The 1,073,676-nt window shown below is 36.2% G+C and overlaps 63 protein-coding genes and 10 long non-coding RNA genes across 119 annotated transcripts; 37 read left to right on the top strand and 36 right to left on the bottom strand.

Moving 5' to 3' along the window:
• Nucleotides 1–324: 324 nt before the first annotated feature.
• Nucleotides 325–1,577, top strand: LOC149676761 (uncharacterized). Of its 2 annotated transcripts, none has more exons than XM_089838431.1 (3): nucleotides 325–342; nucleotides 799–954; nucleotides 1,029–1,577. In XM_089838431.1, exons 1-3 carry the CDS (start codon nucleotides 340–342, stop codon nucleotides 1,404–1,406), a joined length of 537 nt encoding a protein of 178 aa, XP_089694557.1. In that variant the 5' UTR covers nucleotides 325–339; the 3' UTR covers nucleotides 1,407–1,577. The 2 variants fall into 2 exon arrangements, with proteins under 2 accessions (XP_089694557.1, XP_089694556.1); XM_089838430.1 differs by lacking the exon at nucleotides 325–342 and adding an exon at nucleotides 546–724.
• Nucleotides 1,578–1,831: 254 nt separating this feature from the next.
• On the top strand, nucleotides 1,832–9,148 carry LOC149676760 (uncharacterized). The gene is made up of 5 exons (XM_089838297.1): nucleotides 1,832–2,215; nucleotides 2,521–2,714; nucleotides 2,806–7,632; nucleotides 8,344–8,487; nucleotides 8,559–9,148. The coding sequence occupies exons 2-5, from the start codon at nucleotides 2,703–2,705 to the stop codon at nucleotides 8,805–8,807; spliced, it is 5,232 nt and encodes a 1,743-aa protein (XP_089694423.1). The 5' UTR covers nucleotides 1,832–2,215; nucleotides 2,521–2,702; the 3' UTR covers nucleotides 8,808–9,148.
• An 85-nt stretch (nucleotides 9,149–9,233) lies between these two features.
• Nucleotides 9,234–10,932, bottom strand: LOC149676759 (uncharacterized). Its single transcript, XM_089838415.1, has 3 exons — nucleotides 10,837–10,932; nucleotides 9,977–10,192; nucleotides 9,234–9,907 (listed from the first exon to the last, which is right to left on the bottom strand). Exons 1-3 carry the CDS (start codon nucleotides 10,846–10,848, stop codon nucleotides 9,497–9,499), a joined length of 639 nt encoding a protein of 212 aa, XP_089694541.1. The 5' UTR covers nucleotides 10,849–10,932; the 3' UTR covers nucleotides 9,234–9,496.
• Nucleotides 10,933–25,246: 14,314 nt separating this feature from the next.
• On the top strand, nucleotides 25,247–26,837 carry LOC149676758 (cuticle protein 10.9-like). Its single transcript, XM_089838474.1, has 4 exons — nucleotides 25,247–25,853; nucleotides 25,929–25,994; nucleotides 26,139–26,366; nucleotides 26,439–26,837. The coding sequence occupies exons 1-4, from the start codon at nucleotides 25,842–25,844 to the stop codon at nucleotides 26,487–26,489; spliced, it is 357 nt and encodes a 118-aa protein (XP_089694600.1). The 5' UTR covers nucleotides 25,247–25,841; the 3' UTR covers nucleotides 26,490–26,837.
• Nucleotides 26,838–55,264: 28,427 nt separating this feature from the next.
• LOC149676757 (uncharacterized) lies at nucleotides 55,265–62,734 on the bottom strand. The gene is made up of 2 exons (XM_089838338.1): nucleotides 62,042–62,734; nucleotides 55,265–59,260 (listed from the first exon to the last, which is right to left on the bottom strand). The coding sequence occupies exons 1-2, from the start codon at nucleotides 62,388–62,390 to the stop codon at nucleotides 57,912–57,914; spliced, it is 1,698 nt and encodes a 565-aa protein (XP_089694464.1). The 5' UTR covers nucleotides 62,391–62,734; the 3' UTR covers nucleotides 55,265–57,911.
• Nucleotides 62,735–84,702: 21,968 nt separating this feature from the next.
• On the top strand, nucleotides 84,703–85,132 carry LOC149676756 (uncharacterized). The gene is made up of 2 exons (XR_016366645.1): nucleotides 84,703–84,766; nucleotides 84,849–85,132. It is a non-coding gene; the product is annotated as an uncharacterized LOC149676756 (long non-coding RNA).
• An 8,215-nt stretch (nucleotides 85,133–93,347) lies between these two features.
• On the top strand, nucleotides 93,348–94,496 carry LOC149676755 (adult-specific rigid cuticular protein 15.7-like). The gene is made up of 3 exons (XM_089838554.1): nucleotides 93,348–93,359; nucleotides 93,497–93,577; nucleotides 93,653–94,496. The coding sequence occupies exons 1-3, from the start codon at nucleotides 93,348–93,350 to the stop codon at nucleotides 93,968–93,970; spliced, it is 411 nt and encodes a 136-aa protein (XP_089694680.1). The 3' UTR covers nucleotides 93,971–94,496.
• A 4,924-nt stretch (nucleotides 94,497–99,420) lies between these two features.
• LOC149676754 (uncharacterized) lies at nucleotides 99,421–100,830 on the top strand. Its single transcript, XM_089838407.1, has 4 exons — nucleotides 99,421–99,525; nucleotides 99,611–99,703; nucleotides 99,884–100,553; nucleotides 100,634–100,830. The coding sequence occupies exons 1-3, from the start codon at nucleotides 99,514–99,516 to the stop codon at nucleotides 100,529–100,531; spliced, it is 753 nt and encodes a 250-aa protein (XP_089694533.1). The 5' UTR covers nucleotides 99,421–99,513; the 3' UTR covers nucleotides 100,532–100,553; nucleotides 100,634–100,830.
• A 43-nt stretch (nucleotides 100,831–100,873) lies between these two features.
• Nucleotides 100,874–109,833, bottom strand: LOC149676752 (uncharacterized). Its single transcript, XM_089838553.1, has 5 exons — nucleotides 109,796–109,833; nucleotides 109,695–109,716; nucleotides 108,767–109,447; nucleotides 102,652–102,750; nucleotides 100,874–102,594 (listed from the first exon to the last, which is right to left on the bottom strand). The coding sequence occupies exons 1-5, from the start codon at nucleotides 109,831–109,833 to the stop codon at nucleotides 101,431–101,433; spliced, it is 2,004 nt and encodes a 667-aa protein (XP_089694679.1). The 3' UTR covers nucleotides 100,874–101,430.
• Nucleotides 104,603–105,417, bottom strand: LOC149676753 (uncharacterized). Its single transcript, XM_089838408.1, has one exon. The coding sequence runs from the start codon at nucleotides 105,383–105,385 to the stop codon at nucleotides 104,657–104,659; it is 729 nt and encodes a 242-aa protein (XP_089694534.1). The 5' UTR covers nucleotides 105,386–105,417; the 3' UTR covers nucleotides 104,603–104,656.
• Nucleotides 109,834–111,455: 1,622 nt separating the features above from the next.
• LOC149676751 (cuticle protein 19.8-like) lies at nucleotides 111,456–113,239 on the top strand. The gene is made up of 4 exons (XM_089838493.1): nucleotides 111,456–111,524; nucleotides 111,941–112,030; nucleotides 112,133–112,325; nucleotides 112,391–113,239. Exons 1-4 carry the CDS (start codon nucleotides 111,513–111,515, stop codon nucleotides 112,684–112,686), a joined length of 591 nt encoding a protein of 196 aa, XP_089694619.1. The 5' UTR covers nucleotides 111,456–111,512; the 3' UTR covers nucleotides 112,687–113,239.
• A 2,553-nt stretch (nucleotides 113,240–115,792) lies between these two features.
• LOC149676750 (uncharacterized) lies at nucleotides 115,793–219,867 on the bottom strand. 5 transcript variants are annotated; one of them, XM_089838318.1, is made up of 11 exons: nucleotides 219,732–219,867; nucleotides 218,986–219,177; nucleotides 140,264–140,425; nucleotides 124,689–125,471; nucleotides 124,411–124,589; nucleotides 123,689–123,824; nucleotides 123,449–123,529; nucleotides 122,662–122,985; nucleotides 120,582–120,926; nucleotides 119,316–119,557; nucleotides 115,793–117,776 (listed from the first exon to the last, which is right to left on the bottom strand). In XM_089838318.1, the coding sequence occupies exons 3-11, from the start codon at nucleotides 140,273–140,275 to the stop codon at nucleotides 117,701–117,703; spliced, it is 2,178 nt and encodes a 725-aa protein (XP_089694444.1). In that variant the 5' UTR covers nucleotides 140,276–140,425; nucleotides 218,986–219,177; nucleotides 219,732–219,867; the 3' UTR covers nucleotides 115,793–117,700. The 5 variants fall into 5 exon arrangements, with proteins under 5 accessions (XP_089694444.1, XP_089694441.1, XP_089694442.1 ...); XM_089838315.1 differs by lacking the exons at nucleotides 218,986–219,177; nucleotides 219,732–219,867 and adding an exon at nucleotides 192,028–192,524; XM_089838316.1 differs by lacking the exons at nucleotides 218,986–219,177; nucleotides 219,732–219,867 and adding an exon at nucleotides 192,028–192,524 and having other exon boundaries at nucleotides 122,662–122,982.
• Nucleotides 219,868–220,814: 947 nt separating this feature from the next.
• LOC149676749 (uncharacterized) lies at nucleotides 220,815–223,713 on the bottom strand. Of its 5 annotated transcripts, none has more exons than XM_089838332.1 (13): nucleotides 223,515–223,713; nucleotides 223,321–223,459; nucleotides 223,010–223,248; nucleotides 222,841–222,942; nucleotides 222,620–222,784; nucleotides 222,337–222,555; nucleotides 222,004–222,062; nucleotides 221,818–221,934; nucleotides 221,585–221,762; nucleotides 221,414–221,513; nucleotides 221,249–221,355; nucleotides 221,060–221,191; nucleotides 220,815–221,002 (listed from the first exon to the last, which is right to left on the bottom strand). In XM_089838332.1, exons 1-13 carry the CDS (start codon nucleotides 223,554–223,556, stop codon nucleotides 220,874–220,876), a joined length of 1,728 nt encoding a protein of 575 aa, XP_089694458.1. In that variant the 5' UTR covers nucleotides 223,557–223,713; the 3' UTR covers nucleotides 220,815–220,873. The 5 variants fall into 5 exon arrangements, with proteins under 5 accessions (XP_089694458.1, XP_089694459.1, XP_089694456.1 ...); XM_089838333.1 differs by having other exon boundaries at nucleotides 223,321–223,426; XM_089838330.1 differs by having other exon boundaries at nucleotides 223,010–223,459.
• A 130-nt stretch (nucleotides 223,714–223,843) lies between these two features.
• On the top strand, nucleotides 223,844–226,125 carry LOC149676748 (NAD(P)H pyrophosphatase NUDT13, mitochondrial-like). Of its 3 annotated transcripts, none has more exons than XM_089838379.1 (6): nucleotides 223,844–224,165; nucleotides 224,270–224,568; nucleotides 224,638–224,993; nucleotides 225,068–225,185; nucleotides 225,263–225,414; nucleotides 225,720–226,125. In XM_089838379.1, the coding sequence occupies exons 2-6, from the start codon at nucleotides 224,373–224,375 to the stop codon at nucleotides 225,918–225,920; spliced, it is 1,023 nt and encodes a 340-aa protein (XP_089694505.1). In that variant the 5' UTR covers nucleotides 223,844–224,165; nucleotides 224,270–224,372; the 3' UTR covers nucleotides 225,921–226,125. The 3 variants fall into 3 exon arrangements, with proteins under 3 accessions (XP_089694505.1, XP_089694504.1, XP_089694503.1); XM_089838378.1 differs by having other exon boundaries at nucleotides 223,844–224,169; XM_089838377.1 differs by having other exon boundaries at nucleotides 223,844–224,568.
• A 751-nt stretch (nucleotides 226,126–226,876) lies between these two features.
• On the bottom strand, nucleotides 226,877–231,457 carry LOC149676747 (glycerol kinase 5). Its single transcript, XM_089838352.1, has 14 exons — nucleotides 231,126–231,457; nucleotides 230,429–230,630; nucleotides 230,148–230,241; nucleotides 229,969–230,044; nucleotides 229,625–229,718; nucleotides 229,129–229,218; nucleotides 229,007–229,048; nucleotides 228,728–228,939; nucleotides 228,582–228,642; nucleotides 228,370–228,496; nucleotides 228,129–228,284; nucleotides 227,857–228,064; nucleotides 227,145–227,278; nucleotides 226,877–227,087 (listed from the first exon to the last, which is right to left on the bottom strand). Exons 2-14 carry the CDS (start codon nucleotides 230,549–230,551, stop codon nucleotides 226,936–226,938), a joined length of 1,569 nt encoding a protein of 522 aa, XP_089694478.1. The 5' UTR covers nucleotides 230,552–230,630; nucleotides 231,126–231,457; the 3' UTR covers nucleotides 226,877–226,935.
• Nucleotides 231,458–232,022: 565 nt separating this feature from the next.
• On the top strand, nucleotides 232,023–235,769 carry Bmcp (uncoupling protein Bmcp mitochondrial). Its single transcript, XM_089838399.1, has 8 exons — nucleotides 232,023–232,181; nucleotides 232,489–232,636; nucleotides 233,009–233,103; nucleotides 234,074–234,383; nucleotides 234,442–234,502; nucleotides 234,578–234,703; nucleotides 234,781–234,861; nucleotides 235,330–235,769. The coding sequence occupies exons 1-8, from the start codon at nucleotides 232,121–232,123 to the stop codon at nucleotides 235,366–235,368; spliced, it is 921 nt and encodes a 306-aa protein (XP_089694525.1). The 5' UTR covers nucleotides 232,023–232,120; the 3' UTR covers nucleotides 235,369–235,769.
• A 117-nt stretch (nucleotides 235,770–235,886) lies between these two features.
• On the bottom strand, nucleotides 235,887–237,038 carry EMC5 (ER membrane protein complex subunit 5). Its single transcript, XM_089838479.1, has 4 exons — nucleotides 236,877–237,038; nucleotides 236,620–236,672; nucleotides 236,460–236,563; nucleotides 235,887–236,058 (listed from the first exon to the last, which is right to left on the bottom strand). Exons 1-4 carry the CDS (start codon nucleotides 236,950–236,952, stop codon nucleotides 235,974–235,976), a joined length of 318 nt encoding a protein of 105 aa, XP_089694605.1. The 5' UTR covers nucleotides 236,953–237,038; the 3' UTR covers nucleotides 235,887–235,973.
• A 1,245-nt stretch (nucleotides 237,039–238,283) lies between these two features.
• Nucleotides 238,284–241,275, top strand: Fkbp59 (FK506-binding protein 59kD). 2 transcript variants are annotated; one of them, XM_089838369.1, is made up of 8 exons: nucleotides 238,284–238,439; nucleotides 238,645–238,872; nucleotides 238,939–239,202; nucleotides 239,264–239,511; nucleotides 239,577–239,660; nucleotides 240,343–240,516; nucleotides 240,599–240,850; nucleotides 240,910–241,275. In XM_089838369.1, the coding sequence occupies exons 2-8, from the start codon at nucleotides 238,674–238,676 to the stop codon at nucleotides 241,033–241,035; spliced, it is 1,347 nt and encodes a 448-aa protein (XP_089694495.1). In that variant the 5' UTR covers nucleotides 238,284–238,439; nucleotides 238,645–238,673; the 3' UTR covers nucleotides 241,036–241,275. The 2 variants fall into 2 exon arrangements, with proteins under 2 accessions (XP_089694495.1, XP_089694496.1); XM_089838370.1 differs by having other exon boundaries at nucleotides 238,330–238,443.
• Nucleotides 240,897–241,690, bottom strand: LOC149676743 (uncharacterized). Its single transcript, XR_016366643.1, has 2 exons — nucleotides 241,560–241,690; nucleotides 240,897–241,482 (listed from the first exon to the last, which is right to left on the bottom strand). It is a non-coding gene; the product is annotated as an uncharacterized LOC149676743 (long non-coding RNA).
• On the top strand, nucleotides 241,685–249,327 carry LOC149676742 (SCY1-like protein 2). Its single transcript, XM_089838310.1, has 8 exons — nucleotides 241,685–242,216; nucleotides 242,275–242,727; nucleotides 243,112–243,438; nucleotides 244,115–244,417; nucleotides 245,591–245,827; nucleotides 246,399–246,836; nucleotides 247,981–248,109; nucleotides 248,196–249,327. The coding sequence occupies exons 1-8, from the start codon at nucleotides 242,055–242,057 to the stop codon at nucleotides 248,802–248,804; spliced, it is 2,658 nt and encodes an 885-aa protein (XP_089694436.1). The 5' UTR covers nucleotides 241,685–242,054; the 3' UTR covers nucleotides 248,805–249,327.
• A 16-nt stretch (nucleotides 249,328–249,343) lies between these two features.
• mtDNA-helicase (mitochondrial DNA helicase) lies at nucleotides 249,344–254,597 on the bottom strand. 2 transcript variants are annotated; one of them, XM_089838324.1, is made up of 13 exons: nucleotides 254,496–254,597; nucleotides 253,976–254,345; nucleotides 253,543–253,909; nucleotides 253,322–253,469; nucleotides 253,068–253,225; nucleotides 252,849–253,005; nucleotides 252,138–252,259; nucleotides 251,887–252,058; nucleotides 251,685–251,819; nucleotides 251,059–251,132; nucleotides 250,863–250,977; nucleotides 250,604–250,795; nucleotides 249,344–249,818 (listed from the first exon to the last, which is right to left on the bottom strand). In XM_089838324.1, exons 2-13 carry the CDS (start codon nucleotides 254,130–254,132, stop codon nucleotides 249,537–249,539), a joined length of 2,079 nt encoding a protein of 692 aa, XP_089694450.1. In that variant the 5' UTR covers nucleotides 254,133–254,345; nucleotides 254,496–254,597; the 3' UTR covers nucleotides 249,344–249,536. The 2 variants fall into 2 exon arrangements, with proteins under 2 accessions (XP_089694450.1, XP_089694449.1); XM_089838323.1 differs by having other exon boundaries at nucleotides 253,976–254,562.
• Nucleotides 254,598–254,768: 171 nt separating this feature from the next.
• Glys (glycogen [starch] synthase) lies at nucleotides 254,769–263,363 on the top strand. Its single transcript, XM_089838325.1, has 11 exons — nucleotides 254,769–254,958; nucleotides 255,221–255,402; nucleotides 256,304–256,495; nucleotides 256,574–256,768; nucleotides 256,840–257,102; nucleotides 257,695–257,982; nucleotides 258,068–258,146; nucleotides 259,417–259,657; nucleotides 260,166–260,425; nucleotides 260,489–260,554; nucleotides 261,640–263,363. Exons 1-11 carry the CDS (start codon nucleotides 254,823–254,825, stop codon nucleotides 261,811–261,813), a joined length of 2,076 nt encoding a protein of 691 aa, XP_089694451.1. The 5' UTR covers nucleotides 254,769–254,822; the 3' UTR covers nucleotides 261,814–263,363.
• Nucleotides 261,897–265,280, bottom strand: LOC149676739 (hsp70-binding protein 1). Its single transcript, XM_089838393.1, has 4 exons — nucleotides 265,143–265,280; nucleotides 264,875–265,073; nucleotides 264,285–264,662; nucleotides 261,897–264,218 (listed from the first exon to the last, which is right to left on the bottom strand). The coding sequence occupies exons 1-4, from the start codon at nucleotides 265,278–265,280 to the stop codon at nucleotides 263,935–263,937; spliced, it is 999 nt and encodes a 332-aa protein (XP_089694519.1). The 3' UTR covers nucleotides 261,897–263,934.
• A 171-nt stretch (nucleotides 265,281–265,451) lies between these two features.
• Nucleotides 265,452–274,158, top strand: LOC149676738 (sorting and assembly machinery component 50 homolog B-like). 2 transcript variants are annotated; one of them, XM_089838364.1, is made up of 10 exons: nucleotides 265,452–265,590; nucleotides 271,438–271,503; nucleotides 271,738–271,839; nucleotides 271,905–272,321; nucleotides 272,829–273,119; nucleotides 273,178–273,319; nucleotides 273,380–273,526; nucleotides 273,612–273,753; nucleotides 273,902–273,984; nucleotides 274,057–274,158. In XM_089838364.1, the coding sequence occupies exons 1-9, from the start codon at nucleotides 265,570–265,572 to the stop codon at nucleotides 273,945–273,947; spliced, it is 1,374 nt and encodes a 457-aa protein (XP_089694490.1). In that variant the 5' UTR covers nucleotides 265,452–265,569; the 3' UTR covers nucleotides 273,948–273,984; nucleotides 274,057–274,158. The 2 variants fall into 2 exon arrangements, with proteins under 2 accessions (XP_089694490.1, XP_089694491.1); XM_089838365.1 differs by lacking the exon at nucleotides 265,452–265,590 and adding an exon at nucleotides 271,056–271,350.
• Nucleotides 274,159–274,192: 34 nt separating this feature from the next.
• On the bottom strand, nucleotides 274,193–275,898 carry veli (L27 and PDZ_signaling domain-containing protein veli). The gene is made up of 5 exons (XM_089838417.1): nucleotides 275,780–275,898; nucleotides 275,510–275,551; nucleotides 275,149–275,297; nucleotides 274,879–275,088; nucleotides 274,193–274,815 (listed from the first exon to the last, which is right to left on the bottom strand). Exons 1-5 carry the CDS (start codon nucleotides 275,835–275,837, stop codon nucleotides 274,657–274,659), a joined length of 618 nt encoding a protein of 205 aa, XP_089694543.1. The 5' UTR covers nucleotides 275,838–275,898; the 3' UTR covers nucleotides 274,193–274,656.
• A 284-nt stretch (nucleotides 275,899–276,182) lies between these two features.
• On the top strand, nucleotides 276,183–278,843 carry SkpA (S-phase kinase associated protein 1 SKP1-related A). Its single transcript, XM_089838453.1, has 5 exons — nucleotides 276,183–276,343; nucleotides 276,629–276,726; nucleotides 276,797–277,011; nucleotides 277,080–277,220; nucleotides 277,862–278,843. The coding sequence occupies exons 2-5, from the start codon at nucleotides 276,630–276,632 to the stop codon at nucleotides 277,895–277,897; spliced, it is 489 nt and encodes a 162-aa protein (XP_089694579.1). The 5' UTR covers nucleotides 276,183–276,343; nucleotide 276,629; the 3' UTR covers nucleotides 277,898–278,843.
• Nucleotides 278,644–279,990, bottom strand: LOC149676735 (thymocyte nuclear protein 1-like). Its single transcript, XM_089838412.1, has 6 exons — nucleotides 279,849–279,990; nucleotides 279,590–279,783; nucleotides 279,382–279,450; nucleotides 279,156–279,310; nucleotides 278,906–279,090; nucleotides 278,644–278,822 (listed from the first exon to the last, which is right to left on the bottom strand). Exons 1-6 carry the CDS (start codon nucleotides 279,874–279,876, stop codon nucleotides 278,776–278,778), a joined length of 678 nt encoding a protein of 225 aa, XP_089694538.1. The 5' UTR covers nucleotides 279,877–279,990; the 3' UTR covers nucleotides 278,644–278,775.
• Nucleotides 279,991–280,067: 77 nt separating this feature from the next.
• On the top strand, nucleotides 280,068–283,966 carry LOC149676734 (WD repeat domain phosphoinositide-interacting protein 4-like). Its single transcript, XM_089838391.1, has 8 exons — nucleotides 280,068–280,207; nucleotides 280,305–280,379; nucleotides 280,454–280,558; nucleotides 280,633–280,901; nucleotides 282,707–282,915; nucleotides 282,988–283,089; nucleotides 283,169–283,287; nucleotides 283,813–283,966. Exons 1-8 carry the CDS (start codon nucleotides 280,156–280,158, stop codon nucleotides 283,920–283,922), a joined length of 1,041 nt encoding a protein of 346 aa, XP_089694517.1. The 5' UTR covers nucleotides 280,068–280,155; the 3' UTR covers nucleotides 283,923–283,966.
• Nucleotides 283,967–283,998: 32 nt separating this feature from the next.
• LOC149676733 (uncharacterized) lies at nucleotides 283,999–284,840 on the bottom strand. The gene is made up of 4 exons (XM_089838461.1): nucleotides 284,682–284,840; nucleotides 284,461–284,619; nucleotides 284,241–284,388; nucleotides 283,999–284,168 (listed from the first exon to the last, which is right to left on the bottom strand). The coding sequence occupies exons 1-4, from the start codon at nucleotides 284,760–284,762 to the stop codon at nucleotides 284,125–284,127; spliced, it is 432 nt and encodes a 143-aa protein (XP_089694587.1). The 5' UTR covers nucleotides 284,763–284,840; the 3' UTR covers nucleotides 283,999–284,124.
• Nucleotides 284,838–285,903, top strand: Psf3 (DNA replication complex GINS protein Psf3). 2 transcript variants are annotated; one of them, XM_089838423.1, is made up of 4 exons: nucleotides 284,838–284,999; nucleotides 285,100–285,221; nucleotides 285,292–285,777; nucleotides 285,853–285,903. In XM_089838423.1, exons 2-4 carry the CDS (start codon nucleotides 285,101–285,103, stop codon nucleotides 285,855–285,857), a joined length of 612 nt encoding a protein of 203 aa, XP_089694549.1. In that variant the 5' UTR covers nucleotides 284,838–284,999; nucleotide 285,100; the 3' UTR covers nucleotides 285,858–285,903. The 2 variants fall into 2 exon arrangements, with proteins under 2 accessions (XP_089694549.1, XP_089694548.1); XM_089838422.1 differs by having other exon boundaries at nucleotides 284,839–284,999; nucleotides 285,060–285,221.
• ND-30 (NADH:ubiquinone oxidoreductase core subunit S3) lies at nucleotides 285,884–287,810 on the bottom strand. The gene is made up of 4 exons (XM_089838406.1): nucleotides 287,677–287,810; nucleotides 287,068–287,136; nucleotides 286,638–287,011; nucleotides 285,884–286,336 (listed from the first exon to the last, which is right to left on the bottom strand). The coding sequence occupies exons 1-4, from the start codon at nucleotides 287,756–287,758 to the stop codon at nucleotides 286,037–286,039; spliced, it is 825 nt and encodes a 274-aa protein (XP_089694532.1). The 5' UTR covers nucleotides 287,759–287,810; the 3' UTR covers nucleotides 285,884–286,036.
• Nucleotides 287,811–288,071: 261 nt separating this feature from the next.
• slmo (PRELI domain containing slowmo) lies at nucleotides 288,072–290,436 on the top strand. Its single transcript, XM_089838416.1, has 5 exons — nucleotides 288,072–288,232; nucleotides 288,407–288,572; nucleotides 288,644–288,730; nucleotides 289,533–289,603; nucleotides 289,693–290,436. Exons 1-5 carry the CDS (start codon nucleotides 288,201–288,203, stop codon nucleotides 289,970–289,972), a joined length of 636 nt encoding a protein of 211 aa, XP_089694542.1. The 5' UTR covers nucleotides 288,072–288,200; the 3' UTR covers nucleotides 289,973–290,436.
• A 3,629-nt stretch (nucleotides 290,437–294,065) lies between these two features.
• LOC149676729 (S-adenosyl-L-methionine-dependent tRNA 4-demethylwyosine synthase TYW1-like) lies at nucleotides 294,066–296,490 on the top strand. The gene is made up of 2 exons (XM_089837790.1): nucleotides 294,066–294,223; nucleotides 294,286–296,490. Exons 1-2 carry the CDS (start codon nucleotides 294,203–294,205, stop codon nucleotides 296,329–296,331), a joined length of 2,067 nt encoding a protein of 688 aa, XP_089693916.1. The 5' UTR covers nucleotides 294,066–294,202; the 3' UTR covers nucleotides 296,332–296,490.
• A 72-nt stretch (nucleotides 296,491–296,562) lies between these two features.
• Nucleotides 296,563–298,281, bottom strand: c12.1 (spliceosome-associated protein CWC15). The gene is made up of 5 exons (XM_089837791.1): nucleotides 298,127–298,281; nucleotides 297,832–297,980; nucleotides 297,569–297,770; nucleotides 297,405–297,506; nucleotides 296,563–296,947 (listed from the first exon to the last, which is right to left on the bottom strand). The coding sequence occupies exons 2-5, from the start codon at nucleotides 297,960–297,962 to the stop codon at nucleotides 296,717–296,719; spliced, it is 666 nt and encodes a 221-aa protein (XP_089693917.1). The 5' UTR covers nucleotides 297,963–297,980; nucleotides 298,127–298,281; the 3' UTR covers nucleotides 296,563–296,716.
• A 34,853-nt stretch (nucleotides 298,282–333,134) lies between these two features.
• Nucleotides 333,135–469,459, top strand: dnt (tyrosine-protein kinase Dnt). 2 transcript variants are annotated; one of them, XM_089838336.1, is made up of 15 exons: nucleotides 333,135–333,172; nucleotides 374,461–375,332; nucleotides 464,683–464,822; nucleotides 464,908–465,007; nucleotides 465,077–465,214; nucleotides 465,303–465,332; nucleotides 465,402–465,543; nucleotides 465,609–465,703; nucleotides 465,775–465,927; nucleotides 466,011–466,100; nucleotides 466,170–466,372; nucleotides 466,442–466,551; nucleotides 467,042–467,201; nucleotides 467,855–467,991; nucleotides 468,162–469,459. In XM_089838336.1, exons 2-15 carry the CDS (start codon nucleotides 375,206–375,208, stop codon nucleotides 468,271–468,273), a joined length of 1,737 nt encoding a protein of 578 aa, XP_089694462.1. In that variant the 5' UTR covers nucleotides 333,135–333,172; nucleotides 374,461–375,205; the 3' UTR covers nucleotides 468,274–469,459. The 2 variants fall into 2 exon arrangements, with proteins under 2 accessions (XP_089694462.1, XP_089694463.1); XM_089838337.1 differs by having other exon boundaries at nucleotides 333,141–333,172; nucleotides 464,683–464,810.
• On the bottom strand, nucleotides 370,647–373,709 carry LOC149676727 (uncharacterized). Of its 2 annotated transcripts, XM_089838434.1 has the most exons (3): nucleotides 372,972–373,709; nucleotides 371,359–371,429; nucleotides 370,647–371,247 (listed from the first exon to the last, which is right to left on the bottom strand). In XM_089838434.1, exons 2-3 carry the CDS (start codon nucleotides 371,407–371,409, stop codon nucleotides 370,756–370,758), a joined length of 543 nt encoding a protein of 180 aa, XP_089694560.1. In that variant the 5' UTR covers nucleotides 371,410–371,429; nucleotides 372,972–373,709; the 3' UTR covers nucleotides 370,647–370,755. The 2 variants fall into 2 exon arrangements, with proteins under 2 accessions (XP_089694560.1, XP_089694559.1); XM_089838433.1 differs by lacking the exon at nucleotides 372,972–373,709 and having other exon boundaries at nucleotides 371,359–371,546.
• Nucleotides 469,460–469,688: 229 nt separating the features above from the next.
• On the top strand, nucleotides 469,689–472,374 carry LOC149676725 (uncharacterized). Its single transcript, XM_089838552.1, has 9 exons — nucleotides 469,689–470,003; nucleotides 470,141–470,323; nucleotides 470,746–471,000; nucleotides 471,073–471,140; nucleotides 471,214–471,333; nucleotides 471,399–471,579; nucleotides 471,640–471,855; nucleotides 471,914–472,054; nucleotides 472,120–472,374. Exons 1-9 carry the CDS (start codon nucleotides 469,689–469,691, stop codon nucleotides 472,234–472,236), a joined length of 1,596 nt encoding a protein of 531 aa, XP_089694678.1. The 3' UTR covers nucleotides 472,237–472,374.
• A 227-nt stretch (nucleotides 472,375–472,601) lies between these two features.
• Nucleotides 472,602–577,828, top strand: LOC149676717 (uncharacterized). Of its 2 annotated transcripts, none has more exons than XM_089838350.1 (6): nucleotides 472,602–473,158; nucleotides 526,718–527,121; nucleotides 536,266–536,423; nucleotides 561,642–561,698; nucleotides 574,642–575,081; nucleotides 575,445–577,828. In XM_089838350.1, the coding sequence occupies exons 5-6, from the start codon at nucleotides 574,689–574,691 to the stop codon at nucleotides 576,630–576,632; spliced, it is 1,581 nt and encodes a 526-aa protein (XP_089694476.1). In that variant the 5' UTR covers nucleotides 472,602–473,158; nucleotides 526,718–527,121; nucleotides 536,266–536,423; nucleotides 561,642–561,698; nucleotides 574,642–574,688; the 3' UTR covers nucleotides 576,633–577,828. The 2 variants fall into 2 exon arrangements, with proteins under 2 accessions (XP_089694476.1, XP_089694477.1); XM_089838351.1 differs by lacking the exon at nucleotides 472,602–473,158 and adding an exon at nucleotides 511,521–511,704.
• On the top strand, nucleotides 473,557–474,534 carry mRpL13 (mitochondrial ribosomal protein L13). Its single transcript, XM_089838429.1, has 2 exons — nucleotides 473,557–474,095; nucleotides 474,169–474,534. The coding sequence occupies exons 1-2, from the start codon at nucleotides 473,804–473,806 to the stop codon at nucleotides 474,453–474,455; spliced, it is 579 nt and encodes a 192-aa protein (XP_089694555.1). The 5' UTR covers nucleotides 473,557–473,803; the 3' UTR covers nucleotides 474,456–474,534.
• On the top strand, nucleotides 474,561–477,962 carry PolG1 (DNA polymerase gamma, catalytic subunit tam). Its single transcript, XM_089838305.1, has one exon. It carries the CDS (start codon nucleotides 474,561–474,563, stop codon nucleotides 477,858–477,860), a length of 3,300 nt encoding a protein of 1,099 aa, XP_089694431.1. The 3' UTR covers nucleotides 477,861–477,962.
• On the bottom strand, nucleotides 477,861–481,507 carry LOC149676722 (uncharacterized). Of its 3 annotated transcripts, XM_089838313.1 has the most exons (16): nucleotides 481,328–481,507; nucleotides 481,179–481,268; nucleotides 481,034–481,094; nucleotides 480,862–480,978; nucleotides 480,598–480,793; nucleotides 480,440–480,523; nucleotides 480,275–480,366; nucleotides 480,125–480,197; nucleotides 479,948–480,053; nucleotides 479,402–479,872; nucleotides 479,249–479,334; nucleotides 479,089–479,189; nucleotides 478,800–479,029; nucleotides 478,380–478,734; nucleotides 478,072–478,303; nucleotides 477,861–478,004 (listed from the first exon to the last, which is right to left on the bottom strand). In XM_089838313.1, exons 1-16 carry the CDS (start codon nucleotides 481,362–481,364, stop codon nucleotides 477,969–477,971), a joined length of 2,367 nt encoding a protein of 788 aa, XP_089694439.1. In that variant the 5' UTR covers nucleotides 481,365–481,507; the 3' UTR covers nucleotides 477,861–477,968. The 3 variants fall into 3 exon arrangements, with proteins under 3 accessions (XP_089694439.1, XP_089694438.1, XP_089694437.1); XM_089838312.1 differs by having other exon boundaries at nucleotides 480,128–480,197; nucleotides 481,034–481,268; XM_089838311.1 differs by having other exon boundaries at nucleotides 481,034–481,268; nucleotides 481,328–481,506.
• LOC149676721 (uncharacterized) lies at nucleotides 481,698–485,420 on the bottom strand. 4 transcript variants are annotated; one of them, XM_089838307.1, is made up of 8 exons: nucleotides 485,277–485,420; nucleotides 485,104–485,204; nucleotides 484,877–484,971; nucleotides 484,712–484,818; nucleotides 484,549–484,650; nucleotides 484,375–484,479; nucleotides 484,238–484,318; nucleotides 481,698–484,184 (listed from the first exon to the last, which is right to left on the bottom strand). In XM_089838307.1, exons 3-8 carry the CDS (start codon nucleotides 484,938–484,940, stop codon nucleotides 481,698–481,700), a joined length of 2,946 nt encoding a protein of 981 aa, XP_089694433.1. In that variant the 5' UTR covers nucleotides 484,941–484,971; nucleotides 485,104–485,204; nucleotides 485,277–485,420. The 4 variants fall into 4 exon arrangements, with proteins under 4 accessions (XP_089694433.1, XP_089694432.1, XP_089694435.1 ...); XM_089838306.1 differs by having other exon boundaries at nucleotides 484,877–484,955; XM_089838309.1 differs by lacking the exon at nucleotides 485,277–485,420 and having other exon boundaries at nucleotides 481,698–483,982; nucleotides 484,049–484,184; nucleotides 484,877–484,955; nucleotides 485,104–485,222.
• On the top strand, nucleotides 485,769–505,652 carry LOC149676720 (uncharacterized). 3 transcript variants are annotated; one of them, XM_089838298.1, is made up of 9 exons: nucleotides 485,769–486,809; nucleotides 486,876–487,555; nucleotides 500,168–500,239; nucleotides 500,612–500,680; nucleotides 500,760–500,861; nucleotides 501,051–501,204; nucleotides 501,286–501,398; nucleotides 501,759–504,655; nucleotides 504,869–505,652. In XM_089838298.1, the coding sequence occupies exons 2-9, from the start codon at nucleotides 487,466–487,468 to the stop codon at nucleotides 505,533–505,535; spliced, it is 4,164 nt and encodes a 1,387-aa protein (XP_089694424.1). In that variant the 5' UTR covers nucleotides 485,769–486,809; nucleotides 486,876–487,465; the 3' UTR covers nucleotides 505,536–505,652. The 3 variants fall into 3 exon arrangements, with proteins under 3 accessions (XP_089694424.1, XP_089694425.1, XP_089694426.1); XM_089838299.1 differs by having other exon boundaries at nucleotides 485,769–487,310; nucleotides 487,416–487,555; XM_089838300.1 differs by having other exon boundaries at nucleotides 485,769–487,555; nucleotides 501,759–504,592; nucleotides 505,241–505,652.
• LOC149676719 (protein NipSnap homolog 3A-like) lies at nucleotides 505,955–508,023 on the bottom strand. Its single transcript, XM_089838405.1, has 5 exons — nucleotides 507,716–508,023; nucleotides 507,044–507,374; nucleotides 506,823–506,981; nucleotides 506,205–506,444; nucleotides 505,955–506,146 (listed from the first exon to the last, which is right to left on the bottom strand). Exons 1-5 carry the CDS (start codon nucleotides 507,755–507,757, stop codon nucleotides 506,073–506,075), a joined length of 846 nt encoding a protein of 281 aa, XP_089694531.1. The 5' UTR covers nucleotides 507,758–508,023; the 3' UTR covers nucleotides 505,955–506,072.
• On the top strand, nucleotides 509,156–511,285 carry LOC149676718 (solute carrier family 22 member 6-A-like). Its single transcript, XM_089838550.1, has 7 exons — nucleotides 509,156–509,551; nucleotides 509,614–509,717; nucleotides 509,794–509,948; nucleotides 510,013–510,326; nucleotides 510,391–510,485; nucleotides 510,557–511,093; nucleotides 511,157–511,285. The coding sequence occupies exons 1-7, from the start codon at nucleotides 509,156–509,158 to the stop codon at nucleotides 511,236–511,238; spliced, it is 1,683 nt and encodes a 560-aa protein (XP_089694676.1). The 3' UTR covers nucleotides 511,239–511,285.
• Nucleotides 577,829–578,165: 337 nt separating the features above from the next.
• On the top strand, nucleotides 578,166–783,373 carry LOC149676715 (uncharacterized). Of its 3 annotated transcripts, XR_016366518.1 has the most exons (9): nucleotides 578,166–578,300; nucleotides 578,514–578,551; nucleotides 590,503–590,563; nucleotides 618,478–618,548; nucleotides 657,716–657,817; nucleotides 673,659–673,711; nucleotides 698,115–698,166; nucleotides 766,047–766,205; nucleotides 781,034–783,373. It is a non-coding gene; the product is annotated as an uncharacterized LOC149676715 (long non-coding RNA). The 3 variants fall into 3 exon arrangements; XR_016366519.1 differs by lacking the exons at nucleotides 578,166–578,300; nucleotides 578,514–578,551; nucleotides 590,503–590,563; ... (3 more) ...; nucleotides 766,047–766,205; nucleotides 781,034–783,373 and adding exons at nucleotides 695,130–695,303; nucleotides 695,870–696,011; nucleotides 724,336–727,586; XR_016366517.1 differs by lacking the exons at nucleotides 578,166–578,300; nucleotides 578,514–578,551; nucleotides 590,503–590,563; ... (3 more) ...; nucleotides 766,047–766,205; nucleotides 781,034–783,373 and adding exons at nucleotides 695,130–695,303; nucleotides 724,336–727,586.
• LOC149676716 (uncharacterized) lies at nucleotides 687,508–728,594 on the bottom strand. Of its 3 annotated transcripts, XM_089837781.1 has the most exons (4): nucleotides 728,201–728,586; nucleotides 707,819–708,016; nucleotides 689,482–691,019; nucleotides 687,508–688,872 (listed from the first exon to the last, which is right to left on the bottom strand). In XM_089837781.1, exons 2-4 carry the CDS (start codon nucleotides 707,841–707,843, stop codon nucleotides 688,834–688,836), a joined length of 1,602 nt encoding a protein of 533 aa, XP_089693907.1. In that variant the 5' UTR covers nucleotides 707,844–708,016; nucleotides 728,201–728,586; the 3' UTR covers nucleotides 687,508–688,833. The 3 variants fall into 3 exon arrangements, with proteins under 3 accessions (XP_089693907.1, XP_089693909.1, XP_089693908.1); XM_089837783.1 differs by lacking the exon at nucleotides 707,819–708,016 and having other exon boundaries at nucleotides 728,201–728,594; XM_089837782.1 differs by lacking the exons at nucleotides 707,819–708,016; nucleotides 728,201–728,586 and adding an exon at nucleotides 692,233–692,825.
• Nucleotides 783,374–784,051: 678 nt separating the features above from the next.
• Nucleotides 784,052–786,444, top strand: scramb1 (phospholipid scramblase 1). 2 transcript variants are annotated; one of them, XM_089837785.1, is made up of 5 exons: nucleotides 784,052–784,196; nucleotides 784,239–784,313; nucleotides 784,386–784,729; nucleotides 785,256–785,420; nucleotides 785,485–786,444. In XM_089837785.1, the coding sequence occupies exons 1-5, from the start codon at nucleotides 784,052–784,054 to the stop codon at nucleotides 785,704–785,706; spliced, it is 951 nt and encodes a 316-aa protein (XP_089693911.1). In that variant the 3' UTR covers nucleotides 785,707–786,444. The 2 variants fall into 2 exon arrangements, with proteins under 2 accessions (XP_089693911.1, XP_089693910.1); XM_089837784.1 differs by having other exon boundaries at nucleotides 784,052–784,313.
• Nucleotides 786,445–786,651: 207 nt separating this feature from the next.
• On the top strand, nucleotides 786,652–793,617 carry LOC149676713 (E3 ubiquitin-protein ligase AMFR-like). Its single transcript, XM_089837780.1, has 11 exons — nucleotides 786,652–786,780; nucleotides 787,469–788,069; nucleotides 788,148–788,240; nucleotides 788,334–788,498; nucleotides 789,564–789,716; nucleotides 789,798–790,105; nucleotides 790,581–790,691; nucleotides 790,759–791,015; nucleotides 791,105–791,427; nucleotides 791,723–792,054; nucleotides 793,198–793,617. The coding sequence occupies exons 2-11, from the start codon at nucleotides 787,761–787,763 to the stop codon at nucleotides 793,235–793,237; spliced, it is 2,091 nt and encodes a 696-aa protein (XP_089693906.1). The 5' UTR covers nucleotides 786,652–786,780; nucleotides 787,469–787,760; the 3' UTR covers nucleotides 793,238–793,617.
• Nucleotides 793,618–794,016: 399 nt separating this feature from the next.
• On the top strand, nucleotides 794,017–797,623 carry LOC149676712 (uncharacterized). 2 transcript variants are annotated; one of them, XR_016366521.1, is made up of 2 exons: nucleotides 794,017–794,583; nucleotides 794,754–797,623. It is a non-coding gene; the product is annotated as an uncharacterized LOC149676712 (long non-coding RNA). The 2 variants fall into 2 exon arrangements; XR_016366520.1 differs by having other exon boundaries at nucleotides 794,731–797,623.
• Nucleotides 797,624–799,215: 1,592 nt separating this feature from the next.
• Dad1 (dolichyl-diphosphooligosaccharide--protein glycosyltransferase subunit) lies at nucleotides 799,216–801,570 on the bottom strand. Of its 2 annotated transcripts, XM_089837787.1 has the most exons (3): nucleotides 801,214–801,570; nucleotides 800,971–801,147; nucleotides 799,216–799,768 (listed from the first exon to the last, which is right to left on the bottom strand). In XM_089837787.1, exons 1-2 carry the CDS (start codon nucleotides 801,422–801,424, stop codon nucleotides 801,017–801,019), a joined length of 342 nt encoding a protein of 113 aa, XP_089693913.1. In that variant the 5' UTR covers nucleotides 801,425–801,570; the 3' UTR covers nucleotides 799,216–799,768; nucleotides 800,971–801,016. The 2 variants fall into 2 exon arrangements, with proteins under 2 accessions (XP_089693913.1, XP_089693912.1); XM_089837786.1 differs by lacking the exon at nucleotides 799,216–799,768 and having other exon boundaries at nucleotides 800,946–801,147.
• A 501-nt stretch (nucleotides 801,571–802,071) lies between these two features.
• On the top strand, nucleotides 802,072–813,817 carry LOC149676710 (uncharacterized). Of its 4 annotated transcripts, none has more exons than XM_089837777.1 (14): nucleotides 802,072–802,491; nucleotides 802,560–802,661; nucleotides 802,749–804,190; nucleotides 807,335–807,509; nucleotides 807,593–807,674; nucleotides 807,761–807,852; nucleotides 807,922–807,979; nucleotides 808,048–808,119; nucleotides 809,026–809,265; nucleotides 809,363–809,971; nucleotides 810,877–811,245; nucleotides 811,564–811,759; nucleotides 811,843–812,678; nucleotides 813,454–813,817. In XM_089837777.1, exons 1-14 carry the CDS (start codon nucleotides 802,465–802,467, stop codon nucleotides 813,597–813,599), a joined length of 4,446 nt encoding a protein of 1,481 aa, XP_089693903.1. In that variant the 5' UTR covers nucleotides 802,072–802,464; the 3' UTR covers nucleotides 813,600–813,817. The 4 variants fall into 4 exon arrangements, with proteins under 4 accessions (XP_089693903.1, XP_089693904.1, XP_089693905.1 ...); XM_089837778.1 differs by having other exon boundaries at nucleotides 807,590–807,674; nucleotides 808,051–808,119; XM_089837779.1 differs by having other exon boundaries at nucleotides 802,073–802,491; nucleotides 807,590–807,674; nucleotides 810,904–811,245.
• Nucleotides 813,818–813,831: 14 nt separating this feature from the next.
• LOC149676709 (retinaldehyde-binding protein 1-like) lies at nucleotides 813,832–821,914 on the bottom strand. Its single transcript, XM_089837789.1, has 8 exons — nucleotides 821,747–821,914; nucleotides 815,832–816,108; nucleotides 815,612–815,771; nucleotides 815,489–815,550; nucleotides 815,219–815,418; nucleotides 814,981–815,091; nucleotides 814,271–814,370; nucleotides 813,832–814,200 (listed from the first exon to the last, which is right to left on the bottom strand). Exons 2-8 carry the CDS (start codon nucleotides 816,076–816,078, stop codon nucleotides 814,043–814,045), a joined length of 1,038 nt encoding a protein of 345 aa, XP_089693915.1. The 5' UTR covers nucleotides 816,079–816,108; nucleotides 821,747–821,914; the 3' UTR covers nucleotides 813,832–814,042.
• Nucleotides 821,915–822,784: 870 nt separating this feature from the next.
• Nucleotides 822,785–824,588, bottom strand: LOC149676708 (organic cation transporter-like protein). The gene is made up of 4 exons (XM_089838549.1): nucleotides 824,378–824,588; nucleotides 823,825–824,006; nucleotides 823,636–823,766; nucleotides 822,785–823,577 (listed from the first exon to the last, which is right to left on the bottom strand). Exons 1-4 carry the CDS (start codon nucleotides 824,586–824,588, stop codon nucleotides 823,508–823,510), a joined length of 594 nt encoding a protein of 197 aa, XP_089694675.1. The 3' UTR covers nucleotides 822,785–823,507.
• A 211-nt stretch (nucleotides 824,589–824,799) lies between these two features.
• Nucleotides 824,800–826,157, bottom strand: LOC149676707 (organic cation transporter protein-like). The gene is made up of 5 exons (XM_089838548.1): nucleotides 825,885–826,157; nucleotides 825,720–825,823; nucleotides 825,495–825,649; nucleotides 825,087–825,258; nucleotides 824,800–825,014 (listed from the first exon to the last, which is right to left on the bottom strand). Exons 1-5 carry the CDS (start codon nucleotides 826,155–826,157, stop codon nucleotides 824,852–824,854), a joined length of 867 nt encoding a protein of 288 aa, XP_089694674.1. The 3' UTR covers nucleotides 824,800–824,851.
• Nucleotides 826,158–827,885: 1,728 nt separating this feature from the next.
• On the bottom strand, nucleotides 827,886–829,946 carry LOC149676706 (uncharacterized). Its single transcript, XM_089837775.1, has 5 exons — nucleotides 829,749–829,946; nucleotides 829,132–829,358; nucleotides 828,907–829,069; nucleotides 828,275–828,783; nucleotides 827,886–828,204 (listed from the first exon to the last, which is right to left on the bottom strand). Exons 1-5 carry the CDS (start codon nucleotides 829,804–829,806, stop codon nucleotides 827,923–827,925), a joined length of 1,239 nt encoding a protein of 412 aa, XP_089693901.1. The 5' UTR covers nucleotides 829,807–829,946; the 3' UTR covers nucleotides 827,886–827,922.
• A 550-nt stretch (nucleotides 829,947–830,496) lies between these two features.
• LOC149676705 (tetraspanin-9-like) lies at nucleotides 830,497–845,319 on the bottom strand. 3 transcript variants are annotated; one of them, XM_089837772.1, is made up of 8 exons: nucleotides 844,948–845,319; nucleotides 833,665–833,734; nucleotides 831,829–832,020; nucleotides 831,674–831,748; nucleotides 831,520–831,615; nucleotides 831,311–831,454; nucleotides 831,148–831,231; nucleotides 830,497–831,076 (listed from the first exon to the last, which is right to left on the bottom strand). In XM_089837772.1, exons 2-8 carry the CDS (start codon nucleotides 833,722–833,724, stop codon nucleotides 831,032–831,034), a joined length of 696 nt encoding a protein of 231 aa, XP_089693898.1. In that variant the 5' UTR covers nucleotides 833,725–833,734; nucleotides 844,948–845,319; the 3' UTR covers nucleotides 830,497–831,031. The 3 variants fall into 3 exon arrangements, with proteins under 3 accessions (XP_089693898.1, XP_089693897.1, XP_089693899.1); XM_089837771.1 differs by lacking the exon at nucleotides 844,948–845,319 and adding an exon at nucleotides 834,131–834,448; XM_089837773.1 differs by lacking the exons at nucleotides 833,665–833,734; nucleotides 844,948–845,319 and adding an exon at nucleotides 832,100–833,054.
• Nucleotides 845,320–846,045: 726 nt separating this feature from the next.
• LOC149676704 (tetraspanin-9-like) lies at nucleotides 846,046–848,478 on the bottom strand. The gene is made up of 7 exons (XM_089837770.1): nucleotides 848,398–848,478; nucleotides 847,808–847,999; nucleotides 847,650–847,724; nucleotides 847,105–847,212; nucleotides 846,898–847,032; nucleotides 846,404–846,487; nucleotides 846,046–846,314 (listed from the first exon to the last, which is right to left on the bottom strand). Exons 1-7 carry the CDS (start codon nucleotides 848,470–848,472, stop codon nucleotides 846,270–846,272), a joined length of 714 nt encoding a protein of 237 aa, XP_089693896.1. The 5' UTR covers nucleotides 848,473–848,478; the 3' UTR covers nucleotides 846,046–846,269.
• A 3,836-nt stretch (nucleotides 848,479–852,314) lies between these two features.
• Nucleotides 852,315–870,709, bottom strand: LOC149676703 (CD151 antigen-like). 2 transcript variants are annotated; one of them, XM_089837769.1, is made up of 9 exons: nucleotides 870,360–870,709; nucleotides 861,696–861,790; nucleotides 858,355–858,464; nucleotides 854,466–854,657; nucleotides 854,318–854,392; nucleotides 854,155–854,250; nucleotides 853,873–854,070; nucleotides 853,727–853,810; nucleotides 852,315–853,660 (listed from the first exon to the last, which is right to left on the bottom strand). In XM_089837769.1, the coding sequence occupies exons 3-9, from the start codon at nucleotides 858,418–858,420 to the stop codon at nucleotides 853,613–853,615; spliced, it is 759 nt and encodes a 252-aa protein (XP_089693895.1). In that variant the 5' UTR covers nucleotides 858,421–858,464; nucleotides 861,696–861,790; nucleotides 870,360–870,709; the 3' UTR covers nucleotides 852,315–853,612. The 2 variants fall into 2 exon arrangements, with proteins under 2 accessions (XP_089693895.1, XP_089693894.1); XM_089837768.1 differs by lacking the exon at nucleotides 870,360–870,709 and adding an exon at nucleotides 862,505–862,798.
• Nucleotides 870,710–879,558: 8,849 nt separating this feature from the next.
• LOC149676702 (uncharacterized) lies at nucleotides 879,559–883,791 on the top strand. Of its 2 annotated transcripts, none has more exons than XM_089837766.1 (2): nucleotides 879,559–879,761; nucleotides 879,872–883,791. In XM_089837766.1, the coding sequence occupies exon 2, from the start codon at nucleotides 880,087–880,089 to the stop codon at nucleotides 883,684–883,686; it is 3,600 nt and encodes a 1,199-aa protein (XP_089693892.1). In that variant the 5' UTR covers nucleotides 879,559–879,761; nucleotides 879,872–880,086; the 3' UTR covers nucleotides 883,687–883,791. The 2 variants fall into 2 exon arrangements, with proteins under 2 accessions (XP_089693892.1, XP_089693893.1); XM_089837767.1 differs by having other exon boundaries at nucleotides 879,559–879,805.
• Nucleotides 883,792–886,885: 3,094 nt separating this feature from the next.
• On the top strand, nucleotides 886,886–888,264 carry LOC149676701 (uncharacterized). Its single transcript, XR_016366650.1, has 2 exons — nucleotides 886,886–887,386; nucleotides 887,991–888,264. It is a non-coding gene; the product is annotated as an uncharacterized LOC149676701 (long non-coding RNA).
• Nucleotides 888,265–889,612: 1,348 nt separating this feature from the next.
• Nucleotides 889,613–891,252, top strand: LOC149676700 (uncharacterized). Its single transcript, XR_016366649.1, has 2 exons — nucleotides 889,613–890,083; nucleotides 890,928–891,252. It is a non-coding gene; the product is annotated as an uncharacterized LOC149676700 (long non-coding RNA).
• A 4,717-nt stretch (nucleotides 891,253–895,969) lies between these two features.
• LOC149676699 (uncharacterized) lies at nucleotides 895,970–897,612 on the bottom strand. Its single transcript, XR_016366648.1, has 2 exons — nucleotides 897,139–897,612; nucleotides 895,970–896,294 (listed from the first exon to the last, which is right to left on the bottom strand). It is a non-coding gene; the product is annotated as an uncharacterized LOC149676699 (long non-coding RNA).
• A 1,209-nt stretch (nucleotides 897,613–898,821) lies between these two features.
• On the bottom strand, nucleotides 898,822–901,823 carry LOC149676698 (uncharacterized). The gene is made up of 2 exons (XR_016366647.1): nucleotides 899,700–901,823; nucleotides 898,822–899,095 (listed from the first exon to the last, which is right to left on the bottom strand). It is a non-coding gene; the product is annotated as an uncharacterized LOC149676698 (long non-coding RNA).
• Nucleotides 901,824–902,657: 834 nt separating this feature from the next.
• LOC149676697 (uncharacterized) lies at nucleotides 902,658–904,173 on the top strand. Its single transcript, XR_016366516.1, has 6 exons — nucleotides 902,658–902,855; nucleotides 902,922–903,037; nucleotides 903,109–903,213; nucleotides 903,285–903,383; nucleotides 903,455–903,533; nucleotides 903,617–904,173. It is a non-coding gene; the product is annotated as an uncharacterized LOC149676697 (long non-coding RNA).
• A 401-nt stretch (nucleotides 904,174–904,574) lies between these two features.
• LOC149676696 (uncharacterized) lies at nucleotides 904,575–905,908 on the top strand. Its single transcript, XM_089838547.1, has 2 exons — nucleotides 904,575–904,579; nucleotides 904,684–905,908. Exons 1-2 carry the CDS (start codon nucleotides 904,575–904,577, stop codon nucleotides 905,906–905,908), a joined length of 1,230 nt encoding a protein of 409 aa, XP_089694673.1.
• Nucleotides 905,909–905,950: 42 nt separating this feature from the next.
• On the bottom strand, nucleotides 905,951–908,459 carry LOC149676695 (uncharacterized). Of its 3 annotated transcripts, XM_089837765.1 has the most exons (3): nucleotides 908,427–908,459; nucleotides 908,251–908,355; nucleotides 905,951–907,839 (listed from the first exon to the last, which is right to left on the bottom strand). In XM_089837765.1, exon 3 carries the CDS (start codon nucleotides 907,810–907,812, stop codon nucleotides 905,962–905,964), a length of 1,851 nt encoding a protein of 616 aa, XP_089693891.1. In that variant the 5' UTR covers nucleotides 907,813–907,839; nucleotides 908,251–908,355; nucleotides 908,427–908,459; the 3' UTR covers nucleotides 905,951–905,961. The 3 variants fall into 3 exon arrangements, with proteins under 3 accessions (XP_089693891.1, XP_089693890.1, XP_089693889.1); XM_089837764.1 differs by lacking the exons at nucleotides 908,251–908,355; nucleotides 908,427–908,459 and adding an exon at nucleotides 908,081–908,178; XM_089837763.1 differs by lacking the exons at nucleotides 908,251–908,355; nucleotides 908,427–908,459 and adding an exon at nucleotides 907,911–908,011.
• A 27,587-nt stretch (nucleotides 908,460–936,046) lies between these two features.
• On the top strand, nucleotides 936,047–956,914 carry LOC149676694 (uncharacterized). Of its 2 annotated transcripts, XM_089837757.1 has the most exons (3): nucleotides 936,047–936,502; nucleotides 942,851–943,377; nucleotides 952,990–956,914. In XM_089837757.1, exons 2-3 carry the CDS (start codon nucleotides 942,975–942,977, stop codon nucleotides 954,576–954,578), a joined length of 1,992 nt encoding a protein of 663 aa, XP_089693883.1. In that variant the 5' UTR covers nucleotides 936,047–936,502; nucleotides 942,851–942,974; the 3' UTR covers nucleotides 954,579–956,914. The 2 variants fall into 2 exon arrangements, with proteins under 2 accessions (XP_089693883.1, XP_089693884.1); XM_089837758.1 differs by lacking the exons at nucleotides 936,047–936,502; nucleotides 942,851–943,377 and adding an exon at nucleotides 952,137–952,898.
• LOC149676693 (uncharacterized) lies at nucleotides 954,868–959,366 on the bottom strand. The gene is made up of 2 exons (XR_016366515.1): nucleotides 958,863–959,366; nucleotides 954,868–958,662 (listed from the first exon to the last, which is right to left on the bottom strand). It is a non-coding gene; the product is annotated as an uncharacterized LOC149676693 (long non-coding RNA).
• A 17,789-nt stretch (nucleotides 959,367–977,155) lies between these two features.
• On the bottom strand, nucleotides 977,156–1,044,810 carry LOC149676692 (uncharacterized). 3 transcript variants are annotated; one of them, XM_089837752.1, is made up of 7 exons: nucleotides 1,043,565–1,044,810; nucleotides 1,042,088–1,043,081; nucleotides 988,381–988,674; nucleotides 986,860–987,165; nucleotides 984,633–984,698; nucleotides 978,825–979,066; nucleotides 977,156–978,335 (listed from the first exon to the last, which is right to left on the bottom strand). In XM_089837752.1, exons 1-7 carry the CDS (start codon nucleotides 1,043,898–1,043,900, stop codon nucleotides 977,673–977,675), a joined length of 2,901 nt encoding a protein of 966 aa, XP_089693878.1. In that variant the 5' UTR covers nucleotides 1,043,901–1,044,810; the 3' UTR covers nucleotides 977,156–977,672. The 3 variants fall into 3 exon arrangements, with proteins under 3 accessions (XP_089693878.1, XP_089693879.1, XP_089693880.1); XM_089837753.1 differs by having other exon boundaries at nucleotides 1,042,088–1,043,078; XM_089837754.1 differs by lacking the exon at nucleotides 984,633–984,698.
• A 4,732-nt stretch (nucleotides 1,044,811–1,049,542) lies between these two features.
• Nucleotides 1,049,543–1,056,364, bottom strand: LOC149676691 (protein ECT2-like). The gene is made up of 15 exons (XM_089837756.1): nucleotides 1,056,308–1,056,364; nucleotides 1,056,054–1,056,133; nucleotides 1,055,902–1,055,987; nucleotides 1,055,666–1,055,830; nucleotides 1,055,301–1,055,600; nucleotides 1,054,191–1,054,475; nucleotides 1,053,137–1,053,613; nucleotides 1,052,866–1,053,054; nucleotides 1,052,686–1,052,796; nucleotides 1,052,371–1,052,628; nucleotides 1,052,175–1,052,303; nucleotides 1,051,633–1,051,744; nucleotides 1,051,394–1,051,542; nucleotides 1,051,189–1,051,322; nucleotides 1,049,543–1,050,244 (listed from the first exon to the last, which is right to left on the bottom strand). Exons 2-15 carry the CDS (start codon nucleotides 1,056,112–1,056,114, stop codon nucleotides 1,049,908–1,049,910), a joined length of 2,793 nt encoding a protein of 930 aa, XP_089693882.1. The 5' UTR covers nucleotides 1,056,115–1,056,133; nucleotides 1,056,308–1,056,364; the 3' UTR covers nucleotides 1,049,543–1,049,907.
• A 119-nt stretch (nucleotides 1,056,365–1,056,483) lies between these two features.
• On the top strand, nucleotides 1,056,484–1,058,462 carry Lipt2 (Lipoyl(octanoyl) transferase 2). 3 transcript variants are annotated; one of them, XM_089837759.1, is made up of 2 exons: nucleotides 1,056,484–1,057,215; nucleotides 1,057,285–1,057,522. In XM_089837759.1, exons 1-2 carry the CDS (start codon nucleotides 1,056,756–1,056,758, stop codon nucleotides 1,057,500–1,057,502), a joined length of 678 nt encoding a protein of 225 aa, XP_089693885.1. In that variant the 5' UTR covers nucleotides 1,056,484–1,056,755; the 3' UTR covers nucleotides 1,057,503–1,057,522. The 3 variants fall into 3 exon arrangements, with proteins under 3 accessions (XP_089693885.1, XP_089693887.1, XP_089693886.1); XM_089837761.1 differs by lacking the exon at nucleotides 1,057,285–1,057,522 and adding an exon at nucleotides 1,057,645–1,058,462 and having other exon boundaries at nucleotides 1,056,732–1,057,215; XM_089837760.1 differs by having other exon boundaries at nucleotides 1,056,732–1,057,215; nucleotides 1,057,288–1,057,522.
• Nucleotides 1,058,070–1,065,087, bottom strand: IntS4 (integrator complex subunit 4). Its single transcript, XM_089837755.1, has 10 exons — nucleotides 1,064,930–1,065,087; nucleotides 1,064,217–1,064,822; nucleotides 1,063,498–1,063,637; nucleotides 1,063,239–1,063,431; nucleotides 1,062,640–1,063,163; nucleotides 1,061,671–1,061,786; nucleotides 1,061,307–1,061,586; nucleotides 1,060,510–1,060,684; nucleotides 1,059,027–1,059,542; nucleotides 1,058,070–1,058,409 (listed from the first exon to the last, which is right to left on the bottom strand). Exons 1-10 carry the CDS (start codon nucleotides 1,064,981–1,064,983, stop codon nucleotides 1,058,119–1,058,121), a joined length of 2,895 nt encoding a protein of 964 aa, XP_089693881.1. The 5' UTR covers nucleotides 1,064,984–1,065,087; the 3' UTR covers nucleotides 1,058,070–1,058,118.
• Between the last annotated feature and the right edge of the window lie 8,589 nt (nucleotides 1,065,088–1,073,676).

Raw genomic sequence — 1,073,676 nt, 5'->3', positions numbered from 1 at the left:
ACCACCCACAACAACATGTATTTGACGTTAGGAAGAACTAACTTTCTTAAAAGAAGGGAAAGGAAAAAGGTCTTTGGGTTTTGAGGTCGAGACGATATAAAAAGCCAGGATAAATCTGGTAGCTGATTCTTTGGTCCTCTTAGGTAGAGAGCCCAGCTCGTCTTCATACGTTTAAAAGATTATTATTTTTTTAAACCCCATTCAAGATATGTTCTCTACAAATACCAGTGGTTCCTAATACACGTGTTATCACTAAAGATATTCTTGATATCATAATTGGATTACTGCATTATTAATCTAACAGGGCATCAGAAACTAATTAATTAATTAATTAAGAACATGGTAAGTTTAATTTTGAGTATCTTAATTATTTTAAAAAACCCATAGTTTCCATTTTGAAAGCTCACTTTAAAATTTGTTGTTAATCTTATCACAAAGCTCTTATGTTTCAAGATGTGTTTCTATCCTTTTTTTCTTTTTCAAAATATTAAATTGAAATATTTGGAAGTGTTTTATCGTTCTTTCATACTTCATACGATTGGGTAAAATTTAAGAACTTACAAAGTTCAAATATAAAATATGAAAGGGTGTAGTTAGATTAATTTAAAACTGACGCAGTTAATTCTACCCTCTATTTTAAAATATATTTAAATATATATCAGTCCCGAAATTATCGAGCCACCCATTCATCATGAGGGTTAATAGCAGAATCATCTATGGTTTCGTATGTCAAAAGCCTAAAAAACTTCAATTAAATTTTCTAAAATGGAAAACCATTCCCGTTTTTCTTTTTCAAAGTACTTATCAACCGTCATTGGTCTATTACTGGTGCTAATCGGGGTCAATTCGGCTCCAGCTATTACAAGTAGCGATGACACCGCAGCAGCAACTACAAGTGGTAACAATTCAAAAGTCGAAACGGCGGCCTCAAAATACGTAGATCCTTACGCAAAAGTGAGTAATAAAAATGTCTTTCGCACCAGGAGCATTTGTCCTAAATTTTATAAAACGTTCTCGCTTAAATTCAGGAACCACCTTACGCCTACGATTTTGGATACTCGATCCACGCGGATGACGGTTCTTCTTCGTACCAACGCGAGGTGGGTGACCACGCCGGACGCAAAACAGGGTCGTACAGTTACCAAGGACCAGATGGTATCTACCGTACCGTTACTTACGTAGCAGACGAGAAAGGATTTAGAGCCACAATTCATACGAACGAACCGGGTACCAAGGACCAAGAAGGGGGTCCCGTTAAAGTTAGCACTAGTCGAAAGAATAGGACCTTCACTAGGGTCAAGGCTGCCGCTACTCACGTACGAAGACGACAACATACCAAGTTTGAGGTGGCCCAAAAGGGATTACCCAAACAGAAGTTAGTCGATTTGAATCAGTTCAGAAATTAATTAAGTTTAAAATCAAACTTGAAAATTATGGCTTATCATCTCCCGTGTAATTATCATAATATTTTTAGCATTAAAATCTTAAAAGAAATTTAAGTTCTGTAAACTTCATTTATAGAAGTGTATTTTGTTTGTAAAATTTGTGTAATGAAGTGTTGTTGTTTTAAACTTGAATCGATTAGATTATTTCGTAAGTTGTTTATGTAAATTACTTAGTTCGTAGTTCAACACCCACCAAATGCCCAAGAAGTAGGCCTACTGTTCCCAAATACAACTAAAGTACTTGCCAAATAGGCTAGCATCAACTAGTTAAGTCAAAATTCCACCCAAAAAATTAATGGCGAAATGTAGACGTAGTAGTACTATCAAAATTATCCTCAAAAGTAGTTTTGAATCGAAAGCTCTCTCTATCTACCATCAAATTCCTCAAATAAACTTGTCAAGGTCAAACACATATATTTCTACGAAAGGTCATCAAAATGTTTCTTAAAAAATATGAGAATTGCAACTTGCAGCCCCACTCGCAATATTGCTACATGAAAATAAAAATTTCACTTACCCATGAGACTTCATTCGAATTTTCTCCAAATGTTCAAAAATGAGGCAGTTGAAACTTGAAAAGTTGAGAGCTGATCTCAAGCTTTATCAAGAATGGTTTGGCATGATCCATTCTGTAGAGAAATGATCCGATGTTCATACATTTTAACCGGATGTTTAAAATTGTTACGTCATGTATCTTCATCTAGGAATTCTGCAATAAAACAACAAACAAAAAAGGGTTCCAGGTCAGATCGTTGTCAATAAGAGAGTCAGTAAGTCAGTCAGCCAGTTAAAAATTTTCCGATAAAACCCAGGGAATCTAAAAAACACCGTAAAAGATGATGGAATGTTTATAAAAACATCCCGAAATTTAACGGGAGATGGAAGAGAAGAGATGCTATTTACCAATAAACAAAAACAGGTCGTCTTAGAAGATTGACGAATCTTTTTTCATTAACATTTTAAGACTCGTAAATTTTGTGTTCCCTTATCAGTAACTACATTCAAACGATAGGGAGTGAAATTGGTTAAAGCTAGATCGAAAGAGGGGTCAGATTTTTATAAGCAAATGTTTCAGGCACGGGTTACAAGATTTACGAAACATTCCGTTAACCAACAATTCCTTTGCCAAAAATGATTCCAACTAAAAAGTTGAAAAAAGATCACCATCAGAGAAAGTGGAACGAGTTACCTAGTATAAAAGCCAAGTGCCGCGTGGCAGATTTAACCATAAGCCCTTGAGTTGGCAGGTATAGCAAGATGTTACTGAAGGTATGTCACAAACGAGGAAGGCCAAAGTCTGCGAAGACTTTAACAATCAATGAATGATTTTTGTGGACGTGATTGTTTTACCCCTATATAGGTGGCGTGTCTGACATGCTGTTTATTGGTCACCATAGTGTCGGCCGGTGGCAAAAGCATCGACGAATTAAGAAAAAAAGACTCAAGATTAGCTGAGATACTTGATAAATTAGACCAAGCTTTTTTGGAACGCAAAGGAGTAGCGCGGAGAACTTCAAGTGCCGATCAAGAACAAGTACAACAAGAGGAGGAAACGACATTGAAAGCTCCGGTGCGATTTGGTTCCCGTTTGGAAACGACATTCGCCGCGAGACAAGACTCATCTACGTCAGCACCGGCGCCCGCGAGCCCACGCCCAATTACATATGGAAGTCGGATTAATTTACAGGCGAGGCAAGATCCTCCACGACCCTATACGAAAGGATACTATGAAAGTCCGTTTTATCGTTCGGACCCAGCACGGGGTCTCCGCTATCCTGGACAATTACAAGGTGCCTCACTAACTGCTCGATCTTCAAGTGGACAATTACAAGGTGCGTCGCGAACTGCTCGACCTTCAGGTGGACAATTACAAGGTGCGTCGCTAACTTCTCGATATTCAAGTGGACAATTACAAGGTGCGTCGCTAACTGCTCGATCTTCAAGTGGGCAATCGGGCTTACGATCACTCTCTAGCTCTTTCGGATCTCAATCCGCCGGTGCTCAAGGTAATCAAGCTTTAAATTCGCAATTAACTGGACAATATGCCGGATCCGGTATCTCCAGAGCGTCAGGTAGTCTTGCTGGAACATCCCTTCGACAACAGGGTGTCGCTCCTCTAGGGGGATCTGGTGTCAGTTTAGGAGGTGAAGTTTTCTCATTGGGTCAAGCGGGAGTCAGCTCTATAGGACCACAACAACGCGGACGATCGGCTATTGGTCAGTCTTCACTAACCCAACAAGGAGCGAGTGCATTAGTTGGACAAATTGGTGGTGAATCAGCTTTAGGTCAAATAGAAAGAGCATCATTGACTCAAGAGGGTGATGGTCAACTTGGGCGAGAACGTGGTGGATCAGCTATTGGACAGTTGCAAAGGTCATCACTGCTTCCCTTGGAACAATTAGTTGGTGAAGATGAAATTGGTCAATTAAGAATCGTCTCGCTCGAGCCGTTAGATCAAAGACGTTCAGGAGGTGCATTTGCAGCTGGCCAGTTACAAAGAGCTTCATTGACAGCCCAAGGTATCAGTCCTCTTCGTGAAGTTGGTGGTAGATCCGGCATTCAAAGATCATCACAAGTTCAACAAAGCATCCGTCCACTTCAACAACTGACCGGTGGATCTGGTCAATTGGAAAGATCTTCATTAATCCAACAAGGAATTAGTCCTGGCGGACAACTTGGAGGTGCATCCGGTATTGGTCAATTACAAAGAGCCTCTTTAGTTCCTGGTGGAAAACTTAGTGGCGGTGCGTTTGCAGCTGGTCAGTTACAAAGAGCTTCATTGACAGCCCAAGGTATCAGCCCTCTTGGGCAAGTTGATGGTGGTTCTGGCATTCAAAGATCTTCAACAGTTCAACAAAGCATCCGTCCACTTCAACAACTGACCGGTGGATCAGGTCAACTGGAAAGATCTTCATTAACCCAACAAGGAATCAGTCCTGGTGGACAACTTCGAGGTGCATCCGGTATTGGTCAATTGCAAAGAGCCTCTATAGTTCCTGGTGGACAACTTAATGGCGGTGCGTCTGCAGCTGGTCAATTACAAAGAGCGTCAATAGCTCGACAGGGAATCGCACCTTTTGGAGTCAGAACCGTTTATGGGGGACAATCAGGTCTAATTCGACAGGCAGTTAGCCCTATTGGTGGAGAGGCTGGAATTGGTCAAGCACAAAGAGCTGCATTTCGCCAACAAGGAATCAGACCTATTGGAGGGTTCGGTGTAGGATCTGGAATTGGTCAAGTACAGAGAGCTTCATTTGCCCAACAAGGAATTAGTCCTCTTGGCGCCCTTGGGGGAGGGGCTGGTATTGGTCAAGCTCAAAGAGCTTCACTGGCTCAACAAGGAATTAGACCTGATGTCACTCTTGGAGGAGGAGCTGGAATTGGACAAGTACAAAGAGCTTCACTGGCTCAACAAGAAATTAGCCCAGTAGGAGCGTTTGGAGGAGGATCTGGCATTGGTCAAGCACAAAGAACTTCATTTGCCCAACAAGGAATTAACCCTCTAAACGCACTGGGTGCGGGATCAGGAATTGGCCAATCACAAAGAGCTTCACTAGCTCAACAAGGAATTAGACCTCTTGGTGCATTATCGGTCGGATCAGGAATTGGGCAAGGACAAAGAGTGTCGTTAACCCAACAAGGCGTTAGCCCTATTGGTGCATTAGCTGGTGGATCAGGAATTAGTCAAGGGCGGAGAGCTTCATTTGCCCAACAAGGAGTTAGCCCTATTGGTGCATTAGCTGGAGGATCAGGAATTAGTCAAGGGCGGAGAGCTTCATTTGCCCAACAAGGAGTTAGCCCTATTGGTGCATTAGCTGGAGTATCAGGAATTAGTCAAGGTCAGAGAGCTTCATTTGCCCAACAAGGAGTTAACCAGCTTGCTGCAATATCTGGTGGATCAGGAATTAATCAAGGACAAAGATATTCTTCGACTCAACAAGGAATAAGCCCTATCGGTGTATTATCTGGCGGATCAGGAATTGGTCAAGGACAAAGAGTTTCCTTGGCTCAACAAGGAATTAGCCCTCTTGGTGCATTATCTGGCGGATCAGGAATTGGTCAAGGACAAAGAGTTTCCTTGGCTCAACAAGGAATTAGCCCTCTTGGTGCATTATCTGGCGGATCAGGAATTGGTCAAGGACAAAGAGTTTCCTTGGCTCAACAAGGAATTAGCCCTCTTGGTGCATTATCTGGCGGATCAGGAATTGGTCAAGGACAAAGATATTCCTTGACTCAACAAGGAATTAGACCTCTTGGTGGATTATCTGCCGGATCAGAAATTGATCAAGGACAAAGGGCTTCCTTGACTCTACAAGGAATTAGTCCTTATGGTGCATTATCGGGCGGATCAGGAATTGGTCAAGGACAGAGAAGTTCATTTGCCCCACAAGGAATAAGCCCAATCGGAGCATTAGCTGGCGGATCAGGCATTGGTCAATCCCAAAGAACTTCCTTTGGCCAACAAGGAATAAACACACTAAACGCACCGGGTGCAGGAACAGTGACTGGCCAATCACAAAGAGCTTCACTAGCCCAACTGGGCATTGTACCATTCGGAACCAGAACAGTTTATGGAGGACAATTAAGAGGATCTTCGGCTCTTGGCCAACAAGGAATAAGTCCTCTTGGAGCTGGTTTACTGGGCGGAGGTTCATCTATTGGTCAATTAGGAGGTGGTCAACAAGGAATCAATGCTTTACTTTTACAACTAGGAGGAGGTTCTTCCATTGGTCAAGGTGAAAGATTAACCCTCTTGCAACCAGGTCTTAGCCCTATTGTACCATTCGGTATCAGACCATCCAACATGCTATTGGGTGGTATTTCACCTAGTCTAGCTGGTCAGCTCAGTATAAGTCCATATGGAACCTTCGGCGCTGTACCGTTATCGGCTTATGGACAACCAATCGCAATTCCAAGTGCATCCGGGCAAGGTTCACCCCGAACTGGTCGAATCCTACCACCATCCCCCGCTCAAAGATTACGTTCCCAAGCCGGTAGACTTGCACCTCTCTCTGGGTCCTCAACATCACCTCAAGGACTTCAAACACAACCAGGATCGATTTCCCCAGGAATTCTAGCTACTTCAGGACAAAGTGGTTATCCAGAACGCCGTCAACAACGCGGGCCAACAGTTTTGGGCGGCCCAGGAATTCAAGCTACTTCAGGACAAAGTGGTTCCCCAAACCGTCGCCAACAAAGCGGAACCTCCACTAGCCAACGCGGACCAACAGTTTTGGGCGGCCCAGGCATTCAAGTTACTTCAGGACAAAGTGGTTCCCCAGACCGTCGCCAACAAAGCGGACCGACAGTTTTAGGCGGCCCAGGCATTCAAGCCACTTCAGGACAAAGTGGTTCCCCAGACCGTCGCCAACAAAGCGGACCAAGAGTTTTAGGCGGCCCAGGTATTCAAGGTACTTCAGGACAAAGTGGTTCTCCAGACCGTCGCCAACAAAGCGGACCAATAGTTGTGGGCAGCCCTGGATTTCTTGATACTTCAGGACAAAGTGGTTCCCCAGAACGTCGACAACAAAGCGGGACACCAGCTAGTCAACGAGGACCAACAGTTTTGGGCGGCCCAGGTATTTTAGCCACTTCAGGACAAAGTGGTTCCCCAGAACGTCGACAACAAAGCGGACCCATAGGTGTAGGCGGCCCAGGATTTCTAGCTACTTCTGGACAAAGTGGTTCCCCAGAACGTCGACAACAAAGCGGAACACCAGCTAGTCAACGAGGACCAACAGTTTTGGGCGGCCCAGGTATTCTAGCTACTTCAGGACAAAGCAGTTCCCCAGAACGTCGACAACAAAGCGGACCCATAGGTGTAGGCGGCCCAGGATTTCTAGCTACTTCTGGACAAAGTGGTTCCCCAGACCGTCGCCAACAAAGCGGACCAATAGTTTTGGGCGGCCCAGGACCATCACCGGGAATTCTAGCTACTTCAGGACGAAGAGGTTCCTCTGATCGTCGCCAAGTAAACAGGACACCCGCTAGTCAACGCAGACAAATAATCGTGGGCAGTCCAGGAGCATCACCCTACTTAACCGGACCCCAAGTACTTGGAGCCGGTGGAAGAATACCAATAGGCCTTGGTCTCGCACCCTCGACATACCCAGTACCATTATCACTAGCGAGACCAGGTTCAATTGTCAGGGGGACAGGATCCCTCATAAACGGACCAGAACCACTGGTAATTACGTTTCTAAAATTTTGCCAGTGAAATAGGGTAGTTACGCTACAAAGCAACCCATTTCGTATCACTTTAATTTTTAGAAATAATTAATGTTAATGAAGTTTAAGCGTGCACTTTCGTCAAAATAATCTTTCCCAGTGGGTTTTGAAACTTCATAAAATCGCATCGAAAAGTAATATTTTCGTTTGAAATATAGCGGGTATTCGTTAGCTTAGGGGCGGTAAGTTAGTGAAACCCCCATAAGAAAAATTAGGTAATGCCATATATTTTTACTTGTTCATATTTTATAACGCCAGAAGCCATAGACTTCAAGTTTTTGATAGTGGCACATTAAAATGAAGAAAGTTTCTAAGAGAGCTCGAGAACCGAGGGAAAGTTTTCTTTTAAAGTCAACGCCCTTGTTTCCATAACCACGCAACTTCTTAACTCCATCTTTGATTACATCTACGCAATTTAAGTTTAATCGCAATTAGAAATTTAATTAAATTAGGTTCAGATATCCATTAATACAACCTCCCTTTCAAATTAAAATGCAAGTAAATTAAAATTAGTCAAATTAAGATTGAAATTAACATTGAAGTATATCCCGACATCTTTTTTAAAGACTTAGAACTTTTCGCGATTTTTTTTAATTAAAAAGATGCGGTAACTTCAAAAGGACGTGGGGCTAACCTCATTTAAATCTAATTAAAGTATGTTTATCTTTAGTACCCAACGCAACCCTACGCCTATGGTTACGAATTTGTCACCTACGATGGCGGAGAAGTCGCCGTTCAGGAGGAAGGTAACGAAGTCAACTTCAAGACTGGTTCATACTCAATTCAAACACCAGAGGGATTTTACAGAATTGTGGTATAATACAAAGAAAACCCTTTTATAGAAATTATCTTAAACACTTAAGCCTATTTTTCGTCTACATCTAGGACTACGTAGCGGATGACGGTGGTTTCAGGGCTAACATCCGAACTAACGAACCTGGTACGGATAACCAAAGTCCAGCAGCTACCTCCGTTCAGTCCGAATCAGATCTTGCCCCATCTACAGGGGCCCTTGGTGCCCCTGCCCAGGAATTAGCGGGAAATGTACGACTAATTGCAAGAAGACAAACGGCAACCAATAGCGACCGCCTTATTCGCAAAGCGGACCGCAATTCACCAGCCGAGAAAAAATAAAACATTTCATTTCAAATTAAATGTAACCACCACCCGAAGTGCTTAATTGTTTAGCGTTTGATAATACTTTTCGCACATGCGTAGACATTATTCTTGTTCATTTACAAAAGAAAAGTATTTCTTAATTGAATCTACAAACAGATTTCAATAAATTTCAATGCGGTTTAATAAACTTTCTTACCTAAGTACTAATTAACTAACTAACCTTACTAATTTTTTTCGCATAAATGGTTTCCAGGGATTTCCTTCAAATATTAACTACTTGTTTTTTTGTTTTGTTTTAAACTTCGGGATAAAAATAAATCATCAACAAATAAAAACATATTTATTCAATAAAAATATGTTTATGTTTCCTGTGTTAACATAGATGTTAAGTCATAAATTAATAAGTAAATATAAACTTATTAAAAAAAGCAAATAATTCGATTCATTTTTCAAAACAACGGTGTTTATTTTATTTATTCAAAAGATGAGAGAAGGAAAAACAGAGCTTAAGTATTTAAGACAAAACAAATTCAAAGACATCGGCAGTGAAGCTAAAAGTGAATGAATGGTTTCAATCCGAAAGGAACGAATTGAAAATTTTATAAAATGGCACGTAAGTTTTACATAAATGAATTCACAGAGATTTAAATTTAAAAGTTCGGATAGAGGTATTTAAAAATAACATAACAAATATAGCTGGAACATTAAACTACGGGAGCAATAGCGGCCGCTGGTTCAACCAATGGGGTAGCAACTGGGGCTCTAACTGGCCTTCTTTGGTAACCAGGTTGGTAATACCTTCCTGGGTTTGGGACGTATGGTGAAGGTACGTATCCTTGGGGTCCAGGCTGAATGAAAGTTGCTGGAGGGGCTTCGGAAAGGACGGTGACATCAGCGGGGCTGTTATTGCTGCTTCCAGGTTCGTTGGTGCGAATGGTAGCCCTGAATCCGAACTCATCAGCAACGTAATCAACGGTACGAGTTAAACCCTCTGGTGATTGGATAGTGTAGGATCCACGCTTGGCTCCGGTTTCATCTCCTTCTTCGCTTTGAGAGAAAGATCCACCATCGTCGGTGAAGACTTGGTAGGCATTGTTGTATGGACGTGGTGGTCCCTGGGTTTAAACGTATTTTCCTTATATTATCCAGTACCGAACTGAACTGAATTCTGTTAAAAAACTTACAACTGGATCAGGGTCTCGGTAAGATACACGTGCTGGTGGAACGTAGGCACCTGGTCGGTTGTAAGCAGGTTGATTGTATCTACTTGTGTACGGTCTGGCGATGGGAGCACGAGGGGCGTATGGGTCAATAGGTGCCCTGGCGTAAGGGTCAAGTGGGGCCGATGGGTCAATGGGTTGCGACAAGGCAACGGAGGCCACAGCCACGAGTAAAGCGATCTATTTTGAGATTTACGGATGTTACTTTTTATATCGTTGGGAGTTTAAATTTGAGAGAGACGTTCCAACGAGAAAGCTATACGACTTAAGTACTTGCAAGTACTTGAAAATTGCGGGCTAACAGAGTAAAATTTAACCCACGCTTCGCCGTTCTTGGCCAAGTAGTGCCGGACCGTTGATGAGGCAGGATAATAGAGTTCAGTTTGAACCAACACTCGACTAACCTTCCTCGTCAAGGATCAAACAACACAAGAGGGAGGAATTTTCCAACTTTTTGGTTTGGCTAAACTCAAGCAAAACTAAATTCTTCTTAAATAAACCTTCATATTTGCATTCATTTTAAATGCAATAATGTACAATACGAAACTCTTAGACAATTTTAACTTCAAAATTATTCAAGCAAAATAATCTTTCAAAGAATTCTAATTAAACGATAAAAAAATTATTAAAACTAACTGTATTCGGGCTAGAAAATCATTAGAGATAAATTTAAAATTCAAATTGAATAAAAAAAACTACCTTCCATAAATTAAATTTATATCGAGAAAGTTCCAATAACAAAATTTAGTTTAATAATAACTAAATATTTAACTCGGTAATAACGTCTCTCAAAGCCAAAAAAGTCAATCTAAATACTATCTTACCACAGAAATCATAACTGCAAGTCTTATTTAAAAAAATCCAACAAATCCAAGCACGGAGACCGAATTCCTTAAAACTATAGCGTTATTATATCCTTTGGGATGAAACCGAGGAGTGAAAGTGAAGATTCCAAATGATGAACCATCCCTTTATATACCCTGATCATCTTCCTTTCAACCCTTCGTCCCCCACCTTTCCGTATAGACATCTTCTTGACCTTTCTAACCCCCCAAACCCAGGGGGAGAACATAACCTAACCCTCTCAAGCCTTTTTGGTGTTTTTTTTTACCCCTATCAAAAAAACGTTAACAGAGAAACCGCCGAGAAAATATTAGCTAAATTCATCATGAAAATAATGGACAAATCAGAAATGGGAAATGGTCACGTGGTGTGGAAAAGGTATATCATAGGATGAAACTATAGATCAGCACTTCTTGAAAAGGATGAGACGTAATCAATCTCTTTGCTCTAGAGTCTCGAGACCAAACCCTCACCCCCCCCCCATAATTTTACGTGTAGGAACAGAGAGGTCGGACAGTTGATAGGTAATTTGGGAGAATCGGGTATTACGAAAGTTTGACGGGAAATTCCCCACGCGTTTAATTGCAAATTATTCTTGGGAACTACATATTTTCGGTAAGTTTCTTATTCCTTTTTCATTGCAAAATTTACGAACTAATTTTGGGATAATGTCGCGCCCCACGTTAGGCCTAGTTGTTCGAAGGAGTCAGACTAGAAAATCCAATGTAGCATTTCGCGCTAGTGTCATTAATAATCCTAGATGTGACTTTAATTTCACTTGATATTGTTTTATGACTTTTGTAGAAAGTTGAAAATCATGCCTAGACTTCTAAGTTATAGAAAAAAAATGGCCGGTTTTCGTTCGGTTCTTTTAAAAAAAATCGTCTTGCCCCACAAAACTATACCTTACAATTTTTTAATTTTGATATATTTTGTTCAAGAAAATGTGGCAGATTTATTGGTATAACGGTTTTTGTAATTGTATAAAAACGCGCGTGGGATTATGGGAAGACGATGACGATAGTGTCGTTGGTTACATTTATATTTAAAATAGGAGAAAATTCTTCGTTTTTTGTAATACGCCTACTATATTTTGGGCTAAACGTACGATACCATACGTGAAACGAATTTTAATCACTTTAGGCGATACATTAAGGGGTTGGGTGAAACTTAAAATTATCGAAAGGCAGATGCGTGTAAATTATTTTTGGGGAAAAAACGTTTCCTGGTTGGTTCTAACCCAGACTATCTTTGAATATTTTAAAATAATATTGCCATAGATTAATTAATCTGAGGTTTAATTGCCAATCATTTCAAAATGCGCTTTATATTTTTCAAGGATGAATTTAAGAGGTTTTTATCATTTTAATCAAACGTTATTAAAGCATTCAGATAAGTATATATTTTCCTCGTGCTAAAAGAAAAGAAAAAACACAATCCACGCACGTGCTTGCAACTTAAAAACATTTCGCGCCTATTTATATAATTTTCCCGCCTATTTCCACGCGCCAAAATACAATCCACGTGCCTATTTATAAATAAATAATTCCCGCCAAATTATTTTACTTTCCTCGCGCCAAAACAAAATCCACGTGCTTTCAATCATCTTCGCGCCTATCTAGCCTTTCCCGCCAAGAACGTTTTATTATATTTAAAATGTATCAATTGCTGTACTGTATAATTTCAATTTACCCATTGACTTGATTAGCGTGTATCAAAAACCACAAAACCCTTTATTTTTGGGAGAAACCCGTTTAAGCGATAAGAAATTTAAGCGTATCACGATAAACGGAATGACGGGGCGTCATATAAGAGAGAAAGTTTAAAGAGGATTATGAGCGATTAAAAATCTGATATTAGTTGGCCTTCTTCTTTGTAGTGGTCACGATCTGTTGAACCCACGAACGGGCAATTTCATTTCACGCAAACACCCACGAGTTAAAAAGGTCACGTGGGAATCAGCGCAACAATGAATAACACAACCACAACTCTTGCTTAATCCGATATAAACAATCATCTCGAGAAAAATATAACGCGTTGATTAACTTAACTAGGGTTTTATAAAATGTATTTTGATTACGGTAAATCAAATAGTTATAACGATCCTCGTGAAAATAAAACGTGATGAAAACTAAATGCAACTTAAACGAAACTTTTGCGTTTGACTGTGGGACCCCAGGCGTGACTTTTCCACACATTTTCAGTAATAAAGTTATTAAATAACATTAATATTAACCTTATTTAAAGTTAAGAACTTGTTTTAAGACGGAGTGACTGTCAAATGTTAGCACGAACTAAGAAAATACCTATTTTGCACCACAATACTTCATATTTAATCTAAATTAGAAGCAACAAATGCAATTAGAGGTCCATGTTACGTCATCAGCACAAAGAAAATAGTATAGTCTTAAATTCCTTTACCAAATGTCTATGATTAAAATACAACAAACTATTCGACCAATTTGCAAAAATTAATTTCATAAACTTTAGTACTTAGAAGTATTAAATTGTACTTTTTAATTAGGAGATAAAATGCGTTTCAAGTTACAACGACTTTATTTAGTTAATTAGTGATACGGTGGTATAGGCCAAGTGCTTTGTACCGAAAATACCTATAATTAGTTAAAGAATCTTCACCCCCAAACTACACGGCTTAGAAACAAAGCTAATTAAAGAAATGCCTAAAATATTATTCTCGGTATTTTGTCTCTTATAACTAATTAACATTAAAAAAAAAGACGAAAAAATCTTGTTTGATTTTATGGGTAAAACCCGACTCGAAATATAGATTTTCTTTAAAAAAATTCATATAAAATAAAACTCTAGTTTTAAATAAATTATATCGTTTTTTAATGGCGGCGTTAGCCCTTGGCCCTAATTATTATATTACCGATAAGTGAGAAATATATTTCAAACACATCGGAATTTTTTAAATAATGTAATTTAATATCGATTAAAAAGTAACGAGTTTAATACCAATAATAAAAAAATTAATTGATATGTACCTATCCTATATCATCCTTAAGGATCGTAAAAAAGCCTCTATTGTCTTACGGAAAATAATTTCATAAAAAACGATTATATTAATTAATTTAGAATTATCTTTTAAAAGATTAAGGTGAGAATTAGACGTCTAAATTACAGGGGATAAGTTGAGTCTCGATTTTAGGAAAGTTTTAATGAATATCTGAAATTAGAACTGTCTGGTGTTTGAGAGCATCTTGTTATCTTAAGACGGTACACCGGAAGTTCCGTTTAAACCCTAAATCAAGCAGACGATACTAAGTTTCCCCGCCCTCCTTTGAAAATAGTCTAGTGGACGACTACTATCACGTGTTTTGCGTTTAGGTATGCTAAGGAGGATTGATACCATCAGGGATAGATTTAATTTTAGAAGTAGGAATGGAGAACGGTTAGTATTTACTTCAGTCCGACTCATAGACCACCCAGTATAGAGCCCCTCCCTCCAACACGTAACGAAAAGTTTAAATTATCTTACTGGCTGACTTAAACTACGTTTTGATGACGTTGCTGACGGGGACGGCGGAAATACGTAATTCCTTTTTACCTCTGTCGCTATGACCCCCCTCTTCTTTCATACCCCTCCGTCCCGTGGAAGGGGGTCCGGGACTTTGACGCGCGCCCAGATTACTCTGTTCTCCATTCCTACTTCTAAAATTAAATTTATCCCTGATGCCATTTACACCAGGATGTCCACCCTTTAAAGTTTAACCAAAGGCGAAAAAACTGAAAATTCTGTAAAACTTCTTCAAATTAGTTTCAGACCGTTAATAATCAAAATTAAATGACTGATTTTGTGATTAATGCTTGGACATGTCTCTAAAAAAAAGTTTGAATCTGTGGTTAAGTTAACGTACTGAGAGATTTATAATGGGACTTTGTAAGTAATCTATCTTAAAAAATAACTATTTAAGAGAAAAGGGTTTCTATCACAGACTATAATATAACGTTAGCAAAGTGGGTTTTCCCTAGATTTAAAAAATACAAGACTTGACCTTGAGTTCCCTTCGAAAGTTAGTTGGGTGAAATTACAATCAAATATTGGACCCTAACCTTACGGTTAACGTTTGACGTAAAGTCATCTATTTTATACAAATTGCATTCTTTTTCTTCTTTTCAAAAGGGTTATATTAGACAAGAAATGGTCTAGTCTACAAACCCAATTATTTTAAGTTCACTGTAGAGTTAAGGTCCCTTTTCATAGACGTTTTACCGCAACCTGAACTTAAACTTTTGGCTTCTATAATAGCAGGTGCTTTTAAAGGACTTCAAGGATTAATAATAGCAATGAAAATACGCCTTAAGGTGCGTAAGAAACTAAAATATTATCATGCCATAGTGAAAGTCGTTTTAAAACTAAGGGTAGGTAATAAACTTTTTAACAAATAAATTACGTTTAAATTCTAGTAATTAAGATTAAGTACGGGGGACTCTAAATTCTAGGTAAATGTATTATTGCAAAAAGTAATTAATAAAATGTCAGCAATGTTAGTTTAAACGGAAACAAAATTAAAATAATTAAAACAATAATAATATTCATGTTTTATATAACGAAAATCAAACTGATTTTAATTTCACTTAGTGGTTTCTTAGGCGCTATTAAATAAAAAGAAAATCGATTGAAATAGGGGGTGATTTATGAAACTTAATTTATACAAAAAGCGTGCAGCCAATAAGCACGTGGTATGGAATATTGAACAGCTATTGAACTAGTGGATATTTATTTAATCGTGACAAAGGCTTAAGTCGAAGATGATGCTAACTTTTCTAGTTACGCCTAAACTTAATTTATATTTAGGACTAATTTGTTGTAAAAAGAAACACATTTAGTTAAAAATACGTGTGTTATTGTGTGTGAAAACTGTTGTTTTAAAACGTTAAAAAGTTTTCACTTCTGAATAAACCCCTATTGTTTAAATTGCAATGGTTTATACTTTATAGTAACTAATGGTTTGTATTATATAAACTTCCTTATTGGTTTTAATAAATATTATTATAGTTTTTAACACAATTTTAGGACAAAAGTTTAATGTTTTACTATACCAAGAAGTGATATCTAGTTTACTAGGGAGAAGTTATAAGATGTCTAAGTATTCGCGCGCCATAGTCCCTGTCCCCCTTTCAAAATACAAGGGGGGGGGACGTAAAAGGAGGCCGGGCTATTTCGCCTCTCCTCAGTCGGAAAATATGACTGTAATTTTCGTCATTCGCGTCGCCGCGCTGACGTGAGTTTTCAAGAACCAATGAGATGCTGGTTGTAATTTAGAGGCGGAGATTAACTTCGAACCTACGTTTGGACTGGAGATAAAGCTGGAAATGTGCACACGAATGTATGCCTTCTCCCTAGTTAACTAGATATCACTTCTTGGTTTTACTATACCTAAGCTACACGCCTAGATCGCTTATCTCGAGTGGTAAATTCACCCACTTAAATATCCATTTTGTTCTATAGCTAATGAACGAACAAGCAAAAAGGTTAATGGTACAAGAGTGGAGTAACATAACGCCAAGGTTTATAATTTTCCATTCTGCATTGTAATCCAGTTTCTTTTACTTAATTTTATATATTCTTTAAATAAATATCGCATTAAAAAAGGGTCAACCAAAGCTTGGGAAATAAAATTTAATTTAAACTATGATTCAGTTATAATTATAGATAAATTAAATTATTCAATAACGAAACGGAAGCTTGTGTGAACCTTTTTTTCTGCGTTAGAAAAAAAGTATTTAAATATTTGAGGTTTAACTCATTAACCTTAATGATATTGTAAATTCTTGGTATATCGAAAAAGAAAAAAATATATATAATCATATGGCGAATTCCACTGGGTCCTCCCGGAGCGCTCCCATGGAGCAATAAAAATAAGAAGACCCAAATTACGGAAAAACAGTCTTTAACGATCCGGCAACTACTCCTCCCATGTTTATTGCTCCATGGGAGCGCTCCGGGAGGACCCAGTGGAATTCGCCATAACATTTCATATTCGAATGTTTACCGTCAATGAATTTCTTTATTGCCGATAATATATGCCTTAAAGGTTTTGAATAAAAAAAATATCTGTCATCAAAAGAAAGAGGGAGAGAGAGACAGAAAAAAAAGGAAAACCACCTTGAGCAAGTTTTGTTTCCCCATAAAAAATAAAGAAACTAAAATACTTTTACATTTTAAATTATATGGATTTTTGATAAATTTTTCTAGTCTGGTTAAATTTTTATATAATGAACTAATTATCCTTAAGGTCTTTAATAAAGGTTTTAAAGGGATACTTCGGGTTATAAATTATTTTTTTAATAAAAAGAGCGTATAAAATAATGGGTATATCAAAATTGGAACCATGTTTCTATCTACAATATTAAAGAAGGTACAATGCAATTAAGTTTCCGTAATGGACACTACGCGTTAGGCTAGGAGTATTCCTATTGGACGAATCCGTCAGGTGGTACTAGTTAGGCGTCCAATAGGGGTACTTCCCACCCAGTCAGTGCTTTTTTAAAACCATGGATATATATCTTTCCCAAATTCAAATTAACTATAATTAAATCTAACTTAACTTCCAAAAAAAAAAGAAAAAGAGAAATGCAAAATCACAATTCATAAGAATACCGTAAAAAATTGTGGAGTTACATAAATTAAGGAATTTAGGCCCCTAGACAAACATTCATCCGAAAAATAACGTTAAAGCATAATTAATTTTAATTAACGGTGTAAAATATTTCAGAATCAAAATAAAGAGCAAAACGATTAGTATAAAAATTAGCGAACCGCTATGGTTATATTATATTATGATATGCACCTAATACAGTGGTTGGTATTCCTACCCTAAAGGCGAGACATATTACGACATTAGAAAGTGATCTCATTGAACCCCAGGGTACACTCTCCTAGCCATTATACGTGGAACTCCATTGAATAAAGAGTACTAAGGGGAAGTACGCGTGTCTAAAACCCCCTAAAGCCTTCCACCTTATTACCAGGAACCCCGCGAACATTCTTAATGGTCCCAGAGGCCGAAGAAGGGGGTGTGTCATTTGACTATCAAAACTAAACTAGGTCCAACCGTAACCCAAGGGTTCAATACTGTTTATGGATAATTAAGCCCCTAAAACGGAACAGGGTATAAAAACCGAATGATGTCCCACTACAAACCACAGATCAAGTACATCGTCTTAAGTCGGCAGTACCATCGCGAAAGGATAATATCTTAAATATGATTGCTAAGGTATTGATGAAATACTTAGCTTAATTTCGCTGTCAACTACCATAAAGTTTAATTTAATTTACAGTTGATCCTCTTGGGTGCGTTGGCCGCGGTTAACGCCGTTGGACCAGATGGATACGGTGTCGGTATCAAGTATGCCCAACCAGCGTACGGAGCTAAACTCGCCTACGCCCCAGCTGTTCAAGTACAATCATACGCCCCAGCCGCTTACAAGGTCGCCGCCCCACTTCAAGCCGCTGTTAAGGTTGCCGAACCAGCTGTAAGTGTCCACTTATTTCCATTACCGGTTGGAAATATTTACCATGAAATACGTTTTCCCTCAGTACCCACCACAACCTTACGAATACGGATACGAAATCAGTGACGAACATGGTCACGGTTCCTTCAACCAACACGAAACTGGGGATGAACACGGAAACAAGAAGGGTTCCTACACCATCAAGGGTAACGACGGTTTGTACAGAACCGTCGAATACGTAGCTGACGAAAACGGATTCAGAGCCCACATCAGCACCAACGAGCCAGGAACCGCTCCAATTAGCCCAGCTGATGTTCTTATTGATTCCAAGCCCGTTACCGGCGAAGCTGCCCCACAAGTTGTTAAGGTAAGTCAGGCGAAAAAATTCACCCAAAAAACTATAATGGACTTTTCAATAAAACACCTATTTAGGCTGTTGCTTCTGCCCCGGCTATTTTGAAGACCCCAGTCTATGGACACCAACAAATCTACGCTCAACAACAATACGCTGCTCCAGCCGTCCTCAAGGCTCCAGTCTACGCTTCCCAACAAATCTACGCTCAAGCTCCCGCTGTCCTCAAGGCTCCCGTCTACGCTCAACAACAATACGCCGCTCCCGCTGTCCTCAAGGCTCCAGTCTACGCCGCCCAACAAGTCTACGCTCAAGCTCCAGCTGTCCTTAAGGCTCCAGTCTACGCCTCCCAACGCGTCTACGCCCAAGCTCCCGCTGTCCTCAAGGCTCCCGTCTACGCTCAACAACAATACGCCGCTCCCGCTGTCCTCAAGGCTCCAGTCTACGCCGCCCAACAAGTCTACGCTCAAGGTCCAGCTGTCCTCAAGGCTCCAGTAGCTCAATTTTCTCAACACTACGCCGCTGCCCCCGCTTTACTCAAAACTCCAGCTCTCGCTCAAGCTCCCATTTACGCTAACGCTGGACCACTTTACGCCAAAGCTCAACTATCTCACGGACACTACTAAATCATAATTTAAACCGCGTCCAAACTTCGTCCTTTTCTTTCTACATAAATTTGTAACTTTGTCCTTTCACCTCTTTACGATTGATTCGTAACTATATATTTATATCTTGAAACTATAGGTATTATGAATTAAAATATATTTCAATATTTCAAAGAATTTTGACCTTTCTTTTTTACGTGTTGGGGTTCAAATTTCACGAATTTGGGCGTTGCGGGCCAGATAAACGTGAAAAATTCATTTATTTTTAAATCGTGCTTCAATTTCATTTATTTAAAGTTTCGAACTACACTATCAAATCCACACATTAACACCGTTTTATGGAAAGTGTGGCAAATCACGACGCGTTAATTTTCTTTTCTTTTCTTTTTTAAATGAAAACTAATCACGAGGTTTCAAAAATTAAAAATATGGACACCTCTTTAACCATTTAATAAACACTCCGAAATTTTAGGATTTAATAAAAATTCATGATTTTTATACTCATATTTACTAATTTAAAAAAAATAAATAAAAGTATGTTTACTTCAAAACATCAGCCAACAGCGTCAAAGATCAAACTTAAAAACTCTAAAATAACGCTTCTATTTTACCTGTTCCTATTTTAAATCAGGACCCATTTAAATAATTTCGTAATTAATAACACAATCATGCCATGCATTTTTCGCATATATATGTAATTCGAAACAGCCCCAATAATACACGCAAAATTATTAATTAAGCTAGCTCATATACGTATTATATTGTTCATCGCGAGCACATATTCTTAATTAAATTAAAACCAGTCTGATATGAAACTATTACGCCTGAATATGGTAGACAAGGGTAATAAATTTCGCATTAGCTTTGATTTTTATGGCTTTTTGATTCAACTCTATGCATACGTAAAAAAATTGGCTCGACTTCTCTTCTCTAACAGGTAATTTTTACTTCCTGCTTTAAGTTGAAATTAACTATGCACTATTTCCTTATATAGATCATAATTGACGAGAAAAAAAATATATTTCGATTTCAAGTGAAACACCAGAAAATTGTGACATAATACGTCAAATCAATCAATAGTGAAAAATAATTATATACCACCAAAATGAACTCACAGAGTCAAAAGGAAAATTTTAAAATACGTTACAAAATTAACTACTACTACTAAAGTTAAATAATTTATGAGCTTTGAACTTCTAAGGCTAATTAAATACGGAGTTGACTTATTCGATATAAAAACTAGTTTGCAATGTAACCAACCATCTTTAAGGGGTCGAGATGGCGTTTATACTTCATTCCTTTGACAATAATCTAATAACCAAGTATGGGTCCTCGATAAACGTTTCAAATGTAAGAAGGACCGTATATTGGAATGGATTAAATCGCGATAATTGTTTTTTGATTTTAAGAGCGGAGATTAATCAAAGATGGAGGTGAAATGAAAATTAAAAAAATAAAAATTGGGAATACGGTATTCTAGGTGGTTTACTATATGTCAACTTACACTTAGAAAGGAAAAGAAAGACAATTTAGAGTTGGCCCAATTTTGATAAAATATCACCTGGAAATTTTAGGAGTCGAGTTCACATTTAGTCAAGTTAATTTTTCAATATAAACTTAAATACTGAAATTTAATTTTGAAGTGTTACTTATAACTCTGGTTCTATACGAGATACAGCCCCAATTATTTTAAGTCCAACGATACTAAATACTTGGGGTTACAACAATTAGGGCCCGAATAATTAAGCAAAATGTTCATTAACCTCCTCTCCATAGGATTAAATTGGTCTTATTTACACGACAACTTTAACTCTGGTTCTATAAGAGATACTGGGAAGTCCTTTGAGTATGTTATAGCCATATTTCTCCCCTTTCAAACGATACTAAATACTTGGGGGTTACAACAATCAGTGTCCGAGTAATTAACCAAAATAATCACAAACATCCTCTCTACAGGATTAACATGGACATATTTACACGACACCATTTAACTCTGGTTCTATAAGAGATACATGGAAGCCCTTTGAGTATGTTATAGCCCTATTTCTCCCCTTTCCAAAGATAATAAATACTTAAAGATACAACCACCATAACCGGAGTAATTAAGCAAAACCTCAAAAGATACCGTTAATTCTCTATACACCTGTTCAATCCCAATTGAAACAGGGCTGCTATTTATTTATTTTCTTTACAAACAAGGAGGGGGGATTCTAAATAAATTACTACAAGCTCGTGTCAACATCTTATTGGTTCATCCCTATAAACCTTACCTCTTTAAAAATAAAAAAATTAAAAATCATCAAAATCCGGTCTACCTTGCGAGGGATGTTAGTTAAAAGAATTATAAATTCGTTTTTTTTAAAACAATTCGGAAAATTCAATTTAAGTGGGTCAATTACTGATAAAATAAAACCACATTTTAAATCAAAAATTCCAAATTCAAAAAGATGAATAGCAAAAGGTCAGAATCGCTTAATAGAAATAGCATTATAATTATTAATTAATAAAAAAAGTTGATTAAAATTTAATTAATGGTTTTCGGCCAATTAAGAAATCCCTTATCAAAACTCTGAAATGGATATATATTTTTCATTTCTTTACAGAAAACAATTAGCGTTAGATTTAATTGGCCCTTTGGACACTATTATTAAATAAAATTAATCGGTTTTTTCGGAAGCGAATTTCTTGGAATAGACCAACAAAAGTACAGTAGATTAATATGTTTCGTCAAATTTCAAATTAACCAAAATAATAGGATATCTTCGACCTCAAGACAGAAAATATTTTAACAAAGCAAAGGCGTAACAAAAACACCTCCCAATAAATATGTTTTCCCTTTTCTTTTTTCATTAGTTAACCTAGAAATTAATTTTCCATAGACTTTCACTACAGAAGAAGAAGAGATATTAAACAAGTGTTTGCCTATTGAGGTTTCGAGACTGGATTAAGAATACGCGTGGAAGCGGAATACCTGAAGGACAGACATGTGTATAAGCAGACGAAATTTATGATTCTTAGGGGTGGTGGTGGTTTAATAAAAACCTCTCATATTTCCCAAGAACACCTATGGTGACCCCCTTTAATTCCCAAACCCGTCCAAAGAAATTGAAGAGGTTTATGAGTACAAATATTTGTAAGAATTAACAGACAAGTACTGTACATTTTGAATAAGTCTATCTTCGGAAGATTGGTGCAAGAGATGGGTCGACTCTATAAGAATGGTTTAAAAATGGGTCTTGCCTCTATCTAATACAAATTAGAAATATTATTAAAAAGTAATTAAATACTTTGACATTTTCAAACTTGTCGACTTCAAAACTTTTTAACGATACGCCATTAAACGCGTCATAAAAAGACGTCCTCAAGGTTGTTACAAAGGCGAAGAAATATCTTTGCAATGGAAAAAGTCGACTCGTAAGTGACCCCAAAATTTTCGGTCACGACCTTCAACTTTTTTCAAAGATTTAAATTTGGTTCATTAAGTTTTATCATAAGTTCATAAGATATGTTCCATAAGTATAACACTTTCTATACTTCGTAATGCTACAGACATTCGAGAACGACAAGAAAGAATTGATTGGCTACACTCTGTTAATTTTGCACCTACCTATTTAGTCTGAATACTAAGCCTCTGATATGCATGTCTCACCAGGCGTCGTCGATTTACCTCGAATCTATGGCCTACCTCACTCACTTCATGACAAGCTCCAGTTTCTAAGTTACCAGTGACAAACTTATGGATAGAACACATCTTATGAACTTATGATAAAACTTATTCATATGAAAATGTTACTTCAATTCGTATTAAGCGCATCTGATGACACTGAAAAATATGACCTAAGCAATCCCCAGGATGGTATTCTAAAGGTATGAATAAAGCCTTGTTAGTCATGACCTTTGACCCTCTATGGTATATGGAAGAAATAGAACCGGGTTATATGGCAGGTTAGGTTTTGTGATATATAGTATATCTATGCAGTGACTAGTCGTTATAATATATTTAATAGCGCTTCAAGGCGTAGTATGCGAGTTAGATCATGTAAGTTGCAAAATTGATGGGTATATTTTTTTTATGTCGAAACCAGTACAAAATATGTCATTTAATGACCCTGTCCCGTAAGTGAGATTTCTTTTTTAATTTTAATTTAGATACATGTATCACTTTGTTACAGTGTGTTAGTTTTTTCAGTTCGTGGAGGAGTGGTACCAAGAAGTGATATATTAGGGAGAAGGTATAAATTCGCCACATTTCTAGCTTTATCTCCAGTCCAAACGTAGGTCCGGAGTTAATCCCCGCCGCCTCTAAATTAAAACCAGCATCTCATTGGTTCTTGAAAACTCACGTCAACGCGACGACGCGAATGACGAAAATTACAGTCATATTTTCCGACTGAGGAGAGGCGAAATAGCCCGGCCTCCTTTTAAGTCCCCCCCCTTGTATTTTGAAAGGGGGACTGGGATTATGGCGCGCGAATACTTAGGCATCTTATACCTTCTCTTCTCCCTAATAAACTAGATATCACTTCTTGCTGGTACTTCATTATTCTGCAAGTTTATGGAGGCGGACTTAAAAACTGTTTATTTGAAAAAGTTTTCGCAATATGATACTAAATTACGATTGTATTCTTCAATGCTATTTTCATACAGACCAATGAAGGTTTACGATGATAGACCAAGGTCAAAGAGGAAGAACAAAGGGTATAACAGGGTCAACCAAGGTGATGACATAGGTTAAGAGCTACCAAACAAAAGCCTCTAAAGCTACATTATATTATGCCAAGTATTTTTCCTACTTATAAAAGTATTTGTCCTAAAAGTAAAGACATCACAAGTTTGGACCAAATCCAAAAAGAATAATCTAGTTCTCTTAATTTTTAGTTGGTTTATGCGAAACAATCTTTAACGTGGTGTACCGTGTCACCAGACAAACCAGTTATGGGTAAAAAAAAACGAAACAAAATTCATGATCCAATAAGTTAACTGTCGCGAAATATTTAATGGTAAACAGTAAACTAACAAGGGGGAGGTAGGTGGGTGGAAGAAGAAATGGAAAATCCCAGATAAAATCGAAAGTTGTATCAATACAAGTTTCCTCCCCAATCCGCGAAAGAAATGATCCCATAAATTTCGAAATCAAGAAATTTAACGCGCGCTGTAATCTCATAGAGTCATCTTTCACTCTATTCCCCCATATTGGCATCCCAACAAAACTAATTCTTATTAAAAATGTTAACTTATACACCTTGCAATACATGAAGTCCAAAACTATGAAGTAAAACTAGAGTCACGATGTCATGGACTCATGGAGCCCAGCCAAAAATTTAAATGTCAAATGTGATCTCGATAAAAGAGCTAAATTTTGATAAATTTGATGCTAAACTATAAGAAAACTAAATACTAAGTCAAAAATATAGGATATTATAGGACCTTTCATGAAATTATAGGATATTCTAGGACCTTTCATGAAATTATAGGATATTCTAGGACCTTTCATGACATTATAGGATATATTATAGGACCTTTCATGAAATTATAGGATATATTATAGGACCTTTCATGAAATTATAGGATATATTATAGGACCTTTCATGAAATTATAGGATACATTATAGGATAATATAGGACAGATTCAAAGATATAGGATTTTATAGGCTTCCTAGAAACGTCGTTTCCAAAACAGATTGTGTTACCTACCACTTGATCAGAAACCCCTTTACAACTAGACAATATTTACTTCAACTTCTTAACTTTTTCTGATACATAAAACATTAAATATTTTGGAGGTCTTATCCCAATTTAATTCCCCCAAATTTTCCGGGGCCATCAATATAACATCCAGGTTATCTAGCATCCACAAAAAATAACCCTTTTGGTAAATTAATAGAGTATTCAATATAACCATAGACACGTGTAACTCTAGTATTCGTTAAAACCGTAATAAGAAATGATGTTTAGATGAGAAAAAAACTGCCCCATAAAGATTAACGGTATACTTTCTCTAAAATCAACAAAAAAGGGAGGAAGATATTTTGCTAGAAGGAAGGAAGCACGATAGATTATTGCAAATGCAAAGGGTCAAGTTGTTTTTTTCTTTTAACAAACAACAAGTACACGAGAAGGAATTAGTTCCAAAGGCGGGTTATCTTTCCATCCGCCCAATAAGAGTAGTCCAGGACAAGTTACTCCTAAAACCTAAGCAGATGGTCGGAATGGAAGTGAGATTTTTAAATTATTTTGTTGACTTGATTTCGCAAAACTATCAACAAAAAATGGTTTGATTTTAAACGGAATGTTGTTCCGTTCATTATCTAAGATGGGTTGGTTAAGATGAATCTAGAGCTAGGGCCTAATGCCTTCAAAGGGGGGATATGGATGGGGCTTTGTGTCTTCCATCATTTCGCGACTATATAAGACCAAGTGGAATCCATCGAAAGTCATCATTCGCTTCTTCCAACTCCTCTCGAGTTAACTACCAATTCAACCGCTGGACTTGTCCCATTCTAGTATTTTTCAATTCCTCGGAATTAAATCTTAATTACCTCTCTTCAATATGTTGGCTCAAGTAATTATCAACTACTTGTTATTAAGTATAGTTACGGTTGAAATTCAATTCGGAAATTTTCCCCTATCGTTCTAGGTACTCGTATGTCTCTCCTTGGCCTTGATTGCCCAAGCCCAGCTGTACCCTCAAGATGTCATCTACGTAAGTACTTTAAGATCCCTAATGACAATTACTTGTCAACTATTAGTACTAGCCTGGTTAACTCTAAACACGACGCAACGAGTATTATCAAAGGCATGAATGACAATGTCTAACCCATGACTTGACTTCTATACTTGTGTACAGCCACCCCAACCTTACAGTGTTGGTTACAGCGCCCCCTTGGAAGATGGTGGTTCCATTAGCAAGCAAGAAGAAGGTGATGCCGCCAACAGGAAGGTCGGTAGCTACAGTTTGAGCACCCCAGAAGGAGCTGTCAGGACTGTCCGATACGTCGCTGATGAAAATGGTTTCCAAGCCACCATTGAAACCAACGAACCCGGAACCCTCACCTCTGCCCCAGCTGGTGTTCAGGTACTAATCGCGGCAGCCACGCATGCGCGTGTAAATTAAAACATAGACTCACTCATTTGTTTTTTTTTTCAGATCATCTCCACCGCCCAAGGTCCAGCTGCCGGTGCTCCATACTACGGTTAAGTTAAACGTACCATTGAGATAGAACCATCCTTCTCATTGCGGGAACTAGGACCAGTAAATTCGGACTTTCTTTTGAACATTTCTATGCAAAAAAATACAAAAAAAAACATTATATGAGATTATTAAATTAATTTAAATATAATATAATACAGCTTCTTTTCTTAAATTAATTTAAATCTTTTAAAGAATTATGTCTGTGATGTTTTCTATAGTGATATTCCTTAATTTTGTGATAATTACGTGTAAATATTCGGCTTCCCCCTTTATACTTCAGCCTAATATCTTTCTACTATCTGTGCTTAGCAAAACTTAAACTTATCGTGCAGCGTAATATGTATTTCTTCCAATGTTTCGACATTTTTGTGTAATATTTGTTTGGTATTTTTTCGTAGAAAATAAATGGTGGAAAATTAAAAGGGATTTAATTGTCTACTTTATTTTAACTAAACTACCAAATTTTAAAAATTTAGATATAAAGTCTTGCAAAAAGCAGAACTCTTTAGGTTTTACAGTCTCACTTGACTAACACTACATTTTTTCCAACGAGACTTAGCATAGTATAACCATACACTTCAGGTTCAACAAGTAAAGAAAAGTAGCATGGTTTCAACTTTGATTCCCCCCCCCCCTCCAAATGAGTTTTTGAAAAAGGTCTCTAGCGTCTTCTAGGGGAAATTTGGTATACTTTTATTCGTAACTACACTACACTAAATTATTATTGAAGTATTTAAGTATGATTATATATAAATCGAATAACGACTTAAATTAATTAGTATTAATCCGAAGATCAAAAACTAAACTAAAATATACAAAAACTGCGGAAAAGTTCCCATAGGTAGCGCCACAATGTTAAGAAATTTAAAAATTTCTGTTAATTTCAAAAATTAGTCGTATCTTTAAAATTAGGTTTCCACCATGAATTTAAAACCAAGATGTACTTAGCAAAAAAACTAGAGATTATCTACCCTAAACTCTGCAAATTAAAATAAGCATTCCACAAAACTTCAATTCACAATAAGTGCATTTCAATGAACTTAAGTTAAACTTTAAATATATTACCATTTAAAATTAATTATAATTTTCACGCAAACATATTAAATCATCTCGTTAATCATAACTTAGATTTCGAATTTCCCAACAATAAAAAAAATGTTATATATTAGGAACGAAATCTTGAAATTTTCTCCCCATAGTATAGCAAAGATCTAGCTCTCTAAGACCTGTTTGAAAATCTTGGGTGCATACCCAGTCCCATTGTAGTTAGGTTAGGGCGATGGCTTGGATTAAAAGCTTTCTTGGATCATAAAGCTCTTAAATCCGATATGAAAACCACTATAAGTTACTATACTTTCCCCATTAAATCGCACAAATACTTTTGATATAAAAAAGGGGTAAAATTTAGGAAGACTTGGTCAGTGAATAGAAACCTGTACCTATTAAAGAGACCAGTTGGGACTTTTTTTAAATATATATTAAAATCAAGAGGACTTATAAAAATTGTCAGGATATAATGGTCACAGGTGTGTCACGCTGCTTGTCATTGCCCAGGTGTGCGATTTAACCGGTAATACACCATTTACTTTGATGAAAGATCGTGCGAAATGCCTAACTCTTTAAATTTCATAATTTGACTTAATCATTATTTTCATGCTCAAGACAAATTATATAACTTTCGTAATTTCAAATTTTGAAAACATTACTAGAATGACGGGCTAATTAGTTGAATTTTTAGTAATTAATTACTAACCTATATGCTTTTTTGGAATTTGGACCTCGGTCTTTATAATATTTTCATTTGATTTAAGTTTTCGCAAAAAAGCTTTCTAAGAACATTTTTGGTATCCGCATACGATTATTGACATTTATTACTTGTAAGCAGTTAATTTCCGTTGTTAATTATGTATAAAATAAATACTTACATCGTAATAAAGGCTAATTAGCCCGTAACAAATAACAACACGACCTTTCTTGAAAATCAAAAACCTAAGTCTAATTATCAGCAGACGACAATAAAACTTAGCGGTACCGAACCGGACAGAACATAAGCATAGTGATAATTTTGAATAACAATCAGGCACAAATGAAATGTAATTCGTAATTTAAATAAATGTAATTAAAGAAACTGGTTCTTGTCTGTAGGCGATTAATAAATTATATATTTCATACACAATAGTTCCTTCCACACCCTGAGCAAACGAAAATGTTGTAAGTTGACTCCCAACAATTCCCAAGCCTTAAAAAACTCCTCACATGCCCTGTAATGACCCTTGCCAAAAAAACCAAGAAGAAAACCTTGACCGTTCAACTCTAAAAGATGGTTACGAACACAATGAGAGGCCCATGGACACAGCCCTACCTGTTACGTAATCGTCCTTAGAGAAGTGGCCCCAATGGAGCCAAAAAAGGTCCCTGCAAGGGTTAGCTACCTTAGGTACATCCTCCCATATAAGATGCCTTAACCCTAATAAAGGTTATATTTCTTAGATTTATAAAATTTCTCTCAGTCCTATTTAGAACCACTCCTGTGTCATCATAAAATGTATTTCGATAAAAAAAACCTACCTAACTCTATCATAATAGAAATTTCAACTATAAAGTATCCCCGGGTTACGCACTGCCTTGGAATGCAGTCCCTTAAAAATATTTAAATGCCTTTTGTGCCACTTTTAAGCGAGTTGCGTTCGCACAGGGACACGATGGGCCTGGGACAACATTACATATTTTTGGGGTCAGATTGGGCTCAATTTGAAAGGGAACTAGACCCAGTAGCGCCCCAGTTGACACAGCGACGGTGAAGTTGCGAGATCTTCCTGAAATGTTTAAGAAAAGGGGCCCTCTTCATGCCCGTTCATCTCATTTTATTGTTAAGCCTAACTAAAATCTCTCTCTCTCTCTCTCCTTCAAAGGGACTTGGCGCGTTAGGTTACGTAAAAAAATTATATATGGAAGGGGCGTTTATGATTTTAGTAAAGTGCAATGAAACTTCGCTCGGTTCTGCCTCCGTAGTTAACCAAAGTTATCCTTTGGGGCCACTCACTATTTGATTCAGGGCACCAGGGGTACCATCATTAAACCCCTAAAGGGTCCACACCCTTTAAGGTGACTCTCCCACGGTTGGTTTCAATATTTAATCTTGCTAAATATCTCTAGGTAGCAAAAATACTTGGTATATCATTTGAAATAAATCGTTGGGTCTAAAATTCACGGGATAATTTATATTATTCATGCCCATAATGTAATATTCAGGTTCCCATGCATGAAAAAGTATACGACTTTTGATACGAATCATAAATAAATTAGTAATAATGAAAGGTAAAAAAAATAATCTTATTAGCGTCAAAAAGGCGGGAAAAAATACCGCGAAGTTCCCACGTGCATAAATAACGTTTATCGAAATCACGCAAACTTGGCGCGAAATTTGAAGTAAATTATGATTGGAATACAAGCGTATTTTGCTGAATAGGACCCTTTTTAATGTTATAATAATAAAACTATATTTAAAGTTTAAAAATAATTAAGAAAAACAAAGTTGTATGTCTCGGGGTTACCAATGATATTTTTATTTGGGCTGAAAAATAAGTTCTCGTAAATTAACCATTTTGACAAGGACACTAAGCTATTTACCCGCATTACGCTTTTGGTTCTGGTGAGGCAGAGCGTCACTCTGACTTGAAACTAATTCATTTGAAGGAATTCAAAAATCTATTTTCAAATGGTAGGTAGGTAAGCCTCGGCGGTTGAAATGTTTATATTGCCAGGATTCCCATCCTGTTTTTTAAAAAACACCCGTATTCTTTCGTGTCGTTTCTTGAGAAATAAACCTGCTAATTTATTGGTGTTTCTCGAGTCGAAATTGGGATAGATTTTGAGGGTATGTCGCCATGGAGGTTTTTTTTTTTACGGTTGCCAAGCAGGTGCCAAAAGCACTTTGTCAAAGTTGAAACCAGTCACTATGTCGGTACCGGAATAAAAATCACACTTCCAACGGCAATAAACTAAATTTCTAAGTTCGTATCTTTTAACTATTTTTAGCGTCAATTTTCTCCGGATGTTTATCCCCCAGACAAGGCCAGCGACTATTCGAAAGACATATTTCAACGCTTAACTCAAGATTTTGCTATTTACATCTGTAAACAGAAGCCAGTAAGTCGAAGTACAATTGACTACACTCGGTTTTGCGGTCCCCATCTTCCTATTTAGTCCGTATTAAGCCTTTGACAGCGCCTCACCAGAGTCACCAGGCGTCGCTTTACCTCGAATCTATGACATAAGTCACTTCGTGACAAGCTCCAGTTTGTAACCAGTGACAAACTTATAGCCAACATATCTTATGAACTTATATTAAAGTCATATCTTAATTTAATACGTTATTCACATACCCAATTAATTCTTAATCTTAAGAAAACAAGGTGGTGAACACACCAGACTCTATTTACACCCCCCCCCCCGACTTTTGAAATGTGTCTATTGTGTGTTGTTAAAATATATTTAAGTTTCTGTGATTAAAGAAACTTTTAGCTCTTAGTGAGTGCTCTTCAGAAAAAGTATTTAATCCTGGAATATTAGGCAAAATCACGTTCACAAAACGTGCTTTTGCATTTGATACCAAATCTACTTGAAAAGAAAGAAAAAAATCAAAGTTTTTTAGCTTCTGGGGGTGCCGAAGTACTTAATTTTGTTTATGATTGTTGAACTTTGATCACAGGATCTTAAACTTTAACATTTACAAAGAGTTTAATTTTTTTTTCTACTTTACTTTAATTTTTGTTAAAATATATCAGTTCAAGATCTCGTATAGTTTGTAAGGTTATTTTTGACCCTAAAATGAACCTCAAATATCCCTTTTGCAGGTCACGAAAATCGTAAAAAGAAAAACCTTCTATATAATAAATAATTCTATCACAATGATTTTCTAATATTTTATATCAGTCATAAAAATTAGGCCTAACTCTCCAATAGCCGAGTTCTTTCTTCTCAATATTATAGACCAACGAAACTTGCGATCCCAAAGGGAGGGAGGACCAAGATTTAACTAAAATAGAAACTCGTAAAAATTGGCTTTCAAGAAACAGTTACGGAAGTAAATTTTAGAGGGTCTACGGGATTGGGATTTCGTCGCCAAATCTTTTTAAAACCGACGATCATGGGAGCTCGTAAAAAATTGAGTAATAAAAATAGGAGTTAAGCTTTTTAAATCTTTTCAAAAAATGCCGCCAATCAGTTATGGGCCAGTTTAGTTCAAGTATTTACAAGCAGACGGCGCGACCTATATAGAAAGGTTTAGTATACAATCGTAGAAAGATGTAATAATACTTCTCATCGAGAGAAGTGTACCACCACAAAGCGGGGTAATTGTACAACGATTCTTAATTCCAAATATCAGATTAACAATTGGAGTGCACAAGGTTACTAAACAGAATCACATACGCAATAAATAGTTCCCCCTCATCATTACTCTATTAGCGCTGCTTAACTATTTGCCAAGGCGCATGCATGCGCTTGTGTGTTTTTGTCCCACGTCAAGACAATCAAGGTTTGTGCCTACTTTTTTTGCTGATGATTTAGTAAACACCAAACAGTAGCACGTTGTATGCGATGCGGCGATGCCCATCTGAAGTTTGATGAGCGGGAGAGCAAACAAAAAGTTGTCCCTTGCCTCGGTAGAATCATGTTACATAACTAAAGTATTAAGAGCGTACAGAGTGTCACACTTCTTCAGTATTATCCCCTTCTGATCTAACGTATTTGGGTCCACATATAATTCTGTTAAATTCATTTCCAATAGTAACAGAGACAAATCAAGAAACTATAAGACCAAGTAACCACGGGCAACTTAAGCATCTCAAAAGGAATGCCAATATATAACCCTGACACTTTCTCTGGTGGTACCGAAGCGAAATTTTCTTTTCTAATTCAAGATAGGTTATAATTAAGGTGTACTATCAACGGCAAAAATATCGTATCTTTGTAGCTTTGAAGGCGAATGTGGATAGTACGTATTTGATCTGAGGTTTGAACAACCGAGTTTATCTAGTGTTTCTTTCCCTGGATCGTTTTCGTAAAGGTATCTTAGCAACCCTTATCCTTATGGGTCCAGGGATCGGAACGCACCGTATCGCGCGTTGATGGACACAAAGCAAGCAAGGTGAGGAATGCCATTGGAGGAGAAATTGTTTCGTATTTTTACGAATCAAGTTGGTATCACCGTAAAAAAGGTTTGATTGGCGTGAAGAAAATTAAAAGATAAAGATGGCCTATTAATTTATTTCCCATGCCCTGGAGCCCCAAATACTATTTAACTAGGCTACATCCGATCTAAATATGATTTTGTAATAATAAATATCAATATCTGACACTTCAGGCAAATAATATTTAGAAAGTAATAGATAATTCCATTAATTTCATAAGGTAAGCATATACCGGTACGGGGGAGCTGGAGATCACCTTCTTGGGTTATTTCACTCTCGCCAAGAATCACCGTTAGAGGGCAACGCGAGTCGGCTAGCCTCCCTCCTCGGGCTTCGTCTGGCGTTGGCTTTTGGCACGAGGGGAAATAACCCAAGATGGCAACCTCTATAGCCTGTGTCTTTGTTGGTTTTCTCTCTAATGAACTTTTGGAATAGTCTATGGAGGCGATTTACAACAACGCGGAGGAAGTGAGAGTTTTTAATAAAAAATTAGATTTGGGACATATTGGCCCTCTCCCTAAAAGTTAGGTATCGGGGTCATGCTAAAAAGCGGGAGAAAACATTAAGGAATGTATATGGGCGATATAAAAATCATGATTTAGGCAAAATGATCATCAAAACATCTTTTTTAGTACATCACGACATGGCAGTTAGTCGACCCAGTGAAAAGCGCCGGGGTCGAAACGGGTCACCCGAATCTCACGAACCAACGAAAAAGTCCCCGGTTGGGGGTCCCAATGGGTCCCCCTATAAGTTGATTCTTTCTTGAAGAAAGAAAGAAGGACCCGGGCCCAACCCAGTAGCAAGTGTAACCATACCATCCTACATCGGCCAAAGACTCATCCCAGAATCTCGGACTTTAAAGTATAAGAGATGGTTAAACCATACATTTATAACTAAACCCATACGGTAAAGTTAGGGCATCTTTTGTAAGTCTTAACCATGTTTTATACTATAGGCCTAAACCTTTTGTAATCTGACCTGGGGTAGGCCAATTCATTGAATATTGAAAAATACGTCCAGCAATGTTTAGCTTGTGGTAGGTAGCCTAGAGGGTAAGACGGTTAAGAGTATAAGCAGGTGACCGTGAACTTTGTCGAATCTTAACCTGTGCCCACTGGCCCGACCGAATTCTTTTGTATTTCTTCAATTTTTTGGGGAAACTTTATCCAGCCAAGTTTAGCACAATGGGCAATGGGTAAATCACCATTTACCCTCGGAGTTTCGCGTTTTACAATTGAAAGGATGTGTTTTCTTCGGGGGGGATGGGGGTTACTACCCCTTACGTGTATATATATTTGCCCCATAGATAGACCGCAACCTGTTGGTTGAGGGGGGATCTTACTTAGGTACGGGTAGGTGAATTTTTAGACGTTCTTCTTTGGATCAATCTTGGGTTCAACATGAAGCCAAGGATATGTTGTACATACCATACAGGTTTGAAATCGGGACAGCGTTAAAAATTGGCTTGAATCTGATTGAGGTATTTTGAGATTTTAAAATCTCCCAGTTCTGAATAGACTTTTCCATTTAATACTTAATGAAGAAGGTCTATTGAACATGTTATTTTTTGTTACTTCATACATATTATTTTTCGTCACTTCAAATTGAAAAAACTCATTGTTTCTTATGCTGTTTGGAATAAGAAAGAACTTCTAGGATGGAAATTTTCAAATAAGAATAAATTAACTTGATTTAAGGTGAATTTAATATAATTTTGTAATAAAATTCTTTTAACTATTCCCGAATAGTCACTACAATGGTTGAAAATTTCTGTTCATAGCTTTTAAATTTATGACACGACGCGGCTAAGAAGGGCTTCTTCTTGGGTTGAATTAAAGTGGAAATTTCAGAAAGTGGAAGATCTTATGGACAAGCTAAAGAATCAAACCGGTCGGTCGGTATCGGGGACGGGTGTCTTTAAGGAATGGTATGGGCCCCCAATTCTGTCCTACCATTGGCCCGGTCTGAGTCGACGGTTCCAGTCAATAGGGGCCATTGTTAGAAAGTAGAGAATAAAGATTGCGAAGAAATTCTCTGGAAGACCCAGGCTATCGTCCCTTTAAATAATATCACAAGGTAATAATATTTTCAAGGGAAGAGCTTCCTCTTCCCATTTTACCTTGCATCTGAACTCGTCCCACGAGGGCGGAGCTGAAACCAGCCTGTGCTAAGCTTAGTAAGCCATTCAACTCTAACCGTCCACTATGATCATCTTGTGGTATAGAGTAATGTCAGTTCTACGTATGCAAACGTTATAGAGTAATGTCAGTTCTACGTATGCAAACGTCATACCCTTCTATCTCTTAGCTCAGTGTCATCCCCCCTACCAGGCGCGTACAGTATCCCCTCTTACAAAAGCGCGCCTAGAAGGAGGGATACACAGTCTACTCCCCTCTCTACCGACACTACTCTATTGGTTTAAACTAAACCACAGCCGAGACTTGCTTTAAACCAAGATACTAGGGATGAAGATGACGCAGTTCGTTCGCAATGTACCCAGAGTCGTAACATAGCCAGTTTTAACCTTACAGTCCAATTATTGCCTTATGATAATATAAGAATAGGATCGACGCCATACCATTGCAAACTATAAGACGGGACATGTACTAGGGTCAACTATGAGAGGTCGTACCGTGATTTTTTTACTGGTTTACCTACCCTCTATCAAATAAGAAAATTTTTTGAAATCTAGTGTAGTCTGTAGATTCCATTATGTTCATCGCCATACCAAGCAAAGTTGCTGGTGGGGTTTTTATATTCTAGGGGAGGTATGGGGGGATTCTATAGTCACTAGACGCCATATTGATGACACTTAAAGATCTCCAAAGCGTAGCCAAAAATTTGCAATATAAATAGATAAGGCCATCGATGGGATGGGGGTGGATAATAATAAAAATAATTCCGGAGAAAAAATATTTTTAACGAAAACGAGGTCAAAGTTCACCAAGTTTAAAATTCCCCTTACATACCCCTCAAGTTCACTGTACTTTAGTGTATGTAAATATTATTTAAAAAATTACATAACAGGATTATAACGTTAAATTATTAATTACAATGATCTGAAATAGTCCATAGATAATAATTGGCAATGTTATATTCATTATTTAATACGCTTTTTCTTTTAAAATAGGAAAATAAATTCTAGGCCTAACTCATTTTCTTCTACAAAACATTTTCTGAAACTTAACCTTAACCTATTTGAAATCATCAGCAGAGTCTGAAAACATCCATAACAATTTTTTCTCAATAAAATCTCGCGGAATCTTCCTATTTGACTTTCCCGCGCATTTCAAGGTAAAAACACTTTTCCGAAAATTTAAATCCTTTTATTAAAAGTAAGTACTGTAAATTTTAACCTTAGCCTAGATTAACGCTTCAAATTTGTTTAAACCAATCCAAGGCTAAAATTTCTTAAGCTTATAGATAAAATTCAATTCATTTTCTCCATATTTTTTGGGGGATTATGAACTGTAAGAGGGAGCAGGTGCCCAACCTTATATTAAAAGGGCCCAGTTTCCTTTCGTTCCTTTAAGATCAACTGCTTTCGAATGATTCCTTAGTCCAAGTTGCGTAATATAAAAAGAAAACCAGGATGGTTGGTTTTTGTCAATTCCCAAAAATGTTCCCTAAGCCAGGGAGCCTTCCTTGACTGCGCCCCGTTCAAATATACAATGGGGGCCCCTATTGGTCGGAATGTCCCCATTTTTTCGTAGCCCTATCTTTATATATATAACTGGGCTTTAATATATTCTGCCTGTATATACTGATTTTTATAAAAGCTATTCAGGATATGGCTTTTTATATATTGAATTTAGTCAAGGAGTGGAAAGAAAGTAGAAAAAAACCTTTCTAAATTTATTCGTAACAGGGCCCAAACTTGTACTTGTTAACAGGGGTTGCGTTGCAAAGGAAACAAACTATTTTAATATGAAAAGATTTCATTGCGTAATCTTCAAAACCCCAACTCGTTAAAAATTTGAATTGTTTAATTTTTAAAAGTTAAGTCTAATTCGTTAAAATTAGTCACATCTCGCGCGTTCTTAAAGGTCATAGGTGAAATGATTTCGCTCGTGCAATGGCTAAACTTTGTTTTCAATCTCATAGATCACGTGATTTCGCTCGTGCAAATGGCTAAACCATTGAGTTCTAACATATGTTCTGAACTCAATGGGCTAAACTTTGTTTTCAATCTCATAGATCACGTGATTTGGCTCGTGCAAATGGCTAAACTTTGTTTTCAATCTCATAGATCACGTGATTTAGCGCGTGCAATAGACAATTCCAATAATTATTTGCAGAGAAACTAACACACAGGTAGACGAAGCCCAAATTCAATAAAAGGCCGACTTGTGCTGCCTCTAGCGGTCCTTATTGGCACCAGGGAAATAACCCAAGAAAGTAACCTACCCGCCCCTGTGGTGCAGTTTGCGTTTTCTTCTGGTTTTAACCATTCACCAAGGCCTACTGAACCGAAATTTCAAATAATTGTTATTACGCTCCAATAGTAACAGATATCGGTCTCACCGCACTTGTACATATTGAACCAAACCACTAACGTATTAATCTCAAAAGAAAAATAATATTTACAATAAATATATAGCGGCAGTTTTTTTGCCACAGGTACACTTGAAAAATATATATATATATTAATAAACGACCGAATGAAACTTAATATCGAATACAATAGACCCACCACGTTACGTATCGTTGTATATTTATATTTAATTCTAATATGATTAAAGTGGTGTAAGGCTAACGGTTAAAAATTACCCTACCATGAAATAAAACGAGGGGTTCAAACAAGTAATATTAATCCATCTGGACATTTGTTACACCGGACTATGTAGTATTTTTTGTGGTATATATGGTCACCATGGGGGACCGAGCCTATTGCACCATAAGGACACTTGCAATTCATTTTTCAAGTATATGCATATATAGGTCTACTTTTAAGTATCTTTTGTGGATACCTACCTGGCTATATTCTATTTTTAATATAATTTGAAGTTCCATTTTAAAATTTTACATGTTAGTAGGTACAAAATGCCGGTTCTAACGCTATTGTGGGTCCTTGCTTCATAGCTTTAGGGAAATAACCGCCCTTGTGTGTTGCGATTTATTAGGGTTAAAAATTAGGCTTAGTAACTAACAATGAATTTGTAATTAACTTCATAAGATATTTTGTGCTATTATGATCTAAAAATTTATGATTTCGAATTTGAATTTTTGGGGTATGCAACAGTATTATAGTTGCACCACCTGTCCACGTACAAAGAATCTTACAAGAACGTCTGCTAACATTGCTTAGACATAGGTTACAACTCCTATACCATCCCCCGCGCTCGTGTATTTTTTCCGGAGAACCTTTAATAACGCGGAACCCCTGTTTGTCGGTCCCACGACAACTTAACTCCATATTGATTAATCGTACGGATATCCTTACGAAACTGTCAGTTATTTCAGTTCCAAGATAACTTGGTAAAAGCGCGTAGGAGAAACAGGCGCGTGCGAAGGAGACCATCTGGCACGTGCTGCAATGTACCCCCGCTTCGCCTCGCGCGCTTTGCTTTAAGATGACCCCAAAGGTATCGCGCGTGGCGGCACGTTGGAGTTCACAGAGTTGTTTGGCATCATTCAATTTTGTTATTTTATATTTTCACGAAAAAATAACATCGAAGCTTAGATCGCGGATACGTACAGTGTTTGATTTAGTTCAGCTGCCCATTTCTTTCTCCCTAGTCTATCCGGTCCTGGCGAGTATATTTTAATTGTTAAAAGGCTTAAGTAGCCGTGAATTTGATGGTAATACGTGGTAGGCAGATGTTGGGAAATACCATCTCTTGATAAACACATCAAACTTTGTGATTTTTAACAGAGAAATAGTTCATTATTACCGATGAGTTAGGGTTAAAAACTGTCAACAAATACACTGACAAGGCTTCAAATTTTGAAAGGGCATTGATTGGGTTGTTTTAGAGGCATGACCTATCTTTCAAAATCTTTGCTGGTGTCAGAGAGAATTTAGAAGGGGAGTGGAAGGGGTGGTTTGGAATGTAGCGCAACGTCGTCTGCTAAACGTTATCTAGGCAGGTCGATTTCCGGTATGATGCGTTTGTAATAGATAGATTTTAGAACACGTGACCGGAAACTCGCCTACCCCAAAATGCTCAACGCGACATCTTGTTTGGGCGTCATCACGTTTAATAGAGTCAAAGGGGGGGCCTTCCACTCCCCTTCTAAATTATCTCTGCTGGTGTTCTCAAACATCAGAAAAAACTATCAGGTTGCTTTTAGTTTTAACATAAATAAAATAAAACTATTTTAGTTCCCAACTTAACCTAGCATAAGTTAGTACAAAGATGCTGACGAATATGTCTCAGAAACTTTGTGCGAATATTAGTCTATTTATGGTGCTATTTATAACTTGACACCCCCATGGTCTTCGGAGTACAGGGCAAACCCATTCATAGAAACCCTTTAAGTTAAGAATGCAAAGGATAAAACCAACCAGCGCAGGTAGCCGTGTCGAATCAAACGAAATAGAAAGAAGAAGGAGGAGAAGAAAAAAAATCGGGGGAGTAGATGACCGACCACAAGGCCACACACTTTACCTTAAAGGTTCAGGTCATCACCCTCGAACCCAGTGCATCCAGTGGACAAGGCTCTAAAATCGCAAACCATCCTTGACAAACAAGATTCCAACCTTTTCAACTTCGCAGGACTGAATTCACCTTCCCCCCGGGTAAACTGACAAAAAAATCCAAGACTGTCGTTCACCATCATGTACTAAGCCCTGGTTTGGTTTCAATTACTTGTAAATACCCTACTGGAAGATATTTACAGGGTGTTTCTGATAAGACTGCATGCATAAATTAAGGGGGATATTCTTTGGGAAATCAATTTTGAGTCGAAAATGTATGTAACTTCTATCTATGATATTTTGATTGCCCCAAGGGACACCGTTTTCGAGTTAAGATTGCATCCAGAGTATTTTACGGATGACCCCCTTAAATTTAATTAATTAAGAAACTGATTAATACAATGGTTTCTAATTTAATTAAGGGGTCATCCCTAAAACACTCCAATCAAATCATAACTCTAAAACCGTGTCCCTTATGGCAATCAAAATGGAGATAGAAGTATAGAACATTTTCGACTCAAGATTGATTGATTTCTCAAAGAATATCCCCCTAAATTTATGCCAGACTTATCAGAAACACCAAGTATAAAATACAGCCATAACAATTAAAGTTCTAACTAAATCATATTTCATTTATCTCTTGTTGCATTAAAGAAGACGTGGAAGGCGTTCAGAAATGTTTAGTGCGCGACGGACTTGAGTTAATAAGCCGCAGCACGAGCTTCTTGAAAAGTGTTAGAAATACTACAACACCTGGATGTTAAGTTTAAGCCTTTGCAATGAGATGTCGAATCTAGAAAGATTGGTGTAGCGCCACCAGCATGAATGGGGCGTGTGTTTTCCGAACGTTGTTGAAGAGTTGATGGCGCACGAGCCTCGACTCAAGAAGACGAGAGTGAGTGAGGCCCACGCAAAAACGGGAATAGCCTAATCACGAAAAATTAGGGAGTTATATAGCTTCTTTACCCCATCCGAGCGCCAAGTCCCATTACTTCTAATTTCTAATGACACGCGGAGAATACTTAGAACAGAACGCATCTGCGGTAGTCAGGCGGGAAGGTTGATAGGAAAGGTGGACCCTGTTTAAGTACATTTAACTACTACTAATTCGACTGCGCGGTAGGTAAAGAGATAAACTTTAGAGATAATACAATACGTATATGATTTAAGGGTAACTTATTGTGTAAAAGGAATTACCTTACATTCTAAAACCAAACCCAAACGATTAGAGGTTATAAAACAAATCGTGAATCAAGAATTATTATCTAAAGATGAAAATCTTTCTCTATTTCTTTCTTTTCCTAGATCTTTTTCTTTAATCGAGATTTGAAAGTTCACGATACGATTATATTTTTCGAGATGTTTTGAGTTTTCTTACGAGCTACTAAATCGTGCTCTATGTGCTCTACTATTTGATTTGTTAACAGAAGTATAGTAGTTTTTGAAACTGACATTTCGTTTTTCAGACAAGAGGATCAACAAGTAATGTTTCGTATTTTTGTTTGTTGGTCAAGAACTGGTGGTTTCGTGAAGAACCTCTTAGTACTGGCGACCACCCACGTTAATTTTCCTATTAATTACCTAATTAGTCGAGTGTTAATGCGAAATCCGTGAGATCATCGATAAACAATACTCGATAACAAAAACAAAATTGATTACTATTCGCATCTGCTGATACAAACCTCTAACTATACAAATTGACCCCTCTTAGCCTAAAAACCCACTGGGGGGTCAAAAGGTCAACTAAACACGCGCTTAACAATATTTCAATCGAAGGTCAGACAAATCCTGGCCGCAAAAAACACCATCCAGATTGAAAAGACATATAATAAAGTATATTAGTTGGCCAGGTGGAACAATTCATCCCATATTGTTGCAAAGAGAGAGATTTTAATTATTTTAAAAAGTAGGATGATGCAGCCGTGTCTGCATCCATGTGCCCATGCCAAGGGGGAAAAAAGATGATTTAAATCAACTACGAACCTAACCTAAGCCTTGGTCAAAATCGGACGGTATGGTTCTTCCCTACCCCCACCCTCCACTAAATACAAAGCTTACCCAAGAACACCGGGCCTTCTTCAACCGGGGTCTGTACATTACCGGGCACGAGCAGTCATTGATTTGACACGTTATTTTAATGGGAAAAAGCAGACGAAATAACATAACAAGCGTTCAAACGTCAGGAGAGGGTGCTCGAAGAGGGTGCCCTTGTTTTTGTGATGAACAATACTAGAGATTCCCCACTCGCTTATAAATGCTTCTTTATGGTTATAGAGGGACGGTAATGAATATAATTTGGAATAATGAAATTAAATGTAACCTTGGACTAATAAAAACAGCGTGACCTATTATTATTGCTTTCTTTAATTTTTCAGTGTGTTGATATGTCTGCGATTTCGAATGATTGATTTTGTATTAATTTCTTTAGTTGTAACATAAGTTCATAAGATATGTACAGTGATAAGTTTGTCACTGGTTACAAACTGGAGCTTGTCATGAAGTAAGTGAGGTAGGTCATAGATTCGAGGTGAAGCGACGCCTGGTGACTGGGGCGCTGTCAAAGGCTTAGTACAGACTAAATAGGTATAGATGGAAGTCCCGCAAAATTAACCGAGTGTAGCCAATCAATTCTCGCTTGTCGTTCTCGAACTAGCTCGAGCTGTAAGTCTCTTTAGGTAGTGTCAAACTTATGGAACATATCTTATAAACTTATGGTTGTACGGTCTTAATTCATAGCCGCTTTCCGTTCTTTTGACTACAACTCAGACTCTTAAAAAAGATTAAGTTCAAAATATCCCTGGCAAACCCAAAATTCGACCGCCAATATTTTTGGGTAATGGAGTCAAGATCATTTCATCAACTATTTCCGTTGAATTACAGAAAATTCCCTAGGAATATGAAGAAAAAAAAGAACCCCGACATCTCCGGTACTGAGTACAGTACAGAGTACGGTTTCCGGTTGCCTTCCAAACATCCTAAAAAAAGGGCAGTGGATTCCAACAGGGATTCAAAAGTACTGAAGAAGTATGTATGTAGAATTCCATCGGAGATCTTTCAAGATATTTCCCCCTTCCCTTCAATTGTAATGGCGTGTATTGTGTCCAAGGTACCAAGTAGTTGGTAGGTATAAATGGTGGGGGGGATTTTCAGTACATTGGGTGTGCCCAGTCGGCCATCGGGTCACAGACCTTCCCCTCTTAGGGGCTGAAGTTGTAACAGGTCGAGGTTACCTTACCCCCAAAAATATTTCAAACTAACTCTAGACTACAACGAAGAATGGTTGCACGAACTCGGGTATATTTGGAGCTAGTATGGGGTTTGAATTGAACTCAAAAAGAAAAACTCAATTCCCCAGCCCCAAGAAACTTATCTACCTACAGGTGCTGGCTTGGTTTGGTGCCACTCACCACAAAGGTAAAGTATATAGAAAAAAATTTAATTTCTCACCTGCCCTATGGGAAGATGTCTTAGGAGCTGTTCCGAAATATTTTTGGCGATGTCTGGGTGGCATCGAAATTAATTGTATCTGGAAATAATTAAAATAAAAAAAAATTAGTGTATTTTTTAACAGCTCTAAAATTTAAAATAGGTATATAAGTTAATTCAATCAAAGTAGGGCCTCTTAATTATTTAAAAAATATAGGCTTAATAACGTGATCTCTTATCTAATTTAGTCATGGGGCCCCTTCTTTGTTAATTTTAAGAGGAAGGTTTATCTAGGGCATATTCGTGGGTTATGGTTTCCAGTATTTAGGCCTAACCGAAAGGGAACATAATACGTGAGGCCTACTTTGGTCAAAACCAGAGTAATGATACGAGTGTTAAGAGCAAAATTGTTGTAAATTAAAAGCAACTCAAAGACTCACAGAGCAATACTTAGTTTTCAGACAATTAGGATTGATATCATCAGGGATAGATTTAATTTTAGAAGTAGGAATGGAGAACGGTTAGAATTTACTTCAGACCAACTCATAGTTGCCCAGTATAGAGCCCCCTCCCTCCAACACGTAACGAAAAGTTTAAATTATCTTATTGGCTCACTTAAACTACGTTTGAATGACGTTGGTGACGGGGACGGCGAAAAATACGTAATTCCTTTTCACCACTGTCGCTATGACCCGCCTCTTCTTTCATACCCCTCCGTCCCGTGGAAGGGGGTCCGGGACTTTGACGCGCGCCCAGATTATCTGTTCTCTATTTCTACTTCTAAAATTAAATCTATCCCTGATATCATTTACACCAGGAGGCCAGGCTACTTACGATATTTTCGCTCTAAGGTATCTTATTCTTAATTATTCATTTTGTGGTCTACCTTGACTGACTATTCCAATTTAATTAACTAAAGTTAGACAAGGTATCTAATCAGCAGTGAACAATGAATGCTGCATGCATATTCGATTATTTTCTTTTATTCACTTTGTTTTTATTTTGGTAAATTATTTCCCTGATCGCTGTTTCCAAATCAGGTTTTATTTTCTGCGTGTAGATCACACGGATGGAAGTTTACCCAATGTTTTGGATGCCCTGTTCCGAGATTGATAACTTGCCCCCCCTCCCTCCCCACCTTGCCGCAGTTGTTTACAGTTTTTATAGCCGAAGAAATTAAACCGTAAATTTTCCGTACAAATCATTGCAGAGAAAATCGTGCTCTACCGCCGTTTTCACCCATAGCGTGTATATCTATCTTATGTACACGCTATGGATAAGTTGGATAACCGGGGTCATAGGGTACGGGGAACTTGCTTTAGAGTAGCGCCCTATGGTAACACGGGGGTATAATCTGCAGTAGCTGAGATGGAGGATCAAATTGACTCTAAATTTAAATCAAGGAATGGAAATGATATTTGATTTAGGGAAAGTTTGTTGGTTGTACATGTATAAGTAATGAGGATTTAAGAAAGGATTTGATGAAAATATTGGGAAGGATTTGATTAAAATATTGCTAAGGATTTGAGGAAAATATTGGGATGGATTTGATGAAAATATTGGGATGGATTTGATTAAAATATTGGGAAGGATTTGATAAAAATATTGGCAAGGATTTTATGAAAATATTGGGAAGGATTTGATAAAAATATTGGCAAGGATTTTATGAAAATGTTGGCAAGGATTTGATAAAAATATTGGGAAGGATTTGATGAAAATATTGGGAAGGATTTGATTAAAATATTGGGAAGGATTTGATTAAAATATTGGGAAGCATTTGATAAAAATATTGGGAAGGATTTCATGAAAATATTGGGAAATATTTGATGAAAATATTGGGGAGGATTTGACGAAAATATTGGGAAGGATTTGATGAAAATATTGGGAAGGATTTGATGAAAATATTGGCAAGGATTTGATGAAAATATCGGCAAGGACTTGATAGAAACATTCTCAAGAAATTAATTAAATCGATTAAGATATTGGGAAGAAAACAAAAACAAAGGCAACCTGCACCGCAACAACATGCCGCCTGCTTCAATGCGGAAATACTTTGTTGTATAAAACGTTCATGAACGATACGTTTGTCGAACCAGGATGCGATCTAATTATATCGATACACATGCACGGCGATAGTACATGGTGGGCTTTCATCTCAAAAGGCGTGTAATTACGTTATCGAGGAGATAGTCGAGCTATACCGTTAAATAGGCCTATTATAGACCATATAGATATTAGAGCCTCAAAACCGAATAAGTTTTCAAATCGCGTAACTCGAGTAGAGAGCGTGCCCATTGCGATTATATGGTTATACCAAGAAGTGATATCTAGTTTATTAGGGAGAAGATGCCTAAGTATTCGCGCGCCATAGTCCCAGTCCCCCTTTCAAAATACAAGGGGGGACGTAAAAAGAGGCCGGGCTATTTCGCCTCTCCTCAGTCGGAAAATACGTAATTTTCGTCATTCGCGTCGCGCTGACGTGTGTTTTCAAAAAGAACCAATGAGATGCTGGTTGTAATTTAGAGGCGGCCGGGATTAACTCCGGATCTACGTTTGGATTGGAGATAAAGCTAGAAATGTGGATGAATGAATTTATGCCTTCTCCCTAATAAACTAGATATCACTTCTTTGTTATACTATAACCAACCATGTACCACCGCGTCTTTATCCACGTACTGTACATATTTCTTCACCACCACCGAAACTGAGATTTCCGATTGAGATAAGAAAGCGAAACAACGATTTGAACTTTGAGTTCGCCGCTTCTCCTTCTCCTTCTTCTTTTGTAACAACGATCGTTAGAGGTCAAGTTTAATACCTTAAAATATACCAGATCATAGCGGAAGAGAAGATTTAACAAAATATATACTCTTTTATAGTAAAAAAAGAAAAAATATATACCGATTTGACCTTTATTTTTAGGCTTAAAGACAGAAAGAAAGAAGAAAAAATTGAACGAATTTGTTTCCCCCGGATGTTAGGTACAAACTAAATCGAACAATTTTCTCGCCAATCGATGTCTTGCATTTTTTCTTTTCTTTTAATGAGAGTAAATCACGATATAGTTGAATTTATATACTACTAAGGGTCAAGGGGGTCTGAAATGATTTTAGAATAAAGTGATTTCAAGGTGTTTCAGGCATGCAGAGTGGATATAAACATTGATTCGTTAGCTGCCCTAAACATTTCAAAAGTGTCGGGGGGGGGGATAGAGGCTGTATGGTGGTTGACCGCCTTGTTTTCTTAAAGACGGAACATCCGGTTACCACGGGGTTCGTACAACTTTTGGGAAAGTGATTTCCTTGAGTTTTCCTGGTTTTTTCCCGTATATTTCCCTGAGTTTTTCAGGTTTTTCCCATATGCTTCCACGAGTTTTCCAGATTTTTTCCCATGTATTTCCCTGGATTTTCCTGGTTTTTATCCATATATGTCCCCGAGTTTTCCAGGTTTTTTCCCCATATTTGCCCGAATTTTCCAGGTTTTTCCCCATATATTTCCCCGAGTTATCCAGATTTTTTCCACATATATTTCCAGGAGTTTCCAGATTTTGTTCCATATATTTCCCTGACTTTTTCAGGCTTTTCCCATATATTTCCCTGAGTTTTCCAGATTTTTTCTCCTATATATTTCCCCGAGTTGTCCAAAGCAGACGATAATTTACGCTTCAGTAACAAGCGCTAGACATAACATAAACTAGGCAATGATCAGGTAATTCAATTGAAAAACACTTTTATTCGAAGAATAGATTACTCGTAATAAGATATTTACGAAATCCGATAAAGTATTTTTTTTTTACCTAAACCATTTGGTTTCGCAAACTCCACGTTTTCCAATAGATATAATAATACAATTGGAATATAAGGCAAACTTTCCCGAAATCGTATTACGACGAGATTCCTTTACATAATACGCCCTTGGTCAGAAAACTAAATTTGATATCGCAGTCCATAGTCATACATACATAAGCAAAATAAAATATACCTACAGCACAAAAGACATAATATCCGCAGCCCAAAAAATTCCCCATAATGCATTGGTTGGTAAGTTAAAAATTCCAAAGCTCAGCCATCCTAATTCATACAGTAAAAAAAGGTCAAATGTAGGTGACATTAACCACGTTACTTGTCACTAAATACAAGTGTAGTTTGACCCTAGTTTAACTTAGGAAATGGGGGTAGACTGGGAACGTAGTCTGGTATGACAACTTGTCGGAAGAAAACTTAAAAAGTCTATTGAAAAGCTTTTCTTTGCTTTCTTAAGGATCAACCGAATTTATATATATTTTTTTCTGGATAAAAAGGTATATATAAGTTGGGTCAGCGCCCTCTGAAGGTTAGGACCCCTCCTCCCGCGCTTTTAAGCCCGCCAAAAACGCATCTGATTTACTTGGGACGTTTTGAACGCCAATCGTTCAAGTCACTTAATTGATTTGAATATCAGGGATGATGATTTCAAAATTCCCTGATTTTTCCAGGTTTTCCCTAGGCGTTTGAAAGTTATTTTCCCTGAGAACATTTACAAATACACTTTTATTTGAAGAAACATCAGAATATTGTAAGTTCGAAAATTGACTACACTCTGTTTCGCAGGACTTCCATCTTCCTATTTAGTCTGTACTAAGCCTTTGACAGCGCCTCACCAGGCGTCGCTCGCTTTACCTCGAATCTATGACCTACCTCACTCACTTCATGACAAGCTCCAGTTTGTAACCAGAGATTAACAAACTTATTATGGAACATATCTTATAAACTTATGGTTCAAGCAATAATTTACCACATTTTTGCTATCAAATAAAGTGTGCCCTGCATCCGTCTTTTTAAGCTCATCTTCGGGACAATAAGGGGTCACAAGCATAACATAATCATTCAAAGGTCATAAAGGAATTAAAAGGTAACTAGATACAAGTTGAAGCGAGTCAAGCAGCGAGCACTTGACATTTTTTTTCCCTATGGAATTAAATTTAAAAAAAAAATGTTTAAAGCAAAACTAGTTTTCAACAAAAGAAAATTGATTTTTTCTTGTTCTTTCTTTCTTTTAAAATATATTTAAATCTTATACTTCCCTATAAGATTAAAGATTAAGATTAAAAAACGTCAACTAACTCTTTAAGGAATCTCAAAGCCGAAATTCTTTCGCAATCAACATACGGAGCAGGTTGAAATACAACGGAGTTTGTCGATTAAAATCGGGAGCTACCATTCATCTTGCCTTTGACAATATAGTTTGTAATTTTAAACAAGCGCGTGCGAGTTCTACCATAAAGGCTATAACCCATGGTGACACACCATACGACAGAAATGGTCTAACGAAATAACATACAAGGAAGCCAGGCCAGTGCCCTGAGTCGCTGATAGCAATCCGACACCTTATGTTATCCAGATTAACTAAAACGTTCTATGGAGATTAAACGAGGATGTAACTTAACATTTTATAATAGTTTGAGAACTTTGAGTCTGAGACGGTTCAAGTAAAGCATGCCTACAATTTCGGTTGTAATTTAAGATGCTTTCCTATATATCTATAGCTCATATGGTGGTGCATTATCATAAAATTCTCAAAGGAGGTCCGAAATTTTCTAAATCTTTCAGTAAGCTTAAGCTTACACATCCTGTTCCTTTAAAAAATCACTAAGATCTTTATATATCGATTGTGGTTACAACGTTCAATTAAAAAATTAGGTCTATTTTAGGCTTAGGAATCAGTGTCCAAGGCTTAACCCTAACCTTAAAAATAGGCTTAAGAATTTAATGTAAACTTTAGATGGCACCTGACTGGTTTGAGGGAAGATGAAAGGAATAAAATAGGCCTAAATTAGGCCCGAATTCGTTTTGTTGTTAGGGCTAAAATCTCCCACTCTAACCTTAAAAAGTATAGGCTTAAATACTTAGTGTTAAAATTATTTGGCACCTGAATGTTTTGAGGGAAGATGGAGGAATAAAATAGGTCTAAATTAGGCCCGAAATTGTATATTGTTATTCCAAAAATCTCCTAACATTAAGTTCAAGCAACACTTTGCATTTACTCTCTGACTGAAGTAACAACAAATCTAAATTCATACAAAAGGTTAAAAGTTACAACAAAGTAAAAAAAAAGGTCACGACCTTTCGCTGTCAGAGTTTAAACACATGGTTACACCTGCCACCCAAAATTTCCCAGTTTCAAACGACCCCATTTAGATTATTTCTTTTATCTTTAGACCTAAGACACAAGAAGATATGACGGTTCTGGGCGCATCCAGACATCTTTAAAAACCAAGGCCTAACACTAACAACACTTCCACACCCAACCTTAGGTCCCTGAAGATACAAAGTAGTTTAGGAATGGTGCATCTTGGGTATGTGTAGTATAATAAAATGTTTTTCTAAGCGGGCGGGAGTGTTAATTTATGAGGGAGTCAAAACGTTTGAGAGCCCAACATCTGTATACAGGGTGTTTCTGATAAGTTTGCATCCATAAATTAAGGTTGGGATGTTCTTTGAGTCGAAAATATAACTTCTATCTATCTCCATTTTGTTTGCATTAGGGGACACTTTTCGAGTTTATATTGCATCCAGAGTATTTTATGAATGACCCCTTAAATATAATTAATTAAGAAACTGATTAACACAATTATTTCTAATTAAATTTAAGGGGACATCCGTAAAATACTCTGGATGCAATATTAACTCGAAAACAGTGTCCCTTAGGGCAATCAAAATGATACATTTTCGACTCAAAATTTATTTCCCAAAGAACATCCCCCTTAATTTATGCATGCAGACTTATCAGAAACACCCTGTATCGGATTAAAACCAGAAAATGGAGATGCATCGGAGGAGTCTTAGGAAGAAGAATCTAGCTAGCTACTGCTGTTGATTTTTTTCTTTTTAAACGTTCAGCTGCCTTACAGTAAAAATAATGTAGAAAAGATATTTCAGAACGTCGTTTCATCTTCTTTTTAGGGGGATTCTATATTCTTTTTAGTCTGTGCACTGCTAAGCCTTAAAACGAACTTAGGAAAAAGAAAGATAGTGATTCGAATGGTATGCAGTTGGAATTCTAGAGACCCCATACATGCGCAGACTCATTGAAAGTGTTTTTTTCTCCTCCTGGGCTGCTACGCTAGCTAGCTTCAGGCTGGCTTCAGGCGCGAAGTCGTCAATTTAAACTGTAAACTAAACTATATACACGTGTTTTAGAAATATATATATCTTTTTAAACGTAAACTTTTCTATTGGTAATACATGTCAAATCCGGAGACAAATTGAGGTCTCTAGTACTTTTTTACCCAAAGAAATAAACCATTAATTTTATCTCGTGGTTTCTTCTTTTGTAAATCGAAATTTCACGTGAACTTATAGGCCTAGAAGTAAAGTTTGAAAGTCAAAAATCAAGCAATTGATTTTTATCGCTTCCAAGTTGATTCATTAATATTAATGAACCTTAATTAATATTTGTTCAAATTACTGGAACAATAACATCAAATTAAAATTCCTCAACTCTTCGTGGTTTTTCCCTAACCCTTGTCAACACAAGCATTTGGAGGCTAGGAGGATTCATACCATTTACACAGGGAGGCTAGGCTTCAGGTGTTACACAAAGAGGCTAAAACCAGGCCTCCTTGTGTAAATGGTATGAATCCTCCTAGTCTGTAAACTATGTAGTATAATAAACCTTAAAAAAAACGAATTGAATGATTATTAGGCCTAAACCTTTCAAATCAAAATTTCGCACCACAACCAAAAATCTCACCCCTATATTTCTTCAGACTTAAGCTTTTATCTAAAACTGGCGTAGCAGGTCCCTGCATGGTTTAATCCAGGGGTCCCCCCACCAAGCAAAATGAAAAAGAGTGTAGTACATAGTGGCCCTGTTTCCTGTGTCCATTGCAACCAAAAGCGGATATCGGAATCGGGTGCGTTGTAAGAAACGAAGGAGATATTACAAAACCAAGCAAGAGGTGGCTAGTGGAAAACTATTTCATAGGAGGAAATCACCACCAAGAGAGGAGGATACACTCCTTGGAAAAGAACTTAAAATCCAGATCACAACGTTCGCGAGAAAACATTTTTTAGTTGGTGAGTATATAGGGGGGTTACCACCACCACTATGTCCTCCTCATTTCCTTTTAGATATTTCCGAAGGAATTCCTCTTCTTTTTTGGGTATAAACGGGGGGATACTACCCCTCGTAAGGATAACCCCTAACTGATGTGATGAACTCTATGGGTTACTGCCTTCAATCTCTTCTTATTCCCTTAGTATAAAAAACTTAAACGGATGGGCGAACTTTTGATCAAATGAAAAAATAAAAAACCTCAGGAATTTATGCTTGTATATGAACGAAAAAATTTGGTATGAACTCAAACCTGAATGCATGCTGCAACGTCAATGTAAAGCTTCCATCCATTTCGTTAAGTTTTAATTTCGTAAGAATTCTTAGGAGTTAAGCCTAATTTGAAAATTAATAAATTGAAAGATCACGTGTGGGTGATTTTTCTCGCGCTTCAACATTTCAGCCGTTAAGCCTAAATTTCTGCAGCACGTGGGTGATTTTTCTCGCGCACAATACTTCAGGCGTTAAGCCTAATTCGAAAATTAAGAAATTGAAAGATCACGTGGGTGATTTTTCTCGCGCCCAAATTTAAATATGTCTAGACGTATCCGTGGTAAATTTCTTCAAATCTAGATTACGATACTTGGAGCAATTGCTACATACGGAATTTCCAGTTTCTGCTGGTAGGCCTGGTATTTTTTACAACTGCTAATTACTTATTTCATCGCAACTTCCGTACGAGATTTATTTTTATTTATGGTATTGAATGAATGTTATTTACTTTTTTCCACGAGCGACTTCTTTCAATCGCGTGTCATCCCAATCCATCCGTATCATCTTTTTTTAGCCCGCGCAACCTCCCTTGGCATTTCAACGATCTGATAGGCTGTCTAGTTATAATGTTTCGCGTCGGTATTTGACGCGTTGCGGTGTATCAAGTATTTAGTTACGGCTCTTCAACGAAATGTCACGAATGACAGAGAGAGACAGATCCGAGTTAGGCCCGACCGTACCTCCTTGTTAGTCTTGTCGTACCATTTTACCACTCTTGATGGATTCCTAACATATTTCTTACGTTTTGGAAGCCGAAAAAACTACTAGCCTAGCTATTAACTGGAAAGACGCGACTGAACAATCCATCCCTTTAATATTTCTATGAAAAACACTAATATGTCTGTCTGTTTGTAACGCTGGTTTGTTTCAGCTATTCGCGAAAAGATGGCGCTAGCCTATATATCGTTTTCTAAGTATTTCCACGAGTGGCTTAACAATTTTACGAGTATTTTTCGATGAAAAGCACTATTATGTCTGTCTGTTTATAACGCTGGCTTGTTCCAGCTACTTGTTAAAAGATGGCGCTTGCCTATATATCGTTGTCTAAGTATTTCCACGAACGGCTAAACAATTTTAAGCGTCTATTTTCCTATGAAAAACACTATTATATCTGTCTGTTTATAACGCTGTCATGTTCAACTACCCGCTTAAAGATGGCGCTTGCATCAAAGTATTTTAACGCGCCAATTATTTTATAAAATTCAAGGAGGATTAAATAAGGAGTAGAAATAATGATACACGTCACAAAATATGAGGATGATTGAGAATAGTGTGGCAATGGAGTCCCGAGGTTAAAATATAGACGTATTAAAGGAAAATGACGGGCTATAGTTTATTATTTGAAATGACGTAATCCACCAGTGAATAAAGATTTTAATATCGAATTTCTCGGGCCGAAATCAAAAATGGTTGACCGAATAGGATTTAAGTGATTGGCATAGGTTGATCTCTACGCATCAAATGGAGAGATTTTTTTCTATGGAGCTTGACGAGTGGTATAATAGAAGCGTCGACTTCCAACAGTGAAGGATTTTCCATTGAAATCATTTCTAGCTACGAAAGTGAACCGAATATTTCGACAATCCACTTCCCCAAAATGTTTGAAATGTTTTTTCTCGCATTACTAGACCGTTAAAAAAATACGAATATATAAGACTGGGGGGTTTGAAGCTTAAGAAATCTCTCTCTCCATTTAAAAGAAGATGATTGTATTGAAATTCTGATTCTTTCGGAGCATTTAAGATTTCTGTATAGTAAGAGTGCATGCACGTGGTTCCCTGGGTCCATCATGTAGGGGCTTCTTGTGGTTTTCCGGTATGGTTCAAAGGTAGGCCTTAACCTTAACTATACCACCCGTTGATTTTTTCTAAGCAAGTACCATATACGAAACGATTGATTAGAAATATAACAGGGCTGCCATATTTTGAGATTCAAATTTCGTGAATTTCCACAAAGTTTTTCCCTGACTATTTCATGAGATTTTCCCCGATTATTTCATGAGATTTTCCCCGATTATTTCATGAGATTTTCTCTGACTATTTCATGAGATTTTCTCTGACTATTTCATGAGATTTTCCTGACTATTTCATGAGATTTTCCATGACTATTACATGAGATTTTCCTGACTATTTCATGAGATTTTCCATGACTATTACATGAGATTTTCCCTGATTATTTCATGAGATTTTCCCTGATTATTTCATGAGATTTTCCCTGATTATTTCATGAGATTTTCCCTACTTCATGAGATTTTCCCTGATTATTTCCTGAGATTTTTTGACTATTTCATGAGATTTTCCCTGTGATTTTTCATGACTATTTCATGAGATTTTCCCAGGAATTTTCCTGTGATCTTTGTGGGCCGTTTTTAAAAATCCCTGAGATTTTCCCTGACTCGTAGGAATTTATAGTTAAAAATATAAATTGCAACTTCTAAAAAGTCATACAATTTAGAAAAACACTTGCTACATCGTATTACAAACGATAAATCCGGCTAGACAGTATACTGTAAAATTTCAAAAAGTACCAAACACCGTTAAACGTAATTAAGCGTCATTTGTCTGGCAATAAAATAGCTAGTTTAACTTTAAATCACTCGGAAAGAATGTAACGCGAAAAAGAGTTACAGTTTCTTGCTTATATTATACCAGAACGTAACATTTTTTTGAACAAATGTGTTTTCATACCTTTGCAAGTTTTTTTACGCTACGACATAACGCTAACTAAAAATAGTTTAATTCGTCCCTTAAAACAAGGGCAAAAGCTCGTGAAAGCCATTTATTGGCCTGCCATATAAAGTACGTACATTCCGATGTCTTTCTTGAGTTGATAATTTAGTTTTTAATCAACGTAAAAATCAACTTTAGATTAGAGTAAGGTTTAAACGAAGGGGGTATCGTTTAACCGTGTCATTGAGAATCGGTATAGCTTGAAAATGTAAATGTTTTGTTTAGTTTGGAAACCGAGGGTATATCTCGAAACAGCTGTCGCGAAAATGTCTTTACGAGATCATACGTCTACTTATCAATATTATCTTTGGACTAACAGGGTTTGCGTCACTTTGAACACGCTGTAAACTAACACGGACCATACTGATGGTAAAATTTTTTGGATATTATACAACTTCAGTTCAGCACGTGATTTGAAAAAAAAATGTTTTAGGCAGATTGCACCGCGCGGAACGCCACTATCTTTCGTCGCCTTGAATGTTGTCTCTTGAGAAAAACATTTTTTTACAACTGGAATTTTCGAATTTTACGTTGTCTTACTCGACAATTTCTTAACTTTCCCAAGTCGTTTTGTCATAAAATTTAGCTGATTTACTACAGGCGAGACAATTTTCAGGAGGAAATTGTTTGTAAGTCTGAGTGTGACAGAAATATTCTAAAAATAAATACAAAATTCAGGGTTGTTAAGTCTAAAAATCACCTAACCCTAACCTTTTTTAAAAGTAGGCTTAAAGAACTTAGTGTAAAGATTAGATAGCACCTGACTGGTGGTTACTGGTTTGAGGGAAGGTCGAAGGAATTAAATAGACCTAAATTAGGCCCGAAATCGTTCCTTTTTTTAGGCCTAGAATCTCCTAACTCTAACCTTTAAAAGTAGGCTTAACAATTTAGTGTTAAGATTAGTTGGCACCTGACTGGTGGTTTTGAGGGAAGATGTAAGGAATAAAATAGGCCTAAATGATCTTTTTCTATGGTTTCTTACAGGATAATTTATTCAAGACCATTTTCTCAAGACCCCTGTGCCCTGCCCACGAGAAAATTAACGTCAAGTGCATCGAATCTTCTCCCGCGATAGAGGAGTGATGGGAAATTTACGGCTTCTTTAAATTTGAGCCCAAAAGACCCCCTCCCCTTCCTCAATATCGGTTCCCATAAACGGAAATTATCTTCAAGGTCAATATCTCTTGTGTTATACTATCACTTTAAAACTGCGCATGTCTGGGGGTAAACGCTAAAAATTTGTTGAGAAAATTAGGGCGTCTATTTAAAAATAGACGAAATTTACGACAGGTCAACTCCTACGCCAATTAGGCTAATGGCAGCTCACTGAAAATTTTAATACGCTGTAATACCTTAAAAACCACGTCTCTGCTATTTCTCTATGAAAAAATCCTTTGAAAAAATATTAAAAACACTAAAAAATGTTTTTGAAATATAACTTGTTTTTATTTAAATCGATGTTTTTTGCAGTTGTTTTTTATATAATAATATATTTGGTATTTTTTACAATATAGAGAAACATTTTCATGTCATTCATGAAAACACAAAGAATGATTTCTTTTTAAATTTGTTTATTAGAATTAATATTATTTATTCAAATGTAACAAATTTAATTATTATTATTATTAATATGTTACAACAGTGCGTATTTATTAATTAATCAATTCTTATTTCTTCCCCATTAAAAAAAAAAATAATTGTGAACGAAAACTAAAAAATAATTATTTACAATTTTATTCGAAATAAATTTTTAAATAAAAAAAATTATAAATTTGGCATAAAGTGTAGGAATATATATATGTAAAAAAAAATAAACCAAAATGACCGCGTGAAAAAAACTGCTTCAGCGCACGCGCGTTTCGTGAATTCAAATTCGTGTGTGTTTGTGATAATAAATTTAATTATAATATTAAAATGAGCAATTATATATAATATAAAAAAAATAATTGTGACTAGCAACGCTTATAATTAGCAACTTAAAATAAAAATTGCAAAAAATTATAATCTTAGTAATAATTATAACTACACCATAATGGCACTGTATATATAAAATTATGGCTTAATAATTCAATTTAAAAAAAAAAAAAATAAGAGAAATTTTGGCCAAATATGTTTTGTATAAATGTATATAAAAAAATAATTAATCAGTCTGATCAAGTATAGTTAATTGAATTATCTTTTGAGCCTATTTAAATATTAATTTAATTAAATGTATAAATTTATAAAAAAAATTAATCAGTCTGAAATTTAGTTAATTGTTCAAATTTTCATCCGAGCTCATTTTAATATTATTTTAATTATTAATTATGGAGCAATTAATAATTTTACCGGGGGGGGGGGAAGGGGTTGAAATAATAATATAAAAAAATTATAATTATATTAAAAAAAAACTAGAAACTACTTGTGGCACAGAATGTTTTAGAATTCACGGTGTTCCCAATATTCCATTTTGGTTGGGAATTTTCAAAAAGAAAAAATATTTTACAGATACTTATGGTGGGGGGTTTCGTACGTACCCTGATAACCCCTGGGGGGCTAAAGGGGATCGCCCCTTCCCGCTAGAGGTTATCAGGTTCAATGGACAAAAATTTAAGGGGAACCTTTTCCGTTGGTGGTAACTTGGGTGGTTGTGATTGGTGGTAGTTGTGGGGGTTAAGAGCAACATTTGACCGTCAATGACTTAGCGAAAATGTGGAAATAGGAAATCCTGCTTGCCAGAGACAGAGAGCGAGAGAGGAAACCTCAATAAATCGGAAATAATTACACCTGTCTTCCGTTTTAACTTTTTAAGTCGCGGATAGACAGGTGATAGTATTTCCGTTAAAATTTAATCCCGAAAAAAATAAAAATTATATTAAAAATAATGAATAGAAACTTTAACAATTGTCAAATTCAAATTAATTTTTTGAGGTCAGTTCAATTTAGTTCAATTTGGGCTTCAATGACCGGCGTTGCGTGTTAATTAAATATAGCTAAGCCTTAATTATATTAAAAGAAAAAATAATTTCCAAAATATCAACTAAGAAATTTTAAAAACATTAAAAAAAAAATTGAAAATTTAAATCAGTTTTTAAAATTTTTAAATTTCCTTGATATTTGAAACAAGGTCATAATTTTTTTTATCTTTCTGTAAAAAAAGATGAGAAATATTTTCCCCTAGGGATGACAGTGTCTTTACAAGACGTTTTTGGTCGTGTGACCGGGGTTGGGTCCAACAGGGGGATATGGAGGGGGGTATACAATCAAAATTGTAAATTAGAGAAGGTAAAAAAAAAACAGGCGGTCTTCTTGTAAACCCAAAACGTTAACTATTAGTTACCCCGCCGGGCGGCAGGTGAATCGGGCCCAAAATAAAAAAATAAAAAAACCTCATCGACAGGTCGTGCCAAGTAGAAATCAAGGCAGGATCATCGTAACATCTCATTAAAGATCAATTCAAACCTTACTTTGATTTAAAGTTGTTATATAATCGTTATATACATATATATATATATTTTTGGCAATGAAGAATATATCTTTTAAGGACTACTTCTCTTCTTAAGACATACTAGACTATCGGTCGTACTGACGACTCCCGAAGAGTCGAGTCGAGTCGAGGTTTTTAGGGCAGGTGTGGGACATAGGAATAATAATAAAATATATTCTTAACCACCACCACTACTACCACCATCACCACGGATACCACCTGACCAAGGTTTTTCTTTATTTTTTTTATTTGGCTCAGCCCTGTTGGCGCCATGGTATTGCAGGCAACCTTCTAAGTACTACTACCACTACTACTTAGATCCCTGGGGCGGTCACATCCTAACTTAGAATCGAAATAGAAGATAAAAAAAATACAACATTTTGACCTTCTCGACCACAAAAGAAAATATATCTTGCCACTGAAAAATTATTGAAATTAAAAAAAACTTTTTTAACATGATACCCAAGGAGTATTTGCTATAGGACTTGAAGCGACTGACGGGGGGTGGGTTGGGGGAGTTAATTTTTGGCACTTTCTTCATTACGAGTCTTATGATTATAAAAAGAAAAAATAGTTCCCAACAAACATAAAGGTCAAAGTTCATCATCGTTGAGCAGCGACGCATCCTCCATCCTCGTGTTTCAGTAACAAGGACATTCTCGAAAATGTCTTACTGCATGCCTTGCAACTGTATTTCTTAACGTCAGAATGGGTTTGTAAATGAGCTCTGAGATTTGACCTATCAGCGAAGGCCCGGCTGCAATGTTGACACGCGAATGGCTTCTCCCCGGTATGGGTTCTGATATGTCCTTGCAGTAACCAAGGTCTCGAGAATGCCTTCCCGCATAGTTTGCACTTGCAGGGTAGAGTGTGCGTTCTGATATGCATTTTCAGAGCTCCCAACGAGACGTAAACCTTTTCGCAATACTTGCAACTGAAGGATTTCTTCGTTTGAGTTTGCGCGCAATGAAATTGCCGGTGTTTGGACAAACCAGAGTACGTCGAATAGTTTTTGTTGCAATCGCCGCATTGATAACGCGGGCTTTCGTTAGTATTTGAGTTACCATTAACTGGTGACGCGAAAGTGGTCGGTTTTCTTCTGGGTGACTTTGAATCTGGTAAAGACGAAGTGACCATGGCGTTCTCGCGTCCGGAATCGCTGTCCGAACTTGGACACGGTGAGGTTTGAGTCTTTTCCTCCGAAGAGGACCACGGAGGAGTGGTACTACAAAAAGCGGGTGGGCCAACGTCATTGTAGGAGACGGTTAACCGTCCTCCGAGGTAATGTCCTGGATTTGAGGATGAGTAATAACCTCCAACCCCGGGCGAAGGAACTCTTGGTGAAATTGATTGATGGTGTACGGTAGGATGATGGGCTTCGGGTCGGACAATGGTTGGGTTGTTTGAGTTGGAACCCAGGGATCTCGGTGGTGATAATTGCATTAGTTGATGGTTAGAGGAAGACGCTGGGAAATACTTGGACGCGGGGACATAGTGTTGCGGTTCCGAATTGGGTGAGATTGCCGCTTGATAAACGGGATGCCCAAGCACATTACGATGAGCGGGATGTCCAGGGAAAGGTGTATAAATTCCAGGGAAGTTGAAGGGTAAATACGGCGGAAATGGCTGCGGACGGTGCCACGTGGGCGGCGCTTCTAGTTCCGCTTTGAGCAAAAGGTTACGCTGTCCATTCGGAGTGCCATAATTGAGTTTCGAGCTGAGCATAGCAACCCCCGGTGGTGGAGTAATGGATTTTTCAGAGCAAGATGGCGGGGTTGGCGGAGGTGATGGACCAGTTACCACGGATACGCGATGGTGCGTAGGCGAAGGTGATTGCTGGTGGTGATGAATTGGTGAGCGTTTCATTAAGTCTTCGGGTGACGATGCGGCCGATATTGACGGAGAAAGTGGTGAACTTGATCTTTTTACGCTCAAATCGTAAGCTTTATCATCTGAAAATAATCATAAATTTGGGTTAGCTTCATTTTTAATCGCTTTAAATAATGTTGAAATCAAGGTAAGGGTTTTCATTAATCATTCAAAGTGGTGCCAGGTGTTAAATTTCGTCTGATATTGACAACGTATTTGCTTTCAAAAGTTAATCTTGTCAAATCAGTGCACATTTCTTTTCTAAATCTGATCCTACGACCTCTGTATTTAAACACAAAACTATATCATAATCAAAGTACTCGACAATTTATACAAATAAGCGTTATAAGGCTGTTTTCTTTTTTTCTAGCACCCGACGACGACTATTCTATAGAAAAGATAAGAATTCCTAAATAATCCTCAATAGCTCTGGGCTCTAAAAAATTTACTACTAATAAACAGGCACGAGACAGAGTGGAGTTTTCAGCTGTACCACCTGTTGCCACACGCGAATTTTTTTATCATACCTTGATAAGGACTTTCTTAATGCCTCCAAGGGGATTATAATATCGGTAGGATACTTGTCACATTAATGATTCATTCATCAATATTAATGGAATAAATTACTTTTTGTTTTTACGAAAGTGTCCAATCTCTCCGGAACGAATTCTGAGGTCGCACGCGCCGGTATTTTTTTTTTAATATACATTGACACTGTTCACGCGCTGCGAATATACCTTTCGACAACGTCATTTGACTCTAATATTAAAGTAGGGGCTGATCCTCGTAACTTTAATTTTTAACGGTCAATTAATATTGTCATTCATAAATATTTTTCTTCGATAGAACTTACTAAGGTCTAAAATTCGTCCTTTAAAATATTTTTTTTTTTTTCATTTCTTAAGCTAGGCAGGTGACAAGCCTTGGAGGATAATTTTCAAACCCCAGACGTTTCAAGATATAATTATTATTATTATTATGTTTTTCTTTAAAAGTTTAATCTATTAAAAATATTTAAATTGAAAGAAATCGTCATTCTGATATCAATTAGTGTAAAACTTAATTGTTTTTAAGGTTCCTCCGGTATCAAATACGGGTAATTAATAATTTGGCTTGAGGGGTTTTATTATAATTGTGTCACTGTTTTGTAATGTTTTGTATAACATTATGGAAACATTTTATCGTGACCAAATTATACAATGAGTTTGCCAGAACTCGTATTGAACAATGTTTTTCTGAATATCGCAAAATTTCAATGCTTTCCCTGATTCCCTTTGAAAGCTCAGTAACCCTGTAAAATTCCAGTATTTTCCCTGATTTCCTCTGGAGTCCCAGTATTTCCCCTAATTCCCTTGTAAAATCCCTGAATTTTCCCAAATTCCCGTGTAAAATCCCAATATTCTCCCTAATTCCCTTGTAAAACCCGCAATATTTCCCTAATCCCCTTATAAAACCCCCAATATTTCCCCAATTCCCCAGCAAAACCCTAATAATCTCCCTAATCCCCTTGTAAAATCCCCCATTCTTCCCCTGACTGCACATTCCACGAACCCAACCAAAAGTTATTTCTCCCAGAGTCCCAATAAACAATAGATACCGCCTAAAATACCTGATTTTTTTTTTCTTGAAATGACTAAAAGATGAACCGGGTGCTTAATTCTTTCGGAACTCGGTAGTAGCCTCAGGGAGAGACTCTTTTTCGTTAGGGAAAGAAAACCTTTAGATATATATTTTTTAAGGTAAGCAAGAAGCGCACCTGTCGCGCTGCATGCTCCCGGCATGCCGTGGATGGCGCGTGCAACTTTCACGAGAAAAAGAAAAGGCCTGTACCTTTAGTTTTTACCGGGCCGAAACAAAAAAAGTTCGAAGAATAGCTATAGACCTAGAGAGAGCGCCCTAAGGCCAATTCTTCAAGCACGTTCGAAGGATGTACTCGGTGGTGCTAGTGTCAGCCCTTGGCTATCTTATAGGTACGGGAACGGGAATCACAGAAGCCGCGTGTTCAAAATTTGGCGCCATACGGAGTATAGGACAGACTCGGGTTGACTCCATGTAAGCGAGTTTTTGGGTTAAAAAGGGTGGCCAACTTTTTCTTCTTTGGTCTAGGACGGCCTTGATTATTACGGTACTTTTTAATTCATTTTAGACTTAAGTACTTGTTGCGTTAGTGTACGGGCCGTCGAGAAAGTTTGTGGGCCAAGGGAACACTGACGAAATCGGGGGTCCCATCAAAACGGCCCAACAAGTTAAGGGCCCCTTGGGGAAAGTGACCGAATTGCCTATAATCCTCTCAACTTCCCTACAGGCAAGTGTTGCCAGTCATTTGTGAGTGCAATAATTGCAATTAACAAACAGACTGAAAAGCTTAATGTAGTTTAGTTCAATTCAGTTCCTCCAAACCTACAGGAGATGCTCTAATAGCAAATTACTGGCAATACCCTGTTTAGCGCGGTTAAAGGTTAAGAAACTGGGTGAAGAAATTTCTCTAGCTATTAATGTGAGAACAAACTATATTTTGATTGAAGTTGCGTGACTTTGAATGATTAATTTGGGTTTACGATATAAATTTTTAAAAGGATGGTAAAATGTAAACAAATTTCAATGCTAGACACAATTTTATTTCCAATATTCATTATAATTTTACCTTCCCTTTGAATGAATGTCATAGCAATCGGGTCAGGTTGGTAAAAACCCGCGTAAACAGTGTGTCTAACATCGATATTGCATCATTTAGCAAAATACGCGTGTCCAATTGGAAAGGTAATCATTCTCTGACGTCATCGTACGATGGTAACGCTATTTACTTTACAAAAAAAAAACCCAGAAAATAATAAAAATAAATGAAAAATGTTTTATAAACTCACCATAATTATTGACAACTGGTAAATCAACCAATGCCAGCATTTTCTTGGTTTTGAAGACGACCGGCACATCGTCGTGACGTTCATGACGCGACAGTCGATTGTCCTGGTAAGGCAATGACGCGTTTCTACTACCGCCGTACGCTTGTTGACGCGAATTAACAATTACCGAAGTAGGACTACCGCTACTTGACTTAACAGAACTATTACTATCATTATTATTGTTAATTTCAGTCTTAATTGGACTACTCATTTCCTCGTCATCGCTTTGGTTGTAAAACGCGACCATTTCATCCGCATTAACCACACCAGTAACTTTGGAGTGTTTTTTAATCAAAAATGACCGAGGCATCTTTATATGGCACGATTTAGTTTACAAAAACTAAACTTAATTGTTAAATAAAATAAAACACACGTGGTGGTAGTAATTTTTGACGTATTCCAACATTTGATTAAAAGACGACAAAAAATACTTTAAAATACAGTAGTTTAGGTCAGGGGGTAGAAGTTTTTCCGAGAGTTTTTGGTCTACTATCATCAAAGTCAACCTAACCAAAAACCTAGGAACTCCACACTCTTCGAATTCCCAACCTCAAATGATCTCCGATCTACAGGGTCGCTCTCTTTTTGGTCCGGGGACCACCACCATCTCAGAGGGGATAGGGCGAAAAAGTTTCGAGAGGAACCAGCAGAAGAGAGGAGAGAAGTCCCAGAGCAAGCGGGGACGGTGGTGTAGAGAAAAAAAAGCAGGTGCCAACCAAAACCAAAAAGACCACCAAAAAAAAATTATATATTTCCAATTTTTACATTCCCCCCCTACTTAACAGTCAGTGCTGCCAATTTTTACCAAAACCAAAAAGTTCCAAAAACTAAATTTCCCTTCCTCCAGCGCCTCTACTATAGTTTGAATCAAACTTTCTTATAACCAATCATAGCCAAGTATCGGAGAGATTGGAAATATTTCTCTTAACTCTGATTGGGTCTTTCTGGGACTAGGAGATTGCGTTGGAAAAAGCGCGCGCTATCGCGGCGCACGAGAGTACGGAGCGCGCGCGCGCAAAAAACAAAAATTTTGATACAGAAATTTTTATATATTGGGGGTTGGGAATGTTTGATAACTCGTGAACTCGCGCGTGGCGCGAGAGATAAAGGCGCCAAAAAATAAGCGCGCGCGGGAGTTGGGTTGGGTGGGGTTTAATATTATGGTGGCGGATACAGGTGTTGAAATATACTTATGTCCCATGGTTTGGACCGTCCGTCGGACCGGACATAAATAGAAGTAAACAACATACGGATGGCTATTTCATTATATTCTAATTTCAACCCCCCCATATTAATGTCATTTAATTAATAATAGAGACGTAAACAAAGACGAACTTTGTTGTATAATATTAATAGGCGAGTTTCAGCTGCGTATGGTTTTTCCTTCAAACATTTTTAACAGCAAACTCATGAAACCGGTCACCTTACCCACTTAAAAAAAATCACCTTACACTTCATATCGCCTGTATACAGGGTGTTTCTGAAGGTTCTTTAAGGAATTATGGTGGGGGGGGGTGGAAGAAACAGACCTTTCAGAACCTCTTGCATTTATAGAAGAACAATAGAAAATAGTACAATTAAAATTGTGGATTCAATCTTAGAAGAGGTTGCAGACGGTAAATCTCAACAACTTCCATCTGTTTTACCCCATTTTATATAAAATTTTAAACAATAAAAAAAACACCCTATCTTATATATATATACAGGGTGTTTCTGATAAGTCTACATCCATAAATTAAGGGGGATGTTAATTCTTTGGGGAATCAATTTTGAGTCGAAAATGTATAACTTCTATCTCCATTTTGTTTGCCCTAAGGGACACTGTTTTCGAGTTATGATTTCATTTGAGTGTTTTAGGGATGGCCCCTTAATTAAATTAGAAATCATTGTCTTGAAATCAATTTAAGGGGGTCATCCGTAAAATTAATACTCTGGATGCAATCTTAACTCGAATACAGTGTCCCTTAGGACAAACAAAATGGAGATAGAAATTACATTTTCGACTTAAAATTGATTTCCCAAAGAACAACATCAACCCCTTAATTTATGGATGCATACTTATCAGAAACACCCTGTATATATTTCAGAACGGTTTGAAATCAGTACATCTATACAAAAGCTACTCGAGTATTATATTATAAGAGTTCAGATTGACTGTATTTTCTCAAGCGCATTCCATTGACTGTTATTCTTTATCTCAACTTGTACTGGTATACTTGAAGGAAAGTTTTGCCACGCGCTCCGTGTTTAATAGAGAAGTTAAGAAAGACACAGAATCCGGAATTAATATTATAATGTATAAGCCTACGCTTTTGAAAAGAAAAAGTTTCTTAACCTCTCTAAAATTAAGATAATATATTCCTTGATAAGCGCGTGCCCCGTTGCACGAGCCAAATTCATTCTCTTTATACGGTATTTCGATTAAAACAAGTGAAGAGTAATGCTTCACCTTTGATAACGCGCGATGTTTGATTAAAATAAAGGTAGGGAGTGATTTTTCAATTAAAAAAATTGTAATGGCCCATCTTAGAAAAACAACTGCTTTTTATAAAGGTGCCAAAAAAAAGTAATAATAAAAACTATAGAAAACCAGGTGTAAAATAGTTAAGCCTAAATGCATAAGGCATGCAGTCTTATTACGTAAAGAATAAAGATAAACCCGAATTCAGATTTGTTCCAAATCGAGATAAGATATATGTGGATTGGATTTACTTACCAGCCCCTGTAGAAGTGTTCCATCCGCTGAACATCGGTGTTCAGGGAGAAGCCAGCATTCAGGAACTATTTTTAAAAAAAAATATATTTATATATTTATTAATTTTAAATAAGATAAAATTAAAAGGGATATTAAAAATTTGTTTTCATTAAAGAATTTAATTTCAAAAGAGGTGATCTTTTATACGTTAGGGGGTAAGGTTTTTTTCTATAAAATTATTTGAAATTAATCACGATTTTTAAGATGATTTCAAATAGTTTTGGGTGTGTGATGTAGAGTTTTTGAAGGTATAATTTAATAGAGTATAACAGCACCTGCCATGAAATGTTCTTACTTAATTTTTATTTTTTTTAAATTGTAGAACAAATTTAAACTTCACGATTTAACTCTTTGCTAAATTAGTGTTAAGAAAGTTCATAAAGAAAAGGAGAAAATACACGTCGATTGGTTTGGTATACACGTGCCCCCTTGAAATCTATCGCAAAGTCACGAATTGCAAATTGTTTTATAGAAATTTACAGCCAATTGTAAGTTGAATTAATAATTCTAAGAACTGTATACGGGAATATAATAAAGTTATTTCATCCCCTAGATTATGCTGGCATCTGTTCAGTTCAGTTCTAACTAGAAATATTTAACATATTAATACCATATTTCTAATTATATTTTCTATTGTGTTAAATTTCACGCCTCTATGGCAACGAGGGGTTTTTATTTATTATTTTTCTTCTGGCTTTTTCAAATACCGTTAGAGAACGGTTCTAACAGATTGGGTTCGTTTATTTTAAATACATACACTTCTACATTACAACACACATACACACTTTATATGCCTCATAAATTGAGATAATATCATCGCGTATAGAAAGAAACCGGATCTGTAAAGCGATTCTCAACATGCGACGGCAACATCATAAACCCAACACCTATAGCATCGGTCAAATATTAAAATAATTAGAATTTTTAATTGAAATGTTGATCTTCTGATATTGAACTTCAATATGTAACTTTAATATTTCTTCGCACAAAAAATATAATTAATATTTACAATTATGTATTGAACTTCAATATCAATATATAAATGTATGTATGTGTACAGGGTGTTTCTGATAAGTCTGCATCTATAAATTAAGGGGTTGATGTTCTTTGGGAAATCAATTTTGAGTCGAAAATGTATGACTTCTATCAAAAACGGATTTATGGGATAAGAACGTCGGATCATAGCTTTAGCCTCTAGTACCATCCTCGCATACTTTATTGAGAAACTTCGTCTGCTTATATTTTGACTCCACCCACAAATTCGATCTCTAGAAGTAGCTATGTACAGAATTTGTGGGTGGAGTCAAAATATAAGCAGACGAAGTTTCTCAATAAAGTATGCGAGGATGGGGAGTGAATTCGCTAACTCCGACGTTCTTATCCCATAAATCCGTTTTTGCTTCTATCTATCTCCATTTTGTTTACCCTAAGAGACACTGTATTCGCGTTAAGATTGCATCCAGAGTATTAATTTTACGGATGACCCCTTAAATTTAATTAATTAAGAAAGTGATTAAGACAATGATTTCTAACTTAATAAGGGGTCATCCCTAAAATACTCTGGATGCAATCTTAACTCGAAAACAGTATCCCTTAGGGCAATCAAAATGTCATAGATAGAAGTTACATTTTCGACTCAAAATTGACTTCCCAAAGAACATCCCCCTTAATTTATGGGATGCAAACTTATCAGAAACACCCTGTATACTTAAAAACACGTGCATTTAATTTATTAGTCAGGTCCGAAGACCTATAATAACCTCAAGATGTTTATGGTTCCTTTTAGCATCTATAAAGAATGTTTCAAAAATTAAAGTTCATACACAATTGAAACCTTTTTTAATAGGACAGACGCCACGAAGTCGACAGTCATTAAACCTCGTTAGCATCGCACGGAACTTATTGTAACAAATAAAAAAAAAAGGTTTTCAGATAAGATTGTTCAAGTTTCTCTTATATATTAGTAACATCTGCATTAGGTATATATATTAAGGTCCTAATAAGGCGCCAAATCAGTATTGTACCCCCCTCCCAAAGCAATAGCTAGGCCCGCGCAATCTAACTAACTCCATATGCCGAAACCAACTGAACACCGGTGCATGGTTAGGTTAAAATCATTGTAGAAGCGGGGAGGGGACAAGGACAGGTGATATTAATCGAGTAAAATGCTTTCCATAAGGTACAGCACAGTACGCATTTAGTCGATCCTTTTTCGAAGCAATGATGGGTGCAGTTCAATACAAGACGAGGCAACCGGGTCCTTTCTTTTGTAGTATCCGGTCAATGAGAAGGAATATCAGAAGGAGAGAGAGAACGCGCGTGCGCCAATGTTTCACGTGTTTTTTGGCGCCTTTTGGGCACGTGCGGATGTTGGAAAAGGAAAAGGAGAGGAAGCATGCAAGCAGTTCCGTCGTTTTTGGCGGGAAACAAGCTCGCGGGAAATATTCTTTTTCTTTCCAACACATTTTGTTAAAAAGAGACCCCTCCTTTTCATTGACTGGTTATGGGGTTAACATCGGTCGTGTTTTTGACCCATCCTCTAGAGAGATTTGTGTAAATTTCATTGATGATGGTTTTGCGGATATATCTATCCCCCTTCCGAAAAAAGGATCGCTTTGGCGGTAATTCTCCTCATAGAGCTCGCGGAAATGGGCTCCGGAAATGTGGTCCCCATGGAGTACTTGTAAAAGCACTTTTTAGGATATGGTTCCCTTTTTTAATGACATGCTGCGAGGTTTTTATTCATTGGGTTTATGGGTGTGAAAACTTGAAATTATATTAATAAATGGTAAATTTATTTGGAGAACGATGATATTATTATTTTAATAATTTAGTAGATCCTCTTCAAAAACGGGGATACTCATCAGTATAGTCTGCTTAATTGACATAGGGCTCCACGATTTTGGTGTCTGGTCAAGCGTGATCTCGCTAAAACGGCGTTTAAAACCTTACCCATCTGGATACTTTACCCACTTTAACTAAATCCCCTGATTTTGTTGAAATTCTTAAAATTCCCTGACTTTTCCTTGACCTTATGGGCCAATTTAGAAATTCCCTGACTTTTCCTTGACCTTATGGGCCAATTTAGAAATTCCCTGACTTTTCCTTGATCTTATGGGCCAATTTAGAAATTCCCTGACTTTTCCCTGACCTTTTTGGCCCAGTTAGAAATTCCATAACTTTTCCCTGACCTTTTTGGTCCATTTAGAAATTCCCTGACTTTTCCCTGACCTTTTTGGCCCATTTAGAAATTCCCTGACTTTTCCCTGACCTTTTTGAAATTCCCTGATGACTTTTCCAGGTTTTTTTCTTATCTATGGCAACCCTGTTCTAGAAATCCAACCCAGTTTATTAAGAGCATCGTGCTAATAAAGTTTGGGCACACGCAAGGCCCAAAGCTGGTTGGTTGATATAGGAAACCTTCCAATGAACTATGGTATAGTACTATTATTATTATTAAAAAAATAAAAGAAAAATAAAATAAATTTGACAAAAGACTAAACCTAACTATTCAAAGGCCTATATGGCATAGCATACACGATGAACATCCGCTCGTGCGCTAGACGCGTGACTGACGCGTGCGATGTTAAGGTTATATTATATGATCTACCCTAAATTTTTTTATACCCCCTCTTTTTTGAAATCTGTTTAAAAATCAGGGATCAAATGCAATACGTAGGTTCCCCCGCCAAATTTGGGCTGGCTCTAAACGCACAGTATATACACACACAACCTGTAGGCAGCTGCACCCCCAATACCAACCAAAAAGCTTTATAGTGCTCTGCAACGTTCATATTTTTCTAGAAGGGACTAGCCTACGTGTTCTTTCCTCTTCCAACGGTCTTTCTCCCATTAGAAAAATACATGCGCACATTGAAAACACCTTGATCCAAACCATCCCCTCTCCGGATGCACGAGCCACAATGTATAAGATTTGGTCTGGTTTTTATATGGAAGTGGGGTTGGTCTGATCAAGGGCCAGAGAGGGGGACCCATATGTCCCCGAACCATAAAAATGGGCCCCCTTGGTATATATAAAACCATTAAATACGCGGGGGTTGATTTTTTTTTTTGAAAAGGTGCTCTAGGTACATATAAGGTATACATGCACAAACAAGGGATTTTTATAACGACGGATATTAAAATAATCTCCTATAAATTTAATTTGCAAATTTGGATATCATCGAGGGGCCCCATGAAGATTGGTTGCAGGGGGATATAATTATATTTTCGTTATTGTAACTTTTTGAAAAGGTGCTCTAGGTACATATAAGGTATACATGCACAAACAAGGGATTTTTATAACGACGGATATTAAAATAATCTCCTATAAATTTAATTTGCAAATTTGGATATCATCGAGGGGCCCCATGAAGATTGGTTGCAGGGGGATATAATTATATTTTCGTTATTGTAACTTTCACTTTGGAGTTACATAATCGTTTAACTCTGGTTCTATAAGAGATACATGGAAGTCCTTTGAGTATGTTGTAGCCCTATTTCTTAACTCTCCAACGATGCTAAATACTTGGGGTTACAGCAATCAGGGCCTGAGTAATTAAGCAGAATGTTCATAAACAAACATTCTCTCCATAGGATTAACATGGGCTTATTTACTCGACACCTAACTCTGGTTCTATTAGAGATACAGGGAAATCCTTTGAGTATGTTATAACCCTAGTTCACCCCTTTTCATGGATAATAAATACTTGGGGTTACAACAATCAGGGCCTGAGTAATTAAGCAAAATGTTCATAAACGTCCTCTCCATAGGATTAACATATTGGATTATTTACACGACACCTTATAACTCTGGTTCTATAATTAGAGATACAGGGAAGTCCTTCGAGTATGTTATAGTCCAATTTCTTAACTTTCCTACGACCCTAAATACTTGGGGCTACAGCAATCAAGGCCTGAGTAATTAAACAAAAATGTTTGTTTCCATACCAAAAACAGAAGTCACGTTAAAGGGTTCAAAATCTATCTAGAAAAATTCCCAACAAGGTCTGTTTTTAATTATCCCAATTTTAAACCAAATCCAGATCAGAATCAATAAACACGACCCAAAAATTTCCCTGTTCATAAAGCCTAATATCCCGCCCTTGTTAAAACTCTTAACGCCAGATTTTTTTTGTTCATTTTTTAATTTATTTCCAAAAACGCGAATTATCACCGTTTAATTCATTCTCGGTATACGAGCGCATAATCCCAAGTTGCAGAAATCACGATCCGCGGGTGCTCATCTTTACTTGGAATAAGTGAGGCAGGGCAGCACTGGGGGTAAGTTACCATGGACAGAAGCGTGCCGTATTAAAAAGAAGCGGTTCTCTTAGACGTGGAGCGGGGGATTCTTCTCACCTGCTCCGGAAACAGCCGGAGAATCCGAAAAGCGCGCGCTTTCGAGGAGAGAACAATATGCCCATCTCGGCTCCTAAACTTCTCGGTATTCCGAATGATGTACTACTACCAAGAAGTGATATCTAGTATATTAGGGAGAAGGTATAAGATGCCTTAGTATTCGCGCGCCATAGTCCCAGCCAGTCCCCCTTTCAAAATACAAAGGGGGGGGGACGTAAAAGGAGGCCGGGCTATTTCGCCTCTCCTCAGTCGGAAAATACGTAATTTTCGTCATTCGCGTCGCCGCGCTGACGTGAGTGTTCAAGAACCAATGAGATGCTGGTTGTAATTTAGAGGCGGCGGGGATTAACTCCGGACCTATACGTTTGGACTGGAGATAAAGCTAGAAATGTGGATGAATGAATTTATACCTTCTCCCTAATAAACTAGATATCGCTTCTTGCTAGTACTATAAGTTTCCACGGCGCTCGCGTGGGTTTATGTTAGGATGGTCCGTGTTATTATAAAGAAACACGTGCCAAGCCATCATTTTTATTGGACCCATGATAATGGAAAAGATGCCCTTGGCAGATTTTATATAACTAACATCATGCATGTGCGGGGCCCAACCAAAAACAATCTGCCTTTATATAGCGCCTATCATGTCGTAAAAACAACAGTTTTAAATGTAGTACAAGGTGAAATTAAACTTGAATTTTAATTAATTTTTAAGGTCTGTTTGTTTCTGCCTAAATGAAAGTTTATATTACAAATTTATTTTTAAAAAGATTATGTTGACATCGATGTATACACTGTTCCCACGGATATAAAAATTTGGCCGTTATATATGACGAAATCACACACGTTATATCAATTGATTACGTTATTCTTATATTCCTGGGCTTATACAGGGTGTTTCTGATAAGTTTGCAATAAATTAAATAGGTGAAACTGAATGGAAAGTGTCATCAAAACATGGAATTTGCAACAATTAGTTACATTGATTGGTCCCTGATACTTTTCACTCAGTTTTACCCTCAGAGCAAACACATACACCCTTTAATTCACGGGAGGCTTATCAGAAACACCCTGTATGGTAGTAGAGGTATCACTAATCCGCCATTAGAGATTTGAGTCTCGTGGGACCAGTTTAAATTTCCATATTGTATAAAGCCCTCGTGGGAATAAAATAGTCTGGCACGCGTCGGATGACCCTGTCACTGGTAAAGTTCGCTCAAGGATCGCCCATATCGTACTTTTCCCGCCTTTTTATTCCATGATCATTTCCCGCGCTCTTTTGTGTTGCGCTCGTTGCATATAAGCGCGCGCGCGCCAACGGAACTTTGTCTTTGCTTTGATACAAGGCATGCAGGTGCTCGCGACCGAAGCCTGGCCAAAAAAAAAAGCGGGAGATGGCTCGTGCACTGATTTTTGGCGCCTTCCGACACGCGCGCGGGTTTTTGCCTAAGTTCTACGGAAGTCCGTGACATAAGGGTGCTTTCATTGATAACTTTGGCTTAATCCCGCTGTCTAGTGACGTACGTTTTTATAGGACTATACCGGTAATGAATGTATATAGGAGAGGAGGGGGTTCCTCCAAATTTATAAGGGTGACATATGGTTGCGGCTCGTGGGCCGCGCGTGCCAGGACTATGAGCCTTGTGGACAAAAGCGGGAAACGAGTTTCAAGTTATTGTATCAAAGGTTCCGAGCTTATGGAAAATATCGTCAGATCATTTTATTTTTTTTTAAATTTCATTTCAAAGGTTTCTTGTTAGCTTCTGTCTGTGGTCCAAGCATGATGTGATAAGCATGAGGCTTATGTTAAAATTCTAATAGAAATATATCAATAACCCCTTTCCATAAGTAGAGTGTTGAGTCTGGCGTGTTGACCATCTTGACCTGCTTGTTGTCTTAAGCATGGACAAAGTATTGCTTTGTCCATGTCTTAAGCATGTGGACAGCAAAGAGCTATGGCTTCAAACCATACGGACCAAGATTGTTGGACTGGTAACATTGAAGCCCTATCTAATGTCTTTGGTGGGCCCTCAAACCGAATCTAACCCCAATACGCAGTCGACATGTGTATCCATCCGTTGGTCTCCTTCTAACGGATGTCAACGAATTAAGAATCATTCAATGGAAAGCCGAAGGAAGGTCTAACTAGTGGCCCGTGGATTTTATTTGTCTATAAAACTATATAACCAACCGTGGGTTAGGTAGACAGGTGGTAATATTAAAATGTTTGGACTACAGCTAGCTCGGGGTCTCCAAATAAAAAGCCACTAACTATACTGGGACTATTGTAAAAGTCGTCTGTAAAATGGGCACGCTTTTTAAGGGTGATAGGGGGGAAGGAGCTTGCTTGCATGCGCGTGCTGGATATCATTGTTCTTGCTCGAGTTGCCAGCTGCTTCGGCACGAGCCACGGAAAACTAGCGCGCGCAAAAACTTCACGCTCTAGATCAGTATACAGGGACTTAACCCGCCAAAAAAGAACGAAAAAAAACCCCGGGAAACCACTCTTTATCCGATGGGTAAACTCGCGGGGCACTCTCTCAGACTCAGGGACTATGGTTTTTAGAACTTGATTTACCTAACCTGGCCTTAAGGAGACCTTATTGGTTGATTTTGGAACTTTTTCTATTTGATTCATTGATGGTACCATCGACCTTTTACGGTTGGGTTTATGGCGCATCTTTATAGAATCAATCGGATATCGGAGGATGTTTGCGATTTCACTTTTAATGGCTTCATTTCATTGTATTGGAAAGTTTTTCTTTGGTTTTTGTGGCAGGATGTTTGTTTTTCATCTTTGCATGCAGGGTTTTGAATGATGACTTAAAAATGGAAATCTATCTGGTCATTCACTACACTGAGAACGTTTCTTTTGAAATCTTGGTTTATCATTGATTTCATTTCGGTTAATAATGAAAAATTATTGTTCCAAAAAGATCCAAGGGGATACGCTTGATAACATCTGGACCCAAAGACGTTGTAGATAGGGCTTCAACGTTAAGTTACCCCAAAGTCCTTGTGTTTTAGGCCATTTATAACGTCTTTGTGTAAACATACCCAATCAAAATTTCGTCTCAAGAAGACAACATCAAACCAAGAAGTGATATCTAGTTTATTAGAGAGAAGGTATAAGATGTCTAAGTATTCGCGCGCCATAGCCCTAGTCCCCCTTTCAAAATACAAGAGGGGGGACGTAAAAGGAGGCCGGGCTATTTCGCCTCTCCTCATTTGGAAAATATGGCTGTAATTTACGTTATTCGCGTCGCGCTGACGTGAGTTTTCAAGAACCAATGAGATGCTGGTTGTAATTTAGAGACTGGGATTAACTCCGGACCTACGTTTGGACTGGAGATAAAGCTAGAAATGTGGATGAATAAATTTATACCTTCTCCCTAGTAAACTAGATATCACTTCTTGATAGATCTAATATTCCGGTTTCAAGATGAATATTTTATCATTTCAAAAACCGAAATTTTAACCAACCGAACTATAACATTTTTTTTTTCAAAACTTCTTTCACTCATCGAAAAATAAAGTTAACCCGAGTCTTAACCCCTAAAACTTTTAGGGGGTACAAATTCCAAAAAATTAGTATATATCCGTGCCAAACCGTGGTTATGGACCCTATATAAAGCAACCTATCTCTATACCCATATATGGTAAGGTAAATTTCTTTTCCTTTTTTCTTAACCATGCACCATCAAGTTACAAGTGCATGAGGGGTAAAAAAAACCTATTTGAACAAACTACCCAAAAAAAGAACTATACACATAGTTAAATTCAGACTAGGAGTATTGATACCATTTATACTACAGGAAACCAGGCTACTTGGCGGACAGAGTGCAGTACCAAGTAACCATGGCCTCTTAGTGTAAATGGTATCAATACTCCTATGAATAGGCGGTACAGGATAATTTTTTTTTCTTGTAAGGGGTAAAAATCGTTCTCTACGCTTAAATTTTAAAAGACTAAAAACTTTGGTCTAAAAGGGGGGGTCAGGGGGGAGCTGTTCAAGTCTGGTTACTTGGTAGGTTGCTGGTAACCAAAGGATTTCAAGTTTTTTTTATTTGAAAAAAGATTTCCAAGGCATTTTTATGGGTTCTTCGGTCCCAGACTTGGTTGGTGGATATAGAAGAGAGTTCTATTCTTAACATGACCCCTCAACTGGCACGCATAAACATCATAATATAAAGAACAATCCGATACTTAAGAATATACCGCGGGGGTAGTGTAAGAAACATGTTGGGTAAGACCTTAATGGAAGGATTACTCCATTTCAATACATTTATCAATTGGAATTTTTGACTAGATTGGTCTTATTTTGAACTGGGAAATAAAAGTAATTGTATCACGGTCACGTGAAAATAGACATTCGGTAGAGTAATGGTATCTTGAGAAATTAGACATTCGATAGAGTAATGGTATCATGAGGAATTAGGCATTCGATGGAGTAATGGTATCATGAGAAATTAGACATTCGATAGAGTAATGGTATCATGAGGAATTAGGCATTCGATGGAGTAATGGTATCATGAGAAATTAGACATTCGATGAAGTAATTGCATCACGAGGAAGTAAACATTCAATAGAGTAATTACTCCAAGTATCTATATGTTCACAGCAAAATTCATAACTTGAGATAATCGCAAATAAGTTTCTTGCTTAAAAAGAAATAGGACCTCCTCTATGGCTCAAAACACTGACGCAAATATAACCATAATCGGACAGAGGAAAATAGACCAATATAGACCAATTTCACCTAATAACAACAGACTACAAGAAACTAAAGAACATAAGCCACGTTTTAATTAGTCGATACAGAACTAAAAAAATAATAAAAAGAAAAAAACGTATTTTCACGGGTGGTAATATAAAAGTCAAACTCGGGATCCACCCGTTCACCTGACTCTAGTTTCTAAATTTTGGCACCAGGGTGTGTTATATACGTTTTTATGCCCCCGTGTGGTTGCGGCACCACTTTTTGGTTTTTGCCCTCTGCCGGAGAGTGGGATGCCCGGATAATGTACGAGCCATTTGCATGGAAATAACCCTTTCTTTTTTATTTCAAAGTGGTCTCTTACGTATATATATTTTTTTACCATCAATTCTGTTTCGGTCGTGCCTTTTAACTTGAATTTGTACCCTCAAAAAAAAAAAATATATTAAAGACCCCCGGTGCTACTTGCGTGTCCAAAAAGAGGGCCAAGTATAAAAAAGCTAACCATCGCAGAAAAAAAATATGATCATAATTTCTTTTTTAAGCTCCAATTAGAAATGTTTAACTTTTGGAAGCTCGTTTAAAGGAAACCCCAATACACTTTTGTGAATTTTTAAAATTTATAAAATGTTGAAATTTCTTTTTATACGCCACCATCCAACTTGTTTTAAAATACAGGGGTATCAAATTAAAAATCGAGATCAACGAAACCTTAATACCTTTCTTAAGGGGGGACAAATAGCTAGCGGGCAAAAGCCATCTACTACAGTAAAAAAAAATAATTTTAAAAACTGTATTTAAATATATTCAACATTAAAAATTAATAAGTCCATTTTGTATAATAAATAAAATTTAAAGAAAATACACTTGTTTCCAACCAACCCCCAAAAATTCGGTATATGTTAAGCCTAACGTCGTCTATTGAATGCAAAATTAAGTATTTATCCGAAACATAGTTTTCAAGAGGCCAGGCTATTTGTACTGCAATTTTATTATAAGTAGCCTATCCTGCTGGTGTAAATGGTATTAATCCTCATAGTCTGTAAATTATGTACAGGGTGTTTCTGATAAGTCTGCATCCATAATTTAAGGGGATATTCTTTTCGAAATCAATTTTGAGTCGAAAATGTAGTAACTTCTATCTCCATTAATTTTGTTTGCCATAAGGGACACTGTTTTCGAGTTATGATTTTCAACAGTGTTTTAGGGATGACCACTTAATTAATTTAGAAATCATTTTATTAATCAGTTTCTTAATTAAATTTAAGGGGGTCATCCGTAAAATTAATACTCTGGATGCAATCTTAACTCGAAAACAGTGTCCCTTGTGGCAAACAAAATGTCATAGATAGAAGTTGCATTTTCGACACAAAATTAATTTCCCAAAGAACATCCCCCCTTAATTCATGCGTGCAGACTTACTAGAAACACCCTGTACATAAGGCCTCTTTAAAAAATACAAATAATAAAAGAAATGGGCGGTTCATCGTTCCAACACCTAAAGTATGAATTTTTACACCTATAAAGAATATAGATTCAATCTACCGATTAAGGAACTAAAGAACACGCGGTATATCACCTTCGAGTCCTACCTGACCTTAAATGATTAAAATCTTAATTTTTTTTTCTCGTTTGCTTTCCTAGAAATTGGAATTACACGAAGTTTGTTTAAGGGCAAATTTTTAAAGGCGAGATCAGACTAAAGTTAAAGCTAAGTGTTATTGTAATTTAGCGTAAATTGTTCCCTTCCTTATGGTATTATCTCAACATTGAAAATTCTTATTACCATTCTGGGCGCTCCTTACCGGTATTTTTTCCCCCATAAACCACCTCTATTTCTAAATATCTTCATTTACGTGAAATATTTGACCCATAGCCGGTGTTGGTCGGTCCCCTTGACCGCACCCACGCGGTTTATTATCATTGTGTACAATCAAAATTAAGTCTAAAATACATTCTTTTTCTTCTGTAGCCGCAAATGACTTAAAATTCTTGACTATAAAATTATCTCAGGGCGGATCTATAATTGCATTTTTTATACATATATATTTATTTCAGTTCAGTTCTATTCAGTTTGCGTATAAAATAAGGAAATAACCCAAGAAGGTGACCTCCCCAGTCTCTGTGGTGTTTGCTTCTCTTCGGGCATTAATGGAATGATCTATTGCAACGTGCAACACTGTATAAGTTCAACGTTGGAAGTTTCGTCAACCCTAAAATTTTCTCCACTTAAAGATCAAATTTAGTTCTTAACTTTCTTTGACTTGTATCAAATCCCGCATCTCATAACTTATTAAACATAACGGATATACTGAACACGTATCGCGAGCTACCCCTAATATTTTTACAACGGTTCTATAACTAAAACCACACCACAAGCGATAACCCCGCCTTAGGCCTAAGCGCGCGAAAGGTCAAGGTTATATAAACGAGTAAAAACATTCTGATCATAATCCTTTTAAATTAAATTTTGACGCCTCGCGTGTATTTAATCGTAGAGAGCAGAAGGCCCGCAAGATGATGAATCGAATTAAAAAAATCAAACCCCCTTTCCTTGGGTTACCCTCTCTAAACTTCGTAGAAAAGCGTGAAAAGTGACCCCGAATGACCTATGTCCGTTTTTAATTTCGTATAAAGAAATTTGGAGGTCATATATTTTTTTTATATGGGCGAGAACGGGTATATAGTGTTATTGCTTACATACCCCCTTCAACAATCTGGGCTAGATCATGATTTTCGTGGAGGTACATTTTTTATGCGTTTGACTTTGAAGAAATTTCATATAGTTAAGAGGCCAATATTGTTTCTCGCGTGCCATGCCCTCAAGGCGCGGTTAAACCTAACGAAATAGGGCTACGTAACCAGTTTATTAAATCAAATTAAATAAATTTTCCTTACTTAATTAAAATTAATAAAATTTCATGACTTTTCAACTGAACTTCATGCCACATTTTTAAATTATCGGACGTTTCCCTGACTTGGTAAAATTTCTTCAAATTATTTAAAATTTCCCTGATTTGGTTAAATTTATTCAAATTATCTGACATTTCCCTGGTGCTTGTGCTTGTACTTGTGCTTGTATTGGTGCTTGTACTGGTGCTTTTACTTGTACTGGTACTTGCACTAAAAGTTACTGGACATCGACACTAAATCCCTTCAAAATATTTTCATGATAATGTCTTTTCGGAAAATGGAATAGTTCTTTAAAAAGCGTAAATGTGTAATTTAGATGGAAGTCTCCTAGATACGTAGTCCATATAAGCACCCTTGACTTTAAAATAAAACCAACCCACATTTTTTAGTTAACCGAGTTTCTGGGAGGCCTTTTTTTTTGTAATCACGCCAGCCAAAGGTAATTATCAGTACATGTTGTGAAAGGGCTAAGACAGTATTATCCATAGACTGATAGGGTAAGATCATGTGTGTTTTTTCTTTATTTCCAAGCAGACGATAGCTTCGGGGTATAGGGTTGTAAGGGTATATGAGAGGTACTATAAGGGTATAAACTACACACTAGTTACCTACATTTTTCACTCTAGGCTTGTAACAATATGAATTAGAGGCCACCCTAAAAATCGTGGGATTAGTTTTGAACAAAGTTTAACTGTAACATCTGTACAAGGTTAAGGTCAACATTTTCTTTTTTTTAACCAATTTTCTATGGAAAAAGCTGCCAGTATTAAATTTTAAATTTTAGGTGTTATAGTAATTACTAAATAATAAAACGAGGTTTTAATATTAACCAACCGTATCCTTTAACTTAAAAACGGTGCAAAATAAATCACTAAATTTAATTAAGTTTAGTAATGAATAAAATTAACCACCCAGGGGTTAAATTTAAAACCGAAATTAAATTAAATAATATCAGGGATAGATTTAATTTTAGAAGTAGGAATGGAGAACAGAGTAACGTGGGCGCGCGTCAAAGTCCCGGACCCCTTCCAAGGGACGGAGAGGTATGAAAGATGAGGGGGGTCATGGCGACAAAGGTAAAAAGGAATTACGTATTTTTCGCCGTCCCCGTCAGCAACGTCTTCAAAACGTAGTTTGAGTGAGCCAATAAGATCATTTAAACTCTTCGTTACGTGTTGGAGGGAGGGGCTCTATACTGGGTGGTCTATGAGTCGGAGGACTGAAGTAAATACTAACCGTTCTCCATTCCTACTTCTAAAATTAAATCTATCCCTAATAATATATACCCTTTTCAAAGGTTTACGTTGGTAAAATGGAGTCTGTTATTTGACCACCTCGGACATTTATTACGTATGTGCAATTCAACAAAGACTGCGCCCCCCCTTCCATTGATAAGTCTATTTAAACCCAAAATTAATTAGATTAAATTACATTAATTGTAGTAGCAACAATAGATGATTTCGATGAGGCCTTTAGGTGTCAGGAGTATGTGATATATCAACATTGAAATATAACATTTTAGAGATCTCCTTATAATTTATGTTAAACACTTCAGACAACTTTACTCGACTTAAAACCGATTTACCTAGATAGCGTTGCTTTTTATTGGCAGGCCGCAATTGTTTCAAATACGGTACAAAATTAGGGGTATCGTTCCTTTCAACCGAATTCCCAATGGACCGAAATCCCATTCGACCGAATATCCCGCAATGATTTTAGATTTCCAACCCAATGGCTATATTCCCGATGGACCGAAATCCCAATCGTCCGAATATGCATATATACATATGAATATAACTTGAAACACTGTAGCCGTCAGCGACTCGGTGGATACGATGTTGGACTGCGAAGCGATAGGTAGTTGGTTCGAATCTCCGAAAGGTATGTTAATAACATTAAAAGTAAATGGTTCGTGATACTAATTAAAACGCTCACTTTCATTCCTTTCAAGGCAAGAGAAATATAGAATTAATAATCAAATTGTGCTTAAAATGAAGTACAGTCTTAATGGTAGTTCCATCAATGTCTTTAAATTTTAAATTAAAATTTTAATATTTTGGTTTCGGGTGGGTTAGGTTAGGTTAGGTTCGGTTCGGTTAGGTTAGGTTAAGTTCGGTTAGGTTAGGTTCGGTTAGGTTAGGTTAGGTTCGGTTCGGTTAGGTTAGGTTAGGTTAGGTTAGCATAGGTTACGTTAGGTTAGCATAGGTTACGTTAGGTTAGCATAGGTTACGTTAGGTTAGCTTAGGTTAGGTTAGGCTACCTTAGCTTAGGTTAGGTTAGGTTAGGTTAGGTTAGGTTAGCTTAGGTTAGGTTTGGTTAGGTTAGGTTTGGTTTGGTTTGGTTCCAATAATTCGTTGACACCTTTTCCAAAATGTGCTCCTTTTAATTAGCTACCACCTTTTCCAAAATATTCTCCCTTTAAATAGCTACCACCTTTTCCAAAATATTGTCCCTTTAAATAGCTTCCACCTTTTCCAAAACACTCTCCTATTAATTAGCTGCCACCTTTTCCAAAAGATTTTCCTATTAATTAACTGCCACCTTTTTCAAAATATTCTCCTATTAATTAGCTGCAACCTTTTCCAAAACATTCTCCTACTTATTAGCTGCCACCTTTTCCAAAACATTCTCCTATTAATTAGCTGCAACCATTTCCAAAACATTCTCCTACTAATTAGCTGCCACATTTTCCAAAATATTCTCCTTTTAATTAGCTACCACCTTTTCTAAAATATTCTCCTATTAATTAGCTGCCACCTTTTCCAAAAGATTTTCCTATTAATTAGCTGACACCTTTTCCAAAATATTCTCCTATTAATTAGCTGCCACCTTTTCTAAAATATTCTCCAATTAATTATCTGACATCTTTTCGAAAATATTTCTATTATTGCTAATAAATTGTTCGTGGTAAGAGGCGGGCTTTTAATACTCATATAAATAATCTTTTTACCTCCAAACAAGGTTGGGTTGGGTTAGGTTAGGTTAGGTTAGGTTACGTTTGGTTTGGTTAGGTTAGGTGAGGCTCGCCGTAATTAAAACGTAGTTAAAATAAGTGCAGTAATACATTTTCAAATCACATTTATTTTAACAATAATAAGTTGTGAAATTAAAAATATATTTAATGCAAAACCACACAGTATGTCTTCTTCCAGTTCAATAGAATTTCGGTCCAATGGGACAATAATAAAATCGCACCTTTGGCTACGTTCGGTCGAATGGGACCCCCAAAAAAAACCCCCTTCTGTCGAATGGGAATTCGGTTCAATGGGACCAAAGCAAATTAGGTGACCCCAAAACTCTCCAAAAACCACTATATTAACTTTCATAAGGTAAATTAAAAAAAAATTATTTCAGAGTTGCTTTCTCTCCTTGGGGTCAAGGGGTATACAATATATTTTTATATTTAATTCTTTCCTTAGAGCGGGAGAGAGACGCGTTGCATGGCCGGAAGCTATAAGCTCTAGGCGGGATAAAACGTGCGAAAAACCGAAAACGTTAACCGGCTACCTGTTGTAACCTTTTTGACCAAAATTGTCCGTGAGATCTCGCTTTTTATTTGGCGCCCCTTTTTGCCTCCGCTGTTCCTTAAGTCTCGTGCGGAACCGAACGTGAAATTTAACGCCCCCTTCTTCTATCTTATCCTCCTCGTCTTAGCTTACGTATCATAAAAGATGATTTGACCTTATTAGAATTATTATATTCATTAGATTTAAGTCCTGAATTTTGGTGAAAGTTTGTTGGATTTGAGCTTTTAATCTGCCACCCAGAGATGTTTCATTTCAAAAATTCCCTGACTTTTTCAGGTCTTCCCTGATCGTCTAAAGTCAAACCAAGAAGTGATATCTAGTTTATTAGGGAGAAGTGATAAGATTCCTAAGTATTCGCGCGCCATAGTCCTAGTCCTCCTTTCAAAATACAAGGGGGGGGGGGAGACGTAAAAGGAGGCCGCCGAGTTATTTCGCCTCTCCTCAGTCGGAAAATACAAGTAATTTTCGTCATTCGCGTCGCGCTGACGTGAGTTTTCAAGAACCAATGAGATACTGGTTGTAATTTAGAGGCGGCGGGGATTAACTCCGGACCTACTATACGTTTGGACTGGAGATAAAGCTAGAAATGTGTATGAATGAATTTATACCTTCTCCCTAATAAACTAGATATCACTTCTTGGTCAAACTTTATCATTTACACCCTTATTTTTTTACCTATTTTAAAATCCCTATAACTTTCCCATGCGGTACCGTGACAACCCTGCTTAATTTGAAACTTTAAATAAATAAATAAATAAATAAATAAATAAATAAATAAATAAATAAATAAATAAATAAATAAATTATAAAACCTATCAAATATCGAACGTTGAACTTAATTAAACAAAACTAACGGTTAAAATATCTCCCACATAAAACAGGTAAACATTTCTAATCCCCCACATATATAGTATATAAAGTTACATTGAAACGGAAGGCAGCCTGCATATATCCGAAACAATGTCACCTGTTTCCACATTCGCACGCATTTTAATACTACTAAATTTATTTAATAAAAGGGGAAGTTAGAAATAGAACAAGTACCCATAACCAAAACTTAGCTAGAGTAACTCTTATACCCCCATAAAAAAAAACCCAAACGACATGTGCATTTCCAAAAAAAAACCTAACACAACCCTAACCCCAGCTAAGGTAGATGATAACCAAGTTAGGCCTACAGTATTTTGGACCATTTTTGTGAACCCAGGAAGGAAGCCAGGATGGAGTATGAAAGGGGGGGGGAGCTAATTTAATCGTCATTTCCCTTTCCTGCAGGGTCCCCGGACATATGGTATTCGGGTATTGGAGGCAAACTGGTCTCACCTCTAGAACGACAACACCCGATTTCCGCGACTAAAGGTAGGTATCTATAGATAAAGCTATAGCTATCCAACCCCAAAATCAACAGATGAAAGCTATAGTTTTGTTCAATGAGTTTCTCTGTTAGATGATGGATAAATTAAAAATAAGGACCATGTGTCTCCGTGCTGGACAATTACTTTTACTTACTTACTTACAATGGCATGGTTTAGCTGTATATAGGGTGTTGGAGTATTATATATATATATAGTATTAACACATGGTGTTTAGGCCGGTTTTAATGGCATTATTACTAGGTAATAATATTGAGGGGATTTTTTTTCAGTTGAAATTGGATTAAATCCATTTTAAATAAGTTTATTTTTTTTCTTTCGAGGATTAATTCGTAAGCAGGCGACACTAAAATGCCCTTCGACCCATCCGTAAGAATACCATTGCCGTATGATCACGTGGTTTAATTAGCTGTTTTTTTTAATTCAGTTGCAGGACAAAATATTTAATCTTATATATTAAAAAGTCGATCTTGAAAATTTAAAATTCTGGGTACCCTGATAACAAACTGGGAGATAGAGATTGAGAAAAAAAAAGGACAATTTGACAAATTTGAAGATAAGTAAGTCTTACCTAAGAAAACACATGGATACCCGCAGAGAATTTTACAACTACTTTTATTATCTACCTGTGTCATTAAATAACAACCAACGTAGATTATATAAATTGAGTTTTTCCTGACCTTGGGAACGCGTAATCCGGGCTTATCTATATAGACAATAATTCCTATTTTAATTGCAGGCTTCTTAGCGTTAATTAAGTGAGGATCTTGTATTATAAATTATACTCAATCCGAAATACCGTCAAAATCTCCTGAAGTTTTAATATTTTAGAATTTCACACGTAGATATTAATATTATTACGAAATGGTTACGTTACTTGTTTGATACTGTTCAACCTGGCGAAGTACATTTTACGTTTAAAAAACCATTAAAAAAAGTGGGAGCCAGACTATTCTCTATAATCAGTGAGATAGGCGACATCATGAGGGTACACCTTGTCTCCTTGTAGCTCATTCGCGTGCCCTTATGTAAATTAAGGGAAAATTTTAAACGCATCCAACAAAAGTAAATAAAACAAAAGTGTTTTGTTTATTTTATAATCCCCCAAAAAAGGTAACGTAAGATATATCACTAAACATAATAAAAACCAGGGCTTCAATCAGTGGAATTGACCCAGGAACTTTCAGATGCTAGTGGTGCGAAGCAGTATCGTGCTCAAACACAAGGTTTCTTCATAAAACTTTTGGAAAACCGATTTCCCTGAGTGTTCCAAGTTTTTTTCCTATATATTTCCCTGAGTTTTCCAGGTTTTTCCCCCAAATTTTTTCCAGAGTTTTCCAGGTTTTTCCCCCAAATGTTCTCAGTAAGTTTTCCAGAATTTTCCCATATATTTCTAAGAGTTTTCCAGGTTTTTCCCATATATTTCCCTGAGTTTTCCAGGTTTTTCCCATATATTTCCCTGAGTTTTCCAGGTTTTTCCCATATATTTCCCTGAGTTTTCCAGGTTTTTCCCATAAAAGAAGTAATAACAACTGGAGTGGTTTTTTATATAGTTGAAGCAACTCCTTCAGACTCACAAATTTAAATTTTTTCCCTGAATTGTACTAAAAATTTTAAATATCCCTGCGTTTTTTTGTCAACTATTTATTTCCCCGAGTTTTCCAGCCTTGTATGATTCCTCAGATGGTTAGAATACTTCGGTGTTAATCAACTTCTGTTTGGTTATAAAAAAAGAGAAATAGACGGTGCGTGCGTGTCGCGTGGCGTTGACGACATTCCAGAAGTACTTGCAGCGCGCGGTGTATCCATCTTATATCGTTATAAGACGTTTTTTTACCCCCGTGGCACCCTTATGCAGCTGTCCCTCTGAGCCCTCATCTTTTTTAGACTTAAAAGAAATCTTTAATTATTTCAATAGCTATTTAAACTTTTTTCCCTATATAGAAAACAAGTTGGGAAAACCAAAATATTACCTCTCCGAGTCAAGAGGTCTACTACTACAAAGTTATTTACCTAGATATGGAATTATTTCTCTTTTTTGAAGTAAAAATTTTCGAAATATTGAAGCAGTATTCCAAGCATAGCGAATATACAGTAAAGCAGACGACATTTTACATCCAATAAGGATAAATCTTGGACCCATGGAAATCAGTTAATGGCAAAAAGAACAGGAAATGAAGTCTACGCTTCAGCTGTTTACCCTATATTCTGATAGCTACATTCACAACTGGTTAGCAGTGTAAACACTATCGTCTCGTCTCACCTAAACAATATTCTTAGTTTGCCAACATGAGTGTTAACGTTAAATAATTAACTTATGATAATACCAAAGCTAAATTGTAGCTAGACGCACTGATAGTCAATGCGCACCATAAAGAGAATAAAAACTCTGTAGCTTAGCCCTACTAATCTAATTGCCAACATGATCTTTTCTTCTATTATAAAATCTTAACCTGATTATTTAAGAGTGTATTTAACTTTCGGCTCACTCTGAACCGTTCATGTCTCTTCATTTCAGACACGAAAATCAAAACCCAAAGTTTACATCACCTCAGGCCTCAATTATTTACTCTATATTTCACTAAGATATACCCGCCGGAGTCTAGTTCTTAGCTTTCTTCATAAAATTACTAAACCAAGGATTATTCTATATACAGATGTAGTATAGCTTTAGTAATTTATAAACAGCCATTTCAAATAATAATATTAGTAAAACTCTTTGGAATATTAAAATGAAACAGAGCTTTAAAGACACCAAAGCACTAAATGCATCATAATTACGAAAAATATTTCATCATATTCACTTTATATTAAGGATAAAGGGAATATTATGGTTCTGTAGGATTTCTTTACACATCAAAACAAAACGAACTTTTAACGCAGCGCACTGCGGCACTAGTGTAATAACGGACGGACACACACAGACAATAACATAGACTGCTTTTTAACCATTTCCGTATTAATTTTGAATTGAGAAACAAGATTATCTTAAATATTAAAATAAATATAATTAATATTTAATATTTTCTTCGTTAGTTATTCGCTTTATTGAACGTTACATCGTTTTAAAAAAGAACAATTAAACATTCTTGAGAGACCTGACTAATATTGGCGTTTGAAATGAAGCATACGCCCGTTGCGTCGCCTTACTCAAATAGGTAGTATATAAGGGTTTCGAATCGCAGCTATGGATAAGAACATCGCAATTGCGTGAACCTTGGCGGAAGACCCCGTCAATGGAAGGCTAGACGTTTCTCGTAACCCTAGCCGATCGCCGCGTATGTCTTAACCTTAAGGATGATGGTGGTGTTAGAAGCCAGGTGTGCAGACTGGTGTCCATGTGGGATGGACAAAGAATAGAAGATGGTGGTGTTTAGAAGCCAGTAAGTACAGACTGGTGTCCATGTGGGATGGACAAAGAATAGAAGATGGTGGTGTTTAGAAGCCAGTAAGTACAGACTGGTGTCCATGTGGAATGGACAAAGACGAGAAGGAGGTGGTGTTTAGAAGCCAGTAAGTACAGACTGGTGTCCGTCCATGTGGAATGGGCGAAAAACTAGAAGATGGTGGTGTTTAGAAGCCAATAAGTTCAGACTAGTGTCCATGTGGGGTGGACAAATGAACAGAGTTGTTAAACAGGCAATGGAGTAATAGCCTGTAAGTCGAATACAATTTCCGGGACTGTAAATGCGGTCTGGAAATTGAATATACGTTTGCTCCGATTTGCAAACTGCGAACGCGGTCACGTGGGTGTAACAACGGACAGACAGACACACAGACAGACACACAGACACACAGACACGTCGAAATTAGAACCTCTCCGTGACATACGTCACTCGGAGAGGTAAAAAGAGCAAAGTATTTTTTCTTCATCTTCTAAATCTATATATTTAAATGGCCTTAGGGACGCGTGTCTGACATGTGCATCGAAAGAAAGAGTCGCCGTCGCTGCCGACAATTTTGGTTAAATTTAATTTTTTTTTCTCTTCTCTCTCTGAGTCAGTTAAATGTTTTCTTTAATCAATGGTTAAGGCTAAAAAATCTGCGCATGGTGGTATAGTGGTGCCTAAAGCGGACCTAAAGTTTTTTAATTTTTATAATATAATAAATTACAGGGAAATCAGATGTATCTGATATCCATTATAAGAGTTCGACTAATGAAAATTGGCATATTTGACATGCAATTTTATTAGTTATGACAGGGTTGACACACACAAAACTTTCAAATTCAAATTCCCTGACTTTTCCCGGTTTTCCCTGTTCTTTTCAACGATTTTCGCTGATCTATTCAGTTTTTCTACGATTTTCCCTGACCCTTTTCAGTTTTACTACGATTTTCCCTGACCCTTTTCAGTTTTACTACGATTTTCCCTGACCCTTTTCAGTTTTACTACGATTTTCCCTGACCCTTTTCAGTTTTACTACGATTTTCCCTGACCCTTTTCAGTTTTACTACGATTTTTCTGACCCTTCTCAGTTTTACTACGATTTTCCCTGACCTTTTTTAGTTTTTCTACGATTTTCCTTGAGTTTTTCAGTTTTTCTATTTTTCCTGACCTTTCCCAACGATTTTCCCTGACTTTTCCCAACCATTTTTCCCTGACCTCTTCCAACTATTTTCCCTGACGTTATCGCGATTTCCCTGACTGATCAAACGTGCACCTCTCTAAAATGGCATTTAAAACATCACCCCAGCCGGATGATTAAACCGCGGATATTTTAGCAACAACTAAAACCAAATTCTCTTACTTTTTATTGCTCTAAACCAATTTCCCTGATATTTAAAGATCTTCCCAAAATAGTAAGATTTTCAACGCAATGAAAAAAGCGTCACTCGCAGGTGAAGAAAAATCCTTAGGGAGACAAAACACGCGCCACGAAAAAGCAAAATAAAATCTCGAAAAAAAAAAACATTCTATGGCCACAGCCATCCACGTTGCAACACCTGCATTAAAGATATTCACAAGTTAATAACCAGAAATTAACCGGTAGTAGGGGTCCACGCCTATCCTAGAAGATATAGTTGGATTTTGTATATAATCATTTAAATTATTTCGGCGAATTTTGGTACAAGAGGCGCCAGTAAAACAGGCTAAGCCTAAACAGAGGGAAAAACAACATGGTGGAATTTTCAAATAATAGTCTTCCAAAAAAGCCTAAACAATTGACATAAGACTGACAGGTAATTTTTTTCGAAAGCTTACAGTAGTTGGTCATTAAACAGTTTAGTTTTTAGACGTAAAACGGTTTGGGTCCCAACGTTTTAAAGAATATAATAATTTCTTACATGAATATGAACTTTAAAATTGGCCAATTTTAATTTTAAAACTTCTGTAAGACTTTAGTATTCCATATTCATGCTATTAAGAAATTAATTTTAATTTGAAAAATAATCCCAACTATAAATAAGGGACCCTCTATTGTTTCACCTGCCTTTAAACTAAAGCAAGTCGCTCTTAAAAAATAATACAAATGTTTTTTTAGGAGAGAAATCACGTATCTTTAAACCACATAACCATAAAAATACTTGTGTTTTGTTCTTAATAAGGACACGTTTCTATATTCTATAGTGGGTACGTGGACAGGTGAAAAACTGGTGGCATCTTCACTCGGAAAGGTTATAAGTCTGTCAATAATCCAACCATCCAAAATTAAAGGTTTCCAAGGAGTAAGGTTAGATTAGGTTGTATTTTAGCTATTTAAGGTGCTGAATTCTAAAGCCGGGATGGATGCTTTTAAACAAGCGGAAGCTGTTAGCAGCACGTGCCTGTTTACCGCCTGTTTCCCTAATTCGTCCGTTTATTCGACGTATCCCAAGCAAGGTATAAAATTAAGTCCCCTCGTCTTTATAAATAAATGAATGAATGAGGTTGCTTTGAGCGCCCATGCGAAGCGCCCGACTATAATTAAGTTTCTAGGTGGTGGTGCAAGCCGGTGGTGGTGGTTATTCGGATCGGAGGATGAAGGTTTTTAATCTCCTACGGGATGCTAACGAAAAAACACTAAACGTTTAGAGGCCTACGGTAGCAACCTGTCGTCTTTCTGCCCAAAACCTAAACACCCCCGTCAAACGTACATATATACATAGATAGACCAAGGTCCCTAAAAAATTTCCCATGGAGCTACGCAATCATGACATGCCATGGGAAATTATTTCAATTTCAAACATTGGGTTGCCGTTTAATCAAGAAGTGATATCTAGTTTATTAGGGAGAAGGTATAAGATGCCTAAGTATTCGCGCCATACTCCCTGTCCCCCTTTCAAAATACAAGGCGGGGATGTAAAAGGAGGCCGGGCTATTTCGACTCTTCTCAGTCGGTAAATACGTAATTTTCGTCATTCGCGTCGCGCTGACGTGAATTTTCAAGAACCAATGAGATGCTGGTTGTAATTTAGAGGCGGCGGGGATTAACTCCGGACTGGAGATAAAGCTATAAATGTGGCGAATTTAAACCTTCTCCCTAGTAAACTAGATATCGCTTCTTGGCTATAAGTAATCATGATATGGCATGGGAAATTATTTCAATTTCTAACTTTGGGTTTAGTAAAAATTTGAATGGTCTTTTATGGTGTTTAATTATAGCTAGGGAGATATTTTCTAGCCGTTCATCATGATATTGGGAGCAATTACTCTACTGAACGTCTATTTTCAAATGATATTACTGCTGGTTTTAATGTTACTAACTAAAGTTGGAAAAAGTACTCTCTATTCAAGCATGTATTTTTTTTCTTTTTGCATTAGTTATAAAATCTCTTGCAAAATAAAGTGATTAAAAGTTCATAAAGGTTTTCAAATGAGATATATCTCCATTCTCCCCTTTTCCATATGTTGCATCGCGATAATTGCAGGACCACCGTCCTATTAGGGGAAGTGGCTCTAGTGCTAAACGACGGTTAACAATAACCTAATGGATCTCTAAATGAGGGACAGGATTATAGACTGTATCTGTAACGGATGCTTGACCACCGTCTCATCCATCAGCTGCCCTTTACTACATCATTTTCCATCATTTAATCCCTCAACAATGAATGGGACGATGATGGTTTAAATATTTCTTTTTGCCCTAACTAGAATCGAATGTTTGGAAAAATACGAATGAGGTATTAATAAAAAAAAATAGCCAGGCCACGAGGAAAGTTAGTATTCAAAAAACCCTCTCTGGGATGTTAGGAAAAATCTAGTCGCGCCATCTGGATGAAAACCACTAAAGTATATTATGAGGAAAAAAAATAATTGTAAATCTGCTTTGGAAATTAAAGTATAAAACTTAATCAAAAATTTTATGGCTCAATTGCATTTTTTCTGGGTAATATATATATTTTAGTTTATCAATGAAATTATTAGTTCTAAGGTATTACTCTAGATGGCGCTGTTAAAGTGAGCAACAAAAAATTTGAAATCAAGTCAATACCTCACTGACTCCTATTTAGTTTTAGTTTCAGTTTGAGAGAAGGAAATTATGAATGTAATAAAACTTTCTAATAATAAACTGAGGACCAATATGCAGCGGAATTTGAGAAAAATTTCAAATTATATCAAAAATAAACAGCAACAAAACAAGAGCTATACTTCCAATAAAAACGTTTGGTTTCCCCAAATACTTATTTTAATTAACATTAAATATTAAATAATTAAAAATAATGTTAATTTAAGACTAAATCACGCCGCACTGAAACCCGAAAAAAAAAATAGCAAAAGACTAAAAAAAATTCCACAAAAAAGTGGAAGGTCGCGAGAAACGACTTTGAAGTTTGAACAATTGTGATCTCGCACAAACAAAAACCGTCTTATTCTTTCAAACGGTACAATTTCAAAGATCCGTTATTTTCAGGCGTTGTAACCGACTAAGCATTGTGTCAGCGTGTAACTGGTACCTAACGACGGGCGTGAATCCAAAAAATCCCTTATCAAAAGGACCAATAAATAATAACAGGTTTTAACTTCTAATCTGCCTTTCGTCATAACATAAGTTCATAAGATACGTTCACCATAAGTTTGTTACAAATTGGAGCTTGTCATGAAGTGAGTGAGGGAGGTCATAGATTCGCCGTAAGGCTAGCGACGCCTGGTGAGACGCTGCATATAAAAGGCTTAGTATTCAGACTAAATAGGAAGATGGAAGTCCTGCAAAACTAACAGAATAGGACTTCAATTCTCACTTGTCTTTCTCGAACTAGCTCGAGCTGTAAGTCTCTAGCATTACGAAGTATAGAAAGTCTCATACTTATACATATGACTTATAAACTTATGATCAAAAGTACTTCTTAACATTGTAAGTTGGTCTGACTGTAATGCGAGGGTGTGAATTTTGTACTGATTCAACTCACGAAGTATAAGAACTGACTAAGCAACTTTTCACATCATTAGGCCTGGTATAAAAAGTGTATTTTAATGGAGGATATATTAAAGTTACGAAGAATATAACATACGCCATTGTAATTTCTACGAGGTGAAATTATAAAACCGGGTTTTTTTACCGGTAATAGGTATTGTTTTTGTCTTTGGAATGTAACGACGTAAGTTTCGCAGGTTTTTTTAGGTCTAGGTATGAAATTAAATAGCTACGTTTCGTGTTGTGTTATGTTAGATTATCTTATGTAAGATTTATAGTCCAATTATGCGATGAAATACAAGTTCTTTGAATTTCGACCCAAAACCTGAATTAAATAGTTTTCGTACAAGAAAAATTGGAATATTTCTTTTGTGCGTTTAAACGATTTGATCCATTTCAAAATTTCCTGACACTTACAGGCTTTCCCTGACTGACTAAAGTCAATTCCCCTGACCAATTTTCGCACTTTTATTTATAGAAAAAGTCAGAATGTCGCGTTTAAAGATAACCTTTCTGACAATTTCAAAATTCCCAAATATTAACCATTCATTTAAAAAAAAAATCCCTGACTTTTCCAAGACACCATTTCAAAAGAGTGAGGGTCCCCTTGGATACCATTTCAATAGAGTGAGGCTCCCCTTGGATACCATTTCAAAAGAGTGAGGTTCCCCTCGATCTATTATCTTTTCCAAATTTAAAATTAAATCATATCTCCTTAACCCATATTAATCGCAAGAATGAACACCATCTATTTTAATCCGTAAAAATTTCTTCAAGAAAAAAAAAGCGTTATGGAAGAAATAAATCAATGAAGCGCGAATAGCGTTCACCCTAAAATCAAATTAATTAATTTAATTATAATTATAAATTCGTCATCATCAAGAAAATTAATGTTTCTAAAAGTTGCCATAACGAAATCGTGCAACTAATGTCAATTAAAACGAATGCCAAATAAATATAGCGTTAATAAATAAAATAAATTTATAGAAATAGAAAATGCGCGCTGGCATTAAAAATTGGGTTAAGGTCGTACAGCACAACGGGGAAATCCGCCATACCATACTACGCCAGAAAAGAAAGTTTTAATTTTTGTTTGGGACGAATTCAAATTAATTTCCCTGGTTAAGACGGGAGCCGCCCCGGGCCGGATTTGTATGGGCTTGAAATACAAATTAACCCCATGCACTTTTTTAAAGCTATCTTTGAGGGATGCTGGAAACATGGAATCATTTATCAAAACGTACGTATACAATCTTAATCCTCAAAGTCTAAAGAAAACATTTAAATTTTGTTTGCAATTTCTTTCTAAAGATATTATTAAAATGGATTAGAAATTTTCAAAAGTTTTAAAATATTGCCATGACAACATTATGAATGATGAATTAGCGCGATTTGATTTGTCAAGATTTACAAATTTCTAAGTAGAAAATTAATATTTAAAATACACAGGTGGTAAGTGTTAGGACCGACTATGCATCAATCCAATACCACACCTTTTTTGTAACACCCCATATACACCACTTGTAAAGCATAATGAACAGAGGGTTGACGTCACTCACAATGCATTTGTTTTGAATTATAATATAAAAGAAACGCGCAATCCTTCAAATAATTAAAATTAAAATTAAAATAATTAAGTATTCATAAAAATTAAACAGACCATCTTTCAACTTTTTTTTTTAAAAAAAATCCAATGCCGGAAACTTAAAAGTTAAAACTCCCCAAAATTCTTATATATTAATTAAAGCAAGTTAATTCTCTCTTTTTCGAATTAAAGTTATTACACGCATTGTGGTTCTTTTTTTTACAAACCAACCTCAGTTAGTTTTAAGCATTAACCGAAATGAATCATTCTAGAAAAACATTTTGACCCTCAAATAAGCTATAACTTAAAAAAGGTGTTAAAATTAATTTATAAAAGCTACAAAAGTAATGAAAAGTAAAAACTGCCCAACAGAGCGTTTCGGTGATCTTGGCCTTTAACAAAACTATACACTTTAAATACTCCCACTACTATAGTACAGAGCATTAGAAGATAGATTACATTACAGACCAGCCTCTACAGTCTTTTGGACACGCTGTATTTATACATAGGCGGTCAAGCTTGAAAGGAGCTCTTTTAACCTTGTTGTAAAAATAATTGTATCATTCATTGCAGAACCCTGTACTGCACCATAATTGGTTGTTGAATTAAAACTACCTCGCATTTTTTTGTGCCTTATATATAAGGCTTGGTAAGTATGGTCTGACACTTCATTGTGGTACTCGCTTACGGTATAGCCTAACAGACATGGTTTTCAAAGTAAGATTTAACTTGGTCTTTAAGTACTTAAGTTGTATATAGAGTTTCATTCGTGTTTAAGTACTTAAGTTGTATATAGAGTTTCATTGGTCTTTAAGTACTTATGGTATACATGGTTTCATTAAATATATTTTCAGTTACTTGTAATCAGCGCCTTGGTGGCTTACGCTAGTGCTGGAGTACTTGGAGGTAAAAGCGTCCAATCGAGACAACAGGATGTAAGTACTTTCAAATACGTTACGTTCATTTACTTTTGAGGACCTTATACCATTTTTGTGATATGCCTAACACAGGGACACGGAAACTACGCTTTTAACTATCAAGTAGTTGACGGCCTAGGGGCCACTAATGGTCGTTCGGAAGTCGGAAGTCCGGGTAGGGTTGTGGGAAGCTACAACATTGCCGATATCGATGGCAGAGTGCGTAGAGTTGACTACGTAGCTGACGAACACGGATTCCGAGCTAAAGTTCATACAAACGAACCTGGAACCGCTGCTAGTTTACCAGCGGCCGCGGTCATAGATTCACCATACGCTGGTAATGTAGCTGGAGACGCGCCCGTTTTGGCTGCTGCAACTGGATATGGTTACGGATATAGTAGATACTACTAAACTGAACTGAACTGAACCGATCCGATCCGAAAGTATATAGCATCAACGTAATTTATTAGTTTCATTGTATGTGCAAAATCTTGGGTATTTTAATAGGTTAAAGGGCACGGGGAAATTGGTTATGGTGGTTAATACTAAACTATCTTGGGTTAGAACTGAACCGATCCGATCCGAGAGTATAACATTAACATAATTTATTAGCTTAGCTTCATTGTATGTGCAAAATCTTGGGTATTACTATTTTAAATAGGTTAAAGGTCACGGGGAAATTGGTTATGGTGGTTAATACTAAACTATCTTGGGTTAGAACTGAACCGATCCGAGAGTATAATATTAACGTAATTTAATTTATTAGCTTAGCTTCATTGTATGTGCAAAATCTTGAGTATTACTATTTTAAATAGGTTAAAGGTCACGGGGGCAATAGGTTATGGCATGGATATGGTCACGCTACCTTATAAGAGTTCATCATTAATTTTAAATATTTAATCATCATACGGTTCGGGTCTGAACTGATTCGTTTAAAGGTTACAGGGTCATGGGGTACGCAGCTTGCTTTTCATTCTTTGAAAAAAAAAAAACTTAAAAATTCAAGTATCAACCTTTCTAATAAATATTAAATAGTTGCGCTATATATTCCTCTATAGCTGGTAACATTGCATTGTTCTGTTAAGTCTGTATTGTATAAATGTATGGTTTTTAATGTATCATTGTTTTGGTAAGCAAAGCTATATAGTTTTGTACAGAATTTTGTATTTTAAAAGTCGTGAATACTGAATTATTATAATTTAAAATAATAAAAAAAAAGTATATGGTTTTTTTATATCATTGTTTCTTTATAATATTTTTGTTTAAAGAACAAAAAAGACGGGGATAAATTGGGCTAAGGGAATTAATACCGTCGCGTATGAAATAATTTCGTGTCGAATTTTGAGACACTAATTGGCATTTTTTTTTTATTACCAAGAAGTGATATCTAGTTGACTAGGGAGAAGGTTTAAATTCGCCACATTCCTAGCTTTATCTCCAATCCAAACGTAGGTCCGGAGTTAATCCCCGCCTCTAAATTACAACTAGCCTCTCATTGGTTCTTGAAAACTCACGTCAGCGCGATGCAAATGACGAAAATTACGTATTTTCCGACTGAGGAGAGGCGAAAGAAATAGCCCGGCCTCCTTTTACGTCCCCCCTTGTATTTTGAAAGGGGGACTGGGACTATGGCGTGCGAATACTTAGGCATCTTATACCTTCTCCCTAGTAAACTAGATATCACTTCTTGGTATAACTATTATTTCTTTAAACCGTTTCTTCGCAGTCTCAAGTTAATTTCGCAATTGAATTTCTACGCTTAGTTTAGTTTAAGAAATGGTCAATGCTTAGTAGCACTTAAAGTTAATTTTCTTTAGCGATAATTAGCGTCAAAGTCTTTGAGATTGGGCGGCGGTTTGCGTCACTACAGAATCAGAAGCGCGGAATGTAAGAATCGATTTGAGCTGAACCATTAATGACTTGATGACCAAATTTAACGACGTTCGATTGTCGTAACTTATAGAGTTACGAAATATATAAAATAATTCTCGTATAATTTAAGATAATTTCGTTAATTTTAAGGTCATAAAATAAATAATTTATATCTCGTTTTCAAAATGATTGAAGCGTTATTCGCATAATATTTTTATTTATTAATTCCAAAAATTATATATTTTAGAATTAAAACAATAAAAATGCTCCGTTTCAAGAAAACAAGGTGGTAAATTTTGAAATAGTTCTAAAAAAATTCAGGAATAAAAAAATTAAATAAGATTAAAAACGAAAGTTAAAATATTCCTAAACACTTCCGTTATATTAAAATTAAAGGAAAAACGTTTAAAAATTCCACGCTGGGATTTAAAAAAATTTTAAACCGATAAATCTCTCTCTACCCGCCTGTCCAAGTTCTTAAAGGCTCAGTAACTGTAATACCTCACGCTACCTCTTATTAAAGGGTGGGTGAAAAGGAAAATGAGGCGATTTATATTTATTTGTTCTTCTAACAGGGATAGATTTAATTTTAGAAGTAGGAATGGAGAACAGAATAATGTGGGCGCGCGTCAAAGTCCCGAACCCCCTTCCGCGGGACGGAGGGGTATGAAAGAAGAGGCGGGGGTCATAGCGACAGAGGTAAAAAGGAATTATGTATTTTTCGCCGTCCCCGTCAGTAACGTCATCAAAACGTAGTTTAAGTCAGCCAATAAGATAATTTAAACTTTTCATTACGTGTTGGAGGGCGGGGCTCTATAATGGGTGGTCTATGAGTCGGACTGAAGTAAATACTAACAGTTCTCTATTGCTACTTCTACTAAGACCAATCTGCACGGGGAAAGATCCAAGAATTAAATTGCCTCCGAATGATTTTGAAATTCAAATTAGTCTGAGATTCCTCGCATAATTTTCAACCCTCCCTTTAAAGTTGGGTAGTAAAATCATAAACTAGTTTTTCACCTTTATCCCTATTGATATGCAAGTCAGTTGGCTGGTTGTTCTACTTAGAAATTAAAGAACAAAATAATATAATAAAAAAAACAGCATTCTCAAAACGCCTGTATCCTTATTTGGATGAAAGCAACACTAGGCGAAAGTATTTAAGTATTATATAATTTTTTTCAAGACGAGATACGACCACAACCCAAAGCTTCCTGCGATTATAACTGGTTTACTTTTAAATTAAACGGAACCTTGCCTTTCACACCAGTGTACTTTCACGTATTTAATATGCACCGTATAAACTGAGCCAATATCCCGTTAGATAATTTGAATGATTGAAAAATATCTAGAGTAGGGGCACCTCCCTGCCTTTGACTAAATTATGCCCTATAGGTGGTTAACATGGAGTGCCACTACTCGATAGTCGCCTATGAGGTAGTTGGTTCCTTAAAAGAGTGCAACAAGGGCGCCTAGCAGCAACCACACCCATTCTGCTTATATTTACTTGCTTTTTTGAAGGTGAACAACATGATATTAAAATGATCGGACTTTCTAAACAGTCTTTTGATATTGGGACAACATTCCCGGGAAGGGCACCTGTATTCCTACGCGCGGCGACAGAGGAGTGGTTCAATCAAGTCAAGGAAAATAGGCTTTATTTAATAGAGGGGTAGCGTAGTTGCTCAATTCAATTACACCGAAATTTTTTTTTTAAATTTTTTTAAATATTTATAAATTTTTGGTATAGTAAATCTGACGCAAATATTCGGGATTATTTCACTAAAAGAACGTTTAGTTGAACCGGTATTAGGTAATATTTCCTGCTTTGCGATTTTACGTAATCTAATTTCAATAATTATTAATTAACATTCGAATTTGTTCGTTGGAATTTTCCTAGTAATAAATTTTTGGGGTTTGTTTTTTAATTTTTTTTTTTTGGAATTTTAGGGAAATGAGAAAATCGTGATATACTAATTACGTTGATTAGAATTTTTTTTGGGTGTATTAAATTAACTATTGTATTTTTTCCTTGCTTATAATTTAAAATTAATTGCCCATAACGTCAAGGATTCTCAGGAAAAATATATGGCGCTAATTTGATTAACGAAGTATGATGGTAATGTACATGTATGTTCATGGACAACTAGAATTCACACTTCCAATTCTTAAAAACCCTTATTCAATATGTAGACAGGAAATACTGAATTTTCCAGGTTTTTTTCCATATATTTCCCCGAGTTTTCCAGCTTTTTTCCCATATATTTCCCCGAGTTTTCCAGGTTTTTTCCCATAAATGGAGTAATAACAATGGGAGTGGTTTTATATAGATGAATCAACACCTTCAGACAGAGCAAACTTACTCAAACCTCACAAAGTTCTCTGAATTTTTACTAAATATTCTAAGTTTCCCTGAATTTTACTAAATATTCTAAATTTGCATGAATTTTACTAAATATTCTAAATTTGCATGAATTTTACTAAATATTCTAAATTTGCATGAATTTTACAAAATATTCCGAATTTCCCTGAATTTTACTAAATATTCTAAATTTCCAGGTTTTTATGAACCCTGTAAACCAATATTAATCAATCCTAAAAATAAACTATATAAGGCGGAAATAAACCTGGAAGAAATAAATTAAATCTAACCCTTGAACTATAAACTATGACATCATTAAATCCGTCACCTTTAACCTCCATAATATAACAATTGAATATTCGATATAAAAATATGTAAATTATTTAAATTTAAGTCTATGGGATCGTAATTAAATTTAACTAACATCCGGTACCAGACAACTAAAGTTGATATGATATTATTTATAATGACCCAATAAATAAAACCAGAAAGTAAAAACACGTGGTGGAGAAAGTAGGTCTTACGGAAACCGTCGTTCTACTAATTGTACGATAATTAGTGTAAGAAAAGAAAAGAAATTATAATTATTCAAATCCAGTAGCTAGCTACAAGGGTGTTGTTTTCGGGGATCGAAAAAACACGATTGTAAAACAATGGTACATTTTTACTAAAGTCTAGTATTAATTTTAATTCTAATCCTTGGATTTGTAAAACGGCATATTCACCATTTAACCTTGGACGCCGACAAAACTAAATAAATTACTAGAATTCGTTTTCGGTTTCAACCAACTGTAACAATTCTTTCAACTTCATCACGTTTAAACATTAAGACTCTGGAAAATCCAACCTTATACATTAGTTAAACGGCGTAACTAACTACGCTTAACCAATGCGGGGTCCTTTTAGTTAAAAAAACAGAAGCTCAGAACCTAAAAGTAAATCGTTTAACTTGCTAGCTAAAGTTTGAAGGCATGCCGAAATTTAAATACACGAAATAAGTTTACACTACATTCAATTAATATAGCTCTAGGACCCATAAACAGAGACCCAACCTTGGCTACCTTGATAAACAAAATAGAGAAGAAAGAAAAAAATATTTAAACCACGCCCAATTATTAAATAAAATACAGGCTGGTTTTTAAAGGTCGCCCAAAACGGACACACCAATAAGAATTTCCCACATGTTCCCGGTTAGGTTAACCCTGAGATTCTCTGACAGTAAAATACACAGCTAAGCCTAACGTATAGCTCGTGACTTTCAAAGGTAAGGTTAGATACCAGGGGGAGGGGGGACGTGAATAGTTAGTGATCGTGGTTATACTCAAAAAACCACTACAGAAGCACACACCCTATTGGGATGGTCAAAATTGTATTCGCAACTAGTTTTCTTACACGTCTTTTACGTTTTTAATGGTAAATAAATAACACCCTCCGGCGTTTAAACGTCTTACCCCCTTGCAGAAACAATGATCCTATTACAAACACCCTTGAAAAAAAGAATTCAGGATTATAATTTGCCGGAATATATAGTATGATACAGGCTAGTACTTGAAGAACACCCTTAAAATTTTTTTTTTATGGATAAAAATTAACACCCCCTTAAGGATTCATTGCGATCTCGAGACGGTATATAAAGGGGTATTGGTCACCCCATGAAGTATCAGTCTCACTTTCGACGAGTATCTTTGAATACACGGTCTAACCCTTAACATATCTCAATATGGTTGCCAAGGTATTTTGGATTTACTCTACAGCGATAATATTGGATTAACTAATCATCGTACGGATTGTAATGTTATCTTTTTGGTCAATTGCAGTTTGTCGTTCTCGCCGCCCTTGTGGCTATTGCCCATGCTGGAATTGTTGCCCCCGCCATCGGAGGCACTAGTGTCAGCTCCAGGCAACAAGACGTAAGTACTTTCGATTTTATAACTAAAACAATGAATTTGGATAGCTTTGGTGTTGATTTCAAGTCCCATGATTGAGTTCTAAGTACTTTAGTTACTTGATTGATCTTCAAGTACTTGAGGTTGCTCATGTCCTTAAACAATTTCTTCCTTTAATCATGGTTTAATTCGCTTCCGGAACAGGCTTACGGCAATTACGCTTTCCAATACCAAGTCACCGATGGTGCTTCAACCCACGGACGTGCCGAAGCCGGTAACAAACACGGAGTCGTTGGATCTTACAACTTGGGCATCATCGATGGTCGTCAACGTAAGGTCGATTACGTCGCTGATGGAGCCGGATTCCGTGCCAAGGTTGCCACCAACGAACAAGGAACCGCCTTGTCCGCCCCAGCTTCCTCCCTCACCGTCTCTCCCTACGCCGGAACCGGAGCCGCTGATACCGTCGCTGCTGCCCCCGCTGTCGTAGCCGCCCCAGCTGTTGTTGCCGCCCCCGCTGTCGTAGCTGCCCCAGCTGTCGTCGCCGCTGCTCCTTACGGACACGCTGGTATCGCTGCCCCATACGGAGTTGCCGGAGTTGCTGCCCCATACGGAGTCGCTGGTGTTGCTGCCCCATACGGAGTCGCTGGTGTTGCTGCCCCATACGGAGTCGCTGGTGTTGCTGCCCCATACGGAGTCGCTGGTGTCGCTGCCCCATACGGAGTTGCTGGTTTGGGAGCCTATGGAGTCGCTGGTTTGGGAGGATACGGAGTCGCTGGAGTTGCCCCATATGGAGTCGCTGGTTTGGGAGCTTATGGCGCTTATGGACACGGAAAGGCCTACCATGGTTAAGCATTTCAACGTTATCCATAAGGTAAATGAATTTCCCATAGAATCCCAAATTCTAAATATCAAAAGTTAACCCTAATTAATATTACAATTATATCTTTACAGTATTTCAAAACAAATCATCCGCGATTCTATGTTACACCGTCAAAGTGAGATCGACCCCAAAAAAGAATTATGACAAGTTCCGCGTATTTAATTTAATATTAACATTAAAATAAAAATAAAAATTATCAAATCAAATATTGCCTTGAACTATCTACTTACTATGGGGGAATTTTAAATTTAATTATTTGGAATGAAAAGTGAAAAGAAAAAAATTAACTTCAATTTTATTTTCTCGTCACGAACATTCTAATTTTATACCTTCGGGTTTTGGCTCTCTGACATTTCAGCTTCCGGTTGTTAAAATTATTTATTCCTTTCGTAGTGTGGGATTATTAAGTATTTGCTTAGGTTATGATAAGGATTATTTTATCGTGGCAGTTCGTGAAACGTACCTCACACACACACGAACGCGCTCTACTAAAAAAAAAAGCCCAACGTTTTGGTGTCAAAATATTTTTTTTTTCAACGACTTAAATTTTTGCAATTTGTAAAAAGGAATTATTTTTTTATATTGAAAATTTCGTTGCCTTTGTTGTAATAAAATATATACTGTGCTCAAATATTATGCAATTTTGTTTTTCTATCGTATAGGTGAAATTAGTCTAATCATTCTTGAATTTGTTGAAGTTATATATAAATTAAGGAAAAGTTTCATGGGTTTTCGTAATTGCAAATTTATTTGGTATAATAAACATTTCTAAAATATATATGTGGGATATAAGTCATCAACCACGTCTAAATTCACGGACAAAAATTATAGAACATTGACATTTTAAAGTATACGAGATAACATTAAACTACCACCAAGGATTATAGAAAGCTTGGGCGGCTAAGGCCTTAGCTTGAGCAGCTTGGGCCTTTGCAGCGGCGATTTGGGCAGCTTGTTGAGCGGCTGACTTGGCGGCGGCTACTTGGGCAGCTTGTTGAGCTTGGGCCTTGGCAGCGGCGACTCGTGCGGCTGATTTTGCAGCAGCTATTTGGGCAGCCTGTTGGGCTTGAGCCTTAGAAGCGGCGATTTGCGCAGCTTGTTGGGCTTGAGCCTTAGAAGCGGCGATTTGCGCCGCTTGTTGGGCTTGTTGCGCAGCCGACTTAGCAGCGGCTACCGAAGCAGCTTGTTGAGCTTTGGCAGCGGCAATCTGGGCTGACTTTTGAACCTGGGCCTTTACAGCGGCAATTTGGGCAGCTTGTTGAGCCTGGGCCTTTGCAGCGGCAATTTTGGCGGCTAATTCGGCGGATGACTTGGCAGCGGCTACTTGGGCGGCTTGTTGGGCTTGAGCTTTGGCAGCGGCAACCTGGGCGGCTTGCTTAGCTTCCGCAATTTGAGCCCGGATCAAAGCTTCGGCTTGAGCTTGAGCAGCGGCGTTGGCGGCAATATGGGCATCGGCAGCTGGATCAGTTACTTGTCCAGGGGCTCCTGGTCCGGGAACGTGAAGAACGGAAGTAGAGTAGATAGAAGGTGAGGCTGGTGCGTATCCAGCAGATGCGGAATCAGAAGCCCATGGATCGGCGGTGTTAGATGATGAACTGGAAGAGTCATCGGAAGCCCATGGATCGGCAGCGTTAGATGACGCGCCGGAAGCGGCCCCAGAAGCTGAGGATTGTGATTGAGACGAAGATCCAGAAGAATAAGCGGTAGCAACGGAATAAGGATTGTTGGTATCAACGGGAGCAACTGGTAGAGCGAATGGAGAGTTGTAGAGAGCGTCACCAGGGTTGCTAGCAGCGGTTCCTTGTTCGTTTGTCGTAACAGTAGCTCTAAAACCACCAGCATCAGCGATATAAGTCACAGTCCTGGTGCGTCCATCAGGATCAGCGACATTGTAAGATCCAGTAACGCTAGCGTCATTCCCAGTCTCTTGGCGACCATTAGACCCTCCTTGCGCATCGTTTATGTTGTAGTTAAAGTTGTAATTGCCGGAAGAAGCCTTAATTACGTATTTAACCAACCAACCCAAGTTAATTTAGAACCCATAAAACCTTAACCCACCACCACTATTACTAAAAGACAGTAATCTTACATCCTGACTTCTGGAACTAGTACTGGTACCACCGGCCCACCATGGAGCTGGAGCGTAACCAGCATGGCCAAAAGCCAAGCAAGAAATCAGTAATACAACCTGTAAAATTATCCGTTAAGACCCGGCTCACAAGTATCCGAGTTATCTTTTTGAAGAAGTTGAGCTTACTTTAAAACAAGCCATGTTGAGATACACCAAAAGGATCAGTAAAGTCACTAAGATCAGGAGAGAAGACTTAAGAAGAAACTGATGACTTTACCACCAATTCCGAACCCTTTTATACCCCAAAAATCGCCATGGTTTAACAGTAATTAACTGAAGTATTAATATTAAAAATTGTTCGATGAATCTTTCTTCATAAGCTGATTTATATCTCCTCCCCCATTAAATAGCCGATAAAATATTTTTAATTATTGTCGGCAAGACATCACAGCTTCTTCGTCATTGGATCAAATAATATATCAATTAACCTTAACGTTTAGTAACTAGTATTAAGGTTGAAATATTTAGACAATTTATACTAATTATGAACGTTCTAATTGGGGTTTATAAATATTTTTTTATTTATATATTTCTCAGTATAAGCAATCTAAATTTTTCTATCGAAATAATTTAATGAAGCCTCTTGATTTTAATAATTGGATGGCTTAACATTTTTGTAAAGGACGTAGAGGGAATTTTAAACAACTTAAAATCATGATTAAATGAGCTCCAGATATCGAAGGACGAACTGCTTTTTAAGTCAGAATTGAGACTAAAGGCGACGTTGCAGCGTAGGTATTATTAATGTAAATGCCCATAGATCCAGATCTAATTTAATATTAAAAACAATGACCCAGGCTAACATTATCTTAAAACTAAAACTTTCCCATATGTATCTTCATTAAATTATCTAGATACTTGGTGTTATTACTCTACGGAAGTAGTTAATCATGGCGTCCACCATAAGGGCTCAAAATAAAAAATATATATGGTCCAATCGTCTCTTAATCATTGAAAATTCAATTAAAGCATCTTAACTAATCCTTAATTGCTTTGGGGCACTCTAATAAATAAATAAATAAATAACACTATAAAGGTAAAACCACTAATTAAGAAAAACTAATTTGCAATTAAAACAGTTCAACGCTGAAAATAACAATTAAGGTATGATTTCTCTAATTATTCTCTATCTAAAACACAAAACTTCTTCGAAAATCACGTGATCCCTTCAGGCAATACAAGTATCAATCAATGCGAAAGTCGAAAATATCGGAATAGTTTTCAAAAAGTGAAAATTAAAATCGAAGGTTAGGATCATTATAAATTTCCTTATTTTACCCCAAAGGCGGGGAAAATTTTTGATATTAAAATAATAAGATGATATTTCAACCCTGAAAATTTAAAGTGCCGGCCTGAGGCAATTGAACTAAAACTATATTATCGAGACCGGTTCGCCTAAATAAGAACCTTCGGAATAAAGAAACATTTTGAAATCGAAGAATTTTGACAAATATTAAAGTGTATTACGCGATGTAGGGTTTATAACGCCAGGCCCAATTATTAATCGCATATTTAAGTCATTAATAGACTTTAATTTATGCATTTCTATTGAAAGCAATCAATATATTACAAGCTAACCCTAATTGGACTCTAGGTACTAACTAAAAGGCCTAGATTTTAATTTTTGCTGACTCAAGTCTCAAGATAAGGTCTCTCATTCTTCTAGACGGAGACCTAAATTCCCAAGTAACACCGGCGAATATAAACGTCCAATTATTCATCCAATAAATGTCAAAATGCGTAATTGGAAAAAATATCCCCTCCTATAGCCTAGATTATTAAAAATTAAAAATAATAAACAAGAGTTTACTAAAAAGCTAATTTCTCAACCTGTTTTCAGGTAAGGTTTCAACCCCCAAAATAAAAAATTAAAACTTTTATAATGAATGTTTTTTATTTTGATCTATGGATAGTTTGACTGTAGTTAACATCGCGAAAAAGATCTAGATGACTTAGGAACTTTTTACAAAATGTGCTTGGCGCTGAGGATACCAGCTCCGTAAAGACCAGAGTTGAGGAGTGGGGCACCGTAGACTCCGGAATTGTAGATGTTAGCTCCAACGAGTCCAGAGTTGTAGATGTTGGCTCCAACGAGACCAGAGTTCAAAAGAGGAGATCCGACGAGTCCGGAGTTGTAGATGTTAGCTCCAACGAGTCCAGAGTTCAAAAGAGGAGCACCGACGAGTCCGGAGTTGTAGATGTTAGCTCCGACGAGTCCAGAGTTCAAAAGAGGAGCTCCGAGGGTGCTGTAAGCCAATGGAGCGGATTGAACGACGGTCTTGGTGACAGCTGGGGCAGCAGCCAAGGCGACTGGAGCGGCGACAACTGGGGCGGCGGCGACTGGTCCGGCGTAGGGAGAGATGGTCAAAGAAGCTCCGGTGGAAGACAAGGCGGTTCCTGGTTCGTTGGTTTGGACCTTGGCGCGGAATCCAGCGGCATCGGCAACGTAATCAACACGACGAGCGCGTCCATCGATATCAGCCAAGTTGTAAGATCCGACAACACCGGCGGCGGTTCTGACTTCGGAACGTCCGTTGGTGGCTCCGAGACCATCGACAACTTGGTGGTTGAAAGCGGCGTTACCCAAAGTGTCTTGGCTTTGTTGGCTAACACTGACGCCTCCCAAAGGAGCGACAACACCGGCGTAAGCGGTGGCCACGAGGGCGAGAACGATAGCGTATTGGAAAGCCATTGCGATACTAACTCAAGTCAAACTAAGTTGTTAACTAGCTAGACTAGATGAAGAAATGTGATTTTTTACATCCATACCCTATCCTTATATAGTAAGTACACCAGTGGAAAAAAAGTGCCCTACCACACCCAAATCAACCGCCCTGAACACCCTTCATTGAAGCAAATTCATTCAATAACTACGATGGGTTTCCCCGTTCAATTATAGACATTTTCGATAACAGACACCAGCAGCATCTCCCTATTACCTTAGACAAGGGTGGGGTTTTTAAATAGGGTTAAACCGTTAAAGATACGCGCTGAAATGGTCCATTAATTTTACCGGCATTCCACAAGCATATTTTTAAAGGTCGTATAAAGAATTAAGAAATACACCTTAGACTAAGGAAGGAAGATATCTAAGAGAGTGGTTCACCTTGCCTAAAGTATATCACAAATTTTGATGACCGAGGACGCCTGTATTGACGTATAAATTGGTTTAGGTGGGGTGGGGTTAGAGTAACAATAGAACATTTTTTTTTGGGTGAGATTTAAATTTTTTCATTTGAGACTTGAGGCGATATGTTAAAAATCAGAGCAAAACACGTTATCGACAACTTGGTAAAAATTCTAGGAACGTTCAGCTAATTTCTGATAAATTAAAACCTCATTATACAAGCGTAAATTTCGAAAAGGATTAATGGATTAAATTAACATAAGTTGAAGATTAACTCCCCCATTTAAAAAATATAACGGAACATTTTATGTGTATGTCAAATTCCGAGAACCCAAAAAAAAATATCAATTTAGAGATATTGTCGCGTAATGTGTTTTAATGGAAGACCTTGGCATTTCCAAATTTAAACACTAAACACTAGGGTTCGTGTAATTAAATAATTAAGCTCCCATTCATAATTTTAATCTAACGGGCTAAAGGGCTTAAAATGGGCTGCCTTAAATTCTTGACAACTAAAATAAATTTCCCGGCCGAGACTTAAAACTATCTAAATCAAGTTTTATCTACAGAAAATGTCGTTATTTGGACAAAATGACATTAAGAACATTAATCAGTTACGGTTAAAATTTCCCTTCATCTATGGATTAATTAATTTCAAAACCCGTATAAGCCTATCAGTGACAGATTAAAGGTAAAGTTTCACGTCAAGCTATAAAACTCGGTGCGTCAATCTTAAGCCTCGTTAAGACAGACGCTCTGAATTTCGGAAATATAGGATACTAGCTGTTACCCGCGGCGTCGCTCGCGTGTAATAAGAACTACCATCAAAATGATACAAAGAATGTGTAGATTTTACTGATGACTAATATTTTTGTAGCATCCTAGGAGCGAAGGCACTCGGCGTTGCCCGTCAGCCCGTCGGGACATTTTTTATTACTTTTCACGCGGACATTATCCCATAAAGAAGGGTTTTTTTAGTTTTTGGCCGCCATTTAAAAAGATGGCAACAAATCGAACCCAAAAGAGCATTTAGTCTGTCTATAGGTTAAAGGAAACCCGTGTACTAAATATCTGTGAAATCGGTTGAAACGCGCGGACTTTGTTGCATAGAGAAGAGTTTTTACATTTCTGGGCGCCATTTTTTAAGATGGCGGCGGATTGCAAAAATCTTTCTTAGTACGCGCCTACTTCTTATGAGTAACGTTCCTGCAAATTTTCAGCCTTCTAGGGCAAGCGGTTTGGGCTGGGCGTTGATTATCTGTCAGTCTGTCAGTCAGTCAGTCAGTCAGTCAGTCAGTCAGGACTTTGATTTATATAGATATAGATTATAGGACCTTTCATGATATTTTAGGATAATATAGGACCTTTCATAAAATTATAGGATAATATAGGACAGGTTCAAAAATATAGGATATTATAGGACAGGTTCAAAAATAGGATATTATAGGACCTTTCATAAAATTATAGGATAATATAGGATATTATATGACAGGTTCAAAAATATAGGTTTTTATAGGAATTATAGGACCCTGGGCTCCCTGCGGTGACTCAGCACATCCATCTTCATAGCCTCATAAAGACAGACGCACTGAATTTTCCACCACAATTGACCAAGGTAAATTTAGGTTTATCTAACTCACAATTAATAGGTCTGTTAGAACTAAAATTACCCAATTAAAGCCTAAGAACCCAGGAAAGGAACTCAAAGCGACCATCTTCATAGCCTCATAAAGACAGCCGATTCAAAGATTTTATAGGAATTATAGGACCAATGGGCTCCCTGCACTCAACGCGTCCATCTTCATAGCCTCATAAAGACAGTCGCACTGAATATACCCACCCCCGCCTCAGTTGGCCAAGGTAAATTTAGGCTTATTGAACTCACAATTAATAGGCCTGTTAGAACTAAAATTACCCAACACCCACCTAAGAACCCGGGACACGACCTCTGACAAATCGACCATCTTCACAGCCTCATAAAGACAGCCGATTCGAAGTTTTACCTATATAGACTGAATTTTCCACCACAGCCCACAGTTGACCAACGTAAATTTAGGCTTATCTAACTCACAATTAATAGGCCTGTTAGAACTAAAATTACCCAACACCTAAGAACCTGGGAAAGGAACTCAAATCGACCATCTTCATAGCCTCATAAAGACAGCCGATTCGAACTAACAAACCTACACTACCCCTTGAAAACCTTACTCCTTTTAACTGTCCGTTAGTTACACATTAAATGAAATATTAATTAATTTCAACGAGAGTAAAAATTAACAGAACCCAACCCAATAGAAAAAAAATTCATAAACTTGAAATATTTTTTTTTGCGTCGAGGTCGACTAGTTTTGCTTTAGTGATTTGCTTGAGGGGTGAACTTTTGGGGCAGTAATGCTTTTACACGCATTTCTTACAAGCTTTAGGACACGTAACGGAAAATACAAGTGGGATATTTTTTTGGTTTAACTTGTCCGGGCTTATCATCCAGTAGGAAGAAGTTTTAAAGGATTTATCTTTCAAAGTGAAAGGAATTAAATTAATTTCGAGGTCGTTTTAATATTTGAAGTATAAGTTAAGTTAGAGAAAGGAGAAAGAAAAAAAATTAGGGTTTTTTCTTCTACCGAGGGTCCTACTCCCTAATATAATCTTGGGTGTGACTTTTTTTTTCTTGGGCGTCATTGGGGTATATAAAGAGATGCCACACCATGTTTAAAATCAATCCAGCTCCTGTTAACTTTTTCAATCAGTCAAGAATTGAAATTTAGTAGCAGTACAATGGCTTTCCAAGTAAGAAAGATTTCTTCAATTTCTTTAAAGCTTTGGGACTGAGGTCTTAATTCCACCTCAAGTACCAATTCAATTACCCAAAAAATTAAACCATTAATAATTTCTTAATGTCTTATTTAACAGTACGCTATCGTTCTCGCCCTCGTGGCCACCGCTTACGCCGGTGTTGTCGCTCCTTTGGGAGGCGTCAGTGTTAGCCAACAAAGCCAAGACACTTTGGGTAACGCCGCTTTCAACCACCAAGTTGTCGATGGTCTCGGAGCCACCAACGGACGTTCCGAAGTCAGAACCGCCGCCGGTGTTGTCGGATCTTACAACTTGGCTGATATCGATGGACGCGTTCGTCGTGTTGACTACGTTGCCGATGCCGCTGGATTCCGCGCTAAGGTTCAAACCAACGAACCAGGAACCGCTTTGTCTTCCACCGGAGCTTCTTTGACCATCTCTCCCTACGCCGGACCAGTCGCTGCCGCCCCAGTTGTTGCCGCTCCAGTCACCTTGGCTGCTGCCCCAGCTGTCACCAAGACCGTCGTTCAATCCGCCCCATTGGCTTACAGCACTCTCGGAGCTCCTCTTTTGAACGCTGGACTCGTCCGATCCGGAATCGTTGGAGCTAACATCTACAACTCCGGACTCGTCGGAGCTCCTCTTTTGAACTCTGGACTCGTCGGAGCTAACATCTACAACTCCGGACTCGTCGGAGCTAACATCTACAACTCCGGACTCTACGGAGCTAACATTTACAACGCTGGTCTCTACGGTTCCCCACTCCTCAACTCTGGTCTTTACGGAGCTGGTGTTCTCAGCGCCAAGCACTTGATCTAAATCGCAATTCCAAACCTAACCAAAATTCGCAGTCAGGACCCCAAAATTATAAACGCCTTGTCTCGTGTGTTCTAAGCTATTTTGTGTTTTCAAAAAAATGTTCAAACGCTCAAGTCAAAATAAAGAAATAACTTATTAAGTTTGTTTAAAAAAGAGTAAGTCGAACTTTGTTGTCTAAATATTATTTTAGGCTTAATTTGAACTTTCGATAGCGATTTCCAAAAGAACTAAATGCCACCAATGACACAATACTTTTTCAAACAATCGAAGTCCCTTCAAAATTTCTTAAAACAATAAAAATTAGAAAAGAAAAGAATAAAAAAGAGGTAAGCTTATGGGACAATTTTAAAAACGAAACAATACCCTCCTCTAGTCGGTGGTTCACAATCGTGAATCGTCATCCTAATTTTAATTCTAGAGAAAGGGGCAGAATTCTTACAAAAGATAAAGCTTACACATCGAAAGAGAGAAAACTAAATTGGATTTTAAACGTTTCCTGATCCCAAAAAGAATTTGCAAAAAAAAAAATATAATAATTTCAACAGCATTGTGGTCTCTCACTCTCTATAAGCTGATGAAAAATGCTTGATAATATTTTGCGCGGATAATTTTAAAACTTCCTAAAAATCTGGGTTAATCATAATTAACTAAACCATTAATTTATGGTATATATATATATATATATATATATTTCTTTTCTGTCGAATTTATAGATAAATATTTGATTTGTTTTCCACACCTATCTACGGGATTTATTTTGGCATTTATAAAGATTAAAATCGGTGTTAGGTACTGCCACCATTTATCAGAAAATTGGAATATAACTTTAAATTTAAGTTTCCCCCAATAATCTTTTATCCTACAACACCATGTCCTAAGTACTTAGTCTCCACCCAACCACCTTATAATAAACCTGATCATATTAAACAAAATAATAATCAGAATAATTTAAAATCATCCTAAAACTAAAATAAATTAAATTAAAATACAGAATAGTCTAGAGAATTATAAGAACATACCATATAATACAATATTAATTTCCCTTAAATTTAAATAATTAATATCCACACGCCCATGTCCATGTTTTTCATCCTAGGAGTATTGATACTATTTACACTGCAGGAGGCGAGGCTACTTGGTACTGCACATTGTCCCCCAAATACCCTAGCCTCCTACAGTGTAAATGGTATCAATCCTCTTAGTCTAAAAAATTACAACAAAATTATCCAACCAAATCAATCAATCATTTGCCATCCTTAACCCATAAATTAAAAAATAAAACCGCACCACAACAGGATATACAAACCAGATCAAAACCATTCAATTAACAACTAAAACACAAAAACCCTTTCCCATTATATCCAAATAAATACCTGCATTTACCTTGCACCATTTCAAAACTAAAAGAAATAGCCCTTTCATCTCGATAAAATAAAAAGTCCTCAGTAAAGAAAATTCAAAAGTTAAAAGTTAAAACTGGCAAAATTTGAAGGCCACGAAATCACCACGGTATATTGAAAGTGAAAAACACCACCACCTACTATAAAGAAGTCGGGGGCATTGTATTACAAACTGAATGTAATATAATTCTCGCTTTTTTAACTTCATGTTATTAAAAGTCCAACACGCCTAGCCTACTAGTCTAAATACCTGGTACTCGAGCGAGACCCACGAATTAAGATGCTAATATTTCGTCGTGAACAAAATAAAATCTCGAAAATAAAAAAAAAATAATAAAATAAAATAAAATAATCCAAAAAGGGGAAAGGGGGTGTTATGGCATTCGCATTTTGAAATATTTTGGTATGTACAACTAACACCAACACAAGTACACACAACACGCTGGTATTATTATTAAACGGATAATAGTAAACTTGGACTCGAGAAGGGAGGGGGGTTGAATTAAAATTTAGGATAAAGGGGGGAAGAGATGGTTGGGCCCTAGATGCAAGGCAACCCCTAGCTCCCCGAGGTCACACCCAGGGTGTAGCGATATTTTACGGGGGATATATAAGCCGGACACATTTTGGTCAGAGAATCAGTATCGAACCAACCGTTCCAACGAGCTTTACTATCCAAAATGGTCTTCCAGGTGAGATTTCTTAGTATAATATATCTTCAACTAAACCCACCAACTTGGATTAAGAGACAGAGCCATAGAAAGAAAGAAAGTGTTTGAATGGTTTAAACACGTCTATGACCCGGATTATTTTCGCGGTACCGCTATTGTTTTCCCGTGCTTGGTGGCGCGTTGCATTATTATTGTTGTTATCAAGATCGTAATGTACTTAAAAAGACTCGATTTCGGGCCCAAACCAGGAAATTATATTACCGAGGGAGAGAGAGAGAGAGAGAGAGAGAGAAAAAACCTAGAGAAAAATGTAGATTACGAATTATATCTGACCTCCCCCCCGCCCAATACCGAGAGGAATTAATGGGCATCCTTTGTTATGATATATGGGTTACATAAATTCCCAACACGGTATCATTTTAAGTTTCCTTTTACAGTACACCGTCGTTCTCGCCCTTGTGGCTATCGCCTCAGCCGGAGTTATCGCCCCACACGGTGGCACCAGTGTCAGTTCCCGCAAGCAAGACGTAAGTACTTAACTACCAAGTAAAACGTAACCCAAACCAAACCCAAGACGTAACCCAAACCAAAGCCAAGACATACCCTAATCTCGGGGTAACCTATAACAGGATCATGGCAACTACGCTTTCAACTACCAAATTGTCGATCACGTCGGAGCCACCAATGGCCGAGCTGAAGCCGGTAACAAACACGGAGTCGTAGGAAGCTACAACATCGGGGACATCGATGGACGTCACCGTCGCGTTGACTATGTCGCTGACGGACACGGATTCAGAGCTAAGGTCAAGACTAACGAACCAGGTACGTTATATAAGCTTCAATTCTTGATACAATTACTAAGTTTCACGCATGCAACTCAATTACAGGAACCGCCTTATCCGCTCCCGCCGCTGTGGCCATCAACTCCCCATACACCGGAACCGTCGCTGTTGGACACGCCCCAGCTGTCATTGCTAAACCCGTCGCCCACGTTGCCCCATTGGCCGTCGCCCCTGCCGCCATTGCCCCAGTTGGTATCGCTGCCCCATACGGATACGCCGGTCATGGCGCTGGTGCCTATGGCGGATACGGTCTTGGAGCTTATGGAGGTTACGGAGTTGCCCCAGCTTTAGGAGCTTATGGTGGATATGGACACGGACACGGTCATGGACATTACTACTAAATACTTAAGTTAAAATTAAGTATACGATAGTATTTTTAAAAAAATCTGTTCCCGTACATATAAATATATATATTTTTAAAGTATTTTTAAAATCAAACCAAAAAAATTAATTCAGAAGATTGTTATGTTGTAGGCTACGCTTCTCCCAAAGATATTTAAGGTAAATTAATTTTAAATATTCAGCTCGGGCTGTTATCTATTTTCCTTTTAATTTTTCCCAATCGACAATATTGTATTTGTTTGTAATTGTTATTTATTAGTTATAACTTCTCTCGTGTGATGTAATGTAAATACGTGACGCTGGTAATAGCCTAATTTAAATTATTTAACTTAAAAACTTAGGTTAAAATGGTTTCACTATACATTTTACTATGACACTACTTTTTTCCCAATCCAAAGATTATCTCTAACTATAGCTCAATTTTCTACGCCCCCCCCCCTAATCAAAAAACAATTAATTATAAATGGTTTTATTAATATATGTTGTTCAAGCAATAAAAAAATATCTCTATATTTTTAAATCAATTGTCTTTGTTTTAATAAAAAAAACCTAACTTACTAACGCTATAAATCAACCGTTTCTCCAATTATTTCAAAAATCAAAATTGGCCAAAAATTCAAATTCCTTAATCTGTTAAAAATAGTCATAAATTTATCTTGGGGGAAAATAGGAACCATTTTTCGTGGTTCCCACCCCGCTCTCCGCAACTTTTATTAAATCAATAAAATGATAAAATGGAAACTAAAGAAAAACTTTCCTTTTTTAAAGAAAAGCTGAGAAAAATTATTCGAAAAGATAAATCACCTTCCAAATGGTACAGAACAAAAATTGGGCGAAAGATACAACCTTATTTTATCGTTTTACCAAAAAAACCCCCCAAAAAAGAATTTGTTTAGTATTAACAAAGTGTGTGTGGGGGGGGGACTGTTCAGAATTTTCCCCCCAAAATGGAGGGGGGAAAAGTCGTCAAAATTACGAAGAGAAAAATAAAATACGAGCTTTCAAATTTTATCAAAAAATATATATACACCCAGAAGTTCATACTTCGAAGTGACACAGTTCCTTGGTATCTGATAGCGAATTCCATTGGACTTGGGGCGCTCTAAGTGCTCTATTCTGCCGCTCCGGGCGCTCTGAGTGTTCTAATCGACCGCTCCGTGCGCTCTGAGCGTTCCATTGTAGACCTAGATCCACTCTTGCTCGTATTTGCATATTCAATACGCCTGGCGCTTGACCCGAGGGCAGAGATCAGCTACAAGCTGATCTGTTCAAAAAGACAGATCACAGTACGGTCCGGATAGCGAAGTAAATCAGCATAGACATTTTGAGGGGAATAAAACTCCAGTTAAAAACCTCTCCGGAAATGACGTGTATTTTTCTTCAAGGTCAAACTGAGTACAATCTTAAGGCTCTTGATGACGTAATAGAGCGATTTCAGAGCAGTCCAATGGAATTCGATAAAAAAATAGACCCTCCTTTTCAAAAAGGTGAAAGGTCGCAGTACTTCCGTCCTCATTATATAGTGAGTTTAAGACTAGAGATCCGTTGCAAAGACATTAGATAATGCTTCAAGGTTACCAGTCCATCAAAGTAGTTATTTTGATTGAACTTTGAAGTCACATTTTATTATACAGATAGTTTTCACACTTGGAGGATTCATACCATTTACACCAGGAGGCCGGGCTACCTGGGGAACAAAAACCCGTCTGCTTTTGTCCTCCAGGTTGCCTGTCCTCCTGGTGTAAATGGTATGAATCCTCCATGTGTGAAAACTATCTATTATGTCTTTGGCATTCCATTCTTAAGAAAACAAGGCGTTCAAACAACCTAACCACGTTCATTATGATACTAAAACAGTATATTTTTAATAACTTCTATTTACGTCCTTCCGGCATTCTATTAAGTATTTCGCGGCCCTTCTACGCGCTATTCTTTCTTCTTTATTTTTTTTTTATACTCAGTTGTTACGTATGTATAAATTTCTAACTTTGAAGAAATCAATATGAAAATGGATTTGCGCTTGGCTTGAAAATTGTATTACAGTACAGGAGTGACGACGCTCAGTGTGTTCAAAGGAAAAAGATACACACATTTTTGGAAAACTCCCCCCATAAATTACGCGTTGAAACACACAGTCAAGGCGGAAAAGGGGGGCTTAAAAATATTCCCGCTTGGATTGGAAGAGGATGAGAGAGAGAGAAAGATAAAAGGGATGTGGATGAAGGGTTACCATGGAAACCAGATTTTCTACTTCCCACCCACTGACTTATATATTTTTCCAATCTTATTTGAGTGTTCCGGAGGGGGGGAAGAAACGTGTATCAAGTATTTTAGTAATGGTTGAACAGTATTTTAAATATTGGAATAGAGGAGTTTTAAATATTGCAAAATTTTGAGTCGAAAATGCAACGTCTATTACATTGTGATTGGAGTGTTTTACGGACGACCCCTTATTTAAATGAGCAGTCTTTAAATTTCCTACTTAATACAGGGTTCGTACAAATTTTTTGGAATGAAATTCCCTGACCTTTCCAGGTTTTCCCTGACTAAATCCCACAAATTTCTCACAAATTGCAAATTTTGGGCTCTGATCAAATCTCAGACAACACATTTTCTGATTTTCCCCGACTTTTCCAGGATTTCCAGGTCGTGTACGAACCCTGTAATAATAAGGGGTCATCCCTAAAACACACTAATTGTAACACTTAATCGATGTCCCTTAGGGCAATCAAAATGTCATGAACATTACATTTTTGACAGAAAAATTTATTTCCCATAAAACCATCCCAGTGTGCTTAGGTCCTAACCACCCTTTTAGTAACACCCTGTATATATATAAATTCAAGGGAGAAACTACAGTCTACAAACCAAAGCATTATTTCCTAACCTAAAATTCAATCCCTTTACCACAGTGTTTTTATGACCTTTCTTGTTGAACTTTAGCCTATAAAATTGGACAAGTCCAACTTCAAAAAAACAGTGTAAACAAATAAATATTTAAATCAATACCAAATCCTTTTCCCCCAGTAAAAAGATATTAAAAATTCATGCAAAATTTTGGGATTTGTAAAAAATAAATAAAAATAAAGTAAAAATGATAAAAAATTCAAATTCAAATACTCAACTTTTATTGTTGTTGTATATTTTCTTGCGTTGATTTTTTTTGGTTTTTTTTTAATCTTTTTTTAGTTTTTGTTTAAATTAAGGGATTCTACAATTTATACGACTAAAAAGCGCAGTTGCTTTAAGAGATAAATTTCTTCAGAAGGGGGAGGGGGGTGAGAAATTGGGTTTAATTATTTAATTTAATTAAACCCAGAGAGAAATTAAATACTGAGATGTTTTTTTATTTATTAAACCCTCGAATTTAAATCAGATTAAATAAATCCAATTTTAATTTGAGATAAGATTAATTATAATTCTGACCAGATATTTATTTGAGGGGAAATTTTTTTCTTACCAATTCTAGAAGATGATATGCATTTTCCGAAGCATTTTAAAATGTTTTTTTTTTAATAAAATTTCCCTCAAATCAAATCCCAAGTTTTAATGATAGATTTCAAATAAAGGTCAGTTTCAACATAATTTCTTTGTTTTTCAAAATCTCTTTAAACTTTTGAAAAGCGGGGCGGGGTTTGGTTGGTTACTTTTTTTTTTTTTTTTTTTTTTAATAGCGGGTTCATAAAATTTTGTATTTCAAATTTACATGTTCCTAATATTTTTCCAAGGAATATATATATTTATATAGTTTATATTACAAAAGGATCATCAATTTTGTTTGTTTGTTTGTTTGTTTGTTTGAAAAGCCAGCGAACAGCTGATAGTATTTCAAGGGAAAGATTGTTTTATTCATAAAGGAAAAATATTTTGGTTTATATTTTTGTTTGTTAGTTTTTTAAACTGTATTTGTCTTTCTTATTTTTCATTCATTTATTTATTTTCTTTTTCAATATATATTTTTAATAATATATACGAATACTTATTAATATATATATATATATTTTTATATAGCTACAACAGGCCAAAAAAAAACTGAAGGGAAATGCGTTCAATTATTTGTTTTTTGAAGCAAATATTGACAAAAACAACAAAAATGAAAAAACCAAAATATTTTCATTTTAAACAGTCTTAAAAATCGAGAGTTTTGAGTTTATTGTTTTAACAAAAAAAACCCTTAAACATAATTTGGCCAAATAAACTTAAAAATTAAATATTTCAAAAAAAAAAAAAAAAATTCAGTTTCTTTAATAACTAAAACTTTTTTTAAAGATTCGCGCATGGTATTATAATAGTCTTGACCAATCGCCGCCGGTAATTGTCACAAAACGCAGCGCGCAGAGTCGTTCGCGCACATCTTAAACCCGACCGCACAATAGTTTCCAAAACATTTTAAATCTCGCGTTATATTGAATTAAATACGTCTTTTAAATGAGCATTTAGAATAGCTCAAAAGATAATTAAATTTAAGTACAGATTAATAATTTTAATATCAGAAAAAAGTTAAACGGTTGTCATTAATAATACTGGCATTTCTTTAATTAATCAATTATTTAATTAATATATATATATATAATTATAATTTATATACTTGTTTTTATTTTTGTATTTCAACACCCGGCCGATTTTGTTGTTTTTTTGTTTTTCAATTTCAAAATTCACGTTCATTTGGTATATATTTTCTTTTTAATAAAATAATGCCATCGCGGGTGTGAAATTTCAAATTTCGCTCGTTTTTTCAAATTAGATAATTTTTTTAAACGAGTCATTTAAAATGTTTTTTTTTTTTTTTTTTGAGATATTCGCGCAACAAGAGTTAATGAAGGAAAGGGGGGGGGGTTTGTTTAATAACTCGGTATCAGCAGCGGAGGCGTCATTTTGTCCATTTTGTATCTCATTTGAAGAAGGAATATACAAAGGAAAAGCTTTTTACAGGAAGAGTCGAACAAAAACAACGGAGGAAAAAAATAAAATAATCCTCGGACAAAGATTGAATTGAATTGAATTCGTAATTCATCATTTAACAGAGGCGAAATTGGCATTGTTGGCCGAACTGTCCTGCCGAGCTGTTACCCAATTGGTAAATACGTCTCTACGAAATCAACAAACAACGTATTCCCATTAAAATTAATTAAATTTTTAAATTTTCAATGGTTGAAATGAAAGGGATTGTGCAATTTGAAATTTGCAACAAAAAGCCTGAACTTCGCCCGAAAAATAATTGTTTGCATTGCAGGAATTGATATATAACCAATGAATGACAACAACTAACCAAAACCACAAACTATTCATGATACCAAACTGAGTTCATCTTTTTTCAAACAACAACCAAGGTTACCAAGCAAGGAGTGAATGAATGAAGTGTAACTAAGAACCGGAAACTACGATGCCAAGGATTTTAACTACAACAACCAGGAGAGGAAGAGGAATTACAGGAACCTTATGCAACTACGCAATTATTCGCCATAAAGCAAGCACTGCGCACCTTATAAGTTATTATCACCAAAGAAACGTGAAAAAAATGTGTGCAATGATGGATAAATATAACTACAACAACCAGGAGTGGAAGAGGAATTAGAGGAACCTTAAGAGGACCGATTTCGAATGCAAGTACGCAATTATTCGCCAAAAAGCAAGTATTTCAAAAAGAAAACGTGAAAATGTGTGCAAGGATGGATAATTATAACTACAACAACCAGGAGAGGAAGAGGAATTACAGGAACCTTAAAAGGACTGATTTCGAATGCAAGTACGCGATTATTCGCCATAAAGCAAGCGCACCTTATAAGTTACTTTCACCAAGGAAACGTGTGCATGGATGGATAATTATAACTACAACAACCAGGAGTGGAAGAGGAATTACGGGAACCTTAACAGGACTGATTTCGAATGCAAGTACGCAATTATTCGCCAAAAAGCAAGCGCACCTTATAAGTTACTTTCACCAAGGAAACGTGAAAATGTGTGCAAGTGATTAAAATAAAATATGTAACTACCAAAAATACACCCGACCAAAGCACAAATTAGTGCACATACAGCAATATTCAGTTAAAAAAATGCACTAATGTACTAACACCAATGCGTCTAAAGTACTACTATACAAGAGTGGTAATATCATGGATATGTATAAATACTAACTTTTTATTTATGTTAGTATTTATACATATCCATAGTAGTACTTGTACTCTACAATAGATCGCAAAACAATGCGTGCCCATTACAAGTGTAGTAGTATCATGGATGTGCATGAATACTAGCTTACTATGCTAGTAATCCATGGTAGTACTTGTACTATCCAAAGCGTGCCCATTATAGAAGTGTAGGATTATCATGAATGTGCGCGAATACCAACTTATTATGTTAGTATTTATACGCATCCATGGTAGTACTTGTACTATCTAACACACCGAAAAACAATGTGTCCATTATGCAAGTGTAGAAGTACCATGAATATATATCTATTGTAGTACTTGTACTATTAAACGTACTGAATAACAAAGCGTGCCCAAAAAAAGCAGAGCACCAAAAATACAAGAATAAAAACTATTCACCAAGATGCCTTAAATACTAGTATAGGAAAAAAAAAAACCTAAGTGCGCGAAGCATGACTAAGTACTAAAATGTTACAGACCTGCAATGAGAAACGACGCAATCGTTGCTGCAATACTCTTGGTCCCAGTCAGGAGAATTGACGGCGGGATTGGTGCAACCATTGCGCAAACACCTCTGTTGTACCGAGTTTTCCGTCGTTTGGGTATTGACTGGGGCCACGGGGCCTGGAGGAGGGCGAGGAGGATAGTTCTCTCGATTGGCACCACCACCGCCCCCTCCCACTGACGAATTTCCGTCACCACCACTGCTGTTCGTTCGCTGCTAAACATCGAGAAAAACAAACAGAACAAAAGGGCGAATTATAGTCAAAAACTCCAAACTCGCATTTTTATGATAAAACAAAACTAGAGGAAGAACAATAAATCTACAGAAAAACTTTATATTATTCTTGCAAACGTGATATTTTAAATGAAATTTTACATGAAATTAAACTAAACAAGTAACACTTAAGTTTTAGGAAAAAAATTATTATAACTATGCTGATAGGCATGCACAAATTAAACTAAACATTTCAATTTGAAAATTCCAAGAGTATAATTTAAAACTCTGTCCCCTGTCAAACTCCCGCCAAGTGTTTGTCCCCTGTCAAACTCCCGCCAAGTGTTTGTCCCCTGTCAAACTCCCGCCACGCGTTTGTCCCCTGTCAAACTCCCGCCACGCGTTTGTCCCCTGTTAAACTCCCGCCACGCGTTTGTCCCCTGTTAAACTCCCGCCACGCGTTTGTCCCCTGTCAAACTCCCGCCACGCGTTTGTCCCCTGTCAAACTCCCGCCACGCGTTCGTCCCCTGTCAAACTCCCGCCACGCGTTCGTCCCCTGTCAAACTCCCGCCACGCGTTCGTCCCCTGTCAAACTCCCGCCACGCGTTCGTCCCCTGTCAAACTCCCGCCACGCGTTCGTCTCCTGTCAAACTCCCGCCACGCGTTCGTCCCCTGTCAAACTCCCGCCACGCGTTCGTCCCCTGTCAAACTCCCGCCACGCGTTCGTCCCCTGTCAAACTCCCGCCACGCGTTCGTCCCCTGTCAAACTCCCGCCACGCGTTTGTCCCCTGTCAAACTCCCGCCACGCGTTCGTCCCCTGTCAAACTCCCGCCACGCGTTTGTCCCCTGTCAAACTCCCGCCACGCGTTTGTCCCCTGTCAAACTCCCCCTGACCTTTTAGAGACCCATTTTCGATTCCCTTGAAATAACAAAACAACATGCACATGCTCCCAAGCAATGTTTTCCCCATTGCAGCCATGCTTGCATGCCCACCATGCAATCTCAACACCAAAATACAGATACGTACCCCACCTAGGTAATTGGGCGTGTAAGAAGAGCTGTTTGTTGTATTATTGGCCATTGTAGAAGACTGTTGCTGATTACTATTGTTTCCATTTCCTTGATGTTGTTGGTCATGATTGGCCCCCGTCGTTTGTTGTTGTTGTTGTTGTTGAGATTGTTGAGTTTGTGGGACTTGAGCTGATGCTCCTTTGCCTTTCACTTGTTGTTGTTCTCCTCCTCTATTTCCACCTTGATTCATGGAATTTCCCCCAGAATGCATCAAATTAATCATATGACCCTGTTGTTGCTGCTGCTGTTGTTGATTTTGAGACTGCACTCCTCCCATATTTGCAGAATTCATGGACGGATGCTAAAGTGACAAAGAAAAAGAACCAAGATTTAAACACTTTCTCTGGACAAAAAATCTTTGGTTTCATGGTTGTCACTGAATTTTCAGAACCAAATTCCCTGACTTTTCCAGGTTTCCCCTGACCCTTTTCTGAGATTTCCCCCTGACCTTTTTCTGAGATTTCCCCCTGACCTTTTTCTGAGATTTCCCCCTGACCTTTTTCTGAGATTTTCCCCTGACCTTTTTCTGAGATTTTCCCCTGACCTTTTTCTGAGATTTTCCCCTGACCTTTTTCTGAGATTTTCCCCTGACCTTTTTCTGAGATTTTCCCCTGACCTTTTTCTGAGATTTTCCCCTGACCTTTTTCTGAGATTTTCCCCTGACCTTTTTCTGAGATTTTCCCCTGACCTTTTTCTGAGATTTTCTCTGATAGGGGGATGTCCTTTGAGTATGTCATAGTCCTATTTGTCCCCTTTCTAACGATACTTAAAACTTAGGTTACACCAATTAGGGCCCGAGGAATAAGCTCCAGGGGAATTTGAAAAGTAGGGCCATAAATTTGATGCTAAACTATACGAAAACTTCGACTATGTCAAAAATATAGGACCTTTCATGAAATTATAGGATAATATAGGACTGGTTCAAAAATATAGGAATTTATAGGACTGTTAGGCTCCCTGCCAGACCCTTTTCTGAGATTTTCCCCTGACCCTTTTTCTGAGATTTTCCCCTGACCCTTTTTCTGAGATTTTCCCCTGACCCTTTTTCTGAGATTTTCCCCTGACCCTTTTACTGAATTTTCCCCTGACCCTTTTACTGAATTTTCCCCTGACCCTTTTACTAAATCCCAGATGGTGACCTTTTACTGAATCCCAGATGGTGACCTTTTTCTGAATCTTTCCCAGACCTTTTTCTGAATCTTTCCCAGACCTTTTTCTGAATTTTCCCCTGACCCCTTTTCTCAGATTTTCCCCTGACCCCTTTTCTCAGATTTTCCCCTGACCCCTTTTCTCAGATTTTCCCCTGACCCTTTTTCTCAGATTTTCCACTGACCCTTTTTCTCAGATTTTCCCCTGACCCTTTTTCTCAGATTTTCCCCTGACCCTTTTTCTCAGATTTTCCCCTGACCCTTTTTCTGAATTTTTCCCTGACCTTTTTCTGAATTTTTCCCTGACCTTTTTCTGAATTTTCCCCTGACCCTTTTACTGAATTTTCCCCTGACCCTTTTACTGAATCCCAGATGGTGACCTTTTTCTGAATCTTTCCCAGACCCTTTTTCTCAGATTTTCCCCTGACCCTTTTCTGAGCTCTTCCCTGACCTTTTTCTGAGATTTTCCCAGACCCTTTTCTGAGATTTTCCCAGACCCTTTTCTGAGATTTTCCCAGACCCTTTTCTGAGATTTTCCCAGACCCTTTTCTGAGATTTTCCCCAGACCCTTTTCTGAAATTTTCCCCAGACCCTTTTCTGAAATTTTCCCCAGACCCTTTTCTGAGATTTTCCCAAACCCTTTTCTGAGATTTTCCCAAACCCTTTTCTGAGATTTTCCCAAACCCTTTTCTGAGATTTTCCCAAACCCTTTTCTGAATTTTCCCCTGACCTTTTTCTGAATTTTCCCCTGACCTTTTTCTGAATTTTCCCCTGACCTTTTTCTGACTTTTCCCCGACCTTTCTGGCCCATTTTTAAATTCCCTGGGCAACACTGTAAATCTTACAGGCAAGACATTTCATGGCTTGGTTAGTAAAATTAAAACTTACCATGTTCCACACCTGACCACCAGCCATCTGTCCTTGTTGTTGGACTGGAGGTGAGCTTGGAGAATTGCTTCCATTATTCATGTAAGTGTTTGGAGGCATATTAGAGCCAGGACTGCCACCACCAGCTTCCATTAGGGAAGTTAGTAAGGGAGATTTCTTTTGCAAAGGCGATAATCCTCCACTCCCACTATTTATTTGATGGTGCTGTTGCTGCTGTTGTTGTTGCTGAGCTTGTTGATGGCCACGTGGAGGAGAATTATTCATAGAAACATTTGACACTTGATGGTTACCGTAAATGCTGTCAGACTGTTCAGATGCTGCCTGCTTTGCAAATTAAATGACACGGAAAAACATTGTAAGTTACATTTTATAGTGGTCAAACCAATTAATCCACCAATAATTATTCTTGGTGCAAGTGCCAAGGCTTAATACGCGATTTTAACTGACAAATATGGGTAAAAACGACGCGTCGTCCGCTTCAGAGTCAAAAATATTGAAATACTTCAACTCTAAAGCAGATTTGTCAGTTAAAAATACATTTTATAGGGGCCAAACCCAATCCACCTTATTCTTGGTGCAAGTGCCAAGGCTTAATGCGCGATTTCAACTGACAAATATGGGTAAAAACGACGCGTCGTCTGCTTCAAAGTCAAAAATATTGAAATATCTCAATTCTAAAGCAGATTTGTCAGTTATAAACGTGTATAAGGCGGATTTGAAAAACATTTCATTATCACTTTAATTTAAAAAAAAAACCAGGAAATTTTGTTAAATAAAATTCACTGACCTTTGACACTAAACTAGCTCTATAAGCAGCCAATGCTTTTAAATACTCCTTTTTAGCTGCCTCAGTTTTTCTCTTGTAAATCTGTCAAATAAACATTTTATGTTATCATTACTATAGACTAATGGCAACCCATGTTATTTCCCCATAGAACTTAATACAGTCGAAGCCAGAGGGCTGCCATTACCCTATCAATGACACTTTAAAAATATTTTTTAATCAAAGATTAGAAATTATAATTACATCTTTATGGTCAACATCGAGAGTGTCCCACATGGAAGCGACTATCTTGGACACTTCGCCAAAAGACGCATTTGGATTTTGACCTTTGATGGCCGCTTGAGTATCCCGAAAGAACAGAGCGTAGGCTGAAACGGGCCTGGGCAAACAAAACGGGGGAAAAATTTCATTAAGCCTTGGTCGTAATAGAAATTTACCTTTTAATACTATAAAAATCGAGATTTTTATCAACCTGTTAACGTTTAAGGCATTCTCAGACTCTGGGTTTTCAGACATAACCATTATTTAAAATTAAAATCAACTAATTAAAACGAATTTAGTTAAAAATAGACGAAGTCAATGGCGTTTGACGGTCACATAACTTTAGAACAAAGCCGCGGCTGCCGCCAAAGCGATCATCTTCTCGCGACCGTGGGCCGTCCGCCCGTACTTCGCCGTGAGCCGTTGGAGGAATTTGAAAAAACAAAAAAATGGCGATCGATAGAGGACGCGACTGAACTGCGTAGAATATTGCGCGGAAAAACTCCCGCCTAATTTCAAATTGGTCTAAGCATTGACTAAAATTTTATTTTCGATAAATTTAAAGTTTAAAACGCCGACTTTTGGGTTTTAAAAGTGTGGGAAAAAGGTTCGATATATTAAATAACATACCAAATCATAGGAAATTAACTGATAATTGATTCCTGACTAATTTGGTAATATAATACAAAATAAAAATAACTTACTTTTGTGGCTCATTTGGGTCCTTTTTCTTTTTCTTCTTTTGAACTTTGGGTTTCTTGGCGACACCTTTCCCCGCCGTTGTATTATTTTGGGCTCCATTACCAGCTTGTTGTTGCATGTTGGTATGCGGACTCGGATCCATGGGTTCCGGACTGGGACGTTTCATACCACCCATCATTTGCTAAAATACACAAATAAACAAACAAATTCCATTCCATATGAAATTTAACACCAAGGGGTTATTTTGTAGGGGTATACGAGGTTTAGGTAAGCTACCAACCTGAGCAAATGGTCCACAATCGTCGCTATCTTCACTTCCGGTTTCCAACCCTGGTGAAGAAGTATGGTTGGAATTTGGTGGCGAACCACTTCCGGCGGAACCGGGTCCTATAGGATGATGAAGATGACCTTGAGGACCCATTTGATGACCTTGTTGAACGTGCATCATTTGAGGTGGCCTCATAATTCGCATTTGATTGGCGTAAACCATTTGCTGCTGCTGTTGTTGCTGCTGCTGCTGTTGCATTTGGATGTGATTGTTCATGGCGGTCATATTGGGGTACCTTGTAGGATCGTACATAACGTGTTGATGATTGTGTATTTGAGACATTTGCATATGTTGCGTCATTCTCTGTTGTTGTGGCATGGGTGGAGGAGGCGGTTGCATATACATGACGTCACCTCCTCTTGGACCGTAAGACGCGACTTGTTGTTGTTCCATTTGTTGTTGGGGATGGTGCATTTGTATCGGGGCGGCCGCCATTGGTCTATTACCGTAGTTGATGTCCATATGAGGATTGGACGAAGAATTGGGCGGTAATTGCGCCTCACCGGGAACTGAATTTGTTTGGCTGACCATATTGGAAGGCGCCGAACCTTCTTGAGGGGCGTTTGGGTGATGTTGCGGAGGTGACTGTCGATGTTGCTGTTGTTGCGCCTGATGTTGCATCTGATGTTGTTGTTGTTGAATTTGAACAACCGATTGAGGCGGAGATTGTAAGGCCCCTAATGACGGTGGAGCCAAATCAAAATCTTCGTCACCGAAACTTGGCGTGTGAAAAGTCTACAAGAAGAAAGAAAGACCAAACCAAATTTAAACAACATGCATACGTCATTTAACGCAATTAATTAAGGCAAGTTTTAAATTATATTGTCGTTTTAAGGAGGAAATCCTCTTACAGTTTTCCCTTGATGTACGTTGCGTCTTTGCACCAACCCCAACCCCCATTTTGAAACAAATTTCAGTCGGTCGGGCGGGGTGTTAGAAGTTTCGAGAGCGTAAGGGTTTGGTAGGTTGGTTTGGTTTAGAACTTTAGATGTGGTGGTGGTACCCCAATTCCCTTCTAGCACTCAAATTTAATTCTCAATTTCCCTAAAAGCATTTTCTCTCCTCTAGCAAGAATAAATCTATTAATCCAAAATTGCATCGCGACGTCACAGAGGGAGATAGAGCAAGCGAGAGAGATCAGTATAGAAGCAACCTTCAGGCAGCTTCAAAAGCGCGCGCCAGGCCCTTAAGCCCCGTTTTCAATCAAGCTTTTTTGATCAAAAACGCAAGCTTTTGCTTGAAAAATCACAACAAAACGCAAAAGCAAAATATTTAGCCGTTTTCAATCGCGCTTTAGCTGAAGCTTTAAGCTTTCATAGGCCCGCTTTTGCTTGAATGTTAGTTCAAGCAGATATCTATCCTCCGTAGATATTTGCGTTAACTTTTTGCTTTGAAGCGCGATGGAGGATGACGTCACAGTTTAGTGTCCAATAGAAAGTCTCCATTTTTCATGCCTCTGAGTGTGTGTTGACCCTTCGACTCGGAGATTTTTAGTGTTATATTTTACATTGAATAACTTGTAACAATTATACTATTATTGAAAATGGCAGAAAAAAATAAATAATAAAAGAAATGCACCAGATAAAAAGAAAGGCAGCTAAAAAAGGTGGCGCTGTTAAAAGTTGGTGAGACATAAAGCAAACTTACGGAACCGAGGCTTAGCATACTCCGTCTTTTCGAGGTGACCGCCATATTTGTTTATAGTTTTAGGGCCGAAAATGCTTTGGTACCCGCCCACTATCACGTGATATCGGTAAACGCACGCTTTAAAAGCTTTGCGCGACCAGTTTGAAAACGGTTAGTAGTTTTGCAGTTTGCTTTTTTCTCACGCGGTAGCGCGCTGATTGAAAATACGCTTTTTTGCCACCTCAATCGTAAGCAAAAAGCGTAAACTTTTTGCTTGATTGAAAACGAGCCTTTAGAGAAACTAAATATAACACCAATCTCAATCGTATTACCTTTAAATTTTAAAACCCTCCAAACCTTTATTTAATACAACGAAATTTAAATATTTTTACAAGATATTAAGAAAAAGTTCATATTTGATCATTTCCTGGAATATATATACAGGGTGTTTTTGATAAGTCTGCATGCATAAATTAAGGGGGATGATGTTGTTCTTTGGGAAATCAATTTTGAGTCGAAAATGTAGGTAACTTCTATCTCCATTTTGATTGCTACTGTTTTCGAGTTAAGATTTTAAGAGTGTTTTAGGGATGACCCCCTTAATTAAATTAGAAATCATTGTCTAAATCAGTTTCTTAATTAATTAAATTTAAGGGGTCATCCGTAAAATTAATACTCTGGATGCAATCTTAACTAGAAAACAGATATAAACAGATTTTAAGGATTGATAAGATAACTAATAACAAATTGTGCCAATTTTTTTAACAAAAAATCGGACAATCTCATTGGTTATTCAAAGTAATACGAAAAAATATAAAATTTCCGCATTTTGTACGTAGAAAAATGTAGGCCTAATATAAAACAATGTAAATAATAAAAATTATTAATTCAAAATAAAACGTAACCATTTTCAAATTCGTGCCTACATTGAAAACGTCTGGATTAAACATTAAAATAACCCTTTCCTCTCCGATCATCCGATAGTTCCCCCGTTCAATCAAATATAGTCAATACATTGAAAGGTACGACCCAATCACCTGACGACCAGTTAATACCCATTCCCTAGAATACTCCCTTATTGTTTAAGATAAAGTGAACGAAATAATTCACCTTCGTAAAACAAACATTTTCCGTTGGGGCCCCCATTGTTTTCAATTAAAATATCTATAAAGGTTTTACATCGTTGTCCATTCTGGCACGTACGGTTTCCTTTAAAATATACCCTACACACTCTAACCTCTTACCGAAAGGTATTCTGGGAGAGAACGGACGGTTGGAAGAATGGGTTAGTGGAAAAATCCCTAATGGTATTATCGGAAACTTTTGCATTTTAAATGAGCAAGATATAGTCGATTGCGTCCTTGCATTGCAACAATACAAAGTAGAACTAAAAATACAGTGTGGTCTAGTGTTCTAAAAGCCCATAAAGTGATAAACATCGCACTAAAACCACGGTTGATATTATTGTCCCCTATAGAGGGTTATTTGTTATTTGGGTGATTTTGAGTCGGAAATGTAACTTTTTTTTGATTGCCCTAAGGGACACTGTTTTCGAGTTAAGATTGTAAACAGTATTTTACGGATGACCCCTCAAATTTAATTAAGAAACTGATTAAGACAATGATTTCTAATTAAATTAAGGGGTCATCCCTAAAACACAAGTCAAATCATAACTCGAAAACAGTGTCCCTTAGGCCAAACAAAATGTTATAGATAGAAGTTACATTTTCGACTCAAAATTGATTTCCCAAAGAACATCAACCCTTTAATTTATGCATGCAGACTTATCAGAAACACCCTGTATATTATACATAATAACGGTCCGTATGAGCAAGGAAGTTATCGTTAAGACTCTAGTATATCAAGGTCACCAGCCAATCTTTCCCTAAAACCATCTACAGATAGCTTTCAATCTAAGCGAATAATACGTCACATCCTTCTGACAGTCATATTGGATACCATTTTCCCTGCATTCAACCCACCAATATGGCCGTACCGCCCAACAACCAAAATCTCTCTCTCTCAATTGCAATGTAAAAATGTTCAAACATTAATTCACTTACTATTCTATTTCAAATAACGAGCTTCCGTCAAATTTCCTAACAAGATTCTTAATGCATTCTTCGAATGAAAACGGGGAATATTCACGTTTACAAAAGGTAAAAATCGTTCAAACATCAAACTAAAATGAATTTTAGGAACGCCCCCCTTTCTTCGTTCCTTCCCCCTCTCCCTCTTTATACATAAAGTGGAATTTTCATCCAAGTCTGAAAATTAATAACAAGCGCATAAACTTTTGCATGATGCTTTTAGTGGCCGCTTTTCGTCGGTCCTTTTGCAACAATTTTAAAAATTCCACTCAAAAATTTGAATTTTAAAATAAACCTTTATACTACATACGAGTATATACAGGGTGTGCTTCCCAAAAAGAGTGGCGGTATCAAAGTGCAATGGGATATAAATTTCATAGTCGAAAAGTAATTTCTGTGATATTTTGCCACAATTAAGGGCCATCGTTGCAGTGCTTTACGGATGACCCCTTACATTTAAATAAGAAACTGAAAGACAATATAAATTTAATTAAGGGGTCATCTACAAAGAGCACTCTAAATCATAACCTGTTTAGGGTCATAGAAGTTACATTTTCGACTCAAATTTGAGGGGTCATCTATAAAAACACTCTTTAGGGAGTTCCGTAGATCAAAATCGGTCATAGAAGTTATTGCATTTGATTTCCCACTGTACCTTACTTTTTGAAACACCCTGTAGACACGTAATTCTATAAAACATTTCATTTCGAAGTGAGTGCACTAACTTTATTTTTGCAGTTTCTCTCTGTCTCTAAGAATGCGCGGAGGAGGTTTCCTTATTAAACTGACTGGAAGGAAAAATACGTACAATTTTCTCTGTTTATTTACGGGGCCAAATTTTCTAGGGGAATTAATAATTTTAAACTTTCGCAAATTTTATTTTATTTTCTTTTGGTTTGGTATGTACCTATGTTATTTCTCTTTTTTATTCTTCTTTCTTTCTTTCTTTCGAAGAAAAGCATAATGTAATTTAAGAAAAAGGACATGGGAATATTGAATTATAAAAATTTCTAAAGACGGGCTGGTGGGGGTTCATTCGTAAAGTTTTGAAAAAGAAAAGTATTTATTTATTCGTTTGTTAAAGTATTTATTCATTCCTTTGTCTAATTATTTATCCATTTCTTTATTTATTTATTTATTTATTTGTTCATTAATAAATTTATTTGTTCATTAATTCTTTAATTTATCAATTTATTTGTTCATTAATAAATTTATTTGTTCATTAATAAATTTATTTGTTCATTAATAAATTTATTTGTTCATTAATAAATTTATTTGTTCATTAATTCTTTAATTTATCAATTTATCTGTTCATTCATTTATTTACTTATGCATTTATTGATCAATTTATTTAATCATTCATTTATTTACTTATCCATTTATTGATCAATTTATTTAATCATTCATTTATTTATTTATCCGTTTATTTATTAATTTATTTAATCATTCATTTATCCGTTTATTTTTTAATTTATTTAATCATTCATTTATCCGTTTATTTTTTAATTTATTTAATCATTCATTTATCCGTTTATTTTTTAATTTATTTAATCATTCATTTATTTATTGACTTATTTAATCATTTATTTATTTATTTATTCATCCATTTATTTATTTATTCATCCATTTATTTATTTAATCATTTATTTATTTATCCATCCATTTATTTATTAATTTATTCATCCATTTATTTATTTAATCATTTATTTATTTATCCATCCATTTATTTATTTATCCATCCATTTATTTATTTATCCATCCATCCATTTATTTATTTATCCATCCATTTATTTATTTATCCATCCATTTATTTATTTATCCATCCATTTATTTATTTATCCATTATCAGACCTTATGTAACTACAATATAACCATCCGTATCACTATCCCTTTATTTTTAACAGATAAAAACGGAACTGTACTAGAAAGCCAAGGAGGGGGGGGGATTTAAAAGGGAGGGGGAAGCGACTATAAAATTATTAATTAAATTCTGTAAAATGAAACTCTTGTAGCGGAGAGTGCATAAAAGAGATTGCGTTGCTACTCTGTGAAAGCCAGAACCCGACTCACTCTCCAACCCCCCCCCCAACCCCTCATACACACAAACCAACCCTTGGTTCTTATCGATTCAAAAATTTAATACATTTTAGTAATTAAATAAGGTCAAAGTTCATTATAACCATTTTCAAGTATAGTGGTCAACAGATGGTGTATTTTTAAAATTGATGAGATTTTTAATACTATACCACACGCAAGCAACGCTGGACCCCTAGCTACTACCTCTTTCGGCTTTCTATTTTAAAATTTAGAAGTTCATAACCTGAAGATGCGTTGTACGATTCGAGGGGGTCGACGCCCTGGATCTCTGTGTACACCCGAGTTCAAAAGAGTTCAGCTTTGACAGTGCATTGAGTCCAAAGCCTTCGGAACTCCAAGTTCAGCTTTGACAGTACATTGAGTTCAAGACATATTGTACACCTGAGTTCTCAAGTGTCTACCCCCTCGGTACGATTATTTCTATAACGCTCAATGACATATTGTCCAGCCCAGTAAGGTAAGGGTCACGCTAAACAATTTACGAAAATTGGAAATGTTTTATGGATGACCCCCTTAATTAAAATAGAAAATATATTAAATATATAAAATTACCTAAAATTTAAGGGGTCATCCGTAAAATACACCCTGCATATTTAAGATTACAAAATGTGTACTGTCACAAATCAAACTTGTTTATAACATCGCAAATACAAATTATTTTTATCATTCTAGAAACTATATTCACGTGGATACACGCGCCACGGGATAAAATTGAGCAACCTACGCTGCTATGACTCTATAGGCCCGCCTTTTGAATTTGTGTAACTGTGTTTGTATATATATATATATAATATGTATGTACATTGGGTTATTTATAAAATTTCCCCAGTGGAAAAAAGGGTTCTTGAACTTGTATTAGAGGCCGGTAGAGGTCGCGTAGAGTAAAGGAAGAAAAGCGCGCGCGAAGCCTGGTACTATCGGTTGCTTAGCAACGGCAACACTTTTACCCCTCCCTCTACCCTCGTCCCCTTTTCTCCGAAAAAGAAGCTTCATAAATCAACGAAATGAGTCGCCTTTCCCGCGCGCGAGCTGAGCTTCTACCCCGGGCTCGCGCTGCTGCTGCACCAGAGCTACACCCATTCTGCCCCGGAGTATCGCTAAAGCAAATAAATTGCCCCGCTTACGTATAGAAAAAGGATGTTTACATGTATGAAAATGGCGCAAAAATTGGACGAACCTCCTAAAGAGTAAAGAACACAACTTCGAACCTCCCCCTCGAGTAAAGCAAAAAAGATAAAAAAAAAAAAAATTACAGAAATAAAATAAAAATCAAGGCATTTCCGCCCCAATACATGCAAATATTTCTTCTAACCCTTTCGTCACCAAGCAAAACAAAATTCTAAAGTGACTACACTAACCCTGTTTATGTCACAAAGTTTATCTTTTCAGGAATAAATACAGCCTTAAGGAATCAATGCGGCCCCCACAACATCTCCCGTTTTAAATTCTACCCGGGTTTCGTGGGCCGGGCTAGAGTACTTTCCTTCACGCCTCATAATTCTGACGACATTCTTACTGCGATTTCATTGGTTGGTAAGCAACACGAGGTCAGGCGCAACGAGATAAATTATTCGCGATGGGAGAAAATTCGTTATACTTAATGATTACTCTAGCTCCTCCCATAAAACCCGCCAAGATACATTGAGAGAAAATGGATGCAGCACAAATATTCCTAGTACCTCTATGCATTCCCAATCTCAGTGATAATGACAACCTTGATTTTAAAATAAAAAAAATCTGAATTTCGAAAGGTTTTAGAGGTATTTCATAATAGGACTTAAATCTAAAATCATAGCTAATATATTTTGTGAACAAAATATTGTTGTTTTCTAACGAAAGAAATAAACAAACCAATATTTCACCATAAACAAACTTATCACGCGTGACAAGATACTAAACTACCAAAACTAGATAATGATATAAACGCACCTACTTGCCTATAAACAAAAAAATTTAAAACAAAATAATGTAATATATATATATGTTTATGGGAGTTTCCAAAACAAAAAAAAAATCATAAAGGCCATAAACAGAAAAAACAAAATAATAATTAAATTCGTGTAAGTACAATAATTAAATTTACAAAGCCATTGAACCCTAACTGTCCTAATTATCCCCCCGTCAGACTCGACTCTGAATATATATACACGTACATATACTGTATATGATATACATATATATGATATGTATATTATATACATGTCAAAATACCAAATTCATCAAACTGAAAGCGTAACCTAAAAGTACCACGGTATAAATTTAAAAAAAGGTATACCAGATACCTGACACCCCCAATCTAAATTTAGATAATAATAATAATATACCTAAATAAAGGACCAACAATGGTATAAATCTCCAAAAGAGCTACAAATATTATTGTTACTTTATGTAACCGTCAACTTCTTCAAATAAGTGGGCCTTGGTTCATGATTTATTTAAAATATACCTTCAATTCAGGAGCTGCTACAGATATTTCAATTTTATTCAACGATTGTCTATTACTTCAAAAAAAAAAAAAAATGAATTCGTCCATCACTGAAATGACGGAAGAAACTACGATCAACCCATATCTTAACTTAAAGTATGTCAACGTAACCTGAAACCGCCAAGGACGGCGGCTAGAAGACCCTTAAATATCTCTTTTCTTTTCCCAGGTCAAAGTAAAGTTTGAAGGAGTTAGAGGGATGGAGCCGTAACCTGCATGCCTATAAAGTTACAGTACAATGTACCACCCCCATCTAGGGAACGGAAGGGCAACGAAGTCCTAATAGCATCCTCAGCGTTTAGGTAGGGTCGTAAAGTACAGAAACGTCGACGATACCCCCAGGTCTAAAATAAAAGAACCTATAGAGTAATTTCTTTCCCATTTACGGCAACGTCATAACCCTCTATCTCTTACCTTAGTGATATCCCCCCTCCCCTTCCCTTGGCAAATAGTATTCTCTAGTACAAAGTTGCCCCTAACGTAGGGGATACACAGTTCACTTCCCCTCTCAACCGAAATTACTCTATATAGTTCTCATACTACAAATACAATGGTGCTACGTGGCAGCACTAAACAATTGCCTCTTCCGAAGGATAGATGGCGTGCGCGAGGTATAATGGGAGAATTTCATTGCCTCGGATCGCCCTTCTTCATTTACCGCTCCATCTTACACCTTTCTCCCTGACTACGAAAAGACGCTTGTATTTCAACGCAGAGAAAACAATGTAAAAGGAATTGAAAGTTACTCTTGGTCACGGCGCATTAAGATTTTTAGAGAATTACATTCAATCGAGTGTTAGCGAAAACAGGAACTAAAAAACATTAATATTTAAAACATAATAATAATAACATATAGAGATAGAAAGATTATTCGAACCACGGCACCTTATCAAGCTTAAGTTTCTACTCCTTTTTCTTCATATTCTCTCTGCTAACATTGTATTTAACGCATTTACAAGGCAAAACTTAACTTAAAAATTCGAAATTTATCCTAGATTTAAAACAAATTACTTCGGTAATGACAGTAAATTCAATCAACAACGCTACTAACTAACACACGATCTAAATATACACGACGCCATTACGGTATAGCGACTTATTATAATTTCCAATACCCAAGTTCATTGTAACCGAACAACGTATAACTGAACCCAACCGGTGATGGTGTTACATACACGTGTGTTATAAAATTACATACTAAAAAGTATATAATTTTACGTAGCAGTAGATACAATTTTCACGAGTAGTTGACAGCACAATAAAACAAACAGAACAAGAAAAAAAAATAAATAACAAGAGCCTTGCACGTGCTTTTATAAGCCAATAAAAAAACCATAACAGGAGTATAATATAAATACAGAGGCGTTATATAAACTTGAATTCCAATTTTTTTCTTTTCTTTTTAATATCAAACGATATATATAAATAAAAAAAATTTAAAAAATCAAAAAGCATGCTTTTAACAAAAGGAGTTCAAAAAGAAAATAGTGAAAAACTAGTTCCTAAAAATAAGCGATGCAAACTATATAACCCCCAACTGTGGCTGTGGTACACTGGTATTATAGTAACACCACAAAACCAAAATAAAAAAAAAATTTAACTTTTATTCAACAAATACTTCCTCATTCTCGGCCGCGAATTCTACCTAAACTTGTGGCAAGGCGTCGGGGTTTAAAAAAAAACTATTTCAGTGTTATGTTTGATTTTTGGGAAGAAATTTAAGGGGTTAGATTTAATATTTACTTAATTTAATAATGGTACCGGCCTAAGTATATACCGTCTAACCTGTCTCCTAATAATATTTTAAAAGATTTACTGTTTGTTTGTGAATAAATGTTTGTTTAAAAAACAAACATTTTTTTCTTTAGTTTTAAGGAAGGAGAAATATAATAAAAATGAATGATATTGTTGATTTAATAGAGGATTTTGTGTAACTATTAGATTTAGGATACGATGCTTGATAAGTGTGTATATAGGTGTAGATAGAGAATTTCAAGGGCTTTAAAACGCGACAAGTTTGGTCAAAATCGGACCAAAAATAAGGAAGATATTACATAATTTTTGATAAACGATATTGTCGGTGTAATAGAGGATTTTGTGGAACTATTAAATTTATTATACTTCGTTAATAGTATGTGTATCAAGGGCTTTAAAACGCGACAAATTTGGTCAAAATCGAACCAAAAATAAGGAAGATATTACATATTTTTGATAACAGATATTGTCGGTTTAATAGAGGATTTTGTGTAAATATCATATTTAAAATACTATGTTAAAAATATTTGTCAAGATAGAGAATTTCAAGGGCTTCAAAACGCGACCAATTTGGTCAAAATAGGACCACAATTAAGGAAGATATTTCATATTTCCTACACACCGGACTTTCTTTAACACTTAAAAAGACGTACGTTCTACGAAAAACGAAAAGGCTTCAAGGCGACAAATTTTATATTGATCACAAACATCTTAGCAAATCATGTACTAAAAGCACATACACACACAAACACGCTGAATGCAAATGAAACTTTTTAAGGACTGTTTGTTTAATATTAGCACGAAATTTCAATATATATATATAAATATATATTGTTTTTGGTTAAAACAAGAGTGTTGAAACGAAAGGCCCGGCCTTTTTCGTCTTAAGGTTAGTCCACACTATGGCTTTTTTTCGCGTCGCAAGCTACGTAACGCTCGCGCGCGCGGTACGTCTCTTCGCACGGATCGTTTACACTATAGAAATTCGCTAAGGTATACGCCATCGTTTTGACAAACTTCGCAGCATATCCGAGAGCTTCATTGGCTGAATATTATATCCGGGTTAACTTTAGACCTTAATAAATAATCAACGAGGGGTTAGTCATTCTCCAAAATTTTGTACACCCGATTTCTGATTTCTGAATTTTTATGTGAATTCCGTTGATTACTGAATGAATTTCTTGATTTCCGTGATTACGATTATTTTAGGTGATTTCCATAATCTTTACAATGATTTCCCGTTATTGCCGCAGATTACTCGTGATTACTATTTGAATTCCACTGATTACTCGTGATTACTATTTGAATTCCACTGATTACTCGTGATTACTATTTGAATTCCACTGATTACTCGTGATTACTATTTGAATTCCACTGATTACTCGTGATTGCTATTTGAATTCCACTGATTACTCGTGATTACTTTTTGAATTCCACTGATTACTCGTGATTACTATTTGAATTCCACTGATTACTCGTGATTACTATTTGAATTCCACTGATTACTCGTGATTACTATTTGAATTCCACTGATTACTCGTGATTACTATTTGAATTCCACTGATTACTCCATTTCAACTGATTACGATTTTTATTTTGGATTTTCGAATTCCTCGATTGATTATGCGTGATTATTTGACGAAATATGTGATTACCGAGATGATTACAAAAGATTACTAGGAAATCATGTGATTATTTCTGATTCTCTCAATATTCCATGTGATTTCCAGTGATTATCGGAGATTTCTGATTACTCACAAAATTGATTATGATTACTTATGATTTTCTTAGAATTCTAGAAATCAAGTAATCGATTTCGGCGGTTTTGTACACCTGATTACTCAAGTGACTAGCCCCTCGATAATCAAACTGAGAAGGGGGTTAGTCAACAATATTGAACATATAGGGAATCATCATAAAGCTCTTTATATAACTGAAGTTTTGGAATTAAATGATGGTAATTACCAACTCTTTCTCTCTGCAAAAACTTCGCGAACCCATATCCTTCTTCTCGTGCAATTTCTATTAATTTCTATTTTTATTAATAAAAACGAAAATAGTTGTTGATTTCCACTCGTTTACGAGAAACACTAGGCCTATTAACTGGAGACCTCTGATTGGCTGCGAGGCTGCAATCCTTGCGAAAATCTTTGACACGCCAAAGATTTTCGCGAGGTTTGCAAGACCTTGCGAGCATGGCTTTGGCGCGAATTTCAGTAGTGTAAACGATCCGAGCGAAGTGACGTACCGCGCGCGCGAGCGTTACGTAGCTTGCGACGCGAAAAAAAGCCATAGTGTGGACGGACCTTTAGTGCTACGTGGAAGCCATACGCAAGGAGAGAGAGCCACACCCCGTTTATTTAAACACAGAACATGGAAATGATCTTAGACGATATTGCAGTGGTAGTTCTCTCCCCCTTCCAACACACTCTTTTCTTTCTTTCTTTTTATTGACATTTCTCCGCGAGCAAATGCTATGCAAAGGCATCTAGCTAGGCCTTTGCGAAATCGATTTTTAAATTTCTCCAAAGCAAGCCTAGTAGTACCTACATCCTCCACACACACAACTCTCTTTTCGACAGCTATAAAAGGGAGCGGAGATCTAAGCCCAACTAAAAATATATATAAATTCATCCCCCCCCCCTCTCTCTCCAAATATGCAAAAATGGTTGCCAGGAGAGAAAAATGATTTTCAAAGATTTCTCTCTCTCAACCAATCCTACGAAAAGGGTTCCTAAGCCTTAGCCTAACTCAGTGTATCAACGAAATAGACCCTTTTAAAATGTCGAATAGATAAACATCCGGACAATTAAGATATGGATGGTTTAAAACCAGGGATAGATTTAATTTTAGAAGTAGGAATGGAGAACGGAGTAATCTGGGCGCGCGTCAAAGTCCCGGACCCTCTTCCACGGGACGGGGGGTATGAAAGAAGAGGCGGGGGGTCATAGCGACAGAGGTAAAAAGGATTACGTATTTTTCTCCGCCCCCGTCAGCAACGTCATCAAAACGTAGTTTAAGTGAGCCAATAAGATAATTTAAACTTTTCGTTACGTGTTGGAGGGAGGGGCTCTATACTGGGTGGTCTATGAGTCGGAGGACTGAAGTAAATACTAACCGTAAATACTCCATTCCTACTTCTAAAACTAAATCTATCCCTGTTAAAACGCAAACATTGCGTCCATTCACAAAAAAAAATTACTTTAAAAACAGAGCGTATTTTCAATTACCCACGTGGTATTAAATTAACCCTCCCACAACCAAAATCAAAAACAACATGAAGCAAAATGCATTAGTCTTATCCATTACAGTACAGCCCATCACTTAAAATTCTGTAAAAACCACGTGTTACAGGAAAAGCCACGAGGCACCCTTCCGTCTTGAACGACCTTGCCCTTCATTCCCGCCAAAAATATATATATATAAAAAACACCCTCTCTTTAAAAAAAAAGAACTTCAGTAATAAAGATTTCCTCATTCTGTGTCAAACTAGAGAGAGAGAAAGAAAAAAGAGATGATCTCTTTTTTCCCGCCTTTTTTTCCTCAAAGAAGCGCCCTAGACTTTCACCACCAGCAGCAGCAAGCACAGCATCCGAGGCTTTGGCGCGACACACAGACCGTTCAAGAACAAGAAGAAAGGCAGGCCCTTGACTATGAAGAGGCATTGGGGGTCTACGGCCTACTTCGTTTGGTAAAAACGGTAAAACCCGCACGAGCTTTGAAATATCGCCATTGTTCAAGTTACCCTCGTTAATACGCGCTACGCCTTAAACGCCTGCATTCAAACTTTCGCTACAAAGTAGCCTTGTCTTCATTCAATCATTTAGAAATGAACAACGTGCACGCGCTATTCATCGAAAGATAACTTGAAATACGGTAATACAGTCAAAGGTTACAACCGTGTTAAATGAATAGCCATATTCCCGCGATTGAGTGTATTCATTATTATCGGTTGAACACGGGTGCTTTTTTTCCTCCCATTACATTTCCTCCTTCGGGGTCCAAGGAGGAAAAAAAGTGAGAAAAAATCGGTTTCGCCGCCCGTAGTCATTTGTAGCGGAAAAGGAAAAACGTTTTAGACAGTATGGATTGACAGCGTTACAAAAGGCGGGGAAAACGGTAACGATAGTTGTAAACGGACCCTAGTTTGATAGGTTGAGTGTATAGTAATTTGGACGCGTTTAGTGGTGGAAGTATGTCAAGGGAAAGGCCGTACGTACAGGCGGGAGCGCCCCATGGTGGTGGTATGTCGTGTCAAAAGCTAGGGCGTGCATGGACGCCACGCCGGAAATATCAAGTTAAGGTTTGCAACAAAGTTAAAAGCTATATCGTTCCTTGTGGGCTTTTACATTTCTACAAGCTTGGTGCAAACTCCGGGTGTTACCAATGGGATCGGGTCCGTCCGTCTACGGACTTCCAAGTGTCAAATGTCCCCTTTAGCCCACGTGTCTTTGTTTAAATGAATCAAACGGTTTAAAAGGCCTATTACGAGAGCTCAACAACGCTATGGACATATCCTATGAGAGGGGAAATAATTTCTATGGACAGCTGAAGATCTAGTGAAATAATCTTAAGTTTAATATTAAAAAAAAATACCTTCAATTAAATTTGGTCACGAGGTTTTATAAGGGGGCCTAACCATGTTTTTGAAGGTATTTTCTAACCACTTTTTTTTATCAATTTTCGCCAAAATGGGGGCCATAATATTTTCACCGCTTGCCATATGGCGTTAGCTCGAGCTAGCAGGTGCTGGAGCCTTAAGGTACGAACGACACTCGCTCCAATACCAAAACAAGTACCAGCGTTACCCCACCAGAGAGAAAACCGAGTAAAATTTTCATTTTAACGGATCCTTAACGTATCCCCAATTTTAAACACCAAAACACAATATTTCGAAAATATATATAAGTTCATAAGATATGCTCCATAAGTTTGTCACTGGTTACAAACTGGAGATTGTCATGACGTAGGTCATAGCAAGGATGATGCGGGAGAAAGCTTAATCTGAGGGAAATCAGCACGCTAACTGTGGAACGACTCGGGTCCGGTGGGACGCTAGAAATGGGTGAGGAATAGTCGGAAAAATGGCGGCTGGTCTATGTCAGACGAATCAGGAAGACCGCCATTTTTCCGAGTATTCCTCCCTCATGTTCTAGCATCACATCAGACCTGAGCCGTTCCACAGTTAGCCGGTAAATTTCCCTAAGATTACGTATCCTTCCCCCCATCTTCCTTGGTCATAGATTCGAGGTAAAGCGACGCCTGGTGAGGCGCTGTATATCAAAGGCTTAGTAATGCATACTAAATAGGAAGATGGAAAAAAGTCCTGTAAAACTAACCGAGTGTAGTCAATCAATTCTCGCTTGTCGTTCTACTAGAACTTGCTCGAGCTGTAAGTCTCTAGCATTACGAACTAGTATAGGATGCGTCATACTTATGGAACATACCCCTACGATAAGATAAACAAATTTTACCTGATCTGCCATGTTGTTATTATCACTATACGACGTGTGTTCGCGATGATGCAATTGTCCGTGATTATTTGTTTGTCGCCCAACAGGAGATGAACGACTTGGCGGGGGTGATGGCTCGGCTGGTTCCGATATGTTTAGAGACAAATCGAAGTTATCCACCGGCTAAAATTAAACAAAAAAAAAAAAGAAATGACATAATTAAAACTTCAAAAATCCATTAAATCGGTAACCTAATTATAAAAGGAAGGAAAAATAAAAGAGCAGAATTCTTAAAGAGTGTCAGGCAAATTTTGAAGGAAAATCTTTTACGAAGTTAGTTTTGTAACAAAATCACAATAGAAGCCCATTGGCCTGCCCCCCTCTCCCTCTTCTTCTAGAGTCGAAAGGGCGCGGAGATTATCTATATGGCGGGAAAATTGTTAGAAACAATGGAGGTGGTTGGTATAAGATTCGGATAACGAGATGTCGGATATTACCCGAGGCAAATTCCTAAATTATTAATTAATGCTAGCCGAAGTATATAATACTTCTATTCGCGAGAAGTGTACCAGCACAAAGCGGGCTGGTAATTGTAACATGATTCTTAATCCCCAACATCAGATTAACAATTACTATAGCAAGGTTACTAAATCGAATCACATACACGATAAATAGTTCTCACATCATCATTACTCTATTAGCGCTGCTTAACTATTTGCCAAGGCGCATGCGCTTGTGCATGGATTTTTGTCCCACGTCAAGACAATCAAGGTTTGAGGGTTGATTGCTGAGGATTTAAGTTCTAGAATTCACCCTAACACGGTGCCATGCCCATCTACAGTTTTCAACCGAATCACATACGCGATAAATAGTTCCCCCTCATCATTACTCTATTAGCGCTGCTTAACTATTTGATTTCCATGGCGCATGTGCTTGTTTTAATTTTTGTCCCACGTCAAGACAACCAAGGTTTGTTGGCTAATTGATTGCTGAGGATTTAGTAAATACCAAACAGTTATAGAATTTACCCTAGCACGGTGCGATGCCCATCTGAAATAAGTTTGATCAGCGGGAGAGCAAACAAAAAGGGCATGAGCCTGCATGGGAAGAATCACGTTACATAACTAAAGTATTAAGAGGATACAGAGTGTCACTCTTCTTCTATTATCTCCTTCTGATGCTAGTTAATTTCATCTGAAGTATTATGAGCTGGAAAGCAAACAAAAGGAGCTCCCTTGCCTGGGAAGAATCACGTTACATAACTAAAGTATTAAGAGGATACAGAGTGTCACTCTTCTTCTATTATCCCCTTCTGATGCTAGTTAATTTAATTTCAATGAAGCTATTAGAAAAAAAACACCGAGAATTGTCATATAGGGCAATTGTCCGACTACACGGAGGGGGGAGAAAGGTTTCTGGACGTGTTTGAGTGGCCGTTACGCGGTCGGTAATCGCGTCGCCAAATCGAGCCAAGTGTGAAAATAAATTATACACTTAAGCAAAACGTGCTCAATCACGTGATTAACAAAGGGACTCGTGGCGCGCGCGCTCCAGACCTTAAATAGGATTGAGAGAGAGAGAGGTGGGGGATAGGGGTTTGGAGACGAAATTCACTTAAAGCGCCTAATTTGCTCTAGAACAATGTAATTCTAAATTGAAAACAGTTGTAACTTAAGACATATATATAGAAGCTCGCTTAGTACTTGCTTAGTAGACCAACCAATCCTTAATACGTGTGTGGCGGTCCCCGTCTAAAATTAATTCGAGTTAAGTAAGGTTTGCTAATTACGAGATTATAATTAGTCTTTAATAAGAATTAATTACACTCTATCCAAGTGTACTTTCAAAGTGTAAATAATAACCGAGGAACTCTCCTAAGTAACCGAAACGATAATAATAAACTATTTAAACTCTGCGTTTCAAACGTTAAAATTTAATTAGGTTAACTGAGAAAAGGTTAACATAAAAAAAACAAGTTACCAAGGCTTAGCTGATAATATATTTTGTTGGTAAATTTCGTATATCAAAACTTGCACTCCAAAAAAAGTAAAATAATAAAAAAAAAAATAGCCACATAGTTTGCCCAGAGAGGGCCAAACATGATATATCAAACCCCCCCTCAGTCTCCCCCCCTATGTATTTTCAGGTAAAATAGCCAAACCAACAATTCCAGCCCTATTTACCTGGCCATGGAATAGTTCATTTTCTAAAAAAAAAAAAAAGAAAAACGGGGGAATTTTTTACTGATTTTTTGCCACGATAAAAAAACCTAAGAAAAGTCATAAAATTCTAGCTAAATTCCACAAAAAAAACAAGCATAATATAATACGGCTTTTAAGAAATAAAAAATAAGAAAGAAAATTAACTAATGTTAATTTAAAAATAAATTATAAAAATTGGTCAGCTTTCGCTTTGTTTGGTTTTTAGATCCTTAATATTAATTTAGCAAATGAAATTTTATATTATAAATAATATTATTAATATAATACTAAATTGATAACAATCGGCTTTGAAATTCAAGGTCAACTGGTTTTTTTTCTTTCTTTTTTATTCTCTCTCTGTCAAACTCGTATATAAAAATTATAATCACGTTAAACTATGCGTAATTATGTAGGGGTAATGTATATTTATTCTTTCACGTGACAATGGGGGGTTGGATACTATCACGTAAAACACCATTAACTATCGGGGGTTATTAAATTAAAAAAAAAATTATTTATCTAACAACTGTCCTTCCCCTTTCTGTGTTTTTTTCCACGCGCAGAAAGAACTTTAGTCGAAATAAAAAATTAAAAAAAAAATAAGATTTATGATTTTAAACCAGTTTTATATATACCTATATAAAAAAAATAAAATTAAATTTATACCTGTACAGTTGTAGAGAGTACATTTGTCAGAAAAATTACGGAATTAAAAAAAAAATGCCCATTATAATTAACTAATAATTATTTAATTTAAGCGTAAATTAACGTATCTCTACACGTAGGCGGGTATAAAATGATAATTAATTCCGTACCAGCTAGCTTTTCCAAAGTAATTATGTTTAATATCGAATTTGTCCTCATTAGCGTTTGGAAGGTCATTACCTGACTTTTAAAAGGGGTTAACTTCGCGGTAAATTGTCGTAACTCCAAATTCTTAACATTTTCCCGAGCTTAAGAGTAAAACTAAGCCTACAATATGTATATTCAATCTTAAACAGACTTATAATTCACGTTAAAACTATTTAAAAGGCGTCCAAAAATCACGAATACGACAATTATCCATTCAAAATGTACCCACGGCTTAATCTTCTTTTAATTAGAGGTTAGTTGGTAATGTAAAAAAACAATAAATAGAGAAACTAAGACCCTCGGTTATTATAAATTAATTATTAACTCCAAACATAATGCGGGTGGAACTTTAAATATGGTTTTTTAAAATTATATATATTTAAAAAAAATACTCGCCCGTTTTAAAATACTAATTTGCATAAATAAAAAATAATTTAAAAAAATATAATATAATAAAGTAAAGGTTAAACACCGGTCAATAATATAATGTAATATAATATAATATAATATAATATAATATAATATAATATATTATATAGTTTTCTTGGAGTTTTTAATTAAGTTTGATATTATATTATATTATATTGCTTTCTTATAGTTTTTAATTAAGTTTGTTGGCAATCTACGCTAATATTAAATTGTTTTTATCAAAATTATAGTTTATCCAAAATAGATTGTTCCGCTTGGCTATGACTCACACAAAGAAAAGAAAAAACCCTGAAGGTTGTTTTCCAGCCATATTATTTAGTCTCCTTATTAATTTTAATAATGGCAATATTCACTTAATGTTATAATGTCACGAAACCGAGGGGTTAATCACTCAACGTAATCATTGTACACGTGTACGTGTTTAAACTCGTACATTTTGCAATACTAACGTGAACTTTAACCCCTAATGTAGATGGGAATATGAGAGGAGAGTGATTACCCCCTCGCAAATAATAAATAAAATAAATAAAAGAGCTAAATTACTTCCATTCATTTTTACTTAATTTAGTTTCCAAAAATTGCGCTATATATAGGTTTCAGACAAGAAGGATTGATACCATTTACACAAGGAGACCACGCTATGATACCCCAGTTTCATATTAGTTTACTTGTACTTTGAATAACTTAATCACATTCGTAATTGAAATATAGAAGATAACTATTATTATTACGAATAGTTTCACAATCCCTTTAATTATACCCATAATGATGATGATAAACAACATATTCTAATCACAAATTACCTTGAAAAAGTACAGTGTGGACTAGTAACTACCGGATATTAATAATTAAATACTTAGGTAGGTATGGATTATAATTTACCGGTACCTTATGAGTTTATAAGGAAAAATTATTCCCTCTAGAAATCAAATATAAAGAAAAAGAATTCAACCTCACCTAAATATTTTCGCTAACGAAGCGAAAATATGTCACAATTTGTTTAAAACAGTGATACGCCAGGCAAAAATCGAGGCCAACTAGCTGTTTGTGGCCCAGCGGGCGTTTGAAATAATAAAAAAAAAATCTTCGATAAAACTCGAGAAGAAATATACACCATTACCCTTATCGCAAAATAATATAAAAAAAATGTCTACTATTAGATATAAAGACGTATAAAATATAAATTATGTAAGGTTAAGAACACCTAACGGAACGGTAGCTAGCACGCACCAAGCACGTGCCGAAACCGCGCGCCAGGTAAGTCAGACCAAGGGCTACAAAAGGCCAGGTAATAGAAATAAAATTACACCACCACCACCACCACGCGAGCCGAGGCTTAACGCACGCGCCAAGTTTCAACTTTTGAAATTAGGCTTAAGGTAAAAACAAACTCACCCAAGGCTTAATACATTTCATCTGCATCGCATATCACAGATACTTAACATTAATTAATAACTAAACTAATTTTAAATTAAATTAAACGAGAGATAATATAAACAGCGACTTATCGCTAAAGTCACTGCGCGGCCATCTTAAAAAATTGCGTTTTGTTTTTAAAACGGAACGGAACGGGCCAGAACATAAGCCCCTTGTCGAAAAATGGGGGGAAATATTTTTTATTGGAAGAACAACAGCGCCACGGGCGGCAAAATAAAAAACGAATTTTTCTCTACTGACTACTCTCACCGTGAGCGCCTTGCCTATATCAATTCACATCACGATGAGGAAAATTTTTCACTAAAATCGAAAAAAAAAGATAACTTACTGGGGATTATAATTCCGTAAAACTGACATTGTGGGTTTTTGTCGATTGAGTGGTTTAATATGACTACCCTACAGAACTGGTCTAGAAACATATTTTTCATTTAATAAATAAAGAAATAAAGAAATAAAGAAATGAAAACTTAATTTTTTTCCCTCTCGTTTATATCGAATAAGATATAGATATATTAAAAAATATATTTTCTTTCCCTTTCAAACTAGCATTTAAGCTGTCCGTAATTAACCCTAATTATAGTATATCCTAAGGCTCTTTAAATATAAATCAAGATTTAATATCATTTTAAAAAAAATAAAATAATAATAAAAAAAAAGATATCTATATAATTAAATTCGTATCTTCACTCCATTAAAAAATTAAATATATAAAAATATTAAAGTACATTAACTTTAAATATATATAAAGGTCATATTAAAATAAAGTTCAACTTGGTGATTTTTTTTATATAAATATATCAAAGTTTAGTTTGAAGTTATTACAATAAAAGAAAATATAGCTATAGCTACATAACTAAAAACCTAAAAAAAATATTACCTGTCAAAATTGACCAAGAAAATATATAAAAAACTGGTCTTCAATTGTAGAAAAATAGAAAAAATACCAAGCACCATAAAAGAGAGATTATCTTTAGATGTCATTCACCCTCTACTCACGATTGTATACATACATATATACATACATATAAATAAATATATATATGTATGTATGTATGTTTCTTTTATTATATATTTTCTATATCTAAAAAAAAAAGTTTGAAATTCTTCTTAGAAAATAACGAAATATATAAAATACATAACGTAAGAATAATTTCATGTATTTTAGGACCCGGAGGCCATGGTTACTAGAAGACATGGTTGCGAAATTTATGTTATTTATTGTTTCTAATAGTTTTTAATCGAGTGACGTCATTATATCGAGATGCGTAATTGGCCAATCAGGAGTTAGTAAAATTTTAAAAGGGCGGGACGTAAAGTGATTTCGGCTTAACAAAAAGCAAGTATTGGCTTCCATTAGTTTACGACAAAGACCATATAGAGAGCTTTCAGATGGGATAGTAGTACATCACACGCTCCCAAGTCTTACCGCTGTTCTGTTAGCCATATTGGGTGGTCTCAGCTTCATTCCTGCTTTATTAAACCCACCAATATGGCCGCGTAAATTATGTCACGAGACTCAGCTTCTCCTCCAACTGAAAGTTCTCTATTGAAGACTAGGCTCAGTAGGGTGTTTGTCTGGTTGTTTTGAAGCAGACGAAGCTTCCAACGAGGAACTCTACGTTTCAAAATTAAAAATTTAAATTTTATTTTAACAATATTAGTTTTCCCATTAAATAAACCACCTCATTTGACTGACAAAATTGTTTTAGGCTAACAAAACCAATCACTTAACAATCTCATATATTAAACGTTTTAACTTTGCTACGTTGGCCGCGAAGGATTATTATTTGTTACTTCGTGTCTTTTATTTTTATTTCAGTTTAAATGCCGACGAACTAGAAACATTTAAAGATACAACAAAATAAAAAAAAATAAACACAAAAAAGAAATGGACTTTTTCTTAGGTTTTTTAGCAGAAAATAATAAGTGTTTGGGGGGCAAGTATTATTATAGACCCCCTCCCCCTATCCCTAAGAAATAATAATAAAAAAAAAACAGAACATTTTCCAAGTTTTATGGGCCATCAAGCAAGAACAACGTTAAAAATAATAAGAATAATATGATTCGTTTGGTCAACGCTGGAGGGCACTTTTTACGTTTTTTCGCCGCTAGAGCGTGCAACAAGATTAACTCTAAAAATAACTATAGATTTCTCCGTCAAGGGAGAATGAAGTATAATAATAATAATGTTACTTCACTGTCCCTTGAAAATTATATTTTCATTAAGATATCAAAATAATCACTCTTTTTCCCCTCTCCCATCAACCCTTGCAATAAAAATCCACCTTTTTCTTTTTGCAATAAATTATATTTTGTTTAAAACTTTTTATAAAAAAAATAATAATAATTCATATTTTTGGGGGATGAGAATTGGTGGTCTTATCTCAAACCAAAAATGCATAAATTTCTGACGAAATAACAATTTCTTTTTTTTTTATTTTGTTCATTGCGTTACTACGGTTTCCTTTATTTCCCGCCAAAACTATGTAAGGCGGGAAAACAGTTAGGCTTAGTGAAAAATTTAAAATCGAGTTAAAAACCAACGGCAAAGCGTTAAAGATTGCAAGGGGGGAGGAACAGAAAATGGGTGAAATTTTATTATTTTTTGTGAAAAATTCGCGTAATGGGGAACATAAGGTAGGAAGCAAGGTGTAAGGTGAAAAAATAAAGGAAGCAAACTAAATAAACCTTAAGCCTTGGCGTGGGTCTAACTAAGCCTTGGGTAGGTGACGAGCAGCACGAGATTGCTTTGAGCCAGCCCGGATGGGAGACCTTACTTTTGCACTCGTAGTTGTTGTAGTTGTAATAGCAGTAGTAGTAGTTGTAATAGTAGTAGTAGTAGTAGTAGTAGTTGTAATAGTAATAGTAGTTGTAATAGTAGAAGTAGTAGTAGTATTATGTGTTATAATAATAGTAGTAGTAGTAGTAGTTGTTATAATAGTAGTAGTAGTAGTAGTAGCTGTTATAATAGTAGTAGTAGTAGTAGTAGTAGTAGTAGTTGTTATAATAGTAGTAGTTGTTGTTGTAATAGTAGTTGTAATAGTAGTAGTAGTAGTAGTAGTAGTAGTATTAGAGGTTTCTGATAATTTTCTAACCATGCAATGACGTAATACGTTGTCGAAAAACAGGTTATCTACCTTAGTAACTCATGGAAAATATTAATACCCTCGTATTCTGTGTAGAATCTGACAGACAAACTTTATATCTAACATAACGTCACCGAAGTAGCTTTTCTAAGGTAACTGAAAAATACAAATTTAAAGTCCCTTCCGAGAAGCTTGGGTTGGTAGGGGCAGGGAGTTAGGGGGAAAACCTTTTAGAATTGAAAGAGAGAGCAAAATTTTCATCAAATGGTAGGGGGGGGAATGGGGTTTAAAGGGATGTTGCAAAGTGCATTAAATTTAATTTAAATCGATTGGGGATTAAATTGGATCCAGGGGAACATGTAGTTAAGGGATAAAGGGGTCACAGATGGTGCATGGTTTATTTATTCTGTAACATAACAACTTAAATTTCTTACTTTTAGATGATTTACTTTTGTTACTATAAATTTTAAAAGACAGATTTAATGATAAAATCAGGAATGCATAAAGTTAATTGTGTACTCCCTATCTCAAGTGTTAATTTCTATGCGAGTTTTTTGGGCCGGGCTTTAGAACTTACTATCAGTCACGACTATTATAATTCTGATGGCGTCTTGCTAACTGCATTCACTGGTTGCTAGAAACGCGAGGTCCTATAGGGGGTGGGCAAAGGGGTGAAAATCTCCCCTACTTAGCGTCAGACCCTCAATTAGCCAATCAGGAGCCTTCCCCCATTAGCCTTTCACTCTGTGATGTTTGCCGCCATTTTGGTGTAAAGGGGAGGAGCCATCTTAAGTCACACCCCTCTGGCAGCTAGCTCCCTATAGGTGCAGCAAGATTAGATTATTCACGAGGTGAAATTCGTCTAGCTGCTCTTCCCACAAGATCCGCCTAGATACGTTAAGTGAAAATGGATGTCTACACAATGATTCCTAGTGGCTGTATTTATTCCTGATAAAATTAATCACAGAGTGTTCCAGTATCCCTTTAAGATTAAAGCAGAGTACATGGCTATAAAAATACTGGTGGTGGTGTTGAGGGGGGAGGAAGTAGGGGAGGGGAGGGGGTGTTGCGAAAGTAGAATACTATGTACACTAAAGCAGCAAAATATTGATTGTGGAAATTGCATCAACCCAAGTCTGTTGCTCCTTTTTGACATATAAATATAATATAGACACAAGGATTTTCTCTTCCCATGCTCCGGAGCCTCCCAAAAACTTCGTACGAGCGAGTATGTATAGCAAAAAGTACATAGAATCCGTTTGTACAAGGTTTGAACAACAAAGTACCACTACGAGCGAGCGAGGCAAAACTGACACAAAATGAATAGTCTGTCAGTTGCTAAGTAACGGAATAGGAGGGCGTTCGGGATGACGTAAGAGCCACCCAGCTGATACGTCACGGCGGTAATAGGAATATATGGATGGAGGAGGTTGCCGATCTTTCTTTCTCCGAAGATGGGATAAAAATGGGACCAAGATAGAATAAAACGCGGCGAAAAAAGGCGGGAAAGTTTTGGTTTTCTTTTACAAATTTTCAATTGGATAGGTCACTAAATTCGACTTGACCCCTTACTGAAAGGTTGACCCCTATTGCCGGGAAAGATACCTTAATAAATATTTGTTTACAAAACTATGTTCTACAAACATATTTCCATTCAATTAATTAAGATAATTGTTAATTGACAATGTTTAATAATTAATTATTTTAATTATAAGAGCGGAAAGTTTTAAATTTCATGCATTAATGCCGCTGCTAATTAATTTTAAATACGGAATATTTTCAGGTAACCTAATTAAAATTATTTTTTTTAATTCAAGATTAATTATAAATACCTAAGCTAGGTAGGGGAAATACTTTTAATATTTTATTTTTAAAATAATAATATTTAACACTATCAAAGTCACCACGTGTTTTTAAATAAATCACCAAAGTGACAACGTGGATGTTTTCGCGGTTTAAATATTCTGTTGGACAATAACATTAGCAGCTTTTACTTTGATGTTAATAACAATCAAACTTTGCACTATTATTAAGACATGTTAATAATATTAGAATATTACTATAATCGTTGCAAACTCAGATTGAAACGTGTTCGAAATATTATAAATTTACAATAAGCTCTTTCTTTATAACTCGATGTTTTGATATTTATTTCTGTTTATACATTAAAGCTAGAGAGAGAGAGAGGGAAAATAAAAATTTGCTTATAAAATATTCAAATCGCGTTCCATATATTTTTTTGTTTGTTTTGTTTTTTTTTGCTTTGTTTTTCCTATAACGTTTTATAAGTGAATTGCAAAACAACCAAAAGCAAATGAAATAAAAGTATTTTCCGTACAGGGTGTTTCTGATAAGTCTATCATAAATTAAAGGTAGTTTTCTATGGGTCAAAACAAGAAGTGATATCTAGTTTACTAGGGAGAAGTTATAAATTCATTCATCCACATTTCCAGCTTTATCTCCAGTCCAAACGTAGGTCCGGAGTTAATCCCCGCCTCTAAATTACAACCAGCATCTCATTGGTTATTGAAAACTCACGTCAGCGCGACGCGAATGACGAAAATTACGTACTTTCCACTCTGAGGAGAGGCGAAATAGCCCGGCGGCCTCCTTTTACGTCCCCCCTTGTATTTTGAAAGAGGGACTGGGACTATGGCGCGCGAATACTTAGGCATCTTATACTTTCTCCCTAGTCGCTTCTTGCAGAGAGAATTTAGAAGGGGAGTGGAAGGCCCCCCCTTTGACTCTATTAAACGTGATGACGCCCAAACAAGATGTCGCGTTGAGCTTTTTGGGGTAGGCTAGTTTCCGGTCACGTGTTCTAAAATCTATCTATTACAAACGCATCATACCGGAAATCGACCTGCCTAGATAACGTTTAGCAGACGACGTTGTGCTACATTCCAAACCACCCCTTCCACTCCCCTTCTAAATTCTCTCTGCTTCTTGTTGGCCCCTAAAACAAGGAAATTGTCTCACATGGGGAGTAAGACATATCAGAGTTCCTATCTTGTTTGGACAATTTCAATAGCCTCCGATCTAATAAAGTTAATGATACCGCAGAAATTTACTTTTAAAGGTAGAAGTGTCTAAACTGGTAATGTAAATTAGTTCAAAAAACACTCCCTTACGGCAGACATATCATAAACACCCTGTATACATGATACAAAATACGCTCAAATGAATATAAAACATCCCCCCTGCTATAAAATTAAGGTCTTGAATATTCAAATATTGTTTATTTTCTTTTGCCCCAACATTCCGTCCTTATATTTAGGTATTTATAAAAAAACAGGGAAGCATTCTTCCTAAGCCTAATTTTGTTTTATATACAACTAATAAATTAACCATGGAGTAAAATAATATAAGGAGAAAGAACACGAAACCCTAACTTACCTCCTTACGAAATTAAATATATTAAATAAATAAATTATGTTTTACTCAATTAAACTAAGGAAATTTAATAGTTGTTTAAAAGTTCTCGAGAAAATAATAAATAAATAAACAACGCGAGGTAGAGGTTTTAATTCAACGTTGAACGCAATTATAAATAACGAGATAGACAACTTACGTACTTGTACAAAACAAAAACACGATAAATATAAATTAACTTGAGTTTAAACGAAACGTTAGCAAATCAAAGTCAAAATAAATAATTTTAAATTATTTACTTTTTTATTTAGATCGTTTAAATTTATGGAAAATTATGAAAAATCGTTTTTAAGAAATACCATTAAGTAAAATTATTTCAACAAATGCTTTAAAAGGCTAAGCGCAATTAAGTTCTTAAATCGTTCTTTAAAGTTGTTTGAGAAAAAATTAAACAAACTAATTTTTCTGGTCGTCATACTTCAACAGCTACCCTCTTTACATCCTTGGCAAAAAGAATAAAAAGAAAAATTATTTCTAAAGGTCAAAATACTCCCAAAACAACGAAATGTACTGTGGTTATTCGTATAGTCATCCCAACCCAAGTTGGGGTTCGCGGACCCCCATACTCTTCTGCCCCCCCCCCTGATTGTTCTTTTATTACATGATATACAAGATTGAATAAACTGATTACGAAACGTAATGTAATGTGAGAAGTAAACCTAGGTAATTTCACTTAAAAAATAGTGTAAAGTTACGATAATTTTGCTGTAAAACCCTGATGATAATATTTCAAGGTCGGATTAATTTTTCATGAAAAGTAAGATTTCTATTATATATTATAAAACTTGATCAAAAGATGAAATGAAATGTATTTTCTTTTAACAAAAAAAGGCTAACTTATTTTTCAGGCTACTCCATCCCAATTTAAACTTCCAATGAATATAAACCCGTATCTTCGTTAAATCGAACGTATATTAATTTGAACCTTACACCTGACACGAGAAACCATAGATTCAAGCAGGATCTTGAGACTATGCGGTTTATGGGATGAATAGGGGAATATCAATATCAAGTTTACTGTACATTGTAAAGAAGCCTAACTCTTGATTGAAACTTGCCTTAAAACTGATGCAAAGTTAAGTTGACTTTTCCGAAAAAAGAAATACATAAATTTTTTTAGACGTTTTTCTTTTAAGCTATTCTTCTCTGGCACTTATTAAACAACACTTTAGTGAAAGAATCAGAAAGAATTTAATATTTTCCACGAGAAGAATCGAGATAGAATCATCGATAAAACACCATAGCCAGTCACGATTTCTTTTTTGGTTAAATTTTTTTCTAACACCAAATTTGAAAAGAGAAATGAAGAGAGAGAAGACAGAAGAGAAAAAAATGCAAAATGTTTCTATACAGATTAAACTCTCAGATTAGGAGTGGGTGTTTTTAAAAATCACTCTTTTCACACTTTCCAGGAGGCATTATATTTATCCTCAGCAGCTTTTAAACCACCGGATTTGCTTTCTTCCAGTGTACAGACACGTAAATATAAACAGATTTTTCGAGTATAAACCAATGTACAATTTTTGGCAGATTTACGATTTTGCTTGGTAGTCTTGAGATGTAAAGCAAAACAGAATTATTTCAAACCCTTTTTAATCCTTGCGGCACCTCCACTTTTGAAGTGTTATAACTCTGGTTCTATTGCAGATACAGGGAAATCCTTTGAGTATGTTATAGCCCTATTTCTAAACTTTCCAACGATACTAAATAATTAGGGTTACAACAATCAGGGCCCGAGTAATTAATCAAAATGTTCATAAACGTCCCCTCAATAAGGGATTTTTTACATTACACCTTATAACTCTGGTTCTATAAGAGATACAGGGGAATCCTTTGAATATATTATAGCCCTATTTCTTCCCTTTCCAACAATACTAAATAACTGGGGTTACAACAATCAGGGCCCGAGTAATTAATCAAAATAGAAACAAAACCAAAAAAAATAATAAACTTTAATATTAAATCTAATTAAAAACTGAACCCTTCAGTTACCAAAAATAGTTTCCCAAATTAAAATAATACATAAATAATGTTAATTAACATTGGATCAAATCCTATTAAACGTAATTGTCCAAATTAAAATCATCTTTCTCAAAATTTGACATAAAAACAACGAGGTAATTGTAATCCGTGGCCTAATATAATATACGACCCTGAAACATCATCGTAAAGCTGTTATTATCCATTCTTCCGCCGCTATTAGCGTCTGTCTAGGAACCAAACGAGTTATGAAGAGAAAGAAAAGACCCCCCAAATTATTTAAAAATAAAATTATCCACCATAAATAATTTAATGTTTTTGTTTATCCATGATGTGTGTAAAACATGTCATTATATAAATTACTTAAATATATTCCCATGGTCTCAAATAATACGAAATTTGCTCAATTACATCATAAACTAGTCGTCGGGATAATTATAAACAAAACATCTCAACAAAAGTATGTTGAATTGCTTTGTATTGTTAGACAAACAAAAAACATTCAAATTAAAGGCCGACTTCCAGCGAAAAGGGTAGGGTTCTAGCGAACTGAAAACCGAGTGCTCATCGAGACAAACAACGTACATAGCGACCGTGCCGATTTTCGAATCCCCGCTGGGGAAAAGTTGGAAGGGTTCCAGCTAACTGAAATCCGTTCTAGCAAACTGAAGATGAACAATAGAGAATCTCCTTCAGAGGAAAGCAAAAATTCGGGAAGAAATAAATTCTATTGTTCATCTACAGTTCGCTAGAACCGCCTTGCGCGTGTTTCAGTTAGCTGGAACCCTTCCAACTTTTGCCGCAGCAGGGGGATTCAAAAATCGGCACGGTCTCATGCTCGGTTTTCAGTTCGCTGGAAGTCGGCCTTTAAAATCCATAACTTGGAGTATAAAATGATTAACTTCGAAATTACACGCTTCTTCTAAAATTATTTCATAATTAGCGTTAAGCACGTTTTATTCCGATTATAAATAGACCTTTCACGAATTACGACAATATAATTACGGGGGTGTGTATTTTTCATCCTAAAAATATACCACGTATAAAGCTATTAACCCTAATGAGGTAATAGGTACTAATCTACCTTTATTCGCAGTATGATCTGAAGCTCGTGTTTTCGTTTGGATAAATTGAACGAGGTGTACGAATAAAGCTCCGTATTTCTTAATTTGCGTTCTTTTCTGTTGTGTTTATTTTATTAATTATTTTCTCGGTTAATTTGGTTTTTACGGAATTAAGGTTGGATTAATTTATTATTAAAACCCTAACGTATAATTTACTATTAGCCTTAATTAAATAACAGCGAAAATAATTAGTTTATAATCGAAATAATAAACATTAAAAGGTTCTTCCCTTAATCAGACTTGAGAATAATTTTTATGTTGTATCAGAAGTCCATTAAATTAGCCTAGGAAGTAACCAAAAGCGGGGTTTGGGACTCCCCTCTCTTGTGTAGCAATACTGAAGAAGGGCGACACCTTCGCCACCTCGCGGTAATTTTTCTCAGATCTCCGGTTTAAGTGCGACTCGTACGCCAAAGTTTGCCCTATCGAGAGAGAAAAAACTATTGGCCGAAAACGCCCCCTTCCACTGTAAAACCGAGCTCTTTTTAGCATAGGAGAAGGGATGGGGGTGTGAATTTTGGAACAGTGAAGGTCATTCAGTTTTTTTATGACTCTTCATAAACCTATTTGAAAAAAACTATTTAAAGGGAGGGTGAAGTAGACAATCAAGTGATATTTTATCGATTTTTCTACTAATTGTAAGACCAGTCTCCATTGTCAAACATTCAGGAAATACTTCCGAATGATTTTAAAATTCAAATAAGGTTCAGATTTAAAGAATAATTTTAAATAAGGACGTCCGACCAATCGCGTAACCCCCTGCCTTTTTATAATTAGTAGAAGAATCGATAAAAAACCACTTGATTTTCTACTTCACCCTCCCTTTAACAACCGTGGCCGTTCCTTTTTTAATTTTTTATAAAGCAAACAATATACCCTTTAAAGATCCAGCGTTCATGGGCTGAAGAAGTCACGCCCCGCTCACGTCAAGAAAGACTTCCTAGAGAGGAGCTCGAGATTTCTAACTGTGTTAGGAAAGGGGAAAAAATTTAACCCCCTATCCATGGAGCTAGAAGGTGTTTTTATCCCAGCAGAGACGTACGCTATACCAGCCATTGTAATTGTTCACTTCCTAGGCTAATTTAATGGACTTCTGGTTGTATGAATTTTGTTAAATAAAATTATATAATTAATCGATTAATTTGCAGACGATGTTAACTTCGAAATTCTCGTGAATTTGAATAATTTGATTGGTTAGAGTTAAATAAACATGCAGAATAACTAAATAAATAAATAAAAAAATAAAACTTTCGAATCATTTCAAATTTGAATAAATTTAAATTTATATGAATGTATCCAAAATTCCTAAACCGTGAAAAATAAAATTATTTGCCTTTATTAAACATAAATCACTCAGAAAATTAAACTTAATTATTGGATTAACATAAAAAGTTACTAAATTTATTTAAGTTCTAGGATGCGTTATGAAAAAAAATTTAAAATCAGAATAATTTGCAATGTTCATAATTAAGCGACTTTAGGAACCAACCGGCGGCAAAATATTTAGGGAAAAAAATCTATTAATTTTTAAAGAAGAAATTAAGTTTCGCAGTTAATTATACTACGGTTGGGCGCATTTTTGGGCATAAATAAATAAATTAAATGTGAAACATAACTTTAAAAAAAAATAATAAAAAAAGAGGCGATCGGAAATTTTTTCATACGTACGTGTTTCAATTAAAATAAAAAATTGGAACGAGAAATTTCAAATATTTTTCTCCTTTTTATTATATTTTTGTAAATTACTATTTAATATCCGATTTTAATCGGTAGATAGCCTTGAATCGTTCGGAATTTTTTCCTTTTAAAAAATAAATATATAAATTTTTCCCTATACTGGAAACAAAATTGGTTCAATACTTTTATTGGGATCCTATTTGATTCAATGTTATTTATTATATAAAAATAAATAACATGTAATAATAAAATTACTCTGTCAAACTAGGGCAATAAAGGCTTATTTCTTTTATCGTCATTATTATGCCACGACTACGTACCTATTTGTATGTTTTCAATTTTATGTATTTTATTTAAAAAAATAAAAAAACTTTCAAAATCAGGAACATTTCCCGTCTATTTGTATATTTTATTTAAATCACGACCATCAAATTATATATACAAATATTATGTAATAGCGTTCAGGGTTGATACAAATTTTTTTTCTTAAAAATTTCAAAATTCCCTTTAGGACATCACCACGTTTTCCAAGGACACAATTTAAAGTGTAAAGTGATTTTCCCTGACCAATTTTAACTGAATTTTATTAGTAGAAAATCTTACCTAATCAGAATTTAAATCAAAGTTTAAATTATGGAAAATTACCCAAAACTTAAACTACATCTAAAATTCCTTGGCAGTTATGAAAATTTTAAAATTCTCTCAGAGACATTTTAAAATTTAACAAACTTTTCCAGATACTGTAACAACCCTGAGTGCACCCCTAAAAATTATGTTTACGAGTAACTGCACTCCTAAAAATTATGTTTACGAGTAACTAAAAACACATTCTAATTTAACGCTTGAAATAATATTTTGAACTAAATTTAAATATATTTAAATAACCAATAGACTGTTTCATTAATGACTCGCTGAGAAATTAAGAGGCAACACCAGACTTAGTCTAGCCGGCTCATGTTGCCCTCTAGCGGCGCTTCTTGACGCGAGGAAAATAACTCAAGAAGGTTAATCTCCCCCGTCCCTGTGCTGCAATTAGCATCTCTTCTGGAATTATTGTAATCTATATCAGAAGTCCATTAAATTAGCCTAGGAAGTGAACAATTACAATGGCTGGTATAGCGTACGTCTCTGCTGGGATAAAAACACCTTCTAGCTCCATGGATAGGGGGTTAAATTTTTTCCCCTTTCCTAACACAGTTAGAAATCTCGAGCTCCTCTCTAGGAAGTCTTTCTTGACGTGAGCGGGGCGTGACTTCTTCAGCCCATGAACGCTGGATCTTTAAAGGGTATATTGTTTGCTTTATAAAAAATTAAAAAAGGAACGGCCACGGTTGTTAAAGGGAGGGTGAAGTAGAAAATCAAGTGGTTTTTTTATCGATTCTTCTACTAATTATAAAAAGGCAGGGGGTTACGCGATTGGTCGGACGTCCTTATTTAAAATTATTCTTTAAATCTGAACCTTATTTGAATTTTAAAATCATTCGGAAGTATTTCCTGAATGTTTGACAATGGAGACTGGTCTTACAATTAGTAGAAAAATCGATAAAATATCACTTGATTGTCTACTTCACCCTCCCTTTAAATAGTTTTTTTCAAATAGGTTTATGAAGAGTCATAAAAAAACTGAATGACCTTCACTGTTCCAAAATTCACACCCCCATCCCTTCTCCTATGCTAAAAAGAGCTCGGTTTTACAGTGGAAGGGGGCGTTTTCGGCCAATAGTTTTTTCTCTCTCGATAGGGCAAACTTTGGCGTACGAGTCGCACTTAAACCGGAGATCTGAGAAAAATTACCGCGAGGTGGCGAAGGTGTCGCCCTTCTTCAGTATTGCTACACAAGAGAGGGGAGTCCCAAACCCCGCTTTTGGTTACTTCCTAGGCTAATTTAATGGACTTCTGTCTATATCTATATAAATCAAAGTCCTGACTGACTGACTGACAGACTGACTGATAATCAACGCCCAGCCCAAACCGCTTGCCCTAGAAGGCTGAAAATTTGCAGGAACGTTACTCATAAGTAGTAGGCGCGTACTAAGAAATATTTTTCCAATCCACCGCCATCTTAAAAAATGGCGACCAGAAATGTAAAAAATCTTCTCTATGCAACAAAGTCCGCGCGTTTCAACCGATTTCGCAAATACTTAGTACACTGGTTTCCTTTAACCTATAGACGGGCTGAAAGGTCTTTTGGGTTCGATTTGTTGCCATCTTTTTAAATGGCGGCCAAAAACTTAAAACCCTTCTTTCTGGAGTAATGTCCGCGTGAAAAGTAATAAAAAATGTCCCGACTGGCTGACGGGCAACGCCGAGTGCCTTCGCTCCTACGGTGCTTCAAAAATATTAGTCATCAGCAAAATCTACCCATTCTTTATACCATTTTGATGGAAGTTCTTATTACACACGAGCGACGCCGCGGGTAACAGCTAGTCCTCTATAATATCTCTTTTAAATTTTAGTTCATTTGCGAAATAATTGTGATGTCCAGTAAACCTTGAAACGCTAGCTGCCACATCGTACGTCTTTCAATTAAATTATCCCATTCCTTTATTGACCACTAGACTAGTATGTGCCGGATTCCGGTGTATCTTTATTGTGGATTATTTTATTTTAAACGCATTCCTTTCCTTCCCGAGTTCCCGGGGTCCATTTCCCGCCAATTCCGGCCTCGGTTATTAAGAAGTACACTCACTCCGACATGTCGTGCATATCTACTCGTTGAATTATCGATTTTACATTTGCTAAATCCCGTAGCGCTGAAATCCCAATCGCAATTTGTCCGACTCCTTTCACACTAACCCTAACTAAAACCCACGAAGCGTCTTTCACGCAGAGCAAACTTACACCGGAAGGAATGGGAGTCAGTGGACAGAGGGGGGTTTGGGCGGGTAATCGCGTGACTTGGGACAATTTCTTGAACGACGTGGGCGGGGTCAATGGGGCAGAAACGTTACAACAACTAGGGCGCTTTCCCGTTCTTTCTCACCAGCACCACAATGTAGTCGTTCAAGACCTTGGTTTTTCCCTTTAAAATCGTAATAAACAACCATTTTCTTCATGCGCAAACCAAGACGCTAAAACACTATATTCACTTTGGCATAGGTATAATGCTCACGATTACGAACACCTTTATTGAAGAAAATTGTTATATAGTTTTAAATAAACAGTGTGTTTTTTCTTTTTTATGGCTAAAATGATGAAACGATTTTCGAATCGACTTCCGTCGTGGCGTGACGATTTGAAATGGTGTGTTTAAGTAAGCTTAACGATACCGTTCGACACTTTTTTGCGCACATTTATCTTATTGTCGCGTGTAGGTATTCACCATTCCATTCCATCATGGTCAGTGGAATCTTGATTTTAACTGCGTGTAGCTATAAACAATGTTGCCAGTCATTTGTGACGTGTATATTTGAACCGTTTATCAACAACAACAGACAGCTGAAAAGCTTAATTGTAGTTCATTCAGTTTCAAACCTACATGCGATGATCTCATAAAAATAGACCATTTCGTTGTAACTAAGAGGGAAAGACACGTGGGTACAACTCTTGCCTTCCATCTCACTTTTTGGCGCCTGCGCTGTAGTCTTTTTGTATCATGAGAGTGCGCAGAGACCGATGGCAATGCATCAATCCCATTGTATGTCCCGATGCTGATAGTTGCCTACCCCATTTGCAACACTGAAGCGCGGTTAAACTCAAGAAATATGGGCAGAAGGAAATTTCTCTAGCCTCTTTTAAGTGAAGACACTTTCTCTAAGCGTGGCTCGAAATCAGTCAGTTTTGTTAATCGAATTTCTCGTTAAAGACAACTTAATTTCAAGACCAAGAGGGGTTTGTATCGCAACAATCATGGTAATCAACTCGAGAAAGGATTTTTCGACGCTCTTTCGATATCGAAAGCAATATAGCCTAACGAACAACAATAGTCCAGAGCTCGAAAACTATAGCAGCAACAGAGAGAGTTTGATCGAAATCCATTCATTGAGCTTAGGGGATAGAAACGAGAGAAAGCGAATAAAGCAAAGGCTTAACGATTGATTATAAAAGCCACTAATGTAACGCCGATGAGCCTCTAATCCATTTGATCACGGGGCCAATTCGTAATATTTCGAGTGAAGAGAGATCGACTTCGGGGTGTAGGGAGTAATAGATAATGTTAAAAATGTAGGAAGTTGCAATTAAAGTGCTGCCAAAACACTTTGATTACGTTATAGCCCTATTTGTCCCCTTTCCAACGATACTCTAATGCTTGGGGTTACAACAATTGGGGCCCGAGTAATTAAGCAAAATGTTCATAAACGTCCTCTCCATGGGATTAACATGGGACTTATTTACACGACACCTTCTATAAGAGATACAGGGAAGTCCTCTGAGTATGTTATAGCCCTATTTCTCCCCTATCCAACGATACTGAAAACTTCGAATTACAACAATCAGGGCCGGAGTAATTAGTCAAAATGTTCAACCACGTCCTCTCCATAAGATTAACATTTACTTATTTACACGGCACCTTTTAAACTCCAGTTCTATAAGAGATGCATGGATGTCCTTTGAGTATGTCATAGCCCTATTTCTCACCTTTCCAACGATACTAAAAACTTCGAATTACAACAATCAGGGCCGGAGTAATTAAGCAAAATGTTACCTGTTTCCTAAAATTTACTTCCCAATTTACATCAACTTTTCGGTAATTTCCCATCACCACCGGAAGTGTACAATTGGGAAGGGGGGGGGTCACTTCTTGCCATTCCAGCACGATCACTGACTCGTCTGGTTTTAAATTCGATAGATATTTGGAGAGTAGTACGTACGTATGTAACGTACGCTAGAGGATGAGATTAATTATTTAGCCCGTTGCAAAATTGATAATAGCTAAAGCTTAGTGCCAGGGAGGGGGGAGTACGATGGGGAAAGGAAGCCCTAGTAGTAACACAACGAGAGTTAAAAGGGGAGAAAGGGGGTTGGCCTTTTGAATGACGTAGCGATCGAGAATCCACCCAATTCCAATTAGTCAAAGTCCGAATCGTTACCAATCGAACAAACGTCCGTCCGACTTAATAATGTAGCAGCTAGGTCGCTCGCTGTTAAGACGAGACATCAATGAACGTCCCAATACCCAAATATCCAACATTTGCAATATCTTTGCAAAGACAGGCTAGGGGAGGGGGGATAGGGAGAGAGGTGAGCATTATGATGGCCTTAACTTGTTAACAAGAGGTTTAATCTACTGGTTTTAGGCGCGGATACCAGGATTAAGATATGCATAACAAACGGAATGTTTAAATATATGCAAAATTGTAATAATTAATTCGACACCAAACCAGGGATAGATTTAATTTTAGAAGTAGGAATGGAGAACAGAGTAATGTGGGCGCGCGTCAAAGTCCCGGACCCCCTTCCAAGGGATGAGGGGTATGAAAGAAGAGGCGGGTCATAGAGACGTCGAGAGGTAAAAAGGAATTATGTATTTTTCACCGTCCCCGTCAGCAACGTCATCAATAGGTAGTTTTTAGAGAGCCAATAAGATAATTTAACCTTTTCGTTACGTGTTGTAGGGAGGGGCTCTATACTGGGTGGTCTATGAGTCGGACTGAAGTAAATACTAACCGTTCTCCATTCCTACTTCTAAAATTAAATCTATCCCTGACCAAACTAAGTTCACTATAGCTGCTTATAATGTTTTGCAAAAAAATAAAAAACCTGAATTACCCATAATGCACTACTTCATTACTACTACTAAGGAAATGAGAAAAAGTCACAACCCGAGAAAGAAAAAACCTCGTAATAATCTCTTAATTAATAAAACGTGCATTAATTGACTTAAGTACTCGGTCCTGTTAATAATCTAACCATTTTCGTTAAGTACATTGAATTGTACAATATGATCTGCACAACCCCGACAAACCTATTCACCCACACTGAATCCTTTTTTTTCCTGATGAGACTCTTACGGAAGGAAGCCAAGTAGGAAGGTTATGTCCGGACCGGAAGTAAGTTCTTCGGCGAAGAAAAAAAAACCAAAACTGTAACAAAATCACTTGGCACGAAAGCTAAATGTATTGTGGATCCTTTCATCACTTGTAATTTAATACCAAGTAACATCGGAACATACCTCACCGATTGACAAAGGAACTAAAAAAAAATTATGTACCTAGATTTCATTTTCTTTTAATGACGATAAAAATGGGCGGTAATTAAGGCAAAAAGCGGTCGGAAATTAACAATTAACGAGGCGTGTTCAACTTCGTTTTAGTCATTTTTTTTTGGTCGTCGTAAATTGTTTCCCGTTCTAACTTTCTTCTGCAACAATCAAACTTAATTGATTAACAAAATTTAATTACCATTTATTACAGTTGGAAAATTATAACTATGATTAGCGTATAGGGTATAAAGTAAACAAAATTTATAAATTGGAGCGTGAATTCGAATAAAACTTGAAGCTTTTGCGGGAATTGTTTGTTGTTTCCCCATATAAATCATATAAACTTCAAGTCAGAAAATGCGCGAAATCTTGGAAAATGTTTGTGTATGTGTTTGGGAAAAGTTCCTATGTAATATTCCATTTTTATTACACGTTATATTCCTAAAATATGGACCATTTTCGTGTAAAACGCGGGCCGTTGGTTTACGACAGGCTTCTATTTACGAGTGACGCGAGATAACATGCGCGTGAATTACGTCATTCAAAATGGTCTATATCAATTTAAAAGCAACTTAGGCGCGTGCGCAAAAAACCACCATTCCCGCTCTAAAGCGCAGACATATTTTTGAAAACCATTACAAATGCATTAAAACGATTAAAATCGTTCTAGGCCCGAAATAACGTTAAGGCAAAAAGAAAAAAGTTAAAAAAGAAAAAATATATTTTTGAGAAATGAAGTTTCGAGGAGGAGGGGGTTATGACAGAGGGCCAACCATTATTCTAAGGCGTGGCCAAATTCTATCAAAAACCCTACCATTATCGTCCGCCTAAATAACATTAGAGGGAATTATTTCAAATCTACACGCCTAGCCACTTTGATTATATATTTAAAACTACATTTTCACACCGTCGTAAAAAAAAAAAAATAGAAAATCATCAATTTCATTATTTAGGTATGTCTTCAAATGGCCATAACTTTATATCTACAGCGGATAGAGCAAAATCTCTTACACTATGATAAACTAGACAATCCGTAGAGTAATCGCACCAAGTAACATCCCCGTCGGAATCGAAATAAACCACAGGAAAAAGGTTAATGATTTTACCAACTCAAAAAGAAAAATAAAATCTCAAATTGACTTCTTTTTTTTTTGAACATTTTTAGGTATGTCTTAAAATGGCCATAACTTTATTTCCATCGCGGATAGAGCAAAATCTCTTACACTATGATAAACTAGACAATCCGTAGAGTAATCGCACCAAGTAACATCCCCGTCGGAACCGAATTAATTTACTGGAAAAGGGTTAATGATTTTACCAACTCAAAAACCCAAAAAAGAAAATCTCAAATTGACTTAAACATTTTTAGGTACATCTTTAACAGGGCATAACTTTAATTCGAATGCAGATGGGGCAAAATCTCTTACACTATAATAAACTAGACAATCCATAGAGTAATCTCTCCAAGTATCATCAATGTCCTTCGAATCCATACCAGAAAAATATTATAAACAAAAAAAAATTTTTTTTTTAAAGATTATAGTTTATGGTTATGTTTTGCTAAATAATTTTTCGCGATTCTGTCGTTGTCGTGCGTGGCTTATATTTGGGCCAAACTTATAATAAATACCGAGATGTCATCCATCCCTAGCTGGCAATGGAATAGCCAGCCAGCTCTAAATGTTATTTATCTCGTAATATAATATTCTGTCATGGCCATCTATGTATGTATTTTAAACTAAGTATATTGAACAATAGAAGAAGAGAAAAATGAAAATACCATATATTATAGCGGATATTCCAACTATATCCATTTGTTTAACAATAGAAAAAGAAAGAAACCAATATAAATTATTTTAAAAGCATTATGTCAACTTAGAAGAAGAAAAAAAGGTCGAAAAGTTCGGAAAACATAATTATAATAATTTCAATATAAAAACTTAAAAAAAAAATAAAATAAAAAAATCAAGTAGACTCGATTTTAAATTTAAAATCACTCTATAGAATAAAAACAAGTTGTTGTTTAAATATTTCGACCTACATAACTTAAAAGTGAATAAATTAAACATTAATCATAATCACCGAATAATAAAAGGTCCTTAATTATAAAGAAATTAATCATTCCAATTTAACATACAATAAAGAAAAGTTTTTAAAACTCACTCTTCTTCCGTCTTTGTTTAATTTTAATTTTAAATTAGAATATTTTATGTTATGTTAATTATTTTTGGAGAATAATAAATAAATAAATCAAGAGAATTTTTCAAAGGTATAAAAACAAGCGTGATGAAATATAACTGAGGTATATTAAATTAAATATGTAAGAAATTAACTTTGTGCGTGTATAAAAAAGAAGAAAGAACACAAAGAACACTTAAAAGAAATTAAGAAGAAAAAAAGCTAGCCACTCCTATACTTAATTATTCTTTGTCTTTTATTAAAAAAAGAAGACCTTGATGGTATGAGGCCATTGAAATCAATTAAAAGAAAAATAACATTGTACTTATTCAACTTAAAATGTATTGTATGGTTATTAATTGTAAAAATATGAATTAAAAATTACGGCTTTTACCTCAAAAAACCTGTTATACTAATAACTTGACTGCCAAATTTCGTATCGTTAAAAATATAATTTAAAGGGATACCAAAAACCTTAGCATTAACTTCAACTTCCTAAGCCTAAAAATTCTATAAAGGGGTACTGAAAACCCTTTTTACCAAAGTGAAACCAAGAAGTGATATCTAGTTTATTAGGGAGAAGGTATAAGATGCCTAAGTATTCGCGCGCCATAGTCCCAGTCCCCCTTTCAAAATACAAGGGGGGACGTAAAAAGAGGCCGGGCTATTTCGCCTCTCCCCAGTCGAAAAATATGACTGTAATTTTCGTCATTCGCGTCGCGCTGACGTGAGTTTTCAAGAACCAATGAGATGCTGGTTGTAATTTAGAGGCGGCGGGGATTAACTCCGGACCTACTATACGTTTCGACTGCAGATAAAGCTAGAAATGTGGTAGAATGAATTTATACCTTCTCCCTAATAAACTAGATATCACTTCTTGGTGAAACTTCAAACTTAACGCTCATGCATGATTTTCTCTTTCTAGATCACATGACTCCTGACTTCATTTAAGTGCACCTTTAGATAGAGAGTAACAACAGGTGTGGTCAGTACATTTTGGGGGGTGTTTAAAGAGGATTATGGTGAATTTGAACCTCGCTTACCAGATGCTATCGTCAGTCGAATTTTACCCTCACACACAAAAAAAAATCATGTTTTTATAGAGACATCCGCTTCAAAAACCAACCAAATATCTCAAATATTTTTTCTTAATAAAATTTAGAGAGGTCGAACATTTTATTCTGTTTAATTTTTAAGGATGAAAACGCATCAATCAAATTTGTCAAGTATCCAATAATCATTTAAATTAATGTATAAGAGGACCTTGATAAATATATTCAACTTTAAATGCGTAGTATATTATATTTATTATTAAGTTTAAATTAATTAAATAAACTGGTTTCTAAGAGGAAAAATGAAAAAAACAATATATTTGTTTTTTAATGACGGTGTAATTCTATATGGGTTCCATTCCAAAGTCATTTTGATTAATTGCACAGCCTCTAGCAAATGACATTATTTTAAATACGGTGTACTAGATTATTGGAAATTTAATTAATATACGAATTTAAATAAGTAATTCGAGTACAATACTGGAGCCTCCTCAATCCTCAATTCTTCCAAGTTTTATTTAACCTTTACAGGTGGTCAAATATTTTATAATTTATTTAAATATTGTTAGGATAAATGATTAATAGTAAGTTTGAATTCATTATACAAAGGTAATTTAAAACCTGTTACGTAAATTTTAGAAACTGGAGTTTGACCTAAAAAATATTTTAGTAGTAAAAAAAAAAGAAATAACTAAAAAATAAGCGACACGAAGGCCTATTTTTCGACTTCTCGTAAAAAGCAAAACGTGTTTGAAACATAGCAGCAGCAATTTTGTATCTTTCCTTCAACCCACACAGAGCTCTAAGCTAGAAACCTAAGAAGATGAATTCCAACACGTAAACCTTATTAAATCAGAGGTTTTTATATATATATATTTTAACATCTTGACAGATTGACTGTCAATTATAGTTATTTCTGGAAAGAAACATTTGTTTAAATCTTACATAACTTATATACTTAAACGTGTCTTCTGAAGTGGACTTATGTGTATCTACGTCAAATTTAATAAACCTTGGCTGGCACTTTGCCTAATTTTAAATAAAATTGTTAAAGCTCGCTTTAGTTGCTAAGGGACGGTACTATTCTCATTCAAGTTAACTAAGCCTAATTTAAAAGTAAAGGCATTGAAGTTGTTAACCCTTGGTTCAAAGTTCAAACTTTAAACGTTAGGCCTCATTCTTATTCAACGAAGCCTAACTGTAAACTAAAAACATGATGTTAAGCCTAATTGTAAACTTAAAACATGAAGTTAAGCCTAATTGTAAGCTTTAAAGATCAAATTCAGCCTAATTATAAGCTTTAAAGATCAAGTTAAACCTAATTGTAAACTTTAAAGATCAATTTAAACCTAATTGTATGCTTTAAAGATCAAGTTAAACCTAATTGTAAACTTTAAAAATCAATTTAAGCCTAATTGTAAGCATTAAAAATCAAGTTAAACCTAATTGTAAACTTTATACATCTAAGATAATAAGCCTAATTATAAACTTTAGACACCTAAGTAGCTAAGCCTAATTTCAAACTTTAGACACCTAAGTAGCTAAGCCTAATTTCAAACCTTAGACACCCAAGTCGTTAGGCCCAATTTAAAACTTTAGACATCTAAATAGCTAAGCCTAAATTTAAACATAATGAGGAATTCTACAGAGCTTAAACACATAAACACATATCTTTATTAGTATACTATATACCAATCCTAATATATGTTATTTTATGTTCCAGACTAAAACGCACGCTCTCTCTCTATCTATGTTATCTCAAAATATCACCATCGAAAAGCTAATAACATTTAGGTCTGCCATTTAGGAATCGTATATACGAAGCTTGCTTATAAGGAGGGGCGCAAAATATAATTTCGGACAAGTCAATAATTAAAATTAATAAATGATGGCAGGCCGAATCCCATTCGTTAAAACTAAGGAAAGACTGGGGGGAGGGAGGTAGAGCTCGGGCTCGAAGCTAATTAGTTAAACCAGCAATCCTTATTATATAAGGAGAAATTTTCAACGTAAATCATACATTATTAATTCGGCGTTATTTATAGCGTTCCCTGATTAATGCGAACGCCAAGGCCCCCAAACCCAAGCTAACCTAAGCCTTTGCAGCCACCTTTCCAAAACTATATTACCCAAATGAGCTTTTGAATTTATGGAAAGATGTATACCGAACCGAACCAACCAGACGAGAGTGAACGAGTTGCAAATAACAATATAGATAGTGCTCACTAATATGTCAAGCTAAACCATAAATAAAATTGCGAGTACGTCACCAGAAAATACGCCCCATTTAGATTTTACGTTCTAAAACCTTTCATTTCCATTTAATTTACTTCCAACAGAATCTGTCATCATAACCATATAATGTGTAAGTATGGGTTTCCGTTGACTCCAGAAGAGGAGGCAAACACAGCAGCACAGGGGGCGGGGCCAACTTCTTGGGTGTCAAGAAGCCCCACTAGAGTCGGTGATTTCTCCCCTGATAGAGAGAGTATGGGGTAAGGGTTAGAGATCAGAGTAGGTCATCATGGTTTCTGCAAGACGGATTTCCCTGTTTCTGTTTCCAGAAACTCCACCACCAGGAGACGCTCTTCCGCCATTGTATAGAGAGCTTTCAGATGGGATAGTAGTAAGTACGTCACACCCTCCCAAGCCTTACCGCTGTTCTGGTAGCCAGCCATATTGGGTAGTCTCAGCTTCATTCATGCTTTAAACCCACCAATATGGCAGCGTAAAATATGTCACGAGACTTGGCTCCTCCTCCAACTGAAAGCTCTCTATAAAACAAATATTCCTTAGACCCATACTTGGGAAAGTATGACAAACTTATGCTGTCGTATTAGGCGGGCTTAACGCGAAAGAGAGAGTGGAGAGTTTGGAGAAAAATTAAATTCTCCCAAAAAAGTCAGGAGCACAATATTAAGGTTTTGTACGTTAGGCCTAATTAATTAACTTGCGCCATTAATTTCGACTAGTTTGGTCATTAATTAGAAAAGGGAGAGAAAGATAGGGTACTGTACAACCCCATCCTCCCCCCCCTCGGTTATATAAAGCCAAGTGAATCCAACTAGTTCCTTCCTCATTTATAGCCGAGGCTTAGCGATTCACCCCGATTTGGTATATTATACAACGATTTTCGTAATATTACAATTCTAGTACGGTTGTTCAATTCGCCCACCCTGTAAGCCGGAATAGAGCAACTATAGTGTTGTTTTCAAACTATCTCAGTAAGTCTTACTAAGGCGAAACACCTTTGGCTTTATTCGTGGATTGAGAATGGACAGAGAGGTTATAATGGGGGAGATGGTGGGCCCAAGTAATAACCCTTAACAAGGAGGAATGGCGAGAAACACATCGGGTCGATTCGAAGGGAACATCTCTCAGTTACTACAAGGCTTAGATGCACACATATATACTGTTAGAATATTATTATGGACGGAATTGTAAGACGAAATCCATTAGAACTCAAACAATATTAAATGCACGCACGTATAGCGATAAACATTAAAACCCGCTTCCAAAGGCCCATTCAGACTCACTAAACTAAAATCTTACCTTCACCTTGGTGAAGTCTCTTTTTGCTCACTTAGTCACGTGTCAGGCAGTATCGAGATGACAACAGAAACACTACGTATTAAAGAATCCCATCCCTTACCTTCCACAAAACATTTCGCTTGTTCAGCAGAGACAGAGAGAAAATACTTTCAACCCCCCACCCAACCTTGTGAGGGGGAGGGAAATTGGTATTTTCTCTCTTTGCGCATGGGCGAAAATTCAAACTCAGCACTCGGGATTCTCCGGAGAGTTTTCCCTCAGTCTGAATGGACCTTAACAACTAATAAATTTTAAAAAGTGAATAACGATTTTCACTAATATTAAAGCAACAGTACGGGATTTAAAAAAACTCTAAAAATTAACCTAAATCTTTTAATTCGCAATCAGGATCTTCTCCGCTCTAATTTAAATCGTTTTAAAAAATAAAAATAAAATTAAAAAAAAAAAGCTATTCAATCTATAACAAATCAATCAATGACCCCTTTAATATAAATAAATATTCAAAACCCGCATAGCCTTAAGCGTATATTCCGTTCATCAAATAAATTTTCCATAACAATACAAATGACGTTTATTCCAAAAATAAGCTCATTCCTTAATCAAGGCCATCCAAGCATATTTTAATAGGTCTTCCACAAAGTTTATAAAAGGGTACAATAACGCGGGGCGCGCATCCAATTAATCCTAATTATTTTAATAAGCCTTAATTAAGGAAGAATAGTAATTTTTCGGTGGGGTAATTATTAAAAATTAAAGTTCCTCTAATGACCAAATTTCTGAAGAAAGAAAAAAAAAAAAAGAAAAATAATTCTTTGACCTTTAAAATCAATTCTCTGAACTTTGGGGTGACCTTTTAAGGTCTATTATGTAATTTCTAATATTTCCCCTGACCCGTGACAAACCACGATATATTGAGGGCTTTGTTTTGGTTAGGGGAGGAGCCAAGATTAGTGAGATAGTTTTCAGGGTCATACTAGTGGGTTGAATGAAGAAGGAAAGCTGATATAGCCACCAATATGGCTGCCAGAGCCGTGGAAAGGAGGACGGTGTCAACTGAAAGATCTCTATGCACGAGCAAGGGTAAACGTTAGAATTATAGTATATCAAGGTCGTTAAGCTACGGCGGGGATATAAAAGATTGGGATGTTTTCTTTTTCTGGTATTTCAAGGTCAATATTGAAAATTAGACACGTGATGGTGGCGCATCTTTCTCTGCCCTCTTATTGGTTGAAATGCGATGAACCGAATATTAATTGGAAAATATAACAAACAAATGCATAAAAGAAAGAAAAGCGAGAACTCCCATAATGCCTTGATATTGATAAAGGCTCTGCTTCTTTATACCCTCTTATGGTCTCACTTCAACTCTACAAACTTCTGATCAATAGATCTATACCCCCATTATTAGTTCGATTTGCATGAATCGCCGGGTCTTTTAAAAATCTTACTAACTTTGAATTTCTACACGGTAACATTCTAAGTTAGTGAAGTATAAGAGAATAGGTTTCCTTAAAAGGGGGGTAGCGTAGGTAGGTATGTTCCAAGGGGGTTATTTTTCCATGACGAAGCAGATGGGGGTTCGGGGGGATAAGGAGAGAAGCTAGAAAAGAGGTTAGAGCAAAGGATTGGAAGGAGCGAAACTCAACCGAAAAGTTCACTTAGGAATACATATAGAACTAATAAGAATAATTGTGCCTTTAATAATATCTTATGTTTAATTTCTACGCGGTTTTATGGGCGGGGCTTGAGAAATTACTGTCCGTCACGTGTCTTTCCCTCTTAGCATAAGTTAAATCATAAGATACGTTCCATAAGTTTGTCACTGGTTACAAACTGGAGCTTGTCATGAAGTGAATGACGTAGGTCATAGATTCGAGGTAAAGCGACGCCTGGTGAGAAGCTGCATATCAAAGGCTTAGTACAGACTAAATAGGAGAAGATGGAAGCCCTGCAAAACTAACCGAGTGTAGTCAAATCTCGACCTAGTACCTAGTTCTTAGTAAGTCTCTAGCATTACGAAACATAGGTACTGTCAAAGGCTTAGTACAGACTAAATAGGAAAAGATGGAAGTCCTGCAAAACTAACCGAGTGTAGACAATCAATTCTCGCTTGTCGTTCTCGAACATATCTTATAAACTTATGTTTTTAGTTACATCGAAGAGGCTTGAGAAAATGGCTGGCTACGCAATAATTCCAATTAGCCGGTATGCATTCCCGGTTCAGGCCCATAGTAAAGGGAAGAAAATTTCGGCTTTCTCAGCGATAAATCACTTCTCTAATGCCTAGCTTTCAAAATCATCTAGGCACCCATTTTATATTCATTGTAAAGCCTGTACCTTGCTTTCTCTCTCTTAAACCTATTATTAGAGAACATTACGCCAATGCGATATTGTACTCGTCCAGCATGGTGAGGGGATAGACATACTTCTCTCACTAACCTAACCCTACTCTCCCCCTTCTCTCGTAGCACCCCGTTTTAAAAATATGAACTTCTGCCAAATGTCAGTGCTTGAGTTGTAAAAGAAAAAGAGAAATAAATAATTCATTTTCTGATGTAATGGTTGTTAAAAAATAAAAATAAAAGATAAACGTGTTATGATTATGATGAGGCGGTCCGCGTGAATGTTTTTGTGTGCTTAGATTCAATTTTAAAGTGAATGTTTTTTAATTTATTTTTCATAATGTTTCTTAGGTTTATTCAATTATAGACGGATGGATTATGTATTGGATTTTGTGAATTTTCTCGCTGAAACCTCAATTTCTTACTTAAAACATTAAATTTCTTACTTAAAACCTCAAATTTCTTGCTTAAAACATCAATTTGTTATCGAAAAACCTCAATCTCTTATTGAAAACCTCAACATTCTTACTGAAAATCTCAAATTTCTTACTTAAAACCTCAAATTTCTTACTGAAAACCTCATCTTATTTTCATTTTCCTTGTTTAAACACCACTATTTATCAAAAAATAAATAAATAATAAAAAACCAATTTTCCTGAGAACAAATTTTTGCCAATGAATTAGATAAAATCATAATTTAGTTTATGGATAACATTTTAACTACGTCCTGCAGATCTACACACACACATATATAGATTTTAAATTAAGTTAGTTTGCTGTTGAAAATTATAGATGACACGATAAGAGGGAATTTGAAGGAATGAAAGCCAGAGGAAAATCCAATATCGTTTAAACACGAATCAATATTCATTCATCCATGAATATTCGCCTTAAAATTCATCAATGCCTAAAGATAAATATGGAATACACGCTCCTTTTACAAGGTTCATATAACTTCTTGAAAACCATTTTCCCTGAATTTTCCAGGTTTTGTCCCATATATTTCCCTGAGTTTTCCAGGTTTTTCCCCACATATTTCCCTGCGTTTTCCAGGTATTTTCCCATATATGGAGTAATTACAAAGGGAGTGGTGTTTATAACTGAAGAAACCACACAAATTTCGCTGATTCCACTGAAGATTTTGTCCCGAGTTTTCCATGTTTTTGTATGAACCCTGAATGTCCCGTCTTAAGCAGACGACACTGCGTCCCTCCTCCCCCTTTGAAAAAGGGTCTAAATATTGCTTGATACGTATTCAAGAAGTTATATAAATTAATTCATGCCGAAAGTGGTTAAAACCACTATAGTTGACAGGACAGTATAGAGAAAGGAGGAACAGGAAAACGCCATCACGAAATTTGTCGGATCTTAACCCAAAGATAAAATATTTATCCATCCAAAAAGGGGGGATATATAATACGGAATATCAAGTTAAGCCTTGGCCAAAGGAAGGCAAGAGGAAAATCCTTATTAGTCGGAGTTTAATCCGGGAATAGAGTTTGCGGTAGCACACACGCCGGGCAATCGGAAGCGGCAAAGAGAAGCCAACAGCAGTGAGTCCCTTCTCTATAGTATAAATGCAATCCCCCACAATCCCTTTCATCTGTTATTATCCCTTATCGGCTGCGCAGAACGAGAATATTTAATACATCTAAAACCGCATCATGGTTTAATTCAACAAATTGCATTCTATCATTTCAACCTTTGTTTTAAATTTTAAAATTAAACCAAGAAGTGATATCTAGTTTATTAGGGAGAAGGTATAAGATGCCTAGGTATTAGCTCGCCATAGTCCCAGTCCCCCTTTCAAAATACAAGGGGGGACGTAAAAGGAGGCCGGGCTATTTCGCCAGCTCTCCTCAGTCGGAAAATACAAGTAATTTTCGTCATTGGCGTCGCGCTGACGTGAGTTTTCAAGAACCAATGAGATGCATGCTGGTTGTAATTTAGAGGCGGCGGGGATTAACTCCGGACCTACGATTGGACTGGAGATAAAGCTGGAAATGTGGCTGAATGAATTTATACCTTCTCCCTAGTAAACTAGATATCACTTCTTGATTAAATAAACTTTAATCTAAATTTCGAACCAATCAAAAGTTATCTTTTAATTGCCGGTGCTCTGTTGATAATAATAATAATATAATAATTTTGACATACTTTTAATTTGAAATCCCTGACTAAAATTGCACAAGCAAAATAAATACATTTATTTTGTATAATGTAAGAGTAAACATAAACACTATTAAGTTTGCAAGGCGTATAGCGACGACGTAATAAAGATTTGTGGAATTTCGTCTCAAAATCGATTAAAATATTCCTATCCCCCCACACACCAGATTTAAATTTAATGACAACGCAACGACTTAAAATTAACATATAGATTTAATTTTCAAATTATTTTAATGACCACGCGCACGCCATTCTTGTAAACCTGTTTAATTTAGGCTATATTATTTGAATTTTTCTTGCTTGACAATAAAGACTTAATTCCATAAGTTCATAAGATATGTTCACCATAAGTTTGTTAATCTCTGGTTACAAACTGGAGCTTGTCATGAAGTGAGTGACGTAGGTCATAGATTCGAGGTAAAGCGAGCGACGCCTGGTGAGGCGCTGCGTATCAAAGGCTTAGCACAGACTAAAAAGGAAGATGGAAGTCCTGCAAAATTAACCATCCGAGTGTATAACTTTAATTCTCGCTTGTCGTTCTCGAACTAGCTCGAGCTGTAAGTCTCTAGCGGTACGAAGTATGGGAAGTGTCGTCATACTTATGGAACATACCTTATAAACTTATGCTAATTCTAATATTTGTAATATTAAGAAAAATATATAAATATATAAACAAATTGTAATTTTTGATAAAAATAGAGTTTATCCCTCAAAAATTTTATATACTCGTGGACTTACAGTACATAACCTTCCTGGGTTAAGCTTGAAGCCTTCTGTATGTTTAGGGGACCCAAGAGTAACGTCGTTTCGGGGCGTTCGCGCGCTTTTAACCAGAGCAGGTGTTAGCGGGAAATTATTTTCCCATAGGCGACTTCAATTAGCCTTCCTTTTGGAACAAGTTTATATAACTATATAAATGTACAGGGTGTTGCGCCAGAAATTAAGGTTCCAGTGTCCCTTGAACGATTTCGAGCCCAAAATTTTTTTGCCCTAAGGTACACAGTTTTCAAGTTATATTTGGAGTATTTTAGGGACGACCACTTAAATTTAACATAAAAAACTGAAAGACAATTTCTAATTTAATAAGGGGGTCATCCGTAAAATACTCCGAACAATCTTAACTCGAAAACAGTGTCCCTTACGATAAACAAAATGGAGATAGAAGTTACTACATTTTCGACTCAAAATTTATTTCCCAAAGAACATTATCCCCTTAATTTCGGACATACCTTTCAGGAACACCCTGTACAAGTACACCGTACCGTTCGTTAGGTATATACATACACCTTTTGTGGGGTTATCTCCCACCCTCCCTCCCGTTCCGGAAACCCCCTGGTGTATGTATGTATGGTGCATCGAGACAGCCAAGGGTTAATAAAGTCTGCCCCCCCCTACTTGAGTTTATGCCATTATATTGCTTTGTTTGTTTGAAGTAAATCTACTGTACATACAACTGAAAAGGACACCCATAATGTATACATTCCTCCTCCACCCATTAACATCCTCGCCCCCACTCCAAACTAAAACCTTTCCTGTAAACAACACCAAAACGCAAATAACAACAAAACAATAAAAATTTGCATACAATAAAAAATTTTTACTTTTGTATAATTTAAAATTTTGATACTAAACTCCAAGGTGCAATTACAGACCAGTGCTTTGTTTTATATTTTATATATTTCAAAATTCCCTGACTTTTCCAGGTGTTCCCTGATTGTCTAAACCCATTTTCCCTGACTTAATCCAATACCTTGAAGAATTATTACTCAAACTAAATTATATCAAACAGAGTTGTATTAAATTGAACTAATTGCCTTATATTTTAAATATTTCAAAATTCCCTGACTTTTAATGGTTTTCCCTGATCGTCTAAAACCATTTTCCCTGACTTAATCCATTAAAAATATATATAAACAAACATTATCTTCAAGATTTATTAATCAAATTAAATTATATCAATGTGCATTATATTAAATTCAATTAATTGCCTTAAATTAAATTTTAAATATTTCAAAATTCCCTAACTTTCCCTGATCGTCTAAAACCAATTTCCCTGACTTAATCCATAAAAAAAATAAACATTATCTTGATGATTTATTAATCAAATTAAATCAAATCAAATCGAGTGGTTTTAAATTCAATTATCATTAAGAACGAATATTAATGAATGTCATTATTCCATTTGATCATTGAAGCGTATAAATTAGCGATCCTATCGAATTTGATATTTATTATTATTATTATTATTAGGTCAAGTATGACGTTGTAATGAATGTACTTGAGAATTTATTAGAGATATAGGTGCTATAGGTGGGTGGAATAAATTAGACATTCTTATCCTCTACAGAAAAGAGGCAAATTACTTCCGTACACCCGGAAGTTCGTTCGTTAAGCCTAGCTGAGCCATTGATGAATAATAATTAAAAATATGGCATTTAATTAACCTGACGGTCGCTCATCCTCTACATCTATCTCCTACCAAAAAAAAAACGAAAAAACCCCAGAAGTGTTAATTTTTTGAAGAACTCTTTCAGTGAACACTCTAATATTAAAGTTCAAAATTAAATTAGATACAATCTTTACGTAATAGACTATTTCATTAATTACGGCGTGTTTCTGATAAGTTTGCAAGCATAAATTAAGTGGTTGATGTTCTTTGCGAAATCAATTTTGAGTCGAAAATGTTCTATACTTCTATCTCCATTTTGATTGCCCTAAGGGACACTGTTTTCGAGTTATGATTTTCAAGAGTGTTTTAGGGATGACCCCTTAATTAAAATAGAAATCATTGTCTTGAAGTCAGTGTCTTAATTAATTAAATTTAAGGGGGTCATCCGTAAAATACTCTGGATGCAATCTTAACTCGAAAACAGTGCGCCTTAGGACAATCAAAATGTCATAGATAGAAGTTACATTTTCGACACAAAATTGATTTCCCAAAGAACATCCCACTTAATTTGTGGATGCGGACTTATCAGAAACACCCTGTACAATCTTGGTTGCAACCATGCTAACGTGATCTACATATAAATCTCCCGGTTTGTTTTTACATAGAATTTAAAAAAAAGCAAACAAAAACCCACACGAATAGAACGAAATAAATTAATTACTTAGTATTTACCCAGGTGTATAAACTAAAATAATTAATTTAACAATCGTATAAGGTAACTCCCACATAATATTAAAAGCGAATTAAACCACTCCATTATTAAACAGTTTGAAAAGCTGATCAATCAATTAAAAAAAGCTAAATGTTTAATCTATTAAAATCTTGTTTATAAAAAGAATAAATTTTATATTTTACTTCATTTTAAAGTAAATTTAAAATTTCGGGAGCTTACGGACCGTGGCCTTCCATAGCCCTTATTATATCTAATTTGTTTAATCAATTAAATTAACCATTAATTCGATTGCAAAACTATATAAAAATACCTAGTAATTTTCTAAATATAAATAATATATTTCTACATCCGTGAAAGTGTTTAGTTTTTGTGGATATTTCAAATCATTAAGTAAATAGAAGCCAAAACGATTTAGCATATTCTCACAGCGTGAGCTGTTGAATGTTCAATCTAGCAAATGTATTTATTTTTTTTCGTTCAATGTCATTGACATTACCAGTCAACTAACGCAAAGCACAAAACGAAATTTATACCTAAAAATAGACCCGCCTACTCAAATTTTGAATATTGGGATATCCGGATTTATAAAAATGTTTGTAATAAATACTTTTCCGGGATATCTATTGTTCCATTAAATTTTCATTTTATGTGTTTTTTTCTTCTCCAATTTTTTTATATATATAGTTGAAAAGGTGCTACTCTATGACAGGGTGAAATACTCTTTTTGATTTTTATGTATTGCAATTTTATGGGCAACATTATAAACAACAGCCTGTTGTTGAAATAAAATAACAATATGTTTTGTTACAAATTTTAATGAGAAAAAAAAATTAAATTTAGTTTTTTGGTTTAAAATATTAAAATTTCTGAAACTACAATATAATACAGGGTGTTTCTGATAAGTCTGCATGCATAAATTAAGGGGGATGTTAATTCTTTGGGAAATCAATTTTGAGTCGAAAATTTATGTAACTTCTATCTCCATTTTGTTTCCCTTAAGGGACACTGTTTTGGAGTTAAGATTGCATCCAGAGTATTTTACGGATGACCCCTTAAATTTAATTAATTAAGAAACTGATTTCAAGACAATGATTTCTAATTAAATTTAAGGGGTCATCCGTAAAATACTCTGGATGCAATCATAACTCAATCAAAATCGAGATAGAAGTATAGAACATTTTCGACTCAAAATTGATTTCCCAAAGAATTAACATCCCCCTTAATTTATGCATGCAGACTTATCAGAAACACCCTGTATAACTCGTAGGTGATTAAAGTAGGACAAAATAATTTTGGTATATTATATTAAACTTACATTTTAGTTAGTTAGTTAGTAAAGTAATTCAACCAAAACTTCAATGTGTCCAATCGATTTGTAACTTTGTGGACAAACAAAGTTCAGTATTAATTATAAACAACAGCATAACTTGCGTGTCTCTGTCCTCTGACAAACTTATTTGTTTGTTTATTAGCAAAGATACATTAATTCCTGTTTTATTTAAGATCGCAATGAATTCTGGGAAGATTTTCTTTTGTAAAGACATATTTGAAAAGTAAAACTATATAAAACGAAACATAATAATAATAATAATGGTCATTGTCTTTGGGTAAATTTGATTAAGATAATAACACTATAATTCTAGCTCTCAAACAGGGTCATATTATATATACTTCTACCGAATATTAATAAGCATTCCATGTACATTTCGTTTCGCTTAAAGGGGAAGAATATTTAACCATAATCCATTGCGATTTACCCTTAAAAATGACCCTAAAACCTTAAGAAACTATCCTACCCCTCATTATTATTACCCCCCCCCCAAACCCACCCCGCAGAAATTGCATACACTGATGAAAGCTAACAGCATATAACAAAGCATTTTGTAAAACCGGTTTAACTAAAGTTTGGAGAATTAAAAAAAATAAATTTAAAAAAAAAAAAATAAAACTCAGGTTCCCCTAGCTTTGGTTATAATATGACGTCACAACTATTGTTTGCGCACGAGCTTATGATAAGGGGAGGATTTGAAATATGTTTCGTATCAAGAGATATTAATTTTTTTCTTTCTCTTTAATTTTTTCGTTCTTTTGAATTTTTTTTATCAAAACCGGTTTTATAACTTCTCAATCTTATAACACAAAAATGTTCATATCACTTAGTTTAAACAGGAATATATATATAGATTTCTTTTACTTGGAATATTTAAAAACGGCAACAACAGACTTCGTACAAGAAGCGATATCTAGTTTACTAGGGAGAAGGTATGAATTCGCCACATTTCTAGCTTTATCTCCAGTCCAAACGTATAGTAGGTCCGGAGTTAATCCCCGCCGCCTCTAAATTACAACCAGCATCTCATTGGTTCTTGAAAACTCACGTCAGCGCGGCGACGCGAATGACGAAAATTACAGTCATATTTTCCGACTGAGGAGAGGCGAAATAGCCCGGCCTCCTTTTACGTCCCCCCGCTCTTGTATTTTGAAAGGGGGACTGGGACTATGGCGCGCGAATACTTCTCCCTTGTAAACTAGATATCGCTTCTTGATTCGTACTAATCAATATCTGATTGAAGGAAAGGGGAAGGGCTAGATCTGCTCGTTTAAAACACGGAGATAGAACTTGTTTACATTAGGGTTCGGCTATACCTCTTCATGTCAAGTTTAAATACATTATGCGTGACGTCAGCGGTGACGAATTCAACACCTTTCCTTTAAAATGCCTTGTTAAAGATTCCAAGTAGAAGATATGTATTCCCGCTTTAAAATATGAGGTTCATTATCTTAAAACCAAGGTCAAAAAAATATGATTACTATAGATTTAAACTTGGCGCGAGATGGAAACCAAAATTATCATATTTTGAGAGATAATTTTTCGACTAACTTTAATTATTTAAATTGTTTTATAAAATAACCTTAAATATATTTAACGAGTTTCAATCCCCCACACAAAAGATTTAAATCGTAAACTTTTAAGAGTAACTTTAAGTAACTTTGAAATTATAACCGGGAATGAGTGACGTGAGAATCTGTAACTAAAAGTAAACCTAACCTAACTCCTCAATTACTATTATCTAACTCTAGCTTATAGAAGAAGTGGATTTCAGATGCCACTCTTATAATGCGCCTACGCTTTCGTAAAAATGCGCAGTAGAATTGCGCAATAATAGTATCCAGACAAACAAAGAGCAACTTTCCACTTGGGAGGATTTTTTTGATTTTTTATCAAGTTCAAATTAACGATAATTTAGCTGCAAAACTTCTTCAAACGTACTTGGGATTTTTAAGAGAGAGAGAAGTTCAACTTAATCAAAATGAATATGAGAATTCTTCAAAACTAAAAAAACTAAAAAAAAAACTCCTTCACAGCTATAAGACGCGCTTAAGAATGTATAAAACCGGTTAACGCTTCCGTTTTCATTAGAAAAATTATCGGTAATCAAACGCAAATGCACTAAGCCTAACTTGAAGAGAAGAAATATAAATTCTTCGATAAAAAGTTTTTTGAAGCATACATTTGAATCATTTCATTTCATTACATTTAAGAAACCTCTTTCCTAATAAATATTTTCAATTTAATTATCTGTTCTTTATTTCTTAAATTCTTTCTCGTCATTCCTTGCTAGAACTTTTTTTAATTTTTTAAATTTCAATCGTCAAATTTTGACAGTTCCAAAAAATAATAAAAGAAAGACAAGTCTTCACCGTGAACTATACAGTTCCCAACGCTCTGTATGTGGTGGGCTTTTCAAACACATACCGGCATGCATTGTAATAACGTAAGCAAGTATTCTAACTCATCATATATCGAAGAAAAAAGAATTAAATAAAGAAATAAAAACGAAAACGTTTCTTATTCTTATTTGAAAACGAAATTAAAATTACTTTTCACTTTGAATTAAAAACGAGTCCGACGTTCCAATTTATAATTTTTTTTTTTCGTAATTAAACTTCGTCATGATAATGATTACAAAATACATTAGAAACTAAAATTAATTAGTACGATTTCTTTTAAATTAAATTATAAATTGTTATTGTGTTGTAAAGTTAATTAAAAATTAAATAATAAAAGATGTAATGGAGTCATTAACGCGTTTGAAACTACACGTGTATTGTACGTGGAAGGTATGGACAGAGGTTTGTAAACCTAAGGTGAAATTACTCTAAAAGCATATAGAGGATTTGAGCTAATTAAATTTCTTATTGGAAAAATGGGAATTTATAAAGCGGATTATAGGATTTTATAGGAGAAAAAACATGTGTTGTTATAGGAAAATATATGACTAAAAATGATGATCATATATAATAATATTTTGTCTTAAACTATGTAGAAAAATATCAAATAAAAAATAAAACAAATTGGATTTTATTTTGAAAATGGAACTTAATTAAAATATAATATATAAAAATCCTGGTGTCTATAGTTAAATGTTACCTCGATAAAATAGCTAAATTTTAAATAAATTTGATGCTAAACTACACGAATACTTCGACAAAGTCAAAAATAAAGGATATTATAGGACCTTTCATGAAATTATAGGATAATATAGGACAAGTTCCAAAATATAGGAATTACAGAACCACTGCTATCCCTGAATTGGCGCCGCGTTTCACATGATTTTATGGAGGTAAAATTTAATATATAAGTAACAGACGCTAATCACAAAAACTTGCGAGTGAAAAGTAGTGGTGACGTTATCAGATGTGAATCTAACACAATCGGATACGTTTTTTTATATTATTAACCGTATCAAGTACAAATAATATTATAATAGACTCCCTGCCTTTAACAACGCTTTCAAGTTATGTTGACTTCAACTATAGCTCAAACCCGAATTATGCCCTTATACCTTGGCCACGAACGTGACAGAAGGACCGACCCCCTTATGGAAGCATGGACCCAACACGGGATTAAAATCAGTTACGTAAAAAAAGGGCAGATTTGTACTGTACAGATTTGTGGGGAGCCCCTAAAGACTCAAGAGGGATATATAGTTTCCATTACAAAAACTAGAATAGTCAGTGAACCAACACACCAAGGCTTAAGTGGGGAGGGTACAAGTACTTGAGCTTGAAATTGTCAAACTGTTATCGACGCGATGATGACATAAGTACGATATTGAAATCAACCTTCCCTCTAATCTGGACATGAATTTGCGTTAAGTATGTATGGCCCTGGGCTTGTAACCTTGATATACCATAAAATAAAATCTAAGACCATTAAACATATGGACTGAAATGATAAGCTAAAACACCCGTTCTAATAGTATCGACTGTATCGTGCACCTAGCGGGAGAGTTCCGAAACTTTTCGACTCATAGATGTTATGGCTATGGTTTGGGTCGAAAAAGTTTCAATATTGGTCGCGGCGTGGCGCTAGAGAGGCGCTGCCCTAAATGAACCACGTGCCGTATCTGTGTTTAATGGTCTTAGATAAAATGCAGTCTCACTTTTTACGTTACCAGGGATAGATTTAATTTTAGAAGTAAGAATGAAGAACAGAGTAACGTGGGCGCGCGTCAAAATCCCGGATCCCCTTCCCCGGGACGGAGGGGTATGAAAGAAGAGGCGAGTCATAGCGACAGAGGTAAATATAAATTACGTATTTTTCACCGTCATCAAAACGTAGTTTAAGTGAGCCAGCCAATAAGATAATTTAAAGTTTTCGTTACGTGTTGGAGGGAGGGACTCTATACTGGGCGGTCTATGAGTCGGACTGAAGTAAATACTAACCGTTCTCCATGCTTACTTCTAAAATTAAATCTATCCCTGAAGTTACCAATGGATACCAGCGCCCAGATTTAAATAAATTTCAGTTAGTTCTGAAACTAAATTAAGATTGACATTGATACTACATTCCTATACTTATCCCCTATTACTCGTGAAATGAGTACAATATTTCCCATTGAAATAATTTAAATTATCATCTTTTTGTAGTAACATTAAAAATTAATGAAAATAAAGCAAAAAAATATACAAATCCAATCATATCATGAAAAAAAAAAGATATAGTAAAATATTCCATTTCATTTACTGATTAAATATGAAATATTTATTTGGAGATGATATAAAATTTCGTCAAATCATTTCCCCCTTAAAAAGAATTTTTCATTAATTTTAAAGTAAGCGAGTAAACACACACATATACATACATACGGGTTACGAAAAATATCCTGAAATAAAATCAAGCTAAAAATGCATAAAAATATCATCTCCCAATCCCTCCTCTTTTTTATAATGAATAACTAATGAAGTTAGGAAAGAGAAATATTTTTAGGATGAAAGCTCCGCGAGTTTATGAATTTGTTAGCTTTCCCACGAGAATGTTATATTTTAATAAGTAAATGTTGCTAAAGCTAACCAAAGTTATAAAAAAATCTGTTTTAAAAGGTTATTTATGTAAATTATACTCTTATAATTAACACCGTTCGGAAATTTCTCTGATTTTATGTTCAAATTATGAAATTCCCTAACTTTCCTTGATCTTTCCGCAAATATATTCCAAAACACTTCCCAAATATTTCCCTTAAATTTTGCAATTATCTTAATTTTTCCTTAAATTTTGTACAAAATTTCAAATTCCCTTAATTTTCCACAAAATTTCAAATACCCTTAATTTTTCCTTAAAGTTTGTGCAAAATTTCAAATACCCTTAATTTTTCCTTAAAGTTTGTGCAAAATTTCAAACACCCTTAACCTTCCCTTAAATTGTGCACAAAATTTCAAATACCCTTAATTAATTTTTCCTTAAATTTAAATTTTGTACAAAACTTCAAACTCCCTTACATTTTGCAAAAACGCATTTTAAAATTCCCTTACATTCCCTAAAAGCTAAGGCAAGGTTATTTTGGAAAAACACGTAATAAATTTCCCTGACAAGCCTTTCCTTGATAATTTGTATTCGTACAAACTTTGAAACTCCTTTAACAATCAATATTCATAAAGCAACTGAATAAATTCCCAAAAAAATACCAAAAAAAAAAAAATATATCAAGTTAATATAAAAAAAGAAGTCACTTCGTGATAGAGAGACGTAACAAGATTGCCAAAGCAATACCAATATTGATTGATGTCAGATTTGGTTATTACAACCTGCATGTACATTCGACATAACATACATGATACATCCCATCATGCGTACCAATATAGAGTCGAAGCATACCTCATCTTAGTTTAGAATACGTGCTAGAGAGAGAGAGCTAAAGCTAGTGGAAGAGTAAGAGAAGGAAGGACATAGATTCGGAGGAGAAATTGCTTGATCAATTATGTATAGATGAATAGTAGACCTAGCTAGCTAGCTGGCTTCGGCTTGCTCGTATAGATTCGGAGACCGGGGAGCCCTTGCTAAAGGCCCCTCAGGGCTCGCCGGTTGGTACAGGGGGAAAGGGTGCAGGGTTCATACAACTTTTGGAAAACAAATTTCCCTGAGATTTCCCGGTTTTTCCCCATATACTTTCCAGGTTTTTCCCGTATATAGAGTATCCTATGGAGCAAATGTTAACGAAGGAGGAGGGGGGGGGGAATAAATATGACTATTACATAATAAAAGGACATCGCTTATCTCTAGTAGAACCAGAGTTATGAGCCTCCAAAGCATAGTGTAATGTTAATCCTACGGAGGGTATTAATTACTCGGCCCCTGTTTGACGAAAATTTCCCTGATTTCCCTGAATTTTACTAAAAATTCAAAATTTCCCTGAATTTTACTATAAATTCAAATTTTTCCCTCAGGTTTTTGTCAACTATTCATTTCCCTGATTTTTCCAGGTTTTCCAGGTTTGTATGAACCCTGGGGTGGTATACGCTACTCCCTGTATATTCATTTCAAGCCATAATATCATGATGAAAAAAAAAAAATCCCAAAAAGAAATAGGAAGTATAGGTATCTCGGACGGTAGTAACTTAAGTAGTTTTATTTCTAAATACATCTTTTATTAGCGTTATAAATGTTCCTCTGGCGGAAGTAATTTATTTATTATTATTATTTTAGAAGTTATTTATTTATTTATTAATTACTATATCGGGGCAATGAAATACAGGGTGTTTCTGATAAGTAAATTAAGAGGGATGTTCTTTGGGAAATCAATTTGTCTGCATACATAAATTAAGGTGGAAATCAATTTTGAGTCGAAATTGTAACTTCTATCTCCATTTTGTTTGCCCTAAGGGACACTGTTTCCGAGTTATGTTTTTCAAGAGCGTTTTAGGGATGACCCCTTAATTAAATTAAAAATAATTGTCTTAAATCAGTTTCTTAATTAATTAAATTTAAGGGGTCATCCGTAAGATACTCTGGATGCAATCTTAACTCGAAAACAGTGTCCCTTGGGGCAAACAAAATGTGATATAAGTATAGAACATTTTCGACTCAAAATTGATTGATTTCCCAAAGAACATCCCCCTTACTTAATTTATGCATGCAGACCTATCAGAAACACCATGTACAATAAAATTACCAAACCATATGAATTATCGGAGTTATACCAATTTTAAAATTCATTCATTGTTACATTTTTAAAATTTCCTGACCACACCCATTTTCCAAAAATAAAATCCTTAATCCCCAGCTGGCAAACCCCATCAAATTTAAATTATAGACTTACAAAAAATAAATAATAATCCATTAAAATAAATAAAATCAACTTACAATTACCCATTGATAATTCTCCATAATTTTAATCGAATTAATAATTAAAAATATTAACAAAACAACCCGATGGTTTATCTATTCTTTTTCGTGAAAAAATTGTACCGGCAAAAAAAAAATTAAATATAACTATGAAAAAGGTACATATATATATATATATATTTATATCTATATTAAAACGCGCTGAAGCGGTAGACTTAAAAGGGGAAAATGATTTAAAAGGACTAATATAATATAGCGGGTCTATTTCCATTTATTTTCGCAAATCCACGACAGGTGGCAAGCCTGGAGAACGTGGACTTATACACTCGTTACCCGTATCGGTTGACACTAATATTTTGACCGATTTAGTTAATTTTAAGTTAGTGTTTTTACTGTCAAGTCAAACGGTAGGAAAAGCGGATTAGAGTGCCCCCGTGACGTCACGATGTAGTGGCAGCTGGATTAACAGCTGTTATTCGAGCTACACAACGCTACTCCCCCCTTCCACCCGTTAAAATCTAGCCCCCCCCCCCCTTTTCATCTATATACGTAAAAAGATAATTTAAAATATATATATACAGGGTGTTTATGATGTTCTTTGGGAAATAAATTTTTGAGTCGAAAATGTATAACTTCTATCTCCATTTTGTATTTTTCTTTGCCCTAAGGGACACTGTTTCCAGTTATGATTTGAGTCTATTAGGGATGACCCCTTAATTAAATTAGAAATCATTGTCTTAATCTGTTTCTTAATTAATTAAATTTAAGGGGTCATCCGTAAAATTAATACTCTGGATGCAATCTTAACTCGAAAACAGTGTCCCTTAGGGGCAAACAAAATGTCATAGATAGAAGTTACATTTTCGACTCAAAATTGATTTCCCAAATTACATCCCCCTTAATTTATAGGCCAGACTTATCAGAAACACCCTGTACAGAATAAATATATAGAAGTTTCTCCAACTTATATACGTCAATATTGAATTTCGCGCCATGTTTTCTCTGGTTAATATACTTGGTTTAACGCGATCATAATGTGATTGGATTTATATTGAATTATACCCCCTTAATGGAGCAAATTACGGTTGGTTTGTTAAGATCATTGCAAAAGTACTTTTAATATACCCCAACCTACGAGTCTCTACTTATAGACTCGCGTCAAAATTAAAAAAATAAATAAATAAAATAAATATATTTTGTGACAGCTTAGTAGTTGCGGTTTCTAAAGATAAATACGCATTAAAACGCACTATATTTTAAATTAATCTGAACGAAACACGAAACCCTTATACGTCACGTCACGTCAGGTGGTTTAACTATCACGTGATAAAAACCCTTCAAATTGTTGGTACTTGATGTCCAAATCAAATCTTCTCAATGGTACAATAATTTATTTATAATAAATATAAACCGTTAAAGAAAAATAAATAAATAAATTTTAAGTGGTTTGAAGATAAAGTAAATAAAAGAAGATAAAAAATAATATATAGAAATAAAATCGTTTGATCCCACGAATCCGAAGAGAGAGAGAAATGCAGACGTCGAAAAGGGCAAACCGTACGAGTTTTGAAAGATAGAACCGCTATCCTAGGACTAGGCTAGAAGCCAAGAAAAAGATTAGGTCCCTAAGAGACAGCCTGGCGGGAAAGCCGAGGGTTAGTGTGGTAAAGAAAAGGCGCAAAAAAAAATCCTCGGTTTTCAACGTACATACCACATACAACCAAGAAGTGATATCTAGTTTATTAGGGAGAAGGTATAAGTTGCCCAAGTATTCGCGCGCCATAGTCCCAGTCCCCTTTTCAAAATACAAGGAGGGACGTAAAAGGAGGCCGGGCTATTTCGCCTCTCCTCAGTCGGAAAATACGTAATTTTCGTCATTCGCGTCGCGCTGACGTGATTTTTCAAGAACTAATGAGATGCTGGTTGTAATTTAGAGGCGGCGGGGATTAACTCCACACCTATACGTTTGGACTGGAGATAAAGCTGGAAATGTGGCAAATTTATACCTTATCCCTAGTGAACTAGATATCACTTCTTGATACAACTAAAAATGTACTGCAGCGATTTCGGTGGTTAAGTGATCAAGAAAGAACAGCAGAAACGCGTTTTTAAAAGCCAGTAGTCGATTTATACCTAGTACCCCTGTAGGGTACTTTTTTTCTTATCCCGCCTTTCTATTTTTGGCGGGTATTTTTGGGCGCGAAATTTTCCCACGCTTTCCTTGGGTAAAAAGAAGAAAAGGCGTTGGCGGTGACGCGTGTCCTTACGTAAGAAAGAATAAAAAAAAATGCGAGCGAGGGCGCGTGCCCGAGGCGACCTCCCATGGACCCGTTGACACGCGACAAACCGCCATACGATCCTCTTCCTCTTTTTTTCCCGCCTTTTCATCTTCTTCACGAGCGTTTTTTTTTTCCGCGAGCGCGCCAGCCAACGATCTCTTGAAAGAGAGCCGGCGGAAAAATCGGAAACGTTTAGCGCGTGCTTTTCTTTTATATACACTGTAACCCCTTCCGGATCCACCTGTAAATCTTTCCGCGTGTTTTAAGGAAATATAAAAAAAAAGGAACAGAAAAGGCGGGAAAACCAACTCGCGTGCCGATCATTTCTCCCGCTTTTTATTCCTTTTTTTCTCGCCATTTTTCTATCTTTTTCCGTTCGCGCCAAAAATAAAGCGGCTCGTTTCGTTTTCCATTAGTGTCTAGATCACTGTAGATCTTTTTCTTTTCTTCTGATACAAAAACACGCTGGTTGGTAATACGTCGCTGTCCCATGGCTATTTGCCAAAAAACGTCACTATGGTGCCCTATTCCAACTTCTTTTTGGTGCACAAATCGAGAAAGAATGAATGTTCAGTTACAAATGGGGGTTCAGGGCTTTTTCACTATTTTTTTACTTTTTATTTAAGAACAACCAATTGATAAATTAATTTAGCGAATTGAGAGAGACGCAAAATAAAAATGAAAGATTATTTTTCTTTCACAAAAATGGTACGTACAACTTAAGCAGGGATGGATTTAATTTTAGAAGTAGGAATGGAGTATTTACGGTTAGTATTTACTTCAGTCCGACTCATAGACCACCCAGTATAGAGCCCCTCCCTCCAACACGTATCGAAAAGTTTAAATTATTTCATTGGCTCAATTAAACTACGTTTTGATGACGTTGCTGACGGGGACGGCGAAAAATACGTAATTCCTTTTTACCTCTGTCGCTATGACCCTCCCGCCTCTTCTTTCATATCCCCCCTCCGTCCCATGGAAGGGGTCCGGGACTTTGACGCGCGCCCACATTACTCTGTTCTCCATTCCTACTTCTAAAATTAAATCTATCCCTGGTACAAGCTATAAGAAAAATAAAAATTCTTAAAAAAAAACCGCCAAAAACGGTCAGCGGACATCGTTGGTCGATCGGTTTCGCGCCATTTGCGGCTAGCGGCCCAATTTCCCGCCCTTATGCAAATGATAATATTCGTATCTTACTTAAAAAGCTAAGCCTAAACGCCATGCAGAAATGTAATAAAAATTTCACTAATTTTCAAAACGGATATAGGTTAACACTGTATCTATAAAATTATGTTGAAAAATGACGTGTTCTTGGGAGGAAAATTAACCGACATTAAGTTATAACGTAAAGTTGATCTAAACATTATTTAAGATTATATTATAGGGGGGAAAACTAGGTCAAATACTATAAACTAATGAGGTCACGGGTAAAATGTTCCAGGTAATTAGTGGATAGATAATAATTAGGTGCCGAACCAGTTAACCCCCCAAAAAAAAAGAAATTACTCAGCTTCGGTATGCGCTTAAATATGAAAAATTTAAGATATTTGTCATAACTCTGATTGTATCATTACAAAAGTCCATAACTTAAAGTCAAAAATATCAATAAAGTGTTTCAATTCAAGGGTTTAACCACGTGAATTTAATTTTCTTACGAGGGGCTACTCACTTCAATATTAAAATTAGATTTAAGAAATTAAGAAAAAGATATAAGTTACTTAAAATAAAATTTGAAGTCAAAAGATCAACGCAGTTTCAATTCAAGAGGCTAACCACGTGAATTTAATTTTATTACGAGGGGCTACTCACTTCAATATTTAAATTAGATTTAAGAAATTAAGAAAAAGATGTAATTTACTTAAACATAAAATTTGAAGTCAAAAGATCAACACAATTTCAATTCAAGAGGTTAACGACGTAACATTTTTACGGGGAGCTACTCACTACAAAATTTAAATTATAAGAAAAAAGGTATATAATAAATAATTTACTTTAACATATGAACTTCCGTAAATTTAACTAGGCAAAAACATTTCAGAGCGCGATTTATAAACAGAATGAAATAAATCGATCACTAATCAATCAATCAATCAATATCCTAAAACTACAGATAATACAAGATCTACTGGTTTTGGGGGTACTGTCCAATCATTATCAAATCCGGTGTTGTATTAATAAGGGTGTAACACAGCGGGATATCGCGCGGGAAATAAAAAATAGTTGCGTATATAAACGAAATCCCTAACCCAAATTATCGATTAAATGTCGGGAGAGAACAGTTAGTTGTAAAGGCGCCAATGTTTCAGCATCTTGGGGGGTTTTACCCACAAACCCTTTAGCTAGGTCACTCGCTCGCGTGGGTGGCTGGATTCGACATTCAATTATATGACCAATGTAAAGTAATTTGGAAATAAACGTATCAAAAGTTAATATCTCGAAGTTGTTGTTGTTACAGGGTTCAAGGGTTGCCACGGAATTTTCAGAACCAAATTCCCTGACTTTTCCAGGTTTTCCCTACGTTTTCCAATGTGTTTGTTGCAACAAAATGATTAAGAAACATTTTAACTATAAATAACAGTCTAAGAGATTTGTTTTGAGAGCATTTACTTTACAAAAACAATTCTAGACATTTTTAAGGAATCGGATTGCTCTAGAGTTTTCTGTGTTCAGAGAGGATGAGGAGAAACTTTAATTACTTTTTCAATAAAGACTTATCCCCAAAAATTTTACCCGTTAAAATCAAATTCCCTGACTTGTCTGAAACTTTCAAAATTCCCTGACTCTTCCCTGACCTTTTTGGTCCATTTTTAAATTCCCTGACTCTTCCCTGACCTTTACGGCCCATTTTTAAATTCCCTGACTTTGCCCTGAAACTTTTAAAATTCCCTGACTCTTCCCTGACCTTTTTTTAGCCCCCTGACCTTTCCAGGTTTTCCCTGACCCTGTATTTCCCTGAGTTTTCTAGGTTTGTACGAACCATGCTGTATTTTAAACACCCTGATGTTTGACGCGGTTTTAAAGATATTTTTCAACTTAAATGTTTACTATAGTGTAAAGCAGAAACTGTACAATATTTACTGAACACTAAGACATCATTATTGGCATCAATAACAGTATAATCTTGAGCTTAAAATATTTAGAGTTCAGGTGGGGTTCCCTTTATTTGCTCCCCTTCCGAATTAATCATAAAAGACAATGAATTTGATTTGACAGGGGGTTGTACCCCCCTTTTACTTTATATGCCATGTTTAATTTAAAGAGTGCGTTCGGGGGGGGGAGAGAACTGACTCATCATACTCGTAGTGACGTCATTTTTTATGTATCACGAGGGAGCTCAAAAGAAAAAAAAGAAAGGGCAGGAGATATTACAATTTACATGTAATATTGTAATTTGTTAAATATACAGCACTGACATGTGTTGGGTTGGATTTGATACAATTTTCTAAAGGGAGGGTAAAGCTGTTTCTTTTTATCGATTATTTTCAAGCTAGGCTCGTCTTTAAAGAAACGTATTTACGAATGATTTTACAAAATCAAATACTTAAACAACCAATCGCGTAACGCCCCGCTTTAATTTAATTTAACAAAATTTCTCCTTTTAAAGGGAGGTTGAAACATTACCCATAGTCCCTGTGAAGTACCGAGTAACAGCACTGGCAGCTTTGTAACATTTATAGCATTAAAATGTATTTAAAAAAAATAATGATTCGCTGCCATTAATACGAATACCTCATCACAATGGTAGGTAGATTGACCTTGAGAAAGGTCATGGTTGTTATCGAAAACAAATCTTGACCGCCCAAGATGACTTTGAAGAATTGACATTTCAAGTATTCAATGGAAAATCCCGCAAAAATCACCTAAACACGTCAAACCCATCAACCCAACCCCCTACAAATGTAAAGAAACCCGAATAAACTCAACCCCCTTGTCACAATCAATGTTTGACCTTTAACCTCCCCGACTCCGCCCATAATGACTAACAAGAATAAAATAAAATAAAATAAACACCTGCGCAAACTTTTCCACATCAACAAATCCAAACAAGAAACCCCCGTTAACCAAAAAAGACGTAATTAAAAATTGAGTAAAATAAACTCACTTTATATTGCAAATATGGCTCAAACATCTGCGCCATCATGATTGCCAAAAAGAAGAACAAACCAAAAACGCTAATAAATTTATTTGGTTTGCGAAGAAAATAAATCACGCCACCTGGAAGAGGTTCAAAATCCTTCTTTTCACGACTGTCCGTAGATTGTAATAGTTGTAAGTCACAAATGATAACTTTTCGAGTCACAATATTCAATCTTCGCTAAGCCTAATCAGACTATATTTAAATTTTAATCCCGCAATGGGGCAGGGCATAAGCTCGCGCCGTAGAAAAAAGAAACAATTATGGCGGGCTACCCGCTGTCGTACAGCGCGGGACAGGTTGAGAGAGAGAGATAGCGCGCGTAAAAACGTTCTGCACGAGCAACGACCTTGCGTAAAATTTTCTCGCGCGCGTTTTCACGAGAGATACGGAGAGAGAGAGAGTACGGAGCTACGGAAACACCGATGTTGTTTAGCCTGCTCCCAAGCTTGAACTATTCTCCGATAGCACGCGGCGAGAAGCGCGCGCTAGCGGGCAGAATTTGTACAGTGGAGACGAAATCGGCGCGCTAGCTAGCGATGTTGGTGGGAAGCGATAGAAAAGGGGAAACACGGGGATATTTGGTATTCGCTTCCCGCCCCCCTCCCCTCCCTCCCGTTTTCTTCCCTCCATTTTGCGCTAGAATCGAGCTCCAACCGCCCCGTTCCGTTCGAGCGCGAATATACGCCGGGAATTAAGGGACAATTCATAAAGAAAAGCTTAAATTTAATTAGATATAAAACGGTTTGCGGTTTTCCTTTAAAATCCCGTTCTAAAATTCCTGAAGTTCCGTAGGGATTAGCGATTTATATCTTAGTTTTCTTGACTATCAATACAGACTCAATCAAAGACGTTTAAACTTTCTGACACCATCAAAACTGACAAGGTGCATTGGGGTCTAATTTATCAAGTTTTGTGCGATGTTCATTTATAATTAGCAATTATATTTGGACGGGAAACACCTGTAAAAGTGTTCTAACTGCAACACACCGATGTTCAGGGAAATGTCAACTTACAGGGGGATGTAATATAATTAATTTCATCCTTACACGTTTGGTATTAATTACTAAAATACTTAAAATATGTATGTAAGATTCAATTCCCAGGCCCATTTTTTCTTAACGAAAGAAAAAAAAAATTAAATTCCAACATGTACCTTAACCTTCCTAATATACCGGTGTAATTGAATTATTAATTTAATCTAAATTCACAAGGTCATAAAGCGATTTTCATCTCGACGTATTAAATTCCCTGATTGCCCAATTCCAATCACGAGACGATAAAGATAAAAAAACCTGTTTTCCATGATTAAACAGCTAAAATTAGTCCCGTCAAAAGAACCACCATCACCATCCTTCTCTTCCTTCGGTTTTCCAAGTATCTTTCTCCCGCCAAAAAAGGGAAATCAATTCCCTAGGTTTAAAAAAAAAAGAAACTAAATCGGGGCGATTTCGTTTGGAAAAAAAAAACCCCCTAAAATAACCTAAGGAGAAAGAAAGAGCGTCTCCTATAGATGAAGAGTAAAAATGGGCTGAGAGAGCGTAGGCGATAATTAAAGTACAGTCCCCTAGTGCTCTCGAACCCGCGCTGACCCCCCCTTTCGTTCCCCCCTATCTTCGAAAGGATCCCGTAGTTGTTCCAAAATGGTTCTTCAATCCCCCTATTCATTCCCTCCATCCGCGAGATTGAAATACCGCGTCTTGATTGGTGGTTGCTATTAGCAACGGGATTAAACCAATCTTAATCTTCAAGATGAAGGGGAGGTAGGATTTTCACGAGAACAGAATAGGGAAGGGACCGCGGAGTTTTGCCGCGCGCGAGATGTACTAGGAATCATGGCTGCGGGATCGCGAGAGAAAGCGCGAGGCAGAGCGCGCGAGCCGAGAGAGAAAAATAAATAAATAAAAAAAAAATTCCCCGAGAAGGATGAAACGTTCAAGAGATAATTGCTGATTTTTGAAGAAGTTGCGTGTTAGGTGGGGTTATTTAATTGCAGGGAGCCTTATAGGATTTTTTAGGAGAAAAAATGCGTTTTTATAGGGAAATATAGGACTAAAATTGCTCATATATAATATTATTTTGGTTTAAACTATGTAGAAAAATATATATAAAAAAACTAGATTTTACACAATTAAAATATAAAACATAAAAGATTTTCATCAAACTGCGCAATTTCGGTGTCTCGTTAAATCTGATCTTGATAAAAGAGCCGAGCTAAATTTTTAAATGATGCTATATTATACAAAAACTTCGACAGCGTCAAAAATATAGGATTTTATAGGACCTTTCATGAAATTATAGCCTAATGTAGGACAGGTTCAAAAATATAGGATTTTATAGGAATTGTAGTACCACTGGGCTCCCTATAATCGATAATTACAGTAAATATACAACGGATTATGGTAAATTATCGACTCTCTATTAATAACCTTAGTAAACACCTTGAATTTGTAATCTTAGTCCACGTTAGAAGCAAACGGTTTTAAGTGTCAACATTGGGTTTAGAAAAATCAGCCACTTCTACGACTTGATCATCAACCTCTGCTCGGCTTTAAAAGGAGAAGCGCGCGCCAAAAGCTTTTGAAAATGCGCGAGCTGCCATCATCCTTACGCAAAATGCCATTTTCTCGATTCCCGCGGCAAATCTAGCATACAGAGCGCGCGCCCGAGGTATAAAAAACGCGGGAAAAAGACCAAGGGATGGATGGAAAGAACATAAGCCTTTTTAATTGCCCATACTCCTTCTTACCCTTCCTTGGGTTTTCTCGAGTTTTCTTTACAGTTAATTTTTTTTCTTCTTCTTTCCTTACGTCTTCAGGATGCGCAATTAGCGACCCACGCTAATTTAGTAATTAGATTTTAATTACGAATGATAATTAATGTACTAGAACTCTAGAAGAAAAAGGATAGTTTTTTTACCCCCTTTTTAAAATTAATTAGAAACTTATACGCGGATGTTTTAATTAGAGGATATAATCCCAATTAAGATAATATATTTTTCTCGTAATCAGTAATTTAATTAATTAATTAAGATAATTAGCTAAATTATAAATTAAACTTTGGTGTAGTGTTTTGATAAATTTAAAATGAAACTAACTTATCTAATTATAATATCAAAATTCCTTTGCATTTAATTCCAATAAAATAAAATATTATATTATAATAACTACGTTTTAATAAAAATGTATAAATTCGATATTAATCTGAATTAGTGGTTGCATTAAATACCTGAGAATAAATCACGTTGCAATAATAATAATTTTAAACTTAAAAAAAAAATTAGAATGGAAAATTACTTAGTACCGTAACCTTGAAAACTAAATATTCCGAGGGGTGGGTCATTTTAAACGCGATAAAATGTTTCGAGATATGATTAAAAATGTAAAAGGGGCAAGTATTCAACCTCTCTAAGGTAATTTCAATGTACATGAAAAATATATGGAAATGTCAATGATCAGATGAGGGTCGATTCGACTTTGCATAAAAAAAATGTGGAAAAACTTGATTTATATTGCAAGGTATTTTATAATGATTATGTTCAAGCTGAATGAATTAATAAAGATAAAGAATAGAGAATCAAAGAAAATAACCTAAGCTATTCATTAACTTTATTGACTATATTATCCCGAACCCAATACCCATACGAATTAACCTGAAAACCACGCCCCATTAAATACACGTTGCGCCCTCTACAAGCCTTGACCGTTTAAAATAGGGAATTATATTATAGGGTGTTTATGACAAGTCTGCCATATTATTAAGGGGGATATTTAAACTAAAAACTAAACTAAAAATTAAATATTAATTATCAGATATGCAAGAAATTAACTATATTTATAAAAAGAGATTTTAACAGTTTCAAAAACACGTGATATCTAAAGTTAATTACGAAAATAGATTTTCCACGGTACGTGACATTTTTTTCAAACCTAACGAAACGTAAAAAAAAAAGAAAAAAAAATTCAAGGTCATTGTTTAATTAGAAATTCACTCTCCAGGTGGTTAATTGAGAACTTATCATTTGAGGGTCACGTGTTGTACTTTTAATAACCAAAATAATTGGTTTTTTCTAAATAGGGGGAGCGTGTTATACAAGCTTCAGCACTCGCAATTAAGGGCTACAAAATGTTATTAGGCTAATATTGACCCAATTCCCCATATTTAATCGACTTGAAACGACGATACAATATTTTGTATTTAAGAATTAAGGATCCCTTTTAAGATCAAATAAATGTATTAATTTTAAGGAAAAGATTGGAATGAAAAATTAATTACTCGGGTCCTAATTGTTGTAACTCCAAGTATTTATTATCGTTGGAAAGGTGAGAAATAGGGCTATAACATACTAAAAAGGCTTCCCTGTATCTCTTATAGAACCAGAGTTAAATGATTATGTAAATAAGTCCATATTGAAGGGACGTTAATGAACATTTTTCTTAATTACTAGGGCTCTGATTGTTGTTACCCCAAAGTATTTAGTATCTTTGGAAAGGGCAGAAATAGGGCTATAACATACTAAAAGGACTTCCCTGTATCTCTTATAGAACCAGAGTTAAGAGCCTCCAAAGTTTAGTGTTAAAAATCATAAGTAACAGATAACAATAAGTGAGACGGTACCAGTAGTTGAGGAACATTTTCCTAAATTACTCGGCCCCTGTTTACTCGACCCCCACGTTTTTAGTATCGTTGGATGGGGGGCAAATAGGACTATAACATACTCAAAGCACTTCCCTGTATCTCTTACAGAACCAGAGTTATGAGCTTCCCAAAAATGAGAAAGCGTCAATACGAGAATGATTTAGATATACAACCTCGTCCTTAGCATTGCTATCGATAAAAATATGCCTAAATAATTCACCCGGAGTATTCAATACGAAGAAAAGTAGCAGTAAATAAACTCGACGCTAAAAAGAACTCAAAACGCCTACACTCCATAATATTATAATGTAAGAATATTATAACTTTCTGTTTATCAACTTCTAATGTAATAATATTCTCAATTTGCGTGATGAGGTGACTATTGAATGTACGAATTGAGATAGCCAATAGGAAAAGGGGGGAGAAAATAGGATGGGGGACGTCACAAAGATGGAACGGGGTTGTGAGGATGGAGGTAAAGACTAACTCTAGCGTTTATTATTCAGCAGCACGTCATTGCAGCTTCTCGATTATAATATAAGCAAATATTTGTAACGGGACAAATTACAGCCTCCTCCTGTTCACTGTCAGAAATAGACCTTTCCCGGCAAAAAGGGGTATTAGGCGCGAGCGCGCGCGCGCGCGCCCCCTTCACGCGTTGCAACTCTACTGTAAATAGATATCTTAAATATAATTGGACGACGATGCAAACACGTGCAGACAAAAATATCACGCGCCAAAAGCGGTTTAATATAGAATTTTCATATCTACGCGCGATGTAAATTGTAATCCGGCTTAGCTATGTTTCTGTCATCTCAAGTTTAGTGTAATATTCGTTGACGCGTATACAGGGTGTTTCTGATAAGTCTGCGTGCATAAATTAACGGGGATGTTCTTTTGGAAATCAATTTTGAGTCTTCTATCTCCATTTTGATTGAGCTATAAGGGACACTGTTTTCGATTTAAGATTTTTCAGAGTGTTCTAGGTATGACCCCTTAATTAATTAAATTAGAAATTATTGTCTTTTGATCAGTTTCTTAATTAAATTTAAGGGGTCATCCGTAAAATACTCTGGATGCAATGCAATCTTAACTCGAAAACAGTTAGGGCCATCAAAATGTCATAGATAGAAGTTAAAGGGATAGAATCGGCTTTATCTGAGTTGGTCACACTAACATTGGTTTTCTATAAATTAACCACCCCTAAAAACATGGGGGTCAGTAGAAATCGCGAGAAAAATTTATTAATTAAAATAAACGTGAATAAAAATTGAAATTTTGAACGCCAGATTTAAAATCGGCCACCATTTTCAACCCACTACCTACGTAGGTAAAGTTCGGCCTCTGATTGGTTGGTAGTAGTTGGAATGAAAACTGTCGTTTAAGGAGTAAAAAGTAGTAGGAACGAGAATCTAGGTCAGCTTGCCTGGTGAATCGTCGTCTGCTTATATGCTTAAGAATGTCAGACGAGAAAGTATTTCTGATCATTCCGGTCCTGAATCTGAGGATGAAAGTTCGAACTCTGATTCTTTGGATTCAGAAAATTCGGAACAATTTATAATAAACGAATCTGAGGGTAGTTCTTCTGAAGTAGAAGAATTTGGTGTGCAGCCATACCAATTCCCGTCAATCTGTATCATACTGCGCTCACAGAATGAATCCCCCTACCAGTAGGAAAAACACTACGGAGCCTTAGAGACTTATGAAGTCGAAATTGGTAGAGACGAACTAGTAACGTTTTTCGGTGGTTCGGCCCTGTGTCACCAGGTGCCCTCATGATCGCAAAACAAGAGCATTTTGGATCTTTTAATCGTAATTTAAAAATCATTAATTAAACTAAAATATAAAAACATATATATTTTCAGAATCCTTATTTGTCTATCTATCGAAATAAATTAACCTTATAGGGATTTATTGCAATGAAATTAAAAGAAAGTATCCCTTTAAACATTTTCGACAGGCTCAAAATTGATTTCCCAAAGAACATCCACCCTTAATTTATGGAAGGCAGACTTATCAGAAACACCCTGTATAGCTTAGGAGATTCCGGTCGGTTTTAAAAATGTATTTATACGTGTACGGTTACGTATAATTTCATGGTCATTAGTTAAGTAAGCAAGTGAGTCCAGCTTGGAAAGGGGGAGGGGAGGGGGGTGGAAGAGTGCAGGCAGTCCGAATTTTAATTTCTAATTAGTTAATAGCTTTCTCTCGGTTTTATTATATTGTCTTAACAAATGACGGAATTTAATTTGCAAGGCGAGATTTCAATTTGCCTAGAATTACTATTATTATTATTATAAACCCACGTCACGAAAAATTATCGGAGCGTGATTACGATTTAATTATAAAAGAGACCTTGGATAAATTTTTAAAATTTAAAAAACTAAATAATAATATTATACAGGGTGTTTCTGATAAGTTTGCAAGCATAAATTAAAGGGGAATTCATGTGGTTTGGTAATTTTATTGTACAGGGTGTTTTTGATAAGTCTGGCATTTAAATTAAGGGGTTGATGTTCTTTGGGAAATCAATTTTGAGTCGAAAATGTAACTTCTATCTATGACATTTTGTTTGCCCTAAGGGACACTGTTTTCGAGTTAAGAGTTTTAAAGAGTATTTTACGGATGACCCCTTTAATTTAATTAATTAAGAAACTGATTAAGACAATGATTTCTAATTTAACTAAGGGGTCATCCCTAAAACACTCAATCAAATCATAACTCGAAAACAGTGTCCCTTAGTACAAACAAAATGAGTTTACTAAAAATTGTTTACCTAAAGAACAACATCAACCCCTTAATTTATGCATGCAGACTTATCAGAAACACCCTGTATATTATTATAGATTAAAATCAATTAGTTATAATAACACGGGATTTAAATTAAGGTCATGTATAATTAAATTGACGGGTTGCTGTGCTAATTGAATTGAAGTTCTATTGATTAAAACTAAAATAGTAATAATAATATTTTGAGCAACCTAGATTCAAAGACGGTAACCATGGCAACTTGGATCTTTGCTTACTACAAACTATAAAAGCCTTATCGGAATGGAGGCATTAATCAAAAATTCACTTTTAATTTGGACCAAAGTAATAATTTGCATTCCGCCACGCCACGCTCTTTTCCCTCACTTTAAAAGAATTTAATTCAAAAATTGTGATTTATGAGGAGTCGATGAATCATTTTTACTCCCAAAAGTCTTATCTTTAATTAATCGTATTGCAGACACATTTCCCTCGTGAGAGAGAGAGAGAGAGAGAGAGGGAGAGAGAGAGACTTTTTACACGGATGGACCTTTTCAAATGAATATTTAGCGTCATTTCGAGTTCGACTTACGCTACATAAACAATGATATTAAAACTGCAAAAACCTCGCGTGCAATTTAAAATTTCTACAAAACTAGTCTATTGTTTCACCAAGAATGCATGCAGCTAATTGGAACCATTGTGTAGCCATTTTCTAACGTTGCTATCAACCAATGAAATCACAGTTCAAATTTAGAAAACGCCAGAATAAATTATGCGTGACGGACTGATAGTAAGTTCTCAAGGCCGGCCCACAAAACACACCTAGATATTAACATGTGATATTTATTTGCATTAATCAAAACTGATAGAAATAAATATAATTAATAATTTAAATCAAAATAATATTAATCTTTAAGCCTTGGTCAAATTTTAAACACGTCTCGCTTGTAATACGTGAAAGCCAACATTCAGGCTGAAACATTCCCATGTATTTTCAATAGGCCCCTGTAGAAATGTTTCACCCGCTTTACACCAAAGTTCAAGGTGAAGCTTACTTACAGGGGCTATAATAAAAATAAATATTTTATTTCGATAGGCCTTTTTTTACCAATTTTGATGCGTAACTATACCCCGCGTGTTATTTAACTATTAAACTATATACATATAGCTGATATCAAATTCCGGGCGTGATTAAATCGAAAATATCGATCGATATTTTGAAAGGGAATGGACTTTAATATAATATTTGTATTATTTCCTTACTTCCATGATTTCATACTGTGAAGCAAATACAATATTCCCCATTTCTGTGTTTATTCAAACATTATGATCGCGAAAATGGATTTTAATAAGAATATAGTAATAATAATAATAACACCATTTACGAAGCCTTGGAGGTTAGAATAGAAAGCTTTTAAAATAATTATTTCCAAAGTATAAAGCGCCTTGCTTTTCCATGAAAATTTTGGGAATGAATTAAGTTACATTCTTAAAATAGGGGTCGGCGTCGACTCGAATTTGTGAAAATTTTAAAAATTCTAATTTAATAATTTGAAAGGTTTATTTTAACGCGATGGGCTTAATTATTCCAGTTGAAGTAGGCGGGGCTAAAATTTAATAGCGCGTAGGCAGAGGTCATCGGCCTGTATACAGGGTGTTTCTGATAAGTCTGTTATATAAAGTAAGGGGGGATGATGTTCTTTGGAGTCGAAAATATTACTTCTATCTCGATTTTAATTGCCCTATGGACCACTATTTTCGAGTTATGATTTTAAAAAGTGTTTTAGGGATGACCCCTTAATTAAATTAGAAATCATTGTCTTAATCAGTTTCTTAATTAATTAAATTTAAGGGGTCATCCGTAAAATACTCTGGATGCAATCTTAACTCGAAAACAGTGTCCCTTAGGTTAGGGCAATCAAAATGTCATAGATAGAAGTATAGAACATTTTCGACTCAAAATTAATTGTGATTTCCCAAAGAACACCCCCCTTAATTTATGCATGCACACTTATAAGAAACACCCTGTACAGAATAAATATAAATATTTTTGGCCGTTTGAAATAGCTTGAACTTTGTTTTTGTTTGTTTCATTTATTGTTAACACAAACGAATCATCGCTCTTAGATTATTAAAGCCTATAATTCTAGCTCTTGGATTGGATATTTTACCCGTTTAGACTATATTGAAAATCAATTTCTTCTAAGTATAATCAATTTACAATGTTGAAAAGATACGGTTAGAGCTAAATGATAATAGAGTTACAATATAGTTTGTTAAACACTTAAGGGATCCAGTAATACCCATTTGCTCAATAGACAGACTTAAAAGGCTCTTCTCTAGCTTTGGATAAAGGACCAGGTTGGGTGAGTTGATGGGGTGCAGGGAATTGGGCGGTAGTCCGGATTTTATCGCGGCAGCAGGAAACTCAATGGAACGTAACAATCGAGGGTTCGCTGAGTTTCCTCTCTCTCTCTCTCTCATCCTGCGGCTCTCCTCATCCTCCAAACCTTCCCATCTTGCCCAGGGCTCCGTTCGCGAATTGCCGCCAGTGTAGTAGAGTAGACCTAATATAGATGCCCGGGATCCCTGAGAGGTGGTCCGAGTTGCTCTGGAGCAGCTCCAGGAGAGGGAAATACGCTGGGGATTGAAAACCGTAAGATATCTCGTGATTGTGGTATAGTCAGGATCGAGTTTGGTTTGAAAGGGGGGGGGGTGAAAGGCAAGGGGGGACCGGTCACGTGACGAAAGAGATTGAGACTTTTAACTTGTCAACAAACTAGGAATGCTGCAGGGATATCAGTTTTCATTCTATGTGGGTTCAGTTCAGTTTTGAAGGGGGAGGTGAAAGGTAAGGGGGGACCGGTCACGTGACGAAAGAGATTGAGACTTTTAACCAGGCTGGGAAATAGCACACTTCCTCTGATCCAAAACCAGTTTATTAATTGCTTGGACTAGTTTTTTAATTCAAAAAGTGGGGGTTACTGGTCCTCGGGACCAGTTTATTAATTTCAAATCTATTGGAGAACAAAGGCTGGGACCAGTCCGGAGACCAGTTAATTATTTCGGGGACTAGAGGGGTCACTGGTCCCAAGGACTAGTTTAAAAAATATCCTTATTTCCCAGCCTGCTTTTAACTTGTCAACAAACTAGGAACGCTGCAGGGATATCAGTTTTCATTCTATGTGGGTTCAGTTCAGTTCGATTAAAGGGTTTGAATGGAAACCAACAACAAAATATTGGGAAATTCAGGTCAAACCAAATAGCAGTGCACCATTGAAAAGAAATAAATTATCAAAAACGTTTCTCAAACAAAAATAATAAACATTATTAGCTTTTGTTCATTAAACAGAAACCGGAGAAGTTACTGTTAGAAAAGAAAAAAAATCAAAAACAAACCGACAGGAGATTAAAAGCTAACTTCCCTTTCTCTGCTTTTCTATTATACGACGATATCCGCCTATTAGCTTACAACAAAAGAAGCAAGCCATCTCTCGCTTCAATAGAGAAAAAGCGCAAAAAAAAGGCGGGAAAAAGTATCGCGCGAGTCGCGACCTTTTAACAAAATGGCGTTAAAGAAAAAAGCCCCCCCCTTTTCCCCGCCAATTTTTTTTAACACCGTACGAGCTCATACACACAAGAATCCGCGTTTCAATCCGCTACGGACAAAACCCCAACGAAAAGATTGAGCGTAATTACTGAAGGCTATGGTGTAAAAAAAGAGCCGGAAAGCAAACCTTCAACGGAGTACAGAAATCGACCTTTTTCCCGCCTTTTTTTCTCGTCTTCATCCGATTTTTCTTTTTCTCCTCATTTCCCCCAAACGTTTTTCTTCTCGATCCTCGGAGAAGATCGCGCGGGAATTTTTTCTTTCTTCATCCCGATGATTTTTTTGTTAAAATAGGATGGTTATCTTCAAAAATCATCCTAAGGATATCATTCAACGGCAACGTTCTCAACCATGTCATCTATTTTGTTTCACCAACGTCTCGCGCCGCACGAGCCTGCTTTGCGGAATCCGGCATCTCGCGCGCGAGTAAAAAGGCGGGAAAAGAAGGTAGAATGCGGAGGTGAATTTTGGCGCGAACGTATATCCGCCGTCAAACGTGTTAAAGTGGTCGCCAGTTTTGTAACATTAAACGGAGGATTGAGCGCAGAAGGGAGAGGGGAAGGGAGAGAAACCCTCTTCTAAAGGAATTAATGATTTCTATCCAAAAAGAGAAAACCAACCGCGGGAGGAAAGAGAAGGACCAAGACTTAGCTATTCCTTCTTACAGTATGGTTGGGGAAACATGGCGGCCCTCAAGGCGATTTTTCTCTTTTTGCATTCACTTTACCAGTTCCCCAATCAAAACCCATCGTGGATTAAGATTTCTTATTTATTCAAGTCAAGTGGCGTCGCTAGGCCTTTTTTCACGGGGCTATAAGGGATTTACGAGAGGTATTTCTGTGGGCGCTGCCATAACTTGTCGGCGGTATTTAGCTAGTGGTTGACATTCCCTGTCGTCCAACGCGCTCCGTAGCCTCGTTAGAGCAACTCTGGGAAAAGGGGCGGTAACCTCGCAAGTCCCGTAAAAAATAATCCGCAAACCGTACCAAAAAATTGTTCGTGCTAAGCCCCCAAAATTCTATAGCAATTTTAATAGCTTAGAAAACTTTCATCTTCATAAAGAGTCGACGAAAATCAATATCAAACAGTATGTTGAGAAACAATCCCTCCATAGGGTTAACACGAGATTTTTCACACCCTATTTTGGAGGGTCGAGTAAATAAGCAAAATGTTCTTAAACATACCCTCCTTAGGATTAACATTACACTAAACTTTGAAGGTTCATAACTCTTGTTCTACTAAAGATACGGGGAGGTCCTTGGAGTATGTTATAGCCCTATTTGCCCCCCATCCAACGATACTAAGAACCTAATCGAATAAACAGGGGCGGAGTAATTGAGAAAAATATTCCCCTCTGTAGGAATAGCCTCACACCCAATTTTGAAGCATTGTACCTCTTGTCCTACTATAGATACAGGGATGTTCTTTCAGTATGTTATAGTCCAATTTGTCCACCATCTAACCATACTAAAAACGTAGGGCTAGTAGGGGCCAAGTAATTAAGCAAAACGTAAACAAACAAACCCCTCCATAGGAATAGCATTAGACTATACTTTGCAGGCTCGTAACTCTGTTTCTACCAGAGATACGGGAATGTAAATAATGTCATCTTGACACAAATGTTCAGATAATTATAAAGGTCTTTACAAATCCCAAGCAAAAAAAAAAAAAATCTTCGCGGTTCTTACGCGGTTTCGAACCTGTGGCCCTCCGGATGTGAGGCGGATTTGATAACCACTTCACCACAGATTTCCTTCCTGTTGATTATCGAGAAAACAGGTCCGAGCAATTAAGGAAAACGTAAACAAACAAACCCCTCCATATGAAGTGTATTAGACTATACTTTGCAGGCTCGGAACTCTGTTTCTACTAGAGATACGGGGATGTCCATTGAGTATGTTATAGTCCAATTTGTCCCCCATCTAACCATACTAAAAACTTTGGGCTACGACAAACAAGGGCCGAGTACTTAAGCAAAACGTAAACAAACAAACCCCTCCATAGGAAATGCATTAGACCGACGATGGGGGACAAATTGGACTATAACATACTCAAAGGACACCCCGTATCTCTAGTAGAAACAGAGTTACAAGCCTGCAAAGTATAGTCTAATGCTATTCCTATGGAGGGGTTCGTTTGTTTACGTTTTGCTTAATTACTTGGCCCCTGTTAGTCGTAGCCCTATGTTCTTAGTATGGTTGGATGGGGGACAAATTGGACTATAACATACTCAAAGTACATCCCCCTATGTCTAGTAGAACCAGAGTTACGAGACTCTAAAGTTGGGTGTGACGCTATTTCTATGGCATGTTTTTGAATATTTCGCTTAATTTCTCGGCCCCTGTTTGACGCAACCCCAAACCTTTGGTATAGTAGGATGGGGGACAAATTGGACTATAACATACTCAAAGGACATCCCCGTATCTCTAGTAGAAACAGAGTTACGAGCCTGCAAAGTATAGTCTAAAGCATTTTCTATGGAGGGGTTTGTTTCTTTACGTTTTGCTTAAGTACTCGGCCCCTGTTTGTCGTAGCCCAAAGTTTTTAGTATGGTTAGATGGGGGACAGATTGCACTATAACATACTCAAAGTACATCCCCGTATCTCTAGTAGACACAGAGTTAGGAGCCTCTAAAGTTGGGTCTAATGCTATTCCTATGGAAGGAGTTGTTTGTTTACTTTTTCCTTAATTACTCGGCCTGTATTCTCGGTCACCCATAATAGCATATCTGTAGTGTAGTGGATAACACATCCGCCTCACTCCCAGAAGGCCACAGGTTCGAAACCCCGAAGTTTTTTTTTTTCGCTTGGGATATGTAAAGACCTTTATAATTATCCGAACATTTGTGTCAAGGTCACATTATTTACATCCCCGTATATCTGGTAGAACTAGAGTTCCGAGCCTCCAAAATTTAGTTTAATGCATTTACTATGGAGGGGTTTGTTTCTTTACGTTTTGCTTAAGTACTCGGCCCCTGTTTGTCGTAGCACAAAGTTTTTAGTATGGTTAGATGGGGGACAAATTGGGCTATAACATTCTCAAAGGACATCCCCGTATCTCTAGTAGAAAAAGAGTTACGAGCCTGCAAATTTTATTTTCAAAAATCAAAAGTAGCCTCCTAACAATAAGTAAGACAAAAAATAAGTTGACGACGATATTGAGGTAGCCTCAAGTTTAAAGTATCCTTGTATGGGGAGCAAAGAGTACTATAACATATCCAAAGGAGATCCCCGTATCTCTAATAGAACGAGAGTTATGAGCCTACAAAGTTCAGTGTTAAAATCATAAGTAACATAATAACAATAAGTGAGACGATACCATACGTTGAAGAACATTTTGCTTAATATCTCGGCCCCTGTTTGTCGTAACCCTATGTTCTTAGTATGGTTGGATGGGGACAAAATGGACTATAACATACTCAAAGTACATCCCCCTATGTCTAGTAGAACCAGAGTTACGAGACTCTAAAGTTGGGTGTGACGCTATTTCTATGGCATGTTTTTGAATATTTCGCTTAATTTCTCGGCCCCTGTTTGACGCAACCTCAAACCTTTGGTATAGTAGGATGGGGGCAAATTGGGCTATAAAATAATCAAAGGACATCCCCGAATCTCTAGTAGAAACAGAGTTACGAGCCTGCAAAGTATAGTCTAATGCATTTCCTATGTAGGGGTTTGTTTCTTTACGTTTTGCTTAAGTACTCGGCCCCTGTTTGTCGCAGCCCTATGTTCTTAGTATGGTTAGATGGGGGACAAATTGAACTATAACATACTCAAAGGACATCCCCGTATCTCTAGCTGAACTAGAGTTACGAGCCTCCAAAATTGGGTCAAATGCTTTTCCTATGGAGGGGTTTGTTTCTTTACGTTTTGCTTAAGTACTCGGCCCCTGTTTGTCGCAGCCCAAAGGTTTTAGTATGGTTAGATGGGGGGCAAATTGGGCTATAAAATAATCAAAGGACATCCCCGTTTCTCTACTAGAACCAGAGTTACGAGCCTCCAAAATTGGGTCAAACGCTTTTCCTATGGAGGGTTTGTTCGTTTACGTTTTGCTTAATTACTTGGCCCATGTTTGTCGTAGCCCTACGTTTTTAGTATGGTTAGATGGGGCACAAATTGCACTATAACACACTCAAAGGACATCCCCGTATCTCTAGTAGACACAGAGTTAAGAGCCTCCAAAGTTGGGTCTAATGCTATTCCTATGGAAGGAGTTGTTTGTTTACTTTTTCCTTAATTACTCGGCCTGTATTCTCGGTCACCCATAATAGCATATCTGTAGTGTAGTGGATAACACATCCGCCTCACTCCCAGAAGGCCACAGGTTCGAAACCCCGAAGTTTTTTTTTTTTCGCTTGGGATATGTAAAGACCTTTATAATTATCCGAACATTTGTGTCAAGGTCACATTATTTACATCCCCGTATCTCTGGTAGAACTAGAGTTCTGAGCCTCAAAAATTTAGTTTAATGCATTTCCTATGGAGGGGTTTTTTTTTACGTTTTGCTTAAGTATTCGGTCCCTGTTTGTCGTAGCCCAAAGTTTTTAGTATGGTTAGATGGGGGACAAATTGGGCTATAACATACTCAAAGGACATCCCCGTATCTCTAGTAGACACAGAGTTACGAGCCTCCAAAGTTGGGTCTAATGCTATTCCTATGGAAGGAGTTGTTTGTTTACTTTATCCTTAATTACTCGGCCTTTATTCTCGGTCACCCATAATAACAGATCTGTAGTGTAGTGGTTAACACATCCGCCTCACTCCCAGAAGGCCACAGGCTCGAAACCCCGAAGTTTTTTTTTTCGCTTGGGATATGTAAACACCTTTATAATTATCCGAACATTTGTGTCAAGGTCACATTATTTACATCCCCGTATCTCTGGTAGAACTAGAGTTCCGAGCCTGCAAATTTTATTTTCAAAAATCAAAAGTAACCTCCTAACAATAAGTAAGACAAAAAATAAGTTGACGACGATATTGAGGTAGCCTCAAGTTTAAAGTATCTTTGTATGGGGAGCAAAGAGTACTATAACATATCCAAAGGAGATCCCCGTATCTCTAATAGAACGAGAGTTATGAGCCTACAAAGTTCAGTGTTAAAATCATAAGTAACATAATAACAATAAGTGAGACGATACCATACGTTGAAGAACATTTTGCTTAATATCTCGGCCCCTGTTTGTCGTAGCCCTATGTTCTTAGTATGGTTGGATGGGGGACAAAATGGACTATAACATACTCAAAGTACATCCCCCTATGTCTAGTAGAACCAGAGTTACGAGACTCTAAAGTTGGGTGTGACGCTATTTCTATGGCATGTTTTTGAATATTTCGCTTAATTTCTCGGCCCCTGTTTGACGCAACCTCAAACCTTTGGTATAGTAGGATGGGGGCAAATTGGGCTATAAAATAATCAAAGGACATCCCCGTATCTCTAGTAGAAACAGAGTTACGAGCCTGCAAAGTATAGTCTAATGCATTTCCTATGTAGGGGTTTGTTTCTTTACGTTTTGCTTAAGTACTCGGCCCCTGTTTGTCGCAGCCCTATGTTCTTAGTATGGTTAGATGGTGGGCAAATTGGGCTATAAAATAATCAAAGGACATCCCCGTATCTCTACTAGAACCAGAGTTACGAGCCTCCAAAATTGGGTCAAACGCTTTTCCTATGGAGGGTTTGTTCGTTTACGTTTTGCTTAATTACTTGGCCCATGTTTGTCGTAGCCCTACGTTTTTAGTATGGTTAGATGGGGCACAAATTGCACTATAACACACTCAAAGGACATCCCCGTATCTCTAGTAGACACAGAGTTAAGAGCCTCTAAAGTTGGGTCTAATGCTATTCCTATGGAAGGAGTTGTTTGTTTACTTTTTCCTTAATTACTCGGCCTGTATTCTCGGTCACCCATAATAGCATATCTGTAGTGTAGTGGTTAACACATCCGCCTCACTCCCAGAAGGCCACAGGTTCGAAACCCCGAAGTTTTTTTTTCTTTTTCGCTTGGGATATGTAAAGACCTTTATAATTATCCGAACATTTGTGTCAAGGTCTCATTATTTACATCCCCGTATCTCTGGTAGAACCAGAGTTACGAGCCTCCAAAATTTAGTCTAATGCATTTCCTATGGAGGGGTTTGTTTGTTTACGTTTTGCTTAAGAACTCGGCCCCTGTTTGTCGTAGCCCAAAGTTTTTAGTATGGTTAGATGGGGAACAAATTGGGCTAAAGCATACTCAAAGAACATCCCCGTATCTCTAATAGAAAAAGAGTTACGAGCCTGCAAAGTTGGGTCAAATGCATTTCCTATGGAGGGGTTTGTTTCTTTACGTTTTGCTTAAGTACTCGGCCCCTGTTTGTCGCAGCCCAAAGGTTTTAGTATGGTTAGATGGGGGGCAAATTGGGCTATAAAATAATTAAAGGACATCCCCGTATCTCTACTAGAACCAGAGTTACGAGCCTCCAAAATTGGGTCAAACGCTTTTCCTATGGAGGGGTTGTTCGTTTACGTTTTGCTTAATTACTTGGCCCATGTTAGTCGTAGCCCTACGTTTTTATTATGGTTAGATGGGGGACAAATTGCACTATAACATACTCAAAGTACATCCCCGTATCTCTAGTAGACACAGAGTTAGGAGCTTCCAAAGTTGGGTCTAATGCTATTCCTATGGAAGGAGTTGTTTGTTTACTTTTTCCTTAATTACTCGGCCTGTATTCTCGGTCACCCATAATAGCATATCTGAAGTGTAGTGGATAACACATCCGCCTCACTCCCAGAAGGCCACAGGTTCGAAACCCCGAAGTTTTTTTTTTTCGCTTGGGATATGTAAAGACCTTTATAATTATCCGAACATTTGTGTCAAGGTCACATTATTTACATCCCCGTATCTCTGGTAGAACTAGAGTTCCGAGCCTCAAAAATTTAGTTTAATGCATTTCCTATGGAGGGGTTTTTTTTTTACGTTTTGCTTAAGTATTCGGTCCCTGTTTGTCGTAGCCCAAAGTTTTTAGTATGGTTAGATGGGGGACAAATTGGGCTATAACATACTCAAAGGACATCCCCGTATCTCTAGTAGACACAGAGTTACGAGCCTCCAAAGTTGGGTCTAATGCTATTCCTATGGAAGGAGTTGTTTGTTTACTTTATCCTTAATTACTCAGCCTTTATTCTCGGTCACCCATAATAACATATCTGTAGTGTAGTGGTTAACACATCCGCCTCACTCCCAGAAGGCCACAGGTTCGAAACCGCGAAGTTTTTTTTTTCGCTTGGGATATGTAAACACCTTTATAATTATCCGAACATTTGTGTCAAGGTCACATTATTTACATCCCCGTATCTCTGGTAGAACTAGAGTTCCGAGCCTCCAAAATTTAGTTTAATGCATTTACTATGGAGGGGTTTGTTTCTTTACGTTTTGCTTAAGTACTCGGCCCCTGTTTGTCGTAGCACAAAGTTTTTAGTATGGTTAGATGGGGGACAAATTGGGCTATAACATTCTCAAAGGACATCCCCGTATCTCTAGTAGAAAAAGAGTTACGAGCCTGCAAATTTTATTTTCAAAAATCAAAAGTAGCCTCCTAACAATAAGTAAGACAAAAAATAAGTTGACGACGATATTGAGGTAGCCTCAAGTTTAAAGTATCCTTGTATGGGGAGCAAAGAGTACTATAACATATCCAAAGGAGATCCCCGTATCTCTAATAGAACGAGAGTTATGAGCCTACAAAGTTCAGTGTTAAAATCATAAGTAACATAATAACAATAAGTGAGACGATACCATACGTTGAAGAACATTTTGCTTAATATCTCGGCCCCTGTTTGTCGTAACCCTATGTTCTTAGTATGGTTGGATGGGGGACAAAATGGACTATAACATACTCAAAGTACATCCCCCTATGTCTAGTAGAACCAGAGTTACGAGACTCTAAAGTTGGGTGTGACGCTATTTCTATGGCATGTTTTTGAATATTTCGCTTAATTTCTCGGCCCCTGTTTGACGCAACCTCAAACCTTTGGTATAGTAGGATGGGGGCAAATTGGGCTATAAAATTATCAAAGGACATCCCCGTATCTCTAGTAGAAACAGAGTTACGAGCCTGCAAAGTATAGTCTAATGCATTTCCTATGTAGGGGTTTGTTTCTTTACGTTTTGCTTAAGTACTCGGCCCCTGTTTGTCGCAGCCCTATGTTCTTAGTATGGTTAGATGGGGGACAAATTGAACTATTGTCACGGCTATATTTTTAGATATATTGTTAGATTCCATTTTTGTCAAGAAATACATTTCATTTTATAAATTCCCAGTATTACTAATTATTCCCAAATGGTTACCTGCTCTCGGGTAGGTCCGAGAATCCTTCCTTACGCTTTTTCCCTACGGCGGTATCCTCAGTACTTGGCTTCTCAAAGAACCCTATTTTTATTACAGTCATTCATTCTCCCCTATCTTTCTTTTGTATCTACGAAAAATGTCCAAGCGAAAGTTTTTGGGTAGGGGTTAAACTGTACATATATCGGGTTAAGAATCTATAATTTCATTTTGTCGGTTCAGGCCATTTGAACTATATTTTCGAATGGCTCTGTTATCTTTTTGTATTTTTGTATTATCTCTATTTTTGGAAAGTTGGACTATTCGCGTCTTCGCGGTGCCACTTAAATGGTACCTGGTACCGCACTGATTAATTGCTCTCTCTCGGGACACATTTGGTGCCGAGAAATCTACTCTCTCTCTCTTCGACCTTTGAACCTTTACCGGAGTTCGGAGAACTAAAATAATTAGACCAAATCCCTGAACATGATTGGCTAAAGAGAAAGTGCCCGCGAAAAAGAAGAATTGAGGAACTGAACTTGGAGGTCGTAAAGAGTTACTTTTTGACGAGGACTCGACAAGGAAGGAGAGCAAGGCTTTGCTGCTCCTGGACTTAACGACAAGGAAAGACTTAGAAATTTTCGAGCGGCCCAAGACTTAGAAGATTCTTAGAGGACCGAAGAGTGTCGAGACATAGCCGTTTTGGAGGAAAGAGTCCAGGGACATAGTAGTTCTGAAGAACCACAAACCAGTCCGTCTCGCTCCAGCTAATCCGGGTGCGGGCTAAGTAGTTAGCGCCAATCGCAAATCGTGCGCGTTCGCTTCGTGCGTGTTTGAAAGAGAGAGAGAGCCAACGAGTTCTGGGTATCGTAAAACAATTTTAAATTCGAACCTTAAAGTGTTAATATTATTTTGGGGGCTAGTGTGCATGCGAATATTATTCCGGGGTTTATAGTGTGCATGTTAATATTATTTTGGGGGTTAAGGTAAATAGAATACGGGCATTTAAATTAACTGTTTATTATTTGTTAGACAGGGCCTTCTGCCTTGGTTAGGTATTTCTTGTTTGTTAGCCAGGGCCTTCTGCCTTGGTTAGGTATTTTAATGCTATTAAATTTGATTTCGTTTGGACATTTAAACCAGTTCTAGTTATTACTCCTATATTCATACCCTAGACTTTAATTGAACCCACCGTTAGATTACGAGAAGCCTAGTATTTTATGTTTTCCGCTAGTTCAGGGAAACCAGGAAAAAGCGGTTACACTATAACATACTCAAAGGACATCCCCGTATCTCTAGCTGAACTAGAGTTACGAGCCTCCAAAATTGGGTCAAATGCTTTTCCTATGGAGGGGTTTGTTTCTTTACGTTTTGCTTAAGTACTCGGCCCCTGTTTGTCGCAGCCCAAAGGTTTTAGTATGGTTAGATGGGGGGCAAATTGGGCTATAAAATAATCAAAGGACATCCCCGTATCTCTACTAGAACCAGAGTTACGAGCTTTCCTATGGAGGGTTTGTTCGTTTACGTTTTGCTTAATTACTTGGCCCATGTTTGTCGTAGCCCTACGTTTTTAGTATGGTTAGATGGGGCACAAATTGCACTATAACACACTCAAAGGACATCCCCGTATCTCTAGTAGACACAGAGTTAAGAGCCTCCAAAGTTGGGTCTAATGCTATTCCTATGGAAGGAGTTGTTTGTTTACTTTTTCCTTAATTACTCGGCCTGTATTCTCGGTCACCCATAATAGCATATCTGTAGTGTAGTGGTTAACACATCCGCCTCACACCCAGAAGGCCACAGGTTCGAAACCCCGAAGTTTTTTTTTTTTTTCGCTTGGGATATGTAAAGACCTTTATAATTATCCGACAATTTTTGTGTCAAGGTCACATTATTTACATCCCCGTATCTCTGGTAGAACCAGAGTTACGAGCGTCCAAAATTTAGTCTAATGCATTTCCTATGGAGGGGTTTGTTTGTTTACGTTTTGCTTAATTACTTGGCCCCTGTTTGTCGTAGCCCTAAGTTTATAGTATGGTTGGATGGGGGACAAATTGTTCTATAACATACTCAAAGGACATCCCCGTATCTCTAGTAGAAACAGAGTTACGAGGCTGCAAAGTCGGGTCTAATGCAATTCCTATGGAGTGGTTGTTTGTTTAGGACTTGCTTAATTACTTGGCCTTTATTTTCTATCAGAATTAAGAACATATCTGTAGTGCAGTGGATATCACATCCGCCTCACTCCCGGAAGGCCACAGGTTCGAAACCGCGAAGTTTTTTTTTTTTTTTTCGCTTGGGATATGTAAAGACCTTTATAATTATCCGAACATTTGTTTCAAGGTCACATTATTTACATCCCCGTATCTCTGGTAGAACCAGAGTTACGAGCCTCCAAAATTTAGTCTAATGCATTTCCTATAGAGGGGTTTGTTTGTTTACGTTTTGCTTAATTACTTGGCCCCTGTTTGTCGTGGCCCTAAGTTTATAGTATGGTTGGATGGGGGACAAAATGTTCTATAACATACTCAAAGGACATCCCCGTATCTCTAGTAGAAACAGAGTTACGAGGCTGCAAAGTTGGGTCTATTGCAATTCCTATGGAGGGGTTGTTTGTTTACGTTTTGCTTAATTACTTGGCCCCTGTTTGTCGTAGCCCTAAGTTTATACTATGGTTGGATGGGGGACAAATTGGACTATAATATACTCAAAGGACATCCCCGTATCTCTAGTAGAAACAGAGTTACGAGGCTGCAAAGTCGGGTCTAATGCAATTCCTATGGAGTGGTTGTTTGTTTAGGACTTGCTTAATTACTTGGCCTTTATTTTCGATCAAAATTAAGAACATATCTGTAGTGCAGTGGATATCACATCCGCCTCACTCCCGGAAGGCCACAGGTTCGAAACCGCGAAGTTTTTTTTTTTTTTTTTTTTCGCTTGGGATATGTAAAGACCTTTATAATTATCCGAACATTTGTTTCAAGGTCACATTATTTACATCCCCGTATCTCTGGTAGAACCAGAGTTACGAGCCTCCAAAATTTAGTCTAATGCATTTCCTATAGAGGGGTTTGTTTGTTTACGTTTTGCTTAATTACTTGGCCCCTGTTTGTCGTGGCCCTAAGTTTATAGTATGGTTGGATGGGGGACAAAATGTTCTATAACATACTCAAAGGACATCCCCGTATCTCTAGTAGAAACAGAGTTACGAGGCTGCAAAGTTGGGTCTATTGCAATTCCTATGGAGGGGTTGTTTGTTTACGTTTTGCTTAATTACTTGGCCCCTGTTTGTCGTAGCCCTAAGTTTATACTATGGTTGGATGGGGGACAAATTGGACTATAACATACTCAAAGGACATCCCCGTATCTCTTGTAGAAACAGAGTTACGAGGCTGCAAAGTCGGGTCTAATGCAATTCCTATGGAGTGGTTGTTTGTTTAGGACTTGCTTAATTACTTGGCCTTTATTTTCGATTAAAATTAAGAACATATCTGTAGTGCAGTGGATATCACATCCGCCTCACTCCCGGAAGGCCACAGGTTCGACACCGCGAAGTTTTTTTTTTTTTTTTTTTTTCGCTTGGGATATGTAAAGACCTTTATAATTATCCGAACATTTGTTTCAAGGTCACATTATTTACATCCCCGTATCTCTGGTAGAACCAGAGTTACGAGCCTCCAAAATTTAGTCTAATGCATTTCCTATAGAGGGGTTTGTTTGTTTACGTTTTGCTTAATTACTTGGCCCCTATTTGTCGTAGCCCTAAGTTTATAGTATGGTTGGATGGGGGACAAATTGTTCTATAACATACTCAAAGGACATATCCGTATCTCTAGTAGAAACAGAGTTACGAGGCTGCAAAGTTGGGTCTATTGCAATTCCTATGGAGGGGTTGTTTGTTTACGTTTTGCTTAATTACTTGGCCCCTGTTTGTCGTAGCCCTAAGTTTATAGTATGGTTGGATGGGGGACAAATTGGACTATAACATACTCAAAGGACATCCCCGTATCTCTAGTAGAAACAGAGTTACGAGGCTGCAAAGTCGGGTCTAATGCAATTCCTATGGAGGGGTTGTTTGTTTACGATTTGCTTAATTACTTGGACCTGTATTTTCGATCAAATTTAAGAACACATCTGTAGTGCAGTGGTTATCACATCCGCCTCACTCCCGGAAGGCCACAGGTTCGACACCGCGAAGTTTTTTTTTTTTTTTCGCTTGGGATATGTAAAGACCTTTATAATTATCCGAACATTTGTTTCAAGGTCACATTATTTACATCCCCGTATCTCTGGTAGAACCAGAGTTACGAGCCTCCAAAATTTAGTCTAATGCATTTCCTATGGAGGGGTTTGTTTGTTTACGTTTTGCTTAATTACTTGGCCCCTGTTTGTCGTAGCCCAAAGTTTTTAGTATGGTTAGGTGGGGGACAAATTTGACTAGAACATGTTCAAAGTACACCCCCGTATCTCAAGTAGAAACAGAGTTCCGAGCCTGCAAAGTATAGTCTAATGCATTTCCTATGGAGGGGTTTGTTAGTTTACGTTTAGCTTAATTACTCGGCCCATGTTTGTCGTATCCCAAATCTTTTAGTATGGTTAGATGGGGGACAAATTGGACTATAACATACTCAAAGGACATCCCCGTATCTCTAGTAGAAACAGAGTTACTAGCCTGCAAAGTATAGTCTAATGCGCTCCCATCTTACCATACTAAAAACGTAGGGCTACGACAAAAAGGGGCCGAGTAATTAAGCAAAACGTAAACAATAGCATTAAACTAAATTTTGGAAGCTCGTAACTCTGGTTCTACCCGTTTTTCGTTGTTTTCCTCTCTTTTGGAATTAATGGAAATGGTCCGCCCTCTGTTTTTATTTTCTCTGAACCATTCTAGAGTATTTGATCATTTTTAAATCATTCCTGGGCTGGATGGGGATGGGGATTGTGGGAAGGGCTGATGTAGAAAACAGATAGAAACCTTATTTTCTTGTTCTTTAGGGCCACGAGTTTTACTTTGAAACTTTACCGAGATAGTGGGGGAGAGTTAAAGAAAAACGGGAGGGGGGAAAGGAAAATTGCAGTAGAATCTCATTTCAGAAAAGAGAAAATGCAAATTTGATGATCCCGAAAAATATAAACAAGGTGGTTAAAGATATGAATATAAACACATTTCATTGGGATAGTAAGTGCCTTACCCTACTACGACTACAACACACCTAGAAGTAAGTATATTATCAATGTGTAGGACTAAAACTAAAACGGGAATGAAATCCATTAAATACTCGTCCCTTTTTACGCCCCCACCCTATCCTCTGGTGTACATTGGTTAAAGGGCAAGCGTCACACTTCAGGGAGCCCAGCCAAAAATTAAAATTCCTTATATAGGAACAGGGACAGATTTAATTTTATTAGTAGGAATGGAGAACAGAGTAATCTGGGCGCGCGTCATATTCCCGAACCCCCTTCCATGGGACGGAGTGGGGGGGGGGTATGAAAGAAGAGGCGGGTCATAGCGACAGAGGTAAGAAAGAATTACGTATTTTTCGCCGTCCCCGTCAGCAACGTCATCAAAACGTAGTTTAAGTCAGCCAATCAGATAATTTAAACTTTTCGTTACGTGTTGGAGGGAGGAGCTCTATACTGGGCTATGAGTCGGACTGAAGTAAATACTAACCGTTCTCCATTCCTACTTCCAAAATTAAATCTATCCCTGTAGGAAAAATGGGATTCTTTTTTCCGGAATTATAGGATTTTATAGGAGAAAAAATCTATTTTTATAGAAAAATACTGAAACAAAAATACTCAAATATAATAGTATTACGGGTTAAACTATCAAGGTTCATACAATTTTTGGGTTAAACTATCAAGGTTCATACAATTTTTGGGTTAAACTATCAAGGTTCATACAATTTTTGGGTTAAACTATCAAGGTTCATACAATTTTTGGAAAACTGATTTCCCCGAGTTTTCCAGGTTTTTTCCCAGATATAAAACTCTTTGAGCTAATTTAGTGAATTTAAACTAACGAGCATAAATGAAACTATCCGCTCCCACGTGGACTCGAACCCGGGGCCTTCCGGATCTGAAGCGGATGACTTAACCACTACACTGCTTACACAATGCGCCGGAACAGTTTGACTAAATCTTACTTCAAATAAAACAGGCTTCATACAACTTTAGAAAACGGATTTCCCTGAGCGTTACAGTTTTTTACCATGTAGTAATAACAACGGGAGTGGTTTTTCATATGTAAAGCAACCCCTTACTAAGACCTCGCAAATTTCGATGAACTTTACTGAGTTCACTGAAAATTATAAAATAATTTTTTTTACGACTTGCCCTTTAAAAAAGGGTGGGGGTGAGGTTTCTAGATCGAAGCAACAGCTAAAAGGAAAGGGAAGCAGTGGGGAGGGGGGTTACACACCTAATCTTACCCCCTCCCCCGAACACAATTTTTATTTTTACAAAGATTTAAACAAGGTGGTATTGTTCTGAATCCGAAGTTTTCAAACCAAGTCTGAAATATTTGGATTTTCTAAAATATTTCATATAATATTTACCACACTGAATAAAACACCCGTCAAAACGTTTCACTAAATATTACATCAGGAATACAGGCTTAAATGGATTTAAGTCCCGTAAGTTACTCTCGAGAAACTACCATTTTAATTATCGAGTATATACTAATAATTAAAAATTCATATTTTTAATTATAATAAATAATCAAATTCCTATTAAACCAAAGGATATGATTTTCCTACTAAATATATCTACACTGTCGCTGTGGCTACGTACAATACAAACTTGACTTGAAATAAGACTGTTTGTCACGTAATTAAAACTTTTATTTATACAACAAATAAATCTAGTAAGAAGCCCTGTCCCGGAGTACGTTTTTCCCGCCAAAAACCGGATACAATCTACAGCGCCTACAATTCGCCTTCCGTCCTAGACCCTTTGGAACGCGAGCTAGAGAGAGAGCGCGGCGCTCATCCCATTTTCACGCGCATACCTAAGCCTAAAGCCCAGAAATTTCCTATTAAAATAACTTCATTATTAAAACATGGCACAATTTTAGGGAGGCTTCCTGAAAATATGATTTCCCCTTTGCATTCGCTCACCGCCCGTCTAAATTTAGAGTCGGAGCAGCTTGTCGTTCGATAAAATACGCCCCCCTTCCCTTCCCCCCTGGTACCCATTCCTTACTCCACATCCCCTATTACATCCTATCTCTTTTGCAAATTCGTACATAGCTACAATGAATTCACTCCATTTTACCATGAATCAATACTTGAATCTGTCACAATATATCCTAAACCCCCCCCCCCAAAATTCGCAAAGTTTTACAACAATAGGGACTTGGCAATTCGGGCTTAACTCCGCCCCCAGCGCCATTATGGTATGTTTTTTTAACAGAATGAAAGCTACATAAGCCCCTCCTCCTGGTATGTTTTTTAGCACTAGTCGAAGGTAGCCTGACGTTGCATGACGTAGTACTGCCAAGTCCCTATATCCCCCAAAATACGGCATGCAGATATCAAGTAGCAAGACAACATGCAATTAAAAGAAAATCAATCTATAAGAAAAGAAATCTAGGAAGAAGTTGAAAAAAATGATTGACTTACGAGATTCTCTGAGACGTTCGACGATGACCTAACACTGATAAAGTTCACAGTCCTAAGCTAAGCCTAATTTAAGCTAAAGTCACACACACATCTAATTAAAAACCTAATTTTGTTGCCGTCGTATCTCGTAGGCGCACAATATATCCGAAATTCGTGATTTAGTAATCCAAAAGGTGTGTTGATGTTGGCAACCTGTCAGAAAAAATAAAAATTAAAAGTTAAAAAAAAAAAAAATTGAAATGGCGGACTTATAAATTATAATTTACTTTTGTGAAAAACTAGTTGTCATACTTATAAAAAGTCTGTTACTTCTCTCTCTATCTACTACCCGCCGCGCCATCTACCCCGAGTCATTGACATAATATTAGCTAAATTTTCGTGATTCTATTTCGAATTGTTAATGAGAACGGTTTTCTCTACCGAGATTTAGTATAACGTATACATCCGCCGTAAGTTCATACCTACTAATATTACAAGGTGAAATTGACTATTGACTAACTTTTCTCCTAAATTCTTTACCGCCCTCTATCATACTAAAACTATGAAAAAACCGTTAATTTTCAAAATTAATCTAAATTCAAATTTTTCTTTAAATAACAAATTTTCATAATTTTAGTCGCCATTAAGATTATTTATTTAAAACCTGAGACTAGTAAAATTTGATCAAATTGAAACATGCAAGATTTAAACTAAATTAAAATTTAATCTTCTCGTAAATTACAACTAATTAATATTAATAATCTCACCAGATGTTTCATGATTGAAAGTTTTTCTTTCTTGAATACGGCTCTATGTTCCCATTTTAGGCAAAATCGTTCTTGGACTCCCGAGATTTTGAAATTCCCTCCAAAATTTTGACAATTCGCACCAGGCCCGTTGGATCGTTGTTTGTTTACTTGGGTTACATTACGGATTTCTTTAGTCATCGAATTTTAGATCTCGTAGCCTTGAAAACGACCCATCAACATGATCATCCAGAGCTCTGGCATCGTTTTGCCAAAAAATTCCATCTTTCATGTTGGAAAAGTTGAAATTTTCATCCGAAAATAGGAGCTCGAAGTTTGCGTCTCAGTGATTTATCCAGAGATCGGGAGTTCTACGGCGGCTGGCTGATCATGACCAGGCTCGGGTCGCCCCGGAAGGGGTATGCCCCGGGACTTGGAAATCCAAAAAAACTTTTCGAGAGATGATCCGAACTTTTCCTTAGCCTTAGTACATCTTTTCAAAAACTCATTTGCAACTTTCTAGGGATTATCGTTGACACTTCAAACTATACTTTTACCTATTTAATTACTATTACAACTAATTATTTACGTAATATTAATTGAAGCAATACAAAACAAGCAACAAGGGCGCTTATCAGTTGTCACTCCCGAGAAGCGCGCAGCGCGGCAAAACTTCGCTTCGCGAGAAGTGCAGTAGTTATCCTGGGAAGAAAACAAAAGAGGGGGAGGGGATGAAAACGAAAGTTTAAAATGGAGTCAAATGATTGGACAATTATTTTAATCGGTTTAAATGAAATATTAATTAAATATATTAACTTGATTTTCTTTAAGTACTAATTATCTCCATAAAAAATAATGGCTTTATGCCACATTTTCGTGATAGTTAAGATAAATAAATGGAAAGATTTCGAAAAGAAGAGTTGTATCATTCTACATCGGAAGCGTTGTGAAGCCGGGGGATTTCGGCGGGAAAAGTAAGACCCTCGCCTCTCTAGTACTATCTCTAATGGTTGATACTTAAGTTATGTAGGGACGACACTGTGGTGCTACTGTGACGTCATAAGTTGCAACTTTTACGATTCGAATTCAAATAAAATCCAGCAACTGATTGTTTGTTTAGTATTTTATTAAATTATAAAACAATATATATACAAATAAAAGTATTAAAATAGATTTTTGTTTGGGCCAATGCTAATAACTTCTCCAATCAATAACATAGATAAAATAAAGAAAAACCCGCCCAAAGTTATGAGCAAAAGAGCTGGTCTGATAGCAATTCCAAATAGCTTCGCCTGTAATTAAGTATTTAATTAAAATTTAGCTTTTAACGAGGCTTTTAATCTACTTACCCTTAATGTAGCGCTATTGACAAATAATATGAACGAGTCTAGATCTAGTTGGGAAGAATTTTGATAGCCAAAAACCCTCATTTCAAATGAAGTTTGCCTTAATCTCTGTCCCATTTTGGAAAGTCTGGCTCCCTGTCAAAAATTAAATTAATTTAGTCTTAATTAAGATTAAATTGAGTTTATATATACTTGAATTAAAGGGATAATGAAAGCTATCAACCAAATAATTATGTATAAAGAACGATAACACCAAACTAAAACATCGTCATCCTTGTTAAGGAATAATAGACATAATCCTGCGTGAACAAAAGTAAATAAATACTAATAAGTGTAAGATTTAATGATATATCTTACCAATTAGAGTCATTTCCAAGTAGTTAACGACGCATAAAGCCGTCATTTTACCCATAGTTCCATTTAGAACGCTTATAAACTCTCTGACCCTCAAAATCTCCTGCAAATTAGGCATTTTTCGTCTATTTTTCAATGCGTAGAAGCGGGTAAATGGCTTAAACACGATCTTACATGCATAACCAACTTTAAATCCTTTGATTTTTCTCTCAACCATAAGTTAATGTCCTTAATGTACATAATTAACATCTCACATTGGGTGCAATAATTCAATATGACAGCTATATTAACGGCGTGAACCAAAATTAGGCCGGCAGTTTTTAATGTCAGTAAAAATATCAAAAGTCCAAGACTGAAAATATTGGTTGAATAAGAAATTAGGCCAAAAAATAGACAAGTTTTCTTACTTTTCGAAGCTTATCACTTTTGATAAAACCCTGGTTTCAGTTCCGTAGGCGAAATTATATAACAATTCCAGTACCAAGTGTAAACATAACCAACCAAACAAAGCGTATCGAAATCTCCTATTAAAAGTAATCGCCTAAAATTAATTTAAACGGTACGCAACTTTAATTAACTTTGGTAATTAATACCGTGAGTTTCTAATAATGACATCGTGGGTTCCTATACTGTTTCTGGTTCTTATAAAGACCTGAAAAGTTTAAATTTATAGGCCAAAATGACAATAGACCATTTCAGTAACTCCACAAGGGAAGCAAACTGCACCACAGGGGTTATTTCCCTGGTGCCAGGAAGCACCACTAGAGGCAACGCGAGTTGGCTAGCCTCACTTCCGCGTGTAGTGAACTCGTTTGAACTCCGTCTTTCGTTGCCTCTTGGTTGGCGCCATGGAAATAACCTGAGAAGTCGCCCTCCCACCCCTGTGTGTTGGTTTCTCAGCAAGAATTTAATGGAAGAGTACCTACTCTTTCCATTAACGAATAAAGTTGCTCATTTTCAGATATTCTAAAATGGTAGAATCCGTATATGAAGGCGACAAGATGTAGAAGGCTCGGGATGACGTAAGTTGGCACCAAATGATGACACATTGGTGACTCTGGATAGTCTATCGGTTCATTTACACCTACATAACCTGTTGAATTGTTACCAGCGGTATATCGCTGCGCTGGTTGGAGCTTTTTCGGCTGTACAAAACGTGCTAATCAAAAATTGTTCTAAACACAAAGGTCAAAACAATTAAAAAACTACCTTTGTATCGGCTATAATGTTTAATTTCCCTTGACAAGTGGCGCCCTGAATTATATCGTAATATAAAATCAAACTGGTTATCAAAATGGGGTAAAAAAAGTTGATAAATTGCCATCTTTTCAGAGAAAATGTTTCCTTCTCCTTTCGAAATGGTCTCCAACCAATCTAAGTTCATTACTTCATTTAATTAACTTCTAATTACAGAGATTAACAGGACATACCAGCAATTGTACTCGTTTATAGGGTTTCAAAACGGAACTTTTGCAAACGTGGATCGACTGAGTCGTGGCCAAAGCTTCGTCATCGCCGTTTAAATCGCTAATCTGTGAAAGAGTTTTTAACTTGCGCTACAAGTACAGTTCCAAAGTTCTTCAAACTTAGCTCACTTACATCTACACAGACTACGCTCTGCGAACTTCCAAATTCGCATTGTTCCATTAGAGTTTTGGGTCTCGTTATTGAAGCACCGCCTCCGATACTCGAACCATGGTCTCCTGGTTTCCAGAAAGTTATTGGTCCGTTGTTGAACCCCGTGTAGTATTCGCTAGAAGCTATGGAAGACTGATATGACGAAGACAAAAGTCTATTTTCAGCGTATTCTATGATAGGCGAATCGGCGTACGCTCCATCTTGAAGGAAAGTGGTTTCATTGGTCGAGTGGGTTCGGTGATTAGATTGATACGAGCAGGGTACTGGATTACTTCGGCTAGTCTGGTTCGACCTCAACGACCCTGATGGGGTTAGTTGACGGCTCGAATTGGTCATTCTGCGATTGGTGTTGCTTTCCCTCGTTAGGATGCCTAGTCTCTGCAAAGAAATAGGCCTTCGTCGAATATAGGCCTGATTTTTGGCAGATTATAATTTGAATGATTGATAAAAGTTAAATGATATTTACCTCAGGGTCACTACATGATTTGGCTCGCGTGAAGCAATTCATATCGTTGGATTTTGGTTACTCTTGGTAACTTCTGTCATGTTTCTCCACGGGATTTTGACTCTTTGAATGCATCTTAAAACTAATATACGCACTTGGCTCCCTTTAAAGTGTCATTAATATCTATCTGAACTCAAAAACAATTGGAGTGATTAAAATCTTGTTGATAACATTGTTTTTGCGTGCTTATCTATCAAAACCCAATCATATCGTTGTGAAATTTGTCTGTTGAGTGCGTTTTATAGCGGTGTTTAACTACAAATATATTCAAACATCACTTTAAAGTCACGTTTTGGCCCAGATGTAACTATTTATTGTTTAAAAACGATTTTAAATGAGTTTATTGACTTCTTTTTGAAATAGTCGCTTTTAAAATCATTCAAATTTAGCGGGCAAAATGGTTTAGCTTTTAAACTATAGATGGCAATTAATGCCTACGTAAGCGGACGATGTCTGATATGTTCATGTTGTTTTGGTAACTTAGTTTTCCCAATTTACTCGTATTTAATATCAATTATTTATTCTTAATTGAATTTTTATTAAAGTAGAATCAAAGTAATTACATATTTCATTTAGTAGTAAACTTCCTTAACTGAGAGTACAATGAGAATTGTTAGTAAGTTTATAATTTCGAGACTAAGCCTTGGTCAAATACGCGTGTGTAATTTCACTAATTTGGGACAAAGTTGCAAGTTTTCCACAAATTTTAATCTTAGGCTGTTAATTAGTTTTGATGGAAAGGTGTCATCGTCATCGTCATCTTTGACACGCTTTAATAAAAACTACATAAATTGTCGTCATATAACCTACGTTGAGCGTATGAAACAACTTGATAGTTTAAAACAAGAGCCATTAGCTGAAACAACTGCCGAAGCTTTTCAGAAAGGAAAATACCTTTTATTTAACGATAAAAATGTTTTAATGAGTAAGAAAGTATTAGAAGTACTAAAAGAGGGGGTACATATTGCTGGCAAAGATTATCAGTCGTATGAAGCAATATGGCTTACATTTAAAGGTATATTTAAGCATTAAAAATACCTTTAACCTTGGCTAATCCAAGACCAATCTAATCCTCACTCCTCAGACATAAAAGAATTAAACCTTGACAAAAATATAAATGAAGATGCGGGTTTGGGAGACTGTTGCATTCTATTGAATATAGATACAGATGGGACTCCTTTATTTGCCTTACAATTTAATAACCTGGATAAAGATGTTGAAATTGAGCTAGATGCTAGATTTGGCGGGGCATTTCTTCAAATTGAGGTAGCCATGTTCTTAGGGACAACCCAAAAGAGTGCCAGCTTCGAACAAGCCCAATCTCTATTAAAATGGCACCGTCATTATCAATTTTGCTACCTTTGCGCTGGCAAACTTCGTTCCAACACAGTTGGATTGCAAAAAATATGCTCAAATTGTGAAAAAGTCCATTATCCAAAGGTTACCCTACACATTTTAACTTTAATAATAAATGTGGGCTTACAGTAAAATACTTTAATAATTAATTAATGCAGCCTGATCCTGCCATTATAACTGTAATAACAGATGAAACTAACCGAAAATGCTTATTAGTCCGTCAAAAAAAGTTTCCACCAGGAATGTACACTGCTATTGCTGGGTTTTTAGAAATGGGTGAATAAGAATTTAAATTTAAACCCTATAACCTGTTTTAGTTAATTAATTTTAATTAATTCTGTGGGGAATTTAAGGAGAAAATGTTGAAGATACAGTTCGCAGAGAGGTAGCTGAAGAAGTTGGACTTCATGTTGAAAAAATGGACTACATTACTTCTCAACATTGGCCTTTACGCGGAACTACTTTAATGCTAGGATGTTTAGCTATCGTTAAACCTGGTGGTGTTGTAAGTTAACCTTCTCTCTAATTAATTAATTTAAGAGGTTTAAACAATTATCCTTATTCCTGATCAGCGCCACCTACCCATAGCGGCGTCTTTGAGAACTACTGTAATCGTCAAGCCAACCAGATGTTGCTAAAATCTGGTGACGTCATTTTTGGTAAGACCCCGAGAGTGCCCATCAGTGACGTCACCAGATTTTAGCGACATCTGGTTGGCTTGCAGATTACAGTAGTTCTCAAAGACGCCGCTATGGGTAGGTGGCGCTGATCAGGAATAAGGCTAACTAATTTACCTTCAAAATTATAAAGGTTGAGTTGGATAAGAATGAGATTGAAGACGCTAGATGGTTTTCAACTAAAGAACTCGCGGCTGCTTTATCTTTATCGGGAAATGACCCTTCTTTGAGATTAAAAAACAAAGGAGGTGATATGTTATGGGTTCCCCCTAAACCAACAATTGCTAATAATTTATTAACAGCGTGGTTAAAGAAATATTCTAATATAGATTAAGAAATTAAGATTTAAGACAAACAATTATTTAATTTTAATTGGAAAACTTTTGTTTTTATTTTAAAAGATTTATTTTTAACAATAGAAAAACAACAACAATGATATAATAATTTCAACCCCCCCAAAGAAAACAAATTGTAAATTATATAATTAATATTAGTTAAATCTTTTAAATGTTATTAAAATGTTATTGAATATTTACAAATATTTGTTTATTTCTTTTTATATTTTGATCAACAGCCAATAGTGATTTGAAATTTTTTTTATAAGATGAGTTCATGAATCCAATTCCAAAATGCATCAAACCAAAATTATTATTTGCTAAATCTCACTTAAAAAATCCTAATTTTTTTTACCTCTTTTAGTACTAAATTCGCAGAGTATTAAAAATATCCAGAAAAATGTGTGTGAACTTTACTAATTTTTGTAACAAAATAATTAATTTATTTAATTGATTATGATTTAATTAGCAAAAGTTGAAAAAGACAAAAGTGTCGTTTTTAGTTTTAACATTTTGTTTAAAAAAATGCTATGGCTATATTTATTTATTTAATTTGTTACTTGAAGTTGAAGCATGGCACTTTTGGGTTTTTTAAATGGCGAAAATGTTTTTATTTATTTATTTATTTATTAGAGGCCAGATTTATTTATAATAGAAAAAATGTAGCGTTTATAAAAATAGAGTTTTAATTTTTAAAAAACCAATTGGACCATTTTTTACATTACTTTTAAGTTTTAAGTTCACTTCTAAATTCGGTAATACTTAATTAAAAAAATAGGAACTGCTAATTGGAAATATTTTAAAGTTAGTTAATTAATTAATTAATTAATTAATTTAATTGGAACTGCAAGCAAAGGTAGCTTAGTATTATTAATTATTAATGAAGTTAACATCATTAACATAAAAAATGGTCCATAGTTTTCTTTAAATTATTAATTATTATTATTATTTTCTCCTTCTCCTTCTCCCTTATTTAGTTATTTGTACATCATAAACAAACATTAATTAACTTAATTAATCTTTGGTATGCCATTGAAGACATCTGGAAACGGCTCTATCCCACGTTTTACGAACATCTTCGTAACATTCACCTCTATCATCATCAGGATAAAATATCTTTTCTGTTTTACGCAATGCTGTTAATTGCGCCGGATCTTTCCAAACACCTGTAAAACGTCTCAATTAAACATATTAATTAATATTAGCATTTTTTACAACATTACCTATTGCTAAACCAGCCAGAAACGCGGCCCCTAAAGCTGACATCTCTTTTTGAGCTGGTCTATCAACTGGTCTATTTGTTAAATCAGCAATCAACTGAGCCATGAAATTATTGCCGGACATTCCACCGTCTAACCTGAAGTAAAAATTAATTAATTAATAAAAGTTAATGGGATAAATTAATTAAATTAATTAATTTAGATAAGTTTTTATCAGGGGTGTGCGAGTACTCGTTAAGTTCGAGTACTCGGTTCGAGTATCGAGCCGAGTACTCGACTCGATACTCGATAACAACACATTGAGATACTCGAGACAGATTCGAGTAGCTTTTTAACATCTTAAATACTCGACGACAAATACTCGAGTCCGAGGCTTACAACTATAGCAGACGATGAGTTCATGATCATTTATTTTGAAAATCACCTGTTCAATGTTTAATTGATCACTAACAATCTTTTTGAACTAGTTAGATGTTAGATAATTGAACATCTTCGTTATTTTGAAGAAATTTACAAAATTGCTACTCGACAAGTCAATATTTGAGACTCGATAATTACTCGAAAGAAGCAAAATTTGACCTTAATCTAAATACTCGATACTCGAAAGTATTTTTGAGACTCGGCTCAATACTCGATAAGAAATTAGTTTTGATACTCGGACTCGGCTCGAAACCGAAAAAACGGGACTCGCACACCACTCGTTTTTATACTATACCTTAAAGATTTTAAGTCAAAATCAGCCTCTAACTGCACGGTCTCAAACATTTGAAGGACTCTAAAGGACAGGGCTTCTAATATTGCTCTAATCATGTGAGGTTTTGTTGTATTAAGAGATAAACCGACAAAAGCCGCCACAGCTTGGTTATCATTTATCGGGGCTTGAATTCCTGTGAATGCAGGAACAAAATAGACTCCATTGGAATCTAATATTATGATAATTAATCATCAATTTCTGTGGTTATAATCATTTTAACACTGAATTTTTACCAGTAACAGACATAGCAATATCGCTAGTCGTTGCCGGGTCATCAATAAGCCCAATACTTTGTGCCCAATTAATTATAGTACCATTATCATGGTTTTTTCCTTCAACTAAATACGTTACTTCTTTACCAATTTGCCATCCAACCACCGGATAAAGTCCTGCGAAATTAATTAATATGCAATAAATTAATTTAATAAGAACACATTAAAATAGGCCAACTTAATTAAAGAGAATCGAACAAACCTTTACAAGAGGCATGGGCGTAACTACCAGTATTAACTTGTATAAAAGATCCAGTTCCTAATGTACATTTCACATCACCAACACTAAAACAACATTCACCAAAAGTGGAAGCCTGTTGATCACCAACCTTGAATGAAAAGTTTGTTAACTGTAAACCTTGACGACAACATCAGCGAACAACAACAGGTGTTTCGGGTATTTTTACCGCCTACCATTGCAGTGATAGGAATTGAAGCTCCGAATAGTTCAGGATCAGTTCTACCAAAGTCACCGCTAAAAAAATAATTAGGTAAGTATTAAAAACCCAAAAAAAAAAAAAAAAAAATTAATTAATTAAGGGACCTTTGTCGATTTGTACCTTGTACTTTTAACCTGAGGAAGTAAAGATGGGGGTATATCAAACATGGAAATTGCCCATTTACCCCAACACATTTCAAAAGGGTCATATAAGCCAGTAACACACGCGTTTGAAGGTTCCGTCGCGTGAACAGTACCATTTGTCATCCTCCATAGTAAAAATGTGTCTACTGTACCCATAACGGCCGCCCCTTGATTGGCACGTACCCTTATCTATTTAAAATAGATGCAAAACTATAGAACAACTCTACCCTTAACAGAAAAAGATGTAAAAACGAACCTCTGGGATGTTTTTTAGCACCCAAACTAATTTCATCACAGCCTAAATAATTGTTATATTTTTAAAATTAATTAAATTGGATTAAAACTTGTTTTAAAAAAGGCAAGAAGGAATTAACGAACCATAGCTGTTGTAAACCTTATTATGCTAGCACTTAAAAATCTTTTATTTCTCGTAATTAAATGAAGCATTTTAGCTCCTATTCTTAATATCTGCAAAAATTAACATTTAAGTTAATCTCACTCACACACAGACTATGAATAGAGTGCTGTCAGTTGTGACGTCAGATCCAAGGTTAAACGTCACGAGTCTGCCTTTAGCAATGGGCGGCCATGACAGTTACCGTTTTTTCTTTATGGGAAAACAGCATGGGTGACGTCACACCAGCGCTTCTGACAGCACTTTATTGAGAGATATAGAGAGATGAATATGGCAGAGTGCCAAAACAATCCCCCCATCATAATTTAACAAAATTAAGCTTCGTTAAGGTTAAAGAGGGGGGTGCCTTAATTGAATAATTGAAGGACATAAACCAAAATTAATCTGGATGACACCAGTTAGTTCCTAGCGTAACTAAAGAGGATATCACAGTAGTGATTTCAGCCGTGCTTATTATACCTTCATTTGTAAAGATTTATTCCATTCTTTACATAGTGAATCAGATCTGGTATCATTCCAAACAATGAAATTATGAAACGGTTGGCCAGTTTCTCTAAAAATATAGATTTTAATCTTGAACATACGCAAGGATTAGTTGGAAGTTCAGCTATAAGGAGCTAACAGTTCTGACCCTGAAACGTCACACCCTTCTATCTCTTACTGGAGTTTCATCCCCCTAATGGTTGGAAACAGCTAGTATTCTACGCGCAAAAATGCCAACCAGAAAGGGGCTGAGTGACGTCAGACTATCTCTTCCCCCTAGCCAGTTGTTAGCTCCCTATTGTTTTTTTGTTTTTTTTTACCTATCCCAGGTGGTAAAAGTACCCCTTTGAGTAGATATTCCAATGCATGATATTTGAGAGGGTTGTAAATTGGCAGCTTATTTTTTAAAAGGAAATTTTTTGGGTATATATCAGTAATTTGGTGTTAGATATTTAACGAGGAAAAAAAATAGATAGATATTTAAGACTTTTCTTAAAACCTTTTAAGCCGTCCTTGAAAACTTGGAGGAAGGTTTCCCATAATTCAGCTGGATCAATTTCAATCCAGTTAAGTTCAGGAGAGATTAATTTTATCTGCGCCATTAAAGGGTCATTAAATATTTCTAAATATAACTGTAAAATAACTATAGCTTTTGAAACAAGGAAAAAAAATAAATAACCAAAACTGGTTTGTTTTGGTTATTTAATAAGGGGCAAAGTTTCCTTAATAATAGATGACATACTTAGATTAAAATATTTAATGTTAAAAACAACAACATACCGTTTGGCATGCTTCCCCTCTGATTCTGGCTAACTGGTCATAAATGTGGCATTTGATATTGGTTGTCCCCACATCAATGGACACAATGAATTTTTCATTTTCACTAGCTATTATTCCATTCATAGTATTTATTCACAAATCTAATATCGTTCTTATTCTCCCCGATCAAAATTTACAGTATCAGCTTCATCTACATGCAGACCTGCAATGAATGAAATAAGCAATATTTCGTTTGCCTTTTCAAATGTCACTACAAAGGCAATGGTTACAGCTACAGGGAAACCCACTTAATTTTTTTCTGGTTTATTGCTTGGAAATTACGATTACAGTTAAATGGCCTATATTTTATACTCTTCAGATGACGTCAAATATTTTAACAGCTAATAAAATTTACATAGTAGATTCTAACTAAGAACCCTATGTTTTGGCAAACCCCTACAGCAGTTTGTTTTCATAGCTGATATTAAATTATAAGCTTTCTGAAGATGAACGTTTTTATGTTTGAAGCAAAAATCCATATAAAACGCTTCAATTATTATTAACACAGGATTTAATGAATATTTAGGTTTTTGTGTCATTGACCTACCTACTAGAACCTGGTACATGTACCGTACTGTAAATAATACTATGTATTTTCCAATTTTTAAGCCTAATCTATGCATATAATAAACTGCGGTAACAGAAAGATAATACTTACATTAATGATGTAATTAATTTAATTAGGGTCAGCTGTGATGGCACATATCCATTTAGGTTTCACACAAATCACTTTTTTAATCAAATTTCCACGTTAGAGTGTTAGTTTTTGTTATTACCACCGAGATTATAGTAAAATCTTGATTATTCACACCAATAATATCGAATTAATTTGATAAATACGTTGGTTGTTTTTCATTGATGAATGAACGATCAACCCGAGTCCGACACACACCGATGGGCAACACTATTAAATCTGAATGTATTTAAAAATGGCAGGCTTGGCAGCGGGCGCCAGTGGGCAGAGTAGGAAAAAGACCATCATTGAAAGTGTGAACGCCCCATATCTACTCTAGAATGCACTGAGTGAAGTTTCCCACGTATTTTAAATCGACGGTCCTACTCCTACCTTACTCAAGACAGCACGTTGCAACTATCCGAGAGTAGTGGGTGGTGCAGAAACCCACGTGGTCAAACTTAGCGAATGACATAATCTGGAAGCCCGGAGGGAGCCGCAGGAGCTACTGTTTTCCCCCTTTTTCACGACGCACGTGGTGCATTACGCATTTTTTGACGTTCGTGACCTTTTAGCGCCATTTTGAAGGTCATTCGGCAAGTTTAGGGAACTTGGGGCTTGCCGGAAGTGATTGATAATTAGTTTTCCCGCGCCGGCTCCGTCAAAACGTGGCTTCCGAAATAAAACTAGGCTAGTAAACTGTAATTAGGGTGAAAATAATTCTAATTATACTGTACGTATATATAAGGTACGTAATGCATCCTTTAGCTGTTTATTTTACATGTATCTAAAAAACTGCATCATAATTTTAGTCACGTAGGTTAAATTTCTAAGCCTTGGCCAATTATACGCACTAAGCCTAAAAAAATGACGGCGGTTTAAAAATCTTGCTTGTCATTTTTACATTTGTAGGAAAGATATTCATAACTGCGTACCTGCGTTTGAAAACGAATCTTTTCCATTACAATATCAAGTTTATAATGGTAAAGGATTGGCGTCCTTTTGTCTATGGTGGTTTGGCATCAGTTGCAGCTGAATTTGGTAAGATTTTGTTCACTGTTGGGGATGGTTATATTTGTATAATTAAAATTCAAAGAGTAAGGCACATTGCCTTAGCTGGTGCCTTGTTCTTAATAAATCGTTAACCAATAACACTTTTTAGGTTTTTGAAGCTTCAACTCGTTAACATTATTAATTAGATACAAACAATTGGGGTGTGACACAAAAATAAATTTAGTTTTACAGAAGGGATGGATCAACGCAAATTTTGTGAACTGGTTTTTCAAGGAGCCAAAATTAAAATCAAACAAATCTATGTTTCTCCTCCCATAATCGCGTGTTAATTTAGGAACGTTTCCTATTGATACAACCAAGATTCGACTACAGATTCAAGGACAAATTCATGATTCTCGATTTAAAGAAATTAAGTACCGTGGCATGTGCCATGCCCTTTTAAGAATATCTAAAGAGGAAGGAATTAAAGCTCTTTATTCAGGGTGAGTTTCCTTCGAGAAAAATTCAAAATTGCTTTTTTGCGATTTTATATAAAAAAAAAAAGAAAAAAACCAAATTATTAAGATTTTAACTCATTTTGATTTTTTATTACATTTTAATGCAAAATCTGTGTTGTTTTGGTTTAAAAATTGAATTGCCGCTTGTTGATTACCATTTTTTCAGCATAGATTCCTCTACAGTCCCAAAATCAAATCAACTTAACGAGATTCTTTAGGAATTTCATCAACTATTGGATCTTCTACTATTTAATTTATAGAAAAACACGTGTTAAGACCTATACTTTATCATTCCACTTAGTTTATAAATTAATCTCTATAACTTTCAAAAGAAGCTTCGTTTTTCTTTTGTAACAGAGTTAAACCAGCCTTACTCCGACAATCAATCTATGGCACAATCAAATTTGGCATTTACTATTCATTAAAAAATACTCTAGTTAAAGATCCACGTGGTAAGAGATATTCCTAACAGGGTTCATAGTACAAACCTGGAAAAAATCAGGGAAATAAATAGTTGACAAAAACCTCAGGGAAGTTTAGAATTTTTACTAAAATTCAGAGGGGAATTCAGGGAAATTTGCTTCAAACAGGGGCCGAGTAGTAATTAAGCAAAATGTTCGTAAACATCCCCTCCGTAGGATTAACATTACACTATACTTTGGAGGCTTATAACTCTGGTTATATTAGAGATACGGGGATGTCCTTTGATTATGTAATAGTCCTATTTGCCCCCCCCCCTCCTTCGTTAACATTTGCTCCATAGGATACTCCATATATGGGAAAAACCTGGGAAGTATATGGGGAAAAACCTGGAAAATTCAGGGATGTATATGGGGAAAAACCTGGAAAATTCAGGGAAGTATATGGGGGAAAAACCTGGAAAATTCAGGGAAGTATATGGGGGAAAAACCTGGAAAATTCAGGGAAGTATATGGGGAAAAACCTGGAAAATTCAGGGAAGTATATGGGGAAAAACCTGGAAAATTCAGGGAAGTATATGGGGAAAAACCTGGAAAATTCAGGGAAGTATGTGGGGGGAAAACCTGGAAAATTCAGGGAAGTATATGGGGGGAAAACCCGGAAAATTCAGGGAAGTATATGGGGGGAAAACCCGGAAAATTCAGGGAAGTATATGGGGGAAAACCTGGAAAATTCAGGGAAGTATGTGGGGGAAAAACCTGGGAAATTCAGGGAAGTATATGGGGACAAAATCTGGGAAATTCAGGGAAGTATATGGGGACAAAACCTGGGAAATTCAGGGAAGTATATGGGGACAAAACCTGGGAAATTCAGGGAAGTATATGGGGACAAAACCTCCCACAAATCTCAGGGAAATTCTTTTTCCAAAAGTTGTATGAACCCTGTCTTAAGGATTCGTAAGATTGTAGGAAAGCCTTAATTGAAATATTATTTTAATTTCAGATGATACATTATTATTAAGTGTAGCTTGTGGGGTAACTGCCGGAGTTGTTTCTTCCGCAATTGCCAATCCTACTGATGTTTTAAAAGTTCGAATGCAAGCTACCAATAAGGCTTACGGAGGAAAATCAATGTTGGAATGTTTCTTAGACATTTACAAACACGAGGGAATGAAAGGGTTATGGAGGGGAGTCGTTCCTACAGCTCAAAGAGCGGCTGTTTGTGTTGGAGTTGAAGTTCCTGTTTATGATATGACAAAAAAACACCTACTTTTATCGAACATTGTTGGGGATAATGTTTTTAATCATTTGATGTAAGAAAGGGTTATTTTAACTTATTTATTAAATTATAACCATTTTTTTTCTCTTTAGGTCTAGTTTCATGGCTGGAGTTACGGGAGCTGTTGCATCAACTCCGATTGATGTTGTTAGGGTAAATATAAAACCAGCTAGACGGGATTAAAATTAAACTTAAAATGACTGACTTCTTATTAAAATTAAATAATAGACAAGATTAATGAACCAAAAACGGTTAAAAAGGGCAGCTTTTGTTGAAAGTGGTGCTACTACTACTACAGCTAGTGTTAAACCTGTAGGCTGTTTTTACACTGGTGCAATTAATTGTGCAATACAGGTACAAAAAAGCAACACAAATTAATTAATTAATTAAATAAATTAATAGAGAAGTTAATAATCTCATTTAAACATTAGACAGTGCAAAATGAAGGTGTATTAGCTCTGTACAAAGGATTTGTACCAACTTGGGTCAGATTAGGACCATGGAATATGATCGTATCCTTTCAAAAATGATTTAAAATTCATCTTAACATGATTCAAAATTCATTTTAACATGATTTAAAATTCATTTTAACATGATTTAAAATTCATTTTAACATGATTTAAAAATCATTTTAACATGATTTAAAATTCATTTTAACATGATTTAAAATTCATTTTAACATGATTCAAAATTCATTTTAACATGATTTAAAATTCATTTTAACATGATTCAAAATTCATTTTAACATGATTCAAAATTCATTTTAACATGATTCAAAATTCATTTTAACATGATTTAAAATTCATTTTAACATGATTCAAGATTCATTTTAACATGATTCAAAATTCATTTTAACATTATTTAAAATTCATTTTAACATGATTTAAAATTCATTTTAACCTGATTTAAAATTCATTTTAACATGATTTAAAATTCATTTTAACATGATTTTTTCAAATTTCCTTAATTTAAATATTCAGTTTTTTATTACTTATGAACAGATGAAAAGGTTTTATTAACTTTAGTATAATTTAGATGTATATTTAATTAATTTTTCAATGTGGAAGAATTAGAACCCCAAATATTTATTTATTTGGCGGTTATATAACTTTATTGCTAGTCAATTGATGCCTTTTTTATTACGTAATGTTTTTTTTTTTTGATTTTTCTCATAGATCTGACAAGTTAGTCCAGATCCTAGGAATTTTTTTTTTTTTTTTTTTTTACGAATTAAAAACTCGTATACTATTTACTATTTTATTTATCATAATTTATGTTGTGATATTTAAGTATGGTATTTTAAAATTAAATCCCCATCCCCCTTTTAAGTTTTAGATATGAAATATTATTTAAGAACAAATAAAAGAAAGATCCATATACTCAATTTAAGAATAGATAAATAAAAACTAGGCCTAAACCTAGATTTTAAGTTTTTAAAGTTCATTCCATAAATTATTATACAATATGTACTTAAAAGTTCTTTTTAATTAATTAAAAGATATTCCTTAAAAGCCAAAAAAAAAAAAAACAACAAAGCCGCTGTTTAAAGTTTTTTTATTTTATTGTTTGTACAAATGTAAATAAATGTATTAAATAATGAAATGGGTGTGAATGATAATATTAATTAGGTTCTAAACTCCGGTGCAAATGATCTTCCTCTGTGATTAAAAGTGTAGAAAGATGGTCGATTTCCAACTGTTTCAAATCCCCTTAAATGCAAAAAAAAAAATATATAATTTAGATTTTTGCTTGAAGTTTTATCTTTTAAGAATATAGGGACTTGGCAATTAGGGCTTAACTCCTCCCCCAGCGCCATTATGGTATGTTTTTTTAACAGAATTAATGCTATATAAGCCCCTCCTCCTGGTATGTTTTTTAGCACTAGTGGAAGGTAGCCTGACCTTGCATGACGGTAGTACTGCCAAGTCCCTATATAGGGACTTGGCAATTCGGGCTTAACTCCTCCCCCAGCGCCATTATGGTATGTTTTTTTAACAGAATTAATGCTATATAAGCCCCTCCTCCTGGTATGTTTTTTAGCACTAGTGGAAGGTAGAGTGACGTTGCATGACGTAGTACTGCCAAGACCCTATTATAAAACTTTACACACTTGCTCTCTAACTCTACTGTAGCTCTAATTTCTTTAAATTCACCCGCTGCAATCATAACACCATACATTGTTATAAGCAGACTTAGAATTCCTTGCAATATGATCTGTAAATGCGTTATTTTTAATTTAATTGCGTTTTAAAACGATTTTTAAAATTTACATCAATAGGAAGATGATTAAATTCTTGCTCCGTCAGCCTTATATATGATCTATCTGTGGGAAAAAAATATAAAAATCAACTTTTCTAGATAGTACAGTGGATACTAAAGAAGCTCCAACGCGTTTTATGCAGCGTTCCTGCCTTCCACAGTACTATCTCAATTAGATGAAAAATGGAAGGCGCAATTTAAGCCTTGGTCATACTAACTTTCATAATTTTCATTGGCGTTTTAGGCTCATATTTTTATTATAACTTACGTTGTGCAGCTGAGTAAGCAGCGTGAATAAGCGATATTAATCCAAAACTAACGATAAATTTTGTTGAAGATCCCATTTTATTAAAAAAATAAACGGCACAATTTGAATTACTCGAAAAAGTATTTACAAATTTTTGTACGGACCGATTTGAGAACTTAGGAATCTGTGGAGTATTTTTAAAGTAGTGGAAACTGGAAAGTTTTCTTAAAAGTGGGTTACATTGCAGCTAGGTCTCCCTTAATATTGCTCCATATTTTTTGCTATTATGAGCAAATGCTAGAGCGAACGGTGAGCAGTAGATGTTGCAAAATAGAGCGAACGGTGTTGAGCAATAGATGTTGCGAAATAGAGCGAACGGTGTTGAGCAATAGATGTTGCGAAACAGTCTGGGAAATAGCACACTTCCTCTGGTCCAAAACCAGTTTATTGATTGCTTGGACTAGTTTCTTAATTCAAAAAGTAGGGGTCACTGGTCCTCGGGACCAGTTTATTAATTGCAAATCTATAGGAGACCAAAGGCGGAGACCACTCGGGAGACCAGTTTATTATTTAGGACCGCAGGGGGTCACTGGTCCTAAAGACTAGTTTAAAAAATATCCTTATTTCCCAGACTGTTGTGAAATAGAGCGAACGGTGTTGAGCAATAAATGTTGCAAAATAGAGCACGGAGCTTCTATTAACGGAGAGGAAACTCGGTCTCTTCCCCCTCGCTCTTAGCGTACCTCGGTTCTGCGCACCGTTTTCATTCCTCGCGCGCACACTGAGCCGAAGTAAACAAAGTCTGACGTCATTTTCTTGTCGTAAGGAAGTTGGAGGAACGCGACCCCTGCTTGTAGACAAGGCTTACCGACCGCCGTTGAAAGTTTGAAGACGTTGAACGTGGTCGTGTAGCTCCGTTGTGCTCTGAACAAATCCAGATTATATTAAGCTCCGTGATTATGTTGAAAATAAAGGTTTTGTGACTATACAAATGGAGACAAAAGCCTCTCTCCCTGCTAAGACTAAAAAGGTACGGACTATAAACTTTAATTCCTGGCCATAAAAGGACGATTTATATCGTGAATCGCTTCTACAGCTTCCGTAAACACATTTATTCTTCTTCCCCTTTTTACAAACTAACTGATTGTAATCCCAATCCATTTTAATTTTTAAAATTGTACCAATTATTATAGCAATTAAACATTAAAAAGTCCGAGGCTTATGTCTTTCTACGAACGAGTGAAGGCAGACATCTTTGTTGTTTACCTAGGCTCCAATTTTTTACCAGTGAAAACCGAGGGGGGGATTAAAAATGTGCCCCTTTTTATGGACAAATAGTGTCTACGTTTCCTAAGGGCCTTTACAGTACTTGAGGGGAAGGAAGTTTCCTCTCCCTGTTAATAGAAGCTCCGTGAATAGAGCGACCGGTGTTGAGCAATAGTTGTTGCAAAACGTACGAACCGCTATGATTTGCAAATATTATTGCGCAAAAGAGTTGAGTCAGGGGATCCCTTGTTGAGTTGAATCACTGTTCCTGGTTCTATCTTGTTCGCGGATTTTTGTTAACATCTGTGATATAATTTGGCAAGTAATCATATCGTAATTAAGATAAAATCTAAATAGAGTTTTTGTAACGGAGAGAGTAATTAATTCGCTCTTTGGTTGTAAAATTTAAGTGAAATCAATTTTAAAAATTAGACCAAGGCTTAAGGAAGATAGTCCATGTTTTCAGTTTGTTTATGATTAATTATTTATTTGGTTGTCTTGATCTTGTTGTTCTTGCGTTTAGCATAACGTATTCAAAAATTATACCTCAAAATGAGTGAAAACGGTGTAGATATAACCCCGAATCAAGATGGAGGTGTCATTAAAGAAATAATTAAAGAAGGCACTTCAAATGATTCCCCATCAACTGGAGATACAGTCTATGTCCATTACGTTGGGAAACTCTTAGATGGAACTGAATTTGATTCAAGTCGAAAACGTGGAGAAAAATTTCAATTTACTCTGGGAACTGGTAAAAGAAAAGATAATTTCTCACTGCCAATTACTTGATTTTTCACTGGGGGGTTATTTATTAAAGGAAATGTTATCAAAGGATGGGATATTGGTGTTGCCACTATGAAAAGGGGTGAATTAGCAAACTTAATTTGCAAATCAGAATACGCTTATGGCGCTGCCGGTAGTCCCCCAAAAATTCCGCCAAATGCCACTTTAGTCTTTGAAGTAGAGCTCTTTGATTGGAAAATGGAAGATTTGTCCCCAAAAAAGGATGGAGGAATTCAGAGAAGGATTTTAACTAAGGGAGAGGATTATGCTATGCCAAAAGACGGTGCTACAGTTGACAGTATGTTATATAAAAAAAACTATATTACATTTGCCTTAGATAATTTAAACATTATTTTTAGTACATTATTCTGGAGAATATAATGGAAAGGTGTTTGAAGAAAGGGACTTGAAGTTTATTATCGGAGAAGGCCCTGATAATGGAGTCGTTAGTGGCTTAGAAATTGCCATTCAAGCAATGAAAAAGGGAGAGAAATCTTTGTTTAAGTTAAAACCAGAATTTGGTTATGGAAATGATGGAAATCCTGAATTTGGGATTCCTTCAAATGCCGAATTGACTTACACTGTTACCCTTAATAGCTTTGAAAAGGTGCTAATTAATATTATACTTAACTTTAAGAGGATTGTCAATTATTAACTAATTGATATTTTTAGTTAAAAGAGCCATATGAACTTAACCCAACAGATAAACTTACAGAATCTGAAATTGCCAAAGTCAAAGGAACTAATTATTTCAAAGTATGAGTAATAATTTTTTTATTTATATTTTTAATTATTAATTAATTAATTTTAATTAATAATTTTTTATTTATAATTAATTATTAATTAATTTTAATTTTTTATTTATATTTAATTATTAATTAATTAATTTTATTTTTTTATTTATATTTAATTATTAATTATTTAATTTTAATTTTTTATTTATATTTAATTATTAATTATTTAATTTTAATTTTTTATTTATATTTAATTATTAATTAATTAATTTTAATTTTTTATTTATATTTAATTATTAATTAATTAATTTTAATTAAAAAATTTTTTATTTATCTTTAATTATTAATTAATTAATTTTTATTTATATTTAATTTTAATTAATAATTTTTATTTATATCTAATTATTAATTAATTAATTTTAATTAATATTTTTTTATTTATATTTAATTATTAATTAATTAATTTTAATTAATATTTTTTTATTTATATTTAATTATTAATTAATTAATTTTAATTAATGATTTTTATTTATATTTAATTATTAATTAATTAATTTAAATTAATGATTTTTATTTATATTTAATTATTAATTAATTAATTTTAATTAATGATTTTTATTTATATTTAATTATTAATTAATTAATTTTAATTAAAAAAAATTTATTTATATTTAATTATTAATTAATTTTAATTGCTTTTTCAGGCGGGTCGATTCAAACTAGCTGAAAAACAATACAAAAGAATTTTAACTCTGATAGAAGATGATTATGATGCTGAAGCAGATCAAATAGAAAAACGGAAAACTTTAGTTTTAGCAGCTCATCTCAATTTAGCCGCTTGTTTCCTTAAAACCGATGAACCTTTGGAAGCTTCCAAAGTAATTAAATTAGCCTTAATTAATTTAATTTAATTATATTTTATTTATTTTACTTTTTAATATTGAAATTATAATTTTTTAGGCAGCAGAAAAAGCTATTCAACTTGACCCCCAGAATATCAAAGCTCACTTCCGGAAAGGTCAAGCTCAAGCCAGCCTCAAAAACTATGAAATTGCTCTAAAAGATTTTGAAACTTTACTTAAAATTGACCCTGAGAATAAGGCTGCCAAAAATCAGTTCATTATTTGCAAAAATAATTTGAAACAACAACTTGATAAAGAAAAAAAGATTTATGCAAATATGTTTAATAAATTTGCTGAAGCTGATAAAAGGGTAAAAAAAGGGTTATTGATGGAAATAAAGTTTGTTTTTTAATTAATTTTTGGTTACAGAAAGAAGCCATGAAAGGTTGTCAATCCACAGAATCTGGAGTTTGGCAAAATGGTCAAAAATCTGAGATGGGAGATAAACTGGAACATTCTGACTTAGAAAATGTTGAAATTTTAAGCGGAAATTAGAATAATTCAATGTCAATTAATTCAAAATTCGTCACTGATCATAGAAAGTTGAAGATATAATGAAACCAGTATTCTAGAGTTACTCTTTAACGTCTTAATGAATACATTTTGCACATTTATTGCGGGTGTTATTATTAGGCATCTGAAAGTGGTTGTTTTTAATTTTTTTACGTATTACGATTATCAACGAATACATTTATAATTAAATATTTTCCTCAGGGAAAAAACGATTACTTTTAATATTTTAGAATGATTTTGTGGGGTTTTTTATTTGTAAAGTGGATGTTTTTGGATTTGCAACTGAGTTTGCAAAACTGTTTTGCGAATATTTTTTGGGGAATTTAGTATTTTACACAGCGCCATCTATCAAACTCAAAGTAGGCCAAAATCCGTCTGACTCGCCGCAAGCGCAAATCGCGAGCTTATGTTGCCGTTTCTTGCCTTCTTCTAAAAAAGTATGTTAAATATTGATTTATATGAATGAAGGTTATAGTTTTACGCAAAAATTAAGAAAAAGTAATTACTTATCCAAGACACAAAGTGTAACATGGATGTTTTTGGATTTGCAACTGAGTTTGCAAAACTGTTTTGCGAATATTTTTCGGGAATTTAGTATTTTACACAGCGCCATCTATCAAACTCAAAGTAGGCCAAAATCCGTCTGACTCGCCGCTGGCAAATCGCGAGCTTATGTTGCCGTTTCTTGCATTCTTCTAAAAAAGTATGTTAAATATTGATTTAAATGAATGAAGGTTATAGTTTTACGCAAAAATTAAGAAAAAGTAATTACGTATCCAAGACACAAGGCGTAAATTTGAAGGGAGTGGGTTTAAGCAGTTGTTCCCGCTAAGCCTTGGTCATTTTTTGTGAACCCCCCCCCCCACCCGTTGATTCAATTATTATTAAACGTTCTTGGAATCGGATGTTGCCGGGAAGGGGACCGGCAACAGAGCATTCAGCTTGATTTGTTGCAATTATAAAATTACCAGAAGAAAAATATACTCAATAAACATTTAAATATGGAGGTATTTAATAAACTGAAAAGTACAGTGTCAAATCTAAGTACGGTACTACCCGGAAACCCAGTGACAAGAGAGTACGAAGTTGGTAAACAAATTGCTAGTGCTGGACCTGGCTTAGTTTGGAAGATATATCAAGCTTCAAAACGTTCTACGAAACAAGTAATTAAAATTTTCGTCATTTTTTTAATTTCATTTTAAAATGTATTAACCTATGCAGGAAGCGTCAGTTTTTGTTCTGGATAAAAAGGTTTTGGATAAATACCCAAAACACATCAAAGACGTTATTTTAGACCTTGTCAAGAAGGGTGTTTCCCAGTTGACTCGTTTAAGACATCCTAGCATTTTAACAGTTCAACATCCATTAGAGGAATCGAGGGATTCTTTAGCATTTGCCGCTGAACCCGTGTTCTCAAGTTTAGCCAACATTTTAGGGAATCATGAAAATCTACCATCGCCTCCACCACCGGAGTTGAAAGACTTTCAGCTTTACGATGTGGAGATCAAATATGGCCTTTATCAAATAGCCGAGGGTTTAGCTTTTTTGCACAATGATGTCAAAATGTTGCATCGTAATATTTGCCCCGAATCTATTATAATGAACAAAAATGGAGCTTGGAAGTTGTGTGGCTTTGATTTTTCAGTTTCAGCTAGCAATTCTTTTGATAAGCAGGTATTTTGATGGATTAACCATTGAATTGAGAAAATTACCACTAGAGTGGCCTTTGCGTTAAGCTGCCTATTGGGGGGACCCGGACACTTGGGAGGGACGGACAGCCACCAAGTTTATCAAACGATGGTGTCGCCATCTGGAAAACGAACTTGAATTTCGGCCATTTACATGTATTTTTAAAATTCGTCAAATTTGAAATTTCCCGCCTTTTCTTTTAGTTCCCTTTTTCGCACCGGGATGGCGCTACAAGCTCGTGATAAAGTTCATTTGGTCTATATCCTTGCGGGTGAAAGGCCACTCTAGTGGTAATTTTCTCAACTCAATGGGATTAACTTCAAAATTCATCATCTAGCCTATAACTTGTATTTTTGATTCAAAAAAAAGCTACTATTCCCATCATTGGAGTTTGATTACGATCTTCCACCAATATTATATCCAAATTTGGAGCATCTTGCCCCGGAATATGTTTTGACTCATAATTGCAGCCTCTCTAGTGATATGTTTTCATTGGGGGCATTGATCTACACAGTATTTAATGATGGAACACCTCTTTATCAATGCAATGGCGACCCTTCATCCTTAAAATATAATTCGGATAAACTTAAAAATTTGAATAAGTTACCTACCATACCTTCTGATGCTGTTGAACACGTTAAACTAATGCTTAATACAACACCCGAAGTTAGGCCTGATTCCCATCAATTTTCTAAGGTAAATTAGGCCAACCTAAACCAGGGTTCATACAAACCTGGAAAACAGGGAAAACCTGGAAAAATCAGGGAAATAAATAGTTGACAAAAACCTCAGGGAAAATTCAGGGAAATTTCGAATTTTTAGTAAAATTCAGGGAAATTTCGAATTTTTAGTAAAATTCAGGGAAATCAGCGTCAATTAAGCAAAATGTTCATAAACATACCCTCCATAGGATTAACATTACACTATATTTGGAGGCTCGTAACTCTGGTTCTACTAAAGATACGGGGATGCCCTTTGAGTATGTTATAGTGCAATTTGTCCCCCATCTAACCATACTAAAAACGTAGGGCTACGACAAACAGGGGCCGAGTAATTGAGCAAAATGTTCGTAAACATCCCCTCCATAGGATTAACATTACACTATACTTTGGAGGCTCGTAACTCTGGTTATATTAGAGATACGGGGATGTCCTTTGAGTATGTTATAGTCCTATTTGCCCCCCCCCCTCCTTCGTTAACATTTGCTCCATTGTATACTCCATATTCGGGAAAAACCTGGAAAATTCATGGAAGTATATGGGGAAAAACCTCCCATAAATCTCAGGGAAATTCTTTTTCCAGAAGTTGTATGAACCCTGTAAACTTATACTCGTTCAGGTTCAAGATTTATAAATAAAGTTTCGCGTTATAGCTTCAATTATTCAATGATGTTGGAGTCAAAACTCTACAGTTTCTCGATTCAATCTATCAATTGGACAATCTTCAAAAATCTCATTTTTATAAAGGCCTTCCACAAATTTTGGCTCAAATGCCCAAGAGAGTGTCTCTTCAACGCGTTTTACCATGTCTAGTCAAAGAATACGTCAACCCGGAAATGATACCCTTTGTTCTTCCTAATGTTTTATTAATATCGGAAAAATCTACAAATGAAGAGTTTAGAGCTTATATTTTACCCGATTTGATACCCGTTTTCAAACTGCAAGAACCAATTCAGGTCTTACAATTACCATAAGTTTATAAGATATGTTCCATAAGTATGTCACTACCCATACTTCGTAATGTTAGAGGCTTAATGAGAGCTAGTTCAAGAACGACGTGAGAATTGACTACACTCGGTTTTGCAGTCCATCCTCCTCTTTAGTCTGTACTAAGCCTTTGACAGGGCCTCACTAGGCGTCGCTTTACGAGAATATATGACGTTTCACCTACGTCACTTCATGACAACCTCTCATTAACGAGTGACTCACTTATGGAACATATCTTATAAACTTATGAATTACCTATAGGAAAAGTCAAGCTAACATAACTGATTATACCGTAAAAGAATGGCTGCTTTTTCTAAATATAAAAGGAATTAAATATTAAACAAATTAAATGATCTCTTATTACAATATGATAATTAGTACATTTAATTAGTCTTAAAAATAATCAAGGACTACTGCGCGCCGCCATTCGCCATTGCTTTAGTGGCGTCTGCTAGCCAGAACAACTTACCCTCACAGGATTGGTTGAAGCAATCCCTTGTGGGTTCTGGGTAGCTAGCAGACGCCTCTAAAACAATGGCGGATGGCGCTGTAGTCCTTGATTATTTTTAAGACTAATTAAATGTACTAATTATCATATTGTAATAAGATTGTCATTTATTCATTGTTTTCGTTTTATATTTAAAAAAAGGGCGTTCTTTTAAGGTATAATCAGAAGTATATAATACTTCTCTTCGAGAGAAGTGTACCACAAAGCTGGGTGAGTGTAACGTCACTCTTCCCAACATCGGAACGCTTAGAGCAAGGTTACTAAACCGAATCACATACACGATAAATAGTTCCCTCATCATTACTCTATTAGCGTTTAAATATTTGGCAAGACGCGCTTGTGCATTTTGTCCCACGTCAAGACGAGGTTTGTGGGATGATTGCTAGGGATTTAGTGCCGAACAACTATTGAATTCACTTTACGGTGCGATGCCCATTTGTAGTTTGATGAGTGGGAAAGCAAACTAAAAGGGGGAGCCTGGGAAGAATGACGTTACAAAACTAAAGCATTAAGAGGATACAGAGTGTCATCCTTCTTCTATTATCCCCTTCTGGTATAATGTTATGTTACCTGAACTTTCAATTCCTTTAAATTTTAAATGACAAAACTTAAGTTTCAATAATTTTATAAACAGATTTTGTTAATATTCATGCAAAAAATGGAGTTATTGTTAACAAAATGCAACCCGGATCATATCAGAAATTATATTCTACCTATGGTTAACAGTGCTTTAGAAGCAAACGCCCAACAAATTCAAGAATTGTGCCTGAATGTTATTCCTAGCTTTGCTGGTCTAATAGACTATCCCTCTATGAAAAACGCTCTTTTACCTCGTATTAAGAAGATTTGTTTAACAACTAATTATCTATCGGTAAACTTTAAACCCAATTACAGTCCTTTAAAGGGAGGGTGAAGTAGAAAATCAAGTGATTTTTTTTATCGATTCTTCTACTAATCTTAAGACCAGTCATAGTGAAACATTCAGGAAATACAGATTCCGAATGATTTTAAAATTCAAATTAGGTTCAGATTTTAAGGAAAATTTTAAACAAGGACTGCCGACCAATCGCGTAACGCCCTGCCTTTTTGTTAACAAAATTCTCGTGGCACGTTCCGTGTCGAATGAAATTTATCACGAGATTTGATAAAATTAGGCGCGCTACGTGACAATCGTGGCGCGAGACATGGAGCATGCGTGCCACGAGAATTTTGTTAACAAAAAGGCAGGGCGTTACGCGATTGGTCGGCAGTCCTTGTTTAAAATTATCCTTAAAATCTGAACCTAATTTGAATTTTAAAATAATTCGGAGCTGGTATTTCCTGAATGTTTCACTATGCAGACTGGTCTTATGATTGTTAGAAGAATCGATAAAAAACCACTAGATTTTCTACTTCACCCTCCCTTTAAATTGCGTAATTATTGTACAAAACTTAAATTATAGGTTCGAGTCAACAGTTTGGTTTGTTTGGGCAAACTTTTGGAGCATTTGGACAAATGGTTGGTTCTGGATGACATCTTGCCAATTTTGACGCAAATCCCTTCGAAGGAACCGGCAGTTTTGATGGGAATTTTAGGAATTTATAAATTAGCAATGGATCACAAAAAATTAGGCATAACAAAAGATATCATGGCTACGCAAATAATTCCATTTTTGATGCCGTTAACTATTGAAAATGGATTAACTTTGAATCAGTTCAATTCTTTGATGAGTGTGGTCAAGGATATGGTCAATAGGGTAGAAACTGAGCACAAAACTAAACTGGAACAACTTAATTCCATCAAACAAGAACAAAGAACGACTTTAGATATGACTAGGGTTGGTAATTCTAAACCAAATGAGATTATACCCGATTTGGTTGCTGATAAAAAGATGTCATCTGTAAGTATGGACGCTATTTATCGTCATAAGGAGATCATCTCTCTAAGGGCCCAAGCGCATTTATTAGCAAAAACATCTAGTTCTGTTAGATGTGACGTAGATTTTGTATAGGGGCTCCTTCCGAATTTTTCGTGAAATTCGCGGGAGAGAAAAATAATTTTCAAAATCAGCCACGACTGATACCGATATCCTAAGCCGGTCGTGGTCTAGACGCGAGCTCTGAGATAACGCTCCCAAGCGGTTGGGAATCAAACTAAAACACACGGGTAGGCGAGAGAGGAAGGACTGAGGGGAAAAAACAAGTAAGAGAATTTCCACAACCCCCCCAGCTCTCAGACACAAGAGGTAAATTCGCACTTAGTAAAAATCACGAAGAGCTGTCGTGATAAAACTTTGAAGGAGGGAAAAATGTTCAATGCCGGATTACTCTGCAGCGAATGCGCTCGGCCTCTGTTTAGGCTATACAATGGCTGCGTTCAGTAACCGGCATCAAAAACATCGATGACTAAAAGATGACATCGATGTCTTACTGAACGGTTTTTCGCGTCTTTGGGCGTGACGTCATGATGCTCATCGGATGCTCATCAGAAAAATCGGCTGTGAGAGGAGGTTTTTTTGATGAGCATCGGATTCATGACGTAAATTTCGTCATTTTGCGCCGCGACAATTAAAATAATGTAGAATTGACAAATATTATCCTTATGGATAATAATACTGGAAAGCAATATATTATTTCGGTAAAAAATGGATTCTGACAGAATTTTGATTTAATTGATAAATTGAAGTACAATATCTTTGTAAATATTTCGGATTTATTATTTAAGCCTCTGCAGTAACGTTATCATAATATCGTCGCCATTTTGAAAAGCATCGATTACACAAAATTGTGCCGTTCAACAACTGCAACGTCATCATGACGTCAAAAGAACACCGATTTCATTTTCCCAAACATCGATGATTTTCCTGATGAGTGTTACTGAACGCAGCCAATTATTATACCACTTGCGGTGAGACGGATGGCTGACCAAATCGGACATACATACATTTCAACCGTAACATAGAATCTTGGGCCCTTAGAGAGATGATATCCTTATGTTATCATGTATGTTTGGTTTAAATTCAGCACAATTTTGACTCTGTTTAGATGGATGAGATGTTTCAGGGACTTGGATTAGGAAGTTACATTGATAAAAAATCAAACCAAAGCTCTTCTTCTTCTTCGTCTATATCTAGTCAAAATCAAAATTCATTCCAGAGTCCTTCTCTTAAAACAGTAAGAATAGTAATGTAATGTAATATTATGAGGAGATGACGGAAGCGGGTAAAACATGTCAAATGTTTGGTACATATATTACAAAGGGTGAATCGCTAAGCATGGAAGAAAAACAAAGATTGGCTAGAGAACAAGAGTTCCAACAGAGATTGAAAGATCAAAGTCCAATGTTGACACCAGTATCTCAATCTTCCGCTGTTTCTAGAACATCATCTAATGTTACTAAAGATCTCACATCTTCTTTAATTAATTCCAATTTATCGAGTCTTAATTTAGGTGGTAGCAGCCCAAAAGGTCCCGCGGCCATGCAATTTTCCCAAACATTCCCTAGTAGTTACGCTCCTACAAATGTACCCCTACAATCTACCAACCCTGGACCAGGTATGATGGCAAGCGCCCCTTTTAACCCCCAATGGAATATGGGAAATGTTAGACCTTACGCTCAATCTCCGCAACAACAACAACAACAAGTTGTTCAACCAAATATGTCGGCATTTGATAATTTAATATCACCAACGTGGAAAAATATTCCTAAACAAACAACCTCAGTTAATGTTAACTCTGTAAACTCGTCTAATGTTAGTATTCCAGCACCGCCAATGGTTTTACAACCTGTAAGGTTAACCAACGCTTCAGCTAACGCGAACAATACCCCTAAAACTTCCTATAAAGATTTGGAAGATTTGTTAAGTTAGCAAATTAATTTAATTAGATTAATTAATTCAGGACCAAATTGGTTTTTTTTTTCTTTTCAAGTTAATGGGTGTAAATTTGTAAAAGATGAGTGCTTTTTGCGCTATAGAGTGCTGTCAGAAGCGCCGGTGTGACGTCACCCATGCTGTTTTCCCATAAAGAAAAAAAAAACGGTAACTGTCATGGCCGCCCATTGCTAAAGGCAGACTCGTGACGTTTAACCTTGGATCTGACGTCACAACTGACAGCACTCTTTATAAATGTGTTCAATTTTTAGGTAAGGAGGGCTTAATATATATATATATATATATATATCAGGGTTTCTTTTTAGTACCCAAGATGGCCTCTAAGATGAGTCTAAATACTTAGATAAATCTTGAACTTAATGCGAGCGAATTTAAGCCTATATTATATTTGAATTAAATTAATTAACCTTTAAAATTCCCCCCCCCCCAACTATTGTAATGGTATTGTAAATCCAAGATTAATATAATATATTTGTTATAAGATTTAAAACAAAATTAATTTCACGCCTCGTAACTTATTTAATCAATATTCAATCATGATTATGATATTTTTATTTTGCAATGAAACAATTCAAATTATCAGTCATACTATTCAATATTCATACAATCATCATGCGGAAATATTTTATAGAAAATAATTAATTTCTAAGAAAAGAATTAATTAATTAATTAACCAACAAATCATTTAAAATTTTTTATTATTAATTTTTAGCTTAATTTTAAATTGGCACTTTTGGTGGTGGTCAGTTCCGATGATGATTTAGTTTTGGCCAGTTTCTTTTTGACGGTAAAACTCAAGGTTTCTTTATCAAATTCTAAAGGCATGATTCCAATATCTCCATCAAAACGATTCTTCGTAACTTGCAAGTATTTCTTGCCGCGTAACATGCTCAATCTTTTATCCTGCAAGATTATAATGTTGTCCGCTTCCTGACTTGCTTTTGCTCCACCAAATATTGAGCTATTTCCTAATTCTTCCATTTCTCGTTCCTTCAAAAGAGATTACATTTATAAAACTAAAAGAAAAGAGTACTCGGACGCGGGTATCCGTTTTGAGGACTAGAAAAACGAGTACTCGGACGCGGGTACCCGTTTTGAGGACTAGAAAAACGAGTACTCTGACGCGGGTACCCGTTTTGAGGACTAGAAAAACGAGTACTCGGACGCGGGTACCCGTTTTGAGGACTAGATAAACGAGTACTCGCACGCGGGTGCCCGTTTTGAGGACTTGAAAAAAGAGTACTCTGACGCGGGTACCCGTTTTGAGGACTAGAAAAAACGAGTACTCGGACGCGGGTGCCCGTTTTGAGGACTAGAAAAACGAGTACTCTGACGCGGGTACCCGTTCCGAGTCCTAGAAAAACGAGTACTCGGGACCCGGGTATCCGTTCCGAGTCCTAGAAAAACGAGTACTCGGGACCCGGGTATCCGTTCCGAGTCCTAGAAAAACGAGTACTCGGACGCGGGTACCCGTTCCGAGTCCTAGATAAACGAGTACTCGCACCCGGGTACCCGTTCCGAGTCCTAGAAAAACGAATACTCGGACGCGGGTACCCGTCCTGAGTCCTAGAAAAACGAGTACTCGCCCCCGGGTACCCGTTCCGAATCCTAAAAAAACGAGCACTCGGACGCGGGTACCCGTTCCGAGTCCTAGAAAAACGAGTACTCGGACCCGGGTACCCTTTCCGAGTCCTAGAAAAACGAGTACTCGGGCCCGGGTACCCGTTTTGAGGACTAGAAAAACTAGTACCCGCGCAGGCCTAAGTAATACTCACCTTCCTGGGATGTATAACCAAAGTCACGTGACAATTATTATGAGTGGCAAACTTCCTAAATGCGGAAATAAGTAAATCCTGTCTGAAAAATCTGTCCAATTTTGAACTAGAGGCGTCAACTCCCAGCATAAATTGAACATTATCAACTATAACATGTTGAATATCATGAACATAAACTGCGTGAGACATGGCCTGAAATAATAATTAACAATTACCCAATTAGTTATCAATTATTATAGTTATTAGTATTAATTCTTACATCAAGGACATGAGGAATTGACTGTTGACCATGAAAGGTCATTAAATAAAGAGGTAGTTGCTCAAACTTATCAGCCCAAAAATCGAACTGATCTAAATGCTTATCTAATGGCAGTCTTTAAGTTAAAAGTTTAAAATAAAACCAATTAATAATAAGTTAATTTTTAAATAATTATTAAGAATATAAATAATATTACAGGGAATATTGAGTTAGCATCATTTTAGCCAATCTAACATTCTTAATTTCAAAGCTGCCCCATAAAGTACTCATCTGCAATGAATAAATAATTAAAATTACAGATTAAATCACGGAGCTGTATTGTAGAAGGAGTAGAGACTCGTAGCTTCCCCTCTACTAAAAAAAGCTAGACCTTATTTGTCCATAAAAAGGGGGTATGAATTTTGACCCTCCCTCCAAACCTAGGCGAGCCAACGTAAACAATAAAGATGGCCGCGAGCTACGAACGTTCAGGAGGGTTAAGCCTCGGTCTTTTGTGTATCGAGTCCGAGTGACGGGAGTTTCTCAAGCGTTTGCAAATCTCATTTAAATTTTTATTTTTACTATTATTTCTATTTATATTAATTATAATATGGAAAATATTCAAAAAATTAAGCCAGGAAAGAAGAAAACGACGCCTTCTTTAAAACACGTGACGTCAGAGATTGTTTACATTGGCTCGGTATGCGCGAAAATTGTGCGCGGAACACTAGTACGCTTATGTCTAGGCCCCAGAGGCCTAGTCTCTACTCCTTCTACAATACACATCCGTGATTAAATATCGTCATTAAACTAATCATGCAATTATTAAACCCTCTTACCTACCCCCTGCATACACAAATCCAAAGAATATTCGCTAATAAAAGTAGTTTTCCCTGATCCAGTTGGACCAGTAAAAACTGTCAACTCCCCCCTTCTGTGTCCTTTTAATAGACGATTTAGCCCTGGAAATCGTTTCCACTGAAATTGATGGCAAAGAGTATTTAGTAATTAGCAAAATAACTTTAAATTATATTTATGATCATACTTTCATTCCTGCAACTTGTTCTTTATGGCTAAGTTCATCTAGAACATCTTGTCGGAGACTCTCAAATGTTGTTATTGATTTGTGACTGATGGATTGAGCCTCGCGTAAAATATTAAGGAGATTCAGTTTTTGTTGTAAACCCAATAAGGGAACTGGTTGATCTTCTCTTGGCCTGATTTAAATTAAATTAAAAATTAGTTTTATTGCAAGGGGGGCGTCCGGGGGGGGGTGGGGCTTATAATGTGTACCACCTAATGAACGAACATCTTTTTTCTCCAAGTTTCCTTGCAAATACTTTTGACATTTCCCAATCTTTAATACTGTTTCCTAACCATATTGTTATTCTTTGGAATTTTTCAAACAGTGGAAGAATCTATTAATTAATTGTGATGATGATAGTTAATTAATTTATTGTGAAATTTTCGTGTTAATTAACTCTTTAAAGGGAGGGTGAAGTAGAAAATCAAGTGATTTTTTATCGATTCTTCTACTAATCATAAGACCAGTCTGCATAGTGAAACATTCAGGAAATACCAGCTCCGAATGATTTTAAAATTATTTCAAATTAGGTTCAGATTTTAAGGATAATTTTAAACAAGGACTTCCGACCAATCGCGTAACGCCCTGCCTTTTTGTTAACAAAATTCTCGTGGCACGCTCCGTGTCAGGCGCCACGATTGTCACGTCGCGCGCCTAATTTTATCAAATCTCGTGATAAATTTCATTCGACACGGAACTTCCGTGCCACGAGAATTTTGTTAATAAAAAGGCAGGGCGTTACGCGATTGGTCGGAAGTCCTTGTTTAAAATTATCCTTTAAATCTGAACCTAATTTGAATTTTAAAATCATTCGGAATCTGTATTTCCTGAATGTTTGATTATGCAGACGGGTCTTATAATTAGTAGAAGAATCGATAAAAAATCACTTGATTTTCTACTTCACCCTCCCTTTAAGTACGTACTTCAGGTGATAGGTTTTTAACGCCTTGAGGTAACGCGATTGCTGGTGTATTTGTTTCTTGATAAACAGCCATAGCATCAGCTGGAGATGCTGTCAAAACAACATCACGATGTGTTTTTCCGATAGTTGAATATCCAAATAATGCCACAGGAGAAACTCTATTCAAAATAGGAGTAAATGTTTTTTGTTGTTGTTGTTTGTTTGTTTCAGGTAATATTACTTAGGTAACATTGTTTCTTTTATGTTTTCGTTGTCATCTATTGAAAGAAGTTTTATGCTAGCTAAGTTTTTATCGTGATCAAAAAATGGGAATATTATTGAAGTTCCGTCAGATGTAATTCTAATTTGAAACTTTTTTAAGGTGTCTGCTAATAATCCCTGAAATTGATTTAATAATTAATTAATTAATTAGTTAAATTTATTTAAAAGGGGAATCTTTAATTTAATTTAATTTAATTTAATATAATATATTGCCTTTAATTTAAATTTAGCTAAAATATCTTGAAGTTCGTTTAGCTGATAAGTATGAAGAGATACACCATCTTCAAAAATCTTTTCTAATTCCATTTTTTGGTCTGTTGATAGGAAATAATTATTTTCTGACTCAGGAAACTTAATTTTCCTAAAATATATATATATATATTATAATTAGTATCAGACTTATTGCCTTAATAATTAACTTTTAGTCTAATTACTCTTTCTTTTCTGGGCTTTGTAGTTCTAGCACATTAATATAGTCAACAAAGACTTGAAAATTCCCAGCTTGTTTACACGAATAGCATATAAACATGCCAGTGTGTGTGTTGATGTAAAGTTTCCCCGTTTCAGGAGGTTTAGGGGGTGAGCTTTTGGTATTTGAACAACAAGGGCAATGTAATTGGAAGCAGGTTGGGCCTTCCACAAAAGGAAGGTGACTATCTTGTAAGAAATTTCTGATTTTAGTGACAGTTACGCGTATAGCAAACTCTTCTGGTGGGAGATCAGTTGTGAAATGCCTCATTTGGATTTTGAGATTATTTGTAAAGTAATCTGGTATGATTTTTGGGGTGAAGAAAGATGGTCCTAAAATGTGAAATTTTAACTGTAGTTCAACAAAATAAGCTGTGGGTTTGACTTTTTACTAATTACCCATTCTAACAGCCTTGTTCAAAGTGTGAATTTGATTTAAACGGCAATATGTGCTTAGAGATTTACATGGACAGCGGATTATATTTAAATTACTGTTTCTAGTCATGGTTAGTATCCTTTGGTAGTATAAAAGGGGCTTCAAAATATCAATCTTCATTGAATAATTTGGGGGTTATGGGAATTTTAGTTATTAATTTTTCTCGTTCGTTTAAATTTTTCAACATTATTTTTATATTTAAAAAGTTTGTAAACTTATTTGTTTTGGTTGTTCAGTTGAAATTGTTCCAACGCGAAGCCAAGGCTGCTCCGAGCACATGGCGACAAAGGTTACCAAATTTTGGCGCCAAATTCCGAATTTATCATCATGAGCCTGTTTATATCGGAGACCGTTACTTTCGTACTTATCAACGCATATCAATAAATATGTTTGGTTAAACTTGAACAAAAATAACTCTTAAACCCGGCTTATTATAAAACATTATCTAATTTTGATAATTTTTGATAAATATGCAAAATTTACCCGTCTTTGAGAAAAACAAAATCGCTGGTTAAAGGGCACGACCTTGTCAATGTTTTCAAGGGCTTTAGGAAACAGCTGGACATAAAAATCAATATTTTTGCAAACAATATTTACTTTTAATAAAAATATAATTAAAAGTAAGTATTTTTGTCCCAAATAATATATTAAATTTAGTTTTATTGGTTTAAATTTTGGTTTTAAAGGCAAAAGTTGCAACTAGTAGAAAGTTTTGACTTATTTCCAGCCCTGATTTTTATTCCCAGCTTTATAAAAGGCGAGCCCCCAGTCACGTGACAACAGTCTTCGGAGACTTTTTGTTGGAGAAGCATGGCTGCAGCGCGTATGGCAAGACGTTTTTACCGTTTAGATGGAGGTGTCGATGATAATTATTTCGATAAAGGAGCCGCGGCTGAAGCGGAAAATCGTTTTGTTTTCGAAATTTCTTGGGAAGTCGTCAATAAAGGTAAAATAAATGCATTTGTCGTTAAACGAAAACATAGACAATCCCTAGGAATGTATAAGTACATGTACACTGTGGTATATGGGCCAAGGTTATGTTGTCGATAAAGTGTTTGCATTTGAAGGTCTCCCCTTTTTTTAAAAAACTTGAATAACGTGGGGTGATACTTGTTCAAGGAGACGCGAACTTATCAATTCATATTTATAATCTACACATATCGAGGCATAGCGGCAATATGCCTTAACAACTAACAATTGTTTTGCAGTTGGTGGAATCTACACTGTTATCAGGTCAAAGGCAGCTGTCAGTACTGAAGAACTTGGTGACCAGTATTATATGGTCGGACCTTTAAATGACCAATTAGTCCGCACTGAAGTTGAAATTTTAGAGCCGCCAGAAACTGAACTTAAAAACGCCATACACACTTTGAAAAGTGCTGGGATTAGAGTAAGGGCATTGCAGATACCATAAGTTTATGATGCCTCTAAGTACACAAATATGGGTTACAACTGGGCATCTTAGTAGGCAGGCTACTGTGACGTCAGAACTCGTATAGCGCTGTGCAGCCACCAAGCGGTTGAGGCGATTTCTAAATGGGTCACATGATAAAAATTCATCCAATGGAATAAAGGAGATTTTTACATTTTGTATAGGCAGGCATTGGGGGGGGGGACGAATTTTACTTAAGAAACCCCCAAAATCCCCCTCTCTCTCTTTAGATAGAGGAGGTTTTAGTCCTGAAACATTCTAAAAGGGATAAAAGAAACACTAGGCTAGGCGGTACAATTTTGTATTGAAGTTGAGGTGATAAATGATACGGAGAGAGTATAGAGTAATTTCGGTTGAGAGGGGGAGTGAACTGTGCATCCCCTACGTTAGGGGCAACTTTGTACTAGAGAATACTATTTGCCCGGGAAGGGGAGGGGGGATATCACTAAGGTAAGAGATAGAGGGTTATGACGTTTCTGTATATGGGAAAGAAATTACTCTATAGGGTTTCATCAGAGAGAATTTAGAAGGGGAGTGAAAGGGGTGGTTTGGAATGTAGCGCAACGTCGTCTGCTAAACGTTATCTAGGCAGGTCGATTTCCGGACATGTGACCGGAAACTCGCCTACCCCAAAAAGCTCAACGCGACATCTTGTTTGGGCGTCATCACGTTTAATAGAGTCAAAGGGGGGGCCTTCCACTCCCCTTCTAAATTCTCTCTGGTTTCATTAAAGGGAGCCAGACAAACACTATTGCCATTGGAGTAGCAGCCATTTCTCTACTTAGAGGCATTATAAACTTATGCAGATACACCCATACTCAATGCCAATTAAGATTGACAGTAATTTAACAACATTTAGGTTGTTTATGGGAGATGGCTTATTGAAGGGTATCCCCGGGTTTTATTATTCGATATTGGTTCCGCCGCTTGGAAACTAGATGAATGGAAAAGAGACCTTTGGAATGTAGCTAACATTGGCGTACCGTGGCACGATAGAGAATCAAATGACGCTATCATTTTTGGATACTTAGTAGCTTGGTTTTTAGAAGAGGTGAATTAGACATGGGATTATAATATATCAATCTAGAAGATCATAATTTGAAGTAGAATATTCATTTATTTATTTAAGTTCCATAAAGAGGTTAAGAATGAAAGGGGTGCACCACTTATAGTTGCTCACTTTCACGAATGGTTGGCTGGAGTCGGACTCATTTTACTTAGAACTAGGCACTTGGATATTGCTACTGTTTTTACCACCCACGCTACGTTACTTGGGAGGTATTTGTGCGCAGCCAATATAGATTTTTATAACAATTTAGACAAGGTGCGAAATTTAATTTGCAAAGTCTTTTCTTTATTTTGAGGACATTTTCTAATAGCTCAAATATTTCTTAGTTTAACCTTGATAAAGAAGCGGGTGATAGAGGAATCTATCATAGGTATTGCATGGAAAGGGCCGCGACACACGCCTCCCATGTTTTTACTACCGTCTCCGAGATAACTGCCATAGAATCTGAACATTTACTCAAAAGAAAACCAGATATCATAACCCCTAATGGTTTAAATGTTAAGAAATTCAGCGCTCTTCATGAATTTCAAAATCTACACGCTTTGGCTAAAGAAAAAATTCACGAATTTATTCGTGGTCACTTTTATGGGTATGCTTAATATTAAAGGGAGGGTGAAGAAGAAAATCAAGTGGTTTTTTATCGATTCTTCTACTAATTATAAGACCAGTCTGCATAGTGAAACATTCAGGAAATACCAGTTCCGAATGATTTTAAAATTATTTCAAATTAGGTTCAGATTTTAAAGATAATTTTAAAGAAGCCCCTCCGACCAATCGCGTAACGCCTTGCCTTTTTATTATAATTAACAAAATTCTCGTGGCACGTTCCGTGTCGAATGAAATTTATCACGAGATTTGATAAAATTAGGCGCGCGACGTGATAATCATGGCGCGAGACATGGAGCGTGCCACGAGAATTTTTTTAATAAAAAGGCAGGGCCTTACGCCATTGGTCGGAAGTCCTTGTTTAAAATTATCCCTAATTAAAATCTGAACTTAATTTGAATTTTAAAATCATTCGGAGCTGGTATTTCCTGAATGTTTCACTATGCAGACTGGTCTTAAGATTAGTAGAAGAATCGATAAAAAATCACTTGATTTTCTACTTCACCCTCCCTTTAAGCAAACCTTTTCACAGTTTCGGTAGATTTGACTAAATGTCATTTATTCAAATTTTTAAGCCACTATGACTTTGATTTGGATCGCACACTCTATATCTTCATCGCTGGTCGTTATGAATTCTCAAATAAAGGAGCTGATCTTTTTATTGAGTCTTTAGCGCGTTTAAATCATTACTTAAAGTCATCTGGGAGTGACGTGACGGTTGTAGCTTTCATAATCTTCCCAGCAAAAACAAACAATTTTAACGTTGATTCACTAAGAGGTCAAGCTATTACTAAACAACTTAGGGATGCTGTAACGGATGTTCAATCTAAAATAGGAAAAAGGATGTTTGAAATATGCCTTAGGTGAAACTTAGTTGCCAAATATTTGTCTCAATTTTAGTCCTTTCTTTCTTTTTTTCTTTAATTTCATTTTATAAATACTCTTTAGTGGTAAAATTCCAAGTCCAGATCAACTTTTATTAAATGAGGATTTAGTTCGTTTGAAAAGATGTATTTACGCATCACAGGTATCCTAGTAATTGAGATAGGCAAAGTTCAGTTAACATAACATTATACCTTAAAAAAACGGCCTTTTTCTAAGTATAAAAGGAAAATTATTGAAATGATCACTTATTACAAAATAATTAGCGTTTAATTAGTCTTAAAAACGAGGACTACTGCGCCATCCGCCATCAGGCTGGGAAATAGCACACTTCCTCTGGTCCAAAACCAGTTTATTAATTGCTTGGACTAGTTTTTTAATTCAAAAAGTGGGGGTTACTGGTCCTCGGGACCAGTTTATTAATTGCAAATCTATTGGAGAACAAAGGCTGGGACCAGTCCGGAGACCAGTTAATTATTTCAGGGACTAGAGGGGTCACTGGTCCCAAGGACTAGTTTAAAAAATATCCTTATTTCCCAGCCTGTCCGCCATTGCTTTAGATTCGTCTGCTAGCCAGAACCCACCAGGGATTGGTTCAACCAATCCCGTTGTGGTACGGGGTTCTGGCTAGCAGACGCCACTAAACCAATGGCCATACAGTAGCGTCTGCTAGCCAGAATCCACCAGGGATTGGTTGAACCAATCCCGTTGCAGTAAGGGGTTCGGGTTAGCAGACGCCACTAAACCAATGGCCATACAGTAGCGTCTGCTAGCCAGAATCCACCAGGGATTGGTTGAACCAATCCTGTTGCAGTAAGGGGTTCTGGCTAGCAGACGCCACTAAACCAATGGCCATACAGTAGCGTCTGCTAGCCAGAACCCACCAGGGATTGGTTGAACCAATCCTGTTGCAGTAAGGGGTTCTGGCTAGCAGACGCCACTAAACCAATGGCCATACAGTAGCGTCTGCTAGCCAGAACCCACCAGGGATTGGTTGAACCAAACCTGTTGAAGTAAGGGGTTCTGGCTAGCAGACTCCACTAAACCAATGGCCATACAGTAGCGTCTGCTAGCCAGAACCCACCAGGGATTGGTTCAACCAATCCCGTCGCGGTAAGGGGTTCTGGCTAGCAGACGCCACTAAACCAATGGCCATACAGTAGCGTCTGCTAGCCAGAACCCCTTACCGCGACGGGATTGGTTGAACCAATCCTGTTGAAGTAAGGGGTTCTGGCTAGCAGACGCCACTAAACCAATGACGGTCGAGTAGTCCTCGTTTTTAAGACTAATTAAACGCTAATTATTATGTAATATTAATACTTTTCCTTTTATGTTTACAAAAAGGCCGTCCTTTTAAGGTATATAATGTTATGTAAGTGGAACTTTTCCGTCAACTATAATTCTTTCACTTTTAGAACACAATTATGCCACCAATATGCACCCATAACATGATTGATGACGCTGCTGATCCTGTACTAAGCCATATCCGGCGATGCAAACTATTTAATGAATCCTCCGATCGCGTCAAAGTCATTTTCCATCCCGAATTTTTGTCCTCTACTAACCCCCTCTTTAGTATGGATTACGAAGAATTTGTCCGAGGTTGCCATATGGGTGTATTCCCTTCGTATTATGAACCATGGGGCTATACACCTGGTAAAAATTTAATCACCACTCTTGACAGGGTTCATACAAACCTGGAAAACTGGGAAAACCTGGAAAAATCAGGGAAATAAATAATTGACAAAAACCTCAGGGAAATTTCGAATTTTTACTAGTAAAATTCAGGGAAATCAGGGACATTTGCGTCAAACAGGGGCCGAATAATTAAGCAAAATGTTCGTGAACATCCCCTCCATAGGATTAACATTACACTATACTTTGGAGGCTCATAACTCTGGTTATATTACAGATACGGGGATGCCCTTTGATTATGTAATAGTCATATTTGCCCCCCCCCCTCCTTCGTTAACATTTGCTCCATAGGACACTCCATATAGGGGAAAACCCTGGAAAATTCAGGGAAGTATATGGGGAGAAACCTCCCATAAATCTCAGGGAAAATTGTTTTCCAAAAATTGTATGAACCCTGTCTTGAGTTTCTCATTATTTCTTTTCTTTGGCTTCAAATTTGCCGTGTTCTTTTTTTTTTTTTTTTTCTCAGCTGAATGTACAGTTATGGGTATTCCCAGTTTAACAACCAATTTATCCGGGTTTGGTTGTTTTATTGCCGAGCATGTTGTCGATCCTATGTCTTACGGAATTTACATAGTTGATAGGCGATTTAAAGGTCCGGAAGAATCAGTTCAACAATTAGCTCAATACATGTTTGATTTCTCAAATCTATCGAGGAGGCAACGAATTATCCAAAGAAATCGTACTGAACGACTTAGTGACCTTTTAGATTGGAAGAATTTGGGAGTTGTACGGATATATATTATTTAATAATAATTATTTTAATCAATTTTAAGTTAATTTTAATTACAGTATTATCGTAAATCAAGACATATGGCTTTGCAATGTACACATCCTGAGATTTTAGAAGAAGCCATGGTATTATTATTATTATTAGTTTTAAAACAGAAGTGGTATGATACTAAAAGTATTGACTATTGAGCTAACCAAATTCTTCACTCGGCATTAGTGAATATTCTTGATAACACACGAACGGTTGGCCCTCTAGTGGCGGTTTTAGAATTTTCCCTCCAAAACGTGAGACGCTCGCGGTGGTAGACGGCCGAACTAGATTCAAGGAGCCGCGCCGGTGTTCCGTGGCTTTAGGTTAAGGGGAAGGGGGTAGGAAATGTTTTTGGAACTCGACCAATTTTTTTCTCTCTCTAGTTTTAGGGCGTGGGATGGGGCATAAAATCCTCAAATTTGTTCACTAGTGCCAGGATCTATAGAGTAGGCCTGTGCGGGTAGCGATTTTTGGGTTTCGGGTCGGGTACGGGTAGGGTACCCGGATTTCTAAGGGGTACTCGAATAATTAGGCCTAGCTAAACTACCATTAGTCGGGTGCTTTTCGGGTAGCAAAAAATCATATCTGGTACTTATCGGGTTGAAATACTTTTATTTGTGAAAAAAATAAGTGTCATGAAAGACTTGAATACCATTATGGCGAAAAGTACAAAAATAAGACTAAATCTATTAGCGAGGATTGAAATAATGAATAATACTGAGCATTGTGGAAAAGTTTACTCAAACTTAAGTTCAAGAAACTTTGCCAAACCAATACCCGATTGTCCTAAGCCTTGTCACGGGTTATGAGCGGGAAAATTTAAATATTCGAATAATTTCGGGTATTAAGAAATTAAGTTTTCGGGTATCGGGTCGGGTACCTACTATAGAGTAATATTTGCTGAGGGGGGTGAGACGTCATTGGTTTTTCAGCCAATGAAATTAACAAGCCAACAGATGGCGTCACCTTCTGGTGGCTACAGAGCTCATGTTAAATTCTGCCTCCAAAAGGGCGAATGGGCGGAGTTTAATGTCACCCTCCCCGTAACCGATATTACTCTATTACCAATGCTAGAGCCCTTCACTTCTAGTCTCATACCACTTCTGGTGCTTTTAATTATTTCCAGGATCATTTAATCAATTAATTCTTCAGTTTAATCAAGTTAATTTTAATTAAACAGGGTGAGAAACTTCAACTTAAATACCCGAGACCAGTTTCAGAACCACCTTCGCCAACTTCATCAAGAGCTTCAACTCCCGCTCCTTCCGAACACGGAAGTGATGATGATGAAGAAGAAGATCATAATTCCGAGGAGGAAAGAGAAGAAATTTCCTCCGCTGCTGGAAGTAGATAACCACCAGTTTAAAATACTTAAATCGCCCCCGGTGGAAAGCCATATCTATTAAGTATATCTTCTGAATGAAGATAAAAATAAAATCAGTTGGCAAAAACTGATTTATTCATTTCAAAGATAATCTTAATCTTTATATAGGAATATATTCATTTTTCAAATTTCTAATCACTTTAATAAAATTAATAATCGTTTCTTCTATATTCTAAAGATCATTCTTTTTGCAAAAAAAAATCAAAAAATGTTAATAAACTAATTAATTATGTTTGAAAAGTTGTAAAAGATGTCTTAAAGGGAGGGTGAAGTAGAAAATCAAGTGATTTTTTATCGATTCTTCTACCAATTTTAAGACCAGTCTGCATAGTGAAACATTCAGGAAATACCAGCTCCGAATGATTTTAAAATTATTTCAAATTAGGTTCAGATTTCAAGGATAATTTTAAATAAGGACTGCCGACCAATCGCGTAACGCCCTGCCTTTTTGTTAACAAAATTCTCGTGGCACGCTCCATGTCTCGCGCCACGATTGTCACGTCGCGCGCCTAATTTTATGAAATCTCGTGATAAATTTCATTCAACACGGAGCGTGCCACGAGAATTTTGTTAACAAAAAGGCAGGGCGTTACGCGATTGGTGGGCAGTCCTTGTTTAAAATTATCCTCAAAATCTGAACCTAATTTGAATTTTAAAATCATTCGGAGCTGGTATTTCCTGAATGTTTCACTATGTAGACTGGTCTTGTAATTAGTAGAAGAATCGATAAAAAATCACTTGATTTTCTACTTCACCCTCCCTTTAATGTCGGGGTTTGCAAATGTAACATTTAAAAAGTTTAAATTTTAAACTATTGTTGCGGGTTTAGACAATATTAACTTAACTAAACGATCCTTAATAATCTGTTTTGTTAATATTAACTTATTAAGACAAAGAAGTTTTAAATTAAATTAAACCCTTGATAAGATAAATTTTTTTTATTAAAAAGAATGACCTTTAAATTAATTAATCAATCAATTTATCACTGTTAGCTTATTTTTCATAGTTTACTTATTACTTTCTTCAATTTATTGTTATTCCGTATTCCTTTGCAACAAGTCGTCGCGCTTTTTTGTATTTGAAAGGCACAAAAATACTTCTACGTCATTAGACAAAAAATACTTCTACGGCGTCATTAGACAAGCGATCGGCACAATTTTAGTCATAATAGGTTCAAAATAGTTAGTAAGAAATAGTGCCAAAATACTAGTAGGAACTAGGAAACTTGTTAATGAACGTTACGTTAAGGTCAATAATTTTTTTTTACAAAGACAAATTTGAAATTTTGTTTCTGAGCAATATTATTAATTATAGAATAGAATAGAATATTTTTATATATATGAAATTATAACTCTAATAATAATAATTAATAAGCCAAGTTCCTGTTTTTTTGTTTTTTTATTAATTTCATTATCAACGTCAATTAAATGGAGTGTTATCTTCTTTTTTTTCCCTGCCAGGTTACAAATAATTGTGCCATTCAATTACTCTACAGCAAATAAATTCTTTTATCTGTTAAATGTAATTAATTTATTTCCAAGTGGTTAGTATATGGGCGCAATTTTTGGGCAAAAACAGTATGATAAAGTCATTAAGGATGATGGGTAATTTGAGAGAAATCGCGCACCCCCCCCCCTCGCTAACTATGGGACGGGTCAGGTCCAGTGGGATGCGAGAAAGTGGGGGAGAAATACTCGAGAATGTGGGGGAGAAATACTCGAGAAAGTGGGGGAGAAATACTCGAGAAAGTGGGGGAGGAATACTCGGGAAAGGGGGGAGGAATACTCAGGAAAGTGGGGGAGGAATACTCAGGAAAGTGGGGGAGGAATACTCGGGAAAGTGGGGGAGGAATACTCGGGAAAGTGGGGGAGGAATACTCGGGAAAGTGGGGGAGAAATACTCGGGAAAATGGCGGATGGTCTTCCTGATTGGTCTGAGCAGGCCGCCCGCCATTTTTCCGAGTATTCCTCCCCCCCCCCATTTCTAGCGTCCCACAGCGTGGCGATTTACCTCAAATTACGCATCCCCCCATTATTCAAACTATTTAAGCTCAAAACTTGCGACTAAATAGAAAGTAAACAGCAAATTTATTTATCTCTCCAATTCAGGAGTCAAGGATTCAGCAAAACAAATGTCCAGCAATTGCTTGCAATAATCTAATTCTTCTTGAAAGCTTTCTTGATTGTTAATTAAAGATATTCTTTCATTAAGGAGACTTTCCAGCCCCAAATCATTTCGTCTGCATTCAATTTTCGATTGCAAATGATCTTTAACCATGGACAATAAAACACTAAGTAGATGTTCATGGCTGTCATCGTGTTCTGAATGAAGTAAACCAATTATAAGTTCAATGAAACCCATTTTATAGAGTAGATCTGTGGAAGAATTAGTAATTTTGAAAGTTAAATTGATTATTTTTCAACCCAGGTAATGTTTTATACCTCTGTATCGAGATTGCTGATGGCAAAGAGAGTTTAATAAGAAGGATATTTTGGTTCTTAATTTTTTAACATTGGTTTGCATGGCGCGTAATAGTACTGAAAAGCCATCTAGATTCTCAAATAATTCCTGCGCTTTGGGGTTTTGACGAATTAGACAGGAAAGCGCGTAAAGGGCTTTAATTTTAACCGTTTCCAGCTCGTGTTGATCTACTAAATCTAGCAAGTTATTCAACAGAGAGCATTCTAAAGCTGCAGTTTGACAATGGGGGTTATTTTGAACAAGTTCCGCTATTAAATCGGCAGTTTTGCATTGAATTCCTTCACGATTAATTGCCATTAATTGTGGGAGAAGAGAAAAACCTCCCATCTTTTCAAAATCTATGAAAAAATAATATTACATCTGAACTTTTAAAGGGGCTATCCGGAGCTGTTGGGGTCAAGGGGGGGGGTCAATTTCTTACCCACCCACCGCGACGGTGGCGCCATTCCTTATGGCCAAAGAGCTGGGTGTTTTCCCCCTGAACTAAGGGCGGTCTCGCCCCCCCCCCCAACAGCGCTGGTGGTGAGCCCCTTTAACATAAAATTAGTACCATTGGCATTATCTATGGATCCTGTATGATCAGTTAGTTCTTCTAGGGTATTTTCTATCGAAGTTAATATGTCAGTGTTGGTTTTATCATTGTTATATGTCTCTATGCTTGAGTGTAAAAATGCAATACACTTTTTGATCTCTTCAGTTATACTGTTATTTGAGAGGTTTGACAAAACATTGCTTAGCCATTCTCTTCTCTGAAAGTTTATCATAATTTGTTACAGTATTTGTATTGTATACGGTGGTTTCTAAGTTTTTATTTAAACCTCAGGATCCATAGCTGGAATATGAGATTGTGAAGCAATCATATCAGGGTTTGCAGGAGTGTTTGATACAGCAAGACGTAAAACATCTTGCAAACTTTCTTGTGATGGAGGATCTCTTCGTTCTGGGTTATCAGCCATTTTAATGGGCTTTTCTGGTTTGATTTCTAATTATAAAATGTATAATTATATTTATTTATATTTAGTTAATAAATAAATGAGGAAAAACCGTACATTTTATTCCAACACGTGTCTTCTTGACAACTCCAAGGCTTAAAATATTAGCAGACGATAGGTCAAATTGATAGTGACCGCCTGACCTGACCGGTGTTTTGAAATCGAAACTTCTATGGAAAATGCTTTAAAATATAATTAATTTAAAGGTATTAAGTAAATTTAATAGCGTTTGTTCCGTCATTTGGAGAATAAGATGGGCAAAGTCTATGCAAAGGTAAATTATATGCTTAAATATACAGATACTAAAGGAAAGTGTGTGTGTTGTTAAGCCTACTTGTCCTAAGCCTTGGTCTAATCACAATGAGAAGGCCATAATTAGAAGTACATTGTTTTTGTCGGTGAAGGGCGAAGGGGTTAAATAATTAAAATTAACTTTGACAATAATTAAGTAGCAAAGTCTACGCAAAGGTAAATTATATGCTTAAATATCTGATACAGAATACTAAAGTGTGTGGGTCATTCCTATTTTAGAGGCCGTTTTCCATAGTGGTAAAATTTTTAGTAGGATGATGGTAGTAAAAATAGTAGTATTCCCCCTACGAGGAAAAGCGGAACCTATGATGGAGAAAATAGTATGAATTGCTACATTGTGCCGACTAACCATAAATTGCCGCCTTTTCCAAAATATTACTGACTAACCATAAATTTCCGCCTTTTCCAAATATTGCTGACTAACCATAAATTGCCGCCTTTTCCAAAATATTGCTGACTAACCATAAATTGCCGCCTTTTCCAAATTATTTCTCACTAACCATAAATTGCCGCCTTTTCCAAAACATTGCTATATTACTGTCTTTTTCCGTGTAAAGAGGCGCATACTTAGCCTTTCGTGAATAAACAGGAAAAATGAAATGGGGTAATGCACTGGCCTTTTAACAAGGCGTTTTAAGTGTTCTAATTGCGAGGCCAATACAGAATGAACATGCAAAACGAAATGTTGGAATAATACATTGGCCTTTAACCTAATTGCGAGGCCAGTACAGATATGCCCTTAAGTTCAAACGAGATTAGACCAGGTTAGGTTAGGTTAGGTTTAGGCGAGGCGGGTGAAATTCCATGTCGGGTCTCTCAAGTAGGCGTTGGTAGTGGCCTACTTGAGAAGCCATTAGAAAATAAACATGCAAAACGGAACCGTGTACAATTACACGCGCCTCTGAACTAAGCGTTTGTAGTGGCCTACTTGAGAGGCCAGTAGAGAATAAACACGCAAAATTAAACTAGGGACAATACATGGGTCTCTTATCTATGTTTTTATCGTCGGCTTCTTTGACGTTCGTGAATAAATATTAAAAACGAAATGGAAGCATCACATTGGCCTTTAAACTAGGTGTCCTAAGTGGCCTAATTGCGAGGCCAGTACAGATATGTCCTAACGTTCAAACTAGATAAGTATAGGTTAGGTTAGGTTAGGTTAGGTTAGGTTAGGTGAGGTTAGGTTAGGTTGGTTTGGGTTGGGTTAGGTTAGGTGTCGGGCCGCTCATCTTGGCGTCAGTAGTGGCCTACTTGAGAGGCCAGTAGAGAATAAACAAGCAAAATGGAACCATGGACTATTACACTGGCCTCTCAACTAGGCGTCAGTAGTGGCATACTTGAGAGGCCAGTAGAGAATAAACAAGCTAAATGGAACCATGGACTATTACACTGGCCGCTCAACTAGGCGTCAGTAGTGGCCTACTTGAGAGGCCAGTAGAGAATAAACAAGCAAAATGGAACCATGGACTATTACACTGGCCGCTCAACTAGGCGTCAGTAGTGGCCTACTTGAGAGGCCAGTAGAGAATAAACAAGCTAAATGGAACCATGGACTATTACACTGGCCGCTCAACTAGGCGTCAGTAGTGGCATACTTGAGAGGCCAGTAGAGAATAAACAAGCTAAATGGAACCATGGACTATTACACTGGCCGCTCAACTAGGCGTCAGTAGTGGCCTACTTGAGAGGCCAGTAGAGAATAAACAAGCAAAATGGAACCATGGACTATTACACTGGCCGCTCAACTAGGCGTCAGTAGTGGCCTACTTGAGAGGCCAGTAGAGAATAAACAAGCAAAATGGAACCATGGACTATTACACTGGCCGCTCAACTAGGCGTCAGTAGTGGCCTACTTGAGAGGCCAGTAGAGAATAAACAAGAACTGGCCGCTCAACTAGGCGTCAGTAGTGGCCTACTTGAGAGGCCAGTAGAGAATAAACAAGCGAAGTGGAACCATGGACTATTACACTGGCCGCTCAACTAGGCGTCAGTAGTGGCCTACTTGAGAGGCCAGTAGAGAATAAACAAGCAAAATGGAACCATGGACTATTACACTGGCCGCTCAACTAGGCGTCAGTAGTGGCCTACTTGAGAGGCCAGTAGAGAATAAACAAGCAAAATGGAACCATGGACTATTACACTGGCCGCTCAACTAGGCGTCAGTAGTGGCCTACTTGAGAGGCCAGTAGAGAATAAACAAGAACTGGCCGCTCAACTAGGCGTCAGTAGTGGCCTACTTGAGAGGCCAGTAGAGAATAAACAAGCGAAGTGGAACCATGGACTATTACACTGGCCGCTCAACTAGGCGTCAGTAGTGGCCTACTTGAGAGGCCAGTAGAGAATAAACAAGCAAAATGGAACCATGGACTATTACACTGGCCGCTCAACTAGGCGTCAGTAGTGGCCTACTTGAGAGGCCAGTAGAGAACAAACAAGCAAAATGGAACCATGGACTATTACACTGGCCGCTCAACTAGGCGTCAGTAGTGGCCTACTTGAGAGGCCAGTAGAGAATAAACAAGCAAAATGGAACCAAGGACTATTACACTGGCCTCTCAACTAGGCGTCAGTAGTGGCCTACTTGAGAGGCCAGTAGAGAATAAACAAGCAAAATGGAACCATGGACTATTACACTGGCCGCTCAACTAGGCGTCAGTAGTGGCCTACTTGAGAGGCCAGTAGAGAACAAACAAGCAAAATGGAACCATGGACTATTACACTGGCCGCTCAACTAGGCGTCAGTAGTGGCCTACTTGAGAGGCCAGTAGAGAATAAACAAGCAAAATGGAACCAAGGACTATTACACTGGCCTCTCAACTAGGCGTCAGTAGTGGCCTTCTTGAGAGGCCAGTAGAGAATAAACAAGCAAAATGGAACCATGGACTATTACACTGGCCGCTCAACTAGGCGTCAGTAGTGGCCTACTTGAGAGGCCAGTAGATAATAAACAAGCAAAATGGAACCATGGACTATTACACTGGCCTCTCAACTAGGCGTCAGTAGTGGCCTTCTTGAGAGGCCAGTAGAGAATAAACAAGCAAAATGGAACCATGGACTATTACACTGGCCGCTCAACTAGGCGTCAGTAGTGGCCTACTTGAGAGGCCAGTAGAGAATAAACAAGCAAAATGGAACCATGAACTATTACACTGGCCGCTCAACTAGGCGTCAGTAGTGGCCTACTTGAGAGGCCAGTAGAGAATAAACAAGAACTGGCCGCTCAACTAGGCGTCAGTAATGGCCTACTTGAGAGGCCAGTAGAGAATAAACAAGCAAAATGGAACCATGGACTATTACACTGGCCGCTCAACTAGGCGTCAGTAGTGGCCTACTTGAGAGGCCAGTAGAGAATAAACAAGAACTGGCCGCTCAACTAGGCGTCAGTAGTGGCCTACTTGAGAGGCCAGTAGAGAATAAACAAGCGAAGTGGAACCATGGACTATTACACTGGCCGCTCAACTAGGCGTCAGTAGTGGCCTACTTGAGAGGCCAGTAGAGAATAAACAAGCAAAATGGAACCATGGACTATTACACTGGCCGCTCAACTAGGCGTCAGTAGTGGCCTACTTGAGAGGCCAGTAGAGAATAAACAAGCAAAATGGAACCATGGACTATTACACTGGCCGCTCAACTAGGCGTCAGTAGTGGCCTACTTGAGAGGCCAGTAGAGAATAAACAAGAACTGGCCGCTCAACTAGGCGTCAGTAGTGGCCTACTTGAGAGGCCAGTAGAGAATAAACAAGCGAAGTGGAACCATGGACTATTACACTGGCCGCTCAACTAGGCGTCAGTAGTGGCCTACTTGAGAGGCCAGTAGAGAATAAACAAGCAAAATGGAACCATGGACTATTACACTGGCCGCTCAACTAGGCGTCAGTAGTGGCCTACTTGAGAGGCCAGTAGAGAACAAACAAGCAAAATGGAACCATGGACTATTACACTGGCCGCTCAACTAGGCGTCAGTAGTGGCCTACTTGAGAGGCCAGTAGAGAATAAACAAGCAAAATGGAACCAAGGACTATTACACTGGCCTCTCAACTAGGCGTCAGTAGTGGCCTACTTGAGAGGCCAGTAGAGAATAAACAAGCAAAATGGAACCATGGACTATTACACTGGCCGCTCAACTAGGCGTCAGTAGTGGCCTACTTGAGAGGCCAGTAGAGAACAAACAAGCAAAATGGAACCATGGACTATTACACTGGCCGCTCAACTAGGCGTCAGTAGTGGCCTACTTGAGAGGCCAGTAGAGAATAAACAAGCAAAATGGAACCAAGGACTATTACACTGGCCTCTCAACTAGGCGTCAGTAGTGGCCTTCTTGAGAGGCCAGTAGAGAATAAACAAGCAAAATGGAACCATGGACTATTACACTGGCCGCTCAACTAGGCGTCAGTAGTGGCCTACTTGAGAGGCCAGTAGATAATAAACAAGCAAAATGGAACCATGGACTATTACACTGGCCTCTCAACTAGGCGTCAGTAGTGGCCTTCTTGAGAGGCCAGTAGAGAATAAACAAGCAAAATGGAACCATGGACTATTACACTGGCCGCTCAACTAGGCGTCAGTAGTGGCCTACTTGAGAGGCCAGTAGAGAATAAACAAGCAAAATGGAACCATGAACTATTACACTGGCCGCTCAACTAGGCGTCAGTAGTGGCCTACTTGAGAGGCCAGTAGAGAATAAACAAGAACTGGCCGCTCAACTAGGCGTCAGTAATGGCCTACTTGAGAGGCCAGTAGAGAATAAACAAGCAAAATGGAACCATGGACTATTACACTGGCCGCTCAACTAGGCGTCAGTAGTGGCCTACTTGAGAGGCCAGTAGAGAACAAACAAGCAAAATGGAACCATGGACTATTACACTGGCCGCTCAACTAGGCGTCAGTAGTGGCCTACTTGAGAGGCCAGTAGAGAATAAACAAGCAAAATGGAACCATGGACTATTACACTGGCCTCTCAACTAGGCGTCAGTAGTGGAATACTTGAGAGGCCAGTAGATAATAAACAAGCAAAATGGAACCATGGACTATTACACTGGCCTCTCAACTAGGCGTCAGTAGTGGCCTACTTGAGAGGCCAGTAGAGAATAAACAAGCAAAATCGAACCATGGACTATTACACTGGCCGCTCAACTTGGCGTCCGTAGTGGCCTACTTGAGAGGCCAGTAGAGAATAAACAAGCAAAATGGAACCATGGACTATTACACTGGCCGCTCAACTATGCTTCAGTAGTGGCCTACTTGAGAGGCCAGTAGAGATGGGGTTTACTGATTTCCGTGTAGAGACAGACGAGATTAGGAGTGGCCTCACAATAGGGCGACTATAGACACCTAGTTGAGAGGCCAAGATGTGGGGAAGTTCACTTTGGTGACATATGTTCGTTATTTTGAGCGCATTAATTGTACAAAATGAATTTCTTTTGGGAAATTTTGCTGAGAACATTAGGTTAAATAATCAAAAACTGTTAAAACAGTAAAATCATACGAAAACGTTGCTTCTGAAATATGCCTAATGAGTATTCAAATAGAGCTGTTCATAGCATTTTCTCCGTCATCGGTCTAGCTTTTTGATCTAGGAAAAATACTACTATTTTTACTACTATCCTACTAAAAAAATCCCACTATCGAAGGCGGCCTCGTAAATAGGAAAGATCCAAGTGTGTTGTTAAGCCTACTTTTCCTAAGCCTTGGTCTAATCACAATGAGAAAGCCATAATTAGAAGTACATTATTTTTGTCGGTGAAGGGCGAAGGGGTTAAATAATTAAAATTAACTTTGACAGTAATTAAGTATTACTAAATTCTACTAGGAAATGCCGAAGCAGCCTGTACCCCAGGAACCAGAAAGCTTCGAAGTTTCTGCTGATCGTATAAAGGTATTTATAAACTTTGACACTAAACATTTAATTGAGGGGTAGATTAAAATAGGCCGAATCTTTTTTAGTATCTAAAGAAATTAAGGAAAAAAATTAAAGATTTGAAGTTACGATTATTCTTCCTCAAATTAAAACACAAGGTTATAAATTAATTATCTTTGGGGTGTACATTGCTTGTTAATTGTGTCATTTCAATTATTTCTTCTTGTAAAACTGGCATTTTATTTGTGACAGGCTAGAGTTGATAAAGTTCATATTGATGGTGTTCAAAGAACAAAGAATGATGTGCTAGAAAAAGCAGTACAGGAACTGTTCAAAGTCACAGATTACCAAGAAGTAATTAAGTATTTGGCAAGTGGATTACTGTTTTTAAAGTAACACTTGTGAGTGCGTGTGTTTAGGTTTTTGTGAAAGCTAATGCAGTTAGAAGGCAACTAGAATCTCTGGGAGCATTCAAGAGCATCGGAATCTTCATTGACACCAGTAAAGGAGAGGATGCCAGTCCTAATGGAGTTGAAGTGACCTACCATGTCATTGAAAGTCGGAGGGCAACAGGGGGTGTTAACACTTTAGTGGGAAACAATGAAGGAAGCTTAGTGATTGGAACTAAGTTTCCAAATCTGTTTGGAAGAGGAGAGAGTCTACAAACCGAATACCATTACGGAACCAAAAAGTCATCCGGTTTCAATGCTACTTTATCCAAACCGCTTCTTGGATGGGCCAATCCGAGAATTACAGCTGCCATCTTTCAACAAGGAGCTGATTTTGTTTGGAGTGGATTTCATGAAGTTGATAGAGGAACACTGATTGAAGTTTTGGTAATATCTTTAACAAATTAGCAGGGGTGTGCGAGTACTCGGTTCGAGTATCGAGCCGAGTACTCGACTCGATACTCGATAACAACACATTGAGATACTCGAGAAAGATTCGAGTAGCTTTTTAACATCTTAAATACTCGAGTCCGAGGCTTACAACTATAGCAGACGATGAGTTCATGATCATTTTTGAAAATCAATTGTTCAATGTTTAATTGATCACTAACAATCTTTTTGAACTAGTTAGATGTTAGATAATTGAACATCTTCGTTATTTTCAAGAAATTTACAAAATTGCTACTCGACAAGTCAATATTTGAGACTCGATAATTTCTCGAAAGAACCAAAATTTGACCTATCTAAATACTCGATACTCGAAAGGATTTTTGATACTCGGCTCGATACTCGATAAGAAATTAGTTTCGATACTCGGACTCTGCTCGAAACCGAAAAAACGGGACTCGCACACCACTGTAAATTAGGCCTAGTAGTTAATTTTTTGGGTCTTAGTTTGAATCAGCACCTCAAGTTCGTCACAATCTTAGATGGGAAGGGATCTGGAGGGATTTAAAGTGTTTAGCCAATCAACAAACGGCCTTTGCTGTTAGAGAACAAATGGGCCATTCTTTAAAATCATCTTTAAAGCACATTTTAACCGTGGATAAAAGAGACAACCCTATTTTACCAAATTATGGTTCTTTCTTTCGATTAAACCAAGAATACGCTGGTCTAGGAGGAGATATTGGTTTCTTAAAACATGAAATTGAATATCAAGTTAATCAACCCATTGGAAATGATTTTGTAAGAACAATTTAATTAATTTTAATTAAAATTTAACAATCAAGTTATTGTTTAAAAGATCCTGCAAGGAACGATCATGGGTGGTTTGATGAGGAAAGCTGGAACGGATAAAAAATTTAATATTAGCGATAAATTTTTCTTGGGTGGGCCTTTAAATCTAAGAGGTTTCGGAATTAGAGGAGTTGGACCTCATTCGGAAGGTATTGGGAGTTATTTTTATTAAAATTAAATTTATTAATGAAGATTAATTATTTTTATAGATAATGCATTGGGTGCAGAGTCATATTGGGCATCTTCTATTCATTTATACACTCCTTTACCATTCAGACCAGGACAAGGTGGTATCGGAGACTTTTTTAGACTTCACGGGTTTGTTAATGCTGGGAATATTGGAAAATTTGAATTTTGTGAGTCACTTTATTTATTTATTTATTTATTATAAACTGGTGACTTTTGAATAATTTATTAATTTATTAATTTTGCTTCCCTTAGCTGATGATTATTATCAAAGCCTGGTTATGTTAATGAATAATTATCGGTTAACATATGGTTTGGGTCTTATACTCTCAGTTGGTCATATTGCCAGATTTGAACTTAATTATTGTTTCCCAGTGAAATTTCAACCCGGAGATAGGTAAGATAAGATTAATTTAATTTCTAAGGTTAATTTGAGTTAATGATTGTTAATTTAATCTCAAAGATTAAGCTGAGTTAATGATTGTCAATTTAATCTCTAAGATTAATTTGAGTTAGTGATTTGAGTGTTTATTCTTTCTTTATAGAATGAAATCTGGTTTACAGTTCGGTGTTGGAGTGGAATTTCTCTAATGCACCTTTCCCTTCATTAGTTCTTCTTAATTAACAGGTTAGTTAATTAAATTAATTTAAATTATAATTAGAATTGAATGCTAAGAATTTTGTTAAACTTTTTCCTTAGCCATTAGGAAAAAATTTAAAATAGCTGGGTGCATTAATTAATTAATTAATTAATTGTCATAGAATTTGTAAAAAAAAACAATAAAATTATTGGTTGGCGCTATTTAGGTTGAATAAATTATCTAAAGACATGAATATGAATGTTATATAAAAAAATGGTTTATTCAAATTGAATACATGATTTAATTTTCTCTAGATTAAATTTAACTATGATTAAATACAACACCGGGTATAATGTTCCTTAGTTTATTTAGAGTATACTATACAAGTTGCAATCTTAAAAGAACCTGAAATTTGAATTTCCAAAGGAAAAAAAATTTAATTAAATATTGTTAATTAATAATTATCACTTTGGAACTTTAAATTTATTTAGATTTCTTTCAAGGTTGCAAGTTGCAACAAAGTATGGTCCTGGAATATTGGGAATGTCTTAATACCATTAAATAAGTCTTTAAGATTAATTAATTAGATTACCTAGTTTACAACATGATTATATAATTAAGATGGTGATATAGAAAAAAAAAAACTTTTAAAAAAAGTAATGGATTTTAAATTTGAAAGTAAGTTCAACTTCAATTGGAATGTTTGAGAGATTTTTTTTTTAATGCATATTTTGTCTCCGTCTCATGGCTCTTTGCTTATCAAATCTCAATTCCATTTCTTCCAATACTTTTGGGGTATAACGTACAACCAATTTCACTGTCCCTTGAGCGGCTTTTAAAAGTTCAACCGCCTTTTCATGGTTCTCCCCTTCAACACTCTTCATTAAACAAAATTACTTAGGGTCAGATTTAATTTAACAGCCTGTAAAATCAAAACTTACAACTCCGTTAACGGAAAGAAGTTGATCACCCCTTTTTAAACCCCCGTGACGATCCGCAACCCCCGCGGGAATGATTCTAGAAATGTAAATAGGGGAGTTCTGTTCTCTTCCACCCATAACATTAAATCCTAAACCTTCATCAGTTTTTGGAAGTTCGACAACTCTGGGATGGGCGTGGCCTTCACTAGCTGCAAAAGCCGCCACTGTGGCCTAAAAAACAGTATTATTTATTTAAACTCGTATAAAATCTACTCAATTTGAGCAAAATACTTTTGCGGTAGCGCTGGCTCTAATATCGGGGCTACCAGAAATATCAACAGTTTCATAAACATGTTCGTAAACTTCTCTAACTGCACTGCAGAAATCACTTTGCAAAACCTTTTGCAAAGCGGCTAGTTTTTGAGAAGGGACTTCACCACCTTTAAAAATACATCGTGAATTAAATTTATGATTAGATTTTATTCTAAAGGATATAATGTGTTAGTTAATTAATTAATTAATTAATTTAGAAAAGCGACATGCAAAGGTCAAAGGTTATTACAAAAATATATCTACCAGGGTTGCAGGCTCTACCATTAAGTTTTATTAGTGTTAGTAAAAGACCGCATACCTAGCCACTTAGTGTACTCACTCTTTTGAAGTTTCTCGAGCAATTCAATTGCCCTTTTCACATCTAAATTAAAAATAATTATTTATAATTAAAATTTTTGTAAACTTTTTAATTAAAAAATTTGGTAAGCCTAATTTAGGCCTCGGTTTGTTTACACTAAGGCTTAAAGTCAAAAATGTTTCCGAGTATTATATCCTTACTAATATAGCATTTCTTATATATTTTATAACAAAAATAATTTAATCAAGTGAGTAGAATTCAGTTTTTTTAATTAGTATTCAATTTAATTACCTCTTTCTAGAGTTAAAGGTTCTCCCATCGTTATCGGCGGTTCGGTAATAGCGGCCATATTTTTAATTACGGCCCGCCTTTTTTCTTGCCATGTTTGCAAAGAATTGTTTTGCGAAATAGTTTGTAAAAATGGTTTGCAAAAGTTTTCTGGGCAAATTAGGCCCACCCTAAATTTTTCAATCTCCCACCATGGAGTAGTATTAAAGGAGACTTAGAAATAATGTAGCAGACTTTCAAGGAAACCTTTATTGCTACTCCAATAAAAGTACTCCTTGTTGGTACATTGCTAATTTATAACCATGGAGCTATATTATAGGAGACCTACCAACAAAATAGAAGACTTTCAATTAAACTTTTGATGTCACTCCAATAAAACTACTCCGTGTTGGTACAGTGCCAATTTGCCATAGAATATTGCTTATTCGGAAATTTTGGGAAACGGGACTCGGACTCATTTTGTTGTTCAGTCATCAGCGGATTACACAAATCTCTGTGATCCTTTTGTAAATTAAATTAAACTAGTTGCGTTCAACAATTTATCTAGTTTATATAAAGCAGAATCAAGTAAGTATTTCAAATTGTAATTAAAACTTGAGGTGAAATGGGAAACCGCGGTAAATTCCTTTCATTTTCCGTGTTGGTAAGCCTTGGCTAATAGAGAAGTGACACGATCGGTATCCCCCCTGCCTTTGACTATACGTGAAAATAAGATTGAGTGCCGATTCTCTGTTTAAACTTTGTTGTCAACTCCGGAGTCTTTTAGAAAAATTATATTTTTTTTTGTTGGATGGGCCTTGGCTAGTCTTAACTCTTAATATTAAATTAAATTTGACTTAATTAATTGCTTAGAATGCCGAACATCAAGCTTCAGAGTTCGGATGGTGAAATCTTTGAAGTTGATGTTGAAATTGCTAAAGCTTCTGTTACAATTAAAACCATGCTCGAAGGTATTGTAGATTAGGGGGTGAAAAATAGCCTTGATTATTGTTTCTAATTGTTTTTATTTTGCCTAATTAGATTTGGGTATGGACGAAGATGAAGAAGAAGTGGTCCCTTTGCCAAATGTTAATTCTGCCATTTTGAAGAAAGTGATCCAATGGGCCACTTACCATAAAGAAGATCCTCCCCCACCGGAAGATGATGAAAACAAAGAGAAAAGAACTGATGATATCAGCTCTTGGGACGCTGATTTTCTCAAAGTTGATCAAGGAACTCTTTTTGAACTCATTTTGGTAAGTTTTAAGAATAATTTTGGTTTATTTAAAGTTTTATTAATTAATATTTTTTATCTTTTTTTTAGGCTGCAAATTACTTGGATATCAAAGGTTTGTTAGATGTTACGTGCAAAACAGTGGCTAATATGATTAAGGGAAAGACTCCTGAGGAAATTCGCAAAACTTTCAACATCAAAAATGACTTTACACCCATTGAAGAAGAACAAGTACGTTTATTTTTAATTATTTTTAAGAAATTTGGGATTGGTAAACAGTTGCCATAGCAATTAATGGTTTTTAATTATTTATTTAACCAAAATCAAGCTTTTTTAATGGTTTTTAACTAGTTATTTAACCAAAATCAAGCTTTTAATGGTTTTTAACTTTATTTAACCAAAATCAAGCTTTTTTAATGGTTTTTATTTATTTAACCAAAATCAAGCTTTTAATGGTTTTTAACTATTTATTTAACCAAAATCAAGCTTGTAATGGTTTTTAATTAGTTATTTAACCAAAATCAAGCTTTTAATGGTTTTTAACTATTTATTTAACCAAAATCAAGCTTTTAATGGTTTTTAACTATTTATTTAACCAAAATCAAGCTTGTAATGGTTTTCTAACTAGTTATTTAACCAAAATCAAGCTTTTAATGGTTTTCTAACTATTTATTTAACCAAAATCAAGCTTTTTTAATGGTTTTTAACTATTTATTTAACCAAAATCAAGCTTTTAATGGTCTTTAACTATTTATTTAACCAAAATAAAGCTTTTTTAATGGTTTTTAACTATTTATTTAACCAAAATTAAGCTTTATTATAAATTAATGGGCTTCCTAATAATAACTCTTAATTATTCTAAATTAATTTAGGTGCGAAAGGAAAACGAATGGTGTGAAGAAAAATAAATAAAAAACTTAAAAATAAAACACCAAAGAGTTTTCTTATGTGATCTTAAAAAAAAAAACTTATGAACGAAAAAAAAAAGAACTTTTTTATTACATTAGTTTGTTTGTTTGTTTAATCTCCCTTTCAAAGTGTTTCGGTCCTTTTTTGGATAATATTAATTAGTAAACAATATCAATTATCAACCCTTTTTTAATCAAATTTGAAGACACACAAGTTGATTAAAGAATAAAAATACAAGATGGAGCCTTTCCTTTTCAAATAAAACTGCTATTGGTATTGATTAGGAATTTTAATTTTTCTCTTATTATTTCCTCAGTAATTAACTAATCAATTTTGAAAACATAACTAATTAACCAACCATTCTGTTTGTTAAATAATAAATATAAAAAATTTAAGCAGCTTTATAAATAAGAATGTCACGAAAAACAACACAAAAACATGTATTATATTGGTAACTTATTAAAGGGGAGAATCATTTAAAGGCCAAGTTTCATGAAACCAATATCATGGGATATTTGCCTTTTAAAGAGAAACAAAGAATTGAATTATAATTCGAAATTTGATTAAAAAAAACTTGATTATATCAGTTTATTATTACTAAAAAAAATTACAAAATAAAATACACTTTGTCATTTGAACTTATCAGAATCAAGGGGGGGAAAAAAAGGGGATTTTAAAGGATTGTTAGGCATTTTTTTTTTTTTGACTTTTAAAGAGAAACAAAGTATTGAATTATAATTCGAAATTTGATTAAAAAAACTTGATTATATCAGTTTATTATTACTAAAAAAAATTACAAAATAAAATACACTTTGACATTTGAACTTATCAGAATCAAGGGGGAAAAAGGGGATTTTAAAGGATTGTTAGGGAACAGTTAACTTTGTTCTTTGTCTTCTAATGATAAAATGAAATCCCATTCATCTGTGGATGGATTAAAAGAAATGTTGGAAGCCTTTTTTTTTTGGAAATACATTTAGGTTAACTTATTTTTATTAGGCTTATACCATTTGTAACAGGTTGAACTGAAAGTCGAGCTCTCGTGAATAAGGACATGAATTGAAGAGGTCCACTATTTTTAACATGTTCCACGTGAACAGCTTTTAGCTCTTTCAAACTTATGAACCTTTTCAATTCACGCACAAATTTTACATCAACCATATCCCATCTAGGATTATTCTTGCTGCTAGATCTACAAGAAAAAAAACGCCAGTTTTTAATCATTAAAATTTGTATATCTTAGAATATGAGATTTACTGGTCATAATGAGCTTCTTTTTTGTCAAATTGCGTGAAATCAGGGTAAGCTTCTTTCACAATTTCTATAATTCCAGCAATTCCTGGTTCTTTGCAATTGCTATGATAGAAGAATGCAGTTTGGCCAACTTTCATGTCTCTCATAAAGTTTCTGGCCTAATTTTATATATATATTTTTTTTTATATTATTTGTTAATTAGGTTTAATTAGCATCAATTAATATTTACCTGATAATTTCTTACTCCATCCCAACCACTTGTTTGTTCCGGACATTTTTTCAGATCATCAATTCCAAACTGGATTCCATTAGGGTTAGTCAAGTGTCATGGCGGCGTATTATATCAAAGTAGGCTTAGCAATAGTAGCGGCGCCATCTTGGTTCATCATCCGCCCACCAATTTGACAAGATTATGATGACTTATTAAAACTACTTACTTTAACATCTTTTCCTTTTTCAATCCGACTTTCAGGTTCGGATTTCATCAGCCAGTGATTATAAGTTGGTTTATTAGGCGGCGGGACATTTTGCTTTAAGCCCTTGGCCCTTCTAACAGTTGCTGGCATAGAATCATCAGAATCCGAGGAATTACGCGCCTTTTTAGTTTTATTCGTGGATCTTACGGATGAAGCTGTAATAAGCTAATCGTAATTAATTACAATTGATCAATGTCAATTTTAAGTATGATATAAATACCCTCATCTTTCCGTTTTTGGGGTGGCATCGTGGCGCGCCTTTCAGTCTTACACGCAACTTTACGTAACAGCTGATTTTACCGCGCAAATCTACTAAGAACAAGCTGTTTTTATTGGGTTTTTAAATGATGACGTCATTTTTGCAAGAAGAGTAGCAGACGACACTCTTGAATTTCATAATAACATCACCACGTGTTTAATGCGAAGGTCGTAGTAATTTTCTTCGTATTTATTTTGTTATTGGTTTTATGAATTAATAATATTTTTAACACGCCTATGAAGTCAATTTTGGGCAAATTAGTGTAATTATGATACGGAATAATCAAGGAGTTTTAAGTTTACGCTTTAATCAAGATCATGGTGAGTAATATTCTAAGCCTAACGTGTTGTTACCACCCATTGTTTACATCACAATAGAACCAAGGCTTACGATGTTTTTGTTGTTATTGTTATCAAGGATGTTTTACATGTGCTATGGAATCAGGGTGTAGAATTTATAATGTGGAACCACTCTCTGAAATTGCACATATTGGTACATTTTTAATTAAAAAAATAAAACCATTAATCTAGGTAATTATAACCTAAATTGTTAATTAATTTGAACAGAATCATTAGATGTTGGTAGTGTAGGTGCGTGTGAAATGTTACATAGAACTAATGTTGTTGCAATAGTTGGTGGAGGTTCTAGACCTAAATATGCTGATAATACTGGTAAGGGTTATCAGTTTAAAATACTTAATTTAATTTAATTTAAGCCTAACTATTTCTATAATTATTTTTAATAGTTTTAATATGGGATGATGATAAGAAAGCTTTTGTTATGGAATTTACTTTTACATCCAAAGTCATTTCTGTCAGAATGAAAAGGGATAGAATTTTTATAGCACTCAGGAATCAGATTCACGTCTTTAGCTTCCCACATTTACCAGTGAAACTATTTTCTTTCGATACCATTGATAACCCTAGAGGTTTGTGCGAAGTGAGTCCTCTTAGTAGTTCCGAGAGACAACTACTAGTCTTTCCGGCAAACAAATTAGGATGTGTACAGATAGTGGTGAGATTATAATAATTAATAATCCTTTTATCATCTTATCTGGGAATGGAATAATCATTGAACAGGGTTCATACAAACCTGGAAAACAGGGAAAACCTGGAATGGAAAAATCAGGGAAATAAATAGTTGACAAAAACCTCAGGGAAATTTAGAATTTTTAGTAAAATTCAGGGAAATCAGGGTTCAATTTGCGTCAATCAGGGGCTGAGTAATTAAGCAAAATGTTCGTAAACATCCCCTCCATAGGATTAACATTACACTAAACTTTGGAGGCTCATAACTCTGGTTATATTAGAGATTATGTAATAGTCATATTTGCCCCCCCCCTCCTTCGTTAACATTTGCTCCATAGGATACTCTACTCAATATAAGGGGAAAACCTGGGAAATTCAGGGAAGTATATGGGGAAAAAACCTGGGAAATTCAGGGAAGTATATGGGGAAAAAACCTGGGAAATTCAGGGAAGTATATGGGGGAAAACCTGGAAAATTCAGGGAAGTATATGGGGACAACCTGGGAAATTCAGGGAAGTATATGGGGAAAAACCTGGGAAATTCAGGGAAGTATATGGGGAAAAACCTGGGAAATTCAGGGAAGTATATGGGGACAAAACCTGGGAAATTCAGGGAAGTATATGGGGACAAAACCTGGGAAATTCAGGGAAGTATATGGGGACAAAACCTGGGAAATTCAGGGAAGTATATGGGGACAAAACCTGGGAAATTCAGGGAAGTATATGGGGAAAAACCTGGGAAATTCAGGGAAGTATATGGGGAAAAAACCTGGGAAATTCAGGGAAGTATATGGGGACAAAACCTGGAAAATTCAGGGAAGTATATGGGGACAACCTGGGAAATTCAGGGAAGTATATGGGGAAAAACCTGGGAAATTCAGGGAAGTATATGGGGAAAAACCTGGGAAATTCAGGGAAGTATATGGGGGAAAACCTGGAAAATTCAGGGAAGTATATGGGGAAAAACCTGGGAAATTCAGGGAAGTATATGGGGAAAAACCTGGGAAATTCAGGGAAGTATATGGGGACAAAACCTGGGAAATTCAGGGAAGTATATGGGGACAAAACCTGGGAAATTCAGGGAAGTATATGGGGGAAACCTGGGAAATTCAGGGAAGTATATGGGGGAAACCTGGGAAATTCAGGGAAGTATATGGGGACAAAACCTGGGAAATTCAGGGAAGTATATGGGGAAACCTGGGAAATTCAGGGAAGTATATGGGGACAAAACCTGGGAAATTCAGGGAAGTATATGGGGACAAAACCTGGGAAATTCAGGGAAGTATATGGGGAAAAACCTGGGAAATTCAGGGAAGTATATGGGGACAAAACCTGGGAAATTCAGGGAAGTATATGGGGACAAAACCTGGGAAATTCAGGGAAGTATATGGGGGAAAACCTGGGAAATTCAGGGAAGTATATGGGGACAAAACCTGGGAAATTCAGGGAAGTATATGGGGACAAAACCTGGAAAATTCAGGGAAGTATATGGGGAAAACCTGGAAAATTCAGGGAAGTATATGGGGAAAAACCTGGGAAATTCAGGGAAGTATATGGGGGAAAACCTGGAAAATTCAGGGAAGTATATGGGGAAAAACCTGGGAAATTCAGGGAAGTATATGGGGGAAAACCTGGGAAATTCAGGGAAGTATATGGGGAAAACCTGGGAAATTCAGGGAAGTATATGGGGAAAAACCTCCCATAAATCTCAGGGAAAATTGTTTTCCAAAAGTTGTATGAACCCTGTTGAAGCTTTATTTATTTATTTATTTATTTATTTATTCATTTGAAGGATCTGGCTCTAACTGAACCTGGTCTTTCAACAACTCCAGTTTGTATCAATGCCCATCAGACTGAAATAGCTTGTATCGCGCTTAATCAACAAGGAACTAAGTTAGCAACAGCTTCCAAAAAGGGAACCCTAATTAGGGTCTTTGATACAGTGAAAAAAGTACAATTAGTTGAGCTTAGAAGAGGGGCTGATCCAGCAACCCTTTATTGGTAAATTAATTAATTTAAGTTAAACCTTAATTAAGATTTTGGCATTAAATTAAAGTTATTCTCTCTCTTTAGCATCAATTTTAGTCATGATTCAGAGTTCCTGGTGGCAAGCAGTGATAAAGGAACCATTCATGTCTTTGCTCTGAAAGATACAAGTCTGAACCGTAGATCAACGTAATTATAAGATATATTTAAGCTTAAATTAATTATAAAGTTTTAATTAATTAATTAATATTAATTTTTTTTGTTGTAGCTTTTCCAATATGGGATTCATAAGTCCTTATGTAGAGTCACAATGGGCTCTTGCAAATTTTACTGTTGCAGCTGAATGCGCTTGCATCTGCGCTTTTGGTTCAAAATCTTCAGTTTATGGTGAATTGATTTTTAAACTTTAGTAATTACAGGGTTCGTACACGACCTGGAAATCCTGGAAAAGTCAGGGAAATTGAAAATGGGCCTAAAAAGTCAGGGAAATGTCAGGGAAAAATATATTGGAGGGAAATTTTAAGTCTGGATAGCAGTATAAGGGTGGCCAGAAAATGTATTCTCTGACATTTGACTAGAGCCCCAAATTCGCGGAGCTCGCTTCGCTCGCTCCGGTTATTTATACTTTACTTGGATAAAGTTAAATTTAAACAAAATAGTTATAAAACACTTGTGCAAAATTGATTCAAGTGAATTCAGATTGGTTTTCATATGTGTTCACCATGTGCGTTATTGCAAATGGTCAGGGAAATTTGTGGAATTTAGTCAGGGAAAACCTGGAAAAGTCAGGGAATTTCATTTCAAAAATTTTGTACAAACCCTGAATTAGTATTTAATTTAATTTAATGAACTTCTAATAAAAGTTTTTAGTAATTAGTATTTAATTTAATGAACTTTTAATTATTTTTGTAGCCATTTGTGTAGATGGAAGTTTCCATAAATTTTCTTTTAACCAAGAAGGAAATTGCAACAGAGAAGCCTATGACATTTATTTGGACCTCTGTGATAACTGTGATTTTTGAATTATTAAAAAACTTGTAAAAATTAAAATTAGTATCAAAATTAATTATCAGTGGTTAAATATTGATAATATATGTATAGAAAATATACTATTTTTTTTCTTTATTGCTAAATTAATTATACATTTAATTAATTTTATTTAAACTACAGAAATATTAGCTGGATCATTTATTAATTAATTAGTCGTTTAAGTCTGATTTTTTTTTAAAGTTTGATATTAAGGGAATTCCTAATTCCTTCCGGGATAACTGTTTTTAAAGAAGAAAGATTGATTAAAATAAACTGTGTAAATGTTTCTAACAATTATTTTTAACGCTTACATGTTTTAACATGAGTTAAATCACAATAAGGTCGATTATTTGTTTGTTTACAACAACAAATAAGGTAAGTCTTGCTTTTATCAACAGTAAACTTCAATGGTCTAAGTTTGTTGTTGGGATCCTTACCATGAGAACCATCACAAAGGTGCTGGGGGGGGGGAGGTTAGAAACGTAATTTATGTTTAATTAAAATTAAAAGCAAAGGCTTAACAGATCTAACCTTCTTTTTGCTCAGTCCACAGGTACACCAGCTATAAGTTTTGCCTTCTTCTAATTTTAAAAATGCAGGGATTTTCCTTGCAATTTTACCCTTTTCAACTGGACCACTTTGCCCGGCCCCCTGGGGGTTTGGTTGGGCTGAGCTATAACCATGGGTAGCCTACAAAGGCCTAGGTTAGATTTATTTTTATTATGGTTATTTTTATTAAATTTCATATTTACTAGAATGTAGCTGGAAGGGAAGGTCTTTATTGCAAATAACCCGCCGTTTTTAATACTAATTAATTGTTTTAAAGCTTGCATTTTTACAACTTTCAAGTGCAAAGAAGATAACGTTATCGTTAGGCTTACGGATATAGTCTTAGTTCGTCTACTTATAAGGTCATAGGTCAATTCTTTTTGGATTTGGCGCGGGTTTGCTTTATGGTTTTCCCACGAATCTTTTGTTATTATTCGGTTAATTAATGAACTTTAAAGCTTGATTATGTGTTTCATAAGAAGCCTACTAGATAATTAATGTAAAAATTAACAACTTTTAAGGTAAAGTTAATGAATTTTAGTAGAAATAAGATTTTATTAATAAATCCTTTCAATGCTAAGCCTTGGCTTTAGAGGCGCGAAATTTGAATAATTTTTAAAGCATGTCGTCAACTTCAAGCTCGAGAGACTGTTACGAAAATGAGGATTATTTTTCAATTGATAGTATATTAGCTTTAAATGAACGTGTTCCGTGTAAATTTGAGAAAAATGTTGCTAAATTAGGTTTGTTTTAAATATTTTGAAAGTTTTTAGGTTGTTTCCTAGGCCTAGTAAGGAAAGTATGTTTATTTAGGTTTTTTAAGTACATCTACTGAAACTGAGGAAATACAAGCTGGAACCAAGTTAGAACTACCCTTATGGGTAGTCAAGGATCTTGTCAGACAAAACCTTTGTAAGGCTGAAGTTCCCAAAGCTTATAAAGAGACTATGAGGGAAATATTATCAGCTGATGCTACAACCGTTGACTTCACTAAACATAGCCATTATTACTACAAATTTGGGCTATATTTACTACAATTTCAATTCCCTGATACGGAAGAAATATCCAAATCACTAATTCAAGCTTTTCAACAAAGACTTAGGAAGATAATAGACTATTCTCAAAACGCTTTGAAAGGAAATATCCATAATGATTTTTCATTAACTTTGGAAATAGAGGAGAAGGAATTATATCTCGTTAGCCAAAAATCTATACGCGACTTTGAGAATTGGCAATCGAGGAAAACAAGCAAGATATTGACAGCTGAGGTTATCAACAATCACAAGAAAAGGAAAAGAGGTTGATTATTGAAATAAATATTCAATAATTAACAATTAAAGTTAATTAGATAATATTTATTATTTTCTTTTTCAGTTTGATATTAAGAACAAACAAACAAAGCAAATTAAACTGAAGCCAAAACTTGTTTATTGCAATTTATTTTAATTTTTTTTCTTCTTCCTAATGATATCAATTAGTTTTTAACTTTTTAACCTATTAAATATTTACAAATACAGACATTTCAACTTTTAACAATTGAAATAATTTAACATATCATTCATTTCTTCTCCGTTTTTGGTGGTTGAGGAATTTTAACCTCTTCCGTTTGGGGACCAGGCAATGCAGACCTATGAGCTGGGAAAGTTTCCCATGGTCCAACCAAATCAAATTTACGGAACTCTTGGCTAAGTTCCACAGGTTCAACTACGACCCTTTTGACATCATCATCGTAACGGACTTCTACATAACCACTTAGAGGGAAATCCTTCCTAAATGGATGCCCTTCAAACCCGTAATCAGTTAAAATTCTCCTCAAATCAGGATGATTTGTGAAGAAAACTCCGTACATGTCCCAAATCTGGAGGAAGATAAAAAGTGTAAAAAATTACTGTAAATGTCAGTTCAATTAATTAGCCTTATTCCTGATCAGCGCCACCTACCCATAGCGGCGACTTTGAAAACTACTGTAAGCGGCAAGCCAATCAGATGTCGCTAAAACCTGGTGACATCACTGAGGGGCACTCTCGGGTCTTACCAAAAATTGCGTCACCAGATTTTAGCGACATCTGGTTGGCTTGCATATTACAGTAGTTCTCAAAGTCGCCACTATGGGTAGGTGGCGCTGATCAGGAATAAGGCTAATTTGTTACAAAACTTACCTCTCTTTCATACCAATTAGCGGCTTTGTAAACATCATTAGCAGAATCTAATGAACTTAATTCATCAGTATAAGTTTTAACCCTAATACGCGCGTTGTATCTTAGAGAGAGAAGATTGTAAACAACTTCAAAGCGATTTTCTCTAGATGGAACATCAACTCCGGCAATGTCAGCCAATGATTCAAACTGGGCATTATGATGATCCTTTAAAAATGTTAGAACAGGAACAACCCCTTCAGGTGCAATCATAACTTCAAGTTCATTGCCATGAGTCAGCTGCACCTGCTGAACGTACTTAGGGAGACAGTCTGCTACGTATTGACCAAAATCCTTAAGCTGACTACGAATCATCAAGTTTGGTTGGGCAACGGTAGCTATGAAGAAGTATGTAAGATTATGTTTAATCACTTATGGATTGTTATAAGCTCACGTTTTGATGGGGTTTCGGCCTTAGCATCGCTGTAATTTCGGAGTAGGGCTCCATTTACCACGGGTTTAGCTTTAAAATTAAATTATATTAAAAATAATACGAGATGATTGACCCCTTGACCTTAACATTATGGCCCGGGAAAAATTTAGCCAAGGCTTAAGATAAACTGTTTTAATTTGGGATTTGTAACTAGTTATTTAGCTGTAATTTCGGAGTAGGGCTCCATTTACCACGGTTTTAGCTTTAAAATTAAATTATATTAAAAATACGAGATGATTGACCCCTTGACCTTAACATTATCATCATTATGGGAAAAATTTAGCCAAGGCTTAAGGTAAACTGTTTTCATTTGGGATTTGTAACTAGTTATTTGGCTGTAATTTCGGAGTAGGGCTCCATTTACCACGGGTTTAACTTTAAAATTAAATTATATTAAAAATACGAGATGATTGACCCCTTGACCTTAACGTTACATTATGGCCCGGGAAAAATTTAGCCAAGGCTTAAGGTAAATTGCTTTAATTTGGGATTTGTAACTAGTTATTTGGGTTTAAAACCGTCTAGTATATTTTAGTCATTGAAATATTAAAATTTTTCATAGATAATTACCATTTAAACGGGTTTGAAAGCATATTGGAGATCCCAATTTAGGTAAATTACGGAGAAACGACGGTTTAAGGAGGGCAGCCATTTTTAATTTTAATTAGAAAACGGTTTGCAAATATATAGTGAGGGGAATTAGTGCAGGCCAAAATGGTTTGCAAAATTAACCTTGCAAATTAGCCTTGTATTTGCCGAACTGCACTTTTAGAACTTCAAAGTCACGTTTTGTAAATTAGTACTGCCCTTTGCCCTTTTTTCATTTACCATGGAGTAGCTTTATTGGAGCGGTAATGTATTCTCCTTAAAAATTCATTATAGATATCTACAACTTTTGTAATATTGCTCCATGGTTTAAGATTCCTAACAACCAATGAAAATTCTCCCTTCACGCGATATATGACGTAATAATTAAAAAAATCTCTCCTTTTTGATACGGAATCAAAGTAAAAAGGTGCGGGCTTCACCTTCTCCCTTATAAAAAATACTATTCTATGAGATAGTTAAGACATAATTAAACTGTTAATAAAATAATGAAGATTTGGACTTCAGAACATACATTTAAGTAAGAATCATATTTCTATTATTATTTTAAATAAAATAATTATAAAATATAACGTTCCCTAAGCCTAACTTTCACCATTTTGGTGGTTGAAACTGAAACCAATGTCACGACCTTTTTCAAGGAAAAATTAATAAAAAAAAGTTTTTTTTGATTTATTTAATTAATTAATTAAAGCCATCCGTGGGAAACGGTAGCGCAGGCTACATGGAGAAAGTATCCCAATCCCATGAACCCAGCTGTAGTTGGAATTGACGTAGTTGATAGACAAGTTAGTAATGGAGTGTTGAAATCACACAGATTGATAAGCACAAAGTGGGGCCTACCTTCTTGGGCTGTTGCGGTAAGCTAATTAAAATAAACGGAGTCAAAATAATTAAGTGCCTTTCAAATATTAATTATAAGATCAATTAGATTCTAGGTTCAGATAGAACTTGTTACGCTAGTGAACACTCGGAAGTAGATCCCAATCAAAAGACATTAACATTTCAATCTAGAAATGTAAGATAATCTTAAGTACAGGGTTCATACAAACCTGGAAAACAGGAAAAACCTGGAATAATCAGGGAAATATATAGCTGACAAAAACCTCAGGAAAAACTCATGGAAATTTAGAATTTTTAGTAAAATTCAGGGAAATCAGGGAAATTTCTAATTTTTAGTAAAATTCAGGGAAATCAGGGAAATTTCTAATTTTTAGTAAAATTCAGGGAAATCAGGGAAATTTCGAATTTTTAGTAAAATTCAGGGAAATCAGGGAAATTTCGAATTTTTAGTAAAATTCAGGGAAATCAGGGAAATTTTGAATTTTTAGTAAAATTCAGGGAAATCAGGGAAATTTCGAATTTTTAGTAAAATTCAGGGAAATCAGGGAAATTTCGAATTTTTAATAAAATTCAGGAAAATCAGGGAAATTTCGAATTTTTAGTAAAATTCAGGGAAATCAGGGAAATTTGCGTCAAACAGGGGCTGAGTAATTAAGCAAAATTTTCATAAACATCCTCTCCATAGGTTTAACATTACACTATACTTTGGAGGCTCATAACTGTGGTTATATTAGAGATACGGGGATGTCCTTTGATTATGTAATAGTCCTATTTGCCCCCCCCCCTTCGTTAACATTTGCTCCATAGGATATTCCTTATAGGGGAAAAACCTGGAAATCTCAGGGAAATTTGTTTTCCAAAAGTTGTATCGTATGAACCCTGTAATTAATAATTTTAGGAGTTTAAAAAATTAAGAAATACAACTTTATAAGAGAAATTATTAATTTAATTAACTTTGGGGGGTGTTTTTTTCTCAGATAACCTTTTGTAATGAATTATCTATAGTTGAGAAATTAACCTACAGTCCTCATCCAACCAGAGATGATTGGTAATTAATTAATTATTTAATTATTTCCTAGCTTTTAATTGTTAAAATCAAGTACTTTTGGTAAATTATGACTTATTTATTGACTATAGTACGTTACTGAAACAAGAAGCCTTAGTAACCGTGAAAGGAATTCCACTTAGCAGTTATTTAGAGACATTTTTGGCAAAAACAATTTCTTCAAATGCGGGTAAAGGGAGACAAGCTATGGAATGGGTGATAGGGAAAATTAATTGCGAAGTTCAGGAGTTAACAACCAGAACTGTTAAAAGTATGGATGAAATTACGACAGTAGCCAAAAAGGGGATGGATGATTTGAGTCATTTTGCCGAGCCTTTATCTAAAAATCATCATTTTCATTTTAAAAAATAGCGTTTAAAATTAAATTTAATGATAGTAGCCTAGTTTTAGGATACTATTGAGCTTCTAGATAATTATTTAGTTGTTTTTTTTAATGTAGGGTTTTTCTTGTTTGTTAAAATTAAATTTGATTATAATCCATTAAGAAAATTGTGGCCTTCAGAAAGAAAGTATATTTTATCTATATTATTACATTAAAACGTGTAAAGGTAAATTCTGTTTAAAGAATTTGTCTTTTTTTGGAATGCTTTAATATTAATATTAAAATTAAAAGTTAGTAGTACTGTTAAATCTAAATGATCAGAAATGTTAGCCTAAAATAACAAACACAAACGAGAAAAACCTTTTTTTAACAAGGTCTAGGAATCAACTAGACAAAAATTTATACTGCTGTAGTTTCGCTTTCTTTCCAATTTAATTTATGGGCCCACAAAAAGTTGGTTTAAAAAATTAAATAATCCAATTTTTTTTTTTTTTTTTTCAAAAGCAAGCACTGCTTGTATTATTATTAAAAGTTTACGGACAATTTTGTTCAAAATAACAATAATAATACTGTTATATTATATATATAAAAAAAAACATGTCAAAAATAAATTATTTTGGCTAAATTTGATTGATTTTTATTACTCTTAGCCTATCATTTAATATCTATTACTATTGGGGTTATCAGTGTAAGTACTTGTAATCTAAACACGTTTTTTCTATCTTTGATAAAGGATGAAAACGTGTCTGTCAGCTCACGTTTTAAATTTTACATTACGTCATATATTTCACAATTTTTTATTGTTCTTACTTTTATTTGCATGCGGACCAAGGATTATGGAATTTAAATTTCGCGCGTTTTTAAGTTGCGTTTTACCGCTAGATGGCAGGTAATATGAGTCCAGGCGGCCATTTTGGTTCAAGTTTTGCTTGTTTCTTTGTCCGCTCCGCTTTTGGAAAAATTAATAATTTACGTGATTACGCGTATTGTAGGATTAATTTAATGTAAGTAATCAGTATTTAGAATTGGATTTTATCAGTTTCTGAACAAATAATGAGAATTTCAGATTATGGAATTTGAATTTCGCCCGTTTTTAAGTTGCATTTTACCGGAGCTGTAAGACCTTTTCTTTGGTCCTAGCTCGACAATAAAAACGGAGCAAAAAAAAAAAAAGTGGCAGGTAATATGAGCCCAGGCGGCCATTTTGGTTCAAGTCTTGTCTTGCTTGTTTCTTTGTCGGCTTTTGGAAAAGTGAATAATTTACGTGATTACGCGTATTGTAGGATTAATTTAATGCAAGTACTAGTTATTTAGAATTAGATTTTATCAGTTTCTGAACAAATAATGAGAATTTCATCCAGTACGAACTTACGAAGACGGAAATATCGTAAATTCTTTTTTCTATAGACGAATTCGGAAACCCCATACTCAGAAAACAACTTTCAGGGGCGCTAGCCATATCGGGGGCCAAATATTTGTAATAACACATCACGGTAGATGGCGCTAAAAGACTTGCTCTTGATATTAATTTTTTTCTTAAAAATGTTCGTGTTATTTTGCGTTTGTATATATACAAATAAATTTGTACCTAAGGTCCAAACTTGTTTATGTCAAAATTGATATAATTACTTTATGTGCAATTAGTTATTAGTTCTCGTTTTAAAGTGTAGGGGGCGAACGGTTTAAAAAAGCGCACTCTCATGCTGATTGGCTAGACGGACCCGTGAGCAGACGATGCTAATGACTTGGCGCGTAATTCTAGCCAATCAGCATGAGAGTGCGCTTTTTTAAACCGTTCGCCCCCTACACTTTAAAACGAGAACTATTAACTAATTGCACTTAAAGTAATTATATAAATTCTGACATAAACAAGTTTGGACCTTAGGTACAAATTTATTTGTATATATACAAACGCAAAATAACACGAAAATTTTTAAGAAAAAAATTAATATCAAGAGCAAGTCTTTTAGCGCCACCTACCGTGAAGTGTTATTACAAATATTTGGCCCCCGATATGGCTAGCGCCCCTGAAAGTTGTTTTCTGAGTATGGGGTTTCCGAATTCGTCTATTTTTTTTTTTTTTTTTTTTTTTTGCTCCAACGAAGTTGCCGAGCTAGGGCTTGTATAGCCTTACAGCTCCAAATGTAGGATAGATAATGTCAGAATTCAAATGCCCAAAAATTTCTTAACTCCAGTTTTAAAATGAATTATTGATGTCTGGGAGACTAGGTCATTAGGGAGGGAGTTCCAAATGGGAATGGTTCGACGGAAGAAAGAGTGTCTCAGAGGGCCCTTGCGGGAAGGGGGAAGGAATAGCTTTCTATTATTTCCGCGCGTTTGATGTAAGTGGGGAACTGAGGTGAAGTAACGCTGGGTCGATTTACTTAAAACTCTATAGAGACTGACGAGGTCAAGATAGGTACGTCGCAGCGACAGGGGGGTCCAGCCCAAAGCAGATAATCTAGTGGCGCGAGGAAGATGACGCAGGGACGTACAGAGCTTGGAAGCACGACCTTGGACACCATCAAGTAGGGCAATATCTCCTTGGAAAGAGGGGTTCCATAACTGGCTTCCAAACTCCAGTAACGGCCGCACATAGCAGTGAAAGATACGTGTGAGAAGCCGGGGAGAGAGGTTTGGGAAGTTGGCCTTTACTGTAGCAAGAAGACCGTTAGCACGACTGCATGCTTGCTTAACATGAGTGTGAAATTTCAGATTGTGGGAGATACGAACCCCCAAGTCCCGACACTCATCAACACGACGGATGTTAGAACCCCCAAGATAGTAAGGGGTGGGTAATTCTAGGTCTAATTGAGAATTGTGGACTGTAAGGAGCAAGGATTTTTGACCGTTAAATTGGAGACCATTGCGCGCCGACCAAGCTTCCAGTTGGTGTAGGTCTGATTGCAAACCCCGAACATCAGCATGCGATTTAATAACACGGAAAATTTTGAGATCGTCAGCAAACAGACATAACGGAGAAGTTAGATGGGAGGGTAGATCATTTATATAAATGAGGAATAATAAGGGACCGAGGACGCTGCCCTGGGGAACGCCACTGGGCACTGGTAGGGGGTCACTTAAGGATTCGCCAACGCGTACCGCTTGGGTTCGTTGAAGGAGGTAGGATTGGACCCACTGGTGGATATTGTTAGATATGCCTAGTGATTGTAACTTAGCCAAAAGGCGCTGGTGGGGAACCGAGTCAAACGCCTTCGCGATGTCAAGATAAATTACATCTACCTGGTGGCCCTCGTCGAACGCGTTTAACCAAGTAGAAAAGGCAGAGAGGAGATTCGACTCCACAGAGCGCCCACTGAGGAAGCCGTGTTGGAAAGTACTAAGTAGGGGGTTAACAAACTGCATTAAAGGGGCGCGAATGCATTTCTCGAGTACCTTACAGACAGTGGATGTTAAACTAATTGGGCGATAGTTTGCTGCGTCACTTCTACTACCCTTGCCTTTATAGATCGGAGTGACAGACGCAACACGCCATTCCGAGGGTATGGTGCCGCTGGTTAGGGAAGTTGAAAAGAGGGTGAGAAGGGGCGCGGCAAGTGAAGCGGCGCAATTTTTGAGGAGGCGGTTGGGTATACCATCAGGGCCTGAGGCACTCTTAATGTCAAGTTGATTTATTGTTAAGGTAGGCCTAGGGTTTTGGATATTGTCTTTTCTGTGTTTAATGAATAATTTTAGGACTAACTATTTAAAGTAAAGGGTTTGGAATTAAAATTAGGGTTTCATTATATATATAATTTTAAGCCTATACCAAATGTATTTTGTCATATAAGGTGGTAATTTAATTACGAATCGTAGTTTTTGTCCACCATATTTTGCCGGTAAGACTCGCCAGTTTCTTATTGGCTCCTCGCGATCCAATTGGCGCGTCGTATTTCGGTTGTCTGCAAGGTTACCTCACGCGGTTTTCGATTTTTAGGCTTAGCGCTCGGGTTCTTGATCTTGACGCGTTTGGTGGGGAATCGATCGGTTGTGTTTGTTTAATAATTATTTAGAACGTAGTTCAACCATTTTGGCGGCTTATTATACGTGTCAGTTGGTTTATATAAACGAAATTAAACACACTTAAAGCGTCAAAATGTCGATGAATTTGTTCGCTGCTCAAGCTTTCCAAAGTTTTGGTTCCAAAGCTACTTCTTTACTAAATATCCCTCAACTGACCAACTCAACTGGGCTTTTCTTAATTTCTTTGACCACTGGAATTGTGGTATATCTTTTCTTTCGATCCTTTGTTCTGAGGAATGTTCACTTTACCGAAGAAGGTATTGTGACTGGAACAGAGGTTGATGCCAAGGATGTTAAAAGAGAACAAATACGCTTACAGGACCAGGAGCTGCTGCTACCGAACCTGGACAGTGATCAACCCAAACTGACGAGAAGGGAACGTTTGGGGCTTGATCTTCCACCCGATATTGCCGAAAACTTTCTGGCTTCATCCTCGGATGAAAATGAACAAGATGTCGTTTCTTCATCAGGGGATGAAGTCCATGATAGCATTTCGGATCAATTTAATCCACATGATAAAGAGAACAGAGTCACAATTTTTTACGGAACACAAACTGGAAAGGCCAAGCATTTCACAGAGATTTTATCAAAGAAACTAGAGGAGAAAAAATTTCTAGTCAAGGTTGTTGATTTGAAAGATTACGAACCAGATGATAATCTAAGCAGGGAAGGTTCCAGAAACAAATTCTGCGTCTTCATTATATCTACCTACGTGGATGGTAGCCCTCCAGACAGTTGTCTTTGGTTTTGTAAATGGCTTCAAGATGCTAGTTGCGATTTTAGAGTTTCAAAGAAGACTTTGGAAGGCTTGAAATATTGCATTCTTGGACTTGGTAACTCTATCTACGAAGATAACTTCAACAAGACTGCATTGTCTTTGGCATCATGGTTGGATGAACTAGGAGCTGAAAGCGTCATCAACATTGAATTGGCTGATGAAAATGTATCAAAAAGCGCCAATGGTAGCATGGAAGCTGACTATGAAAAATGGGAAGCGAAACTATTGGAAACCATACCCAATATGAACAAAAAGCCAGAGGTTAAAGTTGGAGACACTTTACCAAATCCTGAAGCGGAATTTTTACTACAAGAAACTGATTTTCTGGAAAGTGACGATAATGATGAAGAGGAGAAAGAGATAATGGATCTGGAGGAATTGGGGAACATGGTTCAAAAACTTAAGAAACCTCAAGCAAAGAACAACCAAGAAGTTTCAGTGGAACAAAAAGAAATGATCACGCCTTTACTGAGAAAAGAACTAACGAAGCAAGGATATAAATTGATTGGATCGCATTCTGGAGTCAAACTTTGTCGGTGGACCAAGTCAATGCTTAGAGGTCGTGGAGGTTGCTACAAACACACTTTCTACGGAATTGAGAGCCACCGGTGCATGGAAACAACTCCCAGCCTAGCCTGTGCTAACAAATGCGTATTTTGTTGGAGACATCACTCAAATCCTGTTGGAACTGAATGGCGTTGGAAAATGGATGAACCAGAAGTTGTTTTTGAAGGAGCCTTGCAAAATCACTACAAAATGATCAATGAATTCAAAGGAGTGCCCGGAGTTATACCAGAAAGATTAGCTGAAGGAATGCGGGTCCAACATTGTGCCTTATCTCTTGTGGGGGAACCCATAATGTATCCGGAAATCAACAAATTTGTTCGACTACTTCATGGCAAAAAGATATCCACTTTCCTGGTCACCAATGCTCAATTTCCCGAGGCCATAACCAACTTGGACCCAGTCACCCAACTATACGTTTCAATTGATGCCAGCAACAAAGAAAGCTTGAAGAAAATTGATAGACCTTTGTTCAAAGATTTCTGGACCAGATTCTTGGATAGTTTGAAAGCCTTATCAGCCAAAGGACAACGCACTGTTTACAGACTAACCCTTGTCAAATCATGGAACACTGATGAAATTGAAGGCTATGCAAATCTCGTCAAGATGGGGAATCCTGATTTTATTGAAATCAAAGGAGTTACTTACTGTGGAACATCGAAAGCCAGCACCCTAACAATGGAAAACATCCCTTGGCATGAAGAAGTCTTGAGTTTCGTACAAAAACTGGCGGATAAATTGGGAGATTATGAAATGGCTGCTGAACACGAGCATTCCAACTGCGTTTTGTTGGCACATAAGAAGTTTCGTATTAATGGAAAATGGCACACTTGGATTGATTATCCAAAGTTTCACCAACTGGTGAAAGGTTTCTGGGAATCTGATGGAAAGGAAACCTTCACTTCAATGGATTACTACGCGGAAACACCTGATTGGGCTGTGTTTGGAGCTAAGGAAAGAGGATTTGATCCAGTGGAAACTAGAGTCTTCAGGAAAAGCAAGAAAGATATCGGAGGCTGTTAATAAAGAACTGAAATGTGTTGGAGCAATTTTCACTGAAATTTTATTAATAATAAGCACACATCTGTTCTCTACTTCTATTCTAAATGCATCTTGAAGGCCATCCAAGTCTTATCATAATTAATTAATTAATTAATCATTCTTGTTTTTGTCTTTGTTTTATTATTAAAATAGAAAAAAAATTATTTTCTAAACTGTAATGTTAGTTGAAGAATTAAGTAGATCAAACATTTCATATTTTTTTGTCACATTTATTTATAAGATATTCACAAAATGTATGAAAACAAGAATCAATTTTGTCACTGAAATGTTAATTGAAAAAGCAAAAAAAAAAAAATGATTAAAAGTTTGTTGTTGCAGTAATATTTTCACCACAAAAAAAACCCATTTATTTCACATATTTTTCCATGAATTTTTTATGGAATTCTGATCTTAACGCGTCATTTATAAAAGGCTTTTCTTTCTTATCACTGTCCCCTCTAGCGCAATTTTTGAAAACCACATCATCGTCCCATCTTCTTTTTACTTTGAAATCTGCTTTTGTTCCCGTTAGCAAGGGGTTTCCACTTAGAATATTTTCCATTCTTATTCTTTCTTCTTGAACTTTACGTTCAGCTTCCTGAGAATCGTGCAAAATATGTTATATTTTGAAACTAAACTGTATCAGGGTTCATACAACTTTTGGAAAACAAATTTCCCTGAGATTTATGGGAGGTTTTTCCCCATATACTTCCCTGAGTTTTCCAGGTTTTTCCCGTATATGGGGTATCCTATGGAGCAAATATTAACGAAGGAGGGGGGGGGGCAAATAGGACTATAACATAATCAAAGGACATCCCCGTATCTCTAATATAACCAGAGTTATGAGCCTCCAAAGTATAGTGTAATGTTAATCCTATGGAGGGAATTTTCACGAACATTTTTCTTAATTACTCGGCCCCTGATTGACGCAAATTTCCCTGAATTTTACTAAAAATTTGAAATTTCCCTGAGGTTTCTGCCAACTATTTATTTCCCTGATATTTCCAGGTTTTCCAGGTTTGTATGAACCCTGTGTATCTATTTATTCATATTACCTTTTTAGCTTCTTCCATTGCTCTCTCTTTCTTGATTCTATTTAATTCTGCCATTAACTCTGCAGTATCATCTTCATCACTTTCATCCCCGCTATCTTCTTCCTTTAAAATGATTATATTTAATTTTGCAGCTCTTATAAATTAATTAGTTAAAAATAACATACCTCATCTAAGGGATCATCAGCGTCTAAATTTGATGCTGTAATAGCTTCTATCCTAGGTTTCTTAACACTACTTCCTCCACTGCTAGATTCTCTATTAGCTCTTCTTCCTTCTCGTTCTCTGATAGCGGTTCTTTCTCTTTCATCTAAGTCTCTTCTGAAATCTTTCTCTTTTAATTCTTCAGCTGTACCTTGACCAGGTTGTCTGTAACAATTGGGGTTTAATTTAGGTTTGTTTTCGTGTTTATATTACGCAGTTTATCGACCTGTATTTTAGTTTTGTATGGCCAGGTAAATCTCTACTGGAATATTGTTTTGACAAAGCACTTAAGTCCTTTTCACCTCGTCCTCCTCCGCCTCTGGCAGGTTCGAACGTAGGTCGAGCGGCGGTGGTCATATTTTACTAGTTTTCACCCTGAAAGTATATAAATTAATTTAAATTAACATGAATTTTTAAATTTGAATCTGTAACTAACAAATTTTAACACTCAACGCTAAGCCTTGGCATTATCACCGGTATTTTTTAAAAATATCTTACAACTTAATAATCAAATAACTTACTTATATAATTATACTGTAGTTAAATTGATAAGGAACGTTTTATAATCAATAATTTCTTAAAATTTAATTACTTTTAATTGTTATTTAACTTAATCGTTAACCCTAGTTAACAACAAATATTTTCCCACACTTTGACCTTTGATCCGGTTCCCAGACTCCAGTTCCATGGTTTAAAGCTAGATGGCACCGCAAGCCCTATCATCCAATCCAAATTGAGAACTCTTAAGCCTATTTATTTCTAATTCAAAACATTTGCAATGACGTTGTTGGCAATTGGAAATTTTTTATAACGGTTCTATATTAAATCTGTGTAATTAAAGTTGAATTTTAGAAATATTCTAATAAAATTATGAAAATTCGAGTTGCTTAACATAAAATTCAAGGTTTTTATGTTTATTTTTAAAGTTATTTCTTGTGTTTTTTTTGTTTATAATGAAAGTAGCTTATGCCAAGATTTTCAGGTGGTTTATTAATGGTACTAATATGTTATAATTTAATTAACACGTATTTAGTTGATTTTTATTAATGATTCATATATTGTTGTTAACGACAATCATTCTAGATGAATATTTGCCATTAATATAACTCCTTTTAGGTCTGTTAGTCACTTTCGCGAACCTTATTCAATTCCGCCTTGAAGGACAGAGGGATGGAGTTGAAACTTCAAGTTGCAGTCTGTTGTCTGTACCCCCATGCCCCATCTACGACAATGAAATCCTCCCAGCATGCTCAGTGTTTCGTTAGGTCGACGAAAATGTCGAGAATGCCCCCCGTGTCTTAAAAATAAAGTAGTTCTCATACAAATACAATGATGCTAGGCGGAAGCACAATCGACTACCGAAGGGTAATGGCGTGCGCGAGGTACACTGGGAGACTTACATTGCCGCGGATCGCCCACCATCATTACCGCTCCATCCTACTTCTTTTCTCCCTGTCCTAAAATGGGTTTTAAAAACCTTAAGAGACTCCTTTCACGAGAGTTCTTTAGTTCATTAAGGCTACATAGGGAAAATCCTTTGATAGGCTTATCTCTTCCCTTTGTTCATCGGTTTGCGCTAATTAGTCCGTAATTCCATTGCCTTTGAAGGGATCGACGATTCGGAGGTGAGCCTAGTCCACTCCTACCTCTAGAGAGAAGATTAAAGAAAAAAAACCTTTTTATCTTATTTTTGCTTCCCTCCTCGTTTCAAGATAAAAAGAAAACCATTGAATTGAGATGAGGGTTTGGGTATAACACGACAAATCCAATTTCCTTCTACTTTTACCTGGTGTTTTACCACTGTTTTTAACCTACGAAAACAATTGTTTTACCTAAACATATGAAAGCCTATCAATGAGTTTTTTCTCTTTTGGAGCTTATCTCTCTCGGTTTGGTACAAGTTTAAATCAGACCTTCAGTTAAATGTCAGTCAGGGTTTGTTTTAATGAAGTAGGCAAAATTTACTAATTTAGACCAAAGCATTTAACACGCCTATCTCAGTTGGTAACTTGGTATTTCTGTTTCAGATAGTTTCGTGGATTTTGAAGACTAATTTGGAAAAAGGAGAGTGGACACTCATTTGACCTTCATTTAACCTGTAAGTAATTTTTATTTAATTTCTTTTCGTCTAGTCCTGTTAAGGGTACTCAAAGCTACAAATCAACTAACATGTTTTTCACGTTCAATGGATGTTGAAAACCTACGCAATCCTCATTATAATTATGATATTCTTAGGTGTACAAAATTAATTGAGCAGTTGGTTCTCTTATCAATTTCCCTTAACCACCTAAATAAAAAATAATTCCACAGAATGCACAGTATCATCTAATGAGCATAGGGTAACTTTACCATGTCAAATATTAGCCAAGTTTGAACAACATCCTCCAATGTGCAGCAAAAAATTTTACAGCACCTTTGTATGTTGACTATGTCATGTACATTTTCAATGTGATTGCGGGATAGATTTTTTTCAAGGATATCTACATGGATTTTCGTGGAAAATTCAGTTTTAGTCGTGATCTGAAGCGGGGGTGAATGGGGGGGAGGGGTTAAGGGACCTCGGTAGCTTGCTTGGTTGTAAGATCACGTGGGGTACTTCCGCCTGGTACGCAAACGAACTGGAAGTAATTGTTTGGGAGAGATGTGAAGGAATAAGAAGGCTATAAGGCAAAAGGGGGCATCGGGAAACTGAGCTTTGGCTATTCAGCATATAGACGTAATGCCTGCATGGGAGAGACTAAGGATGGTGGAGAGGGGGAGTGGCTTACTACACTGTCGTAAGGAAAAATCGAGGGATTTCTAAGAAAATGAGCCTTCTTAAGGATGCAAATTTGGTCCCGTTCTCATTATATATTCAGGAAAAAAAGAAAAGTTTCAGTGTAGATTTTTTATCTTTCTTATTTAGTTTAGGATGTAGTGGGTATAAATTTGAAAGCAAGTTGCCAGTGTTGCAGGCAACCTTGGAATTTCACATAATCTGTAATAGGTTTTATTATAATTCTTTTGAAAGCTAAATATTCCAACAAAACCTCTTGAAAACCTACACAGCTGTTTGAAAACCTAATATATTTCAAAATAAGACATTTCAAACCTACACAGACTTTAAATTTGATAAACTGTTGAAAACCCAATAGACTTAAATGATACTTCATAGATTTTAATTTAACCAATTACATATGCACCCCATAACCTTTATCAACACTGACCTTTGACCTCTACTAGTTAATTTGATCCGAACTCGACTTCTCAGGCTATAAAGGGCAAAAAAGGGGTGCACTTTTTACGCTTTACGAACTACGAAAAATTGCCGACTATAGGCTGGCGTGGGTTTAGCAATACCATAAACGACTAGCTGTAGTATGGGTAGCAGCATAAATTTATAAGTGATATGTTCCTTCCATAAGTATGACACTTCCTATACTTATACTTTGTAATGCTAGAGACTTACTGAGAGCTAGTTCGAGAACGACAAGCGAGAATTGAAGTCCTACAGTCGGTGGTTAATTTTGCAGGACTCCCATCTATACCTATTTATTCTGTACTAAGCCTTTGATATGCAGCGCCCCAGTCACCAGGTGTCGCTCGATTTACCTCGAATCTATGCCCCACTTCAATCACTTCATGACAAGCTCCAGTTTAATTGTAACCAGTGACAAACTTATCTTAAGAACATATATTATGAACTTATGGTACCATGCAGCAACTTTAGCCTGCCGGAGAGAGACCCTATTGGGGCTTTAACAATCCTTCAGTAACTGCTATCCATACCATACCCTTTTGCCTTTTTACGTACGACTTTTGATAGTACACATGATGGCCTCCCATTCCTTGGGCCATGCATTCACGCTCTGGGAATAACCGTACTGGCCACATCAGCGAAATATCGAAGCGTGCCAGAATTAGTACTCGCAGTTTCCTTTCGGAAGCCCCCCTCTATACTATTCTCGCTTCCGTAGACATCCATGCTGACTTGGCTCAAGTTCCTCGTGCTAGGTCTAGGTAGCTACGGATGGCTTCAGTCAGGCGGGAACCAATAAATGGGTTTCAGCGACTACTCCTTCTCCAGTCCAACGATATCTAGCACTATTTTCGATTGAATGTATCATTAACTTCTTCGACACTGCATACCAAGAAGTGATATCTAGTTTACTAGGGAGAAGGTATAAGATGCCTTAGTATTAGCGCGGCTATCATAGTCCCAGTCCCCCTTTGAAAATACAAGGGGGACGTAAAAGGAGGCCGTGCTATTTCGCCTCTCCTCAGTCGGAAAATATGACTGTAATTTTCGTCATTCGCGTCGCTCTGACGTGAGTTTTCAAGAACCAATGAGATGCTGGTTGTAATTTAGAGGCGGCGGGGATTAACTCCAGACCTACTATACGTTTGGACTGGAGATAAAGCTGGAAATGTGGATGAATGAATTTATACCTTCTCCCTAGTAAATTAGGTATAACTTCTTGGCATCCTTTTTTATCCTTGGGGTTATGAACTCACTATACTTGTACTTGTATTTGTAGACTTGCAAATTAAGGCTTCCATATTTTCAATGGGAATTTATCAAGTTATCTTATGGTTTTATCTAATAACAAGGTGTTTTAAATCCAGCTTTATATCTAAATGACAATGGAAGGATTTAGTAAACATCGGACGCTTTTGCTATGTACCGACGACGACAAGTGTAATCCCCTTTAAATTCGAAGGTCCACTTTCTCTCTCTCTCTCTCTCCCTTGTAAAACGGTGTCTATACAGGGTGTTTCTGATAAGTTTGCCATAAATTAAGCCGGGGATGTTCTTTGGGAAATAAATTTTGAGTCGAAAATGTTCTATACTTCTATCTATGACATTTTGTTTGACCTAAGGGACACTGTTTTTGAGTTAAGATTGCATCCAGAGTATTTTACGGATGACCCCTTAAATTTTATAAAGAAACTGATTAAGACATTTAATTCTAATTTAATTAAGGGGTCATCCCTAAAAAACTCTTAAAACCATAACTCAAAAACAGTGTCCCTTAGGGCAAACAAAATGGAGATAGATAGAAGTTACATTTTTGACTCAAAATTGATTTTCCAAAGAACATATCCCTCTTAATTTATGCAAGCAGATTTATCAGAAACACCCTGTAACAGTGTACACCGACTTAAATTCAACGCGCTTAAGCTAATCCTCGGTCGTGTTAAGATCCTTTCTTGTTCTCTCTCTCTCCTCTTTACTCGTTAATGGTATTGAAATATAATATAAATCATGTAAAGTCCTTGTTTCGTGAACCAATTAGACGTCTTATAATTCTACGTATCCGTTCTTACATTACAGAATTAGTTTCTTGATCCCTTTTAAGGGGAATTCGAACCAATCGCGCCATTAATTCGTCGAACCTCCCTTTATAATGATTTAAAAATTAAGATTATACAGGGTTCGTACAAACCTGGAAATGTCACGGAAGTACATTGTTGACTAAATCTTCAGGGAAAATTATAATTTTCAGGGAAACCTGGGAGGTACAAAGCTTGAAATATCCGGGAAGTAAATTGTTGACTAAATCTTCAGGGAAAATTATAATTTTCAGGGAAACCTGGGAGGTACAAAGCTTGAAATATCCGGGAAGTAAATTGTTGACTAAAAACTCAGGGAAGTCAGTTGTTGACTTAGACTTCAGGGAAAACTCACGGGAAGTTTATTATTTTTAGTAAAATTTAGGGGAATCTGGGAACTACAAACCTGGAAATGTCCGGGAAGCAAATTGTTGACATAAACTTAGGGGAAAACGTTTAATATTCAGTAAAATTCTGGGAAATATGGGAGATTTGTGAGACTTTTTTGTTCCGAAGGTATTGCTTTAATTAAAAAAAATCACTCCCGTAGTTATTACTCCAAAAGAAAAAAAACCGTGGCCTGAAAATCTCAGGGAAATAAATGGGGGGGAAACCTGCATTTAATGTAAGGGAAATAGGTTTTCCAAAAGTTGTATAAACCCTGTGGTTATATCTCTATTCCAATTTTAAGGATTTAGAACCCTTACAATTTGATTTCCCGTATTCGGAGCAATTTTGATATTACTAATTATCGATCCTGGCTTTTGCTAATTACCCAGATCTTATCTTTAATAATTAGAAACGTAGAATTTGGGTTACGTCTTAAATTAAATTAAAGGTAAATGGAGTTCGAGTAAGTCATGATGACGTTAAAGATTTACGCAATTCCTTAAGATTTCTAGAAGAAGAAAAAACTTTATTTCAAGACACGCTTTGCATATTATTTTAAAGTTCATTCCGAAAAATTGTTACTTGGCATTGAAGGTGGGGAATGGATTTTATTTTTTTATTTTTTTATTTTTGGAAAGGTTAGAAGATTCATTAGGGGAAATAACTCTTGCTTGGGGTGACAGAACCTCTGGAAAAAGGCTCTTTGGCAGGCATAACGACCGTTAAATTAAAACCTTTAGTAGCCGTTATTGCTTCACATAAATTTGGGTGTACAAAGCGACCCTAGGGACTCGGATGCTGTATGGTATGGCCTGAGCCGATCTCCTTTTTTTTATCCCTAGCTCTTTCCATGATCTCTCCTTGCCTCTTGCGCTTCTTTTACACTCTCCATCCTCTCTCTCTCCGCTTCCACGTCACTTTTGGCCTGGCTGTTGGGATTAAAGTTCCACAGATAAATTTTCCTTTTTTTTTTCATTTATTATTATTTTTTTCTTTTTTTCTTCGCCTTTTACAAACTTCAACGGACTGGAATTTAATTTCTTTAAAGGGAAGCAGGCAATGCAGCGGAATCTTGAGTATTGGTTTTTTTATTTTCTATATAAACGTTTTGCTTTTCTTTAGAAGAAGGTTAAACGGTTTCATTTTTAGACTATTATGGCCTATTACCTGTACGCTAGAGTTTTAGGTTAAATTTAATTAAGTAACTAATTTCTCGACAATGATTTCTAATTTAATTAAGGGGTCATCCCTAAAACACTCTTGAAAATCTTAACTTGAAAACAGTGTCCCTTAGGGGGAAACAAAATGGAGATAAAAGTTATATATTTTCGACTCAAAATTGATTGCCTAAAGAACAAATGACCCCTTAATTTATGGATGCAGTCTCCCCTTTAGAAGTAGGTTAAACGGTTTCAGTTTTAGACTATTATGGCCTATTACCTGTACCATGTAGAGTTTTAGGTTAAATTTAATTAAGTAACTGAAAAACAATTAATTAAGGGGTCATCCCTAAAACACCTTAAAATAATAACTCGAAAACAGTGTCCCTTAGGGAAATCAAAATGGAGATAGAAGTCTGTTGCATTTTCGACTCAAAATTGATTTCCCAAAGAACAAATGACTCCCTTTAATTTATGGATTCAGACTTATCACAGGGCTCCCATCTGGTCTCTAAAATACCTAAAGTCTCTACTTTTTGGGTAGGTCTCTAAACCACCCTAAAATCGCCATTTGGTCTCTAAACCACCCTATTTTCAAAAATTCCCGTTTTTAATATTCCATCTAAAATTTTTTGCAACAGTAAAACTATTCTCACTCCGATCCACAGGGAATTATTAAACGCTTTAACCTTTACAAATGACCTTGGCAATATCTCGCCAATTTGAACTATGTTTTTCCGGTTTTTCTCATTGGCTGGTGGAACTGTGTTTAGAAAGTAAATTCGTCTTGGCTCGGAGAGGTTTATTTTGGTTTCCCAACTTTTTTTGTGATACTTCCGTACAAATAAAGATCTAATTTTGATTTTGAATTGGTCTCTATTTGGTTCCTATTTCCAAGAATTTGGTCCTTATTTTACCCTATTTTTACCGTGAAAGGTCTCTTTTTTCACTATTATTTTAAGAAATTTATGTGGGAGCCCTGTTATCAGAAACACCCTGTATAGTTGACAGTATCAACAACTGTATTAGTAAATATTTATTGGCTTCTGTGCACGGTGGTAGATCGAATCTTTTGCCGTGACCCCGACCATATAGTCCGGCATGCAGGCTTTCAATCTCAATTGCGTGTTTTTTTATTTCTTCTTTTTTTTTTTTTTTTCATCGCGTTTCTATTCCATCCTTTCTCTGTCGACCAGCCACTTGGAGGATGGGCAAGCGCCCCCCCCCCCCACCATCTTCCGCCTCTCTGCCGCCCGCAAGCGTCTTTTTCTTTGACCGAACCCTTGGGAAATCATCATAATACAAGTAGCCTTAGGCTATTTTCCTATAGGACCTCTAGTATTTTTTTTTTTTACTATTGGATATTGTAGGTAGAAGAACGTTTGTTGAACTTGAAACCAAGCCCATAACAAGGATTTGTTTTAGACTGATTTGATGACGCGGAGAATTATTTTCTCGTGATGAAAGAATTTCGGAATTGATTTTGTAGGAATTAATAAATCACTCGGCGTTGTCGGTTTCGTATGAAGGACAAGGACCTAGTGGAGCACAGTGGTCCTATATTTTTGAACCTGTCCTATATTATCCTATAAATTTCATTAAAGGTTCTATAATATCCTATATTGTTAATGTTGACTGAGTTGAAGTTTTCGTATAGTTTGGCATCAAATTTATCAAAATTTAGTTCTGTTTGGCTTTTATCGAGATCACATTTCTTAAATAAATTTGAAAACAACGATTTTTTTCAAGTGCACAAGAAAATTTATTTTAAAAACTCACTCCTGATGAAGGTCCAATAACGTGACCGAAACTAGTAGAGTTTTTAAAATAAATTTTCTTGCGCACTTGAAAAAATCGTTTGTTTTTAAATTTATTTAAGTTATCTTGCGCAAGGTGCTTCCAATCTTTTCATTCTAATGAGATCACATTTGACTAGACACCGAAATTGTGGAGTTTGCTCAGGATTTTTTTCATATTTTAACTAAGTTTCTTATAATTATTATTTTTTTAGATTTTTCTACATTTTAAGCCAAAAATAGTATTATATATGATCATCATTTTTAGTCCTATATTTTCCTATAAAATACATATTTTCTCCTATAAAATCCTATATAATTCCGGAGTAAAATTCCTATAAAGAATTAAAATATTTGAATATATAATTTCATATTCAAGCTGTTAAACTCGTATATCTTAAGTTGACAACAAAATTTTGTTACCCCAAAAAAGAATGTATTTTTTTACCTAGACTCCAATAGAGTAACTCATTCTCGGTTTGTTATATTTATATAAATCCTTGTTGGAATGAATCCCCGTATGGGATATGGGTATGTATGAGAAGTATCATAGAGCCATAACGTTTGCTTTAACAAGAAAACATACAGAATACGCCATGTTTATATTCATTCGCTCCCCCCCCCCCACCCCCAACGTCTTTCTACCAAATTCGCGCCTCTATTATTCCTTTGGACTTTTACCTTATACATTCCCTCTTCGATAAAGGAATAAAATGTACATAGCATATCTTATATATACAGGGTGTTTCTGATAAGTCTGCATGCATAAATTAGGGGGCATGTTCTTTGGGAAATCAATTTTGAGTCGAAAATGTTCTATACTTCTATATATGACATTTTGTTTGTCCTAAGGGACACTGTTTTCGAGTTAAGATTGCATCCAGAGTATTTTACAGATGACCCCTTAAATTTAATTAATTAAGAAATTGAAACACAATTATTTCTAATTTAATTAAGGGGTCATCCCTAAAACACTCCAATCATAACTCGAAAACAGTGTGTCCCTTGTGTCAATCGAAATGGAGATAGATAAAAGTTACATTTTCGACTCAAAATTGATTTCCCAAAGAACATCATCCCATTAATTTATGCATGCAGACTTATCAGAAACACCCTGTATTTTTCTTTTTTCTTATTCAAAGAATCCATGTATAGCATTCTTGGTAAAACGGGAAGTTTTAAGAAGTTTTCTTCCATTTTACTATTGAGCAGTCACATTTTTTTTCTTTTGCATATAAAGTGCATCTATGAATAAATCCAATTTTTTTTACCTTATTTATTTTATGCTCTGTTTTTACTATATTTTTTTTCTTTGAGTTTGGTGCAGTTTTATCTTTAAAATATTGTTCAGGATTATTTTGGGTTTTAAAAGTAATGATGATGGTACAGGGTACGGTTATAGACCAAGCTCTTACCACTTTCCTGCCAGTGCTGTTGATAATTATATAGTCTGTGCATTGCTCGTAATACTTTTTGACGAAACCTCCGGGCCATTGTACGTTGGCCCTGTAATTACTCTTTATGGAACACCCTGTATCTACACATATTTAGATCTTGCCCATAATGCCTTTCGGTGCTAGAATAATCCAAAGTAATAAAATTAACCTTTTGAACCCCTAATATTTCACACTCACGCTCTTTTCGCCGAGAACTGTTAATAAGAGTGGTGTGACCACCTGACACTCTCCGAAACACTCCTTCTCAGGCGTTAACGTTAATGAATGCAATTTTTATTGCAGTCTTTTCCTACGCCCCATCATCCATTCTCTCGATTGGAAGCAAGCCCCCCCCCCCGAATATCTAAATAGGCAATGCAATGAAGGCAACGCGCTAATCCATCAGTGTTTCAAGCCAACGGGGAGTCAAAGACTCTGCCAAAAGCTATATCACTAACTCCTGTATGAGTTTTAGTTCCTCTCTCTCCCTCTACCCGGTATCGTGGCGTACATTGTGTAATCATCGTAGACTCTGACTATAGCCCGCGCTGGCTCGCTAGAAGTGCCATGCATGGTGTGCATCTCCCGCTGGTAGGCCTAATACATCAACCCTTTTTATAAGAAATCTCCTAGGAGAGAAAGGAATATCACGGGATGTTGGGAGCTATGCATTCGAGTTCGGCCCAAGCTTTTCCTTGATTAGAAGCCCGTAATGTAATGTGATGTGTAAGAATGTGTAACATGCTCTAGTATTATACAAGATGCCCTGTTTCATCTCTTTCCAATGATACCTAATACTTGGGGGTTGCAATAATCAGGGCCCGAGTAATTAAGCGAAATGTTCATGAACAAACATTCTCTCCATAGGATTAACATGGGCTTATTTACTCGACACATTTTTAACTCTGATTCTATAAGAGATACATGTAAGTCCTTTGAGTATGTTATAGCCCTATTTCTTAACTTTCCAACGATACTAAATAATTGTGGTTACGACAATCAGGGTTCGAGTAATTAAACGAAATGTTCATGAACGTCCTCTCCATAGGATTGACATGGGCTTATTCACACGACATCTTTACCTCTAATTCTTTAAGAGATACGGGGGTGTCCTTTGAGTATGTCATAGCCCTATTTTAACCCTTTCTATGGTTAAAAGTAACAATCTGGGCCCGAGAAACAAACCATTTTTTGTCGAAAGCCAATTCATCTCATCAATACGAATTTCCATAGATTCATTAAAGAAATATATTTCTTTATACACCCATTTATGAACTTCTAATATAGTCCATTCTCATTTGAATAATAATTTGGGTGCATAGGGATGGGAGTATAAAAAGCCATTAGTCAAGGTAACATTCAAAGGGTGCTATACTGTTTGGGATAGCTTTCCTTGATCTACCATGAATTTCTAGCAACAATAGTTTTGGGCCCCATTGATTTATTAGTCGACTCTTAACGAAGGTCGGTTCTGGCTTTAAGGGCTAAAGGCTTCTCTCATTTTCGCTCTCTCTCGTATCGCTTAGATAAGACCTCCCCCCCCCCTCCATAGTTTCCGATAAGAAAGCTCCTAGTTTATTTTGCGTCGAACGTATGTTTCCAACTATATTGTGACTCATTGGAGTGTATTACTATGGGGGAATCGATGATTATTTCGAGTACTCGTCTAGTTGTTTGCTATTCTCTCTCTCTCTCTCTCTCTCTCTCTCTCTCTCTCTCTCTCTCTCTCTCTCTCTCTCTCTCTCTCTCTCTCTCTCTCTCTCAGGGTGTTTCTCTGATAAGTCTGCCATAAATTAAGGGGATGTTCTTTGGGAAATCAATTTTGAGTCGAAAATGTATAACTTCTATCTATGACATTTTGATTGCCCTTAGGGACACTGTTTTCGAGTTATGATTTTCAAGAGTGTTTTAGGGATGACCCCTTAATTAAATTAGAAATCATTGTCTTAATCAGTTTTCTTAATTGATTAAATTTAAGGGGGCATCCGTAAAATTAATACTCTGGATGCAATGAAAACAGTGTCCACTCAAAAATGTCATAGATACAAGTTACTACATTTTCGACTCAAAATTGATTTCCCAAAGAACAAATAACTCCTTAATTTAATGGCAGACTTATCAGAAACACGCTGTATATATTATCATTCTTGGTATAACATTTGATTTATGAGAAAGGGTTCTATATGTTCCGTTGCTCTATTGAAATCAAGGGTTATTGAGAACCTCCCGAAAATTTTCATTTACGCTTCGTGTGAGATTCTTATTGGAGAAAGAGAGAGAGAAGGAAAGTGGAAAAGGGAAGAACAGAACTATAGCCCCGTTGTCTTAATTTTAAAGTTTATTATTGAGGGAACTAGTCTTTGAATTTTCTATTTGTTGTACGAAATAGTTTGACAGCTTAGTTTAATTTATCTCGGTTCTGGAAAGATGATATTATTTTGGTTTTCTTATTTGTTTTTTTTTACTTCTAAATATTTTGAGATTGTGTAGAAATGAAGTTGAGTTTAGCGTATATGTATATGTACAGGGTGTTTCTTGAAAGGTCTGTCAGAAATTTACAACTGAAGATCTGATTTTCTTATTAACTTTCTGCTAGATTTAAAGTAAAATTTCAAAATGACTCAATTTATCCTTTGATCAAAAATATAACAATTTGAGGTACCTTCTTATTTATTTTTTTTCTGTAGGTTAGATATTAAATTTTATTTATTAAAATACACCTTTATACGGTTTTACTTTCAAATTCGATCATTTCATTTTACAAATATCTTAGGTAAAACAAGGTACCGTATCATATAATATGTAATATTCCTATTTTAACCTCAATTTTAAAAATATATAAAACCATTTGGTTTCTAGGTATGCCCTATAGCTTCTTCCGAATTAGTTACGCTACGTTTGCTTAAAAATTTTCATTTGAGAAAAATTCATAGGTTTTTGGCGCGCTCGCGGACCATTCATGCACCTTCAGCCTGGAATTTTCTACCCTCCATTTGACAAAACGGTATATAGCCTAGCCTATAATGTAAGCTGTAGTATAGTATAGTAGACCTTTTCCGCGTTGCTATGGAGCTTACTTTAACCTACCTTTAACCGTACTGAAAAAGAAAGTGAAGAAAAGGGTTTAGCACGTGCTCTCGAGACGCTAACTTTAAATTAGTCTTTATAGCGAAAATGGGACGCTGTCCAAGTTAAACCGCCGGTCTTAAACCCCGGTCCTTTACTTCCGATTAAGCAGTCGGAAATTTGCTAGACACGCGCCGAAGGGTTAACGAAGCGGAAACGAAAAGGGAGCAAAGGACAAAATTTCCAGTCAGCTCCGCGACAAATTGCAAACTCTGGGAATTACTGGGCTAAAATGCGGTGTGCGGCATGCGCGGGAAAAGTTACTAAAATTTGCGACATCTCCCTAAATATATTTATACGTATAAAGATATAGGAATTCAAAATTAAAAGCCAGCTAGAAACCCTAAGGGAGTATTTATTTACATTTTTGAGGACCTAGCTGCTGTTGACGCCATCGGGTCCAGCTAGCCACGTTCTTTATAAACGGAATTCATTCTCTTAATTCCAGGAGATTTAATTTTTACGCTATGCGAGTACTGATTGTCCAATGGCCAGGCATTTTTACAAGAAGTTCATAATTCGAGGTTAATTTTTTTTTTTTTACAGAATAAGTGGTCTTTGTAATAAGAAGCATTATACTAATATGAACCCTTTAAGTGAGGAACTTCTATACGGTTATATTAATTTAAATGTTTTGCTTTCGGACAGTGACATTTTTGCTTTAAATGGTTGGTTTGGTTTGGTGGATTCCATACTCGTTTGCCCAACGTTATATTATTTATATTCTATAAGGGACTCTAAATATGACGCAAAAGGGCTCTCTGGGAGATAAGCCTACGTAACGTGCGGATATTTTAATATATACAGGGTGTTTCTGATAAGTAACATTTTGTTCTTTGGCAAAGCGATTTTGAGTCGAAAATGTAAATTCGATCTCCATTTTTTTGCAACAAGGGACACTGTTTTCTAGTTATAATTTTAAGAGTATTTTAGGGATGACCCCTTAATTAAATTAGAAATAATTGTCTTGAAATCAGTTTCTTAATTAAATTTAAGGGGTCATCCGTAAAATTAATACTCTGGATGCAATCTTAACTCGAAAACAGTGTCTCTTAGGGCAAAAAAAAATAGAAGTATAGAACATTTTCGTCTCAAAATTGATTTCCCAAAGAACATCCGCTTAATTTATGCATGCAGACTTATCAGAAACACCCTGTATATCTGCATGCACCCTTTATCTCTTTTTAAAAACGCATTCCTTTATAAAATTTTTGGGTATGTTCGTTAGACTTTAATATAAATTAATTATTCTGAAAATATTTTCCCCTCTCCGTAACTTTTAGTTTCGCCTTATATACGCTTTTCTCGGGCTATACTGTTTATTAATGGGTTTTTAATTACACATAAAATAGATTAATCGCATCCTTTCGCTTTGATTTAAGCGTATAATTTTAGTTTTATTACAGGTTAATTTAAAAAAAAGTTAAATAATGTTTATTTAAACGGTGACAACAAACTTTGGGAAGTCGACTTTTTTGGAAACTGTTTTATCTTTAATGTACGAAGAAACGAAACAGAAAAAACGTTTTAGCTTTTAAATCTAACCACTGAATAATAGAAACTGATACCAAAATTTTAGGGGGTTTTCTTTCTTATATATAGGCCTATACAGAAGTGAGATGAGACCAGAAGTACTGAGCTAACCAAATTCTTCACTCGGCGAAGGTGAATATTCTTGATAACACACCAACGGTTGGCCCTCTAGTGGCGGTTTCAGAATTTTCCCTCCAAAACGTGAGACGCTCGCGGTGGTAGACGGCCGAACTAGATTCAAGCACCCGCGTCCGTGTTCGGCCACTTTAGGTTGAGGGGAAGGGGGTAAGAAATTTTTTTGGAACTCGACCAATTTTTTCTCTATAGCGTAGGCGCGATTGAAGCGGCGTAAAATCCTCAAATTTGTTCACTAATGCCAGGATCTATTACCAATGCTAGAGCCCTTCACTTCTAGTCTCATCTCACTTCTGGCCTATAGTATATATTTTCTTCTCTCTCTCTTGGGTTGGTATTTTGTGGCAAGCACCCGAACACACCTCCTCAATCCCGCCTTTTTTTGGAGGCGCAACATATAATCACTATTCTATCTACTAACTTAAAGGGAGGGTGAAGTAGAAAATCAAGTGATTTTTTTATCGATTCTTCTACTGATTATAAAAACAGTGTGCATAGTCAAACATTCAGGAAATACTTCCGAATGATTTTAAAATTCAAATTAGGTTCAGATTTTATGGATAATTTTAAAGAAGGTCGTCCGACCAATCACGTAACGCCTTGCCTTTTTATTAGCAAAATTCTCACCCTCCCTTTAAGAGAGAAGGAATGTACAGGGTTTTCCCAAAATGGAAGGCTAATTAATGGGGGATGGTTCCATGGGTCTTTTGATTACCTTAACCTTTTTGAACACCCTGTATAGTTTTAGCTGTATTTTTTCAGATGAGCTCAAATGTTAGGGATACCTTTATGCTAAGCCTAATTTTGAGTTTAACCAAGCGTTCATCTTTACAAGTTACTGAAAAGGTGTAAAAATGGACACACGTGGGAGTTATAGTTTCGCGCCTACATCCCTTCCTTTTATCTGTAAAACACTCAATTCTATTTTTCTTTTTCGTTCATCCTCGAATGATGAAGCAGCCTTCTGCTATACGTTTGAAAATAACAAATAAAAAAAAGAAAGGAAATATTTACAAAAAAAAAAGAAAAGGGAAAAAATCTTCCGTTTTTCTTATTTTTCTTTTCGTTCAGGATTTTTTTCTTCTTGGTCAGAGTTCTCTTTCTTTTCTTTCGCTTAGATCCCATTAATCTCTCTTCTTTTGAATTCTTCCTCCACGGTGAAGCTTTTTTTTTTTACTTCCCTCTGAAGTTAAAGCTCCCTTCAGACGGAATTGTTTAGCTTAATTTGACTTTGGCACGGCTCTACAGCAGCCGGATGAGAGGTTTTCCCCATTTCTCTAGTCTAGTTAAGATTACAATACTTGCAACCAATTTTTATTCAGTTCATAAGAAATGTTCACCATAAGTTTGTCACTGGTTACAAACTGGAGCTTGTCATGACATGACAACGTAGGTCATAGATTCAAGGTAAATCGACGCCTGGTGAGGCGCTGTCAAAGGCTTAGTAATGCAGACTAAATAGAAGATGGAGTGTACGACTTCAATTCTCACTTGTCGTTCTCGAACTAGCTCTTAGTAAGTCTCTAGCATTACGAAGTATAGGTAGTGTCAGTCATACTTATGGAACATATCTTAATCTTTGGGAGGATCTCTTGGAAAGGATCGATTAGATCTTGAATATTCTTTAAAAACAGCGCTGTCTGAAGGTGCATTATATCTCCTTCACTCAAGCCTTAGATTATAACAGGCTCTAGCTCAAGAACAACAACTCAACCTTACGGGAATTTTTTCTTTTTCTTTTTTTTTAATCAAAGACGTGTTTATTGTTTAATGTTTAATTAGTTTGGAAAGGCTCGAGGTGTAGCTGAAACTCCTTAATTTTTTTTACTCCCCTGTCTAAGTCTTTTTCAATTTTCAGTGTAAGAAAAAAACAAGTATCTCTGTACGGTTTTGAGTCGGATTTTACTGCATTTTTGATCTAAATTCACGTTTCTTTAATTATTCTTTCGATGTATACATACCTTCTTTGACTAAACGTGAAGGAATTTGGGTTTTCTCTAAAGGTTTTTATTGTTGGAAACCAGCGGAAAGATGGGTTGTTCTTTAGCTCCCTTTATCGCAATCAAAAGTGGTGGGGTTTTTTTTTGTAATGGAATGTTACAGGGATTTAATTGTAATTTTTATATTATATAAAGAAGTGATATCTAGTTTATTAGGGAGAAGGTATAAGATGCCTAAGTATTAGCGCGCCATAGTCCCAGTCGATCCCCTTTCAAAATACAAGGGGGGACGTAAAAGGAGGCCGGGCTATTTCGCCTGTCCTCAGTCGAAAATACAAGTAATTTTCGTCATTCGCGTCGCGCTGACGTGAGTTTTCTAGAACCAATGAGAAGCTGGTTGTAATTTAGAGGTGGCGGGGATTAACTCCGGACCTACGAGATAAAGATGGAAATGTGGGTGAACGAATTTATACCCTCTCCCTAATAAACTATAGTCTGTCAAACGAAAGAAGAGCCCTGAGAAATTGGTCCAAATTGGTGTCGCCACCATCGACCCCATAGTAGTTTATCAACTTGTTTTGTTTTGTCAATAGTCGTCTGTAATATAGTCTGCTATAAACAGATAGGCTTAATCGCAATAGAACCAATACATTTTGCAATATATATTTAATATGTTTATGTCGAAAATGTGTAAAGGCTCAACTATCCGTAGTCAAAGGAAACCACAATTGAACCTCTTATAATTAATATGCAAGAAGACAGCGAAGACTCTGATGAAGACGTGTATTGAAGACGCTTTGATGCTAACTACTTAGACTTATGGACAAGTACTTTAACTAATGTCATTAAAATATATTGCAATGCTAGTTCAATAAAGATAAAACTGGTGTCTTTTCGTTAATTTTGTTTTTTTTATTCTTTAATACTCAATGATCGTAAAAAACCATGAAACATAAACATATTAAATATATATTGCAAAATGTATTGGTTCTATTGCGATTAAGCCTATCTGTTTATAGCAGACTATATTACAGACGACTATTGACAAAACAAAACAAGTTGATAAATTACTATGGGGTCGATGGTGGCGACACCAATTTGGACCAATTTCTCAGGGCTCTTCTTTCGTTTGACAGACTATAGATATCACTTCTTGATTATATTTAAAAACAGTTTGACTCTACCTTTAAATTTTCAACCTTTTTAAAAATCATTCAGGCTTGCAAAACGTTGGGTGTACGTTTTTTTCTTGTGTGTCAAAAAATATCTACCTGTGTCTGTAAAAAATCCATCTCCTTTTTTTTTTACACAAGTTAAGGAAAAAAGTGACGAGTTTTAGATGAAGAGACAAGCCTATTTTTTTTTCTTTACTGCTCCATTCTTTTGACTCCCAAGTTTTTTCTCTGTAAAAGGCTTTAAGCAGCATCTTCTCGATCAATTGAGCGTGTTTTGATAGAGAGATTGTCTAACACCGTACCGCGGAAGCGAAACTGGCTAGCTATATATAGAGAAAATCAAGAGAAACCTGCATATACAGGGTGTTTCTGATAAGTCTGCATCCATAAATTAAGGGGGGATGTTCTTTGGAAAATCAATTTTGAGTCGAAAATGTAACTTCTATCTATGACATTTTGATTGCCCTATGGGACACTGTTTTCGAGTTATGATTTTCAAGAGTGTTTTCGGGGTGATCCCTTAATTAAATTAAATTAGAAATCATTGTCTTAATCAGTTTCTTAATTAAATAAATTTAAGGGGTCATCCGTAAAATACTCTGAATGCAATCTTAACTCGAAAACAGTGTCCCTTAGGGGCTATGAAAATGTCATAGATAGAAGTACAGAACATTTTCGACTCAAAATTAATTTCCCAAAGAACAAATAACCCCTTTAATTTTATGGATGCAGACATATCAAAAACACCCTGTATATATATATATATATTGACAGAAAAGGGGAAGTGGTGCGTGGTTTTTGGCCAAGGCTTAGTGAAGAAACTGTCGATCGATATGTTCACTTAAACTTTAACTGACAAACCTTTTTTAGCATCGCTTTCTTCTTACTTATACTTATCGTCTTAAGCCTGGTTTTCACTGGCCCAAAACGCAGGAAAAACCGCGTTCCGCGCCGTTTTTTTAGAGGTAACTTGCCGCAAAGTTTCGCGTTTTCTGTGCGGCAAGCACGGATCTGGTTTTCTATTTTTCCGCAAATTTTTACGGAAAGGAAAGCGGTGGCCAATAGGAATCGACGAATGCGTGACGTCATAGGCTTGGTTTTGGTCAGCTCGCGAGGCTTTTTTTCGACGCCATTTTTTTATTTTCAAGGCGCTTCTGTTGTCGAGTTAAATGTCTAAAAATTTATAGTTAACGATTTGCTAAAGAAATTTGGCTTAATCGTTATTTATATGATAAAATTGAACGTTTTTACAAAGACAATTAAGTCTAAGAAAATAGATAGGTTGCTATTGGTGCATTTTCAACATAACTGATAAGCCTTGGTCTCCACGAACTCGCACTCTTTCATATTACAAGTGAAAACGTTTTGCCACCGCTTTTTAAGGAATTTTCCGCAAAATTTTGCGGATTTTTCTTTTCTGTTCCGTGAAAATTTCGGCAGTGAAAACCAGGCTTTAAGAAGAGAATTTTTTTATGCTAGAAAAAGGACTAAATTAAGCGAAAAATAAATTTCTACAGACAGTGTTTAGCGTACAGGGGATTTCTAAAAGAGTTGTATAGTGTTTTGGTCCTATTATTACCTTTTTTGTAGCACTTTGTACACTTGTTTATGTAAAATTTACTGAAATATATTTTGCAGCCGAGGCTTAACTTGCTAATTTTATATTATATTTATGGATTTAGTCTCTTTTCCAGCGAGTATTTGCAAAACTAAAAACCCTTTTAACTATATTTTGTAGATATCCTTTAAGCCATTGCATTAAATTCTCCCCTATTTTTCGAGTTTAATACTTTTTTAAAAAATCTAATAGATAAATCCCCACACCCCATCCCCAGACACAAAGGCCTACTGGTTGGTACTTTTAGGCCTATTATTTCTGGAATATCGCTTCAAGCGAAAGATTCCATTGAAGGGTTTATTTTCTATTAATTATACTTTGGTTCGGTTTCTATTTTTGTATAAAGATAAAGGCAAAGCTTTTGTAATTATTTTTAAATGCTTCCCCTTATAAACTGTATTAATTTTTTTACAATGAACAGTATCGCCTACACCGAGTTGTATCGTAAAATTCCCCTGGAGTAGAAACCCATAATATGAAGAATGCTTTGAAAATAATTTGGTTAAAGTACATATAATATTTTGAAATGGTTTATTCCCGGTTTTTAACCTGGTACTACCAGCCGGGATCGAACCAGGGACCCTCTAGCCGCGATGACTTTAAGTTGTGATCTTCTAAAAGGTGCACAACCAGCCGATCTTACCCTCCCTTCCCTGGGGTTCCTTGTCCCCCTAATCCTGTTTAAATAGGCCTTAAGTCGCTAGGCTTCTCGTCTCGTATAATCCTGCCCCTTTTGCTCCGACTCGATCTTCTCCTGTGAAATTGTTTCACTGGGAAAATTGTCCCCCAGTTTCACGTGTTATCACCAGCGGGCTCATGGTCGAATATTTGTAGAAGACCCTCTCTAAGTTCTACAAAGTGTAGGGCCTAGTAGTGTAGCCTAGTACTAAATAGGGTTGGTTTTCCCCCTACAGGCATTCGTGTTTCAATTAAATCCCTTACATCTCGTCTCCAATTATGGCGGGCAAACCTCTCTACCGATATCTTCTCTACTGTAGTAAAGCTAAAATACTCTCTAAGCCTTGGCTGGATTGTATACGATTTAAAGCCGAGGATAGAGATTCGTATCGTGGATTGGAATGGTTAGAATCTAATATAGAATTCAGTCTTGAATTGGGTGTACTCCGTAGGTTCGGTTTTCATATGGAGTTAGGGTTTGAAATGTCATTTTAAGGGTGGAATTTCGAGGAATGTAAAAGGTGGTATAGTTTCAGACATCTTGAATGAAATGGGTTCATGTATCAAAGGGATTTGTTACAAATTTTCGATTGGGGTAGGATTTAGGGTCTATTTTATCATTCAGACCTGATTCATATCTATATTTTAATAAAAAAAAATTGCAAAAGTCTGTCATAAATTAAGGGGGATGTTCTCTGGACGATTTTGAGTCGAAAAGGTTCTGTGACAATTTTTCGTCCGGGTCCCTGTTTTCGAGTTATGATTTAAATTCGAAAATACATATTTTTTCGTGTTTACGGGGGAAGCCTGAATTTAAGCTGAATCCTCCCCATGTATTTTCAATACACCCCTGTAGAAATGTTTTACCCGCAATACACTAGTCTCCAGGGATAAGCGAACATTCAGGCGCGCGCTAGGGTTTTTTTCCCTTTTATATATTTTCACTTCAATGGTATTTCGATCTCCGATAAAACATTCTGAGCATATTTTGGTTTTGTTACATAGACGATGCTACAATTTTATATGTAGAATATGTTAAAGAGAGAGGAAAGATGGGGGAGATGTTTTAGAAATTTAGCCTAAGGCTCTATTTTACTCTAATGGAAAATGTGGGGACTAGTATTCTATTTTTTCTGACAGTGTTTCGAAGGGGATTTTTTAAGCAAGATTATATTAATTTTCAGTTTCAAGGTTAGATTACACTACAGTTCAAAGTATAATACGATTTAATTTTACATTTAAGATAAGGTATCTTTCTTACTGCATTTTTCGTCTAAAAATTTTAATATAGTTCTGTATTTTTTGGAATTTATTTGTACTCTTGAAATGGGGTTTATTTATCTTCAGGCTATTCGTATTTTATTGTTACTATTTCACGCCTTCTTAGGTTACAAAGTTGCTGTTGGGTTATTGGAGTCTTGAGTCTTAAATTTTAATTTCCTGGATTGTTACCGTTGAAAGAGTAATGGCGTATTCACGTGTAATATTCCGTAATTTCCCATACACACACCGTGGTCAATGATTTAATCTCATTTCGTATGCAGAAGGAATTTTCCTTTATCGAATGAGAGAGTTGGATTTTCTCTCCCTCCTCCCTTGCTTTAGATGCGCTCTAGTTAATTTAAATTATTCTTGAAATTTTCGTTTGACTTGGCTTAGTTTTGTAAAGTAAATATTAACAAACGTGACTGGGAATTTAATGAAAGATATTTTAAAATTGAATGAATTGAATTGAGTTGAAAATTGACGTAATATTTTTAATTATTTCTGATTGGTTCATGATTTATTATCTCAATAGACCTTTATGAAAATGAAAAACCAAAAGGAATTTTGGGTAAATGGTCCTCGCGCAGTTACGCAAATTTAATTAGCGTTTAAATTAAAAAAAGGTGTCACGTGATCAAGTTTGTCAACTTAATACGCACGTTGCGCAGCCACAATATTGTTTATAAAGGACTAGCCTTTGCTTTTATTATTGAGGCAACTGCGACTATCATATCGAAGTGTATACTAGATTTCAAAAACTTCAAAATAGACCAACTTACGTAATAACGCCTATTGTCTACCCCCTCCTTCTCTGAAATTGCTCCCGAGCTTCCCTCCCTCTCTCTCTGGAAGTTGAATCATCTCCGATATCTTGGGGTCGCTTCTTGGGTCCCGGTAATGAGATGTTAACTGTTGCAACGTGCCTGAAGATAGGTATTGATCCGTTGAATGGAATCCTCCCTTCTCCCTCTTGCCTCCTCTCTCCCACCCCCGTTCACTTCTTTTATCTCATTTTGCAGCCTGAGGGCTACCAGGGGTGAAGATATCAGGACAGGGCATGGGGGTTAAGGCCTTAGCTTGATACGGACGGGGTCAAGATGACTCGACGACCCTTAATAGAAGCCAGTTCAACCGGCATCCAACTTTGGCCTTCGTCTTCTTTTTTCTTTCGATCTACAGACGGGAAAAATATGTCAGTCATTGATAATGCATTCTGCCTAACAGTTTTCACGAAACTCTTACGTTTTGGTATGGATGGTAGCTGCTCGATTTGAGTGTCGTTATTTAATTCGAAATGCTTAAATTTAAGTATTCGATTAATTTTGATACGAATCTAAGTCACTATAGTTGATAGAAATGGGTTTTTTTCGTTAATTATTTTTAATTATTGTCTTTTAAATTAAATATTCAATATTTTTAGCTTTTTTTTAATTTTTTTTACACAAATTATCGTCGTAACATGGCCGTTCTAAGCCACTAGTCCATAGAAAAATAATTATTTTACGAATAGTTTGTCACTAATTAATTATATTGGAAATTAAATACGCTTTCCCCGATTCTTAATCATAATTATATTATAGTAGGCTATGATATGAACTATACCCCAAATAGAAATCTTTTATATGATAATTTCCCCCCGCCCCCCAAGCTCCGATGAAAAAGTAAAAGGATAGCAACGAAATACGTATAAAGTATACCGCTATGAAATATCCCTAAAAATGGAAAGATATATGTAAATTCCCTTCCGTATTTTCTTCTCTTTTGGAGAGTTTTCAGGGCAAAATATATTCTGCCCTGAAAGAAAAGGGTCCAAAAAGAATTTGTGTTGTGAACGTTGCACGCGGGATCTCTTCCCGCCTTTTTTTTCTTCTTTCTTTTTGGCGCGCTCTCGAGCTCGCGCGTGTGTTGGCCACGTGCCTTCATTCTTGGGCTGCTGAGAAAAAGTTTTCTATTACAAATTGAATAGAGAAAAGAGCTTTACAATATTCCAAGGACCAAAAAAAGTTTTTTCTTCGTCGTCGTTGGAACTAACACCAACCACTCTTCTCGGTTTTCTCCCCAAGAAAGCCATGGATGGCGACTGGCGTAACGTGTATACCAGATTGAATATCAGGGTGCGCGGGTTGATGAGTTGCCGTGTTTGTCGGTCCGTATCATCTATTCGGTATTTTGGGGTTATGACATGGTCAAAGGTACCATGTGTCTCTTATAGAATCAGAGTTAGAAGGTGCACTCGTCCATGCTAATCCTCACGTTTAGGAATATTTTGCTTAATTACTCGCGTTCTGATTGTTTTAACCTTAAAGGAATAGCGACGTGATTTAAAAATTATCTCAAATCTAAAGAAAACCTTACTTTTTTGAGAGTTTAAACTCTTCTGATTCCAAAAATATGCTTGATAAATATTTAAATTTGAGGGAAAACACAGAAAAAACACTTCAAACATTTGAAATTTGGGGGCAAAAGCAAATTTGCGGAGAAGATTTTTGGCGGGTTTTTCTCCTTGATACGTCACTCACGGCATCTCGCGGGAAAGCCAAGCGCGAGCGCACGAGACTCCCGAGTCTACTAATGCCGCGCGAATCTGAATAAAATAGGCTTAACAAGGCGCGGCGACACTAACAGGCGTCACGTGAGCGATATCTAGAGAGAAAATTTCTCCTTACTACGTCATCAAACGAAACAAAATTTTAACTAAGCCTTTTCCAAACACAATACTTGGATTGCAATTTTCTAAATTGCTACGAAACCAAATAAAAAAGTAAACATATCATAATAAACTAGATTTTTCAAGCATTTTTTTCGCATATTAAGTTTGTGGATGACGAAAATATGTCACTAACACTTTAAGTATTTAGTACGATTTAGTATCCTTGGAAAGGAGAGAAATAGGACTATAACATACTCAAAGGACTTCCCCGTATCTCTTATAGAAAAAGAGTTAAAAGGAATTGTGTAAATAAGCCCATGTTAATCCTACGGAGAGGACGTACATGAACATTTCGCTTAATTACTCGTACCCTGATTGGTGTAACCCGAAGTAATTAGTATCGTTGGAAAGAGTAGAAATGGGGCTATGACATAGTCAAAGGATTACTACGTATCTCTTATAGAACCAGAGTTATAACGCTTTAAAAAAAATTGTCGCCGTTTAAAAGGCATCTTGCCCGGGACATCTTTGTTACAAATTTTGAGTATAAACCATTTTTCGTAAAAATGCTTTTCCCTTCAGAATGCAATAAGGGCTTTTTCCACCAACAGATGTCGAGTATTTGACTCTTTGAAAAGAAGGACCCCCTACAGCCTCCTTTTACTTTGTCCAGGGCCAGGGAGTCTTAGAACAATGTCTGCTAGCTGTTTTGCCAACCTCCCACGCTGCTCAGATACGCGTGTATAGAAAGAGAGCATCCTCGGTTTTCCCGCCAAAAGACAAAAGGCGCGAAATTATTCCTCCCACTGTAAGCCTGGATGGCGGGAAAGCTCGTGGCTCGCGCGTGGTGTCCTTGATTCATATTACTGTCTGCCCGATGACAGTCCACTTCAGATTTAATTGGGAACGGCTAAGGGCGTAACAGAAGGCCAGCTATGTATACCTACGGAAATACATAAAACTGAAATTATTAAATCAAGAAAGACGGAATTACGTACGCGACTCTTTAACGCGAGTAATCTTAGTTTGTGTGGTTACTTCGCGGTTTATCAATTTCGCTTGCACTTATAGGGTCTCCGTTCTGCACTAATTAGCGCGTTGCGTCGTCAATACTTTGGAGACTAGAACTTGGGAGAGTTTACTATATAGGAACCTATTGTCGAAAATTCAAAATTAGTAAAGCGCGCGTCAGGATTTAGGCTTAGCAGTTTCGCGGCCTTTTATTAGATTTTCACTCTTGATAACCTTCAACTTTCGCAGCAAAGTCACAGCTGATATCAGTTTGCGGAATATGGTAATAGGTTCGTTGCTGCGACTTTCGTGATTTTAAGACACCTGGATGGGTTTTTGACAATTTTTAAAATTTAATGACACTACCCAAAGTTTTTGAAACTTATCCTATATCGAAATTGTAACGGGAAAAATAATGGCTTCATTTTTTGGCAACCTATATAATACCACTTGTTAAGTTATTTTAAAATATAAAATTAATGACAACACCCCAAATTTTTGAAACTGGTCCTATATTAAAATTGTAATTGGAAAAATAATTGTTTAATTTTTAGGAATTCATTATCATATTATCACGTAATCTTTAAAATAATATTTGGATTTTGCATTTTTTTAAATTTAATCATGTCATTTATATTCTTATAATTTGAAATTACAACCTTATATATTATTATATTTTTATCGTGAATATAAACCGACTATTTATCGCGATGGAAATTAACTCGTGAATATTTTTAAATATATTGCCTTTTCTCCGTTGTATCTTCAAAAAATAAAATGAGGGAACGGAATATTCATTTATTTTTATTAGTCAAGTTTCGGTGGGAAAAATGTTTCGTTTTAAAAATGACGCCTCCTCCCAATGATAATCCATCATCTTTGTCTATAAGTTTTCTCCCGGAGAATGGATGAAAGAGAGCGAATAATTAAGCGCAGCGAAAAAGCGATTTGCATAAAATTGTTTTTCCAATGAGGGCTTGCTGATGGGAAAAAGGGCGGGAAGAAGACGCTCCACTCTTGTATGATAGTCAGATAGTTGGTAGGAATAATACTGTAATTTTTCTTTCATCCTAATCCAATCTCTTATAGTATCTTTGTAAAAATTGGATGGTTCATATTATTAAAACACCTTTGGGGTGTTGATCTAAGGTGTTTGCGTAAGTCTTGAACTTCCCATATGTTTCTTTAGAAACCCATATATTGAAGAAGTGGTAAACGACTTAGATGGGTTTTCATTAATTCTAGTAGATTTTTCTGTGGTTTGTTTACAATGAGATGATATGAGGATGTTTCTGATAAAAAGTCTGGGGTAAATTAAGGGGGGGGGGTGTTCTTTGGTAAACCAATTGTGAGTCGAAAATGTAACATCTATGACATTTTGAAGATAATTTGTATTCAGGGTGTTTTTGATATAAAAAGGTTTGGGATAATTAAGGGGGATGTTCTTCGGTAAATCAATTTTGTTTCGAAAATGTAACATCAATTACATTTTTCCAACCAAGGCCAGGAAGGAAACCCCAAAAATAAGTTACGATTAGAACCTATTTATACTTGTCTGTATATGATTCAATCTTCAAGTTAAATACTTCGAATTACGACCCTCTGATATTAAAGGTAAAAATGATCCTTATTCGGTAACGAAACGATTTTGTATTTATTCAAGGTTTTGCTTCTTTAATTGGATATTCTAGAGACTCGACCGGCGATGACTCTCTTAGAAAGGGTCTGATTTCCGTGTAAAACTATACATTTTTCAACTGGAAATTGAATACCTTCTTAGACTGTATCTTAATACACACCATTTTTGTTCTTGAGACAATTGAAAGTCGTACACATACATACCCTTTTGGAAACTTCGTTATTTCTGTTTCTGTCTCTTTCTGTAATAACAATTTTCTCTCGCACGCGCCGCCAGCCGTTACGTTTCGTTTTCTCGGAATTATATCCCTTTTTTCTTGGTTATTTTTATACTTCTTCTTTACCTTTCCTCGTGCTGCTGCTGGAAGGAAGGAAAGCTAGAGTTCTAGGTTTTGGTGCGAAATTACTTTTATATGACGTACGCCATGGGCCTGCCTGCCTTACCTTCTCTTCTGAAAAGTTTTAATTTCGCTCCGAGTAATACGTAATACGTTTATCAAAAGGATCGTTTCTGATAAGTCTGCCTTAAATTAAAGGGCATTTGTGTTCTTTGGGTTTAAATGATTAGTGAAAAGTGTCGTCAAAGAACATTTATTTTAATTATTAGAGATTTGGGCTCATAAACATTGATTGGCTTGTCAAAAGTAAGGAAATAGTAATAGCACATGTGCTTGCGGTAATTAGCTTTACTTTACCAGAGTACGCGCACCTCCATACCCATTTAATAGCACACTTCTGCTAGATAGAGGTGCAATAAAGTTCTTAGATTGAAGACTGTTGAAGCCTGGTTGGTATGTCTCACTCTACATTTGTGACTATTTTATTGTTTTAGGGAGCAAGCAATGTTTGGCAGCTCATATCTACCTAACTTAATATTGTAGAGTCCACCTTTTTGACACTTTCCTCTCAGTTTGTCTGTAAGATCGTACCCTTTTTTTAATGGCAGACTTATCAGAAAATGTTGTTTTTCCAGAAACAACTTTCTTTCGCTGTCTAAAATGATTTTTATGTCCGCGAAACAAGTTTTGTTTTACGTAAAAGTATTTTCTGGTTTTATTTTTACCCAATCCAAAGAAAATGTTTGTAGCGGATAAATTTTACTAGATCCCCTACAGTAGGAATATTTGCTGCTTTAAGTTTTAGATTCATGCCATATTTTCCTTATTCATAATAGAACTAGAATCACCCCTCTCAATGTTTCCAGTGGCCTGTAGGCCTACTTTTGGGGATGAATTTTATTGAGGACCTATGATTGTTTATCGATGGAACCACCACCGTTGTCCTTGCGAGCTGCCACTCGTTATTGTCCCCCATGCAGTAGCTTAAAAGTATACCTTCATGCACTTTCTTTCGTATAAAATGCCATATACCTGGAAGTCTTAGCCCCTTCTGGGCGCCACTTAGTCGCCAAGTATTTTCTATGAACAAAGTCGGTTTGTTTGTAAATGGTAAAGCCCCTTTCGGGCGCCGCTTGGTCGTCAAAGTCTCAAAAGGCTATAGAAGCCGTAAATAAAAAATCTTTGCATGCTCTCTCAATAACCGATGCCAGTACCGATGCCAGTATCTGATAAGTTAAGTTAAGGTAGGGTTAAGACCCATGGGATACACCACGGTACAGTGCGCGATATTTTCGCGCCAAAATAAATAGCGCGATATTTTCGCGCCAAAATAAATAACCAATAGACGATGGACCTCGACAAATACCGTACATGATTGGATGGCAATTTCAAGCACTCTCAAACATATAAAAGCCGGGAACACTGGTACAAAAGGATTATTACGATTATCTTTTTCAATACTGATGGAGATCGGGAATTTGGAGCCTACTCAAGTCGACTGAGGGATTCCAGAGGATGCCACTAGATCGTCCGACCCGAACCGAGACTATGGACAAGTCATTGAAAGTCCTAGCGCTGGCCGCCAATTTTTAATGGCAAGTTTAAACATAGTTCCGGGTCATAGCCCATCAGATCGTCACCACTAGTTCCCGCGTAATCAACGTACGTCGCTCTACTTCATCTAATAGACTTTCGTCAACGTTCGTCGTTCACCGTACCGTTGCAAATATACTTTTGTGTCAAACTAAAGGCAATTAAAAGCCATCGGTATTAATATATTAATATGAGACGTCGTAGTAATTAGACCTGGCATCGGTCAAAATGCATGCTGCATGAGTTAAGATATAGCTTTATCATGTTAAACAACTATTTTGGGGGATAACCATATATTAAATAATATTGTAAGGGATTATGTCGTAATAAGGGCAAAAGCCCTCATAGTTAAAATAGCCTATAGAGGCTCTATGTTTAGACATTTATTTAATATTATAATGGCTATAGTTTTATCCTAAAACATTAAAAATATTTCGATACAATTGAATAAAACTGACTCTACGTATGGCAAACCTTCGTTTAATTCTTATTCATACCCTGAAGCATTAACCGAACGATAGTAGTAGTAGATTTGTTAACGCTTGGCAGCTAGTATAGGCAATGGTAGTAGAAAAAGCGTTACATGTTGAATGAAGTTTATAAATTAAAGTAGATTTATTATTTTTATGGTATTCCTGCCTCTACTTCAGGATTTTTGGTGGGAACTGTACAGGGTGTTTCTGATAAGTCTGTAAGATAAATTAAGGGGAATGTTCTTTGGGAAATCAATTTTGAGTCGAAAATTTAACTTCTATCTATGACATTTTGTTTGCCATAAGGGGACACTGTTTTCCAGTTATGATTTGAGTGTTTTAGGGATGTCCCCTTAATTAAATTAGAAATAATTGTCTTAATCAGTTTCTTAATTAATTTAATTAAGGGGTCATCCGTAAAATACTCTGGATTCAATCTTAACTAGAAAACAGTGTCCCTTAGGGAAAACAAAATGGAGATAGATAGAAGTTACATTTTCGACTCAAAATTGATTTCCCAAAGAACATCAACCGTGGCAGACTTATGTAGTAGAAAAGATACTCCTTGAATTATGTATTTGCACCGTTGGGAATCGGATAATGCATGGGTATAATATCGTTCTGTATTGAAAGCCTTCTATCATATCGATGTACATGCTGCGTAATTACAAGTACTAGAGCGGGAGATGACACGCCACGCGTCCAGCAGTAGCAATAGCCTGGAAGATAGTATAACCTCTCGCCCGGACGCTTCTGGGATTATGGCCGCGTTTATGGTCGCCTATATAGACCGGCAACACGCTCATTTCTTTTTATTAAGCGGCGGTAAAACTTGTTTAATGCTCCGCTAAGTAGTTAGCCCTGTTACAGTATACACCTTACATGCTAAAACCAGCCCCTTTTTTTATTAACTTGGCGCGTGCCGAAAGAGCGCCAGTTATAGGTACATCGAAAGCTTTTTACGACGTATTATACAATATTACGTCGGTGGGACTTAATATTTTGTCCCCCGTCAACGAATATTTTAAGCGATTACGCGTGTCACGTGGCCTTAGCAAAAGGTGGAAATTTATAAATAGATAAAAAAATCGGGGTAATTTTAATAAAGGGAATTAGATTTAAGTTTCTAGGGGTTGACGAAATTTCTTAGGTAACGTTACTATAAGTATTTTTTTAAACTGAATCTAAATAGTTGAGTTATAGGAATTATACAGGTTGTTTCTAATTAATATGTTCAGAATGTTTTATCGGAGATCGAAATTCTATTAAAGCGAATATACGCATATATAGAAAGAAAAAAATAAACCATAGCGTGCGCCTGAATGTTTGCTTATCCCTGGACACAAGTGTATTGCGGTTGAAACATTTCTACAGGGGTGTATTGAAAATACATGGAGAAGATTCAGCCTAAATTCAGGCTTCACCCGTAAACATGAAAAAATATATTTTCGAATTTAAATCGGAATTTGCTAACTTTAAATTACCGACTTTTGAAAAAGGGTAACTATAGAAGATAAAAAACACACAACACGTCGCGCGTGGCATACGCTCTCACACTGACACACACAAAGAGTGCTAAACAAACGAGAAGCAATTAGTTTACGGTGGGAAACTATCCTTATATACACCCAAGTCGAGAGCGCCCAGGCTCTGGGGTTGCGGGGGAAGTCGTGGAAAATCGCTAGAGAGAATCTAATTGATTACATTCCAGACACTTAGATCGTCATAACCTCGTTAATACGGTTGACTGGAGTCGATAGAAGAAGGGAGAAAAGCTAGGAAGAAAAAAATTCCAAGGGATTAGACTCTGACTCTTCTAGCAGTAACTATAGAATTTAGTACGGTACGGCGCCCGAGATCGGCTCGGATGTTCAGCTGATTAATGGTTAAGGGTTCTTCCCCGCTCTTTTCTCTATAACTAGAGCTAATTAAACACCCCTGGTGTAACAGGGAACTTTGTCACACTCACAACTTTGGCGTCGCTCATACGACGCCATGCGCAACTTGGCCAAGTAATTTTAACTTCAGAATATACTTTGAAAAAAAAGTAAGCCATAAATACTTCAATTGCAAACAACTACACAAAAACTATAATATGCAAATAGAGAAATAATTTCGAGTTATTATTGACAATTTCACTTTTCTTGAAGAGAAGCAAACACTATCTTGTATTATTTTCCTCGCCCCAAGAAGCACCGCTAGAGGTAGCGTGAGTTGGCTAGCCTCCCCCGTTTGTTGTGAACTCAGGACTCCATCTTGTGTTGCCTCTTAATGCCAGGGAAATAGCCTAAGTGCAGGGCTGGCCTTTCAAGTAATAACATAAAACGTGTCTCTACATTTGAAAGATTTATCGAGTTATATTTTTCTCTCTGTGATAAACAATCATTTCTTGCATTCGGAAATAGGCCTAACTGTCCTACATGACGCCGTTGATAAGAATCTATCCGCACCACCCCACGTGACGTCGTCGTCGTCATCGGCTTTAGCGCTCGAGATAATACAATCACATTAACTAAATACACTCTTAAGCCTCGGTCTCCTCCCACGCGTAGCTACTTCTTTCTCGCGCATCTCCTTCTGGGGTGACTTAGCTCGATTTGCATCCTATCTATCATGCAAAATCCAAATCTTTCGACAGGGCTTCTTTACTCCTTACTCTCTCTCTCTCTCTCTCTCTCTCTCGCCTCCCTCCTTTCAAGTTTCAACCTTTCGGCGTCCGTACGTACTGACAAGTGATATTGTACTTGGTACTTGTAATACGCGATGATATCTAATCTAACTTGGCCACGAATACGAAAAAGGCGAAAGGGGATTTCATTAGTTGTGTCATTTGGGGTTACGATGGGTGGATAAAAAGGCTACGAGGGTTTATTCTTTGGAGAGAGTGGCGGGTGTAGGCTCTTCACGATGCGGATGGATATGCGCCGATGCGTGAAGTGAATAGGTTCGTGCACGCAATGCACGCGGATGAAAAGGATACTTCTTTTCCCTTGCCCTTTTTCCCTTTCTCGTCTTTGGGAGTTTTGCTTTGCTTACAGAGAGAGGTCGGGTAGTTGTGGATATTGTTGCGTTTATGTTTCCTGGAACGTTGCAATACTTTATTGATTTGCAGATTTTGCTTTCTAATCAGAATTACCTTTCGCTTACCATCTTCGTAGGAACCTATTTGAACCCGGTTTTTCTATGGATTTTGAGTACCTTCTAAGGTAGTAATCCGAGTGTTGATTGAAAAGTATTAAGAATAAGATATATCGGTCATTCCAATAAACCATTTCGATGTAGCTAATAGAGAAAGACACGGTGGTAAAACTTGACCTTCCATCTCGCTTTGTGGTGCCTGCGTTGTAGTCTTTTTGTATAACATGAGAGTGCGCAGTGACGGCAAGGTATCAACCCCCTTATACGTCCCGATACTGAGGGCTACCAGGGTCTATTTACCAAGCCAACCAATCGTATAAACCCCACGGTAGGCTGATATACCATCAAAATTCAATCGGGGCGATATACTTACATGTTTATCATAGTCACTCGTGTCCAGCCCCTTTCATTTTCAAAGATTCTTCGTGCTACTACTGAGTCAACCAAGCAACCACTGCATGATACCGACTCCGTGATGGACTCGGGGAAGAGCAACTGCAGTTCAAATCCCGGAGAGACATTATATACATACATACGCGTATGTACCCTTCTCACTCACTCGCTCACTCTTCTTTTGATCTATCTACAGTCTCCCGGATGAGATTGGTGGGTTGAAAAGCCCGTTCTCTGAACCAGGAAATCGTTCATTATACTTGTCCGATACTTTTAAATTTACTTTCAAAATGATAAGTACTTTGGTAGACGTCACTTTTACTATACCTAAGCCTAAACTGTAATCTATATCAGGAATATTTCCCAGGTTTTGTTTTTATTTTGTTGTTCGGAAACAAATACCTTTTTTTTATTGGTGCTGATCCCGATCAGAATGGTCGTCAATTCGGAAGTAACATGAACGTTTCCGGAAATGGCGCTTACGAAACGCGTTACTTCCTCGACAGATCAGATGCGCACCCAAAGGGGCAATAACCTATTCTCTTTTCTCTCTCTCTCTCTCTCTCCCTCTCTCTCGCGCTTTGCGATATTCATTGTCATTTTGGTACATCGATAAAAATCCACTGCAAAATAATGGAGAAAACGTATATCAGTTTTGGGAATGGGGAAACTTGTATTTGTGTATAAATTTGCCGGAAAATATCTATCTAAATGTATATATATTCAAATTCCCATATATACCATCCCATATCACCCCGTTTTAAAATAATCATTGACGTTTTACTGGTATACGATAAGCGGCGAGGCATCAGTATAGCTAACAGTTACAATGCTGCAGCATTTTGGCGCCAAATAAAACCTTATATATTCTTACAAGTATTTTACCAAATCGGATCGGAAACTTCCCGGGCCCGCCATACTGTGAGTTATGACTCTCGATAATATATCTTTTTACCGCCCCTTTCCCCCCTCTTTATAGATAGGGTATTTCGATATCTCGCACGTGCTATCATATTTCATTCTGTATCTTTTACTAAAACAAAAGCGAACCGTAGACCACGAGACCACGTGCAGTTGTTAGTCGAAATACCCTTTCTTTCAAGAACAAGGTTGATTCCACGTGCTAGCTCGCGCCTCGCCTTTGTCTTTGTATGATGTAAGAGTATTGTTAAAGGCGGGAATGACCCGGAGCCTTTTTCCAATTGAAATACCCTATTATCAGGGACGAAACGTATACTGTACATAGTCCATGAAGGAGGTGCCGGGTTAAATGTTACGACTCCCTGTAGCCGGAAAAAAAGATAAGGAACATTTATATATATATATAGAGAGAGAAATCGGGCGGGAAACGGGAAGGGACCCTTTCGCCAATCGCCATCGGGCAAAATACCCATTTTATTTCCTTCCACCCCTTCACTTACTTCCCCTGGAAGTGCTGCTGGGAAACCGGAAAACTTAGTGGGAAATGGTTCCTCCTTCTCCCCATCTTTATCTGATCAGAAAATAGTAAGAGTAAAAAATAAAAAAAAGATCCCAGAAATTTTCTACCAATGATTTTTTTACTTTTTTTAAGAATTTTTTTCGAATGGAGATCACATTTTTTTTTTTGGCTTTAGGGCACCAAAGGATGTGGCTCGGGTATACATCAATCCATATACTCAAAATCAATCTTTAAATGCGTGAAGTTTTTAAGGGAAAATCGGGTTTACTGGTTTGACTTTAAAGGGTTTAAAGATAGCAACTCCTTCCTCATTTTTGCACCATCTTTCTTATGGTTTCTTTGAAGTTCTCTCTCTCTCTCGTTCTCGAGGGAAGCGCAAGAGGAGAGAGAGAGGATCGGTTTTTCTTTTAAGCTTTAGAAGTCATAACTCTTCACTGGCAAGTTAGGAACTTATAGGGGGATCGTGTGTTGGGGTTGGGTAGGAGTAGAAATTTCAAACGGAGTTTTTCTAGTCGTTAGTCAACTTTTAAATGACACGGAGAGTATCGGGTTCTCTCCGTGCTGTTGGGATTAAAGGGGGTCATTCATAACTGTAAGATTGCTTTCATTGTTTTCAATAAGTTTATTAATTAATATTGCGTTTTTTCTTTAATTATTTTTATCTAATTATTATTATGTCTATTTGAATTATTTTTATTTTTTTATTTGAATTATTTTTATTTTTTATTTGAATTATTTTTATTTTTTTATTTGAATTATTTTTATTTTTTATTTGAATTATTTTTATATTTTTTATTTAAATTAATTTTAATATTATTTGAATTATTTTTATTATTATTTGAATTATTTTCGTCTTTATTTGAATTATTTTCGTCTTTATTTGAATTATTTTCGTCTTTATTTGTTTTATTTTATTTGAATTATTTTCGTCTTTATTTGATTTATTTGTATTTGAATTATTTTCGTCTTTTTTTGATTTATTTGTATTTGAATTATTTTCGTCTTTTTTTGATTTATTTATATTTTGAATTATTTTCGTCTTTATTTGATTTATTTATTTTTTGAATTATTTTGGTCTTTATTTGACTTATATTTATTTGAGTTATTTTGGTCTTTATTTGATTTATATTTATTTGAGTTATTTTGGTCTTTATTTGATTTATATTTATTTGAGTTATTTTGGTCTTTATTTGAATTATTTTTATATTTATTCTTTTAGTTCTTTTATTTTAAGTTTAATTTTATTTTTATTTTTATTTATTTTAAAGGTTGCTGATGAACTTACAATTCGTTGAATCACCTTGATTTCTTCATGAAACAGCAACGGTAAGTCAATTTTAATTTAAATAAAAATTAAAGTTCTTTATGTTCATCCCCTTTGGGTATACATGTTACTCGTACCCTCCCCCTCCCCTCAGTCGCATCGCATGCATTCTTTTCAAATTTCCAGGACAATTTTTCGCAAAGTCTGTTCGGTGATTGGGAAGAAAAAAAAGGAAGTCTTGAATGTGACGTGCACGAATGACTCCACGTGATAAAAGGAGAAATTCGCGCGCGAAAATGGAGGCAAAAGGGGCGAAACGCGCGCGCTTTTAGCTTATGGGTCTTCCCATCTTTATAGCTATGGTGCGACTGTAGTCCATAGAAATTTTAAATCGTTTGGAAGAAACGTATATGGCGTAAAAAAAGTAATGATTCTAGGAAAGCTTAGTTTGCTTTCACCGTTATCGTCTATCGAAACGATGTCATTTAGTAATAGTTTTTATCTCATTTTGTAAAATATAAAAAAAACTAAAGTTTTTATATAAATTTATTTATTTTCTATACAATAAGTTACGGTCTAAACGAAAAACAAATAATCTCTGTAATAAATAAGCGTTGGGAACACTTTGCAATTAATATAGTTAGCAATTCCCGACACGTTTCGCTCAAAACTATACAGCCATTGTCATAAGCGAGCTGCATTATCCCCTTAACTACAGTATAATGCCCAACCATCCGGCTATAATAACGAAGCCAACACGGTAAATTAAAACGACCCTCGTAACCTAAAGCTATAGTTAAGTCTCCCGCCAAAAAGTCATTTTAGCTCTAACGCAACGCAACTGCAACTGCGTATATATACACTATGAAATGCCAAGACCTAAGAGGGTCTATGTTGCAATACGATTGCACCTACTTCAGTGGTGCAAAGTAAATTTGAAATTGTTTGCAGAGTGGGTTAGCAATTTGAGAACCGAGGCCCCGTTTTCTATCAACTTTTTTCTAGCTGAGGATTTTTTGATGCAATTTCGAAGACAAAAGCTTAATTTTTAATGAAGAAAATCTGTTTGAAAACGCTCCTTTAAACTTGATATTTGTTTTAAATGGAAATTCTATATGCACCTTCGAGCAGTTAATTCCTCAAATAACTAAACCAATCTGTACACGGTAGAAAACATGTTAGCGTTTTCTCATTTATGGCATAAGACCTTACTTATCTAAAACGCGGGATCTAATAATAATAATGCTAGCATGGCTACCAAAGTTTTGTTCAGTTTAACATCGTGAATACTGTAGAAACTTTCTTGTTCACCGTATATTGAAGTCCTAGCTTTCTCTTAATTGAATTATTGTAGTTGAACGTGTACAGCTAGCAGTTTTCCCGCCGCGTTTTCCGAACCTATAAAGGGTTAAGGAGAGAATTTACACTACTCCTCTATACATAAGTGCTAGTAGAATTAATTAAAATTCAACTCTAGTGTTTAGTCTTTACCGTTTGTAGAGAGGATATGTATATATATATATCGTAAGTTCATAAGATATACTTCACCATAAGTTTGTAAGTGGTTACAAACTGGAGCTTGCGTTGAAGTCATAGATTCGAGGTAAAGCGACGCCTGGTGAGGCGCTGCATATCAAAGGCTTAGTACTTTATCTCCAGTCCAAACGTAGGTCCGGAGTTAATCCCCGCCGCCTCTAAATTACAACCAGCATCTCATTGGTTCTTGAAAACTCACGTCAGCGCGACGCGAATGACGAAAATTACGTATTTTCCGACTGAAGAGAGGCGAAATAACCCGGCCTCCTTTTACGTCCCCCCCTTGTATTTTTAAAGGGGGACTGGGACTATGGCGCGCGAATACTTAGGCATCTTATACCTTCTCCCTAATAAACTAGATATCATTTCTTGGTACAGACTAAATAGGAAGATGGAAGTCCTGAAAACCGAGTGTAGGACTTCAATTCTCGAACTAGCTCGAGCTGTAAGTCTCTAGCATTACGAAGTATAGGTAGTGTCAGTCATACTTATGAGAACATATCTTATAAACTTATGGTAGAAGTCATGCCCACCTCAAACTAAGGCAACATTGGAAACAGCTATAGGAGCTATAGAGGGGGAAAACTGTTTAAGTATTGATACTTGGGTTAAAAGTTTTAACGAGACCATGGAGGCAATAAGAGATAGCACGAGTTTGCTCACGAGGTTGCATGGGAGGGAGGAGATTTGCTTCTCGCGTGAAGTTTCCCTCAAAGTGCAAGTTAGCGAAGGGAATTATCTCGGGGAGAGCGAAGTTAAAAATCATTACCCAGCGGCCAAGTTGGTTTTAAGAGCTGCATGATGTTGGGGTTTAAAATGTTTTGAAAGTATAAAGCTCAACCTGGTTATCGCCGCACTATAACGCCATGGGAGAGAAGGGAGGTTTAAATTGCAAATTATAACCCGGCCTTTTCTTAATTAGTAATTTGAATTAAATTGGTTTACTTATCAGCTGGTCAAATCAGAGAAATCGCCTGAAGGAAAGTTGATAGGGAGTATATAGGTTTTATATTTTAGTTTATTTATTTATACAATTATATGGAATAAAAGGCGGGCTTCCCTCACGTGCAATCAAATCACGTGACATGACATTTAAAAAAAAATTATCAAACACGTGCGTTTTTTAAGAAAAAATTAAAAAAACTCAAAGGTTTCAACAAATATTAAGAAAATAAATCCTTATTGCGAACACCGGTGTATTGCGGGTTAAACATTTTTACAGGCGCTCGTAGGATTAACATGGATATTGTTTGCCCCTATAAGCTGGCTTTTTACATTGCAGTAAAAAACAGGCATATCCTTTATTAATATAATGGATAATTTAAGTTGACAGTTAAGCCTAAATCTCGGTTAGGTTATTATCACTCCCTTTGAATTTTTAGTACCACCCTGATCACTAAACGCCTTAAAAAACGTCACCAGACTCGGTTTATTTCGTTTTATCAGTGCTTTACCACGAACCCTACCTAGACTGTTATTTAAAAAAATAACCATAAAATCTAGCACCCCCTCTAAGCCTACAGCACCTTGGGTGTAAAGTAAAAAAAAAAAATACTAAAAAACCATAAAGAAAAATATGTAGGGTGGTTATAGTATCACCTACCTATATACAGACTGGATGGTGGGAGAAAATTTTGCCCTAAAAGTCACGTTTTACTAATTTACGAGGCTGCACTGGGTTTCCACCCCCCTTTTGGAAGCTAAACTATTATAGCGTCCGTATAACATTAATACGCCAGAGTGCGTTCCAGCATGCTCTGGTGTATAGTGTCGTGATGGAATGGGGCAAACATTAATGGTTTGGAATATAAAGGGTAAATAAATGGCCGAAGTAAATTCCTTCCCTTCCTTCCTTAACTTTGACAGTCTTTAGGAATAGCCCCCACCTTCCCGCCCCTTCCCCCTCCTTTTGTAATAATTTTAATTTGTGATGTGAGATGGATATTGTTTTTCCAGGCATGCTTTTAAAAAAAGAAATCAAATATGTATATAGCAGGCCTGCATGGTGGAGTTTTTTATTTGTCGGTACTGATTTATTAATAATGGCGTTTTTATGTGTGAAAATTTACATTCAGCGTCTTTTTTATATTTAATCGAGGTGTAAATGGGGTTTAGGATGATTCTACTATATTTGGGGTTTTCCTACTGATTTGGGTGAGAATTTTGCTGGAAGATTATTTTTTGAAATTATATGTAAGGGGTTTCTGAGTTCTTTGAGCGATTTTAAGTCGAAAAGGTTCTATGACATTTTGTCGTCCGGGTCACTGTTTTCGAGTTATGATTTAAATTCGAAAATACATATTTTTTATGTTTATGGGGGAAGCCTGAATTTAGGGTGAATCCTCCCCATTTATTTCCAATATACCCCTGTAGAAATGTTTTACCCGCAATACACTAGTCTCCAGGGATAAGAGAATATTTGACATTAAATGACATTTGGCCATAAGGGCCACTGTTTTCAAGTTAAGACTGGATGGAGTATTTTACGAATGACCCCTTAAATATTCCCAAAGCCTTATTCGAACTAATTAAAGATGTTAACTGCTAAGCCTAACAGGCTTATTACCCGTTGATACTCCGCGCATTATTTACTGGATATCAGTGGTCAAACGATGTATACTTTCATAGCAGGGTGTTAGAAGTGCATTTTAGCTTTTCAAAATATTTTATCGTATCTTGAAGCTGTTTGAACGCCCGGTCATCCAAGGAATTCTCCATTAGCGGTTAGAGTTATCTGTAACGAGCCATCTCGAATTTTCAATCCACGAGTTAAGGGACGTTATAGGCGACTTTGGGCCGGGAAGTGTTATCCTTTGGAAACTTGTGGGGATAAATCATTCTAAAACGGACGACAGAACACGAGGGATGCGATACTTACATACAGGGTGTATCCCAAGAACAATGGGATGGTTCTATGGTAAATATATTTTGAGTCTAATCATAACTTCTTTAGGGTGTCCATTGAAGAAAAATGTACTAGGAATTAGTCATTTTCCACTCAAAATTGATTTCCCATAGAACCCTCCCACTGTCGAAGTACCCTCCCATTTTGGAACACTCTGTATTGGGAAAGAGGAGATGGGACCTGTCTCCTTCATTAAGTCTACTCATCGAATTTATAGCGGCTTTCGCAATTACGATAAATATTGATGACAGTTTTCAACGGGTTTGGGAATAGATTAAAACCTTTAGATAACGAACGTAAGTATCCTGTATAGATTCCTGGACATTCCGGGACAAACAACTGACCACGTTATGGAACGGAACCTCGTAAGCAAAGTTTTCAAAATCCAACCACTATTACTAACCTTGGATGTATTTTACAGAGTTAGTTATATCTAAAACCACCATTTAAGTTTTAATAGCCAGAGCCTTCTAGAGTGTGGGGAAATTAGGTCAGTTTCCGCTGGTCCGTACCTTCTAGGGATCCCACGCCACCTCTAGGGCTGTCTTCCCTTGGCCCGTACCTTCTAAGGGGCCCGGGTCAACTCTAGGGCTGTCTTTCCTTGGCCCGTACCTTCAAAGGGAGCCCGGGTCACCTCCAGGGCTGTCTTTCCTTGGCCCGCATCTTATAGGGGCCTGGGACACCTCTATGGCTGCCTTTAAGCTGGAGGTCTCTCGATTTCGTCATTTTCCCCGGGACCCACAAACTCTCTCGACGGCCCTGGTACTAGCAGCTTCCGTCGTCTGCTATACAGGGATTATTCTCTAAAAATCAATATATATGCTTATATTATGACCCGAGTACACTGTACATTGCTTAATTAAATCACGAGATTAAAAATGATTGTGAGGTAGATGTACTAGATGCATTACCGTAAATAATCATCATTAACTTCGGTAATATTTTAAAATCTTTCAATCCCCTTTTCTGGTTCGCAAAGGCTTAGGTAATCCCCATTTAATTAGTGACTCCATAAAGAGCCGAGGATGCTGGGAGGGGGGAAGAGAGAAATTCTTTTCATAATCCTTTAACAAGAATACCGACGTCATCCCTTTAGCCCCCTCCCCCCCTTTTCGCATGCGCTGAAGTCAAAGGAATATTTTTGCCTAGATTAATAAATAGGTTTCCTTTTGAACTAAAGGGTTTCATTATCATTAAGCGGCTATTAATCCAAGACGCGAATTTTTAATTATCAAAAAAAAAAAATTAAGAAGAATGTTTTTTTTTTTCGGTCCAATTAGGGTTAAGATACTAAAAGTCGATGAAAACCGTTTCTGGTCATTTGGAAGATTAGCTTTTCTCAAAAACTTGGGACGTAACAGACCCGGTTTATAAAGGGGTTGGAAACTTGTTTACTTACTGATTTTATTTTTTTTTGTATTTAATTACTATTGAAAAATTAAGAAATTTTACTGCTAAAAACTAATTTAGATACTGTATTTTAATTCATTTGAGCCAGTTAAGTACAATATCCAACCCCCTCTTTTTTTTTCTTCAAAATCATTACCTCTCCGTCGATAAAAAAAGAATTTAAGGCAAAATATTTTGACAAGACTCTCTCTCTCTCTCTCTCTCTCTCCTCTTTCTGAGGGTAGGGTTGCAAGCTCCCTGGATAGCTATATAGCTTGAAAGGAAAATTTTGGGTCCACAGTATTGGCAACACTAGGTGAAGGGATTAGGACAGAGGGATGAGGATGGGGGGCTGAGAGACGTCGGTAGGCCGCTATCTTCCTTAATGAAGCTCTTTCTTGGGGTCGCTTCCCATCCCAGATAGCTAGCAAGGTTTATATATATGTATATAGCTCGTTGTGTCTTGTGTCGACTCTAGAAATATAAAGGAATTCCTTAGGGTCTCGCTTCCCAGCTATAGTTTCTCCACTTTTAAAGTCTTTCCTCGTATTCTTGCGCGGTTGCAGCATGTTACAGATTGAAGGGGGCGCGTTCGCATTTAATGAAGGATGCGTATACCTTAGGAACAAAACATAGACTAGGTTTCTACAACGCTTTTATCGTCGACTTTGTGAAATTCTAAAGATTATAGAGGCTACCTGCAAAGAGGTATTGCGACTCAAGGACCGGGTGTTTCTGATAAGTCTGCATCTATAAATTAAGGGGGATGTTCTTTGGGAAATCAATTTTGAGTCGAAAATGTACAACTTCTATATCTCCATTTTGTTTGCCATAAGGGACAGTGTTTTCGAGTTATGATTTTAACAGTGTTTTAGGGATGACCCCTTAATTTATTAACTTAGAAATAATTGTCTAAATCAGTTTCTTAATTAAATTTAAGGGGTCATCCGTAAAATACTCTGGATGCAATCTTAACTCGAAAACAGTGTCCCTTATGGCAAACAAAATGGGATGTTTTTGATGAAGCTAATCAAATCATCGTATCAGAACACATCCTTTTTCTTATCTCTGTAGACAAGTCTAATATCTCTTTTTATAAGCTATATACCGTATTGAAAGAAAGAAAGAAGGTTTTTGGGCATCCAAATTGGTACCCGGGCTAAAGTTGCTTGTCTTTATTTCGAAGAAGGTGCAGTACATACCCATAAAACCCTTTTCCATGCCACTAATTGAAGGACTTTGGGTATAAAATGTAGTATCTCCATTAGATTTTTCCACCGATCCCACCAATATCATTTACGGACTTAAGAGTGTCTTCTAATACTTGCTTTTGCTTTGAACGTCCATGACGCGGAATCCTTACGTAGTTCCGATTAATGTTAAAAAGAACCAGAGACCAGAGTTCGTTTCAACAGAGTTATCCTTGAAAAAATCTTAATAGAAACTCATAACTCGAAAAAGAAATACTTAGTTATAAGGTGGAGTCCCGAAACACTTAGCATATTGTTCTCTTATCTTTTACTTTTTCTATAGTCTTTGTCCACTGAAACATTTTTTTTAAATTAATTTTAATTGAAATTTGTCAATTTTAAACGTGTACCAAGAAGTGATATCTAGTTTATTAGGGAGAAGGTATAAATTCATTCATCCACATTTCCAGCTTTATCTCCAGTCCAAACGTATAGTAGGTCCGGAGTTAATCCCCGCCGCCTCTAAATTACAACCAGCATCTCATTGGTTCTTGAAAACTCACGTCAGCGCGACGTGAATGACGAAAATTACTTGTATTTTCCGACTGAGGAGAGGCGAAATAACCCGGCCTCCTTTTACGTCCCCCCTTTGTGTTTTGGAAGGGGGACTGCTACTATGGCGCGCGAATACTTAGGCATCTTATACCTTCTCTCTAATAAACTAGACATCACTTCTTGGTGTACTATCTCTTGATTGGGTCAGACAAGCACTTCTAAGTTATGTACCTCTGTGTACAATATCCTTGAGGTCGTAGACAATTCGGGTTGAAACGAACTTTGGGCTGTTTTCCCAAACTCCCATTAAAGGCGTCATTGTCCCAATGGTTCTCTTCAAATGGTTTCCTTAACATACTCTGCTGGGCCCAACTGTCTTGTATTTAGGGGTGACGGGCCGGGTATATCCGCTCCATTTGAGGTCGCTGGACTATTGGGTATTTTCTAGGTTTTCCCTCTTAATTCCTTCTCTTTTATATTGGAATCCTTTTATTCAAAATTTTTAGAAATCGAATTTAGTTTCGTTTTCTCTTCTCTCATTCCTATACAGCGTGTTTATGATAAGTCTGCCATAAATAAAGGGGGATGTTCTTTTGAGTCTTCTATCTCCATTTTGATTGACCTAAGGGACACTGTTTTCGAGTTATGATTTTCAAGAGTGTTTTAGGGATGACCCCTTAATTAATTTAGAAATAATTGTCTTGAAATGAGTTTCTTAATTAATTAAATTTAAGGGGTCATCCCTAAAACACTGTTTAAAATCATAACTCGAAAACAGTGTCCCTTAGGGCAATCAAAATGGAGATAGATAGAAGTTGTACATTTTCGACTCAAATTTGATTTCCCAAAGAACATCAACCCCTTAATTTATGCATGCATGCAGACTTATCAGATATACCTATAACTTTATTTTTCGGTCGCTAATTTTTGACGGTTTTAGCTTTGATCGTTATACTGTTCCATATACGTACTCAACCATTGAACGTCTAAAAAAGGGTCTAGACTATAGATTATCTTTGGATATTGCTTTTGATATTAAACAGGGATAAGTAATAAATGCACGCATGCATTTCCAGGAATTAATATTTGAATTAATCCATTTAAAATATATTTTAGTCTGGATTTTAGATGGTTTCTAAACACGACGAATAAGTATACTATAGTTTTTGAGTTCTGGAAAGCACTTTGGGTCTATTTATTTCTCTCAAGTTTTCTTCAAATTTGCAGAAAGCTTTTGCTTCTTATTTTTGCCTTATAAACTGAAAGCAATAATGTCGTAACTTCAAAATTTGCGATGAGTTTGGAATTGGGATTACGTTATATATGTTTAATAGAAAATTCTATATATTTATTTTTAACTATGTGAATACAGAATACTTTGGCATTCATTACAACCGGTAATATATCAGTTGTATTTGTATTTATTCTAATATCAATTATTTATAGATATAGAACGAAAGTTAGCGCATTCTAGCTCTGAATAATTCCTAAAAGCTTTCATCCATATTTGAAAAGGGAATGAAAATAAGATAGTAAGACCAAAATGGAATTGAAGAAGTAAAATTTAGGAAAGTTTCGCGAGCCTTGCAGCCGAGGGGCTGGTCACTTAATGTAAACTCAGCTGTACACCTTTGATTTTACTAAATTGATTACGAGTAATCTTTTAAAGCCCCCTTTCCTTTGACAACAGTGCTAAAATGATTACACGTAATCCCTAATCGGTGTAAAGCGATTTCTGCAGTGATTAGCCCCTCGCATGCAGCTTATCATGTTTGTTTAAAAAGCCTTCTGGATGGAATTTCCCAACGGAAGTTGTTGCTCGAGGTTTTACGCTTTCATTCTGGCCGCGCAACCTTTATATAATTTAATCAAAATTTAAAAATATTTTTCCAAAACTTAGGACGTGAGTTGTTTGTTTAAGAATTTAGCCTCTTTCGCCCTAAGGCCAAACAAATTCCTGCCCAAGATGAATTTTTGAAAACCTCACACACCACACACAAACACCGCGGACTTTTTCAAGTGAAGTCCGCTTAGACCTAATGTGCAACTGAATTCAAGATTATTATCTTTTTTTGGGGGGGGGGGGGGTTAAAAGTTCAACGAGGCTTAAGTAAAATTGACTAAAATCAAAATAAAATTAACTGCTCTGGTTTTTAGAAGCCTCTGAGTCAATAAGTTTGAACTACTCATTTTGTCATTATGAGATAGGAACACGTCATTTTTGGGCACGTGTACAAAAAACGGAGCTATAGTATTTGGCGCCAAAAACCACCACGAGCGTGTCGTTTAGCTCTAAAGGACCAGGAGGACCCCAATATATATATAAATTTTTCTCTTCCATCTAAACCTAACGTTTCCGGAAAGACCCTTACAGCGAAGCTTCATTTATTTTCCTCAAATTTTTTTTTTGGCTCGCTCATAAACGCCCCTGCTGAACAATTTTTTTTTTTTTTGCGTAACGATAGAAAATAAGTTGTACCGTATAAGACGGCGTAACTGATCCCGGTGATAAAATACTCGAAAAATGAGACAAATATCCTGATAACTATAAGCCCCTTTTATAAGCCTCTCTCTTGGCAATAACTTTTATAAAATGACACGCCAGTTATAGATGACTATTTTGTCTCTAGCTAACGGCCTTTTTTTTAGCTACCATTCCATATCGACGGGGTATTCATAGAGTAGACTTTAGAAGTAAATTAGACTAAAGTTTTTAACGCGTTGAAAGAAAGTATAGGTGCTTTTCCGAAGTCATTTCCACGAGAAGAAAGCCTCTATTTTTAATTTTTATAGTCTCGTGCGATTTTGTCTCGAGAGCCTTGATGTGATATCACGTGCTAGCTCACGAGAACCGATTTTTTATATTATTGGTGAGAAAGAACAGGCTTTTAAATGCTTTAGATTATTTTAAAATTAATTTACTTTTGATTGAATAGGATAGGCTATGAAAGGAAAAAAACGGTTATAAGAGCTATAGGCTCCTTTTCCTAAATTTCTTTTTCGTTACCCCACAGGCCAAAGGGGGCTTGAACCCCCTAACTAACGACTCCAGGAAATTTCGTTAACTTTATGGCTTTTTGAGAAGACTTTGATATAACGCCTTCTGGGTGCCCCTCCTACCCCTACCCCTCACCCTCTGAATCCGTACTTTCTGTACCTATAAGGGGCTAATGTTTTAAAGAACGGAGTATAGCTAGTTTTCTCCTGTTATTATTTCGAGGGGGAACTTACCTCCCTCCCTCTCTCTCTTTCTCTCTCCTTCATTTCGTAACGTCGATCACGAAATGAGATGAGCTGTATGGACGCAGATGCCCAAGATTGCCTCTTTTCCAATTTAAAACTGCACATCACATATCCGCGTGCTAGAGAGAGAGAGAGAGAGATGAATGTATAAAATTGCCATTTTCCTATATAGCTGCAAGAAGGGTTTAAAATTTATATTATAAAAGTTTAAAATTGTACCACCTATACTCTCTCTCTCTCTCTCTCTCTCCTAGCTAGCCTTCTGTAGAAGTTTTAGCTTAAGAAAATTCTCTTGTTTTTTGCAGCCTATTATCATATTTGAAATTGGAATATTATTCAACTTCTATGATAGGCCTAATACTAATAGGAGTGATTAAAACTGTATTTTTATTTTATATTATTTGGTCTAATTAAATATAGACAATTTGGTCGTTAATTAAGGAACTGATTAAGACAATGGTTTTCAGTTTAATTAAGGGGTCATCCCTAAAACAATGGAAAACAGTGACCCTTAGGGCAAACAAAATGGAGATAGAAGTTACATTTTCGATTAAAAATTGATTTTCCAAAGAACATCCCCCTTAATTTATGGATGCAGACTTATCATAAACACCCTGTACCTTCTTTGAAAAGACTTATTAAAGTAGATTTCGGGATCTATTATTGCAGTTAAAGAAGAAATTAGGAAACTACGAAAAACCTTTTTAAAAGGCTGCGTGGTTCCAGACGTTATTATTCCTTTTAATACAAACCCCCGGAATGTGTGTAAGAGTCGAGGAAGCATCCCCTGTAGTTTTCCTTTTTACGCTCTAAGCAATTAATTAACAAAAGCCAAGCCGGAAAGTTTTATTTTAGCGAATTTGTTTACTGACTGCTGCAATGGGGACTCTATTGTTTTGCAAAGATCCGAAAGTGAAATACTTTGTCTGTCTGAATTAGTTTTGCATTGTAAGAGCTATAGTTTTGAAGAGAAGAAGAATACTTGACCCCGATTATACTTATAAAAAGGGTTAGCCAAGGCCCAAATATATTATTCTTTTTGAAAGGATGCCCGTTGTATACTGGCTCCAGACAGTCTGTCCTTTTCAATTTAGTTTTCCCCCCTTCTTCGCTTTGAGGGATTTTTAATATCGAGGTCTTATTTTTAAGACCCCAGAGTATAGTAGTCTGGGACCCTCCGTGTTTGTACTTAAGTATTAAAATGAGTGTGGTGTGCATGCATTTTTCTAAGAACTAAGAGCTTTCGTAAAAACTTGTCTGGTTGGTGCAAATTAAAATACACAGGCTCTAGCTCTCTCTATCTGGATGGGAATTACGGCTTCCAATATAGACTATTCTATTTATTCAAGAAGAGAAGCAAACCGGGGGAGGTCATCTTCTTGGGTTATTTTCCTTCGTACCAAGAAGGGCCGTTAGAGGGCTACGCGAGTTGGCTGGTAGCCTCCCTCCGCGTGTAGTAGTAAACTGGGGTGAACTCCTTCTGGCGTTGCCTCTTGGTTGGCACGAGGAAAATAACCTAAGAAGGCAACCTCTCCTGTGAGTTGCTTTCTCTGCAAGTAATTAATGGAATGGTCATTCACGCTTTGGAATAAAAAAAAATTAAAAACGTTTTTCATTAAGAAGGATAAGGTGTATTTTGGTTATTTTTAGTTATTATAGTTTTTTAGAAACGATATTCAACACCCAACCCTATAAAGTCATAAGCAAAATGAGATATACTAAAAGAGGTATCATAAGTAAATATATTTTTGTAGCTAAGTGTATGGATGTTTGCGCTGCACTGTTGCCTTACAGTCGTACTTAGGTCAGAGCTGGTTGTTTGTTTTTGCAGCCTGCATGAGTGTAAGTTAGCTTAAAATCTACAAGAGATTCGAGGTGAATTTACAGTCCCATGCAATGATATCTGAAATTAAATTTAGAACGACCTTGATATACTACAATCCTAGCTTCTAAATCCTTTCGCCTGTAAAGTGTAAACCATGGATCTGTTTTTGACAAAGTGCATGCATGCTCTCTCTGCCGGTAGATATTAAAATATCCATAATTTTAAATCACGACTTAGTAGAACTTATAGTTAAAATGATTTTACTTATGTTATGAGCTGCGAGAACAGAAAAGAAAAGATATCATCACCCGTTATTTTATCTTTTTAAAAGGGATCTTAACTATAATATATATATATATACATAAAAGGCGCGCCTACCCTACGGAGCACACTGTGCTTCATATATGCACACAGGCTACAGCTTTCAACAAGAACAGACCAGGGTCTCCTTTTGCTTCAGCCTTCAGGAAGGACGCAATTTGGTCTAATGATCGAGGCGTTGTTTCCTCCTTAGCTACAGGCTCAGTCTTTTTGCTCTTCATTTTCATAAGTAAAACACGCCTACATTTTCTATGGGTATATCCATCCCGGAAAAAAAACCGTTGCTGATATTATAAAAGAAAGATTTTTGAGAGGCGGCTAGCTTGCAAAGCGCTAGCTCGTTGCCTGGGGTTTTATAAAAGGCCTTTTCTTTAATCTTTGGAAGTAACGCCACCAAGCACCATGCAGTATAGGAAGAAGAGAAAGACTTCCTTTTTTTTTTTTTTTTTGCTTTTTGGAAGTACCACCACTGATATTATACTACTCTTCTGTTTCCCTGGATGGTGAGAGATAAAACTAAAACCCGGCCACTACGCCGCTGGCCACGGTGTGCATTGACAAAATGTGTTCTTTATACGTGAAGTAATTGATGAAAAAAAGAAGGAGCGTAAGCTTAAAAGGATGTTTTTGAAATCAAGCAGTTAAAATTGTTTTCTGAGCCGAAAGGGGTATGTTCTTTGGGAAATCAAATTTGAGTCGAAAGCGCAACTTCTATCTATGACATTTTGTTTGTCCCAAGGGACACTGTTTTCGAGTTAAGATTGCATCCAGAGTATTTTACGGATGACTCCTTAAATTTAATTAATTAAGAAACTGATTAAGACGATGATTTCTAATTTAGTTAAGGGGTCATCCCTAAAACCTCTTGAACCTATATAATGGAGATAGAAGTTGCTACATTTTCGACTCAAAATTGATTTCCCAAAGAACATCCCCCTTAATTTCTATGGCAGACTTATCAGAAACACCCTGTACAGATGAGATAGAGAGAGAGAGTATCCCGTTTCCAAGACTCGGAAACGCGATGGAAGACCATTTCCCGTTTTTCGACAAGTGTTACCATGACTACGAAGAAGTACTTAGAGGGCCTCCTCGTGCCGGAATGAGCTAGTAGCTTCTTGATCCCTAGGGTTAATGGGTCGTGACGTTTTCTTCGACCAGAGGTCGCCTTCCCTCTTTCATCTTATCCGCATTGCCTCGACCACTGGTCATCCGACAGACAACACTCTTGTCGTGTTTACTAAAGAAAGATCTCGACCAGAGAACGTAGGCCTTATATAACCAAGGAGGGAAAAAATATACAACTTTTATCTTTGAGAGCCCCGTTGTTAAGATCGTGTACGAATGGAGACAGAGGCTTATATTAGGGACCAATTTTTGTTTCCTTCGGTGTAGTATCAGAAACAACCATAACGTAAAGATAACTCGCCTCTTTATGTACTGGGTGTTCCAAAAAAGGGTAATTATGGGACCGAAGTGTTTTAGGGATGACCCCTTAATTAAATTAGAAATCATTGTCTTTCAGTTTCATAATTAAATTTAAGGGGTTATTCGTAAATTCTCTAATCAAAACTTGTTTACGTTGATAATTAAGCCAAAATTTATTTCCATAGAAACATCCCACTATACTTCACTATCCTACCACCCTTTTTGTAACACCCTGTATTGTTAATTCTTTACCTAAGCCTAACTTTCGATAAATTTGTAAAAATATTATATTAAAATTGTGGTTTCTAGTTTAAAATTTCTTCGGATGGTGAATAGTTCTGCTTCATTAAGCATCGGGGATCATTTTTCACTCTTACAGGGAGAGGGGAAGGGGGTTTGATGGGATGTCATGCTTTTTCTTTTTATGATTTTTTAAGACTCGGAGGCATAAAAGAGTGATAACACGTACGCTTCTAGAGCATACTTTATCCATGCACTAAATTGAATGAATTTAATCTTAAATACGAGGTAGATTTCCCGTACCGTTTCCCCGGCTTTACTTTATTCCATTTACTTAAGTGGACAAACTATTATACTGAAGGAATTTCTCTCTCTCTCTCTCTCTCTCTCTCTCTCTCTCTCTCTCTCTTCCCGCAAAAATGTGTCTCGTAAAAAAAAATACAACATTTGGCGCGCTACCGGAAAGATATTTCCCGCGCTCTAAAATAACCCTAAAAGCAACTAAAAATGTAAGGCTTGATACGGAGGGATGGCTATATGGAATTTTTTTACTGGGTCTATCGGTATGGATATTAAACGTTGAAAACTACTATTTTATGCTCTCTACCAACGGAATATGATGGCTATGGTGGTTTCTTAAATTTCTTTTTTTTTTAACGTTATGTACTTTACTTACCTAAAATGCTTTTAGTTTCTCCTTTTTTTATAATTTTATTTATATTTTCTTGTGAGATAGCAGTACATATCCTTTTGTTATTTTTAATATAGTTTTTTCAGTTATGTTTTAATCGTTTGTTAAACAATGTTATAATGTACAATTTTTTATTTTAATTTTTATCTCGCAATATTTGAACATTTATTGTCATTTTAGGTTTAAAAACCGATAACAATCGATTTTTTACCGATTATCAACCGATTTTTATCGATCATTAACTGATTATCAACCGATTTTTATCGATCATTGACCGATTATCAACCGATTTTTCCGATCATTGACCGATTATCAACCGATTTTTACCGATCAGTAACCGATAAATCGGAAAATTAAACCTCGAAACAATTAACAGCTAAAAATTATTAAATTTAGTTCGAATCGATATATATCGGTTAAAGAACCATATCGGTCACCGATACCGATATTATATCGGACTCGGTTTGTTCCCATCACTAGTTTAAACTTTGATAACTTTTTATCTTATTACCACTTCAAAGACAAATCCACGGTATAGTAAACCCATGGGTAATTTTTAATACAATGAAACAGTATATGCATGCCTTAAGCCTTTTTCGATTGCCGCATTTCTGGTGAATTCCGTTCCATTTTCTATACAGATCAATATAGAAAAATTCAAATTTCATCTACCGTATACTAGGAATCTCTGCTTTTCTCTACACCCACGTGTATTATCCGTATTTCCCTCGAATCACAAATGCTTTACTTTCCTTATTTTTAGCCCTAGGGTTTCACTATACCTACCGTTGAATCTATATTTTTGAAATATTTCCGCTATCATGTTCCAGTCTCCGGGAAATACCCCCTGTTTCTTAGAATGTATATAATTGGAGGGATTGGACAGTTATACATAGTTTACAGGCATGGAGGATTCCTACCATTAACACAAGGAGATCAAGCGACTTAGAGTGTAAAATCGTCTGCTATTTTACACTCTAAGTTGCCTGGTCTCCTTGTGCAAATGGTATGAATCCTCTTTGCGTGTAAACTATGTATATAGCATCAGGGATAGATTTAATTTTAAAAGTCGGAATGGAGAACAGAGTAATCTGGGCGCACGTCATAGTCCCGGACCCCCTTCCACGGAACGGAGGGGGGTATGAAAGAAGAGGCGGGTCATAGCGACAGAGGTAAAATGAATTACGTATTTTTCGCCGTCCCCGTCAGCAACGTCATCAAAAAGTAGTTTAAGTGAGCCAATAAGATAATTTAAACTTTTCGTTACGTGTTGGAGGGAGGGGCTCTATACTGGGCTATGAGTCGGACTGAAGTAAATACTAACCGTTCTCCATTCCTGATAGAATATAGAAAAATTTTATATTGAAATATTTTCAATTTGGCATTCGTTCTTAATTAATTCTTGAGAAAGATTGCGTTTAATTTAATTCTATACGTTGTATTTTAAATAAGCTTTGGCAAGTGTTAGACACCACGGACGATGTCTGGCATGCAGGGTTACATTTTTGCGTTTCCAGGGTTTTTCTTGTCTGGGTCCCCTTTTTGCCTTGGATATTATACTAACTGCGTAGACCATTATATCTTGGGTAGGACAGCCTTACCGACTCCATCTCTCCGACTAGCCTACATTAGTTAGACAGACGTACCACAGCCTTTTTGGCTTCAGGGTTCTGGGGAAACTCCCCTAAAAATGGTATGCCTAAAGAGCTGTATCATATATACTATATATATATATATATATATATATACTTTCGTTAGCTTGGATATCCTAGCTCTCTTTTGGCCTGGGTACATTTTTCTCGCAAACAAACTCATTCCATTAAGAATGTATATATCTACCAGACTAAAAATACGAATCTATATGTTCCCCCTATGGATGGAGATGCTCGAAAGTTTTTAATGATCATAGTATGTACATCCATGTTCATTCAACAGGGTTGCAACTGTTTTTGAAAATCATGGAAACGTCAGGGAATTTTGAAAGTGCATGGTTGTAGCATTCATGAACTTTAATATTTTTTAGTGAATTTTGGTACCAACATTCTAATATTTTCTATATTAAAATATGCGTAATTTGTAATTGGTCAAGCTGGGGAAAGATCTGTTGAATTCGATATCCTTAAACCTCGATACGTTTTTCTTTTTTTTTTTTCTTGCCAAATGGTCGGTTACGAATCTAAAACCAATGTATCATATTATTGGATAAGCGGTGGAGTGTACATTTGGAAGAAGGAATAATCTCTCCATGGAGGATTAGATATAGAAAGTTTAAAGTAGCCTTCTCGAAAAAAAAATCCCTGCAAAAGATTTATTCTCAAAGGCCACCTCGCTCCGGGATCCCCGAGTGTCCGATTCTCGAAATTGGCGCGAAAAAAAAAAATAAGGCGGGAAAAGGAAGGAAAATGCGCATTAAACCATGATGGATATTTGAACACGTATCTGTGTACGCAATTCTCACTCTCTCTCGCTCTGTTTTTCCTTTTCTTACCCACAATGCTTTTCGATTTCCGACTTCCCAGCACCACCCCATTTTCTAACACCTGTGATTATACGTAACGATATATTCGTAGGGTGATGGTGGTGGTGGTGGTCCTGGGTCCCCCTATAATTGGTTTTCTTTCTCAGTTATCGCGCCTTCGCACGCGCCATTTTCAAGCCCCGTTTATGGGGATGGGTGTATATGGTTTTAGGTTATAGGATTGGCCGAAATCTACGGTGCAATACGAGTTCTAAGTTAGGCTTAACGAAAACCCCCACCCGGCCTGGACGATATATGGATGATGCCTACTCTAGGAGGAAAGAAAAAGATCTTAGTAATAGGCTGATAAATACGAGCTTCAGTCACGAAGATACACTTTATGCTTCGATTTCGGAACAAACGTGAGCCCGTCTTACGTTACAAAGGTGCGTTCGGACTACATCGTTTTTATGCGCAACTATGTTTAAATTTCGCTTTCCCACGCGCTTTGACATTTGAATCATTCTATTTACCTACGGTATATATATACAGAGAGTACCCTTTAAACAACTCCCGCCACTGTTTATACAAACGGGTGCCAACCATGTCGGTATCGATTGGGAAATCAAAATGAAACTAAAGCGTGAATGACACGTGTATCCCCAACTGGCGCTATACTCCCATCTGCATGACAGTCTCAATGCAAAGTGAAATAAAACGCATAAAACTCTATAGGCCAAGGCTTAGGTCATTACCACCACCCTACCACGTGACTAATATATTTGTATTTCAATTATTTTTCACGCCCAACTTTTAGACGCTTCTTTCGCTCGCAATTACAGAATAAGCTCTTAATTGCGCGAACCCCAAGACCTAATCAGTTTAAATATATATTCATTTCTACCCGCATGAGCCAACCAATTTGGCCATTATTGTGTTTTGGCGCGAGCGGAGCTATAAAATTTTCAACGTTATTCTCATTAAGGCTTAATTGTGCTAGAAGCCAAGGCCTAGCGACGCCATATAGCTTTTATTGCCTAAACTAAACTTCTAGCGGCTATTTCCCCGGTTTTACTAATTTAATTTCATTAAATGCGCCCGCTGTACGCCACTTTGACGTCAATTTTGACGCCCCCCCCTATTCCCGAGTCGTATTCTCTTCGAAGTCATATTAAGAATTGGTCAAATTTCTCTCAAGAATATTTCCTTACCAAAGTAGAAGATTGAGGATTGAATTTGTGGATGATTTTTTTTGTTTACAATTTAAAGTGTTGCATCTTAACCGAGAAGAGCTTCGTAATCTCAGGGATAGATTTAATTTTAGAAATAGGAATGGAGAACGGTTAGTATTCACTTCAGTCCGACTCATAGCCCAGTATAGAGCCCCCTCCCTCAAACACGTAACGAAAAGTTTAAATGATCTTATTGGCTTACTTAAACTACGAGTTGATGGCATCGCTGACGGGGACGGCGAAAAATACGTAATTCCTTTTTACCTCTGTCGCTATGACCCGCCTCTTCTTTCATTCCCCTCCGTCCCGGGGAAGGGGTCCGGGACTCTGACGCGCGCCCAGATTACTCTGTTCTCCATTTCTACTTCTAAAATCAAATCTATCCATGGTAATATATATATTCAAAGGAAAATTCCATCTATTCATGATTGAACTAGGTTATACTACCTTTGTTTAAGACATCAGTAAAGATGACAGGTGATATAAACTGCTCGGCGTTATGAGATAAGGTGTTGCTTCATTCTCCAAGTCCCCGAATCTTCTATTTTATAACTTACCAAAGAAAATATTGGGTAGAAGTTGAAAGGTAAACAATTTTCCTCTCTCTCTCCAAATGACTGCAGTGCTATTTCGTGATTGAGATAGTTTTGGCGCGTTCCATGGTCTATACTTAATTGAGTTTCATTGATTACGAAACTGATGATCTGATGGCGTTAGGTTTTGACAGCTTCGTTTATAGTCGGGTTGTTTGGTAAATTAATTGATTTACTCCTTCTCAGGCTGGAACCGACAGTTATCAAGTCTGATGCTGCTAAGAAAATCTTAATTGACATCTTGAAAGGTCGGTGCCATTTAGGAATTTTGATCCGTTCGGGTCCTTATACCTTTCAAGGTTGTTAATTTGATTCGAGACTTGATTTTGTTACTGAGGCTTAGTGGGTATCGTTGATTAGATTTAAAGTTATGTCCAGTGCATGCACTGGTGTAATTCCGCAAGGTTTTATTTCCCAACTATACTTGTAGGTGCATGGGTTTTCTGGGTTTATTTTTGGATGAAATCGCCTTAGCAACGAGGCCAATATCCGTGTAGAGATGAGATCTAGAATTCGCCAGAAGTATATAATAATTCTCTTCGAGAGAAGTGTACCAGCACAAAGCGGCAGGATAATTGTAACATGATTCTTCCCTACATCAGATTAACATTTGGAGCTGGGTTACTAAACCGAATAAATAGTTCCCTAATCATTACACTATTAACGCTGCTTAACTATTTGCCAGCCAAGGCGCATGCGCTTGTGGATTTTTGTCCCACGTCAAGACGATCTGAGGTTTATGGGTTGATTGCTGAGGATTTATCAAATACCAAACAGTTATAGAATTCACCCTAGCACGGTTTGGTGAGCGGGAGAGCAAACAAAAAGGGAAGCAAAAAAAAACCATGGGAAGAATCATGTTACGTCGTAACTAAAGTATTAAGAGGATACAGAGTGGCATCCTTCTTTTGTCCCCTTCTGATGCCGCGTATGAGATGTCGAAATTTTTATATACTTTCCACGAAATGCTATTTTCTTGTTTTTCCATTTCATTCCATTTCCGATGTGTCCTACAAGCAAGGAGGATTAGTTGTTTACTTCCTAGTTCCCATCACAGCGCGCGTATACCGGGACGTTTTAAATTGAATTCATCTTTCTCTCGAGTCCTGTAAACTCTCATTTCGTTGAATATATATTTTTGCAGCAAGAATTTATTTTCCTTTCATCTTTCGTCAGCTTTTACTTATTTGTTTTGGACGATTTTTTCCTTTAAAATATTATTTCGGATAAATACTCAATGGATGTTTGTTATTTCTTCTTTGAATAATCATTTTGATTTTTTTACTTTAAAAATGTTTTTCATCCATTTGGAAATTTTCTTTTATTGCGAAATATTTGAGTGTTGTTCGTGTTCTTCTAAAGGGGTGATAGAAATTTCCGTGTTGTCAGGCCTTTGTTGATGCAAATACGCTTTAGTACTGGTTCAAACTGAACTGCTAGCCTTTATAATTGCAGCCTCCCGCCTCTTCAACGATCTGGCAACACTGACAGGAACGGCAGAGGAAAAAACCTTTAATAAAAACTATCTTTATAAAGCTAAAAGTTTGACTTAAACTTTGCTTTAAACTTTGTTCGTAAAGTTACGCTACAGTATTAATATGTATGAATACATTTAGAAAAGCATACCTGACAGCTGTTGTTTAAATTTAAATTCACTAGCCCGTTGCTTGGTTGGTTTAACGTATAGAATATTCCATTAATTCCAGAAGAGAAGAAGCTAGCAAACACCACATGGATCAGCTTCTTGGGTTATTTAATTCCCTCTTGCCAAGAATTACCGCTAGAGGCATACGAGTCGTTTCCCTCTGGGCTCGAGAGAAGTAATCTCCCGCCTGTGTGTTGGTTTCTCTTCACGTAATTAATGAAATAGTCTATTCAGAACTCGGAGATGAGCGTACGTACGTCTTGACTTGTTTGTTGATATTATAGTTACGAATGTAAGGCAATTCCACCAGAGAGCTTTCGCCTCCCGAAATTGAAGATGTACACAGAACCGAATTGCCTGCGAAGAGACATTAGATATTCCGTCCTCTCTTCGAGGTTCCTGGTTCCTGTTATTGTAACATCTTAACATCGCGTAATGGTTCCAGCTCTGAAATTGACTCGCTGAATTATTGATGACCTTCCGCCGGAAATGGAAGACCTATGACTGGTATTAGCCTTACATAGGACGAGGCTTAGGTTATATAGTATTTACTTATATATATACTTTAAATTCGAGATATTTCCTGTGTATTTTAATTAAATACATTTTTTCTTCTTATATTCCCTTTTAGGATGCTTCACCCTGAGCTTTGGTGTGAAGCGTGGTAAACATTTCTACAGGGGCCATAGGAATAACACGGGGTTGTTTGCCCCTGGATGTAGGCTTTCCTTGAATGTTTAAAATTTATAAAATAATTGGATTAAACCATATTTAGTATTATTTACTACTAATTAATTTTTATTATTATTTCGTAATTGGTGTAAAGCGTGGTAAACATTTCTAAAGGGGCCATAGGAATAACACGGTGTTGTTTGCCCCTGGATGTAGGCTTTCCTTGAATGTTTAAAATTTATAAAATAATTGGATTAAACCATATTTAGTATTATTTACTACCAAAATAATTTTTATTATTATTTCGTAATTGGTGTAAAGCGTGGTAAACATTTCTACAGGGGCCATAGGAATAACACGGTGTTGTTTGCCCCTGGATGTTTAAAATTTATAAAATAATTGGATTAAATCGCATATTTAATATTATTTACTCCCAATTAATTTTTATTATTACTTCGTAATTAGGTTAAAAAGTATTTTAATATTAATAATTCCATTTAAATATAAATTTTAAGTAAACTATTAATAGGTTAAAAAGTATTTTAATATTAATTATTCCATTTAAATATAAATTTTAAGTAAACTATTATTTGACATAATTAAATTTTATGTTATTTTTCTAAAATTTTATTACGAGCTTTCGAAACCCCTCCCCGCTCCTACGTCACTTCACGTGCAACACGATTTTCACATGGCGCGCGTGCATTCAAATTCCCCTCGCCCGACCCTTTACACCCCCGCTTCTCTATAAAGCGCGGGACATTGTAGCATTGTCCACCCGCGTGGTAGAGAATACAGAAAAGAGAGATTTAGAATGCGCGGGAAATACGGGCGTGAATATTAACGTCGTTAAATCGTAATTTGCATTCCAGAAGAGATCCCTTTAATTAGCATCCGCGTGGCCCCCATCTCTCCTATAGCGCAGCAAGCTCTTTGTCCCTCATTTTCCCCCTTGTCCATTTAAATCCACCTGAAGAAGAATCGGACCTTCGTGCCTTGGCGTAAAATTAAGCTCTTTTTGTCGTCGTCCCGAGAGCGCGTTTTCCTAAATATAGGCCTAACACTCTTTTAGCCAAGGCTTAACGAAAAATAGAGCTGAAGGGGGTGGTAAAGTAAAAAAAAAAATAAAGGTCCAGAAAAGGAGGGTTTTATAACGATAATACTCTTGGATGTAATAGAGGGATTGTGTGTTTAGTTTAGCCCTTGGTCTAGCTAGATCTTTCCCTATCATTTACATAATGCTTTCTCAACGTAAAGGTCCTTTATTATGCTAATATCCAGCACCCCCTTCGCCTTGGTTGAATTTTAGGCCTCACCAGGTCCACTCCCCCATTTTCAAGGAACGCTGTCTTTCCAGGTCCAGGAGTGTCTATACTTTATACTTTGGTATTTGATTATTATGTCCTCGTGGGAACATTTTAAGAAATATTTATAATTATACGTTGGAATTTAAATCCATAATTTGAAGATTGCAATGCACGTGCTGTTGGTTAATAACAAAGGCTTAATATTTAGGATATATATTAAAAAAAAGTCTACTAAAAAAAACTAGCCCCTCCACCGTATAGATTAACCAAATTTATTCAGGAGCTAGCTATCTAGCTACCAAGTGTAGATTTCTATAAAAATATTAAAACCGCAAACTCGACATATTTTAACCCCCAAAATTCCTCTTCCCTCCTCCTCTTCCTCTTTTTCTCTTAAAGCTCTTCCTGGAGCAAAAATTAATTACAATATACGAGCGAACAACGTCAATCTGCCCTCCCAAAAACCTGTTCATTCTCATGTCAGATAATTCCTGCGTATAGGGAAAGGGGGTTGACGGGAGTAAGAGAGTAAACCCACCATAAAAACGCTTGTTAATAACCAACCACGATATTTCAACCAAACTTTTGCGGCCCGAAAGTTCATTATTTAAAAATGTCCACCACCAAAGGATTTTTGACTAATACGAGCAGGGAAATAAAAAAAAATATATTGACGAAAAGTTTTCGTCGGTTTTAGGGAAAAAGAGAACTGGCGCGAGTATGGGGTGGTGAGTCATTATAATCCCGCGTGCGCACGAGCTTTGGGATTGAAAAGAAAAACGCGGGAAATGAAGAGAAAAAGCGAGCGCGCGCGCGAAAACAGCACGTGTTGATGTCGTCAGCTTTTGACGTTTTCCCGCGCTCTCACGCGCTTTTCCCGGAAAATTGGCGTTTTTAGGCAACTCAAACAGGGGATTTAAACGGATTTCAGCCTCATTACAAGCAACGTGCGCTTGCTAAAGCTTAATTCCCTTCTCTCATATTGGTCTATTTTTATTGTATACTAATAACGTGGGTCGATAATCTGACGCACGCTAATCATTCGATGTAAATAAACATTATGGTCATAGTTTATCTTAATTGGTTCGTTGCCAAAATGAAATTGAATCTTTTACGCGTAAAAAAAAACACCTTATTATTAATATAACCTAAAACTTGAAATAAATTTTCTAGTTAGGCTTAAGCTAATAAAAGAAAAAGAATGACTAAAAGCAAGTTTGTGTATGTATGAAATTAGTCGAGGGATTGAATGAAGAGTTTCGAGATTAAAAGAGAGAAAATGCGGCGCGTTTTCCTGGAAAAGAGAGCTGCTTGTTTGACGAGTTCCATCCAACCCTAGAACATACCCCTGTTTTAGTTCTTCGCGATCCCTCTTGGGGGCGTGATGAGGATTTTTGTGCCTCTTGCTCCTCTATCCTCTCTCTCTCTCTCTCGCTCTCTCTCTCTCATCTTCTCTCTTTTTTTTATTATTTGGTTGGACGAGCTCGTGTTGACGCTTCCAGATGGGATGTTAATACCCAGGGAAAACAGGCTTCGTTTTATGGTAGCGATGTTATACCGTATACCCTTTAGCCCTGAAAAGGGAGAAAATTTTAATCCCGAGTAGAATATAGCTTCGAGGTTCTTGTTTGTTCTCTCTCTCTCTCTCTCTCTCTCTCTCGCCCAAATGAAAGTTTTGGCGCGCTCGTGAACGACATAGCATCAAAGAGCGCGCGAGATTCGACGTGCATACACTCTCTCCGCGTGCAATCACTGTATTTCGCGCCTTTTTTTTTCTTTGGACCATGCATGCATGGTTTGAAGCTTGTAAACGAGGGCGGACCAAAACCCTGATGATTTTATGGACCCGCTGGATTTATCAAACCATCAAATGATTGTTTGAACTACATTTTTATTAGCTGGGGGATTCTAGGGTTGAATTTTGCTTTTCGTCTTTATTAAGGAACTAAAGTTACTTTATATAAGTTTGTTTCGAGTTTGTGATTTGTTGGTCTATTTTTGTCCTGTCTATAAAAGTTTTACTAAAATTTTTTCGCCGTTCATTTAGATAATAGGTACCCTCTAAGCCATGTTAAATCCATGTGATATCATTACTATAATCACCCCATAGCTAGCTATACTCATGCTGAAGAAGGGTTGCATTTTATAAACTGTAACATTTTCATCGGTGCTTTAGACTCGGGTTGACTTCCCCTTGACATTACGCAGAAGCTTGACACGATCAGAGGCACTCTATCAAAGTAGAAGATTCTAATCCCTATACTGTATATACAGGGTGTTTCTGATAAGTAACTCGAAAACAGTGTCCCTTGGGACAAACAAAATGGAGATAGAAGAAACATTTTCGACTCAAAATTGATTTCCCAAAGAACATCCCCCTTAATTTATGCCTGACTTATCAGAAACTCCCTGTATATATCTACCCCGACATGCATTGCGCTATAGCCCTTTTTCTAAAATTTATATATATATATGTATATAGTGTTGGAGAAAAAATGTTCCAAGCTCTCTTGGGAATGAAGGTATGTAGTTAGCTTTATAATGTATATGGGGAAAAGAGATTTGACTCCGATAAAAAGAAATTCTAGATTGGAGGGTTTAGATAAAATGCATCTAAATGTAATTAAAAACAAGATGGTTGCTGTATGACGTAGTTAGACCTATTTCCCATTTTTGTGTTTCAATTTCCTTAATGTAAAACATTTGTTAAAATTATGAGTAGTTTGAAAAAATTAATCTTTGCATATTTTAAACGCATTTAGATAAAATGCAACTAAATATAATTAAAAACAAGTTATTTGTTGTATGACGTAGTTAGACCTATTTCCCATTTTTGTAGTTCATTTTCCTCAATTTGTGTATTTTAAAAGTGTTTTACTATACTTAACGAGCGGTTTTAGCATTTAATCTTCTAAACAGTATTAAAACTACTGTTTATTACTTATTATTCAGATAAACTTATTTTTAATTCCAACAAACAAAAGGATTAAACTTCAAAGTATTAAAGTATTATTAAGAAAACTCGTGCTTAACTTTTAAAGTAAAATCAGGGAAAACCAAATTATTACTTTCCCGCCTTGCACGAGGCTTAAAGTAACAAGTTATAATTAAGATAATGAAACTTTAGTCTCGTTGCATGCATGCGTTTTGGGATAGAATGAAAAATGAAGACTTTTCTCTTTTGTTGCTGCTGCTTCGGGGCCCTTGGACGGTCGATAATAAACGAGTTAGTACGTTAAAAGTGAAGTTTTAGCTACGGGCAGCGATTCTTATCGGACTTCTCCATGGGCTGACATGCTTCGCAAACGATATACGAGCTAAGAATAGCTAATTAGAACGCTTAAATTACGTATACATTCTCTCTGGATATTTTTTGACAACCTTTTCTCCGGAAAATAATTGTTACTTACTTTACGTTGTCGTGTTTTACATTTGAAGGCAATGATATGATCGGGTTGGTGGACGTACAAGAGTCGAGTCCAAGTCAGGAGGTCAGGACTCGGGAGGGAAATAACTGATTTATGTTTTTGGTATATGGCATATCAGGAAATTCGTAATTTTTCCGCCTACTCAGAGCTATAATTTTAATGTCAGTAAATGTCATAATTTTGGGAAATGTAATTACTTATATTTTTGAGTAATTTACTCCAAATAATGTCGTTTCTTTATAAGTCTGGCATAAATTAAAGGGTTATTTGTTCTTTGGGCGATTTTGATTCGAAAATGTAACTTCTATTTAAATTTTGCCGTCCGTTGCCACTGTTTTCGAGTTATGATTTTAGTACTTTAGGGATGACCCTTTAAATGAATTAGAAATAATTATCTTTCAGTTCATTAATTAATTAATTAAATAGTCTGGTAATCTCATGCTTTAAAACAATGTCCCGGACTGCAAAATGTCATAGAACTTTTTCCACTCAAAATCGCCCAAAGAACAAGAACAAATAACCCCTTAATTTATGGCAGACTTACCAGAAACACCATGTATAAATTAAACATATTCTATACATTATTTACGCTTTTTAATGCAATTTCAAATTTATTTCAAAGCTTAATCCTTTGATCTCGCGACCTTTTACAATGAAGTCATTGTATATTTTTATAGTTTATGTACACTCGGAATAAATTCCCTTTTAAAACTTTGGCATTATGTATAAGCGCGGCCGGTTTAAATTGTAATTCAATGCGTTCTACTTCGAATATTTGAGGTATTTTAACAAGGACCGCGCTGCTAGCAAAACTAATCCTACGATAACAAGCTTATTAGGTTTTCAAAACACTATAATCCTTTGTAGAGTCGTTCGGTTCTGTCCTGTTTTCCCGCTTGAAACTTTAAGAGGATTAAATACTATGTTTAACTTTTGCCCATCATCCAGATTCGGTGGAGTCATTTGCGTCTGTGTGTAACTTTAAACCTTTAAATTGTTTAGTTAGATTAAATTACTTTTTTTAAATTTATCGATAATAAGAAATTATTAACTTGAAGTAAAAATAAAATATAACCAGGGATAGATTTAATTTTAGAAGTAGGAATGGAGAACAGAGTAATCTGGGCGTGCGTCTGCGTCAAAGTCCCGGACTCCCTTCCACGGGACGGGGGGGGGTATGAAATAAGAGGCGGGTCATAGCGACAGAGGTAAAAAGGAATTATGTATTTTTCGCCGTCTCCGTCAGCAACGTCATCAAAACGTAGTTCAAGTGAGCCAATAAGATAATTTAAAAGTTTCGTTACGTGTTGGAGGGAGGGGCTCTATACTGGGTGGTCTGTGAGTCGGACTGAAGTAAATACTAACCGTTCTCCATACCTACTTCAAAAATTAAATCTATCCCTGCTTACTTATGATTTAATTAACATAATCCTTCTGTTGTTTTTACGTCAATTTATGGACTTCGCATTATATTTATTTATTTATTTAAAGGAACCGCCTCTTACAGAAATCAGAACAAACAAAACAACACCACGCCTTTTATACCTATAAGAAAAGCTAGGGTTATTTTATTTTTCATGTTAAAAGTACACCATAAGTTAACGTATGGGAACGTGCATTTCAAAGTCACGTTAGGAAACCATTAACCCCCTTTTTGTTTCTTGGGTTCCTTCTTGTGTAAGAAAGAAGATGAAAACAACATAGATGGAAGAGGATAGTGGAATGGGATGGGATGAAACGAAAGAAGAAAGGAAAAAACCTTGAGGTTCACTTCATCATTTTCACAGCTCACTGGAAGTCGAAACTTGGTGCAGGGATGCTTTTTCGGAGTATAGGGAAGGAAAAAAACTAAAGGGAAGACACTTAACTCAATGACGTCCTTTCAAAGATTCACTATGTTACACTGTAGAGAGAGGGAAGAGGCTGGGGATGAGGAAGGGGATGGAGAAAAAAGAAGCTCAAGAGCAAAAAATAAAAAAAGAAGGAATGGAGTAAAGGAAGTTAGTCTTTAATTGGATACCTGAAGAAAGGTTGAATAAAAAATTACACTGGGGGTTTTCGAAAGAGCTATCGGTTTTCCGGTAATCTATCTCCAATTTTCTGACACTTTTGATGAATTAATTTGCAAAAATAATAAAAGAAGAGAAATGAGAACAACTTTTTAGGGGGTTAAGAAAAATTTATTTTTAAACGAAAGCGAAATTTATGGGCGTGCACCTTAATTTTTAATGAGCTCATTAGAATTTTAATTCAGGTGCAGGCAGTTTTCGCTGTTTATTTATAATACTTAGAGCAATTACTCCGTGCAATATATCTAGTTTAATAATGAATTTTTTATTAAAATTTAATAATAATAATAATAATAATAATGTTTATTTTTCAGTAAAAAAATAAATTCCACTGAAGGCAACCAGATTAAGGACAAGTCCCATTATCGCACTGGTTGCCAAAGGAGTAAAAGTAGAAATGTATTTCAGACTTTGGGTTGGCAATTTCCCACTGTTACTTACTAAAGATAAATTCACGATAGGTGGGGGTGATTACTCCACTGAATGTCTACAGTTACTCATGTGTCACAGTTACTTTAAACTCAAACCCCCCGTCGAACTTTTTCGCAGTTTAACAATATCAGTCTGGTATCAGTCGGTAAAATCACTTTGTTCTCCTCTCTCTCCTTGCTAAAACGTCTGGCGCTCGCGCTCGCAATATTTTTATAGGGATCTAATAACGCGGGAAATTCGTGCTCCTCAGCCTCTTTTACTAAGCCTAATTCTCTCCGTCCCATTCCCGCCAGTTTTACTGTTCCATAATCTAATCCGCGCGCGGTAGCTATAGCTACAATAAGAACTCCCTAGCTCTGGGAGAGCAGCTCCCATGCCGGCGGTCTATTTTTATTGAAAATGTTTCGAGCACAATACTCTTCCGTTTATTCACCCTCAAGTACGCGTGAAAAATATTAACGCGATGCGTAAATATACCGTCCGTGGAAAATGTAATGGTCTCTTTATTCCCGGATCCCCCCCCCCCATGTCGACGCATAAAGTTTAACTGGAATGCCCATAGCCTATTGTAAATGTTCCTTGTCTGAGTGGAGACTCTGAGTTGCGTTTGGTATATGCATGGGACCGTTTTATTAAACGTTATTTTGACATATTGTTAGCGAAATTTGGAATTTTTGCAGTTGAGGGTCAAAATCAGTATTTGTTTCTTAAGGTATGCTGGTCTGTGACATGTACAGTGCCATCTTAAGGGCGTGAATTAGGGGCCCTAAAGTGCTTGTTCAAGTGCTAAGTACCCATGTAGGGTAGAAGTATTCAAATTCTAAGTTGAGAAGTTGATGTTTATAATAAGACTTAAAGGTTTTTAAGTAATATAACTAATTGAATATTGATTGAACTAATTGATATTGCGCCATAGATTAAAGACCACGTGTTGTTACCCAAGGTGAATCTTACCTTTAAAGTTAAATCAAATGGGCAAGAAAGAACAAAATCTATTTGAAAAAAAAATTCTTTCTGCGGGTTGCAGCAATTTTATTGCTGCAGGAATTCTGGAGTTCCAAAACCTTTTCCATCCACGACTCTACCGAAATAAACCCCCTCTCTATAAGCTCTGAGAATTGCTAGGTCAACAATGGTGCTATTTTACTTTAGAAATATTTAAATGCATTTGACTTGTAGGCTTAGAGTATTGGCGTCACCGTTGCCTTCTTTAAGACAGGGTTTTGAAAATACCTTTCAGGGTTCTATATACTTTTACGTTTATCTATAGAGAATTTAACTTTTCTTACTAGGCCTATAGCCTATATAGGAAAAGCTTATAAAACTTTTATTTCTCTTGGTTGCTTTTAAGGACTACCCCGGCGCACAGTGTGTAGACTAAAAGTACTTTCTTTTCTTTTATAACCTTATCCTAAACCCTGGGCTTCTCCTTCTTCTTTTACCTTATAGTTCAGGTTCGATCACGTGGGAGATTGGGGGATTGAGAGACCCTTTTTATTTTTACTAATGCGATTTCATTGTTCCAAGCTATCCCGAAAATTTCAATGAGATATAAAAAAGATAGGCCTTTTTTCAGAAAAAAAAGAAGCCAAGGCTTAAGAAGACCAAGGCCTAAAACCATAGCCCACTGCTAAAACAATTATTTTTTGGCAAAGGCTTCGTGAAACGAATGACTGGTTTCCATATACAGGGTGTTTCCAATAAGTCTGACATAAATTAAAGGACATGCTGGTGTTTTTTGAGTAGGAGGCCAAACAATGTTTGGGAGCCGACATCTCCGTAAATAAATGTTGTAGACCCCATGTTTCTTTGACACTTTGACCCCATGAACGCAGGCTCTTTAATTTATGACAGACTTACCAGGAACACCCTGTGTATGAAAAATAGGCGACGTTGAATCACCATCAGAAGCGCTGTCGTGTGAGGTCAGATCCAGAGTTCTAGACTAGGTTTGGCGGAAAAATGAATGGTGATATAAGGAACTATGTAAACACATTGAAGTATTTGTCATAGGGGTCCTGGTTTGGGTTCAATGGTGAGTCTCTCGGATGGCACGCCGTGACTCTATCACATGAGGAGCTTAAGGCGCTATCTCGGTGGATTTAGGATCACCCCTAAGGGTAGGGGACAAGTACTATCTACTATAGTAACCCCCCTCCAGTTGTCCCCCTGCAGTCCTTGATTTGACCCCCAACAGGGTAAGTAAGAGTGGTAATGATCATAGTCATCCGGCTAATCGCGGCGTCAAGGACCTGCAGCTTCCATATCGACCTTTTTTGTAATACGATGCACCCACACCTCGGAGTCTTCATCGCTGTTAAATGTATAGCCTCGGTTAAGGTTACCTTAGCGCGTTTATTAGGATGGTCTATTCCCAGATTGTGAAAAAGAAGCTATATGCCTTCAGGGGTTACATCCCCTAAAGATGATTAGGAAACGGCTATGGGGCTTCAAACCCCCAACCAGAAATCTCTTTAGATCCACATTTTCTTGATGAAGCTCCCCCCGTATTGAATAGGTTTTAATATGTACAGACCATATTGAGGAAGATTATCTATAGGTATGATTCACGTATGAACGTATTACGTATTTTCAGTGAGGCTTTGAAAGTAATGAAAGGAACCAATGTATCGGGTATTGGGTATTCAGAAAGTATATCAAATCCATAAGAGATATTTGGTAATAATTTTTAGAGGTTTTCAATGAGATACAATGTTTTTCTGTTTCTTTAGTTATTTTGAGGTATCGGTTTTAAGGATAAATATTATGTTTTAATTCTCTATTTTTTAATTCCCAATAGTTTTATTCGCATTTATAAATGGGTTTCCAATAAGGTAATCCGATATTTTTTAATGAATGAATGAATGAATATCAAGTAATTTAATAGGATACCTAGCTTTTTTACAGAATAAACTCCAATTTCAAAGTTACTACATTCTACTCCTACGCTTAATATCCCACAATTCAGTTCGACTTTATAAGCTTTTGGAATGGATATACTTGCAGCCCAAAAATACCTCCGCCAACATCAAAAATAATGATTTTTCCATTCAAAATCCGCTGTCTCTAGCATGTATCTCTCTCTCTCTCTCTGGTACATTGGCGTAAGAGTATATCAGTCGCCTATAGCTCTTTCTATATCTATATCTCCAGTTATAAAGGTGAACGATTCGAAGCGCAGCGCATCGGATCGGAGGTATTTATGGTAGGAGAGCTAGTATAGAAGAGAAAAAGGTCTCCAGGGAGCCATACTCTGGATTTCGACGTTACATCCTGAACCTCCCACCCACCATCCCGCGTACCTACGTCTCACCCCTAAAAATCAGAACCATGGGAAAATAGCTCGAAATGAATCTGTACATTTATGCCATGAATAAGCTGCTTTTTTGAAACATAATGGCATAAGACTTATGCTGTTAGAGCAGACGTTAAGGTATGCTTCTAAGAAACTTGGCCCCATTTTAACCATTCAAGATTGGCGCGAGAAATTTATACACGTGCATTTCGGTTTTTTATCGTTTTCAAATATTTGGCGCGAGAAATTCGGTCACGTGTTTTTCAGTTTTTTATCGTTTTCAAGTATTTGGCGCGAGAAATTCACCCACGTGTATTTCAAATTTTTTATCGTTTTCAAGTATTTGGCGCGAGAAATTCACCCACGTGTTATTCAAGTTACACATTTTTGTGGAATTTAAACCTAACTAATCTTGATAACTACACCACGCCAGTTGGATTTATTTATATTTAATTAATCCTTTCAATTATTCCTGGGTTAAATTGATAATACTCGTGGTTTGAACCCCGACCCCCCGTGCCACATTTATCTCCAATTGCATTCTATTTATGATACGAACTTTGAGGAATAGTTTGGCTATATCTAGGTAAATCCGACTCTCCCAAAGCTATTTTTCTCTTTTTGCTCTTCATCCATCCACCCACGAGGCGTAGTAGTAGGAGGACAATTTCTCCTCTAGTTTCTCCGACTTGGCCAGCCAGCAGACTTTCTCAACATGATTCCGAAGGTGGGGGTGGGGCTTTTCCTATGTCTCTGGTCCCGACTTAATTCCGTCTGACTCATAGGGATGAGCCCCTATTCAAGTTTTGGGGAGAGAACGTTGTACTGTTCAACCCAGGGGCGCTTCGCTCTCGTAGCCCCGCACGCTATCACCGGCATTATTGCCTCGTTTTGCGGTAGAGCGAACCAGAAAAAAAATAAAGATAGGTATATCCACTACCCCTGCATAGTTGGAATATGTCCCCTGTATGCTAGTGGGAAAAAAGTACTAAAAAAGTCTCGTGAAACAGACTTTTCCCCCCATATTTTTGTCTCGTTGCGCGGATTTTACTGGGTTTCTAGGATATAGTCTTTTCATGAACCACTTTTGGATAGGGTATAGTTATTTTACGCAAGAGAAAGTTTGCGTTGGTCTACGCATCTCCCCCCGACTAATGTATACAGGGTGTTTCTGATGAGTCTGCATGCATAAATTAAGGGGGGGTCTTGTTCTTTGGGAAATTTTGAGTCGAAAATGTATAACTTCTATCTCCATCCATTTTGATTGCCCTAAGGGACACTGTTCTCGAGCTAAGATTGCATCCAGAGTATTTTACGGATGACCCCTTAAATTTAATTAAGAAACTGATCAAAAGACAATGATTTCTAATTTAATTAAGGGAGCATCCCTAAAACATTCTCAAATCATAACTCGAAAACAGTGTCCCTTCGGAGGTAAAGTTACAATTTGGACTCAAAATTGATTTCCCAAAGAACATCCCCCTTAATTTTTGGAATACAGACTTATCAGAAACACCCTGTAGTGTATAGTATATGCAGGCTATGGAGGGAGGTATATAGGGACTTGAAATATTTATTTTTAAAGAGTTTTTGCAAAGTACTTTGGGTATATACTTTAAATTCATGGGTATTTTTGAAGGAAGTGCTTAACATACCTTTGGAATGACATTTTTTTTTCAATTCATTTATTTCCTCATCCATTTAAAATAACGTTTATAAGTGATATTTTCACTTGGTTGGAACTTGAATACCTGTTTTGTAATTATATATAATATTCTATAAACAATAATAATAAATACTTTGGGGGTCAATAACAATAATGCTTTTAAAAATCAGTTTCAACTGTCCACTTGAACCTACATCAACCAGGACTAAAACTTATGAACTCTCTCTATATAAAAAGAACAACTTTTTGACCCCCGGGGTCATGACCTGAACTTCTCAGGTTACCGTAGTAACTCATTAAGAGTGCATTTCTCTTCTGAAAGAAAACTAAAATAGCTAGTTTTATAGCCCCTAAACAAAGCCCCCAATACGAAAAATGTTTTATATAGTAAAGCAGCTATATACTAGCTCCCTTTGAATCCTTCATCAGAAAATTTTATAAAAGTGTTTGGACGTCATCTACCACCACCCCCTCTTTCTAATGGTCTCTTTAATATATCCATTAAGTCATCTTTCATAAAGGAAACCATATCGTCTAAGCCTAGCGCTTTTTGAGTCTATATGTACCCCTTTTCCTATCCAATAAGGCATCGAGTTAATGTCGAGGGCTGTTAGGCGCTTGTCTAAAAGCTATTAAGGGAAGCGACGTAACTTTTGCTCTCTCTCTCTCTCTCTCTCTCTCTCTCTCTCTCTCTCTCTCTCTCTCTCTCTCTCTCTCTCTCTCTCTCTCTCTCTCTCTCTCTCTCTCTCTCTCTCTCTCTCCCTCTCTCACTCTCTCGCTCTCTCTTGCCAAGTACAGTCTCTTCTATTAGTTATAAAAGCTTCTAGTCTGATGTAGTAAGTCTATTCGGCAAGCCTAGTGTTGACAGGGCTCGTCAAGTTCGGTAATATAGGTGCTGGGTTCGAATACTCTATGCATGCATCGACGACTTCCTGCCTCTTCCTTCTCCAAGAAGGTCTCTTGGGGGTTTTCCCTTTTCCATGCACTAGATTTTCCTTTACCGCGCGCTCCGCAACCTGTACTACAGTATCCCAATAAATGAATCATTTTCGACGACATAGCTAATGCCTAAGAACTTGGAAGAGGATACCTGCATGGTGGATGCGCCTACAGCTTCCGAAGTCATTTGCTTGGAAAACTTTTGACAGTATACCTTTTACTTCCTTCTTAACCTTTTATACATATCCGGGAGGGGTTTATGACATCGCTGAGCATCATGGGAACCGGAGTATTAGCGAGGATGGACACTATTACCACCCCCCAAAGTTAGGTTGGGTCTACATGCATTTTCGATGGGCATGGACTCACTTTTGTACCTGTAAACTTTTGAAATCAGTTCAAATGTTTTATTTGAGGTTAGGGTTGTTTTTCTCTGCATGTTGCGTTTGAAATAACAATAACTCGAAAGATTTATGAATAAATTATTTTTTATTAATAAATATTAATTTCACAAGCAATTATACAAGGGATTTTTCAATTAGGTTCACGGTTGGGTTCCATACATTTGTTCTGTAAAATAATTTTAATGTTTTAGTTGTTTTTATAAGCTGCTTCGCTTCATGGGAAATTCGCAATTGATAGAGTTTTACCTGTTGGTCGGCGTATTTTCTTTGAAATGACGTTTAACCAATGATACCGCCTCCAATACCGCCATAACCGCCTCCAATACCACCATAACCGCCTCCGATTCCAATACCACGGCCAATACCGATACCACCAATGGGTCCAATAATACCACCTCCAATACCTCCTCCGATCAAACCTCCCTTGATACCGCCAATTCCGTAACCGAGACCGAAGGGAATGTGGTTAACCTGAGTTTGAGTGCGATTTTAAATTATTATTATTTGTTTAAATTTAAAAATAATTGATTGGGCTTAGGTTTATTTACCTTGACGTTGTAAGCGTAACTACGGCCTAATCCGTATCCTCCAATACCGCCAATACCACCTCCAATACCGCCATAACCTCCTCCAATACCGCCAATACCTCCGCCAATTCCAATTGGTCCGATACCACCATATCCGATTGGACCAACAATACCGGCGAAGGCGGTTGCCACAAGGGCGGTAAAGATAACAGCGATCTATACGGGGAAAATAATGTAGTATCAGCAGTTAATTGGGATTAAAGTTTAGCATTAACTTTACATTAACATACTACGAAAATTATCTTAAAATTTAAAGAAAATTTAAGAAAAACTTACCAAGGAGTTCATTTTGATTTGGTGTTTTGGAAGTTTTTGTGATATGTGTTCGGAAGGATTGTTGATTCGATTCTGATTCCGGATATCGAACTAACGGGCGTATTTATACCCTAATATCGACAATTGTTTTTGGCTAGTATTTCTACAACCACAGCGCACCACCCAAGAAATTGTAGTACGGTTATTAAAGGGTTAAAATATGGAAAAAAATTGGAGCGTATTTCAATTTTCTACTTCATTTGACAAATGCATTTCACCACGCGTATAAATAAAGCAATATACGTGAAAAACAAAACCCTTGGTCAAGGTTACGTGTTGTTATAGTTTATCTATCGTAAAAGCCAGTTTAATTTAATACGAGGTTTATTCAATTCGAACCAGTGAAGGGTAAAGGCAGGAAACGGTGATAAATGGGTGTCAAATTTGGCCCCTATTTAAAATCAAATTAAGTCTCATTCTATTAGATTCAATTCGTTAGGCTTAGTTTGGTATTTTATTATTGATACGGTTCACGTTTGGGAAAAAAATTACGAAACTTAAAATATTTTGGTTTTTAAAGGCATGATAATGAAGTTAATTAGTTCATAATTTGAACTCTTTCACTCACTCACTCATTCTCGAGGGGATGCTTGACTGTTTTTAAAATTATTACGTCTTTGGTCAGGCGTGACATTTTTCCGAGGGTCGCGGGTTCCGCAATTAACGCTTTCTAATTATTAATAAGCGCATTTACGGATCACTTGTTGTTAGCGCAATTTGGGCGAGGTTTCAATTCTTAATCACGTATATATATAAATTAAAATTGCTTTGTTCGGTTTCCCTTTTTATCGTGTTGGAATTCAATCTATGCGAAAGGGTTTTTAATTTAGGTATTTTTTATCTAAGTTTAATTATTAATTTATGAAAGATATTAAATTTCTTAATTATCTAAGCATTTATACTTCTGAAAATACGGATATTTTGTTATCAAAATTTAATAATTAATTTATGGAAGCTATTAATTAACTACTAAAGGATGAGAAAAGGATATTTTTATCATTTTTAAACCAAATTTAATTACTAATTTATGAAAGATATTAAATTTCTTAATTAACTAATCATTTATTCTTCTGAAAATATATAAAGGATATTTTACTATTTTGTTATCCAAATTTAATAATTAATTTATGAAAGCTCTTAATCTTAATTAATTTAAAAAGGATGAGAATTTTTAAAACAAATTTTATTATGAGAAAATCAGAGTTTTTATTTTTAACAAATTATTAAAAAAACAAAAATCAGGTAACTTACTACAATATTTAATAACATTTTTAATGAATTTAATCATCGTAATCATTATCATCAATTCGGTTAAATCTCGAGGTTCTGGACTGTTTTCCTTGACCACCGCGTTTCTTGGATCTTTTACCGTGTCCATTATGACCAGGCGAATCAGGTCCCTGATCGAAACCCTGTTCGTCTTCGTATAGCCTATAGTATCCATTCCTGTAACCGTTGATAATCCCACTTTGGGGTCCATATCCCGGACCCCCAAAGCCTCCTAATGGCCCATGGAAAGGTAACGGGTATCCACCGTATCCGTATCCAAGTGGACCAGGGGCGTAACCGGGGAAACCTCCTCGAAATTGGTCCATTATACCAAATCCTCGCGTGTCCAGGTTATCGTAAGCCATGTTGTACTTGTAAGTTCGATCCAAACGTTTAACCCCTTGACCCCTGTTTCTACCGCCGCCTCCTTCACGGTGGTAGTCCTGTCTTTGTTGGGCCCAACAGGTTGTTACCAGGAGTAACGATATGAAAATCGTCTCGAGCTACAAGGGTAGGATCGCATTTAATTTAAGTAATAACTTTTAATCCAGAGTTAAATGTTACAAAACATGGCTACAAAATCAAAAATTTCGCTTGTTAAAACTAGTACATACCTTGAACATCTTGATAGACTCGTGTCTACGAAAGTTGAAACGCAAAATCATGAAAGTTTCCTAGACTACCCCTATTTATAGAGAAACTCTTTAATTAAACTAAAGGACTTAAAATAAAATTGTCACTAATTGGATGAAGTTCAATAGACCGTGGTCACTTACTTACTCACTCTTAACAACTCAAATACCCTTGAAAAAACTACAAACACCCAATATTAAAAATAATGAGCGTAAAATACAGTAAATAATAGTTGATAATAATAATAATAGGTTAGAATTAACTATTAACTATAACGTTTAAACTTTTTTTATTAATGTAATTGGCATAAACCATTCTAGAAATTTTTAGACCAAATATAAGTCGATATGATTAGATATTTCTTATATATATTATTATATATTGAAATTGAAATATTTTCAAGACAGTATGGCATTTTTAAAGTGACATTTTCTCTCTCTTGAATCTCGCTGAAATGTTGGAAAAGAAATTCAATATAAGCGTGAAGAGAATTTAAAATGACGTTCAGTCGAGCGGTTTATGATTTCTTTTTCTATTTTATTTTATTTTCCCGCCATTTTTTTTCTATTGTTGCCTCGTGAATATCCCGCCCCCCTCTTTCCCGCCATTTTTTATTTATTCCCGCCTATACTATAATATAAGATAGAGTCTAAACAATACTACGCATCCCTTATCGTATATTATTTTTCGATTTAAGTTTATACCACCTGTAAAGGTAGGCAAAACGCTATTTTTAACTTATGTTTACCCGTTTATCATAAAGTCAATTCTGAATATAGAAATGTACCCTTTTTTTCCCCCGGCGGTCATATATATGTTATTTCACGGCACGGGGTTGCCTTAAAGTAAAGACGCGTGAAAGCCTAAGTGAGTTTAGTGTAACGTTTTAGGGTTCTGTCAACTACCTGTCAAAGCGAATGTCTCACAGACATGGCGTTTCGCGACACTTTCTTTTTTTTATTATGAGACAATCTTACAGCGCGGCACCCAATCTTAGTCGCAGACTCGTAGTTTAGTTTTGTTCGCATTATCAATACGTATTTCTTTTAGAATAGACGATTTCAATAATTCTAGATGAGAAGCAAACTACACCTTCTTGGGTCATTTACATGGTGCTAAGAAGTGATATCTATAGTTTATTAGGGAGAAGGTGTAAGGTGTCTAAGTATTCGCGCGCCTTGGCCAAGTCCCCCTTTCAAAATACAAGGGGGGACGTAAAAGTAGGCCGGGCTATTTCACCTCTCCTCAGTCGGAAAATATGACTGTAATTTTCGTCATTCGTGTCGACGCGCTAACGTGAGTTTTCAAGAACCATGAATGAGATGCTGGTTGTAATTTAGAGGCGGGTATTAACTCAGGACCTACGCTTAGACTGGAGATAAAGCTAAAATGTGGATGAATGAATATACCTTCTCCCTAGTAAATTAGATATCACTTCTTGATGGTTCCAAGAAGCACCGCTAGAGGCAGCGCGAGTCGGCTAGCCTCCTTCCCCTGTTTGTTGGTTTCTCTACAAGTAATTATTGGAATGTGCTGGCAATGTGCTTATCACAGTACTTAGGCTTCTTGAAAATTGGTTCCCAGGGCTACCTACCTAAGTAACCTGATACGTTATCTTAACTTCTCAAGATAAGTTTCAATCACCGCTCTTTGGTGTTGTGATTGGGATCAGTCTGTTTTTTAAGCTGAACACGTCATTTACGTCAATTTGTTTGCAGACCACTCGAATTTCGAGTCGGATTATTTGATAAGAATGTTAATCTTTAGTCTAATTTTGTGTTTTTGTACCTTGCTTTTCAAGTGGGTAAAATTTTCTAGGGTAAAACATTAAGCCATACTAAATCCCCGCAGTTTGAGTGAGCTTCCTGCATTGAAAACAATTTTTGGAAACTTGTTTATAGTTTTAATTTTAGATTTGAAGTCCAGAGGACGCTAGTTTCGCGTCTTAAAGGTGACCTTGGCTTTCTTTTAGGGGGGGGGGTTTGGTAGTTCAGTGGTTCATTCATGGTTTGTTGATCACCAATTTCACACCAAAGGAGTCTTGAAGTTTTGGCCCAATTTATGAACTGATTGTTTATCAAGTTGAGAAGTCAATAAATAGTCAAATTAATTTCATAGTTTTCTTAGTGTTGCAATAATTTACCTAAGAAAAACCCCCTTTGGATATACTGAACATTTTATTTGACACGAACCCTTTAGTACGGCAAACGGTCCGTAGCGAATACTTCACGTTATGTCCTTCCGTAACACCGGAATAAGAACTGGTCACCTCTTTTTCTTTGTCCTGGGGGCCCCTCCGTCCCAATTCCTTTCCCGCCTTTTCCTGTTTTATTTACCGGACAATGCGTTCCGCTTTTATAAACCCGAGTTTTCTCTCGCTACGTTATGGCTTTGGCTTTGACCAAAAGCTGGACTCGGGACACGTGGAACGCTCGGAGGGCTTCGGGAAAGGGTCCCTTTCATTTTATTTCGGTATTTCGGTCGCTGCTGGACAAAAGATTTGACCCCCACTCGTCCTCCTCCAATACCTTTCTCTACATCTCTTTAGGAAAGAACTCTGCAACTCGCGCCTTTGTCAATGGAATTTCGGCCCTTTTACAGAATAGGTAGGCCTAGAAGAAGAAGCAATGCAATGGGACCTTTTTTTTGGGTCCCCTTTTGTAAGTTTCCATGGCTTCGGCCATTATTATATTAATAAAATGGGCAAAATGGCTTTGTACGCTTCGTTGAAGTTGAGCTCACGCTTTATAAAAATAGCTCTTTTTAAGGCAAAATTTGGGGACAAAATATTTGGCCAAGCTTAAAATTGGAACTAATGCATTGCGAAATTGCAGGATTTTATAATATGTTAAATTAATTTGAATGTTTAATATACCCTATTTTGATAGGATGTTAGATTATTGTTATTTATTATAATTGCTAAGCTGGAAATGATCTCAAAACATGAATTATTTATTCAAAGTAGTTTCCGAATGTAATATATTTCGCTGTAATATTGACCAAAGCAATATATTCCGTTGTATAAATATAGAAATACATTATGCAAATTTCTAACTACATTATTTTTGTTCTTTCCAAAACAGAAATCCGCAATCATAACGAAAAGAAACGTTCTTGCTCTCCCCTCCCCCCTTGAGATTTTGTTTACAAGAAAAAGTGGCTCGAGTTAATGGCGCCTCTAGCGGCTAAAAGCGCCAAAAACGAGCCAGAGAGAGGGAAGAGACCAATGAGGAGGAAGCTTCTCGACTCCGGCTGACAGTGGCAATCGTATCGCGGATGGAAGAGGTTCACGCGCGAGAACGGTGCTTCGTTTTGGTCGCGAAACGGGAGTTTTCTTTGTGTATTTTCCCGCTTTCCGCCTTTAATTAAGCTTAAAAACAGTCAAATTAGTACGTGGTTCGTCTCATCTCATCACCCTTCGAGTAAATCAACGCAAATATGGTCAAATAACCTTAAGAAAGTTCGTTATTTTTGACCGATTCAAGATTTGGACGGGAGGCCTCGCCAAGGCTTAGCGCGAACTGAAACTTACGGTCGCCGTCAAGTCTCGGGCTCTGGGGCGCGCGACAAACGCGCGGGGAAAATCAAACTGTAACCGCGGGTTAGGTCTAATGACAGAGTGTTTCGTTAAGCATAATCAACTAGCTGTAAATTCAACTCGTTCCCGCGTAAATTAAGGAAGAACTTGGGACGTGGGGAGCCGAGAAGAAACGAACGAAAGATTTTCGAATAATGGCCGAGGCTTAGCCGAGTCGTGAACAATTTTTAAACGACGACGCTATCGGTAACTTCCATCAAACGAGAGAGGAAAATCCGTGGGTTCTCAGCATGTGCTCATCGTATTACCCGGCGTCTGCTTTGGCCGTCTTCGCTCTACTATCAGCAGCGGTTGTTTCAGCGGTACCAGCCAGCTTCAATTTATTTTTGAAGCCCAGTGAGGTGCATCGACTATTAGGTAAGCCTATCATTATTTTTTTTTTCTTCTATTGCTTGAATATTTTATTATGTTGTGTTTTTAAGTTGCTACGGTACTGTTAGGGTTAAGCCATTTTTACAAGAAGGCTTTTTGCCTAGAATCTGTCAAACTTGACGGATTGCTGTAAAAAGAGTAAAGATGTGTGGGGGGGGCTTTGTTGTTGGTTTGGTGGCGGTTATATTTGCTACTGACAAGTAATGGTACTTGTTTAATGTGTATTATATAAAATGATTTGATAATATCTACAATGTTGCAATTGCAAGACCATAAAATATCCAAGAAAGTTATTGTTTTGACAGGAGATAAGAAGTAATTGCAAGTATAGCAGACTTTTCTGTAGAAACTCATTTGTAGTAGATTATAGACGAAACCTTTACAAACCTACCAGCCACCTGTCAAACATTAAAGACCCTCGCTGTTGCATCTATTTTAGGGGGCTTCCCAATATTCCAACCATTTTCCAATCCCCATCCCCACTCCCAGTTCATTTAAAATGGAACCCCACTTTTGGGGGGGTCCTCCTCCTTATCACTTAGCCCCCCCCCTAAGACCGCGAGGACGGAACCCCCCTCTCCCCCCCAAGCTCTCTTTGCGAATTTGACCACTAGCTGATCATTCTGAGATGAAGGCTTTTTTATTTACTTAGTAAATCCCTTTTACTACAGGGTTTTCCAAAAAGGGAGGGCAATTATTTTGGACAAAAAATCAATTTTGAGTTGAAAATGTAACTTCTATCACATTTTGCTCTAAAAATACACCCTAATAAGTTATGATTTTAAAAAGTGTTTTAGGGATGACCCCTTAATTAAATTATAAATCATTGTCTTCAAATCAGTATTAAATTTAAGGGGTCATCCGTAAAATACTCCTTCAATCATAATTTGTTTAGGGGTGATGTAAGTTACATTTTAGTCTCAAACATTTATTTGCCACTATACTTCGGTCCTATGAACACCCTGTATATTCCGAGTTTCAAATCAAATCTGGTCCTCTGGATTTGGTTTTAAAAATCGCCAAAAAATTGCTGGGTATAATTTGGGCTCATTTTTACTGAAACTGTTCATAAGGGAAATCATTCTCAGTTCCAACCCCCCCTCTCCCCCCATCCTTGTTGAAAAGCAATTTAGAGGATATGAATTCATTGCGGTGTAGAGTCACGTTTGGATTTAATTTCAGTCTATTTAGGAGCCTTATTACCTTCGTAACGTTTTGTGGGGTCTCTTCTCTTCTCTACTTACTCTTAAAATGACCCGGGTCCTTCCAGAGTCTACAAATTGATTTTGGGGGATGGGAAGGTTTTCTAACGATACCTTTTCTTTTGCTCCATACACGGTGGAAGTTAATCTAGTGAAATAATCTTTAAAAGAGATGAAATAATGGAAAAGGGAACTTTGTCACGTGATAGGCCTAGTGTATGGGGCGTTTATTAGGTTTTACCATGAATATTGACTTTTAAATATAAGTTTATAAAGATTTAGAGAATAAGCGGTGCTGCCAGGTTACCTTTTCTTTTGCTTATGAACGGTGGAAGTTAATTTAGTGAAATAATCTTTAATAGAGATGAAATAATGGGAAAGGGAACTTTGTCACTCACGTGATAGTGTATGGGGCGTTTATTATGTTTTACCATGAATATTGACTTTTAAAATATAAATTTATAATAAAGATTTTGGGATAAGCGGATTATTTCTTATTCTTAGTATTGGTTATGTTTCATATTCACAAATAATGAATTCTTGAAAATAATGAGCGGATTTGAAAGTCAAATTTTGGAATATTTTATTTATTTATTTATTCATTTTTTTAATTGGGGATTTTTGGTTCGTTATTTTTATTTTTAATAATTTGATTGTGTTTATAATATCTTCGGTATAAATATAAGGGGATTATAGCAGGCACTGTATTTGAATGTGTATTAGGCTATGGGAAGGTAATATGGGCTGCCAATATACTATAATTGCATCTAATTTGACCTAAATAATGGTGAAGTATATCGTTCTCTCCCTCAAATTTTTTTCTTTATTTTCTTCTTAAGTCGTGAGTTGTTTAAAATTGTTAAAATTTTTCTTCCTGGATTACTTATATTGTATTTGCAATGAACTACCTTATTTTTAAAAATGACAATATTTTGATCTCCTCTCGTTAATGTCAAATATACGACTTAGTTTTTTTTTTAAGTTGCCTTTGAACTTTATGACTGTTCTTAATGACTCTTTCTCTCTCTCTCTCCATAAGGTCTCAATTTGAATTCCTTTTTTCTATCTTAGTTAATTAATTTTTAATTAGGACCGGTTTATATAGTCAATAACGGTATTTGACTTATTAAAGGAAGCTCTAGTTTAAAACTAAAGATTCAACAAAAGACAAAATGCCTGTCTTTCTCTCCTCTCTCTGTTCTTTGACCTAAATATTTAATTGATACTTAATTATACGCCCCCTTTTTTTAAATACTTAGAAGGAAATTGCGTAATTAACGAAGAAAAGATTATTTTAATTGCCGCCGTTGAAAAGCAAGATTACAATAAGGCGGATTTTTAATTAATAGCCTACTGATTTTTTGAAAATTATTGAAAAATAAATTATGGATCTCATTATTATTAAACATCTTTAATTTATGATTTTCACATTTTTTAACATTCTAAGGTCATAATTTCAAATCTTTTAAATATATTTCTTTTTAAGATTGTTATGTTAAAGGGAGGGTGAAGTAGAAAATCAACGCGATTGTCACGTCGCGCGCAAATTTTATCAAATCTCGTGATAAATTTCATTCGACACGAGAATTTTGTTAATAAAAAGGCAGGGCGTTACGCGATTGGTCGGAGGTCCTTCTTTAAAATTATCCTTAAAATCTGAACCTAATTTTAATTTTAAAATCATTCGGAAACCGTATTTCCCTGAATGTTTCACTATGCAGACTGGTCTTGTAATTAGTAGAAGAATCGATAAAAAATCATTTGATTTTCTACTTCACCCTCCCTTTAAGGAATAAAAAAAGCTCGTCTTTTTTAACTTATCACCATCGTACAAATCCTTTATTTTTTTTCTTGGAAAATATGGCAACAAAAATAATGCATGAAAATGAAGAATTATGACTAAACCAAACAGAAACAAACCCCCCATATAATTTTAAAAATTTCGGAGAGAAGGAACCAGGGCCCAAGATAGTAAGTAGGTGCTTGGGGAGAGAAAATTTCTTCTCTTCGGTGATATGCAAATCTTAGAGATAAAGTAATCAAGATCAAGAAGCATCAATCTTACTCAAACAAAAAGGGATAGGCTATTTTTTTTATTCTTCTTTTTCTTATTCTTTCTTCTAAATATTTAGGGCTTTTTTTAAAAAATGTTTCTTAGGTATAGTATATCAGTAAAAATAAATACCCAAAAATTTTTCTTTTTAAAGCCTTGATTGTGGCGTAAAAAATGTTCTGGAAGATATGGGAGAAAAATATATTTTGGTCTGGGATAAAAATTAGGTTAATTAACTTTAAGGACACTATTAATAAGGAGAGTTGGTAGAGTTAGGTTTTTTTTATATAATTTTATCTTTAAAAATATAATGGATTATTTAAAATTTATTTAAATCGTTGGTTAATTATTTTAAAACAATTAAGAATGGAATTTATATAAATCTTATTACTGTTTACCTAGTTAAACATTCCTTGTTAATTTTAAATTCAACTTATAATTCTTTTTTGAACTGAATTGAATTGAACTGGACTTATCCGGGACCCCCATCCCCATAAGGTATTGTTTAAGATCCGCAGTAGTTCCCTACTAGTAAACCCCAAACTTAATTTACTGTTCTATATATAAGGAGCTATATCCTCTAGACTTTAATCAATACCAGAAGTTTCTGGACCTCCAAGTGTAAGTAAGAGACTGGCTGGAGTTAGGTGGGATGCGGGGGCGGGTTCTTCTTAATTCTGTTAAGCCAAGTACTTTTATCCCTCCACCTCTCTCTTTACTCCAGAGCAACACTAGAGCAAGACCAGAGCAACCCAAGCGGAATCTACTTTTTTTCTCTCTCCTTGATACCACGCGGCACGTGCCCCTAGAAATTCCTCTTTTTTTTCCCTTATTCTCCTTTTTATCCAGAGTGCATGGCCAGATTTTGGTCCTTTTTTTCTGGTAGCAGTCTCTGGAGATTTGGCGGGAGAAGTTGGCCCATGGTCGCAGCTGGGGCCTCTCTTGGTTCTGTTCTCCGTCTCTTATTGTTCGCGTCTAAATTTTTATTCCACTCCCAGAACTGAACTGCTTGGGTGTAGATTTCTTATCTCTCAAAGAGAGAGAGAGAGAGAGCACGCGAGAGAGAGAGAGGCTATGTTGAGTTTAGCGGAAATTCGATTATAGGATTGGAAATTCTTTTTTTCTTGTTTTATTTAGTTCTTCATTTTCGTTAGGTTGTAAAACAAAAGTTAGGAGTGTGTTCTGGTGACCACTCCATCGCAATGATTTTTTATTAGTGGTGTGGAGTTGAGGTTCAAAGGATTATTTATTTATTTTTACTAGTGATTTAATTATATTTATTGCTTATCATTATGTCTTAACAACGTGTATTCAATAGACTAATGGCACCCCATGTTATTTCCCCATAGAGCTTAATACAGTCGAAGCCAGAGGGCTGCCATTACCCTATTGAGTTACCCATCCATGTCAATGAAAACATGGGAAGTAAGCTCGGACGGAAAAAAGTCATAGAACATTTTCGACTCAAAATGTTCCAATAAACACGTCCCTTCATTATTGATGAACTTTTCAAAAACACCTTGTATTTTATTAATTATCCCTTAGTGAGTGAAGTCACGAGGAATGCCTTTTTTACTTGATTTTAACCACGTAATCCTCCTAACCCATAAAGAACCCTCTCTCTCTACTTATACTTGCTTTTTAAATGTATCTGGTTTCAATCATTCTTGAACTTGCAATTTTTTTCTTGACCCTCTAAATGAGAGAAAGAGAAAAGTTAAACACACTCTGATGATGATTATTTTCCCATCCCTTAAACTTTGCCAACCAGAATCCCACGTCTTCTTGTTTCGTGCATTTTCTCCATCCCTTTGAACATCCCGGATCTTGAGTTAAGCGTGATAGCTTTTAAAGTCAGGGACTGTGGATAAGTTCATAAGTTCACCATAAGTTTGTTAATCACTGGTTACAAACTGGAGCTTGTTATGAAGTGATGTTGGTCATAGATTTAAGTTAAAGCGATGTACGCCTGGTGAGGCGCTGCGTATCAAAGGCTTAGTACAGACAAGAAGCGATCTCTAGTTTACTAGGGAGAAGTTATAAGATGCCTAAGTATTCGCGCGCCATAGTCCCAGTCCCCCTTTCAAAATACAAAGGGGGGACGTAAAAGGAGACTGCCGGGCTATTTCGCCTCTCCTCAGAGTGGGAAAATGCGTAATTTTCGTCAATCGCGTCGCGCTGACGTGAGTTTTCAAGAACCAATGAGATGCTGGTTGTAATTTAGAGGCGGGGATTAACTCCGGACACTTCTACGTTTGGACTGAAGATAAAGCTGGAAATGTGGCGAATTATTTATACCTTCTCCCTAGTAAACTAGCTATAGCTTCTTGGTACAGAATAAATAGAAAGATGGAAGCCCTGCAAGTTAATGAAATATAGTACTCAATTCTCGCTTGTCGTTCTCGAACTAGGTAGCTCATGATTACAAAGTACATGTAGTGTTATACTTATGGAACATATCTTATAAACTTATGGTTGGTTATAGTAAGTAATTGCTCTTAAGTCAACCGACGCGGTGTTGGTATATAGATAGGGGGTAAGGGGTCGGCCTCTACTAATTGCCAAAAACGGACTCGACGATTTTGAGTTAAGACTCTTTTTTTCTTTTCTTATTTTTTTTTACTTAGCCGTTCCGTTGATCGGAGGGGCGGGAACGTTTCACGAAGACTTAAACAAAATATATATATAAGGGGGGGGGGATTTAATGATACTCAGGATACCCCCCCCCTCTCTCTTCTCTTCTCTTCTCTCTCTCCGATTCCTCCACTTTCTTCTGGATGAAAGATTAAAAGAAATAAAAATTATTATAAAAATATCTAGAAGGAATTTTAGTAACGTAAGGTAGTAGTATCGGAGGGATGTAATTTGAAGTTGATATTCAATGAAGGAAGCCGGAGTACTTGGTTGATTATAAAGAGGTGATGAGCTATAATATAATTGGGGCTGGTTGATTTTTTTTAATCATTTAGGGTTATGAGTAGGAAAAGTAATAGATATAAAATTAGGAGGGGTTCGTGCTGAACCTGGATAATTCAGGGTCCAGTATTTGGTTGATTTATAATTTATTTATTTATAATTGGGGCTGGTTTTTTTTTAATCAATTAGGGTTATGAGTAGGAAAAGTAATAGATAAATAATTAGGAGGGGTTAGTACTGAACCTTGGAAAACTTGGATAAGTCAGAGATTTGAAAAATGTCAGGGATTTTAAGTACTTTTTCTTAAAAGTCCTGGATAGGGCAATGGTTTGTAATATAATTAAGGGGTCATCCATGAAACACCCTTAAAATCATAACTCGAAAACAGTGTCCCTTGGGGTAATCAAAATGGAGATAGAAGTTACATTTTCGATTCACAAAATTAAGTTAAAAATTGTCTTATACTCTTAAGATGATTTCAAGTGTTCCAAAACTGCTAATAATATCTTTATTTTTACTTCACTTCAAGTTATGACCGCTTAGATTGCCTTACATAGACTGGTCTTTCAACCAATTCCCAAGGGCTACCTACTAGATCCATCTTTTGAATTTTAATATCTCTTCCCATCCCCTAGCCCCCCTCCTACTTATCCAATAACTTCTTTCGCTTGCCCTCTACCCCCCCCCCATCTAACTCATATCTTAAGTACTTAAACGTAGGTTTTTCTAATGTCTACAAATGAAAATAAAAGGCTCCAGGACCTTCTTAGATAGCATTTAAACAAGCCAAAGAAGACGGCGACGATGCTGCTATACGATTTTAGTTAATTAAGTTGTCATCCAACGTATGTTATGTCTCTATGGGTGGGACGCTTTTTTTTTAGTTTTAAGTTTTACCTTTTTACCGATTCAGAAACTGAATTTCTCGAGTTTAAAATTCTCTCTTTCTCTCTCGTTTTCTTTTTATGGTTGATTTCAAGTTGGTTGGTTCGTTGGTTTTACTGTCTGTCTATTCGGACAGCATACTTATTAAGTGGTTTTTTTTATGATGGTTATATATAGGTAATTTTTATATCAACGTCTATGGAATTTTGTAAATAGCTCCAAGCGGTTGGTGACTTTTGGAGTGACTGATCAGGCGTTTTTATGTGTTTTAAATTATGTATGGCTTGTTAAATTGTGAATTTATATGAAATATTAATTATGGTTTATTGGTTTTAGGTTTATCTAGGTGGTTTTTTATTTATTTTTTCTTCATTAGTTGCTCAAAGCGGGGTTCAGGAAGCTTTTAACTGTAGGAAAGGGATCCCAAGGTTGGGCAAAGGCGGGGTTTTTTTTTTCAACTGCTTCGATATAGTCTAAAATATAAAGTAAATTTAATTTATAGCTTTACTTCCAGGGCTCGCAAAAAACCAGGTTTTTTTTAATATTTATCAGAAATGTACAATTGAACATTTTAGTCATTGGTTTTTATTCAGTGGCTATAACCCAATAAAGCCCAAGTTTTTTAGCCACATCGTATGATGGATACCTACGATGGGGCTCTTAGTTTGACCTGGCCTGTAGTAGTAGTGGTAGTAGAAGTTGTAGTAGTGCCACAGTCCTGCCTTTGCCAGTATCATATTTTTCGTTCCTCATTTTTTTTAACTCGAACCAGCAGTTAAATAATAATTTTTAAACTTTTTTTAACTAATCGGAGAGTAAACAGCGGGTTGCCGAGCTGACTGACTTTTAAATTTTAATTTGTTTCGTCCAGGGTGACCACTCTTCCTATATTTCCTATTTTTTCCTATATTTTTAAGTCCTTCCTATTTTCTCCTATAATTTTATGATAATTCCTATATTCTCCTATAATTGGAAAATTCTAATGCATACGACGAGACTATCGGCGTTTTAATAGGCAGCTACTCAAAATTGAAAACAAAAAACACCATATGCTCCTAAATTTAACCAGCCCTAAAGGTGTTGAACCAGCTCCTAAAAAACCAAAAATAAATAGTTGTGATAGTAACAGTATGTGATAATTTATCGCTCATATATGTGAGGTGATATGTTCTGTTTGCAATAAAAATATGGTTCCTAAATTATAATATATAAATATCATTTTTCTAAAAGAAATGCACCCCATTTATCTTATATTTTTCAGTAATTTCCTCCTATATTTTCCTATATTTTACGCCAATTTCCTCCTATATTTTCCTATATTTCCAGGATAAAATTCCTATATTTCCTTTAAAGGAATTTACAATTTTGAGTGGTCACCCTGTTCGTCTTCCCACAGCTCAAATGATAAGATAGAATAAAACCGTCATTTAAGATACTTAGTTTAATGCGACCCCAACCTTCAACCATTCCACCCGAGTTTAATGGTTTTTGAGGTTTAAGTTTTGCGGTGACACTTTGGGGTATCTTTTCCTTTCTCTTTTTTTCGTAAAAGAACTGATGAAATTTTCACATTCCTTCTGAATTAAATGACCCCCAAAAGCCACCCCAAGCTTGGCTTTTAAGTTTAAATTGTAACAGTACGACGAAATATAAATGGGTCTCTTTCCCTAACCACCAATTTCATTTAATATTAACTTTAAGCTTTTTTTTTTAACAAAACTTTATCAGTGTAAGACCAAGCTGCACTGAAACCAACCTATAATGGACACTGACTTGCTCCCCCCTTTTTTCTTCAAAAGTTCTATTAAAATAAAAGATGGCTTCAAATTGAGTGGAATGATGTAAGAAAAAGCTCGTTTGCGCCCCCCTAATAGTTTTACCACATTCTAAGTATCTTTGCTCGTAGTCGTTTAGTAGTTCCTAACTCGGTACCAATTTGTTTAATTTTTTTTTGTGGTAGTTCATTTTGTTTTAATATTCATTTTCGTGAAGGGATCTCGCTGATCTCCCTGTGGCCTCCAAAACACCTTTGTCGTATAGACTAAATGAAGCGCAATTTTGAGTGAATTTTAGTGGAAGTATATAATACTATTCTTTGAGAGAAGTGTACCTACCACAAAGCGGAGTAAAGTAATTTTAATATCAAGGTGACATGTTTCGGGTTTATTTGTTCATAAAAGAAAACCCCTTTAAAAGAGACAGATCGTAACCACCACCGAAACACACACAAACTATACAAGAAAAAACTATACAAGAAAAGAAAATCCGCTGTCTGTCTAAATAAGAACCCGTCTCCTCCGTACACTACCAGTCTAACTTGGCATCGAAAACCATTAAACCAAACCTATCCCCAATTCCCCACCCCTTACATTAAACAAGTACACCGGCAAGAAGCGATATCTAGTCTATTAGGGAGAAGGTATAAGATGCCTAAGTATTCGCGCGCCATAGTCACAGTCCCCCCTTTCAAAATACAAGGGGGGGGGGAAGTAAAAGGAGGCCGGGCTATTTCGCCTCTCCTCACTCGGAAAGAATACGTAATTTCGTCATTTACATCGCGTTGACGTGAGTTTTTAAGATGCTGGTTGTAATTTAGAGGCGGGTATTAACTCCGGACCTACGTTTGGACTGGAGATAAAGCTGGAAATGTGGCGAATTTATATCTTCTCCCTAGTAAACTAGATATAGCTTCTTGGTACAGACTAAAAATGAAGATGGAAGCCCTGCAATTTAATTAAGTGTAGTACTTCAATTCTCAAGCTGGAAATGTGGCGAATTTATACCTTCTCCCTAGTAAACTAGATATAGCTTCTTGGTACAGACTAAAAATGAAGATGGAAGCCCTGCAATTTAATGAAGTGTAGTACTTCAATTCTCAAGCTGGAAATGTGGCGAATTTATACCTTCTCCCTAGTAAACTAGATATCGCTTCTTGGTACACCGGCTTGCTTGCTAAGGAGAGAAAGTTATTTTAAAAAGAAGAGAATTCACGAAATGATAAGAGTTAAAAATCGCAAAGGCATATAAAAAAATATATATAACTATAATTTTATAGAAAGTATATGTTGACTCCCCCCTCCTTCTTCCACCTGGAAAGTGGTAGAAGCTAAAACATACAATGATGGTATAAAAGAAAAGAGAAGGGAAAGCACCTAGTTGCTTCCAAAAAAAGATGATTATTCTGGTCTAATGACTGCCAATTTATACGTCAAGGACGGATTGTAGCATGCTTATATCAAAAAAGTTAAATTTAAAGGGTATGCCTTTTATTTTTTTCTGTCAATGTTACATTGAAATTTTACAACTTTGATGGGAGTATATATATAGAAAATTGATTTTAGGATATTGATAACTGTGTTCTATCATAACCAGCGTCAAAATTGAGTTTTCTGGACGCCATTTTAAAGTATGGCGTAGGTAGGATATACAGGGTGTTTCTGATAATTGTGGCATAAACTAAGGGGGATGTTCTTTGGAAAATCAATTTTGAGTCGAAAATATAACTTCTATCTCCATTTTGATTGCCCTAAGGGGCACTGTTTTCGAGTTATGATTTCAAGAGTGTTTTAGGGATAAATTTGAAATAATTGTCTTAATCAGTTTCTTATTTAAATTACCTACTAATTAAGAGCGTAACGTCCATGCAAAACTACTTTCAACTTGCCTGGTAAAGCCTTTGGTTAGTTAAGTCTGGTCATTAGAAATTATCCTAATGTATTATAGTTCGAGTATTGGTTATAGATTCTTGCAACCAAGTCTACTCGTGTTAATATATCAGAATAAATTGTCGCCCAGAACAGAAAGAGGCAGAGAGAGACGTTGTCGGACGACGGTTCAGTGAGGCCTTTAGTTAGTTTAGTTGACTGAGACTGGCGTCTTATCGATCAAATCTCTCTCATTGATCCAGTGGAAAATGCATGGTAGTACGTACCACGAGTGTTATATCCACCGTATAGATCTTTCGCTCGTTGTTTAGCCTCGTGGCAGACGATACTTTGATATCTCTCGGACGTTGTCGTAAGTCATCCATTTATCCGTTCCGTTCATAGATAGCGTATGGATATATCTATCCTTTCTCGCTATGTTCGACAAGTATAGAGATATCAGATATAGCATCGCTATTAGATGCCCGGCCACGTCACTACAACATCCTTTCCAATCATGGCTCGCTCGCTCGACGCTCGCGAATGAACGAGCGAACGAATCAAAATGCCAAGTGATTTATCGAGTTGGCCCCCTCATCTTCTCCTTGAATTAAGAATTACGAAAATAGGGAAGGGAGAGAGAAGTCTGGATGAATTTGGTTAATTTTTCGTATGAATATTGAAGTTGAAATTATTGAAATAGGGTTTTTGTTAAGATGGTTCTTCTATCTTCATTTTGATTGCCTTAAGGGACACTGTTTTCGAGTTAAGATTGCATCCAGAGTGTTTTAAGGATGACCCCTTAAATTTAATTAATTAAGAAACTGATTAAGACAATGAATTCTAATTTAATTTAGGGGTCATCCCTAAAACACTCTGGATGCAATCTTAACTCGAAAACAGTGTCCCTTATGGCAATCAAAATGGAGATAAAAGTATAGAACATTTTCGACTCAAAATTGATTTCCCAAAGAACATCAACCCCTTAATTTATGCATGCAGGTTTATCAGAAACACAATGTATATTTGTTGGTATTGACATTGTACGTGTGGAATTAATTCAAAATTAGCTACCAAGATTTACACCTTAAATAAAATATACTCCTTGTAATAATGAAGAATATGATACAGTGTCGGAATGCGAATATAAAGTTATCGATGTTCATCAGGGTATTAAAATAAATTCAGGTATTACTTCTTTGGTTTTGAAATGACACGATAATAAGATGACTTCTTTTTGGGTTTTCTTTTTTTTATTTTTTATTTCCTTTCCAAGCAACCAAACCAATCTTTTCTCTTTTCTTTAAATTAATGGTCTGTGTGCATCTTTCATTTTCATGGCATGGCATGGGGGGGGTGTCTTTGATTTTTGTTGTTTCAACCAGTTGGACCGGCTTTTTAACCATATATTTCGGCCTTTCTTCTCATGGACCTTTTTGATCAAATATTTCCCCTGTGATACGTAATTAATTTATATGTTCTAAGAAAGTCAGTGACGAACTGGCGCTTATCTTAGATTGGAAAGGGCCCCCTGAATTTTATACACATTCGCTAGAAAACTACTCATTAGTCATTTCCTTACGAGTCAAGGAAATGATTCTTTATTTTATTTCAAAGATGTTTTCGAATCACTTCTTCAAATAGTTTGAGGTGGTTTTTTTTTTTTATTTCAAATTGATGATTTTCTAGTTGATTATTTGGTCTGGATGTAGTTTTATCAAAGTTATATTTTTTTATCTTTCTCCTGTCATAATTTTTTATTGGTTTTTGTCTGTGGTTACTCATTTCTCAATTTGAAAGATTTTAAAATTATTCAAGAAATTTATCAAATGGAAATTTTAATCTTTATTGAGATGAGATGAGTTGAGTTTGTATTTACGCATAAATTAGTAATATATATTTTTAAGTTTATTCATTAAGAAAATTGAGGCTAAGTACCAGTACAGTATAGTACATGGGGCCCCAATTTTAACAAAATTTAAGTATGAGACGTTAACAACAACGTCAAGTCGTTATGCAAATTAGGAAAATTTTGAGGAAAATGATTAGCAGCGTCCGTGTGCGTCTGGATTTTAATTTATTTTTGCTTGGCCCTCTCTTTTTCCCCCGAAAATTTGAGAAAAAAAAATCACATTTTAATTTAAATTTAAGACTGCATGTAGGTTTAATTTAAAATACGTCTTTAAAATAAAAAACCTCAAATATTTGTAGAAAAAAAAGAACTAGTAGAAATACATGCCTCCTAAATTAAAACTTAACTACGATAGGGTCAAACCCACCCCTATAATCATAAAACCCAATATTAAAAAAAAATTACGTAAAAATATTCGACTTGGTGGGTCTTTTTGAAAGGCCATCAAAAAAACTTTCCTAAAAAAATTATTATAAAGAAAGCCTTAAGCAATTATTGCGTATGCTTGTCTAAAAACTCCCCCGGTATTTTCCATCAACCAATCAGAAATGAGCTATGCCTAATCATTACTAATACAAAAAGATGTACAGGGGGTTTTAAACGGGGGGAATAAACCACTAAATTAACGTGAAACTCGATGAAGGCACGTATACATACATACATATACTCTTGTTCATCAATCAGAGACTCGTTAACAGATAGATACAATCCAGTGTATGCCCACGGCTATTTTGCAATGTATAGTATATACTACCCCCGGCTTAATTATATCGGTATAGTATATCTTAAATTATTTGTTTGTAACTTATTACTTATTTTGGTTTTCTTAAAGAAGAGGGGGGGGGGAATGAATATATTTTGAAACCAGATGACGATGAAAAATATATTTAGCGTGTACTGAACCGGCTAAATATTTTCTCTCTCTCTTTTTCTCTTAGCCCACCCAAAATTTTAGGAGGTTTGCTAGAGAAATCACGATATAGTAATTAGCTTGATGATAGCTCTTGTACGATTATATTTTTTCATTTTTTTTTTCTCGTTGCTATCTCCTTGGTTTTTGGGGGAGATTAGACCAAAAGGCCATAATTTGGGAGTAAAAAATAGTTGGTTGTGTAATTTTGATAAACTTTAGTTTCGTCGAAGTGTTGGTTTGGTTGAAAGATGTTTCGTGATTTAAAAACAGAATTGTTAGGTTTATTTACTTGATTCCTAATGATTTTGATGATTTTTGGAGGGACTTTAATATTTTGTAAAGCAGTGAAACCGCAACTATAGTCTGCTACTAGTAATTTTCACCTTTACTCTAATATCTCTTACCTCGGTTTTGGCAACCATATTGAAAGTCGTCAGCTCAAGCCATGTAATTTAGACTACAAATATTGACGTGACAGTCCCGTAGCACCTCCCCCTTTCAGAACCACTCTGTATATAGCCATTTTGAAATTTGCCCTTTTAGTGAATTTTATTTTCTCTTGACGATGATTGCTTATCAATTTCAATTCTTTAATTTTATACTTCAAAGTTATGGGTTTCTTATAAAACCGTGGTTAACTTTTCATCTAGAATACATTTGGTGTATTGTTTCTTAAACCCTACCTTTAAGTGCTTGGGTGGTTACGTGCTGGAAAAAATACCATTTTTCTTTAAATATTTTTTTCTTCTTCTAAGACAAGGTTGCTTTTTTGCGATGAAGAGATAATAGTAGGTTATTTTGTATAATAAGGCTTGGATTGATGGATAAAATAGGGTTTCGTCATGCGTGTAATATTTAAATTAACTCGGATTTTAGTTTCGCTTGTTAACTAGCTAACCGTAAAGGAAAATGATTTTTTTATTTCATTATTTTTTATTTCGTATCGAGTTTAAAGCACGTATCAAGGTATCTTTGTTGGCTGAATTAATGCTAATGGAAGATGGAGGGTTTTAGGCTTTGGTAGTGTTGTAAATTGATAATGGAAAATATTATATTATATTATATTGTTGGAATGGTGGGCCCCCTTAATTGTTTGCTTATGGGAATAATATAATGGCTTCATTTTTTCATTAATTAGATGATTATGGAGATAGCGTTTGCATTTTTGATGAACAATATAGCCTAACTCTTCTTCACGTTTAAGACAGGATTTTATTAACTATATAGAAACTGGGTGCGTATAGTTTTCAGACTTGGAGGATTAATACCATTTGCACCAGGAGACCAAGGTTACTTAGCGGACAAATTGCAATTTACCAAGTAGTATGACTTTACTTTGTTACTTATCTCTTTTTGTTTTTTTTCTTTTTTTACTAATGTATAACTAAATCGTTAATCTCTGTATAACTAAATCGTTAATCTCTCTCGGTTGTACTAACCAAGCTCTAATGGCTTACCTGTACTGAACTAAATAAATAAATAAATACTGGTGGAAATGGTATCAATACTCCTAGTCTGAAAATTATGTGTTTTCGAGCTAGGGAAGGGTGGTATGGTATATCAAGGTCACAATATTCCAGCGAGAAAGATGATGTGTCTGTTATTTTCTATATTTATGAATAAATCTTTACTTTTGTCTTATTATACGTGACACTAGTATGAAAAATAGTTGTCTGGAAGTTCGTCCACGTCACAAAACGTGTCCCTTTTCCTTTGTATTCCAGGAGCGTGATCCTAGGGACATCCTTCCTTACCTTTTGATGTCTGAAATATAAAATGGTACAAGATATTGACGTATTTGACTGAAATTGGGAAAATGTCCCACGCTTTTCTTGCTCCCTACCCTTTTTCAGACTGAATAATTATGCTAGTTTGCAAAAGGGGCTTTGGGTGCTCCGTGAAAAGAATATTTTAAAATCACTCCCCCCCTCCTCTCTTCCTTTTCCTCTCAACTAGATAAATATCGATTCTTTTTAGCGATGTGGTTTACTTTCTTATTTTAAGTTGCCTAATATACTTTAATCGAAAATGTCTTCCAATTGATTTTTCTCTATTTTTATAAAGTGACTCTGTTTTTGCGCCATTTCGATCTGTACGCCCAGGCCCAGCTCTTTTATTTTTGGGGGGTTTTTACCAATGTTTAGTATGCGAGTAAGGTTTCGAAAGACTTGTTTTGTAGTTTAGTTTGGATCATTTCATGTCATTATTTAGTTCGATTATGATATATTTTCCGTTATAATCGCTAGTTTTATATTATTCTCTGAGTTATACGGCATGGTTAAGGTTTTCGCGCTTGGAATACTAAGTAATGAAGTATTTTGGGGTTTTTTCCCCAACTTGCTATATTAGGGGATACATAATTTGTTATTTTATCAACAGACTTTAATTACATTATAGTAATTACTTATTTTAACTTTGGAGTTAAATTTTCAATCAGATTTAATGATAATCGTTCAAGAAGAACTGTAATAAATTTCTATTCAACTCTCTTATTGGTGTAATAGCATGGAAATCTAATAATAATAATAATACGGCTTGCTCTATGTTAAGAAACTAATTTAGTTTCGTCAAATATAGATCAAAGTCAGAAGTATATAATAATACTACTCTTCGAGAGAAGTGTACAAGCACAAATCGGGTGGGTAATTGTAGCATGATTATTCCCAGCATCAGATTTACATTTGGAGCAAGGTTACTAAACCGAACAAACATATGCGATAAATAGTTCCCTCATTATTACTCTATTAGCGCTGCTTAACTATTTGTCAAGACGCATGCATGCACTTGTTTTAATGTTTGTCCCACGTCAAGACATCAAGGTTTATGGGTTGATTGCTGGGGATTTAGTACTGGCAAACAGTTATGTTCACCCTAGCACGGTGCGATGCCCATCTGAAGTTTGATGAGCGGGAGAGCAAATTAATAAAAAGGGCTCTCTCGCCTGGGAAGAATCATATCATGTTATGCATAACTAAAGTATTAAGAGGATACAGAGAGTGTCACGCTTCTTCTATTATCCCCTTCTGATGAATTTCATTCAAAGCCAGCCGACTCCCTCCCAAAAATTAGTTCTCTACGCCAATTTGGTGGGACTTTGGGCAAGAAATCTTTATATAGATTTAACCGCAGCCCTGAGGCTGAAGCAATGTAGATTTTGATCAAACCAATCACGTAACCCTTGGTTGTAAAAGAAGTCTAAAGAAAAAAAAAAAAGAATTCGGTCCCGAATCGGGCCCCGAAAATACTTTTATTTTCCATCCAACTGAATTTTTCCTTTTTTTTATTTAACTCTTTCCTTTCGTTTTTCTATCAAATCTTTCTTTCATTCATATTGCGTGCGAAATGAACATTAAAACACGAAGAAATTGAACTTTTGGGTGGGGGAAGGGTCGGGGGTGACTCTCCCTTAGGCTTTGCTGCCTTCTTGTAATTTTAAAGGGGTCACATTGGAGAATTATACCGATCCCTGTTCTCCAAGTTTGATTATGCAAAGTACCTTTTTTACTTTTTTCGTAAGGAATTGAGAATTGAGTGGAGTAAAGTTGAATTTAACAATAAAAGGAATTGGCTAGCTGTGCATGCGAGGAAATTTGAAAATGTGTATAGGGAAATGGAGGTGAAATTAAGAATTCCTTTCGTTAATTATATATAGGGGTTTTTTTTTTTTTTTGAAATATTTAAAGCGTACTTGAGCATTATTTGTTGCAACTGTTGCCCTACCTCTTTAAGTTTGAAATGATATTAACGGACCATGGTATGGAATTATTTACATCAAATTGATATCAATTTATAATGAAAATTAAATTAAACAACCGTATGTTTTATTGATCGCGGTAATGTCGGAAATAAGGAACGTTTTCAAAATGTATAACTTCTATCTCCATTTTGTTTGCCCTAAGGGACACTGTTTTCGAGTTAAGATTGCATCCAGAGTATTTATTTTACGGATGACCCCTTAAATTTAATTAAGAAACTGATTAAGACAATGATTTCTAATTTAATTAAGGGGTCGTCCCTAAACACTTCAATCAAATCATAACTCGAAAACCGTGTCCCTTAGGGTAATCAAAATGGAGATAGAAGTTACATTTTCAACTCAAAATTGATTTCCCAAACAATATCAACCTCTTAATTTATGAATGCAGACTTATTAGAAACACCCTGTTATAAGAAATATATCCAAGTCAACCCAAATTATATCATTTTGACCTCTATCCAACTGTTTTTAAACCCTTTATCTACTGGAAAATGGGTAATTTTTCACGGGTCTTATAAATGGGGGATTTTTATTTAATCTTTTGACTGTTGGCCCGATTTTGTTACGATCAATAAAATTTACTACAATTTTCTCTCTCTCTCTCTTTCTCTCTCTCTCTCTCTCTCTCTCTCTCTCTCTCTCTCTCTCTCTCTCTCTCTCTCTCTCTCTCTCTCTCTCTCTCTCTCTCTCTCTCTCTCTCTCTCTCTCTCTCTCTCTCTCTCTCTCTCTCTCTCTCTCTCTCTCTCTCTCTCTCTCTCTCTCTCATTTTTAAAACCCCTTATGTATCTAAATCCAAATTGATGGTTGACCTGAATCGGGTCATTTTTCAAGATTTAACATTCAGGATTGATATCGTCAGTATCGAAGTAAATTTACGAATCCGTCTAGATTAAAACTAAATCAAGTACAATCTCGATAAACGTAAAATTTAAGCACGTGTCGTAATATTTTACTGTTGTGATAAAATCAGAATCCGATCAGGAATCAAATCTCTTTTTAAAATCAGCGTATCAATTTTTAAGATCAGTTAGTCACTCGATCTCCGCGTTATATGTACGTTTTTCTCACGGTTTCTATAACTATACATAAGTTCATAAGATATGTCCACCATAAGTTTGTCACTGGTTATAAACTGGAGCTTGTCATGAAGTGACTTAGGTCATAGCAAGAAGTGATATCTAGTTTATTAGATGCCTAAGTTTTCGCGCGCCATAGTCCCAGTCCCCCTTTCAAAATACAAGGGGGGAAGTGAAAGGAAGCCGGGCTATTTCGCCTCTCCTCAGTCGGAAAATACGTAATTTTCGTCATTCGCGTCGCGCTGACGCGAGTTTTCAAGAGCCAATGAGATGCTGGTTGTAATTTAAAGGCGGGGATTAACTCCGGACCTACGTTGCGACTAGAGATAAAGCTGGAAATGTGGCGAATTTATACCTTCTCCCTAGTAAACTAGATATCACTCCTTGGTCATAGATTCGAGGTAAAGCGACGCATGTTGAGGCGCTGTTAAAGGCTTAGTACAGGCCAAATTAACCGAGTGTAGGACTTCAATTCTCGCTTGTCGTTCTCGAACTAGCTCGAGCTGTAAGTCTTTAGCATTACGAAGTATAGGTAGTGTCATACTTATGGAACATATCTTATATAGTATAGTACAAAAGGTTCATCAGTTTTGTTACGCATTATCGACGCTATTCCCTTTTTAAACTAATATACAAAGCTCCACTTTAGTTCCCGCTGCAAACTGAAGTTGAAAAATATTATTATTTTTTTGTTCAAGTCGAGCGAGGACACATTCCCTCCTTGTCAATGGCATATCCTCTCAATAATCTTTAAACGATTTGAAAGTGTACATATAAAAAAGAAACGGCTATAGCAAGGCATGCATACCCAACCAACCACCACCAGAGAGAGAACACAGCGAGAGTCTGTCAGAGGTGGGCCTCTCTCTCTCGATTCTGGCGTAGATTAAATGAAAGCCAATTTAGGGCAACATTTCCTTCCAAACCTATACTATGGTATTCACTAGTGGCTGCTGCTTGACTAACCATGACGTAACCCAAGCAGCAGCCGGAAAAGAGATTAAACTAACCCTCCTTCCCTGGAACAGAAATTGTTTTGCTTTGCTTCAGAGTCCCGAGTTCTTTTCTGTTCTTTTACTGAACCAATTGTTAGTAGGGGTGCTTTTGGCCTCCTTCGGGTCGCCCTAAGAAAAGCTATAGCTAGCTGAATTTAAAGCCGATACAGGTACCTACGTTGGATATTGGTCATGGGTCATACAAACCTGGTGAACCGAACTCAGAGAATTTAATTGTTGACACAAACTCAGGAACATTTAAGGAAATCTTTTGAGGTTCAAGTTTGTTCTGAAGGGGTTGCTTTAACTTTTAAAAAAATAACTTCCGTTGTTATTACTCCATTTATATTGAAAAAACCTGGGAAACTCAAGGGAATATGTAAGGGAAAAACCTGGGAAACTCAAGGGAATATGTAGGGGAAAAGCCTGGGAAACTCAGGGGAATATATAAGGGAAAGAAACCCTGGAAAACTCGAGGAAATATATAGGAAAAATTAAGGGAAATGTGTTTTCCAAAAGTTGTATGAACCCTGTTCTATGGAAAAATTGTAAGACTACTTTTGTCCGTGAGGATTATACGTTGGGTATTATGGCGCTGTAGGGTTCGATCTGGTTTGAATTGAAAAGGAAAAATTTCAACTTCAGTTTTACATTGGTGGGGGAAAATGGTAGGCACCTCCATCCACATCCAGACTTCGATCATACATACAACAAGGTCTCTTCCGGTACCAACTAAACCGTGCACGACAGACACCCTAGCTGCCAAAAGACCCCGATTTCGCAGGAGCCAAGAGCTGAAGAATAAGGAGAAAAAATTGTATTTTAATAGGATCTTCTTTCCTTCGTTCTTTTTTTGATATATAAACCCCCTCTTTTCCTATAAGATCAATGATGTTAAGAATGGGGAGACTCTTCGAACGAAGGAAGGGACTTACCCCAAGGTATTTGTTGAATGCTTATTCTTTAGCTCGTCTTTTTCTTTTTTTTAGACGCGCTGCTTCTTCTTCTTCTTTTATGGATGGGGGGAAAATAGGAATTCCACGGGGAATGTTATGTTGCACGGATGGGGGTGATGTCACGATTCACGAATTAGGGATTTTGATTTGATACCTATGTGGATTCGCTGGATATACTGTATACCTTACCCTATACCCGTCCTATTCGAATTTGGTGCCGGGGATATCTATAGTTCAAATATTGAGGAAACGTTTCGCGGTTGCTGTTTTATTTTTATGGGGTCTAGTTTGATGATATCTACTGTTTTTTGTAGCTTACCTGTGAGGCTGTGAATCTTATTTAGTGTTTTTTTTGTCTATTAATTTCTTGGGTAATATTTGATCATTTGTTCTTATTTGTTGATGTTTATGGGTTGTTAGTTTTTATTTTGGAGGTATTCGTGTGTTGTTAATTCGTGGTTTTTTTGGAGGTATTCGTGGGTTGTTAATTCGTGGTTTTTTTGGAGGTATTCGTGGGTTGTTAATTCGTGGTTTTTTTGGAGGTATTCATCATGGGTTGTTAGTGTTTATTTTGGAGCTATTCATCATGGGTTGTTGGTGTTTACTTTGGAGGTATTCGTCATGGGTTATTAACTGTTTATTTTGGAGGTATTCGTCATGGGTTATTAACTGTTTATTTTGGAGGTATTCATCATGGGTTGTTAACTGTTTATTTTGGAGGTATTCATCATGGGTTATTAACTGTTTATTTTGGAGGTATTGTTAGTGTTTATTTTGGAGGTATTCATCATGGGTTGTTAGTGTTTATTTTGGAGGTATTGTTAGTGTTTATTTTGGAGGTATTTTTAGTGTTTATTTTGGAGGTATTCATCATGGGTTGTTAGTGTTTATTAAATTATTTTGGAGGTATTCATCATGGGTTGTTGGTGGTTATTTTGGAGGTATTCATCATGGGTTGTTGGTGGTTATTTTGGAGGTATTCATCGTGGGTTGTTGGCGTTTATTTTGGAGGTATTTATGGGTTATCCATGTTTATTTCAATGTTCTCTAGAATCCTAAGTTACTTGTTTTTCATAAACTAATCTAACCTATATACGCAACAACTTCTAACTATAAAAACTATACTTCCATGTAAGGAAAGCTATATACTGTTGCACCCCTCCCCTCCCCTCCCTCCCCTCTTAATCCAAATAAACCGCCTTATTTTTTCTTCTCCAAGCGTTAAAAAGAGGCTAAGTTTACGGTTTGAAATCGACTTTAACATATCAATAGTAGGGCGGTTGTCGCCTGCCTATATTACATTTTGCACAATCCAACCCTCCTTTTCCGATCAAACCTCTTCTCTGACTCTTCGATCTTAAGACTTTTTTTTTTCATCTTCTTATTCTCCTTGGAGAGATGAAGATGGGGGAAGCGCAAGAGGAGAGAGAGAGAGAGGGGGGGGATGCTTGTCGGAATAAAAAATGGAGTGTATTCCTCTCAGGACCCTTTTATTTCTTTCCTTCCCCGCGGGGTGTCGCCTCCGAAAGACTTCCGAATTATACATCTCTTATAACCCCGGTCCTAAACCATCCGGAGTATGCGCCGCTGTAACCCATAATCTAATCCATTCATAGATAAAGGATTTATAGAATATTCCGGTTGAAATACGCAGGGTCGTTTCTCTTCTTCGATATGTTTTCATATACTGTATGTAAGCTTAACTTTGTACCGATCACTTTCGTTGGGTTATTAGGTATTACTACGCCGTAAGGGTTATCTTTGATGTGAAGTTAGGTTGTCGTAAGGGTGCTTCGGAGGAGGTCTTGACCTCTTTTTTTTTTTCAATATTAAGAAATACTGTATTTCTTTTAGGATCTTTCCAAACTGTCGCGGCGTTATGTAACATTCCAAGGAAAAGGTTGGAGGGGGACACACACGTCTTTCTTATATTTTCAATGAATTCTGATATAGTTTCCATCTCTTTCTTTCGTTTTGTCAAAGTATAAGACCCGTGACGTACATCACGTTCACCCCGCCCCCTTTTTTTGGTATTTTTTTCATTATTATTCACTCTTATCTGGCTATATATTCTTCTATCTTTATCCAGGGTTTTATATCTATTTTTTCTGCTACTTCTTTATAATATCGAGATTTTTATCCTAAAAAATTTCCATTTTCTTTCTTCAAAAGATGGATGAGACGGAATATATTTTGGGCAATTTTTTTTTGCTTTATTCTACTGTCCCGGAATATTCTGAGGATGACTTACTTTAGATTTTATATTTATCTAAATTTTTGTTTACTTGAAATATTTGTTGGTGGTCATTTATTTATTTATTAACGATGGGTTGATTTTATTGATGTTTTGGGTTGGTTGATCAGCTGTTTTTTCTTTTTTCAATAAAACCTGGGATTGTTTACTTTAAAAAGGGTCACTTAGCTTTAGCCCTGGACTTTGAGTTACAATAGGGCAGGAGAAAAAAGGGTTCTTTACGCGTTTTGGGCCAGCGGGGACCCAACAAAGTTAAACACTTTTCACGCTGCATTATTCGATTTTCCACTCACACACATCCTTGCCATTTCGCTTAGAGCTTTAATGGTCCGTCCTCACGGGGTCGACGCCGGAGCTACGCGTCATTTAGAACTTTTTCACGATACTTTTCACGCTTTCTTCACCACCATTTTGACTCCGAATTTTAAGCAAAGCCTTCCATCTTTTCTTTTGCCAATTCAATCAGGTGGAAAAAGGAAAACGTATGAAATATAAAACCAAATTTTGACGCTGTAAAATCGACAAACTAATTTTGTTTACTTGCCTTGGAATATAACTATGATTTAGGCCAATTATCGTCAATTTTAACATCGTAATAGATGAGGTTTCGTCGTATGAGGACATTGAAGTGTTGCCAGTGCAATTCAACAAACTGAAAAGCTCGGTAGAATTCTGTTCGATTCAGTTCCAAACTTGCAGAGATGCTATGACAACTTACTGGCAACCATGAAGGCTGAGCTCTGAAGCGCGGTTTAAGTTAAGAAACTTGGGAGAAAATTTCTCCTAGATCCTAAATTTATAGTGCACGCTGTCTTATACTTTGTACTTGGTCTTTAGAGAAAATTGTACAAAACTTTCCCAATTCCCAGGAGTGGTTAGCGAATAGCTTCCTGCTAGCTGGAATTGAAGTTTTCGTACCCAACTAGGGATAATGCATTTCGGAAACCCATGGTTTTGGTGGAAGTGGAACCGACCCGTGTTTTCCTCTTTCCAGCCAATTTCTGTAAGGTAAACAAGCCAGGTTTTCCCACCTTTTACCATCATCCGTCCGGACGCACGTGAGGTATACTCTGTATAAGAGGATTTTCTTCGTCCACTCCCATGCACACCCAACTCCTCCAAACCAGCGCGAGCTGTGGCGAAGAATTCATTGGGAAGATTTTGGATCTTTTCTAAACGCCTTTGACAGGACCCCCTACGGGTTTCCTTAACCTATGGACTAGTGCCCTTGTCCCTTTTTAAAACCGGGACCAAGTTCCCTAACCTTAACCCGGCGACACGCTCGCTGCCTTACGTTATTGACAAAAGTAAAAGTCCATAATTCGTTCAAGCTAAGATAGTGTTATGGGTTGATTTGAACCAAACCGAGTATACCGAGGTTGTAGATGGTCCTGAATTTTTATATATACTTTAGTTTATGGACACTTTACCTTAGAAACCTGGACGCAGCCTGGCTTCCTCTCTGGATTTCGGAACAAAATTGAAAGATTTATTTTTCGAAGGCAAGGGATTTTTGGGGGAAAAGGAATATTGGGTTTGGGAGAAAACTTTTGGCTGGCTCCATTTTGAAAGTTGGTAGTGGCTTCCATTGGTTGTTGGTTAGAATTGTTGGGAAACTTTGATTGTATTGGACTTGAAGCAACGTGGATGCCCGTACGTTCGTACACGTCCGTGTTTTTCAAAATTTTTAGCTTCCCCGATTTTCGATAAAAATGAGAGAAGTATTTTCCACCTTCCTACCAAGCTACCTCGAAATAAATATTGATTTTTCCAAAGGAAAGGGGTGGGGTGGATATACTTACTTCCGGGTGATTGATCAGGCCGGCTTTTTGAGGTTGGTTCAAATTAAAATTCGTCGTGAAAATATTGGGAAAAATTAACTATACGATCTCAATACAAGAAGGGCCTTACGTAAACCATTGCTTTCACTTGGACCCCCCCCTTGTTGTCCACGCTCACTTTGAAAGTTTTCGCAAAAGTTACTTAGATTCATTCATCAAAAATGTCAGAATTAAAACTTTGAGCGTTTCTATATGGTTTTTGTAATAAAAAATAAATTAAAAGCCTTTTTGATTAATTTATAGTTATTATTTGACCTGACCTTTGGCTTTTGTTTCGTCATGGATAGATTTAATTTTTGAAGCAGGAATGGAGAACGGTTAGTATTTACTTCAGTCCGATTCATAGCCCAGTATAGAGCCCCTCCCTCCAACACGTAACGAAAAGTTTAAATTATCTTTTTGGGTGGCTCACTTAAACTACATTTTGATGACGTTGCTGACGGGGACGGCGAAAAATACGTTGTTCATTTTTACCTCTTTCGCTATGACCCGCCTCTTATTTCATACCCCTCCGTCCCTTGGAAGAGGGTCCGGGACTTTGACGCGCGCCCACATTACTCTGTTCTCCATTTCTACTTCTAAAATTAAATCTATCCCTGGTTTCGTCCAAAAAAATGAGTTATTATAAAATTCATTGTATATTAAATGATACTCGATCCGTTGATTAGAAAGTACTTCTGGGGTTTCCGGGTTCTAATTTGGAACCTAAGGACAGTGTTTTAACGACTGTAATAGGGTGGACATCGGAGACAACACGCGTCTTTCGGACTCGGGTGATGCCCTGGTTGCTACTGCATGCTGGTACGGTGTTGTTATATTAAGGAGGACAAGAGTGATTGTGTGTCCGCTCGGACGTGTCGTGCCTTTCTGATAGATAGAGTCCTGAAGGATTGGTTCTGGAAAATGTCTTCCGAGATAACTACCTACCTACCCTTTTTCTTTTTGGTGTCTTGAAACAAAAGAATCTTCTTCAGTTCACTTTACTCTCTTTGCGCTATTCCTAACACAACCTAGACACACTATTAATAAAAGCAAAGGGTTATCGTATTTCGTTACTGTACTCCAGTAATATTATTTTTTTATTTTTGAAGAAGTACCAAGTTAAAAGGCAGGGACCTCGTTATATTTATGAGAGAGTTAACTTATTTTCAGTGATATCAACAGAAACTGAAATTTCTTTCGATGATTCGTTTGTTGATTCAATCGGAGTTTGCAATATTAGTAAAGACATTTTAACCCTTAAGCCTTTGGTTATAACAAGGTACAAAGATGAAGGGTTTTTGCTCATACTTAGACTGACTGAAGCGAAACCCCTGAAGTTCTTCCGTAAAGAAAACTTATTGATTCGGAGGAGGAAGCAAGCGTCTTACCGCTTCCTTAAAAAGATTTCAGTTCCTTTTATTTTTTATATCTTTTACTGTTGTGTCGGAGTGTATGGGGAGAGGAATTCACAATAGAAGCGTTGAACGCAGAAAGGTAATGATGTAGGTGGTAGTAGTAGTAATGCTACAAGGTACTTACTTGTTGTCGTCGATAATCGTCGTCTCTTTCGTCTTCCCCAAAGCTTTTAAGGGTAAATGGCGCGGATCCTTCTGTCTTCTCTTACTTCCGGTCTTCCTTGCCTGATATTCTTTCTTTTTCTCCCTTATTTTTTTATTTTTTATTTTTCAATTTACTTCCATTTTTGGCTTAGGTCCCGGATGGTTGCTTGCTTGGTTTTTTCTCTTCGACAGACATTGCCTTCTTTTTTTTAGATATTTCATAGTAAAAAATGTTTTGAAGACATCTTAAGAACCATTTATAAGGAGTGTCCTTGTTTTTTTAGGTCATCATTAGGGAAAACCCTGGAAATTTAGGGAATTTGAATTAAAATTCTTGATGTAAGGGGTTTAGAAGAAGGATGACACTCCGTATCCTCTTAATACTTTAGCTATGTAACATGATTCTTCTCACTCATCAAACTTCAGATGGGCATCGCATACACCGTGCTAGGGTGAATTCTATAACTGTTTGGTATTTACTAAGTCCTCAGCAATCAAGTATAGACACAAACCTTGATTGTCTTGACGTGGTGGGACAAAAACGCACAAGCGCATGCATGCGCCTTGGCAAATAATTAAGCACTAATAGAATTAGAGTAATGATGAGTGAACTATTTACATGGCGTATGTGATTCGGTTTAGTAATTAACCTTGCTATGATAAATGTTAATATGATGTTGGGAAGAATGATGTTACAATTACCTAACCCGATTTGTGCTGGTACACTTCTCTCGAAGAGAAGTATTATATACTACTGTTATTAAGTAAAGAAATGTTTTAACAACGTTGACTAACAAGTTATTTTCTCTTTTTTATCTCTTTTTCTCTATATAGGTAAGAACATTTTTTGATTGACATATCACGTATTCCGAACGAGGCTAGCCTCTATAGTTTTCTTTTAAACAATTCTCCGTATAAATCGAGAGAGAAAGCACCCGCATCGGAAAAAAGGTAAAGGTAAGAATCATGTTGAATGGTTAAATCCTTTTATATCGCGGCTCGGCCAAATTTAAGGGGGCATTCGCTGAGTTTCCAGCTAATTTTTCATCCCGCGAACGCTGTATCACGATTTCGCGGTATTTCGCCACGGTTTAAGATGTAATGTACTTAGAAGGCGGGGTTCATTAAGTTTGTAGGAAGATCCTATTACCTTGGCGGTACCTTTTTGCGATATTACTTAGGTTGCGTTGAACGAATCATGTTGGTTTTTTTTTTTTTTTTTTTCGTGTTTGAAATTTCGGTAGAAGTTTTGTATTAGTTTTAAATGAAGTTCATTTATCGAAGTTGTTACGTTTGGGTGATGAAGAATTTTATATTGAATTATTTTGGGGGAACTCGTGGAATTTAGTCTAGAAATTATTTGGGGGAAACTCGTGGAATTTAGTCTAGAAATTATTTGGGGGAAACTCGTGGAATTTAGTCTAGAAATTATTTGGGGGAAACTCGTGGAATTTAGTCTAGAAATTATTTGGGGGAAACTCGTGGAATTTAGTCTAGAAATTATTTGGGGGAAACTCGTGGAATTTAGTCTAGAAATTATTTGGGGGAAACTCGTGGAATTTAGTCTAGAAATTATTTGGGGGAAACTCGTGGAATTAAGTCTAGAAATTATTTGGGGGAAACTCGTGGAATTTAGTCTAGAAATTATTTGGGGGAAACTCGTGGAATTTAGTCTAGAAATTATTTGGGGGAAACTCGTGGAATTTAGTCTAGAAATTATTTGGGGGAAACTCGTGGAATTTAAATTTAGTCTAGAAATTATTTGGGGGAAACTCGTGGAATTTAGTCTAGAAATTATTTGGGGGAAACTCGTGGAATTTAGTCTAGAAATTATTTGGGGGAAACTCGTGGAATTTAGTCTAGAAATATTTGGGGGAAACTCGTGGAATTTAGTCTAGAAATTATTTGGGGGAAACTCGTGGAATTTAGTCCAGAAATTTTTTGGGGTAACACGTGAATTTCAGTCTAGAATTATTTGGATCTGAAAGTATATGAGAGAATTAGGTCTTTTCCATCATCAAAGAAATTTGATTAAAATCATAAATGTAGCTAGTTTGAACTTCAAATTACTAACTTTGGGTTGCGTTGGCAAGGGGGAAATAGATGTAGATGATCAAAAAAAATATGGGCATAAAAACTGGTCACTCCAGTTTTGTTAAAACACACAAGCCTGCGGGCACTATAATTATGGACTCACGAAGATTCTGTTAATAATAAAAGCGAAGCCGAAGGTTTTTTTCTTCTTTACGTTGCCTGCCTTCATGATGATGATGAAAGAAACGGGTCCCTCCTCCTTTCTCATCTGTGTCCCCCCCCACCTCACCCCCAAAATATGCCTCCGTCCGTCCGCCCGGGCCCAACTACATCCATATTTCCCTCCTGTATCTTTTAGGCAGTATCCAAACTTAAGATGGTATAAGAATAAGATGGACTTGGTTGGGTCTCTCTCTGGTAGACGCCGGCTAGGAAGCTAGCTAGCTTGCCGAGACGCGTAGTATACTTAGTTCTTACTTGTCCACCCCAAATTTTCCCTCCAAGTTGGTAAAGAAAACCGTTGTGTAAATAGTGGTTTTCATTCCAGGATAACTTGGTTTCACCATTTATTTATTTTTTGCGAGGGGCTTATGGATACTTTGTTAATGGGTGTCTACTCTGTTTATGTCGAATAAGTAATTGGTGCTGTATCAATGTTTGTTAGGGTCTAGTTTATTTCGCGAAATTCTTTATATTGGATTGAAATACTTGCCCGAATTAGGGGTTTATTTATTTAAATGTCTAATTTTTGGGATTTGTTTATCGTGCTGGGTATTGATTTAAATGAGTTGAAATTACGTTTTTTAGCTCGTTGGAATTAATTAAGTCTAGCGTACAACTAGAACTAGAAATTGAGATATTTCTAAATTAATTTTTTTATATCTCGAAAATTAGTTGGATGGGGATGAAATTAATATAATATAGACTTATTTAAATGTTCTTTTACACGATTATGTTGCCTGAAAATGCCCGGGGCCGTTTTTTAATGGGTGGGAACGAGCGATTAGACTCAAAATAATCTCTCGTCGCTACTTAAATATCCTTGATTTAATATTTCTTTGAACTTCAACATAATTTTTTTTCTATCTCTCCCTAAATGAGTTGGGATGGTCCTGTTACCCCTGGTGAAAAGTCAGCGGACGCAAAAAGACCACACGCGTCATCCTGTTTTCCCTCTTATTATTATTACTACAAACTTTTCTTTTTCTTTTTTTCCAAACCAGTTTTTCCCGCTTAAATTTAAATTTAAGACGGGGGTTAGGTAGGTAGTTAGGTAGGTAATGAAAATGAAGTCTGATTTCGCTATCAATTTTTTTCTTTTTTTCTCCGACGGTTTTATCTCTACTGCCAAGATATATTGACAAATTAGGTGGTCGTGTTCCATTAGAGTCGACCAAGTTAAGATGATAGTGAAGGTGGAAAGGTGGCTTGATAAGTACACCCCTCCACCATCCATGATCAAACCAACCCCTCGATGACTGACTAACGCTCCAGGGCCAAAAACGTTGGCCAAAAGCCGATCCCCTCAAATTTTATTATTTTTAAAGAAAAAGTTTCAGGAGAAAAATGATGATGAAATATTGGAAGTACGCAAGGTTTAAGATATATTTAATTTAGCACGTGATTGTTTCAAAATTAATAATAATTTAGAAAAAGCCTTTCTGGAACTGGGGGAGGGGGGATCCAGATGAAATAGTCCCTTCACGTGCTGCGTATTAAGGTGATAAACGTGCGCGCGTGAGGTTTTTATTAGCATGGTTAAGACTTGTTTTAAAATTCACCATTCAATTAGTGTTACTACGCCAGGGATTTTTAGCTCTAGCACTGCATGCATAACTGAGGATCATTTATCCAGGATTCCTTTCGGATTTTTTAAGGTCTGTTGCAGTTAAATGATTAGTTTTAAAACGAGTGGCTAAAAGTGCACCTCTTTTTAAGGTAAAATATACTAAAATAGGCTAGCAATATTGTTTTCAGGGTGGCAATAACTTAGCTAATTAGCATTAATTTCTTAAAAGTTAGCGACATTTAGGGAAAAACATCCAATTTGGTGATATTTTGGAAAAGGGGAAGTTTATTCAGTCGATAAAAGTTGATAATAACAAAAACCGGCGCATATTTAGCCGCTCATGTTTTAAAGTTGAGTGAGTGAGACTCTTCCTTTAATTTTGTCTTTTCTTTGGATAAGGGGGAATCATCTTTAAAAGTTATAAATGAGGTGCTGAGAAGCTGGAAGACGAAGAACTCGGACGGTTTGAGAATATTAAAATCAGTTACGCACGTATATCGTTAACTGGCCAAATGACTTCTTAAAAAGCATGCTATACTTTTCTGCCAAGCACGGGGGATGGATGGATGCATGGATTCTTGTTTGCCTTTTCTCTTTGATTTTTTTAGCCACATCGTAGTATACGATGAGGCTCTTAGTTTGACCCGAGCCGTAGTAGTAGTAGTAGTAGTAGTAGTAGTAGTACATGTGGCCGGAGTTTTCGCTTTCGTTATCGTTATTTTTTGGCTTAAAAGGAACTCCACATTACCACAACCCACCCATAGGGGTAACTGGGCTCGGTTAGAGATTTAATTTTAATTAAAATTTTTTTCGGATCGCAGCCGGGAATCGAACCCGGGTCGTTGGCGTGGTAAGCAAAGACTCTACCATTGAGCCATAGAGACTTGATAGAAACTCCGAGTTTTTTATTATTTATTTTTATCTCTAAAATGTCGGGGTGATGTGGGGTGGGGTACCTCTTAATCTGTGGGGTCGGATACTTATGAATTTGTATGTTTAGGGTTTTTATATTTATTTTCTTTTTATTTATGTGCTAATTAAATAGATAACGATTTTCCCCTTTTTGTTCTCGTTCGGTAGCTATCGCCATCTATGTTATGATTGACTGGAACGTTTTGGCGGTTAATTCAAATGTGGGTTTAGATAGAGCTAACATAGTGTTAAATGAGCGTAATGCGTTTGATCATTTTAGCATTGCTAAAGGTAATTCGAGGGGATAATCACTAAAATGGGTAATCACTATAATGAACTTGTATCTTTGGGGTCGGATACTTCTGAACTTGTATCTTTGGGGTCGGATACTTCTGAACTTGTATCTTTGGGGTCGGATACTTCTGAACTTGTATCTTTGGGGTCGGATACTTCTGAACTTGTATCTTTGGGGTCGGATACTTCTGAACTTGTATCTTTGGGGTCGGATACTTCTGAACTTGTATCTTTGGGGTCGGATACTTCTGAACTTGTATCTTTGGGGTCGGATACTTCTGAACTTGTATCTTTGGGGTCGGATACTTCTGAACTTGTATCTTTGGGGTCGGATACTTCTGAACTTGTATCTTTGGGGTCGGATACTTCTGAACTTGTATCTTTGGGGTCGGATACTTCTGAACTTGTATCTTTGGGGTCGGATACTTCTGAACTTGTATCTTTGGGGTCGGATACTTCTGAACTTGTATCTTTGGGGTCGGATACTTCTGAACTTGTATCTTTGGGGTCGGATACTTCTGAACTTGTATCTTTGGGGTCGGATACTTCTGAACTTGTATCTTTGGGGTCGGATACTTCTGAACTTGTATCTTTGGGGTCGGATACTTCTGAACTTGTATCTTTGGGGTCGGATACTTCTGAACTTGTATCTTTGGGGTCGGATACTTCTGAACTTGTATCTTTGGGGTCGGATACTTCTGAACTTGTATCTTTGGGGTCGGATACTTCTGAACTTGTATCTTTGGGGTCGGATACTTCTGAACTTGTATCTTTGGGGTCGGATACTTCTGAACTTGTATCTTTGGGGTCGGATACTTCTGAACTTGTATCTTTGGGGTCGGATACTTCTGAACTTGTATCTTTGGGGTCGGATACTTCTGAACTTGTATCTTTGGGGTCGGATACTTCTGAACTTGTATCTTTGGGGTCGGATACTTCTGAACTTGTATCTTTGGGGTCGGATACTTCTGAACTTGTATCTTTGGGGTCGGATACTTCTGAACTTGTATCTTTGGGGTCGGATACTTCTGAACTTGTATCTTTGGGGTCGGATACTTCTGAACTTGTATCTTTGGGGTCGGATACTTCTGAACTTGTATCTTTGGGGTCGGATACTTCTGAACTTGTATCTTTGGGGTATGGGTTTAGATAGAGCTAACATAGTGTTAAATGAGCGTTACGCGTTTGATCATTTTAGCATTGTTAAAGGTAATTCGAGGGATAATCACTATAACTAAACTTTCGCTTTCAAACGTTTCTGGGCATAAATATCTGTTCTTCGATTCGCCGGAATATTAGAATTACAGCGTAAGTAAGTTTATACGGTTATAATTTTATCACTGTTTAGAGTAGGGCATCGAGGGGCTATTAACTCTGATTTTATGCACGGTAAATCATTTAAGCATTGTAAAAGATAGCGCTATTCACTCATTAGGGTAAGTTATAGAGGGGTTATCCACTCATTAGGGTAGGGTATAGAGGGGCTATTCACTCGTACGATGTGGCTACTATTACGAGCCCTTGGGCCGTCTTGTTTCTTCTTCTTCTAGAAACCTTTTCGTCTTTCGTTTATAAATTTTTAAAGACATTATCCGTTTCGCTTCAAAGAAAGCTTGTTATTGAAATATTTATGTGCAGAATTTCGCTTGGTTTAACCTTAAACATTTATGTCTGGGTAGAATTAATTTTTAAATATAATTTATCTCTTAACATTGTTCGTATTAAAGAATCTGAAATAGCCTTGCCCACAAAGTTAGGTATTAAAGATAATATCAAGAAGTGATATCTAGTTTATAAGGGAGAAGGTATAAATTCATTCATCCACATTTCCAGCCGCCTCTAAATTACAACCAGCATTTCATTGGTTCTTGAAAATTCATGTCAGCGCGACGCGAATGACGATAATTACGTATTTTCCGAATGAGGAGAGGCGAAATAGCCCGGCCTCCTTTTACGCCCCCCCCCCTCGTATTTTGAAAGGGGGACTGGGACTATGGCGCCCGGGAATGCTTAGGCATCTTATACGTTCTCCCTAATAAACTAGATATCACTTCTTGATAATATTCTGTTAAATCTGTTTTTCCAAACGTTGTAGGAACCGTGTCAATTTAGACTTACACGCATTTATACGTCCCTGACTAGTGTAGCAAATTATCCAATCAGAATTATGGCAAGATGTCAAATCGTAATCATATTATAGAACGCAGATGCTGTTTTAGATAAGCTATGGATTAACTAACCATAACACACACACACCATCAGAGCTGGTTGGTAACTTGGTGGTGTGTTTTTCTTCAACGTTAAATGCCAGCGGACGTTTTTCTCTCACACACAAAAACACCACTCACTGATTTTATTTTTCCCAATGGTAAACGGTAAACCCACGCTTTTACTAGTTAGTTTCTGGTCCTGGTATGGTATGGTTTGGTTGGGGTGGTTATGGTTTTATAAAGTTGTCCAGAAATACCATCTTTCTCGTCGTCTTGTAGTTGTACAAAGATAAAAAGTTCTTTATCTAATCCCCTGCAAGAAAAATCCGAGAAAAAGAAATATTTAAGAAAAACCTATATAGAGATACGTGAGGAGGAATGACTAACTTGTTAACGAATATCACTGGGCGTAACTCGTAAGACTTCTGCCGCTTCATTGCTTCTAAAAATGAGAGAGGTTGGATAGGCCTTTAGTATTTCGTTAATCTGAAAACAATTCGGTTCCCTTTAATATAAAATCCTTTATTTGCTCCTAGTGGTACCATATTAGGAGGTTCCCACCAAGTGCTCTTACCCTTTCCATGAGCACATTTCTATAAAATATTCCAATATTCCTATAGAGAGGGCCAGATTGGTGTAGCTTAATATGGCTCCTCGTTTTACCACCAAAATGGCCGCAAATTTTACAGAGTTGAAAGGCTTGTGGGGGAATGCATCTGATTGGCTTAGCGGAGGCATGACGTTTAATGGGGGATATTTATACCCCTTTTCCCACTCCCTATAGTCTGCCACTACAAACTTTATCGTGACGTCACACCCTCCTAAATCTTACCTCGGTTTTGGAAACCATATTGGAAGTCGTTAGCTCAGGCCATACAATATTGACGTCACGTACCCGTAGCTTCTCCCCTCTCAGTACCACTCTATTGGGAAGAATCTAGAAATTTTCAAATTTTATTGAAATATAAATGAAGTGTCCGACGCCTTTTCTACTTCATTTTCTAAGATGTGGGGTTTGTGGGAGGTAAGAAGAAGAAGAGGGGAGAAAAGTTGTAAAAGTTTCAAAGGTAAACGACACGTTAAGAAGGATACATTGGTATCTAGTGGTTAGCCATCACGCTCGGTTGATACAACATTATTTACTTAACCTGGTCTACTCGATTGGTTTCTCGTGTCTTCGGACCATGGGGGTGCTTCTTACCTTTTGACAACCTTACCTGGGATTGTTAATACGAATTTAGATGGGTTCCAAAGACATTAATAATGGTGTTAGGATAGTTTGACGTTAGGTATTGGCCACCTAGCGAGTGGAGCGGGTCGTTTCGAAAGATGGAGGGGAATTTTCTTGAGGGGGGGGGGGGGTAGGGTAGATGGGCGGAATGTTGATATAAGGACCGGTGGTGAAGGTCAGCCCATTACGTTTTTTCAAGTTGAGCTTTTACTGAAGGATAATAGCCGGGTTTGTGATTTTTTTTATAAGAACTTAACTTGATTCCCATTACCTTTGGTATAATCTTAAAGTTAAAATTTTCCATATAAGTAACCATAGGTGAATTTAATTCCATCTCATTTTAAAAGTTCCAGATTGTATATTTAATTTTTAAAATCACGTAAAACTACTATGGTATTGTAATTTAAATTTGAGATGGTGTAACGTCTCGTTAACTTGAATGAAACCTTAGTACGCTTTAGGGGTTAAGTTGACTTTCGTCTCAGATTGACCTTACGATGTCCGTTGATTCCGCGCATGCGTCTTTACTGTGTTTGAAAGATAAAACTTCGGATAGGGGATGAGGGTTTCTTTTTTTTTTTTTTTTGGAAGGGATAAAAACAATTCCAACAAAAGGTTTTTCTTGCCTTTAGAGATCTTTTTTTTACTCTTTCTCTCTCTTGTAAGGTTTGATTACAGCTTCTTATAATGTTTCTTTGTTTCTATATTGTACCCTTGTTTTGAAGTAGAGAGAACGAACCATCTCCTTAGGTTTTGAGCTTGGCAACAAAAGGGTATCATTGTTAGGCCTTTGGCCCCTGTACTATTGTTTTGTCATTGTACTCCTGGGATAAGGGATAATGGTAGTTATCATCATTGTTTGTGTGGAAAACATCTTTTGTAAATGTTACGCTTTAGACTCTTGTTACTTCCTTAGGGGGGCCCCGCCGATCTTTATGGAAACTATTTAGTTGAAATGGAGTTTTGTTATAAGCCTAACCTGTGTTTTTAGTTTTGTTTTATTTTATTGTGTTTATGTTATTATTGCTATTAGCTTTGGTTTTAAGCGAGATAAGCCTAGGTCTAAACCCTAAAGTCGAGTTAAGCCTAATTATTTGGTTGTTGCGTTACTACTAAGCCTAAATCTTAAACATTTTGTATTCAAACTAAGCTGTTTCATCACACGTAGACAGACGTGAGCTTAACTTTGCCCTGAACTAAGCCTATATTGGTATTAAGTCGAGTTAAGCCTAATTATTTGGTTGTTGCGTAACTACTAAGCATAACTAATAAACATTATGTATTCAAACTAATGATATCTGTAGACAGACATCTTTACCCTGAGCTAAGCCTAAATATTGAACTATACACATGAGGTATGAGTTTGCATTTTAGATTATACACTGAGTTAAGCCTATTTCGTTATGTTAAGCCTAAATTCTAATAATTCACCAAATGTAACTAGTTTTATCTCGAACACGACCTTGGATTGGATCTCCTTTTATACGTATCATCAGTTTAATTCGACTTTTCAGTTAAAAACGTTAAACCAAAATCTTATAAGAAATAAAATAAAAAAAAAAAGTTGTCTTAAAAATCGCTTTAGCTTTAATGAAACGTCTATCAAAGCTAGAAAAGCATGACGGAGTTTGAGCTCTGTAAATGTTTGCTTTTAAAATTTCTTGATATTTTTTCTTCTTTTTTTAAACCTAAAGTCTTATCTCGAAAAAGCACTTCTTTTTCTGCGTGGTTTCCAGTTCCCTTGGTTTTTAGTTTTTTACCAAGAAGGCAGAAAAGATTTATGGAAGAAAAGCGATAAAAAAGGTTCTTTCGAGTTAAAAAAAGAAGAAAAAAAGAACATTTTTTTTGGTCCCCGTGCATGGAAAAGAGATATTTTATTTATTCGACAAGGTTAAATTTGTCGAAGCAATTTCAAGAATTATAGGAGACAAAAAGAATTAAACTTCTTATATATATTGGACCGTAGAAATGGTTTGGTTGCTGCACCAATAGACTATTCCATTAATTGCTTGCAGATAAAGCAACACACAGGCGGGGATTTCTTTTTTGAATATCGCGGTACTGCTGACGGAATAATCGGTATGGTAAATCACAGACTATATGAAATAGGGTGTAAACGTAGGAATAAGTAAACTTTGTTGTCTCCTTATTGTTGTATTATGAATAACTACTCATCGTGATGATTTAATTGATGATAATTAATCTAATTTTATGCAGTTTCATAGTGTCTGCGATTTAGTATACAGATTTCTTTCGTCGTTAGATCTGGTTCACATATTCCATTTTTCTCATGGGATTGGAGCTTTTATTATTTAACGGTGGCTTTCAAATTTCGTAAATCGTAAAACCTTAAAAACAAATTCAAATTTTGGTTTTTAAGGTATTATTCTTTCATTTTCTTTACCCCAAAGGAGATATTAAAATTGTAAAAACGAAACCGCACCGTATACTCGATCTGTTTAGTTTAAAATTAAAATATTTAAGATTGAGAAAATAATTTTCGATTAATTATACGGCAATGAGCAGGGCGGAGATTACAATATTTCTTATTTTTTTTTTCGGTGAATTTTTAGGCGTGGCTTTGGGCCAATATCTTTGGAATTTTAAATATGGGAATAAAAGCTTGATAAGCTTTTCCTTCCTGCCTTGTTTAGTTTTTTATTATGATAATTCGAGAATGCTTTAGCCGCGAGCCAATTATAAATATGTTAATTAATGGTAGTATATATTATGTATCATTACCATCAACTCCTAATTTGAATTTTATTATTTTATTTTAATTTTTTTATTAGATCTTTTTTGTGGTAAACAATGGATTAATCGTTTGGGCTTAATGAATCTGGTTTTATATTTAAAAATTCATGCTGATTTTTATTAAATTTTCTAAAGTATATTTTGCCATTTGAGAGAGACGCGTACGGTTATTCTTAAACTTTATGAAAAATCCCCCGAATGAGGAGACGAAGCATCCATGCCAGAGGGGATAAAAACTTTGGTAATAGTTGAGAAAAGAAAAAAAAACCGTCTTAAACAAACATGCCATCCCATGATCTTGAGCTCCTTCTTCTGTTTTTCCTTTCCGCTTTTTAAAAACACTTTAAAATATCTAACTTTATATATATATAGACATATAGGAAAAGAAATACTTTTCGTAGCTTAGTAACACACCCGTCAGTAATCGGCCCCTTTTTCCACTAGAAAACAAATTTTTTATTTTGTTTTTGAAGCTGTAGGATTTAATTTCTCAACGACGACACGCCTCGACGCCTAGAGTGCGCGAAAGTGTAACCCAGAACGCACTGAAATGCATTTTTTGGGTCTTTTGCTAAGGAATTCTTGTATACCCATGTTGCCATGTGGTATGTACACGTTTGTACCTCGAAGGGATCTCCCAACCTCATTACGAGTATCCTCTCGAGCTTAACACTAAATATTTGACATTCCACGCGTTTTAGAAACCCATAAATTAGAAGTCTTTATGATTAACTTAACTTATCCAGGAAGTAGAGAAGGTAAGGTTGAGGTATACCAACCACGTTAAGATATGTACTTTCATTTCATTTCTGTATTATGTCTTCACGGATCTATCTCGGTGACATCCAAGAGAGCTTTGGGAGAAGATGAGGATGGGGGTTACCCCTAGCAACGGATAAGAAACCAACCATCACCTCTTGAGCCTCTCTCTCTCACTCTCCTTCATCTCTTACGAACGAAGATGCGATGGATAATTATTTTTCTTTTGAAAATATTTTGCCGTGCTTACTTACCTATCTTCCAGTGTTAACCTTTCACCATTTACCGTGCAACTTTCGCGGTGTCACCAGAAAATTCCACCGTAACTTGTTGTCGATGGAAATCTGTATCCCCGTTGGAAAATTTAAAACGTTTTTCTAGTCAGCTATATAGATAAAAGTTTGGTTTTGGCTCTCGCGGTTTTGATAAAAGTTTTCCCGCAATTTCAACCTCACCACCTCCAACCCCACGGTACACACTTCTCCAACAGGTGGCTCTGTCACTATAGAGGACTCTCAAGGCGCCCTCAATGCTTCGTACTTAACCAAATATAAACCCCTGGGTTTCCACTCCAAAAGTTCTCCTATCTCACCATCCTGTCAAACTAACGCCGTGCATGGTGGTGTTGATGCCATCCATGCATTGCGGGTATTGTTAGGAAAGTTCGCGAGGAATACGTCGTGTTAATTATTTTAGAGGGCCTGGTTGGTAAGCCTATATTGTCTTAAAATATGTGTAGGAAAAAAATTAGACGGGGTTTTTGTTTAGCTGCCATGGAAACGCGACTATATTGACCTATGACCCCTAACACTAACCGACATAGAGACTATAAAAACCTACGGGAAAAGTAAGATTCCTATGCAGGGTGTTTCTGATAAGTCTGCCATAAATTAAGGGGGATGCTCTTTGGGAAATCAAATTTTGAGTCGAAAATGTATAACTTCTATCTCCATTTTGTTTCCCCCTAAGGGACACTGTTTTCGAGTTATGATTTTTATGAGTGTTTTAGGGATGATCCCTTAATTAAATTAGAAATCATTGTCTTAATCAGTTTCTTAATTAATTAAATTTAAGGGGTCATCCGTAAAATTAATACGGACGACTCAAAATTGATTTCCCAAAGAACATCCCTCTTAATTTATGGCAGACTTATAAGAAACACACTGTATAATACAAATCGATTCGGTTCGGGTTAGGGTAGGTATAAAGAAAACACCACCAATACTAGTAGTAGCTTTATACAAATAGGTTCCGATACGATGAGGGGCATTTCGATGTCACGTACCATCGCCTCTGGAGGTTTTTATACTGAGAAAAACGATGTAAAGAGTGACCCGGTGGAAGAGGAGAGAACCAAAGAAAGGGTCAAGGAAAAGCCTAAGGGATACGTTAAAATCCTTCCCGTATCAGAAGGGACCAACCGCGAGAGAGTCCTTTAGTCCGTAAACCTGTCTCGAGACGTGCTTTATTACGCAGAGAATCTTCTTCCCTATCTTCTTTAAACCCTTTGAGAGAGACTGAGGAGAAAATGGAAGCTCAAGAGCAGTAAAGATGGGAGAACGCTGCAAGGGATGGGATGGGATGATCTCTGGTACAATGCCATTAACTCCATCCGTCACCCATCTCTGTACCACCCCCCTTTTTTCTATAGGTTTTTTTAACGTCTTCCATAAGCGCACGTTTTTTAATCATTGGAAAAGCGGATAGTTAATTACCAGGGCTGCTCCAGAACCTTTCTTTTTTCTCTGGGTACATAGAGGGTTTTTTGGGTCTTCCATGTCCGGAGGGTAAAACGCTATGAATTTGTTTTTACTGCAATACCCGGTTCCCTTTTTTTACGACCGATATAGTGCTGGGTTTTTGGGGGGTAATTCTTTAATTACGTCATGCGCAAGCGCTTGCGAATAACTTATTTTGGTTCAAATGGAGCTAGCTAGCTTTTTTTAGGTTTCTTTGTGGATGGTCCCTGGTATGGTAGAAAAGAGGTATGGCGCATTAATAGGAGCGTAGCCGTGTCGGAAGCAAACATTTCCGGCAGGAGTCCAGGAAACGGGACTGATAACTTATTACTGGATCCCTTACTTACTTACTACTTCTTCCCTTTAGCTAACCCTAATCGTAATAAAAAAAAGTCTGGAAACTAGTAGTAGGACGTCATTACAGCGTTCAAAATTAAAACTATGGATGGAATTTTATTTTAGTACCATCAGGGATGGGAAAATTGGTATTTGAAAGTACTTAAAAATTAAAGAGTAACTAAGCAATGACATCCCCCTTGCCTTGCTGATATGTACAGGAAGTCATTAAGGTTCACTTCCTCAACAGTTTGTCCAATGTTTTCATTGATTTTTTTAATTTTATTTTTAATCACCCGAAACTTTGCCAACAACCACTCGATTAAAAATTATTTTGTTAATGAAGAAAAAACCTTTAGAAGTTCAACTTCACCCTAAACTAAATTTGATCTTCTTTCTATAGCCGTGAAAGTTGTATAAAATGCGTTCGACGACGTGACTTTAGCTAACTTTCGCTGAAACTAAGACAAAAGCGACTTCACCCGCGTTAAGAAAAATGTACCGTAGCCTACATTTTAATGATAGCGAGCCACGAAACGCTCTTACCAATAACGACAATAATATGCTAAGAGATTCCGGACCCTTTTGCGCGTATATGAACACCTTCCAAAGTCCCCTTAGAGTACGTAGTACGGTGTACATGTCTTAAAACGGACCCCCCTCCGTTACTAAATAAAGCGAAATTAAACATTTATGGCAATTTGTGATTGGTAGTGGGGAAAATGGTCCCGTATATCCTTTTAGTGCATGCATGCACCTCAGTCTTAAGGTCAGCCGGGGTGGGTACGCCAAACGCCTCATGGGGTGTATCATAGCTACAAAAGGCATCAATTATATCGAACTTGTTGTACGTCGGAGCTGGTCCAGTCCAGGAGAAGCTGCTGTAAGTCGACCAACCCTAAAATAAATTATGGATCTATGCTGAAATGCATCAGACCAAGGCCCCCCCTTCCCCCCAACTAAGTAATTCAGCTGTCGACGATGGGTGCAATTTTTGGGGACTTGACTTTATGGAAGGGAAGAAGAGTTAGGTAGGTGGTGGTAGTAAATGATCCAATGTGAGATAATTCTTAGCCTTCATTACCTTCTGTTTTAAAACTTTACCATTGGGGAAGCTTTTCCATGGCGGGTCATACTGAATTATATATGACTTGTAAAGGAGTGGAATTAACCAAGGGAATGAATGAATAGGTTCCCAGTATGGTGTGTGTGTTACTGGAACTCTTTGAAAATTAATTAGGCTTAAAATTATCAAGATACTGAAGTTCCGACTTGTCTTGAGTATTTAGGTCCCGAGTGTGTTAGTTAACTGGTGTTATAATTTAAAGGTGTTTTGTTTTCTATGTCTATAAATTTAGATTTCCGATTGAACTGAATTAGGTTGTATTTACAACTGTCACTCTTTGTTGGTTATATTGTAAGGGATTTTATTACATAAATTAGGCTCGATTTTAGGGTACTAAGGTTGAATCAAGAAGTGATATCTAGTTTATTAGGGAAAAGGTTTAAGATGCCTAAGTATTCGCGCGCCATAGTCCCAGTCCCCCTTTCAAAATACAAGGGGGGACGTAAAAGGAGGCCGGGCTATTTCGCCTCTCCTCAGTCGGAAATTAAATATAATACGTAATTTTCGTCATTCGCGTCGCGCTGACGTGCGTTTTCAAGAACCAATGAGATGCTGGTTGTAATTTAGAGGCGGCGGGGATTAACTCCGGACCTACGCTTGGACTGGAGATAAAGCTAGAAATGTGGATGAATGAATTTATACCTACTCCCTAATAAACTAGGTATCACTTCTTGGTTGAATATAGATTATAGAGTAGTTAAATTATAGCACGTGCGCCTTTTTGAGAGAAAAGAAAAAATAAAGGAAGAAGCTGGAGACGTCAAATGTTGCGCGTGATGCAACTTTTTTCACGCTTGTTAGAAACGCCAATGATACGCTTGTTAGTGGTTTAGAAAGAATGGGATTTCCGCAGCACTATATGATGCGCCCTGAAAACGCAATTCATCTACTGCAGCAGAAGCAGAAGACGTCTGTTTAAAGTTAAGTAAAGAAGCGTGGGCTTCTTTTTATTAAGAGAAACCCACGCCATATAAAAGACTCTCTCACAACACTCTTTCGTATTACTAAGGCACCCTCCCGTCATAAATTATCTTAAGACTCTATTGGAATACACGCTTTTATTTTTCTGTCATTCTCTTTTCGAGGTTGTGTTTTTCTTTTCTTTCTTCTCTTGCTTCCGAACATTGAATAGGTTCTTGCTCTGAATCAGTCTGATAAAAAGATTGTTTGAAATGTTTAGACTTGATTTGATAGAAGCTCGTAACTACAAGTTAAGTAAGTTAGTTAGTGAGAAAATTGATTTAGATATGAATGCAATTGTGTGCAGTTACGTTTTAGAATTGGGGGTTTATTTATTGTACTTTAAGTTACGACCTTCTGAATTATATAATTCCGAATTATTTTATGTGTTCCACTCCAGATTGTGGCTGGGCACGATGACCTTTTTCAAATTGAATTTCTTCACTACATTTAAGGTGATATCTGTTTCGAATTTTAAATCGTTATCCCCCGCATTCGTTTAAGTGTATTCTCCTGTTAAAAAGAGAATACTGTACAATAGAGAGAGCCTCATCTGATTCATCTTGATCGATGAGGAGTATCTACCCTCCTTGTCGCGACCTTTAAACTTTCCCCGCGGCTTTTTTTTCCTGTTTTTAAATGGGGGGATCGCGTGTTGAACTGCCACCGATTTTGAAACTCTGGCCAAACTGCGGCAGAATAGCCTTATAACGCACTTCTCAACAACCTCTACTTGCTCCACTTTTAAACATTCATATATCGAATCGACAGAGACAAGATTACGATTTCCAAAAATGGAAAATTAAATATGGCAAATTGAAATATGTAGGGTTATTTATGACTTATATTTGTTCAAGCATGCCAAAATTCATTCCTTAATTACCTTCATGGTTTATTATATATATTAACCATTAAATGAAACAAATGGTTCTCGGTTTTTAGATGCACTTCTTTGTGTTGTATCTTAAGCCTCGGTCGGTCTTCGATCTAACAAGCTGTCTTCTTTTAGTTTTAGTTCTTCTTCTGGGTAATAAAAGTGGAAGGCTGTTGGCGGTGGTTAGGCTTAAGGTGAACGCGCCGTGGTCTCTGTGGAAATGGAAGCTTGCCGCGGCCCGCCAAAAAACAAAGAAAGAGTAGACTGACTGACTATAAGAAAAAGAATTTCGACCAAGGCTTAGTTAGCCAGACCTAAAAAAAAAGAAAGAAAGGGGGAAAAAGAAACGCCGTATTCAGGCAATTAATCCATGTCCGCCGGCGATAAAGTGCTGGCCTTCCTCTCTCGTTCTGGCTAAGATTTATGGGGGAAAACTATAGTGACGTCACGTAACCATCACTAACAGAGAAGGTAAGATAATTCCTTGACAAAGGCTTAGCTTTTGATATCTAGCGAATTGTTTTATCGTGTTAAAATGACGCTGTCAAGTTGTTAAGAAAACGGTTTCCAGATTATTCTAGCCCCAATCGAGGCTCTTTTTTTCATATCAGAGCCTGCAGTTAGGGAACTTATAGGCTTAAGAAAAGGGAAACAAAAAAGAAAGGACAAAGATTAAGAAAAGAGAAATACCCTAATCTATGGGTTTTTGGAGCTCCACCACTTCGCTCCACCCTGGTAAGCCTTGCACGCCAAACACCGATGCTATATGAGCCAGAATCGAATACAGCTTCTTATCGATAGTTTTTTTTTTTACCCCTCACTAAACGTAAAAAACACATACCAAAAAGGCAAAAACCTATTTAGGTTATGTTATATAACCCTTTCTTTTTTCTGTTTTTCCAAGAAGGAATTGGCCTTCCCCTAACAAGGGATTGATGGGCGGCACCGATTGTTGTTTTCAACTATTTTCTCAGCTAAATACAACGCAACAAATAACGTAACGTCAATTGCACGGCACGCAATAATGTCGTGCTGAGGTTTTTGGTCTTGAGTTTAGACCAAGGTGGAAGTCAGGGGCTTGGACTATATGGGGTGGTTTTTGGGCGTCTTCAAGGTTGTTCGTCCGTCCCATGATGGTGTTGTACTATTTTTCTATTTGGGGAACTGTTATACAGGGTGTTAAAAACTTCAATTATAACTTGTTCGTGGGACAAAGTGTCATATAAGATGCATTTTGATTGAGTTCTAATAGAACTCCGGTCCTACCATCCGCCGTTTTGCTGGAACACCCTGTGTTATGGGACTGACTGCTTCAACAGCGGTCTGTACTTAACTTGAAATTGTTCCTGATTTCTTTTTACTGCGGTGATCCTATGGCTTCTTGTTCTTATCCCGGACCACCGATAAGCTCCTTTTCAAGGGGTTTAGCCCCATGGCTTCCATATTCTTGGCCCACTTAATCTGAGATGGGTGGGTGTGTATGTGTATGTATGAATAGGCGACTTAGGTGTAACAGTAACTTTATCGGAAGCTGTCTTCATTGATCCTCGCTCACTCTGTCTTTACCCAGTACCAAGACGGTGTCGGTAATTGAGAGGACATCCACCATGAATGCAGGAAATTACCAGATAGACATATCCCTAGCCTATGTTATGTATATATAGTTGCTATTATCTTACTAAAAGCTATAGGGTGTACTTGAGGGAGGTTTTGTTTGAATAAATATGCATTAGGCTTAGGTATTCGTATCTTGGATTATGGCGGGATTATGACGTATTGGGGATTATTCGGGTGAAAGTGGCTGTATGTGAAATTTCAAGGTAAAGGTACAGAATGAGTAAATAACGTTAAATGGTTATAAATAAAAGTAGGTGAATTTCATTTTGGTTCTGAATTTTCTACTAGGAACAGGGTTCATACAAACCTGGAAAACCTGGAAAAATCAGGGAAATAAATAGTTGACAAAAACCTCAGGGAAAACTCAGGGATATTTAGAATTTTTAGTAAAATTCAGGGAAATCAGCGTCAATCAGGGGTCGAGTAATTAAGCAAAATGTTCGTGAACATACCCTCCATAGGATTAACATTACACTAAACTTTGGATGCTCAGAACTCTGGTTCTACTAGAGATACGGCGATGTCCTTTGACTATGTAATAGTCCTATTTGCCCCCCCTCCCTTCCTTCGTTAACATTGGCTCCATATACGGGGAAAAACCTGGAAATCTCAGGGAAATTTGTTTACCAAAAGTTGTATGAACCCTGTAGGAATAATTTTGAATTGATATTGTGTAGCAAACAAGTGTTGCCGGTCATTTGTGACGTCTGCATTTTAACCGCTGTCTGTAACAGACTGAAAACCTTGTAAGTCAGTAAATAACAACAAGGTGGCAAACCTGTCCTAAGCTTAATTTAACAAATATTGCTTTAAAAATATTTCCAAGAAAAAAACAAAGAGATACTCGAAGATGGATATCTCTTGGACTCTTTGAGAGTTAGTGCAGCCCACCTAGATCGATTTTATTTTTATATTATTTCTCATGTCCGCCCACTTTCGCCCACCCACCCAACCATCCACTTCTCTTCCCCCAGTTGAAAAAAAAGTGTATATAGTACAGAAAAAGTTATTGGCTTCCGAATAACGAGCAATGCCCATTTTTGGTGAGCAATCCATTTCCTATTACTGGTGCGGTAAGAGAGAAAGAGAGAGAAGCAAAAGGCAAAAAATAAACCGAAAAGCAATAAATCCAATTTTTATACGGGACACTCCGAACTTACTCTTCCAGAAAGAGAAAAAAAAAAAGAAAAAAATTGTCAGAGAAAAACTTTTTTTTTCGATATCACGAAAAATAATAGTGCACAAATCGCGTCCCAATTGTTGTTTTCTTTACTTAGAGTAAATCTATAAGGGTTCGAATCAGATTTGATGATACTGGGGACTCGAATTGATACCAACTAGCTGTTTCAGAAAACGAGTGCTTGCTTGGCCCAGAGAAACGTCAATAAGCAATGGTCAAGGGGGAAATATATATATAAAAAAATTGCGGAATAATAATTGCCAACATGTTGGGTTGGGTTGGGTTGGGCTGATCTTGGGTCACTAGGGTTATATTATGATGAATTTATTTAATTCTCCATTGAATATTGAACTTATCGGTGTTGATTTTGATTTGAAGAACTATGAATTGACCTATATGACGAAAGAAAGGGGGTAGGTAACAATTAGTAAGGGGATATACAAGGGGGTTGATGCATTGCCATAAGTCTCTGCGCATGCACTCTCGTGATACAAAAAGACTACAGCGCAGGCGCCTAAAAGAAAGCGAGATGGTAGGTAAAATTTTACCACCGTGTCTTTCTCTTTTCACGACTCCAGTCTGAATATTCTTGTCGTAATTTAATAAATTCTGTATAGCGTTATGAAAAAGAGGTCTTGACTGGGGTGGAGGATTTGATTATAGCGTACAAGCGCGAATTACCATAACCACAGGGGTCGAAAGGGTTGCGCCCGAGTGCGCTAAGAGAAAATGGTGCCGAACGTTTCTTGATTTAGTGTAACGATCATTCTAAAACCGCGTTCGTTGCTTGTCTAGCGTCGTACCCAAAAAAGCAAACGCGCGCTTGCAAGTTGAAGGTTTTCTTCTTGTTTGGGTATATACGCCCTCAAAAACGAGGCAGATACAAATGAGGTAACTTAAAGGGTTATGAGGCTATAGAATTTTTCTATCGAAAGAGCCTATAAAATATTGAATATATCATTTGGAACCATGTTTCTATCTACAATATTAAATAAGATACACTGCAATTAAGTTTCCGTAATGGATGGCACTACGCGTTAGGCTTTCCCGTGAAGCACAGGCTGGGGAGTACCCCTATTGGACAAACGAACACGTCAGGTGGTACTAGGCGTCCAATAGGAGTACTTACTTCTCAGTGCTTGGCGGGAGCGAAAGCCTAACACGTAGTGCCATCCATTACGGAAACTTAATTCCTCGTATCTTGTTTAATATTGTAGATAGAAACATTGTTCCAATTGATGATATTTATTATTTTATACGCTCTTTCAATTAAAAAAGAAACAAAATCTATAGCCTTGTGTATCCCTTTAAGGTCTACATAACCCTTTTAAGGAAAGTTTTTATCTCTATAAATTATAACTACAAGACAAATCCACCTCTCCTCTCCTCTTCTTGTTTTCTAAGATTTTTCTTCCTAACCCTAGTAATTAAAGTTTGATTGTAAGAACTATATTACGTAAACAAACGGAACGTAACAAAGAGTAATTAAGCTCCACCTTGAAACTTTTCAAGATAAGTAATTATATTTTGGTAATGGGTCAAAATATAATTTAGTTTATAAACAATATAGACCAGTCCATTAATTCCAGAAGTGAAAGAGAAGCAAACTGCACCACATGGGCTGGGGAAGTCACCTTTTTTGGGTTATTTCCCTGGCGCTAAGAATCACCGCTAGAGGGCAGTGCGGGGAAAATAGCCCAAGATGGAAGCCTGTTTGTTCTTATCTTTTCAAGTAATGAATTGAATGGTCCATTGAAGCTAAATAGTGTTTATTTTATAAGTAAGAAGTCTTTTAATTTGAAGTACGAAATTACTACCTTATAATTAAGTAACCGAAGAAAAAAAACCATATAAATCTGTCGTGCCAACCGTTCCCAAATTTACTTGGAGCGGAGCCTCCGGGATGAACTAGGCCCATGCATGTCAAATTTTATGTGGGGAAATATCCAGTTTGTTAGGAAAAATATTTTCACCATAGATGGCGCTTATTTTTCCGTTGTGACAGGGGTCTTCCTTAAATTATCGTTGATATTTTAGGGGTCAGTCATAAAATTTTTATGATAGAGAATAGTTTCATCCTGAAATTAACGTAAATGTTTTTGGGGCTATTCACTTTTTACTGAATCTTTCGGTTAGATGGTATTGATGACAACAAAATAAATTATTTCAATTAAAATAATTCAGTAAGAGTTATAAAAACGAATACTTACAATCCGCGACCTTGGCCCAAATACTTAAGCAGTCGACAGGGTCACGGGGTTGAACTTTGTTTATTTTTCGGTCGTATCAGCGCCCCCAAACGGGAAAACACGGCGAACTAAATTAGTTAAAAAAATATTCTCGTTTCGCCACACGCATGGGCCTAGTTCATCCCGGAGGCTCCGCTTGGAGATAATCTTCAACCTCCAATCCAAAAATAGCGAAAATGTATCTATAGCCAGAGCATGTTAAGTAATCACTCCACATTTGTATCCGGTGTGTAGACGAGTTCTTTTGGGGGTCCACTCCCCCTGTTTCATAATTTATTAGTCCTTGCATTTCATCTCGTGCCATCATCTGGTGTATCGCTCTATGAGCGGCCGGACCCCGCCCAGCGTGTCAGCACTGCCAAAAACGTAACGTCGTCTTTTTCCATATATATTTATCTTTTTCCCTATGTTGTTCTTTCTTAGTAACCAAGGCTTAGAGAGTGGGGGACTTATATAACATACCCATATATACAGGTTCAATGTATTCAAGAAATACTGCTTACAATTTGATTAGAGAGTAAAACTAAAACCTGACTGCTGATGATTTCTATACTTAACTTTTTTGAGTGGTTAAGATACTTTTGGTTTTGGGAGAGAGAGATGGGTTTGATTTTTTTTTTATTAAGAATTTTTGATATTGTATTTTATGTTGGTTTTTTTAAGGATTTTGTCTTACACTTACTTAAGGGTTGGCCCCTTCGAAATAATATTCTTTTGCTCTTAAATTTGCTTTTTTTTTCAAATGTTTCGTGACTTCCTTTTTTGCAATATTTTTGACAGGTTCTTATATTTTGTATTTTCTTAGTTTTTTTTTATTTTTTCAAGTGGAAGAACTGAATCTTATATTTAGATTAAATACATAGTTTTCAGACTAGGATGATTAATACCATTTACACTAGGAGGTCTGGCTTTTGACAGAGTCAATGAGGGAGTCAGGCCTCGGTGTAACACCTGAAGCCTGCCTGGCCTCCTTGTGTAAATGGTATGAATACTCCTAGCCTGATAACTATGTATATAATGAAATAATGTTATAATTATAATATTCACGATTTATATTTGAAATAATTTAATTAATTTAATATATATTTTAAAATAACTTTGTTATTTAATTTACCCTTAGTAATATCAGGGATATATTTAATTTTAGGAAGTAGGAATGGAGAACGGTTAGTATTTACTTCAGTCCGACTCATAGCCCCTCCCTCCAACACGTAACGAAAAGTTTAAATTATCTCTTTGGCTGACTTAAACTACGTTTTGATGACGTTGCTGACGGGGACGGCAAAAAAATACGTAATTCATTTTTACCTCTTTCGCTATGACCCGCCTCTCCTTTCATACCCCGGGGAAGGGGGTTTGGGACTTTGACGCGCACCCAGATTACTCCATTCCTACTTCTAAAATTAAATCTATTCCTGGCAATATTATAAAATATAGCTATAAACGAAAGGAACATTTAAAGAAACAGGAAATCAATTCAATCCGATTCCGATATATTTATGGATTTCCTTTTAAAGCGACCATAATTTTATTATACAAATGTTCTCCTTCCCTCCTATACTTGATCTAGAAAATATATATATTAGAAATATTGACATGATTGACGTCTTCTTTTCGCGTGGATGACATTTAGTCGTCGTCGTCGCATCAGTTCTAATGACTGCCATGGGGATATCTCTAACTCCCCCGCCTTTCCTTCCTTCCTTCCTTCATTTGCATATATAAATATGTTAATCGTTGCAGGGGTCTTCTTCTTTTTTCTGGGCCCCTATAGCTAAAACCGACTTTTTTACACGATATGTGCCTGAAGATGGTTTAACGGCGCCTTGCATTTTCGTTCGTGTTACTTGATGTGATGTTTTACGATGTTAGATTTGCGATCTATTAAAATTCTTAAGATGGGAGATATAGTCGTAAATCAAACGATTTCACGCTGCGTTCATCAAATACTTAACTTATTCCTGGTGATGAGGCAGGCGCCTATCTTTTAATTAATATTCCGAATATTATATTACATATTTTAAATGGCACGTGATTGACATATATACAGGCTGTTTTTTATAAGTCTGGTTGGTGGTATAAGTTAAGGGGGATGTTCTTTGGGAAATCGATTTTGAGTCGAAAATGTTATACTTCTATCTGCATTTTGTTTGTCTTAAGGGGGACACTGTTTTCGAGTTATGATTTGATTGGAGTGTTTTAGGGATGACCCCTTAATTAAATTAGAAATCATTGTCTTAATCAGTTTCTTAGTTAATTAAATTTAAGGGGTCATCCGTAAAATACTCTGGATGCAATCTTAACTCGAAAACAGTGCCCCTTATTGTAAACAAAATGTCATAGATAGAAGTTACATTTTCGAGTCAAAAATTGATTTCCCAAAGAATATCCCCTTAATTTATGCATTCAGACTTATCAGAAACACCCTGTATATTATTTTTAAATATATAAGTAAAATTCACCAACGTTATAAATATCTTTTTAAAAAACAGATATTTTTTACACTATGTCAAACATTGTTGACCTTTTAACCTTTTTAAAATCGTGATGTGTGTGATTAACGTTTTTTTTCCTGAAATTTTGTGTAAACATAACCTTTATCATGCCTTTATTTGTATTTTGTGAACGGAGATATTTTCAGGTTAAAATATTAAGGTACGCGCATGCGTTATGTGAAGTGTTTTTGTAAGGGATAAAAATGTCACTGGTATTTTTTTCTATTTCTGAATTCTTATCCACACACAAAAAATGGTTAAGAAACGAAGAAACAACCGTTGAAGTTAGGCTTGGCAACTTTGCCAAGAATCATAATGTGTTTGTTTCTCTTCAATCTATAAGGCAGGGACATCTTGATCCTTCTACTTCCTCGACTGTCTAAAACTTAATTATTTTGGCGCTTTTATCGCTTGACAGACCTTTTTTTTGTCACTGTGACTCTTCCATCAAAATATTTTTCTTTATCACTCCCAAGTGTTGGATTTTTAAATCTGTCACGTCTCTTGAAGCAAAAACGCGTCATTTGACGACTGATAAGCCTGTTGATAAAGAACCTTCTTTTTTCTTGCGCGAGTCCGGACAGTTGACGTGTTTAATCTTAAGCGAAAAAACTAATCTGGTAATCAAGACCAATTAATCTCGTTTTTCTCTCTTTCTCTCTCTTGCTCTGTGTGGGGATGACAATCATGACACAAAATATTTTACTTCAAGAGTCAGTAGAAATAAATTATTTTTGAAGTTTGGGTTGTTTTTTGGTTTTTTCCTGAGGTTTAAAAAATATTGACGATTTGAAAATAAATTATCTCGGATTTTATTTGAATATTCATAAGCTAATTCATATTTTTTTACGCCGATTAAGTGGAATTTTGGTCTTTTCTTAGTAAACACGATAACTTTAGTTTAATTTACTTATGTTTATTTATCTCTAAACATCCATAATACTGTGCCTAGCTAGTAGAAGGAAAATTCGAGGGGCAAATCACTCCTTAAAAGAAGTCCCATACTTATTAATCGACGCGGATAAATATTTTTTATCAATTTGCCCCAGAAATATATATATATTAAGGTTTAATGAATTCAAGTTCTAATAATCGAAGTGATTCGCCTCTCGGGATAAGTTCTATTATTATTTTTTATTATTAAAAGCCTAGGTCACATGGGAAAGTATTACAAATGAAAAGAAGTGATGAATAGGCCTTGGCTATTTAATAAATTATCTTATTATCCCACGTTTTGCAACGCCTATAGAGTATAGACTCGAGTCTTTGTATAGCAATAGTGTGTGAGAAAGCATTTGACACTTTCATGGTGTCATTTGTCGCGATCCCTAATTCTTAAGCACCCCAGCACCCGTCTACTCCCTCCTTTTTACATAGATTGATGAACTGTGTTCTTCATTGATTGTACTTTAAGTTCGCGTCGATCGTGTTAAGAATCAAGATTCAATTGAACGTGACGGTTTGTTTCTCCACCACCGTTTCCTCCTTTTCATTATCTTTTGTTTATACTGGTGACATTTAAGAAACAAGTGAGTTTTATATTTATAGTCAATGACCTATCGTTTGACTTCCAGCTGAAACTTAATTTTGTAGTCGTATGTATACTAACCGGTTTTCGTGGTATTGTATCTTTATCTATCATGAATTATGCTTAAGGCTTAGCTCATATTTAAAAGATTTAGTGTGCAGAGTTGAAGCAGTGCATGTGTAAGTTGGGGAGGTATTGTTTGAAATGGTTAGGAAATTTTTCCCAGAGCTGAAGGAATACGGAAAAACAAATTGTGATTTCAAGAGTGTGGTGAACAGAAATTTGGGTAGTTACGAGATAAAGGCGCGAAAATGGCAGCCAAGGCTTAAAATAGGTCCTATTATTACACTCTTAGCACGTGCTAAATTGCGATCTGACGTTCCTCGTGCACGCGCTCCCTTGATTCCGGATATGGTTAGAGTTAGAACAGTCTCCTCATTTCTGGCCTCTTTCCGTTTTCTTCTTTTTTTGGTCCTGTAAGGGCATACCCTTTTGCACCCTTAAACAGTAAGGGAAAAGGAAAAGCGGCTCGTCTTTAGCTAGATCCACTCTTCCGGCTCGTGCTTACCGACCGAGAAAGGCTTAGGACATCTGTTTTAATACCCAGACTCTAACGTATAAGTCCAGAGTCGCCTCATTACCAAAGACTTAGAGCCTGTTATAACCCCTGACCGAGCAAAACGAGCCTTTTAGTCTCCAAGACAAAAACCAAGGATTTTTCTCGTAAGATGTAGATTTATGTACGTTGTACATCAACGCGGAACATTAGTGACCAAGCCTCCTTGTTTATAATACGGTTGAAAAAGGAAACAGGTGACTTAACCGACAGCTTGGAGCCAACAAATCCATGGGAACACAGCACCCGGGGTATGGGTAGGGTATATATCAAACAAATCGTTAGTGTTACATGAGGTTGAGGAAATGATTGAACAATTCTTGCCATGGTTACTTGAGCAACACTTTTCTTCCAAAAATTTACTGACTGAAACACTCTGGCTTGGGTTGAGTATACCTGAATCGTTGGGAATGGGAACATTCGGGGTACACTTTAGGGTTGGGTTTGATTTATGAAGGGGTGGGTTTTTGATGGACAACTTAACTTAACCCGCACTCCCTTCTGGCTTACTTGAATTTGTTCTTGATGTAGGACCTTAATGGTTTCAGTTTCAGGATAACTTGTCGTAATTCGATTTGGCATGGCATCAATTGCCAACTTTGAAATTATTAAATGTGTTTAACTTTTGTAGTTTTAGGCCGATTTTGATTTAATTTGCCCATTTGGTAGGTATTGAATTCCTCTGTCTAAATTTGTAGTCGGTTTTTGTTTTTTAACAATCTTCCATTCGCTATTCAAGAGACATAAGTAATAAAAACTTTATAATACACAATTTGTATATCTCTATGGGCATGTAATGTTACGTTAACGAAATGCGTTACTATTAATGTTTAGCTAATCTTAGGGGATTGTAATATAACATTTTCCCATTAGTTCGGTTAGGACAATCCCGCCTTTTTAATAATGGTTAAAATAAAACGCAAAACAATGGCTGGTACAAAAGCCAAGGGTTTTCCCGCGCAGTATACATTGCAAATGAGTGTTTTTCGCTGCGGACCTTAACGATCGGTAGGCAGCACACAGTATGTTCGCCTTATTTGCTAAAAACGCCCATATTCCATTAAATATACAAGATTATTTCAAAGGCTTCTTCCGACTGAATGAATTTTTTTCGATAAAAATCTCTCGGATTTATTAGAAAAGGCAAAAATTCGAAATTATACCATTTATAAGATATGTTCCATCCATAAGTATGTCACTACCTATACTTCGTAATGCTAGAGACTTACAGCTCGAGCTACTTCGAAGGAGAACGACAAGCTAGAATTGATTGGCTACACCCGGTGGTTAATTTTGCAGGACTTCCATCTTCCCATTTAGTCTGAATACTAAGCCTTTGATATGCAGCGCCTCACCAGGCGTCGCTCGCTTTACCTCAAATCTATGACCTACCTCACTCACTTCATGACAAGCTCCAGTTTGTTACAAACTTATGGTGAACATATCTTATGAACTTATGATGATGTCTATAACAATTTATCCTTTTGCAGACATCCATTTCGAAGCTTAACTCAGAGGTGGTCCTTTTTTTTCAATTATTATATCACATCGGAAAGTTTCTCAGAGCTACCGCCTATATAGCGTGTTTAAGGAACATTCATTTTAACTATGATTAAAGGGATGGTAAAATATGTTTTACAGATTCTTAGTTTTCTTTGGTATCAAGACGGATATTGTCTACATTCTAACAAAGGGTGTAGTAGCTTTTAAAATGAAATATAAAGGTATTTAATCGTTTGATGCCAGTTCGCCTCCAGAGACCAAAATTTTCAATTCTGTCGTCTGCTCCACACAATTTCCTAAGCCTAACTTTAGGCTTAACGATTTGTAAAATATTCCTATCTTCTAGCTAGCTCCTACCCCCTTTTAATCTCGGTTTTATTGATCATATTTGATTAAATAAAAGTCCCAAGCTATTTTATAACAAATCCATTATTATACTGTAGAAAAAGGAAACTTAAACTTATGGATTACCCCCTTGGTATTAATTGTTAGTTGCTTGGTTGCTAGCTTTACCAAACTCTCTCGGAATATCTTCGTATAATGTAAACTATAGCTATAGATTTTCTAAAACTCTCTCCCATGCACTCTGACCATTGTTTTCCATTGCAATGTTTTGCTTAGAACTCAAGTTCGCGGTTAGAATACGTAATATCCCAAAAGAGTCCTTGAAGCGCGGTACGCAGAGAGTCCGCTCTAGTTTTCCCATATAACGAGAGTAGTATGGGTACTGAAATTAATGAAAATGAGCCTGGTTGGCTTTTAATTGCCGCCTTGGGTCTCGGGCTATTGAGCAATATAAGGTGTTTTTAATGGGCTCCTTATTCAATTTCATTTATCACTTGGGAAACATTTTTGAAACATTGTTCATATCCGCCTTCTTTTCTCTTTTGCTGAACTTGTTTTTATGTAACTAGGTTTTTTTTTCCTTTGGATGTCGTGATGGCGTTTAGTGCAATCTGTTTTTGATGTCTGTCTATTTGGTGTATCGTACCATAATGGTCAGAGGACTTTATAAATAGGCCAAATAGGTCTGGGGATTTAAAAAAATAGGCCAGAAAGGCTGGGGATTATAAAAAATAGGCCAGAAAGGCTGGGGATTATAAAAAATAGGCCAGAAAGGCTGGGGATTATAAAAAATAGGTTATAATGGTCAGGGGATTTAAAAAATATGCCATAATGGTCAGGGGGTTTAAAAAATAGGTTATAATGGTCAGGGGGTTTAAAAAATAGGTTATAATGGTCAGGGGGTTTAAAAAATAGGTTATAATGGTCAGGGGATTTAAAAAATAGGTTATAATGGTCAGGGGATTTAAAAAATATGCCATAATGGTCAGGGGAATTTTTAAAATAAGCCATAATGAGCAGGGGGAATTTTTAAAATAAGCCATAATGAGCAGGGGGAATTTTTAAAATAAGCCATAATGAGCAGGGGGAATTTTTAAAATGGGCCATAATGAGCAGGAGGAATTTTTAAAATGGGCCATATTGAGCAGGAGGAATTTTTAAAATGGGCCATATTGAGCAGGGGGATTTAAAAAATAGGCCATATTGAGCAGGGGGATTTAAAAAATAGGCCATATTGAGCAGGGGGATTTAAAAAATAGGCCATATTGAGCAGGGGGATTTAAAAAATAGGCCATATTGAGCAGAGGGATTTAAAAAATAGATCATAATGAGCAGGGGGATTTAAAAAATAGACCATAATGAGCAGGGGGATTTAAAAAATAGGCCAAAATGGTCAAGGGATTTAAAAAATATGCCAAAATGGTCAGGGGGTTTAAAAAATATGCCATAATGGTCAGGGGGTTTAAAAAATATGCCATAATGGTCAGGGGGTTTAAAAAATAGGTTATAATGGTCAGGGGGTTTAAAAAATAGGTTATAATGGTCAGGGGATTTAAAAAATATGCCATAATGGGCAGGGGAATTTTTAAAATAAGCCATAATGAGCAGGGGGAATTTTTAAAATAAGCCATAATGAGCAGGGGGAATTTTTAAAATGGGCCATAATGAGCAGGAGGAATTTTTAAAATGGGCCATATTGAGCAGGGGGATTTAAAAAATAGGCCATATTGAGCAGGGGGATTTAAAAAATAGATCATAATGAGCAGGGGGATTTAAAAAATAGATCATAATGAGCAGGGGGATTTAAAAAATAGATCATAATGAGCAGGGGGATTTAAAAAATAGATCATAATGAGCAGGGGATTTAAAAAATAGATCATAATGAGCAGGGGGATTTAAAAAATAGATCATAATGAGCAGGGGGATTTAAAAAATAGGCCATAATGGTCAAGGAATTTAAAAAAATAGGCCATAATGGTCAAGGAATTTAAAAAAATAGGCCATAATGGTCAAGGGATTTAAAAAAATAGGCCATAATGGTCAAGGGATTTAAAAAAATAGGCCATAATGGTCAAGGGATTTAAAAAAATAGGCCATAATGGTCAAGGGATTTAAAAAAATAGGCCATAATGGTCAAGGGATTTAAAAAAATAGGCCATAATGGTCAAGGGATTTAAAAAAATAGGCCATAATGGTCAGGGGAATTTAAAAAATAGGCCAGAAAGGTCAAGGGATTTAAAAAAATAGGCCATAATGGTCAGGGGAATTTAAAAAATAGGCCATAATGGTCAGGGGAATTTAAAAAATAGGCCCGAAAGGTCAAGGGATATTTTTCAAAAAAATACCAGAAAAATGTGGGGATTTATATCAAAGGGCTTCCTCTATAGATCCATCCATGCATCTTACTGATCTTTTAAAACCGTGTTTTTTAGGGATCGTTACACAAAGTTTTTACTTTTGGTAGAGAGCTCTGCTCTGTTAGAGAGCCCGGAAAATGGGAAACGAGGCTAAATAAACTAAAGAGAACAAGTGTTGGTGGTGGTAGTGGGGGGTGTTGGAGCCAGACAGAAAGAGGATGTAAAGGCAATTACTGGCGACACTTTAACTGGATTAGGAACAGAGATCCTTTCAAATTAACCAGCCATGGAGAAAAAAGATGCGGAGGAATTGGACGGGGGGAAAAAGACAACGATTCCTTCGCTAAAGAAAATGTCCTTCTTTTCTTTATACCTTTGGGAAAAAAGAAAGGCAGAGGGTAATGAGATAAAACCTTACCAAATTCTTCGCAATTCCCAATTTAGGGATAAATTTGAAAAAGCTTTTACACTGGAATCCATATATATCTCTTAATCATTCCCTCTCCCCTCCCCCCTTTTCCCTGTTTTTTACGTCACGTGTTTCTGTAAAAAATTACGAAATTCCGCCATACATCTAAAATGTTTTTTTATTGACAAAAATTTCTCCATTCTTGCACTTTTGCTGCGCAAAAATGTGTAATATTTTTTTTTTGCTGGGTTCGGCTTCTGATCGGATAATCGTGTAACGCTGCTTTTGCTAAAAAAAGAAGCGTAAGAGGGTTAGAGAGAGAGAGAGAGAGAGAGAGAGAGAAAGAGAGAGAAAATAGTGTTGTAGGCGATAGCCAACTGCTATGGTATTGCTGCCAATATACGATTTTTGTGTTTTTTTATTCCCCCCCTTTTTTTGCTCGAAGCTCAAATGCAATTTCTCGCGTGATGGAATCAATTTATTCGGATGCGTTCATATATTCCTTGGCACCCGCCTTATTCCGTTTTTTTTCCTTTCCTTTTATCGAGGGATGGAATACTTCGCAAACTCTCATAAAAATGTACACGTAAAGCCTAATTTAAAGCTGGTTAAGAAGATTTTTTCTCGTGAACTTTGACCCCCCAAGGGTTTGTCAACTTTTGTCAAGCCTAGTTTTAAAAGGGTTTGGGTTTGAATTTTAGGCTTAGCCGAAGTTTTACTCGTGAAATGAAGCTTATTGAACTTTGACCCCCAAGAGTTTGTTAAGCTTAATTCGAAAAAGTTTGAATTTTAGGCTTAGCCGAAGTTTTCCTCGTGAAATGAAGCTTATTGAACTTTGACCCCCAAGAGTTTGTTAAGCCTAATTTAAAAAGGGTTTGAATTTTAGGCTTAGCCGAAGTTTTCCTCGTGAAATGAAGCTTATTGAACTTTGACCCCCAAGAGTTTGTTAAGCCTTATTTAAAAAGGGTTTCAGTTTTAGGCTTAGCAGAAGTTTTTCTGGTGAAATGAAGCTTGTGGAACTTTGACCTCCCCGCATGAGTTTGAGTTTGTTAACCCTAGTTTTAAAAGGTTTGAATTTTAGGCTTAGTGAAGTTATCCTCGTGGAATATTGACCCGGAGTTGTTTTGCATTCTGAGTCACTTGAAATCCTGTTGGGAAACGGATAATATCCGACTTCTCGTTACTTTTCATCCCCTTTTTGCTTTTCTTTCGATAGTTTGACCCCCTTCGGATTGGGATATAAATAATCCCTGGGCTTTTACCAATTTTTTTCTCTTTCGCCCTCTCTCCTATGTCCGTTACAGTTTTTTTCCTGTTGAATATGTATAGCCTAGAGTCTCGAATCTACAATTCTATATACACAAACTCAAAGTTGAAACTCTTGTCGTATGAAAATTAAATTTCCTGTGGTTATGAATGTTATTATTATTATGTTGTTTGCCTTATTGGCCCTTGCAAGGCTCATCTCTGCCCCCTTTTAAAAGGACGTTGAACCCGGTGAAAACAGCCCTTGGATATAATTCCACTAAGTAAAGGTAGTTTTAAGTTCTATTTTATAAAATTAGCGCCTCGAGTACATTATATTGAAGTTCAGTGAAAATTTTGGCCTTACGGGGTTTTTCCTACTAATGCTAGAAGTAAAGATACTACATTGTATATTATAAATTTAAGCGCCATTGGAATTTGATTTTCCTTATTAATATTGGAAGCTACTTAATCATACCATGACTCTACTCATCAAATATTAATTACAATATCATAAACTTTAATTAAAACTAATCTCTAACATAGGTTTGACGAAGCAAAACAATAGGGGAGGGGGTCTAGTATTATTTTTAGATTAAAAAACATAACTTAGGGACCACGCTATAAGCTAGACTTCGATAAAAACGAACACGCAATTGGGCGTGTCTTTTAACAGTGACAATACAAGACAGAGAGAGAACTCTATCTTCCCTTGGTTGTATGTGGGAAAACCCGCCTTGTTGTAAACCAAGTTTCCAACCTAATAACCGAAAGAGAAACGGACTGTGAGAGAGAATACGCCCGAAGTATCGACCTGAATTGACCTATTCCCGTGTCCTGTCTTCCTTGAATGTTAGCTTACCTGTGTCACTGTGTTCTTACCTTGAATAGATCATTCCATTAACTCCCGAAGGGAAGCACCGCTAGAGCCTGGAGGCAACAACGCTAGTTGGCTAGTCTCCCTCCAATTCAGTCTGGGAAATAGCATACTTCCTCAGGTCCAAAACCCGGTTATTAATTGCTTCGACCCGTTTTTAAATTTAAGAAGTGGGATTACTGGTCCTCGGGACCAGTTTATTAATTGCAAATCTATACGAGAACAAAGGTGGGGACCAGTCCAGAGACCAGTTTATTATTTCGGCCACTAGGGGGTAAGTGGTCCTAAGGACTAGTTTAAAAAATATCCTTATTTCCCAGACTGCCCTCCATGTGAAGTGACCCCTGGTGAACTCCGTCTGGCCTTGCCTCTTGGTTGGAGCCAAGGAAATAGCCTAAGAGGGCAACATCCCGCCCGTGTGTTGGTTTCTCTGCAAGTAATTAATGAAATGATCTATTTACAAGATTCATTCCACCCAAGAAAATTTTAATTGTTGTCCGTCTGTCTTTTCAATTTAGTTACTTCGTGTTGTTTTTCACCTCTCAATTTTCATGATAGTGGTTAATTATTCATACCATCTCGATCCTGATAATATGACGAAAAACACTACACCGCCGCCTTCGTGTTTTAGAAACACACTGACACGTCACGTGACCGAATGGGTGGAGGAGGATAAGGGAACTAGCAAGCGAGTTAGGAGAAGGGGGAAATAGAGAAGCAAAAAAAAATAGAGACTCCCTTAATTGCTTTATTTCGATATAAATCGATTTAGTTGTCAGGGTTATTAATGAGGATGAGCCGAAAAGAGGCACCGCCCACTTTCCTCCTAATTAGCTTAGCGCGCTTAATTGACTCGTTATAGAAAATTACGCTTACCAAAGCAACCTGGCGATTAATAATCGACGGAGACCTTTAACGAAACGATTAAAATAATCGATTAATTTTTTTCTCTTATTTGGTGACACGATTTTATCTCACCCCATGACTATGAGGAATGGAACATTCACCAAAACTCATAAATACCCAGTTGCCAAAAAATGCATGGTCTTTCCAGAAGAATGGCGCTTTTGTGTTCATTTCTCTTAATTGAAACTTAGGATAGGTAAACTTCAACAAGTTCTGCAGATAAAATATAAATAGACCATAAATAGATCTGAAATTTGACGGGGGTTTAGTTCCTCTTGATATTTAGTAAAAGTCTGTCTGTCTGCGTTTTCTTGTTTATTTACCTTCGTTCGTAATTTTGGGGGTAAAGTAGTTCGAAGCTATTACATTACAGGGCTGTTAGGAAATTGTTATTATTTGGAACAGAGGCGTGCGGTGTACTCTTAATGAAGAATTTTTAATACTCCTATAGTCGATGGCCATGCCTTAGCCAGAGACCCCCTTAATTTGAAAGTAATGGGCCCTTTTGTGTGTATACTCACTCATCTTGGGCGGGCACGTAACAGACGCTGATTCCAAATGACTTCCATATACAGTAACGTAACGGTAAACTTGGATAGCCTACTTTTTTTTCTGGCTTTTACACTAAGCCTAACTCGGGCCCAAACGCACACGCCATTGGTTAGAGCAAGAAGTGATATCTAGTTTATTTAGGGAGAAGGTATAAATTCACCACATTTCCAGCTTTATCTCCAGGTCAAAATGTAGGTCCGGAGTTAATCCCAGCCTCTAAATTACAACCAGCATCTCATTGGTTCTTGAAAACTCACGTCAGCGCGACGCGAATGACGAAAATTACGTATTTTCCGACTGAGGAGAGGCGAAATAGCTCTGCGGCCTCCTTTTACGTCCCCCCTTGTATTTTGAAAGGGGGACTGGGACTATGGCGCGCGAATACTTAGGCATCTTATACATTCTCCCTATTAAACTAGATATCACTTCTTGGTTAGAGTATGTGTATATATAACCAACCATATATTTTTTGGTCTTTAATTAAAGTTATATAGAAACGCGCTTTACTTTTATAATTTATTACGTGACGCCACGTTGTAAATGACACCACTAGCCTTAGCAGGAACACCCTAATTTTGTCTATATTATATCTTTAAACAAAATTGTTTGTGTACTTCGTATTTCGCCATGAACAATATCAATATCGTATGGTACGCATTTCTGTCCTTAGTTTTTGGGCGAAAAATAATGCTACCTTTTCCCCATATTTATTAAGTTATCCCCCATAGCCTCAATCGATTCTTTAAATATAATTATGGGAATAAGTTTAAACGTTTATTTTTTGACTGTTTTTAGAAATTGTGGGGAAATATAGAAATCGAATATTTAAAATCTAAACCATATTTATTTATTTATATATTTGTTTATTGAAACCAACAAGTAATTATTCATTAGCGATCCAAATGTTAGAACCAGTAATCCCCCATCCAGCCAGTAAACACAATCCTTGAATCTATCACTTAATCCTAAAGATAAACATATACAGGGTGTTTCTGATAAGTCTGCATGCATAAATTAAGGCGTTGGTGTTCTTTGTGAAATCGATTTTGAGTCGAAAATGTATCTTCTATCTCCATTTTGTTTGCCCTAAGGGACACTGTTTTCGAGTTAGGATTGCATCCAGAGTATTAATTTTACGGATGACCCCTTAAATTTAATTAAGAAACTGATCTCAAAACAATTATTTCTAATTTAATTAAGGGGTCATCCCCAGGGTTGGCAAAAACCCGGAAAAAACTAGTTTTTGCCGGGACACGTGGAAAAAACCGGTAAAAACCGGCAAAAACGGAAATAACCGGCAAAAACTAAATTCATGGTTACAAAGTGGTAAACTAGCGAGTTTTAAGTGATTTTCGTGATGTTTGTTATTGTTATGTTAGAAAAATAACAATAGTATTTTTAATTTTTAAATTTGAGGTGGTTATTACTTTATTAACTTTTTAGTATTCAAATTTGCCAGGTTTTTCGCGAATATTTAACGAATAATTAGTCAAATACTTCACATAGTAACTGGAAAAACCTTAAAAAGTGGAAAAAACCGCGGAAAAAATAGTTTTTGCCACCGGTTTTAACCTGGTTTAAACCGCGCGGTAAAAACCGCGGGAAAATTAGTTTTTGCCACCCGGTTTTTACCAGGTAAAAACCGCGGTTTTTTCCACCCCTGGCAAAAACTTGCCAACCCTGGTCATCCCTAAAACACACTTGAAAATCAAAACTCGAAAACAGTGTCCCTTAGGGCAAACAAAATGTTATAGATAGAAGTATAGAACATTTTCGACTCAAAATTGATTTCCCAAAGAACATCCCCCTTAATTTATGACAGACTTACCAGAAACACCCTGTATATACATTGCTTAGCTCAACTTTATCACCAATCGGATATCACCATTTATAATTCACTTTTGGTAGGATTACGTCGTGGCATGCACTAAATCGCATACCTACGTTTAATAACCGTATAAGGTCTCTATTACTTTAACGCCGTGTTATTAGTTAGCGAGGGGAGGAGGAGGGAGTCTTGGAGGAATTAGCGTTGATTGGCCAAACATTCATGAATCAAAGTTAGGCTTAACGTATGTACATTCTCCCCTTGAATCCAAGAGATTGGGGTTGTATACTGATGCTACTGCTGGTACATCTTCGATTTCGTAGTCTATTGGGTATTACATGCCCTTACCTCACTTTGGATGATTGAATTTCTCTCGTATAGCAGAATACCTAGAGTTACGATTCCGAACCTTCTAGAACATTAGCTCCGATTTCCGTATGCTTCTTCCCTCCCTCCCCTGTGTCTTCCTCTATCCTCTTGAAGGGATAGTTTAATACGACACAAGCGCTGTTTACCTTCCTGCCTTCGACAGGGATGTAATTATTCAAAGTTTTAGACTAACCGGATCCTGTTTTGAAATGGTGTATATGGACCTTTTCAATAATGAAATGTTATATATGAATATACCTTTCGCTGTATAACTTCATTTAAAAATGACAAGCATGGTATAATGGTAACGCGGCACTTGCCTTTGAAGTAGTCCATCTTCGGGATTAAGTTCGCCTACCTTCTCAGAAATTTATAGTCCCTTATACCGCGAAACGAGAGATGTCTTAAAATTTTAGGGACGATGGTGTATGTACCTTTTATGTTATTAAATGAGAGAGGGTCTTAATATTTTTATGTGTATGGCCACGCGATGAATGCCTTATCCACATATCCTTGGGTTGCTACGTACGAGGTTGAGTTTTAGAACTCTTGGTTTAGTTTTAAAGGTAGCCAACTTGGAGTAATTTGAGGAATCTTACCTGACCGTGTATGCTGGTGCTTTCAGTTTCTTTATGACATTATTTTGTAGATAATTGATGTCGTAATTTTATACGTTAGACATTTATTTTAATTGAATTGTAGTAAATCATTTGTAATAGGCCTAACTTAAAATCTAATGTTAATTAATTTCATTTTAATCAATTTCTTTTTTTTTCTTTTTCTGTCTTTACAGGTAAGCAATGATGTTTATTTTATCATGATGATGGTGGTATGAGCTTTGTGGATTTGTTTAACTCATCAACTGTACCGCCAGAAATTAGATCCCAAGATTGTACCTAATTGGTACAATAGCTAACATCCGAAAGACCGCACGTCCATAAGACAAAATAAGGTATATAGAGTAATAAAAAAAGATTGGAACCTTTTCTGTCATAATGCCTGACTGGACATTGGTGCAACCTAATCCTTGTCCCAGAAAATTGCCGCCAACCCCTGAAGGGCTAAGACGACAGATAGTCAGTTGGACCGGTCGGGTGGGTGCTGAAAGAGAATACCTATACACGTTTCTCTTGTCTGTATATAAAAAACAACGGGGATATGTATGCATTAATGAAGGACAGAGTCAAGTAACCCTGGGATATGTTGGGTAATAGCTTCCAAGTGCAAGTTGCAACGTTGTTAAACGTATTGTGGGTTGATAGTGTAGTTCATTGAGTGTGGAATACTCGGAGTGGTTCATGGGGTTCAGGAACTTCGGGTGGCCTTTGGCACCGTAGGATTTGTAGGATCTCGCGTGTCTCTGCCTTTTCGCTGTGGATTTAGCTATCGTACTACGGTTGGTTTGTCTTTGACCCCCACGTGTTTTGACCCGGCGCAGGCCATTGTCTATAGGATAAAGGGACACCTTAAATTAAAAGCGTTGTTAAGGGCGGGGGTAATACGAAACTCAACGACGTTTAATAAGGAAAAGGCGCGTCGTCGTCGTCGTCGGGTTTTCCGAGGAGGGATGGAAAATTGTGAAATCCGGTAAGACCAGTTTCCGGGAGCTTTTGGCCCCGCCACCACTAGCTGAACTGGACCATGGGGTATTAGTTTACCTAGGACGCCCACGCGGAACGCTATAGTGACCATTGAAGACAGGAGATTGTAAATTTAAGGTACAGGTAATATTTTTCATGCTGGCCTCATCGATTGTTACATAAATGTCATAATAATGAAGCAATCAAAAGTTTTAATAGCTCGCGTTCAAAACTGTTATTTCGTCACCTTTCAAACGCTATTATGGCAAAGACTATTAGTGTAAAGTCACGGTTATGTTGTTTGAACTATATTTTTGTCTCGACGCCGCCGAAGCCGCTGCTGTTCCATTTTCAGACCAGCGCCTTCAGTAAGTAAATGAAACAGCGGGCTGTGAAAACAGAGTTCTGATGATTGTTGAAAGCTTTTTCCAATCAAATGCTACGTGACGTTTCTATGGCAAAATTATTTGGCGTTTTATTTTCTTTTTTAGAAAGCTTAATCCAAACTGTAAAAGTGGTTGCTCGGATCCAGACTTTTACAATAAAAATACATACAACTATTAACGTATTCCCTTCGCCGCGCTACATTCGAAAGAGACTTATTCTCGCTCGCTCGTGCCATAGACCATTTAAGTTTTTGACGAAGTAGTTTCATAGACATTAGAAATACCATAAGTTTATAAGATATGTTCCATAAATGACACTGCCTATAATTCGTAATACTAGAGACTTACAGTTAGAGCTAGTTCGAGAACGACAAGCGAGAATTGAAGTCCTACACTCGGTTAATTTTGCAGGACTTCCATCTTCTCCTATTTAGTCTGCTGCTGCATTACTAAGCCTTTGACAGCGCCTCACCAGGCGTCGCTTTACCTCGAATCTATGACATACGTAACTTCATGACAAGCTCTCAAATACCAGTGATAAACTTATGGAACATATCTTATGGAGATACGTAAATGAACACATTTGGTTGGTCCCTTTTGTTCAGTGCAGATTGCGTAGATCGCTATCTCGATAATTTAGTTTCTAAATTTTTTTCCTTGTGTATTAAGAGCAGTTAACATTGACTGTATTTCCTTAGATACATTGTAACTCGGGTCGTACTTTCCTAGGAACTGCGCATGAATGTTGAAAGCAATACTGAAAGGCCAATATCGAATAGCACGCGAGTTTCCCATCAAGTACCAATTATCGTCCCCTTTTTGCTCCCATAATTTATTAATTTCTGTTTCCGTCAGGAGTCTAAGTAGGTCCTTCTTGTGTCCTTTGGTCTTCGTCTCTCTTTTTTTTTTGTAACAGTATGATATGATTAGGGTTAGCAATGCGTGATCGTTTCCGGCAAACGTACCAATAGCTACCATATCCAGCTATAGGATGGTGCTTGTTGAGTTTGTGAATTTTTTGGGGAGAGATTTTTTGACTATACTGTGCTAGGTTTGGCGGTGGTTTTATGTGCAGGAGAAAAAGCACTGGGTATTTTTATGCGCAGGAGAAAAAGCACTGGGTATTTTTATGCGCAGGACAAAAAGCACTGGGTATTTTTATGCGCAGGAGAAAAATCAGTGAATTGTAGTTGGAAAACAGCTAGATAATAATACCACTCTCTCGAATAACTAAGCCACCACCATCCTGCATGAGACTAGATTTCGATTTAAAAATATAACAAATTGTAAACGTTTGCCAAACGAAACTAGGGAACCATGTGAAGCAACTCTGATGGGTTTAGAGAAAAGCAATTTCAACACGGTGGCGTGCTACTGTGGCGCATAGTGAAGGGATAGCTGGCTTTAGACTGGTGTATAGATCAAGATTTATTTCCTCACTTGTATTTACTCAATAGACAAGTGGGATTACTTTTTACGATTTAAACTAAAACCGTTCTACCGAAGCTTTGAAGATACTACGTGTGTGTATGTGTGTGTAACTATGGACGGTAGTAATGTTAGCTCAAACCGTCTTGTATCGACGGGGGATTTTTGGCAAACATTGAAGCAAGTTTTACTAAGGGGCTGCAATGTTTTTACATCTGTTTTCCCAACAGGGGATGGATCTAAAAACAAGATTTTTTTTTACTCTCCAAACTAAATCTTTTTAGTAAAAATTCTAAAAATATAATTTTATACTGTACCTTTGAAACTTTGAGCGGAAAAAAATTAATTGCTGGAAATTTCAGTGATTCATTTAACTGCGTTTTGAAAAGAAATATTAATAAACTTGTAACAAAATGTCATTGAACATTTTCGACTCAAAATCGCTCATAGAACACTGGCACTGCCCTTTTTAAACACCCTGTGTTCAGCCCAGGCTTTGAGCTCGGACACTAAATGATAAACAAAAAAAAATAAATAAATAAAAAAGGTTCTTTTCTTTGAGTCAAAACAAAACATAACACAAGCCAAGGCCTAAAGCTAAAAAAAAAAACTGGCATGGTGCTTCCCATTTTATTGGAGCGATTGCAACAACAATAAAGAGGAGTGAATCTTCTTCCGTCGGTAGAACATCACCAAACCAATTCCCGGAAGGGTTTTTGTGGTGTGTGTGTGTGTTGTTGTTTTTTTTCTTTTTGGGGTTTAGGGAGTTTTTCCCAGTAGTTGGCGCGAAATTAAGTTATATACCGCCCCGCACGTCAGGAGTTTTTTTTGTTATCAGGGTTCATACAAACCTGGAAAACTCAGGGAAATAAATGGTTGACTTCGGGAAATTTAGAATTTTTAGTAAAATTCAGGGAAATCAGAGCAATTTGTGAGGTTTGAGTAAGTTTGCAAACTATAGAAGTCAGGAAAAAATGGGTAAAAACCTGGAAGAGTCAGGGAAGAAATGGGTAAAAAACCTGGAAGAGTCTGGGAAATCGGTTTTCCAAAAGTTGTATGAACCATGGTTCTATCTGACATAATACGGCGGTAGGAATGAAAATAAGAAAAACAGCTTCTGGTAAAGTCTGGAACGATCTGTTTAGCTTGTTTTAGTTTCAGGGTAAAAAAATAAGAAAATTGGATAATTCAGGCTTCATTTTATTTTTTCTTTTGACTCTGCGGGTAAAATCTAATCTGATGTAGGGTATAGCTAGCTATCTTAGTTTTCTTACTTAACGAAATTAAAGTTCGTATTTGAGCAGCCAGCCGCTTTGATTTACCAAAGTTTCTTATTTGTTATTTGTTACTATTGTAAAAAGTAAAAAAGTCTTTGTTTGAAGCCTAGAATTTGAGATTAGGCCTAAACTGAAAGAGGTTTGAAAATAGAATTAGTCGCCGCTTAATTGAGAGTTTTAAAAGTAGGCTTAGCAAGATGTCTAGAAAGGAGGAAAGGAGAAGTAGGCTTAAATGAAAATTTAAATCTAGAACTAGACTTCTTAATTTCACAACTAAGTTGTCTATTATTCTCTCCCAAATTAAACTTACTAATTTAACGAAAAATTATTAAACAAGCTCATTCGCTTTGTTGTCAGAAAATCCTGAATATTTTCTTTTTAAATGTCACTTTATAGAATTTTCCTTGGGAAAAAATACAGAAATTCTTCGAGACGATCAAAGAAAAATTCCAACATTTTAAATTCTTTTTTCCAGTGCTCCTCGGAACTTGGCAGGTTATTTGTTGTGAGCTACCGTTGTTGGTCGTAAGGGAGAGTCTTGAGGGAAAAACATAGTGGTAGGCTGAGAATAAGTGTGTATTACACGCGAGTCCAAAAATAGGGACAGAAAAAATAAGGTATAAACCTGAAGAAGCATTTTTATTTTGTGTTGAACTCCTGAAAGTAAAGCGTTTTTTTAGGTAAACCGTACTGCAAAAAACAAAGCTTCTTTTGAACAGCGAAGTGTACGTAATATACTGTAAGTGATAAGAAGAGTGTTTGTTTTGCAGTAAAAGATGCTTTTTGGTCAGTATTTTTGTGAAATATACAGGGTGTTTCTGATAAGTCTGGATGCATAAATTAAGGGCGGTGTTCTTTGGGAAATCAATTTTGAGTTGAAAATGTTCTATACTTCTATCTACATATATGCTTTGCAAAAAATTCTGAGAGTGCGCAAGTAGTTCAAATTGAATACCACCAAATCAAGTATATATAGGGAAGCGTGAATTAAACTCTTTTTAATAAGATAAGGGGTGAAGAGTGGTTACATGTACACCCTTATATGATGATGATAGTAGCTAAGAGGAGGAGGGTTTGGTTGCTGGTTAGGTTATATTACGTTTTTGTGTGAAATATCGTCTTGGCTATCAGCTCCGAACCACGTTCATTTCATCCTTCAATGCTTTTATTATTCCCCGTGGAAAACCTAATCTACCTTCTCCCAATCCTCCCTGGGAGAGAGAAGAGAGGGGAGAGGAAAAGGGATCTACAAGTTTAAGGATGCCAGGGAGTTGGGAGGGAAGCTGAAGAGCAAATCATTTTTCCAGCAGGCAACCCAGCTTGGCTTGTTGGGTAGAAAACGTTAAAGCCTGCAACAGCCAACCCCAAAAGTTGGTGAGAATAATTATTGAGAGGGGGTTGGGGAAACCAGTGTCTATATCGACTGACTAACTTCCTCTATCAAAAGATTTTTCCCTTCGCACCACCACGCGGGCTGGCGATTTAAGCAACGTCACGTGTTCACCGTCCGTCCGTCCGCGTTTGGCTGGGGAATTATTGGACTCGCGCGGGAAATTTGGGCGCCAAAATTCACGCGCTACTCCTATCATAAAAGCAACCGAGCGCGTGTGGTCGGTTGGTGAGATACAAACCGCTATACGTATCCAGGGTGAATTGGCGCGTGGTTTTAAATAAAAATTCCCACCCTACTGTAAATACAGTCGTATCCTGGATACGAAATATTCCGACGGAATGTGTTAGGCCTACTGCAGGGGATGCTCGGGCCTTGGTTGGCATACTCCTCCCTGTTAATGGAAATGGGAATTTCGCGTGAAGTAAAATCGGCTAGGGGGAGCTCTAGCACTTACTACAGGGATGTTGGGAGCACGATGTTAGGCTTATATACCTATATAGGTGTGAGTTAGACTATAGAGCTCCAATGGAGTGATTTCCTCTCCGGATTACGAGGGTGGCAAGGCAAGGGAGACTTCGTGTTCAAGGTTTTAACAGCTTTAAACACCCCACATCGCTCGCTAGCACTTCACGTGCCTTCCTCGCCTTAAGAGATTGATTTTAAATACCTCTAGCATCCCTCCTAAGTGAATTTAGACTCCTCTATACCAGTCTTGGAAATAAGGATTTTTTTGAAACTAGTCCTCGGGACCAGTGACCCCCAGCGTCTACAATATTAAACTGGTCCTTGGGACCAGTGACCCTATCCCTAATTTATTTTTTACTAATCCTATTGAAAAATTAAGGGAGTATTTCGTTGACGCACAGCCCGTTCGATCGGGCTATAGATGCAAAATTATGCCAAAAATCAGAGTTAACTCCGTCATTGAGGGAACACCGTTATTTGGTCCTAATTTTGAAAATACTGGTTGAAATCTCTTGAAATTTTAATGAGATTTGCAAAATAATGTTTAGTATTTTTGTGCAAAGTTTTTCTCTTACAAAGCTTTTTGTAACAACATTAAAACGAAAATGAACCATAATTTAATGGCTTAGTCTCAAACAGTTTAAATTTGTTTCCTTCAGCTTCACTGGTTCGAGTCTCTTGAAATTTCAGTGAAAGGCATATTTAAATGTTTTAAATTATTGTGGAAAATTTCGAACTTTTAAAACGAATAGTCCTTTTCCTAAAATTTCCCTAAGCGACTAAATAGGTTGTAGGATTATGCACAAGCACAATTTTAATGAATTGTTTGGAAGTGAATTGTTTCTTTGAAAACTTTGAAACTTTGCATCATAACTTAAAACCGTTCAATGTGCCTCTCACTAAAATTTCAAGAGATTCGAACAAGTGAAACGGAAAAACTTATTAAACCGTTCCAAGACCAAGCCCTTATAGTAGGGCTAATTTTCGTTCTAATATTTATACAAAAAAAAGAAGGGAAACTTTTTAAAATTTCCAAAACAAACAAACGTTGTTTTGCACATCACTTTAAAATTTCAAGAGGTTTGCACCAGTAGTTTCAAAATTAGGGCAAAATAACTGTGTTCCTCCCATAGCCGGTCATGTTAAAAGCTGGCTCCTTGGATTTTTCGAGCGAAAAAGCTCATAATTACCAACACGCGCTTTTACATAGGAAAAACATTGTGTGAAGCCAAAGCGTGATCGAGTGGGCTGTGGTTGTAGCAAGGAAGGCAACTTAGGCAAGAATGAGAAAATGTCAAGGCTAGGAGACTATATCCATGGAGTAGAAATTTATAATGACTAGAATTTTTAAACTGGTCCCTCCTGAATTTTCATAAAAATTCTCAATTAATAAACTGGTCCCAAGGACCAGTAACCCCCGGATTTTGAATAAAAAAACTGGTCCGAGCAATTAATAAACTGGTTTTTGACCTGTGGACCTGTGCTATTTCCAAGACTGCTCTATACTAAGCCTAAATAGGCCTAAAACCTTTCTATACAAGTTAGGGTTAGGCCTTAAAAGACAAGGGACACGAAAAGACGTTTTTTGGACGTCAAAAAATATACTTAGTGTAATACTACGTGAGAAAATATTTCTATGGCAACGTGTCACTGGAAAAATGTCTGAAATATGTCAAATTTTTATAACCCAAAAAAGAAAAAAAATAGGCAGTACCAACTTCGGGCCAAGGCTTAGGCCTGTGGGAAAATTTACATAAGCAATAATATAAACCAACATAGCAGTCTCCTAAATCAAATGAACACACGGAATAATGTCAAACATTCTCAATTCAAATAAAAAGCTGCCCAAGTAATGGGAAAGTACTCTGTCATTTTCCTTAGGGTTAGGGAAAAGTTACAAAATCGCGTGCGCCATTGCCTAGCCAAGGCCTAATACGTATTGTCACCCCCTGTAAACATAACAAGGGAGGGGGTCCCCCTTTTAGCAATCGTAACCCGAGAGACGGCAATGGCGGGGGGCAAGTTTTAATGAGACTTCCATTGCAGGTGACTGTTCAAATTGTAGTTCACCCCATGCTAGATCGTTCAAAGTTAGCAGTTCTAGAGTTACCACCACCAAGAGAGAGGCTGAAGTCACGGCTTCTAACTGCGCTAGGGTACACTAAGGTACACACCAGAGCACCCCCGAAACTGTTGGAGCGGAACCCCCTTTCTTTACACTCGACTGACGCCTTATCCAACTTTGCCCCCTTAAACTCGGAAGTTCTCAGTTCTCCAGAAGCTGAAATGCCATGGGTTTCTTACAAGACTAGAATTGTTCAACGAAACTCGCGTAGTACCTCGCAAAGGCTTAACATGGTTTCAAGTACACGCTTGTACTACTTGGGTTAGTTTATTTGAACGGAGGAATTCCCATATCCCCGAAATACTGACTTTTAGAGACTGGTTGCTGGAATTTCGCTTTGGTATTTTTACCATGACGTGTAATGCCTACAAAGTTATCCCCCATCCATGTGTCATTAAAATTACACGAAGGTACAGTTACCTTTGAGTGTATTACGTCTTTTATCTCGAATTAGGTAAGAGTGCGCATCTAAGATCTAAAAACTGTTCGTGTTGACGCTGGTATTGTATGAACAGTTGAAACTAAGTTAATATTGCCTGGGAACTTCGTAGGGGAAATTTTTCCGCTAAATTCAGTAAGAACTTGGTGGTCTCCGCGCGATCTGGGGGAGTGAGTAAGGAGGTTAATTGCATTTTAATAAATTAATGCGACGATCCTAAGGGGTTGGATTAATTTTTTCCTTTTACCCTTTTACTCCTGGGCTCCCTGAAGTCCCCAGGAGGCGTATTTCGGGGAAACCCCCTACTTTTACTTGGGAGGGTGTTCTTCTAGGTAATTCGGTTATAAATTCAATTGGCGTAAACTCCCAAGTTCCAACTAGCGCGAAAATCAATCAGGGTTGTCTACCCCTATCAAAGAATGTGTGTTAGGTTCTATGGGAGTTGAATTTGAAAATAATCTCGATGGATCATTTTGGAGGCTTATAACTCTGGTTCTTTAAGAGATACTGGGAAGTCCTTTGAGTATGTTATAGTCCAATTTCTCACCTTTCCAACCATACTAGCAACTTAGGGCTACGTCAAACAGGGGCCTAACATTCATAAACATACCCCCTCCATAGGAATAGCATTACACCCAACTTTGGAGGCTCATAGCTCTGAATCTACTAGAGATATGGGGATGCCCTTTGATTATGTTATAGTCCTATTTTCCCCCCATCCAATCATACTAAAAACGTAGGACTACGACAAACAGGGGCGGAATAATTAAGTAAAACGTTCATAAACATACCCCCCCCCCTCCAAATAGGAATAGCATTACACCCAACTTTGGAGGCTCATAGCTCTGATTCTACTAGAGATACGGGGAAGTCCTTTGAGTATGTTATAGTCCAATTTCTTCCTTATCCAACGATACTAAATATATTGGGTTATATCAGTCAGGGCCCCGGTTATTATAATATCTCGACGATTTAATAAAAAATGAGGTTTGATTGGTGGATGAAGTTGGACTCGGCGGAAGAGATAATAGAGATTTAATTGTAAGTTAGCTTTACTTTGCACGGGATATTCAAATTTCTAATATAGTAGTAAATAATTTACGTGATTAGAATTTTAAATATATATTTTTTTATTAAATTGAAAGTGGATAACAGGAGAGGGGGAAGGAAAAGGAGGGGGGTTACTAACGAGATAATTCATGAACGACAGGACAGAGAATGATTTCCGGTTGTGTGTGTGTGTGTGCCGAAAGCGTTGGAAAGTCGTCATCGAACCGGATAATTACTTTCCCGACTACCTCCACTCACTCACTCAATGTTTCGTTCGTTTTTGCGTTAGGTAACAGTTCGCTCGCCTGTTGCCTTGGTTATCCTTGTAACTTAAGCCACTTTAGGCCCTAAAGTTAGGCCTAATGTATCCCGTACAATTGCTCTTGGGATTTTAGCCAGCGGGGTGAAATTAAAGAGACGACGTAGAGAGAGAGTGAAGTCATCTCAATTGTACGATCGCTCTGTCATTATTAATTCCCGCTGCCTGTCAATGCCTCTTTTAAAGCCGGAGATAGTTTATAATGACTTTATTATGAATTCTACCACTATACTGTAGTCGGCTCTCTGACGTCGTCTATACACTCTTGTATTGTTATCTATATTTGAGAATCTGTCCCAACTTGCTACTATAGCCATTGTAATCGTAGCTACCTATACCTACCTAAAACTCTCCGCTTCAGCAACCTCCGCTTAACCCCCTGGGTTTTAATTTGAGTATTAAATCAAGGTTAGTTTAACCAATATTATAGTTAGGCTTAGCGGCTTTTAAGGGCCTTAATAAATTGACTATTGTTTGTTTTAAAATGATTTTGGTTTAAATTTATAGAATGGCTTATAATTATTTGAAATATTATATGGTTAGTTCTTTTGTTCATAGTGTTTTAGATATTTATCCATTAGTCTTTTTGTAAAATTCCGGGCGGTAGTTAAGTGGGCCAAAATAGTTGATTAAATATTAATAAGGAAATATAATTATTTATTTTTAATGATATGATATGGTACAGGGTGTTTCTGATAAGTCTGCCATAAATTCATGGGGGTGTTCTTTGGGAAATCGATTTTGATGTAACTTATATCGCCATTTTGATTGCCCTAAGGGACACTGTTTTTCGAGTTATGATTTTAAGAGTCTTTTAGGGATTACAACTTAATTAAATTAGAAAGCATTGTCTTGAAATCAGCTTCTTAATTAAATTTAAGGGGTCATCCGTAAAATACTCTTGATGCAATCTTAACTTAATTGAAATCATAGAAATAACTTTTTCGACTCAAAATTGATTTCCCAAAGAACATCCCCCTTAATTTACAGACTTTATCAGAAACACCCTGTATATTATTATTCAGATCAGGTTTCCAAAAAATCATTAGCTTACAAGGCCTAAATAAATAATTAAAAAATCAAAATCGGTCATTATAAACTTCAGGTGTGAAAACATCAATTAGAATATATTTCTAATTAATCTATTAATTTGAATGCGAGTATAAAATAATTCCTTGAGGGCGTTCTTTGATTATTATTTCTTCTTTCTTTATTTATTATGATACGTGACTCCCGCTTGATTAAATTTAATTAAAGAAAAATCACTTCTGGGTGAATTACGGCTTTCAATTTTTAAAATCGTAGTTTTATCACGTCCTCCAATTAAAAACTAAGTCTTCATTAACAACAAAATAAATTAAGGGACTCTAGCATCGTAAAAGACGATTATTTCAATTGTTTTTAAATAACTTTAATTCCCTCGAAGTAGATATTTCACAAATGACTGAAATCCATCCAAGACTAGCCTAGTAGACCAATAAACAATGCCATGCATGACGTTTAATTCCTCTGTGACTCATTGTGTGAAAAAATGCTGGGACGATTCTGTCTTAGGGAACACCAAAAATAGAGACTATACCAGCTTTTTCTTTGGTGCACGGAGTTTCTTAACGGCGCTTCATCTGTGGTCGTATTTCACCCGATCTTTGTTTATTCAGCCCTTAAGGAGTGAGAAAAAGCTTAAGGCGCGAATTTTGAGCCTCTAGACTGACGATTTCTTCACCAAAAAGTAAGCCTAACCATGAGGAAAAAACTAAGCGAGAGAAGAAAAAAATATTCTTAATTGCGCTAGCGTGGTTTCGAATTACGCAGACACATTTATTCTTAAAAAGGGAAGGTTTTTTCTCTTGGGGTTGAAGTTCCTTTCCTTGGTGCATATTTTTTTTTCTTTTTCTGTTTCATCTTGAGAGAATTATGGACTAGTGGCACCCAATGTTATCTTTCATTGTAGTTATATATTTGCTGAAGACGAAGAACTGCTATTTCTCTATTAAACTTGATAGAATTGCTTATATTATGAATAGCTTATTGTAGAAATTCATCTCTTGATGTGAAACATTTACAGCTATGGAGGGTTTGGATTGAGTTTTGGCTCTTTATATTTTCGCCATGTTCTGACCCATCGTGACCACCATATAAGTTCATAAGTTATGTTCACCATAAGTTTGTCAATGGTTACAAATTGGAGCTTGTCATGAAGTGAGGGAGGTAGGTTGTAGATTCGAGGTAAAGCGAACGACTCCTGGTGAGGCGATATTAAGGGCTTTGTACAGACTAAATAGGAAGATGGACTGCAAAACTGCGTCGTTCTCGAACTAGTTCTCATTAAAGTCTCTAGCATTACGAAGTATAAGTAGTGTCATACTTATAGAACATATCTTATAAACCTATGATTAAAGTTTTATTTTAAAACAAATTCCAAATATGGTCTTGTTTTCCGTAAAATTTGCTGTTTGGTTTTATTTATATGTTAAATTATTTCTAGTTGTTGAAGTACGAGTTAAAAGCTGCCTGTCTGTGAAGGTAGAACTAGAAAAATGCAAATTACTAACTAGAAAAAAGAAAGTCGTTTCTGACATTTTGAAAGAAGGAAAAATCGTATATTTAAAGCTGTAAAAATTCCAGACGTTTTTAAAGATATTTCTTGCTAGGCCTATATAGAAAACAAATTTGAAACCAGTCGAAAAACGTCTACTTTTCCAAAAAAACGTGACCTTTTATGGCACTCCAATGTTTTTTAGACTTTTCTTTTGGAGGGGGAGAATAAGATAAAGGGTAATGGGCAAAAATCTCAGAAGAAAAAAAAAATAATATATAAAATGAAAAAAAGGCGGGAAAAAATGGCGCGCAAAGTCCACACGTGCGTAGACCTATAGCTAAAGAAAGCGCGCGGTGGAACTTGCACGTGCTCGGAATTGGCGCCGTCAAACAAAAGTCAAATTAGAAATATGATTATTGCTGAAGCGAAGCTTTTGGACTGAACTAGAAATCTTATGCAAATTTTTATTTCGTTGGGAAGGGGGAGCAGACGGTAGGGCCTTTTAGTTTGAAGGAAAATTGGGGGTTCCAGAGAGGGTTTGCGTTAAGAGCTACTAGTTTCATAGGGGTTTTTAAGTTATTCGGAATCACGCTTAGGAAAAGAGGAGAGGCGTCGTTTCGTGAGACGTGATTAAAAAGACCCTTAATGAAAACCACTATCACCGTCACGCGGTGTTCCTTCCTTTCCCTCCCCCTTTCCCCCATTAGTGGCGCCATTACTAAATCGAATTTTAAATATTTAAACTCAAACATATATATATATACCACTCAGATTTAATTTTTTTCCTCCGTTTGGTCGTGGGAGCGGTGAACTTCGTGTATGGAATTTATTTCATCAAAATCTTTGCTGTCGAAATTGGAAATCATTTGAAGACTATAAAAAGGTTGTGTTTCTTTTTTCAACAAAATGATCGTATCCTACCTAGGGTTTCTTTCCCACGTTTGTTGACAACAAAACATGGCGGCGGCGCTACAAAAACTTAAAACCACCCTAAGCAACAAGTCAAAAGGGCGCGTTATTTGACGTTAGCGTGACGTTACCATGGTTACCTTTTCAATCCAAAATGAGCTTACCGCGCTAAAATTTCCCGCCAAAAAAAAATAAAGCAAGCTAGGTTACGTGACGAAGAAAACCCGCGAATTCTCGGCTCGTGCAATAGAAAAGACGCTGCCAAAAACCAACCAAGTTTCACTTCACGTGCAGTGGGAAGTTTTCCCTCCAAAAATTGAATATTTTGCACCACGCGCCTATGGCTACATCAAACCATTTCGCGACACACTAAGGCTTCGTTTAATTGCGCCTAAGACTAACGTATAGACAGGGTTCATACAAACCTGGAAAACCTGGAAAAATCAGGGAAATAAATAGTTGACAAAAACTTCATTCAGGGAAATCAGGGAAATTTCCGTCAAACAGGGGCCGAGTAATTAAGCAAAATGTTCATAAACATACCCTCCATAGGATTAACATTACACTAAAGTTTGGAGGCTCATAACTCTAGTTCTACTAGAGATACGGGGATGTCCATTGATTATGTAATAGTCCTATTTGCCCCCCCCCACTCCTTCGTTAACATTTGCTCCATAGGATACTCCATATACGGGAAAACTTGGAAAATTCAGGGAAGTATAAGTATATGGGGAAAGACCTGGAAATCTAAGGGAAATTTGTTTTCCAAAAGTTGTATGAACCCTGTATATAACTGTATCCCCCCCGACTACCTTTATATGTTATTGTTAGTTTTGGAAACTGTGGTGCTGGTGGTGGTTCCCGCACGGCGGTATATTTATTATATTTGCATAATGATTATTGTAGATTAGACATGTACAGTACGTGAGAAAACGGAAGAGGGAAAACAACCAAAAATTCGATAATCTAGAGATTGGAGCTAGGAAGGAACAGCTAAAAGGGGGGGTGGACCAGGCCTTATCCTCTCTCTAATTAATTTAATAGTTAATTTAATTCGCCCCCCACGGGGTTCTGTAATAATTGACCCCATAAGTCTTGTCCTATAGCTGAGTCCGCTAGACCGTATACCGTCCGTGCCTTGCCCTCTTGTATATCCTAAATTTATCCTAGGGTTTTTTTGGTACGAGGTTTTTTCTCTGTGCTTGGAAAAAATGGTTTCAATATATTCCCCAGCTGTTCAATCCCCCTTTTTTCCCAATATATAAATTTTGGGCTGTATTTTCTTGGCCATGGTTTTTGACAGAAGCTTTGTGAACCAGTTTTCAATTAATAATTCGCTATAAGACTATAGACATCAATGTCTTATTGAATTCTTATCTTGGTCGCTTTTGATACGAATAATCTTTAAATACTGGCTGGGTGTAGCCATTTTGTTTCCAGAGAGCATAGTGGTCCTATAAATACTAGAAAATCCTATAGTTTTGAACCTGTTCTATACTATAGGTCCTATAATATTCTATGTTTTTGACTTAGTTGAAGTTTTCGTATAGTTTAGCATCAAATTTATCAAAATTTAGCTTGTTTATCGAGATCACACATGTTCTATGTTATAGGTCCTATAATATACTATGTTTTTGACTTAGTTGAAGTTTTCGTATAGTTTAGCATCAAATTTATCAAAATTTAGCTTGTTTATCGAAATCACACATGTTCTATGTTATAGGTCCTATAATATACTATGTTTTTGACTTAGTTGAAGTTTTTGTGTAGTTTATCATCAAATTTATCAAAATTTAGCTTGTTTATCGAGATCACACATGTTCTATGTTATGGTCCTATAATATCCTATGGTTTTTTTTTTTGACTTAGTTGAAGTTTTCGTATAGTTTAGCATCAAATTTATCAAAATTCAGCTTGTTTATCGAGATCACATTTGACTGGACACTGAAATTGCGGAGTTTGCTCAGGATTTTCTATATTTTAATTAAGTTCCGCTTTTCAAAGTAAAATACAATTATTTCTTTTTGTTTTTTAAAGATTTTAAGCCAAAGTAGTATTTTATATGATCATAATTTTTATTGCTATATTTTCCTATAAAAACACGTTATTTCTTCTATAATTCCAGAAATAAATGAATTCCTATTTTTCCTATAAGGAATTAAAATATTTAGCTGGGCTCCGTGTCATTTTGTTTCGTTAAATCTCCGTTAAACGTTTTGTCAAAATGTTGATCCATCGCGTATGAGAAAGAACTTTGTATTACATTTTATGAAAGGGAGCTTTCTAAGCCTATGAGGAGAGGAGAGGGAATTCAGACATAAAAGAAATAATCTCATCTTTCATTTAATATAAGCGCAGATGGTTGGGTTAAATCATAATAGGCAAGTACTACAGCCCCATTAAACCAGAGGGGAAGAACCCCCAAACCCCTAGGGATGGGATAGTGAGAGAGAAACTTGAAAAATAAACATATAAAAGGCGTGAAAAATAATTGTCAGATTCTAGACTCCTCTATAGGGGACTGTGTTCCCCAAAAGAACTGTTTTGAATGAAGCTCCGTATAAGAGCAGTGCACCCACCCTCTCTCTCCAGTCTCCACTCGAGAGTTATATTGAAATTTAGGCAAGAGGAATTGTATCCCAGGAAACTTTCAAGGAAGGGGAGATGCGCAAAAGAATACGGTGTTATGAGTTTTTTGGGGTTTTTTTTTTTTCAAGTGTTTATGCGTAAGGATTTCATTTTTCTTATTTATTTGTTACAAACAGTAAGGGAAGATTTGATTCACGAGGAAATTAAATGGTATGTTCTTCTATGCCTATACTTCGTGTTTTTCTTTATTCCATAATCACGTGATATTATTAGCAAGTAGTATTAGCACGAGCAATTTCAAAAATTAAAAAACAAAGGCTTAACGAAATTTAAATACTTGGAAACGAGGCTTGCCGATCATCACGTTAGTCACAACTTCGTTTTCTACACGCAGTTTTCAGACTAGGAGGATTGCTACCAATACACCAGGAGGCCAGGCTACTTGGCGGACAAAATGCAGCACCAAGTAACCCTGGCCTCCTGGTGTAAATTGTATCAATCCTCTCTTAGTCTGAAACTATATACATACATAGATATAGTAAAACTATAAAGGGTCTAGATCCACTTCGCTGGCTTAGGCTTAACGAAAAAACGCGGAAGGGGCAACGAGCAGACAACCGCTATTTTCTGGGGGTAGCCGTATAAAACGCCATCTATCGGGGACAAATTAGCGGCCAAAATTGGAACTATTATAAGGATGAGTGGCACTCTATGTTAACTCCCTACAGGGCATAATAAGTCAAACCCTCGGAGATGCCATTACTCCATTTTATACGAGCTAAGAGCGGAAAAACGTATTTTATAAATTTTACACCTGTAAAATCTTTTAAAAAACACTTGGAACTTGTATTTCTACTTACTTTCGAGGAAATACCACCGTTTTCTGAAGGTAAGAGTCTTTTTTTATACATTTATTAGTAATAAAAACATTTAAGGCGAGCTAAGCCTTGGTCATGGCCATAATGTAGAAGTAGATTTGGAAATGGAGTAATGGCATCTCCGAGGGTTTGACTTATTATGCCCTATAGGGAGTTAACATAGAGTGCCACTCATCCTTATGACAGTTCCAATTTTGGCCGCTAATTTGTCCCCGATAGATGGCGTTTTATACGGCTACCCCCAGAAAATAGCGGCTGTCTGCTCGTTGCCCCTTCCGCGTCGACCTCCCATTGAATTGTGTATCTACCCTTTTAATATATCTATTTATACATACCAGTATATTCTAACCGTTCCTTTAATCAATATCTTCCAATACCACTCGTCTACCATCCCATCCCTTACAATAATAATCCTAATACCAAACTGGTGACAGTGTATTTAAGAACCCAAATCTTATACGGACGGCGTAGTCCTAAAGTTTGCGCCCCCCTCTTTCTTAGTCTTGGTGTTGGGTAATATATCAAACCTTTTTAGTAAGAGGCTGAGAAATTCATCCAAGAGGGTTCTTTTCCCCCTCTCCCCCTTGAATGCCTTCTTCGCTGCATGGCCCTTTCCATAAAGATTTTTCGTCTATCACAATAGATTTGGTGGTGCGTAGTGGTGCTGGGGGCCCCCTTGGGAGGAATACTTGGGCGGCAATGGGTATAGACTAACCTATAAGAGGGTCGGGTGCATAATACGATCAGATTGAATCGTCTTCTTCTTCTTTTGCTTAGACTTCTTCTTGACACATATTGGCTTCTCGGGTCGCGGCGCGGGGTTACAAAAGGGTGCACTTAAAGTAAACGGAAAAGATTGAATGGATGAAAACCTTTAAGTTTTCGTCGCCGTCTCTAAGAGATTTTATGTTAATTCGATGAAACCTCTTTATTCTATTTCTATATAGAACCTTTAGACAAACTTAATTTAACAGAAACGTTCTATGGTATATATATATTTTTTTTCTTTTTCACGACCCATCTGTTGTATTTGAGGTTCGGTTTGGTTCAGTTTTTTTTAATACCTAAATTCTTTCTATGGGTGAGATTAAATTTACTTAACGCGGTTGAAAATTAAAATAGGGATTTTTCGAACCATTTTGACAAAGAGAGTGATTCATTTCACGTGGGTATTTTTTTTTTCTTTTTGGTGTTAGGTTTGTTTAGCTATATTGGGGGATTTGGTGGGGTTTTTTTATTTTATTTCAGACTATGGGAGGTTTTTAGGGGTGACAGATTGGTTGGTGTGGTGGGATATATTGTAATTATTATGGTAAGTTAAGAGCCAGATTGGTTGGTCCCTTTGTTAGTAACGCTCTTGTTTCGCAAAATATGATTTGTTATTTTTGTATTATTAATTTTTATTAATATATGGTTACTTTTATCGCCATGGTTCGTACGGATAACCTGGATAAGTCAGGGATTTAAAGAGTTTTTCCCAAAAGGTCAGGGATTTAAAGAGTTTTTCCCAAAAGGTCAGGGATTTAAAGAGTTTTTCCCAAAAGGTCAGGGATAAGTCAGGGATTTAAAGAGTTTTTCCCAAAAGGTCAGGGATAAGTCAGGGATTTAAAGAGTTTTTCCCAAAAGGTCAGGGATAAGTCAGGGATTTAAAGAGTTTTTCCCAAAAGGTCAGGGATAAGTCAGGGATTTAAAGAGTTTTTCCCAAAAGGTCAGGGATAAGTCAGGGATTTAAAGAGTTTTTCCCAAAAGGTCAGGGATGAGTCAGGGATTTAAAGAGTTTTTCCCAAAAGGTCAGGGATTTAAAGAGTTTTTCCCAAAAGGTCAGGGATATGTCAGGGTTTCATTTGTTATATCAAACCATGATTGCTTCTAGCAATGCTAAATAAGGACCAGGTGTAATTATGAAGTGGGCTTTAGTAAACATCTTAAAATTATCAGGGATAAGCTGCAAAAGTCGTGGGTTTTCGTCTGAACCCTGCATGACCTTTTCAACAAAGAAGGATAAAAACAATCTAGACCTAGCTATTAAGTTCGCGTTATTATCACGGATACTGCACCATCTATAGGAGGAGGAAGGACAGATGATTGGGTTTCCGGTCACGAATAGTCAAGAGGGGGTTCCTAGAGTATCACGTGACCTTTCGTCTCGGTTCGTCACGTGGTAGTACCGAGTACCGACCTGTCAGATAGATCTATTTTTTATGGTAGTATTTTTTTTACCCTGAAAGTTCGCGAAGTTCCATCCGTAAGTTTTTCTCCTCTACCAGTACCAGACAGTTTTTTACGACCGTTCCCCTCCAAAAAAAACCCCGAGTATTCTACAGTTTTTTTTTTGGCCACTGAATATCTTTTCGACCTTTGAACTCTGAGGGTGTCAATCTTGTTACCGCATGGTAGGGGAGGTTTTGTATTGGGGGCCCATCCGTGTTTGGGAGGAAAATAGAAGCCCATAATCGTGGTGATGAACATAGTAAAAATTCATTCTGCAGTATGTTCATATTTATATTTATAGAAACCTTAGTTCAGTCTTCAAATTATGAACTTCATTAGGTACTGAACGTAAATCTGTTTTCGAGGGCATGGTTTTTTATATATATATACATAAATGAGATATACAACATAACACGCGAGTTAGGCCTTTGCTATTTTTTTATTCTTTCTTGGGTATTTGTTTTTGGCTTAGAATTCTTTCCCCCCTCACCCTTACCAAAGAGGACATGACGTACTTATCTGCCCTCTACCGTGGATGATGGAAGTTACTAGGCGTAGACAGTTAAACTATGTTGATTGACAGGATTTCTTGTTAGGGGCCCCCGCTTACGTATAGTGTAGTAGTACTTCGAGACACTTCCAATAATCTTTCAGAATTTTTTTCCTCTCCTTCCTTCATCCTTCCAAGTTCCAATGTGTTTCTTTTTCGCGTCTATAGCCAAGGCCTCAAGCCTCGTTAAAGAAAGTCCAAACTGGCGTTATTTATGTTTTCTGCGTTTGAAAAGTGAAGTTTGACTGGACCTTTCTTTTTTTTTACTGGCGGGGTGTCTGGTTTCCCAGACCAAAAGAACAGAAAAAACTTCTCACGGTCATGGCTGTTCATTATTTAACACTATTGATTGATTTATCTTTAGTTCTAATTGAGAAAAACATTCTTGACGGAAGAGAATTGCGAGTTATATATTGTCTTAGTAGATGGTTTCAAAAGTATTTGCGAGGCCACTTCATTTCTCCCTTTTTGTAACTGATCGCGCCTTTGTTGACTTCAACGAGAACAGAAAATCCATTGTAAAACAGTTACCTGTTTTGATGCCCTAATAGTTTTAGGAATCATCTGTTTTGCAGACAAGAGTTGCCAGTCACTTGCCAGTCATAAATTTGTAATTGCATTTCAACCGTTATCTGCAACAGACTAAAAAGCTTGGTATAGTTCTTTTCGATTCAGTACTAGATCATTCAGTTCCAAACCTGCTGGAGATGCTCTTGCAAATTACGCTGGAAACCTTGAAGACCTGTTAAAGTTAAGAAACGAAGGGGGGAAACTTCTTGATTGGAAATTTTTGCTTAATGGAATGTAGGTCAGAAATTTGCAAACTAAACCAAATTTGGCGCGAAGCTAAAGTCTTAAATTGAAGCGCTTGAACAATATCGTAACTTTATACCCCATCCGTCAATCATTAACTGATTGAATAAACAACCTCGCGCCTTATTTTCATCCCCCTAACAACGACACAAGGAGAAACTTGCTTACAAGCCATTGCCAACCAAAACTCAAATTTCCATATTTAGCGCGACGCGCGTTTCGAAACAAAGAGCCTCTTTGTCTACGGTCCCATCTAGCCAGCCACTTTTCGTGTATACAGTCTTTGCCTTTTATCGGGCTAATGAAGTATCCACTCGGGTACAACGCGTGACCACCCCCACCCCCTCCTTCCATCACCTCCGTTCGCGTCATCCCGTGTCGTGTCGCGTTGGGATGGGATGCACCCACTTTCATCTTTAAACCGCAAATTCGTCCATCCATGAGAAGAGCCCAAAAGAGAGGAGTCAAAAGTTTATTTTGGTCGTTTGAACAGGACGCGACTGTACGTTTTCCTCCTAAACAAGCTTCTCTTCCGCGGTGTAGTGTAGTGCGACGTGGTTAGATCTCCTTAACGAGCCGTATCCGAGTTAGGACGGACACTCTGTAACTGCTATTTAGGGAAAGTTTATCAATAGATTTAGATGTATTTTGTTTGCCCTAAGGGACACTGTTTTCAAGTTATGATTTTAAGAGTGTTTTAGGGATGACCCCTTAAATTAATTTAGAAATCATTGTCTAAATCAGTTTATTAATTAAATTTAAGGGGTCATTCGTAAAATACTCTGGATGCAATCTTAACTCGAAAACAGTGTCCCTTAGGGCAATCAAAATGGAGATAGAAGTTACATTTTCGACTCAAAATTGATTGCCCAACCCTTAATTTCTGATTATAAACTTTCACTTTTGACACAAAGCCAAATTTCTTCTAACTACTTAGGACTGTTTTGTTTATGGTGACTTACTTCAAGTTGTTGGCTTTCTAAATTTTTATTAGGCTTAAACTAAACTAGTTGAGGAGAGAAACACTCGGTATATATTAACTGATGGAATCCATCAATTGGAATTCGGAAATTCCTTTAGAAAGTACCTCCTCGGTGCCCTAGAAAAAGGTTTGCTTCCAAAGATGATCGTAAATTCAATGAAACGGAAAATTAACTCGGGCTCTTTTCCTCTCGAGTCCTTTTTAAAAAAAAAAGTTTGATAAGTTTAAAAAGGGTTCGTTAAGTTCAAAGAAAACTAAACGAAACGAAATCATTGAGAAATTAAACCGGAAGTCTTTTTCCTACTAAAAGGGTATTTAGGATGTTATCGATTAGGCTGCCTCGCCTTTCCTTCCTTTCTTATTAACCCCATTCCCGCCTTTTTTTTCTCCCGCTCTTTTGATCCAGTGTGGTTCACGCGCGCTCGAGATCTTCTATAAAAAAAACCTCCGAACGTCGACGTCTCTTATTAATCAAATCACGAGAGTCGAGTCCCTTCACGAGCTAAATTCCGACTCGCGAGATGCCTTGTTAAAGGCTAGAGAAAGTGGCGGGAAATCTCCCGAGGAACGCGCGCGGGAAAGTTTTCCCGCCTAAAAAGAATGGGATGGGAGATTTCCAAGGAATCCTTTAGTAATCGAATCAAATGAAAGAATATAGAACTATTCTCTCTTTCTCTCTCTTTTCAGTTTGGTTTTGAAGATCGAGTAGAGAACTGCTCGGGTTTTTAAAAGTTCAATGGGGGGAACAGAATTATTCAAATAAAAAAAGAAAATACGTAGATCACGGAATTTTAAAGGAATTTCGAGAGGGTCTTTCTGTAAGACCTTCGTATTTATGCCTTTCTTATTATTATTTTTTTATATATAGGCCTATATAAAAATTTGAGAAGTTCCAGACCTCTATATAGGCTCCTAAACTATTCCCCTTAGAAATTAAACAACTTATAAGGATTTATAAGAGATGGGAAGGTTGTAATATTCTTTTTAAACCTTTCTGTCGACATCGCGAAAAACGTCTCCAAGAAGTGATATCTAGTTTATTAGGGAAAGGTATAAGATTCCTAAGTATTCGCGCGCCATAGTCCCAGACTCCCAGTCTCCCTTTCAAAATACTAGGGGGGACGGGACGTAAAAGTAGTCCAGGCTATTTCGCCTCTCCTCAGAGTGGAAAAATACGTAATTTTCGTCATTCGCGTCGCGCTGACGTGAGTTTTCAAGAACCAATGAGATGCTGGTTGTAATTTAGAGGCGGCGGGGATTAACTCCGGACCTACTATACGTTTGGACTGGATATAAAGCTGGAAATGTGGATAAATGAATTTATACCTTCTCCCTAATAAACTAGATATCACTTCTTGAAACGTATAAAATAGTAAAGTTGTAATGGCGTATGAACGAATCAGTAAAGGAATAGATTTCTATTGTATTTACTAGAATTTCGTCGTCAACGATGTTGGGGGGGGGCGGTGGGGAAAGGCTATTCTGTTTTCTATCCGCTTTCTCAATTTCGCGACGATAAAAAGAAATAGAATTGGATATTGGCCGCTAGGAAATTGCCTCCGAGGCTCTTTTCCTGACTTCCTGATCGTTCGATTGGTCAGGGAATCATTCCGCGAGAAAGTGAAATTCAATCTCGTGAGCCCGTCGACTAACTCTCTCTCTCTTCTCTCTCTTTGAAATAGAATTCTTTTGCCTTCATCGGAATTCCGATGTGAAATAGAGAAAGCTTTTATCCCCCAGCACCTGCTACCCCATCCGCTATACACTACTAGCCAAATTATTTCGTTAGATTGCGGCATTTGCTCCCTAAATTTTAAAAGTCATGAGCTGTTCCGTTGCAACCTTTAAAAGCAATGTTCATGGTTCATACAAAACTCAGGAAAATAAATAAAATTCAGGGAAATTTGTGAGGTTTGAGTAAATTTGCACTGAAGGGCTTACTTCAACTATTAATGAAGAACCACCCCCGTTGTTATTACTCCATGTATGGGAAAAAACCTGGAAAACTCGCGGAAATATATGAGGATAAACCTGGAGAACTCAGGGAAATATATGGGAAAAAGAACGGTAACAAAACCCCAGAAAACTCCGAAAGTTGTATGAACCCTGATGTTGTATCTTCTCTCTCTCTCTCCTCTCTCTCTCTTCCTCTTTTTTAAGACCTGGGAATTGTTATGGGGTCGCTTACAATTGTTTACGAGTGTGGTAAAGGAATTTCTTCGCTATTTTCTTTGGTTCTTAAAACGTGTGTAGAATTCTAAAAGGCCCCAAAAAAGAGCTACTGAGAAATCTTTATTCTGTTAGCTACTAAAATCCCTTTCGCTGTCCGTCAATTTGATAACAATTTTTTATTTTTATTCTTTATTCATTTCTCGTGAATGCCTGTTCTTTTACACCATTAGTACCGCCTAAACTGTAAGGAACTTACAAAATCCTTATCTAACCACGCCCCTATTGGTTAAACGTACGCCCCATGTTTACGCCTATTTCCAGCACGCGAAGCTTACTTGCATTTTTCATTAAAAAGAATGAATGAATGACAAGTGGATACTATACCTACCTAACTGCTTTAATAAATAAGCCTTGGTTTAAAAATTAGTCTTAGGAATTTCGTAACTTTAAATTTAACAACCTAATGAATTGATTTTATGGAAATTAAATTTTTTATTGCTTCTCTCTTCGTGGTATTTTTGTTTTTCGTTTTTGAACCGCAAAGGTTTTTATAGGAATGGGTGTTTTTGTTTTGGAGCTATCCGCCTTTCTGATTTACTCCAGATCGTTAGACCGCTTACTAGCCACCAAGGCTTAGTAAAGAGGAAGGGGGGAAAAAAGGCGGGAGAGTGCATCGAAATTCCAAACGTTTCTTACATGGGAAAAAAGGCGGGAAATAAAAAGCCTTCCTGATTTTTTTTTTTTTTTTTTTTTTCCTTTATCACCCAATAGAAAATTCCACCAACTTAATGACGCGGTCCACTATAGACTACTTTAGCTTATCCAACTACTTCCCATGAACTAAACTGAATCGTTTTATCCTTCGATTTGTACTCTTGAAACTTATAAGCCTTTGCAATGTTAGAAGTAACCCGTTATTCCAAGGCCTTGTTTCTTTCTCTCGTAGTATGAAACGGGATTCACGCGCTAAGCCTAAATTGAAACATTTTCAACTTAGGCTTAACCCTAAGCCTTAGTCTAATATTTGGAAAAATATAAAAAAAAACACGGGGATATAAGGTCCATAAACTTCGACGGGAAAATTCATGATGTTTTGAAAGAAAGTGTAACGACCAATGCAGTTAGTTCTTTACGGATAATAGCGGAAGGAATCTGTGCGGAAAATGGCCCCAATAAATGGGCCCCTAACCAATCTTGTAAGTGGCCATCATAGTAGTAAAAGGAAACGAGCGCTTTTCTTCTTAGAAAAGCATCCTGATATTTACGATCCACAAAATTACTAAAAATTACTGTAAAAATATATATATAAACCAGCTCGTGGAATATTTGTTACTTTCAAGTTATGGGCTTTAGTTTATGGAAGATGTGTCCGGTCCCTCCGTCGGGAGCGCAGTGGCTCTACTCCAAGTTGGACTTGCCTGAGAGTGGGAAAAGGGGGTTAAAGGGGTCCGTAAGCCTTTGATAGTCGTCTAGACTTAGGTAGTGTTGAATCTCGATATATCTTGGGCTTTATTCCGAAATAAGCGGCTTATCCATCGATGGCACGGGATATCCCCTCACCCAAGCATCAATTTGTATCGTTCAATCTAGTGGCATCGGAGATATACACCCTATATATATCAATCTATATAAATATCTCTCCCTCTCTCTCTCTCTCCTCTCTCTTACCCGCACTTTTTTCTTTTGGCATTGGAAGAAATGACAGAGTTTCTATTGGAAAATCTATTGGGTGTCTGCATTTATTTCTAGGGTCTTATCTGTATAAACTTATCAAAAATTTGTATGTTGCAATTTTATTTATTTTTTATTGTATTGTTTATTAAAGGAATTGGATGTATTTAGAGAATTATCGGTATCGTTTGCTATTTTTCTTAATTACTCGGGCCCTGATTGTTATAACCGCTAGTAATAAGTGTCGTTGGAAAGGCAAGAAATAGGGCTATAACATTCTCAAAGAACTTCCCCGTATCTCTTATAGAACCAGAGTTATAACGTTCCAAAGTAGCAGATCCCCTGTAGCTTTTAAATGAACACTGGTGTATTGCGGGTTAAACATTTCTACAGGCGCTCGTACATTTAACATGGGACGAAGTTCCCCTAAATGTTGGCTTCTCTCAATGGTTTTTCTTAATTATTTTTTGGGTTTTAAATACTTGGGTTTTTTTCTTCTTGTTTTTTAAACTAAATTTAGGTTTGAATGCCGAACTTTATTACGTCCGTGAAGGCAAAATCAATCATTACGCCTTGGAATTCGTAATGCCCGTTCCTGCCCATATCACAGAGCTTAGATTTACGTGGCAGAATATGAGGAGCGCTCCTGTAAGCAGACAGGTTTCTAACATTAAAATAATGTTAAATTTATTTAAAATAAACCCTAGGCTTATACATACTTAATTATTTTTATTTATTTTAATAGATACACTACACAATCGGTTTACAAGTCAGTAATGTCGAAGCTTTGAGTCCACCTTCGTTAAATATCAGTAAGAAAGGAATTGTACCAGCTGCCGAAGAGAGTAAGTACTTGCGTTTGCTTTTTCTTTTTTAATTAAGGGTCAAAGTTAATGAAGTGTTGGGTAATATAGTTTTTCGAGTTCAATTACCTTGTACTGGGAAAGTTGACGCGGAAGTTGAAGTTCAGATTCAAGTTAATATTACAACGGAACCAAACTCTAATAATGTCACGTCATTAACATTAAGACGAAATAAAATCTGTCTTAAAGGTTAATATTAATTAAATTTAAATTTAATTATAATGTGAATTATGTTCATAAATAATTTATTTATTTCATCAATAATTATTATCATTAGATGGGAAGAAAAATTCTACAGCGCTTATGGGTAGGATAGATAATTTATTCAATTTATAATTTTAAATATAATTAAATCTAATTATTGGTGTGATGGTAGTTGATGCTTCAGCCATGGTGGCTACAAATAACTCTCTATACATTGGAGTCGGCTGCGCGTGCGCTCTTATTGTAATCATCATAATCATTGGTGCTGTGTGTTACCTACATACTCAAAAAGCCAGGCGTACCGAAGCCATGAAGTAATTAAATAAATACCCTTAACTTTAATTAGTTTACACTAATTATTATTATTTTTTTAAATTAGTTATAGAAGTAACTCGCCAGCTCTCTCGGCTCAGGGCCAGACATTTTTGAGGGTTGATACTCCAAACAACGTCAGTACAACTGGCAGTAAATGCAGTAAGTATTACTTCGAACGCAAGTTTTAAAAGTTTAATTTAAATTTCAATTAACTTAATTTTGCTGTTAAGGTTACACCAGTTTTAGACGTTTAACGCCATTATCCGTTGCTTCAGTACCAGTTCAAGTTAACAACGAACTTAGAGCGACGGAATTAAGTGAACAAATCAGCGAAGTTCTTGTTGAAAGGAAGAAAATTACGTTACAGGAATTACTCCAAGAAGGTAATTAAACTTGATTTGTAATTAAAACCAAATTACTTCAATGCTGAATTAGTTTTTTTTTTTTTTTTTTTAATTTTTCTCAGGTACATTTGGAAAAATTTATCGAGGAGTTCTGTTCGATGATGAAAACGATGTTTGCAGCGAACAACAAGTTTTTGTCAAATCTGTCTCAGGTATGACGAGTTTTTGATTAATTTTCTTCATTAGAGGGTGTTAATTAGCGTATGGATTAATCTTCTTAGATCAAGCTTCAAACATTCAAATCTCGCTACTTTTGGCGGAAGGAATGTTAATGTTCGGTATGAATCATAAAAACATTCTTCCCGTCATAGCAGTTTGTATGGAAGACCCTCTCCGACCATTACTAGTCTATCCTTATGCTAATCAAGGCAATTTAAAGAGGTTCCTACTTAAGTGTAAATTCTCAGCGGAGGGTCATTGCCACGTAAGTATTACCATTAATTAAAAATAAAAACACTAAGTATTTAACCTTAATAATTAATTTCATATGCAGACTCTACTAACTCAAGATCTAGTAGACATGGCCATACAAATAGTTCACGCCATGATCTATTTGCATAAAAGAAAGATTATTCATAGAGATTTAGCAGCGAGAAATTGCGTGTAAGTTGACCAGGTTAATTTGGGTCCTACTAGTTTGCACACCTGGCGCCTGCAAACTGATTATGCAAACCTTGCATACCTTTCAAAACTCCTACTAGTTTGCACACCTGGCACCTGCAAACTGATTATGCAAACCTTGCATACCTTTCAAAACTCCTACTAGTTTGCACACCTGGCGCCTGCAAACTGATTACGCAAACCTTGCATACCTTTCAAAACTCCTACTAGTTTGCACACCTGGCGCCTGCAAACTGATTACGCAAACCTTGCACACCTTTTAACAACACCCCACCCACCACATACTAATTTGCACAACTTTATAAGCAACCAATTAAGCAAACCTTGCACACCATCCAACTAGTAGGAGTTTTGAAAGGTGTGCAAGGTTTGCATAATCAGTTTGCAGGCGCCAGGTGTGCAAACTAGTAGGACCCGTTAATTTGATGTTGATGATTAATTTTAATGTTTTTTTTTATGTATTTTGCAACAGGGTGACCGATAGGTTACAAGTGAGGTTAGCAGACAACGCGCTATCACGTGACTTATTCCCGAATGAGTATCATTGTTTGGGGGATAATGAAAATAGGCCTGTAAAGTGGTTAGCTATTGAGAGTCTATTGAAAAAGGAGTTCTCAACAGCCAGTGACGTCGTAAGTGTCATTTATTTAAGTCTTAAGACATGGATGAAGGATGCGCGTGAGGAAATTTGTTTTCACGCTATAGGATCGGCAACTCCCTATCTCGAACGGACAACTTATTCTGTATATACTCTGTTACAACATCGGTTGTCAGCACGCGCAATGCTATTTCTCTATGTAACGTAGCTTTGTACGTGCTGTCAAGAGACAAAAAACTTCAGGATCTTCAGGATTTAAAATATCCGCGAGTTTTATTGCTCGAGTGCACGGACCTCTAGACCTTAGTTTCAAATACGTCACGTGTAGTAGGCTGTAGGTAATTTTACATGTATTTGAAACTAAGGCCTAGAGGTCCGTGCACTCGAGCTAAAAAACTCGAGGATATCTTTTTAAATCCTGAAGATCCTGAAGTTTTTTGTCTCTTGACAGCACGTACAAAGCTACGTTACATAGAGAAATAGCATTGCACGTGCTGACAACCGACGTTGTAACAGAGTGTATACAGAATAAGCTGTCGCCCGAGATAGGGAGTTGCCTATCCTGTAGAGTGAAAACAAATTTCCTCACGCGCATCCTTCATCCATGTCTTAAGTTTAATTAACGTTTTTCTGATCGAACGTTTTTGAGATTGGTGTTTTTTTTTTGTTGTTGTTTACTTTTAACAGTGGGCTTTTGGAGTGACGTTATGGGAGCTTATGACGCTGGGTCAAATGCCATATATGGAGATTGACCCCTTTGAAATGGGTGCTAATTTAAGGGATGGTTATAGACTAAGTCAACCTATCAACTGTCCAGATAAGCTGTAAGTACTCCCGAGTTTTATTAGAAGTTTTATTATGCTTGAAGGTCCAGATATTTTAAAATTATTTATATCCTTTACAAAGAAACGTGTCATTTAATTAATTATTTTCAAGATATTAATCCAAAAGTAGTTTTTAAAATGTTTAACGGTTTCTGCCCGTGATATTTAAGGTACGCCATGATGGCTTACTGTTGGACAGCGATACCTGAAGACCGGCCAACATTTCCTCAACTTTTATTGTGCTTACAAGACTTTTATCAAGCGTTAGGCCGATATATTTGAAATCCAACCCCCCACCCCCCAAATAAATAAATAAAATAAAAATTGAACCCAATCTAGGCCTAAACCAAGTTTGTGTGCGAATATGTGATACAAAAAAAAAAAAAAAAATCGGGGGTCAAAAGAAAAAAAAACCCCGTTATTTATTATAATAAAGTTACCAAACGAAAACAAACAAAGGGGATGATGAAGTTACCAACCATAAATAATAATAATAATAATACTTGGACTTTGAGACAGACTGAGTCCATTGTGCTATCTACGCTACGACAGAACAATTAATAATTGCTCAAGAAAGTCTATTTTCGTGTCTAAAAACATTCCCTAACCTCTGATAATTGAGGTTGTTTTTTAGACCAAATCATTTTACAACACGCCACGAGTGTAACAGCCGCTTTTAAATTCGTTAATTAATTTGTACGAGGAGATTAATTAAAAAAAAAAGATGTATTTTGTCGTAAATATTCGTGTAACGTTCAAGTTGCAACAAAAGTTATTTGTCATATCAGAATTTTTATCTAAAACCAACCGGAGAAGCTCTCTCTCTCTCCTAAAAAAAAAAACATCCTGACAATCAAATGCCAGTTTTTTTCATAACGAGAGTGTTAAGCAGAGGTGTTGACGCATTTGGAGACAACGTACATGGAATATTTCGTGTTTACACCGTACGTGGAATATTTCGTGTTTTATGCGAAATTTAAACCAAAAAACACCTAAAAAAATTGTACAGTGACGTGGATTTTTTCTTCGAAAGTAAAGAAAAGATAAACTGTAAAAAAAAAAAAAAAAAAAAAAAAAAATATATATATAAAATCTTGGTGCTTTTGTTATTACGTGTTTAATTTACAAAGTTTACAGTGCCGCCGCTCTACGTTTTATAAATACAAATAAAACAATGCATAGATTTTTATCAAATGCTAGTCAACAAACCAAAACATTTTTAAAAAAAAATGGAGATAAAAGTAAAAAAAAAAATGTTTTTAATTGTGTTTTTTCAGTTTTTTATTGTAAAAATTTCGGAAAAAAAAAGGCCAACCCTTAATGAATAAATAAATAAATATAGATTAAAAATCTTTAGTAAATAAAATATGAGGTGTTGAAATTAACACCTCCCAAGAGATTTATAGTGCCTGCATGTTTTATGTGCATATCTCCGATTTAATTGAATAAAAAAAAGAGTTATTTGCAATTTTTGAACTTTTAATTAATTTTTCCCCAATTTCGCGCCATTTTTTAGATTGCCATTAAACCACGTGGTGAAGTTGAACTGAAGGCATGCTGTGAATGTGGATAATTAACTTCAAAGGTTGGTAGTAGTTTACATTCATTTTGAGATCTGATCCTGTTGCATTTACACCCGGGTTATTTAATTAAGTAGTTAGTGATTGCCAAATTAAGACTTAAAGTTAATTTAAATTATGGCTACCGGTGGTGAGTCGAATTACGATATGGAACCATTACTATCGCGAAATATTTTACCAAATGAATTGACGAATCAAAATGACCCCCCTGAGAATACCAATAACTCTACTTCCGCCACTAATGACCTATCATTCATTGAACCATCAACAATACCCATTCCTCGGGACAATAATATCATTGGTAGTGAGTCGCAAGAAGAAAATGATGCGGTAACCGAAACTGAGCATTCAGATTGTGAAGATCCAATCGGGGACTTGATAAATGCTTGTCACTTTAAAATTCTTTGTCCCTATTCCTTATTTTTGTCTTTGGTGAGTACTTGTGGCTTCATCCATTCATTCATTCCTTTCTCTATGCTTCATCTAGAGGGCTTAAGCCTTATTGACCCTTGCGAACTGTCCCTTAAATGAGTCTAGGTCACGGATAATAAGTTTAAATTAATTATTAGATTGGATGGCTTCCTTTATTCAACCTTGATTACGGAGCAATTCGTTGCAAGAAGATCTCGAACGTGGTTTATTTAATAGCCATAGTAATATTACTAATATTTGGTCATATACTGGAGTTCGCGTCATGTTTTAGACGCGACGGTTTCGCCCTGTACCGCAATTCATACGAGCAGGAGTTACTGGTAAATAACTACCTCAGAGTCCTGCACGGGCCGATCGGGTCGGGTCGGGCTTTCCACTTTTGAAAATTGAATCGGGCCGGGTCGGGCTTTTGTTCATTTTTGAAAATTGAATCGGGCCGGGTCGGGCTTTTGTTCATTTTTCAAAATTGAATCGGGCCGGGTCGGGCTTTTGTTCATTTTTCAAAATTGAATCGGGCCGGGTCGGGCTTTTGTTCATTTTTCAAAATTCGGGCCGGGCCGGGCCGAAAAACCCACTATATACTCGGACTCGGGCCGGATTTCGGACTTATTCAAAATGCTAAATCCCGGGCCGGGCTTGGGTCGGGCCTGAAAAACTCGGCCCGTGCAGGTCTCTGAACTACCTTACCACTGACCTATGCAAGTGGTAGACCAAAAAGTTACGCGCTAATTTTCTATTTTAGGCTGGAAATGTTTCCTCCTTTTTCCAAAGTAATGCTTGGAATTTCATAGTTGAGTTTTTAGCCCCGATTAAGGGTGAGCGGGAACTTAACAACACCACCAATAAAACTGATCCCCCAACTAACAAAATAGTGTGTACCGGAGGTCTTCTGAGTACTTACGCCATTCCGTCATTGCTTCATATGGCCGCTTATGTATGCATGTGTTATAATATTCGACGCGTAGGTACAGAAAAATTAGTGAAATTTATGGAAAGGGTAAGATGTGCGGTGATTAAATTGATTAATGGGATGTGTTTAATTAGTATATATTTTTTAATTTTATCGAAGACGTTCTTACAATTACGTAAATTGGGAGATAAAGGAATGACCAAAGCTAAATTAGTTTGCCAGTTACGGTATTCTTTTTTCTTTGTTTCAAAATGCAACGATTATTTTTGGTACATTATAATAAAATTAACATTATTGCAGTTGTTATTTTTACGTATTCGGTTTATGGTTAATTATACCTTTCGTCTCATTTGGATTGCAATTCGCTTACTGTAAGCAATCAGATAAAGTTCGTCTGGATTACACGTGGATGCGACACGAGTAAGTTCTGAAACTTCTTATCTAAAACGAGTCTAAATGTTTTGACTAATTACTCAATATTTCAGCAACAAAATTTACATAACAATATTGGACTCGTTTCTAGTTATTTGTATGGTTATTAATTATCTAGTTAGCGTTGCCGTAGCGACTTGCTACGTTTTTCAGTGTAAATTACTGGAAATTTTCCTCGAGAACCTTCGTGTCATGGTTAAAAATCGAATCATTGGTCTATTAGAATTCTACGAGGTATTTATTAAATATTAAATAACTTAATTTAATCCTTGCTAACTTGCAATGAAATCTTAGGAGCTTAACGTAGCCAGGAATTTTCTGGAACACTTGAATGGTTATCACTCTATCAGCGTTGGTTTAATTTGTGTAAACGTCGCCTCGAAGTTGTTAACCGCCTCGTATGGATTTTTTGCCGGGCAAAGTAAAATTGGAGATAGTTACTGGGTGTATTTCTCGTCGGTTGTCATATGTTTCTATTGGTCAATGCTTTTGGCCAGTTCCTCAATTCACGTATGTTAACCCTAATATAACTCCGATGAGTAAACTATAGAATTCTTGGACTATACAGGCAGCGAGTGTTAATAGCGTTTGTGAGAAAATTAAATCCATCGGACATGCCGTAAAAGGTACGCCAGAAACTGAAGATTTCAAACCCAGCGATCCTGAAGTTGATTCGTTGATAATATATTTAAGTAGTTTGGAGATGGAAGTAAGTTCTTTATACGGGCAACGTAAGCCTATTTACTAATTCTCTACAATCATTTACTTATTAAGGCTAAGCTGTTTTGTAACCCCATCCGTACCGGAACCTTAGCTAAGATAACTTTGGTCATTTTCATGACTTTAGTAACATTTGGTCAATTAGGATTGACTTACTTTAGTTCGTTTTAATATGTTGTCTAATTTCATTTCAAGAAATAATTTAAATTAATAATTTACTTTTGCTTGGAAGTTTTTGTTATATTTATATTTTACTACTATACAAATATTAAAATCTTTTACCATCCAAGAACGTGTAAATATCTCATTTGAATTTACCCGTATAAGTTTTTGAAAGACTTGATTGGTTGAAGTCTATTCCGTAAACTTGATAAATAAAAGGGGGGAACAATCAAATTTGTAAGCTTATTTTCGGCCCTGTCCTGTAATCCATTGGATTTAAGCATAGCCTATTGGGCATGCGCGTTAATATGAAGCCCTTTGGCACTACGGGGATTCAAAAGTTCTTTCAAAGTTGAAGTTGTGAGTTGCAACTTTAAGACCAGTCTCAAGTTCTCAACAAGTGGTTTCTATGGAAAAGACAATAAATAATATTACATCTTTAACATGCTTTATCTAGTAAAAGTTACCGTAAATTAGTACGTTTAAACCGTAATTACTGTCGACTTCAATTTGTGTAACAAAATTGGCAACGTTATTCGAAGTTCAAACCAATGCCTACGAGATAGGCATTGTTCAAACACTGCAAATTGTAAGCCTTGGCCATATCAAATTATGTTATTCTGAAGGCAGAAGTTGAAAACGTTGGTAAGAAAATTAACGTTTTCCAAGAAGCCAACAAAGTTTTATTTTGCGCGTCAATTACTTGGATACCTATTACGAATCTTCTATAAACTTTTCGTGGAATTCATCTCCCATCATTCGATTAAACAACCTATCTCCCAGGAAATTCAGAAGTCAGAACTGTGGCATCGATAATACTCTATCTGTTAACTCATTTGGTGAACTTTATCCAGAGTAAAATTGGGTGTAGCTACTTAAATGAACTTTAATATAATCAGACCAAGAAATCCTCGTAGAACTTCAGAACTTCGTAAGTACCCAAAATGGGTTTTCACTATTCTGGTCTTTTGTTTTGCTATGTTTGAGGTTTTTAGTTTCCCTATCCAAAAAATTCTTTGTATAATTGAAATATGGAGAATTTGACCCTCATTAGTTGCTTTCTGTCCTTGTTACATGGTGATGGGGTATTTGTTTTAGAACATTCAACATTGGGGTAGTGAAGTCTGAAAAGTGTGACTCTTGTATGAGAGCGTAACTCCCATGGCTTGTTGGGTCAGTTGGGATGGAAGGCTCTTTAAACAGCCTACTTAGTGACTTTACACTACTTTTAGTGGGATTACTTCATCATCATAATTTTAATTCAATTTATACCACAAAACTATAATGAAAACGTGTTTCCACTTTGAAATTTCCGCCATAAACTTAAACACATACTCGGTAGATGGCCTAACAGGCTGTATGATGACCTCGTGCTGAACCCACTGAATTTTTGTAGTAATGCGCGTGTATTAATTAGTTTTATAGTTAATTACCTTAAACTAGTTAATAATTAATCTAGATTAGACGAAAAATATATTGGAGGTGTTATTTTAACGCTAACTTGGGGAAATTCTTCTTAAAATTGGATTTTTGACTTAAGCCTTTGCTTCATCTCAATTGAAATTTGAAAATTCCAATGAGTGGCATTAGAGGACTAAGTCACCCGCTAAATATAATTAAATCGGCGTCAAAACGAACTAAACAGTGGCTAGTTTTTGCCCAAGCTTGGTATCTATACGATGCAAAATGGCAAAATCCATTTGATTCAGCCGAAAAAATATGTAAGGTCCTCCAAGGAAGGCATAAACCAATATTTCACAATCTATCGGAAACGGGAGATCATGTAGTTGTTATAAATACGAAAGATATTGCTATGCCCAATGAGGAATGGAGGTATAGAATGTACCGACATCATACCCAATACGCCGGTAAGATAAATTTAAAGGCCGTAGCTTTGTTTATTAAGAGTATCTTTAGCGTAAACTACTTGAAATTTCAAAGGGGGAGAAACTTTCACACCTGCTTGGGAGTTGCATCAAAAAGATCCCACTCAAGTCCTGTACAAAGCCGTTTATCGTGAACTAGGAGGGAGTTTACTTCGACATAATCGCATTAAGAAACTTCATTTGTTCCCTGATGATAATGTCCCATTAGAAATTCTTCAAAATGTCAGTGATCAGTTGAGACAATTGAGAAAAGTCCCTAAGAGACTTGACGAATATACTGAAGAAGAACTTAAGAATTTTCCCAAGCTTTTTGAATGGCCCAAAGATTACGTTATCAAATAATTAATTTGACCCTCAGAAATCCATAATTTGTAGTTTAGGGTTATTGAGTGTATAGAAATAAAATTTGAAGTGTATTGTTTTCTTTTGGTTTATTTTAGTGTAAAAATGTCCAGGTTTAACGAGATCAATATTCAGATGTTATCAAAAACTTTGCATCAACATATTTTTAAGCGAGAAACGCTCTCCAAAGTTAATAAAGAAACTATTGATAAAATATCCAAACATTTGAAAGAACATAATTTATGGGGTAGGAAGGGTGACGTCTTACCCGATGTCCAATTAGAACTACCCCAATTTTATGGTAATAATATCGACGAACATTTCAAAATAATTGGAGCCAATTTCGTACGACCCTTTAAAACGATGTTGAATGATTTAATCGCCAATAAACTACCGACACAACCAAAAAAATGGAAATTTGAACCTGGTTGGACGCGTTATGTTGGGGATAAATCTGAAACTGTTTCATATCCGACGGAGAAATGTCTCGTTTTTGATGTTGAAATATGCGTTAAGGAAGGGAACTATCCGACTTTAGCGACTGCAGCTTCTAAAACCGCTTGGTATTCGTGGTGCAGCCAAAAACTAACGAACGACGAGTATGATTGGTCCAATAATGAAATAGCCTTAGATAACTTAATCCCTTTAGAAACGGAGAGTAAATTTAAATACGAAGATACAAACTTCACTGATAGGTTAATTATCGGACATAATGTTAGTTTTGATAGAAGTTATATCAAGGAACAGTATCTATTGCAAGGGACCCAACTTAGATTTTTAGATACAATGGCATTGCATATGTGTATTTCGGGTTTAACTGGTATTCAACGCGCCATGTCTATGGCTAATAAAAGCACTAAAAGCGCTACAACAAAGGACCAAGAAGATTTTCGAAAGGCTGCCTTTATGTGGATGGATATCGGGTCTCTAAATAATCTCGCTGACGTCTACAAACTTTACTGCGAAGGCGATGCCATACTTAAAGATCAAAGGGATGTATTCGTAACCGGAACTTTAGACGATGTACGAAGAGACTTTCAAAGTTTGACGAATTACTGCGCCAGGGATGTAACAGCCACGTTTGAAATTACGCAGAAACTAATCCCGATGTTTTATAAAAGATTCCCACATCCCGTCACCTTAGCTGGGATGCTGGAAATGTCAGTACCGTATCTCCCCATCAATCAAAATTGGAAACATTATTTAAAAAGTTCACAGGCTTCCTATGACGAACTAGAAAGGGAGATGAAGTTATCCTTGGGTCAAGTTGCTAACGACGCTTGCTCATTATTAATTGATGATAAGTACAAGGAAGATCCATGGTTGTGGGACTTAGATTGGAAAGTGCAAGAGCTCAAGATGAATAAACCGGCTGTGGTATCCAAGAAAAGAAAGGCGGCTCTTGAGGCTGAAGAAAAGTTACAACAAATTGAAGATGAAAATATTGATAACGATGAAGAAACCTCAACGAAAAATGCGCCTGTACCAAGTGAATTTGAATTTATACTGAAAACGGCGCAAAATCTACGTAAAGTACGACCATTTATGCCTGGGTACCCTTTATGGTATCGCGATCTTTGCGTTAAACCTAATTCCGGAACCAAATGGGAACCGGGTCCAGCCTTAATTTCGACACAAATAAGATCAGTGCCCAAATTACTGAGATTACTTTGGGATGGATACCCCTTGCATTACGATAAAAAGGAAGGTTGGGGTTACTTGGTACCCAAAAAAACGTTAACCCAAGACGACGTTGAAAATGTTCTAAATGAACAGAGTCCCGATTTTCCAATCGGTTCTCTGATCAAAATTATCCGTGAACGTAATGGTACCACCGACATAAAAATATCTAAGGGGGAAGATGATTATCAGACTTTAATCAACAAAACGGACGCCATTATGGGTGATAAAAGGGAAGAGAGTCAGTTATGGCGGTTGATTCTTGAGAAGGAACTTTCAAACGAAACGCAGGCTTCACCATCCAATAAGAACGGACCCTGTCCTAGCGTTAAACTAAGAGGATGCGACTTTTATCGCCTGCCCCATAAAGATGGTCCGAAAAACAGGGTTGGTAACCCATTAGCCAAGGATTTTCTAACGAAAATTACTGACGGTACTCTAACAGCTTACGCTGGAGACCGCGCCACAAGAGCCTTAACAATAAGCAAGATGATATCTTACTGGAAAAACGCCCATAAACGAATCACCTCCCAAATGACAGTATATTTAAACCACGATGCCTTACCAACGCACGTAATCGCCAATCAGTCCTACGATCCTGAAGAATTTTACGGAGCTATATTACCAAGACTAGTCACAGCCGGTACAGTTACCAGAAGGGCTGTTGAACCGACATGGCTTACAGCGAGTAACGCCTACGTTGATCGAGTTGGTTCAGAGCTTAAAGGAATGGTACAAGCACCGCCTAATTACCATTTTGTCGGAGCTGATGTTGACTCCGAAGAGCTATGGATCGCGGCCATTATTGGTGACGCGCATTTCGCCGGGTTACACGGATGTACCGCTTTCAGTTGGATGACCTTACAAGGGAAGAAGAGCGAAGGAACGGACCTTCATAGCAAAACAGCGGCCACAGTCGGGATTACGCGTGACCAGGCGAAGATTCTAAATTATGGAAGGATTTACGGAGCGGGGTTACCATTCGCCCAGAGATTGTTGATGCAATTCAATCATAGATTAACCGAAGATGAAGCCGCTTCGAAAGCCAAGAAGATGTATTCCGAAACTAAAGGAGTTAAGCGAAGAATTTATCCTTCAGCCCAAATTGAGTCGGATGAAGAAGCAATTGTGTTTAGTAAAGATTCGATGGAGCCCCAACGTCAATGGGTGGGAGGCAGCGAATCGCAAATGTTCAACAAATTAGAACTAATCGCTCAATCGGAACAACCCGCCACCCCCGTTTTGGGTTGTCGTATCAGCCGATCGTTGGAACCCGCCATCGTCAATAACAACTTTATGACAAGCCGAATTAATTGGGTAGTTCAAAGCTCGGCCGTTGATTTCCTACATATTATGCTAGTTTGCGTGAAATGGTTAATGCGAGAGTATAAGATAGACGGGCGTTTCAGTATCAGTATTCACGATGAAATTCGATATTTAGTTCGTTCCGAAGACCGTTACCGTGCCGCCTTAGCTCTACAAATTACTAATTTGCTTACAAGGTGCCTGTTTGCTTATAAAATGGATATGAATGATTTACCTCAGTCCGTGGCCTTCTTCAGTTCCGTCGATATTGATAAGTGTCTTAGAAAGGAAGTACATTTGGATTGTAAAACGCCATCGAACCCTCGGGGATTGGAAAAATGTTACGGAATACCCAAAGGAGAGAGTTTAGATATTTATCAAGTTTTGGAGAAAACTAAGGGAAAATTAACTAAAGAATAATTAAGCATTTAAAAATGAAACTTTTTATTAAAAATTTAAATAACATTTGTTACATTAGAAACACTTTTTTTTTGACAAAAATAAAACATTTGAAAGTTGGAACGTCTTTTACATTTTCTTCAAGCTTTTCTCAAAGGCGATCACCTGAAAATTAAATGACAATAGACGAAGCCTTTCGAAGTGTCTTCGGTATTTCAAAATTTCTCATTACCTGATCAATATGAGCCTCAGCGATTTGTTTAAGTTTTGCCGAAGCTCCCGGTTTTCCCTCCAGATCCTTACCATACTCTTTGCAGATATTGAACAGTCGTTTACCGCAAGTTTTAAAAATGGCGTCACTCATTTTGATATTACGAGATTCGAAGGCGTTTACGACGGCGTTACGTAGTTTTTTCGTCGTTTGGGTATCCAGTTCCTGTTTTTGTATCTTTTCTAGTTTACTCCTGAAAATGTATTGTTAAGACTAGTAGTTATTTAACCTAATCCACGTGTTAATTGGCATTAATTAATTTAACGTACTTTGCAGTAGGTTTGGGTTGAAGTTTAATTTTTTTCGACGGAGTATTAGTACGATTTTCCATTGTATTTGGATATTTTACGGGTGTTTGCCGTTTTCTAATTGGACGATTCTTCGATGGGGTTTCCTTTACAGCTGGACTTAGTGTGGGCATTGGTTTATTTGATTTCTTAGACGGAGTTCGAGTCTTTTTTGGTGTCGTCGTAGATTTATTTTTACCGAACAAACGTTTTTTAGTGATTTCGACACTTTTTTGAGGACTGCTTTCATTTTGATTGGTAACTAGAGTTGGACTTGTAGCTCGTTTCTTAGCCGGGGTTCTGGTTTTTTTGCTAGGACTTGGGCCGCCGCTTTTTTCTAATTTTAAGTGTGAAATATTTAAAATAATCATCTTTAATTAGGTTAGACTTTTTCGAAATTACTGGGAGTTTTAGGAACCCTTCTAGTTGAGGATTTAGGCGTATTTCTTCTCGGTGATTTGTTGGTTTTCTTGGATCTGGGTGTTGTTTTCACTGCTTTCTTGGGACTCTTTCTACCATTCAATTTAGGGATGAAAGTTTTGAAATCTTTGGAAGTTGTTTCTTCCTCTAAGAGTTGACTTTTCAGTTGCGTAGCTCTTGTATCGTCCGCTTCGGATTTTTCGTTGTAGTAACTGAAAATTTAAGGATTAATGTAACGTTAAAGGTTGGGTAATTATGTAGCTTAACGTACTACACATCGTGAAAGCGATTATCCTTCAATTCGGGCCATGGCAATTCAGTTAATTTCTTTACTTGTTCTTTAGCGTATTTTGCTTTGAATTTTAATATTTCCTTGATAAAACAATTCAATTAGTTAGGAATAATTTATGATTTTCGTTAGTAGAAGTTACCATATTTTCGCTTGAATTTGGGTTCATTCCTTTAGCATATCCATTTTCATCAAAGTATTGAGTTACGTCCAAGCCAATATTGCTTTCTATTTCATATTATTAACTCATTATAAACTTTGAAACATGATTAGTTTTAATTATCCATAATCGTACTGCAAGTTATCTTTGGATTCTGAAGATCGTCATTGTCATTGTCATCATCGTCATCCTCTTGAATTTTTGCCGCGTATCTTCTTTCAATCCAATCGCAAGGGTCCTCTAGTTCTAACTCTTTTTCCATGGATTCCGGTGGATTGTCTTCTTGTATTGTCTCATCATGGTCAATATCAGTGACTTTAAACTTGACTAGGGATAGTTTACGTTCTCCTTTACCCTTTGTGGGAAACTCATCTCCAATCTCTCGACATGTGAACGCATTTGAACTTAGAAATTTTCGACATATTTTTAAATCACTGGCGCAAGGCAATATTATTTTTTTCGTCACTTTGTTCAAAAATATATCGGAGAACTCCGAAGACGTTTTAGAAAGATAAACTGATAGTTCATCAGCGATATCGTTGTTCCAACAAATTAGGACATCCATGTAAGCACCCGTTTCGGGTTCAGGGTAATTGTTGATTAGGGCTTAGGGTAAATTTAATATTTTGATGTTAATTTAATTTAATTTAAATTAATTATGAGGGAATTAAGAGTGTATACTTCTAAAAGTGTCGTCCACAATAGCTTTCTTCCAATCTGCGATTGTGAGACTGTTTTCCTCGGTATCAAATATAGGGTAATAACGAAACCTGGCTATCATGGCTTTCTGATATTTAATTTAGATTAGATTAAATATAATTATTTAATTATTTATTCAGTTAGTTAATTAACTACTACCACTGATTTTCTTTCACAAAAATATTCCACTAAACTATCTTCTTTGGATTTAAATAATGGGTAGAAAGGTTTTCTGTTTAATTTATCAGGTTAAGGGATTAATTAGATTTAATTCTATTTATTTAATTAGTAAGTTAGTTTAAAGGATACAATTTAAGTTTTGTTGGATAGAATAAATGCATAGAAACGTCGTCTATGTAACATTCTTTTAACAATTCAAGTCTGTGAGAGACTCTGTAGAGCTAAATTGATTATTTTAATTAGATTAGCGCTAATTAGTAATTAAGTGGTGTTTAATCTAATTTAATATTTTACCAAATCAGGTTCTGTATTTAAAACTTCGTTAGAATGCTCGTTAAAGTCATAATTAACATTGTAACATATTTTTAACCGATTCAGCTTTATAATTATAAATTTTAATGTTATTAAGTAACAATCAGTAGGTTTTGATTGTTTACCGTTTACTCTCTTACCCAACTATCAGGTTGAAGGATTAAGTTACCCTTCCATAAACAAATCTCGTTATTAATTGGGTTGTTAGATTCGACTCTAATTATGTTATCCCATTTATCGGTTAAGTTCTGACAACTTTCATTGGGTAGGAATAAAACATCGGAGAAACACCAAAAATGTAGACGTAATAAGGCACTAAACAACTCCCAATGCTGACTGTTTAAAGTATTTAGTTTATACTTAATTTAAACGTAATTAGATTGAAATAATTTGTAAATAATTACATAGTTTCAGTAGAGAATATTGGCCCTTGACAATAAACTGTTAATTCATAGGAACCTAGAAGGGGTAACTTCTCTACAAGGTTATGTAAGGCTGCCGCGATATTCTCTGATGTTTCTCTTTAAGAGTGCGTGGATTTAGATTTAAATTAACTTAATTTAAATTGGAACTTACAGTTTGTGAACTGGAACATCTTTCTGTTCATCATGAATGTCTGCCCAGTTTATGTTACTCTCTAACGTTGTGTCATTTTCAGAAAGAGAGTTTGGGTTGTCATAGACTAGTTGAATTAGGTTAATTTCCGTGTTTAAGAGTTTACCGCATTCAAATGGTAAACATAATTGCTTAATTTTGTTTAAATTATCCACGGTATTGTTATATGCAGCTTGCAAAGTTGAGGTAGAAGGATCTAAATATGGTAAAAATTTGTTATTTTTGGGAAATTTAACAATATTTTGGTCAATTTACCATCTGTAATCAAGATGAAATACTTCTTTCGACACATTTTCTTCTAATTTACAATTTAAATTATTAATTATTGCACAGTAAGACTGTTAAAACCTGCGATTTCGGCCTTAAGTTGTCAGACCATGTGCTTTTGTTTACATCTAAGTTTTGGCGGGAAAAGGCCAGGTGATCGTGTAGCGTCGTCTGCTTCAGTGGTTCTGATCGTCGATGCTAGAGGGCTCTAGTTTAAAAATTGGGGTGCTAACATAAGTAAGGCGAATTTAAAAGTATATTATAAGTTTTAATTTTTAATAATGAAAGAACACTTTTAAGTAACAATTGATTTTATATTCCCACAATATAATATGAACATTTTTTAGGGATATATATCCTACTCCCTCAACTTTCTGAAAAATTCTCCGAAACTGTGTTTTGGCCAATCATTTTTTTCTTCAGATGGATTTTCTAATTTGTGATCAGGTTTCGAATTAGGCTTAGCTTGATCTCCTCCTTCACCTCTGGAATTCAGTTTATCTTCCCCCTTCTGTTTGTGTTCAAACCCTTGACCTCTGGTGTTTGATTGGCTCCCTTCACCTCTAGGTCTTTCCTCCTTGTTCATGTCACTGTTGGATTGCCATTGTTGTTTATCTGGATCCCCATGAGAGTGTCCCCAAGGTCGTGGGCTATCCTTCTTGTCCCGATTCTCATTCAACCCACCCTTGGGTCCAAAACGTCTTTTTTCTTCGTCCCCATTAGGTCTTTCTTGGTCCTTCTTACCATGATTCCTGTTAATCTCACCATTTGGTCCCCAAGGTGTTCTTTCTTCGCTTCCATTGGGTCTGTTTAGGCTTTCCTCCTTGTTCCTGCCGTTGTGCCCCCAAGGTCTTCTTTCTTTGTCCCCGTTAGGTCCTTCTTGGTTCTTCTTACCATGATTTCGGTTAATCTCACCATTTGGTCCCCAGGGTCGTTTTTCCTCGCTTCCATTGGGTCTGCCTTCCTCCTTGTTTCTGTCGTTGTGTCCCCAAGGTTTTCTTTCTTCGTCTCCATTGGGTCTTTCTTGGTCCTTCTTACCATGATTTCGGTTAATCTCACCATTTGGTCCCCAGGGTCGTTTTTCCTCGCTTCCATTGGGTCTGCCTTCCTCCTTGTTTCTGTCGTTGTGTCCCCAAGGTCTTCTTTCTTCGTCTCCATTGGGTCTTTCTTGGTCCTTCTTACCATGATTTCGGTTAATCTCACCATTTGGTCCCCAGGGTCGTTTTTCCTCGCTTCCATTGGGTCTGCCTTCCTCCTTGTTTCTGTCGTTGTGTCCCCAAGGTCTTCTTTCTTCGTCTCCATTGGGTCTTTCTTGGTCCTTCTTACCATGATTTCGGTTAATCTCACCATTTGGTCCCCAGGGTCGTTTTTCCTCGCTTCCATTGGGTCTGCCTTCCTCCTTGTTTCTGTCGTTGTGTCCCCAAGGTCTTCTTTCTTCGTCTCCATTGGGTCTTTCTTGGTCCTTCTTACCATGATTTCGGTTAATCTCACCATTTGGTCTGCCTTCCTCCTTGTTTCTGTCGTTGTGTCCCCAAGGTCTTCTTTCTTCGTCTCCATTGGGTCTTTCTTGGTCCTTCTTACCATGATTTCGGTTATTCTCACCATTTGGTCCCCAGGGTCGTTTTTCCTCGCTTCCGTTGGGTCTGCCTTCCTCCCTGTTTCTGTCGTTGTGTCCCCAAGGTCTTCTTTCTTCGTCTCCATTGGGTCTGCCTTCCTCCTTGTTTCTGTCGTTGTGTCCCCAAGGTCTTCTTTCTTCGTCTCCATTGGGTCTGCCTTCCTCCTTGTTTCTGTCGTTGTGTCCCCAAGATCTTCTTTCTTCGTCTCCATTGGGTCTTTCTTGGTCCTTCTTACCATGATTTTGGTTAATCTCACCATTTGGTCCCCAAGGTCGTTTTTCCTCGCTTCCATTGGGTCTGCCTTCCTCCCTGTTTCTGTCGTTGTGTCCCCAAGGTCTTCTTTCTTCGTCTCCATTGGGTCTGCCTTCCTCCTTGTTTCTGTCGTTGTGTCCCCAAGGTCTTCTTTCTTCGTCTCCATTGGGTCTGCCTTCCTCCTTGTTTCTGTCGTTGTGTCCCCAAGGTCTTCTTTCTTCGTCCCCATTAGGTCTTTCTTGGTCCTTCTTACCATGATTTCGGTTAATCTCGCCATTTGGCCCCCAAGGTCGTTTTTCTTCGCTTCTATTAGGCCTTTTTAGGCCGTCCTCCTTGTCCCTTTCACCATGAGTTCCTCCATTGGGTCTGTCGTGGTCCTTCTTACCATGCTCCCTGTTAATCTCACCATTTGGTCCCCAGGGTCGTTTTTCCTCGCTTCCATGCCTTTTCGGGCCGTCCTCCTTGTCCCTGTCGTTGTGTCCCCGATGTTGATTTTCTTCGTGTCCATTGTATCTGTCGTGGTCCTTCTTACCATGCTCCTTGTTAATCTCACCATTTGGTCCCCAGGGTCGTTTTTCCTCGCTTCCATTGGGCCTTTTATGGCGATCATCCATGGATTTGTCCTCGTTATCTTGCAGCTGTTTCCTGGGGCGATTTCCCCGAGCTTCAATAACATCATCTTCACGTTTGGGTTTATCTTTATCTTCCCCCTTGTCCGGCTTAGCGTTTTTATCTCCTTCCTGATGTTGTCCCCCCTTTTTCCGAGAATCGGATTCTGCTCGTTTACCACTATTAGAATCTTTGAAATTTTGACATCCTTCGACTTCGTGGCGCGACTTACCCTGAATCTTCTTGTCTGAAGTATAGGAAGAGTCTTTCTCTGACTGTTCCTTGTCTCGACGTTCACTTTGATTAGTCTTCTTATCTTCGGTATAATCCAGTTTCATGCACCAACCGTGTTGACACACTCGACCATCCTGTAAAGTTTAAAATTAGGTTCGCCACCCGTGGTTTCAAAACCGGAACTTACCGCGCATGACTTGCCCTCCCTAACCGGAAGTGTAATCTTCATCTTTTCGTCCAAGTAGCACAGAACCATGCACGAACCCATCTATAAAATACCAACATTTACTCAACCCAAATTGGAATTAATTTTAATTAACTTACTTTAATTGGAACCACTCTTCCACTGTGTTCCAACGCGTTTACATTGAAAACACAATCATCTAACATGGATGGTAGGATCTCGAGGCAACTGCCTCTAACACACATCTAATTAACAATTAAATAATTAATTAACTAAGCCATGTTATAATTAGATTGAAATTGATAAATAATTACTCTGTTCGATCCGCAAGTATCGTAATTTCTTAAATTAACTGATTTTGTCGTGTTACGATACCCCACGGTAATACCCCTGATATCGCACGATAACTCGCACCCCTTAATTGTGTAATATTCTTTAAATAATTAAGTTTAATTTACAATAATTAATTTTAATTACTTGGGCCGATCCTGCCATGACTATATCAAGTGGGAATTCTTCTTTACATCTTTTAAGGTAAACTTCTGATTTTTGCCCAGCCGGGGATATTAAAAGTTTCTGATCAGCTGAGGATTAATTATATTGTTAATTTATTAATTAAAATAATTTCATTAAGTATCTTACCCAATGTTTTCGCGACTGAAATACAAAGTATAATCCATACGTAATTTCTTACGAAGAAATCCATTTTGGTTTCAGGATTCTATCAAAGAGAGACCCTGGTTTTATATAGAAATGTTACCAATTAATATTAATTATGTTTATACTTAATTGGACTGAGAAAGAATAACAAAGCCAGAATGTCTCGGGGAAAATAGTAAATATCCTGCTGTCGAAAAATAATTGTTTACCATATTTTGCAAGTTCAATCGGAGTTGTTTCTTCGTTTAAAGCTGGGTTTCAGCTATAGAAATCTGATAGATTATATCTTTTACTTTAGTGAATACTCGACCTGAAATGAGTTTCATTAATTTAGGCGTTCTCTATAGCCTAGTAATATCATAAGTTCATAAGGTATGTTCACCATAAGTTTTTCACTGGTTACAAACTGGAGTTTATCATGAAGTGACGGAGGCCATAGATTCGAGGTAAAGCGACGCCTGGTGAGGCGCTGCATATCAAAGGCTTAGTACAGACTAAATAGGTATAGATGGAAGTCCTGCAAAATTAACTGAGTGTAGTAAATCAATTCTGGCTTTTCGTTCTCGAACTAGTTATCTCGAGCTGTAAGTCTCTAGCATTACGAACTCGTATAGGTAGTGTCAAACTTATGGAACAAATCACTTATAAACTTATGGTAATACGAACAAAAGATTCTTTGTCGCAGTTTGTCGTTTAGCCTTGTTTCATCAACATTTTTAAAACGAGCGTTTAAAAATCTTAAACGGTTTTTAAAAGAAAATTACTCGCTCATTTTTATAATATTTTCTTTCTTTTTTTAAAAAAAAATAATTTAACCTTCGTTTTAAATTGCATCTTGATAACGCGCGCCCCCCGAAGGAATTTGGCTTAATTTTTGTTTTGTGTTTAATATATTTTCACGATTATTATTTTTCATAATGATTCCTTAATAATTTGTAAATCTATACTTTTGAAAACTGCTTCTTAAATATTTCCACTCCAATGTTAAGGATGATTCAGATTTTAAAATATTAATTTATGATCACGTGGTACTTTATCAACACCACCACCACCACCCAAGGCGGTATTTTGGGGGCCCCCTTCCCCGATTTGGCGCCTATTTGGTTACATTTGGCGCGCGCTTTAAGATTGTGTTTAGATTAAAAAAAAAAAATTTTTATATGGCTCCTTGGCTCTCTCTGGATGGGCGGTGATTTGCTTAGCGGATAAAAAGTGATTGTTTGACGTGAATTATCGGCTCCGAGAATCTGAAGTGTATTTATTATTTAAGAACGAAACGAAACATTCGCGGTGACGAGAGGCAACACCCCCGCTTCATCAAACGCGCTTTTTTTTTTTTGGAAAAACATACGAAGATTTTTGCGAACCCCCCCTTCAAAGATGAAAAGATGCTTTCCGACACTTCTAGTTTCGTTCAATCAATATGTTTTTGTTCAGGGTTGCCACGGATCAGGGAAAACCTTTAAATAAGTCAGGGAATTTCAAAAGGGGCCAGGGAAATGTTAGGGAATTTTACGAATTTCATCAAAGTCAGGGAATTTTGCTAAAGTGGCTTAAATATCCAGGTGGGTGACCTTTTAAACGGAAGTTTTAAACGAGATCACGTTTGACCAGACACTGATATCACGGAGATCGATTGGCTCGCTCCGCAGTGTTTTACATTAAATATTCAAAAAAAGAGATTCAAATGCATGTTTACTTATATTTCGAACGTCAGGGAAAACCAGGACAAGTCTGAAAATTTCGTGGCTATGAGGGGATTGTATTTCAAGATACTTGGAGGGATTACTGTATGGAATGTTTAGTTCCTCATGAGACCTTAACTACTTACTAGTCTTCAAGATATGAACAACATCTTACTAATAATTTTATTTAAATAATGTAATAACGAAAATTATAACCAGCTTAGGTCGAAGTAGGTCATATCTTAGGTCTTTGTTCGGAGCAGGACTTGATTGAATTATAACATGTTTATTTTAAGACCAGATACAACAATATTTGGAGCCATTACTCTACAGCTCTGCGCAATACCTAGTTTCTCGCGAAAGTAATTAAACATCACGAACGAAATGAAACCCGATGTTTAAAAATAGTCTTGACGTCAAGCAACGTCTATTTGGTGCTATTACAGCGGACCATACTGTGTCCTTCTTAATGTAACGCGATAAAAAGGGGAAGTTGACTTAAATTGAGAGAAAAGGGGGGACCAAACGTCAAAAAGAGCCAACTTAAAAAAAAGTCCTCTCCCCGCGTGGTGGTAACGTTCTCTAAGCGTCCAAGTTAATTCTCCTTGGTTCCTTGGCGTGTGCCTGCCTGCCTATATAAGATGGGCTATCCTTAATGGTTTTGTGGCAGTTGACTCGAAGACGGTGAAGGGGGAATTGAGAAGGAAGAAATCGGAAGCTAGACTCTCTTTGTAAATAAATTTCAAAGTTTTAATTTCGAAAAAAACTTCTTGAGAGTTATTTTTCCTTCACGAGAGAGTCTTGGGTTCCGTAAACTTTCTTCAAACCCTTTCTAGTAAGTAGAAGGCTCGCGCTGGACAACGGTCAGACCGGTAAAGTGTCGACCATGATAGTCGCAGCGGCGGTGGCGGTTTTATGGACTTGTACCGTGGTCAGCGGGTTGAGGACTGAACCTAATTTCGCCAAAGAGAAGGAGGTGAGAGAGATTATTGTTTTGCGCATGCATGGTCTATAAGGGTCAATGTGTCCAAAAGGGGATTATATTCGTGGTCAATTCAAATGTGAATCATTCTTTGGTGTAAGCAAAATTAGGCTTAAACGTTTAATTATTTAAATTATTTTGGGTTTCGAAATATCGTTATGATAGTTAATAATAACAGAAGTGTATATTACTTTTTTTCGAGAGAGAAGTGTACCACAAAACGGGGTAATTGTAACATGAGTCTTCCCAACATCATATTAACATTTGGAGAAAGGTTACTAAACCGAATAGCAAACGCGATAAATAGTTCCCTCATCATTACTCTATTAGAGTTTAACTATTTGCCAAGGCGCATGCGCTTGTGGATTTTTGTCCCACGTCAAGACAAGGTTTATGGGTTGATTGCTGAGGATTTAGTACTGGCAAACAGTTATAGAATTCACCCTAGCACGGTACGATGCCCGTCTGAAGTTTGATGAGCGGGAGAGCAAAACAGAAAAGGGTGTGAGCCTGGGAAGAAGAAGATACACGTTACATAATTAAAGTATTAAGAGGATTCAGAGTCTCATCCTTCTTCTATTATCCCCTTCCAATGATAACAATAATAATACTTGTTTATTATTTACTCTGTTAATTGTCAGGCGAGAAAATAATTGCAATTGAAGGGCAACAATTTGTAGCAGTCTTTCAAGCATGATATTATTATGCTAAATAGTTTTTAATGCGCTCGTGGGATGTGTGTTTAGTCTTTCATAAATTATGCACGCTTTGACGACTTTATACGAAGCTCGAACCCCAAGGTGATACGATGAGATGATTAAAATGGCTTTCGTGATAATTAGGGTTATTTTATACTTGTTGAACCGTGGTTGGTAAACGAGCAATTATGCAAGGCGAACGATTAAACTAAACAACGTATAACACACTTTGAAAACAACACGGAAAATGCTCTCGTTATTACATGACCTTAATGAAGGACTTAAGTTTTCTCATGTCTTTCGTTATGTGTGTTTCTTCAAAATGGCCCAAACCATGGTGACCTTTAACCCCCTGGGAGAGCTAGTAATCACTTTGTCCACGTGCAAGGGGATGATCTTTAGGATTATACATAGTTTGCAAACTAGGAGGCTTCAGGTGCTACACAAGGAGGCCTGGCTCCGTTTAGACTCACCCAGTGAGTCAGGCCTCCTTGTGTAGCACCTGAAGCCTGGCCTCCCTGTGTAAATGTTATGAACCCTTCTAGTCTGTAAACTATGTCTTTCTAGTATTTCAAGGTCATTGTGAATTTAATGTTAAAACATTGTTTAAAGGTAGGCGCGATTAGGAATGGTGATGTAACGAGAGAGCAAAGGTCATTATGCTTTTGCTTGAACCGTAACTAATCTGTTAAATAAAATAATTGGCTAGCCAATTTATTTTCGTCTACAAATCAGTCTTTGCTCTTCTAACCCATACTTTGTTTCTAACTCTCTAGCGAACCAAAAATGGGTTGATAACTTTTATTTATTCACACAATGTGGGTTGCTTTCAATAAATTGTAACCCGATAATCTGGCATGCAAAGTAATGCAAAGTGTTCGACGTCAAAACACGTGGTTAAATTTTTCTTTCTCTCTCTCGTTTTCTTTTTATATCCATATCTAAACATCAAAACTATGAGACAAAAAGAAAACCCTTTGAATCCAATTTATATTTTCTTCGCCTTAAGTCCTCTTCCGGGTACTTGGCGTCTGCCTTACTTTTCTTTCTTTTTTAAGCTATTAGCAAATTAAGTTCAGTCTTGTTCGCACTGATAAATCAAATAATGATTTTCGTATTTTATTAACTAGGTTTGTTTTAGTGGAAGACAGGACTTTACACATTTATTATTTCAATTTAATAATTGGGTTTGATAGATTCTAGAAATATTTGGCCTTTTTTTTTAAATTAAAGAAAGAAAAGAAAAAGAATTCCAAATATGGTATAGCTTGTATTGTTGTCCTTGATGCTATGTAGATATTTTTTCTCTCTAAATTCCACCAATGAGAAGCGAGTTTTCTTTAAGAAACCTCTTGACTTCCAGTGTTGAAAAGTGTGAAGTCTAGAGAAGGAATTCAATGAGTAATAAAATTAGGCTTAGCATAAAAGAATACACGATTCCATTGTTTTACGCTAAATATTATTTTAATTTGGGATTTCGCGCCTTTTTATTTATTTTTTTCTTATACCCAAATTTTAGTTTTCCAGTTATTTTTAAAGCAGACGTTTTAGGTATTGTTTAATTGTTAATTAAGTTTAATTGCTATGAGTAATATAGTCCAGGAGAAAGAGAGGGCGAAAAAAATCTTATGGATTCCATATTTTTCTAGTATCTATCCCCCCAAAAAATGAAGGCTTAGGCCGGTCCTTTTCTGGAATGTTAATGCGTGCATTCCAATGAAAATAACTCATCTAAACACACACACTCTTGCAAGTAAATTAAACTTATCTAGGAGAGTTTAGAAGCATTCTTTTTATTTTTGGAAAAAGGGTTATTATGAAGAACCTAAAAATTGTGGAGCGGGTCAGACTGGGTGGCATATATTTAACACTATGTTTTTGGCTACTTTGAAGTTTTTTTTTTTTTTTTTTTTTTGACAATTTAGACTCTTTGAGAAAACCCACGCATTTGCATATGTGTATTTTATAAAAGGATTAGGGTTAAAATATTGGATGAGTATCCATTACAGGGTTCTTATATGACCCTGGTAAACGTGGAACTGAATTGGATGTTTCTGATTTTTTGAAATATTTAGTATAGTAGTTCTGTTCTAGCTTATCTACAAATAAAAGTGGGAAAATGACTTTATGTGATCAGGGAAAGTGACTTTATATGAACAGGGAAAATGACTTTTAGATGAACAGGGGAAAATGACTTTATATGAACAGGGAAATGACTTTAGATGAACAGGGGAAAATGACTTTAGATGAACAGGGGAAAATTACTTTATATGATAGATGGAAAATTACTTTAGATGAACAGGGGAAAATTACTTTATATGATCGAGGGAAAATTACTTTAGATGAACGGGGGAAAATTACTTTAGATGAACGGGGGAAAATTACTTTAGATGAACGGGGGAAAATTACTTTAGATGAACGGGGGAAAATTACTTTAGATGAACGGGGGAAAATTACTTTAGATGAACGGGGGAAAATTACTTTAGATGAACGGGGGAAAATTACTTTAGATGAACGGGGGAAAATTATTTTAGATGAACGGGGGAAAATTATTTTAGATGAACGGGGGAAAATTATTTTAGATGAACGGGGGAAAATTATTTTAGATGAACGGGGGAAAATTACTTTAGATGATCGGGGGAAAATTATTTTAGATGAACGGGGGAAAATTACTTTAGATGATCGGGGGAAAATTACTTTAGATGATCGGGGGAAAATTACTTTAGATGATCGGGGGAAAATTACTTTAGATGATCGGGGGAAAATTACTTTAGATGATCGGGGGAAAATTACTTTAGATGATCGGGGGAAAATTACTTTAGATGAACGGTGGAAAATTACTTTAGATGAACGGGGGAAAATTACTTTAGATGAACGGGGGAAAATTACTTTAGATGATCGGGGGAAAATTACTTTAGATGATCGGGGGAAAATTACTTTAGATGATCGGGGGAAAATTATTTTAGATGATCGGGGGAAAATTACTTTATATGATCAGGGAAAATGTTTTGAAAAATCAGTTCCAAAGATGACGTCGGAAGACGCACTACTTATTATTACACGTAACAGGTCAACCAAAATTTCCTAAATGCATTTTCGAAATGTTTTCAAGTGTGTAAATTAAGATTGAAAAACATTATCGTAATTTTATATCCCCCACTTTAAATAAATTAAGTGTAATTCCCAAGTGTTATAACCTAATTAAAATGTAAAATTAACTCAAATTAACCCTTTTTTCTTCAAAATAAAACTTGCTGCAGTGCCATGTCCTTAAAACAACCCAGTTTATAAAAAAAAATATAATCTTTAAAATAGATCTTTGGCATTTTTAAAAAAAAAATTAAATTTATAATGAGAATAAAAGAAAAAGAAATACTTCAACAGAAATTAGGATCAAATATAACAGACACACTCGCGAGATAAAATTTAGTTTAAGTTGACAAAATTAATGCCAGAAGTTTCAAGTAATCGCTCATACACTAATTGTATGATTCCCCCCGCCCTTGTTGCTGTTACAATTAACAAACGGTAATTAGTGAATTTTTAAGTTTTATTTTAAAAAATAAGAAAATGTAATAGAGGGGATTATTAAAAGTAAACATCGTTTGAATATCATTAGCATCTTTTTTGTTGTAAAATAAATGTTTCAAATACGTTTTTAAAAAGTATTTTAATCTAGGAGATAGATTAACTGGGACACTTGAATTCAAAAGTCGGAAGCTGAAATGGATTAAAGATTAAGAGATTAGCGCTTAATGCGCGTGAGAAATTAATTTGAATTGAAGGTCGGAGCGCGTGCCAGGACTCCCCGGGTCTGGGAGATTAGCGCACGTGTTGCACTGTAAGGAAAGCTATCGCGAATGAATATCTAGTGTTAAATCGCGTTAGAAATAAAGTAGTTAGTGCCAAGTGTCATTCATTGGTACACTGATATAGAGGGATTATGGGGTCATTATGTTTATAGGGCGAATGTTTAATTTTAGATTCAGACAGATGTTCTTAATACGATGTATTAATTTGAAATTAATTGCTAATTAGAAGTATATAAACTGAAGTAAATAATAACCGTCTACTTCTTGTAGTGTTATTATGGAAAGTTCATTGGGTATGTATGTTTTTACATAGACGTTACAGAAAGGGCTTCAAAGTTACCAATCTTGGACTAAAATCAAATAATTTTGTTCTAAGTTATATCTAGCGTCTTTTTTCGTACACATACCCAATCTTAAGGCATCAAGGTGGTTAAACACCAGACTATAATTAAAAGGGTCCGTTAATATTAGATAATTTTTAATAATTTAATTAAAACTTTACACTGTGACCTTTTGGTATCGAAAATCACGTTTACTTTCGTACATTTGTAAAATAAATATTTTTTTTTTTTAAATTTTTCTCTAAGACTTATAAACTTAACTTTCTTAATTTAGAATTAGGAAGTATTTTAATTGAGACTGAAGAGGCTTGTTAATTCGAGGTCGCTGAATGTTTCTCTCATCTTTTTTTCTGTGTCCTTACATTCCTAGAAGCGTATAACTTATCGTTTCGCGTTGTTACATTAATAAGGAGAAGAGTTAAAATAAGGATTAATTAATAAAATGGGCTAATTTGTCTCCCAGTTGACACGACTGAAATTAAACGTGTAAGTTAGTTAAACGGTTCGTATTTCTCGGAATAGGGGTATTTTCAGCTGGAAAGTCGTAGCCTTTGAGAGAGTATTTGTTTTAGTTAGAGTAGGTTAGGTTGAAGGCTGAGGTAGAAATAGCTCGTTGCTTTAATTATTAAAATGGACTTATTTTATTCATACTCTATTGCGAGGTAATATCAATATATCGCGAGTATTATTTTCTTCAATTAAATTTAGCCTTGTTTAAGGCTGGAGTTTGATGGCTCGCGCTTCAAATCGAAACGGCCTATGGCAAATCTGCACCGAATTTTCCAACTTAAAGGCCGTTACAAATTCCATAATCATTAAATATCCCCGGACGTTTTGTCAAGTGGATAAAATAGTAGTGACATCTAATACCAACCCATTATAGTTTATAATACGTTTAAAGGCAAATCGTTGCCATTTCTCGATCTCGAATGTGTATTTCTAGGGTTATAACCTTCAAAAACGGTTAGATATTTTTTCTTATATAATAACCGGCCACTTAACTAACTTAGGGTGTATAATTCGCTACAAAGTTAAGTTGAATTTCTAATGCAAGTAAAGTTATGTGGCGAGGTATCGCTACATAAGTTTTTTATCGCGGGAAATAAGGAGAGCGTTTTAAATATAACATCTTTATTCCATCCAAGCCAAAACTGAAGTGACCTTTTTTCTCTCTTTCGACCGATCACCCCTTTAATCCCCAAAAAACCCCAAAATTTCCCCAAATACATCTCCGGTGGTCGAAAGCCCGGCGTCAGTCTTTTTACCGAAGGTTTACCAAATAAGGGCATAAAGTGCAAAGAGGGACTTTCACTAAAGTAAGAGGGACTTTCACTAAAGTCCCCGTTGCAACACCCCCCCACCAAAATTGGAGCACCACTGCGACAATAATAAACAAAATGCAACAGTATACAATAAAAAGAGTAATGGGCTGAACAAGCCAATAAAACAACAAATACAAATACAGTATACAAAAAAGTATTAAAAAAAAACAAAAAAACAAAAACGTAACGTATGGTAACAAATCGTGGTGTTTTTTTTTTTCTTGAAATAGATTGAAAACAAGTTATACAAACAAAACAAACGCGTTACATTAGAACACTGATCATAACATTATAATATTTAAGGGAAGCCATATCTTTCGGGTGCCTTAACGTGCCGTTTTGGTCTAGAATAAAGTTCAGCATCAGTCTCACGGTTATTAACGTCATTAAGTTTTCCGTCAATCTGATCTTTTTCCCTCCCCTCATAATAGAGTTTTAAATTGGTCACGTGGAAGGTACCAATGCTAGAATTATCCGATACGTCTTGCAATTCGTAATTGACGTTTGATTTCTTTTTTGAGATTATAAATGGACCGTCCCATTTCGGTGCCAATTTCTTAGTGAAATGCTTGGCTTTATTTGATTGAGGATGCGTTCGAACTAACACTTTATCCCCCACATTATACAATACTTCCCGATGATTTTTATCATAATAGAACTTTTGTTTCGCGAAAGCGTCCTCTTTGAAAGCAACGGAATCTTTTATTTGGCGCGAAATCTTTTCCTTTAGATTTGTGACATATTCGTTCACATCAGAGGTTACCACAGGGTTTCTACCCAAACTTCGCTCGATTGGCGTTATCAATTCCCGACCAGTTATAATTTGGTTTGGGGTATATTTATTGGTTGCCTGGGGGGTACTGTTCATGGCCATAGCAACAAAATGTAAATTTTTATCCCAGTGTCGGTGTTCCTCACCGACGTAACATGCAATAATGGTCTTAATAGTTTTGTTTTCTCTTTCAACAAAGTTTGTTTGAGGGTGATACGCGGTCGTATAGGATACCTTTGATCCCCAATCATTTACTATACTCCTAAATTGATCCGAAATGAACTGTGGCCCGTTATCGCACAAGACAGCTCGCGGGACACCGTGACGTGCAAAGACTTGCTCTACTAGTTTGCTAACTATAGCTTTAGCCGTAGCCTTCCTAAGGGGAAACAACTCAACGTATTTTGAAAAGTGGTCTACTATCACTAAAAGATATTCATTCCTGTTATAACTCAGGGGAAATGAACCCTGTAGATCGAGAGCAACGAGTTCCCATGGCTCAGAGGGGGGTATGGTCTGCATTAACCCAGCGGGTTTCTGTGTAGGACTTTTATACCTTTGACAAACTTCGCACGACCTAATATAATCTTTGCAATCTGAAAACATGCCATCCCAGTAAGCGCTCTTTTGTAGCTTCCAATAAGTTTTTTCCACCCCCAGATGGCCAGAAATAGCAACGTCATGGCAAATTTCAAGCATCTTTAGCCTTAGTTTCTCGGGTATAACTGGACGGTAAACAATTTGACTTTCTGCCTTGCCTTCTCTACGACATGGTCTAGTTTCTATTAATCGGTATAAGACGTTCTCCGATAGTACATATCGATGGGCTTTTCGTTTAACTTTTCGCGCTAATTTATCAATTTTTGGTAGCTGGGAATTTGTCAGGTATCTTTTTAAATCGGAGATTTCTTGATCGTTATCTTGACACTGGACAAAAAAATCTCTATCGAAAGTGAGAGCCAAGTTCTCGAAACTTAACCCTCGGTTTGTGGCCCGAATACTTAAGACATATTGGGTTGATTCTACAAAATCGGGACTCATGACCTCTTCGAAATACGTTCTATTTGACGTATCATCGTCTTCTCCTTCTCCACTTAAGGGGTCCACAGGAGCCCTTGACAACGCGTCGGGAACCACATTATCCTTCCCTTTTCGATGCACCACCACGAAGTTAAATTCTTGAGTTTGGATAGCCCAACGAGTCAATCTAGACGACAAATCTTTCATTTTGTGCAGCCACTGCAAGGCGCTGTTGTCGGTTATAAGCGTGAACTCTACCCCCTCTATATATTGTCGTAACTTCGAGAGGGCCCACACTAATGCTAACAATTCTCTTTCCGTAGCGTGGTATCTTTGTTCGGCATCTTTCAATTTTCGGCTAACAAAAGCTACTACCCTCTCTTTCCCTTCCTTTGTAATTTGATATAAAACCGCAGCTATACCAATTAAACTCGCATCCGTTTGGACAAAAAATTGTGATCCTGGGATTGGGTACCCTAAAATCGGAGCCGTCACTAAACAGTTTTTTAAGTTCACGAAAGACTCCTCGCATTCCATAGTCCAGTCCCATTTTTGATTTGACTTTGTCAGCTCCGTTAGAGGTTGAGCAACCTCCGAGAAGGCCGGAACAAACTCTCGATACCAACCCGCTAGTCCTAGAAAAGCGCGAATTTCTTTGACCGTCTTTGGCCGGGGGTAATCTATTATTGCTCTTATCTTTTCTGGATCCGCGGCAATACCCTTCGCGCTGAGTACATGACCTAAATATTTGATTTCTTCTTTTAAAAAGTGGCACTTCGCTGCCTTACAGGTAAAACCCCCCTCTCCTAAAACTTCCAACACCACGCGCAGGTGGTTCATGTGATCCTCTAATGATTTTGAATAGACTAATATGTCGTCGATGTAAACTATTACAAATTTGCCCAACTGTTCCCTAAAAACATACGCCATACACCTTTGAAATGTAGCCGGACTATTCCTTAAGCCAAAAGGCAGCACATTAAATTCGTACAACCCTTTGTGCGTGACAAATGCTGTATACTGCTTTGACTCTTCCTCTAAACCTATTTGCCAAAACCCATCCTTGAGATCGAGTATCGAAAAATAACACGATCCAGCTAACGAGTTTAATTCTTCCCTAATATTGGGCATGGGATAAGCGTCTGGTACAGTTACCGAATTGATTTTTCTATAATCCCCGCAGAACCGGTGCGTGCCATCCTTTTTTGCCACGACAACTATGGGTGACGCGTATGGAGAATGACTGGGACTTATGATTCCCTTATCTAGCATTTGCTCAATTTGAACATTAACGATCTCCTTTTTGTAAGGAGACAAAGGGTAAGGTCTCGCCCGAATGGGAACATCGGTGTTCAATTTAATCTTGTGCTTTACTACGCTTGTATGGCCCGGTTGACCCGAAAAAACAACCTGAAATTCGTCTATCAATTCCTGAACACCAGAAGGAATATCTCTGTTTGCTATTTCCCTATCCAAATGTGCGGCTTCTAGTTCTACTGAAGCGACAGCGCTCCCCTCCCCATCTCTATTTTTCAGTGGATAAAGCGTTTCATCCGATCCAAAACAATAAGACGAAAGATGGGGTTTGACGTACAACCCGGTGTATAAACAAAAATCCCATCCTAGTATAAATTCACTCTCTAACATTGGCGTAACTATTACATCAAACCTCCATGATTTATCTTGTATCTTTACAATAACACTAGCTTTCCCAGAGATCTCCAAATTACCTTTATTTGCTACCTGCACTGTACCCCCATTCCAAGGTTTCAATTTGCAATTACCCTTCGCCTTGTCCCACACATCTTTGGGCATCACTGTTACGTCCGAACCACTATCAAGGACCGCAAATCCATCCCATGAACCCACTGACACGGGAATGTTTGGTCTACCCTGTTCTTTTATCAGTTTTCTCACTGCTAGAATATTCAAGTCAACGTCCTTTGAAAGGTTTAACGCCGGAAATGGCGTCATTTCATCCCATATTTGGTCACCCATTTCACCCATTTCTCTACATTCACTCATTTCACGCGGGGAAACCTCAACGACCCTTATCAGGCTAGAGTGAAATTGATGACCCTCGTATTCCACCTCCTCCGAAGCCATTTGGTTCTGAAAACGTTGCTCTTCATGGTCTACTTCTACCGCATTATCGGGTTGATTGTCATGGTCCCGCCCTTGACCGATGGAAGATACTTTGGGCATAGGTGGTCTTTGGATATTGTTAATCCTAACAGGGCAACTAAAAGATCTATGCCCGAACCTGTTACACTTATAACACTGTAAGCCCGAATCTGGTTTTCTCTGTGAATAATTATTCGCTTTAATTTGATTATTTCGATTAACAGGATTAGGTTTTCCATAATGTCCTGAGTTTTCGCTCCCCTGCAAATTTTGCCTATTTTCGTTATACCTTTGATTTGGTAGAGCATTAAGTCTAAAATTTTGACTGTTTCTATACGTTGAGCCACTTCCATTAGCAGACAAAGACGTAGGTCTAGGAGTGAAAATTCTATCATATTCTGAAACTTGTTCATTGAGCCTTTGTGCCCTTTGAGCTGCCTCCTGCACTTCCGAAATTGACGGGCTATGCGATAACCGCATTGTTTGCAATAAGTGCGGGTTCATCCCACTTAATATTTTACTAGCAATACTAGTTGAACTCATTTTCGGATCAATTTGGCGACATAAGCGCTCTTTTTCTAACATATACGTCAGAACGCATTCATTTGGCTTTTGCCTCCTACGCGCTAATTTATCTTCAAGTTGATATCGGTAGTCGATACCAACAAAAGCCCTGCAAAAACGGTCGCGAAATTCCTCCCACGTACCCAAATCGACGTTTGCCCTATCCCACCAAAGTACTAGATCCCCCTCTAACATGCATTCCATTTTTTGAAAAATTTCCTTATCACTAAATCGAGATAGTCTTCTATACCTTTCCACGTCGTTTAGAAAACCCAGAGCATCTTGTCCAATGGAGAACCTGGGCATCGTTACATTTGCACTTGCTGGAGTCAGAGTTGAAAAGTGTCCAGCTACATTCTCAGGATTAGGTCTCGCATGGTGAAATGGCTCGACGCTAGACCTCGCAGTGTTGAATGGTTCGGCACCAGCGTTCAATTCACTATTAAGTTCATAAATTTGGGTACCCGAAGTCGACGAGTTGTGGGCTTCGCGTAACGTCTCGAAGTTCGGTGGTTCTGAATCCGCGGTCCCGTCCTTTTGTATCGAGGTGGCTAAACTTTCCAGTGCCACGGTGTTTAGATCTACGAGCTTTCTTTGTTCGTTCATCACTTGCTTCATCATTTCACCCATTTGTTTGGTGACCTGGGTAGTTACGGCAGTTAATATGCTGGTCAAATCGTTTGGGGTAAAACTCGAATTTGTTGGGCTTCTAGCCGTACTAGTCTCTTCATTATTAGACTGACTACCGTCTTCGTCTGTCGCTCTAGGATCATCACCCACTTTTGAAGATTGATTTCGCGTCATCATTGTTAACCCTTTTTCTTTTACTTTTTTTTTTCGCACCGTCTCGTTCCAATTTTTTTTTTCTTCCAACGCAACGTTCTTCCTATAGTCTTCGGTATTCAAGGTTTGAATTTCCCCAACTCTCGGCTCAGAGATCACCGCTTTTTGGCTATGAAATTCCTCTTGGCTTTCCTTTTGATGATTTCTTTGTATTGTTCCAACTATCGGCTCTGAAGAAACCTCGGTATCCTTCCCCGCTTTTTGGGTCGTGAAAATTTCCGCTTTCGCGACTTCAGTTGTTTATATCTTACTGGCTTATTACTGTTCTTCCTTTCTATCCTATTAATTTTTCTTCGGTACCGTCCTAATACAAATCTGCCCCGCGCCTCCACCAAGTTATGTGGCGAGGTATCGCTACATAAGTTTTTTATCGCGGGAAATAAGGAGAGCGTTTTAAATATAACATCTTTATTCCATCCAAGCCAAAACTGAAGTGACCTTTTTTCTCTCTTTCGACCGATCACCCCTTTAATCCCCAAAAAACCCCAAAATTTCCCCAAATACATCTCCGGTGGTCGAAAGCCCGGCGTCAGTCTTTTTACCGAAGGTTTACCAAATAAGGGCATAAAGTGCAAAGAGGGACTTTCACTAAAGTAAGAGGGACTTTCACTAAAGTCCCCGTTGCAACACGTTTATCAACGTAAGTGTTATTAAAAAAATACGGCATGGAATCACGAACGGAAGCTTGGAATAATTTGTGTGAAAAGCTCTTATGTTCTTAGATTTTTTTTTGCGTTCAAAAAATGTCTTATATTAAGTTTGGCTCTTTGTCGCACTCGCTGCTCTAAATTTTTAACTTCTCATCAAGGACAGTTTACTTTGTCTTTAGTAGCTTGATTCGTGAGAAAATTTAAAAATTAAACACAAATACGTAGGAAGAAGGGCTTCATGTTTTGTAAGGTATAATTTAGCAGACAGAAGAAAATGATGGATCACATTTGAATTTGACCGATGTTCCCCCTTTTTCCCAAAACACGCCAGCTCGTTTTAATCAGTTTTGGCGACACATTGATGCTTACTTGACTACTTTAGTTATAGTTAATTATTTATAATTACGTCGAATTAATTTTCGTGCTTGTGTCTGTGTGAAAACGTTTTTAATTATTGCAGATGTTTTTGATCAAATATAAAAATGGGAGAAATATTATACCGGTTAACGTACGAATGGATTATAAGCAAAGGGTTCGTATAGTTTAGCCTAGCGAAGTCTCGTGAATTAAAAATAATTTTATTTTTATATTTTTCACGAGACTTTGAAATATCTCGTGAATTGGAAATTATTTTTAATTTTTTACGTGAGACTTTTGAAATGTCTCGTGAAATTAAAATATTTTTCATATTTTTGCACGAGATTCTGAAGTTTCTCGTGAAATTAAAATATTTGTCATATTTTTGCACGAGATTCTGAAGTTTCTCGTGAAATTAAAATAATTTGAATTATTTGCACGAGATTTTAAAGTTTCTCGTGAAATTGAAATAATTCTGCACGAGACACTTTACAGTTAGAAAGGATATTTATTTATTTTATTTAAATATGAATAAAATTAAAATCAGATGGAATACGTTATGAATTTAAGTCCATTAACAAACGAAAAATCGCTAACCATGTACGACTTCAACAAGGTTCGCATTCTTAGTTACTACACTTTTTAAGTGTGATTAAAAACCCTATCCTAAAAACGTTTTGTAAACACGCGTATAGCGGGTAATCGCTTTCAAAGATCTACTCAAGAAGCACTGTTTTATTTCCAAAATGGAATTTGAAACGATCAACAGTGAAGTCACCAAATTGAAGAAATTACAAGTATACTATTAATTTCAAACCGTCGGCCCTACTTCTCCTTGAAGAAATCCATAACTTGGAGTAATTAGCCAGAACTTTCCCGTTGTTAGTAAGCGGTTAATGCGGTTCTCTCGTACTTCCAAGCTATGGACTTCAAATAATCTTGAACTTGAAAGCGAAATATTTATTTTTATTTGGTTTTCGTGACAGAACGAAGTTATCGTTAATTTACGACCGGTGACATTGTACGCCAACAATAAAAACATTTCACCCAAAGTGCTGTTGAATATTGCTGGCAATAAAATAGCCAGGTTTTGTCATAAAATGAAAACGTCTTTGATATCGGGAAAAGCGGCCGAATCTAGTACGCCAATGTTTTTTTAATTGGGTCCTCGCCATTAATTATTCAATTACGCTTGACTAAGTTTAATTAAATAATTTGTAGATTCTAGGAAGAAACGTCACGCTGACGGTTATCTTCGACAATCATATGGTCATTATGGTAAACAAAGTCAGGAATATAGCCATCATGGACACGAAACTAGGGAAATTGGAAAGGTATTAATTAGAACGACCTTTTTTAATTGTAACGCCGCCAGAGATAAATGGCAGCTTGCATTAAAATGAATTAAAAGTACTTAATATTGTTGCTTGCGCCGAATGCGATACCTTCTTACGCTGAGATAGTCCATCATTTTGATTTATCGGGGATTTTGAACGTAATTAACACTTCAGTACAATTTGCGAATGCGTTAACACGATGTTAACCGCTGTAGTTAATGATTTGAAGAGATCATAGTTACCTGGCTTTAATTCTAATGTATAACCCTAAACTTAAAACGCTGCGCAAGTTTTATACTAAACTAACTATTCAACGCTAGTGATATTAAAGTTCAAATTGAATCAAAAAATGTGTAGGGACACGCCCCACTTTACCAAGACCAGCCTATGGGACCGGCTTCTCCTGTTACTATGAAAACGCAAACACGATACGGAACAAGTGGTTCTTACCATGGTGATAATCCTAACAGCGCTTCGGCAGTACCAGGACGTTATGGTTTACGAGCTTACCAACATGGCGGTTACGAATTGAACCAGCCGTTAGGTCTTCCACCTATTGACGCAACGGAATATGGTACGAAATCAGCCGGAAGTTACGGAAGTGGCCGGGGATACTCGCCATTAGGTCCCAGTGATAGAAGAGCGCCTTATTTACCACCACCTGGTTGGCCCGATGTACCAGGCGACCATAGTACCTCATCTAATAAACCTGTTTCCAACGGAAACGGTGGACAGGTTTATAAATTTCCTTTGCAACCAAATGGATCACTAGGTAGACCTCAATACCCACCTTCTTCAACGGTTCCTGGTTTTGATGGTAGACCAAGCCCAAGCGATTCTTCAAGGTACCCAAATGGACATGATTATCCTAAAAGACCAGATGATCGTAGTTCACCTGGCTATGATCCCAGAACATCCGGAGGTCCATCTGACCCCAGAGCATCTTCAGGCAATGGCTACGACCCCAGAGCACCCGGAGGCTCATCTGACCCGAGAACATCTGGCAATGGTTATGACCCCAGAACAGCCGGAGGTCCATCTGACCCGAGAGGATCTTCAGGCAATGGTTATGACCCAAGAATAAACGGAGGGTCACCTTACGACCCAAGCACCTCTGCCGATCCCGCTTACGACCCAAGAATGAACGGCGGTTCGCCTTATGACCCAAGGACATCTGTAGGCTCTGATTACGATTCAAGAACGTCTACCGGATATGACCCCATGTCATCTGGTACGGCAGGTTACGATCCAAGGCGTCCCAACGGTAACGGCGGTGATATAAACAGGAGGGCCGACTATGGAACTGATAGACGTGGCTTAGTTCCACCGAGTGATTCTAGAAGAAATGGTGTAACTGACCCGAGATTTTCGAGAAACGGTGTGGAGAGTCCTGTTCCAGGTTCAGGGGCAGTTGGAGCCACGGGAATCGGAATAGATGGTGCTGGGTTAGCGTCCGATACTAAGGTGAAAATTGGTCGAGTTGGTACCAACGCAGAAGCCTCGTCCAGCGGGGCTATCAGGGGTCAAAGATCACAGACGCAAGTACAAGGCGCTCACGCTGGTAACGGTACTTTTTCAGCCCAGGCTCAAGCTGGGTTTATCAGCGGAAATACTCAGAGTCAGGTGAGAGGAAGTAGAGACGGGGGCTCCTCAATTTCAAGCGCTAGTGTTAGCGATATTGGAAATGCTCAAAGTCAAGTGCAAGCTGGTACTCCCGATGGCTCGACTAGCGGTATGGCTCAAGGCACTTTTACCGGAGGAGGAACTCAAGCCGAGGCTCAAGGACATCAAGATGGCGGATCTGCTTCGGCACAATCTCAGTCGTCCGGAATGTCTCAAAGTAACGCCCAAGTTGATGCTCGCGGTGAAATAAACAGACCCGAATTCTTCGAGGGAGAGGTTTCGGCTAATACTAGGGGATCGTATGGTACCGGAATATCTTCAACTAATTTGCAAGGAAACTATGGAGCTGCTAAGAAGTATTCAGCGGGAGCCACTGGCTCTTTTGACACGTCCGGAAGAGGCACCACCGATTTTCGTACATCAGGACTTCCGGCAACTAATATCTCGAGAATACCAATCCAACCCGTAATGCCACCGCCAGGAATTAGGCCTGATATGAGACCACCAACAACGCTTGATTTCGGAAGGCCAAGTGATAGAGGAGATAGAGGTTACGGTAGACCTAGTGGCATTCCCAGCCCAGATTATGGCAGACCAAGTCCTGATTCTAGAAGACCTTCACCCGATAGTGGAAGACCTAGCCCAGATTATCGTAGACCTTCTCCCGACAATGGAAGGCCTAGCCCAGATTATGGTAGACCTTCACCTGACAGTAGAAAACCTAGTCCCGATTATGGTAGACCTTCACCTGATAGTGGAAGACCTAGCCCAGATTATGGTAGACCTTCACCTGACAGTAGAAAACCTAGCCCCGATTATGGTAGACTTTCACCTGATAGTGGAAGACCTAGTCCCGATTATGGTAGACCTTCACCTGATAGTGGAAGACCTAGTCCCGATTATGGTAGACCTTCACCTGATAGTGGAAGACCTAGTCCCGATTATGGTAGACCTTCACCTGATAGTGGAAGACCTAGTCCAGATTATGGTAAACCTTCACCTGATAGTGGAAGACCTAGTCCCGATTATGGTAGACCATCACCTGATTACGGAAGACCAAGCCCCGATATGGGAAAAGAAAGTCCTGATTACGGCAGACCATCACTCGATTATGGAAGACCAAGTCCTGACACTGGGAAAGCAAGCCCTGATTACGGTAGGCCGTCCCCCGATTATGGAAGACCATCGCCAGATTATGGAAGGCCAAGTCCCGATACGGGAAAAGCAAGTCCTGATTACGGTAGACCATCACCCGATTCGAGGAGACCAAGCCCAGATTATGGTAGACCATCGCCTGACTACGATCGACCAGATCCTTACACTAAGGCCACCGATAAACCAAGAAGTCGCGTTTCTCAACCAACTGACTTTGACAGACCCACTAGGGTAGATGACAGATACGGAAGACCAACAATGAAACCGGATGACAGGATATACGGCAGACCATCCGATTACGATAAATACGGCAGACCAGCTACCACAACACCAACTCCAATACATCAAATGCCAGAGTACGATCTATATGGAAGACCATTACCTCCGTCGAGGCCAAGTACACCGGAAATTAAGTATGAATCTCCCTATCCAGGATATCCTGGTGTTACTGTAACCCTATATCCCGCTAGACCCAGGTATTTGGAAGGATAATTGAAGAGAGAATGAAATGAAAAATAAGTTTATTTTGGTACGCGTCAATATTTCTCCAGACTTCAGTATAGTGAATTACCCATAACTCAACTGAACAAGAAACCCAAACGACGAAACCACATTTTCCGTTTCATTCTTTCATTCATTATTGTATGCAACATCCTTCTATGAAACCTAACGGTTCGTAATCTTTTAAGGGTTCCCACAATGCCACCAGTTACCTCTCCACCTTACGTTTCCGATCGAAGACCATCTTTCCCCGCCTTCCCACCCCGAACAACCCCGAATCCATTCTACATCGAACAAAGACCAGAGCGTCCTGACACTAAGAGACCCCCAAGTCCGGACCCCTACTACCCGTCACCTCCTAGAGTTGAACCCCGTGATCCTGTACCTTCTCGTCCCGACACTAAGCGACCACCAAGCCCGGATCCATACTACCCATCACCTCCGATAGGAGAACCCCGAGAACCTGGTCTCACCTTTTACCCTACCATGCCGACCTTAAGACCTTTACCTCCCGTTGCAAGACCAGCAACTCAATCACCTACTTACTATCCAACACCTAGGGTGATGACCACACCAAGTACGGATCCTTACTACACTAGACCGGCTCCACCGAGACCAGGCTTACCAGGGCCTTCAAAGTGTTGCGGTTCAGGCGGATCCAATGTTATACGACCTTTCTTCGGGTGTTGTAATGGGGGCGCTAATAACATACCTCAAATACCGGATACGGCAAGTAACGGGGGTAAAGACGATGATGAAGATTGTCCCGAGGTTGAGGTCACGTGTTATACCGTGTATAAAACTATTGGTCGAGCCAGAATTTGTCAACCAGGTGTTTCAAGTTGCTCTAAGTAAACACATTGTTTTAGTTTAGCTTAATTTAAGTTCACTACTATGCCCCCCTCACTTGTCTGACATAACTGCCATTAGTTAATTAATTAATTAAATTTAATTGTAATGATTTAGATTAATACTGCCAACAATCTAGGCTAAATGAAAAATAGCCTACAGAAATGCTAGTCTCAAGCTTTGTGTTAATTAGCTTAGTGTTTTAATTATATCGTAATTTGGAGGTTTTTAAACTCAAAAAGAAAAAAAAAACCTCCATTGAATTAACAGTTTTTTGTATTTATTTTTTCCCTCTTTTTGAAATAATTTGGAGGTTATTTTATTCAGATGAAATCTTTCACCCAAAAATATTTTGAATCTCCCACCCTCTTCTAAAAGAATTAGAGCTATTAACCTCTCCAAACATTTTGTATAAAAAAAAACACTAAAACAATGTAAAACATTTGATTCAAAATTTTTGGATTAATATTAAAAAAAATCATAAATGTTAGTTAACAAATAAATTCAACTTGTATAATTTTAGAGATTTCTATTTGATTTTCTTCACGACTTTTTAATTTCGAATGGAAGTAGAGCTTGACTGTATGATCGACCGACTTCGTGGTAAAACGCTGTCACTGAAATTATAAATTAATTTTAATTCAGTTTTGAAGCCTGTAAGTTTTAATATCTTACTTGTTGGGTCTTTAGCTTCAGTCAAAATGGCCACTTTTCCTTGAGTGGCTTGAGTTAAGGTGTTATGTTTCCATAAAGCGACAACCGAATTTTGTCTTCCAAAAAGGGTGTAAAATACACCTAATAATTTGGTATCGTACTGTTCCAGCGCCTTTTGTCTAAACAACATGGCTTTTTTTAAACGATCATGCCAAACCTCGATGTGTTCACTCATGTTAAACATTTGCATTTCATAAGCACCTAATCATATATATAGTAAAATATTAGGTTGTACCAAGAAGCGATATCTAGTTTACTAGGGAGAAGGTATAAGTTCGCCACATTTCCAGCTTTATCTCCAGCCCAAATGTAGGTCCGGAGTTAATCCCCGCCTCTAAATTACAACCAGCATCTCATTGGTTCTTGAAAACTCACGTCAGCGCGACGCGAATGACGAAAGTTACGACTGAGGAGAGGCGAAATAGCCCGGCCTCCTTTTACGTCCCCCCCCTTGTATTTTGAAAGGGGGACTGCATGGGGCGCGAATACTTCGGCATCTTATAACTTCTCCCTAATAAACTAAATATCACTTCTTGGTTGTACTGGGGCTTACTTATAATGATTGTCCCAATTACTTACCATCATTTGTGGGTTCTACCAGAGGTGACCAGGTAAATGGAATTAAGACCGAATTGTCCTGACTAGAAATGGAGTGTCGTGCCTTGCTTAAGTACTGATCGTTCCATTCTTTGTCGTTCGCCAGACTTTGACGTACTTGGGCCCTGTGATCCAAGTTATCTATACAACGATATTGATTAGTTTGCGTTGTCTTCAATTAAAATAAATATTTAAATTTTTACCGTATTCCCAAATGTGAAATGATTGGTTCAAACCACCCAATTCACTGGTCCAAAATCCAAACAACTTGGAATGTCTAATTCGAAGGTGCAGTAACTCTCTTGTCAAACGCAGATATTCTGGCATACCGCCAGGCGAACAGTTGTATTGTCTAAGTTCGAAGATTTTGCCATTTTCGTTGAAAACTTTGCCACCACTCGTGGCCGAACTATCGTCAGTTGACCGGTAACTCTTCAATGGTGGAATATCCAAAGACATGGTACGGATTCTAGTTGTGTTAACTGGACCCGCCGACATTCTGACCAAATTTTGCAAGCTGTGAAGTCGGTGCAACTGTAAGAAAATTGATAATGAATTGAAACACTTGCGAAATACGACAATAATCGGATAAAAAAATGTTTAACGATAAGAATGTCTTTGAAATATTAGAAGTTTGTAAACTTGGAGTAAATAGAACATTCTATAGTTTCAATTTCTTGAAAACCTTATTAGTTCAATTCAATTCTAGTTCCGTACTCATGGAACATATCTTACTCTTAAGTATTCAATTTCCTTTATTCTTAATTACTATTAATTGTTATTAAAAATAAGAACTAGTCAACGGAGTAACAGCGCAAACTTTTGAATTATCGACTTTTGATACGGGTTATCTTTAAATAACAAAAAAGACTTACCGTTCGACCAACCACTACGCATTGTAAAGCGTTTCTACCCATATTCCGTTTGATTTATAAAGAAAATAATAAGGTTGTCTAGACTTCAGTTAAACTGAATTAATATTCCTCATTGATAAAAGCGTTAAGAGAGAGAGAGAGGTTTGCGTCAAACTTGTTGATGTCGCGTTTCCGACTGTTTCCTACGACTGGTGATAAATATAGACTATAGCAGCAATGTCGTTACGTCTTTTTGGGCTGTGCCTCGAGATTACATCTTTGTATAACAGTTTTTTGGAACGTAACCATGAATTTTCTATACACGTAGATACATCCATCCCTCTCTTTAGTTTACACTCTAGGCTTTTCCTTCTGTTAGGCTTAATTATCTATGGGTAATGTTGTTACATGGATCTTGCGAACTATAGGGGACAGGAAAACCGGGAGAGAGCACGCGCTTTGTCGAACGGTGCGCACGAGCAACGGGGATCTGTAACTCAAGGTCATTCTATACTTCAACTTATACGGCTTAAAGCTCGGCGCACGCGCGTTAGTAGGGGGGTCGTAAATGAGATGCGGGCGAATTGTGTTCCCCTCGCGTGAAAGATGAGGTACTTTTCTGTTCCTCTTTATTATTATAACGTCCATGATTGTTATCTAACTGGGGTTATAGGGATGTAAAAGCTTATCAAGCAAATACTGGAAACGATTGCCATAATCTAGGGGTTAGAGTTTGTTTATATTTTTATGTCCTCAAGGACTGTAGTGTTTTAGAAGCTTGTAATAACGCCAATGTTTTTTTTTTAATATAAAAATCCAAGCTTCTTAAACACTAAAGATATTTTTTCATCTTTCATAATTAAAAATTCGCAAACGTTTAATTATGTGTCAGAAAATTGCTTTCTTACCTTTTAAAGAAAAGACAAAAGTTTTTTTCCAAGTCACGAGCTGCATAACTTAAACAGTTAATATTCTTGGAAGAAAAATTTATGGGCACTTTTAGTTCAATTCCCAAGCGACTCGCGACCATACCTTCTGGCCCCGTTTTCTCAAATACATAAATTTAAGAGGCGTAATGAGGCGTAAAACGTTGTAGAAATGCTCTATACACTTTAGGAAAATTAAATACCCTACTTTAAGCGAGAATATATTACAAGGATGACAGTATTTTATTTTTCTATTGAAAAATCCGTTAGTTTCAGCGGGAAAATTAGCTTCTCACGTAACAATTTCTGGTAGAAATCTTCAGCTAAGCCTAGCGTATTTTTAAACAGTAATGAAGTATAAAAACAGTGCGCGTTTTACCTTGAATTTCTTTCGAAAATTTGACTTTAACGAGTTGGGTAAGAAAAGTAAATTTCACTCTGGGATTTCTTGGAAAATCCTATGCAACATTTAAAATTGGTAAGTTTTGAATGTAACAAAAGAAGAAGTAGATGATATAAACTCTTCTGTTCATGAATGACCAGTTACGAGACCATCACCCAAGGCAGTTCAGTTCAAAAAAACGTAGAACCGATCATGAGCGGCGATGACATTTTAGATGAAGATAAATCAGAAGCGACTCGTTTAAACGACGTCATTGGGGAATTTGACTTTTACCAGAAATTTGTATTCGCCATATCCATTCTGGTATTCTTTCTTAGCGGTTGGCAAGGTATTCAAATCACCTTCTTGGCTCCACCGGTTGAATTTTGGTGTCAAGAACCATTCTCTAGCGTTTATTTGTATCACCCTGGTGTGAATGAGAGCCGAGTGTCCAGAGATAGTAAACTTCATTGTGATAATGAGGGTTCCGGATCTTGTGAAGTATGGAATTACAGTCAAGATGTCTTCAAGAGTACCATAACCGAAAAGGTTGGTTTTTTTTATATAAAAACAATTTAACAATTGGGGTTTTCATCATGTAAAATATTTAGCTCAATCTGGTTTGTGATCGGTCGTGGTTGGTATCGTTTGCTTCAACCGTGTACATGATTGGAGGTTCAATTGGTAACATCGCGCTTGGAGTATTGGCTGATAGGTCATTATATGTTTTTGAATTTTTTGGGTGAAATTTTAAGGAATATTCAAATTTTCTTGCGATAATTTTTGAGCAGATGGGGTCGAAAATTTGCAGTCACTGCCTTAGCATTCCCACACTTAATTGGAACTTGCTTAATTATGTATTCCCCCAATTACTACCTTTTCGCAATTGGACAATTTTGCAGTGGTTTGGCTGTTTTGGGTCTTGAGAGTTTATCAAACGTGATGCGTAAGTCGTTCTTTTGATTTTGTCACAGTTTTAGCTGGAGTACTTAATTTTATCATATCCTCAGTAATGGAGGTCGTAGGTCAACGATTCAGATCTAGGGTTTCCACCGCTCTCTCTTTCGCTTTCATATCGGGTCAAATGGGGGTCACGGGAGTGGCTTGGATCTTCCGTGATTGGTTAATTATACATTGTTTCGTTGGGACCATGTCTATTGTGTTCTTCGTCATGGTATGGTTCTTAGTTGAATCACCAGCATGGTTGATAGTTAAGGATAAACCGGATGCGGCAAGGGCATCGGCGGAAGCCATCTTGTTTCGTAACAAAGTTGATGAAAAGGTCATGAAAGCCAGACTCATGATACTCGATGATATATTTAGAGTATGTTAGGTTATAATTATGAAGTAGCTAAGCCTAATGGCTAATTTGAATTTCTTATATCAAGAGTCATAAACCAGGGACTAAGAAACGATACACAGCTTTGGATTTGTTTCGAACACCACGCATTCGAAGGTGGACAATTGTCCTGTTGCTTTACTGGTAAGGGTAGTCTGCAAAACCTCGACAATAGTTTGTCGCGTTCTGATTGGCTTGTACCATTATCCAATAAGGTTTGTTCGATCCGGAGCCCATTATGGTATTTCCCTCAACATTCATCTCTTCGGCAAGAACCTCTTCCTTAATTACTTCCTGTCCACCGTTTTTGTCTACGTTGCCATCATCTTCTGCATGTTGGGAATGCATTTCATCGGACGTAAAGGAACTATGCTTTGGTTCATGATTAGCTTGGGCATATCTTGCTTGATTTACCCCTTGGCCCAAGGAAACCCCACCATGAAGATTGTTTCAGTCATCCTGGGGAAATTCTTTGCGGCTGGATCAGTCACTGTTGCCAGGACATACACGTCCGAAATCTTGCCTACCGCTGTTAGGAGCGTTGGAACGGGTCTAGGTGGTCTCTTTGGAAGGATGGGCAGCGCTTTGTCGCCATTTACCAAGGAATTAGGTGAAGTTACCTACGAATCAGTCCCCATGACTCTCTTCGCGGTTTTATCGCTGATTAGCGGGGCTCTGGTGATCTTGTTGCCGGAAACCAAAGGGGAACCATTGCCTCAGAGTATCGAGGAAGCTGAAGGAATGGCTCCACCGTAAGTACTTCTGACTTAAGTATAGATGTCTTGGGTTAAGTACAATTGTTGCGGTGTTCCTAGGAAAAAATCTGAATCTGTTCCTACTTTGAAGAGCTTTTCAAGTTTGGTTAATATGGATACAATGGCTGAAAATCATATATAAGTATTTAAAGAGTATAATATTTAAACATACTCAACATTAATGTGATTAAGTATTTAGTATTAAATCGTTAAGTTAAATCTTGTGCTCCATATTTGTTTACAATCAAAAACTTAGAAGTGACGTTTCAGTTTTTCGTTTCCCGCCTTTTATTTGATTTGGCGGGAAATATTTAGTTCATACTTTCGCCGATAGTCGGCACCACAGTGACTACCACGTTGACAATGACAAGCCTTTTCCCGCTTTTCGTCTCAGTTTGCAGGAAACTTCGTGGAATCGTGGCAAGACGAAACGTCAGTGATTTGGAAAGTTAAATCGCGTTAATTAGGTAATTAGTTGTGAACGTATTATTTAATATATAAGTTAATTAAAAGTTAGTGAACGGTTATTTTATGCCTCTGTGGTTTCCATTACCGTCAGTTTCGAAATAAATATTATTTCATTGAAAGCACGTCCCATAGGCCATTTGGTATGTGTGTCTATTTTTACTTTAATGGTATTATTAGGTTTTAGTTGCAGTTTGATTTAGTGTATTTGTAATTTGTTAAAGCTATATTATTCATATATAATTTTATTGAGTAAATAATATTAGCAAGTTCGCGACATTACATATTTAAATCAACAAGTATCATATTCATTTGAATGAACCTGATGACGTAATCAGTTCACGCGAGGTCATGATCTTTTGAACTAAACCGACACGTTACTCGTCTCTAAGAGTATCTCTTGACTATATCTATTTTGGGAGGAAACTTTTACAATATCCGGTAACCATAGAAAGCACTGTAGACAGGCGGGTGTCCAGTCATTTTGAAGTTGAAGAAGTTGCAAGTACTAAGCGAGAGAGAAGTTGAACCCCTCCTTTTTAACCCCATCATGCACCGAGCAAGTAGAGACTCGAGAAGCGGTTTGAAGAAGGGGTGGGGAGGGGGTTTGAATGGGTGATTGGAAGTTCTCCTTTTAGTAGGCATCGTAATGGAAGTAGAAAGTGATGCGCTAAGATGAGCGGAAATCCGAGAGAGAAAAAGAACTTTCCTTTTTCTCTTCCGCTTCCATGAACTAACGGGGAGGAACTATTGTAGACTACTACCAGGCCAGACGGAAGTAATACTAGATCCCATCTACGTACAGTTTCTAATCGATGCTTTAAACGTTGCAACTATTTTCGATTGATTCAAAAAACATTTCAAGGTCTATTTATAATATTTAGACTTATACTGTTGAATTTCTGTCAAAATTATTAATAGATAGTTTGCACACATGGAGGAATCATTCCATTTACACCAGGAGACCGGGCTACCTGGAGGTCAGAAACCCGTCTGTTTTTGTCCCTAACTAGCCTGGCCTTCTATTTTAATTGGTATGAATACTCCAATTGTGAAAACTATCTATAGTTCTGGTTTAAAACTTAAAAAATTAGAGATTTTTGCTCACATTAGGCCCAAATTAGGACCACATACTTATTTGCGTGTCAAAACACGTCTCTACGTTTTCACTCGGTTTATTTCTCGATTAACGTTAGGCTTACCAATTCGAATCCCTGATAAAATTAATTTCAGTATTTGTTTAGTAGAGTGTTTTTATAGACTTAGGCCTAATTAGTCATAGCTATTTCTTTTCCACGAAGATTTTGGTAAATAATGTAGCAGTGAGCTTCATCAATTTTTGTTTTGGAGTTACAAGTAAAGGGAAAAGAAGGAAGGAACCCACTACTATTTTCTTTAATTAACGTTCTACCCACAATTCCGCAGTATAGCACTGCGTGTTATAATGAGACCTAACGAGTAAATAATCCTTTTTCTTGGAAGAAAAACGGCATAAAATCGCGAAGAGGGGGAGAGGGGAGGGGGCAGAAAAAATACCTCGGGCGGCATCCAACCCCATGGTCTTTTAAACACGTACGTAACACTAGCCTGGGGTCCCTAAGCCCAGGTTCCAAAGCCGATAACGAGGGAAAGAGAAAAAATACTTGGGACGGCTCTTCTTCTCTCTCATGGTCTTCTTTTCTCTTATCAGACTTAGGAAAAGAGAGTTTGGTACTTGGTAAGACAGAGGGATTTGCCTTTAATAAGAGGGAGCCAAAACTAAGACGCAATTTAGGGCCTGTTACCTCGTTAGGACACGCTCGATGGGACCCCCATTCTACGTATCATTGCGCCCCAGCTTTCGCTACTTATTTTAGTTACAGGGAAAGCTGTCCACCCCCTGCAACCTACCTAACATCTAGACTAGCTCTCGCTGAATAAATCTAATACCGACCGAGGTGGCTTAATTTTCTGAGATAAGATCCCCAGAAATACCGACCGACCCATCGACCAAAGTATTCTGAGACTGGTTACAATTTATTTCGGGGGGGAAAGGTTGGAATTTTTCCAGACATTTTCTAAGATTCTGTAATTATGATATGCAATTGTTAATTGATTTATCTATTTGGCACTCTTACCTAGAAATTTAGAGGACAATTTCATCTATTGTATGACCTAAGTCCTAAACAGGCCTCTTTGTAGTGTTGTTAACGTGATCAAAATTATAAGTTTATAAGATATGTTCTCATAAGTATGATATGACACTACCTATACTAGAGACTTACAGCTCGAGCTAGTTCTAGCAGAACGACAAGCGAGAATTGCATGTCTACACTCGGTTAGTTTTGCAGTACTTACATCTATACCTATTTAGTCTGTACTAAGCCTTTGATATGCAGCGCCTCACCAGGCGTCGCTCGCTTTACCTCGAATCTATCACCTACGTCACTCACTTCATGACAAGCTCCAGTTTGTAACCATTGAGAAACTTATGGTGAACATATCTTATGAACTTATGTCCAAATTTATTAATTTTAAATCATATGGAAGTTGCGACAGATTTCCTTTGAATAATGAAATAAACCCAGACTTTTTCTAATCACAAGAAATTCAAGAGCTTTACTTTAAATCCTCAACGAAATTTGCTTAGAAAGGCAAAAGTATTCATATCTTAATCCTTTTGAAAAAAAAAACTACCCTAAGTTTTTTTTTTAAATACATTTTTGGGCTACCACGCGGAATTTAGAAAATTATTTCTGAATAGTAAGGTGTAGTTTCGTGATAATCGTATATAGATGAGAGAGAGAGCCAATTGGATTTTTGCTCCTCGAATCCTTTTTAAGAGATTAATGATTCTAAGAGGGATTTTTAATAAAACCTAAAAACTCTTAAAAAGGGATCGTGATAAAAAAAAAAGAAAAATCTGTAACTCTATACCTGGTATTAAATTTCGGAAAAACGTTAAGTTTAAAAAGAAAGTTTTTGGTTAAAAAAAAAGAACGTTAAAAATCTAGCTGGGATTAGTCCCTTTTAAATTGATTGCAGGTTTTTTTATGGATTACCTTATCCTGATAACATGTTGGATTCATCCCGAAAAATAATTTCAGTAAAATTAATTTCTTTCAAGTGGTTTTTGAGGTATTAAAAATTGAAAGATTTTTGTTATAATGTAGTAGTAGGTATAAAATGCCAATTCCGAGCCTGATTTTTGTAACTGAACTGAACTGATAATGTGTGTAATTATCAAAGGAAATACATAATTTTCTCAGTACGAGGTGTGGGGTCCAGGAATTTAGGGTAGAATTTGGTTAAATCAACTAGATTAGTTCAACATATCGAAGATGTCATTTTTGATTTTTGAGCAATTAAAGAATTATAGTTCCAACTGAAAGTGAATTAATACAGCACCCTTATATATTTTCTTGACCGTTGCAATACATCGTCATCATGACTTCTTCAAATTAATTCACTTCTTGCCCAATTCAATCCCAAGATCACCCTGCCACTCCATAGCGAATAAATCGTGGTAATATTTCTTTGGTCAGCTCTAAACCTTGACCACCGTCTATACCGACCCATCCATGGCCATCTGTGATGAATACTATATATATATCCCTTTATAGGTTTACATGTAGGTTATGTATCTCCAATCGTATGCAATGGTGGTCGGTGGTGGTATTCTTGTATCTTGTAGGAATGAGTCTAGCCTTAGCTATAGCTTCTCTGTCCGTTTTTTGGTGGCGTGACTCAACAGTGGTTTTCCGGTGTCCTCAGGGACCTCATTAACGGCTCTTTCATCAATAAGAGAGTAAGGTGGTTGCTGCATGGGTTGGGGCCCCCAGGAAGTTGGGAGGGGGGCGAGAAGAAGAAAAGATGGGAGAGGGGGAGAGAGACCCGGGATTAGTGGGAAGGGAATGACCCCTGGCAACCAATGACCAAGCTGCCGCTTAATTGCTCGCGAGAGCTTAGTGACGGGTTAGACCGAGCGCGAAGATGGAATGGCGTACGAATAAAAGAAAAAAGAAAGATGTGAATTCATTCTGGTATTCGTACCGGTTGACCACTGGTCATGGTTTTTTCTTTCCCCCTTTAGGTATTGACGAGTGTTTTCTATATATTTTTTTCTTTGGGTTGGGGGTATATTGGGCATCGAGGAGCCCTTTTTCTATAAAGGGACTTGGCAGTACTGCGTCATGCAACGTCACGCTATCTTCCACAAGTGACAGAAAACATACCATGAGGAGGGACTTAATTAAATACATAGTTTACAGGCATGGAGGAATCCTATCATTAACACAAGGAGACCAAGCGACTTAGAGCGTAAAATCGTCTGCTATTTTACCCTCTAAGTTGCCTGGTCTCCTTGTGCAAATGGTATGAATCATCCTTGCGTGTAAACTATGTATAGCTTTCATTCTGTACAAAAAACATGCCATAATGGCCTGAATTGTCTGAAGTCCATATTATGGGTCAGTATGGGTATTAATTTATTAAGTAAGTTTCATAGCCACTTCTTCCGTTTATGAGATAACTTTATCTGTTCTCATCTTCCGTCGTAAATAAAACTCTCCCTCGAGATATTTACATAGTAAAATTAAAATAATATTACTCTGAATGCTTACATAAAGTATAGACCATGCCCTTCCCGAAGAGAGAGAGAGTGAGAGAAAGGGTTAAGGAAATGATTCGAAAGTACATCTTTGACATCGAAATAACTAGGAAACTGTGGTGTCCCCATTATGTCCCATTTTTATCTTCTAAGATAGTAAGGACAAGGTGGAAGGGGATGGGATGGGGGAAGAAATGTCAGCACCTGGGCATTAAGAAACGGTTGTCTGCATGCCCCCCCCCCTATAGCTGATTCTCTTCGCAGAACTCGCTCGTTCGCTCCTTTGGTCTTTGCTCTTTCTCTACGACAATTCTTGAAACACTGAAAAGCTTTCACCCTAATTGGATGTCTGCCGAGGGGTTTTGCAGCAAGAGTCCAAAGACCCCCTTAATTGGCGCCCCCTTTTTTCTCCTGTCCTATCTTTTCCCGCCCTTTTGATAACAAAAGAGAGAATGCTTCTTCCCGCCATTTCTGTCAGCGTGCACGCGTCTCACCTACCACGTGACCCAATCGGACAAAAACATCCCTTATACTGGCCATACAATTTTAATGGGCTATCTCTTTTTTTATCGAACAATGGACTTTACTGGACCCATTCTGGGCGTCATTATTTATATCCTAAAAGGTTGATAAAGAATTCCAACTTGATAATGATGTAGACCAAGTTAAGCCTAATTATATTAATGAGTGAATTGAAAATTTAAGCGCGTGCATGGGTATTTTCTCGCGCCAATTTTTTGAAGTATCTAGGCCTAATTATTAAACTTTTGGCGCGAAAAACCCCCACGTGCTGGTGATTTCTCGCGCCAATTTTTTGAAGTATTTAGGACTAATTATTAAACTTTTGGCGCGAGAAACTTCCCACGTGCTGCGTGGGGTTTCTCGCGCCAAAATTGAATGAGTAGCGATTTCACGTTTTCCAAGGCCTACACGTGTTTTCAGATTAATAAACACTAAATTAATGAAGTTGAAGTGTATAAATATTTAAAGGAAGAAGTGGTTAACCCCTCGATTGAACCTAACTTCATCATATTTTCAAAACGATACTGGTATATTTCAACTTTAGGCCAGAAAGAGAAAAAATCAATTTTCATCTCTTTTCAGGACAGAAAAATCAAACAAAAACATTCTTTTTATTTTCTCGGATGATCCCATTTTATGGAAAGTTAAATCCATCTTCGCGGAAAATGGTTTTCCTCAGTTTTCATCCCTGGCTTCTCTCCACCCTCCCCCTTTTTATCAAAAACTTAAGCCTTGGCTCTTTCATTGATTTCACCACTCTCTCTCTATACTCTACTACTCACTTACAGAGAGAGAGAGTATCCTCCAAAAACTCTCTCTCTCTCTCTCATATATATCGGAATTTTATAACGGGTCCTTTATGCTCTAGTAAACGACGGCTCGAACTTCCCTTCTCTCTCCCTCTCTCTCTCTTATTCCAAAAATATCAAATTTTGTCATCCCAGAGTTCTTCTTTTCATAAAACTATCTCAAAAACTCGTCGTCGTCTACTTCTCTAGGGAATTAAAAGCCCTCGGTTATTTTGAAGCGCTTTCAAAACATTCAATTTCAATTTCGTTTCCTATACGTATATAAACTCGCTAACTAACACACCGCGGCGATAACTTTCCCCAAATATTTTATCACAAGGTGATAATAAATTTCTAAGTAAACAACTCCGTTTCGCCGTGAAGGTTCCGAAAGTTTTTTATGACCTCAAGAAGTGATACTTAGGAGTTTATTAGGGAGAAGGTATAAGATGCCTAAGTATTCGCGCGCCATAGTCCCGGTCCCCCTTTCAAAATACAAGGGGGGACGTAAAAGGAGGCCGGGCTATTTCGCCTCTCCTCTCCTCAGTCGGAAAATACCACGTAATTTTCGTCATTCGCGTCGCGCTGACGTGAGTTTTCAAGAACCAATGAGATGCTGGTTGTAATTTAGAGGCGGGGATTAACTCCGGACCTACTATACGTTTGGACTGGAGATAAAGCTAGAAATGTGGATGAATGAATTTATACCTTCTCCCTAATAAATTAGATATTACTTCTTGATGACGTAGAGCTAGTAGAGAACCATTAGACACTTTTCAAAAATCAGGATTAAGATGGAACATTTGTGAATAACAAAGACGTTAGGTAGGGCTTAAAAGTTACTAGTCCACCAAGGTGTCCATATAACGTCCGGATTTGCTCAAACACCAGACTGAATTTTTTACCACCCGACTTTGAAAAGGGTCTGTTCTGTAGAGCATTCCCCAAAAGTGATAAAAAATTTCTGAAGACGCGAGTTGTATACTTGGAACTTTATTATTACCTCTTGATCATATTGAAGGGGGTTTTTTTTATTACGGTAAAAATATTTTTAAAAATTTTGGAACTTCATATTTATTTATTGAAGGCCTTTATAATTAGGGTTAGATTCTAAAAATAGATATAGGTATGTTTAAACAAGTAATGGGAATTCGGATTACAGTATATTTGGTTTGAAAGGGTTGCTTAGAAATTGTAAGCCGGCGACGAAATTATTAAAAAAAATTTCGAAGCGGAAATAAAGTAAGTTATTGATTTCATTTCGAAATTTGTTACGAAAGGGTTAGTAACTCTAAGCCAGACGATGGAATAAAATTGGTCTACTGCCCTGAAATTTGTATAGTTATGATATTTTGCAGAAATATTACATAAAGGTTTTACAAAAATTAAGATTAATCGATTTTGAGTAAAAATAAAAAAAAAATGGAAAGATGTATTTTCTTGGTGAATGTCTTTATTCCGAATATTTCAAATCTCATACGGGAAAACTATATACGATATTATTCCCTAAGCTACGTCAATTTATAATAAAAATGAGGCAGACAAAACCCCTCAACCCTTTCTCGGTCCAAAAATGCTCCAGCAAAAATCCCAAGGCAAATATATGCAAAACGAAAACTTTAGAAAAACCTGGTCAAACGAAAGTAATTCATAAAAGTATTTTTTTACTTTTTTTTTACTCTCTCTCTCTCGCTCTCTCTCTCTCTCGGATATTTTTCAAAGTGCAATAGATGTAATGTTATTTCACCGTTAGAACAAAGCGTAGAGTTTTAAGTATAATATCAGTGTATTCTAGGACTGGGACGAATGTTAGAGACCTTCCATTTGAAGGGTCGTCCATCATAATACGGTAATATAATAACCATATCAAACCCTTTATCATTTGAATGCTCCAAAATCGTTTCACTTACTCTCCTTTTTTTTTCTTCCCCCAATTGAATTATTATGGTCTAGAACGCATGCGCGCTATGATTTGACGTATTGTATAGTAGACCAAAAATCAGGTAGTTACATTATACGCCACTTCTGGGTGTTCTATTTCCACGTCACTTGTTACCTCCTGTAGCAGGCCAAATCTCCTTTTAACTCAAAATAGGCCAAAATCATGATTGTAAGACTGGATTATTATTTTCAAAGCTCCAGGACGGATGCATAAGCTGCGATGTACGTGTTATGTTGTTTATGCCTAGGAGGATTGATACAATTTACACACCAGGAGGCGAGGCTACTTGGTACTACCAAGAAGCGATATCTAGTCTATTAGGGAGAAGGTATAAATTCGCCGCATTTCCAGCTTTATCTCCGGTCCAAGCGTAGGTCCGGAGTTAATCCCCGCCTCTAAATTACAACCAGCATATCATTGGTTTTTGAAAACTGACGTCAGCGCGACGCGAATGACGAAAATTACGTATTTCCCGACTGGGGAGAGGCGAAATAGCCCGGCGGCCTCCTTTTACGTCCCCCCTTGTATTTTGAAAGGGGGACTGGGACTTGGCGCGCGAATACTAAGGAATCTTATACCTTCTCCCTTGTAAACTAGCTTCTTGGTACTGAAAACTATGGGTATAACGAGCTTGTTTTGCAGTAGACCCAAACAAAATGGACAAACAGAACAACAAAATAGGCCGAAATAGAGATCACGCTTGTTTTCTTTCCCAAAAATAATTGGCATCTTTGAGAGATATCATTTTTAATTTGGGTAGACTTTCACATTTAACAGGACCCGTTTTGAACTCCGCGGTATTTATTTATTTTTTTTTTCGATTCTCATAGGAGTTTAGGCGGAAAAAAGAGGGTAATAATAATTGTAATTTTCGGAAACATTCCAGCTGTTGTATGTATATGGTTATATATATTTATACAGCTGTTAAGTTATAGTCTAAGCTCTTTTGCGCTAGCGCTGGCGTATATACGTTTTTAGTATTTTAGTAGCCCAGGGGGGAATTGGCTATTATCATAACAATGAGCCCGACAAATCTGCCCGCAAGGCCTAAAATCCCTCCAAAATAGGCTTCCATAACCCATAATAAAACTAATATAGCAGCCGGGAGAAGCTCAAAAAGCAGACGATATTATAGCTTTTAGCTCCCCATAATTCTTTCAGTGCATTTTTACCTTTTTTTCGCCCATTTTCTTACCCCAAAAAAAGAGAAATCAGTTTTATCTTCGTGGCATAGTAATTACACGTTAGGCTTAAGGTTTTAAAATACCTCAAGTGGACTACTTTATAATATATCGCGTATTAATACGGCCTTTTACAAAATTAAAATGTAAAGATCTGTTTTATTAAAATCAAGAAGTGATATCTAGTTTATTAGGGAGAAGGTTAAGATGCCTAAGTATTCGCGCGCCATAGTCCAAGTCCCCCTTTCAAGATACAAGGGGGACGTAAAAGGAGGCCTGGCTATTTCGCCTCTCCTCAGTCGGAAAATATGACTGTAATTTTCGTCATTCGCGTCGAGCTGACATGAGTTTTCAAGAACCAATGAGATGCTGGTTGCAATTTAGAGGCGGGGATTAACTTCGGACCTACGTTTGGATTGGAGATAAAGCTAGAAATGTGGATGAATGAATTTATAACATCCCCCTAGTAAACTAGATATCACTTCTTGTTAAAATAATGTAATAGCAAAGTTTACTGTTAATTTTTAAAAGTTCAGCTTTAAAGTTTATTTTTGAGCCCGGGGAATATTTTATATTTTTCTAACACGGACGGTTCCTTTTGCCCTCTTCTAGACTTAAATGACCTTTGAACCCACCGCGTTACGCGCCCTTTAGAATCAAATCTGACAGGAACACAGACAGAAGGATACCCCCACCCACACCCCCCTTGTGCCTTTAATCTCTTAAAGAAGAACCCCCCCCCCCTCTTTCTGAAAACCTTTATTCTCCCAAAACTTTTAGCTTACCTTGTCAAGTTTAGTTAAAGGCCATTTTAGTGGAGCATAAACGATGACGTCAAGATAACTTTAAAGTTTTTGACCAATAGGGTAGCCAGCACTGCAGCCTGGTACAGTACATCAGATTATGTTTTTGCTGCTAGGGTCTGTCTCTTGAAGACCATAAATCATGGGACCATAGCAAACACTTCTTATTTTGATTAAGAGGGAGAGAGAGTGCCGGTTCTTTGCAGTATGGATTATTTTCTTTTTTATTTTGGTCCTCTGTGCATCCAAAAGTAAGTTAAACTAAATCCAATGGCCGTAAATTATCAGATTTAATATTTATCTCGAGGGTTTTTTTCCCCACTGTAGAAGAAATTTGTTTACCTTACTCAGTTACTCTTGGTGTAAGGTGAGATTTTCGCTTGAGACTTTAGGTTTTTAAGGTGATTTTGTAGGTTTGTGCGTTCATGAGTTTGTAGGCTCTTGTATTCGCGAGTTTTTAGGGTCATTCGATAGTTTGTTGGCTTATAAGCCAGTTTGAAGTTTAATATTTTCACCAGTTTGTTGGATTATTAGCCAGTTCGAAGTGTAATATTTTCACGAGTTGGCTTATTAGCCAGTTTGAAGTGTAATATCTTCACGAATTTATTGGCTTATAAGCCAGTTTGAAGTCCAATATTTTCACGAGTTTGTTGACTTATAAGCCAGTTTGAAGTCCAATATTTTCACGAGTTTGTTGACTTATAAGCCAGTTTGAAGTCCAATATTTTCACGAGTTTGTTGACTTATAAGCCAGTTTGAAGTCCAATATTTTCACGAGTTTGTTGACTTCTAAGCCAGTTTGAAGTCCAATATTTTCTGTAACGAAATATTTCTAAATTCCAAGAAATATTCCTTTCCATCTGCGTATGATTGCTTTTGCCCATGCCTACGGCGTATAATTGCTTTTGCCCATGCCTACGGCGTATAATTGCTTTTGCCCATGCCTACGTATAGTTTAGAAAGATAGTAGAGATCCGTAGAGAATAGTAGATAAAGCCTAATGTGAAAGGGTGAAAATCGTATACCGGCGAAGTTCAATACCTTAGCGTCGCCATTAGACCCCCGTAAATTGTCACCGCTCCTTTTTCTCGTTATACCATAAAAGCCATACCTGGGGTCATAAATTAAGATAGAAAATATTGTAACCAATGTATTTTTATTTAAGTGCATGCCATTTCTATTGAACTCGTTCCTTTGCCTGAATCTACCGACCAATGCAAATAATAGTTTAAGCCGATAGTAGTGCGTTTTCGTGGAAGACGGTTTTTAGCGCGTTACCGCGAAAGCCATTAAGTAAAAAGGAACGCCATCCGTTCTTAATTGGAGGGCTCATGTGGGACCGACATTGGTGGCCATATGAAGCCGAAATAGAAGCACGGTGGTAAATAACAGCATTAAGAAGACCCAGGTTAAAACGGGGTTTCAAGATTTTAACCATAAAGGAAAATCATTCTGAGCTCGAGAGCCGAAGCACCAACAGCTAACTTAAAAACTTCTTCTGGACCAAGGATGGACAAAAAGACTTAGTCTCCGCGCTGGCCGCAAAAACTAATACTTAGAATCCTGAATTGAGACCAGCTCTCCTCACACCAGAAGTTCCTCATGGACAGCCGTTGCCTTCTACCATCGTAGTAGCCCGTAGTAGCCCACGCCGTATTAACTCTCGTATCGTTACATCTCATCTCTTCAACTTTATGGCCACTGTTCTCCGAATCTACATTCTTCAATTCTTCAAGTCTCGAGACCAACGATAAGTGATGAGTACAATTGACTTAACGCGTAGTAGTAGTAGCCGTGTATATAGTAGTGTTAATATTTGTAGTATATAATTTTAGTAGTAATATTTAATCTGGCATTGGTCGAGTAGCGCATGCAGCATGTTATTATTTTGGGGGTAATGTAATTTTATAATAGTAGTATATTTAGTAGTATAGTTTAGTAGTAGTAGTAACCATTTAATTGAATAGTAGTTTAATTTAATATTAAGTAAATACTTTGTTTTTGTGTATTGTCGAAGTAATACTTCATAGTATTAATAGTAGTTAAATAATTATGTTTCATAATAAACATGACTCTTGGTATGGCAAAAACCTGTCCTTATTATAACCTATTTTAATCCATTTATAAGTTTAATAGTAGTTGTAGTAGATAATGTCAACGCTAGGCGTAGTAGTCCGCCGGTAGTAGCAAAATAGCGTTACATTTCACGAGTTTGTTGACTTATAAGCCAGTTTGAAGTCCAATATTTTCACCAGTTTGTTGACTTCTAAGCCAGTTTGAAGTCCAATATTTTCACCAGTTTGTTGACTTCTAAGCCAGTTTGTTGACTTCTAAGCCAGTTTGTTGACTTACAAGCCAGTTTGAGTACCTCACCAGTTTGTTGACTTACAAGCCAGTTTGAGTACCTCACCAGTTTGTTGACTTACAAGCCAGTTTGAGTACCTCACCAGCTTGTAGTATACACTTACCTCGACAGTTTTGTTTCACTTCATACTTTCATCTACATTATTGCTTAGTTCCTTGGCGACTTCGAACCAAGTGAACTTAACCACTGATACAAATGACTCAATCTATTTCAGCACCTACTAAAAGTTAAATATCAATAAACTTAAACCATCAATATTTTCGCGCATCTTTATGGAATGGCGGAGACGGCGGGTCAATTTTACATTTCACCCCATATTGATCCTGGTGGTTAACCTAAAAGGGAATTTGGAAATAAAAAAGAAAATAGATCCTGAATTTTTAAAATCTCGTAAAAGTTAGATATGTGTATACTATAGGCATGGGGAACTGACGAAGCGGGGCAGGATTTTGGGCCCATCTCGTAAGCACCTAGTTTTGGAATAGATCGTCGTAAAACATTTAGAACGTGCCGCCGAATTTTACGCCCTGGTCATAAACCTCGGAACTTCCCCGCGCCGCCTTCGTTTTAGCTTGAAAGTTGAACCCCCCAAACGCAGCAAAGCCAAAAGGCGTTTAAAATATTGGCCACCCTATATTATAATCACAGAGGACGATGCCGATCATAAGTTAGTGATTACTCCTTGTAAGTTTGCATGGTACAGAGTCGGATAAAGCCTGGAAAAGAAGTCATTAATAGGGACTTGGCAGTAATACGTCATGCAACGTCAAGCTACCTTCCACTAGTGCTAATACATAGTTTACACGCAAGTAGGATTCATACCATTTGCACAAGGAGACCAGGCAACTAAGAGTGTAAAATAGCAGACGATTTTACGCTCTAAGTCGCTTGGTCTCCTTGTGTTAATGGTAGGAATCCTCCATGCCTGTAAACTATGCATAAACATACCGGGAGGAGGGACTTGTATATCTTTCATTCATGGCGCCAGGGGACGGAGTTAAAGTCCCTATTCCAGAAGAGGAGCAAACTGCAGCACCATGGGTGGGGGTTTAGAGGACACCTTCCTTCTTGGGTTATTTCCGTGGTGCCAATAAGTACCGCTAGTGCGAGTCGTTTTTTTGAATTGTGAAAATTAAATTTGATATTAAATCTAAAACCGCAACATGCAACGCTTTTAAACTTATAGGAGACCATTTATTATTTACTTATGACTGTGTTATTTGAAAAATGGTCTAAAATTAGAATTTCAAATTTCTCCCTCACGAATATAATAATGAAAAATAATATTTCTTCTTTTGAAAATTCCAAACAGATAGGTGGTACAGTAATAATAAAATAAATCATTATAGTATGCCTTTAAAAGTTAAATGGGGGACTAACGTTTTTAAAATTAGTTAATTATTTTTTTTTCGGGGGAAATAATTATTTTCCGTTACTAATAATCCTATTAAAACGAAGTCCATTTTTCTTGTACATAGTCGGAAATAATAATTTGGTCATTTTTTTTTCATTTATTTCTTTTTTCTAAGAGATTCCTGAAATAGGCGTGTTTTTGGTAATTTGCAAAGGAACAGTGAAGTGTTTATACGATTTTAACAGGATTCATTTATCCAAATTAAATTTATTGAACTATTGTTATACTCTCCCTTTAAAAATTATACACTGGTCTTTTTCGTTTTGATTTTTTTTATCTATTTGACCTTTTTGAGGCAAGAAAATGCTATATAATATATGACCTTTCCCAATTTGTTAAAGCATCCGCTAATTGGTCGTTTTTACAAAATACCTTCGTGCTAGCACGAAACGTTTGTAATTTATTCTTTTTTAAAATTCAGTTTGCCCGTTTTTTTTTATTATTATTATTAGTGACGGGTTTTTGAGAGAGAGCATTGTTCTCTAAGCTTAAGCCTTGGTTTTTATTTTATTTTTAAATCTACGATGTCCAATTAAAACGGTAATTAATTTTGGACCATAATTATGACGGTTTTATTATGTTTTACAAGTCGTCACTTTTATAGAATGGGTGGGGTTGAAATTATTTATTTTATTTGATTAGGCTTAGCTAAATTAGGCCTAATGTGATGAATGATATAAAAAGATTTAAGAGTCACGTGGCGCATTAAAGGGTAAGGTTGAAAGGTTATGAATTATGTCAGAGCTCTATACGAGTCACGTGGTGCTTTAAAGGACGAGGTTTCATATTAGGCTTAGCGAAAATAGGCCTAATTTGACCTGTAGAAGAATATTTTAATTTGTATCAATGTACACGAAAGGGTTAACGTTACATTTCTATGCCGGTGATTTTTTGTGGTTAAGATTTAATCTCCCTTATTGCTTCTCAATAGAGTGGAAAAAAAGTCAAAGAAAGACCAGAAGAAACCGAAAAAAATAAGAAAAGAGGCACACATTGAAGAATTTCTTTCTTAGCACTCAATTACTCGCGAGCCGCTAGCTCTTTTCTAACGATTTTTATCACGAAGCCTTTCCCTGTATTTTTCTTTACCCTGTACCAAACATCTACTGACCCTTCTCCCTAACCCTCGTCTTATGTTTTATTAGAGGATCAAGAAATAGGCCTAAATGTTCTTAAGCCTAATCCAATAACTTCATAACATTATTGTGAAATCTTCAGTCATCTTTACTAAAGTAGGCTTATTGGCTTAATGACTAATTCCTTAGGCCTACTGTTGGTTATAAGGCTTAGATTTAACGCTAATAAAGAGATAGAAATCATATCAACACCGGCAAGTGTTGCGTATTTATGTGTTTGTATATTCATTTCGAAATGAGGAAAATATTAGTTTAAATACTTCCCACGATAAAAAGGTTATATTTTATTTTAAACGAAAGGAAATATTTATTTTATATTATATACCTTTTCTCCTGTTTTTGGGGGGTGGAGGATTCCGTACAAAATTGAAAAAAAAAAATAGGCCCTAAAGTGTATTTTTTATTTATTATTTCTAGAGTTCGGTGCATTAACCCAAGAACACCCCCTTGAAAATTTTGCACCGAAAAATGGAATCTTCCATTACGACCGGCGCGCCACCGTTGTCTGGAACTCTAAACCACGTAGACTTCCCCTCGGCATCAGAGATACGGCTGCTAAACAACGTTGGTTCTGCGAAGAAAAAAATAAACTGTCTTAAAAAAAATAATATCGAAGCCACCTTGAGAAAAACTTGTCTAAGTGAAGCCGCCAATATTTTTAAGTACCCTCAAAAACGACGCGTTTTACGAAATGCCTTGACATCATCTGCCTACGGTTTCCCCTCGAAAATAGTTTTCGCGCTCAAAATCGAAACGACGCGAAAAGTTTAATCCACGAAAAATCGTCTACAACAACTTTTACAACCAAATTCTTCATTAAGGTAAGTTCAGAACAATGTTTTAATTACTTCTATTCATAATTAGTGTTAAGGTGAGATTACGTTTCAAGTATTTTAAGTAGGTGTTTTGAATACCTACACAGTACGTATTTGATTTAAATCGCCAGGCCTTTTTTTCTGTTAAAAAAAGTCTACCACTTTTACCTGAATTAGGCTTAGCGAGAAAGTGCGGTGTATATGTCAATCAGGTGGTTTTATTACGTTTAAGCCTTGGTTTTTAAAAGTTTTAAAAACTTGTTTAATTAGTTATTAATTAGTTTAACGCGTGTTTTAATTAAAAAACGTGTTTGTTTTTATAAACTAACGGAAATTATGTTTAAACCCTGAAGGAATGTGGTAATTTCTTTATTGGTTTAAACAAAAATTAGCCCATTTTTTATTAGGAAACTCATTATGAGCCTTTCTTGACAACAGTTTCGGGGAAGTTTTTAAAGGTACCCATGTTAAATTATTACCCGCAAAATGTCCCATATCTGTTTACAAAAGTTGTTTCTTCGTCGGAGGGTGAAATTAGGGTCAACTTTTTAAGCATGCTTTTCGGGGAAAATTGTTGTTGAAAAATCAAATTTCAAGGGGGTTAATTTAATGTCGATAACGTCATCAGACTTTGGTCCCCTTTTATCCTTGACAGAAGTAGATAAATTTGAAGTTTTATTATGCCCCTTATCTTCCCAATTCTACGTAACGCAGGTAATAACTCACAAAACAAAATAAAACATTATATTGCACTTTAGTTTATCAACTTCTAATGCGGTTTAAAGTTACGTAAAAATGTAATTTGAACCAGTTCGAGTATTTTATACGATATATATAAATTTTTTTATAAACCCTTACTTATAATAATGATTTTTAAAACCATAATGCTACGTAATCTTTTAGCTTGGGGCCTTTAATGTGATCTAGAATGTGCTCAGTTATTGTCAGAAACCTGTTAATTGAAGTGGAAAACAATTATTAAATTAGTTTTAATTTAATTTTGTAAACATAATATTGAACATTGCATTGGTTCTGTTACCATTAAAAGGTCGCTATTGAAGTAAAGATGTTACAAACCTATTTTAAAATGGTCACGTGGCAAGTAACTAGGGAAAGATTTCTAAAACCATGGTTATACATACTTAAAGCAATAAATTTTCAAATTAAATAGATTTTTAAGCATTTTAAAATGAGGGGTACGACTTAATATATATTTAAAGGTCACGTGGACTACTTTTTTTTAAATAGACCCCTTAAAGATGGAAAGGGGGGGGGTGAAATACTTTTTGGGGTGTTGCGGGAAAGCCATCGATTGACCCCAGTCTTCTATGACCCCCTTTTGTGCCCCCCCCCCCCTCTCCACCTCGTGCATTTTGTCTGAAACGTGGTCTTCTCAACTTTCGTCTCTTTCGGACCCACCCCCTTTTTCTTCGATCCTAGGGATTCCAGCGGCCCGGAACCCAATTCCCCCTTGGGCTTTACTCTCCGAATCTTTATTTTTGAGGAGGGGTCGTGCATAAATTAACCAAAGTTATAATTAAAAGAATTTGATGTATATTATATTTTTTTACATCAATTAATTTGTAATAATTGCTACAGTTTTGTTATATTGGTGATAAAGTTATTACCTAAATTATTTTAATTATATATACGGAGAATTGTGATTGCTTTAAACAGAGCACGGGAAATATGAGTTATATATTGCACTTAATATTTTTAAGGGTAATGCCTGCCATGTTATATAAGGCAATGTGGGTTTCAGTAATATCACAGATAAGGCAGAAAGAATTGGCCATTACAAATAAGATGGTTTGTTTCTACCATACTATATTTCATCACAAAAACTACAAGAAAACGAATATATATATATATAGAGGATGAAATATACTTGATATGAAACAAAAGGAAGAAATATATATATTATATATATGGGGAATAATATCCAGGAAACTCTTAAGATTTTTCGTCCCTTTTTCGCACTATATATTTGCTCCGTATCTTCTATAGTATAGATTGCAATCTTTGAAAGGGGGAATTTTATATAGAAAATGTAGTAATTTCCCTATGGGGAAGTTAGAGGGTTCTCGGATTGCGTGTGCTTTTGCTACTATAGCGTATTGTTTTCTATATATTTTATTGTTTCAGGAACGTCCTCCATTATTACTATCAGATTTAGTTCGGCTGCAGCTAGCTAGCTAGCACCGTTTCTGGTTGTTAGGTTTTGGGTTTTTTTTCTTCGCGCTTTTCTCCCGCGCTATCTGTCAAGACAATTCTCAGATGTTTCATAATTTAACTTCTCCATCTTATTGAGAAGAGTGGGATGGGAAACGGATAGGATAAGATGAAAAGAAGAGGGATGTTGTAGTATGCGCGATGGTTTCTTCCTTTTCATCTGTCTGCGCATGCTCTATAAGATCAGGATAGATTTAATTTTAGAAGTAGGAATGGAGAACAGAGTAATCTGGGCGCGCGTCAAAGTCCCGAACCCCCCCCCCCTTCCACGGAACGGAGGGATATAAAAGAAGAGGCGGGTCATAGCGACAGAGGGAATTATGTATTTTTTCGCCGTCCCCATCAGCAACCTCATCAAAATGTAGTTTAAGTCAGCCAATAAAATAATTTAAACTGTTCGTTACGTGTTGGAGGGAGGAGCTCTATACTGGGTGGTCTATGAGTCGGACTGAAGTAAATACTGTTCTCCATTCCTACTTCCAAAATTAAATCTATAACTGATAAGATTTATGATAATTACCACCATGGTGTGTGAAATTCTGTAGCAGCTAATACTTGAAATTACCCCCAATAGAGGACTTATTTCAATTGTATGAGTAGTATACGTCACACCCCCTAATTAGTCTTACCACGGTTATGGCCGCCATATTGGTGGAGTTCAGCTTTTATTCTCACCAGTATGGCCTCACTAAACTTAGCTCATCCCTCGCAACCGAAAGCTCTATTTATTGTCTCGTTTTGTTCAGAGTGAATGTCAATAGCAATAGCGTCAACAACCATCCCCATTTGACCTTTAGGGTCAATTTAGGTTCAGTAAAAACCATGAAATAACGGACTATAATTTAACCCTAGCCGTAGGTATTTTACTTTTTTTAATGAAGCTTGTATACTATAGTAACTAGTTTATTAAGTAACTGTAGTCCTCGAGATAAGGAAGCCCAACGGCGCGTGTCCTGAACTAAAGTCGCTCTGCTCTGCTCCGGTGTGCCCTTAGAGCCAACTTATTCTTGAAAGACGTAACGATAACACTCGGGGCTGCACTGGGGCAAATTTAGGCCTTACTACCGTACTAATCGAATGAACGGAATGACAAATCGGGGTTGGACGATCGGCCAAGCGTAAGATCTTCGACAAGTTCCTTAGTTACCTTTCTATGCTAATGAGTTCTAACGAGACCCGCTGGCCGTTTTAAGTGAATATACCTCGGCCCTCGCTCGCTCGCTCGTCTTAACCGCGGGTTCCTATCTTATCCAATTCTATTGTAGGTCTTCAAATTGAATAGGATCGTCTCTCTCCCTCTCCTCTTCTCTCTCTCTCTCTCTCTCTCTCTCTCTCTCTTGGGCAGTTCGGTCAACCGTTATTTAATGCGGATATGTTATTGGAAGGAGAGAATGAAACTGAAAGAGTGTCTCTAATAATGTTTTGTAGGTCTTTTAGCCCGTATGTCCGCAGGATTAATTTCACCCTTTTCTCATAAATGAATTATTTAAATCCGTCCGTCGTTGGCCGTCGAGAAATTTATTTCCTTCTCAGGTTTCTTAATTTTAAACGCATGCGCTTCAGGGTTGCAACTAATTTGATATTAAAGCATCTTCTACATTCATTCAGGTTTGGAAATGAATTATCTCTGAATCTAACAGAATTCTACAAGATTTTTAATTCAGTCTGTTGATAGATAGCGGTTTAATTGCACAAATTACTACCAACGCTTGGGAGCTGGGGTAGTAAATATTTTGCTTTCGTTTTCTAAGATGCAACGTACGCGTTCTCTTTTTCTCTATTTGTTTTTGATTAAGTTGAGGTAATATAGGAAGAATTGATATCAAGTTTACTAGGGAGAAGGTATAATATGCCTAAGTATTCGCGCGCCATAATCCCAGTCACCCTTTAAAAATACAAGTGGGGGGGGGGGCGTAAAAGGAGGCCGGGCTATTTCGTCTCTCCTCAGTCGGAAAATACGTAATTTTCGTCATTCGCGTCGCGCTGATGCGAGTTTTCAAGAACCAATGAGATAATGCTGGTTGTAATTTAGAGGCGGGGATTAACTCCGGAACTACTATACGTTTGGACTGGAGATAAAGCTAGAAATGTGGCGAATTTATACCTTCTCCCTAATAAACTAGATATCACTTCTTGGTAATAGATTAAAAATACTTTTGATAATACCTAGCTAATAATGGAATGTTACGTATCCAATTATGTATTTCAAAGAACTCGTGAAAACATCTCACGTATAATAATATTTGAAACTCATCTCAAGTATGACCACGAATGTAGCTGGGTACAAAAAAAATTAATATTATTTTTACATAATAGACAGGGTGTTATTATGTCGGGGGAGTGTGTTATTACAGAGTATTAAAAATTACCCTCGGAGTTTAGGGTCTTTCAGTCTACGGACGGGGGGGGGGGTTAGAGATGGGTGCGTGGCCGATGCATGGGCGTATTCCCGCTTTATGCTTCTTGGATTTCATTATATTATGCCCTTCCTCCCTCTTTACATCTTTTAGTGGTCAATGAAGCGTTATTAAAAGTTGGAAACTTGGGATCATTCACGATGGGTAGTGTTCGTTCTAATTGAATTAATACGTACAATGCTGTGGCGTAGGGGCTTTTGTTGTTACTACTATTACAGACGTTTTGGCTTTTCCCTTACCGTATGTTCATTGATTTTACAGGGTTTATATACTTGGTAAACCTGAAAAAAATTATGGTATAGGAAGATTCGTAGGGATTTTAGGCTATTTATAGGTTTCGGGGGTATTTGTAGTGGGATTCTTGGAAATTTCGGGGTATTTATAGTGGGATTCGTGGAAGTTTCGGTGGTATTTGTAGTGGGATTCGTGGAAATTTCGGTGGTATTTGTAGTGGGATTCGTGGAAATTTCGGTGGTATTTGTAGTGGGATTCGTGGAAATTTCGGTGGTATTTGTAGTGGGATTCGTGGAAATTTCGGTGGTATTTGTAGTGGGATTCGTGGAAATTTCGGTGGTATTTGTAGTGGGATTCGTGGAAATTTCGGGGGTATTTGTAGTGGGATTCGTGGAAATTTCGGGGGTATTTGTAGTGGGATTCGTGGAAATTTCGGGGGTATTTGTAGTGGGATTCGTGGAAATTTCGGGGGTATTTGTAGTGGGATTCGTGGAAATTTCGGGGGTATTTGTAGTGGGATTCGTGGAAATTTCGGGGGTATTTGTAGTGGGATTCGTGGAAATTTCGGGGGTATTTATTTTTATTTATAAAATACATAGAAATTTTGTGGATTTTGAAGTAATTTCTAGAAAAATTCAAAGAAACTGCAGGGACATTAAAACATTTTCTGTAAATCAAGTGAAATTTGTAAGAACCCTGTTACATGAACGTCCCTCCATGAATGTTGTTCAGGTTGAAATATATAACAGATATGTTCAGGGGAACGTGAAATAGGGCGATAATTGAAACTCCATTTCACGCGGCTTTAAACTGCATTCATAGTTGCATCATGAACAGGGTAGGGGCGGGTTTTGTATCCGTGGGGTCCCGCCGGTTCGTTCCCATGGGTGCCCTCTCTCGCTTGGATGATCTAATCCCCACAATTCGTTCCATGGTACGGTTATCAACTTCCATAGAGGTCAAACAATCTAATATAGTGATACAAACTTACCTTGGTATTGTCAAGTTATCTTGACTTTATTTCTACGGGTTTTTGTACTTTATCAAAGTATACTATTGGTCAGTTTAAGGTCTATGTAGGGTGTTTTGTGAGGTTTATTAAAATTTCAATAAAAGACAAGAAGAGCGGGGAGCTTGTTGGATATAGTGGTAGATGTTCATAGGGGAACTCTTAACCATATAAAAGCTGGCTGCGGTGTTTTGTAATAATGGATTATATATCAGATTGGATTCCATCACTTGATTACGAACAGATTCGGTTATTGATTGAAGTGGATTTAATAGAGGCAGAAGTAAATTGACAATAACGGAAAGTGAGACACGTACTATATGGTGCGTTTTATTTAGCAAAGTTTGGTTTCACTTTCTCGCTAGTGTCCTTTGGTCGATCAATCAGATTCGGCTCTTCGTTGTTGTGACATTGAAATTGTCATATCTTGGTGTGCTATATTTAATATAAAACTAAGCAGAGGTCAAGCTAGGGGTCAAATTTTTCGTTGTTTCGGAAAGTCTGGGTTCTATTTCTCTTAAGCTTCTTTGGTCAAACCAATCAGTGCTGCACGTTTGTTTAGACCTTGGAATTATCAGCTCTTTGTGTCCCATGTTTAATATAAAACTAAGCAGAGGTCAAGATACTCAAGCTAGGGGTCAAATTTTATTTTTACTTACGTTTTTTGTGGTTTCGCTAGGCCTTGCTTCTATATCTTTCAACCTTCTTTTGTCGACCAATCAGAACTCCGAGTTTGTTTTTAAAACCTTGAAATTATCATCTCTTGATGTCCCCTATAAAAACAAAGGTCAAAGGGGTCAAAATTAATTGGTTTATTTAAAATTTAAATATTTGAAATTACTCTTAACCAAACCCGCATCATTGAATATTTTTTTAACTTAGCTAAAATTATAAATTGAAGGTTTTGTAAAATGTTACAGACATTTCTCGGAAAACCGTGATTTTATTTTTTGTTGAAAAATACGGTGGCAGGTGTTGTTAGTTGTCGGTATTATAAAAACTTAGTTCAAACTCCGGTATAGTGGTAGTATAGTTGAACCTAACCAAGTTTGCAGTGGTTAGGAAAGGGAATGCTTGTATAACCTTTACTGTTTGAGCCATGCAAACTATGGTTGACCTTACCCGGGGTTACCTTCTCGTATGTATTTTTCTATGGTGGCAGGGCTCCTTTTTCAAGAAGCTAGTCGCCTGGTTGAACCCCGAGAAACGGAATGGTTGCGTTTTGAATGACTTGTATGGGCGAAAAAAAAGAAAGAAAATCTTGAAAAGAGAAATTTTATTTCATAGACATATTTTTGCCCCCTACTTTTTAGGCCTAAGAAAGTCGTCGGTATTCTTTGAATGTGTGTACTTGTATATTAAAGGGAAAGTTTAGGCAACGTAACATTGTAAAAGTCCGTTCTTTTAAGGTATAACCGGGGATAGATTTAATTTTAGAAGTAGGAATGGAGAACGGTTAGTTCCCTCCAACACGTAACGAAAAGTTTAAATTATCTTATTGGCTCACATAAACTACGTTTGAATGACGTTGCTGACGGGGACGGCGAAAAGTACGTAATTCCTTTTTACCTCTGTCACTATGACCCGCCTCTTCTTTCATACACCCCCCCCCCGTCCCGTGGAAGGGGGTCCGGAACTTTGACGCGCGCCCACACATTACTCTGTTCGCCATTCCTACTTCCAAAATTAAATCTATCCCTGATATAATGTTATGTTTTCCTGTACTTTTCCTTTAACTTACTCAAGTTAGCCGTAATACTGATATAATGTTATGTTTTCCTGTACTTTTCCTTTAACTTACTCAAGTTAGCCGTAATACGGGAGAACTGCGCAGTTTAATGTTAGTAAGCCTCGAGTTGCGCATATTGAATAGGGAAAGATTTTTATGCATTTTTCTTCTGGTCTGCCAAGTTTTACCTACCTTGTTTGCGTATACAACGGTATTCAGGTAGTTGTAGCAAAGGGGAGTGAGATGTTTTCAAGCGAGAAAGGAGAAAGTTTTATATATGTGTAGTATTGTGTGTATTTTATTTCAATGTAGTTGTTGTAAACTTGAAAACTTCTTAAACTGAAATTGGCTTAAATTAAGTTCCAAAGTTTGTTTAATTTAGTTAGTTATGGGTCAATAGTCGTAAAAATTTATTATTTTTTATTTAGTTGTGTCACGTGGTTTGGTGAATGTGGTTATGGAACTGGTTTTGTGTGAAAGTACATAGCCAAAGTTTAGCCATTTAAGTATAAGTCATTTGATATTTAAATATATATATGTAAGTAAGAGAAATACTAATAACGAAAACTAAAGCCAATCCTTTTGCGCAGTTGCAGACGCTACATATGCCCCCCCCCCCTAAAAATAAACGTCTATATAACCTTGAACCATTTTGAAATAACGTCTATTCAAATGGAAAATATATATTTTAATTTTTTCTTCTTTGGGCTCAAGTCAAGATTCAAGATTCAACTTTCAAGTACTTTAGTAAATATAAGTTATTACTTAACTTAAGCCTTGGCTTACTGGGGAATAGCAGCAGTAACACAACATAACCGTTATTTTTCTTCTGTTAAATTTCAAAATGATTTTGAATTTGAGCCAACCGAGGGGGTAGACACTTCAGAACTCTGGTGCACAATATGTCTTGAACTCAATGGACTGTCAAAGCAGAATTGTGAGTTCCGATGGCTTTGAACTCAATGCACTGTCAAAGCTGAACTCTTTTGAACTCCTCAGGTGTACACAGAGATTCAAAGTGTCTACCCCCTCGGAGCCAACCAACCTCGGTAATATTTTACGACCTATCTTATCAATAAGACATGTTCTGTAAGATTTTTTTTAAGAAGCCCAAAAAGGGGTTGCGTTGTGTATAGCTTTGGACAGACGCGTGGGTTTTGGTGGTAAATTAACTCCCGTTTTAGTTTAAAATCGAGGTTATCGCAAGGATTACCGTGATAAAATTTTGAAAGGGTGTAATCAACCATGGGTCCTAAATTAATTCTAATTCAATTGTGATTTGAATGAAAAGGACCCCTACTTGGATATCAGGGAGTATATCCAAAAACTCGCGAAGGTTGACATGTATGGTTTTGTTTTGAAACTTCATTTTTTGTCGAGTTTTTTTATTGAAAGATAGTAATCCATTTTTATGTGGTAATTATAAAGCGCATTTGGTTAAAAGAAAAATTCACTTATCGTGAATAGATTTTAAATTGTTAAACATTAATGTTGAAAACACCTTATTAACCTTTTGTAATTTTTTTCAGGTATATCCTTGGCATACTTTGACCACAAAACCATTTTAAATTACGGAAAATTCATAATTATAAATTAACGACATCGGTAATAGAGCATCAATCAAGGGTGGACACAATGTAGTAGACGTCTGATTTGATTGGAGTTTCATGGTTGACAGACAGACTTGGTAGGTAACTTTTTTACTTATCTTTATTTTTATTTCTTTTAGTTGTGTAATTTTGTTGATAAGTTAGGCGGAGTTTATCTCAACTTAGGTTAAGATTGCGTTGCGTCGAACGTGATTCAAAATAGTTTTATGAATCATTCGCATTTTATTTAGTTGAGTGGGATGGTATTTGGGTCGGTGCTTGTAAAATATATATTTAAATTCGTCTCGTATAGGGGTTTGTTTTGACTTGGTTGTTTTTATTTATTTAAATATTTTTTATTATGAATTTGAATAATGGATTAAGTTGACGTAGGTATTTAGTATTCGGGGTATCTTTAGCGACAGGGGCTGCTTCACGCAGTCCTTTATGTGATTGGACCCTTCTATTAACAAACTGCGTTGCGTTTTAATCACGGACTTTGTTTTTAACTAAATTTCTTATTTTATTTTTTAAAAAGGATGTTTTTTCAATTTGAATTTATCTCCCTCTCCCAAAAAAAAAATGTTGGTTATTTTTCGTTTACGGGAATGACATCATCAAAATAATAAATAAAACTAGTGGCGAAAGGCGTTGATAAAACTTTTTCGAATTTATACAACCTCTTCCTTCACTGTTAAATTTTATTGTACAGGTTTTTATTTTATTTTTTTTTCCAAATTTTGAATTCCTTCTTTTGAATTCTTTTAAATTGAAAGGTTGTAAACATTACCCCTCAAAAAACAACTTATCTTTTTTTATTAAGTTATTGTTGGCAAAACAATACCCTTTGGAAATTAATGAATAGCTCTGATACTTCAACCAAGGCTTAATATGACTCTTAAGCCTTGGACAGGTGGTGAAGATGGTAATAGCGATACTATAGTTTCAAATGAAATTTAACCCTCGGGTGGGTTTTTTGAATTGAAACATTCTATTAGCGAGAAATATACTGTAGGATGATCTCGAGTGATACTGGATAATCACATTTTATTAAGTTGTTGTTGGCAAAACAATGCCCTTAGAAATTAATGAATAGCTCTGATACTTCAACCAAGGCTTAATATGACTCTTAAGCCTTGGACAGGTGGTGAAGATGATAATAGCGATACTATAGTTTCAAATGAAATTTAACCCCCGGGTGGGTTTTTTGAATTGAAACATTCTATTATCGAGAAATATACTGTAGGATGCTCTCGAGTGATGCTAGATAATCACATCTTTTTTTGTGTGTATGTTTGTTGTCGATTTTTATATTTTTTATTGGGGAAGGGGAGAATGAGGAATTACAGAAAAGGTTCTGAAATTTTACAGCGGCCATTGTATTTCCCGCGTGTTGTTTTTTTTTTCTTATTTTATTTTTGAAAGCTTTACTGTTATATTGTTTCATTCGCATCGCAAAATATATATGGATGGGTTTTCATTTCTGATAGTTCTTTTTCTATTTGCACAATTTTTTATTTATTTTTATTTTTATCTTTTTTAGTTGAGGGATTAGATTTTTCTCTTTCAGTCCTTTTGATAGGGATTTTATTATTCCCTTTTATTGTGAAAGTTTCTCTAGAGGGTTCTACTTTCTGTAAATCTTTTGTTTTTAACTTTCTATTAACAAGGGTTTTAAATTTCGTAAAAAAGTATTAATAGAATTTCGATTCATGGTCCAGTTTTTCTTTTTACAGAGGTGTATGTGCCATAATTTGAACTCGTGACCCCTTGACCCTTCAACTAATGCGTGGGTTTTTTATTTTTTGCTAGTGGTCGTTGTGTTCTGCGCATTGAACGCTTGAACCCTTGACCCTTGAAATAATGCGTGGGTTTTTATTTTATTCTGGGGTTGATGGTGTTCTGCGCATTGAACGCTTGATCCCTTGACCCTTGAAATAATGCGTGGGTTTTTATTTTATTCTGGGGTGATGGTGTTGTGCACATTGAACGCTTGACCCTTGAAATAATGCGTGGGTTTTTATTTTATTCTGGGGTTGATGGTGTTGTGCACATTGAACGCTTGACCCTTGACCCCCTGAAATAATGGGGTTAATTTATGGGTGTTAATTTTTAATTGTGGTGTTCTATACAATGAACTCTTGACCCTTTAAATAATGGGTGGGTTAAATGTATGGGTTTTAATTATTTTTCTATTGGTTGTTCCGCGCTTTTTGAACTCTTGACCATTGGACCCCTTTGAAAGTGTATGGTCAAATATTATATAGCTGTAGATACTTTAAAGCAACTTAGTGTTTTAAACTTATAGTTAATTTTAAATTACTTTATAGAAGCTCCCTGATTTGAAAAAAACGTGGGGCGAGAACACACCACTACCCTTAAATAATTCTGAAGGTCATTTTACTCAATCGAAGACCAATTTTCAATTTCATCAAAAATTATAACCCCCCCCCCTCATATTTTTTTCATTCAAATTGAAAATTTTCAACCGGAACTTTGAAATATATATTTTGATATCGTCAATCGATAGATTGATATTTCATGAATAATTCCATAAAATTAAAGTTAATTATAGTCATTAATTACTTATACTAAACACGTTCCATGGATACATAGTTCTATACTAACCCCCTTATAATAACTAAAGAGCCATAAATTTCGACTTACTTACAGAAATCTTAACTCAGGATATATTTAAGTAAAAAAAAAGAAAAAATTTCTAGAAGAGTGTAATAACTATGTCTAATCCTCCTTTACTTGTCAAACTGGTTTCTTGAAAGAAAGAAACGAACTATTAAAGCTTTCGTATTTTTTTTAAGAATGACACTGATATTGAGGCACCTTCCTTAGGAACTTTTTTTTTTTTTTTTTTGATCTTGTCTTCTAAGTCATCCAGTAAGATATTAGACCATTGAGAAACAGAGGAAAAAAGATAGGAATCGTACCCTCAATATTTCCCACGTGATGTATCCACTTTCTACAGGGCTTCATTCGTTGCCAAGGCCCGTTAGTAAGCCTCGGCTTTATTTTTATTTTTTTTTTCCCCCAATTAAAAAGAATACGAAAACTTAACTTATCGTCGGCCATATACTACTACTACCCTATCAAAAGCAATAATCGTTTCTAATTTATTTCGTAGGCGAGGGTTGTTTAGACTAGTAGCACCCTATGTTATTTGTATGTAGACTTTAATACAGCCACAGCTCGGAAACTGCCATTACTCTGTTAGGGAGTTGCAAGATTGGTTGACAGTGGGTTTTACTGGATGCGCCTGGTTTTTTAGGGTTTAATAGTGGTGTAAGGTTAAGTTGTCGTGTCTGAGAATGAGATAATATAGGAGATGGGTTTACTTCAGTTAAATGTTGGCCATTAAGGAAAAGTGCTCGATTCTAAATGCGTATCGTCATGATTATTTTTAAAGGCGACTTAAGTTTGAAGGAGAGTTTTATTTTTGTTTATTTTATTTTATGGCCAGGTTTAGTCTGAGGAAAGGACCGTGCTTCAGATATCTTTATTTATTTATTTATTTATTTTAATCGATGGAGGGTGTAAAATAATTGATATTTTTCAAATTGAAAACTGTCTCTATCTAAAATATTAAAGAAGGTAGGGTGGTAGCTTGTAATTCCGAACACTTTTTTAAAATCGATTGAAACATGACACACGTATAATGTTATGAGAAATATTTGATATTGTACCAAATAGCTTGAACATTTGCGCTACTTTTGAGCCTATTTTGAGCCAAAATTACCGGTAACTTGTGGAGAAATATCTATTTCCCCATTTCTAGTAGTGGCGTCCAATTCCGAACTGATGTCTTGTAATTCCGACGTAGGGGGTTTCAATTCCGACCCCCCGCTTCCAATTTCTGACCCCCCGCTTCTAATTGCCGACCCCCCGCTTCTAATTTCCGAACCCCCGCTTCTAATTTCCGACCCCCCGCTTCTAATTTCCGAACCCCCGCTTCTAATTACCGAACCTGCTTACAGGGTTGGCAAAAATCCGGATAATTTGAATAAAATCCAGACCAGTGGTTTTTATTGGATTAAACCGGATTTTTTAAAAACACGAGTTATTTTAGGGTTTTTTGAAGGCAAAGTACTTCTGTGTAGCTCTTATTTTAGTTTTGGGGCACTTCCCGACCCCTAGCCCCGATTCCAATGTAAAATAGTCTGCTAGTTTAACTGATAAAATGTTTCATGAAATCAATTTATTTCCTGAGTGCACGAACCTAACACTAGCGCGGCTCCAGTGGATCCCTTACAAGGGGACTTTCCTTCTAAACTCCGGGTTTGGCTTGGCAAAGGCTAGTGGGCGGGATTTATACATGCACGTACAAATTCCGCCCACAAATGCCTCTAGCTTTCCCAAGCCAAAACTGGAGTTCGTAAGGAAAGTCAAGTTGTCCACTGGAACCAACGCTATGCTTTAAGTTCGAGTAATACTGGAAAAATATTGTAAGCTGTAACTGGACAGTAACCGGTAACATAACTATTAGTTTTATCATTTATAATAAATAATCTTTAGTTGTCGCGTCATATATTTTTCCCTTGTTTCTGGTTGTATTTTAATTATTTTTATGGCACAAAATAGATTTTTCCCCATTCATAATTAAGCCGGATATTTTACGTGGTTTTTTAACACCACCACCTGTAATGTGGTATAACTATGGTGAAATAAACTTCAGCGCCTATCTCATTTGTATGCTAAATTGGGATTATCTAAAACTGAAATATTTTTTTCATTAGGTGAATCGGGATAAAATTCCCTAACCAAGGCTTAAGTTTTGGGACGTTAATTCTATAATAAATTTCGCTTTCAAGTTTTAAATCTCTCGTAGGTTAATAGGATAAAAAAGATTATTAATAAATGCAACAGCGATTTACATTACCTTGATCGTCATATTCCATATTCAAGTAGGTATAAACCTTTAGCGACCCGTTTATGCAAAAGTTTGAAACGCGCGAACGCAAATTTTCAAACTTGGCGCGAGATTGAACCGTTATTTTTTTTTATCGCGGAATAGTGTACGAGTACGAGTGACGGCGCCGCGGCGGGGAGGGAAGGAAACAGGGACTTTACGCTAGCCGGGTTAAACTAAAGTTGTCTGCTTGAAAAGCCCGGGAAAACGTATCGCCGTATTATCGAGGATAACTAATCTGTTAAACCATGTCGTTTAATAGCGTTAAATTTAATTTTACTGTCGATAATTTATGATTAATGGAGTGTTGTTTCGAGTGGTCGGAATTAGCTGCTCGCAAAGGTTTTTATAAATATTCTTTTATTAATTTAATTTTGAGCCAAAATTTCGTTACGAATGCTTATTTTGTGGGGGAAAACTTGACGTTTTGGCTGAAATTGAGTTTATTTGCCTCTGATTTATCTGAAGAAAATGAAACCTTATTTTCGGAGGCATCAGGGTCGGCATTCCCTTTAATTGACATTAAATTAAATTCGCAAATTAGGTACATTTTTATTTCGTGTCACATCGTTCCCTGACTTTTAGATATGGATTTGAAATGATGTTTTTCGGATAGACAATGAATCAAGGCATAATTTAAGCCTATTTTTCACGGTCTAAAGCCTCGCAAGTAAAAGAAAAATCAATTTAAAAAAACTGTTCGGAATTAGAAGCGTTCGGAATTACAAGCCACCACCCTATGTGTTATTAAATTAATGGTCTATTTTGTGAAGCAAATGACGTCATGCTTTGGTATTAAATTCTATTGGACTAATACCGTCTGGCGGATTCGTCCAATAGCGGCTTGGTGGGAGAGCCTAACGTGTAGTGTTTATTACGTAAACTTAATTGTTATTATCTTCTATAATATTGTAGATGGAAACGTGGTTTTAATTTATATATTCACTATTTTATACCCTCTTTCGATTAAAAAAATTCTATCCTGATAAGTCCCTTTTATTCTATTATTCGTGGTATATTTCAGTAAGTTCATGATTTTTAATTAATACTTCAAAGAAATGTATTTTTCATCTTCCAATATTGAAAATTATCGCTAAATATTTCACAATTTTTTTTTTTGTAATATCATTTTAGTTTCCTTTTTAAGTTATAATGAATGATAATTTTTTATCTCTTTCGATTACTAATTTGGGAAATTAGGGGGGGGGACTCATAAAATGGGTTAGGTTTTATTTTTCTTTTGAAACTTGTCGCAATATTATCAAAATGAGATGCGAATTATTTTACGTGTCCATCCATTAATATTTAATAGTATATAAAAAGTACCAGAAACCTCTTTTTAAATATTTAATTTGAACCCACATACATCTTAGAAATTTTCTAAGGTTTTTAATAATTCTAGTCGTATAAAATGTATATACAGGGTGTTTCTGATAAGTCTGCATGTATAAATTAAGGGGTTGATGTTCTTTGGGAAATTAATTTTGAGTCGAAAATGTTTTAACTTCTATCTCCATTTAAAATGGACCGTTTTGTTTGCCCTATAAGGGACACTGTTTGTCGAGTTAAGATTGCATTCAGAGTATTTTACGGATGACCCCTTAAATTTAATTAAGAAACTGATTTTAAGACAATTATTTCTAATTTAATTAAGGGGTCATCCCTAAAACACTCTTGAAAATCATAACTCGAAAACAGTGTCCCTTAGCGCAATCAAAATGGAGATAGAAGTTACTACATTTTCGACTCAAAATTGATTTCCCAAAGAACATCAACCCCTTAATTTATGCATGCAGACTTATCAGAAACACCCTGTATATAGATAGCCCCAAGGTGCGCTAGCCTAAGTATATGATACGAGTGGGGGGTCCCCATTTGTCAATATTTAGATCGGCGAGAAAATTACGATCTCTCTGTGAATTGAAAAATTGGTTCCACCGTTCGTTCGTTCCGTTTGTTTTTCATTTCTTTTTGTATAAAATATTCAAGGATTTTATTTTTCCAACCTTCAACAATTTCGAGGTGCTAATAACTCAAATTTCCCTGTACTGTTGATAAAGCGCGGGGAGAATGGTTTTACACTTGGTGATTGGCCCCTTGTTTAACTCTTTTTATTTTTATAAATTTTAGGGTTTAATTTCGCAATAGGATGGTTAAGACTTTCGATTAAAATATTCTTATGTTGTTTACATGACACGTTGCATAAATATCCTCTTTCTTAAACAAAATCGATACATATCTGTATAATTTATATTCCTTTTAAGATTTATATTATACGCAGTTTTAAAATAAGGCTTAAGTTTTGGCGTATAACGCCCCCTATTGGGAATACGTCATTAGCAGTTAGGGGGGTCCCCAGTAGTTAAGACGGCGGGAATTCCACCTAGGGGAATGCCTTTCAAATCTCCATACATCAAGCCAATGATTACCAATAGCTCATTAGAGAGATCCACTCTGGTAGGTCTACTCTAATTACTAGAACCAAATTGACACAACAAACTGCCTTTGTACCCTCATCGATTGGAGGACAGTCAGGGGTTAGAGGTTTCCAACGGACCACCCTCTCTCTCTCTCTCTCTCCAAGCCCAAAATCCCTTTCCATAGGGGGCCCAATAAGTATACATAGTTTCAAATGGCTAAGTTCTAACCCATATATGGACGGAGCTGGGCTTACCAAAGGCTATACCTACGACTTGTTAAATTATACCAGGGATCTCAGTGATTGTAGTTCCTGTTATTGGGAAAGGCCTTGAAAAATTAGGGAAAAGCCTTAAAAAATTAGGGATAAGCCTTGGAAAAATTAGGGATAAGCCTTGGAAAAATTAGGGATAAGCCTTGGAAAAATTAGGGATAAGCCTTGGAAAAATTAGGGATAAGCCTTGGAAAAATTAGGGATAAGCCTTGGAAAAATTAGGGATAAGCCTTGGAAAAAATTAGGGATAAGCCTTGGAAAAAATTAGGGATAAGCCTTGGAAAAAATTAGGGATAAGCCTTGGAAAAAATTAATGATAAGCCTTGGAAAAAATTAGGGATAAGCCTTGGAAAAAATTAGGGATAAGCCTTGGAAAAAATTAGGGATAAGCCTTGGAAAAAATTAGGGATAAGCCTTGGAAAAAATTAGGGATAAGCCTTGGAAAAAATTAGGGATAAGCCTTGGAAAAAATTAGGGATAAGCCTTGGAAAAAATTAGGGATAAGCCTTGGAAAAAATTAGGGATAAGCCTTGGAAAAAATTAGGGATAAGCCTTGGAAAAAATTAGGGATAAGCCTTGGAAAAAATTAGGGATAAGCCTTGGAAAAAATTAGGGATAAGCCTTGGAAAAAGTTAGGGATAAGCCTTGGAAAAAGTTAGGGATAAGCCTTGGAAAAAGTTAGGGATAAGCCTTGGAAAAATTAGGGAGAAGCCTGGACTTTTCACGGAATTCTATTCTGAAAATTCAAATTGTCGCTAAGTTCAACTGTTTATCGTATTAAGGTTAATCAACAGTTGTTTATTAAAAAAAACCTCTACATTGTCACTGTGCGTGCGTCAGGGACGAGATTATTTGTATTGGACTTATAGTTAATCCATTATTCGTATTAGCATAACATATCAATCAGAGGTGCGTTAGGGCAATAGAGATAAAGAGATAGTCGAGCATTAAAGTACCTGGCACGCCCCGAATCGAACCAAGTACTTGTAAAAGAGGAAGCCGCCGCCGATATTATCCAATTCCCCTGTCGCGTCCGTATCGTTAACACGCAATATAATACTATAAGGACAATCTTATCTACCACTCCTGGCTATTACTTCAACGATAGGTTGTATTTTACGTTAGAAGATAGGGTGTACTTCAGTTGGATTTGGTAGTATTTGTCAAGGCTATCAAGGTGTATGATATTGCAAAAATTGTAATGGGTTATTGCTAAGGTTAAGAGGTAAAAGAACGTAAGTTTGAGGAATTCTCGATAGGAAATGCAATTTAGAAATTATAACTTTGATGGCAATTCAATTAGAGAGTTGATGAGTTAGACGTTTGACACTTTAATTTCGTTAAGTTTAAATTCCTCAAGAACTTTCAGGACGTGTTACATCTGAATTCAAATTAGAAAGCACGTGTGTGATTTTTTTTTCGCGCCAAATTAGAAAGCACGTGCGTTATTTATTTTTTTCGCGCCAAATGAGAAAGCACGTGCGTATATTTTTTTTCGCGCCAAATGAGAAAGCACGTGCGTATATTTTTTTTTCGCGCCAAATGAGAAAGCACGTGCGTTTATTTTTTTTGCGCCAAATGAGAAAGCACGTGCGTTATCTTTTCCCGCCAAATTAGAAAGCACATGTGTGATTTTTTTATCTCGCGCCTAATTTGAAGGTTTAACAATATTAAACAAGGTTTTCAAGTTGAAATTTCTTGAAGTCTTTTGACAAGTCCGTTTTAGATCAGTTCAGAAATTCATACATTCCCTGACTTAGGACCTTTTGGCCCCCAAAAGTAAAGTAAAAAAGCTCCTCTCCAAGACCCAGTAATGTATGCCGGTCACGCTATTACGGCGAAAACAGATTGCCAGCGAACCCTGCCTGTCCCAGGGTCCCTTCTTCGATATGGAAACTAATACCCACAGTGGGAAAAAAGTCACCCAGAATAAAGTTTTTTTCTTTTATTTTTATATTGCCGATAGAAAAATATTTGATAAAAAAAAAGAGGGCACTCACTAGCTGGCTGCATCGTGGAGCCTGCGAGCGACCATCTGTTGTCACTGCCTTGATTTACGCCATTATCGTTATACCATCATAAATAATATATGAGAAAAGGCGGGAAATATGGCCCCCAGATAAGGTGGGCCCCTCCTAGAAGGTATTAATTCACTAGTTATGTATTATATAGAAAACAAATAGAGGAATCACCTGTTGTACAACCTAACGCCCTGTATGCTATATAGTGATGAGCTAACATATATTTATTTCCTAAGCCTCGGGTTGGTTATATTGTTCGTGGAATAAGTTAGGAGCTCCCTCTATGCGTCTCTCTCCAGATAAACGATTGTTGAACCTTTCCTCCTAAATTGAAAAACATGGAGATTTATGATTTATTTATTTATGATTTTTACAAGGATGTTTGATATCCTTATAATTAAATTAACATATAAATTCTTACAATAAATTCGCCCCACCTGATTTTAAGTTAATCTACCATAATGGCTGAAAAGATGAACATTTTATTTTATGCATTTATTTATTTAATTTAACTCTTGAATTAATGTCTAATAAGGGATAGATTTAATTTTATAAGTAGGAATGGAGAACAGAGTAATGTGGGCTCGCGTCAAAGTCCCGGACCCCCTTCCACGGGACTTAGGGGGGGGGGTATGAAAGAAGAGGCGGGTCATAGCGGCAGAGGTAAAAAGGAATTACGTATTTTCGCCGTCCTCGTCAGCAACGTCATCAAAACGTAGTTTAAGTGAGCCAATAAGATAATTTAAACTTTTCGTTACGTGTTGGAGGGAGGGGCTCTATATTGGGCTTTGAGTCGGACTGAAGTAAATACTGACCGTTCTCCATTCCTACTTATAAAATTAAATCTATCCCTGGTCTAATACATTAATTTGTGTAGTAATCTATAATTCATAAAAGGAAATAATCGCGAGTAACCCTTTCTACTTCAATTAATTACTTAATTACACGTTTCTTTTCTCTTTTTTTCTAATTAATCGCTTGTAATTAAAGATAAAACTTTTTTTTTTTTCCAATTTCGTGAATTGAAAAAAAAAAAAAAAATATTACGAATTGAGGAGTATTATTTCGTTTTTATCTCTGAAACAAGATCTTGACTCAACCGGAAACTTGGAGATATTTTTTTAATTTTTTTTTGTAAGTTTTTAAACTTTAGTTAACGCCCATTTTATGTCAGAGAATTTCTTATTCAGAAGTTAAGTTTTAAATCATTCCATCTCCTAGGTTTTTTTTCTTTTCTTAAAGCTTAACTCGGTGAATACTCGAGCTTGACTCCCACGCTAAATTTAAAAACATACATTACGGTGTACGGTTCTGGATTCTAAAAAAAATTGTGTGTGTGTGTGTGTGTATATATATATTCGCTAATGGTTGTTGTAGTTGTAGTGTAGTAGTTGCCTCTGGCCCATTTGTCTGTACAATACAAAGTCACCATCAGTCCCCCATGGCGAGAACTTGAAACAAAAAAAAAAATAAATAAAATATAATAAAAAATTAATGGAAAATTCAGAATCATATCATGGAAAAATTTTACAGTAGAAAAGGGATGGAGATTTTATTTGGGGGTTTCTTCGGTATTATCAGGGATAGATTTGATTTTAGAAGTAGGAATGGAGAACGGTTAGTATTTACTTCAGTCCGACTCATAGTCCAGTATAGAGCCCCTCCCTCCAACACGTAACGAAAATTTTAAATTATCTTATTGGCTCACTTAAACTACGCTTTGATGACGTTGCTGACGGGGACGGCGTAATTCCTTTTTACCTCTGTCGCTATGACCCGCCTCTTCTTTCATACCCCTCCGTCCCGTGGAAGGGGGTCCGGAACTTTGACGCGCGCCCAGATTACTCTGTTCTCCATTCCTACTTCTAAAATTAAATCTAACCCTGTTATTATTTAAAACTCATGGAAAATCGTGGAAATGTGAAAATTTCACTTCTTTTTGTAAATTTCTTATGAACCTTCTGAAATATTTCAAAGATTCAAGACAAAAGTTTTGCATATTCTGCAGTTATTATTAATAGACAGGTTAAGAAACGGTATCGTTCATGCATACTGTAATTCCTATGATAACTTGTCATTCTGGTTATTCGTAAGAAATATATCTTAACCTTTCTAGTGTTACAATGAACGGGCACTGACAAAGAGAGAAAAAAAAATAAAAAAATTTAGGAAATGTTTTTTTGAGGGACCGAGGGTTAAAGAACCCTAAAGGCATAATTTTTTTAAATTCAATTTGATGACTTTTTCTACTGTTAGATAAGTTTTTAAAAAAAATTTCCTCACTCTCCTGAATTCGCTAGCAGCTCTTTGGGTGATTTTTGCCGATTTGCTAAATCTGTCGCGCTTGAGGACCAAAAAAAAAAATGTGAAAAAATTAGTGACTGTCTTGAAATGATGGTGGTGAAGAAGAAAAAAAAACCGCTCTGCTAGTTTAATTTTTTCTTTCTCTCTCACTTTTAAGATGTAGGTGTCGCTTTCGGCGCCATTCTGTCCCTCAAGACGCGTTATTTAATCAAGTTACCCCTAGCTATTCCCCCCCCCCCCGTTCCTTTTTGGCCTCACTTAAAACCTTTTTCTTTAACCCCCCTCCCTTCCCAATCCACATCTTTGTCAGTCTAATTACAATTCGTTATTTCAAAGAAATTTAATGGCAAATTGTCGTAACTCCCTTGATTTTGCCTTTTTTTATTTCTTTCAAGACCTCCCATTACGTTTTAAATGAATATATTTGAATCAAGGAATATTGTTAGGAGATGGTTTTAAATGAAAGAGGGTAGGCCTATATTTTATTAAGAATTTATAAACGAGGGCCTTAGAACGTTGGAAGATATTTTAGGGCTGTGATATCAGGTCAGGGACTTCGATTTTTGTGATCATACTTGCTTTGTTTTTACCGAAATTGCAATGTTGAAAGTTACGATAATTGTTTTAAAATTTAATTTGTTCAATTGATTTTATTAGGGATAGATTAATTTTAGAAGTAGGAATGGAGTATTTACTTCAGTCCGACTCATAGCCCAGTATATAGCCCCTCCCTCCAACACGTAACAAAAAGTTTAAATTATCTTATTGGCTCACTTAAACTACGTTTTGATGACGTTGCTGACGGGGACGGCGAAAAATAAGTAATTCCTTTTTACCTCTGTCGCTACGACCCGCCTCTTCTTTCATTCCCCTCCGTCCCGTGGAAGGGGGTCCGGGACTCTGTTCTCCATTCCTACTTCTAAAATTAAATCTATCCCTAATTTTATAAAAATACTGTTACTATTGGTAAATTTTGTTCATAAAATATTAGGGAAATAGTTATGGGAAACCAGCTGCGAAGCTCAGGGAAATAGTTGGGGAAACTTGTCAAATTCGGGAAAAATATATTCTGAAAATTTTATGTCAACCCTAAATGGAGAAAATTTAACAATTTATCAATTTCGAGATGTGGTTATAGTTTTAATTTAAAAATGTAGGAGGTTTTATCTCTAAAACCTTTTAATATGTAGGCTATAATTTGAAAATGTCTAGAATAGCTGTTAGCATTAAAATCGTCGGGTACTTTGACATTTAAATCTTCGAGAGAAATGGATGAAGTCGGATTTAGAATTAAAAAAAAAGAATAAAAAATTAAATTACTTTTTCTCTCTTGGTCGTCGTTGTACTAAACATTCCGTCTCATTAGGTTGCGTTTGCATTTTGGAACCTTCAACCCCCCTTCTTTTGTCCCCCCCCCCGCTAGTATGCGAGTGTCATTTTTACGGGTAATTACCTGTACTGAAACATTATGCCATTCGTCGTTTTTATGGCTTATCTACTATGTTTGTAATTAGTAAATGTTAACTTACGCTACGGTATAATGACTATAATAAATTTCTTTGCCAATAGACCATTATGTATTTAGTAATGCAATGATTCAGTGGAAATACTTTACATCTATGCTTTTACGCGGCGTTTTTATTGACTGTTTTCAATTAGCCACCCAGCGTTTTAATCGTAGTGTAGAACTTAATTACTTTTAAACATTAAAACGTGTTTCTGATAAGTCTGCCATAAATTAAGGGGGATGTTCTTTGGGAAGTCAATTTTGAGTCGAAAATGTAACTTCTATCTCCATTTTGATTGATCTAAGGGACACTGTTTTCGAGTTATGATTTTAAGAGTGTTTTAGGGATGACCCCTTAATTAAATTAGAAATCTTTGTCTTGAAATCGGTTTCTTAATTAAATTTAAGGGGTCATCCGTAAAATTAATACTCTGGACGCAATCTTAACTCGAAAACGGTGTCACTTAGGGAATCAAAATGGAGATAGAAGTTACATTTTTGACTCAAAATTGATTTCCCAAAAGGAACGTCCCCCTTAATTTATGCATGCAGACTTATCAGAAACACCCTGTATATTAAATATCCGTTATTAGTGCGACATCTTGAATTATATAAATGTACACCATAATGTCGTCGCCCCGTTGCTATAGTTACTTATCTATTCCACCATTATAACGTCATCACACTGGCCTTTCCAATTTTAAACGAAACTAACTTATTAACTGCAAAATTATTCAGATTTTAAATTAATTATTTAAAACTATATCCAAAACATTACTTCAGTCTAAATTAAACTTTACTTAATAACTGTTATATTATTCAGACTTTTCGAATTAATTATTCAAAACTATCCTAAACATCGTTTTAGTCTATAATCAAACAAACTTATAAGCTGTTATGTTATTCCGATTTTTTTCAATTAAGTATTTAAAACTATCAAAACATATTGATTTAGTCGAAATTAAACTCGAGTTATCTCTTAATTAATTAAGTCCTTTAGTTATTATTAGAGATACGATAAATACTACAGATTAATCCTATAACATTTAATACAAATTGTACTCTATTATTATCAATCGATTCGCGTGAAATGGAATAATGGACAGATTAGGCTTAGCGGCGTTGCGTATAGAATCTCTATCGTAAAGCGTCAAGAGAGAGGAGATAGGCCTATTGTTAAACGGGATTTTCTACAGGATAAGGAGGCCCAACCGTCAGGGGCTTGATTAGGGCTAGCTCCTAGACCTGAGTTTATCCGGATTAAAGCCCCCACCCCCAATACCCTTGTCACCGCTATGCTATGGTATTAGCGTATATTTAGATATCTTTGGGATATCAGAGCTTTTGAAGGTTTTCTAGAGGGGTTAACGAAAAGAACAATAGACCAATACGAATATTACATGCAGAAAAACAAGCCTCCATAGTTTCCGTCTCTGTGCGCTTTCATGATACAAAAGACTACAGCGCAGGCGCCAAAAAGCGAGATTGAAGGCGGAGTGTTACCCCAGTGTCTTTCTCTCTTAGCCACATTTCCAGCTTTATCTCCAGTCCAAACGTATAGTAGGTCCGGAGTTAATCCCCGCCTCTAAATTATAACCAGCATCTCATTAGTTCTTGAAAACTCACGTCAGCGCGACGCGAATGACAACGAAAATTACGTATTTTCCGACTGAGGAGAGGCGAAATAGCCTGGCGGCCTCCTTTTACGTCCCCCCTTGTATTTTGAAAGGGGGACTGGGACTATGGCGCGCGAATACTTCGGCATCTTATAAATTCTCCCTAGTAAACTAGATATCACTTCTTGGTTATATCGTAATGGTCTATTCTTTTTCACGAGAAATTCCTTATAAACGACTTTTTATAATTATCGTATGATATTGTATTTTTGCACTGAAATGGTCACCCCCTTAAACTTTAATCTCACATCCGACTTAGGATGGATTTTCTTTAGGTCAATGTGTCTCTTTTTTTTAGAGGGGGGAGTTTAAGAATCGATAAAGATCGAAAATTCTTTATTTCCTCAGAGAGGAGGTTTTTTATTTTTATTTCGCAATGGCGGGCGTTTCGAGCTGAATTGGCGGTTTTAACATAATCGGAAATGGGATAGAAGGAGATACCCTATCATATTTAATGCTTTTTTCCACCTCAAATGTTTTATTTCTTTTTTTTTTCTTTTCCAATATTGAGAGCCCACTTTATTGTTTTAAAATGGTTTTGGAATGATTTCCTAGATGGAGAGTTGATTTTTATTTTTTTATTCAGCTTCTTAATGATGTGTTTTTCCTTCTGATGGTTGCAAATGGTGGAACACTTCTACAAGACCCTTTATTATGAGCTTCTTTATTGGTTTAGAGTTGATGAATAGATTTAACTGATTTAAATATTAATTTAGAGGGTAGCCGCGTGTTCTAGCCATAGGAAGCGTTTTATGTTAATCAAATATTTAATATTTGGTTTGTAAAAGTTAGGGAAGAGTCTGGGGGGGGGGTTGAAAAAATAAAATGGGGCTGAAAGGTCACGGAAAGTCTGGGGGTTTTTTTAACACAAATTGGGGGTGAAAGGTCACGGAAAAGTCTGGGGTTTTTTTCTTTTAAAAAAATTGGGCTGAAAGGTCACGGAAAAGTCTGGGGTATTTTTCTTTTAAAAAAAATTGGGCAGAAAGGTCACGGAAAAGTCTGGGGTGTTTTTCTTTTAAAAAAAATTGGGCAGAAAGGTCACGGAAAAGTCTGGGGTGTTTTTCTTTTAAAAAAAATTGGGCAGAAAGGTCACGGAAAAGTCTGGGGTGTTTTTCTTTTTAAAAAAATTGGGCTGAAAGGTCACGGAAAAGTCAGGGGTGTTTTTCTTTAAAAAAAAATTGGGCTGAAAGGTCACGGAAAAGTCTGGGGTGTTTTTTTTTAAAAAAAATTGGGCTGAAAGGTCACGGAAAAGTCTGGGGTTTTTTTTTTTAAAAAAAATGGGCTGAAAGGTCACGGAAAAGTCTGGGGGGTTTTTTTTTTAAAAAAAAAATGGGCTGAAAGGTCACGGAAAAGTCTGGGGTTTTTTTTTAAAAAAAAATGGGCTGAAAGGTCACGGAAAAGTCTGGGGTTTTTTTATTTAAAAAAAATGGGCTGAAAGGTCACGGAAAAGTCCTGAGGTTTTTTTTTTTAAAAAAATTGGGGGTGAAAGGTCACGGACAAATCAGGGTTTTTTTTTAAAAAAATGGGGGTGAAAGGTCACGGACAAATCAGGGTTTTTTTAAATAAAATTGGGGGTGAAAGGTCACGGACAAATCAGGGTTTTTTTAAAAAAAAATTGGGGGTGAAAGGTCACGGAAAAATCGGGGGTTTTTGAACAAAATTGGGGCTGAAAGGTCTTTGAATATGAATATTGAATCTGAAAGGTCACGGGAAAGTCTTTGAATTTGTAAATTTGATCATAAAACGATGTAAAAAGTCGGAAAATTAAAAATTTAGCAGAAAATTCCGTTGAAAATTTAATCGTTGAAAGGGTCAAGAAAAAATCGGGAAGTTGAAGGAATTTGAATCAGAAATTTTATCACAACCAAATTAATTTAGCGAACTTTTAAAAGGGTCGCTTATCATTTTATTTCCAACAGAACTATTATTATTTATATCCAAATAATTCTCGAACCCCTTTTCAATTTCGATGAAAATTATTTCTTTAGTATTTCTCTCTCTGTACCATAGATAGCTCCTAAATTTCCATAATGATTTAAAAGGGGCGAATATTTTCCCGTGCACTTTACCCTAAGTTTGTAGAAGAGACCGGTGTGAGGGGGGGCGTTGGGGGAAGGGAAGAGAACGCAATTATGGGGCATTTTGCCCACACGGTGTCCCTTACGCATTTTGAATGGAATTTTTGGGCTCCTTTTTCTAAATATCATACGATCCAAATCCACCCGTAATTTACCCTCATAACAAAGCCTTTTTAAATGGCTTTATATATCTTATAATAAAGAGCAAATTCCGAATGAAGTAAAGGTAGGAATTCCACTCGCTAAGCTAGAGCTGGGGTCAAATATATTCCGAAATGATTTTTCAATGAGATAGAAGTTCGGTCGAGGTCCGTCCGGTCCATTTCAACTTGAATATTCACCGTATTTATGGACTGCATACTATGAATATATTTATTATCTCATGAATATTTAATATTAAATACATGCAAAACTATTTGAAGGGTGATCTTTTGAGATATGTTCCATAAGTATGACACTGCCAAGTTCTTAATGCTAGACACTTACAGCTCGAGTTAGTTCGAGAACGACAAGCGAGAATAGGGACTTGGCAATTCGGGGTTAGCTCCGCCCCCAGCGCCATTATGGTAAGTTTTTTTTAACAGAATGAAAGCTATACAAGCCCCTCCTCCTGGTATGTTTTTTAGCACTAGTGGAAGGTAGCCTGACGTTGCATGACGTAGTACTGCCAAGTCCCTATAGAGACTTTTCGTTTGGGGGAGGAGCTAAGATACCGCCATATTGGTGGGTTCATTGCATAAGGAAAGCTGAAACCCACCTACCAATATGGCTGCCTAAACCGTGTGGTAGGACTTAGAAGGGTGTGACGTACTACGCAGTGAAATCTCTCTATTGACTACGCTCGGTTAGTTTTGCGGGAATTCCATCTATACCTATTTACTTTGTACTAAGCCTTTGACAGCGCCTCACCAGGCCTCCCTCGCTTTACCTCAAATCTATGACCTACCTCACTCACTTCATGACAAGCTCCAGTTTGTAACCAGGGATTAACAAACTTATGGTGAACATATCTTATGAACTTCAATTTATGCCTGCAGACTTATCAGGAAACATTCTGTATTTATTTAGCAACCGTATTACGCCATATTTTCATGTAAGAATTAAATGCATTCATTGGGAGGTCACAAGCCATTGCAGGGCGCTGTAACTTTGATTTGCAACTAAATATATAATATTGCTATACGCTATATTGGAATTGTAAAGGAAAGGCCAACCAAAACCTACCGTCGTCTCTCGGGAGTCTCTGCATTGAATTTATAACAGGAAACGCATTCGTATATTGATATCAACTTAACTTGGCACCATTATGAAACTCTAAAGGGACTCGCTTATCACCCAGACATCAATGCCAATTTCATGTTGACGTTCTCCCCCCCCCCCCTCGCATTGGGTTCCAGTTGAAATCCATAATTTATTTGCAGTGGGTAATTCGGGGGACCCTTTATATAAATTGTCATCGCTTTGAGAATTTAACCGGGTCACCTTGCATTGGGGTACGTGGTAAGACGGGCTAAGGATATGGTATTTGCAGTAGTGACGACTGACATTGTGTTGGATTGGGGGTGAAACCGTTACAACACCGCCACTTGATTAACGATTTTGAATTCGATTAAAGTGGAATTTAGATTGAGTTCCAAATGGCGTTAAGGGCCCCATTATAACTCTTGCACGGGACACTCCACGTTTTATAATACAGCGTGGGAATTTTTTTAGAAGAACGTTTTGAAACTAATTTAGGGTTGGACCTAATGCGTTCTATTTTTAGGGTTTTAAAGTTAAGACTAATCGAATTATACCCTTAAAAATTATTTTCTATGTTTTTGCTATTTTGCTTAATTACTCGGGCCCTGATTGTTGTAACTCCAAGTATTTAGTATCCTTGGATTGGGAAGAAATAGGGCTATGACATACTCAAAGGATTTTCTCGTATCTCTTATAGAACCAGAGTTAAAAGGTGTCGTGTAAATAAGGCCCATGTTAATCCTATGGAGAGGACGTTATTGAACATTTTGACTAATTACTCTAGCCCTAATTGTTGTAAACCTCAAGTATTTAGTATCCTTGGATTGGGAAGAAATAGAGCTATGACATACTCAAAGGACTACCCTGTATCTCTTATAGAACTAGAGCTTATGAGCCTCGAAAGTTGCATTCCCAAAAAAAGCCATGTTAATCCTATGGAGAGGACGACTTCCCAGTATCTCTTATAGAACCAAGTTACTACGAGCCTCCAAAGTTACTTGCCAAAAAAATCCTTAATTTTAAGGGATAGCTTAGAGGAAAAAGTATCCATTTACAAGCCCCCATTAAAGTTGAAATTGGAAGTACAGGGTTAAAACTTTTAGCAATGCAACACCAGCCAGGATCAGTTAGTCGGTCTGTTTTACTTTTGGAGTACTTGTTATAGTTTGTTTCGAAATGCGGCTGGCCAAGAATGCCAACAGAGAGCAATAAACATTGGGGGTGAAGGAGAGATTCGAGGATACTGGTTAGGAATTTGAACGTTCAATCCATGAATATAGCATCGAGTGTTGGCCAAGTATTTAGTATCTTTGGACTCAAAGGACTACCCTGTATCTTTGGAAGGCGGGGAAATAGGGCTATAACATACTCGAAGGACTTACCTGTATCTCTTATAGAACCAGAGTTAAAAGGTGTCGTGTAAATAATCCCATGTTAATCCTATGGAGATGACGTTTACGATCATTCTGCTTAATAACTCTGGCCCTGATTGTTGTAAACCCCAAGTATTTTGTATCCTTGATAAAAGAAGAAATAGACTTAAAGAAAAATTTACAATATTCATGTTAAAATGGGGGTATATTTTCTTGCAGTAAAGTCGGAGTCCGGGGGGGGGGGGGGTTAGTGAACGTGTTTGCACTGTTTATACGCTTACGGGTGAGAGGGTTTTTAACTTTACTTACCTATCCAAAATGATTCATCGGAACATTACCTGTTTTATGTTTCTTAGTTGTTGTTTTTTATTTGTCTTTTTCTCGTTTCCTTTCCCGCGCCCTTTTACACATTCCCGCCACGAAATCTAGAGTGATGAAGAGACTCGGGCACCTTTTTTAAACGCTTTTTCCAAGCTGACAAGGTTCTGAAAAATACCCCTGTGGTATAAGGCAGCATCCTATCAAAATAAGTCAGGGTGGGCCTACTGAAATTGATATTTATGTATGTCCGTAACGACAAGGATTTTACACGGAGGGTAAAATCGTTATTAGCGCCATCTATTAATTAATTTACTTGAGCAGAAATGCACTCGGAACGTGTTTTTCTTTTTGTTATTAAATTTGTAATTATAAAACTCAAATCTAACCCCAAAAACCCATATTACAGGAATGTTTTTTTTTCCTCATATAGCCGCCATTTTCCAAGATGGCCGTTGAATCAAAAAATATTTCGTATTGCCTGTTTAACTACTTAATAGTGACGTCCCTACAAATTTTCAGCCTTCTGGGTAAGGTTTAATAGTTCAATTTTTAAAAGTTTGAGAAGTACTTGTGCTCTTCAGAGGGAAACCTTGTTTTTAATTTAATTTTTTTTATGCAAAAATTATTAATCTCTTGTCTGAAAATGGAGCAAAAACAAATTGAGATCGATTTTATAGCGTTTTTTTTTTTTTTTTTTTTTTTTTGGATAAACGTTTCACGTATACTTGAACACGTTCGGAGTGTTTTAGGTCTACAAAGTTTTTAACAAGTTTTTTGAACGTAACATATTATGTAAGGGATCTAAAAAATACACACAATACCCTTCTTTTAATTTTCTTTATATTAAATTTTGATATAGTGTGCTAGTACATTGTTGTCATCGTAGCGAATAATTGGATAGAGATAGATGTGAAATTTAATATATCGATTATTGGAAATATGTATCGGCGTAATTTAATTAAATGTATCTAATTAATTTAAAGTATTGGTATTAGAATTGAAGGTATAATACAATACAAAATCAATCGATATTTGAATTTTTTGATGGGAATCGATATTTTTTGGTTTTCCCTAATGTAATATATACATATAAAAATAAGGTTCGCATACGTCATTGTTACATTATAACGTGACCTATTTTGACCCTAATCTTTCAATCTGCCAAAAAAAAACCCAAGTACTCACTTAACATTATTAAATCTGTTTTATATAAATCCAGACAACGTCTAAACTATTTTGTTTTATTTCTTTTTTATTACCGAATGATTTTTCCCATCGTATTTAAATAATAACTCTTAACTTAGACAAAACAAAATTTTAACCTACATAGTTGCAATGAAAACAAGCGTATGTATGGGTTTTATGGATGAAAACTATCCATCAATGTCGTTCGAATAAACCTTTTCCTAGGACACAGTTTCCCAGGGATTTACAACAGGCCGAGGGGTCGGGTATTATAAAATCAATAAGTGATATCTAGTTTTCTAGGGAGAAGGTATAAATTCATTCATCCACATTTCCAGCTTTATCTCCAGTCCAAACTAAGGTCCGGAGTTAATCCCCGCCTCTAAATTAGAACCAGCATCTCATTGGTTCTTGAAAACTCACGTCAGCGCGACGCGAATGACAACGAAAATTACGTATTTTCCGACTGAGGAGAGGAGAGGCGAAATAGCCCGGCCTCCTTTTACGTCCCCCCTTGTATTTTGAAACGGGGACTGGGACCATGGCGCGCGAACACTTAGGCATCTTATACCTTCTCCCGGACCCTAATAAGCTAGATATCACTTCTTGGTAAAATATATGGTTATGTTTTGAGAGAAATATAAATATACTGTATATTTTTTAAAATTTATATAGTTTTTGACGACGCCCTTACTACCACTAAAATAAACTGTTATCCCCTCTTATTTTTAAAATTTTAGAAAGTAGGGTTAACTTTCCTACCCCTTTAAACTGGGCATTTGCCCACTAACTATAATCCTCAATGAAAGGGCACCCCGAACGAAAGCCGCTCCAGTTCTAACCTTTTTTTTTTAGCCTGGGACTATCTTTTGAGTTAAGCCTTTTATACGGTTTATTCAGTGGACTGTGATAGTGTAACAATAGACTTTTAGCTTAGTAACGTAAAGTAACGTTTCCCCCGCCGTTTTCCTATCATTTTGATTGAACCCCATCCCTAATCCATCATTTATTCTTTATTGAATGGTTTCGCAAGGATTTTTGTTGCTAAGATTGGGATACATACGTTAAGCCTTTTCCTCCTCCCTTGTATGATTTTATAGAGTGCATATTAAGACTGTGATATACTGTATAAATGTAATGGTTAACACAATAATTATAACATAAGTTCATTAGATTTAGATATGTTCCATAAGTTTGTTACTGGTTTCAAACTGGAGCTTGGCATGAAGTGAGAGAGGTAGGTCATAGATTTGAGGTAAAGCGACGCTTGGTCAGGCGCTATATGTCAAAGGCTTAGTAATGCAGACTAAGTAGGAAGATGGAAGTCCTGCAAAATTAACCACAGAGTGTAGTCAATCAATTCTCGCTTGTCGTTCTCGAACTAGCTCGAGCTGTAAGTCTCTAGCATTACGAACTTGTATAGGTAGTGTTAGACTTACGGAAAATATCTTATTATAAAGACCTCATTGTGATTGGTCGACCAATGAATGTAGATATAAAGAAATCAACAGTGCTTTGAGTACGTCGGAAACCATACTGGGAATACGTTAACATCCTCAATGTCTAATTACCATTTGTTATTGGTTTCTCGACTATTATCTATTTTCAACCAAGAAGTTTATTAGGGAGAAGGTATAAGTTGCCTAAGTATTCGCGCGCCATAGTCCCAGTCCCCCTTTCAAAATACAAGGGGGGGAAGTAAAAGGAGGCCGGGCTTTTTCGCCTCTCCTCAGTAGGGAAATAGGTAATTTTCGTCATTCGCGTCGCGCTGACGTGAGTTTTCAAGAGCCAATGAGAATTGCTGGTTGTAATTTAGAGGCGGGGATTAACTCCGGACCTACGTTTGGATTGCAGATAAAGCTTTAAATGTGGCGAATTTATTATACCTTCTCCCAAGAAATCACTTCTTGTTTCAACGTAATATTTTAAAATTTAAGATGCACAGGATTTTCCTGTAAGCTCTTTTCCGCTTTACCAAATTATAAAGAAGGGGGAGATGGGGGGAACATAATTTAAATGGGGTTAGGGGTTAAAGTGTCAATCTAAGTAAAACCTTCTTCGCGCTTATACTTTGCGGTGCGAATTTTCCAGCGTTGGAAGTTCGTTCTCTTTTGGCAAATAAGATCCCCCACCCAACTTCGTATGAAAGATTTAATTCTCATGCTTGTCGAATTCGGTGCGGTACCAACTAGAACGAAAACTCTATGCGAGGGAAGCGAGAACAAGGGTTAGATGGTGCAGGAATAAATGAGCTTAATTAGGGTTAGGTCTATAAGATGCAACGTGGTATGAAGGCCTAAGGTCCTTAAGAGATCTTACTAGGCGAGCTCTCTTTGGATTGGAAGATTTTCTCCAACAGTTTGATGGACGTTTGCTTCAGGATGGGAAAGTAGGTTTAAGGGTTGGGATGTTTGGTAATGGGATTTTAAAACAAATTTAAAATACGCTTACCTATATATATATATATATATATATATATATACTTGAATTTTAAGAGGGTTGCCACAGGTCAGGGAAACCTGGAAAAGTTAGTACAGGGAATTTTAAGAATTTTAACAAAGTTGGAATCCTGTTCAAAGAAATTAGACACTTGGTTAGACATCAGTGGTTAATTAAGGACTTACTTTAATAATAAAGATGATTATAAAAAATTTAAAGTACTCTCTTGCACCTATGGTTGCAGCAAATCACAGCGATCTAATGTTGCGTTAAATTTCTTAATTTCTCTCCAATCAAAATATAACTTAGGAATTTTGAATACGTTTTAACCATTGTTCATTGTAGCTTAGATCATAGCGCGTGATCGAGTGGGCTATGCTCCTTAAATGTAACATACGCACGAGCCAATTTAAACGCATTAATGGCACGTGCACCTTCATCTAGCCACGCGCTTGCAGCTTTTCCCCACAACGTGAGCCTTTAATTGAATAAATTAGCGCGCTGGGGCTGAAATAGAGCAAAATTAAGGTTAATGCGCTACCCTTTTTTTATTATTATTATTATTATACCTCTGTTACAAACAACGTTACTTGACTACGGATATTTTTAATTCTATCGCTATTACTATAATGAGGTTTACTTAGACGTAGCTTTGACGTTACTGCCAACATACATCGTGCAAATAAACAGAAGAAATATGAGACACGGCCGGGAAGGTTTTTTTTTATTATTTTTTGTCTTAATTATTCCAGTGTTAATGAAAGTCCATAACTCGATGTGTATCTTAATACTTTCTTGGTTTTGGAATGGGTCGCTAAAAACAAGAAGCAATAATAGAGGGATTCGTTGAAGTATTATTGCTCATTGGCTTAATTTGAATCAACCAATTGCAAAAGTTTATTTTGACTCCATTATTACCTTAAATTATGAACTTCTATACCACCCTCGCGTTATATAAATACAAGGAGAACACAGCAAAAAGGCGCTAAAAGCAATACAGAACCCTTTGCGTGTCATCCTTAACCATACAGATGTAAAATTACGACTGGCAGTGTATGGCGTTAGTAACTTTCTTCTCTCATTGCAAAATCAGCAGTTTTTTTCGCGCCTGCCTTTTGTAAGAGAAGTATACTTAGTACTTGACGTCGTTAGGTTCGGAGTCATTTAGGAAAGGCGTTGACTTCCTCCCACCCACTAAATTCAAATAATTAACAATTCTATATTGTAAAAGACATTTTTCTCTGTGGTTTTTCTGTTATTTTGAATATGAACGGCCCTCATTTCCTGCTTCTTCTAGACGCGCGTGGCGTCATTCGAGAAATGTTTTCGCGGGTTTTTTTAGTCTTGGTAAAGAGGAATGTGTTGAAATTTAGGGTTAGGGAAATTTGATATTTGCATATTTATTGTCGAGTGAAATGTGTGTCAATGAGGTTTCGTTGTTTTTAATCTCGTGCCAAGTGCGCCCGTGAAATAGTTTTTATTAAAATTTTTCTTTTCTTTTTTTATTGAATTTTTATGTAAGTACTTAATTTGGTGTTTTTGTTCCATTTTTCACAGAAAATTGCAAATATGTGGTGGGAAACGTTATATTCCGAAGGCTGTTTAATTTAACTGGTAAGTTTAAGTTTAATTTTAATAATTTCTATAAAGTTCTATATTTTTTTTAACCTGTCCTATAATATTATCCTATAATTCCATGAAAGGTCCTAAAATATCCTATATTTTTGACTTAGTATTTATTTTTCGTTTGGTTTAGCATCAAATTTATCACAAATTTTAGCTCTTTTATCGAGGAATTTAAATTATTCGTTACTTTGAATTTGTCACTTTACAAATTGTAAATTTTCTTGTCGTAATGTAACTTGACACGAAACCTTTTTTGGAGAAAGGTCTTTTTAAACGCGTCAACCAAAAATGCCAATGAAAATAGAGTAACATTTCCCGTGACAAGGACCCTTCTGCCCCTCCCCCCACCGGTTGACATAGCTCAGGGGTTACCGTGATTTTGACCCCTAACTTTCTTTTCGTTCTTTGAGAGGTCATTCGTCTTGGAAAGGATGTTGTCGACCTGTCAGGTCAAGTCAATTGTCACCCCTTGACTCTCTATTTTCTCTCTCTCTGCCTTCCTTCTACCGCACTCAAACCTCCCCTGTTGTAAGTTGTTCCCAACTTGAAGTTCAGAATCCCCTAACTCTCCTTGGAATACCTTTTCTTGTTCTTAAGTACATACATGTTTCAAGTACCGAAGTTTGTCCTCCTTTTTCGAATCTACTGTACAAGAAGTTTCTGACCCCATATACTTACCTTTATGGGGACATTGTTACTAGGTGGGAATATTATTCAGGGATTTAAAGTTTAGGGTGACCCTAACCCTGAGTAGGACTGTTCACGAGCTCGAGCCAGCTCGGGCTCGTGACGAGCGAGCCGAGTTCGAGCCGAGCCGAGCCGCCACTTTTGCGGCTCGATTAATTAACGAGCGAGCTTTTTTATGGTCGAGCCGAGCCGACTCGCGAGCCGGCTCGCGAGCTTAGTCACTGATATAGTGCTTTCCTTTTAGTCTTTATTCTCTCCACCAATAGCGTTCCGTTGTATCTTTACATGAAATAAAGCGTGGGAAAAATCTCTCGTCTCTAACCTTGAGCATATTTTAAAGAGCGGGGTTTACTGAACCACTACATTCCTAATCATGGGATGGCATTTATAGTCATTCTCAAGTTTGACGTTAGTAGTAGCAATTTTTTTTAATCATGTATATGTTAATCGAGCCAGCTCGGCTCGGCTCGATCATTTTCGAGCCGAGCCGAGCTAGAGCCGAGCCAAGACCCAGCTCGGCTCGAGTCGAGCCGAGCCGCCGTTTTTTTGACTCGAGCCGAGCCGAGCTTTTAAAAAGCTCGCTCAGCTCGGCTCGTGAACAGTCCTAACCCTGAGTCTCGGTTTTAGTTGCGGAAAAATCGGTTAAAGGTCAGATAGAGGTCTTAAGTTGCGAATTGGTTTTTAATTATTTGAATTTGGGATTACAAAATATTAGCTTATCTCCGTCCGTGATTTTTTATATTTGTAACTGGTCATGCAAGATAACCTATAACCAACAATGGTACTAAAATTTGCCTTGAACAAGTTACGAAACGGGAAGAAGTACAGGTCATAGGTCACCATCTCTAACACACTTTTAATTCGTAAAGGACATTATAGTCCACGCGATGTAAATTTGTAACTGTCCATACAAGATAGCCTGACCAAGAATGGTACTAAATTTGTTGTAGAGGTGTAGGTCATAGGTCACCATCTCTAACACACTTTATAATTCATAAAGGACATTATAGTCCTCGCGAAGTCTGCACCTAGAGAGAACCAAACCAACACTAGGATAGTGTAGGTCATATTTGCGGTTAACTTCAAGAAACCAAACGGAAGTTGGTAAGGAAATTGGTGCGGTGGGGGAGTTGAGACGTACGTTTCAGTCCTGTCAATAGATAGTGAGATGGCGCTAGTACCTCCGTATCCTCCCTCGGCAGGAACCAGACAGGAAAAGAGTATAGATTCCATAGAGAAAGCTTGTCCAAATTTTCTCTTCCACTATATATACGACGACGAAAGGAAGAGCAAGACGATGAGCTAGAGAGAGTGAGTTTTCGGCGGTGTTCCGAGTTGATAAACGCTTTTTAAGAGAGCATCACCTGTCAGAAGCAACTTTTTACTTTCATCTCTCTCCCTCTCTTTCTCTCTTTTTTTGGTAGAGTAGTCCTGTCCTTTTCTCTTCTCTTCTCTCAAAAAGCAAGTCTTTAAGAAAAGGAGAGAGAGTGTCTTCCCAAGTCTTCTGTGTTTTTTGGAGGTTTTTTCTCTCCTATCCTTTCAACGGGATTTCGATTTCGGATTTCCAATCGTTTTTTGGAAGAACTTTTTTATTTTTTAGTTTTCGTTAACTCTTGTCGTTTCAATTAAAGTTTTAACTACCCTGTCCGTCTCTTTTTATAACGTTTTTGAAAAGGTTTTCTGTACTGGAAACTTTTAGGAATAGTTTACTATTTTTTTTTAAAGGGGGAAAGGGTGGTCCATTAGATTAGAATTGTAAATTATGTTGGTTGGTTGGCTGCTGAGTTTTTGAACCTTTTATTTTTTTTTGTAGAATGTAAAGGTTGGGGGTTAAAGGTAAATTAGGAGGAGGCTTTTTGGTTTTGGGAACGATTTTAAGCAATTTGGGGTTCATCCCCCCCATCTCGCGGGTCAGGGCGTGGTTCGTATAGACGAATGCTGTGTGGAAAACAAGACAGTTTCAAAAATTTCATGGGAAACCTGGAAAAGTTAGGGAATCTCAAAATAGACCTAAAAAGTCAGGAAATTAAGTTTGGTGACGTTTTAAAGTCCGCAGTTCTAGTGAGATCACGTTTGACTAGACACCAAAATTGGTCCTAATAATTTCGGGGAAAATCGTTAAAAAAGCCCTGAAAAAGTCAAGGAAGTTGAATCTGAAAATTTCGTGGCAACCCAACCCACGCTGTATAATATCTCTTATTTTTACTTCCGCTTCCTTAAACTTCTTTCCAATAGTTTTCAATTCGGATTACGGATTATTTAAATCCATCCAATTCTATTTCGATCATCCCAACTTAAACAAAACTATAGAAATAGCCAAAGTTTTCCCGCGTTATATCCCATATCCCTTGGTGAAAAACCCCCATAGGACATTTGGTCATGGTAGACGAGCTTTTCTATAATACTTATCGTCACCAATAGTGTCTCCCCGTATCATTCCTGGTGAAAAAAATTGAAGAGATGATACATACGTCAACGGGATTTTGGAAAAAATTCCCTTTCTCCCAATAGCTAGCTTCCCCAGTCTGCCTTTTACGATATTTCTGGATCCCCTTTCTTCTTATATATATTTGAATAAAATTGTCGAATCGGCTCAATTCAACTGGATTTATATTTGTAGACAGTCTCTGTATGGTACTTTTCCTTCCAAGTAGTCTGTAGGCAAAGGGGATTTTCCTTAGGAGTCCCTGGGACACACACACTTTCGATTGTACAGGGTTTTCCAAAAATGGAGGGTGGTAAGTCCGACGTCGGTACAGTGGGAAATCAATTTAGAGTCGAAGATCTATTTAACTTCTATGGTATTATTTTATATAAGGGACAACCCCTAAACAGGTTATAATTATTACAGTGTTCGAGGGATGACCCCTTAAATTTAATTAAATTTAATGGTAATGATTTCTAATTTGACTAAGGGGTCTTCCCTAAAGCACTCCAGTTATAATTATAACTTGTTAGGGTGTCTATAGAGAAATGAATGAATGAATGAATATTTATTTACTTATCACATACAGTGAATCCCTTTTGAAACAGGGAGGAGCAGTTAGGCTGCTCGCAAGTTTTGTTTTGTACATTTTAGAACTTTTTTTCATTATTATTATTATTATTATTATTATTATTATTATTATTATTAATATTAAACGGTTCAAATTTTAAGGCGCGGTGGTTGTGGCGGCAGGAAATTCGTATGTTACAAACAGAGAAACCAACACTCAGGAGCCAAGAGACGGCTATTGGAGTATTCTTCCTCGCGTTAACCAAGAAGCAACACCAAGCGAAATTCACTACAAGTGATAGGCTAACCTACTCGTACTGCCTCTAGCGGAGCTTCTTGGCGAGAGGGAGGATACCCCAATGGTGGTCTCTGTTTGTAATAAAAGAATTTATCCCTTGAGACAAAATAATATCGTAAATAGATTTCGACTCCAAAATTGATTTTCCATAGAAAGATCCATTCTTTACTTTGGTTCTATAATTTCCCTCCCTTTTTTGAAACACCCTGTGTAACATAGCTCAGTGGATACCGCGCCAAGGGCATCTCATCCTGGATTAAGGTGCATCCCTAGAATTGAACTTCAAATAGATGAAAGGGGGGAGAAGAAGAGAAGCAACCGAACCCTCTTTGCATCGAAATAACCGTTTTTATATTGCTTTTTTATCCAATGCAGTTTAGGCTTAGCTTACTGCTGCTTATTCCACGCATTTTGTTGAACTCGAAGAAAATACTCTTTGTTTTTCCCCAATGTTTGTTTGTTTCTGTCTTCCTTTTCTCTGATAATTTTATTGGAAAAATACAAAGGATTTTGCGTTTTATAAGAAGACTGTTATACAACAGGGAAAACGTGAAATAAACCTTTTCGGAAAAGGGGGGAGGGCCTTGTATCGTATGGTTTTTTAGGGTTAAGACTTAATATAAGAACGGTATGTGGATGCAAAGACCTTAAACAGATACTTTGGACTAGAATTTTTCCTTATTTTTTAATCGAAAGAGGGTATAAAATAATGAATATGTCAATTGGAAACATGTTTATATCTACAATATTAAAGGAGATACAAAAAGCAATTAAGTTTCCGTAATGATCCATGGACACTACGCGTTAGGCTTGGAGTACTTTTGGACGAATCCGTCAGGTGGTACTAGGGCGTCCCAGTACTTCACAGAAAATCCTATCTTTTTGAACCTGTCCTATATTATCCTATAATTTCATGAAAGGTCCTATAATATCCTATACTTTTGACTTAGTTTGGGAAGTTTTCGTATAGTTCAGCATCAAATTTATCAAAATTTAGTTATCTCTTTTATCGAGATCACATTTGACTAGACATCGAAATAGCAGGGTTTGCTCAGGATTTTTAATATTTTATTTTTTAATTAAGTTCCTATTTTCAAAGTAAAATCCAATTTGTTATTTTTTTTCCAGATTTTTCTGCATAATTTATGCCAAAATAGTATGATACATATGATCATAGTTTTTATTCCCATATTTTCCTATAAAACCACATTTTATCTCCTATATGAAATCCTATAATTCCGAATTAAAAAAATTCCGATTTTTCCCTACAAGTGATTTAAATCTTTGACTGGGCTCCATTCCATACTTGATCTTAACATTGTCTCGGTTATATTTTGACTACGTGCAACTACGATGAAACGCTCATTACTTAAATTAAAACAAAAAAGGCTGACGGGGCACGTGCATTAGCATTTTTATTGAAAGTAATTAACCAACCGAACCGTGATTACAGAAAGAAGAAAGAACAAAAAAAAAACCTCTTCATCCTCTATTAATTTTAAGGGTGAAAGATAATAACGCTTTTAAAGATACGTGGTTTTTACCTTTCAATCTTTCACGGAATTAATTTTAATCCTTCAGGGGTATAGGTATACCAACCAACTTAGGATGGAGTGAAAAAAATCTAGATTGTAAACACTAGAGATTTTTTTTTTTTTTTGGTGATCGCATTCGCTAGCTTGAATATGAGGTCATTCTTTTTGTAGGAGATGAGATGGCTTATGGATATAATCTATGATACAAAGGACCTGGATGTTCCATGTTTTATAAAAAGGGGAGGGGGATTATGGGACCGAAGTGTAATGGGAAGGGTCAATTTTGAGGAATTTGAAAATGCAACTTATCTGACAGATTTTGCCTAATAAGGATCATGCTAAACAAGTTAGGAACGTTCAAGTGTTTTAGGAATGGTCCCTTAATTGAATTATTTTAGCATTATCGCTTACTTACTTAATTAATTAAATTTAAGGGGGTCAACCAATTATGTCCAGTAAGTGACATAGTAAACGAGTTAAAAACATTGGAGTGTTTTACGGATAACCCCTTAATTGAATTAAATTAGCATTATCGCTTAGTTCCTTACTTCAATTCAAGGGGATCATCCAATTATGCCCAATAAGTGACATAATAAACGAGTAAGGAAGATTGAAGTGTTTTACGGATAACCCCCTTTATTGAATTAAATTAGCATTATCGCTTAGTTTCTTACTTCAATTCAAGGGGATCATCCCTTTATAGGGCAATTTAATAAAAATAATTTTCTTGGAACATTTTAAACAAAAAATCGCCGCCTACCATTTATTTATTTATTTTGAAAACCCTGAGCTACGAATGTTTCTTAATTTCTTTGCGCTAAACCATCTTCTCTATAGTAACCACTATAACCATAGCTCGTGCGTGCTATGGACAAAATTATAATTCCTAATTTCTGCTTGGCCCTGTTTTATGCTGATTAGGGAACTCATAGATGCCAATCATTTAAAAGGTTGCCCCCCCTTCCCCCTCTGTACTCTACATCCCCCCTATCCTTCTATTAGTAGTAGTTATAAAGGAGAATTTTCTTCGTCACGCCCAAACCATCGAGTGTTATTTCCCGCTCTCTCTTCACAAAATGGGGCCAAAAGCAGCAACGCGCGCGCCAATCTTAATTAAATAAAACTTTTCGCGGTATACTTGTAGTATAGTATGTACAGGGTGTTTCTGATAAGTCTGCATCCATAAATTAAGGGGGATATTCTTTGGGAAATCAATTTTGTGTCGAAAATGTATAACTTCTATCTATTTCATTTTGATTGTCCTAAGGGACACTGTTTTTAAGTTATGATTTTAAGAGTGTTTTAGGGATGACCCCTTAATTAAATTAGAAATCATTGTCTTAATCAGTTTCCTAATTAATTAAATTTAAGGGGTCATCCGTAAAATTAATACTCTGGGTGCAATATCTTAACTCGAAAACAGTGTCCCTTAGGGCAACAAAATGTCATAGATAGAAGTTACTTACATTTTCGACTAAAAATTGATTTCCAAAGAATTAACATCCACCTTAATTTATGGATGCAGACTTATCAGAAACACACTGTATATATATATATACTTGAACACTATATATGTTTATTATATTTTTGATTGACGGGATGTAATAATTAAGGACTTGTTTCCAAGTCTCCTTATATCGAACATTTTCCCAAAAATTTTGAAACTATGTTTGAAATCATAATTTTGTTTTGACAGAATTTTTACGCCGTAAGCGGTTTTCAAATTATAGTTATTAAAAACACGAAGATGCCATGGAAATTTAACCAATAACAATTGATGCCATTTTTACGAAATTTAATTTTTGTGTCAGAACTGTGGTATCTAGTAAAATGTCAAATGATAGATAGAAAAGTATTTACTTTTGAGTATGTGATGACCAGGGATAGATTTAATTTTAGAAGTAGGAATGGAGAACAGAGTAATAGAGAGTTTAAGCATCCCCTAAACGCGTACGTGTAGCTACCTTCCACAGTGCATTAGACCAATGCATTGTCAAAGGTGGCTACACGTACGCGTATAGGGGATGCTTAAACTCTCTAATGTGGGCGCACGTCAAAGTCCCGGACCCCCTTCCACGAAACGGAGGGGGTATGAAAGAAGAGGCGGGTCATAGCGACAGAGGTAAAAAGGAATTACGTATTTTTCGCCGTCCCCGTCAGCAACGTCATCAAAACGTAGTTTAGTGAGCCAATAAGATAATTTATAAACTTTTCGTTACGTGTTCGAGGGAGGGGTTCTATACTGGGCTATTAATCGGACTGAAGTAAATACTAACCGTTCGTCATTCCTACTTTTAAAATTAAATCTATCCCTGTAAAGATAAAATTGGTTAACTTTAGTTGGGGAAAACCCATGGAATAGTTATATAATTTTAAAAGAAAAAAATCTGTGACCACAGGTACACTGTTAAACTTTCTACCAAAACCTTGGTATTAGTTTTTAAGTTTTATTTTCCAGGCCCCCAAAAAAAAAAGAAAAAAAAATGTAGTTTTTGGTTAAAATCGCGAAGGCGAACTCTCAGTTATCCGATTACGTTTATTTATTCAAATTATATGCAGATTTGCCATCTCTAGAGAGATTCAAGCCGGGAGAACCGTTTCGATAAAAACTTTCAACCTCGTTTCCCCCCCCCCAACAATCCCCCCTCCTTTTCACAAAAAGATTACTAACCAATTTCTTAGGGTTAGCTAGCTATATAGGCCTGCCTGCTTTGTACTGCAGTACTAGCCTTAAGGCTATGGATCCCAGTCCTTGGTCCCACGCAGTACTTAAGACTTTCTATCGGAATCCCTTTCTAGAACTACGTAGGTAACGAGATGGTAGCACCTGTGTACCGAGCTGCAAAAGGCTTAACACTTTTCGTGGGAGGGGGGGGCTGACTGGGGTTACCCGTAAACAAGCTTTTAATGACGTCAGCTAAACACCCCGTGGCACGGTGTGCCCCAACCCCATACACCCCCAAGCGCTTATAGTGTGTGTCCCGTTCGCTTGCTACTAGCTCTCGCATTTCCATATTAATGCATCGTTTTCTTTGGGATGCTTCCTGGATACTAGCTAGCTAGCTAGGCCTTGGTCTGTGGCATCGACCCGTTTCCCCTTGCCTTTCTTTATGTCTGTGGGTATCTTTAAGGAGGGCCAGGCATTTTCTTACTTACCCAACACCGTCCGTGAATAGCGACTGGGAACAGATGTTCCTTTGCTGGGATATAGTATGGTTGGTTGGTAACCCTTTCGTAATAACCTTAGTTGTTAAGCCTTGGTGATATTATATTGGTTTGTGTTTCTTTCTGCTGGTGCGGGACCAGGGTTTTGTAGTTCAGACGAGTTCGTACACAAAATTGCATTTGGTGAATTAGTTGTATTATACAATTTTTACAGTTATTATAAGCTTTGTTTAGGATTTTACTTGTTTATTTACAAGTTTTATTTATTTTTGTAAATACATGTTTTTTTTTACTGCAATCATGGGTTGCCTTGCACTCTTGCCTCGATCCGCAACAAGCCTAAGGAAAGAAAAAAAGGAGGAGGGGAAGGGCTATCAATAAGGAAACGTTAAGGGAAAGAGAGGAAGACCTATCAGATGATCCATTACCACTAGAAAGCAAAACCCCCTATTTTTTCTTTTGTCCTGGGATATTTTTTATATTGAAAGTTCATACCATTTTAAGAATACCACGGAAGTCACGTTAGATAAGGCTTGATTGTCACTGTGATTTCTATAGAAGATTCGGAGCGGGATGGATCATAGATGGATAGGAGTTTGGTTGCCTAGCAACGCCACTCTTTTTCTTTCTAACTGGCATTTTTCAGAGTGCTCCCGCCATTTATTCGCGCGATTTCTCTCTCTCTCTCTCTCTCTCTCTCTCTCTCAGTCGCGCGCGCTCTTTTCCTCAATAAGAAAATTGGCGCCCTATTCTATTCACGAGGCTTATAGCGTGCGGGAGCTGGGCGAGCGCGTGCTCCCAATTTCCCGCCTTTTTTTCTTTTTCTTCTCCTCTCTTGTTTCTAACTTTTTCGCTTCTTTCCCGCCGTTTTTGGAGGAGCGCGCGCGGATGTGTAAAGAATATATCCCGTGTGTGTGTGTGCGAGTCACACCACACCGCACCACCATTTTTTCATCCTTTTTATCCATCTTTCCAGCATCCTTATCCCCGTTTGCTCTTGCGCTTCCTTGCGACGTTTCTCCGTATACCTTCCTTGTTTTTTTCAATGTAACCTACATTTCGGTTTGAATACAGGTGGTTAAGATTAAGATTATTAATATCTCAGTTCAGTTCAGTTAATCAATTTTAAAGATATTTTATAAAGCCTATATACAAAGTTTTAATTTCTTCTTAGATACAAGAGATGGGTGTCTTTTTCCCTTCTTATTTCATCCGGGATTTAGTATGTGTTATATAAAAGTAACTTATTATAAAATTCCGGTAACTGGGTCATCCATAAAGATTAAAATTTTAAGTAGCTTCTTTTTAAGTTTTAGCAGCCTGTATTGTATGTAGGAAAAAGAACCTTTTTGGGAATTCCCTACAGATGGTGGTGTAAAGTTTCTTCACGCGCCATTATACACGAGAATGCCGACGACGCTAGGCTAGAGTCTCGAGACAAAATAAAAAGGCGCCAAAAAAAAATATTTGCGGGAAAAGACTGTAGAACCCGCTTTTTATTTCTTTAAAATATGCATAGGAAAGTTTAAAAGGGAAATTTAAAAAAAAAATAAAAATAAATAAAAAGAAAATTCAATTTTGGGTCTTTGGTGTCCCCATACTAAATATAATCTTATACAGGGTGTTTCTGAAAAGTCCATCACAAATTAAGGGGCGTGTTTATGGGACCAAACTGAGCGGAAAGTACCAAAGAACATGGGGTCTACAACATTTAGTTTCGGAGATATGGCCCCCCAAACATTTGCCCCAAAAACGAGAAAATATCCCAAAATGTGGAGTAAGGGTTATTGCCATTACCCAACTTGTTTCGAAGTCATAGACAATTTCAATAGCCTTGAATTTGAGAAACACTACTGTAACTTTAGATAGCAGAAGGGTATAAATGGGTAGAAGTACGCGTACGGCGGTAATGTAAAGCTAATGCCAAGTGTCATAGTGTTTTAAGATTTCTCAGCACCCAGTAAAATGGTGGACCTCAACCTAGAGGGCAAGAAGTCCCAGAGGCCGTAGAAGACGAAGTCCTTACTATTTTCGAGGACGAACCAGAAGCAAGTACCCGCCAGGTGAGTAAGCGATTAGGCGTTGGTCACGTGCTCGTGTGGAAAATCCTCAAAAGTCACCAGTTTCATTCTTACCATTTTCAAAAGGTTCAAGGTTTGAATTCCGCGGACTACCCACGACGCATTGATAAACGCCATTGATTTCCCGCGTAGTCTGTTAGTCACAGACGAAGCTAATTTTTCGCAAGATGGTATTATTAACCTCCATAATAAGCATCAATGGCCCCAAAGAAACCCTCACGCAACGCTCGTTAAATCTCACCAAGTACAATTTAGTTTAAACGTGTGGTGCGGTATTGTAGGTGACAATTTAATTGGATCTTATTTTCTACAGCCCAGGTTAAACGGTGAGGCGTACCTACAATTCTTACAAGACGTTTTACCGGAATTACTTGACGACGTGCCCTTAGGTTTGGTGCGCAGAATGTAGTTCATGCATGACGGTGCACCACCACATTTCAGTCTCGCTGTCCGAGCTCACCTTAACGCGCCGTTCTCTTTTCGGTGGATAGGTCGAGGTGGACCCGTGAAATGGCCTGCTCGATCACCCGACCTTAACCCGTGCGATTTCTACCTTTGGGGCCACTTGAAGGACATAGTTTATCAGAGTGAAGTACCTGATGTGGAAGAGCTTCGTCGACGAATCGTTAATGCCTGTCAAACTATTCGCGATACTCCAGGCATTTTGCAACGTGTTAGGGAATCGTTTGTAAGGCGTGTTCAAGTTTGCCTTAACGCGGGTGGTGAACACTTTGAACAATTCTTGTAGTAGTTATTTGTTACAGATTAAGAATGAAAAACTAATAAAAAATACATTTACATTGGGATCGTATCATGGCGTTTTCTCTGTGACACATCAAACACTAACGTAATGAACAAACTCAACCTTCAATCGCAACCATTTTACTGGGTGCTGAGAAATGTTAAAACACTATGACACTTGGTATTAGTTTAACATTACCGCCGTACGCGTACTTCTACCCATTTATACCCTTCTGCTATCTAAAGTTACATTAGTGTTTCTCAAATTCAAGGCTATTGAAATTCTCTATGACTTCGAAACAAGTTGGGTAATGGCAATAACCCTTACTCCACATTTTGGGATATTTTTTCGTTTTTGGGGCAAATGTTTGGGGGGCCATATCTCCGAAACTAAATGTTGTAGACCCCATGTTCTTTGATACGTTTCACTCAGTTTGGTCCAATAATCACGCTCCTTAATTTGTGATGGACCTTTCAAAAACACCCTGTATATTTTAATAATATTGTAGCATGAAAAATATCCTATAGCGTGATTTGATTCGTTTAGAGATCCTTGCGTATTTTCAAAGTATAGTTTTTACAAAAGAGTTATTAGATTTAAATAAATAATTAATTGGATATTTTTCGAAGCTAGATTATTTTCAAGGATGACTTAAATTGATTAGGAACCATTTACTTCCGCCTCGGAAATGGGAAACTAGGAAGATTTTTCATCGGAAAAATTCCCCATCGTATTTAATAAATGACAACGTTACTTGCCACCACGGTTTAAGGCGGGGTGAATCTTTTTAACAACGTTTTATCAGTAACCGGTTAAGATAGTTTCGTGTCATCCGTAATTGAGAAGAATCGCCATTGGAAATAAGAGAAACTCTTTAACTCCCCCATTTCATCTCTCCTGAATTTCTCTGTTCCACTAATTTGAATTAATGAGGACAAAGGTATAGGGCAGCAATTAGCGATTTTATTTGAGTGATCTTCCACCCCCTAATAAATCTATATTAACTCTAATAACTTGAACAAATCGTAGCGTTTACTCCCCCTAAAGACAAATTCCAAAATTTTTATTTCATTGTCAATCTTGGATGGGTTCATTTTCGCAGTGTTTTATGTAAGGTTTTAAGATATGCCAAGGCTGCAAAGTGACAAGGCTTAATTTAAAAGGGGAACTAAACCTGATGACCTAACTCATTTATTTTGGTTTTTAAAGGTATAGTTATTAAAAAAAATTAATATCTTAAATTAGAGGTTTTTGTTCGCCTTTACAATGATGGTAGATTTTTTGGAATAGTAATGGGGACATTCTACACGAAGGACTTACATGTATCGCTTATAGAACAGTAGGTTATGACCCTCCAAAGATACTTACCAAAAAAACCCATGTTAAGCAAATAGTTTTTATAAAATCATTTTTCATTTTTCTTTACAGATGTATTTCGATATTTAATTCGTTGTCAATAATTAATTTCAACCATCATGAATCGCTTACGTGGTTCGCCGTCCATTATCGTATTCCTCTTCTACTTCGCTTGTCTTTGGACGTCCGTCGTCTGCATTTGTCCGTCAAAATGTAATTGCGATGACGAGAACCTAACGGTCAATTGCAGCGACGCCGAACTGACCGTCGTCCCCATCACCTTGAACCCGGTTTTACGTCGATTTCATTTGCAAAATAACCAAATTAAACACATCAAGTCTTCGTTCGGGGTGTACCATAATCTTCAGTACTTGGATGTCTCGCGTAATCAATTGGTAAACGTTGATTTGGGTGCTTTCGTTCACCAAAGGTATCTCACAGTCTTGTTGATGGGGATGAACACCATTTCGTCGTTGCAGAATGACACCTTCAAGGGATTGTCTTCATTAGAGGTCAGTTGTAATTATCATTGTTCTTGTTTGCGTTTAATTTGCAAGCTTGCTTCCTTGCGAGTTTTTTTTTCCCCAATTGCATTTTGCTCTTGAAAATTATTGTTAATTTGATTAAAGGTGTTTCTGCTTAGTTTGGCTAATGGTTTTGTAGTGGTAATCACCTTTTATGGTACTATGCTAACTACTTTAGTGCGGTGCATGTGTTGTGGGTAAAATTCTGAAACTGTAGTTCAATACGCGCTTGGGTGTTTTTGAAGTTATTTTATTTAGATGTATTGCTTAAGTTCTTTGCTTAGCCTTGGCACCTTGCACTGTTTAAAACCAAGCTGCAATCAAAACTGTTGTTATAACCACGCCAAACAGGTTCTACACCTAAATGCCAACCAGCTCGAGGAGCTTGATAATGGCGTCTTTTCGCCATTATCCAAATTGGAAACGTTGGACTTATCCCATAACCGTATCTATCAACTAGCAGACGACGCGTTCGTAGGCCTAACCAGCTTGAAAACTTTACTTTTGCGCGATAATAGAATACGTACTGTTCCATCGGTGTCCCTCGCGCGTGTGCCAACAGTTTTAAAACTAGACTTGGGTGTTAACCCTCTTAGCGAAATACCAACGGAAGCGCTCTCCGTTACCAGAGACTTGGAATCGTTAGATTTAGATCAGTGTAACCTTGAGAATTTGGATAAAGGTTCGTTCAAAGGCTTAGCCTCGTTACTAACCCTAAAACTAAGTGACAATAAGTTAACCAGCGTTCCCAGTGAAGCCCTTTCGGACACAAGTCGGTTGGAGGAATTGGCGATTGGTCAAAATCAGTTCGTTGAAATTGGCGCGGATTCCTTTGCCGGGTTGAAGTACCTCAAAAACTTGGAGGTACGCGGTTGTCGCACATTAACAGCGGTACGACGCGGAGCGTTTATGTCGAACCCTAACCTAGAAACCGTGGTCTTCGAACTGAATCCCGATTTGCGGTACTTGGAAAGCGGTACATTCGATGGTTTACCCAATTTAAAAGTTGTTAGTCTTCGCGCCAATGGTTTGGAACATTTGGAACACAATCTCTTACCCTGGGACGAATTGGAACTCTTGGACGTCAGAGATAACCCTTTAGTTTGTAATTGTAGCTTAATGTGGTTACGCAACTTCCTGTTGAAGATTAATTCGAGTAATTCAATGGGTACTTCCGCTTACGAAACATCCTCTTACAAAGTTCCCGTTGAGGAACAAAGCAAGGTGCATTGCCAAAACCCGGAACATTTACGGGGTCAATTGGTCTCCGATTTGACCGTTCACGACTTTGATTGCGATACGAATTTCACGAAAAGTGGCGTCATCATCGGTGTCGTTGTCGGGGTCACTTTGATCGTGGTCATAGGTTTAGCGGTGACCGCTTTGTATTTTCGTGAAAAAATCGCAGGGGTTTTGAAAACCAAGTGGAACGGGAACCGGAAGGAACCCCAATACCAGAAAACGTACGGTGAAGAGGAAAATAATATTTTACAAGCTGCTCAACATCCATTGAAAAATACACCTGTAACAGAGTTGTGATACCGGAACTAGCATCAATTTATTTCCGCTTTATTTGAAACTTAGGTTAAACAAGATTAACTTTATAAAGTTATCCACGTTTACTATACCCTTAAAGCTTAATATCTCTCTACATTCTTCGTTAAAATAAATATTAATTAATTTCGTTTAATTTTAAATTTTACGAAAAACCTTTTAAAAGTAAGAAATCGACATTCCATTTTAACCCTAAAAAACAGAAAATCCTACATTAATGTAAAAATGTATAGAAGGTTTCCTACTGTTAAATTAGTAGGAAAACTTCCAGATGTATATCTAAGCAGACAACGTGTATTTAAGCATTAAGTCACGTGTTTAAAATGTAATTTGGGAGTCAAACTGTATAGTAAATTCCTATTCGAGAGCCTTAATTGAAAAGTTAAATAATATTTTATCTAAATATGACGTTCAAACTTGAATTTGTTTTTCTACACTTACGCTGTTTTTCTAGTCCATAATTTGTTGGAGTTACGACAGTTTGACACCCTAAGATACCTATTACTTAAAGATACGTTACTTTTACCCCAAATTATTCCAAAATCGTTCCCACCCTCGGTTGCAAAACCAATTAACTCCAATAAAGGAGTTAAAACGTTTTGCAATGCGAAGAAATCAACCAACCAACCATATGTTGTGTATAATATTGTATAAAATGCTTAGCAACGTCGTAGGTTAAGTACGACGTCTTTAAAAAGTTTCTATATTAAAATCTTATTGAGCTAATAGACATGACGTAACCATTTAAAAATCTATAGTTAATGAATATTATGATAATTATTCTTAAGTCATTCCTTAATTAAATTTAATTTCCTCTCTTTAAATACGTAAGTTTAATTTTAATATTCTATATTTTTTTGAAACCTTTCTATAATTACAAAAGTGTAAAAAGCAAAAAAAGAAGTCATGTTTTTAATATGTCTGTGATATTTCAATGTTTATTACCATTATTATTTTTTAGTAATTTAGTTAGCATTTTCAGAATTTTAACCAACAATACACGCACCGCTTTCGTTAAGGTTAAAATGTGAACCAATATGTTAATTAACTATTCCGGTAATTTCACAGTTATAGCACTTAATTTTTTATTATTATTTGGCGCTATTATATTTTCTAAATCTTGTATAATCATAATCCAAGGAAAAAAATATTAAATATTGAAGGATTTGTTCCAAAAATGAGCAGCATTGTTGATAGATGTCGCCTTAGCCAAAAGGATAAAGCGGGAGAAAATTTTCAGTTTCCGCGCCAACCTGAAAGTCACGTGGCACGATGCAACTCACGTGCGCGGGCCGGGGGGGGGGGAGACGTAGGCCGTCTCGGGCCGTCCGTCTTTTAGAAAGCAAGGCGATGTTAGGCCCAATAGGGACTTGGCAGTACTACGTCATTCAACGTCAGACTACCTTTCACTAGCGCTAAAAAATATACCAGGAGGAGGAGCTTGTATAGCTTTGCTTCTGTTAAAAAACATACCATAATGGCGCTGGGGGCGGAGTTAAGCCCGAATTGCCAAGTCCCTATTTAACAGAGTTTGTATTTACGGTTTTTGAAAGTTTTAATTCAATTTGAGGTTGAATAATGGTATTTTGAAGTGAAAATTAGTTAATTAACAGTTAAATGAATAGAAATTACACCAAAATCGTTGAAAAACGTGTAAGTTTTCTATCTGTAGGCCTCAGCTATTGTAAAATAATTTTAATGAGAGTAGTCACGTTTTTGACGAAATTTTTTTATCGACGCCATTTTATGTCCGCAGTTTCACCCTCGTGCCAATGCCAACTACATATTCTCTCGTTATAGATGGCGTTGCTCGTACTAATTAAGGCTTTTGTAATTAGTTTCTAATTTTTATTTAATTTTAATCAGGAAATTTGGAATGAAGTCAACCCTGGACAACGAAATTGGTAAGTAATTCCGAAGTTTAAACATTTATCGGAGGGATAGGGTACCGAGGTCATAAATACGTCACCAAGTAAATACGTTTGCCTACCTTCAACTATAGGCCTATGAAGGAATTTGGTAAAATTTAGGGAAACTTCTACCGTATCATAATTCATGCCACCCAAACTTTGTAAATTAGCTAAAACAACGATCACGCACGTGTTAATCTCGCGCCAAATTTCCCTATACACTTTCCCGCCATACTAATATTTTAGGCGCGAAGTTGTGGTGGTAATATCCATATACATCTTTGACCGTACGCTAACCCTAACGGCTTTGCAACAACGGTGTTATGTGTTGTGGCGGTGGTGAAACCATGAGAGGCTGCTGCTTTGGTGGGGATAAATCCTTCATCAGAGGCTAATTAAGCAATCGGTTCTCGCTTGATAAAGTATCTAATACTTAATCCTCGTCCCGCGAAACTTCCCAAATTGACGCGATTAAAGCCGCCCAACCAGAATGATCGTCTCTAGTCTAACCCTAACCCCTTTAAATCCCCCGTTGATAAGACCATCCCCTCCCCCAACCCCCCTGTTATCCTACGCTTTAGAACCCGCAATTTTATCTACTAGACCAAGGCTTAGCTGTACCGAATAGACCAAATAAGGTTGGTTTTTTTTTTACTTTTAGTAAGTAACCATGCGAACGAACCACTTTGGGTGGGACGGGTTGGGGTTGAGGTCGTTTTTTTTTATAGAGATAATAAGAAGAGACACAATAGCCGCCGTGAGTGAGATACGCGGGGACATATCCCTGGGACTTAGACAAAGTCTATGGGTAGCTCAGGCTGTTATTAAAAACCCTTAAAAGAATAAGATATAGTGGGGGAACTTCTCTACGTCTTTTTTGCTTGTTTATTGTTGATTAGGGACTCCCCTTTAAAACCTAAAGGCAGTTCAGGAGAACTCGTGGGTTTTTTGTGGCGCCAGAATACCTTAAGTAACGAATTAGGGTTATTGGTGGGTAAGGGACCGTCCATAAATTACTAACACGGGGTTGGCATAGGTGATTGGGAACTCTTGCGTATTTTGATATTTTCTCTATGGAACATTCCATTAATTCAAGGAGAGGGGCGGTAGATCACCTTCTTGGGTTATTTCTTTGCGCCAAGATGCACCGCTAGAGGGCAATGCGAGTCGACTAGCCTCCCTCCACGTGGTGTTTCCTCTTGGTTGACGACAGGGAGATGGCGCCTTTCTGTTGGTTTCTCTGTAAATAATTAGTTGAATGGTCTATTACCATACTGGAATTCCTTCTTATAACCTACACGTGAAAACCTTTCAAATTGAAAGATACGACGTTTTTGTTCTAGTAAATTGTACTTGTCGCTTTCACCTAAACTTAAAAGACAGTAATGTCTTCTTATATAAAGAGAGCATTAACTCGGTTTGTCCTTCGGGGCTGGATGCCTTCACTTTTAATTCCTCCACTAAGAAAAAAATTGTAGCGCCATATACTTCGCTCCTTTTCTGTACGTACAGTTTTCTTCAAGTGTCTGCTTTAGATAAAGAATCAACTCGGGGTCTCTTTTTTTTTAGAAAAGTAGAAGGAAGAAATCGCTTAAAAAATCCTCGAAGAAGGGAAAGGCCTAGCAATTTTGTTTTATTTTTTTTATTATTCATCTCCCTGTATACTTTCGCTATTAAACTTGAAGACTGGCTCCTAACACCACCCATCTCAAGCTGTTTAAAATAAAAAATACCGTAGCTTTACAGGCTTAAGTACCACCAAGGAAATTAGTAGATCAGATTGTTGCGTATTTCGTCTACAGATTGAATTATTATTTTTAATTCCGTTTTCCCATTGGTTGCTAGCAATCTGTATGTAACCATGGAGTGATATTTAATTAGACATAGATCTATGCATTTAATGAAATTTTAATTCTTTATTCAAGAAAAATACTCCTTATAAAGTATCATCAGGGATAGATTTAATTTTAGAAGTAGGAATGGAGAACAGAGTAATCTGGGCGCGCTTCAAAGTCCTGGATCCCCTTACCCGGGAAGGGAGGGTATGAAAGAAGAGGCGGGTCATTGCGACAGAGGTAAAAGGAATTACGTATATTTCGCCGTCCCCATCAGCAACGTCATCAAAACGTAGTTTAAGTCAGCCAATAAAATAATTTAAACGTTTCGTTACGTGTTGGAGGGAGGGGCTCTATACTGGGCTATGAGTCGGATTGAAGTAAATACTAACCGTAAATACTCCATTCCTACTTCTAAAATTAAATCTATCCCTGGTATCATGCAAAGGCTTACGTAGAAAAATTAGTTTATACCATCTCATCTACGAAATAGGAAGAAGCAAACTATCCCTAGGCCTAAATAGTCTTAGCGCTAGCTAGCTGCATCTTGTCTCAAAGGCCTATAATATTATTTTTTTATATATTAAATCCTTTTTTAAGTAAGAAGATCGAAGACTCACTGGGGTTTTTTGATCTAAAAGTTTTCTACCGCGCAGTATAAGAATTAAGTGCTATTTCGTGTCCTTCCTCTAACAAGGTTTTCCTTCTCTTCCTCTCCTCTTCCTTCCTTCTTCCTTACCTTTGGGATTCTTAAGGAAGGGCCGAGGTTATTCCTCAGGGTATGGCAACAAGTAAATGAAATATTAAAGCGGTAATCAGGCCCACTCCCCTCCCTCGTCTAGCTAGAGTTTGCAGGCCAAATAAAGCAAAAAGAAAACGTGTGTGAGAGAGTTAGAGAGGCAACGCGGTTTTCGGAATTCTCTTCCTCTGAAATGCCGAAAAAGGGGGGCATCAAGAGATTAATTTTAATATATTAAGATCCTGATTTTCTTACCGTTTGTTTTTACTCTTGCTTTCTTAAAGAGCTACCTTAAACCTTAAGAGCCTGTTTGCCTTTTTTTTTCGTTAATTTGAAAATGGTTTTTTTATTTCATTTTAAATTTTTTCTCTTTTATCGAATTTTCGATTTGGATTATTTCTAAGAGAATTATTTTTAGTACATATCAAAATAAGGTTGCTTAATTAGTTATTTATTGGGTTAGATACCCGGCGTTGTCCGTGGTGTTTAAGTGACTAGAAAGCATGGGATTAATTTCCTGTCTATGTAGACACTTGTTAGTCTTTGGCTGGGGCAAAGGTTGGGCTAGGGGTCCCCGAACCCAACGTTGATGAAGTGAAATAATGAACCTTTCTCCGGTGTACCGTGTTAGTGATATGAACCGCGCAGTTTTTTGGTCAAATTGACCTACTTAATTTGACAGCAGATGTTAATTGGGAAGTCTTATAAATTGTGTCGTCTGCTATTTTAATTCCACTGGTTTTGACTATTTGAGAGAAGATCTAGATTTGTAATTAGTATAGCAGGATAAATTAATGAACTTAATTAAATATTAGTCTTGGAAAGAGATATTTGTCATCCAGTTTCTTAATTAAAACTTGTTTTTTAGGAGTTGATTCATTTTTTTTATATATATCAGCCCCGAATCTTATAACTGAAAGTTTAAGGTAAACCAAACAAATTTTCCTCTTTTGGAAAAGGTAGAATCCAAAAGCCCGCATTCATGTTACATCAATTCCAATAGAGGGGGTATACACTAAACTTTTTTATTAAATGACTTCAATCGAATATATACGAAAATATCAGAGTATCTGATGCCTTGGTTGCAAAAAAATGAAATAACAAGTTGGAAAAACCAAAATATTACCTCTCCGAGTCAAGAGGTCTACTACTACAAACTTATTTACCTAGATATGGAATTATTTCACTTTTTTGAAGTAAAAATTTACGAAATATTGAAGCAGTATTCCAAACATAGCGAATGTACAGTAAAGCAGACTACATTTTACATCCAATATGGATAAATCCTGGACACATGGAGATCAGTCAATGGGGAAAAGAACAGGAAATGAAGTCAACGCTTCAGCTGTTTACCGTATATTCTGATAGCTACATTCACAACTGGTTTGCAGTGTAAACACTATCGTCTCGTCTCACCTCAACAATACTCCTAGTTTGCCAACATGAAGGTTTACGTTAAATAACACCAAAGCTAAATTGTAGCTAGACGCACTAATAGTCAATGCGCACAATAAAGAGAATAATAAGTGTGTAGCTACTACCCGTTTACCATTAGCCCTTTTACTAATCTAAATGCCAGCATGATCTTTTCTTCTATTATAAAATCTTAACCTGATTATTTAAGAGTGTGTTTAACTTTCGGTTCACTCTGAACCGTTAATGTCTCTTCATTTCAGACACGAAAATCAGAGCCAAAAGTTTACTTCACCTCAGGCCCCAATTATTTACTCTTTGTTTCACTAAGCCTATTGCGGATAAGACTTGTTATACCCGCCGGACTGTAGGTTTTAGTTTTCTTCAGGAAGTCACTAAACCAAGGATTATTCTATATACAGATGTAGTATAGCTTAAGTAATATATAAACAGCCATTTCAAATAACAGTATTAAAAAAAATCTTTGGAATATCAAAATGAAACAGAGCTCTAAAGCTACAAAAGTACTAAATGCATCATAATTACGAAAAATACTTCCACATTTTCACTTTATATTATGGAAAAAGGGAATATTAAGGTTTTGTATGATTTCTTAACACATCAACACAAGGCTAACTGCTAACGCGACGCACTAGTGTAACAACGGACGGACACACACAGACAAAAAAATAAGCTGCTTTTTAACTCTTTCCGTATTAATTTTGAGTTGAGAAACAAGATCATCTTAAATATTAAAATAAATATAATTAATATTAAATATTTTCTTCGTCAGTTGTTTGCCTTATTGAGCGTTACATCGTTTTGATAAAGAACAATTAAACATACTTGAGAGACTTGACTAATATTGGCGTTTGAAATGAAGCATACGCCGGTTGCTTTTCCTTACTCAAATAGGTAGTATATAAGGGTGTCGAACTACACTTTAAAGCAAGAACAACCGCAATTGCGAAAACCTTTGGTGGACAACCCACCCTAGGGAGGCTAGACGTTTCTCGTAACCCTAGCTGATCGCCGCGAATGTCTTAAACCGAACGATGACGATGGAGTTAGAAGCCAATGAGACAGATTGGTGTCTATGTGGAATAGACGGAAGACCAGTAGATGGTGGTGTTTAGAAGCCAGTATGTACAGACTGGTGTCCAAGTGGAATGGACGAAGACCAGAAGATGGTGGTGATTAGAAGCCAGTGTGTACAGACTGGTGTCCATGTGGGATGGACGAAGACCAAGAGATGGTGGTGATTAGAAGCCAGCAAGTACTGGTGTCCGTGTGGGATGGACAAAGACCAGAAGATGGTGGTGTGAGAACTCAAGTAGAGGAGCCATTTCCGTGACTGTGAAATCAGTTCGGAAATGGCGAACACGTTTGCTCCGATTTGGAAACTGCGAACGCGGTCACGTGGGTGTAACAACAGACACACACACAGACAGACAGACAGACACACACGATCGTTACAGAACCTCTCCGTGACATACGTCACTCGGAGAGGTAAAAATAGCAAAAATTCCCCCTCGTTTTTTTGATTAAATATTTAAACTGTACTGTTTATTTCTCTCAATCTGCGTTAGAGTTCGCTGTAGGGGCTTTTTATCTTCCATTCCATGGATTTTATAGACCCCTATAATGAAGGGACTGGAAAACTGGGCGAGTTAGCTAGCAATCACTTCGTCCACGTGGGCAAAGTATATAATAATGCACTTGCAACTGTAATCTTTATTTCAAGGTCATTTTTAACTTAAACTCGTGCTGGGTCGGCGCGCGCAAGGGGGTTGGAAGTAATTGAAATAAATGCAACCCCCCCCCCCCAATAAGTTCACGTGCTCTCGTGGCGAAAAACAAAAGATACGTCTGCAGGTCCTCTTTGGTGGAATTAGAGTCCATGACCATACCAACCCTTAGGCCTAACCTAGCTCCGGTTTAGCAAGCTGTTGCCTTTGGTTTCATTCTCTTTTCTGGTATAAGTGGGGGGGGAGCCTTCCTTAATCGATAGCTTATTTCCTACACTTTCGAGGGCCTTTTTCAATCTAACTCGCCAGCCATTTCGTACATGGCTTTGACAGTAAAAGCCATTCTTGATTTAGAGTATCATGGTAAAGGCCGCGCGATTTTAAGTTGATAAAGTCTATCGATTTTTACCCCCGTTTTTTCCGATTAAGAATTCTCCCTATTGGATCTTTTTGTTTTATTTTTTCTTTAGTTTTCCCCATCTAAAGTTAGCTTTCTAGTGACGCCATCTGCTTTAGCGGACCCCTAGCCATGGCAAAAGTTTAATTTTCTGTCAACTGGGCTAAAAACAAACCTGGAGAAGCATTTTTATTCAGTTGGGACCCAGCAAAAAGAAAAACACAGAGCGTTATTGAGTTATAGATTGAAGAAATATTAAAAAACAAATAACATAAAGAGAATAACGTACTTATACTATTTTATATATATATATACTTTTGAGGGATGGTTATTTTTAGTTTAACTTGAGTTGTTACTAAGCGTGAAACTAAGTCCAGTCGGTTTTGATAAAGTATTAGGAATAGTTTTAACTGTAGTGTCAATTCCGATGTGAATTTCTAATTTTTTTTTGGAATTTTACTTCGATAATTTGATATATTGTATTTATTTTAAGGGTGGTTGGTTTTATACACGCTATGAAGTTAGGTTGATTTTACTATGATTTATGAATGTTTGATTTCAACTGAAGGTTTTTTAAGGGGCTGAAGGGATATAAATTTACTGTAACAATAATATTGTTTAATATTGGTCTCTATGGAAGGTTCTAAAAAACAATTTTTTTACGATAAATTTTAGGTTTCTTCCTTTTTATTAATATATAAGTTATATATTTTTGCGTTCGAATTGAGAAAAATGACCCTCTGTTTATTAAATTTTATAGGAATAAATATTTTTTGGCTTTTTATATATAATATTTATTTATAGAAAAAATAGGTTATCGTATTTTTAAAAATTTAATTTTTCCCTGCCCCTGTTGGGTAACTTCCCCCTACTACACTACTGTATTGCGGGATAAACATTTCTACAGGCGCTCGTAGAATTAACGTTATGGTATTTCACCCTGAATTGCGTCTTTCCCTATGAAATTTTCTTTAAATCAATTTAGTTAGTTATTAAACATCGAATATTAATCATAAAAAATTGCTCTAAGCTTTTAAACGTCCCAATTGAAGGCCCGGTTGTAAAAGTTAGAAAAAAAAATAATCCAGTATCTTAGAAGAACCTAACAGCTATCATATCTCAAACTTTTAGCTCGAGAAAATGTCAAAAAAACCCAGGATAGATAGGTTATGGTCAATTTGAAGGTGTTGGATAGTTGCCAAGGTATTTTAAAACGTTTGCTAAGCCTTTGTTTTAATTTCGCAAACGCTTAGTGATTTTTAAAATTACATGTAACTATATTCTTTAAACCTAAAGCTGTTTGAATTTTGAAATTCCACGTGTTTTAGAAAGGTCACGTGGTTAGACATAGGTCTCGAGGAAAAACGCGCGAGGTTTAAATTAAAAAAATAAAGACGTATCCTTCATCTCGAAGCCCCCCATCGAATTAATATCGTGGCCGTTTTTAAAACTGTCTTTTCGTTCGAAAATTGGAAAGAAAGGTACAGGGTGCTAAGGAGACGATTAATATTTTCTTCTTGTAGCTTGACGGATAATATATATAGAGGGGAGGGGAAAAATTCCATTTCGGAAATGATTAATACTAGTCTTGTTAAAGTCGTCACCCCCACCCCAATCCTCGGTATAGTTAGTTCAACTAAAAGTATATAATACTTCTCTTCGGGAGAAGTGTACTAGCATAAAGAGGGTTTGGTAATTGTAACATGATTCTTCCCAACATTTGGAGTGCACAAGGTTACTAAACGATAAATAGTTCCCCTCATCTTTACCAATAGCGCTGCTTAACTATTTGATTTCCAAGGCGCATGCGCTTGTTTAATTTTTGTCCTACGTCAAGACAATCAAGGTTTGTGCCTACTTGATTGCTGAGGGTTTACTAAATACCAAACAGTTATAGAATTCACCCTAGCACGATGCCATGCCCATCTGAAGATTGATGAGCGGGAGACCAAACAAAAACGGGCATGAGCCTGCATGGGAAGAATCATGTTACGTAACTAAGTATTAATAGGATACAGAGTGTCATCCTTCTTCTATTATCGTCTTCTGGTTCAACCAAGGCTTAAGTGGGAACGGAATGGGGGTAAAAGTAAAAAATATATGATCAGTATTAGGATGAACGCAGCTGTTCCGAGTAAAACCCAAACCTCTCTCGCCGCTTTTAGGCCTAACAGAGTTAGGGCTTTATACAACACCCTCGATCCCCAATCACCCTCCCAATGTCTTAAGAACTCTAGTAAAGGATAAAGATAAAAACCTTTAGCTTTTAAATAATTGCCGGCTGGATAAAGTGAAATTAATTGAGATAGATGTATGTTTTTTGTATCTTATTATAATGTACTAGGTCTATTTTTGCTTCTTAGTTTGGCCATGTTATTTAGTCTGAGATTGTAGAGGTTTGTTTTATATGGGGGTGTTGCTTGCTTCCTTATTTTTTGGGTGATTTGGTACAAGTTTAGGAGCAATTACTGTAAGGGTTGCCTAGTTTGATCATGTTTTATCGTAATTAAGCAAGATTAAAAAGTTAATCTGCTGTTAAAAGTCATAGGTCGTATTCCTAAATTGTGTTGTGATTTTTTTTTTGGTGAATTTAATTTAGTTATTTTTATGAGTAATGATTATGAGATTAGGGGCAAATACTCTATAAAATGTCTAGTTTATTATACATATAGTTAAATTGGTTTTGAAATTGGATAATAATTTAAAAAGTTTTGAACAGTTGTTTAAGTTGGGTCCAATTCTTTACGTGACGAGGTGCACTTTTATTGATTTGATATTGTTGTAGGTGTAATAATTTGGTTATTTCTGCCGTATTTATTATGAGATTTGGAGCCATTCCTCTATGAAATGTCTAGTTTATTATGGTTCAATCGGTTTTGAAATCAGATATTAATATAAAAAGTTATGAACAGTTTAAGTTGGGTTCAATTCTTTACTTGACGAGGTGCACTTTTTATTTGTATTGTTTTAGGTTAATTATAATAATTTGGTTAACTTTAGGGTGTTGATTATTAGATTTGGAGCGATTATTCTATTGAATGTGTAGTTTATTACTATTCAGTCAGTTTTGAAATCGAATATTTTTAAGTAGGTTGTATGTCCCAAAAGTTGTTGGAATTTTTTGAGTACACAGCTTCCGGTTTCTTAGTAAGATCCCTATATACTTTAGACTTAACTATTATAGTGTTCTGTTCCGTTATGCAGTAAAGGCATTGGAAATGAAGCTAAGCTAAGATAGGATATATCCGTCCCGGCCAAGGAAGTGAGTCTATTTAGTTTCCTTTCCTGGATAGGAATTGGGTACGTACTGCTCGATTGGAGGAGAAGGATGGGTTGGAGCGAAGACCTATTCCACGCAGCTTCCTCGTTTGGTTCTGCACGGTCGAGTTGACGCGACGGGCCGCGTAGAAACCGATTACACGCGCAACTGCGCTACCTGATGGTGAATTTCGGAAGTGATCGATTCACCTAAGAATGTTCCTCTACGTGCAAAGGCCTAACTATCTAGAGAACGTGCAATGGTACACTGGGTGGTGCAAGGGAGGGATGGGTAAAGGGAAACGACCGAGCCCTATAGCGATCCTCTCTTTCTTTCCGTCTCTTCTACACTTCCTGAGACTTGGAGAATCGTCTGCTGCTTAAGGATTTAGGCTTAGCAACTTTTTCCTTAACCCCCCCCCTTTCGCCTCTTTATATTGTAAGTTAGTCTGGAAGAAGATGAGGAAAATCCCTTGTAATATGACCTCTAGGGAATGATACCGATAAAATGGAAGGCGCATATCTTTATACCCCTTATTCCCTAACCAAAATATTGTAAATAACCGACCGCTATGGATAAAAATAGAAAACACGTACTGGATTTTTCCTAAGTGGGAGATGTGCTATTTGCGCTCAAGTCTGCGATTTTGGTTTTTATATGGGCAGTTTCTTATGTTAAGAATGTTCCAATTGGAGCAAGAAATTATTTATGAGATGTGCGCGAAAATTGTCGGTCGTATTTTATACCGGACATTGTATGGAGTGACCTTTGACCTCAAATATTTCAAACTATAGATGGCATTTTAGAAATCTTAACGTCACGATGCACAGACTGCTTTAAAATATCCTCAGTTACAAAAACAATTAGAAGCGACCTCTTCACCTTTGACCCTTACCCAAATTTTGCGGGAAACGTCACGTGTTCCGTTGCACGTGGAGTTCGTAGTTTAAATTAAAAATCTAAATTATTTAACCATTTATTATTTATTTATTTACATATTAACCTATCAGAAGTATTCGTTGATGAATTGACCCTTACACAAATGTCACGTGTTCCGTTGCACGTGGAGTTCCTCACTCCTATAATTCAAAGGTGGAATTCATAAACGTTGGACGCAACGCAATATAGTACAGGCAAAGGCAGGGCGTCGTGCGCAAAAGGCGGAAGTTTGCGCACGACGCCCTGCCTTTGCCTGTACTAAATTGCGTTGCGTCCGACGTTTATGAATTCCACCTTAAATCATAAATTTAAATTATTTAACCATTTATTTATTTACCTATCAGAATAATCAGAAATATTCGTTGATGACTTAAATTCATTCATTCTTATAATATAAACAACATGAAACTTATAATACTAAACCGGTGAAATTATGACTAAACATATATAAAAGTAAACAATCCAACCCAAGCACCCTTACGAGCAAATTAATATATTACGTGGCTCTAAATTTGTTGTAGGGTGCGTGGTTAACCCAAACACGGTGACGAAATAAATAAATTAGAAAAAAACCCTTCAAAAAAGCGTGGGAATCTTATTATTTTGTGGTAGCTAGAATTCCCAGGGCGGCGTTATAAATCCAGAGAAGAAAAAAAAAAGAGGAAAATCTAATTAAGTCTGTAAATAGTTCCACCAAACCTTACAGGGAAGCGTCTAACCAATGGTTAGCTTCATCCCGCCATACATAGTAGCATAAGTTCATATGTTCACCATAAGTTTGTCACTGGTTACAAACTGGAGCTTGTCATGAAGTGACAACGTAGGTCATAGATTCAAGGTAAAGGGACGCCTGGTGAGACGATGTCAAAGGTTTAGTAATGCAGACTAAATAGGAAGATGGAAGTACTGCAAAATTAACCGAGTGTAGTCAATAGAGAGATTTCACTGCGTAGTACGTCACACAGTCCTAAGTCATACCACGGTTTATGCAGCCATATTAGTGGGTTTCAGCTTTCCTTATGCAATGAACCCACCAATATGGCGGTTTAAATTATCTCACGTATCTTATTATCTCCTCCCACAAACGAAAGGTCTCAATTCTCGCTTGTCGTTCTCGAACTAGCTCGAGCTGTAAGTCTCTAGCATCACAAAGTATAGTTAGTTTCATACTTATGGAATATATCTTATAAACTTATGATAGTTAGGGAAAAAAATACAGGGCAAACAGCGATGGCTTGCTTCATGCACATGGAAACTCACTAGCCCATGCCCCCGAAAGTTTTTGCCCGTGTAAAGAAAACTTAAGCCTTGGTTAAGTTAGGCCTTGGCTATATAGCAATGGATTTCAGCCAACCAAGCTAGCTATACAGCCTAAGGGTTTCCTTAGCTACTGAACCATAGGCAGTTTCCTAATTCGATTCAACTTTGTTGGGGAACACTTTTTTATATATATAGAGATATATATATTTGTAAACGTTTTTTTTACTTCCTTTCTTATATACTAACAGCTAAAAACGAATAGTTCTTTGTCTGTATAGACTTAAGTTCCAAATAACTTAAGCCTAATTAGAGTTCTTTTCATAATAAATAATAAATATTAAATATTCTTTTTCAGGTTGAAAGAAAATACAAAGAAGTATAGACGAGGGAAAGAAAACTCAACACGCTTATGTTGGGTGAGTGTTTGTATCATGTTAATTTATTTACTATCTTGGCTGTGAAGGGACACAGAAATTCCCCCCCCCCTTATACAAACGTCAGAGCTCTGCTTGTCCAATCAGATTTACTCCCCCAATTAGAATTCTACTTATAAACTTCCATCAAGTACTTGAGGACCCACCCTTCATGGAATCAAGCCCTTTTGATAAAGCAAGTCTCGGTTCTGGTTTAGTTTAAACTATTACCACTAGATGATCCCATAGTCGAGGCTATAGTTTTAGCTCCGCCCTCGACTTTAACGAGTCTTGATTGGGTCCTTTCTTTGAAAAGACAAACATTTGGTTGACCAGCTTGCTTTAGGAGAGACACTTGCTTTAGGTCCTGAAAAGAGTTCAAAGTAACTGTTGATTTGATTAAAGGTTTTCTACCGAATTTATTAGTTGAAATCTGACCTAATAATTATTCTCCGTTAAACCGGATATTAATGATGTGTATCAAATAATTAAATCGATTAACTTTACTAGGAATTGGGGCCGCGTTCGGAATCCCTGCTTGTTATATGTAGTTTCGGGAAACATTCCTAGAAGTTTGTATTGTTGGATACCTGCTAGGCCTATACAGGGTGCTTCTGATAAGTCTGCCATATAAATTAAGGGGGATGTTCTTTGGGAAATCAATTTTGAGTCGAAAATGTAGTAACTTCTATCTCCATTTTTATGCCCTAAGGGACACTGTTTTCGAGTTATGATTTTCAAGATTGTTTTAGGGATGACCCCTTAATTAAATTAGAAATCAATGTCTTGAAAACAGTTCCTTAATTAAATTTAGGGGGTCATCCGTAAAATACTCTGGATGCAATCTTAACTCGAAAACAGTGTCCCTTAGGGAAACCAAAATGTCATAGATAGAAGTTACATTTTCGACTCTTAATTTATGGCAGACTTATCAGAAGCACCCTGTATAGTATTTCCGAAAACACATAGCCAACTCCGTGCCTTAGCCTAAGGCAAAATGGGTCTAAATGATGAAACCCTATATATAGAGATTCCCCAACAAGGGCTGGACATGGATGGCTTGCAGGGTTTTGGCCCCAATCAAGACCATCCTATATATATAGCTTCTTCTTCTCGGACCTTACTTGGATACCATAGGGACCCCCTACCCTAAAAAGCTCGAATCTTATTAACATCCCCGTAGAGTATAGAGTAGAATGCGCCTTAGATAATGTTTAATATCAAAAACCACGTATCTTTCAACCTGATTTTGATACGAGATAACACGTTTTTGTTTTTTTAGTGGTATGCAAGAATTGAGGTAAGGGAACTAATGAAGGAAAGTAGCCCTGGGGGGAGGGAGTAGATAGAATTGTTAAAAGGAGGATAATTCAAATTTTGGGTAGGTCACGTGACTTGTTTTTTTAACAAACACGGTGTCAGAATGTAGCAATTTACTAAATTCACTTTAAATTTCGGTCTCAATAACTCTCTTTTATAAAAGATATATTAACTTATTTCCACATACTTGCTCTATTATATTTACCTTTTTTATTTTTGATACGAGAGATTTAATAATTTATTTCAAAATCAAACCACCCCCCAATTATCTCTTCTATTAAATCTAGAGTGACTTGAGCTATTGTTCGTTTAAGGGTGGTTTAGCTAATGGCGTTCTCTCACTACACTGGGTATGATGAAGAAATTTCGATCTCCGTCTCTAACCTGATTTAGGTTAAGGTGTACCTGGTATACTATTCCCCATGAGGGGCTTGTCGATCAAGTCTTCCTCCTTGGAAAGTGAAGGGAGAATGTCTTTCCTCCCACGCGCGGCAGTTCCTTGCGCCAGTATGGGGATATACAGGGTGTTTCTGATAAGTCTGCATTCATAATTTAAAGGGTTGACGTTCTTTGGGAAATCAATTTTGAGTCGAAAATGTATAACTTCCTATTTTCTTCTGCTTCTATCTATGACATCATGTTTGCCATAAGGAACACTGTTTTCGAGTTAAGATTGCATCCAGAGTATTAATTTTACGGATGACCCCTTAAATCTAATTAATTAAGAAACTGATTAAGACAATGATTTCCAATTTAATTAAGGGGTCATCCCTAAAACACTCCAATCAAATCATAACTCGAAAACGGTGTCCCTTATGGCAATCAAAATGGAGATAGAAGTTACATGCATTTTCGACTCAAAATTGATTTCCCAAAGAACAACAACCCTCTTAATTTATGCCACCAGACTTATCAGAAACACCCTGTACACGTGGAGGACTTCCTGTGGTGAACGGTATTTCACGGATACTGTAATAAGAGTATTGGTGTGGGGAAGAGCTATATAGGCAAGATTCAATTGACCCTAACACGACCTTATTAGATGTAGGAGGGTGAGGAACTACTAGGCTACATTCCCGGTTTCTTCTCTCCTATTTGGTCTACTAATAAACGGTGTTCGTAGAGGTTCTATGAATATATTGGTAGGCAGGCTTTCTAGGCGTACTCTGATAGAGTAAGGAGCGTTGTAATGTAGCTATTAACTTACCTTGTCCACCTCTTTTATTGGTTTTAATTCAATTGGGCGTGACGTTAGTTGGTCTAATTTGGTTTTATTGTTTTCAACCTCGTCCCCCCCATCCCTCTCAATTGTTGACCAGTGGGGGTCAGAGTTCAGGATGTGGTTTTTCCAGGACCAATTTCTGGACTGTTTTATAACTAACAATTTATGTCGATTCTGATTGGGCAAAAACGAGTAAATATTAAAATCTGCATTGCTATTTACTTTGCGGGCACAACTTTGATCTCGTTTTCAAACCCATGAAGGTGCAGATATTGAAATTTGATAGTTTTAAATTTTGATTTGAAGTTAAATTGATACGGTTATATTAATTTCGGTCTGTTACGATTTGAATTCGACTATTTGTTGATAGATTTGTTCTAAGGGTGAAGCTAGCATTTAGGCTGAATTTTCCCCATGTTAATCCTATTACCCCTGTAAAAATGTTTCACCCGCTTTACACCGGTGCTTATAGAATCACCAAAATTACGGCGTCTGCAACAAACTTAAAATTTTAAATTTTAAAATTACTGAATTTGTAAAATAAACTAATTTAAAAGCTTGATTTATCGCGCGGAGAAACTTGATACAAATTTTCCCAACTGTTTCGTTTCCAATTACGATTAATCTTGGACGCGACAAATTTTTAAACATTATATTCGTGATTAACAACTTTAATTAATAATCTTAGGCCTTGTTTGTGGCCGGCCGGCCAAGGCTTAGGTCGAGAGAATAGAGCTATATAATTAAATCGCGCGACCCAACGAGAAGTAAAGTTATAATTTTTCTTTATGTCCGAACTTACTTCGGAAGTAATTGGTTTGCTAGCTCGAGACTTCGCGGGGACACTTGCTAGTACCGTGCCCGAATATGAGAGGTTAAAGGCAAAAATGTACATGGCCAAGGCTTAGGGAAGAACGATGGTGGTGTTGGTGGTAGTGTAATATGGGGTACGTACAAATCTTTCACGAAAGATTTGGTTTATTTCCCGCTTTCTCTCTTTTTCGTCTGCTAGCTCGAAGTCGAGCGCTTTTCCCTCGTCTTTTGAAAAAAAGCAAGAAAAACGCGATAATTTCGTGTTCTAGTTTAATTAAAGAAAGTTTTCCTATCTTTATGACTCTCCTTCTTACTGAAGTCCCTTATTCAGATTTTGGGTGAAAAATGTCGTAATTTAGGTTTTCCTTAAAATTTGTTGGTGATTTTTGAAATCCTTTTAAAATTGTCCTATAATGATCTACGATTTATCGACGATGGGATGTGTCCACTGGTTGTAACTTTCCCACTTGATGTTTTGAGTTCATAAATTAATTAAGTTAATTACTTAAATTTTAAGGGATCTTTTAAGGTAATTGTTGGGTCGTGATCTAATAAGCTTTTAAATTATTATTTTATAAAATTGGTTTGATGCAGAGTTAAAATTTCTCTCAAGTGACTTATTAATTAAACTCATTGAACGCTTGAAATTAATTTACATAATTAATTAATTAAGGCGTCTTTTGAAATGATTAGGATGTCTGGTAATTAAACTAATATGGGTTTAGAATAATTTTAGATATAGATATAATATGTATATGTATTTATTTCTTCACGTTCATCTTTCCCTATTTACTGAACTGAACTAAACTGAACCGAACTATAGACGTACCGAAATAAAATTAAACCGAGTTATAAGAAAGATACCGCGATTTTCCTGTAAAAACTCTGCGATCTTTGTCCATCTTTTAATTCCGTTTTCATAATAGCAAAGATCCGGCGGTGCGAAGTTAGGACTCTTTCTCTGATTTATGCTTTATTCTCTCTTTCTCTTTCTCTCTCTCGTTCTCTCTTTCGCTCTTTGATTCTCTTTTTCTCTCCTCATTTCATTTTTGGATAAGAAAAATGAAAGAATCTAAAGAAATAGAAGAAAAAGAAGGAAAGAGGGGAGAGGTTGGTTCAGTCACCTCGATTCGCGTTAAGGAAAATATTTCTCCTTTTATGGTTTCCTTTCCTTTAACTTACGTTCTCGCTCCCTCGCTTCGGTGTATTCAGGAAACCTTTAGGAAATAAGGAAAAGGTAACCTTCCTAGGGTACAATACCGGAGTCTTAATGCGCTTTAACGGAAATGAAATTCCATTTTCATAAGATTAAAATTTTATTTGGAGTAGAGAGGTTAGTTAATTATTTACAAGCGGTGCTGCGTTGACAAAGGGATATTGTTTGCGATTAATTACTAGGTACGATCTCATCGTTGCCAGCTGGTATTTTTTTTACCCCTTTATCTACATCCAGAAGTATATAATATTTCTCTTCGAGAGAAGTGTACCAGCACAAAGCGGGTGGGTAATTGTAACATGATTAGGGTTCTGTTGCATGCTTAATATTTCCGATTCCGTAATTTTCTACCAGACTAATTATTTAAATATTTTATTGAAGGCGTTAATCTTTAGTGTCTTAATTATCTAATATTATAGAGATAAATATATATGTACTGTATATTTAGTGTTCAAAGGCCTATACGTCTATTGATCGTGTTTTGAACCTAATCTATATTATCCACATCCAACAGGCGGATATGCTAATTATGTTGTTGTCAGTTTGGGCATCATTCCCTCTCACGTTATAATCAGTTTAAAGTCGGGGACCTTGAGACAATGTCTACAACGTCTATTAATTAATAGAAAAATTATGTATTTTAAGCGTGTATATTATATACAGGGTGTTTATGATAAGTCTGTCTGGCGTATAAATTAAGGGGGATGTTCTTAATTGGGAAATCAATTTTGAATCGAAAATGTAGTAACTTCTATCGCCAATTTGTTTGTCCTAAGGGACATTGTTTTCGAGTTAAGATTGCATCCAGAGTATTTTAGGGATGACCCCTTAATTGAAATTGGGGAGAACACGTGCAATAGCTTTGCCCACGTGCAAAAGGATAAATAATAAAAAGGGTTAGGGAAACATAAATTATCATCTGTATTAATATTTTTCTGGTATATTAAGTTCACACCTAATTTTTATTAGAACTGTCTAAAGGTAGGCACGCACAGGTAAATAAATTACTTCAATAGTGATCTTACAAAGTCGATGCTCATAATACGCCTACGTAACTTAGGCTTAAGTTAAGTATTCCTATCAAAAATACGTTTTTCTTATGGTTTTTTTCTTCTTCATTCTTTTGCCAAGCCGTACGCAGTTCTTCTTGTATTGTTATTTTTTAGACCTAAAGGATGAAGAGGAATTTACGCTAGAATGGTTTAGGTTTAGGCTTAGGGTCCAAAGATGCTGGCCCGCGTCTAAGTATAAAAAAAGTTTTCGTTTTGGTGTTTTTTTTTTGTACCAAGTATCTTTAGAAGAGCGGGCTCGCTTGGTTTTCCGCTGTTCTGTTCTGTTTCGTATAGGTCCTATCAGGAGCAGATGACAAAGGAGTCTCGGACGCTAGCTTCCACAATATAGAGGGCAATGGCACCCGCGTACGTCACAGCTGTAGCGGTATCGTTTGCCATAGACGCGTTATCAGACATTATAGCAGACGATGCTTTTGGTGGATTATATCTGGCACCAAAGTCTGCTGGGAATTTGTTTTGTAATAACGGACTAACGGTGGCAACTGAGGTTCGTCTTATCCGATCGCGACATAAATATACACAATATAATTATACTTTATTCAAACAGCTGTAACCGTTGGTATTAAGATAAAAGATAAGACTAGGCCTACATTTTGTGACTTTAAACCTACTAAATAGTAAATTAAGTCCAAACTAGCAGAGAAAGCCAGGTAAGCCAAGGCTTAATTAACAATTTGTGCCGCCTGGAATGATTGGGCTCGGGTTTTCAAATTATAAAGCAAGGTTTTAAAAGATGCCGAAACACAATGTTATATATGTGTTTTAGGGCCAAAATATTCCGTATGTTTTTGAATTAATTGACTGCCACAAGAGGTTGGAAACGAAATCACTGTCTCTTACTTTTTGGGTTTTAAAAGATCGTGAGTGATTTCTTTTCCCAACCTCTTGTAGCTATCATTTAATTCAAGACGAAATTAAGAAAAAATTGGCACTGAAACACATTTTAGTTTTTTAATAGTGTACATACGTTACTCGCTGGGCTTTTCATTATCAATTTTAGTCTAAAAAAAGATTAAAAAGCCGTTGAAATCCATTTTTAACTCTAATACTCGTTAAGCCTAGGCTAATTATAAGCAGACGATACGTATTTTTAAAGAGAGGCTCCAGACGCGATTTCCCAGATCTCCTTTCGAGACTTTGCAGCCACGCTATTGGTTGGAAAATAAAGCTCAAATTTCCTACGAGAGGGGGCACTGGCGTAATGATTTTGGTTAATAACCGTGACGTTCGCGGATCCCATTGCCCTCTACATTATGGAAGCTAGCGTCCGAGACTCCTTTGTCATCTGCTCCTGGTCCTATAGCTAACACGTAAATGGTAGTGTATTGTTAAGGAAAAGCTCTTTTCAAGAAGATGGTAATGGATTCTGGCCAAAGCTAAAGCATCTCTTCTTATAGTTCAACCCGCGTGCCCGTCTCCTAGCACACATCCCAAATCCAATGTGCCTCTTCCGCCTCTTTTCCCAATAAGTAAAGAAAAAGTAAAAACCCAAACGATGGCTAGCCATCTTCGTGTATTGTATGTACTAGCTATAGCCCGCTCGATCGACAATCTTTCGATTTACAAGTTAAAGAAATACGAAGTAAAAAGAATGGGGGATAGAGAGAGAAAGGGGGGGGGGAGAAAAAGGATAAATGAACTATCTTTCCATTGACTTTTTCAAAAGGGATGTTTATCCAAAACGGAATACAGACGTTGTTTTCTTCTATACAGGGTGTTTTTGAAACGTCTCTCGGAAATTAATGGGAGTAGGTGTTCTTTGGAAAATCAATTTTGAGTCGAAAATGTACGACTTCGATCTCCATTTTGGTTTCCCTAAGGGACCTTGTGCCTTGTTTTCTTCTATACAGGGTGTTTCTGATAAGTCTGTCAGAAATTAAGGGGTGTGGGTGTTCTTTGGGAAATCAATTTTGAAAAAGGGACACTGTTTTAGAGAAACACCCTGTATAAGACCTAGACGATAAGGAAAAGGATTACCTATGACCTTTCTATGTTTTATGTACTTTCCTTTGTAGTTAATGATAGAATTTCATTGTACAAGTTTGTAATGTATATAAGAACCCTTATACACAACCTAATAGATTCTGTTGTGTTGACCACCTTGTTTTCTTCAGACCAGTGACGTAAAATAAGCCATGGTTTCAAGCCATACGGAGTACCAAATTTGGTGGTGAACTGGTAACTTTCAAGCCCCTGTAACGTTTTTGAGCCCACGTACCGTCCTATCAATGTTCCGTCTTAAGCAGACGACACTACGACCCTATCCCTTTGTTGAAAAGGATCTATACATAGTTTACAGGCGTGGAGGATTCATACCATTTGCACAAGGAGACCTGGGGAGTGTAAAATAGCAGACGATTTTACACTCTAAGTCGCTTGGTCTCCTGGTGTTAATGGTAGGAATCCTCTACGCCTGTAAACTATGTATTGATTTTAATTTCGTTTTCTTAAGCCTTGGTTATTTTAACTATGTTTGAAATTGTCCATTCTTACGTTCAAGGGTCGGATTCACCTATTTTAAGGCCTTGGGCCAAGACATAACACTGATTGGGTTGGCCCCCAAAATACTGTATAGAGAGCATAAAAATTTATACGCAGTTGTAACAAAGTTTCAAACCGGAAGGAAGTTAGCTTCGTTAAATTTTAAAATGAGCCAGGTTTGGGTTTTTCGAAAGCCTTTAGGCACAATTTATCTCTTTGACAACGATATATTACCATTCGTATTATAAACAGAACCCCCGGGCTCCTCGATAAGTTCGGAATTGTAAAATTTATACTATGATCACTGAAACAACTCGCGATTTCAACTGTTCAATATTCATTTGGTTACTGGAGGGAGACGTCAATAATTCCCAGGACTCCTTAATGCATTGGGAAATAAACTTTAAAATCTATAGGAAACTATAGAGATCTGCGAAAATTTTATGTCATTATAACTGAACCATTAAGTTAAACGCTGCAAGCTTCGACAGAAACTTTATAGTTGTATTATTTTTTTTGGTCCAAGCTGCAATTTCTAGCCAGTTCCTATAAAATTATATATGTATATTTTATTTTTAAATCTATCCAAATAATCTCCTAAAATATCCTATAATATATTATAATTTAATTTCCCTTTCCTATATCCTATATTTTCCTAAAAGCATTTTGTTTGGTAGTTTTTCTTAAAAAATAAATATCAACAACAAACAAATGTGGTACAATACTGGGTAAATTTTCTTTGTTTACGTTTTAGTTATTTGCCAGGTATACCTCAAGTGGTCTTATAAAGGACTCGAAGGAAATTACACTAACTTAGCGGGTTTTTATTTATTTATTTATTTATGTCTGATGGTAGTGAATAGCTAAGAACTTCTCCATTTCTTTGGGCGACATGCGCAACGTATATACAAAAGCGCTAATCCTAAAGTCCCATTAATCTCTTTTAAAAGCTCTGGCTTCTACGTGCGAGAAAGAACATAAAGGTTTTCTAGTTAGATTTTTGGAGCAAAAATGCGCTCGTTCCAAGGGGCCAAAGTGCGAAGGATTGGTCCAGGGGTATACCTTGTTCCCAAGCTATTAATGAAGTATAAAGACTGCGATGGAATAAAGGAACCAAACCAGAAAATGCCTTGATTAATCTTGGAAGAAGCGCCTTCTTCTTCCTCTTCCTCTTCCTTCTTGGCTCTCTGGGATGCAGCGGGAGTTGTTGGAGAACTGCAAAGTCCAACCTCTTAACGGGTTGAGGATTCCCAGAGTGAACATTTTGGGGTACTAAGAGGAAACTAAGATTTTTCAGAAGGACATGTATGGTTGAGGGATGTATTTTTAAAGGAATTGCGCAGGTACTTGAATGTAGCTAAGGGCGCGAAACAGCGAGAGTGTAAGAAACAGATTTCATGAGCTAGGAAAAAGAGGATCTTGCTAAGCCTATAATTTAAAATTTGAGGCCACAGGCTAGCTCTTCATTCTTTCAAGTTTCTGTACAAGCGTAGAAGATCCTTTTGGGCTTGGGAATCTTTTGTTATTGTGACCTTATGCTTGACCAAGAAGTGAAATCTAGTTGGTATAAATTCGCCAGATTTCCAGCTTTATCTCCAGTCCAACGTAGGTCCGGATTTAATCCCCGCCGCCTCTAAATTACAACCAGCATCTCATTGGTTCTTGAAAACTCACGTCAGCGTGGCGACGCGAATGACGAAAATTAGTCATATTTTCTGATTGAGGAGAGGCGAAATAGCCCGGCCTCCTTTTACATCCCCGCCTTGTATTTTGAAAGGGGACCGGAACTATGGCGCGCGAATATTTAGGCATCTTATACCTTCTCCCTAATGGCTTGACCTTATAAAAAAAAATTAAATATAAATTTAAAAAATCCCGTGTACCGTATGTTTCTCAACCATGTCATCTTTCATTACCAACTTCTGGGTAAGTTCTGGACGTGCGGAAGGGTTGAAGAAAAGAGGAAGGGTGAGTGGGTTTAGAAAAAGAGTTGGAGAAACAACAATTCCTCCGCCATTAACGCAATCATTACCGCCAACCGGGAATAAGAATGGAACTTAATAACCATCTATAGCTATAGGAATAAGGCATCCATGCACCAGTCCAGAAGACTATATCTGTTCTAGTGCATTCTGGGAAAAACCAGGAATGCCACTAGTAGTACCTCGTATGATCTTATTCTCGCTTGACTGGTCTGCGGTTCTTTGGGATAACTATGAGGATAACATCATAAGTTCGTAAGATATGTTACATCCATAAGTTTGTCACTGATTACAAACTGGAGCTTGCTTGTCATGAAGTGAAGTAGGTCATAGATTCGAGGTAAAGCGAGGGAGGCCTGGTGAATCCGCAGTGAAAGGCTTAGTATAGAAAGATGAAGAATAGAAAGATGGAGTGTATGACTTCAATTCTCGCTTGTCGTTCTCACTCGAACTAGCTCGAGCTGTAAGTTTCTAGTATTACGAAGCGTCATACTTATGGAACATACCTTATAAACTTATGATAACACTTATATATAGCGCTAGAACCTTCACCCCCCTTTAGTTTCGAAATACATTGCATTCTAAGATTGGTGATAATACCTCGGTTATATTTAAGAAGATGGCATCCTTTCCCCCTTCTTCTCCCCTCTCCCCTCGCGCTCCACCGTCTCTTTCGCTTTGCGTAGTTCGAGAGGGCATCTTTCCCTGGGCAGTCATTACCCTTCGGTTTTCCCCATTTTTCCTGGCGCTAATCCGTCCAAAGAATTTGTCCGGGAATCCCCTAATCCTTTTTATCATCCCTTCTACTTCTCGATACTTTACTCTCTCTCTCCCTCTCGAGCCAAGGCCTAAGGAAAAGAGAGAGAGAGAGAGAGAGAGAGAGAGAGAGAGAGAGAGAGAGAGAGAGAGAGAGAGAGAGAGGTCTGCACCCGGAGAAGAAAAATGCGGGATTCTTTCCTCAATTAGGGACCTTTTACCCTCTTCGTCTTAAGAAGAAGGGCTAGAATCTTAATAAAGTTAGGCGTTAGGACGGTTAGATCCCCCCAGCCGTATCTTTCTTTCTCTTTCCCTCGCCTTTTTCCTATATAGACAAAGATTTTGTCTGTCTTGTATACTTGTGTTGGGCTGGCCAAGGTTTAGCTTAGGTTATGTGATTACTTGGGAATAGATCTTTCCATTAATTACTCGAAGAGATACTAAACAAAAAAATTAAAAAAACACCAGAGTATATCCCTCGTGCCAAGAAGCAACGCCTACTCGCACTGCCCTCTAGCGGTTCTTCTCGGCGTCATAGAAATAACCCATGAAGGTAACCACACCGCTCATGTGGTGTTTGCTTCTCAGTTGGAATTATTGGAATTATCTATTACAATTTACCTATCTTTCCTTGTACACCGTGTTTTTGGGGTTAAGGCTTTTTTCTACGTTCCTGTATAGTTTTAATCTTGATTCACGATACGATACCAAAAACAACAGGAGTTTGTGTTTGTGATGAGAACGAAGCCTAATGGAGCGACAGACTCGTTTAGAAACGCGCGCACCCCCCCTGGTGACTGTCTCCGAAACAAATTAGGGAATAGCTATTACCAAGAGTTTTAATTCGGTTTTCTAGTGGGGGGAAAAATAAACAACAGATTCGTTTATACAGAAACGAGCTTGTATTTACCAGAATGGGCGGACGATGAATTATAAGTTTTCCGCTAAATGCGAATCTGGAAGGCTTATATACCTTAACTCTTTATTTGGAATTGACTTTTAACCCCACCCCCTTTCCCTTTTTTCTCTCTTAATGATCGGATGTTCGCATTTGCATTATCGAGGAGAAAAAAAAAACCGTTTTTTAAACTCTTTTCCATGTTAATTTAACAGTTGGGAATTAGATGTATACTTAACCTAGATTTTAATGTGGTTTTAAATTGACATTTTAACTTCGATTCATTGTTAGAAAAAGTCTTTGGTTGAATATGATTGGGTTGTTGAGTATAAGATAAAAGGAATGCCATGGAGTATATTTATCGGAGTGTGTTTGAAATTTGGTTTAAGGTGTATTATATTGCACCTAGGTCTCCTTTAATATTACTCCTTGGTGAAATATTTAAGCGGTGAGTAGTGAAATGCCCTTTCATTTACATTTTACCAGAGGTGGATTAGGGGAAGTTATGAACGAGCCATAGGGCTCACTGTGGGGGCATTTTATTTACGCGTGAGATTAAGAGGAACGGCTGGGTGGGTTAAAATTCCTCCCCTCTATCAACGGAGTAAGATTAAGTTCTCTACCTGGTGGATGTAAAGAGAAGTAACACGGGAAATTGAGAAAATGGCCTCCGAACAGGGTTGCCACATTGGGCTGGAAAGCCGCCAATTGGGCTTCTTCTCAAAAATATTGGCTGGAAATAAAAGGGTTGGCTGTTGGCTGGAAATTGGGCTTGTCGGGATTTTTCTTTGGCTTTCTGTACTTAAATATACCGCCAATAGGCGAAGATCATTAGAATGCCCAAAAAACTGACAAATGGTGCTGTCAAACCTTTTGAGCGGCTTATAATTCGTCAATTCATGATTAAATAAAATGGTTTCATTTTGTTTTGGGTTTTAAAAATGGTGTCAGTATAGAATATACATTGAAATTTCTAAAAGAAAAACAAATTTCAAATTTTCACGATAAAATTTTGGCTTGTTTTTGGGCTGGATAGCCTAGATCTTAGGCAGTTTTTGGGCTTCTTTTCGAAATACCGATTGGCGGTTTTTTGGGCTTGTTTCCAATTTGATTTTGGCGGGTTGAAGGTTTTCAATCTGGCATCCCTGCCTCCGAAGTTAAGCTTGAAAACTCTTCGCGACCTATTATGAGTATTAACAGCTCTAAAAGTTATGAAGAAGTATCAACTCAATGTAATTTTTATTTAATGGTCAAACAAAATATGAGAAATAAGTCTGTGGGTTGTAACATAGATAAAAAACCGACAAAAAGTAGCGAAAAATCGGAAAAGATAGCTAAGCCTTTGCCGCGCTTTAAATCAGTTTCAACCCAGTGCTTGACTTTAATAAACCCCGTCACAATACCACCAAAGAAATCGGATGTTAAACGGAAAGGTATTTACCCTGCTTTGGAACTTAAAAATGGGCCACCAACGCTACTCTAGTTTCAGAGGAAGTCACAAAATAGCTGAGATCATTTTTTAATTGTTCTATTAACTTCTTAATAATGGGAAAGTCCGCGCCTCCCGACGATTGTTCCATTTCTAACTATAAACGACTCTTGACTGAGTAAGCCTTGTACATCATACACTAAAGCAGACGCTATTTTCAATCCGTTAGGTGGCGATATCGTTACCCTGCTATCCTCGCGAATTCTCTCTCATTTTTAGGGGGCTTAAAAATAAAGAGTAGCTCTATGTTCCCCCATCGCTTTTATAAAGTATTTGCCCATCCAGAAATTCGGCCTCTTTCGTAACTTCCCCTAATCCACCTCTGATTTTACATGGAGTAATATTATCGGAGTGATAATGAAATTTTGTTTGAAGTGTGCTATATGGCACCCTTAGGTTTCCTTATTTATTTCTCTATGGTATTAGATTTAAGCAATAATACGGGTTTTCATTGGAATTAACCATGGAGTAATATTATTGGAATGACCTTAAAATACATTATATTGCACCTGTAGGTCTTCGTAGATATTGGTCCATGGTGAAATTGTTTTACGCAAACAATGGGAAACTTTTATATTTTCCATTGCAAATTTGATTATTTTTAGTGAAGGGCGTTGCATTAAATTCAGTATAAACAGTGCTTTAAATCCGAATTAAGAGGATTATTAACATAATAAATGGAATTATAAGTATTAGAAGTCAGAAGAGCTCTCTCTCGAAAATTAATGCAACGTGGTTTATTAATATTTTATTATAATATGTACGTACAGATAAACTTAACTCCGCGGTATATCTCTTTGATCTCGCGTATTATTATTACAAACCAATTAACGTACTTAGTAGATACCCAATTATATTTATTATACGTAATGACAGGAATACATAGATTTCTATTTCTATTACTTAGAATCTTTAACAGGGAATTTTTTTAAGCCTTCTGCTTGAATGAAAGGGGAGGAGGGTTAGAAACGGCCATCCCTGACGTCGTGCATAATGTATTTGAACTTAGTAACCACGTGACATTTGACGTAGCTAACGATCTACGCCGTGTCTTGCCACCTATTTCATCCTAAACCGGATGTAAACAAGTTATCTTTGCGTCGTGTAGATGAGTAAATGTTTTAAAGGTTCCAAGTGGAAGAAAAGAAATCTATGGATCCATGGTACAGATTATATTCTTGTTTAAATTTTAAACCATGCAGTATTAAGGAATAATTGATTTAAAAATATATTTTAAATGCCTTGTAAAAATTATATTTACAAGTACGAAGAAATTTCCTCGTTATTTTACTTGTAAACTATATCCATTTATTTACTTAGATTTATAAGTTAATTCCATGAAAATTATCCTTAACAAACTCCCCTAGCGAGGGATCACACACACACCGGGAGGATCGCTTTAAATGTAACTCTTTTGGTAAAGAGATTTCCCAATTTTCAGGACCAGTGAATAAGCAATTACTGAATCCCCCCATATATCCTATAATACACTATACAGGGTGTTTCTGATAAGTCTGCATGCCATGAATTAAGGGGTTATTTGTTCTTTGGGAAATAAATTTTGAGTCGAAAATGTTCTATACTTCTACCTCCATTTTGATTGCCCTAAGGGTTAGCTACTGTCTTCGAGTTATGATTTTAAGAGTGTTTTAGGGATGACCCCTTAATTAAATTAGAAATCATTGTTTTTTGATCAGTTTCTTAATTAAATTTAAGGGATCATCCATAAAATACTCTGGATGCAATCTTAACTCTTAGGGCAATCAAAATGGAAATAGAAGTCATACATTTTCGACTAAAAATTGATATTCCAAAGAACATCCCCCTTAATTTATTGGCAGACTTATCACAAACACCCTGTATACATATATAGCTACAACTGGTCCATCCTTTTTAAAAGGATTCTAAAAGAGTTTGCTTTACCAATTAAAAGCGAAGCTAATTATTTTTATACCCGGTTACCTATAGAATACTGGGCTTATATTAAAGGGTTAGTTTTGTAAATGAGTCGTTGTTTTGTAGAGCTTAACGAGAGCTACAAAATGGGACAAATAACGTACAAATCGGTCAGTTATTAAGAAATATATAATTTTCCAAAGATCAAAGTATACAATTTCATCTTTTAATTATATTATATTTAAGGTTAAATTAAATTTATCTCGTGATACTCTACCTTTACCCAAATTTAGCATGTATAACATAAAATCCCCTCTGAGCGGTTTTAATCTGAAAATAATTCACTTAGAATACAAAATTGTTTGTAAATATTTTCGTTCAACTGGAAAAGGGGGGTTAATACTGACCTTTCCAACCAACATCATGAGCTATTTGCACCCCCTTTTCAACTGTACTAACAATTTTTAGATACCGTAACGCTTGTCAAAGGCGGCAACTAACTTTTCTCCACACACGGAATAATTTTATTTTTGACCCCATAATGTTTGCGTAGCTAAACATTTTCCTAACCGAAAACTAGGGTAGAAAATATTTTATTTATGCTTTATCAGTTGAAATGAAAGTAGCGTATGAAAAGCCTGGATTTATTGAATTAACTAAGGGCTTAATTTAGGCTTAACAACGTTGCTTTTATTTCGTCGAATTGTGAAAGTAAAAATGTTCACGCTCTGAATGGCTTTGTTTACTATTTAGAATTACCCCGTTAAGCCTTTTCATTACATCAAGTAGCGGCAGTGTTAGCTTTAGACCCGTGCAAAAATTTGCACTCGATGCTGTTTCTGTATTTACAAAGTTGACAACGGAAATAAAAGACCGTCCGAATCTAGCTTGTGAAACTGTACCCCCTAGTGGCGTAATGTTAAAAATTTATTTTTGAATTTTTCCTATTTTTCTACGGGTCGGCTAGCTAAGTTGTGTTTTGTTGTAGCCCTAGATGTTGGGATAGTAGGTGAGATGGTTTGTTCTAGATTGTTTGCATAGGATATTTTTTAACGGTTGAAATGTTCGTAAACGGTTTTTTAAACATTATGGTCGCCATTTTATAAAATGGCCGCTGATTTAAAAATCTGTCTAAGTTTTGTACGTACTGTTTAAGAGTAACGTCCCTGCAAAATTTCAGTTTGTGTGAAGTGGTTTGTGCTGGGCGTTGATTTTATATATTTCTGGTCGCCATTTTCAAAGATGGCCGCGGATTTTAAAAATATTTCGTATATAGTATCTGTTATTTAACAGTAACCGCCCTGCAAATTTTCATTTTTCTATATAAAGCGGTTCGGGCCTGGCGTTGATTTTTATTAGTCACTTACTAAGGATTTTTAAAAATTCAAAGTTGTCGTTCTGAACCTTCACGTCTTTTTACTGGATTCTCAATTCAAAGGAGTGACTTAGTTGACAGAATCAAGAGCGTGGAAAATGAAATGCTAACTGCTACGAGATTTGACACGTTTAATTTAAAATATCCTTGTGGTCCCTGCGGTTTTATGTCCGAAAATTTTATTTTTGTAAAAGCTGGCATGGAATCTTTGGCTTAACCTAACCGTAAATATTTGGGTTTAAAGAAAATATAGAATAATATTAAAAAAACTTACAGTTCAGTGACCCATTAGTGTCATAGGGTATGAAATAATAAACAAAGTTTATTTGTGTACTAATCATAACTCGAAAACAGTGTCCCCTAGGGCATCAAAATGGAGATAGAAGTTATACATTTTCGACTCAAAATTGATTTCCCAGAGAACATAAACCCCTTAATTTATGCATGTAGACTTATCAAAAACATCCTGTATATATATATATCAGAAATAAGGATTTTTTTAAATACTCCGTTGTGGTTTAAATGGGCAAGAGTATTTCTGATATTTTTCCAGGATATATCTTATACTAAAAGTTGCCCATAGGTGAAAACAAGACGGCCCAAGGGCTCGTAATAGTAGCCATATCGTACGAGTGAATAGCCCCTCTATACCCTACCCTAATGAGTGGATAACCCCTCTATAACTTACCCTAATGAGTGAATAGCGCTATCTTTTCCAATGCTTAAATGATTTACCGTGCATAAAATCAAAGTGAATAGCCCCTCGATTCCCTACTCTAAACAGTGATTAAATTATAACCGTATAAATTTACTGTAATTCTAATATTCCGGCGAATCGAAGAACAGATAGTTTTTAGTGATAATCCCCTCGATGAGTTTACAACATAGACTTATGCCGATGCACACTTATCGCGTCTTATAAATTTCTAACAAGGATTTATGCCCAGAAACTTTTGAAAGAGATAGTTTAGTTATAGTGATTACGCATTTTAGTGATTATCCCCTCGAATTACCTTTAGCAATGCTAAAATGATCAAACGCATAACGCTCATTTAACACTATGTTAGCTCTATCTAAACCCACATTTGAATTAACCGCCAAAACGTTCCAGTCAAACATAACATAGTTGACGATAGCTACCGAACGAGAACGAAACACATGAGGAGCGCGGTAGCAAACGGGGAAAATCGTTATCTATTTAATTAGCACATACATAAAAAGAAAATAAATATAAAAACCCCAAACATACAAATTCATAAGTATCCGACCCCACAGATAAAAATTCAAAAGTTTCCGACCCCACAGATTAAGAGGTACCCCACCCCACATCAACCCGACATTTTAGAGATAAGAATAAATAATAAAAAACTCGAGGTTTCTATCAACTCTCTATGGTTCAGTTGGTAGAATATCTGCCCATTGCGCCAGAGACCCGGGTTCGATTCCCGGGTCTGACCTGAAAAAATTTTAATTATAATTAAATCTCTAACCGAGCCCAGTAACCCCTATGGGTGGGTTGTGGTAATATAAAGTTCCTTTTAAGCTAAAATCTGACGATAACGAAGCGACAACCCCGGCCACTACTACTACTACTACTACTACTACTACGGCTCGGGTCAAACTAAGAGCCTATCGTATACTACGATATGGCTAAAAAAGGAACCTTTTAAAAACTTCTTGGAAAACACATAAAAGCTTTCTAGCTGCAGTTCTTTAGGCTTAGTATGAACTCTTTTACCCAATCCCAAAACATCTAAAAAGGATAGAAAACAAACCGGCAAAGTTTGCAAAAAGTCTTTGGGAGAAAGTTTTTGGAAAGAGATCTATGAAACACCTTTTTCAAAAAAAAAAAAAAAAAAAAAAGATTTGGAGTCCCAATTTTTAAATGGGAATATCAAATTTTTAGTTTTTTACAAGACGCTAAGTCGTTATTTATATATTCCATCTCTTAAGTTTACATGTTTCTCATTGGTCAATTTACAACCTCTTCTCAAACTTGAAATATACGAGTTTTGGTATAAGGTGGAGGGGAGGGGGTGTAGAGAAGGAATTCGCGCCAAAACTCTCTATATCACTTTCGGGTAATATATTTGTAAACAGCTTTACCATGTTGAGCCTTCGTCAAATCTCCAAGCGCAATTTAGCTGGTTCCAAGCGCTGCCGGGCGCTGCTACGGACTTTCCTGTAATCTCAACACAAGCCTTAACCCTAATACTTGACTACGGCGGCCTTATATAGTATAGCTAAGATAGCCTTAACCTAAGAGAAACCTGCCAGGCTTCACTAAGCTCGTTCAAGGTCCCAAGATATGTTCATTATGCATTAGGCCTGTAAGGTAAAACCCCCGCTTTGATTAGCATTTTCTAATATAATTGAGTGTAGCATTCTCCCTAGTGTAAATTGAAACTGGGACGAACTTATAATGCGTGTCCACTATCAGCACGAGGCGCGGGCGCGCGAGCTTTCGGGAGCGAATTTTAATCCCCATCACAAAAGACGCGATGACGTTGCGAAGGGATCTTATCTGCAGGTATAACTTAAGGTTCATTCGAGTTTAAAACTTCCATAGACGATATACTATATCGTACAGGGTTTTCGTTGTTGAACCAAGTATGGGATGAACTCTAGGCTTTACACTGAGAGTCAGGCGAACTTTAGACTACCATAAAAGGCAAGGGTGACCCTTCTAAACTTTGCGAGACTCGCGTTTCGATGGAAAAACACATAGCGGGGTTCACGGCTTTACCATAATCGGTCGCCGGGTCATAATTACCTAGGTTGACTTGATAATGGCAACCAAGTTTCTATACGACCCTAGGCCTTGGCGAAATTCAATGGGTTTAATTTAGTCCCACCAACTTTTGAGGAGAGAGAGAGAGTATGGAGATCCTCTCTTGATTTGCACTAGCAGCTCTAGATACTAGAAGGGGTATATCGTTGGACGGTGGACACTTAAAGAGGACAGTGTGGGAATGGGATCTGCCTGATTTTGATCGCTTGACAAGACTCCCTCGCACTGTTTTGGGTTTTTTTAGTGCAAGAAGGAAGTAACTGCATAAGGAACGATGGGTTTTTGAAGTTTCTAACACGTATTTTAAAACGTTTTTACACCACCATGGTTATACGTAATCAGTAAAAGACGTTCGAAAGAGAAGGTTTGTACATGGCCATAAATTTTGTGAACCGTTGCCTAAATTCTAGTTTAATCCGAAACCGCGATAAACAGTCAGTGGCCCGGAATTATTCCCCGTACTTTTGGGGATATAACCTGGAGTTAAGGCTCGTTTTCAAGTGATTATAATATTAAGAAAGGGTGGAACTCGATCTAAAAAAGGGAGGGTGGTACCTAGGACCGAAATACAGTGGGTTGAAGTGGTTCGTAGTTTATCGCCGAATTTTACTGGGGTTTGATGATAAACTTGAGACCCGCGCTAGTGTCAGGTGTTACTTTAAGCATACCTAGGTGCCTATTCAGTTGTCTGTCCATGGTTAGGTGGTCTGAGGGATACTGGTGTGTGAAAAGACACCTTGAAGAGATGTTCTTCATTGGAGTGTGTTGGAATGATAATGATTAAGGCTCGGGGCGACGCACGAGTGTTTTGGCGCTCTCTAGCAGCCCGGTCCTTTTCCAAAACGTATATATCATATCGCCCAGGTTGTAACGCGGTCGCGCTAGTTTAAGTGCCCGTATACACGTTGTTTGATACTGCCTTCGTTATTGTACGGATATATGTTAAAACGAATGGAAATGGAAATTTACTAGCCTAAATGTACCTTGGCACAAAGTTGCGAATATAACTTTTCTCTAAATCAATATAGGTATAGATAAAGAGATATTATATGATATGATACTATAATATATGCTGGTATATGAATTATTTTGTGGGAGAATCATTTTAAATTCGACTTATGTTTGATTCGATATTGGATATCAAATCAGAGAGGGCAAATGGAGACTAGTCGCTTCTTGGTTTGGTGCGATTACCTTTCGCTTTAGTTAGACATTACGTTGTTTTTTTTTTATTAAAAAATGGTATCTTTTTAATTAGTCTTAAAAACGAGGGCTAATGTGCCATCCCCCATTGGTTTAGTGGCGTCTGCTAATTCGAACCTCTTACCCCTATTGGATTGATGGAACCCAACCCTTCCGGGTTCTGGCTAAGTGAATGGCGAGTTAGCGTTTTTAGGACCAATTAAACGCTAATTATTTTGCAATAAGTGATCATTAATTTTTTTAATATTTTTCTTCGCATATTTTAAGGTATAATGTGTAGAACCGGGATCTTTTACTTTTAAGTAAAAATAATCGAAAGATTTGGAGGCAATTTCATTTACCGTTGGTCTGCATCAACCAACCTTTTAGTCCCTTTTAGAAGTTATAAAGAAAAAATGTTTTCTGAATGAAGTCCCGCACATTCAAGAGAAAATGATGGAGTATAAGAACTTCTATTGAGTTCCAACGGCCGTTTTCGTTTCAGGACCATTAATGGTTCTCCCTTTTTTTAATGCAAAATAAGGAGCGAGGGCGGACGAAGAAAAGATGAGCGGAATAAAGCTAAACTAAAAAATGGTACCCTCGATCCACAGACACCAGAATTTTTTGTCAGATACCGTTTTGGGCTTTTCTTTCTTTTCTTTTTTTTAGATTTTTAAAGAAAATCGGTATAGGATGTATAGTATGGGGTATTTTCGTAAAAATAATATCCTCGTGTCGGCAGCAGAATACTAAATTTATGTTTTTCTTAATACTGGTCGCTTTCGTACCGTTGGTTTTCATATATTTTTCAATTCCTTATACAGGGTGTTTCTGAAAAACAGTGTCCCTTAGGTCAAAATGTCATAGATAGAAGTTACATTTTCGACTCAAAATTGATTTCCCAAAAAAAAACCTTAATTTATGCATTCAGACTTATCAGAAACACCCTGTATATTGTAAAGGATTATTGCGCCTTTTGGAGTATGAAGGCATTGATTTTATTTCCAGTTTTTCAAAGGGATAAGTTATGAATAATCATAAATGTAGTTTTAATTCATGCATTTGGGATTTATGTTCAGAAAAATAATGGTAGGTTATTACTTTGAAAGTTATTAATGCTATGGATCATAAAAAAAAATTATTAATATTTTGAAAATTGGAACAAGGGTGGGTAACAAACGTCATGGTAGAATGTATTTTTTTTTAAATGCTATAGTATTAGGTTGAGGTTTTTTTACTATTGTAGTTGTAAAAATGAACTGAATTGATCTGCAGAGTACTCTCTATGCTTATATGAACGTAATTTGGGATTTTGTTTCCCCCCAAAACGACTTAAATCATACGGAATTATTAAAAATAATAATAACGTACACTGGTGCATTGCGGGTAAAGGTTTTACAGGGGCCTATAGGAAATGCATTATTAGTTTTACCCCTGGAGGTTTGGCATACTCCAATATTTCCCGAGCTTTAATAAAAGGTGCACGTTCTTTATGAATAAGTTAAGTATTTTTAAACCTTGGCTTTTTGAAATTTAAATTTAAAAAAGTAAATTTCATCTTATTAGCGAGTGAAGAAGAACGCGTTACTCGTTTTAATCTTAATTAAAACTAGGTTTTAATATTAAACTTGAAACTTTCCAAATATCTTTCTATATACATATCATTATTCCTTTTGACACTAACGAAGTAGCAAACTCTTAAAACTATATTTATAATTTGTAATCCGTGACCAAATCTCCAAATTCTGGACAGTTAATGAGATCCTTCAACTATATGAAATCCTTAATTTTTGGAAAAACTCGAAATAATATAACACGAAATCTAACTTTCCCTCAAAGTTTCGTTAGTATATAGTTAAAACTTTGAAGGGGTACGTCCCCCTCTCTCTCTCTAGTAAAACCTCAGTATGTGGGACCCTGATGGGTACCCCCCAACAAAGTAGATTTCATCTTGAACCATTGACGTCGGCACGAATCCCAAAACGCGAACAAAAGTATGACTCTCAAAATTTCTAACACACTCTAGGTCACTAATTACCTTCAGAACTAAGTTGCATGGGTTTTGATATGCATCTATAGAGTCCGGAGATGAGCTGGAACTTCCTCCCCCCTACGTATTACCACCGCTAACGAACGTAGTAAACCAGTGGGTACTAGTTTTAATGCCTCGCGAGACAAGCGGTCCAACAACAAGTTTATTGCAAAGAGGTTTCTCTTAATGTACTGTAGTGTGTAGTCAATAGGGAGAACATAAGCCTTAAGCCTTGGTCTTCCCTGAGTTTCCCCCATATTACGCCTAATGTGGATGAGAGTTACTATATACAGGGTGTTTCTGATAAGTCTGCCACCATAAATTAAGGGGTTTGATGTTTATACTTTGGAAAATATAACTTCTATCTCCATTTTGATTTGCCTAAGGGACACTGTTTTAGAGTTATGATTTTTTTAAGAGTGTTTTACGGATGACCCCTTAATTAAATTAGAAATCATTGTCTTAATATGTTTCTTAATTAATTAAATTTAAGGGGTCATCCGTAAAATACTCCATCCAATCTTATCTCGAAAACAGTGCCCCTTAGGGCAATCAAAATGTCATAGATAGAAGTTACATATTCGACTCAAAATTGATTTCCCAAAGAACATGACAGACTTATCAGAAGCACCCTGTACATATGTCTATAGTTTCCGGAAGTTTTCCAATAGAGGGGATTAGGTTAGGCCTAGATCTACGCGATGAAGTTAGCGGTCCAAAAATAATTTTGAAACCGTGCAGGAGAACTATATAGGTAGCTTCGTTAAGCCTAAACCCTCTTGAATATTTTGAGAGTGTTCTGGTATCATTATAATCTTCGTATATACATCCTTTGGGATCTTCGATTTATTAGAAGGAGACGGGAATTTTACCTCTCAGAATTTGCATTCTGGTTCGTGTATTTTGCGAAAGGGTTTATTTTTATTCTCTTTGTTCGATGCCTTTAGGCCAAAATAGCATTCTCGCGTCTTAAATATTCGATTCTTGCAAAGTTTGCCTTCCAGTTATTGTAATACGATAATTGTTGAACCGAAAAATGAAAAGTTAGTAGGCCTAATATTTAAGGCGGGAATAACCAAATAGAAACTTATTGTTTAAGCCAGCCTAACTGTACGAGCTAAGCCTAGTTTGAATTGAAAATTTTTCAAGCACGTGGAAGATTTTTTCTTTTTTTTTCGCGCCAAATTTGAAATACCTTATGTTTAGAGATACACTGAACTTTTCGGAAACTCTGTTATTCCAAAGTATTCGAGAGATTAAGTGATGTATTTTCGATCTATAAGTGTAGAAGAAAATAGTATTAACGCGATATTGTTATCCAATGATATGATTATTGAACTGAAAAAAGAAAATGAAAGTAGGCTTAACATTTTTGGCGGGAAATCAAAATGAAATACTCAATCTATCTTAAGCCTAATTTCAAAAACGATGCCTTTATAAATAATTCCAAAGGTACCTTGAGGGTTAGGCGGAATTACACCGTTTCCCAACTGTAAAAAAGGCCTTGAATCATAAGAAAAACACAAAAATGAAGGATCATTCTGTCCATTGGGCTGTTGACGGCGTATTATAGTTTTTTTTCTCTTCCAATATCCTTCCGCATTATAAAAACAGTTTTTCTGTTATATGACCGATCATCCTTGAACTGTCACGCGGTGGCTCATCCCCTCCCCCCCACCTTTACGTCACCAAGGCCCGTGCGCGCGACGTTGTAGCCGTGTACGCCAGAGTAGCCCTGGTATAGCTTTAGGCCAAGGCTTAGGTGGAAGACGAATTTAATGAGAATTTTCCGATAAGGGGCTCGAATATTATTGCCCTCGTAGTTACTATAGGTCCTTTGGGTGTGTGTGGTGAGCGACTATCGTGTTTAAAAGGCGTAAAAAAAGCGATAAGACGATGGGACCCTCCCCCGTACCAACTATACCGCGGCCGTCGCTACGCGCTACATTGAACTTTTACATTTTCATAAAGAATGGAGAAGGAAGGGGATTTGGCCCACGGCTTTTTTTTCTTTTTTTCTCTTTTCCAAGTTGGGGTTTTTTCCGTTTTTCGTGATGTCTCTCTAACGATGCCCTTCGGGATCTAACGCAGTTTCTATCTGAAATAATATAAAATACGTAGACTTGTATATAAGTGTATAAAAATATGAAATTGTAATAGACCATGCAGACCCTTTTTTCAGAAAGTGTTTGACCATCTTGTCTTCTTATGAAGGAACATTGGTTAGTATGTGGGCAACAAACACATTTAAAATTAACTTAATTTAATTAAGGTATGGTTTCAAACAATACGGGACCAAATTTGGTTGGCGCTGGTAGTTTTGAAGCCCAATCTAGGGTCTTTGCGTCCACTTATACCATCCTTTAAATGTTCCTTGTTAACGTTATATTAAGCAGACGATACTACGCCTCCCCCCTCCCATTTTGAAAATATTTTAGGCTTAGCTCCGATTAGAAATGTAAAAAACCGCAATTAACCGGTGATATTGCAATCGTCCTAATGTAACGTTTTGGTATTGTGTGGCGAAAAGGAGCTGTTCACTTATAGGTATATCATTTACCTTGTGCGACCGTTTAAACAGCGAGTATTTAGACATTTTTCGAAGCCAAAACGTGTTAGATATATTATGTTATTGTCTGTGAATTATATCTTTCTGGCATATCTATATATAAATATATGACAGGAGAATTCAATTTAGGTAGTGTCATTTTTCCACTTCCTTGGAGCGGAACGCATCTGTGTTATCTTCCTTAACGGTGGGACACGAAAACTATTTCTCATTTTCTTAAGATAAGTTAGGCTTAAGAAAAAACTATGGCGGGACAGACAGACAAACACAGCGCGAGATACGAGAGAAAGTATTCATTTTTCAGGATGGAGTCTCGCGCTTCTCTTGTCACGCGTCTCCTTAATGGTTCTCCTGGCGTTCATGAACGTTGTCCCGTTTAATGAAGAATGTTAGGGGAAGAGCCATGAATGCATTTCGTACTCTTAAGCTTTGTAGGCGTTGTTTATTACAAGGTGAATGATAAAGGGGAATATAACTTCCGTCTTTAGTATTAATCCATATAGGCTAGCGTGTGATCGTCCGACTGTAAGAAAAAGAATAGTTCTTTATAGTTCTTACCAAAGAACTAAGAAAGGTCTCGTGAATTCTGTCGAGCAGAACAACTGGAGGGGGGAAACGAAAAAAAAATACGTTTTCATTTGGATTCGAGAGCACCTGTTACCATCTGTACAATCGGCCATGAGTTTATTTTAATCTTAGGATGAATATTGAGGGTTTTAGTCCTATATACTTAAATTGACTGCTTGTATTTAACGTCGGTGTTCTCGCGTTTGAAAAGAGTTGCTCGACTTAATATAAGGCGAAGTAACAAAGGCTTAACACAAGAAATTAGAATTTTTCTGGTACTTCAAGATGGCGCAAGCGTAATTTAGAAATCGCGATTGCCACCCTGATCCTCTATAGAATTACCAATCAATTTAAAAACATCGAAACGAAAATTTATTTTTCATTGAAAATAAATATAAAAGAAATATGCGGGTAATACAAAGAAAAGCAACTGCGGAAACAATTACAGTGATGGTGGATAATCTTTATTTAAAATGTTCCCGCATTTGTGTTAGATTTAAGGAGTACTATAGATAACATTGTTATTTGGGTATAGTGGTTCCTTCAATCCTCCAAATGTATATGTGTATATATATATAAAGATAGGATGAAATTCAGAAGATCCTGTATGGACTAAAAGAATCATTCAGTCTACTAGTACTGTACGTAGAATAAAGGAGCTAACGTATATACGTAGATAAGGGTTGGGGTTGAAAACGTTATTCCGCTTAGCTGGCCAATTGCCGCGCGTCGCAACCTTCCCCCCTACCGTATCCGACAAACGCGACGCTTCTGTAACAGAGGTGCTGGACATAAGTAAAGGCGAATGGAAGTTAATGAAAGCCAGTGCTCAGTATGATGTGTTCGATGTAGTCCAAGGTCTCGTTTCGTTCTCTCTAGATTAGCTTCTTTGGTCAACCAATCAGCGCTCTACTTTAGAATTGCGAAAAATAGGTAATTCGGCTTTTGAGGTATAGGGAATGGGCCAAAGGGTGACGTCAGACCTTACTTAACCAAAGGGGACCCTCCCACACTTGTAAACCAGGTTTCTTAAATGCAATTCGATTTTCATGCAGCGGACTCGTGCTGGTAGTTTTACCCTAGTGTAGGGAAACAACAAACGGGCGGGGTTTCAATAAGGCCCCTCCTATTTACATCTACAAGATGGAAGGTTTTAGTGGGAGAGTAAAGATGATTGGGTAAGCTTGGGTCTGACGTTTGGTAATTGGGATTTGTCCCGTATTGCCGTGTCCCTGTCAACTCCGTGAGTTAAAACTTCTGGATCAGGGTGGGTATTTGTCCAACTCCTCGGTCTAGGTATTGGTCCCATCCTCGCACAGTCCTACACTTTCTCCTTCGCGCTTCGTCAACCGGAACCGGAATTTGACAAGGAGCCAGGAGCGGAATAAGGACAGGGGGAAGAAGGGAAACTGTCCCTTTTATTCAATCCAAGCACCTGCCAGAGTTTCCGCTAAAACCTCCAGAAAATACGAGACGAATTCACTTCCACCACCCCAACCCGCCCCCTTCTCTCCCCCCCCCCGAGTTATAAATTGGATAAAGACAATGTTTACATTACGTAAGGTTGGGCGGGGGGAAGGTAGCATCCCCAGACAATCCTTAATTCGGTTTTTGCTATACTGTTCTTCTATTGATAAAACGTTTATAGGATTTTAAAATGAGATTTTGGGGGAAGACATTCGAAAGAATGTTTCATCTAGAAAAATTGGCCTATTTATTTGGGATGGTAGGCCTAATCCAATTCACCTAAGCCGCCTTGTTCGTACCACGAGATTTCTACGTAAAGGGGATATGGAATAAAATTCCTCGCGCTGTTGTCAAACGTTACCAGTCTGTTAATTTACAATTTTGGGCTATATCTCACTCTCTCCTCGCTCTAGAGTCTACATACTTCGCCCTAACTCTCTTGAAATGAAGATTAGTAGCGTTTAAAAAAAAATAAGTCTTCCTACGTCACTACGTCTTACCTCTTGATTGGTGGGTTTAGGATAAAGCGAGATTGAGATTGTCACAATAAATATTCACGAAATACCTAACACCTCCTTTATTGATGCAAATATTTTTACCTCAATTTTTCTAAATTCAACTTTAATGCTTTATTAGATTAATAACTTATTTGAATATCCTGTCCTATAATAGAGCTAAATAAGTTATCCGAAACTCAATTAGTCCTTGGCATCGTCGACTTTAATTTCATTGTCGAATATATAGCCGCGTGTAATTAACAAAGTTCTCTTATAATTGGATTTCAGATTGAAGCGTCCGTGTGCAGTGGAATCGAACACCTTGTTGTTGTAATCGAGTTACCTATCCAACTTTTCAGGTAAGACTTAATTCCTGATCTATTTGGTTGTGTTAGATTTCAATTGGACAGTGTGTGGTGGCAACTTTTGACCCCCCATGGATATTGTAACCGCGTGGGTGTATTGCTTTGGGCAACCTTTGACCCCATGGATATTTTAACCGCGTGGGTGTATTGCTTTGGGCAACCTTTGACCCCATGGATATTTTAACCGCGTGGGTGTATTTCTTTGGGCAACCTTTGACCCCATGGATATTTTAACCGCGTGGGTGTATTGCTTTGGGCAACCTTTGACCCCATGGATATTTTAACCGCGTGGGTGTATTGCTTTGGGCAACCTTTGACCCCATGGATATTTAACCGCGTGGGTGTATTGCTTTGGGCAACCTTTGACCCCATGGATATTTTAACCGCGTGGGTGTATTGCTTTGGGCAACCTTTGACCCCATGGATTTTTTAACCGCGTGGGTGTATTGCTTTGGGCAACCTTTGACCCCATGGATTTTTTAACCGCGTGGGTGTATTGCTTTGGGAAACCTTTGACCCCGTGACCTTGAAATCTTTTAAAACCAAGGCTTAAGTCGTAGTATCATTCATATGGATTAGAAAATTAGAGAGGCATTATGATGAAAGGAAAAATGGGTGCTATACTTCTACATGGTTGTTAATGGTCTCTATTGACCTCTGTACAATCTGTTTCAATCTACTCAGTGTCTTCTTCTTGCGGATGGCGCATGGCCAAGATACAAGTCACTGTTCTTTCACCATTATTTTTTTGAGGGGCCAACAAAAACCTGTACAGGCCTGCCTTTTCTTCAGAGAGGCTCGCTTCAAACCCACCCCAACCCCTTTTCTTTCTTCAGTTCTGGCTTTTTTAGCTGATGTCCGCTTGATGACAAAATCGATGTAGAATATTCCACCGAAAGATGTTTCGCTTAAAAGTTGTACCGACGGGTTTTTTAGAGACGTTAGGCCTTTGATTGTGGTGTATTTTAAAGTTGAGAAAGGGTTCGCTTAGGGGTTGCGAAATTTCTCTTCACGCTCAAAGAACGGCGTTAACAATTTGTCCAACGAGACTTGAGCGATTATTGTATATAAGAGTGTGATGTGAGCTCTTGGCTGTACGCCTACACTCTGGATCTTCATCACTCTACCAATTTTATTGATTATTGATAAACATTAGTGTATTTAGTGAAGTGAACAATACGAAATAGTTAATTGACTCAATTCCAGGTGATTATTTGTTTAATCAGAGGGGGTATAATAGAAGAAGGATGACACTCTGTATCCTCTTAATACCTCAGTTATGTAACATGATTCTTCCCAGGCTCACCCCAACCCTTTTTGTTTGCTCTCCGGCTCATCAAACTTCAGATGGGCATCGCACCCTGTTAGGGTGAATTCTATAACTGTTTGATGTTTACTAAATCCTCAGCAATCAAGTTGGCACAAACCTTGATTGTCTTGACGTGGGGACAAAAATTCACAAGCGTATGCATGCGCCTTGGCAAATAGTTAAGCAGCGCTAATAGAGTAATAATGAGGGAACTATTTATCGCGTATGTGATTCGGTTTAGTAACCTTGCTATCATGTTACAATTACCCCGCTTTGTAAAAGAAAAGTATTATATACTTCTGATTTAATTTAAAATTATCTTAAATTAGAGCTCCTGTTTAATTTGATTTCATTCTGTTAGAATGAGGAAATATATTTCGTTATTCTTTATAATAGAAATTTGGAAGCGGCCATTTCGACACATCGTCGGCCATTATGGCACACACACGCACGCCTATAGCTTCCGCACCCTGCTTCCCGCATTGAGTTCAAAAAACCCTTTTCTGTCCATATATATTCTATAAGCGAAACTACTTCCTATTTCTATACTCTACATCAATAGGAAGTGATACCCCATTGAATGTTTATAGAGGAAGGAATATTTATTTAGGGGTACTACATAAATATCCTCTTACGTTACACGCAGCTTGGTTCGGATCTATAAAACAAACTTGAGTTTTTTTAAACCGAACCAAACTGAACCGCACCCTTGTAAAATAGAGTAAGATGGAGTCGAGTAGATGGCTACCCGAGACTTTAATCGCCGTAAAGAATTCAGGGGGTCCCTTGTGACAACAGTTGTGATAGCAAGCAACCAGCCAACTTTGTCTAAAATATCGTGGCCAGTTCCCAAGGGATAAAGTGGAAGTGGAGTCGAGTCTTGGGATCGTCTTGTATTTCCCACTCCCCCGTTTTCTCTTTTCTTCTTCCTTTCTTATAGTATAAATATTACTTTCTACTTCCGGGGAAGTAAAAAATATATACCCTATTACAGTTCCGGTTGCTTTCATCGCTTCGGACCATCTTTGATTCTTCTTTATATTGACCGGATGAAGGTTTTAAAGTTTGGACTGACTTATATATAACTTTGAAAACCATTCATTGGAATTTAAACTTTAGGAACTTTCTTATTGTTGATAATAGGTTTCGAAGAAAGTTTAGGATTTACTTGAATTGCGTTTTATTCTTCTTATATCTGGAAGGTTTTAGCGTAAGTATCATGATGCTCGATAAGTATGACACTTTATAGGTCTTGAAGGTTTTAAAATATCTCCATCATCATCTTTGGAGCTAGGATCGTATAAATCTGGTTCTATAAGAGATACAGAAAATTCCTTCGAGTATGTTATAGTCCAATTTCTTTCCTTTCGAATGATATTAATAAATTGGGGTTACATCAATCAGGGCCGAAATAATAACCAAGAAAAAAAAATACCAAAACCTTTGAAAGTCTATTTAAACGTTATTACAACTTAAGAAATTAAGGTTTCTTCTCAGGGATTTTGTGTGGGCAACTCTACTTCTTGGTGTTCATATACACATTGTCTCTGCCTTACCAGTCATAGGTCGCTTATATTTTTAAGACTATGGGCTACCACGGCTACATGTAGGCCCAGATCCCATAAATTTGACCTTAGCATTAACTACAGCTAGCCTTAGGGCGGAAAACCCATAGAATAGGAAGCCTTGCGCCTTAAGAGAACCTCGTTTTTTTAGACAATAGTCGGTGTAATATTGCCCGATAACCCCGTTCCCATGGGACGAAATTCAACGGCGGCTAGGGCTGGCTTGGCTTGTCTGTATAGTCAGTCAAGTCTCTCACGTCTGGGCCATGGGCAGCCCAACTTCTCTTTATACTTCGTCGCCTGGGAAAAAAGAGGAAATTTACTTCTCTTTTTCTTTTTTAGCTTTAGGGGAAAAATTACCCAGAATACTTTGGGGGAAACAGAAACGACGAAGACGGTTGTTGTTTGTATTGAGCTTTTGGCTTAACTATTGTTTAGATGTTTATGAATTTAGGTCTGATTGACTATTTATTTTAATGTTTGATTGGAAAGTAATGAAGATATATTTATAGTAAGGTGAATCAAATGTCTGTGGTTTGGTTATTGAACAATAATAAACCCTTATGCAATTGAATAGAGGTGATTATTTTTAATGGATTCTTCTGTATTAATTATAAGACCTATATCTGAATAGTGAAACAATACCTCAGAGTGATTTAAAAATTTAAATTAGTTTTCATAAATTGGAAATTAGTACCTCCAACCTTTTTTTTTTTTTTTGAAAAAATTCTATTCAAATTTTGCATAATTTTTTTTATAACTAGGTTGGATTGGTTTAGATTTATAATTACCAAAGTATACAATTATCATGAAAAATAGATATAATTTAACAATCGTAATTCGTGTATATTTCGCTTCAATTGCTTTTCCCGCAAGCATTTACTCTCTTAACGCAGATACTAATTTGATCTAAATTATAATCTCTAATTGAATCTAATCTTGATTTGTTTCCTCTATCCAATATAACCTCGATGAAAATCGGCATATAATAAGAATTGGGGGCTGGGGGTTGGGGGTCAAATCGAATCGCGCCAATTATTATATCCCCTTTACAGCTAAAACCACGTATCTTTAATATATACTTAATTAAACTCTTAAAGACTTTACGCTATCAATGCGAACTCAGCAGCACGTGCATCTTCCGTCTCGGGATATAGTTATAGAGTGTGTGTAAAGCGAGTATTAATGAATACAAACTGGGACTATCTAATTATAAAATCTATATTCGCTTTTCATTCAAGCTTAACATTTGGCGGGAATATTGAAATGGCTTCCAAAAATGGCGGGAAGTTGGACCGAAGATTGACACCGATTAATTTTGCGATGTTTTACGGATGACCCCTTAAATTTAAGTAAGAAACTGAACACACAATGCTAATTTACGTAAGGGGTCATACACAAAACACTCTAATCATAAATGTCATAGTACATTTTTCGACTCAAAATTGCCCATTGTACTTGGGTCTTTTACCAATTTTTTTTTTTGGAAAACTTTGTATAAACACGTAACCACGTCTGTATTGCACCGAAGGAGTGCCTACTGTAAATTTCCTTAATAATATTACATGGGATAAAATTATCTTGACCATATTCCCTGTAAGATTTATTAAATTCATGTAGGATTATTGTAGATATATCTCCCCTTAGCGAATATCTTAACGAGTTTCCATTATAAAGTTGTTAAGGTGGTGAATAATTTTGGCTCCATCGGGTTGCCTAAGCGTGGGGGCCCGTGATGTGTTGTAACAACGAACCAGACCCCAACAACACCCACCCGCCCCTCTTTTGATGTTTCGATGCTATATATGGCTATAATAAGTTTTCAATAAAGCTCGCCCCCCCCCCTCAAAACTTCCTAAACTTGCTCTAGATAAGTTAAGGATATGGATTATGGGATTTATAATGATCAGTTAATGATCAGATTGGTCGGAAAATTTCTTGGGTTTACCAACATTTGCAACTCTGTAAGTTGCGCCTTACAATAAATACGGTTTAAAACATTAGCTGAACAATTGACATGTTTATAAAAATAATATGTCGTTAGCATTTGATCTGAAATGGTCAGGGAAAACCGTATGACATAGTCAGGGAAAACCTCGAAAAGTTTGGGAATTCGAGTCTGAAATTGTTTTCATTTCAACCCTCGTCTCTCGAAATTTAAAAATTTAAGGCATAATGATTATGTAAATTGAAAGATCACGTGACCTATCGTAAAATTTCTCTTGTGATATTGGAAAACCGTATTACCTAATCAGGGAAAAACCTCGAAAAGTCTGGGGAATTTGAATCTGAAATTGTTTTCATTTCAATGACTCTCTAAATTTCAAAATTGGAAACAAGGCATAATGATTATATTGTAAATTCACAAATGACGTATGACCTCTCAAATTTTCAAATTTAAAATTAGGCTTAACAAATGTTTTAGTTTATTCTACAGGACCCGATAGATATGACAGTCTTCCGTAATGTTAATTTATGTTATTACCCGTTGCCTATGCCGCTAAATTCGTATAGCGTATCGTTTCTAAGCTCTCTAAAAGATAGTTCGACGCGACTTCGCTTAAAGATGGCAGCTAGATTGGGAGAAAATGCGCGGGGAACATTACGCGGAAAAAAAAAATAAAAGAGAGAAACTACAAACGAAAAATAAGAAGGAAAAATCCTGAGAAACGATCTTTTTAGAAGAAGAAGCTCAAGAGAACCCCTTACCCATCTATCGAATATAGGGATCTTAGAGGATAGAGGAAGAGGAAAGGAAAAAGAAGAAGAAAAAGGAAATTTTTGTCCATCCTATTCGCGAGGTTTTGACTTTTAGCCGCGTCAGTGCGAGAAGATTGAGGATAAAAAACGTAGAAAGCCCGGACCCAGAATACAGTTGTAAGAATAGAAGGGATGGGATGCTGGAGGCTCAAGAGGAGTGATGGGAGAGAATGGGATGGAGGTTTTTTTCTCGCTCGCTCTCTCTCCAGCTCTCTCTTTCTCTCTCTCTCTCTCCCGAAAGAGAGAGAGACTGCCGGGATGACTCTCTCTCTCCCGAAAGAGAGAGAGACTGCCGGGATGACTAACCTTATTTCGTTGTCTCCCAAGATTTATCACTATTTCGACAGAAGTAAAATCCCATCTAAGGATTCCTCCAAGAGGAGATGAGGGAGTGGAAGATGCGTGCGGAGCACGGGGGGATAACTTTCCGAAATCAACTTATACCTCGTGCCCCTCCCCTTCTCTCCCTTAAAGTGGAGTAGAGTTCTAGTAGAATCAAGGCATGCATTTTTTATTTTAAATAATCTACTGTAGATCTAAATGTAGGGATGTATATTCGATTTGACTGATATATAGTATTAAAAAATTCAAGAATTATATGGGATTAAGTTGGGATAGGGTAGCTGTGATTGTCTAGGAAAAGGAACGGTTGTAGATTAAAGTGGAAGTGAAACTGAACTTCCTGTTAAATATGAAGTAAATAATTTTTAGTTCCTTATTGCTAAAGTTGGTGCCAATTTCTTCAGAATAATCTATTTTAAGTCTGAGCACTTCACGAAGGAGTAAAGATACTTTAAAGAGTTTTAAATCATGCTATAGCTATTTTATGTCTACTTGGTCTATTCCCTTTAACTTTAATACTAAGTTCTCTATTGGGGGGAAAAATCAGAGACGATTGTCAACATTTTCCAGTCTGATCTCCTAATTTGAAGGTAGCCTTGAAAAGAGTGTCAGTACAGAGGAGAAATAGGCGCGTTTTTAAGATGGATTGGGTCTTACAGGCGGACTATCCCTGTCAATTTTTATCGCGTGCGCTGGACCCACATCACTTTTTCCCGCCTTTTATACTACTTTTTCCCGCGCTCTTTTTCTTTGTACTCCCTCTCAGCCTGCACGAGAAGTAGAGGGAGGAGTAGGTAGCACGTGCGGCGATGTAATATAAAAATAAGGGTGATTGTAACCACCCGCGCGCGCTTTAAAACGCCCCTCGCGACAATTATCTGTTCAATATAGAAGAGTTAATACGTAAGAAGGTAGGAGTTACGGTATTTCTTCTGATGGATTTAAAAGCTTTCCTCGAAGGTAAATCTATTACTCGGAATAAGTTGAATAGGACTGTAAAATTGTAACCGCTTTCTTCTGCACTGTCGCTCGCAATCTCTATAAAGGTCTAGCTAGTTGTTGAGTTCCTTCCTTGGTTCGTTCGTTCGTCATTTCGAAATTGGATTCTCAAAGGCAGACTTATGGGGGCCCACCCCATACTTTCGCCTTTTTACTAAAGAGGGTCCTTTACCAAAGTTGCTGGTACTTAAATACATCAATAGAAAAAATATATTGTTTTCAGATAATAATGCACATATTTGCTGTAATCAGGGATAGATTTAATTTTAGAAGTAGAAATGGAGAACGGTTAGTATTTACTTCAGTCCGACTCATAGCCCAGTATAGAGCCCCTCCCTCCAACACGTAACGAATAGTTTAAATTATCTTATTGGCTGACTTAAACTACGTTTTGATGACGTTGCTGACGGGGACGGCGAAAAATACTCAATTCCTTTTTACCTCTGTCGCTATGTCCCGCCTCTTCTTTCATGCGCCCCCGTCCCGTGGAAGGGGGTCCGGGACTTTGACGCGCGCCCACATTATTCTGTTCTCCATTCCTACTTCTAAAATTAAATCTAACCCTGCTGTAACCCAATTTTTTTTGTATAAGCGTATACTACTTTCTGGTCTCATGGATCCCATACCTAACAGGCGCATGCGTAGCGAGGTGAAATTGTATATGATTATAAAATACGAATGTGTCGTTCAATTGCAATTAAAACCAAAATTATATATTTTAACCCCCAACTCTCAAATGAGCATCATGGAGGTAGAATATAACTTCACCCTGCTCTCTCTCTACCTTAACAACTATATAGAAAAACCTGAGAGAGAGAGGGGAGGGGGGGGGGAGAGGAGAGAAAAAGTTTTCCCTGAAAAAAAAGTAGAATCTCGTTAAGATAGCCCTCAATGCTATTGAGTCTTCCCAAGGCAATAATCACTCCGTTCAGAACGTGCCGAATTTTCGTTAGGGAATCTACTACCAATTTTCGTTCCTATTTCATCCTTTGGCTGGCTGTAAGGGGGGTCGGGGGGAAGACCCCCCGTGATAAAGAGGGGGTTAGAGGAGGGAAGGCATGAATGAAGCGCTGCTCTTGGAATAAAAAAGAAAATTTAGATTCAAGCCCATACCTTGGCCAACTTCTCACCACGTTCGTTTTTTGGGGCGGGCCTTGGCTAGTATAGTAGTGCCTTTGCTCGCTATATACTCCAAGAGAAGTGATTTCCAACCGATTCGATGGCGTTTTCGAACCGTAAGAACTCTTTTCAAATCGAAATCCAATTTGATCCCACGCGCAGCGATCGCTATACCCTGTTTTTTGAAGTCCCTTCTCTTCCCCCCTCCCCCCATCCACACACACAACTTCGGTGGGTGCTAAAGTTTATGGGTTGTATTGCCATGATCGTGATTTTTGAAGGCCTGATTGTCGTAAGTTGAAATTCGGGTTTTTTCTTCTACCCAGGTTTCTAAGCGGTTTTTTTTGTAGTGTGAACTCTAACTTGAAACTGGTTATTTTAGTTATTAAAGGGCTTATTTTAGGCACTTGAAGGCTTATTTTAGGCACTTGAAGGCTTATTTTAGGCACTTGAAGGCTTATTTTAGGCACTTGAAGGCTTAATTTAGGCACTTGAAGGCTTATTTTAGGCACTTGAAGGCTTATTTTAGGCACTTGAAGGCTTATTTTAGGCATTAAAAGGCTTATTTTAGGCACTTAAAGGCTTATTGTAGGCATTAAAAGGCTTATTTTAGGCATTAAAAGGCTTATTTTAGGCATTAAAAGGCTTATTTTAGGCATTAAAAGGCTTATTTTAGGCATTAAAAGGCTTATTTTAGGCACTTGAAGGCTTAGTTTAGGCACTTGAAGGCTTAGTTTAGGCATTAAAAGGCTTAGTTTAGGCATAAAAAAGGCTTAATTTAGGCATAAAAAAGGCTTAGTTTAGGCATAAAAAAGGCTTATTTAGGCATAAAAAAGGCTTATTTAGGCATAAAAAAGGCTTATTTTAGGCATAAAAAATGCTTATTTTAGGCATAAAAAATGCTTATTTTAGGCATAAAAAAGGCTTATTTTATGCATAAAAAAGGATTATTTTAGGCATAAAAAGGATTATTTTAGGCATAAAAAAGGATTATTTTAGGCATAAAAAAGGATTATTTTAGGCATTTAAAGGCCTATTTTTAGGCATAAAGCAGTTTTTTCAGTATATAAATTATACTTTCATCAATGCAAGAATCCATAAATCGAAGTATAAAATGAACTCTCTAAGGACGTGCACTTAAAAATGGGCTTTTAGATCAAAAATCAAATCTTTCAAATTTGAAGTTAAGGTATTTTATCCCCCAGGGTATTTTGAGAAGACAAATCTGGCTGTATTGAGGTAAGGGGGAGGGGTGTTGGGTGTTCTATTCCTTTTATTTTGTGTGACTGTCGAAAGGGTACCCGCTTAGTACCACCCCCCTCCTCCAATACAATAGTTGGATCTCGCGCATAGTGCTTCTTCACATATCTCTTTTTCCTGGCATCGTTTTGAATTTCAAATTTCTATCTTCAAATATATTACTTTACAATCGCTTGTTTCGAAGGTTATTCCTTCCGAATTGGGGATGAGGGGGATGGGGGGAAAGGCACGGCGAAAAGGGGTAAAAATCCCCCAAATATGTATGAGAAACTGCGTTAAATTTTGACGATTGGCCCAAACATTCCTTATACGCCATATATAAATGCATAGGACTATCATGCTCTCCATAAGTATGGGTTTAAATTAAATTTGCTATGACTCTATGTAAAAGGATAGATGAGCGTCTCCTGGTGGCGGATTTGCCTTAAATAGATGCAATTATAACCTACCCCTAATTCTTAATATACACTACCTAAGGATGAATCGCAGTAGACAACGTGTTTATTCTGTTTCACTCTAGAGCTTGTAGGAGAGAGTCTCTCCGAGAGACTTCAACGTAAGATGGCGCCAGTGTCCTTCAATTTTGTCTCATATGGATAATGACGATACTGTAAACCCTTAAACTATAGGGCTTTCATAAGAGTTATAAACCAGTTTGAAGCTCGGATTAGAAACTTTCGAATGAAGATGGCAGCAGCAGTCTCGTTTAATATTCTATCGCGTGGGAAGTGACGATAATGTAGACCCTTACTTATACGTTATAGGGTTATAAGAGATATAAAGCGAGGATGTTGGCGCCATAGGCGGGGAGGTAAAGATAAAATTCCGTTTTTATCTTTGTATGTCTGGAGAAGCTGCATAGTTTTATCCTTGCTTGCAATTTATGAGAATATTTCGGAAGCTATTTTTACCATCTTATACCAAACTCTTAACTCTAGAAAAAGATACAGTATATATTTGCTCTTTATTTGCCAATTTTCGACATCTCACTTTGTGTACAGGGTGGTTTAGCTATTTGCAGAGCTGGAACCAATTGCTTTTATAATAATTACCCCAGTAATTAAACTGATGACGTAGAATTCCCATCTAAAATAAGAGACTAGATATAGAAACTTCTTCCGTCTTCAAATAACTCAACCAATCTGTATATATATATATATATATATATATATATATATATATATATATATTGCAAAATGTTGCAGATATAGAATATCAATTCGTGGTGGTATATATTATTTTATTGATAGAAATATATATATATATATACTAAAAATATATGGATTGTTGTAATATTTTATATATAAATCTGTTTGGAAAAGGCTTAGCTCGGTTTGTTTGTTTTTTATTATTATTTATTTATTATAATAATCTTATTTAAGATTAATCCCTGTAAATTGAAAATTATTAGTACTTAATTAGGATTAAGGAATCTGTAGGAAAGAAGTTTAGGAATTTTTTAAAATTTTAGTTGCAGCTCGAACAGGGCCTAAGAAAAACCATGAGAAAAAATAAATAAATAAAATAAAATAGACTTGGCTGACTGGCGGGAAGGTTTTCGCGGTTTTTTTTATTTTTTTGCTATCCTATCGTCTTTGAACAAGCAATGATTTCAAACGTTCGACGTTTGTAGAATAGACATCATGGAATTTCAAACTTTTCCCTTTTGGTAGATGGCTCTTACGTAATTTATCAACCTTAAGTTCAACCGCTAGTTTAAAGCGAATCCCGTGCCTTTTCCCGTGCAATATTAAAGACATCATCCCCCGCCTTTCTCCGTAGTCAACTCTTAAGTTGAAAAATTCAATACAGATAGAGGAATTTTTTTCTTGTTGTTGGTTCGAAGGTGATTGCCTCTGTAATACGAATTCGTGGCCTCTTTTTTCCCATAAACCTTTTCAATTCAATTCGCCAGCTTTCTCCGGCGTAACCTTAACTGCACGCTTGCAAATAGGTAAAATAAAACTATAAGATATTTTCCGTAAAAATACCCTATCGAAATTTCCCTCTATTTCGAGGTTCGTCCACTTTACTAAACCGAATTGGCCATATGTCTAATCAGCGCCACTAGCGGATGGTCTGAAAACTACTCCCATAGAGTCTAGGTATATTTAAGCGGGTTTGCAGAATTTCCGTCAGATGGCGCGGCGTTCGAGCCACCTGGCGGAAATTCTGCAAACCCGCTTAAATATACCTAGACTCTATGGGAGTAGTTTTCAGACCATCCGCTAGTGGCGCTGATCAGGAATAAGGCTAATTAATACGAGGTTTATAAGTTGATATTTTTGAATTACGAACTAAGCTATACCCTACTTCAATTGTATTCGCAGTTTGAAGTGAACTAACTATACGATACCACTTCCAACAATTTTCTCGTATGATAGCAGTTATCTCGCTTTCAGTGCCTTAGAACCAATACCGAAATATAATAAAGTGCCGAGACTCTATTGTGGCAGAGGAAAAGTATAAAAAAATTATCAAGATGTAGGCGAGCGATTGAAGGTTTTTTCTTTTTATTTACTTTCTTACAAAAAACTAAGGGTAGCTTTTACAAAAAGATCTTCAATTCTTTGTCCTGTACGTTAAAAGGGACCCCAAAAATGACCCTAAGGCTAGCCTTAATAATGATGACCGTACTCAAAACTTTGGGGGGACCCTGATTTTTTTAGGGTGTAACCCTTTCTACCAATGCGATATTTCAAACTACTCAACTAGAGTGCATTTTTGTTGGGGAAGTAAAAAAGCAACATTATCGGCAATAATTTGTCCCAATGGAATTATTTATCTAAGATTTATCTAAGCCTATTTTTATTTATATTTTTTGTATCTATTGTATGGTTTTATCAGACCAATACAACCCCTTGACCCTAAGAGAGAGAATCTAAAAACTGGGTACAAATCAAGGAAGTTAGGCCTAAGACACTCGGAGCGTATCGTGTTTGAAAACGTATCCTAACTCACTCCGTAACGGTTTCGGTCCGAATTTCCGAAAACCCAGTTAGGCCTTTGCTTAGTCCAAGGCTTAGCTATCTTCTTCTTCTATATATAGAGTCTTTTATTGTGTATCAAATAAAAGATATCCTTCATCCTTCCTCCTTCGCGGTCACAAATGCGCCTGGTTTCTAAGACGTTCAATGCTTAAATAATGAATGACCTCTCGTGACCTACAGTATAAAGAATAGAAAATAAATCTCGAGCTGCTGAAACTCGAGGTTCTTCTTCCCTAGTTACGCATGACGTACAAAAATAATCATTTTCGTAAACCCCAGGGAAGGATTTTGGCGGGAAACGGTGCACCAACCAAGGGTTAACGTGTATTTCTAATGAAAGAATATAGAATGAGCGATCATCGCGTTACTTTGTCCTCAACAAGGAAGTTTGGATATTTATACCATTATCTGGGTTGTGTTACGTAGTACTTTTCATTGGTGGAAACGTATTTAGTATATACTAAGCCCTAATTTGGAAATTCAGCCCTGTTAAGCCTACTTTGAAAGTTCGAGTGTTTCATTCCGTTAAGCCTAGTTTGAAAATACATCATCTAAGCCTAATGTGAGAGTACAGGCATAATATTTAATTTAAACGATAATTATTTGTTAATAATACTGTTGTTTCACCATCTTGAGGATTAAATACACTCTTTCCATCAGTTTCTTTTACCGCTAAGTAGTATGGGGCGTCTTTGGTTGCAAAAAATACTAGTATAATGCGCTTTCTTTGATCCCAACCTCTGTATTGTATATAATTGTAGTCACTCAAGAGTGCTGCTAGATTAATCCAAAGCCAAAGACAGAAAAACACAACCGTCTTAAAAAGGGCATACCATAGAGAAACGTCTCAAGTCAAAATCTCCCAGCCAGTTCTTTTCCCAACAGCACCCTAGTTTTAGCAAGCTACTGCGTCTCTCTTTAGATCAGCCCAAAAGAAAACTTCTATCCTAGGGATTTCGTCTCCACCCTCCCCTCGTGTTTACCCCCTCCATCTCGTACTCTTTTTGAGGGGTTCGCTTCTAAGTTCTAAGCCTTGGTTTTTTCTGTCAATTTTCCAATTGCGCGCGTGTTATTTCTCGTGAGTCGTGATTAGGGGAACTGTTGTTGAGCCCCTCGATGGTTGCAGCAGACCTCTTATTGTGGCGACTGATGGTACACTAGTTCTTCTACAAAAAGGAGGAGAGAGAGAGAGAGATTGGGATGATGAAAAAACTGTGGAAGATGGACCAAAATGGGGCAAGGGCTGGCCATAGTCCCCTACTTCTTGCTAGTTTGCTTGCCAATTGCAGCGGAGGTTTTTCCTCTGTGTGGCCCCTATTGAATTAGAGCGGGCAAGCGGAACGGACAAGCGGCTACAAAAACGGAAGAAACGCGCTCCGAATTGAGTCTCGGGCTCTTTTCCTACAAATTGGATAGAGTACTTCTCGGGGCTACGAGCTCCCACGACCCCTCTACTTATTTTTTTTCTCTCTCTCTCCCTCTTTCTTTCTGTTCCATCTATGGTAACCCTTTTCTATTTTCTTCTTTGTTTTCTTCTGTTCCCAAGAAGCGATGGCTATACCTCTTTTCATATCAGATTCAAATGGTATATTCAGGGATACTGCATGGGTATGCTCTATTTTGGTATCGTTGGTCTGTATGGCATAGAAATGGGTAACATTTTCCGTTCCTGTGTATAGTATTAGGAACTTCTTTTGATTGTCTATAAGAAATTAAAAATACAACAATTGATTGATGATTATTTTTATTAGATATTTTCTCTTTATACGTATTTTCTGGAGACTTACATAGATGTAATTTGTGTGTTATTCCGCCTCAGTTTTGCTAATTAAGACTAACTTTCAAAGGGGAGTTTGATGTTTAGCCTAAATTTGAAACGAAGCAAAGTTAGTCTTGGATACTTAAGCCTAAATTTTAACCCTAAACCAAAGCTAGTTGATGCTAGGCCTAACCTTCACAACTAAACTAAAACTGGTAGATATACTAAACCTTAATATTAACCGCAATTTCAAAGCTCGTACGTGCTCCACGCTAAGCCTAAATTTCAAATATAAACCAAACTTCTGTGTTCCTAAGCCTAACTCGAAACGAATCATCCGACCATAAATTACCAGTCTCATTCGAAGGCCGAATTTTCTCAAAGAAACTATAGGGCCTAAAGGGTATAAAATTGAAACCTAAAAAATTATGGTCTATTGACTTTGAAAGAAGCTGGATACATCTCTCTAGATAATGAGGTGTAAATTCATCGTTTCTAAAACACTACATTTCATTTAATCAGGGCCGTTAGGAATTTGATACAATAACAAGGGAGAGAGAGAGCTCGTTTTCTATCTAATATTTTTCTTAGGAAATTTAATATAATAAATTAAAGTTAGGCTTAGCTTAGCTTAGCTTCGGGGCCAACGTCAATTTTTACAAACGAGCGAGTTCGCTTCGGAAGGTATTTTTTTCTCTCTCGCTCTCTCTTGGACCTGAAAAGGAACGAAAAATCACACAATTTTCTATATACCTTCTCGTATAATCCAGCTTTTTGAAAAACGTACAGAAAATACGGTATAGGGTATAAGCTTTCCTCCCGGCTTAATCTGACGGTCAAAAGACTACAGAGAAAGATCTTGAGAGAAAAAAAAAAAAAACGTTTTCATCTTATACTTATACCTTGATGATCCTTGAATTTATTTTCAATTCGCCTTTAGTATTGAAACTATATGCAAAGTTATCATTGTGTTGGAAAATATTTACAATTAACACTAATATATTCATTACTGAGCCTTTAACTTAAGTTGGTTCCAGGTTACCACTAACAGAGAAATCTAACCTAACCTTACTAATACCATAAGATTATGTTCCATAAGTATTACAGTTCGTAATGATGGAGACTTATAGCTCGAGCTAGTTCGAGAACGACAAGCGAGAATTGATTAGATACACTCGGTGGTTAATTTTGCAGGACTTCCATCTTCCTATTTAGTCTGCATTACTAAGCCTTTGACAGCGCCCCAGTCACCAGGCGTCGCTTTACCTCGAATCTATGACCTACTCCAATCACTTAATGACAAGCTCCAGTTTGTAACCAGTGACAAACTTATGGAAAATATCTTATGAACTCCATTTGCTTCACTTTTGTTACTTATATATTGTTATTATTACGTAACCTTTTACTACATATTCTTGAGAAAAATGAATAAATTTGGTTCTCATCAAGGCGCGAAGGTCGCTAACCAGAAATAATCCTTTCAAAGTTTAAGAGCCAAAAAAAAAGGGTTTTTTGTGTTTAATGTATAACGTCGTAGCTACATAGGTAAAAAATAATTAGCTTTATAGTTCTACTTTTTTTATAGCGTTAGTTCAACATTGGCTTTGCCCTTCTATTCTTCGGGTGTACCTTTGGTATCAGTCAACCTTTATCTTTTGATATTAAATCCGCTTACATTGGTTGGTTTTTTTATAGCGTTTCTTTTATACCATCGTAGAATTAATTGGCAATCTAGTTAAACTTTTACTTAATACACCACCCACCAAGATAATGGTTTGTTGTTATTAATTCGTTTATACGGAAGACCCACGTGCACTAGATACCACGTGATTTATATAGAATTATTTACGCTCGTCGTATGACCAAATGAAAATAACGATTAAGAAGTGAGATACGTCTTACTTGGGAAATTAATGAAAGACTTAAGTATGGAATATTTCAATTAATTTCAGAGGGGAAGCAAACATCACAGGGGCGGGGAAAATCTGATACGTTAGTATAAGAAGTATGTAATACTTCTCTTTGAGATAAGTGTACCAGCATAAAACGGTATTGTGATTCTTCCCCCAGACTAACATTTATTATAGCAAGGTTACTAAAATCGAATCACATTCGCGATAAATAGTTCCCCCTCATCATTACTCTACTAGCGCTGCTTAACTTTTTGCCAAGGCGCATGCGCTTGTGCGTTTTTTGTCCCACGTCAAAACAATCAAGGTTTGGTTGATTGCTGAGAATTTAGTAAATACCAAACAGTTATAGAATTCACCCTAGCACGGTGTATGCGATGCCCATCTGAAGTTTGTTGAGCGGGAGAGCAAACGAAAAGGGTGATCCTGGGAGGATGCAGAGTGTCATCCTTCTTCTATTATCCACTTCTGATATAAGTTAAAGCGTCAGTAATTCTAAAAATAGTTGGGAAATTTCTTTTCGGGTGGGTTTTGCTGGATTTTGGGAGGAGTTGAACTATCATTAAGATGTAGGCCTAGTACTCGAGAATGAAAAACAAGGAAATCCATTCAAAGGGGGTTTTTTCTTATGAAAAGGATGACTTTTTATTTTCAAAATCCACGGGGAACATCTTTCTTTTGGCGGAAAAATATATTATAGAAACTCGGATAATAACCCACCCAAAAGCTTCCTTATACATTTTCAGTTATTTGTTCCATTCAAAAACTAGAAATGTATGGATTTCACATCTCAATGGAAGCGACCCAAAATTTTAGCTTATGATGGAAAATGACTTTGCCCAAAAGGTTTCTGTTTAGAAACCCCCTTAGGAGTTCCTTTTCTGGGAAACTTGTAATTGTAAGGTTTTTTTCTTTGTGAGATGTATGATAATTTAAAAAAATATCAATAGGTAATGCAGCTTTCTAAATTTGAAGCGAAAGTAATCTCGAGTTTTTTCATATTTACAAGTAAAATATAGGGTGGAAGAAGTCGTAACAAGTCTTATTTTAAGTTTGAAATTCGCGGTACTGGTGACGAAATATATATGTATAACAAACCGTAGACTTACTAATTTAGTAGTCTGGAAAACTGTACAGTAAGCTTTGGCGTTAGCAGTAGTTACCAATTACAGGGTTCCTTCAAACCCAATAACCAATCCCTCAGTTATTACTCCTAAAAAGAAACAAGCCTTGCACCTGAAAAATTCAGGGAAATGTAGAGAAAAACCAGGAAATGTCAGGGAAATCGGTTTTCCAAAAGTTGTACGAGCCCTGAATGATTATTTAATTAATAATTAGAATCGACTGCTCAAAATATGAATATTTTTGTACTTCCCAAACCAGTCCACCATAAAAAATCAACTATAGGGGGTTCAATTGGTGTTTTTTTCCTCTCTCCGCTCTAACTCTGCAAAAATGTTCATCTCTAGATAGCAGTTAGAAAAGTTTTCGCTTTCATATATATATAGAGATTCGAGAGATAGTCCTGAACTGAACTAGCCATTGAAACTTTCATGGAACCGAGTGGAAGTCTTTTATAGGGGTGTTTCAACATCCACGACATCTGCGGTTGGCACCCAAGGAACGCGCGGGAAACGAGAGAGTCTGAAAATCCTCTGCTCTGATAGAAAGAAAAGTTTTTGTTCCCAGTATAAAAAGATTTCTATAGACACAGCTAGAGAAATACGTTATTATAAGGTGGAAGGTTTCGCCATAGTTTTCATCTCCATAAAGATGCAGACTCGCCAGATGAAATAGACTTCGGTTAGGCCTAACTGGATGATATTCCCCCAGGGTGTCCTTATTCCTTTCAGAAACCTTATCTCTTATGTTCAGTTTTGTGTGGAAATGAAGTGTATAGGCCTATAGTTATCTGACTGGTATACAATGTAAAGTTTTGGCAACATTCTTACTGCAGAGTATGCAACCGGAAATTTTGACAGGATGTATTGGGGCGATGTTTTAACGAGCTTTTTATATATATATATCATACAGGGTGCTTCTGATAAGTCTGTCCTAAATTGGGAAATCAATTTTGAGTCGAAAATGCAACTTCTATCTCCATTTTGTTTGCCAAAAGGGACAGTTTTCGAGTTAAGATTGCGTCCAGAGTAATAATTTTACGGATGATCCCTTAAATTTAATTAAGAAACTGATTAAGACAATGATTTCTAATTTAATTAAGGGGTCATCGCTAAAATACTCCAATCAAATCATAACTCGAAAACACTATCCCTTAGGACAAACAAAATTAAGATAGAAGTTACATTTTCGACTCAAAATTTATTTCCCTAAGAAAATTCTCCTTAATTTATGCATGCAGACTTATCAGAAACACCCTGTATATATATAAATGTTTGGAACCCCAGGACATATTCTATTGTGTTTTGAGTTGAATTTTACTTTGTCAGGTGTATCTTTTAAAACTTTGGGAAATTTAACCAAAAGTCTAATAACGGGTTATTGTATGCCAAGTGTCAGACAGGGTTAGGGTTGTCAGTGGTCAACTAATTTAAAAATTGACCACACAGACCACCATAATTTGATTTTAGTCCTGGAAATTTTCATAGATTTACGAAAAAAATACATATTCCAACGTTGATTTTTACAAAATGTTTTGAAACAATTTCCAAATTAAAATATGACTTTTATTTATAACACAATAATATTCTCAACATTGACAACCAACCTTTGACCTTAAATAAAAGAAAAAGGCCTCCAGGGGAGGATAATGGGAAACATATCAAGAAAAACCTGAAAATAAATATAAAAAAATCAACTAGGATTCGGAATTTGAAAATTTGGTGATGTTGCATGGCAACCATCCGTGTTAAAGAAGCAAAATGACACGGTAAAATAGATCCAAGATAGGAATGGCAGTCAAGAACAGATTTTACTGATTTTATTTATTCAGTTCTCGTAGGCTATTTTCATTTGTTTTGCATTTCTCTCTCTCGGCGCCCGTTTTTCCAAAGCTCTAGACGATGATAGATTTCTATTTCGGTTAAGCTAAGGGAATCTGGTCAGTTCATTTTACACGGAATTGAGTTTACAAGGGAACTGGGGGGGAGGGACAACAGAACACGTTCGACGACAGCTTATTGGGAATTCAAACACCCACCCTCCTATAACATTTCTAGATGTTTTTGTCCCCAAAGAACAAAAATCTTCACTTGAATTTCGGGTTAGATGTGTTCAGTACAGTACACGGATTCTGTTTTTACCACGACGGTCTAATGCCTTTATGTATTCCCAATTGAATTCATAAATTTGTTGTTGAATTGAATTGATTTGATTTAGGTTGTTTTGTATACAGTAATTTTGTTGTTATTCTGTGACAAGTTGCTGATTTGTTTAGAGATATTGGTGACAGACCATAAGTTTATAAGATAAGTTCCATAATAAGTATGACACTACTTAAAGTTCGAGAACGACAAGCGAGAATTGACTGCACTCGGTTAATTGCAGTCCATCTTCCTATTTAATCTGTACTAAGCCTTTCATATGCAGCGCCTCACCAGATGTCGCTTTACCTCGAATCTATAACTTCATGACAAGCTCCAGTTTGTAACCAGTGACAAACTTATGGAAAATATCTTATGATTAACTGATATTTCAGTTATATTCGGGAATTTTCCGAAATTCAGTCTATTTTTATTTTACGTTCAAAGTTATTTTGGAACCTCCAAATGATCATGCTGTATACGATGCATCGAAGATTCTTTAATTCGGGTCACAACTGTGAAGGAACCACTAAGCTTTTGTCGATCTCCCCCTACTCTAAGAAAAAGCGGGAAATGGTGTCTATAACTATCTTTTTCTGGGGAGGGGAGGGGGACTTCCGATCTATCAAGAATCTGGATCTATCCATATCTATCTCACGTAACGTTAGCTAGCTAGCGCATCGCAGAGCGCGGGCCCCGCGATTCGAATTTCCACAATCACTTTCCCGCTATCGTTAAATGATTTTTCCCGCAGCCTGGGTGAGGATATCTTTTCCGTTTTCGCATCTTCCTCATCCTTCCATAAGCTCTTGGGCTTCTTCTTCATCTTCCTTTCCTCGCTAGCGCGCGGGAAAAGCAGTCATCCTCACGTGACTCGAATACACGATCAACGTGCACCGTCAGTTTACCAGCTCGGTTAGAACGTTAGAATTTTCATGATTTTAGTTTTCTAGTTTCAACACGGTATCAGAATGACAATATTTTATTTTTTTTATTATTTATTTTTTAGTTCACGATAAGAGTTCATGGAAAAAATTGTCTATGAATTTTCGTGGAAGTTGATAATATTGAAGTTTAAGGTCATAGTTTGATCATTTCTAGAGCTCTCCTGTATTGCAACTTTTCCATGTAATCGACTTTATACACTACAGGGTTCATACAAACCACGAAAACAGGGAAAAACCTGGAAAAATCAAAGAAATAAATAGTTGACAAAAACCTCAGGGAAATTTATAATTTTTAGTAAAACTCAGGGAAATCAGCGTCAAACAGGGGCCGTGTAATTAAGTAAATTGTTCATAAACATCCCCTCCATAGGATTAAAATTACACTATACTTTGGAGGCTCATAACTGTGGTTCTACTAGTGATACGGGGATGTCTTTTGATTATGTAATAGTCCTATTTGCCCCCCCCCCACTCCTTCGTTAACATTTGCGCCATAGGATACTCCATATACGGGGAAAATCTGGAAAATTCAGGGAAGTATATGGGGAAAAAACCTGGAAATCTCAGGGAAATTTGTTTTCCAAAAGTTGTATGAACTCTGTTATATACCATACTTTCAATTTATTTTGAACACTATTTTTTTTACCTATGTATGTTTAGGACTTTGGGCCCTCTTTCGATATTTTGGAAGAGAAAATATAATGGTTTAAGATCTTTTCTAGATTTTCTTCTAGCTGTTGGAAAAGAAAAAGAAACGCGACGTGGTTATTAAACTGAAAGGGTTTCGATATAATGCGTCCGCACCTCTATAAGTTTACAGCCAATATAGGGGTAAAAGCAGGGGGTGTATATTGATGTTAACTATAAAAGATAAATGCGAACGCGACTTGTTTCCCAATTTTGTTAAAGCTCCATTCGCTATTCCACTAAAGGGTTTTTGGTGCAGTACAGATATAATTTTCGTTTGGTTGACCTATTTATTACTAAGTTCGATTTTGGTTGGGGTTTTTGGGCGTTGTCATCCATACTACCTAGCTAGGCCTTGGCGAAAGCAAAATTTCGATATTTTTACTTTTCTTTGAGAGCAGGATGCTTTCAACGGGGCGACTGCCCCACTGAGATAAAAGCCCACCAATTTCCCCCCTCCGCCCTTCCCACCTCAAGCGAGACTCAAAATCCCACTACGCCCCACCTGTTATAAGCCTAATTCCCTCTAGTTTGTCTTCCAACCAAGAGAAGAGCCCGAGTTTGTTTTCAAAGTCAGTACAATTACGTCGTAATCTTAAGCCTTTGTTAAAGTTAAAGTTACTAGGTTTTCCCCCTTTTATTATGTCGCCAGAGTCTCTAGGCTCTCCTTAAGAAGATTAAATCTTCTCTGACCATTTTCTTACGTTTTTTATGTCCCGTTTTAAAAATATGTAAATATTTGGAGTATGCCACTCTTTCTAACCAAACTTTCAAGTTTAAATAATCTTTAGAATAGAAAGTTGGTAAATATTGTTTAACTTGTTCTTATATAAACGCGGAAATTTTTGAACGGTTTTCCTAACGTATATCCTAAGCCTTGTTTAAATGTTTCCCAATGTTCTTTTACGAAGTATAAGCTGTGTCATACTTATGGAGCATATATTATAAACTTATGGTAATAATTAGTCTTCGTCAGGTATCATTTCGTCTGTAATTGGCACTAGAACTCTGTTAGGCTTGACACTCATTTCAAATGTTTGTTTTATGTTTCTATTTATTTGTAAATCGCCTAATAAGTCCTGGACAGGTTGGTCCCTTGTCGTCTGTAATTTGTATTAGACTTGATTACTAAGCCCTGGTCAGATTTAAATGTTTATTTCTAATGTTCCCATACGCGATACTTTTTGGGACATCGCGTAATTAGTACTACTTGGTTCCCAAGAAGCGTATATAGGTATATATAACTTGATCCAGACTTCCCCCCCCCCAATTACATAAAAGACCTCGAAAAAGTATCATTAATCGAAGGATCAGTACATCACTTCAACAGATGTATGTAATACACGAGTCTGTAACTGTGTCCAATTAGAAGCCAGCCAGGCAGGCAGTCATTCTATAAGGTCTGAAAAACGAAATAACGAGGACTAGCTCCTTCTTCTTCTGATGGTGTCCAAGAGCAGTATACCGTGTTAGTCGATGAACACGATCTCTCCTACAGCGACCAACTTAACCAAAAGTGGTTTAAACACGAGGTTATGACGTGGGACATTTAGACGCGAGAATCTTCCTTAGTCTCGAGTGTCTAAGGATGATTCTTCGAAAAGTGGGCGTGTAAACTCACGCCACTAAGCTTATGGTGACATCTCAAAGAATACGACAACGCCAACATTAAGATTCCTTGAGTTTTTTTTCTGGTTCGAGGAATTTGAAACGTTTTTTCGGTAGTGACATAACTTTCAATTAATCAACTAAAGATGCTACCATGCGTATGTATATATATATCTTTACCCGTCTCCAAGTATAGCGTCCACGCAGCAACTTCTGGGATATGTCTCACTCGCCCAAGATATCCTTTTCTTCACACCTTATCTATCTTTAGCGGTGTTCTATAGGGTGTAGTTATACTGCTGTGGAAACTGGCGGGAATAGTAGACTATTGTTGCGGTTATATATTTGAGAAGGAAGACCAGTATAGGTAAGGGGCCATGGGTTCGATGGAGGCGGAAACCCAAGGATAAGGACGTGGTGGTGGCAGAGGCGGTGGTGAGTTAGTAAGAAAATAGAAGTAGGACACGAGGCAATCTAGAAGGGCTTTGGAAGTCCATCGCTAGTTTCTCTGGACAAGAAAAGAAAAGCTAGGGCGATCAAAGACGCGCCAAACAACAACGGGTTTCACCAAGGATAGACGGGGAAAGAAAAAGAATGCTTCAAGAATGAGGCAAGAGGAAGAAGGAGACTTCTTCAGAACTTTATATATAGTGAGAGAGGGGTTAGGTTGGGTTGTACAAAAAAAAACCAAAAAAAGGAAGCCAAGTTGGCCGTAGCCAGTATCCCTGGGATCCTTGGATCTTTTTTTGTTTTTTTTTTTTTTTGTCTTTTCAGAGGCGATATCTGTCTGTTAACACGTACAAAGAGAAATTGCGCCTTTCGGTCTCATTTATATCGGTTGTATCCACCACACCTCACATCTCACCCTTTTCCTAAGTGTGCTCTGGCTGGTCGACGCGCCAAAAACTTTGTACATGAACTGACTAGCTGAGCTCACTAAAGAGAGAGAGAGAGACTATCTTTCCCAAGTTCTAGATTCTTTGAAAGAGCAAAGGAAACTGTATAGAGTTTTGCGTGGGTGTTAATGGTATTATATGATGGAAGGGTTGTTTGATAGAAAGCTTCTATTAACGAGATAAAGAAATGTAGGGTATAGCGGGTTTTTTAATCACATTTAATTCGGTTCGTGTGATCGGGTTTAAGCCTTAGCTTTATTAAAATTTAAGAAACTAAAACTATTTGAACCAATGACATGTCGGAGTCATTGCTTGATTTATCCGTTGATAGTGAAGGGATTGACCTCCGTTGTCGTCTGCTTCATAGTATAACTTATAACTACTGTCTACTAGTTACTTTTACAATTTGAGGACGTGCGAAGTGAATTCTGTTTAATTTTAATGAATGTTAAATGTTAAGTTACAAAGGTACCGTTTATAAATCATCTTTTTTAGTTAGATTAATATCGGATGAATTCATTTCAATAATCTTCTGCAGCCAAAAGTAAGATATTTTAATTAATTTAAACGAAATATCGAGTGACCAAGGCTTAGGGAAAAATTCAAACACTTAACATCAAATCCACCTTATTCCCTTTCGCCGGAGGTTAGGCTTAGCTCGGGATTCATGGGGGTGAGTAACGGGAAGAAATTGGTCTGTCGTCCGCTACAGTATATATTTTTGGCTTTTGTAGCAGATGACAGATGAATTTCTTCACGTTACTCACCCCCATGAATCCCAAGCTAAGCCTAACTTCCGGCGAAAGGGAATAAGGTGGATTGAAACTTTACCTTCGAGTTTTAACCTTTCAAACTCATTTTAAAATGTGTTGGTATCATGACAGACACTATATATATACATTATCCAGACAATCTGTTAAAGGTATATACGGCAAAATAACAACCGAAAGGAGTTTTCAGCTTTTCTGGGGAATAAGATTGATACATATTAAACTTGACAATACGCTATACCCCCTTGCGCCTTGATATCAGCTAGCTCTATAGTTTTCTGCGGCGGCGAATTGAATCACACAACGTGGTGGTTTCCAATTTGGTGTCCGAACCATCGGAAACAATCGGCCCGGGTAGAATCGAAACATCTCGGAATTGATAAAGAAACCCTATTGACTTGCCGAGAGAGAAAACGGACGGTTCTTTTACGGTCAATATCTTATAAATCGTTCATTATTCTTCGATGTCCCCTTTACCAAAACCTGCTCGCTCTCTCCAGTTGAGTGAGAAATGATTCTCGTTCCCGCAGAAAAATACCTAGCAATCTAAGGAATCTCCAATATATATAATAACGAAATAAAGGGATTTATGATGTTCGCAGAGAATAATAGACGCTAACAAACGAAAAATTCCCATTGCTGTTTCGTTATCCATTTTTTTATGGAATTGGCGATAATGAAGCGATCTATTCATAAGTTTATCATGTCTCTAAGTACACAAATATGGGTTACGACTGGGCATCTTCCACACGCTACTGTGACGTCAGAACTCGTATAGCGCTAAGATCCGAAGAGAGAAAATTTTGAAATTCCTGTCGCGGTGCAGCCACCAAACGGTCGAGACGATTACTAAATGGGTCACGTGAAAAAATCATCCAATGGAATAAAGGGGATTTTTACGTTTCGTATAGGCATTGGGGGGCGAACGAATTTTACTTAAGAGACCCCCAAAATCCCTCTCTCTCTCTCGTGAGATAGAGGAGGTTTCAGTACTGAAACATTCTAAAAGGGATAAAAAATGCTAGCCTAAGCAGTACAATTTTGTATTGAAGTTGAGGTGATAAATGATACGGAGAGAGTATAGGGTTTCATTAAAGGGAGCCAGACAAACACTATTGCCATAGAAATAGCACCTGTGTCTCTACTTAGAGGCATGATAAACGTATGATATATTTTTTTTCTTTTCTCTTGCGTTTCTTGGAAGTCAGGTAATTTATATGATAAATTTGACATATTCAGGTAGTTACGGATGATTCTAGAGGATGATACAATATTTTTCTAATGACATTTTATTGATTTCTGATGAAAATTGTGCATCGCAAAGGTAGATAGTTAGAAACCAAAAAAGCAAAAAATATGTATGGGAAGGTGACTCCTTAACGGATATATAAAAAGATTGGCAGTTTCAAAGGCCTAACGGGACAGTTCCAATTTATTTGGCGTCAAAGAACACCGCGTCCTTTCCTCCCCCTCCCCTCCCTCTCTCTCTATCTGGTTCAGGTGACTGATTTACCCGAAAAAGTAAGAAAATAACAAAACACCATATCATACCTAAAGAAAAAAAAAATATGTATTTTGGTGTATACAGGTTGCGATATAGTAGATGAGATAGTGTGTATAGGAATTGATTTAGTTTTTTTTTTTAACATCGTGTTTAATTGGCTGCTGTAACTTTGGATCTAGGGCATGTATGGTAAAATCGAAGATGTCATTATAAACAAGATATTCCTTAGAGTAATTCCTCCAAGTATCATGAAGTTCTCATTTCAAATATGGCTACCGTATTGCGTTGAATTTAGTAATGAAAACTGATCTCACTAAATTGGTTATAACATGTAGAGTAAAATTAAAGATATCAATATAAACTAGACATTCCGTAGAGTAATACTTTGAAGTATCATGAAGTTCTAATTTCATATAAGGCTATCATAATGGATTGAATTTGTAACTAAATTTTTGCTAAAAATTGAACCCTAATACCAAAATGTCTCGTCATAAAGTGATATCTAGTTTATTAGGAAGAAGGTATAAGATGCCTAAGTATTCGCGCGCCATTGTTTCCAGTCCCCCTTTCAAAATACAAGGGGGGGACGTAAAAGGGGGCCGGGCTATTTCGCCTCTCCTCAGTCGGAAAATACGTAATTTTCGTTGTCATTCGCGTCGCGCTGACGTGAGTTTTCAAGAACCAATGAGATGCTGGTTGTAATTAGAGGCGGGGATTAACTCCGGACCTACGTTTGGACTGGAGATAAAGCTGGAAATGTGGATGAATGAATTCATACCTTCTCCCTAAGTAAACTAGATATAACTTCTTGAGTCTCGTACAAAGTAATCCGTCCGAACTATATCTTTGCATTTAAATTCTTACTTGAGGTCAAAATGTGAAAACGCACTTCATTCAACCATCTGATTTACTAGAAAGAATTTGAGGGGAGGTTTGTAACCACCAAAGCTGCCAAGATATTGATAGACAGGATACGAGGTAGAAAAGCGCGCGGGAAATAAAAACAAATCTAGAACAAGGGACCGGCAGCGCCCTCCCACGAGCGTTATGAAAAGAATAGAAAAGAGAGCGCCCCTTTGTTTCGTAGCTCCAGAAAACGGTTATCGATTCTTTTTATAGCTCGAGCTTGACTTTGTGCTTTTCTCTTAAAACCCGAATCGATTCTATTAGTTATGAAACGTTTTTCCTCCTCTTCCAGAGTTGACATCTCCTTTTTCTAGTAACGCGGGGGAGAAAAGATGGCGACGAGTTTCCTTATTAATTAAACTAAGGCGCGTGGCTTTTATATACATGCACAGTATGTTTTGATTCAAAATGTCGGATACCTTAGGGATAGTAGTGAATCATTAAATTTTTCAATGGAACCATTGTTGTTTTTGTTATAATTATAAATGAAATAAGAAACAAAGCCTTTGATATCATGGCATGTTTTTTTGAGAATATTGAAATTACTATCCTACCTTGTATTTATATTAATAAAAACTGACCTAGTGGACAGAGACTAGAAAATGTAAGAGATAAGGGGGGCGAGCAAATAGGGGTGGCTGAAGTTCAGATATTGAAATTTTTCAGTTTAAACGCATGATTATAAATTTTAAAAATTTTAATATTTTTAAACAATAAATTGTAAATAATTAGCTAAATATTAATTCTAACACCCAATTTATTAATTTTCCTTTTTTTTACAATTATGATTTATCTTGTTTTATTTTCAAATTTACTCCCCTTATCTTTAATTTTTTTTTCTCTAGCAAGATGAATATTAGGAAGATTTTTTTTATCATCTGATATCCCCCTATGTAGTATTCTTTAGGGATAGTGCAGTAGTTTCAGTAGTAAGAATAGTTGTAAGAGAGCCAGAGAGAGAGAGACCTAGAGATTTCATATACAGTCACTAAGCCTTGGCGCGTTGGGGAATTTTTTGAATCAATCATGACTGTATATTAAAAAGCCATCACAAGTTTTTCTTTTTCTTTTATCAGAATGTTGGGCAAAAGGGAGGTAGGGGTGGATGAGGGGGGGCCAAGTAGTTTCCTCTGTATGATACGAAGGAGTTCTTTCCCCCTCTTCATCTTATTTCGTAGCTTCTGGGCTTTGGGACCCAACTCTACCCCTTTTCTAGATCATTAGTCATCGTGCATTGAATGGGGGTCCCTTTTTGCCCGAGATGGCGAAAATACGTGGCCACTATCGCAATTGGTCGTATCGTCTTCAAAAAATCTTAGGCCTTGGCTATGGTTTTTTATTATTTTTATTTCTGGCGACCTTTAAAAAAACCTTGCAGAAGCCTTATAGCCTTATAAGGAAAAAAGGAAAGGGGTCGAGATTCGAGGAAACGCCAACCATCTCTACACCACCTCAGTCACCCCCTTTCTATATATGATTATTTATTGGATTTTAAGGAAAATTTGTTGTAACTCGTTGTTATGTGAATTTTAAGTTAATTAGTTAGTTTTAAAATTAGGGATATTGAACCCCGGGAACTTGGAAGGTCTTTGAAAAGTTGGAGAAGTGGGCACCTAACTTGGAATAGTGTTTGAAAATTTTTGAAATCGGGAAAAGAAATTCTGAAATTTAGGAAGAAAAAATCTTCAGTCTTAAGAACGTTATCATAACTTTTATCTAGCAGAAGTGTACTAATAAATGGGTAGAAATATGCTAGCACAGGTGAAATAAAGCTAATTACCATATTTAATTGTTTTAGGGGGTCGATCAATGTTTGGGGGCCCATATTTCCGTAACTAAATGTTGTAGCCACCCCCCATGTACTTTGATGACCTTTTCCGCTCAATTTGACCCCTTAATTTATAAGAAACATCCTACATATCTAGGAATAACACTTTAATATGATTTCAAAATGATGTAGTTAAGATAATTTGGCTTTAAAAGTAAGCCATCGTTTCTATTTCATTGTTGACCCCTCTCCTTTGCCTTACTCGGTATCCGCTAGAGGATCTTGGGGCTTCTAGCTTTGACATTGAATAACGACATTTTCTAAGAAAAAAAGAGTATAAGAACTTTCAAGGTGCCAGTGTTACACAGAGGAAAAAAACTATATAGGATAAAAAATGTAACTTTTTTTTTTTTTAAGAAAGATGATCGTTCGCCTCGATCCCTTTTCGACCACTCTGCCTTTTATTTCTTTGTGAAGGCGTCTTGGTTGTGTTTTTTTTTTTTTTTTGGTGTTGTTGTTGAAGAGGTAGTCAGATTAGATTGAGATTCCTTTTTTTATTCTCCGATCTATACCTACATTATTCCTTGAATTGCCTCAAGCAACTTAAGAAGTGTTATCGTTCCTTACCTACATTGTCGAGAAGTCTCCTAAAATAGGCATTAAGGCCTAAATTTGTTAATTTTTCGCATATTTCTTGACTTATCTTACTTTCTGTATTTTTTTCCTCGAGCACCGGTGTATTGCGGGTAAACGTTTTACAGGGGCTCATAGAAAATATATGGGATGTTTTACCCCTGAATGTTGGCTTCTTAAATAAGTTTAAAATTTGATGCAATGAAATTTATTCAACAATATCTCCCATAATTTACGGTGAAATATTATGAAATTTGGAGGGATTACTCCACGGAACGTGTAGTTTCTGCTGTGTTAATTAGTTAAATTCATCTCTTATTATTCTTAAGTTAAGGCTAATTGTATTCAAACCTAAAAAACATTAAACTTAGTTTTGCAATATCTCCCTTAATTTAAGATGAATCATTATGAAAATCGGTAGAATTACTCTACGGAATGTCTAGTTCCTTAAGGTGTAATTACTTCAATTTCTCTCTGACCATTCTTAAGTTATGGATAATTGTATCAAAAATTAAACTTAATTTTGCAATATCTCCCTTAATTTAAGATGAAACGTTACGAAAATCGGTGGAATTACTCCATGGAATATTAAGTTCCTGCGGATGCAGTTACTTCAATTTATGTCCCGCCCAATCTTAAGTTACGGTCAATTCTGTGCCTGGAAGAAAAATCAAAAGGCGAAAAATAATATTTGTCGTAAATTTCTTTATACGCTTTTAAAGGAGTCGATAGAGTGTAAGATATTTTATGAACTGGCTAGAAATTTCACCGGAAAAAAGGGTGGCCAATATACAGTCCGTCAATTCATGGCCTGGATAGGACCATATCCCGAGGGGGCCGGGTCACACTACACAAACCCTTCCTTATTCCCTTCACGTCAATGGGGCTGTATAGTGTTTTATGGAGTTTCTAACTACCTCCGAAAGATCATCAAACAAGGCAAAGAATGCGTAGCTCAGCAGCGTCTATATTGACCAACCAAAACTTCCATAAACGAAAACGTACTACGTAGTATCAAGAAGGGATATCTAGTTTATTAGGGAGAAGGTATAAGATGCCTAAGTATACGCGCGCCATAGTCACAGTCCCCCTTTCAAAATACAAGGGGGGACGTAAAAGGAGGCCGGGGGCTATTTCACCTCTCCTCAGTCGGAAAATATGACTGTAATTTTCGTCATTCGCGTCGCGCTGACGTGAGTTTTCAAGAACCAATGAGATGCTGTTTGTAATTTAGAGGCGACGGGGATTAACTCCGGACCTACGTTTGGACTGGAGATAAAGCTAGATTATAAATGTGGCGAGTTTATACCTTCTCCCTATTAAACTAGATATCACTTCTTGGTAGTATATAGGGATGAATTCTTCAGATTTCTGCTACGGCGGCATTCAGATAAATCTCTCTATCTCTCTCTCTCTCTCTCTCTCTCTCTCTCTCTCTCTCTCTCTCTCTCTCTCTCTCTCTCTCTCTCTCTCTCTCTCTCTCTCACGGACACTTTGGTTGGTTTGAAAGTGCCACCAAAGATTTCTCGTTGGAAATTTCCGGAATTTTTGAGTATACTTTTCTATCTGTTCTTCGAATCTCATCGTGGTTCGTGAACTCCGAAAATTTCTTAAAAGTCACGTAGCGTCGGAGACCCTTTGCAGGTATTTTTGATGCGTTTGGTTTTCAGTTAGGTTTATAATTATTTTCGGAAATTTTATCTTCGTGGAAAATTTAAATTTGGAAACCATAAATGAAATTAGAGAATCTTCATAATTTAATTATTCGTGGAAGTGTTTTTACCTGTTTGATTTTCAGTTATTGGTTTATATACGTCGTAAAATTATTTTTAAAAAGGGAAGCCATACGTGAAATTAAAATTTTTAATTAATGAAATAATTAAAGGTATATGCGGATAAAAAGGATAATAAGAATTTTACTTCCTGAGTTATTTCCACGAATTAAGACCGATTTAACTTTTTTTTTATTAACTATTTGCTAAGGCGCATGCGCTTGTGGATTTTTTTCCCACGTCAAGAAAGGTTTGTGGGTCGTAAAATTATTTTTAAAAAAGGGAAGCCATACATGAAATTAAAATATTTAATTAATGAATTAATTAAAGGTATATGCGGATAAAAAGGGATAAGAATTTTACTTCCTGAGTTATTTCCACGAATTAAGACCGATTTAACTTTTTTTTATTAACTATTTGCTAAGGCGCATGCGCTTGTGGATTTTTTTTCCCACGTTAAGACAAACAAGGTTTGTGGGTTGATTCTTGAGGATTTAGTACTAAAAACTGTTATTTGAATTCACTCTAGCACGGTGCGATGCCCATCTGAAATAAGATTGATGATTAGGAGAGCAAACAAAAAGGGGTCCCTCGCCTGGGAAGGATCATGTTACATAACTAAAGTATTAAGAGTATACAGAGTGTCATCCTTCTTCTATTATCCCCTTCTTTCAAAAAATCAAGGATGATTTAATTAAACGTGGGATGGAAATAGGGCCTTATAAAATTACAAGCAAGGATAGGGACTTATATTCCTTAGAATAAAAGAATGTGTATTAAAAGCACAAGATACTTATTAATTCTTATACCAAGGCTTACTATTGTATTACCTGCAGTTCTCTAGTCCCTCTCTCTACCATACAGTTGTCAAAACAAGCGTGTTGTTACCATTGTGGAACATACCATCCACGGAGTGTATAAAAGGAGATTAGGGTTATCAAAGTCAATGTTAGGTGCAATATATCAAAGACTAGACCCGGCTCTTTGCCACGCGCAACTTACGTCACGTAGTTAAGAAAATAAGCGTTTTAGAAGAATCGTACTCGCTTCAGAAAAACATATTTCAAGAGGCTAAAAGCGAACCCTCACTCAGTATACACTGTAACAGAGAAGAAATGACACTATATTTCCCGCCTTTTCTTTTTTATACTTAGGATATACCTTGAAATTGATCCCCTAGTAGTAACTGTAAAAGTTTATAAACTCGAAGTAAATAATTGGAATTTCTTTATAATGAACTGGTCGCGTTTATCTTTATTTGAAGTACCTCGCGCTTGTAGGTACATCGAATTATCTTCTTCGGGCGCTATACGAGGAGTGTCTGAGGGATTCCAGATAAAAATAAAAGGACTGGGGTCCCTTAAGCCTTTGTAATGCTCTCTCGCTCTCTTTTTCTAGGCTCGAGTAATACTGGTAAGACGTCTCGCTTTCTAAAAGAGTAACCAGCACCACTCTAACACTTTTTTAAGAACTCTTGATATGCCCTTCAGGGTTCGTATAGTACCAAACGTTGAACGTGGAAAAATCATGAAACAAACTTTAGCTTTACTCATAATAGACAATAGACCTTTTCCATGTAATAAGGGGGTAGGGAAATATCAGAATTGGGACACACAAGGGGGGTCTCATGTGAAACAGCGCAGGCGCCAAAAAGCGAGGTGAAAGGCAAAGTTTAACCACCGTGTCTTTTCCTCTTAGCTAAATCGAAATGGTCTATTTATTCTCATGTTATACAAAAAGACTACAGCGCAGGCGCCAAAAAGCGAGATAGAAGGCAAAGTATTTACCCCGTGTCTTTTCCTCTTAGTTAAATCGAAATGGTCTATTAATTTTAATGTTATACAAAAAGACACAAGCGCAGGCGCCAAAAGCGAAATGAAAGGCAAAGTTTTTACCCCCCATATCTTTACCTCTTAGTTACATCGCAATGGTCTATAAATTTTACTATTTCTTCACCGCGTCTATTCTGTTAATTGAGAGTTCTGTAGATTATAAAGACTTTTTCAACGATACACCTGGAAATTATTAATGAAATTGTTTTTGTATAAAATTTCCTACGAACCCTGATACCAGAAAAAAAGAAATAATAAGAAACGATACAAGATTTCTGAACAGAACCGCATTGAAACTCGTATGGCGCTGCTGTTGCTGCTACGTCCACTTTCTTTTTCTATATATATATATATATATATATGATGTATTACTAGCTTCAGTTGTCCATGGATTGTTATGGCAATTGATAAGGGATTTAGGCTTAACTTTAGGGACTCGTAATAAACGTATATACTTTCTTTAGGTTTGAGGCTCCGATGATGGCGATTTACTCCATCGCCAATCTGTCGGGATATTTTTCTCTCTCTCTTTCTGGGCCTTGGCTCTTTTCCTTCTTATACTACGGGCAAGAGGTTTTTCTGTTCTGAGGGTGTTTTTTTTTTCTTTTGCTCTCTTCTAGAGCTAGAACGGTTCTTATGATGTACGATCTTTCGCGTGAAGTTCACGCTTGGCTTCATTTTTTTACTGTTTCTTTTTTATTTATTTTTTCTTTCTCTCTCTCTCTCTCTGTCTCTCTCTCTCTCGCTCTCTCTGCCTTCTGATCTCAAGAGGAAGGAGCAAGAGAGAGAAATGCATTTTTTGTCTCGATTTCGGAAGTACCAGTGTATCGTATCTAGATACCATGGGGCTTTTCCGAATTGAATTTTACCTCTAGACGTTCCGGGCTGTAGGCTTGATATTATTACCGTATCTATCGTATAATATACGTCAAACGTGTACGTGTGAAAGGTTATATAAGAGAATAATATTATTTTCATGAAAATTAATAGGATAGTCTTTTAGAGAAGTTTAATGAAATGTGCATTTTTAAATCTATTCAGGGATATTGTCACTTTTTAATCCAAATTTAATTTTTTATACAGGATGTTTCTGATAAGTCTGTCATAAATTAAGGGGTTGATGTTCTTTGGGGAATCAATTTTGAGTCGAAAATGTATGACTTCTATCTATGATATTTTGTTTGCCCTAAGGGACACTGTTTTCGAGTTATGATTTTAAAAGTTTTTATTAAATTAGCAAAAGCGCATAGATAACCAGAAAGTGAAGAACGAGGAGCCTAAACCGCAACGTGAAAAATGAGTTCCCCCATAGTCGATTCAAGATTTCCGTCCCCCTTACAGAGCGACGGGAAGAGTTGGTCTTATGCCGCGGCGGAGAGTTACTTTCGCGTAGTTTTACACAAGGTACATGCGTAAGTTGGCTCGAAAATATAGTTCACATATTTCATTATTTTTATGTCGTCTGCTATAGTTTAATTCCAAGGCTTAATATTATCTAGTCATTTAGGTAGTCGGGAATCGGCACATTTGTCAAAATGTCAGATTTGAATTTAGCAAACATTTTAGAAAGCTACGAAAAGGATGACTTTTTCCTGATTGATAAAGACGGAAAACTTAAAGGTGCAATAGAATGCATGAAAAACAATATCAAAATTCAACTTAACGAAACTTGAAAATTCCACGACGATTGAACCGAAAGAGCACTAAAGAACAACCGTTAAAGGGAGGGTGAAGTAGAAAATCAAGTGATTTTTTATCGATTCTTCTACTAATTATAAGACCAGTCTGCATAGTGAAACATTCAGGAAATACTTCCGAATGATTTTAAAATTCAAATTAGGTTCAGATTTTAAGGATAATTTTAAAGAAGGTCCTCCGGCCAATCGCGTAAGGCCCTGCCTTTTTGTTAACAAAATTCTCGTGGCACGTTCCATGTCTCGCGCCACGATTATCACTTCACGCGCGAATTTTATCAAATCTCGCGCTAAATTTCATTCGGCATGGAACGTGCCACGAGAATTTTGTTAATAAAAAGGCAGGGCGTTACGCGATTGGCCGGAGGACCTTCTTTAAAATTATCCTTAAAATCTGAACCTAATTTGAATTTTAAAATCATTCGGAAGTATTTCCTGAATGTTTCACTATGCAGACTGGTCTTATAATTAGTAGAAGAATCGATAAAAAATCACTTGATTTTCTACTTCACCCTCCCTTTAAGCCTAGTTAAGCAGCCGATTTCTCAATAGTATTCCCCACTATCCCCAGGAGCCGCTACCATCGCGAACTACTTTCCGCTTGTCACGTGACATTAACGATGACCTAATATATCTCTGATTCGATTGGTAGTTGAAAACGAGGCTCACCAACCACCCATTTGTGTCCCCCCTTGCTTCTCATTTTACACGAATACCGTTGCTAAAGGCTGGAAAGGTTTAATGTTCTTCACTTTCTGATCTATGCGCTTTTGAAATTAGCAATCGTTGTCTTAATTAGCTTCTTAATTAAATTTAAGGGGTCATCCGTAAAATACTCTGGATGCAATCTTAACTCGAAAACAGTGTCCCTTAGGACAAAAAAAATGTCATAGATAGAAGTTACACATTATCGACTCAAAATTGATTTCCCAATGAACATCCCCCTTAATTTATGCATGCAGAGACTTATCAAAAACATCCTGTATATATATATATATATATATATATATATATATATATAATGATAGCATTCTCGTGCAGAACTGGAAACGAAGATAGCGGAAAATATTTCTACAAGATATTTTGGGTATTTTTATTTTCTCGTGATTTTAGCTTACGGGAAGCTAGACATTCGTGGACCAATCAGCTGAGCTTGAAATGACGGCGTCGCGATGATGAACGACTGCGATTCGCGTCATTAAAGGGGGGGAATAAACCATCCCTTTCCCTTCCCCAATCCCGCTTTCATGTCCAATGACAGCTAAAAATGGTATTATAGAATTGAGAGACTTTATCAAGAGAGGGGAAAAATAAAACGAAAACAAAATGACTTTGGCGACTAAACAGCAACCTATGATAGCTATCATCGTATATTACGTAACCAACCTTATAAAAGACGCTACTTTGTTTCTTTTTTAGTTTAAGATGAATGCCTCGAAATAGACGCTTTTCTTGAAGATCTTAGTTTTATTCATTTGATGTGGAAATATTTTGTGTTTAGAAATTGCAAAGGCCTTAATAACGCTCGTGTTTTGATCGTTAAGTTCGCTTGAACTATTTTTAAATTGACCTATCAGCAGGGTTGTCCTGTGATTCCTATAAAATTATATATTTTTTTAACCTGTCGTATATTTTCAATTAATTTCGAGAAAGGTCCTGTAATATCGTATATTTTTGACTTAGTCGAAGTTTACGTATGACTTAGCATCAAATTTATCATGATTTAGCATCAAATTTATCATGATTTAGCATCAAATTTATCATGATTTAGCATCAAATTTATCATGATTTAGCATCAAATTTATCATGATTTAGCATCAAATTTATCATGATTTAGCATCAAATTTATCATGATTTAGCATCAAATTTATCATGATTTAGCATCAAATTTATCATGATTTAGCATCAAATTTATCATGATTTAGCATCAAATTTATCATGATTTAGCATCAAATTTATCATGATTTAGCATCAAATTTATCATGATTTAGCATCAAATTTATCATGATTTAGCATCAAATTTATCATGATTTAGCATCAAATTTATCATGATTTAGCATCAAATTTATCATGATTTAGCATCAAATTTATCATGATTTAGCATCAAATTTATCATGATTTAGCATCAAATTTATCATGATTTAGTTTAATCTTTTATCGAGATCATATTTGACTAGGCATGTCCGAAATTGCGGAGTTTGCTCAGGATATTTTATACATTATATTTTAATTAAGTTCCTCTGAATTTTCAAAGTAAAATCCAATTTGTTATTTTTTCCTTTTTTGAGATTTTTCTACATAGTTTAAACCAAAATAGTGTTATGTATGAACATCATTTTAAGTCCCATATTTTCCTAAAAGATCACATTTTCTCTCCTATGAAATCCTATAGTTCCGGATAAAAAAATTTCAAGTCCTATATTTTCCTATAAAATACGGTTTTTCTCTTATAAAATCCTGTAATTCCAGAAAAAAAAAATTCAAATTTCCTATTTTTTATTATTTAATTTAAGCATTGAAGTAGATTCGCCAACATTCTTGTAAGCATTGAAGTAAACTCACCGCACTTTTGAAATGTTTGCGACCTGCAGACGATGTGTGTAAACAAGCGCGTCGATTATTATAGAAAAGATGCAATAAAAAAGGTCCGAGCGGTTTACCACCATCGTACCAATTTTTACGACATCTTATTTGATGTGATAAAGGAAATGGACTATTGGGGGCCAAAACCATATTTTCCTTGGGGGTCTTGCTTGCTTTTCCTAAGATGTTCCTTGAACGGTGGATCACGAACTAACGCTTGTGCCTCCTCCAGCGCAAAACCATTAGAATAGCATCGTAATCAATTCTGTATTGGCAAAAAAGGGGCTTAGTAACGTGTTTATTACTACTTTTTTGGTGGGGATACGAGGATTTTAGATAAATTATTGATTTCTAGAGATTTAAAGAAATTGTAGCTGTTTTATTCAATACGAATATCAGCTATAGTTCATGAGAACATGGGAAATTAGTAGGGAAGACCTGGAAAATAACAGGGACTCTGGTTCAGATCAGAACACTCGGGGAAATTTATTATAGTTATCTTGGAAAATTACTGATAATTTATTATAGTTATCTCGAAAAATTACTGAAAATTTATTATAGTTATCTCGAAAAATTACTGAAAATTTATTATAGTTATCTCGAAAAATTACTGAAAATTTATTATAGTTATCTCGAAAAATTATTGAAAATTTATTATAATTAGTCTCGAAAAATTACTGAAAATTTATTATAATTAGTCTCGAAAAATTACTGAAAAATTATTATACTTATCTCGAAAAATTATTTTAAATTATTCATCCAGAATTCTTGATCATCAATCAATCAAGCTATCATCTTGATAGATATGTAGAAAAACTCATCATAAAATAGGCTTTCTTTAATCTCTCTATAGATAACCCTTAAATACTTCGGAAAGCGAGTTAATTTTTCAACACGAAATAAGATTAGAGAGAACTTCACTCCCCCTGAAAGAAGGAAAATAAAAAGATTATCTTAAAATCCCAACGGATGGAATTGGCGATATCGGACTAATAATATTTGACCCCGTTTCCTTAGAGGAGTGAAAAATAAGATTAAAATTCTGATTGGCAGCGACAGAACGTCTGCTGCTGCTGCATTTACACCGACGCTCTCTCTCTCTCGCTCAGAGTAAAATATTGCACTGCTCCAAAAGAATTTTTTTTCTCCTGAAAAAAGGTAGAAAAATTGGGATGAAGAAAAAAAACTTCCTGATTAAATTTTATCTCCAGGTCAGGCAGTTTTTTTTTTTTTTTTTTTTTTTGCTTCCCGTACCTTCATATATAAATTTCAGCGTCTCGGTTTCTATTCAATCTGACAGTCTCAACGGAATGCATTAAATAGAGGGTGAAATACAGTTTTTCTCTTTCTAAATAATGCATTTAATTTCATTATAAAATATTTTGGGCAAATGTAGCCTAATTTTGTTGAAACAAAAACGAAGATAATTGTTTTTTTAAATAATTGATGTTTTTTAATCATGGCTTTTTTAATATCTGGTTCTTCAGTCATTCCATTTTGTTCTCTTGCCTTTTACTTTCTCTAGTTTTTGTCCACTAAGACAGATTTTATTAATCAGGTTTTGTTGATATTAATTATAATAGACGTGTATTATAGGGGGTGTTCCATAAAGTGTGGTAGAACCAAAGTACATGAATGGGATTATTCTATGGACAATAAATTTTGAGTCGAAAATGTATATTTTGCCACAAGAGCGACCCCCTCTAAACGAGTTATGAACATTTTAGTATTTTACGGATGACCCCCTTAAATTTAAGTAAGACTCTTTGAAAGACAGTGATTTCTAATTTAACTTAATTAAGGGGTCATCCGTAAAGTGCTTAAATTATAACTTGTTAGAGTGTTCCTTGTGTGGCAAAATGTGATAGAAGTGACGCATCAAAAATGATTATCCAACTGTACTGCGGTCCTAATACCCTGTATTTCATCTTCCCTTGAAAGTATTTCTTGGGTCGCGGGCCCAAATGTCTGTGGAATTGAGCTATCGCTTATAAAAAAAAGAAAAAGAAAAGTCGTATGACCGATTTAATTTCAGTATGAGGCTGCAATGGCACCACCGTCACTTCCAATACATATAATAGAAATTTCAAATTTAGGAATAAATTCAATCCTTAGATATTTGATTTGTCCTCACTTTTTCATAAAACCCCTTTCGTTTTCTAAGCCTTGCGTCTAATACCTTTAAATGGGGTCATGAATAAGTTGGCGCCTTTTTTATTGTTATTCAACCTTTATTAAATTATGTTAAATTACGTCTAATTTTATTTATAATTTTTTTTTTGTAGTAAATATTTTGGGTTGTAATTGGATGAAACTCAGAAAGAAGAAGAAGAAGAAGAAGAAGAAGAAGAAGAAGAAGATGCAGACGAACCTACAATGCATCTTGGGTAAGTGATAGGTCGATTTTGATACTGTTATTGTTTTTAAAGGGGTATAAAACTCTAGTAAATTGGTTAAAATATCGTCTGCTACAGAAAGCAAATGGCCTTCTGGAGCTTGTATGTGTTAACTAAAGAGCTTTTCGGGTTTTAGAAGTCAAAATTAGCATTTCTACGGTCCGTTTAAAGTTTCAGAAAATATAATACGTTAACTGATTTGAACTGAACCATAATTTTGAGGCCACAACCATTAATTATATCTCCAAAACCTGGAAATTTGTTTATTTCCAATTTGAAAGCCATTATATGGATAAAAGAGTGTGGGGTACGAAATTGATACATATTTCTCAACCCCCCAACTTTTTATCCTCAGAATCTTGATTCTAACAACAGCAGAAGGAAAAAAGTAGTTCCACCGCAATATGTTATAGCTCTAATAACCGTTCTAAAAACCATATCCGCTAGCCACAAAAATAGATCATATCAAAATGATAATGGGTATATCTAACACCCTGTAGTAAGAAAAAATATACGGCGTCCACATAATCCGTCATCCTTACATGGCTAACCCTGAAAGACTCCCTTCCTCCCTTCCCCGCCCTTATAGTAGTCACTAAGCCTCGGCCACACATCGACCAAGGCTTAAACCAAGGCCCGCTAGAAAATATACAGGCAGGAGCATCTCCTCCCTTTAATAGCGTGCTTGGTTACGAGTGATTTACGAGAAACGACGCGGAATATAGTTTTCCCTTTCGCTCAAGCCGAGCCGTAAAGAGTCCCTAAAAGGCACAGAGCCTAAAACCCCGAGCTCCTTCAGGTGGTTTAAAAAAGGTATAAAGCAACCTTATATACGGTCCCGAGACTCCCGGAATGGGAAAACTATAGTCTATAGCTTACCACGGAGTGACCTTTAATGGGTTTCGCTCCGGTTATACCGCGCGCGCCTTGACCTCCAGTTTGTCAGGGAAACCTAACGAGGCCTAACTCCCCCTACAAAAGTTACAAGGGTCAGCTTAAACTCTTCATGCTGGAAGAATTAGGCTTGTTTGTGTTGAGATGTGGAATGAAATGGAAGCCGTCTTAGGCTTAACTAAAGGAGAAAAAAACCACATAGTAAGTTTATGTTTGTTCAACACGAATATATCATGCATTTATTAAACTCACGCGAGAATTCCACGTTAAGCCTAGTTTGAATTTTGGAAAGTTTCCCGCGCTTTTCTCGCTGGAGGAGAGTTTTTTCCTTATGTCACGCGCTGAAATTTTGAAATCTAGCGCGCGCTTTATCTAGAGAATTAGGCTTAGGTACTGCTACAGATATCTAACCCTAAAATAACTTACAAACAATTATCAAGATTTCTTACTTCTAAACCTCGGTAAAGATGATAAAATGTCCACTGTAGGATTTAGCCTATACTCATATCAAATTTAAAAGCCAAAACAAATCGAACAAACTCCTTGAAATACATATTTCTCAGTAAAATGAATTTTAAAAATTAAAAAAGAATATCCCAGCAGAAACAAATCTGAGAACTTAAAAGGCAAATCCATACTTTAACATATCATAGTAAAGGCCAAAACTGAAAACTTTTTTCTCGAGTGGTAACGGAAAAAAAACTGTTATGGGAGTGGTGTTATTTTTTTCTGCATGGTTTGTCGTCCGAATTTTGTACATCTTTTTTCTTCTACTTATTTCTATCTCTTTCCGTTGCGGTAGTGCATCCCGGACTTTAAGAGAAAGTGGAAAATGCGGATCGAAAAATAGGGATGGGATTCTAGCTTTGAAATTGGAGAAACGAGAGAGAGAGAAACACTCCAAGTCCGTTAAAAGAGATGAGCAAGGGGGGGGGGGAGAGAGCTCGTAGTCGTTCGATAGGTTCACGGCTAGATTCTTAGAGGTTCTTCATTCACTTTGATCGAGTTGTACATGGAAATCCCTCCTTGGAGATACCCACTTCACATCGTTTTTAGTATACGATCAAAAGAGTATAAGTTGAAGTATTTGTTCATTAAGTTTCGTTCCTTTGATGTAACCGACAAAAAAAAACGTTAATTCTTACCATTTCTAGAGGTTGGGGAATAATTTCTAGATCTTTACATTTATTTATAGAGCTTGGAGTTAATTTCTAGAGCTAGGGGTCAATTTCTAGAGCTAGGGGTCAATTTCTAGATCTTGGGGTCAATTTCTAGATGTTGGCATTTCTCGAGCAGCTCGGCAAATAACTTCTCGAGATTCGAGCAAAAAGTACTAAGCAAACAATATCTCCCTTACCGCGTTAACAACTTTACTTCAATTACCTTACTTCTAGGTATTCAGGGACATTTTTGCAAAAAGGTCCATCCTCTCTTCTTCACTTTCTGAAGTTTTCGAAAAATTTTCAGGGAATTCCTCTCAGCAGCATAGAGCGGGCGGCGCATCCATCCACTTTGGAAATACCTCTCGAAATGTGCCGAGATTTGCAAAAAATATATTTTCATACATATCCCAGCTTGCTTCTAGCTTCTTCATTCAGGTGTATCTTTTCGAAAAATGTATCTTTCGTGTTTTGGTGGATATATTTTTACGAGGATGCTGCGGTGATATAAAATAACATCCCTAGTATATGTACCCAGATAACTGACCATCTTTTTAGAAATGACTCTTATGGGAGATATACAGTATAGATATTTTATGTATAAGTACCCATACATCTTTTTAAAAGTGTGATAACTTTCGAAATGAATTACTATAACCTCTCCCTACGATGTGTTTGTAATAATTTAAAAAATGTTATTCCACGTTGGAAGTTTTAATTTTAGGCTTAGCTAAGTTTTCCTCGTGAATAAAATGAAGCGCGTGGACCCAGAATTCCTTTCGCAATTAGGAAACACGTCACGTGTACAGAGAAAACCTTAGGCCTAATTTGAAAATGTTTTAGATTTAGGTTTAGTAAAGTTTAACTAGACACTCCAGAATTTATTTTTAAATTTTCAACACAGTAGTGTATTCTCGAGTTACACGCTAATTGGTCTACCCAATCCCGGATGGTTAAGTGGCTAATTAAAAATTCTCGTTGTTCTTGACTAATTAAGGCCCGTTCCTGAGTGTAGCTAGCGCGCGACCGGCGGCTTTTTGTTGCTATAGTTACTCTTTAAAAGCACGCTGACGTAAGCATTGTTTTTGCTATCCTTAAATACCCCAGGGGAAATGCTCGACAAGGTATCAGATGTTTTTTTCCAGCTAAAATATGTATACCCGAGCAGCTCTAGAGGGAATACCTCACTCAGTACCGAGCTTTTTGAGATCATTGGATATGCCATAATTGAGCTCTAATTGGAGTAATATTTTGAGTAAATGCACTCACTATACGATGTAAATAGGTGACCCCCCAGGTCATGTTTGTGGGTTAGGGTTAATGGCTACGGAAAATTCCTCCCCCTCTGTTAAACTTCTTAATCTTCTGCGAGTGAAGTTGGTACTGAATCCAACTGAACTGCTAGCCTCTCTCTCTCTCTCTCGCTCTCTCCCCTCTCTTAAACCTCCGGCCTGAAGCTGGTCAAGTACTAAGTCAAACTGAACTGCCAGCCTATTTTGCTTTGCAATTTCTTATCTCAACAACGACCTGGCGACACTAGGGAATTCCAAAAACCATTTTTAGTTTAGTAATCTTTGTATAATCCTGGAATCTCGATTACATGTATAGAAAAATGAATTTCTTAAGGTAAATTCTTACCTTAAAAACACATTTTGCTTATTCAAACTGGCAAATATACGAACTTTCGTAAATAATTTTAAAGGGAGTAACACTTGCAATTATGGCAATTAAAAAGGCACGCCTTGAAATGAATAGTTACTGTTTAATTTGAAAGTATTCCGAAACGTAACTTCGCTGTAGTTTTTAAATGATTCCATTCTCTGGAGAACCAAAACCCCCATGCTTTTTCTATGGGAAATTTCACGAAAAACTGTGATATATTACTTTAGGATATAGGTGCATATCTAGAAGGGCCTAATATTGCAAAAATTAACGGTACCTTCTTATTAGGGGAGTGGCATATTTATACGGTAATACTCCCTTTAAAAAATGAAAAAATACTTTTTAATTTTTACTCTTGCGCGAGCCCCGCCGGGAAATATGTTATCCAAGTTTCTTAACTAACGTATGCATGGTGGAAAGTATGTCAGTGAGAAATAAAAGGCGGGAAAAATACGCGGGAATTTTTTTTCCTTTTCCGTCATACACCTTCCGTAAAATTCTTTTCTCTTTACGAAGGCGTGATTATTGTCTCTAGAGAGCGAGAGAGAGGGGGGGGGTTATATTTTTCTTCTAGCTTTTTCAGAGCTCTAGCCTAGTCTTCAGAAATGAGTAAAAAACTAAGCTAAGGATGGGGATGGAGAAAAGAAGGCCCGTATTTGGAAACCTAGAGAGAGAAAAAGGCTGGTGAATGTTAGGATTTTTTTATGACATTGGGGAATAAAGTTGCAGCCTGAGAAATGTTAAAGATTTTATTAATTAAAAAAGTTGATCCCGGGGTGGTACCTGGAATAGGGGAGTGAAATAATTGCAAAGGTGCATGATGATATATACAAAAGGGTGAATGGGTTTATTTCCCAGATTTCCTACCGCTGTAGACCATTCTATTAATTACAGTAGAGAAGCAAACACTACAGGGGCGGGGAGGTCACCTTCTTTGGTTATTTCTCTGGCGCCAAGAAGCATGCACCACTAGAGGGCATCGCGAGTCGGCTAGTCACCATAGCGTGTAGTGAACTCGGGTTAGCTCCATCTAGTGTTGACTCTTGGTTGGTTGACACAAGTGAAGATAACCAAAGAGGGCGACTTCCCTCACGCCTGTGTGTTGGTTTTCTTTGCAAGTAATTTATGGAATAGTCTATCTGCAATCGGAGTTTAGGATACCATGATTTGTTAGTATCTTAAGCCTAACGCCATTATTCTTTCGATTCTTTGAGTTATAATGCGAAGTTGGGTGCTGCAGAGCTATGATTTTCCGGTTAAGGGTTGGTTGGGAGTCTGACCGGGAATGGATAATGACCACCAACCCTATTCGAATTAGCCGAATTATTCTGTCGACAGAGGGCGTATATTTCGCGCTGTAATTATGTATTTAGCTCTAATGAGGCGAAGCATTATTCGCTAATAAGTATATAGCGAATACACGTGAGAATTAAACGCCACTAGCTACTGTAACACCAGCTCACTAGAAATCGATACAGAAACCCCAAAATGAAGGTCCATCATTTGATGTAAAATGAATTGAAGTGCCTTTATTATTGATAATAGATACACATTAGCTTCATAATGAACCTTGGTTACTGAAATATCACAATATTTTTCTATATACTAATCAGGGTAAATTTAAATAATGAACCTTGGTTACTGAAATATCACAATATTTTTCTATATACTAATCAGGGTAAATTTAAATAAGTTTGATGTTTTTGCTACTTAAGCCTTGGCCAGATTAATATGCCCTATTCAAGAGGGGGACGCAGTATCGTCTGCTTCATATAGAAGAAACATCCGGTGGTATATGGACGCAAAAACGTTAGTTAGGACTTCGAAGTTACCAGTCCTTCACCAAGTTTGGTTCATATTGTTTGAAACCATATCTTAATTTGGTTTCCATATACCCAATTAATGTTCTGTCTTAAGAAAAGAAAAGGTGGTCATCACACTAGACACTATTTGACCCCCTCTTCCCCCACACGACTTTTGAAAGATTATATTGCCACAGTACCTAGAAAAATTCTAGAGAAGTTATGTTAGGCTTCAAAATTCAGCCAATTATTCGCATTAAGCGATGACCTTCTGAGTAAAATCTAAGAGTTAGTGATGATACTCCTCTCTACCTTTTGGCTCGCCCTTTGGATGCTGGTGAGTCGTCAATTTGGGTGGTGCGGGAATGAGAGAGAGAGTGAAGTTGAGTGAAATTCAATTATAGACCTTTATAACATTGAAACAGGGAGAAGGCGCGGTGCTGGGAAAGTTATATGTATATATATATGTTTCTCGTAAGTCTGCCATAAATTAAGGGGGATGTTCTTTGGGAAATCAATTTTGAGTCGAAAATCTAACTTCTATATATGACATTTTGTTTCCCCCTAAGGGACACTGTTTTCGAGTCAAGATTGCATCCAGAGTATTTTACGGATGACCTCTTAAATTAATTAACTGATTTCAAGACAATGATTTCTAATTTAATTAAGGGGTCATCCCTAAAACACTCAAATCAAATCATAACTCGATAACAGTGTCCCTTAGGACAAACAAAATGGAGATAGAAGTTACATTGTATTCCCAAAGAAAATTCTGCCAAAAAATTTATGGCAGACTTATCAGAAACACCCTGTATATATATAGAAAATTAACAGTGTCTATTAACAGCATAACCAAAGGTGGGGTAGATCCCGATTTCACCCACGTGTTCAGTCTCTAAACGCTGTACGTTGGGTGTCTGGCACGAGACGAGACTCCATATCTCGAGCTCTTAGCTGGCTATTTAATTTTAATTGTAATTTATTTATAAAGATGGCCTCGTTGATATATTCACTCTGTTCCTTCAAATGTGAGAATTAGAAGGGGGAAAGTTCTCTCTCAACCTTAGACGGACCATTTTGATCCAGGACGTAAGGTAATGAGACTTTTTAAAAATTTATAATCTTGACATTGTTGGGAATTACGTGTTTGATTTGAAATAGGCCTTAGGAAAAAGGCTTAAGTGTAGTTTAGACTAAAATCAGTGCACCTTTAGGGACCCGGGAGTTAATTTGAATTGTGATGTTTGTTATAGACAAAGGGCTTATCTTTAATTTAAGGTTGAATCGATTGTCATGCGATATAGATGACGTTTAGGGAGCTCGGGTTCAGTCACTGTGATGTATTATTTAACGGGTGCAGTGTTGTCATTTAATTACCTAACACCTCCAATGGTAGTTAGTCAAAGTGATACAGTGAAGGTTTTGGATTGCTTTGTTGTTATTTCAATGGCCAAGACTTAAAAAATGTAGATGGAAGAAATTTTTTTTCGTTAATAATTTGTCTGATATCAGGGATAGATTTAATTTTAGAAGTAGGCATGGAGAACAGAGTAATGTGGGCGCGCGTCAAAGTCCCGGACCCCCTTCCACGAGACGGAGGGGAATGAAAGAACATGGCGCGTCATAGCAACAGAGGTAAAAAGGAATTGCGTATTTTTCGCCGTCCTCGTCAGAAACGTCATCAAAACTTAGTTTAAGTCAGCCAATAAGATAATTTAAACTTTTCGTTACGTGTTGTAGGGAGGGGCTCTATACTGGGTGGTCTATGAGTCGGACTGAAGTAAATACTAACCGTTCTCCATTCCTACTTCTAAAATTAAATCTATCCCTGGTAATATTAATATACATGGTATTCAAACTTCTTTTATAGCGTTTATTTGAACTTCTCCTTTCTAAATCTAAATCTATAGCTATATTTACACATCTTCCTACCGTTACCATGGCAACCCCCTCCCCCATCCCTTTGACAACATAATAATCCTAACCTAACCTTTAAAAAAATCATATAATTTAAATGTAAATTTTATACATAAATATTAATTTCGTAGCATACCCGCTTTTCCCTATAAATTCAATGAATAGAAGGGCTGTTAAACCTCAAAAATATTAACTTCTCCCTTGGGGTATTTCAAACCCCATAATATATATATAAAAATATGAAAAAAAATACCCCAACCATATTTAAGTATATGTTTACTAAAGGCAAAGAAAAAAATCATAAAACTCTTCAATAATCCACGTAAATAAAGTTATCCTTGCGTATACCTCAAAAATTTGGGGAAGGTTCAAATTTGCATAAAAAAAAACTTAGGAAATAAAACTATATATATATTTATATGTATAAGCCGTTCAATCATCCGACGGCCAACTTTTGCACAATTCATCTCTCCCCCGGTGATGAATACGTCTCTATTCCAACGTTAGGCCCGATTTAGGCTTAACCAAAAAGAAAAAAAAAATATATTAAAAATGTATATAAGTAAAAACGAGAGTATGTTTGAATTTTCCAGTGAAAATTAGACCAATAAAGTTTTTTATTTTTTTAAATGCTTTCTTAAGCCTAATGACAAAAAGACACGTGATAAAATTGACAGCTACTTAGAAAAGTTATTTTGAGGCTGGTTTAGTTGCTAGTCCCTGGTTTTTGACAACCAACCACTTGTTTAAAAAAAAACCAAAAATTTCGTGACTATACAGTTCATTATCTATTCTTTGAATAATTTTAAGAAATTCATGCAGATGACACGACGCGGCTCTTATAGCTTAGTGGAGAAGGATCTCGAGTCCCGGTGTCCCTTAGATCTCGAGTCCCTAACCTGACAGGGTTGATTTTTCCAAGTAAGGTTTTGGTCCTATATAGCGGGACTCTGGCTAAGATTAATGACCTAGAGGTCTTTTCTGTAGCTAAATTGTAATTGGCTCGTAATGGGTTTTAGCTGGTCCCTAAGGAACTACTGAGTTTTTAGGAATGAAGGCGCGCGCGTGGGAAGAATTAAACTGTGGAGGAGATGGTGGCGGGAAAATCGCGCGAGATTGAACCCGCCATAAACCTTTCTTATCTAAATTCAGAGCTACTTTAATTCCAGCCCTTATAACGCTATATCATTCCAAGTTAATTGAACAGTATAAAAGTGGGGAAAATTCTGCATTAAAATAGTCTATCTGGCGCGAGGAGGCACGAGGATTTTTTCTTTTTAAATAGACATATACAACCCGCTCTTAAAATATTAGAGATGTTAAGCTAAGGTACTGTACTTTTTTTAAGTGCACCGTTGTTATCCTAAAAATTAGGAAAGTCAGGGATAGATTTAATTTTAGAAGTAGGAATGGAGAACGGTTAGTATTTGCTTCGGTCCGACTCATAGACCACCCAGTATAGAGCCCCTCCCTCCAACACGTAACGAAAAGTTTAAATTATCTTATAGGCTCACTTAAACTACGTTTTGATGACGTTGCTGACGGGGGGGCGGAGAAAAATACGTAATTCCTTTTTACCTCTGTTGCTATGACCCGCCTCTTCGTTCATTCTCCTCCGTCCGGTGGAAGGGGGTCCAGCCGGGACTTTGACGTGCTCCCAGATTACTCTGTTCTCCATTCCTACTTCTAAAATTAAATCTATCCATGGTAAAGTATTTTAACTTCTCCATTTCATACCAGTTGGACCATTTCTTTTTTTTTTTTTTTTTTTTTTTGCTCTTGAGCTTCCCCTTATGATGGGGTTACTGATGATCCCACTGAGACACGTCGCTTCATTATTAGTGTATAGTAATATTTCCCGTCTTTTTCCAAGAGATGTATTAAAGTCTAGACACACGCTATCTTATGAGCGATTATGCTTGTAATGTATATACTTTTTAACGCGTTTTTTATATATATATAGAACTTTTCTAAGCCTTTTATTAGAGAAGTGGGATTTTTAAAAATTGTGTCTTTGTGATGTCAACTTTGTATTTTGAGTGTTACATTATTTTTTTTTACTGCGATGTCATGGATCTTATATGGGCTAAAGGGAATAGGAATACGAGAGAGAAGAGCTGTTTGTCCCAAATTTGTTATCAAAAGGTCTACTTGTAGTTTAGTTTACCCAATGGGATATAAATATGGCTTTCCTGGAATATTATGATCACTTACTTATTGATGTATAGACGGGGTATTAAATTAAGGTCATATATTGACTAGTGACACCCCATGTTATTCCTCTGTAGATATTAATATAGTCTAAGGAGGGGATTGCCATTACTCTATTAGAATATTAAAAACATATTTATTTGCGTGGGGTTTTTCTTTTTTTCTAATAAATATGAGGTATTAAATTTAGGTCATATATTGACTAGCGGCACCCCATGTTATTTCTCTGTACATCTTAATATATTCCAATGTCGGGGCTTGCCATTAGTCTATTAGAACTTTTTAGAAGTTTAAAAAACATTATTTTATTTGCGAGTAATTTTTATTTTTTATTTTATTTGTGTTTATCATTTTGATAAACGAATCAATGCAAGTAAAAGGTGGTGACATGTGTAAACGCTATGCGATCTCCTTCTTACACTCTTTGCCTCCCATTCTATTGGCTCTGTTTACCGTATTATTGTCACGTGTGTTACAAAATTCAAAATAACCTCCATAAAATGCAACAAAAGTTTGAAAATTCCATGAAAAAAATAGTAGCATGGAAAATGCATTAGAACTAACATTATATAGAGAAAAAAATCCCCTTTCATAGAAAACAAAAGTTAAATCAGACAGACTATATAGGCTGGCTAAAGCTATTCCAGACAATCTCATATATTTTCACTAAAAGTCTATTTCGATGTCCTTTCCGAAACCCTCGATCCGCGGAGACTTCAGCTCTTTTATAAAAGTGGTGTCTCACTTGAGACATTGAATAAAACCTTACCCTAAATACGTTTAAATTTCAAAGCATTACCCCTGGTTTTAACTTCATTCCCACTCTTACCTCGAACAACCGCAAACTTACGCGTTTTAGAAATCCCTAAAAAAAGCCAATAGAAAACCAAGTATGGGTCCTTTTAAATGTTTTTCAAATATACAAGGACCCTAAATTGGTTTAGAGGTTGTTGGAGCGTACACGCCGCGTCTTTTTCTATATAGGTCTATTTATTGCCTATATTGGTTTGTCGCCCCCACACCCCCAACCATTGGTCCGCGTAACCCCCAAGAGTATCGACGGGGTCCCGAATAGAGTAAGTGTGAACCCAACGTTGTTTCTATTGGGTACTTTTCAATGGTGCCCCTATTCGTTTGTGGTAGGTGAACCAAAGAAAAGACTGGACTGTCCCTAACGCGTGACGGACGATGTAGCGAGATATTTGGGCGTATCCTAGACGTTTAAAAGCAAGTTGGAATTCATCATGTGACCCCCATAGCGTTAGGCTTAGCATGTGATATGATTTATAATGCCTTATACATGGTCATTATATTTTTTCTCGGGTGGGTCCTGACCAGGAAGGAACTCCCGTTGGGAAAGAAAACCGCTAGCCCTGGCCCTAAATAGTTTGGTGACGTTTGTATCATCCACGTGATATGTAGTCTATTATGAGTCATAGATGAATGGACAGTGGTCATTTATTATGAATGATTTCCATTTATTTCGTTTAACGGTTTTGATATATATATTGTTGTATCAAAAAAAATATTACGTAATAACGTACGTGCATGCTTTTAGCCATATTCTATAGTGTTTGCTCATTATTGTTTTTAAATTATGATTTTAGTGAAGGTAAATAGATATATACAGGGTGTTTCTGATAAGTCTGCATCCATAAATTAAATGGGATGTTCTTTGGGAAATCAATTTTGAGTCGAAAATGTAACTACTATCTATGACATTTTGTTGGCCCTAAGGGACACTGTTTTCGAGTTAAGATTGCATCCAGAGTATTTTAAGGATGACCCCTTAAATTTAATTAAGAAACTGATTTAGACAATGTTTTCTAATTTAATTAAGGGGTCATCCCTAAAACACTCTTGAAAATCATAACTCGAAAACAGTAGCCCTTAGGACAATCAAAATGGAGATAGAAGTTACATTTTCGGCTCAAAAATTTCCCAAAAAGAACATGAACCCGTTCAGCCTTACTTTCCTTTTTTATTTATTTGCTTTTGTAATGGACGTAAACTCTTCACACAGATTTATGTGTTTAACATGAACACTCCATTAACCGTATTTACTATCTATATCTTTTAGCGGTTGAATATATGAAACGGAAGATACAATAACAATAACAAAAGTTTTATCTCTCACTCTCTCTTTATTCTTTTTAAGTCTCGCGCGATAAATTTTTGTTAATATATTTAGTCGCTCGTGATGCCCTTGAAGGAATGTTACATACAGAAAAAGAATATCGTTGGCAAAAAAAAACTGCTAACGGATCTTCCCAACAGTGCGATAAAAACCTTCTTTTTGGCAATTCTTTTTTTTTTTTTACTTCTTACTCTCTTTACCAAGCTAGCTAGCTATAGCCCAAGTGCGATGTCTTTTCGGAAGTAGTTTCTTTCCTCTTTGGAAATGGTTTTTACTCTTTTTCCTCCCTTGTTATGAATTTATTCATTTTTCAACATGAATATTAAGCTAGTTAGATCTGGTTCTGTAAGAGATATAGTGTAATCCTTTGGGTATGTTGTAGCCCTATTTCTTCTCTTTCAAACGATACTAATTACTTGAGGTTACAATAATCAGGGCCCGAGTAATTAAGGATAATCTTTATGAATGTCCTCTCCATAGGATTAACTTGTCATTATTTATGCGACACCTTTTAACTCTGGTTCTGTAAGAGATACAGGGAAGTCCTTTGAGTATGTCATAGCCCTTTATCTTCCCTTTCAAACGATACTAATTACTTTGCGTTACAATAATTAGGTCCCGAGTAATTAAGGAAATCCCTTAAAATATTATATATACATATATATTCTAGTGAAATACGAATGCATTCTTTTCTTTACTAGCCACTATAAGCCATAGAGAGGTCTTTTCTATATTTTATTTTGAAGACCTTTATATACTTTCTAGGGTCTTTTTCGATGTCCACTAGATGCGGATGACCCCTTTTAAAAGTCCGGGAAACCGAACGACCCCTAGCTAGCTAACTTTTATTTCCAAAATGCCCCCACTCCTTCACCCTTCTCTCTCTTTTAGATCTCTGTGTTTTTCTGGAAATCTACTTTATTTATAGCTACTAAAGAATGACGCTGTAAACAAGCGAAAAGCCTGGAAACCATTTCCTATAAATAATTAGACACATACTATACTTCCATTTCGTCTGTAAAACCTATGAAACTGTATACGAGTTACCAGCCTTTGAAACTATATATAGTTTTCTCTTTGCTAAGTATGGGTTCCAGGGATAATGTCTTGGAAACTTAAAGTAGGGATTAAAATTAAAATAAGTGATTTTTTTGTCGATTTGTCTACTATTATCTGCATAGTGAAACATACAGTAAATGCCTTTTAAAATTCAATTTAGTTTTTGTAGATTTCATAGATAATTTGAAATTTGCACCTCCGACCAATCGCGTGCCTGCCTTCTAGTTAACAAAATTCACGTGACACACAGTACTCTCCATGGAAATTTAGCGCGAGATTTGATAAAAACTGCGTGCAATCTGATAATCAAACAACCTTTTTTATTTAGACACCCTCTATGAAATTCAGGATTTGTCAATTTTTTCAAAAAAAAAAAAAAATTGTATTTTGTATTAAATTTTAATCCCCAAATAATTTTACTTGGGGAAAATTACTAATTTTTCTCCTTGAATGAAGGGAAAGGGTTGAAAACCAAAATAAATGTTCTTTGTAAGAGGGAATTGATGAGTCTGGAATTTTTGGGTCCTTTAGGAAACATAATTTAGTCCCGTTGAAGGGTGGTAGTGGTCCCCCATGCAGGATAGATAGGCTTAACACCGAGGACGTTCGTTGGCCCATCAATTTGCCTTTGTCTTTAAGGTCCTCTCGAAGTTTTCGATTTGCCCCGGTACTTTAGTATCTAGGTAAGCGGGGGAAAAGAAAAAGTTATAGACTAGGCTATATGTATTGTATGTACGCGTGCAGTCTCCTTAAAACAAGGCGCATTTGTTAGGTAGTCGAAACCTCATTAATAACATCGTATCGCTCGCTATCTGCTTTGCAAAAAGCAACTTCTTTGTCCCTCAAGCTAAAGTACTACAAAGAATATGCTTGGTATCTTCAGAGGTAAATATAAGTAAATGAAAGTGAACGCTCGGAGAGAACAAATAATTCTCTTCGGTGTTAAAAGGGGATATTCATAACCGTCTCTCTACGCACTCTCTCTACCTAAAACGCCTTGAGCGCAGTCGACGTGTCTATTTTCCCCCAGCCCGTTCAAGTTACCTTTCCCCTAGCTCCCATCTTTGACACACTCTCTCTCTCGCGCGGCGTGTCATGTGATTCACCTTATCTCTGAGTCAACGAAAGATATATTTAATACTCATCTGTTACACTTTCTGTTTTTTTATATACCTTTGATATTATATATGGGTTACTATAGAAAATGAGAAAGTTCAGAATCTAACACACCAGACTTTACCCCCGTCTTTTGAAATAAGACGCTGTTGTTTTGAGGCAAAACATTGAATGGGTTCAACTTCAGTACGTGAACTTCAGTCTTATCTTTAACCCTACACGGTGTAAATTCCGATTGAGATGAACTCTAGTCTTTTAGATTTTGCTATTCCTGCATGAACTCGAACCCTTTCGATAGGCTTAGCTTCTTATATAGTACCGTCCAAGGCTTAGCATAGCTATAAACAAAAGAAAAGTTTCGGTATTTTTTTTTCTTGAATTTTTCTACGAACTTAGCTAAGCCTAATCTCGTCAAGTCAACTGTAAACAAAGTAAAGAGGAAGGGAATATTTTCTTAAGTTTATTTTTGTGCCTTTTTTCTAAAAATTTTTACGTTTTTTTTTTATGTTATAGCAGACGTTGAAGGAATTTTAAATGCAAAGGCCTATTTTTTGGTTCTTGAATGCCCCGCTCTCTCTTAATGAGACTTTATAGTTTACTATTATGGGAAGAATTTGAGAAACAAGATGTAACTACCAACTACAGGGCTTTTTGCCAAAGATATGTTCCATAAGTATGGCATAACTTATTCGAATGCTAGAGACAACTCGAACGACAAGCGAGAATTGAAGTCCTACGCCCGGTTAGTTTTGCAGGACTTCGATCTTCCTATTTAGTCTGCATTACTAAGCCTTTGAAAGTGCCTCAGTCACCAGGCGTCGCTTTACCTCGAATCTATGACCTTCTCCAATCACTTCATGACAAGCTCCAGTTTGTAACCAGTGACAAACTTAGGCAACTTATCTTATGACACTAGTCAATTTTAAACCAATAAAATTCTCATATTTTTTTACTGCAAATAAGTGATATAAAATTTCTCGGGGAAAATTTAATGATTCGATACAATCAGGGAAAACCTGGTGAAGGAACATAGTTGAAAATTAAAAAAAAATCCTATTTTTTATACCTGTTCTTAACGCCCCTTCCTGTAAATGTTTATCATCAACAGACAGACAATCTTTAAGTTCAATTTAATAAGCTCCCCTTTTAATTCTGTACTCTCAATTTAGAAGTAAAACGAGAATTTAAAACACTCGATTACCACGAAGTATAGAAAAACATAAAAAAAAGATATTTTTCCCGTGCAATTCCAAAAAAAAATTAGCTTTCAACACGATTAATTGCTTCGTATTGATTTTTAAAGAGAGTGGGGCTTCGACCCTTCTTCTTCCCCCCCCGTGTTTGTTTCGATATTTTTTTTTTCTATTCTATCCTACCGTGTTTCGAAACTCAGGGGAATTTGAACCCCCCCCCCTCCACTTTCTCCTGCAAAGAAAATCAAAGATCCGATAGGGAGCCATTTATTACGAATTTTTTTGGACCCCTTTTATTATTTTATTTTTTTAGATCCATCTGGGGGAGAATACCAGCCAAGAAAAGCGGGAATTGTGAATTTTCTCGAGGTGTAGGATAGTTGTAAATATTTAGTGTTAATTTTTGCTTGGTGAATTTAGTTTTATGTATTTCAAATCGATGTTTTGTTCGATCCCTTTGGGTGACTTTGATTTTTTTTCTTTCCTAACAACTTTATCTGTTTTTAATCGACCTTGGTTAAAAAAAATTATGGTTCAATTTTTATTTTCACCCCTTTTCACGATTTTTTTTTAAAAAAATATCGGCACTTATTTGAATTGATTTTGATAATTTAGAAGGGCGGGTTTAATTTCAATGTTTATTTTTTTATTTATTAATTATTGGTTGTAAATTTTTTTCAGTTGGAAAATGAATCGTTTGAAATTGAGTCATTGGAATTTTATCAACTAATTAGGTAAGACTAATTTTCGATTTTGGTAATTTCAATCGTGTTTTAAAGTCGTATTTGACTTTAATTGTTCAAATGCAAGGAGTTATGGGTCACGCGTCAATTTCTAAGCCTAAATTGAACATATTTCGAATTAGGCCTAACCAATATTCAATATTTATCCCTCGTGTCTATGCACGTTTATTAAATACAAAAAAAAAGCATTGAAAGTATATAGGGAGAAATGGTCACGTGACAATTTGCTAAGCCTAAATTGAATATTTTCCAAATAAGGCCTATCTTGTATCAGCACGTGTATTATAAATTGAAAACCGTTAATTCAAGGAAGGTAACGTCGTTCAATTTTAATTATACAAGCTATTAATTATGATCCTATCGAACTATATGATCACTAGAAATATGATGACATCGTGAAAATTTCACGCACGAAACCTATTTGTAAATTGAGACCAACGCTTCTCGAAATCAGTGGAACCCTAATAGGGTTTTCCAAGTAAGAGAATAATAAGGTTGGAAAGGGTCGCGTTCTATCCATTCTTAAGGACTTTCAAAGAGTCTTAAGACAAAGGCCTAAGAGATCTCGGCACAGCGACTACACGACTGTATACTAGCTTGTAGAATAGTCCAAAACCCCTAGCTATTAAACCGAGGCAAATCCTAAGAGCTTAACTGAAACTAAAACTTAACTGTAAAAGCCGCGGTGGCGACGGTGTGTACGTGGGGTCCTTGGAATTGGTTTCATTAATTTGGGTCGCACGCGTCTTGATAATTTAAAAGAGTTTCCTTTGGTCTTATTCTCGCTACGCGGCGCCACCTATAGCAAAACCCTAAGATTCCCCCCCCCCCTGCCTTCCTTAAGGAATTATTTATCGCCAAACTCTAGCTTGGAAGTACAACTAGAAGACTGCTAGGCCTTGGTCTTATACGCCAAGGCTTAAGACCCCGAGTGTCTTTTAAGTGTTAGCTGCGAAGTCACCGCTGCTTCTTGGAGGGTTTATGCTCGATAGTCTTTTAGTTCTCTCAAGGTTTTAAAAGTGGTCTGAGAATTTAACAATTAATTCTATTGAAGACTTAAGGAGAGGAAACTTTTAATATTGTTAATCTTGTCCTTCCAACTTCAAAGTTGGTTGGTACAGGACCAGCCTGTCCACGTGGTGTCTGTTAATACGTATATATCGAAGCCGCAAATTGATTTGTTATTTTAATGAAATTGTAAATATCAGGTAAACAATTTCGTTTTGGGACATTATTAGTTACTCTGATTATGACATTAGTTGAACTTTGAACTTTAAACTCCAAGGAACTTACTTGGTAGTTTACCAATCATTTGTCGTCTGCAAATGCGTCTATTTTTGCAAATACTATGAGGAACAGTTTCCTTTGCTATTAACAATAATCGTTCATTCGAGGGACTAATCACTCTGATTCTCTGTGTAAATCGATGACTGGTTTGACCGCATCACTGTTTATTTTAGTGACTAACCCCTCGACAGTGAAACCTTAAAATCAGTTAATTAACCTTAAATTAATCCCAATTTTTCGTTTTAAATTTCAAAACATGTTCGTATATATACTAAACACGGTATAGCTTTTAGATCATAAATTCAGACCAATTAAACGACCATAAAATACACCCGATATAATTAAGTCTAAACAAGGCATACGACCTAATTTTAGTGACAAAATATATTTTTGGTTAAAATAAAAAAAAGTTGGGAAACATTTTTAAACTAAACTTTGTAAAACATATATAGATTATAGTACTTTATAAAAATGAAACCGGTGTTCAGTTTTCAAACCTCCACGCAGGAAATTGTCCAATATAGTCGATATATTAAGGCCTAGACTAGAAAATTTCGGATCGAAGCCTTGAGGTCAAAACAAAAGTAACTTTTAAAAGGATTCTCTTCCTCTTTCTATACTTCCCACGTACAGTATACAACCACTTCCGAAAATTTCGATCCCTAATTGAACGACGCGATGTGGTCCTGCGGTATTCCATCATCAATCTTCTTTATTACAATAGGGTATCCTTCGCCGCACCCCCTCAAACCCCCCCACAGCCACAAAAAGATCCCGCCGCCCCCATCCCGCCATGGAAACCGATACACCAATTAGAACAGTCTTAGTTTGCAACACTGAAATATCCTCCTGTTCATAAGTGAAATGATTGAGGAGTTAAGTTTAAGTTTATTCATTTTCCAATCATATAAGCAACAATCTGAGACATTTTTTTTTTTGGTTTTTCAATAATAAGTCTTAGAAACTTAGTTCATAATTAATTACTTACTTAGTTTTAACTATGAAATTAAATATTTATTAACTAAGTATAAAATTTTTAAAGAAAGAAAAATATTGGAATTAACAAACATGGCTGAGGAGGAAGGGTTTTGGCGCGTAAAATTCGTTAACCGATCAATCTATAATCGGATTAAACTCGACTATTAAATGATACGTAAATATAAGGGGGATTGGAAAGGGGGGAGACATATCCGCTCGTGCAGCTAGAGACACATGGCCTTTGGGCGGGAAAACTAGTCCACGCGCGCGAGATGCGATGCATGCTTTTCCTACACCACCACCATCCCGTATTATCTTTTGTTTTCCCGCGCGAGCGGTAAACAGGCAGCGCGTGCACAGTTTCTCCCGCGTTTTCAAAACAGGAAAGACGGACGACTTTTTGATTAATAATATTATCACGAGACGCGAGTTGCTAGGATACGAAATTGTTTAAAGGCGAGTTATACCTTAATAGATGAGATTATTGAGACATGTGTATTAAATTAACCCTCGATTAATTTGAAACTAAGATAGAGGTTTACTCTAAACTATTATTAATAGATATTAGATAACAATAGATTATTCGCAGAGAAACCAACACACTGGTTTAAATTTCTCTCACGCTAACCAAGAGGCAACCCCAGCTAGCCCGAGTTCACAGCACTCATTAGGAAGGCTAGCCGAGTCGCACTGCCTCTAGCGGTGCTTTTTGGCCCCAGAGAAATAACCTAAGAAGATACCCTCCCCCATCCCTACCATTATTTCTTTTGGAAAAAATTCAGTTTGAATTTGCACATGGTTTATGAAATATGTCCCAACATGGACGTTACTTACCTCATTACGATTGAAATTCCTTAACAGTCTGATCTATTAACCTTCAAAATCTAGTTCAACGCGAGAGTGTGTCCACATCCGTTTATTTCCTTCCGGTTTAGGTTTGGTTGCCGCGTTCTCGCTGGCGGAAGGGGAAGGAGGGATGGGAAGTAAAAGGGGGTGGGGTTCGGTTCTACCTCGCGGTGCTGCTGCTAGAGAGGAGAAAAGTTTAATTATAGAGCCGGGACTAATTGACGTAGCCTTCCGCCCGATTGGTCGAATTAATTAGCGATAAAGCGATGTCTAGAATATGGTCGTCGTCGTCGGTGCTAGCTCGGAGAAAACCAACGCCATCAAGGGGGAATCAATATTTGCCCTTCTGGGAATAATCTGAAGTTAATCCATTTTGGGCCTCCTTGCGGCTTTTGTATATGTCACGCGTATGGTGGTGCTTAAATGCAAACAAAACCAAGGGATCAAGAAGATACCCCCGATTATTAGCTCTTATATCGTCATACTTACGAGTTATAAATTACTTATGACAACCGTATTTTTATTTGGATATAACTATAGCGTTGCCCCGGTGAAGTTTGTTTATATACTTACCTTATCCCGTTTGAATGTTTTGTTTATTTTCTGGTCGCCAAGATGAGAGAAAGGTCAAAGGGCAATTTGAAACTATGGTATTGTGAAGCGGTATAATTAATTAACTAATCGTGAGGACCTTGGCTTTTACATTTCTCGACCGCCATTTTTCAAAATGACCGGCGATCATTAAAATCTTTCTTATAGGTTACGTTATTGCGAAACTATAATATAGGTTTAGCTTCTAAAACGGTTTTTGGAAGATAATGAACTGTCTCCCCCCTTATAACGATGTTTACTAAGATCCCGGTGAAGTTTCATAAAGTCCGTAATTCGAGAGCTCTTTTTAAGTTAAGAATAATAATGGAAAAACACAAGAAATAAACTAGGGCATGAACTTAATCCTATTTTAACTAAATTGTATGCGATTAGTGTCTTGGCCATATATACTAAAGTGAGTTGAAAAATATTTTAATTCATCAAATTTCGATTTATTTTTATTTGTTTGTTCTGAGACTTACAGTTAATAGAGATAAAAGTAGGGGTGAAAGAGATAGGGGGTTGAAATTATTACCATCTTTTCCTAAGTTCCTTACCTTTAACCTCTATTACTTCTCTCTCTCTCTCTCTCCTACGATTCTATACCAGAAGCTAAATCTCTATTGTTTTTTAGATTAAACTTACTCCCTTAGGGATGTAAACCGGATACCATTCGGGGCATGCATGTCCTCGTTTTCGTTTTTTTTTGGGTGTTTTTATATATATATATTTGGGACCGGGGGGGTTGTACCCCCAGGCGCACAAAAACTATCCTTGTACGTCACAGAGAGGTCAGAGAACTAGCGCGCCTTTTTTCTTTTGGTCCGGTCGTTAGAAATCCTTTTAAGCCGGAAATCTCGGCCAATTCGATAATGTAACTTTCCGAATTCACTTAGAAATGAAGGGGGAAATGTTACGTAGCGTTCTTGGGAGGGGGAGGGGGAGATACCCCCCAAAAACAAGAGAGAAATAGAGAGGTGTAAGGAAGTTGGGGGGTGATGCAGGAAACTAGGAAATTGCTGTTTCCCAAAGAGAGAGAGAGAAAGAGAGAAAGGATGATTTTTATCTTTTTCTTGGCTTAGTTTCTTCGTCTTCTTCTTCTACTTCTTCTTCGTAACTAGGAGGATTATTATTAATTGGAGGCGAATCTTACTTAGATCATAACTTACTTAATTATTTAACGAACTATTATGAATTAACTGATAATTTACTCAATTTCATCTCCGGTTTATTTTTAATCCTCCATGACCTATTTTTCTACGTCATTTGAGTTATCTAATTAATTATTTTGCAAAAGAACCTTTAAATATAGTTTGATTGGTGTTTGATCTCCTTGTTTTCTTATGGCAAAATTGATTAGGTATGTGGACAACAAAGACTTAACAATTAAGAGATAGCTTCAAACAATATGAGCCTAATTTCGTGGACGGGTAACGTTGAAAGCCTATCTATAACGTCTTTGCAGCATAAACATACCAATCAATATTCTGTCTTAAGCAGACGATATTGCTACCCCCTCGTTTTTGAAAAGAGTCTATTAACTCTGAATTTACTGACATATTTCATCTCCTATATTTAATCCTCCTTGTTCAATCGCGTTGTTACGTATATATATATATATATATATAAAAGTTGTAGCGTGAGACATCGTCGTTGAACTGGCAGAGCACAGAATCTTCCCTCATTCTCTTTCTCATTTGTAGCTTTTTATTTCCCGCCTTTTTTTCTTTTCTTTCCTTCTTAAGACATTTCTATTCCCGCCATTTTTCTTTTGTACGCCTCGTGCAGCAGCGCTATACACCACCAACCCATTGCCCTCCGTATTAAACGAGTTTAAGAGGGGGGAAAGATCTGGGTTTGTTCATCCGGGATAGATTTAATACCGTAGAAGGCGATGAGGATAGAGAGTGGATTAGGGCGTGCGGTAACATTGTCTGAATTCCTTTTTAGATGATTGAACAAATTTGTCGCGCGTGCCGGTCCGGAAATAAATGAATTTTTGACCTTTTCTTTTGTACGAAACTATCGCGTCATGACTTTTTGTAATCGAATTTTTCGCGCGTTTTTTTTTATATATGTACAAATAAATTGGCGCGCGCTATAAAAATTCGTCTGTAAAAGTTCTTTTGTTTAGATTTTCTGAAGAGTAAGCTAGTTTTTTTTAATATTTTCTTTTTTCTGCCTTAGTTAATTTGTAACTTTACTGTTCTAGTTTCACGCTACGATGGTTTATTTTTCAATTTTTTTAAATTGTAAGCAATATTTTTTATAGTTGAATTAGTTCGGTTTTCAAGTTATGAACATTGGAGTGTGCTTAAAATTGAGTAAGAAGCTGAAAGACAATGATTTTTAATTTAATTAAGGGGTCATCCTTAAAACAATAAGCGTAAATTGTAATCAAAATATCTTAGAAATTACATTTTTGACTCAAAACTGATTTCACCGAGGATATTTCACATTAAACCAGCAACTTCGGTTCTACTAAAAGTTTTGGAACACTTTGTAGATAAATCGCATTATTTCTTAGTCAGTTTGAATTATTAAAGTTAAACCTAATTAATTTTAAATATGCTATTTAACTTTTGCTCAATCGGAACTCTAGTAACCAGAATTTAAAATTCCAAAAAATAATGTAAGTTTGCCCCTACGCTTTAGACCTTTCTGCAAACTCCGGTGTATTGCGGGTAAAACATTTCTACAGGGGTGTATTGAAAATACATAGTCGTACTAACCCCTTTATGTCGGCTTCACCCAAACATTCATTAAAAATCTGAAAATAAAATATATCTTTTCAAAGATTCCTAATTTTACTCTCTCCCCCAATTTAATTAATTATTCTATATATATAAATTCTTTAAGTTTTAATTGAGGCCAACAAAAGCTCGACTATCATTCTTAATTCACTGAAGTTAATATAAAAATAACAATAATAATGGCGAAACAACGATATTAATAGAAAAGTTTTAATTAAAGAAAAATAAACAAAAATTTTCTTCGAGTTTAATTAACACTCGCCTCAAACACTCGTAAGTTTGGTTTGTGTGGTATTAAAGGGAGGGTGAAATGAAAAATAATTAGATTTTTTAATGATTTTAAAATTCAAATTATTTGTCATAGATTTCATCTATAATTTTAATTTGCACCTTCGACCAATCGCGTAACGCCCTGCCTTATTAAGAAAATGTTCGTCTCAAGCTCCATTGAAATTTAGCGCGAGATTTGATAAAAAAACAGCATCGTGTCACGTGAATTTTGTTAACAAGAAGGCGGGGCTTTACGCGATTAGTCAGAGGTGCTAATTTAAAATTATTCATGAAATTTAATAAGACTAATTTGGATTTTAAAATCATTCGGAGGTGATATTTAGTTAATGTTAATTTAACTATGCAGATTGGTCTTATAATTAGTAGAAGAATCGATTTAAAAAACTCACTTGCTTTTCCTTTTCACCCTCCCTTTAAAAACAAAATTATAATGAACTCAAACACGAAGTATTTGCGACTAAAACATCTCTTTCTCTCTCTACGGTACTTCTTTAATTGTAACGTTTCTAACTTGTGTACGTTAAAACCGGCATAGTTTTAACCCAGGCTATATTCTTAATGGTTAGATTTCCCATGTCTGTTTGCATTAAGTTCAAAACTATAGCGACCCATTTAACTTCTGTTGAAAGAATGAACATTATCTTGGGATTTATATAGAGCTGCCTTTGGTTTTATTGTATCGGTAGCCTCGAGGAAAGGGGGAGGGTAAGAATTTGTGGGGGTATTCGACCCCCAACTTCGTGTTGGATGTCAATCAGGATTTCGTCTTATACCCCCAACCGAAAGTTAAACCCCCTTACCAACCCTATGAACGTATTGGGTAGTGGCAGTCCGTGTTATCTTCCCATAGAAGTTTATCGTAGTTAAGGGCAGGGCGATGCTATGACTCTATAGAAGGCCCTACTTTCTTGATCGATGGTTTTCGATGCTGCCTAGCTTTAAGGGGCTGGACAAAAGAGAGTTGGAAGGCTTGTGTTTCTTTTTTCTTCTTCTTTTTTCTTTTATTCTTTGCTAAGCCTATTTTTCCTCTACCTTTATAATACCTAAGCTTTATATAGAAAGAAACCGAGGGGCTAACGTCTTACCTTAATTGATTACATTGCCAATTTTCGAAATTTCCGATATGCTCTGTGTATACTTTTTTCTGTACTAGTTATATAGTCTTGCGTTTCTGCCGCTTTAAGGATTGTTATACAGGGTGTTATGTATGTTACGGATTGCTTTTAGACCGAATTTACAGGTGCTTTAGATAAAAAACTCCATCTAGTTATTCTCGATTCGTGGTGCCAAGGCTGAACGTGTTTTTTTTTTTGTTTTTTTACTGGGTTAAAAAAATTAAACCTTCGTGATTGTTTGATGGAATAGAATTGAACCCATATTTGTTTCTGACAAATCTGGGTAAAAATGATGCGAACGAACTAAATTACACCTTTGTGAATTTTTCAAGGAAACAGAATTGAATTGAACCAATATCAATTAGCAGTATCACGACTTCTAATTTCATTTCTCTTCTAGCGTCTCTGAATCGTTTACCAAAAAATCCCCTCGTCACACCAACTCCATAAACTCAAAGTATATTAAAGACTGTTGACTGGAGATTCAGTTTTCCAGGTTTCCACCCTGTATTGCAATATACCGTTAGAATCTAACAATAGGGCATTATTATCACATTGTAGATCTATCTATTCGGGCCTTGGTCGAACCTCGGCAAGTCTCTATTATCTTCCACCCAGAACCAATTAATATTAATTGGTAGGAATGGGCGTCGACTAAACCTCTACTACACCTGCTTTAATAACTACACCCCTCGATCTATTTTATAACCCCTAGGCCCTTTGGTGTTCGGAAGGATTTCAAATGATGTATGGCAACACCCCTTCCCTGAACCTACGGATTATATTAATTTTACTACCCATCGGAAAAATTATGTTCAAATGTAAGGGGGATTTTACTACTGTAGCAAAGGGGTTTACGCCCCAGAAGGGTTTAGAGGTAGCTGTGTACGGTTTTCCCCCGATCGAGTGTGTGTTTCATAGACGATAAAATTGATTGATACTAATAGCCCAGGGCCAAGGCCTAATACCCAAAGGTGTATTTGCTATATTTTACCAACGTTTAAATAGGTTTGTTTTGAGCTAACCAATACAAGTTATTAAGCCTTGTTCAACGTATATTAATCAATACATTCGAAGCTACGCGATCATCGTTTTATCCATGTACTTATGTCCTATCAGTCTAGCGTAACTTTATAACATCAAGCTAGTTGAACAACAACAAGCTTGTCATGGACATTGTAGTTTCAAACAGGACTAGAAAATAAGTATTTTTTTGGGCCTTAAAACAAAGTCGGCCTAGCTCTACCTTATTCCCTATCACCGGAAGTTAGGCTTATCTCGCGATTCGTGGAGAGGAGTAACGGGAAGAAATTAGTCTGTCGTCTGCTACAGTACATATTTTTGCCGTTTCTAACAGACGACAGACGAATTTCTCCCCTTTACTCCCCTCCACGAATCCTGAGATAAGCCTTAACTTCCGGCGATAGGGAATAAGGTGGATTTTGAATGACCTTGAGATAAAGATCCCCGTTGCACGTGCGTGCACACCATTCCATTATTATATATCTTTGCACGTGAACAAAGTGATTGCACGTGCTCTCCTATCCCCTATAGGCTAGAGTTTATAAGATCCGTGTTACAACACCGAGCTCCGTTGGCGTTTATTTACAGAAAACTCATAAATAACCTCCGTAGTATATAGCCAATCGGCGCGAGTGATTTTGAGCCTTTTTCCTCGGGGTTATTAGCTGCTGTTTGAATGAGTCAAAGGCCTCTTAAGTGTATCCAATTTATACGTTTTTCCTGCAGGGTTTATACTTTATTCATGAGTTATTCGCGAACTCTACCTGCGCTGCAGGCTGAAACGAGCTGAAGAGAAAGCAGTTTTCCGGAATTGTGTAACTTAAGCCTTGGCAAGGAAAAATACCCTGTTAGAAATTAAGCGATTGGGGGAGCCAATGTGTTTGCTTTATTAGGGCCTCACCGTTTTCTGGCTCATCGTTTTAATAGGCTAGGGGTGGAAGAGTTGATCTATTGCATGCAGGGTACTTTGTTGCGCCGATATTAGCTAGTTCCTCTTATACAGCCAACCATGCCAAAGGATTAACGAAAATACTCGTGTTTTTAAATTAACCAATTAATTTTACTGACAAGTTAACTAAACAACGCAACCGAGACTGGGTGAAGGTTGTAAATATGGAAGAATTTCTATTATTTTTATTTACCTTTGAAAAAAGAAAATCCAAACTCATTCCATTCTTCATTGAACATAATTTAAAACATTTGATAGACGTACCTATATACAGGGTGCTCTATTAAAGGTACAGTTTCTTGCTCAAAATTTTAGGGGGTCAACCGTAAAACACTCCATTGTAACTTGTAAAGGGTGGACCAAGAAGTGATATCTAGTTTATTAGGGAGAAGTTATAAGATGCCTAAGTATTCGCGCGCCATAGTCCCAGTCCCCCTTTCAAAATACAAAGGGGGGACGTAAAAGGAGGCCCCGGGCTATTTCGCCTCTCATCAGTCGGAAAATACGTAATTTTCGTCATTCGCGTCGCGCTGACGTGAGTTTTCAAGAACCAATGAGATGCTGGTTGTAATTTAGAGGCGGCGGGGATTAACTCCGGACCTACTATACGTTTGGACTGGAGATAGAACTAGAAATGTGGATGAATGAATTTACACCTTCTCCCTAATAAACTAGATATCACTTCTTGGGTGGACCTTATGTAAAAATCGGTCATGGAAGTTACATTTTCGAATCAAAATTTATTTCTCACTGTACTTCGATCCTTCCATTTTGGAACACCCTGTATATATGGTTGATGGAACTAAATAAATGCTTAGATAGAACTCTGATTTTCTAATTAAAATGTTAATGATTGAATCTCTAGTCGTCTTGGCAAAGCGGATGAGATTGAAACTAGACTCGCATGGTCGCACGCACGCTACCACGCAGCTAGCTTCGCGATAATTTGAGAATTATAAGGAAGACACTATTCCGATTTTGGGTTGATGCGCTGTAGCTATACCTAGCTAGGCCTTGATCATTCGAGGGACTTGGATGTATAATTCGGGCTGACTTTAATTTACTCGGGTTACGAGATGTAATTACTTACACCATGTCCCCGGATATGGTCCAACCTGAATTCACAGCCCAGTAACTCATTACGCGATTTGGGGGCATACCTTATAAACCGTGAAGTCGATCCTATCATAAGTTTATAAGTGATATGTTCCTTCCATAAGTATGACACTACCTATACTTGTAATGCTATAGAGACTTACAGCTCGAGCTAGTTCTAGCAGAACGACAAGCGAGAATTGAAGTCCTACACTCGGTGGTTAATTTTGCAGGACTTCCATCTTCCTATTTAGTCTGCATTACTAAGCCTTTGACAGCGCCTCCCTCGCTTTAACTCGAATCTATGACCTACTCCAATCACTTCATGACAAGCTCCAGTTTGTTACCAGTTACAAACTTATGGAGAACATACCACATGGACTTATGATTCTATAGATAACTTTGTTTGCGCTTTAATAAATATACTACGATCACAACTGGGACCGAATTATTTCCGAGAATTTCGTCTAGTCTTTTAAGTTCAAAAGTTTCAAATTTAATTGCTACACATGATTAGAAACTTTTAAATATTAAAGAAGTTGCCCTTGTCTTAGACAGAGTTTTAACCAGCTGTTCCCTGTTGTCCAGTATTAGCCTGGATTTTGAGTTGAAAATGTAACTTCTATCTCCATTTTTCCCCATAAGAGCCACAGTTTTCAAGTTAAGATTTGAGTGTTTTAGGAATGGCCCCTTATTTAAATTAGAAATCATTATCATTCAGTTTTTTACTTAAATTTAAGGGCTCATCCGTAAAACTAATCATAACTTGTTTAGGGGGTGGCAAAATCTGGCATAGAAGTTACATAGATTTTAGACTGACAGTTGATTTCTCCTAGAACCAGCCCACTTTAATTTGATCCTCCCTTTCTGCAACACCCTGTATACCTCTACTCTGTTTACAATATTCAAATCCTGTTAATTCGGAGGCCCTTTTATGTATGTAACAAAACTTCCAAAGTTTAAATCAGTTTGAATAATAACTCAAATATATATATTCATACTTTAATTCTTATGGATTATATAGGCTAACGAAGCCGATTAAAATTTATGCTGAGAGCTGTCTGTGGGCGAGTTGGAAGTAGTGGTGAAATTAACTTAGGTAATTTTCAAAATCCCCTAAATCGTATAGTCCCTGTGAATTTTGCGAGCTACGTCACGTGTTATACCAAAAGGGGATAATTGAAGAAGGATGACACTCTGTAGTATCCTCTTAATACTTTAGTTATGTAACATGATTCTTCCCAGGCGAAGGAACCCTTTTTTATTTGCTCTCCAGCTCATTAAACTTCAGATGGGTAGCTATCGCACCGTGCTAGGGTGAATTCTATAACTGCTTGGTATTCACTAAATCCTCAGTAATCATCCCACAAACCTTGATTGTCTTGACGTGGGACAAAAATTAAACAAGCGCATGCATGCGCCTTGGCAAATAGTTAAGCAGCGCTAATAGAGTAATGAAGAGCGAACCATTTACATGGCGTATATGATTCGGTTTAGTAACCTTGTACTCCAAATGTTAATCTGATGTTGGTAAGAATCATGTTACAATTACTCTGTCGCTTTGTGGTGGTACACTTCTCTCGAAGAGAAGTATTATATACTTCTGGCCTATTGCAACTCCTGAATTTCTCATGACCTATTTTTTAGATTAGATTCTTTTGAAGTATAGCTCGTGCGCGCACGCGGTCCCTTTTATAAATGTTTGTTCAAGTTGATTTACGCAATGAAAGGATAGGTATAAGGAGAAATTGCGTTTGGTTTAAACTAATAAGCGCTCTGTTTAATCCGTATTCATAATTTAATCGCGAACACGTGGAATATATTGGCGGGAACTAGGCACGACGATTTTGGCGCGAGAAGCAAAGAGGATTAATATATTACTAGATTCCATCCCTCTCCCTGGTATCAGAAAGGATTGTTCAAACAAAGATGAAAAGCAAACAGATGAATCCATACGCCCCCCTTCCCTCCTTCCCCCTGGTCGTTAACCAATCTTAATTTGCCATGTAGTTAAAGGTAGCGATAATTATTCTTGAACTTTCACCTTCTTAGAAAAATCAAAGAAAATTTTAATATAGACCAAGTAAATTAGGGAATGCTTATAGTCGCCGTCTTTAGGTATCAGCATGGCCTTAGTTAGTGGCTATGCGGGTACATCGTAGCTTTGTTCCTGTTGCAAACTCCGACTGGTAACGTACTTATCGTAAGACCGTTCTTCCATATTTGCAGCAGCACCAGATTTGGGTGTTGCATGTTTGAGTTTTAGCTATTGGAAAATTTTAAACCTTTTACTATTAATATATATTCGTGAAGTAAGGGATTACTTATACCTTTGACTTTGTTAATGGAGTACTCACGAATATACATTTTTGGGGCCAGGGTGGGGGGGGGCTAAGAAGTTAACCCATACCAAATTATAATGACCCCCGTCCATGTTGTATTGAAGTTGGTTGATATTTTAAATTTATCGCGTAAAATATTCCATATGTAAGGTATTAGAAAATTTGCCTTGTTTTAGTTTAATTTTATCAAAAGCAAATAGAGGAATAACGGTAAGTGCAAGTAGTGTCAAGGTATTAGAAAAATGCTTTGTTTTAGTTTAGTTTTATCAAAAGCAAATAGAGGAATAACGGTAAGTGCAAGTACTGTCAATTATACATAGTCCGCCATCTTGATGGTGGCGGCCATCTTGAAACTGTCTATCAGTATAGTTGACACTACTAGTGCAATGCAGTGCATTTGAATGTACTCAAGGCTGATGTAGTCCTACTATCTACCTCACTTTCCGTTAGTTCTATTTGCATTTGATAATATTTGTTAAGTAAAATAAATAAATAAATAATTTGGCAACACTGAAGGTATTTGTAAATAAACCCAGAAATATATTTCTTACACAAATCTTTTCGGATCTGTACATATCATTTTTTTTTATTTTGGTGGTATCATGGTATTTCAAATATGCAAATAGTCTCGATCGGGGCAACCCTCTGAATGTATGAATGAATGATTAATATTAATTAAATTTAATTAATTTTAATTTATAATATATAATATAAGAGAATTTTTTTGTCATAAAAAAAGTCTACAGAGGTTAGCGCCCGATATCGATTATTAATTTTATGTTTTATTTTTTCTTATTTTATTTTTTAATTCTCACTACCGAAATTTTTGATGATTCCATTATTTTTTTTTTTTTTGGTTGAACTGGTCTTTTTTTTAAATTGGAAATATAAGGTTGTTTATTAAGATAGGATAATTAGGGTGGTTTGTTTGTTTGTTTGTTTGTTTGTCTCTCTGTTTATCATTAATACAAATATTTTATTTAAATCTTTCTCACTTTTATTAGTACACTATGTTTTTTTTTGAATTTTTTTTTGTGTGTGAAGAGTTCTTACGGTTTTAACAGTTCCGAACTTAATTAGGGGTATATTTAAGTGCATTTAATATAATTATGTGGAAAAAGGTATTTTAAAAAATTAAATGCAAACGTTTCAACTTAACCCAATCTAAGTATAATTAAAACCAAAAAAAAAAAATATTAATTCATAAAATAAAACAAATTCACAAAAAGTAAAGTAAAAAAAAATTAATGTGTGTTTTTTTATACAATTTGACAATATATTTTTTTTTATTTATTTTTAAATCTTTACGTAAACACAAATACGTTTAAAGACACGTAACTTCTTTTTATATATCGGGGCGGATGCGTTTACTTTTAAGTGTATTTACTTCATTTGTTTTTGTTTTTTCTTTTAGTATATAGCCGTGTAAAATGTTTATTATTTTCTTTTTTTAAATATCTTTAATTACTATCACGTCGGCTTTAGAGTTTAATTTCTTAATTTGTTGCGATTTCATTTTTTTTATTCTTTCTTTTTTCTTTCCATTAATTAGTTTCGCGGTACAAAAGAGAAGTAGGTGTGAGTTAGTTAGTTAGTGAGTGTGGTACGTTACAACGTTTTTTTTTATATTTTTTTTATTTATTTATTCAAATTTTTCTTAGTTCAGAAGTGTATTCCTTTCCAAGAAGAAGATCTTCTGCTTCTTTTGAAAATTTTCTGAAATATTATTTTTCAAAATTCCCCGAAGGGATTTCTTTTCTTCTTTCTCTTTTATCCTCTCATTTTAAATTAAACTTAACGGAGATTTTTTTTTCTAAATTCCGTAAAGGGACATTGAGGGCTGCTATAAATGGAGCTCACATCGAAACGCCGATTTTTCCATCTGTAGGATTTTAAAACGGAAAAAAAATATATGTATATATTTGAAAGGAAAATTTTTAATGACACTTCAGGCATCGTATTTATTTTTTCTTTTATTCAAACGAATGTTTGATTGAGAATATTTCAAAGAAATTTCTTTCTATTAATAGTAGGTTTTTTAATAACGTATATTTCTTAAAGATCTATGAATAACAGTGTGGATATGTTAGGCCTAAATCGGGGATCAGTATGTAACCTAATCTACTCTAGATTTTAAGACATAGTTTCCAGTAAAGGTGGTTGGGTTTTTGCCGTTCTTTCAATGTTGTCAAACCGTTGATGATGCGGGTGAATGCAATTCAGTTTCAATCGGTACTTCACTAATCAAGGACCTGACAACACTACACTGAAGTTTAATGCCGAGAGGCAAGGGGGGATTTGTCCAGCACCTTTAGTGAAAACTATCTATAGTGACCTATGCCATCTGGTGTTTTTTCGTTGTACTAAATATGCCTTTACTTTCGCCTAAAATATTTGAAAAAGGACCTACTATAGATTGAGAAAATTACTCGCGTCATAGGGGAGTTCAGTCTGTTAGCCTGTCTTAAAAAATATAGTTTGCGCTACTTACACAATGGTGCGAGACGGAAGTGGGTAACATGGCATTTTCATCTTCACCGCAATTTGTCTTTTGGTATTGCGGTTCCTTTCTTCCTGACGTCCACTTGGCCTTTAAGGTCCTGGAGAAGCGATCCCTGAACCGGAAAACCAAAGTGACCAAAGCCGCAGCGGCAACAGCCCCGGCGATGACCCCGCCAAGGATTATTTGTCTCTTGGCTCTATCGGCGTCGCAATCCAAGTCGGCCGTACTCAGATCGACCAAGGGCATTCCCGCCAACGAAGACGGTTCGCTACACAAAACTCTAACCATCTCGCTATGAATAGTCGAATTCGACGATTGCAAGTACATTTTCAACCACAATAAACTGCAGTTGCAAACTAAAGGGTTATCTCTAACGTCCAGCATTTCTACTTCGTCCCAAGGCAAGAGAGAATGGTCAACTGTCGAGAAACCATTTGCACGTAGGCTGACGTATCTCAAATTGGGTAATCCCGCGAACGCGCCGGCATCGATGGCTCTTAACTGAGTGTTATGGTTCAGAACAATTCGTTCCAAATTCGGGTTCTCCGAAAACGCCCCCGAATGTAACCTGCAAAAATTCTTGGCGCCGTTAATAACGACAGTTTTCAAGTGTTTAAGATGGGGGAACGACCCGGGTTCCAATTCCCCGAATAGATTCTGTCCGATGTATAATTCCTCCAGACGTTGAACATCGACAAAGACGCCCGTCGGTAAGGTTTCCAACTCGTTATCGTGGATTTTAAGTTTAATTAGGGAACCTAAACCGCGTAACGCGTCTGCTGTTACCGTTCTGATGCCGCAACCGTCCAAAAATAGTTCTTCCATTTCGGTTAACGGACGAAACGGCGAGTTTGACAACTCCCGGAAGTAATTTAAACCCAAGTCTAAACACAGCAAGTTAGGGACGCTTTGGAATCCTTGCGTCGGTATCCGTTCTAGTTTGTTGTCGCGTAATAATAGCGTCCGTAGATTGTATAAACCGTGGAAAGCTCGCGAACCCAGTACGGTGATACGGTTACGCGATAGGTCAAGTTTTTCCAACTTGGTCAAAGAAGAGAAAACGCCATCGTGGAAATTACCCAAGAAGTTTTCGTTTAAATGAAGCACTTGTAAGTTTTCGAGACCGCGAAACGTCTCGTTATCCAGCGAAGAAATCATATTACGATTGACCAATAGGACCTTGAGTTCCTTTTGAAAGAGAAAGTTCCGTTGTCCCAACGTTACTAATTGGTTATTGGACATATCGAGGTATTGAAGATGATGGTAGACGCTGAATGAAGTCATGATGCTTTTAATGTGGTTATTCTTCAAATGTAGTTCCCGTAAATCCGGGTTGAGCGTAATGGGAACGACATCGAGGTTTGCCGTTTCGCAAAGTACTTGCAAGACCTCGTCGTCGCAATGACAACGCGCTGGACATAAACCGATGACTTCGGCCAATCGGCAACAGAAATAAAATAATAATACAACGATGGAAGGTGAACCTCTGAGTCTTTGCATCTTCTCGTATTGATGATGTTGACTTCCTAAAATTAAATAGAAACAAACAGTTAGGCCTAACACGAGAAAGAGAAATTTTAACTCGATTTTAAGGTTTAAACTGGTTATTTCAAAACATTTTCGTATTTAAATGATGTGATTTTTACTTGGATCTTGGGTTATAATTTCGAATATTTATATATATGAGTTTTCTTTTCACATTTTTCCTCGAATTCGAAGCCTTTTGATAAATATTTCAAACGATTTATATATATATATATATATTTTGCTGCCGTAAAGATAGGGATGGGTACGAAACCATCGGAAAGTCGATAAACGGACAATTTTTGGGATGTCGTATATATTTCCTTCCCTTCAGTTGCCTTGATCTCGCGCTCGTGGGACTATAGCTTTATCCTGACTAGATTTGGACTCCCTTCTGATATCAATTTAACTATAGACTACCATCAAGGTTATAAGAAGATCTTCACTGCCTTTTATAACGATGCAAAGTGAAATTGACACGAAAGTGTATACTGTAGCATCACGTGTCGCTTTATATTTATCGCGTCATAAAAGCGACGAAAAGCTCGCGATTTTAAAAGGGTAAAAAGAGGTCGGATACTTCTTTTTTAAATATGATTTGGATTGGGAGGGATGATCTATCAGAATATGACAAGTAACCGACATCTTGAGTGTGGATCAAAAGGAGAAAAGCTGGCGCGCGTGGATCTGTTGGTTATCACTACCCGCCTTTTTGGATTATTTTCAGGCTCTTTTATCAACGCCCAAAACTACCGAGGCGTTTGAAATATCGCCTTTTATAGCCAACGTCTTAACCAGTTTTTCAAAAAAAAAAAAACAAACTCGGACCTAACCTGTGTGGACTGCTGGTGATATTCGTATAAAAGGAGAAAATTACTTAGAGTAATTTTGACCAAGGCTTAACGAATATTTACTGTATTCTCAAACTTGGAAGTTAAGGTAGCACGTGGCATTAAAAGAGCGCGAAATTTCAAAATTGAAACCAAGGCTTAACTTAAGAATATTGATGCATTTGAAATCGCGCCGAGGCTTAGCTAATATTTCAATTAGACGCTAGCGTCCGTAGCTAGATGGGGGCGTATCCTTGAAACGTTACCCAGAAACCTTGCACGTGACATAATTTAGTTCGGATTGAAACCGCAGAGGCTTAGCTAATATTTCAATTAGATGCTAGCGTCCGTAGCTAGATGGGGGTCTATATTCTTCAAACGTTACCCAGAAATCCTTGCATTCTCTATTAAAAAAGAGAGAATGCATCTTTCATCTTAACGTGGAGTTCACCTCTCCCGTCCGGAAGCTAGTGTCCCATAAAAAAAAGAAGAAAAAAAGAAAAATGCCCAAGACGTTTGCCTCCTCAGGGGCTAAGAGGGGACCTTAAGCCCACGGCGCCCATTCTCTAAGAATTGATTTCCTCACTGTGGAGAAAAAAGAAAAACCTTTAACACGGGCAGAGAGAGCTTGAATATCGTCTCTTTAACATTTTCCTTGGAGTTTAGGGTGGGATAGATATTTCTTTATGTCTTTTTTGACTTCGTTTCTACATCCGGTCTAGGCCTTTTTTTTTTCCTTTTTCTTATATCAACTCCTTTAAAAATATATATCTTTTGGAAACCTTAAAGGATGGACTCCTGGTATAGGGTATGTTCCATAAACATCAATGGTCGAATTTCTCTATCTCTATCGAGGTGTTTTTCCTCCCTCATACGTGTAGGTGAGATTGTTAAGTATTTATTATTTTGTTGGGTTGATTATTGAGGAAGTGAGATTACGCTGGATTAAGAATGGATATGGGAAAGGTAAAGATTAAGGAGTTGGGAATAAATGGTTCCTGATTTTATAGGAAGGTTGTGTCTTCAGGAAAAAGTGTCAAGGAAAGGTCATGGGGTCAAAATGTCATGGAATCAAAAATGAGGGTGCAAAATGTCAACCAAAAGTTCAGGACTGTTATTATGGGTCTAAAATGACTAGGAAACGTCAGGGACAGTCTGCTACCACGACGGTCTCGTGGCGTCATCACACCCTCCTATCTCTTACCTCAGTTTTGTAGACCATATTGGAAGTGGTCAGCTCAGGCCAAATTTAGACTATAACAATATTGACGTCACGTCCCCGTAGCTCCTCCCCTCTCAATACCACTCTATTGTTAATATGGATTGAAAATGTATTTGAAAATGCCCAGATTTATTTAAAAAAAATTGGTTCAAATGCCAAGGAAATGACTTGAAAAAGAAACTTCAGCGACTTTGGAATAAAAATGTTCAAAATTATGTAACTGAAGTATTTTTGAATTACAGATCACTCTAAATTGGTTTTCACTATGTGTTAAGAACGTTTCATTTAAAGGTCAGAAGGTCATATCCCCGGGTCAGGTTATCAGTTGAAAGGACGGAATTATTTATAGCTCAAAGCTGGGAGAATGATATCTAAGACAAGGGAAAGGCTTTCACTTAAATATTAATATGAACGCAAAATTTATTTAGGGAAAAATATGCTTTACCATCTCATTTATTAATGTGAACTCTTCCTGAATCTCTGATATGGCCCGCGTATAGTTTCTCTCCCCCTTTCCTCCAACCTTTTCTTTTGAAAAATTTATAGAAAGTTTTCTTGCAAAAGGATTTTTTGTCGACTCTTCGCATTAGGCTACTTCAGTATAAGAAGCGCGTATCTTCATTCCTGTCCCTTACAATTCAAAAAGGCTCTTAACGTAGCCTAAGTGTGTCGGCATTGGCAACCAGTCCCGAGTCTTAGCCCGAAAAAGCCCATTCAAGGTACAATTCCAATTGATTTTTTGTCGGCTTTTCTCTTTTTACGGTTTCAAGTGTACATACGAAAGTTTTTTGGAAGATTAAACTTGGTCGGTTTTGTTGGGGGGGGGGGATGCAGTGCGGGTCTCGTAAGGTCACAACCTCTTATACAGGGTGTTTGTGAAAGGTCCATCAATAATGAAAGGGCGTATTTATTGGGCCATTTTGAGTCGAAAATGTTCTATGACATTTTTCCGTTCGGGCCACTGTTTTCAAGTTATGATTGGAGTAATTTACGGATGACCCCTTAAATTTAATTAAGAAATTGAAAGACAGCGCTAATTTAATGAAGGGGTCATCCCTAAAATATTCAAATCATAACTCGAAAACCGTGGCTCGGACGGCAAAATGTCATAGAACATTTTCGACTCAAAATGGCCCAATAAATACGCCCTTTCATTATTGATGGACTTTTCACAAACACCCTGTATAATACAGTATTTTTCAATCTAAGTTTGTACCGAACGTAAAGGTACACATCTCAATCAATACCTTTAGTAACAATTGGGTTTTAAAAGATGGTCTGTGACTTAAGTTGGTACAATATATTTTAAAATACAAACCCAACCCTGTACGTCAGAGATTAATGTTTTATTCGTTGATTTAGAGCCAATACTGTTAAAGGCATGAATAATGAAATGAAGCCTTGCATTCTTTACGCTTTTCTCTACATTGGCTTCTAATAACGAGACAGAAACCAGTTGTATTTCCTCATTCAAACATTTTTTATTTTAAAAAAAGAACTTTTTTTCGGTACACTTTTTGGACGGATGTGCTTTCATTTCTTGTCGTTTTCCTGATTTCTCTTTCTAGGTTTTATTTAAAAATCTTTTGAAAGATGGTCTTCGCTAGAATAGAAACCGCTCCCATCCTTCCCCCTACCCTCCCCCCTTCAAAACACAAACGGAGAATCGTAAAATTTTAAAGAAAAGCTAAGTTTTGTATAGCTGAAAAGTTTTTGTTTAGAAAAATTCGTTTTCTTTCATATATTTCTTTTCTCAGTGATGCATTTAAGGTTCCGGTTTATTTCCAGCGTAAAAAAATTATGCTAAAATATCACTGTTATGTCCTTTCAACCCTTTTTCTTATTTTCTTTGTAAGTTTCAATATTTAAGAATGTTTTTCTCAAATTCTGACTTACATTTCTGAATTCTGCATTAAGTTTTTCTTATAAACTAAATACATCCAGTTTCGTCTGCGAAATTGGTCAAAATTGTGTTTGGTGTTAAGCTCGGTTTTTTTTAGCTCTCAGAACTGAACTGATCTGACTTTCCTTCCTCCCAATTCCCAGTTCCCACACACCCGGCCACGTTTGATAAAATGGCGTCAACGTGGTTTTAATTTGTCGAACTCTGTAATGTTTTAATTACGACGGATTTATTCGGTTTAAAGTTAATTTTAAACGCGATACCATTAATTATTTTGAAGTTTAAATAATGGGCAACGTTTCGTGCGCAAATTTATACCAGTTACTAAAGGGTAAGATATTTTATTAATCAAAATAAAAACCTAATGTATTATTCCCTTAATTGGCGGGAATGGTACGCCATTGTTTTTGGTGCTCGTCTCGCTTGTACCACCATTATACAAAACCTTTTCAGCGCGTATTATATCAACCAAGGTCAGATTAATCCTTAATGACCCTTAAATTAACGCCAGGTAACGATGTTAATATGGAAAATGCCTTGTTAACTTCAAAATTTCTTAAGCCTTGGTCATTATTGAATCTTTGTTCAATTTCAATACGGCAGCGAGGCAACGTAATCAAGGTCGAATAATGGTTTAATTTAACCCCAATACATTAATGACATCTAAATAGACGGTTGTATAATTGCGTCTTATCCTTGAATATCCCAAGTTTTCTGTCCATTGGGACTTTCTGAGAGGGGATAAGGCTTTGATATTATGTACTTATAAATCAATGCAAAGGAGCGGGAAGGGTTGTGTATCTCTCTGCTTGTCTCCGTGATTTACAAGGCAATTTCTATATAGAAGAGGAGACGGTAAACAATCCCTTACGTAACAACGCATTTATATCCAAATAGGCATACTCCCCTCATCCCAAAGTTGGAAACGAACCAATAGTAGTCTGGAATGCTGGAACCAACAAATCAGGAATGTTAGCTGCGGGATATGTTATATTCATATTGTCTACCGACCTAGACAAATACTCAAAATTCAATTGAGGTAAACATGATATAGAATAGGTAAAAAAATCCCACAAAACCACTACTGATGTCATCCAGGGAAAATGGAATTTTGGGCTATTTATCTTCAAGAAGATCTCAACTAGGCCTAGAACTTGTTGGGGAAAATAACAAATAACCAGAATATTTTAAGAGCTAGACGTAGAAAACTAAGTTTAAAATCACTTCAAACAATTGGGGACGCATATTTGAGTAATTTGGTATGGTCTTTTCATAGAACCTTAATTCCAACAGGGTATAGGAGAACTTTAAAATATGTAATAAGGGTATGCTCGATCGTTGTAAGGATTTTAATATCTCAAGGTCATTCTAAAGATCTCTCTGTTTAAAGCTAGGGAATTAATGTTAATTTTGAAAGGGGGAATTAATGTTAATTTTGAAAGGGGTGAGGTGTTGGCACCGATACTAAAGGTATATTGTGCACCCCTAGCTAGGGAAGTAAATGATTACAATTGTCTGTACCATGAGACCACCTGCAAATCGGGACATATTATATCATGAACCATGGAAGATGGGTTATTTTTTATCCTTTACCATTGTAAAGAAAAAAGATGGTAGTGGGCCTAGAGTGGCGCACTATTTCATTGAAATACCATGGGACTATTTAACCGTGTTACTATCCAACCGTTCGTAACGGGACCAACATGATATCGGGTCTCAAGGAATAGCGTTTACTTGGGATTTATGGACGCTGGGTTCCCTATGGGCCTAATGTCACTCAGAATTGCGTAGCTCCCCTACGAGAATTGGGGGGGGGGGTGTCCTTCCCCAAAGACCTTTCTAGTCCGATGGGACCTTAGAGACCATTCCTGGCTGGCATCATGCAGGACCACCTGCCAAAAATGGTCTTTCAGTTTCCTCCCTCTTATCTCGTTCCCCTTGCGAATTTTCCAAGAGCTACGTCGATATTTTTGGCGGGAAACATTGACGCCAGCTTGTACGGGTTCCTGCTACGCTTCTTAAGCCTTTGCCATGGCGGGAGAGGAAAAGAAAAAAATACAGATATTGGGATTGTATGGGAACCGACTGGATGGTTCAATGGTTGGACGAAAACCTCGGGTATTAAAAAATGCTTTTGAATTCAGGATGAGCATGGTACTATTCTTTTACCCTGATGGTGGTGGTGGTCCTCCACTCATCTCCCGCGCTTTATAGTGAACCAACATGGTGGCATATGTTAGGTTTTGTTTTATGTAAGCCAACCCTCCCTAAAAAGAGACGTATTAAATAATAATTTGGAGTATTTCCTCTTTTCCCTGTTGGGGTTGGTTTTTTTTTTTGTGACCTCAAGGACCAAGGAGACTGGAATGGGATTGAGTCATCTTTGCGCCCCTGCGTTGGGTATTTGAGTATATATTTAACTTGAGTCTTGACGGAGTTTTTTTGTTGCTAAGCCTAACATAGTGTTATAAATGAGGAAATAAATGCAAGTAGGCTTAAAGAAAGAGAAGGAAAGTTAAGCCTTTGTTTTTCCCGCCAAGCCAAGGCTTAAAGCAATGGTTGCGTTTTTGTTCTGTTGTGTTGTGGTTTTCCTTTGTTGTTTTAAGTCAGATTTGACTTTTATATAAACAGTCTAGTAGTGATAAACTGAGTTGATCTATAATTTTTGATGATGAAAGTACCGCGGAGTTTCTTGAAATCTTTTTAAGGGAGGGTGTTTTGGGTACGGTTGGGTACTCGCATTGCTCTGGACCTTTCTCTGTTTACTGTATTTTGGTTATTTTTATTCCCAGTGGTCTGCAAAGTCGAAACACTTTTGAATTTTTGTGTATTTCAGTTTTGGCGGAAGTTTTCTTAGGTTTATTTTTAGATTAAAGTCTGATGTAGTATATGGCTTGTCTCGCGTGTCCTAGACATGTCTTTTTTTATTTTCTTCCAAGATTTAGCAAACAATTTTTACGTTTGCATCGCAGACTTTAGTGTCAGCAAATATATTCCAAGCGACGTTTTTTTTGTGAAAGAAATGTTGTATTTTACGACCATAAATTATATATATTTACTATAGTAAATGTAGGCGGGCATATAGTACAACTTTATAATATTTGCTTAATGTTTTTTTTTTCTTATTTTCAATTTCTTACAGATAAATTGAAAAATGTTGTAAATCTTCGAGGTTACACATCAATTCAAGTCAAGTAAGTCTGAAATTTTCTTAAATTAGCAACTCTGTTTGCGCCGGTATTTTTGATTTAAATTTCCATGGTATTTCGTAATTATAGGCGTAATATTACGCCCCTACACTATTTAATAATTATTAATCAACAATTTAGAAGTAATAAGCTTAATTAACGAACAATTGAGATACAATTACCTCAAATTAATTGGAAACGAAAACCTGAGCCGAATGTTTATAAAGTTTTAGGTTAATTTATGGTTTCAGTGGAGGTCAGGTTGCCGTAATGTTTAAATCTAAAACTTAGTTTACAGGCTAGGAGGATTCATACCATTTACACAAGGAGTAGAGGCTGTACTTTGAGGAAAATAATGCAGACTACTTTCCCCTCTATGTAGCCTGGAATCCTTGTGTAAATTGTATGAATCCTCCTTGTCTGAAAACTAACATGTATTGAAAATGTCAAAATTTTATATCGTGACCCCATGAATCTGACCAATTCTGGGGGTCAACGCGGGCTACTCTCGGATTATATAGGGACAACAATCTTTGACCATCATGTATAGAGATCGATAAGTTCTCTTGGCGTTCGTCTATCCCCTTATTAGGGGCCAATAGCAAACCGTAAACGCCAGGGAAAGGACGCGGCCAGTACAAAGTGCGCGACGTGCCAGGTGTGAGTGCTATAGAGAGGAGAAGGAAATCCCCTCTCTCTTCTCCCTTTAGGGGCTCTATCCCCCTGAAGTTATAGGATCTTGAAAGGGGGACAAGAAGAGGAGGGGGTAAGGCAAAAGGGTCTTAAGGGTTTGTATTGAGGCTGGCCGCAGCCCGCAGTGGTCGTAGTAACACCACTGTGTATCCACCCTCCATCTCCCCTTGACCTGTCATTCAAAGCTCCATGGAAAATATCCACATCTTAAGCTAGTTTCTGGAGAAAGGACCCTTCTTTTTGGTATAAAATATTTTTCACTTCGGTTGGTTGTTGTTATTGATTTTGCGAACTCTCTCTGTATCTTTTCTGTTATCATCCCTTCTGGCTGCATGGTCAGTAGATTTGGTTTTCTTTTTCAATTTATGTTTATGTTGTTTTTATTGTTGGGGTCAAGTGAAAGTTATAGACAGGTAGTCGGGCTACTTAAGGGCTTATTAGTAGTTATATTAGATCCCCTTTTGAAAGGGGGAAATCAGTATCGTCTGCCAATAATTAAGGGGGATGTTCTTAGGGAAATCGATTTTGAGTCGAAAATGTTGTAACTTCTATCTATGACATTTTGTTTGCCCTAAGGGACACTGTTTTCGAGTTATGATTTTATTGGAGTGTTTTAGGGATGACACCTTAATTAAATTAGAAATAACTGTCTTTTGATCAGTTTCTTAATTAAATTTAAGGGGTCATCCCTAAAATACTCTGGCTGCAATCTTAACTAGAAAACAGTGCCCTTAGGGCAATCAAAATGTCATAGATAGAAGTTACATTTTCGACTCAAAATTGATTTCCCAAAGAATATCCCCTTAATTTATGCAAACACCCTGTATATAAGTTGGGAGAAAGGTAGTCAACCAACCACACACAATTCATTCTTTAAATAGCATGAAAAATCTAATAAAAAAAATAAGGGGTGAAAAAAATTTAGTACTGCATGGAAAGAAATACATATATATTTTGCAAACTCATCGCAAAAGAAAAAAAAATTCCGGACTTTCTCATTGGTTAATAAAAACCCCTACGTAAAGATTCTTCTTGAGCAAATATTAAGACGATCTTTCAAGATTGCTTTAGCTTTCTCGAGCTTTGAAAAAAATAAGGGTAGATATATAAAAAACCGGGTTTTTTTACTTCATCCTTCGTTATTAGCTTGAATATACCTTTTTATATGAATTAATAATGTTATTTCATGAATATTACAAAATTATTGGTATTTTACCATACCTTTTACACTCCAATTGTAATTTAAATCGTAAATATTCATGGAGAAAATGAATAATTTCTAAAGGGTATATAGAATCTTCGTCTATATTTGAAAAGGAAAGGAAAGGAAGATGTTCCTAACTGGGAATAAGAAAAATATACCTTTCGTAATTTTCATCGGGAATTTATACCATAGACCCTGACTTTGATTCCATTGTCAGTTTAAGGTGAAATTTATTTCGGGTAATTTTCCTAGTTTAGTTGATACCACGTCTCAAAGGCAAAGTATACGATTATTAAATGAACTTTAAACGCAATGTTCCCCGCCTTTAGTAACACTATCAGATGTATCTGAGAAGTTAATCTGTCCCTTGGTAAAAACGAAAGAAAAAACATTCGTTCTTAATCTCATTTGGTCCTTAAATAAAAGTTTCCCGGGCGCGCGCGCTTTTAAATCGCGCCAACTTCCAACTTCAGCACGTGCTTTTAACTTAGTTAATAGCTTGACACCAATGAAAAGGGATACGGTTTGAATTGGCCCATCTTTACGAGATTACCAATGTTACTTGTCACTGGAAAGGGATGGCTTTCTCGGGCCTTTTTACCAAGTAACGTGTGATTTGAAACGTAGACGACCCCAAAAGCATTAAAATACTATTGATTTGGCGATTAAACTTCTTCTAGAGAAGAGGGTCGGTCGTACTTAGGAAAGAGAAATTGGGTCTCATTTTTATTACTTGAAGCAGACGAATCTTTTTCGTTACGTAGTTCGGAATAATTTGAAATTTTTCTTTCTTGAGATAATTTTTTTTGATATATTGGCGTCAGTGCGCATGGGCACATCGAATTACTGGTTTGCTCTACATGAATCTATTATAATCTCTAAGAAACAAACTATAGAGTAGATTGTGTACAGATAATTGTTGAATGTCAGTCATTTTCTAGTGCAATATTGAACCGCTACAACAGACTGAATAGTTTTCAGACTACGAGGATTAATACCTTTTACAAAGCTGGAGGCCAGGCTACTTGGCGGACAAAGTGCAGTACCAAGCAGCACGGTCTCCTGGCGTTAATTGTATCCAACCCTTAATTATGTATAGAGAAAGGTAGACATATTGTGCTGTAAACATCATACTTTTGGCACCAACTGTTACCCACTTTGTTATTTATATTTACATATAGTTGGTTGTCAGACAATGTATACACAATTTGGGATTATAACTCAACGTCTAGACTATAATGCATCACTTTAATGTAGTAATTTGCGTATACGATGTCCTTATCCAAACATTTTAAAAAATTTTAAAATTTTAGTAGATAAATTTTTAAATTTAACCAACTATAAAAAATAAATGTTTTTCCAGCAAATTCTGTTTCATTTCCCAATCGAATCGAATTGAATTGAACAAACCATAAAATTTTCGTCATTGTCGTACCTCCGTAAGAACCCAAATGTGTGGTTAAAGTAATGATTATTACCTTCTCTATCTTTTCCAAAAAAAAAAAGTTGAAATGATCTAAACGATATTTTTATGCGTAAAGAGCTAGGCTCCAGTACCATTTTTAGTCTTTTTTGGTGGGGGTCATTTATGTCTTTTACAGTATAGCTAAGCCTAACTCGGAATGGTCTTATACCAATTTGAAATTCATTCCCACATCTAAACTTAATAGGCCAGAATAGGAAATTTATTTTAAATATATTGAAAAGTGAAAGAACCTCTTTTGCGCCAAGTTAAAATTCAAGAAACTTTATTGCTAAGTTGTCTACTACCTTTTCCAATTTAATTTTATCTTTCAAGATGGGGTTTTTAAACTTTGAAGCTAAACCCCTCCTCCTTTTTATTAGAAAGATTGAGTTTTATTTGTCACGTGATCCCGCATGCCGGGGTCACCTCGCGCGAAAGGTTAAACTGTTTTATTGTCTTTTAAAGTTTTCAATTTCACGTGAATTTATATATATTATCATCTCACGCGCAATGCGAAATTACTATTTTGTTCAGTGTAGTGATAAGATTAAGGACTAGGATAAAGGGTTAATGACCCGTAGGTACTCTGTCACCTTTCTTTTATATATAGTTTTAGTCTCGTTAGTTCCAATTTAGTTGACAAAAAGTATATATCTTCCTTCCACTGTACGTTACGTTATGCGCCATTTTGATGGTGGAGTGGGGATGGGGATATATAGGGGGTATATATATCCCTATTCGTTGAAATATATTCAATAGGTGTTAAGTTCTCTCCGTCGCTTTCGTAGCTTTTACCCCTTTGTTTCTAATTTAATAGACAAATTCCCCTCGATTTGCCTCAAGGTTGAAATTGCTTCTCAGTCAGATAAAGAAAGGGAGAAAATAAATCTGACAATTCGAATCGAGTCGGAGAATGTTTCTCTCTCTCTCTCTCTCTCTCTCTCTCTCTCTCTCTCTCTCTCTCTCTCTCTCTCTCTCTCTCTCTCTCTCTCTCTCTCTCTCTCTCTCTCTCTCTCTCTCTCTCTCTCTCTCTCTCTCTCTCTCTCTCTCTCTCTCTCTCTCTCTCTCTCTCTCTCTCCCATCTTAGAATTTGTCTCCACCTTAAGTGTAGAATCATCCCTTAATTCAGGGCAAGGTTCCTTCATTTCAAATTGGGCTTGAAATATAGCCTTTCACGCCTTAAACTCAATTAGAAACTCAACTTGAAATTTTAGCTTTTCTTTTATTTTTTTTTCGGCAAGTCTCTTTGAATCTCCCCTCTCTCCGTCTTTGTCTCACCTATGCGCAGTAATACGTAGTGTTGAATCTCATAAAGAAAGTAGTACATGCATTCTTATCTAAGAGAAGGGTTTACGTTACGAAAACTAAAGAATGTTTAACTTGTTCAACCAATAGAGAAATATTTTAAAAACACGTGCTGGGAACTTTAAACCCAATCTAACTTTGTTAGTATTACATCAATTTATTTGAACACGAGCTGATAGTTGTATCCCCCATCCCCCTCGCGCTATTCTTTATAAAAGAAGAAAATAGAGAGGTTAAGTTTGAGATGAGACTATGGGAAATCAATTTTGAGTTGAAAATTTAATTTTTATGACATTTCACACAAAGGAAAACCCCCTTAAAACAAGTTATGATTCTCGAGTGTGTTACACATGGCCCCTTAATTAAATTAGAAATCATTGTCGCTCAATTTCTTAATTATACTTTAAGGGGTCATCCGTAAAACACTAAAATGTTCATAACATTGGTGGCAAAATGGCGATTTTTGTCTCAAAATTATTTCCCATAAAACCATGCACCCACCTTACTTCGGTCCATTAATTACCATTTTTGGAACATCATGTTTATTCAAGAACAATTGATTCTATCTTCGAATTAAGGAAGGTTAGGCTTAACCTCTCTATTCTTTCCTTACCCATGTAAATTCTTTTCCTTTTCCTTTTTTTTTTGCCCTAAGTCTCGTGCAGCTCGATCTCTTCCTCTCGCGCTACCGAATTTTATTTGCTTTTGAACGTAATTTGCAAAATTACGCACTTAGCCATCCGGAATAAAAAATTTGAGGGGATGTTCCCCCCGTTACCCGTATAACTGCAACTTGAACCCCAACGGGGAAACTGCGGTAAAAAGAATTCCAATTTTTTAGCCCTTTTTTTTCAAGATGGAGAGAGAAGGAATTTCTAATTTCCTTTAGAATGGTCGCTAAGATAAACGACTTCTTTTTTATTATAGATTTTTAGGTTTAACGTCTGTAAGGAATCTTTTACGTTTAAAGGGAGTATCCTTTTACTTTTTTCTTCCTTCAAAAATATCGTCTGCAGTCAGTAGACCAAATTATTTTTTATCTACAAATTATATAACCTATAGAATTTCATACTAAATTCATTGTTTAAATCGTGTTTCCAATTTTAGGAACGTCTCCTTTAAGTTTGAAAACATGTTGACAAGATTAGTCGAGACTAAACTAAGCTAGTCCTCCTTTGTTCTAAAATTTATATACCTACAAACTATAACTACATATTTTCCTTCACTCGAGTAGAGGAAATTAAGGAAGGTAACTTATTTCCTTTTCAGAACGCAATGTCCCCTTAAAATGTTAGCCGTTAGTTTAATTTAAATTTTACTTAGATAAAAATATTTATATAATGCGTAGATTGGGTTAGCTATTCAATGTGTAGAATTTGTGATTTTTTTTCTTCATTATAATCTCGCCTAATTGATCTAATAATACTGTTCCAGTAGCAAAGATAACCTCTTGACCTTCCTCTAATATCAAACCCATTCTGTATGGGAACCGTATACCATACGTTGGAATAATGTAGAAAAATTAATTAATAACTCTGCATGAAAACTTCAATATTAAAATTAAATCAAAATTTAACATTTCTATTTTTAATTAAGGAAACCTTTCACGCTTTCTCTATTTCGTTAATTACTAATATATAAAAAGCTGGGAACAAAGTTAATTTAAATATTTCACCGAAGTAATTTTGTTATTTACCTAAATTGGAAATTAAAACTAATGTACAATCTGTACAAAGAATTATCGTAACGAAAATAATTAATGATAGATCTCGTGAAGTATCCAGGTGTAAATATCGTTAGGCACCTTTTACCACAGTGACAATCTTATTGGCTCTAAAAATTTACTGTACTTCTTAACCGCACTCTAACAAAGCAATCAGTTCAGTATAAAGTACAGACAAATCTCTGTTCATCTCTTGTAAGAAATCTTCAGTTTCGAACAATTTGACTTATCTCGAATATGACTACGCTTCTTTTCATCTATCAAACCCCTAGACTAGACAAGAGAAAAGGTCTCAAGGCTTGTCTATCGTCAAGTCATATCCTTTACAATACAATTCCTCAATGACTTTAGGCTATGATGGCCCGCGTGGAAAATAATTCAAAAGGGGTAAGAGAGGTTCTTGTCTTTGACGATACGTCCACCGATGGGATGTAGTTTCTAAGGTATATGTTGGAAGAGGAGAGTGTGGGAGGGAAAAATAGCCAGAGCATAATGAAATTTTGATGTTACATCTTAATAGCGAGAACCTCTCGAGGGTTCGAGAAGATGCCGTCGGCTCTTGGGAGGAGGGTGATGGGGTTTCACCCATCAAAAGCAGCTGTTAGTTTCTACCTCCCACTGCTCTCTCAGCTTCTCTCTCTCTCTCTCTCTCTCTCTTCTCTCCTCCTTACTCCTTCGCTCTTGAGCCTCTCCTCCCTTTTATACTTATTCCGTCCATCTAGCATCCCTGAATCGGATCCCTGGTTATTTTTAACGAGATGGTTGAATATGTTTATGTCTAAATTTAATTTGATTAATTATGTGTTGTTTTTAAGTAAAGGGGGTCTTGTTATTTGGTGCGATTACTCTATGGAGTATCTAGTTCATGATTTTTATGAGTTATTGAAAATTCAAAATAGTGTAAAATTGTTTGGAAATGTTTAAGAATTTTATTGAATTGTCTCTAGCCATATTTAAAATTAAATAGTCTTTTTATTTGGAGGAATTACTTCATGGAATAACAATTTGAATTGTAGTTCTTATTTTTCTTTACTGTGAAGGTTTGCAGTGTAAAATTTGATAATAATGTTACTGACTTATTTAGCTTTATTCGAAATTAAATATTCACGATATTCGGTGGAATTAATGTACAATATCTAGTTTTACAATATAGCCAACGTTATTAACTTTCTAAAACTGAAGCAAGTTTATGATTTGATGAAGTATATAGTTAGTGCTCCCAACCATCCCATCTATTTCTAATATTCTCCATCCCGCTTTCTACTGTATTCGGTTTAGTTTCATGGATAAACTCTATCATTTCCCCCACGTGATCGATGTGCGGGCTTTGGGATCCCAACACAATGGAGGCGCCTACCGTCTCCTCCGGTTCTCTCTCTCTCCTATTGCTTGAGGGAGGGGGGGGTTGGGGGTCCTTTCCCCGCTGGCGAAGCGGCTAAAATAATTTTATTGGGCTCGGCCGTTTTATAAAGTTCGCGTTTGGCCCCTCAGATTGTCGATAATGAGCCCTTGATTAATTACGAGCCGCTTCTCTTTTATAAAACACTCAAAAGATCGACGACGAACCCAAGGCTTAGGAAAAATCGTGGTGGTGCTAGTGCCCTGTATACCCTTTTATACCCAAGTAAATTTTATCACACCCACTACCCTTTGGCGCTAGATTTTTACGTACGCTACTTCCCTAGTTGATCTAACCCTAGTCTTTTCTTTCAACTCTTTTTTAATGCACCCATTGTTTTCTTCTGTGCTAGGTTTTTTAGGCTTAGCTAGGAGACTCCAGTTTTATGATTGAGTGCTTATCCTGGTCTGTGTCTTAGACACAGTATTTTTTTGATCAGATAATCATTGAAATGCATTTTGGGATTATGTTGTCGTAATCTAATTTTATTAATTATTACGGATTTCGATAGAGCATAATTTTCTCTTTAAGATGATGTCAATTTCGTCAAAATTGGTTCGTAATTAAGGAAGATATTAGGTTTTTTAAAAAACAAATAAAATTTCAAAAAAAAATATATATTTGTTTGTTTTTTAAAAACCCGTATAACTTTTTTATTTACTGTCCGATTTTAATGAAATTGGATTTATTTTACAGGCCTATTTTTGTTCTATCTGTTAATAGCAAATCTTATTAAAATTTAATACTGATTAAGATTAAGGAAGTTTGAAAGTAACTGATGACAAAAACATCTTGTTTTCATTTTGTAACTAAACCCAATTTATTTTTCAACCTAAGGCTTGATTTTTAAAGATAGTCTTTTAAAATCCCATCGGAATTTCAATTAAAAATTAGACTGAAATAAAAAAGATATAAATAAAAAATGGTTCAGTTAGGACAGATTCTAAAAAGAAAGGAGCTTGTCTATTTTTATTTTTGGGCATTTTTAAGGAAAATTAAAAGAAAGCATAAAAATAGAGAAGAAATTAGTCTGGAGGCCAGAACTGAAACGAACCAGACATTTCAATCACGTTCTTTGATTCTAGATAAATTTCACCATTAATTTTGACCAAATCCCCTTTGATAATACATGTAAGAAGAGGCTTATTCTTTAGTAAAATCTCAATATGAGATTCGCAGAAACAAAAATATCCACATACAACTTGCTTGGTTATTTCTAGTTTTACGACTCTTTTTCGTTACTGCTAAATGAGAAGAATTGATTTTGGAGCGAGGCACTCCTACATTTTTGCCTACACAATAAATTAAACTCCGAAGTTCATAACTTGAAGCGTTCCCAATTAAATTTTGTTGATGGTATGGATTAGGCTAGAATTTTTACCTTATTTTAAGTTAAAAAGCGTATAAAATAATAAATATTTCAAACGCTCAAATAAATATTTTGCTAAATTTTCCCACGGTGAATTGATATGATAGGTTAAAGCAATCGCATGGAAATAGTTAGGGGAAATGGGGGAAATAGTTAGGGGAAATGGGGGAAATAGTTAGGGGAAAGGGGGGAAATAGTTAGGGGAAAGGGGGAAATAGTTAGGGGAAAGGGGGGAAATAGTTAGGGGAAAGGGGGGAAATAGTTAGGGGAAAAGGGGGAAATAGTTAGGGGAAAGGGGGGAAATAGTTAGGGGAAAGGGGGGAAATAGTTAGGGGAAAGGGGGAAATAGGGGAAATAGTTAGGGGAAATGGGGGAAATAGTTAGGGGAAATGGGGGAAATAGTCAGGGAAATGGCGGGAAATGATGAGGGGAAAATTTGAATTTAAAAATTGAACTTCAGATTATAAACTTCGAAGAAAGTAATCTAGATTTTTGCGTACCTCGAAAAATGAAAGGGTTTCTCATCGATCAAGTAATCCGTAGGATCATTTTTGTTCTGAATAATTCCTTCTCTTTTTTAATTCCGAGTTCTCTTTATTTCTGGGCGGTTTTTTTTATTCCTTCCCCCGTTTATTTCGACTTGAAAAGGAGGTTGGACATTTGGGACGTCAGATTCCAAATTCCCTCTTTTTAATCATCTGTAAAAGAGAAAAAGAAAGAAAAATAGGAAAAGGTTCTTTTTTTTTGGATTATTTTTAATTAATGAATAGCTCTTTTAGTTTTTCCTCGAATTCTGCATGCACTTGCTTTTGGTTTATAATTCGGGGAACCTTTTTTTCTCGTAAAGAAGTTCAAAGGATTTTTGTTCACAGCTATTTTTGTGTTTTGGTTTTATTCAGTCCCCCCCCCAACTTTAGTTATAGGCCTAGCTGGGTTTTTGTTACGAAATCCTATTGTTTTCATTAAGGTTTTTTAATTTTATTTTATAATAAAGCCTTTGTGTAATTTTCTTAATGGATATTCTAATACATTGTAGCTTTTTTAGGATTATGTAAGTATATCTTTATTTCAAAAAAGGGATTGTTTAGGGTCCAAGTTTTAATTATCTTTAACTAAATTTAAACTACTGAATAGATTATTTTATAAACCATGTCTCATCTACGTGACGTCATACACGCATATGAAATAAGATTTGTTTGAATATATAAGGGCTAGGGTCAGGGGTAATATAAAACTTAGTTGCTGGCCAAGAAAGCGTTACAATCAACTAATTAACAATATTAAACCACTAATTTAATCCTATAGTCGATATACAACTGTTCCAATATTGCAGGGGAAATTAATTGCTAATCAATTTATTGGAATTACCGCCTCTCATCTTGTCAGTGTTGACCCTTTTTCAAAAATATTGTAACCCGCAACTAAATATAATCAATATTCGTTTTCTCTCAACATCTTGTCTTTAAGAAATCCTGTGTCTAAGGATCTTATATTACCTATAGAGGATTGGAAACTGGGAGAGCACGTGCAATAACTTTACCCCGCGTGTAATAACTATATCCCACGTCACGTGCAATAACTTTACCCCACGTCCAAACGCTTTACCCCGCGTGCAATAACTTTTCCCTCTTTACTTTATCTCAAGGTCATTCTATATTTAATGTATTCCGATAAGCATATGCTAATTTAGTCGCATTGTTATTTCCTCTAGACTCTAGACCTCTTTGGAATTAAAGTGTCCATGTTTAAATTGAATTTTAAATCACAATATATTTCCGTCAGTTTGAATCTGTACAAATACCACTTAATTAAATTCTTTGAAGTTTAGTTACTCGCTTGAAAGATAGAGGGGGGGGACAATTGGGGGGGATTATCTAACTGTTGTTTAGCATCGAGTTTTCATTATTTAGGAACTGTAAAATAATATTAACTTACAAAGCATGCATTTTCTGTTTGAGAATGGCGGGAAATTTTCAATGCGTTCCATTTAGGCGGGAAAGGTAAGATATTTACGGAATGTTACTTTGCACCAGAGGGGGGGGGGAGTACCTTTCGTTTGATGTAAAATAAATATTAAACCAAAACCTGCTGCTTGCATTTAAAATTTAATAAGTGTACTAGATTGAACATTTTAATTGGAAGTTTCGGCGGAAAATTCCATTACCTTTGTATGCTTTAGTATATAATATATATTAACAATTTTAGAATCAATCGAAAAGGTCTATAAATATTATTCTGTTTTATTATAAGATTATGTTTCAAAGTTAGATTTACGAAAACACGTCTTGTATCAGAGAAGTCTCGCGAAATTTATTTAATAAATTCGGAGCCTTTCTGCTTTTGTTTAACTCAGTTTAGTAAGATTTTAAATTACGCTGAAGTTGAACAAGTTATAGTTTATGTTAAGATATTCTGAATAATTTAGCTGAATTTTAAGATATTTGTGATGAAATTAGCATATTTTCAAGAAGAGTTCATATTTAAGATATTTTTGGGCGAGATAAGGTGTTTTTGAATTATTTGCCTTAAGGATTTGAAAAAGATTTCGACGATTTGCAAAAAATTCGACCATTTGCCAAAAAAATCTCGCCGATTTACATAGAAACTCAGGAGTTTTGAAAAACAAAAATTCACAACCACTATAATTTCTCAATATTTTACCTTATTTTAAAGAAATGTGTTTCAAACAATTTAGCTTATTTTTAAGGACACCTTTGAATAATTTAGCTCCGTTTGAAAAAAATATTTCGGTTTAAATATATTCGTCTCTTTAATGTACAAACATTTTAATAAACCTTTACGTTAATTAATGCCCTGTCCACTAATAACCCAGGGGACAAAATTAACAACTTCGGAGGTTTTATAAGCTCTGTAATATCTCTATGAAGAGAGAGAGAAGGCTAGTCTAGGGCTAAACACAACGCATTACGACTAACAACACCACTCCCCCTGAAAAGTAATTAGGCGAATTAACCCCTCCTAAGCCTTGGTCTTAGTGTATTATTATCTCTAGTTCCCCCATCTACCGTTATAAATAGATCTTTGCAAAGTAGAGAAAGCTGACGCGGATTTATATCCAATGTTAAGTCTCATAGGGTTTCAACAAACTAATGTTGAACCGTTCAATTTTCGCCTTCGCACGCGCCAGGCTCAAAATTTAATTTTCTTTTATATTTATTATCGCGCGCCAAAATTACGTTTGCGCCTTTTCTCTCTGAGTTTTCCCGCTCGTTTGTAATCATAGTAATAATAATTATAGAGAGCTTAAGAAATCAATTGACACAATATTTAATTCCTCCTTCAATATATTTTATTATTAAAATTAAGTAACACCTTTTAGCGACCTTACTTAAACTCTCTATTACATCGGGGACTAAACGACTAAATGATGAAAGTTTAAAAACCGCGCAGACTAAACTCGTTAACCCCAAGCTCTTCCGAAGCATCCCTATTTGCTCTCCATGGCAACGCGAGCTCTTTGTGATAATAGCTGTTGAAATTATAAAACAATGCGTGCGTTTCTTCCTAGAACCCCCCGAAGGAAGGGTTAAGTATTGTTGAAGTGTTGAAAGTAAAATGTTTATAAACGCGGAAACGCTCTCAGGTCACCCAGTTCCGGTTTGGTTCCTGTTTAATGTCAAAGAAAGGTCGTGTTTTACGTGTGGAATTTACTGCAAACGTCTTAAGATAATCCAGGATCTTTTACCCTATATGGAGAAACGTATATACGAAATCTCCGAATGGTACACAAAATTTATGGAAATGATATTTACCCAAAGGGAATTTAAAATATCCGAAAACTAGTTCCGAAATGTTTTAATTACGTTCCCGGAAGTTTATCCGTTTCATTTCCGAAGTTACTATTTATATTACCATAAGTTTATAAGATATGTTCCTTCTATAAGTATGACGCTACCTATACTTCTTAATGCTAGAGACTTAAGTAACAACTCGAGCTAGTTCGAGAACGGCAAGCGAAAATTGAAGTCCTACGCTCGGTGGTTAATTTTGCAGGACTTCCATCTTCCAATTTTTTCTGTACTAAGCCTTTGATTTGCAGCGCCTCACCAGGCGTCGTCGCTTTACCTCGAATCTATGACCTACCTCAGTCACTTCATGACAAGCTCCAGTTTGTAACCAGTAACAAACTTATGGTGAACATACTATATGAACTTATGATATTACTAAGCCTTAAGCCTAACTCTTATTTAAAAAGCATTGCAAACTAAACTCGGTACGTACGATTCGTACGAAATGAATATTTGTTTCCTTGTTTATATTTATGATTACAGTTTTAAGTTTATACTTATAGCTTCGAGGATTGTCGCTTTGATGTAAGGTAAAACTTGAAAGTGCACGGGCCTTAGTTCACTGGGATTTCAATTTCATTCCCGAATGACTTTGGTTGCATGCCGAATGTAACAAATATTTCCCGTTTCCCCGGAAATCCCGGAGAGAGTTTCTGTTATCACTTTTGTAATTCAAATCCGGTCGGATTCGGATGCGGATATAATACGCGTCCAGCGATAACTTGTCTTTTATCTAAAAGTAGGCTAGATGTCAGACTTGTTAAGCCTTGGTTAATTAATTTTCTATTATTTTTTTTATCCTTCTGTTAATGAAATAAATCTTTTCTTTATTGGAGGAAATGTTTTCCAAAATTTATAAAATTTAAAACAAACCTGCTTTTGAAGCTTTAAACTTAAAACAAAACAGATAATTTTGAACCTAGCTTTCAGAAGCTTTCCATGTATACATACAGGGTGTTCCAGAAAGGGTAGTTCTTTAGGAAATCAATTTTGAGTTGTTCAAAATGATATGTAACTTCTTTGATATTTTACCTCCCTAAGTTCCTCAAAGTTTTTACAAGTTATGACTGGAGTATTTAACGGAATAAATTAGTATTATATTTCAGTTTAATTCTCAATTTTAAGGGATCATCCGTAAATAGTCCAATCCTACTTGGATAAATTCTGATAGAATTTACATAGATATTCGACTTAAAATTGATTTTCCAGAACCATCCCACTCGTGTCCTCATGGGTCCTATAATTACCCTCCCTTTTTGAAACACCCTGTATATGGACACTAACTCTAAAAGCCATTGGTTTATATTTATGTTATAATTTAAGAGAAAGATGGCGCGGGGGAGGGGGAAGAGGCGATGTAGAAACCCCGCGTGCAATGCAGGAAAGTGTCGCCGCACGCTTGCTCGCTCCTCTAAAAGTATTTTCTAAAATTTGTCTCGAGACTCTCTGTCCTAAGTTACACTACACACAAAGCATTTCAGTCAGGAGGTTCTAGAAAAGACGGTATGGTAGTAGAATATCTGAAAGCGATGCTCCACCCACTAACAATTTCCCGCCATTTTCCTGTCCCCCCTCCCCTCCCTCGCGCGCAATCCCTTTTGTTCCTTACTCTAGTGTCTTTTGAAAGGGAATCGTAATTTGTGAAAATGCATTTTTCTCGTAGCTATAGAGTCTTCTTACGTGTAGCTATACTAAATTTTCAAAGTTTAATAATGTACAGGGTTGGTATAAGTCAGGGAAAATCTCAAACCCGGGGAAGATAAGTTAGGGAATTTAATTTTATTGGGAAAAATTTCTTGGGTTTACGAAAACTCTATATAAACATCAGCGGAATTATTTATATCGTACACTGATGTCGTGCAGGAAAATTGTTTTACAGGGGCTCATAGGAATAGCATTAGTAGCTTTACCCCTGTATGTTAGCTTCCCTCAGAAATATAATTTTTCAAGTTTTTGTAGTAATATTCTTATGAAATCGTTTAAGTAACTTAAAATTTTAATCTAAAAATGTGGTCACTCTGATTTGGAAGATTTAGACGTAATTTGCGACGATTTAGGCCTACTTATACCTACTTTACGACGATTTAGGCCTATTTTACGACGATTTAGGCCTATTTTACGACGATTTAGGCCTATTTTACGACGATTTAGGCCTATTTTATGACGATTTTGACCTACTTCACTTTTATGATTTTATGTTAAGCTGAAATAAATATTTGTAAAAGCCAAAACGAAGTCGAAACGGGAGCTAAAACATCAATGTAATAAAAAAGAAAGAAAACTGGGTAAGCTAGAAAGTACTTCCTAACGATAATACGGGATGCGCACGAGATATTTCTCTTCCGTTTTTTTTTTTTTTAAGTCTCGACGTCACGAGATTCTCTAGAGTGCATTTGAGTACATCCCTAAAAAAGTCTTAAAAGGATCAACCATACCTTTAGCAACGCTGTCAATTGACATAATCCCAATATACATAAACTGGGGTGATTGCGGGTTAACCTTTCTTTTTATATATTCCCGCGTTGCTATGCTATTACCCACAAATCCCCGCGACAGGAAGCAAGAAAAAAGAAAAAAAATGCAAGAAGCTAGAAGCTACGATGATAGCTACGTTCATAGAAGGCAAACGAATAAAGCGAATTAACGTCGTCTGCTTACCCAATTTTATTTCCCTTCCTAAAACTGACCCCAGAAGGAGTTACGCACGTCCAAGGGCAAGGATGGTAATATCCTTATTCAACTTTACTTCCTGGATAAGGAAATGGTTTGAAACTTTGATGCAAGGGGCGTTTTTATTCCTTGTTTCTTTCAAGAATAAAACCTAAGTTATATTTATTTTTTTTTTGTAATATTTCTTTTTTCATCCATGTTTCTAGACTTTTTGTATTTTTGTGGGAATATTTTGTATTTTTTCATCCTAAGCTTGCATGAGCAATACATCTGCACACACACACACATACACATACAAAAAGTAAAAATATTTTAGCTTTTTATCATAGTTTTTTTGGGTGGGCAAATATTTTGAATGTAAAGATACCTTAGTTTTTGTGTGTTGTTGAAAAGCCAGGATTGTAAAGGTTTTATTTAAACAAGTTTAAACAAAGTTTCCCAGCTTTAAAAATAGTAATGCTAATATTTTCTAGCAGCTGTTATAGTTCAGTTTGTATTCAAAATATTTTCGATTTCAATTGATGCAAATAACTCTAGCTCAACTCAAAACTATACCTCCTTATCATCGTATTCACTAATCACGTGATAGGTATTATCTTTACTCGATCTCACATCGAATTACTAAAGCCCGCGCGTGCGTGAAAATCAAAATTTAATCCAAGGCTTAACGATAATGTGATTGTATTCACTAATCACGTGGCATTTCAAATTGTAAATTGAATCCAAGGTTTAATATGTGTTCATAATGCACGTGGCATTACGCGCCATAATTATGTCAAAAGCGTGCGAAATTTCACGAAAATTGAAAACAAGGCTTAACTAAATTTTTCCATTATATATACCTATATGCTAGCCGCAACTAGCTTTTCAACAATGTCTAAATGCGTAACTAATTAGAATGCATCATAAAAAAATTAATGAGTTTAAACTGTATATTAAAACTTTATATAGCACCCCTGGAGTATCTTTAGCTCGATAATTAATTAACCTAAAAGCCACTTAAGATCTCCATTTCAGATAGCACTTAACTAGGGGAAGGGGGGAGGTTAAAAAACTCAACAAAAATTGATAAATTTCCATACTAATAACCTAGACTGCTAAGCCTAATTTACATTACAAAAATAAAAAGAAAAAATATCGTTACTAAAAGGCCCCAGAAGCTTTTAAATAGGTGGTGGTCGAGGATGCAATATTAAATTAGATACGATTTTTATCATACCAAGGCTTAGCGCGGTGGTGTATTTTAATCTACAGTAAGCTGTTGGTTAAAGCTTACTTTATCAGTACTTGAAAATAATTCCGCTCTAAGTGCGTTTATCAAATCATTGAAATGGTCTATCAGGCAGATAGAGGACACACACTTCTCGCGCCACAAAATTAAATCAACTCTGTTGGGAAGAGAAGAAAAAAATGGCGGGAAAAATTAGGCCAAACCGATCGCTAAGCCTTGGTGCTCAGAAATTGGCGGGAATATCCCTAGAGAGTGTATACTGCCAACTGAAACTAGCTCTGCCGATGCGAAAGATATGAGTGGCGATAAACGGGGTAGCCGTAGAAATGGCATGGATCGTCCAAGCGAAGGAACTAGAAATAAGAGCATCATGCAAGTACTGCCGGGCTCTAAGCCTCGGTCGTCTATAAATTGGGCTAAGAGTTAGAAAGGCGCGAAAAACGATTTCCGCTGGGAAACACGGAAGCGTTAGAGCATAAAACACTGATATCGGACTGAATAGAGCTACTGGAAAGAGCGGGGGGGGGGAATTGTAGATACAGAAAGAGGGAAGGGGGAGGGAACGACGACTCACTACGTGATATACTCTCTATACTTATTGAGGACATTTTTCTGAAAAATATTACGCGTCTGCTATGATCCAATGATGACTCAAACGGACAGAAAAACCAACAGAAATTGAGCCAAGTAGGCTAAAAATGATAACAATGAAAAGTGTTTTTTGGTGACATACACTATTTACGCCTGCCTTGTCTACCCTATACTTTTTATTGTGTATGATCAAAGAAAATATACCAAGAGGAGCAGAAACTTTGTAAATAGGGACCGCGGCTCTAAATTTGGAGAAACTAGTTCCGGTTGTTCACGTGGCTTTGTTGTCTGCTTAAAAATTATCTTTTGTACGTTAACGGTCAACCCAGAGATCAACCCTTTGCTATCACCAAAATAAAGCGATAAAAGGCGTTGCTGCTTAGCCAATCAACAAAAACCGGATCTAGTTACTCCAAAAACCTGGGCCGGGCTTTTCAAAAGGCTAAACTTTCTGCTCCTATTGGTATATATTCTCTTTGGTATGATGAAGCTGAAAATCAAGACAATTTTATGGAATTTTGTCAGTCTTTGCAATTGACACGTTATTAAAAGCGAAATATTTTATTTAAAGTGGATTATAGCAACGACGATTTAACCTTTAGACGAATACATAATTTAATTTAAACAGTAATAACTGAAATTCCTTTGTTACACTAGAATCCTAACAATTCCATCGTTCACACATACCGTTTTAAAGTTAGTAAGATCTGTAATAGATTAGCATTAGGAACAAACATTTTTGTATTGCGCCTGGATTGCCACTTTACACGTAACACGGATGTATTGCGGGTTAAACATTTCTACAGGGGCTCGTAAAGAATACAAGGGGATTTTAAACCCTGGAAGCTGTCTTCCCCTGGAAACTAAAATTAAATTTTTTATTTTAGTTAATGTAAATTATCCGCTATATTTCCCTTATTACCTAGAAAATAGAGAAGGCTGAAAACGGAGGAATGGTATCGTGTTAGTATCTTGAAACCCCAACCCCGTATTTAGTCAGTATATAATTCCGGATGGAATGATTCCCCTCTCTGTAAACACATTACGCGAGCTTGGATATCTACTAAACCATCACCCAATATCTTGATTACGTCCATAACTATAAAAGCTTCCCACAGAAAGTCTAGGAAGTCCCGGGGATTCGAAGAGAGACTCACTCGGTCGGTATAGCTCTCTCGGGCTATTAGCCATCGGTCCGGCAACGGTTGGTCAGTCGCTTTATTTCTCACCTTGCTTTGCCTCGCATTGCATGACGAAAACCCTTAATCCATAGTCCAATAATAAGTCGGCCGCCACGATTTTTTTTTCTTTATCGTAGATGAGATTGTTGAAGAATCCCGGCGAGTTTTTTTACGTTTCACATCTAATATTGGTTAAAGGAATTGCTCTATTTTACGAGTTATGATTGGAGTGCTTAATTAAATTGGCATTTCACTTTATTTCGGCTCCCCCAATTTCGGTTTATTTAGGCTCCCCAAATTCGGTTTCTTTAGCTCCCCAATTCTTAACTTCTCTTGGAAGTTTTATTTCCACGAGTAAAAGCATTTACTTGGATAATGCGATGACATAGGCCTGTATAGCAGCAACTTCAAAGAGATTCAACCCCCAGCAGTTTCCGCTTGACTTGAAAACGAACTTTATACTAACTTATACAAAGTTCTAAATGTTATAACCATGGACGGAAACTTTAAAGTGTATTTACCCTAACTTAATAATATTATCCTTATAATTTTTAGAACTTGGTGAGCGCTACTTTACTAGGCCTAGCTGCACTTTATCTCGCGCTAATTTAAGAATTTTTCCTCATAATTTGCTATTTAAATTTATAAAATCAGTTAGATACTTTTTAACTTTACGTGCTAAGCCTATTAATTCCCAGATATTATTTTTTATTAAAGACTAAATCGAATGGCGGTTCACATACGCTGAAAGTATTTTTTTAAATTTAATTTGGAAAATAATTACAATATAATTAAGCTAAATCACTTTGCCATAATTGTTATCTTGGTATAAACTGTCCAACCCCTCGATTTTGGGGAGTTATCTAAGGCTTTATAATTCAACTCTCGTATAAGGCCTTTTAAGGGCGAAAGGTCGACTTTGATCCAAGCCGCCGCCGCGTAGAGTGACTGTGAAGCCTCGGTGGCTCTTGAGCTTCTGTATTGGAATTTGGATCTCCATCCTGGGCGAGATAGAAACTCTCCCCCCGGATCTTAGTCTTCATCCTCGTGTCTCCATTGTATCGATTTAGGAGTGGAATCACCACCTCCTGAAGATTTTTGAAGGGATTGTGCACAATATATATATATATATAGATTTTAAACGTTGTACCTTTCCTATTCAATTTTTAATCGAATTTCTTAAGCCTTGGTCCTTTTAAAACAAAATGCATAGCAACTGATTTTAGTTTAATACGTTTAAGGTTTGGGTTAAGAATTTATGTGGGCCTATTAAGCCTATTTTTACGGGTTAGGAAGATGTCAGACGATCAATTTTGACCTATTTTTAGACGGGGGTAAGATGTTTATAGGGTGGGAAGTATAGCGTGACTTAGGACTATTTTTAGGCGGCATTGAAAATAAACAAGCGTCAGTTAGGCCTATTTTAGGGGCTTTGAAAATAAACAAGCGTCAGTTAGGCCTATTTTAGGGGCTTTGAAAATAAACAAGCGTCAGTTAGTCCTATTTTTAGGGGGCATTGAAAATAACCAAGCGTCAGTTAGGCCTATTTTTAGGGGGCATTGAAAATAACCAAGCGTCAGTTAGGCCTATTTTTAGGGGGCATTGAAAATAAGCGTCAATTTGGCCTATTTTAGGGGCTTTGAAAATAAGCGTCAATTAGGCCTATTTTTAGGGGCAATAAAAAATAAGCAAGCGTCAATTAGGCCTATGTTTAGGGGCAATAAAAAATAAGCAAGCGTCAATTAGGCCTATTTTTAGGGGCAATAAAAAATAAGCAAGCGTCAATAGGCCTATTTTTAGGGGCAATAAAAAATAAGCAAGCGTCAATTAGGCCTATTTTTAGGGGCAATAAAAAATAAGCAAGCGTCAATTAGGCCTATTTTTAGGGGCAATAAAAAATAAGCAAGCGTCAATTAGGCCTATTTTTAGGGGCAATAAAAAATAAGCAAGCGTCAATTAGGCCTATTTTTAGGGGCAATAAAAAATAAGCAAGTGTCAATTAAGCCTAATTTTAGGGTTAGAAAATACATATTTAAAATCTTGAATTAGGCCTGATTTTAGGGTTAGTGAGTACGTGTTTAAAAACTTGAATAAGGCCTATTTTTTAGGGTTAAAAAGTACGTATTTAAAATCTTGAAACTAATTTTGGGTTAGAAAGTACGTATTTAAAATCTTGAATTAGGCCTAATTTTAGGGTTAGAAAGTACGTATTTAAAATCTTGAAATTAATTTTGGGTTAGAAAGTACGTATTTAAAATCTTGAATTAGGCCTAATTTTAGGGTTAGAAAGTACACGTTTAAAATCTTTGGGGTAATTGTACCTTAAGTATAAGGTGCCAATGTTGTCGAACAATAATATTGCTACTGAATATTCTTTTGTTTATAAGGTTTTTGCCATGGACTGTGTTTTTGTAATTTTCCTGATGTCGTATGTAGAAAGCGAATTTAAAGTAAAAACAAACAGGACTCTCCCGGTTTATATTAGATCCTACACGAGATATAGGATAGAATATTCTTATTTGCATATAAAGGTAATGTTTAGTATATAGTAGATTTTAAGACCTATTTAAATGCAAGGACCAAGATATTTTGATGAAATATTCATTCCAATATATATTCAACAATTTAAATCTAACCGTATTTATATTATGAAAAATAAAATAATCTTATAGATTACTTGAATATTGATTGACCTAATATTTATTTTATAATGAATATTTTAGATTAGTTTTTTCTAATAAAATTAAGCCCAAACCAAGTAAAAATTAATTTACTTATCAGTCATTTAGAAGCCCCAGCTGTCCTATAATTCTTATAAAATCCTATATTTTTGAACCTGTCCTGTATTATCCTATAATTTCATGAAACGTCCTATAATATCCTATATTTAAATTTTTGTCTGGGCTCCCTGCTCAACGAGTCATTTTAAAACTTTTTACTAAAAATAAAACCTCTTTCTAAAAATAAACCCTTTATAATAAAGAAAAAGTAAAATTTACTCTAAAAAACCCAAGTCCTTCGTATCCAAACTTTTGCACGTGACGTGATATATGATGTAATTTAAAACTCGACAGTTTTAGGCTTAAGAGAAGCTGCGTATAAGAAAAATCAGAAATATGACTATGTCTTTATGAATGAAAGCTCTTAGCGTTAGGTTACTTAAAAAGTAAAGTAAAAAAAATGAGGGACCCTTTTAGCGCGAGCTGACCTCTTTTCTTATAATTACGGGGCCCCCGAATTTTTCCCCTAATTATGAAATATCTTAGGGACCAAAAGAGACTTTACTCTTTCTTGAGCAGGCCTTATCGGAAAAATAAGGCATAGGTTACGCCTTAGGCTCGCCTAGCGTTGAAAGCCAAATAGCGTCTTTTTTCCTTGACTTATTAACGACTTTGGTGTTGACTTTAACAGTATACTTTTAAAGAAATATTATCTGACAAAAATACCATATTATCACGGACGTTATTTGGGAAAAAGGACTAAAAACGCTGTCAATATATTTGTTTCAAATTCGAGCATAGGAAAAATAAATTTTCTTCAATAACTTAGCCCCCCCGGCGTGGTTTTAAATTATTTTCGAGTTCCTTTGGTATAAGTAGTGTATACTATACAGATAGACAGTCATCAAAGATGGAAGCTACCCTCAAGATGGCTGCCTATGACTTCATCACTAAGTGAAACCAAAGATTTCCCCGCAAAATTTGAAACTTACCCAAAAATCGCCCTCACGTGACCTTGCTTCTACTATTTCAAAGGGTTTCCCCCCCCCCTTGGACTGAAATAACTCCAAAAAATTTTCCGCATCCCATATATATGGGTTAAGGTCCATAGAAACATGTAGTCTAGGAAAACATATCTCTTGATATAAAACAACACAAGTTAGAAGAAACTGGATGAAATTCATAGTTATGTCTGTTTCTTTGTTTCTCACAAACTGCACTATACTATACTATACAATACAACACAACAGATTTTTATATATATATATATATATAAATATATATAAATATATATATATATATCTTCGGTTTTAACAAAGTTTCATCTTTCTGCAAACCAACATCTCCTGAAGAAAAAAAAAACTGTTTTTATTTTTTCTTTTCCAGGAATTTTCCTACACATAAAAGGAAGTATAAGATTCCTGAATTTATTTTTGCTTTTACTTCGGGGTATGCAAAGAAATATGAAAGAAAATTCGAATCAAAAAGTTATTTACGTGAAAAAAAGGAAGTTATATGTGATCGTAAAACAACGAGCAAAAATATATATATACATATATAAAAATTGGGGAATTGTCTTTCTTTGAAGTCATTGGGCTTGGGATTTAAAGAGAGAATGAATCGCAAATCAAAGAATTGTAACGTAACTAGCGCCATTTTTTCCCTAATATCTGTTTGGGCAGGTTTGTTAAGTTAAGATAACTAATTTTTGTAACTAAAGATTGGGGGAAGGTTTAACAATTCCATCTATATTAGGAATGTAGTAAAACCATCTCATATACAATGTGGTTTTGTTATTTGAGGAGATGGAAATTCTACACCCTTATTTCAGTTGCACGGGGAAACCATTACGCTGTACAAGCTATTAGCCCTCCTCAAATATAACTAAACCACCCATCAGAAGCTCATGAGATACTTGAAGTAAGAAAGTGTAAATTGTTCCTAGTGACCTTGTCAATCAAGTTTGTAAGATATGTTCACCATAAGTTTGTCGCTGGTTACAAACTGGAGCTTGTCATGAAGTGAGTGAGGTAGGTCATAGATTTGAGGTGAAGCGACGCCTGGTGATTGGGCCTTGTACAGACTAAATAGGAAGATTGAAGTCCTGCAAAATTAACCACCAAGTATATACAGTCAATCAATTCTCGCTTGTCGTTCTCGAACTAGCTCGAGCTGCAAGTCTCTTGCATTACGAAGTATAAATAGTGTCAAACTTAGGGAACATGTCTTATAAACTTATGGTTGTACCTCTGTCCCTCTCTTTGCGGTTTGTTTCCGTAGCATACTTCGAAAGTCTCATACGCTTCTAATCGCATTACAAAACGTTTGTCATCGAAATCCATAAGTCTTTACAAATGATATTTCGATATATTAATATTCAATTTATTTAATTTCAAATGGTTTGTTGAAAAACCTTTTTAGAAAAGGGTTGCCAGCGTTTTAAGGGCTGCATGGGGGTTGGGAAGGGGTCGGGCTTGCATTGCGTGTATAGTCATTACCCTTTGCGCCAGCCAGGATGGTCGAACACACAATGCAATTGCCCCGCAATTTCCCCCCCATACCCTATGTATATAGAGAAGGGGGCTTAAAACCCCCGCGTGTCCCTATAGATCGTTTCTCTCGCGAGTCAATACCCCCGTTAAGCCTTGGCCTTTTGCGCTTATAGCATCGCAACCCCTTCGCTTAAGCCTTTGCTCTCCAACTTCTTTCCATCCCTAGAAGTTCTAGCGTGGATTTGCCACTATATCGGTTTACTCATAGCCCTGACGCAATCGTGGGGTCTAACAATCGCTCCTGTAGGAGGACTATAATTAACTATGATGAATACCTTTTTGTTAAGTGATCATCACTAAGCCTAAATTTGTTATAATCATTTTAAAAAGTTTATGGTTGGGGCAAGGGAAAGCAGTGTTTTCATTGCTTCTTATTTACATGTTTAAGCGTAATTATTTTCTAAACATAGGGTTGGTATAGTACCTGAAATTCCTGGAAAAATCAGGGTAATATTTTCATTTTAAAAGTCAAGGAATTCGTATTGGTTAGGTAATTTTTCAATAAATAACAGTAGCATGAAGTAATATATTTATTTACAAGCTCATGTTATGTGTCACTTCAATGATTTTAGTTTTTACTACAATTTAAAAGTCATGGAACGGGAAATACTAAAAGAAAACCCTTAAAAAAGTCATGGGATTTTTGAAATAAAAAATATCTGTATCAACCTGTTATAAAAGTGTCCAACCCCACGCGCTTCTAAACACGTCAACTCCGAATAATACAGGGGCCGTTAAGGATCGACTTTTTATCATCCCTTGAAAATCTACATAATGCGATGGGGAAGGGGAACATGCACTTTTTAAGAACTGTATATCGTGTAGAGGAGACCCCCATCCGGATCCTGTTACTAAAACCGGTGTAGAGCTATAGAGGTGCAACTTCAGGGTTACGCTAGAGTAACCGCGCGTGAAATCTGAAATCCGCTGGATCCAAACTTGAACAATGACTATCTTTTAGATTAGTAACTACAAACTATGATAGGACTGGAGCCGCTATGGGGTGTTAAGAGTCGACAAAGATACGTTGCTTCAAGAGGCATTTCGATGACGTAATGCAGGGAGCCCAGCGGTACTATAGTTCCTATATTTTTTTAAACCTGTCCTATATTATCCTATAATTTCGTGAAAAATTGTGCACATAAAGAATTTAAATTAAAATTTTTTGCCTGGGCTCCCTTCCGTTATGTTTTATCTAAGTTTGTTGTAGAGATTTTGATGAACTTTTGGTTTCAATATAAATAGAAAGAACTTATAGAAGTCACTAAGAATCGATCAAATTCAAATATCTGTACAGATTGATTCTGTATAATAATATTGGTAGGCCTAGCTTTGCTATACTCCTCGCATATTAAATCCATTACGAGTGTTATCGTCGCATTCTATGCCTGACGACGATTCCAGCTACGATCATTTGCTCAAAATTATGCACGCTTTGCCCGGGTACTCTGTACATATTATGTATAATTTATACCGCATTTCAACTCTATATCAAATAGTTAGGACATTTCATGAAATTTAGCGCAGAATATTATAATTTAATATTTTGTTCAATGCTCTATAGTCTGTCAGTCAATCAATTGTTACAGTCCAATATTTGACTCATAGCCTGAATATCACGGACCCAATATTCGCCTCAGAGCCAATCCAGCAGCAATATTTGACACATAGCCCACAAACGTAAGGATTCTAGCAGCAGTATTTGACTAATAGCCCAAAAACGTAAGGATTCTAGCAGCAATATTTGACACACAGCTCTAAAACGTAAGGATTCCAGCAGCAATACTTAACAAATAGCCCAAAAACGTAAAGATTCCAGCAGCAATATTTGACACATAGCCCAAAAACTTAAGGATTCCAGCAACAATACTTAACGCATTGCCCAAAAACTTAAGGATTCCAGCAACAATACTTAACGCATAGCCCAAAAACGTAAGGATTCCGGCAACAATACTTGACGCATAGCCCGAAAATTAACGATTCTAGCTAGGCTAATTTCCAGACCAATATTCATGTCCATTCTCTTTCATAGGCTGTCTTAAAATAGGCAAAATCGTTCGTAAGCCTTGGCTCAAACTTGACCCACATTTTTACTTCGGGTAACAATTCTAGTACCTACATTAGCAAAGGAGATAAAAAATATTCCATTTAGGCATGGGTGGATACGCGCATCCCGTAGCTCTTACTGATAAAAAAAAATATATTGTTATTCAAGAGATATTCAGGAGATATTTTTTTATTTGTTCTTTTTTTTTCATCCTAGCTATTCATTAAAGCAGACACTTTTCAGACTGATCCACGCATCTTCTATCTTCTTTACTTTCTTTCTCTCTCTCGGAGATAGAAAAGATGCCTTCAGAAGAAAAAAAAGGAAACCTGGGTGGATGAGAGATGGAATGTATATCTAGTCCCCGGGAACACCGGGATGAGGAGGATAGAGAAAAGAAGAAAAAAAGAAAAAATTTGGGGGAGAGATGAAAGCTTGTCTACGTATTAGCGCCTGCTCAGTCTGTTCTTGTCAAACAAAGAATCTTATGAATAGCTTTTTATACTTTCTTATGTAGATGTACGTAGTGACCAAGGGTTCATATAAACCTGGAAAACTCAGGGTAATGAATGGTTGACAAAAAATATCAGGGAAATTTGTAAAGTTTGCTCTGAAGGGGTTGCTTCAACTATAGAAAAAACCACTCCCGTTGTTATTACTCCATATATGGGAAAAAAACCTGGAAAACTCATGGAAATATATGGTGGAAAACCTGAAAAAAAAACTGGGAAATATATGGTGAAAGGTATGGCAAACTCTGGAAAATATATGGCAACAAACCCTGGAAAACTCATGGAAATATATGGTGGAAAACCTGAAAAAAAACTGGGAAATATATGGTGAAAGGTATGGCAAACTCTGGGAAATATGAGAAAAAACCCTGGAAAACTCAGGTAAATATGAGAAAAAATCCTGGAAAAATCAGGTAAATATGAGAAAAAAAACCCTGGAAATATATGGGAAAAAACCCCTGGAAGACTCTGGGAAATATATGGGGAAAAACCCCTGGAAAACTCTGGGAAATATATGGGGGAAAAACCCCTGGAAAACTCTGGGAAATATATGGGGGAAAAACCCCTGGAAAACTCTGGGAAATATATGGGGAAAAAACCCCTGGAAAACTCTGGGAAATATAATGGGAAAAAACCCCTGGAAAACTCTGGGAAATATATGAGGGAAAAACCCCTGGAAAACTCTGGGAAATATATGGGGAAAAACCCCTGGAAAACTCTGGGAAATATATGGGGAAAAAACCCCTGGAAAACTCTGGGAAATATATGAGGGAAAAACCCCTGGAAAACTCTGGGAAATATATGGGGAAAAACCCCTGGAAAACTCTGGGAAATATATGGGGAAAAAACCCCTGGAAAACTCTGGGAAATATATGGGGGAAAAACCCCTGGAAAACTCTGGGAAATATATGGGGAAAAACCCCTGGAAAACTCTGGGAAATATATGGGGAAAAAACCCCTGGAAAACTCTGGGAAATATATGAGGGAAAAACCCCTGGAAAACTCTGGGAAAAAACCCTTGGAAAACTCGTGGAAATATATGGGAAAAAACCCCCTGGAAAACTTAAAGTTTTTGAAAAGTGGTCTATTTATTCATAGTCTGTTAGAACCTTGTAAATTTCATAACAACTCTTTGAGATACGTCAATTTCGCTTTCTAAACCATCATCTTCCATATATGTATTTTGAGTCACTATTCCCGTTCGTCATCTCCGAAGACTAAAAGCCCCCCCCCCTATATCCTCGATTAATTTTTTCCTAGGGCAACGTGGGGTCATAGGGGTCAAATGAGAACAATCACAGACATCCCGGTATTTTGGGGAGCCTTCTATAATCATAAAAAAGAAAAAAAAACCCGGGATGGTGCGCTGTGCCTCTGGGCTTCCCCTTAGAGCGGGAGAGTGAGAGAAGACCTTAGTGGGGCCCCTCTCTTTCTATATTTCTTATTGCAGTTATATTTTGGGATTTCATTATGGCCATACCTCAGCAAAGGGGGCCCTTCCTAAAGCGCCTCTGTCGTCTGCACAAAGCTATATACGATGGTTTTTAAAGGGCATAGGTTTCAAATACAGAGACGTGAGGAGTTTGTGATTACCGCTTTGAATTACTGGCTTGTGGAATTACCGTATGGTCATTTTGTATTTTTAAGGGTAGATTTCAAGTACAGAGATGAGAGGAGTTTGTGATTACCACTTTGAATTACCGATTTATGGAATTACCGTGTAGTAATTTAGTATTTTTAAGGGTAGATTTCAAGTACAGAGATGAGGAGTTGGTGATTACCGTTGTAAATTACCTGTACTACCATGTGGTAATTTAGTATTTTTAAGGGTAGATTTCAAGTACAGAGATGTGAGGAGTTGGTGATTACTGTTGTAAATAACCAGTTAATAGAATTACCATATAGTAATTTAGCATTTTTAGCCCTTTAAATCTTACTTAAGTTAATTGTGTAAATATTCCAAAAAGAAAACTATATAAATTATACTATCTACTCATTTTTATTTAGTTACTACATTTTGTTTCTCAATTTAACAACTTATATATCTCCTTTTATTCCTGGTGACTTTAAATATATATAAGTTTCAATTATTAAGCGTGCGGTTTCTATTCAATTCATACTTAAGCGATTGTTATCCCATTATATTTCTCTATTGGCGAACTTCCTTCAAAGCATTTACGAGCGCCCCAAACATCTTAACTTAAGTCAATGTCCTTTAAATAACGTCAGAAGAAACTTTACGACAATGTGGTAACTGATTGTTAAGCCTTTGTTTAGATTACTATTCAGTCTCAACTCCATCAAACATTCTACAATATATTAGAAGTAACATATTACAAGATAAAGATATTAGATGCTTTTAGGCTTAGCGTTTCTTTGAAGACAACTTTAATTATTAAGTATGTTTTTCTGAAACCTAGAATGATTATTTTAGACATACTTTGAAGTATATTAGACCTAAATTATTTTGTCGCAGTTTTCGTTTTGTTTATTAAAACATTATTATGAAAGAGTTTTAACAAAATATGAAACTTTTCCATCAGTAAATCCCCCCAAAAGGTAATTTGAATTTTAAATTAGTATCTACTTAGTAATAACTAGATAAAGGGAATTTTTTTCTGTTGCGACATACGAGATTTGAAAAGGCGTGGGGTGCTGGGATCTGGGATTTGTGATTTTAATTAAGCCGATTTTTAGACTAAGTAAATAATTAAGCAGATGCATAAATTAAGGTTAAAGGGATTTATTTAATTTTTATATTAATACACTATGCCTAGAAAGTTCTAAATATATAATTTATAAATAAAATTGTTTAATTTACTTGAAAGGGGTTATTAATATTAATTTGATTTCGTTATATGCTTGTTTTATTCGTACAATACGTTATTCATTAGAATTATATTTAATATTTTTTTGGAAAAAGTATGTAGGCCCCAGTACGTGACTTGATTTATATATATTTAAGTACACTTAATTATTTTCTTTGATTTTTGATATTTATATTTTTCGTATGTTTTATTATGCCTTTCTCAAGAATAGGTAATTCAAAGTATATTTAATTTAAAATCTATTATATTTATTCAAAATATTAATTATAAAATATAAAATGAATTTAAACCATATTTAATATAAAGTATAAAACATAAAACCAAATTAAACTATACTTATTATAAAGTATATAGTGTAAAACTAATTTTAAATATATTCAATATAAAGTTTAAAATATAAAAATAATTCAAAATATTTTTAATATAAATAATAATAATATAATACTAATTTTAAAAAAATACTTTACACTTTTCTTTTTAAATTATTAAACTTTTTAACATCATCATGTCATTTTTTTGCTCAAAAAGAAAATATGGAAAAGTTTCTCTTTTAAAACTAAATTATATTGAATCTAAAAATATATATATATATATATATCTATATATCCAAAATTTAAAAACAAAACCAATTTTAATATAAAATTCCATATATTCTTAGAAAACCCAATACCAAAAAAAAAAAAAAGAAACGAAAAGAGAAAAATATGTGAAGAAAAGCATATATTGAATTTTTATCCTTACCTTTGAGAGAATCCCTTTTATTTCTTTGCTCTCCTCGCCTTGGGGTTTTGATACCCTGAAGCTATATTATTTATAATATCATGGGGTTGTTCATATCATATCATATCATGTCATGTAGTTTCATCTTTTACAACACGGCTCCATTGTTTGATTGTTTTTTTTCGTAAGGTTTAATCACAAACGTCTTAATATTCTAAATATTCAGACTCGCGTGACAAAACAGCTTGAAAGAATTCTCTCTTTTGTCGGCAGAAAAAGCGTTGAAAATCTCACTCTATATAAAAGTTAGATAAAGAGAGGCACCAGTCTAATGTTAGTCCGGATGATCGAGAGAACCGTTCGTAAGTGTACGCGTCCCAAAACTCCAGTCTTCGACACTCCTGTCTCTCCTATTTGTAGCCGTTTTCTATCCTAACGTCAGCGCCATTATACCGACTATCGGCCTCTTTCCGAAACTACTCCCATCTCCCCGTTTTTTCCACTCTTCAGTTCAGCCTCTTAGAATCAATGGAGAACCATCATCTTTCGAAACTCATCTTGAGCTTCTTTTTAGATATTTTCTCTATTAAAGCATTCCCGATGAACTAACTACGCATCCCGAGAGGGAAGAGAAGGGAAGGGAGGGTTGTAAGTTTCGATTCTTTTAAAAGCTTCTAAAAATCCAACCTTAAACATTAACTCTTAAGACATCGTTCAGGAAGCTCGCCAGAAGAGGGAGAGAGATCTGAAAACTTTACCGGATACCTTTAGGTTTTCATCTTTTAATATTTAAACATTTTTGGAAGGGTAAAGATACCTACCTATACTGGGTTTTTTTTTTAGTAATTTAGGATTAAGTCCAGAGTGTTGTATCGATTTTTCTAGAGAAACAAGAAATATACTAGACCTAGTGTGATTAAAAACGCCATGGAAACGACTTGGGGGTATAGAATTCCACGGCTGACCAGAGGGAAACGGATATAATAAATTAAATAGAATGGGATACAGAAGACCTTGACCAGTCCAGCCAGCTAAAACCGCCTTGGTTTCGGCTCCCCCTTCTTCAACCATATACTTTCTGTATCCCATTTTTGATGTTTCACTTTTTCTTAAGGGGAGTTGAGTCTCTAAGAGGTTCGGGATTGTTTTAGATGCCAAGCCATCCATAAGAGGGAAGACATTCGGTAAACGCTCACGCAACTTGGGGTTTCGAAAGGGAGCTTGGTAAGAGAAATAGTTTAGGTTAGTAATTGGTCAGTCCAGCTGTAGCCGCGCCGCGTTTTCCGTTGTTTCTTGGTCAGGGGAAAACTACGCGAATGGACTTATGGGATGCATTACGTAACTGGTTTCACGACTACACATCACACCACCACGTGTTTTCTCTCCTCTGGTAATAGCGCGAGCGCGCGGGTTCACGAGATACGTTTGGTTATAGCGTGTCCGAGTGTATGCCCGCTTTCTTTAGGCAAGCTTAGGTTAGGTTTAGGGGACTTGGGGGGGGGGCTATAATGCGTAAACAAAAGTCGGGCGCCGTCTTGTCGTCGACTTTCCTGACTCGATTCGCTCTCCATCCTCCCCTCCTCCTTCTTCATCCCTGATCCCTTTTCCTCTTTTCCCACAGTTATCCTTGGGATGCTGCCTCTCAGTGACTTCGCATCATCAGATCGTTGCTAGTCCGAATTCCCGGAGTTGGACCGGAGATCTTAGCGAGAGATATTTCTTTTAACAACTTTTTTCCTTCTTCTTCTCTCTCTCTCTTTCCTTTACAAGTAGCTTGTACAACAACCAACTTTTATGCCTAAATGTCGTAAGAAACGAGCATGGAACGTATCGCGTTCTAAATCGATTCCATTGCACGATATTTTCTTGAAGACGGGGAGACGAAACTCCTGGTCTTTGCAGGCAGGGTTAAGAAACGACCAGTACTTCTCTTAATTACCCCCAACGCCTTTTTCGTTCGACAGCAGCAGTGGCGGGAAGTAGTACTTTCATTTCCTGGGTCAGCAATTGTCCGAATCGGTGGGTCGGGAGAGCTAAGGGGGAAGGGGGGGGGGTTGAAATGACCATCGTTTCGTTTCGACCATTGGACGGTTGGGGGTTCGCCTCGCCTCTCCTCGCGGCGCGCGTGATCTTTTCGCTAATGGCTATAACTCTGACTGCAGTTCATAGATGTCGGAAATATATTACTTTATCGCTAAGCCTAATGCGTTAATAATCAATGTAAATAAATCAATGGCGGGTACTTCTTATATCTATGATACCGTCTTCGATTTTGATTGGTTACTTCTCAATTCCGTTTCGTTTTGTCTTCATTAAGCTGATTCTAGCACGTTGCTACCGAAACCCCAAAGAATGAAAGAGCGAAAAAAAAAACTAAACTAAATTCTAGGTTACTTTTTGTTACTAATTAACAGTTAACCAGCACGCGCTAATTAGGTAAGGCGGTCCAAGGCTTAGATAATTAGATATTTCTTACCCAAGCAACGTCAATCGCGTGATGAAAATACAATGGAATTCTTAAATTAGGCTTAGTAATTAATGGAGTTAGGGACAACGTAGGCTTAGTGAGTGACCAAGGCTTACCGAATTAGATATTTCTTACGAAGCCAGTACGGACTTCTAAATCGTAATTACAACTACACTCACGTGATGAAAATACTTAACTAAGGAATGAAGGAAGTCTTAAATTTAGGTTTAGTAATTAATTGACTGGACGTTGGCGTTTTTGAATTAGGGTCAAAATAGTCTTAACAAGTAAACCATCACCACTAGAACTGATTTCCACTTATTTAATTAGGTTTAAAAATGCTTGTATCTCTCAATGGTAAGACAGTAAAGGGGGGAAGTAAGTCTCTTTTATCGTATTATCGAATCCCCTCACGTATGGTATGGTCTGGTTTGAAATGCCCCTTCCCCTTCACCCGGCACCAATCTCCACAAAGTCTGAGGAAATTTCCTGTTAATTAAGAAACTTATTAGATAGCTATAGGGAATGCCAGCCCAGCAGTCTGGAAACTCTTTGTTTGCGTCTCTTCCTCTGGCTCAAGATTCCTACGAATTGCTTGGTCCGGTTTTGTATTAAAGCAATTGAACACTATATACCCCCACCGTCCTGTAGAATAGGCCTTGGTCATTGTACAAGGTTGTTGTTGGCTATCTTAGACAATTGGGAATACTTACAGTTGACTTGACCACACGTCGTAAAGACAAAATGTCGTAAGAGGTGAACATGATTAATTAAACTAGTAGAATTTAAAAATTATATTTAAAAAACAACCAAGGCTTAATGAATATTAATGTAATAATAATATAGTACGTGACAAAATCCCTCTGAATTTCCAACAAGGCTTAACTAAGTTTCCAAATTTATACTCTAGCTATCGTAGGTTACTTTCAGGGATCAAATAATATGTTCAGCCCATAATGGACTTAGTCCAGTTTGCCTCCAAAATGTTTTTCTCTCTCTTTCTCTCTCATGCTTGGGGTCAGTTTAGGCCTTATCACTTTGGGGTATTTTTCAAAGTCTCCGATACTCGGAGATCGCCAAGCTCTGGACGGATGAACGTGGCTTGGCATCTTAATAGATTTTTTCTCATCCCTGTACGCTCTGTTCATCCAGTAGAGTTAATACAGTTCCAGGCGGGGAAATGCCCGTTTCTTAATGACATTTGCCTCCTTAAACTCTATTTATCATTATACCCTGAACGGATTTCTCCTTTTCTCTTCCGCCTTCAACATCTCCATCTTCCTCTTATACTCGGTTCAGTTACAAAGTTGAATTAAATACAAGTCTAGCGATGTTAGTATTAAATCCACAGCCCCAGCCTTTCTACGTATTCATACTTTTACCATGAACGAAGGGATGTTTTCTTCTAACTGCATTATTAATAAGGGTATTCGCGAACACTCCGGTAATAATATCAATCCCATTTTAAGCCTATTTAGTTTTTGTACGGGGTTAGGCGTAACCTTATTAACAGGATCTTCGCGAACCAAGCAAACGCCGCGCGCGCTCGCTTAAGTTAAATAGGGGAGAAAGTATCAACCGGAGTTTGCTTGATTCCTCATATTACACCAATGCATTGCTATTAATTGGTTAAGGAATAAATTTAGGTTGAAACTTAAGCTCCCAAAAATCTCGCGCAATTTTCAAGTTTATCCGGAGTCACTATGGATTGTTGACAGAGATTTAAAGGCTTTTTATATAGTATTATTAACGCTGACACGTGACATTGTATCACGGGACAAAATCTAGGGTTGGCTAAGCAATTAGTAAACATTCTTTCATAGGACTTGTAAGTGATTTTGAAATAAGTTTGTTCTCTCTCGCTGGGTTCTTTTTAACCCTAAATGAAAGAAATATTACGTATTGTTTATGCTTGATTTACCGCGAAAATACCTGGAAACGTAAAAACTAAAACTACTGATTCGATCCTAATCATATAAAATTAATGCGATATGTATGGAAATCGAGTTACATTTTTATAAAGTACGCGGCTCTTAAGCCTTTGCAGCTCCTAAGCCTTGGCCTGGGAAATTTATTAGGTAATTTTTCATCGTAACGGATTGCCCAACGGTTCTTGGGAAAAATGTTGATTTATCTTCGATATATTTAGGTTATAATTTGAGTTTTTCGATAAATTAGGCTTAGCAACAACTACTTTGATTGGTTAATTTAAAGCTTTAAAAAAAATGTTCTGGAATCGAGGAAAAACTCTGATTTCAAAAAGGCGGGAAGGGAGCTGGCTGGCGTTCAGTATTTTGGCGGAAATGCCCCCCATAACCCCTAGGGGTCGCGAGGGAGGGTGGATTCCGTGAAGAGTGAAAAATGAAAGATAACGAAATCAGACGACGACAACGGTGGAAATAACGACCTGGCAGAAAACAATATAAAAAAGTTTTTCAAAAGCTTCTGATAAAATGGATGATCCCCAGTGCTGGGCTGGCTGGCTAGGCCGCTTTCGTTTCTCTTGAAATTTTTCTCTCTTGGTGCCCGAAATCTCCCGCCTTTTTTATACGAACGGATTTAAATGTATGCAGCGAGCAGCCCTAATTACGCGATACACTTTTTACTGAGTTTCTTTGGTAGATGAAATGGTTAAGAAATTCAATAGCAAGCGAAATTCAATAATAGAAACCAAGGGATCACAAGAAAAGCATGTGACACTGTTCAATCAATTGTAAAAGGCTAAAAGCGCGCGAAATTTAATAATAGAAACCAAGGCTGCACGTGATATTGTTCTATCAATTGTAAAAGCGCGCGGAATTCAAAAACAAAGGCTTAGCGAATATTAATGCATTCACAAAACACGTGGTATTGGGTAAAATCTCACGAGACACGATTTAGTTTAAGCCAATGAGATTGAATATATATATGAAACCTAGAGTCACAACATGAGATCTCGAGATCGACGTTTCGCAATACACCTTTTGTCGAGCATGAATCTTTATCAAATACGGGTGGCGCCACCCTAAGAACTTTTTTATTACCGTCTGCTGCTATAATCTGTGTAACAAGCTGCCAAGATAGTTTTTAAATGTGTTAAATAAAATACGCGAGTTAAATAATAAAAACTCTAGTCCTAATAAATAGATGAAATAAAAATCATAACGATGTTTCTGATAGCAAATAAGCCATAAGTAAAAGTTGTAATTAGTTCCGCTAGAGGCTCCCAGGTGGCGTTGGCATGTTTTGATAAACGTGCTTGATAAAAACAATGTGTTTCGCGGTAAGCCGATTTGAATTGTAACTCTATCTATCTCATTGGTTTAAGCGCGCCAAAATTTTAAATTATAAAACAAAAGCTTAACGAATTTTTCAAATTTGTTGTATTAGCCCAAGGTCTCGTTAGCCAACCGCTTAACGGACTTTTCAACAATAGTCTAGACATAATTGTTAGGTTTTTATTCTTTGCTTTTTATTGATGATTCTTATCCATCTGTTCTACCAAAGAATGATTTTTGCGTTCAAGTATATCCTCTTTTTTGTATAATTTTCTTGACAGCTTTCCCAAACTTTAATTCGGAATGGAACTGTATCATTTTAGGGCTAAAAAAGTAGTTTTTATTTTGGCTTTGTCTCCTTTCTTTAAAAAAAAAATCAGTGCACAATCTGTTTCGAATCACCGATTTATTTATTTTTTTAAATTTCCCGCGAGTGTCTATTCAACTTTTTCCGAGTTGAAAATGAAAAATTTTCACGATAAGATACATCGTTTTAGGATATAAAATTTCATCCCCATTGTTAATTAAAATGAATAAAAAAAAATTGAATATTTAGAATTTGTTTTTCAATTTGAAAAGAGCTTTGTCCGTTCGGTTCGGTGCCTCTAATTTAATTTAGAAATTTGAATAACTCATTAATTATATACAGTTATATTTGATACCTTAGCTATGGGAAAACGCGTATGAATACCCTAGCTCCAACCCTACCTTACCCTAACTCTAACTCTAACTCTAACCCATACCTTAGCCTTACCCTAACTCTAACTCTAACCCATACCTTAGCCTTACCCTAACTCTAACCCATACCTTAGCCTTACCCTAACTCTAACCCATACCTTAGCCTTACCCTAACTCTAACCCATACCTTAGCCTTACCCTAACTCTAACCCATACCTTAGCCTTACCCTAACTCTAACCCATACCTTATCCTTACCCTAACTCTAACCCATACCTTATCCTTACCCTAACTCTAACCCATACCTTAGCCTTACCCTAACTCTAACCCATACCTTAGCCTTACCCTAACTCTAACTCATACCTTAGCCTTACCCTAACTCTAACCCATACCTTAGCCTTACCCTAACTCTAACCCATACCTTAGCCTTACCCTAACTCTAACTCATACCTTAGCCTTACCCTAACTCTAACCCATACCTTAGCCTTACCCTAACTCTAACCCATACCTTAGCCTTACCCTAACTCTAACCCATACCTTAGCCTTACCCTAACTCTAACCCATACCTTAGCCTTACCCTAACTCTAACTCTAACCCATACCTTAGCCTTACCCTAACTCTAACTCTAACCCTAACTCTAACCCATACCTTAGCCTTACCCTAACTCTAACTCTAACCCATACCTTAGCCTTACCCTAACTCTAACTCTAACCCATACCTTAGCCTTACCCTAACTCTAACTCTAACCCATACCTTAGCCTTACCCTAACTCTAACCCATACCTTAGCCTTACCCTAACTCTAACTCATACCTTACCCTTACCCTAACTCTAACCCATACCTTACCCTAACTCTAACTCTAACCCATACCTTACCCTAACTCTAACTCTAACCCTAACCCATACCTTACCCTAACTCTAACTCTAACTCTAACCCATACCTTACCCTAACTCTAACTCTAACCCATACCTTACCCTAACTCTAACTCTAACTCTAACCCATACCTTACCCTAACTCTAACTCTAACCCATACCTCACCCTAACTCTAACTCTAACCCATACCTTACCCTAACTCTAACTCTAACTTAACCTATACCTTACCCTAACTCTAACTCTAACTTAACCTATACCTTACCCTAACTCTAACTCTAACTCTAACCCATACCTTACCCTAACTCTAACTCTAACTTAACCTATACCTTACCCTAACTCTAACCCTTTCATTACTGTGATTGATTCTAAATTTTTCTTATCTTAGGCCTAACATGTACATATATATGTATATACACACATTTATAGAGAAAGTATATATTGTTTAAATTTAGGTTATTTAGAAATTTGAATAACTCATTAATTATATACAGTTATATTTGATACCTTATTTTATACCCTTAGCCATGGGAAAACGCGTATGAATACCCTAGCTCCAACCCTACCTTACCCTAACTCTAACCCTACCTTACCCTAACTCTAACTCTAACCCATACCTTACCCTTACCCTAACTCTAACCCATACCTTACCCTAACTCTAACTCTAACCCATACCTTACCCTAACTCTAACTCTAACTCTAACCCATACCTTACCCTTACCCTAACTCTAACCCATACCTTACCCTAACTCTAACTCTAACCCATACCTTACCCTAACTCTAACTCTAACCCATACCTTACCCTAACTCTAACTCTAACCCATACCTTACCCTAACTCTAACTCTAACCCATACCTTACCCTAACTCTAACTCTAACCCATACCTTACCCTAACTCTAACTCTAACCCATACCTTACCCTAACTCTAACTCTAACTTAACCTATACCTTACCCTAACTCTAACTCTAACTCTAACCTATACCTTACCCTAACTCTAACCCATACCTTACCCTAACTCTAACTCTAACCCATACCTTACCCTAACTCTAACTCTAACCCATACCTTACCCTAACTCTAACTCTAACCCATACCTTACCCTAACTCTAACTCTAACCTATACCTTACCCTAACTCTAACCCTTTCATTACTGTGATTGATTCTAGATTTTTCTTATCTTAGGCCTAACATGTACATATATATGTATATACACACATTTATAGAGAAAGTATATATTGTTTAAATTTAGGTTAGGGTTAGCTTGTAGATTGGGTTTTTGGAAAATGAGAAACCTAGAACTAACAATCATGGCGTCACGGGGGAAACTAGAAAGAATTGTTATAGCCAGTTCTGGAACCGGTCCTAGACAGCGTCCAGATTAGACCTAGTGGAGAATTATGACTTTAATGTTTTCCCGATACTTTGGGCTAGATCCTACTCCCTCCCTTCGTCGGCAAAGGAGGAGGGGAGGGGGTTTGTGGCAACGGCTTTTAAAAGACCAGAAAACGCTGTGGAAAACCTTCACCCTCTTTTACTAAATGTACTAAACTCTTTAAAGATAGTGTAAGAATGCTGAAGTAAATAATATGTAGTGTACAGTTTGACCTTTTCTGACCTTTAGGTAAACTTGATATTTGATGATATACATGGTTACCACAGTACATAGAAATCCCTGGAAAATTTGAAAAATGAGTGTCAAATGAGAGCGAATTTAGAAGATTTTACGGAATTTCATTATTTGTTTAGTAATTATTAGGGAAACCTGTAAAAGTCAGGGAAATTTTAAAACGAAAGAGCTATAGTAACCCTGTAATGAAAATTAAGTCACATTGACGCCTTGTTTCAACGTTTTTCAAATCACGTGACCTCTTTTTTCAAAAAGCTTGCGGCAAACCTCCTTACTTCGAGTTATTTACTTCTTACACTCGAAGTATCCGAAACCATAGACCATTTTAACTTAAAGTAACAGCGATTTCGTGTTTATCTTTGTCAGTATAAAAATCAAACTCAATAACAAAGGCAAGCGTGAAAATTCCTCCTGAAGACCTAGATGAGTCTAGGGAGAAGGCTCTTGTTTTAAGGGGTAGGATTTTTCGATATAAATGATTTCTTTTAGGTGTCTAAGAGGATTTTAAATGGGGGTGTGAGAACCGTTGGTTGGGACTATAGCTCGGCTAACGCAAATGGAAGCTGTATATATATATAACAGCAGCAGCCGGTCCAGGAGGCTGTATTTAATGCTAAAATGTTGAAAAGAGGGGTTTTTTGGGTTTGCGAAGCGACCATCTAAATCCCAACATTATTCTTGATTTTGGCGAGCGAAGAGTTTTCCAAAAGGGATGCGGAGCTATGGCGGAGCTGAGAAGGATGTACCGCACGGCTCTAGCGCCTTCCAAAACCTTTATGAAGAATTGAGCAATTTCCCGAGGATGGCCTCGTTGAAAGGTTTCGACTTTTTTTCTTATTCTTCCTTTTCTTTCTTGTTTCACGCTTTGTTTTAGATTAAGGAATTTTCGAAGAATTTGGAGAAAAGGGATAACTAGTCTCGATTATACAATCCCATCTCGTTTATTATCCATGAAATATTAAGGTTTTTACGAAATTGGGAAATTCAAACCCGTTTTTATAAATGTTTTCTTTTATATCCCAACGTAAGGAGTTGCCAGTTTGCCACAGGTCAGGGAATAGCTGAATTTGTCAGGGTTTTTTTTTGTTAAAATTGCTTGGGTTTACTGCCTGTAATTGCAACGTTGAACATGCAGTGTAAAAAGTTTTGAGTGTTATTGTAAATATGTTTTTTTAGCAATTTAAGAATTAAGGGTTGACAAATAATATTCTTAACATTATCCATGTTTACATTGATAAGAAGGGAAAATTGCGGAGAAATGTTCAGGTGAAAATTGGGGGAAAATGTTCAGGGAAAATCACATCAAAAGTCACCGATATTAAACCGAAAATATCGTGTTTACTCTGCCGTATACAAATTAGGTTTTGTGACTAAAGAAGTAGTGTAATTACGTCTTTATAGAACCAAAAGCAAATAAAAATAACAGAAGGTGAGCCAAAGAACACGGAACTTGATAAATAATCTTTTCAACGCCTAACATATTTTAATTATTATTCAAATACCTTTTTCCTCCCATGGATAGGTATGTACCAAAATTCCAATTAAATTTTGCATAAATCAAATTAAGTCTTTTAGTTTTGGTTACCCCTAATCTTATCTTGTAAGAAAAGATTTTGAAAAGATTTAATATATATTCTTCTTTTTTCTTTCTTTATAATTTCATCCCTTGTAATTGGAAATGAGAATTTTATTCAGACCCTGAACTCTCTTTAACATTATAATGGGAAGTACATTTTAACATTTAAATAACCATCGCGTATGAATGAATACACTCTAGTAATTATGCAAAGAGTTTTAGGCCTAACTCCTCTCCAATTTGTTTTTAGGGCTTTTGTCTCAAGACGAAATTTAATAACCTTATGACCTTAGCACGTGCGGTACGGGTGTACCTATTCTTTTGTCTCGTGAAATGTTAAAGTCAGTGACCTCATTAGAGAATGAAAGTTAACGATGGCCGCTACACGCCAGGTTCTTTATAAACAGAAGAAAAAAGAAAAGAAATTTTATACCAATTAAAAATAATTAAGACTTGGATGGATTTCAACTCTACCTTTCTATTTTTGGATTGGTTTCTGTTTGGTTCAAACTGAGGTTAATAAGAATTGTTTTCAATTTGAGAAATTTGAAAAGTTTAATTGTTAAATATTTATTAATTGGCGTTTTAATTTTTGAGTTTTTTTGTGATTAATGGTTTAATTATTTAATTTTTACTAATTATCGTATTAATTGTTGATTGTTTATTAATCAATGATTTAATTATTGGCCTTTTTTACTAATTATCTTATTTAATTTTTACTAATTATCGTATTAATTGTTGATTGTTTATTAATCAATGATTTAATTATTGGCCTTTTTTACTAATTATCTTATTTAATTTTTACTAATTGTTTATTAATTATTCATTTTTTCTAATCGCTTATTAATTATAGATTTTTACTAATTATTTTAATAATTATTCATTTCCTTATTAACTATTGAATTTTTTACTAATCAACGGTTTAATTATTGAATTAAAAATACACATGAGGTCAGTATGGTGAAAGCCATAGAACAGACACATGGCTTCACTATGAGCAAGTACCACAATTGTCAGAATATTTTCTGTATGGGGAGGCAACCAGTTTTAAACATCTTTAAGCTATGGTTTTAAGGATTTGGGTACAAGTGCAAATTCCTCCTCGGGTTAGATAATCGCGAGCAAACCTAAGGTTTATATTAGAACGCAACACCAGAAGTATATAATACTTCTCCACGAGAGAAGTGTACCAGCACAAAGCGGTTGGGTAATTCTAACGTGATTCATCCCCCAACATCAGATTAACATTTATTATAGCAAGGTTACTAAACCGAATCACATACGCGATAAATAGTTCCCTCATCATCACTTTATTAGCGCTGCTTAACTATTTGCCAAGGCGCATGCATGCGCTTGTGGATTTTTGTCCCCCACGTCAAGACAATCAAGGTTTGTGCCTACTTGATTGCTGAGGATTTAGTAAATACCAAACAGTTATATAATTCACCCTAGCGCGGTGCGATGTGATACCCATCTGAAGTTTGATGAGCGAGAGAGCAAACAAAAGGGGCTCCCTCGCCTGGGAATTAAGAATCATGTTACATAACTAAAGAATATTAAGAGGATACAGAGCGAGGGGTCCGTCATTCGGACAAAAACGTACTGGATTTTTAAATCCCTCGGATTTTTATGGATTTTTACGTATTTTTTTTATTTATATGGATTTGTCAATTTTTTATAAAAATCCAAAATCCAGTAGGATTTTCAAAAAAACCGTTGTATTTTTGAATTTTTTCATGGAATTTCGTATTTTTTTGGGATTTTGTATTTTTTTCGGGATTTTGTATTTTTTTTTCGGGATTTTGTATTGTTTTCGGGATTTTGTATTTTTTTCGGGGATTTTGTATTTTTTTCGGGGATTTTGTATTTTTTCGGGATTTTGTATTTTTTTCGGGGATTTTGTATTTTTAACTGTAATTTTTATCGTCTTCCTGGATTTGTGAATTTGAAAATTTTGGATTTTTTTGTGGATTTTCACAAAATTTTGGATTTTTTTGTGGATTTTCACAAAATTTTGGATTTTTTTGTGGATTTTCACAAAATTTTGGATTTTTTTGTGGATTTTCACAAAATTTTGGATTTTTTTGTGGATTTTCACAAAATTTTGGATTTCTAAAAAAATTCGAACACACTCCCGGATTTAACATGTTATTTTGGATTTCTAAAAAATTTTCGGTATTTTTGGATTTTTTTCTGGATTTTCGGTGGATTTTTGGATTTTTTACATAATTTTATATATTTTGAAACTTTTGAAAGATCTTCGGATTTTTCAAAAAATACAAAATCCTTTTTGTATTTTCACTGGAATTTTGGATTTGTTTTTGGATTTTTCCCCGAGCGTACGGGATTTTTTGGCAATGACGGACCCCTCGATACAGAGAGTGTCATCCTTCTTCTATTATCCCCTTCTTGTAATAGTAATACTTGGAAATAGCTTGGCGTACTTGGAATTCGAGACCAAAGCCCTCTTTACATGCATACAATTCTCGTGGTGCTTGTCTCGCTCCAACTCTAATGAATGTCAAAATGTTTCGGATATAGAAACGTTGAATTATCGTGACAATGGAAGTCGTGATAGCGACTAAAAGATATATAAATAGCATTGAGGTAAGGATGTAGACAGACAAGGAAGGAGGTACACCATCTGGGTGTGGCAAACATCCAAACTGACGTGTTATATGGAATCAAAACCCGATAAACATTGTTAGATTCGCTCGTTAGGAGTCAAGTTTATTTCTAACTCAACATCCCTTTTTCACGCCCCAAACACTGCTATAAAGGGGACGGGTAACTTGCCTGCTCATTATCTAATGGATAAGCTATAGATTTATGGCAAGTGTCGCTCCCCTTTTTAGTTGTTGAGCAGTTTCTCTCGTGCTTATGGAAGGTATTTTTTATTTTTAGCACAAATAGAAAGTTTTAAATTAACCAGTGCCGAGGGTGAGGTAACTTTCAATGACTTCATTTCACATGTTTGACAGTTGCTTTTGATTGCTATCTTTGAAATGTGGCAATACCACAAACCTTTCTACATATCTCTATTGAAAGTAACTCGGCTAGATTGGTAAATGACAGTTGTTGTTGCTCTGATAGCATAAGTTCATAAGATATGTTCACCATAAGTTTGTCACAGGGTGGTTACTGGGAGCTTGTCATGAAGTGAATGAGGTAGGTCATAGATTTAGGGTAAAGCGACGAAGCCTGGTCAGGCGCTGCATATCAAAGGCTTAGTATTCAGACTAAATAGTTTATAATAAACAAAATAATGTACATATTCAATGTAAGCAGTGGTGAGAGCAAGTTACAGATACAATTTTCCTAAAACCAATTGAACTGAATTGAACCAGTGCCAGTTTTATAATTAGTTGCATTTTCAAAGGTTAATTTATAAAGATTAAGGGTTATATAAAAGCCTAAGAGAAAAGATTGAAGACAATTTAAACAATCCTTTTTTTTAATATAGGAATTGCATTATAAGTACGTCACTGACTGCCCATATTAATCAATGTCATTCTAGAACTAACGCGGCACGAGTACCTTTCTTTGTTTACTGCCTAATTAAAAGTAATATTTCCCTCCACTCGACACTTCCTTTTCCTTACTACAACCCCCCCCCCCCACATTTTTTCAATTTTCTTTCAAATTAAGCTTTTGTCTCTTTTGAAGTTGAGCCAAGAGCCCAAGAATCCCGCCAAATAATCCTAACCCCCAACAACCTTAAGCCTAATTGGTTATATTAATAAAAAATAGATTGAAAATTTTTAATTAAGAAAAAATATTGTATCGGAATTTAATTGGCCAGATTTAATTAATAAGGTTCTTTTTTATAGTGGTGGCACCTAGCGGGATATTTTAATTGATTGGTTGCTAGTATAGTACAGGTACTGTTTGGCTTTAATCATACGAGACCCAATCTCGAGTATCTATCAAGAACTTTTTAATTATAACCAAGGTAGGGTCCTTTTTAAATATATTTATAAGGTATTTAATTAATCGGGGACCGCTTTTTGGGTAACATTAGTATTTCATACCTCATTCTTCCCGTTACGTGAAGGTTTTTTTTTTTTTTTGCCGGTATTTCGATGAGTTCTTTGAGATATATTTTTTTATTCGAAATTTCGGAACTTCTTAATTAATTTATAAGGCCCTTTTCCTGAGATTCGAGTGCAGGCAGACTCGGGGTACTTTTCTTAAGCCTTGGATTGTAATAAAAATCCTTTTGATGTAAAGAAATTTCAACGATTTCGATGCCTTTTTGACCGGAAATATGATAAGCCCGCATACCTAGCTGAGTAGCTGTAGTTTTAAGCCTTGGCTAGTGCTCTTTCACTATTTTTTTAACAAGAGTACGTTGTTATACTTCAAAGCTACCTTAGTAACAAATGTCCTTTCACGTAACGGACTGATAGTATTTACAAATCACGTGATATTACGTCTAATGCGCGCGGAATTCTTAAATTCAAAAATAGGCTTAACGATTAAAAGCGCGCAAAATTTAAATTTCCGGTTCAAGACTAGACTATTTTCTTTATAAAAACCTTCTTTTAATACAAAACTACATTTATTCATTACATTAGGCTTAGTAAAAACAAACTTACGTTTAACGTGACCTCAAAAGAAAATTACCTTGTCCCCACTCCTCTCCTCCCCCAAAATAAAATGAGCTGATGGTTAGTTAGGCCTTTGCAACTTTTTAACTTAATAGGCAGAAATTTAGTTACTTTTATATGGCTGATGTCGAATTCAGGCTTTAGCAATAAGAAAGGATAACCTTAGGGATTTTATTTTTAAGGAAAAGTTTGTATAATAGTCGGTTCTATGGCATAGCTGCCCCCTGTACCTTACCGTCTTTACAATGCCCCCTTATTAGGAACATGGAGCATTAAGAAACCTTGTGGCTATTCTTAAAGTTGCTAGGACCAAGATGGCGCCATTTTAATAACGGTTATTTGGGTTACAACAATCAAGTCTCGTGTAATTAAGTAAAATAGCAGAAGATGGACAACGTTGTGTCTTCCCATACCCAATCTTGCGACATCTATACTTTGAAGTGTTATAGATTTAGTTCTACAAGAGATAAGGGTATCATTTGGGTATGTTATAGCCCTATTTCTCCCCTTTACAATGATACTAAATACTTGAGGTTACAACAATTAGGGCCCGAGTAATTAAGCAAAATGTTCATGAACATCCTCTCCATAGGATTAACATGGGCTTAGTTACAAGACACCTCTTAAACGTGATTTTGAAAATAGTTAGAGTGAAGTCCTTCGAGTATGTGATAGCCCTATTTCTCCGCTTTCCAACTTGAGGTTACAACAATCAGGGTCAGAGTAATTAACCAAACTATCTCTTTAAAAAAAAGTGCAATATCTCTACCGTGACCCTATCATTTCTCACAGGCACCCTATCATGACTCTCCCGCATTTACCTTTACGTGTAGTGCTCAATTTAAACTTAAGAAAGGCTAACGTTAGATGGCGCTGGTTTTAAACCGTAAAGGTCTGTGAAATTTCCCGTTATTCCGACTTAGGTTTCTCGTGTGCTTTGTCGCGAGTAAGAACTTTTTATCCGCATTGCTGGGAGGCAAGTAAGGGATAAGGCCTAAGACTTTTTTTTTCTTCTTTTTGCTAAGCCTCGTCTTCTCTTCTTAAATTGTCAATTAGAGGGAAATGGTTCGGGCGATATAGCGTAGAGAAGGGTGATCTCTTTTTGGGTCCGATATAGAGAGAGAGAGGAGGATTGGTTCCAGATATTTCACCCGTACGTCTTTTCTAATATCACTTTTTAGGGTGCACGGAGAGCTGTAGTCGTCTTGAGATTGGTTTGGTTCGGATTATACTTTTAATTTTTATAATTTACTTGAACCTGTATCATTTTCTCCATAGAAGAAAGTAGAACGCTGATTGGTCGGTTATAAGCCGAAAGAAAGCAGAATATCGGGGCTAATGCATTGGTTGCTAGCAATTAAAAATCGTTAAGCCTTACTGTATACTTTTTTGAAATTTTGCGGACGCACTTTAACGCTTTTTAGACGTAATGTCACGTGATTAGGGTCGGTTTTGGCGCGAGAAAGAAGGCTAGAACATTGCGGATAATGCATCAGATGCCAGCAATATAAATTCGTTAAGCCTTAGTATTTACAATTTTGAAATTTCGCTTGTGCGCTTTAACGATTGTTAGACGTAATGTCACGTGATTATGGTCGGCTTTGGCGCGAGGAAGAACGCACGTTCATTCGAATCTTAAATCTAAAACGCGCAGTTAAGTAAAATACCGAAATCCCCGAACACTAAAACCGCGAAACAAAGCAAAATTGAAACTTGGCTATCTAAGTAAGGTAAACTGATATTTAGCTAAACTGTAGCTTGGTTAATTAAATGCGAACGGATCTTCAATTTGAGGCCATTGTCTCTAGCCGGAATCTTTATGCAAGGAAAGCGCCGTTACCCTTGATTGCTTCTCCATTTCAATTTCGGGACAAAGGGACGCCGCTCTCTTCCAACCCAACCCAACGACGTCGAATTGAAGACCTTTCCTATAAGTTTGATAGCTCCTTTAGTATGTAGCCAAGGCCTATCGAGCTTCGGACCTACCCCCCTACGCCCCCCTTCTCCAAACCCTTTTACTCTACTCATGATCCCCGTTTCTTTAATTAGACCTCCGAGGCAAAAGGACTATCATTTTATTTCTCCCAACTCTCACCCTCTCTCTGTACCATACCCTTCTTCAACCGTCAGCTTCAAAATCCCTCCTTATCCGAGAACTGGCGCTACAGAAGTTGATAATCGACGAGGTTATCATATCATACTAAGTCTCAAACATTTATTGTGTAATTTTCCTTAGCTATTTATGGTTGATTTGTTCATTTAGTCTTGAAGAAGAGCGAGATGGAGTGGTAGCCCCTATTTCTATAACGTTGCATCTGTAGCCCCATCTATGGAACGACACCAAAGTCCTAGCTCCCAGAATCCTCAGCGTTTAGGTAGGGTAGTACAGTATGAAATGGTAAAGGACGCCCCCTCTGTCTTAAAAAGAGAAGCTAGTTCTCATAAAAATGCAATGGCGCTACGTGGCAGCACTTAACAATCGCCTATAAAAGGGTAGGGTCGTGCGCGAGGTAGACTGGGAGATTACAGTGCATGCCGCACATGATTTCCACTCCATCTTACCTCATTAATGCACCCTTCACGTGTGACCTTGAAATTATCCTAACGATCTCCGTTGCACGTGCGTGAACACCGTTTCCTTTCGTTATTATATTTTTTGCACGTGGACAAAGTGATTGGACGTCACGTGATATCCCAGTTTTCCTATCCCCTATAAGGAATATTTATAGTATTCTACTTGCTTATAACTTTTGGTTTAATTTGTTTCTTCACGTACTTAATAGAGTTTCTACGATTATATCTCGCGTGTACATGTAGTGCTGCTATAAAGGGTTATTTCGATGTATATAATAAATTTGAAAGCGGCTATTTAATTGAAAAGTAAAAAGGATGAAATAATATCAGCAAGTTCCCAATTATTTTCAAGAGCTATGCAATACTTTGAATCTCGGAACGAATTTTCAATATTTTCGCTTAGGGCCATTGTTATTTTCAATTTTCCTAGTAGAGACGGAGTTCGTGATGGGCATATCATATTTCTTACATAGTTTAAGAACCCTTTGTACAATCGAAATCGAAATTAATGCGGGTTCATCCAGTAATTGGAATTAAATTTAATTGGATTTGTAAATTTTTTTTTTTTTTTTTTTTTTGCTTCTCACCCTTTTAAAATTTCCAGTGCTCGAAAGATATTTTCTGAAAAATTGATTCACTTTGAGTTAAGGAAGGAAAAAAATTGCATTTAAAAATTCTATAATAATATATTCTCAAAATTTTAAAATTCCAGATAAAATCCTCATGGTTGCCTTTTGTAATAATAATGGTTTTTCTTGTCGGAATAGTTTTTTTTAAAAAAAATATTCAAATTATTCTCCCTTAAAAGAATTTTAAATATAGAGAAAGAGGACTCTAGTATACTATAGTATCATAGTATGATCCTACTAAGCCTAACTTGGGTCTAAAAGTTTAAGCTTCTTTCACGGGGTGCTCTTTGTTAAAGGTAAAAGCGATCATGCCTATGAATTTTCTCCAGACTGTGTTGGAGTAGTTTTGCTCCTGGAGTCCTCTGGACTTTAATGCGGTTTTGAACTATCTTACTCTCTTTGAAGAGAAGAGAAGAGGGAGGAAAAACCGTTAAAAAGACTCCATCCAGTCTTCCACTTCTTTCACGTGCTAAAGTTGAAGTTTTTTTTCTTTTCCCGCGTGCTCTTTTGTTAAGCGCGCCAATTCCTAGAGTTTTTCGCGCGCGCGAGCTTTACTCTTGAGCACGTGAGCTTTTCCCGCCTTTTTTTTTATACGTGCCATTATATTTTTTCCCGTACCCTCTTGTAAACTCTTATACCACGACTGTATAGGGGTGAAGGTTTTTCCGTTACATCTCTCACGTTTTTTTCTTGCCATCAAGGTATCATACAGTTTTTTATCCGTCTCTTTGAAATTTGAAGTCTTTACATTTTTTTTTGAAGGGGGAAAACTTTATATAGTTGTAGAGGCTTTATTTTTAATGCAAATATAATGAAATTTGGTGGAGTTACTCTATGGAATGTCTAGTTTATCGTGATATTTTCAGTTTGGTTCTGTGACGTCGGAATAAATAGTTACGGTCTGTTAAAGATATACTGAAAGACCCTGATTTGAATTTTAGGACCATGGGTTCGAATAGATAATGTGCTTTGAAGAGGCAGGTTTGGAACTGAATGATCACTGAATCGAATAGAACTACATGTTTTGCGGTCGCAAATGACTGACAACACTTGCCTGCACACTATCTATTAGTGGTTACTTTTATAATTAATTAAGTATGACGTTAATCTAATTATATAATTAAACTACAAATATTTTACTGTTATTGTAAGAATTTTATATTTCCCAAGAGCTATTATTAGTTTACCACACTTCTATTTACTACTAAAGAGCAGCGTCTCTCTCTTTCTCTCTCTTTGAGCTGGGAACCGAATAAACCAAAGCTTAAATTTTACGGAGATTCTACTGTAGTATTATGTTGGGAATTTGGGGAGCACTAAAGCGAGAGAGCATAGCGATAAGGTCTGAGATGAAGCGTCAGCCAAAGCAAAGGGAATACAATATATAAGAAATCTAGCCTCTGCCGGCTTAAAAGAGGATTTTAGTAAATGGTAGATTTACGTCCTTTCCTTTTGACGCCAAATTCACCACCACCTCCTCCCAAAGAGATCATCTTAAACCCCGTCCGTTCTTTAATACCAAATTGTTGTAACTCCAAAAATAAACATCTATTTTTTAAAATCACGTGACAATATTCTGCTGCCATGCACTTTCTCGTGACGTCACTGCCTCCTATCTCTTACCTCGGTTGTTGGAAGTTGCCAGCTTAGTCCATAACAATAATAACGTCACGTCCCCCATAGCTCCTCCCCTCTCAGCCAGCGAGAAAATTTCAAAATGGAAAAACAAGACTTAACCAATACGTTAATTTGTATGCTAATTTCCATTGCACGATTTGATAGTTTATAGCATTGCATTAGTGACGTCACCGCAGTTACAAGGCATCAACACTCAAAATACCTCTGTTTATAAACGAGTGGCTGGACCCGTATTTGTCAATTTGACACTTACGACAATTACGCTCTAAAATGTACACCTCTCTCTGGAGATCCCGCCTACTGATATAACTGCCATCTTCCATTGACGTCCGACACTGCATGATACTATTCAATTCCAAGTCAATCATAATTTGCACTAAGGTGCTAGGCTAATCCCCGAGATATCCAATGATATATAATATAACGTTTGCCTTAGAATTAACACTCGCTGAAAACTGATATTGACTAAAAGCTATGAGGTAATTTATGTGTATGGTAAAACCCCCTCTATACAATACCGAACCCCGCTAGATTTAACTATATCAGATAGAGAGGCGGCAGTTAATGTTTAAATCCCATTGATTCTAACGCGGCCAGTAGTCAAACAGTGCCGTTAGACCGTAATAGAATAGAACTTGTCACACCCCGCGTAAATTCTGTGTGTATAATACTAGATTTCAAACTTGAAAAGAGACCTGAAATTCTTGGATAAAGATTTGTTTAGTGGCGAAATTATACCCTTTCTTAGACTGCAAATGATACTAAAACCCCCTGGGTTTGACGAACGAGGTACTTCGGTGCAGATTCGACCCCTACGTTAAAGAAAATCATAAGCAAAAAAGAAATAAAATTAAAATATGAAAAAGATGGTGAAATCTCATGCAGGCTCTGAATTTTTCCTCGTCCGCGCTTCTTCTTTTCAAGCCATATTTTATTTTTTACTTTCCCTTTCACCCCTTTAAATATTCAAGGAGATTTATTTCAAAGTTAAAGGGTTTTAGGCCTTGTTTTTTTCCCCGCCAAAAAGAAGGATAGCACGAGCGCGCGCGGGAAACGAAAGTAAGAAAGCGTCGCCTATATGATTTTTCTTTTGTTAAAAACTCGAGAATCGCGTCGTGTCGCGTGAAGTGACGTATGGATGGCGTTGTTTGAGATAAAATAGGCTTAACGTTTTTTGACGTTATGAGGATGGAATAGTCGAATTTTTTGAAGGATTAACACCGTTGTTTTTCAACCTACTGTGGTGGGACGTTTCTCTTTCGTGGTAGGCCTAACGGTGTTTATTTTAGAGAAAGTATTTTTCACCTATTTTACAGCAAGCAGACGACATTGAAACCCCTTCCACCCCCTTCGACAAGGGTCTATTGTTATGGACACAAAAGTTGAATCACGTTTTGGTAAGCGACCTAAGGCTTATTTTTGGTTTCAACAGGGATAGTTTAATTTTAGAAGTAGGAATGGAGAACAGAGTAATGTGGGCGCGCGTAAAAGTTCCCCTTCCACGGGACGGAGGGGAATGAAAGAAGAGGCGGGGTCATATCGACTGATATAAAAAGGAATTACGTATTTTTCACCGTCTTCATCAGCAACGTCATCAAAACGTAATTTAAGTGAGCCAATAGGATAATTTAAACTTTCCGTTACGTGTTGGAGGGAGGGGCTTTATACTGGGCTATGAGTTGGACTGAAGTAAATACTAACCGTCCGTTCTCCATTCCTACTTCCAAAATTAAATCTATCCCTGGTTTCAACTAGTGACGTCGCTTTTGAGTATATAATTTGATTCTCAGTTGGTAAAATTACGTCATGTGGGTAGTTAAGTTGCCTCCAAAAATCGTATATTTTCAGCGGGAAAAGTTCAAAAGGGAAGGGGGGAGGAGGAAATACGACGGTTAAAGCTGGTCTACCGTCTAAGGAATGAGTACAATAGTTTTGTATTTTGTATGGATCTGGAACTTCTGAATTGGGAAGCGTTTTCACTACTCACTCACCGGATATGAAATCGGCCCCTCTCGCGATAAAAGGAACCGGATATTGAATGGCTATAAAACCACGCCCCCTTTCTCTACATCTCATCGCTTCCCCCCCCTCCTTATACATGGTGAACCTATCTCACTCTCAATCCGAAAGAAATTGCCTACATCCCCCCGCTATTCAATTTGTAAGAAACTTTTTACCGAATGGCATTCTGGGAACTATACAGAGAAAAAGAAAGGAAGAAATGAGGACAGTACAAAATTCTCTAGTTGTTAATCTTGAATCAACCAAAGGGATCATGATTTTTTGAGGGCGCTTCGTGCACTTTGAACTTTTATTTTTAATTAAAAAGTACTTTGAAATTCCAATTTTTCCGATGCATTAGAGTACTTAAATTGTTAACAGCGTGAATGTTTAACTACCTAGTGTTCCTAGTGTTTCTGGTAAGTCTGCCATACATTAAAGGGTGCGTTAATTTATCAGTAACACCCTGTATATTCGTGCTAATAACGTAATTAAAGTACTAGAGTACTTAAATTGTTAACAGCGTGAATTTTTAACTACCTAGTGTGTTTCTGGTAAGTCTGCCATACATAAAATGTTGCGTTCTTAGGGCCAATTTAATTTATAGCAGACTCATCAGAAACACCCTGTATATTATTGCTAACAACGTAATTAAAGTACAATTGTTAAGCCTTGGTCTCTCAAATTACATTACCTGTCATAAAATCGGATGCTGGGAAAGTATAACTTATCTCACGAAGTTTAAACCCTTAATTCTCGAAATCAAGATTAGACCCAAGTTTCTAAGATCCTGACAATGAAATATTTCTAACTATTAACGAAACTGTCGTTAACTTTATATAGTAAAGTTAAGTCGATCTTTAGTAAGGACAAGGCTTAAGGTGTGCTGTAAGGTTCTGGAAAATGAGATTTCTCCCGTAGTAAGGCGATTTGTACGGTACCTTATTCAGCCTTATTCGTGACAAAGGATATGAAAGGGTTCGCGCCTTCCTTGTCTCTTTCTCCGCTTGCTGAAAGGGGATCGTCTAAGATTACGGGGCGTGGAATCATCCAATTTCTGTTTCAGTTAGAAATTCCAGAGACAAATGATTCATTATATATAACACGGGAAATATTACACGCCTTTAGGTGTTAACAGGAACCTTTAAAGTGTAATGTGATCAAAGGAAAAGGATCGTCTTAAACAAATAGTTTTCATGCATTCGCCAAATATTCCGCATTATTCCGACTCATAATTTGCCATTCTGCATTATTCCGACTCATAATTTGCCAAATATTCTGCATTATTCCGACTCATAATTTGCCAAATATTCTGCATTATTCCGACTCATAATTTGCCAAATATTCTGCATTATTCCGACTCATAATTTTCCCAAATATTCTGCGTTATTCCGACTTATAATTTGCCAAATATTCTGACAAGTTTTTTTTCTTCCAATATTCTGCATTGTTCCGAATAGTTTTCCTTTGAATATTCTTCATTATTCCGACTAGTTTTCCGTCCAATATTCTGCATTATTCCGACTAATTTTTCTTCCAATATTCTGCATTATTCCGACTAATTTTTCTTCCAATATTCTGCATTATTCCGACTAGTTTTCCGTCCAATATTTTGCATTATTCCTACTAGTTGCGTTGAATATTCTGCAATATTCAAACTAAAATTCCGTACAATATAATGTCCAAAATAGTAATTATTATTTCGACCAATTCTATCCGTAGAAGTTGAGATTTAAACGAACACTTAAGAAATTTTTATAATCATGTAATTAGAATTTTATTAAATATCTGCACCTTCAATCAATAATGTTCTAAACTTATCATGTGTCCAGTTTTTATTAAAAATACTAAAATTCACCAAAAGTCATCACATTCTAAAAAACAAACAGACATACATTCGTGTGAAGCGGTCTTAGCAGAAGACAGAAGATGTTGGGGGTACTTGGCCAAGGTTTAATAATATATTTGAAACCATATAGAACCCTAGAAGAGAATGGGGGGGGGAGAGGATTACTCCGACGCGACGCTCGCTTAAAACTCATAGTTTAAAGACCAAGATGAAACCATAAAGAGAGCAAGAGAGAGAGAGAGAGAGAGAGCGGGAAGACGTTCATGGGCTCGGCGTCTTCGAGAGAACTTTGGAATTATTCAATTTAATGAAATGATTAATTAGATAACCACCACTGCCCCGGCGTCCCCGCTATTCCAAGAATCGGAGTGAGCGCTAGCTGGGTTTTAACGCCAACCCTTAGGACTAATTAACAGATGTTAAAACCGGGGAGCTGTATATACTAATACGCTTTTCAACGCGCAGCGGGCTTTTAAAATGGATAAAGGAGACACAAGAATTCCCTTAAATAACAAAACCATGGCCGCCGCTTCTCTATTAAGATATATATACATACTTAAAGTTACTTTCGCAAATGAACACCAGATGTATCTACTATCCTACATACATGTATATTAAGATGCTCAAAATTATATTTACGGAAGTGGTCAGATATTACCGCTCTTTTGTGGCCGCCATTTTGACTCGATTTGAACAATTTCGAGTTCGACTCAAGGGATAGGAAGGGGGTTCTTTCGATTGCCGTTTAAAGGGCTGTTACAAGTTAGGGAATCTTAAAATGGAGCGAAAAGTTCAGGGAAAGTGAGGGAATCTTAGAATGGAGCGAAAGGTTCAGGGAAAGTCAGGGAATCTTGGAATGGGGCGAAAAGTTCAGGGAAAGTCAGGGAATCTTAAAATGGCGCGAAAAAATCTGAATCTTAAAATGGGGCGAAAAGTTTAGAGAAAGTCAGGGAATCTTAAAATGGCGCGAAAAGTTCAGGGAAAGTCAGGGAATCTTAAAATGGCGCGAAAAGTTCAGGGAAAGTCAGGGAATCTTAAAATGGCGCGAAAAGTTCAGGAAAAGTCAGGGAATCTTCAAATGGGGCGAAAAGTTCAGGGAAAGTCAGGGAATCTTACAATGGGGCGAAAAGTTCAGGGAAAATCAGGAAATATTAAAATGGGGCGAAAAGTTCAGGGAAAGTCAGGGAATCTTAAAATGGGGTGAAAAGTTCAGGGAAAATCAGGGAATCTTAAAATGGGGTGAAAAGTTCAGGGAAAATCAGGGAATCTTAAAATGGGGCGAAAAGTTCAGGGAAAGTCAGTGGAATCTTAAAAAGGGGGGAAAAGTTCAGGGAATCTTACAATGGTGCGAAAAGTTCAGGGAAAATCAGGGAATATTAAAATGGGGCGAAAAGTTCAGGGAAAGGTCAATAAATTTAAAAACGGAGCAGAGAAGTTAAGGAATTTATAATTTAAAAATGTTTGGCAAATATTTTCGTTTCTTATATCATACACCCAAGTCATGCAGACAAAGTATTTTACAGGGGCCCATAGGAAAAGCATTAGTAGCTTTACCCCTGTATGTTAGCTTCTCTCAAAATATAATTTTTAGAATTTTTGGGCCAATATTCTTATATAAGCCTTTTAAATTAATTACTTAAAATATTTCCATGAATATATTAAACATTTCTGAGTGGAAATTAATTATTTTAAAAGGATGGGTAGTGGTTTAAATTAAATCTTGACTAATTTAGATGATTCTTGCTTCTTTAAAATTTAAAGAAAATAAGTTTGAGTATATTAAATAAATTAAATCCTAAATTTCTTTACCCATTTCTTGTATACGGAAACAGAGATTTTCTTATTGAATTATTAAATACTCAATGATCCCCTTTTTAATTTAAATAAATGGAATGCCTTTTTTATTGGCTCTAAAGAAATATTTTGAAGCATTTGACATTATTGCAACTTTGCTCAAAGTGCATACAAAAATTCAATTGGTTAATTAATTTCTTAATTAGAAGTCATTGTCTTTCAGTTTCTTAATTAATTAATTAAATTTAAGGGGTCATCCGCAAAATACTCTGGATGCAATCTTAACTTGAAAACAGTGTCCCTTAGGGCAATCAAAATGGAGATAGAAGTTACATTTTCGACTCTAAATTGATTTTCCAAAGAACATCAACCACTTAATTTATGGGAGACTTATCAGAAACACCCTGTATATATATATATATATATATATATATAGATTAAATTAACCGTAAACAAAGCAGTTAAAATGTTAGCGGGATATCAAATTTTACAATTCATATTGAGAAAAATTCCGGAAGTTCAAAACTTTTGTTTTAACAAATTTTCCCTCTACCTCTAACATGGCTCTGGGCGCATATCATAGGTAATTAAAGAACCCCCTTAACTTTGCTAGGGGGTAAAATATTTTGGGGTAAATCCCCTTTTTCCAATGAATAGCGTAAAGCAAGCGAAGCCTTTTATGTTATTTCTTTTCTCTTGAAGCTTTGATTACCTTTGGTGCGTAAATTACCAACGGGGTTTCCACGAAGGTATATATAGTAGGATATTATAGTTGGAAATATACTATACCCTTTTGAAAAAGGTGGGGAGGGGGCCACGACTATTGTTCGTTTAAGCGTTTAATAAATTATTTTGAATTACCAGACACTTCTGTTTGGCGCGCCCTCATTGCGCTGGTACTAAGAGTATTAAGATTGGAGTTGAAACTTTGTTGAAAGGAGTAGAAGAAGCCAAAAACGCGATGTATATTTATGTACTTAGCTTCCCTTAATGAATTTTATTATTTTCCAGCCAGTAAATATTTGTTAAAAAATATATACTAATCTTAAATTCTTAATTTTGACCAATTGAAGTAATGAAATATTTTAGAATTTCTTTATTTATACATTTTCAACTTCTGTCTTAATGCTCCTTGTTTTGAATCTCCTAAGCCTTTGTTCTAGTTCTCTATAAGTATGGGAAACTCTTAATAAAAGTTACGTGTATGTATATGTATATATAAAGGGTGATGGGGGTGTGCTGCTGCATGGAGATGCGAACTTCGTTCGTTTCCAAATGAGTTAACTCCCGATTTTTAGGTTCAACCTTCCTGGTTCGGTCCTTCTTCTGTTCTAAAGCTTGTCCTTCAATTGAATGTGTATATCCCCCTGCTATTCTCTAGGTGGGATCGGTCGCGGCAACGGCACCCCTGGTTCTCTTTTCGCGCGCTTTTTAATTAATGAGTCTCGAGCTCTGGCTATTCTCTTTCACGGATGGTTCCCGCCTCCATAATCTCGAGTAGTCGACGTAAGCTTTCGCGCTATCGACGAGAACCTTCAACAATGGAATGCCGTTACCCCCTATATATCCTGGCTGTATCCATTATAGTGGGAACTCCTTTCTACTACTAAACTAAGCCTTGGTGCGGTGCGTGTATGACTTGTACTTTTTCTAGTATACATACCTTGATTTGATTCTCCTTCTTAAAGCGCGGTTCGAGATTTAAAATTGATGACAAAGAGGTTGCGGCAATTCGTTAAGCCTAAATTTCACAAAAATGTGTAAGCGTTAAGCCTAGTTTTAAATCGAAATTGAATAGCACGTGCATGATTTTTGTTCGCGCCAAAGTTTAAAGAGCGCGTGTTTTATTTTTCTCGCGCCAAAATTAAGAAAAGCGCGTGACGTTTTGTGAAATAAATAGCCAAGCCTAATCTGCATAAATATTTCAGCAAAGGCTTAAGAAATTCTTGAGTTATAACTTCGATTTATGAACTTTACGAGTAGTTAGGCTACGTGTCGAATTTATTACGCTACACTTCTCCAGAACTTAAGTTACCCATGAAATAGGTGAATATCAATTGATTTCTGTCGTTTCTCTAAATAGCCCTTGGCTATATCTGCAAGATTGAAAAGTAGGGGTTTAAAATTTTAGCTATTCGGACCACTATGACCCTAGGAGTTTTTTTTTTCTGGCAAAATTGTTGCCACCCGTGCACCATCGCGATGCGAAAACTTCGTGATTCGACTACTTTATTTTCAGTATTTCATGCAAAATGTCCTTTTTCTCTGTATTGTTATAGAAATTCTATTATGGAAATTCAACGACCCCTAGCGCTAGACATCTACGTGACACTCTATACATATATTTTTTCCTACCTATTTTCTATATTTTCCAATTCAACTTTATTTTCAACGTTGTCTATCACTTCTAGCTCAAAATGATTCCACGCTTCGCAGAAATTCGGTTGCAATAAAAATAAGTAAAAATTTAACATGATTTAAAGAGCTAAGTAGATGTTACTACATGATAACCATAATAGATATGAGTTATCATAGAGAGTCATTGATTTTTAAATAGTTAAAACGTGAGCTGCTAAATCTGCGCCTGTTTTGGTTATTATCAGGGATAGATTTAATTTTAGAAGTAGGAATGGAGAACAGAGTAATGTGGGCGCGCGTCAAAGTCCCGGACCCCATTCCAAGGGACGGAGGGGAATGAAAGAAGAGGCGGGTCATAGCGACAGAGGTAAAAAGGAATCACGTATTTTTCGCCGTCCCCGTCAGCAACGTCATCAAAACGTAGTTTAAGTGAGCCAAGAAGATAATTTAAAATTTTCCTTACGTGTTGGGGGGAGGGGCTCTATACTGGGCTATGAGTCGGACTGAAGTAAATACTAACCTTTCTCCATTCCTACTTCTAAAATTAAATCTATCTCTGTTTATTATCAAGGTTTATCAACTGAGTAAATTACCCCTGTTCCAAAATATTATTTAATTGGGTATGTTTTAACCCTAAAATATTGTAACCTTTCTCCACAATATTTATTTAATTTCAACCCTTAAAAGAGGCGCACTTTTAGCCATTCGTGTTAAAACTGAGTTCTTGAGTGTCCCTAAATAATTCGATAACGGAAAACCACTCGACCCTCTTTTGGTACTATTTTTTTAGATATTATTATCCGAAAAATATTTTTGAGCTTCATCGAAAAATTTAGTTTTTATTTATCGATGTGCAGGCTACCGAACATAAATGTGGGCTTTAGTTACAAAATCGAAATTATTTCCTAAGAAAAACAACGAAACTAACACTTTCTCTGACCAGTTCTCTTTTTTTTCTGTGTATTTCGGGATGATAGTAGGGCAAAAAGAATAATAGAAAGTAAAATTAAGTGTTCTTGATAGCGAAGAAACTCGACGAAAAGTAAGAGTAAGACTCCTCCAAACAACAACTAGAATTTGGCGGGAAAACGAATCTTCTAGTCTCTGTCTCCGTGTGTATGTGGAAAAAAAGAGAGAGAGAGAAAAATATATATAGTTAAAGAAAGAGAGAGGAAAAAACTTACAAAAAAAAACCAAAAAACTTTTGGATGAAAGTATTGTGTTACGGATTTTGCTAGGGGGTCATAAGAAACGTAATAGTTTTAAGTATGGCCAAGAAGTAATATCTAGTTTATTAGGGAGAAAGTATAAATTCATTCATCCACATTTCTAGCTTTATCTCCAGTCCAAACGTATAGTAGGTCCGGAGTTAATCCCCGCCGCCTCTATTACAACCAGCATCTCATTGGTTCTTGAAAACTCATGTCAGCGCGACGCGAATGACGAAAATTACGTATTTTCCGACTGAGGAGAGGCAGGCGAAATAGCCCGGCTTCCTTTTACGTTCCCCCCCCCCCTTGTATTTTGAATGGGGGACTGGGACTATGGCCCGCGAATATTTAGGCATCTTATACCTTCTCCCTAAAAAACTAGATATCGCTTCTTTTTATGCATTTTGCTGCAATTAAAAGTAACTGTTATACTTTTCATTATTATGTTATTTACGGTGAGATGCAATGCGATGAAGAAATTAATGGTTTCTACGAGAAAAGGTTTTTCAATCTTACTTTACTTTTTCTTAGGGGGGGGAGAGAATCGTTTTCTTTCGCCCACGAGGTCCAATTCGAAACATTTCGCGCCCTCTTTTTTATAGGGTTAGCTTTAGTTCCAGATTTTTTACGGTTAATCAACTTTTTAGAATCAAAAAATATGATCGATAAGACGGGGTTTTTTTACTTTATTTCTTTGACCAAGGCTTAAGAAGAAATTTTAGTAGAGAGGATAAGTAATTGGCTTTGAACTATGACCCTAACACGCTGTTGGTATATTTTTAATTAAAATTTAAAGACTAAACTATAAAAGAACTATTTTTCATTGCAGGGTGCCCGCGATCTTTATGTAAATTTTTCCCTTATACAGGTCTTAGTTTTCTCGTCAGATTTTTCTGCATACGTGCATTCCAATGGGGATTTTAACTAAACGAGATGAAAGGTTGTATTGCAGTTTTTAACCCTCGTTTGGTGTACTACTTATACTATCTTAGCTCTTTGTTATTATTCATCTATTTTCAGTCAAAAATGTAAATTCTATATTTTAAATATTGACGAACAATTCACACCCCAAAAAAGTTATAATTTGATTGGAGTGTTTTAGGGATAACCCCTTAATTAAATTAGAAATCATTGTCTTAATCAGTTTCTTAATTAAATCAGGGATAGATTTAATTTTAGAAGTAGGAATGGAGAACGGTTAGCATTTACTTCAGTCCGACTCATAGCCTAGTGTAGAGCCCCTCCCTCCAACACGTAACTAAAATTTTAAATTATATTATTGGCTCACTTAAACTACGTTTTTATGACGTTTCTGACGGGACAGCGAAAAATACGTAATTCCTTTTTACCTCTGTCGCTATGACCCGTCTCTTCTTTCAGACCCCTCCGTCCCTTGGAAGGGGGTCCGGGACTTTGTCGCGCGCCCACATTACTCTGTTCTCCATTCCTACTTCTAAAATTAAATCTATCCCTGATTAAATTTAAGGTGTTATCTTTAAAATACTGTGGACAATCTTAGCTGGCTTAGGGTGCAACTTACTGTGAAAAACGTCATAGAAGTTACACTATTTTCGACTCAAAATTGATTTGCTAAAGAACATCGGGCCTATAATTGCTATCCCTTTTTGGAGCGTCTTGTATACTCAAGGTGCTAAGATGATATAGAAGGTATATCGTAAAACTAGGCTCGTTAAAGAATGAAAAATATGTAAACGCTCATTCCAAACATTCCTGCAGACTGTTCCTCGTGCAGGGATCGTAAAAACGGATTTGGCGCGCGAGAAACTTTTTCCCGCCTTTTTCCCGCCTCTTTCCACCCACCCATCCCTCGTGCTCCCTATAACCTCTACAACTACACATGCACTAGAACTGGATAAAGTCGTCCCAGTGCACTCCCCCCGGTGTTTAAAAGAGTGTACTCTACGTGTCCGGAATGCCTCTGGAGTCATTATAAATGCTAGTTTTGTTCCCGACGTATTTTGGAGGGAAGAATCTTTTAAATATCTATTTTCTCTCCTCTCCTTCCGCCTTCTCCCGCCCCTTTATTTTGATTCCCTCGGGTTGTAGGCCTGGGGTTAAAAGCGCGCGAAAATCTTTCCCGCCAAAATTGTACAGTCGTTAATTTTTGGCGCTAAAACGTATTACTCGTTTGGCATATACTGTATACCGAAAAATGACAACCTTAAAACTCGAGTTGATTTTTGATAGCCGAATTTCCAATTACGGCCTCTGAGAGTTTTGGAGATATTTTTAAAAATGTTTTTTTTTTATTTATTTAGGCCTAGTTCGCATTTTAAAAATGATTTAGATTAATATTTAAATTTAATCTATATTTTTTGATAGCGTCTAAATTAAAAGCAAGCGAATGTAGGTCATAAAATACTTTCATAAATTAATTTTGACCGTAATTTAATTTAATTTATTATCTCGTGCGAATACAACCCTTTAATGGTTTGAAATCAACTTGTCTCGTGCTTTAGCGCGCGCGCTAGCGTCAGAATCTCATTTCCCGCCATAAAAGTTTTGGCGCGGAATCATGGGGACATTTTACGACATCCTCGTGGCTATTGTTCCAAAAGGAGCCCGGGAACAAAAGGCGGGAAGGATTTTGGCGCCCTTCTCTCTTCGTGACTTGTCCCGGGGCGTTGTCGTCGTAAAAATGAAAGTAGCCTAGGCCTAGTAGTAGGCCTGGGCCATCTTTAATACGAGACCTAACTAGTTAACTCTCAAAGGAGAGAAAAAGCTATTACCGTGAAAATATTGGCCAAGGCTTAGAGCCAAACCCTTTTCTGGCACCTCTTTCTTCTCCTTGTGTAATTCTTTAATTTACGATCGAGAAAGAAAATTAAAATAACCTTTGGAGGAACTCCTCACTTGTTTAAAGAAATTTAGGACAAAGAAAAGCGATTTGAACTCTAGATCTGTGTCCAAATTAACCCTCGTGGCATTTCCTAAAATTGCATGAGGAAATAATAAAATTGGTCTTCAAAATTGATACGATCTGCTTTTGTGTTGAAAACAAAAGGGCGTGATACGCTTGAATTTGAGGAGCAAACACAGCAAGGGGTAGGGGTGGTCACCTTTAATCTTGGGTTATGTCCCTCGCGCCAAGAAGCGCCGCTAGAGGGTAATGCGAGTCGACTAGCCTATTTTTGACCGGACCCGTCAGCAATGCCATCAAATTCAAAATGTAGTTTAAGTGAGCCAATAAAATCATTTAAAATTTTGGTTACGTGTTGGAGGGAGGGGCTCTTTACTGGGCTATGAGTCGGATTGAAGTAAATACTAACCGTTCTCCATTCCTACTTCTAAAATTAAATCTATCCCTGGTTCTATGTTGAACTATCAAAGAAAATATAGAAAAAATAATTCTAGCGTGGACGTTTCCGTGGAATTTATGATACTTGGTGCAATTACTTTATGAAATTAAAACGGTTTTAACTCGTCGTAAAAACACATCGTATCTTTTACCGTATCAAAACAAAATGAAAAATAAAATAAATAAAAAATTCTGGTTATAATATAAACTATAAAATCAAGTTTATGAGCTGACGAACTGTAACGTATTAAAAATAGGCTTAACACCTATAACAAACCTTATCATCTTAACAGAGAGAGAAGAAGGAAAAAAAAACCTCCCAAATTTAATGACGTAGCCCGCCCTAGAGATCCTCATTTTTATGATTTTGGAATGTATAGAATCTCGGTATACATTTTTTCCTCTCAATTGAAAAAGTAAAAAAGTTTCACTTTTTCCTGGTTTCGGTGTAAAATTGTCGTAAGTACACGAAAAGGATAATAGAAATAACCAACCAAAAGTAAACAATATTATTAAAGTAGAGCGTTTGCTGATTGGTTGTCCAAAGAAGCTAGCTAGCGAGACTTGAAGATACGTCGCACTATTTTGAATTTGTCTTTGATATAAGGTTCAGCATAAGTTCATAAGATATGTTCACCATAAGTTTCTCACTGGTTACAAACTGGAGCTTGTCTTGAAGTGAATGAGGTAGGTCATAGATTCGAGGTAAACCGGCCCCTGGTAAGGCGCTGTCAAAGGCTTAGTACATACTATATAGGTATAGATGGAAGTCCTGCAAAATTAACCACCGAGTGTAGTCAATCAATTCTCGCTTGTCGTTCTCCCTCGAACTAGCTCCCATTGTAAGTCTCTAGCATTAATAAGTATAGGTAGTGAGTGTAATACTTATGGAACGTTTCTTATAAACTTGTGGGTTTAGATTAATTTGTGTAAATTAAATTTGTAAAAATATGGAGTTACGACAATTTAGCGCCGAATATTTCATGTCCGAACGGAACTCGTTATAGTTATACGATGAAAAAGGAGGGAAGCTAGTCTTATCTGACTTTTTGGACCATTTTATTCAAAAAGTCGGGCAAAGTTTTTTTTTCTGGAAGTTTTAGAGCGTGGTAGAGTCGTCGTTTTATTTGAAAAAGCGAAGCCCTGCACCTCTATGTAGTTTTCTGATCGCTTGTTATCTGCCAAACGGCTCTCAAGTTATACCATTCCTAATATACCAAATATAATTCCGAAAATTCCAAGTATAGTATAGTCAGCGTTCTTCAACTTTAAATTTAAAAAAAAAACTTTATTTTTAGAGTTTAAATTTTTGGTTAGTATTTATTTTCGATACGATTTTAATGAATGAACTTTGAACCCTCAGAAATCTGGTATAGTTCACTTGCTAAGGTGAAAATTTTTGAGGATAAGATAGATTTAACTGTCCTCTATGCAATGGTATTAAGTATTAAGCTTTACTTCAAATACAGCTCCAGTAATTAACGTTTTTAAAAATATTAATTTTTAGATCTGGTCTGCAGAATTTATTCCTATTTTAATTCTGGCTGTTTTAAATGATAATGGGAAATATTTTAGTGTAAGATAGATAAAATTATCCTCTACCTACCTGTACTAAATACCTTGGGGCAGCCTCAACCCAGAACCCAAATAAATTAGATTTTATAAAAACAATAAAAGTTTTGGACCCCCTAGCACCATAGCTTTATAAGATATGTTCCATAAGTATGACACTACCTATACTTCATAATGCTAGAGACTCACAGCTCGAACTAGTTTGAGAACGATAAGCGAGAATTGAAGTCCTACACTCGGTGGTTAATTTTGCAGGACTTCCATCTTCCTATTTAGCCTGCATTACTAAGCCTTTATCAGCGCCCCATGCACCAGGCGTTGTCGCTTTACCTCGAATCTATGACCTACTTCAATAACTTCATGACAAGCTCTAGTTTGTAACCAGTGACAAACTTATGGTGAACATATCTTATGAACTTATGCTAGCACATATGGGTTAGAACGTTAGAAGTATCCTAATTTTAAACATACACGGTTAAGCCTTATCTGCAAAATTGTCTTCTGATACAAAATACTTTTGAGTAACGTAACTTAATACCTTTTCTTACATGGTTAAAGAAATACGAAGAAAATAAATAAAAAAAACCTACTATTTTTTGATGGCATATGCAAAACCTAAGGTTAAAAATTTTTCTATAGTCTAAAATATCAAGGGAAAGCTTGCTCTAGCACTTTAAAAAAGGAAGGGTTTGTCCCCCGCAACACCCCCCCCCCCCGCTTCCCGGTTTTCGACGTTAGTTCGTTCCCGTATGCATGGTTCAACGTTCAAAACTGAGTAGCAAAATTGCCCCGCGGGATGTCATGTCAAATATTATGATTCTTCATACGAGAGGACATTTTCTTTAATACCAATTTGATCACGAGGGGTTGAAAGTAACTGCTAAGCCTTGCGCTCCGCATTTTCCCCGTTTTCCCCCACTTATTTTTTAGACTTAGAGGCCTGGGCCAAGTGCTTTGGAGGGCATGGAGTGGCGTATTTAGATGTAGGGTAACCATATCCGTCGATGGGTGTAGCGTTTTATTTTAAAACACGCTGATTTTATATATAAATATTTTTTTTTATTTTTTCGGTGAAGGGGGGGGGGAGTGACTGGGTAAGATTCTATTTCAATAAAAGCTACTGTAATTTTTTCGTCAGCCTCTATTTCATAAGTAACATAGTAGTTGTAAGCAGGGCTAGATTTAATTTTAGAAGTAGGAATGAAGAAGTATTTACTTCAGTCCTACTCATAGCCCAGTATAAAGCCCCTCCCTCCAATACGTAGCGAAAAGTTTAAATTATCTTATTGGCTCACTTAAACTACGTTTTGATGACGTTGCTGACGGGGATGGCGAAAAACACGTAATTCCTTTTTACCTCTGTCGCTATGACCCGCCTCTTCTTTCATACCCCTCCGTCCCTTGGAAGGGGGTCCGCCCAGATTACTCTGTTCTCCATTCCAACTTCTAAAATTAAATCTATCCCTTTTGTAAGTTAAACGTGGTCCAAGTTGACCCAATCTAAACGAACTTTATGACGTATAGAGCCAATAATTTTAACGATTTGAAACATAGCTTCCCAGGCGCCAAGAAGTACCGCTAGGGGGCAACGCGAGTCCGCGTGTGGTGACCTCGGGCTCCATCTGGTGTTGCCTCTTGACGCGAGGGAAATAGCCTAAGATGGCCGCCTCCCGCTTATGTGTCTTGGTTTCATTTCAAGTAATAAATGGAATGGTCTATATCTGCGCATAGAAAGTCTGTGAAGATTTTCCTCAACCAAAGTCAGATATTTGTTGGCAAGAAATGTAGCGACCCAAATTGAATGTTTTTATTTGGGGAGTAGGTGTGATTTATACGGTATAAAAGAGTGTCCCTTTTTTAGGTACGAGCAAGAAGCGATATCTAGTTTACTAGGGAGAAGGTATAAGATGCCTAAGTATTCGCGCGCCATAGTCCCAGTCCCCCTTTCAAAATACAAGGGGGGACGTAAAAGGAGGCCACGGGCTGTTTCGCCTCTCCTCAGTCGGAAAATACGTAATTTTCGTCATTCGCGTCGCGCTGACGTGAGTTTTCAAGACCCAATGAGATGCTGGTTGTAATTTCAAGGCGGCGGGGGATTATCTCCGAACCTACGTTTGGACTGGAGATAAAGCTAGAGATGTGGCGAATTTAAGTCTTCTCCCTAGTAAACTAGATATCACTTCTTGGTACGAGTTAAGCCTAAAGAAGGACCCATAGGGACACTAGTTTCAGGATTGATGAGAGTGAGATACTCGAATGGACAAGGATCTCCTCCTCGCGCGTCAAACTCGATCCTTCTACTTTCCTTCTTCTCCCGCCTGCAGCCCATCCCTCCAACTAACATTTTTTTATACTCCCAATAACTTTGCTTCCGCTATACGCGGTTTCGAGCCAACTTGAACAGTGCTACTTTTTTTATGCTACATTTAATATTGTGTATTCGTACGCCTCAACTTCCCCAATGGTTACGGAGGAGTTACGTCTCTCTAAGCTTCACGGAAACTACTGGACAAAATAAATTAACATGAGCTAGAATTGCAGAATGCTAGATAGATAGTTAAGCCTTTGTAGGGATAATTTATAGACCAAGGCCTAACTGTGAAATATTGGTTTGTTAGAATGAAGTTTCAAGGGTACTATCATGGTGGTGTGAAAGTTAATGAACAACTTAATTAAGACTTATTAAAAGAGTCGGCCGAGATAAGATATAATTGGCGTAGTAGCGTTTTCATATATTAAATCTGTAGAAAAATTATATTAAATTCAATATTTGTGGAAGGGCATTAAATTAAATGGCTTCTTATTTTAGACACAATAAAAATGGGTCAAAACCTTCTGCAAATTTTATTCTTTAAAGGAATAGCGACGCGATTTAAAAAATTTCTCAAATCTAAAGAAAACCTTACTTTTTTGAGAGTTTAAACTCTTCTGATTCCAAAAATATGCTTGATTAATATTTAAATATGAAGGAAAACACAGAAAAAACACTTTGAAAACTTGAAATTTGGGGGGCAAAAGCAAATTTGCGGAGAAGATTTTTGGCGGGTTTTCTTCTTGCTACGTCACTCACGGCATCTCGCGGAAAAGCCAAGCGCGCGCGCCCGAGACTCCCGAGTCTACTAGTGCCGCGCGAATCTGAATAAAATAGGCTTAACGCGGCGCTGAGACACTTATAGGCGTCGCGTGAGCGACATCTAGAGTGAAAGTTTCTCCTTACTACGTCATCAAGCGAAACAAAATTTTAACTAGGCCTTTTCCAAACACTAAACTTTGATTGCAATTTTACAAATTTCTACGAAACCAAATACAAAAGTAAACATATCATAATAAACTAGATTTTTCAAGGATTTTTTTAGCATTTTAAGTTTGTGGGTGACGAAAATTATGTCACTAACACTTTAAATTTGGTTTCATAGCGTCTAAATTTCGTTCAAGAAATAAATTCGTTTTTTAAGGAACGCATTCAAAATATTTTTGGTTACTTTTATTATTTTTTTATATAGACCGAGAGATCGGATACTTCAAATCTTGCTACTATCTGTCATATCTATATATATATAGCCGAAAGTATTCGACCCCTTTGTATTGCAACACTTTTGTGATTGATGAGACAATGAGAGACCGGATACATAAAATTTAGCAGGCTGTCACATTTCTATATATATATAACATAAAGTGTCCGACCCCTTTATATTGCAACCCTTTTTGGCTCGTGACCGATGAGAAATCGCTTCAATGGTATTAAACTTAGAAAACGTATTTTATTTTTTATATTTTTTGGGGTTGAAAAAAAGGCAAAGGGAAAATTAGACCAAAGTTAAATCTTTTGTCATTTTTTTAAGGGTCTAAAACGATTTGAAAATTGGATCTCTGGGCATTCATCTCAAGAATAATCCGGAAAATTGGATTGGAAGGCTCTCCTTAAAGAATGAAATTGAGGAAAATCAACAAAAATTTGACTTCTTAGCGCCTAGCTGCCAACTTTGATACTAAAGTGATCGGTAAGTCCCAAAATTTGATTTGAATTTCAGAATTTTTTTTTTTGAGGGAGGGTGGAAGATGTTTTAAGTTATGAAAGGGATGAATACTCGGTGCTATTATTCTATAGAATGTCTAATTTACCCTATAGTGTTTAATTGAAGAATTCAGAAACGAAAGTTATATAAGTAGTTAAAGAAATTAATTAGAAATATTTTTCAAACTTCAATATCTCGCTTTTTTCTGCGTATAATTTCGTGATACTTGGAGCTATTACTCTACTGAATCTCTAGTCACGGTACCCCTGGTTTATTTCATAAATATTAAAGCGAAAGTTATAAATAAACAATCAAACTTAATTAACTCTAGATGCAAACCTTACCTGACTTACCCCAAAATAATTATACTCAAATATCTCACTTATTTCTTCCTATTATTTCATGAAACTCGGAGAAATTACTCTACGGAATATGCACTTTCTCATGATACCTTCATTTTTATTCCACGAAACCGAACTTAAAAGTTATAGTCAATCAAACTGACCAACCGACCAAGCAATATATAAATATTTTTTATTTCATTTCAAATGAAAATGTCCCGTATCTATTTTATTTTTGTGTCCTTTCTAAGAAGCAAAAAAAAAAAAAAAATGGCAAGTTAGGCAACACGGCGTGAGTTATAGATATGACTAAAGTATTCTAGCCTCCGGATGTAGAAAGACATTTTTCAGTCAATTTGATTCCCTTTTTTATTTTGGGTCCCAGCACATAGCCAGCCAGTATCCAGTAAAGGCTTTCAAAGGGACCCTGGAAATAATGTCCTCTCTCTGTATAAAATCGCCATTGGGGCCCACGCGATGTCTCTCTCTCTTCTTTCTCTGCTATCAGCCAGATATTTCTTCTTCTTACTTCTATCCTATTATAGAAAGTACTCTATTTATTCTTATTGTGACTGAGAATGGAAATATTTGATGTGGTGCTGTTAGGTGAATACTAAAAAATATACATATATATTATTATTATTATTATTATCTTTATTTCCTCAAAAAGAATGATTTCCTCAAAAATTAAGTTACGAAATAAACAAATAATAGGCCATTTTTAAATGGATTGGGGGGGGGGGCTAATACGCAAAGACATAAATAAACATAAGGGTGTTTCTGATAAGTCTGCATGCATAAATTAAGGGGTTGATGTTGTTCTTTGGGAAATCGATTTTGAGTCGAAAATGTAACTTCTATCTATGACATTTTGATTGTCCCAAGGGACACTGTTTTCGAGTTATGATTTGACTTGTGTTTTAGGGATGACCCCTTAATTAAATTAGAAATTATTGTTTTGAAATCAGTTTCTTTATTAAATTTAAGGGGGTCATTCGTAAAATACTGTGGATGCAATCTTAACTTTAAAATAGTGACCCAAAATCTAACCCCCTTTTTTTGGGGCCCAGGATTTTCAAGAAAATAATTGCCACTCTTTCAATAAGTATTTATATTGAACTATTTTCTTTTTCACTCCGCCCCCACCTCAAATAGAAGACTTTAAAAGATTAAGTCAATTTAGTGCCAACTTTTTTCTATTTATCTATTGACAGGGCGACACGACTAAACACTTTGGTTTATGTCCCTCTTTCTCTATCTATAGCTTTGAAATCAGGGACTTTGTATTATTAAAGGGGACTAGCGAAGCGGCCCGAGCACGTCGTGTGTTTAGGGAGAGGGAATATTAATTTCAGTTACTCCCCCCCCACTCACACAAACGCGCGTGCGCCTAGTTGAAAATTTAGAATGACCTTGAGATGATCCTAACGTTACCTCGGCTCGTGCATAGTACGCTCTTTTTCCGTATTCCTGTCCCCTATATGGTTTATAATAGCCATGATTTAAAATCTAACCTTTTTTCTTATAAAGATAGACAATATTGTTTCTTTACTATCAACAAAAAGCCAGGATTGACATAAAACTGGAGCTCTTCCATTATTTTTCATTAAAATCTTTATGGCATTTTTATGTAGCTTGAAAACTTTATCAGTTTTATTTCGTTATATATGAAATAAAAAATTTGAGAGTTTTTTTACGGCTGCAAAAATAGCTTATGTTTTGTTATAAATATGACTTCTCTCAATTTTTCTAATATTTTTTTAAAGGAGTAGTTTCGTAAATAGGTCATGTTTTTTACTTTCCCTTCATAATTGTTTGTATAATATGTAAAGTCTTTCTTAAATGGCGGCCATCTTGGAAAATGGCGGCTATCAGAGTTAAATATGGAACTATTTTTTCCCCGCGAGATGTTACAACCGTTATTCACCATGAGGATTTTTACAGTTTATCAAAAAATATTTCCTGACATCCGAAGAATGAGTATAAAAAAATTTTGCACATTTTCATAACTGGAGGGGAAAAATTTTACCTCTTGTTTTCTTTTTTAATGTATATTCTCATTACAGAGTAATTCCCCGAGTCTTCGAATTTTTACTTCAAATTCAAACTAAACTACTTAATTCCCAAGAAAATTAACTTTATAATTGAATTTCGAGCTTCGAAATAAATATTTCTTTTTAACTTTTCCAGATAAAAAAAAAAGTTAATTTCCTGAAGGGATTTAATGTCCTAGTACTAAGCCTAACGTCTTTTCTTGAAATAATTTCAATTTCAAATCAGGTAAGGTAACGTTTTTTTGTTTAATTTTTTTTTTTTTTTTTAGTTTTTAAACTACTTAAATTCTTACTTACCTTTGATATTTTTTATAAAACACGCTTGTTAAAGAAGTATTTGCTTTAATTTTGAAGTTTATAGACTTAATAAACAAACTACGTTAGACTAAAATTTCCTCGTTAGGCTTAACGAAAATTAGGCCTAATACTTGATTTGTTACTAACCTAATTTCAACGCATTTTTATTTGTTCCTTGTGTTATTTTATATCTGTACTTTATTACTGGTACAATCTTTGTTTAACTGTCTACACTTATAATTAATTTAATTAAAGATATGTGGGTTAAGCCAAGGCTTAACGTATTTCTTTTATTACAGTTACTTAAGAGTTAAAAGTAGATATTAATCTTTCTCTATAATGCGAATGGGTCCATTTGAAACAAGGCGGTGTTGTGTTTTATAAACACTTCTTCGTAATAAAAAAGGGGTCACTTCTACAGCTTCGTCTTGAATCTACTACTATGCTCCAAATACATTAACTTCACCAACTGAAACAGGAGATAGAAACCAAAACCCGTAATAGAAACAATCCTTTAATGGAGAAAGCGAATCTCGAAATAAAAGGAAAAAATATAAGTTTTATGTCCTGAAAAATGCGCGCGCCCAAACCCGAGGGTTTTTGGGGGCCCCTGGTTTATGGGAACGGGTGGATGGGGAGTAGGGGTAAGGGGTCCTTCTTATACTTGTCTTCGTTTCTCAATAAGTGTCTTTTGTTTGTCTCAATTTCCACTCAAAAGACAAAAAAGGAGGACACAGAAGAGATTCGAGTTTCTCAACCCTTTCATATCGTAAAAACCCTCTTTCTTTTAAGGCCGGCCGGGGGTATCTTTCTTAAGCCTTGGTTAAAATATATGCCATTGCGATCCGTTGTTTTGGTCACTATAGGGGTCAGAATTACTTTGTATCGCGCGCTGTCAACTGGGATGGTGCCTCGTGCATGGCCACTCTCGAATATCAAAGATATTTCTATGACTTTTGAGTTGACATTGATAGGAAATTCTCTTTATGTGACGTCTCTTTCTTTTTTTTTGCGGGGAACGATGTAGTTGACATAAAGGGTTTAGGTTACGATTTGGAGTTGACAGATTTTTATTTTTTTTTATTTTTTGTTGTATATGCGGTTTTGATTTGAAAGTTTTATCGTCAATATTTATTTTTTATTTTATTTTAGTAAGCATGTAAACATTGATGGAAAGTTATGTGTAGTAAACAACATAGAGATTTATTTATTTCTAGAGAGAATTAATGAATAGGAGTAACAACCTTATTTCTATCTCTGTTTTTATCTAACTCTATTTTGAGGAGGAGTTAAATTCTGTTTGCGTTTGCATATAACTCTCTATGGATTGAAAGTTTGAGGTTAATCTAGAGAGAATTAGGCGCGCTTAACACTTCTATTTTTGGTTAAAACTTGGCAGAGAAAATCGCATTTCATTCTTTAATGTAAAGCCTTCTACTCCTCTATGTATAATTCTCTACGCCGCGGAAAAAACCCAAATGACTCTGAAATTCTGTTTGAGGGGTTCGGAGTTAACAGAATTCCAAGAAACCGAAAAGTTTAAAAATATAATCAAAACTATTAAGTCTTGTTTAAGAGTAAAAAAAACCTTCGATAAAGGAGTATGGCAAATCACTCCTTAATGGAGAAAGACGAGTATCACATACCCTATTGGGAATTCTTTAGTTTCGTATCTTCTTAGGCTTAGCTTTTAGACCTAATTGTCTAGAGGGCGAACCGATACAAATGGGGATCAAATCGAAACCGAAAACCCCCCAACTTTAAAAGAAAACAAAAACAAGATCGTTAGAGAACTTTTAACAACTTTCCTTTTTAGGGGAGGAGGGCGGGGCCGGGCTTCATTACGATTTCAAAAGAATTTCGAAATCTTGTTCCCATGTATTTAAAAAGCTTGTTTTGACCTACAATACTACTAAAAAGAACCTTTTCAAAGTAGGCTTAGTGAAATTAGGCCTAGAGTTTACCTTTGAACTTATAATTTCATTCTTCCTTTGTCTGTTTTTGTAATCTAATGTTCTTAAATATAGAATTAAGCTTAGTAAATTAGGCCTATAATTTAACCTTTAAACTTTTACAAACGCTTTTAACCTTAATTTTAAGCCTTTGTGTCTGTTTTTGAAACCTAATATTCTCAGCCTTGGAATTAGGCCTAGTTGGAAAGTCGGCTTAGTAAATTACGCTTATAATTTAACCTTTGAACTTACACACTCTTAACCCTTAATTAGGCCTTTGTCCTGATTCCGGATTGTGTGTCAAAAACAAGCTTGAATAAAATAATCTCATTTTAAATTAAAATTTTGCGCTTTTCAAACTTTTTCGGAATTTAGATTTAAAAATGGGACGGAAACTCCTAAAAGATAAACTGTCATTGACTTCGGTCCGAAAAGTGATCGATTGTTGGAAAATTTGCTTTCGGTTAAATTGTAACACTTCCTTTATCCTCAAAAACTGGCCCTTTCAATTGAAATAGACCAATTAGCCGGACACAACTTATAGTCCCTATAAAAAGGGATAAAAAAGTTTAAAACCGCACCACCAAATGAGTTTCGTGGAAATTAGGCTTAGCTCTCTCGCATCTCCGGAAGGAGAAAGAGAGGGTGGGGAAAGTGAACTTTATTTTTAACCAAGGCTTAGTTGAAATGTTTGTTAGGCCTAGGTTTCCCTAATTACTTCCTCCCTGTATAATGTGGTTTGAAAAGAGAGAAGTTAGGCCTTGGACTATAAGAGGACGCTAGGGGGAAAAACCCATTAAGGAAACCCCCCCCTAACTAAGCTTTTAGTTTTAATTTCTATGGGATAACTGCCAGGGGGTGAAAAAAAAAGACTGAAAAGCGTTCATAAACTTTTATATCGCAAAAGGCGTGTGTAATGTAAAGAGGATGTTTGTCAAATATTAAAAACAGTTTAAGGATATATGAAATGCCCCTCGCGTTGTTTGTATAAGTAAGATGGATTGTTCGTGAGGGTCTTGTGATTTAAAATGGATCTCTTTAACGGAGGACCCCAAAATAAGAGGGAGAGGTCCTTAAACAACTAGGTGTATTCTTTGAATTCAAAATTAAAGTCTCTTAATTGAAAAGGTACCTCTAACATCAAGAAAATTGTAGTAATGGATCCCATTTACCTTGGATGAGCAGCCAAAACGTCTCCACCATGGGCCCCAAACGTTCCCACGATGGACCCCATATTTTCCCGGAACGGACAAAAAATTCTTAGTGCGAACAAACCTCGAAGACTTAATTTGCGAGGGCGTGGAATTAAACCAACCAATACTAGAAAATCGTAATCACCTAAAATCTCGTATAATTAAAGAAAGGGTCCTTTTATCAGTGCCCAATCCGCCCACTCCTCGCGGGGCCCCAAAAAGGAAAGAGACACATAAAGAGAGGAAAGCGATAATGATAAAAAAATAAGAGAAACCAGTTCTAGAAGCATCTTAGATCTTGGAATCCCTTTCTCTCGTATATACTCTCATTTAACAAAGAGAATCCAAAAGTATTTGCCAGATGGTTGAGGTCAAAGAGTACTTAATAAACGATGATATGGAAAGAGTTGAATTTTTAACGAAGCTAACCATCTTATTAACGAGAATTGATCACTTAAAAAATGTGAAAAGAGAAATAGATGAAGATTACTTAAAGAGGGATGTATTGATTATTCATTAAGAATTGGTTTGTAATGGGGATTTGTTACGAAACCGAGCAAGATTCATTGGATTTGAATTTCGGGAAAATCATCCCACATTTTAGATAAAACGACCGTGTTTACTAATCACGTGATATTACGTCTAAAAATGGTTAAAACGCGCGGAAATTTAATTTGAACCAAGGCTTAAGGAAAATTTTAATGTGTTCGAAAAGCACGTGGAAATACGAATTGTTGAGGCGCGCGAAATTTAAAAACAAAATTCAAAAACAAGGCTTAGCGAATAATAATGTATTCACAAAGCGGTAAATTAAAAAAACTCAAGAAAAAAAGGCTTAACTACATAATATTTGCTAGAAAATGAATTTTATTATTCTAACCCCTATATTCAAACTTTATCCTGAATTTTGGTGTATTGCAAGATAAACATTTCTACAGGCGTGTATTGAAAATGTATGGGGAAAATTCACCCTAAATGTTGGCTGACCTGTTGTGCATTTCACATCCAAAAAACTAAGATAATTTAATTCCATTAAGCAATTAGGCCTATTTGCTGTTACTTTAAGGACCTTTTCATTAAAGTTTTAGTTTATGTATTAAATTTAACATCGATAACCGAGTTTAAATTAGGAAATTTCCCAAAAAGGGATCTTTAAAAGGTTTTCCCAAGGTCTTTCTTTTTAGACTTTAAATTATAGGAGCATATTATAACGAAATTAAAGATAATGCAATTTTCTTGGAAAAATCCCTTTGAACAGCAAGGTATTAACTCTAATTAAATGAAACTTTAAACTAATGGAAGACATAATGTCAGATAAAAGCCTTTTCAAACAATATATATAATAATATTTTATATTTTAAAAAGAAAACACGACATTGTCTGTCTGTTTATAACGTACTTTATCCATCCATGCCTGTTATTTTCCTAATATCTCCTTTAAGAACCATATGTACACACTAAATTTATTTGTATTCGAAGTCACATACGTTACGTCACATCCCACGTGATTAAATTTTTCCCAACCAGAAATATTTCTCTCCAAAAAATATTAATAAAAACACACAAATATATATTACTCCAAAAATAGAAATTTTTCATTATTTTTCGCTTAAATCAGCTGAAATTCTTTGGGATTATTAAAAAAGGAAATCCTTGAAAAAAAAAGAAAACCTAGTAGATTTTTCAACATTTTCAGCAGAAATACGAGGTTTCGGTATAGATTAATTACGTTGACTCGAAAACCCCTTTTTTTACGTGAACCAAGGCTTAGGATTTTAGCTTGAAATCTGTGTGTGTTGAGAAGAAGGCGCGTCGTCGTCGTATTGGCAGAAAAACCAATATGCGGTTATAGATAGCCTTCATAACTTACGCTATTATAGTTACCAGGATTACCGCCCAACCAGGCTTCCCAAAAAGAAAAATATCTATATATTAAATTTGCCCGCCGGTGAGGTGACTCCCTGAAAAAAAAATATGAGCCTTTTACTTAAAAAGAAGCCATGAAAAGGAGTAAGAACCCTTCCATAGAGTTTACATTAGAGTGGCTTTCGAGAGGTGTTAGAATTGTTTATTGTGTGCGTACGTTCTAACAGGAGTTGCTTACATTAGGTTTAATATTAGATGTTAGTCCTGATCTCCATCTTGTTTTATCCCTTTCCGGCGGTATCGAAATAAATAGATGTCTCACATAGCAACGAACAACGGACTTTATATCACTAAAGAGGACTAGAAATATTAATGTGAGCTCCCCAAGTGCGCCGCCTGCTTTCAAACCATGCTTGAGTGAGGGGGATTTACTATTCACTTCCTCCCCCCACGTTTGCGCGTGCAGGGAAATTCATCGTGACCTTGGGATCCCTCGCGCTCCTTTCTCGTGATGCCGTTTTTTTTGGCGCCAAGTCCCTGGGTGTAATGAGATTCCATGTGCTCATAGAGTTCCCGCCTTTTAGGTAATGGGGGCCAAAATGAACCAATTTTTTTCATCCCCTAAGCAGGCAGGCAAAGAGTTTCTTTGCCCATTTATTTGTGAAGAAAGAACGAGCTATAAGGTAAACCAATGTGTGCGTGCATGCTCCATTGAGAGAGGGGGGACCATCTTACTTTGTTTTGTCAATAACACGGGGGGCCCCAATGTGTCCCATGATTTATTCGGGCATCTAGAGGGTTTGCCTAATGTTTTTTCTATGCCATTATTCCCGCGTTTTCGATATTTGTCTTCACTTTTCCCGCCAAAGCCTTCACTTTTTTTGGCGGGAAAATGTTTTTTTTTTCTGACACTTGGTTGGGAAAACCATTTTTATTAAGGTAAAAAAAGAAATAATATTTAAGGAATATGAAACGTATTGAAAATTTAATGTGTTCTTTTGGGGGAGGGGGGGCAGTGAGCACGTTTAGAGCAGACGATTTTGATGGAAGCTAGATTATATTCCCCAATTCACTAATGCGTTTTTTACTGATGTTTTTACGTTTACGGTTCAGGATTTTTGGCGAATTATCAAATATTTAAATGGCTTAGATAAAAAATGTCGGAAACGCGGTACATTTTAGAATTTTGTATTTGAAATAACTTTATTTCTAGTTAAATCAGACTGAAAATTTTAAAACCATAATAAAATAGACATTCAGTAGAGTAATCGCACCAAGTTTCATAACCCCAACTTTTCAATTAAGATCATGGCGACTTAATAAAGATTAAAGTAAAATTAAATGCGAGTATTTTTTTTTGATCAGGTTTTAAATTAGGTATAACTTTGTTTCTAATTAAGTTAGGGAAAAATTAAAAATACCGTAATAAACTAGACATTCCGTAGAGTAATCACACCAAGTTTCATTAAAATCGAAAGTTAAATAACGCCACAGTAACATAATGTATAGACACATGTTCTAAAAATTGTAATTTGCAAAAAATACTTTTAAAAGTTGGCCTAATGCTTCTATGGTTGTAAAAAAAAAGGGAAATTTAGGCCAAAAAATGAAGTACCTCCGCCTCCTTGCGCAGAGAGTAAGTTAAGTAGATAGAGACTGACACGTTCTTCAAATTAAAACTTAAACTACGCGTGCATAATTTTCATAAATGACCTGTCATTAGGTTTTTGTTCGACCAGGCGAGAGAAGCACTCATTATCGTCTTCAGCCGCCGGTAACTGACTCTTCCTCGTTTATTAAGAGAAAGAACTCTCTCTTTCTCCCCCCCCCCCCACCCCACTTTTCTTTTAAAACGAGAATTATTAAAGAGAGCTTCCAAAAATGAGGACCAGACTATAGCTGGAAGTAGAAGTAGAAAAAAAAAAGAAAAAAAAAATTGTGAAAAAATTTCCGAGTGGCGTTTTCATCTAAGAATAATAATTGCCGCTGGACCTTGCTAGGGAAACCTCCTCGCATGACTAGAAGATGAGGAAAATTACACCACGCCCCTTAATCGTCCTTATCTTGCAGGAACATTGTCGTAAGTTTGATTATTTTTGGATTTTTTACGCTAGTAATTCATGGTATGATTTTTACAGACTTAAGCCTACTTTTCAGTATCTGATTTTGGTTTTAAGTTGACGAAGAATATCTAAGCCTATTTTTAAGATTGTGATTTCTTTTATGAATTGCACTTAAGCCTAATGACAATAATTTCAAGATAAGGCATATTAAGAATAGCAAAGCTAATTTCAAGATAAGGCATATTAAGAATAGCAAAGCTAATTTCAAGATAAGGCATATTAAGAATAGCAAAGCTAATTTCAAGATAAGGCCTATTAAGGATAGCTAAGCTTAATTTCTAATTTCAAGATTAGATATAGGAGAGCTAAGCCTAATTTCAAGATCGTGATTTATTTATCTTTAACGAATTTCGTCAAGCCTAACGTTAACACTTCCAAAATTATATCTACTAAGGATAGTTTATCCTAATTTAAATTATTAAAACTAATTGCCTTTTTAAAACAGACTTGTTAAGCCTTGCTCCTCATTTAAATCCATCCACACCCTAAGCCTAATAGACCTATGAACCTTGATAAAAGTTAGAACTCGTAAAACAAAATAAGATGTAGATTGTAGAACGTAAAGTTACTGTAAAATGCCTGTGAAACTCGTCGTTCGAAGTCTGCTCTGGAGATTCTTTCAGTTTGGGCAAGAAATAAATAGATAGGACAGGACCATTAGAGGGCGTTTAATCCAGCGAAAACACTTTACTTGTCAACAAACTTTTCGCTTTTGTTAATTAGTCCCCGAGAGCGTGATCGCGTACACATACACATACACACCTCCCTCCTGCACGGCACGAGTATAAAAATCTGCTTTTACTCTGCTGACAGGATTCGAGCATTAGCTTGGGGAACCGTTTTTTTTCCTTTGCAGCCCTTTTTCCTTTCCTTATGGTTTGCATGCATACTCTCTTTTCACGGATTCTCGCCTTGAACCCTGATTTTATTAATCACAGGAATGAACGGTCATTATATTCTTAACTCTTTTTCTTTTTCTTTCTTTTTTAATTCCGTGGTTTTAATGATTTGAACTGAACCTTTTCTTCTTTCTCTTTTTTTGCGTATGTCGTTAAAGAATGTTAATTTGAATTAAGGAATATATTATATATTTTGGGTTTTAAAATTATAGATAGATAGGTTTTGTATATAAAATAATATAGTGGATAAGCTTGCGTTCTAGCTTCTTTGGTCGACCTATCAGCGGCGTTTATTTGCCCTTGTTTTCAGTGTACAGGGTGTTTCAAAAAGGGAGAGGGGGTAAGACCGACGTCGGTACAGTGGGATGCATGGTTCTATGGGAGAGAAATTTTGAGTCGAAAATGTATGTAAGTTTAATTTCTATCGCCATTTTTAATAAATAAGTAAATAAAAGCTTTATTTCAGGATATTTGCCCCACAAGGGACACCGTTTACGAGTTATGATTGGAATATTTTACGGATGACCCCTTAAAGTTTAATTAAGGAATTGAAAGACGATGAATGATTTCTAATTTAATTAAGGGGTCGTCCCTAAAACACTCCAATGACCCTAACTTGTTTAGCGTGTCCCTTGTGGGGCAAAATGTAGATAGAAGTTAAATATACATTTTCGACAACTCAAAATTGATTTCCCATAGAACCATGCAGCATCCCCCTGTACTTCGGTCCTCCTTTTTGCGGAGCACCCTGTATATCGCAGAACGGTGGTGATTTTATATATATTAGAGTTAGGTTTTCTGTAAGCTTTATTAAGAGATATATCCGGTGATGTTTTACAAAGCGTAGCGACCTTAATAGAGGAGCTATAGCTACACCGTTTGGAAGGGAAAAATCCTTTGCCTGCCATAAATGACTTTAGCTTTAGGCTTGCCTCGTGTGATTAAATTAGAGGCAGCGAAACGACGACTATCCCAACCCCTCTAAAGATAAAAACCTTTGAAAATATTAAGGGCTAAAGAAAGATCCACCAAGAATAGGGAGAAGGGCTTCTGTTTCTTGGAATGGGCGAAAGAACGTATAGCTCGTTTCTTTCAACGAGGTCAATCAAGGGTTTTTCATTCTTTTCTTTTTTTTACCAAGGACCATTTCTACTTTGAAATCCATTACAATTTCAGTTGGACCCGCTTGATGGGGACGTACGAAGCGAGCTTTTGTTTAAATTAAGGGATTTGTTACGATAAAGTGAGCCTTGTACTGGAAATAACTATTATATTTACTTTAAGTAGGCCTACAACCATTAGTAAATAAAATTATCCTATAAGGTTTTCCTTGTCGTTTAAAAGTGAAGTCTTGTACAAAAAGGGTTGTTACAGGTCATGGGTAAACCTGGAGGATTTTAAAAATAGGTCAAAATTCAAGGATTTTAAAAATAGGTCAAAATGTCAGGGATTTTTAAATAGGCCGAAATGTCAGGGAATTTAAAAATAGGTCAAAATGTCGATGAATTTAAAAATAGACCAAAATGCTAGGGAATATAAAAATAGGCCAAAATGTTAGGGAATATAAAAATAGGCCAAAATGTCATGGAACATAAAAATAGTCCAAAAGGTCAGGAAATATAAATATAGGCCAAAATTGTCCAAAACGTCAAGGAATTTTAGTTTAGCGGATAAATTTAATGATTTTGTTTAGGAAAATACCAACGTTGAACTTTACAATATATTTTGAAACATGATTTCCAAATTAAGAGAAGTTGATTTGTTTGTAACGCAATAATATTCTTAACAAATATATTATTAATATTTTGGGCCAAAACAATTGGGGGACTATATGCCTACTTCATCCCTTTTCTAACGATATTCTTAGTACCTGGTATTATTTTGAACATGGCTCGAAAAATAGGCTAATTTGAATATATATAAACTCACAAAAATATTATTTCAGAAGTCAAATACATTCTGAGAAAATCCAAACTTCTATTGTTATTATTATAGAAAAAAAAATGTTCCTCGCGTTCAAATTTTAAATAAAATTAGGTCAAAAATATTATTCTTGAAGTAGGCATAATTTTAGTGGAGCTATTTTATCCTTTAGGAAACTCGGGTGATGGCAAAATCCTATCATCATAGTTATACTAGCAAATATCTCTCTCTCTCTTTTGAGCGCTAGTTTTCTGTTTAAACGAACCGAATCCAATGCAGTCAACGAAAATCTCAAATAAGCTTTCTTTAAAATGTTCTGGGAACAAAAACCTTGTAACTTTACTTCGTTATATAGCCTTAAGTTAAGTCATTTTGGAAGTTAAATTTGTCTAAGAAACCATCGAGTTGAAGAAAAGAATAAGAAGGGACTTTCTCTCTCTCTCTCGCACGCAGTGATTCTTTTCCGTTTCATTTCTCTAGAAAATCGCCCCTCGTTTCGTTGATCGGAAATTGTAGCGAAGCAACTTACAAATTCTCCAATTCGAAAAAAGAAACAAGAAATATTGCAATTACGTAGTGTTTTATCTACGTGTGTGAGCCTAACTTTTAACAGCTCAAAATGTTGATTCACAGGCTTATAAGTTAAAAGCCAGATTATTATTTCGTGCTACCATTTTTTTTAATTCAAACCCCCGAGCCTAACTGGTCCCATAATTTCAACTTAAATACTTAGGGTAAGGGGAAGTCGTCTTTGGGATTAGTTTAATTATTCAAGACACCTGGACCAGTTTGGAAAAAAAGAAATCCGTATTTTAAAGCCTGAATAGTTGAACCTCATTCTTCATTTCAAAGCAGTATGAACCCTTATTTCTCTGTTTCAGCTGGTAATGGAGGGCGTATTGTATTGTCCAATAATTTAATAACACCACCACAAAAGCCGAAGTGAACCTTATAATGGTACCAACTCCTTCTTTTCCAATACAATGTCAACTTTTTCTTAAAAATAGTTCCTCACACAAATATATTTTGTTTCGCGTACCCAATCTCTACAAACACCCGCACACAGACACACACAGACACAAACCAGGCCACCCAATGCGTTGTGATTTTATAATTACACGTAGATTAAAAGTGCGTGCCCTCGCGCTACTCGAAGGAGTAAATTTATTTAAGTATCCATGTAACTATCTTCGGGCCTGAACGAACCCCTTTTTTATGTTAGCATTTATTTTGGTCTAACTCCATTACGTATTTTTTCTTCTTTTTACTTTTTACTCGATATTTTTTGGTCGGGGACTTAATAGTAGGATCATTTCTTGACAATGAATAGATAGAGAAGAATTTATGCTGTTATTCCCTAAAGAGTTGTTCCTGCAAGTGTTTTCAAGCGGAAGTTATGATGACGTCAAGTTAGGGTTTGTTAGAGGTCAAAGGTTATTGGTTCATTTATTAAAAATTTAGTATCTGTATAGCATATTTGTACCTCTTAAGGCGTAAAGTTTAAATTAAATTAACTAAACTTAAATTAATTAAATTTAGAATGACCTTGATATACTTTAATCCTAACGATTCCCTCGCATGCTCGTGGATGGTTTTTGTATCGACAAAGTGCTCTTCCAGTTTTTCCCATATAGGGTTTGTTATTTGAGGATTTTTGTTTCTCAACTCTTGATCCAACCTGGGGTCCGCGAGCCCCTAAGCTCTTCTCTCGATATCAGAGAAAAATTGTAAGTCAGGAGTTTCTATTCCAATCCAAAATTTTCTCTGATTATATTATTTGTACATGATAAATTAATTCCACCCTTTTTTAGTTCCCGGTTAAATTTATTCAAGCGAATTTTCCTCTCTCGGACTCTATCCCTCAAGTTCTTAAAACTTGAAAAAAAATCCAGTTCGACGATATGTCAGTTAGTAAAGATGTCCGCGTTCAGTTGGCCCAACTTTTAGTTTCCCGCCAAAAACGGATAGAAAAGAAAAATAGGAAAATGATCGAGTCGATTTCTTATAGTGATTAAGTGGGAAAAATACGTAACTATTCGGTAGTGTAACCAACGTGGGGTCCGCATTTAGCAGAGAGTAATTAAAAGGACCAATACTTGGGGATATGGTTATTAATATAACGTTTCAACCGGTTGTTTTTGGATACATTTTTTTTTTTCGAACAGAGATCGAAGAAGGAGAAGCAAAGCCAGTCCGATGACAAGACGATGTCTTCTCACTCTAGTGACATTGACTGATGAAATCTTTGCCTGGACAAAACTGGAACGTTCAGGATCATCGGTCCATGCTTGGATTGCTTGAAAGTCACTGGCTTAAATTCTGTCCTACTCTTTCAGATCAGATGAAGTTAAGTCCAAGATTCACCTCAACTTAACTTTCAAACTAAGTATTTTAGAACCAAAAACTTCGTTTCAACATGGACTCTGTATTTCCCAAAGAGGACCAGCAAAGAAGAAGGCGAGCTTGGGGGAATACACATAATCTACTCCCCCCTCCTTAAACAGTTCTGTAATATTTAGAATGACCTTGAGAATGGTTTGTGCATACCATGGAATATTTTTGTATCGACAAAGATATCACTCAGCTTTCCTATCCCATGTAGTGTTAATAAGGTCCATTGTTTTATAGATTCAATTCCATGTTCTTAAGCCTAGTTTAGTTTTAGTTGAGCTTGGGATGTTTTTAGTTAAAAAGTTTTACTTACTTAAACCCTTACCCCAGTTTTGTATAAGTATAAGTAGAAGTTCAGTTAAGCCTAAAGCTATCAATCTCCCAAAGTACTTTCCCTCAACGTCACCAGAGGTCCCTTGGTTGTATCGCTTTCCCGCGCTTTTCCCCCTGAAGAATGGTCCGATTAGGATATAATTAAGATCGCTTTAATTAATGGGCACAGGGCGCGACAGAGCTCGGTTAATTTAGATCTAATCTGCGAAAAAGCTCCCCCCTTTTTTTCGGGAAGGACCCCTAACTAACTAAGGAACTAAGACTATACCGAGTTCTAAGCTGTTTGCAAAAAAAAAGGCGGGAAAAACATTCGCGCCACACTCCCCGTTGCGAAAATATCGTTAATTCTATTTCCTAAAGCTTTTCGTCGTTGCCTTTCCATGATAAGTAGATTAAAACAAGTCCGTATAAGGCTACGAAGCTTTCGTTGAATCCCCTTTTAACACTAGACTACGATACAGCGAGCCAATTTTTTTCGCGCCTTTTTATGTATCGTATTTTGGCGGGGTTGTTAAAAAGATTACGAGGGCGGAAATAAAAAAAAAGTATATTTAATGCTACCTGGTTGCGTTATTAGATATGACGGGAAAGCTTTTAATGACTTTTAATTATGAAGGATGACCCGGGAAAGGTACTTAACCAATCACAGTTGATTTTTGAAGGTTTCAGATTGAGTTAGGCTTAACGATGTTTTGTTTATTTTTATTTTTATAACTATGATTTTTAAAATAATTATAGAACATTAATTAGGATTAATATACATTCAACAGAGTACTCCGACTTTTTAATAATGTATTCCAAACGAATCCTGAACTTTCTAATAAATAAAAACCAGGCCACAACCGAAAACGAAATCGACAAAGGCTGGCTTTTTATCAAATTGAAAAGTTTTATTTTTTTGAATTTTTTTTTTCTTAGATCTCTCTTGGTAGTACTTTTTCTGTTAAAACGTATTACCGGAAACCACCCCTGAATCCTTAGAATTCTAAATTTCTTTCCCCTAAAAGTCCCTCGATAAGCTTTTAATGCAAATTACCAAGCATTAGGTTTATTATAGCAAAGAATAGGGCAGTCAGTGTTTTTATTCCCTCTTCCTATGGTTAAGTAAACAAGGCTTAGCTATTTGCCAGCCGCAACTTCCCGCAAGAGAAGAGAAAAGTGCCTAGTTTAACGTTAGGTTAGGCCTTGGTTAGTACCGTTAGGCTTAGAGGGGAGGAAAAGATGGTACGGTGAGAGAGAAAAGGCGGGAAAAAGAGGGGGATAGCCTTTTGACTCCTTCGCCATCTATCAACCTCAGGACTCGACAAATGAGAAGAAGAGGCGCGTAAAAAGATAACAAGCTTCATTAGAGAATGAACGCTTCAAGAATATCCTGGGCTTCCTTTCCTACCCTCCGTACCAACCTCGTTAAAGGAGATTTTAGAAGGGGAAAAGGGAGAAAGTGGGGTTGGAAAAAACCCTAACGGGATTTCAACTCCCATCACTACTTAATGTATAAATCCTCCTTAGAAAATTAGGATGGTTTTTATATTCTGTCTATAATATTTTCTTTTTCCAATATTGAGTAAATTTATTCCTGGTAAGTCCCTCTTAAAGCGAGGACTAATTTTAAGACTATCTTTCTCAAGCAAATAGTCCTTTTAAAATCCCACCATAACGAGAAAATTCCATTTATTACAATCTGCAGTAATGAAAAATAGTACACATACACCAAAACTTGAAAAGAACTTCACTCCATAACTTAAATTAACGTAATTACATGGCTCTATGGCACCATGCCCCTAGCCATTCCCGGACAAAGAGCAAAAAAAAAAAAAAAAAAAAAAAAAAAAATGTATTCATTCCTGTTTCTTTAAAATAAATCAATTACGTAAAACTAGTTTATTACAATTAAAAAACAAGTGAACGAATGCTTAATTGTTTTGATAATATAAGTAAAACATAATTAAAATGGAGTCGTAGTATTTTAGTGTAGTTAAATTTTTTTTCTTTATTTGTTTGTTTAGTTTTACTAGTCCGACTGTTCGGAAACTTCTGACGTATTTTGTCCAATACGGGAGGGGACCCTCTATAAAATCGTCTGCTTATGTTAGGCTACATTTTAGGGAGGTTAGCGGCGTAGTAAGATCGACTGAAAGGGCGAAATTAAAGTTAATTATAAATAATTTAGACTGTTTCTCGGAAAATAATTACAATTTGGAAGAAAACTTCTCAAAGGTAACGCCAATTAGTTTATCGTATTTGTTTAATTAGGCCTACCATTCTTGCACTGTGGAAGTAACCCTCAAACTATTGCCACTAATTTCAAAATGGGAATTCAATAGAAAATTAGATAATATTCTCCTTAAATTGTTAGATAATATTACGTACCTTTTTAAGGTATTGGATTTATCTTATCGTTTATTTTTTACTCTCAAGGACTTGCAATCACTGATAAGGTGCTAGAGTATAAAAGTACTATGACAACGTACTACCCACCTCCTCCTACACAAGGCGGTTACCCAGCTCCAGAGCAAGGCTATCCTATGGCAACTAGTCCAGGTTATGGTGGTCAACCTCAACCGGGTATGGGATACCCGCCCCCTCAACAGGGTTATCCTCAACCTGGTATGGGATACCCGCCCCCTCAACAGGGTTATCCTCAACCTGGTATGGGATACCCACCACCTCAACAGGGGTATCCTCAACCTCAACAACAAGGTTATCCACCTCCAGGGAATGGTAATTCTTTTAAAAATAATTGAAGCCCATTCCCATAGCAGAAATAGCAGAATTTATTTTTATTGCTTCAAGCACCTCAAGGGGCTCCAGGAGGTTGGATTCCCGCCCCACCTCAACCAATCAACTGCCCACCTGGTTTGGAATACTTGACTCATGTTGATCAACTTTTAGTTAAACAAAAAGTGGAGATTTTAGAAGCCTTAGTTGGTTTTGAAGGAGCCAACAAATACACCATCAAAAATAGCATGGGACAGAAAGTTTTCTACGCAGTTGAAGATACCGATTGTTGCACCCGTCTTTGTTGCGGGCCAACTCGTCCTTTTGATATGAAAGTTTTAGATAATACTGGGCATGAGGTTGTCCATTTTTATCGACCATTGCGTTGCCAGTCATGCCTGTTCCCCTGTTGTTTACAGGTACTTTAAATTTACTTCAAAAATTTAAGGTTTAAGTCTAATGTTCAGGGGTGTGCGAGTACTCGTTAAGTTCGAGTACTCGACTCGATACTCGATAACAACACATTGAGATACTCGAGACAGATTCGAGTAGCTTTTTAACATCTTAAATACTCGAGAAATACTCGAGTCCGAGGCTTACAACTATAGCAGACGATGAGTTCATGATCATTTATTTTGAAAATCACCTGTTCAATGTTTAATTGATCACTAACAATCTTTTTGAACTAGTTCGATATTAGATAATTGAACATCTTCGTTATTTTTAAGAAATTTACAAAATTGCTACTCGACAAGTCAATATTTGAGACTCGATAATTACTCGAAAGAACCAAAATTTGACCTATCTAAATACTCCATACTCGAAAGTATTTTTGAGACTCGGCTCGATACTCGATAAGAAATTAGTTTCGATACTCGGACTCGGCTCGAAACCTGAAAAAACGGGACTCGCACACCACTGCTAATGTTTATAATTACTTTTTAGACTATGGAAGTTAGCGCTCCTCCTGGTAGCGTTATTGGAACTGTAGAACAAGACTGGACAATGTGTTATCCAAAATTCAGGATTAAGAATGCTGCCGGAGAAACTGTACTGATGATTGAAGGTCCTTTGTGTACATTCAGTCTTTGCGGAGATGTTGAATTTAAGGTTGGTTTGTGTCAATGTCTAGTTCAAATGGTTTCATGGGACTTTAATTTGACTTTAATTTCAGGTTTTGTCTCGTGATGGAAGTACAGAGGTTGGAAACATTCGTAAACAATGGAGTGGGCTTTTAAGGGAAGCTTTTACAGATGCTGACAACTTCGGTGTCTCCTTTCCTATGGATTTGGCTGTTAACGTCAAAGCCCTTTTAATGGGAGCGTTATTTTTAATTGATTTCATGTTTTTCGAGAAAAAGGGTAATCAGGAGAATGATGGCATTGGAATGCTTTAAATTTAAACTAAAATGGAGAGTATGAAACTCTGATTTTATTATGGGATTTTTTCACGGCTATTTCGGGTCCACAATTTTTCTAAAATCTTTAAATTTTTATGGGGAAATTAAAAAAAAGAAAAAAAAACATTTTTTTAAACTTTAAAAACAATTTTATCTGTGCCTTTTCGAATAAAAACTTAAAAAGCTGAGAATTAAGTAAATTATGGGCATTTAAATTTAAATTTTTAAATCCCTTATACTAATAATTATGATATTTAATTGATTGCCGGGATTTTAATTGCATTAATAAACCAAAGATTTCAACTTATAATTGGGGTTTTTTTACGGTAGAAACTTGAGTAGAGCCCAATTCATGACCCTTTGAAGTAATTGGTTTAGAATTGTGTTAAGTAAATAAAAATAATTCATCCACTAAAAGAAGTATTAGTTAAAAATAAATAAGTACACTTAAAAATGCCAGGAATTTACACTAAAAATTTTAAAATTGCCTTATACGCCAAATATTTAGCAAAAAAAAAATCTTAAACGTATTTATTTTGGGAAATTAAAATGACTAAAATATGTATTTATTATAAAATATGTGAAAATTCCTTTTTGTCTTTAAAAAAAACCAACATTTTAATCGTCACTGTTCATGTATTGTACATTTTAATCCATTTCTGCATTGATATTATGCAAATTTTGGGCCTAATCAAGAGTGTTGTTTAATCAGAATAAATATGATATGTAACAGTATTATTTATTTCTTATTTTTCAAGTTTAAATTTAAAATTTCCTTCTTTTATATTATTATTTTTAAGTTCAAAATAAATTTTCCTTGACCTTCAAAATGTCTACTACAAAATAATTGGCTAATAAATGACCTTGGATGTGATTGGTTAGTATTTAATGAGTCATGATGATGAATTTATATTTTTTGTAGGTGTAGCTCTGTGATTGGCTCATTTTCAACTACAACTACGACACCATACGGAGAATGACGCAATCATTTTCCAGAAGTAATGCTTGTTTCAATCGGGAAGGAAAGATGAGTCGCGAAAGAACGATATTACAATCAAAAATACTTCGAATGTGAGTTATTTCATGTTTATTAGTTCCGATCGCACGCAACTTTATTCGCTTGCCATTTATCGTTTATTATTTAATTACAATAAATCAATATTAGGCTTAGGATATCAATATAAACGCGGCGTAAGATTGGTTTCGACCAAGGCTTAGGAGAAAAAGATAAGGCGGAAAGCCGCGGAATCGGGGATTAGGTTAGGAGAATATTGTTTAGAAAGCTCAGTCAAGTGATTAAGGAAAAGTTTAAAACTGGCTTGCTTTTATGACCTACTTCCGCGTGATAGAGGAATTAGTGTTCTAAATAATTTAAATATCGATTGTTAGTATTAGATTGTCAAAACTCGCTTCACAGGGTTCTAATAACAAGCTGTGACAAGTTCCACCTGTTTAGCTTATAGTTTGTTAAAATTACTATTAAATTAAATTAAACTTGTACTAGTACAAAATACAACCTTCTAAACTTACAATTTAAATATTTAATAGTAGTTTTACCGTATTTCGTGCATTATACCTTCTGTAAATGTATGTAGTAACGCCTTCACAGCAGTTTTTTTTTTTTTTCAAGTACTAAGTCAGGGCCAAATTCAATGTGCTTCGCGATGTTTTTGCATCAATGTTGTTTAGTTTAGCAGGTGTTCAGTTGCAGTAAGATAATATAGACGTAAAAATTATAGCGAAAAACATTATTTTACAGTTGTTTTAAATGTTGTCAAGAAACTCTTCAAAATTGAACTATGCTCCCATAAGGAGAGAAAAATTTATTAAGACTTCATTTTAATTTTAAATGAGAATGAATTTCGACATTCTCTATTTTATCTATAAACTTTATCGCAATCAAGTTTTCAAGATATTAACTGATCGTTGAAGATTAAAAATTTAAATTTAAGTGTGTTGGGAGATTACTTGCAAAGCATTTTGAATTCTTCAAAAAGAAATTTTTGCGCAATACTTCCCATAAAAGTCAGTTTAAGTATAATAGTAACAATATGCCTGCGGTATTCTTGGATCGGTTGCCGCTACCGAGCCTTCAAGCCTATACGGCCGTCAGTGTAGCTTTATTATCGTGTTCGATATATTACGCGCTTCAAGTAACGTCTTCCACCGAATGGAGACATAATGCGACCTTAGCCGCTACCGAAGCGGCTTTAAAAACATATAGCGCGGAGCAACAATCATCTGGGAACTTAACATCCTCCACTAATATATCAACCGATACGTTAATATTAGATTATCCATTGGTGGTTAGATTTTTTGAAGTAATCAATTATATGATACAGGAACCCCTTTGCATTTGGGTAAGATTTGTTGTAAGGTAGCTAGTTAAATATATTTTATCGAGTAATTTTAATTTAATATTAAAACTTAATTAACAGACAATGATTAACATGGCATATTGCTGCCTAATTTTAATTGGAAAATTCATTCAGAAACTTGTATTTGGCGAGCTTAGAGTTTCTGAACAGCAGGTCTGTTCTTTTTCCTTACTTATTCATTCATTCATTCATTGTGTGTTTAATAATTTAACTACGCGAACTTTAACAATTATTTCGTATATTCAGCATATTAAAGACAAATTTTGGAATTTTGTCTTCTACAAATTTATCTTCATATTTGGAGTCATGAATGTGCAATTCATGGACGAAGTTGTTCTATGGTGTTCTTGGTTTTCAGTTCTGGGATTCTTACATTTATTGGCTCAGCTAAGCAAAGATCGCTTTGAATATGTAAGAATAATTGAGACCCAAAGATCAAACTTAAAAAATGAGGAAATTGATAACGTGGAACAATTTTGCAAGGTTTTTTTTTTTTTTTTGTTTAAGAGGATTTTAGAATTACTTAGAGGAAGTTTGAAGTCCAATTGCGCGTTTAGTTTCGAAAGAAAATACAAGGAAAAGGGTTTAAAATATTCATAACCACTGAAAAATATCAGTCAAGATTATCATAATGACAATACATATGTTTTGAAATGATAATTTCTTTCTGCTGCCTCAAAACTGTAGAGAAATGAAAGCAAACAAAGTTAAAGATACATTCCATATGGTTTCTTTTAAGAACACAATTTTGATGGATATTTGCCTTTGGAAACATTCCAAAAAATAATTATCTTGGCAGCAAATTTGTTTTACAGTTTACTTTTAGCACCTCTTTACTTTATTATGATCCAAGTTACCAATTTTATCGTTAGACCATGGATGAAGGATGCGCGTGAGGAAATTTGTTTTCACTCTACAGGATAGGCAACTCCCTATCTCGAGCGACAGAAAATTCTGTATACACTCTGTTACAACGTCGGTTGTCAGCACGCACAATGCTATTTCTCTATGTAACGTAGCTTTGTACGTGCTGTCAAGAGACAAAAAACTTCAGGATCTTCAGGATTTAAAATATCCGCGAGTTTTTTAGCTGGAGTGCACGGACCTCTAGGCCTTAGTTTCAAATACGTGTGAAATTGCATACGCATTTGAAACTAAGGTCTAGAGGTCCGTGCACTCGAGCTAAAAAACTCGCGGATATTTTAAATCCTGAAGATCCTGAAGTTTTTTGTCTCTTTGCAGCACGTACAAAGCTACGTTACATAGAGAAATATATTTGCGCGTGCTGACAACCGACGTTGTAACAGAGTGTATACAGAATAAGCTGTCGTTCGAGATAGGGAGTTGCCGATCCTATAGCGTGAAAACAAATTTCCTCACGCGCATTCTTTATCCATGGTTAGACGTTGTATTTTCATTCAAGAAAAACAAAATTAACACTTTGACCTTAATTGATATAATAATAATTTTGTATAGTTGTCATTTTCCCCAACAACACCAAAATGGACTCACGTTCGTTTATTAATGCTGTTAACGGGAATAATGTTTATTTCTACAAGCCTATTTGGTATTTGTATCATAGTTGGGCTACACGCTGGTCTTAATACGTTTGCCTTTATGGCGGCAGAAGTAATATGTTTCATTAAATACGTGACGCGTGTTCGACAGGATGTCTTAATCTTGTTGTTAATTTAATTTCATGGTTTACAGTGTAGTCTCGTAACCTTCAGAACACTTTACGTAATAGCTAGATACGCTATTCATTTATGGGACACACACCATATTGGAGTTTGGGAACGTAGAGCGACTTATATCTATTATACCGAATTGTTCTTTGAGCTGATTGCATTAGCAACAGATTTCTTACATCATTTGCATATGTTGCTCTGGGGCAACATTTTCCTTTCAATGGCTAGCTTGGTTATTTGTATGCAGCTCAGATACTTATTTTACGAAATTCAACGTAGAGCCAAGAAACATAAGAATTATTTGAGGGTCATCAGACATATGGAAACAAAGTAATTGTCATCATTCAGGGTTCGTACACTACCTGGAAAACCTGGAAAAGTCAGGGAAATTGAAAATAGGCCTAAAAGGTCAGGGAAAAGTCAGGGAAATTGAAAATGGACTTCAAAGGTCAGGGAAAAATATATTATAGGGAATGTCTGGATAACAGTATCAGGGTGACCGATCAGAGAATGTGTTGTCTGAGATTTGACCAGAGTTGCTCCAGTTTAAGTTAAATTTAAACCAAATAGTCGACTTATTTTTATAACAATAACAACTCGTTCAAAAATGATTCGAGATTGATTTTCATATATGTTCGCCATGTACGTTATTGCAAAAGGTCAGGGAAATTTGTGGAATTTAGTCAGGGAAAACCTGGAAAAGTCAGGGAATTTCATTCGAAAAATTTTGTACGAACCCTGTCATTCATTCAAAGTTTAAGAGTTTTAGAAGAACTTTGTTTTATTGGTTTAATTTCTTGTAAAGTTACAAAATGGCAACGCCTGAAGAATTAGAAACAAATAGTGATGATTGTGCTATTTGTTGGGACGCTATGGAATCTGCTCGAAAACTTCCATGTGGACATTTATTTCATAAGTAAAGATGAATTACGGAATTTATTAATTAATTTATTCATTAATGTATTTGGGGTTTTTCCGTTCAGTTCTTGTTTGAGGTCATGGTTAGAGCAAGATACATCGTGTCCAACTTGTAGGATGACATTAACAAATGGTTCTCGCGGTATAAATGCCACTACCAGAAACCCTGTTGAAGGTGGTGGTGATCATCAGGCCAATCCTGATAGGATAATGCCAACTGGTTTCTTAGCCGCTCTTGGAGCTACTGGTGGTGGACAAGACGCTGGTCGTTTACCCCCACACCCTGCCAATCAAACTACCAACCATTTCTTTCATTTTGATGGTAAGTAAAAGGACTTCGCAGTGAAACGTGAAAACCTTTACGAGAAAGTTGATTTGAAGGTTAAGGTGGGTGTTTTCTTTGTCTTTAAGGGTCAAGGTATGTTAGTTGGTTCCCTAGTTTTTCCGTGGAAGTGACCCACACGAACCTGTTAGGGGAACGAGCTGTTCCTGTTCAAACCTCCCAGTTAGACACGATGGCGCGTCAAGTGCTACAAATGTTTCCTCATATGCCCATGAATACAATTATAGAGGATTTAAGGGTCACTCGTTCCGTCGAAGTGACTGTTGAAAATATATTAGAGGAACGTTTAGTCCCCCCAGCTTCCGTCATGTTCCATGGGGCTTCTCCTCAAAGTCCCCCTCAATCGCCCGCCGCGGTTTTGACAGAAACCCAAAGGCAACTTTCAGTGTCTGTAAGTAAAGAGGAATTAGCCTTATTCCTGATCAGCGCCACCTACCCATAGCGGCGACTTTGAGAACTACTGTAAGCGGCAAACCAATCAGATGTCGCTAAAATCTGGTGACGTCACTGACTGGCACTCTCGGGTCTTACCAAAAATGACGTCACCAGATTTTAGCGACATCTGATTGGTTTGCCGCTTACAGTAGTTCTCAAAGTCACCGCTATGGGTAAATGGCGCTGATCAGGAATAAGGATAATTGGTTTTGTTGGCTCAGCTGTAGTTATTTTAAAATCTTATTCTTCAGTCTGAAGACAGACAACAACAAAATCAGGGTATAACAGATGTCTTAGGACTGGACAATGCTGCTGGTGGTGGTTGTGAGGTTCAACCCAAGGAAAAGAGTCCAGAGATTGTCAGGAGTAAATTAGTTTTGGAGTCTTTTCGTTTAGAAGAACCCAAACAAGATGCCTCAGCCTCTTCCACGCCTCAAAGTTGTAGTAGTAGTAGGAGTCTTACTACTACTTCCCCGTCGATACCGATACCAACACCCCTTGGTTGTAGGTTTTCCAAATGTCCTCAGGAAAGGGAGCAGATGTTGGCTGGAAGGAAGGATGAACTACTAAGAGCCGCAAGAAGGTATCAGTTTATTTTTATTATTATTATTATTTTTAAGCACCAATGTCTAATTTACTAATATCTTAAAAGAAAGGGATGACATTAACAGTCATTTTGGGGAATAAATAAAATTTGGGTTTAAAATTTTGAGTAGCCAAGGCTTAAGTTATCAGGGCGGGGGGGCGCAAGAGTTTGGGGCCCCATCTTGGGAATAGGGACTTGCCAGTACTACGTCATGCAAGGGCAGACTACCTTTCACTAGAGCTAAAAAACATACCAGGAGGAGGAGCTTATATAGCTTTCATTCTGTAAAAAAAGCATACCATAATGGCGCTGGGGGCGGAGCTAAGCCGGAATTGCCGTCCCTATAGGGAGCTAACAGTTCTGACCCTGAAACGTCACACCCTTCTATCTCTTACTGGAGTTTCATCCCCCCTTAACGGTTGGAAACAGTATTCTACGCGCAAAAATGCCAACCAGAGGGGGTTGCGTTACGTCAGACTATCTCTTCCCCCTAGCTAGCTGTTAGCTCCCTATTAAGATAAGAATAACAGTGGTGTGCGAGTCCCGTTTTTTCGGTTTCGAGCCGAGTCCGAGTATCGAAACTAATTTCTTATCGAGTATCGAGCCGAGTCTCAAAAATCCTTTCGAGTATCGAGTATTTAGATAGGTCAAATTTTGGTTCTTTCGAGTAATTATAGAGTCTCAAATATTGACTTGTCGAGTAGCAATTTTGTAAATTTCTTGAAAATAACGAAGATGTTCAATTATCTAACATCTAACTAGTTCAAAAAGATTGTTAGTGATCAATTAAACATTGAACGGCTGATTTTCAAAATAAATGCTCATGAACTCATCGTCTGCTATAGTTGTAAGCCTCGGACTCGAGTATTTGTCGAGTATTTAAAATGTTAAAAAGCTACTCGAATCTGTCTCGAGTATCTCAATGTGTTGTTATCGAACCGAGTACTCGAACTTAACGAGTACTCGCACACCCCTGAAGAATAAACTAGTTTTGAGTAGCCTAGACTAATGTAAGTCAATGTTTACTGATGTCAAAAATTAAATTAGTAAATGACATTTCAGTCCCTGACATATTAGGGTTGAAAATAAACAAACAATCTTATTTAATATCCGTCAACGGATATTTTATTCTTTTTTTAGAAAATATTTATTAAAAGATGAATCGGATCACGTTGAGTGACTTTAGTGTTACTGAACGCCTTAATAACCAAGGCCTACTAACAAAACTTCCCAAGAGATACAAAGCGGGTTTTCTTTACTTTACTCGCTTATTATAAACTACGCCAGTATAAAGTTTTTAAATTTATTTTGGAGGTACATTTAAGGAACCATCTTAAAACTACTAAAAACCAAAAAAGATTAAAAAAAAAAAAAGTGTGATGAATGAACTAATTAAAAACTAAAAAAAAATTGATCTAAAATATTAATTAATTTTAGGCCTATTTTTTATCTGCCATCCCCCCTTTCATTTTTTTGCGTGATATCTATTGTTAAAATTTTGAAACATGAATGATGCGCTTCGTCACTTATGCCAATTGCCAAATTTTTCTATATATATATATATATTAAAAAAACTTTGAAAAAGCCGGTATAAAAACTATAAAGCTATTTCTCAAGAATGAACTATTGATCTTTATATCCTATTCCTTAATATATCGTCAAGAAGTGATATCTAGTTTATTAGGAAGAAGGTATAAGGTGCCCAAGTATTCGCGTATTCCATAGTCCTAGCCAGTCCCCCTTTCAAAATACAAGGGGGGGGGACGTAAAAGGAGGCCGCCGGGCTATTTCGCTGCCTCTCCTCAGTCGGAAAATATGATTGTAATTTTCATTGAGTTGAGAAAATTACCACTAGAGTGGCCTTTGCGTTAAGCTGCCTATTGGGGGAACGGGGGACAACTTTTAAAGCAATGGGACGGACGGACAGGCACCAAGTTTATTCTACAGGGCCGGTAGGCCCTTGTAGATATGACATGACACCCTTCCGTAATGTTAAAGAAAAAGTCACACCTTTTAGGGTTAGCGTCCCATAGAAAAAGCATTAAAAAATTTTCGTTTTTTAACGAAATGGTCATAGGCCATACGGAAAAAGTATAGCGAAGTTAGTTTTCGGAATACTTCTAAATTAACAAGCATTTATTAAACGGGAAACTTACGGGTTTCGATTTTTAATTAATGAATTCTAATTTTTGTAATTTAACTAATTAAGATAGTAAGTCAAAAAATTACTTTTGGGTCAGATGTCAGCCTAACCTTATAGCGCGCTTAAACCTATTTTCTTCATTTCGTTCTCGTTGACAACTAGAAGGTCCTAGGTTTGTGGGTGCTAACAAGTTACGTTGACTAATTGTAAATGTTGGCTTTCTTGCTGATTTTCCTAATTTCTTAGCAGTAGACTCCAGCAAATTACTTTTGTATTTCGTCCGAGCTTGAGCACCTTTATATGTATTTTCTAATTAACTGTAGCACCCTTAATAAGAAATACGTCGTTATCAGGTCGAATTTTCGTCTAGAAAAGTAATTCAGGTAAATAATTACGGTTAATAGAGGTTTTTATATCATTTAAAGTAAGCTTTTCGACGTTCTTTACGGCCAAGGCTTAAGTTGTATTTTAGTTACTCTATGTTATATAGTGTTTATAGTGTTTATACTATAGTGTCTTTCCTTTTAAAGATTATAAGAAAGCTAATTTCCAGCTCTGTTTGGAATTACAAAATACGTAGTCTGCTTCGATTCATGCTACAAATCCCAACCCTAGGGCCAAGGTTTTACGCTTCTTGTAACTTAATACTGTATCTATGACAGTAAAAAATGGCATATATATCCAAATTATTATGGTTTAGAAATCAACGGTAGTGTTTTCACCCTGTGAAGAATTCGACTTCAAAATATTACAGGAAAGATGACAAAATTTCCAATTTGTTTTCCCTTCGGCAGTTAAAAGAGTGGTGTTAATGTTAGCGCTGTTAAGTCAACATTCTCATTTGAGGACTGGTATAAACGGTTTCATTATTTGTTAATCTCACTAAAATGCTACTAATTGTCAATGTGTGTGGTATAATTCCTGAAACTAAACCAATGTAGAGGACCAGATTATTCGTTAAAACAATTTTGATCCTATTGAATCAGTCATACAGTGATGTTACGTTATCATTTTATAAACTACTTGTTACTAACAGTGGATTGTTTAATTCATAAGAAACAGTTCTGCTGGTTAATCCAGGAGGACAGTGTCGTTATATAATTTAATTAGTCAAATAATTTTCATGTTTACAACCCAGATTCTCTCAACCTAACCACGTTAGAAACGGAGGGTTACGTTGTTTTCTATTTCCACAGTCCACATTGCCGTTTGTTTATTGGTTTAAATTGCTATGAATTGTAAAGGTATTTGATTTAATTACTGATATTAAAGCTAAACTATAGAATAACATCATTCATTAACATATTGTATAGATAATCTTTATGTTACCACAAACCTAGCTCAGGATATGATAAAAATTTAACGCAATTTGTTGGAAATAATCAAAAACTCCTCTAAACATTAGAGTTAAGGTGAATTATTTTTTAAAAGACATTTTATAAGCTTAATGAGCATTGACGACAAGTTAATTTCAACGTAATTAACTGTAATTAAGGTAAAATTAAACTAAAATATACATTTTTTTGGATGAAAACTCAGATAACTCTTAAATGATGTTCTTGATTAAGATTGTATCTACCCAAGCCGTTGGTAAAGCCCCACACATAAGCTAATTTAAATTATCTTCAAAGTACCTTAATAGGCGCGAAATTCAAAACTTTAGCGTAAAATGAGAATCTAAAACTCCACTAAAAATTGCAATTAAGGTGAAGTATACATTTAAACTCATTTTATAACACTAAATGTATAGTGCCAAAACACAGTCCTACGTTAATTAAACATAATTAACGTGAAATTAAACCAAAATATACATTTTTTGGATAAAGGCTCAAATAACTTTTAAATAAACTCTTTAATTTTGATTAAAACTACCCGAGCCATTGGTAAAGTCGAATATTTTCTATTTGACACTTAAGTTAATTTAAACTATTTTAAAGTACAATAATTACCGCGAAATTCAAAAGTTTTGGGTTAAAAAATTAATTTGCGGAAAAAATATTAAACTGCACTAAACATTGCAATTAGGGTAAAAAATTCAAATAAATTTTAAGCTTAATCCACTCTCACGAGAACCACGCTCAAATTAAGATTAAAACATCACAAGTTTTTCGTACAGCCACAGTAGTTTCCTATTTCACTTTCAAATTAATTTAAATGATCGTTAAAATACATCAGAAGCGCATACATTAAAATTTTAGGGTGATTGCAATTAAAGTTAATATTTTATTGAAACTTGTTTTATAAACAAAATCCACGCTAGATAAACAAGATAAGCCGTTAAATTAAACTTAAGTATAATTAATGTGAAATTAGCCCAAAACACGAATGTTTTGGGTAAATTCATAGATACCTTATAATTAGACTAACAAATTAAAATTAAAACTACACTTATCTTTCACCCAGCCTCCACTTTCCTGTTTAATTCTTACGATTAATTAAATTGTCATTTAAAAGCATTTTTCCCATTTTTAAAAGAGAGCCATTGAAAAGGCGCGATATTTAAAAGTTTTGGGGCAAAATAGTGATTGTTCCGCAAGAGTCAAACAGGCACTCCTCTAAAGTTTGCAATTTAGGAGAATTTCTTATTCAAACTCGTATAATAAACTGCAATAACACTAATAAAAGAAGATAAGCCGTTAATTTCAACTTAATAACCATATTTAACGTGAAATTAATCGAAAACAACAGGTTTTTTGGGTAACTATAGATAACCTTTAACTGAAATAAGAAAATAAGATTAAACTACGCGAGTTCTTTCAGCCTAAACGTTTTCCTATTTAACACTAAAATTAATTACATTATCACTATAATGCATTTAATAGGCTCCAAATACAAAATTTTAGGGTTAGGAATGTGTCAAAATGTAACTTTTCCATTTAAATTTTAATATATCATTAACATAGTTCGTAAAATCACCAGCAACAATTTAATCTGGCAACATTCAATGCTGTTGTCTGATCTCGACAATACTGTATGTGTATACAGTGTTACGAAACAAATATTTTTCTTCCATATTTCAAATACCGTCGTTTTTAAACTTCTTTCATAAATAAAGTACAACCATAAGTCTATTATGTAAGGTCCCCATAATAGACTTATGGTACAACATTATATGGATATCAAAATCAATGTTATTGGATATAAGTTAAATGTAATTAACGATAATTAAGTACTTCTTTAAGCAATTAGAAATAGATCAACCCCAAATGTTTGACGGTAAAGCAAAAATAAAATTATTCAAATTTTAATTACATTAAGACTGAAGTGACAGATATTATAAAAAAACGTCTTGGTTTGGACCAAGGCCGAAAAAACAAACGATATGTGTGAGGTTTATCATTTGACTGAAGTTTCAGATATTGCAATTGTTTTAGTTATTTTTATCCATTTAATCCTTAATCAGTATTAAATTCAATCAACTGATTTTACTGTTAATCGATCCATTCCCTCTAAATTAATTGAAAAAATTACATATCTACGCTTTTTCAAGAACAATTACATTTTCCGAAAACATTTTATCATGAAATTAATTATTTTGAAGGGATTTCGTGTCGATGATTACTAACTTGAAAGCACATTGACGGTCATAGTTTTAATTAAGGCTGGCTTGACAAATTTTGAAGTTTGCAGCAAAAAAGTTTAAATCTGTAGTAAGTTTCTGAGAAGACTGATGTTCAAGAAATTATGATAAATAACTTATTTTGCTCAAACTTATTTATAAACTAATGTCGTCCTCATAAGACAAAGCATCAACGTTTATCGTGTGTGGTTTCTTTGAGTAGGTGGCACTCTGTAGCACACAAAAAATTTATTATTTTATTTTAATGTATGCGCTTTTGATGTAACTCCCCCCCCCCATTCCTTCATATTCCCAATATATACAGTTTTACAATCACCAGTGGTTCCAGTGTATGGGTCATCTGAGCCGTCGCAACACACTCAGCCAATATTATCATATAGTTCGAGACCTTTTCACATTAGTGAACGGTACATGACTCTCCGGACTTGCCCGCCAACATTAATAACCTAAAACTATAAAACATTCGTGTACATGAATGATTATGGTTGTGGCCTGACACTCGCTAGCGCCTGAAGGACCGATAACTCAGTGTAATCGGTGTACATTTGTAAGTGAGTGGACCATTTTGGAAATTACATACAGATAATTAAAACACAGGGGTGATACCACCATTGAGGTCTTCTCTCTCTCTTGCCTAGAAGCACCGCTATAGGCAGTGAGATTTGACTAGCCTCTTGCCTGTAGTGAACTTTGGCACAGTCTGGCGGTGACCCTTGGTGTGAGGGAGAATACCCCAATGGTGGCCTCGCCCCTGTGTGTTTTCCGAAATGGTCTTTATGCGTACTAAAAGGATTACACGTAATACGTAACCGGTGTACAAGTAGCGCCAACAATGTAGAAAGGGGTGGTGACGTTTCAAATGAAGACTGAATTATGACCAAGAAATTCTAAAGCACGGAGAGGGAAATTGCAGTGCAATCTTTTCTTCATAGAGGCGACAATAGAAATGTAGCATTTCGTTATATGAAATTAAATGTATAAATTAGTGCAACACCCTTGTTTGGAATCCACTATTAAATATTTACATTTTCCTTTCGAATTATGTCAAAGTTCACCTGCTCTTTTAAGAAAGTCAGTAGAATATTTCAAATATTCTATATTGACACCTCAATACGTACTCCCTTCAAAATAATTAATTTCATGATAAAATGTTTTCGAAAAATGTAATTGTTCTTGAAAAAGCGTAGATATGTAATTTTTTCAATTAATTTAGAGGGAATGGATCGATTAACAGTAAAATCAGTTGATTGAATTTAATACTGATTAAGGATTAAATGGATAAAAATAACTAAAACAATTGCAATATCTGAAACTTCAGTCAAATGATAAACCTCACACATATCGTTTGTTTTTTCGGCCTTGGTCCAAACCAAGACGTTTTTTTATAATCAAACGATGGTGTCGCCATCTCGAAAACGAACTTTAAATTTCCGCCTTTTACATGTATTCTTGAAATTAGTCAAATTTCCCGCCTTTTCTGTTAGTTCCCTTTTTTGCACCGGGATGGCGCCACAAGCGCGTGATAGAGTTCATTATGGTCTACATCCTTGCGAATGAAAGGCCACTCTAGTGGTAATTTTCTCAACTCAATGGTAATTTTCGTCATTGGCGTCGCGCTGACGCGAGTTTTCAAGAACCAATGAGATGCTGGCTGTAATTTAAAGAGGCGGGGATTAACTCCGGACAAGTCTACGTTTGGACTGGAGATAAAGCTGGAAATGGGCACACGAATTTATACCTTCTCCCTAATAAACTAGATATCACTTCTTGATATCGAGTTTATTATTAAAACAAAATACATCAAATATTATTATTATTATTATTATAAAAAAAAGTGATTCCTATTAATTTTTAAATAAGGTTTTTAAAAATGCCCTCCAGATTTTAAAACTGAAAATTGTGATTTTTTTTTTCATTAGTGTATATTATATTGTTTGAATAAAAAATGATTGCTCGACTAATTAATATTTTTTAGACATTTTATTTAAAGTGTTAGTGACATAATTTTCGTCACCCACAAACTTAAAATGCTAAAAAAATCCTTGAAAAATCTATTTTATTATGATATGTTTACTTTTGTATTTGGTTTCGTAGAAATTTGTAAAATTGCAATCAAAGTTTAGTGTTTGGAAAAGGCCTAGTTAAAATTTTGTTTCGCTTGATGACGTAGTAAGGAGAAACTTTCACTGTAGATGTCGCTCACGTGACGCCTGTTAGTGTCTCAGCCTAAGTGTTAAGCCCATTTTATTCAGATTCGCGCGGCATTAGTAGACTCGGGAGTCTCGGGCGCGCGCGTTTGGCTTTTCCGCGAGATGCCGTGAGTGACGTAGCAAGGAGAAAACCCGCCAAAAATCTTCTCCGCAAATTTGCTTTTGCCCCCCAAAATTTCAAGTTTTCAAAGTGTTTTTTCTGTGTTTTCCTTCATATTTAAATATTAATCAAGCATATTTTTGGAATCAGAAGAGTTTAAACTCTCAAAAAAGTAAGGTTTTCTTTAGATTTGAGATAATTTTTAAATCACGTCGCTATTCCTTTAATTATTGTTTAGAAAAAAAAAGTGATTCCTATTAATTTTTAAATAAGGTTTTTAAAAATGCCCTCCAGATATTAAACTGAAAATTGTGATTTTTTTTCATTAGTGTATAGAGTGCTGTCAGAAGCGCGGGTGTGACGTCACCCATGCTGTTTTCCCATAAAAAAAAAACTGTCATGGCCGCCCATTGCTAAAGGCAGACTCGTGACGTTTAACCTTGGATCTGACGTCACAACTGACAGTACTCTATATTATATTGTTTGTTGAGTAATGTCAGTTCTAGGTATGCAAACGTCATGCCCTTCTATCTCTTAGCTCAGTGTCATCCCCCCTTACCAGGCGCATACAGTATCCCCTCTTACAAAAGCGCGCCTAGAGGGAGGGATACACAGTCTACTCCCCTCTCTACCAGTATCCCATCTTACAAAAGCGCGCCTAGAGGGAGGGATACACAGTCTACTCCCCTCTCTACCAGTATCCCATCTTACAAAAGCGCGCCTAGAGGGAGGGATACACAGTCTACTCCCCTCTCTACCAGTATCCCATCTTACAAAAGCGCGCCTAGAGGGAGGGATACACAGTCTACTCCCCTCTCTACCGACACTACTCTATAAAAATGATTGCTCAACTAATTAGTTTTTTTAGACATTTTTTTAATTATTGTTTAGAAAAGTGTACATGGAATGACAGAATATACATTTAATTAACCAATGAAGTTCATAACAACAAGATGTAATATGACATGAGCGAAAATAAAGTCCGCAAATGCTCTCTGTGGATTGATATTGCCAAATTCACCTTTGTTTTCCGGGTTTGCTTGGAGTCTAAGGCAGACTGAAATGAGGGGTGAACAAGGTGTGTTAGATGTTTTGCTAGTTTAATGAGAAGATTTCTTTATACCTGCTAGTACAAATGAAGCGACTGATGAAATAAAGCCGGATAAAAAGGAATTAAAAGGATAAGTTCCGACTAAACAGCAATAGACAAACTGCAAGATTCCAGTCAAAAGGATGTAGAAAAGGTAGGCATCAATGATCTTCAGTTTCTTGGGCGTTTTTGTCGTATAACTTTCGTAAAATTTTGATAACACGTCCAAAATACCGGCTGCCATTTTGATTATACTTTAATTAACGTAATTATTTCGGTAATTTTGAATTAAAATCGTTAATTTTATGGGAAAAACTGTCTAACGTCAAGTACCGGCAACTTTTATGCCACGTTCCCTAACCCTAACTCCCCTTATCAAGAGTCAGAAATTATTTCCACCAATCAGAGCCTTCTATTGACGACCTTTTGCATGCATAGCAAAATCGATCACGCGCTCGACGACGCAAGCTGCTTTCGTCGGCTTGCAAAGTTGCGTTGCGACGTTGCCTACGTTAATCAAGGCCTGTGCGCGGCGCCGATTTTTATTTTTATTTTGGCAATTTAAGTTGCCAAATTCTCTCACCTGAGGCGCTAATAGCTGGACCTAAATAATTTGAAATGTTCATTTTCTCGCGCTTGGAATTTGAAATGTTCATTTTCTCGCGCTTAGAATTTTAAATACTCATTTTCGCGCGCGTTTCGGTCCAGCTATCAATGAAATCTCGCGCTTAAATAGGGAGAAAATAAGAAGTTGCGTTTCTTAAAAGTCCCCCTTCGAAGCCACCGCGCACAGGCCTTGATTAACGTAGGCAATGGTTGCGATCTATGAGCAACTTCGGCGCGCGGAACGAGCGGGAACGAGTGGGCTATTCCTATTGAAAGTGAAAGTAGGGGGGTGAAGGAGGGAGGGAGAAAGAAAGGACCGCGTAGTTTCGCGAAATCGCGGCAACCGGTTGTGCAAGGTCTTTGTTTAAATTTTGTTTCTTTTTTTCGCTGATAATATTACAGTGTTTATTTAATAGAATATCATAACTACAATCTAAATGTAAGCCTTTTTAACCAAGTAAAGAATTACAGTAGAATTAGTAATTTAGCTCGGAGGGTAAAAATGAACTGAACGGGTCCAAACTCCAAGCAAAGGCCCCGGGCCTTTTTTGGGCGCCAAGCTCGCACGCCAAGGCCTAAATGAACCTCTTTAAAAAACATTGCAACACGTGCTTCGCGAATGCGATATTTGAATAAAAACCCGCACTGGATTGACATCGAGGAGTTAATCACTTTAATATGTTTCGGCTTATGAGTTATATATTGGTAAGTTTTAATTATAATTTAATTTTTTAATGATATATTCTTATAAAATCGTGCAACTCATAACTCAGAATTCTAAATTGATTGATGATAACCAACCTTCTTATATAAATGCTGAACCTAGTTCTTCATCTCATTCAGAAAATATCACAGAATCAGATGATGTACAAGAGGTATTAGTTTAATTATAATTTAAATTAATTAAATTTAGGCTTAATATTTTAACTTTTGTGCCAAATGCAATTATGCAACTTAATCAGGATGAAAAAAATGAAATTGATGAAAAATCTTCTACTCCTTCATCTTCTCCTGAAAAATGTGTAACCACCAAAAATAAAAATAAATCTGGTGCTAATTTAAAAAAGGATAAAATTGCAATTGCAATTAAAAAGAAATCCATAATGAGCGCTAAAGCTAGGGATTTAAAAGACAAAAAAGACAAAAATAGTGTTGGTGGTGGTGCTAGTAGTAGCGATACTAGTATTAAGTTAAAAACTGAAAAAACAGTCACTAGGGGTAAAACCAAAACCCCTGCATTCTTAGAAAAATCAAAAACACGAATAGATTTCCCCAAAACCAAAAAGGCGGTTAAAAAATTGGATACTTCATCGGAAGATGATGATGATGATGATATTCCTCTTAAAAAACTGAAAGAATCGTGTTCAAAGGATGATTCCAAAACATCATCAACTAAAAAGAGACCAGCCGCTACGTCAAAAAATGTTGATGATGATGAATCACCTAAAAACACCAAGAAAAGCAAATTTAAAGTCGTTCAACCTAAAAAAATTATCAATAAAACGCCCTCAGCCTCAGCAAGTGTTAAAAAAACAGCGGAGAAGTTGCCAACTTCAACTTCAGCAGTTTCTTCTTCCCCCAAAACTGAAACTGACGAACAAATAAATCAAAAGAAACCAAAATCAGAGATTGAACGTTTAAAAGAATTAGAAGCTCAAATGGCAAAGAAAAAACCAAAACTTAAAATATCAAAAAATATTGTTAAAGAATTGAAAGAGAAAGATGAACTGTTATTAAAAGCAAAAGCAACTGTTGGAGAATGTTCGGTAAATATCGTGAAAGATTTAGATGACACGTTATTGAAAACCGAAGCAACTGAGTCGGAATCACCTAAAGATGATGTTTCAAACAAACCTGAACCTGAAATACCAACAGAAAATGTTAATGATGAACAATTAAAAAAGAAAAATGATGAACTCGTTAACGAGGAACAACCCTCTAAACCAAAAGAGGAGCCAATAACCCTGACACCCGCGTCAAAACTTACCACCCCCACCACCACTTCAGAACCAGCTTCCTCTACAAGCTACGATGATGTTAAAAGTCCCAGTACTACAACTTTCTCTACATGCGTCTCTCCTTGTTTCTCCGAAGCTACTGTTAGTCTTAAAGATGAATCAATTGATGGAGAATCAATGGGAAGATCAATTTCTCCTACAAACTCCGAATCAACTATAATTGGACATGAAAGGTCACGTTCGAGGACTAAAAAGAGAAAGAGAGGGGTGTTAACCGTAGCAAAATCGGGGTCCAGGTCAAGAAGGTCAAGTCGGAGTGTTAGTGAGGATGGAAGTATGGGGGCGGCAGAAACTCCAGTTAAATCCGCTAAAAGAATGCCCAAAAGACCTGGAATTGTTTTTGATATCGGGTGCAAATTGGAAGCCATGGATTTTCAAGAAAAATGGTAAGCATTCATTTCATTCTCTTTTTCTAATCATTGTGGGTGGAGCTTAGCTTATATTACTGGGTCATGTGATTTAGTCAACTGTAGCAACACTTTTCTTTTAAATTCTTCACTTTTAAATTGAATTCTTATTAGAATTAGTTTAAATTAAATTAAAAACACTGCTTGCTAAGTCTAATGAGGGATAAAAATATTACTATATAATATTTTGACCTCTTGACCTTATTCTTAGCTTATTACTGGGTCATGTGATTTAGTCAACTGTAGCAACACTTTTGCTTCTATTTAAATTGAATTCTTATTAGAATTAGTTTAAATTTATTAAATTAAATTAAAAACACTGATTGCTAAGTCTAATGAGGGATAAAAATATTACTGTGTAATATTTTGATTTTGACCTCTTGACCTTATTCTGGATCAGTTTTCCTATGGAGTAGTGTCTTGTTTTGTTGTTAAATTAATATCAGATTCAAAGACTAGTGTGGAGATCGTTTTTTTTTTTTTTTTCTAATATAATTAAAGTTAGTTTCAATTGAAGTTAATAATTAGATAGATGAAACCATAACTTATAATAATGATGGTAAGAGTACAGTGCATTGTTAATTTAATTTTGAGCTGTAATTATACACCATGATTCATGTGTTATAAAAATTAATTATTACACATTAATTAGTTCAAATTACTAATTAATTATCCTTGAAATCGTGAATAAATGTACACGATGTTTTGAATTTGTTTTTGTTGCTAAGCCTTGGCTTCTTGCTTATTGGCTTGTGCCTGTGCTTAAACGTATTAGAAAATAGAAATAGCTTTCTAAATTGTTCTAAAATGAGGTATTTTATAGAAATAGCTTTCTAAATTGTTCTAAAATGACGTATTTAATAGAAATAGCTTTCTAAATTGTTCTAAAATGACGTATTTTATAGAAATAGCTTTCTAAATTGTTCTAAAATGACGTATTTTATAGAAATACCTTTCTAAATTGTTCTCTAAAATGACGTATTTTATAGAAATAGCTTTCTAAATTGTTCTCTAAAATGACGTATTTTATAGAAATACCTTTCTACATTGTTCTCTAAAAGACGTATTTTATAGAAAAAGCTTTCTAAATTGTTCTAAAATGACGTATTTAATAGATAGCTTTCTAAATTGTTCTAAAATGACGTATTTTATAGAAATAGCTTTCTAAATTGTTCTCTAAAATGACGTATTTTATAGAAATAGCTTTCTAAATTGTTCCAAAATGACGTATTTTATAGAAATAGCTTTCTAAATTGTTCTAAAATGACGTATTTTATAGAAATACCTTTCTAAATTGTTCTCTAAAATGACGTATTTTATAGAAATAGCTTTCTAAATTGTTCTCTAAAATGACGTATTTTATAGAAATACCTTTCTACATTGTTCTCTAAAAGACGTATTTTATAGAAAAAGCTTTCTAAATTGTTCTAAAATGACGTATTTAATAGAAATAGCTTTCTAAATTGTTCTAAAATGACGTATTTTATAGAAATAGCTTTCTAAATTGTTCTCTAAAATGACGTATTTTATAGAAATAGCTTTCTAAATTGTTCTAAAATGACGTATTTTATAGAAATAGCTTTCTAAATTGTTCTCTAAAATGACGTATTTTATAGAAATACCTTTCTACATTGTTCTCTAAAAGACGTATTTTATAGAAAAAGCTTTCTAAATTGTTCTAAAATGACGTATTTAATAGAAATAGCTTTCTAAATTGTTCTAAAATGACGTATTTTATAGAAATAGCTTTCTAAATTGTTCTCTAAAATGACGTATTTTATAGAAATAGCTTTCTAAATTGTTCCAAAATGACGTATTTTATAGAAATAGCTTTCTAAATTGTTCTAAAATGACGTATTTTATAGAAATACCTTTCTAAATTGTTCTCTAAAATGACGTATTTTATAGAAATAGCTTTCTAAATTGTTCTCTAAAATGACGTATTTTATAGAAATACCTTTCTACATTGTTCTCTAAAAGACGTATTTTATAGAAAAAGCTTTCTAAATTGTTCTAAAATGACGTATTTAATAGAAATAGCTTTCTAAATTGTTCTAAAATGACGTATTTTATAGAAATAGCTTTCTAAATTGTTCTCTAAAATGACGTATTTTATAGAAATAGCTTTCTAAATTGTTCTAAAATGACGTATTTTATAGAAATAGCTTTCTAAATTGTTCTCTAAAATGACGTATTTTATAGAAATACCTTTCTACATTGTTCTCTAAAAGACGTATTTTATAGAAAAAGCTTTCTAAATTGTTCTAAAATGACGTATTTAATAGAAATAGCTTTCTAAATTGTTCTAAAATGACGTATTTTATAGAAATAGCTTTCTAAATTGTTCTCTAAAATGACGTATTTTATAGAAATAGCTTTCTAAATTGTTCTAAAATGACGTATTTTATAGAAATAGCTTTCTAAATTGTTCTAAAATGACGTATTTTATAGAAATAGCTTTCTAAATTGTTCTCTAAAATGAGGTATTTTATAGAAATAGCTTTCTAAATTGTTCTCTAAAATGACGTATTTTATAGAAATAGCTTTCTAAATTGTTCTCTAAAATGACGTATTTTATAGAAATAGCTTTCTAAATTGTTCTAAAATGACGTATTTTATAGAAATAGCTTTCTAAATTGTTCTAAAATGACGTATTTTATAGAAATAGCTTTCTAAATTGTTCTAAAATGACGTATTTTATAGAAATAGCTTTCTAAATTGTTCTAAAATGACGTATTTTATAGAAATAGCTTTCTAAATTGTTCTCTAAAATGAGGTATTTTATAGAAATAGCTTTCTAAATTGTTCTCTAAAATGAGGTATTTTATAGAAATAGCTTTCTAAATTGTTCTAAAATGACGTATTTTATAGAAATACCTTTCTAAATTGTTCTCTAAAATGACGTATTTTATAGAAATACCTTTCTAAATTGTTCTCTAAAATGACGTATTTTATAGAAATAGCTTTCTAAATTGTTCTCTAAAATGACGTATTTTATAGAAATACCTTTCTACATTGTTCTCTAAAAGACGTATTTTATAGAAAAAGCTTTCTAAATTGTTCTAAAATGACGTATTTTATAGAAATAGCTTTCTAAATTGTTCTAAAATGACGTATTTTCAGGTATATGGCCAAAATAGTTGAAATTGATAAAGAGAAAGCGGAGATTTTGATTCATTTTGACGGCTGGAGTAGCCGTTTTGATGAATGGATATCAATGCATAGCAAAAAGTTACGCGCTGTGACCCAAGATGTTAAACCTGCTATTAAAAAGAATACCAAGAAAAAACTATGCCAAGTTAGTTGGTTTTTCATTCTTCATTGTTGTATCTTAATTTGCTCATTGTTAAGCCTAATTTAATTATTTTATTTAATTAGCAGTTTAAAGCTGGTGAGAAAGTTTTAGCACGATGGAATGATAGTAAAATGTATCCGGCAACCATTAAAGAAACTCAACCTGAAAGTAATACTAATTAGGCCTTAAAAAAGAGATATTCTTAAACCTAATTATTTAATAAATAAATAATTAAATAAATTTTTCTATTAAAGATTATTACATGGTAGAGTTTTATGATGGTTTTGTTAAGAAATTATTATATTCCTCTATTGCAAAAGTGCCTTCTCAAGTTGTGGAGAAGTTGGTTAGTTAGTTAGTTTTGTGACGTTTTACTGAATTTATTTAAGCCTAATTTTTAATTTTAATTACCTAGACTCATCCATTACCACTTGCAACTGTGAAAAAACTTCAGACTGATGAAGAATTAAGCAGTGAGTTAGTTTATTTCAATGTTTTTACAGGGTACATTAATGTTTGTTTAATTTTATTATGTTTTTAGAAGATCCACTTTTAAAGAATATTTTGAATAAAACTCCTACTGATGATGATTCAAGCCTTAACTCCCCAACTTGTAAGTGGTATCTCCCTAATGTTGTTATGCCTAATTTACCCCCCCCCCCAATGTTGTTAAGACAAATTTAACCCCCCCCCCTCCATGTTGTTAAACCTAATTTACCCCCCCCCCCCATGTTTTTAAGCTTAATTTAGCCCCCCCATGTTATTAAGCCTAATTTACCCCCCCCCCCCATGTTATTAAGCCTAATTTACCCCCCCCCCATGTTATTAAGCCTAATTTACCCCCCCAGTGTTATTAAGCCTAATTTACCCCCCCCCCCCATGTTATTAAGCCTAATTTACCCCCCCCCCTGTTATTAAGCCTAATTTAACCCCCCTGTTATTAAGCCTAATTTAACCCCCCCCCCCACATGTTATTAAGCCTAATTTAACCCCCCCCCCGTGTTATTAAGCCTAATTTACCCCCCCCCCATGTTTTTAAGCCTAATTTATTCCCCCCATGTTGTTAAGCCTAATTTAACCCCCACACATGTTATTAAGCCTAATTTAACCCCCCCCCGTGTTTTTAAGCCTAATTTATTCCCCCCATGTTTTTAAGCCTAATTTATTCCCCCCATGTTGTTAAGCCTAATTTAACCCCCGTTATTAAGCCTAATTTAAACCCCCCCCCCGATGTTATTAAGCCTAAATTACCCCCCCCCCCGTGTTTTTAAGCCTAATTTATTCCCCCCATGTTTTTAAGCCTAATTTATTCCCCCCATGTTGTTAAGCCTAATTTAACCCCCGTTATTAAGCCTAATTTAACCCCCCCCCCCCCCCGATGTTATTAAGCCTAAATTACCCCCCCCCCCTATTATTAAGCCTAATTTAACCCCCCCCCCCCCACGTGTTATTAAGCCTAAATTAACCCTAATGTACTCTTAAGACCTAATTTAGGCCTATTATTTCAATCCACGTTTAGTCGTGCCTAAAAAGCTGTTTAAGGTGGAGGAGGATCATAACCAGTTCAAATGTAATTTTGAAAATTGCAACAAGTCATTTAGAAAAGAGAGTCTCCTTGATTCTCACATCAAACATTATCATCGGCCACCCAAGCCGCCAAAGGTCAAAGCAACTCCTAAGAAACCCAAAATTGCCCCAATTCAAACATCAACTCCAGTTCAGAGTTCACAGACCAGTTCCGATCCCTCTACTCCAATTGGTGAGTGTAACCCAAAAGTGTCATCATTCAACTGCGGGGAAAATTATGAATTTAATTTTTAATTCTTAACATTATGAGTTCTACTTAATCTTTGCAGTTAAAGCTGAAGTTACCGATGAGCCTAAAAAAGAAAATGAAGTCAAAATGGAATTGGACGAAAGTCCTTTACCAAGCGCGACTCCCATCCAAGAGGTTACTCCTCCTCCCTCTTTAGTAGTCAAAGATGAAAACCAATCCCCCAAAACCTCAACCCCCGATGCTAAATTACCCTTAGTGTCGTCTAATACGGATTGTTTAGTTAAAACCCCTTTAGCTATTCCACCAAAAATGGTGGGAAAGAAAGGAATCTACCCTATAACTAAGATGGAAACGCGTCACGCTAAGTTACGCTTCCAAAAAGATGATTCCATTTACACAAACTATAAAACAGTCGCACTCGGTCTTCAAAAACCAAGAAGAGTGTCAGAAAGTAAACCTGATCGTATTAAACCACCCCCTGTTAAAAATGAACGGACTGTAGGAAGGCCAAAGGCTAATTCTGAAAGTTCAACTAAAGGTCCTGGTCCTGGTGTTAAACAATTGAATGATAAAAAGGTTCTTAAGAATCGTGGGGGTGGTGCTGGGGCTGGTGGTGCTGGGGGTGAAAGAAAAGTTGAGACTAGTGTCGCCAATAAGAGTGAAGTTAAGAAGCCAAAGCTGGAAAAAGGTATGTTTTTTTATTTTTATTTTTGTGTTGTGTGAGTGGTTAGGGGCTTCAAACAGTGTAATTTGGGTTTAGGTCTATTTTTCTAGGTCAAAATAGGCTTACAGATCAATTTGAGGTAAAATTAGGTTACAAAACGAAATTATAAATGCCTTAAAGTTGCAAGATTACGCGTTTTACTGTAGAATTAAGTTTTTAGGCCAATTTAGGCTTAGCAATCTGTTGAAGAAAATGGCTTGAAAGAGCGGAATTTGGGTCGGGGTCTATTTTTTGGATCAAAATAGGCTTAGAAATCAATTTGACCTAAAAATAGGTTCCAAAACGAAATTATAAATGCCTTAAAGTTGCAAGATTACGCGTTTTACTGTAGAATTAAGTTTTTAGGCCAATTTAGGCTTAGCAATCTGTTGATGAAAATGGCTTGAAAGAGCGGAATTTGGGTTGGGGTCCATTATTTTAGATCAAAATAGGCTTGGAGATCAATTTCACCTAAAAATAGTTTCGGAAACGAAATTATAGATGTCTTAAAGTTGTATGAATGTGCGTTTTACTGTAGAATTAAGTTTTTAGGCCAATGTAGGCTTAGCAATCTGTTGAAGAAAATGGCGGGAAATATAGATCGATAAAGGTCACGCCGCTTTTTATGACTTTAAAATCAAACATTGCATTCAGCTTTGGTAGTCATTTCTGTTGTTATTTAGACACTGTTTAAAATACGGCTTGGTTTAGACGTTTTTGTCTATTTTAGGCTTAGGAAATTATCACCTATTATCTTTAACGTTATTTAAAATGGCGGCTAGCAATATGCCAGCATTGAGAAATATTTTAGCACAGTTGGCTACAACTAAATGCTCTTTTTGCCGAAACTTGTTTAAACTCCGTGTAAAAAGTCATAAACTCACTAACAGTAACAAAAACCACGGATATTTCAAAAGCGGAGGACGATTTGCAAGAAAAGAAAGACACTAGTATAGGACCAGTTACCAGACGAAGGTCAGATAGGTTTTCCGAATCAACTTCCGCTTCTAAGACTGATGAAGCTGTCAAAGATGATTTGGACGAAGTTACTGAAATTGGGGAGGACACAATTGATGATAAAGATGAAGGGAATAATGATGATGAAGTAGTTCACTGTATCTGCGAAGTTAATGAAGAGAATGGCCTCATGATACAGTGTGAAGTTTGCATGACATGGCAACACGGATCCTGTTTCAACATTGATGTGGCCGAGCAAGTTCCCGACAAATACATTTGCTACGCTTGCACCAATCCTCGTGGTGAGTTTTTGCAACAATTTCTTCTTTCAAATACTCTGAAATCTTCTATAAAATTGCTTTTCCTTTGTTTAAGTTAAGCCTACTTTTTTAAATTTTAAGTTCGTTAACGGTGCCAACTAAATTACGTGTTCTAAATTGAAAATATTTGTATTTTGATGTTAAACAAGTTTAATTAGTCTATTTACTAGCATTATTTTAATTATTTAATTAAATGTTTTAATGATGCAACACGATTTAGATTTATTAGGCCTTGGTCAGTGAATCAGGCGAGTTTTGAGGGTTTAGCTAAGCCTTGTCTTTTCCTTGTATTTATTTAAGGTCTTAGACGAAGTTTCAAGTACAGATTAGATCAGGAATACTTCAAAAGCGGGGAACTTCCTACTTTTAACGAAATGGGGACTAATTGCAAGCAATCTTGCTCAATTTTGGCCGCCCATGAGCTTGTATCCTCCATGCACAATATAGTTAATGTTCTTCATACATTAGACTACAAAATTAACTTGGCGAAAGAAGGGTAAATTAAACTTAGTTAATTGTCCCTAATTAACTCTTAAAATAGTGTAAACTTAAGCCTTGCCTTCTATCTGAAAAACACAGGGTTAAAGATAATTCCGATTTGAAATACTTTTCAAAACCATGGGATAAGTTATCGGCAAGCAATGAATCCTTAAATGAAAGTACTTTAACGGCAAAATCCACTAATTTGGATTCCGAGTTGACATTAGACGCTGAAACCACTGAACAAGTGTTAAAAGCAATTGCCGATGAAGGCATTTCGGACCCCAAAGAACCTTTAATAGACGAAAACTTTATGAATAGTATCCCTACATCGGAAGATAGCGCGCGGGATTTTCCGGCTTTAGATCATTCTTATTTTAACATGAAAGATAATAACGGTACCGAAACATCGAAACTTTTGGAAATACCGCCAATTAAAGCCGATACCGATAAAGGGCAACCCGATAATGTTAATTTAAACTCGGCTTGTTCGAGTATCGATTCGACAACCGCGACTACCACAACGACAACCGAAGATACCGATGTTGATTTTGCAACTACTTCGGTTTCCGGTGGCCCTAGTGTAACGCGACCTTCCGCGGCCGTCGTACCGGAAGATATAAGTGATTCCGAAACGGAACTACGGACTCATCTTCTCGAAACCAAAACTAAAAGAGTAACGATGACCACAACAACGACAACAACACCGGCCACGGCAACGAAGAGTTATAGAACTGGTGGAATGCCTGGAAGGAGACGTGGACGCTTTCGAAGAGGCGCGCATTTATTTCATCAACCGCAACATTACGAACCTTTACCCAAAGTTGAAGAGGTTTATGATACCGAAGTTTGCAAGGAAAATTTGTTGGAACATATATCGGATGTTCAACTTAATCTCGAGAACAAGTTGGATTTGATCGAGGGACAACTGAAGAGTGAGTCACTTTTTTGTTTTTCTTTGTCTTTGGGGGTCTCAATTAATGTGTGGTTAGCAACTTTGCATGTTCATGATTTTTGCCTTGCTGCTGTTTGCAACTTGGCATGTTTAAGATTATTGCGCATTTTCGCCTTGCTGCCGTTAGCTCCTTGATATGTTTAATATTGTTGCGCATTTTTGCCTATCTGCGGTTAGCAACTTGACATTTTTGATTCTTGCACATTTTTGCGCGGGTATTCTTTACATTAAGTAATTTTGCAAAGAAATTGCTTGTGCAAATGCGCAAGGTACTGGTAGCGTTAATTTACTTATTGCACGAAATTGCGCTTTTTCTTTTCCAACTTAAGACGTTGGCAAAAACGCGGTAATTGTTTATGCACGGTTTTGAAACATAATTTGCACATGGTGTTTGAATAGTAGCGGTTTTGGGCTACCCAGTTTTCGATAGATTTACCATTGTTAAGCTATAGTTTTCAAAGTTAAGAGTTCGTAAGGTCGTGTCTTCTTAATTGCACTTGCACAATATCCTTTCTGTTGCATTGCAAATTTTAAGCGTAACTTTAGACAAAGTGAGTAGAAACTGTGGTGCTTCAAGGTGAATTCGGTTTACTTAAGACGCTAGCTACGTCACCAGTGTTCATTTAAACGTGTTGTATGCTTTTGAATGGCTTGAAAGCAATCCTCGCAATAGTTTGCATGTTAGCACTTTTATATTTATCGGTGTAAAAATTACGACAAAATGTTGAAAGTTATCTTTGTCCCCCCCCCTTCAGTTTTGGAAACTGAGTATGGTGAAGATCCTTCAGATCAGGACCAATACGCGGTTGATTCGGAGGATGAGGACTTGCCGAAATTATTGCAGTCTATCAAAAACCTCTCCAAAGATTTAACACTCGTGGAAAGGTTAGCCATTCTCTAAAAATAGTACACTTTTGATTAAATTCTTCTCTAAAATATTTTTACTAATATCTCTCTTCAAAAAAAAAAGGATACTCCTTTAATGAATTTGATCATTATAGGTCTAAACCCTTGAAAAAATTCATGCTAATATTTAGCTAGTTTTGTTCTTATATTATATTATATACATATGAAAAAATGTACATTGTTATTTAAAATAAATAACATATAATCCCGGTATTTAATTAACATGATTTTTTCAGTTTCATATCATTTATTTATTTAACAAAAAGGAATATTCATACAAAATTATTTATTATTCAATCGCGGAACTTTATCTAAAAGTTCTCCGATATTTAGTTTCATTTTTAAAATATATATTTATATATAGTTATATTTAACAAAGGTTAATTAAACATTTTAATGGTTTATCAAAAATATTAAACACTAGGCCCCTAGTTATCTTTACGATCCTTGGGTATTATAGCCAACTAGGTGCGAAACGTAACGCATGAAACCGTATTTGTTAGATTTCACTTTGGGTCGTTTGCTTTCGTCAACGGACATGCTATCCAAATCTAATATACGCTTTCGTTTAGTTTTTAAAATTTCGATCCATTGAGCTACGTTGCGTGTTAAAGGTTTATTGTTAGCTTAGGATCAATTTAATTATAGTTAATTTTAATAAGTTACCGGTCATTTCGGCTAATGGTACTTCACCGCCATATTCTTTGGGTAAAATTGATCTCGGAATTTCGTCTGGAATTGTGTCTAATTTGTCATGAATGGCCAACTGCAAAATGTGTTTTAAATGGTAAGGCTCAATTCACCAAAATTGAGAATTTTTCTATTTTGCTTAATTACTCGGGCCCTAATTGTTGTAACCCCAAATACTTAGCATCGTTGGAAAGGGGAGGAATAGGGCTATATCATACTCAAAGGACATCCCCGTATCTTTTATAGAACCAGACTTAAAAGGTGTTGTTTAAATAAGCCCTTGTTAATCCCATGGAGAGGACGATAATGAACATTTTGCTTAATTACTCGGGCCCCGATTATTGAAACCCCCAAGTACTTAGTATCGTTGGAAAGCTGAGAAACAGGGCTATAACATACTCGAAGGGCTTCCCCGTATCTTTTATAGAACCAGAGTTAAAAGGTCAAGTGTAAATAAGCCCTTGTTAATCCTATGGAGAGGACGTTAGTGAACATTATCCTTAATTACTCGGGCCCCGATTATTGTAACCCCAAGTACTTTTTATCGTTGCAAAGAGGAGAGATAGGGCTACAACATACTCAAAGGAATTACCTGTACCTCTTATAGAACCAGAGTTATAACACCCCAAATTTGTTAAATTGTACGAGAAAGTTTTAAGAAATTGAACGTTTAGAATTAACCATACCCTGGATTGAAGTTTAGGGCTGAGGAATGTCCTAAATACGTCATAGATTGCTTTAAGGTAACGCGGCAAATATAACCAATGAATCATCTTGTGACGAACTGGTACAGCTTTCTATAAACACACGGAAATTCTCAAGTTACCTAGCTTTAGGCGCTTACCTTAGTTCGGACAATTGGGAACATGGTAACAAGACAATTTTACGTCAAACACGGAACACAATTAACACGCAAGTACTTGCCTCGCCGACAGTGAAGAGTCTTTGTATATCTCTTAACCCTAATTGATAAATCATACTGAGATTAATACCACTTTGGTCAAAAATATACGTCAACCCTTTCTTCTGATTTTCTTCGTCTTCAAGTAAGGCTTCGAATGTCATAACAAATGTCCTAAAGACGTCTTCGCGTTTTTGAATACCGTTGTTAAGGTCCATTGCGGCTGTAATTAAGACAGGTTGGAGTTTATAGTGGGGTTAGTTTTATTATAGTCATTGACTTGTTTGTCCTACCTTGGACACCGAAAATAACAACGCGACCATGGATATCACGTTTAGGTAAGGGAAAGATGTACCTGCGAAAGGTTTGTCGGTTGAATTTTAAATTTTACGCGAGAAACCACTTTTTATACATACCCTTTGGCGATCAGGTCCCTAATTCCCGGTTCCTCAACATCCATTTCGTGAAAGCAATAGGGAAAATGCGTACGAACTGTTAGGTACTTGTCCAGAACCTGCTGGGACTGAGTTAGGTTTAGCTTCCTCATTCGTAAGAAACGTAACAAAAAATTGCTGTCTGAAAAAATGTAAAGTCATTTTTATTTGTTGCCTATAACGCGTTGTTAAATGCAATTACCAGTTCTGCAATTGACAAAATGTGGTTGGGCTTTAACCCATGTCCTAAACTCCTGTAAGGCAACTTCCTCTTCTTCGTCGCAACCCGAATCGGTACTTGATTCGGACTCGTCATCGATTGAAGTAATTGTTAAGGTCTCCATAGTGCTGTGAATTTCCCTTAGTTTTTTGAAGTGTTCGCTGCTTTCGCTAATTGGAGGTAATGGTGGTGGGATACTTGTTGGTTCCGTTTTCTCCGTGTAATCCATTGTGACGCGAACCACGTGTTACGTTACCTTCTGTAACGAGAAGCATAAATTTTTTTAAATTATTACTTTTATCGAAATTTTAAATTTACAGGACTTAGTATTAGTAACCCAAATACTCTCGGAATTCAGTCTATAAATCTATTGTTATGGAATTCAAGTTCCCAAGGACCTTTATGTGACGTCCTTTGTGAGAGTCCACTAGCATTTTTTTATTGAAGGGGGGGAAGAATGATAATAGTTATTGAGTGAAAGTGAAACACACTGGACCCTGAAAGCTAGAAAAACGAGTAGCACCACTGTCGCACTATGATATGGTCTGTTGGAGTCCCGCACGCTGCGCTCGATTGTCAAAAGTAACCCCCATTTAAAGAACTATTATGTCATCACCTGCATTCATTCAATCTATAATATTATTAACCTATTTAGAACGAAACGGAAACTTCAAACGGAACCCCCCTACCTACCCTATGCTTATCAACCTATTGTTATAAAAATTATTAACAGGTTAGTTTAAATATTGATGATAATCTCAAATATTTAGAACATTTTTTTCCAAGCACAAAAGTTAATACCTACACATCGGTCTGAGAAAGTAGAAAGTAACGCCTTTGATCAATTTGTTTTGATCGAAAAGTTTAGTGTAGGTTAAAATACGTAGATTAATTTGGTTATATACTGATCAAGTGGAACTGGATCAGCTATAGTTCGAACAATTTGAAATAAAGTTTGATCGGCTTGATTTTGATCGAAATGTTTAGTTTTTGTCAAAAACTCAAAATACATTGAAATGTTATTAATATCCTGATCAAGTCGTACTGGGTTGGATCGAAATACAGTTTGATCGGGCCGATTTTGATCTAAAAGTTTAATTTAGCTCAAAATACGTTTAAAGGTTTGATAATATCCTGATCAAGTCCGATTGGGTTGCATTGGACCAATTTTTATCGAAAAGTTAGTTTAGGTCAAAATACGTAGATGAATTTTATCATATCCTGATCCCGTTTTACTACGTGCGGTCATCTTTTGATCAAACCAACAACAAGAACAGTTAATTTTATAGGGTAAATTTTTATACACATATTTTTTTGACATGAATTGTCATTGTTATTCTGTAATGACAGCAAACAAACTGCATGATATGAACCCCAAAAAAACACTAATACTCTTAAAGGCATTACTATAACCTTTGCGAGGTTCTTTTTATATGAAAGCTGTCCTCAATTTGTTGAGGCTACATAGCTACCAAATGACTTTAATCAAAAAGTTAAATCTTGTGTCCTTTTACCCTCAACGAAAAGAAAAACGCGTTCTAATAAGGTTATTAGATTTTAAAATTATTAAGTAGTTACAAGGTTGGTAAGAATTCTTCAAGAAATTATTGTTAAGTAGTTAAATAAACCATTATTATTATTTTTAATAATATAGTTTCGTAACTTTTGCTTTTATTTATTGTTTGTAGTAGCAAATGCAAATAGAAAAAAAAACGGAAAGTGAGTGATTCGTGAAACCTTTCCTACGCGAATCATGTGCGTGTCTGACTCACTGTCTGTTAATTTTATTTGCCTTTGATTGTACCCAGCCTTTGAAAATGAAATAATAATTTATAAAACCCTGTTTTTATCATTTTTAACGGTCCACTGATTTTTAAAAACTTTCAAAATGGGTCTCGCCCGTAAACTTTGACCTGTAAAAAAAATTGCCTAAATACGTGTGGGGAAACTCTTTTGATAGAATTTTGAATTAAAGTTAAAATTAAAATTAACAAGAATAGAAATTTGAAATTTATATTAAATTTTATTTTAATATAATTATATTATTTAAATTGGGTGGTTATTTTTCACGCTATTCAATTGTTCTAAAGAGATGTTTAACTAAAGGGGAAGTAGTAGTAGTTTTATTATTATTAGGCGGAAGTTATTTCCGGAATTTGATATTCAGATTTAAATCTCTTTAAATGAAATAGGAAACATTTTTATTTCGCTAATGACTTAAATACGATATAAATAGAATTAATTCACAGGTACATTTGCTATTGTTTAAATTTAAACGTCATTATTAATGTTAAAAGCCTATAAAAATTAGGTTTTAAAATATTTATTTCCGAATTTAAATCGTTAAATCGTTTTAAAGTTTAGAAACATTGTAATTAAATCAATTTTGAGTTAATTTTCCTTATTCATACCCAAGGCCCTTAAATTTAAAGCTCATGACGCTGTACAGGGAAATGTTTTAGTATGACCTTTTTAGTGTCAAAATTTCAGACTTGGCTCTGCAAAAACTATGAGGAAGTGAAACTATACTAGAAGACTCTAGCTTCCGACCGACATTAATATATCTCCCCTAATGAAGGACACCCTCTCTTTAAAAACGCAAGCCCACATTTTTAAAAAAACTCATAACCTGTTTTACCGAAAAAAGAAAACCCCCTATGACGTCCCACCTTCTGCTGTACAGAAATTTTAATCTAACTGAAAACTTTCTCTCTAACCCAAATTTAAGATTAGATTTTAACCCTAAAAGAAATGAATAACTTAACATATACTTATGTTTATAAATTATCTCTGTTTTTATATTAAAAATTTATGATATGTAATAGTTAAGCCTAGAATCGCAATTCTGAACAAGTTTTAAGCCTTTGACTGTGAATTATGACCTAATGAATACGTAAAATAGCCCCCCCCCCCCCCAATTTTGTGTGAAGATCCAACAGCCGTTAAGCCTATTTAAATTAAGTTATTCAAATACTAAGCCTAACTTTATGATAATCTGACTTTGCAATTAGAAAGTGGTTAAGCCTTGGTTTGACTTGAACCGTTAGAAATTTGATTATATATATTATAAATTTCCAAGTAGAAGTTACTAAGCCTAATCTTCAAATTACAATTTGTACTAAACCAAGGCTTGATTAAGCTTTTTAATGATAATTAAATAAGGTTAACTAGGCCTAAATTTGTGTTAAAACTCAGCCAATCATGAACCTAAGAAATAGTCCTATACCTAAGAAATAGTCCTATACACTAAGCCTAATTCAAACACCGGAAACTGACTTTCCAGTAAAAATTGTTAAGCCTAGTTTTAACTTCAAAATTGATTTTTGACTCAATTTAGTATTTTGTAAGTTAAGTTACTTAACATCCCCGGGACACACCTTAAGATGTTAAGGAAATATTTTGTCGTAAAGAATAAAATGTTTTAAAAACGTCAAAAAAAATTTAAATATCAGATGATTATATAAACCATACGTGTTATTAGATTTAATGAAAAATCTATTGACGCGTAACGATTTTAGAAAAATGAGGAAAAACGTTATATCCGATCTTATAGCTTGGCCCGAAGTTAAAATAAAAAAAAATGTATGTTAGGGGCAAATCTGGGTCAAGAAATGGTTGAGAACAGTCCCACTTTCACTAGAGAAAACTGAACTTTCTTTTTATTTTTTTTTTTATTTTTCTTATTTCAAGCTTGTTTTCATGTATTTTTTTTTATATAAAGACTTGGGTGTTATGATAATATATTGTTTTGAATATCTTGCCTACAGTGCCCGGATGTGTTATGGGGATTATTAAACTAGACTTAAGAAGCTATTTTTCCTGATTTAAATTCAAATGTTTTAGGGGATTTTTCTTTCTTTGGGTGTTTTGATTTGATAAATTTATTTATGAATAAATTATAATTATTATTATGAATAATTTGAAGGGGTGTTTATTAAAGTATTAGGGTTGTAGCTCGAGCGACAAAGTCACGTGGAGAACATAATACCGAATTTATAGGGGAAACGTTGGCTTCGGTTGTATTAGTAGATTTTTTTGTGTGAATTTTAATTTAAAGTTAATTAAATTAGCTAAGTAATTAAATTTTGGAATACCTTTATAAGTTGGGGTTTTTGGAAGTAGATGCCAGTAAATATTAAAAGTTAGAGACTAAAATATTAGAAGAACCCGTTGAAACCCATGATATTTAAATAAAAATCATGTTTAAGCAACTAACAACATAAAACACGTATCTTAATTCCGTTTCAAACTACCACTTCCGAAACTTTTCCTTAATTTCCGTTAAATAATTTTACTTTCAATGCAAGATTTAACATAAAAGTAAACCAATTTATACCTACGTATATATATAGTTCTTTTAAATTCGCTTTTGATTTCTTTATTGTTAAAAGAAGTTCTGTGAAAAGTAAAAGCAAGATAATGCGATATACTTCCTCCTAATACCAAGCGGGGGTAGCTCAGCTGTTTCTATAATCGTTATTTATTTTGCTTAAAGCTTAAAACGGATCAACCCCCTTCCCCTTCTCCCTCCCCCTTTTTTGCTTTGCTTCATTATTATATAACATCACCGGAAATAATTTGGCTTAAAGCCATTTTTTTTATTTTTATTAAAAAGGAATATATAAAATATATTTTTCTTTCCTTATTCTAACTCTTTTAAGATTATGATAATTTTAAAAGTCATTTTAAATGATTGATTCTTGAAGGATTTTTACGCCCTATAGATTCATCATTATTTTTATATTTTTTATTGTGATATTTTAATATTTTCACTCAATACTTATTAATCCTTGAATTATTTTTTATTTTGAATATACTTTAGTGTTCGTAGTTTTTAGGCTTGGAGGATTTATACCATTTACACAAGGAGGCCAGGCTACTTGGAGGACAACGTATTCAGCGTTTTTAAAAGTACTCCAAGAAACCTGGAATCCTTGTGTAAATTGTATGAATCCTCCTTGTCTGAAAACTAACTATGTATAACACGCATTCAGTACTTCAAGTTTGTCTTTGTTTATAACTTCGACCCGTTAAAACTTAACTTAGACCGTGATAGAGAGGTACGCACCTTCTACTCTAATTCCTCATCGAGCGTTACTAACAGACAGACTGAAAAAATTGTTGTGTTTATTTAAATTGCGCTATTTAAATGGTTCCATTTAGTCAATTTTTTTTCGTAATTGTTACTTGATAAATATCATTAACTATTAACATTAACCTGACTTGATTTAACTATCATTAAATGTTTGTTAGGGACTATTTTCTCGCGCTTAACATCTTGATATTTTTAAATATTTATGATGACATAATTTGCCTTAAAATCGTCATCAATTAATTTACTTTGAAAATACACGTATTGTAGAAACATTTATATATATATATATATATATATATATATATATATATATATATATATATATATATATATATATATAAGAAAACAGCCTAGTTACGTTTAACCAATTATAAATCCTCCACACAACGCGCAACTGTGATTGGTTAGAGGTCCCTAACACGTTTGTTGCATCAGAAATTAGCTTTCAACGCTTAAAACCTATATAAAGTTAACGGAAAATGGCCCTAAAAATTAATACCAATCTGTGTTACCGATATCTGAAGTTATAATTAAGCAAAACATATCTGATCATCTTTTTTTAATCAAAAATGTTCCATAATCAACACATTTATACATAGGAGGATTGATACCATTTACACCAGGAGACTAGGCTACTCTTTACAGCTCTTTGTCCGCCAAATAGCCTGGCCTCCTGCACTGTAAATGGTCTGAAAACTATCTCTTAAATTAACCATAAACTAATTAAAAATCACATAACATAACAACATAAATACACAAAAAACTTATATAATTTTAATAAAACAACGGTAAAGAACCTTACCTTTTCAAATATGATATCCTGATGTTACTTGAAACTCGAAAAAATCTTAACACTACAAACAAAGTGCGTTCACTAACTTCCTCTTAAAAAGCGAGAGTGAGAAGAGAGAGAAGAAAAAATAAAACACTACACCCCAACACGAGCTAGAATATTGAAAGCCGGTTTTTACCGTTTAAGTAATTCAAACTTATATATATAAAAAAAATTTTCCCGTTGAAGTCCTACTTTTTGCAACGCGAGTTGTCGAGTTACTTCACTTTCACTAGTTCGAACAAACGTACGTCAGTCGGAAACGAAAACCAAAAATTTACTAAAAAGTAAAAACCGCCTCTGGTCTGTCTGCTTCTGCTATGGTCCAGATAACGGTTGAAATAAAATTTCCGACTGCTTGGGGATAAGTTGAATCAGGTATAGAGACCATCCCCTGAAAGTTTTAGACTCTTATAATTTCAGTCGACCAGAAAAAAGTGTGTCAGTCAGCCATTTTATTTTTTTTTCAAACGTGAGGCCACCTAAAAGAATAAGTACTTATAAAGATGGGTAAAGATACTGGTTTTCCGTTTTCTCTTTTGAAAACTCACCTGCACGTAGTTTTGAATATTATAATGTAATATAATGTGCTTTTGTAAGGTACTAATTGAACCGCGGTTTAATTGTAATTAGATCTTGATTAGGCTTACTATTTAAGTTTAATTTGTATCAGAATTTCCTTTTGATATATTTGTAAATTGGGTTAGAACTTATTAATTTATATTAGGATAGATAAATCTGAATAGTTAATTTAGAAGATAGTTTCGCGTCGATTATTTAATGTCGATTAAAGTAACTGGTTTATTTTCTTTAACCAAATTTCAGATAAGCCATTGAACTCTCGGTTTTATATTAATTTAAATTCTTTGCAGAAAAAAAGCCTGAAAAGATACTGACAATTTTATCGTAATTTTTGAAAAACACTTTATTTTTAAGAAGTTAAAAAGTAGTTTTTAATCTTTAAAATTAAGTGAATTAGATAACAGTTTGCCTAGCTCTTATCGTTACTGTATTACGTGAACTGTTTTAAAAATTTAAAATATATGTTTATATGTAAATGCATTAATTAATTTAAACATGAATATATTCAACAATATTTAAATAAAACCTATTTCCGAACTCTTTCAAACAAGTTATGGTTGAAAGATAACGCAATTTTTATGAATTGTGACTGTTTAATTATAAGTTATAACTTATAACTTATTTATTCATATATTTAATGCGCAATTAATGGTCACTAATGCATGAGAGTCTTTAGTTAAGTTGTAAAGATAATCTTAGTTAAATCTAAAAAAAAACCTTCTGTTGAAAATGTGGGTCAACTTCGGTCTCGTGATTTTTCTCTGCACGTGGGTTAATTTCAAATTTTAGATAATTAGCGTCTTTTTTGTAGTTACTTCAAGTTATTTCCTATCCATATTTGCAAGTTAGTATATTTTATACATAAGATAATATCCATAAGTTTGCCACTCGTTACTGAAAGTGATGTAGGTCATAGATTCGAGGTAAAGCGACGCCTGGTGAGGCGCTGCACGTCAAAGACTTAGTACAGACTGCAAAATTAACCGAGTGTAGACAATCAATTCTCGCTTGTCGTTCTCGAACTAGCATTACGAAGTATAGTTAGTGTCATACTTATGGAACATATCTTAAAAACTTATACAGTATTTTGTTCACTGTCTGTGTTCTGTATAAAAACATAATTGGCACGTTTTAAATTAGATGTTGTGTTCATAAATTCTTCATAGGTGTCGATAGTAATTCTTCTGCCGAATTTATATCATCATCGCATAAGGCTAACCTAAATTCATTTTATATTTAATAATTTATATTTAAATGAAATTAAAGTTCTCACTAACTTTTCGGTGTCTTCAACCGTATCTGGTAGTATTTTATTCCTTGTTTCTGGTAGGACCAATAAAATTACGCTGGTCATGATGGACAGTAACCCGTAGATTGTAATTGGAACTGTGTCTCCATATTGTCTTGCCTGTTTATTAAACAACGTTAGGTTTAAACACGAATTAGGCTAAGCGATCTACGATTACCAATATATCTGATAGCGGCGATATCATTCCTCCAATCCTACCAGTAGCCATGGCACCGCTAACGGCAACTGCCCTAAGATTGGTTGGGAAAAGTTCCGCGGCGTACACGTAAAGAATCGCGTACGCCAACGCGTTAAGTAATCGACCAATCATAGCTGCGCCAATTCGCAAATTCTCCATTTCTGTTTATAGTTAATTTTGTGTAAATATAAGTTCATAAGATATGTTCCATAAGTTTGTCACTGGTTACAAACTGGAGCTTGTCATGAAGTGACGTAGGTCATAGATTCGAGGTAAAGCGACGCCTGGTGAGGCTCTGTCAAAAGCTTAGTACAGACTTAATCTGAGGTGGGAAAGGGGGGGGGGAGTTTGTATAGCCCAGAAACTTTCTCGAAAATGCCCAGCTCTGGACTACATAGTAAAATGAAGTGCAAAACGGAGTGTAGTCACTCTTGAACTAGCTCTCAAAGTATAGGTAGTGTCATACTTATGTAACATATCTCATAAACTTATGCTTGTATAAATAATATTGAATTATATGTATTTCGTTTACCTTTCGGAATCGGAAGTGATAGCAAGAAAAGAGAACCACTTAAAAAGAAGCATATCAATAAACCACGCCTCCTGTCGAAGAACTTGACTATTAGGAAATAGAACGGGACAACCGGAAGCTCTACCAGTCCCGTCAGGAAGACATTGATATGAAGATTTCCTCCCAAATGTCCAATTGTCATAATAAAACCGTGATAAGTGAAAACTGTCATCATGCTAAAATCATGCAGTAACAATAACCCAGGGTAAAATGTTTGGTCACTCGAGAAGATTATTTCTTACAAAGCTAAGTAAATGATGATTGTGTTCTTTCGAAGAAGAGGGTGACGTAAAAGATCGAAACCGTTAGGAACCTTTTCATCTGAATCCTAAAGATGCAACATTTGAAAGAAAGTTCGCAATTGGCAAATACAATTTATAGAAACTGGTGTTGATGAAAGCATTGTGATGTTTGAAACGCTATTATAGTTTATTTTCATTTATTTCGAACCTTTTCAACCTTTTTCTTGACCAATTCCATGACGGACTTGGAATCCACAATGACGATATTGTTCTCAGCGGCGTGCTTAACAATCAGTACTTCAGCGGCACTATTACGACCAACTGCCAACAGCCATCTAATTGATTCAGGGATGAACCTGTCATGAAATTAATGATGATCGTTTAAGTATTGTAACAATTCAAAACACACTCATCATGAGAAACATTACCAAATTACAATCAATAACGGAGTATATATGAAGAAGTTTGTCAAATGGTACAAGATACGCCATTGTGGCACGATGTAAGCTACGCCCGCAACTGACATCATACCCAAACCATAAGCGCCAGCAAAACTGAAGACAACGTAGTCACGATATTCCGGACCAACTGATTCTACAACTGAAAAGTGAAATTTAATTTATATCTCATAACAGAAGGGGATTATAGAAGAAGGATGAGTGCACTCTGTAGTCTGTATCCTCTTAGTACTTTAGTTATGTAACGTGATTCTACCCAGGCGAAGGAGCCCTTTTTGTTTGCTCTACCACTCATCAAACTTCAGAAGAGCATCGTTGAAGCGCGAGGAATTTTTGCAATATTGAAAAACAAAAGCTTAACTTGTCCAATTAACTTACATAAACACATCAATGGATTTTGCGCTAAACCAAATGCCATTCCTGTTAAGAGTCTTGTCACTAAGTACATCTCCATCGAGTTGGACAAAGAACTTCCTAGAGTTCCGAGTATAACCAGTAATTGTCCCCAAAATGAGATTAATTTTCTGCCGTATCTGCGAACGCAAAACGCCAGTAGTTGAAGACACAACCCCAAAGATGCATAACGAAAGTAATTGCTCGTACTTATCCGCAATTGTTCCCGCTGGAATGTACGCCAAGAAATTTCCAAGCGTCATTGCCAAATACCCGAATGATATATATTTTTCTCTGTCACATACCAGACTCCACTGAAACGTCGTAAAACAATTAATTTCAATTTAATATTGCAAATTAAATTTCAATACTAACTTCTTGAACTAAAGATTCGTGCGAACTGCTTTTATTAAACGCGAAGATTTCGCAATTACCATCGCAAATTGAATTTGACGAAGAGCTCTCATTTGTCGACCAAATGTTGTTTGTTAATTCTGACTCTGATTGATCACAGGCAAAATTAACGTCAAAGGAAATCAGTTGGAAAGTCAAGTTTAGGAAAGCTGCTGATATCGCTCGGAGACAAATTATGGCTAGTAAACGATATTGAAACGGTCCGAAACGTCCTATGATGTCGGTTACATCCATATTTTCCTGATTTAGTTAATGAAAAGTGTACGGTAATGAAAACGTTTAAAAGTGTAACACAATAAACGCAACCTGTTATTCAGGACGTAGCTTATAGTACAAAGAGGAATATAGTTCTACGCTGTGCATTCGCTGACACGGTTTTCGTGACGTGGCTTGATCTATGTAGAAGAATACATATACGCTATTGTTTTCCTACATCTCTGTCAGAAACAACTGTGCAACATGACATTAAGCTAGTAAGCACCGTAGCAATTAACTTTAAACTAGTAAACACCGTACTTTTATATAACAAATGGCAACTGCAAGTTTGATAAAACAATGGAATATGTCTGGGGAACAGTCTGGTTATTTCAATAGGAATAATTTTAACTAAGTAACGTTATTTGATTTTAGTTCAGCGAAAATCGCAGTAAATAATCAATAAGAACGGCCATGGAAAATGAATTCGACACATTTGTGGCAACATTATAACACTGAATAACTCGTCGTTGAAAGATTTCCCATAAATATTTTTAAACGCCACTTACCTTAGGAGGTGTGCGATGTTTATCCAAATTCCAACGCCAATAAGTCGAAAAAGAATTTTTGGAAAAATATAATTAGCGAATTTTTGCAATAAAACACTACATTAGCGATGCCAAGAAAAATTCCCCTACAGTTTCGACTGCGGTTTAATTCTCTAATCTTCGTAACACGTGAATTGTCGAACAGGTCTTAATGATTTCGGGACAACTTTCTCTTTTAAAAACTACTGATAAAATAGTCGATGTATTTCGAAAAGCCAATTTTTTTTTCTTCCATCCGGGGTCTAATCGAAACAGAATTTAACGTATTCCACATTTTTTTTCTAAAATTTTCTAATAGCCAAGAACGTAGTTATATTTTCTTCTCTCCTAAAGACCAACCACACCAAGAAGTGATATCTAGTTTATTAGGGAGAAGGTATAAGATGCCTAAGTATTCGCGCGCCATAGTCCCAGTCCACCTTTCAAAATACAAGGGGGGGGGGGGGACGTAAAAGGAGGCCGGGCTATTTCGCCTCTCCTCAGTCGGAAAATGCGTAATTTTCGTCATTCGCGTCGCGCTGACGTGAGTTTTCAAGAACCAATGAGATGCTGGTTGTAATTTAGAGACGGGGATTAACTCCGGACCTGCGTTTGTGCTGGAGATAAAGCTGCAAATGTGGCGAATTTAAACCTTCTCCCTAGTAAACTAGATATCACTTCTTGACCACACCTTACCAGACATTGAATTTACCCGTAAATCAAGGTTCTTTTAACATATGAAGTGAATTCAGGTACTCATATAATACGTGACAATAATGTTAGAGGTTTTATACGGAATTCCTTGGAATGAAAATGTTTTTTTAAATTTGGTAGGTAGTTGATTACGACAAAGTATAACTAAATCTTTTGAAGATACAAATATCACTTTACGAGGAACGGGATGGTTAGGACTCTAGTATATCAAGGTCAATAGAATTTCTTTTATTTCAGCACTATTTAGAGGTAGGCCCAAGCATAGGACATTCCGCTAATCTGCAATGTTCTACAAATAAAGAGAAATTTTAAGAACTTCAGCGATTATATACTTCTATTAAGAGATTAAAGAGATATCGATTTTCAACTATTTAATTACAGCGTACACCATGTGGGTTTAATTGCCCCCCTAATTAATTGTTGGGAATCTGTACGTGAGTTTAATAATTGGCACAAATTACTTTAAAAAAAAAATATTTTAATAGCGATACAAGTATAGTTTCTTAAGGTTGTTTTTTACTATCTCTAAGTAATTTACAAAAACGATCGAATTGTGTCCATAGAATCATGTAACTTCTTAGTTCTACTTGCTCACTGACAAGGCGTTTGTCAACTTCTTGCGGGACTAATGGTTTAATGGCCTCGTATACGCATTGAATATCCACAAATTGCGCTTGATATGTATAGAATATGTACCGGACCAATAACTGATCTTTATCAGAATCGGGAGTAATTTCGATTTGGCGCAAGTAATTTAGGGTAACAATTGGCACGAAAAAGTCAACCTGTTGAGGAAAAAATTGTTCCATGAACTATGTCTTGGGCTTGTCAAACGTTAAGCCTAATGTACAATACCTTTCTTTTCATATTCTTCACCGTTTCACCTTCTCCCAATCTAAAGAAACTCGCGTCTTCGTCTCCTTGGACAAAGACCATGAACCCTTTCTTATCCCTTATGGCATTGGCTACCTTGACCGCCAATTCGTAATCCTCATACGTGTGACTTATAAATACGGTAATGTCCTCCGGGTCCAGTTTACCAAACTTGAAATACTCCACCAAACTAACAACGCCCCTTGGTGTTGGTGGTGTTATATTTGTGGTGGCTACTTGTACATTATTGGTTATGGGTGTGGCTCTTTGAATCTCGTTTGTCCTTAGTGTAACATCGTTCAGGTTGTTTCGGAGTTCCTCTGAAACTGATTCTAATTCGGACGTAAAAGATACTTGGGTGTTGTCCTCGATTGAGGATACTTGACTGCCAGAGTTGAATATCTCTTGAGAATCGGACCATTCTTGACGAAATCCGTTACAGGCCATTGAAGATGGTGGCGTATTTAATGAGGAATTGCCTCGCGTTACGTCTACAAATTAACCAATCACTGGTTTTTATTTCAACGTTCTCATTGGCTTGCCTAATCCTTTAAATATCCTCAGCCAATCACATAAATCCTATTAACCAATGAGAGTTAAAGGCGTTCCCTTACCAATAATGTAAGGATACAAAATTTCCAACAAATCATATCTCTCCATTTTCAGGAACGTTTTTACTAAGTCACCCCACGTGACATGGGGCGAGCCTCTAAGAACATTACTCAAGAAAAAGTAAAATGGGTGGTTATTGGTCAATTTTGCCTTATAAGGTATACTCTGAAAGACGATAACATTATATTTTAATTTTAACTTTTCACACTATCTATTAAGTTGTTTACATTTAAAATTTCTTCTTTGTAACCTAATTCGTAAGCCATATCTATCCAGTCCGTTTCGTGAAACAAGGTTTCCATAAGCCTATCAGTTAGAGCTTGGGCAATTTCATGAGTCATGCCTGATTTCACGTAAGTTTGACACAGTTTAGGCATCTCTTTTTGGTAAAACTCTTCCAACTGACTGTTGTCCAAGTCCAGTTCGTAAATCTCTCGGTGTGGTAGGGGCGTATCTATAAAAAAAAACTAGCTCTAAACGTCCTCAAAGTTGACCACCAATCGGGGTTAGACTAGATGCGAAACTCCTGGCAACAGTCACCACTAGCCAATAGCCATCAAATATTTCCTAAGCCTTAAGTCTTCAAAGTTGGTCCCGCCCACTGTAACTCATGACCCAAATTCATAGGTCTCATTCATTGGTCAGTCAGGAACTCGTGGTGCGAACCCATTTAGCCAATCAACTAGCCCTAAGCCCAAATTATTCAAAGTCCCCCCCCCCCTCCTTCTACTCATGACCTAGTGTATCCATTCATTGGACTGTCGTAAATACTATGATCATGCTAACCAATAGCCAAGGGACATAGATTTGTACACAAATATTCGAATTTCGAAAATGTACAAACCGGATACATCACGTAGTTTCCAAGGCGGGTAGGTTACTTGACAGATACGTAGACCCATTTTACGCTTGATGTGATTTTAAGTTTCGAAATAATACTAGGACCAATTTTAAGAATACATAAATTTTAACTCCTCATTGTATCAAGTTGATTATAAGAGGAAGTATGAGTGATAAGGATAAGGTTGGTACGGGTTGAAGCATTGCATAATGGACAGCAATCGAACGAGTTTTGAACATCTAAAGAGACTATCGCCACCTATATTTAGGTTTTTACTTTAAATTAATGGTAACTTAATCCACAAATTATTTTAATTAATTACCCATTTACGGTATTCCTTCAATATATAGGAGTAAAAACATATTTTTTTATCTTTCAAACCGTATTTATTAACAAAAGTATAAGGTTGACACTACTTGGCTGTGTGGGTGGTTTTTCTGCAATAGAGTAATGGCAGTACTGCGTCTGCAAACGTCATACACTTCTATCCCTTAGCTCAGTGTCATACCCTCTTAGAAAAGCGCCCTCAGAGGGAGGGATCAACAGTAAACACCCCTCTCTACCGCCTCTAGTCAAATTATTTCCCAATCGCCAACAAAATAGGCTTAACATTAAAATTAACGCACACAATTAACAGTTAATGAAATGAACGTTTATTAATGCTTTGTTCCAATGAGGTATCTTTTACGATATATTAAAACTGAAATTGGATAACGCTGTTAAAAAATTATACAATTAAAATTAAAAAAAATACATCGGACAAAAATTATTTATTTACATAAAAGTTAAGATTTTGGTTTTTATAATTTTTTCTCTCTCTCCAACGAGTAACAATGTGCGATATACAAAGATAACCATTTAAAAAGTTTATGATACTGAGATTCAGGTCTTATGATTATTTTTTTTATTATTTAAAAAGGCTTAGAAGGGGATTATTTTACCGCCATTTTTTGAACATTTCCTATTTATTTATTTTTTTTGGTTGCTTATTTCCCGGGTATAGTATATATATATTACGCTGTACAAAATATAAATAAAAAATAGATTATGTACACAAGGTAAACTTTTTTGTATCCACGAAGCGAAAGGCACCTCCGTATATAATTTGGTTGGGTTTTATGTTTTCTTTTAAAAAGTTTTCAATGACAAATTTGATTTGATTTTTTTTTTTAAACATTTTTTTTTTTGAACCATTTATATAAAATTTTTAGCCGTTATAATATGGCGTCATGGACGGGTGCTGGAAAAAAGTGCCCTAAAATACAACAACAAAGCGTAGTCCTCGTTCATATCATCAAAAACAGCGCGCATGAGAAAATCATGCCCAAAATCTATAAGAAAATTTAAGTCATTAAGCCTTGGTTACATATAAAAGTAGGCTTAAGTTAGCGTAAATATTTACCAAAACGAGTGCAATTGCAATGGCAATTCCAGCTAGAGGTCCCGCGTGCTTCTTGATTTGCTCTTCGACTTTGCTGTAGCATCCCTGTATTTCAATTATTATTATTATTAATTAATATTTGAGTTAGGCTTAGGAAGTGTTTTAGATCAAGGCTTAAACATACCAAGGTGAAGGAGTTTTCTTCGTTGGGGTTTTGTTGGCAATCGGGTTTGTTATCCTTGCAACAACTGGCTGGTACTTGGTTAGCTCCTTTAAAGTTGTCATTGAGTGTCCAGTTGCCAGGGGTCATGATACCGCAACACTTGAACTGTTTAGGACAAATAAAATTTGTGTTAGGCTTAGCGGTTGTTATTATAGTTTAACTTAACGTACCTCTTGTTGGATTTCGTTCCAAGCTTCAGTGATCACTTTGTCAGCGTCATATTTCTTGATAGTTTCACTCATTCCGTCTTTAACATATCCCGAAACCTAAAAACGGTGCAAGTACTTAGAGACAAAGACATAATTTAACTTAAAAATGACTTACTCGATCCTTGAAAACGAATCCAGCAATGGCCCCTCCGAGCAAAATGATGAAGATAATCAAAAGGATTATGAAAAACTATAAAAAGACATAAACCATTGAAAACAGTAAATAACAATACGCAATAAGTACTACTTGTTGAGAACAACAATCCTTACCGTTAGCAGTAGACATTTAACCTCCTTCAAGGCACCGCAACATCCCATGAACGAAATGATAGCGATGAGTCCACCCATGGACACCAAAATAGCTGCTGTACTGACGTACAAGTTGGTGTCCACCAACTTCTCCACTTGACCCTTGTCGGCTAAGGTCCATATTCCAACTCCGCATATAACCAACCCTCCCAACTACAAAAATAAACGCAAAGAGATCATTAAGACACTTAAATAAATAATCAACTTAGTAATTAAAACCTTTAAAACTTACACCAATGGTTGAAGTTATAAACATAAAAAGCTTAACAAAAGTGCAGCACATATTGGGGGATTGGTATATATAGTTATCTACTGATTCAAGTAATTATGGGGAAATCCCATGTAAATGGCGCGAACCAAAAATACTCAGACAGTCCGACTCAAATAGTCAGACAACTTATGACATTTTTTGTCATATCAAGTCGAAACTAAACGCGCTGACAGTCAGTCGCCTCAAACTTATAAAGTGGTTCACTAGGGCCCGTTTATACTAAAATACTAGCATCAAATTTAACAGAACAGAAAAAAAAATTATTCAAGGTTACCGATACGGGAATACTTCTTATATGGTCATCGAAAAACTGGTTTATAAAATAATATCATAATAATATCCGCGCTCTATGTATAATAAAAAAATATTTCAAACTCGTCGCACGGCCTTCCTGACCGAATACCGTTATCATAAACAATATCTAGGAAGTAAAGAACTCTTATTAAAAGTACAGAAGAAGAAAAAACCCGCTATTTTTTCCTAGCCATCTGGTGGTGGTGATGGGTGATCAGGTTGTTGAACTGAACTGATAACCGTATCCGTAGTTAAAATTAAACTGCACTATATCTAATTTATAAATATAAGGTTTTTTAAAGGAGTTCGACGCGTTTTACTCACGAATCTTACCCTCAGCGACGAAGTCGTCTGTTGAGTTTACGCGATTTGCTTAATAGGGGGTTGGTTCCCGTTCTAAGGTTTCTTTATATTTCTACCACTATGTCATAGCTGGTTTTAGTTTAGCTCAGCTCTCGTGATCATACCATCATACCCGAAAAAAAGAAAGAAAGAAAGGAAATATAGTTGCGAAAATTATGCCATCTACTATGGCGGCCTCTGACTGAATCTAGACAGCTAGCTTGCTTGCTATAAAACCATCATGGATGGTTGGTAGCTTTAAGGGAAAAACTTTGTTTAGTTTGAAACGTTATTACGTAGGTGTAGTAGTATATATTATGAGTGTTGTACGGAGTTAGTGTGGTGGATGTTCTCCCTAGTGGCGCGTGGTGAGGGTATTTTTTCCCCCATATAGTTTTATTCCCCCCCCCCCTTATATTCCCGTTTAGAAATGGGGACTGAGTATAGTGACTGTGTACTAGTGCGCCCCAAGTGGCTGCTTAGAAAAGCACTATCTTAATTATATTAACACGATTGGTGGTGGATATTATTATCATCATACGTTTATAAGTGATATGTTCCATAAGGATGACATTAATTATACTTCGTAATGCTAGAGACTTACAGCTCAAGCTAGTTCTAGTAGAACGACAAGCGAGAATTGATCGACTACACTTGGTTAATTGCAGGACTTCCATCTTCCTATTTAGTCTCTATGACAGCGCCTTACCAGGCGTCGCTTTACGAGAATCTAATGACGTTTCATCTACGTCACTTCATGACAAGCTCCAGTTTGTAACCAGTGACAGACTTATGGAACATATCTTATAAACTTATGTTATAATCGTCTTCATAAATTCACAATCGCTGGCGGTACACTTTTAATAAGATTGAATGACAGACAAACTTACGAATATTATAAAGTTGACGATAAACACGGCGTACTTTATGAACTTCCCACAGCCTTCCATCGTAACGATTCTGAAACACAAAAATTAATTTTTAGACTTTATGGTTAAGATTTAAAAGAAATATCTAAAAAATTAACTACAAAAACGAAATCTTAAGCCTAAAGAGATGCTCCACGTGCTTTACGCGGTTTTAAAAATTGGCGCGAGATAGGTGTAAGAAAGGAACTCCCTGATCACGAGACCTTTCTTTGACATTTTTGGCGCTAATAATCTCGCGCAGTTTTATATGGAATAGTTTTTAATTTAAATGGTAAATTTAAGCTCTTGCTATAGCGTATTAAATTAATTATATGACAGTTAAATATAATGTCAATTATTTATTTTAATTTAAAAGTAAAAAAATGTCAAAGAAACAAGTAAAATAAAACATTTATTGAAAGCATTAGATAAACCATATAATACTCACGAATTAACCATTTTGGTTAAATTTGATTAAACTAGGCACTTATCCAGAATGTAATCCTTTAATATAACACACCTAACAACACAATACGAACTAAATTCTCTTCTTAAGAGGCAAAATACTGAAGACCTTTTTCCCGATCGACTTTTTCTTCCCCTTTGACCGCAAGCATTATTTTTCCCAAAAAATGTCTAATATATATAAAGGTTCTCCCGCGCAAAATCGCGTGCGAACGAATCACGTCACGGTGTGACGTCAGTTAATCGAAAATCCTCCCCCCACCCAGCTCCTCATATCCGGTAACGAAGAAATTCGAAACTCTGAATCACTAATGCGAAAGCCAGAGTAAAAAAAACTACCTTGAATTAAAAATAGGCCTTTATTGTCGTCAGACATTCCTTGCGACATAAGTAAGACGTTAACAATAAGTATGACAATTCCCATTGCTAAGTTGTACCTTATCGACTCTAGCTCACTTGGGGAGGAAGTCCGAAAATCATGTTTACTTTCGGAACGCAATATCTCATTTATTGTCATACTTATTGTTTTAATACTTGTACTTAATTAAGTTTTAAAGAAAATGCATTCAAGGTTTGCGGTAATTTTCTAAATTTAGGGTATTAGGTATTACATTTCTTTGTATTTTACGCGCACTGATTCTTTAGTAATGTTAGTTTGTAAATTAAGGCTGTCATGCGTAGCCATTATTGATTTAAAGGTGTGAAAACCGTTCGATATGGTTTAGTTTTCACGAATTCACTGTCAGTGTAGCTGGCTTCGGAAAAGAAGCGTTTTTTGTAATGTTTTTCTCACGATTTATCCTTGGTTTTATGATGGCGCGAGATACTTAAGCCTAATGTAATCGAATTCAAAAGTTAGGCCTATGTTTTTATTTCACGTGCACGTAACAACAGTTGTTATTTGGCGCGAGAAACTAACTTTAAGCCTAATGTAGTCAAATTCAACAGTTAGGTCTGTTTTCCCATGTGCACGTGATAACGGTTTCAAAAGCCATTTCCTATTGCGTGTGGTCATCCAAGTGTGTTAATAATGTTTACCATGTCACTTGTACCCACACTCATAGCGATATCTAGATCCAATTACCTTTTATGGTAGTTACTAGTCTAATAAGTGGCTTTTTGACTTTCAACTGATTTATAAAAATAGGCACAGCGCCCCTATGTATTTCGTAAGTAATTGCAGACGATGTCTGTCATATTGGTCTCATAGTTAGAACGAACTACCTCCGGGTTACGCCTGACTAACCAATATCATGACCTCAAAAAAATTCTTGTTTCAAAAGATGCCATTTTTAAAGAAGTTATTATAATTAGTTTATTCTATTCATGAATTTTAAAAGTACTTTCCTCGTTACATTGTTTATTTTGGGCTTTCAATTTTGTTCACTAACCTTTTCAAATAACTTATTTTGAAAATTAGTTAATAATACAATAAATATTAATTTTAATCATATAAAAAATGAGTGGCAACAAAATATCTCATTTATTTTGTTTACTATTTAGTTATTCTCCCTAAGCTTTGTCAGTCAGTCATTGTCCCCAACTAAATCTTTAGCGTTAGGGTTAACTGCTTCACTAGTTACTATATCGTACACTGTACACAAAGCCAATATCCCGTAAAGACTCAACACTAAATTTAATTGTGATATCTCGTGAGGGGTGATATTTTACGGCGTTCTTTGGGACTTCTGGAGTCAGAGTTCAATAAACTCCTAACGGTTATGCAAAAATTCAAGATGGCGGCGCCCGTTTTGAAAATTATATTAATGCAAAGATGTGGCGTATGAAACCGTTTTTGTTTATGCACGTATATGGCTCTTAATAAGTCCTATAGAGTTTGAGTTGAAAATAATAATTTCACCCTCTGTTATGAGCGTTCGACGATTCATTTGCCAGCACGCGAACTTGGGGGTATTGAGTTCAATATAACTTGACACTATTGTCAAGGGCAATGTTGAGTCTTCTTTGACCGTGTCCGTATACTCGGGTAACATTGACTAGTAGTTAATGGAAGGATATCCGGATACGTAGCTATGGTAACGCGAGTCTGGCATTAAGTCCGTTAGGCTTAAGTTAGCCCTTGGCTCCTAAGCTACATGTGTCAAATGTTAGCTCATTTGTAGGTGTAAAAATATGTTCAGTGTGTGTGTATACATCTACGCGAAACTAGCGTGATCAAAAATTTTGTCTAAGTTTGTATAAAAAGCTTAGTATCGATCAGTTTTGTAAATTACAAGGCTCGCGTTATTCTGTAGGTTATGATTAGCTGTTGACTGTTCTGAGAAATGCATTGATTAGTTTTTCATTGAATTCTTTAAACCTAATAACAGAGCTAAGCATCGGTCAATAGCTCCAACTGTAACTTCTAGGAACTTCTAGCTCACTGTTGGCTTACACCTATTGTGTCTGAATCATCCAGTGCTAAGCCTAATTCTTCAATCCTAATATGACAGTTTTCTGTCGTCTGCTTTTCAAAATTAAATAACTGAAAAATAAAAGTTTAACCCTTTCTAAATTTAACCAGTGTTAAATTTAATTTGTCAATTTGTTGATTGCAGATGACAGTTTTCTGTCATCCAGTAAAATTTTAACTTATGTTAGTTAGGCCTATTTAGGCTTAAGAAATCAACTAACAAAACACTCCCTTCTAACTCAACCCTAACCGGATTAGGCCTACATCAAAATATAAATATACTGACGTGCTGAACAAAAAGTAAGAGGAACAAAAACAAAATCCTGACTTCATTGCGTGCCCACTGACGTTTGTGTGTGTGGTAATACTGGTCGCTATAGAAAGTTACTAATAAATATCTTACGTCAAATACAGTAGGTTTAAATTAAACCCTCACGTCCTACACAAACCCGTTGTCATAAAAACCAATTCAACGTAGTTGTTCTATCAAAATTCAAATTCAAAATTTCAAGGTCTTTCTATGGGAAATTAGGTTGATTTTCATTTGAAGGACAATTTTGATTTTTTTTAAAAAAAAAAAATAAGTTATCGTTCAAGCGCTTAATTTTATGGCTATATCTTTCAGAATCGTGATTACCATCAACTTGAGGGTGTTTTTTTGGTGTTTCGTAAAAATTAGTGGGTCAAATACCTGGGTTTTCTTTCTGCTTAAAAAAAAAGAGGTGGTGGTATTTGAAACCTTAACCTTATTTTTTTTTAAGATTTATTTTTCTATTTATTTATTCTATAAGAAATTGAGATGTGATATGTAATGTAGGCCAAAATAGGTCTAGGAGGTTTTCGAAATATTAATATTTCATAATGGTTTTTTTTCTTTGCGGAATTTTTATATTGGGTCTATTGTATTTTAAACAAATTCATTTAAATTATTTTTTATCTTTTTTTCAATACGAAGTCGTAGGCCTAATTATTATTTCTATTAAACAGTAGACATAAAATAGATTTCCTATCAACTTTGGTCTACTAATGAACACGTGATACTCGGGCAAACTTAGGGCAGTCTTTTAATCCTTGAATCCTCAATTAGAAAATATAAAATATTAATTACAGTATAACATTCCATTCAGTGTTGATCTAATTAAGGTACCATAACCCGACTTCCGGCGACGTTTCACTTCCATATACGTCATCATAAATTACCAAACACTCTTTTTTTTACTTCAAAAATTTAACGTTTTCATACGCAAATTAGATGTAGGGCGCTCCCGGTTTTTCTATATTAACAAATTCCTATTTCAATAATGATGATAATAACATTTAATTTAAATACCAAATTAACAGATAAAACACAATAGCTATGGAAGTCGTAATTTCCTGCTAATTTAGAGTTAATGTATTTTATGATGATAACGTCGTATTTTTTAGTCTGTTTATGAATAGAGACATTTTACTATTTCCCAAGCTATACGAAATGTTTTTCAGTAAATATTTTTTGGTTCAAAGGCACGTGAAACACGCCTACGTCTCCTACATTTTTTTTTACTACCAGAGCACTTTCTCATTTCTATTTGCTTCTGCTACCAATATACCAGAAAAAAATTAGCGGGGGTTTTGTTATATTTCTTTTCTAAAAGGTACATGAACTCAATTTTAAAATTAGTTATTATTTAAAAGGCCTTCGAGATTTAAATTTAACACTAAGTTAAACTGTTCAACAGGTAGTTTTAGATTTTAGAAAAAATGAAAATGTTATTTTTAACCTACCCACTATATAGTTTTTAATTTAAAAAATAAAAAATTAATTCGAATTTTCTACCCAATATATGCTCATCATTATAACCTAGTTTAAGAACTAAATTCATCAAATATTAATGTGGAATTTTAACAAAGTCCTATTATGGAAAATTATTTGAAATTTAAGAAATATTCATGTAGAATATTCGACTAATTCATGAAAAATAATTTATTATTTCAAAATACACCAAAAAAAGTCCTTATATTCAAAATATTTAATGTTTTTAAAAGATAATTTTAGATTTAACTTTAATTTAATTTTACCTGAAGTTAAATATAAGCTACCGCAAGAAGTATTTAGATAATTAACAAAATACTAATTATATTTAAAGAAAATCCTAGAAAAAATTCACTAAGGCCTTTAAAATTAGTGTTAATTAGCGCCTCTCAACTCAAAATTGGGATGGAAAAAAAGTTTTCACCTAAAAAAAGTACCGCTTCTTGTCCTTTTTTTAACCGTATAAAATGCAGCTGTTCATTTTTCTTTATTTATGATTGCATTAAACACTTACTCTATTGCGAAATATACATTTACAATATAGTTTGGGCTCCTCAGTTTAAAATTATATCAAGTACAAGGTTATTGCGGAGTGATAAATAGCTATTTACCCCCACTTGGAAAAGCAGTCCGTATTCCTAAAGGTAGATTCTTCAGAATTTGTTGGTAAAGGTACTATACAAATGAAAAATTATAGCCCTAAATTTGCCGGGGAACAAAAATGGAAAGAATATACGGTCTCGTGTTTATACAAAACTCCACTGAAAACAATGTTAAATTAAATATTATTTAGGTTACGTTTAAATTCATGAATACATTTAGGGGTATAGGAATAAGAAAATTAATTTCCTTATATTAAATTAATTAATTTTACTTTAATCATTGCACCAGTCCTGTAAATATTTAAATTACCATTACTTAAGTTTTTGCCTTAATATTCAAATTTTGGTAATAATAACATACTGGGGTTTAAAACATTGCTGATCATTAGTTGGTTCCAGTTATATAATAATAATAATTATAAATTATTTAAATTAGTCTGTAAATAGCAGCGTCTGATGTTGAAACATTTCAAGCGTGTACTCGTCTACATTCGCGTCATCAAGATCCAATTAAAACTCTCGGTTCAGTTTCGTATGTAAAGGGTGAAGCTAAATTAGAGGGGTCGAATACTTGTATTATCAAAATATTGAATATCTCTGAAGATTTTTTTTAAATATTGGAATATGTTACTCCCCTCTTAAAGAACAGGCATTCTCTAGTGGTTTTTGAGGAAAGTGACCTTGGGTAGAGTTTAAATGACAAAAATTATTCACGCATTATGTGTTCAGCTATGTAAAACTAATTGCTAAACACAGACGCAGTTAGTTTGAAGGCTTTCTCTCATCCTTTCTCACTCTCTTCTAGGAATTTTTCCTGACTTTTCCCGAAATAATTACGATTTTCCCTGACTTTTCCCGAAATAATTTCGATTTTCCCCGACTTTTACCGAAATAATTACGATTTTCCCCGACTTTTACCGAAATAATTACGATTTTCCCCGACTTTTACCGAAATAATTACGATTTTCCCCGACTTTTACCGAAATAATTACGATTTTCCCCGACTTTTACCGAAATAATTACGATTTTCCCCGACTTTTACCGAAATAATAACGATTTTCCCCGACTTTTACCGAAATAATTACGATTTTCCCCGACGTTTCCCGAAATAATTACGATTTTCCCCGACTTTTCCCGAAATAATTACGATTTTCCCCGACTTTTCCCGAAATAATTACGATATTCTCCGACTTTTCCCGAAATAATTACGATATTCTCCGACTTTTCCCGAAATAATTATGATTTTTCCCTGAGCTTTTTTGCTCTAAATCAATTTCCTTGATATTTCCAGCGCTTTCCAGATCGCTGTTTCATTTTGCGTTGTTGCTAAGTCCGACAGAAATCGGTCGAGTATTTTCAAAGATATATTTGATTTACGAAATAAATTCTAGGAAAAGTGGTGGTTTTGAGTATCACTCGGATCAATATATGGATTATTTACTAAGAGACTTCTCCCAAACTACTTTAACCCCTGAGTTTTTACATTTCATAGTAATCCGCCTCGGCTTTATTTAGGTTTTGCAAACTGACATTGACAACAACTACTAAACTATCTTAGTTTCCCAATCTTTTTGAAGGGTTTACTGTCAGTTTAGCAACCGAATTGTTTCCTCGGAAAGAAAAAGTAAAGAAAGCTTTCATTCCAATGAATTTGAAACAGTTGTCAAATGCTTTTCAATATCAAATCTTTTCTATTCGATTATTTTATTTATTATTATTACCAACTCACGTGGACCTTAGTCTAACAATTGTTGAAGCACGTGGAATTCAAAATTAAAAACCAAGGCTTAACGAATATCATTATTGTATTCAAAAGCACGTGCCATTTTCTATAACCCCATTTTCGCGCCTTAATTTTGTTAAAGCGCGCGAAAAGAAAAAGAATAAAAAATATTAAAACAAAGCTTAACGAAAATTTTAATCTTACAGAATAATTAATTGTAGGCCTACAAAATGAGAAAGTAGCAGTTGAAAAAACAAAAACTGCGGTAATATTTTCCGCGAAAAACCCAATGTGAAAATCGCCTGTGGGTTTAAGCGCGCGCAAACACACTTTTCCCGCCAAAACGTAAATTTGACCCGCTTTACTTATTCAATAGGTCTAAACACGCAATTACAAAGATTATCTTGCAATAATTGTGAATCACACTCGTACCGAAGGTTATATACACCTGTCAACAATTTAGGTCGATTTTATAAATATAAAAAACTATAATATGTATACTTTTCCCCCGTACAATCATGGACTAGATTGATTTTGATTGGATAAACTGTAAAGATTTATTAAGTAATTTAATCTAATCCATGGAGGAAAACTCAATGAAGAAATGTACAGAGTGGTAGGATTGAGAAGCAAGGATGGATTCTATCTTCAATTATAAATGGAAAATGTAACTTCTGTGACATTTAGATACAACACAAGTTATGATTAGATTGTTTTAGGGATAACCCCCTTAAAATTTAAGTATGAAATTTAAAATAATGCTATTTAAATTAGGGGGTCACCAGTAAAAGAATATGATCATAACTTGCTTAGGATGGTCCTTGTGGCAAAATAAGTAGCGGAAGTTATATTTTCGACTCAAAATGGATTCCTCCAAGAACAGCCCATACTTTGGTCCTACCGCACGTTTTGGAAGACAATGTATATAGAATGATTTCATGATATAATCAAGAAGTGATATCTAGTTTATTAGGGAGAAGATATAAGATGCCTAAGTATTCGCGCGCCATAGTCCCTGCAGTCCCCCTTTCAAAATACAAGGGGGGGACGTAAAAGGAGGCCGGGCTATTTCGCCTCTCCTCAGTCGGAAAATACATAATTTTCGTCATTCGCGTCGCGCTGACGTGAGTTTTCAAGAACCAATGAGATGCGGGTTGTAATTTAGAGGTGGTGGGGATTAACTCCGGACCTACGTTGGGACTGGAGATAAAGCTGGAAATGCGGCGAATTTATAACTTCTCTCTAATAAACTAGATATCACTTCTTGGTATGGACAAAGTGCATTCTCTCCCAGTTTTCATAATATAAGGTTCATGTCCTCATGAGTATAGCATGTTTTAGGATCAATATTATGGCTTTGAGGGGAGGAAAACAATCGCTAAAGCGTGGCGTCGCTTACTTAAAACAGATGGCTATTACTAGCGACTATCAAAGTGCATGGCATATCAAGGAAAGCGTACTGTTCATTTCATTTTGGCTTGGGTTTGGTAGACGCCACGCGCAAGGTGACTCTTTGGTGACAGTAGGGAGGGATTTTGTTTATATAAAAACACAAGTGCATGTCTCACAGGCGCCACATTGTCTTTAGAATTGTATAGCTCCTTTGGAATTGGCGACAAAAATACGTGCACCTTTAGTAATTTACATACAAGTCGTTTTTTTTTTGAAAAAAACGCCATGAATCATCTTTAAATTATTAGAGAATGAAGTAATTATATTAGTAGCTACTTTATGGTTTAGCATTAATTTTAAGTCGTAAAAAGTTAATTGATTTAATGACTTAACATTTAAACACAAAAATGTGCCGACAAAATATATTTTGAAATATGCCCTAAGTCTAATTGACTTCAAATTTACGAACCTCTCGACCTTGGACTTGCGCAATAAATACTTGGCGATGTTTAAAAAAAAACCCTAAATTAAAACTCAATCAATCAAACAACTAATACTTTTAATCGCTAATTGCTTTTAACCCCAAAAAAAACCTGATCCCTTCGGTAGCTTGTTAATTAATTGGTAAGCTAATATTGTTATTCTCTGATAATGGAAACCCTAAACTGAATGAACTAGAACCCTATTTCCTTTCTCGAAAATTGGTTAGGGCCCAGCCCACAAACATTTTTACCAAGTGCTGTAACACGAGTTTCCCGCCTTTTTTATTTTTTAACTTATTGACGTAATTATCAACTCGTAGTTAGTGACAGGAAAAGTAGGTCGAAGTTTTACGAGATACTCCGACCTGTGTCTATTTGCAAACTAACCGTGATCAGAAAATCGATATTAGGCTTAGCAACGAACGAATTGCTCCTCCATACTCTTTAGTTTTCCCGCCAAATAGCTCTCGCGCCTTTTTTCACGTTGTTAAGCCTAATTTTAATTTCATGGATGATTCCGGGTATGCTTTCCCGCCAAAATTGCACGAGCTTTGTTTCCGGATTTAGGGTTAATACAATTCTAATTTCATTACGCAATGTTTATTGTTGGGGGTCATTTAGACTCGGCTTGGCCTTAATGACGTCACCATTTACACTAATTGATATTAATACCTAAACACAAGGCTTAATAGAGCGAAGATGATTCTATAAATTTTTGAATTATATATATATATATTTTGGGGTGTGATAGTTTTTCCTTTCAACTTCAATTCAAGCATTACACGCATTAACGGTAGTTCCTGTTGTTGAAGTGTAGGAAATTAGGTTTATAACGGGAATTAGCGGGAAGTTAAGATAGCGTCTAGGGAAGACATCATTTTGTTTATTTGGGCGTGAACTAGGCCCCTATATTTTTAATATAATTTTTATTATATTTTTTCACCTACCATTTTTTTTATTATTATTAAAATAGGATCTTTTCGAAAATTATTTTTGTCTCGCGCTGGAAGTAAGATATATTCTTCAAATTTTGTCACGTGAAATGAAAGTCACGTGTTTTTCAATTTTTTAATTTTCAAATTAGGCTTAACTCGGTACAAGTTCTCGTGGTTAACTCGCAATTGGCAGAAACATTCAACGTGTTTTGGAACAAGTTTTGATTGTCAAAATTTGTAGTTTCATTTTTAAAAAAAAACAAAAAGTGGAGTTGTTTTTATGAGGGCTAGGTTGTAGATGTAGGTGTAGGGAAGTAAAACTAATAACGAACCTTAACGGATGTTGGAAAAATAATATTTAAATGAAGCAATCAATGTAGAGGAGTTTTAAGTCCGCCATTTTGTTTTTTGAAACTATATAGACCGATTTTTTTAATATTAAAACGTTGGAAACGTGAACTTTTTTTTAAAAAAAACTTAACTACTATTATGAATCATACTAAATAAACAAAAACAACTTAAGCGGTTTAGTTCCGTATTTTGATAACTTCCTAGGAAGTAAACAAGGAAATCCTTAACAATCTTAGTTAGTAGAGAATAAGATTTAGTTTCTATTCAAATTACTTTCTTTTCGAAAAATACTTGAATTTTCCGAATCTCTTTTATTATTTTTTTATTTTTTTCTGATGGAACAAAAATCAAGTTTTTTTAGACCTGGACAAAATTCAAGTACTTTTTGAATATAAGATATCAAGTGATCCATAGAATGGTGGGGATGATCTAGCCCCAGGCAGGGGCGGTCAAAAAATGCCGGTTTTTCATCTTCGGGGTTGAGAGAGAAAAAACCTTTTCGGAATTTTATTATTATATATACATATATATATATTTTTTAAAAAAATCTCAAGTTTCGTTATTCGAGCCTAGAGACGAAACTTTTAAGGTTTTCATGCGTAAGTTTTATGCAAACCTTTACATTTTACGTGCATAAAATTCGAGGAATTAAATTAAACGCGTCAAAAGGTTTCAATAATGAAAAGATTTGAACTTAAGGTTAAGTTTAAGAAATTTTTGGATAATTTAAATTATAACATACTTTAATTTATTTTATAATATATTTTATTAAACAAGACACTAAATAACGAGTTTAAATACTAATTAAATATATAACTATAATTAAAATTGTAGAACCGTTTAATTTGTCAAACCATATTTTTTTCTTTAAAATCTGAAAATTTTGACAGACTAATTTATTTAAATGGACTACTTTCTCTCTAATAACATTTACTATATAATATCCCTCCATCTTAGTTTCATATACGCTATTATTTCAAACTGCAATTCATAATAACCAGCCCCTCCCCCCGAGACTCCAATATGATAAAAATCAGTTTAAAACTAAATTGTATATAAAATATATTAAAATTTACATGCATTAAAATAGGCAAATTAAAACACCCTTACTTTTTAGCACAATTCCACTTGAAATGAAACAACTACGAAAAGTAGATTATTTGACACCTTTTGGAGTTCTCCGTAACGATATCAACCAACCACCTGTTAACAACTCAATAGCGACGCCACAAATGTTTTAGCAAAACTCTATAGTTATAACGAATCGAAAAGTATACTATTTTTCAAGAAAAATCGCTTTAAGTCTTTAATATAATATAACAAACGAGAAAACACAATATAAACGAAAGCACAATGTTCGTCGCTATCAACTTTAGAAAAGCAGGAGATTATCAACTTGGTTCGTCGCAAAAACTCGCTCCCAACAACTAAATCGAGCTTAAATGCTTTGCCGCCGGTCGAACTCGAATAGGATATTTTGAACTAACTATAAGTTTCCAAAGCGTTCCGCCAGGGGGTAGTGTCTCTTAAGTCTCTCTCTCTCTCTGTTTTATAAGTCTGACTAGTTTATATTTATTTCAAAACTTGTTTCGTGACGTAAAGTTGTTACGTGTGACGTCAGAGTTACAGTAACGCCTGTTAAATTATTATAAAGTGTGCGATCGAAGTTTACCTACGAACTGTTTAAAGGCCGAGTTCCAGCAGTGAAAAGGGTCCTAACGAACTGGAAACTGATGAGCAAAGGGACTAACTAACAATGGAGAAGACCGCTCAGATTTTCCAACTCCCGCTGGGGCAAAAGTTGAACAAGGGTTCTCTATGCCGTGCAATGGGTTTCTAGAGAATTGAAGATTTTTAAAAGGCTTTCTATTGTTTATCTTCAGTTCGCTAGAACCCGCTTTGCACGGCTTTCAGGAGTTTCAACTTTTGCCCCAGCGGGGATTCAAAAATCTGCGTGGTAGCATGATTCATTGTTAGTCTCTTTGCTCGGTTTTCAGTTCACTAGAACCCTTTTCGCTTCTGGAAGTCGGCCTTTAAAGGTGATAATTTGTTTTTAAAGATAATGAACTTCAACTTTTTTGGCGCGTTAATTAAGCCTAATTTTAATGCACGTGGGGTTTATTTTATTTTTTTTTCGCACCAAACTTGAAACATCTTACTTCAATTTTTCTATGGAAATTATTATTAATTTTGATAAATATTCGAAAATTATTGTGTAAACATTTATTAGTGGTTTTTTTCTTTTTATTTTTATTTTTATTTTTATTGTTAAAGATTGTATAATTTTTCGTTCTCGCATGATTTGGAAATTTTACAAAATTGCGAAAAGAAATACTGAATTACATAAATGAAACCAAAAACGGTTGTTCAACTTTTAAAAATATAATCACTTGACTTGAATATACAATTTTAAAACTTAAAAATAAAATGTTTTACACCATAAGGCAAAGTGCGCAAGAAAACACCATAGAAAGAACCTGAAATTTATCAAATTAATTAGTGTAAGCGGGTTTAAACTATATAACAAGATGTCCGAGACCAAATAGACCTATTCAAAATAACTTACGATAATAACTGCCAGAATGATTCCGACAATACCCAAAGGTTTCATATGGTCAGCGATATATTTTTCGACTTTTTTCACGCATCCCTATAGTAAAAACATTAAAAATACGTGAATTTTAAAATTTCAAAACGCGCTATTCCTCGCGACGGCATATTAACCTTTTAAAGCGCGCGAAATTTCAAAATTCAAAAACAAAAGCTTAACGAATTTATTAATTTAAAAACAAAGGCTTAGTCAATTTGTCAATGTAATAACATGATATTTTCAACAAGAGTGGCTAAAATAGCGCCTGTTTTTAGGGTATAAAGAAGCTAATCTAACAATATTGTGCTTAATAAACTAGCTAATTAGCAATAATTTGGAAAGGTAGCAATATTTAAAGGTTAAACATATCCAATTTAGTAAAATTTTGGAAAAGGGGGATATTTATATTATATTATAACTTGATAATAACAAAATCAGGCGCACATTTAGCCGCTCATTTTTCAACTAACCTCTTGGAAGTATTTTTTATCCCCGGTATTAGGCAAATTGCAACCTTCCTTTACACAACAGCCATCAGGTCGGGTGGAAAGATATTGAGGGCTCAAAGACCAATCGTCAGGTCCATCAACACCGCAACATTTGAACTGCGTAGTTAGAAAATAAATATAAGTTTCTTTTAAACTCGTTAAAAAAAAAATTAGAAAAACCAATAATACTTGTTTCTGAATTTCGTTCCAAGAGTCGAGCAAAGCACTGCTATCTTTACCGGTTCCATCGATTTCTTTAATTGATTCCTTTAGGGCCCCGGGCAATTTTTCGTTTAACTAAATACGTGTTTAATAGTTGGTGTTAAGGTGTTAGATCACGAAAGCTTCTGTCGGTGAACTCGTAATCGAGTGGGTTGTGCTCAGAGACAACGTGAATATTTTTGTGTTTTATACCAGGGATAGATTTAATTTTAGAAGTAGGAATGGAGAACAGAGTAGTCTGGGAGTCCCGGACCCCCTTCCACGGGACGGGGGTATGAAATAAGAGGCACGTCAAAGCGACAGAGGTAAAAAGGAATTACGTATTTTTCGCCGTCCCCGTCAGCAACGTCATCAAAACGTAGTTTAAGTGAGCCAATAAGATAATTTAAACTTTTCGTTACGTGTTGGAGGGAGGGGCTCTTTACTGGGCTATCAGTCGGACTGTAGTAAATACTAACCGTTCTCCATTCCTACTTCTAAAATTAAATCTATCCCTGTTTATACTATCTTACCGCATCTTTGACAACGAATGCGAAAATGGCTCCCAATGCAATTAGAATAGCCAACAATAACATGATAACGAAGAACTAATTTACAACAATAAAAAAAATTATATATTTTAAATTCGTTTAAAATATTAATTATTTAAAAAAATCAGTAAAATTCTTACAGTTCCTAAGAGACATTTGACTTCTTTGATGGCACCGCAACATCCCAAGAAAGAGATGAATGCCACAATACCACCGAAAGCGATTAAAAGTCCCGATGAGGCTTTGTACAAATTATCTCCCATAACTTTAGATACAGACGCCGCGTCACTTAAGGCCCATATTCCAAGAGCCAATACTGCAATACCACCCAGCTGTAAGAATTAGCAATAATCATTTTAAGTTACTTACAATCAAAGTTACTTAAATCCGTGTCTTGCGATCAATGTGCAAATATGGTCAACCACTAATAGTTAAATATGTCAATCTCATCCCCTCCCCCTTTAACCTTACCTAAACAATTTATCAAATATTTTTGTAACTCGCGAACCGAACTAAATACGCTAATTTTAAGTATCTTAAACGATTCCCTGGACTATATTACGTAATGTATTTAAATTTAGTTGACTTTCGATGGAAAGTATGGTATATATTCTATATTCTGTGAAAGGTACTAAATAAATATTACTTTTCTCGGATGTTGCATTATAGCTATACCAAATTCAGTGCGTAACCTTTGACACTCACTTAAAATTTCATAAATTAAACTTACGAATATTAAAAAGTTCACAATGAACAGTGAATATTTCATAAATTGGCCACAGCCATCGAGGTTAGATCGTGCCATTTTCTCCTGTAAATAAATAAATAAATTAATTAATTAATTTTAATGAATTTAAATCATTATAATCTTTGACAGATCGCGGTATTTCTTCTACCAACCATATCTTATAAGACTTAATTTCCACCTTCCTCAGAGAAGACCCTGTCGTCGACTTTCGAGAAAAGTTTCCTACCAAATGAGTTCTATCTAGTTGCCTAGTTTTTGTGGTACGCGTTTGATTGCAAGGCTAACCCCTATAAGAGTGTTGTAATAACAGAGAAATCCTAAGGGACTGGCATATATTAACCCAAAGTAAAAAAAAGAACATTTGTTGTTATCCTCATCATCATTATTACCCCTCATATTCGTGATGAATAGGTCTCGGCCTTTTCAACCTCGTGTTTGGCAATTTGCCATCATTTTAGCATAAGGTAAACGTAAAATTCCATTAACATTAAAAAGAATTTGTAAGGAATGCTTTTGGTGTTTGTTTGTATCCGTTTCCTTCAATTGAATAAAGCGGTTTAGAGACTTTTCTCATGTCCAGCCCTTTCCGGTATTCATTTTCCCCGCCTTTCTGGCCATGAGTGTGCAAATACGGGTTTTTAGGCTTAAGCCACCTTTCTCTATTTCAAAGGAAACGTCAATTCCTTGTCACTTTCTGATAATTTAAGGGTAGGATCGGATTTAACCAATAATATGACGTGTTTCGATACAGAAGTATTTTGATTTATTACTAATTTATAAGCCTTGCCTTAGGAGTGTTTTTTGAAAAAGATCCGTTTGAACAGGATGAATAGTAAATCAACTAGAAATGATAAGAAGCAATATAAGAGTTGAGAGCGTTATAAGACAGAAGTGGGCTGAGATGACGTAATCTTAGGTACTCCCCCCCCCCCTAATTTGGTGACGAGCTCGACCCAGAATGTCCAGTTTCAAACTCCTAGTTGATTTACTCTTGAATGTAACTGTACCAGTTTAACTCCCACTTAATGTGTTTAAGAGATGGCTATTAAAGTTAATTAAAGAATTTAAAATGATAATTCTGGCCTGAATTAAAGATAATTATATCTTTAAGATTAAGACAACTTTTTTTTAACTTAACCAAGGTTTAGCTTGCTAAGCGAGGGAACGAACCTTATCTTCTTAATGAATTTAACAATAAAATAAATATCATTTCTGCAACGACATTTAAACAATAAATGATACGAAGGTGCAAACCACCTTCAAGGACTTTAATTTTTCACACTCCCCCCTACAACCACTATTGTCTTTTTTTAAAAAACTGGTTCTTCTCAGATAATGAGAAACTATCTCCTAATTATAGGCCTATTACGCCAATGTTTTAACGTCTGCATTTCTAGGGTCTGTGGGCGTTAATATAGTTTTAGCTCCTTCTGTGCCAAAAACAAATTCCAAGGTGAAATTAAGTGTGTCGCTGCGGGGGAAGAGATCTCTATTGTTTCTTCTCTAAGAACCTCGGAGAACCCCTAGATTCAGTTAAGCCTAATATGTTTTGTTTACATCGGTCGCTATGGTAACCGTTCCCTTTTTCCCTGGAACCATTCGGAAGATCCTATGGAAGGGTAGTTTATTTTTCTTTCCAATTTTCTTTGCAAAAAGGGGAAGGGATTGTATGTTGATTTCCTTACCCCCCTCGGAAATAAATAACTTGAAGTAAATAACTGAAAATATTCTTGTTAAAATAAACATTCGAGTTTTGAGTCTAAAAATACCTTTCATTTCATTTCCCCTTTGCTACCATTTAAAGAAAGAAATTTAAGGGCGTTCTTTATCACGTGCGATTGTTCGTAATCTAAATCACGTGATATAATTTTTTAAAGCGCGCGGAATTTAGAAAATTCATAAACAAAGGCTTAACAAATTATAATAATGATGTATACACTAAACACGTGAAAGTACCAATTTTAAAGGGCGTGAAATTCAAAACGAGGCTTATCGAAGGCTCTCACCACAATGTTTGGACGTTATACTTCAAGTTATTTACTTCCAAAATAAGTTTATTTTCTCGAACAACTTTCCAGATCAAAATCACTTGTAAAACTCGAACACGGGGTCACGTTTCTTAATGCATACATACTCTAGTTTAAATGGAATTTTAACGTTCCACGTAGAGCTTGTGTTTTGAAATCATTTGTTTCGTTTCGCCTAACTAATAAATAAAAAGGCCTACTTTTTATTATTAAAATGATGGCGCCACTATTTGTTATAATTCTGTTTTAATCTAACTTATAAATAATGTTTACACATTATCTTGAAATAAACGACGTTATCAGAGGAACTTAAGTTTCTTGAACAAATATATTGGATACAATGAAAGAAATAGGCACGATGATAAGTGAAAGATTAGAAATTGTTCAGTCTAATTTTAGTATAAAGGTCTTTGCGATACTGGAAATTTTGGTTCAAATAAATACCAAATATGAAAAAATTATCAATTTCAAAATAATCTTATGCCGTTTTCCATTCGTATTTTCATTTTCTATGTAGTAATTTCCTTGAATTGTGAACTAAAATTGCATTAAATGCATCTATATCTAATTTAATATTGCTCCATGGTGGCAAATTGCTAGCAGCCAATGGGAAACGGCATTAAATTAATTTAATTTTGATACTTGGGTAAAAATACACGTCACGTCATTGGCTAAATTGGAACTGACGTCTAAATGGCGGGATTTTTAACCCTTTAAAAAACACTTGAAAAATAATTAGGCTTAGGACGCAACACACCAAATTTGAAATTTGTCAAAAAAAATCACAAATGAACTATAACAATAATAACGTTTTTAGACAAAAAGATATAAAAATTTTTCAATTACCTTTAAGTTTGATCGCAAACGCGCACAAATTTGCGTTGCCAAGTGTGACCAACTTCTGACTAGGAAGAAAACGTATAATTAACAAACTTATAAAGAGCTTTATCTGCGATGATAAGCTGAATTCGAAGTTCAACAATTATTTTTCCCAGTAACCAATCTATCCATAAAAGCGCGACGTAAGATTATATGTCGACATATGGCGCAACTATTATACCTTTGATAAAAAAAACTGGTAGATGAAGCGAAGCCTTTTTAGACAAAACTACCTTTTTCACCAACAGGTAAAAGTTGTGTGTAACTACTTAGATTAGACTAGGAACTAAACTACACCGTAGTCTACAACGCCTACCGTTTGATAGCGGGGGATAACAATTTTCCGAGACTTACTATTTTTTTAGATATCCGTCATGACTAAATATTTGATTATAATAAATTTTCCAGAATTATTTCCATCCAGTTGCCCAACTACGAAATCACTCACTCTATGTAGTTTCCGAGAGTTGCGCAATTGTGGATTAAGTTACGTTAGGGGGTGTGGCAGGCGTTTTTTTAATTTTAATTGAAATCTGTGTAATTTCTCGTTTAAAAAGACGGGAACTTTAATGAGAGATTTTTAATTAAAAAATGTTGTCACTTGGAATTCAGAATTTTGCGGAAGTTGAGATTTTTTTTCCGGATATGATGTGTTTAATTCACATCCTAATTTAGTTTCATCACTAGTGTAAGTTTAATTAATATAAGCATAATGATAAATAGGGTCTTTTTCGTGTCAACCAATCAGAGAACGCAAAACGCGTTCAGTTTTATTAACCCCTATGATAATTTTGAAGTTACCGCTATATTTGCGTTAACATAGCAATAACCGCCACCTAGTGAGTATTAGAGGAACTATTGTATTAATATTTACTTACGCTAGATGGCGTTACAATCCCGTTGACCTTCATAATATCAGGAAATTATTTATTTGTCCTAGAAAAAATGTTTACGATAAAAAAAAAACATTTTTGGGTAAAATAAATAGAATTGTGTATATTTATATATACCAACAACAAGAAACAATTTACACTAATTAATCAAATATTACAAATACTAGAAATTAATTATCTTCAATTATTTAAAACATTAAAACTAGTTTAAAATAAAAAAAATTAAATCACATAATTGAAGGCGTTTTTATGAACTGACTAACGAAAAAAAGTTAAAAACACACTTTTTTTGTACACTAAAAAGCTAAATAACATCTTAAACTTTTTAATCATTTTCTTCATTTACTAACTGACCAAACTTTAGTGGTTTGTACTCTTTTTTAAACATTTTAACACTTTCTTTATTTTTTTTTTAAATTTCAAGTTATTTTTATTAATAACAAAAATAACTAACTGCTATTTAATTTATAATTTTAATAGAATATATATATTAAAATTTAATTTTAAAATGTTTCTAAACTAACAAAGAGTTTTTTTTAAATGGCAAATTAAATTAAAAGTTAAAAATTAGTTTAAAGTTGTTCTTAGGCGATATTTTAAGAACATTAAGGTTAAAGTCAAAAATTGTGTTTTTATTATTTTAAAGTTAGCAGACATTAGTACTTCTGGCTAAATTCAAAAGTCTAACCATAATATCAAACCGCAATCAAAATTTTTAAACCAATCAGGTCGTCTCTAATTAATGGAATTTAACTCAAAGTAATTCTTAATTCAGACATCTGATTGGTTATTTAAAAAAATAGACTAACGCCTTATGACCTCTACCCCAAGGACGTTCCCGCGCGTTCGCGTTTGATTTATTTATCGTCTGCTCGCGCGGTGCCGCAAAGGCTTAGAAACGGCCGATTTTATTTGATATTCAGCGTTTAGGCCTTGGTTTATGACTAGGATTGTTTATTTTCGACGTTAACTCGTGATCTTAGCCAGTAAATACGTCGTCTGCTTCAACTTTTTGCTCAATATAAACATCATAAGCTCAACCTTACATGATTTATTTTACGAGAAACTGGGTTTTCGATTTTTGAATGTTCTGTAAAAAAAATTCTAACCATTCGGAGAAGGTCGCCATTTTATAGGTTCCACCTTCGAATTTTTAGGAAAGGGGCGGGGCTTGTAGCAGTTATGGATATATGTACATGGGGATTTGCTACTTTGTAAATTTTAGGATGTTTCCGGAAGTAGGGGGAAGTTTAACTTCCGGTTGGTTGATTGGTTTTTAGTCGCTTTGGGTTTTAATTTTATATCTTCGTTGAGTTTGGTGTTGTTATATTTTTTCGACTGGCATTTTGGTGATGACTGGTTTTGGTTTTTTAAACGAGTTTGTTTTTTTGGGCTTGTCTACCTGATTAGCATGAATAGTGCGCATGACAGAATCATACCCAATACCTAAAAGAAGTAGATCAAATAAGGTTTAGCTCAAACCAAGGCTAAAAATTATTGATTATAACTTACAAGAACACATGAAATGCCTATTCCAACTCCTCCAACTACCATGGCGTGTTCTTTAACGAAATCTTTCATGCGATCGTAACATCCCTGAAAGTTAAATTACCACCATGAGTTCATGAGTGACTAGAAAGTTGCTAAGCTTAACTTACGATTTTATAGACGCCCTCTTGTCTGTTGGGGATCATCATACATTGACGTATTTGCTCCTCGGTCCCCGCGGACTCGCAACAAGACCTGGGGACCCTTATTCCACCCGGTGTCATAAACGCCGGCGACTTTTGAACCCATATGACATAAGCATCGTGCTGTTTTTTCTCCCCATCAATAGTCATTCCGCAACATTCAAACTAATGAGTTAAAAAATTATTAACCAATCAGAATCTAGCCCTTATTGACCTTGAAACTACGTAGCCAGTAGACTTAATACAAACCTTTCTTTGAACAGCATCCCAAGCATCAGTAACTTTAGTATCGTTCTTGTAGTAGACGACGCTCATAACCATTTCGCTGTACATTCTCTCGTCAACCTGTTTGAGAATTAGGCTTAAGGTTAAGCCTAACTTCGTTTATGGGGGAAAAAAAGTGTAAACTCACCTCGTTTTTAAATACGTATCCCAAAATGCCACCGACAAGCATAATAACAAAAATCATCAACAGTATTATGAAGAACTAAAAGATAATTTAAATTAAATTAAAACAATGAGTTATGTTTAGTAAAAATTAAAGGGATAGTGAAACGTACCGTTAAGAGCATGCATTTTATTTCTTTGAATGCTCCGAAACACCCTAGGAATGATATGACCGTAACAATGACCCCTGTAGCGATAAGAATGGACGCCGCGCTTACGTAGAGGTCACTACCAAGTAATCTTTCCATGAATGTTCGTTCGGCTAGGGTCCATACTCCGATTGAAAATACCACAATACCACCCACCTGTAATTTTAAAAATATTCATACGTTATTAATCTCAATTCATTCGAAACCCACATGCAGAAACATTCGATCGAATGTTAAGATAAATCATAAATGACTTATGTCTTTGATAATCTTAGGCTTAGCAAGTTTAAAGTTTCACGGGTGGGCGATCATGATCATATCTCTTAGGTTTCAGTGACAAGTTGGCCTTTATCTTGTTTAAATACTTTATAATATAGCGTATTGTGAATTTTAAAAATGGACCACCCATTTCAGCGTATGTGTGGGTTGATTTATTTTATTGTTGAAATTATAATGTCAAATCCTGTTCCGCGGTGAGTTGGCAATGGCACTTCATGTTATCTTCCAAATTGACCCAATACAGTCAAAGACAGAGACTAGCCAATGTCTTAGAGCAGATTGAGTTTAATGGGAATTCAAAGCTACGCGTTTACGAAAATAAGTGACAACAGGAGTTCATAATAACCCCCCTTCGGGGGGGAAGTATGAAACTGGGCATAGAGCTAATGGTAAAAATCGCGAACAACAAGATTCTGTCGTTGCGCATAGAATGGATTAGCGTGTTTATGGACATACAACCTTACAGTATATCGTAGTGGCATCTATGCTCCTTGGTTTTCGTTCCAAAACTTCCGTTGGCTGGGACCTCCGTCGAAAAGAAAAATGGCGATATGGTGGACATAGAAACACGTTGCAATTCTTATATTAAAGATACTGGGAATAAATTTTTCCAAACCGTTTTAATTTAACCACGGAATTTTCACTCACACATATTACAACAAAACATCATTGACGATCGTTTAAATGTTTTGTAGAAAACTAGAAACCCCGACTATAAGCCAACTTCTTAGCCAAGGCTTAATTTACACCGTTCCGCCAGAAGCAGACGTGAGGCATTTTCGCTCTCAAAATCACAAGATAAAAATAGTGCTAAACCGGAAGTGTGTAAGTTAATGCGCGTGGGCGCTAAAAAATGGGGTAACTATTTCTTTGGGAGTTAAGCGGTGTATGAATCCGCTGAGCTTTACAGCGAAACTTTGTTGTTACGGGCTTTTTAACCAGTTTCGTACTTCGGGCTATTATGAACTCCTGGTGACAACATTTATATTAAGCTTTGTCTTGAAAAATAAGCCCAATTTAAAACTTTAGTCTTTATTAATAAGTATTACAGTTATCTGTACGTTTCTCTTATAAATTCACGTGGAATTGATTCCTTTTAGTCTTCTATAGTAAGATCTAAAACGTGACCCCGGGAAGAAGGGGTCATCACCTTTTACGATGACGCGATGATGCCATTAGGGATAAAGATCAGCGGCAGTCAGTTCTGGGTCAGTCCTATCATGAAAAGGCGAAAACGGACAACCCCTGTCATACCTTAACACGAAGCTTAATCATCCTTAGGCACACAAGGGGACTCCACCCAACTCGGCCCTTCACTCTCTCCCATAACTTAGTTCATCCCAAAAGTCAAGCAATATATCCTAAAGTTAGGCTTAGCATCCGTGAGACCCTTTTGTTTTAACGTATACCAATACGGTAATATCCCAATGGAACGCTGCTGATGGTCAGATGTTTTTCAAACTCTGCGCGCGATCTCTTCCGGGTCCCTAATCAAAGTAGGACCCCGTTTAAAAGGGTATACACACCCACTTAGGTCATCTGGTCATTGGAGTAGTACTAAAGAAACTTAAGCCTCGGTGATGCCCAATTAGTTTGCAATAAACATAACTGAAATCTGCGCAACGGGAGACCATTGCACGTGTACATTATCGCGTGATGTAAATTGTTTTCTTCCTGCTGCATGGGTTTTTGAAATATTATACTCTGGACGTACGCAACCTTTTACGAGTATCGATTAGGCTAGAAATAATATTATAACCAAGAAACCTTGCTGTTCCCTTTGCTTTTTTAGGATAATATTTACGTCTGGTAATCCATGGGTAACCAGGGTTCTGGAACTATAACTCGCAACTACACCGATTTAAAAATGTTCTAAAGGGAGCTTAAGTTTAATTACAATTTGCTTGGGAGACTAATTTGAGTTCATGAATATGATTTGAAGTGCAATAGACCTAAATAGTCCAAAATTGTTCATTCAAAATTTGAGAATTTCCTGTAATTGTTAAGCCTAATTTGAAAATGATAATTGAAAATCACGTGGGATTAATTTTTCTCGCGCCAAAGTTGTAGCGCGAGACATTTTCGCGGTAAATTTTGTAAGCCTCTAGGTTTTAAAAAATAATGTGTTTCAATTAGAAATTGGAATGTTATCAAACTACATATTTCATAAAATACCAACTAGAGTTGAGATAATGTATTAGAATAGTTCAAAGAAGCGTGTACAGATTTTTATAAAGACGTATCTTCATTCTTTTACAATCTTATTAAATCACGTTTTGGACATTTTCGTGCAGACTACACGCGAGTAATGTACCAAGTATAGACTCTGATGAAGTAACTATAAAAGCCACAAATTATCTCCGATAGTTCGTTCCTCCGTTAACCAAATTTAGCCCCCCCCCCCACCCATCACCTAGCCTTTCGTGCAAAAATTAACTTCTTAAAACAGCTGCTAGATAGCTTTCTCTAATCTTAAGACTTCTTAGTTCTTTTTCCATGTTGGATTCGGGAAATAATAGATATTTCGATTAGGTCATGTGGTCGTATATGTATTGGAATTAGTTCGTTTTTAGATATAATTAGGTCACCGCAGAAAGGTCAACTCAATATTGAGTGTTAATGACGTTCGATATGCTTTGGGGTTGTCGTGACAATGGAAAGAAAAGTGTCACAAAAGGGTTTTTCAAAGAAATGAAATGGCTAAAGGAATTCTCGTAATATAATAATAAAAGAAGAAATGGATTGTCGATTTCCATCGATTTTAGATTTAACATTGCGCAATGTAAGTTTGAAACGGCATGCCATACTGAGAGAGAGGGAGAGAGTGACGTGTTGTACGTTGTATGTTCTTGTAATGCCAAGTACAGAAGAGTTCTTAATGGTTCGGTGCATAGAGATTGACTTAAAGAAAGTTTCCCTTAACGAATCACGTGTTGATAAAGCTGAGCTCGTGCAATTTCAAATTGGAAAACAAAGGCTTAATGAATACTTATGTGATTATAAAGAAGCACGTGATATTAATGCGCAAGCTATTTAAAAATTTAATAACAAACACGTGACATTCGAATTGTTAATGCGCGAGCTATTTAAAAATTTAAAAGCAAAGGCTTAATGAATATGTTAATTTAAGTGCTTTCTATACAATAGTACGGGCATTTCGGGTAAATTATTTTTGTTATACATTACCCTCAAATATAAATAACTATAAAATATTGTAGCTAAGATTAAAGCAAATATTAAAGAAAAACATTATTATAAGTAAGAAGATAAGATAAAGTTAATAACATTGAAACAAATCGTTAAATCCGCCCAGTAAATATCGTTAAACCATTATTGAACTATCGATTAAGGTTTTGACGATCAATTTTGAGTAAGTCACTACTCACTAGTGACTAAGGTCTCTTGACATTGTCGTATCGGTCAAGACAAGTACTTAATGGACACTTATGTTAGGCGTGAAGAGAAAGACTTACACAGTTGTCAAATTGTCAAGGAGGTTATAGATTGCCCTTGACCAAATACGTTTGGTTCCAGTTATATATATATTTTTAGAAAATGGATGACCTTTACTTACTAAAATGACCATGTTGGCCACAATCATGGCGTATTTGACCGATCTTCCTAATCGTCCTTGAACCATTCTGGGTTGATTTTTGGCGCCTGTAGCTGGAGTCACAACTGGCACTGTTTATTCGAAAACATATCAGTATTTTAATTAATAAGATTAAAAATAAATAAAATGTCTTAAGAAATTTAACTATAAAATAAAATTAAAACGGAAAAAATGTTTGTCGAAATGAAAAACGTTTGAGAATTTTAGGTTTGGAAATTTTATTAAATTACTCATTGTCATTAGTGGGTGTGTATTTTAGACCTTTTTCACGTGCGGTCTCGGTTTCATGTTGAAAACAATAGTACGCATGCGCGGGAAAGTATTACCGAAACTAAACCCATTTCCCGCTTAAACGTTTAAATCGAAATGGCGCATTTGAATCTTTAATCAGATGAGGTCAAAGCTATATAAAAAAGGCTTGCTTTTACTGCTTATTTTATCTTTGTCAGTTTCCGACATAAATAATTTAGAAAAACAGAATTAAAACACAACCAACAAAGTGAATCTTATATTTAACCGGATATATTTTTGTTGGTTTTTTTCCAATTCTGATTATTTTTCTTATTTTTTTAAGGAAAAAGGGGTAAGTTATGTAGTTAAATATTTAGAGCAAGGTTTTTGTGGTTTCTTTCATTTGCTTAAAAGGTATTTTTTTATAATCTTTAGTAGAATTCTTGCGTTATAAACTTAACGTCTACTCATTAACGGAATTATTTTTAGCTTTTCAAATTTTGAATATTTAATCAGCTGATCGTTAATCCGTTCACGATATGCAAATCTTTCTATCGACGCGTTCTTAGACTTCCTGATGCAAAAGTTAGCGTTACAAAACAACTGGTTTTTCCACCAACCCATCTCCCTCGAAAGTTATAGAAGAAAAACACGAAAACTTTTTAAGTGTCAATCCGTGCCAGTAAATCCGGAAGTCATTTAAAGACACAAGAAAGAGTTTAACCAAGTCCCGCTTAATGAAATCGGTCTTAATGTCCGTGAAACTCAATTAACTTAAGGCTAAATTTATATATATAATTTTTAATTTGGTTTGTCGCTTATGGCTTTGTTGAAATTTAAAAATAGGCTTAACCGCTCAAAGGCCTAGGTTGAAATTTAGGCTTAACAATTTCAAACAATGGATTCTGAATTAGGCTTAGCTACTTCTCATCTAGGTCAATATATTAACACTGAAGAAAACTTAATAATATTTTAATTAGACTTAAGGTTTCCAGTTTGGTTGATAATAAGCAAAAGGATATTAGGCTTAACAATTTCAAACAATATATTCCGAATTAGGCTTAGCGATTTCTTCTCCTTTCTTTATCGAAACTAATTATAGGAGATTACGGTTAATTACGTGATTCTTGTTTTCAATAACTAGCCGATCAAGAAACTGGCCCGGTTTGTCCCAAAAATTTGGTATCGTTGAACGAGAGAAAAAAAAAGGGAAAATTTTGTGTTCGTTTTTGATTTTAAATTAGGGCAAGGCCAACTTTACTCTATACATGGGCGGACAAAATTTGAACAAGTAAGGTAAGTAACGACGGTGGGCCTCCCCGTAGGGCTTAAAATAATCAGCCTCTCTTTCTTGTCAAAAAATAAGCCCCAAAGACGTATACCGTTACCTTCGCAGCGACATTGAAATTTTCCCAAAGTTATTCGAACATATTTGACTTCGGGCGTTTAGTTTAATCTCCATCGTATCATTAAGAGCTATTCTCAATTTAAACAAGACGTAACGTCACGTTCAACCGGCTTTTATAACCCTTTAGTATTAGAATGATTAGATTCTAATGAAACTGAAATTGTTAAGCCTAGTTTAAATCGTGGGTAACGTTAAGCCTAGTTTGAATTCTGGGTAACGTTAAGGCTAGTTTGAATCCTGGGTAACGTTAACCCTAGTTTGAAAATTGGGTAACGTTAACCCTAGTTTTAATCTTGGGTAACGTTAAGTCTAGCTTTAATCTTGGGTAACTTTAAGCCTAGTTTTAATCTTGGGTAACGTTAAGTCTAGCTTTAATCTTGGGTAACGTTAAGCCTAATTTTAATCCTGGGTAACGTTAAGTCTAGTTTAAATTATGGATAATGTTAAGCCGAATTTGTCGAGTAACAAACATTGTTAAGAACTTCAAGAACTTAAGCCTAATTCATTAGAAAATTTTATATAATTGTTAAGCCTTAATTTCTCTAGAAAAAATTTCAAGGTCCAGTTAGATTTCTCTGTAACTGGTCCAGCTTTTGACGTCATATTTATATAAAACACCCTGACATCAATCACCATCGCATAAGACTGATTTTTAAAAAATTTGTTGGGAGTATCACTTAACGTTATAAGAACCTTGGAAACCCCAGCAAACTAAACTAGACAATGAAAATTTACCTCCGCGTTTTACGAATTTTTCTCTAATAATCAAGGTAACGGTAAACATGTTTTTCCCACCCCGCGTGGTGCACCAACTAAAGCTATTATATTTGATATAGAGGACCCATTCGATCATTTAAGTTTAACCCTTAAAGCGGAAGTCAATTTTAAATTAAAATATTTTCAAGGCTACATTTTGAAAAAGTGGTTTGTTTGAAGGCATATCCTCTATATGAAAGTTGATTTTATTGAGTTAGAGATTAAAATATGTTTCCCATTTCATTAAAAAAACGGCAATTTCAAAGTTAACTGCCCAAAATATATAATTAACGCTAAGCCTTGTTTTAAAATTTAACTTTAAGCCTAAATTGAAGATAAATTTCTAAACCCGCGCGGAATCTATTTCAACTTTACCATAACTCGTTAAGCCTAATTAAAGATTTTCAAATTCCTAAGCCTAAATTACACATCTCTTTCGCCACAAAGGAGTAATTCAACATTATAGTTAAAATTTCACTTTTTAATTGGTATAAAGGGCACTAGCCATATTGTCCGTATATTGTCTTCTCAGCTAGTAAAAGTCCCGGTTTCCGAAATAGCCCATGCGTATCGAGGCTTAACGGTGCCATACACATGACCCAAAGTCTCAAACATTTTGTATTTTTCGTATATATAATCATAATTTAAACTTAAGCCTTGGCCAAAATAAATTTCGTCAACATAATAAATAATTTAAACGTGAAATAAATTTAAATACAAATTCCACCGTAAACTACAAATATATCAATTTTAAATTTACCGGGTGCGCCAGTTGAACCCTTCATCTTAAAATATCTTTTTGAAAATTAGGCTTAGCATGTCAAGGGATAAAGTTTTTGTTAGAAATCGCGATGTTAGTTTTTTTTTAATTTTTAACAAAATAAATATATCAAAAATTTGGAAATACCTTTATATTGCAAAACTGTTCACGCAGACTTTTTACGAACCCGGATTGGAGTTTTAGGGTTCTGTCCTGGCTTGGCACCAAAGCCGAGGATGTCTCTAAAATAAAATAAATATAAAACATTTATTAAGTAAAAAGAGTTATATACTATACAGCGAAGAAACATTTTGAAATAGGTATATAGGAAGTTTAATAGTACGAGGAAAAAAAAGGTTCAGTTATAAAAACGTCTTCTCTAAGAAACAGGTTCATCTTCGACCTAATAAGATACCACCGCACCACGCTTTAGATATTAAGAAAATATTTTTGCTTATAAAATATATATAGTAAAGCACATATTATTCCCCTTTCAAATTTCTCGTATTTCATTTAAAATTATTTAAATTTTAAGGAACTAAATTAAGGAACGTGCGTTTAATTGGATTTAAGCTTCCCGAATGTTTAATAAATAATATTGAAAACATTCTAAATATTTCTATAAAAAGTTTTATTTTATTTCAAGTGGAATCGAATATATGGTTTTTAATTATCTTAATTAAATAAAACCCATTATAATATTGTAATATTTAGTTAAAGATTCGTATAGACGAATTAACGAGCTTCAATTTGAGCCAAATTACGTCAAAATCGGTCAAAAAATAACAAAGTTACAATTGATTAACGAATTTGAAAAAAAAAGTAAAATTAAACAAATTTCTTCTAGAAAATTTACTTTAAAGTAATAATTTCTAATTTGGAAATACGCCGATGATATTTAAATATTTCCATAATTAAACTTAATTTTAATTAAATGAAAATGAACATTAACTCACGTGCAACTTGCAAAAGAAGTGTCTCTCCTATTCCCTAGCCTACAGTCAACTCAAACCTCCAACAACTGAAACTCAGTCATCCACACAAAAAGCTTCCATTTCTGGCGCGCAAGAGAATGAACCCCTAGCGGCAATCTCGCGCATCTTTTCAACCCAACCATGAGTAACTAAGGTGTTTCGAGTATTTCTTACTCCTTGCTCCCTACCATCCAACAAGGCCTCAACTCTCTTGACGAGAAGTTAATTTCCCAGAACTATTCAATTTCTAATAACCATAGTCTAGAAGCAGTCCATACGTACTTTATTTCATGGTTAAAACGTCTACTGACGTTTTCGACCGCTTTCAAGGTCGCTTATATATATGTTTAAAACGCCCAATTTACGTTGGTAATGAATATACCGTAATTACTAATTAGGCCTTGTACTTATACTGGTTAGTTGCTATGAAAAAATGTGAATTTTTTTAATAGTTTTAGAGTTGGGCTTAAGGTTTATTTTTAAAACTATGGGCCTCTTCATTTTTATGGGTGGGCCCCACAAGGCCAGGATATCATCCCTAACCTTCAGAGGAGGGTACTTTAAAGGTTGATGGTAACAGAAGTTAATTTTGCGTCTCCAAGGCCAAGGGAAAAGTATAATATATACTTCTAATTTATGAACTTCTGCTTGTTAAATTCTGAAACGAATATAGAACTAACTATATTTTGGTCTGGTCAAAGGTTAGATTATCTCGAGGAAGAGATCTAGCAGACGTATTAAGTTCATTTCAAATGGAATGTTCATTTGTAAGATATGATTTGTAGTAATGTCTCTAGTAGAACTAGCGCAGAACTCTAAAACAAAAATGTTTTTTTTTTTGTAACTTTTTCATCTCGAGACTTAAATTTTGCAGATTGGTATCTTAACTCTCTTGAGGAAAGTTTAAGATTTAACTTTGACATAATTAAACCTAAATTGGGGGTACTTATTTAGAAAAGTCGTTTCTTGTTAATCTACTATTTTTTTTTTCTTATCTAATTATGAAAGTTTCTTTAATATTTTTTTTTTTCGATTTCTGAATGATATAAGATATTTTAATTAAATAATAGAAATTCTTAGTCGGTTAAGTTTCGGTTCATTTAGCAACTAAATCTCGGACAAATTGTACGTGAAGATGCAAAACAATCGACATTTTTTTTATTTAAGGATGGGAAACGGTTTTATTTGTGACATTTTTCTTACAAAAGATAATTATTTTTTTTTTAAAATCGATCGTAACTTTGTTAATTACCGTCCGATTTTGACGTAATTTGACTTAAAATGAAGCCCATAAATTGCTCTATGTGTATCTGTAACTACATCTTAAAATAATACGATAGTTATTATTTAATTAAGATAATTATTAAATTACAAAAATTAGTGCAATAGCAATCTTAATTTATTTAAGTTAAAGTATGTAACTTTGTTAATTACGCACCGATTTTGACGAAATTAGGCTTAAATTAAAGCTGATTACCTCCTCTATACCAAACCCTAACTACCACCCACAATAAAATAAAGTTAACGTAACATATTCCCCCTGTAATATAAAAACATCAAAATACCACTCTAAAAAATTAAAATTCCTGAAACGAAATTATAAAACCATTTGTATACAACATGTTCCCTCCGTTTCAAATTAGTAATATACCACCACCACCAGCACCACGAGAAAGTTCAGATATTGCTGTATTCATTCGGTACCTGTACCTTAGAGACCAGTTTATCAAGGTATACAAATGTTGAATAGTATAGGGCCAAACTAAGTTCTTCCAAAAACGTTTATATAAAAAAGAATGAAGTATAGAAAGCTTCATCTCATTTTGTTTTGCAGTGTGTTTCCAGTTTTTCTTTTAGAGAAGTTGGATAACAATGGGGTATGAACTTACAAATTACACCAGGTCGGGAGGGGGGAGGATACCCCTCTTCTTCACCCCCCCCCACTTCACTACACAATGCATCTCACTGTTATACCCCTTTTTCTAGGGCGCCCAAAACCATTCCTGAAATGTAAACCACTAATTTAAAACGCACTCCTTATATAAGAACGTTTTGAAATCATGTTTTGTTTTGTTTATATTTAATCAAGATTAAATTAATACAGATTAGTTGTAAACAACGACGTGTGTGTTTCTCTCGAACATAAAAGGACCAGGCTAGGTTATTTTCTTTTTTATTTAATAGATAAAATAATTAAAATAAATATACGAGAAATTAAGGTTCCATATGGATCTCCGTGAACAATGCCAAAATCTATTTTTTTATTTTTCTTAAATTTTTTTAAAATCAAGTGAAAATATAAAAAGTACCTTTAAATTAATTCCCTTTTCATCACATCATTTTGAAAAACGTTTGAAATTTCGGAAATTTGGGTCTGTCGTGAGAATCTGGAATTCTCGTCGACGTAAGGGGCGTTTAAAATTGTTTTAAATTCAATTTCTTTTAGCGAAATTTAAAGTTAATGTTCAACATCATGTGAAGTATAAAACCTAAAGAATTTTCGTACCTTCAGATCTAAAACGAAAATTTTTAACTACTTGAATTCGAGAGATTAAGTGTACAACAATTGGGGGGGGGGGTAATTGTTACATGATTCTTCCCAACATCCCTTAAAATTTGGAGCAAGGTTACTAAACCGAATCACATGCATGATGAGCAGGAGAGCCTGATAATATGCCGTAGTCTACAGATATGTAGAAAACTTTAGTCTTATACTTCACGGAACGGGACAAAAGTCATTAACTTCTGATTGCATACAAAAATTTACCAACTAGTACACAATTTATTTCGGCGCTGTTTTCGAGAGGTGTTTCCCCTGGGATCTCCTTTATGATAATTCCTAATATATTATCCCACGTGGAGACAAATTAGAAAAATTTGAATATATTGCCTGTTAGGCCTAACTCCCCTGTAGTTAAGGTTTTTATTTATAATTCGGTCAAAAATGATTTGTTTATTACTTAGCAATGTTGCTAACCTCTTTTTTGCAATACGAAGATAGTTGCATTATTTATTGTACTTAAATTGGGATTAAGAATGAGGGTTAAATCGACCATTCTTATGCCAGTACTATAAAGTTCTCTCACTCTCTCTACCTGGGCTCGAAACCAAGGAGTAGATGTAGTAGTACTGTAGTAGTAGTAGCAGCACCGCAAAGTTAAGACTTTGTTTTTAGGTTTATGAATAAATTATCTCGAAGCACGTGTGTATCAAAGCTCGTGACTCATGAACAACGAGCAACAGGATATGACGTAGGTTCGGAATGAACCGAAAACGTTCAGTGGAAATTTAAATGTCGTCTGATTTTTATCTTATTTCTTAACCGCCAGTGCCATTATGGTATTTTTTATGTATGTTTAGAATTAAAGCTATTTAAGGCCCTCCTCCTGATATGTATTTTAGCACTAGTGGAAGCTAGCGTGACGTTGCATGACGTAGTACTAGTAACCAAGTCCCTTTTCTAAAATTAAACACTGAGTCTGAGAGTATGTTGAAATTTTAGAATTTATTTAAATTAGCAAAAAGAAAAGTTTTCAAGTATTTTATCATCTTGCGTTTCATTTTCCCTTTAATTAATTTAATTGTAATATTTGAACGAAATTTAGTTTTAATTAAGCTTGAGGATATATTAATTAATATTTAAACTATAAATTTCATACCTAACTAATTAAAATATGTCCATTATTTTTTTATATAACATATTTTATTTTCATAAAGAGACAAGTTAAAATTAACAACCTGCACCTTTAAATCCGACAAAACCTCTAAAGGGCACGCCCATCATAAATAATTAAGGGAATACCGATCGTTTGTTTCGTAGAAAAACCGCGCAAAACACTCTCAGCGGGAATTCTTTCAAAAAATATTGTAATTCATTAAAAATGTGTCTCCAGTAGAGTTTCAAGGGAGGGAGGATGTATGGCCTTATCTGTCATCACCTAGAATGATTTTGATGAAAAGAACTTTTACGAAACAGCTGGAGTGTTCTCTGCCTTGACCATTAGTAAATCGATGCATTATTTTGTCGACCCTGTCCTCGTCACCTTGTCACCACAGAAAAAGTACCTACCAACTACAATGTCACGTGACCCATTATTTGTCACCCTAAGCTCGTAAAAGTGTAAATTTAATATTCCCAAATTAATTTATAAATTTCTAACTTTTTGGTTAAAAATTCGTATCTCCGTTATTTTTAGTCCGATTTTGACGAATTTTGACTTAAAATGAAGCCCATAAATTGATCTATGTGACTCTATGTCTAAATCTCAGAATACTTCTATAGTTTTTATTTAATTAAAGTAATTAAAATAATTCAATATTTATTTAATGGTATTTAATGGAATTTAGCAATATAGTTTTCCTTTGAAAGTTTCTTAATAAAACAATAGGCTGTGTGATTTTGAAACTTTAAAAATTCCAATCTCATATCTTCGTGAAAAATCTAGAGTTGAATTTTATAAGAAAAATAACTTTGAACAAGGCTATCAGTTAAACTACCATTGTTCACTGTTAAATAAGTCATAAAATCCTAGACCACGATATTTTAAAACCCACGTGATATTATAGAAAGAAATAAAAACAAATTCCAAAAAACGATTTAAATATCAAGACCGTATTAGGTAAGTTTTGAAATTACTTAATATCATAAGTTTATAGGATATGTTCTCATAAGTATGATATGACACTACCTATAGTTTAGAGAGTAATGCTAGAGACTTACAGCTCGAGCCAGTTCGAGAATGACAAGCGAGAATTGAAGTCCTACACTCGGTTAATTTTGCAGGACTTCCATCTATACCTATTTAGCCTTTTACAGCGCCCCAGTCACCAGGCATCGCTTTACTAGAATCTAATCTATGACCTACCTCATTCACTTCATGAAAAGCTCCAGTTTGTAACCAGTGACAAACTTATGGTGAACATATCTTATGAACTTATGGTGATATGTCCCGTTTCAGCTTAAAATTAACGATTACCAACGTAATATTAAATGGCAACTATTAAACGCTATAGGAATTTAACAATAGGGTGCCATGATTCCACGTCCAACTATGTCCCTTTTAATAAAATAAAAAAAAATGTAGGAAATAATTTTTTGATTGGTGATGTCGTGATAAAACCACGCCCAGGACACGCCTCAAAATCGCCATCATATTTTTTTTCTATTATTCTATGTATTTTGGGTTCCTTACGAGAGTTTTTGGGATATAGGGGAAAAGGTCAAAGGTTAACCGGAATTATTTTTAGTATGTAGGCTAGTATTATCCATAAAAGATGGGACGACAGAATATGTTTTACATCTCTGGGAATGTCAGGTATAAATTGAAAATGATCGGCATACAGAAACAATGTTACCTCCGAGGTTTGTGAGATGTCCGATTTGGGTTGCGTGTTGTGCTTGTGTGTGTGACCTTTCAAATATAACGCTAAATTTCATTTTGAAGATGGTTTGTGACCTTTATAGAATGACAGACAATATGCAAAGTGCTTCTTTTATATAAGGTTTATGAAATTGTATTGCTTTTTATATTATTAGATAAGTTTTGAAAAGTTGACGTGCTAAGCCTAACTCTCATTTTGATATATATTCCCGCGCTTTTTTGCGCGGGAATTTTTATATAATAAAAGGAAAGTAACCAATTATCTACTGCACCTCGTGACGCGTTCAACCGTTTGCTCGCGATTTTATTTTTCACGCATTGTGAAGATGTAATTCAAATTCACGTTTCTATAAAATTTCAAACAAAGGCTTAAGAAAATACATTTTTTTATAGGGGCTTAGTTAATACTTTAGCGAAGTTGCATTTGGCAAAATAATCCATTCGTGATATTATACTTAAAAACTTTTTTTTTCATTTTAAACTTTGAAACATAAAATTTAAACTTAATTGCTATGAAGATATACGCATTTTTCAAAACACTCTGATAAATTTATATTTTAATTTTGGTAAAGAAAAGGTAATAAATTAATAATCTTTCATGAAAATTAAACTCTCGCTCTCTCCCCCTTTTTTATTTAGTTTAGTTCTTTTATGTTCGAAGAATTTGGGTTTCAATATCAGGCTATCAGCACCCATATCTGACACGTTTCTTCATACCTAACACCTATCTTTCACGCTAAAAACGAGTAAGAAAAATTTTAAAGAAACTTGTAAATTACTTTGAGTTCACGAGATGCTATCTAACTTTATTATCCGACTTGTAAGCTTTATAGTTAAATTGTAAAATGATTTCTTTTAAGTGTAATAACTTGCGAAATTAAAAAAAAATTCAAAGAATATCTTAAGCCTTGTTTTGAATTTTTTTATATTCGCTAAGCCTTGTTTGAATTTAAAAAAAGAAAAAAATCACGCGCATAAAATTGTTTCACGAGGGAAGAATTATAAGTGAAGTCACGTGCATCAACACATTTGATTTTAAATTTCACTGTCTTGAAAAGGCGCGCAAATATTTGCTCAAGTTGTAACAACGCCGTTATATAAACTAAACTTTATTTAAATAGTAAAAAAAATAAGAATAAAACTCCATTTAATCTGAAGTTCATAACTTTAAACCAAGTATTCTTATCTAGATAGTGTGCGGACAAGTGTTGCCAGTTATTTACCAACAACAGAATGAAAAGCTTGTAGTTAATATTCTGTTTGATTCAGTTCCAAACCTGAACCTGAGATGCTAAAATAACAAATTACTGGCAACCATGATTAGCGCGGTTAAAATTAAGAAACAGGTGAGCAAATTTCGCTGTGCCCTTTATAGTCTCTGACAAGACAATTTATACCTAGTTTAGTTATATAACAAGTCAGTTCAGTAATTAAAATATTAATTGAACTGACAAGAATTAGGAACATTTTATTAGGAAAAAATGTACTTTCATTTATGAACTTCAGTAAGTGATTTAGAGAAATTGTAGAAAACAAGGGAATTGGTCAAGCTAGAGCTGGTCAAGGCGGCATTAACACCAGTCGATCGAAGAGTGTAGCTTGCACGCGATCAGCCTTTGTCGTGTGGAACGAGGAAACTCTATTAGGATTTTATCTTAATGCCCTTAACTATGTAAATTTCTGTATGGTTAGCGTTGTACAAAAACATTGTATTCTCTCATGGGAGTTGAGACCCGAGACCGAGCGTGTTTAACGTTTCATATTAAGTGACCTATTTTGAATATTCTAACATACTTGCAGTCTAAGAAAGGGGTACGTTTGGTGTGTGTGCTAACAAGTGTTGCCAGTCATTTGTGACGTGTGCATTTCAACCGATATTTCAATAGACAGAAAAGCTTGTGGTATCAATCAGGGTTGCAACGAAACTTTCAGATTCAAATCCCCTGAATTTTCCAGGTTTCCCTGACCTTTTTCCTTACGATTTTCCCTGACTTTTTAGGCCCCATTGTCAATGTTCTAAACATAACTAAACAATTGCGTTAACATCGCATTTTTGAATAAACGTGATCTCGTTAAAACGTCACCCAGCTGGATGTTTGAACCGCAGGTATTTTAACCAATTTAACCAAATTCCCTTACTTTGTTGAAATTCTTAAAATTTCCTGACTTTTCCCTAACCTTTTTGGCCAATTTTGAAATTCCCTGACTTTTCCAGGTTTTCCCTGACCTATGGCAACGCTGGTGATCATTCAGTTTTATTAAACCCGGTTAAACTTAAGAAACACTGGTGAAAGTTTCTCTACCCCGTTTAAATTATGTTCAAAGATTCATAGTAAGAATCCATTCACTTTAAATACCATTTTAAACAACACAACAATGTTCAATACGTATGACACGTGCTTATCGATTATTAAATCAAAGTTATATTAAATGCAAAAAATAATCAATTTACTTACTTTAGTCCAAGTAGTTTTCGAACCCAATTTGCTGTAGACTTCAAATTCAAATAACTTCAAATTCGGAAACTTTGCAATAACTGTCTTCAACAAAAAGTGAGTTTGTAATCCACGGAGATCACTGAAGCGTTTGAAGTTCGTCTGACAGTAACGGCGGTAATTAACTTTTCCGAGTACTTTCTTCCGATTTACGTTAAATCAGGATGTTAGAACGTGAAAGTGTTGTTTTCGATTCGGACTACTGCTGCGAATAGCGAGGGTCCCAAGAACTATGCAGTAGATTTTCTACAAGAAATTTGGAGAGTCCAAACTCTTGCCGAGGAAAAACCAAAACGCATTTTCCCGGGAAACTTCTTACACCCCCCTCTCCCCCGCTCCCCCCTTATTTGATGATGACCACCCTCCCCTTCTGAGCATGCGTATTTCAAAGGGATGATATAATATAGACGCCATGTCTGTTTCCATGGAAACCAGGTATAAAAGGTATTTCACCAGGTAAAGTAATCATATTGTCGACCCCCCTCCTCCCCCTCTTCTTTAGTAACTTGAAAAAAGAAAGTATGTATTAGCTAGTTTATATTAAACGTTTGTTAGATTTCTTATATTTAATTTTAGTTAATTAAACGCAATTTAAACTTATTAAATTTATGCAAATGATATTGTTACTAAACTGAAATTTTCTCGGTTTCATATGAAAATTTCTAATATTTGCAATTCGATTTAATTGAAGTTAAAATGATAAAGCTATTAAGTTTTATACTTATTGATTAAATTTTATACTTACTGATTAAATTTATGCAAATGAGACCGCTACTGAACTAAAATGTGCTGGTTTCCAATATATCAATTGATAAAGCTATTAATTTTTAAACTTGGTAATTAAATTTATACAAATAAAACAGTAACTAGAAAAATATGTATAATTTGTATATTTTTCGTTTGTATTAAAAGTTTCTAAGTTTTAATTGGAGTTAAATTAAATGAATATTATTATTATTTTTTTTTTAACTTTATGCAAATTTTTTTTCTTGCAATAAAAGGCGGGAATTTTTCGTTTGAGACACCTTAATTATGGTTTGGGTTTGAATCTTAGATTGTGGTTGACGGTTGGGGAAATACCCTTGCCCGGATATATTAAATTTCCACCCATAAAATTTCCCACGGTTACGCTTAAGGCATTATTCTACCTTGAAATAAATTAAATGACCTCAGATTTTAGGTACAATATAAACTTTCAATAAATTTCTTCCGTATAATAAGAAACGTCAAAAAGTATGACGTCAGCTCGGTTTTGAACTTGATTTCATGATGGAATATCCCATCTTAATTCATTTTAAACGCAACAGCTACACCCTTAATTACTTATTTAAATGCTAATTAGTTTATTTTATCAGAAAAGAAGTATTAAATACTGCTTCTGATTTAATTACATCTCAATTATCCTTAAAGACAACGATGTTTTCTGTGACGTAATTATGCCTATTTCCATTCTTTTATTGGGAAGCAACAAAAAGGCTGGACTTGAAGAAGATTCCTCCCTTTTACATCTACATGGTGGAGAATTTATAAAGTGGAAGACTAGTGGAGGAGTGAAGCTGATTGGGCAAGCATGGATGTGACGTTAGCTAGGAGGGTTTTCTCATGTACTGCTGTGTCCCCTATTGGTTCTCATTAGTCGCTAACTCAAGTTAACTTGAAATTTTTCTAAATTTAATTTTATCATAAGAAAAAATTTAATTATTTTTAATTTTAGAGTCTTCATCGACCACGTAAGTTAAAAAATTTCATTAGTTTAAATATTGAAATAATTTAATTTTCAAGAATTTGGATATTAATTTTTCATTTTAATCGTACCAGATACGAATGTACCAGTCTTAACTTATCACCAAGTTCGAAATAATATTTCGAAATTTAGTTTTAACTAAAGGGTGCTACAAAGAGGCCCCTTTCTGGGTTCAAAGTAAAATTCACGATTTTTGAGGCCCATAAAGTAACTAAATATTACACAAATGTCAAAATTAGATTTAAAGGATTTATTTAATGTTAACAGGATTATTTTTTCTGTAAAAAAACTAAATAGTTTTGCAATGAGCGTTTGTGGGTAGTTCTTAACTTTCTTAAGTCTTAAAAATATTTAGATCGCTTAAGAAAGATTTTTAAAATTCCGTCTACTTATTTACATAAATTTGATAATTTTATAACTTAGGGTGGACAGTTTTATGAGACGTTGCAAAATAATCACTATCTTTAAACTCAATTTTAATAGGGATACAGCAAAAGGGGCGGAGTTTCAGACGGCTAATCCCATTTACATCTACACATGTGGAAGATTTTATAAAGTGGTAAGGGGAATTAAAGTAATTGGGTAAGCGTAGATCTGACGTTTGGTGGGAGGGGTTTATCCCGTATAGAGTGGTACGGGCACGTGACGTAAGTATTGTATGGCCTGAGCTGACGACTTCCAATATGGCCGCCAAAACCGAGGTAAGAGATAGGAGGGTGTGACGTCATGAGAAGGTTCGTGGTAGCAACTATTGCCGCGTCCCTATACTTCTTTTTATCAGTTTTACAGTTTCCACAGTGCTGCCAGGCCTTTTCGTTACAGCAGAGAGAAAAGCTATAGTAGTTCAATTCGAATCAGTACTTTTTTATCGTTCCTCAAACAAAGAGGGGAGAAATTTTCTTTAGCCCTTTAACAATGCATACCATAGCTTTGATTGTTGTCCGTAGCTAGATAAAAGGTTATTTCAAGCTCTGTCATTAGAAGCATGGTTGGCATATGTTTAAACGCCTTCTACATCAAGGTATTCATCGATTTCAAATTTCCCACGACAGAAGTATCGATTTCTTTCGTCATATAGGTACCTTACTCGAATACAAGAAACGCCCGAATAAGTTTTGTTGTTTGACGATTTGTGGCGGCAACAACTAACTACTCATATAATCACTGCATTATGGATTTTCTTTTATTTCTTTTCCTGAATTTCCATATTTTTACAATTTAACAGAAGTTCATCGAGATTACGTTTCGTTACTCTGAAGATACAAGCAAGTTTGAAATTTAAGCCTAATGAGATAGTTGAGGACTATTTGATTTTAGTTTGTAGCAAGTCGTTGTTCATCAGTAGCAGCTTGGAGTCTTACAACGATGTCACAACAATACACAGAAGACAATTGCAATTTGGTACTTGGAGCAACATGGGGTCCGTAAGTAAATCGGGTTTAAACAAAGTCTTACACTACGTTTCGCATGCATAACGTTTGACCTAATTAAGCTTAATCGGACATGCCATAAGTTCATAAGATATATTCCATAAGTTTGTCACTGGTTACTGAGAGCTTGTCATAGATTCAAGGTAAAGCGACACCTGGTGCATAAGGCGCTGTCAAAGGCTTAGTACAGACTAAATAGGTATAGAAAGTCCTGAAAAACAGTGTAGTCAATTCTCGCTTGTCGTTCTCCTTTGAACTAGATCTCAGTATAGGTAGTAACGTACTTATGAAACATATCTTATAAACTTATGACATACTGGTAAGTACGAAAATTCATGTTATAGCCTTGACTCCATTTTTTTAAGTACTTAAAGGGGAGCCCACGTGGTAACTTTGAAAGAATCGATGACCCTAAAAGGACCAAAAGGTTCTGATATGGAGTGAAGGTTTTAGTGTATCTTCTCCTCAATTTCCTTGAGAAATCTTATCGAAGTTAGGGTTATCGTAGAAGCTCTTTAAGATCGATTTATTCTTGTCACGCGATGACCGCTCGAGACCCCAGTGACGTCATAATCTAGATTTTTAAACCAAGTTTGATTCGACTCATAAAGTGTTGGTACACTTTCAAATTTGAATCTGTTTTCAATCAAAAATTGGATTTAATATTACTTTTTAGTGTCAAATTAAGTTTTATTTCGATTAATTATAGTGTTTAAGGAATCAAGTTAACTATAGTTGTGGTGTTCTAATCAAGGTGTTAAAGTGTTTCCAACTAGAGTATATGTATATCTGAAATGTATATATGTAAATAAAAGAAATAATATTTAAAATTTTGATATCAAGTTTTGATCAAAAATTCAAAAGCAGTTATTTTTTCTGGTGTGAGAATTTCAAAGAAAATAAAGCGATTTAATTTTTCGATATCGTTTCTGAGATTACGATTTGTCTGCCCGCCAAAAAATCGTGATTGTTCCAATAAATTTATCGATAAAAATCTTCACCATTTTTTTCTTTCAACCTATACTACTACAATGGATTCTAACTTATTCAACAAGTTTTAAAATATTCCTTTCACGAGGAGTTTAAAAAAAAATAAAATCAAATAATTTGAACGAGTTTTTCACCACTTGACTAAAATTCAATAATAAGTACTTATATTTCCTTTGATTAAGTCACAAAGGATTCTACCGACAACCAGGAACTTTGTTTTGGTGTTATTTTACTTATGGCGCGGGTGATATATGGTCATTCTAGCTAAGTAGGTCATTTAGGCAACATCGCTTTCACATTCCTTCATCGCGTTGCCTTCCACGTCCTCTTTTTTAACCAGCCCGTGTCACTCGGTACCGTCCTGCCTCTAAGAAACGTCTTTCTTTAATTTCACTACCAATTTCTTATTAACCTTAAGTCAGGTGTCCCCCCCCCCCTCAACCACCAACACCCACTGTTCGGGATGTAGGGGAGACTCATATGTTCGATCAAAAGAAACCTTAAGACGTAAATTGAACTAGGGGTTATTTAAAATCAAGGTTAGTAAAGTATAAAATCGCTATAATAGGTTTGCTCAATCAAGGTCAAAAGCTTATCTTTTTTAAAGATTGTTCATTGGCTGTTAGTTTTGACGTCACTGAGAGACCCAAAAAACAAACGGCTCGATGATTTTGAATTTGTGATGGCTGGTTGATTGGATTTAGAGTAAAGATAGAGTGCCAATTTTATTGAATTGTAAGTTTTTAACTCTTGAAATTGATCTGTAGATTATCTTAATTAGGTTTTTAAACGTTACATCCGTTGAGTTCTTATAAATTTAAAGTTAAAAGTAGCGCAATGGGCAAGGCTTATGGTAAAGACTTTGGGTATGGTTTTGGACGTTTGGCGTTTGGGTAATAACAAAAGTAGATAAATTGGTAATAATTTCTGTTGAAGAACTTTAAGAAGTTGTGCCATTATGATAATTTCTGTCAGAACTTTCTCTATACGGTTGTAATTTAATAGATTATAATTATTTTCTATTTAGGGAAGGTGTAAATTGGTAAATAATGCCGGGAACAAGATGTGCAGTTGCCGTGTGTAACAATAGTCTGCTTAAAACCAAAAATAATAAGTCTACAGCCAATATTCGTTATTATTCTTTTCCTAAAGAACCTGGGCTTAGAAAAATTTGGGTCAACAAATGTAGAAGGGTTGGGAAATGGAATCCATCGACTAGTCGAATCTGTTCCAAACACTTCAAAGATGATAATTTTGAACGTGATATGCAAGCGGAACTTTTAGGGCTTCCTGAACGCAAAGTGTTAAAGTTCAATGCAGTGCCAACTGAAAACTTATTACAATGTAACACTGGAAAAACTGCTTCTCTGTGTGACAGAGAGGCAAGGTTATGTAGAAGAAACAGAAGAAAAACTGCCCAAGATATCATAGCATCAACGTCTGTTGCATCAGAAGGTAATGAAATGCCAGAAATGGTTAACAACCAAAATGCTGTGGATGTTGAAATTTCCCCAATCCAAGAAGATACACCAAGAAATCTTGTAGAAATACCCAGTGAAAATATTAATCTAATCAAGAACTTAAAGGCTAGAATAAGCTTTTTAGAAAAGAGTCGTAGTCGAGTAATTAAGCAACGTAAGCAAAAAGACACAGTAATTCGAGACTTGAAAGTACAACTTTCAATGCAAACCCTTGTTTCTAAAAGAGCTCTTAAAGACCTCAAAGCCTTAAAAACCAAGAAAAACAAAAAAGCAAAGTATAATTCAAAATTAGCTGATATTTTGCGGGTGGTGTTTTCAGATAGTCAGATAAAGAGACTTTTGGGGAAAAAAAGGGTTAATTGGGGTTCTGAGGATTTAAAAAATGCATTCACCCTGCGCTATTTTAGCAAACGAGCCTACGTATTTTTGAAAAAGGACCTTCATATTCCCCTACCAGGTCTATCTACCTTGAGAGCTTACGCCTCTAAACTAAATTTAAGACAAGGTATATTGACAGATGTTTTAAATTTGATGAAAGTTACTGGTAGTGTAAAACCCACGCGTGAGAAACTTGCAGTTTTGACATTTGATGAAATGAAAGTTCAAAGTCAATATGAGTATGATGTTAAAGCAGACCAGGTAGTGGGCAAACATGAACAAATGCAAGTGGCTATGGTCCGAGGGCTGTATGGAAATTGGAAACAACCAATATACATTGGCTTTGACCAAAAAATGACAAAAACCTTACTGTTAGAAATTATCACCAAGCTTCACGAAGCTGGATATCTTGTTGTATCAACAGTTTGTGACATGGGTGGAGGGAACATGGGGTTGTGGCGTGAACTTGGAGTAAATATTAACAGAAATTGGTTTTATCATCCTAGTGTTAGTGAACAATTAATTTACTGCTTCGCAGATGCACCCCATGCACTAAAATTAATTCGAAACTGGCTTTTGGACAAGGGATTTATTCTGGAAGATGGGGATGTTGATGTAAATAGAAAACCTTTAGACGAATTACTAAAATTAGACTTTAACGAACTTAAAATGTGTCACAAACTAAGAGCAATTCATTTGGAATGCCGAGGGCCAACAAGGCAAAATGTAAAACTAGCTGCTCAGCTGTTATCTAACAATGTTTCAAAAGCATTATATTCAATTTACATTTCCAAAAAACAAAGTCATTCTTCAGATGAAAATCTTGAAGACTACCAAAATCTATCCAAATTCATAGAAAAGGTCAATGCGTGGTTTCAAATTTTCAATTCCTACACTGAAAATGATCCTGTTAAAATTAAATGTGCGTTTGGTGTTCATTTAACAGAGCAGTTAGAGGCATTAAATGAAATTGTCTAATCTAATAGATGACATGAGGTGTAAAGGAACGAAATGCCTACAAATTTTTCAAAAAGGGTTGCTGATCTCTATTAAGTCTCTTAAAGACTTATATTTTGACCTTAAAAATAAATTTGGCTATAAATATATCTTAACTCATCGTTTAAATCAAGACTGCCTCGAGAATTTTTTCTCTCAGGTTCGTACTAGAGGAGGCTTAAATGATCACCCAACGCCTCTTAATTCAATATACCGAATTAGAATGATTATACTGGGAAAAAATCCTGGTGTATGTCACCAAAATAGCAATACGTCTGATTTAAGCCAATCTGAGTATCTTTCTAGTGATATTGTAAATTCTCCATCTTTTCAGGAAGGAGAATATGTTTTAGCTAGTGCCTTTAAAAAAGCCTCAATAGAACCTATTAATCCAGATTGCAGCACAGCTGCAGATCTTAATAGTTTGATTGATGACAATAAAACATATTTAGCAAATAGTGACTCATCAAAAACTATTAAGAATACTAATGAATTGGACGAGAGTGATTTTTCAAAGTTGGAGGAAAATGGTATTGAGCTTTGCGCGGGTTGGCTAGCGAAAAAGCATAACAAAAAGTTTCCTGATTTGAACTTAACTGAAACTAAAACACTCTCGGACCATAGTTATGAGTTGCCATCTTGGGCAAATTTTTTATCTTACGGAGGCTTAGCAATCCCATCCTCTTCATTTTTAGCAACTGTTAATACATTCGAATCAGTTTTTAGATCTTATCTACCACAGTTTTCCCTTTCAAACGAGCCAAATCTAGTCAAAAATATCAGTGATTTAATTTTGCAAAGTTCTTCATTACCCAAGGAATTAGTACAATCTTTTGTGAAGTTAAGAGTATTCATTAGAATAAAATTCCTTAATAATGTCAAAAAAACAGATGCTGAAAATGGTGACAGTGGTCGGAAAAAGGCCAAAAAAATGAACAAGATAATTCATTAGTTTCACCCGCTTAAGAGTTTAGCCTATCTTATTTGAAATGCTTCTTAAAATACCATTAACTTTTGCCTTTTAAAACTGTGATATGAAATAAGAATCTTTTAAATTTACTTGTTTCCGTTTTCGAGAAACTAGGCTCCAAGCCATATTGCCCTTTAAATTCTGTGATAAGCATTATCATATCAAATAATAAAACAATAAATCTAATAAAAGATTAACTTATGTTCCTAGAAATAATTCTCCAAGTCAAACTACCTTTCATCTGTTATGCTAAAGATTCATATTTATTATTTAATAAACATATGTTCCTAGAAATGATTCTACAAGTCAGACTACCTTTCATCTGTTACGTTAAAGATTCATATTTATTATTTAATAAAAAAATGTTCCTAGAAATGATTCTACAAGTCAGACTAACTTTCATCTGTTATGTTAAAGATTCATATTTAATAAAAAAAAGTGTTTATTAGCAACGAATGTTTGTGTTTATTCCAGAATTACATCAGTTTTCTTGAATATATCCAACGTAATCTCGCTATGTAGACAAAATATATTGCAATAATTAACCACAATAATTTACATTGCTTTAAATTGGTTTGTTTCAAATTCTGAAACATGTAAACTATTGTAGTTTGTGCATTCAATTTCAATATCCAATTATCCATTCTTTACCTTAAATTTGCAAAGTTTAGCCATTGGGGTTGTAAAGTTCAGTACTACAATGGATGGGGAATATAATTGAAAATTATTCAACGATAAACAGAAAAAAAAACACTTCTCTCTCATATTTTAAAGCCCTAAAAGAAAAAATAACTAAATATCCTTAAATTTGAATAATCAAATACCCTTGGGCCTTGGCAATAGCAAAAAAGTCAAAAACACCATGGTCAATTATTCGGCGTTCAGCCTCCTAAATTCAACAATATTATTGAAAATAATGTAATAAAAACTCTTCCCTCGAACATTTTGCACGTAAAAATAACAAAAAATGGGATGAAAATAGTTTGAAAACTTTGAAATTGCTTCCCTATTCGTATAATCAATGGCCTTGACAAGCAAAAACAAACATTCTTCCCCCTCGGGGGTCTCTCGGTGACGTCAGACCAACCGCCCGCGAAAATTTGAAAATTCCGAAACTCGATCGAGCACCCCTTGATTTAAAATAGCTTACAGCAAGTACTTAAAGAACTTAATCCCACTTTTTAATTAGAAATATGTCAAACCTAGGGGATAAAACGGATAAATGTTCATGTTTTGATGGTTTGTTAGGAGCAGTACACGTTAAGTACAAGAACTGAACTGAACCGAGTTTTAAATTATGTTGTCGTCTACTCCATCAATATTTGTTTACGTTTATCTTTTAGGGTCTGCCGGCTACGTTTCGAAAGCATTCAGGTAAGTTTCACAGTAAAATTTAAGCAATGGAATGTAAAATAAATGTAAGTTTAATTAATAAATTTATTTCATTAAATTATAATATATTTTATTGTTGACGACTTCAATAGGAATCGCAAGTTAAGGAAGGTAATATAAATTTGTAGCCAAGGCTTAGGGACTTCAAGGGCTTCTGGTAGTCGTTCTGTCTGAGTCAGTGACACGTGATCTATTGTACATGACTACATGTACTGGTTAAACCATAGATATTAGAATACTATAATGGGTTAAACTTTAACCGGTACAGAAACTACAGATACACATAAGTGACTGTTTAAATTTTAAAATGAGTATCGCTAAAAGACCAGAGACAAATTACGTGTGTGGAATATGTGACTCCATATTTTTAAATAATTTAGACCTTGTTGTTCATGAAATAACACACACTGAAGAAGAATTAGCTTTTAAATTCAAATGTTATGAATGTGGGAAACGTTTCGCGCAGAAACGTCAATTAAGCCGCCATATTCTTGGCCACTCTGAAGAACTAAAGCCATTTATATGCCTCCACTGCCATGTTCGATTCAAACTTGAAACTCACTTGAACATGCACTTAAAAAAACATGATTTAAACCGTCCATTTGTTTGTAAAAAATGTGGTTATCGTTACGAACTAAAAACTCGTCTCGAAGGCCACATGAAATCGCACTTGGACAATCGCCCCTACATTTGCGATATTTGTCTAGCAACTTTTAAACGTTCCCATGACATGAAAGTGCATCGCTCGACACATACCAATGATAAACCATTTCAATGCAAGATGTGCGAATCAAAATTTAAGAAATTAGCTTATTTGAAAAAACACGAGAGGACACACGCAACTGAACGGTTCCCATGCCAATTATGCGACGCTGTATTTAAAGATAAACGGTTCTTAATCGGACACATTAAAACGCACGATAAAGTTAAAGAAGCCAAATTCGTCTGTCGTATTTGTAATGTAAATCTACCAACGTCTAAAGAACTTCGAGAACACGCTAAAACCCATCCTGAAGCATCCAAACCGCGTAAATCTAAGACGCGCGACAATAAATTTCATTGTCATATTTGTGGATGCAATTTTCCCAAAGAAAAATCATTGGAATTGCATACAAAATTGCAGCATGATGGAGAAACTAGATTCAAGTGTCGAACCTGCCAGGCTAACTTCACATTTGAAATTTATCTAAACATTCACGTAGTAAAACACTTGGAAAAAAAATTCTTTTGCGAAGATTGTAAAACTTATTGCGATTCCGAATATGAAATGGGCATACATGAATGGGAACACTTTATGGATCGAATGCAAGTCATTGAAAATAATGAAAGTAAAACGGGGGAGACAATGGAAAACAATGTTCCATCCAACGATAAATACGGCGTTTCTTCCAGTTATAAACGCTACAATTGCCAGAATTGCGGAAGTTTATTCGAGAAAATTAAGCCATTAGAACTTCACCGTGAACTTCAACATAAAGGGGAAAACCCTTACAGATGTCAAAAATGTACAGCCAGCTTTAATTCGCCAGAATATCTCAACTATCACGCGCGTAAACATAATCCGCAACCAGTTACTTGCAAGCGTTGCATAATTAAATGTGATTCGGAATATCGTATGGAACTTCACGAATGGAAACACGTTGTGGATCAACTCAAAGCCATCGAAGCCTTAGAAGAAAACACTGGAGAAGACTTAGTGACGACTGTTAACAAGAGATCGAGTACAAAAGACGTGGAAGCTAAAAGGTTCAATTGCCAGTATTGCGGTTGTCGTTTTACTCTACCGAAGCAATTGGAACTTCATACTGATCTTCAACATAAAGGAATAACTCCGTTTCGTTGTCATTTATGCACCGCTAGTTTTAACCAAGAAAATTTTCTCGAAATCCACGTTGTCAAACACACCAAGAAGAAGATAAAGTGTCCTCGTTGTAAATTTATTGGAGATTCCGAATACGAATTAGGTTTTCACGATTGCTTAAAGCGCCGCCGCCAAAAAGTTAAGGAAATTAAACTGAAATTTCATTGCGAAAACTGCGGATGTTCGTTTAGAAACTCTCATACTTTCGAATTGCACCGTAAATTGCAACACGAGGGTGTGACGCCCTACACCTGTAATTTTTGCAAAGCGACCTTCACTCTTGAAAAGTTTTTAGTCATTCACCAATTCAAACACATCCAAAATGTTAGCGATTGTTCGCGTTGCAAAACCGTTTGCAACTCCGAATACGAAGCTGGTATCCACGAATGGTACCACGTGGTACTTGACTCGCGAAAGACAAGTGTACCTTCTTCAAAAAAAGCCAAAGGTGGAACATCTACCCAAGTCGATACGCAACGGAAAATGAAGAGATACCATTGCGAAAATTGTGGATGTACGTTTGATTTTCGTAACCAGTATGAACTTCACGTATCTCTGCAACATAAAGGACAATGCGATTTTAAGTGTGCGATTTGCGATGCTTCGTTTACCAAAGAAATGTTTCTCAACAATCACGCGTTTAAACACGTGCCGAAAATTGTTGAATGTAGCGTTTGTCAAGAAAACCTCGATTCGGAATACGCAGCAGGAATTCATCAGTGGAAATATTGTTTAGCGGATATGCGAGTTGAAAAGGAGTTAACAGTACCCAAAGATGTTGGACAACCAAAGTCACCCAAGAGGAAAAGAGTCGAGCAAAATGGTGAAGACCATTTTGCCGAAGAGATTGTTACACCTGAAGGTAAAACACTTGAAACCACAAAGGACTGGTCCCCGATAAGCCTAAATTCAATATTGGGAGACACACGAAGAGTGAAGACGAAGTCTATCAATAATGTTGAAGACAACTTTATCGAAGAAATTCTGTCACCAGAAGGTCAAGTACTTGAAAGCCCAAAAGATTTTTGGTCCCCAATAAGCCTAAATTCAATATTGGACGCCACGAGAGGAGTGAAGACGAAGTCTATAGATAATGTCGAAGAGATTCTGTCACCAGAAGGTCAAGTACTTGAAAGTCCAAAAGATTTTTGGTCCCCAATAAGCCTAAATTCAATATTAGACGCCGCTAATATGAAGACATATTCTAGTCCTTCTAATTTGAACCACGAAGTAAAACCTTGTCATGTTAAATTGGAACGTATCTCAGAAGGTGAAATACTTGAAAGCCCAAAGGATTTGTCCCCATTAAGCCTAAATTCAATAGTAGACGCCAAAAGAAAAAGAGTGAAGACGGAGGCATTGGACAATGTTGAAGACCAGTTTGTCGAAGAGATTCTAACACCCGAAGGTCAAGTCCTTGAAAGCTCAAAAAATTCTTCAATATCGGACACCAAAGGAAAAGGATTGAAGACGAAGAATATTGAGCATGTTGAAGACCACTTTGTTGAAGAGATTCTAACACCCGAAGGTCAAATACTTGAAAACCCTGATTTGTCCCCAACAAGCCTAAATTCATTATCGGACGCCAAAGGAAAAGGATTGAAGACGAAGGATATTGAGCATGTTGAAGACCAGTTTGTCGAAGAGATTCTAACACCCGAAGGTGAAATACTTGAAAGCCCAATGGATTTATCCCCAACAAGCCCAAATTCATTACCGGACGCCAAAAGAAAAAGTGTGAAGACGGAGGCATTAGACGATGTTGAAGACCAGTTTGTCGAAGAGATTCTAACACCCGAAGGTCAAGTACTTGAAAGCCCAATGGATTTGTCCCCAACAAGCCTAAATTCATTATCGGACCCGGCTAATATAAAGACATATTCTAGTCCTCATTTGAACCACGAAGTCAAACCCTGTCATGTTAAATTAGAACGTAACGGTATTTCTATTAGCGACAGCGAGTGGTCGGTCCCATCCTTTTCTTCACCAGTCAATAATGAATCTGTTGATTTGAGTTGGGTAGTTCGCCAGTCAATAATGTTTTAACTAATGGACTTATTGATTTAAGCTGATAATGATTATTTACTTATTGTACTTGATGAATTTTAATAAGATTCTGAAATAAAAGATTTTTTTTTTATTTTACACTTATTCAAAAGTTGTATTGCCGCAAAAACACAAGAGGTAGAATATTTTTCACTTCTTGAGCCTCGGGGATTTCGTATTAACAGGGATATATTTAATTTTAGAAGTAGGAATGAAGAATGGTTAGTATTTACTTCAATCCGACTCATAGCCCAGTATAGAGCCCCTCCCTCCAACACGTAACGAAAAGTTTAAATTATCTTATTGGCTCACTGAAACTACGTTTGAATGACGTTGCTGACGGGGTCGGCGAAAAATACCTTGTTCCCTTTTACCTCCGTCGCTATGACCCGCCTCTTCTTTCATACCCCTCCGTCCCGACTCTGACGCGCGCCCAGATTACTCTGTTCTCCATTCCAACTTCTAAAATTAAATCTATCCCTGGTATTAACTATTTTATTTCCGTATGGGCAAAGTAGACTAATAGAAATTTAAGTGTTTGATCTGAAAGTTTTGTAGCCAGAAACGATATGAAACTGTACAATAGTGTAAACTATATGGACGCCGCAAGATAAGGTAAGGCTTGCAGAACGCAATTTTAATTGCGTAGCTTTAAAATTTGTTGCTATGATAAGTTGCTCGTTTGGTAGAGTTCCATGTATACCACTGCGCTTACCCTGGTTTAAATCCCGAATTAAAGTCGGAACTATTTAAAATGGTACCTTATAATTTTTTGCCAGTTAGACCCAGGGTTTCGCGACCAAGGGGGTACACGTTTTTTGACAACCTAACTTTACAGCACTGGAAAAGGCTGAAAAAGTATATAGTATCTCATTTCTCGTAACGTAAAGTTAAGTTAGGAATTTTGTATAGTGAATCAATCGCCTTATATACCCTAGATTTCCAAAAATAAAATGTTAAAGAGGAATACGCTTGAATTCAAACGTCAACAATAGCTATGTTTAAAATGATTTTACGAAGAAAGTCTCTTAAAACGATTTAACTGTAATTAAGCTAAATTAATGACAATTAAAATAATATCAATTGCGTCTCGACTCGGAGAGGTTTACTTTGGTTTTCCAACCTGTTATAATTATCTGGAAATTATCAGCTAGTTTTACACGGTTGAAATGAATATTTAGCATAGTGTGCTTTTATACAGTGCATTGTTATTTTCCGATTGCGTTTAGAAATAATTATATTAGACAAAAACGAGTTTTGCTTCACAGTCCTTAAAAAACTGCATTTATACACAATCCTTGGTGACACTTTTTCAAACCCACAAAGGGCCAGAAATTAGAAATTATTATATGTATTGCAGTTGGAAATTAAGTTTAATCGATATGCGAAATTTGGTTTTAATAGCGTAGTTCAAATGATTGTTATGATTAGAAATTTTACAACAAAAACGGGTATAAATGCGGAGTTTCGAGATAATTGAGCTTAGATTTTCATGTACGAAATTGTATAGAATAAGTTCTAGTAAAAACATATCCATGTCAAATAATTAAGGCGAACAAATACAAATTGAGCTTTTAGCATTAATTAATTTTTCAGGGTGGAACGGATAAGAAGATAATAGTAATAAATTTCGTTTCGTCCGACGTTTATGAACTCCACCATTACGATAAAAATTTATTATTTTTATTAAAAAAAAAAAAAATACTGTTATTTGCAAAATTCCCGTTAAACTTGTCTCTAACACGAAGGCCTAAATCATCAACTTCTTATAGGGTTTTACGGTCAACTAACAATATTTCCAAATATATACTCCACGGGGATTCCACGGTATTCGGGAGGGAACGTGCGCGCGCATCGGCGGCACCTTTGAGGTCTGAGAGCCGGCGCGGTGGGGTTTCCCAGCTGCGAGGCTCGCTAAACTTCAAGGATGCCGATTTAACAGTGTAGATACTACATACCAACGGGTTGGGAACGACCTTCAGGAGGGTTTTCCCCAAGAATGTAGCATTCCCCAGACAGGCACAATAGAAGCCGACTATTTGGGAATGCGGAAAAATGGTACCGGAAACAGACGCAATAGAATTTAGGAATGAGGAAAGATTACCACTTCCTTTTTAGCTCCATCCACAATTATATCATGACTGACTTATAATTTAACGCCCAGACCGAACCTCTTCACTTGGGAAGTTGAAATTTCGCAGGGACGTTATTCTTAACTAGTAGATGATAATTAAGTAATATTTTTGTAATCCGCCGCCATCTTGAAAAATGGAGGCCAGCCCTACCCTAGTTGCTATTTACGTTAATCGCGTAGTACTTATTTACTTATTAATTATATGATTATAAATAGCCTTTAGCCCAATAGACGCGCGACAATTCTGACCAGAGATTTTTAGAAACTCCGCATTTATACCCGTTTTTGTTGAAAAATGTCTCATAATAACAATCGTTATTTACACTTGGTGATATGGGGAAGGGACACAATGATTCCAACTACCTGTATGCATTCCTAGTTAGATCCAGCATTCTGTAAAGGAACTCGCGTATACTTCTTGTTCTTATTTTGCTTAAGATATGTGCCATAAGTTTGTCACTTGTCACTGGTTACTGAGAGCCTGTCATGAAGTGACGTAGGTGAAACATCATAGTAAAATATTGGTCTGCGTGTAATACCAAAAGTATATAGATATAGTTAACAAAAAGTACACTTCGTCGAAACTTGCTCGCGCCGTGTAATATAAGAAGCCCTCCTTTATCCCACAATAGTGTCGACCCCCTCTGCGTATGATTACCTTCCCGACCGTGGTACAGAAAACGAGCCGTGAATAGGCTCATTATGTTTGTATCGTCAGCATCATGTACTACTTTCTAAAAACGTCTGACGTCGAGAAGCTCTTCCCTGATTGGTTAGATTGTGTAGGGGTTGAGCATCTCATTTTACATGTCGTTTACAGCCAAAGGCAGGGAATTGTTAATGAAATGTACTTTTTGTTTTTATATCTATATACTCCTGGTAATACATAATCATTTCATTTGGTGTCACACTTCTTGTTGTTATTTTGCTTAAGATATTACCATAAGATCATAAGATATGTTTCATAAGTTTGTCACTGCTTACTGAGAGCGTGTCGAGAGGCTCTTCCCTGATTGGCTAGTTTGTGTAGGGGGTTGAGCGGAGGGTATATTGCATCTCATTTTACATGTCGTTTACAGCCAAAGGCTGGGAATTATGAATGAAATGTACTTTTTGTTTTTATATCTATATACTCCTGGTAATACATAATCATTTCATTTGGTGTCACACTTCTTGTTGTTATTTTGCTTAAGATATTACCATAAGATCATAAGATATGTTTCATAAGTTTGTCACTGCTTACTGAGAGCGTGTCATGAAGTGTCGTCGGTGAAACGTCATAGATTCTGGAAAAGCAACGCCTGGGCATGAGGCACTGTCAATGGTTTAGTGCAGACTAAATAGGAAGATGGATTGCAAAACCGAGTGGTGTCAGTTCTCGCGTCCTTCTCAATAAGTCTCTAGCATTTCGAAGTATAGATAGTGTCATACTTACGGTACATATCTTATAAACCATTGATAGTATCCAGTTTTAATATTGCTTAATTTTGGCTGTCGGTTTGTTTACCCGTCGTTAAGGTATCTAGCAAACTGACTCCGTCTAAGAAACGATCATTTGGTACGCAGGTAAGTCAATTGTAGTTGTAAATTAATCCATAACGTTTGAAGGTTGTCGATTTACCTTAGGTAAGAGGAAATAGGTATAGAGAGTGTGAACAAAAGTTAACTTTAACCGCGCTTCAGGGCTACCAGTAATTTGCCAGAGCATATCTGAGGGAAGTGAACTAAAAGCTTTTCAGTCCTTTGTACAACTGGCAATTGCTAAAACAATATAATAATTTCTACTTACCAAAATCTTAACCATCTTCGAGTATTAGAATACTTTAAGCTCGTGAATCTTGAAGAATCGAGAAGTTTGTGATAATGCCAGTTGAGAATGGAGCCGTGTTTATACGAAAATCTTTCTTATATCCCAACGTTAATTATAATTTCAATCAACACCGACAGTTTAGAAGGCACGACAACGGCTCTTTTTGCACTGACCACATTGCCAGCAACAGTCCAAGAACGTTACAAACAGGCAACCGCCGAAGACTCAGTAATGCAAGAGCCAAGAACTTACGCGGTTAACTAATCAAGGATGGCCGAGCTCGCATTAGGATTCGCGCTTTTTTCGAATCCGCTCAAACACGCATTTTTCATAATCAGATTGTTTTGATTTTATTTTCAGAATCTGGATATCATGAACGCGCGCACCTATCCACGCTAATACTTCAGTTTCCCGCCCAAAAGAGTTGTTTTCCATTCAAGAACCCCAATTTCCGGAAGCGTGGATGTAACAGAAAACTTTTTCTTTCTTCAGGATCTGGGCGCAACATTCATTCATTTCAATAAATTATTGTATCAGTTTAATTATTTATCTTTAATAAAACCAAATGTAATATACTAATATTGAAATATATGTATTATTTTTGAAAATAAAAATTTGCGTTAATCTTCATAAATCTGGATGATAAAATCATTTTTATTTGTAAGCTTACTTATTAATTGTAAGCGGTTATATTCATTCCAAGTGGTTATATTCATTTCAAGTGATTATATTAATTCCAAGTGGTGATATTAATTCCAAGTGGTTATATTCAATCCAAGTGGTTATATTTATTTCAAGTGATTATATTAATTCCAAGTGGTGATATTAATTCCAAGTGGTTATATTCATTCCAAGTGGTTATATTCATTTCAAGTGATTATATTAATTACAAGTGGTGATATTAATTCCAAGTGGTTATGGTTACATTCATTCTTAGTGCCACTGGTTACTGGTAATGGGCCCAATACGTTACAAGTTACCGATTCACTGACATAATTGAAGCATAAAATACCTACTTTATTCATAAGATTGGATTATTAGCAGACGTCACAGATCACGTGATCATTACGTAATTGTGACGTCACAGGTTACGTGACCATTGAGTAATTGTGACGTCACAGGTCACGTGACCATTACGTAATCGTGACGTCACAGGTCACGTGACTATCACGTAATCGTGAATCCAGAGGTCACGTGACTATTACGTAATCGTGAATCCAGAGGTCACGTGACTATTACGTAATCGTGACGTCACAGGTCACGTGATCATTACGTAATCGTGACGTCACAGGTCACGTGATCATTACGTAATCGTGACGTCACAGGTCACGTGATCATTACGTAATCGTGACGTCACAGGTCACGTGACTATTACGTAATCGTGACGTCACAGGTCACGTGACTATTACGTAATCGTGACGTCACAGGTCACGTGATCATTACGTAATCGTGACGTCAACGGTCACGTGATCATTACGTAATCGTGACGTCACAGGTCACGTGATCATTACGTAATCGTGACGTCACAGGTCACGTGACTATTACGTAATCGTGACGTCACAGGTCACGTGACTATTACGTAATCGTGACGTCACAGGTAACGTGACTATTACGTAATCGTGAATCCAGAGATCACGTGACTATTACGTAATCGTGGCGTCACAGGTCACGTGATCATTACGTAATCGTGACGTCACAGGTCACGTGACTATTACGTAATCGTGACGTCACAGGTCACGTGATCATTACGTAATCGTGACGTCAACGGTCACGTGATCATTACGTATCGTGACGTCACAGGCCACGTGATCATACGTAATCGTGACATCACAGGTCACGCGATCATTACGGTAATTGTGACGTAACCTATGACGTGACCCTTTATTGTAATTTATTGTTTTTATATATATATATATATGTAGGCGTAACTATAAGTATTTAAGTTGCTAATTAATTTATTTAGGCCTAGCACTGTTCTTTAATTTCGCGCCAGAGTCACGACGCATCTTTGTGCGCACTCCTTCGTTCGCAGCGCCACTAACGTTGGAAACTAAGAGTTGAGCTTGTCAGACGTTTTACAATCTACGTTTCTTTCTCTGATCGGCACCGTGGAGTCAAGATCGTTCCAGCTCCGCTCTTCCCAATCAACGAATAAAAAGGCCTTTCGCTGACGTTTCGCCATTTCTCTCTTCGCCGTCACGGAATTAGCTTCGAATTTAGAGCCCTTCGCCGCCATTGAATTCTCTTTTGGAAACAATTTGCGGCGAAGCTCATTCCTTGGCTTGAACCCGTCGAGGAAAACCTTTCTCGCTCTGCGGATCGGAATGGTGGCTTTTGAGGTCGATTTTTGATAGTTTCGTCATTTCTCTGACCGATTTCCCCAAGTACGCATGCTGAATTCGAAGCTCTTTAAGACTTTGTGGCCATCGCTTCGCCAAGTGCTGTAACAGCCCGTAAGTTTTAACTTTACAATAATCCAAACTCATCTAGCTCCCCTTTAATTATTTTATTTATTTCAAGTATTTAAACTAGTTAGTTAGTGTTAAATGTTAGTAAATTTTATTTATTTATTTAAAATCAAGTACCATAAATAAAATTTTACAACGAGATGTTGGGCAAGGCTTAGCCGAGACAATCCCTTATTAATTATTTTAGGGGCCATAATTATTAGCAATTAATCCTGGTACGTAATTAATTTAGAGATAATGTCAAGGATTTTCGAAAATCAAGTCCCGCAGAGATAATTATATTATTTCGCCCTAAGCCTAGGTTACGGTTTCTCCTATTTAGTCTAGGTTTTTAGTTATGGGTTATATGGGAATAGTTTTAATTTCAAATAAATAAATGAAAGGTTTTCCTAAAATTACCGTAGGAGCTATCGTTATTATTACGCTATACGTAATTAATTTAGAGATAACGTGAAGGATTTTCGAAAATCAAGTCCCGCAGAGATAACTTTAAACACGAGGTTGCCCTAAGCCTACGTTAAGCCTTGTCACATTTAAACAGTTTTTATTCAGGGGGAATGTGGGAATAATTTTAATTTAAAATAAATAAATGGCAGGTTTTTCCTAAAGTTATTTTCTATACAATTATGGGAAATAGTTATCCAGAGTCTTTCTTTAATTCAGGGTGGCAGTTAGTTGGTTTCTCTCTATGAATTTGGTAGCCGGTGTTTTTAATTAAGGACCCGTTCTTAAATTAGTTAACTCTGCGAGATAGACAAATTATTATTTTGAAGCCCATTGATTATAGTAGGCAATAGTTTAATATGTGTTATTAATGTTCTTTTTTTAGATGCGGCTGATATTCTTGAATTTTTCTGTCGCTCGTCATTCCGATGATTCCAGATGACATCCGTTATTGGATATACGTTACACGATGTTTTGCTATCTCTCTCGGCGATGACTTCCAAAACTACGGACAAGATCACCGAAGCTAGAAGACAAAAAAATTTATAATTTTTATATTTATAATTACTTAATTTTCTACTCGACTCTCTTTATTTTTTCCGCGTTCAAACTTTAATTTACCAAACACTCTAATAATTTTTCTTTTTTGAAATTTATGTAAACACTTGGTTCTTTTTTTTCTTATTGAATAAAATTTGCTTTAAACCTGGTTCTTTGTTTTTGTAAAATAATTTCGATACTAGACTTGGTTTCAATTTTTTTAAGTCGGGACTTAGGGTGGTTTTTTTTAGGGTCCTTTTTAGGCTTTTTTTTACTTATACAAGCTAAAAGAGGGGTAAAAGCTTAATGATTTTTAAAAAATTAAGCCTAATATTATCAATAAAAAGTAAAAAAAGTCTAATATTGTTAATAAACAGTAAAAAACCCTAAAAAGGACCCTAAAAAAACCCCCCTAAGTCCAGACTCTAAAAAATTCAAGCCACCCCCCACCTCGAAACAAATGAAAGAAAAAAATGAACGTGACCCAAGGCAAAATTTATTCAATAAGAAAAAAGCAATTCAGGTGTTTACAAAAAAATTCCACAAAAAATAATTTAAAGAGTTCCTTACAAAGATTTCCACAAAAAATAATTTAAAGAGTTGCGTAAATTAAAGTTTAACGCGTAAAATTAAATTAAGTTGTTATAAAGTAAAAACAATTGAGATCTTAACGTTAATTGTCCACATCAGCTTGAAGGAATCGTGTAACGCAAATCCAAGAAATATGCCATCTGGAATTGGCGTCTGTGATAGCCGATGAACTTCTCAAATCTGTCGAACGTTGAAATCATCTACTAGGAAACGTCTCCGACTGATCAGCAGCAGAGAATCATTCGCCTCTAAAAACAAAAAATATTAATAACAAATATTAATCCATTGCCTACCAAGATAATAATTTAAATAATTAATGAAAAGCCGGTCCTTTATTTACGGCGATAAATTACTCAGAAAATAATAATAATGAACTAACAATTAACTCTGCCTGTTTCATTAAAACTAGTTAATATATTAAAACAATAAATTATTAAAAGGCTTACATTTGCTGCGCATTAAAAAGTAGGTTCCATAAATTGATTCCAAAAGCGATTTCAATGGCGGCAAAGAGCTCTAGATTCTGGATTAATTCCTTGACGGCAAAGAGAGAAATGGCTGATCGTCGACGAAAGGCGTGTTTCTTCGTTTCAAATGACTTGAAAATTCATGAACACGTGATTTCCAAGAGCAGAACAGGAAACGATCTTGACTCCACGATGCCGATCAAAGAAAGAACTTTCGGCTATTCCAGTACAAAGGTAAAGGCGAGAAATTCAAGCCAAACACGGGTAAAATATACCAAAGCCGACAAGAGTTCGCGGTAGAGAGGCAGCGTGACGATATGAACTCGCATTACGTTTGACGGGTTCGCGGTAAATAATTTGGTCAACTAGGGTGTGATTTCTATCGGGAAATGGTGAAGGAGCGCACGCGCAGTAGGCCAATCGAGGGCGTACAAATTTCTAAAAAATATAGACGTCTACGATGAGAGTTAAAAGTTGCGAGACCAATTCTTTCTCTCCTGAATAGACCAAAAAAAGGAATGAAACAAACGGTATAAGCTTGAAAAAATTGATTCGAAATATACTTTTCAATATTTATTTACTCAACGTCTAATAAAAATCAACGACATTTTTACGCCCTCGATTGGCCTACTGTGCGTGCGCACCTTTACCATTTCCCGATAGAAATCACACCCTAGTTGACCAAATTATTTATCGCAAACCCGTCAAACGTTATGGATTAATTTACAACTACACTTGACTTACCTGCGTGGGATTTCAGTACCAAATGATCGTTTCATAGACGGAGTCAGTTTGCTAGATACCTTAGCGACAGGCAAACAAACCGACAGCTAAAATTAAGCAACATTAAAACCGGATACTATCAATGGTTTATATGTACCATAAGTATGACACTATCTATACTTCGAAATGCTAGAGACTTATTGAGAAGGACGCGAGAACTGACACCACTCGGTTTTGCAATCCATCTTCGTATTTAGTCTGCACTAAACCATTGACAGTGCAGGCGTTGCTTTTCACGAATCTATGACGTTTCACCGACGACACTTCATGACACGCTCTCAGTAACCAGTGACAGACTTAAGAAACATATCTTATGATCTTATGGTAATATCTCAGTCAAAATAAAAACAAGATGTGTGATACCTAATGAAATGATTACAGTTATAACAGTGTTAAACTACAACCCTTTATGTATTACCAGAAGTATATAGATATAAAAGCAAAAAGTACATTTCATTAACAATTCCCTGCCTTTGGCTGTAAACGACATGTAAAATGAGATGCAATATACCCTCCGCTCAACCCCCTACACAAACTAGCCAATCAGGAAAGAGCCTCTCGACGTCATACGTTTTTAGAAAGTAGTACATCAGGGATAGATTTAATTTTAGAAGTAGGAATGGAGAACAGAGTAACGTGGGCGCGCGTCAAATCTATTGCTGGTCGTATTCTGATTGCGGCCCGCTCCAGGTTTTAGTTTAACATTAGGTTATTTTTGTAATTATTTTATCAGGTGTCATACTTCTTATTCTTATTTTGCTTAAGATACCTTCCATAAGTTCATAAGATATGTCCCATAAGTTTGTCACTTCAATCATGTACTACTTTCTAAAACGTATGACGTCGAGAGGCTCTTCCCTGATTGGCTAGTTTGTGTAGGGGGTTGAGCGGAGGGTATATTGCATCTCATTTTACATGTCGTTTACAGCCAAAGGCTGGGAATTGTGAATGAAATGTACTTTTTGTTTTTATATCTATATACTCCTGGTAATACATAATCATTTCATTTGGTGTCACACTTCTTGTTGTTATTTTGCTTAAGATATTACCATAAAATCATAAGATATGTTTCATAAGTTTGTCACTGCTTACTGAGAGCGTGTCATGAAGTGTCGTCGGTGAAACGTCATAGATTCGTGAAAAGCAACGCCTGCACTGTCAATGGTTTAGTGCAGACTAAATAGGAAGATGGATTGCAAAACCGAGTGGTGTCAGTTCTCGCGTCCTTCTCAATAAGTCTCTAGCATTTCGAAGTATAGATAGTGTCATACTTATGGTACATATAAACCATTGATAGTATCCGGTTTTAATGTTGCTTAATTTTAGCTGTCGGTTTGTTTGCCTGTCGCTAAGGTATCTAGCAAACTGACTCCGTCTATGAAACGATCATTTGGTACTGAAATCCCACGCAGGTAAGTCAAGTGTAGTTGTAAATTAATCCATAACGTTTGACGGGTTTGCGATAAATAATTTGGTCAACTAGGGTGTGATTTCTATCGGGAAATGGTAAAGGTGCGCACGCGCAGTAGGCCAATCGAGGGCGTAAAAATGTCGTTGATTTTTATTAGACGTTGAGTAAATAAATATTGAAAAGTATATTTCGAATCAATTTTTTCAAGCTTATACCGTTTGTTTCATTCCTTTTTTTTGGTCTATTCAGGAGAGAAAGAATTGGTCTCGCAACTTTTAACTCTCATCGTAGACGTCTATATTTTTTAGAAATTTGTACGCCCTCGATTGGCCTACTGCGCGTGCGCTCCTTCACCATTTCCCGATAGAAATCACACCCTAGTTGACCAAATTATTTACCGCGAACCCGTCAAACGTAATGCGAGTTCATATCGTCACGCTGCCTCTCTACCGCGAACTCTTGTCGGCTTTGGTATATTTTACCCGTGTTTGGCTTGAATTTCTCGCCTTTACCTTTGTACTGGAATAGCCGAAAGTTCTTTCTTTGATCGGCATCGTGGAGTCAAGATCGTTTCCTGTTCTGCTCTTGGAAATCACGTGTTCATGAATTTTCAAGTCATTTGAAACGAAGAAACACGCCTTTCGTCGACGATCAGCCATTTCTCTCTTTGCCGTCAAGGAATTAATCCAGAATCTAGAGCTCTTTGCCGCCATTGAAATCGCTTTTGGAATCAATTTATGGAACCTACTTTTTAATGCGCAGCAAATGTAAGCCTTTTAATAATTTATTGTTTTAATATATTAACTAGTTTTAATGAAACAGGCAGAGTTAATTGTTAGTTCATTATTATTATTTTCTGAGTAATTTATCGCCGTAAATAAAGGACCGGCTTTTCATTAATTATTTAAATTATTATCTTGGTAGGCAATGGATTAATATTTGTTATTAATATTTTTTGTTTTTAGAGGCGAATGATTCTCTGCTGCTGATCAGTCGGAGACGTTTCCTAGTAGATGATTTCAACGTTCGACAGATTTGAGAAGTTCATCGGCTATCACAGACGCTAATTCCAGATGGCATATTTCTTGTATTTGCGTTACACGATTCCTTCAAGCTGATGTGGACAATTAACGTTAAGATCTCAATTGTTTTTACTTTATAACAACTTAATTTAATTTTACGCGTTAAACTTTAATTTACGGAACTCTTTAAATTATTTTTTGTGGAAATCTTTGTAAGGAACTCTTTAAATTATTTTTTGTGGAATTTTTTTGTAAACACCTGAATTGCTTTTTTCTTATTGAATAAATTTTGCCTTGGGTCACGTTCATTTTTTTCTTTCATTTGTTTCGAGGTGGGGGGTGGCTTGAATTTTTTAGAGTCTGGACTTAGGGGGGTTTTTTTAGGGTCCTTTTTAGGGTTTTTTTACTGTTTATTAACAATATTAGACTTTTTTTACTTTTTATTGATAATATTAGGCTTAATTTTTTAAAAATCATTAAGCTTTTACCCCTCTTTTAGCTTGTATAAGTAAAAAAAAGCCTAAAAAGGACCCTAAAAAAAACCACCCTAAGTCCCGACTTAAAAAAATTGAAACCAAGTCTAGTATCGAAATTATTTTACAAAAACAAAGAACCAGGTTTAAAGCAAATTTTATTCAATAAGAAAAAAAAGAACCAAGTGTTTACATAAATTTCAAAAAAGAAAAATTATTAGAGTGTTTGGTAAATTAAAGTTTGAACGCGGAAAAAATAAAGAGAGTCGAGTAGAAAATTAAGTAATTATAAATATAAAAATTATAAATTTTTTTGTCTTCTAGCTTCGGTGATCTTGTCCGTAGTTTTGGAAGTCATCGCCGAGAGAGATAGCAAAACATCGTGTAACGTATATCCAATAACGGATGTCATCTGGAATCATCGGAATGACGAGCGACAGAAAAATTCAAGAATATCAGCCGCATCTAAAAAAAGAACATTAATAACACATATTAAACTATTGCCTACTATAATCAATGGGCTTCAAAATAATAATTTGTCTATCTCGCAGAGTTAACTAATTTAAGAACGGGTCCTTAATTAAAAACACCGGCTACCAAATTCATAGAGAGAAACCAACTAACTGCCACCCTGAATTAAAGAAAGACTCTGGATAACTATTTCCCATAATTGTATAGAAAATAACTTTAGGAAAAACCTGCCATTTATTTATTTTAAATTAAAATTATTCCCACATTCCCCCTGAATAAAAACTGTTTAAATGTGACAAGGCTTAACGTAGGCTTAGGGCAACCTCGTGTTTAAAGTTATCTCTGCGGGACTTGATTTTCGAAAATCCTTCACGTTATCTCTAAATTAATTACGTATAGCGTAATAATAACGATAGCTCCTACGGTAATTTTAGGAAAACCTTTCATTTATTTATTTGAAATTAAAACTATTCCCATATAACCCATAACTAAAAACCTAGACTAAATAGGAGAAACCGTAACCTAGGCTTAGGGCGAAATAATATAATTATCTCTGCGGGACTTGATTTTCGAAAATCCTTGACATTATCTCTAAATTAATTACGTACCAGGATTAATTGCTAATAATTATGGCCCCTAAAATAATTAATAAGGGATTGTCTCGGCTAAGCCTTGCCCAACATCTCGTTGTAAAATTTTATTTATGGTACTTGATTTTAAATAAATAAATAAAATTTACTAACATTTAACACTAACTAACTAGTTTAAATACTTGAAATAAATAAAATAATTAAAGGGGAGCTAGATGAGTTTGGATTATTGTAAAGTTAAAACTTACGGGCTGTTACAGCACTTGGCGAAGCGATGGCCACAAAGTCTTAAAGAGCTTCGAATTCAGCATGCGTACTTGGGGAAATCGGTCAGAGAAATGACGAAACTATCAAAAATCGACCTCAAAAGCCACCATTCCGATCCGCAGAGCGAGAAAGGTTTTCCTCGACGGGTTCAAGCCAAGGAATGAGCTTCGCCGCAAATTGTTTCCAAAAGAGAATTCAATGGCGGCGAAGGGCTCTAAATTCGAAGCTAATTCCGTGACGGCGAAGAGAGAAATGGCGAAACGTCAGCGAAAGGCCTTTTTATTCGTTGATTGGGAAGAGCGGAGCTGGAACGATCTTGACTCCACGGTGCCGATCAGAGAAAGAAACGTAGATTGTAAAACGTCTGACAAGCTCAACTCTTAGTTTCCAACGTTAGTGGCGCTGCGAACGAAGGAGTGCGCACAAAGATGCGTCGTGACTCTGGCGCGAAATTAAAGAACAGTGCTAGGCCTAAATAAATTAATTAGCAACTTAAATACTTATAGTTACGCCTACATATATATATATATATAAAAACAATAAATTACAATAAAGGGTCACGTCATAGGTTACGTCACAATTACCGTAATGATCGCGTGACCTGTGATGTCACGATTACGTATGATCACGTGGCCTGTGACGTCACGATACGTAATGATCACGTGACCGTTGACGTCACGATTACGTAATGATCACGTGACCTGTGACGTCACGATTACGTAATAGTCACGTGACCTGTGACGTCACGATTACGTAATGATCACGTGACCTGTGACGCCACGATTACGTAATAGTCACGTGATCTCTGGATTCACGATTACGTAATAGTCACGTTACCTGTGACGTCACGATTACGTAATAGTCACGTGACCTGTGACGTCACGATTACGTAATAGTCACGTGACCTGTGACGTCACGATTACGTAATAGTCACGTGACCTGTGACGTCACGATTACGTAATGATCACGTGACCTGTGACGTCACGATTACGTAATGATCACGTGACCTGTGACGTCACGATTACGTAATGATCACGTGACCTGTGACGTCACGATTACGTAATAGTCACGTGACCTCTGGATTCACGATTACGTAATAGTCACGTGACCTCTGGATTCACGATTACGTGATAGTCACGTGACCTGTGACGTCACGATTACGTAATGGTCACGTGACCTGTGACGTCACAATTACTCAATGGTCACGTAACCTGTGACGTCACAATTACGTAATGATCACGTGATCTGTGACGTCTGCTAATAATCCAATCTTATGAATAAAGTAGGTATTTTATGCTTCAATTATGTCAGTGAATCGGTAACTTGTAACGTATTGGGCCCATTACCAGTAACCAGTGGCACTAAGAATGAATGTAACCATAACCACTTGGAATTAATATCACCACTTGTAATTAATATAATCACTTGAAATGAATATAACCACTTGGAATGAATATAACCACTTGGAATTAATATCACCACTTGGAATTAATATAATCACTTGAAATAAATATAACCACTTGGATTGAATATAACCACTTGGAATTAATATCACCACTTGGAATTAATATAATCACTTGAAATGAATATAACCACTTGGAATGAATATAACCGCTTACAATTAATAAGTAAGCTTACAAATAAAAATGATTTTATCATCCAGATTTATGAAGATTAACGCAAATTTTTATTTTCAAAAATAATACATATATTTCAATATTAGTATATTACATTTGGTTTTATTAAAGATAAATAATTAAACTGATACAATAATTTATTGAAATGAATGAATGTTGCGCCCAGATCCTGAAGAAAGAAAAAGTTTTCTGTTACATCCACGCTTCCGGAAATTGGGGTTCTTGAATGGAAAACAACTCTTTTGGGCGGGAAACTGAAGTATTAGCGTGGATAGGTGCGCGCGTTCATGATATCCAGATTCTGAAAATAAAATCAAAACAATCTGATTATGAAAAATGCGTGTTTGAGCGGATTCGAAAAAAGCGCGAATCCTAATGCGAGCTCGGCCATCCTTGATTAGTTAACCGCGTAAGTTCTTGGCTCTTGCATTACTGAGTCTTCGGCGGTTGCCTGTTTGTAACGTTCTTGGACTGTTGCTGGCAATGTGGTCAGTGCAAAAAGAGCCGTTGTCGTGCCTTCTAAACTGTCGGTGTTGATTGAAATTATAATTAACGTTGGGATATAAGAAAGATTTTCGTATAAACACGGCTCCATTCTCAACTGGCATTATCACAAACTTCTCGATTCTTCAAGATTCACGAGCTTAAAGTATTCTAATACTCGAAGATGGTTAAGATTTTGGTAAGTAGAAATTATTATATTGTTTTAGCAATTGCCAGTTGTACAAAGGACTGAAAAGCTTTTAGTTCACTTCCCTCAGATATGCTCTGGCAAATTACTGGTAGCCCTGAAGCGCGGTTAAAGTTAACTTTTGTTCACACTCTCTATACCTATTTCCTCTTACCTAAGGTAAATCGACAACCTTCAAACGTTATGGATTAATTTACAACTACAATTGACTTACCTGCGTACCAAATGATCGTTTCTTAGACGGAGTCAGTTTGCTAGATACCTTAACGACGGGTAAACAAACCGACAGCCAAAATTAAGCAATATTAAAACTGGATACTATCAATGGTTTATAAGATATGTACCGTAAGTATGACACTATCTATACTTCGAAATGCTAGAGACTTATTGAGAAGGACGCGAGAACTGACACCACTCGGTTTTGCAATCCATCTTCCTATTTAGTCTGCACTAAACCATTGACAGTGCCTCATGCCCAGGCGTTGCTTTTCCAGAATCTATGACGTTTCACCGACGACACTTCATGACACGCTCTCAGTAAGCAGTGACAAACTTATGAAACATATCTTATGATCTTATGGTAATATCTTAAGCAAAATAACAACAAGAAGTGTGACACCAAATGAAATGATTATGTATTACCAGGAGTATATAGATATAAAAACAAAAAGTACATTTCATTCATAATTCCCAGCCTTTGGCTGTAAACGACATGTAAAATGAGATGCAATATACCCTCCGCTCAACCCCCTACACAAACTAGCCAATCAGGGAAGAGCCTCTCGACGTCATACGTTTTTAGAAAGTAGTACATGATTGAAGTGACAAACTTATGGGACATATCTTATGAACTTATGGAAGGTATCTTAAGCAAAATAAGAATAAGAAGTATGACACCTGATGAAATAATTACAAATATAACCTAATGTTAAACTAAAACCTGGAGCGGGCCGCATTCAGAATACGACCAGCAATAGATTTGACGCGCGCCCACGTTACTCTGTTCTCCATTCCTACTTCTAAAATTAAATCTATCCCTGATGTTACAAAGATATGTGGAATTTATATCGCTTAATATTTCGATGCCTTTGTCTTTCGTGTGTCAAGATACCATTCGTGGATACCAGCTTGGCGTCAAAAGCCGTCAACCCTGAACATGGAAGTCTTGACTTCTCCCTTCAACAGTAGAACTGGTAGACAAGTTCAACTGAAAAAGCCACCAAGCTCTCGAGAGGCTGCCCCAAGTTTCTGCGGGTGTATTATCCAGATGATTACGTCATGTTTAGAAATTACAATAGCTAGTATACGATTTAACCCCCCGCCCCCCCTAGTTGGCCGGATATCCCATATACATGTAGGCCAATATCCTCGCTAAGGAAATATGGGGAAGAAGATGAAAACGGGAGCAAGTGGGGTTTGTCTACTTCATTCAAGCATAGCCTACCTCGCTTGCCTTGCCAAACCCTGGTCCCTGCCTGTTCTACCCCCTTACGCTTAGGAGCCTCTCTTTCCATATATACCATGGCGGGAGCCAAGGGGTTCAACTAGATGAAATGGTTAAGGATTGTTTAATTAGAAAAAATTGTTTTGCTTATAAAATAGGTCAGCACGATCAGAGAGATTTCAAATTTAGTTCAAAACTATGGTTACTTATCTTTGTCAGGGATAGATGTAATTTTAGAAGCAGGAATAGAGAACAGAGTAATGTGGGCCCTTCCTTGGGACGGAGGCGTATGAAAGAAGAGGCGGGTCATAGCGACAGAGGTAAAATGGAATTACGTATTTTTTGCCGTCCCCGTCAGCAACGTCATCAAAACGTAGTTTAATTGAGCCAATAAGATAATTTAAACTTTTAGTTACGTGTTGGAGGGAGGGGCTCTATACTGGGCTATGAGTCGGACTGAAGTAAATACTAATCGTTCTCCATTCCTACTTCTAAAATTAAATCTATCCCTACTGATGCTTATCAAGTATACCACCGTTGCTTACCTGCCAGCTAGAGAAACTTCCTCCCCCTTTTCTTAACTTCGCTTCAGGGCTGCCAGTGATTTTTGCGAGAACACCTCATATTTGGAACTGCATGATCTGATTCGAACAGCACTCCAACCTTTCAATTCTGTAGTAGATAGAGGTTGCATTGCGCTCACAAATGTCTGGCAACACTAACTATAATTAGCAATAATGTGGGAACGTAAAGTATACCTTACTATTTTTGCAATATTTGTAATAAAGTTGAAGAAAAACCTGAAGCCTCTTAAGTTAACCATCTCATCTATTAGCTAAATTTTTGGGGGTAGGGGGTCCACCCCTTACTCTCCCTCCACCCCCACCCACCTGCCCATCCACCCCACAACCTACGCGGCGTCTTTCTCTCCTTTAGTGTTTCAGGGGGCTCTCTATCCGAACCAACCCCACTCTCATTTTCGAGGGAAGAGTCTGGCTCAGAAATCGATTTGAATCGATCTCACTTCCGCTTAGGCGACACAAGCACCCCCTAGGTTATTTTTTCCAGCGCTTTTTAGACCTATCTTCCGGTTTCCCCCCTGTCTTAAAACTGCCTCTGCTCCAAAAGCTTTCTTTTTGAAAAATAAAAACTTCTCTAACTTCAACCCAAGAATAGAATCAAACTGTTGTACGAAAAACTGTTCTACCTACAGAAGATTTACTTCTTAACGGATGTATTCTGAGACTACCTAGGCCTTTGTCTGTACATTTACATAGTAAATTAGCCCGAACAAAGAGAATAGAGAAGGGAATGGAAAAAGGGGCAAAACTTGTTGCCCTTCTTATAGAGCATCTTCAACGCGCAGTACAGAGAAGTTTCTGTTTATGACGTTGAACACTTTGATCGTAGATGGCGACAGGGTATACCAATCAAAATCGAGCAAACCGGAAACTCTTTTACCGCTAGTTCTACTTAGGGGGGAAGCTTCCACTGCTCCCCTTGATTCTCTTTGGCCCGAAGGAGTTAATGTTTACGTTGGAAGTATTTTAAATAGTAAAAGTGTTAATTTAACTAAGGGAGAAAAGGGTTAAGATATCTTTCCTTTCGGAGGATGTCGTTTAGGAGAGGTTATCAAGGTGGAAACGACGTATAAAGGATTTGGAAAAGGGAACAAAGATTGGATTAATTCCTCGCTAATTAAGAGAGATTTGATTGGGTTTCGTTAATCCACCTTATTCCCTATCGCCGGAAGTTAGGCCTATCTCGGGATTCGTGGGGAGCGAGTATCGGGAAAAAGCTCAAAAAAGTCGTCCGTCGTCTGCTACAAAGGCTTTTATTCGGGAAAGGCGTTTTTAAGCGGGTAAACGGTTTAAATATCAACTTTAATAGGTTTCTAACTAGTAATAATGACTAGATATAACTCAGGTAAGTAAAAATTATTAATAAACCTTAAGAATAAGTTATATTTTATAACTGACATACCGATTTTAGTCCGATTTGGATGTTTCAAATGTTTGAGCATGGTTTGAGGGTGATTAACTGATGTCAGCCTCAGGTTGTTGAAGCTTGTATTGTATAGAATAGTTCGAAAACGTAAACAGTAAAAGGTATATAATGATTTTAAAAATATTCAAAGGTATAGTAAATGAAAGTATCGTATGAATATTTCTGCTTTTAGTTTCGGAACGTTGAATCGCTTTCGGTGGGTGAAATATTTTGTTGTTATTTAGTTGCGGCATAGAATATGCGTCCTTGTTCAGTTTGAAAACGTAAACAGTAAAAGGTATATAATGATTTTAAAAATATTCAAAGGTATAGTGAATGAAAGTATCGTATGAATATTTCTGCTTTTAGGTTCGGAACGTTGAATCGCTTTCGGTGGGTGAAATATTTTGTTTAGTTTCGGCATAGTATATGCGTCCTTGTTTAGTTTGAAAACGTAAACAGTAAAAGGTATGTAATGATTTTAAAAATATTCAAAGGTATAGTGAATGAAAGTATCGTATGAATATTTCTGCTTTTAGGTTCGGAACGTTGAATCGCTTTCAGTGGGTGAAATATTTTGTTTAGTTTCGGCATAGTATATGCGTCCTTTTTTCAGAAGTATGTAAAATATATTAAGTTAAATTTTGAAAATGTGTAAGCAAACATTGTATATTAACAAACTGTTGTTTTTGCTAATACAGGCAGTTTGTAGTCCATGTTATATATTCAAACGGTGCTCTTCGATATAGATAGTGTAGAAACTTATAAAGTTGTATAAAAGATGGTTCACATGTGTGCTGTTGCTGGTTGCAAAAGTAAAAGCTCAAAACCTACAGACAATATATCATTTCACGAGTTCCCTAAAAATGAACTGAGGAAAATTGAATGGGCGAATGTTGCTCAGATTGATATTGCACGCATTAAGAAGGGAACCGTTATATGTTCGTTGCATTTCAAGGAGGAGCAGTATAAAGAAAGAAAAGGCAAAAAGCGGTATTTGAAAAGCGATGCATTGCCTTCTGAATTTCCTTGGTCTCAAGATCCGCAATATGTTTTTGCTGTTCCTATCTTGAATGCAAATGAAGAATCTGATGCAGCTATTGAACCAAAAAGTTTGATCTCGTTAGTCACCGAGGGATTAACCATAGAAGAACTGAGCGCACGAAGCAACAGTGAGGCTGGAAACCACACTTTGGCTGAAAAAATGTCAGATCAGGAAGCAATAGTGCAAACGCTGCATTACTTGAAAGAATATCATAGCTATAAGTGAGTTAAATCTGGAAAATGTTTCTGCTAACTAGGAATCTTTCGCTACAAACGTTGCGCACACCCGCACACATTGAACAAGCCAATTATACAACTAAGAACAACGTCACTGTTTGGAAACCTTTAAGTCTGGCTCGCCAGAACTTTTTGGGTTTAAGTCCTCTTTTATAGTCAAACCAGCGAGAGAATAGCGTTGAAATACATGTTAGCCTATGGGGCTCAGCGCTATTCTCTCGCTGGTTTGACTATAGTTCCCAGGGGAAAACACCCAGCTCTTTGGCCTTGAGGAATGGTGCTGCTGTCGCGGCGGGCGGGTAGGCATTCTGCTTAACAGTAGTTAGACCAGGGCTGGAAGCCTATGGTGGATCCCTTTAAAGTCAGTGAGAAATTACTATGGGGTAAATGATATATAAAAAATTCCAAGTAGCAGAAACTTAGTAATTGCTGGTTAGAACGATATTCGCCCCTAATATCGTATCATTTAATTTTTATTTGCTTCTAGCGAAACCATCCAACAACCTGAAACGGATGATCAAGACCAAACGGCGGTGAAAACTATACTTAAACAACGCCAAACAACACAAGCATTGGATAGTCCTGGGTCTTCGTTACCTAGCCAGTCGCAAAATTCTGAAAATTTTGCAACAGCATCAGAGAGTGCAGGAACCTCTATTACACCACTATCATTATCATCTGTGTGCAGTCCAAGCAAAGAAGAATTGAAAGTTAAAAATTTAGACCTGCTTAAACAATTAGGACAAGAAAAATTCTCAATACTAAGATTTCTTAGCGCTGCCGACATCAAATATTATACAGGGTTTCCGTCCTATACCCATTTGTGGAGTTTTTATCAATTTTTGCTACCCGAAGCCAATGGACTAAAGTATGTTGGTAAACACCCAAATAATCCAGAAATTGGTGATGACGACGTAAACCTTTATGAGTCAGCGTTGCGAAAACCTGGTCGCCCCAGAAAACTAAGTCCACTCGAAGAATTTTTTATAGTACTTGTTCGTCTGAGGAAAAATTTACCCGAAAAAGTATTGGGGGACTTATATAATGTTTCTCAAGGTTATATATCCAAAATACTGAACACCTGGATTTTATTTTTGCCCAAGAAATTGCAATGTTTGCCCATTTGGCCCACAGCAAAGGAAGTAAACTTAAGAACTCCAGATGTTATAAAGAGACATTTTCCAAATTTGAGGGTTATTCTAGATTGTAGCGAATTTTACATCAACATGCCATCAGCGACTAACGCTCAACGCGAAACTTTTAGTTCGTACAAACATAGCAACACTGCTAAAGGTTTATTTGCCATTTCACCAGGCCCAAATGGACATATAACTTATTTTTCAAATATCTACGCTGGGCGAACCTCCGATAAGAAACTGGTCAACCATTGTCATTTAATTGACCAACTCGAAGAAGGGGATCTAGTAATGGCCGATAGGGGTTTTGATATCAGAAAGGAATTGGAAGCTAGAAAAATTAATCTAAGCATTCCAGACTATCTAGGTCATCGTGATCAGTTTACGGAAAAAGAGGTGAACAAAAGCAGGGATATTGCTAAGAATAGGATACATATTGAACGGGCTATAAGGAAGGTGAAAGAGTTTCAAATACTACAGGGTGTCATTCCTATTACATTGTCTCCTGTTCTTGATAAAATCTACATGATTTGTTGTCATTTATCAAATTTCTGTGGACCTTTAATCCGAGAATGAAGCCTATTTTTTTCAAATAAATTAATATTACGCAGTAGTGACTAGGTTTTTCCTTATTTATTCATCCCCCCTTTGTTACCAGATGCCAACTCTTCTGCAAAATATGGTAACAAATAATCATAATACGTGGTACAAAGTTTTGGGTACATCACAGAATTAATAAAGTTGTCGTTTCTCTTAACTATAGCATACTCTAGATCAGATGGTGGGACGTGTACAACAAAAAAACATTCTTCGACATTAGCAACTAGCAGTTGCCCCTGTATTTGGTAATAATAGTCGTGGGTTTCTTGTATTTCGTATAGATTTCGTTCTGCATTGAAAGTCAAGTAGAAATCTTTTTCTTGAGCTCTTTGAGCGATTGTCTTCTTCTTTTGGTACAGAGAGAATGGGCATTTTACCTCAACAAGGTAGATTTTGTCATCTTTTACAATAATTCGATCTGGGCTAGCACCTAGGAAGGGAATTTTGGGGTTAACAAGCAGCCCAACAGTTGAATGATCTTGAAGTTTCATTTTGGAGACGAACAGAGCGAAAGCAGCTTCTTCATATCTGATTCCGTGTCGAACTGAGGGGGTGGTGAAAAATTTCCTTTTTTGCACGAAAGTATTTACTCGATCCGTATTGTCTTTCATTTTTGAGAAACATCCAAAATTTGAGGCCGTTAGTCTGAGTGCGCGTTGTTTAAACCAGAATGGGTTACGACTTTGCAATCTCGTTTTTTCCTCTATCACTTTCGATTCTTTTAAATTTACGCTTATTATCTTTAAAACGTTAATTTCTTCATCGGTTAAGTTTAAATGTTCCGAGGGCAAACAATATTCCAAAGTATTCTCAATGGACTGCCAAAGTTTCGAGTATAAATCTGAAGTAACAGGGCATGTTACTCGCGGAAGAACTGGCACACAACCGTTACTTTCAATTGTATTGATAACAGGCAAGTTATCAATTTTTTTGAATAAATGAACAAGCTGCTGAATCTTCTCTTTGGTGACTGGTTGCGCCCAATCAGGCATTGGGTCATGTGTTTTAACGACACAACCGAGATCAGATTTCTGGGGCTTTTCTGGGTCATGTTTGACAAAGCGTATATCGCTAAATAGCAATGGTTCGTCAGTTTCAGGGCGTTTTACATGCCACATTTGTAGCTTGCTTGTGCAAGAGCCTTTAAGTATTGTATCGACTCCTAACCGCACCATATCTAGGACTTCGTAAAGAACTGCAGCTGTGTGTTTACACTGACCATTAATTCCCGCAGGACACGAGCATGTGGCCCATTTAATTTTGCAACTATCAGTCGTAAAACATAAATGTAATATGTAGTTAATTTTTCTCATAGATGGTTCACACACCGCTCTAATGAAAGATAAACTGTCTTGTTCATTTGTTTCTACACGAATGATGGCTCCCTCGCGAAAGAGACCCCATCCTTGATTTTGGTGTGATTTTGACTTAATGAAGTCATTTATTGAATTATCTGTCATATTTTTGAGAATGACTTTGTCGCACCAGCCTTCCTTGGGAGAAACCCTTCCTTGAAGGCGGATCAGTCCTTGTTCAGATAACGAAGGATTTATTCGAAGAACTTCCGTACAAGCCTCACACACGAAATCATCCATTCTCTCAGCATTCTCTTCGTCCAATCCAATGCACATAGGATGATACCATTCAGAGCACACGTCACATTGTATCATCATTTTCATTGGGTCATTTGCCGTTCGGCAAATGCAATACAAACGTTTATCGGAATCTGTATCTTTTGACTTTGACGTTGAAGGTCTTGGATTATTAAATGTATCTTTTGACTTTGACGTTGAAGGTCTTGGATTATCAAAGGCATCCTCTTCATTTTTTCTGGGAACGTTTTTTTTCCCTGTAGCCGTTTTATCTTTAGCTTTAGGCATTTTCAATATTGTGTCTAGGCCTAGAACCTAAAAGCAGAAATATTCATACGATACTTTCATTCACTATACCTTTGAATATTTTTAAAATCATTACATACCTTTTGCTGTTTACGTTTTCAAACTAAACAAGGACGCATATACTATGCCGAAACTAAACAAAATATTTCACCCACTGAAAGCGATTCAACGTTCCGAACCTAAAAGCAGAAATATTCATACGATACTTTCATTCACTATACCTTTGAATATTTTTAAAATCATTACATACCTTTTACTGTTTACGTTTTCAAACTAAACAAGGACGCATATACTATGCCGAAACTAAACAAAATATTTCACCCACCGAAAGCGATTCAACGTTCCGAACCTAAAAGCAGAAATATTCATACGATACTTTCATTCACTATACCTTTGAATATTTTTAAAATCATTATATACCTTTTACTGTTTACGTTTTCAAACTGAACAAGGACGCATATTCTATGCCGCAACTAAATAACAACAAAATATTTCACCCACCGAAAGCGATTCAACGTTCCGAAACTAAAAGCAGAAATATTCATACGATACTTTCATTTACTATACCTTTGAATATTTTTAAAATCATTATATACCTTTTACTGTTTACGTTTTCGAACTATTCTATACAATACAAGCTTCAACAACCTGAGGCTGACATCAGTTAATCACCCTCAAACCATGCTCAAACATTTGAAACATCCAAATCGGACTAAAATCGGTATGTCAGTTATAAAATATAACTTATTCTTAAGGTTTATTAATAATTTTTACTTACCTGAGTTATATCTAGTCATTATTACTAGTTAGAAACCTATTAAAGTTGATATTTAAACCGTTTACCCGCTTAAAAACGCCTTTCCCGAATAAAAGCCTTTGTAGCAGACGACGGACGACTTTTTTGAGCTTTTTCCCGATACTCGCTCCCCACGAATCCCGAGATAGGCCTAACTTCCGGCGATAGGGAATAAGGTGGATTAGAATTTATGCGGCTGTTGAAATCTAAAAATGATATCTAGTTTTGACTAATATTTTTTTGTAAAAAACCCGTCGATTAACATTAAAAAAAAATTAAATTTCATCAGGAAGCGTTTACTTAAGCCTAAATAGACTTAAATTAGGCTTAACTCTTTAATTTTCAACGTGTTTTTCTCGAGCGCTGCACACAAGTCAGACACTAACCCGATTTTTTGTTTTTGAGAGCGCGCGAGACCTATAAGAGAAAACGCGCCAAATATAGGTCAGGTTAGAAGGCGGTTGTAGGCGGAATTTGGCTGGCGGGACTGAACTGACGTTTGCGCGCGCTATTTTCCGTTATGTGTACACTGTGTGTTGGCGCGAGCCATTTTCCCCTATTCACTTTGAGAATTCGAAGAATACAAGGTGCAATTATATTACACCGTGGTTTCCCCTCTAATGAATTTTACGATTGATTTAACTACATAATATATCTACCAAGGAAAACGAGTCGTGACGTAGTTCATTTTTCGTTAGTCTCACAAACTCTCAAGGACGTTTAAAAATTAGTGAAGGGGGGGGCGAAATATTTGGCGGGAAAGGCCGCGTGGTGAGAAAAAAAATAACCATTCTGATACACGTATTATTTCTCAACAATCTGGTTTCTTTTTTTTTTTTAATCGGTCAAATTCAAACAAGTGGGTTTTAAATTTTCAAAAACTTACTAAAGTTATAAAAATTTAATACTGATGTGAACATTCTATGATCATATAATAATAAAATCGTCTGCTAAATCATCTTTGAAATTTGATGAAAGACTTTTTCCCCTCCATCTATAGCCAACACCTTTCAATCAAAATGTTACCGCGGCATAAAAAATAATTGATCCAAATCTTCCCGCTAACATCAAAAAAAAATGCGCGGGAGAATATTTTCTCTCAACTCTTTTCTAAAAATATACTCTTCAGTCTAGTCTTTTCAGGGAAAGTGAACCCTTACAAGGAAACTTGTACGTTTTTTTTAAACTTAACAGGGTTTTTATAAATTATTAATTTCTTTTTTAATGCGTAGAAAAAGCCCCTCAATTAAATGTCTAAGACGACCGAGAGACAGAAAAAGTTTTTTTTTTATTATATTTTTCTTTCTTTTGCTTTTTCAGGGGCGCGGTTAATTTCACTTTATGTTAATGACGTTAATATATTTTTTAACAATTTAAATCGGGACTTCAGTTCAGTTCAGTTCATATAGTCTCTATTGCAAGTAAAACTCGAGTGAAACACGGTTTATTGCACTATTTAACGAGGATATCACTTGCACCATAAGTTCATAAGATATGTTCACCATTAGTTTGTCACTGATTACAAACTGGAGCTTGTCATGAAGTGAGTGAGGTAGACGTCATAGATTCGAGGTGAAGCGACGCCTGGTGCATGAGGAGGCGCTGTCAAAGGCTTAGTACAGACTAAATAGGAAGATGGAAGTCCTTCAAAAAAAAAGTCGCTTGTCGGTCTCGAACTACCTCGAGCTGTTAGTCTCTAGCATTAGTAGTGTCATACTTATGGAGAATATATTGTAAACTTATGGAGTGGTTGCAAGTGAAGAAATGCTATTTATCCACGTGTATTGTTAATAATTGCTCGTGAAATTCATTACACCATAACTCAGAAAACTAACTTTAAATAAAATGCATTAAATCGTACAAAATAATCCAATAAAATTTGGGTTTAATTGCTTGATTTAATCACTAATTAGGATATTTGACGCATATTCCTCTCACCCCATCTTCCCTAATTTCATATTTTGAAGGACGATTGCTGTGAGTTGGGGTATTCTACAGGTCCCCCCCCCCCCAATAGCTCCCCTGCACAAGGTTAAATTTTGGCCCCATTTAAAAATTCCTTAAAAAAAACCTGAAATCTATAACGTAGCATAAAAACAATATGAAATCTTTGTGATAGCTGTGTTAAATCAGTTTATTATATGAGATAGAGACGCTATACGAGCTATACGCTTGAGTTGTACGCCACCCCACCAAGGATTCCCCCAATAGACCGGGTGTTGAACCATGGTTGAACTAAGGACCCCTCACCACCCTACCGCCCCCCTCCAGGCACTCAAATATCCCCCTCTCAAAGTGTCACTAACAAGAAGTAATTTGAAAATAAATTATAGTTCAAAAATATAATTATGTTGTTTAATTTTGAAATATGTTATGCATTTAGGTAATAAGTATTTTTAAATTTTTATGTAAGAGTTATATAAATTAATTAGAGAATGCCTATTATCCGAATATATTTATGTATATATATATAGTGTCATGGGGCCTTTATGTGGTTCACAAGCTGCACTTACTAAGAGAAGCCCCTACTCCCCCCCTGTAACTCTCCCGGCAATTTTTTTATATATACAGGGTGTTTGTGAAAAGTCCATCAATAATGAAAGGGCGTATTTATTGGGCCATTTTGAGTCGAAAATGTTCTATGACATTTTGCCGTCCGAGCCACCGTTTTCGAGTTATGATTTGAATATTTTAGGGATGACCCCTTCATTAAATTAGCGCTGTCTTTCAATTTCTTAATTAAATTTAAGGGGTCATCCGTAAATTACTCCAATCATAACTTGAAAACAGTGGCCCGAACGGAAAAATGTCATAGAACATTTTCGACTCAAAATGGCCCAATAAATACGCCCTTTCATTATTGATGGACCTTTCACAAACACCCTGTATATAACTTTCACCCACTTTCCACCCCATAATATACCAACGTCAACTCGATTTAAAAGCGTCTACTAGGAAAGAAACTCTTCTTTTCCTTACGTAATATTCTAACCAATCGATACGGCTTTAACGCTACTGTCAAGTTAAAGCGTCGCCTTAAGGCTATTCCTATCCAGATGGGCCCTACACTACTATATAACAACGCTCCTGATCTCCGCACGTGCATTTTGGCGCGTGCCCTGGACGCTTCTCCCTCCCTCATTGGTCGATTTTCTTTCCAGCCCTTTTGCTTTTTCCTCCCCTCCCGCCACGCCAGCGTCTGTAGTCATTTTTTTCTACACCCTGCCCCTTCCCGCCATATTTGAAACCTATTGCGCGCGCGGGAAAATAAGGAAGTTACGCTCTAAGAGCCTCGTTTTCGCGCTCTTTTACCGTCTATACTTAAGCCTAACGTGTCGGAATACTGTAGAGTATTTTCAAATAAAATCCCAGCCCTAGATGATCTAGCCAGGATGTAGATTTTATTCTCTTGGGGTTTGTGTCTCGTTTCTTTCTTTCTGGCGGTCGGCAAAAAAAAATCTCCCAAATCTGTATTATTTCTTTTTTATTTACTTGTTTATTATTATTTCGTTCTTTGTCTAACTCGTACAAGTTTTGAGGTTCTTTTCATTAATTTGCGCGTTATTAAGAGGAGCGACCAAGTGTTGTTTCTATTCATTATTCTTTATCGCCACGCTGTAGTGTAGTCCGTCCGAGTCTTTCTACGTCTCCTTAATTTCAAGTATACTCGCTAGAAGGCGCCATAGTTCTAGCGGGACGCGATTGTTACTGGGCTTCAGACGAACAAATGTTTGTCATTCAAGTATGAAGGGGCGGGAAGTGTTAAAGGGACCTTAGAGGGGTTGATTTTCAGGGATGATTTGGTTTTAGCAACAGGATGCACTCGTGTCATGGTGTAACCCTCCGCTCCCTCTCTATCTCCCCCCCCCTCCTCACACACACGCCTGTGTTTAAAAGCTAAATACCGTACCTTATGTCTACTTGGTTACAGTTAACTCTGTCTGTGACAGAAGTTGTTTGTTGATGGAAATACAGTTTCAAAGAGTTGATGTTGAAAACCTGTAAACTTGTTTGTTACTTTATTCTGCGAGAGATTTGAAATAAATTAATTTTTGGATTCTATTTGATGACGTCACTTTGAAAATAGAAAAGTTGGGCAGATTGTAAAGTTACGTATGTGATCACAGAGAGAGTCAGGGATTTATAAAATGGGTGTCAGGGGATTTTAATTTTAAAGGTCAGGATGAACTTAGAAAAGGTCACGGAATTTTGAAATTAAAAATCTGTAACTATTTAATTAAGAGATAAATAAGTTACACTAAAAATAATTTAGATTTTTAAAAATATTTTCCAGGATACTATAGAGTTAATTAAGATTAAACCAATTAAACTTTAAAAAAAATCTAATTGAAGATATAGTATACTCGTTCAAAATTTGGTTCCGATAATATTTCAAGTTTTCTCAAACTCGAAAAGTTTCTTAAAAATTATCTTCAATATATAAAGGAAAATTTTCCAAAGTATTTTAAACATTTATTTAGGCGCAAAAAAAGAAATAAATTTATATATACTGATATGGCTCCATATACCACATTTACGCCACCCTAAGAAATATCAAAATCTTCCTAATTTAAATCATAAATTCTAATACGTACAAAGCCTGAAGTTAACGCGTTTCCCACCTTCAATCGAAATTCCCTATTTACAGAGAGCTTTTTGGTGTATTATGATAATTTGTATTATTAATAATTCATATTCTAATACATTAATAGCGTATATATTTGTTGCCCAATTGAGGGGCTAAGAACTATCAAATTTCCCCGTATTAACCCGTTACGTTTATGCCCTTATTACGCTCAGTAAATATCCCCTCGGTTCGAAATCCGAAATCATATGGTACTTCCACCAAAGGGAACTGATACTCAATCTAAATCGCTTTAAAAATAAAATATTCCAATGGGAAAATAATATGTATGGGTAAAGTATCCAATCCCTCGATTTTCAATCCTTATGCACGCGCGTCTAAAAAATATACTTTTATTTTTATAATACAAGTATATATATTTCTTACATCGATTTTGAACTGGGATAAAATATAGATTTAAAGTATATGGGGCATTTTCCCCAAAAGCCCTTTAGCTTCTTTTATATGTATATTTTCCCAAATATACGAAGTTTATGAGGGATTAAATATGCATACGTTTTACGTGTATAAAAATTTCATGAACTTCTGTCATGCAACAAGTCTATCGCTGAAAACTCAAGTTTTATAAATGGAATAAACATATTACTAAATTAACTCCTATGTATTTATAATTTAGAAAAATGGTCTTTAAATTGTGTAATATTGAAGATTGGCTGCTTATATTAATGTAGTTGTGAAAACGGTGTTTTAATCTCAGATATAGATAAGAACATAAGTAAATAATAATATCATATAAGTTATAAAGACTCTGATGATATGGTGTAGTTTTGTAATAATTATTTTGGAAGAACCAGTGATAAATTTAATATTAGAAGTAGGAATGGAGAACGGTTAGTATTTATTTCAGTCCGACTCATAGCCCAGCATAGAGCCCCTCCCTCTAACACGTAACGAAAAGTTTAAATTATCTTATTGGCTAACTTAAACTACGTTTTGATGACGTTGCTGACGGGGACGGCGAAAAATACCTAAATTCCTTTTTACCTCTGTCGCTATGACCCCCCTCTTATTTCATTCCCCTCCGTCCCGTGGAAGGGGGTCCGGGACTTCGACGCGCGCCCAGATTACTTACTCTGTTCTCCATTCCTACTTCTAAAATTAAATCTATCCCTGGAAGAACTTAGGTTCCTTGTCTAATAGTTTTAACTTATACGGAATAATTATTTGCTTATGATGAAACAGTGAAATCCTTGATAAGGGTAAATAACCCCATAGAAACAAGTAACAGTTTTTTTAACTAGAAAACTCATAGGTAGTGCATTACGAGGAGAATCGGGAAGATTATACTGTGAAAATTCGGCAGAGCTATCTTCTTTTACGTATTTAATACACTTACCTTGATGACGAGGCTAAAGATAACTGTATTACATCTACTACAATGAGGCGATAATTAATAACTTCGTTTAAACAAAGAATAATTAAAATTAACCTAACTCTTTCAATACTTTTAATTTGATTTGTTGATTTAAACCCCTCATCTAAAGGGGTTAGAAAAATTTCGACCCCCGTTTCTTAACTTCAACCTGTTCTTCAGGGATATCGGTTCAATTGCACACGTCACAAATGACTGGCCACACTTGTCTATTAGGCCTAATTTACTTAACACTTTGTCACTGTCACTTTCCCCAAAAAACCCTAACTGTTGATTGAACGAAATTCCAAAACGCCAAATTGGTAGGCGTAGAAGAAGAAAAGAAAGAAAGACCAAAGAATCAAAAGTGTCTATCGACCAAACAGCAAACACACCGTCCGTATAACCATTCTCCATAAAAACACAAGTTTAGTATCCCATTTGAAAGCGAACGTTTCCAAGTTTTCAAAACCATGGATCTATGAATAATATAGGGAAAGGATATCTTTCAAAGCGAGAGAATCATTTTGTAGATATGATGGGAACGAGGGAATCGTTAGGATCGTCTCAAGGTCATTCTAATTCTCGCTGTTTAAAGCTAGGCCGGCGCGTGCAAAGGGGCGGGGGGTAAGTAAGTGAAATAAATGTGTTCCCCCAAGCTCGTGCGCTAAAAAATATTCCTTCTTTGCCGGCCCTCTTTACAAAATACAAAGTCCATGTTTCCACCAACGAAAACAAGGAAGCATTTGATCCCGAGCCAAGTTTTCTAAAAGCTCACCCTTTCTTTTTCAAAAACAATTCTTCTATACTATCTTACACCCTTAAAAGGTATGCCATTCTCATAAATATATAAGATTTTTGACTGTAATTTTGTTATTTCTAAGGTTGCCAGTGCATAGGGGGTTCTTATACGAGTTAGCAGTGCATTAAGTCTTTGCGTAAGTTCTATTGGAAAATAACCCTAGTGTCATTATGATGACGGAGCTTTAAAAACGGTATAGTTTCGTCATCATTCGCCCAAAAAATGTCCTTCGCTCTTTATTTCCTCGTTTGAATTATTTTCAGCCCCTTTTAATTCCCCTTTCTCTAATCTCGGAAGCTAGGGGGGTTTTTTCCGAACTTTTGACGTACGGTAACAATTAGCATAAAACTGAACGGTGTTTCAAAGCGCGGGCAAAAACGGATTTATGGGATAAGAACGTCGGAGTTAGCGAATTCACTCCCCATACTTTATTGAGAAACTTCGTCTGCTTATATTTTGACTCCACCCACAAATTCTGTATATAGCTACTTCTAGAGATCGAATTTGTGGGTGGAGTCAAAATATAAGCAGACGAAGTTTCTCAATAAACTATGCGAGGATGGTACTAGAGGCTAAAGCTATGATCCGACGTTCTTATCCCATAAATCCGTTTTTGGTGACGTAGCATACCTATGCCTACTTTTAAAAGTTCTAAATTTTCGCTTGGTAATATATCCAATTTAACTTAAATACAAAAGTTTAATTAAGCCTAATTTGCTATTAGTCACATCTTACACTTCGTTCCGTAATTTCCCAATTAAACTTAAATACAAGACATTACACCTAAGCCTAATTTGGTATTTCCCAATAAAAACACTATAACTAAGCCCGACTAAGCCTATTTTGAATTTAAGCCCTAAGTCTTTGCTTTTCACCAAGAAAAACACTAATGGTATTTTGAATTTAGGCCCTAAGTCTTTGCTTTCCCCAAATAAACACTAACACTGTTTTTAATTTAGGCCCTAAGCCTTTGCTTTCCCCAAAAAACACTAACCCTATTTTGAACTTTGGCCCTAAGTCTTTGCTTTTCCCAAATCATTTTCCTTAGTACTGATTTAAAAGTATAATTACAACCTCGAAAAGTATTTGTCAACAAGTACTTGGGCCAGCTAAAGGTAAAATACTTACATCACAATACCCGGTGGCTGGTTCTCTGGTAGTTTCCAACAGGTTCCGATGAAGGTCGCATCGCACTCGCACCACCACCATTCTGGATTCGTAGGACAGACAGTCAACAAAAATCAGCTGATCCGTAAACGACAAGGACACAAAATTTTCCATCAGCACCCAAATTTTAATTCAAAATCGTGTACAATAAACATCAACTCATTTTAAATCAAAATCATTTTATTTCATTTAATACGTAGCATTTAATTACAACTTAATTAAAACAAATTAACACTGAAATGGGAAGTTAACGCATTGAACTTGACTCCTCGATGGGCGACAAATAAAACGAGTGCTTGATCTATGAAAAAAATAAAGATTCGATTAAAAAATAGACCAGAGATATTTTAAGTCTAAAAGCGTTTGACAAAAATAATAATAAAAAAAACCGCGCCAGAATAGGGACGGAGAGAGTCGTAAAAAAACATAGCTTCGTCCTTGTCATAATTTAGCTACGGCCTTGCGAAAGGTTTATGATATGAAAGAAAATCGGGGTTTCCTCCGGTTTCCTCTGTCAATGTGGTAGTTTTCCATCAACAACAATTATGTTGTTTTAGGCTATAGAAGGTTGCGTCGTTTTTCAGGCTTATTCATTCTCAAAAACATTTCTTAAAATTAGTTTTTGCAACTGGACAATAAATTATTTTCGTAGATTTCGTAGCTTTATCAGTGCATTGGGTAGGGTCATCGTGACGTCACTTCCGTAGTTCCACGCTTACAATCACGTGACATAGCCAAATCACTCACTACTATGGGGAATAGTAAGGCTACTACAACTAGTTCAAAATATAGTTCGCCCATACATAAATAAGGCATTGCACCACAGAGAATATACAGTAGAGGAGTAGACACTTTGAATTTTTACTATTCATTTGTGGTTTTTCCAAATTGGCTGATTGCCTTTTGTACAAGATGTATCGTTATTGGTTGAAAAATGTCGTCTGCTTTTCTGCATATCCTCTATGAATAGTGTGCATGCATAAAGGGGCTAGAAAATCCCCCCCCCGCTGTTTCTTAACCTTAACCACTCTTCAGTGTTACAAGTAATTTGTTATTAAAGCATCTCAGGATTCAGTCTGTTAATTGCACTAACGAATGACTGGCAACACTTCTATGAAGGCGGGGAGCATTATGTATAGGAAAGGTAACCACGTGTCTACCGCCGGAAGTAGTTTCAAAAAATTTAATGAGACCTGGATACAAAAACAGTCTATTTTTAACATCCCAAAAAACTACAGCTCGAAGCCCTCCAAGGTACAAAAATTAACGAAAAGGGACTTCATTAAAAACCCGTGTTAATCAGCTTGGCATCTTTAAGTAAGTCATCGCAGGTACGTACTAGAATCCAAAATTAATCTCAAGACGCATGCATATACGGTCGCGCTATCCCTATTTGTCGGAAATTCTCTCTACACAATCTAGCAATCTCCCAGAAGAGTCTACTATCGATCCGAGTCCCCATTTTTGTAAGAAATTGCCAAAAAGAAAACATATTTTAGTAGGTCAGATTTCATCCCGTCTAGTGTATAGCAAAGTTCCGTTTAATCCGTATACCTTCTCTTCATAGCAACCGTATAGACTTAAAAGTATACAAAAGTGTTTGTTATATAGGGCCTAATTGGTAAGCTAGTCCACACCGATTGTGGATGGGTTGCAATCAAGTAACAGTCATAATAACAATGTCCAAGATGATTGCTTTTGAATATTACACATGTTATTAATCATTTTAGTATTAAAGTTAAATTACAAACAGAAATAAATGAACATAAATTTTCTTATTATGAAGGTCTGACAAAAATTAAGGGGGATGTTCTTTGGGTATGATTTCGAATAGAAAATGTTCTGTGACATTTTAATTGCCCTAAGGGACACTGTTTTCGAGTTTTGATTTGATGGAGTGTTTTAGGGATGACCCCTTAAATTTAACTAAGAAACTGATTTAGACAATGATTTCTAATTTAATTAAGGGGTCATCCCTAAAACACTCCATCAAATCATAACTCTAAAATAGTGTCCCTTACGTCAAAAAATGTCACATATAACATTTTAAATTCCAAATCGCTCAAAGAACATCCCTTTAAGTTTATAATTTCTGATAGAATTTTCAGAAACAAACCTGTAAAATATTTCTTCTTAAAAAAACCCTCAGTATTTCGAATTTATGTGAAAACGAATCTCAATTAAAACCTCATTAAAATTTTAGTCCCTCCCTTATTTGTTTTTTCTTCCCCATATGGACGATTTTTTTTTCATAGCTTCACACTCTAATTGCTTCAAATTCTTTTATGTATTGTGGTAAAACCTTTTTCTACAGAAAAACTTCCTAGATGTTCATATACTGGTTCATATGCAAACCTCGTATTCAACGAGGAAATATGACAAACTTTATAATATAAATACCAATTTTTTCCTTTTTCAAGTTATTTAGTTTTGTGGTACGTTTTCGCATAATTATTCACTTTCAATTGTTGATTTGTTGAACTTAACATTGCAGAATTTATTCGTGTAATATCAATTTTAAAGTTTGGTTAAGTGGGTTTTAGACAAGCCAAGGCTTAAGTCACTTCATTGTAAATTAGCAGGCAGCAGACGACAGGAAATATATGAAATTTCTAAGCCTAATAAGTAATTTATTTCTGAAGCATGAAATATTTTTTGCACCTACGAGATACTTTTAAGACAAACCAAGGCTTAAGTCACTTCATTATAAAGTAGTAGCAGACGACAGGAAATTGCTCAATTTCTAAGCCTAATAAGTAATTTATTTCTGAAGCATGAAATATTTTTTTGCACCTACGAGATACTTTTAAGACAAACCAAGGCTTAAGTCACTTCATTATAAAGTAGTAGCAGACGACAGGAAATTGCTCAATTTCTAAGCCTAATAAGTAACTTATTTATATATTTTTCTGCGTCTAGGAGACATTTATAAGTTGTGTAAATTGCACTGCAAAAACTTGGGTATGACACAACAAAAAATGTGTAATGCGAAGCCTACAAACAGCTCAAGAATTTTCAATCGCACTAAAGAACGGTACAAACGCAAACCTAACTATAAACAGTAAATATTAGATACTGCTCCCTAATTACCAATTTATAATTAATAAGTTCAAATAACTGGCAACACTATCTAAGGTTAACAATCTAACCATGAAAACAATTCACTTAACATTCCCAAAAAAAAAATCATACTAAATCATGATATGGTACATATTTAATTAGCTAACTATTAAAAACAAAGCATTCATTCCTCTATGGTTCTTCCGACCCCCCCCCTCCTTGTGTCTATTCCACGTAACCTATTAACAAATGAGGAGATTATGGTCCCTCTTCCTAAATTCACTACTCAGTAGACATATAAAGAGGGAGAAGAGAGAGCGGGAAGAGTGTGGAGTTATAAAGGCATTTTGTATATTGGAGTGGAAAACCCCCTTTGTACTTCTCCCTGCTGCTATCCCCGCTGCCGCTGCAATGTAGGTCGTCCAGCAACTTGTCTTTTCATACTAGTTTCTGGACCCCTCCCCTTGCGCTGCTAAAGTATCCGTGCCGAGGGGTTCCTCACTCATTCCGAGGATGGGTTTTTAGTTGCGTCAGAGACAAATAGATGGTGCGCACAAAAGGGGCTAGTGAAATTTCCTCCCACGTTTCTTAACTTTAACCGCATGCTCTCACAACCAGTCTGGGAAATAGTACACTTTATCTGGTCCAAAACCGGTTTATTAATTGCTTGGACTAGTTTTTAAATTCAAGGAATGGGGTCACTGGTCCTCGGGATCAGTTTATTAATTGGAAATCTATAGGAGAACAAAGGCTGGGACCAGTCCGGAGACCAGTTTATTATTTATGACACTAGGGGGGTCACTGGTCCCAAGGACTAGTTTAAAAAATATCCTTATTTCCCAGACTGCTACAACTGACAATTCGGGCGTAGCTCCACCCCTAGCGCCATTAGCTATTATACGCCCCTCAATTCCTAGAAGCGCAAACCTGGTAATGGTAAAACTGTAATTCGGTTTGCCAGCGTACTCACGTTTGACTAGTATTCATACGCAAGTTTATCCTTGGAATAAGGTTGAAATAACTTCCTAAAAATTCCTTATTATTCTGGGATGCTTTCTACTGTGTCTACCCCCTCGATCTTCCGTATTACCTATGCCAAGAGGGGAGGGGGAAAGAACAAGGAGGGAGAAAGAGAGAGACTGTTGGAGAATCGGTTGGTTCGGCTGGAGGTGCCCCTAGTGGTGAAGTCAGGAAGCGTCCTTCCTCGTTAAGCATCGATCCATCGCGAAGTATCGCGACCCCTTTAGAAATTCTCTTCTCCCTTCCCCCCCCCCTTCCTTTCATTTCCCCCTACCGTCTTTCGCATTTTCAGTTTCACTCCACGTATGGCCATTTCTTTTTTCCCCCCGCGGATTTTTGTTGACCCCCCACCCGTTGGCCTTCCTGGGCTCGAGTCTCTACCCCTCGCGCTACGCTACCTACGGAAAACCCTCTTTTCCATTTACTGGGGTTCTAAGTTGCCAGAAAATGCCTTTAGATTTCGGGAACCCAAGGAAACTCGCTCATTGAAATGATCAATTGCAATTCAATATCTTTGTTCTTTTATAGTAAACGGAACAAAGCAATAACGGAAGTAAATAACTGAAAGTTATCAGTGATTAGTAAAAATAAACCCTTTGAGACTAATAGGCCTACCTATAAAGTTAATAATTTAATTGCATTAAGCCTTGTTTTAGATTTTTTTAAATTTAATTTCCCGCGATTTAAAAATTCAATGTCACGTGCTACGTCACGGAATATTAATTATTTGTTAAGACTATTTTGTGTTTAAAAGACAATTAACAATAACTTCAATAAGTTACTTCTAGCAATAATAGAAATTGCAGTGATAACATCGAAAGTTACATAACCATATTCATGAGTATGGGGATGGATTAATGAAAAAATGGTCTCAACCCAAACCCAAAACAAGAAGTCTGCGCATTTAGGGCTATCAGAAAGTTTATATTTGACAAACTTAAGCCTAATTTTCAAAATTGAAAAGCTCGAGAACTTGTATATGTTAAGCCTACTTGTAAAATTGGAAGAACACGTGCTGAGTTTCAAACCTATTTAAAAGAACTCCTCTTCCCTTCTTTGACCCTTATTTTTAATATTGGCCTATTTTTATGCAAAATATTAAGTAAGTACTCTTAATGAATATCTAGTCCTCATTTACCGGGCTTCATTTGTACGATGGTTAGAAAAATTAATCCAGTAACTTTATACAGGTACCTATCTACCTAACTTATACATGGATCTTATAAATATTCCCCCATAGGGGATTGGAAAACTAGGAGAGAGAGAGAGAGAGAGAGAGAGAGAGAGAGAGAGAGAGAGAGAGAGAGAGAGAGAGAGAGAGAGAGAGAGAGAGAGAGAGAGCGAGCGAGCAAATCACGTTGTTGAATAAATGAGAGCTTTCATTTGGGTAAGTGGTTCGTCACCACAGTTTTCGACAGCCATATTGGTGGATTTCAGTTTTTCCCGTGTATATTCAAATCATCAGTATTGCCTCCGCCATATCACTGCGAGGAAGATAGAGCAAGGGAGGTTTGGCGTGTATAGAAGTCTCTCTTGGCATGTCACGTGTGTAAAATTTCGGCGTTTTAACTGCGCATAATCGGTGCGCAAAACATGATTTCGCTACGTAGTCACCGTCAGAGACCAGAGGAAGAATAGATCTTTTCGATCTAAAAAAGGGGGTAGGCAAGCCTCAGTATCGGGATGTACAAGGGGGTTGGTTAATACATTGCATGCTGTCTCTGCGCATTCTCATGAGACAAAAAGACTACAGCGCAGGTGCCAAAAAGCGACATGGAAGGCAAAGTTCTACCCCCTTTTCTTTTCTTTCCCTTTCACTTACATCGAAATGGTCTATTGTTGTTTACCTCTTAAATTGACGGGATATTTTTGGGCGACCAAACTTCTCTGTCTTGATTCTCCTCAAAATACCTAACTTCTAGTCCGCTCTAGAATTAAAGTCCATTGTTTTATGTGTACATACAAAACGCATATATAAGATCCCTGCCTATAGGAAAAGAGGCGTATCCTTTAGTCCCTTACCAGCGGTCATAAAGGCTAGGTAGATAAAGGGGCCAACTTCTCTTCAAGTCTCCAACACACACGACGGCAGAGGCGGGCGACCACTCGGACCTCGTGTATAGTTCGAAACATATACGTATATACAAGTCTGTCCTCATAATCGATATTAACCGAAGCTTATTTTCATATTAGCCAAAAGATGAGACAAGGCGAGAGTTCTCTAAAACAATCAATACCCCCAAGTACGCGTTGGCAATCTTTTTCTGTATAATTTTTTTGGTTTTTCAAACTATCAAATTAATTTCAAACCATTAACAAAGGCTTAGAGATATTATTAAATTCAATGCAGACAATGCGAAGTTAACTTGATTAGACCTCTACTCGAAAGAGTGGAGAGTTCGTGTAAGTCCATTAGGCTTAGCACGCGATAAGTGTCACAAAAAAAGAATGCGGCGTGGTCTAGAGACTTGACCATATAGCTCGGACAAAAAACTATTGGAAAAGTAATAGAACAATACGAATATTACATGCAGGGAAACAAACTTACAGGGGCAGGCATCCATACTGGATAATTTCCCCTTACGCCTGGTGACACCGCTAGAGGCACGACCGAGTTGTAGTGAGCTTGGGCTGTCGCCCTCTAGTGGTGTCACGTGGAGTGGGGGAAATTATCCAGCGTGGAGGCGTGCCCCCCTTTCCTGGAAGTTTGTTTCTCTGCATGTAATATTTGCATTGGTCTATTATTAGTCGAGATTATTGGGGGAGTGGGAATGGGGGAATTCCACGGGTATTTATTGCTGCTATAAGGGAATTATTTGATTGCTATTGTAGTTATTGTTTGTTTATCTATGGGGATTTGCGCTTGGGGGGGGGGTGAGCGTGGATAAGAACAATTGTTTTGCTATTGATGTTCGGTTATTGGCAATTGTTGTAAAGAATGCTCAAACTACTAAAGAAATTTATGCGAAAGTATTTTTTTTTTTTTTTGCGAATTCAGAATGCAGTGATCACTTTTAAATTAATTATTTAATTAATTAACAAAAAGAGATACTAAGGTGAATAGCTCACATCGCGCGCGTAGCTTTAGACAGCTGTGATCTACTGAAATTTAGAGTGACCTTGATATACTAGAATTCTAACGCTCCCCGGGGCCGGAAGTTTGCAACCAATCAAAAAACTTAAAAATACCTAACTTATGCAAATAAATTAAAACTATAGTAAATAATTTATTTTATCTAAATAGCCTAGCAAATTAAAAGTTAAACACTTGTAGTTAATAATTAATATATTTTAATAAAAGCGAGGGAAAAAATTAATTGGAATATTTTAAATTTGTTTAGAATCAATTTTAAATCAATTGATTTCTATATATGTATATATTGTTGGTGTTGGTTTTATCCTGTGTTGATATAATAACAACTGGACTATATAGTAGAAGATATAACTCTACAAATAATTAGGGGTTCACTTGTTGAGTTAGGTACGGAAGTAAGTATCAAGGAGGGGTGTAAAGAGAGGAGGGGGGACAGGATTTGATGAGGGCAAGGCTTAGGCTTAGGCAAAGCTAGAACCAACTTCTAACTCGCTCCAAATGCGTTTCTCGCGGTCTATTTTATGGATTTTCTGGGAGGAGAAGCGCTTTGGCGCTAGGATACGGCCTTGGGCACTTCTAACCGGAAATCGACCAACAAGATCCCCCCCCCCGGTATCCTATAGCTTTCCCTAACCTCTTTTGACCTAAGAGCCAAGGCTTAGCGTCGGATTTGAATTTCATATCGATTTGTGTCAAGCGACACCAGACAATTTGCGCCCTTTTATATCTTGGGTTCCTTGTCATCGAAACCAAGGCTTAAAGGTAGCGTTGAATTTAGTTTTATTTTCTGACGAGTAATGTTTGAATTATGTACTAGGTCACTTTTCTACGAAGCCGAAGTTTGAATTTACTTTCAGTGACGTGTCAAACCGTACATTGTATATTGGTATACCGTTTCTATTGTCATTAAAGATAATACTAACGTAAATCCCAGATTTTATTGACTTTAGTGTCAAGTGACGCGCGTGAGCTACCCCCAACCCATCGCCTTTGTCTTTATTCCCCTAAATTTAAATGCAAACTTTACTTGTCTGTGAAAGGCGAAGCTTTGCACGAGAATCTATCTACACAAATCCTATATTTACGCTCAACGTCAATTGTCTCTAAAACAAAGGCTTACCTTAATATAATATAAGGTATAAATTAATGTCAACTAACGTTGTTACCCCCTCCTACCTTATGATATAATCCTCTTCTCCTTGTTGGGAAAATGTCACCCGTAGTCACTTGGGAGTACTATTAAAGGCGGGGAGAATACCCATACACCTATCCCCTAGTGACAGTGACATAATAAACAGGTACCAAAGTCAATTGTCAGTGAATTATAAACTACGCAACCGCAACTTCAAAGGCTTTCCTCGCTTTAATTAAACCACGTCTTACCTTTCACCCTAATGCAAAGTAAGATTGAACCTTACTTCACGCGACTTTAATCAACGGTTTCAGTTTGAGTTTTCACCGAGAAGGAAGGTATAAAGCGAATAAAATGACAGATGTGTGTCCCTGCTTTATTTGTTTATAGAACATTCATTTGAAATGGACCCGTACTCTACTAAAACCTAACGTAGAAAGAGTTTGTGAATGAATGAATGAATTCTAGTGGTTTAATCCCCATTGGATGGACCCCCTTTTTTACGCTAGAGGTTAATGTTATTTACACATATACTAAACGTTATTTTGATTCATAATATATAAAACAGAGCTCGTTGTTGAATGTATTTTACTATGGTCGTACCATTGAAACTACTACATAATAATGGGATTCCAAGTCAAATGGACAAGTGTACATTAGTGGTTTCAAAATCCTATTACTCTCGGTATTAAAACGATTTCTCTTTCAAAACAATGAATATGATTAGGCTTTTGAAATGCTTCCACAAATTTTACAATCCATTCAATCTCCTTGAATAATTTATTTAAGAATTAATTTAACAGCCCTTTATCTGTAATTTTTGTTAAGCCTTTGTTTTTGAATTTTTACAAATTGCGCGCGCGTTTTGAAAAATTCGTGATTTGCGAATGCAACCGTCAATATTCGTTAAGCCTTGGTTTTCAATTTTTGAAGAATGGCACGTGAAAAGCGTAAACGTTGGGTCGCGAGCTGTTAGTCATAAGTAAATATTATTCTATAAGTTAGACGCTTCAGTGTAAGAGCTATTTTAAATTGATTGGGAGGAATCTATGATTATGACGTCACTTAGTGTTACATAAAATTAAGACGCAAATAAATAATTGCAAAAACAATAATAAAAACCTTGGGAAAAACCAATATCTTGAACTTGACAAAGAAACAAAAAGGAAACAATCATAAATTCCTCTCCAACTTGTCGAGTTTACGCTATTTATCTCCGTTCTCCGAAGACTTAGAAGATGGCCAACCAAGGCTTAAAACGGATAAGAAATATTATCATCCAGATAAAGGTTATTGCTTTAAACGGTGGTTTTTTCCAGGATTTTTTCTAACGTCTAGCCATCGAATAAATGCCAGCAAATAATAAAAAATAAAAATTATGAAATAGAAAAAAAAAGAAAAAAATTCAAATCCCCTTGAGAATAAAAAGGGACTTAGCCACAAAACCGGTACATGATGGTTGGTGAGGGGTGTGTGGAGGTGAACAACATAGATAGAAAACTACTAAATAGTAGGAAATATACTAATATTTGATACTAAAGATTATTGCGAATTTTTTAAAAAGGAAGTAGAAATAGATAGCTACTTTAAGCACATATCATAGTTTATTAGGAACTAGTCCAATCCAGGTTTTAGCACATAGATGGGTAATTAAGCTATTTTAATCGCCTATTACTTCTTCAAATTACCAGCATCTTTTAGTAGTGCCTTACTATTTCTCCCCAAAAAAAAAAAAAAAACCCGGTTTTTCAAATCGAAGGGGGAGGGGGAAATTGGGAAATTACCGCTAATATTCATACCTTAATTAGGTATTCATTAATTAAACCCTTAATAACAGGAAACGGTCATTAAATTATGGACATGTAAGTAAAAATGCACCTTATATTTGAGATTCATACCTGTATTTGGTGATGTTCATCTTAGAATTGCATAAAAATCCTCAATTAAACTTGGGCTTTATTATGGAGTAAAATGTTCATTTATAGCTTGTAACTTCGTCTAAAGCATGACCCCCCCCCCCTTTCTTCATTTAGACACGCTTTTAAACTAAGCGAGGTCAAATTAAATACGGAGGCATTGAAGCATTTAAAAATATACTTAATTAAAAATTGTATCCTTTTCCCTTAAAAACATTAATTTAAAATTACAAAATACTTCTAACTTAAAGTTGTTTAATCTACAACTTAATATATATATTAAAATTTAATACCTAAATATTTAAATTTTAAAACAATAGATAAGAGTTAAGAGAATAAATAATTTTAACTTTAAACATTTCCCGCTTAAAGCGGTTCTACCTGTTTTGGGTCTCGATCTAGTTTTTATACCGAGTTTAAGAATGTTTAAGGGAAGCTTAGGCGTATTTTTACGTAATGTTAAAAGCCATAGGAATAAAAGTAGTGCTGTTCAAGTATGTCTGACCTCTAGTATAGTTTAATTTTTTTGTTATTTTTTCATGGTAAAAAAGTGGTTTGGTTTTTCTAGAAAGAATTTCTTTTTGTTGTCGTTGGACCTATCCCTGTTATGGAATTTTATTTATTTACTAGCAAGGTGAAAGTTAATTTATAAAATATGAAAGTGATTATATTGTTAATTAATTTAAAAGAAAATTAATATTTAGTTTTATATAATTTAGTATCGATTGCAAATTAACAAGGCGCTAGAAATTCGTTCAGCCTTGTTTTGAATTTGGCGCGAGATAAGTTGCAATGTCACGTGGTTTTACGGTCCTAACTTTATAATTTTTTTTTATCAATTTAGAACTCGGCACGAGGAGGTACCGAGGCGGTGAGGTCACGTGATTTAAAATGAATTTTAACATTCAACAATGAAAATTTCAAAAATTCGTATTTAAGCGAGATTCCAATTAAAGACTTAAGTCTAATTTACGATATTTTATCGCTCGACAACTTAATAGATAAGATTATCAGAGTATATTTGAACGGGAAAATTCCGGTTTCAGATAAAAACGAGCGAAAACATCAATTCTATTTATTGTTTCAGAGAAAACTTCCCGTTTCTATCAGTGGTTGGTTTGGTTTGGTTGTAAACCTTTTAGGCCTAAACAGTGTTGTTCTTAGCAATTTTGGGATTGTACTTTTCTCAACTCCAAAACGTACTTTTCCAGAAATTAGGGGGGAAAAACGTACTTTTGACTTTCACCCCTTCCAAAACGCTTAGAGCGCCATCTAAGATGCAAAATGTCTTAAATTTAATTATAAGATTATTTTTTTATATAAATTTATGGAATACTATTTATTTTATTATAATTGTTTTATATAATATTATTTAATATAAATTATTTACCACTTAGTATAATAATCAACCTTTTTAAATACTGAGAGACTAATTTCCTCGTCGTTGCTCAAAAAAGTGTAAAATCGTCCCCCAAAAAAATTAAAAAATACTTCCCATTCTAGAAATTCCAAAAAGTACTAAATAACCTATCAAAATTACAAAATGTATTTTTCGTACTCGAAATTTGAAATTGTACTAAAAAAGTACATTTGTACTACCAAGAACAACACTGGGCCTAAAGTTAACCCTAAATCTAAGATAAATATTCAAAACACGAAGATATAACACTGAAACAATTGAAAATATCCCATTAAACCAACCATCATCATAATCAAACTTTGGGGTCAAAAAATCTTCATCCAAAAATTAACAAAAACTAAAATCCCGTTGTAATATGGCGAGTTTTAAGTTTATATAAAAATTTTCGTTCCCCCCTTTTTAGTCAGTGTGGGGATACAAAAGTCTATCCAAGCAAAACGACGCCACCTTTGTCCCGTTTCAACTTGAATATTCATTACAATTCTAAACATATTTCTAATATCCATTAACGAAGAATTAACGATTAACTCTATTGAACATTCGTATTGAGATTGATTCGATATGGTTCAACTTGCTTAAGTTAATGAAGAAATGTTAGAGGGAAAGAGGAAAATGGAACGTCTTTTAATGCAGTTAGAATGGGCTTGTACGTATTAATACACGTACGTTTATGGACACAGGATGTATATAGACTTGGTTTTTACCCCGACTCTATAGTTAATAAGAAAAGTATGTTTCTTTATAACGAAATATGCATATATGTAATTAAAAGCGCGCGTTTTCCTCACGCGCCACAAAACGTATTCATTAACCACGTGACATTCTATCATTATTAAAGCACGCGCGGTTTCAAAATGGGAAAAACCAAGGCTTAACGATATATCATATTACAAAAACACGCGCAATCCATCGAGAAAGAATTTAACTTCAAATTTTTAAAACTAGGCTTAACGAAAAACATACTCTACTTATGTACTCTTAACCGAGTCAAGCACCCCAGTTTCCCAGCTTGAATATCTACGTCATAGTTCGGAATAGAGACGGTAGGTGGATGGAAAAAACAGGAGGGAGGGGGGAGGAAAGGAGGGTCGACAAACGAAGTATGTGATTGTTTGCCATAGACTGGGGTGAGAGCAGCTGAAAGCTCTAGCTTGGGGTGGAATTTTCGGAGCCTCAGCATTGCCTCAGCCTGCCCTGAAAGGCCCTCAAAAGATTTTTTGGGGGAAAACCCCTTTACTTTTCCTAAACAGACTAAAACAGAAATCCATAAATTGCTGCTGCTACCATGAACATTTTGTAACTTTGAAAAGGATCAGTTAAGAAGTAAATTTATTTACACCCCCCCCCTTCACCGCTCTTAAACAATTAAACAGTACTTAATTATAGAGTGACCTTGATATACCAGAAATAATAGATAGCATTATCTGTAAAAGAATAACCAGACTTAAGTAAACAAATTTTTTAAACATCCGAAAAAACAACTCATTTCAAAAGATGGTACATTTTAGCGAACCTCTAAAATAATATATTTTGAGGTAGACAAGCCTTACCCTTACTTCTACAAGCGAATAGTGATGGGCTTCTATTAGAGGCAATCCCGGGTTACCAACAGTGAATATAAAACGCCTGAATCACTAACGGAATTGAGACTGAGAGACACACACAATATGTTGATGTAACAAATAACATCATACCCAGAATATATTTACATTTGATGACAATATTGAAATAGTCAAAAAAAAAAATATATTGAAAAACGGCATTTTTTTTTTATTTACCGGTTAGGAGAGGAGAGGTTGTGTCGTTGATCGTTAAACAACCAGGTAGTTGAATAATTCGGGGTTGAATTAACATATTAACATAAAAAAACGTCATCGCATTCTTTAGTTTAGGAAGTTGATTTTAGATATTTATTTTAGGTATTGATTTTTGTTAGGAAATATTATTGGTTGGTATGCCGTGATGAATTGATGGTCTTAGAAGTATGGTCTAACTATTGGTAGACTATCATAGGATTTGATTAAAGGGATAGTTGCATTTAATTTTAATTAAATACTAGGAAATGCATTAATTTGGCCTAAAAAGTTATATTTATCAGAAGTAAATTATTTATATCCTGAGAAGTATAAGACTAAATATAATCGAAACATTTATTAGCTCCCGTCAAAGCGCCACCTATGGAACTTTATATGCTTTTCTTAAATCAAAAATATTTCGAAGATTGAAAGGTAATATTTTAAACAAAATTATTTGTTGTTTAGGCGTTCATTGAGACCAAGGTATCTTTTTTTGTCCCTGTTAGATTGATAATGTTTTTAAAATATATTTCTATTGTAAAACAAGTTTAGTTTTGTTTTAACACAGATTATATACAGCGGTAAAAGGGACTATATCGCGCTCTTATCAGAGGTTGCTGCGTTCACGCCATGTTAAAAACTAGGCTATACTTTATAGCGATACAAAGGCAGAGAGAGAGAGATCGAGCTATATAACACCTGTGCACCGAATATTCGTCGTACATTCGCAATTAAACGCGTTTAAAATTAAACTATATGAAAACAGCGCAGTTTTTCAGATTAAAATTCGACGTGAAAATTATTTAAATGTTTCAGATAGACAGACGTATTATGTATATTTTCTCTAAGTCAAGGGCACATGTATATTTATTTAAACCACTCGGAATGCATACGGTTGCTAGGAATAATTGAGTACTCCATATCTTCCATGTTAGTTTCTACACGGGTTATATGGGCCGGGCTTAAGACCTTACTATCCTTACCGGCTCATAATTCAGGCGTCTTCATTGGTTTATAGCAACGCGTGGTCCTCTAGGCCCGTGCAAAGTGTAAGGCGCAGTGAGATAGATTATTGGCAAAGTAATTCCTATAGAATCCGACTAGATACGTCGAGTGAAAAGGGCTACACTATAATTCCAATTAACTGTATGCATATCTGGTTATGCCTCACCACCATCAGTCGATTTGCAATAAATTATTTAGCAAGCCAATCATATTTTACTTGGGAATCACACTATCTCATGTCATACTTAAAATGGTTATATCACTTATAAAGTACACTCATAAATGATGATTCAGTAACTCATAATCTCGCCGATAAACTAAACTTCCCTTCCCATTTTTGAGATATCGAACTATTTTTAAACGACGCAGTTTTAATTAAAAAAAAAACACCTAAATATATTTGAGAAAAATAAATAATTTATCATTTCTTAAATTTAATTAAATTAACCACCCTGAATCTCTTGTGAATAAATTAACGTTAATAATATAAAAAGAGCCTAAACTAATTAATTATAAAGCTCTCCCTGTACTCATTAATATTGTAAGTGTATTGTAGAGATTAGAAATTCAGAGAGAGGAGAGAGACAAAAATGGAGGAGTACCAGTACCTCCCACGTTTTAAGTCGAAAATGCAATCAGCTAATCAAAATTATGACTAGAAGTTTCTCTCTCGCTAAAATAGACAACTCGTCTCCTTTCTCTCTCTCTTTCTTTCTCCTGGAGATTTAGGACCATTATACGTTATTATTTTTGGAGAGAAAACAGTTCCGGGGAAGCAACGTCGGTCTCAGGGTAATTATTACGTCAACGGACCTAATTATGTCATTTTGTACACTCCATAATGTTTTATATGATAATGTTATCACAGTTTTAAAATTCATTTTCCGCATTATTCTTTCTTAGGCCTAAATAGCGTGATGATAAAAATGGATTGGGTGCAATTAGGCTTAACGATTTGTTTTTATTCATTGTCTTTCTTATAAAATTAAGTTATTTTAGTTAGGGTTAGCGCAAAAATTAACGGTTCGAGTTAGGGTTACGCGCAAAAATTAACGGTTTGAGTTAGGGTTAGGCGCAATTATTAACGGTTTGAGTTAGGGCTAGGCGCAATTATTAACGGTTTGAGTTAGGGTTAGGCGCAATTATTAACGGTTTGAGTTAGGGTTAGGCGCAATAATTAACGGTTTGAGTTAGGGTTAGGCGCAATAATTAACGGTTTGAGTTAGGGTTAGGCGCAATAATTAACGGTTTGAGTTAGGGTTAGGCGCAATAATTAACGGTTTGAGTTAGGGTTAGCGCAATAATTAACGGTTTCAGTTAGACTTTGCTCAATAATTAACGGTTTCAGTTAGACTTTGCTCAATAATTAACGGTTTCAGTTAGACTTTGCTCAATAAAATTAATTGAACAATGCTTTGCATTAAACTGAGTTAGGCTTAGAGTAGACGAAAAAACCTTGCAAATAAATTGTTTAAGTTAGGCTTAAGAGATTGATACATAAAACCAGGAAAATATTGTAAATTTCTCTCTCTCAAAAAGTCAATCTCTCTCTTCAAAGTATTTCTTTTGACTCTATAGTTCTAGTTCCCAAGTATAAAATGAGGACAACTAGAAACTTACGTATAAATTTTTTACTTATTTCTTTTTTCTTTCTCCATGTTAAAAACCTTACGTATTTATTTCAATTTCCCACTTTTTAGTTTATAGAAATTATGAAAACATATATAAACTTTCTCTCTCTTCCCTCAATATGTATTCCTATGTATTATAATGAAGTAAAATGAGCTACATGTTAGTAAAGAAATAAAATAAAATAACTTTGCGTGACGTAGAGTCTAGACTTGTCAAAAAAAAGCCAAAAAACAGCGCCCCCGTCCTCGATAGCGGGGGAATAATGCTCAGAGAAGAAAAAAATGCTATAACTTGATCGTAGACTCGATGCAACAAAAAGATAGCAGCAGCGCACCACACCACTGCCACCCTCTTAAATTCCAGCGGGGGCTTTGCTACAACCGTTGGCGAAGGCAGCAACCGTCGTATTATAAAAGGAACTAACATCGTTTTCAATGATGTAACCATATCAATATCTGTATATAGTAACTCTAACCGATTAGTGATTTTATTTCATAGTTTATGGTTAAAACATATAACATTGTTTTATAACTTGACAGCCGGGAGAGAGAAGTTTTATAGTTTCGTTTTGCGTAACAAAGAGTTCAATTACCGGGTGTCGTCTGCTAGTATTATTGAGATATTTTTTTAAGGAAATTAGGGTTAGTAAAGAAAGTTTGAAGAGTTCTTTGTTTGGTTTAAATAGTATGATTTCATAATTGGTCTATTTTAAGCCTATTTTTGTAGAGATTAGGGTATAGTTTCAAGTCTATTTTTTGTAGAGATTAGGGTGTAGTTTCAAAGAGTTAAGCCTATTTTTATATAGAGATCAGGATAGTTTCGAAGAGTTAAGTCTATTTTGTAGAGATCAGGGTATAGTTTCGAAGAGTTAAGTCTATTTTGTAGAGATCAGGGTATAGTTTCGAAGAGTTAAGTCTATTTAGTAGAGATCAGGGTATAGTTTCGAAGAGTTAAGTCTATTTTGTGGAGATCAGGGTAATTTCAAACATTTAAGCCTATTTTGGTATAGAGATCAGGGTAGTTTTGTAGAGTTAAGCCTATTTTTGTAGAGATCAGGGTAGTTTTGTAGTGTTAAGCCTATTTTTGTAGGGATCAGTGTAAAATTTTGTAGAGTTAAGCCCAACATTTCGTACAGATATTCTTATTTTCCCCACCCCCAATTGGGGTCACTAGAAATTAATATTGAAAATTTCTAATATTTGTCAACTTCGCTTGCTAGTAAAACAGATAAAGCTTTACAGATAACAAACCAAAAATATAGATAACAATTAGATAAGTCTCAAAACAATTATTACTCAAATCTTAATTTGTGTTATAAGCAGAAACCACACGCACATTTATACATATACACCGCCTAAGCCTTATTTGTATCTCATTGCATTTATACTTCACTCTAGATATCATTATCATTTGATTATCTTTGTTTAAGGTTCATTAGGAAGCTTTCATCATACCCCTGTAGTTAGTTATATTCGCACGCGATGTAACATACTTAAACATTAACCGCCAATGTTAAGGTTAAGGTAAAAGAAACCTCCTTAAACCAATGTTAGGACTAAAGATGAGGGAAATGATAATCTAAATAATAAGTAGTCTGTGGAGGTTTAGTAGTTGGCTTTGGCAAATAGAATATAGAAAAGGCCAAGCTAAAATCCCGTCCCAAACGCTAAACGATACAGCTGTTCTTGTTGGAGCCCAAGATGAGAGAGAGTCAACGTATCGGAAGCTAAGAGTGTTTTCCCCCCTCCCTCCTAGTGTAGTCATATCCCCACCCTTCAAACAACCGGTTTCCACTAAAACCTACCACAGCACTTCGCCGCCACGCCAAACGGACTTCCAAACACACTCCGAAACCCCTGGCCTGAAAAACGGATTAGTAGTTGGAATGGTTGAGAAGATTATATGCATTACCACCCTATGCTGCACAAGGTTCGAGCCTCGAGGCATTATGGTTACGGAAAGTGTCGTCACGGGATATTTATATCTATGATATGAAGACTGATCAGGAAATAGAGCGGGCGTATGAGTTTTCACTATCCCAGTTTATAATCTTCGCCACGCCCTTTTCATCAACAAGACAAGTATCTATTATAATTATATGTCTTTCGACATCCCAGCGCTCCTAACCTTGAACAAAGGTTAACTTTTTCTTATTAAAGATAAGAGCTTAAAGAGATCTACAAAACAAAACAAATTTGGTTTAAATCTGAACAAAACAGAGGTAGTTATAAAGGGTGGGGGGAATAAGAGTTGCTTCCCCCAAAATGTTACCATAATCATCGGGGTTGGTACACAATAACAGATTCATCAACCATCTCTTTTACTAATCTACGCTAAACCTAGCTTAACTAAGATAAAAAATACTTAGTCTAGCTACAACTTCCTACCGTTAGATGTCGCGAACGTCAATCGAAACGTTTTCTCCAAAGGTTTTGGAGGGAAAAAAAGTTTTTTTTCTTCTTCAACATAACACACACCGATTCCTTTTCGACGTCATATCCTCTTTTCCAATCCTCCTTTCGCCCACCTAATAAATATCTTCTCTGGCGCAAGCCATTTTCCTAGCCCCCCACTTTTACCCTCCTAGAGAACCCCCTCACCCTCTAGTTTCTGTATAATAAGAGCTTTACCAAAATCTAACCCCTCAGTTTTGCCAACCCCCGCTTTCTATAGAAAACTCAGAGGAGGCGGTGGGGTGAGGTAAAGAGGGTGAAAATAAGATTATGTTCGCACTTTGTTCATTATTTGTTATATGAAATACATTTATTAGTAATACTTTTATTTTCACTATGAGAAGTACGACTATATGAGTAAACTATAAATGAAAGTCGACCTAAGTCTATTAAATACGTTTCATATAAGCCTCAAATAATTACTTTCATATCACCAGGGTAACATTAAAAGGAACTTAAATTCAAAAACTTATAATAATTAATTTAAATATCATAATTATTTCATAACGAACAAAAGTTTCGCAAACTTGACCTCAATGGAACTGTTTATCTAGGGATTATTAGTCTTGGGGTATTTTGTAGGAACCAATAAATAAATGAAAAGATCGAATGCGAACGAGACTCTGAAAGGGCCGCGCGAGCGTCTCTGTTATATTTTAGCTCCCCATTTCATCCCCCAATTTTACCCCACCCGTTCCCTCACCCCAATCCACAATTCCTCCTCATTCCATCCTCCTCCGTCCTATTCCATCTTTTGGGAGCAGGAGCACAGCGCCCCCTACCTCAGACTAAGTTCGTCCGCGCGCCCGCCGTGCCGTGACTCGCTGTTGATCGGAGGGAGGGGGGGAAGTGAAATACAGAAGGGGGGAAAACAGTACCAGAGAATTGTGGGGGCTTCGCTTGCCAAAGCTCCTCTGTCTCTCTGTATTTTCCCGAAAAGAGAGGAACACTGTTAGGGGGAAATTCATTCCATCCAAGGACTTCGCGAGTAGCGGACGCTCTTTTCAAACTCTCCCGCGAAACGCGACTTTGAGAAACCCCCCCTTATAATTTATTTTAATAACTTTAAGGGGGAATCCCCCCTTTAAAATCTTGCCATTAAGTAGAATTTAATTCAGGTTTAAAATTAACCATAACGTGCTAGATTTTTTTATGGTTTTGGATAAACAATTTAAAAGATGAGTGGGTAACCAAGATTTGAATTTCCCGCGCGCAAACGTGATTTGTGGATTTTGTGCTATTAAATTTCCGGAAGGCATAAACTTGTGTTTTAAAATTTCCCATAAACACTAAACAATACTTTTATAAAAACTTGGATTTTTGTTTCTTTGTGCTTAAGGCCTTATATTTGGATTATACAAGTTTTCACTACATTTAAAACAGGTGAAGAAATTTTTTTATTTTTTTTTTGTTTGGGGTAGGCTGATTAATTTTAACAAAGGCATTTCATAATTGGGTTTTAAGGATTTTTTTGCAATATCCCTTGACTTATAGATTAATTAGCTTATTGAAATAGTCATTGAGCTATCAGAATTCATGGAAATAATTGCAAGTTATTCTAAAATCAAATATTGATTCATTAAGTAAGTTAATTAAGGCATTCATAATTGGGTTGGTTGTTATGGTTTTTTGCAATGTTCCCATGAATTAGATATTAATTAAATAATTAGTGCAATTTAATTTAATTGACAAGAAGCTATCAATATACTCTATAACTCATGGAAAAAAGGGTTATTTTTAATTAAATACTTCAAAGTTAATAAAGAATTTAAGACAGATTTCCCCTTAAAATTGCACTCTCACGAAATAACTTGCCTTTTGAACTTTGTATTGTTAATTTCAATATCTTTTGAGGGCTACAATTACGAGATAAGATAACTATTTTGAAGACTTATTTCACTTATGACGTATGCAAAATAATTTTGCCCCAAAGTAGTTAAGCCTAATTGCTCTCATTTTAATTAAAATGTAAAAATATCAATTTCGAGACAACAGTTTTAAACCACCTTTGAATAAATTACATAAACGTACCGAGGGGCAGGTCACTAAAGCGATTACACGCATCATACAAAGGGGCTAATCACTAAAACGGTACTAAACCTTTATAAAGTAGATTTTTTCCCCGAGGGGTGCATCACTAAAAGATTTAGTCGTAAGGGACCAATCACCCACTGTAACTGTTGTAAATTTAGTAATAAATCAATTCCATACAAGGTGCCAACAACACGCGTAAACAAAACTTTAAAAACCCTATCTTACTAGTACTAAAATGGTCAGAGAGTTATTACCCCCTTGGAATTTTGCATAAATAAATACATAAAATATTTATATGCATAACAATAGATCAAGTCGAGAAGTTAATCTTCTAAAATTAATTCTCAGCTGGGTATTCAAAGGGGTTTAACCGGGAAGGGGGGGGGGGTTGTAGAAAAATAATGGTACACCTACAATCATTATGAAAAAAAGAGCTCTTAAACTTTATGGTTCCCCCCCTTTTCCCTCCACCTTTCTCTTTATTGGATTGCGCCCCCCCCCCCACCCTTTTTTTCAGCTCCTTGATACAACGCTAGCTATAGGTTTAACTTAACGCCCTTGTACTACTTGCAAAGCGATAGTGTAACTTTTGAAACTTCATTCCAAGTACAATGATATTGTATTTTTTCATTTTATATTATTTTATTTTATTTCTATGTGGTTGCAAATTTCAATGGGAGGGGTGTGATAGTTTACCTGAGTTGTTTTTAATTTGTGTGTGTTTTTTTTTGTAAACAGGGTTGATAGGACCATGGGTCAAGGAAAACCAGGGATTTTAAAATTTGGTTGGTCCAAAAGGTTAAGGGTTTTAAGAATGGGCCCCCGTTAAGGTTAAAGGGGTTAAATGAATGGGGTCCCCGTTAAGGTTAAAGGGGTTAAATGAATGGGGTCCCCGTTAAGGTTAAAGGGGTTAAAAGAATGGGGTCCCCGTTAAGGTTAAAGGGGTTAAAAGAATGGGGTCCCCGTTAAGGTTAAAGGGGTTAAAAGAATGGGGTCCCCGTTAAGGTTAAGGGTTTTAAGAATGGACCCCCGAAAAGGTCCTTGAAGTTTAAGAATGGGTCCCCGAAAAGGTCATGGAAGTTTTAAGAATGGGTCCCCGAAAAGGTCATGGAAGTTTTAAGAATGGGTCCCCGAAAAGGTCATGGAAGTTTTAAGAGTGGGTCCCCGAAAAGGTCATGGAAGTTTTAAGAGTGGGTCCCCGAAAAGGTCATGGAAGTTTAAGAATGGACCCACAAAGGTCATGGAAGTTTTAAGAGTGGACCCCCGAAAAGGTCATGGAAATTTAAGAATGGACCCACAAAGGTCATGGAAGTTTTAAGAGTGGACCCCCGAAAAGGTCATGGAAATTTAAGAATGGACCCGCAAAGGTCATGGAAGTTTAAGAATAGTCCCCCGAAAAGGTCATGGAAGTTTAAGAATGGCCCCACAAAGGTCATGGAAAATTCTAACTTTAAACGTTATAATAATTAAGTTTTGAAACATAATTTGTCTAAGAATTCACTTGTTAACATTGTCAACCTTTGATGGGCAGGAAATACCTTAAAATTCAGGGAATTTCTAAAGTAATGGGTTTTTGCCGGGTATTTTTTCCTTTATCATTCAGATATGACAAATTTATGATATGCGGGGGAATTTATGTTGTTGGTAAGTGGCCGACATCCTAGAAGGGTTTATTCAGTATATAGTATCCATCCGTACTACGAAATACTACCTATGAGATCACGTAGTACGTGTCGAAATTCAATTTGGAAACTTACTGCCGGCTTGTAAACAGTTTTAACAAAACATTTGAACGACGTTTTGGGTTTAAAAAGACTTTTAGTGTCATATTTAAGTATAATTAAATTTAAATCTTGATTTTACCGTACTTAGTAATAGTTTTAACAATTTTTTTTATTTAAATTACGCCTTATATTAAATAGAAGCACCTTTAATTTCAAGTTTAAACACTCGTAAAAAACTAATTTTATAATCACGCTCAAATTATGCAAACCTTAATAACTTTAAATTGTTTATTAATTGATAACCAAATTCCCTGAGTTTGTTCAAATTCTTAAAATTCCCTGACTTTTCCCTGACGTTTTGGCCCATTTTGAAATTCCCTGATTTTTTCCTGAACTTTTTGGCCCATTTTAAAATTCCCTGATTTTTCCCTGACATTTTTGACCCATTTTGAAATTCCCTGAACTTTTGGCCCATTTTAAAATTCCCTGATTTTTACTTGACCTTTTTGTCCGATTTTTAAATTCTCCTATTTTTCCCGGACCTTTTAGAGCCCATTTTTAAATCAACTGACCTTTTTGGCCAATTTTAAAATTCCCTGACCCTTCCAGGTTTTCCCTGACCCACTGGCAACCCTGTGATAGTTAATTAACAATAATTAAAGTTGTTAAAATTAACATTAAATAATATCCTAGACTTCGTTCAAAACTCCTTCAATATTCATCATCAAAACAACAAAAGATATATTAAATTAACCAACTCAAGTTAGCAAAGAGAGAAGAAGAAAAAATTATACAAAAGAAAACTGTATTCGTTATTCGTAAAGGTTCCCAAACGATGAAAATCACCCTGTTCCCTAAATGCAACTCCCCATTTTTCCCTCTTTCTAAACAAATCTGGGTTAATCCCGCCCTGTCAGATAAATATAATGTCTACTGCATAACTGTATATATATATATAAAAGCCAACCAACCCGATATGGGCCACTTGCTGAGAACTGCTCTTAAAAAAAAAATACTTGCGCGTTTTATAAAAGAAAGAAAGGATTTTCGAATTTATTTTATTTATTTATTTTTAAGGGTTGCTATTTAATTTCTGCAACTCTAGAGTTAACTCTGGGTATAAACCCTCCATGTTGTTTGATTTATATGAACACCAATGATCACCTTAAAAAATTAACAGGGTATTCCAAAATAAGGGTTCGGTGTCATGACCAAGAAGCGATATCTAGTTTACTAGGGAGAAGGTATAAGATGCTTCAGTATTCGCGCGCCATAGTTGCAGTCCCCCTTTCAAAATACAAGGGGGGACGTAAAAGGAGGCCGGGCTATTTCGCCTCTCCTCAGTCGGAAAATACATGTAATTTTCGTCATTCGCGTCGCGCTGACGTGAGTTTTCAAGAACCAATGAGATGCTGGTTGTAATTTAGAGGCGGGGATTAACTCCGGACCTACGTTTGGAGATAAAGCTAGAAATGTGGCGAATTTATACCTTCTCCCTAGTAAACTAGTTATCACTTCTTGCTATGACATAATGTCGAAAAATGGTAAACAAGTTATGATTAAAATGTTTTACGAATGACCCCTTATATTTAATTAAGAAACTGAAGGACAATGATTTCTAATTTAATTAAGGGGTCATCCCTAAAACACTATCTTCGACTCAAAATATATCCCCATCCCACTATACTTCGGCCCTCCCTTTTTGTAACACTCTGTATAATAATTATCGTTAGATATTGTCGTTAAAATGCACAGCGACGCTAAAACAGACGACGCTAACCATACTATAAGACTATATCAACACTAAAGATATGAAAAGGCTAATATCCGTCCTCTCTGACAACCATAAAATGTGTTGTCAAAGTGCCGTGAACTTGAAAAAGATGTTTAGTAAAGCTCTCTCAAGTATGTAGTGTATAGAGTGTATAAGTATTCATATATGTATATTGCCTTGAAAGACAAGGTATATACATTGTATATTATATATGCTATACGCTTTTGTCAAAAGCGATTTGCGGACGTAATATTTACGAGCCAATAAGAAGGGGGGGGGGAAGAGAAGCGAAAATGGAATAGACTAGGGGAGGGAGGAGAGGGGGAAGTGGAGTGTATATATTTCGATCAATGAGCTAAAGGAAACCCTAACAAATCAATAAGTATTTGTTAGTGACCCTTCGGCTCGCTTCTTCAATTCTGTATATCTATATCTATAGTTACTAAACGATCATATCATTAAATGAACATACATACATACATTGTACACGGTGTGACGTCACAATTAGTTAATGATACTGTACTAGATACCATAAGATATGTTCCATAAGTTTGTCACTGGTTACTGTACACGCGTGATGTCACAATTAGTTAATGATACTGTACTAGATACCATAAGTTTATAAGATATGTTCCATAAGTTTGTCACTGGTTACTGTACAGGTGTGACGTCATAATTAGTTAATGATACTCTACTACATACCATAAGATATGTTCCATAAGTTTGTCACTGGTTACTGTACACGTGTGAGGTCGTAATTAGTTAATGATACTATACTAGATACCATAAGTTTATAAGATATGTTCCATACGTTTGTCACTGGTTTCTTGTTACGTGTGATGTCACAATTAGTTAATGATACTCTACTACATACCATAAGATATTTTTCCATAAGTTTGTCACTGGTTACTGCACACGTGTGACGTCACAATTAGTTAATGATACTCTACTAGATACCATAAGTTTATAAGATATGTTCACAATAAGTTTGTCAGTGGTTACAAACGGGAGCTTGTCATGAAGTGAGGGAGGTAGGCCATAGATTCGAAGTAAAGCGAATACGCCTGGTGAGGCGCTGTGAAAGGCTTAGTACAGGCTAAATAGGAAGATGGATTGCAAAATTAACCGAGTGTAGTAATCAATTCTCGCGTCGTTCTCCTTCGAACTAGCTTTCAAAAGTCTCCAATAACATTACGAATTACTTATGAAACATATTTTATGAACTTATGTAGATATTTGATATACATAATTTCCACTTTTGCCTTTCCTCCCAGTGTTGCTAGACCGTTGCTGAGGCAGGAAACTGTAAGAGAGAAAGGCTAGTAGTTCAGTTTGAATCAGTACTCGACTAACCCGCCTCACACCAAGGGTCAACACTGCGCAGATTAATTCCAAGAGAGAGAGGGGGGGAAAATAATTTTTTCTATCCCCTTTAATGATATCTATATATTTCTTGTCAACAAAACTAGCTAGTAAGGTAGGGAGGGTCAGAATTATTCTAGTATACTTTCCTTTTGACAGGACAAACTGGCCTTTCAAGACATGGTGGAATGTTGATGGTCTTTATTATAAAATAACCTTTAACCTTTAAAGGTTAACTCCCCAATGCATATCATACCTTTGTATCACAATTCTTAAACCCACGCTTCCTAGTGTTGTTATCGCTATTCTGGGTTGGACAGAAAAGGTCAAGTGAAGGTCATCGATTGCAAATTTGTAATACCAGGGATAGATTTAGTTTTAGAAGTAGGAATGGAGAACAGAGTAATGTGGGCGCGCGTCAAAATCCCGGACCCCCTTCCACGGGACGGAGGGGTATGAAAGAAGAGGCGGGTCATAGAGACAGAGGTAAAAAGGAATTACGTATTTTTCGCCGTCCCCGTCAGCAACGTCATCAAAACGTAGTTTAAGTGAGCCCCAATAAGATAATTTAATCTTTTCGTTACGTGTTGGAGAGAGGGGCTCTCTACTGGGTGGTCTATGAGTCAGACTGAAGTAAATACTAACCGTTCTCCATTCCTACTCCCAAAATTGAATCTATCCCTAGTAATACTCAAAATAAAAGTCCACCTGATGTTTTTATTATTATAATTTTTTTTTTGGTAAAAGGAGGGGTGTGGTTAACACGGGTTTTCTTACTTAGTTTAGTTTAAAATTGAAAACTAACACCCAAAATCTTATATATTTTTCAAATTCTAGGAACTGTCATAAAAAACGTCCCTGAAAAGAAAACCAGAAGTTCTTGGGAATTGCTAGAAGAAGTCTCCGGGAGTCCGGGTGTGACTCGTGGACTATCTTCATCAAAATTTCGCCTTGGCGAGCCATGACTTTAGTGCTACCCGTCCCATCGTGTGGAGGCGGGGGCGTTAGACCTTTAGCAACTCCATCTAACAACGACCTGGTCAACAATAACTCTTGCAACAACAACCACCGCAACAAATTAGCCATGCCTTGCGGATTTGACGGGGAACCCATAGACTTCGAATCGGCCCTAATGCTACAAGGAGATTTCGGCCCCGATTGGTCAACTTTGAAAACTCCCTGGTCATCGGCCAACGCCAACCCGATTGCCGAACTAACAACAACGGCGGCTAACCCGTTTCCCTCATCGAATATAGACGGCGCTAAAAGCAACGCGGTCAACAATAGTTTGAACCCGTCAATTCTACGTACCGCCGCAAGCCGGGACTCTCAAACCGTTTCAACAGAATCTTCAACCGATTCTAGTAAGCGAAGAATTTATTTTTTTCGGGGATTTTTCCAGCCCTATTCTCGGTAGTATACTAAAGGGGAGGGACATTATGTAATAATCTATAGAAAAAAATACACAGGCGGATACGTTTATTAGCAACTTTCCGACACCTCTTAACAGTGGCGCGCGCGCGAGAGAGAGAATTCGCGTGGGGAGATAGAAGTATATAATTTCCCCCTTCTGAAGGAAAAGGGGGTGGGAATACGTCATGAGTGACGTAAGATAAGCTATAGTTTCTGCTGGTTTAGTTCGAACTATCGTATCGACTAGTGAAAAAAATTGCGTTCGCATTTGAGATTTAACAACGAGATAAAAATTGAAAAAGAAGGAATGAAAAATTGATTGATTATTAACCGATACGTTGTTAAAAAAATTTCCAGTCCCCGTCTAGGATTTGAATGTGTGAACAGAGCTTTAATACATAATATTTAATCTTAACTCATTTAATTTCATGGAAACTCATAACCCTTAAAAGGGGGGGGGGGTAGTACAATTTTTCAATAAAAATAACGTTAGCTAAGCCTTTGACTCCTACTGCAAACTTAATATGAAATTAAGTAACAAACAAAGGAGATAGGGCCAGAAAACTGCGACGGGAATATCGCGTGATCAAGTACTTTTAGGGTCTGGCGCGTGCATATAATACATATATATATGCTAAAACATCCTAAACAAGTTAACTTCAAAGTCACGTGATCTTTATTCTTAGCTCGCGCGCTGAAATTAATCTTTATTGCTAAGCCTAATCTTCAAAACATAATTTAGGTACTTTCTAAAATATTTTTAACGTACGTTTTTGGGAAGAAACTTAACTAGCAGACGACAGTTACGTTTCAAGCGTCATTCTTTATTCGGTGGTTCTAAAGACAGCTGTTAGGTCATAAACGCGCCTGCTAGATGACACAAAATTAAGTAACAATTGCTAGAATATTTAGAGGAAATGCCTTACGGGAAACTGGTTTTAGTTTTGACGTAGAAAAGTTGTGAATGAATATGATTTATACGGGCGGTTTAAACCGGTTTCGTATATAGTGACGATGACAATTTTGCCATGTCAGGGTTATACCGTATTTAAACCAAGAAGGGATATCTAGTTTACTAGGAAGGAGTATTAAGATGCCTAAGTGTTCGCTCGCCATAGTCCCACTCCCCCTTTCAAAATACAAGGGGGGCGTAAAAGGAGGCCGGACTATTTCGCCTCTCCTCAGTCGGAAAATATGACTGTAATTTTCGTCATTCGCGTCGCGCTGACGTGAGGTTTTCAAGAACCAATGAGATGCTGCTTGTAATTTAGAGGCCGGGATTAACTCCGGACCTACTATACGTTTGGACTGGAGAAAAAGCTAGAAACGTGGCGAATTTATTATACCTTCTCCCTAATAAACTGGATATTACTTCTTGCCGTATTTAAACTAAAAACCAAAGCTATCTAATTTTAATATCAAGAAAAAATCTTTTGAAGAAAAAATACCCCATAGGTAACGTATATAAAAAACAAGGGTGTGTTTTTTGCTGTTTTTTAAGGGTTAAAACAATTAACTAATTAAGACAAGAGATATCTTTAAACCAATGGGGTGTTTAAACAATCAGGGGGGTAAATTGTCAACAACCGAAAAGAGTTAAAAACCGCAACGTTTAAAAGCTTGTAACGAAAAAAAAAATATAATTCATTGTGTTTATTAAATACCGACTTAAAAAAATATCTACAGGGTGTAAAAAAGGCGCTAAAACAATAGGAACTGTTCTAAGGATGGAGGCAACATCTCTCGCGCAAAAAAAAAAAATTAAAAAAAATCACGAGCGCACGTAACGTAGATGAGATGGTTGAGAAATGTTTATAATTTAAAATTATCAATATCCATATTTTATTCTTATTATTATTTTCAACTTCGTTAAGTAATACGCTGTCAAAATTTGTTATAACGAATTAACTTAAATTCTAAAGCGTTATTTACAGACATTTCAACCATCTTATATATTAAAAGCGGCGGCGGCGTGCCTGATCCCGTCGGCGAGTTCGTCCCTAAAGCAAAGGCGGAAATTAAGCTCGGAGAGAAATTAGCCCACCAACACCACCCTCGCTAAATAATGCAAAATCTAACCGCTTGGGGGAGCTGTACCAGTATTGTCGTTAACGGGGCCAACAAGGGGAGAGGGGGGAGTTTTGGACCAGAGAAAAAGAGATTTTTGCGCGCGCGAAAAAGCAGGGGGAGAGAAAGAGAGATACTTCGGGAAAAATGCTTTGCAAATGAGCTAGTTATATTTTTAGAGCAAGGACGAGGTAGTTCGTACAGATTCGAGAAAAGAAAAAAAAATGTTTCTTTTTTCCTGACGGTTTTTCGGTCGAAACTTTTTTTTGTTATAAGTTCTTTTAAGGTAGCATAAGTTGATATAATATAGACTTATAAGTCTTCATTGTAGAATAGGCAATAGTAAATCTGTTTAGATGCTTTGAAAATATTCTCTTTTCCAAGTGTCCGCTTGACGCGCTCTTGGTTGGGGAAATAGGCTTACATTATTAGTTGGAGCCATAGGTTCGCTTTTTCCCGAGTACCGAATATTTGTGAATATATTCGCTATTTCCGAGTACCGAATATTCATGGTGGTATTCGGTCTTTACCGAGTCTCGAATATTCATGGTGGTATTCGGTCTTTACCGAGTCTCGAATATTCATGGTGGTATTCGGTCTTTACCGAGTCTCGAATATTCATGGTGGTATTCGGTCTTTACCGAGTCACGAATATTCGTTGTGGTATTCGCTATTTCCCGAGTCTCGAATATTCGTTGTGGTATTCGCTATTTCCCGAGTACCGAATATTCGTTGTGGTATTCGCTATTTCCCGAGTCTCGAATATTCGTTGTGGTATTCGCTATTTCCCGAGTACCGAATATTCGTGGTGGTATTCGGTATTGCCCGAGTACAGAATATTCGTGGTGATATTCGCTATTTCCCGAGTACCGAATATACATAGTAATATTCGCAATATAACGAGCATAGATTTAGGTAAGAGAAGTGCGAAGCAAATATTCTAGTTCTGCGACACTAAACGCTAAGGTAAAATGATCGCCTTTAAACGAGTACAAAATACCGAATATGGCTTCTACATCATCCCCTAACCACTTAACCAGAAAAAAAAATGTGCAAAGAAATTCGCGGCGCAATCCATCATCGCACCTATACTATAGCAGAAACTTAGAGGGATTAAAAAATCAGTAACTTATGATTTGAGCAATGTTATTTAGAATGTGCTTTTCCGCGTTTTCGACCCATTTACCTTCCCTCTATTAGTATTTATATTTTTCCCCCTATACCTATATAGGTACGGCGGTTCGTCGGCTATATCCTGAAAGAAACATTGGCCATATATATTCTAAACTTTCGATTTCTCGTTTAAATTCTTTAAAGGAGAGCTTTTATTTCCGAGTTGGGAAACTTTTATGTCACGCTGGATTTTGTTTCAGGAACTCCTACTACAATAATACTACCACCAAAACTTACAAAGCGTGCAAATTCCCTATATAAACTCCTTTTTGCGCAACAGTTGCTAACGTTATAAGAACACGTTAGGCTTAAGTAAGATGCAAGCTCTAGCTCTTTCTTGGTTGCTTATTTATATTTTTTCCATGGGAAGGATTAGAAGGAGACCCCCGGGGGTGGGCTGAGGGGGGGGGGGAGAAAAACGTGTTGCTATTTTCAAATAACGTTCTCGCCACGCTAAATTTTTGGCAACACGTTTGTTGACATAAACCACCACTTTGAAAACTGACTTTTCTTTTTTAGCTGTATTCTAAAATTGAAAAGGCTTATCAATGTTTTTGTAATAAAAAACATGGATACTGTCCCTAATTTAGGCTTAAATGTAATAAATCCCTGAAATTAGGCCTGAATTTTGCCTCAATATAAACCCTAAGATTAGGGCCGAATTAGGTATAAGTGTAATAAACCTCTTAAATTAAGCCTAAATGTAACATCCCCTTAAGTTAGGCCCGAATTAGGTATAAGTGTAATAAACCTCTTAAATTAAGCCTAAATGTAACACCACCTAAAATTAGGCTCAATGTAACACCCCTAAAATTAGGCCCAATGTATCATCCCCTAAAATTAGGCTTAAATATAATAAACCCCTGAAATTAGGCCTAAATATAACATAGGGGTACCAAATAATCTAGAATCAAATCCTAAATAATTAATTACCGTTTAAAATTAAGTGATTTAAGCCATAATTAATTACAACCAGCCGACCACAAATTTAAAATTCGATAAATTAAAAACTATCCCTAAATTTATCATATCAATAATCAGAATTCAACGAGAAACCCGAAGTAAATTATTTCTACCTCAAGTTTCGCTCATTGCCAAACGCACCTGTCACACGCTTTATGTTATTAGCAATTGAATAGAGCCCACCAAATCCTTAGACAATTCCAATCCAGGGATCGTTCTATCAGTTACAATTACAAAATAATAATATATAGTATAAATAGGATGTCAAAACAATGGGTGTCGAAGGTACAACGGATATCCTTTTAGTACGCAAACTATATAGACCATTTCATTAATTCCTTGCAGAGGCCGCCCGCCCTCTTGCGGTACAATACCACGTGGACCTAAAATTTAGACGACCTAAACGTCCCATGTTTGTCTATTAGCTAACAGAGATGTACTTTACGCCCCAGGGTTCAAAGTATCTTTACATTGGGTGTAAAGGTAACCTTGGGCCTCTTTACGGTTGCGTTATTGGGGACAGGAGACATTAGGATCTATTGGGGGTTTACGGCCAAACAACCACTTGTTCGTGTGTGTAGGTTTATAGCTGCAGTGTCGTGTTATGTCTCTTACGCCTAAACGCATTGACAGATATCTAACTCGGGGTGGAGGCGACGGTGATTTTATAAAAGATAGGGTAATAATAAACAGAACGTTAGGCTTACCGCCGCGACTTAAGCCGCTGTAAAAGGCGCATTCCAACGTTGTAAGCCGCTTAGTTGCGCTGACGGAAGCTAGGAATGGCTTAAACTTAGCGGATTTTCACGTGCCGCTCGTGGTAGTCGAATTCGATTCACGATTTACAAATTGCTAGCCATTTTATTCCCTCCCAATCTGAGATAATAAAATAATTAAATTGACTCGATCGCTGAAAATCAAAATTAAACTAATTTATTATTAATAGTGCACTTTTTTGGCCTAATATATCAACTAGGTGATTAAAACCAATAAATTACTTAATTGTATAAGGTAATTGTTCATAGGAAGCCTTCAATTTACTATAACAAAAAAAAAAAAAAATGTCTATTCCCGGTTTTCGGCACCACAAAAAAAAAATAAAAATAAAACTGATATAAATAAAAATTGCTTAAATAATTTATCAAAACATCTGTTAAACCATAATGTATACAATAATTCCCCCGGTCTTTCCTACGGGCCCCCTTTTTGTTTGATAAATATGTATTAAGTTAAATACCACCCTCACCCCCCTGACGGCAACCACAAATATTACACATAGATATAAAAAATATATATAAATTGAACTTTTAATAATACATAACCCATCACATTATAAATCACCCTCTTCTGAGAGAGAAAGAGAGAGAAAAAAAAAACCCTAAGCAAGTTTCAAGCAACCGAAGATTGTTTTTCAGTAGAAAATACATACAGAGTGGTTTAGCTATTAGAGTAAACAATATCTTCTATAGTTTAAAATATTTCTTAACTACTGTTTTAGATGAAAATTCCACAACTCTTTAAAAAAACACCAGTAGATTATAATTATTTGTAACTTCGAATAGCTAACCCACGTTGTATATATATATATATATATCTCCTCGAATGTATATATACTTATAGACTGGCACACAATAAAAAGAACTTTAAAACTTAGCGAAGGCGAACTTCTTCATTCTTTTCTTGAGAAAACCTTACCCAACGACAAGTTAAGATGGCAACAAGGAAAAAGAATTTGTATAACAATACCAGGGAATTTAGAGAAGTCTCTACGGTTTTCTCTTCACTTTCAAGTTAAATTAGGATAAGGAAAGATGGACCAAACCTTGACGGGGGATGGGGGGGGGGGGTTGGAAAATGGTTCGGGTGGTAGTGGAGGGGGGGAGGTTTCGCGTGCTCAGAATCTGAGAGGGGAAGATACAGTAAGGGGGGAGAAGACTGAGAGGGAATTCTGAGTTTTGGGTGGGGGGAAGGAAGAAAAGGGGGGGCCTGTTCGCTCTGATTTACGGGCTTCGGCCAAAGGAAAACGAGGACGCGAAGGCCGGGGTGGGTAAGAATGGTAGGAGGGGGGGGGGAAAGAAAGGTTGAAAGAGGGTTTTGGTGGTGCCCTTTTAAAGGGACCATCCTTTAAGGTACAAATGTCTGAAATTTCATCTTTAAGGAGATGAACTGAAGGGTATTAAGACTTTTTTGTACACTCCATGAAAGCGGACATGGGGTATCCGCGGATGGGTACCTCACCGTGGGCGATTTAATAGTACTTTTCGACCCCAACTTCCCACCCATAAAGGGACTCTTCTTATATAGATATGTATGCTGGTATGATTTGAAAAATAAAAAAAAAATAAAATAGAAGTTATATTTTGGTTTTCCGGAGCTTAATTTTTTTTGTTGAGAAGATCAAAATGAGAATTAAATTAAACTAGAGCTCTAATATGGCGGCGCGGAAACGTTTTATCTCAAATTACCTAATGTAGATAGATATATATGGGTGGTAGAAAAGATAAGGAAATGTGTTGAGATAATCTCGGGGTTGGTTTTTACTTTTTATTGAAAGAATTTAATAGGGTATAAATCAAGTTATCGGCTTTTGGTGGGTATCTAAATAAAGATGGATACCTGCATTCAACAGTTTATAGGTTTAGATATTCATGGGATTTTTGAAGTCAGGGATTTTTGAAAACGGGTGTCAGGAAATTGATTTCAGAATTTTTCTATGCATGTTAAGTTCATGGAACTAGTTTTGGACACACTGACGTGGACATTGAAATTGATCAGGGAAGATGACTTAAAAGATCAGGGGAAAATTGACTTTAAAATATCAGGGAAAATTGACTTTAAAAGATTAGGGAAAATGACTTTTAAAAGATTGGGGAAAAATGATTTAAAAACATCAGGGAAAATTGACTCAAAAGATCAGAGAAAAATTACTTAGAAAATCGGGGAAAAATTACTTAGAACATCAGGGAAAAATTACTTAGAACATCAGGGAAAAATTACTTAGAACATCAGGGAAAATTGACTTTAAAACATCAGGGAAAATTGACTTTAAAACATCAGGGAAAATTGACTTTAAAACATCAGGGAAAATTGACTTTAAAACATCAGGGAAAATTGACTTTAAAACATCAGGGAAAATTGACTTAAAACATCAGGGAAAAATTACTTAAAACATAAGGGAAAATTGACTTTAAAACATCAGGGAAAATTGACTTTAAAACATCATGGAAAATTGACTTTAAAACATCAGGGAAAATTACTTAATTTTTGAAATTATATCTATGTCCACCATCTTACAGCCAACGTTATCCTATTTAAAAATAATGAACAAAGTTAAAAGGATTACCACCAAGCCACGAAACAATTTGGGAGGTAAATTCTATGAACATTCCTTAATTCTAGAGATAACCATATACTTAAGCCGGAAATGCTACATTTCTCTTTCCGGACTAAAATTTCAACTCGTTTAAACGTATCCCCGTCGTCAACCCAAAACGTGTGTGTAACGGTTGGTGTTTCAAAACACTGAAATTTCATTTCAACTTCCCCCCTACCTAGGCGCGCTACCTAGTAACCTTGCGCGCGCAAAATTGTCTTCGCAAATCTAATTTACGATCTCATAAATTACAGCAAAGGTATCAAATTATGTCGTAACATTTTTAACAAAACAATTGGCTCTAGAGAAGGGTGGGCAAGCGAGCGTTTGTGGTGTTGGAATTCCGTTTAGCTCTCCATGGATAGAAGGTAAGGTAGGGTACTACGACACTATCTCTTCCCGTTTAAAACGAGAACCCCCTACCAAACATCTTTCAGTACTTGAATGCTCGGTCCCCCCAAACGCATCACGATGGATAGATGGTTTGTTAGAAAAGGGGATGGGAGGGGGGTTTGCATTTTGGCGCCACTGTACGGATATGGCGGGAACTATGACGCTAGGGTGAATCTCTAATAAACATTTCATAGTAACTTGAGACTAGGACTGAAGGCGGTAAGGACCTTCCTAAGTAAAACGTCTTAGTACAGGGTTTTAAGGTTGTTCAAAGTAGAGTAAGTAATGGCTGATGTCTGGGGCATTCAGTTTTACTCGAGATTGGGTTCAGAGGACTGGAAGACCATTTTCTGGCTATGGTAGAAGTCGCGGGTTTGCTTGAAAAATGACTTGTCCATTTAAAACCAGTCTTGAATGCAACACTGTCAAAGTTGAACCGGTGCTTGCTAAGTAACCTAACCCTAACTTTGTACTTGTTGCAAACTACTAACGGAATTGGGTGTTCAACGTAACCTTAGACTAAAAGCGAAGGCTAAAACATACTCTTAAACGTAAGTCCCCAATTCAAACATAAATTGAAACGAAATCAATTTTTCAAGCTGAAGTTACAATACAGCCAAGGCATAGCCTAAGTACATCAGTATACCGTTGAGATCAACGTTATATTCAAATGTACCTGATAGCGGAACCAAAGGCATACCCCGTAGTTGAATTCGTTGTTTAAGTTGAGCGGTGGGTTGGTTAAAGACTCGCTACCAACTTAGTATGAAACTAACTACAATTTCCCCCTGTAGGGTGGGTAGAAATACGGGGAGGAGGAGTTAAAAATGAGAGAAAACGTTGGGGGGAAATAGTAGGGTTCATCCCATAGAAAATACCATACCATACCGTGGATCGAGGTTGTCTCTATACCGACGGTTCAGCTGCGAGGAAAGAATAGAAATTTGGGGCCTGGCCGGGTTGGTATGGTTTGGAGGACAGAGGAGTCTACAGCCAGTCGTTGAGACAGTCGCGACCGGGTAGGGCATAAGAGAAACATAGCAGCAGCGGCAGCGGCGGAGCTAGGCGTTAGTTGCGCAAGGTCATTGTGCTCCGGGGTTTTCTCTGGTTCTCGTTTTAGTTTCGAGAATGACCGAACGGTGGCGCCGTTAAGGGAACTACTTAGAGAAGGGGGAAAACCTCGCTGTGTATATCTCACACACAAACTTTTGGGTAGATAGAAAATAGAAGAAGGGGGAGCTCAAATAGTTCCAAGATGAACCCGAGTAGGGGGGATAACGTCAATCAGCTTTGAACCAAGGATCGCTTGCTCGCTCGCTCTCTGGCACTTAGCGACTATATCTTCTCTAGTGTTATGCTAAACTAGCCGAATCTACTAATTAAGTGAGAAGAACAGTAGTTAAAAGTAACCGTACAAAAATAAAAAAAAAACAATGGTAATTTGTTGAACTTCGGTACGGTTATCTTCAAAGAGTTTCCCCAATCCAGTTTTTAATATGAAGTGTAAGATTTGATTGCATTTGACCTTTTTTTATAATTGACTTTATCAAAACATAGGCGTAACCTCAATTTCCGTTGTTTCTTTCTTCCGCAGATTTGGCGCCATGCGATGATACTTTAATGGAATCATGTCAGGAACAGTCAAACAAAAGGAAAGCCTTCTTGGGCGTTGAGGAATTGACGGATCAAACGAGACTGGATGACTGTGTCGAAGAAATCCCGCGTAAACGTTGCAGAACCGAATCCATCGATGGCTTAGACGCGATTGTCGATTCGACAACGAGCAGGGATGATTCCGTCACGTCTTTAGCCGACGATTTGCCTTTGTTAACCAACACCTCACCGCCATTGCCCTTACCATCACCTCCCAAGGACACAGATCCACCATCTCCGTGCGTCGATGAAGATGACCTTTTTACACCGCGCAGGCGCGTACCCATGCTTTGGAGTCCGAGGCTACGTCTCAAGGACGAACGTAGAAGAGTCCTGAAGATGTCCTTAAGCAAATTGCGTAAAATCGAGGATCCAGAACTTTTCTTGCGAAGGTCCGTTTTGGTCAACAATACCATGAAAAGGTTGCAACGCGAGATTCGCGACGAACGATTCGCCAAGTATCATCAGTCCACCATCCAAGATTCGCACCATCATCGTCACCCCTTGCATCATTCGCATCAGTTATCTTACGGTATGGACGTGCAAATCAACGGTTTAGGCGATACGTCATCCAGTATGATGTGCAAGGAAGTTCAGAACCATTCAATGACTTCTTCTTCGCAACCGCATTACGTCAGTAACTTGAAACAAGCCTCCTGTTGGGGTTTCGATAATCAACCTCCCGAAGACGGTTTCCCCAATAACCCCAATAAGAAAATGGTGTCCACGGTAACGTCGTCTTCGTGTTCGGGCGTCGTTGGTAGACAGACGGGTAACGCGGAGGAAAATAACCAAGACTCTTCCGGAGGAAGTAGTTCGGACGAAGGTAGCTCGTGCGACGAAATGTTCGGTATAAACGAAGACTTTCTGCGCATCCACATTCCCAAGAGTCCGCCAACTCCCGTCAACTTTGATAATAATCACGAACAAAACTGCTCGCAGCCTTCCATGACGTCATCCTCGACGCAGCAACAGCAACAACGTCACGATCAAAATTTAACTTCCAACGTCAGTAAAATCGAACAGCACAACGTCAATCAATTAGACTGCGTCAGAGTAGGTCACGTTCATCTATCGTCCATCGAACGCGTTTGCGACTCGTCCCAACAACAACAACAGCAGCAGCAGCAACGCGAACACGACTCGCGCATGCTCAGTTTGGACACTTTACATCACCATCATCACACTCATCACGAAACGGACAATAAAAATGGCGGCGTCACGTCTTCTCGCGATGACGTCAGCGAACTTTCTAGAACTACTTTGGAGAGTTTAAACAATTGCGCTAATCGTTACATGTACGATCATTTAGGAACCAATCAACATCACGCGTCAACGGGACAATGCTCCACCCAATATAGGACGCTACATCATCTACATCACGGTCAACAACACAACAACAACAATCACGATAGTTTCGGCAGCGGCGGGCATTGCGGAAACGGAACTGAAAATTCTTACTCCACACCCGGAATGCCCATTTTGGACTCGGTAGTTTATCATAGTTTGCTAGCGTCTTTAGATACGTGATAAAATTTAACAAGTATACCTTATCGAGGACGACTTAACTTGAAACAAAAAAACTTCTTAAAACGAATAATGGCAAATATGAGTTTAATTAATGTAAATAGTTAAATCATGTAATTATTTTTTCCCCGATACGGAAAAAGATCAAACTGATTTTTTTATTATTAATTATTATTAGTTAATTTGTTAAATTTAATTTTAAATGAATTTTTTGTGGCTAATCATGTGGCAAAACAACTATAAATTTTAGTTAACTATATTTTCAGATGGACTTCTTTTAAAATGCGTCTAATTTGTTTTAGACACTGGTTATATTTTGAACAGTGCGAACATGATCACGTAATTAAGGTGGTGCATTCACACCTAATTATCTAATAATTATATTACGAACGCTACAAAAATCAGGATAGTTCAATTCAACAGTAAATGCATCGAAACAGTTCACAATCGACTATAGCTGTAACCAAATTATAACTTAAAGAAAAAAAAGCGTGAACCGTTTCGAACATGAACTTTGAAAATTGGCCAAGATTACATTCGCACTAGTTCAAAATTTCACCAGAATAAAAAAAAAATAATTAAAAGAATCCAAATTAACTTAAATTCCTTAAATAAAAACGAAAGCCAAGCTTTCAAAAAAAAATAATAAATAATAACTTCCAATCAACCAATCAATTAAATTAAACTAATCAGGATTAAATCCTATTTAAAATTAACCCCCTCCATCCCCCGGGCAATTAATAAAAACAACTTTTAGCCTAATTATAAATTCGAAAAATAAGTGAAAAACAAAAAAAAAAAAAAAAAATCCTTTCTCTTTTTAAAAATCTTATAAAACAAAAGATTATAAAATAAGTAAAAACCACTCTCTAATATCAACAATAAAAATCTTGATCTCAAAAAAAAAATTAAGTAAAAAACACAACGTTTTTTCCTGGTGGTTAAGAACATTTTTCTTCAGCTTTTGCTATGTGGGCAAGAACCTAACTTGGCCTAGTTTCGTTTCCAACCATTCCTACCCTCCCCCAATCCCTCTTAAATTTTGAAAATAGACTATCTCTATCAAAAAGACGGAATAAACTAGCATGAACGCCCCCTATATTTTAAATATATATTTTTTTTCATTTGAAGAGCTTATAGACTGTTACACACAGGGCCCCACTCAAAAAAAAAAAAATACTTATTTTTTTCTTCGTAAGCCACCACGTATTTATTTAGGTCGCAAATATTTTGTGCTTTAATAAAAATGCTAAATATCAGAGAGAGATAGACTAGGCGGAACAATTTAAACAACACCCTTCGGAAGATTTTTGTATATTTTATCCCATTTTATTTTTTAAGTTTATGCCAATTAAACTTAAAGAAGGTACTTAATTTATTTTTAAATTATGCAGAGATTATATTAATTAATTGAAAATTAATAATATTATATTTAATTTTGTTTAAAGGTCGACCCCATCCCCCCCAACCCGGTTCTTATTGGTCTATTTTAGATCTACTAATATGAATAGGTTACTTTGTCCCGGTAGTATTGGTCTATTTTTGATCTATAATGCGAACGGGTCCATTTTCCCTCTTCGTATTGATAATGGTCTATTTTAGATCTACTAATATGAACAGGTTACTTTGTCCCATTGGTATTGGTCTATTTTTAGTCTATAATGCGTACGGGTCCATTTGCCCTTTTCGTATCGATAAATTTTTAGACCTAATGCGAACAGGTCCCATCCCCTTTAAATATAGTTAAATATTATAGCCAGAATAATTAATTTTGCCCAAATTTAATTAAAAAAAAAATAAATAATAAAAAAAAGCCAAAATCAGATTTTGCTACAAAATATATAAATTTGCAATATATATAATTATTTTTGTTTCATAGTATTTTTATGGTTTAATTAAAAAAAGTACTGTTAATTATTGTTTTAATTTTTTGTTTGTGCCCGCTGAAAATATAGCCATTTTGCTTTTAGTTTTGAAATACCGTCGCCGCCGCCATTTTGTTTTTTATTTCACTTATATAAAATATATTATTATTATATATATAAAAACAAAAAAACCATTGATTAATTGCCATTTTATTGGTTATAATTATTCTAGTTGATGTAAATAAATTAAGTAAAAGACATAAGGAAAAATAAAACAAAATGAAGATTAAAAATTAATAAAAATGATCATTCGTCAAGTAGAATAGTGTATAAAAATTTATGGTGGAAAATATATATATATAATTATTATTATTATTATTATTAAATATAAAAAATAATGAAAATAATTATTGGCGCACATGAATTGATTAATTGATGAAAAAATAAAAATTATGTTCACTTGAAAATATTTAATATTTGTTGTTGATTTTATTATAAAAGGTCAAACGGGGAAAGGGGAGTTATAGATATAAGCAAGCATTATAGTCTTTGTTTGGTAAGCCTAAATTTTAAAGCACGAGATAAATGTCAGAGTTAGGCTTAAAAGGAAAATTATTAAAACTAGGCTTAACATATATAACCAAGAAGCGATATCTAGTTTATTAGGGAGAACGTCTAAATTCATTGATCCACATTTCCAGCTTTATCTCCAGTCCAAACGTAGGTCCGGAGTTAATCCCCGCCGCCTCTAAATTACAACTAGCATATCATTGGTTCTTGAAAACTCACGTCAGCGCGACGCGAATGACCCGAAAATTACGTATTTTCCGACTGAGGAGAGGCGAAATAGCCCGGCCTCCTTTTACGTCCCCCCGCTCTTGTATTTTGAAAGGGGGACTGTGACTATGGCGCGCGAATGCTGAGGCATCTTATATCTTCTCCCTAATAAACTAGATATCACTTCTTGATGTAACTAAGTCTAATTTGAAAAGCTTTCAAAAGAAGCGGAAACTGTCCAAAAGAAATACGAATATTAGGGTTAAAGTTATGCCTAATGTCTAGTAAAATAATTTTCACTATTAATGTTATAAATATTAGATCTTAAGAAACAATAAATTAGTCCCAACAAACACCTAAGCCTAATTTATTTTGAAAATAATAAACAGGCGTAAAGTTCAATTGCTCAACTTTCCGACGAGCGTCAAACCAGAAATGAAAAAATCCCGTCGTCGCGAAGTTATTTCCTATGTTAGACTTTTGACCCGAACGTCAACAATTAACAAGAATTGATATATAATTAACTAGAATAACAAGCGGTATCTAATGTCTAGTTGGGGTCGACAGTACAGGACCGGGAGGGTAAATCTGTTATACAACGAGTCTTTTCTAAGTACTTTGGTGTTATATAGCGGGCGTTATTATTTCATTTAGGGTTAAATAGGCGAGCAGAAGTTATTAGCGAATGGGGGTCGTCAACAAATGAACGCTTTTCCTTTAGTAAAAGGGGTTAGAGCATCTCCCTTTCTCTCTCCTTTTGTTTGAAAAAGGTTATTAAGCAGCGCCAAACCCCCCTTACCCTTGGGTCGCAATGAGGACTATGAGAGCATAGGCGGCCACACGCTAAAAAGGGCGGCAAATATAAAGAGGGGGAGAAACAAGCCAATGTTTCCCGCTCTTTCCCAATACAATCTACTTGCTTGGTAAAAGATATTATAGCTACGTTCGCACTAGATTGAAAAATCAAAATTATTTCCCTATGGACTTGCTTTATTTTTTTTAAGTATAAATACATGAAATTTATACTAATTAAGTCAGAAAGATTAAAATATAGTGTGCAGACAATTTTTCTGAGTGTAATTCAACCGCTATCTTCTACAACAGAGTGAAAAAAGTTAGTGGTTCAGTTCGATTCAAATCATTCAGTTCCAACCCCGAGATGCTCTCACAAATTCTGGCAACCCTGTGCCCTTTAGTGCACGCTATGTATACGTAGTTTTTGTCAGATCGTTGTTGGGCAAAGAGACTTCCAGCAGTTCAGTTTGAATCAGTACTTGATTAATTGTTCACTGCAATAAAAACCGAGTAGGAAATTTCTCTGCACACTATTACATAGTTTTCAGTTCGCTATAGTTTTTGCTAGATCGTTGGTGGTCCAAGAGACTGTGCTAGCAGTTCAGTTTGAATCAGTACTTGACTAATTTGTTCTGACAATATTCACTACACTGAAGTTAAATTAGAAAACGGTTAGGAATTTTTCTAGTTCATTTTAGCGAAAATTATCTGCAGTCCGAACAAGACTCGTAAAAATCCAAGGTAGGTAGGGTTACCTATCAAGGAAGCTTGGGTAAAAGGGTGGAGGTGAAAACAGCGGTACAGAGTAGGGGTTGGCTTAGATATGAAACCAGTTTTCACACACACAAACCTTTTTCTCTCTGGAGTATAACGAAATATGAAATAGATTTCTAATGGATATCAAAACGAAATGACCAAAAAAGAAGTGGTCAAAAATTCATTTATACGCTAATCTAAATACAATCGACACGTTAAACATTGCATAATGTTTCACATACCAATTACATTTTCACGAGAAATTTAGCTTTTGAGGGTTATTTTTTATTTTTCACGAGAAAAAGAACACCAGCACGCGCCTCGAGATACGATATACAAATAGTTGATCTCATGTTATATTTGCAGTACTTGCTAAAGCCATATTTAATGGGTCTCACTACTTGGTTTAAACTATGTTACTCAGGGTTGATATGGAATTGCAATTTCAGCTTGGGATATAGGCCGGAAAAGCTGATCTGCGCACGCGTCAAACTGAACTTTCACCTGGCATTTTATCTTGAAGCTTTTTTTATGTGTTGCAGCTTGAATCTTATTTGTCTAAAAATTTCTCATCGCAGATGTCATATTTTTTTTAACTAGTTTCGAGTTTAAAACAAAAAAAAATAATACCCCCCTCCCCCCCCCCAAAAAAAAACAGAGGAAGTAGAAATATGCGGGAAACATTCAAATAAATTTTATTTGTAACTATTAACTTAATATTATGTTTAAAAGGCTAAAGAAACACATTGGCTATTTTAAGAGTAGTGTATCAGGAGTAAATTAAAGACAGAGAAAGTGAAGTGTGCAATTTTTCCTTTTAGTAAAACCTTGACTTCATCACCCGATCATAAAACCAAACCCCTTTTCTTAACACATCAATAAATCTCCCATCCTATCAATCAAAAAAGTTAAGCCTAAATTCCCTTCACTCTAACGTAAAAACGTATCAAACTTCGAAAGGGAGTAACAAACTTTAAATGGAAAAATCGTCTGCTACAAATCTCAACGCAACTCAAAAACAGTGATACTCTCTTTAATTTGAATCTGTTCAACTTCAAAAATTTCACATAAAACACCTTTTAGTCTCGTCGAAACAGTGTTAAAATCAGAGACGGCAGAGAGAGAGGAGAGAGGCGAGTAGGAGGGAGGGGGGGTAGCTGACGTTTTCAAGCAACCAACCAAAGATAGTTTCAGATCTTTCCCACCCCCCTCCCAAACCCCCACGAGGGGTGATACACCCTTGTTGTACGGTACGGATCGAAAATGCAGCATAGTTCAATCTATCCAAGGCCTAGCTAGCAATAACAGCTAAAGGAAAAGAGTATATATATAAAGGGGGCTAGAATAGGGGTTTCCAGTGAGTAATGGGGGTGAAACGGAGTTTCAGGGGGTTCGAGGAGAGGAAGGTAAAATGGCAAGAGAGGGTAACGGGGTGGTAGTGGGGGGGGGGGAGGTTACAGAGTGGATTAAGGAGGGAAGAAAGAGGCAGGAGCTTCCATGGTAGGAGACGAGTCGACGGGTTCAATGGCTCAAAGGGGATACCAGATGAGGGGGGAGAGAATGGAGATGGAAGGAGGTGGGTGGGTGGGTAGGTTGGGGTTCAGAGGGGTTTGGAAAATCTTCCAGCCAAGGCCCAAGGAAGATGCTGCTCTGTACGGCTACGACTAGTATAGAGAGCGAAACTACATCAAGGGATATTTTGATGAGATAATTGAGTATTCAGTAACTGTTTGAAATAATGCAGCACTATTTATTTAGGGGGCGGGGCTTATTATATGAAGTTACGAAATCTATGTATTTAAAATTTGAGAAAATAAAAAAATAGTAATGAGGGCCATTAATCACGCAATATATTAAACTCCTCCCTCCCCTTTTAAGATCGAGGTAGAGAGAGAAAACAGTGGGTGTTTCCTAGTATTTGTATGCATTCCAGGCAGCATTTAAATTCGAATGCGTTAAGGTTAATTTTCTCGCGACAAACTTTCAATTCTTAAATTGTCTAATAAGGTAAAAAGGCTGAGGGCGTGGCTTAACGTAGGCGCAAACGTATAAGACTAAAACTCAACTATCTCATCTATTAATTCGTCGTAAAAGGTAAAAGGGATGGTGCAGGGTGAGCCATCAGAGCATGGTCCCCCGGTATATTCCCCCTCACTCTCATCCTGGCTCCGCATCTCAGCTCGAGTCACCAAAGGAAGAATAGAGAAATGACGACAAGTTAACTTAACACTAAGTACTAATGATCTTTCCGTCTCTTTATCCATAGATTAAAGCCCACTTGATAGTTAAAGTGACGTTACCATTCTCGTTACAAAAGCAGGGTTGAAGCACTCCATGGGAAATATAAAACTTTTTATAATAAAGGAGAGAGAGAGAAGGAATCTTTCGCTGTTGATAATTATTTCCATCTACCAATGTGAACGGATGTTGCCTTTTAATTTATCCAGTACCATTTTAAATACCTGATACTAATGACATAAGTACTGATATCCCACCATTTTAATTCTTTTTTTTTTTTTTAATTTTGATTTAGTGTCTCTGGTTTTGGTTTAATTTAAATTTCAATGAAATATTTTGCCGCGTTTGTGTAAGGAAGTGGTGTGTATATATTTTGTAATTAAAATATTTGTTAATTAATAAGTGTGGGAAAATTTATTAGGTTTATTTTTCGGTGTGGATTTATTAAGCGCGTTTAGTTTTAGGTTTTGGTTTGACCTATTTGGACTAAAATTGGACCAAGTTACGACGAAAATCTTTTAGATAATTATAATTAAATAATATTAAGTTTTAAAACTGAATATATCTTCTAATGAGTTTCATTATTAGAGCTACAAAACTGGACCAATTACTTCAATTAACGAAATTTCAAACACTTGTAACAATTATTAAACAAAAGGTCTTTACTAAATCTGCGCTAAGAATGCTAAAGCGTAGATTTTAATTTAGTCTGAAATGGTCTTTAAGATTTTTTGTTCCAAAAAATAACCTCCAAAAACTGAACCCTTTTTTCTTTCAACTGGAGAATTACCTCCCCAAAACAATTTGTACTAATCCTCATAAATCTTTGTCTCTTAGACACTTGTAGAGTTCTCTCGTCTGTTTTTCACTATTCCCTCTTTACTTCGGGTCTCTCTCTCTAAAATAAAAAACAGCCTCATAAAAATATTAATCCCCCTTCACACAAACTATAAAAAAATAAAACAAAAGTTATTCTCAAAAATCTAGACACAAATTTTTCGCCGGGAGTTTGCGAGTTGACCGACCCAAAGGGGCAAAGCTCCGTAGTAAACGCCTATAAAAAAGACGTAACTTTTCCAAAACTCCACTTTCTTTCCCCCTTCATTTTAGCCCCCCTCCTTTATTCCCTTTTTTGGGGGTTTTTGTAGACTCTCTAGTTAATATATTAAGCCCTCTATGAACCGTTGATGTAAACAAAATTCAAAATAATTAATTCTTGCTTCTCTAAAGGGCATTTTCCTCCTTCCCAAGAGCCAAACCAAGGCTTAACAACTGACATTTCTACTACAGTGTACTTTTATGCATTTTGAATTACACGCGCTTTTTAGGATTAATAACACTTTTACAAGTATCGATTTTTTTCACGCAAAGTTCGCTGCGCTATAGTGGTTTTTATTATTAATTATTAATTTAGTCTACAGGTACTCGAAACTAATTATAGAGGGTTTTTTCTATACGATGAAGGTTATGGTTATAGTTATGGGCAAACTTTTAAAAGTTACCGTATATGAAAGGGGGGATTCACTTGGGGTAAAACGTTTTCAGATTAAACTAATTTTCTACGACTTTCACTATTAGATTTCAATACTGGGATTTCCGAGGGGTAGGTCACTCTCGCGATTATCCCTTAATCGAAATAGGATAAATTTAAATTGATTGTGTTTGATTTAACAACGGAAAAGTAGAGGAATGGCTTCTCCATTTTCCCTCAATATGGCGGAAAAGGTTATGGAGGGGAGTGCTAGTTTGAAAGGCTTCTGATTGGCTAAGTATGATTGACGTAACGTAAATATCTCGGTAACAGATTTCAATGAGTGACAAAAGAAAATAAAAATATTAAAATTCAGGAGTGGTTTGCCCCTCGAAATTACATAAACATGTAATCCATAATTAAGTTTCGTTCATATTACGCAATTCTTACTTCTTTTTCCATTAAAATTTCAATAGTTCTTCTAAAAACATCGCGATGCGAACGAGTCCCTTCATTAGAAAGTGGAACTTACTATTTTAATTACTTCCTATTAATTTTAAAGTAGCGCAATAAAATATATTTGAATCAACTTCAGAAGGATTCGTAATTTCAAGTTGTTTTGGCAACAATGCTCTTAAAATTATTTTAGAATTAAAAAAAGGTGGTAACACACAACTAAAGTCAGAAAGCATATCGCGGCCGGTTTTAATGGATAAATTCACAAGGACTACAACTTCAACTGTTTATTATTACCGGCGATTTTTTATCTACATCTCTGGTTATTTAAAACAAACGTAGCTTATAGCAACGAAGTTCGGCATGGCCTTGGACCTTGTGTTTGGGAATCTCCGGGCTCTAATTTGGAAATAGAGAGTTGGTATCATTGTAAGGTTTACGCCAGTTTTGATGACCTTTCACTATTATTGGCAAATCAAATACCTCCTCACTGACATATTGAATAACGTGGAATGCTTGTGGGGAAGGTTTCTGATTGGCTAAGTGGGAAGCTGACGTATAATAAGGTGTTAGTTATTTTATTATACTTATATTATTCAATACGTAAATTCATGAGAACATTGTCTGATCCTAACTGAAAGCTTTGAAGCTATTGTTTTTACTTTAAATGATTTGATGAACAAGTTATCATATGAACAGGATAGCTTGCAGCTATTTTCTCGTAAAGTAGACCAAATTCCTACTCTAGTGTTGATGCGGTGAACATTAAATCCAAAATTACATCAAAATTTCTGTGTTTTAACATAATTAATAAAGTGGTACGCTCAGTACACGTAGCTATAAATATTACATAATCATAATTTTTCTTGTTCTATCCTCAACTCCCAAGGTTTCAAATTTTCAGCAACTGATAGCTAGAGCTCTGGCTAAAGAAAGGAAGAAAAAATATTCAAACTCAACTTTAGCAATCGACGATAAAAATTCTACCAATTTCTCGAAAACTCTTTCTCAATTTCTTAAGACAGACTCCTTTGATTTTTCTAGAATCTCTTTTTCTCTTTATCTTTCTTTTCCTTCAAGACATTTTAAGACGACGGTGTCTGGTTTAAGTATCTACAGTCAGCCAATGTAAGGGACTTGATCGTGAGCCAGAAAAACACACCCACTTTCGAAGATACCAACTAAATTGTATTAATTTCTGAAATTAATTTGCATATTTTTTTTAAAAAGCCATTTACGCTGTAAAGGTTTTTTAACAGCCCCGATTTTTAATGGAACTTCAATTGTATATGTAACTGTTTAGTGAAATCAAAGTTTGTGTCTTTCAAATCATTTAAAAGAAATCTTGGGAGTTGAAGTCAGTGAAGTTAATTTAGGTCATTAATTGGAGTCATTATTTTGAAGTAGAATTAAAGTTGTACTGATAATTTTTTTCTAAATTATATAAACACCAGTAAACCATACCAAAGTCTTGGTTTTGAAGTTTGTGAAGACAAATTGGGTATTTCAAGGTCATTCATTACAAGTTACGTATTTAAAATTATCATTATTTTGAAGTAAAATTAAAGTTGTTCTGATCACTCTTTTCAAATCATTTCAAAATCTTATAAATTCTATAGTAAACCATACCCAAGTCTTAGTTTTGAAGTTTGTGAAGTCAAATTCACGTATTTCAAGGTCATTGCAAGTCATTTAATTAAAATAATTAAAAAAAAAACCCAAACACGTAAATAGAATCCAAATTAACTTCTTTATTAATGGCGGGTAAGTATAGCTTAAAATCGATTAAGCTCCCATTGAATTCGAAGCTATTTTTGGGTGACGAAAGTAGGTGCTGTTCGCGTTAGTGGGCGGAGAGGCTTTTTTTTCCATGGATTTTTCTAGATATTTCCGTTTCATAAAACGATCCTAGAGAGTTTTCTAGCTTCGAACAATATCAGAGATTTCCGATGGTATGTTTAAAGGGAGGCTAGAGCGCCAGTCATATTTTTAAAAACAGTATAACATAAAAATAATTTGAATAGGTACCCTTTTTACTCTCACTTTAAAAAATGTGGTGAAATACATCCACAAGTTGCTAACTTTATCAGCAATACCCGGGCTGCAAGCAAGAATGTACACTTCAACTTTAAAATTGTTTACTTGATACAAAACAAACTGAAATTATTTTTGTCAATTTTCAAAAGTCGAGGATAGAGTCTGGTCTTTGACACCCCTGGATGGTATACATGGACAGTTCAAACAAAAGCGACTCTTCTGGTAACTTCGAAGCCCCATCTATTGTCCTTGCTGTTCACATACCATCTGGATGTTCCGCCTTAACCCTTAATTCAAGCAGACGACACACCGCCTCCCCCCCCCCCTTAAGCTAAAATCAAATTAAAACTGAACCGGCATGCATGCATACTGGTTCAATAAGTGAGTGATCTAAAAAACCGGTTGTTTTCACTAGTAAAGAAATCATCACCCTTAATTCTATATATTTATATTTTCTACACCATTCAAGCGTGAACCCAAAAAACATTTTTATACTTTTTCGGGTTCCTTCAACTATCTCGTAGGACCTACACTGGCGAAAATCCCGTTAGTTCGTTTCAAAAAATCGGCTAAGTTTTCCTGGTTTCAAGAAAAAAAATCAGGCCAATATTCAACGTAACTATACAGAGGGGATAATCACTCATTCCCAGTACGCCGCTTTATATAATTACATATAAACCCTGTACACCGAGTACCTACCCCCTCGCCACCTACAAAAATTAGTTCGCGAGCTGAGTGGTTTGAGCCTAGCGTCTTCAACGTAAAAGCATTTCTTATTTATTTCATTTAATTCCACGAGATATAATTAAACATAACCCCCACTACGTTGATTGTTAACTTTTTATAAAAATGTAAATTATATAAGAAACTTAAGGTGTTAAGTTAAATATTAAAATCAAATTCATTTAACTAGTCTTTATAAATTTATTGGCGGGACATGAATAAAATGGGGTGGTATTATATAGAGCCAATGGGGGGAAAGAAAATGGGGGAAAACAGGAAACACACTATACTCTCTACAGTTTCATAGATAGTATAAGGAAAACTAAGAGAGAGAGAGAGAGCATGCCGAGTTTTCCCGCAAAAATGTTTCCCCCCTTTTTCGTAGCGCGGGAAAAAAGGCGGGAGAACGAAAAATATAAAAAAAGCGCGCGGAAAAATAAAAATAAAAAAAAAGTGCGCGAGCAAAAATTGCGTCACCGGCCGACTTCGATCTCGCGCCAATTTCTAGGCGCCGGCAACGCGACTCGAGGAGTGTACGCGCGCGAACAGAGAGAGATGGGGGGAGGGAGGAAGAGGGGAAGAGAGAGGCCAGGCAAGCTAGCGGCTACGAAGAAGCGCGCATAAATCAGCTGTCTCAGCTGACAAGAGGCTCCCTGAGTGCGCAAGACCCGTTGCCATAGTTACGCGACTCCGGGAAAATGGAAAAAGGAAAGAGAGAGGAGTACCGCGCCAAATAGACGTCGTCCCAAACGCCATAGAGGGAGCCTACTGCCTAACGGCCCTAACCAATAAACGAAAGAGGATGAGGAGACGGGACAGGGTGGGGTAGGGGGACACACCGTCCGTTTTTAGTAGGATAAATGGAGGGAACGCTTCTAAAACTGAAGGTTTTTTTTATTCCTTTCCTTTCCTTCTTCCTAGAGTCTAGGATTTAATAGACAGGATAGTAAAGGATAAGGACCTACATTATTATTTATTAATAATTTTACAAAGATAACTCAATGCATTTTACATGAGTTCTTTTAAATAATTTCTTAAGAATCTCATCTAATAAATCTATCCTCAAGAGTGTATAGAGGGGGTGGGTAGTTTAAAACAGAAGAAGTTGAATAGGGGGAGAGGGGAAGAATTTTTCAAAGAAATAAAGAAAGAAGTTTTGCCATAATGGAGTTTGCAATAGTTACTAGAAAAGAAATATAATTTTGAATTTGCAATCGTTTATTGCATACTAGAAGAGAGAGATTGCCTCGTTCAACATCCTGCCTCGACTACACTCAAGATAGTAAAATACGTCACAAACGCGTACGTTGGTTGATAAGATTGCAAGAATAAAAAAAACCCTAACAATTTTTCTCTCTCGGTGACGTAGTCAAGGACGTCATTAACTAATTAGAATACCTATTAAATACTACGCGCAAAAGGGACGTGAATTTGTTTTAAAGGACCTACTAAATGACGGTATTGTTATAAGGTGAAGGTACGCGTTCAGACAGGCGGCAAAAACTTCAAAGTTGCACGTTAAAAAATAGAGAGCTTTCAGTTGGAGTAGGAGCTGAATCTCGTGACATAATTTACGCTGCCATATTGGTGGGTTTAAAGCAGGAATGAAGCTGAGACCACCCAATATGGCTACCAGAACAGCGGTAAGACTTGGGAGGGTGTGACGTACTACTATCCCGCCTGAAAGCTCTCTATTGCTTACTTGAAATTTAAAAAAAAAAAAAAACTAACTACCGTCTGAAGAGACCTTCTAAAATACCAGTTTCTTAATTTTGTCAAATACCGAATGACGAAATATTAAAAATTATATTACAGAAAATCCATGGAAATGTTGCATCAAAATTATACAAGACATTGCAGCCCCCCCTCCAAAAAAAAACCCAACCTCTACAAAATTTGCATATTTGTCACCTAACTAATTAACAAACAAGTCAAGTTTAAAAAAAAATTAAAATAAAATAGAGAAGTCGCAAATTAAAACCACAAAAACATTAACAGATATTAAAAGAAAGAAAAAAATGTAATATATTTTCCGGGGTCCCCATTCACGTAATACAATTTCATCTCATCGTATTCTTAACCCAATTAAACCTACTACTACAACTAAAACCATTCGCATGCATTAAAAGGTATATATTTTTACGTAGTGGGTGGGTTGAATACGGAATAAGGTACGTTAAACTACACAGTCCACACTACCTCCTGAAACTAGAACTAACTTGAAACGAGTGAGGGAGAGAGAGGTGGAGGGGGGGGTAGCAAAATGGGGAAAGGTAAAAATACTATTGTGTAGAGGACGACAGCCTCGACAGGTAGCGTTCCAATCGTTCAACCGAAACTATACTCAATGTCCGAACAATTTCCACTAAAAACTAGGCTAATGACTTGTACGCCTTTGCTAGAGTCGAGAGACCCTATCTCTATCTCTCTAGCCCCCTCTCTCCCCCTCTCCCCTCTTCTGTAGTCTGTACATTCACTGAAGGAGATTTGAAATAAAAAAAAACAAAAAAAAACGAGGTCTTCTAAAAAGTCTTCTACAATCTACATGTATACAGGGTGTTTGTGAAAGGTCCATCAATAATGAAAGGGCGTATTTATTGGGCCATTTTGAGTCGAAAATGTTCTATGACATTTTTCCGTCCGGGCCACTGTTTTCAAGTTATGATTGGAGTAATTTACGGATGACCCCTTAAATTTAATTTAGAAATTGAAAGACAGCGCTAATTTAATGAAGGGGTCATCCCTAAAATATTCAAATCATAACTCGAAAACCGTGGCTCGGACGGCTAAATGTCATAGAACATTTTCGACTCAAAATGGCCCAATAAATACGCCCTTTCATTATTGATGGACTTTTCACAAACACCCTGTATAAGCCAAGCTAGCTCTTCTGCCACAACATTCACGAATTGCTTTCGCCATCCTGATTCTTCTGGGTGAGGGTTAAAATACTATATGGACAACTAAGAAGTTGTAAATTAAGATATGGCTTGAAACAATACGGACTGGTAACGTTGAAGCCCTATCTGAAGTCTTTGTTGTACCCATACCAAATAGGAACTCCGGATGTTTCGCCATCCTGATTCTTCTGGCCGAGGGTTAAAATACTATGTGGACAACTAAGGCGTTGTAAATTAAGATACGGCGTGAAACAATACAGACTGGTAACGTTGTAGCCTTATCTAAAGTCTTTGTTGTCCCCATACCAAATAGGAACTCGGGATATTCCTATAGCAGACGACACTGCACAATCCCCGACCCTTCTTTCGAAACGGGTATATTAACATAGGCCAAAAGTTTATAAGATATGTTGCATAAGTATGACACTTCCTAAACTTCGTAATGCTAAAGACTTAATTATAGCTAGTTCGAGAACGACAACGGAGAATTGATTGTCTACACTCGGTTGTTTTTGCAGGACTTCCATCATTTTAATAGTCTGAATACTAAGCCTTTGACAGCGCCCCAGTCACCAGGCGTCGCTTTACCCTAAATCTATGACCTACCTCATTAACTTCATGACAAGCTCCAGTTTGTAACCAGTGACAAACTTATGGTGAACATACCTTATGAACTTATGCTAGGCGTATTACTTCCCATATACGAATTTCAAATTTTACCGGAAGTTAAGCTTATCACGCGTTGCAAACTGCGCCTGAAACCTTTTTCTTTTTAAAATAAAAAAATAAACATATTCAGTAGAAACTTCAAAAATCCGTTTCGTTCCGAGTCTGGGTGGGATGCTGCGATAAATACCACGCCATCTATCGTTAAAAAGAGTAACTTAATAGGAAGGGTGGGTGGAGGGGGAAACAAGTTGGGGTGTGCGTGATGTACTGGCTGCGTTCAGTAACACTCCTCATCAGGAAAATCATCGATGTTTGGGAAAATGATATCGGTGTTCTTTTGACATCATGATGACGATGCAGTTGTTGAACGGCACAATTTTGTGTAATCGATGCTTTTCTTAATGGTGACGATATTATGATAACGTTACGGCAGAGGCTTAAATAATAAATCCGAGATATTGTACTTCAATTTATCAATTAAATCAAAATTCTGTCAGAATCCATTTTTTACCGAAATAATATATTGCTATTTAGTATTATTATCCATAAGGATAATATTTGTCAATTCTACATTATTTTAATTGTAGCGGCGCAAAATGACGAAATTTACGTCATGAATCCGATGCTCATAAAAAAAAAAAAAAACTCCTCTCACAACTGATTTTTCTGATGGGCATCCGATGAGCATCATGACGTCACGCCCAAAGACGCAAAAAACCGTTCAGTAAGACATCGATGTCATCTTTTAGTCATCGATGTTTTTGATGCCGGTTACTGAACGCAGCCACTATTAGTTGGGCATAGTGTAAAGGTACAATAGGATAAGGGAACTTGTTACAACCAAAACCGATAAGATGCTATGTAATATACAGGGTGTTTCTGATAAGTCTGCATGCATAAATTAAGTGGGATGTTATTTGGGAAGATCAATTTTGAGTCGAAAATGTAACTTCTATCTCCATTTTGCCGTCCGGGTTCCCTTAATGGCTCATTTTCAAACTCCCTAACTTTTCCCTGACCTTAACGGCTCATTTTCAAACTTCCCTGATTTTTCCCTAACCTTAATGGCTCATTTTCAAACTCCCTAACTTTTCCCTGACCTTAATGGCTCATTTTCAAACTTCCCTGATTTTTCCCTAACCTTAATGGCTCATTTTCAAAAATTCCTTGACTTTTTCCCTAACCTTAATGGCTCATTTTCAAAAATTCCCCGACTTTTCCCTGACCTTAAAGACTCATTTTAAAAAATTCCCCGACTTTTCCCTGACCTTAATGGCTCATTTTCAAAAATTCCCCGACTTTTCCCTGACCTTAATGGCTCATTTTCAAAAATTCCCTGACTATTCCCTGACCTCAATGACTCATTTTCAAAATCCCTGACTGGCGGCAACCCTGAAACAAACAATACAGATATATCCCTAAAAAACTCAACTGTTAAAACTAACTCTCAATCCAAGAAAAATTTAAATATGAAAGAGAAAAACTTGGGAAAAGTCGTTGGTTTTTGGTAAGTAACCACACGTACGTACGGCGGTACAACGCCTGGCCTCCACTCACTCCAACGTCAAAACTATCAATTTTATCTATGTTCAACGCATGCGTAGAGAGACAAAAGTTCATTTTGCCTGTCCCGTCCCTTAATAGCGAGTGAGCGAGCGAACACTCGAAAGCTTGGGAGAGGAACGCGTTCACACTAACCTGATAGCGTTATCAAAGGCAAAACCCACTCTTATAAATCACTTATCTTTGCTTAAAAGAGTACTGAAACTTTATATACAACCCTATATGGTTAATTAGAAGTACGCTTCCCTTAGTCCTAGTGGAGAAATCAGATATAATAAAAAACGGTTTAAAGGGAGAGTGAAAAGTAAATTCAAGTGATTTTGTTTTTATAAATGCAAAGAATATGTGGCTCCGTATGGCATTATCAGGGATAGATTTAAACTTTTCGTTACGTGTTGGAGGGAGGGGCTCTATACTTAGTAGGACTCCATTCCTACTTCTAAAATTAAACCTATCCCTGGCTTTGTTAACAAAATCCTATTTATTTTTAAAACACTTTGGAGGCTCATAACTCTGGTTCTACAAGAGACACTGGGAAATTATTCCAGTATATTATAGCTCTATTTTTCCTCTTTATACGGATACTAAATAATTAGGGTTAAAACAATCATGGACCGAAAAATTAAGCCTACATAGGGTTAACATGGTTTATCCCATTTTTTTTTTTTTGGCACAACTTTGGAGCCTCATAACTCTGGTTTTATAAGAGATACGGGGAAAGTTCTTCAAGCATATCATAGCCCCATTTATTACCTTTCAAACGATGCCCAATACTTGGGGATCACAACAATCAGGGCTGGGTTAATTAAACAAAACATTCAACAACAAAAATACTACCTTCCATAGGATTAACATGGTCTGTAAAATCGAATAAAAATCACTTTTTCATTTCCACCTTTCCTTTAAACGTCCTTGAAGTTATGCAAAGTTTCTTTTCATAGCAGAAGGACGTATTTTTCATGTTTAAATGATATTTAAATTATTTTTCTTTTGTGGTTATAAAAGGGGGGTAGGTATATATTTCCTTTAAGTTTAAGTTTAAGAAAATTCTTTGTATACAGATCTAACTTTATGAATTTTTAACTATTATCCAAAAACTTAATTTTCCCCACCCCGTGAAACCTTGTAAAATGCAAATATAAAGTAAAATGAATATTAAATATACAAACAGTTACCCCTTTCTGCACGTGCAAAGTCCTAAGAAAATGACGTCACTTGAAACTACGATTCAATAAAATAATATTTTGTGATTTTTCTCAAATAGGAACTAAAGGGTTATTATTTTTTTATAGATTTTGAACCCTTCAATTCAATCTACAGGGTGTTTCTGATAAGTCCAGGGTACCTAGCCGAAAAATAGGAATTATTTTCCAGAATTATAAGAAAATATAGGAGAAAAAAATGTATTTTTATTGGAAAATATAGGAGAAAAAATGTATTTTTTTAGGAAAATATAGGAGAAAAAATGTATTTTTATAGGAAAATATAGGAGAAAAAATGTGTTTTATAGGAAAATATTGGAGAAAAAATGTGTTTCATAGGAAAATATAATACTAAAAATGTTCATACATTGCCTTAATCTATGAAGAAAAATATTACAAAAATAAATTGGATTTTACTTTGTAATTATAATATATAAAAAATCCTGAGCAAACTCAGCAATTTCGGTGTCTAGACAAATGTGATCTCGATAAAAGAGTTAAATTTTGATAAATTTGAAGCTAAACTATACGAAAACTAAATACTAAGTCAAAAATATTGGATATTATAGGACCTTTCGTGAAATTATAGAATAACATAGGACAGATTCAAAAATATAGGATTTTAAAAGGAATTATAGGACCTTTGGGGTTCCAGGACTTTCTATTCCAGTGCTATAGTTTCTATGGGGTCATTTAAAAAGTTAAACCTTTTGCGATACACCCGTCTCAAAGTTTGAAGTTACTAAAGAAAATTGAAAAACATTTGAGTCAGCCGCAGCCAGCAGCGGTCGAGGTTTAAAAATAAAATATATATTCTCTTACAGTTAAGCTATGATCACGCACTTATCCTATACCTCAATCTACCCCCAAAAAAGAAAAGAAACACAAAACGCAGTCCGCACGTAATACCTATTTTCAATTTTGGTTGCCCATAAAAGAGAGAAGAAGTTAAAAACAAAACCCCAGTATAAGGTAGGTAGGGAAAAGATAAGGTCACACCGTTCGGTATTCGGCGATTTTCAAGTCAAGTTATATTCGTGATCTATTTTTGACCTAAAAACCAATAACCGAATACGCATTTTCAAAAATAAACAAATACATTAATAAAATATATCAAAACGAGCATAAGGCCAGCAAATAATTTGGCAAATATTCGGTATTCGGCAAGCACCGCTACATATTCGGTATTAGGGAATCATCAATAATCAATACTGATTATAGCATCTTTCAGACCTATTTTTGACCTACAACAAGGCTCGACTGTTTTATCTTTTGAAACAGAATTATAAATTTAAACGGATACCACGAATATTCGGTATTCGGCAAGCACCGTTACATATTCGGTATTAAGAAATTATCAATAATCAATATTGATAAATGGCATCTTTCAGACCTATTTTTGACCTACAACAAAGCTCAGCTGTTTTATATTTAAAAAAATAACTATTCATTTAAACGAATACCGCGATTATTCGGTATTCGGCAAGCACCGCTACACATTCGGTATTAGGAAATTATCAATAATCAATACTGATTATAGCATCTTTCAGACCTACTTTTGACCTACAACGGATCTCAGCTGATTTATATTTAAAAAAAAAGAACTATTAATTTAAATGGATTCCGCGATTATTCGGTATTTGGCAAGTACGGCGTGTCTGAATCCGGCTTAAGGACCAACACGATGTATTTGGGGAAAGGGGGGGGGGAATAGGAGTCGCGAGAGCTAGAAAACCGCTTGAAATCAAGGAATGTTACCAAGAGGGAGAGCAGGCAGTTTGAGCTAGATCGGGCCTTGCGAAAGTTTTCACTTTAAATGTATCCTTGGCTCGGATTTTTTTCAAGGGAATAGTGTCATGGCATTTTATAATATTTCTATTGCATTTAGTATAGTCGTAGCTTCGGAAATGCCTTCGTTTGCTATTTTTTTGAATATAAATTATAATAAAGGATGACGTCATGAAAACTATGTTGCGTTGTTTTAACGTGACAGGGTTGCCATAAATTTGTAGATGACTTATTCAGGTCTTACCTAACTATTTTCTGTGGTTTTTTTCCATTATTATTCTGGGGTAATAGAGTGACAAGTCACCAGACATTTGAGTAATTTTAGGTTTACGATTTCTGTTTATAGTTTAAGTTATAAGAAGGTTGGTAAGCCTAATTGATTAAATTTCATTACTAGCTATTACCCTCTTCCGCCTCCTTATATTTTCATTTAAAACTATAAATAATGACGTCTTTTACCAGTAAAAATGATAATGAGATTCTCTTTTTTTTGTCGGAGTATGAGCAAATATTGAATTTCTTTTTCATTTTATCGGATATTTCCCGCTGATTAGCCAACAACGGGAAGTTTGACAGAAACGGATACTACACTAGCGACATCTGTTTGCTAGCGGTCAAACTACCTTGAGCCTAACTATCTTAACTATTCAAATTAATCTTATTTAAATTTTAATTTTAAGTATAAAAAATGTTTATGAATTAGATACTAGTTTAATTAATCATTTAAATTGAGATAATTTTGCAGTTAAATTTAATGTTACTACTATTGGCCGCTAGATGTAAGTGAAAACAGACCCGAAATATTCCCTCCAAAATTGTAGAACGCAAAGGTTTAGTAAGAAAATCGATAATTCTAAATTATTCTGCACATATAACTTAATATTTTAGTTTAATTCGGTTAAATTAAAATTAGTTTAACCTAATTTTCAACCCAAACACCTTACCACAACTCCCTAACTTACCTAGAAACTAATCCAATATTATGACACTATTGACTTTAGTTTCAGTTTAAGGAGAAAAGCATGGTATAGAAAATCAATAAAACACTCACCAATTAATAATCCAACGGCTCCTGAATTCCCAAATTTAATCTTGATTAACTTGAACCATACACTTAAATAAATTTTCATACGTTTGTAGCTGCAAGTTAAAGTTAACTAACTTTGCGTCTAAATGTGTTTCCCGATAATGAGCGCAATTTGCGTTAGCAGACGACAGATGGTGCTCGAAATAATAGTTGAATCTGATAAAAAAACGTAATAAAAATATATTAAAAATCAGGCAGAAATATATTACTTTAAGGTAATATATTTCTGAATCAGGGGATAGGTAATATATTCGTTAAGCCTAAATTAACTATAAAAATAGACACAAATATATTATTTATAATTTTTAATATCTTTCTCGTCATCTGTGTATCGCGGGGGTATCGTATTTAAATCTTATTATTTTGTTGTATAATATTTTTAGTATCACAGAAATTTTTGGTGGCCATTTTGTTTTATAGGCCTATTTATTTTTAATTATATACCAAAAACTTAGAGGGTTATTTTTTTGGTTTTGTTTTATAAGAAAGAGATGTTTTTGGTGTTAATATCTCATGATTATTTTTCATATTTTGAAGATTAATATTTCGTTTTGTGTATTTTTTTTTTCTTAAAAATTGGTTTTGGTTATTTTTAATACTATAATTTTTGTCCAAAAAATGGAATTATTTTTGGGCAAAATATTGATTGGTCAAATATTTCTTTGGAATGTTAAAGTTCTTATATAGTATGTCCTATCCTCCTTTATTGGTCACGTGTTCAGTTAAAAACTTTGGCACTGTCATAATTTAACGGTTGGAAGCAGAAATATAGCCTAATACGTCAGTGTTAAGCCTTGGCTCAAAATTAATTAACTTAATAGATCAAATAAAATTACTTTCCCTGTGATATTCTAAGGGAAAACTAAAGTAGAGTGCTGATTGGTTGATCTCTAGCCAATGAAATTAGAGAGAAAGAAATGAAGACTTTGAGTACGTCGTTAATGTAATTTTACTGGGCACTACGAAACCCCTACATCTATTCCTGCGTATGCCCGACTTTCAGTTATTTATTTGCATAACCAGCCATCTTGATTTTGATCTACTACGCATAAAGCGAGTTTTTATTTTGCAAAAGTAATCCGACTAAGTTATGAAGAAATCCAATTTTTGTACGGTACTCCCGTATCTCCTGGAAAAACTAAACTCAAGGGATTTCCTTTGGAAGTAATAAAACACAACCTACTTCGTTTTTTTCTATGGGAAATTGACCCGTCATACTAAAAAGGAAAATATGCAATTTTACGTTACATTGCAGCAGACTTGCAGGGAACGGTTTTTGGATCAAATATTTATGTATAATCTGTATTCTTATGTAACTTGAAGATTTTTTTTTATGATTGCGTTCATAGCCATGTTTTATTATAATCCCACATTTGATTTCAAATTTTTTGATTTTTTTTGTTAAATATTTTTCGATTTTATTTTTAAATTTAAATCTTAATTTGTGCCATCTCGAAATCCTTTTATTTTCAAATCTTACTTTATTTTAAATTCTCGATTACTTTTAATTATTTTAATCACAATTATTCAGTCGTGTTTGTTTTTAAGATTTGAATTTAAAAATGTTTAAATTACATTAGGGTTAATGTAGGATTTTTAAAATGGTGTCGTTCAGAATATTTAAAATTTAAACTAGTAGTATTCAACTATAAATATTCGTTAAGCCTTGTTTGAATTTTGAAATTTCGATGCACGTGCGTCTACTGAGGGTTCATATCACGTGATTACGTTCGGACCTTTAATTTTCCTAAGCCTTGGTTTAAATTTAAAGAATCTGAAGACCAAAAGACATCCTAAATTAACCATGTAATTAGTAATTAATAGCTAATAACAAAACATGGCTCACTTATTAACTTCGCATTATATCTCTTTCTCACGTTAAACCTTTGTTTAGTGAATTTTTAAGTAGTGCGAATTAATTAAAACTTAGTAACATTAATTAATTTAAAAGTCACTGTATCGTATGAATATTTTTTTTTCATTTCTTAAAAGATACCGTTAATTTTTAGTGTGCATGTAGAAAAAGGTATTTAATTTTTTTGACCCCTACGCCATCTAGAATCCTCTCTTTCCAATACATTTTATTGTCATTAAATTAATTGTTATTCCTAAAAACTTGGATTTTATTTATTTTTTTTTTTTAACTTTCTATGACTAAAGTTTTATTTTTTTATCCCTACTTTTAACCTATATATTGTTTCCCGCATTTTTTCTCGTAGCGTCCCGCCCGCACTTATGTACAAATTATCTCACTTAAATTTTAGTTCAAAGTTTTAATAAGGGTATTTATTTTATTTAATTTAAGTTCACCTATTAGTTTTAGTTTTAGTATTGATATATATTTTTATTTATGATTTTTTTAATATATATATATAATTTTTGTTTATTATTTTGAAGAAATTATTTTATTTAGTTCTCATTTAGTTTAATTAAATCCTATTTATTTTTTTTGGTTTTTACGTTAATTTTTAGGTACAAGTAGCCTTTGTAGTTTTTTCCTCTCAGAAGTTTCGGCGGTTGATTCGATTTTTTTTTAAATTTTAATTTAGAATTATTTTTTGTTGGGAATTATTTCTTTTTCGCAAAAAAACCGAACTTACGTCATCAACATGGCGACTCTGAGAAACGGGGGACAACCTCACGTGACCGTTAAGCGCGCGCGCAAACCACGTTATACTAACCACCACCACACCACCGTACGATAGAAGCATCTATCGTAACTACCGGTGTATTTGAAATTAGGTTTAAACGTCATGATGGTTTTAATACGTCATATAATCGATTCTCGATTCCGCTCATTTTCATCTCCGCTTCCGCTACTAGCCGCGCTACTTTCCGTGATACCGGAAGTTCCACCGCAAATCTGCAATTCTATTTCCGCGAGTCTATTTTCGACTTCCCATTGTTGTTGACTGAGTTTCATGCTCATGGTAGCGTTTTCCGATTCCAACGTCACTAGTCTTTCTCTAAGCCTTTTAATTTCGGCTAATAGGGCTTCTTGAGTCGAGTCCCTGGACAGAGGAAGCGGTGACGTACGAGGATGATGGTGATGATGTAATTGGTAAGGTTGCAAGTGGTCGTGGGAAGATCCAGCGGCGCTACTCATGTAGTCGGGTTGACCGTAGTAAGGCGAGGGCATCGGGGATAAGTACCCGGACCCAATTCCCGGTCGTCCACCGCTACGGAACCCGGGTGGTAAGAGACTATCACCGGTACTCGCGGCAGATCCACCAGTTGCGGAAGAACTCAATGTGTAATTGGCTAAGGCTTGCGGGGAAAGACTTTCAAAATGGTGGATGGTTTGTTGGGGTGGTTGAAGGCCTCCGCCGCTAGCTTGTGACGATGTCCCCGATGTGGGAACAGTAGCGGCCGGGTGATGAACGATACGTGGTTGGTGGTGCGCTTGAACTTGGAGTTGTTGCGCCTGATGAGGCTTAATATACACAAATACCATTTTGGTAAACCGTAAACAAACAGTTTCGTGCAATCAACAACGTCAAATCCAGGCCAGACTAACCAATCAAATATAAAACTAAAAAGGCTACGAAGTGTGGAATAGGTTTGCGAGACACGTGGAATGAACATCGTGCCTAAAGGGGTTTTGCAAATATTTCGCGTGAACTCGTGTCAAAAACAAAACAAGGGTGCTTGTAAACAAAGCTAACAAACTGAACAAATACCATTTTGATAAACCGTAAACCAACAGTTCCGTGCAACCAGCAACGGCATATCAAGGCAAGAACAACCAATCAATTATAAAACTAAAAAGACTACAAAGTGTGGAATAGGTTTGCGAGACACGTGGAATGAACATCGTGCTTAAAGGGGTTTTGCAAATATTTCGCGTGAACACGTGCGAAAACAAAACCAGGGTGCTTGTAAACAAAGCTATTAAACAAACTGAATAAAAATGGATTCCTACCTCTGGAAGATGCACCGACGGTTGTTGTTGAGAGCTACTGGCCCTACTACTTCCGGAACTACTAGCGCTACTTCCCGCTTGAGCGGAAGTCAATGGCGTTTCCGTCCGATGATCCTCGTCGGAAAGCAAGGTGGCCACCGAAGAGGTCACGGGGTCCACCAAAGGAACAGTCATCTCTTCCAATGGGACTCGACCTCGAGATTCCACCAGGCCAGGAGTACTTCGGCTGCGTCCCATAGCAACTGTTAACATAATATTAGGTTAAATACAGTAGTAAAATAAACAAAAACACGTATACATCCATATAAACAAACATAAACAAACCAAGGGTTCTAAAATCTAAACAATGGGGTGTAACTATGGTATTTATGGACCGATTTGGACATAGTTTGTCCCAATTTAAACCCCAATTTCGTCTCTATATGAATCCTCACTAACGCCCAAATCCCTTTACATAGCTATATGAAACATGTTTCGCATTGAAGTTACTCTTAACATAAGTTTATAAGTGATATATTCCATAAGTATGACACTACCTATACTTCGTAATACTAGAGACTTACTGAGAGATAGTTCGAGAACGTTAAGCGATAATCGAAGTCCTACACTCGGTTACTTTTGCAAGACGTACTAAGCCTTTGACAGCGCCTCCCCACCATGCGTCGCTTTACCCTGTATCTATAACCTACTTCAATCACTTCATGACAAGCTCCAGTTTGTAACCAGTGACAAACTTATGGTGAAAATATCTTATGAACTTATGCTATTAAGTATGCAGGTACTCATTAAATCCGCGGCCATTTTTTTAAAATGGGTACCAGAAAAGTAACAAAACAGGTAACAGACCACGACGGGCGCACCCCTTTGCTATACTAACCACTTATAATGTAATAAAAACTCATAAAGATAATTTAAATTAAATATTAAATACACGGTCTCTTAACAAATTTCGAAAACAGTGTTAAATATTTATGTTCAAACTGAGCTTAAATTTAATTTTCTTGATGTTTTCTCACCAACCCATAGAACCCTCCAAAAATACACCAAAGAAACGGCGCAAATATTTTCCCGCGTATCTGAACCTTCAGAGGGATGGGATACTATTACCAAAATTCAAGTGCTAAATCTTAAAAAATTCAAGAAGAAAATGCGGTATAACGAAGGCGTATCCAACACCTCACTTTTCAAGAAGATTTCGTGAATATTTTGAGCCTATACTGAGGTCCTTATGGGAGTAATAACATTATACTGACGTATACAGTAGAAACCCTGGATTCTCCAACGAAAATGCCCAAATGGAGTTTGCATAAATGAATGTATTTTCTTGGGGCCCCTCAACTTTTTTTCTTCTTTTGCTTCTAGAATTTAGTAGGTTTCTTTTTAGGCCTTAAATTTCAACTCCGCTTTCAGACCGTTTCAAAATTTCTATTTGACTAAAAGATTTTCAAGTATACAGGGTGTTTCTGATAAGTCTGCCATTAATGTGAGGGGGATGTTCTTTGGGAAATAAATTTTGAGTCGAAAATGTAACTTCTATCTATGACATTTTGTTTGCCCTAAGGGACACTGTTTTCGAGTTATGATTTGATTTGAGTGTTTTAAGGATGACCCCTTAATTAAATTAGAAATCATTGTCTAAATCAGTTTCTTAATTAAATTTAAGGGGTCATCCGTAAAATACTCTGGATGCAATCTTAACTTGAAAACAGTGTCCCTTATGGAAAACAAAATGTCATAGATAGAAGTTACATTTTTGACTCAAAATCACCCAAAGAACATCAACCCCTTAATTTATGGCTGACTTATCAGAAACACCCTGTATATAGAATCTTGAGTAAGATTGGTACATTCTAAAAAGAGTTTTATTTTACCTTACGCTGTAAATGTAGGAAGGTGCTGTAACGAAATTACTTTAAAGAGGTTTGGGTGTTCAGGTCGATGTTTGCGATTGAATTAGATTTTATAGTGAAAATGACTATTGAAGAATTTGGATTGTCAGAATTATTCCACGTTTTGAAACATACTTTAAAGTGTTATAACTATGGTCCTATAAAAGATAGGGGAAATCCTTTGAGTATGTTATAGCCCTATTTCTCTACTTTCCAACGATACCTAATATTTGGGGCTACAACAATCAGGGCCGGAGTAATTAAGAAAAATGTTCAGAAACGTCCTCTCCGTAGGATTAACATGGACCTATTTATACATCACCTTTTAACTCTGGTTCTATAAGAGATACAGTGAAGTCCTGTGAGTATGTTATAGCCCTATTTCTCCCCTTTTCAAGGATACCCAATACTTGGGGTTAAAACAATCAGGGTCGGAGTAATTAAACAAAATGTTCAACAACATCCTCTCAATAAAATTAACTTGAGCTTATTTACACATCACCTTTTAACTCTGGTTCGATAAGAGATACAGGGAAGTCCTTTGAGTATGTGATACCCCTGATTCCACCCTTTAGAACGACCCCAAAAAACCTTGCTTGATAACACAGAAAAGGTTGAAAAATAACCTAACGTATATCTATTTCAAAAGACAGAACTTCAGAGTGACCTAAAAACCTGTTCTCCCACCACCATCTTCCATCCTCACTGCAGTCTGTCTCCAAAGGACCACCATAGATAAGAAACAAAATCTTCTGAGGTGAAAAAACACACCCATGCACCCACCCTTGGTTTAGAAATAAGAAATGTCGAAAAAGATTTAAGAAAAAATCTTCTCTTAAAATATTTCTTGAAAAGAATACAAAGGCGAGAAATCTATTCCTTTTATTCTTGCTTTCCGACCTTTTCAGTTTTCACAGTTTCTAGCTTTTACCAAGTGAAAATGGATAAAGAAAAATAGTCAAAGAAAAAAGAAAAAGACATTTGCGAGAACCAAAATCAAATCCAGTTAAATCAGAAAAGACAACCTGAGAGAGAAAAAGGTATAACTAGGATACGAATAGGCCTTGGCTCGAAAAAAAAAAAAACACGAGCGCGTGAAAAAAAATGGCACCCGAATAAAAGAACAGGAAGAACATCGAAAGAAAAGAAGAAAAATAAATAAAATCAATATGAAAATATCCTTTTTTTATCGTCATAAAGAGCTAATGAAATTAGATTAAAATTATTGAATATTCATTTCCAGAAATAAGATGAAAGGAAGGGAATTATTATTGAGTTTTCAAATTTGAATTATAGATATGTTTTTCAATTTTTAAGGCCTTCTGTCTGTCTAAGCCTAAATTGAGAGACTTATCCCTAAGCCTAAATTGAGAGAGAGAAAATTATTCCTAAGCCTAAATTGAGAGAGAAAATTATTCCTAAGCCTAAATTGAGAGAGAAAATTATTCCTAAGCCTAAATTGAGAGAGAAAATTATTCCTAAGCCTAAATTGAGAAACTTATTTCTAACCATATAATATGTTCTAGTAAGAGATTTAAACATACTCTATAATTAAACTGAAGAAATTCTGTGGTAGGCCTAAACTATTCACGGCTTATAACTTAACCTTTTCTTCAAGGTTGCTAAGCCTAAATTGAGCCTTAACAATATTTCTAAGAGACACTAGATATTTTCCAGAAAACAAAAATATACAGGGTGTTTGTGAAAAGTCCATCAATAATGAAAGGGCGTATTTATTGGGCCATTTTGAGTCGAAAATGTTCTATGACATTTTGCCGTCCGAGCCACGGTTTTCGAGTTATGATTTGAATATTTTAGGGATGACCCCTTCATTAAATTAGCGCTGTCTTTCAATTTCTTAATTAAATTTAAGGGGTCATCCGTAAATTACTCCAATCATAACTTGAAAACAGTGGCCCGAACGGAAAAATGTCATAGAACATTTTCGACTCAAAATGGCCCAATAAATACGCCCTTTCATTATTGATGGACCTTTCACAAACACCCTGTATAGTATCCTATTGAATGAAGAAAACAACAAAAGTTCATTGTTCCTTTATACGAAAAAGGACCGATAAAAATCAATAAAATCGATATGAAAGGATGGAGTGTAGGTTTTAAGGCACCAATTTTCGGGAGTAAAGTAGCGTCTCTCAGAATTTTCTCTCTCCCTCTTTCTCTTCCAGCATCTTCCATCTCATAGCTAGATCCTCTTTCTCTGTCTCTCTCTCCCTCTCTTCTTCCAGTCCCGAATTTATTTTATTAATTGGCAGAAACTTTTTGGAGGGCCAACGAATATGGCTGGCTAGTTCAATCCTCTCCAAAAACTAAATACTAAAAACCTTCAAGTAGATATATAAAAGGTATACCTATAGAGTACAGACCAATAATAATAATAAAAAAAAAACCACCCTGATGGAAAAGGAAGCTGAAGCTCGCCTTTTTTGGGTCAATTTTTGTTAGAGGAGCTAATTGAAACGGACTCCTCTCGTGAGTAGAGAAATATCTTTCTAAGCCCGCTAATTGATGTATTTTAAACCAAAGTTATCAAAATATCACCACGTGATCTTATAAAAGCAGTATAAGATATGTTCCATAAGTATGAATGAGACTACCTATACTTCGTAATGCTAGAGACTCAGCTCTGGAGTCTGGAACGAAAAACGAGAATTGAAGTCCTACACTCGGTGGTTAATTTTGCAGGACTTCCATCTAGATCCTATTTAGTCTGAATTACTAAGCCTTTGACAGCGGCTCACCAGGCGTAGCTTTACTAGAATCTAATCTATGACCTACGTCACTCACTTCATGACAAGCTCCAGTTTGTAACCAGTGACAAAAATATGGCACATATCTTGTGAATTTGTGGTATATCAAGGTTATTCTAAATTTCAACTACCTGATTAAAGATAGGCGCGTTAGGTGGGGGGGGGGGGGGTTAAAAGATGTTTTTTTTTCTGGTACATCAAGGACACACAAGCTATCATTGTAGTAGGGGAAGTAAGAAAAAGTAATGTACTCCACCAAAGCCTACTGCATTCTCGCATCCCAAAATAAAAAAATTGTTTCTTCTTTGCTGGGCCTCTGAATTACAATGTCACAAATGATAATTTCGGTTTAATTTACTTCCGGGAATAGAGAAAGTACTTTCTTTTTAGGCACGAGTCTAAATGTTACCGATAAATTTAATTACGAGAAGCTTTTAAGACCTTTATAGTAATTCCGGCTTAGCCGTTGTTCATCTATATAACAAGTGCAGTTTTAGTTTGAGGAGTTTAACTTGCGCGAGGATCTATGGGATTTTCGTGTTAAAATCTTGAATTATTTAAAATATTTTTTAATTATTTTTCTTAAACGTGCGGTTTATGGGTTTCGGTGTGTTTGTCTGTCCTAGGGATGATATAGTATTTTGTATGACGTCAGCAATCTCAGGATTTGGGTTAAGGGGATTTAATTGTTTTTAATATTTAGGTAAAAAATACTACACCTATATAAGTAACAAAAACATCTACGAGCTCAAAAAATGATGCATAGTCAGTCTATAAAATATCTATCGCATAACACCAAAAATATTAGTTTATCTTATGGTTCTTAAAAATTACTAGCCAATTTCTGTGAAATATTTGTACCATTGTATTGCATTCGCCGAGAGCTTTAATTTAAGTATAAACAACGTATACTTTGTACGAAATTGATTTTGGTCACAAGATGGTCACATTTTAATTTATTTTCGGATCCCAATGTTCAAGGTATTCATTTTAAAGGAAATTTTACGGAGAGTTCGAATCTCTTATTTATTATTTTGTACAAGCAGAAATTAGCGAGTAATTCCGGGTCAAAGGTTACATCTCGCGTAAAAGGTCAACGGTATAGATATATATATATATGTATTGATTGTTTGTGACTAAGCAGGGCTTACCAGTGGCCTCCGGCGGTGACCTGAGTGGCCATCGTGAGTCCACTTTTTGGCCGATTATCAGGAATCCTGTCGGTGTAATGTTCAGGATCAGAAAATATTATTTGCGATCGCATATCGACATCAAAATGTACACATTTTTTCGAGATATTCGGGTTTCCTTCAAAAATTTTTGAATATTGTTTTCCGAACACAAACTTAATTATAATTATAGAAAAATCCGTTTTTGAACACCGTTCAAAGCTAAACTACTCTAAAGAAAAAAGCCTTCCTAAAAATCTAGTGCAAACCGTGCGTTCCGTTACTGCCATCAGCTCCTGCAAATTTAATGTATTTATTTGCACCAAACGTTCTCGTGCGATGTGGCGATTAAAATTTAATTTCTTGTTGGTTTTTACAAGCCAAGAAATTGAGGTAAACAAGTTTTTTTTATCCAATTAAAACCAACGAGAAATATGTTTTGCGATGACGTATTTAAAAGCGGGTGTGAATAAAAGGATATTCGATTATAATTAATTAAAATTATTAAGTCATTAGAAGAAAGGAATCAATTTAATTGGAAATTAATTAGACTCCGTTAATAACGCGGAAACTAAATATTTATTTTTCATAATTGAAATATAGTCTAGACGAATTGATATTTAAATTCTCTCCTAAAACCCATTGATTAGTAAAACATAACCTAGAGGTCTTAATTAAAACCAAAATAAATAAAAATAAACCAAGGCTATATACATAAACTGCTATATACATTGGTTTCGAAGCCCCCATCCTCTTTATCGGTTAAATTATATTAAACTACACAAAAATACAACTTATGGATAAACAGAGAGGTAGGGCGGGGGGTTACTTTAGTGATTAGCTGTGTAGTTAGCGGTTTTGCACTAAGTGCTGGGTTTGTGTTAGGATGATACAAACGTGAGGAGACAAGGCTTAGGAACATTTTAACGAATACGGGAACAAATTTAGAACAACGTATATATAAACGCCTCTGAGAGTAATTGGTTTTAAACGTTAGTGGTCAGTAAGTTCAAGGGTCAGTTTAATCGTAGTGTTAATTTGGACTTCATAAGAATGAGTGAAAGTTGTAGGCCTATTATTAAAAAAAAATGCAGAAATACGAGCAGAACAAGCTTCATTGCTAAGCCTAATTTTATTCATTTATTTTCAAATAAGGCTTAACAAATTTTTCACTAGCGAAGACGCATTTCTTCTCCGAATTCCATTAGATCTATATTACGAAGTTTTGTATATTAAACTATGTTTTTTTAATAAATCATAAAAATCATTTGAAAATTTTCAAATTAGGCTTAGCATAAATTCCTTGTGGGAAAATGTTTTTATTCAGAATTCCTTCAGGCTTCAGATCGTCCATAATATTTTATAAACTAACAAATTGGTTTTTTTAACTGTTGTTATTTTAATAATAACTTTGTTATTGTAATTTTAAACATTCATTAATTTAATTCTAAATGATTAAAAGAATGAGGGGGGAATCCCGTTTTGATGGTTTCATATGCAAATTAACCTGTCTTTTAATATCAGAGCGAGAGAGAGAGAGAGAGAAAGAGGAAAAAACGAGGCTAATGCTTCTTTTTCCGGTAATTTGAAGCGGATAATAAATCCATTTATTATCCAGCGTTAGTTTAATTTCATCTCGTTTAACCATTTAGTCTCAGAGTCACGTGCTACTAATGCTAAGCGAGGTTTCAGTCCATTTTATTTTGAAAAATGGTCCAAAAAAATGTGACAAAAATCATTTAAAAAAATGTTTTGGACAATTTTTCAAATTATTTTAGGTGACCAAAAGTCCATAACTCAAAGTTCTGCATACAATATATAATATATCCCAAAAAGTTTTTTTGCCGAATGTAAAGTTTTGAAAACGTCACTGCAGATACCAAAAACCAGTTTGGAAAGGCACAACGAAAGACATTAGAACCTTCCCAAACCGATATTTGAATTTGCTATTCACATACCACGTGCAGTGACGTATTTTAAAACCATTCCGAACGTTGTAGTTTGTAGCTCGTTGAATGATTGATCAAAACCAAAAGTTCGTGGTATCTATTGTATTTCGGCACGTGTGTTAAGTTTTATAATAAAATTCATTAGCTCCAGCGAGAAAGGATAGGGTCTCTGGGTCGGAAGTTAATTTTATTGACTTTAAGTGATGGACTTTTGAATTGAGTTTAGTGTTATAATGCAAATTGATATTGTCAGATCTTACTTTTCCGTAGCGGTTCCTTTTTGTACTTTTCAAGGCGTTTAACGGCGATGGCTTCGAGACGGACCCTAGCGGCCGGATAGTCCTTAAGGACCTCCCACATGTCCTGCTTGTACAGACAGAAGAGGTCCGAGTAGCCCACCGACCGAACCGATGCCGTACGTCGGTTACCGGCCGTCCCCATATTAAGGATGGAAATCTCGCCAAAGTAACTTCCGGCTCTCAAAGTAGCCAGAACCGTCTTGCCATTATCCGCGACTACTTGCAGGCGACCACGGTTGACGATGTACATTTCTTTGCCCACTTCTCCTACGTAAGCAATTAACAAAAATTAAAACAATTGTTCCGTAAACAAGACATCAAGACTGTAATATAAATATTAACGTCAGAACAAGATGAGAAGCGATATATTTATCTCAGCAGGAATGATATATGGACTCATTGCTAGCTTTCTCGTCTACATTACGTCACACGCTAAGAGCCAATAAGATACCGAGTCTCAGATTATAAAAATTGTTGTCCTAGCTCCCTTTTTGACTGCAAATATAATTATATCACTTCTCAACTTTCCTTTGCACTTGAATCAAAGAAAAATTTTAAGTGTTAATCCATATTAATAAGTAACTCTCCTTAAGCCTAATTCCTCAATCTTGAAGAATATAATGAAGTTCCGTGCATGAAAGCAACACGTTTAGGCTTAAAGGAAAGACCCACCGAGTATACACGTCAGAAAAATGGAAATAACTCCGAAAATTCCAGGAAATATTATTAAAGACGCGAAACCTCTGTCGGAAACTCGTCTAGGAATCTTACTACATTATTTTTTTTTTACCCCCGGAGACTCTAAGCCTTTGCGCCTTGAAGAATCATTAGCGAGACCGAGGCTTAGTAAATTTCCAATTAAAAGGTAATTTCCCTGGGCGGTAATCGAAGCGCGCGCGCCTAAAATGGGTTCCCTACACGCGCTAAGATTTTTCATCTTTTCCATCGTATCTTTTTTAGTATTTTCCTTTTTTTTGCAGACGAAAACTAGGCTTAGCGACTAGTTAGTTACTAGGTAACATTTACCGTGTTTCCTGGTTGCTAGAGGGCGCAAAAATTTACTTAATCGTGTTACAGGCGTTTGGGCCCCATCGCCCTTGCCCTACAGACGACAATAATAATTTTAGGGACCCTTTTAGCCCTTCCCTTACTAAAACTAATCTCGCTACTGAACCCGTTACATCGTCGTAAAGTTATTAGCTGAGATGGCAAACTGACTTTTATTCGAAAATTATTATTTTTATACTAGTTGTTACAAAGTTTTAATGTTTGGTCTGGCTTTTTAACGATTATGTACGCCACAAAACCGCTAGAACAATTTATTTTTAAGGTTTTAACGTTCCAACTCGTTACGGGTTTATTATAAATAACATAATGGAATTCAGCTCAAAATTTGCTATAATTTAAGTACTTGGAAGGCTAGGTTCTGATAATTTTAACTTACATGACCTTTGACCTTACGAATTAACATATAGAACTGACCTTTTCGACAAATGTAGTCCCCGGGACTAAAAAGCACTGGTCGAAGTCGAAGTACCAATTCGCAGAGAAATCCAGCTTCCGTGTTCTGAAAAATCTCGACCCTTTTCAACGTGTCCAAGTGCACGTGAATGGCGATTTCGGCCTTTAATTTGTCCGGTAAGCAGCCGACGGATCGTTCCTCGTCCGATGACTTTTGCGTCATCCACAAATAATCGAACCAACGAATGACTTTGTTCTGTATTTGTTCAGGCACCCGACGCATCCTCATGTACGTCTTTACGGCGTCAAGTTTGGCTGAATTGATATAAAAAGAAGTTAATTAAAATTAATTGCAATTTATATGATTAAGTTTAAAGATATCATTAAAATAATATCATATTCGGATTCCATATAAAATTACTTATCGTTTGAGTACTTGGAACATGGGTTTTAATTAAAATTAAAATTAAAATAAGTTTAATTAAATCTAATTAATATTTGACAGTAATGATTATTCTAACCAAAGATGCCCGCGCGTAACGCTATGATTACAATTGTACTAATATTTTTAACTCGTCAACTGACCTCTTGACCCTTACTTAAATTTACAGTAAATAAACCTTTAAACGAAAACATCTCTATTTAAGTTTAAATATTTTTATACAACCCCCCCCCCCCAAAAAAAACTAAGTCGAATAAATTTAAGTAAAACATCCTTAAAAAAAATATGAAATACGACCACAAGAGAGAATGAATTAATATGCAGATTAATCCTAAGAAAGCTCCTTAAGAAGAATAATAAAAAATCATATTTTGTAGAATCTCTCGCCTGGAAACGAAAAATGTTTTGCATTTTAATTTTCACGCGCAATGTTTAAAGAAAATTTAAATGGCAGCCTTTAGACAACGGTACCCGAGGGGAAACAAATTTTGAGAGAAGTAAGATTAGTAAAGCCTGAAGCGGAATGGCAATTAATGTCAAAACACCTTTTTTCTTTAACTAAATAGTTACTAAAAATAGAAAAAGAAATTTATTTTCTGAGGGTTTAATGGGCCTCATAACAAAGGGATTAACATTGTCAAAATTTTTTATGATAATTTACCTTGTAAAATGTCTTAATGTACAACAAAATAAAAGAATATACATTTTTAAAAGAAAAAAAAATATTTATAATATATATTTTTTATATTTATTTCAGCTTGCAAAATTTAAATTAAATTGATTTAAAGAAATTGTTAATTTATATTTAGAATGTAGAGAACAAAATTTCATATTTATAAACTCAAACTTAAAAGAAATTAATTTCCTTAATAATATATTTAATTTAAAAACGCTAATCTAAAGATTTTTAATTTTTAATGACGATATTTCAGAAAAGTCTGTACCACCCACTTTCGCGATATTAATTAATTAATATATTAAACCAATCAATAAAAATATAACACAACTAAATGAAAATTTAATAAATAAAACTAATTATAAAAGGCACGAAATTTCTACAAAGAATAATTAAAATATTATTTAATCATATTTTGTCAGTTCTGAATTTCCGATAACGCTTCTAGGAATGGGAACTATATGCAGATGCTCTTTAATTTCAAAATAAACATGTTTATTCAGCGGGAATTCATCTAGTTCGGGAAACCAAATATTTTAGATACGGATTGGAAAATGCCAAGGCTTAGTATGTATTTTAGGTTCGCTCATTAAATGCTAATTAGCCCGTATAATAAACTGGGAAGCCAAATTTACTTGGAGACAAACATAATTATATCAATTATCCACATTATAAAAGCCAGTTGCTGTTAATAAAACGATATTAGCATTCGTTAAGCCTTGGTTTGAATTTTAAAATTGAGCGCGGTTTAACAATTGATTGAAAAACAATCACGTGATTAACGAATACGGACGCGCGTGAGGATGAACATTAGGCTTAGCATAACCCTTGACGTTAGGCGCAACAAAGTACTTAAAACTAAATTAACCCTTAGGCACCCAAAGTTCATATTTTATCCCGAAAGCAATGGGGTTATCTCGAGGTCAAAAGATGCGCCACAAAAAATAAAAAAGGTGCAAAAAACAAAGGTAATTTCATATCCGTTATTTCATCAAGAAGGGATAAAAAAATAGAACCCTAACCTAACCCTCGTTTCCCGCGTGATATAAAAAAGGCGGGAAAAAGAAAAAAATATACAATAGCGCGCGCACGAGCTTACTGATGCTTTCTGAACCTTTCTCGTTCGACCAAGGCTTACGACTTCAAAGTAACTTCGTAAGGCCCGAGCTAACATAAAAGGGACCACACCACAATCGTCCCTGCCCCTTACCCTTATCAGGTCGATCCCAGATGCTTCCTTTTTTTTTCTTTCCTGGATATGACGAGGCGCATGGGTTACGAAAGACTATCATATTGTGAGCGCTAAACACCGAACATTCTCTTTTTATCATTAGAGCTATAAACAGAAATATACCACCACCCTAAGTAAAATAATAATTCCAAACGTACTGATAAAGGGTTTGGGCTCGTAAAACCATATTATTTTCACCACTAAAATCAAGTTAAACCATATAAAATCTTAAATATAAAATTATTTCGTATTATTTTAGTCTTAATCGAAATTTAATATTAATATTAAAATTAAAATAAATAATTATACATAAGTTTCTCATTCACAGCAAAGGCTTAAAAACTTCAAACTCTGTGGGTTCTTTCTTTGAGTAATTTTTCTTTTTTCATCATTCTTCTTTACAAATTAAATTAAATTTCTATCGACCAATCCAAAGAGAGAATGCGTGCCCAAGTCCGCACTACGCTACACCAAAAGACGATGGACGGTTTCACCCCCCCCGCCCCTTCTTCCCATAATTCCTTTCAAACATCTTCACACCTAGTCGGAAATATTTGCACACTTATACGTATACCAATCTTCATTTCCCGCCAAAAACGCGTCTCAACCGGAGAGTTATTTCGGGTTATAAACATTAGTAAGTCAAAGATAGCTTTGTATTGAAATGAATACTCAAATTGGGATAGATTTTTGGCGGGAAAAGACCAAGAACGCGAGCGCGCGCGCCAGTCTCGAGAAAAGGTAGGCAAACAGAGCACGAGGAAATTTTCTCGATGAAAGGCAAAACGTAGTAACTAATCTACAATTCAAGTTGAAAGATACGACGTTATCGCTGCAAATCGCCGCGCGTGGGCGTCAGGTGGCGTCATTTCAAGCTGATATCCTATCCATCTTTCGTCTTCTACCAACCTATGCAACGTGTACTAGACGTTTTATTTCTTGGTCATCTATGGTCTCACACAGACTAAGCGATGACCTTTTGAAAACTACCGTCATCCTACATCTAAGAATGGACGGTGTGGTGACGAGTGTTGGGAAAAGTAAAGTTAAAGGGGTCGGATACTTAACCAAAAATTACAATAGATTCAGTAAAACCGTGTGCTAGCATTGGCAATAATATTTTCCCAAAACAATTCCAACAATTTTCCCAAAACAGATATAGACCAGAAAAACCTTATAAAATAGTAAACTTTCCGACCCTCCCTTTTTGGGCTCTAGACTCAGAGGCTCTTAATATAAAGAGAAAGACTTTATGGGGAGGGGGGGAGGTGAAAGGCAAAAGGAAAGTTCGATTTAGTCCCTTTCCCTATTTAGCTTTGTCTCTCTTCTCGAGGAGTCGTGGACTTGGACAGTTTGGTCTGTAATCTGCATAACTCCCTTTCCAGCTTTCAGGGGGCAGGCTAAGGTTGGGGCCTATTCAATTTATACTATTGTTCGCAGAGACCCTGGGACTTCCTTAGCCCTTTATACATAATCCCCCAAAGAATATGAATTTTACCTTTTCGCCCTCGAGGCTGTTACAATGTTACGAGGATTTGTTCCTTTTATTAATTTTCTAACTAACGTAGTAGTTGAGGAAGACAACGTTTAGGGGTTTCAAGTCCCAGGTTTACAGGTTTACAGGTTTAATTGTTCGCCGTACAATGGTACGCCCTTTTGAAACAGGGCGGCTCCCTACAATTGGGGGAGCGCAGCAGAAGTTAAAAAGTCCAACAAAATGCGCAAATGTTTGTGGTGGCAGCGGGGGACGGAAGTCTTGAGACCTATCGGTCCAGATAATGTGGTATGGACGAGTCAGGGTGGGCGCGTCGCCAGGCTTCATTTTTGGTCCACCAGGTCGTGAGGATGGCCCGAACGGCGTCGTGGTCCCACACGGAGCCCTCCAGACCGAGGACAACTTCCAACGGGCTACCACGATTGACATGTCGCCAATCGGAAGTCGCGGGGGAGGCACATGTCTCTGGACACGCCATTAAGACGTGAAAGACATCTTCGTCCTGGAGACCACAGAGGCGACAGGTGCGCTGGTAATCGCCGAAGTCGGCGCGGCGGACACCCGTAAGCAGGGACCCCGTCCGTGCCTGGAAAAGGAGGCCTCCTCCGTGAGAGCCATCATAGCAGGCCTCCACGGAGGGAAGCGCTTTAGCCCCGTAGTGCCGTAGGCTTTGCTTGGCGGAGATTGCGGAGCGCCACGTCCGTTCAGCGTGCTCGGTTGTTTCCCCGTCGACTTGGCTGGCCCAGGTAGCATAGGATGTTGCTTCACCCCAGCGGTGCCGACCCCATATTTTCTATCCAACGCCGCGACGCGGAAAGTCCATGCGGTCTCTAGACCGTTAGCACGAATGGACTCGTACACTTGTTTGGCCAATCTGTCCTGGGGGAGGAACTTTAGGCGGCCGAGGTACCTGAGTTTGGAACGAGCTTCTCTGGCCTCCATGGAGCTCCAGCCCATTTCCCCTTGGATTGCCGCGTAAGCCGCCATCGAACCCGCGTTTAGTGCCGTTTTGCCAACCATCGATTGGGTACGCTCCAAGGTATCACACACCGATTTGGGGTAACAAAGTACCTCATTTCCATGAGTGAGGGCCGGGACTGCAACGGATTTCCATAAGGTTCGACCGACGGAGTATTTATTGTAGGACCCTTCCGCAAGGTTGCGGACGGACCAGCGGAGGCGGTTACACTTCTGTGCGAGCACGTTGGCGGCCTTGGACAGGTAGTTGCCGACATTGGTTAGCACTACCCCCAGATAAGCGTATTCGTCCACCTCTGGGACCCGGAAGCCTTGAAGAACGTAGCCGGGGTGCTGGACTAGTCGACAGAAAGCCATAGAGTTAGACTTTTCACGGCTAAACCGAAGGCCTGTCTCCAAGGCAAAGGAACTGCAGGCGTCCAGGAGGGCTTGCATGTCGCGGGGGGAGTTCGCGAAGAGAACGATATCATCAGCGTACAGGACGCAGGAGATGATAATCGCCTCCCCGTTCCCCACAGCCGGCAACGTTGCGCCACATTGGAGATGGATAAGACTAGCCACCAACCGATCAATGTATACCAGGAACAGAAGAGGCGAGAGGGGGCAGCCATGCTATTTCAATATGCGCCTGTAGAAATGTTTAACCCGCAATACACCCGAGTTAAAGGGGCAAGATGACTTACAGGGGCAATTGGAAAATTATATTGCGTTTGTTACGTTTTTTTTTAAATACTTGAAAATTAAATAGTTTAGGGGTGTTTAAAAGTAATATTTAAATACTTGAAAATTAAATAGTTTAGGGGTGTTTAAAAGTAATATTTAAATACTTGAAAATTAAATAGTTCAGGGGTGTTTAAAAGTAATGTTTAAATATATAGAGGTATTATTAAAGTAATATTAAAATATTTAGGGGTATTATTAAAGTAATATTTAAATATTTAGGGGTATTTCAAAGTAATATTTAAATATTTAGGGGTATTTCAAAGTAATATTTAAATATTTAGGGGTATTTCAAAGTAATATTTAAATATTTAGGGGTATTTCAAAGTAATATTTAAATATTTAGGGGTATTTCAAAGTAATATTTAAATATTTAGGGGTATTTTAAATTAATATTTAAATATTTAGAGGTATTTTAAAGTAATATTTAAATATTTAGGAGTATTTAAAGTAATATATAAAAATATAGGGGTATTTTAAAGTAATATATAAAAATATAGGGGTATTTTAAAGTAATATATAGAAATATAGGGGTATTTTAAAGTAATATTTAAATATATAGGGGTATTTTAAAGTAATATTTAAATATATAGGGGTATTTTAAAGTAATATTTAAATATATAGGGGTATTTTAAAGTAATATTTAAATATATAGAGGTATTTTAAAGTAATATTTAAATATATAGGGGTATTTTAAAGTAATATTTAAATAAATAATAATATATTATTCAGGCTTGCAGCATATTTTCTAGACAGTATACATTTTTAGACCGTTTATTTCGCTACACATTTCTACAAAAGAGAGAAAGAGAGTTCTTATCTTTGTTGTGAAAGAAATAGTGGAAAAGAACCGAGAACTTTTGTATTCATAAACGGAGTAAGGAACTATTTACAAGTAACAACAAAAGAGAACTGTATCTATATTTAAGTACTTGCACTTGCGGTTCCGTATAACCGGGAGGAATTGTACCACGTGAATTCTTTTCCTTTGAAGTATACAGTATTTTCTCTCATATTTCGTTTCCTATCTCTTTGAGAAAGTTTTCAAACATTCTTCAACTCTTTCTTAGATCTCGAAACCCAAAAAGGCGCGCACCTGTAGATACCCCTTTCCACCCTTAAATGATAACGCTCTTTCTAAAATACCATGGAGGAATAAATCTATAGCAACCTTGGAGTTGAAAACCAAAATAAAGTTAATTGATTTTTCGAAAGAAAATAGGAATTGTTGTAATAAAAATATTTGAGTACTTGTTTAATTCAAAATAAATGTTTCATAGCGCATGCCCCGCAAAATAATCCCATTCCATACGAAACATAAATTCAGATGAAATGTTTTATTTTTTTTAAACTAAGGCATATAGGCCCTGAGAAACAGGTGGTAGTTGGAGAAGACAACTTTTAGGGGTTTCGAGTCCCATGTTATTTCAATACGCGCCTGTAGAAATGTTTAACCCGCAATACACCTGAGTTAAAGGGATGAGATAACTTACAGGGTAAAATTTACTAAGACTTAGAGGTTAGCGCCATCTACCCGCAACTAAAAAAACAAACAAAGCGTTACTTACAGACAAACAAATGTAAAAAATTAAATGTTCGGTATTATAAAATAGTACATACTTAACCCACTGTATTCTCAGGCCCAAATTTGAACCTCCCACACAGAAGATACAAGAACATTACATAAAAAAGCAGTATAACAAAACCCATCCGCTTGTTTTCTTTATATATAACTCGAAAATAATATGAAAGACAAAAAGGCCCGTAACAATTCTTTCGTTGTTTTCTCAAGGGCCAAATTGAATTTAAGCAGGACGGGAAAGTTTTGTCCTTTAACCTTCCAGACGTAGGTTGAATGTCAAAATACATTTCTTATATTTTTATCCTATCTATATTTTTCACGAAATTTGAATTAAGCCTTGGTTCTAATAAATTTAGTTTAGCCTACAATGAACTACTAACAAGAGAGTTAAATTTCACCCTATAGATTTAATTCTACCACTTCAAAACTTCCAAATGAGGCAGAGAGGGGGGGGGGGTTCCTCAAAGAGACCGAGGGCGGTTCAGTTCTTATCACCCCCGAGAAGGCATTTCGCTTACCATAAGCAAACATAATTAAGCATATAACCCATTAGCGAGGCTTCTATCTTAGATCCAATTCGGGAATAAATTTCAGCCAAGGCTTAACCTTAAGAGAATTAAGGAAATAACCTTAACAGAGAGAGAGAGAGAGAGAGAGAGAGAGAGAGAGAGAGAGGGAATCTACTAGAATCTATTTAATAAAATTTTAACGTTTTAATTAAATTAAGAGCTTTTGCCTCGTTTTCTTTAATTATTTTTAATTCCAAAACATTTAACTTTTATTTTATTTCCTCAAAGTGGGAAAAATTCCAGAAATACTACTCCCAATGTAAATATATACTCCGAGTTAAAACTTTTACTTCATTTAACACGGTTATACAAGGAACTGAAGTCGTTAACTCGAGAGTAGAAACTTTGGGCGAGGGGGTAGACGATGATGGGTATAGGGTTTAATGCGAATTCGATCAAGTATAGAGGGCGTTCTTCGTAATGTTTCTCCAGGAACGAACGGGAAGTGGTTGGGTTCGTTGCCGCCGCCAGGGCCTCGTTTCCAAATCTTTTCCACTTATCAAATCGCTTTAAATTCGCTTCGTCGCCTATAACCGACAGTAAAGGATGCCAATGGCTCTTACGCGCCCAAAATCGGCAAGGCCAATATGAGCTCTGGATGGTAGGGTTGGGTGACTAGGGTCCCCGAAGTATAGCCTTGGGAATGGAATAAGAACGGGGGAGACAATGTAGGAGGGAGCTTGTTTGTTGAAAGAGAGAACGGGTCACGTGATACGTTGCAAGAGAACGGGTCACGTGATACGTTGCAAGAGAACGGGTCACGTGATACGTTGCAAGAGAACGGGTCACGTGAAAAGGTGGAAGAGATAATTCGTCTCGTGATAAGGTGGAAGAGAATGGGTCACGTGATACGTTGCAAGAGAGAATGGATCACGTGTTCTTTGTTGTAAACTAGGAGTGGAAACTGATGAGCAGAAAGATGCGCAAAAAAGTCTTACGTAAGGGTGTAGCGGTAATTCTGACTCTGTTTTAAGAGCGGGGGATACGTATGTTCTCGTGCCTCTCATTGCTACTCCCTTCCTACATTGTGTCCCTGATGGGAAATTGTCTAGATTCTCTCATCAAGTAGGATGTGTTAGGAAACAAGGTTAGTTAGTGTTAGGCCTATAACGATTCTGCGCATAAACTTTACATGATACGTCAATACTGTCAATTCAACCAGGAGTTTGTAACAGAATTAGTCGAAAATCTATTCAATATACGCTCTTCCAAATGTCTTCATTTTAACACAATCGCGTGCAAAACATAGTTAGGCCTAATTATTTATTTCAATTTAGGCTTAGTTAAGATTTAATTCACGCGCGCTACTAGAAATTCCACTCCCAAATCAAATTAGGGAATTGCTTTCTTAAACCTAAGCTCGCTCGCGCGCTGTCTGTGACAGTTCATAAACTCGTCACCTTAAAAATGCATAAGGAAAAAAACTACTAAACCACAAATCCTAAGATGAGAGGGAAAAAAAATCGTCATTTCGATTTAATAACCTTTGACATCTTTCTTGAAAAAAATAAGTAAATAAAAAGAGTTCCCGAGAGGGTCTGTTCCGTATTTTCAGATTTGACATGTAAGAAAAAAAAAATGAAAATAAAATATCCCGCCAAATCTTTTGTTGTGAATGAGTATATAGGCATAAACTTAAAAGATTCCCGCCAATGTAATAGAGGAAGATATTTCCCTAAAAATTCAAAACGGAAGTTTGAAATATCATACTATACTTTTCAATTCCAATATGCCATCAGCGTAGGAAATCATTAATACGAATATGAAGAGAACCAAGGCTTAAGGATGGTTGGTTGGTTATTCTTTCCTACAGAATGAGACGAGTGTGGTGCGACGCGCTAAAATTTTTCACGACAATCTTACGGAACGGTACGATATTATAGTACAAAAAACACTTAAGCCTAATACGAATCAAGGCTTAGAGATACGTGACTTTTCGCTTTTCAAACTTACCCAAGGTCTCGCGCTCTTTCAGTCTCATAACACTTCTCTCTAGTATCCTAGCCCGGACGAATTCCTAGGGAACATTGACGTCACAAAATGGTTGCTAAGCAACGGGAGCTATATAGCTAGAGATGGTGATTACATCGTGCATCATTCAAAGGAAGGGGGAAAGCGGAGAATGAGAGAGAGAGAGAGACCACCACCTTCGGCCCTGATATGAATCAAGAGAGAGAGAGAGAGAAAGAGAGAGAGAGGCTTAAAGCAAATGGACCCCAAAATTAAGCTAGAAAACTCCGACCAATAACCTAGGGCGAAAATATTTTGAATGTTTAATTTATCCATAATTTGCATATAATTTTTGGGCGTTGCTAAGCCTTTTCTATGAGAGGGAAAGTTATTGGCAAACTTTAAATCGGTATTTTTCATTCTCAGAAAAAAAATATGTATATAAATTTGCATAAAGCTTCATCGTTTAAAAATTACTACGGTTAAAAGGATTGAAAGAGGATTATCTTTGTCTATAAAAGCGTGTTCTCTTCATCACGTGATATTGCTGCATCAATTGTGAAAGCGCGCCAAATTTAAAAAACAATTCAAAAACAAAGGCTTAGAAAATATTAATGTATCTATAAAACACGTGACATTACACTATCAATTGTGAAAGCGCGCGATTTAAAAAAATTCAAAAACAAAGGCTTAGAAAATATTAATGTATCTATAAAACACGTGACATTACACTATCAATTGTGAAAGCGCGCGATTTAAAAAAAATTCAAAAACAAAGGCCTAATAATTTTCAAGCAAATTTTACTAAACCGATGGTTTGCGTGAATCAAAATCAGTATTTTAAAACAAATGCAACCAATGTTTGCGATGGAGCAGCTTCGCAGACTACGAAAGGAAAGGAAAGGAAAAAAAAAAGGTTGGTTGGAAAAAGGAGAAGAGTGTATTGAACCCCATAATCGAATAAGAAAGATATCCTTTACGTAGAGCGTGTTTCGTACAATATATTTCTCTAAAGATTTTTGCGCCCTTCTTCTTCTCATAAACTATATCAAGTTTCACGCTACCAAGCCTCGCCCGCCGCTCTACTAGTTTTGTTTCCATGTTATATGTTATATATTTCTTCACCAGAATCCCATTTATTTAGCCACCAAAACACCGGCTATGGTCCGAGTTCTTTGGGTTAGTATCTTTACGAATGTATTCTAGCATATCGCGAGTTTTTCGCCTTTTAAGAATGATCATGTATCACTGAGTCCCAAATCATAACAGGAATACAAATATTTTTCTTAGTTGAATTTTTAAACGGTAACCCATACTAATTAATATCTGATTGAAGCGCGCAGGTCGATGTCACGTGATTTCTAAATTAAAATAAGTATGACGTCAGAGGTCACGGTTTCTACACCTCCACCCCTTTAATTCAAGCAGAAAGGCCCAGAAAATAGCCTGTTAACGATTCCAATTAGAAGAAATGTCTTTCTAGTCATGAAAGGTCCATACCACAATTTTTTTTATTTGTTTAAAATATCACATGTAAAATCATGATTATTGGACATTTAAATATACGCTTTTTTACAATTTTAATGAAGATTTGAGCAATTGAGAACTTGAGCCAAGATACTAGCAATTAATAGTTAACTAACATGCAGGAGACTTTGCACAAGGTTAGGCCTAACTATAAAAAAATTGTGCCCAACTTCGAAATTAATATTCCCGCAACAATTGCACTTCTTCTTGAAAGTATAAAATACCGTTTCTGAACATCTATTTTGCAGCAGAACGGGAGGGGGGGGGGGCGGAAAGAAAAAGAGGGGTGGCTCTATGTATTATCGAAGCTCTAAACCTCCAGTATATATATATATATATATAAATTTCTCTTTCCATCCCTGGACTCTGGTCTGAATGACCCCCTTTGGGTCAACTTCGGGGTATTTTTGGGGCTCCGTTACGAAAGGGAAAATATTACAGTACGCGGTCACGATGTTTTAGCGCGTTTTTAACGTAATATAACCCTTGGGTATCCAATCGTTTTACTTTCAGTTTGGAATTTGTGCAATAAATACAAAAATAGAGGCCAAGGTTTAGCTATGTTAGAATTTTTTTGGGACCTAAAATTGAAAGTGACGTAATTCAAACGTTCTCTGTCTATATTAAAAAGGTAAACAGTAGACGAATGCGAACCAAAAGTCAATTTGCAAGATCCAATAGTTTTACTTTCAGATGGAATTCCGCCCAAAAATAACAAATACAGAGACCAAGGCTTAGCAATGTTTTAGGCCTAAAATTGAAAGTGATGAAACTCAAACGTTATCTGTCCACATTAAAGAGGTAAACAGTAGGCGAATGCGAACCAAACATCATTTTGCAAGATCCAATAGTTTTACTTTCAATTGGAATTCCGGCAAAATAAAGGCCAAGGCTTAGCATTGTTTAAAGTTTTAGGCCTAAAACTGAGAATGGCGTAACTCAAAAGGTTTTGGGTTATGCCTGTCCATATTAAATAGGGTACGCGGCTGGCGACAGCGTAACATTTGCAAGATCCATAAACCATAAGACTATATGGGAAACTTTGCCCGGAACCTTGCTCAAATTTCTCTCTTGGATGGTAGATAACTTTTCACATCCGGTTTTATATCCAATGGCGGATACCCGTATCTTTTCTAAAACCCTTCCCCCCCCTTCCTCCACTATCTCCGTTCAGCCGGCTCGTAATTTCTTTTAGTCCATTTCACTCCAATTTATTGGGAAAAGAACGTATCTGGTAACGTAACTCAGTGTTAAAGTTACTTAATTTTGGCTGTAAGACTATCGTTTGACGTGTTTATGACCCTGTCCAGACTATCATTGTCTTTCCCCGTCGCCTCCCCGACAGCAAAAAGCACCCTTAAAGAGAATGACTCCGCCCATCTATGACGTCAACTGGAAGCTTTAACTCTTCATCGAGGTCACTATGGGATGGGTGTGTAATTGCATTAAGAGATAAGATGGTTAAGTGACTGTGAACTGCTTTTAGCAGAGAATAAAGAAAGATAATAAAGAGAGAATGTAACTATAACGGCACAACCCGATATCTCACTCACGCGCACTTACGTCGGCGTCAGACGTCACGGGATTAGAAAGGTTAAAAATTCCAAAAAACCGGTTAGAGGCTCACACCAGAGATCAGCGTGGTTAACTGTAGCATCGGCCGTAAACAAACCTGCGGTTTTTTTCCCCGCTCTCTTTTGAGCCGATTGCTCATGTTCTGAACTCTGATACCGAGCTATGGCACTGGTTTTTAAAAAGAGGGAGGGGAAGGTTGACGTAGAATTTGGTCTCTCCGTACCACCACCTCATACGTACTCACTGCTTTTAGTTCCGTTCGATTCAATAATAATTCATTCGGTTCCCAACCAGAGTCTTGATATGCTCTCACAATTTACACTGGCAACCCTTAAGCGCAAGCAGTTATGGTTAAGAAACGGGGGTAGAAATTTCTCTACACCCCCCTTTAGTGTGCAAACTTTAACCATCTTTTCTATCAAAATAACTTTGGCCTTCCGACCTCGGACTATTCGCCTTAACACCCAAAAAACTATGATCGTTAGTTTCCGAGAGCACTTTTACTAATATATGCCTGTAACATAAAGAGATCGCGTATATCGTCAACTCCTAACCTTCTTCCTCACTCCCTCCCTCCCTCCTCTCCACCATCGTTTAAAAATTTCACTTTACCCATCAAACTTCTAGAAAACTGAAGCCAAAAACGTAACTTATGCATTAAGTAATTACTACCGAGTCTCTATGGAGGTTTTTCCTTTAAAAAAATACTTTGATTTCAAAATGGCCGCCCTCATAGATTCAGCGGTATTGAATATTTTATGATGAAGGAAATAAAATTTCCAATATACACGTGTTTTTAAAACTTGGGAGGGTTTATGGGAGTACAGGAAAAGCTGGGGGTAAAAAAATCAACCTTAGAATTGGTTCTTTGAGTATTTTTTTAAAGGGTTACCTTACGTGTGTATAGGTTTTATGGGATAACTCGTACTGGGATTTCAAGTCAAGATCCGTGGAAATATGGAGCTCTATTTCTCCAATATACACTTTCTCTCAACGTACACTAAGGTCAATCCAATCTCGGAATAAATAAATATAAAAAACACAGCGGGAGTCTCAGCTTCCAAAGTCTTAAAAAAGCGGGAGAAAAAAAATCGCGGGAAAAAGTCAATAGCCAAGGCCCGAAAAATAAAGAAAAAGAAAACGACTCTTCAATATAAAGTAAGCGGGGGTGGAAAAGGCTTAGTAAGCTCTTTACGCTAGAGCATGGGGAAAAACGGCGGGAACGAGGCAAATAAATCAGAAATGGAAATTTTCGATTACGGGAAAAATAATTTACTAGATGTTGGGGGGGTAAAAAAAAAAAAGAAGTCTTTACTAGTTTGTATATACAAATCAAAAATCACCATCCTCTTGTAATTACGCCTCATTAGGCTTAGCGATAAAGAGTAATAATTAGGTTTAAATGAACCAATCACCATCAAACCTTACTGAGAAACTCTGACTCCCGGGGTATAGTTTTAATATTAAATTTACCAAGGCTTAATGAGTTTCCAATAAATATTAATATACTGCACGAGTAGTGATTGTCGATCCGCTAGCTTCATTCAACCATAATGCTAAAGCTAATTTCAAATTGAAACACATTTTCTGTCTAGTTAATTTAGATTTTTAAAATAGGTCAAAAATAGACCTTTATTTTAAACAAGTTGGATTTACCGCAGCTGATTTTGAATCATTCAACCAACAAAAAAAAAAACCCCTAAGAAAATAGGCTAAATAGAACGCTTCATAAAACATAAATTTGAACAAGTGTTCTGAGTGTTCAATTTAATTCATTCAATACAGTCAACTGTATATTAAAGTGTTAAACACGATATACTCTGTAACTTCCAACACGTTACTTCAAAACCGGTGAACAAAAACCATCCATAGTTTTAAACCCTAGACACCTAACTTCATGATTGACATAAGTTTCATAACCTTGCCAATGTTTTGAAGTTAAATTTCGAATTTTTACAGATATATATATATATATATATATATATCTGTAAAAATTCGAAATTATATATAATTATATAATATATATATATATATATAATATAATTATATATATTATATATATATAATTATATATATATATATATATATATATATATATATATATATATATATATATATATATATATATATATATATATATATATATATATATCTGTATATATATATATATATATATATATATTTGTGTTAAATTCGTACCAAGTTTCAAGGTGTAGTACACCAATTGTAAATGTACGTTTTGTACCCTTTAGCTTTGGTTGAATCTCACCAATAAAAATTGGAAAAGGTGATGGTACTGTACCTTACACAAACAACTCGGAAACCACACGAGAATAACGTGTCAAAATATCAGACGTATAAAACAGTGTTCAGAAATTTTTCCCCATCCTTTGAAAATAAAAAATAAAAATATTCCCATGAGCTACGGTTTTCTAAAAGTCCTACGTTCTTCATGAATAATTCTTTTTTATTTTTCAGTTATACTCTCTTGAAATACTATTGGCTTTATAAACACTTGACTAAGTGGCGTAAACAAGTAAACAACTACAAATATTAGTACACAAAACAGTTAAATGTACAAGAGCATCTCGAAAGATGGTAAGAAAGAAAGAAGAGAGAATAAAACTAAGTTGATCCGATCTGGTTTTGTTTGACAATTCGCAAACACAAAAACTAAGGAAAAAGGAAGCCCAAGAAACCGAAAGGATCAAAGAAGCTGTGGAGGCGAATCATTCCCGGATTTTTCTTTATGCGTAGGCTTAGGTGGTCTACGACGCAACGTAAAAAAAGGGTAAAGAAGATGGGACAAGACCATAATTTAAGTTTCACCGTGGAAATAAATGATTAAATGAAATATTGAGTCTAATATTAATAGATTACAATTCTAGATTTTAAAATGGGCTTCAAAATGAAACAAAGAACGCTCAAATCGGACTGTAAATAAGGAAGTTATGAGTATTTAAAGTTTGGATCTAATTTAAGCCTTGGACACAATAAATTTTATATAACATCCTTATATATAGTTTGATTAAAATATTGCAATAATCGAATCGGTTAGATTATAAAATTGCCTTCAAAATGAGACAAAGAACGCCCAAATCGAACAATAATTGACGAAGTTATGGGTATTTAAAGTTAAGCCTAATCACCAATTAAGCCTTGGACACGTTAAATTTAGAGACATTTTACCCGTAACTTTCTTATTTATAATTCGATTTTAACCTAGCTTGGAGCGTTTTAACGTTCAGATGGTTTCCAATTAAGCGCACACCTTCACAACGCGTCGATACAACTACTACACAGTGTACCAACATCACAAATCGAGAGTTCCAAAACAATATAGACGTCTTCAGGAAAGTACAATAAAAGGGAGTGGTAGCCGGTAGCAGTCTCCCTTCTTTTATTTGCAGATGAATCTCTCAGCCACCCATTGTGTTATCGACAGAGACTCAGCGAGAGCGAGAGAGTTAAACCATCATGAATATATTTCATTTCCCCGATAATATTAAAAAAAAAACAAGGTATAGAATAGGACAACTGCTCAGAGTGTAAAGAGGGATATCAAAGCTGAAATACATTCAAGGGGATTATGAATTAAATTCATGTTGAAACCTAGAGAAACGGTCCCGGAGAAAAGGGATAGCCTCCTTGGAAAGAGCTCTATCTCTATTTAGTCAGAATCGATCCAACGGGGGCTCTCGCCCCTGGCTCCCTTCCACCATGCACTGTGGGCCCACCAAGCTAGAGTTCCCGCCAATTCAACGCGCCTTAATCCGGTACTCCGGTCTCCAACTATGCCTTTCAGTCTCAATATATATTCCGATTGCTCAAACGAAAAGGGTCAAGTGAGTTTTACCTAGCTTCTAACAGGCGAAAGCTCGCGCTATTTCGCGCCTTTAACTTTCACGCCATCAACCGTAGGTACGATAGCGCGCGCTAAAGACAAAGGAGGGGGCGGGGGGGGACAAAGTGGGCGCCAAAAACTATAAACTTAAGGAGGGTGCAGCTTTTCCCGCCAAATCATAGAAAAGGGGATTTAAAAACGATTTGTTCCTATGATGGGAGCGCGTGCGTTTACCGATTGGTTGCTTTATTAAATGGGAGAAACGAAGACCTATAGACTATTTCAGTTTAAAACGCGCCTGGTCACGAGATCAACCTTGGCAACGTTTAAAGTGTAACACGTGTTAAAGGTAAAGACCATGAATATAAGAAGACCATATATATCTGGATTCCTCGAGGGCCATTTCGCGTGCAGGATAATTTACTTTCAATTTACAACGTAACAACTATAGGCACAATGTTTCTCTTTTAGGGGTCTCGTTCTGATTGAAAAAATAAGGTATTTTTAAAGCTTCGACTCAATATAGATACGACGTTTAGGTTTTTAAGGACATTGTCGTTAAACGGATGTAGATTTTAGTTAGGTCCAACTACTGGAGATAATGCAGTCTTGTCTTTTAATCTCACGACATGTTTAATTATTTAAAGTAGCAGATCTACCTATTTATTTTAATGTTTCAGAACACAAAATGAGTAGAACTAAAAATAGCCTATCTCAAAAAGCAGAATCGTTTATCGTTATATCAAAGGCAAATAGAAAGAATAGAGAGTAAGGAACCGGGTACAGTAGTAGCACTGCGTGTTACCATTCCACGGAGTTTAAAGCAGCCAAAGGTAGGAGGGTGCCATTACTCTTTAGCTTACTTCCCCTTATTTATATTTGCTTTTGCTCAACGTAATTGGAAAAATAGTTTCGAGGGAACCGTTAGTTTATCGTTACATCATCTAAAAAAGAAAATCAACCGAGGCTTAAGCGAAGAGAAAACTCGTATAAGTGGAGAACGAAATTCAAGGAAAGAGTCTGGCTGGGTGATCCATCAATTTTAAAATACCGCATCGATCGAGAAAGAAGAAACTTCTTATACCCATCATGCATTGGGGCGACAGAAAATAAGTTTGCATATATCGAGTGTACTATAGACTATTCCATTCATACCAGAAGAGAAGCAAAGTCCCACAGTGCCGGGGGAAGTCACCTTCTTGGGTTATTTCCCTGGGGTCAAGAATCACTCACCACTAGAGGGCAGCGCGAGTCGACTAGCGTGTAGTGAACTCAACTTGGGACTCCATCTGGTGTTAATTTCCCCTTGACGCGAGGGGAAATAACGAAAGATGGAAACCTCCCTCGCCTGTGCGTTGGTTTCTCTGCAAGGAGTTGATGGAATTGTTTATTCTACATTCGGGAGCTACCAATCTTTCTAAGATCTAAGCGTGAAATGGTTTAAAAAAGGAAAAAAGATTTAAAATTTCCACATGTGTTGAACTGTTTCGGATCTCCTTTGAGAATTGCACTATAGGAATCGGGACGTATTTTCCGCTCTAATTTGTTAAAGGAACAGCATTAACGCTTTACGATATACAGTATAGCGCTCTTGTTGGAATGAATTTTTGATTAATATACTGCCTTTGTTGTTTAATGGTGTTGAATTCTGTTTCAAATTATTTTATAGAGAAATCTTTTCGTATGTTGTATTTTATATTTGTAAACCCGCGGAATAATATTATATACTGACTTTGAGTTGTTTAAAAATGTTTAAAGGAAAACTTGATAAAAAAAACAAATAAAGACGCCCAGCCAGCCAGCCAGTAAGGGTCAGACCAATCGTTTTTTAGCTCTAAAAAGCGCAAAACTAAAAAATGAAACAAATTTTGTATTGTAAATATATTCCAATACATTTTGCTTTAGGAAAAACCAAGGAAATTCGTAAAAGATAGTTTCAAACTCAACCCTTTGAACGATTCTAAGGGGTCGTATATAAAATACTGACATCAAAAATCACAACTAAAAAAAAAGAAACAAAGAATCTTAAACTCCTTAACCAAGCTCTTTTAGGATAAAGTGAAAATCGATACAGAAAAAAAATATACATTTCTATTTTTGGGATTTCTTGAAACAAAAAAATACGGGCTAAAAGAATAGTCGGCTGTATTCCCGTTGTTCTTCGTGCCCTACTTTAGCTTTAATAGAACCCCGATTAACCCCAAAATCGACCAATATACAACAACATTTAGACTATAATTTTCCCAATATCAGGGTATATAACGTCCCCATTTTATTGGACAAAAGTCCATTATATAGACCTACAATATAAGAAATTGCGCTATTTCAGTTTTGAAGTAAATACGCTTTAGAAATCCATAAATTGAAATTAAAATCGTGCCACGCCCACGCAATTCACGCGTCAAAAGACACGCACGTGTTCCTTTATTACAAATTTATTTCCGCTATACATGGCTACAAATTATACTAACAATTTTGCCGCATTTTTCGAAATAATTAACAAATTCACCCTAATATTTATATTTATTAATTTTTGACGGTTAATACATATCATTCTCTCGCGATATTTGAACTTTAACCCCTCAAAATTACGTCCCTTTGATGTAATCATAAGTTTATAAGTTATGTTCCATAAGTATGACACTTCCTATACTTCGTAATGCAAGAGACTTACAGCTCGATGGTTAGATTTGCGGGACTTCCATCTAGTCCTATTTAGTCTGCATTACTAAGCCTTTGACTGGGTCTCACCAGGCGTCGCTTTACCTCGAATCATGACCTACGTCACTTCATGACAAGCTACAGTTTGTAACCAGTGACAAACTTATGGTGAACATATCTCATGAACTTATGATATTATCATTGAAGAAAACACTATATTTTGGTCTGGGTTAGAGAAAGTTTTCGATATGTGCTGTTGTTGCAGCATCGGCATCGTAATTCTAAGTAAGGGGTTAGGACTTTTTATGTTATAGGGTTATTTTCTGGGGCGTCTGCAGCCCTGAGGCAAGGCCTAAGCCTACTTTATTATCTGAATAAAGACGTCTTCTAGTTCTCCCCCCCACCCTATATCGTAATCTTGTCTCGGGGAAAAAAGTGCTTGAAAATGTGTTAAAGTTATGTCAGGGGATACATTTTTATCAGCTGCAAGATACGTTTCAAACTGTCGTGCAGCAGGCCCGGGATTTGTTCATTTTTACGATGCGATATTTTAAAAAGACATAATTTAGTATTAAGGGATTTAATGTCGGTTGAGTATATACTGGATATCTTGCTTTTCATAGAGTAGATTTCGTTGTCGAAAACATATATATTTTCCGAGTTATATTTTCAGTATTCAACCTCAAACCATGCATAAGACATTTATATACAGGGTGTTTCTAAATTAAGGGGGATGTTCTTTGGGAAATCAATTTTGAGTCGAAAATGTATAACTTCTATCTCCATTTTGATTGACCCAAGGGACACTGTTTTCGAGTTAATGATTTTCAAGAGTGTTTTAGGGATAACACCTTAATTAAATTAGAAATCATCGTCTTAATCAGTTTCTTAATTAAATTTAAGGAATCATCCGTAAAATACTCTTTACAATCTTAACTTGAAAACAGTGTCCCTTTGGGCAATCAAAATGTCATAGATAGAAGTTACATTTTAAATTCAACAAACTCCTCAGTCAGTTGTAGATATCGGTTAAATTGAACTGGCAAAAAATGGCAATAACAAGAAGTAAGTCTATGTATGATAATCTCCAAGAAACCAAGTATATTCTAACTCGGAATACTACGTTATAGAACTCTCAAAAGTCTTTAACTTACTTAACCTTTTGGGGATCAGAGGTCAATCCCCTTTCAGTAATATTTTTCTAAGACCTACATGATGCATCCCACAAACAAATTTGAGCGACATCTAACACCTAGTGTTAAAAAAAGAAGAAAAAGAAGAAAAAAAAAGTTTCAATTTCCTTCTCTCACCATATTTCTCCTTAAAATATATATCCTTTGCTAAGCTTTTGCCTTTCAGCTAGTAGTTACCTTCGCCTTTGGATAAAATGGGCGAGAAAAAAACAGCTCTCACCTACACATTTTGAATTTATCTCAACGCCATACTTTAAGTCATCTATCTAAAATATGTCAGGATGGAATCGATTCGCATTGGTATCTTTAATACAGATGAAACGGGGCGATACTGCCTTACTGGAAGATAAAGCCATTCAAATTTCATATGGAAACTACGTATTAACTGTATTCAATGTCTCAATGCCAACAAAAACCCCCACCCAAAAATATTTTTCATAAGTTTTCAGTATAAAAAAAAACATGGTTTCTGATTTTATGTTAAACTTAAAAATAGTTGCAATAAGAAGTTTTGAATTTAAAAGAAGAAGTAAGAATGAAAAACAGTCCTCATTTAGGTGCGTTCTCGACTATCAGCAACGTCATCAAAACGTAAAGCCAATAAGATAATAGAACTTTTCGATCTAAAAAAAGGGGTAGGCAATCCTGAGAAAGGGGGTTGATACATTGGCATCCGTCTCAGTACACTCTCATGATACAGAACGACTACAGCGCATACGCCAAATAGCGAGGTGGAAGGCCAATTTTTACCCCCCCTGTCTTTCCTACTAAGTTACATCGAAATGGTCTATGGGGGTGGAGCTACTCTTTTGGACTGTCATGCATTCCCGCTTTTAAATAAATAAATTCCTGCATTAGATTTTCAAGGACGTGCAATATACACTAAACTGTGTTAAGCCTAATTTATTTTCTAATCTAGATAAATTACAATGTTGCAACATAAATATAAATTTAGGTCTAAGTTCCAAAATCCTAGATTTTAACAATTTAATCTGATTCATTCATAAACTAAATAGTATCAAGAGGTTCAGTTCTAGGAAGGGATTGGACAGTGGGTAATTTTATTTTAAAAACTATAAAGAAGTAAATTTCTCTCCTAGACAATACCCGACCCCTTGGTAAGATAATGGGGCTAAAAATCCAGGCCATTAATTTTAACGATTCCGGAAACAGATTATATAGTTAGCCAATGTGATCTAAAGGGGGCGTTACGTACCGACGCAGCGCTTAGGGACGCTGTACTATCATCAAATAAATAACCATAGAAAGGAAAGAGTCCAACGCTAGCTATAGCTTTATTCTTGAAGGCAAGGGATATACGGAAACTAATTCGGCCCTTTTCCCCATCAATAATTAAAGATTTCCGCCATAATGGGGGGTTTAGGATGCACGCTACCCCCAACCCCCGATAGATTTTAACTCAATCAATGCTGCCGAAGGAAAGTTTTATACGTAACTATACTAAATACACTTTGGTTTCATTATAAATTATTGAGCTATATTATAAAAATTGCATTATATAATGCAAACGTAAACTAAGTTACTAACGCGGTTCTATCAAATATTTGTAGATTTATTAAAGACAGGGATAGATATAATTTTAGAAGTAGGAATGGAGAACAGTTAGTTTTACCTCGGTCCGACTCATAGCCCAGTATAGAGCCCCTCCCTCCAACACGTAACGAAAAGTTTAAATTATCTTATTGGCTCACTTAAACTAAGTTTTGATGAAGTTGCTGACGGAGACAGCGAAAAATACGTAATTCCTTCTTACCTCTGTAAGATAGAACATTACAACCTCTGTCGCTATGACCCGCCTCATCTTTCATACCCCTCCGTCCTATGAAAGGGGGTCAGGGACTTTGACGCGCGCCCACATTACTCTGTTCTCCATTCCTACTTATAAAATTAAATCTATCCCTGTTAAAGATTAATGGGAATGCACTTGCGTCACAAATCAAGTCAAAATATCACGGTTTTTCAACTTTATGTTTATTAGCATCGCTTAAAACATCGTCACGTGAAAAAGTCAGTTATCGTCGCGTGAAAAAACGGCAAATATCCTCACGTGATACAGCTTTTCTTAAATATATTAGCGTGTTAGCAACAAGCCAACTATTGAACTCTTAACTCTTTTATTAAACCACCCTTTAATGTTGAAAATATTACTGCTAATTTATAATTTAAGGTCATAAAAAATCTATAATCGTGTTATCGTTGGCGTCACATAATATGTCCAGCCCTTAACTTTATCCATATCCAACGCCTGTTGATAGAGTCGGGCAGGCATTGCACGCTATGTCCCTATTAACTACAGCAGCCAAATAACCCCCTTTAATATATAAAGGCCCACGACTCATTGTTATAATAATCTGGGTTATAATACACCGGTAATTAGGGCCCTGAGCCTCCAGTACCGGAGGCCCTTGCCCTCTCACTTCTCTCCTATCCGATATGGTACGGGGTCAATTTCGGACGCTAAGTGGACTGCATAGAAACTCCCTAAACCATATTATAGCGTTAAGGCTCCTTCAGTAATAAATAAATAAATAAATATTGTATTGGATATTTTAATTTGAATAATAAAATAATATAGGTAGATGAAAATTTTGCTAAATTCTTCATTTTAATTCGGAATTTTTTTATACATATATAAAAGAATTCTTTTTGTTTTAGAGATGATAGAAAAACAAATAAATTTTAAAACTTCAAAAGGAATAGGTATGTACACATTCTTGGAAATATCTTCGAAGAAAATATAAAATTAAAGATAATAAAGAGAGATGAGAGTTTATCGATATCACAAGAAAAATAGTAACGTTAAAAGAATGGTATTTTTTCAAAAAATAGAAGGGAAAATATTAAAAAAAAAATATTTTCTTTTATTTAAGAATTATTACCATTTTAATTATTCTTAAAAACGCCTCGCCATTCATTTAGAGGTGTCTGCTAGCCAGAATCCGCCTCGTATTAATTCAACCAATCCCGTAGAGATAAGGGGTTCTCGCTTGCAGACGATACTAAAAAATGGCGGCGCAATAGTGGTCGTTTTTAAGACTAATTAAAATGAAATTTCCTTAAAAGTTCTAAATTATATTTATTTATTTTTTAATCTTAGAAAATTTGTAATTTAAATCTTTTAATTATTTAGTGGTTTATTAAGATTATTAGATAAGGGATCCTTTTAGGTCCAATTAGCGAAACTCCTGGGCCTTTTACAGTAATCCTAATTGGACTTGGGTGTCCCGCGCGTTAATTCCCGCCTTCTAAATTGTTTCCGTACTTACATACCGGCAACGGATAATTAAACTTGAAATGCTAGAATGACTTTTGAAGTTGAACACATTCACCCGCCGTTCTCATCAAAATTAAATTCTTGTATATATTATAATTTCATCTCTCTCCCTCTCTCCTTCCCTACCTTTCCGTGTCTCTAACCGTAATTCGCAAATTGAGGGATTTGATGAGATTTCGGGTTCAATTACAACTAGATTTATACATTTGACCGCTTATAAACGAATCAGAAGTTTATAAAGACGTAATCACGAGAAATTAATTGTTAAAGCTCGCGCGAAATTTTAAAACTAAAAAAAGACTTAAATTGACGTATTTTAATTCACGTGACATTACGAGTTGTTTTTCTTTGTTAAAGCGCGTGTAATTTAGAAAATTCAAAAACAAAGGCTTAACGAATATTAATGTCTTTTAAATCACGTGACATGACGAGTTGTTTTTTGTCAAAGCACGTGTAATTTAGAAAATTCTAAAACAAAGGCTTAACGAATATTAATGTATTTTAATTCACGTGACATTACGAATTGCATGTGTAATTTAGAAAATTCAAAAACAAAGGCTTAACGAATTTCCAAAATTTATACGAATGCTAGCACCTCGCATACAAACGGGCTTTTCTATAGGATATATACTTGATGAAGTATCTCTTGGGATTAACTTCATTAGAGTCATTAAGGTGGTTTATTATAGACACTCCTTTGGGTGGAGTATATATTACCCTTGACATTTCAAACGTCATTAGAAAATGATCCAAAAATAAGTTTTAAGAATTAAAAAAAAAATTATTTAAGAAACACCCATTGAACCCAAAAGGTCACTTGTTCCAAAAGATTTGCTTCTTATTACGTAAGATTCGCCTTGAATTTTGAAATCCCGAATTAATTATATTCCCTTCTGCTTTTACGCAATTTTAAACAGAAGAAAATGTTAATTCCAACTTACTATACAAAATCTAACCAAAGACAATATTTTCAAAGAAAACGAAATGCACTTTCGAATAAAACAAGTTAAAGACCAATTAAATCCACAAGAATCGAGGTCTTTTGTAGACCGAGAAGTAACAGCAGGCAGGATTTAGGGGGAGACTAAAAACTAAAAGATCTAGGGACATCTGGGAAGATTGGTCTTTTCTTCCCAGCCTGTAGAACAGAATCCACCCAAGATTCCCTTAGTTTCTCAGGGCATGATGTAGGGAAGAAGTACATACATATATAGACCAAGGCTTAAGGTCACGTATATAGTGGACGCCCCAACTAATCCCCGAACTCTCTGCTTGGTCACGGACTGTCCTATAGCTAGCTTTATAGCAAACCTTGTCTCGCTCGAATAACTTTCCTATTTCTCGCGCCTTCACTTACAGACCAAGGAGAGAGCCTTAGCCTTAGCCCGTGTCCACCCTTAACCCAGGGAGGGCACAGGCTGGAACAACGTTTTGTTTAATATGTGAAGGCCAGCGTAGAAAACCTATTTTTCCACCCATCCAAGTTCTAACTATACGACTTAGGAGAAGGAGACGCGTGTGGAAAATTTCTCAAATTTCATTTTTACGCCTAGACGAGTTAAAAGTTTAAAACAGCTCTTGTCAGGACTCAGGAAACGTTAAATTGTTACAGTTACACGCCTGGAGAATTTGTAAAATTGGAAGATATTACTAAATTTATACAAATGTATTTAAGTCAAAAAGCAATATAGGTATAGCAGGAATCTATCTGTTTAAAAGACGTACGCAGGGATAGATTTAATTTTAGAAGTAAGAATGGAGAACAGGGTAATCTGGGCGCGCGTCAAAGTCCCGGACCCCCTTCCACAGGACGGAGGGGGTATGAAAAGAAGAGGCGGGTCATAGCGACAGAGGTAAAAAGGAATTACGTATTTTTCGCCGTCCCCGTCTGCAACGTCATCAAAACCTAGTTTAAGCGAGACTCTAAGATAATTTAAACTAGGAGTCGGACTGAAGTAAATACTAACCGTTCTCCATTCCTACTTCTAAAATTAAATCTATCCCTGATGTAGGCCTAAGAAGGAATAAGCGCGTGGTACGACTACTATTTTCACGTGACTGTGGGAGGGGTAGTAGGTAGGAAAAAGAGGGCGTGTCTTATGCTAAAGGGCTACTGAAATTAACAACCTGTAGGATAAACTTCAGCAACGTATATAGATTTAGCCTAGGAGACGTTTTTTTTAAATTATTGATTCGTTGGGAGTTGATCAATAGGTCCTACTCCTACTTCCCCTTTTTTGACGTGACAGTAGGTAGGAATGAAGATAGCCTGTCGTCTGATTTCCTAGGGCTACTGACAGAGTACATACAAGTCAGAATTGTCTAAAAATTTAAGAGAGAAAATTTCCTTACACGTTGGGTAGATCCTTGCATCTTCCAAATACATAAATTCCTGAAACTACCTCACACACCCCGTATAAACCCCAAACCCAAACCGGAAGTGACAGAGCACAGTAAAAAAAAGGTATATCACCTTTTAAAAAGTTAACTGAAAACCTATTCCCCATAGATTACACCCCTCTGGGATCTAACTTGGTCTGTACCTTTTTTTGTACACGTCCGTCCTATTAAAACTCATCCGGTGTCCGGGACCCCTATTAAACAATGCCCACACACAAGTTTTATACAAGGCCCGCGAGGGGTCTTTCCCATGAGGGCCCCCAAATATAACAAAAGTTTTACGGGGTTCTTTTTTTTATCGCCCCAGTTCCATCGTAAAAAGTAAAGATGCCCACACGTCCAAGGCTTAAGAATGGTTGGGTATCCTGTTTTTCATTACGTGCCCTAGTTGCTCGAGCCAGAAGTATAAACTGGGATAATACATCGTCATGAAAGAATTATCACGCCAGAGCTAGGGACCCTCAGAATAAAAAAAATACCTTCTATTTTTGCGTGTAACTACTTGGGTTAGACTAAAATTGCTATTTAGGTGGCCTAAGGTCAGATTAGCGCGGTAATGGCCTCAGTGTTGTGGTGGTACTATGAGTTTTTACGCTTTTGTGGCGTACCAAATACATCAGTTGTTAAAGGGAAAATGAAATGGGTAGATAAAATCACTTCCAATATCATTAAGAAAACCTTTAACCAAATTTAATATTCAATTGCTTTTGTATAAATTATTATTAAAGTTTCAAAAGTTTATGCGCTATTAAGTTTGGTCAAGAAGTGATATCTAGTTTATTAGGGTTTGGAAGAAGGTATAAGATGCCTAAGTATTCACGCGCCATAATTGCAGTCCCCCTTTCAAAATACAAGGGGGACGTAAAAGGAGGCCGGGCTATTTCGCCTCTCCTCAGTCGGAAAATACATAATTTTCGTTATCATTCGCGTCGCGCTGACGTAAGTTTTCAAAAACCAATGAGATGCTGGTTGTAATTTAGAGGTGGGGATTAACTCCGGACCTACGTTTGGACTGGAGATAAAGCTAGAAATGTATCGAATTTATACCTTCTCCCTAATAAATTAGATATCACTTCTTGGTTTGGTATAAACAACACGTGTATATTTTCATTCTAACCGATTCAAAATTTAAAAAAGCGCGAGCTTTGAACCGGAAGCTCACGTGTCAATAATTGTTTGAAAGGTTTCTATGATGGTTTTCTTAAAGTTAGGCTTACTTAATACCGTGTCAATTTTTGAAATTTATATAAAACTTCAAATGGCAACAGTTGCTAATGAATTTGATGTTTTCTATATACCAAATATATCCCGTTATATAATTTTAAATAAATTTTAAATCCACAATCCTCATTAGCGGTTTAAGTACACGTCCAAGTGACATTTTCTTCTAGACAAGGCTTAACTGGGGTGGGAAGGTAAAAGAGGGAATTGAAACAGCTGCTTCGGACACACACTCGCATGCAATGATGCAACAGAGATAATTCGACTGGCCAGTGGCATCAGTGCACCGCGCCAAAAATACTCAGTACCAATTTGTGCTTTGGTTTTCGTTTTTTTTCTTTCTTTTCTCCTACCAATACAAACCTCGGTTCGGAATAGTAAACAGGGTTCGTAAGTGTCTTTATAATCAAAATACGTTAGATACAATACGGAACCAATTTGTTGGGTTGATTGCTGAGGATTTAGTAAATGCCAAACAGTTATAGAATTCACCCCACGGTGCGATCGATACCCATCTGAAGTTTGATGAGATGAAGAGCAAACAAAGGGGAAGAATCATAATACAGAGTGTCATCCTTCTTCTATTATCCCCTTCTGTTATAATTAAATATAATTTTCACGAAATCTTGATTGTTTTGCCTAACCTTCCTTTTACTCTGAAATAAAAGTCCTCTGATTTCCATATTGGTAAGAACCCTGAGTCTGTACAGTGGCAAAGGCCCCTCTGAGATTGGAGAGGAGTTGCCCCAAGGGACCCCATTAAAGGGACTGGAGAGGATATAAGAAAAGGGATGGGAGTACAGAAAACTGATTCTTCAAGATGTTCTGGGTAAAGACACTCGACCACAGCACATCCAAATAAAGCGATCAGCGTAGGGACATCAGGAAAGAAAAAAAAGCCCCAACCAAACCTCTAGTCTAGTCTCACTTGGTTCTTATTCCAAGACACCCACACGACTCAACCTGCCTCTGATGGATCGAAATCGGATTGAGACACTTTCCTAGACTGCCCACTAACATTACCAAACAGTTCCCTAAATCCTTAGACCAAGGCTTAGCGTTAAAATACTAGAGAACGATTTAAAATTTAGACTACGGAAATATTTGAAAGAGAATAATAGTCTATACCTGTTGTTAAATTAAATAAAACTTCAAAATTACGTTTTAAACTTTTTGTACAAACACCATTTGAAAATACCAGACCGGAAACAAAAACATAGGTGAAAGAAATACAAGAGAAATAAAACTGAATACAAATATACAAAGACTACTTTGAGAAGTTGCCAAGCGAAAACAGCTATAGTGAAGTTAAAAGAACAGTCACTTTCAAAAAACGAGGGTTTAAAGTGGTTTGTGAAGGTCAAAATCCACGTAAGTTTAGGCTTAACTATACATGAAGATACGTGGTTTTTTACTATTGAAAAGGTTATGTTATTTTCTGATCAGAAAACAAGCTCCCTCTACAGAAACTTGGGGACAAAAAGGTTCTTCTCAAGAAAGTCAAGATGATTTCCTGAACGTTTGTTAGGTTTAAGACGAAGTTCATAACTTGAAGAACAGTGACAAAATACGTTAATAGCAGACGACAGAATCAACAAAATATTAATACGAATGTACTTTGATGAAATTTAGGGTTTAACACTTAACAGTGACAAAATACGTTAATTGCAGGCGACAGAACGAAGCACGAGGTAATCTGAAACGATCTTATAGGTTTTTCCCAAAGTTGTACTTCAACGAAATGTATTTCAGGCTTAACTTCAGGGCGTAAGGGTCCTTTCCCAGTCTCGAGGGCATTTTGGGAAAGACCTTAATAAGGAGTATAACCTAACCGTTCCCGGGATTCTTTGGCCCGAGCTATGTGTCTCGTGCAAGCGACGCCTGAATGCCCTGCCTAGAAAACTGACCGCCTCGCTATATCGAGTATATGAAAAAACGGTTTTTTTAGGGTTAGGGTGTTAGGCCCGAGTTAGGCTTAAAGAGAGCGAAAAAAAAAAAATGGGCCTCCAGGCTCGAATTGGTAACGCGAGATTGAACACATATTAAAGAAGTGGACGCCGTGAGGATGAAAGTTTTTCGTTCAGCTTATACTACCTACCCCGAGGAAACTAGTTCCGCTATAGAACAGGAAGTAAACTTAAGAGTAATGTTGACTTGAAAGGATGTTTACGACCTATAGAGTGGTACTGAGAGGGGAGGAGCTACGGAAACGTGTGACGTCAATATTGTATGAACGACTTCCAATATGGTCACCAAAAACCGAGGTAAGACGTCACGAGAAAGTTCGTAGTAGCAGACTATACTCTGAGCAAGAAGTGATATCTAGTTTATTAGGGAGAAGGTATAAATTCGTCACATTTCCAGTTTTATCTCCAGTCCAAACGTATAGGTCCGGAGTTAATTCCCGCCTCTAAATTACAACCAGGATCTCATTGGTTCTTGAAAACTCACGTCAGCGAGACGCGAATGACGAAAATTGCAGTCATATTTTCCGACTGAGGAGAGGCGAAATAGCCTGACCTTCTTTTACGTCCCCCCTTGTATTTTGAAAGGGGCACTGGGACTATGGCGCGCGAATACTTAGGCATCTTATATCTTCTCCCTAATAAACTAGATATCACTTCTTGCTCCGAGTCTTCATTTTTTGGAATCTAGATTAGATTCTTTGGTCGACCAATCGCGGGAGAGCCAACTATACAGTGGGATTTATATCTCTATCTATTACCAGCTCAAGTAGAAAAATTACTTGGGGGAAACTCGCGGATGGTATTGGTTTGATTTTTTGACCATCAAAAAAAAACGCCAAAAATAAAAATTGTTGTACACAACCCTAAGGTCTGTCTATACGTGTTCAAAATAGTTACGAGTGACGTAACGTTGCAGACAATTTTGATTGGATATTGATTTATTACGTCTGGTTTCGAAACTTAATTTTTTCTTATCAATTATAATAATGGCAGAAACTAATAAATATAAGAGTTTTCGAGTATTTTGAAATAAAAACACCATAATATTTGGGATTTTAATTTACATAAAACGAAGATTTTGGTTTGTTTTTCTTTTCCAGCACGTGGTAAACAAGTAAACAATTTTGATTGCATACAGATGAGAGTATCCGTGATCTCGGGTTTTGGACGTATTAACTCATTCAAGTCGAACACATTTTCCATTCCTCAAACGCACGCGCTCACGAGGGATGGAAAGAAATTAGAAAAACCTTTATCTCGTGCCGATGGGCATTTTTCATTCAAAGCGAAGAGTAAATTCATTCCCGCCTTTCCTTTATATTAATATTTTAAATATAAACGCGAGACGCAATCTTATCTCCAAGACTGAACATTCAAAGTTGTATAAGGCAAGGATGAAACAGCGGTAAGATTGGAATGAAAAGGTCCATGTATCAGCAGCGCAAAAATCCGTATTGTACGTGATATTTGTTAGCGATACACTTTCCCGCCTTTTCTCTCCCCCCCCTATGCTTTTAGGGCGGGAACCTAGTTCAATTCTCTGATAATAGGACTAATATAACGCGGGAACGTTTCCCCCATAGTGTAACGGAATCTTTTTCCCCATGCATTGATGTATTACTCAGAGTAGCGTATATCATCTCATCTCGTATTGAAATCACGTAACCAGTTTTGTTGGGTAATACCATCGGAGGTTGGCAATGGTGCTAAAGGCGGGAAAAAACACCCTTAAGGGATAGGTTAAATAGAGTAACGTTCATTGCAAACTTATCATGAAACAAACCTTAATTTCGCTTTCTCCATTTTGTCATCAGTATGCTAGGAACATTTTGAGGAATCGACTAGACTTTGCGAGCTGGGTTTTTGGCGGGAAACGGAGGGGGGAGGAGGAAAAGAAGGTTTTACTTTGCACGAACACGATTTGGCCAATGTTCTCCCGAAGCTTTTTTCCTTACAAATTGCCCAATCAGAAACTAATACCGACATGCGGGAAGCGACTTCAGCTACCGACAGAAAATTCTCGACATAAATTCAGGACGTGTCCCAACTCCTGTTTTTATTTTTCTGGGCTATTTTTGAAAATGGTTCCATTTATAATCCTAAACCTTGAGAGTAAAATTTCAAATATATTTTTAACTGGTTATACGCGATGCATAAATTTTGCGATACCAGAGCGTGATTTTTAACCAAAAATATACATTTATAAAAAAATGGCGCGTGAGGTCGCGATTTTAGTGTTGTTTCGCTCCTTGCACGTGCAATTGAAATCACGAGGGACATAGGCGGAGTTTGTTAGGCCAGGGATAGATTTAATTTTAGAAGTAGGAATGGAGAACGGTTAGTATTTACTTCGGTCCGACTCATAGCCCAGTATAGAGCCCATCCCTAAAACACGTAACGAAAAATTTAAATTATCTTATTGGCTCACTTAAACTTCGTTTTGATGACGTTGCTGACGGTGACGGCGAAAAATACGTAGTTCCTTTTTACCTCTGTCGCTATGACCCGCCTCTTCTTTCATACCCCCCCCCCGTTCCGGGGAATAGGGGTCCGGGACGTTGACGCGCGCCCACATTACTCCGTTCTCCATTCCTACTTCTAAAATTAAATGTATCCCTGGTTAGGCCTATATATTTCCATTTAGGCTTAACAAAGTTTTTCTCTAGACTCGTGGGTTTACTCATATTTATTACTATTTTGATCTAATTTACCTCATTTTAAACCTTATCTTTCAGATAAACATGATAACATTAAATTAAAACTCGACAAAAAATTAAAACTTTACATTATAATACTTACAATTCTAATGAAAATCATCCTTATGTCTTAGGTTATTATTATTATTAAATAATAATAATAAAAAACTTGGAAATTTAATCAAATAAAAGGGGGTATATACGTATAATATTTGGCGGGACTTTTGTTAATAACAGAATATGTACGCAAAGAAGATTGAATTAATATAAGGAAAAGAGAAAAGGAAGATGCGGAGCTGTGGAAATGATTACTGGAATTCTAAGGATTTCTGATGTTCATCCTTAATATGGAGCTACCTCGGATTTCTAAGCAATCTAGATATATGTACAGGGGGGTGTTCCATAAAGTGAGGGTGATGGTATACGACCGAAGTACAATGGCATGCCATGGTTAATTCTTTGGGAAATACATTTAGGGTCGAAAATGTAACCTCTATCGCCATTTTTTTCCACAAGAAACACCTTAAAGAAATTATAAGCATTGGAGTGTTTTACGGATGACCCCGTTAAATTTAAAGTAAGAAACTGAACTCACAAAATGATTTCTAATTTAATTAAGGGGATCATCCCTAAATCATTGCAATATTCGTAACATGATTAGAATGTCCCTTGTGAGGCAATATGTCATAAACAAGTTATAACTGGAGTATTTTACGGATGACCCCCTTAAATTTAAGTAAGAAACTGAACTCACAATGATTTCTGATTTAATTAAAGGGGTCATCCCTAAATCATTGCAATATTCGTAACTAGCTTAGGGACTCCCTTGTGTTGTCAAAATGTCATATAGAAGTATAGATTACATTTTCGACTCCTCAAAATTGATTTCCCATACAACCATCCCACTCAGTGTATCATACTTCGGACCTATTATTAACCCTCCCTTTCTTTGGGAACACCCTGTACATTCGAATTGGAATCTACGTGTACTAGCTCTTATCCAATGAAAGAATGGAATAGAACAGAAGAGAATAAAAAATGTCTGGTATAATAAACCCTATGTCTAGAAAAAGATTGTTCTTGGATTCCCAATTATACGCAGACAGTAAGGATAGAGGTATACTACAGAAGAACAAAGAATTGTATTCGCGAAAGGGCCAAAAGGAAGATTTCTTTAATCATTTCTATAGTATGCGATGGAATAATAAAAAGGGGCGAATTTATGTTCATGGTATTTTAGTTTCCTTTACTTTTTTATATGTATATGTATGTAAACGTTGGAGATTATTATAGTATTATATTTAACGTAAGTATAGGTGATTAAACGTAACTTACTAAAGAATGTCTTGTAATAAATATAAGTGTGTGGTACTTGGTATATGACATACGTTTTTAAACACGCGTATAATGCGAACGCACCCATGCAGTCTTAACGAATTCTTTTGTCGTCCTTGTCTATATTTTTTTGATTATATTTTCCATAAATTTTCCGGATAATTAGGATTTTTTCAAGAATTTCCACGAGTCTTTATTGCTCTAAAAAAAATGTTTCAATGAAATTCCCAGGTTTTCCCCGCTTAACCATGGATTCACTATTTACCAAGACTTTGGATCATTTAATTCCAATTTTTTTCAAATATTTCCACAAGTGTTTTTGCTCTAAACCAATTTCAATGATATTTCCAGGTCTTCCCCGCTTAAAACTGTATTTACCTATTTACCAAGACTTTGAATAAAGCATAAGACCATTTAATTCCGATTTTTTTCAAGTATTTCCATGAGTTTTTTCTTTGCTTTAAACCAATTTCAATGATATTTCCATGTCTTCCCCGCTCAGTCCTGTGTTTCCCTATTTATCAAAACTTTGAATAAAATTTAGCACTTCACCATTTAATTCCGATTTTTTTCAAGTATTTCCACAAGTATTTTTGTTCTAAACCAATATCAATCATATTTCCAGGTCTACCCTTCTTTTTCCACGTTCAATATTAACCCTTAAGCCCTTGAATAAAGCATTAATTTCACCATTAAAACATACGACAGTATATTTGTTTCTAGAATTACGTTAAAGCATGCGAGCCAAATTACAACAACTAAAATAAATAAATAAATAATCGGCTCTTTCAAACCTTATTTCATTCAAATAACATTAAACTTTTGAATTTTTCATAATAAAATTTTTTAAAAATAACGCAAATAAACTTTTAAAAAATAAAAACACCACATTTACTTAAGAATAAATAAAAAAATAAAAAATATATAAGAATCACCTTCTTCTAGGCCTATAGCTTTCCATTTTTTTTCGCGGAATCTAGGGGCCTAGTAAAGGCGGGAGCGAACGGAAGAAGAAACTTTAAAATCACCGCATTGCAATATCATCTTCACGCCCCTGTAATCATCCCTTCCCTTCCCCTTAAAATAAGAAATCATACGCAGTCAACTTTGTCGGATGATGGAAGATGCGAAAAGCGTAAAAAAGAGTGAATTCCGAAAAGAACCAACTCGGAAGCGAACGCAGAGAGAGAGATGAAAATACGATGTTAGGAAAATGAGATGGGAGAGAGCGAGAGAGAGAGAGAGAGAGAGAGAGAGAGAGAGAGAGAGAGAGAGAGAGAGAGAGAGAGAGAGAGAGAGAAATAACCTTTCGAGCTTTTATGTACTTATAAATAAAAGAAGGGAAAATGTCTAGCCCTCCTTCCCTCCCTACTTCCTTTCTCTATCGCCATTGCTTCAACAAAAGAAAAACTGAGACAACCTTCGTTCGTACCAAGTACCAAAACTGCATACGCGCAGAAGTATATAATACTTCTCTTGGAGAGACGTGTACCAGCACAAAACGGGGTGGGTAATTGTAACATGATTCTTCCCAACATCTTCTGCCAACATCAAATTAACCTTTGGACCAAGGTTACTAAACCGAATAAATTGTTCCCTCATCATTACTCTATTAGCGCTTAACTAATTGGCAAGGCGCATGCATGCGCTTGTGGATTTTTGTCCCTGCACGTCAAGACAATAAAGGTTTGTGGGTTGATTGCTGAGGATTTAGTAAATACCAAACAGTTATAGTATTCACCCTAGCACGGTGCGATGCCCATCTGAAGTTTGATGAGCAGGAGAGCAAACAAAAAGGGGCTAAAACATAACTAAATTATTAAGAGGATAATACAGAGTGTCATCCTTCTATTATCCCCTTCTGATCCACGCTAGACTTTTTGAAACAAGGAAAAATAAAAGAAATCGATGAGATGGAAAAAAATAAGCCTTGGCACCCACGCAAACCGAGTCATAGGTACAATCTCGAGACAAATCTTTCTCTTGATCTCCGTTGCTAAATAGCTTTATACCTACTTCACTAGGGGTGACGTATCAACTACCTCTATCAAGGGATTACGTATATCGTCTGCTACAATGTATTTTACAAGTAGTTGTTTGATGTTAGGCTTAGAAAAAAGCAGGAGAATAAGTACTCTATTCGGGTTCCCTGTAGACATATCGTTAGGTACAAATGGAGGTAATATTTTTAGGCCTTTGGAATAAGTAAGTGCGTTCTGCCAAGAGGTTGTTGTATTTAATTATTGCTTTAAATTCTTCTGCAATTAGGCTTAGCTACTTTGACCGCTGATATTCGTTGTACGACGTGAAGGTATTTTTTAGAAAGGTTTTAAATACTCCATTGTTACGTCGTCTGCTACAAGTCTACAAGTTACAACCTATTGTAATATTAGGCTTAAGCTTCTCCCTCCCGCCAATTGTCCCGAAAAGTCTCAAAAAAGAGAACTAAGCCTTTTTTGATTAAAATAATTCAATAAGGCTTAGAAGAAATTTTCTAGATCTTTGAGAGTCATCTTAATCTCTACCTACCCACTCGAGTTTGTTTTTTTCTCAGAGCAGAGGGCGGATGACGTCAGAATATCTCTCTCTCTCCCCCCCCTTTTCATACTATTAAAAACATGAAAGTCTATTATCTTATCGCGGAGCGCGAATCAATAGTACATCATAAAATACAGAGGGTTTGTTACTATAAAAAGCATCCAAGCAGATTATAACAGGAAGGGAAAGATTTCTACAGAACGGACGTATTCTTTTATTGCACTTTTCCTCAATGTCTGAACGACAGAAAATATGTCAAAGGATAGGAAAGATTGGGTAAATTTGGGGAAGTACGATAGGTTAGATTTTGGGGAAGTACGATGGGTTAGATTTTCATTTACCCTGTATGCTGGAATTTCCTCTGAATATTGTTGTATAGCGTGGTAAACATTTCTACAGGCGCTCGTAGGATTAACATTGCCAGGTTTTACCCTAAATGTTGGCTTTCCTTAAACACATAAAATATTTCCCCAAGTAAAGTTTAAAAGTTCAAACCTGTATTTAATCAAGATTAAATGGGTTAAGTGCGATAGGTTAAAATGGGTTAAGTGCGATAGGTTAAAATGGGTTAAGTGCGATAGGTTAAAATGGGTTAAGTGCGATAGGTTAAAATGGGTTAAGTGCGATAGGTTAAAATGGGTTAAGTGCGATAGGTTAAAATGGGTTAAGTGCGATAGGTTAAAATGGGTTAAGTGCGATAGGTTAAAATGGGTTAAGTGCGATAGGTTAAAATGGGTTAAGTGCGATAGGTTAAAATGGGTTAAGTGCGATAGATTAAAATGGGTTAAGTGCGATAGGTTAAAATGGGTTAAGTGCGATAGATTAAAATGGGAAGTGCGATAGGTTAAAATGGGAAGTGCGATAGGTTAAAATGGGAAGTACGATAGTTTAAAAGTCTATTTACTGTACGTCCTGAATTTGAACGAGGGTAAAGGCGAGCGATAGATATCCTTTAACTAAACAAACAGCTTGCATATATATACTATACTTACAGTAGCAAGGGTTGTTAGTTGAATTTTAAAACGCTGCTGGCAGCTTTTCGCTTTCGGCCTTCGAGAAAGCAAAAAACTTCTCATGTTTAATTCATTGAGAGAGACTTCCGAAAGAAAGAGAGAAAGAAGAATAGGATGAAAACGTAATAGCTATAAGCCTAAAGGGGTTAAAAGCCAGGTTGCAACGCGTCGAAAAGAACGCAATACGAAAGCCGCCGCGGATTCCCGGGACGTTTCGTGACCGTCAAAATAAATGGGGAATCAAACGTAGGTAATACCCTTTTGTTTTCATCTATTTGCATTGTTTTTGTTCGAATTGAAGGAAAAACACCAAAGGCGCTAGAGAAGGTTGTTTTAAAATTTAAATTATTATCCGATAAAAAAAATACATAAAGGATTAAATTGTTTTGATATTGTTGTTATTTTTCATTTTTGACGTTTAATTAGTAATGAATTATTAATTATACAAAGCAGAAAAGCTAATATAACGAACGCTAGGATGATTTTAAGTTTTAAAAATTTGTTAATTTCGCGCGTGGTGATGAGTTAAGTCACGTGTCTGCCTTTGTAAAAACATTAAAATTTTAGTTAAGCCTTGGTTTTTGAATTTTTATTTTGCGCGCGCTTTTAAGTAAAAAATCGTATTATTTTAAGAAAATAAATACGCTTACAAACTCGAGCGAAAAAATAATAATAATGTAAATAAAGCCTTATCATTCTTAATTCATCGCGGTAAATTTTAGTTTACCTAAATAACTTTATAACTATAGGAAAAAAACAAAAAATATGGGTTTTTAAGACTCAATTCTGATAAGAAAATCAGCGTATTTATTAAAGTAAAAAGCTTATTTCCCCATTTATTTGCATAAAATCTTAGTTTTCTTTTTAAATAAACAAGGGGATTCAATATATTATTTTCTCTTACTTATTTTTCTGTGTTAGATACAAGCTTTATCAGAAGTTAATAACACCTGGGATTTGGAACGAAGTCAAATATAAAGTGTATCTATCTCTTTATATTATGAAACTCCCCGTGTAACTATCCCATGATCGAAATAAAAAACAAATAAATACCTTCTTGAAGAAAAATAAAGAAATATCAAAGTTCCTCTTGAGAAAACTATTTTGTAAAAATAATAAAAAATTCATACTTGGCGATGGTAAAATAATAGGGACACATAATCTATTTTAAAATCTGATAAAACTTCGTTTTGCAAACTTCACTTAATTTTGCATCTAGTCCGGAGTTCACGTGGCACATATTCGGGGGCCACGATAAATCGATACTCGGCGATGTTATACAGGGTGTTTCTGATAAGTCTGCCATAAATTAAGATGGATGTTCTTTGGGAAATCAATTTTGAGTCGAAAATGTATAACTTCTATCTCCATTTTGTTTCCCCCTTAGGGACACTGTTTTCGAGTTAAGATTGTAAGGAGTATTTACGGATGACCCCTTAAATTTAATTAAGAAACTGATTAAGACGATTATTTCTAATTTAATTAAGGGGTCATCCCCAAAATACTCTTAAAATCATAACTCGAAAATGGTGTCTCATAGGTCAATCAAAATGGAGATAGAAGTATAGAACATTTTCGACTCAAAATTGATTTCCCAAAGAACAACCCCATTAAAGGGAGGGTGAAGTAGAAAAATCAAGTTTTTTTTTATAAATTCTTCTACTAATTATAAGATCAGTCTGCATAGTGAAACATTCAGGAAATACTTCCGAATGATTTTAAAATTCAAATTAGGTTCAGATTTTAAGGATAATTTTAAAGAAGGTCCTCCGACCAATAGCGTAACGCCCTGCCTTTTTATTAACAAAATTCTCGTAGCACGTTCCATGTCTCGCGCCACGATTATCACGTCGCGCGCGAATTTTATCAAATCTCGTGATAAATTTCATTCAACACGGAACGTGCCACGAGAATTTTGTTAATAAAAAGGCAGGGCGTTACGCGATTGGTCGGAGGACCTTCTTTAAAATTATCCTTAAAATCTGAACCTAATTTGAATTTTAAAATCATTCGGAAGTATTTCCTGAATGTTTGACTATGCAGACGGGTCTTATAATTAGTAGAAGAATCGATAAAAAAATCACTTGATTTTCTACTTCACCCTCCCTTTAATGTATTCCATATTTATCAGAAACACTCTGAATAGACGAAGTTTCGCTTATCTATTTCATACCGTCTCTCTCTCCTTTCATCTGCTCGGAAATAGGCGAATATTCGGTTGTATTGAGGTCCCAGACAATATTTATCACGTAAAAAATATTTGTCTATATATAAAATTACTTTGCCATCCGTGACCCGAACCTTGGATACAGTCTCTACCTCCAAAAACCAAAAAAGGTTCTGTAGCGGTATCGAAACTAGACGAGGCAAAGCGAAAAAGAAGCTAGAAGCAAGTAGCTACGTGGCGAATAATTCAAAGTTATTGGAGCCTGGCCCTGTCAATATATTTCTCCGCTAGCTGAGCCCAATGACTATACATCTTTTGGCGGGAAAAGTGGCAGAGCGAGAACACGCGTGCACGAGGTCGAGGTGGTGAGGAAAAAAAGGCGGGAAGAAGATTCGCGCCATGCAGGAAGATTTTGACGTAGAGCGATAGCCTACGTTTATTTCGTCAACGAACCCCTCTAAACCGAAGGAGGATAACGGATCAGCTGGCATCACAATCTCGTGCCTGTACACGAAAAGGAGATGAGAGGTCATTGGGGTCACGAAAATAACCCGCCTTTTTCTCAGAATTATCCCTTGCGGAAAACACCGGCGCGCGTGGGTTGGTTGCTTGGTTACTTGGTTACTTAGTTTCTAATTAAAGAGAGGATAAAGATTTCGCGCCAAATATTTACAGGGTGTTGGAAAAAGGGACGGACGGTGGTAGGACCGACGTATGGTGGGATAGGAAAATCTATTTTGAGTCGAAAACACCAAGGATTTAAGCCTTGTTAGGCTTAACGAGATCGAAATCACCAACAACAAACTCGTAATATTGGGGAAAAATCCTTAAACTTTAAGTCTATTTTTAGACCCCAAAGAAACAACTGGGCCAAAATATCCCATATATCCCGGCAAATATAGAGTAAAAAAGGAGGGCTTAATTTGAGCCCCACTATAAGATGTCATATTTAGCCAAGGGCTAGATTAGATAGCTCTGGAGTTGCGCCACGTACCACCAATATCCGTTTATACTTCAGAAAAGAAAAAAAAAATGGCGGGAAAAGAAAAGGCGGGGAAGAGAGAGAGAGAGAGAGAGAGAGAGGGGGGTATTGAAAGAAGAGACCCAAGTATAAAGAATGAATGAAAGAAAAAAATTGAATATTGATTGATCCTTATGCCCAAAAACCCCGGGAAACTTGCAAGAGGACCCCTTAGGGCATACGTACAGTTCCTCTAGCCCATATCAAATACGTTTTTTCTTCTCGTTTAAAAATCACCGATGTGCAAAGATATTATAGAAGGTTTTGCTCCCAAAATGTTTTATCTTAACCAACAGGTGCTTGCCTATAGAGAAATTATACGGTAGATTATGTAGTACCTTTCCTAATATGCCTATAAATAATTTATATTTTTAATTTTGTATTCGTTAATACTGCGTAAAGATTTAAACGTTAACGCGTGCGAAATTTAAAATCATCAAAATAAAAGACTTAACAACTTATTTTACGTACCTTGGTTATATTTGATTTATCTTCAACGTGTTTTAGAAACAATTTTTTAGTAATAATTAAAATAGAATTGAAATATTCATTTCCCCTGTATGTTGGCATTTCCTCGGAACATCGGTGTATTGCGTGGTAAACATTTCTACAGGCGCTCATAGGATTAACATGGCCAAGTTTCACCCTAAATGTTGGCTTTCCTTAAACACATCGAATATTTCCCCAAATAAAGTTTAAAAGTTCAAACCAGTATTTAATCAAGATTAAAACGTTTTCGTGATAAATTAGATATGACATATTACTTCGGGCTATTACCTACTAATTGCGAACGACGACGCGCCTTCAAAAAAAAAAAGTTACTTTTTATCTGTAGCCCAAGGCTTAAGAAGTTCATTAAACAGTATCTTTTCCCCTACTTCCTTCTTTTTCACTTCATTCTTTCCCGCTCTTTTCGATATGGTTGAAAGATAATTTTAAGTCGGGAACCATTAAGGGGGGGGGGGTTCAAGACTTGATAGAAGAAGATCATCAAAAAGTATACTTGTAAGAATTTGGCGCCCTTTTTTCCCGCCACCACATATCGCGCGCGCTTATTCACGTGCCTTCTTCCTTTGTCTACTAAGGGAACAGCCTGACAAGCCATCAATTTCAAATTAAAGAGTTTCTTTTTTTTATTCTTTTTGGCGGGAAAACTTACAGGGCAGGACATAAAAATGATTACACCGTTTCATAAGCGGAAGTTTAATGGGGGTAAAGATTACGAAAAATTTAAACTGAGATGGGGGTACTTAATAAATTTGACAAGTTATGGTTTAATGATTAATATATTTATTAAAGGTTTGTAACAATTTGGGGTTGATTGGCTGCAATGACTCGCAACTATGCCAAGCCTAATTATAAATATATTGGAATAATTTTTCCGCCAAAGATAAAGATTGGTATTGATTGAGTGACTGCAATGACTTTCAACTATGCTAAGCCTAACTATCAATATATCGGGTATTATAACCTAGAGGCATCATAGGCATCAAACAAAGGCTTAATATGATAATTTTTCATACAAGCCTATGGGGAATAAACCGAACTCCGTCACTTTCCGTTATAAAACTAAAAAGGCGGGAAAATTTCCCGCCATATAAGTTGTCCGTCCCTTAGTGACGTTAACCATACTAGGGGCCAAGGGAACGAAACCGGCTATAGGATGACAAAAAATTAATTAAATATATTTTGACATTGTTAAGTGTTTTTCGGAAGCGCGGGTCTTAGCTGTGCACGTGCTCTTTAATACGCGATGTTCAATTCAAACGAGTCAATGAATGACAATTAGGCTTAAGTGAAATAAAGGGGAAGTGGGAGTTCTAACGAACCACCCTTTATAGCTTCGTACGTATTAAACAATTAAATAGTGAATAAAATTAAAACCAAGATACGAGACCCCGAAAACTAACGCCTTAACGACCAAAAATGGACCCCAAAAAGGCGCAATATGAGTTGTGGGCTTATAAAAGTGCTGGAAATAAGTTAGACATTTTTCCAACGGAACCAGATGGGAATTAAAATAATTATCTTAATTAAAATTTCTTACTATGAAGCGCATCTTTTAAAAATTGAGGTTAACAACTATATGATAAAGTTTCAGTTTCATAAATTTTCACCAAGAAGTGATATCTAGTTTATTAGGGAGAAGGTATAAATTCGCCACATTTCCAGCTTTATCTCCAGTCCAAACGTAGGTCCGGACTTAATCCCCGCCTCTAAATTACAACCAGCATCTCAATGGTTCTTGAAAACGCACGTCAGGGCGACGCGAATGACGAAAATTACGTATTTTCCGACTGAGGAGAGGCGAAATAGCCTGGCCTCCTTTTACGTCCCCCCTTGTATTTTGAAAGGGAGACTGGGACTATGGCGCGCGATTACTTAGGCATCTTATACCTTCTTCCTAATAAACTAGATATCACTTCTTGTTTTCACCATGTAGCTTTAAATAATCCTCAAGCCTCAAGGCAAATTAATATAGCAGCAACTAAGTAAACTGCCTCTTAAAGAAAGAAAACAACAATAAATACTCAGTGCCACACTCTGTTTCTCCTATTTGCATTTGATAAAAAAAAACCACAATTCTGCGGCGCGTAGATAGAAACCCATTTCATTCGTCAAAAGTCTCTGACGTCATAGAAAGAAGGGCCGGAAGGCTAAGAATAATTTTAAGGTTCAATAATGCAAAGGAAAAAGGCTTAAAATAACCCAAAACTTAACCGCATGCACCGCGACGTCGGAGGTTCAAACTTTGTGGCCAACTGTAAAAGGGGGTTAAAGAGAAAATTATGCGCGTTGGATATCGTACTCTTCTACTAAAACCACGCGTTTCGTCCATCTTAAAACAGTGAATAAAGACCATAATATCCCTTAGAAATAACCAAAAATGACGTCATTTAAACGCCCATACCAGCCTTTAACCGTATTAAATTTTATAAAGTGGATAGACGTGGCTAAAGATCGATGTATTTCGGCCCCTTTTGATTATCGGAGAGGCCTATCTAAGCCATTCAAATTTAGCGACGCGAGATAGACTTAAAGACAATGTTACCTGTCACTAAGAGAAAGGTATAAGCGCGATTCATCAAGTCTTTCATACTTTGGACAACCGACTTAAAAACCGCAAACAATATTTCCGAATGTATCAACTATCTACGGATTTAGACGTAATGCGGTAATAGGCGGGAATGGAGGGATATATTTCCGTTCCCAATGCCTTTAACTCTAATACCTTTACGTAAGTGAATATAGCTGGGATTATCGCTAAGGGTTTTCATAAACTAATGGTTTTCGCGTGTATGGTAGAAGAAACAGATATTAAAATAAGTATGACAGTTGTTGTAATTCTTAATTTGTTAATGGCAGGTTTGGTTTTGCCTAAAAAGGGGATAGGTATCTCTAAAAATAACTAATCCTTGGTCACGGTGTTTACAGCAATTAATTCTACTGCACCATTTAGGGATCGCTTCTACAGAGCCAGTTTGAATTAGAAAAATAATAAGTTTTGATTGGAAAATAAGTTTAAATAACTATTTTTTAACAATGGAAATCGTTTAATTCGAAAATTCACCTCAATTAACGAACTTAAATTATTGTCATACTCATTACTGTTACTTCATTTCTGTTACAAGTAACAATCCTTTGCTTTAAAATGGGAAAAACCACTTATCTTTATCAGGAAATTAATACAACAATAACGATATTTCTAATATAAATTTTTGGGGAAAAAATAGTAATTTTCCAAAAGTCATTAAATTTAATGCTTGAATGGAAGAAGTAAAATTTAAATTTTCTCATGACTCGAGATGTCACGATCAGACGACAAACTGTAATTTATTAAATATGGGAAAAATGTTCTAAAAATTTTGTTTCTATACCATTTTTGGGGGAATTTGATATTTAAATATAGAACTTTCAATAAATTCTTTGGTAATAGGATTATGCAAATTAAAATCATATATGGTTTCTACGTTTTAATACGTGAGGGAATTTTTTAAAATATACCTTGATTTAAAGAAATAATAAAATGAGATTAATTTTAGGAGCCTAAAAATAAGTTTGGAAAATTCCATAAGAAATATATATACAGGGCGTTTTTGATAAGTCTGCCGCCATAAATTAGGGGGATGTTCTTTGGGTGCACGATTTTGAGTCGAAAATGTAACTTCTATCTTCATTTTGTTTGCCATAAGGGACACTGTTTTCGCGTTATGATTTTAAAAGTGTTTTAGGGATGGCCCCTTAATTAAATTAGAAATCATTGTCTTAATCAGTTTGTTAATTAAATTTAAGGGGTCATCCGTAAAATACTCCAATCAAATCATAACTCGAAAACAGTGTCCCTTAGGGGCAATCAAAATGTCATAGATAGAAGTTATAGTTTCGACTCAAAATTGAATTCCCAAAGAACATCCCCCTTAATTTATTCCAGACTTATCAGAAACACCCTGTATATATACCCTACATAATAAAAATAATATATTATATCATATGTAGTAGAAAATATATCACAGCGCAAAAATAATGTCCCAATAAAGATAAGATGTTAGGTCGGTCTAACGCCTAGAAGGTATCCAGATAGTGAATTACACCGCAAAACCCAACAGAAGAAAGAATAATAATAAAAGACCGAGGTTAGAATAGATGCAAAGAGCAATAAAAGATCTACAGAACATCGACTGAACTTCACCAACCTAAGAGACCATTCCATTAATTCTAGAAGAGAAGCAAGCAAACGGCACCACAAGGGCGGGAGTTCACCTTCTAGGGTTATTTTCCTCGCGCCAAGAACCACCGCTAGAGGTGATATCAAGTTTATTAGGGAGAAGGTATAAGATGCCTAAGTATTCGCGCGTCATAGTCCCAGTCCCCCTTTCAAAATACAAGGGGGGGGGGGACGTAAAAGGAGGCCGAGCTATTTCGCCTCTCCTCAGTCGGAAAATACCACGTATTTTTCGTCATTCGCGTCGCCGCGCTAACGTGAGTTTTCAAGAACCAATGAGATGCTGGTTGTAATTTAGAGGCGGCGGGGATTAACTCCGGACCTACTATACGTTTGGACTGCAGATAAAGCTAGAAATGTGGATCAATGAATTTATACCTTCTCCCTAATAAACTAGATATCACTTCTATAAGTAATTAATGGAACGGCCTATAAAGGCATCCCTTTAACAGTATTATCATATCAAAAAGAAAAGGCCAAATTCGACAACACAAAACCTTACACATCCTTATCGACTGAGAAAACCCAGTAGACCAAAAAAGGAACCTCACCCCACCCCCTCTGGCAAGTCTAAAACTATTTTCGCTAACATTGTCCGATAATTCTGTCGTGTGAGACCACCTATCCCTAAAACTAGTTACATACGGTTCAAGTATTTTAGCATCCGTTCAAATTGAACCAACGCTTTCAAAGGTACATAGACAAGATTGGCCTTACGTTAACTCGCCCCTGGTCTCCGGTACAACCTTAAATGGTTGATATAAAGTAAACAGGGCTGTCCAGAATGGACGCGACTCCAAATAGGTGACCATTTAGGCTTTTCAACTGACCGAACACGCTTAATAGGTTCAACGGTGAAGAAATGGCCAGGCCAAACATGGGGAAAAAGAAGGTCCATCCCCAATAGGTTTTTACGACTATATGGTTCGCATTTTTTTTTGGTTCCTTTGGTATCTATGGGTCATTATTAGGTTCTAAAAATCGTAAAAATGGTTATTGGACGGCTCATGCCATGAAATATTAGAAATAGATTAGTATAGAAGTTATGCAAACTATTAATAGTGTTCGGGCAAGTGTTTCCAGTCTCTTGGTGAGTGAAATTCAACCTCTGTGTACAACACGAAAAGCTTATAAGTAGTTTCGTTAGAGTCGGAAATTACTGGCAACACTGAAGGAAATTAAGTTAAAGGTAAGAAAAGGAAGCTTTTCTAAAGCTAAAAATCGATCCACACTTTTGTTGAAAATAAATAAAAATTAGCTTGTCACCTTCACTTTAACACGGATGAAATTTTCAGATAAATTTTCTCTTTTTCCAAAAAAAAAGAAAAAAATATTGTGTAAAGAATTTCTGATTTTTTTGTAAAGCGCGCCATTTTTCTGGTAGTACCCTTAGTAAGAAACATACCTACATTCTTTTTCTATACGGGTGGGTTTTATACCCAACATACCCTGGAGATTTTCAATACAGGTTGTATTTTCTCGCAGCTTTCCATTGAAAAAAAAAAAAAAATAAAAGCAAAATCATTTTAAGAATATAGCATCATATCCAGGCTGTGCTTTTTTTGGACAAAACTTTCTCTAAAGATCTAAAGGCTATTTTGCCGATATTTTTGCTATTTTTTAGCCACATCGTATGACGTATTTCTACGATGGGGTTCTTAGATTGTCATGCGATGGAAGTGGTGGTGGTCGTGGACTTAGCGTGCTACATAATTGGAATATGGCCAGACTTAACCGAAGAAATTATTATTATCACTTAAGCACTGCTAAATTGTGCTGGTACACTTCTCTCGAAGAGAAGTATTAGGGAATTGGATAGTTTTCCTTCTAAATAATTTACCTAAGTTACGATCATACGATGTGGCAAAGTACTATTATGAGCCCAACCCTTGGGCCATCTTGTTTTCTAAAAAACTCGATATTGTTAGATTAGAGAAAGGTAGAGACTAGAGAGAGTGCATGCCTCCGTTATTTCACATCTAATAACACGTTACACGCCAAGGCTTAAGAAATAACAAAAATCGACAAGATGTGGAGTGGGGAAAGGTATTTTCAAGAAGTTTGTAAACTTCGTAAGGGCTTAAAACTATCCGTTAAGCCTTGGTCATTTTGTTTACAAAGGGATCTATCTATCTCTATGTTAACACCGCTTTTAACCAATCAGAAATCAGGTTGTCGTCACTCCCACAATCCAATTAAAGAAATTATCAAACCGTTAAAACAGTCCCTATCTCATTAAGATAAATGAAACCCGCAAAAGGGATTTTTTTTAATTATCTCTTCATTTTAAATTGAAAAGCTTTTCATTCCCTTTCAATTAAAAATAAAATCTAATTTAAAAATAAAATAAAAATCTAATTTAAAAATAAAATAAAAATCTAATTTAAAAATAAAATAAAAATCTAATCTAAAAATAGTAAAATAATAGCTGATTTAAAAATAATATAAATAATAACTGATTTAAAAATAATATAAATAATAACTGATTTAAAAATAATATAAATAATAACTGATTTAAAAATAATATAAATAAAAACTGATTTAAAAATAATATAAATAAAAACTGATTTAAAAATAATATAAATAAAAACTGATTTAAAAATAATAAAATAAAAACTGATTTAAAAATAATAAAATAAAAACTAATTTAAAAATAATAAAATAAAAACTAATTTAAAAATAATAAAATAAAAACTAATTTAAAAATAATAAAATAAAAACTAATTTAAAAATAATAAAATAAAAACTAATTTAAAAATAATAAAATAAAAACTAATTTAAAAATAATAAAATAAAAACTAATTTAAACAAAATAATAACGAGAAAAAAACAAATAATTTAAACAAAATAATAACGAGAAAAAAACAAATAATTTAAACAAAATAATAACGAGAAAAAAACAAATAATTTAAACAAAATAATAATAAAGAGAACAAAAACTACTTTAAATAAACTAATAAAAAATAAATACATGGTACAATAATAAATAGTTAATAGTCTGAATGCAAAATAGAATCAATATGAAGATTAAAATAACCAGACTTAGAGAAAACCAAAAATGGGCAAAACTAGATTACTAGAAGAAGGCGGGGGCAATTCCCATTTTTCAAAGAGATAATGAACTCTTTTAATAACTCATCGCGGATAAAGGCAGCGGCGCCCACAATTGCTTCAATAAATACTTCATTGGTCCTTTAAAGGCAAGAATTTTTATGGTCACTTCTGGTACACTGGTACTAAACCCGAGAGTACAGAAGTATAGGGGTCCTTCCCTTCAAAAACCCAAATGGGTGTTTAAGGTTTATATATACCGAAGTATGGATTATAGATGAAATGGTAAAGACGTTTAAAATTAACTTCTAATACATTCTAATAAATTCCTTCCCCTTAATCGGATAACCTAACGTTTTCTCAACCATCTCAACTACAAAAAGTGTCCTTTAAGATCTTTTGCCGAAAAATGAGGGTCCTACATCAGAGAAATCAATAAATCCTTTGGAAGGAACACGCTGTTTAAGAGGCGTTGCGCTTTACCGAGCGAAAGTTTTGGGATAAATGGCAATGGCAACGAACAACAAAGTGGGGGAAGGTGAAGATATGTATGAGGACCCGAAATTGCATAAATTATTTTAGCCCTTTGTTTTCCCAATCTCGAGGGGGACGATATAGAACTGCTTCCTAACATTGTTAACGATGGAAAACAATGTCTTCGTTCCCAAAAAAATTTATCGGAATGCGATGAAAAAATTCCAAAGAATTCTTCGAAGTCATTTTGGGTTAACTTTAGTTGTAGTACATTTGTATTATTTTAATTATTTTTTTAAACCCGCTTCTTTTGTGTGTTGAAATATATATTTAAAAGGTTGGATTTTTCGCTTTAAATAATCCTTAAAATATTTCAAAAACATTTATCATAGTTTAAATATTAACGCATGTATGGAGTAGTAACAACGGGAGTGGTTTTTTTATAGGGAGCTTGCCAGAGATGTGTGGCTTAAAATGACTCCTCTCCTTTCCACCAAAATGGCGGCGAACTTCACACAGTGAAAGGTTAGAGGGAGAAGGCTCCTGATTGGCTAAGTGAGGGCCTGACGCTTAGTAGGGCAGATTTTCACCCCATTGCCCATTGCCTATAGTTAAAACAACCCCTTCAGAGCAAACTTACTCAAACCTCACAAATTACCCTGCATTTTACTAAAAATTCTAAATTTCCCTGAATTTTTGTCAAATATTTATTTCCCTGAGTTTTCCAGGTTTATATGAACCCTGTATAATAAGTCAGTATAGATTTTTTTCCATTGGGTAATTAAGATACAACATGAACCACGTGACAATATCGCCTACAATCACCGTATTATTTAGACCTACACTTCCTACTATTCTATTTGCTCTTGTCAAAAACAACGACTGCAACCTTATTACAAAATGGCAAGCGTAAAAACCCGTGTCGTTAAAATCGGGGATTCCTACGCTAGCTTTTCAAAAACTTAAAAAAAAAAAACTAAAAGCGGAAATTGCAAATAGCCCAAAGAGAGAGTGAGAGTGAGAAAGTGGTAGAGAGAGAGAGAGAGAGAGAAAGCGAATCTTGATGGATAAAGTAAAGAGTGTAGGACGTTTCTAAAAGGCGCCTGCTATTTGCAAACACTTTTTGATTCACCCAAATCGATAATAATAAGCTTTACCGGAGATCGAAGCAGGGAGCTAGCTCGGAGCTCTACTCTATATACCAATCCTTGGAATTCCCTTCCACCCACGAGCTAGACTGCTCCTCGTGCCTTATCATAGAGGATATACAGTAGAGGAGTAGACACTTAAGTTTTTAAAAACGCATAAGAGAATATCTCGAAAAACCTTTTACTTCCCATTTTTCCCATTAGATGATTGATTACCTTCTGTTTAAGACATATCATTCATTATTGGTTGAAAAGTGTCGTCTGCTTTATGGAGGCGGAGAGTGATATTTAGACAAAGGTAGCCACGTGTCCACCAAGAAACAGGGCCGGAAATAAGCACAGGACACTGGACATTGCCCAATAAAATTTTAAAATGTCCCATAATTTCTAAAAAAAAAAAAAAACAAGGGGGGTCACTGGACAACTGACCAATAAATATTTCCGAAGTTTTGATACCTTGACACTAAAGTGGACAACGTCCTATATATTTTCCAGTCAAAGGGGGGGGGGTCACTGGACACATGTCATATAATAAATTTTTCTTATTTCCGGCCCTGCCAAGAAACCGCGAGAGCACATCCGGAAGTAGCTCCAAAAATTTTATCGAGAACTGAATGCGTACGACAACTGTCTACTCCTCTACTGTTTATCCTCTATGGCCATACGGAGCCCGACCAGCAGCACCACCACGAGAACGAGTGAGAGGCGCGAGCTATAGCTAGAGCACTAGGGCACGCTCCAACGACTCCCGGAGCTGCTCGGAGCCGTTCTGGAGGGAGATAGGACAGAGTAAAGAGGAGGAAGAGGAGGGGGGAAAAAGAGGCTGGATTCACTGGAGGATGCCGGCGCAAATTCGACCAAATTACTAAAGGTTTCCCTCATGGGAGAAGGACCAAGCTCTGGGAAAAATATTTTTGCTCGCGCGTACAAAGTTTTAACTAATTTGGGGGATAAAAATATTTCTTTTGTTTTGAAATGAACCGCTTAAAGCTTCACTCACCACCAGGGAAATTGGGGGAGAGATCATTTTTAAAGATAAAAATTTTCCCCATCTCCTATATAATTTTTAAATCGATATATCTTTTGTTTAAGACTACGTAGAGGGAAATGAATGATGTCATGAGAAAGTAGATATTCAGTGGAATAATCGCGCCGAGTTTCATGAAGTTTGAAATTAAATTATCGCTTCAGGAACAAGTTTAAGTTTGCTTGTCAATAAAATAAAATTTTCAATAAATATTTAACTAGTTATAATTCGGGTTTCAGAACTCATGAAAATTTTACCATGAAACACTAGATATTCAGTAGAGTTATAGCACCGAGTTTCATGAACCAAGAAATTAATGCAGGATTTTTTAAGAACAAATTTATGTTTGTCAATAAAATTAACTTTTCAATTTAAATTTTGAATAAATATTTATATATTTTTTTAAGTTTAAAATAAATGATACCATAAGAAACTATAGTCATTCAATAGAGTAATCGCACCAAATTTCCTCAGCCTAAATCCCTTGCAAACAATTCCCCAAATAATTAATCAAAACCAAAGCCCGAATAGGTTCGCATTTAAATTCTGTTTACATATTAAGTACTATATCTCTAACCATACACCTTGTACAATAACAATGGCAATTAAGTTAATTACCGTAATTAAATCATGAATGAATGCGTCGTCGTTAATGCGTTTTCCCTTAAATTAACAACCCAATTTAACAACAAGAGATAACAAAGATTAAGTTAATTAAAACACGCAATAAGATAAGGGGCGCCTATCAATTATCCTTGATACATTTAAGAATTGTTAACTATAAAAGGTATATAAATCTAAGAAAATTGGGAAAATATGTAAATCACCATAAGTTTATAAGTGATATCTTCCATAAGTATGACACTAATGCTAGAGACTTACAGCTCGAGCTAGTTTGAGAACGACAAGCGAGAATTTTGCATGACTTCCATCTATACCTATTTAGTCCGCATTACTAAGCCTTTGACAGTACCTCACCAGGCGTCGCTTTACCTCGAATCTATGACCTACCTCACTCACTTCATGACAAGCTCCAGTTTGTAAGTTGTAACCAGAGATTAACAAACTTATGGTGAACATATCTTCTGAAATCACTTAGGCCTATAAATCAACGTTTATGTAAGAAAAATAAAGAGACTACTTTAGAGGAAAACACGCGATGGCCCATCCCTAAACAAACTTAGTTTCAAATCAAGCCGCGAAATGAAATTATAGAGACCCGAGGTTAATAAGAGATTCCACGCATGCATGGAGACTCGTCAAAATACCGTTGCTTAGAAGCCATAACATTCGAATAATGTATATATATATATATATATATATATTAATTCTAGATCGAGACCTATTACTTGGAAATACCCTATAACATAACTCGGGACGTTGAAGGCCTACTCAGTTGGTTTAATTGGTATTTCATTTAAACATTCAAACCAGAGGGAATGGATACCGATGTTGCCCTTCCTATTTAATAGTTGGTCTATGAAAAAATTATTATTTCAAATCCACCTTATTCCCGATCGCCGGAAGTTAAGACTTATCTCGGGATTCGTGGAGGGGAGTAACGGGAAGAAATTCGTCTGTCGTCTGCTACAGTACATGTTTTTGGCCTTTGTAGCAGACGACAGACGAATTTCTTCCCGTTACTAGCCTCCACGAATCCCGAGATAAGCCTAACTTCCGGTGATAGGGAATTAGGTGGATAAATAAATAAATAAATTTCCCCCTTTTCCAAAATATTACTAAATTGGGTATGTTTCAACCCCAAAATATTGCTACTTTTCCAAATTATTGCTAATTAGTTTGTTTATTGTCACCTTTTTCCACAATATTATTATTTTATTTCATTTCTACCCTAAAAAGAGGCGCACTTTTAGCCACTCGTGCCTTGGGTCTTACGATTGCTAAGCCTAAATTTGTAAAATTAGGCTTAACGAATTAAAAGTGTTCAACGCCTTAGGCTTCCACGTGTTGTGTTCCCCCACGAGATAATTTAATTTCAAACTGGCCTGCATAAAACTGGGTTTACAAACTACAGAAATTCAAATATGGCGTTTGACGAACGGGATAATATTGACAAGTATCCATTACCTCGTTCAATTTACAAATTCTAACATCGAAACATTATTGGACCTAACGTTAAGTTTCCTGTCGAATTTATGGCAAAATATCTCGAAATGGGATACGAAGACCGACCGACAAACCAGCCTGCGCAAATTGTGAAATTTCCGATGTATATATGAGTTGAGAGAATACTATACCATGAAGCGATGTCTATTTTACTAGGGAGAAGGGATAAATTCACCACATTTCTAGCGTTATCTCCAGTCTAAACGTAGGTCCGGAGTTAATCCACGCCTCTAAATTACAACCAGCATCTCATTGGTTCTTGACAGCTCACGTCAGAGCGACGCGAATGGCGAAAATTACGTATTTTCCGACTGAGGAGAGGCGAAATAGCCCGGCCTTCTTTTACGTCCCCCCTTTTGTTTTTAGGCATCTTAAACCTTCTCCCTAGTAAACTAGATACCGCTTCTTGACAATACCCAATTGTTAATATTGTAGGGTACCTAGTACGGTTGTTGTAATGGGGGCCCCTTTCCCGTCATATATCTCTCCCTTGGGCGATCAGGGGGTGAAATGATTGGGCGCTGTTATTTGCCATAATGGCATGGCACGCCGGCATTTCACGCTAATTCGCAAAAATCTGAGCCTTCAAGTACCTGAATTATAATTTTCGGTATGATCAAAGCGGATAATTTCAGAGATACGTTGAATATTGTATTGATTGAATTTTAGATCTACGTTGTCGTTATTGACGTGTGTATCTGATATTGCTCGTATCAATGATCGACTTGAGAGTGGGGGGGGGGAGTATGGAATCTTTGCGAGGGATTATGGGTAGTCAAAGAGGTGAGTTGAAGTCACGTGGGTGGGGTTTTGCGAAAGTGGGAATTCAATGAGTTGTTTTACTGAAGTACAACGTAAGGGTCAATAAATACTTTTTGACTATGGTTTGAAGGCATCTAAAGTAAGTAGCTAAGTACAATATCGCGACGTTTACAAGTCCCACAAAAATATACGGCATACGTCGAAAAAGGTGTTAGTAAAAATGGAGTTATTAGTATATCGCACCCAAACGTGGTATATAACTTAACTTGTTGATTATAAAGAAAAAGGTGTGGGTGGGGTTACGGAGATAGGTATCCTACCTTGAAATTCCTTACGTGCGGCGCTGACATTGGTAACGATGTTAGCGACGTATCCTAGAACACTAGCGAAGAGAAACAACCCGAATATAAGCTCCACAGTCAAAAATAAGTATTCGCCCTTAATCCTAGGCCTTGGTAGGTCCCCTATCGTTGTCAGGGCTAAGGTACTCCAATAGAAGGCGTGTAGATACTCGCACACGACGTCGCTACACTTTTCATCGCGAGGGTTGAACCAATCTTTCGATCCGAAGCCACCGTTCTTCGAGATAATGTGGTAAAGACAAGCGTTCCAATGAAAGATGACTAGTAAATAGTGTATCAAGGTAACCGTTCGAAAGACGTTTGGGTAATTGGTATGTCGTTCTGTACGGTCCAAAAAGGCCCAAAACCGGTAAATCTTGACCAAGCGGAAACAACGTAGGATGGAGTTAAACCCGATCGACAAGTACAAGACGTCCAGAGGCAATAAACACAGACAATCGATGTAGAACATGGTGGAATTCATGTAATGTTGCCTTAATTTGATACTGTCAGTCTGTAAGACTCCTTCCTCCAAGTAACCGGTCCGAAAATGAAAGCCGACATCGAGGACGTAAACCAAGTCCGCGAGATAGTCAAAGGCGAACCATCCGAGTATGGTCTCGGCGCTTATTTCTTGAAACGAAAACCGATAGACGGTGACCCAAAAATTGTACAAAAAGGCCACGCTAACGACCATGGACCAATAGTAACACAGTCTACCGGAAGGGTCAAAGACGAAGGTCCATTTGCAACCGGTCTTGTCGCTAGCCGACGTGGAAGTCTCCCATTTTTCAAACTCTTTCTTGATCTCTTTACGTCGCAGTTCGCGAGTTTTCCGGGATATCTCCATGTCCGAACCGACGTGGGCTCGATTGATGTATGCCATAGATTCTCGGGACCGTCGCTTGTGATCGCCATGGATCCTGCTGCTCACGGACTCGAGTAAGGACTGACGGGAAGCCGATTTGATCTGCTGTAAAAGAGGGAAGAAGCCACAGTCGAAACGTTAGCGGGGAGAAAAAAAAGACTACTACTACCGGTACATGAAACTGGGAGGAAACGTTTTTAACATGACAGATACAAACTACCAACACTATAAATGACCTACTAACAATAAGTATGGCCATTATGTCACACTTAACCTAAATTTCTTACGTCGAAACATTTTACGAATAAAAACGTACTTCATTATTACCTTAAATCAAAATCAAACCTTTGACATTAAATTTAAAAATGCCGTATTTTGAAGACACTAAAATTAAGATAATCACTTAAGACTTCGAACCTTCGTATTGTGGTCAAATGGTAGTTAATAATAAATTTTTATTTTTAGACCAATTTCTTAAAAGAAAAATGTACCCAAAACACCCATAATTTGAAATCACAAAATACAGAAAGATACCAAAAAAAAAAAAAAAAAGACCGAATGTCAATGAATAAATTTGCAAATGATTACCGTTTCAACTTTAAGGTTTTCGTTGGATTTGGCTGTATATAGGGGTGAGGAGGTATGAATACGGGCGCTACTGACGCTCCTTCGATCGCTAACCATACCCAACCGTGACCTTTCACCCCCGGTAGTCGTAATGATCCCGGGTACCACACGGGGACCATTGGCCGTCAACGATCCGCTACCGTATTTAACGGCCTCCGGCGCGGCATTACTAACAACGGCAATCTCGTCCAAGTCATCGTCGAGTTGGGATTCTTGTTTGGAACAAGGCGTGTACTTAACTATTTTACCGGTATCCCGTCCGGGTCTCAAAGTCGCCGATAACGATATCTTCTTCATAATTAACGCAGCGTCTAATACAAAATGTATACGCGAATAAACACTGTGGTCGGAACCTAAATTGCCTAAGCCTAACTCATTTTAGTGACGACAGACAACCTAAGCCTTTCGTTTCGTTTCGTTGACGGTTAACACGTTGAATTTTAAACAATTCGGTTCTAAGGAAGACTATAGTCACATTTTGAAGAAAAGGCTATTCTTACAGGGTCAGGCCTAACGCGTACGCGAACGCGTAGTTTTTTACGATAAAAACGTGAAGGATTAACGAAACCGTAACGTAATTTCGACGACGCGGATAAATAAAGATTAACGGAAGAGACGGGAGTACCACGTTGTTTTTCAATAATCATCTTGATTTAGACCAAGTTCGTATAAATACACTTTTCGAGGTGGTTATATTAACCCCGATTTCTTAATACTAGCTGAATGGAATTTTTGGATGGTTGGTCGATGTCGCTAAGCCTAACTGGCAAAGATTACTACTAAGATAAGGAGTGTTTACGGTGCTAGTGAGTAGCGCTTCGGCTGCCAAGGAGAGCATTTTCTCGCGACTACATTCGGATGAGAGAGCCGACCGATACTAACCCGCGCCAACGGCCACTGCCTTTTCTTTCTTGCCTGGCAGCCCACTGAGCGGCGGAGGCTGCGGAGCATCGAGAGAGAGAGAGAGAGAGAGAGCGAGAGGGAGAGAAACGCGGGACTCTCTGTCTCTTCTCTCTCCTCCGACTTCTCTCGCTCTTCGCCGCTTCTATTCTACACACACGCCTCCGAAGAAGGGAGAGCCGAGCTGGTAATAATGTTCAAAATAACCGAAGTTAATTTTTCCCACACTATTTGGGACAAGTATTTAATTTAAATACTCTGGTAATTTAAAATGTAAATTTAAATGGTTTGAGAGTGTGTGTGATTGATAAACTTGTAATCTCGGTACTAATTACTTGGGGGCTAAATCAACCGGAGTTCGAGTAATTCAACTTTGAAAATAATTTGATTTATTTTTGGACTCGCGTGTCACGAGGGTTAGAGTATAGATAAAGTTTGGGTTGGGGTGTCATAACTCTGGTAATTTTTATGCTAATTATGAAACGTTTTGATGATGTGTTAGACAAAATTCTCCTCTTTCTAATGGTACTAATTACATGGGGCTACGTCAACCAGAACACAAGTAATTAAGGTTTATATCAAGTACATTTTTGGACTTTCTTGCTAGAACATAGATCAAGTTTTGGGACCTCGTAACTTTGGTAATTTTTGCGCTAATGCTGAAATGCTTTGAGAAAGGATGCGATATACAAAATTCTACTCTTTTTAATGGTATATACAATTTACTTGGGGCTACATCAACCTGAACCAGAAAGATTAAAATAAAATAAAAAATAATAATAATAATTTTTAACTTTGGGACATCATAACTTTTTCACGTGGTTCCGATGTACTTCCACATCTTATAAATTGAACATAACCATCTCTAGTGAAAGATGAGTAGGTAGAGAAAGCTGGCTCCAGGGATGTTAGGGTTTCGTAGTAAGGTAGGTAAAAGAGGTAGGCTTTTTGGCAGGGCGCAAAATGATCGGGATTTTCCATCAAATTAATAATGCAACTTTCTATGATGGTAGCTAGCAACGAGTTGAATCTTTCCAACTCTTCCGTTGTGTTCTAACACTTCCTAAAGTAACTTTCCCCAGAGCTTGTTTTGATATTTACGCTCTAAACTAGATTTGGCGGTTAGAAGAATGGGAGGCAGAGAAATACAATACTTCGCACGCTATAGCGTTAGGTGACGCTTTCTAAAACTATATACTTTTAAAACCCACACCTTATTTAGTAAACTAACAACCAAACATAGAGATCGTGCTATTTTTAGAAATAACTACAGATAAATGAAATTAAATTAATTTTATTTAATTTTATTTTTAAACTGAAAATATTTAGGAATTGTCCCTTTTCACGCCAGAAAAAAAGGTACAAAAAACATACAGTTAGAAAAGAAAAGAAAGAAAGGAGAGTTGATATAAAAAAAGGCCCTAGCTAGAAGAATTCTGAGCAACTGCAGTCTACAGGGGCAATGCTCTGTCCGGGTTAAGGTTTTTGGCGGGAATTCACACACCGCCATAGAAAGAGCGGGAAAAAAAGGCGGGAAGAAAGAAGAAGAAGAAAAAAAAAAGATCTCGCGCGCGCGACAAAAGAAATAAAACAACTCCGATATAGGGTATAGTACTATCCCGCCTCCATCGAATTTAGGCTTAATGAGACTACTGGAGGCGTTTCCCGCCCATTTTCAATGCGAAATTGTTAAGGGTCTTTCTGGCTGGGTTCTCGAGCTGAGTATAAACCGATTTTTCACGAGAGAAGAATGGATTCCAATCAAAGAGAAATATCAATAAAACTTCTAAAGGTTCCCATTATTTTTTTATTTTTAGTTTTGAAGATAGCTAGTACTTGCAATAAAAGGCCAAAAATTTTCTTTTAAAAAAATATAAAATTTAAATAGGAGTGTTTTTGAGTACATGGTTAAGCAGTTTCAGCAATTTTTATCTTTGTAGTTACGAGTATATATTTAATTTTAAAAAAATGAATAATGTTCATAGGGGAAGCTACACAATAGGGGTTTTCATACTCTTGTATTTTCTATTGGCGCCTGTAAAAGGGCTTATCCTTGCAGTACACCTAGAAATTGTAACTTCTACCTACTGCACAGGGTATTAAAAAATTGAATTATGTTCATAGGGGAAGCTACCCAATAGGGGTTTTCATCCCCTTGTATTTTCTATTGGCGCCTGTAAAAGGGCTTATCCTTGCAGTACACCTAGAAATTGTTTTATCTACAGTACAGGGTATTTCAAAAGGGAGACCCCCTAAACAGGTTTAACGGAATGCCCCCCTTAAATTTAAGTAAGAAACTGATAGACAATGATTTCTAATGTAATTAAGGGGCCCGTCTATAAAACACTCGAATTATAACTTGTAAACGGTGTACCATAGAATTATATTTCGGACTCAAAATTTATTTCCCACCCCTTTTTTTGAAACACCCTGTATTTTTCTTATTTAAATTTTTTGACCTACTTGTAATTGTACGTAGTTTTCAGACTAGGAGAATTGATACCATTTACACCAGGAGGCCAGGCTACTTGGGCCTTGGCAGACAATGTGTAGTAACTAGTACCAAAGAGCTTGGCATCCTGGTGTAAAGGTATCAATACTCCTAGTCTGAAACTAATAAACTATGAATTGAAAAAAAAATATATATACAGCTTTCTTAAAAAAAAATAATCTAAGACTAACGGATAAAAATTTTAATCAAATTATTTTCCCATCAAGGACAGGAGGAGAAAAAAAAATATTGGATTGAAATGAAGAAAAAGAAAGAGGGAATTATTTTTAGGGGATTAAAATTAGTTTAGTACTAGTACTCCTGGTTTTTTGGGGAGAGCGGAAAAATCGAGTGATTGACTACGGAAGCGACCTCTTAAGTAGGTTTTAGGTAACAAATATTTTTAGGAAAGCGAAGCGTGGAAAACGCTAGCCCCTTCAATAAAATCAATGGAGTGTGCCAGACTAAATCACATTAACTCAAAAACCCACCACTTTACTAGATTCTAGGATGTTTTTTAAGATCCATGGAGTTGCCTGAGAAAAATTCCATGTGGAAGGAAACCTTTCCCCAAGAACATTTTTCTCTCGAAGCACTTTGCATTGATTAATTTAATAGAGATGAAACTTAAAGGGATACTGTTACAAAAGTAAATTTGATATTTTTTATTATAAATTTTGGACGTTTTATTTTCATGGGGGGGGGGTCAAAAGAGGTCACGACCTGGATCACAGATTATAAAATCACGGGTCAAAATATGGGACAGTTTTCCTTTAAAGCTCCAAATATCTGTCAGTTTTGTTTTGTTTTTTTCTTAATTAAAAAATTCTATATTGACGTTAATTGAAAATGCAAAGGAACGAGGGGGGGGAGGGGTCAGTCTAAATTAAATATTTAAATTAATACTGATATTTATTTATAATTAATTAATTTGGTTGACTAGAGTCTACGGTCTTAATAAAAATCAATTACATTGATTAATCAGATTTTCTAATTATCCTAAGTGGGTGGGAACGACTGTCTACATCGAGTTACTTGCCAAAACCCGAATGACCTTTCGCGAATAATTGTTAATGTAAATGAACCCAGATCTTAAATATAATATACCATACTGTATGGCCAAGGCCCAATATATTCAGACTTAGAGGGGAAAAAAAGGATTTAAATATTTTAGGGGTTGAATTAATGAATATCTAATTAAGAAATCGATGTCTATAATTTAAAAAGACGTCTAAGGCTGTTTAAATATATAATATGTTTGGAAAAGTCAAAAGGTCATAATGTCATATTTAAACCCTAAACTAGAATATTTGGATTTAAAATTTGATGCCTTATTTTGTTCTGATAGAAAAAAATCTACTTTCCGATTCCCCAAAGCGAGATTTGTTGACCGTATATACAATAAAACATCAAAGAAAGTATATTTAAAAGCCTTTGTGTTTGTTTATTAGGATTTACTTTGTATTATTGAGCCAAATACTTAAATCCCTAGAAGATTTCAAAGTTTGAAGACGGTTGTTTGGTCGAAAAGGGGTTTTGTTTTTTTCCCCCTACTATTTCCAAAAATCTAAATCCACTAAGCCTTTGCCCTATACATGGTTCACTTAACTTTTAAAGCTAGCAAAAAGTGGGAGTTTTCCGAGTCAGAAATTTCCATCTAAAATGGGGTACTTGAACATTTAACCTAAGCCTATCTAAGGACCCATTTAACATAAGCATACACTGCATATTATATAAGCAAGGCCTACCGCGGTAATAGGATAATAAATACAAATAAAATTTGTTTCTTACTTGATATAACTCGATAATTTAACATCCTTTGGCAGTTGGCACAATGAAAAACTGGCGCAATTTTTTTTATGGCCAAGGCTTAACTTCGATCCTTTAACTTACGGTAGTTTAACACATTTCCTGAAAGAATTAAATTATGATTAACTAAACCTTGCTTTAAACCATAAATAATAGGTTAATTTAAGGCAATTAATTATATAAAATTAACTATAATTACCTTTTTAATTCGGAAATCACAGAAATCGAATAGCATTCCAACATTGAAGCATTCTAACCGGCGTTTCGAACCAAAACTGAGTCAGCTGACCTACAGGAGTGACAGGGCTGCCAGATCAACAAAAAATTTTGACCTAAAAATTCAAAATTGGCGAAAAATTAAAATAACTGTATCAGTTACAGGGTGAGAAATAAGGCGGTGGCACTGGGCAAATGACCAGTTTAAAAATTGCTTTGACCAGTTTATTTATTAAATGCCTGGGGGTCCAGTGGTCACCGTGACCACTTTTTAAATTCCCCTTCTTTAGTAAAAAATAAATCCCCAGTAGTGGGTTATAGAAATTAATCCATTTCAGTGCAGCTCATACAGTATGTAGAAATATTAAGTGGTCATTGACCAGTTTTTTAATTCTCTCTCTACTGGTCAGATGACCAGTTTAAAAAATTTCCTTATTTCTCACCCTGATCAGTTATGCAAAATTTCGTCTGCATACTCTGAAAATTCGATTATATTAATTAAATAATAACAAATACCAGAAAATTCAATTGAAGATATCTTTATTTTATATAAAAAACTAAATGAAACTACATATACACAAATAAAACAATTATATATATTGGCACAATTTAAAACAATTTAGAAAAACCAAAACTCACAACCTTTTTAAAACAACTTAAATCATTTTTATAGGAAGAACGTTAATTACACACCCCAATAATATTATGCCAGAAAAAGGCACAATTCTGATCATTACCAAATGGTTGTTGAGTTAGATTAAAAAACAATGATTTTTTTTGGGAATTTTTCTTAAAAAAATATATATATATATTGGTGCAAAAATAGAATAGATGATATGTTTAATTTTAAAGTCATAAAGTGTATGTACGTGAAAAAGGATATTTGGGTTAGAAATTATTAGTACGTTTTGATTGAAAGGAATTACTCTTGAACTTCCTCCGACCAACTGGTGGAGTAAAAGTGGGGGGTATGGGTTCCTGGGGTGACGTCATCGGGACATTCACGCTGGTTGTGGAACCTGGATTTCTACGACTCTGTTGTTGCAAATTTCCCGCCGTAACAATGCTCGTTATCGGGTTTAGAATTGTAGACCAAGCTCTTTTTAATTTTCCCTTGGCAGTGTTGTGTTTCTTTGACGGCGATGCGAAAGTAAATTGACCACCTTTAAAGCTCTCAGGAGTGTCAGGGATGTTTTGGGGGGCAGCGAAAGTGTTGTTCTCCACCCTGAAAATAAAGGGTTTAAGCCTATTTATGTCTATTTTCTATGTTTTAAGCCTATTTATGTCTATTTGGTTCGTTTTAAGCCTATTTATGTCTATTGTCTATGTTTTAAGCCTATTTATGTCTGTTTTCTATGTTTTAAGCCTATTTATGTCAATGTGGTTCGTGTTAAGCCTATTTATGTCAATGTGGTTCGTGTTAAGCCTATTTATGTCAACGTGGTTCGTGTTAAGCCTATTTACGTCAATGTGGTTAGTGTTAAGCCTATTTACGTCAATGTGGTTAGTGTTAAGCCTATTTACGTCAATGTGGTTCGTGTTAAGCCTATTTGTGTCAATGTGGTTAGTGTTAAGCCTATTTGTGTCAATGTGGTTCGTGTTAAGCCTATTTACGTCAATGTGGTTCGTGTTAAGCCTATTTATGTCAATGTGGTTCGTGTTAAGCCTACTTTATGTCAATGTGGTTAGTGTTAAGCCTATTTGTGTCAATGTGGTTCGTGTTAAGCCTATTTATGTCAATGTGGTTCGTGTTAAGCCTATTTATGTCAACGTGGTTCGTGTTAAGCCTATTTACGTCAATGTGGTTCGTGTTAAGCCTATTTACGTCAATGTGGTTAGTGTTAAGCCTATTTACGTCAATGTGGTTCGTGTTAAGCCTATTTATGTCAATGTGGTTCGTGTTAAGCCTACTTTATGTCAATGTGGTTAGTGTTAAGCCTATTTGTGTCAATGTGGTTCGTGTTAAGCCTATTTATGTCAATGTGGTTCGTGTTAAGCCTATTTATGTCAACGTGGTTCGTGTTAAGCCTATTTATGTCAACGTGGTTCGTGTTAAGCCTATTTATGTCAATGTGGTTAGTGTTAAGCCTATTTATGTCAATGTGGTTAGTGTTAAGCCTATTTATGTCAATGTGGTTAGTGTTAAGCCTACTTTATGCTCATTTATACTTAGAATTTAAGGTAAGGTCGCCAGTTGACTGAAGAATATCAGAGAAGAATCTGGAAGCCGAGGTAGGAGTGACTGCTGTGTGACTAAAGAAATGGATGACTTGTTCAAAGCTCATTTTACGATGTATATCATTCTAAAAACAATTTTAATATATTATTTATTAATAATTAAAATTAATCAACGTTTGCTTGTATTTTAACTTACAATGTTTCCCATTTTACATCTGGCTACCAATTGAGCAAAATTGAGCACAATTTCTTCAACTTGAACATTATCACTCATGATAGCGTAGATTCCACGCCAAGCTGGTTCATTTATGGGTTGGAAAACTATCGAAAACTTGTTCTTTTGATCTAAAACATCAAATAAAATTAAAATACATTTAAGTAAATATTAAATTAACGAAGCAAAATAATTAATTAATTAATTAATATAAAAATTACCAGTAATGCTTATAACATGTTGGATAATATCCAAGGGATATATTGCCACGTGTTTATAAGGTTTTTGTTGATTTTGACCCAAATTAAAGTAATTATTTCTCTGCTTACAAACCTAAATTAAAATAAAATTAATTAATTAATTAATTAATCTAGTTAATTAAACCTAAAAATAATTAAAGAAAAATCAAATTAATTAATTAATTAATCAAGTTAATTAAACCTAAAAATAATTAAAGAAAAATCAAATTAATTAATTAATTAATCAAGTTAATTAAACCTAAAAATAATTAAAGAAAAATCAAATTTATTAATTAATCAATCAAGTTAATTAAACCTAAAAATAATTAAAGAAAAATCAAATTAATTAATTAATTAATCAATCAAGTTAATTAAACCTAAAAATAATTAAAGAAAAATCAAATTTATTAATTAATTAATTAATCAAGTTAATTAAACCTAAAAATAATTAAAGAAAAATCAAATTTATTAATTAATTAATCAAGTTAATTAAACCTAAAAATAATTAAATTAAATTAAATTACCTCTAGGACTTCTTTAAACAGAAAAAGGCATAAAACTGTTTCCATTCTCCGTAAATTTCCATCTTTAACTAAAATCTCCTGGACAAAAACTTTCTCAACAAAATAACGTTTTGATGACAATATTTCCAGCTATAAATAATAGTTAATGCCAAATCTAATTAGAATTAAGCTCAAAAAGTGAATTAATTAAACTTACAGGACAGTTTTCAATCTCATGGAACATTTCTAATCTCTTAATGGCATGTTCAGTGACTCTTTTATCCTCATTTACTTGTTTTCCGCAATCAGTCATGAGTTGGATGGCTTTACCAAGTTGTTTATTGTCAGGATGACTGGCAACAGTGTCCTCTAATATTCCTTGCAATAACAGAATCATTCGACCAATTCTTTGCATAGGCCAAGCAATCAGATCTTTTAAACTTTGACGTTTGCATAAAGGGTTGCTTTCTGCCTCCTAAAAGTTAATTAATATTAATTTAATTACGTTAAAAAGTAATTAATATTAATTTACTTTGAGAAACTTCTGGAATTCGCAAGAACTGGCCATTTTTTCTTCAATTAAATCGCGAATCATGTCTAAGTGATTAATGAATTGCGGGTAAACTTTAATGATTTCATCATTCTAGAATTAAATATAATGATTAGTAATAATTAAATTATAATTAAAACAATTAAATATTAAATTAATTACATATTTAAGAAAAACAGCCGCAATTTGCGCATTATCATCCCATTTCTCAATCAGAGGTTGTAAAGCTGCCAAAATTTTCCTGTGAACTTCTAGAATGGGTGTAAAACGATGAAAGATAATTTTAATATCCCTATCATTTAAAATTGGCCGTTTTTCTTTCAAATATTTCTCCAGAGGAACTTTAAACACCTGTTAAATTAATTAAATTAATTTAAAATTTAATTAAGTTAATTACCATCGTAAGAAATAATAATAAATAACGTAAACTAACCTCATTAATAGTATTGAGTATTTCAACATAATTCTTCTCAGTTTGGTAAAGTTCCTCACACTTGTATCTCCGTCTAACTCTCATTTTCTCTAATTTCTCCGGTGGAATGTTTTCATCTTGATCTTTGATTGATAAATTTAAATTAGCGGCGTTTTGTTCAGTAGGTGTAGCCACATTTCCACCCTGATTATCTTTAGACGTCCCCAAAGGTGTCGGTGTCAGTGTCCCTTTATCAGCAGCGGTAAAGTTTCCCGAAAGTGAAAGTCTTTTTGAAGAAAAACATTTGCTGAATTTAATATTGAAAATTCTCGGAGCTCTTGACGAGGCTTTCTTCGATTCACTACAGCCGGGTGTTGATGTTGCGTTAGTTTTTGAGGCGGATTTAGCGGGAGAAAGCTCGGTTGAAGGGGATACGTCATTTTTTCGTTTTAAAGTGTTGAATAAAATGCTTTTCCCAATTTTGGGTGTTTCTAATTTCTGAACAATTAAAATTTAAATTTACTGAATTAAATCTAATCTAAAGTTAAATTAAATTAAACACCAGTGGTGTGCGAGTCCCGTTTTTTCAGGTTTCGAGCCGAGTCCGAGTATCGAAACTAATTTCTTATCGAGTATCGAGCCGAGTCTCAAAAATACTTTCGAGTATCGAGTATTTAGATAGGTCAAATTTTGGTTCTTTCGAGTAATTATCGAGTCTCAAATATTGACTTGTCGAGTAGCAATTTTGTAAATTTCTTGAAAATAACGAAGAAGATTTTCAATTATCTAACATCGAACTAGTTCAAAAAGATTGTTAGTGATCAATTAAACATTGAACGGCTGATTTTCAAAATAAATGATCATGAACTCATCGTCTGCTATAGTTGTAAGCCTCGGACTCGAGTATTTGTCTTGAGTATTTAAAATGTTAAAAAGCTACTCGAATCTGTCTCGAGTATCTCAATGTGTTGTTATCGAGTATCGAGTCGAGTACTCGAACTGAGTACTCGAACCGAGTACTCGAACTTAACGAGTACTCGCACACCCCTGTTAAACACGTGTTAAGGACACTAACTTCATTATAAATGTAGTTCTTTTCACAAGGAGGAACTTTCATTCTGACACACAAAACTAAAAACTCCGGAACAACAATTTTGCAACCGTGATTAACATTTGGTAAATTACTCAAATCGGCTTTTTCATCATCATTTACGACTAAATGAGTGCAAGTTGGATCAGTAGCTTCAACATTAGTGGCACCCATTCCTTTCACTACGAGTTCAAGCTCATTTTTCTCGTTTTCTTCGTAACCCCAAAATGCTATTCTTAAACTAGTCAACTCGGAAATTGCATACTTCATCTGTTAAATCATATATTTAAAATTAATATTTAACTCAAATTAACTCAAGACAGGGTTCATACAACTTTTGGAAAACAAATTTCCCTGAGATTTATGGGAGGTTTTTCCCCATATACTTCCCTATGTTTTCCAGGTTTTTCCCCTATATGGAGTGTCCTATGGAGCAAATGTTAACGAAGGAGGGGGGGGGGGGCAAATAGGACTATAACATACTCAAAGGGCATCCCCGTATCTCTAATAAAACCAGAGTTATGAGCCTCCAAAGTATAGTGTAATGTTAATCCTATGGAGGGGATGTTTATGAACATTTTGCTTAATTACTCGGCCCCTGTTTGTCGTAGCCCTAAGTTTTTAGTATGGTTGGATGGGGGACAAATAGGACTATAACATACTCAAAGGACATCCCCGTATCTTTAGTAGAACCAGAGTTACGAGCCTCCAAAGTATAGTGTAATGCTATTCCTATGGAGGGTGGTATGTTTATGAACATTTTGCTTAATTACTCGGCCCCTGTTTGTCGTAGCCCTAAGTTTTTAGTATGGTTGGATGGGGGGCAAATAGGACTATAACATACTCAAAGGGCATCACCGTATCTTTAGTAGAACCAGAGTTACGAGCCTCCAAAGTATAGTGTAATGTTAATCCTATGGAGGGGGAATGTTCACGAACATTTTGCTTAATTACTCGGCCCCTGTTTGACGCAAATTTCCCTGAATTTTACTAAAAATTCTAAATTTCCCTGAGGTTTTTGTCAACTATTTATTTCCCTGATTATTCCAGGTTTTCCCTGTTTTCCAGGTTTGTATGAACCCTGTTAAATCTCACCATAGAATCATCATCAGCATTGCAATCAATGTTGTGTCTCTGCTCCCATAGTTCATAAACCCATTTATCCTGCATTGCAGGAACTCCAAGCTCTAAGGCTTTTTCAAATTGCTCATTTCCCGCTGTTTTGGTGACTAGATATGAAATATCATCCTTAACTGTTGGTCTAACACTACCACCCATAAAGTTGATTAAATTCTTTAACTGAGTCATCACTGGCTTCTCAAAACCATAAAGGCAAATCTTCTTTCGATAAAGGGTTAATGTGTAAAGGGGCTGAGCTAATTTTAAAGGAATTTTCTAAAAGAAATTGTTTATTAAATATGATTAAAGGCAACTAATTGATATCAAACTAAATTAATTACTCCAAATTTTTCTTGAATTTGAATGAAAGCAACTGGACCAAGAATCTTATGATAGTTTTGGAAATAAAGATGAAGGGTATCAAAGTCTTCCACCACAAAGAGAGTATCTTTGGTGAAAGTCCAATCATCCCCAGTTTCACTAGATTCAACTGGTAAATCTAATTTCTATCAAATGTTTTAAACAATTTGTTAAGGGTATTTAAAGTTAAGACTATTTTAAATATCCTGGAACTAACCGATGCAGTTTTAATTAGCCTTTCATCATCGGCTAAATTTCCCACTAAACATATTCTAGCTATGGGTATTGAACAATCAACAATGTCTAAATGATGGTAATAAACCAATTAGTTTGTTTCCCAATCCCAATTAATAAAAAAATCATCCATACCCTTCAAACGCGATTGGCGGGAATCTTTAAAAGGTGAAAATGGACTTAGTGGTTCTGCCATTTTAATTTAATCCATGTACCTAATAATTAAATACATGCAAAAACACGAAAAGAAATTGTAACCAATTTTAAATCAACCGCCATTGTCAAATGCATTGAAGCCAAGGCTTATCGTAAAACTTCATCAAAAATGTACCCAAAAAATTACCTAGGCATGAAATACTATATAATTTTATTTAAATATTATCCCTTACCTTTAAGCTTCCTTGTTTATTAATTTTTACTTCCTTCAGTAAAGTAAAACACTAAAAACTAAACTAATTTGTGAGGAAAAGGACCGGAAACCGCTACATTAACGGTCGGGTAAAGTTTGAAGATTGAAGCAGAAGTCACTTTTTAGTCACGTGATACTTGAGAACGAATCAGATTCTTCAATTGATCTTAAGTCATCAACCCCGGGAAAAAGGCTAGATTTAAAGTCTTATCTGATTAGACTGATTTACTAAATAAATTATGTATATAAATATTGTAGTCAATACAAAGAATTAATTGTTATCAATATAAAATTTATTTAACTTAAAGCGCCTAATGTAGATGGCACCATGAGATTGTTTTTCCTCAGATTCCCAATTTCCCATACCTTTTCCCAATACATGCGTCACGACATTGGTATGGTGATTTGTTGACATCGATAGATAGAAAATGAAGATCAAGCCAGTTGTTAAAATACTAAATTTGGGTCGAAAATCATTTAACGAAGCTTACAAAATCCAAACTGACATTTCTAAATCATTAATTACCCAAATTAAAAACGCTGAAATAAACTTGAACAACACCCTAGTACTTGTAGAACACGACCCCGTTTACACTATAGGTATCAGAACATCTAATTACACGCGGGAAGATGAAATTAGACTAACTAAACTTGGAGCCGAATTTATTAAAACCAATAGAGGTGGTCTAATAACCTTTCACGGGCCTGGACAATTAGTTATCTATCCTATATTATATTTGGGGTCATTCAATGTCAAGAAAAGTATGAGATGGTACATAAGCCAACTAGAAAAGACCGTCATTCGAACATGCGGCGAATTTGGTATAACCTCAACTACAACTACCGATACGGGGGTGTGGATTGGTGATAAAAAAATAGCGGCTATTGGTAATCCATGGTATTTCTATCACAGAGTTAAGATGAAATTAAGAAAAAACGGTTTATTTACTTAACCAGGAGTTCATGGAAGTCGTCACGTGACAATGCACGGAACCGCTCTCAATTGCAACACGGATTTGACGTGGTTCGACCACATTGTTCCGTGTGGCATCCCCGAAAAAGGCGTCACTTCTTTATCAGAAGAACTAAACAGAAATATAACAATAGAAGAAACAACACCGATAGTTTTGGACTCATTTAGAAAAGAATTTAATTGCGAATTAGTCAATGAATAAAACTTTATTTGCACAATTAATTACATTAGATTCCTTTTTTCATTGGTTTGGGGGCGATATAAACTATATATATTGGTAATCCATGGTATTTCTATCAGAGTTAAGATGAAATTAAGAAAAAACGGTTTATTTACTTAACCAGGAGTTCACGGAAGTCGTCACGTGACAATGCACGGAACCGCTCTCAATTAGCCTTATTCCTGATCAGCGCCATCTACCCATAGCGGTGACTTTGAGAACTACTGTAAGCGGCAAGCCAACCAGATGTCGCTAAAATCTGGTGACGTCATTTTTGGTAAGACCCGAGAGTGCCAGTCAGTGACGTCACCAGATTTTAGCGACATCTGATTGGCTTGCCGCTTACAGTAGTTCTCAAAGTCGCCGCTATGGGTAGGTGGCGCTGATAAGGAATAAGGCTAATTGCAACACTGACTTAACCACATTATTCCGTGTGGCATCCCCGAAAAAGGCGTCACTTCTTTATCAGAAGAACTAAACAGAAATATAACGATAGAAGAAACAACACCGATAGTTTTGGACTCATTTAGAAAAGAATTTAATTGCGAATTAGTTAATGAATAAAACTTTATTTATTTTATTTGCACAATTAATTACATTAGATTCCTTTTTTCATTGGTTTGGGGGCGATATAAACTTGAACTGCTTTTGAAAGGTCAATCGTGTTTTCCTCAGCTTTGGTACCAAATGCAGTTTTGGCGCTCATTTTGGTACTACCCTCAAAATCGCTGAAGTCTAATATAAGGCTGAGTTCCACGTGACACGCTTCGGACCAAACGGAATGCGACAACAAAACCGTCGTGTATAAACGATAATTTTGATAACCTTGTTGACGAAAATCGGCTAACGGTGGAAGGATTAATTGAACTTGTTGATCGGGATATTTAATCTAAGTTAATTTAATTTAAATAAATTGTTAGATGTTCTTAATCACATTACCATGGATGAAGGATGCGCGTGAGGAAATTTGTTTTCACTCTACAGGATCGGCAACTCCCTATCTCGAACGACAGAATATTCTGTATACACTCTGTTACAACGTCGGTTGTCAGCACGCGCAAAGCTATTTCTCTATGTAACGTAGCTTTGTACGTGCTGTCAAGAGACAAAAAACTTCAGGATCTTCAGGATTTAAAATATCCGCGAGTTTTTTTAGCTCGAGTGCACGGACCTCTAGGCCTTAGTTTCAAATGCGTGTAGTAGGCTGTATGCAATTTCACACGTATTTGAAACTAAGGCCTAGAGGTCCGTGCACTCGAACTAAAAAACTCGCGGATATTTTAAATCCTGAAGATCCTGAAGTTTTTTGTCTCTTGTCAGCACGTACAAAGCTACGTTACATAGAGAAATATATTTGCGCGTGCTGACAACCGACGTTGTAACAGAGTGTATATAGAATATTCTGTCGTTCGAGATAGGGAGTTGCCTATCCTGTAGAGTGAAAACAAATTTCCTCACGCGCATCCTTCATCCATGACATTACTAATTAAAAATAAACAATAATACCTTGACTCTAACTGTTTTAATGTTTTCAATATTCTCAATTTGCGCGTCTAAGGGAACTCCTAGAACCAATCCAGCAGTGAACCGATGAGGATTATCGGTTTCACCGCTTGGTTCGTGAATTGTAGCAGTCGCTTGCCTGACACGGACTAAATCAACCTCATTACCATTCCCCGAACTGATTCTATGAGGTTTAAACGAAGGACACGCGTGCATCTGCAATAAAGGTTGCAATATTCGAGCGACAGAACCGGGTTTGGGTTCTTCCAGAGCATCCAACTCTTGAAAAACGGCGCTAGTAAAACTATCCGATTGTAAATTATGATCCTCGATATATTTCTGCAAGCTTTGAACTTGATCCAAGAATATTTCGCATAAAGCTAAAGCGGAAGTATTGCTTCTTATAACAACCACGAGTTGTACGGCTAAAGCTCGGAGTCTTAATTGTTTAAAACAGGCGATTTCTTCCGGTTTTAAACCCAAGAATTGATGTGTTAAACCGAATGTTAGTTGTAGTAACTGAAATAATAGTTAAGACAAGTTAAGTGTCTCGAAAATGGTCAAAATTGGTATCAATTACGTCGAGTTACAATCTTAAAAAAGGTCAAAATTGGTATCAATTATGTCGAGTTACAATCTTAAAAAAGGTCAAAATTGGTATCAATTATGTCGAGTTATAACCTTGAAAAGGTCAAAATTGGTATCAATTATGTCGAGTTACAATCTTAAAAAAGGTCAAAATTGGTATCAATTATGTCGAGTTAAAGTCTTGAAAAGGTCAAAATTGGTATCAATTATGTCGAGTTACAATCTTAAAAAAGGTCAAAATTGGTATCAATTATGTCAAGTTACAATCTTGAAAAGGTCAAAATTGGTATCAATTATGCCGAGTTATAACCTTGAAAAGGTCAAAATTGGTATCAATTTCGTCAAGTTAGAAGTCTCGCAAAGGTACTCAAAATTGATACCAATAGGGAGCTAACAGCTGGCTAGGGGGAAGAGATAGTCTGACGTCACGCAGCCCCTCTCTGGTTGGCATTTTTGCGCGTAGAATAGAGTGCTGTCAGTTGTGACGTCAGATCCAAGGTTAAACGTCACGAGTCTGCCTTTAGCAATGGGCGGCCATGACAGTTACCGTTTTTTCTTTATGGGAAAACAGCATGGGTGACGTCACACCGGCGCTTCTGACAGCACTCTATACTGTTTCCAACCGTTAGGGGGGATGAAACTCCAGTAAGAGATAGAAGGGTGTGACGTTTCAGGGTCAGAACTGTTAGCTCCCTATAGAGCTATCTCAGACGCCTTGGTGTGACGTCACCCATGCTATTTGCTCATAGAACCAAAGCGGTACCAAAAATGGCCGCCCACTGCCAAAGCTAAGCCCGTGATGTTTTACCTAGGCACTAACGTCACAACTGAGATATCTCTATTTCAAGCTACAGCCTCAAAAAGGTGAAAATTGGTTAGAAAACAATTGAATAATCACCTTTTCTAAGACTGATTTCAAAGTACAGCTTTGAATTGGCGATAAAACGCTAGGATTAATCCAATTTCGATTCGATAACACTTTGAGAAACAAAAGTTGACATTGAACATAAAGACTAATGCATTTTGCAACTGCGGAAAGAGCCGGTTCAATCTCCGATAATCTCTTTAAATCGCTATTAAAATTAATTAACTAATTGATTAATTATCATTTAAAGGGAGGGTGAAGTAGAAAATCAAGTGATTTTTTTTTATCGATTCTTCTACCAATTTTAAGACCAGTCTGCATAGTGAAACATTCAGGAAATACCAACTCCGAATGATTTTAAAATTATTTCAAATTAGGTTCAGATTTTAAGGATAATTTTAAAGAAGGACTGCCGACCAATCGCGTAACGCCATGCCTTCTTGTTAACAAAATTCTCGTGGCACGCATGCTCCGTGTCGAATGAAATTTATCACGAGATTTGATAAAATTAGGCGCGCGACGTGACAATCGTGGCGCGAGACATGGAACGTGCCACGAGAATTTTGTTAACAAAAAGGCAGGGCGTTACGCGATTGGTCGGAAGTCCTTATTTAAAATTATCCCTAATTAAAATCTGAACCTAATTTGAAATAATTTTAAAATCATTCGGAGCTGGTATTTCCTGAATGTTTCACTATGCAGACTGGTCTTAAAATTGGTAGAAGAATCGATAAAAAATCACTTGATTTTCTACTTCACCCTCCCTTTAATATTAACACTTTTAAAATTAATATTATAAAGGGAACTTATAAGTACTAATTTAAATTTACCCGATAGCAGTTTCTAATATGCTCATTCTGGTTGTCACGTTCCTTCTTTCGCAAGCTGATACCCTTTCCAAAACTTGTTGTAAAAAATTATTCGAGTGTTGAATCGATTTAACGGGTTTGGGAGGCGTAAATGTTTGTTTGTTTAATTTTAAATCAGGGACTAAATTAGGGAAAGAATCCCTTAAATATGAATGATGACGAACAATGTGTTCTTCAAATAAAGAAACCATCGTGGGACACTTTGCCGCGGAATTGAAAACCAAGATCAAGATACTCATGTCTAAAGTTACATTTATTAGGGAAATTAACTTAAATACGGTTAAGTTAATTTAATTAGTGTAATTAGTGTGTAATTAAAGGATACAAGTCGCGTCTTCAACGTCAGGTTCGGGTAACTCCAAAAATGGATGTATACTTAAAAGTTCAGGAACTAACGGTAAGGTTAAATAAGGATGGCGACTTCCAAGTAATTGCAGAGCTCTAAGTTAAATGATTAATAATAAAAGCCTCGTAATTAAAACTAATTAGTTACGCTTTAAAACTGGGTTCATACAACTTTTGGAAAACAAAAATCCCTGAGATTTATGGGAGGATTTTCCCCATATACTTCCCTGAGTTTTCCAGGTTTTTCCCGTAAATGGAGTATCCTATGGAGCAAATGTTAACGAAGGAGTGGGGGGGGGGCAAATATGACTATAACATACTCAAAGGACATCCCCGTATCTCTAGTAGAACCAGAGTTACGAGCCTCCAAAGTATAGTGTAATGTTAATCCTATGGAGGGAATGTTTACGAACATTTTGCTTAATTACTCGGCCCCTGTTTGTCGTAGCCCTAAGTTTTTAGTATGGTTGGATGGGGGACAAATAGGACTATAACATACTCAAAGGACATCCCTGTATCTTTAGTAGAACCAGAGTTACGAGCCTCCAAAGTATAGTGTAATGTTAATCCTACGGAGGGGATGTTCACGAACATTTTGCTTAATTACTCGGCCCCTGTTTGTCGCAGCCCAAAGTTTTTAGTATGGTTAGATGGGGGGCAAATAGGACTATAACATACTCAAAGGACATCCCTGTATCTTTAGTAGAACCAGAGTTACGAGCCTCCAAAGTATAGTGTAATGTTAATCCTAAGGAAGGAATGTTCACGAACATTTTCCTCAATTACTCGGCCCCTGTTTGACGCAAATGTCCCTGATTTCCCTGAATTTTACTAGTAAAAATTCTAAATTTCCCTGAGGTTTTTGTCAACTATTTATTTCCCTGATTATTCCAGTCCAGGTTTTCCCTGTTTTCCAGGTTTGTATGAACCCTGAGGCTTAACAACGTACTTCCAAATTGATCTTTTATCTTGAGGATATCTTTTCAAATTCTCCAATAAATTGTCGATACACAATTTTAACCCTGTTTTTGTCGATAACTGACATTTCCCCATTAATTCGTGCAAACCCTCTCTAATATCCATGGAAAAATCTTCCAGCAGTGCTAAAATGGTTTCCAATTGGTCCTCCCTCAAAACAATATGATGACTGATAGTTCCCAAGCACTGAATAGCTTTTAAACGAACTTCCTCTATCTCATCATTGAACATATCAACTAAGAAGTCCAACGATATGCAAGCGAAACTGGGGAATCTTAAAGCAAGTTGACATAAAGAATCCAAAGCCGCGTTCCTAACTTCAAGGAATTCATCCTCTAAACCGTGAACGAAGGCTCCACAAGCCCCTGAACTTATAAGATTAACATTTTCAGCGTCTATTTGTTCCTTAGGTGCGTCATCAGCCCATTTTTGTCCAGTTGACCATTCACCACTTTCAAAGTTTTCTTTTTGACGTTCGTGAGCTGATTGTTTTTTCTATAATTCAAGTAGGCCTATTTTAACTTAATGAAATTAAAATTAGTAATTAAACTAATTATATATTAAATATACCCTTAAGTTAGACATTAATTTCTTGTCTAATGTTTGGTCTAAGAAATTGACGCTAACGTTTGTCATATTTCCTAGTAAAGAAGCTGCAAGGATTCTAACATTTAACGATAAGTCACTGACAGAATTGCAAATTTTTGCAAACGCATCGTCAACTAGTCTGTTAGTCTCTTTGCTGGTTCCTACATCGATAAGTCTTGAGTGAGAAAATAAAAGGTAATTATAATTGGAAATAATTAAAAAAAATAATCGTAAAACTTACTTTTCTGCGTAAATTGAGCTTAAAACTTGAATCAATCTTAAAGCAGCCATTCTAACTCCTTCATAATCATCATCTAAAGCTTTGCAAACACTATCGTAAAGACTAAAATCTAGTTTATATCCTCTATTATATAAATGAAGCTGAAAAAAGAAATTGAACTTGTATCAATATTAAACACAATTTAAAGGGAGGGTGAAGTAGAAAATCAAGTGATTTTTTATCGATTCTTCTACTAATTACAAGACCAGTCTGCATAGTGAAACATTCAGGAAATACCAGTTCCGAATGATTTTAAAATTATTTCAAATTAGGTTCAGATTTTAATTAGGGATAATTTTAAACAAGGACTGCCGACCAATCACGTAACGCCCCGCCTTTTTATTAACAAAATTCTCGTGGCACGTTCCGTGTCGAAATGAAATTTATCACGAGATTTCATAAAATTAGGCGCGCTACGTGACAAGCTTGGCGCGAGACACGGAGCGTGACACGAGAATTTTGTTAATAAAAAGGCATGGCGTTACGTGATTGGTCGGCAGTCCTTGTTTAAAATTGTCCTTTAAATCTGAACCTAATTTGAAATAATTTTAAAATCATTCGGAGCTTGTATTTCCTGAATGTTTCACTATGCAGACTGGTCTTAAAATTGGTAGAAGAATCGATAAAAAATCACTTGATTTTCTACTTCACCCTCCCTTTAAAAAAACTTTGTAACTTACCAGTGCTTGCAAGGCTGTTGTTCTTACTCTTGGATCTTGGTTATAACTATGTTCACCCAAAGTTTGAATAGCGGTTTGCGAAAATTCTGTACTTTGGGATGAATCCACTGGTGTGAAATCACTTATTATGTTCAAACACGCGCACTTAACTTGATGATTATCGTTAGTTAGAAACTGTTTAGCGAGTTGCAAAACTTTGATTTGATGTCTTCCTTCTGAAGCTGAAACTTTGCCAATTTCGTGCAGCATATTTATCATTTGTAAGAGTACCTTGTGCGACGATTCTACTCTTATTATAGGTAGAATATCGTCCAAAATGACTGGTGCCGATAAGGTTCCATTTTTCACCATTTGTTTCAAGATACTGACGATCTTAGCTTTGACAAAAGGTTGTACTTGTTGTTGACGGTGTAATTCACCCAAAAGAACTTGATACGCGGCTTGAACGTGTTCTTCCTCCGTTGGAAGATTTTCCGATAATTGTATTAAAAGAGTTAACGTTACGTCTGGTGCCGAGCATTTTAAGTGTTCCAAATCAATCCCTCCAAATAATGGGGCTTTCTTCAGGATGCGGAGTTTCTTCCGAGGCTTAGGAGGTTCTTCGAGCTTTAAAATGAAAAAGAAAAACATTTTATACACTTACCAATCGATAGTTTTGAATTTAAATTGTCGTAATAATCAATTAAATATGTCATGTTTTTAATAATAAATACCTGAATTGATTGAGAAAACTCCGCCAAAGCGCGTTTCTTCAGTAAAGCAGCCATTTTCAATTCGGCTACAAATAGTACAAGCAGACAGCAGGCTAAGCTGGTCGAGCGGCTCGAGCCAGCCCCCAATTACCAAGGAACGCTTTCGCTGTAAGCTTTAAAGCTAGCTCATATCTCGGATTCTCGGGGAAACTAACCTTAGTATTATCAAGAAGTGATATCTAGTTTATTAGGGAGAAGGTTTAAATTCGCCTTATTTCCAGCTTTATCTCCAGTCCAAACGTAGGTCCGGAGTTAATCCCCACCTCTAAATTACAACCAGCAATCATCTCATTGGTTCTTGAAAACTCACGTCAGCGCGACGCGAATGACGAAAATTACGTATTTTCCGACTGAGGAGAGGCGAAAAAGCCCGGCCTCCTTTTACGTCCCCCCCCCTTGTATTTTGAAAGGGGGACTGGGACTATGGCGCGCGGATACTCAGGCGTCTTAAACCTTCTCCCTAGTAAACTAGATATCACTTCTTGGTATTATTGACCACTGTCATTTCTGGAGGGAAGACTCGCATCTTTTGCAATTGAACCATTTTATTTCTGATAACATTTCTGACGTGTCGCAGCTCTTGCAATTGAACCAACCCGATTATTCATACAGGACACCCTATTTGTGGCGCGGTTAAACCTAGAGCATCTTCTTTCTTCATTACTATTTTTATTTTACTAATTATCTAATTTAGAACAGGAATAATTAGGCCAAAAACAAACAAAGGTTTTGGAATATATTACATTTTTTAATTCCAGAACTTTTATTCGACGTAACACTGGGTCCCCTGTAAAATTAATTAAGGTTCATGGGAATTAGTTTAATTATTATGATTTCAGGTTTCAACCTATTAGACAAACATGTTTGTATTGTGGTTTTTCCAGCTGTAGGAATCCATAAACTCCGGAACAGCTTTTTAAAAGTAGAGAAAAGTGTTTCAGAACTTAGAAGACATTATTAAATTACAATTAATTAAATTATTAATTATATTAGAAAATAGAAACAATAAAACAATAAAATTGAAACGCACGCTCCCGCCATATTTTGAAGTCTGCCTAACTTCAGCAGCGCCATCTAGCGGTCCTTGTTTGAAGCTAATAAGCCTATTCATTCTGGGTTCTTTTTGGGGTCGTTTTCCGTTAGAACTGGCTGCTGCGAATTTCTGCCCGATCTTTGCTGGTAAATATTTTGATTTTATTTATATTTTAAGGGTTAATTTTGATTAAATAACAAAGTTTTATTGCAACCGATCGGAAATTAAGCGTTGGAAGTGGAAAATTTATGGTCAACCGTGCCAAAATACATTTGTTAATTACGACCAAGGCTTACGGGACCACGTTGGTTGGCACCACTGGCCACTGGTGCTACTATTACCAAGGCTTACGGGACCACGTTGGCACCACGGATTCAAGGAAGCTGTTGCCTCTTTCCAGGCCCGTAGCCACGGGGGGGCACCAGGGGGCAATGCCCCCTCAAAAATATATCCTGCCCCCTCAAATAAGATTTCGGTTTGCCCCTAAATGCCCCCTCAAAATTTTCCAATGCCCCCTTATCAAACTAACTTTGCCCCTGTAATGAATATTTTCATTTCGGTACACAAATATTCAAACTATTTAGAATGTATATCAACATATTTTACACTTTATTGTCTTTACCTGTGTATATTCCTGATACATTTGGATTTTTTTTCTTGATATATCCCTGATTCATTTGTATGTTTTAAATTCACTTTTGATATGTATCCTTGATATATATCTTTGATATACAGTATATCGCTGGTTTTGTCATCCAGGACCAAAATAGTATTCGGGGTACAGCGAGGGGTCGGACGTTTTGGAAAAAGTGTTCGGGATTTTGAAATCCAATTTGCAATTTGATTAGTTCGGATTCCGTTTGATTTCAGAATTCGATAAAATGCAATGAATTTCATCGAATTTTGAGATTTTTCCCGTGATTCCGTCGGATTTCGCTATTTTTCCCGTGATTTCGACGGATTTTGCGATATTTCCCCTGATTTCGTTGGATTTTGATTTTTTTCACGTGATTTCCTCGGATTTTGAGATTTTCCCCTTGATTTCGTCGGATTTTGTGATTTCTTTGGATTTTGGATTTCATGAATTTTGTACTGGATTTCATGAATTTTGTACTGGATTTCACGATTTCTTTACTGATTTTGTGATTTTTATGTTGATTTCGTGATTTCTTTGTTGATTTTGTGTTTTTTTCCTAATTTTATGATTTCTTTAATGTTTTGTGATTTCGTTGCTGATTTCAGATTTTTTATTTGATTTCGAAATCAATACATTTGACGCCTCAACAGCGACTTACGAAGTTGCGAGGCAAGCTTTTCCTGCCCTACTCGCGTATTTTCACTTTAACGACGAGCTATGTCACTTGAAAGAAAGTGAAACTTAACTTCCCTAGCCTACGAAATAGATCTGACTTGAAATTTAGATTTAGAATTGTTTATTAACAATCTATTTTTTTTAAACTTTTTAAAAAAAGGTTGAATTTCAAATGTTAAATGAGTGTCAATAATGAAATACCTGCGGAAATATTTAATGTCTGACATTTTGATATTTATGTTATTCTATAAAAAAAATTCCATCTGCCATGCCCCCTCACAGAAAGATACTGCCCCCTCTGCGGAACATTTCTGGCTACGGGCCTGCCTCTTTCAGTAGTGGTATAAGAGATCTTTCCAGGTAAATATTTTATTTATATTTTAAGGGCTAATTTAGATTAAATACCAAAGTTTTATCGCAACCGAATGGAAATTAAGCGTTACAAATGGAAAATGTATCTTAACCGTGCCAAATAGGTTTGTTAATTACGACCATTGTCTTTTTGAAGAAAACATAGCCTTAGTTGATTTTATATATTGGTTACCAAACATAATGGTAGTTATTTGGAACTCCATAGTTCTAAATAACTAATGCACTTTTGTTGCTTTGGTTATTGGCTGTATATTGCCCTTAACTGAAGCGAGTAGAAAACCTTTAAAGACAGGTGTATTAACGCCGAAGTGAGCTTTTTAAGTAACTGTAGTTCTCTAAAATGTTTTCAATTAACAAATCTATTGGTGTAAATATGGGTGTCTAGGGCCGGGAATAAGCACAGGACACATTGTACAATAACATTTTAAAATGTCCCATACTATTTTTAAAAACTAAGGGGGTCACTGGCCAGTTTGACCAATGAATTTTCCCAAAGTTTTGATAGCATAACCATGAACACGCGATACTATTTTTGCACACTCTAGTGAACAATGTCCTATAAATTTTCTAGTCAAAGGAGCTAATTCGTTTTTGTCCTTTGAGTATGTTATAGTCCTATTTGCCCCCCCCATCCAACCATATTAGAAGCCCGAGTAATTAAGCAAAAGGTTCACAAACATACCACCTCTGTAGGAATAGCATTACACCCAACTTTGAAAGCTCATAACTGTGGTTCTACTAGAGATATGGGGATGTCCTTTGACTATGTTATAGTCCTATTTGCGCTCCCCCCTAACACCATAATTACACCCAACTTTGAAGACGCATAACTGTGGTTCTACTAGAGATATTGGAGTGTCCTTTGACTATGTTATGGTCCTATTTGCCCCCCCCCCCATCCCACAATAATTACACCCAACTTTGAAGGCGCATAACTGTGGTTCTACTAGAGATATGGGGATGTCCTTTGACTATGTTATAGTCCTATTTGCCCCTCCCCCATCCCACCATAATTACACCCAACTTGAAGGCTCATAACAGTGGTTCTACTAGAGATATGGGGATGTCCTTTGACTATGTTATAGTCCTATTTGCCCCCCATCCCACCATAATTACACCCAACTTTGAAGGCTCATAACTGTGGTTCTACTAGAGATATGGGGATGTCCTTTGACTATGTTATGGTCCTATTTGCCCCCCCATCCCACCATAATTACACCCAACTTTGAAGGCGCATAACTGTGGTTCTACTAGAGATATGGGAGTGTCCTTTGACTATGTTATGGTCCTATTTGCCCCCCCCCCATCCCAGCATAATTACACTCAACTTTGAAGTCGCATAACTGTGGTTCTACTAGAGATATGGGGATGTCCTTTGACTATGTTATAGTCCTATTTGCCCCCCCATCCCACCATAATTACACCCAACTTTGAAGGCTCATAAATGTGGTTCTACTAGAGATATGGGGATGTCCTTTGACTATGTTATGGTCCTATTTGCCCCCCCCCATCCCACAATAATTACACCCAACTTTGAAGGCTCATAACAGTGGTTCTACTAGAAATATGGGGGTGTCCTTTGACTATGTTATGGTCCTATTTGCCCCCCCCCATCCCACCATAATTACACCCAACTTTGAAGGCGCATAACTGTGGTTGTACTAGAGATATGGGAGTGTCCTTTGACTATGTTATGGTCCTATTTGCCCCCCCCATCCCAGCATAATTACACTCAACTTTGAAGTCGCATAACTGTGGTTCTACTAGAGATATGGGGATGTCCTTTGACTATGTTATAGTCCTATTTGCCCCCCCATCCCACCATAATTACACCCAACTTTGAAGGCTCATAACCGTGGTTCTACTAGAGATAGGATGTCCTTTGACTATGTTATGGTCCTATTTGCCCCCCCCCCCATCCCACCATAATTACACCCAACTTTGAAGGCTCATAACTGTGATTCTACTAGAGATACGCGGATTTTTGCACACACTAGGGGACAAGGTCCTATAAATTTTCTAGTCAAAGGAGAGGACACATATTCTATATGAAAGTTTTCTTATTTCCGGCCCTGTGGGTGTCAAGCCCATTTTTTTCACCGTAACAGCACCATTTGTGTAGTTACAAGTTAGTCATATCGAAATGGCTTCTTGGAAAGAATTTAGAAGTTTATTTTGGGGAGTTGCGGTAAAATGGCGCACAGTATTCATGATTCACATTTATGTCGTACTTATTCAAAATAGTTGAAATTAATCTTATTAAATTTTTCTAATTAATTGCGCGTTGCATTTATTCCTGGTTTTACTATTCAATCTTTTAGTCGGTTTAAAAGTAATTCAAAGTGATTGTTTATTTGATAAATATTTCAAGATTGACCCTAAACTGTATTAATATTTATCTTTCTAGTTATGTTCAATGATTTATTTGAAAGTGGAATTAATGTTATTTAAAATGCTTGTGCCATTTAAGCCGATAATTTTAATTTTGTATTAGATTGTTTGAATTGAACAGATTTTATTTTTTTAGCTATCATCTGTTTCCAAAGGAGCAATTTATGTTGGATTCTGGAATGAATTATTATTATTTGACAAAATTCACCCTATATTAATCAGGTCAATGAACCCATTACAATTCCATTCTACACTTTGATTTTATCCGTTGAAACTGAATCTCACTAGGAAAACAATTTAGACATTTTAGGCTCTCAGTGAAGTAATTAAATCTTATTAATAGTAATTTTAGCAATATTAACAGGACAATTCCATTCTCAATTCAGGTCTACACTTTGATTTTATCCGTTTAAAGGGAATCTCATTAGCAAAAAAGACTATTTCGACAGCCTGTCAAACATTGTAGGCAATTATTGGGGTATTTAGTTTATTATTTATTATTATATTTATTCTTAGAAGGAAAGCGCTTGTGTCCTTTTCTTTATAGGGATTTTTTTTCGCCAGGACATGAATAAAATGCTGAAATATGGAATAGGTGAAAACTGGTCCTAGCCCTCCCTTTTAAGAATAATGAACGTAATCAGGATTTTAAGGGTGAGATTCCCTTTGCGGTATTAAGGCATCTAGTTTATGATTTTAATTATAAATATTTTTAGGGGAAAAGCGTTTGGCAACTCGTTGAGGGAGTTTTGTAGGATCTAAATAAATTTCTGATTTATGTTTAAGGTAGAAGGTTGCTTATACGCTTTGTCCTTTAAAAGTAAACACGATTTTAAGCGGGTTTAAATCAAGGCTTAGGTTTTTAAAGTAAACACGATTTTAAGCGGGTTTAAATCAAGGCTTAGGTTTTTATGGTATTATTTTACTTCCCCATTCTAAGGATGTTATGCGTGTGCAATTTATGTCAAATAATAATAATTTGTCTTCTGCCCGAACATTTTACGTTACATCATGCAAGAATATTCAAGTGGATTTTCATATTAAGGTAATTTAATTTGAAGTTATGCATGTACAATTTTTTCCAAATAATAATAAGAATTTCTCTTGCGCAGGAACATTCTCTCGAGTGGAAGACTTCAATAATCGAGTGGAGGACTTCAATAATCGAGTGGAGGACTTCAATAATCGAGTGGAGGACTTCATTCATCGAGTGGACTTTCATTGGAAATCCCATGCTAAGGACGAAGTTTCCTGGTTTTGGGGGCTCCACAGCGGGCTTTAGTTTAAATTTAATAATTCCCGAGTAAAACAGGGACTTGTTAAATTTAAATTGGGCTCGCAAGGCTTACTTTGGGGGTGGTAGCTTAAGTTTAAAATTTAAGTTTCGATATTGGGGAAGGAACAAAAATAGTCGAAAAACACTTGGGGTAATTTTTTTGACCTTTTTTATGCTTATTTTATTGTTTTTTCAATAATTTTTTTATTTTTTAATAAATTTCTCATAAAAAAAAATTTTTTTGAAAATTTTTTTTTGAAATTTTTTTTTAATATGTTTTTCACTTGGTTTCTAAGGAAAAAGCTTAAAAAAAGGGGTCAAAAATATCCCCCTAAGTCCAGAGAAAAAAAAACTGAAACCAAGTCTAGTATGTAAAAAATTCAAGAAAAGAAAGAACGAGGTTTAAGGCAAAATTTATTGAATAAAAAACAAAAAAACCGAAGTGTTTACAAAAATTTCGAACAAAAAAAATATTAAAGAGTTTTGTAAGTTAAAGTTTGAACACAAAAAAAATAATAAGTAGTTACAAATAAAATTTGCAAGCAAAAAAATTAAGTTAAGTGGTTACATGAAAAAATTGCAAGTAAAAAAGATGCATTTTTTGTCTTCTAGCTTCGATGATTTCCTCCATATCTTTTAAGTCAGCACTGAGAGAAAGAGCAAGTCCAGAAGACATCATCTAACGTGAATCCAACGAAGCATGTCATCAGGAATGATACATAGCAAGTCCAGAACAGCTTCGTCTTGCGTCAATCGGAACAAAAGATGTCATCTGGAAGGTTACGTCTCGGAATGACCAGCGACAGAAAAATCCAAGAAAATCATCCACATCTATAAATGAAAACATATTAATAACACATATTAAACTATTGCCCACTAACAAAGTAATCTCGTCGATTTAAATAAGAAAAGCGTGTCCTCAATTAAAAAGAACTGGCTACCAAATTGATAAACCGAGACGAACTACACTAATTGCTACCTTAAATTAAAGAAAGACTTGACTACCGTGATTTACACCCTGAATTAAATACTCGTTAGCTAATTATTTCCCAAAATTGTATAGAAAATAGTTTTAAGAAAACCGTCCCGTCCCTTTATTTAAAATTAAATGATGTAACTTAATAATGAAAATAATTTAATTTAAACTAATTTCAGAAAAATTTATTTTTAAATTACGCAGCTTAATAATGAAATTAATTTAAAATATCCCCTAAATTTTTAGCAAAACTTTACATTTATTTAAACTAAATTGCTTGCCCCTTTTAATAGCATAATAATTTAAAATATCTTCTTAGCTACCTTTATTAATACCTGCCATTTATTTAAAACTATTCCCACAGGTAGAACCCACAAATAAAATCTCTAGTTGAAATTGGACAAGGGTTAACTTAGGCTTAGACTTGATTTTCGAAAATCGGTCGCGTTATCTCTAAATTATTTAATAATAGCCCCTAAACTAATTTTAGGAAAACCTTCCATTTATTTCTTTTAAAACTATTCCCACAGACAGTATCCGCAAATAACTAGAATTTAAATGGGACAAGGCTTAATTAGGCTTAGGGCACCGGTCCTCGTGTTCGGCGGGACTTGATTTCCGAGAATCTGTCGCGAAATCTCTACATTAATTACGTACCCCGTTTAATATCTTTAAATAATAGCCCCTAAACTAATTATTAAGGGATTCTCTCTTGTCCAAGATCTCGTTGTAAAATTTTATTTATGGTACTTGATTTTTAATAAATAAATAAAATTCACTAACGTTTAACACTACCTAATTAATTTAAATACTTGAAATATAATAAATAATTTAAGGGGAGCTAGATGAGTTTGGATTATTGTAAAGTTTAAACTTACGGACGTTAAAGCACGAGGAGATCAAGCAATGGCCGCCAAGTAGGTTGAAGAGCTTCGAATTCAGCTTGCGTCCTCGGGGAAAACGATCTGCGAAATGGCGGATCTATCAAGAACCGACCTCAAAAGCCGGGATCATGATCAGCTGAGCGAGAAGGGTTTTTCCAAGCGACCTCCTCGACCGCTTCCAGGCAACGAATGAACCGAGTGACCTCGACAGCTTCCAGGCAACGAATGAACCGACTGACCTCGACGGCTTCCAGGCAACGAATGAACGGTCTGACCTCGACGGCTTCCAGGCAACGAATAAGCCGTCTGACCTTTGCCTGCAACCAAATACATTTCCAACGTTGGGGGGCGCTAAAAGCTCCTATGCGCGGACTCGGGTGCGCCATACCCCGGGCACGAAATACAAATAGCTGAACACTGCTAGGCCTATTTGAATGAACGCTAGGCCTAAATGAATGAATGCT

This window comes from Phalangium opilio, unplaced genomic scaffold (genome assembly GCF_054372755.1).
Source record: "Phalangium opilio isolate 3A_F unplaced genomic scaffold, DU_Popi_V2 ptg000045l_1, whole genome shotgun sequence".
Lineage (NCBI taxonomy): Eukaryota > Metazoa > Arthropoda > Arachnida > Opiliones > Phalangiidae > Phalangium > Phalangium opilio.
The sequence above is the reverse complement of the archived record's forward strand: the minus strand, read 5'-3'. Positions and strand labels throughout refer to the sequence as shown.

What these genes read in the sequence shown, in the direction of transcription:
- LOC149676761 (XM_089838430.1), top strand. Translation starts at nt 692, where the DNA reads ATGAGGGTTAATAGCAGAATCATCTATGGTTTC. An exon ending in GCAGAATCATCTATGGTTTC is followed by an intron (nt 725 to 798) that starts GTATGTCAAAAG and finishes TCTTTTTCAAAG; the next exon opens with TACTTATCAACCGTCATTGG. An exon ending in ACGTAGATCCTTACGCAAAA is followed by an intron (nt 955 to 1,028) that starts GTGAGTAATAAA and finishes GCTTAAATTCAG; the next exon opens with GAACCACCTTACGCCTACGA.
- LOC149676760 (XM_089838297.1), top strand. An exon ending in TAAACGGACCAGAACCACTG is followed by an intron (nt 7,633 to 8,343) that starts GTAATTACGTTT and finishes GTTTATCTTTAG; the next exon opens with TACCCAACGCAACCCTACGC. An exon ending in AGGGATTTTACAGAATTGTG is followed by an intron (nt 8,488 to 8,558) that starts GTATAATACAAA and finishes GTCTACATCTAG; the next exon opens with GACTACGTAGCGGATGACGG.
- LOC149676759 (XM_089838415.1), bottom strand. An exon ending in ACCGAGACCCTGATCCAGTT is followed by an intron (nt 9,908 to 9,976) that starts GTAAGTTTTTTA and finishes GTTTAAACCCAG; the next exon opens with GGACCACCACGTCCATACAA.
- LOC149676758 (XM_089838474.1), top strand. An exon ending in ACCCTCAAGATGTCATCTAC is followed by an intron (nt 25,995 to 26,138) that starts GTAAGTACTTTA and finishes ACTTGTGTACAG; the next exon opens with CCACCCCAACCTTACAGTGT. An exon ending in CTGCCCCAGCTGGTGTTCAG is followed by an intron (nt 26,367 to 26,438) that starts GTACTAATCGCG and finishes TTTTTTTTTCAG; the next exon opens with ATCATCTCCACCGCCCAAGG.
- LOC149676757 (XM_089838338.1), bottom strand. Translation starts at nt 62,390, where the DNA reads ATGCCTCGGTCATTTTTGATTAAAAAACACTCCAAAGTTACTGGTGTG. An exon ending in ACCAGTTGTCAATAATTATG is followed by an intron (nt 59,261 to 62,041) that starts GTGAGTTTATAA and finishes GATTATTTTCAG; the next exon opens with ATGATAAAGCTTACGATTTG.
- LOC149676755 (XM_089838554.1), top strand. An exon ending in TCCAATCGAGACAACAGGAT is followed by an intron (nt 93,578 to 93,652) that starts GTAAGTACTTTC and finishes TGCCTAACACAG; the next exon opens with GGACACGGAAACTACGCTTT.
- LOC149676754 (XM_089838407.1), top strand. An exon ending in TCAGCTCCAGGCAACAAGAC is followed by an intron (nt 99,704 to 99,883) that starts GTAAGTACTTTC and finishes CTTCCGGAACAG; the next exon opens with GCTTACGGCAATTACGCTTT.
- LOC149676753 (XM_089838408.1), bottom strand. Translation starts at nt 105,385, where the DNA reads ATGGCTTTCCAATACGCTATCGTTCTCGCCCTCGTGGCCACCGCTTAC.
- LOC149676752 (XM_089838553.1), bottom strand. Translation starts at nt 109,833, where the DNA reads ATGACGATTCACGATTGTGAACCACCGACTAGAGGAGG. An exon ending in AAAGGAGCGACAACACCGGC is followed by an intron (nt 102,751 to 108,766) that starts GTAAGCGGTGGC and finishes ATAATTTTACAG; the next exon opens with GTTGTATTACTGATTTCTTG. An exon ending in CTAGTTCCAGAAGTCAGGAT is followed by an intron (nt 102,595 to 102,651) that starts GTAAGATTACTG and finishes TATGGGTTCTAA; the next exon opens with ATTAACTTGGGTTGGTTGGT.
- LOC149676751 (XM_089838493.1), top strand. An exon ending in TCAGTTCCCGCAAGCAAGAC is followed by an intron (nt 112,031 to 112,132) that starts GTAAGTACTTAA and finishes AACCTATAACAG; the next exon opens with GATCATGGCAACTACGCTTT. An exon ending in GGTCAAGACTAACGAACCAG is followed by an intron (nt 112,326 to 112,390) that starts GTACGTTATATA and finishes ACTCAATTACAG; the next exon opens with GAACCGCCTTATCCGCTCCC.
- LOC149676750 (XM_089838315.1), bottom strand. Translation starts at nt 192,066, where the DNA reads ATGATGGCGCAGATGTTTGAGCCATATTTGCAATATAAA. An exon ending in ATAACAACATGGCAGATCAG is followed by an intron (nt 125,472 to 140,263) that starts GTAAAATTTGTT and finishes TTCTTCTTGTAG; the next exon opens with ACTTTTCACACGCCAAGTTT. An exon ending in TGCGTCGTTTCTCATTGCAG is followed by an intron (nt 117,777 to 119,315) that starts GTCTGTAACATT and finishes TTGATTTCGTAG; the next exon opens with AGACGTATTTACCAATTGGG.
- LOC149676749 (XM_089838330.1), bottom strand. Translation starts at nt 223,556, where the DNA reads ATGAATTGCTTCACGCGAGCCAAATCATGTAGTGACCCTGAG. An exon ending in AATCATGTAGTGACCCTGAG is followed by an intron (nt 223,460 to 223,514) that starts GTAAATATCATT and finishes GCCAAAAATCAG; the next exon opens with GCCTATATTCGACGAAGGCC. An exon ending in ATTTAAAGTTGGTTATGCAT is followed by an intron (nt 221,514 to 221,584) that starts GTAAGATCGTGT and finishes CCTAATTTGCAG; the next exon opens with GAGATTTTGAGGGTCAGAGA.
- LOC149676748 (XM_089838377.1), top strand. Translation starts at nt 224,157, where the DNA reads ATGAGAATTGTTAGTAAGTTTATAATTTCGAGACTAAGCCTTGGTCAA. An exon ending in AAAAAGTCCATTATCCAAAG is followed by an intron (nt 224,994 to 225,067) that starts GTTACCCTACAC and finishes TAATTAATGCAG; the next exon opens with CCTGATCCTGCCATTATAAC. An exon ending in TCGTTAAACCTGGTGGTGTT is followed by an intron (nt 225,415 to 225,719) that starts GTAAGTTAACCT and finishes AAAATTATAAAG; the next exon opens with GTTGAGTTGGATAAGAATGA.
- LOC149676747 (XM_089838352.1), bottom strand. Translation starts at nt 230,551, where the DNA reads ATGAATGGAATAATAGCTAGTGAAAATGAAAAATTCATTGTGTCCATT. An exon ending in TTTCAAGGACGGCTTAAAAG is followed by an intron (nt 230,045 to 230,147) that starts GTTTTAAGAAAA and finishes TTAAAAAATAAG; the next exon opens with CTGCCAATTTACAACCCTCT. An exon ending in TCTGGCTGGTTTAGCAATAG is followed by an intron (nt 227,088 to 227,144) that starts GTAATGTTGTAA and finishes GACGTTTTACAG; the next exon opens with GTGTTTGGAAAGATCCGGCG.
- Bmcp (XM_089838399.1), top strand. Translation starts at nt 232,121, where the DNA reads ATGGTAAAGGATTGGCGTCCTTTTGTCTATGGTGGTTTGGCATCAGTT. An exon ending in CTCCGATTGATGTTGTTAGG is followed by an intron (nt 234,503 to 234,577) that starts GTAAATATAAAA and finishes ATTAAATAATAG; the next exon opens with ACAAGATTAATGAACCAAAA. An exon ending in CAATTAATTGTGCAATACAG is followed by an intron (nt 234,704 to 234,780) that starts GTACAAAAAAGC and finishes TTTAAACATTAG; the next exon opens with ACAGTGCAAAATGAAGGTGT.
- EMC5 (XM_089838479.1), bottom strand. Translation starts at nt 236,952, where the DNA reads ATGGGATCTTCAACAAAATTTATCGTTAGTTTTGGATTAATATCGCTT. An exon ending in TGCTTACTCAGCTGCACAAC is followed by an intron (nt 236,673 to 236,876) that starts GTAAGTTATAAT and finishes TTTTTCCCACAG; the next exon opens with ATAGATCATATATAAGGCTG. An exon ending in TTAATCATCTTCCTATTGAT is followed by an intron (nt 236,564 to 236,619) that starts GTAAATTTTAAA and finishes ACGCATTTACAG; the next exon opens with ATCATATTGCAAGGAATTCT.
- Fkbp59 (XM_089838369.1), top strand. Translation starts at nt 238,674, where the DNA reads ATGAGTGAAAACGGTGTAGATATAACCCCGAATCAAGATGGAGGTGTC. An exon ending in AGACGGTGCTACAGTTGACA is followed by an intron (nt 239,203 to 239,263) that starts GTATGTTATATA and finishes CATTATTTTTAG; the next exon opens with TACATTATTCTGGAGAATAT. An exon ending in AAGGAACTAATTATTTCAAA is followed by an intron (nt 239,661 to 240,342) that starts GTATGAGTAATA and finishes TTGCTTTTTCAG; the next exon opens with GCGGGTCGATTCAAACTAGC.
- LOC149676742 (XM_089838310.1), top strand. Translation starts at nt 242,055, where the DNA reads ATGGAGGTATTTAATAAACTGAAAAGTACAGTGTCAAATCTAAGTACG. An exon ending in CAAAACGTTCTACGAAACAA is followed by an intron (nt 242,217 to 242,274) that starts GTAATTAAAATT and finishes TAACCTATGCAG; the next exon opens with GAAGCGTCAGTTTTTGTTCT. An exon ending in GCAATTCTTTTGATAAGCAG is followed by an intron (nt 242,728 to 243,111) that starts GTATTTTGATGG and finishes TTCAAAAAAAAG; the next exon opens with CTACTATTCCCATCATTGGA.
- mtDNA-helicase (XM_089838324.1), bottom strand. Translation starts at nt 254,132, where the DNA reads ATGAAGATTGATATTTTGAAGCCCCTTTTATACTACCAAAGGATACTA. An exon ending in GAACAAGGCTGTTAGAATGG is followed by an intron (nt 253,910 to 253,975) that starts GTAATTAGTAAA and finishes TTCACATTTTAG; the next exon opens with GACCATCTTTCTTCACCCCA. An exon ending in CAAAGCCCAGAAAAGAAAGA is followed by an intron (nt 253,470 to 253,542) that starts GTAATTAGACTA and finishes TATATATTTTAG; the next exon opens with GAAAATTAAGTTTCCTGAGT.
- Glys (XM_089838325.1), top strand. Translation starts at nt 254,823, where the DNA reads ATGGCTGCAGCGCGTATGGCAAGACGTTTTTACCGTTTAGATGGAGGT. An exon ending in TGAAAAGTGCTGGGATTAGA is followed by an intron (nt 255,403 to 256,303) that starts GTAAGGGCATTG and finishes AACAACATTTAG; the next exon opens with GTTGTTTATGGGAGATGGCT. An exon ending in TTTATAACAATTTAGACAAG is followed by an intron (nt 256,769 to 256,839) that starts GTGCGAAATTTA and finishes AATATTTCTTAG; the next exon opens with TTTAACCTTGATAAAGAAGC.
- LOC149676739 (XM_089838393.1), bottom strand. Translation starts at nt 265,280, where the DNA reads ATGGCTGATAACCCAGAACGAAGAGATCCTCCATCACAAGAAAGTTTG. An exon ending in ATCCATAGATAATGCCAATG is followed by an intron (nt 264,663 to 264,874) that starts GTACTAATTTTA and finishes ATTTTTTCATAG; the next exon opens with ATTTTGAAAAGATGGGAGGT. An exon ending in TCAGCAATCTCGATACAGAG is followed by an intron (nt 264,219 to 264,284) that starts GTATAAAACATT and finishes ATTCTTCCACAG; the next exon opens with ATCTACTCTATAAAATGGGT.
- LOC149676738 (XM_089838364.1), top strand. Translation starts at nt 265,570, where the DNA reads ATGGGCAAAGTCTATGCAAAG. An exon ending in AAGTCACAGATTACCAAGAA is followed by an intron (nt 271,840 to 271,904) that starts GTAATTAAGTAT and finishes GCGTGTGTTTAG; the next exon opens with GTTTTTGTGAAAGCTAATGC. An exon ending in AACCCATTGGAAATGATTTT is followed by an intron (nt 273,120 to 273,177) that starts GTAAGAACAATT and finishes ATTGTTTAAAAG; the next exon opens with ATCCTGCAAGGAACGATCAT.
- veli (XM_089838417.1), bottom strand. Translation starts at nt 275,837, where the DNA reads ATGGCCGCTATTACCGAACCGCCGATAACGATGGGAGAACCTTTAACT. An exon ending in GCTCGAGAAACTTCAAAAGA is followed by an intron (nt 275,298 to 275,509) that starts GTGAGTACACTA and finishes GTATTTTTAAAG; the next exon opens with GTGGTGAAGTCCCTTCTCAA. An exon ending in GAGCCAGCGCTACCGCAAAA is followed by an intron (nt 275,089 to 275,148) that starts GTATTTTGCTCA and finishes ACTGTTTTTTAG; the next exon opens with GCCACAGTGGCGGCTTTTGC.
- SkpA (XM_089838453.1), top strand. Translation starts at nt 276,630, where the DNA reads ATGCCGAACATCAAGCTTCAGAGTTCGGATGGTGAAATCTTTGAAGTT. An exon ending in CTCTTTTTGAACTCATTTTG is followed by an intron (nt 277,012 to 277,079) that starts GTAAGTTTTAAG and finishes TCTTTTTTTTAG; the next exon opens with GCTGCAAATTACTTGGATAT. An exon ending in CACCCATTGAAGAAGAACAA is followed by an intron (nt 277,221 to 277,861) that starts GTACGTTTATTT and finishes AAATTAATTTAG; the next exon opens with GTGCGAAAGGAAAACGAATG.
- LOC149676735 (XM_089838412.1), bottom strand. Translation starts at nt 279,876, where the DNA reads ATGCCACCCCAAAAACGGAAAGATGAGG. An exon ending in CCAAAAACGGAAAGATGAGG is followed by an intron (nt 279,784 to 279,848) that starts GTATTTATATCA and finishes AGCTTATTACAG; the next exon opens with CTTCATCCGTAAGATCCACG. An exon ending in AGTTCAACCTGTTACAAATG is followed by an intron (nt 278,823 to 278,905) that starts GTATAAGCCTAA and finishes ATCCATCCACAG; the next exon opens with ATGAATGGGATTTCATTTTA.
- LOC149676734 (XM_089838391.1), top strand. Translation starts at nt 280,156, where the DNA reads ATGATACGGAATAATCAAGGAGTTTTAAGTTTACGCTTTAATCAAGAT. An exon ending in TAAATATGCTGATAATACTG is followed by an intron (nt 280,559 to 280,632) that starts GTAAGGGTTATC and finishes TATTTTTAATAG; the next exon opens with TTTTAATATGGGATGATGAT. An exon ending in TAGGATGTGTACAGATAGTG is followed by an intron (nt 280,902 to 282,706) that starts GTGAGATTATAA and finishes ATTCATTTGAAG; the next exon opens with GATCTGGCTCTAACTGAACC.
- LOC149676733 (XM_089838461.1), bottom strand. Translation starts at nt 284,762, where the DNA reads ATGCAAGCTTTAAAACAATTAATTAGTATTAAAAACGGCGGGTTATTT. An exon ending in TCCCTTCCAGCTACATTCTA is followed by an intron (nt 284,620 to 284,681) that starts GTAAATATGAAA and finishes AGGCCTTTGTAG; the next exon opens with GCTACCCATGGTTATAGCTC. An exon ending in GTGGACTGAGCAAAAAGAAG is followed by an intron (nt 284,389 to 284,460) that starts GTTAGATCTGTT and finishes CCCCCCCCCCAG; the next exon opens with CACCTTTGTGATGGTTCTCA.
- Psf3 (XM_089838423.1), top strand. Translation starts at nt 285,101, where the DNA reads ATGTCGTCAACTTCAAGCTCGAGAGACTGTTACGAAAATGAGGATTAT. An exon ending in GAAAAATGTTGCTAAATTAG is followed by an intron (nt 285,222 to 285,291) that starts GTTTGTTTTAAA and finishes ATGTTTATTTAG; the next exon opens with GTTTTTTAAGTACATCTACT.
- ND-30 (XM_089838406.1), bottom strand. Translation starts at nt 287,758, where the DNA reads ATGGCTGCCCTCCTTAAACCGTCGTTTCTCCGTAATTTACCTAAATTG. An exon ending in CTTTCAAACCCGTTTAAATG is followed by an intron (nt 287,137 to 287,676) that starts GTAATTATCTAT and finishes TTAATTTTAAAG; the next exon opens with CTAAACCCGTGGTAAATGGA. An exon ending in CTAATTGGTATGAAAGAGAG is followed by an intron (nt 286,337 to 286,637) that starts GTAAGTTTTGTA and finishes ATCTTCCTCCAG; the next exon opens with ATTTGGGACATGTACGGAGT.
- slmo (XM_089838416.1), top strand. Translation starts at nt 288,201, where the DNA reads ATGAAGATTTGGACTTCAGAACATACATTTAA. An exon ending in TACCTTCTTGGGCTGTTGCG is followed by an intron (nt 288,573 to 288,643) that starts GTAAGCTAATTA and finishes AAGATCAATTAG; the next exon opens with ATTCTAGGTTCAGATAGAAC. An exon ending in CATCCAACCAGAGATGATTG is followed by an intron (nt 289,604 to 289,692) that starts GTAATTAATTAA and finishes TATTGACTATAG; the next exon opens with TACGTTACTGAAACAAGAAG.
- LOC149676729 (XM_089837790.1), top strand. Translation starts at nt 294,203, where the DNA reads ATGTTCACTTTACCGAAGAAG. An exon ending in TGTTCACTTTACCGAAGAAG is followed by an intron (nt 294,224 to 294,285) that starts GTATTGTGACTG and finishes ATACGCTTACAG; the next exon opens with GACCAGGAGCTGCTGCTACC.
- c12.1 (XM_089837791.1), bottom strand. Translation starts at nt 297,962, where the DNA reads ATGACCACCGCCGCTCGACCTACGTTCGAACCTGCCAGAGGCGGAGGA. An exon ending in CATACAAAACTAAAATACAG is followed by an intron (nt 297,771 to 297,831) that starts GTCGATAAACTG and finishes CAATTGTTACAG; the next exon opens with ACAACCTGGTCAAGGTACAG. An exon ending in CTGATGATCCCTTAGATGAG is followed by an intron (nt 297,507 to 297,568) that starts GTATGTTATTTT and finishes ATCATTTTAAAG; the next exon opens with GAAGAAGATAGCGGGGATGA.
- LOC149676727 (XM_089838434.1), bottom strand. Translation starts at nt 371,409, where the DNA reads ATGATTTTGCGTTTCAACTTTCGTAGACACGAGTCTATCAAGATGTTC. An exon ending in AGTCTATCAAGATGTTCAAG is followed by an intron (nt 371,248 to 371,358) that starts GTATGTACTAGT and finishes CTACCCTTGTAG; the next exon opens with CTCGAGACGATTTTCATATC.
- dnt (XM_089838336.1), top strand. Translation starts at nt 375,206, where the DNA reads ATGTGCTCATCGTATTACCCGGCGTCTGCTTTGGCCGTCTTCGCTCTA. An exon ending in AAATTCTACAGCGCTTATGG is followed by an intron (nt 465,333 to 465,401) that starts GTAGGATAGATA and finishes GTGTGATGGTAG; the next exon opens with TTGATGCTTCAGCCATGGTG. An exon ending in TTTTGTCAAATCTGTCTCAG is followed by an intron (nt 466,101 to 466,169) that starts GTATGACGAGTT and finishes TAATCTTCTTAG; the next exon opens with ATCAAGCTTCAAACATTCAA.
- LOC149676725 (XM_089838552.1), top strand. Translation starts at nt 469,689, where the DNA reads ATGGCTACCGGTGGTGAGTCGAATTACGATATGGAACCATTACTATCG. An exon ending in TACACGTGGATGCGACACGA is followed by an intron (nt 471,334 to 471,398) that starts GTAAGTTCTGAA and finishes TCAATATTTCAG; the next exon opens with CAACAAAATTTACATAACAA. An exon ending in TAAGTAGTTTGGAGATGGAA is followed by an intron (nt 472,055 to 472,119) that starts GTAAGTTCTTTA and finishes TTACTTATTAAG; the next exon opens with GCTAAGCTGTTTTGTAACCC.
- mRpL13 (XM_089838429.1), top strand. Translation starts at nt 473,804, where the DNA reads ATGAGTGGCATTAGAGGACTAAGTCACCCGCTAAATATAATTAAATCG. An exon ending in ACATCATACCCAATACGCCG is followed by an intron (nt 474,096 to 474,168) that starts GTAAGATAAATT and finishes GAAATTTCAAAG; the next exon opens with GGGGAGAAACTTTCACACCT.
- PolG1 (XM_089838305.1), top strand. Translation starts at nt 474,561, where the DNA reads ATGTCCAGGTTTAACGAGATCAATATTCAGATGTTATCAAAAACTTTG.
- LOC149676722 (XM_089838311.1), bottom strand. Translation starts at nt 481,364, where the DNA reads ATGTGTCGAAAGAAGTATTTCATCTTGATTACAGATG. An exon ending in ATATTCTCTACTGAAACTAT is followed by an intron (nt 480,794 to 480,861) that starts GTAATTATTTAC and finishes TACTTTAAACAG; the next exon opens with TCAGCATTGGGAGTTGTTTA. An exon ending in TCCTTCAACCTGATAGTTGG is followed by an intron (nt 480,524 to 480,597) that starts GTAAGAGAGTAA and finishes ATAATTATAAAG; the next exon opens with CTGAATCGGTTAAAAATATG.
- LOC149676721 (XM_089838306.1), bottom strand. An exon ending in TTCAGTCGCGAAAACATTGG is followed by an intron (nt 484,819 to 484,876) that starts GTAAGATACTTA and finishes ATTAATCCTCAG; the next exon opens with CTGATCAGAAACTTTTAATA. An exon ending in TCATGGCAGGATCGGCCCAA is followed by an intron (nt 484,651 to 484,711) that starts GTAATTAAAATT and finishes TACACAATTAAG; the next exon opens with GGGTGCGAGTTATCGTGCGA.
- LOC149676720 (XM_089838298.1), top strand. Translation starts at nt 487,466, where the DNA reads ATGATAGTCGCAGCGGCGGTGGCGGTTTTATGGACTTGTACCGTGGTC. An exon ending in CCATGTACGACTTCAACAAG is followed by an intron (nt 500,681 to 500,759) that starts GTTCGCATTCTT and finishes ACACGCGTATAG; the next exon opens with CGGGTAATCGCTTTCAAAGA. An exon ending in AAACTAGGGAAATTGGAAAG is followed by an intron (nt 501,399 to 501,758) that starts GTATTAATTAGA and finishes AAAAATGTGTAG; the next exon opens with GGACACGCCCCACTTTACCA.
- LOC149676719 (XM_089838405.1), bottom strand. Translation starts at nt 507,757, where the DNA reads ATGGGTAGAAACGCTTTACAATGCGTAGTGGTTGGTCGAACG. An exon ending in GCGTAGTGGTTGGTCGAACG is followed by an intron (nt 507,375 to 507,715) that starts GTAAGTCTTTTT and finishes ATTTTCTTACAG; the next exon opens with TTGCACCGACTTCACAGCTT. An exon ending in ATTTCACATTTGGGAATACG is followed by an intron (nt 506,982 to 507,043) that starts GTAAAAATTTAA and finishes ATCGTTGTATAG; the next exon opens with ATAACTTGGATCACAGGGCC.
- LOC149676718 (XM_089838550.1), top strand. Translation starts at nt 509,156, where the DNA reads ATGACCAGTTACGAGACCATCACCCAAGGCAGTTCAGTTCAAAAAAAC. An exon ending in AGAGTACCATAACCGAAAAG is followed by an intron (nt 509,552 to 509,613) that starts GTTGGTTTTTTT and finishes TAAAATATTTAG; the next exon opens with CTCAATCTGGTTTGTGATCG. An exon ending in TACTCGATGATATATTTAGA is followed by an intron (nt 510,327 to 510,390) that starts GTATGTTAGGTT and finishes TCTTATATCAAG; the next exon opens with AGTCATAAACCAGGGACTAA.
- LOC149676717 (XM_089838350.1), top strand. Translation starts at nt 574,689, where the DNA reads ATGAATCGCTTACGTGGTTCGCCGTCCATTATCGTATTCCTCTTCTAC. An exon ending in AGGGATTGTCTTCATTAGAG is followed by an intron (nt 575,082 to 575,444) that starts GTCAGTTGTAAT and finishes CACGCCAAACAG; the next exon opens with GTTCTACACCTAAATGCCAA.
- LOC149676716 (XM_089837781.1), bottom strand. Translation starts at nt 707,843, where the DNA reads ATGAGAAACCCTTTCATTTTTCGAG. An exon ending in AAACCCTTTCATTTTTCGAG is followed by an intron (nt 691,020 to 707,818) that starts GTACGCAAAAAT and finishes ATTTAATTTTAG; the next exon opens with GAAGTCAACATCATCAATAC. An exon ending in CTTCCGTCTCGCACCATTGT is followed by an intron (nt 688,873 to 689,481) that starts GTAAGTAGCGCA and finishes AAAATCCTACAG; the next exon opens with ATGGAAAAATCGGCGTTTCG.
- scramb1 (XM_089837784.1), top strand. Translation starts at nt 784,052, where the DNA reads ATGACAACGTACTACCCACCTCCTCCTACACAAGGCGGTTACCCAGCT. An exon ending in TGTTCCCCTGTTGTTTACAG is followed by an intron (nt 784,730 to 785,255) that starts GTACTTTAAATT and finishes ATTACTTTTTAG; the next exon opens with ACTATGGAAGTTAGCGCTCC. An exon ending in GCGGAGATGTTGAATTTAAG is followed by an intron (nt 785,421 to 785,484) that starts GTTGGTTTGTGT and finishes CTTTAATTTCAG; the next exon opens with GTTTTGTCTCGTGATGGAAG.
- LOC149676713 (XM_089837780.1), top strand. Translation starts at nt 787,761, where the DNA reads ATGCCTGCGGTATTCTTGGATCGGTTGCCGCTACCGAGCCTTCAAGCC. An exon ending in TTAGAGTTTCTGAACAGCAG is followed by an intron (nt 788,241 to 788,333) that starts GTCTGTTCTTTT and finishes TCGTATATTCAG; the next exon opens with CATATTAAAGACAAATTTTG. An exon ending in CCATTTCTTTCATTTTGATG is followed by an intron (nt 791,016 to 791,104) that starts GTAAGTAAAAGG and finishes TTTGTCTTTAAG; the next exon opens with GGTCAAGGTATGTTAGTTGG.
- Dad1 (XM_089837787.1), bottom strand. Translation starts at nt 801,424, where the DNA reads ATGGCAGCCGGTATTTTGGACGTGTTATCAAAATTTTACGAAAGTTAT. An exon ending in CGCTTCATTTGTACTAGCAG is followed by an intron (nt 801,148 to 801,213) that starts GTATAAAGAAAT and finishes CCCTCATTTCAG; the next exon opens with TCTGCCTTAGACTCCAAGCA.
- LOC149676710 (XM_089837776.1), top strand. Translation starts at nt 802,465, where the DNA reads ATGTTTCGGCTTATGAGTTATATATTG. An exon ending in GGCTTATGAGTTATATATTG is followed by an intron (nt 802,492 to 802,559) that starts GTAAGTTTTAAT and finishes CTCATAACTCAG; the next exon opens with AATTCTAAATTGATTGATGA. An exon ending in CTCAAGTTGTGGAGAAGTTG is followed by an intron (nt 807,853 to 807,921) that starts GTTAGTTAGTTA and finishes TTAATTACCTAG; the next exon opens with ACTCATCCATTACCACTTGC.
- LOC149676709 (XM_089837789.1), bottom strand. Translation starts at nt 816,078, where the DNA reads ATGGATTACACGGAGAAAACGGAACCAACAAGTATCCCACCACCATTA. An exon ending in GACTCTTCACTGTCGGCGAG is followed by an intron (nt 815,092 to 815,218) that starts GCAAGTACTTGC and finishes GTGTGTTTATAG; the next exon opens with AAAGCTGTACCAGTTCGTCA. An exon ending in GCCCTAAACTTCAATCCAGG is followed by an intron (nt 814,371 to 814,980) that starts GTATGGTTAATT and finishes CACATTTTGCAG; the next exon opens with TTGGCCATTCATGACAAATT.
- LOC149676708 (XM_089838549.1), bottom strand. Translation starts at nt 824,588, where the DNA reads ATGACAGTTTTCACTTATCACGGTTTTATTATGACAATTGGACATTTG. An exon ending in CGCCGCTATCAGATATATTG is followed by an intron (nt 823,767 to 823,824) that starts GTAATCGTAGAT and finishes TTTAATAAACAG; the next exon opens with GCAAGACAATATGGAGACAC. An exon ending in ACGGTTGAAGACACCGAAAA is followed by an intron (nt 823,578 to 823,635) that starts GTTAGTGAGAAC and finishes AAATGAATTTAG; the next exon opens with GTTAGCCTTATGCGATGATG.
- LOC149676707 (XM_089838548.1), bottom strand. Translation starts at nt 826,157, where the DNA reads ATGGATGTAACCGACATCATAGGACGTTTCGGACCGTTTCAATATCGT. An exon ending in GCGGGAACAATTGCGGATAA is followed by an intron (nt 825,650 to 825,719) that starts GTACGAGCAATT and finishes TTGCGTTCGCAG; the next exon opens with ATACGGCAGAAAATTAATCT. An exon ending in CCGTTATTGATTGTAATTTG is followed by an intron (nt 825,015 to 825,086) that starts GTAATGTTTCTC and finishes ATTTCATGACAG; the next exon opens with GTTCATCCCTGAATCAATTA.
- LOC149676706 (XM_089837775.1), bottom strand. Translation starts at nt 829,806, where the DNA reads ATGGGTCTACGTATCTGTCAAGTAACCTACCCGCCTTGGAAACTACGT. An exon ending in GAAACTACGTGATGTATCCG is followed by an intron (nt 829,359 to 829,748) that starts GTTTGTACATTT and finishes TTTTTTTTATAG; the next exon opens with ATACGCCCCTACCACACCGA. An exon ending in ACAAAGAAGAAATTTTAAAT is followed by an intron (nt 829,070 to 829,131) that starts GTAAACAACTTA and finishes ATCGTCTTTCAG; the next exon opens with AGTATACCTTATAAGGCAAA.
- LOC149676705 (XM_089837771.1), bottom strand. An exon ending in TTAAATGTCTACTGCTAACG is followed by an intron (nt 831,749 to 831,828) that starts GTAAGGATTGTT and finishes GTCTTTTTATAG; the next exon opens with TTTTTCATAATCCTTTTGAT. An exon ending in GATTCGTTTTCAAGGATCGA is followed by an intron (nt 831,616 to 831,673) that starts GTAAGTCATTTT and finishes CACCGTTTTTAG; the next exon opens with GTTTCGGGATATGTTAAAGA.
- LOC149676704 (XM_089837770.1), bottom strand. Translation starts at nt 848,472, where the DNA reads ATGGCACGATCTAACCTCGATGGCTGTGGCCAATTTATGAAATATTCA. An exon ending in TCAAATGTCTCTTAGGAACT is followed by an intron (nt 847,725 to 847,807) that starts GTAAGAATTTTA and finishes GTTGTAAATTAG; the next exon opens with TTCTTCGTTATCATGTTATT. An exon ending in CATTCGTTGTCAAAGATGCG is followed by an intron (nt 847,213 to 847,649) that starts GTAAGATAGTAT and finishes ACACGTATTTAG; the next exon opens with TTAAACGAAAAATTGCCCGG.
- LOC149676703 (XM_089837769.1), bottom strand. Translation starts at nt 858,420, where the DNA reads ATGGTTCAAGGACGATTAGGAAGATCGGTCAAATACGCCATGATTGTG. An exon ending in GGGATGCTGTTCAAAGAAAG is followed by an intron (nt 854,071 to 854,154) that starts GTTTGTATTAAG and finishes TTAACTCATTAG; the next exon opens with TTTGAATGTTGCGGAATGAC. An exon ending in TAGGCATTTCATGTGTTCTT is followed by an intron (nt 853,661 to 853,726) that starts GTAAGTTATAAT and finishes TACTTCTTTTAG; the next exon opens with GTATTGGGTATGATTCTGTC.
- LOC149676702 (XM_089837766.1), top strand. Translation starts at nt 880,087, where the DNA reads ATGAGTATCGCTAAAAGACCAGAGACAAATTACGTGTGTGGAATATGT.
- LOC149676695 (XM_089837765.1), bottom strand. Translation starts at nt 907,812, where the DNA reads ATGCCTAAAGCTAAAGATAAAACGGCTACAGGGAAAAAAAACGTTCCC.
- LOC149676694 (XM_089837757.1), top strand. Translation starts at nt 942,975, where the DNA reads ATGACTTTAGTGCTACCCGTCCCATCGTGTGGAGGCGGGGGCGTTAGA. An exon ending in AGAATCTTCAACCGATTCTA is followed by an intron (nt 943,378 to 952,989) that starts GTAAGCGAAGAA and finishes TTTCTTCCGCAG; the next exon opens with ATTTGGCGCCATGCGATGAT.
- LOC149676692 (XM_089837752.1), bottom strand. Translation starts at nt 1,043,900, where the DNA reads ATGAAGAAGATATCGTTATCGGCGACTTTGAGACCCGGACGGGATACC. An exon ending in CGCACGTAAGGAATTTCAAG is followed by an intron (nt 988,675 to 1,042,087) that starts GTAGGATACCTA and finishes ATATCAATTCAG; the next exon opens with CCAAACTTGACGCCGTAAAG. An exon ending in CGTCGGTGCATCTTCCAGAG is followed by an intron (nt 978,336 to 978,824) that starts GTAGGAATCCAT and finishes GTGTATATTAAG; the next exon opens with CCTCATCAGGCGCAACAACT.
- LOC149676691 (XM_089837756.1), bottom strand. Translation starts at nt 1,056,114, where the DNA reads ATGGCAGAACCACTAAGTCCATTTTCACCTTTTAAAGATTCCCGCCAA. An exon ending in CGGCTGTTTTTCTTAAATAT is followed by an intron (nt 1,052,797 to 1,052,865) that starts GTAATTAATTTA and finishes ATTTAATTCTAG; the next exon opens with AATGATGAAATCATTAAAGT. An exon ending in GATGTAAAATGGGAAACATT is followed by an intron (nt 1,051,323 to 1,051,393) that starts GTAAGTTAAAAT and finishes AATTGTTTTTAG; the next exon opens with AATGATATACATCGTAAAAT.
- Lipt2 (XM_089837759.1), top strand. Translation starts at nt 1,056,756, where the DNA reads ATGAAGATCAAGCCAGTTGTTAAAATACTAAATTTGGGTCGAAAATCA. An exon ending in TAAAAAAATAGCGGCTATTG is followed by an intron (nt 1,057,216 to 1,057,284) that starts GTAATCCATGGT and finishes TTACTTAACCAG; the next exon opens with GAGTTCATGGAAGTCGTCAC.
- IntS4 (XM_089837755.1), bottom strand. Translation starts at nt 1,064,983, where the DNA reads ATGGCTGCTTTACTGAAGAAACGCGCTTTGGCGGAGTTTTCTCAATCA. An exon ending in TGACGTTGAAGACGCGACTT is followed by an intron (nt 1,061,587 to 1,061,670) that starts GTATCCTTTAAT and finishes ATGTAACTTTAG; the next exon opens with ACATGAGTATCTTGATCTTG. An exon ending in ATATTAGAAACTGCTATCGG is followed by an intron (nt 1,060,685 to 1,061,306) that starts GTAAATTTAAAT and finishes TAATTTTAATAG; the next exon opens with CGATTTAAAGAGATTATCGG.